Raw genomic sequence first — 1153433 nt, forward strand, 5'->3', positions numbered from 1 at the left:
CTAGTAATCCAGAGAATTCATCCATATCTTGTCCAAGACCACCAAGTTGGGACCTCTATTAGTCTACAAGAACCACAGTGTTACTGGCCTTGGGACACCCCCTAAAGCAGATACAGTTTAGATCACAACACCTAAGTCCTTTTGAATATCTGGAAAGTCTTCACAGGAAGGCTAGGTACAAACAAGCACAGACTGTGAAGACCAGACAGACACAGACAAACATCTACAAGTATCAAGTCCATCCAGGAAAAAATGACCTCACCAAACGAACTAAATAAGGCACCAAGGACCAATTTTGGAGAAACAGAAATATGTGTGCTTTCAGACAGAGAATTCAAAATAGCTGTTTTGAGGAAACTCAAATAAATTCAGGATAACACAGAGAAGGAATTCAGAAATCCATCAGATAAATTTAACAAAGAGACTGAAATAATTAAAAAGAATTACACAGAAATTCTGGAGCTGAAAAATACAACTGGCATAGCGAATGAATTAGAGTGTTTTAATGGCAGAATTGATCAAGCAGAAGAGAGAATTAGTGAGCTTGAGGACATGCTATTTGAAAATACACACTCAGAGAAGACAAAGGAAAAAAAAGAAAAAACAATGAAGCATGCCTACACGATCTAGAAAATAGCATCAAAAGGGAAAATCTAAGAGTTATTAGCCTTAAAGGGGAGGTACAGAAACAGATATCAGTAGAAAGTTTAGTTGAAGGGATAATAACAGAGAACTTCTAAAACCTAGAGAAATATATTAATATCAAAGTATAAGAAAAATATAGAATACCAAGCAGATTTAACTCAAAGAAGACTACCTCAAAAGTTTCGATTCAACAAGAACAGCTCACTATCCTAAATATTTATGCACCCAATACAGGAGCACCCAGATTCATAAAGCAAACTCTTTGAGACCTACAAAGAGACTTAGACTCCCACACAATAAGAGTGGGAGGCTTTAACATTCCCCTGACAATATTAGGCAGATCATCGAGACAAAAAAATTAACAGAGATATTCAGGACCTGAGCTCAGCTCTGGATCAAGGGGACCTGATAGATATTTACAGAACTCTCCACCCTAAAACAATGGAATATACATTCTTCTCATTGCCACACAACACTTTCTCTAAAATTGATCACATCACAGGAAGTAAAACACTGCTCAGCAAATGCAAAAGAGCTGAAATAATAACAAACAGTCTCTCAGACCACAGCGCAATCAAATTAGAACTCAAGATTAAGAAATCCACTCAAAACCACACAACTACATGGAAATTGAACAATTTGCTACTGAATGACTCTTGGGTAAATAATGAAATTTAGGCAGAAATCAAGAAGTTCTTTGAAAATGAAGAAAACAAAGAGACAACATACCAGGATTTCTAGGATGCAGCTAAAGCAGTGTTAAGAGGGAAATTTATAACACAAAATCCCCACATAAAAAATCTAGAAAGATCTCAAGTTAACAACCTAACATCTCAAATAAAAGAATTAGAGAATCAAAAGCAAACAAATCCCAAAGCTAGTAGAAGACAAGAAATAACAAAGATCAGAGCCAAACTGAAGGAGATAGAGACATGAAAACCCTTCAAAAAATCAACAAATCCAGGAGCTAGTATTTTGAAGAAATTAATAAAAAAGACCACTAGCTGAGTTAATAAAGAAGAAAAGAGAGAAAAATCAAATAAACAAAACACAATCAGAAATGAAAACAGAGATATCACCACTGACCCTACAGAAATACAACCAACCATCAAAGAATATTATAAACACCTCTATGCACATAAGCTAGAAAATCTAGAAGAAATGAACAATGTCCTGGACAAATACACCCTACCAAGACTGAGGCAGGAAGAAATTGAATCCCTAAATAGACCAATAATGTGTTCTGAAATTGAGGCAATAATAGCCTACCAACCAAAGAAAACCTCAGACCCAGACAAATTCACAGCTGAATTCTACCAAAGGTAGAATTCAAAGAGACGGTGGTACCATTTCTACTGAAACTATTCCAAAATATTGAAAGGGAAAGGAATAGAAGGAATCTTTTGGAACAACTCCAAAAATTTGAGGCAGAGGGACGCTTCCCTAACTCATTCTATGAGGCCAGCATCATTCTGATACCAAAACATGACGGAGATACAACAAAAAAGAAAAACCTCAGGCCAATATCCCTGATGAACATAATGCAAAAATTCTGAAGAAAATACTGGCAAACTGAATCCAGCAGCACATCAAAAAGCTTATCCACCATGATCAAGTTGGCTTGATCCCTGGGATGCAAGTTTGGTTTGACACACAAAAATCAGTAAATGTGTTTCATCTCAAAAACAGAAATAAAGACAAAAACCACATGATTATCTCAATAGATGCAGAAAAGGCCTTTGATAAAATTCAGTATCCCTTTATGTTAAAAACTCTCAATAAACTTGGTATTGAAGGAACATATCTCAAAATTATAAGAGACATATATGATAAACCCACAGCGAATGTCACACTGAATAGGCAAAAGCTGGCAGCATTCTTCTTGAAAACTGGCACAAGACAAGGATGCCCTCGCTCACTACTCCTATTCAACATAGTATTGGAAGTCTTGCCCAGGGCAATCAGGCAAGAGGAGGAGGTAAAATGTATTCAAATAGAAAGAGAAGTCAAATTGTATTTGTTTGTAGATTACATGATCCTATACCTAGAAAACCCCATAGTCTCAGCCCCAAAGCATCTTAAGCTGATAAACAACTTCAGCTGATAAACATCTTAAGCTGATAAACAACAAAATCAATGTGTAAAAATCTCTAGCATTCCTATACACCACCAAAAAGCAAGCAGAGAGCCAAATCATAAATGAACTCCCATTCACAATTGCTACAGAAAGAATAAAATCCTAGGAATACATCTAACAAGGGAAGTGAAGGACCTCTTCAAGGGGAACTACAAACCACTACTCAGAGAAATCAGAGAGTATACAACAAATGGAGAAACATTCCATGCTCATGGACAGGAGGAAACAATATGATAAAAATAGCCATACTGCCCAAAGCAATGTATGGATTCAATGGTATTTCCATTAAGTTACCATTGACATTCTTCACAGAATTAGAAACAACTATTTTAAAATTCATTTGGAACTGAAGAAAAGCCAGAATAGACAAGTCAATCCTAAGCAAAAAGAACAAAGCTGGAGGCATCATGCTATCTGACTTCAAACATTACTACAAGGCTACAGTAAACAAACCAGCATGGTACAGGTACAAAAATGGACACATAGACCAATAGAACAGAATAGAAAACTAAAAAATAAGACCACATACCTACAACCATCTGATCTTCTACAAACCTGACAAAAACAAGCAATGGGGAAAGGGTTTCCTGTTTAATAAACGGTGCTAGGAGAATTGGCTAGCCATAGGCAGAAAATTGAAACTGATTTCATTTTTATATAGGGTGAGAGATGGAGGTCTAGTTTCATTCTCCTGCATACGGACACCCAGTTTTCACTGCACCATTTATTGAAGAGATTCTCTTTTCTCTAGTAATTGTTCTCGGCAGCTTTGTCAAAAAATTAGTTGGTTGTAAATATGTAGATTAATTTCTGGGTTCTCTATTCTGTTCCACTAGTCTTTGCATCTGTTTTCATGCCAGTACCATGCTGTTTAGGTTATTACAGCTTTATAGTGTATTTTGAGGTCTGGTAGTGTGATGCCTCAAGCTTTGTTTTTTTCGCTCAGGATTGATTTGGCTCTTCAGGGTCTTTTGTGGTTCCATTTGAATTTTAGGATTTTTTTTTTTCTATTACTGTGAAGAATGTCATTGGTATTTTGAAAAGGATTGCATCAAGTCTGTAGATTGCTTTGGATAGTATTGTCTTTTTAACAATATTAATTTTTCTGATCCATTAGCATGGGATGTCTTTACATTTGTTTGTATTCTCTTCAATTTCTTTCATTAGTGTTTTGTAGTTTTCCTTGTAGAGGTCTTTCACTTCTTTAGTTAAATTTGTTCCTAGGTATTGTATTGTATTGTATTGTATTGTATTGTATTGTATTGTATTGTATTTTTTGTAGCTGTTGTAAATGAGATTGCCTTTTTAATTTGTTTTTCAGCTAGTTTATTGTTAGTGAATAAAAATACTATTGATTTTTGTATATTAATTTTGTATCCTGCAACTTTACTGAATATCAGTTCTAAGAGGTTTTCTGCTAGAGTCTTTTGGTTTTGCTATATATATATTTGACTTTCTTCTTTCCAGTTTGTATACTAGAAGAAAACATAGGGAAACCCTTCAAGACATTGGTCTAGGAAAAGATTTTATGAATACGACCTCGAAAGCACAGGCTGAAATAAACAAATGGGATTATGTCAAACTAAAAAGCTTCCACAGAGCAAAGAAAACAATCATTAACCAAGTGAAAAGACAGCCTACTGAATGGGAGAAAAATATTTGCAAGCTACTCATTCAACAGGGGATTAATATTCAGAATATGCAAGGAACTCAAACATCTCTTTCTTTTTTCCTTGACAGAGTCTTGCTCTGTCGCCCAGGCTGGAGTGCAGCAGTGGCACAATCTCGGCTCACTGCAACCTCCGCCTTCTGTGTTCAAATGATTCCCGTGCCTCAGCCTCCCAGATAGCTGGGATTACAGGCGTGCACCACCTGGCCCAGCTAATTTTGTATTTGTAGTAGAGATGGTGTTTCACCATGTTGGCCAGGCTGGTCTTGAGCTCTTGACTTCAGGTGATCCACTTGCTTCAGCCTCCCAAAGTGCTGGGTTTACAGGCTTGAGCCACTGTGCCTGGCCATGGAACTCAAACATCACAACAACAAAAAAACAAACAATCTGATTTTAAAATAGTCAAATGATCTGAAGAGACGTTTCTCAAAAGAAGACATACAAATGATCAAAATACATGAAAAAATTATCAACATTATTGATGTTTCAGGGAAATGCAAATCAAAACCATAATGAGATGTTATCTCACCACATGCAGGATGGCTATTATCAAAAAGACAAAAAAAATGCTGCTGGGGATGCAGAGTAAAGGGAACTCTTATACACTGTTGATGGAAATGTAAACTAGTGTAGTTGCTATGGTGAATAATATGGAGGTGCCTCAAAGAACTACAAATATTATTACCATAGGATCCAACAATCCCACTATCGGCATTTATCTAAAGGAAATAAAAATATTGTATCAAAGAAATACCTGTGCCCACAAACTTTATTGCAGCACTACTCACAATATCCAAATAACGAATCAATCTAAGTGTCCAACAACAGACAAACGGATAACAAAAATGTGATATGTATACACAATGGAATACTATTCAACTGTAAAAAAGAATGAAATCCTATTATTCATGGCAACATGGGTGGAACTGGAGGACATTATGTTAGGTGAAGTAAGCCAGGAATAGAAAGTAAACACTGCATATTCTCACTCATATGTGGAAGTGAAAAAATATTGATCTCAAAGAAATAAAAAGCAGAACAGGGGATACTAAAGGCTGGGAAGAGCAAGAAGAAGGGAGAGATAGAGATTAGTTAAAGGACATAAAATTGCAGCTAGATAGGAGGAATAAGTTCTAGTGTTCTATAACACTGCAGGATGATGATAACATATTATGTAGACTCAAATAGCTAGGAAGAGAATATCGAATGTTCCTAACACAAATAAATGATAAATGTTTGAGATGGAAGATATAATTACTTTGATCTTTTCATTATATATTATATGTGTTGAAACATCACTACATACCCCATGAATATGTACAATTGTTATTTTTCAATTAAAAATAAAAATAAAAATGACATGCAAAAAATAAATGAAAAAAGAATAGCTGAAATCCAGGACACCACCAAAAGCAGGCAAATATATGGAACAAGATATATGGAACAAAATGAACTCTCATTCATTGCTTATAAGAATGCAACATTGTATAGACATTTGGAAGACACTTTGGCATTGTTTTACAAAACTAATCCCACCATACAGTCCAGCAATAATACTCCTTTGTATTTTACCCAAAGGAGTTGAAAGCTTCTGTTTCACTCCTTTATACAAAAACCTGCACACAACATTTGTAGCAGGTTTATTCATAATTGTCAAAACTTGGAATAAAAAAGTGTCCTTCAATAGGTCAACAGGAAACAATGGAATATTATTGAGCACAAAAAAGAAGTGGACAACCAAAACTTGAAATGATATAAAGGAAACTTAAAAGCATGTTATTCAGTGAAAGAAGCCAAACTGGAGAAGCTACATACAGCATGATTCTAACTATATATGAGATTCTGGAAAAGGCAACACTATGGAGACAGTAATAATATCAGTGGTTTCTAGGAGTGAGGGTAGGGCAAGGGATGAATAGATGGAGCACAGAGAATTTTTAAGGTGATAATCATTATGGTACTATAATGAAGGATACATATCATTATACATTTGCCCAAACTCATGGAATGTCCAGTATCAACAGTGAACCCTAATGTAAACTATGGAACTTGGGCGATTATGATGTGTCAGTGTAGGTTCATCAGTTGTAACAAATATACCACCCTGTGGGGGATGTTGATCACAGGGGAGGCTATCTATGCATGTGTGGGGGAGAGGCATATGGGAAATCTCTATACCTTCCTTTCAATTTTGCTATGTACCTAAAATTGTTCTTTTAAAAATCCTTTAAGGCAATAAATAAATAAATAAATATATAAAAATAGAACCAAAAAACTCCAAAACCAAATTTATTCAGATTTTGATTTTATAATATCTACCTTAAATCCTCTGTAGAAAAACTAAGAATATACATTAATAAATAATTCTCATCTCTTCCTCTGATTTCTCTAACTGCTTAGCACTCAGATATTTCCTTCAGATGTCATTTTATTCACATCCCTTCTTAGGCTCTGTTTATCTTTCATGGCAAAATCGTTGATTAATAATTTGTGCACATATATAGAAGGGAAGGGAGGTCTTTTCTTCTTCCTCCTATCATGACCTCTAATTTTTGCATGTAGATTTTGTTTGGCTTGTAGATATTATTTAAGAAGAGCAAATCTACTGCGATAACTCGTACCCCACATCATACATTATTTCTTTCTATTCATGGTCTTCACTTTGCTGGTGAGAACTCTATTTAATGTTTTCTGTATTTCTCTTTTCTTTTGTCTGGTTTACTCTGGAATGTGCCATATTTTACCTTGTGGACATGAGTTCCAAACAAAATTCTTCCTGGAGGACTGTGTGTGCGCCCTACCTAAAAGCAATTAGTTATTGCAACCCAAGTTACCAACACAATGTAACTGGATCATGCTAATTTTTGGTTTAGTAATTTACTGTAGGTTATTGAAATTGTTTGGCATTTTAATTTTTCAAAATGCTTCAAGAGGATTTTGATCACTTTATAATAATACTTTATTAAGCAAGATACACATATAGTATTATTTTATAGAAGAGCTGAGACACTGGCATGTGGTTTAGTATAACAGTGAAGGCCATGGACTCTGAAATGGGACTACTTGGGTTTGAGCTCTAGCTTTTTCACTTAACTACTATGTGAGTTTGAACAAATTACTTAATCCTTCTGTATTTCAGTTATTGATCTTGTTTTGTAATCTGTAAAATGGGCATTAAAATAGTATTTTTAGCTCATAGATTGATGCAGATGTATTATTGCTTCGGTGATTTTTAACTGTCAGAATAAAACAGTCAAAACTAGCCTGTAATAAACTTGTGCATAATTACATGTAATTGCTGTATCTTCTTGCCTCATGGCTCTTTGTTGTTGAATTTCCATTATCCAGCGAGAGCTGTCCCTTGCTCCCCAGCTCTTTACTTGGACTTTAGAGAACAACAACAAAAAGCTAGCATGTATAAAATGAAGCTAAAAAGAAGTTGATGATTTAAATAAATGAGCATGTTTCTTATAAAATTCAGGAAGGATAAAGAACTCCACTCAGCTCATTAACCAGTTACTAAATGGTGTTTGCATTATCCACATGAATACTAAATGAATTCATTATGATATGTGCTATTACAGTGAATAGCAAATGAACTCATAACTATGGGCTCCATAAAAATATTCCTAATGGAGAAGTTATGCATTGTCAAGCTGCTTTCTAGAGTAACTGGGGCTTATATTGAAATGGGTGAAATAAACAATACTAGGCGCAACATTGGTTAGTTGGAGTTATTTTAATAGGTTCTTTAGAACTGAAAATACAGTTTATGTCTTGATAAAATGTCAGCGGCCTCAGATGACTCCATTATTTGTTTCTGTCCTTTATTACTGATGGCTGATGTCTAGCTTTGTCTTTGATTCAAAGAGAAAGATATAATTATATGCAGTTGGTCAACAGGAAAGCTTTGGTCTGTGATTAGATAGACTATGTGAAAAAGTCTTGAAGAGTCTGCAACCTTTTCTGCTCAGAGACTATCCAAAGAAATGGTTATCACACTTCATCAATCTCAGGTCAGTTGCTACACATAAAATCCAGTGAACCCCCTCATCAGCCAACTTTTTCTCAGTATAAGAATAAAATATATTTTAGAATTAACAGCATGATTGGTGTACCCTTGAAGTAATATTTGGATTTTATTGACCATCATAAATAGATTATGAAATCATGGCAGCAACAAAAGCACAGATGGTGTCTTATAAACCTGCAAACTACAAGTGATGAGCCTGAAGACCAGTCAGAGGGCACTCTTGGGCCATCAGTGGTCTAGAAACCACACTACACACTAAGATAACCTCTCATTTAAATGCAGAATTAATTTCTTAGGAAAAAAAAATGACATAGCTTCTTGGTTTCATGGTAAAATTAAAATACTTTCTATGCTGAATTTTCAAGAATCAACAGTTTTATAGGTAATACTAATCTATGGATTACATTTGAGCCTATGAGAGTAAAATTTAGCAAGAAGTATAAACAGTAGAAATAGAAAGTAAAACTTCACCAATGTAAGCAGTTTAACAATCCAGATAACAGTACTTGCAGGCCTACAATGCCAAAGGCATTATGGGGAATGTACAAATAAGACACTGTATTAGTCTTCAAGAAATTTTTAATGTAGTCTATCATGTACCTATTTAACCATGATATAAATTAAACTGGAATAAGACTTAGAACCAATATACACATATGCAGTGTGAATAATAGCAGCAAAATAATAGCAAACACGTACATAGCACTTTCTATGTGCTGGGAGCTGTTCTAAGTAAGCACTGTACATAAATTTACTCATTTATGATACACAATAAGCTTGTGCTGTGGGCACTATTATTATCCCCAATTTACATGAGAGGATACTGAGCCGCAGATGGTTAAGTAACTCAGAGGTAGGTAACTGACCACAGCATTGTCATGCGTTACTTCCGTGATGGAGGGTTGTTGCTGAAAAGTAGCTGCTGCATGTAAGAATGATGAGGTTGTAGAAGAGGGGAGAGCCACAAAACTCATGATACCATGAGAAAGAATTTTTGCAGATTAGAGAGATCATGGAGTCTAGAGAAGGATTTTCCAAAAAGGTTTTTTTTTTTTTTTTTTTTTTTTTTGATAATTAGAACATCATGGTGTTATTAAGTAAGTGGTAAATGGAAGTAGTAGGACATGGAAGTTATTTCCAGATTGTTTCTAGTTAAGGAAATACTAGGGCATAAAAAATTAAAGATGGTCTTTGAAGCCTTTTTTTTTTTTTAAGAAGTTTGATCTTGAGGGCCAAGGGAGTAGGGATGAAATTAGTTTTTGGGTATTAACAAAGTAGAAGGAGAGCTTTACAAAATAAGCATGAAGTAGATTTAAGAGTGATCATCAGAGAAAAGTCAGTGGAGGGAGAGAGATTGAAGATAAAATCATCCTCTATGAAATCATATGCATACCTTCTAAGCTATTGGCAGCAGAGAAAACTGATCAAAAATACAGGTTTTTGATTAATTACATTGGTTGGATATCACCATTTTGTGAAGGTCCATATGGTGTGTGGGTCATCTTCCCAGCTGAGAGTCGTCAGGTGGCCAAAGGATCAACTTTATTTTTTATAATGATCCACAGAGGAAAGGAAAAGAGATAATGACCAAGATAAAGAAAGAAGTGAACCCAGGGAAAATCTTCAGGGAATCTAAGAGAAGAGTTTTTTTAAGTTTTTCAATGTGTAGACCATTTTAATATCGTGTTAATGTTTCCTGAAGAAGTTGTTGGCAATCTTTAAGATTCCTGGACTTAAAAAAAAAAAAATTCCTGGACTTTCACCAAAGAGAGTCTTAAAACACACACACACACACACACACACACACACACACACACACACACACACACACATTCCTCCAATCAATATTATAAAACACAAGAGTTGTAGTTTCAAACAATCTCCTCTATTACTTAAATACTTTATATGTATTATGGTTCAAATACCTTTGATTATTCTTAACTTTGTGAAAACATGGCATTAGAGCCCGTCTAACTTAATAATGACACATTTCAGGAATGAGAAAGCTTCTAACACAGCACCTAGTAAAGTGTTGAATGAATTAAACACAATTAACTAAGATTTGACATGCATTATCTCATTTAACATTCACAAGACTCCTGTGAAGCAGATGTTATTATCCTGTCTTATAGTTGAGGAAACATGTTAAGTGGCATGCCTAAAATAACAGAGGGGTAAGAGGAAAAGCATGGTCTTGAATAGATTCTACATATCCTATTAGTATTTTCTTAGACATTATATTTGTTTCATTTGTACTTAAAATTGAAAGTGTAAGGCAAGTATAAACCTCACAGTGCTATTAAAAATTATGTTTTTTTAGTGTAATGACATCTAGAAATTGTTCACAAGTATTTTACGATGGCTTACACCTCAGCAGGAATAGCTCTCAGCACTTTCGAAGTGGGACTATTTTATACAGTCTAAAAATGCTCTCCAATAAGGCTTCTTAGTAGCACCTCCACTGACAACTTCCTGAATGTAAGACAGAATCTAGTCCAGGCGCAGTGGCTCACATCTGTAATTCCAGCAGTTTGGGAGGTCGAGGCGGGCAGATCATGAGGTCAGGATATCAAGACCATCCTGGCCAACATGGTGAAATCCTGTCTTTGCTAAAATATATATATATACACACACACACATACACACACACACACACATATATATATACACACACACACACACACACACACAAAACTTAGCTGGGCATGGTGGCGAGTGCCTGTAATCCCTGCTACTCAGGAGGCAGAGGCAGGAGAATCCCTTGAACCAGGGAGTTGGAGGTTACAGTGAGCAGAAATAGTACTACTGCACTCCAGCCTGGGGACAGAGCAAGACTCCATCCAAAAAAAAAAAGAAAGAACAGAATCTAAATGGAAAGAAATGTTTTCCTGGGAGAAAAATGCTATTATCATCCTTTTAGTCATCATGTACATGCCATGGTATCTGAAGAAAAAGCAATGATGTGGCTTTATTGATACTGGCCTCTACTTCCCCTCCTGGAGGTAATTGACAATCAATTGTTTAATTGTTCTCAGTATCTCTTCTATTTCTACCATAAATGTCAAAATAACAGCACAAATGTACTAATACAATCATTCATTCATTCAACAAACTCTTTTTGAGTAATTATTAGTTGCTAGGCATTGGGATTATCATTTTTGGATACAAAGAAAAATAGAGTACAGAATTCATTACCTCAAGGCTCTTGTTCTCTAGCATGTGTGTCTTAGGTATTTAAACATATGTTCACAGGCACAAAATATTGCACATAGAACTTTAAAATGCATAACATAATCATATTTGTGATAACTTAGTATTATGCTCCAAACTAACAGTTGTCCCAGATTATTCAAATTCTAAACCTTTCTGGGAAGAACTGCCGTATACAGCACTTCTCTTCCATCCTCACGTCTCCCTTCCCACCAATACAGTGCCTTGGGCTTAATGAGTGGCCCAAAATACTAGTTAAATTATTATTTGATTGGCCTTTTGGGAAATCTTCATTTTGTTAAGGTTTATATTTGGCATTTTTCTCATGGCAATTATGAGTTTTTGATTATCAGTTAGATTGATTTATTCTTTCATCAAACTCTAATGAATGCTAGATATCTTAGGTAGTTGCCATTGAGTTCAATTTACATCTAAACAAGTCTTGATGTTCCAGGGTCACTAAAGATGATTTGACCTCATGTCAAAATTATTTCTTAAATTCAGTAAAGCAGGCAATGTGTATATGATGCTACCCACCATCAAGCAATCTAATATTTAAATTCACATGATTGCTTTATGTTTGCCAATCCAGGGGAAGAGAAAAAAAATTGAGGAAACCAAAACTGTCTTGGTCATAGAAGGCAATTCATGCAGATAATGTCCTACCTCTCTAGGAAGCTGTGGCTTAAAATCAGATTGAGCGTAGCTAAGCTGATGATGTGGCTGATACTTCAAAATCGAAATGAAAGTCAGAACCTGATGAATCCCTTTATTTAAAAACAAAACCAAAGAAAGTTAAGTGACTTTAAGGGAAAAACATTTGTTTAGCAACCAGGTATGTACCACATGGAGTCTTGTGGGAAATTGGGGGTGAGAACTTGCCTTGCATAATCAATCCCCCTGTTTTAATGGATGATTATGAAATCCAGGAAAATCATATTGTTGTCTCATTTTCATCAGGGTGTAAAGTAATAGAGTGGAACAAGTGTAAACAGCTCTAGGAAAACTGATGTCTACTTTTTAAAAATTATAACTAAGCTATTATCATACAGTTTAGATGATTTTTTTGTTTATTTTGATGAAAATTACTGTATTTTGTATCCATTAGGGTTTACTCATTCCTGAGAAGTCAGAATTATGTTGCCCCCAAAGTTTATGTATATTACAAAACAACAAAATTGGCCTGAAGAGTTTAAGGTCCGTTCATGATTAATTATATTTTTAATTAGCACTTCTTATGAAGGACACATTGTGATGAGTCTCACAAATAATCTTGAGTGAGTTAGAGAGACAGAGAGAGAGAGAGAGAGAGAGAGAGAGTCTGTGTTCTCACCTTTGCCCCATTTCTTTATTGTGACTCCTTAGGTTTCTGCCCCAGGCCCCTTTTTTATCCCTCCCCATATGTTCCCTGAGTAGGCTCCATGAAGATGTAAAAGAAAAATAGACTCGCAGGACTCCAAAGTCACTATGCGAAAGGGAAAGTTAAGCTTGGGAACTAAGTCATGCATACATGCATAAACTGCCTTCCTTTTGTTCTCAAACAAATAGCTGTAATTTCACATGCTTACTTCATCTTATGTAAAGTGTAGATTTATTGAGTGCCAGACAAATGCAAAATTGACTTTTCCTCTGCTCCTTTCTTTTACATGTAAAATGTAGATTCACAAAGCTAATCAGACCCTCACAAGAATGTAACCACTTGTCTCATTGCTTACCCACTCTCCTTTTTTTCTTCTCCTCCTGCTTGCTCTTTCCCCTTTAAATATCGAAGCTCCTAAAACCATCTTTTGAAAAAGCACTGGTCACACATCCTGCTATGACTTGCATTTCTTCTTCCCAGGAGTGTCTTCAACCTTGGCAAAATTAACCTCTAATTGATTGAAATTTGCCTCAGTCACTGTTCAGTTTCCAAAGTTACCCAGTTCTTCTGCTTAAATCTTTCTCTTAAGCTCCCTTTAACTGCCTTTACTGGACTTTTCTACCTTGTTGTTTCTTAGACATCTAAAGTTCAGCATATTAAAACCTAATGTCATGGATTTTTTTTTTTTTTTTACATAATGATGTCCCTTTATTACTTCAAAAATAAAATACATACTTTATTAAGAAAATAAAACACAGCAAAGCAGAATTGAACATTTGAGTACTCTTTGCTTCTTCTTTTTCTCTAACCAGAAACCATCTAAAGAGATAAAGAATGGTAATAGTTTTCTAGATATGTTGAAAATATTTTTTTCTTTTCTTTCTAACTTTTATTTTAATTTCACAGGGTACATGTGCAGGTTTGTTATGGGTATACTGCATGTCATGGGGGTTTGGTGTGCAAATAATGTTGTTATCCAGGTAATCAGCATAGTATCCAATAGGTAGGTTTTCAGTGCTCACCCTCCTCCCAACCTCCACCCTCAAGCAGACCCTGATGTCTACTGCTCCCTTCTTTGTCAAGAAACTCAAAGTTTAGCTCCCACTTGTAAGTGAGAACATGTGATATTTGATTTTCTGTTCCAGCACTAATTTGCTTAGGATAATGGACTTCAGATCCATGCATGTTGTTGTAAAGGATATGATTTCACTATTTTTTTAAGGTTGCATAGTATTCCATGGTATATATGTATCATGCTTCCTTTATCCAGTCCACCATTGATGGGCATTTAGGTTGATTCCATGTCTTTGCTATTGTGAATAATGCTGTGATGAACATATTCATCCATATGTTTTTATGGTGGAAAGATTTATATTCCTTTGGGTATATACCCAGTAATGGGATTGCTGGGTTGAATAGTAGCTTTATTTTAAGTTCTTTGAGAAATCTCTAGACTGTTTTCTACAGTCACTGAACTAATTTACATTCCCACTAGCACTATATAAGTGTTTCCTTTTCTCTGCAACCTCGCCAGCATCTGTTATTTTTTGACTTTTTAATAGTAGCCATTCTGACTGGTGCAAGATGGTATCTCATTGGGGTTTTCATTAGTGATATTGGTTTCAGTAGTGATGTTACGGGTTTCATTAGTGAAATGTGGTTTCGTTAGTGATAGTAAACATTTTTTTCAAATGCTCAATGGCCACGTGTACGTGTTCTTTTGAAAATTATCTGTTCATGTCCTTTGCCCACTTTTTTAACGGGGTTGTTAGTTTTTTGTTTGTTAATTTCCCTATAGATTCTGGATATTAGACCTTTGTTGGATGCATAGTTTGCAAATGTTCTCTCCCTTTCTGTAGGTTTTCTGTTTAGTTTGTTGATAATTTCTTTTGGTGTGCAGAAGCTCTTCAATTTAATTAGATCCTACTTGTCAATTTTTGTTTTTGTTGCAGTTGCTTTTGGAATCTTCAGCATGAAGTCTCTGCCAGGGCCAATGTCCAGAATCCTAGGTTTTCTTCTAGAGTTTTTAGAGTTATAGGCTTTGCATTTAAGTCTTTAATCCATTTTGAGTTGATTTTTGTGTATGATGAAAGGGAAGGGTCCAGTTTCAATCTTCTGCATATGGTTAGCCAGTTATCCCAGCACCATTTTTGAATAATAAGTCCTTTCTCTATTGTTTGTTATTGTCTGCTTTGTTGAAAATCAGAGACATACTAAGTGCGTGTCTTTATTTCTGGGTTCTCTAAACTCTTCTATTGGCCTATATGTTTGTTTTTGTATCATATCATACTGTTTTTATTACTGTAGCTTTGTGATATAGTTTGGACTTGGGTGATGTGATGCCTCCTGCTCTGTTCTTTTTGCTTAGGGTTGCTTTGGCTATTTGGACTCTTTTTTTCTTTCCAAATGAATTTTAGATTTTTTTTTTCTAATTCTGAAAAAAATGCCATTCATAATTTGACAAGAATAGCACTGAATATATAAATTGCTTTAGACAAAATGGCCATTTTAACAACATTGATTCTTCCCATCCATGAACATGGGATATTTTTCCATTTGTTTGTGTTGTCTCCGGTTTCTTTCTGCAGTGTTTTGTGATTCTTGTTGTAGACATCTTTCACCTCCCTAGTTAGCTGTATTCCTAGGTATTTTATTCTTTTTGTGGCTATTGTGAATGGGATTGCACTCTTGATTTGGCTCTCAGCTTGGGCATTGTTGGCGTATAGAAATGCTACTGATTTTTGTACATTGATTTTATATCCTAAAACTTTACTGAGGTTATTTATCAGATCTAGGAGTTTTTGGGCAGAGACTATGGGGTTTTCTACGTATAGATTCATATTGTCTGCAAAGACAGATAGTTTGACTTCCTCTCTTCCTATATGGATACCTTTTATTTCTTTCTTTTGCCTGACTGCTCTGGCTAGGACTTCTAGTACTATGTTGAACAGGAGTGGTGAGAATGGGAATCCTTGTTTTGTTCTGGTTCTCAAGGTGAATACATCCAGCTTTTGCCCATTCAGTATGATGTTGTCTGTGGTTTGGCCATAGATGGCTCTTATTATTTTGAGTTATGTTTCTTTTGTGCCTAGTTTGTTGAGGGTTTTTAACATGAAAGGGTGTTGAATTATATTGAAAGCCTTCTCTGCATCTATTGAGATGACGAAGTGGTCTTTATTTTTAGTATTGTTTATGTGATGAATCGCATGTTTTGATTTGTGTATGTTGAACCAATCTTGCATATCAAGGATAAAGCCTACTTGATTGTGATGGATTAGCTTTTTGATGTGCTAGTGGATTCAGTTTACTTGTATTTTGTTGAAGATTTTTGCATCTATGTTCATCAGGGATATTGCCCTGAGGTTTTCTTTTTTGTTGTGTCTCTGCCAGGTTTTGATATCAGATGATGCTGGCCCATAGAATGAGTTTGGGAGGAGCTCCTCCTCTTTGAATTTTGGAATTGTTTCAGTAGGATTGGTACCAATTTTTCTTTATATATCTGGTAGAATTCAGCTGTGAATCTGCCTGGTCAATGGCTTTATCTTGTCAGTAGGATTTTTAAAAATTATTCTTAATGTCCCATTTGTAATTTCTGATTGTGTTTATTTGGATCTTCTCACCTCTTTTCTTTATTAGTCTAGCTAGCAGTCTGTCAATATTATTTATTCTTTCAAAAAAAACCCAACTTACGATTTTCTTGATTTTTTATATGTTTTTTTCTTACCTCCATTTCATTCACTTCAGTTCTGATATTGGTTATTCCTTTTCTTCTGCTAGCTTTGGAGTTGCTTTGTTTTCATTTTTCTAGTTCCTCTAGGTATGATATTAGGTTGTTAATTTGAGATCTTTCTAACTTTTTCATGTGGACAGTTAGCAATGTAAACCTTCCTCTTAACATTGCTCTAGCTGTGTCCCAGAGATTCTGGTATCCTGTATCTTCGTTTTTGTTAGTTTCAAAGAATTTCTTGATATGTGCCTTTGTTTCATTGTTTACCCAAAAGTTATTTGGAAGCAGATGTTTAATTTCCATATAATTGTGTAGTTTTGAGAGATTTTCTTTGTATTGATTTCTATTTTTATTGTGCTATGGTCTGAGAGTGTGGTTGGTGTGATTTCAGTTTTTCTGAATTTGTTGAGAATTGCTTTATGGCTGAAAGCATGGTCAACTTTAAAGTATGTGCCATGTTCAGATCAGAAGAATTTATGTTCTGTGTTTTTGTGGGGATGAAGATCTCTGTAGATGTCTGTTGGGCATATTTGGTCAAAGGTTGAGTGTAAGTCCCAAATATCTTTGTTAATATTCTGCCTTGATGATCTGTTTATCACCATCAGTGGAGTGTTGAAGTCTCCCACTACTATTTGTGTGGTTATCTAAGCCTCTTTGTAAGTCTCTATGAACTTGTTTTATGAATCTGGGAGCTTCAGTGTTGGATCATATATATTTAGCATTGTTTAATCTTTTTGTTGAATTGAACCCTTTATCATTATGTAATGCCCTTCTTTGTCCTTTTCAATCACTGTCGGTTTAAACTCTGTTTTGTCTGAAATAAAAACAGCAACCCCTGCTCTTTTTTTGTTTTCCATTTGCTTGAAAGATCTTTCTCCATCTCTTTACTTTGAGTCTATGGGTGTCCTTGCATGTAAGATGGGTCTCTTGAAGACAGCATAGAGTTGGGTCTTGCTTTTCTTTCCAACCTGCCACTATGCACCTTTTAGATGGGGAACTTAGCCCATTTATATTCAAGATTAATATTGATATGTGCAGATTTGATCTTGTCATGTTTTTAGCTGGTCACTATGTATACTTGATTGTGTAGTTGCTTTACAGTCAATCGTCTATGTACTTAAGTGTGTTTTCGTGTGGGTGGATAATGGTCTTTTATTTCCAAGTTTAGCACTCCCTTAAGGACCTCTTCTAAGGCAGGTCTGGTGGTAACAAATTCCCTTAGTATTTGCTTGTCTGAAAAGGATTTTATTTCTCCTTTGTTTGAAGCTTAGTTTGCTGGACATGAAATCCCTGATTGGAGTTTATTTTCTTTAAGGTTCCTGAGTATAGGCCCAATCTCTTTTGGCTTGTAGGGCTTCTGCTGAAAGGTCCACTGTTCCATTTGTAGGTGACCTGCCTCTTTTCTGTAGCTGCTTTTAAATTTTTTTCTTTCAAGTTTACCTTGGAGAATCTGATGACTACGTGTCTTGGGGATGGTCATCTTATACAGTATCTTGCAGGGGTTCTCTAAATTTCCGAATTTGAATATCAATTTCTCTAAAGAGGTTGGGGAAATTTTCATGGATAGCCTTTTCAAATATGTTTTCCAAGTTGCTTGCTCTCTCTCCTTCTCTTTTAGGAATGTCAATGAGTCATAAGTTTGGTCTCTTGACATAATTCCATATTTCTTGGAGGTTTTGTTCAATTTTAAAATTCTTTTTCCTTTACTTTAGTCTGAGTTACTTCCAAGAACCAATATTCGAGTTCTGAGATTCTTTCCTCAGCTTGATCTATTCTGCTGTTAAAACTTTCAATAATACTATGAAATTCTTGTGATGAATTTTTCAGCTCTATCAGGTCGGTTTGATTCTTTCTTAAAATGGCTATTTCATCTTTCATTTATTGAATCATCTTACTAATTCCTTACATTCCTTGTATTGGGTTTTAAATTTCTCCTGAATCTTGAGGATCTTTGTTGTCATCCAGATTCTGAGTAATTTCATTCTGGTCAAGAATCATTCTGAAGCCATTTCATTCTGGTCAAGAATCATTGCTGTGGAGCTAGTGTGATCATTTGGGATTAAGAAGACATTCTGGCCTTTAGGGTTGCCAGAGTTCTTGTACTGGTTACTTCTCATCAAAGTGGATTCATGTTCCATTAACTGTGGTGACATCTGAGCATAGTCAGTTGGTTTTGTTTCTGGATGTTTTCAGAGGGCCACAGCTTTGTGCAGGATCTTTGTGGCTGATTTCTTGTCCTTGGTTTCACAGATGCATATATTAGCAATGTATTTTTGGTGTTGAAGTTTGGACTGTGGTCCAGTGGATGGTGCTTCAGCATAAAGGCCAGTAGAAAGACTCTTACTCAGCCCCATGTCTCCTCTGTATTTTCTTGTGTTTGCATCCATGCTACCTCTAAATGCTCTGAAATTGTGGGCTCCTCTCCCACTGAAGTGCTGGCCATAGATCTAGGGTTGGCACTCCCAGGCTTCCACTACATCCCTGGGGTGAGTTAAGGCTTTATGTTTCCTCCCCAACTTGGTGGCACCAGGGTCAGGGACCTTTGCAGTGGCAATAGCAGAGGACATTTCAGTTATCTCTTGGGACACCATTTCCACCCCAGAGAAATGCAGAGCCACTGCCAATTAGAATGATCAGCTGTGGGTGGGGCAGCTGTCCTATGAACCCAAGCTATGGGACCCTGCCTGGTGAAGAGCAGGATGGATGGGAGTCTCATGGGGAAGACAGTCTGGCCTCTTCTCCATATGGTGACTGCAATGTGCTGGAGGTATGAGTGAAGAACCGGCGGCTCTTTGTTCCTTCCCCAGCCCAAGGGCAGCAAGAGCCAGTACTGCTGCAGCAGCAGTGGCAGAGGAGTTATCCGTTGCCTCTGGGAACTCCACTCCAGAGAGACACAGAAGGGCTGCCAATAGGAAGGTTCAGCCAGGGGTGGACCTGCTGGAGCAGGGGGTCAGGGGCTCACAGGAAAGAGAAACTGGGCTCCTGTCTGTACGGTGGCTGCAATGTGCTGGAGGTGCAAGCAAAGCAAGCAGGTTCTTTGTTCCTCAACCCAAGGGCAGCAAGGATGGTACTACTGCAGCAACAATGGCAGAGAAAGTCTGTGGGTTTTCTCTGGGTATTCCACTCCAGAGAAATGCAGAGTTGCCACCAACTGAAGTTATCAGGTGAGGGCAGGGCAACTGGGCTGGAGGCTCAGGTGAGGAGGTCCTGCCCATTGAAGAGTAGCAGAGGCAGGAACCCTCATGGAAAACGGTCTGGCCACTTTTCCGTAAGGCAGCTGCAGTGTGCTGGAGGCCTAAAATAATAGTTTTTAGCCTTTCTGTTCCCTCCCCAGCCTGATGGTAGTAGGGGTGTGGCCTGCAGCAGCAACAGCAAAGGCTGCAGTCCTGTTGGTTACCTCTGGGAGCGCCAACCCACAGAAATGCTGAGCTGCAACTAGTTAGCGTGCCCTGAGGGGATAGAGTAGCTGTGCTGGGGTTCTAGGGCAGTGGCCTTTCCCTGGGGAGATGCAGTGGAGGCAAGGCCTGCAGTCTGTCCACTCCTCAGCACTGTGGATGTGGCCTCTGTCCTAAGGGTGTTCATGAGAGCCTGGCCTCCCTTGTTGGTAGGGCTATGGCCACGGGTGCCAGGGTGCTCAGGGATCCAAGTTCCTTGGGGCTGTACGTGGGCCTGTGCTGCAGCTCTGCCCAGACTCTATCCAGCTCTTCGTTTCAGTCTGGAGATCCCAGGGAGAGTCAGTTAGGAGGTATCTCCTGTGCCCAGGGTTGCAAAGGTCCATGGCAGAAGTGTAGGTCTCTGGGTTCTCTCGCTCACTCACCCTTTCCCTACAGTGGGGAGCCTCCATTGCCTGCACACCAATCCCAGATGGGTGGCTGTACTGTCTTGTTCCTGTTTGCTCTACATGGGTCCCTTGGCTTCCCTGATGAATCCCAATGTGTCCCTAACGTTGTTATTTCCCTCCAAACTTTTCCCTTATCCTGTGCTCGTGATTATTATTGAATACTTGCTCCCCAAATATCACTAGCACAATGTGTTGATAATATAAAGTTCAGTTCATTATTTACCAAAGTAAGAGAGAACACCACCTTGATAGAACTTTGGCAGTGTCTGGGAAGTGGGAAAGCAAAATTTGAACATGTTGAGACTTTTGGTTTAAGATGGGTGTTTTAATGTGGAGACTTGATTAGGATTCGGTAAGGGTCACCATACAGCTGTTTAGGATTGGTGGAAACAGCAAGGTGAGGATTTTTGATGGAAGGAATTTAAAGAATTCTAGGGTACAAACCGTTGATACTTTCCATTGAAGAGTTTAGTTGCTTCCAGAAAGTTTTCTCATGCAGAATCAAGTCATTTGTCTGAACTAAATTCTCCTGGAATTGTAAAGTCTTAATAATGATGACAATAGAAAAGTCATGCTGATATTGAGCATAAGTTAGGTTTGGAGGTGGAAGTGGATAGTTGCCATCCACATTGATATGGCACTTCTAGTTTCCAGAACAGGCAGACAATAAATTTCTGTTATTTTGAACCACCCAGTTTGTAATACTTTGTTACAGCAGCCATAGGAAACTACAACTAATGTTAATGAAACAGGTGTCTACACATTTTTTTAACAACAACAAAAAGATTACCTCTTATTAAGAATAACCACAAAATCATGAAACTGGATTCTTTCAACATGTATCTATTGAGCACACACAATGTCCAATCTGTGTGTGGAGGTACATGGTTTGTGTTCTCCTTATCTACAAACTTGCTTTAAACAACTGGGCAGCTGATGGCTATGTGAATGTACACTTGCTTCATATATTCACTGTTTAAGCCTTAATAACATTAGACCTCTCTTGCAATTTGTTAGAAGAATTCATTCACAAATTATCATTGCTAATAAAAATTCCTTTTAAGACATATTTAATTGGATGATACTTATCTTGAACACCTAACAGTGATTTATATACAACCCCATTTGTGATCTTCTCCATGCACAACTCTTTGATCCCCCATTTACTTCAGGTACCTAACTGTATAAAACTATCCATGACACTCTAGGGCACTGCTTTACCTGTATTTTACATGGGCATTTTCCGTGATTGGCTGAATAACCTTTGAAAGCAGTTTTTACCTTACTAGCTGCAGAACAGACAATAGGAGCTTATTAAATACATGTTGAAAGAATCCAGTTTGATGACTTTGTGGTTATTCTTAATAGGAGGTAATTTTTTTTTTGGTTAAAAAAATGTGTAGTGACCTCTTTCATTAACATTAATTGTAGTTTCCTATGGCTGCTGTAACAAAATATCACAAACTGGGTGGTTCAAAAAAACAGAAATTTATTGTCTTCCTGTTCTGGAAGCTAGAAGTCCAAAATCAAGTTGTTCGCAGGACCATGCTACTTCTGAAACCTGTAGGTTTGCCTCCTCCTAGCTTTTGATAGATTGCTGGCAATCCTTGGCATTCATGAGCTTGCAGCTGCATAACTCCAATCTCTGCCTTTGCCACCACATGGCATTCTCCTTGTGTGTGTCTGTCTTCATGTGGCCATCTTCTTACATTGTCACCAATCATATTGGATTAGAGGCCCACTCTACTCCAGTTATGACCTTGTTTTAACTTGACTGATCACATCTGCAATCAGCCTAGCTCCAAATAAGGTCACGTTCTGAGGTACTAGTATTCTGAGGTACTTTCATGTATCTATTTTTGAGAACCAATTCGACCTATAACACTGACTTATAGGATTCACTTTTGAACTAGAATGACAAATTATTGGCACCTAGTGGGTGCCACAAAATGATATTCCTTTCCTTCCTTCTTCATGCTGGGTTATAATTACAGTGACTATTCATGACTGATTTCTGTCTATCCCGGTGCCTTTATGCTTGTCAGAAAGTGTGCACGCAATGTGGTGAAAATTGGGTCACCCATTTACCTGTTGATCCTCATCAACTGGCAGGTGATTTCGGAGAACCTGGGCTTTTTAATGCTATTTGGTGATTTTGCTTAGAGAACCATCGGTCTGCCCCTCATGCAGTATGTAGCCACTGCTGGTTTCTTTCTTTGTCATTTTTTACAGTCTTGCTGCACTCCCTCCTACACCACACCACAATATGCTTTTGTGCAAGGAGCCAGCTCACTTCAGGGAGAGGAGAGGCGTCCAGCTGCCCATGGACCCCACCAGCACCAGCTCTGACATAGGAGGGGAAACAACCCCGAGAGGTGCGAAGTATTCTAAGTTATGGATGTTCATAGAAGGGTAGTTTGTTTTATTTGTAATTCTTTACTTTTGGCTGTGCTTGCCTCCTGCCAGATTTCTAACTCCCTTAACATTTAAGATTGCCAAATCAGGCCATCTGTAAACATGAAAAGTTGTAAAACCGGGGTCTTTCACCAAAGTGATAGTTTTAATATTCTGAACAGAAGAAAAACTAGTATTTTAGGTCTGAAAGTCCCAAATAATATAGTTTGGAGTGGTTATAGCCTCTCTGTTCTCCACCCTTTGCAGTTCTCGGGGTTTTCTGAATGTGGGTGGATCTTGGTTTGAGGGCCATCTTTTTCTTTCTCTCTGTCAAGAATGTGCTTTGGCAACCATTGGAGAAGCCCAGCACAGCTTTTGTGAGCCAGAAAGGTTAAAACTGAGCTGACAGGACAGCCCCAGCTCTCTGCTGTTGGTGAGTTATTCTGTTTATTCTACATATGTTTCCTTTTAATTAAAATGTCATTTTTAATTAAAAATGAAATGTCAAGAAGGAAAAAAACTTGGCAAAGTCTGGATTATTGCAATGAATGCAAGCAGGAAAAGTCAGTAGAGAGAAATAACTTTAAAAGGATGAGACAGTATCTTATTCACCATTTTGGTTAAAAAGAAACAAAACAAAACAAAACAAAAACAAAGAGAGCCTTGGAGGGTTTTGAATGCTCCCTGCTGTTCATGGCAGACACACACACCCCCCCACACACATCTGCTTTATAGCTTGTTCCCATAATTAAAAAATATATATTTGATGTGTGGGCACATGCTTTAAGTTAATGAAGGATGCTGATGGGTGCCACATTTTTCATGAGTGACAGAGACACTAATGAGATGTAGCATTGACTGCAGAGGGCACCAATAAATTGTGTAAAACACCCCTGCTGGCCATTTATTTAATTTATTTTATGGAAGCATAATGCCTTATAGTTTAATATGGAGCTTTTATTTTGTTATAAAGACCCAAGTCTACAATGGAGTTTTCAAGAATTATGCGTCATTTATGCCTCCCATTTCAGCATGGCACCGATAGAGAATATTCTACATTATGATGAAATCCTCAAAGGGATGCTTCTATAGGCAAAAGCAACTGCACTAGAGTTCACATTATCTTTTCTGCAGAGTGGGAACTGACACGTGGTTAGGAAAGTGGTGGGGTGTATAGAAATCAGTTGCAGAAGAACGACAAAAGGTCGTTTTGGGATTGAATAAAGGAAAGACCAACGGGAAGTGAGTCTCTCTCCAGCAGGTAGTGTCTTCATTGGGTCTTCCATCTTTATCTTCTTATACCTTTTTTGCTCTTTTGATCATGCTGAGAAACTTCCTCTCCGTCTCCACATTTGACAACTTTGCCTCATTTTCTTTCCTGTATGGTGCCATTCTTTTCCCTGACTTAGGTCTTTGCTTATGTTCTTTCTTCTGAAATGTCATCATCCCACTATACTCTCCATGAACTCCCCGCCTAACTTCTCCTACTAGCTCTCTGAAGCTCTGTTTATAACATCAATTCTGAATGTCAATGATTTCTATCCTGTAACGGCATTCTTTTCCCTCCCATCAGTAGGTCCTGTGAATATTCTTTCGTAACTCCCTGGACTTCTTCCTTGTATCACTTACAGCACCTGTAATGAAATGCTTATTTGCCAACTTAATTTGGTTACGTTTTCTAGAATGGAAGCTCCAGGAAGGCAGAAGCAGTGCCTATCTTGTTTACAGCTACATCCCTAGCACCTGGCATGATGTCGTGTACCTAATAAATTTCAGATAAATGTTTGTTGTTGAATAAATGTTTACTTTCAGTAAAGACTGTAAGTATTTGGTTAGTATGGTTTGCTTAAAAGCAAGTGGAAAGTAGTACGGGTTCATGTCGATTGTGAAAAGGCTTTATAAACCATTATACATATCTCCAGTTTAGCTCTCTCTCCAATCCTCCTTGCAGTCTATGAAAATGAAACTAAGACTTAGAGTTTGATTCTCATAATGGTACAGAAAAAACTGTAATTTTATGGAAACATAATTCAATAAACCTAGACTGAAAGTCTACTATGTGCCAAACAGAGTACTTGGCACCTAATGTCCCTACAGTTAAGGAGCTTTCAGTTTAGTAAAATTTGTTGAGCAAGTAAGAGTTGAAAAACATTTTTATCTACATTGGCTGTCTTTTGTATTTCCCCACCAGTAAATGTTGTCTAAAGAAAGCCCAGTTCTTACAATATATATGACAAAATATACTTGTTTCTATCTACAAAACAAAAACCTGAAGGAAATTGAAATGCTATTCCTTGTTTACCCTATTAGCTTATTAGTATGAAAGTATTACTTTATTGAAAAATAAAATAAAATGGTTGAAATGATATTGTGTACGCATTATTTTCTGTCTAGTACTCGATTTTGCAAATATGAGTAATAAAAGTAAAGACATCTCTTATCCATTTCACCAGATTTTTTTACATTTATCTTTAAAAATTTATTGAAAAGATTCCCCCATTTTTCTTTATCTCCATGATAGTCAAGAAGTTCTGCTTTGTGTCCAATTGAAATCTCTCCTGCTTTATTAAACCAATTTCTGCTTGTTTGCACCTCTATGTCCATGGAGAACAACTGATCAGCATCCTTTATATAAACCTTTTATATTCTTGGAGACAGTAATTTCCTGTGAAATGTTTTGTTGAAAGTTCTACAAACTTGAAGAGAAAAAAGGGTTGTGGTTACTTTATACTTCATGAAAATATTGTTCCAAAGCTTTGAATGTAAAGACAGTTACATTTATCTTTCTGTGTGACAAATTAACTTTAGCCCCCTTTTTAATCGCATTTTAGTTTCATCATGATACATTTAAATTATGTATTTCCTGTCAAATGTGGTTAATTGTTTTGAAAGTGTATGCATATAGGAACTCTCTTTGGCTTCTCTTAATTTCTTGGCAAATCTTTTTGACTGTATTTTACAATTTAAATTTATAATTGTACCAATATGAATTGATTTTGGCAATTTGATTCTAAAACCTTGAAATCTAATAATGGATAACCACTAAGAAAACATTCTCATGAGATACAGAAAAAAAAATTTCATTTTAGGGTTGAGTGATTTAATTGCATAAATAGGTTTTTTAATTTAGAAAATGTACTATCCCCATCATTAATTTCAATAGTCCATAATTGTCCACAGTAGTTTAAGAAATTCAAACAATATTTATGTAACGTGAAAGGCAAAATATCACTGAAACTGCAAACATTTGTGTGGCGATATTGAGGTCAGACATTTTCTGGGATTGACAGCACACGTGTACATGGTATTAACTATCTCATAATTTCTTCATTCTTTATGTCAAGGGAGCTCTTCCTGGAAGTTCTATGATTGGAGGGGTCTCTATATACATTAGCACAGTTCTGCCCAAGGTTTCCTTGGTTTTGGTGAAAGGCTGCCCTCTTGTGCAGAGATGAGAAGCAACTGTTAAAAAGCCTCATTTAGCCTATTAGCTGATGCAATTTCTGCTGGATTCTAAAATGGAAGTTAATGCTATGCTTGGAACCTGGTACAAGTCATCATTAAGAAATATCAAGAATTTACTCTTAACCTTCCTCTGGACTCTTTGTACCTTAGCAGAGATTATGGTTCTCATGGTTCCTCTGTGTGATTTAGACGGAGATAAACTCTCACCTTCAATTCAAGGAAACAGCTCCCCATTAGGAACAGCCTATAGGGTTTTGCTCTCAACAAATAAATGATGTGTTTATTTCTAATTACAAAATATTCTGATCTATTACTGAATCATATAACTTAATGGAAAAGAAACCAGACCCACTCCTTTGCCGTCTATTGAAGTCTAGGTCTTGGCTTTGTCACCGTTGGAAGAGAAGAAACTTGAAGAATCCTTCACAATGTTAGCACTGAAAAGTGAAAAATAGAGTACCACTTGCTTCTATTGTTTTAGGTCTTATCTATCTAAGCATCTAGTTGAATTGAAGAAGTAGTATTTCAAAAATGTATATTTGATAGGTAGGTAAGATAGATTATTCTATCTGAGACTTTAATAATAAGTGTTATTTTATGTAAATGCTTTCTTGTACTTTTTAAATTTAGGGTTTTAAAGAGCTTCAATAATGAGTTGAATATCCTGTGAAAGTTGTAAGAGTGGCTAAGAACCCTGAGCAACGGTGTCTGAATTAATCACTCTGTCTCTAATGTATAACTCACAGAATATAAAAGTAAAGCTCTGATGTGATTATAGTTTAGAATTCCATAAGGTCTTTAGTCACCAGAGTATGTTTGAGCTCCACCTTTTTATTAGATAAGGATAACCTAAAACCAAACAGAGCCTCAAGGAAAATGAAAACATGTGTCCCCACAAAAGCTTGTACACAAAAGTTCATAGTGGGACTGTTCATAATAGCCATAATAGCAAAAACATGGAAAAAACCCAAATGTCTGTCAATGGACAAAATGTGATTTATACATACAATGGGTTCTTATTCAGCCGTAAACAGAAATGAAGTACTGATACATGCCATGGCATGCATGAACCCTGAAAAATATTACACTAAGTGAAAAAAGCCAAACACAAATGGTGTATAATGTATGGTTCTATTTTTGTGAAATGTCCAAAATGAACAACTCTATAGAGATACGTAGATTAACGATTTCCTAGAGTTGGGGTGACGGAGGAGGGGAGGAGAGGGGAAGAGAAGAAAATGGTGACAATGAGCACGAAGGTTTTTTAGAGAGGAGGTGATAAAAAATGTTCTAAAATTGATTGTGGCAGTGGTTGTACAATTTTGTGAATATACTAAAAACCATTACCTTGTACTCTTTAGGTGAATTTTATTGTATTAGAATTATATCTCAGTTAAGCTGTTATTAAAAAAAACTAAAAATAAGCAAAAAAGTAAAAATAAAAACCTACCGTGTTCTGTAAAAAGTCTTTTCCTTATTTCAATGGTTGCTACAAAGTCTTTATTCAGTACTGAAAATTATTCATATGTGTGCAGTTAGCCTCACCAAACCATTCTTGGTTTAAAGATTTTATGTCTGATTCAAACCTGCATTCTTGTTTTATGAGTTTAATTATTATGAATAATCTTCTCTCAGACTTCCCCCCCCTTCCCAGGACAAAATGCCTTGGAGGGAATGTAAATATTTTAAGTGTTGTTACAATATTTATATGAGCAGAAACAAAGAGTCGAGGGTGGTACTTTTCCCTAATGAATGCCAGCACTGGCTTTGGGATCAGATCTATTAAGATTCAAATCCCACTTACTCATTGTGAAATCTTGTACAAGTTCTCTTTGAATGTGAGTTTCCTTCGCTGTAAAATGAGGATAGCAGTACCTTCTTCGTAAAACTGTCGTTTTGTGTATTAAATGAAATAACATATTTTAAGTACTTTGCAAATTTGCTTAAACATGATAGGTGTTCAAAAAATATAGAAATTAATAATAATAATTTTGAAGAAAATAATTCAATTTATTTAAAGATAATCCTTATTTAGCTAAAGTGCATGAACAGAAAACAGAGTTAACAGATTCCTCAAACCATTTCAATGTTAATTGGGGAATTTTTGCATTGGTCTTTAGAAGTATGAATATTTATAGAGTTCCTTATTAAGAATCATTTTTTTTTTCCTTCAAAAGAAAAGCTAGATACAAACAAGTAGGGAACCATTGTAGCTTTTGGGGAATGGGCAAAATTATTATCTTGAGGCATTATTTTCAAAATAATGGATTTTACTTGTCGTAGGACACTTTTTTCTGCCTTTTCATCACAATTGCAATCAGCACACTACCTGCTTTCAGCAGCAACAGAAACAGCTGGATCACCCATTTTGATGAGGGATTACTCTTCAGTATTTATAGTAACACCCATTTCACCAAGTGGGGCCGAAAAGAAGGAAAAAACAAACAACTGACTTTTTTTATAACAGGTAACTGTTTTCTTTTGTACTAAATTTTCTTTCCTATTGCTTTCACTAGCTTCAGATTCTGAAGCTCATTTTGCCACTCAGGGGACACTTAAAAGCAGCCAAACCAACGCAGCCAATAGAAATTTAATTTTAAAAATATAAGGCTTTGCTTTGAAAATCCTGTAGAAACATTAAGCAAAAGATTAAGGAATAAAAACAAGTCCAAGAGCATGCCAAAGGTCTTGAAATCTGAACAGGGACTACATTCTAAGTCAGACATGAGTAAATACGTGTCTTTTCTCACTGATATTAATGAAATGGTTAATTCTGTTGTCATGGCAACAAAGAACAGCTGTGATAAAAAGCTAAAGGTCTACACATAATGCCCAATACAAGGTCTCTAATTCTAAAGCTGATTTTCTTAGCTACAATAGAAGTGATGTGTTTTCAATATCATTCTAAGCTTTCACATCAAATCCTTCTAGTTAATCCAATAAATAGACCAGTGGCATAAAAAGGAATATATGTTTGCACATTATAAACCTTATAAAAGAAGTTTACCTATGTCCAATGTTAAGAGGGGATCTGAAAAGTAAATATATGCTCCTTCAAAATAAAAACCTACTCTGAGTGAAAGCCTAAAAAATAGAATATGTTTGAATAAGATATCAAGGTAATTATCAAATGCATTATTTTCTAGCTAGTAAGTAGAAATGTTTTATATTTGGGATAACAACATCACTGCTACTATCAACAGCAACACAACAGCAAAAATAATTCAATTTTAAAAACTCACTAGAACATAGTATTGTAAGTGGCAGAGTTTGTTCTACAGGCCTATTAATGTTGTTTATAGGTCCACTGCAATTTGCCAAATGTATTATACCAGTAATCCAACCCAGGTTGTAGATGAATTTCAGGTTCTGATAAAGACTCATGTAATATTTCAGCTTCATTGATAAACCTCTTCCTTACCTTCTTTTTGGCCCTGCAAGGTGACCTAGATTTATTTGTCTTCCTCATCTCCCTTCTGCATAGGTCTCTATGAGAACTGTCCTCTTTACTCTATTCTATATTCTTAGCTCAGGTACTCACCGTTTCTCTCCCGGATTACTGTGATCAAACAGGCCTCCGATCCATTCTCCAGCCAAATGTCAAAGTAATCTTTCTAAAACATAAGTGAAATCATGTCCTTTCTCTTAAAATCTTTTAGATTTCCTCCCTTTCCTGTCTGTGAAAAATCCAAAGTTCTTAGTATGGCTTAGAAGAGGCTTCACGTGAACCTTAGCAACTTCACCCTCATCTCCTCTGATGCCCCACTTGCTCTCTAGTCAAAAAGACCTTCTGAAGTTTTCTGAATGGGCATTATGTTTACAATTTCTGTATCGTTTTATAGCTGTCTGTCCTTTACTTTGAATGTCTCTTTTTGCTTTTCCATGTAATGATTTCCAATTTGTAGTTGTAAATTTAACTCACATTTTCAAGGGTGAGCAATATATTGCTTTATATATAATAGTTTTTAAAAAGGTCAAAATTAAAATATTCCACAAAGAAATTGTAGCACAGTCATAATATCAAGTCATTATATACCATTCTAGAGATACACATGTAGTGATATAAAAACTATTTGTTGCTCTCTTTTTTTTTTTTTTTTTTTTTTTTTTTTTAATTTATTTATTATTATTATACTTTAAGTTGTAGGGTACATGTGCATAACGTGCAGGTTTGTTACATATGTATACTTGTGCCTTGTTGCTGTGCTGCACCCATCAACTCGTCATTTACATCAGGTATAACTCCCAATGCAATCCCTCCCCCTCTCCCCCCTCCCCCTTCACCCCTCCCCCCTCCCCATGATAGGCCCGGTGTGTGATGTTCCCCTTCCTGAGTCCGAGTGATCTCATTGTTCAGTTCCCACCTATGAGTGAGAACATGCGGTGTTTGGTTTTCTGTTCTTGTGATAGTTTGCTAAGAATGATGGTTTCCAGCTGCATCCATGTCCCTACAAAGGACACAAACTCATCCTTTTTGATGGCTGCATAGTATTCCATGGTGTATATGTGCCACATTTTCTTAATCCAATCTGTCACTGATGGACATTTGGGTTGATTCCAAGTCTTTGCTATTGTGAATAGTGCCGCAATAAACATACGTGTGCATGTGTCTTTATAGCAGCATAATTTATAATCCTTTGGGTATATCCCCAGTAATGGGATGGCTGGGTCATATGGTACATCTAGTTCTAGATCCTTGAGGAATCGCCATACTGTTTTCCATAATGGTTGAACTAGTTTACAATCCCACCAACAGTGTAAAAGTGTTCCTATTTCTCCACATCCTCTCCAGCACCTGTTGTTTCCTGACTTTTTAATGATCGCCATTCTAACTGGTGTGAGATGGTATCTCATTGTGGTTTTGATTTGCATTTCTCTGATGGCCAGTGATGATGAGCATTTTTTCATGTGTCTGTTGGCTGTATGAATGTCTTCTTTTGAGAAATGTCTGTTCATATCCTTTGCCCACTTTTTGATGGGGTTGTTTGTTTTTTTCTTGTAAATTTGTTTGAGTTCTTTGTAGGTTCTGGATATTAGCCCTTTGTCAGATGAGTAGATTGCAAAAATTTTCTCCCATTCTGTAGGTTGCCTGTTCACTCTGATGGTAGTTTGTTTTGCTGTGCAGAAGCTCTTTAGTTTAATGAGATCCCATTTGTCAATTTTGGCTTTTGCTGCCGTTGCTTTTGGTGTTTTAGACATGAAGTCTTTGCCCATGCCTATGTCCTGAATGGTACTACCTAGGTTTTCCTCTAGGATTTTTATGGTATTAGGTCTAACATTTAAGTCTCTAATCCATCTTGAATTAATTTTCGTATAAGGAGTAAGGAAAGGATCCAGTTTCAGCTTTCTACTTACGGCTAGCCAATTTTCCCAGCACCATTTATTAAATAGGGAATCCTTTCCCCATTTCTTGTTTCTCTCAGGTTTGTCAAAGATCAGATGGCTGTAGATGTGTGGTATTATTTCTGAGGACTCTGTTCTGTTCCATTGGTCTATATCTCTGTTTTGGTACCAGTACCATGCTGTTTTGGTTACTGTAGCTTTGTAGTATAGTTTGAAGTCAGGTAGCGTGATGCCTCCAGCTTTGTTCCTTTGACTTAGGATTGTCTTGGAGATGCGGGCTCTTTTTTGGTTCCATATGAACTTTAAAGCAGTTTTTTCCAATTCCGTGAAGAAACTCGTTGGTAGCTTGATGGGGATGGCATTGAATCTATAAATAACCTTGGGCAGTATGGCCATTTTCACGATATTGATTCTTCCTATCCATGAGCATGGTATGTTCTTCCATTTGTTTGTGTCCTCTTTGATTTCACTGAGCAGTGGTTTGTAGTTCTCCTTGAAGAGGTCCTTTCCATCCCTTGTAAGCTGGATTCCTAGGTATTTTATTCTCTTTGAAGCAATTGTGAATGGAAGTTCATTCCTGATTTGGCTCTCTGTTTGTCTGTTACTGGTGTATAAGAATGCTTGTGATTTTTGCACATTAATTTTGTATCCTGAGACTTTGCTGAAATTGCTTATCAGCTTAAGGAGATTTTGGGCTGAGACAATGGGGTTTTCTAAATATACAATCATGTCATCTGCAAAGAGGGACAATTTGACTTCTTCTTTTCCTAACTGAATACCCTTGATTTCTTTCTCTTGCCTAATTGCCCTAGCCAGAACTTCCAACACTATGTTGAATAGGAGTGGTGAGAGAGGGCATCCCTGTCTTGTGCCAGTTTTCAAAGGGAATTTTTCCAGTTTTTGCCCATTCAGTATGATATTGGCTGTGGGTTTGTCATAGATAGCTCTTATGATTTTGAGGTACGTTCCATCAATACCGAATTTATTGAGCGTTTTTAGCATGAAGGGCTGTTGAATTTTGTCAAAAGCCTTTTCTGCATCTATTGAGATAATCATGTGGTTCTTGTCTTTGGTTCTGTTTATATGCTGGATTATGTTTATTGATTTGCGAATGTTGAACCAGCCTTGCATCCCAGGGATGAAGCCCACTTGATCATGGTGGATAAGCTTTTTGATGTGTTGCTGAACCCGGTTTGCCAGTATTTTATTAAGGATTTTTGCATCGATGTTCATCAGGGATATTGGTCTAAAATTCTCTTTTTTTGTTGTGTCTCTGCCTGGCTTTGGTATCAGAATGATGTTGGCCTCATAAAATGAGTTAGGGAGGATTCCCTCTTTTTCTATTGATTGGAATAGTTTCAGAAGGAATGGTACCAACTCCTCCTTGTACCTCTGGTAGAATTCAGCTGTGAATCCATCTGGTCCTGGACTTTTTTTGGTTGGTAGGCTATTAATTATTGCCTCAATTTCAGAGCCTACTATTGGTCTATTCAGGGATTCAACTTCTTCCTGGTTTAGTCTTGGAAGAGTGTAAGTGTCCAGGAAATTATCCATTTCTTCTAGATTTTCCAGTTTATTTGCGTAGAGTGTTTATAGTATTCTCTGATGGTAGTTTGTATTTCTGTGGGGTCGGTGGTGATATCCCCTTTATCATTTTTAATTGCGTAGATTTGATTCTTCTCTCTTTTCTTCTTTATTAGTCTGGCTAGTGGTCTGTCAATTTTGTTGATCTTTTCAAAAAACCAACTCCTAGATTCATTGATTTTTTGGAGAGTTTTTTGTGTCTCTATCTCCTTCAGTTCTGCTCTGATCTTAGTTATTTCTTGCCTTCTGCTAGCTTTCGAATGTGTTTGCTCTTGCTTCTCTAGCTCTTTTAATTGTGATGTTAGAGTGTCAATTTTAGATCTTTCCTGCTTTCTCTTGTGGGCATTTAGTGCTATAAATTTCCCTCTACACACTGCTTTAAATGTGTCCCAGAGATTCTGGTATGTTGTATCTTTGTTCTCATTGGTTTCAAAGAACATCTTTATTTCTGCCTTCATTTCGTTATGTACCCAGTAGTCATTCAGGAGCAGGTTGTTCAGTTTCCATGTAGTTGAGCGGTTTTGATTGAGTTTCTTAGTCCTGAGTTCTAGTTTGATTGCACTGTGGTCTGAGAGACAGTTTGTTATAATTTCTGTTCTTGTACATTTGCTGAGGAGTGCTTTACTTCCAATTACGTGGTCAATTTTGGAGTAAGTACGATGTGGTGCTGAGAAGAATGTATATTCTGTTGATTTGGGGTGGAGAGTTCTGTAGATGTCTATTAGGTCTGCTTGCTGCAGAGATGAGTTCAATTCCTGGATATCCTTGTTAACTTTCTGTCTCGTTGATCTGTCTAATGTTGACAGTGGAGTGTTGAAGTCTCCCATTATTATTGTATGGGAGTCTAAGTCTCTTTGTAAGTCTCTAAGGACTTGCTTTATGAATCTGGGTGCTCCTGTATTGGGTGCGTATATATTTAGGATAGTTAGCTCTTCCTGTTGAATTGATCCCTTTACCATTATGTAATGGCCTTCTTTGTCTCTTTTGATCTTTGATGGTTTAAAGTCTGTTTTATCAGAGACTAGTATAGCAACCCCCGCTTTTTTTTGTTCTCCATTTGCTTGGTAAGTCTTCCTCCATCCCTTTATTTTGAGCCTATGTATGTCTCTGCGTGTGAGATGGGTCTCCTGAATACAGCAGACTGATGGGTCTTGACTCTTTATCCAGTTTGCCAGTCTGTGTCTTTTAATTGGAGCATTTAGTCCATTTACATTTAAGGTTAAGATTGTTATGTGTGAACTTGATCCTGCCATTATGATATTAACTGGTTATTTTGGTCGTTAGTTGATGCAGTTTCTTCCTAGCCTCGATGGTCTTTACATTTTGGCATGTTTTTGCAATGGCTGGTACCGGTTGTTCCTTTCCATGTTGAGTGCTTCCTTCAGGATCTCTTGTAAGGCAGGCCTAGTGGTGACAAAATCTCTAAGCATTTGCTTATCTGTAAAGGATTTTATTTCTCCTTCACTTATGAAACTTAGTTTGGCTGGATATGAAATTCTGGGTTTAAAATTCTTTTCTTTAAGAATGTTGAATATTGGCCCCCACTCTCTTCTGGCTTGGAGAGTTTCTGCCGAGAGATCTGCTGTTAGTCTGATGGGCTTCCCTTTGTGGGTAACCCGACCTTTCTCTCTGGCTGCTCTTAAGATTTTTTCCTTCATTTCAACTTTGGTGAATCTGGCAATTATGTGTCTTGGAGTTGCTCTTCTCGAGGAGTATCTTTGTGGCGTTCTCTGTATTTCCTGGATTTGAATGTTGGCCTGCCCTACTAGGTTGGGGAAGTTCTCCTGGATGATATCCTGAAGAGTGTTTTCCAACTTGGTTCCATTTTCCCCCTCACTTTCAGGCACCCCAATCAGACGTAGATTTGGTCTTTTTACATAATCCCATACTTCTTGCAGGCTTTGTTCATTTCTTTTTCTTCTTTTTTCTTTTGGTTTCTCTTCTCGCTTCATTTCATTCATTTGATCCTCAATCGCTGATACTCTTTCTTCCAGTTGATCGAGTCGGTTACTGAAGCTTGTGCATTTGTCACGTATTTCTCGTGTCATGGTTTTCATCTCTTTCATTTCGTTTATGACCTTCTCTGCATTAATTACTCTAGCCATCAATTCTTCCACTTTTTTTTCAAGATTTTTAGTTTCTTTGCGCTGGGTATGTAATTCCTCCTTTAGCTCTGAGAAATTTGATGGACTGAAGCCTTCTTCTCTCATCTCGTCAAAGTCATTCTCCGTCCAGCTTTGATCCGTTGCTGGCGATGAGCTGCGCTCCTTTGCTGGGGGAGATGCGCTCTTATTTTTTGAATTTCCAGCTTTTCTGCCCTGCTTTTTCCCCATCTTTGTGGTTTTATCTGCCTCTGGTCTTTGATGATGGTGATGTACTGATGGGGTTTTGGTGTAGGTGTCCTTCCTGTTTGATAGTTTTCCTTCTAACAGTCAGGACCCTCAGCTGTAGGTCTGTTGGAGATTGCTTGAGGTCCACTCCAGACCCTGTTTGCCTGGGTATCAGCAGCAGAGGCTGCAGAAGATAGAATATTTCTGAACAGCGAGTGTACCTGTCTGATTCTTGCTTTGGAAGCTTCCTCAGGGGTGTACTCCACCCTGTGAGGTGTGGGGTATCAGACTGCCCCTAGTGGGGGATGTCTCCCAGTTAGGCTGCTCAGGGGTCAGGGACCCACTTGAGCAGGGAGTCTGTCCCTTCTCAGATCTCAACCTCCGTGTTGGGAGATCCACTGCTCTCTTCAAAGCTGTCAGACAGAGTCGTTTGCGTCTGCAGAGTTTTCTGCTGCTTTTGTTGTTGTATAGTTGTGCCCTGTCCCCAGAGGTGGAGTCTACAGAGACAGGCAGGTTTCCTTGAGCTGCTGTGAGCTCCACCCAGTTCGAGCTTCCCAGCGGCTATGTTTACCTACTTAAGCCTCGGCAATGGCGGACGCCCCTCCCCCAGCCTCGCTGCTGCCTTGCCGGTAAATCACAGACTGCTGTGCTAGCAATGAGGGAGGCTCCGTGGGTGTGGGACCCTCCCGGCCAGGCGTGGGATATGATCTCCTGGTGTGCCTGTTTGCTTAAAGCGCAGTATTGGGGTGGGAGTTACCCGATTTTCCAGGTGTTGTGTGTCTCAGTTCCCCTGGCTAGGAAAAGGGATTCCCTTCCCCCTTGCGCTTCCCAGGTGAGGCAATGCCTCGCCCTGCTTCAGCTCTCGCTGGTCGGGCTGCAGCAGCTGACCAGCACCGATCGTCCGGCACTCCCCAGTGAGATGAACCCAGTACCTCAGTTGAAAATGCAGAAATCACCAGTCTTCTGTGTCGCTCGCGCTGGGAGTTGGAGACTGGAGCTGTTCCTATTCGGCCATCTTGCTCCGCCCCCCCAGCTTTCTTGTCTGTTGCTCTCTTTTAAGGTTATTATTGGGTTAAAATCAGTATATTCAAGGTGATTCAATTTTTAAAAAATTAACTTTATTGATGTGTAGTTTACATACTATAAAATACTGACATTTAAAAAGTACAGTTTGATGGTTTTTTAAAAAGTGTATACTACCATGTAACCACAATCACAATCAGTATATAGAATATTTTCATTACTCAAAGGTTCTGCTATTCCCTTCTGCTATTCCCTCATGTTCATCCTTGGCCCCAGGCAACCACTGATTTGACTTCTGTCACTATAGGTTGGGTTTTTTTTTTCCTGGAGTTTCATATGAATGGAACCATAAAGCATGTTTTTTTTGTGTGTCTGAATTTTTTCTTTTAGCATAATGACTTTTAGATTCACCCATGTTGTCCTGTGTACCAGTAGTCCCTTTACTTTTATTGGTGAGTAGCATTCGATTTGGACATTCAGTAATTTATTCACATGTTGATGGATGCTTGGGTCACTTCCAGTTTTGGCCTATCATGAATAAAGCTTCTATAAACATTCAAGTACAAGTCTTTGCATAGACATTTGTTTTCATTTCTCCTGGATAAATATGTAAGAGTGGAATTGCTCAGTTGATTGGTGTCTTAGTCCATTTGGGCTGCTATAACAAAAATACTATAAACTGGATAGCTTAAAAAACAAACATTTATTTCTTACAGTCCTGGAAGCTGGGAAGTCGAGATCAAGACACCAATAGATTTGGTATCTGGTGAGAGCTCTCTTTTTAGTTTGTAGATGGCCATCTTCTTGCTGTGGCAAGGGACAAGGGGGTCTCTCTGGGGTCTCTTTTGTCAGAGCATAAATTGCATTCATGAAGGCTGATATGGTTTTGCTGTGTACCCATCCAAATTTCATCTTGAATTTTAGTTCCCATAATCCCCATGTGTTGTGGGAGGGACCTGATGTGAGGTAATTGAATCATGGGGTGGTTACCTCCATGCTGTTCTCATGATAGTGAGTCACTTGTCATGAGATCTGATGGTTTTATAAGGGATTTCCCTTTTGCTCAGCACTTCTCCTTGTTGCTGCCTTGTGAAGAAGGGCACGTTTGCTCCCCCTTCTGCCATGATTGTAAGTTTCCTGAGGCCCCCCTAGCCCTTTGCAACTGTGGATCAATTAAACCTCTTTCCTTTTAAATTACCCTGTCTCAGGTGTTTTCTCATAGCAGCATGAGAATAAACTAATACAGTAAATTGGTACTGGGGTGTGGAGTGCTGCTGTAAACATACCCCAAAATCTGGAAACGACTTTGGAACTGGGTAATGGGCAGAGGTTGGAACAGTTTGGAGGGCTCAGAAGATGGGAAGATGTGGGAAAGTTTGGAACTTCCTAGACACTTGTTGAGTAGCTTTGACCAAAATTGTAATAGTGATATGGACAACAAAGTCCAGGCTGAGGTACTCTCGGATGGAGATGAGGAACTTGTTGGGAATAGGAGTAAAGGTCACTCTTGCCAGGCAAAAAGACTGGCAGCATTTTGCTCCTGCCCTACAGGTTTGTAGAACTTTGAACTTGAGAGACATAATTTAGGGTATCTAGTGGAAGAAATTTCTAAGTGGCAAAGCATTCAAAAGCACACAGAATATAAAAAATTAGAAAACTTGCAGTCTGGTGATGCAGTAGGAAAGAAAAACCCATTTTCTGGAGAGAAATTCAAGCCAGCAGCAGAAATTTGCATAAGTATCATGTAGCCAAATTGTAATCACCAAGACAACGGGGAAAATTCAGAGGCATGTCACAGGTCTTCATGGCAGCCCCTCCCATCACAGACCTGGAAGCCTAGGAGGAAAAAATGGCTTTATGGGCCAGGTCCAAGGCCCCCGTGCTGTGTGCAGCCTTAGGACTTGGTGCCCTGCATCCCAGCTGTTCCAGCCATGGCTAAGAGGGGCCAAAGTATGGCTCAGGCCATGGTTTCAGAGGATGCAAGCCCCAGACCTTGACAGCCTCCACGTGGTGTTGAACTTGCATGCACCAAAGTCAAGAATTGCGGTTTGGGAAGCTCTGCCTAGATTTCAGAGGATGCATGGAAACACCTGGATGTCCAGGCAGAAGTTTTCTGTGATGGTGGAGCTCTCAAGGAGAACGTTTGCTAGGGCAGGGTGGAAGGGAAATGTGGGATAGGAGCCCCTACACAGAATCCCCAATGGGGCACTGCCTAGTGGAGCTGTGAGATGAGGGTCACTTTCTTCCAGAGCCCAGAATGGTAGATCCACTGACAGCTTGCACTGTGCACTTAGAAAAGCTGCATATACTCAATGCCAGCCCATGAAGTCAGCTGGGAGGGGGATGTACCCTGCAAGGCCACAGGGGCAGAGCTGCCCAAGGCCATGGGAACCCACCTTTTGCATCAGTGTAAGCTGGATGTGAGACATGGAGTCAAAGGAGATCATTTCAGAGCTTTAAGATTTGACTGCCTCACTGGATTTTGGACTTACTTGAGTACTGCAGCCCCTTTGTTTTGGCCAATTTCTCCCATTTGTAATGGGTGTATTTACCAATTGTATCTAGGAAGTAACTAACTTGCTTTTGATTTTACAGGCTCATAGTTGGAAGGGACTTGCCTTGTCTCAGATAAGACTTAGACTTTTGGGTTAATTCTGGAAAGAGTTAAGCCTTTGGGGGACTGTTGGAAAGGCATACTCATGTTTTGAAATATGACGACATGAGATTTGAGAGGTGCCAGGAAAGGAGTAATATGGTTTGGCTGTGTCCCCACCCAAATCTCATCTTGAATTGTAGTTCCCATAATACCTATGTGTCATGGGAGGGACCTGATGGGAGGAAATTGAATCATGGGGGCAGCTACCTCCATGCTGTTCTCATGACAGTGAGTGAGTTTGCACAAGATCTGATGGTCTTATAAGGAGTTTTTCCCCTTTTGCTCAGCAATTCCCTTTGCTGCCACCATGTGAAGAAGGATGTGTTTGCTTCCCCTTCCACCATAATTGTAAGCTTCCTGAGGCTTCCCCAGCCATGCAGAACTGTGAGTCAATTAAATCTTTCCTTTATAAATTACTCAGTCTGAGGTATTTCTTCATAGCAGCATGAGAACGGACTAATATAAAGGCTCTACCTTCATCACCAAATCACCTCCCAAAAGCCTCATCTCCTAATACTATCTCATTGGGGGGTTATAATTTCAACATACGAATTTTGGGAAGACACAAACATTCAGCCTATAACAATTGGAAAGTATATGATTACTTTGCAGGATACTGTCAAATTGTTTTTTAAAGTGATTGAGTGATTTTATATCTTCTTTTGGTGAATGTCTGTTTAAATCTTTGGCCACTGTTAATTTTCCTTTTTCTGGAGTTGTAAAGGTTTTAGAATTTTTCTTTTTTTCTGAAAATAAGTTCTCTGTTTTATGTTTGTATCACTCAATATTATGTAATATTTTCTCCCTGTCTTTGGCTTCCTCTTTACTTTCTTAATACTTTCTTTTAAAAATAAGAAGGTTTTATGTGATTGTATTTTTGTAAAAAGTAAAACATAGACATGCACACACCCCTTTGAAATACAGAAAAAACCTGGAAAGATGTACACATGGTAAATACCTCTGGGTAATGAAAGTGATTACCTTTAGGTGGTATAATTATAGTTCATTTAAAATTTTCTTTTTTTCCCCTAACTTTCCATAATATACATTAATTCCTTTTATAATTCAAAAAATATTATATATGATACATGAATAACATTATAATAATTATATGTATATATATCATTAAGTGATACTCTTCCTCTTGTTGATATTCTTAATGTGTCTTTCTTTCATCTTCGTATTCCTGGTGACTCTCTCAGTATCTGATAGAGCTGGTGCACAATACAATTTGGTCAAATTTATTTAGCAAATACTAATTGAAAACCTACTATGTGCCAGAGGAATGTACTGGGTACTGGGAATGCAAATTATATATGAAACTCTGATCTCGCAAATAAGTAATTTATAGTTGGATAATCTCTCTATTGTCTATTCCTATTATAATGCCTTACTAGCTACTTGAAAAATGTGTCAATGAATGAAATGAAGAGATTATAATTGAGTCTTGTATTTCTTAGCATGATATTTTTTCCCAGTAATGTTATTGATTTATTTGACAATGATTTTTTGGCTTATTTATTAGGGTTCAGCATGAACAATTCAAATAAATTGTCTGTACACAGGTTTTTGCCTGAAATGGCTGAATCAAGTGGGCTATTATTCTGAGGTCTCTGAAGAGCTGATGAATTTTAAAAGGAGAGGTATAGGGAGGAGTCTGGAAGATGAAAAGTTTTTCATTATGTTTTTCTTGGTGAGCTTATCTTAAATAAAAGTAGAGTTTGAGTCATCTGCCTGGCATGGTAACATTTTCTTTTTTATTAGAAGTGGTCAGATCAGATCTCAAGTCACTTAAGATTATCTTAATTATTAGCACGACTACAATCATTCTTTACATAGATGTTGCATATGTATTACTTGGTCATTAGAATCAGGACAACAGTGTCATACACATAATCAAATTGAATGATTTCATTCTCTGGCTCCAATCTCATGATACCATTAAATAATTTCCTGTGAAACATAAACTCCAAAATATTGGATATATTTTTGTTGGTTACTATGTTTGGTAACTGAGTATGATATTTTCAGCTATGGTTACTGTGTTTGAACCTTTTTCTAATAAGGACCAATAGAAACGGTGATTGCAAGAAGTCTCAAGACCTGTGAATAAGGAAAATAATTGTTCTTTCAGCAGACACATTCTAGTTACCTAGCCACTTGTGTGTAAATAGAAGAAATGAGGGGCAGAGAAATACTCTTGGATAAATTGAACATTGTCTACCTTTTTAGTAGTGGAATGTCTTTTTTTATAAGCTAGTATTTGAAGGGCAGGATTTTTGCATGTTAAGCATTTATGACTGGAGATTAAAGCACATTTACTTGAATTTTATGGTAGCATTCCACAGGGTGAGAATTTTTGCAAGTGTTAGTTTCATTCTGAATTTTACTTCTATCTTCCGTTTTGAGGATAAATCATTACCTGTAGGTGGAAATATGTATCTTAACACATTTGGTAATGACTTTGGAGCAGGAAAAACAATTTTTTTGAGTACAAACATAAAAAATTCTCATAATGTTTAGCTTTTCTAGACAGAAACATGTTTCTAGGAAACACAAGAGAGTTGTCTAACTATTGGTGAGTTCTGAACTGCTTGTTAACTTATGTTAAATTGAACTAGGGTAATCCTTTAATATGATCAATAAATTGCCCTATTACATTTACTAAACCTTTTTATTAGAGGTTTAGAGCTAGCTTGCTGGCTAGCTCATGGTCACTACTTTAGTCCTTTTATAGGGCAACTGATTATAAAGTTCCTTAAAGCAAGAGGACATTTCTTACACTTTCCAATTTCATCCAGTAGTTGATGGGAACAGTGATAGAAAGTCTGTGGAGCCACCAGTGAACTTTGTCTGTTTTAGATCTATATAAGAGAACTCTGAAAGGGAGACAAATGTTTTTCATATGGTTAGAAATTGCTGGAATAAGTCAATCAACCACTTGGGGAAAGGTGGCTTCTATTGTTCTGCTATAGTTTCCTCTAAAACTTAATGATTGAAGAGAGTTCTTGGAGGGAAGAAGGAGTGATGTAGATTTCTATCTTCAATAATTAAAAACCAATAAGCTGGGACCAAAGTCTAACCCAACTGTAACATTACCATCTCACCAATAAAGTCAGGATTTGTTTAAGTTTCTAAGCTTGTAAATTTGTAAATTAACCTATCACTACCTCAATATCCTTATTTATAAAATTGAGATAATCCTAGTATCTATGTCATTGACTTATTTTGCAATTCCATGAAATCATGTAAATAAAGCTGTCAGGACAATGGCTGACACATAATGACAGAATAAGTATTAATAATTATTATTACTATTAGTACCACTGTTACTGATATTATTTCCCACTTTTATCATTATTACTATTACTGATATCTCACCAATTCACCTCCGGGTCCCCATAATGTTTGGCAGTAAAATTTGTAAAATCAACAATGCTCACTCTTCATTATTGAAGAAAATCAAAAGGTAGCATTTCCCTTCTGGGAGAAAGCATCCTCAAACATTAGAGAACGTTGAATCTCACTAAAGGAGTAGAGGAAAACAGTTTAAGCCTTCCGGGCCTGCGACTTGGAGGCAACAAGTGCCATGGGAACCTGTCTGTGCCTGAGCCAAGGTCCTGAGGCACAACAGTGTTTCCCACTGGGCTGAGATAGCACTAAAGATGAGCTAAAGTTGGTGATAATCAATTTACATATTTATTTGGCAGTATAGGTCCATGATCTCTTTTCCACAATTCTGAAATCTAACGAACTCCAAAAATAAAGAGGGTTTTTGGGGGTAGGGGCAGACATTTGTCAGTAAAACTAACTTGACCAGCACTCATCTGGGGGCAAAATCTGAACTGATGTGAGTGTACTGTACAGTCTTCATTAACCTTAAAGTGAATATTATATGCAATGATTCAGAAGCATCAATGACATTGCATATGGAGTGCTCCCCTAGACCCCACCGGAGGTATATATAATGTAAAGCATATGCATTTTTTTCCCTAAAGTGTGAAAAATTCTGAAGTTGGAAACCCATGTGGCCCCAAGCTTTGTGGGTAGGAATTAAGAACTATACCTATTCACAGATTTACTTTGTTTAGTAATGTGAGCAGACCCAGTGTCACCATCATTTCCTCCTCCAGCCTCCAACTCTGAATGCCTTCTCCTTGAGAGGTTGTCCCTGATAGAGGTAGAAGGCATCTGTCCCTGACAGATGCCTAGGCAGATAGGTAAGGGTCCTCGACAAAACCCCACCTTCAAGCCTAAAACAGCCTGAAGGCTGAAAGACCAGATGAAACCTGTGACCCAGAGGAAGAACTGCCCCTGTTTGCTTGCTCTTTCCCGACTGATTCTTTCTGAATAGTCCCTTTCAACCAATTGAAAGTTACCTTTTTCTATACTACCTATGACTTCTCTGGGCGTGCCTGCATGCACACTGGGAGAATAGGGTAAAGCTACCAGGAATTCACACCTTATGCTGGGGAGGAACCTAGCCTCTTCAGCTCATATGTGAAAGTCCTAGCACTCCACTGTGAGATGGGAGGCTGCTGGCCAGACCCCTCTCTTTGTTGAGAGCTCCCCCTTTACTTAATAAATTCCACCCTCCTCACCCTTCAATGTGTCCATGTACCTAATTCTTCCTGGTCTTGAGACAAGATCCTGGATTTAACTGAGCTAAAAAGCAGAAAATCCTGCATCGTCTTTCACCTCTACACAGAGCCCTGATGGGCTCCCAGAGAAAAGGAAGGCCATTGAACCAAGGTCAACAGCCATGACAGACTGTGACTTTTTTTTTCTGCACTAGAGAAAGCAGTCCCTTCCTACTTTTTCGAAGCCAGGGTCAAAATTTAGAGACTGTTTGGATGATTATAATTCAAACCGAAGGATAATCTCCCCAGTGAAATTAGACTATGAGCCCATGGACCTAGCACTTTTGGTTCCAGCAGGCCTTTGCATGTTGGAGATTTGGTTTCTTCTCTCTCTCTGGTTTTCAGTTTGGTGTTCAGTTTAGCTGTCCTAGTGTGCTGACTCTACCTTGTCCTACTTCAGTTATGCAGCTAGCTTTTGGGACAGCTCTGGGGTGACTCTCTGACATTTCTTTCTGCTCATCTTCAAAATTAAATACCTCTGAGATTTAGGTTGGAAGATCAGTATTTACTGATCAAACCAGAGATATAAGGCCATGGTAAAGAGACAGAAGTTTCCTAGGCCTAATTAAGGCATGGATGCTAACAATGACATGTTTTACAAAAGAAATATTACACTGGAAGGGCATTCATTTAGTGATGAAATCCCAGAAATAATTTCAAATGACAGAAATTGTTAAAATACCATGGAGGAAGGGAACCTTGGTCATGGGAGGTGACTTGCCAGCCTCAGTGTTCTGGACTTTTGAAACTGATGTCAGCCAACCATCTAACCAATTTCCCTTGCTTTATTGCTGTGTTTTTTCTGCCTAGAGGAAAAAAATACACTGGTCAGAAGATGTAAGAATCCAAGCTCCTCGGTTGTTCTAGTTCTTGTTTCACGTTCTATTTATATAACCACGTTTGTGAATTCAGGTAGTCAGAGTTTGCCCCAAGGCAGGGAACTAGTCATGGTGTGTGTGTGCTAACAAGCCCTCACAACTGAGAGGCTGAGGCTGTCACCCAGAGAGGACTTTTTGCAGGCAGACATGGCTTCTCCTGAAGCAACCTGCCCTTGCTTCCAGAGGGTAGATAGGTGGTCAGGTGAAGCAGACAACAGGTGACTCCTCTTGTTGTGCATCTTTTACTAGAGTTTTTCTTTCTGAAGCAAAAACATCTATTTTAATAGTCTTTATTTGTTTCTGAGGTTAGAGTACATCAGGTTGACAACAATAAGTCAAATAAAAAATATTTACTAAGTATCTACTATTTTATCCACATTGCACCAGCCTTAGGGGCATGCAAAAGAAGCAAAGAAATGTTCCTGCCCTGGAGAGACAAATCTAACAAATTTTGCACAGGAAGAAAACATTTCTGCAGCAAAACCAGGGCAGATAAATGTGGTTGTTTTGACTGACAGTGGGGAGAATCTGGGTCTAACTCGGTTAAAGGAGAGAGAAAGAAAAGCATGAGTTGACATGTTAAGAGATTCTAAAAACTGTAAACAGAGAGGAAACGTCCAGGTCTACAGGGGACAGGCAGGCAACTGGAGATTATGACTAAGGCTTTGTGTAGGTGGTGGGATGGTCGGTTGACCCGGAGAACTCACGTCCTACTTAAAGGGGCAGTTGCTTCCGGCCTAGCTCAGGGGTTGGCAAACATTTCCTTGTAATGTGACAGATAGCAAATATTTATTCTTTTCAAGACTCTGCTGTCTCTGTTGCAACTCAGCTCTGCACCTCTGTTACCCACGGAAGCAGTCCTTGACCACATGATTGCTGGATGGCTGTGACTGTGTTCCAGTAAAGTTTTATTTGCAAAAACTAGAGGCCATGGTGTGGTCACCATAGTTTTCCACCCTCTGCTCTAGAGCTGATGGCTGTTGGATCTGGGTTTTCAAAGGGATTTAGAAGTCAAGATTGTGATGTGAAATATCTTGATTTTAACATGTTGAATTAAAACATGTTTAATGTCATCTGATACAAGCCAAATCCTTTCTATGACCTCATTTGCAACTAATTTGCATACTTTGGGTAAGATTTGATAGGATTTTAAAGATAAGTAGGGTTTGATAACTGAAGAGGAGAAAGGAGGGTTTCTGAGAAGGATGAATGGCATGATATTTAAATTAGCTTAAATTCATACTGACATTGTTTGATTACCACAGCACCAATAGTTCAGCTTCTCTATCCATCTGAGCAGCCCTCACTAAAATCCAGCCCTTCTTGCAATAGCTTTAACTATGCTTTGTTATTCTTTGGATGAGGTTTTCTAAGAATCTATTGTATTAGGGAGCCCCAAATCTGTAATTTCCTTCTAATGAGGCCTGTTAATTTGATGATAGCATAATCAAATATAAACACCACCCTTCCTTGGTCTGTAGGGTGCTTCATAATGAGATGGATCCAGAGGGGCAGAGAGTTGCCAGACACATTAAAGAAACTGGTGTCCCTAACTAAGGAAGGACTTATTAATGATTTTAGTCCCAAAGGAAGAGACACACAGAAAATCTTCAGAAAAGAGAAATGGCGATGGTGAAATCAAAGCAACCCAGATGGCCTATAAACAGGCTAATTATGTAGAAGACCCAAAAGCAGCTCTGAAGTTTCTTTCCCAGCTGCCTATGGAGTCTGCCAGGTAGCCAGATGCTGGCAGGGAAAACGTCTTCCACAGGTCATCAGCAAAGTGGTGCTCCACATTAAAGCAAACGATAACCCCAGTACTTTCCTTTACGCAACAAAAGAATATTTCAGATCTTTACGAAAAAAATTCTAGAGAACTTATAAACCTCCATATTATTCAATGAATAAGAATTATGCTGATTGTTTTTGTTGCTGGAAAAACACAATTGCAGAATACCACATATGCTTCTGTGCATGTACATATACATATTATCAGAGTAAAGAAAGAAAATGATTCTGGGGTATCTTGTTAATAAGTTGTAATTTAGAGATAAACGGCAAAATATTGACGAATAATGTCATTTCATGTCAGTATTTTCTTTATCATCTTAGAAGTACCAAGCTCAAAGCTTGGGTCAGATGCTGAAATAAGATGCTGTGATTGAAAAGCTCTGCTCGTTCTTAAGCCTTCCTTATAGCCTTTGGGACACCTTCTGCCAGACATCTGACGTTAGGTAGTGCAGGCCTTTGTTGCTAATTGAGTATGGTGATTTCAGCAATATCTGCAGAGAAGCCAGGTACTCAGATTCAGAATGGAAAACAAGATAGAAGAGTAAAAAAGGGCAGCGTGGTGGCTTTTTATTTAAAGCTAAAAAAATTAATTTAACTATGACCAGGATAATATCATAAAAGATAATGGGGCTTGTGTTTCAAGAGAGACAGTTTCCTAGCTATTTTTTATTTTTAATAACACTTAAGATTTTCCTCTTTTTAATTGGAGGAATCTCCATCTTCCTCTGTGCTTTTATTCTTGATGTCTATTAATTATTGAGAATTGCATATGAGTGGAGACACTACAGGCATTATGCAGGTGTCATTTTAATTATATATCATAGGAAGAGAGAATCACTGTTTGTAGTAACTCTATGTTCAATATCAGGGCTCTGTTTGGAAACTTGAAGAAGACATTCCTAGCCAGCTCTTGCACTCTTTCGGGCTCACACATTGTTATGTTGCATTGCCACTTTCTCATGTATCTACCAGTCTCCATCACAGTACTATGCATTCCCTGAAGGCAGAGGTGGGGTAGTATGGAGTTTAATTCTAAATTTTCTTATGAGGAAAAGATTGGTCTTTTCATCAAATGGGCTGGTATATCTGGAAATCTACATGCAAATGAATGAAGTTGGATTCCTACTCACCATCTAAAAAAAATTAACTCAAACGGATCAAAAACCTAAATGTAAAGGTAAAAATATAAACAGGGGAAAGCCTTGGTGTAAATTTTGTGAACTCTTATTAGCTAATAGTTATTTAGATAAATTATACCCAAAATAAAAGTAACACAATTTAAAAAAGTAGATACATTGGGCATCATCAAATTAAAAACTTTTGTGCTTCAAAGGACACTATCAAGAAAGTGAAAAGACAACCCACAGAATGTGAAACGTTTTTGCAAATCATATAGCTGATAAGGGACTCGTGTCTAGAATGTACAAAGAACTCCTGCAACTCAATAATAAGAAAATACAATTAAAAATAAGCAGTCAATATGAGTAGACATTTGTCTTAAGAATGGACAGAAAAGCCAATAAACACATGAAAAGATGTTCAGCATCATAAGCTGTCAGTAAAATGCAAAACAAAGCTACAATGAGATACCATCTCATGTCATTAGGATAGCTATGATCCAAAGTACAGATAATAATAAGTGTTGACAAGGATGTGGATAAATCAGAACACTCATTCCCTGTTGGTGGCAATGTAAGTTGGTGTAGCTGCTTTAGAAGACAGTCTGGCACTTCCATAAAAGGTTAAAAAGAGTTACCACATGACCCAACAATTTCACTTTTAGGTATATATTCAACAGAAATGAAAACAAATGTCCATAACAAAATTTGTACATGAATGTTCACAGCAGCTTTATTCATAACAGTCAAAAAGTAAAAACAACCCAAATATCCGTCAACTGATGAATGAGTAAATAAAATATGTCAAATCCATCAAATGGAATATTATACAGCCACAGAAAAAATGAACTATTGATACATGCTAATATATGAATGAGCCTTGAAAATAGTATGCTACACAAAAGAAGCCAGTCACAAAGTACAGTGGTAATATACACACTATACTGCATGATTCCATTTTTGAAATGTCCAGAATAGGCAAATCCATAGAGATCAGAAGCAGATTAGTGTTTCCCTAGGGTTGGGCAGAAAGGAATGAGGAGTGATTGCTAATTGACTTTCTTTTTTCGGTGTCATAAAAATGGATTCTGGTGATGGTTGCGTAACTCTAAATGCACTAAAACCTATTGAATTGTACACTTTAAATGGCTGTTACATGAATTACATCTCAATAAAGCTGTTATAAAGGATAATTTATTATGTACCTAGGCTACTACATGCCAGACTCTGCACCTGGCTCTGGGAATGCAAAGATGAATATGACAACTGCTTGTAACCTGATGCACTAATAGGCATACGCACAAGGAGTAGAGATATTACCAGGAGGAAATGATTAATTCTTGCAGTTGGGGATATCCTCAGAGAAGCGGTACCAGCTGCTTGAGGTAATATTTGAAAAAAAAATTTCCTCCAAGTGTGGCATGATTAAGAGCAATGCATTATGAAGAAGTAGCACATGCTAAGACATGGAGGTATTTTATACATTTATTTTGATATAATTTAGTTTTGAAAAAATCTATGCTACAAAAAGGAAAAAAAGAAGTTTTTAAAAGCACTTTGTTGGGCAATTGCTTTAGTATTGATGAAAGGTGGCAAGGACGCAAGTTGAGGTCACACATGTGGGATGGTGTGGAGAGTTGGGAATAAGCAAAGGGCATATTTATAGAGCCCCTTCCTGTTCCTACAGGTCTTGCCTCTCTTTGTCTGCACACAACCCTATAAGATCTGCTTACTCTTCTTCATTTTATTGACAAGAGAAATGAGGCACAGAGAGGTAAGGTGACTTCCCCAAAGTCTCAAATGGCCAATTGGCAGAGTTAGTATTCAACCTGGAAAATCTGTCTCCAGAACCTGAACTCTCAGCCACTAATCTTATTTTGAAGGCATTATTTCAGTTTTATATTTCCCGTGAAACCTGGCCCAAGGCCTGGCCCATTGCTGGACCTTGGAAAATGATTATTGTTTGAATAAATCCATGCTCTCCTGCCTGTTTATTTCAAAGATTCCATGCTAAGAAGCATGAAGCATAGGCATGAGCATAGGCAATCCCACTGCCTACAACTAGAGAAGCTGGAAATGGAGGTCCTGGCTTTCTGCTTCAGGACAGCTGCTTTTTTCCCTCCTTCATACTCTTTATAATGTCTAACCAGCAGATCCTACCATTCAGTGACACTAATCTGAAGAGTCAATATTTATTAATATTTAATGTTACATTATGAGTGTAAAATTAAGCTAATACTTATCAAGCAAATTCTACATGCAGGCACTGTGCTAAGCACTTTACATGCATTATCTCCTTTAGATCTCATGATAATGCTGAGCAGTTGATCCTTGGGAAAGTGTCATATTGATCAACAGCATGGATTTGGGAGCTGAACTGCATGGGTTCAGATCTTAGCTCTGCCATTTACCAGCAGTGTGGTGTGTGAAATCTGTTTAATATATCAGTACCTCAGTTTCCTCATCTAATAATAGTACCTACTTCATAAGACTGTTGTGATGGCTAAATGAATTATTGGCTGTTGAGTATTTGGAATAGTACCTGACCTGTTGACTGCTAAGTGTTAGCTGTTATCAATAATTTTCTTTCTACATCTGTTTACAACAGAGAAAAGTGAAGTTTAAATTATTAAGTACCTTCCACACAAAGACACAGCTAAGAGGCAGAGTCAGGACTCAAACACAGGGAATTCCAGAATCTGCATTCTGAACCACCTCCAGAAGATTCAGCTACCATGGTGTATAACCTCTGTGAAGCATCCTTTGTCTTCCCAGACGAATTTAAGTATGGCTTTATCTCTACCTTCATAGCAGCACGTTCAACATTTTATTAGAAGTGTAGAACATGGTATTTCTATATTTTCCCTTTACACAGTGGCTGGCATCTAGTAGGCTCTTAATAAATATACGTTGTTAGTCTAAACCCTATTGCTAAATATTTCTTCAATCCATTCCCTCCTCCCTAACCCTATTACTGCTGCCTTATTAGTCCAGGCACTCAAAATTTCTTGCTTGAGCAGATGTAACAGCATCCTAATTAGACTTTGTGCTGCCATACCCTGCACCATACCCGGTGATATGAAATAATCTTAGTGAGTCTTTTTTCTGTGCAACCAAAAGAATCTACAGTTTCCCAGCTGATAAAATTGATCCAAAAGCTAAATGTTTATACATATAGCCCAATAATTTCATGATAATTTGGGCAGCCTTGCCACCTGAAAGTCCTTAATAATTGCTATTTGTTGAGTGTAGAACTCTCTCTGCTATTTAAAGCATGGTGACGAAGAGTGTTGATTTGTAAACACCAACGTAAAAATAGCTGACCTGATAGTCATATGCAAAATATGATTTGTTTGTTTTTTACTGTTGCTGTACCAAGTAAGTCATCTTAAAATTTTAACTATATGACAAGTTCCATGTGGGTCTGTTTATGATTGTGAACATCCTCTTTAAGGAAGCTGTCTTGGTCCATTCAGGCTACTATAACAAAGTGGCATAGACTGAATGGCTTATAAACAACAGAAAGGTATTTCTCACCATTCTGGAGGCCGAGAGGTCCAAGATCAAGTTGCCTGTAGATTCTGTGTCTGGTGAGGGCCTATTTCTTGGTTCGTAGATAGCAACTTCTTGCTGTGTTCTCACACCTTGTAAGGGGCGAATAAGCTCCCTAGGGCCTCTTTTATAAGGGCACTAATCCCATTCACGAGGGCTCTGCTCTTATGACCTAAGCATTTCTTAAAAGACCCCACTTCCTAATACCATCACCTTGTTGGTTAGGATTTCACCATGTGAATTCCCCCTTGCCATGGTATTTAATATATTCACAGGTTTCAGGGATTAGGAGATAGGTAACTTTGGGGGCAGTGGGGCGGGGAGCATTATTCTGTCTACCATGCAGAACAATGAAGATAATATGAACTTTCAGCTACAGGGGTTACATGTGGCCTGAAAATAAAGCCGCATAAAGAAGAACAGAGAGATGAAGAGAAACAGTTCTGATGATGCCACTGTTTGAAATTCTGAATTCAGTTAAAACTTCAGTGAACTCTATTCCTGGGCTTTTAAGTTATGTGAGGCAATAAAATTCTTTTTTCTTTTCCTAAACCAGTTTGAGTTGGTTTTCTGTCACTTGAAATCAAACATCCTTACTGATATGGGGCAGGAAAGAAAAGGAAGAGGTAGGGGGGAAAGAGAAGAAAGAGTTCATTGCAAATTTAATGATCAATCCTAAGCAAATGCGAGAAGGCTGAAGCGGTTATACATGTAGAAGGCAGAGAAGATATGAACTTAGGAAGAGATAGAGTAAATTTTAGACATATTGAGTTTAGGGTTTGTATACGAATATACATTGTATTTGAATAAAATATGCATTTGTATTCAAATATATACATATAGGTTTGGGTTTCAGAGAAGTCAGGATGAAAGAAAGATTTGGGAACGTCTAATATTTTTCCCTTTATCTTTAATATGTATGTTTTTATCTATGGTGTTCTTGGTTTTCTAGATCCTTGGATTCCTATACTTCCATGTTCAGCAGAGGAGAACATAAAGATATCATATTCTTGTCTTTAAGAAACTTTCAAAGTTTTAAGGGTTAGCTCATATTTATACTGTGATGGAAAGCATTGTTATTGGCCATAAGTGTTGGCAAGACTGTGTAATGTGATAAAAATTACTCATGCTCGTAGTCTCAAAAGAGAAAGAGAAAATGAGGTTACTGTTTCCCCCCACTCCAACCACATATGCTGGTTGAAGTCTCATTGAAACATCCTAGCCAATAAAAAAGAAAAGCAAGATGTGGTCTCCCAAATGTTGCAAAACTGAAGTGGAGTGTAAAAATATTATGATTTGTTTTCTACAGTCCTATCCCAAATCCCCCTTTCTACCTATTTTCCTCAAAAGCTGCTCTTCTAAAATTGAGGAAATAAGCATCTTTGAGTTTCCTGCCTGAAGACATAAATCAAATTGAAAGGTTCTTATCTTCCACTCAGGTTCTTGTGCTTCCAAGAAAAAATATGCAGACTTAACCTTTTCATTCATCTTAAATTTTAACATACATGTATGTATGCACACTCATGGATGTGTATATGCATATATATTAATATATTTGGTTTTTTATTATTGACCAAATACCTAGGTTTCATAGAGATGGCTACCATAGAAGGCAGGAAAGATGAATAAGCCAACACGATTAGTAGGCAGGTAGATCTCATTTTCAGTAGAAACACATAAAGGAAAATTACTGGTGAGAGAGGAGGTCTTGACCCATATGTTGATTAATGCAAATCTTTGAAAACTGCCAGCAGCGTATAAAGTTGAATGCATCAATGGTAGTGGAATAAGGAAGGCAGGGCCACAGAAAGACAGAAACAGACAGAAACAAACACCAAGGCTCTTGGTGCTTGCAGAATACAGCATATGAAAAAGCACGATATAAATTCTGTAAACAAATAACTGCACAGATTCATAAATCAATATGACTCACTACTATAGACTATTTGCCAGTGACAAAATAACTTGGATTCTTTTATCATGTAGAAGTTTATAGTGCGTACTAGAAGAATAGTAAATGAAAGACAGTATCAAAGTTTATAAATGCTCTAGATCAGCTAATGAAAAGTTAACACACTCAACAAGACAATCAGCCATGCTTGTTTCCAATGCAAATAGCACTATCCAATTTAAAGACGTCATCTGTAATTTTAAAAATTTAAGCAGAAAGTCCATATTAATTAATAAAAGATGTGTCATATTAATTAATGCTACCATATTAATTAATAAAGGGGAAAACTACAGACTACAGGAACTTCCCAGAACCATTAAGGGTCCAGTTCAAATTTTCACCCAGCAGGCAGTTTGCTGAATTGTGCGCATATGTGAGTAAGTGGAAAATGTTACAGCTTTGGGTAGATAATAGTGTGTCTAATGGCTTTCCTATTAATTGGATTAACTTCATAGGATAGAAGCAGACCAGATCCTGCCAGGTAACATACTCATTCCTAAGGGCAGTACCTTTCAGACAATATTATTACATGATTTTGCCAGCCCATTTGCTGGTAACCTAAGACCATGCAAAAGTGAAAAACGCATCTCCAAATATCCATGTTACAGCAAAGTATCTAATGCTCAGAAAGATTATCTGACAAAGGGCATTGCCTGAAAATCAAGTCAACTTAGCTTCATTTCCAAATACAGTTCCAATTAAACATGCCAATTTATGTAAGTCATTTATTTGCTTTGTCTTTTAATATCCTTTTCTAAAAATATAGAAAGAACCAGCTTATAGAATTATGGAGGTAAAATGAGATCATTTAATATTTATATATTTTCATATTTGTATACGAATATATAAATAAATATGTTCATTTTAATCACATTCACCTTTTCAATTATATGTATGTTATATTTTATTACTAAGCTCTTTTATTTTTGACAGAATTGGTTAACTTACTCGCTTTTTTTTTTTTTTTTTTTGAAGCAGAGTCTCACTCTGTTGCCCAAGCTGGAGTGCAGTGGCTCAATCTTGGCTCGCTGCAATCTCCGCCTCCCAGGTTGAAGCAATTCTCTTGTCTCAGCCTCCCAGGTAGTTGGGATTACAGGCATGTGCCACCACGCCCAGCTAATTTTTGTATTTTTAGTAGAGATGGGGTTTCACTATGTTGGCCAGGCTGGCCTCGAGTGCCTGACCTCGTGATCCACTCGCCTCGGCCTCCCAAAGCGCTAGGATTACAAGTGTGAGCCACCGCGCCTGGCCAGTTAACTTACTCTTAGAAAAAGTCTTGATCTTGTCATTGCATGGAATGAAAATCTTTTTTTCATGGAATGAAAATCTTTTTTTTCCAGATTGCCATTACAAATGTTAGTCTAGGAAGTCATACTATCAGTTACTACTATGACCATCTGACTTTGAGTCTAGCAAATGTAGATTTTAGTTAGTGGCCTTTATCTTTTAAAATTGTATTTGAAATTTCTATGCTCCTGAACAACAGTAATTATATCTAACTTATTAAGTGTATGGCTATTATCTTCTCCATTTTATAGATGAGGAAATTGAGCCTGAGCACTGTAGTTAATGTATCCAAGGTCAGCAAGTGACAGATATGGATTCTACTCTCCTGTGTGTAAGGTGAATAACTATTTTCATATTAGTAGGAAGTTTTAAGAGACTCCAGTGAAGACAGGGATCATGTACTGTGGACTGTATAGTGAGTGATTGTAGTAACAGGTTTAAGTATAAACTCTGCCCTTGGCAATGTATGGTCTTGGGAAAATCACAGAAATTCCTAAGCCTTGTTTTTTCATCTGTGAAATGGGGCTAATAATCTCTACCTGACTACATTTCTGTGCAGTTAAATGAGCTGTTTCATTACATTTCAATTTCGGCATTTTTTTTTTGGTCAATGAAGTTTTAAAACAAAGCTAGAAGATTTTTTTTTCTGCATTATAAACATAGGATTTATATAAAAATTCTCAAGTATCTACAAGTAATTTATTTCTTGACATTATACAAAGTTAGCATAACATTTTAAGCCATTTCATTGTGTGGACAAAGCTCTACCATAAGTATTTTATAAGATAAACTTGTGATGGTGTCATAGGACAATATAACATCTTAGTTACTGTTTTCTTATTATTGAAACTATCTATTTGTTATAAAGTATAATTTGATTAGATGAGTTCTGATATAAACATTTTTTAACTGAATACATATTAAAAATTGTATTTAACTCATTATTAATGAAGGAGCCGTTAAGATTTACAAATAATCCCAGTATGAACATTTTTAATCTTAAAAATACATGGGACAAAATATGAAATATATTCAAAACATTTTTTTAAAGTGTTTCACTATAGGATGTTTTTAAATAAGAAAAATAGTAATTGAATACTTATTCATTGAGAGTCACTATTTTCATTTTATCTGCACAATAACCTTAACCTTAGGTGGTACAAACTATTTTAATACCCACTTTACAGATTAGGAAGTTGAGGTTTGGATGTCTGAGGTGACAAGCAATTAAGTGGAAGCAGGGTATCAAACTCCAAGTAGATACTAATCCTCAAACTTTGGGGGTAAGAAAGGTCACATATAGTTGGAATAGTAGTGAGAGGCCTTCCTAGGAGGATCTTGAATTTCATTTTAATTTGTTAAAACATGGAGAAATCTCGAGGGTTTTATAACATGGAGAAATATGATAGGATATGCATGTTGGCAAGCAATCTAGGAGAGTGCTGGCATGAGTGCGAGTGAGATATTACTACAAGAGCTGGATAATGCATAATGGAAGAATGAATCATGGCAGTGTGTACAATGGAAAACTGGAGAAAGCCTTAGGAGATGTTTTAGAGGTAAAATTGTTAGACATGGTAACTAAATGGATGTGGGTATGGAACAGAAAAAGTAGGGAAATAACTATTTTGATATTGGAATTAAGCTAAAAATATTTAAATACAGCAAGTGCTCAGGTACTCAGAAGTCTAACTTAAAGGTATAGATGTCGGCATTAACTGTACAGAAAAGGTGATAACACCAGTCAGAGTGGGAGACGGGGAAACATCTCAAGGAACATCTTGCAGATTGCTTCTGGTTCATGGTTCCTATAGATTTTAACTATTGTCTTTTACTATCCTACCTCAGTTTACCTTTGTAGTCATTTAAGTAACTCAGGCTCTCCAATCTCTTGACCTTTAAAATTGCTGTTTCATCTCTGGAACACACTCTCTATTTTTCACGTGATTGGTTCCTTCCCATCCATCAGGACTTACCTGCCCATGCTAGGAGGAGTAAGTGCCTTCCTCCGCTCCATCTCAGGAGTTGTTGTTACTGTCAGAGCACTTACCATAGTTTGCAGTTAATTTATTTGCTTGATTTTTGTATCATCCACTAAGATGCACTCCCAGTAAGGCAGGAGACACGTTTGTCTTGTCCATAGTTGAATCACTATCAACTAGGAAGTGCTTGGCATAAGGAAGATACTTAATATTTTTGAATGAGTGAACAAAGTGCTGATTCTGATTTCCTGAGGGATTCTAGTGTGATCCAAACCTGTCTCTCTGTCTCCGCCTTACTTCCAACCACATGTTCCTTTTGTCCCAGCTAAGTCAAGCTTTTGTGGTTTTCCGAACATTCCAGACTTTTCAAATCTCTGTGCTCTCTCTTGTTTTCACTGCTTGAGGTGTCCTTCTCTTGTTACCTATTTAGGAAATTCCTTTATGAACTCAAAACTTGGCTTGTCACTTGGTTAAGAGAGTATGCCTTTGATGTCCCTGCTCTCGGGATTGCTTTCCTAGCATTCAACACATGTTACATACTATTTCCCCTGTACATTAAGCACCTTGAAGCTAGGGAGTGCCATGGTCTGAATGTCTGTGTCTCCTCAAAATTCATATGCTGAAATTTCAATATCCAAGGTGATAGTATTAAGAGGTGGAGCTTTTGAGAGGTGATTAAATCATGAGGGTGGAACCCTCCTTAATGAGATTAGTGCCCTCATAAATAGGCCCAAGGGAGCCTGTTCACCCCTCTACCATGTGAGGACACAGCCATAAGGTCCAATCTCTGTACCATAAAGCAGGCCCTCACCAGACCTCAAATCTACTGGCAACTTGATCTTGGAATTCCCAGCCTCTGGAACTGTGAGACATATTTGTTGTTGTTGTTGTTCGTTTGTTTTTTTTGCTGTTTATAAGCTACATAATTTATGATAATTTGTTATAGCAGTCTTAACAGATTAAGACAAGGAGCATTCATCATTCGAGTTCACATCCTCAGTCCTTAGTCCAGTGCTTGGTTCATTGTATAACAGTTGCTTCATAAATATTTGTTGAATGAATAAATGGTTCGTTGAACAAAAGAATGAAGGCACGTAGCATATTAAGACATAACCAAGGGCATCTACAAACATATCTAAACAGTTATATGACCTGGAACAAGTTAGACTCTTTAAGCCCCTATGTCTTCATTTTTAAATGGAAAAAAAAATAGCACTTACCTGTGATCCTTACGACATTCAAATATAATAGTATTAGTCATGTTGTATTAGTTATGATTGTCCAGAGAAACATGACTGATACATTTTATTTATTTAGTTAGTTTAAAAATTCATTTATTATTTTAAGGAATGAACACACATAAGTTTGGAAGCTTGATGAGTCCCAACTTTGATAGGGGAGGCCTGCAAGCTGGCCTCTTAGAAAAGAGCTATAGTTCAAGTCCAAAGGCAGTCTGATATACAACCAGAAAGAGCCAGTGTTGTAGATGAAGGCTGAAGGCAGTCTGCTGAAGAATTCCTTCCTGATGGAGGGAGGTCAGCCTTTGTTCTAGCCAGGCCTTCCAATGGTTGGATAAGGCCCACCCACATTATGGAGGGCAATTTACTTTACTCAGAGTTCACTAATTTACACGTAAATCTAACCCCAAAACACACACCCTCACAGAAACATGAAGAATAATGCTTGATCAAGTGTCTGGGTACTGCGGCCCAGCCAAGCTGACACATACAATTAATTATCATATATGTAGAACATTTAGTACAGCTTCTCAGACATTCGTTAGGAAGTGCTCACTAACCACACTCTCTGGTCTGGTCTTATGTCCCCAGTCATGTCTGCAGGTAAAGTGCCATGAGAATGTGTGTGCTAGGGTCAATGGCTCCTGGTGTCTTGCTGGATGGGAATAATATGGTTTTCATTCTTCCTTATTCTGAGTCTCTCTGTAAACAACACATGTAAAATTGAGTTATGTTTTCTACAAACAACATGGATAAGAAACACTTCTTGGTATGAAGTAGAAAGTGAATACAACAGAAAGAAATGTGTGTAAGGAAGAAACTTGTATAAAATCATGGATTGCCATGGCCTAACACTGGTCACTTGTAGTTCCCCAAAGTAGTTAAAGAAAACAGCTAAAGCATTTTGCCCTTTCTTTCTCAGAAAAAAATGCAAAGGTCACAATTATTTCTTTAATCTCAATCAAGGAAATTTCTGCCTGGCATTTGGCATTCAGTATCTTGAAGAGGATTCAGGTGTGTACATGCATGGGATATCTTTCATAATATTCCCAGAAGGCTACTAAACTCCCAGAGTGAAAAACTCTCATCAGATTGAGGTAGGGGGTAAGACATTATGGCATCCACGTACCCCTGGTAAATCTCTTTTCTAGATTACTGGAACTGTTTTCTAAGTGTTGCCAACTCCAAAAGTTAAAATCCCCCACCATGACAAGAATGCAAAGAGAGTCAGTTTATATGAGTCAATAATATCACATAACTATCTAAGCAGTAATATTAAGTGAGATGTGTACTTCCTATAGTGAGACTGGCACTTTCAGGCAGGCAGACAGGCTTCCACTTTCCATTTGTCCCTGCCCATGGGCCATTGCAAGAATCCTGGCCTGTTCCCAGTAAAAGATGCCTTTTGGCAGAGTAAAATCTAATTCAGTAGGTAAAGCTGGGTAAGAAGGACAGGAAGTGAAACATTTGAGTAATTACACTGCCTTCACCCTCATTTTACTTAAACTATCATGGGTTTTATATTTGGATGGAATGCTCTATAGGACTAACCCAAAACTGCTCTATTTCAAAATCAAAATGGTTTATATGAAATTGCATTTGCAAAAGAGGCAGCAAAAGACCATGTTTAAAATGCTTTATGATATTTTATTTGACATTATTCAATCACACAGGTTTTGTGGCAACTATGCATCTCTAAAAGTGCATAATCAAACATTTATTTTTCCAGCTCTTGAATTTGTCATAGAAATAAGCCATAGATTGTTACTTTCTGATTTACTACTTATAGATTCATATTGAAGTATGCCATGAAGAGGAGACAAATGAATTTATATGACACTATTTACTGATTACGAAAATAGAGAAATACAAAAATGCTATCTAATAATAACAGAAAATATATTTCTTTTTTATTCCATTACTTTTGAAATTAAACATAAACACTAAAATAGAGAGTAGTCAAACTGATTTGGCACATTTAATATATATTACCAATATTATATTTTTCATTCTTGAATAATGAAGCACATGATTCAGCATTGCATACTTTGGGCTTTGTTCAAACATTAGTCGCTATAATCATGAAGGTGACTATTAAAACCAGTCAGGGCAGGTGTGCGCACAGCAAAAGAGTGGCTTTCACCAGGCTCTATCCTATAATCTCATTTTGTTAGGAACATAGTTTAAAGAGAAATGCCATTGAAAGAGGATGAGTTTGGACACCCATCTCACGCATGAGTAGTGAATGGTATTTAGTTAGTGAATATTCTCACCATCCTCTATCCAACACCAAAAAGAAGCAATTTCAGCGAAGGAGATTTTACTTAATAAAGTTCTACAAACCCAATCTGAGGCTTTCTTTTCCTGTCATAGCAAATAATTTTTTAACTTTCTTCCTTTGTACTTTATGGAGCTAATAACATTTTCCTAGAAACAGCATTAAAATTAAAGGTAATTTTTAATGATAAAATGTTTCCTTGGATAGATTTTCTTGTATGCTAAAGTGTACTTTGTTTCAAAATGCTTAATTTCATTTACAATTAGAAGTCAAACATGGAGCACAGCATAGGGCAATTTGGAAATTGTCACACTAATTGCCACAAAAAAGTTAATTTTTCACATAAGACAACTGGCGGTGAACATCCAATTAACTGCCACAGTTATTTAAATACTAGCCTCAGAAAAGAATTATTCTATTTTATGACCATTAATTGAATGGTCATTGACATGAGACATTTTTTACACTTACAGATGTATTTTGAAATTACATATTTTTATTTAGAAAATATATATTTGTTTTAATTTGGAAAGAGCTGAACACAAGGATCATGATTTTAAAAGATCAGCGTATGTAGGTGACATGGAAGTTCACGGCAACTGTTTCACAAATCACCTTAACACACCGGATCCACAGATAAGGGTACGCCTCTCTTTGGTTCATAAGGTGTTGTCCTGGAAACCATTTTGATGCAGTCGACAATAGGGCAGACACTGAGACACAGAGTACAGCCTGTACAAGTGTCAGTAATGGTGGGCAGGTGGGTTTCTGGATCAAACCGTATAGCCTGCAAACAGAAGTAGAGGGTATTGATGTCACTGACCACAAAGGTCAAGAATGTCCCCATTTTAGCATCAACATTTTTCTCTGCCGCAGTGGAGCTGCACTGAGACAACGACGTCCAGCTCTGTGGTGCAACTATAGCAACAGTTGAGCTGACAGAGGAGCAAAAAAAGAGCCAGAAAAGAAATCCTTTTCAATTAAAAACGCAATGTTTAAAATTCCTTAGGGGTATTTTTCTTCATTGTGTGAGGAAAATATGTCATAACATAGTCACTCTCTAGTTTTCTTTGTTCTGTGCAACGTTCGGGTCTTTCCAGTTCTACCAGGATGGGGCGTCTTCTACCTGTGGATTTTGGGGGACTTTCACACGTCCTCCTCTTCCTCTTCACACTCTTTGTTCTTGACAGCGGAAAAGTGTTACTGTCAGATTCTGAGGCAATGAATACATTTGTTTGGATTTCAAATAATGCATGTAGTTCTTAGAAGAAAGCAGCAGAAAAAAATTAGCTTAACAGTCAGCTTTGAGTTTTGAAGATTTCCAAGCTGACTAGTCATTGTCCACCACGAAGGGGAAAAAGCACTGAATGGAGAGCCAGGAAAACTGGTGTCCAGTCCTGGCCCTGACACTACTGAGCCCAGATTACCACAGCCAGGCCTCCAGCTCTGAAACGGCTTAGGATTTTGAGAAATTTTACAATATTCCTTCCCCCGTCTTCCTCTATTCCCTCCCTCTCTTCCTCACTTCCTTCCTCTCTCTTTCTTTCCATGAAGCAATGTAGAATAAGCAATTAAAAATACCTAGTGTGAAATTCAGGATTGAGATTTTTTTAAAAAAAGATATGATGATTATTTTCCCATTAAAGAGACACATTTCAATAGTGAAAAACGACATGTAAGACCTCAGCGGAAGTTACAGAATTTCTATCTAGGACAGATTTCAGGGCAGCTATGTAGGGGTGGATCATGGTGTTGGAGGGGATTTAGGAAACTTGCCCGGCAGTCTCACTTGCAAAAAAAAAAAAAAACAACAAGAGTTTTACTCAGACTGTGTACTACTTTGAAGTGACTAAGTTGGGGCTGAGGAAATTATAAGGGACATTAAGTGTCTCTCCACCCCCAAGGTACCCCTTGAGGCCAGGTCTACAAATCTTACATTTTCAAGTAATTGCATTATTCTGATTTTTTTCCTGTCTCATTCTCTAATGTTGTAATTCAATTATATATGTATGTGTGTGTATATATATATATATAATATATATATAGTTGTTTAAAAAATTCCCTCCTCCAAATGAAGCTACATGCAACTATATTTTTTCCTCTTTTATGCACACATAAATGAAAATAATATTTTCACAGTAGCATGATAGTTGCTTAATATTTTTTAAAAGTCTGATCTTTAAGGAAATAAACATATATTTCAATAAGAACTATAGCTATAGCAAGTCATAAGAATATTTGTCCACACAAATTGGTGTTAGGTTTTGTAAAACAACATTTTAAGGTACTGTTTGGATGAGTAAAAACGATTTCTCTTTCTTATGTACTCTTTCATATAAATGGAAACTCAATGAAGTAACTGATAAAAATTAAGACTAATGCTTAGAAATACAGTTTGAAAATCTGCAAACATATAAAACTTTATGTTCAATTAAAAATTTTGGTTTTCTATTTTTATCTTCTGAGACAGAAGAATCAAAGAACTTTCTAAGTCTTTTAACATCCATAATTGTGATTTTCTTTCTTATTACTAAGAAGGTTTTTACTAAAGTTGTACCAAGTCTAGAATTCCACGGTGGGAGCCATAAGTTCTAAGATTTAAGACATTAGAGAGCTGATGCTATGATAGTTATAGGACTTTCTGATTGATCTCTGATTGGTTAATTAGAAAGATGACATGAAAGTAAATGTGATATGGTTAGCACTTTTAAAACAACTGTTAAGACACCTGTTAGCTAGAAAAAAAGTGATGAATTGAGTAAAAATTTGGTGCAGAACTGGGAAACTAGGAAGAAAAATTAATAGTTTTTTAAAAATTAAAATATGTCTGTCATAAGAATATGCAAAATACCACCATGAGCAGTATGGGATCTGCCCCTCAGTTGAATAAGGTACATAAACTTGTCTTTTTTAAAATGGGGACATTTCATTATGAATTTAGAACATTCCATTGATCATTTCTTAAAAAGATCTGTTTTTACTTATAGCTTGAAAAATACAATGAAAATAATATTGTATAGTTTTTAGCAACTTTGAACAGTTTAGTAGTTTTCCAAAACTTTAAAATTGTCTTTCTCCAAACTCTTTATCATAAGAAATTCTTTTACTTTCACAATAAGTCAGGGTTTTGAGAAGAAACTTATGTTTAAAAGCATTGTTATGATCATTTTTTTCATCCATTTCTAAAATTCAACTAGTTAAAAGTCATAGTTGTGCCAAACTCTTTAAAAACCAGCAGGTTATAAATATATAGGAAGTAAATGAAGAAGCAAATTATAAGTCAAAGAGAAATTCACAGAATGTGTTTTCAAGAGAATAACCCACTAGAAGGAGTCAAATCCCCAATTTCTTTTCTTTTCTTGTTTTTTTCCCTCCATGGTAGACGCTCTGCTGAGGACTGAGGAGCTGGAAAGTAGCTATGGCTCTCTTCATGAGGGAAGAATACATCTCCTTGGCTTTTCTAGCTTCACAGGAATTCCTGGGACCAACTTACACAACTAGTTGGTGGGAACGTGCTTCTTTCTGACTGTAGTAAAAGCCTAATCAATACTGAATGGAAGAGAACTCTCTTTTGGCAAAAGGAATCATAGCCTTTCAGAGTAATGGCCATAAATGGTCATTCTTTTCCCTTTCTTCTGTGTTAAAGCATAATGCTTTCCTAGTATTCATAATTTTGTGTGCATTTCTCTTTTCAGTTGGATTTTTCTCTCTAATGTTGTGGGTGATGAAATGATATAAAAATAATTCTGTGCATTAAATGCTGGCATAGTTAGTAAAAATTACAACTTTCCTTTTAAAAAAAGACCATAGTACAAGGGTGACAGGACAGAAAGACGTACTGTTGCAGAAGAGCAATATTTGGCACCACCGGTTTAAATTTCACACTTAGCAACAGAAAATGCTTTCTGCCACAAAAACCGGAAGAAACATGTCTCATAGCATGCTAATTCCAGCAGGATTCTTACCTGGTAGCCCGAATCATTACAGGTCATGTAGCATTTACCACAGTTAATACACATTTCTTCATCGATCATAGCCACAACTTGCTCTACGTTGCTCAATTCACCAAATGTTCCAAGGTACTGCAGTGCTTTTCCTATTACATCCTAAAAATAGCCACTGAATTACTTAGCAAGCTCATTTTAAAACATTTTCATGTAATAATTAATATCACTCAGCATTTTCCTGTTTTTATACAATGTTGCATTATATTAACTTGGGAGACTTTGGATAGCATATTTCTCATAGATAAGCTTTTTATGATAATTATAGCTTAGATGTTTGTATTCTGAAAGATGGGCAATATGCATGCCTAGCTTAGAAATACGAGACCTAATTAACTGCATTCAATAGGTTTTTGACTGGATAATTGAAAACAGCATTTCTGTGGACAGAAAGAATAAATGACACCTGTTTGAGTTGTTATGGCTTACTTTTTTTCATTCTTGGACCTTGAAGGACTAAAAAGTAATGCAAAGTGACAAAGGGTAATACACTATGCTAGAAAATTAGACTGCTTATAATGAAGGGAATACGAGTGTGAATGTTATGCATTTATTTCACTGTATGTGGATTTTAGATTTTAATTTAAAAAGTGCTTTGATAGAATACTCACCTGTCATGTCTTGAAGAGTATATAACACTATTTAAAAATTCTAATTTATGTTAATTGATTAGGTTGATCCAATAGTTAAGTCAGATGCTCTTTTACTTTTAAAGAACTGGAATTTTCTTCATTCACCATTGAAGATCTTTCATGTGGTTACACATTGCTTTGTTCTTCATACTAATTGGGAGTGTGCTTAATATGTTAAGCACAGAATATGTTTCATCAACGATAAGAAACACTTTGCTTCATAAAACAAAACAAAAGAACGTAGCAATGTCAAATTAGCATGCTGTCAAGATTTTTGCTTTTGTTTTTAACTATTAACATGAGAATCTTCTTTGAATTCAAGGTCCATGTTCAAGGAGGTTTGACTCTTACTTAAAATCATCTTTCCATATTCTCTTTGGCATTGCATTTTCTGCCCTTCTTTTTATAATCTTGCTTACTCTTCTTTACTTTTTTTTTCTATTTGATCTCTAAATTACAATATACTCATTATAATGGAATTTCAAACTGAGACAAAGTTTACATTTTTATACAGTTCCTTTGTGTATCTCTCAAGTGATAAGATGCTGGAAAACTTCCAATATTGTCTTCCCTATTTTCTTTATAATGCGTTGAAGTCATAATTTCAACTACACTGCAGTCTGTTTGTAGGTGGGCACTTGATATCCAAATCAATATCTCCATTTTGAAATGCTTCCATAAACTCAAGATCTACATTTATCAGCTGCATAATGAGCATTGTCATTAGAGATTGGTACTTCAAATTCTCTACTCACTGAACTTATCATCAACAACATGAACTGGGTCTTCCTTTGTATTTCTTTAGTTTTGTGAATAGTGTTAGGATTTTTCCAATCATGGAGTCTTGGAATTTCACTACACAACTTGCTCCAGTATCTCCTATTTGTCATCAAGTCCAGGTTCTGGATGTGCAATATCTTTTGAATCCTTTCCATGTTTACTGCCATCTTTAAACGTTATTAATGAATTTCTCATTATTTTTGATGCAATTGTAAGAGACTACTTGATAAGTTTCATCCTCACATTCTTCCTTTCCCATTCTACCCTGTGCAATGCCGCCACCTTAATCTAGAATGTAAGACACAGACTAAATTTCTTACTACCTTATTCAAAAATCTGTTGAATTAGGCACAGGCTTACCACACTGGCATTTAAGGCTTTCTGCAAACATGTCTTTTTCTGTCTTATTTCTCAGTTTCAAACACCATGCACTTCAGCTACACTGGAGGACACACTTTTCAACTGACCCATCTGAGGTCGAACATTAGGTTAAGTCCCCTGTCTAAAATACCTTTCATTCCTAACTCCACTTTGCAAAATCCTAAGCATCCCTCAAAGACATCTCAAATGCCACTACTTCATGAAGATTTCCTTAATCCTTCCTTCTTCTTTCCTAACCAAATGTGAGGATGTGATCTCTCTTTCTTCCTCTTTCTCTCTCTTCTTTCTCACCTATTCCCCTTTTCCTCCCTTCCTTGCCCTCTCTCCTCCACATCCTCTTTCTTAAAAAATTTTTTTGATGGCCTATGGTATTATATCTATTATGTGGAACTAATGACAGCAGATAACTTTTGAGTCCTTAATATATTTCAGGCCAGTGCCATATTTTTTACACATTTTCTCACTTAAACCTCATGCATTTAATAGTTGATGATGTGACTGAGATTTAAAGTATATAATTAAGTAAATGATGAAGCAGGGATTCAGAACCAGTGTTGCCTGACTTTAAATACCATGATCATCAGCACTCTGCTATGCTGACTCATTTGTTAGTCTCTATTTAGCAAATTCTAATGCATGTTATGGATATTTTCTACATTTAGCCTCCTATGTTGTGGTCTCTTAGTAGGTTTTATTCATCTTTGTATCTCATGTGGTGTATCGTGTTTCTGGAGATCACTGAAACACAACGGGTACTCAAATATTTGTAAAATAAATACAAATTTTATGTATCTATACACTAAACATATAATATGGTAGTAGGTACATAGTGGGATGAAGTAATAGCTACTTTACTGAACATTTTTATTGATATGAGTATTTTAAATACAAAATAATCATAGTCAAAGTATCTGGATATGTGTAATATTTCCCCGTACTATTTTAAAATAATAAATTCAAGAGGTCACTGTCTGGCTGTAAAAGGCCATTTATATGTGATCGAAAATAATTTTTTAAACCTAGTAAATAAATCAACCTAAAGAATTGTTTCACTGAATCAGATCATGATGACTAAAATCATCAATAAGTATTCAAAAGACGATTGTACAAGAAACTCCCTAGGCAGTCAACAAGTGTATAAGCCTTCTTCAAAAGAAACACTGTATACACTTTAGAAATTTTATGTGGAGCAAGTCCACATTCTGTGTACATTAAATATGCCTTTTCCTCTATATCGGAGATATGCTTTTGTCATTTATTAAAACATCATTGTTTAATGTCAAACCATTGTGGAGCCTCTAGAAGTTATTAGCACATGGTGTTAACAATTCATCCCTTATTAATTGCAATTTTTAAAGAAAATTATATTTATTTCTTCATCTGGAAGAGCACAAAATAGTGACAACTATTTTAAATCATTTTGGGAAAGAGTAGCAAAAAAAAATTATTCCAGGTGGCTAAGAATGTGGACATTTGTTTTAATCCCAAAGCCTCCAGGTAGTACTACCAGCTTATGAACACCCTTGAGTAGACATCTTGGAATCTGGAGTTGGCTGAAACATGCATAAAATCAGTAAATCACATATGGGTAGTCTCCAGTCCCTCTTGGACACCCATTTGTGGAGATCAGAGAACCCATATTTATCATTCCAATTCATGATTACATCCATTTGGATGTACAAAGGTTCAGCAGTATGTTGTAGCCATCCTGGATTAGTGGAAATGTTTATATGTAGATATGTATGTGGAGAAAGCTATGTTAAATCTTTTAAATTATAGATGATAACATTTAATTTTAATCTAGGTGTTCAAGGAACTGACGTTGCAAAGTACTACAGAATTCCAAGATCACATTATTATCAATTTATTACTTGTTTGAAATAATTAAAAGTTGTTGTTGTTTTGTTTTTTTTGAGACGGAGTCTCGCTCTGTTGCCCAGACTGGAGTGCAGTGGTGTGATCTTGGCTCACTGCAAGCTCCACCTCCTGAGTTCAAGCGATTCTCCTCCCTCAGCCTCCCAAGTAGTTGGGGCTACAGGCGCAGGCCACCACACCCGGCTAATTTTTATTTTCAGTAGAGCCGGGTTTCACCATATTGGCCAGGCTGGTCTCAAACTCCTGACCTTGTGTCCACCCGCCTTGGCCTCCCAAAGTGCTGGGATTACAGGCATGAGCCACAGACAGCACCCAGCCAAGTTTTCTTTTTTTTTTTTTTTAATAGACTAGTCAATGTTTCTGTTTGATATAAAAGTTTAAGGCCAAAGAGTGAGGAAGTAGACAGCCCTGATTCCATCCCTGATGTTTCATTCTGAATTTATTATGACTAATATTAATTTATTAGTTTTGGCCTATTTTTAATAGCTGATGGAATTATTTTCAAATTGTGATTATCTGGCATGTCAGCTGTTCTTTCTAGCTTCAAGTCTTCATATTTGATTAGCATGTATCATATCACTTTCTATTGCATGCCTATGGCTCTCGCCCTATCTTAAAGTAAAAAAAAGTCATAAGATGAACCATTGTAAGTCACACTATCGTAAAGTAAAAAAAAAAAAAAAAATCATACGATGAACCATTGTAAGTTCATAAGATGAACCATTGTAAAGTCAAAAAAAAAAAAAAAAAAAAAAAAAAAAAAACCATTGTAAGTCAGGACCATCTGCACTTTGCACAATTTCTGCAAATAAGTGTCCTTCAAAAATCAGGACCCAGGACAGCATGCTGTGGGCAGTCGTTATGACTTCTAAATATTGAAAACATTCAATATTTACATTATTTGGATGTAGCTATTTAATCATTTAACTATTTCCTTATCTGTACCATTACCAATGTTGTATCTTTTTATGGTATATTCACTTCTTGCCTAATAAATCTTTCAAAATAGAAAAATGAGATAATTTAGTTTGCTCTTACTGAATTTATGCTGATTTTTAACTTCTTCCTTTACTAATGATCCCAAATCAAAAGCTGAATGACCTTTGTAGGATTCCTTTGCCGTTAAATCTCAACCTTTCTGGTTTGTTTCCATCTTTTCCCTACTACCCCTACCATATCCACCTTTTTCTTTGGTAAAGAACCTGGAGCAACATTTCTTTTTCATCAGTGTAGTACAGTGATCTCTTACAAAAGCAATTAAAATATAGCAGGCACCTTATTGTGGATATTCTACATATGCCCTCTGAGCAGAAGGCAGAGACAGGTACTGTAGAGTAAGAAAAAGACATCTTGAGTTTAAATTTGGTAGAACTCTAATAACTAAGGACTCAGCTTGAATATGCTGAGAACAGAGGGCAGAGACAAAGTATGATCCAGAAAATGAAGTAGTAGATTGGCCAGTAAGGGTGAGAGAAGCAAGTAAATCAAGAGATGGAATAGAAGCAAGTGAGACTCCTGGAACTAAAGTAGTGAGAGAGGGTTGGGTGAGAGAGAGATTATTCGTGAGAGAGTCAGATGGGTAAGGACTGGCTGGGAGCAAAGTTGGTTCAGTACATATCTGTGGCCCTGATCACTGTATTTTTTCTATCTGGGATGAGCTCAGGCTTTAAAGTAGTAATGTCTTGCAAGACACTTTGGATTTAAATTCATTTAATGAAGGTAAGTGTGTTTTTACAATATCCTTAGGTATCTTAGGTTTTAATTCTCAAATATATTTACTCTTTTCAGTTCTGATAACATTGTTTACGGGATTCTAGAAAGATAATAGGAGTGAAACAGTTCTCTCTAATTATAATTTAACAGTGTACCACCTGCTCTAACTAGTGAGTATTAATAGACAAAATATATCTCTGTTTTTCCTAATATTTTCTCCAAACTCAGATCATTTGAGGCTTTAGCACTTCTGACCCATCTTTAAATCCTGATGCCACCCTTTTATTTTCATCATTGGTAATATGATCTGTCTTTTCTCATATGAGCACCAAACACTGAGTTATCTAAATGCATAACCTTTTTTTCACTTCTTAGAAAACGTAGTGATCATGTCATCAAATCTGTACTTGTCAGCTTCTCATTTTTCCTGATCCATCTTCAGGTTACAGTTGCTGACTATAAGATAATATCTATTGTTTTCTCTGAACTTCCTGAAATTAGGTTTACTAAAGGTGGGATACTTGCATTTCTAAGCTCAGACTTCCTTTCATTGGCCTAATAAACTCTAAGTTAACGTGGAATGGTTACTTTCCTTGAAGATTACTTTAGCTGCCATTTTCCTCAAACAGACATTTTCAGCCAGAAATAAGCCAAAGCAGCAAGTCCCCTCATTGCTTCTCTCTCTTTTGTGAGATTAAATTTCCAACAAGGCAATTCAATAATTTTTCCGATGTTTTGCCTTCAGTGGAGTGGGATTTCCATCTGAAGTTTGCAAAGGCTTTCATCGCTCCTCTGTCTTGCCTGTCCCTATTAACCATCTGGTTACAAGGGCTCTGATGCAGTCCCAGGGTAACATTTCTGTTTTTCTTTCATTTCACTCTCCTGCAGCTGCTTCCTCCATGCTCTACCCTCAGGTTTGTGAATTTCCATGCGTATGTATACTTTTTTGATAGATACTGCTTCTCCCCCAACCCTTCCATCAGACCTATTTATTCCAAACAAGATACACCTTTCCATGCCATAATCTGGTCAGGAATCACATTTCTACAAATCCCCATAAGACTTAAGGGATTATTTTACCAAATTCTCTTCAGTTTTTAAAGTTCAGTTTGATAATTTTCATCTGCTATTTGTTGGTACAGGGGACAATTGAGAATATTAACGTTGTTCCCTGCCCATTTCTCTGGTACCTTTTGGAAATTGCTGGGCAAGTCCTCCACTATTTTTCTTTCTGTTCCCTCCTGTTTATGCTCCATAGTATCTAATACGGTCTTACAGTTTTATCTGGGTACTCTTCTCCTTCCTTTCACAATTCAATTGAAATAATAAAGCACTCGATCAGGCTGACTGGTGTCCTGCCAACACTGTCTTGCCAGTCTTATGAGATGCAGTCCATCTCTTACTAGAAGCAGCAGGAAGAAGACATGAAAACATCACTAGTGCCCCTAAACCATTCATTTTCCTACCCAGAAATTCAAAGACGTTAGAGATACATTCCTGGCTTCATAAAGAGAATGAGAATTCATTCTCATATATATCAACAGAAGTGGAAAGCATTCGGGGACTTTATAAGTCTTGGCAGACTCTCAAGTCTCTGTTATATGCTGCCTGGGAATAAAGCACGTTTCTCATTTAACTGGGCCAAATGTGCACACTGTCACTTCAGTTCTCTCGGCGAGGAATCGAAACTGCCTCCTGTAGGAGGCATTGTGTGTTTTCTTTTCTCTAGCACAGGTGAACCTGTAGAATATGTCAGGAGCTTCTTCAGAAGGTCCTTCTTCATCTTTTAGAAGGAAATCTTTATACTCATTGCAGGAGGCCAGGTTTCTTTTTCTTCTTTTATCTCATTCTTCCCCATCAGCCTTCCAGTACTTTTGATACCCTCTTCTTCCTCAGAATCTTTTTCTTTCTGCTTCCTTTATGGAATTGGTAGCTTCATAATATGGCAATATGCATGGTAAATGCTATGCTATCATGAATTGGAAATGAAGATATGGTGTTGATAAAAAGGGAATCATGCAGATGCCAGGCTGTCCCCGGGGTCCCAGATCATTCCCAGGGGTAGGACGGAGGGCCTCTGAGGCCATTTTTTTTCCCCTTTTTCCTTTCAAGGGGCTAGGAGAATCAGGATGTACATTGTCTAGCAAAGATTTCTGGTTCTCAAGGACCCTCTAGTCCCTGGATAACACTGGGCATAACCACGCTTGATGTTCAGATGAAATTCATAGCAGTTTAATCAGTTGACCCCATTGCTTTTTATATTATGTTATTAATACTGATTTATAAAACCCAGGTATTTTCCTCATTACTGCTTCTCAGTTCTGTGCTTTCTATGAATTCCAATTGAACAAAAGAATGAGTTTACCATTTTGATGTCACTATCTGCTTGATCCAAGGATTGTGTATTGGATTTAAGGTCCCATGGCTGTCAGTTATTACAAGTATGTTTGAATACTGTGCCTTGCAAACATACTGATTTGCTTGAAATGCCACCTTCCTTTTCTTTTTTATTTCTATTTTTCATGAGAGACAGCAGAGGACAGTGCTTAAGGCCCACGTTTTAGAGCTACCCTTTTGAATCAAATCTTGGCTTTGATATCTTCCTAGCTGTGTGACCTTAGGAAAGTTATTTAACCTCTCTGTTTATCAACTGCTTACTCCATAATAGCAGAGGGTTATTGTGAGGATTAAATGAGCTAATTCGCAAGCACGTAGCAATGCTTGAAACCTCATAAGTACTCAATAAATATTAGCTTTTATTATTAATTCTCTGCTTAATTAACACTAATTTATTAAACTCCACTTTAAATATCACCATCTCTGTGAAGCTTTCCATAATTACCCGAGGCAGAACTAATCCCTTTCACTCCTCTGTTTTCCCAGAGCATTTTGTACATATTTGATTGAACTGTAAATAATTTTTTTAACATGTGTCTTTCTCCCTTGCTAGACTATGAGCTCCATAAGGATAGACGTCTTTCTTTTTAAAATTCACGTTGTATTCCTAGTTTCTAGCACAATTTCTGGATTGCAGCAAGTGCATAATAAATATATGTTAGCACTACATCTCCATCGAAATTGCAAACATCCCTGAGCCTTGGACCATGCAGTGTCTGTTTTTTGAATCTCCTGCAGTCCTTAGCACATTGCTGGTCACATAGCAAATACTAAACACATACTTGCAATGGACTGATAGTGAAACTGCCTACCTCTGAAGAAACAGAACGTTAAGTCAGAGCAGGCATTTGAAAAGAAAAAAGAACAAAAGATGAGATCTACTGAGCATAGCTTGCTTAGAAATATTATTGTTGCATTCCTAACCAGGGAAGACGGGGTAGATTAGAAACTTGAATGCACGACTGAAAAACTTGTTCAGACAAGAGGGGCTTAGCTAACTTTGTGGGACACTGGGGTTCTTTCTACAGCAGATGGGGAATAATGTACTGCGGAAGCTGAGAGGATAAACAAAGCAGTGTCATGGAGTTTAAACTATCGAACAGAGGAATCTATAAAGAGGCCAGCAGAGAGGAGGGAAGAAACAAGCTAAAATAAACAGATGGGTGGACAGAGAAAATATAAAGCATGAAAACAGACAACCCAGGTCCTCCAGGAAAAAGGGAAGTAGGAAAAATGGTATGTCAAGAAAGAAGAAACACTCTAGGGGAAACACTGAAGTAATCGTGTAGCAGCAATTACATGGCGTGCCTGGGTGTGTGCTAAAAAACAGCAACAACCACCACAATAAAAGGACAAGAAGCAATGTCTGATGCATGTGCAGACAGAAAATGACTCTTAAAGGGAATGTGGCCGTTAATATCAACGTGAACTGAAAAACCACACAGCCACATCATCCAGATGGAGTCTGAAATAATGGGCAAAAGGGCAAGGACTTGTATAAAAATGACAATAACTGTGGCTCCTAGCATTTGAATAGAGCTGTGCTGTGTCTAATACTTTCACACACATCTTTTCATTTAAAACAATGGAGTTGAGGCCTTTTGACATTATCCAGTATATATTTTCCCTCCTGTCAGTCCCTTGCCTGGATTGTTACAATAGCTTCTAACTGGTCTGCTTGTTTCTGCCCTTGTCCCTCTAGCATACTGTATCAACACTGCAGCCAGAAAGATCCTTTGCAAAAATAAGCCAGATCATATCAGTCTTCCTTTCTAAAAGCCTTACTGGTTTCCTGCCAAGGACTTTGCTATTTCAGGGTCTTTGCACTTTCTGTTCATTCTGAATGGAATGTTTTCCCCCCGGATACCCACATCATTCATTCCCTCACTTTTTTAGGTGTTTGTCCATATGCCATTAAATAGGCAGGTGTTCCCTGGCCAGTCTCTCTAGTAATTTGTATTCTCCTAAGCTTGTTCTATTTTCTCCATTACACTTGTCACCATCTGACATATTATGTATTCATTTGTTTATTTGTCATTGTCTGTTCCTCCCTCCTAAATTGTGAGCTGCATGAGAGCTGGGATTTTCACTACTGGATTGTGCCAGTGACTGTTACAGTACTGGAACATAGTGGTTGCACATTAAAGATTATTGGATAAATGAAGAAACATACATGGATGAATTTGACAACCGTTGCCAACTAGAGGTGGAATTTCATTGATTGCATATGTGAGACAAAATGAAACAACACAAAGTATTGGTAAAACAATCAGTGCTTTCTGATCTTGTGGACCACTTTCCTATTCTTAAGACTTCCTTTTTGGATTTCTTCTACACTATCATTTTATTTTGGTTATCCTTCTCTTTCTTTGATCGCTTCTTCAGATTTGTTCCTCCAGAACTCCCTACTCCTTCACAGAGTATTAGGTTAAGTAAGAAATAAGAAAATACATGTGTAGTTTCTATCTTGGGTCTGGAACACAGTGGGCGTTGGAAATGTCAGTTCTTTCTCCTTTATATCCTCCAGCATAGGCCCATAATTCCTTTGAGTTTATCAATTTCAATACACTCAAATCTAAGTTTTTCATGCTACACCCCAAAACCCCCTCAACCTAAAACACTAACATCAAACCCTAACTCATTATCTTTTATTTTTCTTATCTCAGCAGAACTATAAAAAAGCTGGACATCTTAGTCCTCTTATTATCAGCTGTTTACTATACCTATGCCTAATATAATGAGAATCACTGACTCTTGGAGGAAGAATTAATAACACTTTATTAATTTCATCTCTGTTTCCATTACCATGGCCAATTACCAAATCCATGACCCCATTATGGCATATCTGAAATACTCTCAGTTCCCCATTTCCTTCTAATCTCTACCTAGTCTGTAGGGCTCCTTAAATGTCACTTCCTCAAGGAGGCTTTCATTGGCCCCTTCAATCTAAATTAGGTCTCACTATGAAAACAGATTCTATATATCTTGCATCATTTCTATGTAGCTCATATAAAAAAATAATTTTATCTTGTTAGTGTGATTCTTTAATATCTATCTATCTATATTCTGTATGTTTTATGAGGACAGAAGTTGTGTATGTTTTATTTATTGCCCTGCAGATGCTCAATTCCTGGTGCATTGCTTATCTCATGGCAGGTATGCAATAAAGATTTCCTAAAAAATATATAAGCTTCTTCAAACCTTCCAACTTCGTTGGCCTCCAGAGCTTTATGTATTTCTATTTTCATTCTTCAGTTCATTTTATTGGACAAAATGGAAATGAATAGTCATCTTAACATGGATTTCTTTCAACCTATTCATTTCAAATATTATAGCTAATAGTAACATTTATTTAGGACATATTTGGTGCAGGCACCATGCTAAAAGCACTTCACACATCATCTAATTTATAACTCTATGAGGCAGATACTTTTATTATTTCCATTTCACAGATTAGTTAGCTGAGGCAAGTTCACACAGCTATGAAATGGCAATGCCATAGTTTGAACCTAGGCAGTGTGACAGAGTAGTCCCATGCCTAATTCAGGAAATTCCTTCACCATAAATATAATCTGCTAAAATTTTACAAACTTTGCTTTGTATTTCAATGAGGGCAATAGTTTCTGAAGACATTTTTATGGTCACTTTCTTTAAATATGTCTGCTTGCTAAAATGACACTGGGAAGTCCAAATTCAGCTTTATGACACGTCTCTCCTCTTATGCAAGATATCTTAATATATTGTTTAGACTCCTTTCCCTCTCTGCTTGCCAAAGATGTAGTTTCCTTAATCATGCCCTTTCTGGCAGCTTCAGCTACTCTCTTCCAAACATATGAAAGCATATGCAAGCCTGGATCATTCTCATATAAACAAAACAGTCTTTTCCTCTATTCCATTCCTCTTCTTATCCCTTTCTTACTGACCTTTCTCAAGTTACCAAAAGTGTATTCTGCACACTTTGTTGTTACTGTCTCAGTCTTCATTCATTCCTCAAATTATCACCTCCTGGATTCTACTTTTCATCATTCCATTGAAGTTGCTTCTTGGGACAGGAAAAGCTAAAATGTGATTGGTCTGAAAGTTATGCTAAGGAGCTTACCTTAGGACTATGGTTATGATGAGAGAATTTTAAGCAAGGGCTAAAACAAACAGACCTGCATTTTTAAAAGAGTCCTTCATAATAGTTGGAGAATGGATTAGATAAGGAGGACAAAAGAAAGCAGGACAGTTAATAGAATGTTTTAGAGTTCCAGGAAAGAATACGTAAGCAACACACTGAGGCCTCAGCAGTATGTAAAGAATGTAAGAGGAGGGAGATGTAAGAGATAAGAACAATAGTCATTGCTGACTAGCTTGTGAATAGGATGAGTAATAAGAAGACATCCAGGCTGAACTGCAGCTTTTTGAGTTAGGTAAGATGGGGTTCATTGAGACAGAGGACTCAGGAGGAAGAGCAGGCTTGGAAGGAATGGGAATCAGTTTAGTTCTAAATATGATGGCTACTGGGTTCTTTGTTCAGACGATGCAGGTGGAGGTGACCCTAAGATAGAGCGACACAAGTCTGAAGCACAGAAAATAAGTCTGGGATGGAGAAGAGTTGAGTCATTGTGTAGGAAAAGTTTAGATTTATCATAGAGAAAGATTTTACAAAGAGAAGGAAGCAGAGAGGTGAATACAGACACTAACATGTTCTTTCAATCCTTTTCTACTTTCCCCAACCTGTTCCTCAGTTTCCATCATGAGGCTACACGCTGCTCTCTGAACTCAGTGATTTTCTCAAGGCCCACCTTCCCCTACCTTTTCCATGAGGTTAATATCAGAAGGAAAAAGGAATCATATTAAACATATTTCAAAGTAAAGGATCAACACTGCAGGACAAGAAAGAATTTTGCTTCGTAGAAGTGTAAAAGGGGTATCTTAGGTTTTGGTATTAATTAAATAAGGAGTTTAGAACCCAGAATTTTGAATTTAATTAGAAGTTTCCATTTATAAATATTTAAAAATTGTTTATTATTGGACAAATAATTACTTATGGCATAAAACTTTTTTCTAGAGATTGACCATCTTTATTGGAACCTTATCTAATTCATTTTTGATTTGCCCTTGAAAAGTTTTAGAACATTTTGAGAGGCTGACAATTTGAATATAAAGTAAATGATGCAATTTATGGTACATTTTTATTACTGAATCACAATTTGAGAGATGAAAGGGATCCCTTTAAAATGCAGATATTGAGGTCTTGGAACAACTGTCTATTTGGAAAAAAAATAAAGTTATAACTGTACCTGATACTTTAGAGCAAAACAATTTTAAAGAAATTCAAGTAAAATACAAACATTAAAATCCTAAAACAACTAGATGGGGTAAACATTGATATAATCTTATCAAGGTAGAAAAGGCTAACCTAAGCAAATAAAGAAAGGGCAAAAATCACAAAATCAGCCTTTGCTAGAGATGATTACACAAATTAAAACTTCTGTGTGTGTGTATATGTGTACATATATGTGTGTGCATATGTGTATATATATACACACATACACACAGTTTTATAATAGAATATAAATATAAATATATATACACAAAGTTTTATATTTATAATACAGTTATTTGTTATAACAAATTTAATCTCTAATTTTCCAAAGAGATATCTGCATTTATAAAAACTGAAAATGCTCCCTTCCCCCAAAACCTCACCACTATCAGTCACTATTTTGTTTTTTGACAGGGCACAGCATTTACCTAGAAATGACAACAGGCGGAATGAGTGTGGACATTCTGGGGAGAAGGCCAAGGTAGTGGAAAATCCACCAGACATTGAGAAAATCTACCACAGCTGCCCATTAAGATGTTGACACTGATAAGGTCTAAGATGCTGGTAAGATGGTATCTACAATGTCTTGAGGCTTGTGTAACACGTAACACCAAGGACATTCCACTCTGGATAACCTCTAAAGTAAGGAACCTTAGGGGAGGAACATAAGCTTGCACTATTTTTAATAAGATGCCTTATCTCTCTTTGATACTTCTGAAATCTTTATCTACATCCAAGACTTCACATTTCTTTGGTTTATTTAATTCTGAGTTTCATTTTTTTTAAATTTATTATTATTATACTTTAAGTTGTAGGGTACATGTGCATAACGTGCAGGTTTGTTACATATGTATACTTGTGCCATGTTGCTGTGCTGCACCCATCAACTCGTCATTTACATCAGGTATAACTCCCAATGCAATCCCTCCCCCCGCCCCCCTCCCCATGATAGGCCCCGGTGTGTGATGTTCCCCTTCCTGAGTCCAAGTGATCTCATTGTTCAGTTCCCACCTATGAGTGAGAACATGCGGTGTTTGGTTTTCTGTTCTTGTGATAGTTTGCTAAGAATGATGGTTTCCAGCTGCATCCATGTCCCTACAAAGGACACAAACTCATCCTTTTTGATGGCTGCATAGTATTCCATGGTGTATATGTGCCACATTTTCTTAATCCAATCTGTCACTGATGGACATTTGGGTTGATTCCAAGTCTTTGCTATTGTGAATAGTGCCGCAATAAACATACGTGTGCATGTGTCTTTATAGCAGCACGATTTATAATCCTTTGGGTATAGACCCAGTAATGGGATGGCTGGGTCATATGGTACATCTAGTTCTAGATCCTTGAGGAATCGCCATACTGTTTTCCATAATGGTTGAACTAGTTTACAATCCCACCAACAGTGTAAAAGTGTTCCTATTTCTCCACATCCTCTCCAGCACCTGTTGTTTCCTGACTTTTTAATGATCGCCATTCTAACTGGTGTGAGATGGTATCTCATTGTGGTTTTGATTTGCATTTCTCTGATGGCCAGTGATGATGAGCATTTTTTCATGTGTCTGTTGGCTGTATGAATGTCTTCTTTTGAGAAATGTCTGTTCATATCCTTTTCCCACTTTTTGATGGGGTTGTTTGTTTTTTTCTTGTAAATTTGTTTGAGTTCTTTGTAGGTTCTGGATATTAGCCCTTTGTCAGATGAGTAGATTGCAAAAATTTTCTCCCATTCTGTAGGTTGCCTGTTCACTCTGATGGTAGTTTGTTTTGCTGTGCAGAAGCTCTTTAGTTTAATGAGATCCCATTTGTCAATTTTGGCTTTTGCTGCCGTTGCTTTTGGTGTTTTAGACATGAAGTCTTTGCCCATGCCTATGTCCTGAATGGTACTACCTAGGTTTTCCTCTAGGATTTTTATGGTATTAGGTCTAACATTTAAGTCTCTAATCCATCTTGAATTAATTTTCGTATAAGGAGTAAGGAAAGGATCCAGTTTCAGCTTTCTACTTATGGCTAGCCAATTTTCCCAGCACCATTTATTAAATAGGGAATCCTTTCCCCATTTCTTGTTTCTCTCAGGTTTGTCAAAGATCAGATGGCTGTAGATGTGTGGTATTATTTCTGAGGACTCTGTTCTGTTCCATTGGTCTATATCTCTGTTTTGGTACCAGTACCATGCTGTTTTGGTTACTGTAGCCTTGTAGTATAGTTTGAAGTCAGGTAGCGTGATGCCTCCAGCTTTGTCCTTTTGACTTAGGATTGTCTTGGAGATGCGGGCTCTTTTTTGGTTCCATATGAACTTTAAAGCAGTTTTTTCCAATTCTGTGAAGAAACTCATTGGTAGCTTGATGGGGATGGCATTGAATCTATAAATTACCTTGGGCAGTATGGCCATTTTCACGATATTGATTCTTCCTATCCATGAGCATGGTGTGTTCTTCCATTTGTTTGTGTCCTCTTTGATTTCACTGAGCAGTGGTTTGTAGTTCTCCTTGAAGAGGTCCTTTACATCCCTTGTAAGTTGGATTCCTAGGTATTTGATTCTCTTTGAAGCAATTGTGAATGGAAGTTCATTCCTGATTTGGCTCTCTGTTTGTCTGTTACTGGTGTATAAGAATGCTTGTGATTTTTGCACATTAATTTTGTATCCTGAGACTTTGCTGAAGTTGCTTATCAGCTTAAGGAGATTTTGGGCTGAGACAATGGGGTTTTCTAAATATACAATCATGTCATCTGCAAAGAGGGACAATTTGACTTCTTCTTTTCCTAACTGAATACCCTTGATTTCTTTCTCTTGCCTAATTGCCCTAGCCAGAACTTCCAACACTATGTTGAATAGGAGTGGTGAGAGAGGGCATCCCTGTCTTGTGCCAGTTTTCAAAGGGAATTTTTCCAGTTTTTGCCCATTCAGTATGATATTGGCTGTGGGTTTGTCATAAATAGCTCTTATGATTTTGAGGTACGTTCCATCAATACCGAATTTATTGAGCGTTTTTAGCATGAAGGGCTGTTGAATTTTGTCAAAAGCCTTTTCTGCATCTATTGAGATAATCATGTGGTTCTTGTCTTTGGTTCTGTTTATATGCTGGATTATGTTTATTGATTTGCGAATGTTGAACCAGCCTTGCATCCCAGGGATGAAGCCCACTTGATCATGGTGGATAAGCTTTTTGATGTGTTGCTGAATCCGGTTTGCCAGTATTTTATTGAGGATTTTTGCATCGATGTTCATCAGGGATATTGGTCTAAAATTCTCTTTTTTTGTTGTGTCTCTGCCTGGCTTTAGTATCAGGATGATGTTGGCTTCATAAAATGAGTTAGGGAGAATTCCCTCTTTTTCTATTGATTGGAATAGTTTCAGAAGGAATGGTACGAACTCCTCCTTGTACCTCTGGTAGAATTCAGCTGTGAATCCATCTGGTCCTGGACTTTTTTTGGTTGGTAGGCTATTAATTATTGCCTCAATGTCAGAGCCTGCTATTGGTCTATTCAGGGATTCAACTTCTTCCTGGTTTAGTCTTGGAAGAGTGTAAGTGTCCAGGAAATTATCCATTTCTTCTAGATTTTCCAGTTTATTTGCATAGAGGTGTTTATAGTATTCTCTGATGGTACTTTGTATTTCTGTGGGGTCGGTGGTGATATCCCCTTTATCATTTTTAATTGCGTCGATTTGATTCTTCTCTCTTTTCTTCTTTATTAGTCTTGCTAGTGGTCTGTCAATTCTGTTGATCTTTTCAAAAAACCAACTCCTGGATTCATTGATTTTTTGGAGGGTTTTTTGTGTCTCTATCTCCTTCAGTTCTGCTCTGATCTTAGTTATTTCTTGCCTTCTGCTAGCTTTCGAATGTGTTTGCTCTTGCTTCTCTAGTTCTTTTAATTGCGATGTTAGAGTGTCAATTTTAGATCTTTCCTGCTTTCTCTTGTGGGCATTTAGTGCTATAAATTTCCCTCTACACACTGCTTTAAATGTGTCCCAGAGATTCTGGTATGTTGTATCTTTGTTCTCATTGGTTTCAAAGAACATCTTTATTTCTGCCTTCATTTCGTTCTGTACCCAGTAGTCATTCAGGAGCAGGTTGTTCAGTTTCCATGTAGTTGAGCGGTTTTGATTGAGTTTCTTAGTCCTGAGTTCTAGTTTGATTGCACTGTGGTCTGAGAGACAGTTTGTTATAATTTCTGTTCTTGTACATTTGCTGAGGAGTGCTTTACTTCCAATTACGTGGTCGATTTTGGAGTAAGTACGATGTGGTGCTGAGAAGAATGTATATTCTGTTGATTTGGGGTGGAGAGTTCTATAGATGTCTATTAGGTCTGCTTGCTGCAGAGATGAGTTCAATTCCTGGATATCCTTGTTAACTTTCTGTCTCGTTGATCTGTCTAATGTTGACAGTGGAGTGTTGAAGTCTCCCATTATTATTGTATGGGAGTCTAAGTCTCTTTGTAAGTCTCTAAGGACTTGCTTTATGAATCTGGGTGCTCCTGTATTGGGTGCATATATATTTAGGATAGTTAGCTCTTCCTGTTCAATTGATCCCTTTACCATTATGTAATGGCCTTCTTTGTCTCTTTTGATCTTTGATGGTTTAAAGTCTGTTTTATCAGAGACTAGTATTGCAACCCTCGCTTTTTTTTGTTCTCCATTTGCTTGGTAAATCTTCCTCCATCCCTTTATTTTGAGCCTATGTACGTCTCTGCGTGTGAGATGGGTCTCCTGAATACAGCAGACTGATGGGTCTTGACTCTTTATCCAGTTTGCCAGTCTGTGTCTTTTAATTGGAGCATTTAGTCCATTTACATTTAAGGTTAAGATTGTTATGTGTGAACTTGATCCTGCCATTATGATATTAACTGGTTATTTTGCTCGTTAGTTGATGCAGTTTCTTCCTAGCCTCGATGGTCTTTACATTTTGGCATGTTTTTGCAATGGCTGGTACCGGTTGTTCCTTTCCACGTTTAGTGCTTCCTTCTGGGTCTCTTGTAAGGCAGGTCTAGTGGTGACAAAATCTCTAAGCATTTGCTTTTCTGTAAAGGATTTTATTCTCCTTCACTTATGAAACTTAGTTTGGCTGGATATGAAATTCTGGGTTGAAAATTCTTTTCTTTAAGAATGTTGAATATTGGCCCCCACTCTCTTCTGGCTTGGAGAGTTTCTGCCGAGAGATCTGCTGTTAGTCTGATGGGCTTCCCTTTGTGGGTAACCCGACCTTTCTCTCTGGCTGCCCTTAAGATTTTTTCCTTCATTTCAACTTTGGTGAATCTGGCAATTATGTGTCTTGGAGTTGCTCTTCTCGAGGAGTATCTTTGTGGCGTTCTCTGTATTTCCTGGATTTGAATGTTGGCCTGCCCTACTAGGTTGGGGAAGTTCTCCTGGATGATATCCTGAAGAGTGTTTTCCAACTTGGTTCCATTTTCCCCCTCACTTTCTGGCACCCCAATCAGACGTAGATTTGGTCTTTTTACATAATCCCATACTTCTTGCAGGCTTTGTTCATTTCTTTTTCTTCTTTTTTCTTTTGGTTTCTCTTCTCGCTTCATTTCATTAATTTCATCCTCAATCGCAGATACTCTTTCTTCCAGTTGATTGAGTCGGTTACTGAAGCTTGTGCATTTGTCACGTATTTCTCGTGTCATGGTTTTCATCTCTTTCATTTCGTTTATGACCTTCTCTGCATTAATTACTCTAGCCATCAATTCTTCCACTTTTTTTTCAAGATTTTTAGTTTCTTTGCGCTGGGTATGTAATTCCTCCTTTAGCTCTGAAAAATTTGATGGACTGAAGCCTTCTTCTCTCATCTCGTCAAAGTCATTCTCCGTCCAGCTTTGATCCGTTGCTGGCGATGAGCTGCGCTCCTTTGCCGGGGGAGATGCGCTCTTATTTTTTGAATTTCCAGCTTTTCTGCCCTGCTTTTTCCCCATCTTTGTGGTTTTATCTGCCTCTGGTCTTTGATGATGGTGATGTACTGATGGGGTTTTGGTGTAGGTGTCCTTCCTGTTTGATAGTTTTCCTTCTAACAGTCAGGACCCTCAGCTGTAGGTCTGTTGGAGATTGCTTGAGGTCCACTCCAGACCCTGTTTGCCTGGGTATCAGCAGCAGAGGCTGCAGAAGATAGAATATTTCTGAACAGCGAGTGTACCTGTCTGATTCTTGCTTTGGAAGCTTCCTCTCAGGGGTGTACTCCACCCTGTGAGGTGTGGGGGGTCAGACTGCCCCTAGTGGGGGATGTCTCCCAGTTAGGCTACTCAGGGGTCAGGGACCCACTTGAGCAGGGAGTCTGTCCCTTCTCAGATCTCAACCTCCGTGTTGGGAGATCCACTGCTCTCTTCAAAGCTGTCAGACAGAGTCGTTTGTGTCTGCAGAGGTTTCGGCTGCGTTTGTTATTGCCCTGTTCCCAGAGGTGGAGTCTACAGAGACAGGCAGGTTTCCTTGAGCTGCTGTGAGCTCCACCCAGTTCGAGCTTCCCAGCAGCTTTGTTTACCTACTTAAGCCTCAGCAATGGCGGGCACCCCTCCCCCAGCCTCGCTGCTGCCCTGCCGGTAGATCACAGACTGCTGTGCTAGCAATGAGGGAGGCTCCGTAGGTGTGGGACCCTCCCGGCCAGGTGTGGGATATGATCTCCTGTGTGACTGTTTGCTTAAAGCGCAGTATTGGGGTGGGAGTTACCCGATTTTCCAGGTGTTGTGTGTCTCAGTTCCCCTGGCTAGGAAAAGGGATTCCCTTCCCCCTTGCGCTTCCCAGGTGAGGCAATGCCTCGCCCTGCTTCAGCTCTCGCTGGTCGGGCTGCAGCAGCTGACCAGCACTGATCGTCCGGCACTCCCCAGTGAGATGAACCCAGTACCTCAGTTGAAAATGCAGAAATCACCGGTCTTCTGTGTCGCTCGCGCTGGGAGTTGGAGACTGATTTTTTTTTGATTAATGATCTACAAGCTTTCATTCAACCACAGTAGATTTTTTGTTTGTTCTGTTTTGTTTTTTGTCTAGGTTATCAGTATTTAAAATATAATCCCTGAAAGATTTGAGGGCTAGAAAAGGTCAAAATGCTTTCATAATCATCTTGCACTTCTTTTATTTCAAATATAAATAATATCTTCCTTCAGAAATTTTTACACCTAAGGAAAAGATGCCTAGCGATGGAGATCGTACATTTAATTCAAATTGATTAAGAAGAGAAAGCTGGGAAAATTCCTATTGAGAGTTGAAGTCAACAGGACTTCCTGGGTTGAGTGGGGACTTGGAGAACTTTTCTTACAAGAGGATTGTAAAATGCACCAATCAGCACTCTGTAGCTAGGATTGTAAAATGCACCAATCAGCACTCTGTAAAAATGTACCAATCAGGGCTATGTAAAATGCACCAATCTGCGCTCTGTAAAACGCACCAATCAGCAGGATCCTAAAAGTAGCCAATCGCAGGGAGGATTGAAAAAACAGCACTCTGATAGGACAAAAACAGAACACGGGAGGGGACAATAAGGGAATAAAAGCTGGCCACTCCAGCCAGCTGTGGCAACCTGCTCGGGTCCCCTTCCATGCTGTGGAAGCTTTGTTCTTTTGCTCTTCAGAATAAATCTTGCTGTTGCTCACTCTTTGGGTCCGTGCCACCTTTAAGAGCTATAACACTCACCACGAAGGTCCGCAGCTTCATTCTCGAGGTCAGCGAGACCATGAACCCACGGGCAGGAACCAACTCCAGACACACTGTATCTCCAAATCATATAGTAGTCATAGCCACAGATGGGGGAAAAAGGCTCATGAAGGGTTGTAGGTTCTGGCCTTCACATTCCATCAGTGTTCAGTTTGTTCAGTTCATACTTTCAGTAGCACAAAAATAATTTAACATGAACTCAAGAGATGATTTGGGGCTTTTATGCTGTTACAAGTCCCAAATGTTCATTTTATTTAGAATGATGGCATTGAAGTGTTGGTACACTTTGTGGTCAGCCACTCCCTTTGCCCTTGCAGAACTCTGTATTGCTTGGAACACTGAGTCTAAACTCCACTGTTTTTAGCATGAGACACATTTTTTTTTTTCTTCATAGGTAGAGGGAATTTTTAAGGGTTCCAATCTCCAGTTGACTGCTAAAGATGAATTTCAGTGAGGTCTACTTGCGAGCACATAAAAGCAAGCTTTTCAGCTGATGTTTCAAACAGAAAATGGCAATGTAGGAGTAGAGTGTCATCAAATACAGAAGAATGAATTTCAGTAACTGCAAAGTACATTTTAGTGATGATGATTTCAGAGAGAATGCCATCCAATAACACCTCCTTTTTTTTCTCATTATGACTGCCTGGAAACAATACTGTCTTGAAGAGGGGCAGAAAAAAAGGAGGTGTGGTTACAAAAGGGCTACCTGAGGCATCCTGGTGGTGATGGGACTGTTTTGTATCTTGACTGTGGTGGTGGATACATGAACCTACATATATGACAAAATTGTACAGAACTATATGCAACACACACATAGAAGTAAAACTGGAAAAACTTGAATAGGATTGGTAAATTGTGTCTGTGTCAATATGCTGGTTGTGATATCATACTACAGTTTTGCAACATGTTACCGTAGGTGAAACTGGATAAAGGGTACACAAGACCTCTCTGTATTATTTCTTACAACTACATGTGAATCTACATTTCTGTCAAAATGAAAAGTTTAAGGAAAAAAGTCAAGAAAGGTAACATATACTCATAATCCCATCTTAATTATAATTTTTGTTATTACCAGAAAATAATCTCCTGAGAACCAAATAAATGTCCAGGCTTTCCAGAGGCCAAACCAGAGAATGTTTTCCCAAAACTTTCAAGGGATCACACTGATATTGATGTGCTTATTGATAACTGAGTTGTGCTACATACATGACTAACATAAGATTGTTGGAGTTAATTATAGATTAAAATAATTTTAAATGACCATAAGAAAACAAGGAATTTCATCTTAATATCTCCTGACACATTTAATGTATATAAAAATTTTCAAGAAAGGCATGCTTGACAGTGTTCTAGAAAGTATAAAATATGCAAATAAAAAGGATTATTTTATAATTTAAATGCAGTTTTCACCATGGACAGATTTAAAAAAAAAAACTTTCATTGTATTTCTAAAGCCAAATTAGTGATACATTTAAGCAGTAAATAAACATTTTAGCTATATTTGTATAGTAAAGTAGGTATACTTATATAGTTGGCATAATTTTTACCTTGACGGTAGGAACAGGCCATTTGGGGATAAAACAGTTTCTCTTAAGTGGTGAAAAAGCTGCATTTTGTTCTTTCAGTCTAATCTTGTTTTCTGCTATGATTTTCTTGCGCTGTTCAAGATAAGGTCCAAAACTTGGCAGTTTCTAAAAGGAAAACACACAAATAAGAAAGCATGTTAGCTCAGAGAAGAGAAAAATGGGAAGATATAAACATATAAATATTATCAACAAACAAATGTGTGTCTAGGGATTATTTCATGTATACTGTAACTAGGTTTTCACTCATTGTTTTGGACCACTAGTCTTCTAGGTATCAGGTTCCATTAATTATTAAAAAGAACACAACAGTACAATACTTTTACCAAATATTTGTGTATTACATATACAAATGTTAATTAAAATACATTTCTAAATGGAAAAAAGTTCACAATGGCAAACCAAACCCATTCACTTAAAACAATAGCTATTAGTTAAACCATTTGTTTGGTTTATATAGACAGAAGGTGAAATCTATTGATGCTTTTTTCCCCTTCATCAGGTTTTCAGCATGATATAGACACAGTTGTAGTCCCTGACAAATGCTTTTGTCAATAGCAAAGGTACTTTGCCAAAGTTCTCATCTGGATCTCTATTTTATTGTGTTCAAATTCTTACTACATCTCTTTAAAGATTGTAACTAATGTTGATTGCAATTTACTGGAATAGCTGAAAAACAAAATGGTAAAAATATTGATTTCTCTATACAGAAAATAAATTTTATTTTGCATGGAGGCAAAAACAGAAATGAAAAGGAGAGGAAATATTACAGTGCTTAAACAAACTCCATCAGTATTCAAAATCACATCACGGAGCTTTAAATTTCAAGGTTATTCAATTGTACTTTACAAAGTTCATTTAGAAAGATACCTGGGCGTCATGGAAAAATGCTAAGTGGTTTCAAGTTAACACGAAAATGCCCTCATACCATTCATTATCCCACAATTATTTTCTCTTCACTTTGTCCTTCCCCTCTTCTAGAACCTTTGATCTTCACTTTTACTGACACATACTGCTGGTGATAGACATCACTGAATTCCAAATGTTTTGTGTCGGCCTGTAACCTGGAAGTGCTAGGTCTTTTTCATAAGACTGCAAAAATACACTCTCTCTCCTACAGAATAAAGCCCATTTATCTAGCTGATGGAGGTTTGGAAAACTACAGCACTCCAAGGTCACCCTGATCTCTGACCTAGCAAGTATTTTGGTGAAAAATCACACTTGTTTCAAAACACTGGCCTCCACATTTCATCTTGCATAACGCCCGAGGAAAATGAGTTCTCTGGTCCTCTAGAGACCTCAGTAGAGTAGGTAAGCTAAACTTAAACCATGTTCCAATTAAGCTGAAGTGCAAACTGCAACTGTAATTTATATTAGTGAAGAACATATTTATGTGGAAATATCTAAGATTGTTACTTCCATTATCAATTCATTATAATGATGTCAACAAGTCAAGTAAATGGGAACAATGTTATGAATGCCAAATTAATTTATATATAATTAGACTAGAACTGAGTACTTCATCTCTATACCTTAATGCTTTCCTAAATTGTAATATTTAATGGTTGCAGTAATATGAAATGATATGGAGGGAGATAGTATTTTGTATCTATTTTGCTATAAAACAAGTGATACTGACTTGCTAAAAGCATAAAATAAATAAGAGTATAAGACAAGTCCTCCTTATCACATATATAAGCATCCTTAATATAGAAAAGACAATGCTTTTTTGAAATGTCCTTTTATGAAGTGGCTTTTTCTTGGGGCATATGAGGTGTTAGGGATTACACTTGGTGCCAAAGACATGCCTTTGGGGTCTAGAAAACATCACATAAAGTGGTGAGCACATGTCCACATGATATAAATCTTCAGAATGTCATCCCCTGCGTGTTTCTCTTATATCTCAAGGCCATCTCAATCCTAATCTCATATACTCAAAGACCATCAAGAATGGTTACGTGTTGAAACATATGACCTCTGGTTCTAGCAGATGCCTCATGTTAGCAGGCTCCATGAAAATCAGAACCATTATTTTCCCTGTTGGGGTTTACATGATTCTCTGTTTGGGCTTTACCTTACTCAACATCGTCTAATGTCACCTAAGAGTTTTGTAAAGGCCATTCAAAATAAATCATTCTTGGAACTTTCAAATCTATCTTCCTTTAAGTGTACATCAGAGGATAGCATTTTTTTTTTTTCATTTAGATTATTCTTTATCCAAATGCAGACAATGAATGGAGTTAAATTTAAACCATAATGATTTCAAATTGTTTCAACAATGGTAATAACAACAATAAATATTTGAAAATCTTTTGATGCTGAATATAATACAGCCTGTGTAAATATCCAACAGCCTGACACTTTCTGTCATTTTTTGCAATGATTGACCACATTTGCCATACATAAATTATGTTACACAGCCTTCCCCTGGCTAACATGCTAAGTTTCTAATGTGCTAATTGGTTTTATAATTAGTCCTAAAGAGAGAATCTCAATTTAACATAAAGATTCCTACAGGATTTTCTTTGTGCATTGGTTAGAAGAATTAATGGACTAAAAGGAAAACTTGCCAATTTTTTTTAATTGAAAGCAAAAAAATACCAAATATCAGTGACTGCTCCTTCAACCTTCCACCAAGAATCTCCAAATCAAACTGGGTTCATTTTTGTTTAATTCCTCACTGCTACGTGGAGCTCTCAGAGACTATGGCACAGTACCAGCTTCCAAAACTTCAAGGCTGCCGTAGACATTTTGCTTTCCTTATTAGTTTGAAAATTTAAGTGCTTTAAAAATACGTTGTATATATTAAAGTGGTCCTAAGGATATTTGAGTACCGAACATTTAAAAAATTAAGTTTTCTGAAAACAGAAAACATCAATTCCCTCCTGCACCAAAGGAACACCCGATCACCTTTACACATACCACATTTAGGCATATGTTTGTGTTCTGATCTTGGAAAAAAAAAAAAAAAAAAAAGGAAAAAGCAAGCAAGCAAAACAAAGCTAAGAAAGAGTGAAGATGAATGCATAGTTGGTCACTGTGTGTGTGTGCAATCAGTGATGATTAATAAAGCATTTAGTTCAAATCTCTGCCTGAACATATAGTTAATTGATTTCCTATTGCAGGAGGAGAAGCAGCAGGACCTGACAGTGCCAGCAGCAGGAGCTTTTCCTCTTCATTCATTATTTTCTTACAGAAAAGTTGTAGCCTGCGGTAACTCAAAGTGAGAGGTTTTGAGCGTCATGCTATATTTCTTAAACAAAGGAAAAAGTTCTTTAGGACTATCAAAAGCTGCTTTGTAACTGATGAACTGAACAAAGCTCAGAAATGGTGTGATTTTTGTTTCAATAGTTTCTCCAGGGATTCATCATTGATGAATTTGTTCTCACCAGAAAGGCTAAATCCTACTCATTTAAAGATAACAGTATCTTACACTAAAACTGTCTCTATCCAGATATAAAAAGCATTACATTGCCGATAGAAAAGTGACAACATAATGAATCAACAATGATACCTTAAGCCAGCAAAGCTTTAAAGTAAAGAAGTCTATTTGGATTATAATTTATTCATGGATCAATCTAAAGGTAATTGAGCATATTATGAAGTAGAAAAGGGTTCTTGTTTGTAATAGAAGCAAGCACTTGCATCTTCCAGTTTAAATTGCATAATTTTTATGAGAATGGCAGCAAGTTGCCTAATAGCACTAGTCTGTAGTACTGTAATGGATCAACTCTATTTTCTTAATCACACTCTCTTATCTAATTGGAAACAATAACAGAAAGACAAGTAATTACTTGGATATCCAAATTGTAATATGTGAAAGATGAAAATATTTCAGGCTTATATCAGAATATATCACTCAGTATCAGATATATATGTATATATATGTATCTCATTCAGTATAAACCTGAAATCAATCTATCTATCTATCTATCTATCTATCTATCTATCTATCTATCTCCTTTATACCTATTTCGTGTGTGTGTGTGTGTGTGTATACAACTGACAGACTAAAGGATAAGTTACATGTAAAGGATATCTAAAAGTTGACTTTTTTTCCCCAAAAGACATGTTTGCCTATGACATAGTTCTATTATTTATCAGTCTTTTGACATTTATTCAACAAATACAACATTTAATATCCACTCTGGGCCAGGAACTGTCTTGTGATACATTAAAGGCTAAACAATTTCCATACAGTGCAGTACAAAATATAATTGTTATTAATTTTATAAGTATCTTTTGCTATTCATGAAGGGCTAGTGTCAGATTGAATTATATGTCGAATATACCTGGTTATTTCAGTTATCTCAAGGAATAATACGCCAGACTCCTTGGAAAACTGTTTGAACTCAATAAAATAACCAATAATTGCAGAGAAAAATGAAGAAAAAAAATGTTCAAAGAGTTGATCTTTAAAAACTCAAAAACCTAATTGAAGTAGTTCTTGGACACCTAAAATCAAAAATATGGGAACAGTGTGGTTTAATGGTTGAGAGCATGGGTTCTCTGAGTCTGTTTCATTATCTATAAAATGGCCATTTTGAGGTTTAAATAAAGTAATCCATGTAAAGTTTCTAACTCACCCTAATTTCAGTCTCTGTGTGCTCAGCATGATTCAAGGTAGCACAGGAGATAGAGATGAGAAGTCTCTCTTTTGTTCTGTACTTTCTGAATTCAATTACTTTTCTTCTTTCCTCTTTTCAATTATGAAAGTAATCAGTTACTTACATTGGATGCTGTTTTTATTTCAAAATAAGTTTTAGCATGGTTTAGAATCAGAAGCTCAGATTTTCCCATGTGTAACTGGCATGTAATGCTTAATCACTGATATAACAGTACGCAATGTTTCATGATATTATCAAATTTGGACAGTGGAAAACAATAAAAAGACAGAGACAGAAAGTTCATCAACATATTACATGTTACCATAGTGCTATGTGGTGCCAATGATGCAAATCAGGACACTGGCATTGGACATGTAAAAGATATAAAATATGAGTATTAGTTTAACCTGATAAATATAAGCATACAACTTTTGATCAAATGTATGATATCTAAATCAGTCAAAAGAGATAGTTCATGTTTCACAGTGAAAGTAGAAAGTCAACATTCACATAGTGATTAAGGAAATAATTTAGAAGTCAAATTTGCATTAAAATCAGTTTTGCACTCATTAGCTGTGTGACTATGAGCCAATTACTTAACTATTCTGCCACTAATTTTCCTTATCAATGAAATGAGAATGACAGTATCAAACTCACGATGTTGGTATAAGCATTAAATAGAATAATATTTGCAAAATGCATGCCTGCCAATTTATTCCCATAAGCCTTAACTGCTTCTATTGCATTGCGTACTGTGCTCTGTGTTTCCATGTTTGCTCATGCCTCCCCTCTGCCAGAATACCCCATCCTGTCTTTTTCACCTAGAACATGCCAATTAAGCTATTTAGTTTCAGCTCAGTCTTCACAACACCTAAGTAATCTCCTTTACCGATTACCCTCCCTGCCCAGTGGTTTAGAATATCCTGGGCATATTTTCATCTCTGCACCTACTACACTGCCTTATCATCATTAGCTTATGCGTCCATCTGCCCAGCTTGAGATCCTAGACAGGCAGCTTTGATCCAGCACATAATAGGTGCTGAATATAATGTTTCAGAGCTTAATGAATGAATGAATACATGAATGAACGAATATCTTGAATATATTTACAAAACCTTTCTGGTTGTTTGAATTGTCAAACAATCCCAAACAATTACTTTCAGAAGCAAATTAAAGTATATAAATAGGTTTTTAAATATGACATGAAGTAAAAAAATCATATGTACAGAAAAGCTGTGTTTCATACATTCAGAAAACATTTATAAGGAGCCAGACACTTGAAATTTATACAGAAAGGATAGTGTGTGACCTTAAAGAGCCTATTATTAATAACAATTGCAATACCCTGTGACAAGGGCTGTGGCAGAAGTGACACAAACTGTTATATGAGCAGTGACAATGTGTATCTAACCCAGGCTGAGGGGTCAGAGATTTTCTAGAAGAGGTGTCATCCGAGCTAAACCCTGAAGGATAAGGTGAAGGCAGGATGGCAAGTGGTGCAGGTGGAGGCGTGAGGTCAGGAAAGGGGAAGAGAATCCTCCAGGTGGAAGAAACAGCAGAGGGAGAAGGGTGACAATTTGGAAAAGGCACCAGGGAGCCAATGGACTGCTAACCCTCTGCTCCATTGTTCATAAGCTACAAGAGGGTGAGGCACTTCCCCTGTGAAAAGCAGGCAGAGTGCATGATGTTGTGAAGTGATGAAGTCAGATCATGAATTAGGAATAATGTCAATCAAGAGAAGAAAATCTAACATTCATGGAATGCTAGCAAAGGATGATGGAAATAAGGCTTGCTTCTGCTAAGTGCTGTGCAGGTGCTGGAGCCTAGGCCACAAAGAGGACCAGGAGGCTGTTCCTTCCAAAAGCAGTTCTTAGCCTTATGAAAATGATTGAGTCAGATTCAAAGGAACTGAGATAAGGAAATTATTATTTTAATATTGAAACAATTTAAATAACTCACATCAGGTATCTCTTTACAAACTGTAAAGAGACTTTTTAAAGTGAGGATTTTTCAAGAAATACCTCTAGGTTGGGATTTAGGAAATGTGGTATTGATGGCATGTTTTAGGAGAAACCAGAACAAAGAGATGGTCCAACCATTAAGCATGGAGAAATGTAGAATTCTGAAGGAGAGGGGGAATAGAAAAGAGAGGAGAGGGTAAAAGAAAGTGTGAAAAGAGAGGGCAAGAGAGAGGGAGCAAAGCCTATTGTTATGAGGCTGAAGGACTTTTATAAACAGGGAGAGTCACTATTGAATTTTAAGATGTTTGCATTGCTCCAATCTAAATCCTCCTCCATAGCCTCTATCCAAGAACATCTGCTACACACTTACATGCCTTGGTGAGAAATTTGGAAGAAAATCGGGGAAACAGGGTTGAGTTTCATGGTTGGGTTGGCATATAGCTGAAAAGAATAGAAACCAACAGGAGGGAGATTTGAGGGAGATTCAGAATTTAATGATAGCTGGAATTTATAGCCAGAAGTAATCTAGAGAACAGAATCTCTGGGGATTTTGTAGCAATCTCCAGAAGGACAGGACTGGATGAAGTCAGCTGACATCTGGCTTACATACTTCATTGTAAGGAGAAATAAGATAAGTAGAGGACGACATGCACAATCTGATGTAACCCAGATCCAATGAGCAATTAATTCCAACTCAGAGGTTAATACAATCTTTACAGTGAAGGAGGAATTTAAACTATGCTGAAAAATTCTGAAAGGGGAAAACAGTGTCGAGTTGTAGGAGGAGAAGAGAAGTAAGGGAATGAAGTGAAGAAACTATAAGATGAGCTTACCCTTATACGGCTAAAATATACTAAGTGACAGGGAGATAGTGGGGGACTAAGCTGGAATATCTATAGATAGGGCTCTGAATTTTGGGCAAAGTGTTTGGATTTTATTCTTTAGGGTATATGGGAACACCAGATATTTGAAAATGTGTGACCAGATCCTCATAGTGGCAGAAGGAAGGGTGGACTGTGGGATGATGGTGGTAGCAGAAAGGGAGAATGATCCAGAATGTTGGAGATGGGATTTTGGTAGTGGTAGAAAAGTGAACTAGATGAGTTCTAAGTTTATCATTATTTCCCTTTTTTTTTTTTTTTTTTTTTTTTTTTTTGAGACCGAGTCTCACTCTGTTGCCCAGGCTGGAGTGCAGTGGCATGATCTCCGCTTACTGCAACATCCACCTCCCTGGTTCAAGTGATTCTCGTGCCTCAGCCTCCCAAGTAGCTGGGATTACAGGTATGCGCCACCCCACCTAGCTAATTTTTGTATTTTTAGTAGAGGCGGGGTTTCACCATGTTGGCCAGGCTGGTCTCGAACTCCTGACCTCAGGTGATCCACCCACCTCAGCCTCCCAAAGTGCTGGGATTACAGGCATGAGCCACCACGCCCGGCCAGGTTATCATTATTTTCAAAGCTGTTATAGTAGAAAATTTAAAACGGTTCTACGGTGTAATGGTTAATTTTATGAATCATCTTGACTGGGTTAAAAGATGATGCCCAGGGAGCTGGTAAAACATTATTTGTGGGTGTGTTTGTCAGGGCGTTTCCAGAAGCGATTAGCATTCAGATCAGTAGATCAAGTAAAGAAAATATGCCCTGAGTAAAGAAAATGTGGGTGGGCATCCTCCAACTGGTTGATGGCCTGCAAAGAACAGAAAGGTGGAGGAAAGGCAAATTATTTCTTTCTTCTGGAGTGAGAGCTAGCACATCCATCTTCACACGCTCTTGGATATTAGAGCTCTAGGTTCTGGGGCCTTTGGACTCTAGGATTTATACCACTCGCCCAGTCATCTCCTCTACCACCTGCTGCCCCCCTCACCTCCCAGTCCTGAGGCCTGCAGATTCAGGCATAGAGTTAAGTACGCCATTGGCTCCCCCAGTTTTTAGGCCTTCAGAGTCAGACTGAATTACACTACAGGCTTTCCTTGTTCTCCAGCTTGCAGATGGCATGTCATGGGACTTCTTGGCCTCCATAACCATGTGAGCCAATTCCCATATTAAATTCCCTTTTATATACCTATATATAACCAATGGGTTACACACAGATATAACCTATAACCTGTTATATATGCTGTATTACATGCTATAATAACATAACCAATAGGCTGTATATAGATATATGAGGGAATTGAATATGGGTTATCTATATATAACCTATTGGTTATGGATATATAAGAGGGAATCTATTATGGGAATTGGAATTGGCTCTGTTTCTCTGGAGAACTCTAATACATGTAGTATCCAGGAAACAGAGACCCAACACTGACTACCTGTGCCCACACCGTAGATCCAACATTGATCTTCACTCCCACACTGCCTGTTGACTGCCTCACTGTGACTCACAATGGCTTCTGCCCTGAAACTCCTGCATGCTGTCATTCTTCCTGACAGACTTCTATTTCTATCTCTTTGCTGGTCATCTTTCTGTAGATGACACCTCCTTTATCACCATCCCCTGCTCAGTCAGATTCTTAACTTTTAAAATTACATAGGAACTTTGTTAACTGGGGGCTGCATAGTCTATGGGCTGCCAAAGAGTTACTTCTTAGTCAAAAGGAACATAAAGCAGTGTTGCTGGACGACCTGGGAAGGGTAAAATGACTTAGTTTTACTTTCCTTGCACTCTAAAGAACCTTTGCTTGTATTTTGTAGAGATGACGAGGTAGGGGAGGAGACATGGGGAAAATCAAGTTCCTCAAAAATAGCTGAGAGGGGATTACAAATTTAGCAAGGGAGATGGAAGGAATTGCACCATCATCATCACCTTCATCAGCTTATTAACTGATCATGGCTATATACCAGACACTTTGCAAAGCACATGAGTACATTATCTCTTCCTTATTGCCAAGAAGATAAAGAATACCCATGAAGTGGGTATTCTAGTATCCATTTATACACAACACCACTGAGGGGCAGAAAGACTAAGAAACTTGCTACAATTCTGACCATTAATAAATGGCAGAGCCAGGATTCAAATCCAAATCTGCCTGATGTGAGATTCTGTGCTCTGCTGTCACTCATATTTCTTTGTAGTCCTTACAAAGTTTTGTATAAGGTAGGTGTTTAATATACTTTTTATTTACATAAAGACGCATAACACTTACACACTCCATTCCCTGAAATCGATGCTTCCTGTTTTTCTTATTCCACAAATTGTGAAGGGAAAATGTTTCACACAGTAGAAACCATTAAAAAAATGCTGAACACATACCAAGCAACATATCTGAATTAGTTTGGTCCTGTTTATTACTGGCCTCAAGTTTAATGAGCTCAGCTTAATACAGGTGAAAGGCCAGGGTGTTACATGCAGAAGTTAATGAAATACCATAGAGCTGCTGAGAAAATGATTAGCAGCCAAATGTGAATTTAATATACTTCATCTTCAAGAAGCAATGCCCCGTGGGAGGCATCTTGCTGGGGGAGGTAATGTGGCATATTGGAAACAGTCCTCACTTGGGAATGAGGAGATGGGGCTCTGATCTTAGCTTTGCTGTCAGCTGGTTTTGTGACCTGTGGCAGGCTGGCGACTCTCTCATGTATCTCAGTTTTCTCACCGGTAACATGAGGGGGTTTGACTACATGATCTATGAGGTCCCTCCCAGTGATGCGATCTGTTTTGTTTTCAAATTCACAATTAGAAATCCTTAGGGTTTATGCCTAGGTGGCATCACATTGTCTGTGAATCAAACATCGGATTGAGTCATAAGTTATAACTCTTTCCATCCTACTTAACTATAGAACATTCTGAGTCTATTAGGCTATAACATAGGGATATCATGGATCATGTTTATCAAACTTCCAAGGTTGGAGGGGTTCATAAACTTCATTAGTAAAAGGTAAAACTAAAGATATTATAGCTATTTTACCTCATTATTAAATAATGAAATCTGTACAGAAAATTAATAGAACTAAAAATATTTTAATGAAAGCTATTATAAATCTGTATGAATTGGGAAATTCATAGTTCATAACTAATATTACACTGTAATTATCTTGACAAAGTTTGATGTCTAGTTACAAACTCATCTGAGACGCACTCTATAGAAAATCAACCACAAATATTAGAAGTGAATATAAATGATAACAGGCATGAAATTACTAAAGAGGTAAGAATAAAATATAGATACACATGTGGTTGCATTTGCTATATATTAGAGTTTTAGGATTTGGGAGAAAAATAGAACCTTCTACTAAAACAATGTAATATGCAGAATGATCAAGGATCTTAGGATGCAGAAACTAGCTGAATGACCTGGGGCAAGCCACTTGCCCTCTGTAAGCCTCAATTTTCATCTGTATAAAACAGAAATAACAATGATCACCAAGCCCATTTGTTCTTCACCACAACTATTTAAAATAGGAAAAGCATTAATAGATGATTAAAATACAGCTGTTACTATTTTGAAAACTCTAAAGCATTATAGAACCAAAGTATTATTATATTGTGCGTAAATCTCATTTATGCACAATGTAATACATAATGTAAAGATGATGTGAATACTCTGAATTATAAAAATGTCACAGAGTATTAACAACACATAAAGAGCCGGGCGCGGTGGCTCAAGCCTGTAATCCCAGCACTTTGGGAGGCCGAGACGGGCGGATCACGAGGTCAGGAGATCGAGACCATCCTGGCTAACACGGTGAAACCCCGTCTCTACTAAAAAATACAAAAAACTAGCCGGGCGAGGTGGCGGGCGTCTGTGTTCCCAGCTACTCGGGAGGCTGAGGCAGGAGAATGGCGTGAACCCGGAAGGCGGAGCTTGCAGTGAGCTGAGATCCGGCCACTGCACTCCAGCCGGGGCCACAGAGCCAGACTCCTTCTCAAAAAAAAAAAAAAAAACAAAAAAACAAAAAAAACCAACACATAAAGAAAGATTTTCTCAGCAACAGTCCTTCCAGTGCCTTAGGAGTACTTGGATGAAATAATTTGCTTTTGAAATCCACCTTCAAAATGCTACTGCTTTCATGGCTAAATGTTGCATAGAATGTCAAGGGCAAAAACCAATGAGGGAAAATGGAATAAAAATTGCCTTGCACAATGGAATGGAAGCAAAGGAAAACAGAAAAATGAGGTGATGAGGAAAATGGGGCTGCTATAAATACGGAGTAAAAAGTATACAGGATTCAGGTTATATTCGGAGCAAGAATAGGTTAATCAATTTTCTTCCACATTTATGCAATATGATACCTAATATCCTCCAACGCAGAAACACCTGGATGACTGTTTTAATCCCTTTTACAGCACAGGACATAAAGTATCACATTTTGATCCATCTAAAACCCTATTTAGAGTTACAGTTCAGGGCATACTGGAATAAAATGATCATTTTGAAAGTCAATTTTTAGTAGTTCTACGCTAAGCAGGAGATTTATATTGGAAAGAAAATAAAAGCAAGTGCAAATTTTTTAATGTAAAGAAAATATCTTTCTATTATAATTATCATACATGTATGAAATATTAAACTTGGGAAATGTATATTTTATATGTTTGGCAAAGTGCTCCACAAATAATACCTTCTCCATGCAACTACAGAATACAGTAACAAACATCCATAAATCAGAATTCATCTCAAATCTAGGTCTCCCAATTCCAAGACTAGTGCCGCTCTCTCTACATTGGCCATGAACTTCCTGAAGTTTTTGGGCTACTGTTTTGCCCAACAATATCAAAGTTTTTGGTGTTTTAGGAAAATATACTGAGGGAAAGACCTAATAAACTACATTCTTGGGAAAGGCTCCTTCTTTCAGATGTATTTGTTGAGTATTTACAATTTGTCTAGCACATGCTATGGGCTGGCCATTGAAGACATAATGGAGAATAAAACAGATGTGATCTCTTTCCTCAGGGAATATGTAATAACGTTTAGTGCAACAGGATTAAACATAAATCATCCCACCCATCTGCACTTTCACCCTCTGTCTTCTCTTCCACTACTAAGAGAAGTATCCTATGCCCTTTTAAAGACTCCACTCATGGACTCCATCTCACATACCCTCTGATCATATGAAGGAATTTGTTTCTGTTCTTTTTATCTTTGACTATTCAACAATTTACCCTCATTTTTACATTATTTTCATTAGCACATAGATATACTTTAATCTCTCTCATCCTAAAAACAAATATACTAAGCATAACAAAACAATTCCTGTGACCCTACAGCCACTTTCAGGCATCATTAATTTACTTCCCTTCAAACTTCTTTTATCATTTTTAATAGTGTCTGTCCTCACGCTTTCACCTCCTATTCACTCCTGAACATACCCTTTTCAGGAATTTGTCCTCCATTCCAAAAAACTGAAATGCTTCCATAATGAAGTTAACAACAAGCTTTGTTGTGCAAATCCTGTGGCCACATTTTTGTTTGTGCTCATCTAACTTTATCTCTCAGCATCATTAAACTTAGTTGACCCTTCTTTCCTTCTTAAAACGCTATCCTATGGCTGGGCACAGTGACTTATTCCTGTAATCCCAGCACTTCGTAGGCCGAGGTGGGAGGATAACTTGAGCCTAAGGGTTTGAGACCAGCCTGGGCAACATAGAGTTACCCCATCTCTATTTAAAAACAATAAACAAAACCCCCACTATTCTGTTTTTCATCCTACATCACTTCTAAGTGTCTCCTTTGCTGGGTAGTACATACACCTCAAATCTCTCTACTTTTTACCATTTCTACTGATATGGCTATAGTCCAAGGCTCAATTGCCTCATCCTTGGGCTGCTGCAATAGCCTCCTAACCAATCTACCTGCTTTCTCTTTTGATTTGGTATAATGCATCCTCCTTATAGTATCCTGAAAAGTTGTCTTAAATAGAAACTATGACAGATCATTCCTCTGCTTAAAATCCTTCAATGATTTCATTGCTTTTAGAATAAAATCAGAAAACATCACCATAACTGTAGGTTTATCTGGCCCCTGCCCACCTCTTCAATATATTTTAACCACTGTCCCCTTTACTCACTACACTCCAGCCATACTGTTCTTGCTATTCTTGAAAAGTCTTATAAGGTCATATGACCTTAGGGCCTTTACATTTACTGTTTTTTTTTTTTTTTTTTGGTCTGCATCCGGATCTTTGCATGGTTGGATCCCTCACATGTTTTAGGACTCAGATAAAATGTCACCTCCTCACAGAGACACTCTTTGACCACCCAATCCACAGTAGGCCTTTCAAATCACACTCTTCACATCTCCTTTTAAAAAATATTCACATTGTTTATTTGCTTATTTTTAAAAATCTCCAACCCCTCTAAAAGGTATGAGCTACGAGAATAAAATGTTCACTAATCTTATTTACTAATTTCCAGAACCGTGAGCAATGCCTGGCTCATTGTACACTCTTGAATGAATGAAGGTACTGGGTACATTTATACACAGTACAGTCTTGAACTTAGCTTGGCTTCCAATTCTGGCTCCATTTTTACTAGGTTTTTGACTTAGTCGTGTTTTGCTTAACTTTTGTAAGATCTCAGTTTCCTCACTCATAAAATGGGAAAAATATTTTATAAGGTTGTAAAGATTATATAATTTATATAAATTGTATAGAGTGAAGCCAGAGCTTAATACACAGTAGGCACTTAAGACGCCTCTTTGCCATCATTATAGAAATTCTTATCAACATTATTTTTGTTATAGAAATTCTAGCAATGTCTCATAGCTTTCTATTATTAACTTTGTGAATTACTCATGTACACAATGACACTATTTTAATGTATTTATTTTTTAAAAAGTGCTTTTAAAATATTTTGCTGTGTGCTTAATATTATGATATAGTAAACATTTCCCATTCCTTCAGAAAACCATTTCTCCAGCATTTATAAGGGAAGTCAATGGATTAAGCATGTTGTATGTGATGGAGAACTGCTTATTTCACATTTAGACTGCATACACTGTATAAAGTCAGGATTGCTCATACAGTTGTGTAATTTTGTGCTCCACATGTTTAAATAAGTAAAATTAAGAAAATGAAGATTTGATAGTTGACGAGTAAATGTAAACACTAGTGCTTAAAGAATGAAAGCAAGACCATTCTGTAGCCTAAACTAGATGCTGTCATCTGTGGGGGTTAGGGAAGATGCTAAGATCTGAGCCTACTACCATGCTACTTCACGAACATCTGGCAGTCTGTCACTTCACAGGCAGCAACAACATCTTCTCTAAACAGCGGAGACTTGAATTCATCAGGGATTCCTGTAGTACAGTATATGCTTAACTTAAGTACCTGCTTTCCCGTGATTTCCATAGATTATCATATTCATGACACTGTGGAGTGAAAGCATTCTTCTCACTCTCTAACCAGAACATGAAAAAGAAATTAAAACATTGGCAGGCACTTTGTCTCCAGTTTGTTGGACAAGTAAGAAAAGGACTTTCCACCCATTAATGTAAATGAAATTCTGTCAACTTAGAGCATTTAAACAAAGATGACAGCAGCCTGTCTATTAATAAATTCCTGATAGGGTAACAATTACATTTGTAGTTGACTGTTTTTCTTTCAATAAATGTAGGTCAGTGGGTATTTTTAAAGAATCTGTTTAAAATAAATTTGCAAACCCCAATAACTTTTCTTCTCATCTCTATTAACCCAGAAAGTAACTTTAACATGCACATTCTTGCTTCTTAAGAGTGGGTTTTAGAACAGTGTGGTCAAAGCATTTTTAACACCTATAACTGTGTAATTAAATATGTGTGTGCCTACTGTGCATATACACATACATATACATATAATACATATATATAATACATATATGACATCTATATTCTACCTCAATATTTTGAATTGAATCCTATAGAAAGATTTAAAGCACAGTGGGCTCTCTGTTATCCAGGGATGGTTTTTCCATTTAGGGATAATCTGGGCCCTTCCGTTACTGCTTCTGACTATGTGCATTTCTTTCATTACTGACTATCAGAAAGGAAAGGTAAGAAAAGGTAACAAACTGATCCAGCTGGTTAGTCCTCTAGCCTTAGGAACCTAGGAATCTATTTTGTAGAGGAAGAAGAAGTGAATTTAATGAATAAATTCAGTTTGGGGGGATTATGTGTGGAATTCATTAATCCACTGGCCCAATATCCCATTAGTTAGAGTTGAGAAAGTAGGTTTCTAAACAGAATCAGGATGAGATTTTCAATTTTCTTTTGTGGAAGGTCTTTCCAAGATAATGTGTTTTGTCTGTCTAGGGGAGTTTTGGAGATGGTATATGTTGATATATTTGAATATCAGTTATAAGTACTATTACCTTCATTTATTACCAATTAAAAGCACAGCTCTATATTTCATCACATTTAAGATGCTATCATACATTGTTTATTCATACAATAAAGAAGAAAATATAAGGAAAATACATTGTTTAAAACATTACTAAAACTTTTTCACATTCAGTAGCTGGTAATTTGAAGATATAATCAACTGTAAGACAAAATGATTCAGAGGTATTAAAAATGAAAAAATGCATGTCTCAGATTTGGTAAAATGCATTGTGTTTTCTAAATACTTACTGGCTCAGTTCTAAGTCTCCTCATCACTGTTGGTAGCCATAATACAGTAATGGCACCTCATTACTCCTAGGGCGATGCTACATGCAAATTACATCATCATTCCTAAAACCCTATTTATAAGTGAAAGTCCAACTTTTGGATGAATAAAACTTCAAAATTTACCATCATAGAAAAGCAAAGAATAAGCCTTGTTCTATTTCCAGCATTATCCCAGAAAAACGATGTGTGACTATGGCAAAGAAAGAGAGGTGAGGGTGGACATTACTGTGTGTTATTGTTCATAATTTAACTGCGTTAAGTCCATGCCTGAAAACTTCTTTATTGTTTCTTGACTCCATTTTCCTATCCATATCTCTTCTACTCTTCTAGAGGTATGTGGTGCTAAAGTTTTTTTTTAAGTTAAAGACTATGTACATTATATATTTGTATTTGTAACTTCTAATGTGAATTCAAGGATAAAATAGCGTAAGCAATATTTGTTCCTTCAAAGAAACTCAGGATGTCCTAACTATTTTATAAGAGAATGATTTCCCTCTTGTATTCCTCCATGAATGTCTTTGCATGAGTTAAATATTTGAAAGGTTGACAGACTTAGTTATTTCTAGAAGAAGTTTCTGTTGATCAGTGTGCAGGGGTTAATTCTGGCACTGCCCCTTAAAGATACTCTCTCTGTGGCAAAATGAGCAACAGAGAGAAAGATACATAGGACAGTGTCAATACAGCATCATTACATCATTTAATGGCTCATGGTGCTTATGGCAGCCAACAGTCTGAGGAAAGCAGGTTTTCCCTGAATGATGAAAAAAAAAAAAAAACACACACATCATATTCAATAAAATCTTAAACAAATACCATATATTCCTGTTAGTCATCCAATGATGAAACTGTATGTGCGAATACACTAATGCATTCCTTAAATGCAAATTACTGCTAAATTCCTAAGTAAACTGTCTTCCACTTCAGAGCCATTGTAATCCATCTCTTATGTCAGATGAACTGTAGGACTTATCCTTCTGATCGCATAGGCTTTACTGCTTTTCGTCATTCATCTCTCACACTTGGTAATCCTTTTACCTCTCCCTTCCAAGTTTGTAATTTAAATGCAATCTATTCACAACTGAAAAAAGGACCCTAGTGTAAATAGGATGTCTTTAAGTTACGACCAAAGAAACCATTACTGCTCATACAATGGTGTGGGTTCTATTACACAGAGGACAATATGGGGAGGCTCACTCTTCACTTGCTTTCATCAATGTTTTGTGTCAACACACAGAATAAAGGGTGGGTGCTGAATTTGGGGTCTTCTCTTGCTTTGACTTGTTTCTTACGGTATTGCAGCATTTTGTGTTTGAGAGAAAAGTCTTTGAGTACCAGCATTGGCCCCCATGAGTTCTTCGGTTTGTCATCAACACGGATTCTGATTTGATTGTTTAAAAGTTCTAAAATAGCAAATTGGCAAAATTGGTATTCACTCAAAATCCTACATGGCCATTTGAAAGAGAATCATGTTTAGAAGAATTAAAAGGTGCATGTAAAATGCTTCCATAATATATTTTTAAGTGAAAGAGAAAGCAGGATTAGAGCAGCACATACAGTATGATCCTAATACAGTTTTTATTATACTTACGTATTTTCCTAATTTTCTACAGTGAGCACATACTACTTTTATAATGAGGAAAATGTTCTTAAAAGTATTGTCTTAAACGGCACACTAGCAGAAATTGTTATAAAAACCTATGCAGGAAGAAAATTACAATCATTATTATGGTCACAATTGTTACCTTATATGTTTTTAAAATATGAATCTCAAATCATAATTTAGAAGGGTAGATACCAAAGAAATGTATGCTGTGGGAGGATGCATATGTAATGACTACACAGACAGAAATGTGATAAGTAGACCTCAGGCCCACTTCTAAAATATGGTTAAATACATAATAAGTAAGAAATGTCCATTCAGTTCAGCAAAGCACTGCATATGTTTGAGGATATAGATTTTTTATTCCTGAGAATATGAAACTCCTAGGTCTATATGGGGTGTTGGCAAATTAATATCCTCCAAGAATTAAACTGCAATGCTAACATCCCAAGAATTAAAACTATAACGCCAGCTTTTATTAGAGTGAGTTCTTTTCCATTTGTAGCTCTCAAATAAGAAGTACATTTAGGTAGATATATATGTGAAAATACTTATATACAAAAACACAGATTAAAAGTTTGTCTTTCCAAATAAATTAAGTCAAACATTTAACTTAAACCAATGTTTGCTGAGCACCTACAATTTTTTAGGTATTGATCCCTTTAGCTGGCTCCCTATTCAATGAGGACACCCAAACTGCCTGCACCACAGCTGCCTTTTAACGGGAGACTACAGTGCATCTTACCAAGACACAGACTTAGGAGGTCCACATATAAACTATAGCTGATGTAAAATGACAAATTGGTCATGCACAGTGGCACACACCTATAGTCCCAGCACTTTGAGAGGCCAAGGAAGGCAGATTACTTGAGCCCAGGAGTTGAACACCAGCTTGCGCAACATGTTGAAACCCATCTCTACAAAAAATACAACACTTAGCTGGGTGTGGTGGCATGCACCTGTAGTTCCAGCTACTTGGAAGGCTGAGGTGGGCGGATTGCTTGAGCCCAGGAGGTCAAGGCTGCAGTAAGCCAGGATTGTGTCACTGTACCCCAGCCTGGGCAGCAGAGCAAGACCCTGTCTCAAAATAAATAAAAATAAAAATATATAAATAAAATGACAAATCATGGATTTACTGTGGAAATGAGTAGCTTTTCTTACAGGATTAACTTTTGTACACAATCTCCTTTATGGAGTGTTTTATAGTACAGACAGATTCGAGTTGTCTTCAGATATCTACCCCTGAAAATGCTTAAAAAGGCAATTCCAGGCTGGTGACTCACACCTGTAATTTTAGCACTTTGGGAGGCCAAGGTGCGTGGATCACCTGAGGTCAGGAGTTTGAGACCAGCCTAGCCAACATGGCGAAACCCCATCTCCACTAAAAATACAAAAAAAATTAGCCAGGCATAGTGGTGTGTATCTCTAATCCCAGCTACTCGGGAGGCTGAGGTAAGCGAATCGCTTGAATCCTGGAGGCAGAGGTTGCAGTAAGCAGAGACCACACCACTGCATTCCAGCCTGAAAACAGAGCAGGACTCTCTAAAAAAAAAAAAAAAAAAAAAAAAAAAGCAACTCCAGACCCCTGGAATAAAAGTATATGACAGGTTGAATGTGCTAACAGTACAAAGTTTCCAAAATAAAATCTTTATTGATTGATTGGCTGAATGCCTTGTAATTATCAAGTGTCACTCATTTATCTGCTGCTTTCTACTATATGTGAATGTATGGATGAAGAAAGACTTCCTGAACAATCTTCACTAGAAGATAATTTCAGAACCATACGCTAAAGCAAGGCTTTTTTTATTGCTGTAAAACTGCAGAGGACATTCACAGGAAGCTGGGTCAAGCACTCTTACCATGTATCTCATATACTAATTCAACCTATTTCCTAAGGTTTACTCACATTCATTCTATGAAGTTAATACAGAGACAATTAGGAGACAGATAATCCATTGTATACATATTGCGAGAAACCTTTAGTGTCACTAGAACGTCGAAGATGCAATTTATCATACTTTGTTTAGAACTTTTGCATCTTTATTCATAAGTGAAAACGGTCTATAATTTTGGTCTGCAATTTTCTGGGTTGTACTACTGTCAGGTTTTAGTATTAAAGTTGGTCAAGGTTCATAAATTTATTAGGGAGTTTTCTGTACCTTTCTATAAGCTGTAATTGTTGAAATAACATAGAAACCCCGATAAAACTACTAGCTATTCAGATGTGAAATCACTTGTGCCGACATCTTTTTAATAATAAATTTTAAAATTTGTTTCCAGTTCTATGGAGGATTGATTACATAATCAATCTGAGTAGTTTTTATTTGACAAGAAATTACTCCTCCCTCTAGATTTTCTGACCAAATAATTATATGTAACACTTTTTCACTCTTTGCCTCCTGTGTTTAACAGTAGAGAATTAAAGAATTCTGTTTTCATTCTTATAGAATACATTTTTGCTTCCTTTTTGCTTGAGATTTTATTGTAATTGTATGTATCTATTGCTCTTTTCTTTTCAAATGTCACCTTTTGTTTTATTTTTCCTGTTCTTTTGGTTCTTCCCAAGACTGACCTTGCCGATGCAAGGGGGAAGTGACATCCCTTAGAGACCAGCACATCTCCTCCCAGTCCAGGCTGGTCTTCCACCTGGACTCTGGGTACCCTGAGCTCTCTTTATAATATTTAGATTTTATTCTGATAACACCTTCTTTTTCCCGCTTTTGTTTCCCGCCCTGTTCTTAACCTTCTGCTTAAACGCTCTTTCCATTTCTCTTTCTTTTTAACATATTTTTTTCTAAGCCAGAAACTTTTCCAGCATACAGAGCCATTTACAAATACACAGGTAGAAAGCAAGAGATAACTGTAAAGTAGATTCCATGCTTCCTGGCTTCTGCATGGGGCAGGAACTGAGGAGGGCATCAAAAAAACAGGGTCCAACAATATAAGCTGCATTGCTGTTTAAGTGCCTGGAAACAGCAGTGCCCATTGAAGAGTACTGAACGTGGAATCAATACTTAATAAGGAGATTCGGGTTCTAGGGCTTTGTTTAAATTATTTTTTCTGCCAGATTCAAAAATTAACTCTTATCTAAGGGATCAGTCACCAAATTTCCCCTTTACTGTCAACTCAGAAGTTTAGAGCACTACATAGAACCAAACGGAAGAAAAAAATTCTAAGTTTTATAATCACATTTATTTGCTTCAAAACTTTCAAAAAAACTTGTTTGTCTGTCTTTAATAACTCACATTTTGGTGGTTTGGAGCAGATCATCTGAGGATTGATGTTTAATGAGTAAATTACTGTTTCAGTTGCAAACAGGAAAGAAAAAAATAATGGAGGGGGTATCATAATATAACAATATTTAGTGATGAAGGGAGAAAATCCCTCTTTTTTTTTTTTTTTCACAGGCTTTAGGGACAAAAGGTTCTTTCCTTCAGGTATTAGAAATTCTGAACAAAAAGTATTCATTAGAAAGCATACTAAGTGTGTGATTTATTGTGACTTCCAGTGACATTACAGAGCTTAAACAGAACAATATTTGAAAAAAAAGCCATGCGCCAGTGCATTCTACAATCCTGGCTTATAAATGTTAAGAAGTGAATTTTTAGGCCATCTACAGTGGGTCTCAGCCCTTCAGTATGTCCCCAGAAGTCAGGTAACAGCTCTCCGTGCTAGAAAACCATTCAAAGCAATGACATGGAAATTAGCACACGAGTGTCCCGCTTTGCAGCCCAGTCCCTTGATTTCTGTGATTTGACAGGAAGATGATATCAAAGACTACAGGAAAGTGTTAAGGGACAGCTCAAATGCTGGTGTGTGTGTGTGTGGTGGAGCAGGTGAGCAGTTAGGATTGTGTGTCACGGGCTGACAGGAGAGGGAGTGTCAGGCTACCACGTGGGTGAACATGGGCCCTATCATAGGAAATATGCTTTTTGTTAGGACTCTCAATATCTAGAAGGAGGGGCAACCTTTCTGGCATGAATGTGCTACTGCTGTGAGGATCCAGTAAAAGGTCTTCTCAGGGTTTGTTTAAAAAGGTCAGCTCAGGAACTACTGACCCCTGTGACTTCATCCTGACAGTTTCAGCCCTCTCACAAAATCACTCTTGTCACTTCTAGCCTCCTGTGCTTTTCTGAAAACAAAACCCTCTACCACCTGCCGTCCATTATTCCACCAGCGAGCAACATGCGCTCTCTTCAGCTGATATTTCAATTTATTCGTGGTTAGATGTGCAGTAATCCTCCGACTGAAGCTGAGGGAGCAGTTTAAAGATTTAAAACAAAACAAAGCCAGTGCTTCAAACATCTCTTCATGCAAAGCTTACCAGATGCAGAAATGTGGCTAATTCTCATCTACACAAAAGCGAAACGAAGACCCGCAGATGGTCAGTGCCTGCCCTCTGCAGAGGGAGAGGCAGGGTTGGCTCCAAGTAACAAATAATTATCCAGGCCCTTTGTAAATCAAGTTGTACCACTTCTCCTGTGAGCATCCACAAAGACGGCTGCATATATTTGCTATTAGCTCCTTCTTTGTCTGGGGATTTTGTTAATGCCCCTTCTTCATATAAGTTTGTGTCGCCTTGTTCTCACATTTGACACCAACTGAAATAGCCTTGCAGAACCTTTGTTTCTATTTTCTTCAAAATGTGTATTCCTCAATGAGGTTTCATCTTAATCTCTTCTTTTCAAAAGGATATGAATTGAACATGCAGAGAATCAGCCTAACAGGACCGATTATCAATTTCCATTTCCTTTCAGCGCCTTTGCCACCCGTGGGCCACCTAGACAGCTTTCCTTGAAGACAAAGGGTGTCTGAAATGGACAACTTTATTTTATACACCGGTCTCTTAGTGGATGACAGAGACTCATCGCACATAATAAATCCTTCCCCTGACCCTTTTATATAATGCACAGCTGAGCTAAAAAGGAAATCAATGTTGCAATTTTAATTTAGCACTTTCATTCTGTTAATTTATCTGAAAAATCCTATGCCACGACTTTCCCTTGCCGAAACAGCCAATTCGTGTCAATAGGAAAATGTGAAAATGCTCTGAGTCTCTCCTCTGCATCCCCAACCGTGTTTTTAGTAGTATGGCTGTAAAAACCATGGGTCACATACTAAGCCCTCCATGTTTTCCTGTAAGTGCAAAGCTTCTTCTGCAAACAGTGTGAGCTCAGCAAGTTGAAGAAATATGGAGGGTCTTTAGGGAGAAAAGAATCTGGGACCACATTGTTTGTTAGTTTTGCTAAAGATGTTTGTGAAACTACTAAAATGGAATGCCAAGTGTCTACGTATGTATTAATGGTGATGCCTGAGCATATTAGTCAACTAGGGATATTAAATGGTGATTAATCTCTGGGGAGAGTTCTAAGTAATAAATAACACTGTGTTTTCTGTCAGGGCATCATAAAATAACTCTGGTTTTACTCTTTTCTCTCTGTATTTCACCACTCGAGAATAAGCCAGGGATAGAGACTTGCTTTACTCTGGGAATGATGCTGCCATACGGGAATGAGGTCAACTCTGCACCACACTGCACCAGTGCCATGGTGGAGATGCAGAGGGGTGGAGCCCCCGAGCAGGTGAGGACCTGCTACCTTTCCAGTAGGAATCTCCTGTCAAGACATTGTTTCTTCAAGCCTTTATTCAAATATCACATCCTCAGTGGGACCTTTCCTAATTGCCCCATTGATGTTAAAATTCTTCCCTGCCTCCTGCCACTCCTTGGCTCTCACCATATCCCTTCCATGACTTTTTCCCCCCTTGGCACTTCTGACTTTCAATATCACTTTATAATTTACTTATTTTATTTATTATCTAATCTCCATTCCAATGATATGTAAGTATACTGCTGTTCACTAAATAATCCTCAGGGTATGGGACAGTTTTTAACATGCTGCAGGTGCTCAAAAACATGTTTCCCAAAGAATTATCATGAGGTCACGTCTGGCCAGTTTTTTATTGGGTGCAGGAATGGCGGCATTGTATAGGTTGATGCACGTAATGACTCTGTTGGAAAGAAAACCACCTCTTGCTCTCAGGGGTCCTTGTGAATTCTACAAGAGCTGAACTTGGTACAGGAGAAGGAGCCAAACTCCAAATCCAGGGTAACGAATTAGCCCAAAGGTGGGCTTATAAACAGAGTCAGATCCTGGGTCTTGTGTGTGGATGAAATAAAAAATAAACCTAGTTGGTTTGGGCTTGAAATAAGGCTTCAGCTATTAGCCCAGCATGGTGTAAGCAAAGTAATACAATAAGGGACATTATAGCATAGGTACCATGCTTGGCACTGTAAGAGAGACAGCATCCTGGCCTGGGTCTGCAAGCAGATTATGATCTAGGGAAGTTAACATACATGTTTCAAGTCTAGAGCAGGGCATGGAATATAATATCATGGGAAATCACAGAGGGTTTGTCCAAGATTCTTGAATATTGAAGGATGGCAATGTTTTTTGTACCAGAGATGAGATAAATGGCATTCAAGGCAATGGGAATGCTGTTAAGGGAAGCAAAATGCATTTGAGGAGTAGCAGTTAGCCTCATGTAGCCAATTTCCTTTGTGGATGTTTGCTGGAGTACACATGAAAAGAGATAATCCTAGAACGATAGGTAACTATCATATTAGAGGCTGGGTTTTACATGTTGTATTATTTTATTGGGGAACCACGAATAGCTCTTAAAGAGGAGACAGACTTCATTCAGAAGCCTGTGTTGTAGGAAGAATGCTTTATTTTGTTTTTTGTGGCAGTGATGGGGCTAGGGATAAATATACTTAGTAAAGTAAATAAGTATTTAGAAGTACTAGGCTATAAAGCTTAAGAACTATGAAATCTATCCAACTTATAACTGTAAAGCAGTAGATGTGGAATATTCTAGAATAAAGAGTCATACACTTATATTTCAAAGACTTACCATCAGAGACTGTAATTTTGCTCCTTATTCTTTCTAGTATTCTTAATCTGAATGGTTAAGAATTCTTCAAATGAAACTGCTTTAACTTAATTATAACTAATTTTATCTTATTTCTTCATATATGTAGGCAGATAATTACCATATGGCATTGCCAAAAGTCAGCCTGTTACATGCCTGATGATACTAAGCAAGTCTACTGTTCTTTAAAGAAATGTTGCTTTAATCTTTCCTTATATCACTTACTTTATCCCTTCAGTTAAAAAAAAGACACTCCCCTCTTTACTCCTTGGCATCTTTATTTTTTTTTCCTGAATATTGACAATAAAACTGGATGTTGACCTGAGAAGAATGTGACTACTGGAGAGACTAGTGGATGATCATTCCATGACTCTTTTATGCAATTGACTTTTTAGTTCTCAATTGCACTGCTCTGATTAGTCAAATTAAATATAAGGTTGCCTATACTCTCAGATATTTTTCTTCTATACTTGGATCTCGTTAGATCAGACCATCCTCTATTATCTTTATAGTAAAGGTTAACTTCCATGTGGCCAGGGAATAGTAAAACATGATGCTGACACATTTATTTCATTTTTAAAGGAAAAACCTCAGTTTTCAGCTGATGAAACATAGGCTGAAAATCCTAATGCTAACCATAACATTGTAGGTTTTCATTTGAATTCCAAAAATTGGGTATTTTTATATAGAAGAAACATATTTACTCTATATGTCCATCAGTACTAATATATACACACAAACAGTTTACCACACTTCCTCTAGATAAAACTTATTTTTTTCTAATAAATTCTGCTTCTAACATTAAGGTTGAATTTAACTAGTTCATTGAGACTTGGTTCTTTATTGTCCTCTGAAATTGGTATTATACTATCAAATAAATATGAGAAAAACAGTAAAAATTCATCTGAGTAGGGTTTGAAATATAGTACCTTCAATAGCCCAGAGGACTCGCTTACTTTTGAATCTGATAAAAAAAGTAAATATATGAAGAAAAATATATATGCTCCCTGGCATCACATTTATATACTAGCTTATTTACAAAATTTTTCTTTATTGGTCCTTTGAATGTAAGAAAATCCACGATCGAGATGCTTAAAAAATGGATGAGAACATTTATTAAGTAAGAAAATATACATGGACACATATATATGAATGCATATCAACATTTACTTTTGGTTTTAATTCTGTCATTTATCTTTCCCAAATTTATTTTATAGTCTATCTAATCTTTAACAGATTTTTTTGTTGTTGTTGTTAGCTTCATTACAACAACATTACATTACATCTGAAATATCCAATTTCCTCTATAGTGGCTGCTGTGTTTAGGCAGACACCTTTATTGAGTTATCAGAGGACTGTGCAGGTTCTGAGCCCTGCAGCATACAGAAGTAGCCTGGGTGATTCAGGTCAATGTGCAATAATGAATCTGGGTCCCTGCCAAATATGGTCTGCCATTGTGAAGTTCTATCTCTCTGCATTTTAAATAGTGATGGTTTTTTGCATTTCACTTTTCCATGGATTTTGCTTCATTCAACAACTTTGGAAGGCGTATTTTGCATTCTCAATTTTTGCGTGAAAGTCACTGATTAACTGGCGAATTTATGGTTTGAAATGACGCAAGGCCTGATCTGTAGGAACCAGAGGAAAATTTCCTAATGGACTTCTTCCTGATCACTTTACCAAAGCAAATGCTCTCCACCCCCGCCCTGCTCTAAATAGCACAGATTTCTGGTATTTTAATGTGTCATTAGTTTGACCAGACAGATTTTAGTCCCTAACAAAATAATTCTCCGAACTCTTAGGTTATTTATTTCTTAATACTTTGCTGTGAGATCAGGCAGAAAGACATGCTAACTGGGCTGCAAGACTTCAACATTATGACTTTAGGAACTTTTCTGAGTAATTTTAAAAACATGGAGAGCTACAGTTACCCAAAAAAACAGTTCAAGGAAACAAAAGGACTAGGTTTATTCCAAGCACAGGTTCAGTAGGTCAGTGTCCACTTAACAATCTGTACTTTGTATTTTCCATTATTTGTTTTGACATGCTTTAGTGTCTATCAAGGATGAAAGAATATAGCCTCCATTGTCCACCTGGAATTTAACCTCCCTATTTGGCCAGCTATTAGGCACAAAATGTTTGGGTTCAGAGGATATAAGTCCACTGAGGAAAGTCAGATGCTACTAAAATTTTCCTGCATCTTTGCACACCCCGGACGATCTATCTCATCCCAAATATTTTTGCATCCACACAGTGAATAGTTTATCTGATCTCCTCATAGTGATTTTCTGGATTATCTTTGCTTTATGAATTTAAGAAAGTCACTGACTTCTTTTTATCTGCTAACCAAGGGTTCATAAATATTCTTTAAAAACCTGTGGGCTCTAACATGGCATGTTAGAGAGTACATACTTTTCCTAGTGGGTATGAAAGAAACACTCTAGGTTCACCCTGAATAGCATCTGCATGGACTGAATTAATAGAGTAAAACTGCAACTTCAAAACTTTTTTTTAGAATGTTAATTTAATTTTGAAACCTTTTTAAAAGGCTTAAAGGATTCTTTTTTTTAGTAAACTAACAAGTGGGGAAGAAATAAGCCACTTCTTTTGGGAAGTTATCAGTGGTTTCAGGACCTTGCAGTGGCAACTGGATTTTCAGAAAAGAGGAAATATTTTAACATAATCCCCCATTTTTGACTAAGGTAAGGACTGCTTGCTTGTGAATGAAGACTCAACATGTACAACTATGTCTCCTATTTATGTGGATGAATCTTGTTTTCAAAAGACTATCTTGATCACATGAGATCATTTTTCTCAACAAGAAAAAAAAGCATTACATCATAGATGTTCTGATGCATCTTTTGCCACTCATATCCAACACATCTCATTTGTTATAGAAAATTAAGTAGATTTTGGCCGGGCGCGGTGGCTCACACCTGTAATCCTAGCACTTCGGGAGGCAGAGGTGGGCGGATTACGAGGCCAGGAGATCGAGACCATTCTGGCTAACATGATGAAACCCCGTCTCTACTAAAACTACAAAAAATTAGCTAGGTATGGTCGCGGGCACCTGTAGTCCCAGCTACTGGGGAGGCTGAGGCAGGAGAATGGCGTGAACCTGGGAGGCGGAGCTTGCAGTGAGCCTAAATTGCACCACTACACTCCAGCCTGGGCGAGACAGCAAGATTCTGTCTCAAAAAAAAAAAAAAAAAAAAAAAGAGAGAAAATGAAGTAAGTAGATTTCAGTAAAAAGGTGTTAAAAAGAAATTTCAGTTTTATGACTTTCTAGTATGTACAGTTATTGTAACTATGCTGAATACTTGCAAAGTCCTGGAGAACGAGATTCAATTTACTGAACAGGCCAGAATAAGCCACAGAAGGAATTGCTATGGTCTGACTGTGTCTTCCCCCAATTTGTATATTGAAATCCCAACCTCCAAAGTGATGGTATTAGAAGGTGGGGCCTTTGGGAAGTGATTAGGTCATGAGGGTGAAGTCCTAAAAACAGAAATTAATGCCCTTATAAAAAAGATCTTAGAAAGACCCCTTCCTCTTTCTACCATGTGAAGTTATAGGGAAAAGATGGCTGTTTAGGAACCAGATAATCAGCCCTCACCAGACACCAAACCTGCTGGCACCCATATTTTGGAATAAATTTCTGTGGTTTATAAGCCTGGTTTGTAATATTTTGACATAGCAGTCTAAACTACTAAGAAAGCAAAAAATTATTTTTACATGATAGGTACTTTTAATGTAGTTAAAATGGTTAACTCTGTTTAGTTTAGAAATAATTTATATCATTCCTTTCTTTTGAGATGATTACCGACTAGGTACAAAAAGTAATTTCAAAAGTAAAACTTTTGAGATTAATAGTACAATGATAAACTTCAGCCATGCTCTTGTCTGATTTGTCAGAGATTCCAAATTTTTAAAAACGAATGAAATTTACTGTGCATGTGAGGCTCTTTCCAGAACTGTTCTTTTGGCCTTCATTCTTATTGATGTGGTATTAAGTGGTGAATCCAACCTCTACACATAAGTATTTGATAAATTTGCTCAAGTAGAACTTCTAGATATATCTGACACTTGTTCCCGTCCTAACTGCTTTTTAATTACCTATAGATTATAAGGCATTTTTATATACATGTCTTATGGAAAGCTCTGGATCTTAACAAAGCAAGCACTTGCTTGGATTTGCCTCCCTGATCCCTTTCTCCACTAGTTCACACTCAAGCTCCTATCAAATCAAATTCCTTGCAGGCCCCTAATGTTCCATTACATATCATGCCCCTCAGTCTATGCACGTGCATGCTGGGTCTCATATACCCTTCCTCCAACATAATATAATAGGTGAATCCTTACTATGTCCTAGGTCCCACCTTGATATGGCCTTCTGCAGGATGCACTCCCTGCTGACACTCACTTCTATCACACCTGAGATTAACCCATTCTTAGTATTTACTACACTATACTGAGTACCTGACTTTCCCTGAGGTCTAGGACAGAATCTTGTAATATTAATAGCATACTGTCTGTCAAAGAGAACTGTCCAATTACATTAGTTGAGTAAATGAATGGGTGAATGGTAGCTAAAACTTCATTTTCTCTTTAGTGTGTTTTTTGCACATGATTTCCACATTTCAGTTTTTCTTAAAATTCCCTGGGAACAGCATCTTGAAATTTTCTCAAATTTTATATTTTCTTTAGGACTTTTGAACCTTGCTCTGCCTGGACAGTCTTTTATTCATTCAACAAATATTTTTGAGTTGTGTTTATGTACAAAGTACTTTGCAAGGTTTTCCAAGGAACCCAAAGATAAATAGTACTTGGATGTTGCTCACAAAGGGCGTAGAGTCTAATTGAAAAGGGAAGACAAGCATAAACGTAGAAAACGGCAAGTTTAATAGAAAGGAAGTGTCACATTCAATTGGAGGGATAAGGTAGGCCTTCTTGGACATGAACAAGGCCTGATAGCATGTGCAAAGTCTGGACGTCACAGCATAAAGAGAAAAGACATTCCAAGCCATGAGATGATGTGTGTGACAAAGAAAGAGGAAGACAGAACACGGGAACTACAGATCAAAGCCTGATTGGACCTCAGTGTTTATGAAAAAGAGTTATAATGCTGATGGTATGTTGAAAATGGAGCCTGGGTTGTTGGTCCAGGTAGGGGAGGGTCTTGGAAGTTACATTTGTGTAGGCAAAGGGGACTAGTAAAAGCTTCTGTGCAGAGTTGTACATCTCTCATTGGCTGACTCTTGCTTCATCTTCCTACGCAGTATTTCTGTATTTAATTCTTTTTTTCTATGAAGCTACAGAAACACCTCGTATCTCATTCCACCTCCTGTTCCTATTGTTTTATGACATTCGAATTCTAGAAATTCCAACTTGAAGGTTGCTAGAAAGGTAATCATCAACCCGTTTTCCCCCATCCTCATTAAGCTCTATTACTCACATCAGGCTCAAAATCCCAACAATTAGTTTCTGCAGTAGTCTCCTACTGGCATCTTTCCAGTACTAATTTACCTGCTACAGATTAGATACTTTTTAGTTATTTTGAGACCTTTGACATCAACATTTCCATTTCTGGAGTCATTTCCATGTTTTACAACTCCGGTATTGTTTCTTTTTTGAAACACCAACTCATGGCCAAACTCCCTTGAGCATCTTCTTGGATTATGGGAAGAGTGTACTAAACAGAGGCCATTATCTTCCACACATAGTTCTATGTACTGCAATAATAAACCATGTATGTATTGCTAATCTTGCACAGACCAAGTACATAGCAGTCGACACTCAATAACTTTGTTGAGTGCTTAATAAATGTGTGAATGAGTAAGTGTTGGTTCATGCTGGAGTGCAGGCTCCTCAGTATCGAGGATGAGTATTTCTGTTCTGTATCCTTAAACACTCTCACTGAAACAGGCACTAAATAATTCTGATTAAATGAATGCATTAATCCCTTCAGAAAAAGGATGCCTGTAGAAAAATCCCAAAGAAATGCAAACAAGATGCAATGCAGTAAGTTTTCTCACCTCAAAATATGTAGAGCATCATATATATTATTTAGGCTATTACAGAAACGTACATATTCTTGAGTTCTCATTTACTGATGCCTGGCATATATGCTTTCAATAAAGTATAGCCATTGTTGATTTTTTTTTAAGCCTGACTCAAAGCCTTCATGTCTTTGAACTAAACAAGAGTTCTGGGTTTTTATGACTTGCACAAACAAACAGAAGCTGAGTGTGGTTAGAGTTATCCGTGCCTAATATTTTAATTCCATTGTTCAATAATTCCCATTCCTTTGCATTAGTTTTGCTTTATTATACCCTTATAATACTCTCAAATATATCTATAAAACTTTACAGCCCTTTTCCAATGGCATATGGTGTGTGTTCTGAAGAGAAACATGTTTATGAGCTGAAAGATGGGAAGAAAATGTAAAGTGCTCTTACGGGACTCGGGGAGGGATTGCTGCCTGCCTGCATGGCAGGAACACTGCAGTATATCAGACTCTTGCAGACTGAACAGAAGCCCTTCCATTTCAACAATGAGCAGAAGTCTGGAATTGTGCTATGCTAACTTTGATGCTACTAGAGCATTTTTGTTTTTTGCTTTTTTCTCTCCTAAAGATTAAAGTCAACAGTTCCTGAAACAAGATTTGAATACTGTATGTTGTAGAATAACATCAGTTGAGATGCAGGGAAGGACAGAAAAGTAGAGTGTGGATGGAGGAGTGACAAAAAATATCATTTTACTGTCCTCTCCCACTGAAGCCCACCCAAACCTTGTCCAAGCTGGAGTTTGCAACATTGTTCCTTACAGAGCTTATCTGTAGTTATTCTCAGAAACATGCAAATACTCATTCTAAAAGGTCTTGCTGTACTTTAAAAAAAAAAAATTTTTTTTTTTTTTTTTTTTTTTTTTTTTTTTTTTTTTATGGAGTCTTGCTCTGTTACCCAGGCTGGAGTGCAATGGCATGATTTTGGCTCACTGCAACCTCCATCTCCCGGGTTCAAGCGATTCTCCTCCCTCAGCCTTGTGAGTAGCTGGGACTACAGGCACGTGCCACCACACCCGGCTAAGTTTTTGTATTTTTTAGTAGAGATGGGGTTTCACCATGTCGGCCAGGCTGGTCTCAAACTCCTAACCTCAGTTGATCCTCCTGCCTTGGCCTCCCAAAGTGCTGGGATTACAGGTGTGAGCCACCACACCCGACCCTGCTGTATTCTTAAAATGGTCATTTGTTGAGTGCTAGATTCAAATTTTCAGTTGCCTCATATATTCCATCTTGGTCTTCCTTATCACGATCATTGATCTATAGTAACACAGCTGCAGAGACTAGAAATCTTCATGTGACCTCTGACTTCTTTGCTGTTGCCCCTTATTGGTCACCAAGCACAGTCATTTCCCTCCCCCATTTCTCTCACTCACTCTTCCTCTTCATTTCCATGGCTCTTCCCCAGGTTTCCGGCCTTGAACTTATCTCACTTGGCCTATTCCAATAGTTTCTTAGTCAGCATCTTTTAATGCTAGGCTTCCTCACTCAAATTACCCTCTAACATGCCACCACAAGATGGTTATTTCTTTTAGAAAGTCTACTGTCATTGCATCCTATTGCAGAATTTTTATTCTGCTTTTTATCATACTTTGCAGTTTTAACTCCTGTTTGCACCCAGTGACTGTAGACTGCATCTTCATGTCATCTTCAACATCTCCGTCACTCATTTCACAGTGTGTTTTAAATAGACTCATGAGTATCTTTACACAGAATGTTGGTTCTACTCATGAGGATTCTCCTGGCCCATATCCTGACATTTCTAAATGCCCAGCCTTTCCTATATTCTATTAAAAGGTAAAATAAAAAGGCACTGAACTATCTTTAAATAGCAATGTAGGAAAATTTCACTGCAGGTCAGGGAGGGTACTCTCATGCTGTCCGCCACCCAGTCTTGATCAAACGTACATGTGAAAATGAAATATTTAAGGAGAATACTTTGAAGGATCCACTTTTCTGAATTCTCTAAATTTTACTTTTAGGTGTTCTAAATTTAAGCTAGATCTTTAGAGATCTGGTTAGCTGGAGAGTCCTTTGCAAAATTCTTGCCAGGGTTAAGAGTGAAAAAAGAAAGTATAAAATGCTACATTATGAAACCTGTTGTTGTATGTGTATCAGAGACGTGGTTCTAGAACAAAATATCTTCTTTGTATGGACACATCAGACATTTCTTGAGGGATTCCTACCAGAAGGAGAGGCTCTTTACCACTTCTATTGGTTTACACCTGTAGGTCCTGTGGTCTGCATGTGATCTATATGCGATTGCTCCACTTTTTGCATTAGTTGCTAGGCTGTTCAGTCTTATTTTTAACCTCTCTTTATTAGGGATATAATCCTGACTACTGATAATAGTTTACGACTTACATACACATAGATACTAACTCCATTCCAACCCCATTTTATTTTTTTCACCCTAATTCCTACCATCTGATCTTTTTCTTTTCCTCTCCTTTCTCTTCTTTTTTCTCTTCCTTCCTTCCTTCCCTCTCTCCCTCTTTCTCTTCTCTCTCTTTCTTTTCTTTCTTTCTTTCTTTCTTTCTTTCTTTCTTTCTTTCTTTCTTTCTTTCTCTTTCTTTCTTTTCTTTCTTTCTTTCTCTTCCTTTCTTTCTTTCCTTCTCTTTCTTCTTTCATTCTTTCTTTCCTTTCTCTCTTCTTCCTTCCCTCCCTCCCTCCCTCCCTCCCTTCCTTTCTTCCTTCCTTCCTTCCTTCCTTCCTTCCTTCCTTCCTTCCTTCCTCCCCTCCCTCCCTCCCTCCTTCCCTCCCTCCCTCTTTCTCTCTCTCTGTCATCTATCTATCTAACTTCTACAGGCCCAGTTATGACTTAATTACTGAAAATAATTATGACAAGTTTTAAATATGAATTGTGTTTGGGAATAAATGAATACTCTAGTAAGTTCTATTCCCTGTAAAGTACCTAAGGCAGCACTTTACACACAGATGATACTCAAGAATTTCCTGATTGGATTCCCCCAAATTTCAAAGCACTAAAATACACCAAAAAAAACAAACAAAAACAACAACAACAACAACAACAAAAAAAAAAACCAAAAAAAACAAAAAGGAAGGCCACAGGTCAGATATAATTAGTCATCTGAAATAACCTAAATTGGCTTTTGGTCAAAGTTGAGCACAATAATATGGTACTCATTCTTATTGGCGTTCATCTATTCTTAGTGAGTTATATTTCATAACTTGAGGTAAAAAGAGTGAAGTAACATGTGCGGTATGTTTCCCTGCTATAATCCTCATACAGAATATCTGAAAGAGAATGGTACTTTTCATGCATGTAATAATACCCAGGCACCACCATATCAGCTAACTTTGCTAGACAGCAGTCACAAAAAGGCCATTAATATCTCTCTTACCTCCATCTGAGAAAGGTTAGTGCTATGGGAAGTGCACAAGAAGAAGGCCAAAGAGCATGGATTGCTGGTCCCTGCTATATGTCAGAGCAAGACAACTAAAATACACTGAGAAGGTCAAGAGCAGTGGAAGTTGAAGAGACAACTATTTGTGTGTGTGTGAATGTTTATAGGATCTGAAGAAACCTGAGCACAAACGTCAGTCTTTATGACCTGATCACATATGACTCAATACAGAGGTGAAATCAAGGTGCTCCTACTGAGGAGTTCAAAGTAGAGACTCTTGAAGAATGAGACTGCAATACATCAGGCATCCAAGTCCTAACAAGAAGAAAATCCGTGAACAAAACCAGCAGCAAAGAAAAGATCATTCAAAATGGAATAATTTTAGTTTCTAGGGTTACCTTTTTTTTTGGTATTTTTTACATAACAAAAACTTTTTGTCACTTATTTTCTTTTACTTAAATGATTTTAAAATGAAGATAAATGGTTGCCAGGGTGCCTACAATTTAAAATATGTCTGAAAAGATTTCTGTGGCAGTCCCAATTACTGAGCTATTAAAAGTAAATACAACTAAAAATGTGAAGAACATGGGGAAAGAAGCCTAAGAAAATGTTGATTTTGAAAAAAACAAAAACAAACCACAGACAGATATTTTTAAAAACACACATACACAATGTAATTCCTTTATGATCCTCATCATATCTTCCTACATCTTAGCATTCTTTAGGTCAGTCAGTCAAATCACCGCTAAAGCTTTCATCAACAGGAACATCGTTCCTGGCGTTAATACTTCAGTGTAAGACCTGTTATTAACAATGAAATTTTATATACTAAAATTTTTTTTCCTTAAATGATATACAAATATCCCTATAGATAAATACAATGTTGTATCTTATCACTAATCTATTCTACCCCACATTCGTTAACATAGCCACAGTACAGTGTATAGGGTTAGGAAATGAATGAGATGGAGGAAATCTTCACAGCTCCATATTTCTAATATAAAATAAGAATTGTACATAAAAATTTTGTCTCTATATATATATACACACACACACACACATATATATATATTTTTTTTAGTAGAGACGGGGTTTCACTGTGTTAGCCAGGATGGTCTTGATCTCCTGACCTCGTGATCTACCCGCCTCGGCCTCCCAAAATGTTGGGATTACAGGCGTGAGCCATCGTGCCCGGCGTCTTTATATTTTTCAAATATAACAGTAATAACTATAGAACATTTGACAAATGGAGAAAAGTAAACAACAACTACTACCACATAAATTTAACACTCTAAAAATTCTGTCATAAATTATATCATTCTTATTGGTCCTTCTTCCATCTTTTTCATGTGTAAATCATCAAGATGAAAAATGACTTGCGTATGTTTGCTCATTTTGCATTTTATCATTAAAACACCTGATTCAATAAATTTACTGTAATTTAATCAATTATTTTCCATATTGCTCCCAAGTTTTTATAATGACTACTATTTCATTAGTAAGCAATGATGAGGAGAACTTCTATATGCACATTAAAAATATATTTTGGATTATTTGCTTAGACTTAATTCAAATACTTTAGATTATAGAATTTCTTTTCCAAAGAGCTGAACTCTATTTCTAAAGTCATCAATATTTATGAGGTCAACAGTTTCAAACCAATACTTGATATTTCTTAATATAACATGAATATTATTTTTTTCTGCTCTGTTAGTATGTGATGAAAAACTGAGGCCTTAGTTTTCCTTTCAATTTTTTGAAAAACTAGTTAGCTTGAACATTTTCTATGTTCTTTATTAGATGCATTTCTTGTTTTGTAACTTGTCTGACTATAAAGTACTAGGATATTAAAAAAAAATTAGCTTAGCCTTTTATGAAATAAAAGCATTAATTTTGCCACACTTATTATATTTTTCCCTAAATCTGTTGCTAGCCTTTTTGCATTTCGGTTATATATTACATACACAACTTTTAAAATTTATGCAGATAAATCTATTTGTTGGTCTTCTCTTTCTTTTTTAATTGCTTTTTAACAGTGATGACATACAACGGTATCATAGCTTTACTTTATCCTACATTTTTTTGTTTGCAAAATAACTTTTTCCTCTAACTTATGCCGGGAAATCTGCTTGTTAGTGTCTTTTTCCTTTTTGTTGCTTTTAAAAATTGATTACCTACAGAAGCTTGATAAATACAGTTTTATTTCTTCTACATGTACTTTGGTTTGTTTTTATATCTAACTATCTAATCCTTTGAAATTTGTTTTGGTATGTGGTATGAGACATTTTTGATCTTTTTCCTCTGTAATTGCTATACAATATCACAGAGCACATTGCAATTAAAAAAATCCTTTCCCACTGTTGTATGAAACCTTCTATGATAGACATTGACCTACTAGGTTACATTTTTTATTTAAAATTATATTCCAGGCCTGGTGCGGTGGGTCATGCCTGTAATCTCAGCACTTTGGGAAGCTGAGGCAGGCAGATCACATGAAGTCAGGAGTTCGAGACCAGCCTGGCCAACATGGTGACATCCCATCTCTACTAAAAATACAAAAAAATTAGCCAGGCATGATGGCATGCACCTGTAGTCCCAGCTAATCGGGAGGCTGAGGTGGGGGAATCGCTGAAACCCGAGAGATGTAGGTTGCAGTGAGCTGAGATCACGCCACTGTACTACAGCCTGGGTGACAGAGCAAGACTGTCTCAAAAACAAGAACAAAACCAAAAAAACACATATACATATATGTGTGTGTGTGTGTGTGTGTGTGTGTGTATATCTTTATATATATGTGTGTAATGTTTATATATGTGTATATATGTTTATATATGTACATATATGTTTATATATATACATATTCTAACTACATTAGATAAGAGACTGTTATGGTGTAAGTGTGGGCAGCAATAATAAGCTGATAATAATTTCTTTATCTTTTAGGTAATGACTTATGGCCAAGCTAGGGTTTTATACAGCTGGCTCTAGGCTGACCCTAAGTTTTCAAAACACGGGAAGAACATCACTTTCAACATTTAAATTGAGTTATTAATCTATTTCCATAGTGAAAATAACTCTATTAAACCTGAGTATAAGTATTTACTTTCCTTTGAAAAGTGATCAGTTTAAAATAAGCCAGAATTTTGTATCCTCACATCGTATATATGAGCATGAGTTCTGAAACAGATTGCCTGAGTCCAGCTCTCTGGTCTGCTACTGACAGGCTGGATAGTTTGGCAAATTATATAGTACCTTTGTACGCTACTTTCCTCATAGGTGACAGGATGGTAATAATAGTCATGACTTCTTGCAGTTGTGATAGGATTAAATGAATTGAATTAATATTTATGCCATTTTACCAAGCTTGGGAAGAGGAGGAAAAGTGTCAACAAAGGCTTCCTTAAAGAGGGTGACCATTTGGTTAAATCTTAAAATATCAGTAGATGTTCACTATTTGAATGTTCTATTTTGACACGACTTTCTGAAGTTGGTGGTGGCCCAGTTAGCAGAGAATTTTTACTACATACTTTTAAAGGTTCAGCCCAGTTCTGCAGGGCCATGCGGGATGCTGCTTCTTATCAGTAGCCCTCGGCCTAATGATGAAGTAGGTTAACGTTGCCTTTGACACTTACTTCCTCTCAGTGAAACCAAGGTATGGATTGGAGAGTACCTCAGTGTCGAGAGTTTAAATAGAAAAAGATCTGATAAAATAATTTACACAAAGGTGAACAGTACCTAGTGGGTTACTCTTTCTAGGTGGGGTCATATATATGTATATTATTTAAAAAGTGTTTTTTTTTTTTTTTTTTTTTTTTTTTTTTTTTTTTTGAGACGGAGTCTCGCTCTGTCACCTGGGCTGGAGTGCAGTGGCGCGATCTCAGCTCACTGCAAGCTCCGCCTCCCGGGTTCACGCCATTCTCCTGCCTCAGCCTCCCGTGTAGATGGGACTACAGGCGCCACCACCTCGCCCGGCTAGTTTTTTGTATTTTTTAGTAGAGACGGGGTTTCACCGTGTTAGCCAGGATAGTCTCGATCTCCTGACCTCGTGATCCGCCCGTCTTGGCCTCCCAAAGTGCTGGGATTACAGGCTTGAGCCACCGCGCCCGGCCAAGTGTTTTGAAGATAATTGATATTTTAAAAAATCAGCCTAAAAGACAGTTTAATCCACCATTTTTCTGACTTTCTCCAAGCATTAAATTTGGTCACCAAGAAGCAACGTTCCTAGATTTTATTAGCTTAGCTTCACTCGAGCATACTTCTTTCGAGTTGATTTAGCTAATCCTTGGCTTTCACTAAAAATTGATATGGTATAGGTATTTGAAAGACATTTTTGTATCTTTCACAAAACCCTGGTTATAGGCATTGTACAGTAAATTATTAAGTGTTCATTAAATATGGATCCATGTAACAAAATTTTCCCAATATTTACTGCCCGGAGCAAAGTGTTGTCTCTTAAGACAAACCTAGACATCCCCTTTTATCAGACCATGAGAGCTACAAAACTCATGAATTTCTTTAGTTTCTTGGCTACCAATAAGTTCACAGCTAAACATGGTGTCCTGTTTTAATAATATAGCTTATTTTTTGTTACCCATACAAGTACTTCTTGCTTTCTAAATAATTTCTGATTTGTCTTAAATTTTAACAGTTTTATTATCTTTAATGTTTTAAATTGGTAAACTACTTTAAAAGGCATGTAGGAGCATGAGTGGAATAGTTGTTGCCTGTGTTCCTCATTTGACCCTTACTAAATATTAATTTTTAAAAACATAGTGGTTTGTTTTCTCTTTCCAAGTAGCTTTCAAGGTCTTATGGTAGAACAGGATTTCTTGTTTTCTATCTTCTATACTGACCCCACATAGGTACTCAATAGCTAAATTGATTGCTTGATAGCTGTCTTTTAAAAGGGGATGTCTAGTTAGGATTTTTAATGATGGACCTCGTTAAAAAATGATAGACTAATAGTGGAAATAGTAGGCTGAGAGAGTCCTTCTGTTATTTTTTAAATTCCTCCACAATGGACTATGGCTATTTTCTGTATGCAAGGAAGAACACAACCAGGATCACCGTTCTTTAAACCAGAAAGGACTTTGATAGAGTCCAGTTCCCTCAGTCCAAATGAGGAAACCAAGGCCCAAGGAGTTACTATCATTCCCAGAAATAGCGAGCTGAGTCATTATAAAGTTAAGACTGAAATTTAGGTCTCCCAGTTGCCAGTCTGATGTTGTTTGATGCCAATCCATTTATTCACTTTCTGCTTCCACACAAGAATGACTTGCATAATTTTAAAGGTTTGAAATCCAGCATGATCCTAAATCAGGTCTCCATTCATAAAACTCTAAGCTTTAAAAATGCTAGGAATCATGAAACAAATAATATCCTGAGCACTCATTGTGCTACGTCTTGTGCTAAATGTGTTTATTTTTCCCGTATAGTCTTCACAATCATCCTATGAGGTCAGTACTATTATGATTCCTGTTTTAAAGAAGAGAAAATGAGAGGCAGGTCTCATGTTGAGCACTGGGATCCAGTGGCACTCTCTTACACTGTGTGGACTGCCTCGTGAATCCAGCCGTGTATACACATGTGTGTGTTTTTCCTTTTGGACATGTAATGAGATTTTTTTCCCACGCCAGACTGGGGTATCTTAGTATCTCTCTCATGGAATTCTCAATTCCTACCCATCTGGGTTTTTCCCTGGAAACTTCCTGCCATCAAAGCAGGAATGATATTTAGTGCTTCAGTACTAGAAGGTCACTAATTGTGCTGGAATCCAAGGGAGAATCATGTATTTGGATGAATCACGAAGGAATAGTCTGAACCTCCCCAAAAACACTGTCAGGAAAAATAAGATGCTGCCATTAAATGACAACTACAAAGAATGCAAGAACGCAAATTTATGACAAGAAGAAAGAACTTCTGAGCCAAAACCAGCTAGATTTTTTTTTTTTTCAATGCCATCCTTGACACTGGTAAAGAGTAGCAAGCTAGGTATTTGTCGACTAGAAAGAATAGTTAAAATTGACAACTAAAACTATCATATTTACAAGTGACACAAATCAGAGAAATTGTTGGCTAACAAATCTCCTTATTCCATCACTGTGACATTTGCTAAAGCTGACCACCGATTAATTTTTCCAGTGGAGCCTAGGGATATAGCAAATGCCATGTAAATAGTTCAATCTGAACCAGGTTTATTGTTCAGCTGCTGGTGCTGTGGTAGTGTGCCGTGCTTGTGTCTTTTGTTGCCGTGGAATAGCAGGCCTTCCGGGAATGCTAAGAATACAGTGTCTTCCCAGAGCTCATTACACCAGACACGGGCCTCAAGGACGCATGGACCAGCTAACACGGTGCCACATAACCCCACAATGCTTTCAGCATATTCAGTCATCTGCCTCGGAGAGACTGAAAATATTACTATTGATTTGGCTTGGTGTTTAATGTGGTTGTTAAATTTTAAATCCCTGTACAATGACCAATACTTTGGGTAGTAATGTAATTCTTCCAGGTTTATCATCTCTCTTGAAACTTGACTATTTAGTACATTGTGTAGCATTAAATTCCAGACAGGGGAATAGGTTTTAATAACACAAACACTTAATAAAATAACTTTCCATGAGCTTTCTCATAATGGTATTAACAGGAAAAGACAATTTCTCTCATTGTGCTTCTCTGCAGACATTCTGTCGGCTCTCTATATCCATCAGTTTTTTCATAATGTGCTCTTGGCACACTTACTTTAATATTGCTGGTTTGAGAGCACTGTCTTTTTTATCCTTGTCACCAAATGTGATATTTTGAGCACTCAAGATGCGCTGCAAGCAGGCCTAAACTATTTATATTGAAACTACAATGGCAAAGCATGTAGGATCATCTACCTCCCTGAAATGAGCCTTTAGGAAAAACTTCATCTTGGGAACATCTCTGGCTATACAGTTGTAAAAATGAGCTGATAGTTAATGTACCAGGGAACACTCCTTTCATATTCACTGCTTATAAGCAGAGTGGTCATGGTGGGTGCACACCTTAACATAAAGGAAGTAATACTTACATCTTGCCTTTGTCACACCGAGGCTGATATCTCCACTATGTACACATCCCTAATCTAAGACGTTAGCAAACACATCTCTTATCAGCTGTATGGCTTTCACAGGCTTTTTTCAGTGTCCAACAACCATTTTCCATTCTGGATAAAGGATATTAGCTAGGTAAGAGGCTAAGCACAGTTGCAATCTGGATATTCAAGCTGACCTAATGGTAGATGCTGGATGCACACTGAACCTGGCCTGGCGGAAACCTGTTCCTATATGAGAGTGGCATGTGGAAACAGGGACAGATGGTGGGGTCAGTAATAAAGAACTTGTTTGTTGTTGCTGATTGGAGGCCATTTCTTCTGCCAGCATGACTCCACAGATTTATCCTGGCATTGGTGACCAAGGGGAGACAAACAATGTTGTTCAACAAGCATTCTGAAAGCTAGCATATGGCCAGAAGGAAATCTCTGGAGAATACCAGGATGTGCTGTGTTGTGCTACACTGTGGTAGTATTGCTCTTAAGCAGTAGGGGGCATGGTGAGTTCATCCGGTTAGAAGTATAAATAGAAGTAACTGAAAACAGCAGGAAATATAATCCGGTGAGCTTGCAAGCTGGTAAGCAGTTGCGTTGTGGGCTGCTTTTAAGATTATTTGCTTAATAAACTGCATTAGTTTCATTCTTTTGCATTTTACTCACAAAAAATTGTTCATAAAGGTGGGGTTCTAGGGTGACAAAGTGTTGGGAAATTTTGTTGATTTAAAAAACATAAATATGAACTAATAAGAGAGAAGAATTAATGTTAGTTTAGAAGCTTAGTTAATTGGGAGTCTCTGGAGGAGTCACTCAAGACAGTGTTTGCTAATTAAGGCAATGCATATTCCAGGGATTTGGAGAAGCAAGAGCTCTCCTCTGGCTTTCTGTCTGCTTGTGAGTTACTGTGCGGCACCAGTGACAAGCTTTCACTGATTCTAGTCACGTGACTGACTTGGGTAGATGGATTCCACTCTCCTAACAAAGGCTTGTGGGTAGTAAATATTAACTATCAAATAAAACACCAAGGTAATTCCATGTTAACTCTTTTCAGGAATTCTAAAATTTTGTCATTGAGTTTGGTCCTTTTGAAAAAGAAGTCTGCCAGAATTGGATATTTCTTTTTAAGTCTTTGGGTTAGTAAATCTTATCCAAAATGTAGATTAATTTCCTATAATAGCCCCAAATTAAGAATCCTGCATTTCTGTTGATCCTATTCTGATCGATGCCAGATTCAGTTCATTGGTGATGAACAAGTCATGGTGCCTCAGATTCCTTCCATCTCATTTCTGATGCTGTTGCTGGATTTCTCTAATTATAATTGGATCATGCCAGTGGGATTTTTAGAAAACTGCAAAGTGTTTTTTGTTCTTCTGAGAAACATGTTATAAAAATAAAAAATTATGTATTCTCAAAATGACTTCAAGAGATGAATCTTTTAAAGAAAAATCAAAATATTATGAAAAACCTAATAACACTCATAAGTTTAGATATGCAAAAGAAAATGAAACAGTATTAAACCCAAAGACTGGGTTCTATTCATGGATTTAAACAATCTTGGACTTGTAATATTTAAAACCTCTATCTCTATAAAACTTGAGTTTAACCAACTGAAGTATCATTACATCCTTGGTTTTAAACGTTATTACCACACTACCAGATATTTCTAGACTGAAAAGATTTTTTATGTTTACGAACAACAGATTAAAGGCAAAGGCAACATTATTGTAATAGGATGTCATAGGATGTTTCTCAGTCTTAGATGAGGCCCCAACAATGAAAGGAATGTTGGCAAATCTTCTTTCTAAAGGTGGATCAGGCAGGACTTGGTGAAATGTGATTCAAATTTATCCTGTAGGTCTGGGATCTTTCCCTGTCACCCATGTCCTGCATAGCTCTAAGGAGAGGCAGAGAAGACACTGGAGAAAAGATTATGTATTGATAGTCCAAAAAAAGTGCTGTAATATACTCTGCTCTCTCCTGTAGAATGTTCTGTTTCCGCTACCTCAAGCTAAATGACAGAAGACACTCTAAATACAATCAAGAGTGGGCTACTTGCCTAAAGAGGCAACTGACTTTTTTTTTTAAACTCTGGGTTACCTATTTGCTACTTGGAAAAATCTGCCTTTATGGGACACTTACTGACTGCAGTGACACCAGTCTTAGCAAACTGAACATGGACATGCCCCTGGGTGTTTGGATGGGTAGCTGCAGAGGGTTAAAGTAAGGAGGCTGGTGTCTGATCACTGCTGAGAAAGGCCTGTATGTTAGAGGTTGGTTGTCAGGGTTCCCTGATAGTAGGGTCAGTAGAGATGTCCGCATATGATGACAGAGATGGGAGTTAGTTTTGGGGACACTCTGAAAAGCTGCTGCAGTATCTTGAAAGCCCTGCCAAGGAGATGTAATCCCAGTAGAAAGAGACTTGAAAGGTGAAATGCTGAAGCATAGGAAATCATAATGGGCAGAGCAGAAGGTATGACCAGGGAGAGACAATTGGAGGCTCTGAAGATCCCACAGAGGTATCCTTTAAGAAAAAGAGTCGGCACCTGCTCTGCTTGTGTCGATATCAGGACCATGCCATAAGAGCACCACACAATCATATTTTAGCCTCACATACTTTCTCCTTTCCCAGCACACTGGAGGAATCAGAGGTGACATGGAGAAGCAAAGAAGAAGGATGGGAGAGGGAGGCAGAAGATAATCACAGACGACCTAAGCATCCAGCCTTTTCTCTACTGCTGCCATAGGCCCTAGTGCAGGTTAAAGCAGAGACTCTGTAAATAAGAGGAGAGCTACAAGTTTCCTGGCTGGACTCTTTATTATCTGAGGGTGTTCTAATGTCTGGAAGTGATCAGAAAAACTCTGGGATTTTATCCATAGCCAAGAAAAGGAGCTTAGTGGGTTTTAAGAGAATAAAGATGTTTGTGGCTTGTTTTGAAAGTGCAGCTCATTCGGTACACTATAATACTGTTTTTTTCCCCAATAATCAAGTAATTAATTTTTGTGTGATGACATGAAGCCAAATTTAAGTGTGAGCTGAGTGGGTTATACGTCTAATAGATCAGTAAACATGTGGAGGTAGGGAAAGCTTACTTCTGAGTACATATTACCTCTGCAAACCTTGTCATAGTGATCCAAAATAGAATGGGCAGTACTAAAGATGTATAATGATCTCGCTTCATATAGGATTGTACTTGCATTTTCTAGCACAGTCCTTGGCACATAATGGAAGCTTAATAAGTGCATGCCAGACCAAACTGGGAAGCTGGGGAGACAAAGCGAGGCAGGAGGTGCACAGAAGGTGACTAACAGGTTCTTGAATGAGAAGGGAACTAAGAGCATGAGCATGGCCACTATTCCTCTACTCTACCTTACATACTTCCCTGACTTTGTCTCTAATTACTCCCCCTATCTACTCTACTTCAGACATCCTACTCTTGGCTGATCCTTAAGGCTTTTTTACTGGCTATTCCTTCTGCCTGGAAATCTCTTCTCACAGACATCCACAAGGCTTATTTCTCACTTCCTTCACATCTTGCTATAAGACTTTCTCAAAAAGTTCCATACTCACTGCTCTGTAACCTTTAAACTGCAACCTGTCTCCTGACTCCCATACTTTTGAACTTCCTTGTCTTCTCCACTTTTCCTGTTTACACAGCCCTTATCACCAAATATACTATCATTTATTATCTTTATTGTTTGTTCATTTTTATCTCTCTTACTTAAATATAAGTTATACAAGGGTAGATCCCTTTTTTAAATGGATAAATCCCAAGTGTGTAGAACAGTGTCTGACATATGGTAGGAATTTCAGTCATCATAACTGAATGAATGGATGGCAATAGATGCCCAGAGGCCTCTGTGTCATGTTAACTGGATTCCATTTGAGGTATCACAGAACCCTCCAAGGTCAGGGGAGGAGTTACTGACTCCTTTACCAAGTAGCCGCAGTACATATCCACAACCTTCTACCACAATCAGCATTCTGGGTATTCTAGAACCACACATGAGAACTGCTTAGGAACCTAAAATCAAGTAGTAGGTCAAAGAGCTCCTTTGATTTACTCTTTGTTAGGCTGTTTGGAGTGGGATGTACTAATTAGATTTGGAGGCACTCAAGGTTTATACTTTGAGCTTTATCCACATAGAATGCAGAGAGAATAGAAATGTTAACCCTAGTAAAAATTTTAAAAAATTAACAGAATCAATCTAGATAGCTTTTCAAGTCAACTTGCACTCAAAGAGTATTGGGCCTTTTTTTGGTGCAAATAATCATATTGTACAATAGGGATAAGTAAATCTATCTTCAGTTAGACTTTGGCAAGCATTTCTGCTGTTAAATGTGAAAAGTCAACTTGAAAATTCTGATAAATACATTTTATAGAAAACTTCAGGTAACATTAGAAAAGCAAAAGAAACTAGTTTCCTTCATATGGTTCTACTAGACATATAGAATTATAAATACATGCGAATCTGTCTTTTTCTCAAGGACCAAAGAAGAGAAATGAAGAGAAAAGAAAAACAAGAAAAAAGAAACAAAAGATTCCAGAGATGTTGTCAGTCTCTTTCAAACAGCTCATTCTTTGGAAAGTATATCTCCATCAGATTTCATTCTTCATACTTGTTTCACTTTCCTTCAACAGTAGTAGACTTAAAACACTGTTACTCTCTTTATAAAACTTTACATGGTAATCTGTTTTTTTTTTTTTTTTAACAGAAAAATAGCAATTCCTCCTCAGCCATTCTTTGTTGGCTAAACTAATTTAATTTATTCTGTATGTTAAATAATGCCAGCTCTTTATGCCCTTCCTAACTTTCCTGCTTGGCACTTGAATAGTCTTGATTCTTTTAAATTTGGCTCTTCTAAGGCTATTTTTGATGAAATATTTGATCAATAATTCTTTAGAGACTTATACAAAACTTTTGAAAGCTATTGCTTTCATTTTTAGTCTTTCTCAGTATAAAATAAACGTTCCTTAAAGAAAACTGAGGAAATATTGAAAAGAAAAAGAAAGAAAAATTACCAAGAATTTCTGCTTTCAGAAATGTCTGGTAATACATGGGTATTATCATAGCTTTTTTTCCTGTCCACAAATGCATGCTCTTTTTTAATAACAAAAGAGGAATTATATTTAGATATTGCTATATTTCTTTTTTTAAACTTAATAACATGAGCATTTCTAAGGGCCATAATATACTATTATTAAAATTATTATGCTTATATTGAAAATAAGTTGCTTTCATTCTACCAGGGATGTTTGGAACAAGGTATATTTTGGAATTCCTTCTTGCTAGAATGGCTATATTGGAATCCTGTAGGGTGTCTTGACATCTGCTTTAAGCACACTGAAATGTTCAATGGCAAGAGTATTTAGGACTGAGAACATCAGAGTGAATAATTTGAACTTCAAAGTGAATTAACCCAGAAAAATGACTTGATAACCACTAACTAATAGTGATAGAGTTATCGAAACCACTTGTCCACAGGTGGAAAGAGTCTCCAAGGTAAGTGAATCTAGATTCCTGAGTAAGGAAATTTAGTATTACCCAGTGACTGTACAAATTAGATAGATCTTCCACCTAGAGACTCAGTGTCAACCTCTATAAAATAGTAAATATAATCCTCACCTCTTTTCACACAGGAGTTTCTTAGAATTTAAGTTTGGTAAACACTATAAAAAACAGCTCTAAGTCATAAGACATTACCATATTGCCAGGCTACTTAGCTATTCATTATCTCACACTTTTAGTGTCTGAGGTGAGTCAGCTTTAAACCAAAAAGCATTTTGAAAACGGATTTTACAGCCCATCTTCGTAAGCCCATTTCTTATATCTCATCTTTCAAATTTCATTTGACCAGAATTTGGGCAAAGAGAATTATTCTTAATACATGTGTAATGGCTGCTTTTCTGTGTCATCAAGAAGAGTCATTCACCAGCCAATGGTAACTGACTCTTCTAGTGTATGCTTTATCCCCAGTTACAGACCTTGCCAACAAGGAAATTATTATTCTTGCCATGGTCCTCTGGTCATCAAACGCCACTATGCATCATCATGAAACAAGTATCAAAAAAAGGATAAGTCTCAGGATAACCCCAGAACAAGATTTCAGTGATCCTGTAAAAGTATTCTCTGATTTTAAGACATTTGCTGATTCAAGTGACTTTTTAAAGCAAAAAGATAATAAATGGGTGCACTTCCTTAATGCAGAGACATAGGCAAACGCCTTTCTTTCAGCTTTACGCAAAAATAGAAGAATATCTTACATTCTGGGCAACCATCTGGAACTCTATTAATTGGTATATGAAGCAAGCTAAACTATAAGCTCAAATGTAACATGGAACAAACACACTCAATTAATGGAAAGTAAAATCACAGTCCCCAAATGGAAAGAACTACAAGTTCTCTGGTCATTCTACATGAAAAGTTCATTTTGACATTTCAGTTACATTAACAATCTGTTCCTGCTTTGGTGGTCTTGAAAGAATGAACAGTAATATTCGTAATCTCCACCATCAACTTCGTTAATTTTTTTTCCCCAAAGACCATCTTTATTACCCTGCAACTTTCACTACTTGAAGCGTTCTCATTTCTACAATAAATAGATTAAAATCAACAGAGAAAAGCTTCAAAAAGTGACAGCGTTGTTGGAATTTTTCTTGGGAGTGTTATGACTACTTCTTTATACACAGGTCATCTGAGTCATAGTGAAACATCAACTATTCAGAGTCATACGCTGTGCTTTGTGCCGTTGGTGGATCAGAGAAGCAGAGAACTTGAGCCCATCACTATAATCTGATGCAGCAAGGAGGAGTGATAACAATTATTCTTAGCTGAGTTATCATTTTTCCCTTACAAATTACTTTCTTATGCACACAGAACTGCCAAAATGGCATTAGTTCTCTCACTAAATCTTACAAATAAAACAGTATACCTTTCAACGTGGTGGCTAAGATTGTGTGATGTGGAGAAAAGGAAGATATGCAGAGACGTCAGCATGGCCACCGGGTGACGGTGGTGGTGGTGCTGGGGCAAGTGTGCACTACTAATAGGAGAAGATGTCAAAAAAAATGAAGCATAATAATAGTGCAATTTATCCTTGCTAAACGTACTGCAGTATGCTATAATTAAATATGAAAACCTAAATTTATCTCTATGTTCGCTTGTCATTAATTTAACAGGGAGTGCACATGTTCTAATCTAATGGTTGATTTTTTTTTTCTCCATGTGCAGCATATTAAAATGTATATTAGCCTCAAGGTGCATAAACACAAAATAATAGACCAAAGGTTTTGGCCTGTGGAGAAAAAAAATCCATGCTCAAAGGCCGTCAAGTAGCTGTGATGCAGGGGAGACACTCACTTAGCCTCATTAAGCCAAAGCTCTCTTTTGCTTGTCTTTTGTTCTGCATGACAGCAGCCTCTTTGTTGTATAATAATTCATTCCAAGTTCGTTCCAAGCTACCGAAACTGGTGAACTGTGGCCATTTTAATGAGAAGTATTGGTGGTATGCATAATCTGGAAGCCACGTGGGCCAGACAATCACAGAGCACTGCAGCCAGCAAAATGAGATATTGTCGAAATCACAAATTTGTCAAGTTGTTTTTGGACAGGGTATTATAATAAGCACTAAAATATGCATCCTATTACTCTGCATCTGCCAGTCAAAGATCACTGTAATGAATGCATGCTGCAGGGTATAACCAGGCCGTTTTCCTAAGTAAAACAAACCACAGAGTACAGAAAAGAATTATGTGTTTTTTTTTTTTTGGCATTGTTTGACTTTTTTTCCCCCTAATCCTTTTGCACCAGGAGTCAGGTTCTCCTGGCATGGTGTCCACTGCTAGCAGTGAATACACAGATCCTGCTGGTGCCAGGGAGTTAACATGAATACATTGCTTTTTTAATAGGTGTGCTTATCATCTGAGAATACAAAACCTCAAACTCAAGGCTTCAATTGAGTCTAATAAAGAATTCCTGGGAGAGAAAAGGGAAAAAGGAGGAGAAAAACATATTTCTCTCAATGATCCTAAGCCTTATGTTTTATCCTTTTCTACTTCAAATGGCTTAGCCTTTGGGACTTGTTTTGTTATTTGTTTTTCTGTTTGTTTATTTTTGCTTTTTTGTCTGTCTGTTGATTTATTTGCTTTTTAGATGAACCTAAAGCTTTGGGAAGAAATGGGTGAGATGCTAATCTATCCCAATTCTATAATATTAATAGTTTGTATAAGAAAACTTAATACAATGTTGACAAGGAGGGAGAGTCTTTTCACTTGCTCGTAAAAATGGTCCTTACGGAGAGTGACCATATACTTTATCATCTAAACCAGAACTCTTTTGGAAGTGAAAGACAAGGTATTATTGATAATTACAGGCACAAAAATCAGGACTGTCAGAGATAATCCTGCCTATATCCTGGCCTATATGATCATCCCAACCACAAGCTCTTGAATTGGCAAATGTAAAGGAAGTGCACCATGACCAAAGGCAGTACAATACATCCTGTTATTCTGGGCAGTCTCTATTAAATATTCAGGGTTTGTTTGTTTGTTTGTCTGTTCTGTTTTCAGCCAATGGACTTTCCATAAGGTCTGGATGGAAATACAATGATTGTTAACTCTAAGAATACGGAGAATACTCTTCCATTCTTTTCTAGCCATTTTTAAAACCTTACTGAACCTTTTTTTTTTTTTTTAATGATCAGGAGGCATGATGTGAGACAGAGACATATAAAAGTATGGTCCATATGGTACTTATAATTGGGGCTGCAGTAGAAAGACAGGTAAAACCAAGTACAGTTACTCAAATAAACATGGATACGGATGGTAAATATGAATATATGTACATAATAGATGCTTTCTTAGTTTAGAGGAGATAAATATATCCAGTGGGAAAAATAAACAAAGCTTCCTGGGGTGGGTAATGACAGCACCTTGAAGAATTAGTAGAATTTCAATAGGCAAGGAAAATAAAGAGTCAGAAGAACTGCATGCCATGAGCCAATGTATTGAGGCTGTTATAGGAAGGAGGAGAGCATGTTTGAAAACCACTTTACTGGAAGATGATTTACATGGAAGGAAGTAACAAAAGTAAGACTGGCAAAATAGGCCAGGCACAGTGGCTCATGCCTGTAATCCCCGCACTTTGGGAGGCCGAGGCCAGCGGATCACGAGGGCAAGAGATGGAGACCATCCTGGCTAACATAGTGAAACTCCGTCTCTTCTAAAAATACAAAAATTAGCTGGGCATAGGGGGTGGGGGTGCTCCTGTAGCCCCAGCTACTCAGGAGGCTGAGGCAGGAGAATCGCTTAAACCCAGGAGGCAGAGATTGCAGTGAGCTGATATCACGCCATTGCACTCCAGCCTGGTGACAGAGTGAGACTCTGTCTCAAAAAAAAAAAAAAAAAAAAAAAAAAAAGAAAGAAAGAAAGAAAGAAAGACTGGCAAAATAGGTTGCAGTGAGATCACAAAGAGCCTTGAATGCCAGATGAAAGCATCCCTTACGTTTGTTGGTCAAGAAATATCACTGAATGCTCTGAATCAGAAAATGAGCTTTGGAAAGAATAAACTGGCAGGTCTGGAGAAGGAGATATAAAAGGTCTGGAGAAAGGAGAAGGAGAAGCTGGGAGGAGAAAGCCTACAGTTACAGCGCAGAAGAGAAGAGAGGTCCTAAAAGCCTAAACTACGATATTGATATTTGAGATAAAGATAAGACTATCTAAAATGCTCCTTCCTTTTCCTAAATATTCCAACTGTAAGACTTACACATATTTCTCAAGTTGTATCAAATCTTCTCAGTGTCTTCTATGTCCTTAGCCCATCAGTCCATCTTATTTTCATGTTAAACTCTTCTGTGCGTCATGTCAGGCTCAATGATTGCGGAGCGAGTAATAGCTCTCTTATACTGTACTTTGAGATTCGGTAGAATCAAGAGGGTGAGTGCAATATTGGTTTATACAACTTGGTATAGCCTAAGTTGGTAGGCATTTTCTTTTACCCTAAGTTACAAAGTGTGTGCACTTTGGATAGATACATGACTACTTTATTGTATAGACACAGGTTTGAAAAGGAAGATAAGTGTAAGGCAAGCCAGAGCCCTGAGTAGGTCTCAGGAGATGTAAACTAGAAACTCTGTCCATAGCCTAAAACATGGAAGCCTGCAACTGTAACAAATGTCCTGGGATGAAATGTCTGGAGCCTTAAGCTGTCATGCATGACAAGAACAGCTCTTTACTGCCAGAGGTCTCTGTCTCTGGGGCACTGGTACATCCCTCCATTGCCCATGTGTTCTTCTGTTTGGTGTATGTGTAGGGTGTGTGTGTGCGTGTGTGTGTGTGTGTGTTCTTTTGGGATATCTGCTTTGCAATTTCATCATCAAACTAGGCTTTTCCCTGATGAAAGTTCCATACTACAGAGAAAACATCCACATTTGCTTGCAGTTTGTGCAACTTAAACTGAAGACAGATGCGTTATGCAGCAACCAGGATATTTTCATTTATCTCTTAATAGATTTTCATCTAGGAATCAAAAGTCTGATTTTATTTTTCAACTCTGATGATGAATACTAAGAATTATTTTAATTATAGATCTACTTCATTCTGCAGGAAATAAGGAGAGGCATTTTCAAGTTTTTTTCTTTAAAGACCTCAATAATATTTATCTTCTAAATGGGATTTTCATATATAGCATGACAATCTTATGGATTACTACATATTGGGAGACATCTACTATGGAATCCCTGGCAATATCTAGTTTTAATTAAAATGAAATGTCATAATAATGTCATCCACATTCTGGTGTCACGACAAACATCTTTGAACTCCCGTGATTAAATAAGCAGAAACACTTGATAAAACTTTTAATGATTCTTCTAAAGAAATGAAAAATTTTACAGTTCATATTTTGTATCTCCTTTACAAGTATATCCTTTCTCATATTATAGCTATTTAGATCTTAACTTTACACTCAATTATAAGCTCTTAATAGAAAATACCTGCACCATTCTAAGTTTACAACAGAGTCTTTTGTATGCTTTGGGCTTGATAGGTATTAATGAAATGGAAAGGTAAAGTTAAATGTTCCACGCTCTTTGGAATTCATCTCTATTATACATATATAACATGCAGATGCACTAACAGAAGATGACAAAAATTAGCAATCTTTTGAAAACTAGTATTTACTAAATGGATGTAATATGTGTTGATTATCATAAGTTAGGGCTGAATAAACAATTAAAATGCTCTACATGGACCAAATTGAAAGCCTATATTACTGGCAATCTGATACAGATTTATAGCTGTGTTTCACCTGTGAAATAGAAATAACTTTTTTCTTTTTCTTTTTCTTTTTTTTTGAAACAGAGTCTTGCTCTGTTACCCAGGCTGGAGTGCAGTGGCATGATCTCGGCTCACTGCAAACTCCGCCTCCCGGGTTCAAGCAATTCTCCTGCTTCAACATCCCAAGTAGCTGGGAATACAGGCATGCACTGCCATGCCCAGCTAATTTTTGTATTTTTAGTAGAGACAGGGTTCGCCATGTTGGCCAGGCTGGTCTCAAATTCCTGACCTCAGGTGATCTGCCCATCTTGGCCTCTCAAAGTGATAGGATTACAAGCCTGACTCACTGCACCCAGCTGATAACTTTTGTCTTTCTCCAGTGTCAATATCCTAGTTTATAACATCATCTTGCAACTAGATTTCCATAGCAGACAGTATTAGCTACATAATTTGGGGACCCAATGAACAGTAAAAATCCAAGCCTCCCGGTTTAAAAATTATTATGAATTTCAAGATGGAGTTGTCAGAGCATTAAGCCAAGAGCAGGACCCTTCTGAGAGAGAAGCTTTGTACTGTGGCACAGATTACATACCCACAAAGCCAGTCCTGCTAACCACCTCATAATGATGTCTGTAACTTCATTGCATCACATCTCCTACATATTTTCACATAGTAGCATGATGATGTATTTGTATATTTTCACCATTTCTGTGTAAAACCATTTGTCAGTTTCCTTTTGCACATTTAATAAAATCCAAATTCTTCGTCATGGTCAATAAGCCTCCACATAATGTGGCCACTGTCAACCTTTCGAATACCATGTGGTGTTACTTCCACTTTTTTTCTCTAACTTGTGCCGCAAAGGCTGTCTTTCAGGTTTTTGCACACCTTCACAAATGCTATTCTCACCAGTGGAACGCTGTTTCCTGGCTCCTCATCCTTAACATCTCATTCCAAATATCTCTTTCTCACAGAACCCTTCCCTGATACCCAGATTAAAGTAGCTCCACATTCCCTAATTTTCTTCTAAGAATGCCTTTTCAGCCTGCAAATGTTTAGTACACACTGTATCTTATAAAAAAATGAATGTAGTTTCTGTCCATCATTATTAGACTGTAATCTCCAAGAGAACAAGGACCTAGTCTCTCTTCTTCACTACAGTATGATAATGTTGTCATACTGCCTATTCCAAAGTAGGTGCTTAATAAACATTTGTTGAATGGATGAATAAATGAATGAATGAAAGCATCATTCAAATGTTCAATAACATTTTTCTCACTATTACTATTATTTTCATGTAGGTAAAATATAATCTGTTTGGTCAACAAGAACTATAATAAGCTCAGCAAGGCATTTTCTTATGGGCACTGGGCTCTCTCTGGGTTCTCCTCTGAAGAAGTCCTTTGCTCAGATATTCTGTATTTATTAATATTTATTTCTTTTATACAAAAGAGGACCTCAGAGCTAGATACATCACTGCATCATCTTCTTTCATGACTTCTGGATGGAGTGAGATAGGCTTCTTTCTAGGTCCTTCTCTTTTCCATTTTCTATTTTACTTAAAGAGAATGAGCTGTTAACATGTTGAAACTAACCACCCTGTTCTTCTTTAGTTTCAAATAGAACTAAGGCTGTTTGTTTGTTGATTTATTTATTTATTTTTTTGAGACGGAGTCTCGCTCTGTCGCCCAGGCTGGAGTGCAGTGGCGCGATCTCGGCTCACTGCAAACTCCGCTCCCGGGTTCACGCCATTCTCCTGCCTCAGCCTACAGAGTAGCTGGGACTACAGGCACCCACCACAACTCCCGGCTAATTTTTTTGTATTTTTAGTAGAGACGGAGTTTCACCTTCTTAGCCAGGATGGTCTCAATCTCCTGACCTCGTGATCCACCCGCCTGGGCCTCCCAAAGTGCTGGGATTACAGGCGTGAGCCACTGCGCCGGGCCAAGGCTGTTTATAAGAAACTACACACAAATAGAGTATATTGCATCTTCCTGGAATTCAAGCACATTATAATGACAAATGCTTTTCATTGCAATATTCATTGCATTATGTTCAATTGTTTTTGTTGTCGGTCTGGAAACACCAGAAGTATAATTACTAGCTTTGATAAAGTAATAAAGTCAATGGAATAAACTATGCTTGGATTATGGTCTCTTGTTATAAGATAAGCAAAGCTAAGTCAATACCTAATAAAAATTAATATTGATATCAAATCCAGCTATCTTATATTCAAAATGAGAAACCATTACCTTCTCATAACGTTCTTCTATGAAATGTGTTCCTTTTAAAACATTAAAACTGTAAAAACATTAAAATACTTTACACATATTTACATATACCTTACGGTATTTGAGAACATATATAGAGATTATACAGATATAATCGTATATACATATGAGCTCTTTTGATTCTTCACAACAGTGCTGTGAAGTCAACTGGGAAGATTTAATTATCTCCAGTTGCTAGAGGAGAAAACAGAGAATCAGAAAGATTATCTGGGGCTGGGTGCAGTGGGGCTGGGTGCAGTGGGGCTGGGTGCAGTGGCTCATGCCTGTAATCCCAGCACTTTGGGAGGCCGAGGCAGGCAGATCACCTGAGGTCAGGAGTTCGAGACCAACCTGGCCAACATGGTGAAGCCCCCGTCTCTACTAAAAATACAAAAAATTAGCCAGGCATGGTGGTGGGCGCCTGTAATCCCAGTTACTTGGCAGGCTGAAGCAAGACAATTGATTAAACCCGGGAGGCGGAATTTGCAGTGAGCCGAGATGTTGCCATTGCACTCCAGCCTAGGCTGCAAGAGTGAAAGTCTGTATCAAAAACAAAACAAAACAAAACAAAACAAAAAAACCCCCCAAAAAGACAAAAAACAAACAACAACAAAAAACCCCCAAAAAAAGGAAAAAAGAGAAAAGAAAGATTATCTGTTACTATGCAATCAGCTATTAATACAGACAGAATCCAAATCTTCAAATCCTGTTCTTTCAATTTTACTGTCAATATGTTCCAAAATGCATTTTAAATTAAAAACATACTAATGGTCATACTCTACTATTCCATGGAAGAAATTAAAAATGGAAAGTTTTTCATGTAACAATTTTGAAGTAGTATATTATCTGAATTTGTCTAGTATAGTTTATTAAGCTCTCTTCAGCCTGTCCTCATCAAAAATAAGTATTACATTAACATTATAGTTATTTTAAAATTAACCTTTTCTAGGCTGGTTTAATTTTATGGATAATGTATTAATCAACATGGCTTGAAGTTTCCTATCAAAATGCAGTCAAGGCCATTTACACTGCTATTTCCGGGAAACTCCTTCTGCTAACTTTGTAAAGCATTTACTTCATAGGAAGCATTTCAAACACTACTAGTGGAAAAATACACTAGGCAATTATAGCCAAAGTTTCTAGGGATGTGGCTAATTTATTTCCTGGTTTAAGCCATCTCTAAATGAGATTTAAGAGTTTAAGAGCTGGGAATGAATGGACAGTTGGGTTATTTCATATTCAGAAGAGTGAGATTTGCAAAGTCAATGTCAGTATTAAATCTAGGTGTAAAATGCAAAGGTGGGAAGTTTGAATGATGCCTCCAACTTGTTAGGTGATGGCTGAATCACACACACACACACACACACACACACACACACACTCTTACATAAACACATTGAATATATACACAAATATATGCAGATATAGTTAATATCTATATCTATTAAATGATAATATTAATGTCACATAAAAATACACATATACCCATATTTAATAACTATTAAAATACACAATACATATAGTACTAATATTATATATAACACATATATGCAAGGCACACATGTAGATATTGCTGCACATATTCTGTAGACTAATATATTTATATATAATTATCATATTTATACAATATTATCATCATCATCAATGTTTTCATCAAGTTGTCACTCTCTCAGGTATAGCATACCTGAGAACTGAATACTTTTCAAGTTGATGTTTAGATGGTTTTCATGGTTGTGTTTTCCCACTGATAAAGTAGAATTTTAAATATAACTTGTCTTATTTTTATCTGTCCTCAACTTGAGTGTGTCCTAGTTCATTAAATTTAGAAATCCCTTCTCATTGCCCCTCTGCCATGTAATTAATGGTCTGTAAAACACTTAAAAACACTAGAGGAGGCCGGGCGCGGTGGCTCAAGCCTGTAATCCCAGCACTTTGGGAGGCCAAGACGCGCGGATCACGAGGTCAGGAGATCAGACCATCCTGGCTAACATGGTGAAACCCCGTCTCTACTAAAAAATACAAAAAAACACAAAAAACAAAAAACAAAACAAAACAAAACAAAAACAAAACCCTAGCCGGGCGAGGTGGCGGGCGCCTGTACTCCCAGCTACTCCGGAGGCTGAGGCAGGAGAATGGCGTAAACCCGGGAGGCGGAGCTTGCAGTGAGCTGAGATTGGGCCACTGCACTCCAGCCTGGGCGACAGAGCTAGACTCCGCCTCAAAAAAAACAAAAAACAAAAAACAAAAAACACTAGAGGAGTTCATTTTTTAAAAGGAGCTCCATGGAGAAGCCTGCTGAAATGTAAGAATCTTTTGTAATCAGCTATTTATTTACCTGTACTTTAAGTTCTGATTTTCATCTAGTAGAGGCATTCTTTGGTCAAGGCAAAACTGCAGTATGCTCTGTAGCTTAATATGAGTATAGCTGATAACATCATATTTTTTTCCATTACTACTATACTAAAACTAGTCTGGAACCTAATGAACTGAATTGCTATCCAAAGGAACAGGATTTAGGTTCAGATGGGGAAAAGAGAGTAACAGCTACGTCCATACTCCCTCCCACATGATCGTGTTCATGAACAATATGATGACCTGGCATTACATGCAACTTTAGGTCTGGATCTATAGCTCCAGGAGAACATGGCAAGGACAGTATTAAAAACGTGTCTATCCTATTCAACAAATGGTGCTGGGATAACTGGCAAGCCACATGTAGAAGAAGGAAACTGGATCCTCATCTCTCACCTTATACAAAAATCAACTCAAGATGGATCAAAGACTTAAATCTAAGACCTGAAGACATATAAGTTCTAGAAGGTGACATTGAAAAAACCCTTCTAGACACTGGCTTAGGCAAAGACTTTATGACCAAGCACCCAAAAGCAAATGCAATAAAAACGAAGATAATAGATGAGACTTAATTAAACTAAAAACTTCCTGTATAGCAAAAGAAATAATCAGCAGAGTTAACAGACAACCCACAGAGTGGGAGAAAATCTTCACAATCTATACATCCAACAAAGGACTAATGTCCAGAAGCTACAAAGAACTGAAACAAATCATCAAGATAAAAACGAACAATCCCATCCAAAAGTGGGCTAAGGACATGAAAAGACAATTCTGAAAACAAATGGCCAAGAAGTATATGGAAAAATGCTCAGCATCACTAATTATCAGGGAAATGCAAATCAAAACCACAATGCAAAACCACCTCACTCCTGCAAGACTGGCCATGATCAAAAAAAAAAAAAAAAAAAAAAAAAAAAGATGTTGGCATGGATATGGTGATGTGGTGAAAGGGGAACACTTTTGCACTGTTGGTAGGAATGTAAACTAGTACAACCTCTATGGAAAACAGTGTGGAGATTCCTTAAATAACTAAAAGTAGATCTACCATTTGATCCAGCAATCCCACTAAAGGGTATCTACCCAGAAGAAAAGAAGTCATTATACGAAAAAGATACTTGCACAACCATGTTTATAGCAGCAGAATTTGCAGTTGCAAAAATACAGAGCCAGCCCAAATGCCCATCAATCAATGAGTGGATAAAAAAATGTGGTACATATAACATCATGGAATACTACTCAGCCATAAAAAGGAATGAAATAATGGCATTCATAGCAAGCCGGATGGAACTGACTATTAAATTCTAAGTGAAGTAATTCAGTAATGGAAAACCAAACATCTTATGTTCTCACTGATAATTGGGGGCTAAGCTATGATGATGAAAAGGAATAAGAATGATACAGTGGGGCCAGGTGCAGTGGCTCACGACTGTAATCCCAGCACTTTGGGAGGTTGAGGTGGGGAGATCACTTGAGGCCAGGGTATAAGACCAGCCTGGTCAACATGGTGAAACCCTGTCTCTACAAAAAAACAAACATTAGCCAGGCGTGGTAGCATGCTCCTGTAGTCCTAGCTACTCAGAGATTGATGTTGCAGTGAGCCAAGATTGCACCACTGCACTACTGGGTGACAAAGTGAGACTCCAGCTCAAAAAAAAAAAAAAAAAAAAAAAATTTAATACAATGTGGTCTTAGGGGAAAGGGTGAGGGGGGTGAGGGATAAATGACTACACATTGGGTACACATTGGGTACAGTGTATACTTCTTGGGTGATGGACACACCAACATCTCAGAAATCACCAGTAAAGAACTTATTCATGTAACCAACACCACCTGTCCTCCCAAAACCTATTGAAATTAAAAATAAAAACAAAAACATGTGTCTAGGTAGCGTACATGGTAGGTGTACTCACCCTAAGTAAATTAATGCGTTTTACTTGTGTCATTGCAAAAATGAAGCAAGGTAGAGCTATAAAGGCCGTCTGAACTTTTCTCAAGATCTGGTGGTGGGGTGAGGAGTCAGCTACAACTGGTTATTTTCTCTTTGTGGGGAATGTATATGTGGCCTGAATAGTTGAGCAGACAGACTTGGGCTCAGTGCTATTAAATATGTGTGATGTGTGTTAATATTCAGGACATATTTTTTCTGTTTGATTTCACTACTATACTTCAAATTTCATGCCTCCTAAAATCAAAGGCTTTTCACATTTCATATTTCCAAGTGTTGTCATAAGTCTGACTTTGGAATCATCATTTACACTATTCATAGTTCTTTTCATCTATCAAATGTTATAACCTGTTGTTCCCTGGATTCTGTAGGAAGCCAGAGCTGTTCTGCTTTTGTGTCCAAATATTCTCTCTGAATTTTCACCCGAGTCATTAAAAAAGAACCATTATCTGCCTCTTCCATGATTTGTCTCTGGATAGGAGGCCCCAAATTGCATTAGTTGTTTTTATTATCCTAATAACCTGAAATCCTGATTTTACTATAATTTGTTCTTCACTTTCATCCCAGCTCTAGGTCTCCTGATAATACAGCTTTCTAAATTGTGTCTATTAAATGTCTTATTTGATATTATTATTTCACAGATTCATATCATACATTTACCCAGGTTTCATTTCATTTCTTCTTTCTTCTTTGTAACCTCTTTAGATTCTTTTGTGCTAGTTATCTTTTTTCTGAGAATTGAAAGTAGTTCCCAAATTACAGCCATCTACAAATTTCCTTAGTGTTCTTTTGACCTCACTTTCCAATGGTCTCACTAAATAAGACAGACGTGATGCTTCTTACATTGAGATTTTATTTTATTGTATTATCGATTCTAGTACGTCTCAAACTTAAACCTATGTATCAATCACCTGGGGATCTTTTTAAAATGCAGATTGTGATACCATAGGTCTGGAGTTGGGCCTGAGACTGCATTTTCAACAAGCTCTGGTGATGCTGATGTTGCTGGTTTTGGTACCATGTTTTGAGTAGCATTGATCTAGATAATTCCAGTTGGTGCAAATAAATAACTTGATTGATTTCAAATAATGCTTTAAAGAAAATGTTTATATTTTTGGTCACAGAAATTTTTTAAATCGGTAGTTATTTGAAATGAATAATTTTTTTTGACCTTGGATTAGAGAATCGCACTTTAATATTACCTAAGAAGGAGACAGGAACTTGGTTTTCCCTTCTTCAGGCTCCAGGGTTCTATTCTTAGGTAGAAAAATACAAACTGCATTCTTTTAAAACCGCTTCTTGGTAATAAGTTATATCACCTAGTGTTTGCCCGCATTCAAATGCACATCACCTTTTCTGCCCATGCACACTGTTTTAGAGATCCCTTTTCAGTGTATTACCATCATCTTGCCTTTTTCTTATTGGGAAGACTTACCTACTTATGTGGGATTTTATTCCTCAAATAAGATGGGTTTTATTACTGACCCCTGAGGAACACAAATGCCCAGTTATCCCTATATGGAGTTTCCTATTATTAAGTCAGTTCTCTATCCAAGACAACAAAGTCCTTCTCATTTCCATGGTGACTGAATGGGGAAGCAATGATTACAAGGCATCAGCCAGAACATATGCGACAGAAAAAAGGAGGCTTGAAATTTCTCCAGACTCAGGAAATATGTATTCCATGGCACACAATAGAGTATTGCTTCTGAAATATTTCAATTTCTGTGAAATACAACTCTTGATGGATATATTTTCAAGTTGTACAGACATTCCCATACCTGTAATATGTGTATAAGCTCTCCTTTACTTTTGACACTTTTATTCACCCTTAATGGTACATGGAGCTAAAAGTGATCTATTTTCCAGACATGGCTTGATTTCAGGTGATATATATCTGCAACTAAAGAATAAGATCCTTTACAATGAGCAGTGCTGAATAGGTGCTTCTATAATAATCAGGCATCACGTATTTGGACTTGACTGCTCAGGGTAACCATATATATTCTTATTGAAGTACTGGGTGCTTAAAAATGTTTTACTTCATTCCTCAGTTAACAAAAATGACCCTGAAAAGTACACTGATAGCAAGTAGTATTGCACCAATTATACCCTTCACTGCATTTGATTGTAGGGTTTTCTCTTTATTAGCTTAAAAGTGAGCAATACCAAGTCCAATTCCCCAGGGCTTTTTGTGCTTCTACAAATCATGTCAAGTTGCTCACAACCAGTGAATTCATTACTCTGATTTAGCGATGGCAGTACACAGGATGGGAATTTAAAAACAACAACAGCAAAAAACATTTAAGTCTTCAAATGTTACAAGTTTGCAATTTGAAAAAGTTTTGTATCTAGGTGAATGTTCTTTCTATAAGGATTCTTCGTACTTTTATTTATGATAGACGATTTTTGAAGATTTCAACTTCTGGTAATGGCAGAATACCTCCTTTGGGCTTCTCCTGCAGATAACTCACGACACACACACACACAGGCGCGCACACATACAAACACACACACACTCACACACACGCGCGCGTGCACACACACACACACACTATCCAAATGCACTGAAGAATGTCCAAAAAAGGGCAAAAACTAAAGGGGAACTGGCACCTGGGAGAAGGGAGCGACACTACACTATCCTTTTTGCCTGAGAACAGGCTCAGGGGGTGGTACCAAGCAGGGAGGTTAAAATTCAGAGAGAAATTCGCCTTCTGACTGGCTGAGAAATCAGAGTTGGGGCCATCAAAACATCTAGAAACTGGGGAGATATCCAAGAAAGAAAGATACAGAGAGGGAGCACCAGATTCTGCATATGTATTCTACCCAAATCACTGGCTGACATCTGAGCTATGCCTGTGCTTGGCAGATGCCAAGCAGCCCAGCTAAGATTGAAATAACTGTACAGATATTTCAGTCAGTTGCTAACTGCAGAAGGGGCAGAGTTTTGGGGTTTGCATTAAGATAAGTTAATTGTCTGCTAAAACAAACAAAAATCAGGACTCTTAGGTGTGGAGAGTCCAGAGTCTCTCTATAATGTATCATTTACACAGTCCAGTTATAATACAAAATTGTCAGCCATAGGAAAGAGCATTTTGACTGCTCTCAAAATAAAGGGCAATCAACAGGGATCAGTCCTGAGATGATCCAGATATTAGAATTAGAGGTCAAGGATTTTAAGTTAGTTATTATAACTATGCTCAGGATATAAAGAAAAATACACTGATAATGAATGATGAGATAATGAATATGGCAAAGAAATAAATGAGAAACATGAAGCAAAAAGAAATTATAGATTTAAAAGATGTGATACTAAAATAAAAAGTTCACTAGGTGGGCTTAACAGCATAATGGAGATGGCATGAGAGGAAAGACTCAGTGAACGTGAAGATGGATCAATAGAAATTGTCCAATCTGAAAACCAGAGAAACCATTAAAAAATATTGAAAGAACATCTGGGACTTGTGGAACAATCTTTGAAGTTCTAATATATATTCACTTGGAGACTCAGAAAAGAGGAAGAAAGAATGAAACAGAAAAACTATTTAGAGAAATAATGACTAAATATTTCCTAAACTTGTTAAAAAATAAACTCACAAACCATACATTTACTAGTTTAAGAAGCCACAGAAACTTAAGGTAGATAAATAAAGGGTTCTAACATTTTGATAATATGTAGGAAGTAAGTTGCAGAAACTACTCGGGGGCAATTTTGAGACTGAATTTGTGGTATGTTTGTAGAAAACTGTAGCTAAGGAAATATGAAAAAATGGGAAAATAAAAATTAATTAGAAACGCATTCTGTTCCTTTTAATCTTATTAGAATATTAAATAGAAATATTAAAGGAATAAATTTATCCATTAGTTAACTAAAGAGACATATTATTCAGTGACTATGCCGATAAATAAATCCTATGATTTTATCTTCCTTCCTTCTCTCCCTCCTTCCTTGTCTTCTTCTCTCCCTCCTTCCCTCTCTCCTGCCCTTCTTTTCTTTTCTCCTAGAGAAAGACGAAGGAATCTTCTTAGTCTTTCTTACTGATACTATTATCGTTAGGATACCATTATCATTAGGAAGACATGCTGTTTTACTGTTTGGGTCAAGAGTCATTGTAATAACCAATAGTTTTATATTTACAGTGTTAATATTCAACTAATTTACTGATGATTTCCGTATAGTGTGGTGCTAGGCTTTCCAAGATAATTTTAGAACAATTCCTATTTAAAGGGCATGGAATTAAAGCAGAAAATTATTTTACAAAAATAGGTGAAAAAGAAAAATAACAACAAAGACAACTTTTCTTTCTTATCCTTTCAGAATATTTCAGTAGAATGGTAAGCCACACTTGAAATGCAAGATGGAATATTTTCCCTAAGCTCCTCACAATAAAATGTTGGTTATATATCCTTAACCAAACTAACACTGTATCTTTTCTGTAGTACTGATAAGAAAATTGAAAATGAACAACTCTTTAATATACTACCCGATAAATGTGAGATTAGAGAGTCCAGCAGAATTTTGAAGGCCAAGTAAGGGGTTGTTTGATGCTGAGAGATAAGCTAACTCTTTGAATAGAAGGATTGTAAGAGATTTACTCTCTGCTATTAGCTCCCCTCTAGTTCCCAGGGTTTAAAATCAATTACAATTTCATTGGTACTTAAAATTTCTCTTATTGTCACATAGATTGAATATCTGAATTTCAAAGAGAACAGGACAGACTTACGCATAGAACCAGTCAGTGGGGAGCAGAAAGTGTACAACCTAAATTGTTTACTTCATCCACAGGAGACTGCACTATGACTGGGATTCCACAATGTGATATCTGAATAAAGGCCTTACTTTACTTACTGACTTATTTTTCAAAGTTCAGTTCTTAACAAATTTTGAAAACAGAAATTCAGGCCTGGTCACTATTTATTCTTGAGTTAATTTTTCAAATAGTTTCAGGATAGCCTTAGTTAACTTGGCAAAATGCCCTGAAAAGTGAATTAGCATGTTTAAAACTTGGCTAATCACTCCCTCATTCCCATCCATAGCAAAGCCTGCTTAATTTTGAGCCGGCATTTTAGCATACAGTGGTCTAACTCCATCCTGCGCACATATCTTGAATTGGCTGATTTGGAAGCAGGCAGACTTCCTTCTGGATCTCATTCAATTTAGAAACAACAGCAGATTAGCGATTAAATCAGCTGAACAACTTCTGGCTCATATCAATTAATTTCTTCAAGGATTTTCCCTTAAATAAAGCATCTTACACAGCTACAGGGAATGTCTCAAACAGCCTGACTATATGCACTACTATTGTTGAATGTTTTCATTTTTAATGTTAAAAGCTCTGTCACAGGCCGGGCGCGGTGGCTCAAGCCTGTAATCCCAGCACTTTGGGAGGCCGAGACGGGTGGATCACGAGGTCAGGAGATCGAGACCATCCTGGCTAACACAGTGAAACCCCGTCTCTACTAAAAAATACAAAAAAACTAGCCAGGCGAGGTGGTGGGCGCCTGTAGTCCCAGCTACTCGGGAGGCTGAGGCAGGAGAATGGCCTGAACCCGGGAGGCGGAGCTTGCAGTGAGCTGAGATCCGGCCACTGCACTCCAGCAAGGGGGACAGAGTGAGACTCCGTCTCCAAAAAAAAAAAAAAAAAAAAAAAAAAAAGCTCTGTCACAGAAAACAGCCTGGAAACTCTGTGGGGCAATGTAACCCACCATTCTATCATATTGATACAAGTAAAACAACAATATCGATGTTCTAATACATTAGGACCCTTTATAAAGAGTTCTCGCCTTCTAAAAGCATCAGCAATCATAACGGAGCTGTGGGTATTTCTAAGCCAATCAGCAAACAGCCATAAATATACTTGGAATATACAGAGGCATTCTCCTACTTCACTTTTAATTCAACATGAAGTTTAAACCATGTGTAGTTACAGTGCTTTTCCAAATGGAAAGAAAACAATCTACTACCCAAATCAACACATAGTTTTCTGTGAACCATATCAGAAACGAATAGGATGATCCTCTGTCTTAGTCCATTTGTGCTGCTATAAAAAATGCCACAGACTGGGTAATTTCTAAACAACAGAATGTTTTTGTCTCAGTTCTGGAGGCTGTGAAGTCCAACATAAAGGTGCTGGCAGGTTTGGTGTCTGGAGTTTGGTTTCTGCTTCCCAGATAGCACCTTGTTGCTGCATCCTCCAGAGAAATGAATGCTCTGTCCTCGCTTTGTGGAAGGGTCAGAAGGGCAAGAAAGCATTCCCTTTTCCCTCAAGCCCTTTCATAAGGGTGTTAATCTCATTCATGATGTTGGAGACCTCATGACTTAACCACCTTCCAAAGACCACATCTCTTACTACTGATGCACTGGGGATTAAGTTTTGACATCAATTTTATAGGGGATGTCGTCATTCAAACCACAGCACCCACTTTTAGAAACAAGATTGAGAGACAACTTTCTAGTATTCACTTATTTTTGGTTCATAGAGTTCATTGAGAAAAAATAGCAAGTTGAAAAGTTGTGTAGTAACAAATAAAGAAATCTTCAGGCCAATATCCTTGATTAACAATAATTCTAAATTCTTCAACAAAATACTGGCAAACCAAATTCAGAAGCCCATCAATAAGTTAATCCACCATGACCAAGTAGGCTTTATCCCTGGGGTGCAAGGTTGGTTCAACACATGTAAATCAATAAATGTGATTCATCACATAAACAGAACTAAAGACAAAAACCACATGATTATCTCAATAGATGCAAAAAAGGTCTTTGGTAAAATTCTTGTTTTCTTATTTATTTATTTATTTTTATTATACTTTAAGTTGTAGGGTACATGTGCACAATGTGCAGGTTTGTTACATATGTATACATGGTTTCTACATCCCTTTATGCTTAAAACTCTCAGTAAACTAGGTATTGAAGGAACACAGTTCAAAATAATAAGAGCCATATATGAAAACCCACAGCCAATATCATACTGAAAGGGCAAAAGCTGACAGCATTCCCCTTGAAAACCAGCACAAATCAAGGATGCCCTCTCTCACCACTCCTATTCAATATGGTATTGGAAGACCTGGCCAAAGCAATCAGGCAAGAGAAAGAAATAAAGAGCATCCAGATAGGAAGAGAGGAAGTGAAACTATCACTGTTTGCAGATGACATGATTCTATATCTAGAAGATCCCATAGTCTTGCCTCAAAAGTTCCTTCAGCTGATAAACATCTTCTGCAAAGTTTCGGGATACAAAATTAATGCACAAAAATCACGAGCATTCCTACACACCAACAATAGTCAAGCCGAGAGCCATATCAGGAAGGCAATCCCATTCACAATTGTCACATAAATAATAAATTACCTAGGAATAGCTAACCAGAGAGGTGAAATATCTCTACAATGAGGATTATAAAATACTGCTCAAATAAATCAGAGATGACACAAACAAATGGGAAAACATTCCATGCTCATGGATAGGAGGACTCAATATCATTGAAATTACCACAGTGCCCAAAACAATGTACAGATTCAATGCTATTCCTATTAAATTACCAATGATATTCTTCACAGTACTAGAGAAAACTATTTTAAAGTTCATATGGAACTGAAAAAGAGTCCAATTAGCCAAGGCAATCCTAAGGAAAAAGAACAAAGCTGGAAGCATCATGTTACCTGACTCTCAACTATACTACAGGGGCTACAGTAACCAAAACAGCATGGTACTGGCACAAAAACAGACACACAGACCAATAAAATGGAATATAAGCCCAGAAATAAGGCTGAACACCTACAACCATCTAATCATCAACAAAGCTGACAAAAACAAGCAATGGGAAAAGGCTCCCGGTTTGATAAATGATGCTGAGATAAATGGCTAGCCATAAGCAGAAGATTAAAATTGGCCCCTTCCTTACCATATACAAAAATCAACATAAGATGAATTAAAAACTTAAATGTAAAACTCTAAACTATAAAAACACTGGAAGACAACCTAGGCAACACAACTCTAGACACAGGAATGGGCAAAGATTTCATGACGAAGGTTCCAAAAGCAGTTGCAACAAAAGCAAGAATTGACAAATGGGAACTAATTAAACTTAAGAGCTTCTGCACAGCAAAAGAGACTCTCAACAGAGTAAACAGAGAACCTATAGAATGGGAGAAAATATTTGCAACCTATGTATCGAACAAAGGTCTAATATCCAGAATCTATAAGGAACTTAAACAAATTACAAGAAAGAAATAACAGCCCCTTAAGAAGTGGGCAAAAGACATGAACAAATGCTTTACAAAAGACATACATGTGGCCAACAAGTATACGAAAACAAAGTTCAATATTTCTGATCATTAGATAAATGCAAATAAAAACCATATTGAGATACCATCTCACACCAGTCATAATGGCTACTATTAAGAAGTTAAAAAAAAATAAGACACTGGCAAAGTTTCAGAGAAAAGAGAACATTTACACACTGTTGGTGGGAGTGTCAATTAGTTCAACTATTGTGGAAAGCAATGTGGAAATTCTTCAAAGAGCTTAAAAAAGAACTACCATTCAACCCGGCAATCCCATTACTGGGTTTATACCCAAAAGAATGTAAATTATTCTACCTACCATACAGACACGTGTACACATAACGTATGTTCATTGCAGCACTATTTACAATAGCAAAGTCATGATATCAATCCAAATGCCCATCAATGGCAGATTAGATAAAGAAAATATGGTACATACACACCATGGAATACTATGCAGCCACAAGAAAGAATGAGATCATGTCCTGTGCAGGAACATAGATGGAGCTGGAGGCCATTATCCTTAGCAAACTAGCGCATAAACAGAAAACTAAACACTGCATGTTCTCAGTCATAAGTGGGAGCTAAAGGATGAGAACACATGAACACAAAGAAGGGAACAGACACACTGGGGCCTACTTGAGAGTGGAGGGTGGGAGAAAACAGATAATCAGAAAAAATAAGTATTGGGTACTAGGACTAGTACCTGGGTGACAAAATAATCTGTAAAAGGAACCTCCATGACATGAGTTTACCTAAATGACAAACCTGCACATGTACTAAAATAAAAGTTTTAAAAACATTAAGATGAAAAAAAGTAACATTGTATAGTAAAACTTAGGTGTCATACAAATGGGAAAAATTCACTTCCCTTTTAGGATTTCCTTAAGACACTTAATGGTTTATCTTTACCTTCTCTTCAGCCCTTGGCAGCTGCCCAACACAGCTACCTATTCCTTCCAAACTTCCCCTTCTCTTAATTCAGAGGTATAAATGCTTTTATGTGCCAGAAATTATATTTTATGTTATGAATTCTCCAGACATAAGCAAGAATTGCCAAACTTGCCAGATGGCCCAATACTTGTATTTCAAAGTTTAAAAAAGCAGAATTTAATGCAGACACAGGAATATTATCAAAGTACCATATTATTTGAGCATTTTGGAAAATATTTTTATTTTATTTTCAATAGTTTGTATTACCACTAATGTTGTTAATCACTTCAGAGAGTATATTAATGATAAATTCAGAAATAGAATTTTTTTATAGCCAAAGTTTAGATTTATAAAAAATATGAGATTCTGCTTTAGATGAGATTCTTCATGAATAGATTTGCATTTCAGTTTTCCTGGTGGGAAATCTTGTTCTTTCCCTTTCAGAAGATATCCCATAAAAAGTGTATATTTTTCAAAAGTTTTAGTGTAGTTTAAAATCATTTTGGACATAGGAAGAGCACAATATATACTTCTATGGAATATCTACCTCATATTCATATACTCTCTCGATTTTATTTAGTGTGCTAGCATTAGATTTAAAAATTAAAGCACATATCACTCCATTTCCTGAAAGTTACCACTTCTTGACACTGTACAATTCTTGGACATAATTACTTTGAGTCTCTAGAGTAAGATCAGTAAGCAACTAATGAAAAATTCCTGGTAGAAGCAGATAGAATGAGACAATGACTATATAACTGAGATCAAATTATAACCACAGGGAGTAGGATGCTTTCTATATTCTACAAAAGTCTACAGTAAAAATACACTAATTTGGATGAATTGTGTGAAGAGTCCTTTTGAATTGGTGAAAAGACTGAATTACAGATTATTGGGAAAGAAATGCGTTTTTTCAGGTACATCCAATGGGAAGAATTGCTAACAAACATTTATTTAAAATAGCACATTCATTGTTGATTTTCATATGAATTTTGATAGCGTACTTGAAAGCTGTTAATTATCTTAAGTAGGTTAAACAATTTCTTGAAATGTGTTTATATTAATAATTCACTTAGTAAAGTAGAGCTTTTTGTCTGATAGCCTAAAGGTATATTATAGCCTAGAAAGAGTAAACAGCCTGCATTTTTAAGTAATTATTTCTAAAATTCACAAGTTTGTAGTTTTTTTATTACCAATCTTGGGAAAACTTCTAGACCTTTCTTTCAGAGGTCGAATGCTCTCATTTAATAATCATAAGAATATTATTTTTAATAAAATAACATATCCTGATGGAGTAACGTTTTCTAGTTTGGATGACGGATTTCTATAGTGGATGATAAACCTGAAGTTTTTATTCCAGTCATATATTCACAGATTCTAATTATAAATCTGAGGAACTCTAAGAACATAAAATCTTTTTTTAAGCGTGATATTCTCCAAACAAGTTAAGCTTTTCATAGGGAAATCAGAATATTATGAGGCTTTCTAGCTCTGTGATCCAACTAACAATCTTCTTCACAGTGTGTAACAGGCTATCATAGTCAGCTGTCAAATGCCTTCCAGAAAGCAAGATATGCCTTGCTGGCAGCAGCTCTTCACTCTATTGAGGGGATATAGAATGGTTTGGAATTTGGGCTTTCATTTCCTGTTGTCTGGGTTCAAATCTCAGCTGAACCACTTGTTTTATCATCAGCTAAAGCACAGGTATCAGGAAGACCTACTTCACAGGTTGCTCTGAGGGTTAAATGAGGTAACTAAACTAAAGCCCATTGCAAGGTATTAATATTTAGTAAGAGTTGGGTGAAAATTGTTATCTATTCCCTAGAAACATATTAAAAGAGGACAGTATGTTCATCTGGTATGAGTTATTCTCATTGAATTTTCATTCTCCCTATCCGTATTCACATACATTGCTTTACACAAATCCTGCTTCTAAAGGTACATTGCTTACTTTTCCTTATTTGGATTTTTTTTAACCAATGATATACTCTAGATGATATACTCTAGATGACCAAACTGAACTTCAATATTCATAAATTTTCAGAATTCACATTTTCCCTTTGATAAAAATGCATTTAACGTGATTAGGCACTACACCTGACTATGCTTGCTCACATAGATATAGGGCTTCAATTTCCACTTAGTAATTTTTTTTTTGAGACAGACTCTCACTCTGTCACCCAGGCTACAGTGCACTGGCGTGATCTCAGCTCACTGCAACCTCCGCCTCATGGGTTCAAGCAATTCTCCTGCCTCAGCCTCCTGAGCAGCTGGGATTACAGGCACCCACCACCATACCCGGCTAATTTTTGTATTTTTTTTTATAGAGATGGGGTTTCACCATGCTGGCCAGGCTAGTCTCGAACTCCTGACTTCAAGTGATCCACCCACCTCAGCCTCTCAAAGTGTTGGGATTACAGGCGTGAGCCACGATACCCAGCAGTGATTTTGTTTTGCTCAAGAAGAATAATCAAACTGATGATTCTTCTTGGTGAAATATTAATAGTTCTACTTACTTTGTGTTACCTATAAACATTTTACAGTTTTACATTTACTTCTCTATGGAATGGTCTAATCATTACCATTTTCATCAGAGTGTTCTAAAATGTCAATATTTACCAATGATATCAGTCATCCATAATGTATTCTTTTCTTTCCAACTCCAAATGTTTACATATTAGCATTCTCTTTACATTTTGTCTTAGAAGGAGCATTTGTTTCTTTCCAAGGCGAAATACTTGAGAGAAAATGCCCTTAGTATGAAGATGTGCTTACAAATGCCCATGATAATTGATTAGATTTTTTTGATGTATTGGGCTAATTTTTATTTTATTTTATTTTTTTGGAATAGAGTTTTGCTCTTGTTGCCCCGGCTGGGGTGCAATGGTGCGATCTCGGCTCACCAGACACTTTCCTCTTTTAATAAACTTTACTAGCAACCTGTCACATTTGATCACTACCGAACTAGCCATGTTGTTTTAATCTGCATGCTATACATATTTAGCATAATAAATGAAAACTTCAAAAATCCTCTGGTAACTCTTGCTGTATGCTCACTTATGCTCTGCCTTGGATTGCTGACATTCTATGCTCATGACACTGGAATCACTCAGAAACATCCGTGGAGCTTTCCATCTCCACCTGCATCCCTTCTACTGCCTCATCTCACTTCACCCCAACCCAGGTATTTATACCTTGTGACACTCAATAAATAACTAAAGAGTAGATAAATATTTAGATCATTATTCTGGGAATTCTTCTTTGGTGCAAGAGTATGAGGCCAGGTATCCTCTAGGGAACTTCCAGAGAGAAATACGCAGGCATACATACAGAAAATATATTAGCATTACAAAGGCAGGGGAAAGAATCCACATACAGATCTAGAATACTTTCAGATGCCCCTCTTAAGTTTTCTCTTGGTCCTTTGCAGAACTGCATACATTATAATGCTTGAGTAAGGACTGTGTGAATGGAAACTTCACCTGCAGTTGTGATGAAGACACTCTAAGGTCCCTGGCAGGTATATCTAGGGTTTTCCTTGCTATTAAGTGTAAATCATTCAGTCATTGCTTGGTACCCTGGACAGTAATAAGAATTATAAGCCAATTGAAGGTTGCTTACTATAGTGGAATCTGAAGCCCATTCCAGTACTCAGTTACTGCCTAGATAGCTGATTTTATATGAAATTGAGATGACTGAAGAGAGACAGAAGGCAATGTTCACATCAACAGTTTGCTGGGCATGCAGCCAGGCAACCATACACATCTACATAGGCAATGCAGCTGATGAAGGGAAGGCCCAAAGCTAGAGAGAGCAAGGCAATTCGCAGGGATCTATGCAGACCTCAGGATCAGGTTTCTCCCCATTGCCTGAAGGTCTTCTCTTCTTCATTATTCTCTGGCTCTCTTTATTTTAAATACTTTCTTCTTCTTCTTCTTTTTTTATTTTTATTTTTATTTTGAGTCAGAGTCTCGCTCTGTGGCCCAGGCTGGAGTGCAGTGGCATGATCCTGGCTCACTGCAACCTCCGCCTCCCGGGTTCAAGCTATTCTCCTGCCTCAGCCTCCTGAGTAGCTGGGATTACATGCTCGCGCCACCACACCCAGTTAATTTTTGTATTTTTAGTAGAGACGGGGTTTCACCACGTTGGTCAGGCTGGTTTGAACTCCTGACCTCATGATCCACCCACCTCGGCCTCCCAAAGTGCTGGGATTACAGGCCTGAGCCACTGTGCCTGGCCTATCTTAAATACTTTCAAAGACATAATCAACAGACCAGAAAAACTAGATTAATTGAGGCATTGGTAGGGAAAATATATGCATATAAATAAATACATGAAGTCATAACCCAAATTGGATTTGTTGTAGAAGAGCTAAAAGTCAAGTAATATAACATGTACAGTGAGAACAGAAGGAGGAAGACAGAGTTGGACCTGTGATCTCTGTCAGTAAACAGAAGGTCCATGGTAAGCATCAGCCCAGGATGGCAATGTGACTTGATGCCAATAATGAAAGGTTGAGGAAAGAAGGTGGCATGCCTGCAAAAGCAGTAATTTATCCTAAGTTCACTGAATACAGGTGAGTGAGCATTGTATTATTTCTACTACAACTGACTGTCATAGGTCACTGGGAAAGAGGTAAAATGTTCAACAATCTTGCCCACAGATTAGTAAAATCTTAATCTGCTCTCTGCCAACTCAGAATCAAATCCCAAGCATTAAAAACAATGATTCTCTCTGGACAGGATGACAAGTAGAGGTGGTAGAATGTAGTAGTCAAGGGTGGAGGTTCTGTGAGCACACAGATCAGGACCACAATGCTGCCTCTGCTCTTTCCAGCATGGGACCTGGGACAACTTCCTAATCCCTCTAAGCCTTCCTTTTCTCAACAGCATAGAGAATAACAATTCATACCTTACATAAATCATTGTAAGACTAAAGTAGATAACATAAAATGCCCTCAAATAACAACCATTGAAGGTTTTTAATTTGTATTATCATTATCATGATTATCAATTCCACTTTTCCTTGGACAAATAACCTTATACTCATAAACTGATTCTAACAGTTTTGTCTGTTTTATAGGACGAACACATACATCATTGCATGGAGAAAGCAGAACTTCACCTGGCTGTGCATTCTGTGGGTGCAGTTTACAGGCATCACCTGTCACTAGAATAGTAATATTAATTGTAATGCTAAGATATGGAAAGACAAAGATAAAGGTGTAAGATAAAGCTCACTAAAACAAAGGGATCTTGATGTGGAAATGTTAGTATTTAGACAAAGCATAAGGGTGCAAATAAGCAAAAAGAATTTTTGTGTTTATGACCATGATACAAAGAGTTAAGAAATCCAGGTGAAAGTGGATTTTCCCTCCCACAGAATTTGAAACGCCCTCATTGTCACAAGTGTAGGCATCGCTGAAGGTGTTATCTTTCTTCATAGGCTTTCTGGTCTCCAGCCAGTGGGGAGAAGGAGATTTTGATTTTATAAACTCCAGAACGCATATATTAATGAGTAAAAAATGCTTCACAAGCTGGTCAACAGTGTTTTTTGTCATCCTTCAAGTAATAAAATACTTAAAACTCCTATTAGGTTCTGACGAGTCCAAAAATGCCAAGAGGAGGGAAAGACATGATTTGATACAAAGTATAGATCTGATTTCTGTGTACGGGAATTCATATGAATTTGTTTTTATTGCACTGATTTTGATAACCTGCCATAAAACTTTTGTTAATGCTAAGAGGAAAGACATAGCTAATGCTATAAATTCACTTAGATATCTCTGCCTTACATATTTTGGTATCAAATTAAATTTATCACTTCATTATCCCTTCCTGGCAGTTGGAAGTTGTAGACTTTAATGGAAGGTGCCAGGGTTGCTAATAGAATCTTCTCGTCACAGATGAAGGAAATGTAAAAGCAAAACTCACAAAGATTTGATAGGATTTATGCTAAAAGACAACGACACCCAAAAGCACAAACTAAGAATGAAGCCTGTGCCCTATCGGGAGAAGGAATTAATTATCTAACAGATTTGTAACTCTTTCTCTACTATAAATAAAAATGTAGCAATTTTCACAAATGATCATTTAGCCAGAGCCAGCCATTGCCTATAGAATGGAATTAATGAGGACATTTACAGAAACCTTATAGTGTTTTCATCCCTCAAGACTCAGTTCATCTATTGCCTCCCAAATGCTCCTGATGCCCCAGGTTGAGATGGACACTTGTTTCCTTCTAATTCCATAACTCTGATAGCATAATAGCAGTTATGTTGAGGAGCGGTAATTGAATGGTTACAGGCACAGTGTTTGCAATAAAAGAACTGGGTTTGCATCCCGCTTCCACTAATAAATAGCTAAACCTCTTTAACCTCAGTTTTTACCTTTGTAAAATGAGTATATCTATTTTATATATATATATATATATATACACACACACACACACACGTATACAAAAGATATACACAATTATGTAAAGTATTTAGAGTTTATTACTATATATATATATACCATTGATCATCAATGATAAAGAGTTTATCTTATTCATCACTCAATCTCAGTTATCTACTGCAGTGCCTGGCATGGAATACTCAATATTTGTTGAATGCATAGGTGTTTATTTAAATGATTAAAATCCAAACACTAACGTTTCTGAGGCAGGGATATGTAAAATAAATTCTAATTAGTACCAAAAACCAAAATCTGTCCAGAATTATGTGAGTTCAGAAAAGATGTGTGATACTTGTTTCCAGTTACAGTTTTTTAGGAGTGGCATCCTAGATAATAGGAAGTACAAAGGCAGAAACCTGAATACAAAAATATAGGCAAAATGAAAATATAGTTTTTGACTCTTTACCAATTTGCAATACTAATGCCCTACAAAATGCACAAAGTGTACCCAGAGTGAATGGGAATTCAACCTCGAGTGTTTGGTCTTCAGTTCTACAAATGTTATAATTTTATTATCCATTAATAATAATGCTATTACAAGACAAAATGTCAATGCATATATTAAAGCATTAGAAATGTATTTGATTTAAAGTTTCCAGACAAATTTCCCACTGGGTTTGTTTGTATAAGGGTAGGTAGGACGTTAGGGCAAGAGAGTCCAGCCCTGCATGTAATATCCTATCAGCAATCAATTTAAGGTTCTGTTCTGGAAGCTTTGGCCTCAGGCAAGGCCAGCTTTTGTTAACGGAGGCTGCAGGCACTGGCTGATCCTACAAAGCAAAGCAAATGGAAGGCCTACCAAAAGACCTAATCAAATTTTCCATTTTTAAGAAGCAGCTTCTCCTTTGAGTTGTGACACCACATCCACTACCTACTCCGCTCCTCAAGGAGCAGATGTGCCCCTTCTCTGTTTCTAGGTTCTAGCCAGCCTCCCTGATGTGAAAGGCCGAAAGTCTTCCAACTCCACACCCAGCTGCTGGCAAGTTGGCAGAGTAAAATGCATTTGTTTATGCCCCTAGCCATTCATTTTCTTTAAGCCGGTTTCCAGCCAAGATTTTTATCTAGGTACCAGCTATTCTTTTCCAGTAGTTAACTTCATAAGGTTTTTAGTTCCCAAAGGCTACCTGATTAAAAGTAATTTGGGCATAAAAAATGTCTTTGGTATTTCTTATATGATATGTCTTATTTTGTCCCTAGAAATATTACCAAATGCTTATCCTGTAGTTTCTTTCAGAGTGAGTTTGCATTTCTTGAAAAAATTAACAATGTATTTATAATATGTATGATTTATAATATGTATTTATAATATGCAGTATTTATAATATGCACACATTTTAAGTATACAGCTACATTTTAGACAAATATACACATTCACAAAATTACCATCCCAGTTGAGATATAGGATAAAAATATTACTGGAGAAAACTACTGTCTTGATTTCAAATAATGTAGACTTGCTACTCCCATTTTAAACTCCACATAAATGAAATTATTTGGTAACTGCTCTTTTGTTTCTGGTTTCTTTCCCTCACATGTTTGTGAGATTCAATTAACTCAAAGCCTTATGGATATGTGCTTTTATTTCTCTTGGAAAGATACCTAGGAGTAGAATTGTTGGGTCTTATAAGAAATTGCTGGAGAGTTTTCCAAAGTAGTTGTACCATTTTATATACTCATTAGCAATGTATGAATTTTCAAGCTGCTCAATATCTTTGCCAACATTTGATGTTTTCAGTATTTTGAACATTAGCTATTCCAGTGGGTGTGAAGTAATATCTCATTGTAGTGTCCTACCGTACTTTCTAATCTCACCTAAGCATTTTTCTCTCTTTTACCTAGGTTGTCAGTTCTTGTTCAGTGCTTTTCTTCATGTAAGAGAATACTATTCCCAATCAAAGGACAGACTACCAAAATTATGGTGATGTGCAAGGTCACCTGTGTGATGAAATATAAGCTGATTATGTCAACAGATGCATCTACCAAAACATTTCCTTGGTCTCCTCCTGTAAACTTCCTTTGGGTTTCTCAGGAGGGGCAGAATGAACCACTATCAACATGGTACCACAGACAGCCTTATCAGAATCTTGGTGAATTCATTCAACAGAAGTCTTCTCCATTTTGGTGCCAAAGCAACAAAGGAAGAATAAAGGCAAGGGTCTGCTTCTCAATTATACTTTATTTCCCTTATTCAACTGCCACCTTCTTCTATAAGCCTTAGCTCCTACCTAAACCAACTAATCCGTACCTCTTAGCCCAAAAAATCATCCTTGAAGCTCATTAGAATCAAGTGCATCTCTTATTAATTGATTCAAAAGTGGGAAAAACCATTTCACATAATTTAGGCTACATAAAATTTTTAAATACAGTGCAAATCAATTGAACTGTCCTTTCGTGTTGCATCTTTCAACAGCTGAATATTCTATATGGCATTTCACAGAACTATGATTTGATTTGAGAACATCTGCAGCAGTCTGGAACACATTTTCCCCTGTACTTGACTTTTAGCTCATTATAGCTCTCAGATGTTCTCTCGGCAATCCTGTGACATATTGGAGTGTTACTGAACAAACATCAGTGAAGCCTATGTCTTGAGTAGTGTCAATCTCAGTTGAAAATATTTCAGCTTTCTTAGCATCAACACTAGAAGAATTTAATTAACCCACTGAAACTTTCAAAATGATAGTTAATGCATGGAAGAAATGAGAAATCAGAAAAGTGGGGCGAGAGTGGATAAGCGCTTAACCTCTCACAAGCTGATGCCTACCACTGTCAGCCTCTGCTTAGGCAGGCCATGAGACGCCTTGCTGCTCTGTGTAGCCTCCCTCATTCTGCCATGAAACCTCTGGATTGCTCTATTGCCCCTATGGAGATGGAGAAGGTGGAGGTGGCAACTACTGCTGTCGTGCTCCCCTGGTCCCTACACAAGGTCAGCTTCCAGGCTCTAATCAGCTCTCATCCAGATGCTCTCATGTTTTTAGTAGGTGGGGCTGGGAGACCAAGGTCAGAAAAGAGCTGTCGGCAGTGACACGGTTTTTTGCCCACTGCTGCTATTACATTAAGGAAGCAGCTGGTGAGATAATGTATGCCAAAGTGCTTTGTAAATTATAAAGTGCTTATATAATTGTCAGGGATAATCACTACTGTTGTTTTACTCTGAGGTTGCAGAAAGAGCACTGAACTGGGATGTTGGGTATTAAAATCCATCAGAAAGCTGGATATAGGAATGTGTAGGGTCCACAGGGAAGTCTTTGGTGAGAGTACAGATTTGGAAGATAACAATAAAGAGAGTCAAATTGGCTTCAGGGGTCAAATGAGCATACAGTAATATAAGAGCCACAGATGGAACAAGGGAATACCAGTATTTAAGAGACAAAAATATGTGTGTGTGTGTGTGTGTGTGTGGGGGGGGGTCCTAAAAGATTAACTCCAAGAAGTTTCTCTTCACACACAGAAATATTGTTTATCTCCAGGCCTTTGCCAAGTTTTATGCCTTATCCTGGAGTATTTTTCCCACTCCTACTAGACTTTGTTTCAGGTTATCCTGGAGAACATTCTCAAGCTCTTCCCCTGCTGTCTGTGTGTATCTCTATAATTGCAATTATCACACTATATTATAAATAACTATTTAAGTGTTCAATTTCCACACAGTCTGTGATCCTTTTAAGGGCACAATTAATTATATTATTATTAATGTTTGCATCTATAATGACCAGCATATACGAGGTACTAACGATTGTTTCCTTGAAAAAAGTAATAGAGACATAGGAGAAAAGTGTGTTTAAAAGTCAAAGAAGACATTTCATGTATGAAGGAGTAGTCAGTTGTTGAATGTAACACAGATTTTGCAGAATAAAGACTGGGAAGTATCTACTGGATTGGGTGATCAGTAGTAAACAACTCAACTTTAGCAGGAGCATGTTTAGTGATTTTGGGGGTTGCCAGTGGGTAGAAATCTAACCTTGATTAGCTGAAGACAGAAAAGCAAGTAAGAAATGAAGGACAGTGAGTAGAGATGACATTTTCTAGAACCTGAACTGTGAGGGGAAAAAGAAATTTGGACTATTATTTCTTTTTTTTTTTTCTGACATTTCTATGAGATATATTTGGATCAGGAAATACGGGCTAAGAGAAAGTATGTATATTGTCCAAGGCTTACTGCTTACAAGACAGAAACCATGAGTAAGGTGCACACTCTTCTTGGTTCCACAGTTGGATGACGCCAATTGCTGGATATCCTCCTAACTGATTTAAAGTCAGGCTGTCTTAGTCTGTTCAGGCTGCTACAATAAAATACCATAAACTTGGTGGCTTATAAACAACAAACATTTATTTCTCACCATTCTGGAGGCTGGAAAGTTCAAGATTGAGACCCTGGGACTTGGTATCTGGGAATGGCCTGCTTCCATACAGATGGCACCTTCTCACTGTATCTTCACATGGTGGAAGGGGCAAGGGATCTCTCTGGGGTCACTTTTATAAGGACACTAATTTTAAGACCTTCCAAAGGCCCCACCTCCTAATAGCATCACCTTGGTAGTTAAGATTTTAACAAATGAATTTTGGGGGGACACAAACATTCAGACCATAGCATAGGCACAATGAGGGAATAAACATCTTAGCTATATGTTATGGAAAGAAAGGCTATGTGGTAGCCTGGAGCACTCTGACAGGAGAGGTCAGACTACTAGTGGAGTGATATAATGGGAAACTGCACTACAGCACCAGCTACTTGCAGATGGGAAGGAGTGCAGGATAGGAAGTGAAGAACACAAAAAATGAGTGTATTAGTCCATTCTCACACTGCTATAAAGACATATAACAGAGACTGGGTAATTTATAAAAGAGGTTTAGTTGACTTACAATTCTGCACAGCTGGGGAGGGCTCGGGAAACTTACAATTGTGGCAGAAGGCGAGAGGGAAGCAAAGGCACATCTTACATGGTGGCAGGCAAGAGAAGAGTGAAGAGGGAAGAACCCCTTATAAAACTATCAGATCTTGTGAGAACATACTCACTATCACAAGAACAGCCTGGAGGAAACTGCCCCCATGATCCAATCACCTCTCACCAGGTTCCACCCTTGACATATGGGGATTATGGGGGTTACAATTCAAGATAAGATTTGGGTGGGTACACAAAATCTAACTATATAAATGAACTTTCACCAGGTCCCACCCTTGACACGTGGGGATTATGGGGGTTACAATTCAAGATGAGATTTGGGTGGGGACACAAAATATAACCATATAAATGAACTTTCACCAGGTTCCACCCTTGACACATGGGGATTATGGAGGTTACAATTCAAGATGAGATTTGGGTGGGGGCACAAAATCTAACCATACAAATGAACTTTTCCATTTCATAATTTTTCACAGGGCTAAAGAGCCGGCTACCCCTCTGGAAACAGTTACAATTTATCTGGAATTCTATATTAATCCTCATAGGCTGGTTGTACTGTGCTAATAATAGACCCTTAAATCTTAGTGGCTTAACAAAATAAAAGTTCCTTTCATACTCAAAAAAAGTCTGCTGTGTCTCTAGCTGTGCTAATACATGGTATCTGACCATCTAGGCCATCCATTTTATGTTGCCACCATCTCAGCATGAGACTTCAGTGTTCATCGTGGCAGAGGAAGGGAGTAGGGGGAACTGAGTGCTAGTGCTTAAATGCTTCCAGCCAAAGAGTCATACACTACACTTTGCTCACATTTCATTGACTAAAGTAAGTCACTTACTTATATGGAACACCAAGGGGCATGGAGGTTTGCCTGTCTTATAAAACCAGAGGCGACAAAGAATAGAAAATATTAGCAAGCACTAGCAAAATCTACCACAAATGCCAAAAGCATGCAGTTAGATGGCCTTCCAGCCTTACTCTATATCTCAGTGAAGATTATACACATTAGCACTGGAATCATTTTATTTTCCTAGGAGGACTGGATTACCACAAATACCATGTGTTTGCCTTTGTTTGTTTCACTTGGGACTTACATTAAGTGGAAAGAAAGACTTGGTAACATTTAGGGTTTGAAAGACGCCCAGATCGATAGCCTGATCATGGGTGGGTGACATTCTTCAGCTCAGCTGGGCTGGGCTGAGCAAATGAAGAGACTAACGGCCAGCACAAGACCTAGAAAAGGCTCTATAGTTTGAGATGAAATGGGATAAAATTGATAAGTAGGGAAGACAAGCGAAATGCTTTAAAGATGTATTGCAACAAATCTTCAAAAGGCACAGTCTTGACAGTGAAACAATCCACAGCAGAGTGGCCAGCATGGTGTAAGGGCTGGGAGTGAAGGCTTCAGGGCACTTCCAGTCTATGAGGCACTTCACAAACAGTGCCTGAAGCTGCAAATCAAAGGCTTCTCAGTGTAACATTAGTCACATTTTCTGTGCACGTTGTAGTCACATCTTCTCAGACACATTTCGAGGGGTCACCTGTGACTAAGAAGCACAGAACTATTATAGGGCATGGATTTGAGCTACCAATAACATTGCTTTTTAAGATTATACTGCACAAAATAGAGTGGATATTTGATAATTAGGTGGTTAACTAGATCAATATGGGTAACCAAATAGAGTAACCAGGTTTCTAAGAAGAAAAGGAAAGGAGATGGATATTTCATCTGAATGTCTAAACTGATTTGGTTAAGTGTGAGAATGCCAATTATTCAGGGCAACTGAAGATATCCTCACCTATTCTTCCTAAGCTCCCAGGGTTTGGGTAAAGTGGTTCAATATCAGTTATGATCTATATCATCTTGAAGCTAAAAATAAATTTAATTATGGTTTGTTTTGTTTGGTAAATTAAATCCCCCTTTTATTATTCCAAACAGCAGACATTTCAATTTTTTCCCCTGAAATCTTAGATGAGGACAAATTGGCATAAAGCTCAATATAATTATAATTTCTGTTGACTCTTTACATTATCAAAATGACTCTTTTGACTCCTATAATTACCAGAAAATTATATCTTCAAACTAATATTCCCTTTATTCAAGTGAGCAGATAGGCTTAACGGGAGATATAACAAATACATGTTTTTCTCAGGAAGAGTATCAGGGGCATAGCTCAAAATTACAGAGAGGTATTTTCTTTACTCCATAAAATGAGGATTGGGAACAAAGCTAACTGGTTTGCTATAAATGTCCACTGATTTTGTAAAGATCATAGAAGGAAAGGTATAGCATGAATTCAAAGCTAGAATTTGAATTCAAGTTTTAACTTACACGGATATAGTAACGATTTCTTTTTAAATCTTCAATCTCCACCCAGAACAAGAACAATCCTCATTTTTTTTCATGGTTTAAAAGTAACATCAGAATTAATGTGGACAACTTGTGTTGAATATGAAAAGCACTTTTATACAAGTTTTAAGTATATAATTAATATTAATAAGGTGCATTCTGATTAAAGTAGTTATATTGGATGAAGTATGAGGAATTATACCTAACCACCTCCATGGATGTGACAAAAGAAGTAATTGCATTTGTATTTGGCAATTAGATATCAATTTGATGTAGTAAGGAGAAATGTGGAATCATAATTTGTATATGCATGATGGACAAAAGGAAGGAACTTATGGGAGAATGACATCACAATGAAAATGTTGTATGGTTTACATTTTATTTCAGGCATGCAATGGTGGATTGTGATAAGGCAGTTGTAGTGGCTACAGATTCAAAAAGCACATTGCTGCCCAAATTCCTAGACCCGGTGACCTGTTGGTACTCCACACTCAGACAGGAAAGTGGAAATCCATGTTCTGTACTATCTCATCCTATATCTCAATGTCCATGCAGGCACTGACAGTTGATCACACACCTCTGCTGGGTTAGGCTTTGCATCACAAGCTTCCTCTATACAGGGCTCCCAGCAGGTACTACCAAATGATTAGAGCTGTGCTGTAAAATGAACCAACTTACCCCTGGGATGAGAGAAACCAAGCTGGGGAGGCTTATAGGACTTCACAAGCTATTCTGGTTATAAGCAATGCAAAACTACCTCTTCCCATAACTTGAGGGACTCCCAACAGCCCCTCCACTAACGGTTCATGTTAAATTCAGATGTTAACTTTTGGCAACAGCAGTAGACACCTCCTTTCTGCCTATTTTAGGAAGAATGATGGACTACTTATGACAGTTCACTGCCCAAACCTAAAGTTAATTATCTCCATTTTACCTGGAAAGTGAACACTTCTGAATTATTTAGAAGCTTTTCGTGATAGGAGGTGCTTCAAAAGACAAAGATGCTAACTTTTGATCAGATTAAACAAAACTAAGGTAGTAAAATCATGGTATTAATAGGTTAAGAGAACTTCTAAAAACAATTTGTAAGTACCACCTGAAAAATCTGCACAAAGGAGAGAAGAAATCAACTTATAAGTATTGCTGAAATGTTTCTATATACCCCAATATTACCAATATATTTTGGATATGAATATATCACATATTCAGAATTACCCCAAATTGCGTATCTATCTATGCATCTCCATGTTACGAATACTTATAATAGCAACTGCCATGTATTGATTGCTTACAACTACATGCTATATACTTTAGATACAGGATTTCTCTTTTTTATCACAGAAGACTTCTGTGTACATATACGATTTCTAATCTTTACAAAGTACTGCAAAATAGCTATCATCATCTCAGTTTGCTTTTACATAAATGGAGGATTGTGGGATCCATGTAGCTGTTCCAAGCTCACCCGGTAGTAAGGCATCACGCCTGGATTTAAACTCAGACCTGCTGGGTTCCAAGCACTCTCCTTCTGTGGTAAGCTTTTGACTACAGCACATTGACTTATTTGTGGGATCATCACACACTGATGAGATGATCAGAAGCTCAGAACAAGATGGGGCTGTCAAATTTTATCCAACATTTTTTGCTTCTAAGGAGGAATAATCACCATTTATAAAACAGGTGTCTATTTTATTTTTACAGGATATTTGACACTCCAGCATCCTACTTAAGATATTACTCAAACCATCTGATGATATTGAGATGTAGATTAAGTCTCCATAACATGTATGCCATACATTCTGATCTGATAAATTTGAACGTTTGAACTTTCAGGGACTGGTGTTTTGTTTTTTATTTTCCTTCCTCCTGCCCTATGAAATGAACTAAAACAATAAAAAATATGTAGCCTCATGTGATCTGACCACAATCATAGAAAGTGACCTCAATAATATATTTTATATCAAATCATTACCCAAATAACTGATAGAAATGTAAATATCATCTGGAACTTTTCTAACAATATAATGTAACTGTCTGACAGTCCCAGGGAGAATAACTGCGGGGACAAAGCTGCAATGGGAGAAGATAACATGGACAAGAAATACACGGCCATACAATGAACTTGAAGAAAAATGGCTTTCGTCCCCTTCCCTTCTCCTCTTTTCTGGGTTAGCTCCAAGAACAGTCATTACGGTAAAAAAAAAAAGTCTCCCAAAAACGTTATCATAGACACATAGGAGTAAACTGCAAGAGCCTACCAGCAGGTCTTCATCATAGATTTTCCATTTTAAGATTATATATACTCATCGATAAAATTAAATTTTCTAATGATTAAAGTTTACATTTTGAAAACATTATGATACATTTATTCTGGGTGCAAGTTCTTCATGAGATACAAGTATATGAATATTTTCTCCCAATCTGTGACTTGAGTTTTCATTTTTTAAATTGTATCTTTTGATGAGCATAAGTTAATTGCGACGAAGCATAATTCATCTATTTTTTCTTGTATGGTTAGTGTTTTTTTGGTATCCTGTCCAAGACATTTTTCCTTTCCCCAAGGTTATAAAGATATTTACTTAATGTTTTCTTTTAAAAATGTACAGTTTGAAGGCAAGGAATATATGCCTTCTGTTCAATTTTGCTGTGAATCTAAAACTCTAAAAAAAAAATCGTATAGTCTTACCTTATAAAAGAGTTTACTTTTTGTATGATATATTTAAAATTACTTTTTTGTCCTGTGAGAGGTAGATATGAGGTTCATTTTTTAATATGGGTATCCATTAATTCCAGTACTATTTATTGAAATAGCTTTCTTTACTCCATTGGATTGCTTTTGCAACTCTGTCAAAAATCAATTTAGTGTATATGTGTGGGTTTATTTCTGGACTTTCTATCCATTCCATTGATCTATTTGTCTATCCTGACACCCAAACACACTTGCTTGATTACTGTAGATTTATAGAAAATCTTGAAGGCAGATAGTACAAATTCTCCCACCTTCCACTTTGTTCTCCTTTTTCAAGATTGTTTTGGCTATTCTAGTTTGCCTGAATTCCAGTGTAAATTTTAGCGTAACTTGTCAATTTCTAAAAAACACATGTTGGAATTTTGATTGGGATTATGATGTGTATACAGATCAATCCAGTGAGAAATAACATCTTAATATATCTTACCATTGATTTAAGTGTTCTTCAATTTTTCTTCAGCAGTTCTTAACTTTTATTTTAGATGCAAGGGTACATATGCAGGTTTGTAATAAAGGTAAACTTGTGTCATGGGGGTTCACTATACAGGTTATTTTGTCACTCAGGTATTAAGCCTAGTACCCAGTAGTTATTTTTTTCCTGATCCTCTCCCTCCTTGCACCTTCCATCCTCAAGTAGGCCCCAGTGTTTGCTGTTCCCCTCTTTGTGTCCATGTATTCTCATTATTTAGCTCCCACTTATGAGTGAGAACATGCAGTGTTTAGTTTTCTGTTCCTGCATAAGTTTGTGAAGGATAATGGCCTCCAGCTCCATCCATGTTCCCACAAAAGACACAGTCTCGTTCCTTTTTATGGCTGCATAGTATTCCATAGTGTATATGTACCACATTTTCTTTATCCAGTCTGTCACTGATGGCCATTTAGGTTGATTTAATGTCTTTGCTATTGTGAATAGTGCTGCAATAAACATACGTGTTCATGTGTCTTTATGGTAGAATGATTTCTGTTCCTTTGGGTATATATTCCGCAATGGAATTGCTGGGTAGAATAGCAGTTCTATTTTTAGCTTTTTGAGGAACTAACACACTGCTTTCCACAATGGTTGAACTAATTTGCACTCCCACGGACAGTGTACAAGCATTCTGTTTTCTATGCAACCTCACCAGTATCTATTATTTTTTGACTTTTTATTAATAGCCATTCTGATTGGTAAGAGATGGTATCTGAATGTGGTTTTATGTGTATTTCTCTAATGATTAAGTGACACTGAGCTTCTTTTCATATGCTTGTTGGCTTCATGTATTCACATGGCTGTGAAAGCAATTCTTCTTTCAGTGCAGATATTACATATATTTTAATTTGTTCCTAAGTATTTTATAGTTTTTAGATGCCATTGTAAATGACATGTAAGAATTTTAATTTTCAGTTCATTGTTCCAATTGTTCATGTAGAACAGAACTATTTTTGTATATTGTTTTTGTATTATGAAACTTCGTTAAATTCACTTATTATTTTAATAGTGTATTTATAGGTTCTTTAGTATTTTCTATGTATACAATCTTACCATCTGCAAATAAAGAGAGTGTAAGCCCATTTTTTTTCCAATCTAGATATCATTTCTTTATTTTTATGATCTTATTGCACTGGTTAGGACTTCCAGTGAAATACTGAATAGAAGTATAGACGTAGAAAGAATGGACATTCTTGCCCAGCTCTTGATCTTAAGAGAAAATAATTTATCCTTTCAACATTAAGTATGATACTAGCTATAGAACTTTTGTAGACGTTTCCTTCTATTAATGAATTGCTGAAGGCCATTATTATGTTTGGATTTTGGATTTTGTCAAATGCTTTTGCTGATCTAAGGACTTATAATCAGAATACATTAAGAACTCCTAAAACTCAATTAAAAAATTAAAAAATGGGCAAAATATTTGAATAGACACTCCACAGAGGAAGATACACGGATGGCCAAAAAGAACATAAAGAAGTGTTACATCATCTTATTAGGGAGATGAAAATTAAAATCACAGTGAGATACCAATACATACGTACTAGAATAGCTGAAACTAAAAAGACTGAGAATATCAAAAGGTGGCTGGAACATAGAAGAACCAAACACCCACCCACAGCTGGTAGGACTGTGAAATAATAATGCCACTTTGGACATCTGTTTGGAAGCTTCTTGTAAAACTTACGCATCCACCTTATGACTGAGAAATTATACTCCTATGTACTAGCTAAGAGAAATGAAGACATGTTCACAAAAAGAGTTATGCAAGTATGTTTATAGTAAAAATATTCATTACACCAAAAAATTAAAAACAGCCTAAATATAATTCTGAGTAAATAAATTGTGGTATTTTAATAAAATATAGTATTATTTACCAACAAAAATAAACTAATACCTACAATAATATGAAAAAATCTCCGCAATATTGTAGCGAATGAAAGTTGCCACACGCACAAAAATACATATTCTGTAGAATTTCATTTATGTGATGCTAAAAAACATGAACCAACTAATCTACGGTGACAGGTGTTAGATGGTATTTGCGTCTGGTGGTGGCAAAGGAAGAGGTAATGGCTGGAAAAGTGCACAAAGCATCTTCTGAGGTGTTGGCAATGTTGCATGCTTTGGCAGAGATGAGGATTTCACGGATATATGTGTTTGTCACAACTTGTCAAATGGTTCATTTAAGACCTCTGTATTTTTCCTCTAGGTAATTTATATTTCAATAAGGAAAAATAAGTGGCATAGAAGATACAAAACTTTTAAAGTTGTAAATAGGAAATTATAGTATCCTCTTGTGAGACTGTCATTATGCATTTGGTAAGGATCTTGCTGTTGACATTTATCCATTTCTTTGGACACTGCTTTATTCTCTGTGTTGAATAACTTGCCAGAAAAGAAAAAAATAGATAATTAGATATCTACATACAATATTACCACAACCATATAACAATAGTTTTATGAAATTGTGTTATTTCAGTTTTATTTTTTTATTAGTATAAATTTAAGAGGTACAAGTGCAGTTTTGTTACATGGAGATATTGCATAGTGGTGAAGTTTGAGCTTTTAGTGTAACCATCACATGAATAATGTACATTGTACCCATTAAGCAATTCCTCATCTCACATCCTACTTCTACCCAATTCCTCATCCTACACCCTGCTTCTACCCTCCCACTGTTTTGAGTCTCCAATGACTATTATTCCACACTCTATGTGCATGTGTACACATTAATTAGCTTCCACTCACAAGTGGGAACATACAGTATTTGACTCTCTTTTCTTGAGTTGTTTCACTTAAAATAATGGCCTCCAGAGGGCGCAGTGGCTCATGCTTGTAAGCTCAGAACTTTGGGAAGCTGAGGTGAGTGGATCACTTGAGGTCAGCAGCTTGAGACCAGCCTGGCCAACATGGAGAAACCCTGTCTCTACTAAAAATACAAAAATTAGTTGGGCGTGGTGACAGGCGCCTGTAATCCCAGCTACTTGGGAGGCTGAGGCAAGACAATCAGTTGAACCTGAGAGGCAGGGTTACAGGGAGCCGAGAACGTGCCATTATTGCACTTCAGTCCGGCTGACAGAGCAAGACTGTGTCTCAAATACATAAATACAAAAAAAAAATAAGTTAAAAAAGTTAAAAAAAGATAATGACTTCAAGATCCATCCATGTTGCTGTAAAAGACACTATTTCATTCTTTTTTTATGGCTGAATAGTATTCTACATTTTCTTTATTATCTGTCAACGTACATTTAGCTTTATTCCATATCTTTGCTATCATGAACAGTGCTGCCATAAACCTATGAATGCAAGTATCTTTTTGATGTAGTGATGTCTTTTCCTTTGGATATAAACCCAGTAGCGCGATTGCTGAATTGAATGGTAGTTTTATTTTTAGTCCTCTGAGAAATCTGTATATTCTTTTCCACAGGGTTTAAACTAATTTACATTCCCACCAAAAATGTATAAACATTCCCTTTTTTTCCCCCACATCCTCACCAATATCTATTATTTTTTGACTGTTTAATAAGAGCCATTCTGACTGGTGTAAGATAATATCTCATTGTGGTTTTATTTTACATTTCTCTGATGATTAGTGATGTTGAACAGTTTTTCATATGCTTGATGGGGTTTGTCTTCTTTTGCAAAATGTCTGTTCATGTCCTTTGCCTACTTTTTAATAGGGGTTATTTCTTTGTTGTTGTTGACTTGTTCGAGTTCTTTGTAAATTCTGGGTGACAGTCCCCTGCTGGATACGTAGTTTGCATATATTTTCTCCCATTCTGTAGGCCCTCTGTTATCCCAATTATTTCATTTGCTGTGTAGAGGCTTTTTACTTTAAGTCCCATTTGTCTATTTTCAGTTTTGTTGCATTTGCTTTGAGGTCTTTGTCATAATTATTTTTGCCTAGATTAATGCCCAGAAGAGTTTTCCTTACATTTTTTTCTAGTATTTTTATAGTTTCAGATCTTACATTTAAATCTTTGATGAATGATTTTGGGTGCATTTTTAAATATGGTTAGTGATAGGAGTACAATTCAATTTGTATGCATATGGCAATCCAATCATCCCAGCACTATTTATTGAAAAAGGTGCCCTTGTTCTAGTGTATGCTTTTTGTCAACTTTGTCAAACGTCAGTTGGCTGTAGATATGTGGCTTTATTTCTGGGTTCTCCATTCTGTTCCATTGATCCATATATCTATTTTTATACCAGTACCATGCTGTTTTTGTTACTACAGCCTAATTGTATCATTTGAGGTCAGGTAATGTGATGACTCCAGCTTTGTTCTTTTTGTCAAATTTGCTTTGGCTATTTGGACTCTTTTTTGGTTCCATATGAATTTTAGAATTGTTTTATCAATAACTGAGAATAATGTATCTGGTCATATGGATATAATTTTGGTTTCTATTATCAAAACAAATTCTTGTTTTCAGAGTTGCTGTACAACCACCATGACAGCAGCATTTCTGATTTTAACCTAATGAGAGCCTCTTAATGAGCACAGATTATGTTCATTTATTAATATCACCAATATGTATTTCATCATTTTTAAATACCTACTGAAAGTACAGCAATTTGGCAGGTTTATTGTTTTCTTCTAAAATGACTGCTGCTATTCTTAAAAGGATCTAGCTGGAATTTTAGTTATACATTGGCTTTCTTTTTTCCTCCTAAATAAGGACACAACAGGTAATTCATGCAATTTAATTCTATAAGCATGTAGCATTGTGTTAGGTGCTTCAAAACGCCAGTATGAATAAGATATTATCTTTCTTTCAAAATGCTTGTAATGACCTGCAGCAATGGACAAGAAGATATACAATTAAAAGAAAATGCAGTACTTGCAATACTAGCTATAGGAACCATGGGCTGTAAGAAAAAGAAAAGGAGTGATTTGACTTTCCTGGAGGCCAAGGCAGAGGGTCATAGACAGCCTTCCAAAAGAAGCAACATTTAAGGTAGATCCTAAAAATATATTAATGATTGATCAGTATGTTCAATTCAGCTACCATGCCATTACTCCTACATGGTAGACATTGCGTTAGGCACTGGCACACAGCCTGGGTTCTAGGACCTCAAGAAGCTTATAATCTAGGCATATTTTGCCAAGTCAAGAAGGCATAAAGGTTGCTCACCTGTCTATCTCACTCCTTCTATTCTGACTTTTTCCATGTTATTTTTACCAAACTAGACTCACACATAAAAAGGAACTTTAAGTTCAAAGGTTGTTTCTTTACACATTCTTTTCATTTCTGATGTAACGGAAAAAGTAATGGCTTGGTAAGTCAAGTGACTACTAATTCTTAATGTTACCAATAAGCTTTTTTCTTTCAACATTCATGTAGTCATTACTTCACTTCTTCAATCAATGTTTATTAAGGCATTACCGTGTTCAGTGCATGTCTAGGGAACTGGCATACAAAGATGGATAAGAAAAGTGAGGTTATTTTCTAGTAAATGAAGAGGACTTACAAAAATACAACTGCAATGTGATACTGGTTACAACTAAGGTTCAAAAAGAGAAGGAGACATTAATTCTATTGTAAAGGTCAGGGGATAGCTCAAAGAGAAAGTGATGCTTAAGAACTGGAAGGCCATTCCAGATGTCAGGAACAGTGTGTAGAAATGCATGCAGATCCCAAGTGATCATTAGTTTTTGGCCTCTGCTGTTTTTCTTTCACAACTGGTATTTAGGAGTCCTGTTCTCATCCCAAGCACCAAACAGTGAATACATTTTCTTCCATGCTATTCCAGTTGTAAAATTTGCTGTTCAAATATTGGACTGTTCAATTTCTTTCATGTTTCTTAGCAAGAATGTCAACATAACTCTTATTTCCCATAACTAAAAGTTCCAAATACTAATATTTTACCTTCTAAAATCACTAAAATATATACATTGCCTCCAACTCTATAGATGCATTTCTGGATAAAGTTATATTTGCAATTATATTTTCATTTTAGTAATCTTCACAAGCCCATAGTTAAAACCTTTGGAGCCAGATGTATGGATTTAAAAATATCTTTTGGATTTTAGAAAAGTAAAATGGTACATATACCAAATTTTAACAAGCACTCCCTCTCCAGCCCCAGCAAGGTGTGGGGTAACAATCTGGAATCAAGCACATTAATCTCTCTGTAGTAAACACTTAAATGTTCTCTAAGAGGAATAAAGATTATAGCAAGTCTCACATCAGTTCAGGCCAGGTTTTCTGCCGAATGAATTATGTAAAACCATTTGGTTTCAGCATTTTTTGAATTTCAGAATTGTTAATGAGGGATTATGGAACTGTATTGTAATTATTTTCATTGTACAGTTTTATAAAAAAGGTTTAGAGAGATTAAGTAACGTGCCCAAGTTGTCTAGCTAATAAGGAAGCTTCACATAAACCCAGCAGTCTTACTCTTTGCTAATAACTGCTGTCCTACATGCAGTTTCTCCATTGGGTATTTCCAACCTCTGGCCATTCGGAACCGAGTGTGATGCTTCTCTGGCATTCCTCTCCTGCCTCTTTTATTTCACTTCTTTTCCAACTCAAAATTATTTATTGTTTACTTTCTCCATCAAGACAAGCTTGTGTTCTGCTCATTGCTGACTTCTCAATCTCTCACTTTTCTATTGCTATTCTCTTTTTCATTCCTTCTGACAATGCAGATTTTTTGATCCCTCCATGAGAATTACGATGTTAAAATGCAGATTCTCAACACACCTCTGACCCACTGACTCAGGGTCAATGCTGGTGAGGCCTGGGAACCTACATTTCTCACGAGCATGCTGCATGGTTTTCAAGCACCAAGAGTTTGACATCAACAGCTCTGTTTTGTGTCAAAGCTGATGATGGTTCTTCTCAGGAATTTGCTCTTCTTGCAGGCACAGATTAAAATGGCTTGCATCATAAGTCTACTAAAATCTAACTACCTGCCCTTCAACAGCCACCTGAAGAAACACTGCTATGGTAGTTTGATCAGTTAATAAGTAAGGTAAGCATAAGGAGAGTATATTAATATGTTAATTACTTGAAAGATAACATGACATACTTGGCCAAATCCTTGTTTCCATAGCCCAAGTCTCATTTTCTCTCCATTGTCAAACACTGCACTGTAATGGGTTTCTTCTAAATATCTATTCTGGTTTATTGTAGCCTGACCTATGAGTGAGTATCAGGGTAGCAATTGTACTTTCCAAACAAAATTTTCCTGTGTAAAGAAGCCAGATACTTCTAGAGTGTCTTTCTACAAAGGGTCTACATTTTCTCTCATCTCCTTATAGTATGCAGACACTGTGAGGACCACCATACTATTCTTTAGCTAATGAAAGGACAATATGAGTTATTTTCAGACACACACACACACACACACATATGCACATACATACACACACACACACATACACACACACACAAGCAGCAGCAACATTAAGAGAGAACAATTAGGAAATCACCTGTATCCTAGATCCAGAGTACTTTGATTCACTATTAGGGATATTAATCTAAAGGGAATAATCATCTATTGTTTTAGTCATGTCAGCCTGCATTGGAGAATCCAGAAGCATAAATCTATTACCAGACCATCTGCTTATTCCTCAAGTTAGTGTTGAGAAATGAATCACTAATATAATCACATAGAAAAATCTTGCTTTTTTTTTTAACAAATGATAATGCTGAAAATTACACTTACAATTCTGATGAAAGCTGAGCTTGACAAAATAAAGTCTGAATCTCGATTCAAACTATTACCAAATCAATTTCCATTTATGTCATTGACACAAGTGCCTTCATCATTACCCATCTTTTATTTGAGTATGTAAGTTTTGAAATGAGTGTGAAAATCCTTTAAAGACAAAACATGACAGTGCAATGCAGCTACTTACATTTCAGCTCACATGGCAACCACCCAAATTTGAGACAATGATTTTATAGATGGTCATAAACTATCATGTCAGAGACAATTTCCTTGAGATATTTACATTGAATGAATGTAAAGCCATTTGTGAATTTTTTTAGTTATAAACAACCTTAGGATATTGATAGTCATTGATAAAGGCAAGAACATTCACTGTCTAAATACTGCAGAGTCAGTTTATGATAATATGATTAGTTACACTAATAATGCTGCTTAGGCACTATCTTGCTAATTACAATATTATAAATATTAATGTCACAGTCTTTCTGTTTGATTGCCACTCATGGAGTCATTCATCATGACATTTTCCTGGAACCCACATTGTAAGATTTTATTTTTTTCCTCCTTTTTTTTTTTTTTTTCATTACTGGACTTGCAATCATACACATTACTCTTGAAGAAGGTTTTTTTTTTTTTTTTTTTTTTTTTTTTTTTTTTTTTGCTATCTGTTAGGAGAGGGAAAGTGATATTTTCTGCTAAAGCTAGCCAAATATAAGTCAATTATATGATGTTTCTCTTATTCTTTCTGAGTCCCTAACCCAGTCATCCAAGGCAGAGTACCCAGGGCTTTTGTTTTCCATTCTTTTTCATGTGACCTGCTTCAAGTTAAGATTCATTTGAATTATTAAATGCTTCCTTAAAGAATCTTTTTATACTGCCTCTCTTTTTTTAAAGTTAATTATTGATGTAGTGACAAGCTGAAAAGACTAAGAATTATAATTTTTTCCTCCCTTCATTGAGGGCTCAAGAAATGTCTTCTGACAATGGTTGTCTATTTAGAATAATACAAAGGAAATACAAAGGCAAAATGCTGAATGTTGTTTTAGCAGAGTTGCTAAAATCACTGTATTATAGAAAATGTAAATGTAGTGTATATTTCTTGGAAAATAGCAGTTAGTGAGAAAGTTGGGACATAACCTTTTGAGCCCAGGTTTAACAACACAGCAGAAGGAGTTACAAAAGATACTGATTAGATTTTAATTTTAAAAACTTCCTTACATTATTCAAGACTACAGTGATTTGATTGTCTTGAAAATAGAAAGGTAATATTATAATTTCCAGAAAGCATAAAGAAATCTCCAGACTCCCACTGGAAAGAATGCCAGTCACCACCACAGTAAGCAAGAATTCGGAGGCACTTTACGCTGCAAACTTCAGTCTTTTCCTTTTATATAATTCTGTGTTGTATTGGTTTTATAAAAAGGTAACTCACAGACCCATCATATGCCTGTAATCAAGTCTCCTTCAGAAAGAGTACACTGAGGAAATCACATCCACCAGGCACTGTGTTTCCTTTGTTAGTGAGAATGTGAGATGGTAAATAAGATCTGAAATAGAAACTGACCAAGGCTGAATTCTCAGGAATAACACAGGAGATTTAAGCACATACCTTGTCCATGAGTTCAGCTATACGTGGAACTGGTTTCCCTTTCTGGTGACTCACAGTAGCTGGACTCTGTCCATCCCAGTCTTGTAGTTCTTCAATGCTTTTCAGATAAAGCAGGGCTTTGAGGCCAGTGCAGTAGTCTTCGATCACAGTGAAATCCTGATTCTGAATGGCACTGCATACCTAGAAAAGACGGAGCAGTCAACTAAGTGTCAAACCAAGAGATAATTCTCCAAACAAATTCACTTTTATTTGATTCAACAAATATTTATTTTATGTCCCAGGCACTGTTTGAGGCATGATGGATCAGTCGCTGTCTGGAGGTGGGGGTGGTGGGGAGGAATGGACCAAAAAGGAACACAAGGAAACATCCAGGGACAATGAACATTTTCATAAACTTGCAATGGTAATGGTGTCACCGGTATATACAAGTTCCAAAATTTATTAGGTTGTATACTTTAAATAGGTACAGTTTATTATATGTCAGGCTCAAGGAGTCAAATTTGGCACAACATAATAAAGGACAATTTCAATTCTCATTGTCCCTCCATTGGGATGTGCTGCCTGCAGGCAGTTCTCATGTCTGAAGGTGGTCAGACTGAGGCTGGACTGCTGTTCATTCATTTAACTTGACCATCACTTACCCCTGCCTCTGTCTCCCTCCTCATCTGCTATTGTTCTCCTTGCTGTCAACTATGATCCAGTCACCCAAGTCTTTCCTCTCTTCCTCAAAAAAAAAAAAAAAAAAAAAAAAAAGCCATAGTCTTTCCTTGCCTTAGGATCTTTTCACAAGGCCTTCTCACTGGGTAGAAGGCCTTTCTTTTCCACACATGGCTAACTACCAACCATTCCTCAGGTCCATGGTAAATGTCCCTTCTTCAAGGAGGCCTCCAGGAGCCCAGAATAGATTATGGCCTTTTTTTAATCAGACATTTGTAACTTCTAATTATTGCATGATTATTCAGTTGACAACTCACTTCCCAATTAGACCAAAGTTTCAGAAGGGAAGAAATGCATTTATTTTGGTCACTATATTATCCCCAGTGACTAGGACAGTGTTTGTCAGTTAGTCTGCTCTCCACAAATATATGATGAGCGAATAATGATGATATGGTTTGGCTGTGTTCCCACCCAAATCTCATCTTCAAGTGTAGTTCCCACAATCCCCACGTGCAGTAGGAGGGACCTGGTGGGGGTAACTGAATCATGGGAGTGGTTATCTCCATGCTGTTCTCGTGATGGTGAGTGAGCTCTCACACAATCTGATGGTTTTATAAGGGGCTTTTCCCCTTTTGCTTGGCACTTCTCCTTCCTGCCACCATGTGAAGAAGGATATGCCTGCTTCCCCTTCCGCTATGATTCTAAGTTTCCTGAGGCATCCCCAGAAATGTTGAACTGTGAGTCAATCAAACCTCTTTTCTTTATAAATTACCCAGTCTCAGGTATATCTTTTTTTTTTTTTTTTTAGAGTCTCACCCCGTCACCAGGCTGGAATGCAGCGTTATGATCTTGGCTCACTGCAACCTCCACCTCCTGGGTTCAAGCGATTCTCCTGCCTCAGCCTCTCGAGTAGCTGGGATGACAGGCACACACCACCACATCCAGCTAATTTTTGTATTTTTAGTAGAGACGGGGTTTCACCATGCTGGCCAGGATGGTCTCAATCTCTTGACTCTGTGATCCACCCGCCTCAGCCTCCCAAAGTGCTGGGATTACAGGCGTGACCCACTATGCCTGGCCTCAGGTACATCTTTATTAGCAGCATGAGAATGGACTATTACAAATGATTAAAAAGAAAAGAAAACTAAAATAAAAAATTCTAGAGTTAAGGAAGTGTGAATCAGAGAAATTAAAGTTCTTCCATTAAAAAACCCCTGGGGATTCTGTGATTGTGGCTGGGATTTAAGTTAAAGCTTGAAGAATGTGGATTTAGATAATTGCTTCTAGGTTGATTATTTCCAAAGATATCCCTCCAATTATGATATCACATGTAGACTCCAGAGATTCATTCACAACTTCTCCTATAGAACCTCTTCATCAACATGGCCCAACATCACATCAAATTCAAAATTTACAACATGGATTCAACATCCTTCCTAATTTATATTTCAAATTCAACCAATGAAGCAACCATTAAAACAACACTGAGCAAAGAAAAACTCATTTCTATCCTATTTTCCCAGGCATTGAATATCTGGTATATACCAGGGTGTCTGGCAATGGTAGCCAACAAAGAAAAATCATGTCATGCATGAATAAAAATGAAGGAAATGCATGAAAACAGAATAATAAGATTCTATTTCAAAGACTCTTAAAGCCTTTTGGGTCTTTGATTAAATACATTTTATTGTAAGCCTTGTGCCTAGCATGCTACCTGATACCTCATTGTTGCTAGGTTGGTTGAGAGAATTTATTGAAAACATACTAGGAGGTATGCATACTAGGAGGCATATTAGGAGTTCTCAGCAAGGAGTGGTAAGTGATTCCATGATATGTACCTTAAAAAAAAGGCCAAGTATGAAATTCTGGGAATGCTAGCACTTAAAAGGAAGGTTAAGGAAGATGATCATGAGGGACACCAAGCAGAAGAGATCCAAGAGAGTTAAGTCAGGTGCTGCAGATGCAGAAAGCACAGGAATATCAGAGCTTAAAGTGATGACTGGATGTAGCACTCGGCAATATACCAGATAACGTCTATCTTTATAGGAGAGATCTGCAATGGAGTAGAAGCCGGTTTTTTTTGGTAGGCTGAGGAATGGATGAGAGATGATGAACTAAAGATATGCAGCCAGGTCATGTTTATAAGATGTTTGGCTCCTGTAAGAGGAAGAGGCAAGCTGGGGGTATAGGTTACAGGGTTTTGCATTTTGCTTTTTACTTTTATTTCTGAGACAGAGACTTGCTCTGTCACCCAGGCTGGAGTGCAGTGATGCAATCATAGCTCAGTGTAGCCTCAACCTCCTGAGCTCAAGCGATCCTCTCACCTCAGTTTCTCGAGTAGCTAGGACTACAGGCACACATCACCATGCTTGGGTAATTTTTTGGTATTTACTTATTTATTTAATGTTTTTTTTCTTATAGAGATGAGGTTCTGCCATATGGCCCAGGCTGTTCTCAAACTCCTGAGCTCAAACTATCCGCCCACCTGGCCTCCCCCAAATGCTGGGATTACAGGCGTGAACCTCCATGCTTGGCCCGCATTTTATTTTTTTAAAGAATGAAAATAATTATGTTTTAAGGATATACAGTTATTTTACATTTCAGAATAGGACAGACTGATTTCTGTGTATGAGATTTCTGTCAAAATTGGCTGAATGACTATGTGATAAGAATGAAACAATGCAATATCTAACATGATGTGGACTCTTCTTATGGGCCAGGCACTTTGTTAGCACTTTTAAATATATTATCTTTTTTAGTCCTCAAGATAACCCTAAAAGATAGGTTTAATTTTCAGCCCCATTTTACAGATGAGGAAACTGAGTCTTAGGAAAGTTAAATGACTTGCTCCAGGCCCCATGGTTAGAAAGTGGTGGAACCAGAATTCCTGACCATACAATACAATATGACCTGGATAACAGAGGAACAACTTTTAATATAACTACAAATACCTTTCTACACCTATTGCATGGACCAAACACATATGTTTTTAAAAATTTAATCAGGTTATCTTCAACTGAAATATAGCTCTGGTTTTGAAAAATCCACGCTTTTAGAAAAAAATTGTCAGTGTTTTCAATTTACCTTCTTACTTGTACAGTATGAGTAAGAATAACAACAAGCCAAAACCATAATGCGGAAACAAAAACCCCTTCATTTTCTATTCTCAAGTGCTGCATGTCAGTACAATGTAGAAGAGGATAGAATAACTACTAAATATGAACAAGAACATTTTCTAGGAAGCCCATTTACATTAGAAAAAAAGTCTGTTTCTCAGGAGGAACAATTCGAACATTAATTAGGCCGGTTATAACTTTCTTAGAGTTGGTGGTAGGTTTTTTTCTCACAACAATTATAAGGAACATCATTATCATTTCCTCCACAGGGGTATTTTTTTTCTTTTGACTATAAAAGTCAACTGATGCTTTACTTAATCCTCTTTGCTCACTCTGAGATCCTATTTTTTGTAGTATATGCTGATGGGGATGCTTTACTATAGTCTTAAAATAGTTCACCATGTGAACATAAGAAATCAGATTTTGAAAATCACATAATGTCATGTACTTTATGGGATTTTCATGATTATTGTGAAATCCTGCTGCTAAAAGGAATCTAGAAATACTCTGCAAGGGATGAACAGTAAAGTATAATCTAAATCATCCCTGATGTTTCCAGGAAGAAGATACAAAAGCTATGAATTCTCTCACTCCTCAAACATGGCACAATTTGTATACAGTAGATTCAGCCAAGGAGTGGAGTGATCAAAATGTAGACTTGGTGTCTTTTAACTGTAGAAGAACACGGGAGGACCCAAGGCTAAGAAAACTCCCTCTTTCCCACCCACTTGTAGGCTCTTTATCATACAGTGTTAGTGTTCCACATAATTGGGAGTTATACTGAGAATGTGAACTGAACGCAAAACCTGAAAAGCGGGGAGAGACTACAAGATACTTACTGAGCAAGACTGGGATATTGTGCAACGCTGGAAGCCCTAGAATCCACCATGAGACACAAGTGCTGGAGGGGACCACTTCAGATATACTTAATCACATGGCAAATGTCACACCATTTACATACCTTTCCGAAATGAGTAGTTTAATTTTTACTTCCAGTAAGATTAAACCTACTAATTTTCCTGATAGAATTTCTGAAAGTAGGAACTTTGCACATTGGTATTTTCTTTTAAAATTTTATTGTATATACAAATCAGGTGGGGATCTTTTTAAAATGCAGATTGTGGTTCTGTAGCTTTGGTGTGGGATCCTGGAGTGAGATCCTGCATTGGCCAAATTTTCAGGGGATGCTGCTGCTGCTGCTGCTTCTGCTGCTGGACCACACTTAGAACAATAAAGTCTTAAGCACTGGCAGGGGTGAATCTCATCTCAACTGAAACGCTGACTGCAAAAAAAAATTCTTCTAAACAAATAGGTTTCTTCTTAATTTTTACTATTAGATTATATCAACATTTTCCTAGCCTTTTAAAGAATGCACTACTTATAATAAGAAGTCATGTCTGAAGAAACAAGAATAATTTGCTGATTAAATAGTAGTAAGACTAAAAATAAATCTTAAGATGCAAGTGCACCATTGAGAACAGCTTTGCCCATGGATTTGATCTCAGGAAATGGAATTACTCAGAAAGATGCCTTGTCCTTGCCTAACCTTTATACTCCATTGAGGGCCTTATCTCTATCTCAAAGGTAAATGGTTCCTGTTAAAACTCCAAACATGTAGCTGCTATGTCTAAATGGGTGTATTTTATATGACATCTCTTAATTGTTTGTTTAACAGCTCTGATTAGGACTCAATAGCTGTTAACATGTTTGCTTCGTATAATTTGTAAGTTCTTTATGGTGAAGGCTGGTTTATCTTTCTTCACAGCAGGGCATCAGGTGCCATTATAAGGATCATTGCCACCATTAATTATTTCTATAAGTGTGAATATCCCTATAGTGAGCTATTTTAAAGAGAGGCCCCTAGATTCTCAGCAGGACCAGCCCTATGCAGGAGCTGAGTCGGTGGTGGCCCCCTGTGCAGTGTGATTTGACGTGTGCCATAAAGCGCCTAATAGTCTCCTCCAGGGGTCTGACACAATGCCCTGAATTTTTACTTTAGGTGCAGGCGCATTTGATCGAGGTCTGCCTGTGCATAGCAACTGTACAAATACCTGGATGGTGACAGAGGGTTGTGGGGAGCTATTCTTTTCTCATTATTTCTCATAAAATGAGATTAGCTAGATTATCAGTAAATTACCTATTTACGGAGATTTACGTCTTCCAAATCTTCTTTACATACATTATTTCTTTCAGTACTCAAAATAAACCTGACTTAGGCAGGAGAAGGAGTAATATTCTTACTTGAAAAATGGAAAGAGCTTGGACTTGAAGTCCTGTTTCTTAAAGTCACATCTTGTGGTTTCTATGCCATATTAAGTTAAGAGGCTGAGAGAATGCACACAGAAGTCAAGCAGAATCGAGTTCCAATTACATCTTAGCTGCGTAATCATGAGCATTTTTTTTTTTCACTTAAAAATGGAGATTAAATACTTAGCACATAGGAAACTAAAAGGCAACATACTTAAATGCTTAAAATAGTAGCTTGTACTCAGCTAGATTGGCACCAAAATTAAATTTCATAATATGAATAAATCATTAGGGCATGAATTAGGCAGGATATAATTTTTTAAATGTAATAAGTTTTTGGTCAAATGTTGCAGAGGAAGACCACGGACCTACTTTTTTTTTGCATTAAATAATGATCTCAAAAAAAAAAAAGCTTTGGTTTTGTTGTCAGAAGACTCAGGTCTGAGACCCAACTCTGTCATCTGGCAGCTGTGTAACTAGGGCTAGTCATTTAGCTTGTTGAGTTTCCTCTCCCTCCTTTAAATCTGAAAAAGGAGGATGATAACATCTTATTGTTGTGAAGATTAAATTATATTATGAAGGTGGAAGTCCTGTGGAAATTATACAGCTTAGACAGAATGGTACTAAACCTCATAGGTATTGTAGAATTTCAGGTAGTCTAGAATTTCAAGTGCCTGGCAGAGGCCAAAATGGGAAGTTTTGCCTGTTAAAAAGAAGCTAACTTCATCTGAAAAGTAAAAGAAATTTCCAAAAAGCTATCAAATAAAATCTAAATTAGATTGAAAATATTTATCCCAGGTAAATAATCTGGCAAAGAAGAGTTCTACAAAAGCAGGAACACCCTGAGACTGGCGCATGTTTTTGTGTAATCAAACAGCACATTTTTCAAATGCTATTTTAAAATATAACAAAGCTTAAAAATGAGATCTTGATCTATTAAACACAACTCAGATAAACCCATGACCATAATGATCCCCTTTTACTTCTTATCACACAGGTGGACAAACTACACATTCAGGACTTAGAAATATGTGCCTTCAGGTTATATGAAAGTAAAATATACGTTTACAATTTAAGTCTAAAGTTGTCTTAAAGTTACTGTAAATTCATTAGTAAAAGTTCTATTGGAGAATTACTACATTTAAGCAAAAATGGAAATTCTTCTGCAATGGTTATCACATTATAAATTGCATTAATAAATGAGTTGTATGTATCTGGAAGACGTTCAAGAAGCCTCCTATGAATGTGGTTCATATATGAAACATTGAATAAGAAGCGTTGTTCATCCAATTCTTAAAGCTTTTTCAGGAAAAAGAAGATTATATTATCTCTTCTTACTAACCTACTTTGATAAGCACATATTTTGTTTAAACATATTCTGTTTAAACTATGCAAAACATCTGCAATATTTTATATAGCACTTCATAGTTTTCAAAGCATGCTGTCAAAAAGAAATATCTATAGAATAATTTACAGTTTTCAAAGCATGGTGACAAACAAGATTAAAGGGAATTTAGCCTTTTTTTTCAGACCAGCCTCCTCATTTCAGAGATTAGGAGTCCAGAATGGCTAAATGATCTGTCCATGGTACACAGCTAGTTGGAGGCAGTACTGGCAGACCTGCCTGGTTTGAAGCTCTTTCTGCTACAACACTGCCTGTCAATATCATCGTACTTATTCCATATATCAGTTCTAAGAGAAAGAGAAGGTGCTATCAATTGTTTAGTAAGTGAGGAAACTGAAACCAAACATTGAATGCAACGCCCAAAATCAAGATTAGTAACTGGGAGGGCCAACGTAAGACTCAGAACTTCTGACCTCCACAGAGCTTCTTAACTTTTCTTTGTATTATTATTTCCATAAATTTCAAAGTCTTAAATGAGATGAAAGTATTACATATATAAACAAGCATATATTTATAATTTTCATAAAAAGAAGCAAAGTGATTTCATATTTATTATGACAGAAATCCACAGATTTTTTAACATTTAAGGTTTTAATATTTGGATGACCCACTTAAAATTTCCTATGTTAAATGGAAACTAAATCTGTGCTGTCTTCAGATGGAAATGCAGTTTCTAATTCTATCTGTCCACACCCACTGGTTAAAAACATCAGATTTTCTGAAGGCACGGAATCAATAATTACTCACGGAATTGAGTTCTGACCAGTACTGACAAACAGATGTAGGAAATTACATTGTACTTTAAAAACTGGTGTACAATACATATAGATAAAGTAAGAATTCAGAATAACAATATCCCCCTATGAGCTTTTGGTACTACATAAACATGGCATGCCTCATGAATAAAACACCAAAATTATAATTTTATAAAAATATAGGTTAAAAGACAGCCCCTGGAGATACATAGTAAATAGGGAACTAGATGGGGATATATTTGTATATTCACATATAACCACAAATCTTAGTTGTTCTATCATATTAGTTTCCATTTGTTGGAGCTGTACAACATCAAAGTCATGATGTCCCTATATATTGCATTTAGCAGTAATGTAACGGACTACGTGAAGAAATCAAAGTGAGAGTTTCTAAGTAGTTTCCTGGCAATTGAGACAGCAGGCTCTTTCATCTGCTCTGTAACTGTGGCAGTGCATTGATTTAAACTCCTTCTGAGATCTCAAATGCTTTTATATTCTTAGGTCTCTCAAGCAGCTTTTTTTTTTTTTTTTTTTCCCAAAGTGATAAAATTCCAGCATTCAGCAGAATACCATCTTGTTTCCCCCAAAAGGAGAGGGCTTATTTCAGCTTTGCTATGAAACTGCACAGGATCACTAAGTAAAATAGCTGTCCAAATGTCATTCTACTAAGAAATCTGGCTTTGAGTTCAGCTGTCTATGTTCTGACCACAGCAAATAGGATTGGGAAAAAAAGAACAACAAATGAATAGCCCCAGAGATGTTGTTTTTCAAAAGTTCAGTTCAGAAAAGTTGCCTAAATGGATAAGTAGTTCTGCTTATTAAATATTTTCAAAGTTGTTTTTAATTGCCACTCATTGATCAGTCCAAATGGTATAGGAGTCATTTATTTTGTAAATCATATATTTCTTCTCAGTACATTACTTATCCTCTTAAATGATACATTCTCTGATGAATTTTAAGTATATAAATTTCCCCCTTTTCTTCCAATTAAGAAGGAACTTTATGGAGCTTGAAAGTCTATTTTTCAGTGTCACTCTGTGGTCATTCTTTAATTAATTTCTTAACCCAAGATCAGCTAAAGACAGACTGAAGAGAATAAAACGTTTTCAAGGTATATTATACTGAGATCCAAACCACATTTTGCCAGCCCGAATATAATCATCAATTCTCCAAGTATTTTCTCAAAGGCAGCATAGGTGATGGGCCACCCACTCGACTACTATTCAGAAGAGCATTTGTGAGACTGAGCTTCTCTGTTGCACTTTGTTGATGACACAACTTCACTGAAGATGGCCTGGGCTGATTAGTCAAAGGGCTGTGCCCTGCAGGCGAGACTGCCCCTGCCCCCTTCCTTGTATCTGTCCTTTACAAAGTGAGCTCCAACTGGACTCAGATCTCAATAATGACTGCAACCAATAATAATAAGAACCATACAGAGACACAGCACCTCTGTCTGCCTTTTATGCGACACTAGAGATAAAATGGGTGAGCCAGGTACAACATGTAGGGCCAAAGAATGGTGATTACTGTTCTGTCTCTTCAAAGATATTGCTGTTGATGGCTCTGCTTCCCAACGGGCATAAATACAAGACTCAAAAGACTGAGGTAACAACTGGAGTCTTCTATACACTAGGATCCTATGCAGTCCATTCTTTGGTTAGGAAGTGTGGCTGCAGTTTGAGGAAGCTTGGCCACTGCGCTTCAGAGGCAGTAGGATTTTTCTACTAACATGGTTTCTCACCATCAGGCTTTGGTGCTGCATGAATTACCACAGCAATTTTCAATTACGCTGCAGTAACACAGGTGGTGGTGTATGGGTTTGCATGGAGCACTATGCATGCTCAGCACCTCTCATGATAAGAGTGGGGCAAGAAAAGGAAACTAAACATCCAAACAATAGCTGTCAGATGACTCAAATCCTTAATTTTAGGCAATCTTTCTTTTTCAACAGAGTCAACACAGCTGGGAAAACTTGATATATCATATCATTTACTAAAATACCACAGAGAGTTTGATCACAGAGGAGAAGAAGTCATAATGCCTAGAGAGAAAAAGTCTATAGGGGAAAATTAACGCATGGAATTTTTTTCTGAACCCTGAAGATAGATGAAGGTTATGTGGTCACTCAATAACTAAGCAGACATTCACATTCCAAAAAAGAACAATTCGCACACAATGAGAGACATCTGTTAACATGAAAATAACATCTCAAATAGCCCTGACTACCTCTTAAAGCATTCACAATTCAGTAGTTGGTGTGATGGTTAATCTACAATTGATAAAAACACAAATTTGTGAGAGAGTAAAATTGGGCTGTTATCAGTGAGTCAACAATTTTGACTGAGTTGCCAATGTATTCTGGGATACAAAAGTTAGAGTTCAGTTGATTAAGAGTGAATAAACTATGTAAGAGTTAAGCGCTATAGGAAAAACAAAACAACCTTACCAATGTTGAAGTTAATATATGGTAAACACAGTGCGTATTTATGGTAGGGCAAGAGAAGCAAGGCAATAAGGTTTGCACTTGTTAAAAGGAACTTTTAAAAATATTAAACTTATTTTTAATTCCTTTACCGTATATATGGAAAAGTAAAAGCTCACAAAGTTTGCGGTTTTGTGGAAAGACGAGGAAAATAAATTGTATGCTAGTATTTTTTTGGCTTTTTGTTTTAATGAAGACCAAGAACCTAAAACTAAAATGCCTGGTCTTCAGCTACAAAAGATGAATCTACTGGAACATGGTTACAGACGCAAATGCAATGCCCAAAGAAGTAGTTTTATTTATGCCTTCTCACTAAAAGGGCACATATTTTATGATTTGCAACTATGACAACCTGAAGAAAGATTACAAACACCAGTAAAAGTTCTAGAATGAGAGTTTTAGAAGGATGCTTAGAGATGAGGATATAATTTACCATCCAAACTGTGACACTTTAAATGGGAAACTATTAATGAAAATACCAGGAGTAGCAGTATAAACTGGGATTGTCCTGTACCACTAGGACTTGTGATTTTCTTACTTAGAGGGTTTTTTTCTTTCTGCCTTTCTATTGGAGGGAGACTTTCACTTATCCTTCTGGAATGCATTCCAACATGCTCTGTCACTTTTGGTTTAGTTTAACATTCTGGTCTTTCAGATACTTATGCAGGCCTCAGAGCATTAACATTGGATCTAATTCACAAGGCTTTTATTACTTAGATGGGGATTTGGAATCTTGGAAACCTGACTTGATCCAATAACAGGACCCAACTTGATCCTGTTATTGATCCAGATAATCTTAGATGTAAGCGTCCCTTTTGGCCTCCAACTGAAAAAAAAAAATTAATAGACTTTGCTTTTTAGTCCACTTTTAGATTTACAGAATAATTGGGCAGATAGTACAGAGAGTTTCATATGCCCACGCCACCCCCACACTCAGCACCTTCCCCATTATTAATATCTTGCATTAGATGGTACATCTGTTACACTTAAAGCACCAATATTGATATGTTATTATTAAAGTTCATAGTTTATATTAAGATTCACTCCTTACATTGTACCTTTCTATGGTTTTTGACAAATGTATAATGAGATGTATCGTCATTAGAGTTTTATACAGAATAGCTTCGCTGCCCTAAAAATCTACTATGCTGTACGTATTCATCCCTCTAACCCTCACCTCCCCCATCCCCTGGCAACCACTGATCTTTTTTTCTGTCTCCATAGTTTTGCCTTTTCCAATATGTCATATAATTGAAATCATATATATGTAGCCTTTTCAGATTGACTTCTTTCACTTAGCAATATGCATTTAAGGTTGCTCTAGGTTGTTCTGCAGCAACAGAATCCATTCACCCACAATTTTTCAACTTTAGTAAGAACTTCATATCTTTTAAAATATAAAATCATTTTTCTGTATAGCCAAAATAATATTTTCAGTTAATAAAATAAATAATTCCTTAGTGTAATCTGATATCCATAGTACAATTTCCATAATATTTTTATAGCTAGTTTATCCAAGCCTGGGTTCAATCCAGGACCGAATGCTGCAACCAGTTGCTCTGTCCCTCGTTTCCTTTTATCTGGCACAGCCCCTTTTTCATTGCACCAGCCTGTTGTAGAAACCCTACTGCTGGGGTCTGGCTGCTTTGCAACAGTGTTCTTCACATTTCTTTTCTCTATCGATAGCTTGCATCTCCTGTAAACTTGTACTTGTCTTGAATCTTGCTGAACTCTCACACAATGTGTTCACGGGAATTGGGTCCTCAAAGGGCATCTTGAACGCTTAATGGGAACGGGGTGGCAGGGAATGAATGGTGGATATTGCCTGTGATCATGGGCTTGCTCCGCTGTCCCACTGGACTTCAGTTTAACTGTTTATGATAAAGGATACAACTCAGGAACAGCCAAATAGAAAAGATGCATAGGGCAAGGTATGAGGGAGGGGTACGGAGGTTCCACATCTTCTCCAGACACTCCTCGGAGGGTCTTTCAGCCTAAAAAAAAAAAAAAACTCAAAGGGGACAGGAGAGGCAAGGAGCTACTCAAAATCCATATCCTTTAAGGGTGGAAAAGTTTGGTGTATTTTGGCAAACTTAATATTCTGTCCTTTTGTAACTTATTTCTTTATGCTTTACCCAAATTACCTTATGATTACAGCATTTTGGAATTGACTTAGGTTATTTATTATATTTTAAACTCTGTTCAAAACATGTCTACATGTAGCACCACAATTAAACTCACAATAGCACCTTGGATAAATATTATTATTTTCTTCAGTTAGCAGATGGGTAAATATGGGGTCAGAAATTAAAGGCTTTGATTAAGATCACACAGCTACTAAATGGCAGTACAAAGATAAAAATTCTGGCTCAGTTTGCCCACAGGATCCTTCCTTGTAACCATAGTGCAATCCTGCTTTCTGTTTTGACCACTACTACAAAGGTAACTGGCTTTCATGTGAAAATAGGGAGATTATATGTGTGTGTGTATATGTATGTATGCTTACAATGCATATGTGTATACATGTTTATATGTTTATGTTAATGTACATGTTTACATATGTGTGTATGTTTATATATGTTTATGTATACACATATATACACACAAGCATATATACACACAATATTGTATATATGTATATATAATATATGTACCTATATTTATACATAGACACACTATATATACATATATATCTATGTATATGTAGCATAGATTTCTTATAAGTATTATATAAAATAAAACATAAATAATTATCTACTTCAGTGCCTAAATACATGTACAATAGGTATCATCATTTGGATCTCATTCACCAGATTTCAGAGACACAGCAAAAAGGACAGAGACTATATTTCTTTTGGTTACCATTGTACACCCAGTATTTACCACATAAAGATCTTTGCCTGGCATATGACTTATTCAATGAATGAATACATGAAGGAAAACACAAATATTGTAATAGTATCAGTCAGTGACAAACACAGTTCCCTTTCATTCCCTGTCAAGAATACATTTTTCTCTCCAATTATACAAATATATCATAATTAAGAATTCACACCAATCCACAAGAGAATACTTTTTCTCAACTTCTGCTGCATTCTATATCACTCATTGCACCATTTATATATTAATTTCTTTGCATTATTAATTACCTATTCTTTGGATATGCCAATGTATTTCAAGGATGCAAAGAAGTAGCTCTATTTCTTCAGCGTTCTTCTTGATATTAAAAGTACTATTTGTCACAGACAAAATGGACAAGGCCTGTATATAGATTTTTGCTTCTCTGGTGTTCCCAGTCTGGATACCTGAATCTTAACAGCAATTGTCATTTGATTATGTTTTCTCTTCCGATAGTTCCCTGTAACACTAACTGAAGGAATGTGTAATTAAGAATCCTATAAAGATCTCATTTAACAATGACTGAATTCATACCATCAAATCCAATATATACAGTGTTCTAATTTCACACATATATGTTAAAGCAATCTGGATCCTAACTATAATACAGGACAGATAAAACAGAGCCTGGAGAGGCTAAGGAAAAGGTCCTTCATCTTGTTTTGTGTCTGGACTCTCTTATCTAATTTTTTTGGGTTTCTGCATCACACACCAAGAAGTCAGTCCAGTATTCTTGGGGCAGGACCCGTATTTTTATTTTAAAGAATTCCCTCTCTATCTTTAATTATTTCAAGTTTATATTTTAAATTTAAAGTTCAATACTTCATCAAATTACTTTGAAATAGTTCAAAGTAAATGATCAAATGTATTATTGAGAAAATTTGTACAAATATTATTGATATTGTAAATGATTTGCTCCCTCTAATATAGGTCCTGCAAAACGACTGCACATGCCGAGTAAAGGCCTTCTCTCTGTTTGCTGAGAATGGAGCCAGGAGTGTTTAATAGATTATTCTGAATTATTACTAGAAGAGAGAAATTTTGTTTATTTTCCTTTTCCTTTCTTTCTTTCTTTCTTTCTTTCTTCCTCCCTCCCTCCCTTCCTTCCTTTATCTTTTTCCTTCTTTTTTCTTTTCTTTGATACAGGGCCTCACTCTGTTGCCTAGGCTGAGTGCAGTGTCATGATCATAGCTCACTGCAGCCTCAAAAACCTGGGCACATGCAATCCTCCTCCTTCAGCCTCCTGAGTAGCTTGGACTACAGGTGCCTGCCACCATGCTTGGCTAATTTCTTAATTTTTTTTTCTAGAGACAGGGTCTTGCTATGCTGCCCAGGCTGATCTTGAACTTCTGGGCTCAAGCGATCCTCCTACCTCAGCCTCCCAAGGACTGGGACTATAGGTGTGAGACACTGCGCCCAGCCAAGAGAGCAATATTCAAACTCATCATTTCTTCGAAAACTTTCTCTATTACTCAAAAATTACCTACCAATTAATTTATTCTTTCATTCAGCACATATTAATTTATGCACTAATCCTCTGGTTTCTTTTCACATTCTATTATCAAACAAAACTGTTGACCGCAGCAGCCTGAGGTTATGCTGTTTGTTTTCTGTAGAATGAGCTTTCCATGCAGAGCTATTGTGAGGACCAAATGAGGTAAGAATTATTAAGTACTATATAGCAGGAAGGTCTGCCTTGTTGGTATACGTGTGACACAATGGGTTTGATTCAGAGGTAAGAATAACTAAGTGCTGAATTTTGTATCTGAGTGTGCAACTGGTGTCTTTTGAGGTGTGTGTGTGTGTGTGTGTGTGTGTGTGTGTGTGTGTTTATACTGACTAATTTCTAAGATGAGTTGCTCCATTGAACTCCAGGACAAAAATGATCACATCTATGTTGTAAACAACTTAATCACACACAGATAAACATATAAGAGAATTTTGAGACAAGGAAATGACTGATTTTCAATTGTTATGCTTTGAGAGTATAAACCAGAATCACATTACCACTGCCTACCCGTAAATCAATATACTACGGGTTTTATATCAATTACTGAATATGAATTGGGTCAAAGAAAAGGTAAATAAGGTAAATGTAGGTAAGTTGGGTTTTTATGTGTTTTATATTCCAGTTTTGTCTATAAAATATCACACTCTGCTTATATTCTGAATCTGCTTATAATCAACATTATCTAATTAAATAATGCTCAGACATGAAACAGAATTGGCTTGTTTTTTTTAAACTCCCTCCAGGTTACTCACATTTATTTTGTGTGTTTTAGAGACATCAGGTCTTATAAATGTGCAATAGTATTCTTATGGTAGCTGTGTAAAACCAGGCGTGGGTAATGTGTGATGTCTTTGGCCACACAAATTCACCAGTGATGAAACTGATTTTTTGCTTGTGTCATTGTTTTTAGGCTCAATGATGAGTCATGAAACTTTCCTCTCACCTCATATTCATTACTACATCTGGTGCCATCCAGACAGAGTTAATATCTACAATGTACTGATTGATTTAGGAAGATGATAATGAGATTATTGCTCATGCCCTTAAAGCATGACAACTGAAATCCTATCATTTTCCACATGAGGAAATATGCTAAATATTATAATATCTGACATGTCTATCACTGTGGGATTAAGCCAGCTATCTGAAACAGAGGTTTGATATTTTGATCTTTAGACATATTATCTTCTTTTGTCTTACAAACACAGAATTATTGATTTGGAGATAATGGCAGTTTATATTTGCATGCCTACATCTTTAATTCCACAAAATGTTAAGGTCCTCCTGGTTCATATCTGTGAAAAGAAGCTAAGAGCAAGCAATGTTCTTTCCTCTGATTATGTGGGGCATGACCACAGAATAGGGGAAGACAGGTGTTTAACTTGGAGCATTTATATTTCAGGCCAGGAGAATCCAGTTTAAAAGTTTTCAAAAGACTGATGAGTCGCAAAAATATTAAATGTGTGGGAAATCTGACCAGTTAAACAAAATGAAGAAGGAATGTTTCCTGAATATTCAAAGAAGGCAAGTTATAGACTTGGATGAGCATGTTTTTAAGGCTAATAAGTGTACAGCGTTTTTTTCCCTCCCCCTTGGAGGGAAATGTTTTATAGACCATTTACTTATTTTATTTTAAAATGTACATTTGATGTGAATTTCATTTCTTTTACTCTTTTCCTCAAAGATTCATAATCTTCTAAAATTTAGCTTCAGGAACATACTTCTGAGAATGACAAGAGATTACTGAAACTGGCCTCCGAACCATTCAATACACAGGTGCTTATTGTCCATTTTTAGACATTCACTGGTTGAGACTTACAGTAAGCCATTCCTCTCTCCTGTTAGCATCTGTCCACAAGCAAGTATGCATATATCTGCTTTGTGCCTAATATTATTTCAATTACTATGAGGCATTCTTAAGAAGTGATAATGCACATACATCCTAACTAGGAGATAAGACATACATTCACTTATCTGCATTGGCTTGTACATGTATTTTCAGGCTTGAGACATGTCTAGAAAGTAGGATAGAAAACAAGAGATACAAGTGCCTATCTGACATTTTCACAGAGGTGTTTTCTAGGCATCTCAACTATAGCCAGAATACCATTCCTAGTTTTTCCACTCACTGCAGCCTACCACTCCACTAGTCCAAAATCTAGAAATCTCTCTTCCTTTCTTTTCATGTCCACTGCCATTCATTCAATCTCTCAGCAAATCTCATAGCACTACTTCAAGTATATATTGTGAATCTGTCTATTTGTTGCCATAACCACTGATTCTTGCAACTGGAATCAATCATGATATCTCACTTGCCCTACTGTAATACTTTCTTTATTCACTCTTGACTCTCCTTAATTATCGACACAACAGCTAGAATGAGTATTTAAAAATATTAATTAGATCATAATTTACCACTGCATAAGACCAACAATGCCTTGCCTCACTTTGCAAAAATGGGAACACTTTCTACAAAGCACTGTGTGATCTGGTCCTGCCTCATTGGCCTTCCTTGAGTATGTTAAGCTTATTTCTGCCTTAGGTGCTTTTCTCTGTCTTTCTGCAATGCCTTTCTTGATATTTTCCCATAGCTGGATGAATCTTCTCATTCAGTTCTCAGCTTAAATATTACTGCTCTAGAGATGACTTCCCCAATCAGACAATGTATCCTCCCAGTCACTATCACACAGTCTAATTTAAATTCTAAGCTAATTTAAAGTACTTATCACTACCTGACATTTTTCTTATATATCTGTTTCTTACTAATGTGCCTGGTACCCATCAGACACTCAATAACTATTTGTTGAATGAATGGAAATTATGACTGCTACATAATACATTTTGATAACATGAACCTTACAACTGAGCTTCTCAGCAGATACTAGTTATTGACAGCTTCAAAGCCAATCTCTTCTTGATATATTTAACTTTTCTTAAATAATATGCAGTTTTAAAATTTAAATAACTTGCACCATTCATAAACATTTATACAAAGTATGATTAGTGCTTATTTGTAAGGAAATACTCTAATTTTAACACTTTAATACATGGAACACACTTGAGAAATCTAGAAATGCTTCCTACCCGGGATGCCTTAATTAGGCGGACTTACTTAAATGTGCTTATTTTTAAATTTGGCAAGGTTCACAAACATTAATTTTGTTACACTGCAGATACTAATAGTATTATAAATATCTTAAGTAAAGGTATTATGTCATTTTCCCATAAGACTGAAGAAATAGAACTCCTAAACATGAGTGAAATCCCCTTTACTTGCCTGCAGATTTTTCTCCATTATGAATTGCTCCCAATTCAGATTTCAAAATTTCAGTATTTAATGACTTCATTACACATACTATTTAAGCTATCTCTAAGTATGTGGGTTTTAAAAATCATTATTATGGTACAATTTACATACCATAAAACTCACCCCCTACAAGTGTTTAAGGCAATGATAATCTGTAAATTTATAGAGTTGTGCAGCATCACCACAACCTGGTTTTAGGATATTCCAATTACCCAAAAGTTTCCTTGCCTCCTTTAGCAGCCACTATTCGCCACCTACCCAAGCTTCAAGAAACTACTGATTTGTTGTCCTCATAATTTTGTCACATTCAATCATTTCATATAAAGGGAATTTTATAATAACAAATATTAGTATTTTGTGTCTTTTTACCTTCATTTAGTATGTTTTTATACATGCTGAAATATTCTGTGCTTTATGGTGTTAGTCTATTTTATTGCTGAATAATATCCCATTGTATGGATGTACCACCACATTTTGTTTACCATTCATCGACCTGCTAGGGATTTAGATTGTGTCCAGTTTTGGGGTATTAGAAGCAATGCTGCTATGACCATCTGCATACAAGTCTTTTTTTCTGGATATATATTTTTGTCTTAGATAGGTGATGTGGAGTAGAATTTTCAGATTGTATGGTACATTTTTGTAACATTATAAGAAACTGCCAAACTGTTTTCCAAAGCAGGTGCACCATTTTATATTCCAACAAGTAATGCATGAGGATTCCAGTTTCTCCACATTCTCATTGTCATTAATTATTGTCTATATTTTGATACTAGCCGTTTTAGTGGGCAGAAATGTCAACATAGTATATTGGTTAAAATAACAGATTCTGGGCCAAACTGTGTAAATTCATATCACAACTTGCCATTCTGTAACTTAACATTCCTATCTGTAGAATGAGGACAGTAATAACACCTGCCTTAGCCTGTTTGAACTGCTATAACAAAAATGCCATAGACTGGGTAGCTTCAATAACAAACATTAATTTCTCACAGTTTTGGAGGCTAGGAAGACCAAGATCAAGGTGTCTGCTGAAGACTTGCTTCTGGGTTAATAGATAGGCATCTTTTTGCTGTCTTCAAGTGGGAGAAAGGATTAGGCTCTCTGGAGTCTCTTGAATAAAAGTAAGGGCACCACCCTCTGACCTATCAAACCTTTGACTTATCAAAGGTCTACCTCTTAATACTACCAGATTGGGGTATTATTCCAACATATACATTTTGAGGGGACACAAACATTCAATCTATAACAGTAATTATCTCACAGGATTACTGGAGGTATAAATAAATTATTATAACTTTTAGCTTACAAAAGGTGTGTCTCATAGTAAATTTTATATAAAAGTTAACCATAATAATTTTTTTATTATCATAATTTGCAAAGTTACAGCATACTTAACCTGTGTGGATTATAGTTAGGCTTTGGGACACTGTTTATGCCCTCTTAATGATCGGCTCCTTATATGATGTCAGCTTAAAATAGTTAAGATAGTTATCACAACATCCAGACACTAGAATATTAGGTACTGTGAAAATCAAACCACAGATTTTAAATGACAATTAGAATGGTTAAAACTTCTAAATTGCCAGATTGACCTGCCAGACTACTTCAGTCAAATATGGGACTTTGAATGAATGATTGAACCAGTGGTTTAGTTTACTCATAAAATGTACCTGTCCATGGGGACAAAAAAGGAAACTGCTGTAGGTAAGCTGTTTTCCTTTACAAAATTGTCAATTGTTTGACCATAAGGACCTTCGTCTTCTGTTTTCTTTACCCCATTTATTTGTTTCCTTGTCTTCTTTCTCCTTCGCTTGACTACACGGATGATTAATGGATCACTGCTGCTTTGACCAAGGAATAAATGGAGAAAGAGCAAAAGGATGATATTCCCCCTCTCGAGTTACTAAAATGTCCATTTTAGACACTTTTCTAGAAAGGCATATGTCCCATCTGCTTGTCAAATCCCTTTCTGATTAATAGCTTTAGATGTTTTGCATGCATGCTTGCCAGTTTTTAAAGCACATTACTAAAAGCATTTCAGAGCATTTCCCCAGGGTTTCCAGCAACAAGTAGGGATCAATTCTCCATGCTTAGGTCACTGCTGTACTAATTTCTCCAGGTTCCAGCAAGTCTTGGGGGTACCAAAAGAATTCCCTAACAGCAGCCAAATTTTACTGAGATCACCCAACTTAGCTTTCTGTATCGCATCCTGGGAGTGACTTGATTTAGGTTACGATATAGTAAAACTATTATAAAATTGCACACTATTTTCACTCACCTGTGTACCACTCATAGTCATATGAATATGACATTCAACTATTTATGGACTGTCAAGGTTTTCTCCATTTCTGAAAGTCTCTGTTACTATGAAAATAGCATGGATAGATTCTATCTAGTTTTAAAAAGAAGTAGACCAATGAATAAAAGATATATGAAGGCACATTCTGTCACTATGAATATTCAACCACGTTGGATAATCGCAAGTGTAGAAGAGAGTAATATAGTGGATTAAGTGTCATACTATGCCAAACCACAGGGTGTTGGAGAAGCTCTCACTAGATGATAAAATCCAGAAGGATTGGGAAGTGGACTCTTCAGAAGGAAGAACTTCAACCAATGCATGACAGAAGGCAGAAGGGGATAGAAGATATATTTCCTCTCCATTTTTTCCTGTGATGGATTACCCCAAGGCAGTGCTTTCTAGCTCGTCTATCAGGAGTTGTCCCATGTGGCCAGTTGGCTGTCTGTGTCTCATTGAAGTTGTGAAGCGGTGGCTAACTCAGTAATGCATTACCTTGTATTCAGGTCTCATCTTTCTCTGTCTCATTTCCATTTTCTTTTACTCTTGCTACCCTAGAATTTTATCTCCCAATGAAACATTAACACTTGACCCTTTCCTTGGGTTCTGTTTTCTACCACCCTGAGCTAAGATACATACTAGTCAAAAGCTAGAATAGAGGGCTGTACATTTTATTTTAAAACTTGGCATAAATGCATAAAACTACTAGCAGACTGGATGATGATGATGGCTGATGACAATTAATATCATGCATCTGTGGCATACATACTTTCTTCCAGATACTGTATGAGGTGTTTGCATAGGGTTGTGAATCCTCACAACCATACTATGAGGAAGGTAGTATTATTATCTCCACCTTACAGATAACAGAATTGAAGTATAAAATGTTCATACATCTAGTAAGCCCAGGGTCATCTAGCTAATGAGCAACAGAGCTGGGATTTCAACCCAAACGATCTGATGCTTTTTCATTTGGGTTGAAGCATTCATGAATAAAGTGGAGTTCTCAGCGACCTCCTGTTCTTATGTGGTGATTCTGAGACTGATATTACTACCTGCCCAGTAGCTTCTGGAAGAGGTCATCTGAGTCCTTGCCATATTACTTATGATTACAATAAGGTCTCTAGAGAGCTGAAGTCCACTTTCTTTCAAGAATGTGTGGTTGTTGAGGCATCTGATTCCCTACCTCCCAGGCTACTGAGATTGTATGTTCAAAAGGAGGCAATGAAAAAAAAAACACACACTTAGTTGAACAAAAATCTCTCATACCTTTCCCTGTAGAGGAGGTTTATGAAAGGTCTACGTTATTTAACATTTAATTGAGGGCACTTGTAGTTTCATCCTTGAATCACTTTTACCCACTATCACACAGTGCATACCACATTCTTCCTGCACACAAACAGGCACGCCCATGCTTAGGCCCAGGACACTCATCATGTGACTGGCACTAAAATACAAACATTCCCATTCTGTGTGGTATAAGATACTGGTGACTGAAAGTGACTATACATGCTTTTTGCCTTTCTGTTGCTCTATTTAAAATAATCACTACAGACTCTCTTTCAACAAAAGGTCATTTGTGTCAATGGACAGAACAGAGGATCAGATCACCTGCGGTAATTGCAAATTAATGCTCTCCTGGTAATGCATTAACTACACACTATTGATCTACAATTGAATCATAGAGGCTACTGATAAGTGATTTTTAGTTTCCTGCTTTTTTGTGTGTGCTTTTATTGCTTTTGCCATAATGCATTTTTCTTTCAATTGGAATTTCCTCTAATTGTCTCCATTTTTAATTTCCCACAGTGAGATGACTTCTAACTTGTAATTAGAATCTGTAAAAATTCATGTCTCTGTCTCAAAAGCCTTTCAGAAATCTACTGAACTGTAACTTTGATGCCATAAACCACATATATGATGCACAGATACATAGTTTTAGAAAGTCAAGCTTTTGAATGATTTTTTTATTAATACTCAGATAAAACAGAAATCCATTTGGTCCTCTATACACACTAGCAATTTGTTAAGCAGTCTGCAGTAAAACATTCAAAAGTTTCCCCTAAAAGCATTTTACTTGGAGAACATTGATGACGTGTTTTTCTTTCAAAGAGCAAACTTTTAAAATATGAGTAAACAGTTTATTCCAGAGATAATTTTTTTAAAAAGTGTATGAGAGAAGTGGGGCACAGTGGCTCATGCCTGTAATCCCAGTACTTTGGAAGGCCGAGACAGGCAAATTAAGGTCAGGAGCTCGAGAACAGCCTGACCAACATGGTGAAACCCATATCTATTAAAAATAACAAAAATTATAGCCGGGTATGGTGGCGGGCACCTGTAGTACTCAGGAGGCTGAGGCAGGATAATTGTTTGAACCTGGAAGGCAGAGGTCGCAGTGAGCTGAGATGGCACCACTGCACTCCAGCCTGGGTGACAAAGCAACACTTGTCTCAAAAAAAAAAAAAAAAAAAAAAGTGTTTGAGAAGAGGATGCAAATTTCCAGTTGAGTAAATATTTATACACATCTTCACAGCATACTTTTGACAATGTTAACTTTTCTCATGTTTATGTCAAAACCTTAATTGAGGGCCTGGCGCAGTGGCTCATGCCTGTAATCCCAGCACTTTGGGAGGCTGAGGTGAGCTGATCACCTGAGGTCAGGAGTTCGAGACCAGCCTGACCAAGATGGTGAAACTCCATCTCTATTAAAAACTTAAAAATTAGCTGGGCATGGTGGTGGGTGCCTGTAATCCCAGGTACTTGGGAGGCTGAGGCAGGAGAATTGCTTGAACCTGGGAGGCGGGGGTTGCAGTGAGCCGAGATTGCACCACTGCACTCCAGCCTGGGCAACACAGCAAGATTCTGTCTCAAAAAACAAACAAACAAACAAAAACAAAAAACACCTTAGTTGATAATAATTATTCTATCTGGTGGGAATAAACCCAAGTTTGTATTTCAGTGTTGTACTTGATCACGCTCCCTCGTCTAGACAGAGGTCATTCAGCCTAAATCTTGTTTCTGAACTGTGATCTAGAAATCACCTAAAATGGAGAGAGAGTCTGACAGTAATTTCCTTCACTACTATTTGTAAACTTTAAGCTTATCATTGTTTTTCTATATTTCTAAATAAGAGACATAGTTGTGATTTCTAATAAACGTATTTACAAAAGTGTTTTCAGGCCTGTAAGAACTCTGATATTTTACTGTAATATCTTTTACAATCATTATTTGCAGCTAGTCACAATTAAATATCACCAAAATAAATGTGTGCCCAAATTGTTTGCTTATTTTTTATTCCTCAGTAAATCATGATTATCTGTACCAAAAAAAAAAAAAAAAAAAAAGTAATAAATGTCATCTGCATGGCTAGAATTACCTAAGTCTGATACTCTTTCTTTTATCATTTTATAACTAGAAACAGATACAATTAGAGTTGATATTCATTTTACAAGCAGTCTTAGGGTTGGACCAGAGTGCTGAAGGCTCCCTGATGTGCCAATCATTGTTGGATAATGAAAAGTGGGGAAGCACCAGGGTGGTTGGAGCAGGAGGGAGATACTCGGAGGACTGAGACTCTATATTAAATATCATTTCTGTCTTATTACAATTCAATGAGATAGGTAGTATAACTTCCATTTTATAGATAAATAAACCAAGGTTTACAGAGGTTAAATAATGAGCCCAAATTTATCCGCTAGTAAATGGTGAAAAAAGTATTATAAAACTTCAAAGCTCCTTCTCTTAACTACCATACTATACATGACAGTAGAACCACATCTGTATACATAATGATAGCACATAAATACTGTAAAGAATCTTCAAGCTTAGGATGAACTGAGATTTTTCAAAAATGTTAAAACTAACAACAGGGTTTCTTAATAGGTACAACATACATTAAAAGACTAGACTTCACTATGAAATAAATCCATGTAACAAAACTTTACTTGTAATCCTTAAATTTACACAAATATAAAAGTGAATGCATTAAGAATGAGGAAACTGAACATACTGATTTATGAAGAAAAAACAAAAAATGACCAAAAATACACTTGGTATTAGGTATATAGAGGTATAAGGTAGAACAATTCAGCTTTAATTGTATCTCACTAATGAAAGCTACCCCACTCGCCTTTACACAGAGGTTCTCAGAGCGTGGTTACATTTTTGGTCTAGAGCTGGAGTCATTCTCCAGTCTAGCTACTGTCTCACATTGTCTTCCTCCCTCTTCCTCTTTTCTGTTCTGCTTCAGCCTTTAAACATCCTAGATCAAACCCAAAAAGCCAATAAATAAATCCTCAAATTTTCTAATCTTGGAAGGTGGTTAGGAATGGGAACTTTTCAAATCTACTCCATAAACAATAAACTCAGAATAAATCAGAAGTACACCAACACAAGGAAAAAAGGAAAAGAAGAATAAAATAATGATATGCCAAATCGAAAGTGACGAGTGGACTTTCTGAGAAGAAGATAACATCAGAGGGTCTAGTTTGTTGTGAACACATTGAAAAGATGGTGACCAAACATGAGACTAACTGTAAATAGGCCTATATAAACACGAGTGTAGGTGTTAGGAGGATAAGAGATTTTAAAGTTTGGTTTGTTAGTACTGCAAAGAGAAACTGCCTTTTGAAAAGGCAAAGGTGCATAAAAAAATTAAAGGTACCAGTCTGAAAATAGCCCAGAAAAGTCTAAATTTGTTTTGAACCCTTTAGAGGAAAGATAGTAATCATCAGGTAGAGAGAGAAGTCCCTTAAAAAGGAGAGTGGCCATAACCCATGAGCTTCATTTTTATAATAAGCTTATAATTCAGTGTCATTTAGAAAATGCAATGAAGAAAAGTTATAAAGAATTGGAACAGCACACACAAAGAAAAACAGTGGAGTACAAAACTGAATGTCGTGATTGGAAACTCTTAGGGAGGTAGATGCTTATGAGGGACCAACTGTGAAATGTATTTTTGTGGCCTGTATTTTCATTTTTTGTTGCAAGAGAAATACTTACAGTGGCACAATCTATTCTCATCTGAATCCTTGGGAAAAATTTTAAATATATTAAGCACATGATAGAACTAAATGATTCTGGAAAGGGATCTGTGTAAGTCTGAGTTTTGGATTAATATTTAATAATGTTTTCCCTTGTATAGAAAGTTAATGATGATGTCCTACCATTAACAGAACATGTGCTTTAGAGACATGTTTCCTCTACAAGTGATGAATTTGAGTTGATAAAGGCACACTTTTGGGGCCTGTCACCCTTGAGAGTAGTAAAACATATTCATAAGCAGCTAACCAAGGGTGAAGGAGGCAATGAGTAGCCCTAGACAAGAGGAGAATTAAAATTTTGGAGGATAAAAACCATTAATTAAAAATGAACACGATGCCCTGGAAGTACAAAGTAGAAAGGGTCCACTGAGCATTCGCTCTGGGATCTGAGGAAAGTGACGGCGGGTGTGCTGTTGGCTCGTGAAAATGTAAAGACCTTGCCACTCTTTGGCGACACGTCACTCTCCAAGTGCAGAATAACATCTAAAATCATTATCATGACCTGAAGTACTCCACAAGATTCACCTCTGCCCATGTCTTTCACTTCATCTCCTATCATTCTCACCTCTGCTCAGTATGTCTTGCCATGCCTGAAATAGGCCATATTTGCTCACACCCTTGTATAACTACACCTTGATATTTATGCTGTTGCTCTTTCTCTGGCCAGGGGGACACTCTTCTCTCAGTTCTCTGAATGGCTCAATTATTTTATCATTGCTATGGTTTGAATGTCCCCTCTAAAATTCATGTTCAAACTCAATCTCCAATGTGGCAATATTGAGAGGTGGGGTCTTGGAGAGATGACTGGATCATGACAGCTCTGCCCTCATGAATGGATTATTCCATTCATAGATTAATGTACCATCATAGGAGTGGGATTCATGGCTTTATAAGAAGAGAAAGACAGACCTGAGCTAGCACATTAGCAAGCACAGGTCCCTCATCACGTGATGCCCTGCCCCACCTCGGGACTCTCCAGAGAGTCTCTGCCAGCAAGAAACTCACACCAGATGCAGCCCCTTGACCTTGGACTTCTCAGCATCCACAACTGTAAGAAATAAATTCCCTTTTTAAAAAACTTGCCCAGTTTTGAGTACTGTATTATAAGTAACAGAAAATGGACGAAGACATCAATCCTTTGAGGGAGCTTCTAGCATGCAAGCTTCCTAAGGGCAGGTCTCAGATGTCTGAGAACATCCTTGTATCCTTGATGCTTGAGCCCTGCCTGGGATAGAGTAGGGCTCATTAGGTGATAAAGATGTCATTTTATGATAGTTCATTGAGGACATTATTTTCCTTTTGCTAGATACCACATTTCAAATGTTTAACTAAGATAAACTTTTTAAAGGAAGCTACACTGTTTATCTTACTGTCAATTAAATTCCTCAATGGTTTTTCCACAAAATCTTCTCTTTGCCATGGTTGTCTCTACTTCAGATGTATAGTTACGTCTTTGTACCCAAGAATAGGACCTTACTTTTGTCAATAATTAACTGTATCTTCTCATATTAGATCAATCACACATACATCTCCTGATTTTTCTGAATCTACTTTGCTCTTTATTCCAATTTTACTCTTTATTCCAAATGTACTCCAAATTTCATGTTATTCAAAAATGTGATCAAATAGATTTCTCTGCTTCCCCCAAGCAGAGCCCACTAGCCCCAGAGTAGTCAGTCTTCTAGAAATCTCAGCACCTGGAAAGAATGATCAGAATTCAAAATAATTTTGGAAACTGAAGAAGTCAGGCATAAACTACTTAATAAAGACAAAAGCAAATATCTCATTTAAAAATTATATGATTGGGTATAAACAAACTACTCACAGAGAGAGCTCAAGAACTGAGAATGAATCAGCGATTAATAAGTAAAAGAGCAAGCTTTCACATGTTTTTAATGTTGAATTCCTCTTTCATTTTGCTAGCACATTTCTTGAGTATAGTACAGGAAGGGTGGGGGATGTAGAGACAAATTATAGAATAGAAATCAGGTAACATGGTTTCTAGTCCTACTGGAAAGTCAACTGATAAACTCAAGGAAATTACAAACTGTGAATATGCAAATCTATAAATGGGGTTAAAAATACTTATTGATATACCCATAGCTTTGTAAGAATTAAATAAATTAACATATGGAAAAGGCTTTTTTGAAAAAATAGAAGATAATATTCATTAGATCATTAATACCCTTTATAATACATTTTGCTATGGTCTAAGAGCTCTCTAAATTCCCTAAGCAGTCTAGGATTTCTAGATGTCTAACTTAGTACCAGAGTCTGTAAAACATTGACGAAATTTTAAAACAAATATCAAATCATATACATCAAAATTAAGTGGCCTTTTCAAAATAATCACCTGGGAAGATGTTGGCACTGCTCAGAACAATTTTGGAACATTTCCCTGTAATCTAGTAATTAAAATCAATTTATGAACTAACAGAAAAAAAAAGACTCATGACTTTGGTTACCTAATTCACTGAACAACCAACTTTGATCATTCATCTTGGCTCTCTTTAGCTTTTTAAAATGGGAAATGAAATCCATTCCCAATGTATAAAAAGTAGTTACCACATTACCTCCCCAAATAACTATTTTTAATAGTCATTTGGATGAACAAGTTAAGCCACGGTTATTAAAAAATCAGATACTTGTCCAATCACAACTAGTTTCAAGTGACACTGATAAACCAGAAATAAAGGAAAGGAACAAAGATATTCAATGTTTAGAAAATAATATGTGAAATAAGAATATCTAAACAACTGAGATTTTCTTTTAAAATGAAGAATAAAAATAGTAGTTTAAGACTTTGGTCAAGCATATGAAGACTCTTTGAAAAAGAAGTCAGACCGTTATTTAGCCACATCTCTACATACAAATTCAAATAGGAACGGACAATATAAAGGATTTGTCAGGGACAATAAAAAATTTAGGCAAGCACATTTATATAAGGTCAGGAATTTTCTGTAGCTATATGCCTGCAAACATCTTAGCTAACTCATGATTATTCTCTAACTTGAAATAGTCATTGTGCAATACTATATTTTTTTCTAAAGTAAGACTGTCTTTCAAAAATATTAGCTTGAGTTTCAATTAATTTCTCTTGAATCTAGATATTAATCTTTCTATCAAGTGGAGAACGTGTAGTCACTCAAAGACGTAGTTAAGTTTCCATTTAATTTATTCTCTTTGCTTATAAACAACATTTGTTGCACTGGAATCCAGATGCTTTTTAAAAATGAAAACCTCTTGAAAATAACCTTCCATTAAAGTAATTTAAAATAATGTGATAACTGACACAGCAATTAGAACATCATTGAAAGGATAAACTAAAAGCATTTTTTTCTTATATATTATTGTGAGACTAGTGAGTTTCTATTTTAAAAAATATCTACTTACATATTGTTCTTAAAGTTGTAAGTGAAACATTCATTAAAGCCAGGACACAAGAAATCGCATAATAGAAAGAAAAAATATTTCCCTTTTAACCAGTTACATGAAATAGTTCTGATGCCATTTCAAATAATTTTGAAAGTTGTCAACTATTTTTACTACCATTTATTGTCCTCTGGCCTGAAATGGAATGATTATGAAATAAAAAATTAGAAGTTATTGAATAAATATTTTCCATGTACCCAATGAAAATCTGTAATATAGGATGCAAAAGTTTTATCACCTAAAGACACCCGTCAGTAAAGTTGAAGCAATGAAGTCTCTGTGCATATTATGACCAAGAGATAATATGGGTAATGCATCCATCTGCACTCATGTGGAAACAGTGTCATCGTGCTGCTTCAATTACTTCTTTTTCTCTAATTTTAATAAAATAATACATTTCCTGATCACATTAAAAAATTCCATTTAGCTTGAACTAGCTCTATCAGAGCAGCTTTGATTATTGTTAAAAATTGATTTGGTTATCTGAGTCCAGAGAGCGGCCGTCATGTGATCATGACTTTCCACAGCAAATGCCCACTATGCTTCATCTTTCTGTTATATTTCAGGATTTTCTATTAACTTTAGTGACAAACCCATAGAGAAAAATAGAATTCAACACACACACACACACACACACACACACACACACACACACACACACCCCCCACCCACCCACCCATACAATCTCAATGAAGGCTCAGGTCATAATTGTTTGTGAATTAACTGATGGTTTCCTATAATTTTTGACGTTCTGAATCAAAGTCCTTAAGGTAATGAATTGTAATGGCAATATCATTAAATTAAATTATAGAAACCTATAGTCATTCAGTGAAAAAAGTCACAGAGTACTTATATTTCTTATCTATAGAGGAAGGTGAACATTTTATAATGAAACCTATCACTGAAAGCAACTGACTCAGTCTGAGCTTTGGTTGTAATACAAATCCCTAAACAGTTTTCCAACAGAAATTGCAGTCTAGTACTTAAATACTAGAAAGAGGATACAGGACTTGTCGAGAAGATAAGATCTGGGACTAACAATAAAACCAAAACGTAAAAAAGCCAGTGTTAATTTATTAAAGTTCTCCCTTCAAACTGTTCTGAAGGTGAATTACTAGTTATTTATTTATTTTTCTCTTCATGAATAAATAATTGGCAGTCAGAAGCAAACTTCTCTTTTTCAGAGTAGCCCTCAAAAAGATTTCAAGACCTCAAGAGTTTATGAATAGTTTGAGAATATAATTTTACAGGAAGGCTTTTATAAATATCAGTACCTGAAATTTACTGATAATTTTCATCTGTCCTTTTCATATTTCCAATTTGCATATTCTAACTAATGAAAGCCTGTCAAATAAGATTAAAAAGTCAGGGATTTCAAAGACACTGAAGTTCACTTAAATAAATTAGAAGTCAGTTGGGTTGTCTGAAGAACTTATAAGAGCAGTTACCCAGTAATGCAAGCCTGTAATCGGTTTTCAGTCTCATTTCTAGGCCACAGTGTTACATCTGGTTCTATTGTAATAGTCATTTTCACTCCGAAGTTGTACTAGGAAAATGATCTGGAGTACCCAGATTACTTTCTAGCTAATTCCTTAGTTTTTATATTCAGCATTCATTGAAACATTTCATCCATTTTACAATTATATAGATTTAAGTGCACCGCATGATGTTTTGTTATACAAATACACAGTCAAATGATCACTACAGTCAAACCAATTAACACATCTCTCATTTCACACAGTAACTTTTCTTTTGGTGGTAAGAGTGTCTAAAATCTGCTCTCTTAGCAAATATCCAGTATATAATACAATATTATTAACTAGATTCCTTATGCTGTGCTTTCAATCTCCAGACTCACTCATCTGACATGACTGCAACTTTGTATCCTTGAACTGCATCTCTTTGTAACCTTCCTACTTCATGCCACCACATATGATAACCACAGTTCTGCTCTCTAAGTATTAAACTTTTTTTTTTTAGATTCCACATATAAGAGAGATCATACAACATTTTCCTTTCTGTGTTTGGCTTATTTCATTTGGTATAGTATTCTCCAGTTTCATTTATTTTGACACAAATGGCAGGATCTTCTATTTGACAGCTGAACAAAACTCCATTGTGTATGAATACTACAATTTCTTTATCCATTCATCTACTGATAGACACTTTAGATTGCTTCCATACCTTGGCTATTGTGAATAATACTGCAAAGAATATGGGAGTACAGATATATGTGTATATATATATATATATACACACACACACACACACACACAGAGTGCTGATTTCATTTCCTTTGGGGATTTACCCAGAAGAGGGATCACTAGGTCACATCGTAGTTCTATTTTTAATTTTTTGAGGAACCTCCATATTGTTTTCCATAATGGCTGAACCAATTTACATTTCCCCCAACAATGAACAAAAGTTGCCCTTTCTTTATACCCTCATCAACACTTGTTATCTTTTATCTTGTTTGATAATAGTTATTCTAACAGGTGTAATTGTAGTTTTGATTTGCATTTTCCTGAAGATCAGTGATGTTAAGCATCTATTCAAATATCTGTGCCATTTATGTCTCCTTTGGTTCATTATTTACTCAGGTTCTTTACTCAAATATATTTACTCAAGTTCTTTACTCAAAGAATATTAACGTCTACACTCAGGAAACATAACTCTCATTCATTTTTCTATGATTTCACATTTTTTTCTTCAAAGATCCTGAGTAAAGCATTTTCAAATCATGTTATTTTTTTTTTTTTGCTTTTGAATCGTGAGAGCTCCTTATCTATTTTAAATATTAACCCCTTAAAAGATATATGGCTTGAAAATATTTTCCCAAATCCATAGGAAGTCTTTTCATCTTATTGATTGTTTCCTTTTTTGTACAGAAGTTTTCAGTTTGATGTAGTCCTACTTGTTTCTTTTTGCTTTTGTTGCAAGTCCTTTTGTGTCCTATTCAAAAAATCATAGCCAAGGCCAATGTCTAGGAGCTTTTCCCCTGTATTTTCTTTAGGAGTTTTATGATTTCAGGTCTTATGTTTAAGTCTTTAATTCATTTTGTGTTTGAGTTTCAGTTGAGCCCAGTATTACGCTGAAGCCAAACCCAGAAAAGGGTACTACAGGAAAAAAAAAGTATAGGCGGTATCTCTGATAAACATGGGTGCAAAAATCTCCACTGAAATAATATTGAACTGGATTCAACAGCACATTAAAAGAATCATTCACCATGATCAAGTGACAGTCATCTTAGGGATGCGAGAACGATACAATCTATGCAAACCAACAAATACGATAACACCACATTAACAGAATGAAGCACAAAAACCATATGATACTTTTAATAGATGCAGAAAAAGGATCAGACACAATTGAACATCCTTTCTTAATAAAAACTCTCAAAAAACTAGATATACAGGGAATGTACCTCAGCACACTAAAGGCCATATATCACAAGCATGCAGCTAACATCATACTCAATAGTGAAAAGTTGCTTTTCTTCTAATACCAAGAACAAGACAAGGATGCCTACTCTCCTCATTTTTACTCCACATAGTACTGGAAGTCCCAGCCAGACTAATTAGGAAAAAAAAGAAATAAAAGCATCCAAATCAGAAAGAAAAAGTTAAATAATCTCTGTAGATACCATGATATTATATGTAGGAAACTCTAACGTCTCCACCAAAAAACAAAACAGTCAGAATAAATGTATTCAATAAAGCTGCAGGATACAAAATTCACATGCAAAAATTAGTGGCGTTTCTATAAATTAACAAAAAATTACCCAAAAATGAAATCAAAGAATGAATCTCACTTATAGTAGCATAAAAATAAACACTTAGGGATAAATTTAACCAAGGAGGTGAAAGACCTATACACTGAAAATTATAAAACATGGATTAAAGAAATTGAAGAAAGCACAAATAAGTGGTAAGATATCCCATGTTCAAGAACTGGAAGAATTAATAGTGTTAAAATACCCATACTATCAAAAGCAATCGAAATATTCAATAAAATCTCTACAAACATTCCAATGGTATTTTTCATAAAAATAAAAAAAATCACCGAAGCATTTTTTAAGGTAAGATGATTGGATGCTTTACCATGGAAATGTTAACATCTTGTCAAAGCACATTACAGAATAAGATCATAGAAATAAACAGTGCCACTGAGAAACGATACATTCTAAGAAAAGCAATAATTGGGCCAGGCATGGCGGCTTATGCCTGTAATCCCAACCCTTTGGGAGGTCGAGCGGGTGGATCACAAGGTCAGGAGATCGACACCATCCTGGCCGACATGGTGAAACCCCATCTCTACTAAAAATACAAAAATTAGCTGGGTGTGGCGGCACGCGCTTGTAATCCCAGCTGTACTCGGGAGGCTGAGGCAGGAGAATGGCTTGAACTTGGGACGCCGAGATTGCTGTGAGCCGAGATTGTGCCACTGCACTCCAGCTGGGGACAGAGCGAGATTCCATCTTAAAAAAAAAAAAAGAAGAGCAATAATTGCCCAACAAAATGTAATCTGAAACCCTAAAAGACATTTCAGTCTATAAACTGTGAGGTGGACCCTATTTAGCTGAGGTGATTATTATGCATTGCATGCCTATATTAAAATATCTCATGTAACCTATAAATATGTACACTTACTATGTACCCACAAAAATTTTAAAGAGTTTTTAAAAAGTGTATTTCCTTTACTGATCAATTACATTATACTAAAATATATTATGAAATAATTAGCGATAAATGCAACTTGGTTTTCTCAGCACTGCTTAAACGAGTAGTGAAGAAGAACCCAAACAATGGATTTTATAAATAAATTTCAGTGCATTTATAATATGGGATAATATGTGACCACTGAAGGTAGCACTGTATACAGCAGTATGTTGACTTGCAAAATGTATTTTGGTATATCAAGTAAGAATAAGGTTCAGTTTGATTATACATATGAAAATAAATGAAATTAAAAATAAACTGTGAAGTGATACACAGTATTTTGTGAACTTACATTTAATTCCTTAATTAGCAAAAATTTAAGCAAGTGATGCTGTAACCTAGGTTTTTTCTTCAATAAAAATTTTCTAGGATTCACAATTATCAATTTTTTTTTTTTTTTTTTTGAGACGGAGTCTTGCTCTGTCGCCCAGGCTGGAGTGCAGTGGTGCGATCTCGGCTCACTGCAAGCTCCGCCTCCTGGGTTCATGCCATTCTCCTGCCTCAGCCTCTTGGTAGCTGGGACTACAGGCACCCGCCACCACGCCTGGCTAATTTTTTGTAATTTAGTAGAGACGGGGTTTCACCGTGTTAGCCAGGATGGTCTCGATCTCCTGACCTCGTGATCCGCCCACGTCAGTCTCCCAAAGCGTGGGATTACAGACAACCATCAATTTTTAATAAAAATATTACCTTTACAATGAAGTCTGTTTTATCTCACAGCACTTATCATCTTATGTTAAATATCATACGCTTATATTTACCATTTATTGTATATTTTTCTGTCTCTGCTCACAAGAGTGTAAGCCCAATAAGGTAACAGACTTTAGTTGTTTTTTTTTAATTCACAGAAATATTCCAAACTTCTACAATAATGCTAGGTATATAGTAGGGTCTCAATACATATTTATTAAAAAACGAATGCATGAATTATTCTCTGTGATGCATATAAAGCAATAAGGAAGGCGTGCTCTATCACACTTATACAACTTATGAAAAAAATTAGCTTTCCATTCTTAAAATGTCATTACTCTTCTTAATGTCAGTCATATGGCTTAATTTACAAACACAGATTCATTTGGAACAGATTTTGAAATTACTAATTTGAGTATAAATCTTTATTTTAGTAGGGAACTCACTTATCCACATAAGATTTTGAAATTACTACTTTGAGTGTAAATCTTAATTTTAGTAGTGCACTCACTTACCTACATAGTCTATATACATGATGGATAGTGTATGAGAAAAACCAGAGTCAAAATATTTATTTATATTGCTATTTCTATACTTATTACAGGACTTCTATTTCTATACTCCAGTGTATCAGCACCATAACCTAGGTATTTAAATAAATTTCATTTGTCTGGTCATATCTGTTATAAAGAATTCATTTTGTTGGTACACACTTCACTTGAGAATAGAAATCATTAGAAAGGTGGATTTAATAAATATTGTAAAACCAGAGAACAGAACTGGGTTGGGCAATGACAGCCAATGAATAGATGATATGAGAGAAATGGGAGGATGACGATCGAGAGGCTAAGGGCTTTGAGCTATATGAAAAATATTCGAACTAACTGCAAGAAAGAATTTGAGGCTGGGCGCGGTGGCTCATGCCTGTAATCCCAGCACTTTGGGAGGCCGAGGCGGGCAGATCACAAGGTCAGGAGATCAAGACCATCCTGGCTAACACGGTGAAACCCCGTCTCTACTAAAAATACAAAAACAAACAAACAAACAAACAAAACTAGCCGGGCGTGATGGTGGGCGCTTGTGGTCCCAGCTACTCGGGAGGCTGAGGCAGGAGAATGGTGTGAACCTGGGAGGTGGAGCTTGCAGTGAGCTGAGATTGCGCCACCGCACTCCAGCCTGGGTGACAGTGCCAGACTCTGTCTCAAAACAACCAACCAACCAACCAACAAACAAAAACAAAAACAAAACCCAAAGAATTTGATGGGAAGTTAAAAAAAAAATAGACGAATAAAACCAAATACTGACTAGTACCTAAGCCACAGCAGACATTAAACACTGTGTATTTGGAGTAAGCCCAACTGCAGAGTTATATTAATTTCTGTAATAATATTCAACAGCTTAAAGGTATACTGAATGAAAGGTTAGGTTAACTCAAGATTAGGGAGTGGAATGAAGTGAAATTCAGTTAGAAGGGAAGAAAGATGGAAATACATATTCTCTACCCTCCATTGTACTACCGAACTAAAACAATAAATTCAAATATTTCCCACCTTATGACCATTCTAAGTATATACATCTTAATACTGATTTTAGTTCATATTTTAGCTAATATTGGTTAAAAAACATGTTCTGGCTGAGTTAAAAATCTGACCCAAGCTAATGGCAGAGCTGATAAATAATCTTTAAATTTCTACAGATTTGATTGCCAGTTCTCCAGGCAATAAATTCTCTTAGGTGTTTTTTAGTTGAAAATGTCTTGATTTCCTCTTCATTTCTGAAGCAAAAGCCTATGTGTGAAACTTTACATTTTTAACAAAATCATTTGGGAACCAATATTTTAATAGCTGGAAAGTCTCTGGGCTATTCCCAGCTAGAGCTAAGAGGTAATGATTTTTTTATACCACGTGAATCCTTTTATCCCCTCTTCACAATTCTGGTAAAAACAGAACAAAACAAAACAAAACAAAACACCCATAACCAAGCACATTCATTTAACCAATTCATTCAACTAAAATTTACTATGTTTCTGCTACACACCAAGCAGTCAATATATGGGGTAACCAATGGCTTATGATGGGGCCTGGCATAAAAAGATAAATTTAGGCAAACAGATATCCTCTCTTAGCAGTCTGAGCCATACCCAAAAGAATATAAACCATTCCATTATAAAGACACACGCATACGTATGTTCATTGCAGCACTATTCACAATAGCAAAGACACAGAAGCAACCTAAATGCCCATCAATGATAGACTGGATAAAGAAAATGTGGTACATATACACCATGGAATACTATTCAGCCATAAAAAACAATGAGATTGTGTCATTTGCAGGAGCGAGCTGGAGGCCATTATCCTTAGCAAAGTTATACAGGAACAGACGACCAAATGCTGCATGTTCTCACTTAGAAGTGGAAGCTAAATGATGAGAACACATAAACACATAGAGGGGAATGACCTACTGGGGCCTATCAGAGGGTGAAGGATGGGAGGAGGGAGAGGATCAAGAAAAATAACTAATGGGTACTAGGCTTAATACTTGGGTGATAAAATAATCTCTACAACAAATCGCATGATACAAGTTTACCTGTGTAGCAAACGTGCCCACATACCCCGAACTTAAAATAAAAGTTAAAAAAAAGAAATCCAAGTCAACAGACAGTAAGCTAGTGAGACATGCCACGGAGAAATGAGAGCTAAAAGGCTACAATGTGGAGTGGGTCAAAGGGTCATGACAGCTATGTGAAAGAAGTTCAGAGGAGGCAAGAGTAAGTCATGGAGAGAACAAGAGTAGACAGAATTTAAGTTTCTTCTGAAGAAGAAATAACATGGCCCACAAAAGAGAGTCGGCAAAGGTCTTGCCCCAGAACTGTCCCACTGGTTCTTGCAGTTCCAGTTCCAGGGTCCTTTCATGTACAGAATACAACAGGCTTCATGTGCATAGTCAGTGAGTTTCTGATTTTCCATCTAAGGGGAGCCTAAGTAGAAGCTGACATTTGAATAGTTATCTCACCATTCATTTCTGTGAGGACACATGGTACTCTATTGTAAATTTACATACAAGGCTCTGCATCCTGAGTACACATCCACACGCAGGACATATAATTCTCCTTTAGTTTTCTATGATTTCACATTTCTTCTCTTCACAGAATCTTGACTCTAAGAGGTAAGCTACAGTCTGAACATGTAAGCTTTGAGTGGGCATGGAAGACTTGTGTATTACTAATATTTCCGTCTTACAGATTCTGTGAGGGAAGACAGGCCATGTGTCCAGTTGGAAGAGTATTTGTTTTGTGGCTGTGAAACTCTAGATGGGAATTCTGGCTCCATTGCTAGTCATGTGACTATAGTCTGTTCTCATGCTGCTAAATAAAGACATACCCGAGACTGGGTAATTTATAAAGGAAAGAGGTCTAATTGACTCACAGTTCCACATGGCTGGGGAGGCCCCACAATAGCGTGGAAGACAAACGGGGAGCAAAGTCTCGTCTTACATGGTGGCAGGCAAGAGAGCATGCGCAGGGAAACTCCCCTTTATAAAACCATCAGATCTTATGAGACTTATTCACTATCAGGAAAGCACATGAAAGACCTGCCCCCATGATTCAACTGCCTCCCACCAGGTCCCTCCCACAACATGTGGGGATTATTACAATTCAAGGTTAGATTTGGGTGGGGACACAGAGCCAAGCCATATCCACCACTTTTATCCACCAATCCTTAGTTGATGTCAATTAAAAAATATAGATTTAAAAATTTCACTCTCAAGTAGGTTGTGGAAATACTGTATGTAGCAGCAGTTACTAGCAGCACGTGGTAGACAGCCAATAATCTTTACTTCCATGCATGACTTGCTCATGGTCACACCTGAGCATGAGCAAGAGTCTCTTCTGAAACCCACTCATAACTCAATTGTATCCTTCAGCCCAAGCATTTCTACATGTTCATGAAAATAAATTCAGGTGATATTCAAGCCTGGATACTCTTATCTTCCAGATTCTTTTTGAAGACACTGCTCCATATTCTTCCTTCCTTCTTGATATCCTAAGGTGCCTTCTTTTATCATTTCCTTTCTTCTGAAAAAGCTTCCTTTAGCCATTCTTTCAGTTAAGGATTCCTGGCAATACATTCTGTTAGTTTTTCTTCAGCTGGGAATGTCTTGATTTCTTGTTCATTTCTGAAGGATACAGGATTTTGAGTTGACAGTTCTTGTTTTAGCATTTGAAAAATGTCCCGCTTCCTTCCAGACTCCATGGCTTGTGATGAGAAATCCACTGTCATTAGAATTGTTTGTCACCAATAAGTAAAGTGTCATCTTTCTCTTGCTGCTGTCGAGGTTTTATCTTTTTCCTCAGTTTTCAGAAATTTGACCATGATGGATTTTGGTATGGATTTCTCTGAAGCTGCCCTCTTTGGAAGTTTACCTTAACTTCTTGAATCTGCAGATTTATGTCTTTTGCAAAAATTGGAATATTTTCAGCCATTTTTTTTTCCTTTCCTACTTTTTTCACCTCTCCTCTGGGACTCTAAGGACATAAATGTTACATCTTTTGTTATAGTCCCACAGTTCCCTGAGGGCTGTTTTCATTCTTTTCTTCAGTCTTTTTTTTCTCTGTTTTTCATATTGGTCAATTTCTATTGCTCTGTCTTCTAGTTCCCTGATTCCTGATTCTTTCTTTCTTTTTTTTTGAGACAGAGTCTCGCTCTGTCGCCCAGGCTGGAGTGCAGTGGCCGGATCTCAGCTCACTGCAAGCTCCGCTTCCCGGGTTCACGCCATTCTCCTGCCTCAGCCTCCCGAGTAGCTGGGACTATAGGTGCCCGTCACCACGCCCGGCTAATTTTTTTTTAGTAGAGACAGGGTTTCACCGTGTTAGCCAGGATGGTCTCCATCTCCTGACCTCGTGATCCGCCCGCATCGGCCTCCCAAAGTGCTGGGATTACAGGTGTGAGCCACCGCGCCCGGCCCCCTGATTCTTTCTTATGTTCTCTCATTTTACTATTGAACACATCAATTGAGTTTTGTATTTAAGTGACTGCAGTTTTAAGTCCAAAATTTCCATCTTTATATCTTCTACTACTTTGATGAGACTTTCTGTTGTTTCATTTGTTTCAGTCACACTTGTAGCTGCTTAATGCAATTTTATAATGGAGGCTTTAAGATTTCTGCCAGATAATTATAGTATCTCTGTTATGTTAATGTGGGCATCTATCAATTCTTTTTTAAGATCCAGCTTGAGGTTTTCCTGGGTCTTGGTATGATGAGTAATTTTTAATTGAAATCTTGACAATTTTGGTATAATATTAAGAGACTCTTGATCTTACCTAAACTTTCTGCTTCTGGTAGCCTTCCTTGGTGTCAGTCTGGCAGGGGAAGTGGAGAACGCCACCTCCTTAATGCCAGACAGAAGCCCAGGTATCTTACTTGGCTTTCTTGGACACCCGAGGGGCATGGCTTCTGGTTACTGCTGGAAGGAGGTGAGAATTCTGGCTCTCCAGCAAGCCTGCACTGATACACCCCTGGTTGAGAGGTGCAGGCACGCCTTGTTGCTGCTCCCTAGTTGGCCTTCACTGACACCGTAAGAAGGAGGAAAGGAGAGTGGCCTTATTACCACATGGTGATGATGAAGGTCCCCAGTCTCTACTAGACCTCCTCTACTACTACTGCAGAAGGGAGGAGGAGGGACACCTCATTACTCTCAGGTGAGGGTAGAAGTCCAGGCTTCTGACATGGGATGGGGGTGACGGCTCATTTTTTCCCCAGTGGGGATGTGAGACTGCTTGGCAAGGGTGGACATCTAAGATCCCTACTTGTCCTTTGCTTGCATGGATGGGTGTAGGGATGGAATATTTATCTGTGGTGTTGGGTGAAGTAGAGGATTTATGTCTAAAAGTTTTCTCTCTTGCTAGGCTGCCCCTTTCCTGGCTCTTTGGTTAGAGAAAGCAGGCTTTTTGTCTGTGCCTCTTGTTGTTTCTGGGTTGTTGGGCTTCTTTGGCTCTAAGTGTGAGATATGTGATGAAAAAAATCCCAGGTAACCCACCACTGTGTTGTTTCTTGGGTCTTGAGATCCCTAGCCAATCTGCCTTCTCTCCACCTTTCAGTCTTCTTATATGAGTTTTATATATAAGGGTCTTTAGTTGTATAGTGTGAGAGGCATAGAGAAAAGTAAATCTATTCCATCTTCTTGGAAGCAAAAGTCTGCCTCCGTTAGCTTTCTAATACATAGTATTTCCACCTTAGATTGTAGGTATTTCATAGGACAATGTTAATTCTGATTGTCAAATTAGCAACATGAACTCTACCCTCGACCCTTTTGCCAGAGAATATGTGATGCTAAACTTTCTGCTTTCCAATTACCATCAATGCTAAGTAGTGAGAAGTCATTATTAATGGAGTATTACCAGAGAGTTCACAGTCTAGTCATATAAAAAGTTTTATCCGTAGGTCAATTCAGGCTACAAAACCTGAATGATAAATTCTTATGCTAAAATGTGCTGATAGTACTAAGCCCATGTTGAGCAACATTATTTTTAAAAAGTATATGAATAATTTTTAAAGTCTAATTTTCATTATTTTAGGGGTGTTATTAAGAGTACAATTCACTACATCTCACAGCATCCCTTTAAGAGGACAAGGGAAGAAATTCCCTCAGCTTTGTACTACAAGAAGCTGAACAACCAATTTATTTTAAAATTTTAAAAGTTATAAAGCCAATAATTTCCTTCTTTGGCAATGGTTCCTGGATCCTTCAGGAACCTTAGGATCAAATTTGGTAATGACATAGATTTTCATACCCTTGATTTCATTTTGTTTTTCAATTGAGATTTTACTTTTACCCAGATTTCCTCATGTGTTGTTTTTCCAGTAGGACAGTATGCATTTGGTTACCTGATCTCATTTATTTCAGAAACACATGGGTGAATAAATACATTAGAAAAACACAGTGGGTTCATAACCCCTCAAAGGACAGGAAACAAACCTCAGGTCTCTTCTTAACTCATCAGAGGAACTTAATACATGCTGCCATTTTGATCCCAAATGTCCTCCTTTTCAAGAGGCCCAAAAAAGAATATATATATATATTTTTTGTCACATAACTTACATTGTATTTGTGAGATGGAGACTTTTAAAAGGGACAGACAAACACAGTGATTACCTGGAGGACTGAAGCACCACTATGGAGAAACTGAAGACCACTTTCAGCAGAGTCAATTCCACCAGTAGCCAAAATGGGAAATCCAGGCAGAGCACGAGCAATGGAGGTCACAGCTCTCAAAGCAATAGGTCTGATTGCTGTCCCTACACAAAGTCAGAATAATCAATGGTTAGCACACTGACCACTTGAGTATACTGTCTTATATTACTTCTATTACTATCATGTGATGACGGTGTCATACCGGACAAATTTCAAATTACTTTATCTCTGTTTAAGATGTGTACATATGTAGTGTATAAAAGCTATGTTTTAAGGCATGTTAATTTGTCAATGGATTTTTTTTAATTTTAAGGACTTTGATACTAATATTGAATTTAGGTGTTATACAAGTAGGTGTAGCAAACACAGAATTCTCTATGCACACATATTATATGCATATTACATTTTGATATACAGTAATGTGTAAAAGACTGCATAGAACATTTGAGCATCGGTGGCTCACGCCTGTAATCCCAGCACTCTGGGAGGCCAAGGTGGGTGGATCACCTGAGGACAGGAGTTTGAGACTAGCCTGGACAACATGGCGAAATCCCATCACTACTAAAAATACAAAAACAAAAATTAGCCAGGCGTGGTGGCAGGCGCCTGTAATCCCAGCTAGTTGGGAGGCTGAGGCAGGAGAACTGCTTGAATCCAGGAGGCAGAGGTTGCAGTGAGCCGAGATCACACCACTGCACTCCAGCCTGGGTGACAGAGTGAGATTCTGTCTCAAAAACAAACAAACAAAAAACAACAAGGAACAGCAGATTTTGAAAAGAAAAACAATCACATATAGTGCATCAGTAGACATACAGCTATGTTATGTTTCTGCAGAGTACTAAGCAGCTGTTGTGAACACAGAATCTGTTAAAAAAGGCAAGATGCCAATGAACTTACAGATTCCATGTTGCTTTTTATATGTACTTCCCACAATTTGAAAAAAAAATTGGGAGTCTAATTCAATTTTTCACATATTAGAAAGTTTTAATCAAGTTAAAGAGAATTTACTAGAATCCAGTAGAGTGTTTGCATTTAGTTAAATATTTAATTAGCCAGACATTACCAGTATATTATTCCCTAATAGTAATAAAAATTGTATAGATGGAAAGAATACTTTGGGGCTATTTTTTAAATGAATATATTGTACTAAAGCTACTTTGAATTATCAAATGTTAAACATCCCAGAGTACATTGATGCTTTCATAATAAATGAATATAATTTGATATTTCTGGTGTTCCCTTATAAGTCAGGGGTCCTTTAAGCATTTTCTGAACTAAAGACAGTTCAATTTATGCAAGAATATGACATTGCCTTAAACCAGGGCTCCACAAACACCATAACCAAACAACTGGTTCAGCCTCATGTGGTGAGTTCTTTGTCATCACCTCCGCCACCACTAGTCACCAGCAATATCAATATGTATTTACTGGAGTGCTTACTCTGAGGTAGCACACACAGCTTTCCTTTAAAAACTGGCCAGAACTTAAAATTAAATTAAATTTTAAAAAATAAAATAAAATAATTAAATAAGAAAAGAAACAAAAAGTTAAAAAAGCAAGCTTTCTATCTGAAAGGGCTAGATACCATATGATTCCAACGATATGACATTCTGGAAAAGAAAAACTGTGGAGACAGTGAAAATATCAGTGGTTGTAAGGAGTGAATGGGAGGGATAAATAGGCAGAGCAAAGAGGATTTTTAGGACAGTGAAAATCTGTATATACTATAATGGTAGATGCATGTTGTTATACATTTACACACACAAAAAACCCACTTAGAGAATATATCTGTTACACTCGTAGAATGCACAACACCAAATGTGAAACCTATTGTAAAGTTTGGACTTTGGGTGGTTAGGCTGTATGTGTCAATGCAAGTTCATCGATTATAACAAATGTATCACTCTAGTGGGGAATGTTGATAATGAAGGAGGACATGCATGTGTTGGAGCGGCGTATATACTGAATATCTGTGTACCTTATTCTCAATTTTGCTGTGAACCTAAACTGCTCTAAAAAATAAAGTCTAAAAAAGAGCCTGGGAGTGGTCGCTCACACCTGTAATCCTAGCACTCTGGGAGGCCGAGACAGATGGATCACCTGAGATCAGGAGTTTGAGACCAGCCTGGCCAAGATGGTGAAGCCCCATCTCTACTAAAAAATACAAAAATTATCTGGACGTGGTGGCACGCACCTGTAATCCTAGCTACCTGGGAGGCTGAGGCAGGAGAATCGCTGGAACCCGGGAGGCAAAGGCTGCAGTGAGCTGAGATCACGCCACTGCACTCCAGCCTGGGAAACAAGAGCAAGATTCCGTCTCAAAAAAATAAAAATAAAATAAAATGAAAGAAAAGAAAAGAATAGAAAATATAGGTGGCTTTCTTTTTATCCTGTTCATATCTGTTTCAGATAAAATCGAACCTTTTCACGACTAATGCTTTTGTACTCAACACAAAAATGTTTGTGGAAATGTCTACTTGTGGCTCCCACACCTAAAACATCTTCCTCTACATATTACTATAGTATTTCTTAGTTAGGAATATTGAGTACTGACACTTCAAAATTCATAACAGACATTTTGAATACAAAGTGTTAAGTTGCGCAAATTAGAAAATGGACATTAAGATTCTAATTCTATATTATCTATCAGTGATTCCTCACAGTTTTTATGTTTTAACCATAAAAAGGCTAATAGTGGACAGAATTTATAGTGAGAATACAAAAACACACATATGTATATACACATCTTTAGTTATACTAAAAAATCTACATAACAATAAAAGTTAAAGGAAGGCATTTTTAAAGAAATCTATAACAAACTTTTTGATAGACACACAGCTATCTCCGCACAATATAACTGACACAGTCAATACATATTAACCCAATGGCTTCTTTACATACACACTACTTTGAAGTAATAAAGAAATATTGTTTTTTTTTCTCCCTTATTTAGTTGACCCAAGAGAGTAAATTTGAGCTAAGTAGATAAATAATTTATTTCTATCTCCACTGTTAGAAGACTATCATTAACAGTAAGGGGTAAAATTTCAAAGTGGTATACAGGGATTTGGCCACATATTCCAATTGATATTAATGGACATAAAATGGCAACACAGCTTTGAAAAATCAACCAGTGACACTTAAAGGGCAACATTACTACACAGGTGTTAAAAAAATCAGCAAATTCTTATTGGCATTGGAAGATGTTCAATTAGGTCAATAAGACATTTTCTAATTTATGTTTTTATTCCTTTCTAAGAATTTGTATAATGTACCTAATGAACAGAAAAACAATTCAAAAATAAAAGTATTTTTTTTAAAATTTAAGAGTAACTGTGTTCTCTGAGGAAATGAGATCCAAAAAATGAAGAAATGATCTCTCTGTTGCTGGACTATAGTAAAGTCAGTTTTTATTTCCATTATAAACCCAATTTGATTTTTTTATAGCTCAACTGATTTAATATGAAATATAATCTACCTGTTCTCAGCATTTTTATGAGGAATAGGTTTTAAGAATGACTTCACCCACTAAGAATGGTTTCTAGAAGGAAACTAGATCTTTCTAAATTGTTATACAGAATTCATTTTTAGTTTTAAAATGACAAATGAAATAATAATAGGTTCAAGATAAAAATAAAACTTTTGGTTTAAAAGAAAATACATATATCAATGCCATACAAAAGTGTACATATGCCAATTAACATCATAAAGACTTCCTGAATTACATTTATTGAGATAAAGGTCTTTTAAAATTCTGTCACTGCTACAGCGATTAATGATTTTAGACCAAAGACTAGGGAGGAAGAAGCCAGTGTGAGAAGTTCAAGGAATGTGTATACGGGCTCTATCCTTAAGGAAACAACAAGTTTTAAATCAAGAAATTGAAATCCTATACACTTAAATGAACTAATAGGTAACATGCAATTTAAATTAAGCCCTCATCTACATGGGGTGGCCAGTTGAACCTAATGGGGAATTCAGTTACATCAAGTCATTCTGCTTCAACTGTGTGGAATCCTCCAATAAAAATCAAGCCACTGAGTTCCTACGTTTTGAAACAAGCTGCAGGTTCGAACAAACAAACAAAAAATAAACTGGACTTATGAGTTGCAACGTTGCTACCAAGAACTTTGATTTGCATTATGTGGCTCTCCTGGTGGACTAGACTGAACTGTAACTTTTGGTCTCTAATCAATCTAGGCCCTCCATGTAGTCACAATTTAAAATACAAGTCAGTGTGTTGAATTCATAGATTGTCTTAGATAAACTATACAGAACATTTTTGGATTGATTCATGTTTTAGAAAAACATTTTAGTAATCCAGAGATTTTGAATTGTTAATCAATCTGATTTTGATGAAAAGTATTTTTCTTAAGAAAATGAACTCTAGTTTGTCAGATATCATTTTAAATACAATTTCAGAAACACTATCATTGGCTATAGTATTACATATTGATATGTGTGTATTAATGTATTATGACAATCAGGTTCCTTACTCAATCTTCATTTATCCATTCATCTGTCTATCCACAAAATATTTTTTAAGCACCTATGGCTTTTTTTTCCTGGTTCATCAGTTTGTGTCCTAACTATATATGTACGCTTGACTCACAAAACACCAGGTCTTACTGTTGTAGTAGGTTATTTCAAGGTAATAATTTGAATCCAGTTACTCATTCTCTACCAGTATTCCATTAGAAACAATTCACATTTGTTAGAGCATTATACATTTTATAAATACTATTAATATGAATTCTATCAAGAAGGCAATTTGAGGATGAACTAGCTACCAACATCAGACAGACAACTGGGTCAACTGCTGAGGTTCAAATCTTAAGTTCCATTTATAAGCTGTGTGACTTTGTGAAACATTTTAAATCTTACTGAATCTCAATTTTGTCATCTATAAAATAATAAAAAACATAATAACATCTTCATAGAACTGTTTTGAAGAATAAATTACATAATATATAAAAGGCCATTTATTATTATTATTATAAAATTATTAAAAGGCCATTTTTATTATTTTACATAATAAAAATTGTAGAAGTGTTTGCTGTTATAATTTGTACTACCCTCAAGGACAATTGCTTTCAGAGGCAGCATTTATGTAGTTTACTTTGACATTACCTTCTGTGTTCTTGTGTGTTTAGTGATGCAATTAAAACCAATTTTTAAATTGGAGACAAAAGCATGATGCCTATGATGACAGAACTTTATCCTCTGAAACCTTAAGAGGACCACACACATCCCCTCCTTTTTCTCTTTTCCTAACAGCTGCCATTTAGCAGTGTCATAATGTTGAAGAAGATTACTTTGACTCCAAAGGAAAAAAGTCTCAAAGGCTGACATCAATATATTTAAGAATTTTTTTTTTGAGAAGCAAAATGCACATGGATTTTAATGACAATATCTGAACTCAAGTTTATTGGTGAAAAGGAGGCAGAGATGTACTTCGCATGACTAAATCCTTGAAGAAGAAAGGATTTTTTAATGAGCAAGAGAGTTTGGGACATATGCTAAATAACTGGAATTTTGAATAATTGAGTTTAATTCTGTTTGTTTTTTTTCCCCTAATCATTTGACTCCTAGGACAGCGACTGTTACACAATTAATTGTTAGAACTAAGTCCACAATAAACTCCCTGATAATAGCTCTAGCTGGCAATAAAACAGAAATTGGGTTATAGTACTCATTCGTGCTCACCGTGTATGCAAAAAGAAAATGTAGTTTTAATTTGCTTACATTAATTAAAATATAATGAATTAAGTGGATAACAAATTCATTAGAAATTGAACCTTGACTGTCTAATTGTTAATAGTTTTAGCATCATCCAAAAGAAAAAAAATTAGCAAATCAAGAATTTCAAGGATTTAGGAGGTGAGAGATTGATTTTTATAAACTACGTATAAATGAAGCACCAACAAATTTATGCTTTACTAAAACAAGTGTAAAATGTTAATGAAGTTAATATACTAATAAATACATGAGACACAGCTATTTAAAAATAACATCTTTACACATGGATTAGAGTCCTCTGAGAATATTTGCATAATTCAACCAGAAACTGAAGTACTAAAAAGATCTAGGGTTATATGTAGAGATATGTAATTTAAAGAGAAGGAAGGGAAAAAATAAAGTTGATTATTTGATGTTATTTTAGTGTTTTTAGAAAAGCTAAAAATTTTCTTCTGAAAATGTTTTAATTTTAGTTGAATTTTTCATATTTTCTCCAAGTCTTCATATCTTCATAGCTATGTTTATCTGCTTCATAATGCATTCAATATGTTCCTAGTGGATTCATATTAAATAACTCAGTACCTAGCAAGTGCCAGGCATTTATTTTTAGCAAGAGAATTAATAATATTCACCAAAGAGAGCCATTCTCCGTTCTGAAAGTGTCAGCCACTGTTAGTGGAATGAGTAGGATCACTCATTCATAGAGTGATTTCCACGTGCAGACACTGAGGCAGGGTTTCATGTACACTGTGTACTTTAATTATAACTCTGTAGCTAGGCACTGTCCTCTCTATTTTGTACATAAAGAAGGAGAAGCTCAAGTTGAATAAATAACTTGCCTAGTGTCACATAGTTTAAAAAGGATGTAGTATGATTAAAAATCAAGTCTCTGTGACATGAAATTTCCCATTTTCAGTTATTATTGAGAAGTAACTATGCAGCAATTACAAAAAGGACCATCTTTGGATTGTTTTTGCCTAAGAAAACTAGTATTAGTAGGGCTTGATGCTATGAGAACACAGAATAAGTCCAACCAATTAGGTATAAATCTCAGACCATTTGCTTTATATAATTGTGGCTTTGACAAAGCAAGCTCCTCAACCGCCTAAAACACCAGTTTTCCCTAATTGAAAAACAGGGACGTTAATACTAATAATATTCCAGGGAGTTGGGATGTATTAGATGATACAACTCATGGGAAGGACTTGGAACAGTGCTTAGCTTATACTGTATATAAGCTAATATTAGTGTCAAAGCCAGAGAAAATGGATCAGAAAAATAAACATTCAGCTATAACCATATAAGAATAAACACTTAATTTTTAAGGGTTGTTAATATTTATTCCTAGATATAACATTTGGGGATCCTTTTGTAATCCATATGCTATTTCATTGATTTCAAAATTATGAATATTCGTAGCTTGAGTCTATGGTAGTAAATGTGTGTATCTGTGTGAATCAATCTTTATTAGATTTTTAAGTGTGATTTGCAACGTGTGTGTGTGTGTGTGTGTGTATAATATATACATACTCTAAGTCTTTTTTGCAGAATCTGTTCTGTTAGTGCTTAGACAGAAAATTACATACGCACTGTGTTCCTGGAAGCATTATTTTCTGTAGCAAAATCGTGAAAAACAATCTAAAGTATCATGAGTAGCTACTCTATTAAATAAATTATAGTTTATCAATGTATGATATACTAGAAAACCTTTAAAATTGAGATGCAAATAGCTCTAATTTATAATGTTAAGAGTTAATCACAAGTAGCAGAGCAATATATATGGTATGGTACCATTGTTGGCAAAAAAGTATGTGATTACATTTATTATGTGTGCATGTAAATGCATGTAATGTTGAATTTCATATTGTTCACAGGTATCATCTCTGGAAAAGGGGGTGAATCCACTGTAAAGGGGTTGAAGACCTTTCAAGTATGTGTGTGTATATATATATATATATATATGTATACACACACACACTTTTTATTGTTGGATTCTTTTTGATAAAACGGTGTTATAATTTACTTCTGTAGTAAAAATATCTATTTTTATAATGTCCCTAAAATTCACCTTACAAGAACCATCAGAACATATGATGTGACATTTTTACATATGGGATATACAGTGATTCTATCCTCTGTACATTACAAAGAACATGTTTGGTTCTGTGTCCAATATTTTAGATAAAAGATCTACAAACACAACAGAGTGAATAGGATGACCTCTCTTGATCTTTCTTACACACATATCATATACTTCTATATAGTGATTAAAAGAAATCCTATAAACAGTCTCCAAATATTTGAAGGATAACCAAGAAAAAAAAGGGCTTATCCTATGTAGAAAATTGGAACGAACATTTCAGCATACATAATTGATTTTATTATTCTTATTTTTATAATTAACTTATTGTAAATTCAGCAATGAAACCAGCTACAATGGGACTTCCCTGTTCCTTGAATCTTGATGGCTACTTGACAGCAAGATGCAACAGAAAGACTTCTCTGTACTATAGGAAATATTGGATTAGTTTTTCTCTTCCTATTCAAAATTTGGGGATACTATAACTTCTTCTTGGTAGTTTACGAGCAATTTTACATGCTCTATAGTTTTCCAGTAGATATCAGTGATTGACTTGGAAAAGAAGCAAGTATGAGTTACAATGAACTTTTAAGATTAAATATGTTAAATATAAATGCTCCTCTTTTGAATATTTTCTAATTGACAGGTATTTTCCTACTTATTTTTGCATACATTGTGCTGGTGACATTACTATGAAATAGGTATTTCTGTCTCTATTTTCATAGATGTGTAAACTGAGATTCAGTAGGGATAAATGCCGCATGCTCAAGATCACTCTGTTAGAAAGTGTGGGTCCAGTATTTGAATCAGGCCTACCTGACTCCCAATACCATGCTCTTAACCACAATGCTATGCTGCTTCCTGATTTTAAATGTCTGGATATAAATTAAGCTTCAGAAAGAAGAGTTAATAATAATAATTGTTATAATTAATAAAGATATATTATTCAGGTATGATAAAAGCATAAAAATTAACATTATATAAAAATAGGCATGATATTAATTGTTGGATAAAAATTAAATTAGAAGTAGAGTAGTTAGTAATTGCACAACCAGAGTAATCATATAGATCAGTTTGCCCAGGAGAGTCCCAGTTTATTATACCCATATTTATTTGTAATTACATGATGGAAAAATAGCTATCTACCTTTGGTCTAAAAGTATCCCAGTTCAGATGATAAATTATAAAATCATAACAGCTATAACTAAAGATAATGTCCAACAATAATAGGACAAAGACAATTACAGAAGCAAAGTGAAATTTGTTTTAGATCCAAAACCAAATTTATCAGGAGCTTAGAAACTCACTATACTGTCCAAGTCTCAAAAGATGGCATGAAGAGCTAAACGTCTTTAAATGTCACTAGAGAGAAAAATATACGGCATTTACTAGGCATAATTAGTCTATATGTATGTTCTTTCTATATTCAACCTGTAGGTGGCCACCACAAGCTACACTTATTAAACAACTCATTAGTAGCATTTTCAATACTGTCATCTTCAGATAATTAGCAATTTATTTAAATAACCAATTTCTGTAGAAATAATTGCCATGAAATGCCCTGAACCTACTTTTTATAAACTATAATAAAAGTGTTAAGATAATCCCTGACATTTGCAAATGCCATTAGTTCACCTTTCCTTTTGATAGTGCTATGGCATTATGTTTAAACAATTACCCGATAACACAGCAGTTTAATGAAACAGTACAGTAAGCACATTCTTCAATATGGCCAGAGAGGACACTCAGATTTAGAAAGAAATCCAGTGTGCAGACATGTTTACCCAGAGGAAAAACACAGCTAAAAGAAAAAGAATTACTGAATTAAGGACATTATTGCTATTTCCAAGTTGGTTTAGTTTCCATGGTAGAGGCCATAACATATGTACTCTCTTTGGAAACAGGAGAGTTTTTACAAATTGATTCATGTGATAGGCTGGTGTAAACTATAATCATATATATCTACGAATATGTATAATACCTTCATTGTATTATTTGCTCTATAACCTTGATGCAGGAACAAGTAGTAAATTTTTCTTACTATCAATCTTAAATGTGCTTTTACTTTAAAAATGGTGTGCACTTTCAAAGTAGAGTTATTGAGGAAATGCATAAATGGTTTTACATCGCGGTTAGTATTTATCATTTAAAATAGACCAGAGTTCTAACTCAGTTTCTTCCTTGCTATTCAGTTCCTTATACTACTAAGATCCATTGATGTGGGATTATACAGTGTGTCTTGGTTGCGAGTAGTAAAACTATTTGAAACCTTTATAATTTTTAAGCTGTTGTCCACTTCATATGAAAAAATGAAATTAGAATTCAAAGCCAGTGGCAATATTATTTTTATGGTTAGACTGAAATAACTTGAGAACCTATTAAGTACCAGTTGCTCTGCTAAGTTATTCACTCGTTATTTATATCCTCACATCATTACAAGTCACATATACATTATCTCCATTTTACAGACAAGGAAATTCAGGCTCAAGGAATTAAATAGTATGTGCATGTAAGAAAGGCAGGGCTGCATGGTTAAATAATGCATTACAACAATAAAACAATTAGTCTGCAATATCACCATAAAATTCATTGCTGGGTTTGAATATGAGGGTTTTTCTTTATTTCCAGATTAACAAACACATGCCTCAGTATCTCCAAATAAGAGCTTCTGGCAATGCTTTTTGCTTACAAATTCAAAGGTTTACCTATAAGTATAAATAGAAGAACTATTAAAAAAAGACATATTTCCCCTACCAAGAAATTATTCTCACCTATGACAGACTTAGTGGACTTGAAGTAACATTTCTCATGTGATTTTGCTTAAGGATGTCCAGAGCAAATGTTACAAGCATAAAAACTCACCATTCTATGTGTTTTAAAAAATGATTATTTGCGTAGAAGAAAGAGGAAGATTATAATGACAATGATAATGCCGATGACCACAGTTTCATTTTACTCTTGGGAGAATCCAGGATAACAAGTGGGCATTATTCTGAGAATATACAGAAAAATAACAAAAAAGAGGTTCCACATCCATTACGATCCTATTACTTCTTCCCTTGGAAAATCACGATTTCTTTTCTCTTTGAAATCCTGTGCTCTGTTTACTCTGTGGGTGGTTCTGTGGCCAGGGTGTCCATGGCAGCACTTGCTGTACTGTAAAACCATTCCTTTCACTCTCAGCAACGCATTCTCTTTTCACTTTACAAAGAATTACATGTGTTAATCTCTATGCCCTGTGATAAGGCTGTGTCCCTCAGAGTCTACTGAAACACAGGCTGTACAGCAGTTGATGGCGTTTTGTTCTCTTCTTCAGCCTGGACAACTCTCAAAGATGTGGTTGTGGACAAGGACCTGGGCCCTTATCTGAACCCTCTGAATCAATGCTCACTCTAAAACTGACCAGGCACTTTGAAAAAGAGAAGTTCTACTGTTTTGTTGCTCTCTCAGTTAGTTGACAATAACATTTCTTCCTAAATTTCAATAGGGTAAAAAATGAAAAATCATTTTCAATCAAAATTATTTCTTGTACCCAGCACCATGGCTATTGCTCAAAGGCAGCAGAAGAGACGTCTCTTCTCAGCAAGCTTATAAGGCTGGGTCAATGAGATAAAAACATGGACAATCCATATTCACATGCCCGATTTTGTGGGTCACACAACAGGCACTGTTGAAACTTAGAAGACAAGGAGAGTCAGGAAATCTGAGGTGGTCTAGGAAAGCTTTGAGGAAGATGCAGGACTTACTTCAGCTGAACTCTTGAAAGCTAAGTGGGTAGGTCTGGGACTAAAATTAGGATATTTCAAACTGTGGCAGAGGTTGGGAACAAGGTGAGAAAAATTGCAGATATAGTAATGAGCAAATCATATTTATAAAACATGTTAACAGCAAAACCGAAGTAGCCTCTCAGGTTGGGAAATGGTACACAGTGCATTACATAGTGTAGGGATGTTGCCTCTTAGGCAGGAAAACAGCCTACCCCCAGCTCTCACAGCTACCAATATCAATTTCTATATGATATTTTACTTTTCAAAAAGCATTAAAAATATTGACCTAGTATAAGAAAAAACAGGTTTAAATTTAAACAAAAGATCAAATGAGGGAAGTTCAAAGCTATTTACTGTTAATAAAAATATTGCTATTCTAATAGCAATTGTTAATTATTAATAAATTAATAAATATTGCTATTTACTGCCAACAAAAATATTTCTCAGGGGAGACTAAAGAGAATCTATACTCTTTATACATGTCCCTGTCTGTAGCCTTTCTAGAGATCATAAGGATCTTTCTAGTCTGATGAAAAGTAATATTAGGATTTTTATCAAACAGAAGAGATAAGAATTACAACTAGAATAGTATGATCCACTTTTTCAGAATACAGAGAGCTTATATAATGGAAGAGAACAAGTGTTCCACTGCATTCAACCATTCAGTAACTATTGCCAGTGATGTAAATTATAATTTTCACAGATGCATCTATACTTTTAACAAACATCATAAATACTGCAGGAATCTGTAGCATGTATTAAAAAGAACATACGACCAACTAGGAAAGGAAAAAGAACTTAAGACTACATTACTTCAGACAAGATCTCTTAAAGTATTACCTAAAGGAACTGTAATAGTACCCTAGAGCATGAGGATATAGAGCAGTCTGGCAACCTCTCAACATACCACAGGTCAGCTACATGCCAAAAATGGGAAGCTAGTTTCAAGTTGTGCATATCTATGTGGCCCCTGGGACCCCTGATGTTTTAGGACTTTGGACTACCAGTTGGGGATGTGCCTCAGTCAAATGGATGATAAAAACTAGTAGTGATTTGTATAGCCACTGAGTAGGCATGAATTTCTAATGTACCTAATACAGAACCAAATAGAATAAAATAGAATAATCTAAGTAAAGCAGGCAGCACAGTGACAAGCACATAGTACATGCTTTAAAAATGCCATCATTACAGCTTCTAAAAATATAAAATGATAATAATAGAACAATATGAACAATGTTATACAATAAACTCAACAGTTGAAGTGAAATGGACAAATTCCATGCAAAACACCACTAACCAAAATTGAGACAACAAAAAACAGAAAGTCAAAATTAAAAATAGATCCATAACTATTGCAGAAGTTGAATTCATAATAAAAAACATTTTCACAAAGCAAATTGCGAGCCCAGATGGCTTCGCTGGTAAATTCTATTAAACTAAAGGAAGAAATAATACCAATCTTACACAAACTCGAAAATCTTACACAAACAGGAAAAACAAGACAATCTCAACTCATTTTATAAAGCCAGCATAATCCTGATATTGAAACCTGACAAATAAATTAAAGGAAAGTAAAATGAGTTAAACCCAAATACTTGTATTAAACAAATTCAGCAATATATAAAAGGTGTAGAGCATCATGATCAAATAAAGTTTATCCCAGGAATACGAATGTAATTTGATATGGTTTGGATGTGTCCCCACCCAAACCCTGTCTTGAAATGTAACTCCCACAGTTCCCACATGTTATGGGAGGAACCCAGTGGGAGGTGATTGGATTATGGGGGCGAGCCTTTCCTGTGCTATTCTTGTGATAGTGAATGAGATCTGATGGTTTTAAAAATGGGAGTTGCCCTGCACAAGCTCTCTGTTTGTCTGCTGCCATCCATGTAAGATGTCACGTCACTTGCTCCTCCTTGCCTTCCACCATGATTGCAAGGCCTCCCCAGCCACATGGATCTGTGAGTCCAATTAAACCTCTTTCTTTGGAAATTGCCAAGTCTCGTGTATGTCAGTGTGAAGTGGACTAATAAATGCTTTAACATTTGAAAATCAATTAACGTAATTCACCAATGAACTGAATAAAAGAGAAAAGCCATATGAGTATCTCAAAAGGGTACAGAAAGTGCACACAGGAAAATCTGAAATCCATCCATGATGAGAACTGTAAGGAAAACAAGGGTGAGACTATCCTCAATCTGACAAAGAACATCTATTAAAAAACCTATAGCTAAAATCAGATTTAATGTTAAAAAATTCTTTCTCTATATACTGTTTATACTTTCTATTCCATGTACTCACAAGAAGCAATTAGAAAGTTAAAAAATAATATTCCCAATAGCACCAAAAAGCAACAAATAGGAGTACATTTAGAAAAGATATGTAAGATCTCTACACTAAAAATATTTTGTAAAATATTTCTGAGAAAAATTGATGATACTTAAGAAAATAGAGAGACATATCATATTCATAGACTTGTTGACTCAATACTGTTAAGATGTTAAACTTCACCAAATTGATCTTTAGATTCAACACAACCCAAAACAAAAATCCAAAAAGGTTTATTTGAAGAAACTGATAAGCTGATTCTTAATGTTATTAAAAAATACAAAGGATGTAGATTAGCCAAAACAATCAGGAAAGAAAATAACTCAAGGACACGATTTCACTTTAGGACTTGCTTTAAATTTATAATAATAAAGACAACGACATTAGAATATATGACAAGTAAGTGAAAGAGAACGGAGTCCTGATGCAGTCCCACAGATAAGGCCAATTAATTTTTGACCAAGGGAGGAAGTCAGTTCAATGAGGGGAAATCATTCTAACAAATGGTGTGAGAAAAGCAGGATATTTTTAAGAGGAAGCGGAGAAAAAGAAAAGAAAAGAAAAGAAAGGAAAAGAAACGAAACTATGGCCTCTACCTCACTTCATACACAGTTTTTTTAAAGATTCAAGATGAATTGTAAATCTAAATGTAAAACTTGAAACCATAAAGTTCCTAGGGAGAACAAAAGGAGACTATATCTGTAACCCTGAATTAGGCAAAAATTTCATGGAAAGGATGTTAAAAGCAATGACTAATTTTTTAAAAAATTGATAAACTGGACTTCAAAAAAAGACATCATTAAGAAAATAAAGAAGCCGAAGTCTAGAAAAAAATATATTCACACAAATATATTTTAAAAAGAACTCATATCCAAAATATATAAAGAACTAGAAACCAACAGTTAAAAGATTACAATAGACAAAATACTTGAACAATACTTTAAAAAATGACATACAAATGATCAGGGAACTCAAAATTAAAATCACTATGAGATACCATTTTAGGTCCACGGGAATGGCTAAAAATCCAAAAGACTGATAACAGCAAATGTTGATGGCAATGTGGAAGAAAACAAACTCTCATATGCTGCTGGAAGGAGTATAAAATGATAAATCACAGCCAGGCACAGTGGCTCACGCTTGTAATCCTAGCACTTCGGGAGGCCAAGGCGGGCGGATCACGAGGTCAAGAGTTTGAGACCAGTCTGTCCAATATAGTGAAACCCTGTCTCTACTAAAAATACAAAAAATAAGCCGGGTGTGGTGGCACACGCCTGTAATCCCAGCTACTCAGGAGGTTGAGGCAGGAGAATCACATGAACAGGGGAGGCAGACGTTGCAGTGAGCTGAGATCATGCCATTGCATTCCAGCCCAGGTGACAATGCAAGACTCCGTCTCAAAATAAATAAATAAATAAACAATAAATTAAAAAATAAAAAAAGATAAATCACTTTGGATAATTGTTTGACAGTTTCTATAAAAAGTCACATACATCTATCCTATCACCCAGCAATTTCTTTCCTAGATATTCACTCAACAGTGAAAACAAGACTAAAAAAGTATATGCACAAAAATGTTCATGACAACCTTACCCATAACAGCTCAAAACTGGAAACAACCGAAATATCCATTAACTGGAGAATGGATAAACAAAATTTAGTCAATTAATAGAATGAAAACGACTAGCAATAAAAATGAAATTTCTACTGATAAATGTGACAATATTATTTAAAAAATTATATTGAGCACATGAGGCCAGACATGTCCCCTCGTCTCACACACATGGAGGTAAGCAGGGAAGAAAGGTAAGAAAGAGAAAGAGAGAATCGAATGAATACTATTTATATGAAGTTTTAGTACAGATAAAAAGAATCTATGGTGGTAAAAGTCTCAGCTGGAGATGGAGAAACTGACTACCAAGCAACCCAAGAGAACTTTCTGGTGTGAAGGAAATATCCTCTATCTTGTTTCACATTGTGTCACTACAGATGTGTACCATTCTGTAAGCTAACTTAGGTGAACAGATATAATATCTGTGCAATATGTTGTATTGAACTACACTTCATTAAAAATAAAAATATATGAATACATAAATAAGAAGTAGCAAAACGCCCATCTCAAAAGTGAGCATCTCCTACATGAATCCACTTCTAAAAAATTCTTTTGGTGGTGAGAATCTTTCAAATACTTCATTTTACAAGATATGAGGACATCTTCCCATTTGCAAATAGAAAATGAATCTGTGAGGCCGGGCGCGGTGGCTCACTCCTGTAATCCCAGCACTTTGGGAGGCCGAGGCGGGAGGATCACGAGGTAAGGAGATCGAGACCATCCTGGCTAACACGGTGAAACCCCGTCTCTACTAAAAATACAAAAAATTAGCCGGGCGCCTGTAGTCCCAGTTACAATGGGAGCTGAGGCAGGAGAATGGCGCGAACCCGGGAGGCGGAGCTTGCAGTGAGCAGAGATCATGCCACTGCACTCCAGCTTGGGAAACAGAGCGAGACTCCATATCAAAAAAAAAAAAAAAAAAAAAAAAAAAAAAAAAAAGTAAAAGAAAAGAAAAAGAAAAAGAGAAAGAGAAAGAAAAGAAATGAATCTGTGGCAGGGCGCTGTGGCTCATGCCTGTAATCCCAGCACTTAGGGAGGCCAAGGCAGGTGCATCACCTGAGGTCAGGAGTTCAAGACCAGCCTGGCCAACATGGTGAAAACCTGTCTCCAGTAAAAATACAAAAATCATGGTGGCGGGTGCCTTTCTAACTACTCGGAAGGCTGAGGCAGGAGAATCGCTTGAACCTGGGAGGCAGAGTAAGCCGAGATCACACCATTGCACTCCAGCCTGGCTGACAAGAGCGAAACTCTGTCCCCCGCCGCAAAAAAAAAAAAAAAAAAAAAAAAAAAAGAAAAAAAAAAAAAGGAAAAAGAAAAGAAATGAAGCTGTGAGCTTATATTATAAAGGTGAATAGTACATCATGGATGGTAAATCAATGTCAACTTAGATGACCCAGTGAGAGCAATTTTTATGGTGGTGTTGCCCTTGTTAATGTTTGTAATCTCCATGAAATTTTCTAGAGAGCAATGCTTTTAAAGAAGCCACATATATCACATATAAGCACGTACACACAAACATACACACACACACACACACACACACACATTGTCAGTGATAAATCACTAGTCACTGAGAATAAGGACACATGGAGTACAAAATGATGCACATGTAAAGACAGGTATTACGGCTAGACTATACCTCTAAATCATAACTCTTGAATTAGCCAGGCATGCTAAAAATCACTCTATTTAGAAAGGCACAGCTTCAGCCAGCCACAAAAGCAGTTTGGCCCTTTGCTGACTATAGTGCTAAGTAAGACCCCAGAGCCAAATTTCAAAAAATGCCATCAACTGATCACAAATATTGCTAACATATAATGAGAATGTCTGTTTTTACACTTTATGCCCAAATTGGTATTTGAGTGTATCTTTACCTCTCCAAAACAAGAGAGGAGGCACTCAGGGGTGTTATTCCTATTAAAACCTTGTAGTCATAAACTTAACTTCCCAGCTGAATCTTTAAGGAATATTTGGCTCATAGTTATGTCAAGTCTATGATGGTTTGTAATGAAATATCCTTTCTCTATTGGCTACTTTTCCAATCTTTAATGTTTTCTGATGAAATTTCAGGCTCTTGTCAAATTGAGGTCATTACTTTGTCTACTGGCATGGATATGCAGGCAAATTGGCCAGTGTGCAACCCTGGATGACTCAACTGATTGCCAAATGGTTCCATTTGCAAGAAGAGGAGACAGTCCATTGTCAGGACCAACTTGGTAGGGAAAGGATATATAGTCTGTATCTACTGCACATATCTAAGCAAAATGTGATGCATATATTTTTCCACATTCATAGATGTTCTTCCTTGTTTTTGTTTTTTCCCAATTTATATTGTTGACATAAGTGTCTCATCGTCCAAGTGCTTAAATTGTGTATAATGATTCCAAACAGCATTCGACCATTCAGATTTGGGCATTCAGCATCACAGATATGTTAAATCTAGTTACAGAGGCAGAGCTAGAGCATGGTTTCCATGCCTCGAGGGGAGTGACATATTTTAGTAACCTTTGCCAAAATCGCTATATACTGGTTTTCTCAACAGAGCTCAGAGACTCTTTGTAATTGTGCAGAAGTCAACAGAAATAATATTAAACTATAACACTTTCAGATTTTTTCAAGTATATTTACAATCTAGTGTAAATAGGGCCAACGGTCACAATGTATTTTTTTTTGGAACACTAATATTTGTTTTACTCTAGGCTAGTGTTTTCATAGCCAGTAACTGGTATGAAAAAAGATCTGTTTTCATTCTAGAAGATTATTTATTTATAAACTTTGAAATACAAATCATAAGACTCCCAGAATTCTAATTTACTAAATGCTGAATATATTATGAAGCAGTTCTTAAAATTTAAAATTTGCAAATGGAAATGTATTGAAAAGTTTCAGAAAAAAAAGATGTATTTCCCATATCCAGCAGAAACTGAACTAGAGAAACATATTATGATTGCCAAAAAAGGGCTATCACTCTAAAGGCTGTAGGCAAACAAAATACTAACAAGTTTAATTATTCACAATGGCACATTTATGGAGAGTATAATGTCACAATCAATGATTACAAGCCCACACAAATAGCACTGTAATAATTCTACAAGGCGTGTTCAGAAGTGAAATAATTTAGAATTTGAAATCAATAGCATTTATAGACATTGGAAAATGTCAAATGGAAAACGAATGCCAGTATTTGTATTCTTTCTGGAGCATTTTTACTTCTCAGCTTTTAATTATTCTTTAAAAGATTTTTTAGTACCTGAAAGCAAAAGCAAACATTTGCCCTTTCATGTCTCAACTAAGTCTTTCAATAGACTTAGATATGTGAGGGTATTGTTTTATGTATGGAAAAATGAGAAGTCTTTGTGAGAGCTAAGGTTTTGCTAAGTGTTTCCCTTTAATTTCCCTTCTCTTGGCATCTTTCCCTTGTGCCATTCTCATCCTCCATCTCACAATGTTTTTGTTCCATTCATTTCCCATCACTATTAGCATTTAAATTCAGGTTTTGGCACAAAAACTATTCCAACACAAGGCATTACTTTGGCAAATTCTTAAAATACTCCTTGTAATTAGACAGGGTAAATTGGATGAGAACTATATAGGGATTCTCTACACTACCTTTTCAACTTTTCTGTAAGATCATTCAAAAATAAACCTTTATTTTTAAAAGTTCCCCCTATATAACACTCAGATTCTTCTTGCTCTTACAAAAATATCAGTTTACCTATATTATCTGGGAAAAACAAGGCCACAAACTTGTGAATATTGAAAATAATTCTTAAAAATATAACATTAGTAGCTGTTTTAATTAATTGCCATTTCCTACCAACGAGTAATAGCAATAACAATAACTATCCTTTGTTGAACGACCTAAATATGCACAAAGCACTCTATTAAGCCTTTTTATTAATATTACTTATGTTATTTTATCTAAATCTCACAGAATCTCCAGGAGCGATCACTTTTTATGCTAAAAATTGTTAAATATCTTGTCCTTATAAGAGTAACTGTAAGGTCTCAGATTCTACCCCAATATGTTGACTCCCAAACTAGTGCCGTTTTTCACAAACTTTTTGCCTTCCTTAAAGAAGTTGATATTTGTATGTACTTATTGACTGCAGGCATTGCACTGTATATATGCTTTTTATATACATACTTATTTGTATGAATGCTCAAAAATAACCCTGCAACAAGTTGCTATTAATTCTAAAAATGAAAGGAAAAATCCTGACATTTTCTAGTAAAAGCTGTTCTAGTTAAGAAAGCATTTAACTGTCAACTCTGGTCTTTGTTGACACTTTTTTAGATTTCTGAAAAAAAAAAAAATTGTATTTAACCATTTGTCCATTAATGGAGTGATGTCCAATCACCTTATGTACCATCAAATTACCTATCAACAGAAAGAGAAAGAGAAGAAAATTTAATTTCAGGTTACTCCAGAAACTATGGCAACCAGGCTGTTTGGCAGCCAAAGGGTGTAAAATCCAGATTAGATAGATGGATGTATTTACATATTCACTTTTACATTAAACAGAGTGGATGACACATCCCTGTATAAAACCTATTATTTAAACACATCAAGTGAAAAGTGTTAAAATAAATGGCTCATGACTTATGAAGTGTTAAAATAAACGTTTATTTCAACGCTATACATGTCATAAGCCATTTATTTCAACACTCTGTACTTCAGAAGACTTACCCAGACAAGAAGAAAAGATCTCATTTGCTAAGTGTATGTCAAGAGGCCAAGACGCAGAAGATAAAACTGAAGTTTTGATGCTAGAGTTTTGGTATGTGGAAGTTCAGATCAGAAGGTAGAAGAGGAGGTTTGATGCTTAACATCTGGTAAAAGCTCTGTGGATGTGGTAAACTGTTCGTCATCACCACCTACATTGGCTTCATTTAGACATCACATTTATCTTAAGTCATTCTGAGAGTTTAGGGCATGCCTGAGAGTCAAATTATGAATGAAATGCACTGTTTGGGGTATTTCTGCAAAGATAATATATGTTTTATTTTATGTCTCCACTTATTAGAGAAGCCTCATGTAACCAAAGTCTTCAGGGAGCAAAGCTTCAGAGACAAAGGCCTAGTTTCGTAAGTGTAAGTGCATACACTTATACAGTGCTTCCTATATGACAAACTCTAGTGTAAGTGTTATACAAATATTAAGTAATTTAATCTTCACAATGTTTAGGAGGGTGATATGGTTTGGCTGTGTCCCCACGCAAATCTCATCTTGTATTCCCACATGTTGTGGGAGGGACCCAGTGGGAGGTAATTAAATAATGGGGGCAGGTCTTTCCCTGCTATTCTCATGATAGTAAGTCTCAAGAGATCTGATGGTTTTATAAAGAGGAGTTCCCCTGCACAAGTTCTCTCTCTTTGCCTGCTGCCATTCATGTAAGACATGACTTACTCCTCTTTGCCTTCTGCCGTGATTGTGAGGCTTCCCCAGCCACGTGGAACTGTAAGTCCATTAATCCTCTTTCTTTTGTAAATTGCCCAGTCTTGGGTATGTCTTTATCAGCAGCGTGAAAACGGACTAATACAGAAGGGTAGGTATTTTTATTTCCGCCATTTTTTTTTTAAATGGGAAAACAAATCCAGAGTGGTTGGGTAATCTAACCACGGAAAACTGGTAAGTGGTGGCACCAGGATTTTACCCCAAGTAGTTAGTGCCAGAGTCCATGTTCCTCATCCCTGTGCTAGGTTGCGACTTTCAGCAGCAGAATAGCAGACTGTCTCATACTCTAGAAGTCATGTGGGCTTGAGAAGTCGAGTTCATCATTTCATTTTCAGGCAGGGTCAGCCCAAATGGGTAACAATTTCTCTCCTTTATAAACAAGATCTCCTAGATGAAAAGAATTAATGCTATTTCTATAAGAAATTGGTATTGACTAATGACTGTTGATAGTTGATTATGACAGCTTTCAGTTTTGCCTATTTTAAGACTTCATGTTCCTACCAAAAGTTGAAGGCCTATGGTTGAAGTGGGAACGTCTGAAAGTGACTGAATTATTTCCCTCCAGGATGTCTTTTATTGCCCCCTAATAAAAGCGCTGGTAAAACATTTCCATTGTTAAGCATACCCAATAACAGCAGTCTTTATATTCTGAAACAATGCTGTATTGCTCTCAAGCTTCTCTCTCCCTCCCTTCCTCATCCTTCCTTCTCTCTTTCTTTTATAGTTTCCTCTTGATACGGTTTGGCTGCGTCCCCACTCAAATTTCATCTTGAATTGTAGCTCCCACCGTTCCCATGTGTTGTGGGAGGGACCTGGTGGGAGGTAATTGAATCATGGGGGTGCGTCTTTCTCATTCTGTTCTCATGATAATGTATAAATCTCATGAGATCTGATGGTTTCATAAGGGGGAGTTCCCCTGTATAAGCTCTCTCTTTGCCTGCTGTCATCCATGTAAGATGTGACTTGCTCCTCCTTGCCTTCCACCATGATTGTGAGGCCTCCCCAGCCATGTGGAACTGTGAGTCCATTAAACCTCATTCCTGTATAAATTATTCAGTCTCAGGTATATCTTTATTAGCAGTGTGAGAACAGACTAACATACCTCTCCTCTTATTTCTCTAACATCTCTTCTTTCCTTTATCTCCCATCTTTATCTTACCTCTCCCCTTTCCTCAGACACCTTAGCACTAAGAACAAAATTAAGTGTGGATTGCTTAAAGTCCCTCAGTCTTTATAATTTTATAAATATATCAATAATTGGAACATATGATGTAAAATCATGTCATCTATCTGTAATACACATCCTTGTCCACAAACCAGGCTTTAAAATATCTACACCCTTCCACTGCCCACCCACCTTCCCACTTCATACCACACAATGATTACCAACCAGTTCCTTGTGGAAATCACAAAGCCAAAAATCGGTAAAAGGAAATCAGAAGACTAAGTGCACTGTGACATACACAAAAAGTGCTTTTAACATACCACAATGGAAAGAAAAATTCTGAGATAATTTTTTATTAGAACATTTGGCATTTCAAAGGAGAAAACTAAATTGTTACAAAATTATGGAATGTACAGAACAAAAAAGTGACATAATTAAAAAACTAATAGGTTGGATAATATTAAAATATACTATATACTCACCTATTTATAAAATCTCTATATTTGCTCTCTTGTTATTAGAATCCAAACTACTCCAACTAGTAAAACATTGATATTTATTTATACTACATAAATGAGACCTATATTTTTATAATTGACACCTGAAATGTATTTTCTGAGAGCATATTTACTACTGGTACTAAAGTGTGTGTGTGTGTGTATATATATATATATATATATAGAGAGAGAGAGAGAGAGAGAGAGAGAGGGAGGGAGAATTATGTAAATATACATATACCATCTCTATATAGTGTGCATATGTATATGTGTGTATATATGTATATGTGTATATATATAGTTGTGTATGTGTATGTGTATATATATGATACAGGTATATCTTCCCAGTGTTTTTGCAACTTAAGAAAAGTTTCATACTATCAATTGGAAAAAAGTCTAAATTTAAAATTAATTTTTATGCAAATTTAAACTACATATTAAAAACGAAATATTTCCATTCATTAAATAAGTAGACATTTATTGAATGCCAGCTATGAAGCTGCCATTATGTTTGGAGGTAGTGACATAAACAGGAGTTAGACATTATCCCTGTCTTTAAGAAATTTACACTGTAGCTAAATGAATATATATATAACTTATTATAATGTATATTAATGACTCCGGTAAACCTTAGAAAATGATCATGACGAGTCAGAGAAAAGTGTATTATACTTTGTCTAGTTGGGTCATCTTTACTGAAGATGAAATATGAACTATGTCTTAAAGGATAACTAGCATTTTAGAAGGCAGAGAAGGAATGGAGGGAATCACAGATAACTGCATGAGCAAAAGGATAAAGATCTCGTTGGAATGTTAGGTGTGTAGTAGGGCCCAGAGTAAAGATGGATTAGGAGAGAGACGAAGGAGACAAGCTAGATGGAGAGTGCGGCAGGTGTTTCTGGGACACACACCACAGCCTCCCTGACCACCTCTAATTCAACAGCAGCTGTTCTAGTCAGTTCCATGTTAGCTCTGACTGACCCCAAGGAAACAAAGCCCCACCTCATGCTTTGCTAAACTTCTTTGTACCCCCTGTCCCAGGGCCTCTGTTGCCACCACAAGAGCCTACTAAGGCTGTGTATCCAAGCCACAAAAGTACAGGCGAGTGAATACTTTCAGGGACAGCCCTTAGGCTGCTCCCGCCTTCCATCCTTCAGGGGGACCATTCTGTAAGGCCTCTGCACACTTCCTAGGAGTTCATAATTGTGATCTCAAAGTAATACCAGCTTAAGTTGCCTTTTGCTCCTTCTTTGTCTTGTGTTTCCTCCTCCCTGATGTTTATTTCCTGAGATCAACTCCCAAATAGGCCACTTGCATCCAAGTTTGCTTTTGTAAGAACTCAAACTAAGGCAGAGATACAGTGAGGCCTGTTTGTGAAGGGTCCTATACTCTGCATTCAGCATTTTGGACACTTTCTTACAGAAGTGAGAGGGCCTCTGAGAATCTTGAGCAAGGTAGTTACCAGATAAGATTGTATTTTAGACTTTGTATATGATGGTGGTGTTGCATAAGGACCAGAAGGAGAAGAGAGTGAAAGTGATTAGCAGATGGTCATTTAAGAATTGTCTATAAACACAACAGCTTGGACTAAGTCAAGCCTATATAAGATAGAAAATGACATAAAAGATTTCATTCACAGTCAGAGATGGACTATATAAAGCTTTGTGACTAATTAAAAATACAGAGTAAAAGGGTCCATGGTGTCAAGAGGACTCAGGTTAATGCCATTTATTGTGATACTTTTTAAAGAATTTAGAGGATAACAAATTTGAATTTGGGTAAATACCTGAGGTTAATCAGATGGAAAACAGCTGAGCTACTTAAAAACATGAATATAAAATTCTCTTTTTTTGTTGTATCTCTGTCAGGCTTTGGTATCGGGATGATGTTGGCCTCATAAAATGAGTTAGGGAGGATTCCCTCTTTTTTCTGTTGATTGAAATAGTTTCAGAAGGAATGGTACTAATTCCTCCTTGTACCTCTGGTAGAATTCGACTGTGAATCTGTCTGTTCCTGGACTTTTTTTGGTTGGTAGGCTATTAATTAGTGCCTCAATTTCAGAGCCTGCTATTGGTCTATTCAGGGATTCAACTTCTTCCTGGTTTAGTCTTGGAAGAGTGTAAGTGTCCAGGAAATTATCCATTTCTTCTAGGTTTTCTAGTTTATTTGAGTAGACGTGTTTACAGTATTCTCTGATGGTAGTTTGTATTTCTGTTGGGTCGGTGGTGATATCCCCTTTATCATTTTTTATTGCAGCTATTTGATTCTTTTCTCTTTTCTTCTTTATTAGTCTTCCTAGCGGTCTATGAATTTTGTTGATCTTTTCAAAAAACCAGCTCCTGGATTCATTGATTTTTTGGAGGGTTTTTTTGTGTCTCTATCTCCTTCAGTTTTGCTCTGATCTTAGTTATTTCTTGCCTTCTGATAGCTTTTGGATGTGTTTGCTCTTGCTTCTCTAGTTCTTTTAATTGTGATGTTAGGATGTCAATTTCAGATCTTTCCAGCTTTCTCTTGTGGGCATTTAGTGCTATAAATTTCCCTCTACACACTGCTTTAAATGTGTCCCAGAGATTCTGGTAGAGACTTAAATGTTAGACCTAAAACCATAAAAATCTTAGAAGAAAACCTAGGTAATACCATTCAGGACATAGGCATGGGCAAGGATTTCATGTCTAAAACACCAAAAGCAATGGCAACAAAAGCCAAAATTGACAAATGGGATCTAATTAAACTAAAGAGCTTCTGCACACCAAAAGAAACTACCATTAGAGTGAACAGGCAACCTACAGAATGGGAGAAAATTTTTGCAAACTACTCATCTGACAAAGGGCTAATATCCAGAACCTATAAAGAGCTCAATCAAATTTACAAGAAAAAAACAACCCCATCAAAAAGTGGGCAAAGGATATGAACAGACACTTCTCAAAAGAAGACATTCATACAGCCAACAGACACTTGAAAAAATGCTCATCATCACTGGCCATCAGAGAAATGCAAATCAAAACCACAATGAGATACCATCTCACACCAGTTAGAATGGCGATCCTTAAAAAGTCAGGAAACAACAGGTGCTGGAGAGGATGTGGAGAAATAGGAACACCTTTACACTGTTGGTGAGACTGTAAACTAGTTCAACCATTGTGGAAAACAGTGTGGCGATTCCTCAAGGATCTAGAACTAGAAATACCATTTGACCCAGCCATCCCATTACTGGGGATATACCCAAAGGATTACAAGTCATGCTGCTATAAAGGCACATGCACACATATGTTTATTGTGGCACTATTCACAATGGCAAAGACTTGGAATCAACCCAAATATCCATCAGTGACAGACTGAATTAAGAAAATGTGGCACATATACACCATGGAATACTATGTAGCCATAAAAAAGGATGAGTTCGTGTCCTTTGTAGGGACATGGATGCAGCTGGAAACCATCATTCTGAGGAAACTATTGCAAGAACGGAAAACCAAACACTGCATGTTCTCACTCATAGGTGGGAACTGAACAATGAGATCACTTGGAAACAGGAAGGGGAACATCACACACTGGGTCCTATTGTGGGGTGGGGGGAGGGGGGAGGGATAGCATTAGGTGATATACCTAATGCAAATAATGAGTTAATGGGTGCAGCACACCAACATGGCACATGTATACATACATAACAAACCTGCATGTTGTGCACATGTACCCTAGAACTTAGTATAATAATAATAGAAAAACATGAAATATAACCTATTATTTATGTTTTGGTTTGCCATGCACAGTGTCTCCATTACTGTAGAAATGGGATTCTATAAATGCCTTATTTATAAATAGGATCCTAAAGCTCAAAAGGTTGTGACAATGCTGACTACTTGAAAGAGTTTGCTAAAATGTTATTCAATTGAAAACTGTGTGTGAACTTTAGGAACATAAAAACCTTGGTATACATTCTCCTTCCCTCTCTTAATAGTAACCACAAACTGGGTTTTACTGACTAAAAATATTTTTATTATTTTTGAGTCAGAGTCTCGCTCTTTCACACAGGCTGGAGTACAGTGGTGCGATCATAGCTCATTGCAGCCTCGAAACCCTGGGCTCAAGTGCGCCTCCTGCCTCAGCCTCCTAAGTAGCCGCGACCACAGGCAGCAGTTGAAAGACCAGTGACCAAGGACCAAAGTATTCAATCAAGGTTGGGCAGTGACTTAGGATTAGTGGATGAGATCAGGTGGCATAATGGGAGGCAAAGTCAGTGTATAAGGTCAAGATGGTATAATGGAGGCAAGAACTTCAAAGAATAGTGAATGAAAACTGTACAATAATGATTTGGAAGAAGCAGTGAAATAATAAAACAATTATATTAACATCACCAATTTTGCTTAAATACAACAAGATTTTTATTTTTGCTTTCAATTTACATCCTTCTTCTATATCTGTACAAGTCAGACTAGCCAAACTGAAATTGGAAGATGATATGGACAATGGTTGACATAGACAGATAGATATGTACACATCTCTTTACATATAACATAAAGTTACCTTTCACCACTGTCATTCTTGGCAGATAAAACACTATAATCACTTTATGGTTGAATGGCATATAATGCAATGAAAGGTCTTCACAAGAAAAAAAATTTATGTTTTCACCTTTTTACTTTCTTTAGCAGTGATTAGTTCCAGAAATATAAGGTATCATCACTTCTCAAAAAGCGCTGTAGGTTATAAGATTGCTCTTCTGAAGTTGGCAACATGTAATAAATGTGCTTTATTCCTAAACATCAATCAGTTTCAAGAATGGCACTTGCTTGTAAAATGGTAATAATAGAAATAGTCAGCTAATAAGTACTATAGGCATTAAAACACTGGATGACAGATGTGAAGACTTCTTGTTATAAAAGAACACTCTCTTATATAATTATGGTTTTATAACTAGTTACATCAGTTTCTAAATATTTAGTTTTTAAGATTTCTGTATCTTTTTTAGTAATGAAATTTATATGATAGTATTCTGTACTATCATATTTATAACAAATAAAATATAGAGATGTAGCCAAAAGCGACAATGAAAGTATTCTGGAGAGGTGTGATGGCTGTAGGTCATTTAATCTGAAGAGTAACAAATTTAAATAATTACTAAAAGTGTTGCTTGAGAAGATATGAATTTATTGTATAAGTATAGAATTGATATTTGTGTAAGTTTAAAATTACCATAAAATTAGAATGTTTCAGCAATTTATGAAATAGCTACATGGATAAACTTTATTGAACGTGTGGTTTAGTAGAAACAAACAAACAAAAACACTCAAATACAAAACAAAAGAACACATGGTGATTTTCATTTTCCAAAGCAAAACTTCACTCTGCGTCAAATAGATAGAAAAATCAGATTCCTAACCTAAATGGAGTTATATTTTGCTGGAGAGAGGATCTGCAGACTGAACATAACTATATAATGTACAAAATCTAAATGCCAGGGGAGTGTAGCAGACAGTCCAGAAGGAGTTTAGAGAGAAGGCAAGTTCCAGAAAGTACATGGAGGCAGTAAGCATTTAAAGTACAAAATCAGATAAATGGACCACAGGCATATCAAACTTCAGAAATGTTTTCAAAGAAGGCATGCAAGTGAGAACACATATATTGTTTTCACAGAACAAAAAGATAATCGTTCACCATAAGTAAACAGTTTGCAAATTATCACTGAATTGTAGATGGGGGTGCAAATAGTTGCTGGATTGTAAAGACTTAGTCTAGAATTGTGAAGAAGTATGACAAACACATGACAAACAAGTCGTTGGCAAAATGTCTGGAGTTCTCTTTCCGTGTAGATTTTCGAAGTAGATTCAGAAAAAGCTTTTAATATAAATTTGAAAGGAAAGAAAGGGAAGGGGAGCTAATGAATGCCTCTATGTGCTGGGCACTGTGATGGACACCTTTGACTTTAGAATACATTATTTTTATGACAGATACTTTATTGTAAATATATGTATCTGCAATCACATCTATCCAAAATTAATTTAGAGATCCAACTGCACAAATAGGAGAAAATTAAGTATCAAGTGACACTTGCTAGTGTGGATGAAGTTATGATGACTTTCTCTGAGAAAAAGATAAAAGACTATGCATCTTTTAAAAAGACCAATTTGTGTCTCTCTCCTAACTTGCCAAGCAGGAAAATTAGGAGGGAAATTGTTGCAAATGGCTATTTTACTTAAAGAAAATCGTTTGAGAAGGCAGTTCCAAAATTACTTCTGAAGGTAGCAAAGGGTATGAATTTGCTTAAGAGATAAAACTGTGTTTTAAGAATTGAGAACTTAGGCTAGGCAGGCATTTGGCATACATTAGCTAATTTATTCCTCATAATAGCTCTATGAAGTCTGATTTTTGGCATTATCTTCCATTCACAGTGAAGTTACAGAGGTCATCAGCTGGTGAGTGTGTTTCTGACATTTAAACTCAGTAAGGTTTTTTCATCATTCATGTGACTTCTACCTGATAACTCCTTAAACACTGAACTATTTGCTGTTTCTTGAAAATATCACAATTATTCACACATCTGTGTGATTTCTCCTGCTCTTCCTACTGCCTGAAATTTTTTTTTACCTTCTTCTCTTTGTTTGTTAAGGCTAATACCAAATATTACATCCTTTGGGGAGCACTCATAGACCATCTTCAATCACCAGATTCCTTTCTTTTGTTCTCTCTAGCATGAGTGGGAACAACATCTTGAATAATAGCAATACCCACCTGCCTCATCTTTTAAAGTGTGAGCTCTGTAAGGGCAGGAGAAATGTCTAGTTACTACTTTGACTGTAGGTATAAACATTGGAAAGGAACATAAAGGTAATCTTTAGGCAACACTGGAAATGACTAGATAAGCTCCTTAAGTTCTTTGAGCCTTGGTTTCCTCATATGTGAAATGAGGCCAATGGAAGTATCTATCTCATATGAGTTAGATGAGTGATTGCATGTAAAATGCTCCACAGAGGGTTGAACACACTGTAAGCCCTTAATACACGTTAGTTCTTATCACCATCATCACCTTTATCATTATTATTCCTAGTAATTAACAATTCATCCTTCAACTTCCTGGACAATAAAAATGGGTTACATTTTCCACTAAAACTTGAAGACAATTAATTTTAACTTTTTAAAATTCTAAAATTTTGAGAGTAGTAATGAAAAATAATCTTTATTTCTTTTATGGTCTATATTTTGTCTTAACTTCTGAACAAAGCCTCTAAAGAATTAGCAGTTTGGGATACATTTTCTTTTACGGGAAGCTATATAAAGAACAATATAATTCTTCTTATTTCTTTTTCTTTATTTTAAGAGGTGAAAATTATAAGACATTTTCTGATAGAGAAGATAATATCAGACTTAGGTCTACAGCAGTTTCATTCTGGGTCCATGCTGGGAGAGAAAACAATGAATGTTACACTTCATTTATAATTTCCACTGTGAACATGATAAGGGCTAGTATATTCTCAAATCAAATTAATCCACAATTGTAGCATTTAAGATACAGTGCAAATCCCTAATTCAAGTATACAGTATCACCTATAAAGCCAAAATAAATGGGGTAAGATAAGAGTTCTCAGTGTTGGGTTATAGTGTCAATGCAAGACTTGAGCTGTGTTAATTCAACAAGCTTGATCTTGATTGCCAAAGCATGCTTGTCAATATTTAGCTCCCAGGGGGCATGTCAGGGGCCTTTACAGAAACTAGCTTAAATACAAAATACTATAGCAGGATTTGTGATCCTTTTCCTAATACTCAGATTAAACTGCTGATTTTTTTTTCTTTTAGCTTTTTAAACCAAGAACGTGTTTTCCATACTCCTATGGTAACAAGAAGAGAAGAAATTGCATAGAAGAATTGTAAATGCTATTATTAGAGTTCCTTGAAACCTAGATAAAATTCTGTCACATGAAATCACTATAAAGCTTTTATCTGAGGTCTGAAATACCATTTCCCCACTATGATTACAATATAGAAAAAGGCTTGGAAAAAAAATGTTAATCTTTATTCAAAAACAAATGTAATACAGATGAGACGATGGGTAATGATTCCCATAAACTTAAAAACAAATAGTTTGCAGTTTTAATAACTCTGCACTTAGAATCTTCTGCTATAAGGATGCTGTGAGGTTTTGAAGCTTACATAGCCATTTTTATGTATTGCTTAAGTGTTGAACCATTAAAAGAATTAAACTTAAGAAAATATAGTGGGAATCAGTAGTACACTGATGAAAACCTATACCCTCTATGGTGATTAAGTATAAAACATGATGTGAAAAATAGCATTTTCCAAATTAACACATTGCTGTTTGCCTCCTAACTTTTATTCCTCATTAGATATGAAGTAATTAGACACCTACATTCTCCTTTTAATTGAACCTGACAAAACATTCTATGAGATTGGGTATGGTGAGATTCTGACCAAAATATTTCCAAAACAAACAAAATAAACCCTACCACCACAACAAAAAACGTGTTAAACACATACCTCAGATAATTGAGAAATTATCCCCTTCATTTGATGATCAAAATTTTAATATACGTCAAGTACTTATAACATGGCTGAAAATAGCCCTTGATATTATCTATCCTTTTTTTTTCTAAAATAATGGCTAAAGATAAAATCAGATCAATGCTGCAACAATGAGAATCACACTGAAATGGAAGAGCCAGATCATGATCTAGATACTTTTGGTACCTACAGATAGTTATGATGGCCAATTCTGAATCTTAATAGCAAAATTCTGTTTTGTTTTTGTTTTTGTTTTTTTTTGAGACAAGGTCTTACTGTGTTGCCCAGGCTGAAGTGCAGTGCTCATTGCAGCCTCATACTCTTGGGCTCAGGTGATCTTTCTGCCTCACCCTCTCAAATAGCTGGGATTATAGGCACACACCACCATGTGTGCCTAGTATTTTTTTGTTTTATGTTTTTTGTTTTTAATTTTTAGTAGAGATGAGGTCTTGCCATGTTGCCTAGGCTGGTCTTGAACTCCTGAGCTCAAGCAATCCTCCTTACTCGGCCTTCCAAAGTGTTGGAATTACAGGTGTGAGCCAACCCTTCTCTTCCCACTTTATACTTCTGAATTGAAAATTCCAATGATTTGTTGAAACAATACCGTTTCCATTAATCATATTTGTTTTACTAAACTAAGACAAATGCATAAGCCACATCCCTAAATTCTATTTGAACTTTTACATAGCAATAAATTTTTCCATCATTGTCCCTAACTTAAGCTTCCTAATACGCATGTTTATCATGCTTCTTGGAATATTTTTACAATAATTGTTTTAAAGTTTGAGATTTTTTGTTTGTTTGTTTGTTTGAGATGGAGACTCGCTCTGTCGCCCGGGCTGGAGTGCAGTGGCCGGATCTCCGCTCACTGCAAGCTCCGCCTCCCGGGTTTACGCTGCCTCAGCCTCCGGAGTAGCTGGGACTACAGGCGCCCGCCTAATTTTTTGTATTTTTTTAGTAGAGACGTTTCACCGTGTTAGCCAGGATGGTCTCGATCTCCTGACCTCGTGATCCGCCCGTCTCGGCCTCCCAAAGTGCTGGGATTACAGGCTTGAGGCACTGCGCCCGGCCAACTTAAGCTTCCTAAATGTCAACTGACCTTCACAATTATTACCGTATTTTGTAGATAATAAGTTGTGCTCAGATGGATCAAAACAACACAATTCAACACCACAAGGCAAAGCTAATTTATATTTAAAGCAGGACTCGAACCTGGGTCTGCTGATTCCAACCTTTTTGCTGTCTTTATCCACACATCAGATATTTCTTGATCAAGGCAAAGCTTAAATATAAAATCACTATGACTTCGAGACCTGAAAGTGTTTTTGTTTTCAGACAAATATTATTCCTCAGCACGTGTCAAACATATGGTTATGGGAAAGACAAAACTTTATAGTTTTCAGTTATATTTTGCCTTGTCCCTCTAATTTTACCCCAATAGATAATAATACCAAGACTGTCCCGTTCATCCGTGGACAGTGCCATTATTAGATACTGGGAATCCTAATTATAAATTACATCATACCACTTTCACCTTGTTTATCATACTCCTGCCTCACTGATACTTGTTGTTTCTTAAATTCCCAAGCTCATGGTAGTAGGTCCTTTGCATGACCTTATCCCTCTTCCTGGTGTTCTAAATCCATATTATGGCATGATTGGCACTTTTCATACAAGTCTTAGCTCAAATGTCATTTCTCAAAGACACCTTCTCTGATCCCCAATCTGAAGTCCCATCTCTTTTTCTATCACAATTATATCACCTAGATTTGCTATTTTCATAACAGTTAGAGGTATTTGAGATTATTCTTATGTATTTTTTTATTCTCTCCTCCCCACACCAACCCCTGCTTCCTGTCTGCTCAATGCTTTATGCTCAGAATTGAGAACAGCACCTGGCATATGGTAAGCTCTTTTACAGATACATGTTTAATGGATAAATAATTGAATCAGAGTATTTTAACATCCAGATGTAATGTATCCTACAAGAACTGTTTTAAGAATACAATTTGCCTTTATCAGCCCCACCTGTGGGAGTTTGAATGTGGTAGAATTTGTGTAATTGTGATGTACAAACAATCTTATCATCTGTTTTCTATTATGTAGTGTATAGTTTTTATATCAACACTGTCTGAGATAAATGTGACCTTTTAATCTTATTAAACTTTTAAATACAATTTTTTCTTTAATAATTCCAGGTCTCTGACTAACATGCTCAATTTCAAACATGTACTCTATCTACTCATAAGTTAGAACATTTTGATATTCTCCACTTAGGTGACTAAGTGTCTAAGAAAACCCCACCACTCTATTGTGGTCTAAATTTGATTCCTTTACTCAGAATTTTACAAATTAAACTTTCTTTATGAGATGCATTCTACAGTATTTTAATTGAGAAATATATTGTGCTCTAAGTAAAGGTAAAAATTACTTTTAAAGTCACATGAATTTAGACAAATAGTATTACGGAATAAAGTTACTGCTGATCACCAGATTTTTTAGCTAACAGCGACATCCAGAAATAAATAAACTTAATGTAAGTTTCACGAAAATTAGCTCATAATATTTTTAGTAGAATATGAATTTCAGGGATATCCTGTGTTATAAAGTCTGTGTCATTTGTTCATTTGAGTTCAGAAGGGTATTAATAATTGCCCCTAGGCAGCAATATCCAATTGGCTTTGCATATTCAGGGAGAATACTAACTAGGGAAGGAAAAATAGCACATTAGTGTTCAGAATGCTTGGCTATTAGGAGAAGATACCTCTGCATCATGGAGAGAGGGTACAAGGACATCAAGACAAAATCTAGGAGTGCTATCTAATATCAATTAAATAAATCATTGCTGTGTCCTGCAGTTCAGGGTTCTGTATCTTTGGTGTCTTAATCTGTTTTATGCTGCTATAACAGAATACTATAGACTAGGTAATTTGTAACGAACAGAGATTCATTTCTTTTTTTATTATTATTATACTTTAAGTTCTAGGGTACATGTGCACAACGGGCAGGTTTGTTATACAGGTATACCTGTGCCATGTTGGTTTGCTGCACACATTAACTGGTCATTTACATTAAGTATTTCTCCTAATGCTATCCCTCCCCTATCTCCTCACCCCACGAAAGGCCCCGGGGTGTGATGTTCTCCACTCTGTGTTCAAGTGTTCTCATCGTTCAGTTCCCACCTATGAGTGAGAACATGCGGTGTTTGGTTTTCCGTCCTTGTGATAGTTTGCTCAGAATGATGATTTCCAACTTCATCCATGTCCCTGCAAAGGATATGAACTCATCCTTTTTATGGCTGCATAGTATTTCATGGTGTATATGTGCCACATTTTCTTAATCCAGCCTATCATTGATGGACATTTGGGTTGGTTCCAAGTTTTTGCTATTGTGAACAATGCCGCAATAAACATACGTGTGCATGTGTCTTTATAGTAGCATGATTTATAATCCTTTGGGTATATACTCAATAATGGGATCACTGGGTCAAATGGTATTTCTAGCTCTAGATCCTTGAGGAATCACCACACTGTCTTCCACAATGGTTGAACTAGTTTACAGTCCCACCAACAGTGTAAAAGTGTTCCTATTTCTCCACATCCTCTCCAGCACCTGTTGTTTCCTGACTTTTTAATGATAGCCATTCTAACTGGTGTAAGATGGTATCTCATTGTGGTTTTGATTGGCATTTTTAAAAGTCTTTAATGTTTTTATTGGTCAAACTGTGCCTAGTTCATTCCATCCCAATGGCTTTAACCCATTCCAGCACGAACTCATAAGTCCAAAGTCCAGAGTGTCACCAAAGTCAGATATGGGGGAAACCCAAGGCACAATTCATCTTGAGGCAAATTCCCATCAGCCTGAGAAATCGAACAAGTTATCTACTTCCAAAAACACAATGGTGAGATAGGCATAGGATAGACATTCCCATTCTAAAAGAAAGAAATAGGCAAGAAAAAAGGAGTAACTGGTTCCATATAAGTCCAAACCACAACAAGGAAACATTACATTTTAAAGCTAGAGAATAATATTTTTGACTCTATGTCCCACCTCCTGGATACACTAGGGCAGGGGTTGGGCCCCTAGGGATTGGGCAGCCCTGCCCTTATAGCTTTGATGGGCTCAGTACACTCAGCAGCTCTCACAGTTTGGTGTCTTATGCCTGCAGCTCTCCTGGCTACAGTTGCATGCTGGTGGCACCACAGTTCTGGGGTCCCAGGGACTGCCTGACTCACATGGCTCTACTAATTAATGTCAAAGTGGGGATTCCCTGCCGTAGTCTCACTCTGGCACTCTGCTGGGCATTGCCCTAGTAATAGTTCTTTGCAGTGGCTCTGTGCCTATGACAAGTTTCTTCTTAGGGACCCAGACTGAGAGATCCTTTGAAATCTAGGTGGAGGGTGCCATGGCCCCAGAGCTCTTGTATTCTATACGCCTGAATAATTAGCACTATGTGGTCACTGCGAAGGTTTACAGCTTTTACCTTCTGGAGTGATAGATCAAGGTGCACCTAGGCCTGCTTGAGCCACTGCTGGGGCAGCTGAGGGTGATGGACCAAAATTTAGAGAACAAAGTCTCAAGATAGTGCAGGACACCTAATGCTGAGGTCCGATATAAGCCCCTCTCTAGAAACCCTGCCTTCAAGGTACTAACTTGCTTTGAAGATCTCTGAAATGCCTTCATGGTCATTCTCCCATAGTCTTGATGAATAAAACCTGGATTTCTTCTATCCATATTAATCTCTTTAGCAAACAGTCGATTAGCCACACACTTAGCATTCCCTCCTGAACACATTCTTTTATTCTTTACATGGCTAGGTTGAGAGTTTTTGCATTTTTTTCTGTTCTGTTTCCCTTTTAATTATAAGTTCCATCTTTAAAACATTTTTCTCTCTCATTTTACTGTAAGCTACCACTATATAGCACCTTGAATGCTTTGTTGCTTAGATATTCCTTCTGCCAGATGTTTATCATTCTTAAGTTCTGTCTTCTAAGAAATCCTAGAACATAGATACAATTCTACCACATTTTTTTTGCAACTGCACAAGGATAGCTTTTTACTCAAGTCTCCAATAGCACATTCATTATTTCCATCTGAAATCTTATCAGAATGCCCCTTACCTTTCACATTTCTGCCAATATTCTGATTATGACCACCTAAGTAATTCCTAAGAAGATTTAGGCTCTCCCTGTAGCTCTTGTCTTCTTCTGAGCCCTCACCAGGATTGTCCTGAAAGCTCATTCATGGAAACCTAGGCTTTTTCTAACCTTCTCCTCCAAACAGTTCTAGCCTCTACTCATCACCCAGTTCCAAAGTCATTTCCACATTTTCAGATATTTGTTATAGCAGCAGCCACATTTCTCAGTACCAATTTCCTGTCTTAGTCCATTTTATAGTGTTATAACAGAATACCAAACACTGGGTAATTTATAATGAACAGAGATTTATTTCTTACAGTTTTAAAGGCTGGAAAGTCTGAGGTTGAGGTGCTGGTTGATTCAGTTCCTGGTGAGGGGTCTCTTCCTAGCTTGGAGAAGGCTGCTTTCTCACTGTGACCTCACTCACATAGCAGAGAGAGAGCTCTGGTGTCTCTTCCTCTTCTTATAAAGTCACCGGTCCTATTGCATTAGGGACCCGCCCTTAGGACTTCATTTAACTTTCCGAACCTCTTCACAGGCCTTATCTCCAAATACAGTCACACTGGAGGTTAGGAGGTTAGGGCTTCAACATATGAACTTTAGAGGGAGGGACACAATTCAGTCCACAGCGCTCATTATCTTTTCAGGTAAATTACTTCATCAGCAAATTTACGATAAGATTTAATTGCCCAAATTCTGTCTGAAAAGCATATGATATTATGTCACATCATTTGGCTCAAATGAAGAACTGTAAACTCTTCCATATTTCAGATGCTTTTCAGAGGGACATAGGTTATAAGCACCATGAAGGCCTGGGGCCATGTATGTTTCCTTCATGCCATTTCAGCAGAGTGGCATATAGAAAGCACTCTATTTGTTAAAGGAAGAGAGGAAGGAAGAAAAGTAGTAAAGAAAGCAGTAGAATCACTAACAATCTGCAATTAGGAGTCTAAATTCATAAACAAAAGGAGAATGGGTTTAGTCTTCCCAAAGGAAAGATATATGGTCATCTTGTGGTTGAGAGGCATCATAATATTCCAGTAGAATGTATATAGACTATAATTTTTTGTTCTTCCCTTCCCCAACTCTGTGTCCTTGCAATATCTGAATCAAGTGCTGATATTTCTCATACTCAAGCTATTCCTTTGTGTTAAATCTAGAAGAATCTAATTACACACACACACACACATTTTCTGTGAAAGATCATTAGCTACAGCAGGTACACCATTCCCTATTCGTATGGACCTGTGCTCTAAAGGTTGTGAGAGGGTAGAACATGGGGCTGGTAAGTTCTGCTGCAAGTGTGGGGCCAGAAAATATTCATATATAAACAGTTGCTACCTAAGGGTAGAGTTGGGGAGAAAAATGTTTGTCTCAGATGAAGAAAGGGGCCATGAACACCGGGAATTTGTCTGCTAAAAGAGGAAGTAAAAGTGAGAGGGACAAAGATACACTTTGTCCAGTTATGTTCTTCCAGAGCCATCCTTGCCTACTTAAACAGTTTAAGGAGAAGTTAGTTATATAAGTTATCTCACAAACTCTTACATATTTCGAGCAAATTTATTCAGGAAGATTTCTGCTCTTAATATCTGCCTCTTTTGTTCATCCCCCAAGTGTTTATTGCATGCCTACTACTATATACCAGGTACTTTGCTAATTCAAGATTTAAAAAATGACCAAGAGGACATTTCTGTGCTGAAAGAACTTTCAAACTACTAAAAGAGAAATGCAGTAACCACACGAGATGATAAGTCGTTTGACAGAAACACACTGAAAGTATGTTTCCCATCAGAGGAAGCATCAAATTCAGCTAAAGAATTCATAGAGAAGGTTTGTTTGCACGTTGAAGAAAGCTGGGATTTCCCCAGACAAGAGATAAGGCAGGGGGCGTGGGGAGCATGGTGCATTGGAGAGTAGAACAGTTCGCTCTGACTGGAGCACAGCTGAGCCTGGGGGCAGGCAGGCAGGGAAAACTAAGGATAGAAAGGTTGTTAGGAATGAGCTTGTGGGCATCATTAACAAGGATTGTAGGGGGGCGGAGCAAGATGGCCAAATAGGAACAACTCCAGTCTCCAACTCCCAGCGCGAGCGACACAGAAGACCGGTGATTTCTGCATTTTCAACTGAGGTACTGGGTTCATCTCACTGGGGAGTGCCGGACGATCGGTGCTGGTCAGCTGCTGCAGCCCGACCAGCGAGAGCTGAAGCAGGGCGAGGCATTGCCTCACCTGGGAAGCGCAAGGGGGAAGGGAATCCCTTTTCCTAGCCAGAGGAACTGAAACACACAACACCTGGAAAATCGGGTAACTCCCACCCCAATACTGCGCTTTAAGCAAACAGGCACACCAGGAGATCATATCCCACACCTGGCCGGGAGGGTCCCACACCCATGGAGCCTCCCTCATTGCTAGCGCAGCAGTCTGTGATCTACCGGCAAGGCAGCAGCGAGGCTGGGGGAGGGGTGCCCGCCATTGCTGAGGCTTAAGTAGGTAAACAAAGCTGCTGGGAAGCTCGAACTGGGTGGAGCTCACAGCAGCTCAAGGAAACCTGCCTGTCTCTGTAGACTCCACCTCTGGGGACAGGGCAATAACAAACACAACCGAAACCTCTGCAGACGCAAACGACTCTGTCTGACAGCTTTGAAGAGAGCAGTGGATCTCCCAACACGGAGGTTGACATCTGAGAAGGGACAGACTCCCTGCTCAAGTGGGTCCCTGACCCCTGAGTAGCCTAACTGGGAGACATCCCCCACTAGGGGCAGTCTGACACCCCACACCTCACAGGGTGGAGTACACCCCTGAGAGGAAGCTTCCAAAGCAAGAATCAGACAGGTACACTCGCTGTTCAGAAATATTCTATCTTCTGCAGCCTCTGCTACTGATACCCAGGCAAACAGGGTCTGGAGTGGACCTCAAGCAATCTCCAACAGACCTACAGCTGAGGGTCCTGACTGTTAGAAGGAAAACTATTAAACAGGAAGGACACCTACACCAAAACCCCATCAGTACATCAGCATCATCAAAGACCAGAGGCAGATAAAACCACAAAGATGGGGAAAAAGCAGGGCAGAAAAGCTGGAAATTCCAAAAATAAGAGCGCATCTCCCCCGGCAAAGGAGCGCAGCTCATCGCCAGCAACGGATCAAAGCTGGACGGAGAATGACTTTGACGAGATGAGAGAAGAAGGCTTCAGTCCATCAAATTTCTCAGAGCTAAAGGAGGAATTACGTACCCAGCGCAAAGAAACTAAAAATCTTGAAAAAAAAGTGGAAGAATTGATGGCTAGAGTAATTAATGCAGAGAAGGTCATAAACGAAATGAAAGAGATGAAAACCATGACACGAGAAATACGTGACAAATGCACAAGCTTCAGTAACCGACTCGATCAACTGGAAGAAAGAGTATCTGCGATTGAGGATCAAATGAATGAAATGAAGCGAGAAGAGAAACCAAAAGAAAAAAGAAGAAAAAGAAATGAACAAAGCCTGTAAGAAGTATGGGATTATGTAAAAAGACCAAATCTACGTCTGATTGGGGTGCCGGAAAGTGAGGGGGAAAATGGAACCAAGTTGGAAAACACTCTTCAGGATATCATCCAGGAGAACTTCCCCAACCTAGTAGGGCAGGCCAACATTCAAATCCAGGAAATACAGAGAACGCCACAAAGATACTCCTCGAGAAGAGCAACTCCAAGACACATAATTGCCAGATTCACCAAAGTTGAAATGAAGGAAAAAATCTTAAGGGCAGCCAGAGAGAAAGGTCGGGTTACCCACAAAGGGAAGCCCATCAGACTAACAGCAGATCTCTCGGCAGAAACTCTCCAAGCCAGAAGAGAGTGGGGGCCAATATTCAACATTCTTAAAGAAAAGAATTTTAAACCCAGAATTTCATATCCAGCCAAACTAAGTTTCATAAGTGAAGGAGAAATAAAATCCTTTACAGATAAGCAAATGCTTAGAGATTTTGTCACCACTAGGCCTGCCTTACAAGAGACCCTGAAGGAAGCACTAAACATGGAAAGGAACAACCGGTACCAGCCATTGCAAAAACGTGCCAAAATGTAAAGACCATCAAGGCTAGGAAGAAACTGCATCAACTAACGAGCAAAATAACCAGTTAATATCATAATGGCAGGATCAAGTTCACACATAACAATCTTAACCTTAAATGTAAATGGACTAAATGGTCCAATTAAAAGACACAGACTAGCAAACTGGATAAAGAGTCAAGACCCATCAGTCTGCTGTATTCAGGAGACCCATCTCACACGCAGAGACATACATAGGCTCAAAATAAAGGGATGGAGGAAGATTTACCAAGCAAATGGAGAACAAAAAAAAGCGGGGGTTGCAATACTAGTCTCTGATAAAACAGACTTTAAACCATCAAAGATCAAAAGAGACAAAGAAGGCCATTACACAATGGTAAAGGGATCAATTCAACAGGAAGAGCTAACTATCCTAAATATATATGCACCCAATACAGGAGCACCCAGATTCATCAAGCAAGTCCTTAGAGACTTACAAAGAGACTTAGACTCCCATACAATAATAATGGGAGACTTCAACACTCCACTGTCAACATTAGACAGATCAACGAGGCAGAAAGTTAACAAGGATATCCAGGAATTGAACTCATCTCTCTGCAGCAAGCAGACCTAATAGACATCTATAGAACTCTCCACCCCAAATCAACAGAATATACATTCTTCTCAGCACCACATCGTACTTACTCCAAAATCGACCACGTAATTGGAAGTAAAGCACTCCTCAGCAAATGTACAAGAACAGAAATTATAACAAACTGTCTCTCAGACCACAGTGCAATCAAACTAGAACTCAGGACTAAGAAACTCAATCAAAACCGCTCAACTACATGGAAACTGAACAACCTGCTCCTGAATGACTACTGGGTACAGAACGAAATGAAGGCAGAAATAAAGATGTTCTTTGAAACCAATGAGAACAAAGATACAACATACCAGAATCTCTGGGACACATTTAAAGCAGTGTGTAGAGGGAAATTTATAGCACTAAATGCCCACAAGAGAAAGCAGGAAAGATCTAAAATTGACACTCTAACATCGCAATTAAAAGAACTAGAGAAGCAAGAGCAAACACATTCGAAAGCTAGCAGAAGGCAAGAAATAACTAAGATCACAGCAGAACTGAAGGAGATAGAGACACAAAAAACCCTCCAAAAAATCAATGAATCCAGGAGTTGGTTTTTTGAAAAGATCAACAAAATTGACAGACCACTAGCAAGACTAATAAAGAAGAAAAGAGAGAAGAATCAAATCGACGCAATTAAAAATGATAAAGGGGATATCACCACCGACCCCACAGAAATACAAAGTACCATCAGAGAATACTATAAACACCTCTACGCAAATAAACTGGAAAATCTAGAAGAAATGGATAATTTCCTGGACACTTACAGTCTTCCAAGACTAAACCAGGAAGAAGTTGAATCCCTGAATAGACCAATAGCAGGCTCTGAAATTGAGGCAATAATTAATAGCCTACCAACCAAAAAAAGTCCAGGACCAGATGGATTCACAGCTGAATTCTACCAGAGGTACAAGGAGGAGTTGGTACCATTCCTTCTGAAACTATTCCAATCAATAGAAAAAGAGGGAATCCTCCCTAACTCATTTTATGAGGCCAACATCATCCTGATACCAAAGCCTGGCAGAGACACAACAAAAAAAGAGAATTTTAGACCAATATCCCTGATGAACATCGATGCAAAAATCCTCAATAAAATACTGGCAAACCGGATTCAGCAACACATCAAAAAGCTTATCCACCATGATCAAGTGGGCTTCATCCCTGGGATGCAAGGCTGGTTCAACATTCGCAAATCAATAAACATAATCCAGCATATAAACAGAACCAAAGACAAGAACCACATGATTATCTCAATAGATGCAGAAAAGGCTTTTGACAAAATTCAACAGCCCTTCATGCTAAAAACGCTCAATAAATTCGGTATTGATGGAACGTACCTCAAAATAATAAGAGCTATTTATGACAAACCCACAGCCAATATCATACTGAATGGGCAAAAACTGGAAAAATTCCCTTTGAAAACTGGCACAAGACAGGGATGCCCTCTCTCACCACTCCTATTCAACATATGTGTTGGAAGTTCTGGCTAGGGCAATTAGGCAAGAGAAAGAAATCAAGGGTATTCAGTTAGGAAAAGAAGAAGTCAAATTGTCCCTCTTTGCAGATGACATGATTGTATATTTAGAAAACCCCATTGTCTCAGCCCAAAATCTCCTTAAGCTGATAAGCAACTTCAGCAAAGTCTCAGGATACAAAATTAATGTGCAGAAATCACAAGCATTCTTATACATCAGTAACAGACAAACAGAGAGCCAAATCAGGAATGAACTTCCATTCACAATTGCTTCAAAGAGAATAAAATACCTAGGAATCCAACTTACAAGGGATGTAAAGGACCTCTTCAAGGAGAACTACAAACCACTGCTCAGTGAAATAAAAGAGGACACAAACAAATGGAAGAACATACCATGCTCATGGATAGGAAGAATCAATATCGTGAAAATGGCCATACTGCCCAAGGTAATTTATAGATTCAATGCCATCCCCATCAAGCTACCAATGAGTTTCTTCACAGAATTGGAAAAAACTGCTTTAAAGTTCATATGGAACCAAAAAAGAGCCCGCATCTCCAAGACAATCCTAAGTCAAAAGGACAAAGCTGGAGGCATCACGCTACCTGACTTCAAACTATACTACAAGGCTACAGTAACCAAAACAGCATGGTACTGGTACCAAAACAGAGATATAGACCAATGGAACAGAACAGAGTCCTCAGAAATAATACCACACATCTACAGCCATCTGATCTTTGACAAACCTGAGAGAAACAAGAAATGGGGAAAGGATTCCCTATTTAATAAATGGTGCTGGGAAAATTGGCTAGCCATAAGTAGAAAGCTAAAACTGGATCCTTTCCTTACTCCTTATACGAAAATTAATTCAAGATGGATTAGAGACTTAAATGTTAGACCTAATACCATAAAAATCCTAGAGGAAAACCTAGGTAGTACCATTCAGGACATAGGCATGGGCAAAGACTTCATGTCTAAAACACCAAAAGCAACGGCAGCAAAAAAAAAGCCAAAATTGACAAATGGGATCTCATTAAATTAAAGAGCTTCTGCACAGCAAAAGAAACTACCATCAGAGTGAACAGGCAACCTACAGAATGGGAGAAAATTTTTGCAATCTACTCATCTGACAAAGGGCTAATATCCAGAATCTACAAAGAACTCAAACAAATTTACAAGAAAAAAACAAACAACCCCATCAAAAAGTGGGAAAAGGATATGAACAGACATTTCTCAAAAGAAGACATTCATACAGCCAACAGACACATGAAAAAATGCTCATCATCACTGGCCATCAGAGAAATGCAAATCAAAACCACAATGAGATACCATCTCACACCAGTTAGAATGGCGATCATTAAAAAGTCAGGAAACAACAGGTGCTGGAGAGGATGTGGAGAAATAGGAACACTTTTACACTGTTGGTGGGACTGTAAACTAGTTCAACCATTATGGAAAACAGTATGGCGATTCCTCAAGGATGTAGAACTAGATGTACCATATGACCCAGCCATCCCATTACTGGGTATATACCCAAAGGATTATAAATAATGCTGCTATAAAGACACATGCACACGTATGTTTATTGCAGCACTATTCACAATAGCAAAGACTTGGAATCAACCCAAATGTCCATCAGTGACAGATTGGATTAAGAAAATGTGGCACATATACACCATGGAATACTATGCAGCCATCAAAAAGGATGAGTTTGTGTCCTTTGTAGGGACATGGATGCAGCTGGAAACCATCATTCTTAGCAAACTATCACAAGAACAGAAAACCAAACACCGCATGTTCTCACTCATAGGTGGGAACTGAACAATAAGATCACTTGGACTCAGGAAGGGGAACATCACACACAGGGGCCTATCATGGGGAGGGGGGAGGGGGGAGGGATTGCATTGGGAGTTATACCTGATGTAAATGATGAGTTGATGGGTGCAGCACACCAACATGGCACAAGTATACATATGTAACAAACCTGCACGTTATGCACATGTACCCTACAACTTAAAGTATAATAATAATAAATAAATTAAAAAAAGAAAAAAAAAAAACAAGGATTGTGAAAATAAAAGAAAATTAAATGTAGTGTAAAGAATGGACAGGAGAAGGGAGAGAAATAAAATAAAATCAGGAAGAAGTTAATTGCAGTATTCTCAGCGATAATCTTGTGGAATTAGAAAAAAAAGGATCAGCTCAGAAAAACTTTACGCAAGTAGGTTCTTTGGGCTTTAGAGATCAATCAGATATGGCGATACTTATCAAAGCCTCACCTGTCCTCTTAGAAGAGGTAATGTGCACTGGAGGAAAAATTGTAATAAAGATCAAAGAGAGATTGCTATTTTAAATTCAATCTTTTTCAAGAAATCTGCATATTCTCCATACTCTGCCAGATACTATATTTTGAAAACCCCATAAAAGCATGTTTTGTTAATGCAGATTAAAACAATAGAGAGAAGAAATTACTAGGGCATACATATATAGATCATTTTCAATTTAGTCCCTATTCACTAATGTTGTCTACCTTACCACATCCTCAAATAGCTGCCTTCTCCTTTCTCCCACTTGGTGAACTATTGAATCACAATATTCGAATGGAAGGACTTCCACACTTTGAATAATTGATCTCAAGCGTGTTCCCTGATGATTTGACATTCACTCTGTTCTTCTCCCTGAAGTATATTTATATCAATAACTGCAGCTTCACTTGCCCTTATATCACAGTGTTCTTTTTAAGAGCAAACTGATACCATAAGATAATTGCTAGCCTCTTTCTGAAAAATTTTATTCTTTCTGCAATTTGAACTTAGGGCAACAGACTTTGTCAAAGGCAAACCAGCACATTTTTCTCTTTTAAAAACTCAAGTTTTGAACACCTGTGAAAGATCTCGATTCAATTTGACACTCAGCCAAGTCCTAGGAAAATAAAACTCAGTCTTGTTTATTTTTTCTCTACTTTTTCTCCAACTTCCTCTATATTTTAAAAAATATTTTCTGGCCTCATGAATAAAAACAAACAAAAATACGACAGAGATCACAAGCATGAAAATTAATTTTTAGAATCGGCTGCATTTAGCTATTCTGTTGCTTCTAGTCTGAATCTTTATTTGCACAACAATCAGCTTTGGTATATCTTTTAACTGGGTAAACGATCATCAACCTCTCCTAAACATGTTAAGAAGTTCATTTCCATCTGAATTCTCCTGACAAATACTAAAATAGATAACCTTAATAAGGCACTAATGAGATCATTATAACTAGTTTTGTCTGTATTTAAAGTACAGATTTAAGATCTTCATTAATGATTAACTACTGGAAAACTTTGTTCAATCCCTTGAGTTATTTTTAAATCTCTATATACTATAATTACATATATTCAATCATAAAACTTTCCATGGTACTGAACACAATTGAACTTTGAATAAGAACAAGTACGTTACAAATCTTGGCTGTTTAAAAAGGTTAATCTTTAAGTAGATTAATGACATAGTGATCTTCACCCATTTCAAGCTTTTTTTCTTTTTGACTGAGGAAACGATACGTTACTACAAGCCATTTCATATCTTTCTGATGGAACTTACATGAATGACTCCTTTAGAATATTTAACAACCAGAACCCTGAACTTTCTATTATAAGGTGTCTCTGAGATCAGATAAATAGGATGTGGCCTATCACTGGTCTTTATTTTCAGTTGTGCTAAAATAAACCAAGTGTGTTTTCAGTTTCAGAGGAGAGTGGCAATTAAATGTTAAATTATATTTAAGCTGAGGTCAATGTGCAAAACTTTCAACCCTAAAGTTGCCTAAGGGAATCAGAAATAAGGGCATTTTACAGGTGGTACTATAAAATTAAAGAAGAGACAGAAATGTGGGATGTTTCCTTTCATTAAATGCCAAATAGTTATTTCAAACAACTTGGAGATGACTGTATTTTAATGTTATGACATACAATTTTCACAATTAAATGTGTTTTAAGTCAAATCTGTTAATAGTATTCAGGAAAAAGATAAATTTTAGAAACATAATTCTCTAACTGTTCAAGCCTTTCAAAATGTAGTTTGCCATGGGCCCAACAAGGCCAAGGGTGAAACTCAGTATTTTCTGATCCTAAAATCTTTGCAAAAAAGGAATGCAGAAAATCAATACAGAATTATATAAAATATGTTAGAGGCACAGACTAGCTATTCATCTATACTCCAACTAAACTACTCCCTCTCACAAGATACCACTTTTTAATATAGTACAATTACCTCCATACTGACTGCAAAATGGCAGTTAAACCTTTAAAGTGTAAATCTTTGCTTTTGTGTGTTTACCTGCCAAGGACTTTAAACAGTGTGGAGAGAGGACTAAGGAAGGTGGTAAGCTATTTATAAATTGGAAAGTCTTTTTGCATTTATTTAGGAATATAGATATTGTCAATATGTGATTAAATTACTGCACCAGTTTTCCTGGAGGATTTGTATGTTTATTGCTTTTTTTGTAAGACATTTATCCAGCTCTCTCAATCCCATTCTCTTTCTTGCATGAGTTCACACATATTAAAATGCAAGTGTCTTGCTTGTCTGATATGTCATTTGCATTATCTGAAACCCTGAAGCCCCAATATTTCTTGATATCTGTACAATTCTGAAACAAAATTATTTAGTAATAATTTTCCAGGGATAAGGCAATGCTTAATGAAAGGTATATATGACAAAAAGTTCACAAGTCATCATTTCAATTTTCCTGTTGAATTTTCAGGGTAAAGTTGAAGGAAACATTTACTTTTGAAGAAAGAACAAGACTCTAAATTATTATCATCACAGCCTGTGAATTATTCTTTGATGCCTATTGTGCCAAACAGGAGATTTTATACACTATAAAGTTAAGGCAATATTTACTTTAGCAGCTTACATTTTAAATAATAAAAATGAGAAAAGTAAATATTAATTTGGATATATACATCTATATTCAAGGAACCTGGAACATGATACTGTTTGTATATTTGTTCCCTCCAAATCTCAGGTTGAAATGTAATCCCCGATGTTAGAGGCAGGGCCCAGTGGGTTATATTTGGGCCATGGGGGCAGATCTGTCATGAAGGACTTGGTGCCATCCCTGTGGTAATGCATAAATTCTAGCAATCTATTATTTCACACTCGAGCCGCTTATTTTAAAAAGCCTGGCATCTCTCTTGTGCCCTCTCTTGCCATGTGACACATCTGCTCTCCTTTTGTTTTCCCCCATGATTGGAAGCTTCCTGAGGTCCTCACTAGAAGCAGATGCCAGCACTATGCTTCTTTTAGAGTCTATACAACCATGAAACAATTAAACCTCTTTTCTTTATAAATTACCCAGCGTTAGGTATTCCATTATAGCAAGGTGAAATGGACTAATACAAAACAATATGAACCAAAGTATAAATACTCATTCATAATGGTAATAACAGAAACAGAAATCCATTGAGCATTTACTATTATGTTGGTGCAAAAGTAATTGCGGTTTCTGACATTACTTTCAATGGCAAAACGCGCAATTACTTTTGCACCAACATAATATGTTCTGTTACACAGGAAGTTGCTCTAGCGTGTCAAGAAGTGATCAGTGCTGGTAACCATTGTATCCTAGTGTGTGGGTCTAGGCATCAATTATATGCCAGACAAGTCCTTGATCCCTTGAAGTTCACAGACAAGAAATTATATATGGAATATGATGTAAACATGAGAGAGATGCACAGGATGCATAAGATGCATGGTATCAGAGGGAGAGGCTTCTAAAATAGTTTGCAGACTGTAAGGAAAATACTGGACTGAGAGGCTGGTTCTAAAGGTAGAAATGCCTCTGTGTCTAAGGGAGCAGTATGTTTGTAGGTACCATAGGTATAGAAGCAAGAGCAAGCTTGGCATTAGGTAAAAGTGTGAGTAGCTCAGTAAGGTTGATCATGGCCTGGGGCAACGGCAGGGGATGGCAACAGATAAGGGGAGATGCAAGCTGGGACAAAATCATCCAGAGCACTGAATACTATGACTAGGTAATTTTTATCCTGGAATCATATTCCTTCTTCAAGTTTTAGTTAATTTATCTCTCCCACAAAGTCTTCCCTGATCCTTCCAGTAAGAAGTGATCACTCCCTCCATGGAGCTCCTACAGATCTTTGAATTGCTCCTTTGACAGGTACCAACTTTTCTATTGCTATAGGTGGTGGAGTGAAAAGAATAAGAATCTAGGATTCAGAAGGCAAGGGGTTCTACTCCCAATTTTGTCACTTTGCAGTGGTCTATTTGCCTTTGGGCAGATTTGTTTACCTTATTTTCCTTTACCTGTATACTCTGGGTAATAGTATTTACAAACATTTGTCACTCAGGGTTATCACGAGTATGTGAAAGTGGCTTTAGAAATTTTGAAGTTTCTAAAAATTGAGTTGTTTGAGTAGATGTCATCTATTTCCTATAAGAATGCACACACCTTAAAAGGAGCAAGATTTAGATTCTAGAAGAGCTGGATAACAGTTTGCCAATTATTTATAAGCCTAAAACCTTGAAGATTAATTTATCTCAATCCTTCCTCTTTCTAGGAAACATTCCTTCAGTTCTTTTCTATGATGAGTCAGCTTCCTCTTAACTTCCTCTCTCCTTGGGGCATAGACATGTGCATAGCTATCTCACTGCACATGCCTTATCATGCCTTCTCCTGATCTTCTTCCTCTCAGCTTATTTTGCTACATCTTCTTACTCATCCTGTTCATATAATGCTAAAATAGTCATTGGACCTCTTTTTTTCTTTATCTGTATGCATTTCTTAGTTTATCTCAACAGGTTCCATGACTTTTTATATCATGTTTATGGCATGAAGGTTCAATTTGTGTATTTAGTTCTTTCTTCTCCTTGAACTTCAGGGTTAAATATCCAACTAATTAATCTGTATCTTCATTTGGATGTCTGATAAGATGTCTTAAGTCCAACATATCCAAAAAGAACTATTCTTTCCCAAGGCTGATGTCCAGAATGGTGTTTCCCAGGTTTTCTTCTAGGACTCTCATAGTTTGAGGTCTTATATTTAAATCTTATGACTAAGTTCTCAAAAGCAATTGCAACAACAACAAAAATTGACGAGTGTGACCTAAGTAAACTAAAGAGCCTCTGCACAGCAAAAGAAATTACCAACAGTTTAAACAGACAACCTACAGAATGGGAGGAAATATTTGCAAACTATGTATCCAACAAAGGTCTAATATCTAGAATCTATAAGAAACTTAAACAAGTCAACAAGCAAAACATAAATAATTCCACTAAAAAGCTGGCCAAAGACATGAACAGACACTTCTCAAGAGAAGACGTACAACTGGGCAACAATGAAAAACTGAAAAAATGTTCAACATCATTAATCGCCAGAGAAATGCAAATCAAAACCACAAAGAGTTACCATCTCACACTAGTCAGAATGGCTATTAAGAAGTCAACAAACGCAACAGAGCAAGACTCGGTCTCAAAAAAAAAAAAAAAAAAAAAAAAGGAGTCAACAAACAACAGCTACTGGTGAGGTTGTGGAGAAAAGGGCATGCTTATATTTATATGCTTATACATTGTTGGTGAGAATGTAAATTAGTTCAGCCACTGTGGAAAGCAGTTTGGAGATTTCTCAAAGAACTTAAAACAGAACCAGCATTTGATGCAGCAATCCCATTACTGGGTATATATCCAAAGGGAAATACATTTTTCTACCAAAAAGACACAGGTGCTTCTATGTTCATCACAGCACTATTCACCATAGCAAAGACATGGAAACAACCCAGGTGCCCATCAATAGTGAATTGGATAAAGAAAATCTGGCACATATACTCCATGGAATACTATGCAGCCATAAAAAAGAATAAGATCATGTCCTTTGAAGCAAGCTGGTTTCACCTGCAGACCATTATCCTAAGTGAATTAACGCAGGAACAGAAAACCAAATATTGCATATTCTTGTTTATAAGTGGAAGGTAAACACTGGATATACATGGACATATAGATGGGAACAACAGATACTTGGGACTACCAGAGGAGAAAGGGAGGAAGGAAAGGAGGTAAGGGTTGAAAAACAATTTACTGGGTACTATGCTCACTACCTGGGTGACAGGATCATTCATATCCCAAACCCCAGCGTCACGCAATTTACCCATGTAATAGACCTGCATGTGTACCCTTGAATCTAAAATGAAGGTTGAAATTAAAAAAAAGAAAAAGAGAACACAAAAAACACAAAACAAATATACAAACAAAGAAAATGCCCCTCAAATGAGAAATGAACTATTGATCCCCCTCCCTTACTCTTTTGCCATGAAGCTGTTCTCCAGAGTTTACTTAAAATGGCACTACTGTTTGTTCGAATGCTCAACCCAAAACTATTTGGAGTTATTCATAATTCCCTTTCCTCTTGTATCACACATTCAACCCATTGGTTAATCCCATTGACCTTCTCTAAAACATACTCTGAACACAATATTCTCCCTCTTCCAGTTCCTCCATTGCTACAACACTGGTCTAAACCATAACAGTCTCTTGCTTAGATTCCTGCATTAGCTTTAAAAATAATTACCCTGTCTCCATTCTTATGCTGTATAGTCTGTCTGCTACACATAGTCATGGTGCGCATTTATTTAGAAATTGAAATTAGATCATATAAGTACCTTAAAAATTAGACTAAATCCCAAAATCCATGCAGGGCCTACATGATCTCTGGTTAGTCCTCCAACCTCATTGTCAATTGTTCACTCTCCTATTCAACTTACTTCACACCATGCATCCTCATTGCTGTTTCTGAGCATTCTACTATATTTAGCCCTTTTTCTTTGAGATTTCTGATCTATTTATTTAGTTTATGATTGCCTAGTTCACCTTATGTGACTAACTCTGACTAATGTGCCAATGTAAGTGTTTACTGTCAATTCATCTCATGACTCAGTCTGTTCCAGGAAATGCAAAGATTAAAAAGAATTTCCTTGATTGTGGTTTAACATTTTCATTATTCTGAAATGTTTCTTTCTGCCTTGAGCAATACCTAACTACTAGTAACTACCAGAAATGTTAAGGAAAGTTTGCCTACTCAGGGGCTTCATCTCATAAGAAAGTACCAGAAAAGCCCAAGGTAATGTGCCAATCTATAACAAATCTGTGTTTTCTGATAATCTAATTTTTAAAAGTTACATTTACTGTCTGATTGCCCCTTATCACATTAAAGTTCAGGGCAGAACAACCAGAAACTACAGAAGGTAAATGGACAGGGACAGAGATGTGCCATTGTTGTTGATAACGTGCTGGCACGTGACTACGCTGTTATAGTTCAATGTTTCTTCATGTTCTTAACTCAATGCCTAGACTTAAAAAGTCACAGATCAGAGCTGCAATTATGTCAAATTACCTGGTGGTTTTATTAAACCCCAAACAGATTTCCTGTTGTTTCTCCCCTCTAAAAGTTTCAAAAATGTGCAGAGAAAAATGAGGACAGCCAAATGAGGATAATCTGATGTGTATAATTGAAAAGAAAGCATCATTTAGGAAGAGACAAAGTTTTCTGTTATGTGGTAATGATGTAAAGGGCTAGAGAAATCTATAACCCTGAATTCTGACAGTACAGAGAATAATCTGCTTTTCTTGCACAATGAAATTTACTATCAGTGTATCAATTTGAATTGTGTGTAGATACATACGCACACACTAACACATATACACAAATATATATTATACTCTTACTGAGACAATGGTCTTTCATAAAAATTATTTTTTTACACAGCTCTTTGTAGACACTAAACTCGAGCTTCTGAATGGCAGAAATTGACTTTTAAAATACACAACTTCTTAAAAAAAGTCAACTTTGATTCTAGATTCAGGGGATGGACATGCAGATTTCCTCCATGAGTATATTGCATGATGCTGAGGTTTGCGATATGAATGATCCTGTCACCCAGGTAGTGAGCATAGTGGTGAATCTGTAAGACATTAGATTCTGATATTACAATTTCCAAGGGATTGTTCTTTAAATTATATTAAGCATAACCCATACTTTGTTTAAGCATGGCAGATTCCCCACACGTATATGAGAAGTTTTGGAAGATGAAAAGCAGACTGTAAAATGATTACTGACTTAGCAGAAAAAAAGAACATTCAACACGTAGAACTCCCAAAAAGGCAGCTAAAGACAGGGGAACGGAGAGTACCGTACAAGCAGGGAGGCATAGTGGGCAAAATGGGAAGATTGTCTGAAGATGGTATGTAGAGCCAACTGGATCCCAGTTCCCACCACAACCCTGTGCAATCAGGTTTCTAATGGTCCACTGGAGACAGAGATTTGTTTGTTTGTTTGTTTGTTTATTTATTTGAGATGGAGTCTAGCTCTGTCACCCAGGCTGGAGTGTAGTGGTGCGATCTTGGGTCACTGCAACTACGCCTCCCAAATTCGAGCAATTTCCCTGCCTCAGCCTCCAAGTAGCTGGGACGACAGGTGTGCATGACCATGCCTGACTAATTTTTGTATTTTTAGTAGAGATGTGGTTTCACCATGTTGGCCAAGCTGGTCTCGAACTCTTGACCTTAGGTGATCCACCCACCTTAGCCTCCCAAGATGTCAGGAGTACAGGCGTGAACCAGAAATTAATTTTTATAGAAGTGTACTAGAGATATCAAACTAGTGGAAGGCTGTAATTGAGACAGGAAACTGAAAGCAGGGAAAGGAAAGTCTGCATATTGAAAGCTGGGACTACCATTCATCCCCCGAACTCTTTTTTACAGAAATGCACATTGCTTTCATGATAGGAGATCTGAGGATATTTCTAAGAAAGATCTGAAGATACTCACATTGTTAGCAACAGTGAAAGAAAGAGCTTACCACTCAATCTCCTCTGCAATAAAGCTCCCTAGCTGTTAAACTTCACTCACATACTCAAGTCTTCCAATCAACTTTTTAATGTCTCACACTTAAAAACTAAATTGAGGATGTCTTGAATCCCCAGACATTTCAGAAGTTTTTATTTACATGAACTAGAGAAACCAAAACAAATAATCAAAATAAATAAATGAATAATGAGGGAGAAGATATAGAGATTTATATATGCATTGAAGAGAAACTGTAAGAAAAAAACCAAACATAGTTAACATCTTCAGAGACAGTATAGAATGCATTGCCTCCAAAAGATAAGAGTACAATCAAAAGAAACCACCAAAGAAAATGATATCAATATGCTGAAGAGATATCTGTGCTCCCATGTTTATTGTAGCACTATTCACAACAGCCAAGATACGGAATCAAACTAAATGGCCATCTATAGATAAAGAAAGAAAATGTGGTATGTACTCAATGGAATACTATTCAGCCATAACACAGAATGAAATCCTTTCATTTGTGGCAACATGGATGAACTTGGAGGGTATTATGTTAAATGAAATAAGCCAGGCAGAGAAAGACAAATACTGCATGAACTCACTCACATGTGGAATCTAAAAAAGTTGATTTCATGAGAGTAGAGAGTAGAAAAGTGGCTACTAGAGACTGGGGAGGGGTCAGGGGAGCGGGGGCCTGGATAGGTTAGTCAATGAATACAAAGTTACAGTTAGGAAGAAAAATTTCTGTTGTTTCATTACACAGTAGGGTGATTACAGCAAATAACTATATAGTATCTATCTCAAGATAGCTAGAAGATTTTAAATCTTATCTCCACAAAGAAATGATAAATGCTTCGAGTGATGGATATGGTAATTACCCTGATTTGATCATTATACAATGTATTTGTGCACTGCAACATCACCACACACCCCATAAAAATATACGATTATTGTTCGATTATAAATAAAAAAATTATTTAAAAAAACGATAAAAAAGTAGAAAGAGTTGTACAAAAGTTAAAATATAACAATCAATAAAAAATAAGTTACAGGTACGATATCAAAGAAATCTCCCAAAAGAGAAAGCAAAATTCAAATAGGAGAAACAAAACAAAGGAAATTAGAGGGGAGAATGACTAAAAGAAAGAATGGAGAAAATGGAGAAGAAAAAATGATAAAAAGATAAGACTAGAAAATTTCCAGACCTAAAAATAAAATGCTCCACATAGAAAAGAGCTGAGAGTAAAACAAGAAATTAAAAGGAAAATCCAGGTTGTGAAAACCAGATCACAAGAGATAAAGAGTAGATCCTACCAAAAGGATAAAATAATTTGAAAGGGAGAAAATATACAAATATATATATATATATATATATATATATGTAATATATATATGCATGTGTGTATATATAATTTAAATCAAAGAGCAGATAACAGATGAGATCAGCCCTCTCTATAACTGATAGAAGAAACTGGAATACTGGTTATAAATACTTAATTAAAAATTGTTTTCAATATAAAATTTTATACCCAAATTATTAAGTATGAGGATAGAATAAAAACATTTTCAAATATGCAAATTTTATCTAAAGTTTCTCAGAATGCTTCGAATATCTCAGGAAGTTATCAAACTAAGACCCAGAAAAATAAGTAAATATACTAAGGGTGAGAAATGTATGGGATCCAGAAATAGAGAGTTTAATACAGATAAGCTAAGGAACATCCCTAAATGACATCAGTTAGGCCACACAGGGAATAATTTTAATTTTTTCCCCCATGATGTGTAACAAAGTGCAACACCACGAGTAGGGTATAAAATTATCTACCCCATCATTATGTTTGAATTACACATTGCCTTTGAATATTTTACCAATTTGATACTCAAAAACAGCTCACCAATGCTTCACTTTGCATGTCTCTGCAAACTGAGTTTTAAGAGTTTTTGCACGTAAGTTATTGGCTTTTTTCCATCTATTGCTGAAATAAGTTTAAAAATCTGTCTCTATTTTAAGCCAGAGCAGCTCAGAGTTGCTTTTATTGACTTACCACTTGATATTATGCTTGATATTAAACCTACACTGAGGGATGTAATAAGAGAAAACTCACTGGTGTTACTGTGTTGACTACAAAGCTTTTGTTGAGGATACAGCTATTTTATGACATGATACTCTCTGAATGAGAAGTCATAAACCTTGATTATGAAGCAATTGCATTATTGTTGTCTTATGAATACTGTTTTATATTCATCTTATAATTTTGTTTGTTTTTTTGAAATATAAAAATTTTAAGATAATATGAAGTCAAATATTTGCAATATTTTCACTGATTTTTTTTCCATTTATTTCATCTTTACAAAGCTTTCCTTTACCACTTTCTCTTTTTTTCAGGGATGCAGAGGTTGTTTAATATTAGGAAATACATTAATACCATTTTATGACTCTAATAGACAAAAGCAGAAAATCATATATTTTCTAGATGCACTAGTTTATTTGACTAGACAGAAGCTAATTTGCTAGTATAAAATTTTTAAAATAAAATTCAACTTTTTTTTCTTGCCAACATTTATTTTAGGTTCAAGAGGTACACGTGCAGGTTTGTTACATTGATAAATTGGATGTTGCATGGGTTTGGTGTATGGAGAATTTTGTCACCTAGGTAACCATCAGAGGTAGTTTCTATCCTCACCCTCCTCCTTACCTCCTCTCTCTGAAATAGGCCCCAGTGTCTATTGTTCCCTTCTTTGTGTCCATGTGCACTTAGTGTTTAGCTCCCATTTCTGAATGACAGCGGTATTTGGTTTTCTGCTTCTGTGTTAATTTGCTTAGGATAATGGCCTCCCGCTTCATCCATGTTGTTGCAAAGGCCATGATTTCACTTGCGTATAGCTGTGTAGTATTCCATGGTGTTTATATACCACGTTTTCTTTATTCAGTCCACTGCTGATGGGCAACTAGGCTGGTTCCATGTCCTTGCTATTGTGAATAGTACTGTGACGAACACATGTATGCGTGTGTCTTTATGGTGAAATGATTTCCAATTAGGATAAACATACACTTATCTTTTTTCTCACTTTTTTAATAGTTTCATTTAGTACAATTGTTAAAATTTTAGTCTATAATTTATTTTGATATAGAGTATGAAGGAAAGTTAATACTTAGGCTTTTTTCTAAATAAATAGCTAATTTATCCATTGATTATCTGTTTAATAAAACATATTTTTTTTCCCCTGACAATTGGTTTGAGTGTCTTGTTTTACATGTGATATTCTTGGAAATATCAAGACTATTTCAGAGTTTTCTGTTCCGTTGGTTTAATCTACTGGTTCTTGTGCCAGAAAACATTGTCTTAGTTATTATAGTTTTGAAATTGGTTTAAATAATCTGCTATGTATGTCCTTTTCCACCTTTCATCTAGTTGAAAAAGTTGCTTAATAATTTTTTCCTTCCCCTCTTGCTCCTAAATTTTAAAATAATTTTATATATCTTAGAAAAAAACCTCATTTCAATTTTGTAATTGACTTAATTTGAAATAAATGCCTTATTTATGTCTTAATTTGAACTAAATGCTATATAATATAACTTAATTTGAAATAAATGCCAAATTTACTATGAATCTTTTACTATAAGAACATACCGTGTTTTGCCATATATTCAAAGCTGCTTCTCCATGCTGAAGTAGTTATGTTGTTTCTTTCAGTACCATATATTATTTAAGGATGAGTGTTTTATACTTTGTTTTTGCTAGTTTGAATGCTGGTGTATAGGAAAACAATTGTTTGTATGTGTACTGTACAGTGGAACACTGGGTCCAAGAGTATAAGCCTTGGAATCAGTCAGATCTGACCTCAAATACCAATGAACCTCAGGCCTTGGTACCTGAGGTTTTTCTCATTTATAAAATTCTTTGTGCAAGCTGCCTAACTCAGAGCCTGGTACACAAAATCTCCTTAATAAAAGGCAGCTGATATAATACCTTAGGCATTACCATTATCATCTCACTGTCTTATACTTTAATTAATTCTGAGATTTAAAATATCTCTTTACGTTTCCTAGGTATATGAACAGAGCATCTCTATTAACAATAATGGTATTTTCTAGAAAGATATGTCACTTCTTTCATGTTACATGTGTCAGACATAACTTTCACAATAATATTAAATAACAATATTCATGGTATATATCTTTGTCTTAACTTTTATTTTGATGGAACTATTTTTAATAGTAAACTCACTCATTAAGTGTGAGTTCGACTTTTGGTTTAAGATGTATATCCTCAAAATTAATATTTATCATAAACCACTTTTAGTTTTCTAAGATTTTAAACAGAAACTGATACTGAAATTTTAGGATGAGTTTCCAGATCATTTCAAAGGATTAAGTTTTTTCATATTGAATACAATTATATAGTATATTATTTTAATAATGTTCATAATATTAAGCCATCTTTGCATTCCTGGAATATTCTTCTTTGGTCAAGATGGTTATATCTTTTAATGTGCTGTTGAATTTAATTTCCTAGCAATTAATATAAAATTAATTGCTAGCCAATTTTTAAAGCATCAAATAAAAGTTTTAGATCAATTTCACTTATGAATATAAATGTATATTAATTATACTGCTCCCCCACTCCCATCCTGGAACTTCATCATGAATTCATTTTGGGTTGTCTGATCGTCACCTTCTCTTTCATAATTTTGATTACTCTGTCTTATTTTTCTACATTTTCTGGAGAAATTCCTATGGCTATCCTTAACAACACATTCAATTTTCCATGATCTCAATTCTGCTCTGTCACAACAGCAATGTGTGTTTTATTTGTGCTACTATATTTTTGATTCTGTATTTTCTTTCCATTTCCCACATATTTTCCTATCTGTTCTGTATCTTCTCATTTCAACCCAGGGTGAATTGCCCTGCTTTTCTGTCTGCTTGTTTGGGCTTTTCAGGACTAGAGACAACATTGATGCTAATGGGTCTGGATCAAAGCAGACTTTCATGGAACTCTACAAGACTAAAGGTGGAGGGTTTTAACTTTTCCTCCTTGCCTTGACCTCTGACACTGTATAGAAGGGATATATGTAAACTACAAAGTTCACAGTAAATAGACAGGAATCTTGAAGTCTCTGATTCTACTTGAAGATCATGGCTTCTGCAAATTAGACCTCTTAAACGTTAGGCATTGCTTCCAACAACTGCTTGCTCACAGAAACGAAGAGAAATGAAGGGGCTTCCTTCATAGTAGGTTCTATCCTATGGCATCAGAACAAGAGCAATTCTGCTTGCCTTAAAGTAGGTATAAAAGTGCCAAGTGCTTTATTTCTCTATTTTTATCTATTCGTAGTTTAGAAAACAAACACAAAAAACTAAACCTGAACCACTTATTATAGTATCCTTTTAATTGCTCTTTGATGCATATAAGCATCTATACATACTCTCAGAAATACCAGAAATTAGGAATAGTAAAGAAGGACTACTACTGCTGAATCCCATCACTCAAAGTTTAAATCCATATGTGAAGTTCACGAAATAGAATATTTGTGAAAATTTCTTGGCCATTCTGACAACTGGCTGAAAGTCCACTTTTTGTTGTTTCTTTAATTTTCTTTTTTTTGAGACAGGGTGTCATTCTGTCACCCAGGCTAGAGTGCAGTGGCATAATCTAAGCTCACCACAACCTTTGCCTCCTAGGCTCAGGCAATTCTCCCATTTCATTACATTTTTGTTTATCCTCTATGTCTTCATATATTTTAGTGAGACTTTTGGAGAGTACACCTGAGTGTCCAATCACTTAAAACCTAAATTCCTGTATTTGAATTACTAGTACTAGAATGATCATTGACTAAATTTAACCTACCAAAGATACATTTTTTCATTTCATTCTCCTTAAAACAAACCTCTTAAATTTTTATTACACAAAATTATATTACCTTATAATGTGTCATACCCCAAATTAGGTTTTATTTTTTTTTCCTCTCAGAGTGGGGACTAAAGTTGCATGTATCAGAATCCTCTGAGATGCTGATTGAAAATATATATGCCTGGCCTTAACACAGATCTACTGAATTAGATGCTCCAATTCCAAGAATCAGTGTATTTGAAAAGCTCCTCAGGTGACTTTTCACCTCTGCTGTAATCAGTACAACTGATGTACTGATTCAGTGACCTCTGCTGTATTATAAGCTGTGTTGGTCTGTTCTCACGCCGCTGTTAAAAGCATACCTGAGACTGGGTAATTTATAAAGGAAAGAGGCTTAACTCACTCACAATTCTGCAGGGCTGGGGAGGCCTCAGGAAACTTACAGTTATGGCAGAAGGGGAAGCAAACATGTCCTTCTTCACACGGTGGCAGCAAGGAGAAGTGCAGAGTGAAGTGGGGGGAAAGCCCCTTACAAAACCATCAGATCTAGTGAGAACTCACTCACTATCATGAGAACAGCATGGAGGTAACTGCCCTCATGATTCAATTACCTCCCATTGGGTCCCTCCCATGACATGTGGGGATTATGGGAACTACAGTTCAACATGAGATTTGGGTGGGGACACAGCCAAATCATATCACAAGCCTATATAAAAATGGTGAAACTAAAGAAAGGTCTTTGGGAGTGATTTCAAATAATGTACAAGGAACAAACAACCACACACACACACACACACACACACACACACAATTTCTACAAAATATTACCGCACCTTCATCTAGCATAAACTTGCTATTAAAACAAGGGTTTGGGGAACTGGGAACACTAGGGTGAAAATATATTTCAACGACACAAGGCATTGTTGTTGGCCTAACTCATTTCTATTATGTTTTCATTTTAAGTACTTAATAGAGAAATTTATAATTCCATTTTAGTATTGGAGTAAACTAAAGAAAAAGACCAAATGTTTGGAACTATTGAATAAAAATCCAACACAGAAATAATTTGATCCATTAAACCTTTGGCATCTGCCTTGAAAAGTACATATGTTTCTTTGTGTTATTTCTCAGTATATTAATATGAGAAATGCATGAAGCACAGAGGTTAATAGGAATATGGAGAGGTTTACTAGACCACTTACAGTGTAATTGTGACCTGTCATTACTGTGAATTTTTTAAAAACAGTGATTAATCTTAGTGTTATATTTATAGATTGTTTTCCATCAATTTTTTTGTTAAGTACAAAAGTGACTATATATTTTCATCCTACAATATGTTAAGACATTACAAAAGCTTAACAGAATAAATTAATACAGAATGAGCAAGGCAGAGGGGGCAGCTGAAGCACAGTGGTTAAGTGTACAGTATGAAGAGTCAGACAGTAGGGATTCCAATATACCTGGATACCAGCTGTGTGATGTTATAGAATTTACTTGACCTTTCTGTGTCTCAGTTTATCTTTCAATAAAACAGGCCCCAACTTTTTCCCACCTGATTGGTTTGTTGTACTGATTAAATAGCATAATATGTGAAAAGCTCCCAGCATCTGACACATAGTAAAATGGCCTATATTCTATTCGTCAGAATTTCTAACTAAGTTTCCAAAAGCTCAACAGCAAAATCAAGATGGCTGGCAAAGATTAAAAATCAGTCCAGGCTGGTTGTGGTGGTTCACGCCTATAATTCCAGCACTTTGGGGGGGCTGAGGCAGATGGATCACCTGAGCTCAGGAGTTTGAGACCAGACTGGCAAACATCGCAAAACCCTATCTCTACTAAAAATACAAAAATCAGCAATTAGCTGGCATGGTAGTGTGAGTCTGTAATCCCAGCTACTCGGGAGGCTGAGGCATGAGAATCGCTTGAACCTAGGAGGTGGAGGTTGCAGTGAGCAGAGATCACACCACTGCACTCCAGCCTGGGCGACTGAGTGGTACTCTGTCTCAAACAAAAACACCAGTCCAATCACTAAATCCTTCTGCTTGTATGCAGCTGAATATTAAGAATAAAATAGGGTTTCTTACATGTCTACTATGTGCCCAAAACTTTCACAAATTTTGGAGGAGTTGATACGAAGGAAACAATGGCTCTTGCTTTTAAGATGTTTATAATCCAAACAGGTCAGTCATCAACCAAATGTGCTAAATGAACTGAGACTAATTAGGAACATTCCTTGGACTTGCGGTTTCTGTTCAATACAATTCTTTTCAAATTAATACATACTAATTAACATTTCTCACACCATATCATGACAGATATGAGCTAAGACACTTTAACCTTCTTGTTTATTTTTGTTTATTTATATTATATCATGTTTTGTTGTAAACCAGGGGAAATGAAAAATAGTGTGAGCTCCTTTTTCACTTCAGAAAGGACTTAGTATAGGTTTTTTAAAATTTCAATTTCTTCCCTACCTCGCCATCTTCAAAATGTCCTTCTCTTTCTCCTCACCTAATGAAAAGGTAGCATATCTGAATTACCTACTAGGCTTTTGCAAGCTCAGTTGAAATTATAAAAGAGATGATGCTGTTTAGGGGAAAAAAGATGAATCTGTTCAAAAAGAAGGTGAGACATACGCAGGAACACAGGTATTTGTAACTTACTCAGGATTACAAAGAAGGGCATCCAAAGTTGCTCTCGGCATCACAGTTAGACTGAGTGCTCAGACGGTTTATCCAAGGCAGTAAGAAATAAGATATTTTTATTACTATATCGATGGCAGCTTCATTTCTAGCTGCATGCTTACACTTCAAGAAAAATGCCTGAATGATGCCTCTCATTTTTGTTCCTTGAAACGAATCCAAGAATGTTTCCCTAATTTACCTATCTGACTCAATTTTCCAAGATAGAGAGTGAGTGAAACAGGTAATATGGGCCCATAATTTTAACAAGGGTCACAGAAGAGTACACTGGCAGCTTTTCAAAACCAGAGAGAATAAATGTTAGATTAGTAAGTGACACTTGTAGACTATTAGAATTTAATGAGTATACTATATTTAGACAGATATGACAGATGTTAATCTCTGACATTAATAAAAATGCCTAAAAGTTCATTTTGGAGAAAGATCTGAGTATGAACCCAGACTATGAAATGTGGTTATGTAAACTCTGGCAAGTTTCTTAAGTATCTAGACTTGAGTCTCTAAGTCTGCAGAATGGGCCCAATGATATCCACCTCCCAGGGTTATTTAAATAAGAATGCATATAAAATGTTCAATAAAGCTCTGGGCACATAAAGATTGTATCATTCAAAGGCCTTGATATTCCCACACAGCTGTTATGCATTGCTTGAATAGCCAGTGCTGCTGAGGAATGCAGAAATGCTGATCAATTTTCTAGCAATACATAAGTCTATCAACATAAATTTCCAAATACCAAAAGAGCACATATTAACTTAAATACTGAGATTTATAAATCCATAAATCACTTTTTTTTTGGATAGGGTCTCACTCTTTTGCCCAGGCTGGAGTGCATGGGCGCAATCTTGGCTCACTGCAGCATCGACCTCCCAGACTCAATCGCTCCTCCCACCTCAACCTCAGGAGTAGCCAGGACTACAGGTGCATGTCACCTTGCCAGGCTAAGTTTTGTATTTTTGGTAGAGACAGGGTTTCACCATGTTGCTCAGGCTAGTCTCAAACTCCTGGGCTCAAGTAATCTGCCGGCCTCAGCCTCCAGAAGTGCTGGGATTACATGTGTGAGCCATCGCTCTCAGCCTGACAATTTTCTTAAACTTAACTAAGAGACATAGTTAAGTTTATATAAAAAGGAAAACCAAGGTATTGCTTAGTTGTCATAAAGTTGTGTGAAGATTAAATGAAATACGTTACTGGTTTTCTCAGACAGTATACACACTCAGAGTTACACTGTACACAGAAATTTATATATCCCACAAGTAAACTGATTTTAAGGGAATTATTTTCTAGTTCCCCAATTTCCATATGTATGATTTCTTAAGTTTTATATGCTTGAGAAACAATGCAATCAAGGCATCCCACTGGTTCTTCTGTCTCAACTCCTTTGTTTCAACAGTCCTTCCCCTACTTTCTAAAAAAAGCATATTTTTCATTGATCTCAAATATTACAATGACATATACATAGAATACAAAAATTTGGGAGTACCAAACAAAATAATCCAAAATATTGGTGTTGGTTTTGAGAAAGTGATTGATTCTAATGATTCAACGACAAAAATTCTTGCAAGTCAGGTAAATCCCAGGTTTCTGATTTCAATAAAATAGAAAAAGCAAGTCATCAAGTTGCCTAATCACTTTTGGTGAAGATTGCTAACTAATATTAGGCTTACAATGGGGAAGGTGCTCAAATATTTAGGTAAAATGACTATAATAAACTCCTTCCAGTTTATTTATTTAGATAAACAAGGATTTTCAGTGTCCACACCTAAAAAAAAAAAACCTGATGATAAACTCTATTTTTTTAAAGAATAATATGTCTCGACAGATACACAATCAAATTATTTAAAAAGCCATACATTTCTCATTAATAAATGGACCTTCAATAAAATTCACTTTTATTTTGAATAATTATCAATAGTTATGATATATTTATGTTGTTTTGATAAAGTGTAAATTATAAATTCTAACAATACAGGAAATAATTTATCATTTAAAGACTTAATCTAGGAATTTTTAAAATGTAAATGTCCATTTATACACATATATTTTGTTAAAGAGTGCTTCCAAAGAGGATCGTTAAGATGTTCAAGCATTAAAAGAAAACATAAAAATAGGATAAAATTTGATGGAGAAATTGATTGAAAGTACTAGTTTCAGGAGAAATAAAAGATGCAAAACTCCCACTCTTTGTTAGAGCATGTTTATGAATTTTTAAATGGGTGATGATAAATACAAAAAAGCACAGTGGTGCTATTTATTCCTAGTAGGTTTATTTAAAAAATGCAAAACAATTTCATTTAAAGAATTCATATTTGCAAAACATGGGGGATTATGTCTTTTGCTAGCACTTGAACTTACTGCTAAAATTCTCAGGTCAACTAAAATGAGTGAGGAGTATATAGTTTATAAAGTTTTAATTGTAGGGTGTTTGTAAGCATAACAATTTGAAAACCACAGAAATAATGTACTGTATATAAAATCTACAGTACACTTTCCTATCCAACATTTCTTCACTGAATTGAGTTGACACGTCGGACTCTCCAAAAGCATAGCAAGTAAAGTTAAGCTGGCCTGACCAAATTCCTTTCTCTTTTCTATTCTGATACCAACTCTTATAATCACTCCTGTATAACCCTGGCAGTCTCCACCTTCAAGTATCAGATACCATGTGTGTGTCTCAAAGGTTTACTGTGCCCCACACTTAAGGACCTCTTGGAATTCGAGGTGTTTTCTACCAGGCATTCACATGGTACTAAATTGTTGGGAATGCACATCAGGACATTTGTCTGTCAGAAGAAGGTTTCAAGCAGCTTCCAGGATTGATGAATGATATCACGAACAGTCTATAAAGAGGACCTTGGAAGAGCTCAGTGCATAGTGTAACAGTGCTAACAGCAGGGACACTGCATTGAAATAGCGTATCTCCACAACATTGGTTATCTCCTCCCTTCCACTAATAAGAGGATAGCATTGTTTGGGGATAGCAAGAAAGCAGTAAATTAAGAGAGAAGAGCAGTAAGCTACCAGTACTATTGTTTCCCACACTTTAAGGGTTTGAGAACATAAGTAAGTAAACTGTCCTAGAAGAGAGCTGTTATTACTCAATATGCTAGTGTCTATACAAAGTTAAGAAGAAAAACATAATATTTCCCAATCGTGAGCTTAATTTTATCCTTGTCTGACTCACACCTGTTTCCTTTCCAAAGGACTAGTGATATCCATAAATTGTCTTCAGTGGCACTCATAATAAATTCTCTTCGCATAAACAATGGTTTCCACTCAACATTTAATCTTAAATAGAGTGACACGTTCTTCTCTACTCTGAGACCTCAAAAAATGTGTTCCACTTTTTCTAAGAATTCTGACTTCATTTACTATAAGGTGTTTCAGATACTTAACTGTGGGCAGAGATTCTTAAATCAAATACTATGCCCTTCTAATTTTACCATTGCTTAAAGCATTTGACATTATTTTGGAAATAAGATATTCGAAGTAAAATGCTCAGTGATACTAATCTTTCTTCATCTACTGTTCTCAAAGTGTGGTTTCCAGACTGGTAGCAAAAGCATCATCTGGAACTTGTTAGCAGTGTACATTCTCAGGCTCTCCAAGCCTTATGTATCAGAAACTCTGGGGAAGAGGTCCAGAAATCTGTGTCACAACAAACCTTCCAGTTTCTGATGTATCATGCTAAAGTTTGAGAACCACTGATCTACTGGAACCTCACCTCACCAAGAGGATGTGGATATGTAAAAATTGGCTACAGTTTACAAGTTAAATAAAAATATTTTTCTTTACTAACATAGATGAATCCTGATCCATAAAAGACTCATAAATATAAATCTTAAATCCCACAAACTAAGAGTTAATCTAATTTCTTCTTATGTAATCAGACATTTGCTTTCAGCAGGTTTCAAGATCTTCAACTACTGAGAGGCAATGACATTTTGATAGTCCTCTAGATGTGAGGAATAAATGTGTTGGCTGTATAGTCAGAGTAATGCTAGAGAGTTTGGTCTGATGCTTAGGGGTTTAGGACGACGAATGGATAAAGATGGTGAGGAATCTCATTCCAGTCATGCCCTCCTTTCTTAATTTCCCTTTTCACTGTTTGGTCTTCTTCCCCTTTTCCTTAGGGAGTCGAGTGATTGATAGCCTAATCCAATGACTGTATTACAGCTGCCTCAACTAGGACTCTTTTCCTTATCATTAGCAGTTAGCCTATGGTTAAATTCACAGCTCACTGCTTGGTACAGCCCCTGAGATTTAAGGGTCTGGCCTTTAGAAAATATTTAACATAAAACTGAAATCTTGACATACTGAGAACTCAGTTCTCTGCAAGGCTTCCTTAATTAATCCAATGTACTGTACCATTGTTCTGTATGAGACTGTGACACGGTGAACTGTTTCTGAAGCTTACAGAGATGTGTAGTTCTAAATTAAACAGCCACTGACGTGTACCTACACTGATTTTTTAGTACAGTAGATATGCATGAATCTGTGAATATTTAAATTCAAGCTCAAACAGTGACACAATACTCTCTAGTTTTACTTTCATAATAGAACATTTTTTGATTAATTTCAAGCTTGAAATCATTCTTTATGAAAAAACACACACAGAGGAAAGAAATTTAATAATTCATTACCACTGCTGCAAAGGTAAGTTTTCTTAATATGCTTGTCAGAATTCTTTGGTTTACAAAGTCTATCAAATATTTTCTTAGGAACTGGAACAGACATTAATTTATTTTCCTAATTTTGAACCAAAGGAAAATATATATAATATCCAGGTACCCATGAATTTGTTGGCTCTTAAATACTATTTGGTTCTACCATTTATCTGTAGGACAATAGTTATTTTAAAATACCTAAGGAAAGGATGTAGACCTTGATCTATGCTTTAAACCTTTGCCCTTGCTCCAGTCTGTCGATGAGCTGTAAGCGTCTATGAATATGGCAGCTGAGTCCCAGATGAAAAATTATGCATCTCATAAACTGCTATTCTGCTGAAATGTCAAGCCAAGGCAAGGCTGTACCTCAGACTCAGCACTTGGCATTTTCCTTCTGTCTGCTTTGTTGCCATGAAGCAAACATGAACAGTGAGGATTTGTGTAGGGCAGGTAGCAGGCGAGCTCACTGTCAAAAATCTATTATTAGGGCTCTGATCTCCTGCACAGACCAACGATGGCTAAACAGTGAGATGCTCAGGTTCCAGGAAAGCCAATATAATAAAAAAGGGGATTCTTTGTCAATCTGTACAGGAATATATTCAAATGAGCATTATTTAAATGAGAATATTTCTAATGGTGAGCCTCTCTCAACCAAAGTGATAACTTATAATAAAAATTGCAATCTAGCATCTTTATTTGAAATGCTTACTTTTGACTGTTCTGCAAATATAGTACATACATATTTGTATAACAAGGTCTTTAATAGTTTGATCAGTTAAACTTATAATAAGCTAAGAATGTTTTTACATAGGTGAATAACAGGCCAGATTTTTTGCATTATTTTTGTACACACAAAAAAAGGAAAAAGATAAGTGAGTATAAAAAGGAAGGCTCTCCTTTTAATTATTCTTTTTAGCATGAATTACCACATTTTTATTCATTTAAATTCTATCTTTATCTATCAGGTTACTTTAGATCTTCAATGTTAAAGCCTAAGCTCTCATCGATAAAGATGATTACAATAGATAGCTTAAATTTTATGACAGATAATAGGCGTGTTTTTCTAAAAGCAATTTATGCATCAATAATCATGTGATTGACACATAAAAAATCCAGCACATTAAAAAGATTCCCAATTAAAAAAAATACCAACACTGTATTTTATGATGGAATTGTAATGTGTGGTGTAAGAACTTAAAGCAATCCTGCCAAAATCTTCAGTTGCTGGCATGTGTGAAATAGTTATTTAAAGAAAAATGTAACTAAAACTTCTGAGTTTCTAATCTGTTTTGTTTTGCCATCTCTCTGATTTTACATAAATATTCACTAATAAATACAACAAAATAAGTGTGTGATTAGAGTGGGTTACACTGGATTTGTGTTTATGTAATGCCCAGTAGCAGAGTGTATGCTGCCAAGTTATTATTGCATTCTAACAATTCATGCCTAAGTAACTATCTTAAAAACACACATAAACTATGCGATGTGAAGTCGATGCCTAAAATTCCTTCCTAAGCTACTATATTGATTCACATTTGTGCAAGTTTTCTAAATTATACGCTTTGTACTCACTTCTGGCCCTACACTGATACAGATCTACAAATTACTAGCTAAATTTCTAACTTGTACCTTCTTTTATTAGTATTTCCTATGTTGGTTTTACAATGAAAACACCTTTAGGAAGCTTGTAACCATACCAAGCCAGTGTCCAGTATCTCACATAGCTAGATTTCAAATCATTCATTATTTACTTGTAGACTCTAAGAACATTCATGGAATATTCCACTATAATTTATTTAGAAATACACAGTCATTTACTGGATTCTGTAATAACCTCTATGAGAGGAGTAACTTTGGGCTGAAATAGAGAGAAAATCTTAAAAGCCATCTTTTATGAATTATTCAGAAATCAATAATAAAGTTTATAAGTCTTAATACTGAACAAAATGTGTTCTCTTATTGTAATTGTGTAAGTCAATACATAATTAATAACTTCAAACAAGCATTCAAAATTTGAAGTTAAGAACAAGAATTTCCTTTCCTTTGGTGAAAACAGAACAAATTTGGCAAATAAAATAATTTAAAACAGTAAGTTAGTTTTTCAAGCTCATGGGAAGTAAATTGTATTGAGCCTGAAGTGTCTATCATTATTTCAATTTAAGTGTCTTCTGCACTCTTTCCTGTGTGTGTGAATGTGCTTGTGTTTGTATGTGCAACACAGGAAATATATACAGGGCAATGAAATTCATTCTCCATTAATAAAAAACACTAAAAACACAAGGAACAACAACAAAAACCTCAAATGAATTTACCCCATTGAAAAATGCATGATTACTTTTTCTCCCGAAGTACCTGTAAATGAATAAAGGTTATCCTCACGAAGTCAGCTGCAAGAAAGACATCTTTAGTTTATGCCATGCAGGACTGATTCTTAGCCAGCTCTGAAAGAATCTTACCCACAGGGAGGATTTCATGTGAAAATGTCACACCACAGCTGGATAACACCATTTATATAGGTGATAGTAATCACTGATTTGGGGGCTATCTTAAGATGCCCTCATTATTTGGGAATGAAGTCAGAAAAAAAGGTCAAAATTTGAAACTATAACCAGACAAAAAAGAACTTAAACTAGGATAAATAATGAATCATGCACTCAAGGATGGAGTTTATAATTGTTACTGAGATTAGGGTTTTTTCCAACCAAATAAGTCAAAGAATTTCTTCTTCCTTTCCTCTCCCCAAACCCAATAAACTGTTCAACTGTGTGATGATACACGAATTAACTGCTGTTTGATACAACAAAAGTTTTCTGGGTGGATTCTAGAAAAAGGAAAGGTCATAACAACTTAGTATTAGGTCTATACTGTCCAAAGAAAGGTACAGAATTCTTTAGAATCAACGGTTTAGATGGAGTACTTACATGGTGGACAGCTGAATCAGCCATCTTTGTTTGATAAAAAATATTCCTTATGGATACCAAACAAGATTTCCTTTTATACTGTTCTCACTATGAAATCGTCTGGTACATAATTCAACTTTTTAATGGAGCAATACTATGACATATTTCTCCCATAATTGAAATTCAGGTTTATAAATCACTTTATTATGAGTTTGTTTCATATATTTAAGCACCCCCCAAGAGTCTAATTGTCTGCAGATGAATTAGAAAAATAGTTTCTAAAATAGCAAAGCTGAGGGTAAGACCTTGGAGTGGGGTCCTAATTTGCTCTCTTGAAGTAACTTGTAAGCTACAGCAGGTAGAAGTTATCTTTCTACAGTCTTACTGACCTCTTTTATTTAACAAAAGTGACCTCCCTCTGACATAGTAACTCTCAAAATATTTTGAAGTTAACTAAGTAAAAAGTGCATTTTACATTATGGCATATTTAAGTGTATATTATGTGTATAACTGAGAAAGAAGTTTGGTCAAACAATGCTTATCCCAACCATGTGCAAAGCATTCTGACAATTCTTATTCTATTTCATTATTTAAAATGTTGATTACAGTTAACTAAACTTGATTGCATAGTATACTCATGAATTGGGAACCAACCTTTGAAAGACATTGCTCTCAAATCCAGGATACTTATATCTGCAGTAATTCAATTCACATTCCTTAGCTGAGATCCTGTTTTCCCAGGGCAAGTCATTGTCCCTTATTAGCTAATGCATTTTCTCTAGAAGAACATTCCTGAAATGTGCCCATTTTTCTACAGCAGGTATACTACTCCAGGTACCTCACTATTTCCATATTTAAACAAAACATAATCTTCATTTCAAAGAGCAGAAATCTTATTCTGAGAAAAAAATAACAACAATTGAATAAACAGCTAAAGAAGATACTGAAAGGGGAAAATATTCTTCACTGGCAATGAAAAGTATGTGCTGTGTTCAGGTGGCTATCCAAAATTAAACTCTATTTAGTTTTCACTTTTCAAAAATCTGTGATTCATGCAGTGCCTCTGAAAGAAGACATTGCCATGCTCTGAGAGAACATTTGAGCAGATAGTAGCACTGTGCTATGGCAAATATTTTAAAAATCTTATAAGAATATCTAGCTTATTTTGTGTAATTTTCAGTATTAAAGCAGCATTTGAAGTCCTGACAACCATATTTGATAAAACTCTCGAAAATTTGAAACCATTGTTATTTAACACAATTTTGCTAGGCTGTTTTGCTATAACTCATACTGAAGGTACTCTGTTATAGAACTTGCTCTGCCCTAAAATATATTATCATTGCCTATTTAAACTGCTTTTCAGATTCTATTACCTTTAAACTTAAGCAAGCATTGCTTTAAAGGAGGGAAACTATATTAATTCTGTCAATGTGGAGAAAGGCTATTTTCAAAACAGATTGTTTAATGTGAAGAAACTTAATATAGAACCTATTAGAAATGAGGTACAAGTCCTTTAAAATGTTAGGGATTTTTTGTTGTTTAAAATGAAAGTTCCACCCAGGCTTAGCTAAGCTTATAGCCCAAGTGAATATTTATATATGGATTTATAAATCTTAGAAATAGAGTTTTATGGAAATGCTAACAGACCCTGAGGTACAGCTGAACTTGTTTTCAGGTACTGCTATAATTTCCAGTGTGTATATGCTTAAAGACTGCAACACAAAAGAGTGTTTCTAATGCTATAATTTTGTAGTTTTATTAGACTGAGTTATAGTATGGAAGAATATTCAGAAATTGCAGCTTAAATGAGAAAACGTGAATGGTGTTACTTATATAAAATACTACTGCAATAGTTCTTTTATTAATTTTTAATGTTCAGCAGCCTCTGCGACCTCCTTTATTCTCTTGCTGTCAACATGGCAGGCTGGAAAAATTGAAATGGGCTGACAGAAAACATAGTGCATGTTACAGCCCAACTCTGGAGTCTCTTGACTCTCTTTCTGTGGCACTTGCTAGCGCGGTCCACGTTATTCTGCATTACAATAATATTTAAGGCCCTGTTTGATAGCTCCTGATAAAAGCGAGTTGTGTCTGGAGCCTGAGCAGGTGCTCCTCGTCAGCCTTCCTCTTTCTGACATTGTGGGAATGGCATTCAATTAAAAGCAGAATATAATCGTTTTTGTTCTTCATGGCTCACAGGCATACTTCATACTCTCAAAACAGAATACCTCAGCATGGATAGAGCTTTATTTGTGTCTGTCCAGCCTCTTCCAAAAGCACATTTTGGTCTGATTCAGCAATGCTTTTCTTGAACAGTGGGGCACTGTTATGTTATGTATATTTACCACTTTCTCTATCACCAAGGAGACTAATCCTCATACCAGTACAGTCAAGAACCTTACAGCATTGTCTTTGCAAGCCCAAGTTCGTGTTGTCACAGTCACAGAATGCACAGGGCAAAGATACTGAATGGGACCTTGAGATTAAAACCTCTCTTTCTTTTTCAAATTCAAGCGTATGATGATAAGAAAGAGTGTGCAAAGGTGTGAGGTCTGCAAATGTCTTGTCAGCTGATGCTTAATTCAGTGTTTTAATGGCTTGTTTAGGACAGTTGTGAAAGCAAGATTTTTGAAGATGGTAGATGTCTAAATTCCAGGACGAATGAAAACTAGTCCAGACTATGAAAAGAATATTGTAATGAGGGTGCCTATATTTTTCTCTCAGAGGGCCCTCATATTAACCCTTACTAATAAGTGGCAAAAGAACTGAGAGACAATGAGAAATTCTCAGGAAAGCATGGACCACAAGAGAATAGAATTTGTGCAAGACTTTATCTTGATATTCTCTCATCCTGTGCTGTCACTTGAGCTTTCACATTCAATCTGTTCTGTCATAACTATTATGAATATTGATCAGCTATGAGTTATCAGAATTTGGGATCATAAAGGACACAAAACTCTTGCAATATGACCTCCTGATTTTTCAACAACCTCCAAGAAAGCACAATGCAAGAAGTGGGCAACACCTACCAGACACTCCTCCATAGGTAGTTCGCTTTGCAATCCCCACTGCTGGCCAAGGTGTGCCATCAGATTTTAATCCCATCAGACCTGAGACAGTGTTGGTGGCTGTAACGCCATCGGCACCACCTGTGAAAGACACATCAACATGTTCATGCAGCTCTTATAAGACATGATAGTTAAAACCCATTCAAATCCTCACAACCCAGAAAAATGCATTCTACTTTATCTTGAGAACATGCTTTCTCCTCAAAGTTCTTCACCAATTTAACTCCTACATTTATGTTTAAAATTTTAAACACTAAAAAAGTTTTAATTACCACAACTTTATTTTCTCAATTATTACACAGACTTCTTGTTACCAAATGTTTTGTACTTAGTGTCATTTTCCAGGTAATTTTCAATGTCTTTGCAAGTCAGGGTGCAGTTTTCCTGGGATGGAACACAAGCATGCATGATTTATGTATTCAACAAATATTTATTGGGCATGTGTTTAAGGAAGTTAGCTAGGCCCTATAAAATATAAAGAGAAATCATGAGAAATTTCACACTGTGAAAACGGAAATTTCTTTTTTTTTTCTATTTTACTTCATTAAAGGCTAATATATTGAATTGTTACCATATGAGGCCATTTATTTTGGGCAGGATTGCTGTGACTGTGCTCTTTGTTCCTATAATGTGTGAAATAAGTGTTTATTAGGAAAAACTATAAACGATCTTGTGTTTCCAGATCAAAGTTCATGGTCAATTTGCTAGTGTGAGACCAGGTGTAAATCTCCTGTGTTTGTGGGATCAAGTGCTCAATTGGAAACTTTTAAAATTGAGACAAAAAAATACACGTTTGTACGAAAAGACATACTTGAGTATGGCTACATAATGCGAGTGAATATTTATAATAGTGGGCAACTGATTCAAGTCAAGTTCTTACCTTCCTTTGCAGCTCTTGCGATGCTCACAATATCAGTGACATTTGGGGTCAGCTTGGCAAAAAAAGGAATCTGAACAGCTTGCCTAACCCAGCGGCAGATGTTACGCACCAGCTCTGGATCCTGTTCAAATAGGTCGGTTAAATATAGAACATAATTAAAGAATTGTGATCAAAATGTGTACTGGAACAACAGCAAAGCTGGAGATGTGCAAGACAAATCCAACTTGACAATGAGCTACATGATATATTTCTCAAATTCCTCCTCAGTATTACACCTAGACTCATTAGGGAACTAAGGTTAACACACTTCAAGTGAACTGCAAAATCATCACATAAAGGTTAAATTCCTCAAGAGAGCCTTTAGAAAATAAAATTTCAAAGAACAAAATGGAAGACAGTGTTTCCCGCTTTCAGTTAAATATTATCAGGAATGAAACACAAACTTTTGATAGTAAATACAGGAAACATTACAAAATTTCTAGTGATCTCATTGGTTTAAGCAAAATAAAAAATATTTAAACTGCCGACTCTCAAGTGAATGATATTAAATCTAAAGCTTGTTGTTTTCATTATTAGACTTAGTCTTGATGTGTATTCAAAATAAAATCTATCTATGACTTCATCATCAATCTACATGTGATATGTAGCATTTGCAAATATGGAATAATTCAGCCTTGTATTATAATGAGCTGATCAGTTACTTTAATTTACTTTTGTAAATGTTATCAAGATCTGTGCAGCATTTTTCAGCACTCACGTACTTGAAAGAATTGATCAAAATGACAAAAATGAAATAAAATATCAAACGCTCATTTTAAAAAGCAAGAAATAGACATTTTCCTGTGCCTATTTTCTGTGATTTTCCAGGCCTTTATTTTCTCATGGGGCAAGTATCATTTAGAGGGCAAACACCTATCCTTTCCATTGAATAACTTAGCTACAGTACAGTAATGTTCTTTGATTTCAACACATACAATAGTCCTTTTTTTCATTACTTTTAGTGCGAAATTTATTCTGACAGGTACTGATAATGTGCTTTGATAAATTACCTTAAAGTATGCAATAGCAATTCATTATTGAACTGGGTAATATTATCTTAGCAAGTTAAAATGTTTTTGAATAAAAGAAAAACCCAGACAAATACAGTCATATATTTAAACTATGAAATAGTAGGCAAGCATATCATTTGTAATTAATATTTTTATATGTAAGAAAGTTGCTCTTTGCATTTTAACCTTTCGAATTCCTTTAAGATGAGATTTGTAATGTTGTAACCTTTAGAGAGAACCTTTTCACTTAAGTTTAATGTGTCTTGATCCATCATCCTGTATTACTCAAAAAGTTATGCATTTTTGTGCTAGGATACTGCAATGAGGTAATTTCTGTTGATTGTTATCGTCTCTATTAAGCAAAACTTAATACTTTTAAAAAGAAGTCTTTGACTTGGCTTGTTCTCTTTTTAGAACAGTAATTTCTTCATTAAACATAAATATTAAAAAAGTACTGTATGGAATGCACTACAGGGCATACTATGCATTATGAATAGTAAAATGTGGAGACTTAGCTATACAAATTCTAACTCATGAAAATGGAGATCTGCCCCTGCCCATGCAATGCTCATGAAATATTTATAACCACTGCATTGGTATTATGAAGGCAGTTGCATCTTTGTGACTTTCATTTCTAAGTTATGAATTTCCATGGGACTTAGCCTAGAAATGACAGTAACTCTAGATGATATGAATTGCATGTCCTTTGTGGAAGCTCTCTTTAAGGTAGAATTTGACAATAATTTAAAGATCACTTGAATGGCATAATACATGGAATGCATCCTGGTAAGAATTGCTGAAACAAATTTGAAATATTATTTAGTTCCAATAGAGTAAACACTAATAATCTGACATAGGCTTCTAAGCGGCTTTCAATACTATTGACCCCCATGCCATAATAATTTACTTTGAACATTTGTCAGACTTTTTTTTCTGATTTTCACTAGGTGACTGCTTTAAATGACTGCCTCTTACCCCATTGTTTAACAATTTGGAATTTGTTCAAAGTTTTTCAAATTCTTAGAAATATATGGGGTTTTTGGTTAGCAATGTGTACTTGAATCATCTGTCTCTATTTTGAGATAGCATAATTTGACCCTCCCATAGTTCCATGAGTAAAGTTGACGGTGTTCACATATATTTTTCTCATCTTCATACTTAGCCAAGCCAGCTGCTGACTAATCATCATAGTCAAGTGTAAGTACAGTTTGATTACCTGAAAATTTTAAAAACAACTTCTAACCAAAATTATCATAAAAATTAATGACTGTTCTGTACATTGCAATGTTTTCTTTGACAGGTATAATAGAGAATATTCTAATACAACCAGAAAGGTGGTGAGGTCAATAACATCATGAAATGAATCTATATGCTTTGGGGAATTAAAGAATAGACTGTAACTATTTACATTTTCCTGGTTTCTTCACAATTTTGATATGAATGTTCAAAATCTAAAAGCAATTAACAGTGTTTCTACATCTTGACCTTCTCATTTTCTAGTGATAGCATCAGATGGCTTTGCCTTTTGTAACAAGACAGTTTTTAGAATCTTATTGAAATAAATAAGTTTTAGACAATTTCCAATTCTTCTCCAAATCTTCAGGATCAGAAATATACAAAAGTACTCCTATCTCTCAGAGAAGTTGAGAGTTTACCATTACCAACACATACAAAAAGAAGTAGCAGAAGGAGAAGGAGAAGAAAAAATTATTGACTGCTCCATTTCTGGGCACTAAAAAATATCTGTTGTGTCAATGAATGAGGAATGAGTGAAAACTTGGCACTTGGCATATTTTCAGATTATTTACTTATATACCCATCAAAATATAAACCATGTCTAGATTTAAGAAAAACCCAGATATATTTTATGATAATGTCTAAAAGCATGAAATGTAGGAAGACTATTTTACAAATCAGTTGTTAATTCTGTGAAAAAGTGATAGATAATTAAACAAAATAGAATAGCTTAACAAATTTTTAAAAATGTCTAATACACAAAAACGTCTACCTAGATCACAAAGGCTTTACTGGTGCTTTCTAAAGGCATTAATAATGCTTCTCCCTGAACATGATTTGCAATTTCTGTCACAGTAGTTGCTTGTCTCTCTCTCTCTCTTTGTGTGTGTGTGTGTGTGTGTGTGTGTGTGTGTGCATGTTCTTCAATACCTGTTAACTCTTTTGTTATTCAGTGTGATCCCCAAAGAAAGCTCTGAAGCAACAAAATGATTTCCTGTGATGGAGGTGCATGGCATATAAGCAGAAAGACACTTGAAGCCCCTAAGAGAATGAGCAGCAGATCTAGGGAGTAAATGGTGGTCTTGAGGATACTACGTAAAGTGAAGGTACCAGACCAGACTTGTGAAGTGCTGAAAAGAGTTTTGATAAAAGCAAGCTAGAGGCAAATTTGGCCTATTTGAAAATTTTGATGAGGTACATCCCAGTGTCTGCCTGCAACTAATCTTATCAGGAATAGATTCCTATGAAAATCAAACAACGGTGACAATACAACTAGAAAATGTAATGCTGAGGAATGCAGATTACTTGCTGCAGTAATGTCCATTATGCAGAACTGGTTGTTTTTAAAGCTTAATTTCTAATCTGGGCCACAAGATAAGAATTTTTAATTCTAGTAACTACTCTGTATTTAGTAACACATTAAGGGAGTTCTATAAATGATCCATCCTGCTGCTTTTGAGACCCTGAAGATGACCCCTTCATTGTAGAGCAGGCATTTCCACCAATTACTTAGGGCATCAAACCTCACTGGTTTCACGTCCTCTGCAAAGGAAGAAGCACTACAGAATGAGACTGAGAATTTCCTGATAAGCTAAATTACAAGTGAAATTTTGACTTGAAGAAACATTTCTCTCCCATTTACCTAGTAATTTTCACTCTGTACAATTCTTTTCAAAATGGCTTTCTTAGAAGGTGGTATTTCAATGAATCCACTGAAAAATTTTACCAGTTATAAAATGTTTTTCACTAAGCAACTCTTAAGTCTTAATTCATATGACATGCCAAGAGGTGGCTAGAATTTTCATTACATCCGTGTTTCTGATGGAAAGAACTGGGGCCCAGAAGATCAATCTCAGTACCAATTTCACCTTCTTAATTTTCTTTCCCATTATCATGTCCTAAACCATCATCTTCTTTAGCAAAATTGCTCCCTAAAGTGAAATTCAGCCATCAATTGTAAACTAGAATTATAAAAGGCTTCTACTTCACTTATTCCTGTAAGACTAGAAGTAGCTGCAAAATAATGAGCAAAAGTGATGTATTATCCATCTGTGTCATTAAAACAGGACAGGCAGTCAACTATTCCAGGTACAATTATAATAGTAGTGAATGCAAAGATTATGTGTTGAAATGGATTTGTTTTTATTAACTTTTTTTTTTTTAGCATGTGTCCTTCTTGCATCTGTTTTCCTGACTTAAGTATTCTAATAGTGGTCCAACCACTTTGGAAATTAGTTGTGCAGTTCCTGAAAAAGGTAAACATGGACTTACTAATCAACCCAGAAATTGAACTCTTAATTATATATACAAGTGAGATGAAAAAATACTTCTATATTATAACTTGCACATGAATACTCATAGAAACTTTTTCAAAATAGGTCTAAATTTGACATAACACCAATATTCATCAATATGTGAGTGAATAAACAAAATTGTTGCATATCCACACAATGAAATATGATTCAGCAAAAAAAGAAACTAATGAATCATGCCACAACCTGGAATAAAACAAAATGATGTTGAGTTACAGAAGTATACATTATATGCATACATTTACTGAAATTCTATAAGAGGAAAAACTATGAGTATGGAAAGCAGAGCAGTGGTTGTTGAGACTGAGAATTAGGCATGGAGGAGGAATTAAGTGGAAACAAGTGTAACAAAATTGTTGAGGGTAATGGAAATGCTCCATTTTCTTTAAAGGAAAACTATTGATATATTTGAAGATATTAAAATTAAAATGTTAATATATTTAAAAACATTGTGAAAAGACAAGGCACAAAGTGAGACAAGATTCTGCAGCACAACTCATAAAGGAGTAGTATCCAAAATATATAAAGAACCACCTGCAAATTAATGAGAAAAATGGGCAAAACTTTAATATACTTCATTCAACATAACATACTTCATTGGATTTCATTCAAGATGAAATCCAAATGGCCAAAAAATACATGAAATGTGATCAGCCTCATGAACACCTTTCATATTTTTTTCATATAAGGACAATGCTCATTTAAACCACAATGTGATGCCATTATATATCTACCAGATTGGGGGGTTGGGGGAAAGTCAATACACCCTGGGGAGAATGTAAATCAGTACAAGAATCTTTGGGAAACAGTTTGGCATGATCTAGGTTCCACTCTTATGTGTATGTCCTTTTAAAGATGCAAACTCCAGAATACATGTTGAAAATATCCATAATAGCACTGTTTTAAATAGCCCCAAAGTGGAAAAAATTCAAATTGTCCATCAAGAGTAAAATGAAAAATAAATGGTAATACATTCATACAATGGAATAAACACACTAAAGCTACATACAATGATAAGGATGAATCTCATAATGCTTAGCAGAAGAAACCAGTCTCAAAAGTATACAATATAATTTGATTCACATAAACTCCTTAAACAGAAAGTAAATATGGTCTTTAGAGACATATACACAGGGGATAAAACTACGAAGAAAAGCAAAGCAAAGAGTAGGGATGGTGTTAAAGTGGACAGAGAGGGTTGTGTTAGGGAGGGACATATAGGGAGCTTTTGAGGTGTTGGAGATGTTCTATTTCTTGGCCCAGTGGTCATATGGTGTGCATATTATGATTTGTTAAAAAATATATATGTATGTTTGTAGGTATCTGTTTTACATGCACACATATATGTTTCATGTACGTTGTCTATATTCCACAATAAGAAAATATACAGATGACCAGCAAATATGAGAAGACATTCAATCTCGCTAGTAATTAGAAAAATAAAAGAATAAACATGATTACCTATTGCGATTTGCTGAAAATGTAGACTGATAATATCCCTCTTCGCTGAGGTTGCAAAGAAACAGGCGTTCTCAAAGGCTCTCAATAGGAAAGTAAATTAATAATTCCTTTTTGAAGAACAATGTGGCAATATGTATAAAAATGTAAAGCTCATCTTGTAAGTTTTAAATTCCAATTCCAAATATCTATCCTAATGAAATTCACATGCATGTAAGATATGTGTACAAAGATGTCTGCCATTCACTACAGCATTGTTTGCAGTAGTGAAAAAAAGAATAAATGTCAATAAGGGAAGATTTGTGAAAAGTATTATAATCCATACAATGAAATACTATACAGCCATTAAAAATAAATCTTCATAAACTGACATGGAAAGATATCCAAAACACATTAAGTGAACAAAAGCAAGATACAGAATAACACATAGATAGTATAATCCTGTTTTAAAAATATAAATATGTGCATATATTTATATAGAGGTATGAAAAACAGACTACACATTTATGCTGTAACCTGTTAGCAGTGATTACCTCTGAAATGTTCCGTATTTTGAATGTGGTATAATCGGGTATAGACATTTGCCAAATCACAACAAACTCTACACTTAAGTGTGTTCACGCTAATGCAAGTAAATTATTTCTAATATAGATACATTTCATCTATTATTCTAAAAATAATTCTAAAGGCATTCAAATATAAATAGAAAAATGAAAGAAAGTGGCATTGTAGGTAATGTGGGTTCTACCCTTTTGGCAAATCTTTATTGACCATGAGCCACAATACAATTTTTCCATGCTGAATACTAAGATGGATGAAACTAGAGTCTGCAAGGAAATGCAAACCAGGCACACAATAAAATGGACATTTGATATTAGATGTCACAAAAGACATCCTGAAAGTGTTCTATCATTTCGGATTATTTCAGAGCGTGTAGTACAGAACCTGACACATAGTAGGCATTCAACAATATTGTTGAATTGATAAGAGCCTACACCACACAAATTGACACTGACTTTCTTATTTCTATGTACTTGGAGGAAAACTGAGAGTATAGTATACTGGGTCCAGGATAACCTAATAGACCACTGTTTTAGTTACTGTATTGGATAATACAGATTTAGAGATGTGTAAAATGCTATTCCTGTTCTTTAAAAACATAAACCAAAATACTTTATAATCTAGGGGAGACAAATGCATACAAAAAACACATAATGTGATTATAAAATGTTGTAAGTGTATATGCCTGGAATGTGTACATGTGTACGCGTGTGTGTGTGTTTGGCCACTTCCTTGTGCCTTAAGTAGAAGATGACATAGACCTGCTTGTGTGTCCTCTCCTCCCCAGGCACATAGCCTTCTCCATTCTGTTTCTCATTTCAAGCTTTTTATTTCTTTCTCTCTACCTGGAATGCCCTTCATTTTTTGTCCCTTGAATAACAGCCCTCAAAGCAGCCCTCCATGACAAATCCTTCCATCCCACTTCAGCACAGGATGGCTTAGTAAGTGACTGCCTCTTTAGTGCTCCTTTAATATTTATTACTGCATTTATCACAGTGTTTTATAGTCATCTTCTCTGTTTAATAATCAGTTTCTTTGTACTAGACTATTTAAAGTCTTTTAGGGGATGTATTTTACTCTTTTATCCTAGCAAAAAGTCTGGTACATGGAAGACAATAAACACCATGTTGAATGAAAGAATAAAGAAATTCTGGCTGGGCGCGGTGGCTCACGCCTGTAATCCCAGTACTTTGGGAGGCCGAGGTGGGTGGATCACAAGGTCAAGAGATCGAGACCATCCTGGCCAACATGGTGAAACCCTGTCTTTATTAAAAATATAAAAATTAGCTGGGTGTTGTGGTGGGTGCCTGTAGTCCCATCTACTCGGGAGGCTGACGCGGGAGAATTGCTTGAACCCGGGAGGTGGAGCTTGCAGTGAGCTGAGATCATGCCATTGCACTCCAGCCGGGGTGATAGAGTGAGACGCCATCTCAAAAAAAAAAAAAAAAAAAAAAAAAAAAAGAATTTCTAATTGCATACCAGCTTTCCATCATGAACCACAAAACATTTGCATCTCCTCTTCCATGGAGCCAAAATAAGCTGGAGATACAGGATATTAGTAGCTGTTACTCCAGGAGCCAACTGAGTTTGAAAACAGTCTTTTGATGCTATCAGTGAGCTAAAATACTTCAAGAGAACTGTCCCCTACTGTGGCCTGGGAGTCCACGAGAACCCACCTAAGGGCCGGGATGACCATGATCCTTTCTGTCTGAATTTTTAATATATTGAGGGCTTTTCCTGAGTTTGTACCTCTGACCCTGACCCTGCCTCAACTCCCAGTCTTCAGTCCCTGGGACCTTGAGGGGAAGGGAGAGGCTGTCCATATTTTTATCAGCTAAAAGGAACTACATTCCTATTTGGTTCCTTTAAATATGATTTCTGGTGAATATAACTTAATGATGTTTGTTTTCTTCCTTTCAGACAAAATTTCCCTAGTGTACCATTCCTCTGACATTCTTAGTGTCAATGCTCCCCATTTCACTTAGTCTCTAAAGCATTTTTTTTTTTTTTTTTACAAATGGACAAGAATTGCCATACACTACTCACTGTTTAGTTAATTCCTGACTGCCAGCATTCTTTCAGGCACCATTTTAATTCTCTGTGAGGACTCTCAGATTCTCCCCTGCAGCTCACTTCTTTACTCTCAAATGGCAGTGTTAATTGTAGAGATCAGCCCTGAAAGCTGTTCAAATTTCAAATCTCCTCTGCCACAATTTGTCCCTACAGAATCAGATTCAGATTTCATAGAATTATCTTGCTTCTGCTGGCTAATCCCAATAGGAAATCCACTGCCTCACCTGGCCATGGTAACGAAGTTTGAGAGGTACCTGCCCAAATAAACAGATCAATGAACACCTTCTGCCCACAGTTTCATGTGCTATTCTGGACACTGAGCCTCTCAGGGGCACTGTAGCACTATTGCTATCTTATTATGTAAATACCTTGTCTCTATTCCAGGAATCCCATATTGCATCAAAGAAATGGAAGCAGGGTTCAGACCCTGCATGGCAGAGGGTCTACCCTCTACATAACTTTCTGAAATGTTGAGGAGTCGCATAACCTTTCACCAGAACTGGTGAGTAGATATGCTAGGGTAATTAATTTCTGAAAAGGTCTTAGAAAAATACATGCAGAAGCAGGCAACTGCAACAGCCACAGACATGAACCACTCAGATCTACCTTCAGGAACAGACTCTGGCCCAGCTGCAAGAGTGTGGTGAGATGACTGCCTCTAACTGCTTCCTCCTTTAGGTACGCCTCACTTCTAAACTGGAGTCATGCTCCTTTCAGGGAGACCCCAGTGAATGATAGCAAAACTGTAGTACAAGGGTCTAGCTATTTCTGGTGAATGTGGGACTCCTCTAATAGGCACTCTTTGTCCTGAAGCTCCCTACTGGGCTGCCAAAGATTTTTCCTGTGTCTGTATCAGGGTCCGATGGCTCCCCTTTTCCAATTCTGCTTCCTCTTTTTTCCTTTCACAAGCATTTCTCTCCAATAAACCTTTTGCCCTCCTAATTCCCTCTCTGTGTCTGATTCCTGGAGGACTCAACTGACACGACAGTTCTCTACTTGAATGAAGAATTCTCCCTGTAAAAGGATTAGGCTATATTCTAGGAAAGTCAAAGAAGAAAAAAAACTTGCCCAAGTGACCTCAGGATATCTCACTGAGAGGAATTCAGAAAGCTATGCTGAATTTCTCAAGTTTCTTCTGAATTCTAGTTCTACCTTTGGCTTGACAGAACAAGGTCTCTTAGAATGTCCTGAATACAGTTGAGCCTTGCTGGTGACCTACCCAGCAATAGCCAATATATGCTCAGGGGAAAGAAAAGGCCCAATCCCAGGAAGCAGGGCCATTTTTCTTCTAGAAAAAGACTGCTTTTAGGGACATGGTAGGAGACAGTGATTGAGTGACCTCTGCCAAAAGACAACTCAGAGACATCCCTAAAGAGTTTGGACACCTACTTGCTATGTTGATTCAGAACTTGCTCAAAGTCATTATTGTGATGTGGCACTCGGCTACTGTGCAGAAGCCCATGGATAAAGGAGATGATGATACCTTTGTGTCCGCAAGACAAAATTATCCATCAAGGGAGGATGGCCAGAGAAATCAGTGTATATACTAATCCTCATTCCAATTCTTTGCCTCTTACAGATACAATCAATGACAAACTTCTTAAAAACATCATTGAGAGGCTGGGCACATTGGCTCATGCCTGTAATCCCAGCACTTTGGAAGACTGAGGAAGGTGGATCACTTGAGGCCAGGCGTTCAAGACTACCCTGGCTCACATGGCGAATCCTTGTCTCTACTAAAAGTACAAAAAAGAAAAAAAAGAAAAAATCCAGGCGTGGTAGCACATACCTGTAATCCCTCCTCCCAGGAGGCTGAGGAATGAGAATCCTTTAAACCCAGGAGGTGGAGGCTGCAGTGAGCCGAGATTGCATCACTGCACTCCAGCCTGGGCAACAGAGCAAGACTCTGTCTCAAAAAATAAAATAGAATAGAATAGAATAAAATAAAATGAAACAAAATAAAATTTCATTGAGAGGTCAGATGAAACTTCTTCCAGGTGTGTTGAGCCTTCAGTGCCCTCTGTTCTGAACTGTACTCCATTCTAATGTCTGATTTAGCTTTCATAATCCATTCTGCTTGTTTGAAGTCTAGTTCTCCCTTCCCACTATCTGTACTCCACATTTCTAGACTTTATCCATTGTTCACTTCTTTCTGGACTGGATCCCTCTGAGCCTCCGTGCCTGCCTGAATGGACCTGAAGTTGCCCACCTTGCTCCCATACTTGATCCATGACTTGTCTGTCACTTAGGGGCAGCCATTCCTTTCGGCTTTTTAATGTTTTTCTTTACCTATGGTGTATATTTCCAGGTCTATTTCCCTTGTCTTAGCTTTTATCATGTTTTATTCTAAAACCAAGATTGACACAGGCTCCATAGGCTTATCTTCATAGGTAAACAAAAAACTCTTCGAGAGCCATACACTGGCCATATTTCGCAGTAATTAGGATACCTTCAAATTCTCTACATTAAAGCATTTCAGAATAGTTTATTCTTTTGTTGAATCCTTTATACTGAGTAAAAAAGGAGCTTGAACTTTCCTTATGTGTGGGATATTATTTATCTTTAAATTCAAATGCTAGTTTTATCTACCATACAAAAAGGGTGTTATCCATAGTTTGCTTATTAATGAGGGTATGCAGCATAATTTGGAAGGTCTTAATATATGGAGAAACAGGTCATGCACATATTTTCCTGATACCACCAGTAGGTGTTCAAAATTGTGGACCAGCTGAGCCAAAATGAACCCCAGCAGGTTTCCTAATCATTGCTTAGAACACATTAAAAAGACCTCAGTGGGTTATGAAATACAGGCAGCTGCTTGCCCTACTATGTATGGATTCATTTTGGATAAGGGCAAGTGTGTATTTAAGTGTATAATAAGGAGTTTTCATTCTTTGCAGACTTCAAGCAGCTTGGCATTTGTTTTCTTAATGCAAAGCATTAGTGTAAACAGTATAACAATTGATATTTTATACATCTGTTGGTCTATTCAGTTAGCTTATGTATTTCAGTGCTAGACTTATAAAACAACCACAAGCACAAAACCTCAGTATTTTTATAATCCCATGTTGAAGTGAATGATTAACCAACACAGGGAGGAAGCTAGTGTGAGGCAGCGTTCTGCCCTGGAGCACCCACCATGCTGATACATTTAGGATGAAGAGAGTCTAGGGAAGTCATGCTTCTGTCCTGGGAATGTTATGAAATCCAAGCAAGAAAGAATTACCATTGAGGCAATTTTAAATAACCTAGCAGAGAAAAACTGCAATCCCTTGGCAATGAATGGTTCCGACTAAGGAGAACTCATCCATAACAAGTTGGTATAGTTCTTTAAAGAATTTCTTCCCACTGCTGCTGTAGGAGCTAGAAACAAATATCTAGGCAATTTTGTTTGTTTTTGCTAGCTCTGTGGACTGATATCCCTTTTCGAGCTAAATACTCAAAACTAAATACTAAAGGAAAGAATACTACTAAGGAAATACTAAAGTGGGTGACTTTGGTAGAAGTCTTCGGTGAAAATGTGGGATAGAGAAGGCTTTAAACATGACCTTTTATAAGTGTGGTATTCACAAATTCAAAATGAAACTCATGGATACTGGATTTTGTCTAAAATCTTCAGCAATCTTGAACCTAAAATTCCTTATCAATGTATTTATTACACTCACGTGGTGGATTATAAGCATACATATCATAAGGGGTGCTTGTGTGTAAAAAGAGAGTTCTCTATTTTAATTTTTCAGGTGTCAAGGAAAGGAAACATGGCGAGGTTACCCCATTTTGGGTAGTTTATTACAACTATACCTGGAAAACTAAAAAAGTAAGTGAAATGTTTTACGTAAAGGAAGAGCTAGGCCTCTGAGGATTGGGACACCAACACTCATTTTGTAAGATGCGTAGCAGCTCTAAAGAGCAGCTCTTGTTTTCTTGTTGTTCCTTTAGGAATGGGTGTCTATTGTTTTAAGGATTAAAAACTTTGCAATATGAATATATCTGCTCTTATTTCTCAGCATCTCTTATTCCATTTCTACTTCTATTTACGTTCTCCATTTTCCTATATTACCTTTTGGCTCTCTCTCAATTTTTTTGAAAATTGAATTGAATTTGGTTTTCCAATTCAATTTTTTCACTGTTTTATATATATATATATGTATACACACACATATATATACACACACATGTATATACACATACATATACATCTATATATACACACATATGTATATATAATATATACACACGAGTGTGTGTGTGTATATATATATTTAAAAACAAATCCACAGAGAAGAAGACTCAGTACAAATAGTGTTCTTTATATTTCGGCTATTTGACATTTCACTTCCCTTCCTATTTGTAGGAAATTTAAACCGTATGAAGCATTGGTAGGACACAAGAACTATCTGCATTTTGCAAGCGTTTGAAAAGAGGGTCTTACTCTTTCTACTCTCTTGCAACCAAAAAAACCAGTACATGATCTAGGCCTAGCCAACTGAAGATCTAGCCCAAAGTTTTAACCTCACAATCAGAAAAGTGGTTAAAGTGTATTTGTGGTAGTGTGCGGTGCAGCATCTCCTGACAGTATCCAGTGATGGCAGTAGTGGTGGATATCAACCCTGGTAGAGGCTGTATTAGCCGGACAACTCTTGGTGTCCATTCTCCGGCCCTTTTTTGTTTTTTTGCCCATTTTCTAAGCCTGCTATTCCTATCTTCTTTGATTCCATAAGCCATCTTGTATCCTGCCAATAAATCTCCTTTCACTTCTGACAGCCAGTCAGTTTCTGTGGCTTGCAATTATGAGTGTTAATTGATATAGGCAGTGGACCACTATCCAGTGTGGAGAGACATTATTGCCTGGGTTATGGCGTCACACTTCCTGACAAGTTGCTGACCTCTTTTTATTTGGTCTCCAAGTGGTTGCTTTTTGCTCAGGATACAATATCTGATCCAATAAATTGTGGTCAAGGTAGCCAGGACACACACTTTTACGGCAGGTATATGCCAAATACTGCTTCTGGTTACTTTTCTTTAGAAAGGAGCTATTGGCCTGCTGAGCAGGCCCTTAGTTTCATGGACTATGTGGAAATTACAAGAGTAAGGCATCAACTTCGTCCTCAAAGAACTTACAATCAAGTTATAGTTTCAGTTATGACACTTAAACTATGTCAGGGTTAATAGAATATAAAAATGGCCTTTAGAATTACAATATATCTCTGTTTTTCTATTAATCGTTTAGCATTTTAATATGTCATAATGAGTAAGCCCTCATATAATTCAGGAGACCCTTGCAGAAAGTAGTGATATATATCACCCAGATCCAGGAAAGCTTTATTTGAAATGTATTAACAGTGGCTATGATATCTACAAGATGGATATGTAGACAGAGAACAGTAATATAGTCCATAAGGGAAAATATCTTGAGGCACTGAAGTTAAATTAAAATATGATCTCCCTTTCATTCTCAATACCTGCATGATTACCAATTCGACAAGGATCTTTCATTTATCCCAACTCAACTTTACAGAACTGCCTGAAGCCTACATTGTTGATAAAACATTTGATGAAGTTTTCATGGGGGAAAAAAACTTTAAACTGCTTGATATACAAAAATCATATTAGTACTAAAACAGATGGGTATTTACTTGTGTAATATTCAACAAATGCAGAGTACCCAAAGGACTGCTAAATTTAGATAGTTTGAAACTTTGCTTTTTTTTTCACTTAAAAAGAAGCACACTATGGTGAACTTTGCTGGTTATGTAATTAACATCTAGAAGCAGTAGCACCTAATTAGATTTTTACATCATCTGGGCAAAGGCAACATCCAGCACTATAAAGAAGTCTTTATCTCATACCTTTCCAATTGCTACTATTCCTAGAACTTAACATAAAACTGCTAAAATCACAAATGCAACTCACAAATTTCCTAATGTTTTTTCATTTTTTGAAAGTGAATAATTTTGGGAATACTGAAACCTTTTGAATCTGGACCAATGTCCTTAAATGTAAGAGCACTTGCAACCATCCTGCATCTAACCGTGAAAGCTTTACAGTCTTCATGGTTTAGGCCATTGTTGGTTTGGTAAAATAGACAGACATAAAAACCATCCAAAACAATCTGTTCTACTTGAAGTGTCTACGAAGTGAATGGAAACTTAGCAGTGGAGTGATTACTTTTATTAACTTCTAGAGTGTGTGTGTATGAGAGAGATGTGAGGAGACAACAGTGAAGGTGATTGTAGTTTGGAATCTTGAGGGATTCACAAAATCATTTGCTGGAGTAGAGCCTATGGAACAGTGCATGACTAAAAAATACTTAAGAAAAGGCTCAAAAGTATAGGAATTCATGGTATCACATGAAATGGGAAGGAAACTAGTGCCTATGAAGGAAGCAGTGAGGAGACATGTCTACATGGTTCAGCTAGAGTTTAGCGTCAGTTTCTGAAAGATTTTGTGCCTTATCCTTTCGGCAATAAGAAAAGCCATATGTTTAGATCCATGTTTTAGAAACTTAACTCTTATATATGTCTGTGGGATGAGAGTGTCAGATAAGAGTCCAAGCAGGAGACCAGTTAAAAAGAGAAGGTATGGCTAATGTAAAGCAATGTCAGTGAAAATCAATCATTTCAAGTGGACAAGGATGTTATTTTAAAGATGAATGTTAAAAACTTTCAAGATAAGGACAAATCAGAGTTGGGGAATGAAAATTTAAAATTCTGTAGATCCCAATTGTTGGAGGATAGCACTGTCATCAACCAAGTGAGAAGACAATAGGCATTTAGAAGCAGGTTTTGACAAGGGGTAGGGAAGGGTGAATGAATTTTAGATACATTGAGTTTGAGGTCTCTATGGGACATCTACCTGAAAGAATCTGGTTGAGAGTTAATAGCAATTTGGATCTCAGGAAAGGATTTTTGGAAACAGATTTGAGAGTCATTAGCATAACTCTCAGATTAAACTGTAATTTGTAGATGGCGGTTGAAGGCTTGTGAACGGATGAGAAGATGGAAGGAAAAGGGCTTAAGCTTTGGGATCATTAATATTGAGGTGCAGAATCCTTATAATGGTCAGAGAGAGAGGAGAACAACCAGGAAAAACAATATAAATGAGAAGACCACTTCCCCTAAAAAAGATGTGGATGAAATTATTGAGGTAAAATACTGCAGAGAAATTACGTAGAACGAAGACTGAAATGTAAGTAATAGAACATACTACTCAGAGTTATTGGCAACTTATGTGAATGTAGTTATAGACACCTAATAAGATGGAAGGCAGATTGCAAGGGGTTAAGGAGTTAATATTTGCAAACATATAGTCAAAGAAACCTAACAATAAAATTAATCTGAACTATCAGAACCTATAACTGTGCTTTACATAAACGATGTATACAACAAATGTATCATTTAACTATCATTTTACAGTTCTCACAATTATAATTAATGACATGATGAAAGAGATCATTTGTTATATTACAAGGCAATAAATGTATGTAAAGATAAAGAGTTTATAAGATATTTTAAAATAAATCAATTGTGGTTTAAACAACATCCCTGAATTCTTACAATGTGAAATCAGCAACTGTCTGAGACACCAAAAATGAACTTTGCTAATTAAACACATAATTGAGATCACAGGCCTAAATAGGATCTGAAGAAGTTCCCAGACAATATTAAAACTAACCTATATACCACAGTTAATGATTTACCAAGTCCTCTCACATATTAGCTTTATGGTGCTTAAATCATTCTAGCTTTCTTATTTTCTTTCAAATTATCCCTAGCAAGAGATACAGTAGACTCTGCTCCTCATAATATTTGTAATCATCAAATTCCAATGAATATCTTTCTTATCCTGCTACAGATTAAAATCATATCTACTTGTCTTACCTTGAATGAGAAAAGAAACAACTATTTGCCATAATTCATTCAATATTCCTACATTATATTTTTCAAGGTTAAAGAAAATATTTTCCTGATTATAAAAAAAGTTCTCAATTATTGTGGAAGCAAATCCCAACTTGAATAAAGAAGAAAAAACTAAAATTACTAATAATGAAACAACTAAATAGAAACAAAATTAAAAAGGTCTATTTCCTTTGAGTAAGAAAATTTTACTCCTTTATTGAGTAAATACACTGTACTCAAAATTTAATGCTCACATTTTTAGTTGTATAGCCTTCATTTTTATAGAATGTGCATTTCCTGTGTCACTAAGCTTCTTTAAAAATACAATTTTAATAGGCAAATATTTCATATAATAATTTATAAATCATATAGATACATCCTGTTTTACTTATTTATTAATTTTTGGATGTTGAGATTATTTCCAGGTTTTATTATAAATAACACGGCACTAAATCTCTTCTGATGGGTGGTGCTCATAAATTGCCTTGCTTTTGATGCTAGGTGCTGTGTTTGTAGGCAAAACTTATATTATGAAAAGCAAATACATAACAATAGGCATTTAGAAGATGTAACTTCTTAGAAGACCTGGGTAATCAATAGCTTTGGGCCTGGCACAAGTAGGAATTTCGATGCTGCATGTTAACACAGGGGCAACTGATGAAGGAGATAGAAGTGGGTATTTCAGTTGATACATGATAACCAACCACAATTGGTCTTCAAATCCCCTCTATCCTCTAAGAGAGAGTAGAGTATACAGGGCTTCTATGTCTCGCTCACATACAGATCTCCTCAGATGGCACATGCATAAATTGATTCATCCACAATGTATAAACTAAGCTTATGTTATTCGTAATAGAATTCCCTAAACCTTATATACCATAGAGATGCCTCTTAAGAAATAAAACAGTAATGCTATTATATTATAGCCACGGTTATTTCTAAATAAGAAAGAGACAATAGCCTATATAATACATCTAAACCATGACATACAGTGAAAACTAGTCACTATATAGTATGTTAGGAAAGTCATATTAGTCTACTTATGTTTAACTCCCAGGCTAGAGTTTATAAATGTTGTTTTCTCCATCCACAATATCCATCCCATTCATATCACACACACTTGCTCCTGCCCTTAAGTGAATTAACTTACTCATTTACCTTTCCTTCAGATTTTATTCAGATTTTAATTTTTCTCAATAGAAATGTATTTAACAGATGAATAAATGAATACTACTTGTTACATAACTGGATACTATGATAAAATTATTTGAAAAAAGTATCAATAGTGTTATAGGTATCCAAAGATACATTAGTTAGAAAAGATAACAGAACTATATACTACTAGAAAAGGGAAAAATGGTCAGACTACGTAAAATATAGGTTTACTTTTACAAAGTATACTTAAGTAGTATTTTGTTAATAATTTCAGAGTTATATATTTACTTTTATGCAATTAAATGTACTTAAAGTGTGCTGAAATTTTACTGTGATTATGTTGCAATCAATTATTATAGAAAAGTTGTGAATATTCAAGTTGGTCTTATTGTATCAGCTCTTTACACCAAAAGGTTTTTTTTATCGTATGCTTTTGTTTTCTTTCACATTTAATTAAAGCTAATAATTTGTTTAAAGTTTGATTGGAGAAAATATTTTCCAAAGTGAGTGAGAAACAACTTCTGAATATTACTTCCTAGACTTTTGGGCAATTTGGTATGATGAACTTAAGCCTAAAGCACCTATTAAAGCAGAAGGAAAAGAAGAATAACAGTAAATATGAATTTTGTTAAGATTTCATGAATAAAAATGAGCATTACAAAAATATATTTTAGGATGTAGAAATGCTACCAATTTGAATACTGCATAAATTCATTGTTGTGGTGATGTCACTAACTTTGAATTATCCGTATTAGAGTGGGAATAGCCATTTGTATTACAAGCATATTCAAAATCAAGTATATTTCTCTTTGGGATGTACTCAGAGTTACAAATATACACTGCTAACATTATTTCCAGTACTTAATCCTGTATTAAAGTGATGTTTGATGAGCACTCTGTGGCTACTAACGGGTAAGGGTAAGAAATAATTTTGAGCCTGGGTGCGGTGGTTCACGCCTGTAATCTCAGCACTTTGGGAGGCCCAGGCAGGCGGATCACCTGAGGTCAGGAGTTCGAGACCAGCCTGGCCAACATGGTAAAATCTGGCCTCTACTAAAAATCTAAAAAACAAAATTAGCTGGGCACGGTGATGTGTGCCTTTAATTCTAGCCACTTGGGAGGCTGAGGCAAGAGAATCGCTTGAACCCAGGAGGTGGAGGTTGCAGTGAGCCGAGATCGTGCCGCTACACTCCAGCCTGGGCAAAAGAGTGAAACTCCATCTTAAAAAACAAAAAAAGCAAGAAAGAAAGAATTTCGAGTCCCCATGCATGAATGGCACACTAGATAAATGTCTTACCCTACGTTTGAACACAAATTCACAAAAGAATGACTATCAGGTCATTTTTACCATGTTTGTGACTTTTGATAAAGGTTATGATTTATAAAGAATAAAAATATTTTGATATTTTATTTCTATGATATTTCTGGTCACTTCTACAATACCAAAATATGCAACATACTTCCATCTAAAAAAAATTCAAGTCCAAACTTGACTACAACTTTTGTTATTATGTGTGTGTATATATATATGTGTGTGTGTGTGTATATATATTTACATATATATAATATAGATAAAATCCTAATATATAAGAAGCATTTTACTTATATTCTTTAATTCCTAATTAGATAGTGAAGAACTGTTTGGACATTAAATTTCCTGTATTTCGCCCTGATACAATATTAAGTGAATCAATAAAAATAAATACTGAGTTTCCTGGCTTTAAAAGAAATCAGGATGAGCTCAGAAGCAGCCCTAAAAAATAGAAAATTGAAAAGATGATCAGTTCATTCTCTTTTATATCTCTCCTTGTTGTGGTTCATTGTTATAACTGCTGTTTAATGAATATCTAAACTTGCATAATAACTAAGGTATATGCATGGTAAACAGAAAGGTATCATCAGCCATAATTACCTTATTTGCCTAGTAGTGGGCTGCATGTTGTATAACCAGTCTATAATAATCCTTATTTGGTGATACTCGTTAATTCATTCACTCCACAAATATGTATTCAACTGCTACTCTATCTGCCAGAGCTTGACAGTAATAAGACAAAGCTACTTCTCTCATGAAGTTTTCATTCTAGTGGAAAATACAATAAGAAAAAAATAAATACGTAATATAATTTCAAGTAGGTGATTTGAAAATATACAAAAGGGCAAGGGATGAGTGGGTATAGAGTGGTTGTAAGGCTGTGGTACACTAGGGATGAATTACCTTGGATAACCCTTTGGGAAAGTCAGAGTTAACTCTGTATATATTAACTCTCTATAACCACACAAATTATCCATTTGCTTTTACAGTCGCCTTAAAATTATTTTAATTTCATGAACTTAAATTTCATCTTTGCTTAAGATTTTGAGTTGTTCAAAGTTAGAGAAGATGTATTTTTTCATCATGCAGTATCATCCACAGGGACAATCATAATATTCGTACATGAAAGACACGGTAGATATTTTTGTTGACTTTGAATATTAATTATTGACTAAATATTCATTACTTAGATGAAACTTTTAAAAAATAAAATGCAACTGCAAAGCAAATGTAATGCTGAAATATTTTATATGATCATTGCCTGTCTACATGATCCAGTTCTATATATAACACAGTAAGAGGAAACTGAGATACAGGTGTGAGAAAGCTTCTAAGAGTTAGGATAACTCTTAGCCAAGTCACTGGCTCACATTAGCCTAATGATTCAAATTTTTGCAAACCTATGTATTGAGGATGGGTGTGGTGGCTCACGCCTGTAATTCCAGTGTTTTAGGAGGTCAAGGCAGGAGGATCGCTTGAGGCCAGGAGTTCAGAGCCAGCCTAAGTACAAAGACAGACTTCCTCTCTACAGCTAAAGAGGAAATAAAAAAGTTAGCCAGGCATGGTGGTGTGTGACTGTAGTCCTAGCTACTCGTGAGGATGGGGCAAGAGGATAGCTTGAGCCCAGAAGAGTTCGAGGTTACAGTAAGCTATGGCTGTGCGACTGTACTACAGCCTGGATGACAGAGCAAGACTCTGTTTCAAACAAACAAACAAAACCCCCCAAAGACTGAGTATTGGTATATTTTATACAAGTTCATTCACCAATAGTTGAAACTGCAAATGTTTGCACTGATGTTCATATGGGTTATGGGTAGGTAGTGAGATTTTCTTCACAAAGGAGAAAAGAAAAGAAGGAGGAAAGAAAGACTAAAGAAGACTAGAGCTAATAAATTAAATTATTAATAGCTCCTCTAAAGTATTATAACATTTAGCTTTTGCTACAAATTATATGATGATGCCATTTGTGCAGGGCAGCTTAAGAATAAAGAATATTTTTTCATGTGTCTGTTGGCTGTATGAATGTCTTCTTTTGAGAAATGTCTGTTCATATCCTTTGCCCACTTTTTGATGGGGCTGTTGGTTTTTTCTTGTAAATTTGTTTGAGTTCTTTGTAGGTTCTGGATATTAGCCCTTTGTCAGATGAGTAGATTGCAAAAATTTTCTCCCATTCTGTAGGTTGCCTGTTCACTCTGATGGTAGTTTGTTTTGCTGTGCAGAAGCTCTTTAGTTTAATGAGATCCCATTTGTCAATTTTTGCTTTTGCTGCCGTTGCTTTTGGTGTTTTAGACATGAAGTCTTTGCCCATGCCTATGTCCTGAATGGTACTACCTAGGTTTTCATCTAGGGTTTTTATGGTATTAGGTCTAACATTTAAGTCTCTAATCCATCTTGAATTAATTTTCGTATAAGGAGTAAGGAAAGGATCCAGTTTCAGCTTTCTACTTATGGCTAGCCAATTTTCCCAGCACCATTTATTAAATAAGGAATCCTTCCCCCATTTCTTGTTTCTCTCAGGTTTGTCAAAGATCAGATGGCTGTAGATGTGTGGTATTATTTCTGAGGACTCTGTTCTGTTCCATTGGTCTATATCTCTGTTTTGGTACCAGTACCATGCTGTTTTGGTTACTGTAGCCTTGTAGTATAGTTTGAAGTCAGGTAGCGTGACGCCTCCAGCTTTGTTCTTTTGACTTAGGATTGTCTTGGAGATGCGGGCTCTTTTTTGGTTCCATATGAACTTTAAAGCAGTTTTTTCCAATTCTGTGAAGAAACTCGTTGGTAGCTTGATGGGGATGGCATTGAATCTATAAATAACCTTGGGCAGTATGGCCATTTTCACGATATTGATTCTTCCTATCCATGAGCATGGTATGTTCTTCCATTTGTTTGTGTCCTCTTTTATTTCACTGAGCAGTGGTTTGTAGTTCTCCTTGAAGAGGTCCTTTTCATCCCTTGTAAGTTGGATTCCTAGGTATTTTATTCTCTTTGAAGCAATTGTGAATGGAAGTTCATTCATGATTTGGCTCTCTGTTTGTCTGTTACTGGTGTATAAGAATGCTTGTGATTTTTGCACATTAATTTTGTATCCTGAGACTTTGCTGAAGTTGTTTATCAGCTTAAGGAGATTTTGGGCTGAGACAATGGGATTTTCTAAATATACAATCATGTCATCTGCAAAGAGGGACAATTTGACTTCTTCTTTTCCTAACTGAATACCCTTGATTTCTTTCATTTCTCAAAAGAAGACATTCATACAGCCAACAGACACATGAAAAAATGCTCATCATCACTGGCCATCAGAGAAATGCAAATCAAAACCACAATGAGATACCATCTCACACCAGTTAGAATGGCAATCCTTAAAAAGTCAGGAAACAACAGGTGCTGGAGAGGATGTGGAGCAATAGGAACACTTTTACACTGTTGGTGGGATTGTAAACTAGTTCAACCATTATGGAAAACAGTATGGCGATTCCTCAGGGATCTAGAACTAGATGTACCATATGACCCAGCCATCCCATTACTGGGTATATACCCAAAGGATTATAAATCATGCTGCTATAAAGACACATGCACACGTATGTTTATTGCGGCACTATTCACAATAGCAAAGACTTGGAATCAACCCAAATGTCCATCAGTGACAGACTGGATTAAGAAGATGTGGCACATATACACCATGGAATACTATGCAGCCATAAAAAAGGATGAGCTCATGTCCTTTGTAGGGACATGGATGCAGCTGGAAACCATCATTCTTAGCAAACTGTCACAAGAACAGAAAACCAAACACCGCATGTTCTCACTCATAGGTGGGAACTGAACAATGAGATCACTTGGACTCTGGAAGGGGAACATCACACACCGGGGCCTATCATGGGGAGCGGGGAGGAGGGAGGGGGGAGGGATTGCATTGGAAGTTATACTTGATGTAAATGACGAGTTGATGGGTGCTGACGAGTTGATGGGTGCAGCACAGCAACATGGCACAAGTATACATATGTAACAAACCTGCACATTATGCACATGTACCCTAGAAGTTAAAGTATAATAATAATAATAATAAATTTAAAAAAAAGAATAAAGAATAGTGTTTTTGTTCAAACATGGATACAGGATAATATAAAGAATGCTAGTGCTTTTATTAAGAAAATAACTGTTTAAAATTCCACTTGGAAGCTATATATGTTTAGTTCAGGATGAAAAGTTCAGAGAAATACAGATCTAATGAGAGTATTAATGGGATATTCTCATCACTGTTTTATCTATTATCCAGAAACTTTTACCTTAGAAGAAAGAATGCTTTATTTCTCTCATATTCAAGGTTTATATTTCCAGGTTCTATGAATTCCATCTGAGATGCTATTGAGTTGATCATTGTTATCTTCTAATTGTGTACCTAGGAACACTGACAATTCCTGTGGTATGTCTGAGCCTAGATCTACTGTCCAGAGTCATGCACCCTTCTTGCCCAGCTCTGCAAGTGGTGATCTGAAGTCTGAGCTGTTTCTCTACAACGAGGCACACATCCTGTCTATTCCTGTAGTCTCTGAGCTAGTTCTGCTTCTGTTTTACAATTTAACCACTTTAAATGGGCCAGATTGCTTTTGGAAAATTTAAAAGAGCTAAATAAAAATGTACATGTATAAAACAGAGTTATTTCAAGTTTCTCACACATGCATTCAATTTTTATTAAACACATACACATACATGTATTTTTAGCAAATATAAGGGTGGTAGTAATATCAAAGTAGAACTAGGAATAGCATTACTGTAGGCAAATTATTGAACTAGGAATTCTGTGTTTGAAGGCTTGATGATTTCATTGAGTTCTGTGTCCTAGAAGCATCTTCATCTGCTCCAAGCCAAGTACTCTGTCTTCATACTTGGGCATGAATACAATTCAAGATAGTCATCAACAAAATGATAGTGGTGCCTTGTCATGTGATAGAAACTATATTGCAGTTTTTTGATTCCTGACATAGTATGAATAGTAATATAAACCACAAACTCTGGAAAAATGAACAAAATGCATAATAAGTAAGTAAATTCTTCATTATTGTTGATGGATACATTGAAAAACACAAAAGAGGCTGAAATTAAAGAATCTAAATCTCTGAGAGTCATAGACTAAACATTTGCCGTTTCAACTATTTGTGAATGGTTGTAAAGAACATATTAATATGTAATTCTGTAAGAAACTTGAATCATGCAGTGAGGGTATGTGAATGACTCACAAGGCTAAGAATGAACTGAACTTTCAAGAGCTTCTCCAGCTAGCCCCTACATTGAAATATAGTGTTAACTTTTTTTTTAACTTAGTAGTTTAATTTTGTGAACTTTTATTTAAAAGACCCCCAAAGAAAGCCAACTGCTAATTCACTCTTTTTTTTTTTTTTTTTTTGACAGAGTCTTGCTCTGCCACCAGGCTGGAGTGCAATGGCGTGATCTCGGCTCACTGCAACCTCCACCTCCCTGGTTCAAGCAATTACCCTGTCTCAGGCTCCCGAGTAGCTGGGACTATAGGCGTGCACCACCATGCCTGGCTAATTTTTTGTATTTTAGTATTTGGTATTTCTGGGCCTAAATCTGCTGTCCAGAGTCATACACCCTTCTTGCCCAGCTCTGCAAGTGGTGGTCTGAAGTCTGAGCTGCTTCTTTACAATGATGTACATTTTGTCTATTCCTGTAGTTTCTGAGTTCATTCTAGAGATTGAGTTTCACCATGTTGGCCAGGATGGTCTTGATCTCCTGACCTCATGATCCGTCCTCCTCGGCCTCCCAAAGGGCTGGGAGTACAGGCATGAGCCACTATGCCCTGCCCCAATTGCTAAGTCTTCAGATGTTTTTGTTTTTTGTTTGTTTGTTTTGAGATGGAGTCTTGCACTGTCGCCCAGGCTGGAGTGCAATGGCACGATCTCAGCTCACTGCAAGCTCTGCCTCCCAGGTTCAAGACATTCTCCTGCCTCAGTCTCCCAAGCAGCTGGGATTACAGGCGCCCACTACCATGCCCAGCTAATTTTTTTTGTATTTTTAGTAGAGATGGGGTTTCACTATGTTGGTCAGGCTGGTCTTGAACTCGTGACCCTGTGATCTGCCTGCCTTGGCCTCCCAAAGTGCTGGGATTATAGGCGTGAGCCACCGCACCCAGTTGAAATTGTTTTTAAGTGAAACAGTTTTTAAAAGTTGATGGTCTTAGCCAAAAAAGAGAAGTTCTGGATAAATTTGATGGTGACTCAGACAAAAATGAGCATACCATATGTTCTATATGGAAACAAGAAAAAGTGATGTTTGGAAATGTTTTAGCCAGTGCTCAGTTCAGAATTTATGTTAATAGCATTATAAATGACTTTAGTTCTGTTTCTATAGACTCATTAGGGGTCTACAGGGATCATTTAAATATTTCAGTTATACTTTACTGCATTTTATGAGGAAAATTATATATTATAGTGATACTTGGGGATTTCAGAAGGTCTTGGGACATATCCCTCATGAATATCTAAGTCTCAGCACTAGCAGATTTACTTTTCTCCTATAATTTCTCGTTAATTTTTCAGTAATTGGAAAAGTTTGGCTTACTTAGCTTATTATGGAACTCTACTTTTTTTGAAGATGCAGAGTTTTCTTGCAAGTTATTTTAAATTTGACAGTAAAATGCCTAAAAACTTAAGAATTAAGATGCCAGAAGAGCTGCAACTGCTCCAGATGTACAAGTGCTAGCATGGGGTATGGCTGAAGTTATACCCCCTGCTCTTGCTAATTCCTGCTACATAGTCATTGTTCAACTAATCTGTCTACATTAAATAGCAAACAAACAAACAAACAAAACAATAGCAGACATTACAGGATTTGTAACATGCATGTTGTGTGGTATGTGACCAAAAGTAGCTTTCAGGCTGGGAGCAAAGACAAAGTCCAAGTAATCAAAGTATTAATAGAAGGTGGTACAAAGTAGGGGCTGCAACTTGCAAAGCATATGAAAAGAATGTTGGCTTTGGATCAACTAAGCCTCTGTTTTCCTGGCTCTGTTAGATAGCAGCTGTATGATAGATGCTGACCACATAGTAGGAGCTCAATAAATTACAATTACAAGATCAGTGTCACAAACTACAGTAGAACTTAGAGGAGAGAACAGTCATTTTGGGTATCAGTGCTCAGTAGAACTATTTACATTTGTCCTTGGAGAAAAAATAGACTTGATAAGGCAGGCATTAGAGGGGAATTAGTGCCGCCACCTAAGTATGAACAAAGGAGACATAGGGAACAAGAGAGCCTGGTGCATATTGGGAAAAGCACAGCGTGTAAGTGTGGTACCACGGAGGTTCTGTGTGTGTCGGGGCAGTGGGGAACAGATCCAAAGAGTAGGTTTTTAAAAAACGACAGAATGCCTGTCACTGTGATAAACTTCTAGAGAAAATATTTCCTGCGTTTTTCATCATGCTTTCCTTTGCAGCCTGCATAGAAAACTTTGCTGTCAGCTTTTGTAGAGGCTGCTTCCTAAATTTAATTAGAAGATGTTTCCTAACAGGGAAGCAGAGCCTCCCCTCTTCTTTCCATGGCTGCAGTTTATCTAATCAAACTAAGCTCATCAAATTCCTGGCTTAGTTGTTCTTCACACTGGCTATGCATCACAATCATTTATGGAGTTAAGTATACACACACACACACAAACACACAGGATGCCTGGGATCCAGAACTCCTGAAGAATCTCAGGAAAAAGGCAGTCCATGCATCTGTTTAAAAGAGCTTCACAGATTCCAATACTCAGAAATGATTGCAGGAGAACTTTGAGCTCATATCACCTTTCTTAGAAATTCTTTAAAACACGGTGTGAAGGTGGAACCCGTTTAGATACGATAATGCCCTGTTTCTCCATGGGATCACTGTATATTTTTCCTTAAAACAACTGAATACATCATCATCAGGCATTAATTGTAAAGATGTCAAAACTCAAAGAGGTCCATTTACCACAGCTCTCTCTAACTTAGTTGGGTCCCCATAGCCCTCTGCATTACCTTTTCCACTCAGCCAATTCAACAGATAGGTAAGAAAATAAATTTCTTGCATTTTAAAATAAAATATTGGAAAAAAATAGCATAGTTGCTACATTACTTCAAAGAAGTCCACCCGCCTTTTGAAAGCAAAGACAACAGACTCAATTTACTCTTTCATATTTTTTGTCCTTCTGTTCTTCCCGCTCCATCCCAGTGTTCCAAGGCTACCCAGACCTCCTTCTCCCTTTGACTCTTGCGGGCATTTTCCTTTGCTCAGTGTTTTGTATCTTGTCCTTCGTGTCTTTCTCTCTCTCTTCAAGTCTCTCTTCAAGGTGACTGGTTTCATATTTTAGTCAGGAAGTTATAAACAGCTTAATAGTTTTTCCTTATAAAGAATACTCATATTTTAAAAGAAAACTCCGAAAAAGCAACAATGTGACAGAGTCTCCACCTCACAGAATGACTCAATAATAGTGCATAATTCAGACACCATGGCACAATAATAGAAAAGATACATTTGAGCAAGTAAGCCTTTATGGAGTGCCTCTTGAATTACATGTGGTAGGCTATTCAAAGCCTGACCCAGAACAGGTAAATGCAGCAACAATGAGCCCAAATCAATTTTGAAAGTTTTACAGCAGTTTTTAAAAAATAACTGCAAAGATTATTTAAAGAACTAAGTCCAGTAAACCCACCAGTCATCAAACCTGAGGTGTTGATACCTCGTAGGTACTCAGTAAGTGCTTGTAGAATGAATGGATATGCTAACATATTTAAATCATATCAAGGAAAGATGGCTGGGTGTGATGGCTCATGCCTGTGGTCCCAGCACTTTGGGAGGCCGAGGTGGGCAGATCACCCGAGGTCAGAAGTTCAAGACCAGCCTGGCCAACAAGGCGAAACTCTGTCTCTACTAAAAATACAAAAAATTAGCCTGGCACGGTTACGTGCGCATGTAGTCCCAGGTACTCAGGAGGCTGAGGCAGGAGAGTTGCTTGAACCCAGCAAGCAGAGGTTGCAGTGAGCTGAGATTGCACCACTGTACTCCAGCCTGGGCCACAAGAGCAAAATTCCATCTCAAAACAAACAAAAAAACAAACAAACAAATCATATCAAAGAAGGAGACGTGAACCAGGAGCTAGGAAAGCTGAGTTCTACTTCTGACTTAGGAACAAGATGTGAAAAGGGACCAGCATAGGGTAGAAACTGAAGTGGTCACAGAGATGAGATTGAATGGAAAAATACAATGTTAAAGAGGTTTCAAGGAGAGGCTATAAATAAGGTCAAATTCTGTGCAGTATATGTAAAGGGAGATGACTGTGAAAATGTGACTGGTGACATTTCGGATAGTGTTTTGAGCAGAGTAGGAGAAAGGACAGACAGAAAGAGTTTGGAGAGTGGAAGCAAAGAGTTTTCCGGATGATTGGAAAGGAAGGAATGATGAAAAATTGACAAGTATATTGAGAGGGTGGTAGAATCAAAGCAATTTTTATCATGCATGTAGGAGAATGGGAATGGACCGTGAAGAGGGAGAAATGAAAAATGTAAAAGCTGAAAAGAGAGTAAGATTTTTAAGAACTTGATGAGGCTCAGAGTCAGCACATAAGTAGAGAAGTTTGTCTTGGAAATGAGAAGTTCTTCTATCTGATACTCAGCTTAAAGCAGAATGCTGAGTAGAAATAAATATTCCCAGGTGAGTCAGAGATGTGGGGAAGCAGAATTCCTCAGGACTCTATCAAATACCTCCTGTTATGCTTCCTGTCCAAACATAAGCTACTAATTTCTCACTCTCCATCCCTCTGCCCTGACCACCACATGCTGGCTCACCTCTGTAGTGTAACACATCCCATTCACCTAGGCCTCCTGAGACAGCCCTCTGATTTCCACTGTTCTAAGATAGAAGACCTTCAAATGAGATCTTAGCTGACGACTGACTTCCTAGGCCTTTTGCTAAGAAACTACCAAGGCTAAGTTGAAGGCTCATGACTTAACAAATTTTTTTTTTTTTTGGAATTGGTTTCCAGTTAGGAGACTGTCTCAAATGAAATCAATACAGATCTGAGTGGAATTCTTAAAAAGCTGTATTGCCAGAGACACTTTAAGTCTGGCAGAATGGCATGGGACTGCTTAACAGTTGAGCACCATTTAACTATGTTAACAGTTATGACTGTGCCAATACTGGGCAAGGCTTATTTCCCAGCAACAGGACTGAAGCTGTGGCAGCCAGACTGGCTACACAAAGAACTTGCTTTATTTCAAGGGAAGTGAGTTTCCACTAAATCTCCCAGGCAGAGTGGGCTCTGTACTTAGTACCATTGACAACTTATATCTTGATTCTCTCCTCCTTTTCTAAATGTAGTGGTTCCTCCATTACTGTTTACTAAATGTATCTGTTATTATATAGTCTATATGTTATAGAGTTTTACATATGAAGTAGCAAGACATTATGGTGTCATTATTTTCACCTGCCACTTTAACTCCACAGATATTTTTACTGAGACACTGGGAAAATTAGATTCATTAGAAATAATCTAAGCAAAATTAAGGTGAAAATAAAAAATTGTATGCGGTAAGCCTGTACACTTGGTGGCAATATTTAAAACTGTGAAAATGGATTCTAGGAAGATGGGAAGATGCCAGGGTAAGTCAACACTTAACTAAGCCAAATAGTACCACTGCAGCATTGAGTTTCCCGGAGAAGACAGCAAGTGTGAGGATTCATTCATCTGGGGAAGGGAGAAGAACGGAGGTCCCAACAGGTCTGAAGCTAATATACAGCAGATTCCTTGGCCACCAGAGAGTGCCCGGCTACATATGCCAGTGGAGCTTCCATCGTCCGAAGAAGAGCACATCTGTCAAAGTCTCACACAGTCCTTCAGGAGGCTGCCTCATGCTGCTGGTAGGCAGTCTTGGGAGGGCAGGGGTGACACAATAGGTGGGACAAAATGCTACAAGTATTTATATTTTAGAAGGCACTTTGTCCCACTTGGACCTAGAGAGTCTTAGGTCCTGGTCTTACACTTGTCCCAGTGAAGGGGTTCTGGTATGCTAGGGTGTAATCATTAGCTCACTAGACAAAATTGCCATTGCACCCACAAACCTCCAGCTTACCAGTACTCGAGAAAACTTCAATCTTGGCCTGTTTCTTGTGTGACAAAATCTACATTACAAGGAAGTCAAAGAAAAATTGCTACCTATTTCCTGTACTCTTAAACTCGTGGGAGGGAGGTCAAGCTTGAACAGGTAACTACTATTAAGGAAGAGCTAATGAATGAGGTAGAGGAGAATGTCAGTTTCAATGTAATGAGTATTTTCAAAGAGATACAATTAGAAAATAAAAATAATAATTACTTGAACTAACAATAATGATTTTCACAGTTCTAAAATCAAACAGAGGAGGTAAAAAGAGAGTAGCTACTGCTGAGAACTGAATTAACCGTCTGGATGACCAAAATAAAGGGACAAAGAAGGAAATCAGTGATAAAATAAGTGATTTAGAGGAAGATCTAGGTGACATAACATGCAAAGAGAAGTAGTTTCAGATGGGGAAAAATTCAGCTTCTATCAAATAGAAGTCATAATCATGGAAATAACAGAACAAAAATTCTGTTGAAGAAAGGCTTGTGCCTTTTGAGTGAATGGGCTCACTAAGACTCAGACAGGATTAATCTGACAAAAAGCCACACACCTAGACATAATCAGGGGAAATGTCTGACCTCCAATGCTAATGATAAAAATTCTTTCTTCTACTCAGAACAAAAAATAGTTTTCTTACAAAAGAAAGATTATGTGACTATGTTATTAAAAGAAAATGACTGTGGCCCAAGAATCTTTAAACCAGCCAATATAATAATCAAATGTTAAGAAAAAAGGCACAATGGTTTTCAACAATCAAGAATTCAGAAAATATGCCACCCATGTACTGATACCTTATCTGAAGAAAATACTCAAGGAAGTACTCCCAATTTCATAAAGATTCTACCAGAAGCAAATCTCTTCTTTACAAGAGCAAAGCACAATACAGTGCTAATACAGTGAATAAACACTGTTAACTTTTTTAGTTTATGTGATGATAATTCTATAACTAAGACTTAGAATAGAAATTATAAGACAGTGTTCTTAAAATTTATATTTGTGTGTATGTTTAATGAAAACCCATAACAAAGAGTTTTCAGCACTCAGCAAAATCCAAAAATTGTGGAGAAAAGAAGGAAGAGGAAGTAAGGTAGAAAGGAGTTTAAAAGTCTCTAAAAAGGTACAGGGAGTAGAGGTTCAGGAGTAAAATGAGCAAGTAGGCTGTCTTAGTGTGGTCATTGTCATTATTGAACTGGATATACTAACTGAGAAATATTGCTTCACATATTATTGTGAATAGCAGAAGAATGCAATTTCCAAATTAATAGAGTTTTTAAAAAGGAAAAAGCACCCAACACAGTAAATAAACAGTAAACACAAAGTATTAAGAAATAATAAGTAAATAGATCATTTACCACTATATATGTTAATGGGATGAATTATGAAAACAGAGAAAAGAAAAAAAAGAATGCAGGAATGGCAATATTAATGTTATGAAAACTCAGGTCAAAAGCACTAATGAAGATAAGGAGTGATATTATATAATGATTAGAGGCATAATTCCCAAAGCTATCTGCATAAACTATATATCAAACAAGAAAAGACATATAGGAAAAAAGTGGGAAATGTTATAAAAACACAACGATGGCCAGGCATGGTGGTTCCGCACTTTGGGAGGCCAAGGTAGGAGGACCACCTTAGCCCAGGAGTTCAAGACCAGCCTAGGCAACATAGGGAGACTCCGTCTCCACAAAGAAAGTAAGAATAAATTAGCCAGGTGTGGTAATGTGTGCCTGTGGTCCCAGCTACTCTCGGGAGGCAGAGGTGGGAGGATCCTTTCAGCCCAGGAAGCTGAGGCTGCAGTGAGCTGTGATTAGGCCACTGCACTCCAGCTTGGGCAACAGAATGAGACCCAATCTCAAAAAATACAATACAATAAAATAAAAACACAACAATAATAGGAAATTTTAATAGGTATCTTTTAGATTTTGACTTATCAGATTGAAAACAGCAAGTATGTAGCTAAGTTGAGTGACACAATTAATTTGCTTGATTTAATAGATAATTGTGAAATTGTGTAGCAACATACGTAGCACATGTATTTTTCTCATATACTCATGTGAATTACTTACATACAGTTGGCCACAATAACACCTTGACAATTTCCCCCAAAACAGTTGTTTTATACATTGGGTTCTTTGACCAGAATTTAATAAATCTAAATCTAAACCACCAACAGATGACCTACCTCACCCCTTTATCAATTGCTTATATTTGCAGGAAAGTGACAATAAAGGCTAGCTACCAAGAGAAATTGATGGAGGAGTACCATGATATTAGGCCCTTGTCTCTGGTCTTCCCCATGTCAGGAGTACTGCCATTCCCACGGTTTGGCTCTGAGTCAACAATTTCTCTCACTGGGCTTAGGCTAGTTTGTTTTCCCTTCTGTTTCATCCCAAAATGAGCTGATTAACACAGAGTTCTCTCTTTTTCTCTCCCTCTGTCTCTGTCTCTCTCTACATATACATGCAGGCACGTATACTGAATTCATACAAATACCTTAAATTATATCAACTTGAATTACAAGGACCCTAATTTACTGCAGATATGCTTAGATTGATATTTCTATGCACAAGACTTGACAAGTAAGATTTTTTCTCATGAATCCTTCTCTCTCCTAAAATAATATCATTTAAGGAACAGATCTTCTGAATACAGGCTATACATAGGAACCCATGGAATTTTCATCTCTCTAAATTCTGTTACTGAACAGAGACCACACCATTAAAGAGGAACAATTTGAGTTCTCTAGGTTAGCATTTTAAAAAGGTGAAATTTACATTAAAAACTTTTTAGTTTTACCTTACCAAGGATCCTTATTTCCATTATATCAAAGCAGATAATCACAATGACCTGATAAGAACAGCTGACTTTCTGGTCAGCCATTTTATCACTCTGTTTTTCTCTTTAAGGAAGATTAGCACATCCTTTTCTATTGTTAGTGTTCTAGTCATGCTAACAGTGGCTGCAGAATCGTCTTTCCTAGAGAAAGCCTAACTGTTTCACTGTTGTCCTGGAGTCAGTTCCATGTTGAGTGACAACAGGTCGGTAGCTTGAAATTGGCTATGGTAAGAGAATTCATAACATTGAAATCAGCAACAAATGCTACAAATAGATCTGTTTTCAGGAGAACTGCTTTACCAGCATAGTACTTGTTTTGTCCCAGGTAGGTGATCTGACGAAGTTTAGAATCTCATACTTCAGTGAGAAGAAATAAACTAGAGAAAAGACACATTAAAAATTATGTTCCTCTTGAGTAAATGAATTTCAGAGAAGTATTTTTTTTAGAAAAATAATGGAGTCCTTAAACCAATAATTTTGGAATATGTTAAGTGTGAAAAATTGTCTTATAAAATTGTAAGCTGAAAAAAAAAATAGTACTTTTGCTTAAGGCAAGTTAGAAACATGATCTTTTCTACTTTCTTCTGTTTAATCTCCTATATTCTTGTCGTATTAAATCTTTCTAGTTTCCACTTCCAAGAACAACTAATTTAATTTTCCAAAGGAAGGTTGGAATGGCATTTCAGTGAATGAGAATATTTCATATTATGCCTTAATAAAACTTGGAAACCTGTTATTTATTATAAGAAAAAAATTACTAAGGCTTTTTCTTTTTTTTTTTTTAAATTATTATTATACTTTAAGTTCTAGGGTACATGTGCATAACGTGCAGGTTTGTTACATATGTATACTTGTGCCATGTTGGTGTGCTGCACCCATCAACTCATCAGCATCCATCAACTCATCATTTACATCAGGTATAACTCCCAGTGCAATCCCTCCCCCCTCCCCCCTCCCCATGATAGGCCCCGGTGTGTGATGTTCCCCTTCCAGAGTCCAAGTGATCTCATTGTTCAGTTCCCACCTATGAGTGAGAACATGCGGTATTTGGTTTTCTGTTCTTGCGATAGTTTGCTGAGAATGATGTTTTCCAGCTGCATCCATGTCCCTACAAAGGACATGAGCTCATCCTTTTTTATGGCTGCATAGTATTCCATGGTGTATATGTGCCACATTTTCTTAATCCAGTCTGTCACTGATGGACATTTGGGTTGATTCCAAGTCTTTGCTATTGTGAATAGTGCCTCAATAAACATACGTGTGCATGTGTCTTTATAGCAGCATGATTTATAATCCTTTGGGTATATACCCAGTAATGGGATGGCTGGGTCATATGGTACATCTAGTTCTAGATCCTTGAGGAATCGTCATACTGTTTTCCATAATGGTTGAACTAGTTTACAATCCCACCAACGGTGTAAAAGTGTTCCTATTGCTCCACATCCTCTCCAGCACCTGTTGTTTCCTGACTTTTTAAGGATTGCCATTCTAACTGGTGTGAGATGGTATCTCATTGTGGTTTTGATTAGCATTTCTCTGATGGCCAGTAATGATGAGGAGCATTTTTTCATGTGTTGTTGGCTGTATGAATGTCTTCTTTTGAGAAATGTCTGTTCATATCCTTTGCCCACTTTTGGATAGGGTTGTTTGTTTCTTGTAAATTTGTTTGAGTTCTTTGTAGGTTCTGGATGTTAGCCCTTTGTCAGATGAGTAGATTGCAAAAATTTTCTACCATTCTGTAGGTTGCCTGTTCACTCCGATGGTAGTTTCTTTTGCTGTGCAGAAGCCCTTTAGTTTAATTAGATCCCATTTGTCCATTTTGGTTTTTGTTGCCGTTGCTTTTGGTGTTTTAGACATGAAGTCCTTGCCGATGCCTATGTCCTGAAGGGTATTACCTAGGTTTTCTTCTAGGATTTTTATGGTATTAGGTCTAACATTTAAGTCTCTAATCCATCTTGAATTAATTTTCGTATAAGGAGTAAGGAAAGGATCCAGTTTCAGCTTTCTACTTATGGCTAGCCAAAGGCTTTTTCTTTCTAGTAAATCACTGAAACATTCTTATTACTTCAGACAGCTTCACAATGCTAGGCAAAGTCGACTTATGTTCTTAGTGGAATTAATCAATGTACAGCCAATTATAACTAGTATTAGGTTTAGAGTTGACAAATATGCACGTCGAAGTCATGTATGGAAACTTGAGCTGAAACCCCTTAATTTGCATTCCTCAAATGTCCAGAAGAATAAAAAAAGTAAAAACAAAGTCAAAACTGAGCACTGAAAGTTTAGTACTGATGAATGTGCAGAAGCCTAAAAGATACATTTGTGTTGGGAGTTGAACTTGTGGTAACAGTGCTGTCAGTGGCATGCAGGGACCTGGCTTCAAGGATTTTGAATTGTTATTTAGTGGCCTTTGCAATTACTGGCCTTGCCAGCTCATGAAGGAGCTTATCATCACTCCCTTACCACTTACCATCACCACCACTTTGAGAAGAACAATTCAATTTATTTTTATGACAGAGTGCAATTTTTGAGCTCTGGATGAAGTTGGCTACATCTCCTGTATTTGACTTAAAATTTCAGGAGAAAAAAACAAAAAAACAAAACAACAAAACAAAACAAAACAACAACATCAAAAAACTACTCAAAGAAACAAACCAAAAAAAAAAAAAAAACCTTTAAAAAAATACTGTGAATCAGTACATTTCCTTAATGTTATAAAAGTCTTTTGAGATTCTTGTGTGTGTGTGTTTAATTGTCCCAGCTATCTTCTATGAACTGAGAAAGGCCTTCTTTTGTTTGAATGTGACAGATCAGTTAGAACTGTGGCAACTACCATTTACAGCTATTGATTTCAATGTGACATTAAAGGCCCCAAATTCAACCATTATTCTCTTCAATTGTCACAAACAAAGGTTAATAATAGTTGAGTTTGGACTGAAGGAATCAAGTAAAGATTGCCAACTGAAATTACATGTTGTTTATCTCTGAGGCACAAGTCAGTATGAGGGTCTCCGCTCCCCAGGTTGCGTGTGTATTATCATTATTTTAAAAATATGCCTTTTGCTAAAAGTAATATTTAAAATATTGAAAATGAAAGTGTAGTATAAGAAAGTATGCTATTTAAAATAAATAATTTCAAAAATATACTTCTCCTTGCACAGAGTAAAAACATTTTGTTTTCTTGCTTCTATAGCAGCAAAATAATGTTTCTCATAACTGTAAAAAGTGGTATGTAGCATGATTAAACAATATTTCAACTCTTTAGTTCATGCAGAGGTTACCAGCTAGAGGGTAGAAAGGTTTGATTAGGTTTATGTCTTCCATGAGAAATTTTTTTAAAAAGCATACAACTCCCTTAATATATGAGTGCTAAAGCTACAAATGGCTTTCTTTTGCGGTCAGGTATGAAAGAACAAAGTCCCTTTACTACAATAAATACGTAGAAAAATAGCTAGTGAGATATTATAAATCTTCACAAAAGCAATGCCAAGTTAAAAAAGTCTGTAAGTCTTTAAAATTTTAACTCGCTTATATTTATATCATCATTTACTACCTATTTACTCCAATGGCAAATGGTAAATAGTTTCATGTGCTGTTTCCATGGTAAAACTTCTTAAACAAGCATTTTATTTTTAAAAAATTATACCAATAATTGTAATTATATTAATTAATACATCATCATTCAATATTTACATAGAACTGCAGAATTATAGTCATTAGTGGAAAATAGCTATTTTAAACTATTTTATGAAAAGGAACCGTAGATTAAGTAAATGAATTGATGATAATTTATTCTTGGTCATTATTTCTTAAAAATAAAAAAAAAGAGAGAGAGATAGAGAGAATCTTGCCGAAAGTACTCGTTAGTAGCCATTCTAAGGAATTCTAGAAGTAGGGCAGTATGATTCCAAATAAATATGGTTTATTCTTTGAATACGCAGACCAACATTCACGCCTGAGTTAATTCTATGCAGTACCATTTCATAACTCAGAAGATAACAATAAAACACAGCAGTGTTGAGAATTGTTCCTATATAGACAATTGTACAAAGAAATGAAATTTCTGCTTTCCCAGTACCAGAGGTTCTAAACACTAGTAGTGCTGGTGTCTATTCTTTTCATTCTTTTAACCCTATGTTTATATATGTACATCTTTATATGATATAATACATGTATTATTGTTATTTTAACATTTGATTGTTTTCTCTTTACATCATATATAATCTATATATATCAGACACCACACACACACACACACACCACATTGATACATGTGAAAATGTCTTTTTTACTTTTTCCCTTTCATTAAAACATAGAGATCCACCTCATTGTTTTTTATAGTGACAGGGTATCCCATTGTTTACATGCCATAAGTTACTCAACGTTCTTTAAGGATGGACATTTGTCTCCAGCTGTGTTATTAAAAACAGTGCTAACCTGAACTACATTAAACATGTTTATGTATGTACTATAGTTTTTATAATTTTAGAATTGGCCTGCTGGGACTAAAAGTATATGCCATGAAATTTACTTAGATGCTGCAAAATGCTTTCCCAAAGGGTGGTACTGTTTCACTTTCCACTAATAAAATATGAAAGTGACTGCTTCCCCACACTCTCTATAGCACTAATGGTAATCACTCTTTGCCAAATTAGTTGGTGAAAAATGTAATATCTGTGTTGGTTTAATTTGTATTTCCATTCTGACCAGCTGGGTTGGATATCTTTTCATGTCTACTGGCCGTTGGTAATTTTGCTTCTTTGAATTGTTTATCCATTTTAAAAAATCTGGATTGTTTGTCATTTTCTTAGTAACTCACTAAAAATATTTTTTCCTAATGTCCCATTTTCCTCTGCTTACATGAAGAGTGCACGATCATTTTAGAACATACATATGGACAAAAAGAAGATGAAAACTGTCCATAATATTTTTGGTGTATACTCTGACATTAGTGTTAATGATGAGATGGAATCATGCTGCCCATTCTATTTGTCTCTGTTTTTCTTCACTCAACAAAATAGGCTCTACATTTTTCGTATACCCTTAAATGTTCATTCACAACTATGTTTTTCAAACTTTGTCATCAAAACAAAACAAAAGTAAGAAAACGTTGAAATCCTTTCACCAAGCAAAATTTCATTTTGAAAACACAAAAATGGAATCAAAGTGGAATGGCTCAATCACCTTTCCCTCATAACTCATATCCTAGGCTGGATAACGGTAACTGTCGGGATGCAAGAAAATGCTTTTTAATTGACAGGTAGAAAACAGCAGCAAGAAAAGTGATGGGTACCTCACTTGCAATTATGTGTGTAAAAAGGCTTCTAGTCTTCATTACAACTCCATGAGATGAATGCTGTTATTAACCCATTTTACAGAAGACAAAATGAGTGCAAAGTCACTTGCTTTATATGATAACACATAGTATGCACAGCATTTGAATTCAGCAATCCAGTTCTGAAATATGTGCTCTTAATCACTATGAAACTTGCCTGATAGAAGTACAAAAACAACATTTACACTTGGGTCATATTATTTTAATGATTTTTTTAGAAGACTTTCCCAACACATTGCAAGAATTGTAAAAATAGGTTTAAAATTTTGTTTAATGCAGTAAATGCAAAAGAATATTTATAATACATATGTTATGTGAAATAAGTTTTTATTTCTCATTCCTTTGCTTTTAAAAAAGTTTTACCATATACATTTATATCTCCAAAGAACATATAACTTAGTATTAAATGTTTTTATCTTCCATATATATGAAATACTCTTCCTTATTCTTCAGCAACTTCGTCAATTTGACATTGTATCACAGAGATTTATTATGTTTTCCATATAACCATATATCATTCATTTTTTATTGCTACAAAGTATTCCACTGTATAATTACAAGTCTTTTTATCTCTTCTACCATAAATGGGCATTTGGTTTTTTCTAGTTTTTATATTATTACTATATCTTCTCTTAAGTGGCTGCTTGATCCTTTGTTTTAATTTTTATATCGAGTTGTCTTTCGCTTCTGAATTTGAAGAAATGCACATATTCTAAATATCACTCCTCTGTCATTTGTTTGTAGAACAAATGTTTATTCCTAATTTATATCTTGTCTTTTCATTTTTCTCATGGTATGTTTTGATTAAGAAATTTTAACAAACTTTTATGATCTGTGTATTTTCTGCTTTGTTTAAGGAATCCTTATAGATTATAAGGTCCATAAGGCATTTTTCAATATTGTTTTTGAAACATTTATAGTACTGCCTATCACATAAAAGTCTATTTACTTAAACTTGATTTTTATGTATAGATAATGATTGTCTTACTACTGTTTAGTTAATAGTCAAAATTTTCTCATTGGTTTGTAACAATAGCTCAGACAAAAATCAAGTTTCCATATCTGTCTGGGTATCTTTATGAGTTCTGTGTTCTGTGAGTTTGCTCAATCTATCTAACTCTGCGTCAAAACCCCTATCTTAAGAGCTATAGTTTTATAAGAATTGTTGAAGTTGTTATGGCCAAGTTAATATATGTTAAGTCCTTAGAACAATGTCTAGCATAAATGCTATGTAAAATATTTTCTTTTATTATTATTATTGAATGCCTTGGTGATTTGGGGCCTTTTAAACATCCATATAAATATATAAATCAGTGGATTCTTTTGGATATTTTTTATAGATTACCAGAAGATATGGGAATAATGTCATTTTTCCCAATCTTGATATTTTCATTTTTTATCTCTTTATTTTACATTCATTTTTCAAGCCTTACTGTATTGGCATTTTATATCTAGTACAATGTAGAATGAATATGCTAACAGCAGGTACCCTTGTTTTATTTCTGATTTTAAAGACACGCTTACCACATTTCACTATTAAGTTTGATGTTTGCAGCAAATATTTTGAAAACATCTTTGATCACTTTAAGGAAGTTCCTTCCTATTCATAATTTTGTAAGATGTTTTTAAAACTATGAATGAATCTTGACTTCTACCAAACATATTTTCGGTACCTAGTGAGATGATCATATAATTTTTCTGCTTTAACTTGTTAATATGATGAGTTACATGACATGATTTTTTTTTTCAGTTAAGCCAACCTGGATTTACTGAGATAAGCTCCATGTTGTCATGCCATATTCATCTTTTTAATCTTTTAATATGTTGCTGGATTCAGCATGTTAACATTTTGTTTCGTATCTTGCATTGATGCTCGTGAGTGAGACTGACCTATAATTTCTTTCCTTACACTAATCTTTCAATATCAAGGTTGTGCCGGGCTCATAAATTGAGGGAGTATTGTGGTTTTTTATTGACTGATTGTTTTTTTCAATTGACAGACAAAATTGTATGTATTTATCATGTACAACGTGATGTTCTGAAATACATATACATTGTGGAATGGTTAAATTGAGGTACTTATATGCATTATCTCACATAGTCTTCATATTTTGTAGTGAGACCACAATAGACATTCTCAGTATTCTCAAGAATACAATATATCCTTTTCTTTTTTTTTTTTTTTTTTGCTTTTTTGCTATAATCTGTAACAGCCTAAAACCTTTCCTCTTGCATTTCTGACTTTTTAAAGCCTGTTTGGAAGCCCAGCTTTCTCTTGTGTACTGAAAAGCAATCTCACTGGAATGCTGGTCAGCCTTTCTGCAGTTAAAATGGAAATTAGGAATCTTTTTGACTAATTAGGTTTCAAACAGCTTTTGCTTGTACAGTATATTCATGGATGTTAAGAAGGCATTGTCACAATTAAGGTTTTTGAGAAAATCCTTTCCAAGAGGATGTTTTCCATCAACAAACAGAAGAAAAATTAAATGCCCGATTAACAAACATAATGTCCTCTTTAATAATTCTCAGCACTCTGGTAATTCTGTTAATATTACTGTGCTATCTTCAGTTCTTTCCTTTTGTTTCATGTTCTGAATAATTCAATTAAAAGTCTGACAAAGCAATAACAAGGGATTGAATGTTGTCGAATTGTAATTTGAAATAAAAACATAAGCTCTTTGGGAACATTTATTTAAAATTCTGTAAAACCTTTTCAAGTATCTGAGATTGTTGCATTCTACAAAAGAAACAGTTAACTACTTAGCCAAGTTATCCTGCTTCCTTTTTTGTACCCAATTTCAGTAAATAAGGAAAACACAGTTGTGTAAAACAATGAAGTTCTTGCAAAACAGACCACTTTGTCTGCACCTGGCTTACGTGGAAGGAAGAACTATTCCTTTTTCCTGAATTTTGAGGAAAAACAGTGGCACAGCTTGAGTACTGAACAGTAGAATTGCCTGGAAGGCTCATTCACAAGGGCCTACAATTTCTGTTTTTTTATCTGGAAAAAATTATTAATATACAAGATAATGTGAGGGAAATGAAAAAGAATGTGACAAAGACCTTGCCCTTAGAAAGTGGCCACTCTAGTAACAGAGATAAGAGTTGTCATGTGTGACACAATCTCATGCAGTTGGTGGACAGAAGGGAGCCAGAAGGTATGGCAAGGAGAATACTGATCCAGATGTTAATGCCATAGGCTTCAACTTCCCCTCCCCCAGTGTAGACACTATTCTGCTTCAGTTCTCTGAACTGTCGTCGGAATTCATGATAAGGAAAGACACAGTGAGGAAATCATTTATCCTGACATCAAGATGAAAAGCAAGTAATATAACCTGGTGTCATTTTACAGAAAAGCTATGGAGTAGTGATTAAGTGTACAGTCCTGTAGTACAGAAACCTGTGGCCAATTTCCGGCTGCAGAATTTTGGCCAAGTTGCTTAACTTTTCTATCCCGCAGTTTCCTGATCTAGAAAGTAGGAATAATAGCAGTACTATCTCAGAGGGTTGTTTGAGGATTAAATAATATAATCTTCTTAAAATGTTAACCATTTCCTGTCATATAATAAACTCTCAAAAATTAGAATCATTTTATATTATCAATGTGAGCCAATCCCACAAGTTCTTATTGAAGAAAGTGGCAATGATTCTAAGAGAATAAAAAAAAAAAAAAAAAATCATGGTGCAGACTCAAACAAGAAAAATGCTAAGTAAGCAAAAAGAGAAGAAATATGTAATTAAATAAATAGAAAGACAAAGTTAATTTTTAAGCAATATTCAGTGAGAGAAACCAGTCTCAGAGCTGAAGACCACTCCTCTTGTGGACTGGGAAACAGCTAGAGATAGGAGTGACAAAGAAGGAGACCAAAGAAAAAGAAAGGAAGCTATGGGAAAATTGAAATCTCCTTTTTAACTAAAAAGAATTAAACTTTATTGTAACATTGGCTGGGATATAGCTGTTAAGGAGGAAGATATTAAATAGTCAAACCATAGGCTTTTGTCCAAAATGCCTTATTTAAACAGTTTTCTAAAATGAAGTTTAGTACTATATACAACTGATACCTAAAAACAATCTAGTCATTCAAATGTACTTACATTCTTTCTATGCTTACAATTTAAAATGGAACGTGGGCTGCTCATAACATTTTTATATTTACTCCTCCATATATAAGACTGAATTTTTGTAGGCAGCCATCCCATTTGACAAATCCAAGGTGATCTAAAAGTTTAGGTTACAGGGGTCAGCGAAATAAATTAACTGATATATTAATGGCTTATTATTGGAGCAGTTGTGTTTAAATATGACAGGTTTTGTTTTAAAACTGTCACTAGTTAAGCACAGCCAGAATAGAGCTTCAATTATTAATAATGCTATGAGTCACAAAATCAGAACAAAATTAAAAACATTCTGACATAGTTGTTCAGGGTTGTTTTACATACTGACTTTAAAATGTAATCATTTACTCAAGTATTTATGTTACAACTGGAATCTGGTCAATAGAAATGCAATATGAGATTCAACAGCAACCGACGCTGTGTGCTTTTAAAAATGAATGTGCCATGTCAAAGACTTGTAAAAGGGGAGCAGTGTCTTACCGAGGCTGAGTCTTTTAGTAATGAAATGAATGAAACTCTATATGGTGAACTTATAGAAAAGCCACTATGTTTGATGGAATTGGTTACAGGAAGTCATGGCCTTCAGGAAAGAATCTGTGGGAGGTTTTCTGAATTTTGTATCTCTATTCATTCACCATAAATAATTTCCCTGTGACATTCTCTAAGGATGCAAGTGTCCCCATTATCACATTTGCTTATTTATTTTCAGTTTATTGTCTCTCTTTCATATCTTCACAGCTCTTTATATCTGTTCCTCCCTCTTCTCCAAACCAAGAAGAGAGTAATTAAAAATTGGAAGCTTGAAATATGTAAGATCTAATACGAACATTCCACTGCATCTGGAAGCTGACAGAGCAACTGACTTATTCTTGCAGGTGCTTAAAATGAACTATAGACAAGTTGGAGAGTTTACTCTGAAAGCCCGATTAGTAAAAATAAAATAAGAGAAGATGCTCCCACGGCGTTTGCAAAATGATATTAAAAGAACCAATGTTCCTTTTAAAAATAAGCCTGATATAGGAAAAAGGTAAGGGGCAGAATTCAAAGTAGTAAGAAAAGAAAAAATAAATCATGGAATGAAAGAAACACTGAACTGGAAATTTAGAGATATGAGGTCAAGGGGAAAGGTTAAAATTATAAAGGACATGAATACAGAGATAGAAGAAATCATGTCCGTGGTAGAAGACAGTACACTAACTTTTTTGAGCTACTATACTCAATCTTATTTAAAATAATAACAACAAAAATAAAAACAGCATTAACCTTAGAATACAATAAGGCAAAAAATGGAGAATTAGCAAACACAATAGGGAAAGAAACAAAATCAAACGTGTTTCAGGAGAAACAGGATTAGAAAAGAGAATGTTTATAAAAGAGGAAATCAGGCAAATAAAAGCAAATGGAGAAAAACATTTAAAAGTAAGAAGGAACTCAATACTGTAAAAGAAGAATTGAATTGCAGATTTTGATGTGACTCACTTATATTTCATAACTATACACATCAATTCAATTTAATTCAGCTACTGCAAGTATTACAAAAATTTGTAGCCATACCAGAGGTAGCGGTTACTGTTTTTATTTAAGTGTGACATAAAAATGGGGTTAAATAATCTGGCACATTCTTTGGTATTCACTGCCAAGGAGGTATGAACTTTCTAATATGATGCAGTGAGATTTTCAAGCAGAAAAATTGGAAGTCCTTCTCAAATAACTCTAAATAAAAAGAAGGAGCTCTAGATCCAAAGGAATCAAGGAAGTGAAAGTGGAGGAGTTCAGACAGCAAGTGCCAATGTGACGTGTCCACATAAAGAGGAAAGAAAAATTGGGAATGAGGGACATGGCCAACTAACGAATGTAAAAGATTGAAGGAAACCTAAACTGATGACGCTCAGTGTCCCTAACATCTGCATGAGGCTTGCTACATAATAGTTGCTCAATTAATAACTAGTAAATTAAATGAATCAGTGAATTAATTGAATTCCACTTAGTGGAACTATGCTTTCAGGCTGTACTCATCAGTGGGAAACAATGAAAGAACGAGCAGATAGCTGGATTTACAACAAATAGTGTCAAAAAATTGTCACTTTGGAAAAGACTTGCTCTTGGAGAAAAGATGAAAATGCTGAATTATCTGAAATAGTAAAAAACCAAAAGTACAGATTCTATATGAACTGATCTACAGGGGAGAAATAGCTCTGCACTGTTTTCCAAAAAAAAAAAAAAAAAAAAAAAAAAAAAACAACCAAAACTATTCTGGTTGTTTGATTTTTTTTCCCCTTCCCTACTTTGTGGGATGATGTTTGATTGTTTTTTATTGCCATCAGTATTGGCACTCCTCCGGACATGTGTTTGGGATTCTTGGAACCAAAATGAATAGTACATAGAGTAAAGTGCACCTTTCGTGAAGGGAAAATGACAACTACATCACACCATGTAAAAGACTGCAGACAAAAAGAGAATTTGTTTTTCTGTATTATATGAGACAATAAGGCGGAAAGAGAAAGAAAAGTAAGGCAAACGACGCATGACAGAAAGGAGAACAAGGCTCAGAACACACAAGATCAAGCAAGGGGGGTGGGGGAGCCCATGAAGGCAGAAACAAGGTAACAAAAAGGACAAAACCAGCCGTAGAAAAGAACTGTCAGACACAAAACCCTCAAAACAATAGATACGAAAAAAAGGAATAAGATGACAGGAAAAGAGCAGCATGGAATCTAGTAAGAAAAAGAAACAAAAATTTCAAATAATGGATTTTCTAACACCCCCGCTGTTCCTCCAGTGCATTGTGTCACAGTCTCACAGAGCAGTGCATAATTTATTATGGTCACTCGCTGCCAGGCTGCTATAAAGGGCAATAGCTATATGAAAATACTCCCCACCGCCTGGATGGCTTAATGATCTACCCTTTGTAGAGGGGCAGGGCTGCGGAATGGCAGGCAGGGGCAGGAGGAGCACTTATGGGGCTGGATGGTGCTCTGCATATTTAGTGCTTCCCACCATTTTAAGAAAGGGTGTATTAACTCTCAAGACACCTCGGTGGGGGTTTTTACCCCTCTTAAAGCTTTTCTTAAATAATCACCTTCTGTCCAGAGCAGTTTCTTTTTTTTTTTTTTTTTTGAGACGGAGTCTCACGCTGTTGCCCAGGCTGGAGTGCAGTGGCGCGATCTCGGCTCACTGCAAGCTCCGCCTCCTGGGTTCACGCCATTCTCCTGCCTCAGCCTCCTGAGTAGCTAGGACTACAGGCGCCCGCCACCGCGCCCGGCCAATTTTTTGTATTTTTAGTAGAGACGGGGTTTCACTGTGGTCTCGATCTCCTGACCTTGTGATCCGCCCGCCTCGGCCTCCCAAAGTGCTGGGATTACAGGCTTGAGCCACCGCGCCCGGCCAGAGCAGTTTCTTAATCTGATACTACATATACCCTCCTTTAAGGCAGGGGTCATGTCAAAGTAAACAACCACCAAAAGATGGATTTTAAACATAAAATCTGACTCGGACAATTAACATTAATAACTGGAAAACTGCATTCTGTTTTCATCATGTCTGGACATTTTTCTATGCTAGAGTTTCTCTTTAGAAATGAATTTTGGATGCAGAAAAACTTAAAAGTCTCAAAAAATAGAGGCCATACAAATCATTTTCAGCAATCATTTTCCAGAAACTGGACTTTTCAGTAGTGTTTATATAGAGGAACTTTCATAACGTCCATAAATAGCACTATCTGCAAACAGAAATGCATCATTAAGATATGTATCAATAATTTCTGTGATTGGTAAAGTCAGGGATTACATCTTTAAAATCCTTCTTTGAGAGGCAGTCATGTCTGAGGGTCCGGAGGAAAGGCTCTTGAGCCAGATGGCCAAGATTTGGGTCCAGATGAGGCCAATGACTTGCTGTGTGACCCTACCATGTTACTTACACTTTCTGAGTTCCTTCATCTGTAAAATGGGAACAATAAGAGTAAATATATCAGAGTTGCTGTGAAGATTAAATGAATTAGCCCTTGGGTGACAGCCTGGTAAACAAAAAGCATGGCAGGTGTCAGCTGTTGTACCTGCTCTCAACAAAGCATCACAGGACATTAGGGCACTTGCAATCCAGAACCGTTCGCCGTTTGGTAATAGGCGTAGAGACAGGTGAAAAGTGCATCCCTTAATTCCACAGAAGGCCAGGCTAGGCAGTGTACTTTCTCTCTCTCTCCTCTCATCTTTGGATACAACCCTTGCTTATATAGGATAATAGATGTGTAAAAGGAAGTCACAGCCAGCTGTTTTGACATCTTTCATCCTCCAGACTCCTATAGTAAAATGCAAAATGCAAAAAATGCTCATTCTTAAACAAAATGATTTCTGAATTCCAAAGATAAAATATTTTGAAAAAGATCACAGAAAATTGTTAATAATATGCATATATAAGTAGTATGTAGTTCTGGACAAACCTATTTAGGTTGGAGAAAACAGACATGTGAAGCTTAAAATAGTAGAAGGTGGAAAGATAGCAAAAAATCAGAACAAGTTATGAAGAGTGGTCACAGAAAGAAGAAAATTATTTTGAAATGTAAGTTCTCAATTTAAAAAAAATTAAGAGCTACTTTCCTGGGTCATACTCAAGAACAATCCTGCTCAGGATCTTCTCACTGCCAATGACACGAAAAGACATTTTGTGTCAAAGGTGAATTCAATCAATTATCCACTCATTCATTCATTCATTCATTCATTCAATCATTCATTCATTTGTCCCCAAATTATTTACTGAATACCTGCCATGTTCCAGAATCGCATTAATCCCTGGAGAGTCAATGGGGAACAAGTCACTCTAGCCTCAGTTTCTTTATTTGTCACGTGGAGAATATTCTATCTTTCCCCTCAAAGTTGATAGAGGAATGAATGTGATCCCATGTGTAGAAATAGGCACTATGCCTAAAATACAGTGGGAACTGACTGAATAAAATCAGTTTCTAATCACTATAAAAATCATTTATGAATTTATTATTTTGGGATACATTTACATCATGATAACTACACTTTTTTTGCAATCACGTTAAAATACACTTATTTACTACCTAAAGGGAAACTGTATTTAACTTTATGTATTCTAAATCTGTCATCTCTATAGGAATAATAGATATATGTTTAATAATCAAAATCTTTCATCTTTTTAATTTTTATTTTTTAATTATGATTGAAAAATTGTAGCTGTATATGTTTATGAGTTACCAAGCGATGTTACAATTTATGAATACAACGTATTCATTAAAATTAAATCAAGTTAATTAACATATCCGTCACCTAAAATACTTACTTTTTGTGGTGAGAACACTTGAAATTTACTCTCTTAGCAATTTTGAAATGTACAATAAATGATTATTTACTATCTTCACCATGTTTTACAATATATCTCATAGTAAAAATAACTCTTATTGTTCCTGTCTAATTGAGGCTTCACATCCTTTCACCATCTCCTCTCTATTCTTTGTCCATTTTCTCCCTATTCTTCCTACTCCGAGCCTCTGGTGACCACCATTCTACTTTCTATTTATTTAATTTTAGATTGTTTCATCGTTTTAGAGTCCACATATAAGTGAGAATATGCAATATTTGTCTCTCTAGGCTGGCCTTCCTTCACGTAACATAATGTTCTCTAGTTCCACTCATATTGTTGCTAGTGACACAATTTCTTTCTTTTTTAAGGCTGAATAGTAGTCCATTGTGTATATACACCATATTTGCTTTATCCACTCACCTGTTGATAGATCTTAGGTTGATTGTGTAAGTCGCCTATTGTGAACAGTACTGCAAGGAACATAGATAAGCATGCAGACATTTCTTTGACAAACTGATTTCAAATCTATTGCATAAATGCCCAGAAGCAGGATTGTTGGATTACACAGTAATTCTACTTTTAGTTTTTTGGGGAACTTTTATGGTGTTTCCATAACAAGTATACTAATTTACATTTCCACCAACAGCGTGCCAGGGTTCCCTTTTCTCCGCATCTTCTCCAACACTTACTATCTGCTGTCTTTTTGATAACAGCCATTCTGACAGGTATGAGTGATATCTCACTGTGGTTTTAATTTGCATTTCCCTAGTGATTACCAATGTTGAGCATTTTTTCATATGCCTATTGGTCATTTGTGTTATTTCTTTTAAGAAATGTCTATTCAGTTCCCTTGCTCATTTTTGATTGAAATTATTTGTTTTCTTTCCAAAGAGTTGTGAAATCTCCTTATATGTATTTTATATTTATCCCTTATCAGATTTATGGCCCAAAAATATTTTCTTCCAATCCATGGGTTGCTTCTTCACTCTGTTAATTGTTTCCTTTGCTGTGCAGAAGCTTTTTATTTTGATGTAATCCAATTTGTCATTTTTGGACTTGTTGCTTGTGATTCTGAGGTCAAATCTAAAAAATCATTATCTAGACCAATATTGTGAACTTTTTCTCCTACATTTTCTTCTAGTAGGTTTACAGTTTAAGATCTTACGTTTAAGTCTTTAATCCATTTGATAAGATTTTCATAGATATTTCACTGATTGTGTAGATTGCTTTGGGAGATAATGTGGACATTTTAAGAAACCAATTCTTCTAATCCAGGAACACAAGATATATTTGTTTTTGTATCTTATTTAATTTCTTTCATTAATGTTTTACAATTTTTAGTGCATGGGTAAGTTTCTCACCTCCTTGGTTAAATGGATTCCTTTCGATTTCTTTTTTATATAGTTCATTGTTAATGTACAGAAACATCACTTATTTTTGTTTATTGATTTTGTATGCTGCAACTGTACTGTGGTAATTTATTAGTTCTAACAGTGGTTTTTTTGAGTGGAATCTTTAGAATTTTCTACATATAAGATCATGTTAGTAAACAGCAACAATTTAACTTATTTTCTTATTTGCATGCATTTAATTTCTTTCTCTTGCTTGATTAGTCTGGTAAGGCTCTTGCTTGTTGGTCTGGTAAAGACTTCCAGTACTATCTTTTAAAAATAGATTTAGGGGATACTAATGCAGTTTTGTTACATGGATATATTGCATAATGGTGAAATCCCAGTTTTTTGTATAGCCATCACCCAAATACTGCATATTGTACCCATTAAGTAGTTTCTAATAACTTAACCCTTTTCTACCCTTCCACTCTTCCGAGTCTCCAATGACTATTTTTCCACCGTCTATGTCCACGTGTACAAATTATTTAGCTCCTGCTTATGAGTGAGAATATGTAATATTTGACTTTCTGTTTCTGAGTTATTTCAATTAAGATAATGACCTCTAGGATTCCATTCCAAGATGGCCAAATAGGAACAGCTCCGATCTGCGGCTCCCAGCATGATCAATGCAGAAGACGGGTGATTTCTGCATTTCCAACTGAGGAACTCGGTTCATCTCATTGGTACTGGTTGGACAGTGGATGCAGCCCATGGAGGGCAAGCCGAAGCAGAGCGGGGTGTCACCTCACCCGGGAAGCACAAGGGGTCGGGTGATTTCCCTTTCCTAGCCAAGGGAAGCCGTGAGATATGGCACTGGAAAAACAGGACACTCCCACCCAAATACTGTGCTTTTCCAATGGTATTAACAAATGGCACACCAGGAGATTATATCCTACACCTGGCTCAGTGGATCCCAAGCCCAAGGAGCCTTGTTTACTGCTAGCACAGCAGTCTGAGATCAACCTATGAGGCAGCAGTCCGGCAGATGGAGGGGCATCTGCCATTGCTGAGGCTTGAATAGGTAAACATAGCAGCTGGGGAAGCTCGAACTGGGTGGAGCCCACTACAGCTCAGCAAGGCCGGCTGCCTCTGTAATCTCCACCTCCAGGGGCCAGGCATAGCTGAACAAAAAGCAGCAGAAACTTCTGCAGACTTAAATGTCCCTGTCTGACAGCTCTGAAGAGAATAGTGGTTCTCCCAGCACAGTGTTTAATCTCAGAGAATGGACAGACTGCATCCTCAAGTGGGTCCCTGATGCCTGTGTAGCCTAACTGGAAGACACCTCCCACTAGGGGCTGACAGACACCACATATAGGCAACTGCCCCTCTGGGATGAAGCTTCTAGAGGAAGGATCAGGTAGCAATATTTGCTGTTCTGTAATATTTGCTGTTCTGCAGCCTCTGCTAGTGATACCCAGGCAAACAGGGTCTGGAGTGGACCTCCAGCAAACTCCAACAGATCTGCAGCTGAGGGACCTGACTGTTAGAAGGAAAACTAACAAACAGAAAGGAACAACATCAACTCAACAAAAAGAACATCTACACCAAAACCCCAACATCAAAGACCAAAGGTAGATAAAACCACAAAGATGGGGCGAAATCAGAGCAGAAAAGCTGAAAATTCTAAAAACCAGAGCACCTCTTCTCCTTCAAAGGATCACAGCTCCTCGCCAGCAGTGGAAAAAAGCCAGATGGAGAATGACTTTGACAAGTTGACAGAAGTAGGCTTCAGAAGGTTGGTAATAACAAACTTCTCTGAGCTAAAGGAAGATGTTCGAACCCATCACAAGGATGCTAAAAACCTTGAAAAAAGATTAGATGAATGGCTAACTAGAATAAACAGTGTAGAGAAAAACTTAAATGACCTGATGGAGTTGAAAACCATGACACAAGAACTATATGCCGCATGCACAAGCTTCAATAGCTGATTTGATCAAGTGGAAGAAAGGGTATCAGTGAGTGAAGATCAAATGAATGAAATGAAACGAGAAGTTTAGAGAAAAAAAGTGAAAAGAAATGAATAAAGCCTCCAAGAAATATGGGACTATGTGAAAATACTAAATCTATGTTTGATTGGTGTACCTGAAAGTGACAGGGAGAATGGAACCAAATTGGAAAACACTCTTCAGGATATTTTCTAGGAGAACTTCCCCAACCTAGCAAGGCAGGCCAACGTTCAAATTCAGGAAATACAGAGAACACCACAAAGATGCTCCTCGAGAAGAGCAATCCCAAGACACATAATTGTCAGATTTACCAAGGTTGAAGTGAAGGAAACAAAGTTAAGGGCAGCTAGAGAGAAAGGTCAGGTCACCCACAAAGGGAAGTCCATCAGACTAACAGCAGATCTCTCGGCAGAAACTCTATAAGCCAGAAGAGAGTGGGGGCCAAAATTCGACATTCTTAAAGAAAAGAATTTTAAACCCAGAATTTCATATCCAGCCAAACTAAGCTTTGTAAGTGAAAGAGAAATAAAATCCTTCACAGACAAGCAAATGCTGAGAGATTTTGTCACCACCAGGCCTGTCTTCCAAGAGCTCCTGAAGGAAGCACTAAACATGGAAAGGAACAACTGGTTCCAGCCACTGCAAAAACATGCCAAATTGTAAAGACCATCAATGCTTGGAAGAAACTGCAACTAACGGGCAAAATAACCAGCTAACACCATAACGACAAGATCACATTCACACATAACAATACTAACTTTAAATGTAAATAGGCTAAATGTCCTAATTAAAAGACACAGACTGGCAAACTGAACAAAAATTCAAGACCCATCAGTGTGCTGTATTAAGGAGACCCATCTCATGTGCAAAGAAACACATAGGCTCAAAATAAAGGAATGGAGGAAGATCTACCAAGCAAATTGAAAGCAAAAAAGAAAGCAGGGGTTGCAATCCTAGTCTCTGACAAAACAGACTTTAAATCAACAAAGATCAAAAGAGACAAAAAAGACCATTACATGATGGTAAAGGGATCAATTCAACAAGAAGAGCTAACTATCCTAAATATATATGCACCCAATACAGGAGCACCCAGATTCATAAAGCAAGTCCTTAGAGACCTACAGAGACTTAGACTCCCACACAATAATAATGGGAGATTTTAGCACCCCATTGTCAATATTAGACAGATCAATGAAACAGAAAATTAACAAGGATATCCAGGACTTGAACTCAGCTCTGCACCAAGTAGACCTAATAGAATCTACAGAAATCTCCACCCCAAATCAACAGAATATACATTCTTCTCAGCACCACATCACACTTATTCCAAAACTGACTACACAGTTGGAAGTAAAGCACTCCTCAGCAAATGTACAAGAACAGAAATCGCAACAAACTGTCTCTCAGACCAGAGAGAAATTAAATTAGAACTCAGGATTAAGAAATTCACTCAAAATTGCACAACTACATGGAAACTGAACAACCTGCTCCTGAATGACTACTGGGTACATAATGAAATTAAGGCAGAAATAAAGGTGTTCTTTGAAACCAATGAGAACAAAGACACAACGTACCAGAATGTCTGGGACACATTTAAAGCAGTGTGTAGAGGGAAATTTATAGCACTAAATGCCCACAAGAGAAAGCAGGAAAGATCTAAAATCGACACCCTAACATCACAATTAAAAGAACTAGAGGAATAAGAGCAAACAAATTCAAAAGCCATCAGAAGGCAAGAAATAACTAAGATCAGAGCAGAACTGAAGGAGATATTAGAGACATTAAAAAAACCTTCAAAAAATCAATGAATCCAGGATCTGGGTTTTTGAAAAGATCAACAAAATTGATAGACTGCTAGCAAGACTAACAAAGAAGAAAAGAGAGAAGAATCAAATAGATGCAATAAAAAATGATAAAGGGAATATCACCACCGATCTCAGAGAAATACAAACTGCCATCCGAGAATACTATAAACATCTCTATGCAAATAAACTAGAAAATCTAGAAGAAATGGATAAATTCCTGGACACATACACCCTCCCAAGATTAAACCAGGAAGAAGTTCAATCTCTGAATAGACCAATAACATGCTCTGAAATTCAGGCAATAATTAATAGCCTACTACCAAAAAAAGTCCAGGATCAGATGGCTTCTACGAGAGGTACAAAGAGGAGTGGTACTTCTGAAACAATTCCAATCAATAGAAAATGAGGGAAACCTCCCTAACTCATTTTATGAGGCCAGCATTATCCTGATACCAAAGCCTGGCAGAGACACAACAAAAAAAGAGAATTTTAGACCAATATCCCTGATGAACATCGATGTGAAAATCCTCAATAAAATACTGGCAAAGCAAATCCAGCATCACATCAAAAAGCTTATCCACCACGATCAAGTCAGCTTCATCCCTGGGATGCAAGGCTGGTTCAACATACACAAATCAATAAACATAATCCATCACATAAACAGAACCAATGACAAAAACCACATGATTACCTCAATAGATGCAGAAAAGGCCTTTGACAAAATTCAACAGCCCTTCATGCTAAAAACTCTCAATAAATTCGGTATTGATGGAACGTATCTCAAAATAATAAAAGCTATTTATGATAAACCCACAGCCAATATCATACTGAATGGGCAAAAACCGGAAGCATTTCCTTTGAAAACTGGCACAAGACAGGGATGCCCTCTCTCACCACTCCTATTCAACATAGTGTTGGAAGTTCTGGCCAGGGAAATCAGGCAAAAGAAAGAAATAAATGGTATTCAATTAGGAAAAGAGGAAGTCAAATTGTCCCTGTTTGCAGATGACATGATTGTATATTTAGAAAACCCCATCGTCTCAGCCCAAAATCTCCTTAAGCTGATAAGCAACTTCAGCAAAGTCTCAGGATACAAAATTAATGTGCAAAAATCACAAGCATTCCTATATACCAATAACAGACAGAGAGCCAAATCATGAGTGAACTCCCATTCACAACTGCTACAAAGACAATAAAATACCTAGGAATCCAACTTCCAAGGGATGTGAAGGACCTCTTCAAGGAGAACTACAAACCACTGCTCAACGAAATAAAAGAGGAAACAAACAAATGGAAAAACATTCCATGCTCATGGATAGAAAGAATCAATATTGTGAAAATGGCCATACTGCCCAAGGTTATTTATAGATTCAATGCCATCCCCATCAAGCTACCAATGACTTTCTTCACAGAATTGGAAAATCTACTTTAAACTTCTTTTGGAACCAAAAAAGAGCCCACATAGCCAAGACAATCCTAAGCAAAAAGAACAAAGCTGGAGGCATCATGCTACCTGACTTCAAACTATATTCCAAGGCTACAGTAACCAAAACAGCATGATACTGGTACCATAAAAGATATATAAATGGTGCTGGGAAAACTGGCTAGCCATATGTGGAAAGCTAAAACTGTATCCCTTCCTTACACCTTATACAAAAATTAATTCAAGATGGATTAAAGATGTAAATGTTAGATCTAAAATCATAAAAACCCTAGAAGAAAACCTATACAATACCATTCAGGACATAGGGATAGTCAAGGACTTCATGACTAAAACACCAAAAGCAATGGCAACAAAAGGCAAAATAGACAAATGGGAACTAATTAAACTAAAGAGCTTCTGCACAGCAAAAGAAACAGGCAGTCTACAGAATGGGAGAAAATTTTTGCAATCTACCCACCTGACAAAGGGTTAATTACCAGAATCTACAAAACTTAAACAAATTTACAATATAAAAACAACCACATCAATAAGCTGGCAAAGGATATCAACAGACACTTCTCAAAAGAAGACATTTATGCAGCCACAGACACATGAAAAAATGCTCATCATCACTGGTCATCAGAGAAATGTAAATCAAAACCACAGTGAGATACCATCTCATGCCAGTTAGAATGGCCATCATTAAAAAGTCAGGAAACAACAGATGCTGGAGAGGATGTGGAGGAAAAGGAATGCTTTTACACTGTTGGTGGGAGTGTAAACTAGTTCAATCATTGTGGAAGACAGTGTGGCAATTTGTCAAGAATCTAGAACTAGAAATATCATTTGACCCAGCGATCCCATTACTGGGTATATACCCAAAGGATTATAAATCATGCTGCTATAAAGACACATGCATATGTATGTTTATTGTGGCACTACTCACAATAGCAAAAACTTGGAACCAACCCAAAGGTCCATCAATTATAGACTGGATTAAGAAAATGTGGCACATATACACTGTGGAATACTATGCAGCCATAAAAAATGATGTGTTCATGTCCTTTCAGGGACATGGATGAAGCTGGAAACCATAATACTGAGGAAACTATCACAAGGACAGAAAACCAAACACCGCATGTTCTCACTCATAGGTGGGAAGTGAACAACCAGAATACTTGGACACAGGGCGGGGAACATCACGCCTCGGGGCCTCTTGTGGGGTGGGGGGCAGGAGGAGGGATAGCATTAGAGAAATACCTAATGTAAATGACGAGTTAATGGGTGCAGCACACCAACATGGCACATGTATACCTATGTAACAAACCTGCCCACTGTGCACATGTACCCTAGAACTTAAATTATATATATAAAAAAAGATAATGACCTCTAGTTCCATCCATGTTGCTACAAAACAAATGATTTCATTCTTTTTATGGCTGAGTAGTATTCCACGATATCTTTATCTATATCTATATAGACATTAAAAGAGAAGAGATACTATTATCCCTTCATATATCAATTTCTTCCATGTTACCCAAAACACAATTATAGGAAAAACAGGAGTGGCAAGTCTGCCATGTTGTTTACGGTTTTGGTGTGGTCAAGGAAAGAAAAAAAGTTGCCAAAGGAAAATTGCAACAAAGTTTTCCATTCACTTAATAGAGGGTTAGACATTTCACAAATAAGAGAAGAAAGCTGCATGTTCTTTTCTGATGAATCATGAACACATATTAAGGTTAATGGAATTTGCAACCTATCTATGAGGACTTTCAAATCTGAATAGACCCAGTAGCAACAAACAGGGAGAAACGGGCAAAAACTCAGGCAATCAACCCTAGAAAAAATAAATAACAAATAACATGAAGAAAGAGTCAAAGATGTTTAAGACATCTCAAAGGGAGTAAAATTGTAATTCATGCTTTAAATTGATTTCTCCTTAAAGATAACTTTTTTTGTAGTGTACGTATATTCACTAAGCATAATGATACTTAAAGTGGTTTTTGGTGAGAGAACAAAAACAAAGTTAGCTATAAAACAAAATTGTCAATAAGATCTCTGCGATATAAATAATGTCAAGAGAGACATCATGTTTGTATGAAATCTGTGATTATCAATAAGCATCACCTCATGTTTGTCTGGGGGGTTGTAATAGTTCTCAGAGAATAGGGCTTCCCCAATGATCATGACAAAAGCCACAGAGCCTTCAGTGCTCAGCCAATACTCTTAAGTTGTAAAATGCCATCATTTTAATAAATTTATTTTCCTTGACTTACCTTATCTCCTTCTCTAGTCAGGCAAATCCACGCGCCTCCTTCCTGACAGCTCACCCATCCCAGTTGGAAACCTTAAACTGACTGCACCATAAAAGACTGACTCTACCTCAGCAGGAAGTGTGTACGAATTTCTCTCTGAGGTAGAAGTACCTTAATTTTAAGGTCGTTGTGAAGGTGGTGCCTCTGATGACTTCGTTTAATTTGTCTTATTCCTTATCTTCTCTCTTGCCTTATCTTGAACTCTGTTGCCTTTACTCTCAGCTACTGAGTGCTTACCGGTTTTCTGGTCCAATGTTGCTTTTTAGCCTGATACGCTGCAGTCTCCTTTACTCTGGAGTCTTTTGTGGCTTCTAATACATGACTCAGTCTTGTCCACCAGTTCTTCCAATATTCTAGGCTCGTTGGATCACATAACTAGACCCTCCCTTTTGCTGCCAATATTCATTTCTTTTGACTCTGCCCTGACAATCTCTATTATTATTCTGTGACATTACATTACTTGAACTCTTTATGAAATCATGAACTAAGACCATAGCCTCTCCTCCATCTCACCTCTGTCTCTGTCTCTCTTTATGACATTTTTAGTTCATCCTTATGCTATAGTTAACAAATATGTAGAGAATTCTGCTATATTTCTCAAACTCACTGTGATATGAACAAATATTTGAGGGTGATTTTTTAAAAACTTAAAAAATACTTTTGCTGCTTATTTCTGGAATAAAACAAATGATGAGAACAATAAAAACCAAAATAAGTTAAAAAATACATAGTTAGCTGTTTTTCCTGTAACATTCACCAGGCTGGAGTGCAACTGTGTGATCTCAGTTCACCACAACCTCCGCCTCCCAGGCTCAAGTGATCCTCCCGCCTCAACCCCCCAAGTAGCTGGAACCACAAGTGTACACCACCACATCCAGCTATTTTTTGGGTGTGTGTGTGTTCAGCAGACACAGGGTTTCGCCGTGTTGCCCAGGCTGGTCTCAAACTCCTTAGCTCAAGCAATCTTCCTGCCTCAGCCTCCCAAAGTGCTGGGATACAGGCATGAGCTACCATGCCTGGCCTACGTATAATGTTTTTTTACTGCCACATAATGGTTGGGCTACACAGAAACAACAATATTTCCTGATCTAGAACTGATAATTCAGTTAGATTTAAAGTGTTGCTTTTGACTACAAAAATTATAATTTCTTAAAAGAAGCAAACATTTTTATATCATTACAAACATTAATAGCTATAATTGAAAAATGCATAGAAAACCAGCTGTAGGCAAAATATTGACAGTTATATAAATGTCTCTTACAGATCTCCTGTAGTTTATCTACTTATGTAAGCACCCATGTCTATTCAAATGGCTGAAAATTAAAATCAAATAAAAAGTTGGGCAACATAATATAGTACAAAGCAAATATTTCTTTTTTATTAGAGATAGTTTTTCTCATAAAAAAATCGATAATTTATTTTAAAGAACTTCAAAAATTATAATGCTATGAGGAAAATAAAATAGGATGAATCCACTCTATATGGCTAATATCAGATTTTAGTCACTTTTGCAGAAGCTTATATCACGCAGTCATTTCTCATGTTTCTTCACAGAACAATGTTATTTCATGGTGCAATGATTTTCAAACCTATAAAAGTGATGTCTCAGGGGATCATCCCACTGAGGCCAACCTAGTCTATCCCATACTTATCCAGCCAAATCATAGACCTAGAATTCTAACTCTCTAGCCCAAACCTACATGTGTCCATGCTGATTACGGCATAAACTAAACATCACATTCAGGATAATTCTCCACATACATAGCTCATAGAGGCTGAAGTCACAAGGAATGAGAGGAATCAAGAACCTGCAGAGGATGTCTCAGGAGCACATACCTAAGCAGTATGAAAAAGCGAACGGAACTCAGCAGTGATCCCCATCTTAGATTCCCCATGAGAAGCCAGGGAAGTTACTGTGGCTTCAGTTTGTTGTATTTTACAAGTGCTGGGGCTCCCACATTCTTTTCTCTAACCTTTGGGATTTCTTATACTCCCGAACTCCTGAGTTTCAACTCTGGGAAATATGGAAAATACTATGACTTCTCAGCTGTTTGGCTTTAAAAGAGTGTCTTCATATGGTCCCCTCCACAGACATCTATAGGGGTCTGATCCAAGCAGGGCTGTGGTCATTGCTCCCTGGACACTGCATTGCATATGAGCTAGAGGGTCTGTTAACCCAGCTGCTGAAGGAAGACTTTATTTCCCAGGGGACATTCTAGCACATCTGGGGCACTGTGGTCCTCACACTTGGTTTGGATTCTCTTCCTGATGACAGACGTCTGCTTTCTGGCAAGGGTAAGGGTAATAATCTGCGGTTAATGTCTAATGAAAAAATGTTGGCATGCTGAAACAGAAACAAAGCCTCTCTCTCTTTTTTAAAAAATAAACATACAGTTTTGTGCAAATTAAGTTTGAACACAGAACAGATCATGAAGGAATTATTAAAGTATTGCTCTGGGTGGTATTTGGAGCAATAATCTTTAAAATTCAATTTTAAGGTTTATCACTCTTAAACCTTTTATTCTGGCTTAGCTAAATCATCATGAAAGCAGGACTTCATATGTCTCTCTGATGACAAAACTAATGTTTGGACTGTTTGAGTTGAACATTCTAATATTTAAAAATTCTATGCATAGAACTGAACAATATGATTAAATGCAGGAAGGGGAATGTGAGTTGGCAAGATATAACAGATGATAACAGTGTTATTGCCATCTTTGATCAGGTCCTTACTCTGCCTGTAAAGCTACAGCAGTCTTCTCTCTGATTATACTATCATTTTTGAACTTTCTATCCAAAGAAATCATTACTAAATTAGTGTACACTAAATAGTTGTGCACTTTTTAGCAATTATACCTGCAATGAAGGCATTCAAACCACTGAACAATTGGGATCCATCGAGGGCTAGGGAAATAACATCTTTGTAGCCTCTTGGAACTGCTGGGTAAAGAAATCAAATTCTTTGACAGTGATCCAAACTCTAGGTCACTACAGATTCAGATGTGAGTATGCATTGGGTTTCTACCTTTAAACCCTTTCATATATATTATTCTTCCTTCCTCATGGAAAGTTTGGTTGACTGATAATATACAACCAGCCCATGAATTAGAATGTCATTTGAAATAGAATTAGAGAGGTGATTTCCATTTGGATAATTTCAGCTGAGAAGGTATAAACTCCAAGCAGAAGGAATAATAATTGTATGCAAAAAGTTATAGTAGGGAGTAGCCAGGGTAGTGCACTGACTTTTCCTTGCTTGACCAGAAACTTTGATACACCAAAATTACACAGTTGGGAATACTAGACAGAGCACCAGACAGGGGTCAGTAACAAAGGCACTAAAGCTGTGAGACTTGCTAGTTGGTTATCTTAGGCTAAGGCAGATTAGGCACTTTTCTGGTCCTTCATTCCTATCCTGTATATAAGGGAGATGAATTGGAAAATCTTTAAGGTTCTTCTCAGTCACAAAATTCTGTGCTTTACTACACCCCATCATCAACTCAAGGAAAAGAAGTAGGCAGCTTTAGGTTTTCTGATGGTAGCAAAAAGAAAATCATTCCAAGAGGATTATATGACTTGTATCGAGAAGTCCTGTGGAGCATGCTGCGTCTTGCTCTTCTTTATTGCCACATGGAACATAAAACAGGAAGGCAACACCTCTTACCACATATCTCACTCCACTTACAACTCCTGGGCAACTATTTTTCTTTTGATAGCTGAAGGTAGGTCTAAGAATTAAAGGTACTGCTGGCCAAAGAAGGCAGCCCAAAGACAACAATGTCAGGAACTCAGAGGTTCAGTAAAACTCCTGGGGAAGGTTGGTCTTGATATGTAAAGGTGAATCAGAAAGAAATATACTGGTCAAATTCACGTTTGAGAATGAACACATATTCTTAGTCAAATGTTTGCTACTATTTACATGTACCAGAAACAGTGTCAGAGGAGCCTAATTAAGGTCTACCTTCTTATTGTTGCATGACAATGCAGGCCAGGGAAGACCATATCTTGTCATTATTTTAACAGAAATAATAGGATTTTTTTGCCACCTATTGTTGGCAATAATTTTAAAAACACAACAACACAAAGGCCTACTCGAGGTCTATTCAGTAATAGCCTGAACTGAGTAAGAAGGTTCTGCAGGATGGAAGTAAAAAATCTAATGTAATTTTAGTAGGCTAAAAGAGGGTTAGTACTCAATGTGATAAGAACATGTAGCATGTAGGAAAAGGGGAAGACCTCAAAAAGGTGTCATTTTGGCTGAATTTTATAGAATTGGTTATAATACAATTACATCTATTAAGTAATATGCTGTTACAGAAAATGGATTTATATAAATTGCATGTAGACAACTTTAAATCTGAATGCTAAGACACCACAGAAGCACCTTTAGTCGCAGGAGACAGAACCTAAACAGTGGATTCACGTTTGCTTGTAGTTTCATATATTTAGAGAAATGAAATTGAATTATAAACAAACTTTAGAGCTTATGTAATCCTGCACTTAATTTTCAGTTAATAATACTGATACTTAACATTGATATTGGAATACCTACTTATTAGGAACAACTGCCCTTTATTCAGGCTACTATCAAATCAAAGTGCGGGTCTGGAAGCCACTGACCAGATCTTTGACCTGGGAAACTCGAGGGCCTCTGCTTTGGGAAACATGGAATAAAAACTCATCCGGCTTCAGAGGGTTGTTGGGAGGGAATGGAAGAAGAGTTGTATTTTATTTTTCATGCTGTAATACAACTTTGACTCTTTGGAATGAACACAACCGAAACTGAATGATATTTTCACCTTTGCTTGAGCCTCAGGGTTATTGACACCATTAACTAAAATGGAAGTGCACCCTCTAGTATAAAAGACCAAGGGTTCTATCCTAGCCACTTTAAGTACAAGATGTGTACTTAACCAATCATAGCCTTTTTGAGCAACTGCTGCTTAGATTCTCATTCGTCAAAGTAAAATATACCAAAAAGCGGGGAGCATTAGTTAGGGTAAGCATTAGTAAAAACAAGAATCACAAGTAAAATACTGCCTTAATGCAGGCTAAGGCAATGTTAGTGTTTTTAAAAACAGCAACATATTTTCTTAATCCAGTCTATCATTGATGGGCATTTGGGTTGGTTCCAAGTCTTTGCTATTGTAAATAGTGCTGAAATAAACTTATGTGTGCATGTGTCTTTACAGTAAAATGATTTATAATCCTTTGGGTATATACCCAGTAATGAGATTGTTGGGTCAAATGGTATTTCTGGTTCTAGATCCTTGAGGAATCGCCACACTGTCTTCCACAATATACACCATGGCATACTGTGCAGCCATTAAAAAATCAAGTTTATGTGCTTTGCAGGGACATGGATGAAGCTGGAAGCCATCATTCTCAGCAAACTAACACAGGAACAGAAAACCAAACACCACATGTTCTCACTCAAAAATGGGAGTTGAACAATGAGAACACATGGACACAGGGAGGGAAACATCACACACCGGGGCCTGTTGGGGGGTGGGGGGCCAGCGGGGTGAGAGCATTAGAACAAATACCTAAGGCATGAGGGGCTTAAAACCTAGATGATGGGTTGATAGGAGCAGCAAACCACCATGGCACATGTATACCTATGTAACAAACCTGCACGTTCAGCTCATGTATCCCAGAACTTATTTTTTTTTAAAAAAGAGCAACATAATAGGCGTTTGTTTATTTCTTTAGTTGTTTTTGTTTTAATAATGCTCTTTAAAGGTAGTTTAAAAATAACAGTAGCCTGCTATTTTTAATGTTAACATTATCAGAATATTAAAGTTAAAGGGGATTTCGAGATCATTTAGTTCAAATCCCGTATTTTAGAGATGGATACTTATCCTTCAGGAGAGCAAGTGGCTTGATCAAGGTGACACATGGCTGATGGAATGAACACATGAGACTACTTTTAAACACTCAGCCATGCTGAAGTGTTTTAAGATTTGATATGAAGCTTTGACTTGAAGGAATATACAATGCAATTTCCCAAGGTCAGCTTGAGATTCTGTTTCTATAAATTTCATAAATAAACATGGAACCTATAATGTTGTAGAGTATGGATTATGGCCTTCCCTCTTCAAAAATTTCATGATTTTTAGTCACTTATTTTACATATATAGGTATATATATGAGCCTATATATATGTGTATATATATCAGTGTTAGATCTATATAATGTTGATTACACACAGGCAAATTAGGTGCAAAGGCAGCATTTTTCACTCATTAAATATATGTGAGAAAATATTTGAGATAAAGGAGAACAAAATCAGGTATTTAGAGAGGAATGTGTACTGAACAGGAAGGTGTCTCTGGCAGATAAATATTTTAGCCATGGAACCAATAGCATGTCTAATTCTTGAAGCAAATATTGATTAGGCTCTGACCATGCATGCAGCTCTGTGCTTAGCACATAGTAAGTTTTCAACAGATGAAATGCAAGACCACATAGCAATGGGGAAGAGGGACTAGAATGACTCTTCAGTCCCCCACCACTGAGTATAAATTCTCCATCCCACCAATTGGCAAGTGTTCAAGACTTTGGAACTTAGGGAGGTAAAAGGAGAAGCAATGGGAACAGGAGGCAGAGAAGGGGTAAAAGGAACTAGAGGAAAAGGCGAATAAGCCCGAGTGTGTTAGTGCTCACTTCGGGAAGTCAGAGGCACAGGAAAGCATTTTTTTAAAAATGCACTAATATTCTAAGTTCTCTTTATTTAAAATATGGAACATTCATGTGTCCTCAGGCAGAGAAATCATTTAAAATATGTTGGAACAAAAATGATTAAATTAGCTTTATTCTTCAATTCTATAATGTACAAGAGAATATCATTCAAAAGACAATTTCTAAACTTGGCTGATAGGAAGAATTGGTTTCAGTTTTAGAGATTATAACTAATAAGTGAAATGGAAACGTTCCTAAATTTTCTTCAGCCAAGATATCATGGTTTTTGGAACATGTGTTTTCCAAGAGTTTTCAGAAAGCTTAATGATATCTCTGACTGCAAAGTTTTCGCATTTGGCATTCTCATTCAGCCAAAGGCTGTGCGAAACTTTATGTGGCTAAATAACTCTCTAGAAAGGATACACCTAAGACACTTAAAGGCTGAGTAAATTCAGATGTGCTCATACAGCAAAAGTCTACTCCAAAAAATAAACTCAGGTGGGACTAGGGTAACATTTTCAAAATAATGGTCATATTTGTGGCAAGAGAGAAATATTGAATTGCATCCTCCCCTAACAAAGCAATCAATAGATTTAAAACCTCCATAGCTGTTTCTATCCATGTAACTAAAAAATATTTCAGTTCTGAGATTCAGAGACTGTGAAACGAGTGGAGGGACAATCTTGACTTGAGATGGGAAAAGAATACTAACTCAGCCCCCATTCCAGGTGTCCTTTAAGGAATCCTTCTCATTGTAATCACATTACCCATCTTAACATGCTAATATCTAACCATGTGACTCATAAAAGTCATGATTCGATGTCATGATATTTTCCCCATACTGGGTAGTTCTGAGTCTTGGTTCTGTTACCATATATCATAGTTACTGATCTTCTGGGCAACCTGTTGTGAGCGGAACAGAGAATATACTTGAAAAATATTTGACTAGACCCTCCTTTCCTGTTGTTACGTAACAATGGTTTCTCCTTAAGTCACAAATCTATTCTGCATGTTAAATATTTACGAAGTACTTTAAAATTCTTCCTGACTGCTAATACAAAGATAGCAATCTATGTTCATTTGAATAAGCAGAAATGTTTGTCCTCCCAAATTAAGGGCCTCTGAGTTTAATTCAAATCAATTTGATGACTAGAGAGAGAAAAAAAAAAAAAAAAAAAAAGCTGGGCATCTACTAAGTACAAGGCCCTGTGCCAGACATGGAGATAAAAGTAAACTTTCCAAGACTAGACAATCTGTCAGAAATTACTACATTTCATACTATTTAATTCACACCATTTCCTTTTGGGCTTGAAAGCTAAATTATGAGATGCAAAATACTCACCTTTTTAGCATTAAGTTTTTACAGTGCTCCTTAACATCCAACATTGTAACTAGTTACATAAAGATGCAGTGTTTTCTATATATTAACATATTATTTCACATTGTGTTCATTAGGCTTTTGAAAGTATTTTAGTATGAAGGTTCCATTTATTGTATCCAAAATAAAAATAGCATCAAAGTCTTTTTGCAACTCCCCAAACACAGTTAGTGAATAATGATCATATGCTAAAAAATGTAAAATGCAATTTGTGCTGTGCCCCATTTACTACAAAATCACTACGAACAATGCATTTTGTACAGTATATTGCTCCAGGGAAACTGGATCAGCATCAGGAATGAATAAAGAACACTGCATTTGAAATCAGCTAATTCTGCTTCAGAGCTTTTAAAAACTATTTGTTATGATATTACTTCCTGTCAAGCACATAATGTGATATTTTCCTCAATAAAACTAAACAGTTGCTATAATTTCAGCTTCCCTCATTTTCCACTTTTTAAGCACTAAATATTTAAACAATGCAGACCTGGAAGTCTCTAGCCAGTCATCTGATCCATGCATCTCCTTGCCTAAGGTATAGTAACTATCCATACAGGGGCCTATTATGTCACACTGACATACTTAGTGGCAGCTGTCAAGGTCCTTACCTGCCCACAGGCCAAGCCCATTCCTCTTTCTCCCATGCCATGTGGACACGATAAATTTAACTCCAGGGCATCTGCTCCAGAATCCTTTAAACAAGAAAGGAAAATGAAAGAAAAGGCAAAGCTTTATTTATATACCAATAAGCTTTCACCATTGATAACAAAAGTCACATTTGTCAAGTGTTAACTATTCTGTTTTCTGTATCACAGCTATCTTGTGAGGTATATTCTAACTCTCTCAAATTAAGGTCTATGTAACAACCACCACCACAACAACAATCACACACCAAATATTTACCGAGTGCTTATAAGGGGCCACTCACTGCTCTATATGCTTTATGTTTGTTACCTCTAATTCTCATAATCTTTGTATTATTATGATACCAATTTTACAGGCAACTGAACTGAAGCATAGGGAGGTTAAATGACAAGCTTGGTTATTAGGTGACACAGTAGAGACTGTAACTCAGATCTGTTTGATATCACATTTATTCTTTCCTAAACAGCTTCTATTTTTATGGACACAAATCTTACTAATTTTGAATAATTGACGCTCAGAGTAGGCACACAAAGAAAAATGTAGTGGGCTAGCTAGAATGAATAAACAAAATGTAAAATGTTTTTAACTGAAAATCAACATTATCATATTTTAAAATAGTTTATCTAAGAAATAGGAAGTATTGATAGTTTTGTCTTAGTAGTAATAGGAATCCTTCTTGTTTAAATCATTAATTCCTTAGTATACAAATAGATCTTATATAAATGAACAACATAATTCATTCTAAGTATTCTTAGAATATTTTGAGAATCTTAGAATGTGTGGGAAGTCTTCTGTAAAGAACTTGAAGAATAAACAAAACACTTTTAAAAGTTATTACAGGCTGGGCATGGTGGTTCACGCCTGTAATCCCCAGCACTTTGGGAGGCCGAGGCAGGCGGATCATGAGGTCAGGAGATCGAGACCATCCTGGCTAATATGGTGAAACCCCGTCTCTACTAAAAATACAAAAATTAGCTGGGTGTGGTGGCGGGCACCTGTAGTCCCAGCTACTCGGGAGGCTGAGGCAGGAGAATGGCGTGAACCCGGGGGGCGGAGCTTGCAGTGAGCCGAGATCGATCGCGCCACTGCACTCCAGCCTGGGGCACAGAGCAAGACTCCGTCTCAAAAAAAAAAAAAAAAAAAAAAATGGTTATTATAGTGGCCAGGTGCAGTAGGTCACATCTGTAATCTTAGCACTTTGGGAAGCCCAGGTGGGAGGACTGCCTGAGCTTAGAATTTTAAGACCAGCGGGGCAACACAGTGAAACCCCATCTCTACCAAAATACAAAAGATTAGCTGGCTGTGGCTGTCTGCCTGTAATCCCAGCTACTCGGGAGGTTGAGGCAGGAGAATCGCTTGAACCTGGGAGGCAGAGGTAGCAGTGAGCTGAGATCAGGCACTGCACTCCAGCCTGGGCAATGGAGCAAGACTCCATTTCCCAAAAAAAAAAAAAAAAAAAAAAAAAAACTAGCTGATTCAAATTTTATATTCTTTTAGCTAACTTCTATAATTTTTCCAGTGCCATGGTTTATTTTTCAGTAAGGCCAACTAGAAGCTTGAACTGGTTACAACAGTATTTTAACAGGTTTATCACATGCAAAGGCTTAAAAAATAGTTCACTACTTTCTGCGTACACTAGACCTTTCTTTAGGGCAACAGTTGTTTCTTCTTTCTCTTTCCTTCCTAACTGTTTAAGATTTTAACCTATTTTTTCCTGCTCTATGAATGTTAAGTAGGACCTCAACAAACTTAGGAACTCCAGCTAGTCATTTCTCAGTTTATTTTCTTGCCTATCTTTATTCATTAGTGAGTCTGCTTTTTCTTCTGCACATTTGTTAAAGTCCATTTGATCATTGAGCCTGTTTCTTAACATGGTTTCATTATGGTTTTGCTTTCCTAATCCGATTTTAAAAGGCTTCATGTTATTTGAGAATTGCTGAAAACCATGCTACTCTTTCCTTGATGGTTTGGTAGTGAGCATGGATGAGCACAGCCTGCTGAACCCTAAGTTCAAATCTTATGCCTGTAGCTAAGGAATTGGGGATGATGTGTACAAGTCAGTCAACCTTCTTTGTCTCCAGCTGCTCAAGTGTCAACTGTGGATAATATGACCTGTCTCAAAACCATGCCATGCAGTAATTACCAGCTTAGCAAAAAGACTGTATAGTGCAAATATATGCATATAACATGTTTCTTATTATTTCCTGGTTACTTCAAATATTTCCTTTAGACTTCTCTATTTAACCGAAATGCAGCAATTAATAGCAAATCAATTCAACATCATTTTGGATTAAATAAGGCTTTGCAAGGTAATTGTATACATATTTATATTATGCATATTGCATTTCAAACTTACACCTAGCTACCATATTACATAATAATAGCTAACATTAATGCAGCATTTACAACATGCCAGACACTTTACTATGTCCTTTGTATGTTTTATCTTACTTTATCCTCACAGCAACTCTAAGAGGTAGGATATATCATTATTTCTACTTTATAATTGATAAAAGTAAGACTTAAAGAGTTCAAGTGATTTATCCAACATCCCACAGCTTATAGCTGATAGTAGGGTCTTTAACCCAAGCATTTTGAGTCCAGGACCTGCATTTGTGCCCACTATTATAATTTACTACAAATCACTTATTTTATGGCTGGAGTTGTCATAGCGTGTTACGAAAAACGTAACAGCTCGATATCCTTATAGCTTCCAAGTTTGAAGCAAAAATTAAAACATTTTAAAATCATCTGTCCAATATAAAATTTTTTCAATGACTAATTATTACAATTTCCCCAACATTATACACATATACAAATGCCCACTCACCAAACACACCTGGAAAGGCCTTTGAAATGTGCATCCAAGTGTCAAAAACAGACAATGCTGTTCAAGGTGACACCATGAGAACAGGAACATTCATGTGGCCTCTGCTTGAAAATTCCTGTCTCAGGATGCACACCACCATAAAAGGCAGTTAATTCCATTTCCAAGCAACTCTAACCATTCAAAAAGCCTTAATTGCTGAATTAGCATGAAATGTTAAATTAACTGAAATTGGGCATGCATTCTGATTCTTGTTAGTCACAAGCTTTTTAGTTTAGTCACTTACCCAGAGTTGATTCTACCTCACCTAAATGGTTATAAAATGAAATAGCCTAGTGATGGCAGTGACATAGGAAATACACTGTTACTAATTTCCTACATTATCTATTTATCATCCACCTACATGCAGTAGAGTGTATGTGTGTGTGTGTGTGTGTGTATATAGATAGTGTGGACTCTGAGCCAAACTATGGGTTTGAATCCCACTTTTACTCCATCCTATCTGTGTGAACTTGAATACATTATTTCACTACTTTTGGCCTTAGTTTCCTCAAAAAAAAAAAAAGAGGAAAACATCAAGTCAGTGATACGTTAGAACTCCAAAAAAAAAAAAAAAATTAAAAATAAAAATATATTAAAAAAGTGGAACGAAGTCACAGAGTTGTTGTTATAAGGTATAAATAAATTTGATATTTGCACAGAAAAATTCTAGGGAGATGTATTTTTAAATGTTTCCAAGGCTAATACAGGAAATGAGAAGTGCCAAAAGAGAAAGTTTATTTTTTACAGTTTTAAGTCAACTGAAAAGAAAAATAAGAGCTTTAACATATATAAAAGTTTAAAGAGGAGTGATAAAAACTAAGTAAGTAAATGACTTCCGGAATATAGTAAATACTATAAAGGTGTACTCTATCTATCTAAATACTTTATCTGTCAATCTACCTACCTATCAATCATCTATCTATCTAAATACTTATTTATCCATCCAACAAGACCTCTGACTTGTCCTTCCTCTGCCTTGATATTAAAATGATTTAAGAGAACTCATCTGGTCCTACATTGTCTATACCTCAGGAGGGAAAGGAAAACTATCCTGAGAAATTCTTGGAATATGGCAGTGGTATAATTTTCAAAATTCTCTGAACCACTTTATAAAAACACCCAGAGAAACTAAGGTGGCAAAACTACAAACTCTTGTGCAACATATACAACAAAATCAGGCACAAAGCACTTCTCCTCTCTTCTCCTTCTTTCCTTACCTCTTCCTTTCTTTCCCTTACCTTCCTGATCACTACAGCTCTGAAGTCATTGGTCAGGGCAAGGTAAGGCAGGTGAGCATGAGCATTTGAGGAGCAGCCATGAGGGCCCAGTGTGGGATGTCCAGCCTATGCAGAGCAGAGCCAGAAGGATGTCTACATGGCCAGTGGCATGGTGTGGTGTATCACAGCCCAAGTGGGAAGGGAAGACTTCCATGGGTGATAGGGGCTGGCAAAGGACATCAGAGCTCAAGTAGGGTGAGAACAGCGTACTGTAGTGGGGCATGAAAGGCACAATTATTGGATCCCTCTTAATTTCTTCCGTTAAATGAATACATGGGGTTAGATGTTGACTTTCTAAGTAGCAATGCTATCCTCTAGTCTCAACTATCCAAAACTGGAGTTAAAGTTCTCTGGGATCTTAAAACTCTCCGAGATAGACCTGGGACAGGTAAAGTACTCTTAGCTTGGGCCCCACTGGACATAAAGTCAGTTACTATCTCTCATCTCCAGCTGTGTGTCTATCTCCTGTGATTCCATTCTGTCCTGTTTACTGTCCCTGTTCAGAAACTTATATCCAACTGGTCCTACATATTTCTGTAATGTGCCTCTGTCTGATTTTTACCTCAAACTATTTGAGATTTCTAACTCTCACAGCTATTAAATTCATGACGTATTGCTGCCCAGATTCAGCTAAAAAAACTGATAGGAACCTGGCTTGTTAGTGTTTTATTTTGGCTCCGCTAGGAATAGTATGGGAACTTGGTTTTAGTGCCTGTGCCTTTCTGCTGGATCTTCCTTGTCTCTTCCTACCAAAGGTGGTCAGAACCTTGGCAATCCCTCATCAGGTACCTGACTTAAAATCATCATCATTGGATTTTAAACCCTTCAAGTTCATGGGTGCCAAATAAAATACCACTCTTCCCATTTATTCTGTAATGGCTTCCTTTTTGTTTGCCACATGGCAATACTCAAATTGTATACTTCTTTTCTACTTCATTCAACAAATATCTGCTGGTAGAGAAAGCCTTGTGCTTGGAATTGAGGATTAAGCAGTGAACCACACAGGGGTCTCGATCCCCATGGACATTATTTCACTATTTACATTACACAAATACATTATTTGTGTAATGCTTTCTAACAAGCAGGACAGAGGAACTATTAGTAATGACTAATGACACAATTGTTAATCACCATTTTATTATATGCTACAGAGGAAAAGCACAGGCAGAGGTAGATCCAGATTTTGGGGAGCCTAATGCTTAAGTAATTTGGAAAACCCTCTTTAAGGAAAAAACGATAACCAAACATTGTAAACACAGAGTTAGGTACAGGGACTTGGAAATGGTCCATGCAAGTAAATGCCCTGAAGCTTAAGCTTCATTAACTATCTGGTCAACTGGCCTCTGAAGACAGGGGCTTAGAATATAGGACAGGGAGGTTTAACCTATGTGGTTGGAGGCTCAGGGTTGAGGAAGAGAGAACATTGCAGGCCAAGGGAACAGCAAACTTTCTGAGTTGGGAACATGTTGGAGGAGGAAAAGAAGGCAGCAGGATCTGGAATGCAGAAAACAGATCCACAGTGACACTGGAGAGAGGCAGGCAGGGGAAGGGCCAAGTAGCACTTAATGGTCAAGTCAAGGGTTCTGAAATTAGGAAAGATGGAAAGAATTTGGATTGGTTGAGAGCAAGATGATTAGTGGAGCTATTGCTGATAAACTTGGTAATGATGCATTTTGGACCACAGCCAATTATATGCTTCCTCAAATTTGATGGCACCACTTGTCACCCAGGAATTTTGCCGCTACTTCAAAGGGAAACCCGAGTCCCTGTTGCTATCTTCACATCTCCTTCAGTAACTGTCCACTCTCACAGACTCCCTCCAGATGAGACTGGGTTGTGTCACAACCTCCACTGAGCCTGTCAAAGTGAGAGCTCCAGGAGCACCAGTGCCCACGCCCGATCAGGAGGCTCTGGCCTTTCCCTTCAATTCTGGGTTTACATGAAGCATCACACCCCACGCTAGGAAATCTAGCTTCCCTATGGTGTGAAATGGGACCGGTGAGAGACAGGAAACTGAAGGAGCCAGTAGACTCATTCCTTCCACTTCCTTTCCTAGAAAGTGATGAGACAATGGGTGATTCTATCATATTGTGAGATGATGTGCTATTCCTTGTCCCATATAACTGAGCAATTGGCTGCATTTCCTTGTGAAGTTGTGTCCAGCTCTGGAACACACCATATTGTGCTTGTTTTCCCTTCTCCCCATCTCATTTTTCTTTTCTCCTCAGTCTTACTGCTCTGAGATTATATACTTCAATAAAGCTTTTTTCACATTAACTTTGACTCAGGCTCTATTTTCAAGGCTAATTACAAATTAAGAAAGAAATTGATTCAAGATGGACTATACTGGATTAAAGATCCATTGACAAGTGAATACTGTGAACCTTCAGCAATGGCTCAATTTGGCATATATCTGATTGCTCCCTATTGTTCATCTTTGCTTTGGCTGGTCAGGGACTTTATACATAGTAGGTGTTTCATAAATCTTCTTTTGCATAAATTTGGAGTATACTACCAAGGTTCCAGAAAAGCAAGAGAGCCTGTGGTCAGGTACGTGGACCAAGAAAGCTAACCAGATTCTAACAATGTTACTGATTTGACACAAGCAGTAGAAACTTCTTTATGGTGCTCAAAAACATGACAAAGTCAAGCCAGGTTGAAGAATATAGAAGACAACACGAAACGGGTATGCATTCTAAGGTTCTACTGCTCCATATGTGTCATTTCTGTTTCAGATAAAGTAGCAAAAAGCTGATAGCAGGTTTCCTCAGCTCTCTATTGTGTAATTCAAGAATTAATCAGCCATAAAGAGGGTTTTATAAACTTAAGATTTAGTATACATCATCACATCACATCATTAGCTAAACTTAAAACAGTTGGCATGCAAGAGTGCTGGTGTGGTGTCTCTGATTTCTTACATCCCTATGCCACCACACCCAAAAGAAATGTACATGTTAGGTAGTACAGTAACTTGGACTTGAATATGTTTTTGTTGGTTTTGAAGATTTTAATGTCGATTTTTCCATTGTAAGGAAATCTGTTTTAACCTGTTTTGAAACATATTCATAAAATCAAAACCAAATACTGATTCTATAAAATGTTATTGGGTGCCTACCATATGAACTGTGATGAAATCATGCTGCTTAATATTACCCTCCTAGAAGCTGTGAAGGCCTAGGGGATACTTCCTTCATGTGATATCTCCTGGGCTAGTCCAGATTTAGGATTATAGTGAAGATTTTTATTTTTTAATTGATATTATCATACCTTCTTGTTATGCAGACTGCTCTCCTATGGGGAGATTTTGCAGACCGTTTTGACTGAACAAAAGGTATACCTTTTCCTCCCTTCTTTCTTTTTTCTTTCTTCCTTTCTTTTTATTTATGTTTTTGCTATAGAGTAATTAGAAGGTGATATTAAATAAAACGGAAATTAAAGAAACATATGAAATGTGAAAGATATCTTTAGGTTAGCCAGTTTGTTTATAATTAAAGGCTTTTGACTTATAAAAAGTAATCTTGCCTATTTAAAAATTAATGTCTAATATTGAAAAAAAAATTTTTGAAAAGTATTTTGTTCTTACAGAAAGGCAGAGAAGCAAGCGGCATGATAAAGCCATTCATCATAGTCAGCTTAAAATTGGCACAGCTCAAGCCAAGCATGGGCTCTGTGGAAGATTTCATGGTCAATTAGGTAAATACATGTATCAAATGAACCCAGCACGGAAGATCACGAGGCCAATTACTGATCATGTTTAATTTCACCCCTCTAAGTCCCAGAAGTAATTTTTTCCTTTCTCATTTTTAAAATATCCAAATAAAAGGTATAATCAACATTTTTGAACACTATAGAGAGCTTTGCAGTATTTTATAATGTAGCCTCAATTAGTTCATCGGTATCGTTAGATTTAGTCTTCTATATTACTGAGAGGTTTTCAAGAAACCCCAGCTAAGACTCTCCAGACTATTTTCCATGACAGCATGATGGACATAAGTGTATAATTTTAAGTATGTATTTTTCTATTTGAAATACAAATTTGAGGCACATGGTTACTTGTTTGCATTTGTGCAGGATTCAATTTATATTATGGAAAACCTGCTGACTAGTGTTCCATTCAGGAGCATTCTGTCCCACTCTTTTATGCATGTCTGTATTCAAACTAGAATAGTATTAAATGAACCTTTTATACTTTAAATATTCAAGAGTTTTATATTCAAAATTTCTTCTCTTACTGTCAAACTAGTTTGCCTAATGGCAAGGTAAGATCAAGTTAGACTCTCAAAGGTAGAATTAAATTTTATCATGGCATCCATCATAATATACAGTTTGCTTAACATGCAAATAAAGAGTGTATGGATCCAGAGAATAAAGGATTTTTAGGTAGTGAGTGAAATCCAAGGGACTGCTTTTATAGAATAAATTCCTTTTAAATTTACATTTCCATCATTTTAATGAAAACACAGGGTAAACAAATTATAATAAAAATGTTTTAAGTTACATTTTCAATTCAATTTTACTTCTACTGCATTATTTTTCATGGCAGCTCTTTATTTAAAACTAATAAAAATAGGAGAGAAGAAATGAAATAAATATATACGAAAGTAACCATTACCTCAGACTTTTTGGCAAGTTCCATCCAGTCATTTTTATTGTAACTGCACATGATGCTAGCAATCACAATCTTTAAAAAGAAAAAGAGTATAAGTTCAAGTCGTTATGCAGTTGTACACAAAGATACATTAATATTTATATAAATTTATAATGGCACACTATATTATAAAATTAGTTTTCAAACTGTTAAAAAAATAAATCATTAGAAAACAGCAGGGTATGATAGCAAAACACAGGGTGACATTTGGGGCTTTGGAATTACATTAGGAGACTTTCTCATTTAGTATCTGTGAACACGAGGGCAAGTTACTTAACTTTTCTGATCCTCAGCATTCTCTTTTTCAAAATAGAAATGATATTACTGACTTTGCCATCCTCTGAAAGTAGCAATGTAAATACATGCATGTATCTGAAGGGATTGTCTAATTATACAACGCCGTTAAAATGCTGTTTGTAATTACTGGTCTAGTGAAAAGGTTTTAAGTGATGGAAAAGAAAAAAAATTAGTGTTTCTTTCAAACATAACTCATTATAGTATACATAATACCTTAAATATTCATAGTGCATTATAGTTTTAAATTTTATTACATATTATTTAACTACATTATTACCAAAATCCCATAATGGAGACTGTATAGAGTAGTAATTACTAGTGCCTCCTCTGAAACTAGGATGCCCGGGTTAGAACCCTGACTCTGTCACTTACACGTGGCTCTGGTCAAAGTATTTAGTTTCCTGATTGGTAAAATATGAATAGTAGTGCCACTTATTAAGAAAAGTAATAACAGAAATTGGCCAGGCGTGGTGGCTCACACTTGTAATCCCAACCCTTTGGGAGGCAGAGGCGGGTGGATCACTTGAGGTCAGGAGTTCGAGATCTGGCCAACATTGCGAAACCCCATCTCTACTAAAAATACAAAAATTATCCAGGCATGGTGGCATGTGCCTGTATACAGCTACTCAAGAGGCAGAGACAGGAGAATTGCTTGAACCAGGAGGTGGAGGTTGCAGTGAGCCAAGATCATGCTGCCACTACACTCCAGCCTGGGCAACAGAGCGAGACTCCATCTCAAAAAAGAAAAGAAAAGAGAAGTAATAACAGAAATTTAACAGAAATGGCTAAGACTTATATAGCTCTTACAGTGTGCTTGGCACTGTTTCAATGGTTTTTACTTTATTAACTTATTTAATCATTCCCAGTGTTATTCTCCCCACTTTACAGATGAAGACGCCAAGGCAATGAGACCTGACAGTCATATAGCTGATAAGGAGCAGAGCTAGGACCCAGAGCCAGGCAGTGTGACTGACTGAGAGTCTGTGCTTTTAACCACTAGGTTTTGCTAGCCCAAAGCAAATACTTACATGTAAGTAATTATTTCCTATCATTATCATTTAAAGACTATGAAATTGAGGCTGGGTGCGGTGGTTCATGCCTATAATCCCAGCACTTTGGGAAGCAGAAGCAGGAAGATCGCTTGAGCCCAGGAATTCATTACCAGCCTGAGAAACATAGCAATACCTTGTCTCCACAAAAAAATAGAAAAATTAGCTGGGTGTGGTGACCTGACCCTGTAGTCCCAGCCACTCAGGAAGCTGAGATGGGAAGATCACTTGACTCCAGGTGTTCAAGGTTACAGGGAGCTATGATCGTGTTACTGCACTCCGGCCTGGGCAACAGAGCAAGATTCTATCTCTATAAAGTAAGAGATTGAGACACAAAGAGTTTGTGCCAAGCTTAAAGTTGCAGAGTCTAGTGTTAAGAATCCTCTAAAAGCCATTATGCTCTCACTTCATAGAGCTTTTTTATTTACGTTGAGAAAAATCCAAAGATATGCTGTAAAAGTCAGATAAATGTTTTCATCAGGAGGATACAAAATTGTGACCATATTGGAGAGAGTTCTAAAAACCAGGGAGAGAAGTCTGTCTTTAAAGTTTTCCTTTTTTTTCTTTCCGGATAGACTACAAACACCATGAAAGCTGGGGCTGCTCTGCATTAGTCATCATTTATCTACAGTAACTAGCATGGTATTTGGCACGTATCAAAGACTGAAAGAAAAAATGAATGAGGTCACCAGAGGTTTAGGAGCAAGGGGTTGCATTGTCAGCTTACCCTTTTAAGAAGATTAAGTAGAAATGGATATCATAAGTTAGAGAAGGGAAAAATAAACAATTGAAAACTGCTGGCGATGATATGAGTAAGAGTGAAGAGTGATTAGGGCTGATGAAGGTATCTGTCTTGGTGATGAAAAAATAATCAGATATTAAAATACACAGGACTAATCAACTAGAGAAGCAATTAAAAAGAAGGAAGCAAAAGATCTGAGAGTCTGAATCAAAGCCACTGAGAAATTCGCAGAACATTAGTCACATAAAGGTTAAACAACTTTCCGAAATATGGAAGCCAGGAGAAACAGCAATTTTGAATAGATTCCTTAGAGAGAGGAACAAAGAGAAGAAAGTAAAAGTAGATGATGGATAGAGAAAATTAAGCATGCCAAATTATTATTCATTGAGTTTAGGATTCAACTTTTTTCGTCTAGTGAAACTACAGCTTTTCAGAATTGGTGAGAAAAATGTAAGAATGCTTGTTCCATGGCCTTTTCTCTAGGGGCTAAAAGAAGTGAAAAGTCATACTCCAAGTTTCATTTGCAACCATAAAAGGGTCACCATGTAATTATGCAGTTTTAGTTAGAGATGCTTTCCACCCTTTCCAAGTGATCTAAGATCTTGCTCAGGGGTGCTATACCCTATTCTCCAGTTGGAAAAAAGATCAAGGAGAAATATCAAAGAGGGCACCAGATCTTCCAGGACTAGACCTAACACCTCTTGGTGTAGGCATCCCTTGCAAAACAAAGCAAAGCAAAGCAAAGCAAAGCAAAACAAAACAAAACAGAAAGAGAGAGAGAGATTAAGGACCTTATTTGAAACGAAAAATCAACTGGGATGATGCCTGGGGGCAGGTGACAGCATTCTATTGTCTTCAGTGGCCACAAGGCAGAGGTCAAGTAAAAAACAGTCTGTTAATCTAAGGATTTAGGGAATGAGCAGAGCCCTGAGGCTTGTTGCTAGAACTTCAAGGGCAGAGACAGTACAAAGATACAGACTGAAGAAAAACAAAAAAATTAGCTATTAGATACTAGTTACCCTGTGGTGAAACTGATAAGCAATAAGCATACATTTTTAGGAAATTTTTTTCTTAAAACAAAATAAAACAACCACCACCACAAAACCCCCCACCTCCTAGCATAACAAAATAATCCCCTAATTCACATTCCCATGCAACTATGAAGTGGCTGCTCAATCAGCACAGTCACAGCATGTGCACCCCTCTCTCCAGCTCCCCTCTCAGGGTTCCATGGAGGACAAGAAAAACCTTTCAGGTGGGCTGAATCTAGCTAGGCAGATGGGTTGACCAAAGAAATCCACACAAGGGAAGCAAGGTTTACCAGCCTTGACAGTAGGATATGATATGTGCTCTCAACTAGGGGCTAACACTGTTTCTCTCTTTTACATGGCAATTTTAATTTTAACAGAGCTATTTTTCACTTCAAATTTATATTGACTGTGCCAGGGTTAGTTAAGATAATTGTTCGCCCTGTAGGTTGCTGAGAATCATGAGGCACTACAATTGGGCTTGATGAAGAAAAATAAATATCATCCAGAGAGTTGTTCAGGATATTGAGAGAATCATGCCATCGAATGCTGGTGGGCAGCCTCTGACTGAGGAGGGGTGGACACCGATGGGAGAGACATATTATGGTAAGCGGAGGTTTCCATTGTATGCTCTGAGCAGCCAAGCACTATCCTGTTCTCCTTTCCCTATCCATTGAAAGCAGACTCTACCTTCTTGCCCCCCCAAAAGAGAAAGTATCCCCACTTGCACTAATCACAGGAATTGGGTACTCTGCTCCTATCAAAATCCTTCAGTGGAACTGGGAAAGCTAAAGATTTTTTTGTGTGTGTGTGTGAAGTTTGATTTTTTTTGTGTGAAGTTTGATTTTTGTGTGTGTGTGTGTGAAGTTTGTTCACAGCTGCTGGTGATCACTGACGCCTCAACCACTTTCCCACCCCAAAGCTTACTACACTGGGAAGAAAAGCAGAGACAGTGGAAAGTACACAAATACACGAGATGGAAAGAGATCCCCTTTGCACCACTTTTAAGGCCAGATGGCTCACTAACATATCTGTGTATTTAAATTAATAAATACCACATTTTAGCTTAAGGAAATTCCATTTTTACATTCTTGCTTTATGATTTAAAAGTCTTGACAATTACTACATGCTAAGCTACAATTGTCATGTTTCAAAGCAATTTTTTAAATCAATTAAATTTCAGGAAAAAATAACTTCATATTTATTTTAGAAATGTGAAATGGTCTAAGGATTTTAAATATCCTTATCTAAAACCAGAGGATGGTTTGTGAAAATATGTGGTAGCATTCTATTTCTGAGAAATAAAGATGACCAAAAAGTAATTTTACTTTTTATTAAAAGAGATAGCAATTTTTCAGAGTCAGGTGAAAGACATTAACGCTAAAAGGACACTGGACACAATTTAATATCTATTTGATGATTACAAGGCCCTTCAGTGTTTTGCTGTATTTTATTTTTAATCAAGCAGGAGGGAACAGATTTTTTTTTCTATGAAAAAAACAGAATGATGGATATTTTATATCATGAGACATCATGCAATGTTATTAGAAATAAATACCCAATGAAATATATTCTTAAATCAAAGCAACCTTTTTCTATATCAGTATTTCACTTAATTTATGCCATTTCCAGTGCTCAACTTTTACGGCTCATATTTTAAAACACTATTTGAATGAGCAGATAGTGAAACCCAGATGCTACATAATATTTGAACTTTGTCTCCCCCCATCCTACATTTTATGTTACACAGTCTGGTGGGAGATTCAATGTCACCTAATTGATTAATAAGCAAATTGAGCATCTACTATAAGAGGAATTAAATGGCACACAAAATGGAGCTTAAGAAATTGACTTAGCATCTTCGTGCATTCAACTTCCAACCAATATTTCTTGAGCCCCACTATATGCCAATAGCTGTTCTAACTCTGAAGTGATGAACAAGACAGAAAAAGTCCCTGCCCTCCTGAAGCTTACATTTTAGGGAGGAAAATGTCATAATGATTAAAAAAGAAAAGATACATTAATTGGACCATTTCCAGTTCCAATTGTTAGACCTATTTACAATATTATTGTTAGGAAGACAGTAATAGAGGAGGAGAGCATGACAGAGAATCACCAGAATACATATATGCATATCAGATACATAGTCTGTAAAAACCTCCCTAAGTTGAAAACTGAGAGATGAGATGGCACCTCATATTAAATAAAATGCAGAAGTGAGTAAAAGCAGCCAGCTATGTAGAAGTAACTACAGGTGCAAAGACTGAGTTGGGAATGAGCATGGTATGTTCAAGGGGAAAAAAGAAGGCTTTTGTGGTTGTAGATTCATGAGAGGACAGGAATAGTATGAAAGAAAATGAGAGAAGCAGGCAATAGCCAGATCTCTGGGAGCTCTGAACCCTGTGGGAGATTGGGTTTTATTGTAGGTGTAATGGCAGGCCACAGAAAGGTTTAAAGGAGGGTGATAAAATAATCTGATGTACATTTTCAAAAGATGCTTCTTACTATATGGAATGGGATAAGGGGGTTAAGGGTGAAAGCAAGGAGTCTGATTATGTAGAAATAATGTGGCTTTCATGATATCCATGGAGATATAGAGAAGTGGATAGCTCTGAGGTTCTAGTTGGCGAATGCTCAGATTTAGAGAGACAGAGAAAAGTAGAAATTAAGAATGATCTGAGATATTTGGCTTGAACTACTGAACTGTGAATGCAAATAATTTACTGAGATAGAATAAAGTCTAATGAAGAAAGTAGTAGGGGAATATTGAAGAGGTCCAATTACAATATTTTACATTTAATACGTCTAAGTAAGCAGAGCATTAGTGAAGACATCAATTGTGCCACTGGATACATGAGTGGAGAATTCACTAAAGAGGTCAAGGATAAAGGTGCAAGTTTTAGAGACTTCAAAATATGATGGTATTTGAAGTCACCAGGCTAGATGACTTCACAAAAGGAAGAAAATAATACAGGGAAAAAGAAAGGCCCTAGGACTGACCTGGGGGCACAAGAGAGTGTGATGTCGTGCCAAGAGAAGGAAGTGTTCCAAAAAGTAAGGAACAATCAACCGTGATGAATGCTTCTGAAAGTCTGCGTCAAAGAGCAGAAAAGTGTCCACTGGATTTGAAGAGAGAAAAATCATTCATAACCTTTATAAGAGGGGTTTCAGGGAAGTGACAGGGACAAAAGTCAGGCTGGAATGAGTTGAGTGAATAGAATATGAAGAAGTAGAGGCAATACACAAATCTCTCTAAACGTTTTCTTGGGCTAGCTGAAAGACAAATGAGGGCAACCTGTACAAGGTCATGGGAGGACTAATGATTTTTTCTTAATGGACTATATTTGAGTATGTTTTTACACTGGTGAAAATGATTTGAGAAAGAGAAAGAAGCTCTTGAAAAGGGAACAGGGGATGATGAATCGAGAGTACAAGTGGAGAAAGTGGCCTTTAAGAGAGGCAGAGGCATTGTTTCTATTTAACAGGATAAAAAACGAGTAGAGAGAGAAAAATAACTATGGATACATTTAGGTTTCTAAATTCGATGTGGAAAAAGTAAAATCATTCTTCCTGGTGTCTACATTTTCATTATGAACTAGGATGTAAGGTCTCTTGCTGAGGGTAAAGAGAACTAGTTACGGGTTTGTGACTGTGAGGAAGAGATGAAAGTATGAAATAGTCTCTAAAAATGGGCCAAGCATAGTGGCTCATATGCCTGTAATCCTAGCTACTCAGGAGGCTGAGGCAGGAGGATGGCTTGAGCCCAGGAGTTTGGAGGCTTCAGTGAGCTATGATTGTACCTCTGCACTACAGCCTGCGTGACAGAATGAGATTTTGTCTTTGAAAAAAAAAAAAAAAAAAAAAAAGGGAAGAAAGAAAAGAAAGGGAAAACAAATTTGCTAAGAATATGGTATGATTACTAGGTCAAAAAGGCAGATGTATTTAATCGGTGTTGACAATATTTATGAAAATATGACTAGTAAAAATAAAAGGACAAGATGATTTACAAAATTGGAACATAGATTACAGTCCTCTTTATATTACTGAAAACATAAAATTGGGTTTTATAGATTGTCTTAGAGTTGAGGTCCATTTTATCAAGATGCTTTTAAATGCTTCAGTCATTAAAATTTGAGGTGCTCCTGAAAAGTCATTCTTTTAGTGAATTCTGCTTTGTAGAAAACACTTTTAAATTGGAGTATTTAATAGTTTTGACTTTCATTTTGACTAATTAATACAATTTAAGAAAATGTACATATTTTTTGTAAACATCTAATTTCTATGAGACATTAACATTTCGAAGCATATAAAATGCAAAGTATAATAATTTACTAATCAAATTTTGCATATTTCTTTCTCTCTGAAAGGTATCTCAAAGGTGAAAAACAATGGGTAGATGCCTACTTGGTAAAAAAAAAAAAAAAAAAAAAAAAGTAGTACTATAAGGCTTCCACTGTCATCCTTTGAATTTTTAAATAAAGGAATCAAATTTAATGGTCACCTTTTTTTTTGTTTTGACAATTCCATTTCCTTAGGGAATAAATAAAATTATTTTATTAAGTAGCTTTTAAAAACTGAATGTCATTAAAGCTTACACATTAAAAATTAAGGTGGAGAACAACATAAAACTTGCAATGGCTTACAATAACAAGCAGGCTGTCTTGTCAAATTCCCGTTGACTTCAAGCCCATGCTTTTTAAAACACATTGACAATGCTGTTTTGGTATTCTGTAACCATACTGTGAACTACATAGGAAATCCAGTCAACAATTCAGCTTCAAGACAATCTAAATTTTTTAGTAGGGAAAAAGTGCAAAGTGACAGGGGTGAACAACTATAAATTACAAGTAGCCAAGTCAGGTTTTGTCAAACACTTTAACAAAATCATTGCTAAGACTACTGGGATTATATTGATGAGGAAAAACAGCATGAGACATTTGATTTTCAAAGACATTTAAACAAAGAAAATAAGTTTATTAAATGTTAATTAACCATACAACATTCAAATTTTAGATGTCCTTTATGTCTTAGTTCAAATATAGTGAAAGTGAGATTGGTGCAATATTCCTGAAATAGACACATTAACCATAAGACATTTAAGGTGAAATTAATAAGCTTTTCAAATTTTATTTGCTCATTGCTTATTTAATGGTCATAAATGAGACTAGTATGCTTACAAGCTGTCTTTTAAAATTATTTAAAAATTCAATTTTTGGTTTATTTGGGGGCTGACAAATGTCTTATTTACGAAACTATTTCAAATCCAGAAAAGTCATATTTAAAGTTAAACAATATACAAGATTTTCTGTAAAAAATCAGAGATGTTTTCCAACACAACAGGAAACAACCACTGTACCAGTCCAGGAGCTACAGTAACTTGCTTTTTCCTCCCCTTTTTGATCACTCCATATGTTTTTATTTAGTTCCTGTCCCCAATATGCTTAGGAATTGATCTCCTCAAGGTTAACAGTGACCTCACCAAATATATTAGATACTTTTCAGCCCAGATCTGTACTAAACTCTCTTCAGCATTTAAGACTACTAACCACCTCCAGCTTCTTGAATCCCTCTTCGAACTGAGCTTCAGAGATACCACTTACTTTTCCTTTTTTTTTTTTTTTTTTTTTTTTTTTTTTTTTTTTGGTGTTCCTTTTTCTACCTCTGCCAATTTCTCACATGTTGATGCTCTCAGGGTCCACTCACGGTCCTCTTTTAGTCTCATTTCACATGCATTCACTAAACATCATATTCGCAATGATTATGAATAATATCTATTAATACATGCAGAAAATCCCAAAAGCGTATACCTCTAAACTGCACATTTTTCCTAAGTGCAAGAATTGCATATATGACTACCTGTTAGCACCAAATTTCCATTTGTTCAAAACCAAACTTAAATTTCTCCACTCTAAATTTGCTTATTTATCCACACTAAATATATTTATGTTTCACTCTTTTGTCCCAGATTAGAAAACCAGGAATATCCTATCTTTGTCACCCACATCCAATGATTTACCAAGTACCGGTTTTCAAACTTGACTGAGCATTGAAATTATCTAGTGAGTTAAAAAATGATAACAATCCCAAGGATTCTGAGTTAACTTGTATGGAGTGAGGTGCAGGCATCAGAGTTTTTCAAGGCTCTCTAGGTGGTTCTAAAGTACAGGGAAGTTTGAGAAGTACTGCTCTAGTTTATTTCTCAAATATCTCCATGTTCCTCATTGTGACTGTATTAAGATCCTCACCATTTCTTCCCTGGATTACTGCAGAAGTTTCCTTATTAGTTGCCCCATATCTGATTTCAGCCTATGCTATGTGCCAAATTATTCTAAAGAGACAAACCTCCTCATATCACACTTTGGCTTCAAATCCAATTTCAGGATAAAATAATAGGCTATACAAGACCACAGCGCAACTTTTGCTTTGACCACTGAATTACTTTGCTTCCTGAGTGTAATTTGCATGCTGAATTATCTTGATCATATTTCTGTTCCTTTTGTTTAAATGTATAAGGAATGGTCAAAGCATATGACATAATAAAGGAAACATGAAAATTGATACAAAAAATAACACTAACCAAGATAAAATAAGAGCAAAAGAAAGGGTAATCATTTGTAGCTGTGTGAATCAGGGAAGGCACCATACAACAGGAACACTCGACCAATTATGAAATCACCCATGGACACTTAGAAGTATACCTCGAAGACACTGCAGGTTTGATCCCAGATCACAGGTGTAACAATAATGAAGAAATTTGAAATATTGCAAGAATTACCAAAATATGAACACAGAAACATGAAGTGAGTGTATGCGGTTGGAAAAGTGGCACCAATAGACTTGTTAGAAGCAGGATTGCCACAACCTTCAATTTGTAAAAAAACACAATATTGCAATAAAATGAGGTATGTCTGTATTGGAAATTGATTTAAAAATCCAAGGAGGTAGAGTACTCCAGGTAGAGTGAGCAGCAGGAGCAAAAGCAAAGGATGATGTATTTAAGGAATATGCTATGTTTAAGAAATCTCAGGTAGTTCAATTTGGCTGACTTAGGGAGAAACAAATGGTTATATTTCACAGAAAATGAAGCAAGATACCTAAATAGGAACCTGGTTTATGCAGGCAAGGGACTAAACAATGGTTTCGAATCAGCTAAGCATTTGGATTTGAATTTTCAACCATTTTCTCTAGTAAATTCGTGCTTCTCATGTAGACGTTGCCTTCTGGGATACCTCTCCTGTGCCCCATTGCTCCCCTGACTTCTTTTGGCACTCCTCTTCTGAGATTCCTCAGTATCCTTTGCATTTTTCTGCTATGACATTTGTTATGTTGTATTTGTTTATACATTTTATATATTTTTAAAAATATATATTTTCATATACACTGTACTTTCTACCTTCTAGAGACAGAATAAGAAGGACACATAGATGGTAAAAGGTAAGGGGTTCTAGATTCTTTTATAATTTATAAAGTACATTTTATATCAAAAATAATTATCCATTATATTTGTTTCTATATTTACAGTTTAGTACAGATTTTCACATACATTATCTCATTTATTCCCCACAATCTTGAATTTAAGGAATCTTATACTGATAATAACGAGGCATGGATAATTTAAATTACTTTACCAGGGTCAAGTTAATCAATAGCGAAGGCAGGGATTAAGCTCAGGTCTTTTGATTCCAAGTTCCTCTCTACTACATCAAGACTATACCTTATTGATTTCCTATCCTTTCAATTTACATTAGAGATTCTAGTTGATTTTAGGCTTCAACCCTCTCATGGTAGATTGTTTGAAAACACTGTTACCTCCCTGTTTCCATGCCCCTTCGGAAGGACTCCCATCAAGTGGGGGCATTTATCTACCCAACCTTTGGGTGAGGACTGATTTTGTGACTTGTTTTAATCAACAGAACATGGTAGAGGTGATGTTGTCCAGAGTTAAACCAAAGCTTGAAGGGGCCTGGTGCTTTTCTGCTTCCTCTCTTGAAATCCTACCAAGCCAAGTCGACAAGCCAGTGTAGGCTGCTGAAGGATGACAGACCACATGACACAGAGACAAGCCATCCAGCTGAGGCTGACCTAGATTAGCCAGCCCCTAGCCTACTTGGAACTTGACCACAGATGGAGTAAGACCAGGTAAGACCAGAAGAACCATGCAGCATGGCCCAGTTAAGCAAATTGCTAACATCCACAATCATGAACTAAATTAATAGTCATTTTCAATCCTAAATTTGAGATGTTTTGTTATGTAGGAAAAGTTAACTGATGCCACTTTTACTAAGTACCACAGTAAGAACCATTACATGCTGTGTATTTGCATATGCTGAGCACTATGTTTAGAATTTCACATGACTTATCTCTAATCCTTAGAACAACACAGCATAGAAATTATTAGCCCCACTTTACAGACAGAAAAAGAATCCTTCAAGAAGTTAAATAACTACTCACAGTGGCACGGCCAGTAAGAGTAGATACAAAGCTTGATCTGTTTGACTATAATATTTATACTTTGAATGATTTTTCTGTGCTCCTTATACAACCTTTATAGAAAATGTGTTGGTTTACTTTTATAGATGGTGAATTTTATTCAATGTGTGTCAGTTTTTATTATATTCATTCTCAGAGGCTAACTTTATTTCTATGATCTTGGCCAATGAATTAGTTTACTATAGCTCTGTATACCATCTAAGCTAGACCACCAGATGAAACTGCCTAAGAAATCATAAAATTAGAAGAAAGAACAAGTGAGCAGGAACCAGTGGGATGATACATAGCCACCCGACCATTAATGCATGTTAAGGGCTGATGATGGGGTAGTATTGGCTCTTTATAATCTGGCTCCAAATCACCTTGCTGCCCCTTATCTTGACATACCAAACTGAACCTCTTTTAATTTTTTTTGAGACGGAGTCTTGCTCTGTCACCCAGGCTGGAGTGCAGTGGCACGATCTTGGCTCACTGTGAGCTCTGGTTCCTGGGTTCACACCATTCTCCTGCCTCAGCCTCCCAAGTAGCTGGGACTACAGGTGCCCACCACCACGCCAGGCTAATTTTTTGTATTTTTTAGTAGAGATGGGGTTTCACCGTGTTAGCCAGGATGGTCTCGATCTCCTGACCTCGTGATCCGCCCGCCTCGGCCTCCCAAAGTTCTGGGATTACAGGCATGAGCCACTGTGCCCGGCCTGAAGCTCTTATATATATCGGCTACCACATACTACATGTACTTTTAGATTTCCATTCTTTTCCTGATGTTGGTCCTTCTTGTAGTGCCATCCTAGATGTCTGACTGTACGTCTCCTATCTACTTCTCAAGGTTTAACTCAGAGCTAACCTCAACCATATCATCCTCAATGATCTCAGAGACAGAATCACTGTTTTCTCTTGGTATTCAAGTGTGCTACGCCAACCACTACTCAGTTCCTGTTGGACTGTGTCAGATAGATGTTCATTTATATCATTCTCTTCTCTTGTCCCAATTCTCTTACCTCACTCAATGGGAGAACATGCTAATTATTATTCACCTTTAGTTTCTTATCATTAGGTGCAGCATTGCCTAGCACCTAATGTAATTTAGTAAATGTTGGTGGAAAGAAAGATGGCCTATTATTAATAGATGTTTTGAAACTTCTGTTTCATCCCTATGAAGACTGTAGTACTTGCTGCAAGTAAAAGTGCATGCATGAAACTACCATGACTAATATATATGTATGTATAAAAGACCATGACTACTACTGTGTATACTATAGTAGTCATGTAGTCATGTAGTAGTAGTAGCAGCTGTTATATACGTATGACATATATATATATATATATGGTATATCTTATGAACTTACATTGACACAGCATCATTAGACAAAGTCCACAGAGTTACATCAGAGTTCGCTCTTGCTGTTACACATTCTATGGGTTTGGACAATATATAATGACATGTTTGCATTGTTATAGTATCATACAGAGTATTTTCACTCTCCTAAAAATTTTCTGTGCTCCACCTATTCATTTTCTCTCATCTCACCCAATCCTCCTGGCTATCACTGATTTCTTTACCATCTCCATAGTTTTGTCTTTTCCAGAATATCAGACAGTTGGAATCACACAGTACATAGCTTTTTCATTATGGCTTCCTTCAGTTAGTAATATGCATTCAAGGTTCCCCCATGTATTTTCATGGCTTGGTATTTATACCTTTTTAGTACTAAATAATATATCACTGTCTATATGTACCAAAGTTTATCATTCACCTACTGAAGGATATTTTGGTTACTTCCCAGTTTGGGTAATTATGAATAAAGCTGCTGTAAACATCCATGTGCAGGTTTTGGTGGAAATATAAGTTTTCAACTCCTTTGGGTTAATACCAAGGAGTGGAGTTGTTGGATCATATGGTAAGAGTATTTGTAGTTTTATAAGAAACTGCCACATACTGTCTTCTAAAGGGATCAAATCATTTTGTATTCCCACCAGCAATAAATGAGAGCTCCTTTACTCCAGACCCTCCTCAGAATTTGATGTTGTCAGTGTTATGAATTTTGGCTATTCTAATAGATGTGTAGTGGTACCTCATTGTTGTTTTAATTTGCATTTCCCTCCTGACACAGAGTACTTTTTCATATGCTCATCTGCCATCTGTTTATCTTCTTTGATGAGGTGGCTGTTAAAGTCTTTGGCTCATTTTTAAAAATCTGGTTCGTTGTTTTCTTATTGTTGAATTTTAAGTGTTCTTTGTATATTTTGGATAACCGTACTTTCTCAAATGTGTCTTTTACAAATATTTTCTCCCAGTCTGTGGCTTGACTTCTCATTCTCTTGATATTATCTTTCACTGAGCAGAAGTTTGTTTGTTTTGTTTTGTTTCGTTTGTTTGTTAGTTTGAGACAGAGTCTTGCTCTGTCTCCCAGGCTGCAGTGCAGTGGCACAATCTCTGCTCACTGTAACCTCCCCCTCCCAGGTTCAAGCGATTCTCCTGCTTCAGCCTCCTGAGCAGCTGGGATTCCAGGCACCTACCACCATGTCCAGCTAATTTTTGTATTTTTAGTCAAGACGGGGTTTTGTCATGTTGGCCAGGCTGGTTTCGAACTCCTGACCTCAGGTGATCTGTCTGCCGTGGTCTCCCAAAGTGCTGGGATTACAAGTGTGAGCCACCGTGCCTGGTCAGAAGATTTTTATTTTAATGAAACCCAGCATATAAATAATTTATTTCATGAATATTGTCTTTGGAGTTATGTTTAAAAACACATATGTCATCAACATATTCAAGATCATCTAGGTTTTCTTCTATGTTATCTTGTAGGAGTTCTATATTTTTGTGCTTTACATTTAGATCTATGATCCATTTAGAGTTAATTTTGGTGAAGGGTGTGTCTAGATTAATTTTTTGTTGCATGTGAACATGCAGTTGTTCCAGTACAATTTGGTAAATGACTATGTATTCTCCATTGAATTGTCTCATTGCTTTGTCAAAGATCAGTTGATTTTATTATGTGGGTCTATTTCTGGGCTGTCTTTTTTGGTCGATTGATCTATTTGTCTGTTCTTTCACCAATATTACACTGCCAGATTACTGTAGCTTTATAGTAAATCTTGAGGTTAGGTAGTGTCAATCCTCTAACTTTGTTCTTCTCCTTCAATATTGTGTTAGCTATTCTGTGTCTTCTGGCATGCCTTTAAACTTCAGAATCAGTTTGTCAATGCCCACAAAACAACTTGTCGGGATTTAAACTATGATTACATTGCATCTATAGAGCAAGCTGGGAAGAACTCACATCTTGACAGTACTGTCTTCCTACACATGAACATGGAATCTCTCTCCATTTATTTAGTTCTTGTTTGATTTAGTCCATCAGAGTTTTGTAGTTCTCCTCATATAGATCTTGTCATATTTTGATAGACTTACACCTATTTCATTCGTTTTGATTCTAATATAAATATTACGTTTCTTTTAACTTCAACTTTTTCATTGTTAGTACAGAAGAAACCAAATGACTTTTGTATATTAACCTTTAATCTTGCCACATTGCTATAATCACTTGTTAGTTACAGGATATTTTTTGGTCAATTCTTTCTGATTTTCTATGTACACAATAATGTCATCTGCAAAAACAGTTTTATTTTTTCCTTGCTAACTTGTATACCTTTTTCCCACCTTTATCTTGTCTTATTGCATTAGCTAGAAGTTCCAGTATAATTGTGAAAAGAAATGGTGAGAGGGGAAATCCTTGCCTTGTTCTTGGTCTCAGTGTGAAAACTTCTAATTTCTCACCATTAAATGCGATCTTAGCTGAAGGTATTTTAGAGATATTCTTTATCTAATTTGGGAAGTTTCTCTGTATTGTTAGTTTACTGAGAGATTTGATCATGAATGGGTGTTGAATTTTGTTAAATGCTTTATCTACATCTCTTGATAAGATCATGTGATTTTTCTTTTTTAGTCTGTTGAGGTGATCACATTAATTGATTTTTGAATGTTGAACCAGCCATGCATGTCTGAGATAAATCCCACTTCACTGTGGTGTGTAATTATTTTTATACATTGTTACATTCAATTTGCTAATATTTTTTTGATAATTTTTGCATCTTAAGAGATATTGGTCTATAGTTTCTAGCATGTCTTTGTCTGGTTTGCTGTTAGTGTAATTATTAGGTATTAGGGCCTCATACAATCATTGACTGACGATGGGGTTAAGTCCTGATAAGCCTGTAATAAACTGGAAATATTGTATGTCAAAAGTGTGTGCTTCAACTTCTGAGATTTTCAACTTACAATGAGTGGAGTTATTTGGACATACCCCACTGTAAGCTGAGGAGTGTACTGAATGTATATTGCTTTTGTACCATCTTGAAGTTGAAAATTTCTAAGTTCAAACCTGATAAATTTGAGACTACATGTATTCCCTCTGTTCCTGAAAGATATTGAGAGAATTGGTAGAAATTTTTCTTAAATGTTCAGTAGAATTAATTAGTGAACCCATCTGGGTCTTTTGCTCTGTTTTGGAAGGTCGTTAATTATTGATTTGATTTCTGTAATAGATATAAGCTGATTAAGATTGTCTATTTATCCTGTGTGAGTTTTGACAGTTTCAAAGAATTAGTTCATTTAATCTAGGTCATCAAATCTGTGGGCATAGAGTTGTTCACAGTGTTCTTTATTTTCCTTTTAGTGTCCCGGGGACCTGTAGTGATGTCCACCCTTTCATTTCTGATATTAACTTACATCCTCTCTTTTTATTCATTAGCCTGGCTAGAGGCTTATCAGTTTTGTTGACTTTTTTTCAAATAATCAGATTTTGTTCATTTTCTATACTGATTTTCTTTTTTCGATTTCATTGATTTCTGCTAACTCTTATTATTCATTTTCTTCTGCTTACTTTAGATTTAATTTGCTTTTCATTTTCTATTTCCTAAGGTAGAAACTTAGATTATTAATTTTAAATCTTTCTTCTTTTTAAATATATGTATTCAATGATATAAACTGCCCTTTAAGTACTACTTTTGTAGCACCTCACAGATTTTGATAAGTTTTCTTTTAATTTTCATTTAGTTCAAAATATTTTTAATGTTTTTTGACATTTTGTTTTTGGCCCATGTGTTATTTAGAGGTGTGTTGTTTAATCTCTGTGTATTTTGGGATTTTTCAGATACATTTTGTTATCGGTGTCTAATTTAATTCCATTGTGTTCTCAGATCAGAGACTGTATGATTTCCGTTCTTTTCAATTTTAAGGTGTGTTTTATGGTCCACAATGTGGTCTACCTTGGTGAATGTTCCATGTAAACTTGAGAAAAATGTGTATTCTGTTATTGAATGGTGTTGTCTATAGATGTCAAATTATGTCCAGTTGACTAATAGTGTTGTTGAGTTTAACTATGCGCTTACTGATTTTCTGCCTGCTGGATCTGTACATTTCTGATAGAGAAGTGTTGAAGTCTCCAATTATGCTAATAGATGCACTACTTCTCTTTGCTGTTCTATTGGTTTTTGCTTCACATAGTTTGATGCTCTGTTACTAGATGGATACACGTTAAAGATTCTTATGTCTTCCTGGAAAATTGACCATTTTATCATTATGTAATACCCTTCTTTTGTCCCTGATAACTTTTCTTGCTTTGAGGTCTGCTTTGCCTGAAATTAATATGGCTACTCCTGCTATCTTTAGATCAGTGTTAGCATGATACATTTTCTTCATCCATTTACTTATAATCTATGTGTTTTTGTATTGAAAGTGCATTTCTTACATGCAATACATAGGTGGGTTTTTAAATTCAGTTAGACAATCTTTGTTTTTTAATTGGTGTATTTAGATCATTGATATTCAAAATGAGTATTGATATAGCTGGATTAATATCTACTATATTTATTGTTTTCTATTTTTTTCTCTGTTCCTATTTTTGTCTTCTATACTGTTTCTGCCTTTTGTGGTTTTATTTCATTATTTTATATGATTCATTTTTTTTTCTACTTTTTTTTAGCATATCACTTGTTTTTTTTTTAAATTTATTATTTTTTTATTTTTTTACTTTTTGTAGTGGTTGCCCTAGAGTTTACAATATACATCTATAGCTAATCCAAGTCCATCAAGTAACCCTGTACCACTTCACAGATGATATGAGCATCTTATAATAAAGAAAATCGTATCCTCCCTCCTGTCCATTGTGTCACTGTTGTCATTCATTGGACTTATATATAGGTATACATAAGCATATATATTATATGTAAGTATACACAATCAAATATATTGTTGCTATGATTATTTTGAACAAATTGTTATTAGATCCATTAGGGGTAAGAAAAATAAACATTTTTATTTTACCTTAAATTATTCCTTCTTTGATGTTCTTCCTTTCTTTGTGTAGGTCCAAGTTTCTGGCCTTTATAGTTTTCCTTCTCTCAAAAAACTTCCATTAACATTTCTTGCAAGGAGGTTTACTCTGAACACATTCTTTCAACGTTTTTTTGTCTGAGAAAGTGTTTATTTCTCCTTCACTTTTGAAGAATAATTTTGCAGAGTATATAATTCTACATTGATGGGTTATTTTTCTCTGAATACTTTGTTTGTTTGTTTATTTGTTTATTTTTTGTTTTTTTGAGACAGAGTCTCACTCTGTTACCCAGGCTGGAGTGCAGTTCCGTGATCTTGGCTCATGGCAACCTCTGCCTCCCAGGTTCAAACAATTCTCCTGCCTCAGCCTCCCAAGTAACTGGGATTACAGGCATGCACCACCATGCCCAGCTAATTTTTGAACTTTTAGTAGAGACAAGGTTTCACCATTTTGGCCAGGCTGGTCTCTTAAACTCTTGACCTCAAGTGATCCACCCATCTCGGCCTCCCAAAGCTTTGAGATAAAAGGGGTGAGCCACTGTGCTTGGCCCTCTTAATACTTTAAATATTTCATGCCATTCTATTCTTGCTCTTTAGGTCTTGTTAAGAAAAACAGAATGCTCTGCTGTATTTTGAAATGGTTCTTCTTCTCTTCTCCCTACCAGAAGCAGTAGGGGAATTTTCTCTAACATTCACTTTGAGAAGTTTGTGACGCTTCTGTAGATAAATCTCACAATATCCTTGGTGTTCCCTATGCCTGGGCCCTTCTGGAGTTTTTAACTCTAAGACTTGTTTGCACTGATCCTCCAGAAATTCATCAATTATAGTTCAGGTTTTCCTATGCTGGTCATGGTTCCTGATGTGGTTTCCGCTAGTGAGTCTCTGCTTCCGTAAGCCATAGTTCCCTATGTTTGCTTGTCTGTCTCTCTAACCTTGCGGTAGCAGTTTTTCCCTGAGTCCTCCCATCTCTTACAATCTAAGAAAGGCTGTTGGTTTTTAGTCTCTTTAGTTTTCTTTTTTTCAAATTATTTATTTTTTATTTTTAAGTATATCTTATTTATTTTATTATAGAATAAATAAAACCTATTTTAAAATATTCTTTTTTTCAGACATCAGGTTTATTTATTTATTTATTTATTTATTTATTTTTATTATACTTTAAGTTCTGGGGTACATGTGTAGAACGTGCAGGTTTGTTACATAGGTATACACGTGCCATGGTGGTTTGATGCACCCATCAATCCTTCACTACATTAGGTATTTCTCCTAACGCTATCTCTCCCCTAAACCCCCACCCCCCGACAGGCCCCAGTGTGTGATGTTCCCCTCCCTGTGTCCATGGGTTCTCAATAGGAATGCTTTTACACTGCTGGTGGGGGTGTAAATTAGCTCTTTCACTTTTTACTTGTTAGGATGGAGTGGCAACTTCCAAGCACCTTACATGTGTAACGGGAAACAACCTATCATATATTTTCATGCCTATAAGCCATTCACTGTTTTCACAGCATGTGTTACTGACATTAATCTACAACAGCATGTTTGGTATTGACATTAATCTACAATGTCCAACTGGATTTGAGTTGTTCTATCACTTTTGAGCTCTCATTGAGACTGTTAATAAGTCAACTAAAGTCGTGAGATTTGAATGCACTATACACAAACAAAAAGGTGTATTTTCCACAAAAAATTTGGCATGATATTTTCTTTGCTTTTATTTAAAAGGTCATGATATAGTACCTGCATGGATATGGTTCATTTAGGAATAGAGCTTTTCAATGGCACATAAAGAGGTTGATTTAAAATGTGTTATTATGTGTTTATATTCCAATTATAAACTTCCTTTCAGAGGCTATAACAAATATTCACTTAATAAACTAACTTTCTAAGTTAAAAACGTTAATAATTAATGTAGTATTAAAATGTAACATAGGAATAAAAAAAGAGGTTAACAATAAAATAATGAAAACTCCTAAAATAATTATATGGAATGATGCACAACATCAAATAGTCTGGGTACACTTTCCAAAACCATACATTTAAGCACATGGGTATTGTAAAGATTACTAAAACATTTTCTTTAAAGATTTCAAATTCCCAAAATAAAATTTTATGTAAATACTGTTATTGTAATTATTTTATGAGATTTAGCTCTTTGCTCTCATTAACTACGATTGCATGTTTAATGCATGTTCAATTAGATAATCCTGGTGGGTACATTAGTGGAACTGTGTCTTAGGCAATGGGTAGCAAGCTCGTAGAGGACATGGGCTATGTCTTCTAGCTCATCATGTCCCTGTGGCCAGGAACTCATCAGCCTGAAGCAGCTGGATTAACAGAATGGTGGAATGGCCTTTTGAAGTCACAATTACAATGCCAACTGGGTGACAATGCTTTACAGGGCTGGGGCAAAGTTCTCCAGAAGGCCGTGCATGCTCTGAATCAGCATCCAATACACAGTACTGTTCCTCCCATAGCCAAGATACATGGGTGCAGGAATCAAGGGGTGTAAGTAGAAATGGCACCACTCACCATCACCCCTAGTGACCCAGTAGCAAAAGTTTTCCTTCCTGTTCCCACAACATTAAGTTCTGCTGGTCTAGAGGTCTTACTTCCAGAGGATATAATGCTGCAACCAGGAGACACAACGATTCCATTAAATTGGAAGTTAAGATTGTCACCTGACCATTTTGGGCTACCTCTAAGTCAACAGTCTAAGAAGGGAGTTACAGTGTTGGCTGGGATGATTGACCCAGACTATCAAGATGAAATGAGTCTACTACTCCACAACGGAGGTAAGGAAGAGTATGCATGGAATACAGGAGATCCTGCATCTCTCGATATTACCATGCCCTTTAATTAAGGTCAATGAGAAACTACAACAACCCAATCCAGGCTGGACTACAAATGGCCCAGACTCTTCAGGAATGAAGGTTTGGTTCACTCAACCAGGTAAAAAACCACAACATGCTGAGATGCTTGGTGAAGGCAAAGGGAATAAAGAATGGGTAGAAGAAGGTAGTCATCAATACCAGCTATGACCACGTGACTAGTTGCAGAAACGAGGACTGTAATTGTCATGAGTATTTCCTCCTTAATTTAAAAACATGTTTGTGCATGTACACACATGGACTAGAAAAAATCTTCATTATATTTCCTTTTTTTCCTTTATCATGTGACATAAGATTTATTGACTTCACATAAGCATTTAATTGTTGTTAACTTTATGTAATAGTATTTAGAGTAAGGATTAGTGTGCTTCTGGTTGTGTGAGGAACAGCTGTATTACGTTAGGTGTAATTATGACCTTATTATTGTCTTTTTTTGGAGATTATGTATGATTTCGGGGGATGTGTATGGGTTCATGTTGACAAGGAGTGGACTTGTGATGGTGAATATTGAGTGTCAACTGGATTGGATTGCAACATATTGTTCCTAATTGTGTCTGTGAGGGTGTTGGCAAAGGAGATTAACATTTGATTCAGTGGACTGGTAGAGGCAGAGCCACCCTCAGTCTGGGTAGGCACCATCTAATTGGCTTCCAGCACGACTAGAATAAATCAGGCAGAAGAAGGTGGAAAGAGCAGACTTACTGAGTCTTCCGGCCTTCATCTTACTCCCGTGCTAAATGCTTCCGGCCCTCCAACATCAGACTCCACGTTCTTCAGCTTTTGGACTCTTGGACTTACACTAGTGGTTTGCCAGGGGCTCTTGGGCCTTTGGCCACAGACCGAAGGCTGCACTGTCAGCTTTCCTACTTTTAAGGTTTTGGGACTTGGACTGGCTCCTTTGCTCCTCAGCTTGCAGACAGCCTATCGTGGGACTTCACCTTATGATCGTGTGAGTCAATACTCCTTTATAAACTCCCCTTCATATTTACATCAGATATACATCTATCCTATTAGTTCTGTCCCTTTAGGGAATCCTGGCTAATACAATACATATAATCACATCGGTGTTGTAAACATTATTAAAACATTTTCTGTAAAGATTTTAAATTCCCCAAATAAGACTTTATGTAAATATTATTATTATAATTATTTTATGAGATGTAGCTCTTCGCTCTAATTAACTATGATTGAAAGTTTAATGCATGTTCAATTAAATAATCCTGGTGGGTATGAGAGTGGTAGTGTGTCTTAGGCAAAGGATGGTAAGCTTCTAGAGAACATAGGCTATGTCTTCTATCTCATCGTGCGCCTGTGGGCGAGAATTTGCTGGTCCTTTTTATCAAGGTACCTGATACATAGTAGGAACTGAGATAATATTTGTTGAATCCAGAACAAATGAAAGAATCATTGAGATGCAATTAATGTTTGTTAAATGCAGTGCTTTAAAAAGTCAAGGACTTGTACAAACACCCAACTTGCTCTTTTCCAACTATGTCTACCCTATTACCTCACAGAAATTCGCAGTGAAAGCTTAGATTCATTCACGTGAAACATGTTGCACACCCTCCCACTTGAGAGACTCTACCTTGGCTGTCTCCTCAACCTTAAATATTATTCCCCAGACATAGACATGGTGCTCTTCCATGTCTCCTTCAAGTCTCTGCTCAAATGCACTGTCACAGTGGCACTCTTTAAAACTATAGGGCCAGGCGCAGTGGCTCACACCTGTAATCCTAGCACTTTGGGAGGCTGCCAGCACTCTGGGATGCCGAGGCAGGTGGATCACCTGAGGTCAAGAGTTTGAGACCAGCCTGGCCAAAATGGTGAAACCCCATCTCTACTAAAAATACAAAAATAAGCTGGGTATGGTGGTGTTCACCTGTAATCCCAGCTAAGGCAGGAGAATTGCTTGAACCTGGGAGGCAAAGGTTGCAGTGAGCTGAGATAGTACCACTGCACTCCAGCCTGGGCAGTAGAGCAACACTCTGTCTTAAAAAAGAAAAAGAAAAAGAAAGAAAGAAAAGTAAAACTACAAACCACCTCCTCCCAGCTCTATTTTATTTTCCATAGAACTTTCTATTATATTATTTTCTTATTTAATATATTTATTGTCTTTCTCTCTGCAGCTGGAATGTAAGCTCCAATAAAGTGAGAATCTTTGTTTTGGATACAGAATACTGCTGGCATAGAGTAGATGCCCTGTAAATACTTGTGGAATGAATAGACACTAACATATCATTTGAATGTCTTTTGCATCAGCTACCCGATATATAAAATGAAAATAATTTGGTTACCATATTTATTTCATAAGGACTGTTCTGAGAGTTATATTGTATTATATATTTGACATTAAATAGTTTTCAATAAATTCAATGATTATTTTTATAACTGAAAGAATAATGTCGTATTCAGATTTGCCTTTTTTTCCACAATTTAGTTAGAGTGCAAACAATGACATTTTGAAATAGCAGAATACTTTGGTTTTAAACATCCAGAGATAAGACTTTTAAAAATATGTCACTGGAAAGGGTAAAAAGCACCATCTTTATATGCTCCTTTGATCTTTCTGTAGTGTCATATTGTGGGCATATGATATTTGTAAATTAATACAGTTTAAAAAAGAGGTAGAGCTATAGAACCAAAGTTTAGAGATAGATTTACATTTTATAAATATTTTAAAATTATTTTTAGATTTAGCCAAAATGCTAGAAAATTCACTAATATCTACCACCACTTTTTAGTAAATTATGTTTCCTAGTTGACATTGCTTGAGCAGAATTAATATTAAAATTTTTTCTCACCATCCAGGCTAACACGGCGAAACCCCGTCTCTACTAAAAAATACAAAAAATTAGCCAGGTGTGGTGGCGGGTGCCTGTAGTCCCAGCTACTTGGGAGGGTGAGGCAGGAGAATGGCGTGAACCTGGGAGGTGGAGCTTGCAGTGAGCCAAGATCACGCCACTGCACTCCAGCCTGGGTGACAGAGTGAGACTCCATCTCAAAAAAAAAAAAAAAAAAAAAAAAAAAAAATTCTCCTACTAACACAGAAAAAGTTCTTAGAACTATGAGTCCCAGACATGCGGGGAACCCATAGAGGGCCACTACTGCAAACAGATGCCATGCCAAACATAGAATAGTGAGCTGAGACTGGCTGCAATGTTGGGTGAGGAAAGAATGGACAGTGGGGTTGAAACTAGGAATCATGCTCTTTACCTGAATGGTCTAAAGGGCATGCATTCTGATCACACAGCTGGATGATTCTTTTGCAATCCAGGCTCTAGATGAGACATAAAGATTTTCATTGTCCTTATCTGTCTCCTATGCTTCAACAATACTCATCCTCTTTTTCCCCATGAGATCATCTCCTTCAGTACTGCATCTTCAATGCTCATCTCTGAGCTGGCGCAAAAATGAAGCTCAGTATAAATATTCAATGAATAAACTAATGATCCTGTGTACTATTCCTAAACAAATCAAGTCATCTTCACTGTTTTTTCTGCTCTCCTTCCTCCCACTTTATCGTATTCCATCCTCACTACAATCTACCTCATCTCTATAAGATCTTTTTGTACAAGAAGGTATTTCCACGGTGAATTCACATGCTTCCACCTCCATTTTGAGCTACCAATTCTGCTAACAATGGGCACCTTGGTAAACAGTAATAGAAAAAACAAAACAAAAACAAACAAACAAACAAAAAACCCCCCAAAAAACCCTCTAACACATCTCACTACTTTGGATAATGATTAATGATGCTAAAATAATAAAACATTCATTTATCATTGAATACTGATAAATCATTCCTTTGCCTTGATATGCTGTTGATGCTTAGGGATCAACCAAAAAATGTTTCCCACATTTTTAAAACATCACAGGGTTTAATCTTCATTACAAATTTCAGTTCAAAATGTTTCTTCTCAGAAGCATGACAAAGTGATTTACAGGAGAAGTAGTGAAAGGACCTTTTTCAAAGTGATTGGAACCTTTCCGGTATAGATGTTAAACAGCATAATGAATGTGTTGGCATTTGTTTCTTATTTGCATACTATAAAAATAAAACAGAGTGTACAACAAGCTCCTATTAAATTCACATTACCTGTTTAAATAAGGATATTCAAAAGGCAATGCGATCTAATTAAAATCAAGAAATGGTATTCGAGCCATATTTATATACTTCTATGATAATACATATACACTAATATTTGCCATGCATGCAAAGGGTATACACCTCATTAAGCATACCGGGAGGAAAATTCCCCAATTCCTTCAATTTAACTAGTCATTTCATAATTTTTTCTAATGTGAATGTTAGCTATTTCAAGTGCTGAACTAAAGTCACATTTAACTATAATCATCAATGCATTAGCAGTTGTAGTCCAAAGCAAACTCTGAAGGACCTTCTCAGAGTCTAAAACTTGATGCATTTTCATGATAATACACTGAAAGCTTGAAAACAAACTATTTATTCTCTAAATGTGCCTTTTTCTCATTGTTCATACTTTCCAGCTTGCTCACAAATGCCCAAATGTTGATATCAATGCTGTTTCTAAGAAACTACAATAAGGTGTTTGTTTTGCAATCTTTTTTCTCCCTTCTCCCACACATAATTACATGATCTTTGAAACTTACAAAACAAACAGGAGAAACGTATCCTTTCAAAATGAAGTAATTGTATGGGTTTATAGTCCTCTAATTTAAGAGTAGATTATGCATTTTTTCTACCATAAAAATTTGCCAATTTGAAAGTTTGTTTAAAATATAAATGTATAAGCATACATTTGTCTTGGAAATTATTACATGAAAGTATGGACAATTAAGTTTTAAGAAAAAAGTGTACGACTGCAGTTTTGGGTCATTAAATGCATCCTGTTTTGAGAGTTGCTATGCATTTTCAAAGAGCATTATAAAACCTATAGCACTGATTGTTTTCATTAATTAGAATACAGCAAGAACAGACTCTAGAATCATTTGATTTAAAAGACAAATTCTGGTTCAGAACCTTTGGATTTATTTACAACCAATTCCACTTGGTCTATCATTTAATGAAAGAACAGAAAGGTGTCCTTCTCCCATGCCATCCTAAACAAGTCATCATACTAGAATGCCATAAAAGCCTGTGATGAGGATTTTAGTCTCAGATGTAGCCTATGTCCCCACATGTCTCATAAATTCTTCTAATGCATTTTCACATGCATGATCGTGAATGCCTATTCAATGAAAGGGTTTACCATATGCTACACTTTTCAACTACCAAGAACAAAGGGTAAATGGTCCCTGGCCCTGTATTTGGAACAAAAAGTATGAAAGCAAAACAAAAAACCTCTTACATTTTTACTAAATAAAAGAATGAATGCAGACTGTAAAGGCTTAGTGGAAACTTCTTTTGGCACCATGCTGTTCTTTCTTGAGACCATGCTGCTTTTTCTCTGCTCAGTGAGGGACAGATAGAAAAAAAAGGAGATACAAATGTAGTTGACCTCATGTGTCACTCAATCCATCTTCTCTCTAGTAAAGAACTATTCACTACAGGATAGCATTAAATGTTTCCTTCAGTATGCTTTAAGAGTAATGAGGATTTTTGCTATTTATTTAGGAAGAATTCACAACATAGTAGAGGTAGTTACTGTCAAGAATTTTTTGTTGTTTTTTTGTTTGTTTGTGGACTGGGTCTGGCTCTGCCACCCAGGCTGGAGTGCAGTGGCTCGATCTCGGCTCATTGCAACTTCTGCCTCCACGGTGCAAGGGATCCTCCCACTTCAGCCTCCCAAGTAGCTGGGACTACAGTCACTACAGGCCCATGCCATCATGCCCACCTAATTTTTTGTATTGTTTTTGTAGAGACAAGGTTTCCCCATGTTGCCCAGGCTGTTCTTGAACTTAAGCTTAAGCAATCCTCCCGCCTCAGCCTCCCAAAGTGCTGGGATTACAAGCTAGTTTTTGTCTTTCAATTTCCCCCTCAAGCTACACGTAATTAGGCCCCAGTATCAGGCTAAACAATTTCTTATCCTCTTTTTTTTCAACATATTTTCATGACTCGGAGTATTACTTCTCATCAGATAACTAGTCAGCCAAGCCAGAGAGATTTATGCATTTGTTAAGTGCACAACATACTCGCACCAAATTATATGTAAATAATACATACATATGTATATATAGAAGTTATATGTAGATTATAATATATACAAGTACATATGCACTTTTCCTTCAGCCAACTGCCCCAGTGACTCCACTCAGAAATAGCCACCTATGAGACAAAATTACCCAACAAAAAGAAATAAAACAAAACAAGAAAACTAAAAGAACAGTAAAACAAAACAAAACAAAACCCCATATTAAAATTTCTACAAGTTGGAAGGAGATATGCCAATATACAAATTTGATGGTAAATTTTTGTCTAGTCTAGGAAAATGCCTTCTTTTCAAATTATAATTTATTACAATTAGTCTTTCTATCAGTTGGTTATCAGCCTTGGTTGAGTAGACAATTTCCATTCAAGGACTCACTGAATCAAAATACCATTAAAGGCAAATATACTGTAGATGCTGTGAAGCTCAGTAATATGGGATATCATCCCTATCTTATAGTCTTGAAGAAATCTCATAAAAATTATCGTTCAAAATAGATGAGTGGCTATAATTCATGTATTATAGGACTTGTACAGTTTTGGTCGAGCAGTGGTTTCATGGTGCCATTTTTTTGATGCTCATCAAAGGGGACTCAGAATAGAAAATTCATTTGGGTTTTTAACTATAAATGTAGGATGCTCACCTTCTAAAAATACTCTTGCCTTAACAATGTTTACTCTTCTCATATAGAATTACTCTGTCCCACTTCATTTCTTACTGGACTCTTACTTATCTGTAGAAGAGATTTTATTCTTCATTGAATGTGCTGTAGTTAGAAAATGTTTTAGTTAAGTCTTTCTAGGTGAAACATAGGATCACAGCCTATATCTTACTAGTCATCCTAGCAGTAGGCAGTATTGAAGCAATAATATTGCCTGGCTTTGTTTTGGCTTTTAGTTTGGCTTAGAGGGCCAGCTTCCTCTGATCTATTCATCCTAAAGAACATTGTCAGCAAATCTTTTTTTTTAAGGCAACTGCAAATAATTTTTATTAGACTATCTCATTCTTTTTTTAAAAAAGTCATTATTTCACTTTTAGCTAATTTTTTCTTTATCAAATGACTTTCTGTATAAGTAGCATGGCTGTTTTTACTTCCTATGAAGCTACCCTTCCTAAAGCTATAAAAGAAGAAGGATCCTGGCTAACACGGTGAAACCCCGTCTCTACTAAAAAAATACAAAAAAATAGCCGGGCGAGGTGGTGGGCGCCTGTGGTCCCAGCTACTCGGGAGGCTGAGGCAGGAGAATGGCGTGAACCCGGGAGGCGGAGCTTGCAGTGAGCTGAGATCCGGCCACTGCACTCCAGCCTGGGCGACAGAGCGAGACTCCGTCTCAAAAAAAAAAAAAAAAACAAAAAAAAAACAAAACAACAACAACAAAAAAAACAAAAAAGAAGAAGGAAAAAAACTTTCCTTATGGGAAAAACAAACAAACTAAACCGAACAAAAGCAAACAAAACTCTATAAAACCAGAATAAAGGCAAACAAAACTCTAGGACACTGGTAGAATGAAAAGCTGGGAAAATTACTATTAACGTACATGGTTTTCAGAGACTGTCTTAATTTAAGTAAGTGTTGTAGGATAGTCATTGATCCTATCTAAATGAATCAGGGTGATCTTTCTCACAATCTCCAGCCTCAATGAAATAACACTTCATTTACAACTCTTACTATTATTATTATTATTAGACACTCACAGTGTCACCCAGGCTGGAGTGCAGTGGTGTAGTCTCAGCTCACTGCAGCCTCCGCCTCCGGGGCTCAAGCGATTTTCCTGCCTCAGCCTCCCGAGTAGCTGGGATTACAGGCGCCCACCACCACGCCCAGCTAATTTTTGTATTTTTGGGTAGCGATGGGGTTTCACATGTTGTCCAGGTTGGTCTCAAACTCCTGACCCCAAGTGATCTGCTCACCTTGGTCTCTCAAAGTGCTGGGATTACAGGCATTAAGCCACTGTGCGTGCCTTTCATTTACAATAATTAAAAAATACTATGCTTCCTGAGTTGTCCATATTTGAATGAGGTACTTAAGAGGAATGTGGCATTTTCCATGCTCTAGTACTGATAAAATTGTTTGGACATTTCTGCTGCATCATCCATTCTCTGTGATATAGATTGTGGTACATCAACAGGTGTGTTTACTCCTGTAGCATGTGCAGCTTGTATAGGGTATGGCTTTTATGAAGTAATATCATTTTAAAATTAATTGTTAATTTCTATGTGTTTGTCCTGCCTTCCCAACATGTTTATACTCCTTTGATGGTGGGGTCTCTTTCTTATAAGTTCTATTTTCTCATGTATAATTTCTTATATGTTTATGAGTTGTACTGATTAGTAGATATGGTAACTATTCAATAATACCTGTCTTACAATAAAAAAGATGAAGGAGATGACATGTCTAGCAAGAGAAATCCAATAACATTAATGCTTAAGAACCATTGATGTTTCGGTTCTCATTTGTCAGAATTTGATATTAAATCACTTTTTGTCAAGAATCTGAAAAAACATGTCATAATATAGAATCCTTTAAAAACAGGACAATCTAATTCCCTATAGCTCGGAAAGGACTTCAAACTGTGTCATTCCATTTGCCAACAAGGAATAAATTCACATAAATTAATCTCTCATTCATGTAATGTAGTACAGAAACTTAGAGTCTTGTCAATAGTTCATGAGGAGCTGTACTTTGGGATAGGTAAAGGAAATGTATCCAGTGGCTGTGTATGGTGCTATATCCCTGCAGAATCAATGACTGAGAAAATGTTTTACTCTCTGATTTTCTTTATCTATTAGATATCAAATGTTTGGACTTCTCTCATTTTTAACTTTGAAAATGCTATTCTGTTTTAGCTCCAAGGTATACAGTGACATGTTTCCATCAGAAATGGATCCTAGAATACTTTGAAGCTACTGATATATCACTTCTCTTGAAGTATTTCTGTGGTAGTCAGCAGTTGGCATTGCCTGTGGTAGAAAGCTTCACATTATTCTTGGTGAAACAGAACAGAATTCTATCTGGAAATCATTAGGGATCCATGACCTATAAAGCTCTTTGCAAACACCACACAATTTTAAACAAATGCAGAAGTCTTGCTCCACTCATCATTGAAATGACAGGATTAATTAACATCCTCCTGAGATATCCTTAACCCAGAGGTGCTCATCGAATCCCCTTTTAGGTAGACCCTGGCTTCATGTGCAGCCTTAAGGATGGGTTGTCAGCATTTACCCTTAAATAAAATATAGCCACACAAATATTAATTACGCAATTTTAATTTTCTGAAGAGCGTCTGGAAAGATCTGGAGCCAGATATAGGGAAGTCTGACTACTAGTTCCCCTGCTTGCTAGCTGGAGAAATATGTTCCTTTTAAAAATTATTACTAATGGAGGCACTTTATTAGTTATTTAAAGACGAACATATTTCCCTAAACCCTACAAGGGAGACCACATAATCTAGTAAAAGAGCGTGCGTGGGCTTTCACATTTACTAGCTGTGGACCTTGGGTAAGCTTCACAACGTCTTGGATAAGTTAACTAACCTCTGTAAGCCTCAGTCTCTTCAGCTGTAACATGAGGTTAATAAGAGTGGTCTCAGTGAACTGTTGAGTTGGTTTTTAAAGCATTTCTATTTGTTTATTTGTCTATTTATATCTCTGCCTCTATTGATATCTCTAACTCTATCTCCATTCCTTCTTTTATATCTGCATTTTAAAGTGAAAACTTAAAAATACTCAACAAATATTAGCTACTTCCTCTGCCTCTGTAATTATTTAAAATTATTATATATGTCTTGTATTCAAATAATCAACCAAATATGTAAATTTCAATTTCTACAAATAACATACCCTAATACACGCTTTTTACTGTTTAGTAAAATTGACCTGAAAGATGGAAGGAAATGTACATTTCTTTTCAACAAAGCTACACACAATAAGAAAAATATTCTTCAAATGGCCACACTGTGTTGCCTGATATATTTGATTTTGAATTTATTTTACAATGTTGTTTTCACTTTAATTTTTTTCAATATTGAAATACAAATAAGCTTCTTATTAAAAACTACCTAGAACATCGAGGCCCATACAGTAAGAGTGTTAACCATGGTAAACCCTGTCATGTCTCTGAGAAGCAGAGGAATTATCTTGTTATCAATTTAATAATGGAACATTGAAGTAAATGATGCCATCCACTGACACCAGTAACACTGTCTCTCTGGGGAAATTCATGTCTGTGAGAACTGTCAATCTAGATAGATACAGACATATTAAACGTACTCCCTTCAATCCGTAAATCTACACTTTCTGGGTTGCCTTAATAAAAAGATTCCTTATTTTGATAAAGACAAGCTATGCAGAATATCTTGACATTACTGATCTATAATCCCTTTATTTTAAAAAAGTATTTTGTGGAAGGATTTAGCAAATAATTTAACAAATTTTCATCTACTTCCTTTCTGTGCTTTAGCATAAGTTACGTGTAAACATGTAGGTTTTAAATTAATAAAGTATTAATAACTACATAGAGATGTGGGAAATAGATATAATGTATTTATTTCCACTATTTGCTTTGGCAAGTTTTCTTCAAAACACAGCTTACCTTTTTGTTTTGCATTAAAAATGCCTCTAGTTCTAACTGAGATAGATATAAGATGATTTTTTTTTTTTTTTTTTTTTTGAGATGGAGTCTCACTCTGTCACCCAGGCTGGAGTGCAATGGTGTGATCTCGGCTCACTGCAACCTCTGCCTCCCAGGTTCAAGTGATTCTCCTGCCCCAGCCTCCCAAGTAACTGGGATTACAGGTGTCTACCACCATGCCCAGCTAATTTTTGTATTTTAGTAGAGATGGGGTTTCAGCATGTTAGTCAGGCTGGTCTTGAACTCCTGATCTCAGTGATCCACCCTTCTTGGCCTACCAAACTGCTGGGATTAAAGGCGTGAGCCACTGCACCCAACCTAAGATGATTTCTTATATTAAAAGTATCACACATTTTCCCATGAGAAAATATGACAAGAAAAAGTAAAAATTATCAACATAAATATATCAATGAAATACACAACAGTAGAACATAATGAAAATCTTCTCAGTGCAAAAATACACTGTATTATAGAACAAGCAAGAACCAAGAAACAAGTTGAGCTGCATTGTTAGTTACCAAAAGGTGTCGGTATATCTTAGTTTGCCAGAGTAGACTAAATTCCATTAATGAACACAGGTTTCAGCCAAAGCCTAGAAGCAGTGACACCCTAAAGACTGAAAAAGGAAAACTAAGTATATTGAAAAAAGGAAAAGAAATCCAAGGTGGCAGCAGGGATTCTAAAAATGGCTCTTATAATCTCTAACTGATTTTGAACTCTTACTCCCAGACAATGCCATGAGATCATTTGACTTTTTCTTATCTAAGTGCTTCCTGGACAACCCAATGGATATCCCACAGGCACCAGAAACTCCATTAGGCAAAACCAAACTCTTCATCTCCCTTCGCAAATCTCTGTCTCCTGGTGCACTTCACCTTTAGTGAATGGAGCCATCCAACACACAGTTGCTTAAATGATAACTGAAAATCACTGTATAATACTTTCTTCTTCATATGCAATACATACCCTACTCTTGCTACTCGAATAATCACCATCTCTGGTAATTCCAACTCCTACACCACTCAAAAACTCATCACCTCTTCCACTTCCATTACTCTGCTGTAGTTCTGGTTATCCCCACTTATTGCCCTACAGGTCCTCCTATAGACCTGGTACGTAATCACTATTATAATACATTATGATTTTTGTTATTCATAACAACCCTGTGGAATAGGCACCGATACTCCAATTTTAATGGTATCTTTGAAAAGTAAAAATAATTTTTGTTAAAAGTTAATTGAAACAGTTTAGAAGAATTCAATATGATGAGACAAAATCTACCTGTAACCCCACCCTCTGCCTCCAGGCCGTTTCCACTTATGTGAACACTATTAATGTTGTTTATCTTTATAAAATATATATTTTATGCTAAAAAGATAATATGCATACAGTTCTGCAACTTGCACTACATTAAAAAAAGTAAACATTGGTTTACACCTATGTTGGCAATTTTATCCACTGAGTGAAATTTTAATTGAGAGATTTCCAGGTCAAAGAGTTCATGTATTCAAAAATTTTACTGCTATGTTCAAATTGTTCTGTAGAAAGAATGTACAAATTTATAACCCTACTAACAGATTCTGACAATGCCTATTTTCCTTTATGCTCGCATATTCTTCAGAATCCTAGCAGGAAAGAGAAAGGACAGTCAATAGTGGATAAAATGAATAAATGTTATGGAACTACTTACAAAGATATAGCCTTGGAATATCTCCTTGGAACAGGAGAGGACACTGGGAGTGGCAGTAAGGACCCAGGACCATCTTAAGACCAGAGGATGGCAAAAAGTGCCACCAGACATGAGCTGCGATTTCAGTGACATCCACAGCTACTTCACAGTGACCCTGCAGTAGGCCTCCCCCTCCTCAGTCTCTCTGATCTGTCCTGACTGAGTCCAGCTGGAACCTAGAGGGCAAAGTGACCAACTGAAGTAGATCTGTCTTCCAGATGCAGATACTGCATGGAAGAGAGGAGAGTGGACCTGAGCAGCAAATTGAAAACATTAAGAACACTTTGTAATTTTCTGGGGTTGAAGATGAAAGAGTTCTGTGTTTAATATGAAAACCTGTAGATTTTTTTACTTTGCCATATTCATTTCTGAACTCTTATATGTTCCCTGGCTAACTGGTTTTGTCGTCTCCAATCTTACTTTCCCGTCCATCAAGTTTCTGCAGAGCCACTCAGAGATCTTTCCAAAATGCAAGCAGGATCATATAATTTCTCTGCATAAAATCTCTCATTAGTTCTCCATCTCTCCAGGGTAAAGCTGAAACTCCTAGGCAAGCATAAATGGCCCTTTGTAATTGGGCTCCTGCAGTCTCGGGATCTCTTTCCAACCATCATGGCTGCTAATCTCCCATCTGTATTCGGCACTCAGGCAGTAAGGAGCCATTTGTAGTTCCCGGTTGTGAAACATTTTCTCAAACTTGCAAGGGACTGCATCACTCTGCTGGTAATGCCAGTGCCTCCTCTGCCCACAGGTTGAACTTCTAGTCATTCTTCAAGATGTCAATCAAGAGTCACTACCTCTGGAAGGTCCTAATCAACTTGCTCTTGTGGTAGAGTTAGGTATTTAATACACTTAACTACTATGTGACATTGTGTGTTTCTCATCTGCACATAGTTTTCTGAACCTATTTAGTTGCTGCCTTCCCCCTTGAGATTGCGAGCACTGTGACAGCAGGGATTTGTTCCTTGTTCACTTTATTCATTTCTCTCTTCAGTATTCAGCACAGACTCTGATATCTTATGGACTATATATTATCTTAGTATCTCCACTAACTTGCCATGTGTACTTGGTAAAGTCCCTTAATTTCTCCAAGTTTCCTAGCTATAAAATGGATGCAATATTAGTGCTAAGCGTTTGGCAAATATTAACTCTTTTAACTTTCACAACAACCTTAAGAGTTAATTTTAGTTAAGCTCTTAGCAGTATGTCTGGCACATAAGTGCTCAAGAAATGTTAAACCTTCATGTATTGTATCAAACCGCCAAGGATCTTACTTCCAGAGATTAACTATTTGCATGAAAAGCCATTAGATTTCCCTAGAGAAATGTGAAAAGTTTTGGGGCCTCACACACTAAGACTCCTGAGGTTATCAAGCTTACAATTTCTGAGAAAAAAAAAAAAAAAAGTGATTGCCCAGAAACTTTGGGTGTTTGAGAAATATAAGGATGGGTTCTTGGTCAGCTTCTGTTCATTGCCTAATCTAGAGTACACAAGAGTGCCTATCCCATAACAGATGACAATACATAACTGTTGGAAGAATGTATTGTGTGTGCTTTAGTTTGGGACACAGCTGCTTATCAATATGGACCAGTACTGTGGCCCAATGAGATACAGGCACCCTGTCTCCATGCCAGGGGATATTACTGCAACTCCTCAGGGAGGTGGAAACACACCATTCAAAGAGCAAGGCAACACTCTGAGCATCTTAAAGACTATTATCTCTGGTGGAACATTCTCAGCTTCGAAGACCCCATGGCAAGAGCATTAGGAAGAATGTTTCCAAAAACTGATGCAGGGGGAATTTCTGGCAGAGGTGAGTTTCTGAAATGGCATGAGTGAAACAGTCAGGCATATAAAGCACCAGCCCCTGAGGATGGGAGCAGAGAAATACAGAAGAAGGGCAGTGGGGATTGGAGTTCTGTATTACAATACCCCTGAAATTGTTGTTTATTCCTATACCTTGTGTTTTCCCTCAGGAAAGCAAGAGATATGGAACTGTTCTCACCAATAGTTGAAAGTGATATTAGGAATTAAGTTTTTTAAAAAATCAAAGACCTAACCAATCTATCAGTATTGGTTTTGGGAAGTATTTTTAACATTATTATATTAAAGTATTAATATAGGTAGCAATATTTGAATATGGAATTGTTTACAGTTTAGAAAATGTGCATTTCACATAAAATAATGCACTTATTAGAGAGAGTTTTACAATTAAAGGGAAGACAGCTTTCACAATTTAATTGTTTAGTCCTTAACAAGGGACCATGGAAATGACTGGAGAAGCCTTCAGAGGACAAATGACTTTGAATTAGAGAGCTAAGGTCACATATACAGACTTACTCTGATAACATGTTTGCTGCTGACTAGAGATTGTGGTAGACTGACCTAGGAGAAGACCATGAATGTATGAAACGAAGGTAAGGTAAAGTACAGTAACCTTTATTAGAATGTATTTTTCTGGTCTGGATTTCAGATGTCTCATTTTCTACCTCCATGGGCTATTGGGTCACTGGTATTACTTCATACTGTACAGGTCACAGCAGGGACGTTGAGCACATGACAAGGTGGGGGATTCTGGGAGTTCATTCCCTGAGCACCTACTATGGACCAGGAATTGGACTAGATTCTGAGAATATAGTATTCAAGAAAACATATGTGACACCTGCATACTTCAAGCTTGTGATTTAGTGGAGAAGAGAAACATTCAAGGAACATAACACAATGGTGTACATTACCAAATGTGGTAAGTGCTACAAACAAGATGCTATCCAAAATAAATGAATGAGTAAATAAATAAGTGGTCTGTAATACAGTTCGCCCTTTCAGGCAATGACTCCATGTAGAAGTGACATACAAGTGGAAATTTCACAGATGAGCTGGAATCTGTTTTGGGTGAACAATGACTCAATTCGAGTAAGGGGAATATCATACATCAAGGTCCACATGCAGTGAGAACTAGCCATGTTTAAACACACAGAAAAAGCCAGTATTGCTGGATGTTAATGACTGAGCAGGGAATGGAGTGAAGTGCTGTCATGGAAGCAGACAGTAGCCACATAAAAATGTTGGTCCTAGCAAGAGAAATCATATTGTAATGATTTTACTAGAAACAAGGTAGAAAACGCTCCAGTCTCCTATGCTGCCCATATGCCCATTTTCTTTGACTTGAAGATGGAGTTGAATAGCACTGAATTCTTGATTTTATTCAAGTCTTTGAGTAACCACATAACCTCTGAGCTCATTTTCTGTCTGGTTCACAGTCTGGCCAAGTGGAAAGAGGGGCGTGATTATGGCTAAGTAGGGTAGGTGGAAGGAAAGCAGCAACTTCCTTTGTTCCTTCCCTTTCAGACCTGATATTATCCTAAAGAAGAGACTACAAAATGACATTGCATCCCTCCTGCTGGGGAGAGTGCAGAATTGGTCATGGGCAATTGCGAGCACTGAGCTGACATAGTACCCTGGTGACCCGAATGAGTTAATGCATTGTCCTAAAGCTCTAATTTACAACCAGGAAGAATTTGGGGCATTGAGAGGCAGATTGAATAGGTCCATTTTTACCCATTGTGATTTCAGTGACAGGACCAGTTTGCTCTCCTCTAAACTGGCCTACCAAATCATGCATTCAGACAATTGAATCACCAACCCCCTGACACACTGCAGAATCTCTGCAATGTAACACAGCACTGTCACTTCAGGTTCCAGCTTAACGTACCCTTTCCTTTCTAGTCCTCTTCTCTCTTTGGACATTTTGCACTGAAATGCTTCTTTGACACTGATTATAAAATAAGAAATTAATATTGTCATTCATCTTTCCACTAGCCTGTGAGTGCAAAATCTTGCCAAGAAGCCCACTATAAAACCAAATATGCAACCAAAAATACAACTAGTCCTCCTGATTCTCAGATTTGCACCTCTTAACACACCAACACTATGACACATCTGTTTGTCTTTTTATGTAGAACTTTCTTAGTATATAATGATTATATTTATTTTTATCTACTAATGATAACAAGAGACAATTCCAACAAAATCTAAAGCCAGACAATTAAACAAAACTACATTAAAAGCTGTTCATAAGTTTAATAAAAATGACATCTTGAAAGCTCTGAATATTCTGCAGATCAAAGGATATGTGGAAAGGATATGTGAAAACCCATTACACCTATAGTAATGGGTGTTCCATGGTTACATGGTAAGGCTCTAGAACTTTTGATAGGATAGTTTATGCAGAAGTAACCATAATTCTACATGATGGAAATAGGGTAGAAATGTCTCTTTCACCTCCTGAGTAGAAAAGACAACTGAGAGTGGTGGTCAGAATACTATTGGGAAAGAAAACATAGACACACTGTTCAGGCAAGACACAGTAACATAGTGTGAAAACAAGACCTGCTAGAATATGTAAGAAGCATCCTTTACTCCCATAGGTTAAAGAAGGTCACTAGAATCATAGTAAGGAGAAAATGAACACTGATTATAGTTGCTATGTGTCTTTATCATTTCTTATGCAAATATTTACAGTGATTTTCTCTATAACACTCATTATATAGTTTGGGCACAGTAATTCTTATAGGATACCTTTTGTCACCTTTGTAAGACTGATGTTTCTCCAGACACTGATACTAGCATCTGAGCTAGTATGAATCCTTTGAATATTATATTTTGGATTCTTCCGCCCACAGTCAACTGAAAACAATCCTTTTCTGAATGCTGTTTTATTGAAGGTTAAATTTTTCTCAGAGTTTTCCACAACATATAAACCCAAGCAATTAAAAGTTCCTAAGCTGGTCATTGTCAGGTTCTCACATTACCTTTATTTTAGTATGTTCTGAATTAGTTAAGCACAGGCTTAATCAATTCAGTTTTTCAGATCTGAAAATTTTTTTGTGTTAAAAATATATGAAGTTATAACAATAATATCACATCGATTTCATACAAATTGCACAGACTCTGCCCTAGAAAACCTAGGGTATATGATGACTATGCTTAGGGTATCGCATTATAAAATATTGATAAACATTTTTTTAGAAAGGATTAATTAATTTGAAATCCCCAGGTGATAAATATGTGTGCTTCTGGCATCGATATTAATTTTTAAGTCTATAAGAAAATCAGCAGTATAAATAGATGTTACCACATTTCAACTCAAGAAAAACAAAAAAATATCTGCCATAGGTCTCCTTCTTAAAACAATATAATATAACAGATTATGAAAGTGATCTCTGGTGATTTGCCTATTTAGAATCTTTTGGTAGAACACAGTTAAGCAAATCGAGATATTTCAGCATAACATTATAAAGACAAAAACCATCAAAGTAGACCGAACAATTATTATTCTATTAAATATTAACCAAGAATATTGTTACTAAAACTGTAAAAATGAAGAAAGAAGTGAAACTTAGAGATTTCTGCTTTCCTTTTATGACTACAACTTTTCAAAATTTTAGTCTCCTTTACTGACCCAGCACTTCATTACTCCAGAGGAAAATTTAGAAAAGGTCTTTTATAGAAACACATGTCTATGAAGGCATCTATAACGATTCATATATGGTTAGGATCCTACACCTATAGTTGATCTTCAGAGTGAGAAAAGTACATCTGACATTTTGCAAATAGACTTTATCCAATTATGCTATGGCTTCACCTAAATCCCCCAACTCTGGTCAATTCCCCTGCACAGGATTATAAACAAGTTCTCATTTGAACCCTGACAACATTCTTTTCATTAATGCCTTTTTCACAAATTTCACTTATTTGCATTTTAGCTGCACAATTTCATGCATATTATATATTTCAGCTTCGGTTTACCAAAAAAAAAAAAAAAAAAAAAAAAAAAAGTCTGCATCTTAACTCTTTAAAACTATAATCAAAGAAGAAAGTAAAGCAAACATTTAAAAAAAAACTTAACATTTGTCAGTTCCGCGTGGTTCTATGCAAAGGTGTTATTACATTATTATTTTATGAAAATAATTTCCTTTATTCTTCATTTTTTCAAAATTTAAAGAAAGACATTAGTTGTCATTAGTGTTCATTAAATATGGGCTGGAAAAGGAGGGTAGCAGAATCAGAAATTGGCTGAGAATTAGAGCAGAAAGGAGGTACCAGGCAAGAGGTCATGAAATTGTCAAAAGTCCACGTGGTGGGAGATACAAAGATAAGGACTTTGGTTCAGATGACAGAAACACAACTTTCAAGACTGCAGAGGTGGCAAAATTATTTGGGAAAAGAAGGGCAGGAGCTGTCTATGGACGAAAATGACATGATGGCAAAAGTAACTAGAGGATGATACGTGGTAACAAAGACCATAAATGCTGACAGCAGACAAAGATTAAAAGTAATATACCAAAGGTCTCATGAATATTTGGGGGTAAGGAAGAAGAAGAGAAAGAAATGCAGAATAATGACCCACGAAGCTGAAGGACAGAAAGAGTGTGGCTTAGTCTCAGAGAATATGGTTTGGTGACAGAATGCTGACTCAACCTCTTTCCAAGTGGCACTGGGAAGCAGGAAGAGTACTGGATGCAACTATTGGCTTAAAAAAACAGAGGAGTGGCTCCATAGTAGGGTGGGATGAAGGGTAGGAAGGGAGAATGGAAAATAGTGACTTCTATTTGAGAGATTTTTAAGGAATGCTACTCCTTTTCAGGGCTAATAGATATTTTAGTAAAGGCAAAAAGGTAGATACTAGGATCTAGAGAAAAAATTTAGGTTATCAACAGATGTTAAGAGGATATGTTTCAGAGAGCAGAATCAAAAGGGAGGTGCTCTAGCAAAGAGGAAAGTTAAGCAATGATGCATGATTTTTATGATGTCACTAACTTTTTAGACCAAACTAGAATTTTATTTTATCTAGTGTCTCTGCAAATTTCTATGGCATAAGAGATTCAAGATTCAGAATTGGTAGAAAAATGACTTTACTTTTATGCAGCATATGTTAATTAAGTGGTTTTGAACCTATAGTATTTCTTAGTTAATCTTCAAATAAGTCCGTTAAGAAAATTCCTATCTGGCCGGGCGCGGTGGCTCATACCTGTAATCCCAGCACTTTGGGATCCACCAAGACAGGTGGATCACGAGGTCAGGAGATCGAGGCAATCCTGGCTAACACGGTGAAATTCCGTCTCTACTAAAAATACAAAAAATTAGCCGGGCGTGGTGGCGGGCGCCTGTAGTCCCAGCTACTTGGGAGGCTGAGGCGGGAGAATGACATGAACCCGGGAGGCAGAGCTTGCAGGGAGGCAGAGCTTGCAGTGAGCCAAGATCGTGCCACTGCACTCCAGCCTGGGCAACAGAGCAAGACTCCATCTCAAAAAAAATAAATAAATAAAAAGAAAATTCCTATCTACAACTACTAACTCGGGATACTATGACCCAAAAGGAGGGCTATATATCCAAAGATTTATCTTTTATTGTTTGTTTATGAGATTAATTATCTGTTTATGAAGTTAATTATTTGTTGGTACTATCCATCAAAAGGTAAGTTTTCTGATATTGGAAATCTTAAAGATCAGACAAAAATGACCTTCACTTATTTTTTTTTTTTTTTCCTGATTATTATCTCAAGAGCCAACATAAATTTCTGCCTGGCCAAATGACTGACATTTTTGTTTACCTAAAGATCTACACCTTCAGCACATACAGGCGATAATACAAAACTCCTGTTTGTGTATTCTAGGAAATTACTAAAAAAACGTAACCCCAATCCTTCACTCTATACTAGGTACCAAAATAATTTCACAGCTGATTTAAAACTCTTACCCTAATCTTCATGCCCCAAGTGCAATGTGACCTGTCTAGCCAGGAAACTAACAGAGCATTCTCTCCCTTCCTCTTTCGGCCTTATGTTCCCCAGCTCCCAGCAGTGGTCTGTTCCCATAGTTAACCTCACAGAACAAGATAAAGCTTTCTTGCCCAATGAAGCAAGAAAAAAAAAAAAAATCTCTCCCTGAAAATGCACCTCCGTCTCAAACATTTTTTCCAGAAATAGATATTAATCCTGCCCCTTTGCCCACTCAGCCAACAGTCAAAGAACCTCAGAATATAAAAATTCTCAGTAATTTTCTATGTTGCTCCCATCAAACCATTTCATTACATATGACTAAAATGGAGTAGGGAATAGAAAATAGTATGTATTCACCTCTGGAATGATCTCATATATTTTCCAAGCATGAGATCCCACTGGTTTCTCTTATGTGCAATTCAAAGATGCCTAAAAAATGGCTAAGTATTTATGGTTCAGTTAAAATATAAAAGCTTTTTCTTCTACTATTCAATACACACTGTAACAATACAATAAAAGTTATACATTATGAAAGTGATTTCTGAGCCTCAGTGAGAGGTCTATTTAATCAAATCACTGTCAGAGGTGTAGTATCTTTAGGAGAGTGACCTTGCCCAACCTCTTTGTTTATAGATGAGATTATGACTTGCCCAAGTTCATATAGTTGGTGACACAGCCATGAAAGGCTCTGGTTCTTCAACATCATGGTACAGTATTTAATCATTTATTTTAATATGCTCCATGATTTTCCCCCATAACATCAACAATCCCACAAATTACAGACTTCCTAATACATAAGTCAGTTTTCTGAATCTATTTCTGGAAAGACAGGCAGTTCTTCAAATTCTAAACATGAAAAAGAATTTTTTAAAAATTTAGTACCCAGTGAGTACGTATGTAAATGAATATAATGAATCAGATACTATAGGACAAATTAGTAACATGGAAGCAATAGAGGCAGGAAAGTAGTAGGTTTTGTTCTTGGGAAGTTTCAGAGTTTAAGCTCATTATTTAGAAGTAACAGGGAGATCCTATGCTAGTAGGCAGCTAATACTAAGAAATCCAATCATCCAGCCAAGAAACCACCACCACTAAAAGCAAAACAATAACAACGAAACTTATTTGAGACTTTTAAAAATTAAACTTCATAACATCTCTTACAGACACAAATTATTCAGGTAAATTGAAAATGAACATGTTCAAAATTCAGCAAGTCTTTAAATTTTCCTTTTTTTTTTTTTTTTTTTTGAGCATGTGTAGGTGTTTTTGTTTGCTCATGTGAGTAACAGTAAGAAAGATTTCAAAATGTGAATATGATTATGATTAAACTGTAGTGTTAATTTAGCCTGAGAAAGTGGCCTTTTTGTTAACAGATTATTTGGTAAATAGGGTATTCAATTTTTTTAAATCATTTAAAAAGTTTTATAAGGATTCAAATAAAATCAAAATATCTGTTCAGGAAGATTTAAGAGCTTAAGTAGTAAAATAGTGTGAGCATTTTTAGAAATGAACATTAGACATGAATTTGGACTTGAGGAGTATTATAAATTACAACACAAATTATTATGTAGTCTTAATAATTGTGTGGAGATAATGTTAAATATTTATCTCAAACTATTAACCAGGGTAACCTGATATACATCTTGGTAAATCCAAGTTAATGAAGAATTATTATTTGTTTTACAAAATAGGATAATATAATTGCACCATATGTAAGAGTAGAAATAATTTTATGCTTTCTAAGTTGTTTTATTTTGCATAATTTGATTTTCTATTTTACTTAAGTGGTATGCTTCTTAAATTTAAATCAATAGTGTATCTGTAAATAAATTTTTACTTAAGAAATAACTTTAGCATACATTTGTCTGCCTTAATCATAAACAGAAAGAAGTATCTTATTTTCTTTGTATTTTTTTTTTTGGAAGTCAAGAAATATGATTAGGTAGATATTACATTTAACTGTATTGTATATATTAGAGACTGAAAACTTTGAGGTCCAATTCTTGGGTTTGCCACTTTTAGTCTTTTAATCTTGAGTAAGATACTTCTTATTTCTTAGGATTAGTTTCCACATTTGTAAAGTAAGGATAATAATACCTGCTGTCTAAAATTGTTCTGCGAATTAGTGATAAAGTATGTCTATTACTCAGTCTAGTAACTGGCACAAAAACAAGTAGCTTCTACTAATGAATTTAATCATCATTAATTATGATACCCTGGCTAATTGATATTGGCAACATATAATTCTAAAAGATGTGCATCTGAAATTTAATGCTATACTTTTGTGTTTTCTCTGGATTTAACAGGAACAGGGATGTGGAGAAGGGGGTTGTGGAGAAGGAGGGGTAATCAATAATCAAAAACATATTTAAGACAAGTAGTATGATGTGCTTAATAAATGTGGACAAAGTGAACACTAGTTTGTACAAGTTTGTTACCAATATCTTTAACCCTTAGTTTTTCCCTTGGTAAACAAACAGACTAAGTCATATCATGCTTGATAATTAATTATTCAAAGTTTCTCTGGCATTCAGTGTCTCTATGATTAACAATTCAGTTACGTTTATTGAGAATATTAAATAATGGCAACTCACATTTTTCCTACTATCATTAAGACTGTCATGTTCCAGTGATGGCTGGGAGTAAATCTGAACATAAATCAGAAAATCGCAGGAGATGTGTAGTAGTTCCTTAGTTAGAACTATGAGAATGAAGTCATACCCTTGGAGAATTCTAGTGTGTGACTTGAAATATACTTAGTAATCAGTCACTGAAAGACTGACAGATTTGGTCACTGGTTTTTCAGATTCTGCCTAACAAGGCCTACGAGACATAGATTCTAAATGAGAAGAATAATTTTTAAAAAGTATTTTGACAGTTGCCTTTAAAAAAATAGAAACATTTTATGGCATGTGTCCTTTATTTATAAGACTGATTTTTATAGATTATTTAGCATGCTTGAACCCAGGAGGTGGAGGTTGCAGTGAGCCGAAATTGTGCCACTGCACTCCAGCCTGGGCGACAGAGTGAAACTCAGTCTGAGGAAAAAAAAAAAAAGATGTCCTCTTTCATGTGAAATTTAATAAAATATTATGATGCACATAAAAGAGAAGCAGTTGAACTGTGCTAAGCATGGGGCTTGGCCCTAGGAACACTGTGAGACTGCTCTCTGGTAAGGAAGCAGAGTCTTATATGCACATAATTACAAGATGCATTGATTCATGCATTAATAGAAGTATGATTATCCTTCTCCAACATCTGACTCCTCTTACTGAAATACTAGTTTACATCTACATACTTTTTATATCTATCTATATACCAATTTGTAAGCATTGCCTATATGTGAACCAATCCTACTGAGAATTTAGTAGAAGTGGAGCCTGAGTTTAGATGGGGAAACAAAAACAAAAACAAAAACAAAAACAAAACAAAACAAAAAAACAGATAGCAGAAGCAGAACAGGCTTAGCAGTTTTTTCCAGACAATCCTGGGGGAGGAAATTAAAAAATGGGGTTTTAGAATTGACCTGCAGGACAATTAATTAATTTATTTTTTCTTAAGAAATATTTATTGTGCTCCCCCTATGCACCAACCATTCTTCAAGGAGGTAAAGATTTAGGGGTAAATGAGAAAACAAGGCAAAAAGATTCTTACACATAGAGAAAAAATAAGTTTTGTGAGAAAAGAGACTCCATCTGTCTTGTTCAATACTAGGTTCCAAAATAATGTCTGGCATTTAGCATGCATTCAATAAATATTAGTAGAATAACAAGAAAAAATAAAGGAAGAATTTATACAGTAATGAGTATTACTGAGGCACTAAAACCTAGCCATGTGATAGAGAATGACTGGAGTCTGGCATAGGGGCCTGCTTTTAAAATGATGGCCAAGGAAGGCCACTGGGAGATGGTACCAAGTGAATTGACGATTTCTGCTCCAATCTCTTTCTTATCTCTTTATAACATTCAATTATATGAATGTTAGAACTTCTGATATTGTTCCACAGGTATTGGACACTGTGGCATTTTTTTTTGTCTTTGATTCGTCAGTTTGGCTAATTTGTTTTAATAATTTTTATGGTTATATAATAATTGTACATTTTTATGGAGTACCTATGATATTTTGATACAAGCATACAATGTGAGTACATATTTACGGAGTATCTATGATATTTTCATGCAAGCATACAATGTGTAATGATCAAATCAGGGTAATTAGGATATCCATCACCGCAAACATCTGTCATTCCAATTCCACTCCTCCAGTTATTTTGAAATAAGCAATTATTATTAACTATAGTAGCCCTATTATGTTACTGAACACTAGTTCTTATTCCTTCTATGTGACTATATTTTTGTAACCATTAACCAATCTCTCTTTATCCTTCCCTTCCCCTCCCCACTACGCTTCCCAGCCTCTGGTAATCTCCATTCTACTTTCTATCTCCATGAGATCAGTTGTTTTATCTCTCATATGTAAGTGAGACCATGCAATGTTTGTCTTTCTGTGCCTGGCTTATTTCACTTAACACAATGTTCTCCAGTCCATCCATGTTGTTGCAAATGATAGAATTTCATTCTTTTTATGGCTGAAAAATATTCCATTATGTATCTATACCACTTTTTTTAGTCCATTCATCCATTGATGGACACTTAGGTTGAATCCATATATTGGCTATTGTGAATAGTGCTGCAAAAAAAGAAGACATTCATACAGCCAACAGACACATGAAAAAATGCTCATCATCACTGGCCATCAGAGAAATGCAAATCAAAACCACAATGAGATACCATCTCACACCAGTTAGAATGGCGATCATTAAAAAGTCAGGAAACAACAGGTGCTGGAGAGGATGTGGAGAAATAGGAACGCTTTTACACTGTTGGTGGGATTGTAAACTAGTTCAACCATTATGGAAAACAGTATGGCGATTCCTCAAGGATCTAGAACTAGATGTACCATATGACCCAGCCATCCCATTACTGGGTATATACCCAAAGGATTATAAATTATGCTGCTATAAAGACACATGCACACGTATGTTTATTGCAGCACTATTCACAATAGCAAAGACTTGGAATCAACCCAAATGTCCATCAGTGACAGATTGGATTAAGAAAATGTGGCACATATACACCATGGAATACTATGCAGCCATCAAAAAGGATGAGTTTGTGTCCTTTGTAGGGACATGGATGCAACTGGAAACCATCATTCTTAGCAAACTATCACAAGAACAGAAAAAACCAAACACCGCATGTTCTCACTCATAGGTGGGAACTGAACAATGAGATCACTTGGACTCAGGAAGGGGAACATCACACACCGGGGCCTATCATGGGGAGGGGGGCGGGGGGAGGGATTGCATTGGGAGTTATACCTGATGTAAATGAAGAGTTGATGGGTGCAGCACACCAACATGGCACAAGTATACATATGTAACAAACCTGCACATTATGCACATGTACCCTACAACTTAAAGTATAATAATAATAAATAAATTAAAAAAAAAAAAAAAAAAACATGAGGGTGCAGATATCAATCTGATAAAGTGATTTCCTTTCTTTTGCATATATACCCAGCATCAGGACTGCTGGGTCATACGGTAGTTCTATTTTTAGCTTTTTTAGCGCACCCCCCTCCACCCATACTGCTTTCCATAGTGCCGATATAATTTACATTACTATGTCTTCAACTTCACTGATTCCTTCCTCCATCTTGTCTAGTCTCCCTTAAGCCTGGCCAATGAATTTTTCATTTCTCATAAAGTTATCATTCACTTCTTTTATTTCTCTTTGGATCTGTTAAAATATTTATTTTACAACCCTCTGATAAAATTCCACATCTTTTCATGACTGTTTTTCCACTTCTTCCACTAGATCTTTTTTTCCCCACATTTATCATGGTTATTTTACGTCTCTATCTGATAATTCCAATTCTATCTGTGGATCTACTTCTATGGACCACTCTCAAGAATATTCTGTTGATCTTGGGCCACATTTTTGTTTTTCTCATGTCTTATAATTTTTTATTGAGTGCCAGATGCTTTCTGTAAAAGAGCAATAGAAATTTACAGAAATAATAGCCATCCCCAGAAAAGGGTATACCACTTCTCTTACCAGTCTGCTAATTATGAGACTGAGTGGATTAAGTCTATAGTTAAGCCAAGCCTGGGTTGTGCCGTGGCTTTAGTTAGATTCGGTTCTTCATTGCCTTCAAATGTGTTGAAAGCAGAACCGTCTCTTCAGCAGGACTTGGGACTTGAGTCCCAGAAAGACTCTAGAATCTCTTAATTTATTGTTAGTCCAGTAAGCAACTTTCTGAACCAAGGGATATCTCTTGCTGCTTTACAGGTCAGCTCCTAGGTTTTTGGGTTGCTCGGGAGTTCTCTCTGCTCTCTAGTTTCACCATGGCTTTTTGTGCTTCAGGGTATCTTTCTACTGATCTTCCCTTCCTCTAGCCTTCCAAAGAGTCACTGCAGTACAACTAGTGAAGGCCTGGAATGCACTGGGGGGATTTCTCTCAAGGCTTTTTCCCTGCCTTAGCCTTCAGCAGACCCCTTTTAACTGGAGGAGGTCCTGCTTGCCTTAGGGGGGATCTCTCTCAGCTTGGCTGCCTTGGCTTTACATTTGGTTGACAATTCAGTGAAGTCCCATGAGACAGTTGGTTGGTGAGTCAGAGATGGTCTGTGCCTGGGTTTCTTGGAGATCTCACACATCATGCAACTCCAAACACATTCATTAAAAGTTCTTTACAATTTTAACTGGTGTCTCTATGGTGATATCTTCCTTTCACCATTTCTCTGGGGAGCAAAGCAGTCATGAGTTTCTGCTCTCCTTGTCACTTTCTGAAATTTAGTTCATTTAGGTTTATTTGCATTTTCAGATTTCAGGTAAGTTTTTTAAAAGTCTAATTTTGTGGCTTATCTCTTTTGTTATGGTTATTAGGGTAGGAGTAATAATCTCTCATAGCTTTCCACATCCTTACTAGAAGCAGAAGTCCTGCCTGAATTTCACAGCCATAACCTAACCATATGGCATCTATTATCCTAGTAGTCTGCGTTTGAGTTGGAAAGGCCTTGGAAGGTTTTAAGCAAGAGATTAGGCAACAACTGTGAGTCATAAAACATTTCATACAACTGTGCAGTTGAATAGTATGTATGAAAATATATGAAATGTAAAGCATTTGAGGAATAATTACAGTCGAGGTAACAGTAATAATTACTGTTATAGGGTTATATGTCATTTCTCATATTGATTGCTACAGTTTCCAGTAATTTATTTAAAAACTTATTGTACACATAGCCATTCCAGCCTATAATTGTGTTCATTTCCTATATTAAGACATCGCCCCACCCATACTTTGTAACCCAAGAGCCATAAGTAAATTTACAATTTAAACTAAATCAGGCACAAAACAGTCACTGATCATTTTAATATTGAAGGTTTTAAAGGACACATTATGAAAAAATTAAAATGCAAAAAGCAGCACAAAGTTAAATTAAATTATTTATTATGGAAAGATTAGTCAATCTGGTTACTTCCCTAAATTTTGCATGAATAAAATATTACAGAAAATTTCCTTTTGGCTGATCAGTATATAGATCAGAAACTCCCCAAAGAAGATGTATTAATAAAATTAACTCATTCCTTATTAAAGCTCTAGGCATTTTAACAACATGCAAAGTGAAATATCTACCTCAAAAATGACTTTAATGATAAGTTATTTTTTTGCTTCATGTACATAATGGATAATTAGTTCAGGAAAAGAATCTCAGAGGGAGAAAAAATAGCCAACTGTGAAATTCACAAATACTTTCCTTGGATTGGGTACAAATGCTATTCAGGCTAATACCAGGGATGCATAAATTCTTTCTATCCTATTTACAATCCAGTCTTGATTAGTTAGGAGCTCATTTTCCAGTTTGTGAATTATCTAGGTCTTTGATTCTTCTCTTCCCTCTGGCTGATTACCTTTCCCATTTCTCTGCTCATTAGCACCTCCACCGAAGGAAATGAAAATCCAGGTGAAAAAGAAAAGTAAATCATTCATAGATAATTCTAAATAATCTCATGTTTGGCTTTAAAAAACAATCTTTTTATTGTGAGTAAGTATATATGCATAGTTTTATTTAAGATAATATAGTTTCTTAGTAGAACAGTGGGGACTGTGTGGTCAGATGTTCTGTTATCAATTTGAAATTCTACCGCTTACTATTTAAAAACTATCCTCAGGAAATTCCTTACCTTCATCCAGATATCAGTCTTATGCGATCGAGATGATATTCATATCTTTTTTGTGAGGTTATTGTGAGATCAATTCAGAGAAATACACATCTGTATTCTATAAATGACTATACAAAATTAAGAAATTGTTATGTTTTCAATTTGTAAAACCCCTTTGTCAATTCTTGTTTCTTCTATTTTCCTTAAGAATCAGTTTGCTTTGGGGAAAAGGCTCATTGTCAAAGTATATTCCTTTTTTTCTTCTTCTTCCTTGCTCCTTTTTAAAAAATCGTACCTTTTCTCTCTAACATGGTTATGAAATACACTGGTAGAAAGGTTGAAGAGATTGGTAAAAATATGGTTACATCTTTACCAACAAATTTCATTCACTGATTCTTCCCTGCCTCCTATTAAAATGGATGACTATTAGTTACCTGTATTAGTCTATATTCTTACCAAAATGGCCCTCATTCTAATTTGTACTTTTATAAATTTTGGTTATTAAAATGAAGACATATCCCACAGAGTAAAATTTTCAGTAAATTAGAGAGTTCATTATACACATTTAACTGCTATATCAAAGTATTCTTCATTTATCTTATTTTAAGGATGTCTGGTTTGCCTGGTGATTAAGCTAGTAGTCCAATGTCTCCCATGAACAGTCTCTTCTTAATTGATTTACAATTAATTGGATCATATTTGTGGATCACAGATATAGTTTAAACTGAATCAATTACCTAACCAGAAATAACGATTAAAAAAGAAAAGCAGTCATTAAAATACAGTACATGAACCTTTAAAACAATAATGTGTTAAGTATTTGTTTTTTAAAAGCTATTTTAAACAATAAAGAGGATGCTTTCAAGTAAATATCTTAGAAGACCTCAGGGGGAAATGTGAAATTAGTTCTTTGTGAAAAATAAATATCTAAAGAGTATTCCCCGTAGGGTACAATGTAAAAGTATAAACTAGCTACTGGCAAAAAAGGAAGCTGGGGGAGAAAAAAAATATAGTTATCAATAAGCCCCAAAAACAGTAAAATGAAACGAATAGTTTGTAACAAAGCTAATGCAGCACGTATACTTGTAGCATATTCTGCAAAATAAAAACTTTATATTGCCTCCTACATTTAAACCTCTCATAGAACAGTTGTGCATTTTTCTAAAATTGCTTACAAATTAGCAGATTAAATGGGCCCTTTGAGACCAAAAAAAGGTACATTTTAAAGACTTGAGGGTATAAGTAGGAGGAAAATAATTGTTACAGGTTTCACATTATCCTTTCTTTCTCCTTCTTTCCCCGGTCCTTTAAGAGAAGATTGCATTAGAGTTGAGTTCTCAACACTGATTTTTATGAAATAGTACCAAATTGATACTAAGTAAGATGACATTAGAGTTGAGATCTCAACACCAATTGTTATGAAATATTACTAAACTGGTATTAAGTAAGCGAGCCTACTGAACAAAGCTCTTCAGCTCTTTGAATATGAATTTTATTTTCATTTTTTGACATGAACTGGGTATGTGACAAACATATGTGATTTATAAATTGTTTCCATTGCCTCTCTCATGAGCTAGTTTATACCAAGAAGGAATCTACATTCGCTGCATCATTGCCATCCCTAGGGTCTGTTTCACACGGTTCAGTGTGTTAGATGCTATACTTCCAACCTGGAAAGACAATATTCTCACCCAAAAGGCAGCCTGACAAATTACAAAATGAAGGGGAATTTGAGAAAGAGTATGTTGTAGCCAGTAATGCTGTATAATGACTCTTTTAAAAGGTTTGATGGATTTTCTCAAGATTCTTCTTTTACTGAATGACATGAACCACCAGCATTTTAATCTTCAGCAAAGCCAAAGCTTAAAAATCCAACCAATATTTCTTTTATTTCTTAATACTATATAAGGTCATTTTTAACTTCATGTTAATTCCCATGACTCAGTATCAAAGTGAGGATGATCAAAATGCTAGAGGGTGTTAATTGACTGGTGTCTTGAAGAGTCGGGTAGGGACTGAAGAGCTAGGTAGCCAGGCTTTAGCGATTCAACCCAACCTAAAAGTAATTCCCAAGATGCATTCCAGGAAAAGAGCTATAATAATTTTAAGTTAAACTAATTTTTAAGCAGATTTATGGAAGCATAATTCTATATATGTTATATAAAGTATAAAATAATAAATCATTATATAAGGTATACAATAAATTATACGTACTTAAAAGTATACAATTTTATAAATTTTGACATATGTAATACTTTGAGACCATTATCACAATCAAGATAATGAACATATCTATTTTACCCAAAAGTTTCCATGTGACTCTTTATAACTCCTCTCTCCCACTCGTAACCCCTCTGTCCATGAGGCAACCATTAATTTACTTTGTGTCACTACAGATCAGTTCACATTTTCCAAAGTTTTAGGACGACATAATAATACATGTATTTTTGTGAGATTTTTTTTTTGAATCTGGATTCGTTCACTCAAAATAATTATATTGAGATTAATCCATTTTGTTGTATGTATAATAGTTCATTCTTTTTATTGCTAAGTGATATTTCATAGTATGAAATATCATAATTTGTTTACCTTTTCAGTTGATGAAAATACGAGTTGGTCCCAGGTTTTTGTTGTTGTTGTTGTTGTTGTTACAAATAAAACTTCTATGAACATTCTCGTACAAGTCTTTGTATAGATACATGTTTTGTTTTCTCTTGGGTATATATCTAAAAGTGAAATATCTGGGTCATATGATGGGTATATGTTTAACTTTCTAAAATAAACCTGCCAAAGTACTGTATCAGATATATGATTTGCAACTATTTTCTTTCAGTTTGTCATCTGTATTTTCATATTTCTTTATAATGAGTTTGAAGAGGAAATGTTTTTAATTTGTATCAAATCACGTTTCATTTTTTTTTCTCTTTCAAAGGCAGTAATTTTGGTAGGTTTCTGAAAAATATTTACCTAGCAAAGGTCAAAAGTTTTCCTCTTTTTTTTCTACAAAAAGTTTTATAGCTTTAGATTTCTCATTTAGGTCTATGGGTATTTTAAGTTAACTTTTATATATCATGTGAGATCTGAATCAAGGCTTACTTTCTTGTAGCGTAAGAATACCCAATTTTTCCAGCATATTTGCTGAAAAGACTATATTTTGTCCACTGAATTGCCTTTTTGCATCTTTATCAAAAACCAGTTGTTCATATAAATAATTTGTGGGTTGTTTGTAGGACTCTCTATTCTGCCACATTAATCTATTTGCCTAGCTTTATGCCAACACCAGACTATCTGATTACTGTAATTTTAACATATCTTGATATCAGAAAGTTTTAGACTTCCAACTTTGTTCTTTATGAGTTGTTTTGTAAGTCCTTGGCACTTCCATATGAATTTCATAATCAGCTTGTCAAACTCCACGAAAAAGGTTTGCTAATATTTTGATTGGGATTGCACTTTATCCATAGATAGAAATGGGAAGACTTGGCATCTTAACAATAGCGGCCCCTCTGATCTATGAATACAGTATATTCTTCCATTTATTAGGTTGTCTTTAATTTCTCTCAGAAATGTATTGCTGTTTTCAGTGTTCTTGTCTTTCACATCTTTTGTCAGATTTATCTGTAGGTATTTCATGATTTGCTGCTACTGTAAATGATATATTTATTTCAATTTCCAGTTGTTTATTGCTTGCATATAAAAATACAATTAATTTTTACAAGGTAATCTTATATCCTGCAACCTTGCCAAACTCACTGATTATGTAAAGTATTTTGACAGGGCCAAATCTAGGATAGGCAAGTTAGGTATTTATCTCAGGTGCAAAAATTAAGGGAATGGCAAACGTCACAGTAATGATGGTGTTTTACTATAATAATAATAATAAAAAAATCTAAAAACAACAGCTTGTGGACTATCTGCCTGTTCCTGTAAATTAAGTGATGTTTTTTGGTTGTTTATTTCTTTGGTATATTCCATGGATTTTCTACAGTTTTACTTCTTCCTTTGCAGTCTTATTTTTTTCTTCTAATTGGACAGGGCAGAATCTCTAGCACAATGTGGAATAGAAGTTGGTGAAAGCAGATATCCTTATTTCACTTAGGAGCAAAGCATACAGTCTTTCACTATTTAGTATGATATTAGTTATAGGCTTTGTTGTACATGCCCTTCATCAAGTTAAGGAATTTTCCTACTATTAGTTTGCTGAGATGTTTTCCATTTTAACTAGAAATAGATTTTTAATTTTTTCAAATTTTTTTTTCTATTGGGCTTATTGAGATAATATATTTTCTGATGATTATCACTATTTAGTTTATAACATATGAACTATGTTACTTTCAAATACTAACCCTACCTGGAGTTCCTAGGACATGCCTCATTTGGTGATGATGTATTTTTAATATATATTGTTGACTTTGATTTGTTAACATTTGTTTAGAATTCTTGCATCTGTGTTCATGAGGTCCTCAGTTTTCTTGTACTGTCTTTCTCTAGTTGTGGTATTAGGGTGTTGCCCATAGAATGTGTTGAGAAGTATTCCATCTATTTTACATTTCTGAAAGGTATGTATAGAACTGGCACTATTCTTTTCTAAATAGTTTAGCGAGTCTACTTGTGAAGCAATCAGGGCCTGAAGTTTTATTTTCTCTAATGTTATCTATTGTCTCTTGAATAAGCTTTTATAGTTTGTGTCCTTCAAGGAAATTGTCCAGTTCACTTAATTTGATTCATTTACATAATGTTGCTCATAATATGATGTTATTTTCCTTTTAGTATCTGTAGAATATGCAGTGATGCTATATCTCTCATTTTCTATATTGTTAATCTGTGTTTCTTCTTTTTGTTTCCTGATCAGTCTGGCTAAAGTTTGGTCAATATTTTTGGTCCTCTCAAGGAATCAGCTTTACCTTCATTGATTTTCTCTATTATTTTTCTTTTTCCAATTTCACTGCTTTCCCACTCTGATATTTATTATATCATTTATTTTATTTACTTTGGGTTTAAACTGCTCTTTTTCTAGTTTTTAAAGTAAAAATGTAGGTCATTAACTTGAGACTTTTTTCATTTTGATATATGCATTTGGTACTATAAATTTCCCGATGAATAGTGCTTTTATGGCACACAAATTTTGACATGGTGTATTTTAAGTTCCATTTAGTTCAAGGTAATTTCTAATTTCTTTATGATTTTTTCTTTGATCCAAGGGTTATTTAGAAGTCTATTTTCTAAGTATTTGAGACTTTTCCAAATAAGTTCCTGTCATTGATTACTAATCTAATTCTACTGTGGTCAGAGTATATACTTTGTATGATGTGAAATGATTTAAAATTATTGAGACTTATTTTATGGCCAATAATATGGTCTAGCTATCTTACTAGATATTGTTTATGTATTTGGAAAGACTGTATTCTATTGCCATTCAATAGTATGTTCTATACATGCCAATTAGATAAGTTGGTTGACAGCATTTTTCAAATATTTGATAGCCTGACTATTATCTTATTCCTTTTTTTTTTTTTTAATGGAGAAGGAATCTCACTACATTGCCCAGGTTGGTCTCAAAGTCCTAGGCTCAGCAATCCTCCTGTCTTGGCCTCCTAAAGTGTTGGGATTACAGGTGTGAGACACTGTGCCTGGCAGTTTTATTGCTTATTGACAGTAAGGTATGGAAATCCCCAACTGTAATTGTGGCTTTTTCCATTTTTCCTTACAGTTCTATCGGTTTTGCTTCATGTATTTTGATGTTCTGTTATTAAATGCATAAATACCTAGGATTGTTATCGGAAGAAATGACTCTTTCGTCATCATAAAATAATCTATTTTTTTTGCCTCTGGAAGTATTCCTTGCTTTTATATCTACTTTGCCTGCTTAATAGCAGACAAATATAAATACAAATATAGCATGTTTTATTGGATGACAGTTAGCAGGGAATATGTATTATTTGATTGCTTCAATTTTCTTCTATTTATGTCTTTATACTTAAACTCATTTATTATAAGCAGCATACAATTGACCTTACCTTTTAAAGATCCAATCTGAAGGCCAGGGGCAGTGGCTCACGCCTGTAATCGCAGCACTTTGGGAGGCCGAGGCAGGGGGATCACCTGAGGTCAGGAGTTCAAGACCAGCCTGACCAACATGGAGAAACCCTGTCTCTACTAAAAATACAAAATTAGCCGGGCGAGGAGACACATGCCTGTAATCCCAGCTACTTGGGAGGCTCAGGCCTTGAACCCAGGTGGCGAAGGTTGTGGTGAGCTGATATCACACTATTGCACTCCAGCCTGGGCAAAAAAAGTGAAACTCCCTCTTTAAAAAAAAAAAAAAAAAAAAAAAAAAAAAATCCAGGCCGGGCATGGTGGCTCAAGCCAGTAATCCCAGCACTTTGGGAGGACGAGACGGGCGGATCACGAGGTCAGGAGATCGAGACCACCCTGGCTAACACGGTGAAACCCCGTCTCTACTAAAAAATACAAAAAAAAAAAACTAGCCGGGAGAGGTGGCAGGCGCCTGTAGTCCCAGCTGTTCGGGAGGCTGAGGCAGGAGAATGGCGTGAACCCGGGAGGCGGAGCTTGCAGTGAGCTGAGATGCAGCCACTGCACTCCAGCTTGGGCGACAAAGCGAGACTCCATCTCAAAAAAAAAGAAAAAAGAAAAAAAAAAATCCAATCTGAAAATCTCTGCCCTTGAGGGGTGCTTAGACTATTTACATTTTTCATGAGATTATTGAATGGTTAGGTTTAACTCTCTCATCTATATACTATATGGTTTCTATTTGTCTTGTCTCTTTTTTATTCATCTTTCCTCTTCTTCTGCTTGCTTTTGGATTAAGTAGTTTTTATTATTCCATTATATATTTATTGGTTTTTTGGCCATAACTCTTTGCAGCATTATTTTAGTGATTGTTTTAGAGTATCTTTAAGATACTCTTAGAGCATCTTTGAATGATCACAGCCTACGTCCAAGTAATAGAAAACTTTATAAAAGCTGTTAGAACCATAAAGTAGTATACTTCCATCTCTTCCCTCACAACTTTTCTACTATACTCATACATTTAGCTTTATATATGCTATAACCCCCACGTTATCTTATTTTTTTGTTTAAACAACATATTTTCTTCTAAACTGAGTTAGTTAATGGGAAAACATCATATATTTACTCATGTAGTTACAAATTCTGGTGGTCTTTATTCCTTTGTATAGAACCACAGTTTGACCTGGCATCATATTCCATCTGCCTAAAATAGTTTAACATTATGTAGTGTAGACCTCCTTTTATTGTGCTTGAAAAAATATTTATTTCACTTATATTTTTAAAAGGTATGTGGCTGGATTTTGAAATCTAGGTTGATATTTGTCCTTTTCTTCTTTCAATACATCAGAGATGTTGCCCCTCTGTCTTGTAGCTTAGATTGTTTCTGACAAGTAACTGTTATATGTGTTTCTCTGTACAGAGCATGTCTTTATTCTATGGCTGCTTTTAAGATTTTCTCTTTATCACTGGTTTAATTAATATGATTACATTATACTGCCTGGTATAGTTTTCTTAATGTTTCTTATGCTTGGAGTTGATAAAGTTTCTTGGTTTTTTTTTTTTTTTTTTTTTTTTTTTTTTTTTTGTGGAGGGGTGTTTTGGGGGGTTTGTAGTTTTAGGCAAAAGTGGAAGCTTTGCACTATTATTTCTTGAAATTGTTTTCTGTATTTCCACAATTTCCTTTGGGAACTCTAATTACACATATATTAGGCCACTTATTGGCACCAGCTCCCTGATGGTATGTTTATTTCTCTCTCTGTGTGTGTGCGTGTGCGTGTGTGTGTGTGTGTGTGTGTGATTTTGGATAGCTTTTATTATTATATTTTTAAGGTTACTAATCATTTCTTATGCAATGCTTTATGTGCTGTTCATAGCTTCCAGTGTACCTTTCATCTTATTCATTGTAGTTTTCATTTCTGGAAGTTTTATTTAGATCTTTTATCTATCTTCCATGTCTTAGCTTTTTGAACGTAAGGAATATAATTAAAATAACCACTTTATTGTACTTGTCTGCTAATTCTAACATCTTATCAGTTCTAGGATGGTTTTAATCTATTAATTTTCCTCCTATAATGGCTTATGTTTTTCTACTTATTTACATAACAGGTAATTTTTTTATTGAATGCTGGATATTGTGAATCCTATCTTGTTTGGTACTAGGTATTTCTGTATTCTTATAAATATTCTTCAGCTTTGTTTTGAGTTGCAGTTAAGTTATATGGAAACACGCTGATCCTTTCAGATCTCACCTTTAACATTTGCTGGGCATGACCAAAGCAGTGCTCAGCCTAGGGCTAATTATTTCCCAATACTTAATTAAGAGTCTTATTTATATTCTACTTCAATGCTTGTGGTCATAGGGTTTTCCAGTCGGGCTGGCAAGAACAGTCACTATTCCCAGATATATGTAAGAACCAAGGAGTAGTCCATGTCATTCATCCTTTTTTCCAGTCTCTTTGTTTACTCACATGCATGAGCTGATCTGTACTCTGCTGCATACTCAAGAGAAAACCTGCAGATCTCTGGAATTCTCTTCATGCAGCTCTCTGCTTTCTGGTACTTTATCTTGTGAATTCTAGCCACTTGCTCCATCTCCTCAACTCAGGGTCTGGGGCAAGTCCTTTGTTTTCTGTCTATCAGTGACCACTCTCCTTTATTGCCTGATGTTCCAGGTCTTAAAAGCTGTTGTTTCATGTATTTTCTAAGATTTCTGTTGTTGCTGTTTCCATTGGGAGGGTAAATCCAGTCTCCATTTCCATCTAGGATGCACTAACATTTTATTTTAAAGAACTACAAATGTCCTATGTCAAGAAAATACTTGGCTACGTGGAGTCGTAAACTAATCAGAGAACTGTGAGCCATATTACATATTCTGATTCATTTTTTGCTACCTTTGTTTTGTGAAATTACATATATTTTATTTTTTTTCTCTGCTTCTATGCTGATACCAAGAAAATAGTTGTCACTATTTAAGTGCTTTAATGAGAAACTGTTAAGTGAAATGAATGAATGATATTAAAGCATGAGAGTATAGTAAATAAAACATTAGACAAATAGTCCAAAAACTTACATGATACCAGGACATACAATGAGCTCAAATTGAAGGAATCACTGAAAAATATATTTAGTCAGTTAATGTTTAATTTTTAAATTGGTAACTATTTCTGAAATGAAGTTTTTTGTATAAAACCACTAGTTCACCAAGTTTTTGAAAATCAATTGGGCAATACACCTTAAAAGCTATACACATGCTGTTACCTTTGACTTGCCAAATCTCCCTTTCACAACATATAAAAAATATTATTTTAAAAGTAGGGATACAAACCAAATGCACAAATATTCTATGCAATCTAATTTATGGTAGTGAATAATTACCATGTATTGAAATGTTACACACAATCTTTCACAATGTTTACAACCACCTCTGAGGGTCACACAGATGAGGAATTGAGGCTGAGGGTGTCATAAAAAGCAACTCAGAGGAGATATTGAGATTCAAATCTGTTCTGACTCTAAGCCCTCTGCCTTTAGTTCCTAGACTACAATAACTCTAGAAAAACAGAGTTTTGTTAGGATAAGTGGTCATGGATGTTTTCACTCCTAACCACTCATTTTAAATTTCCACTACTATTATGATATATTCTTATTTTTTTTGTAAATTAGAAGAATATTTTTAAAGGTCCACAAAATAATGTCACTAGATAATCTGAGTTAAAATTTGCCCTGAAGTTTGGCAATTTCTTTCTGGAGGATGGGATGCAAGTATATATTGACTCTAGAATTCATGAATATCAGAAAATCACTACATAAGCTCTAGCACAAAAAAGTGAACTGTTTCCTGGGGGTTTACTAGTCTTCCCTTCAATAGCTGCTTCAGCAGTTTCCTAATTTATTTAAAATAAATCAGCATGGGACTGTGTAGAAATCAACAGAAATAAGGACTTGACAAGCTCAAAAAATTCCAGAGGGAGAAAAAGAGGAGTCCCTTCAGTACAGAGACTCTTAAATTTCTCTTTGTGACTATTCTCTTTGGAGTACAAGGCAAAAGAACTAAGGTGACGTTCATGCTCTCTAAGTTCTTTGATAAGAAACAAAAGTATATGTGCCACATTTTCTTAATCCAGTCTGTCACTGATGGACATTTGGGTTGATTCCAAGTCTTTGCTATTGTTAATAGTGCTGCAATAAACATACATGTGCATGTGTCTTTATAGCAGCATGATTTATAATCCTTTGGGTATATACCCAGTAATGGGATGGCTGGGTCATATGGTACTTCTAGTTCTAGATCCTTGAGGAATCGCCATACTGTTTTCCATAATGGTTGAACTAGTTTACAATCCCACCAACAGTGGAAAAGTGTTCCTACCAACATGGCACAAGTATACATATGTAACAAACCCGCAGGTTATGCACATGTACCCTAGAACTTAAACTATAATTTAAAAAAAAAAAAAAAGAAACAAAAGTAATTATCTTGTACTGGCCATTGCTGGCCTGACAACAGATATAGTTTCAACTGTTATTAAATTTTATTCTTTTAAACAAGTTGTGTGAGTAACAAAAATCCCCCTATTTCTAATAAGTGAAACTTTAAAAACTTCAAAGAAATGGAAGTCTACTTTTGCTGAGGTAGTCTTCATGGAGATGGCAGGAAGACTGTACAGGGACTCTGGGCCAACATACACCCATCAAATAAGCAATAAGCATCCTCCTCGCTTGCAGGACACCTAAATTTGACTCAGTTCCCTGACTTCCCCTATTTTGGAATATAGAATTTAAGATAAGGCCAGGTAACAGCTCAAATCCAAGTCCAAATTGAGTCCCACTGACCCTATTTTCTATAGACAGCTACATCCTAGAAAGCATTAAGAGCTGGCCATAGAATGTCTTTAGTTGGGAGTCAGAGCAAGACAATGCTTGGCTGATAACATAACTTCTTTCTTTGTCAAATCATTTGGTTTCTTTTGTGAAAGTTTATATTTAAGAATGCCCATTTAAGAGGGTGGGAAAGGAAGGATTGGAATAACATATATTCTTAATTTCTCAGGCTACTTAGGGCCAAATGAAATATTTCTTCAAGGTGTATGGAAAGCCTTCCTGATCTAGTGCTTTCACTCACTAGCTGTGTGACCCAAGATAGTCAATGCAATATCTCTAAATGTCAGTTTTATCATGTGTTAAAATGGGGAAAAAAATCTCTGTTTCACAGATACATAAAGCCCTTAGCACAGTGCCTGAAACATATAAAATGCTCTTAATAAATTGTTCTGATACAGGAGTTTTAAGAATGTTTAATAATATAGGGCAAGGGCCATAAATAATGCTAGCTGTGTAGGCAGTAGGATCAATTGATTAACTTTATAAAAAATACACACACGTATATACACACACATATACACACATACATACATACGTGTATATATATACACACACACACATATATTCATTGTATCCATGGAGATTTCTGAAATGATTGAACAGAATAGGGCCTAACCATAAATACCTTTTTTAAAGCTTCTCAGGAGATTCCAATATCCAAACAGAATAGAGAGCTACTGGACACAGGTTCTTAACCTGCGGTCCAGAGACTATAGAATACAGAAATCCATAAACTTGGGTGAGAAAACATGTAGACCTTTATTTTTACCAATGTTCTAAACTTTGGCATTTTTCAATCATGAATGTATAAATTAAAAACAAAGCCCCTCAGGCCCCAGGTGAGACAGAATGGACTCTTTGTGTCAATAAGATACCAAATTATAAAGGAGACCTGAGGCCATGCCAGGCAAAGGTAAAGTCAAGCACCTTTGCACTTAAAGAATAAACTATTCTCAGTGCCACAAGGATTTTTTTTTCCTTTTCTGTGGCAGTTAAACAAGCGCTGGCCTCAAGATAACCAATATAAAAACAATTACAGCTCACTGATCACCAGACACCGACAGACTTCCCCTGTTCCACAAGTCATAACTACAGGTTTGATTAGACAAGAAATGGATTTTAGCAGCTTTCTCCTGATAAGGGACTACCAACCATGGACTGGCTCTGGCCAGTTTATAGAGGCTGTGTACTGAATGCCTTCATGTCTCTGCTTCACCTTTTGATGAACAGAGACCAACTGTAATACATTCAAATGTTAAATCTCCACTGCAAAGTGAACATTACATGTATATAACACGGATGTTTGTTCAGTACACATGCATTAAGACCCCTTCATGAATATTCATAGCTTCTCCTATAACCTAATATGTAACTTAGATGTTAATGCCCCTTCATGAATATTCATAGCTTTTCATATAACCTAATATATAACTTAGATGTTAAGGCCCCTTCATGAATATTCATAGCTTCTCTTATAACCTAGTGTGTATACTTAGCCAACCCCTTCACCATAAATTCCTGTCTCACCTTTCTTCTCTTGAAGTTTCTGTCTCTGGCTTTGGCCAGCGGCCTGCTTCCTAGCCGATAGGTAGTAATACTTTCTAAGACATAAAGCTCTCCTTTCTAAATGGATAAATTGCCTGATTTTTTTTTTCTTTTGGAGATTGAGTTTCACTCCTGTGGCCCAGGCTGGAGTGCAGTGGTGTAATCTTGGCTCACTGCAACCTCCACCTCCCGGGTTCAAGCAATTCTCCTGCCTCAGGCTCCTGAGTAGCTGGGATTACAGGCACCTGCCACCAGCCCGACTAATTTTTTGTATTTTCAGTAGAGACGGGGTTTCACCATGTTGGTCAGGCTGGTCACAAACTCCTGACCTCAAGTGATCTGCCTGCCTTGGCCTCCCAGAGTGCTGGGATTACAGGTGTGAGCCACCACACCCAGCCAATTGTCTGATGTTTTTAAGATAACAAATGCAATAAACCATAGTGGCACTATTGATATCTGTCACTTTGCACCAAAAGAAGTCACAGAAAATCACAGTAGAGTTGCTGCAGAAATCTCAAGTACTTATACTCACCAGGGCATCAAAATTTTAATAGTTATTAGACCCACCACTAGATTGTTACTTAGTGCCTTAAAAAAAAAAAAAAATATATATATATATATATATATATATATATATAGCTATATTGTATATTTTAAGGGAGATAGTGAGAATCCTTTGTAAGCCTATGAATTTTGTTTTATGCCTTCAAAAATATTCTGGAAAGAGGCTCCTAAGCTTCACCAGAGTGCCTAAGGAGTCCATGGTACACATAAAAGGTTAAGTACTCAATATTTAGAGGCTATTTGTCAGTAAAGCACCTTCAGGAGTGCTGATGTAGATCAACTTCTTTGGAGTCACTTTGAACCTAATATGTACAATGCTGATCTCTCAGTAATTAACTGAGAAAGTGTTTTCTACAGAAATGAGGTGTATTGTAATAGATGTATATTTACATATCAATTGTTCTTCCTTATTAATTTCTCTAACAAAGCCATCATTTCCTTTTCTATCTTCACTAGCTGATTCACTGCTGAAGCCCTACCTTTTGCTTCCTACTTTAGCTGCCACAAATGATAAAAAAAAATTCAGTCTTTGCTTCCTAATTCGGTGCATTCAAAGTGTAGCATGTATTTTTTGTTAAAAAAATTTTTCCTCAGCCTGAAATATATGATTCATAAAGATTTTGCATTGAGAATAAAAGGATTCACTTAAAATTGACTTCTGCAAGCCCTAGTTATTCTGTACATTTAATAACAAGCATTACAGAATCTCAACTTAGGAACAAAAAGCTCTTAGTCAGTAATAAATTGTCACTACAATGATCAATGTGCCAAATTTAATTCACAGATAAATAAAAGGAAACCTTGAAAGCCAAGCAGAAGTCTAGTGTGAATGTAGGCTTTGGTATAACTGTGACAATTCAGAGATGAGCCCTCACAATATATTTCAGAGGTCTCTCTGCCTTTACATTCAAGAAGTTCATCAGCTGTCTCCTCTGGTTTACGGTCAACTGGTGCTCACCCTCTCTGGAAACAGAGACATTAGCTAGTGATATTAGCTGACCTATATCCACACCCAGCACAATTCTTTTTATCAGAAAAGTTAGCTTTTGCTTAGAAGCTGCCACAGTGGGTTGAATTGTCCAGTCCCTGTCATTAAAGGTGGCAGCCACGCAGTCGAGAATGATGTGAAAAAACTCCAGCAAGAGTGATAATTAAACTTGGAAAACGAAGGGTCACCTTCTTTCATTCAGCTCATTGGGCAAACGCATCAGAATAATTCCAAAACAGCGGGGGACTGTCTACTCTCAGCATGACAATATCTAGGTACACACACATATTTCTATGGGTTCAAATGGGAATGCCATTTTAATTGTATTTAAAATGTTATCTTCAATATGAGGAGTAAAAATGCTAGAAATTAGTTCTAGGAATACAGAAAAAGAAAAATGTGTATAATCTAAATAGGGAAAGAATCAGAAACAAGAAAACTATGCATTGTTTTCTCAAGAATAAGCATTATAAGAGAAGAAAATAATCACCAGGGAAATTGAAAAGAATATTAACTACATCTCTTCTTTCTACTTGACTGTAGAATCACAAAACAAGGGTTTCCTCTCAGCTTTCTTGTCCACTTACTGTCATTTCTTGGTGGTCATTATTACAACTCACTCCTACCCAAAAAAGAGAAAAAGTATCACATGAAGTTAAGAAAATCCATTGGTAGGAGTTATTTTCCAGGAAAATATTGTTTTTCAGACACATTAGCTTATCTAGATACTATTGATTCAGTATTTGGGAAATTATATTTCATACCATTCTCATGAGGCATTAAAATGTAATACTAGACTGGGAACAGTGACTTACACCTGTAATCCCAGCACTTTGGGAGGCTGAGGTAGGAGGACTGCTTGAGTTCAGGAGTTCAAGACCAGCCTGGGCAACATAGCGAGACTTCATCTCTACAAAAAATTAAACAATTAGCCGGGCATGGTGGCAGGCACCTGTAGGCCCTGGGAGGCTGAGGCGGGAGGATCACTTGAACCTAGGAGCTGAAGGCTGCAGTGAGCCATGATGGCGCCAATGTAGTCTGGCCTGGACTACAGAGCTGGGGGTGTACCCAATCTCTAGTTAAAAAAAGAAAAGTAATACTCAGTATTTAAGGACAACATAGGCAAATGCACTGGACCAGAGAACATTGTTATCAGACAGAAGCATGGATGGTAAAAACAAATTTCAAGTTCAAATTCTAGCTTCACCATATATTAGGTGTGTAATGATTGACATGGTACTTAATCTCTGTGTGCCTCAGTTTCCTCATCAGTGAAATAGAGACAATAATACTACCTATCTCATAAGGTTGTTCAAAAAGATCAAATGAGTTTAAAATAAATAAAACTTTTATAACAGTGCCTAGCACAGAGTGAGTGCTATATGAGTGTTCATAATATATTATTACCATTACTATTATGTTGCATGTTCAGTACCTGGCAGAGTATTTAATACTGTACATCAGGTTTACAAACATATTATTTCTTTTTATAGTTGACCTTTTTTGTTGTCCTTATCATTCTGAGAAATGCTTCCCAAGAGACGTAGGTCCTTTAACAAACAAATAGCTCAGCATACCTCCTATATAGAATGTTATATAATGTGAAAACAGGGATAATTTTCACAACAAGTTCAGGAAGGGAAAGATTCCTAATAAGCAGAAACTAGAGATTTTAGATGGGTCTTGATAGTTCCCTTCACATCTAAATGACTGTCTTGAGGAAGATAAATTATATTTGTTCTATGTGCATGTATTTTATTTCAAATTAAGAGATAATTTTGAAATAATTAGAGCTATGTAAAACAGAAAAAAAAAATTGATGGGCAAGGCAATCGTGTGATTTCTATATTCCTTTGTAAGAATTTGCAATTTATCAGTTTGTAGACAAACATTCACCAGTTTCAATAGATTTTAAAATATATCATTAGTATACTTGAGTGTTGTTTTTGCCTTTGAAAGACATATGTAGGTAGAAAAATATTTTTGATAACATAAACACACGTATTGTCTCAAATCTCAACCTCCATTCACTACCAGTTCATTGAAAGAAAGAATGAAAGAAAGAAATATAAGTTGTGTGTATTCGAAAGAGACAGAGAATTGAGGAAGAGGGAGGGGAAAAGGGAGGAAGGAAGAGAGAGAGAAAGAGGGAGAGGGAGTAGGAAAAAAATAGGAAGTGGGAGAGGCAGGTGGGAGGGAGAGGGACTATACATGAATGACATTAAGGATAACTCTAACCAGACTATTGAAGAGAAAATATTATCTATTATATTTAAGCCTGATTTTACTGCAATATTTATGCATGGTTCTTTAAAAGAAAAAAAAATATTTTATAAAAGATAGTTGACTCATTTAGTATAGGAGTGCTAAAATTATTTGGTGAATTATTTCCCACTGAAAAAATATAAACTTCATAGGAAGATATGCTGCTTCTGCCTCAGGTTCATATTTAAAATGATTTATAGTCTGCAATTTCTTCCTAAGGTCATCACCTTCATAAATACCAGCCACATACAGTGAAAACCAACTCAATAAAATGAGTATTTCATTTCTCTTCCTTCTGCTTATGTAGATACTTCTTCCATCTTACATGGCACCCATTTATAACAAAGCTTCACATTGTGTGGATTTTTATGAGTTCTTGAGCTTTTCTTTATTTTTTATCTTTCTATGCATCAGCAAAGCAACTGGCAGATTCTTTAATAAAATATACACATTAATATTTATAAGCCTATGAATTGGATGTTTAAATAAACATTCACCAACTTATGCCAATTCTCTTGTTTTAGATGTTAAATCACACTTACGTTGTCTGGAAAGTCAGCCTTTAGTTCAGTGACACTTTGACACCAATATGCAGCCGTTTTCTCACTGATGAGCTCAATATTCAGAAACGAGCTTTGTCCAGGGCCATACATGGGGCCAGAGGTGGTTCCCCGGATGATTCTGGGGGAAACATTTGTCACAATGTCCTGATGAAAGAGTAAAGATATTGAGTCTCCTTTTGACAAAGAAAAGCTATAATCTTTATTATCTGCTCATTTCCATATGACAATATTTTATGAAGTCTCTTCTCCCATTTTTGCAGAGGAATTTTTAATATACATTAAATTAGAATTGAACACAAACTACTTGCAAATAAAAAAGGTAAAATAAAGTATTTGTTAGCTTTAGCTAAATTACTTATTGTAATTCTAGGTTTAGAATAGTGCAAAAATAAAAATATTTATATTCATTAACACTGATTTAGGGCATACACGTGTTAACTTGTTTGTGATTAAATAATAAAAACATGATAGGTAAAATGCAAAAGTTTATCATTTCTGTCTATTTAATCTAGGTATCTCCAAGCACAGTTTAACTCCAATAAGAATTAATGTTAGTAAAAACTTTATTTTTTTCCTAAAAAAAGTAATTCCAATATAAATAAGTGAAGGAATACATATTAGTATTACTGGCTCATCAACCATTAACACATATTTTAACAAACTGGCTAGGTCAAATTACTTATAGGATTATAACTATATATTCACATTCAATGAGAAGAAAGTCACTTTCTCCAAGACTGAAATGAGTATATCAATAACTTCCTGATACCTATAAACAGTAAACAGTAAAATTAACTTGCTTGTTAAGTGTAATTAACAATCCACAACTGCTTTTAAAGCTGTATTAACAAAGAAGAATAACATTCTTCCATTACTTAAAACTAAAAAGAAACAAAGAAGGAAAATGTTTCTTTTGCCAACTTCCAATTAAAATTAATTTTGAGTAAAGGTCATTTAGTTAAGGATTTATCAGAATTAGTCATTTAAGTACCCCTCCTCACCATCTTGTCACTTTTAGTAAGATAACATGAACCCCCATTAGTATATAGCAATTAAGGTCAATTTACATATTTTAATTAAGAACCACCCCATATAAAACAATTAGCGTAATAGGCATACTAACTGGATTTCATAACATTTGGACGTTTTTCCAACTAGATAGACAGGAAACCTTAATTAGCATTAATTAGTGCTGATCTGCATATGTTTGATAAGGCATACCCTTGCCACAAAAGATTATTTATTCCTGAATCTGCCAAATGCTACAGTTGCCGAGGATAAAAGGACTTTTCTTCACATTGCATGTTAATTTCTGGTAATTTACATTCACTTTTACATTCGAATTAGTATATTGTAAAATAAATGGTATAAATGTTACAATAAGCCTCCTTAAATATGTACATTTTAACTTATAGGAATCATGCCAGTTAATTTTTTACTAATTAAGTCATTCCATTTCTATTGTAATTGTGTGCAACATCTCCAGTTTGCTTTGATTTGCTATTGTGAAACCATGTTTCACAATCTTAATGGGTAAAATGACAAATAGAGTTACTTCAGGAAGCTCAAGCCTAGTGCATCAATTTCCATCTTGGCAAATGCTTAATGTTCTGCCTCCCTACAGGTGGCTCTGTGAAGCTCATCCAGTGGGTACTCCGGTGTTTTCATGGTCTGAGAAGACAATTCTTGAAATGTTTCACTCAGATGAGGCTGGTTTTCTTCTATGTTCCAATTTTCAAGAGCCATACCCTTTAAGCCTTGAGATCCTCCTTTCCTCCTCTGCTTTACTCCCTACTCTAAACACTCTTCACCTAAGTAAGTCCAACCTAGGCCACAAGTTGTTCTCTACACAGGATTTCTTAGCCAAGGAGGAGTGAAATCTGTATTTAGTTCACCAAGTCAAGTGCCCTGGTACTGTGTTGGTGGGCAAATATTGGGGCATCTGGTTTTGATGACCATTTTTTAATTTATTGGTCTGGAAGCAGATGCTTCCTGCTTATTCAACAAAACTGACTCATGTTAGCAGCATCCCTACTCCTGCCCCTTCTCCACGTCTTCACTTAGACTTCAGTTCCTTTGAGAAGTTTTTCTTTTCTGTCCAACTCCATTGAGTCTTAGTAACACGCTCTGACTCATGCCACCATAACAATATATACCTTCCCCAACTGGCACTCTTACTACCGTTTATTGTGATTGTCTATATTCCTGACTGTACCTTCCACTACAGCATAAGACTTGTAAAGAAAGAAACTATATTTTGTTTACTATTATATGCCCAGCTTCCAGCCTGGCCTTTAGTGGTGCTAAAGTATTGTATCTTGAATGAGTCTAGACTAAAACCATAGGCACTAGAATCAGTCTTGTCCTGAGGTATGAGAACCAAAGATACTTATTGCTGGCTGCATTCTGCTGCTGAACAGACCAGGGTTTGGGCTTTGATATAGTTTGGATGTGTAGCCCACTGAAATTTCATGTTGAAATGTAATCCTCAGTGTTGGAGGAGGGGCTTGGTGGAGGTGATTGATTGCATCATGGGGGAGAATTTCTCATAAATAGTTTAGAGTCATCCTCTTGGTACTGTCCTCATGAAAATGAGTGAGTTCTTGTAAGACCTGGCCCTTTAAAAGTGTGTAGCACCTCTCCCCTCTTTCCCTTGCTCCTGATTTATCATATGATCTGACTGCTCCCCCTTCACCTTCACCTTCTGCCTTGATTGGAAGCTTCCTGAGGCCTCCACATTAGCAGATGCTGCTGTGCTTCCTTTAGAGCCTGCAGAACCATATGCCAATTAAACTTATTTTTCTTCATGAATTTCCCAGGCTCAGGTATGTCTTTATAGCAAAAATAGGCTTTTATTCAAAGTTCAGGATTTATTACTATGCTTAGATCTTTTCCTGCTAGTCCATTTCTCTAGAATTGGGGTTCTTGCTTGCTTCTTCTGATCCTTCAGGGACCCCTTTTTCTACAACTCAGAACACCCCCTCCCACGGCTAGATCCCTGAACCAAGTGATGTGATACAAACCACCCACTGCTATAGGCCTTCTCACACAGCCTACTGTGACGACTGGCTGACAGAAAGCATGCTTGAACTTCACCACACTGCAGCTTCTAAGACCTTCCTGATTGCTAGTCCTTAACTGCTGGGTATCGCTGATCTCTAGGATTTAAATAGAATGCCCCCATTCAGATACAGTCCAACTCCCAGGCTTTTTTGGTTCATGTGGATGTGAATTCTTAACCTGATCCATGACCACCTAGGGTATTTCCTAGCTAATGAGCCTGTCCAACTACAGTTGTCTTTTATGTTTGTCCTGTATGCTAAGAACACATCTTAACAGTATACGTAGGAATTTTTAAAATATCATAGAATATAAAAGACACAGAATGGAAATTTCACCTATAACTAATAAGGAAAAAAACCTTATGGTTCAGAAATTCTAAGATATATGCTATATGCTATTTACAGTAACCCTACTAATAACCACAAGGCCAACATCTCACATTAGCCAAAAGGATCTATAAGCTGACAATATTTAATTGGAGGACTGTCAAGAAAATGCTTCTTTCTTAAGCATTTCCCCCCTCAGTAATAACTCAAAACCTACAATTCTACCTTTAAGAAATTTTTCTTTGTGTGTTATGAGCAAGTTTCTTATTAATGTTAGAGCTGGTTTATTTTTCTCTTCTATGATGTGGTGTTAAACTGTAAATATAGCATAGGAGAGTTATCAATGATCTCCTTAATCAAGATAATGAATAGGAAGTACAAACCAAATCAAAGGAAAATTTATCTACTTTATAATAGAGAATGCTTAATCATTTGTGTTGATTTATAATAGAGAATGTTTATTTAAACAGGTCAATTTTCTCATTCCTTAATTCAACCAAACGTAAAAGGCCCTTTATAACTTCTCAAATTACAGATGCCTACTGTTGTAGAACGTGTTAACCATCTGTAAGGCATTTGTTAACATGATAGAAATTCAACATTTTCCAAATTCAACTAAAGTGGCAAAATTCCAGTGTATTCATCCAGTAATAAATGGGTAATATAAATTTTATTCTAGGTTTTCTTTCCCAAATTCAGTCATGTTTGCCACTGTTTTGCCAAAAACCTTCTCCACTGACTTGAGACTTTTAGAATTTTTAAATTAAGTGAAAGATGAATGAAAACACAGATATAACCAACTATCTTTGGTTATATAACTAGAGTTAGAGTTTCAATAATTGGACAATAACTTACTAAAGCTTTTGACCTGGGAAGACTAGAATTTGAGTGTGATTTCATAAGAGAATATTTTGCTTAAATATTTAATGGCTAAGTCTTATTAGCATTGCTTAAGGGAGTTAATACAACAACATAAACATATTCAAGAATAGTTAGAGTAGATAAGAGTTCATTCTCTATAATAAAAAAGACAAACTGCCATAGCTCTAATCTTCAGTGCATTAACAATATTCAGATATTTTAAAAAACAGATGTTTATAGAAAAGGAAGTGTTAGGTAATATCTTAGCTTTATGTAATATTATAACTACCATTATAACATCAAGTATTAGTGACCTTTTAACATTTGAAGTGATGATAGTGATTTTTTCTCTATCAGAAAAGAGATTTAAATGGTAAACTGACTAATCATATTTGTTTAGGTTCATTTACTTGACCTCTCTTATGTAAAAACTTATGATGTTTCCATGGTTACTACTGAATTAAAACAGTCACAATTGCCACAACTAACGGAAAAAGAAAACTTTGCAGAAATATCTGAATAAGAGGCTAGAAAAAGAATGGGGTCAAGCAAAGTTGGATGAAAACAGGAAATAAAATTTGCAAAGTGAATCATAGCTACATATACCACAGTGGATTAATTTTATAAACATCTTGTTGAATGAAAAGGGCACGTTCTAGAAAAATATGTAGAATATGACACACAACACAAAGCAATATATTGTTTAGTGAAACATACTGATAGGATAAAACTATAAATATAAGTAAGGTAACAACTAAAAATAATTCATGATAGAAGTTACTTCTTGGAGTAGGTAGATGCTGGAGGAGAAATAGGAAATGGTAGAGCAAGGAGGCCTTTCTGAAACTACTAGTGATATATAATTATAAAGAAACTTTACTCTTGAACTGCAGAAGTGTGGTAGAATGAGAAATCTGTTCAATGAGTTATGTGGCAGTATAGTGTATACTGCTACGAGTTGTTGATAAAGTTTTATCAGTTTACCTGAAAACCTGTAACTGAAATCGAAGAAACATTTGTTTCCTTAACTTCCAAGATTCTGCTGCAAATATTTTGTCAAAAATATTTTAATTATTTGGTTTTATAAATTAGGAGTTAAAAAATTAAATGTACTTCCTGACAAACTGTTTTCTAAAATATATCACTTTCCTCATAAAATCCTACTAAGTACAACATAACCATACACTATTCCACAAAAGAGGAAAACCACTCTGCAAACAAGTCTAACAACAAATATCTTGTTACCGAGTCAGATTCCATCATTATAAATCTAACATACTGCTACCCTGGGAATAGCAAAAAGTGAAATAAAATTCAAGAGTGGCCCAGTTTCTAGAACAATTGCGCTACTATGAAAGAACTCGCTAACATTTTATTTTCTTCATGAACTACGTATATTAATATTTGATTCCTCCCCAAAATAAACTTTATAATGGTCAGAATAATCTCTACTTGGTTTTCTCGGAGGGACAAAGTGAGCAAGATGAGTATTTGTTCTCAATAAATCATTTTTTTTTCTCTTGTAATATCTTATATAAAGATAGTACTCAATATCTGAATTAGTGACAGAATTTGCCCTTTTGTTATCAGGAACTTCAGACCTATCTACATGGAAAACACAATAAGCAAAAATAGCACTACTATCCTAGAAATAAAAGATAAATTATCAGAGAAGTTGTAGCACTGACATTGTAGAAATAATAGTATTTTAGACATGTATGGCACAAATCTTTCACATATATCACTCTTCTGAAATTATCACGACCTATCCATGGTTGTATATCTAGTAAGCATTAGAGATGAGACTAGAACTCAGGTGTGCTTATGTGATACGGATAATAATAATGTTGTTAGTGACTTCTTAACATTTAATATACATAATAATAATTAGAACTTATTTCAGTTGCAAGAAAAACAAATCAACTTGAATAAGTTAAATTTTTAAAAAGTGGGGTGTGGTCTATTTATTTTAAGGAAAAGGAGAATTTCACATAACATACACAAATATGCAACTATACTTCAGCTAGGAATGATTCTTTGTCTCCTCTCTGCTTCTGTTGGCTGATTTCTTCACTTTTCTTTCTGTCTCTCTACAGAGAGCTTCCTCTGTCTCAGTTCATAGGATAGAATATAACTCTCTGACAAGTCCCAAGTTCACAAGTTGTAGGGAAAGACACTCCTCCAAACTTGTAATCTCTTAGGCCAGATTTTAACCCCTGGTGACAGGGCCCTAATGGGCTTAAGTTGCATTAGTTAGTCATCCCTTGTTTAATGAACTATGTCTGGCAGGATAAATTTAATTAGGATTCACACAGATGCTCAGGTAAACAATGATGGGGTAACTGAGAGCTGGGCAACTAGTATTACAGGAATCCGTGACACCAGGACCAGTAGATTTAAATTCACCTTAGAAAGTTTAGAAGAAAATATATAGACACTGACAAAGGATAATTATCTAGGAAAATGGTGGTCAGACAGGCAAAATAATTATCATTTAGTGAAATAAAAACTCTCCATAGTCTTGAATCAAACATGATGATCCATTTCCTATTCCTGTGGCCCAAAACCTTGCAAGATCAAAATTCTAAGAATGCTTTGACATTCTCCAATGTTTTAGACTACACTGGGAATCTCTCATTATCATGTGTTAGTGTGTTGAAGACGGCAACACAAAATAGCATGGTGTGGTGTACTTAATCTCAGCCTTGGCCTAGGCTGAACCGACGGAATGAATAGATATTCTACGTAAGAGGGGAGGACAGTGGAAGAAGTAGGAAAGGAGGAACAAAGAAGAGCACATTGTTCTAAAATGAATAAGAAAACATGTATGACCTTATTAGGCTTAAAAGAGGGGAATAATAAATGAAAACTGACTAGACTGAATGTCTGCTATATGTCAAGGAAGGAGTTTTACTCACATTTTCTCCAGTGCTCACCCAACACCAAATGTTCCTCACTCTTGGATAGTGTGTCACATATATAAAGCATGTGGTGTCTTATACTGTAGAAATATGGAGATTAATTTTCTGAATTTTATTCATGTCTGACTGATAAAAATACTGGCTCATATAATCATGTAGCCTTTTGTTTTTCCTCTTGCCCTTTTTCAAAGAACTTATGATTTTGTAAACTAGACACTAAAAGCGGTTTGTTTTGTTTTTTGACCTTCTCATCTGCCGATCCGGATAACTATCACTCTGTCACAGAGAAGATGTAGGATATTAAATGAAGCAATACAGCACATGACTGGCATGTGGTATTTGATAAATAAATGTTTATTCATTCACCAACTCACTAGCTTCAGAAACAGTCAAAACAAAAGTTGTGAGAGTTCAGGTGACTGATTTTAACTAGTTCACGGCTAAAGCTGGGAAATAAACCGGAAATGAGGATGGGAGGATTAAACAGAGTTGGGTCAGATTGCAGAGTCTTGAATGACTGTTTTAAGGAGTTCAAACTTTTTCTGCAGGCTTTGAGAATCCATTGTGTTCTGTCTCCTATTCAAGTTATTAATACCAATAGCTCACAGCAGCTGTGCATTCACAGAGATAAGTTTTACAAGAAACAGATGAAGGGCTTTTTTAGTGCTGATATCAGATGGATTAGAACGTGATTAATCAACAGACAGACAATGATTAAATTATTGGGTTCACTGTTCAGATAAGAGGTTTTGGATACACTCTGCCAAACTGTAATTAACTTAGAAATTTCTGCTGGCCTGCTTATAAGGTGATCATGTGATATGCTTTGAAGAAATCTTTTAAGGCCCAGAATAGCAGCTGTGAAGGTGTAAGCATGAGTCAGTTTTAACAATTATTAATTATCTTCAAGTATTAGAACAGAATTTTCACTGGAAGTGATAAATACTTTTTAAAATCTTTACTTTTAAAAAAACTTGTGTAAATCTCTGGCTCTATTCTACCATCGACTGCAAATGAAATGACTACTATTGAAAGCAGTGTCTAAAAGAGTCGAGAGAGGAGTTTTCCATTTCTACAACATGGCTAACAAGATACTGAGAGAAATCCCTTGCAATATAACACATATAAACCTACTGGATAGGATTTTTTTTTTTTTTCTAAAAGATGCACAGCTGTACTGGTATCAAAACAAGGAAATTTCTGAGAGATCAGAAATAAGCATAAAGCAGAGATTCACAAGGGCTAACTAACTATTGGGTGGTGTTTACCCTCAAGGTTTTTGCCCATCCCTGGTGGCCTAGAAACTGAGTTACAAACACCTGAGATAGCAGACAAAGTCTAGGACTGAGCACGTTGTGAGGTAGAATAGAAATCTCCACATAAATATAGGACCAAGAAAGAATGATGCTCTCACTAGAAAATAACTAGAGAGCAATGGCGGGGCATGTGCTAGCTTCAGCTTTAGTAATCAAGGAGATAAATAAGTCTCTTCTAAGAATCTAAACCTGTGTGAGTGCCAAAATTTAAACTGCGAGGTTAAAAATTTGGTTTAAAAGTGGTTCCTAGTCATGGTGTCCTTAGATAACTAGTAAAAGAATTTCCTCTCTGGAAGAATTTATTTTACCTCAAATATTTCTAAATTCCCATAAATACATTTTCAAGGAATGTGAGCCCACAAGAGAATGAAACCACTAATGACATGAGAAAAAAGATATCATAGATGGGAGCCAGTGCAAAGAGAAAGCTACAAAATCAGATCTACCAAAAAATGTATATAATGGGATTATCAGATATAGAATATAAAAATTTTAATATGCTTAAAAATACAAGAGAGACTTGAATGTATAAATAATGAGAAACTCAAAGTTTATCATGAAGATGTAACATATGACCAAATAGAATTTCTAGAAATAAAAAAATATGGAAAATTAAAACCTAATAGTTTGGGGATGACATGATGATATATCTGGGCAAGTTTACCTGAAAGCACAAACAAATATGATGTAAAACATGATCAAGAGATTAAGAGACATGGAGAATAGATTAACAAGGTAAAGGAAAAATCAAATTGTAGTTCACAAGAAGCAAATGGAGAGAACTGGGAGAGGCACTATTTCCAAAGATATTGTCAGAGGTTTAATAGAATTGATGAAGGCTACCAATTCTCAGATTCCAGACACCAACAAACTAAAGAAAGTAAGTTTTTAAAAGAATTGATATCTAGATACTTTGTAGTATATAAAGCAACAATAAGAAAGGGAAGAATTAAAAAATAACCAGAGGTAAAAAAGACTACTCCAAAAATAAAAAGCAGATTGAAAGCTCACTTCTTGGCAGTACCAATGAAAGCCAGAAGAGAGGAGAATATTTCATATGAATAAGAAATGCTAACTGAGAATTGTATACCTAGTAGATTTATAACTCAAGGATAAAGATAAAATAAAGACACTTCCGACAAAAGGAATGGTGAGCAAATAGTATATGGTAGAGAAAATTAATGACTGATGCTAATTCTGCAACTAGGATTGATATGAAAAAACAAAATAATGAATAATAACAAGAAAAAAGCAAGCTGTGTAAAAATATAAATATGTGATTATGTTTATATGAAGCAAAAAAATAAACAAAACTAAACAGTACACTGTTTAGAAATACATTATGTGTAAAACATATGCAAAAGCAAGATGATTATCATAAAATCTAAAATAGTCACCTTTGAAGGGAGGCGAAAGGAATATAATTGAGGAGGTACACATAGAATCAAAGGCACAGGAATATCTTATGTTCGCTTATTCTGTGAAATGAGAAAAAGGTATTCATTTTTATTATATTTTAAACTATATAGTTTTTGTAGGTATGCAATTTTGATAGTAAAAAATGAAAACAAAGTTATTAGCAGAAAAAAAAAAAACAGGTACAAATCTGAAGCTAACAGTATTTGATGACTCTAAGATTGTATGTTTTGCCTCAATATGACTGCCTCTGTTGACATATGGTTCTGAATGATGTTTTAGAAAGAATATTGATTCCAGGCATTCCTCTAACAAAATGATGAGCTTGTATGACATGATCCTTTGGGATTACAGATCCCTTGGTGGATCCCTAATCTACCACTGATGAGGATTTCAATGTCGTTTATCTATACAAATACAAAACATACAACCTGGAAACATCTCAGATTGGAGATACTGCTATCTGAAACCCTTGGCACAAATTTATGATTTAGAGGCACTGGGGCTCAAAAACGATACCCCAAAGTATGGTGCATTGATACGCTGAGTACTTTGAACTAAAGTAACAGCCTCAGAACCAAGGTCTCCCTGGCCTTCTCCCAAGCCCTCATCTCTTGATCCTTTCTCTCCTGAAGTGCAGGGGAGGCTTTCTCAGAAGTTTCTTTTATCTGACTAAAGGAAATCCTTCCTGAAGAAATGTCATTGTCATGAAGTCCTTGCCTGGAATCTACATAACCAGCGAAGACTAACTCTTTGCAAAAGAAGAGACACGGTGGCTCATGCCTGTAATCCCAGCACTTTGGGAGGCCAAGGCAAGCGGATCACTGGAGTTCGGGAGTTGGAGACCAGCCTGACCAACATGGAGAAACCTCATCTCTACTAAAATACAAAATCAGCCGGGTAATCCCGGCTACTCGGGAGGTTGAGGCAGGAGAATCGCCTCTCCTGAACCCAGGAGGTGGAGGTTGCGGTGAGCTGAGATCACACCATTGCACTCCAGGCTAGGCAACAAAAATGAAACTCCATCTCAAAAAAGAAAAAAAAAAAAAAAAAAAAAAAAAAGATCACACTTAGGCTTTTCACCTATTCTTAAGGCTACTACCCAGGAGAATTTATCTGCATAAAGACAACCTTTGTTTGCAGTTCGTTTTCTCCTTTCACCCTTCTATTGCTTGTGCTGCCACCTCCCCTCAGACGCCCCAATCCCCTACTTCATTCTGTAGCTCAAAATGTTATTTAGGCTTCCACAATTTGGCCCTCCTTAGAGTCTCATATTTTGTGGGACTTCCGTGTATATGAAGGTGATAAATTTGTATGCCCTTTCTCCTGTTAAATCTGTCTACTTTCAACTTTATTCTAGAGATTCCAATCATAGAAATTTTGGAAAACAGGGAAAGCTTAAAACTTCCCTATAGAGGTAATTTCAAATTCCTATTAAAGTCAATTCAGGCAACACACACCTCTGTTTTGGCTACCTTAGGGAACCTTCCTCACCAATATCCTACTGTCTAAAATGGAAAGAAAAAAATGAGGAGAATAAAAAGTTTGTTTCTGCCAAGAATCTATGAAACTATTCAGCTAACGAAAAATCATTCATTTGAGCATATATACAAAGTCAAACTACCCTAAATATAAGTTAAGCAGCTATGAGATATAATAATTAAAATAATAAAATTTGAACTCTGTTTTCTCATCATTCTACTCAATAGCATTCTTTCATATATTAGGCCATAAAGATGTTTGTATTATAATTACAAAACACCATTAAAAAATGTATTATGTCCTACAGCACTTAGCCTTGACAAACAATTACTGGATCTCACATTCAACTGAATACAAAAAGCAATCTTTATCACAAGGTTAAAATTAGCCTTGGAACAATAAATGCTTTCAAAGCTATTGTAAACTCCAAACTGCTTTGCATCAGTCTCTTTTGAGGAACTGAAAACAGGTAAACTGAAGGACATTTGAAAAACTTCCTGTCTGTGTCCTCTCAATTTTTTTTGAGTTTTCTTTTTTTTTTTTCTTTTTAGTTTTATAGGAGACAATCATGTTATACCTGAAAGGTGATCCATATGGCCCTCACAGGGAAAGGTTTCATAAGTTAAAATCAAAACCAAACAAAAATAATTAACCAAGCAAACAAAGAAACCAGGTGATCCATATGGCCCTCACAGGGAAAGGTTTCATAAGTTAAAATCAAAACCAAACAAAAATAATTAACCAAGCAAACAAAGAAACCCTGAGAATTCTGAATTTCACAATGTGTTATTCACAATAGTACTCTAATTATCAGCATTACTTTTCAGGCATTACTATAGAAAAAAAAAATGAATAAATTTGATTCATGGAGGAGGGACCTGAGCAAATAGATTTGTTAGTTAGTTCAAACCCAGAATTCTAAGATAACACACTTCTCAGTTCATCCTTCAGAAGACAATATGATATGTAGAATTTCATCATTTAAATTACTTAGCAAATTATTTTAATCAGAGTAGCTTCTCTTTCTGTAAAAGGTGTTGTAAACTAAAAATAAAATTCTAAGCCTCCCAATCATATGAATAGAACCCCTCCTCTCAGTCAAGGGCATTACAAAGTTAACCTGAAAAACTAGTTCAGGCCATGATGGGAAGGTGGGGCTGGACCTGCCTCATTCTATTCTCTTCCTTTTGAAACTCAGGCATAACTGTCCACTATTAACATTAAAACAGAGATCTTAAGACTGATGAAACAAACTTTTTGTGCAATAAGACACCAAATTCCAGCCTCACTCTAGGTAATTTATTTTACCCTAAACTATATTTCTTTAACATATTTTGAAATGGTCCTGCAAAGCTGTCTCTTGTGGGGAAAATCTACTTTCTGTGGAGAACCCCCTTCCTTTTCCATGTTTTTTCCCTGATCTAGGAGAGAATTAACTAAGAGTCTGGCACATTTTTAAGTCTGATAAGAAACATTTACAATCTATTCTCTCTGTAGCCCGCTACCTGGAGGTTTCATCTGCATAATAAGAATCTTGGTCTCCATAACCCCTTATCTTAGCCAAGAAACTCCCTTCTATTGATTCCAAGTCTTCAGCTAAACTCTTTCAACCAACTTCCAATTGGAAAATCTCTGAATCTATGACTTGGAACCCTCCCCCACTTCAAGTTGTCCTGCCTTTCTGGACCAAATCAATATACATCTTATGTGTATTGATTGATGTCTTATGTCTCCCTAAAATGTGTTGATGTAATTTGGCTGTGTCCCCACCCAAATCTCATCTTGAATTCTCACATGTTGTGGGAGGGACTTGGTGGGAGATAACTGATTCATAGAGCAAGTTTTCCCGTGATGCTCTCGTGATACTGAATAAGTCTCAGGAGATCTGATGGTTTTATAAAGAGGAGTTCTCCTACACAAGCTCTCTCTCTTTGCCTGCTGCCATCCATGTAAGATGTGATTTTGTCCTCCTTGCCTTCTCCTATGATTGTGAAGCCTCCCCAGCCACGTGTAACTGTAAAGTCCATTAAACCTCTTTATTTTGTAAAATGCCAAGTCTTGGGTGTGTCTTTATTAGCAGCATGAAACGGACTAATATAGTAAATTGGTACCAGTAGAGTGGGGTGCACATGAAAAGACACCCAAAAATGTGGAAGTGACTATGGAACTGGATAGCAGGCAGAGGCTGGAACAGTTTGGAGGGCTCAGAAAAAGGAAAATATTGGAAAGTTTGGAACTCCCTAGTGACTTGTTGAATAGCTTTGACAAAAATGTTGATAATGATATGGGCAATGAAATTCAGGCTGAGATGGTCTCAGATGGAGATGAGGAAGTTGTTGGAAACTAGAGGAAAGGTAACTTTTGTTGTTTTAGCAAAGAGACTGGCAGGATTTTGCCCCTGCCCTAGAGATCTGTGGCACTATGAACTTGGGAGAGATGATTTAGGGTATCTGGCAGAAGAAATTTCTAAGCAGCAAAGCATTCAAGAGGTAACTTGGGAGTCGTTAAAGGCATTCAATTTTAAAAGAAAAACAGAGCTTAAAAGCTTAGAAAATTTACAACCTAGCTGAGCATGGTGGCTCATGCTTGTAACACCAGCACTTTGGGAGGCTGTGGTGAGCAGATCACTTGAGATCAGGAGTTCAAGACCAGTCTGGCCAACATGGTGACACCCTGTGTCTACTAAAAATATAAAAATCAGCTGGGTGGGGTGACAGGTACCTGTAATACCAGCTACTCAGGAGGCTGAGGCAGGAGAATCACTTGGACTTGGCAGGCGGAGGTTGCAGTGAGCTGAGATTGCACCACTGCACTCCAGCCTGGGCACCAGAGCAAGACCCTGCCTCAAAAAAAAAAAAAAAAAAAAAAAAAAAAAGAAAAAGAAAAGAAAAGAAAAAGAAAAGAAAAGAAAAAGAAAAGAAAAGAAAAAAGAAAATTTTCAACCTGACAATGAGATAAAAAAGAAAATCCCATTTTGTGAGGAGAAATTCAAGCCAACTGCAGAAAGTTGCATAAGTAACCAGGAGTCAAAAGCTAATCCCCAAGACAATTGAAAAAATGTCTCCAGGGCATGCCAGAGACCTTTGTGGCAGCCTCTCCTATCACAGGCCCAGAGGTTTAGGAGGAAAAAATGGTTTCATGGGCCAGGCCCAGGGTCCCTCTGCTGTGTGCAGTCTAGGGACTTGGTGCCCTGTGTCCCAGCAACTCCAGCCATGATTAAAAGGGGCCAAGGTACAGCTCAGGCTGTTGCTTCAGAGGGTGGAAGCCTCAGGCCTTGGCAGCTTCCACATAATATTGAGCCTGCAGGTGCACAGAAATCACACATAGAGGTTTGGGAAACTTTACCTAGATTTCAGAGGATATATGGAAATGCTTCGATGCCTAGGGCAGCAAAAGTTTGCCGCAGGGGTGGGATCCTCATGGAGAACCTCTACTGGGGCAGTGCAGAAGGGAAATGTGGCATCAGAGCTCCAGCACAGAGTCCCTACTAGGGCACTGCCTAGTGGAGCTGTGAGAAGAGGGCCACCGTCCTCCAGACCCCAGAATGGTAGATCCTCTGACAGCTTGCACCATGCACCTGGAAAAGCTGCAGACACTCAACACCAGACTGTGAAAGCAGCCAGAAGGAGGGCTCTAACCCTGCAAAGCCACAGGGTGGCACTGGCAAAGGCCATGAAAGCCCACCTCTTGCATCAGCATGACCTGGATGTGGGACGTGGAGTCAAAGGAGATCATTTTGGAACTTTTTAAGATTTGACTGCCCCGCTGGATTTCAGACTTGCTTGGGGTCTGTAGTTCCTTTGTTTTGGCCAATTTCTTCCATTTGGAATGGCTGTATTTACCCAATGCCTCTACCCCCATTGTATCTAGGAAGTAACTAAGTTTCTTTTGATTTTACAGGCTCATAGGTGGAAGTGACTTGCCTGGTCTTGGATGAGACTTTGGACTTTTGAGTTAATGCTGAAATGAGTTAAGACTCTGGGGGACTGTTGGGTAGGTATGATTGGTTTTGAAATGTGAGGACATGAAATTTGGGAGGGGCCAGGGGTGGAATGATATGGTTTGGCTCTATCTCCACCCAAATCTCGTCTTGAATTCCCATGTGCTGTGGGAGGGACCCTGTGGGAGGTAATTGAATCATGGGGGTAAGGCTTTCCTGTGGCGTTCTCATGACAGTGAATAAATCTCATGAGATCTGACGGTTTTATAAAAGGAGTTCTCCTGCACAAGCTCTCTCTTTCTTTGCCTGCTGTCATCCATGTAAGTAAGACATGACTTGCTCCTCCTTGCCTTCTGCTATGATTGTGAGGCCTCTCCAGACATGTGGAACTGTAAGTCCATTAAACTTCTTTCTTTTGTAAATTGCCCAGTCCCAGGTATGTCTTTATTAGCATCATAAAAATGGACTAATACATGTGTAAAACCAAGCTGTAGCTTGATTATCTTGGGCACAAGTCGTCAAGTGCTACTGAGGCTGTGTCATGGGCATGCTCTTAACCTCACCAAAATAAATTTTTAAATTTACTGAGCTCAGGAGTTCAAGACCAACCTGGGCAACGTGGGAAGACATGTCTCTACAAAAATTAGCTGAGCGTGGTGATACATGCCTGCAGTCCCAGCTACTTGGGAGGCTGAGGTGGCAGGATGGCTTGAGCCTGGGAGGAAGAAGCTGCAGTAAGCTACGATGGCACCACTGCATGCCAGCCTGAGTGACACGGAGAGACTCTGTTTTTAAATAAATACATAAATTGATTGAGACATGTCTCACATACACTCTGGTTTACAGTGTAATCAAAATTATAACAACAAAAAAAGTTGGCAAATAGAAAATCTGGACACATCCATAAAATATTCTTACTGGTTGACCTAAAAATAAATTGATTCCTGTGGAAGGTTCTACAGTCAAAATCTTCCTATCACTTTGGTTAAAATACTGATTGAGGCCCTATCACTAGCTTGCTGAAGTAGCTTTGCAAATCATTAGGTGGTTATAAGGAACATTATCATGGTGGCAGTTTTCTTTTGGGCTGTAATCACAGTCTGACTTCAAGAATATATTCAAAATTAATTAAGTAGCAACAGTAACAATGACAACAAATACATTTTAAGTAACAATGGAGTCAGTCACTTAGATGCCTGTCTGGGTGCCAAGGTTGATAAAAGCATCTCCAAATGATAACTGATAGTTTTATAGTGCTCTATAATTATCATTTGTGCTTTTACACATGCAATACAATTTAACATTGTGAAACATCCTATGAAATGAGAGAACCTTTTTCAAAAATGTTCTTTGAGATATTGGGGGCTAAATGGGAAGTTATGTGACTACGTTATTTTGGGGAAACACCAAAGAGACCTCCTTCTGGTGATTCACAAGGTACCTAAGCATATTAAAGGCCTTCAGACATCCAGTACTAAACCTACCTGCATAATTTTCTATAATACATTATCCTTCAAACCTTTCGGATTCTAAAAGTTTTTTTTTTTTTCATATATTACCCATAAATATCCCAAAGAACACTAACATTTTATAGAAAACAGGTTATTGAGATAGAGAAAGAACTCCCTTTAGGGGCCGTTGGTGGGGCGAAGGGTGGCAGCCCAAGCCTGGAAATAAAGGAAAATCTTGAGATCCTTCAGGAAAAATTCCAGGTACTTAGCTAGCCTTGAGAAGTAAATAAGCAAACTGAAAAGCAAGAAGGTAATAGTAGCTTAAAACAATAGCCAAGGAAGCTGTAATCGCAGGATGTTTGGTTCTGCCATAGAAACCAAAGATAAAATACGTCTCTAAGTTGTTTTTTCAGAAATCTGTACCTCCACCAAATGGATCTGCCTCAGATAAGGGAGAACAGAGGGCTGAACTTTGACCAAAGTTCTTTGTTCTACATTTCTTTCTGAGGTACCTAGAGAAAATCAAACCCAAGAGCCAGAGCTAACATTCTTTTTGCTGACCACAAATTTTAAAACAAAGTTCATCTTCCTTAACTGATTGCAAATCAGAAAATATCTGAATCTACCTATGAACTGTAAGCCCCCTGCTTCATGATATCCTGCCCTTTTGGGCCAAAACCAATGTGAAACCTCCATGTATTGAATTATTATTTTGCCTGTAACTTCTGCTTTCCTGAAATTTACCCTACTTTAAAAAATCCTCATCTGTAAGCCATCAGGGAGGTCAACATTTAAGTGTGAGTTGCCTGATGTTCCTTGCTTGGCGCCCTGCAATAAATGCTTCACTTTCTCTCGCTGCTATCAGGTTGTCAGTGTTTGTCCTTGCTGAGCCAGGTAAGCAGGCTTCTGATGTATTTACGCAGGTCAATGGTCTCTTAAATTATTTGATCATGTACTCCATCAACAAAGCAAACTTTTGACCTGCATCTCCAATGGAACATTTACAAAATAGAAATCAGAACAAAAGAGAAATATAACATAAAGATTTTCATACTTTCTTGCCATATCCCAATGCTTTAGGGATATCTGACCCACAATGGGCATTGAACAAGATTTTTCTGGAATGCAAAAGAACAGAACAGATCTAGAAAAGAAGCTATTTAGTTTAGTGCAACCTCATAAAAATCTGCCCTGACAAGGGAAGACTGTCCAGAACAGCGATTGACAAACTCCTATGGTAAAGAGTCAGATAATAAATATTTTAGAGTTTACAGGCACTATAATCTCTGTCACAACTATTCAGCTCTGCTACTGTCACAGGAAGGTAGTCATAGACAAGATTAATGAGCGAGTGTGTCCATGTTCCAATAAAAAATTATTTATGGACACTAAAATTTGACTTCCATATGTATGTATATATTAATCAGCTGTTGTTTTCTTACTGCTACTTATATTAATTTCACATTATTTTCAAATGTAACAAATCTTCTAATTTATTTCCAGCCATTTATATTATGGTCTGAATGTTTTTGTCCCTTCAAAATTCATATTTTAAAACTGAATTACCATGTGTGATAGTTTTAGAAGGTGGGTATTTTAGAGGTAAGTAGGTCATGAGGGTGGGGTCCTTATGCATGGAATTAGTGCCCTTATAGAAGAGATCCCCAGAGAGACCCATTGTCCTTTCCATCATGTGAGGACACAGGTAGAGGGCATCATCTATGAAACGAAAAGTGTGCTCTCACCAGACACCAAATCTGCTAGTGCCTTAAACTTAGACATTTCAACCTCCAGAACGGTGAGAAATAAATCTGTTGTTACTAGCTAACCCATCTATGACATTTGGTTATAGCAGCCCAAATGGACTACGGCAATTTACAAATGTAAAAATCGTTCTTAACTCATAGGCTGTACAGAAACAGGCAGGAGTCGGTCGGGCGCGGTGGCTCAAGCCTGTAATCCCAGCACCTTAGGAGGCTGAGGTGGGCGGATCACGAGGTCAGGAGATTGAGACCATCCTGGCTAACACGGTGAAACCCCGTCTCTACTAAAAATACAAAAAATTAGCCGGGCGTGGTGGCGAGCGCCTGTAGTCCCAGCTACTCAGGAGGCTGAGGCAGGATAATGGCGTGAACCTGGGAGGCGGAGCTTGCAGTGAGCCGAGATAGCACCACTGCACTCCAGCCTGGGTGACAGAGAGAGACTCCATCTCAAAAGAGAGAGAGAGAGAGAGAGAGAGAGAGAGAGAGAAGAAACAGGCAGGAGGCTGGATTTGACCCATGGGGCTATCATTTGCAGACTCCTTGTCCTAAGAATGAAGGATTACAGAGGGTGAGCTGAAACACCGTTTTGATTTTCCTGCTAAGTTTTAAGGATGAAGGTGATTCAGTTTCTTAAGGTTAGGAGGGCATAAGTCTTGAACTTATTTATAATAAGTAGCAGTAAGAAATTAGCAGCTAGCCAATGCATAACTGATTTAAAAAAATAGTTTCTTGAAAGAGTTCAAAACATTATTTAAAACATGATAGCACTTTTGACAAGTTTTTAGGAAACTCCAAAATTATCAGAGCTGGCTCTGTGATCCTAATGGCCTTCTGTAGATAGTCACCACTAATGTTTATCAGCAGGAATTGTTTCTGCAAAAATGGTATAAAGGAACAGCCTTTTAATATATCAAGCTCGTTAGTAACAAAATGTAGTACTAATAGCTGTAATGTTTGATAGCACTATATAAAATTATTTTCGAATTTAGGTGAGGATTACACAAACATCATAGATCTCCAAAAGCCTTTTATCTGATAAATCTAAATGTAATAAAACCTCATGGTTCTGATAACCAAAGGCTAGAGAATGAGTGATTTATATACACTGCAGCCTTCCAGAATTCCAACTTGTTAGCTAAAGTAGCCCTAAGGGAAGCTAAAATTGAAAAAAAAAAAAAAAAAAAGACAAATAAATAAAATGCCAGTATTTCCTCAGAAACCTTTTTGGTTGTAGTTGGTTTTTTTAAAAAAAATTATAATATTACTGATTTTTCTGGTAGTGAAAATAAAACAATAGGTATAAGCATCATTGTTTCATATTAGCTATACAGAAGAGTATGTTGAAATTCACTTGTTAGCATATTGATACGTTTCTGTTTCTCTGATAAAATTAAACTATACTAAAGGTTCCCAACTTAGAATGTAGATACTAACCATAACACCATATTATGATCTTATAATTGGGTTATGATGTCTTGGATCAATTTTGTAATGGAAGTAATTTCAAAGTAATCTTATTTTTTTTTAAATTGCTACAAATCTAATATACAGAGAAATGTGAAAGATTCCAGGTATCTGAACAATTGCAAGCAAGGTATCTGATTATTTACTTAGATAACATGGAGGATACAGGCTAAAGAAAAATACTTAAATGATTGTGTATTCACATGGAAAAGTGCTCCTACTATGTAAAAGCCCTCAGTCAGGTCATTTTCATCGTTCTTGCAAATAACAAATGGATAGCTAAATAGACTTGAATACAGACATAAGGAGATCATATTTACCAAATGTGTTGATGTTATTGAGAGGAATCAGGAGGTGCTCCAATGAACTGAGGGACTAGATTAAGAGATACAGATAGATATTGATTCTCATAAACTTCATCTGCTCCCCCTGCATTTTTGGAATCTTTCTTTTTTTTTTTTTTTTTAGACGGAGTCTCTCTCTGTCGCCCAGGCTGGAGTGTAGTGGCCGGATCTCAGCTCACTGCAAGCTCCGCCTCCCGGGTTCACGCCATTCTCCTGCCTCAGCCTCCCAAGAAGCTGGGACTACAGGCACCCACCACCTCGCCCGGCTAGTTTTTTGTATTTTTTAGTAGAGACGGGGTTTCACGGTGTGAGCCAGGATGGTCTCGATCTCCTGACCTTGTGATCCGCCCATCTCAGCCTCCCAAAGTGCTCGGATTACAGACTTGAGCCACCGCGCCCGGCCCTTTTTTTTTTTTTTTTTTTTTTTTTTTTTTTATATGATGGGGCAGTATGGTGTATTGTTTAAAAAAGAATGAAGTCAAATTAGCTGTTTCACATACTGGTTCTTTACTATCTATCCCACCCAGACAAGTAATCAGCCTCTTTCTATTTCACTTTCCTCATTAGTAAAATTAAGACAGTCAGAGATAACATCTCAAAAGTTAATTGACACAGCCATTAAATAAGGTAAAAGAAATAACTGCATTTAGTTTGGCTAAGGTAAAATAAGGGATATTTAAAGTGCTTAAAATAATGTGTGGCACAATACAAATGATTATTATGATTTCATGGTCTTCCATGCATTAACATTTTTACTCTCTCTATGGATGTAATATGTGCAATATAATACTGATGTATGCTTTATCTTTGGTGAATGGATGCTGGGTGTTTCAGAGGTTGTATATAGCTGTACGCAGTATAACTGTATGAGGATACCGGGAGAACTCTGATCTTTAGGAGGGCTTCCAAATGCTATCTTGCTGAAGCTGCTCATGTTAGTGACACAGTTAGACCTACAAAAGAATTATAAGGTTTCTAAATTAGGGTCAGGGGCAGTGGCTCACGCCTATAATCCCAACACTTTGGGAGGCCCAGGTAGTCAGATCATCTGAGGTCAGGAGTTTGAGACCAGCCTGGCCAACATGGAGAAACCCCATCAAGTGCAAAAATTAGCTGGGCGTGGTGGCGGGCACCTGTATTCTCAGCAACTCAGGGGGCTGAGGCAGGAGAATAGCTTGAACCCAGGAGGTGGAGATTGCAGTGAGCTGAGATCGCACCACTGCACTCTAGCCTGGGCGACAAGAGTGAGACTTCATCTCAAAAAAAAAAAAAAAAAAAAAGTTTCTGAATTAGTTCTCCAGACTGCTTGATCTGGTAAAGGGAAAGGATTTGAGCTGGAGATTGTGAGTGCAGAATGCAGAACAGCAATGCAGAATAGGTCTAGGCCATGTATCTTTTCTGAAAATGTAATGTAAGACCAGAACCTTATATGCCTACTTCACTGATGCCAGTATGTATAATGACATCAAAGAAGTTTCCCTCCAACTTGCATATTGCATTGTCTGTATTTTCAATGTGTTTTAAAGGGGTCAATAGGGAAATTATAAAAATAAAGATGGGAGTCCTAGGACAGGGAATAAAGAAAACCCTGAAAAACAAAAACAAAGAGGGAGGGAGACCAAATATCTTGGATAGAGAATTAAGATCCAAAGATATGCCGTGAGGGACCAGAGCAATGGACTTACTTTAACAAATTAACATGTAACTTGGGGTCTAAAACTGCAACCACACAACTACAAGATAGAGACAGTACTGTTTATCAGCTGAAAACATTAATAAAACACTATGGAGCTTATATTTCAATACAGTCAAGAGAGAAATGAGTATTTTTGTAGCAAATTAGTATGGGATGTGATTGTCCCACTTTCTTTCTTTTTTTTTTTTTTTCTTTCTTGAAACAGTTTTTCTCTGTCGCCCAGGCTAGAGTGCAGTGGCACAATCTTGGCTCACTGCAACTTCAGCGTGCCAGGTTCAAGAGATTCTCCTGCCATAGCCTCCTGAGTAGCTGGCATTACAGGTGCCCACCACCATGCCCAGCTAATTTTTGTATTTTTAATAGGGATGGAGTTTCACCATGCTGGCCACCCTGGTCTCGAACTCCTGGGCTCAAGTGATCTGCCCACCTCGGCCTCCCAAAGTGCTGGGATTATAGGCATGAGCCACCATACCCATCCCATCCCACTCTTTTTCAGAGATGCTCAAATTAGTGCCTCCAGTTTTTGGCAAACTAGAACATTTTAAGTGGAAAATGTAAAAGAAGAGACAGGTTTAGAGACTTAAAGTCAGGTCATATGAGAAACAGTTAAAAGAAACGAGCATATTTAGCTTGGATAAGGAAAAGAAGAGACATACAAAAAACTATTATTACTTATCTGAAGAACAGTCATAGAGAGGGAGTTTAAATGTATCTGAATCACCTTAAGATGGGATAATGGACACAATATTTAGAAACTACTCAAAAGCATTTCAATTGTACTTTCGAACATCCAAAGCTAATTAAAGAGGCAATTGCCAGTCCAACTAAAGTGTTTGAGGATACTGTAGTAGACACCTACTGGATTAACTATCCAGCACTCCTTTTCTGAGAATCGCCTTTTCTTTCCTTCATCCACCTGGTTGCAGCCTCTGCCACACCTTCATCTCCCTCATACACATCACTTTTGATAGGTTCAGGGGCAACAACCTGAGAAAGAGTCTATATACGGTTCCAATTTTTAGTACACTTCCCTCCTTACGCAAGTTGCTTTACTGTCATTGGGATGTGAGGGACATCCCCTTATATTTTTTTCAGTTGGATTTCTGTTGTGCAACCAAAATAAAACTTACATGCATATTAACCAGGGCAATAATTGACAGCAAGATGGGGAATACAATAAGCAGATGGTGGCCAGCAAGCCTGTAGGTTCACTTCCAACCGATACTTTGTATTTGTGTGACTACTCATTTTTAGTAAACATCTATCTTTAAGGGCAAGATTTGGGAATTTGATTATAAAACCATAAACTTTTCTCAAATTATATTAGCGTAAATAGCCATAATGAGAGAAAAATATAGGATCAAATGTTCCCCTAATTATTTACTGAATTTTTAAAATAGATTTTTTCAGCTTTATTGAGGAATAATTGGCAAAACTTGTATATATTTAAGATATGCAATGTGATGATTTCATATATCAAACATTGTGAAATGATTACTATAATCAACCTAATTGACACAGCCTTCAACTCACATAGTTGCCTTTGTTTTTTTGTGGTGAGAATGTTTATGACCTATTCCCTTAACAAATTTCAAAAATACAATATATGCCATTATTAAGTATTGTCATCATCCTGTATATTAGATCCCTGGAACATATTCATATTAAAATTGTAAGTGTGTACCCTTTAATCAACGTTTTCCAATTTCCAACCCACTTCCCCCATCTCCTGGCAACTACCATTTTACTCTCTGCTTCTACAAGTTCAACTCTTTTAAATTCCACAAGTAAGTCGGATCATACAATACAGTACTTGTCTTCCTATATCTGGCTTATTTCATTTAGCATAATGTCTTCTAGGTTCATCCATGTTGCCCCAAATGTCACGATTTCCTTCTTTTATGGCAGAATAATATTCCATATGTATGTATATATAACACATTTTCTTTTTATATTCATTCATCAATGGACACTTAAGTTGTTTTCCTATCTTGGCTATTGTGAATAGTGCTGCAGTCAACATGGGAGTGCAGGTATCTCTTTAAAAATGGTCAAATGACACGAATAGAGATTCTTCTAAAGAAGATGCACAAAAAGCCAAAAAGTATATGAAGAGGTGCTCAATAGTTCCAGTCACCAGGGGAATGCAATCAAAACCACAATGAGACATCACCCCACACCTATTTGGATGGCTAGTATCAAAAAGTCAAGAGACAGCAAGTATTGGTGAAGGTATGGAGAAAAGGGAATCCTCATACACTTTTGGCAGTAATATAAACTGGAATAGCTATTATTGAAAACAGTATGAGCCAGGCACAGTGGCTCACACTTGTAATCCTAACACTTTGAGAGGCTGAGGTGGGTAGATTGCTTGAGCTCAATAGTTTGAGACCAGCCTGGGCAACATGGAAAAACCCCAGCTCTACAAAATATATATATATATATAAAAAAACTTAGCTGGGCATGGTGGAACATGCCTGTAGTCCCAGCTACTCAGCAGGCTGAGGTGGGAGGATCTCTTGAGCCCAGGAAGTTGAGGCTGCAGCGAGCCATGATCATGCCACTGCACTCCTCCCTGGGCAACAGAGTGAGAACCTGTCTTAAAAAAAAAAAAAGAAAAGAAAAGAAAAAAAGAAAATATTGTATAAAAGTTTCTCAAAAAATTAAAAATAGGTTACCATATGATCCAGCAATTGTATTTCTGGGTATATATCAAAAGAGAATGAAACCATTTACTGAATTTAAAAAAGATGTTAAATACTTATGCAAGGTAATCAAAATGACACAAAGTCTACAATAAAATATTCTAACGATAAACAATGTTGTTTACCCAGAAATGCAATTAATTTGTATTCTAAATGTAAATATAAATATTAACACAATGAAACGTAAATGCCAATATAGCCCATTATACACTCTAACTAAACATATGAAAACATACCAAAGATATATTTATAATTAGATACAGATCAAGTGTTCTGTCAGACATATTTCACATTTAAAATTTCTGGGGACTGTCTCTAATAATGTTTAAATATTTAAAATCCTTTGAAAAGAGAGTTTAGGTGTTAAATCAACTTAATACAGACTTGCAGATTAATATTACTCCTAGTAATTGTATATTTGATATTCTGAATATACTTATTAATTAATTCATTCATTTAATAACAACTTAAAGTTTAGTTTTTCTGTACCAGTTTAAGATTAATAAAGAAACAAAAAATAAATGATAAACACAGGAGCTATATGTTACTACTATCTACGAACAAACTTGTGGTGGCATATAATGTAGAAAAAGCATGTAGACATTTAATTTTGGCATTTTGAATATTCTTCCTAATTTTATTTCATCTGAATGAGATATATGTTATAATTATAACAAATGTTTTATCTAACTTTTATACAGAATTCTATAATTAATAAAATGCAATTCCAACATAAATTCCTATCATTGACTTTTGGAATTACAAAAATATAATTACAACTTTTATCTATAACAATTATATCTTATATCTATAAAAGTTGCTAGAAAAGTTAAGAAAATATAAAAAGAAGAATACAGGTCAATAATATATATGAAAATGTAATAAAAGTTAATAATATATATTAGCACATGTAATAAAAATCAGTAATTTAAACAGTATGGTTATGTTACAAGAAGCAACTGGAAGACCAATGGAGCAAAACAGCAGGACAATGATTGCGGGCATCATTTTTTGTGGACATTCATTCATGTTTGAATCTGATATATAGTTAGGCTATAATATTCAATTAATGGGGAAATATGAGTTATTCATCTATTGACATAGGATAATTGATAAATAATTTAGTGAAAAACAAAGTTAAATCATGATGATTTGCTATATACCAAAATAAACTCTAGATACATTAAAAACATAAAGATAAACAAAACAGAAGAAGTAGAAGAAAACATATGTTAACACATGCCTCAACTTTAAAGGTTGGAAAACTTTTAAATATAAAAACAGTAACAATAAATGAATAAATAAATGACTTAATACATAAGTAAAGGAACAAATTGATGAGTAAAAGATGAATAGACTAAATAAAAATTCAAAATAGAGCTAGTATGGATTAATATTCTTGATATATTGGGAGAAAAGGATTAACAGCTGAGTTGTGGCCTTTCCTCAGCCCTGGGGTAGGCAAATTTTATTTGTAAAGAGCCATTTAGCAAATACTTACTCTTTGTGGATCTGTCTGTCACATCTACTCTGCAACTGTAACACGAAATCCACCTTAGACAATATAAACCAATGGGTATGGCTATGTTCCAGTAAGGCTTTATTTACAAAACTAGGCTGGAAGCCAAATTTGGCCTGTGTACCTTAGTTTGCTGACCCCTACTCTAGCCTCAGAGATGTGAAAAACTGGACCTTTGGCCTAATCCTCCTTGGCCTAATCCTCTTTGAAACAATAACTCAAAAAGTGAATACCTGATCCAAGATAAATCAGAGTCCTGCTGAGTTTACATTCTAGTCGCTGGATACCTATACATTGTTGAGTTTGGTTATTAAGTAATCTACAACTAAGGAGATACAGTTACATCAGAGAATTAACACTAGATTCCTACCCCTGAGCGGAGTCATGGGCTAGCAAGGTGACAAACAGTAAATACATCCCAGAGCTGATGGTTTCCCTAAACTGACAGACTGTACATCAATCAGTCCCTTTCCTAGTGACCATGGAAGTCTACGGTGCAGAATCATTTGGGGACACTGAAAGCGGTGCCAGAGTCACATACTTCCACTTTACTAATACTGCACATGCTGTAACAGACCCATCTCAGATCCTTCTTAAAGACAAACTTGATGCTACATTTCTGGGTTTGACTATCAATCAAAATCCAAAAATAACTGCTGCTGGGAAGAGTAAAATATATGTGTGTTTATAAAATGTGTTCAAAACCAATGAGAAAAAGATGACCCCTTTAGTAGAAAATGTTAAAAATATGAATAAACAGTTCACAAAATAGAAATTTATATGAAAAAGAGCAATGAAAAATGTTTTTTACCTCATTAGTAATCAGAGATAAAATGATCCAATTTTATACTTATCAAGTCAGAATTTATTGATAAAACTATGCACTGGTAGCAGAAAAAGGAAATAAGAATCTTTGTAAACTGTTAGTGGAGTTTACACTGGAAAACTTGAAAGTAATTAGGCAATAGGAAGTACCACAAAATGTACCTTTTGAATTACAATCCCAGTTCTAGGATTATTTCATAAATGAGTCATAGAACATATAAATATATATGCACATAGATACCATGTGTAGCATTATTGCAACAAAAAATATTAAAAAAAAAAAACTGCTTAAAAGTCGACTACAGGTACACCTAGGAGATATTGCAAAAAAGTGAATCACACAATTATTTTTTGTTTCCCAGTATATACAATATAAACACTGTGCTGTAGTCTATTAAGTATGTAATAGCATTAGGTCTAAAAAATGTACATTCTTTAATTTAAACATTATTGCTAAAAACTGCTAATGATCATCTGAGCCTTCTGATAGTCAAAACCTTTCTGCTGGTGGAAGGTCTGGCCTTGATGTTGCTGGCTGCTTACTGATCAGGATGGTGGTTGCTGAAGGTTAGGGTGTCTGGCAATTTCTGAAAACAAGACGACAATGAAATTTGCTGTATCACTTGGCTCTTTATTTCACAAAAGATTTCTGTGTAGCATGCAATGCTATTTGGATAGCATTTTACCCACAGTAGAACCTCAGTCAATATTGGAGTCAACATTTCAACAATGTTCACAGCATCTTCACCAGGAGTTGATTGTATCTCAATAAACCACTTTCTTTGCTCATCCCTAAGAAGCGATTCCTCATCCACCCTCGTTTTATCACAGGAATTAAGTCACATCTTTAGGCTTCACTTCTAATTCTAGTTATCTTGCTATTTCTAAAATACCTGCAGTTACTCCCTCCACCAAAGTCTTCAACTTCACTTGAACTCAGTGAGAGATATGCAACTCTTCCTTTCACTTGAACACTAAGAGGCCACTGTCGGGTTATTATTTGGCCTAACTTCAAAGTCATCAATGATTATTGGAATCAACTTCTTTGAAACTCCTGTTAATATGAAGATTCTGACCTCCTTCCATGAATGTTCTTAATGAAATCTAGAATGGTAAATACTTCCCATTCTCCACTAAATGTTTTCAATTGACTATGCTCAGATTCATTAGAGGTATCACTATAGCAGTTATAGCATTAATGTATTTCTTAAATAATAAGACTTGAAAGTCAAAATTACTCCATGATCCATTGGGTGCAGAATGGATATGTGTTAGAAGGCCTCAACGCATTAATCTCCTTGTACATCTCCTTCAGAGCTCTTGAATAACCAGGTTCATTGACAATAAGGAGCTAGTAGGTCTCAACCTTGGGCTTAAAATATTCAGTAAACCATGCTGTAAATAGATGTGCTGTCATCCAAACTGCATTGTTCCAGTTAAATAGTACAGGTAGAGTAGATTTAGCATACTTCTTTTTTTTTTTTTTTTTTTTTTTCCTTTGAGATGGAGTCTTACTCTGTTGCCAGGTTGGAGTGCAGTGGTGTGATCTTAGCTCACTGCAACCTCCGCCTCCTGGGTTCAAGCAATTCTCCTGCCTCAGTCTCCCAAGGAGCTGGGACTATAGCCACGCATCACCACACCCAGCTAAATTTTGTATTTTTAGTAGAGACGGGGTTTCACCATGCTGGCCAGGATGGTCTCGCTCTCTTGACCTCGTGATCCACCTGCCTTGGTCTCCCAAACTGATGAGATTACAAGAGTGAGTCACCACGCTCAGCCAATTTAGCATAATTCTTAAGAGCCCTAGGACTTTCCGAATGGTACATGAGCACTGGCTTCAACTTAGAGTCATCAGCTGCAATTAGCCCGTAACACGAGAATTAGCATGTCTTTTGAAGCCATTCATTTGCTATTCTACTTTAGCTGTAAAAGTCCTAGATGGCATCTTCTTCCAATATATGGCTGTTTTGTCTACATTGAAAATCTGTTTTCCAATGTAGTCACCTTCATCAATTCTCTTAGCTGGATCGGGATAGCCTGCTGCAGCTTCTACATCAGCACTTGCTGCTTCACCTTGTACTTTTATGTTATGGAGATATCTTCTTTCCTTAAATTTGATGAGCCAACTTCTGCTGGCTTCAAACTTTTCTTCTACAGCTTCCTTACTTCTCAGCCTTTACAGAATTGGAGCACATTAAGGCCTTGTTCTGGATCGGGCTTTGACTTAAGAGAGTGTTGTGCTGATTTGATCTATCCAGACAACTAAAACTTTCTCTAGAGCAGCAATCAGGCTGTTTTGATGCCTTGTCACTTATGTGTTCAGAGGAGTGGTACTTTTAATTTCCTTCAAGAACATTTCCTTTGTATTCACAACTTGGCTAACTGTTTGGTGCAAGAGGCCTTGATTTCAGCCTACATCAGTTTTCAAAATGCCATCTCCACTAAGCTTAATCATTTATAGCTTTTGATTTAAAGTGAGATGAGTTACTCTTCCTCTCACTTGAACACTTAGAGAACACTGTTGGATTATTAATTGGTCTAATTTCTATATTGCTATGTCAGAGGGAATAGGGAGGCCCTTGGAGAGGGAGACAGACAGAAGAACAGTCGGTTGCTGAAGCAGCCAGAAGACACACAACATGTATTGGTTAAGTTTGCTGTCTTCTATGGGCATGGCTTGTGGTGCTCCAAAGCAATTACAATATCATCAAAGATCATTGGTGTAACAGATGACCATAACAGACATAATAATAATAAAAAAGTTTGAAACATTGCAAGAATTATCAAAATGTGGCACAGACACAGAAAGTGAGAACAAGCTATTAAAAAGAATGACATCAACAGACTTGATCGAAGCAAGGTTGCCACAAACCTTCAATTTGTAAAAGAAAAAAAAAAACACATGTGAAGAGCAACAAAGTAAAGCACAACGAAACAAGGCATGTTTGTAAGCTATGTTTGGAATAAGGTATTAGTCATATAAATTATGGTGAAACCCCACTCAACAGTTATTTTTCATTGCCTGTCCAATATCCAGTCCTATATTTGTTCTTACTAATGGGATCATGATATTATTTAGGGGGCAATGTGTCCAATTTAAAACTTGCCTTTCTAAATTCCCTTGCAGCTGGGAGAGACCATTTGACTTACATCTGGCTAGTGAGAAATAATCTGAGAATTTCTGGGGAACTTTTTTCCCTAATATAGAACTTGCACCTTCCTGCTTTTCTTCTATTTCTTTCTGCCTGAAAAATATATTTCTCAGTAGCAGCACTAAATGCTAGAAAGTAAGATGTAATGTGTTCAAACTTTTTAAGAAAAATAACGTTTTTTTTACTCTAGAAATTTTAAATCTATAAGGATACTAAAAATACACCTACTATACATGCTTTTTGAAAAACCTCTGGATGACTGGTTTTAGGAAAATAAAATATCAAACTGAGAAAAAAAGAAATATGCCACATGGAGAGTGGCATAAAAGTAATTTGAGTACTCAGAAATGAAGCACACTTCTAGAATACGAACGACTTGTCTCCAGATGACAGATGGAAACTGACAGAATCTTTGGAATTATGTGTAAAATACGTATACACTTGTGACAAATCAGGTAAAATGAAGAAAAAACTAATGATAGTTATGTATAAGAGGAAGTCATTAGAAAAATGTTTAAATTGGAAAAAAATGAAGCGTAGTTATATTCTTCGGAAGCATAAATTTACAAATCTAAACATAGTAAGAATTGCAAGTATAGTTTAACAAGATCAAGGAAGAAGAATGTGAAAAGATGAGGCAGGGAATTGCTGAATTTCATCAAAATATTTTTGGTATTATTTAATGTTTAACCTCATGTACCTTTTACTTTTCTGGAAGTGAACTTTTTAGTTTTAAAATATTATAAAAAGGCTGGGCACCGTGGCTCACACCTGTAATCCCAGCACTTTGGGAGGCCGAGGCAGGCGGATCACCTGAGGTCAGGAGTTGGAGACCAGCCTGGCCAAGATGGTGGAACCCCGTCTCTACTTAATAATACAAAATTAGCTGAGCATGGCGGCATGCGCCTGCAATTCCAGCTACTCAAGAGGCTGAAGTAGGAGAATTGCTTGAACCCGAGAGGCGGAGGTTGCAGTGAGTCGAGATCACGCCCCTGCACTCCAGCCTGGGGCGACGAGAGTAAAACTCCGTCTCAAAAAAGAAAAAGAAAAAAAATTATAAAAAGCTGAAAGAGAATGTAATATGAAAAACTAATTTGTTAAACTCCGTCTCAAAAAAGAAAAAGAAAAAAAATTATAAAAAGCTGAAAGAGAATGTAATATGAAAAACTAATTTGTTCAAGATTACTATCTTCTATGTATAAAAGTACTCCTTAAAATGATAGAGGCAAATAATTCAATAGAAATGTAGTCAAAGGATTTGCACAGTTTCATAGAAGAAAAATATAAGTAATGATTTGAGAGGGTGCTCAACTTTACTAATAGAAAAATGCGCATGTGAAACAACCATGGGATGCCATTTTTTTTGCACATATTATTTGGCCAATATGACAAAGATTTTTAAAAGGTTGATAACATCCAGTGCTGGAGGTTAGAGGTACAGGCAGGGAGGGATGCTATCTTATTATTAGTGCTTATTATTTAGTGTGTGAACTGTTAAGACACTATAGGAAATTTATCTTCAGTTTCTCTCAAAATTGAAGACATATATATTTTTAAATGAATAATTCCACTTATAGGAGTCTATTCTAGAGAAATTACAGTATAGGAAATAAAATATGAACATTTCATAGTGACAAAAATTGTAAAACCCAAATGTTCATCAAGAAAGTAATGGTTAAGTAAATAATACTGAATCTAATCCATACTATGAGAATTATACAGCTATTGAAAAAGTGAGTTAATAATACCAAAGGGCTTTCCTTCATCGTTTTACATTATATTATGAGAGAGAGAAAATAAAAAGAAAAATAAAACCAAATATACTAATACAACTTTTAAATTGGAATATTAAAAATGACAAAATTCAAACTATTCCTTAAAAGTCATGATTCCTTTGGTTATAATGTTTCATAACTGATAGCTGCATTGGCATAGATTTTTACCTAACATATATATTTTAAATTACCAGTTCTTCAGAAAATTATAATCTCTATTATCTCTCTCTGTATATGTGTGTTCATTCACACACACATATATTTAGACACACATATACAAACATTTCTAGAGAAAAATATAATGCACTGATAGTAGATTATAAACCATCATTGCATTGAAAGTATCTTTTTTTTAGATTGCTTTTACTAAAGTACACACATTATCTTCTCTTATGGGAGTGAAGAAGAAAGGTCTATCACATTAAAAGTTATAAAAAAGTATATTACATGTCAACTTGACAACAATTGAACAAGTGTAGTGCTGGTATTGAAAGAGGAGTCTAAGGGGTATATATAACAAATCCTAGATATAAAGACTTACTGTCAATCAGTGAACTATACAGTTATTTAATATGTGGATGTATCCAGTTCTTCCCATTGCATTAAACTGTCTTATTCCTCCTTTAAAGTGGTGTTATCCATCTGAACACATATTCAATTACATTTTCCACTAAGGATGAACTGCTAAAATCAATGTCACATCATAAACACCTGCATTTTTCTTTCTCCACTAGAGTTTAAGATTGCTACAATTCTATAAGTATTGACTGACATCATTAGATTATTTAGGATGAAGAACTTGAAGGAAAGATAACGTTTCCATGTGAGTGCTAATGTAGAAAATACATACTTAAATTCTACCTTTTTTCTTCAAGTAAGGGCTGAATCAGGTTCAGGTACACATGGCTAAAGAACTTGTTTGGATAAAATGATACATCCAGGCCAGTTTCATTAGTGATAATAAGGAAGCACTTTTATTATTATATTGGGAATCAAAGACAGCAAATTTAGTTTTTATAATATGAGTAGCCATTAAAGAGAACAGTCAGCATTTCTGTGTTGATTGTGGATACTGAGAATAGGCCAGTTACCTTTGTACAGAGAAAGCACTCCCACCCCACCTCACCCCACCTCTGCCTTTGCCCCTAACTCCCTATGATGGAAGCTAAGATTTCAGCTCTTCCATACAACCTCTCAAGCACATTTATTCTCCTCAAACTTCCTAAAATATTTAACACATTTTCAGTTAAATCTAAGCTCATTATATTTTATGTTTGTAGCTATATAAATATTGGTCACAACAGAACCAAATAGCAGTCTGTAATCTCATTTCTTGTACTGCTCTCTCATTTCACTCTCACCCCAACTTAAATGTTCTTTCATTTACTTGGCTTTTCCTAAATCACAGGCTGTCTTCCCACAGACCATGGTAACTTCATAAAATGGCTCGTAATCTGACTTTCCACAAAGTCAAAGCTATCAGATAACTGAGCAGTTTCCTCTGTTTCCTGAGAAATTCCTTCTAGCTCTTGGTTACCTGATCCCAGACTGCTCTCAAGGTATACTGCGTTAATTCTTAGCCTCGAATTTCTTTTGCAATCCTATCAGAATTTCTTTTTGTTGCAGTCCAGTGTTGGCTTTCTTCATTTATTTGCTCGTTTCAGATGAGCATACTCTCCAGTTGCTTCCTGAGAAAGGGCTCATGGAAAGTAAATGCATTTATCTGCACTTTCTATGGTTTGAATGGGTCCTTTCCAAAATTCAGGCGTTGCCAATGTCATAGTATTTCTTATAACTGGAAGTTGAACAATGAGAACACATGGACACAGGGAGGGGAAGACACTGACTGGGTCCTGTCGGGGGAGGGTCAGGGTTGGTGGGGAGAACATTAGGGAAGATAGCTAAAGCATTCTGGGCTTAATACCTAAGTGATGGGTTGTTACGTGCAACAAACCACCATGGCACAAGTTTACCTACGTAACAAACCTGCACATCCTGCACATATATTCTGGACCTAAAAAAAAAAGAAAAAAAAGATAAAGGAAATGTGGCTTTTAAGAAGTGATTAGGCCAGCAGGTCTCCTTACCCGTGAATGGGATTAAGGCTCTTATAAAAGAGACTGAAAAAGGCTTCAAGCAGCATTGGGCTAGCTAGCTTGCCTGCCCTTCTCTCTTCTGCCATGTAAGGACACAGCAAAGAGGCCCTCACCAGAGCAGATGGTGATTTCTTGATTTTGGAATTCCTAGTCACCAGAACTGTGAAAAAAAAAAAATTATCTTCTTTATACATTACCAAGTCTCAGATATTCTGCTGCAGAAGCACAAAGTGAATGAACTAAGACATGACATCTAACTGATATTTTGGTTGATACAGAATTTGATATTAAAAATAAATTCCAACCGAGCCCCGTGGCTCACGCCTGTAATCACAGCACTTTGGGAGGACGAGGTGGGCAGATCACCTGAGGTCAGGAGTTTGAGACCAGCCTGGCCAACATGGCAAAACCCCGTCTCTACTAAAAATGCAAACAGTAGCTGGGTGTGGCGGCTTGCACAAGTAATCCCAGCTACTTAGGAGGCTGAGGTAGGAGAATCGTTTGAACCCGGGGGAGGTGGAGGTTGCAGTGAGCCAAGATAGCGCCACTGCACTCCAGCCTGGGTGACAGAGTGAGACTCTGTCTCAAAAAAATAATAAATAAATAAATAAATTCCCTTAGATTTTCAGAGGTATTGATTGTGTTCTAACTTCCAGTGTTGCTTTTTTTTGTTTTTCCTTTCTTTATCAACCGCTTGCTTATTTTCACTCTAGAATTTTCTAGGATCTTCTGAAATCCATGTTTAGAAATCTGAAGACGATAAATATTGGTGTGGGTCTTTCTTATATCATTGTGCTCTTGTGGCCACCATGCTCTTCATTTCTAGGGACATCTTCTCATTTTATATTGTTGGAAATTCCCTCCTCTATTGGCTCTGACTTCTCCATGTAGCACAACTGTTTTAAAGATTTTATTCACAGTCTCTACTTTTCCTGTCTTTTCTTTCTTTCTTATTTTCAGTTCTGTCATTTTTTTCTTCTTTCTGAAAGATGTTCACAACTTTCCCTTTCAACTCTTAAAATACATATTTACTTTGTACTGTCACAGTTGTAATATTTCTTCTTTGATTTGTCAATTTTAATAGAATTATATTTTTATTCATGGAGTTAGTATATTGTACTATTTCTCTGTACTGATTATTATTTTTTTGCTCACTGTATTCACTCAGGTAACTATGAATTCATTTCTTGTGTCAGACTATTATGGTCTCTGTCTTTATGTCAAGGAATTTCCTTAAGCCATCTCTTTTCTCTCTGGCTACTTTTAAGGTCTTTTCTTTGTCTCTGATTTTCTAGTATTTCACTATGATGAATGTAATGAGGAGTTTTCTGTTCATTTATAATGTTTGAGATTAATTGAGCTTCTTCAATGTATACATTAGGTCTTTCAACATTTCTAGACAGTCTCAGCTAATTTCTTTGTATTGGATCTTCCCTATTTTGTTTATTTACTAGAACTCTCACATACTCTAGTTTATTTATTTACTTATTTAGACACAGTCTCGCTCCGTTACTCAGGCTGGAGTGCAGTGGAGCAATCAATCTTGGCTCATCGCAACCTCCACTTCCCGGGTTCAAGCAATTTTCATGCCTCCGCCTCCAGAGTAGCTGGGACCACAAGAGTGCACCATCATGCCTGGTTAATTTTTCTACTTTTACTAGAGGTGAGGTTTTGCCATGTTTGCCAGACTGGTCTTGAACTCCTGAGCTCAGGTGATCCACTCACCTTAGCCTCCCAAAGTGCTAGGATTACAGGTGTGACCCACTGTGCCCAGTCTGACATACTCTTCTTTAGAACTTCTCATTGTATTTTCCATGTCATTTCATATTTTATTCATATTTTATGTCTCCTTTCTTCAGATCACTACTTTTCTCTTTAGCTATTTAATCAGTTCATTGTATTTTTAAATTAATTTTGATTTCTAGTTTTATTTTGTTCATTTGCAAATAAATGTGGTCATTTTTCAGTTTCATTTTCAGGAATATAATTGCTGATAGTCTGCAAAATTCTTCAGCTAATATTGACTTGAAGCAACTACAAGGCTGCCCCCAGATAGTTTCAGATATCCTCAGTCAGCTAAGTAACTTACAATTAGTACACTCATTTTCTGTCTTCTAATATTTTGTTGGCATCCTTTACTATGTTCAGTCTCCTGGTATGTCTGTCATTGTTAGTTTGCATATATACTATAGTTTTAAAAAAAATTTATTTAAATGAATGATATTGCAATATTGAAATGGAATAGAGATTAGGAGAATAAGTATGAAATATGATAAAACTACTGTTTAACAGGAAGTTAATACAATGTATTAGTTAAAAGATATTACTAGTTATGTACAACCCCGAATATCCAGATTATGTGACAATTCATAATTTTAAAGAGGCACATCATAACGTTGTTATTGTCTATCCAGTGACTAATTAATGTATAATTTTTTTAAATGCTTGTTTTTGAAATTAAGTTCATGGATAATATAACAGTGCAGTTGTGATTGACTTGTAAAATAGGTAAGGACAGAATCTATTTGAGTACATTAATAAATTACATTGGCTTCCCATTTTGCAGTTTTTAAGGGCTGAAGAGAATACTCAATTTTTCATTTGTACTATACTCCATTATGTATAAAATAATAGACACACATTTTTGTTGTTGAAAATTGGGACCTCCAGGCCGGGTGCGGTGGCTCACGCCTGTAATCCCAGCACCTTGGGAGGCTGAGACGGGTGGATCACGAGGTCAGGAGATCGAGACCATCCTGGCTAACATGATGAAACCCTGTCTCTACTAAAATACAAAAAAAAATTAGCCGGGCGTGGTGGCAGGCGCCTGTAGTCCCAGCTACTCGGGAGGCTGAGGTAGGAGAATGGCGTGAACCCGGGAGGCAGAGTTTGCAGTGAGCCGAGATCGCACCACTGCACTCCATCCAGCCTGGGGGACAGCGCGAGACTCCGTCTCAACTAAAAAAAAAAAAAAAAAAAAAGAAAAGAAAAGAAAAGAAAATTGGGGCCTCCAAAACTTTATGACAAATCGTTCATAAGTTTCATGGTTCTAATGCTTGGAAAAATAATATAGAACTTAAGCCATGGAGATTATGGTTAGAGAGTATAGAATTTATATCACATAAATCAGTATAAGATGTTGGTGTTTTAAGAGACTTTTACTCATTCCATATCCATTACCCAGATACATCACTTTAATTTAGAATTCTTTAAATTTAAAGTTTCTGTAAAGAATGGGAAGGTATATCTCTGTTAGTGCTATCCAATTCAAATTTTATATGAATTTATAATTAATTCAGAATTTCTAAAGCTCCAAAGGCATTGGGATATTTTCATTAATACATTTACTTTTGTTCTTATTTATTACATGTATTTATAACTCAGTATTTAAAACACTAGGCTACTGAAAATTCCTAGAATTGAGTAAAGTTTTCTTCTTTATATAAGCTATTTCTAAACATAAATACAGAATTTCTCTCCCTAAGTTATCAACTTGATTATTTTTCAAAGTTACTAAATAGCATTATTAAAATAGCAAGCATTAATTAATGAGTAAAAAAAAGATAAAACAGAAATAGCCATGCAAATATTAAAAATAAGGTGTTTTGGAGATTAGTCATCTTTGAATCATTTTATCTGTATGCTTAGGTCTTATTTCACACACTTTCTAAGAAATAAAAAGCTAAAACTTGATTAATTTTCTTAAACAAGGATATTTATTTATTGAACCACCTGAAATTAAGGATGACCAATTTGATACAAAATTGATTATAGTATTTTGGTATATCCACACAATGGAAAATTATACATCAGTGGAAACAAAGACAAAGAAATATCTTCATATTCTATTAATGAGTGACCTCTAGGATATTTACTTAAACAAACAAAAAAAGCATATGGAGAAAGATGAATTTTACTAAAGAGGATATACAAATGGCAAATAAGCATGTGAAAAGATGTTCAATGCCATTACACACTAGAGAAATTCATATTAAAACCATAATGAGGCTGCGTGCAGTGGCTCACGGCTGTAATTCCAGCACTTTAGGAGGCCAAGGCGGGTGGATCATGAGGTCAGGAGATCGAGACTATCCTGGCTAACACGGTGAAACCCCATCTCTACTAAAAATACAAAAAATTAGCCGGGCGTGGTGGCAGGGGCCTGTAGTCCCAGCTACTCGGTAGACTGAGGCGGGAGAATGTCATGAACCCAGGAGGTGGAGCTTGCAGTGAGCCAAGATCTTGCCACTGCACTCCAGCCTGGGCACAGTGTGAGACTCCATCTCAAAAACAAACAAACAAACAAACACAAGGAGATATCATAACATGCATATGAGAACAGCTAAAATAATTTTTAAAAATACTTACAAGTGACAACATTAAATACTGGCAAGAATGTGGAAAAACTAGATCACTTACACATTGCTTGTGGGAATATAAAATGTCACAGCCATTCTGAAAAACAGTTTGGCACTTTTTAATCAAACTAAACATATACTTACCATATGACCTATTAATTGTACTCCCTTGTATTTATCATAGAGAAATGACAACTTATGTCCAAACAAAAGGAGTACACAAATTTTCATAGCAATTTATTATCTGTAGTAGCAAAAATCTGAAAATAACCCAGATATCCTTCAACAGGTGAATGGCTAAGCAATCTGTGGTATATACATACCATGGAATACAAATCAGCAAAAAAAAGGAACTAGCTATTGACATATGCAAAAACTTGGATGCATCTCAAGGGTATGATGCTGATTTTTTTTTTAAAGCCAATTTCAAAAGTTTACACATGTATAAATCCATTTATATAATATTTTTGAAACTAGAAAATTTCAGAGATAGAGGACAGATTATGGTTTCCAGGCGTTAGGAATGCAGAGAGTGAGGGGACAGAAGTAAGTGTGACTACACAAGGTGATGTGAGGGTTGCTTGTGATGAGAGAACTGTTCTTTATCTTGGCTGCATGGTAAATACATGAACCTACACGTGTGATAAAACTGCATATAATTATATATACACACACACATACACAAAGCAATAAAAGTAAAACAAGGAAATCTTCATGAGATTGGCAAATCATATTAATCCAATCCAATATTTGTGCTCTTCTAAATTTAATCTGTACTTCATAAGCTAACCTCAAAGTACCGTGAACCTACAAGTGCAAAGTCAGAAAAATCATGGCTATAACTAGGTAACACTGAGGTAGGAGGCAGGACTCAACTCTGGAGGCAGGGTTCAGACACCAGACCAAATTGAGACCTAGCTAAAACAGGGCCAGGGCAGAAGCAGCTTTCCATAAGACAAGACATGTCGGCCAGTGTGCCATGTCAGTTTACCATTCCCATAGTAACAGCCAAATGTTACCGCCCCTTTCCATGGCAACAACCCGACAATCCAGGAGTTACCACCCTTTTCTCAGAAATTTCTGCATCATCTGCCACTTAATTTGCATGTAATCAAAAGTGGGTATAAACATGACTGCAGAACTGCCTCTCAGCTGCTGCTCCGGGCACTGCCTATGGGGTAGCCCTGCTCCACAACGAGCTGTACCTCTGCTGCTGCTGTACACTGCTGCTTCAGGAAAAGTTGCTAACACCTCTGGCTTGCTCTTGAATTCTTCCCCAGGCAAAGCCAAGAACCCTCCCAGGCTGAGCCCCAATTTGGGGTCTTGCCTGACCTGCATCATCACCACTGTTTGAGTACAAAAAATGTAGCTGAAGAGACAACCCATAGCTTTGTTAAACTATTTACACTCACTGATATCAGGAATCCTGCTTTTAAGAGTAATCGTTGTGAGGAAAAATATATTTTCAGGGAACCACAGAATTTTTGGTATGTGCTACACTAAGCAAGCACACCAGGTTTAAAACCTGAGCTTATGTTCCTACCTTGAACCTAAGGCAAAAAGCTCAAATCTAAAGAATGGATGAATTTAGCACAGCAAAGGTAGGAAAATGTTGACCAGTCATGCTCACCTATATACAATACTCCTAGAGGGTTCCATCCTCATTATCACTACATGTGATAAAACTGTCTAGACCTAAATATACACTGTCTAGATCTAAATACACAAAGGAATAAAAGTAATACTGGAAAATTTTCATAAGATTGGCAAATTTTATCAACATCAATATTTGTGGTAGACAATACACATGGTACACTTACACCAGGACACACCACAGCCTTAACCTGTGGTTATTGTCCTGGTTACTCCTGTCCTATTAAAATGAGAATGAAAAGCTACATTAACAATAATAGTCTTTGTTGAGTACTTACTATGCCCTGAGTACTTGCCAAAGTTTTACTTTTGTTACATGCTACAAGAGTACTTGACACATGCATGAACTCAGTAAATTACAATATTCTTATATGATTATAGTAATTTTACAAATAAGAAAACAAACTTAGCATTTTAAATAAAACTGGCACAAAGTCCCATAGCTAGTAAATTGCAGAGGTGGGCTTTATTCATTAGTTATTCATTCAACGAATATTAATACTTGATTATTGCTCTTTAACATTAATACCTATAATATTTTTTGAGTACTCACTAGAGGTTAAGAAATGTATTTAGTATTTTCATCATTACACCAAATAAACAACTATGTGTTACTGGTTGCACAAGTCACTAACACTTTTGTGACTCAGCTTCCTTCCTCTAAAGTGTTAATAATTATACTACCTCTACTCCATAGTGCTACTGTGAAAACTTACATGAAATGGTATATGAAAGATGCTTAGAATACTGCCTGCCACATAATAAGTGCCCCATAAGCTGTCACTGTCATCATCAAATCACTGAATATTGACAATTCCTTATAGTAGAAATCTCATCTGCTATACCACTAACAGTTTTATCAAGAACAATCATTCTGTCTCATGCCTTCATCCTTTATTATTATACTACTAATAATATAATATAGAATAATTATACAATAATAGAATATATTTATTTATAATATAATATATATAATTAATATAATATAGAATATATTTATTTATAATATAAAATATATAATTATTATATATTATATATATATATATATATATATATTCTATATTATATTATTGTATAATTATTCTATACTGTACTATAAATTACACAGTATATTATATTAGCATATATTTATATATTATATATTACAATTATGTACATTAGTATAATGCACTAATAATTGTATAAGTATTATATAACATACTAATTTTATACTATAATAGTACATTGTATTATAATATGCTAATAATTAGTAATTATAATAATTAGCATATTAGTAGTATATTATAATATACTATTAATAATATAGTATATATTATTTATATTTAGAGGCTGCAGAGAAAAGGCAAAACGAGGATGCATCTCAGGGAATGTTGGATGTTTAATCTCTGGAATAAAAAAGAAAGAAAAGAAAAAATAGAAAAGCAAATTGCTACATCTGGGCCCCCACCAGAAGGTGAACTTAGGTGTACAGTTTCAAGAAGCATAACATGAGTGGAAAAGTCTACTGCCAACAACTGTTTAATATCTGCAATCAAGTGGAATTCCTCAATTTAATTTCTTCTCTGAATAAATTAAGATTCAGATTCAGACTTTGTAATACTATTGCCTTGAAATGTAATGCTAAAAAAAAAAAAAAAAAAAAACTTGATTTTCAAGCTTAGAAGATGGCTAGACCTTTCACTAAACACTTATTTTCCTATATTTGCTCTTCTTCAGTAAGCAGGTGATTTGCTATTTTTCTTAGTATTTAAAAGATGTAACTAAATAGTGAATATATACATTGCATATAAAATTCTGCATATACCTCTAAGATTAAAATTTGCAATTGTATTTCCATCTCTTATAAAATGATCTAACGACTTAAAAAAATATATATAATATATAAATATGTAAAAATTTGTTAATACATAATGTATTAACCTAATGATATATTATTTAATAATATAGATACTATATAATAAAATATATATTATTTGTAGTATATTATATGTAATTATTATATTATTACTATTAGCATATTTTATACCACTAATAATATAATAAGATATGATAATAATACGAATAGAATATATATTGCATAGATTTGTTGCAGAGGTTTGGTGAGTTAATTCCTGCATGGTGCCTGGGACATAAGTGCACAGAAATAGTTTTAAATCAGGGAAGCACCTGATGGATGGAGGAAGGGAGCAGATAGGAGTGGCTTCACCCTTGAAACTGAAAAATAACTAAATTTTGTATACACTGTGTAACTGTGAGGGCTCACTGCTTTTCCATGTCTTCACTTTCTTTTATAAGCTGCTTTTGAGGCCAATTTTAAGTGACATCTTTAATGAATAAGAGGAGACAGAGTTGTGTAGTAGAAAAGCATTGGCTCTGGAATTACACAAACCAAGGAAGAATTATATTATTAATAGTACATTATAATATACTACTAGTATGCTTATTATTACTAATTATTAGTGTATTTAATAGCTGAATGATGCTGAATAGTTTACTTAATTCTCTGGTCCTCCATTATATTAACTATAATTTCAACAAATAACAATATAAACAATATGAAAATATTTAAAACTTCCATCTCTAAAGGCCATTAAAACTATTTTAGTCATGTTGTCTATTAAAGTTTTTAGATGAAAAGGGGGTTGCTTTACAAAAAGATTTGATCTTACGGTTTTGCAAAATCATATTAAACATGTTTTTCCCCAATTGTAGCAAATTCAGTCAATTCTCCAACCAACTTTCATGGTAGCACTGCCATTGGAAAGGCATTTACAAGTTGGTTTAAATGTTACAGGGTTTATTATGGATACATCTCATGTATTCTGTGGCAGGTTTCCCTTTTATGTTTCAATGCCTCAAAAAGATCTCTTCTGATACTGTATTTTTAATTCATTTCCACTTGTCGAAGGGGGATATCAGGTTTTATTTCAAATTTGTGTCATCCCATTGCTATGTGATATTTGACATTACAAAATATAATGCAACTCTCCACATATTAAGCTCGATACACTCATAAATTTGCACTCCAAACCCTCATTGACTTCAATAGGGCTTGGACTTGTGGAATGATTGTAGATCAAGGCATTTTGATATAATGTAATTTTTTTAAGTAGCCTTTTTCCATAAGGAGAAACATGCTGCGAATAGCAAACTACCTGCACAGCACACACACAGCAGTCAGTACTCCTGCTCCTTGTCAAAACATTTTCTGTTCATATGTAAGTATTGACTGTGGCGAGAGACTTAAAATGACTTCAAGGAAAATCTCTGTGGCCACACTCTACTCCCTATTAGCATAACACAATTTGAGGAGCTTCATTAAAATCCATTTTTATAGAACCACGCCTTGCATGCTTTATTACATTAAACTAGCTATCAATTGGACTACTGACCTTCTATGTATGCAAATCATAGTATTTTTTCCATTATTTTAAAATGTTTTTGTTTCTAAATGAAGATTTATTTTGCCAGTTGATCACTGAATGAGCATGCCTGATAAATCATGAAGAGCACAGTCTGCAAATATGTTTCAAGTTCAAGCAGCAATGATCTGCTACTTACAATCCTGAAGATAATAAACATTTTTATCCAATCATCCAGAGTCTAAAGAAATTCAAAAAAATGGAAACTCTTTGAAATATACAGGCTTTTGGGTATCAAATTACCTCTGAAACCCCCCACCCAGAAGTATCTCTAACAAAATCCATTTGAAATACTGCTTCAATATTCTAAAAAATCAATAATTTAAACCACAGGTTGAACATTTTTACTGCTTCCACTGCAGACTGTCATTTTTCGAAATGAAAATGCTAATGATACCGAAGGGGAAAGCACTAAGCCGAAGAGATGCATGAATGAAACGTTGGATTGGCTAGACTTGCTGGTTTGATCTCTTTCTCCCTCACTCATCTGTGACAAGATGTCTTTTAAAATCAACAACTTTCATTTCAGTGTTTCTAAAAAATGCACTTCTCTGTTATACATTACATCCTTCTCTATAGGAAGTTAAGGAATATGCTGTAGCAAGACATTTTATAGTAAATATGAATACAGAATGTAATACCAAGTAGGCTGTATTATTTCAGTGCAAGCTATAATGTTGGGACACCTTTAAAATATTGCAGAGAGCACTGGAGAGAGGATAATCCCCTAGTACTAACGGTTTTCATATTCATACCACTGTACTAAAACATAAGCCATGAAGGAAGCCATGGAAATCCAGAGCCCAGAGGAGTTCAACTCAGAAAAACTTTTTCATTGCCTTTCAGATTTATTTGTAGTCTTTAAAGATTTAAGAAATAAAGGTCTGAGATCAGGGTCATTGCCTTCTCTGTAGGGTTCCTGGCTTTGAATTTGCTCTGCCTAATATAGGATCTTGCTAGTAAACTTGGTTAATGTCAGGGGGAGTAATTTTCATCCAAGAACTGGGAATTATGATTCATGAGATGTAAAACATCTTAGTGGAGGGAAGACTAGGGAGGTGGAGAAAACAAAACAATGATTGCCAATAAATAGCCAAACATGGTCCCATGAGCTATGGGACTCATAAGGGAGAAAGCTGGTCCCCTAAAATAATGTAATTAAAAAGAGGCCCATAGCAAACCTTTTAACAAGTTTCTCATTTCTTTCCTAAAACCTACAGAAAACTAAATTCTACCTGCAGCAATATGATAGCACCAAAATATTATTGATCAATTTCTATCATGTGATAAATCACATCATGTTTCCCTCTGGAAGCAAAATACTCTAACAAGACAGAAGAGGGCAATTCAGTCTTTGTTGAGCATCTGCTGTGTTCAAGGAACTGAGATATGACTGTAGGGACAGATAGAACAGAGGAATTAGAAATTATTAAAGCTCAGTTTATCCATGCAGTGGAGATTATGACATCTACCACAGTGAGTTGCTAATAGTAAAAGAGAAAATGTAAATTATATGGCTTTCAGAATGCTTGATATATAATATATACACAATAAATACCCAATGCTAGTTTCACAGAGGAAAATTGACCTAGTATACACATAACTCAAAAAAAAAATAAAATGCTTTAAATTTTTGTTTTAAAGATAGGGTCTTGCTGTTGCCCAGGTTGGAGTGCAGTGGTGCGATCATAGCTCGCTGCATTCTCGGACTCCTGGGCTCAAGCGATCTTTCTATCTTAGCCTCCCAATTAGCTGGGACTACAGGCATGTGCCACCATGCTCAGCTTAAAAACATGAATTAAAATTCAGCATGATAGAATTGAAAAGAGCTGACTGATAGCTGGTTCACCTATCTCATTTTAAAAGGCTTCAGAGTGTGTTAGTGGCAGTTTTGGAATTTCATTGCAATTTCTGTCTTTTTCCTCTTAACACAGGTGGTTCTAGGACTCCAACAGTTTATAAGAACACAACTTTAAGCCTGGGCAACATGGCAAGACCCCAACTCTACGAAAAATACAAAAATTAGCCAGGCATAGTGTCACACTCCTGTAGTTTCAGCTACTCAGGAGGCTGAGGCAGGTGGATCTCTTGAGCCCAGGATATAAGGCTGCAGTGATCTGTAGTCATGCAACCGCACTCCAGCCTGGACGACAGAGTGGAAGTTTGTCCCAAAAAAGAAAATACACACACACACAATTTTAAGATAAAAGAAAGCTTCCAGGGTGGGTCACATCTAAGCTGGCTCCTGAGGATGAACTGTATTCTCAAAAGGCAAGATACTGGGCAGAGCTCTTCAGATACGAGCACATTGCATGCACAAGTGCTGGGGCAGAAAAGCACAAGCCATCTTCAGAGACTGTGCATGGCACCCACAGGCAGCTTTATAAACTTCAGTAGTGAGTGGTCTGCACATCCATGTGCACAAGCATAGTTTGTGGACTGAATAATAAAAACATCATGTGAAGTCTGCGAAATTTTATCAGGTTCCAAAGGGACACATATTTTAAACATGTTAAGGCTTCTGTTAATGTATCTCCTTTATGGGAAGAGGTTGGTGGGAGGAATTAAGACTAAGAGAAAGTTAAGATGGGAGAGGGAATTGTAGGCACGCTAAGATTTATGGCCTTTCTCCTACAGATAGGCAGGAGAGGGAGACATCAAAACATACTTTGGGGAGATAAAGTTGGATGAAAATAAGTACATTAATGTCTGTAATGTCCAGAAAGACTACAGAAATCAGACTTTTAAGAGTTTCAGGCAGTGTCCTTTCTCTGTGCTCCCTCTTCCCTTCATTGAAAGTTAAAAGTCAAAATGTAAATACAGACTTAAAAGGGTAAATCATTTTTTTTCAACTTTATTCATGTGAACTCAATGTTTTAATAAATTTCTCTTTCCAAGCCACATCAAAATGATTTGTTACAGTGTTGATTTTATTGTTATTGATTATATTATTATTACATTAGCATTTGAATCTGTGAAGTGCTGTAAGACAGTTCGTTAACAATTTGCCATGACACCTCTGCTGGGTAGGAGGATGACACACATCATTATCATTATGATTCAGATTTTCTTTTACAGCTGGTACCATGATAAATGATTTACAGATAAACATAGCAATACTCAAGTTATTTATATCAAGTTAATTAATCACACTGATTTAACATCCCGTTCTGTTATTTAACTTTTCCCCCTTTCTACGTTAGTTTTAGATCTAATTTTAGAATAATTAAATTGAATTTTAAATTTAGAACTCTGCATTAGTACCTATATCACATCTGAAAAATTATTAACATTTTCAGATCAATTTTAATAACTGCAGTTCCTTTATTAGGATGACCTTTTCTTTCCAAATATTTGACATCATTATAGTTGCAGAATAAAAGTACTTATTGACAGTTTTCTTTTGATATTGAAAAGTCCTGCTTCAGTGACTGCACAGAATATAGTAACCACGTTTTTCTCATCTTATGTTCACTTCCTTTGCAAAACAACAATAAACAGCTGGCAAGTCAGAGATAGCAGAGTTCTTCCTAACTTCTCTCTTCTCATATCTAGCCTCACGCAGTCAGTCACCAGGACTGCTACTTTACTCTCTTTTACACATGTCAAATAGGTTCACTTTGCTTTAGATACAACTTTGAACCAATATGTTTTCTTCCCTACTGTATTTCACTGCAATCTCCATGAATACAGGGCCTTATATTCCTCTCCACTCTATCCTCCACACCCAAGCACACTGCCTAGAAATACAGTAGTTGGCTGTCAGTTACTTGTGCAATGAACACGTTCATCTGTTGTCACTCTTGTGACTATATTCTACACTATTATCAGAGAATCCTCTCTGAAATGCGCATCCAAACCTGTCTTATCCTTCTTTGTATGTAGTTCTTTATCCTTTAAGATAAAGTTCAAACTCTCTTTGGTGAACAAACAAGAGCGTTTATTATGTGGTTCCATTCTAACTCTTATTCTCACTGCATCATCCTTCCAGTGAAAGTAAACACTCATTTTTACTGGGCTTTCTTTTTCTCCCTGACTTCGGTCATGTTATTCATCCATAATGTATTCTCTATTCCTTGGACAGGCACTATGCATGCAGGGCAGCTGTTTGGTATTATCTTTTTTCCGATGGCATCCCTTGCTCTAGTTTGGTTTGGTGCTTCCTCTGTAATTTTATAGCTCTTCGTTTCTAATTCTCTCATAGCATGTTTTCTCATGCATATCACATCTAGATTTTAGGTTCTCTGAGAACCAGGATTGTATCTTATCATTATACAATATATGATCCATAAAAACAAACAAACAAACTACACGGAGTATAAAATACTATAAAAAATACAATGCTAAGAGGGCCAAGTATGTTAAGAGCACCCTATTGCCATCCAAATGAATTTGAACAAATCTTTTAATTAAAGACTAGTTTTCATTATCTGTAAATGAAAGCTCTTAGACTCAAGCTAGATCTGAGGCAAGTCTTTTTTTAACACTCACAGTCTGTGCTATTATATCTAGAATGATAAAATTACCAAGCAGGGCAGAAGTGAGCAGGGAACGACAATTGATTTGGACTCCTAGAATAATAATCTTTCTCCTTGCTAGCTACAGTATATTAAATGCTTTCCTTTTGGCTTCTAATTCTGTATGTTTTGCTCAAAATTTAGCTGGGAATATTTATTCATTCCTTTGAAACATATATAAACAGTAAGAGACTACTTATTGAATATAGATGATCCTGTAACACTTTCCTCCAAAGGCAAAGAACCTATATAACTAGCTATTCTTCGGAAGTTGTCTGTACCTCCGAAACTCTATTTTTAGATTTGCTATTACACCATGCTTCCAATAGAACTGGGTCAAACTGCCCCTGATGACCACACTTTCTGAACAAGGGAAAAGAAGATGGAAAGTGGCAACTACTTTAACTGTCAATTACATTAACCAGTTGTCACAATGATTGTTAATAAGAATATTAAGGAAATTATTAGGGCTTCATATTTTTACTTTTTCTAGTTATCAATAACACTAGGAGTCAATATCATAAGGGGAAACAACTTCATACCCACTATGAAGGTTATGATAAAAAAGATGAACAACAATGCTGGCAAGTATGTGAAAAAACTGGAAATATCATACATTGCTGGTGAGAATGTAAATTGGGGCAGCTGCTTTGGAAAACAGTTTAGCAATTCCCAAAAAGTTAAAAATAGAGTTACCACATTACCCAGAAACCCCACTCCTAAGTATGTTCCAAAGATAGATATATATATGTAGATATATCTCCACTCAAAAACTTACATATGAAGAAATATTTATAATAGGTAAAAGTAGAAAAATACTCCACAAAGAGTTAGTAACTAACGAATGGATAAACAAAAGTGGTATATCCACAGAAAGAAATGAAGCATTACATTGATAAATGCTACAACACAGGTATACCCTGAAATATTATACTAAATACATAAAAGAAACCAGACACTAAAGTCATATATTGTATGATTTTGTTTATATCAATTGTACACAATAGGTAAATCCATAGAGAGAGAAAATACATGAGGCTGCGGGATGTGGGGAATGGGGAGTAACTGCTAAAGGATATGGAGTTTCTTTTTTTTTTTTTTTTTTTGAGAGGAAGTCTCCCTCTGTCGCCCAGGCTGGAGTGCAGTGGCGCATCTCCGCTCACTGCAAGCTCTGCCTCCTGAGTTCACGCCATTCTCCTGCCTCAGCCTCCCGAGGAGCAGCTGGGACTACAGGCCTCCACTACCACGACCGCCTAATTTTTTTTTTTTTTTTTTTTTTTTTTTTTTTGTATTTTTAGTGGAGACGGGGTTGCACCGTGTTAGCCAGGATGGTCTTGATTTCCTGACCTTGTGATCCACTCGTCTCGGCCTCCCAGAGCGCTGGGATTACAGGCATGAGCCACCGCGCCCGGCCTGGAGTTTCTTTCTTAGGGTGATAGAAATGTTTTGAAGTTAGATAGTGTTGATGGTTACACATTTGTGAATATACTAAAAACCATGAAAGGGTACACTTTAAAGAATGGATTTTATACGTAAATTATAAAAACAAACAATTCTGGACTTTAAAGAATGGCTTTTACACATAAACTATAAAAACAAATAATTCTGGAGATGAAGTTGATGGTTAAGAACACTAAATATTATATTTTTTTATTCTGAATTTTTAAAATTATATGGATAAAGTTTTCCAAGGGATTAAAAGAGAAACTATCTTTACACTAAATATACACGCGCAGTACTTTGCCTCTCTCTTTCTCTCTCTCTCTCTCTCTCTCTGTGTGTGTGCTTATTTAAAAGACAAAGTAAAGTATTACATGAAGTTCTCAACAGATGATTGCATAAAATCATGATATACAGAATTCACTCTTGTGATGGCTATATATTAATGGAAGCCAGCTACATTTAAAAAATTATTTTACATTTTTTATATATTGACAAATTATAGTTGCATATATTTATGGTACACAAAGTGGTGTTATGACTTTTGAATACAATACACAGAAAGATTAAATTAAACTATTTAACATATCCATCACCTCAAACATATCCATCACCTCAAATATTTAACATTTTCTGTGATTAGAACATTAGAAGTTTATTCTTAGTGATATTGAATGTACAATGTATTGAAATAGATTAAAATTTAATAGAAAATAACACTGAAATTTATTTGTAAACATAAAGAAATAACTTTTCTTGCAAGTTATGATTTATAAAAGTTATTCTCTAAGACCTTAATTTCAGTGATAGATCTACTTGATATTTCTTTTATGTAGACCTTTATTACTTATAATAAATAACTTTAAAAATTATTTTCAAGAGGCCTAAGATGGAAAGTTGAGTGGATCAAAATATAGATGGGTTGGAATTACAGCACTGACCTCTATCTGATTTTTCTTCCTCAGGAGATATGTCTTTAAATAAACAATTTCAGTGTTTAGCCTTGTATTCCTTTGGTAAATTTAGTAAATTCATTTTTCTGCTATCTTGAACACTTTGTTTATAAAGTCTTCCAAGACTTTGTAACCTATACATCAAATGGAATGAATATAATTTTTCTACATTCTTGAAATAAATATTTTTATTTTACATCCATTTTTATGTCTGAGAACTAGTATTTTAAAACATTGAAAAACACCTTTTGTGTTAAAACAGTAAATATTTTCATTTAATATGCATATATCTCCAAGATTAATGCTAAGGCAAAGACATTTTAGAGACTGCATAATGTGTATTTCTTTCTATCTAAAAACATATATAGTATATATACAACTTCAAATTCTCCTCAGAGAACGGGGGAACAAAAAAATATCCATATCTATCTAATCACATACAGACATACATTTTATTTAATAAGAAAGTCACAACAATTTTTGATACTATAATTTAATTTAGGCCTTCTTATCTCATTACAAATACAATTTTTATTTAGTAATCTAGTTTGGAAATGCTGAAAAGTTTTTCATGTTTTATTTACACAAAAGTGTAAATCAATCCAAGGGTCATCGTGAACTTGTGGTCCTTTGTTACAACTGCAACCTAATGTTCTATTCAAAATCTTATTTCAAAATACTCAAAATATGATAGAATCTGACTGGCAAATGGTAATAGAGGCAATCATTTACATTCAGGTCTCTTATGAAGAAGCAATGTGATGTACCTAACATCATCTATAAAGGACCTATATTCTCCATTGAATTTGTTTAATTTATTTGTCAGTATTTCAGCCATAGGTGACTTATTGAAATGAAAAGTTAAACTTCTTCAGCTACAAAGAACAACCAAAACAACAAAACAAACTTCTAGGCTTTTTATTTTTAAAGGCACTCAAGTTTTACAGGTAATTCATCAAACACCACTCACATCCACAAAGAAATCAAATACATTTAATTATGTATTGAAATATTTTGTTCTTACATCTTAAACTATAAACAAAATCCACTTGCATGACAAAACTGCATAAACAGTAAAACTAAAATGCTCTCATTACAATTTTATTTAGTCAAAATATCATCCAAACTTATATTAGTATCATGTCTAATATTTTTATGATTCACAGTGATATATAAATTAATAATTAAATAATGAACTCAAAGCTCTTATTACAAATGTCTTCTAATCAGTCATGTTGTTATCTTATATTTTCACAAGAGAGGCATTGTTTTAGATGCATGGGATTATCCTTTTTAAATTTTTTGCCAAATATATATGTTAAAAGGAGGAACTGTAGAAGCACACAATGTGTAGATTAATATAATGTGAGATAGTGTATCAGAGGTGATACATGCCATGCAAGCAGCATATTTCACATTCTGACGCACATTTTAAGCCTTCTTTTACTCACGTAATTCAGGCTTCAGATGTATTTCTCAATTGCTCACTGCAGAATAGCTGCAGAACTGAAACAAAACCTTCAGTACAAAAATGACAACCCTTTTGTTTCCACTAAATCCGTATTCTGTCATCCACTGGCAGGGAGTCTTCCAGTTATGTTCTCTGCCAGTCCTTACCAGTTTGCCAATTATACAAGCTGCTTCCCAGACATCAGACACAAATTCCACAAGACTGCTGTGCAAGCGTACCCTAATTAACCATCAGCTTAATTAGACAATTTACTGTGTAATTAGCAGGCAATTAGTCAACACCTCTCAGATCTTATTGACTGCTGTGACAGCCTTTCAGTCTTTGCACATTCCAACATTCCAATACACAACAGCGACCATGTTTCTAGCACTCTCAAACCCTGTACGACATAGTTCTGGACGGAGAAGTGGGTAATATTATATAACAAAGGAAAAAAATCAATATGGACCCTGTCCAATTATTGAGCTGTTTATAAACTTGTCTTTAATACCAGAAGTCTAACATTAAAAATACTTTAATATCTGCTCCAAAATGGTTATAGAGCCAACTTCTTAATATGTTCTATTTCATGTTTTAATGTAAAACACTTTAAATTTACTATGAATTATACCCCATGATTGGCTATGCCTATAGTAACTTGAGTAAATTTTCAATCAGTGTGTCAGAGATCTACTCAATTAAATATCATTAATGCAGCTTGGTGCAATGACTCACACTTATAATCCCAGAACTCCGGGAGGTCGACACAGGAGGATCACTTGAGCCCAGAAGTTTGAGACCAGCCTGGGCAACATAACAACACCTTGTCTTTAAAAACAAAACCAAACAAAAACACATTAGACAGGTGTCGTAGCACACACACCTATAGTCCTAGCTACTGGGGAGGCTGAGATAGGAGGATCGCTTGAGCTCAAGAGTTCAAGGACACGGTGAATCTACACTCCAGTCTAGATGACAGTATGACAACCTGTCTCAAAAAAAGAAATCTTACTCATGTTAATAGCAGTTGTAGACACAAATCCTACAAATACTGATAAAAAGTGCTCTGGGGTAGGGAAGCATTTTTTAGTTTTCTTTGACTCAGCTACGAAGAAATCACACCTCAGCATTTTAATGATTACGTTAACATTTTATGTGCGTTACATGATTTTAACATTTAAATTAACACATTAATTTTACATGGAAAAGCATGTTTACAAATGTATTCCTCTAAGGTTATGTATATGTCATATAATACCCACTGCTCTTTGTAATGCAATTTCTGACCCATATAAAATACTTTCCATTATCTCCAGATTTCATGACTTGTAACTAATGAGATCCCAGCAACTGTAACAAAGAATGATCCGGTATCACTTTTCTTTTCAGAAATATTACAGAAGAGGATAAATTTTATTGAATAATTTAAAAGTCATAAGATCTTCTGTTAACCAAAAAGAACAGGAAGGAAGAATTTGTGACCACTCCTTCATAGTTTAATTGGTTAACTGCCATGTACATTTTCTAACACCTGATAAACTTCCATAAGTATAAAACCACTATGACAACAGAATTATTTCTGCATTACCTAAACTTTGTCATTAGCAGCAATTGTCTTTTTCTTCTTTTTGAATGTAAGGGCCTGAATATTACCAGCAAGAACAGTTATCGAAAGGCCAGAGGTTGGGGGAATGTAGAGAAGTCCACTGTGGCCTTATTGTTACAAGGTAAAGTAGAATGAGATGACGACTGAGAGACAGGCAGGAGCTGTTTGATGACATGATTTGTACAAAGATTCTGGATTTTATTTCAAGGGTTAAGAGAAGTCATTGAAATGTTTTAAGCAAAGAACCATGATCTGATTTAAGATGTCAAAGACCACTCTGGCTGTGGTGCAGAGGCTGGAATTTAGGATAAGAGTAGAAGCAGAAAGACTCTTTTAGGAAGCTGGTATAGTATTCTGTGAGAAATGATGGGTGCCGTGATGTGGGTGGTACCAGTGGAGATGGGAAGCGACTTTTTACCCTTTAATAACTGATTATATAACCATTAATGCTTTAATCTGGCATACAGATTATGGTAATAAGAATTGTAAGTTTTATTGACAGGGTATTTTATATGTTATGAATCATTTTAATATCTTTATTTTTTTAAAAAAAATTCAATCTAAGCCTCCCTAGAATATTGTAAAAAGGCAGAACAGGTATTATGGTCTATTTTGTAATTGAACATGTGGAAGTTTAGGTAAGTTTACTAATTTATTAACAGTCAAATTACTTACAAAAGAGGTTACCCTCAACACTTTTCTCAAAACAAAGGGAGACAACTGTAACATTTCAATAATAACTAGTATGATTCACTGTGAAAACCATAATTTAAAACTTAAGAGCATATTATGCCTCCCCAGCTTTCTGCATGCAAGCTTGTTTTTCTCTCTTCATATTATAATACTTAATAAGATAATATTTGTATACATTTTATTTACCTGTGGATCTCTGTTGTCTATACAATAATATTTCTCTTTATATTGATCAACACGAGATGTCCAAAAATCACGTCAATGTTTGTTTATTCTCCCCATTTAAAAACCATATACTAAGTGGCTGCCTGCCTTATGCTGAGTATTGTAAAAGATCCAAATATCCTTGTGGCAATCTCACATAACTAACTCCAACTACCAGGAGTATAACTGAGCAAGGACCCCAGCTGCTGTGCTGCGAATGAATCCACACCTGCATTTTTATTGCAGCTATGCTTCCTGTGGCTTAGCCAATGACTGAGCAGGGCAGAGATACTAAGCAGGCCCCTTCCTGAGAGACAGGAAGACTCCAGATGGGTTTGTGGAAGCTTTCTTAGTCTGCAAGGCACTCTATGATGCTCCTACTCAACCTTTCTTTCTTCTCTCCCCAGTTTATGGCTTGACTTCTATTGCTGTCTTATGGCTCTGCAGTCCTCTTCAACCCCCTCCATACTATGTACCACAATTATTTCACCTAATCAAATCCATGCATGTTTAATCACATCTTGGCAACTGTTTCTTGGAAGATCTGGACTAAAACCTGCTGCTATATTAAAAAATTACATGTTACTGACAAAATCCAGAAAAAAAAACAGTTGTATGAAATTTAAGGGTTTTTAAATAATGCATTTTCATATACTAAATGTCCATAATTAAAATTCAATATAGATATTATTAATGCAACAGAATATTAAAATATACATTTTGGGTGAGACCTTAAGGGGCATTGAGATAAATCACAAAAATAAATTTTCCCCTTACAGAAATGTTCAAGTAGATGACAAAAATCTGCTTAGGGAACTCTTACACCCTTCACTCCAATATGTAAACAAAATGTTAACAAAAAGTTAGAGGTACTGGAGATTATGATGTAGTTTCTTTGGAGCATGCTTCTGGGATTATATGAGTCCCACTGTCATCCCAGATCCCAAGAGACAGCTTTTAACATGGCACAAGTATACATATGTAACAAACCTGCACGTTATGCACATGTACCCTACAACTTAAAGTATAATAATAATAAATAAATTAAAAAAAATAAATAAATTAAAAAAAATAAAAGGGACCCCTCAGAGCACTTTATATGTGTTCCTTGCAGTTTTATTTTCTCTTTTGGAGGTTGGTGCACCATATACAGCATCCCACTCTGCTTGATAGATCGAAAAGGTCTGAGTTGTATCTTGCTAAAAGATGAGCTAAAAGAGATGCAACTGTACAACAACTAGCCTGTATTCCTAGAATTTGTCAGGGGAAAGGGAATGTAAGATTTTCCTGTGGACCAATTAAGGGACACATATTTAAATAAGGAATGTGAAGTCACCTTTAACTCTGTTCAATATGGTCCCTTGGAAGGGCAAATGTGTTGCAGCAGAGAAAACCTAAGTAACTCAAGAGCTTCCTAGGCGTTTCCTAGAGAGTAAGCTATGACCAAAGATTCAAAAGCACTACAGGGAAGAGTTCCCAAGTGATGGGAAGTATTTTTGAAGAATGATGGGAGGTACGGATGAGATAAAAGTTAGTCTAAACAAAAGTATGTCTCCTAAAGAGGAATATTATAGCTGTACAAAATTATATTTATCCATGAAAGTGAAAATACTCTTCAGAAGGTAATAATATTTATCAATTTAAAATTCATGATATTGCTGAACATTGTATTACATTCCAAAATAAAACTGTCTGGTTGATAAGAGGAGGGAGGTAGTCAGCAGGTTCCATTTGCAGGGCCTAGTGGTCACAAGATCTGATTTCCAAAGGCTTCCATTCAGAAAAGGGGCCAGGGGGTGGGGTGGAGTTTAAAAAGAATCCATTCCCTCTTGTGTCTGTTGAGTAAAATTCTATAAGAGCTCAGACAATGGAGAGAAGATAACCATTGGTTAATGTAGCTCCAGGGGACTTGGGTGGTCATTGGCCTTTTAATATTTGAATAACAATAAATGTCTTCTTATGGATAAAGAATGGTAAAATTAAGGTATATATGATGCAAACATAAACCTGGTGATAAAACCAGTTTTGTCAGAAAAGGGAGTTTGTATGAGGAGAGAAGTGAAAGTTACTGTTGAAATGATGAACAGCAGTTGTATTATGATTAATAGTTTCTCCCAAATTGAATTATGTAATTTCTTTGCTTAAATCTCTTAACAACAGGTTCCCTGTTTATACAATAATATTTAAATTCCTAACCCCACAGGCCTTTCTCACTGTCTCTACAGCTACTTACAGCATTATGCTGCATCTTAAATATGCTTGTCTCTCTCATGACCATGAATATCCATATGCTATCCCTTCTCCCTAGAATAAAGACAGTTCAAATGGGAAGAAAACAAACAAACAAAAAATATTGAAAATAAAAAAAATCATAAAACAATTAAAATGATAAAGTAACATAAAAAATAAAATATTGCATATTAAGTAACATTTTAGTATAAGTAACATTTTAGTCTAAGAATTCCTGTGGCCTTAAGTCATCTTATATCTTTTGGTGTATATATTTTCTGAACTACCGTTCAAATTTTCTAAAGTAAATACCATACATACACACACACACACACACACACACACACACACACACACTCGAAAAATAGTATATATAAAAGGACATTAGTAAGAGCTCTCAAAATATATCAAGTCTTGCCCAGATACCTAAAAATGGTACTCTCTTTAATGACATTTTAAGCTAATTTTTCACAAAAACAGAGGGTACATTTGGCAGCATAAAAGTGAGAAACTGTTTCAGACACATGAGATATCACAGAAAAACATGCAAATGAAGAAAGCAGGGCAGGATGAAAAGGGCAATGGGCTTAGCTGAAGTGAAAGAAGCAGATGCGGCAGTGGGGGTAAGAAAAGGTAATTGGTGTGTGATAGGGCAGTCTGAGTGAATATTTCCCTAACAGACCAGTAACTTCCTTGAGTTAGTGACATTTTATTTCTTACGACACCTCATTTCAGAAATAGTGGTACTTGAACATGAAGCACACATTGCTAGTCCTTTAAGAAAAAGGAGCATACAGAGAACTGTAATTTTACTAAAACAGAATCAGTCTTGTAACAAAATAGCCAATGTATGTATGCCTTAAATAAAACTTTGACAGCAAGGTAATCATGGTATAAAGTATTTAAAACGAGTTTAAAGAATATCATTACATAGTAATGACTAGAATCTTTTTAAAAAGCAATAAAGAAAATACAAAGGAAGGAGAATATTATGGAATTCAATCCTACTAATTTCAATCAAAGATTGTATCATCTAAACATACCCAGAATATGGAGATTTTTAACTGGTTAAATTTACAATTCACAAAAGAATTACGTGAGACAGAATAAGGGTAAAATCAGTTTCTCAAACAGCAGGACTGTACTTTAAGGAAATTTCCATTAGCCATAATTATAAGAATTTTCCATTAACCTTGACACCAGTTGCTTTTTTTAAAAAAGGAAACTGAATAAGAGGTACTTTCCATTACAAGTTAGATTCATCTACCAGCTAACCCAGATCAAAATTGTACACATCAATTTATATTATTAAAAAGTCTATTTGAGTTTCACTTTGACCACTCTACCAAAATGATTAACTAATTAACAGGTGTGAAATCACAGCCTGAAATGGGAAAGTGGTGAAGATGTAATTATATTGGAAAATTGATTAGTCTGCTTCGTGGTTAAAAATATTACTGTGGCTATAATTAAAAGATTTTTACTTAATATTAGAAATACATGCATTAAATTGTGTTTGAAAGCATCTTAATCTATATTTTCTAGTTAACAGACTAAGTCTGGCAAACATGGTATGATTGTGAACAGAGACTGATTCAGAACTTGAAGGAGAGACAGTGGTGTATTCATTAAATTCTAACTTGCAAGATTTAGCTTCAATATTGAATGTGTACACATGAGTGTGCAAGCATACATACACGTTCTTTTGTTGATGAAGAAATGAAGTTTACGTCATAGAAGAGCTTGCTAAATAGTCTTGAAGTGAACACTTGGATGAAATCTCCCATAGGACTACTATATGTGAACTGTAGCAATTTAATAGACAAATTCTTTGTAATTTGAGGATGAGTCGATTTTATGAATTTCAATAAAATAAATCTAAGTTATAAGAACCTAGCCAGGTGACAATCAAACTATTAGTACACAGAAGTCATCTCAGTTTTTAGCATGTTAAAAGTCTCCCAGATAAAAAGCTTATATTGAATTTGTTTAAATAATAATAACTCCTACTTAATGTATAAGTATATATCAGGAAAACAATATTATGCAATAATCATATAAAAATGGGAAACTAGAACTAGCAGCAAAAATAATGCACTGGACTACTGTTAATTTATTGTTTCATAGACTTTCATGATGAGGTAATACAGAAACTCTTAATAATAATTAAGTAAATCGGTTTTATTTAATCTTTTTAAAAAAGCCAGATCTTGGCTTTCCAAAATGAGTTACAAAAATAAATTGTGATGTTCTGTATCGTAATCCATAGAGAATTACCCAGGCTCTAAAATATTATTACATGACATGTTTGTGAAATTTTCAACTTTAAATATTATCTTTAGCATTTATAGTCCTGACAATGTTATTCCTCAATTCTCATCTCGTTGATAGGTGCTAGCAATTTGTGCAATTTGTGCAAATGCAGGCGCAACTTCCTCTCAATTAAGATAATGTGGATTGAAACAAGTTTCTTGGAATCCACATGGGAGAACAGACAACCTATATGGTAAAAAGTCTGCAAACCTTATTATGAGAAGAAAAACAGAACTATTTAGAAAGGAAAAAGAAAAGGCTTATATGGATAGGACATGAGAGCTGTCTCCAAGTAACTGAAGAGCTGTCATGTGGAATTGTGGTTCAAATTAGAATACTATAATTATTCATTCATCTAACAAGTATGTATTGCATCCTTTCTATCTGCCAGACATTGTTTTTGGCACTGGGCATGCTGTGGTGAGCAAGAAAGACGGTATCTCTCTACTTACAGAGCTTACTTCGAGTGGCTAAAACAGAACATAAATAAGCAAACAAATAGATGACTAAGAGCATGGCAATTTCATATGGTGATAAGTGCAGTGAAGAAAACAACAACCAGGGTAATGTGGGATGGAAAGCCTGAGTTTTGAATGGTTAATAAGAACTTCTCTGAGGAGGTAACTTTTGATCTGTGAACTGATTAAGAAGAAAGAGCCAGTCACATAATTATCTGAGAGAAGAGAATTCCAGGCAGATCAAACACCAAGCAAAATGGTCCTAAGACAGGGAGGAAGTTGCCATATTGGAGAATTAGAAAGGGGGCCAGTGTGGCTGGCAAAAAAATTGGCATCTGATAACAGCAGATTCACAGAAGCTTTAAATCAAAATGCTCTCTTGTGTTCACTCTGAAATTGCACATAGAAATATAAAATTTCTGTGCAATTTATATTTCTCAATAGAAAGATAAGCATAGGTGCCATTCTATTTGAAGCACTGGGTAGAAAGTCCTCAGCGTAAATGCTCAGGCTGAACTGTAAGTCTCTGAAGAACATGAATACAGTCAAAATTCCTTCATTTTAGACATAAAGTAATGTGGTCCAGAGAGGATAAATTATGTAAAAGCATGATATAGTGGAAATTGCACGGATTTGTATCAAATAGGCCTTGGTTCAAATCCTGACGTGGTGGATTTCAGTGTTTTGATGGCAGGAGCCACTTCCATGCTGCTACAACCTGATCTGGTCTTGTGATGTGCCCTAACAAATGGAACACAATGATAATTATGTTGTGCAACTTCCAAGCCTTGGCATCAAGAGGATTTGCAACTTCTCCTCCTGCCTTTTTTGTAGCACTGACAACCTGTGAACACGTCCAGTGTAGTCTTGAAGATGAGACCATATGGAGATACAGGCCTAGTCATGTCAGCTGAGGACCCAGGCATGTGAATGAAATCATCCAGGACCAGCCATCAGCCAGCCACCAAACAATCTGTCAACTGATTGCGAATCCATGAGTGAAAACAACTAATATCATGTGGAGCAAAGGCAAGTCAACCCAGCTAAGCCCTGGCCATATTGCCAAACTGTAGAAACAAGAGCAGAAAATGTGTTGCTGCTTTTGGTAAGGTGGTCTGATATGCAGCAATAGGTACATGATGCTGAAATAGGTTATGTTTGCTAGTATAACAAAATATAAAACATGTGGCCCTGGCTTCGGCATTGTGAGGCAGGAAGAGCCTTGAAAAACCAAGAGTAAGTTCTTAATAAACGCTGGAAGAATGGTGAACAAACTGTTAGCAGAAGCCTAAAATATGGTATGAAAATTGGTGTTGGAGGGTTGGAAAAGTGGCCTGTATTATGTGGTGACAGAACAATTGGCAAGAATGTCAGCAGTGATAATTTGAAAAACAGAAAGTGAACATAATACATCTTTAGAGAGAACACTGAACGTGTTCAGTTGAGTGTTTCTACCCAAGTATGATAAGGTACTATAAGAGAGAAAAGAGCTAAAGAAGGCTATATTTAAATTTGCCATGCAAAACAGACGGAATCCAAGGGACCTACGACACCCTCGGTCGGAAAATAAACTATTCTTTATATTTGGTCTCTCCTAGATGGAAAAAAGCTTCTCAAAATAAAGTACCTTAAAGATCCCCTCAAGAGTGTTGCAGTAAGAGAGTTTGTTAAGAATTTAGAAAGACTTAAGGCAGGTCCTAGTAGATTATCTCAGGGCTTCTAATATTCCTAAAGACATTGTACCACAACAGCAAGGCATATCCAAAAATAAAAGAAATCTGTTTAAAAAGAATTATGGATGTGACTTTGGGCATCAGTTTAGTCCTAAATAGAGTCAAAATTATGTTAAGAGAGTTTTATGATGGTATCACCATGAGTTAGGATTAAAAGAAACAATTCAAAGAAAAGAGAGGAATAGGGTGCTATAACTTTATCTGGGCAGGACCAGGCTGAGAAAGCTAATGAGCTGTCATCAGGGAACATCAATAGCCATTTACAAAACAATCAAACAAAGAACAAAACAAAACAGAAAAACTTAGAGGAGAAAATCAGTAGCCCAGAGAAAATCAGTGGCTCAGAGGGCAGAGCCAATAGTAGATAGGAACAATGGATTAGAGCATCCTTACCAAGGAGCATAAATGGACCCTGATTCTCCATCCCTGGAGCAAGAGGCCCTGAAAACATGTGTCAAACTGAATTTCAAAATTGCTATGGACAAGTGATTGCTATGTGCTTTCCATTTCTCCTGCTTCTAAAGGAGATTTTATCTACTGTGGTTCTCTTGCTGTATCGTTTTGTGTTGGGTGTATGGAAGATAGAAAACATGTCTTTCTATATCACAGAATCCTCAATAAAAACAAGCTAAACCCAAATAATCTCATAGGCATTTGGACTTGATGTAAATCATAAGACAATGAACCTTGAGCCTAATGCCATGATTAGATGATATTTTGGGTGTCTTGGAAAGGAGTGGATGCAGTTTACATTTGGGAGGGATGTGAATTGCTCTAACCGGATGGCAAGTTAGGACTGTTTGCAAAGATGGCTGCAATAATCCTTCCCTAGTCATATGCATGTCCCTTTGTGATGTGGTTTTGCAGTTCTTCTCATCAATAAGTGGATGGTATTTACCTACTTCATGAACATACGCTGACTTTGTAACATGCTTTGAAGAAAATATGGAAGTAACACTGTGTAGACTTTGGAGTCTTTGTGCCAAGAGATCTTTCAGCTTCCACTCCTGTCCTCTTGGAACACTGCTAGCCTTATGAAGTACCCTTATCAAACCTAAACCAGCTGCCTTGATAAGACATCGTGAGGCAAGAGAGATTATGAAGAGACAGAGAGAAGGGCTTGGCCATCTCCGCAATTATAGCAATCCCACGTGAGGCTCCAGACACATTAGTGAGAATATCTTGATCCCCCGGTATCCCAACAACCATCTGTAAATGCATGATTGAGGCCAGCAGATACCCTGTGAAGTAGAAGAACTGATCATATGTGCTGAACCCAAATTGCCAACCCACATGACTATAGTCAATTAGATAATTGTTGTCTTAAGTCCTGGACAATTTATTTAATTTTTTCAGACTATTATTTCATCTGAAAAATTATTTCATCTATCTTATAAGCAGATTGTGAGGATTAAATGAAATAACGTATAAAAACATTTAGTCTATACATCCTAAGCACTGAATATAGGGTAGCTAATAATATGAATAATGATAACAACTATACCAATGACCTATAATACTACACACGTCCAAGATTGTGATTTAGGAGCAGCTTTGGATTAAGACCAGGGCCTCCCAGGCCAAAGCACTTTCCCCCACACTATACTGTTTCTCCATATTTGTTGGACTTTCTCTAAGGTATTTATTTACTTGTGGAAAACAACAACAATATTTTAAATAAACAATTCATTTATATTAATGTTACTCTTATTTATTCCATGATGTATCAGAGGGCAGGACTATACAGAAAACATGGATGCAACTTATGAAAAGGCTGATGTGGCGTCAATAAAAGGCACATATTTCTAAAACAGATCTTTCTACAGTCATACAGGTTGCATTGCCTTAAAGTTGTAGTATATTCCTTGTCACTAAAAGCATTCAAGAACAGGTTACATTTCTTCTCTCAGGACTACCAACACATGCAGTTAGAAAGTTAGGTCAGCCGATTTTTATGTCTCTTCTTAATATTGTGGGATACTTGTCCTGTTTTCTCAAAAATCTTCTGCATTTAAAGGCTTATACAACAACCTAAGTCTTAAGCCACAATCTATACATTTAGAAATTTCACTGACATTTTCATTTTTAGACATGTATAGATGCACTATAGAAAGCAACATAGAATGTGAAAATTTTTAATTGGCCTTTTCTCCTTTGATTGAGATCAATACTCAAAACAGTCAATTGTTTTATGTGTTAACTGTCTGTTCATATACTGGGAAAAAACTCAATATGCTCTTGCCAAAAAATTTTATGTATTCATTTATCCAGTGAATATTTATGAAACATTTATCAAATCTCTCTTATACATTAAGCTTTGTGCTATGTGGTATAAGGTTGTATTTTACAGAAAGAGCTACAAGAAATACTTTGATGCCAAAAAAAGAGCCTTAAATATTTTCAGATTTTACTTCTTATCATTTTATAAGAGAGACCTATTATATGAATACTTATTTACCTAATTTGATACTTATTAAAACAAAATCTATTCATTTGAGACATTTTCATAATAAAAGTTAATCACAAGTTAATCTATGTGTAGAGAGGGCTTACAAGGGAAGTGAACTGTTGCTTGGGTTTAGATTTGATTTAGGATAGAAATAAATACTTCTTAGTTTATTTATCTGTGTAGTAATAAAGCTATGCAACTTGCAGTTTCATGTTATAGATTTGCAGTATATAATATGTAGTTCTCCAAGAGAAAAAAATTTATGGACAAGATTAATGAAAACAAAATGTTTTTATCTACTTCCTATCAATATAATATGAACACAGGTCAAAGGGTTATTTTATGTGAAGTCCAAACCATTTCTAATATTCCCTCTTAAACAGATCACTTCTCTGTTTTGTCATGATAATTTAGCTTTAATCAAGCTTGACAGATCGATTTCTCTCTCACCTTTCAAAATTTAAACTTGGAGCCCATACACATTTATATAGAAAAATGATTTCATAACTATATTTTAAATATGACTTTACTATCTTTATAAAACATAAATAGAGTCTCAAGAAAAGCAATCTTGTTATTTTGAAATATTCTTGAAAAGACTGATTTGAGGGGGAAGAATATAGTTAATAAAAGCCATTTTTGATGTTATTTAATACAAAAGCAAACAGATCTTTTTATATTTGACATTAAAAATCTGATCATTTGCCTTTTTAAAGAAAGCACATACAGCTTTTATGTAGACTGCACAGTAAAGAATAATAATATTTCTGTTTACGGAGATATCAACTGGCATTTCACTGTAAGTCAATGGTCTATCGGTGCTGCAGCGTATTAGACCTCAATCTGGCATCTACAAATGTCAAGAGTATAAAAAATATATATGTAGGATGAAAATCAAAAGCATGTTCCGAACTCCCAAAAAAATAAAAATAGGGAAACAAAGTTCACGTAAACATATTTGCTGCAGAAATCAGTGCAATACTCAGCTGTCAATCCAGAAAAACAACGAGGGAGCCACACTGTCAGTAGGACAGGATAATAAAATTTCTAGCAGATGTTCAGTCAGGGCTCTAATTTTTATTGAACTCCCTTGGTAAGCATTTAATTTCTTTATCATATGCAAGCTTGGCAAATTGTACTTCATCAAAACTGTATTGTGAAATATTAATATTTCATATGATAACAAAACCCCATAGAATAACCTTTGTCATATTAAGAGCATCCAAATTTCACATGTCAAGATTCTGAATTTTAATACATTTTAAACAGATTCTTCAATTGCCATAATAAATTATAATACAGCTAATCTAAATTGGTATACTATAATGTCACAGAATGTATAGTACATGTAACACTTTAATAGACATCTTTAGTAAAAGGCTATGGGGAAAAAAGTATGTTCATACTACTGAGTTGTATATTACCAACATTTCATCAATAGGAAAGCACAGAAATAAGCACATAAGATGTAATTACAAATTCACAAATTTAATCACTAATTAGGAACCAGATAAGGAAACAAAAAAAGTAGACCTCTATGAGGCAAACGGACTACTCGGCAAAATCACATATGGAAAATAATCTTTTTTAAAAATGGCATTACATAAGCCCAAGGTGGCTTCATTATTTTTGTCATTGCAATTTGCACAAATATGTTTAAAATAGTCTGCACAATATTTTGTTGTACCCACCATCAAAGTAAGTGAAATAGGGTTTCCAAAAAGCCCCGCATGGTTACATTTCATGTGCCAAATTTAATTTCCATTTGTTCATAACTCCCCTTTTGAACCAGCATCACAGACTTCTAAATTGATAGATTAAATTCAAATTGGAGGTTTAGAAGTAAGTTAGCTTCCACATTTATTTCTGCTGGTGATCCTAATAAAGGCAAGTGCTACTAGGTTACTGAAAGACACAGCATCACAAATCAATGCATGTCACCAACAGCGTAAAGACTGATGTCTCTGATTAATCAGAATTCAATTATTGCAAGCAAAGAAAACATCAAATTCAAAGCAACAAACGCCTTTTTTTCAGCTATAATTCTTCACTTGTGCCCAATTAGCCACCTATTTCGGTTTACATATATATATTTTTTAATAGCATAACTAATATAGTCAGTAAATGGTATCTGAGACTCAGTTTTCTCCAACAGATTAAACATTTGACTATAGCTTCTCAGTAATTTTTAAACAATCAACTGAAACAAAGACAAATATACTATCAATATTCTACAAGGTTATAAACAATGGATTCATGATATTCTAAAGCTGAATCTAGTATATTGTTAATTTTTGCACTTTGTTTAATAAAATATTCAGTTGATTTATTTGAAAAAATAACTTCTCTTTAGATATCTAAATATAAAAAATCTTCATGAAGCATTTTTTCCTGCACTGTTTTTTTCCTAACTTTTGAGAATTCTCTAGATTTTCCTGACCACACTTACACATTGCATCTTGTAAAGCTGTCAGAATCAGACAGCCTTAATGTTTTAGCCATAATAATGCCAGCTATTGATCCTAGTAAGAGGAAAAAGAAAGAGAGAATGTGCTTAATGGGGCATGTTTTTTCTCTATTATTTTCTTTGCCTAAGGATAAAGCTGATTCAAATAATGATACTCTTTTCTTAGTCACTAAATTCACACATTCATATACATTAATTATTACTACCAGTTAGTATTAAATACATTGAGAGGTTTAGTATTTGTAATTTATCAACAAACAGTCTAAAAATGTTAAAGTGTGTTGCTCTTTTCTAATTCAAAACCATATAAGGATGCAACCCTTTTGTTGTATAAAGCATCCTACTTTAAAAACATGCATTTATATACTTTGTGTACTTTAAAGACTCAATCTCAATTTTAATACGTAGTTTATTTCCTACTAAGTATAAGATGGCCACTTCCAGGTAAGTAGAAAGTCATACTGTTAAATGAAACTCAGGGTATTTGTTTTTGAGAAAGGTTTCTGTATTCCAAATTTGGGAAGAATCTATCCTATTACCAGTACCAATAAATTACACCGGGATTCTTTTTGACATAAATTGAATCCCAGAATTTTGTGCAAACCAAATCAATTGTGTCCCTATCTTTGAGCTGAGGCATCCAAAATAATGAAACAATTAATAATACAAAAATAAGAGTTTGTGATTATTAAATGAAAAACTCACTTTTGTAATATTTATATCTTTGTTGCTTCCTAGACAATACAAATGAGAAATGTATGCCTCCCCGTCCTTCCATGGGACAGAAAGGAAGGAAAGAAGCTAAAGACTAATGTGTAATGATAGGTCTTGTCAAATAGTTTAGTAAGTTTCTTATTAAAAAAAAATTCATTATAATATTTATACCTTAATTAAAATATACGATAGACATTTCTATATGATTTCAATAATATTTTCTTACCTTATCAAGAGAGAAAGTTTTGGTCAGGGCAAAACCCCATCCAGCTTCAAAAGCTCTTCGAATCATTGATGTGCTGGTAGCTGGAGTTGCACTAGCAAGACCAAAAGGATTTATAAACTTCAATCCGGCCATTTCTACACTAATGTCCACCAGATCAATAGGAGTGTAAAAGAGGGGTAGTTCAGGCTTGGCAGAAATGGAAGCTCCATATTGTGACTGCAAAATACAAACCAATAATTGGTTTCATATTACATCTAAATTGTCCATAATAATATTTTACAAAAATCACTTCAACACAGCATCCGAATTAACATAGATTACAACAATCTGTTTACAATGAAAAAAACTGGCAAAAAGTCAGTTAGCAGAGAACTGAATTCATATAATATCCTATTTTAATTTCAAAGGCAGTATGAAGAGTATTAGCAGAAATAAAATCAATTAAATAAACAAACAACTGTATTTAAAACATACTGAGATTCAAATACAGAAAGGAATAATTTTAGAATTTTTCTCCCTGGTCCAACCCAGTCTATTTGTACTTAATTTATGAAAATACCTTTAGTGCTCAGAGATATGGGCAACGGCAAGTCAGGGGGCCTAAATTCAATTTCCAGTAATCTCACTACTGTTTAGGTGATTTTAGGAAAGCCAACTAATACGTCCCTGTCTTTTCTTCTCTATCATTTTCAGTATAGCAGCAGGAATGCTGCTTGCCTAATTTCTACCTCACAGGAAGATTGGAAAATTCAGAAAATCATAAGCTGCAGGGAGATATTTAATTTGGAAAGTGGGTAGTATACTCATGTGCATTATGGGGGTTTGTTCTTTTTCCTGAAACCAAATAGGTCCCAAACAGTTTATGTCAAAATGTTTGGCACTCAAAACTGTAAATTTACCTTTGTTAAATGATCAGTGTAATAATGCTTCTTTGCAGGATTATTGGAATGTTTTAATAAAAACACTTATTCTTAGCACATGGCACACTGAAACATCCTACATAGGTGCTTGCTAAATGTTGTCTCCTTTTCTGACTGGGGAGGTTATTAACGATTGCATCAGGCCTTTTGTTTGTAAAGTCTCTCTCTCTCTCTCCATTCCTCCCTCCCCTTCTCTCTCTCTCTGTTTATCTCCAAAAGACAAATAACACTGGAAAATATAAAAAGGATGAATTTTCTCAGCCAAAGCGGTTACTGAATGGACAGGGCTAGTTAATTCAAAAGTAGAAATCCTTTCTCTTGTGAATCATCACTCAAAAGAAAAGTTATTTGAGCAGAACTTTAATTTTATAGGAGTGTGTCTTGTGTAGATAAAGATTGCCATGACTTGCATAGAAATTATTTCTGGCCCTCCACCACTTATAATGCAAAGCAAAGTTCACTTAATATGTAAAAAGGCATCAAACTTGTCAATTGAAACACTAATGTGTCTCGGGTACATGCAAAGAGATGCCTGATGGGATCCAGGCTTCAGTTATGGCAGGCGCCTTCTCCCAGGGATGTTCTGGGCTTCAAGGCATATTTCTGAATATTGGTTAGTCTGGGTGTGACATAATTTTTCTGTCCTCACCTAGGATTGCTATACTATTAAAAGGATTATTAGCAAAGACAAAAACTACAATGTAAAATATAGGAAACTGGGGGTTAATTTGAGGTGTGTGTATGTATGTGTGTCCACACATGGATGTTTACAATGACAACAACCGGTAAAAAGTCAGTTAGCAGTAAACCGAATACATACAATATCATTCTTTTTAAATTTCAAAGGCAGTATGGAAAGTATTATCAATTAAATAAACAAACAAACAACTTTATTTAAAAGATACTGAAATTCAAACACAAAAGGGAATAATTTTAGAATTTTTCTCCTGGTCCCACTAACCAGCCTCTTTGTGCTTAATTTATGAAAACTTGCTTGATGGTATTTTCTTAGCTTTGTGTAATCATAATATAAATTAAATCAAGCAAGTTTTAGGGATAGACTAAGGAAGAATTTCCTTACATTACAGGTTGATTCATATCGGTAAAAGTATAGAAACACCTTCCCTGCTTTAGAAACAACGTTGAGCCAACTTCCTTTGATTCCAATAGCAGAACTACACGTGGTCCTACATACCTGTACTTTACAAGGTGAAATAAATGACCTTATAAGTATTCTTCTCTTTTTATGGCTGTGTGTTGAAATATCTATTTTTCTCAGTCTTACGGACGAATTTTGGTTTGTTCATAATTGTAGCTATATATGGCATTAGGCAACAGCCCAAGGAGGCAGATATGTATGCATAGTTCAACTTGCATTGCTTAATTTATGTAGTTTTAAATAAATAAGTAATTGCTTTGAAATTCTTACAAAGGTTGCTGCCTTAATACTTAGAAAGAAAATGATTTGGACAAATTTTGCAAGATTTTCTTTAAGCTTCAAAACAAAACCAAACACATCAAAGCAAACAATAAAATACACACACACACACACACACACACAATTCTTTCAAATGAGAAATACAGCTTCTTATATATTTTTTCTTTTATTCACAAAAGTGCTACTATGTATATGTGTTTGTAATATAATCTAAAATCTTCACATGCCATAGGCAGTCTTTTTTCATACTGTGCAACACAGGGCTATTTTTAGCTTTGTCTTTGTCGTGCTATAACAACTCAGTCTGTTCAACTTCATCATACATCCATGTCCTAATGTACATCTCCTTTTCTGAATTTTAAAAGCCTGTTCCCCCTTTGTACCCTTGCTCAGCAAACTCAAGCTTATCTACTTTCAGTTCTCATCACAAGGTTAATTCCTCCCAAATCTCAATTGTAATCTCCAAACTCAGATTTCCAAAAGACTTCAAGGTCTTTGGATGTAGATGCTTTGCTCTTACACTTTAATATCAACTCTTCTATCTCATCATATTCCCTCCTAACGAATATTTTTTCTAGATTTTCAATTTTAGACAATACTATTTTCCCATTCATCCAGTAGTGTAGTAAATAACAGATACAAGGAAACAACCTAGGTGTTGAACAATGGGGATTGGTTCCATAATGGTTCTATTGTAAAAAGGAATGCTATGCTAGCATCAGAAATGATACAGAAGAAAATAATTTATTGACATGAAAGAGGGTTTATTATGTACAAAGTAAAACAGTGAGTTAATATTATAATATGATATGTAAATTCCAAGTTTTTGATGGAAAAACATGTATATCTATTTTGCTGTATGTTTCCATTTACCCGTCAATCACAAAAGATAAACATCAACATGCTAGGAGAATTACATCTCAGAATCAGGGTTTTAGATGACCTTTAATTTTTAAATTTTTGCTTACTATAATTTTCATATTTTCAATGATAAATACAAGTTAATTGATGAAATAAATAGATTTGAAGGTATACTAAAACAATTTTTAAAAGAAGCCATGTGTGTTATTTCATTTTCACACTGCTGTTAAAGACATGCTTGAAACTGGGCAATTTACAAAGGAAAGAGGTTTAACTGAACTTAAAGTTCCACATGGCTGGGGAAGCCTCACAATCATGGCGGAAGGCAAGGAGGAGCAAGTCACATCTTACATGGATGAAATCAGGCAAAGAGGGAGAGTTTATGCAGGGGTACTCCTCTTTTTAAAACCATCAGATCTTGTGAGACGTATTCACTATCATGAGAACCGCATGGGAAAGACCTGCCCCCATGATTCAATTTCCTCCCAACAGGTTCCTCTCCTAACACATGGGAATACAAGATGAGATTTGGGTGGGGACACAGCCAAACCATATCACCATGATACTCTAAAATCCATTAAGTGAAGCTCAAAGTAAAGAGTTTGCCCTTTAGTTTCCTCCATAGACTGTCCTGAATCAACTTTTTCAGTTCTACTTATTACTATGTAGAGCTAGAACAATTGAAGAGACTACTTTAAAAGCTTTATTTTACAAACAGAAAACTAAAGCCAAAAGAGGCTAAATGAGTATCTGTAAGTTGCTCCATTACTGGTAAAGCCACAATAAAATATACAGTTTGCTGCCTTGTTGGCTTATGTTCTTAATCCACCCTCAGAAATAAAATAAAATAAAACATTCCTTCTCAAAAATACTTTGTGCCTCCCTATCTCTGCACTTTTCACATTCCATCTTTCTTCTCCACATGCTGAAAATTACCCATTCTAAAGTCCTTCCCTTGTCATTATAGAGAAATTATTTTATCTGAGACACTCATAGGTCACAAAAAGTATAAGTATTTTAATTTATTGATTACATTGAAAATATTTGGTTATACGTTTAAGTACTAAAATGCATTAACTTCCCCGTATTTTTCAGGAAACCAACTTAACATTTCTTTGCATGGCATAGTCTGATTTTTTTTAATAATGTACTGCCAATATACCTGTTAGACTCAGTTACTAATGTTCATATAGAACTATTTTCCTATTTTCGTTCATTTATTTATTCAGCAGGTATTTGTTAAGAACTTGGGGTTAAAAAGATGAACAAAACAGACAAGGTCCCTGACATATGCAAAACAATACAAATAAATTTACCACCTACCACCAAACACACACAAAATTTACTACCGATAGTTCATCACACTGTTATGTCTCCATACATTATTTTATGCATTTTTTTACCTGCTTAAAATACAAATAAATTTAAGACTTTCCTCATGCATTAAACTCTTCATAATCCTTCCAAACTCAACTGATTCATTCAAGCATATACTTATTAGGACATTTCCTTACTACCATCTATACACTTTTCTGAAGTAGCTACCTCTTTTTTATTTACTATTCCACAATTTTACTTTATTATTATTCTTTAAGTTCTGGGATACATGTGCAGAATGTGCAGGTTTGTAACATAGGTATACTGATGCTATGGTGGTTTGCTGCACGCATCAACCCGTCATCTACATTAGGTATTTCTCCTAATGCTATCCATCCCCTAACCCCCCACTCCCCAACTGGCCCCAGTGTGTGATATTCCCCTCTCTGAGTCCATGTGTTCAACTCCCACTTATAAGTGAGAACATGCAGTGTTTAGTTTTCTGTCCCTGTGTTAGTTTGCCGAGAATGATGGTTTCCAGCTTCATCCATGTCCCTACAAAGGATGTGAACTCATCCTTTTTGGAGACTGCATAGTATGCCATGGTATATATGTACCACATTTTCTTTACCTAGTCTATCTTTGATGGAAATTTGGTTTGGTTCCAAGTCTTTACAATTGTGAATAGTGCTGCAGTAAACATGCGTGTGCATGTGTCTTTATAGCAGAATGATTTATCATCCTTTGGGTATATACCCGGTAATGGGATTGCTGGGTCAAATGGTATTTCTGGATCTAGATTCTTGAGGAATCGCCACACCGTATTCTGCAATGGTTGAACTAATTTACACTCCCACCAACAGTGTAAGTGTTCTTATTTCTCCACATCCTCTCTAGCATCTGTTGTTTCCTGACATTTTAATGATCGCCATTCTAACTGGCATAAGATGGGATCTCATTGTAGTTTTGATTTGCATTTCTCTAATGACCTGTGATGATGACCTTTTTATCGTATGTTTGTTGGCTGCACAAATGTCTTCAGACAAACAGAGAGCCAAATCATGAGTGAACTCCTATTCACAATTGCTACAAAGAGAATAAAATCCCTCCAAATACAACTTACAAGGAATGTGAAGGACCTTTTCAAGGAGAACTACAAACCACTGCTCAAGGAAATAAGAGAGGATACAAACAAATGGAAAAACGTTTCCAAGGACAGAAAGAATCAATATCATGAAAACGGCCACACTGCCCAAAGTAATTTACAGATTCAGTGCTATCTCCATCAAGCTACCATTGAATTTCTTCAGAGAAGTAGAAAAAACTACTTAAATTTCATATGGAACCAAAAAAGAGCCTGTACAGCCAACACAACCCTAATCAAAAAGAACAAAGCTGGAGGCATCATGCTATCTGACTTCAAATTATACTACAAGGCTACAGTAACCAAAACAGCAAGGTGCTGGTACCAAAACAGATATATAGACCAATGAAACAGAATGGAGGCCTCAGAAATAAAGCCACACATCTACAAACATCTGATCTCTTTGACAAACCTGACAAAAACAAGCAATGGGGAAATGAGTCCCTATTTAATAACTGGTGTTGGTAAAACTGGCTAGCCATATGCAAAAAACTGAAACTGGACCCCTTCCTTACACCTTACACAAAAAATAACTCAAGATGGATTGGAGACTTAAATGTAAGACCAAAAACCATAAAAACCCTAGAAGAAAACCTAGGCAAATACTATTCGGGATATAGGCATGGGCAAAGACTTCATGATTAAAACACCAAGAGCAATGGCAACAAAAGCCAAATGTGACAGATGGGATCTAATTAAACTAAAGAGCTTCTACACATCAAAAGAAACTATCATCAGAGTGAACAGGCAACCTACAGAACAGGAGAAAATTTCTGTAATCTATCCATCTGACAAAGGGCTAATATCCAGAATCTACAAAGAACTTAAACAAACTTACAAGGAAAAAAAAAAAAAAAAAAAAAAAAAAAAGCAACCCTATCAAAAAGTGGGTGAAGGATATGAACAGATATTTCTCAAAAGAAGAGAATTATGTGGCTATCCCACAGTTTAAGATATGCTGCTACTCAGCTGTCATCACAGTTGGCCATACATGTTAATTTTCTCTTCAAATATAACATAAGCTCCTTGAGGACAGTGACCAAACATATCTTAACCAAATTATTATCTCCACAATTAAAAATATGCACCTATGCCAGGCGTGGTGGCTCATGCCTGTAATCCCAGCACTTTGGGAGGCTGAGGTGGGAAGATTATGAGGTCAGGAGATGGAGACCATCCTGGCTATGGTGAAACTCCATCTCTACTAAAAATATAAAAAATTAGCCAGGCATGGTGGCAGGCACCTGTAGTCCCAGCTACTGGGGAGGCTGAGGCAGGAGAATGGAATGAACCTGGGAGATGGGTCTTGCAGTGAGCTGAGATCATGCCACTGGACTCCAGCCTGGGTAACGGAGCGAGACTCCATCTCAAAAAAAAAAAAAAAAAAAAAAGCATCTGTATAAAATATTTACTCTTGAAGGCAATTCTTTCCTCTGTAGAGATACAGATAAATAAAATCACCTTTTTACTTGGCATTCCTCAAGTATTTTTTACAGAACTAACGTATACTTCCTACATCTCCATTTTTTCTCTATGCTAAACATTTTTATCTTTAATAATTACTTTTAATACAAAATGCTCTTAGCATTCTAGTTATCCTTTGTTAGGTATCTCATTTACCTATATGCTATGAAATTGAGGAATCCGCTAACATGGTTGAAAAGGTTAAAAAGGAAAACTTGAATTTTTGTCATTTCCCTCCTTGCCTTCCCATTGTAAAGCAAGAATCATTTTATAACCTGGACATCACCATGACCTCTTTGATTGTTCAAAATACACTCAATGAAAACTAAAGAAAACTACAAAAGCAAAAGAAGCTGAAGTCCTAAAGAACCGAGATGAGAATGGTAAAAATGGAGATTAAGGAAAAGCTAAATGTCTAAGTTTTAGAGTGTAAAGATAAAGAGTAACCTTTCCTTTTTAAAGTCCTTCCTAGACATAAGAGAAATTGAAAATAACAAGGATGTCTAAAGACTATTTTTTTAAAGTTTGCTTTTTTCACCCTTAGAATTTTTGGGAAGAGACTGAGTAAAGGTTTTATTCACTTACAATAAAATTTCTAAAAATTAACTCCATGACAAGCATAGGCCATGAGGAGTCCAAAATATACATGTGTTACACTTAATTTTTCTCACTTCATTGTCATCTGCAAATTCCTTGAAGGTTCTTTACTGCATACAGAACAAACCATAACCTCAGCATTATATAATCCCAACTGTGATCTGGGCCCTTCTCCCTCCCCAACCTTTCTAATCTCATCTCCTACCTCTCCTTCAAAATATTTTATGCTTCCACTTATTGAACTAGTTATAATTTCTCAAATAAAACAATATCATTAATGCATCTTTGCATTTTGCCTTTTGTTTTTGCTCAGAATGTTCTTTCCCGCCGGTGATAATGCTTTGAAAATTCCAACGAAGCCTTCAAAAGTCAGTCCTGTTGTCATCTCTACTAAAAAACCCCCTTGTGTGTAAAAAAGGGAGACAGAGAGGGAAATGATAAACTACCATTTAATGAGCATAGTGTTTTAGTTTTGCAAGGTAAAAAAGTTCTGGAGAAACATGATACATGTGCTTAATGCCACTGGAACTGTACACTTAAAGATGTCTAACATGGTAAATTTTATATTATGTATGTTTTATCACAATTTAATCATGAATAATTATTTTAAGCTAAAAAAAAAAAAAAAGTCTAGGAAGCCTTTTGACAGAAGATATTGTGAAGGTATAGTGAAGGCCAAGGGTTTAACTTTTAAAACCTAAACTGTGTAACAGGCCCTGTAAACGGGATGAAAGCCAAGAAACTTATGGTCAAGTTGAAACTCTCAAACTGCAGGAGTATAGTCTGGGGTCCCTTAGATGCAGAAAATAAAATTTATTACAGTGAAGTATGTTTGTGTTCCACATGAGAAATAATTTTGAAATAGAGTTGTCCATTAGGGGAAGGGTCTGTCCTGGGAGATGTGAGATCATTTCCATTGGATATGACTCAAATTACCTATTAGTCAAGCCATGGGTGTGAAGTTGGAGCTAGATAACCTTTAAGATATTTTCCAAGCCCTAATTCCATGGCTTCGTGATCATTATCATGATAAACTCTGAAGTCTTGACTGGGCACATTTTCCACAAGGGGCTTGTTGGTAAAGTGTAGAACAATGAACTCAGAAAGGGCCTATTCAAAAATCAGAATTGGTCGTGTTCTAAGATATAGTCCCACAAAGCTCTCAGGCCAAGATAACTTACCAATATATACCCTAGAAATACTTCTAGATGTTTCAGTTACTGAGCATCCAGAAAGCCTCACCTCTGGACATTGTGTGCTAATTAGCTCTTCTTTTTCCCTTTTTTGAAAATAGTCTGTATCCATCATCAAACACCCCTAGGATGCTATCCCTTCTTGATGGACACATTACAGTTTATTCGGGATATAGTTTACACTCCCAAATTTCTATCTCTAACTCAGACCTCTCCTCTGATTAGATTGTTGCAATCAGTTGGATATTTCTGACTTGTATTTTAAACTTCTCACACTTGAATATCTATTAGGCTTTTTAAACTGAAAACCCCTGACGCGAATTTTCTGCCACCAAACCTGCTTCTTCTACAGCCTTGCCCATTTCAAAGAATGGCAACTGTATCCTTCCGATACCTTTGGCCAAAAACCTTACAATCATTTGTGCCTTTCCTTTTACACTTTATAGCCAGTCTGTCAGAAAAATCTATTGTCTCTTTTTTCAAAATATATTCCATTTCTCACCTCCACTACTACCTCCTGGTCCAAGCATGGTTATTTCTCACTGAATTCACCACACTAACCTTTTAACTTGTCCCACTGCTTCATGTCTCAGTCTTTCCCAGCAAAGGAACCACAGTAGGCTGATGGTTGCTACTCAACATTTATGGTGAGTGATTGTGGTGATGGTTACATGACTCCATACATCTGTCAAAACTCATCAAATGGTACAATGGAAATTGGCAAATTTTATTATATACAAATTATATTGCAGTAAAACTGATGAAAATGAAAAAAAAAAAAAAAAAAAACCAAAAAAACAAAAAACACAACCTCCTCAGGTTCCCACAAGCAAAGCTGCTTCCTAATCATACTTTGTACTTGTTTGCTTACATATATGCTATCTCTCGCTTGATTTAATTTCAGCACCTAGTATAAGACTTGGCACAGAGATACTCAACATATTTACTGAATGTATTAGACTAGTGACCTTGGGTACTCAGTGTCTTTTCCAAATTAGTTCCCAGTAAAGTGATAATCAGTTTAGATGAAATAATCATTAACTTTATTCCAAATCTATAAAAGTCCATTATTCTATGATTCTAATGTAGAGTGGCATTCAAGCCCTGGAAGATTGCTGATTTTAGGCCAATCTCTCCAAGAACCATCTAGTGGGAATAGTAAGTAATTGCCCTGGGTAATTAAGTATCTATGTGTGTATGTGTGTATATATATATTCTATAATTCAGTCACATTAAATGACATTAAGATTCACCAACATCACACTTTTGCCAAGGTCTTGCCTAAAATAGAGCATTTTTCTTCCTACTGGAATTTTGACTTCCAGTTTAGAATGAACTTTGGTGGCAAGTAACAAACTGGCCTTACCATGAGGTACAGGAGGATCTCATGAAAATCATGCAGAAATGCAGCCAGGCCTCCAGGAAGAGCTGGGAATTCTCGAGGAAAGTAAGAAGATTCTTCATGCTTTGTCCTTTTTCTTTCTATGTACAGCCACTTTATTCTTCTCCCTCTTCCAATTGGCTTCCCCTACTTCTTTATCCAGAATGATTTATATTGTATAGGTCTAGCCCAGTCATTTTTTTACTCTACTTATCAGAAACACGTAGAGAGTTTTAAAAACTATGATGTCCAGGCCAGGTATCTTCCTACTAATTATATCAGAATCCCTTGGAGGAGGACTCATTAATAGTATTTTTAAAAATCCCTCCAAAAAATTACACAGAGCATTCAAGGATGAGATCACCTCTCCGGTAATACGAGTTCTCCTCCTAATTTCTAATTCTCAAGTAAGAGATTCGGGCTTGGCCAATATTGTGTTAGGTGTCTACTTTATTCAACTATGTGGCTACTGGGGGTCTGTTCAAGAGAACAAAGACTCTTTTAAGTTCGGAAGATAGTCTAAAAGGTGCTCATGTGGGCCTCCCATCTGCTAATAAAGTGTCAGCTCTGACAAATATCAACACATTGTCCAAATGTTAAGGTCTACTGTAAAAATAGGACACTTTTAAATTTTTTTCTCTTTTATTCTTAAGATCAACAAGATAGTTGTTCATTTGCAAGTAATATTTATACCAGACCCAGTGATAGGTATTTTTTAATCACAATTTTTAAGGTATGCATTATTCTCCTATTGAAGATGAGGAAAATGAGGCTCAAAGAAAGTAAACTGCTTGTGTAAAGATTAATAAGTGGTAGAGCAAGATTTGAATTAAAAGCTTACACTAACTATATTATATCAAGCTGCCCCCATCTTACATACATTTTCTAAATTATTAATGTCCTCAAAACAAGAAACTAACCTGAAAGTTATTCATGATGGTTTGATTGATCACAGAGAGTACATATACACACACACTGAGACATCGTATCAAAAATAAAAACCATATACTGTTCAAATATCATTAAGACAGTCAATCATAATGCCATTAATTCAAGAATAGAAATAAAAATACAGTCTTAAGCTACAATAACTCATTATTTTATTATTAAATTATTACTCATTACCACTGGTTTCTTCTGTTATACCTGGTTGGATCATGGAATTACAGCAGAGACATTTGGATGTATAATGATTATGTTGCTGGGGAAAAGCAACTTACATGATAAGTATGTATCCCAGTTGTATTTTCTCCTAATTTGTTTTGCTAGAATGAAATTTGAAAAAAAAAAAAAAAAGGAAGAGAAAAGCACTACTAAAAGCAATACTAGTGGTAGTGTTTGTTATATCTGATTGAAGAAGAAATCACCATCACTATGTTCCACCCAATTCAAAATAATCAAACAGCTTTCACTTACTCATTTTGTTTATATTTCATTGTGATATGCTACAATGGATCCTATCTTGGAGTACAGTTGCTATAGAAATATCCATTCTGAAATTATTTTAAGGAAAAGAATAAATAACATTGCGTAGCTGCTTGTGGCTAGATTAATTCACAGAATGGATTAATGCATTAATTAACTCAAGCTTAGTTACTTTGCTCTTTGAAGAAATATCTATTGAGGGAAAAATCTTACAGAGTAGAAATTAATTTGGATTAGCTGTTTCCATGATGGAAAGGCCTAGCTCCAGTGATTACAATTATAACATAAAAACAGATTTCACTTCTCCATTTTGAGAAATTATTATTCATAATAAAATTTCTTTCTGATATAAAATCTTTTCTGATTTGAGGCTTCAGAAGTTTCTACAAAATAATGATTCCATTTTACTCATTTCTTTAAAACACTATATTCACATTCCTCTATACTTGTAAACTGAGCATAAAATACGACTACAAAATTAAATAACATTAATTGGCTCCATGGCATAATGGTCAGCATATCTGGACTCTGAAAATTAAATGATATTAATTCAAATCCATGTGCCACCTTTCTCCATCTCAACTCTACCTCTACCCCCAATTATCAGCTCTTTAACAACTTAAAACTTAATGTAGTATCATGCAAAAACTCCTCCTCCTTCAACCAAAAATAACTATTCCTCCCTGGTTTTCCTCCGTTTACTTTTTAACACTACCATCCATCAAGTTTAAGTTAAAACTTGTTAATTGTATTGTTTTTGATATTTCTTCTCTCTCAACTCCCATTTCTATTCTACAGCAAATCTAATTATTTTTGACTCTATTCTCTTTGTCACTATTATCTCTTACTGAGACTTTTTCTTACTGATTTCTGCATTCTCCTTACCTCCTACTCAAATTTGTTCTTTACTCTATTCCAGAGTAGGGTCTTTAAAACAGAAATTTGATTGTGTTATGCACCTGCTTAAACTTTTCCTTAGTTTTCCATTGGATTTTGTTGATATTCAACTTTTCATGATAGCCTACAGCTCTTTCATGATATGGTCCTGTCTACCTACCCAAACTTACCTTATGCCAATCTCTGTAAATATACATATCATAGTCACATGTGCCTTCTACCAAACTCTGCGTTTAACTGTACGTTTACACTTGCTATTTTCTCTTTCTGACATATTATTTTTTCATGCTTCTATTTCAATGTAAACTCTTCTCCCACTGCCACATACCAGCTCTTTTAGCAACCTGAGGTTGTATCACCAATGAGCTAGGTGAACTTGTAAAATATGCTTCCTAAACCCCATTTGTCCCATGATCTAAAATATTTCCTTAGCATATAAAATATATCTATAAAATCTATCAAGTGTATTCTACATGGCAGGCATTCTGTTCAGGAGCTAGGAGCACAACAGTTAACAGAGTACTTTGTCTTTTTCTTTTTTTTTTTTAAGTAGTCTATTTTACTTATTAATGGTTAAAAAACTGCTTCACTAAACATTGTTTTGTTATTATTTATATATTAATATGCTGAGAGCATTATTATTGCACAACTTTTTTTTTTTTTTTTTTTTTTTTTTTTGAGACGGAGTCTCGCTTTGTCGCCCAGGCTGGAGTGCAGTGGCCGGATCTCAGCTCACTGCAAGCTCCGCCTCCCAGGTTTATGCCATTCTCCTGCCTCAGCCTCCGGAGTAGCTGGGACTCCAGGCACCCGCCACCTCGCCCGGCTAGTTTTATTTTTTTTATTTTTTAGTAGAGACGGGGTTTCACCGTGCTAGCCAGGATGGTCTCGATCTCCTGACCTCGTGATCCGCCCGTCTCGGCCTCCCAAAGTGCTGGGATTACAGGCTTGAGCCACCATGCCCGGCCTATTGCACATCTTTTTTCCACAGCTTTATTGAGTTATAATCAGTCTACAATAAACATAATTAATGTATAAAATTCAGTGCTTTGGATATATGCATACACTCATGTTATTATCACTACAATCCATGTCATAAACATATCCATCACGTTCAAAAGTTTCCTTGTGTCGCTTTATTGTTGCTTGCTTTATCTCTTATTTCCTTCCTTCCTTTCTTTTTCTTTCTCTTTCATTTTCTTTCTTTTCTTTTTTCTTTCTTTCCCTCCCTCCCTTTTTTCTTTCTCTTTTTTTCTTTTTCTTTCTTCCTTTTTCTTTTTTCTTTTTCTTTCCTTTTCTTTTTTCTTTTTCTCTTTCTTTCCTTTTTATTTCTCTTTCTTCTCTGTCTTCCTTCCCTCCTGTCCTCCCTTTCTTTCCTCTTTCCTTCTCCTTCCTTCCTTCTTCTTTACTTTTTGTGTCCTTCCTTCTTTTCTTTTCTTTTTTTCCTTCTTCCTTTCCAATATACCCAACATCCCTCTCACTCATCTCCTGGAAACCATCATTCTATTGTCTACTTCTACACATTTGACTACTTTAGACGCCTCGTATAGAGGGAATCACGCAGTATGTGTCCTTCTGTGATGGCCACTTCATTTAGCATAATGTCTTCTGGTTCTATCCATTCTTTCACAAACAATACAGTTTCCTTCTTTTGTTAAGTCTGACTAATATTCTCTTGGATGTATAAATCGGAATGTCTTTATCCATTCATCTATCAGTGGACATTTAGGTTATATCTTGGCTATTGTGAATAATGTTGCAGTGAACATGGGGATGCAGATGTCTCTTTGAGACAATGATTTCAGTTATTTTAGATATATACCCAGAAGTGGGATTGTTGGATCATACGATAGTTCTATTTTAAATTTTTTGAGAAACATCTATGCTGTTTTCTACAGCAGTTCCACCATTTTACATTGCACCAACAGCTGAACAAGGGTTTCAACTTCTCCAAAAACTTGTCAAACTTTTGTTTTTCTGATAATAGTCATTGTATCAAGTGTGAGATGATATCTCAATGTGGTTTTGATTTTCATTTTCCTGATGATCTGTGATAGGAATTTTTTCATATACCTGTTGGCCATTTGTATGGCTTCCTTGAAAAAATATCCATTCAAGTCCTTTGCTAATTTTTTAAATTGGACTATTTCAATATTTTGCTATTGAATTTTAAAAGTTTCTTATAGTTTTTGGAAATTAACTGCTGGTTAATTAATGGTAAATATTTCTTCCCATTCTAAAGGCTGCTTTTTCACTTGGTTGATTGTTTCCTTTGCTATGCAGAAGCTCTTTTAGTTCAGCTAATATAATAGTGTGTAATCCCACTTATCTCGTTTTGCTTTTGTTGACCACACTTTTGGTGTCATATCCATGAAATCATTGTCAAAACCAATGTCATGAAGCTTTTCCCATATGCTTCCTTCCAAGGAGTTTTACAGTTGAAGGTCGTACATTTTAGTCTTTAATTAATTTTGAGTTAATTTTTGTCTGTGGTGAAAGATAACGTTCCAATTTAATTATTCTGCATGTGGATAGCCACTTTTCCCAATGTAACATTTATTGAAGAGACAATACTTTCCCCACTATGCATTCTTGACTTTTTATTGAAAGTCATTGTATATGTTGTATAGTTGACTATACATGGCATGGCTGTAGCATATACGTTCTCTATTGTTCCAATGTTCTACATGTTTGTTTTTATGCCAGTACCATACTGTTCTGATTATTATTGCTTTGTAATTGTTTTGAAATCAGGAAGTATAATGTTTCTAACTTTGTTCTTATTCAAAATTGTTTTTGTTATTTGGGTATTTTGTGCATTCATATATATTTTAGGATTATGTTTTCAATTTCTGTAAAAAATGTATTTGGAATTTTGATAAGGATTTCATTGAGTCTGTACATCGCTTTAGGTGAAATGGATACTTTAACATTAGTTTTTCCAATCTATATTCTAAGAATATAAGATGTCTTTCCATTTAGGTTTGTCTGCTTTACTTTCTTTCAGTATTTTAGAGTTTTTATTTTAAAAGTATTTTGTGTCCTTGATTCAGTGTATTCTTAAGTACTTTATTCTTTCTAGTCTTATTGTAAATTGATTTTTTTCTTAATTTTTTGGATAGTTTATTGTTGGCATACAGAAATACAACTGCTTTTTGTATGTGGATTTGAATCCTGCAACTTTACTGAATTTGTTTATTAGTTCTTCTGTTTTTTGGGGCAGTCTTCAGGGTTTTGTATGTATGAGATCATGTCCTCTGCAAACAGTTAATTTTTCTTCTTGTTTTCTGATATGGATGCCTCTTATTTCTTTGGTTTGACATATGGTTTTTGCCCATCATTCTGTTAATGTGGTGTTATCACATTTATTGATTTGTGTATGTTGAACCATCTTTTCATCCTAGGAATAAGTCTTGCTTTATGGAGATTTATAGGTGATAGAATACAATCTTTTTAATGTGCTGTTGAATTTGGTTTGCTAATATTTCATTGAAAGTTTTTGTATCCATATTCATCAGGAATACTGGCCTGTAGTTTTCTTTGTTTGTGGTATCTTTGGATTTAGTAACAGTGTGATGCTGACCTCATAAAATGAGTATGGAAGTATTTAATCTTCTATTTATTTTCACAAGAGTTTAGGAAAAAAGGATATTAATTCTTCTTTAAATGTATAGTAAAATTAACCAATGAAGCCACCTGGTCCCAGGCTTTCCTGTTTGGATTGGGTTTTGATTACTGACTCAACCTCCTTATTTGTTATTGGTCTCTTCAGGTTTTCCATTGCTTCTTAATTCTGTCTTTATAGGTTGTATGTTTTTAGGAATTTATCCAGTTCATCTAGGTTGTCAAATTTGTTCACAATAGTCCCTTATGGTCTTCTTTTTTATTTCTCTGGCATTAGTTGTAATGTCTCCTGTTTCATTTCCAATTTTATGTTTGAATCCTCTCTTTTTTTTCTTGGTTCAGATAACAAATTGTCAATTTTATCTTTTGAAAAACAAGTTTTAATTTTATTGACTTTTTTCTATTGTATTTTTATTCTTTATTTCATTTGTTCCTGCTCTAATCTTTTATTACTTCCGTCATTCTGCTAACTTTGAGCTTAGTTGTTTTGTTGTTGTTGTTTTGCTGTTGTTCATCGATGTTTAAAGTTATGATTTTTATTTCAGATCTTCTTTCTTTTTTAATGTAGACATTTACTGCTATAAAACATCTCTTAGTACTGTTCTTGCATAAGTTTTTTCTTTTTATTAGTCTTTTGGTATTTTGTGTTTTTGTTTTAGTTTGTCCTGAGAGATACTCTAATTCTGCCCCCAAGATCCAGTCACCACCCACCATGCCCCACCTCCAACACTGGGGATTAGAATTCGAAATGAGATTTGGTGGAGACACAGATCCAACCCATATCACTGAATTATAGTAATACATTGGTTTCTTTTACATTCTACTAGTTATAATATTATCTGTTAATGTAAGAGCATATAGACTATTATAGCCTCTACTGCATACAAACCAAAGAGTCTGTTCAAAGAATAAAACAGTAAAGGAACTTAAAGAAATGATTTTAAGTTAGAGATCCCCCTAAAATAATAAATAACATGTTGACAAATTTTCAAAAGTGTCAATCAAAAGGGTAACAATTGTCATATTGACAGGCCCAGGGGCAAAGGTGGTGATACTGCTGACAAGATGTCAATGACTAAAGTAATAAAAGCATGGTGACCAGCTCAGGGTGGTGCCTGACAGCAAATCCATGTAACATAAAGGAGTCAGTATGATCAAGGTGAGAGTGACGAAGGTAAATAAAAGAAGCTGACATTTAAGAAAGGTGACAGCAGTAATGTTAAATATTAAGCCTTGGAATAAGAAGCTCAAAATTGTAAGTCAACAACATATCAGCCAATACTTGCTCTTGTGTTAACCTATTACCCCTCATATTTCTAGAAGGAGAATTCTCTGAAATAGACTAAGGTGAGGATAGAGTGTGAAGAGAAAACCAGTGTAGTTGCCCAGAGGTCACTTCAAAATAGAAATAACAATGTCTATAGGGAAGGATGGTTGTGAAGATCAAATGAGAAAAACTACAAAGCCCAAGCATGCTCATCTGTATCCTTCTGTTTCCATGGTAACTCTACTCCACCATCAAGCACCAGATCTTTTAGTAATCTAAGGTAGTATTTATCACCAATGAGCCATGTGAACTTACGAAATCCATTTCCTAAACTCAGTGTCCTCATAATCTAAAACATTTCCATAACCTACGCATTGTTTCAACTGTATTTATTAAGTGCCTACACATGGCAGGCATTTCATTGGCCAACCACCAACGATAAGGTAACCACTGTTCTAGGGATACAACAGAGAATAAAACTGACTAAAAATCTATTTGAAGGCTACATTCTCACAGGATGTTGTCTGCTATATAGTGACTGTTCAGTACATGGGAAGTGATCTAAAATGAAATAAGGTAAACTTTTGAGTACTGGTTCTAAGAATCACAAAAAGTCCAATACTTGTCCCCACTCTGGAGCAGAGTTCTCTGATAACTGCTAGGAACTCACTTAAGTGTTCTGACTTCCACATGCTCAGCTGGAGCTCAGAAAAAGAGAAAAGAACATCATGAGGAAAAAGCAAGCTGGTTATTGAAAAGAACAGTAGAACTGAGAACAGAAAAACTTGGGTTCTAGCCCCAGCATTGGTATTAACTAGTTTTAACACCTTAAGAAAGGCATTACATTTTTTCTGTTATTTTTTATGGATGTTATTCTTGTCTTTATCTCTTCGAGGATAGTTAAGATTTTTTACAGCCTTTTCAGATAATTCTATTATTGTTGTATTCTTCTGAGTAAATTATCTTACTATGTGAATTTACTCTTTTAAATCCTGTTCCTCAGCTTCCTAACTCATGGCCAACTACATCTCAACCAAATCCAGCACAGTTCTCCATTTTTTTTAAATGGAGAAATGGTTAATCCAGAGGTAATTTTGAGTATAAAGTGAATGCTAAACCTCTAAAAACAATCAACCATAATGGGTATTCAATAAATTAGATTTTTAAATTTTTATATATATTATTTGGGTTTTAGAACCGTATAAAATTACAATTCTGCCCCTCCCATGAATGAAAATAATGAGGTTCCAGATAACGTATCGGAGATTTTAAAAGTTGTTAAGTCCTTGAGCTGGGAATTCCACCTCTATGATGACAATGTTCTGTCTCAGAGACATAAGTGAGAAAACCAAAAAGGCAACATGATATTCCCAAAAGTCTGAAGGCAGAATTAATGAGCAATTGGTTCGGGACTTGAACCCAGACTACTTGACTTTCAGGTTGCCATTACACCATCCTGGATATTTTTTGATCTGATCCTTTACAACTTGTTTGAGATTCAACTTTACTAAATCACTGAATTCAGAAGAACACAATTCTGGTCAAAATTTACAATGAGGTTAGTCTGTATTTAAATTTCCCACAGCAAACCAAAGGTTTTGGGTGTTTTGTTTTATTTTGCTACATTGTCATTAGACCCAGAGGGCCCCATGCATTAGAGCGCTGAAAATTTGGCATGGGATGCATAACAGTTCTACTCCATCTGGACCAGTTGACACTGCAGTGGTTAATTTCTTTCATACTCCATCAACATGAACTAAGGTTAGATTCCCTATGTATTGGATCAGATTTTTCAGGGTTTTTTTTTTTTTTTTTTTTTTTTCTGCCCATTCTAATCTTCAGTTATCTCTGCCAGAAGTAGCAATCTACTGCATACTGGCAAGGAAATATTCTGTCTTTACAGAGACAATTTCATTTTAAATTACTTTTCAGGTCAAACACTGCCATTTAATAAAAGTTTGGAACCTATACAAAGTCAATAAAAGGCATTAAAATTACTTATTAGTCATGGTATTTTCTTCCTCTATCACCAACTAGATAGTTTTGTTTTGATAGCTCCATTAGGTATAGCCTCATTGCTCATTTTTTCCTTGACTTCCTTTTAGAACATATGGACGTTACAAAAAATAAATTCTCGTTTATACACAAAAAGCTTCACATTACTAGAATTTTTAATAGAAAACGTGTCAAGTCTCTGATGCATAATAATTATTTTTAAATATTAGCTAAAGAACACATCACAATTTAACCTGAATGTACTATCAAAGAGGAAAATTATGTGGAGAGTACTACAGGGTTTAATGTATGCTTATTTATAAGCAACTGAAGACGACTTCATTTTTCAATAACTGTAAGCAAATTTGACTTTACTACTTGCCATTGCACGAAATAAAGATGAGGTCACATACATTTCTGGTACTAGTTAAGCTAAAGGCTCAGTTTCCCAATGAGACTGACCTGAAGTCATCTCAACACGATGATCCTGACCCAGTGGAAAAACTTAGCATGGAAACAGCATTTAGCCATGACATACTTCAATATTATTTTTTGGAGGCTATCACTATCTCAAACTGAATCCATTATGATTTAAAACTGTATTTTTATTGATATTCATTGTTTTTCAACCTGACAGTGGCCAATGATTTATATCAATCTTCTCTTAACACAGGAATTAAAGAGACTGCAATATATCTTAAACTGAAGGACACTTTTTCAATAAGTCTCAAGATTTTAATACAGTTGTCATTTCAAAAGCCTACCTCTTCTCAGTTGGAAAGGGGTTTAGAGAAGAAGAAGGCAGCTCTGTTGATAAGATTGTTTTTATCTGCAGCAGTAGAGGATTCGAAAATTAGTATGACATATCGATGATGCCATTTTTTCAGTCATTTTTATTCTTTAAGTGCAAGAACACTGCAGCTGGCTGTCAATCATCAAACCACAAAATGAAATCCTTTGCCTGGCTAGGAGATTTGCAACTATACCAATGCTGGTAAACTAAACACCAAATTATAGCCTTTTCTCCCGCTTCACCCAGATTTCACAGGGGCTGCACACCCAAATAAATGCCTCTTGGCTACCCATTCATCTAACAGCTGGAAAGATGACACTTGACATTTGGAAACTTTCCTGTGAAGATTGCTGCAAGGCTTTCCCATTAGCTTCCTGGTGAGACTGTAAGGTCGAATAAGCTGCCTCAAAACCTGCAAAGGGTAACGGAAATACTCTAATATTAAGCCTGTGCAATTTAAATTTCTAATTCTCAAATCATAGTTCTTCAGATAGTGTAGAAATCACTGGTATATTTCAGGGCAAAAAAATGCCTTTGAAGATGTGGAATTAAAGTGATATTTTAAGCAATGATAATGATAACAAGTGTCTTTTATTTAAAGTTGGGACTGAAGGTCTTCTAAGTAACAGGGACTTCAACACAGAGAAGTTCTTGTAAGTTTGTTTTCTAAAATCCCTGACTGTCATATTTTCAACAACTGTTCATTTTTGTCCAGAGCAGAAATCTTTAACATGAGGCAGAGTTATTATCATTCTTTACGTTTTTTTCCCACATCATAAGCATTATTCAAGGTAGCTTTAAAATTCTTACAATCCAGCATTGTGGATTCATTTTGAAAATCACTGACCCCAGCATAAAATAAAATAGTAAATATGCCATTATTAAAATGCTCTCATCTTATAAATTTTCACGTATAAACATGTCTTTTTTCCTCTTCAGAAAGATAATTCCTTTCAAATGTCCCCAAATCAGAAATTGTTAATAAAATGACAGTTTATTAAAGATACCAGAAAGAAAAATTTCTCATATAATATCAACCCAAAAAATAACAGAAGGTAAAAAATTTCATTTATTGATATGAATGCACACAATTCAATTAGATTTTATCACAATGATCTTTTTGCATGGTACTCAATTTGGAATTCCATATCTTTAATTGTCTTTATAATTGTCTGTTCTTGTTTGTTAACTAAGTATTTTTCAAGTAAAAGATTAACAAGAATGAACAGGCTTCCCTAAATGTTCAGTCATATGTCCAAATTAGATGAAATTAATGTTATGATTAAAAAAGGAAAATGAAACCTTTAAAAAATATACATGGAGGGCATTGAAGAAATGGGAGACATGAATGATGTAACTTTCAATCTTGAATTCAGTATCATCTGAGTCTAAAATCACTTTTTAAAAGTTCGAGACCAGCCTGATCAACAAAACTAGCTGGGTATGGTGGCACATGCCTGTAATCCCAGCTACTCAGGAGGCTGAGGCAGGAGAATCGCTTGAACCCGGGACGCGGAGGTTGCAGTGAGCCAAGATCGCACCATTACACCCCAGCCTGGGCAACAAGAGCGAAACTACGTCTCAAAAAAAAAAAAAAAAAAGTCAATTTAGTGATGTTGAATTGTACCTCATTAGCAACAATGACAGACAAAGATTCCTATGGATGTGCACCTCTTGGTCCCAAATCACCGCATAAACCTAGTTTTCTCATGCCATTCCATTAACAAATCCACCAAAGGAAGCTCAGCTCACAGAAAGAAGATGGAATATCTAGCAATGACTGGACTTCTCATTTCTCTTCAAACTAAAATCACAGCTACCATTTGTACTCACTCTACTGCAGGTCTATGGCATGAATTTGTCTCCACTAGGTCTTGAAATCACAAATTCGTTTCACAGAGCCTATTGAACTGCCATCAGATGGTAATGACTTTCTGTCACTCTTGACCTGGGGCAGATTTGAACTAGTGACCAAGAGGTTAAAGGCTCTGTATCTCATTACCAATCCCCTGAGATACTTAGTTCCCTCAACCACTAGTGATTTTTTTGTGCCTCAGTCGAGCCAGAAGAAAATACCCACAGAAAAAATCATAAGCAGTAGAAAAGTAGGTCACCAACGCAAGATATCTATGATAGTTTTGATGAGCCTAATAAACACCTATTTCAAAATATACCCATATACTACATGCACCTGAGTAGAATCACAGTAACTGTTAAAGAACTTCAATATAACTTTCAATACTATATCACACAAGCTACCATTAAGCTGAAAAAACCCTGCAGAGAAAGAAACTGAAGATGCTTGTGCTTCATGAGCTTACAGGGTTAAGGAATGTATTTTAGATTCAGTATCATTCCAGAATATTTGTGTGTGTCTTGTGTATCTATTCTAAAATAATTCTGCCTCACAAGTTAGTTTCAGAAGGGGGTTGACAAATTGGAAGACATAATATAGATTCCTAAATGAAACAGTCAAAACATTTTCAAACACCTTAACATGGATACTTACTACAGGAATACAGCATATTTTAATAAGGATAAAGTTTGCTGAAGAAAACAGAAGAATAGTATTTAGGAACATGTATTTAGGCAAAATCATGTATATACAGTAGTAGAAATATTGAAGCTAAGCCAACAATGAAAAAATTAACTTTTTTTTTTTTTATTGTTGTTGAAAGTTGACTTCAAATGCTGGCTGCCAATAAACAATATTCTGTAACTATCCAGCTGCAATTATTCTGTATGTAACTAAGTAGGTAGTGATTCCTGAAGGCACTTAGAAATGCGTACTCAAATTTTTTAAAAATTTAATGCCCCGATGCCTTGTTCCTTACACTTTGCATTTTTTCCCTTAAATGTTTGATTTTCATGGAATGAATCCTACCTGAAAGAAAATAGATCTTTTCCTTTTCATTTCTTACCTATATTTAAAATGATGCTCTATACAAATTATTTTATTTAGATTTCTCCCTCAACCTGTTGATTCGTATTTATCCTTCTATTAATAACCCTTATTTTTTGTCTCTCAATATACATATTTCTACTACAACTGCTTTTGTAGCAGCAACATGTACATTTAGTTATTCCCTTCCACTACTGGTAATAAATACTGTGGTTTTTAAAATGTTGCATCTAAAATATAGTGAATTGAAAACAATTCTTAACAAAAGAATAATGACATGGCAAAAATAACTCTAATGATACATCAAATCAGTGAGTTTCGTGATTATAATTTCTATATAGATCAACTTTATTTGACAAAATGTTCCATGTTTATAAGAGCTCCTTCTCAGGACTACCATGACTACTGCAGGGACAATGAGCTTCTGATCTGGGATTATAATTTAGAATAATTTAGTTTGTGTTCTATCTCTAAATTTTCTCTCAGTGGCAGGACATAACATGATGAGATATCCATATAGCCTTTTTCTCTCCACTTTTTGCAACCAAATCCGTTTATATGCTAATACTAGAACAAAGTAAGTTCTCCGCCTTCTGAATGCTGTGTGAGTGGATAAAACAAACTCAGTTTCTCTACTAAACTCTCACAACATGCTTCTGATACAAGGTGTGTGGGAATTTCTCCCTACCAGCAAGCAAGCAATCAATTCTGTAGCGGACACAAGCTGAATGTCTTCTAATTCGGCTCAATTCTGACACTATCTACCTGATGATAGCACCAGTTCCTACAGGTTGAGAGCTCAGTCTCCAAAACTGCCCCCTACTACTTCAAATGCCAATCGCAAGCCCCAGGTTATTTCACCTGTGATGCTGACCAACCAGTTATAAACTGGGATTCTCAAAACCCCCTCTTTGGGTTAGATTAACTGGTTAGAGCAGCTTACAGAACTCAGGGGAAAAAACAAAAACATAAACAAAACAAAACAAAAACCAAACTTTTACTAGTTTATTACAAAGGGTATTTTAAAGGATACAAACACAACAGTTAGATGAAGAGACACATAGGACAAGGTCTGAAAGTGCCCCCAGCACAGACTCTTCTGTACCCGTGGAGCTGGGGTGTGCCACCTTCTTGGCACATGGAAGCGTTCTAGTTAACTATCCTGGAAGTACCCCCGTCACCCATATTTGGCTATTGGCAAGTTCTCAGAACCTAGCCCTTTTGGGTTTTTACGGAAAGTTCATTACATAGGCATGATTGATTAGATCATTAGCCACTGCCGATTAACTTAACCTTCAGCCTCTCTCCTCTCCCTGGAGGTTGGGGAGCACGGCTGAAAGTCCCAATCCTAATCCTGCCTCAGTCCTTCTGGTGACCAGCCCCTATCCTGTAGCTACCTATGGGCTGTCAGCCATCAGTCAACTCATTAGCATACATACACACACACACACACACACACACACACGTACACACACACACTCTCATCACTTTGGAGATTCCAAAGATTTTAGGAGTTGTATGCCAGGAAACAGGGTAAAGACCAAAATTTCACAATATCACCATGTGTTTTTATAAGTTGATAACATTGGATATTAAATCAGTCTTCTATTTGGTGCTTTTGTAATGAAGGTACTGAGGTCCTCTACATGCTCTCTTAACCAAGTTGGTTGCATCTGACAGATTTACTGGACTATTCCCTTCCCTTGTTTTCCTCCCTATGAGACACAAAATATGTAAAGATGATTCTTTACAACCAGTAGGACACCCCTGTATACTACGAACGTTCTGCTTTTACTAGTTGAGTTGTCTACATACCAAGAGTCAGTTGTATGTTTTTCACCCTGTTTCTGTTGGTTATAAATGTAAATAAACAACCATTAATTAGTTATATGGCTGCAAAATGAAAGAAGGTTGATTCTATGAAAACTAAGTTGAAAGTTCTTAAAGGATATAATAAAAATGAGTTACTTAAAAAATACTGCTGTCAAATTAGGTGTTGGTCAAATAACTGAAATGACTGCAGGACAAACATAAAAATCTGGAAAACTGCATTGTATGATTCTTGAAGGTCTTGTACAACTTTTAAAAATGAAAATGGTAGACAATATGTTATAGATAGATTTAGGCAAGATACATAATAAACCTCTGGCTATTTTATTTAAAAACATCTTGGCCCTGGATTTTGTTAAAAGAAAAAGGCAAATGAGAAAATATCTATATGCTTTAATTAAAATTATAAGCTTTGGTCATATGCTTCTTATGTAATAAAAAATAAAATAAAATGATGAGGTTAATGTATGTGTATACCCTTTTTACAATTTCACATTTTAACTTTTTCTGATTAACCAACAAATTATTAATTTTGGTTTCACAGGAAAAGAGAAATTAAGGAATTAAACTAATTAAGGAATTCATTTAGCTATAGTCATTCTTTCAGTTATAAATTCTTTCTTTAGGTACACTGTCAAAATTATCCTTCATATTCAGTAATTCTTATTCATTTGGTAGAAGAAAATAAATATGTCTGGACTCCACTAATATCACATTATGAACAATTAAGGTGAAGTCATATTGAATTATTTATTAGTACAAGTAATTTAAAAAGAGTAAATTTAATATTATAACATAATGACACTTAAAAAGGGAAATTCTGACAAACTGGAAAATACTTTTCTTCACATTAATACCAGATCTTACACTATCACTTCTATAGGTAAACAATTCCTACCACACTACCTACTCCAAATTAAAATCCTAGCTAGGCAGTCTAGCCCTGGTATAATTACTGACCTTTATCTCATTTTTCCTATATAATCTCTATATTCAGAGCTTCCATTAGTCCCCCCTATGCTTTTTGATGAAATAAAAAGACGCCTGCACAGTGCAGAACTTACGGAGCAAGCAAAGAACATCTTTGTGAAAATTCAAGGAAGGAACTCCTTCCTCTGCATAGAAGCAGCACAACAAAAGGTTTTATTGTTTGATTAGTGGAGTTTGGCCTGGATTTCAGCCAGCTTGTACCCTGGTCTGGGTACCCCTTGTGGAGTGGGCAACATATAAAAACTTATCCAGCAGCCTTCTTTAAATCTCAGCAAGTCTAATTACTCAGTATTATTCTAATTTTTCTTATTCTTTAAAAAATTTGTACCTTGTTGTTTGTGATGTCCTTGCTGATTCCACATCCTAATATCCACATCCAGATGGAATCAGTCATTGTCTTTTCCAGGTTACCTCTGTAACTTTATGTTCTTTATTATTGTGTTAAATATGCTGTATTAGGCTTACATTACACAACTCACTTCTTTACTAGACAATAGGATTCTTAATTGCAAATTTAAATCTAATATTTGGGGCCATCTATTATATCCACTACTTTTGAAAATGTATTTTCTGAATGAATGAATGAATGAATTCATGCATGGATGACTTGGATTGACGGGTGTATGTGGATGAATAAATTAATGGATAAATAAAATGCTTTTGTAATTATCTAAAGTATCCTATTTCAATATTCATCTGTTAAGACTCTATGCATCAGATTTCTATTCAAATTTCCTATTTGCCATTTTTTTTCTGATCTCATTTTAACAATCCAAGGTGAATGATTTCTAATAACCCACAACAATGGTATACACAGTAAATAGTCACAAAGCTTGGTCTATACCAAGAGCTTTCCATACTTTCTCTCATAATCTTCTCCAAGACCCAAGAAGACAGTAGCTCTAATTATTATTATAAGTAATAATAATAATTTATAATTGCTTATTCACCCCATACCCTGGAGTGCTGAAGTAACCTGTCCGAGGTAATATGATTTGAAAGTGTTGGAACTGCATCTGATGTCTTCTCTGTAGTTCAGAGCCCAAATTTATAACCACTATATTATACTGCTCTTATTTATGCATTTTGGTACTCTACCAAAGTCAAGTGTTGGGCCCAACAGCTATTACTTAATAAGTGGTAATTGAGCAAATTAACTAATGAAATTTAAGTGAAGCTCTCCTCAGAGAAATTGCCTTCACTTTCTCCCAACATGGATGTCTTCAGATAATCACATTTATCTGAAAAAGCATATTACAAAGAATTTCTAAACACCCAATTGCAAGGATTAATACTATAATCTGTTTATAAAATCATATTTTAAAACAAGCGATCCAGTGTTACATTTTCCCCCAAAACAAACTAATGTAAAATATAAGACAAAATGTCATAAGCCTGAGCTGTGAAACATACTGCAGACATTACAGAAATTTTTCTTAACAAATGCTACATTTGTGAGAAAACAATATTATAGTGCTAATGAACTTAGCATATAACAAACTCATTAGTTTTCTTAACTCCTCCTTAAATGTACTGAAGATAAATGATTTCTGTATATTTTTCCTATTTAATAGATAAATATTTTGAGAATACAGCAATACATAAACATGGTTCCTGGCTTGCGAAGAGACAGACTAGTAAGTAGGCTTCAAACAAGCAGCACACAGGAAGTTCATGTCACAAACTCTCTGGACGAGGAGGAGGGAGCCAACCCTGAAGGACAAGTGGGACTCAACCAGAGGGAAATGGGTGGAGTTGGGGAAAGGCCCTGATTCAGGAGAAATCTCCGGTATGCTCGGGGACATTCAAATCAGCATCACAAAGCTAAGAAGTTTGGCCTTTACCTTGAGTGTGAGGAAAAGTCATTGCCTTTTTTTTTTCTGATCTCATTGAAAGGGTTTATAACCCCCATGATCGTGCCACTTGCATTTAAAACCCTCATGAAGGGTTTTAAATGAGCAAATTAGGATTCAACTGATACTCTAGAAAGATGACTCTGGCTGCAGTGTAGGGGTATTGGATTTGACAGGAGAGAAAGTGGAGGCAATTTCAAGAGAGGTGATAGAGACCAGAACTAAGTCAATGACAATGTGGAGAGAGAAAAATCCCACTGTGTCTATATGTACCTTGTTAGCCTTATCGCTGCTTAGCACTTTGCATCCAACACCCTGGCAGGAAGGTGGAAATGCTGATTTTACTTGACAGAGATTTTTACCTACCTTCCATCTCTACTCCATTTTAAAATGTAATTCAACACTTAGTTTGACAAGTCTGAATCCTTCAGCCAAATCCAAAACTGTTACATGGCACAACTTTTATATTTCAAACACTATCATTCCTATCAATATGTGTTTTTAAAGCACATGCATGTTTTCTTCATTATACCTAAAGGTCTGTTTCTCTCCTTTCTCTACACATCAGATTTCCATTCAAATTTCCTATTTGTCATTACATGGAAGTAAAATAATTGTTCTTTTTTTTTTTTTTTTTTTTTTCATCCAAGCCCCACACTACTCAAAGATGCCAAGGAGGAGGTGGGAGTAGGCAGGTGAATCAAACTTTTAAAAGATGATGTAATCAGTGTCAAGTCCAGGCCCTACCTAGCAAGTAAGTACATCCTGTATTAGTTACACAAACATGAGAAGGACAACTAGAATAGACAAAACGGTCACGGAAAAGAGGAATAAATTAAAGCAAGCATTAAAGATAAAATGAATTTTGTTAGCATGTGGGAAACAAACAAGAGAACCAAAACAAGAGTGGTAAAAAGGCATAGTGTGAGCAGTCTTCCCTGAATAGGAAAGAAAGAATAAAAATTTTATTAACAAGAGCAAATTTTTCAGGAACAATTTACATAAATGAGGTAACTGTCTCCACATTTAATGAAATCATAGAACGAAAAGAACACAAATCATTTAGTCAGAAAGTAAGTTACTGAGATCTGACAGTTACACCTTTCTTCCTCAAGACCACAGTCACTGTGGCAAAGTATGCTCAACTTCACATCTCATCATTTCACATTCTGTATTTCATCATAAAACTAAGTTGTTTTTAAAAATTACAACTGAAGGGTGGGCATGGTGGCTCATGTCTGTAATCCCAGCACTTTGGGAGGCTGAGGTGGCGGATCACCTGAGGCCAGGAGTTTGAGACCAGCTTGGCCAATGTAGTGAAACCCCATCTCTACTAAAAATACAAAAACTAGCCGGGTGTGGTGGCATGCACTTTTGGTCCAAGCTACTCGGGGGCTGAGGCATGAGAATTGCTTGAACCCAGGAGGCAGAGGCTGCAGTGAGCCAAGATCATGCCACTGCACTCCAGCCTGGGCATTAGAGTGAGACTCTGTCTCAAAAAATAAAAAATAAATAAATAAAATTAAAAAAAATAAGAATTGCAACTGAAATTCATCAAACGTTTGTCTTCTTTCCATTTAGGTGCATAGAGTTTGGAAAATAGATAGGACCTTATTGGGTCCAAATGAACAGATCAAACTACTTTTGGACTATGTAAGACTACAATTAATGTAGATTCTAGTATATGTCCTATAATATTGTATACCATCAGATTTGATAAGTGTATGATCTATGTATTTAAGGCAATAATAAATATTTTGAACACAACAGGACTAACGACTTCACAGTACTCAAATGGTAGGAATGCATAATACATTTTCTTTCTTTCTATTTTTTTTTTTTGGGACAAGGTCTATCTCTGTTGTCCAGGTTGAAGTGCAAGTGGCATGATCAGGGCTTACTGAAACCTTAACGTCCTGGGCTCAAGTGATCCTCCTACCTCAGCTTCCCAAGAAGCTGGGACCACAGGCATGTGCCACCATGCCCATCTAATTTTTTATTTTTTGTAGAGATGGGATCTTACTATGTTGCCCAGGCTGATCTTGAACTCCTGGGCTCAAGCATCCTCCCGCCTCAGCCTCCTAAATTGCTGGGATTATAGGCGTTAGGTGGCACACCTGGCCCGATTTTTAATCAACTAAACAGTTCTACTACCTAGTCTACATTTTAAAATTTTTATCCAAGTAAGTATGTATGTGACATATTTTATATATGCCGTATAGAAATGCTCTTATAGATAAGTATCAAAAATAAATGAAGTATTTATCCATTGGAAAAGAATTAAGTGGAAATGATGAAAAATGCCTACCTGTATATATTTGTGAATGTACCAAGAAGCTTGCTTTCCATCATTCACTGATTCCACTGTAGTGTTAGCCAAACCAATGACATCGCCACCTGCAAATACCCATGGTTCACTAGTTTGCATAGTTTCTGGATCTACTTCTGGGAGACCCCATCTGTTAAATTTTATAGGGCTCAAGGCTTCTTTTACTGGAAAAAAAGTGGAAAACAATAGACAATGACTAATCAACAGACAATTCCATAACAATAATTTTAAAATTAAGAAAAATTATGGTTTAATTATTATTCCAGGGATTCAAACAACAGTTTTTAGTAAACTGTAAAAATGAAAAGCTAACAAAACATTGGCGTTAACAACACATTTGAAGTGCACTGACTTAACTTTACACCTCACATACAGGAATTAAAGACCACAGATTTGGTCAATGTTTCAGAGCAGACATTTATGTCTACGAAGTATGGATCTATAAAGAAGGAAAGTACAACCTTTTAAATACATACAAAATACGTTTTCTAAAACTTCATTCATAGCCATCATTTTTACAGATCTCTTACTACTCATATCATCCCAAACTTGTTCATGTGTGTCACTTTTGAAAGTTACATCATGAGTTCAGGTCAATGGCTAATCTCCTTTTTACAACAAAACATTTTATAAAGCAAAATGAGACAAAATATTTAACATTTTCATTAAATTATTTGCACTTACTATCAAGCAATTTAATGGATCTAGTATATAGTTACATTTAGCCAGCAATTTCTGCTTTGTTTTGTTAAAAGCAACAAATGCAAACACTACCATTAATTCCTTGTGGAAATTACTCTGTAAAGTAGTTTCGCAATTATTTGCTAAATATGCTGCATTCCAATGAATTTAAAAGAGTCATGGAAGAGGAATGAGGTTGTGCTTCTTTAAGAAAAATATCTAACGAATATTTTGAAAGCATAATACTGACATTTGGAAGAGATCAATGGATGCAATTTAGAGAAAGGGTTGAACAAGAGAAGAAATGAAGAAAGGTGGACAACACCCCATTTGATGGAGTAAACTGAGTAAGCCAGTGTTTAGGATAAAATGTTCTCTCCAGGTAATGATGTCATAAGTTTTAAGCAAAGCATCTCAGACTAAGGGCCTTATTCTTTACTCCAACTCAAAAGAGAAAAAATTAATCACAACTTAAAGTAAAGGAGGAGAGCTTGGTAGATTTTGGAACAGAAAAGTTACTTGTTGAAATGATTTATGAATCAAGTATAAGGCAAAATAGCCAAATATAAAAAAATGTTATTTTAACACCTAAAACCAGTTTCTTCTGAGTAAAATAGAGAAAAAAAAAAGAAATAAAATAAACATTGGTATATATTTGTAGCTTTCTATTTAAAGAATGTTAGAGTTGTAGAAAATTATTGAGGGATTACTGTTGATTGTGTTTTTCCCACAAGACCACAGGTTCCATGAGAACAGGAATGTGTCCACACTGCTTGCCTCTGTTTTACAGAGCACACTACAGTTCTTGAAGCAGAGGACACTCAATTGGATTGATGGATGAATGAATGAATGAGTAGACGGGTCAATGATATCACACTCAGGTTTTTATTTTAAAATCTTCTACTGTTTCTATTTGTTTTTTCATCTTTCACTGAGAGAAAAATTAAATATTCATGCAATTACTTTCAAAGCAGAATGGCATTTTGAGGAAATTTTTCTAATGTTTTTAAAGGTCACATGAAAACAGACCTTTATCATTTGTTCCCCATTGCATAACAGATCATCACTATCATCTGTTGACAGTTACTTGAGTTGTAAGAAAGTCAATACTGAGTATGGCTCATCAATTCAACCTATTTTAATAATGGCAACTGTAACACATCATCATTGAATGATGTATGTAATGAGCTTTATAAATAGCAGCAAGGGGTAAAAATAAATTCTGTTCTATCAGAAATGACCTTATGTTTCCAAAACTTTGGCCTACAAGAGATATGAAATAAAGATAATTATTAAAAAAAGATTAGAAATTCAAAATTTTATCACTAGGAGAGCAAAGCTTTTTTTTTTTTTTTTTTTTTTTTTTTTTTTTTTTTAGTATAGATTTCACTCTAAGCTTGAGCAGGATAGGAATAATTCCTTAGTTATCTCTGAGTCCCACGACATCAATTAGAGTCAAAGATATGTTTACAGTTGGCCCTCTGTATCTATGGGTTCACATCTGTGGATTCAATCCACTGTGCATTGAAAATATTTGGGAAAAAAATAGAATGTTTATGTCTGTACTGAACATGTACATACATTTTTCTTTCTATTATTCCCTAAACAATATAGTATATCAACTATATATATAGCATTTACATTGTATTAGATATACCATAAGTAATCCAAAGATGATTTAAAGTATATGGGAGGATATATGTAGATTATATGCAAATAATACACCATTTTCTGTAACAGACTTGAGAGCATAGATGGATTTTGGTATCCACGGGGGATCCTGGAACCAAGCCCCCATAGATGTGAAGGGATAACTATATCGTGAAGTTACTGAAGCTTAAGTAGGGTCCCTCACTTGCATGGGACTCTTTCAAAGCCCTGTGCCTAATTTCAAATCTCTAAATTTTCCTTTTCTTAACGAAGAGCTCTCAAATTGTACAAGCTTCAGGCCTCATAACATTTGAATGTTCACTTGAGCACAGTGAATTGTACACAGGAGGTGCTGAATAAATGCTTCACAAATTGAAGTTCTTGAAGAATGTGCTTTACCATATTTTAGGATGCAAAAAATGCACATAGAACAATTCACTTTAACACTCCACCTGTCACAAACTCGGTTAATAAGTAGTCAGGAAATGTTACTCTGAGTTTAATAAGTAACTTTGCATTTCTTAAAATATTTAGCACCAACATCATAAGCCACCCTAGGGGCATTTATTTGTGAATTTAAAAGCACTCTTCTGTTCACAGGCATTTCTATTGTATATGCATTGTGTTATTATGTGTCCCTAAACATTCGTAATACTCATGTATACTTCTAAAAATAAGCTTTCTTTCCTCAATATATATTTACCCTTTGAAGTCTTAAACCTGAATATCAACTGTTTTAATTATTTTATCATTTGTAATATACAGCTAACCTCATTAAAAATCAAACAATTCTTTGATACTCTATTCTAAAATAGAAAAAGGATCTTCTTTCAAAAATCATCTCGGCCTCCTTTTGAAAATTAACTACCAAATTTCCTCCTGCTTATTTTGGAGACCTTCAAGTTTAACATGTTCCTAATTTCATTCCAGAAATAAAAAGAAAAACCAAGAGATCACACAGCTGGTTATGAGGTTACTAACATCAATCAAAATAGAGATCATCTGTATATATTTTAATGCCCAATATTTGGCTCATCAAATATCTACAAAAAGATCACTAAGAAAGTAGAACATGGACAACTTTTATAAATATAAGCAATGCTACAGCAGGTCAGAAATGTTTTCCTTCAGTAGCACTAAGCACCAAGAATGACTGTATCACAAGCACCAAGAATGACTGTATGACCAAGAATAACTGTATGACCAAGAATGACTGAACATCAAATGGTTAGGATCATTTCCTTGTACATACAGTGGACTCTATTTAAGCAAACATAATATTCATATATGATTCATACTATATATGAATTTACTGAAACTTTGTTAAATCTGATTATGGAGCTAAATACTTTTCCTAATTTCAACAGTTCTTTTAAAATATAGCCATTATTTTAATTATTTAATTGTTTTTTAAGCTTAGAACTAAAATCAAGGATTCAGTGAAAAAATCCACGTGCATGTTATTCATAATTTCTCAGAAAGGAATTCATTTATTTAGTTGCTCCTTATGAAGAAGACGCTCATCCTCATCGTAACTGTTGTTCTATGAACTCCCCACAGCTCTTTTACATCTCTGCTGATACACTTAACTTGGAATACAATAAAAATAAATCTCAGAAGCAAATCTTCTGTTCTGTCTTTACCCAGCTTGGAAGGAGTGAAAGCATAAGTGGATGAAAAATGTATATTTACATTTGCAAACCAAATAACTGCTTGCCATTTTCTCTGAAGTGTTAAATGAATATTAATAGAAGGATTGTATTATTCCTTTCTTGTTTATAAAATGGGGAGGGGGATTTTCTGTTATGTTCATGCACAGTTTTCTCACAGATTTCCATGAGATTGCTTCTTGATGGAGACTGTGGCATATGTCCCAGGAGCTCCATAGTTGAACAGAAAAAGAACTTGAAAAAGAATCCCAAAACATGCTTATTCATAGTCTATATTATTCTTCAATTGGGAGAGAAATTTGTTAAATGATATGGTGCCTGGAATTTTATGCAGTCTTTATAAAGAATGAAAACGTCCTTAATTCATACCAAACATTCAAGATTTATGTTAATTTCTGCTTTAATTACTACTATGTTCAAATGAGCTCATTTAAAAAACAAAGGCACTCTGAGGTAGCTTTATAACAAGAAATCGTTTTGAAATTGGAACTTTTAGTCAATTTAATGTTATGCATGAAATGATTTTTTATACAGACTTAATGGTATTGTGACACACAAGTTCTTCAATAAGCCACAGCTTAAAATTGCAGAAACCGTCCCTCAGGGACACATCACTGGCAGATGCAGATTGCCAAGGTCAATTAAACTGATGTAGCTGTGCTGTCATATATGTAAAAGAGAAACCCACAAGCATATGACAAGTATATTTCTCGGTGTTTATAAAAAGATGTCAAGAATGTTATATTTTAGTACACAAATATAAATTAATTCTCCATACACAATAAAACAATACAACAGATATCATAATGAAAAAGGATTATTAGTATTCTTTGGAGAGTTTGGTGTGTTATAAAATAATGGGGAGAATAAAAACTTTCAACATTTACAATAAAATGATACCTTGAAAACACAGATGAATTCATCTATGTCCTTGTTGTGTAATTTTTACATAACCTATGACTGAGTAGGACCAAAGCACAATGAAACTAAAAGGCGAGCTGAAGCAGTAATCTCAGTAAGGCAGTGCTAAAAGCAAAATCTCAGCAAGATCAAATAAATTCTAATTACAAGGCCAGGATATCAGAGTTCTGTTTAAATAGAATAACCTGGGGTAAGGAAGGGCCAGAACCAGAGAATGCCTCCACCTAAGAATATCAAGTCTGGATGGCTTGAGCTTTGTCTTCACATCTCCCTTCCACCTCTCAGTACTTTAATCAGTATGCTCTCCACAATGAAGATTCATCGTTTTCCTTCTGCCAGTCTCTCAAAAGGTAACCTTGATTCTGCACCTTCCTGCTCCTGCAGGTCCTCAAATACTGTCTCTTACTCTTTTTAGTAGATTGTATTTGTCATTTTCTCCTCTCCTATTTAAAAAAACTTTGTTTTTGACATGGTTATCTTTTCTCACTGACATCCTTATATCTTCCTTTACCCAATTTATCAGAGTCATATACTTGGACTGCTTACTTGTCTAACCACCAAATTATTCCTCAAATGAAAGTATGGTCTCCACGGTCACCAAATTCTGTGACCTTAGTCTTCGGCCCTTTTGCCTTTCTGTAGCATCCAACAGCTGAATGACATTAATTTGATCTCCTTCTCTGATTTGCAGAATGCTCTTCTACCCTGGCTCTGCTTATCTTTAAACGGTTCTTCTTGGGCTCTAGCCCTTCCTCACCTCTTCATTTTCCTCTTCTCAGCTCTCAAATATTCAGTCCACTGCACTTTCTCTGTCAGAAATCATAGTCATTTAGGGCCTTCAATTTCATCTCTATAAAGATGGCCTCGAACTCTCCCTTGAGCTCTTCCTTTTATTCTGGAACTTCTTGATGCCTGTTTAAGATTATAACTTGTATGCTCTAATGTCCCTTCCAAATCATCGCATCCAAAACTCAGTTCACATGCTTCCTCTGGACTTTCCCATCTCATGATTTATTATTGGTGACCTTACTTTTTCACCTCCTCTACTCATTGTGAGCACCAGTCTTACCTCTGCTTCACTCCTCAAACCTTCTACAGACCCAACTCCTTTCTCTTGCCCCACTGTCAGGAGAAGACCTTGTCCCACATTTCACAGAGAATATAAAAGCTATCACATAGGAACTCTCTTGTGTTCCCCTCAGCAAAACTACAAACCTACTGGATCTATACATTCACTCTCTCTCTTCCTTTTTAATACCACTAAGGAACTCTCCCTCCTATCAGAAACCAGTCTCTCCACATGGGCCTAAGAATCCTCTCCTCTTACCTGGTAGGAATTTTGCCCCCATATGCTATATCCACTCTCTTCTCCATTACCAGTCACTCTCTGCAAATTAGAGGTTTCCCATATGTAGGTACATACATGTACAGTAGTACCTCCCAATTTAAAACCATTCCAGATCTGCATTTGCCTCCAAAGCTTCACTAAAACTTTTTTCACTGAGATGATTAATTGGTTCCAGGTTGCCAAGTTCAGTGATTCTTCTCAGTGATCATCTCGCTTCAGTGCCTGAAATAGGGTGAGGTGAGTGAGGCAGCCAAAGAACAAAATTTAAGGAGGTCCTTACTCTCAGGGTCACGCAAAGGCAAAGTTGGACAGGCACCTAATGTTCCTCCCCCTTGTGTTCCTTGATTTCTCAGCAAAATTCAACAGATAACCACTTCTTCCTCATGAAAGTCTTTTAGCTTTGCTTCCATGACATCATACTTTCTGCTTTTCCACCTGTCCTCATGATGAGATTTTAATCATCATGACTGCTTTTTCCTATTCCCTTTTTTTCTTTTCTTTTCTTTCTTCCTTCCTTCTTTCTATCTTTTTTTTTTTTTTTTTTTTTTTGAAGGAGTCTCGCTCTGTCGCCCAGTCTAGAGTGCAGTGGCGTGACCTCCGCTCATTGTAACCTCCACCTCCCAGGTTCAAGTGATTCTTGTGCCTCAGTCTCCCAAGTAGCTGGGATTACAGGTGCTTGCCACCACGCTCAGCTAATTTTTGTATTTTCAGTAGAGACAGGGTTTTACCAGGTTGGCCAGTACCACTCCTGACCTCAAGTGATATGCTACCCTTGGCCTCCAGAGGTGCCGGAATTACAGGCATGAGCCATCGCATCAGGCCCCAATTCCCTTCTTCAAAACTAAAAATAGAACTTACAAATCTTAGTATAATCCTTGAATCTTGTTTTCAAATATCTCAACATTCAGTCAGTTAACATGTTGTGCCAATCCATCCAATGAAAATTTTATCCTAGTTACTTCTTACATTCCATTAACGTCACTGTCAACTAAAGAAGAATGTTAGAAAAAATAATCAATCAGCACTTATGGATCTCTAGTACATGGCAGGCATACTGCTGCATATTTCCATAGAATATCTTATTAGATCACAAAAGAACCCTTGAAGGTGGATATTATCATCCTCAATAAAGCCAAGAGGTAGCAGAGGCAGTATCTGAATCCAATTATTTCTGTCTCCAAAGTCCTGCTGCTTCTGACTTTGGGTGCGGGGGCAAGAGAAAGTCAGAATAAATAGACTCACTACAGTCTCTTAAAATTCAGCATTGGGGATCATGGGAGTAACTAAAATGAAGATAGGAATAGCAAAGAATTCTAGTCTTGGCTAGCTTCACAGATTCAGCCTTGAGAGCATCCTTTCCAATGAAACCTTTTTCCTCCCGCTTTCTGGTGAATTAACCACTAACGACTTTCTGTTACACTAGGCACTATGTGACTTTATTTCAATTATTTGTTTTACCTCTACTACTCCTAAGTTCAGATGATATATTTAAGTCAGCTACTTCCCCAGCATCTAGCATATAATTGGCACATAAGCGGAATCTAATATATGTCTTTTGGTCTAAAAATGTAGTATTTGTCCGTTCTATTTATTTAGCACTCATATTATTCTGTGTTATTTTTCTTGTAGGTCTTATTTTCACAATTAGAGAGTCAGTTCATTGTGTGGAGAAAAAGTGTTTCTACAGTGACAAAAAATGGGCACACATTGAATTTCTTCTGATCAATTTAACTATTTGGTTTCCTGACTGCTATGGTTAATTTTCAGTTTGAATATGCTGGTAGAATTCAGGCAGGGTAAAGTACAGATCTGATATTCTCCCTCACCCTGTTCAGGATAAACTTAGGCTCCCTGAGTTGAATGGAAAAGATAGATGTCAATAATAGCCTATGGCAACTCCTTTTGTGTTATTTGTATTCTATTGGGAATTTCATTTCCATTTCCTAAACTGACCAACAAACCGATTCAGAATTAAAACAGTCTAAGCACTTCACTTTGATTTGCTTATTTCTCTGAAATAATTCTAAGACACTGAACTCCTTCAACATTGGATTTCATTTTACCTGGAAGAGATCTCCTCCTTGAAGTTAAGTATATAGGAATTGTTTTCAAGTTCTCTGTTGGATCCCCAAATGCTGTACTTTGATTTGCTTATTTATATTCAATGATACCATCTATTTAAGACTGCAAACTCCTTGAAGGAATAGATCATCCTTTAATCCGGTTTGGACCATAATCATTATAATTCTATGCACATTTGGGTGCTTAATATTTCTTGATAATTGTGATACAGTGAAAAAATAGAAAGGGTATTGAAAATTTTATGTATACTTCTCAGTGAACAAAATTTTTAAATGATGAATTATGTCATCAAATGATATAAACAATTACTGAAAGGGGTTAAGAAAAATGTTTCATATAAAATCCCCATTTGCTGCATTTAATGGAAAAATAAAAACAAATAGGAAACCAGCAGTAAATTATACTTGTAAAAATAATATTATTAAAATATAAGTGAACACTGAAAAATATTTTAATTAACAAAATAAATCAAATGGAAAAGATTCCCTAAATAGAGCTTTAAAAGTAAGTCTATGTGTGTCTGACTGCCATGACTAATTATGTATCCATGTAATGTGTGTTCAATTTGGGCTTATTTAAATAGCAGAAATGCTCATTAGCTGCAGTATATCTGTGAAGCTTCAGTAAACAGTTTAATGGTTTTTATGTTTAACCAATTTCATAAGTTCCTGTAATTTTAGCTTTAGCAGCTCATTAATGTTATTTTTTGATATCCATCTTACAGCTTTTTTTTTCCTTGTCAATCGTCAGTAGGCACACTCAATGCAAACTTAAAACACACAGTAGAATTTTGTTTAAACAATTTTAGTACATAAGTAAATGTGCAATTCAAAAGTATAGTTTCTTTATATAGAGAACTAGCTGTATTATCATGTACTCAAGAAATATCAACATTGGCAAAGGCTGTATCTAATAGGGATAAAACTGATAATAATGGAAAACATTTATTGAGTGCTTTCATCGGCATGTAGCTGGTTCTGGGCTACGCATTGTATATACTATCTCTTTGGATCCTCACAAAATAGGTATATCTCAATTTTATAGTTAAGTAATGTGAGATTGAGATAAGTTATTAAGGTCACACCCTTAGGATTTAAACCTCACTAGAAATCAACTACATATGTAGTTGGAAAATGCCTGAAAAATCCACAGAAGCATTTGGAGATACACACCTAGACCTCAGATGAGGGCACTGCACCTTGAGATTAAATAAATCACAAGGCTGGGTAAAGTTGCCAAAGAAAGAATACAAAAACAGGTGAAAACAGAATCACCCACTTATTTTTAAAGTGTCAGCAAGCATAACCTGAGCTAAAGCTAGAGAATGATTCCTCGGAGTTACATGAGAATTAAAATATATCTGAGCCACACAAGCCAAGTAAAGAGGTAATTTCAACAAGTATCAAATACAAAAGAAATATAATGTAGGTAAATAGATTGATGACCTGGAGGTCAATGAACCATAAAAAGGTGACACTTGGAGTTAAATGGTAAAGGCAAAAAACAGAATTCTGAAAGGGGTTAAGGATAAAGTATCTGGTAAAGACATAAGACTGTGTATACAGGCTATTCTTCCTAGGGGTTTGATAATTTTTAATAGGAAAAAAAGCAAGTCATTACCTTGCCTTCATTCATTCAATTAGCAAAAAGAAAAAAAATTTTTTTGATCCCTCATGTATTAAATCCTGGTGTAGGCACTGTAGTAAACCACAGATAAGAGACCTGTCCTTGTGTGTGTAAATTTCATCTGGCAGAAGACAAAAAATGAAAAGTGAACAAGTAAGTGAACTATATGATAGTGAAAATGGTTATGAATAGGGTTCCATGAAAGAGACTAGTATAAGATAAGGGAGGTGAGAAGCAGAAGGGGTGCTTTAGATCATGGCAATTATGGAGGGTCAGAGAGTGCCTCTTTGATGAGATGGCATCAGAGCTAAAACATAAAGGATAAGAATAAACCAGTCACGTTATGATGTAGAGGCAGATTATTCCAAGAAACGGGAAAGGTGGCAAGGGTATTAAGGATGAGATGCAGTTATAGCACGTGAGGAGTTGAAGGAAGGTTTTATGTGGGTTAAGGAAAGCAAGGAAGACAAGAGAGGAAGTCTGAGAAATAGGCAGGGGCCAAACCAATGAGCGCGTTATAAACTGTGGTAAGAAGTCTATTACAATAAAATAGGACAGCATTGGTGGGTTTAGAACAAAAACATGAAATTAAATAATATCTTTTTAGAAGCTCATTCTGGTAAGATTATATGGAAGTGAGAGTAGAAGCAGGATGACCAGTCTTAGGAAACCATTCTCAATGCAAAGTGAAAGCATCCAGCGTCTGACCATTCCCTCAACAGAAGGAGGGCTGGCTGGCCTTCATGACACCTCACAAACACAACACTTTCATATGCTTTTGACCTTACCGTTAATTTTCAGTACAGACATTTAGAATAAGTCACTTCATTCTTTTCATTCAACCATTTATTCATCTCTTCACTCATTCATCCATTTGGTGAATATTTATTGAGTTAAGGACTGCGCTGGATCTTTGGGTTAAAATATAAAGAAAGTACCCTGCAGTGGTACTGTCAATATACTTTAGAATATATAAGATATACAGAGTAAAATAGAAGAGCAAGAATCAAAAAGGAGAAGCATATTTAACTACATGGTCCCTATGTGTGTGTAGGAAACATATTTAATCTACATGCCTCTTTATATTTCCAGGACCACAATTCTGGAATAAAATTCACATAGCTAAACACTAAAAGCATTTCATGAATTAGCAATGATACGTTTTTCCACCCTTACTCTATTATTTCTTATATACTTTATAATCTAGACAAAAAAACTCCCCCATGTACTTATCCAGCCTGTTTAACTATAACTGGAATGTGCTTTCAATCCCTGTCTCTGTTCTCCTAATTCCTACCCAATCCTCAACTATTACAAATGTCACTGCCTCCATAAAACCTTTTAATTCTTGCTGCTGGAAGTCATCTCTCTACCCTGTATGTTACACCAGCAATTTATCTGTTTCTCCTGAGTCACTTTCTACCGAAAGGTAACTTCATTTGCATGCATCTTTCCTCCTTTATTAGACTGCAAGCTCCTGCAGATGGGGACAATGTACTTATTTTTGTGAACTTTAGAGAACCTAAAAGAATCTTGTATAATTAATACAAAACACATATAATAAATACAGAATGAAAGAATGGGAAGTAACATCCCACAAGTATGTAGGAGGGCAGATTAGAAGGATGTCAAAATTAAATTGAAGCATTTGGTTTTAATCCCACCATCAGGGAAGAACAGTTTTAGATTCCAAAGTATGAGAGTAATGTGATGAGACGGGTGATGTAAAGTTCATTTGGCAACAGTATGCAAATATAGGGAGAAACGCTGGGTCACGTTAAACCAAACGAATTGTAAATACACTTTGAGGAGGGCTTGGAAGATCACTGGATATTTTGCAAACACATACTATATAATATGCTTGTCATTCTTTCACATACTTGTATGGAAAAAATGGTTAGGTAAGTCTTGAAAACACATTAAAGAGCTTCAGAATTACAAAATATAACAAGTATGGTTGTTAAAGGGGAAAGAAAGGTTAGCACCAGATAGCATTAATCCACATACTGTTGGGCAGGATCCCCAAATAGATGTTAACATGAATACCAGTTTCCTCCTCCAACAATGGCAGTATATTACATTTGAATTGAGTAGCTTCCGTATTTTGGGAGTACATATTAAATAAGATTTAATGTAATTTTTCAATTTATACAATAGCATACATGCAGGTTAATGTCTTCTTGTTTTGAGACAGAGTCACTCTGTTGCCCATGCCAGAGCACAATGGCATGATCTTGGCTCACGGCAACCTCCGCCTCCTGGGTTCAAGTGATTCTCCTGCCTCAGTCCCCCAAGTAGCTGGAATTGCAGGCACACGCCACTACACTGGGCTAATTTTTGTTTTTTCAGTAGAGATGGGGTTTCACCATGTTGATTGACCAGGCTGGTCTCAAACACCTGACCCCAAGTGATCCACCCACCTCGGCCTCCCAAAGTTCTGGGATTACAGGCATGAGCCACTACGCCCGGCCAAATGTCTAATTTAACCAGCGTATGTTAGATAGGGATGTTGTCCTATTTATATTGTGCTTTGAGCCAAGAACACAAATGCAAAGTAATTAACAATAATAATCTCATTCTGTAATACAAAATACATATCATTAAGAACCTTAGTATAATTTATATTATCATTTCATAATTTAATTAAATCTTACATCTTGATTTTACATCTCAGAGCGGCTTAGTTTAGTTTAACATTTCACCAGCATATTAGGTTTCAGAATAACCTTTTACTATACTATAAGCTAACTAGTATTTAAAAGAAAAATATTATAGACTGTGGTCAATAAAGCTCAGTTTATCTATTACACTGTCTGTATCTATTACATTAAATACATCTATTACACTCACTGTATGTTCAAAACTATTGGCTATGTTTTATGAGTTCTGTTCTCTGAGACAATTACGTGATTTCTGTTTCCATTTTCTATCTTCTTTCCCTAACAAAACTTGTTACATGCCACTGCTCTACTTCTTGTATGTAATCTTTGATTTGAGGGAAAACCACTGATTTATCCACTGTCTCCCTGTAAGAATGCATATGATATCAACCACTAGTGAAACCTGGAAAATAAAGATAAGGAAAGGCTCTGAACAGAGCTATTCACTGGGGAAACAAACCTATTCCTATGCAGTTATTAGAGGGAAGTAAAATAATTACAGAAATATCATGTTGTGCTTCAAATGGATATCTAAGGCAGTTGTAAGTGATGTGATGTTGATTCCAAATCACTTTCAACACTGTTATCAGTTTGACCTCCCTCCTCATCACCTCCACCCTTTTAAAATAATTCCAAAGAAAAAGTGTGCAAGGATTCCATTACTTTGGATAGTTATTCTGCAGAAATGCTAGTACTTACATTAGATTCCACTACTTCATCCTCACCCTGCACAGTATATTTCATAACAGAAAGATGAATAATCTTTCAACCAAGGAAAAATATTTCTGATAATAAGAACTATTTTTGAAACATGTACAGTGTTCCAATTAGGTTCCTGAAAATTCTTCTTGCCCAAAATATAATTAAAAGCAAGGCAATGTACAAAGAAGACAAAAATAGTTCATTTTCATCATTTGGCAATCGATACAAAGGATCTATCCATGTTATTATTCAGGCATTTTAAAATAACATGGCAGCACATGAGGAACTATGTGTATTAGTAAAAAGTGGACGGGAGGTAGAGAGAGTAACATGGAATAAAACTGTCCCTTGATGTCATAACCTCCTTAAAATATTTACTATCAGAAAATCAACAGTAACAAAAGCTGACTTTTTTTCTCTTCATATTATGGAATATGAGAGGCTTCTGGATTTCCAGAATCAATGCCTCATATACTCTTTTATCATACTTTTAAGAAGCTGTTATTTAAATGATAGGCTATAACACCTTTCATTAATTAATTAAATCAATGAATAGCTACTGTTGTAGGCATTAAGATACAGCAGTGAAAAGACAGGAAGATGATGTATAATAAATTCCAATGTATGCTTTCAGTCATTCTCTATTTCCTTAGTTCTAGTCCTCTGCTTCAGTTGTTCAACAGCAAATCCAAATTCAACACACCACCCTTTCACTCATATCTCTTCTATCTGCTACATTTGTGAGTTCTGTCAGCACGATAAACACCTGTTTACCTCCCAGCTACCTACCCCACATCCAATCCCTTTATCAAGCAGATAACCAAATCCTGACTATTCTACTTAAGAAATATATCTTGATTCCGAATTTTCTCCTGTATTTCCACTTCCTCTAACTTAGTCATGGTAACTACTGAAAACAATTATTTTAATCATTTAACTAGTCTTTCTTAATTCCAGGCCATCTTTCCCAAAATTACTGACACTGTGTAGTTCCACACTCCTGATGCTGCCTTCCATGTAAAGAGACAATCATTTGTATAACATTCAGGGTGTTGCATTGCACCTTTCTCGCCTCTCTCCAAAACGCTAAAATAGAATTCAAATTAGTGAATCTGGAAGAAGAAATGAGGCGTATATAATCCACTCTGGTCAAACCTATAACTTGAGAGCTGCCCATCTGAACATAGGTTCTCTTTCTCCCCTTATACTGAAAATGTTGCTGGGCCAGCTTCTCATAACGGCATTTACCGTGTGGGATCATACCCTGTGACTGAATAACTCTACCTAATTCAGGAACCAAATTTAGAAAATGCATTTGCCGACTAATATGAACCATCTCAAAATGTGGTTGCTTATTTTCTAACCCCCAACTATTTGAAGATTATTACAAATGGTGCAAAATCCAAGCAGAGAGAGAAGCTCTAACACCTGCTAGAATTACCTCATTCAAGACAAAGAGCTCTTCCTTATTTAAACCTCCTCATTTGTCACCTGCACATCTACAGCATAAAATTCAAAATCCCTACTTTAGCATATAATCCTTTGACTCCACATATATTTTAGCCATATTTCCTGCCATCTTATCCCTACCTGCTCCCTACCCTTATGTAACCACACACCATCTGGTTCAGCAAAACAGAATGCCTCTCCATTGTCTGGGCATATGAGGTCATTTTGTCAGCCCATACTTCTGTATATGATGTTCTCTGTAACAGGGAAACTCCTACTCAAGCTCTAAAACCCATTCCAAATGTGATCTCAGATTAGCACACTGTGTTGCTATATATGTATTTACATGTCTGTTTCTCTCATTAGCCTATAGGTCCCTGAAGGGCAATGACTCTTTTACTTATGTCTGTATTCCTAGTGCCTGAGCAGTGCCTGGAACACAGTCGTGCATCAAGAAATCTTCATTGCACGGTGAATAATGACAGAATGAATAGTAGAAATCATAAAATAAAAAGTTCTATTTTAGAAATACAAATGAAAAATTCAGACCTTCATTTATGAAGATGAGAACATGCATGAAGTAAGTAGGCTGATGACAACTTTGTAAAGACATATTTTTTTTACAGCTTTTTAAAATGACTGTAAAATGACTATTTAATCTAACAGTGTGGTGTTGAGCAAATTGCATAATCTCCCTGTGGCTTCCCTCCCTTCCACCCCCGTTCCACCTGGAAACTCCTACACATCACTCAGACTTCAATTTACAACCCACTTCCTCTAGGAAGCTTCCCTGAATGCTTAGACTCTGTTCTGTGCTTCCTTGGGAATCTAAACTTCTCAAAGTACAATTTATTGTAATTATGAGTCTCCCCCATTAAAATGTGCATTCTTGGAGGCAAAGTTTGCATATCTCTTTTCACTACTTTATCCCTGAAACCTACCTTAAAAGAGAGCCTGCACTAGCTATCATATGTTATTTAAAAACCTGTGAAGTGAGGGGATTAGAATATATGATCTTCTAGCACACTTAGAAATATAAATAAGGAAAATCCTAATGCAAGTTGTTGTATTGTATCCAGTGTATTATACCAGACTGATTACTTTAGTTCTTAATATTAAGTAAGAATGTCATTCATTCTTACTTAATCCCTAATAAGTCCCTTCCTCTAATGTTTTGCCATTAGTCAAAAAGATATCCTAACTAGCAATATAGTGCAGTGTTCTTTAATCTGTTCTTTGAAACTTCATTGTAAATATTTATTAAAATGCATGCAACAGTGAAAATTTGACCAATTATGATAGCTTCTCAAATTAGTATTCCATTTCCCTCTTCCCCTTTATTTTTGATATGAGGAATTTTGTAAGCTGAAGGCCATAAAAGTGGATAGTTGTTCAAAGAAAATTTTGTCACCAGTAGCTTCTACAAGAGATGTTTTGTTGTTTGAAAAATAGAACATGATGGTAACCAAAAACTGGGGTTTCTTAAAATGTCCTAGCTTTCTCAATTTCATTATAAATTACCAAATAAGTTACATTTTAATAAGGAGTAAATCAAATCAAACATACTGATTCCGGGTCTTTTAAAGCATAGGTAACTACCATTTCTGAATACCTAACTCATCTAGTGCTAACATTAAAACATTTTTCGTAGGTTTTTCCCAATACCTAAACGATTGAGAAAAGAAAAATGGACACATTTGAAAAATTCTTGACTTTTTGCATCATCAGAATCTTAGCAGGCCATTCCTTAACTAACTGGCAATTTCTAGTTCCGAGTTAGGCCAGAACAAGGCAAATTAACCCATGGCCTGCACCTTTTCTCAGTATGGGGGCAAGTGAATCAAAGCTACACTCAAAGCTGCTATTGACAGAATGTTTGATTTACCCCATGAGGCTTTCAAAAACTTTTCTGAGGACCTTCTAATAAGAGGAACTGATGAGTGATTTAAAAACCTTTTTTTTTTTTTTTTTCCTGAAAACATTCCCTTATGGAACTAATTGCAATCAATGTTATCAAGGGAGTTGATTTCTGAGAGTTGCATTAAAGATTCAGAATTATCTAGGTTTTGTGTTTCCTTGTTATCTCTAGTTCCCAGTGAGTGAGCAGAAAGAAAATGAAGGCAGTGGGTGAAGTATATAAATTCCTTTCCTAAGAGAAGGGTCGTATCTTCCCTGGCTGTGCCCTGAGCTCAGTCACCTTGTCTCCGCTCTGCTGAGCAATGTGGTGCAACATGATGCTGAGTCCATCACTATTCATCCTAACGTCTTCCTTCTGAAAACATGGGTTTTTAATCTTAGTTATGTAATCCCATAATTTTCAAGCATTTAAAATCTCAAACTTAGCTGAAAATTCAAAACTGCCTTTCTTTCCTTAAAATACAAATGAACAATCCTTATACTAAACAAATAAAAAAAATTTGGTCCAATTTCACCATTTCTAAGAGGAAGAACCAAAGTCATTTAAAAATATGTGCTTTTTACATATCGTATTTTTAGAAATTCAAAATGGAGATTTCTAACAACTAAAAATAGTTGAAAAATTGTTTTCAATGGCATGAAAAACATTAGAATTGATAATAGTTTAAAAATATACAATACAGTTACAGACTGTTCAATCTTTTTTTCAGGAAAAAAAAACTAACCAAATATATTGAACATTTTCTCATTAAAAAATCATGAATGTATGAGCATCTGCTTCACTTATTTACAAAGTCATGTTGACAGAGCCTCCAAGATTCCTGATGAAGTCTTGATATTCAAATGATTGTATTCCTAAACAACATGAATAGCTACATAAAAGTTAATATAAATCAATTTAATTACTAAAATGTGGTTTTGTTACAGATTAATAATAACATCTGTAACTTAAGCTTACTATATGCTAGGCCTATATGTAAATGCTTTACATATATTTTTAATTCATTTCTTCTAAATAACTCTAGCATGTTGATACTATGGTCATCCCCCTTACACCATGAGGACCATGAAGAACAGGGAGACTAAGTAATTCTTTAAGACGATGAAGTTAGAAGGAGGAGAGCCAGTTTTCCAGCTAGGCAGCCAGGCTCCAGAGACCCTACTCTCAGCCAATATACCAGGTAGACTCTAATTAGTGTAATATTTATTGTATTATGAAGAATGCAACAAGTTATGCCACAACAAAGGAAAAATTTATAGCAATAGAATAATAGAATTATTTTTCTAACTTTTACATTTTCTAAGAAAAATAAACCAAGCAGACCCCATCATAGGAAAAAATAGTAACTCATAATAAAATTAATACCCTAACATGAATCAAGTCAAGTCAAATGCACTAATATTTCTGTGGATCTATTATGGGCACCCTAATACGTCAGTTGCTATTGTGACTACAGTTTAGTATAAAGGTACACTCCTTGCCCTCCTTGGAGTTTATATGATAATTTGAAAATAAAATAGATTCTGGTAGATCATAGAAAATAAAACTTTACAAAGTCAAAATTTCAAATAATGAAAGAGTGGTTGTGGTACAATGTATGGAAGAGGCACAGAATCACAGAATGAACTAAAGTACATTCGTTCAGTTGTCTGAAAGCATATTCAACAAACCGTACAATTATGTCATCCAGATCTCCTAGGAATGTGAGGACAAGGTCAACCTTATTGCCTCAGTTGTAAAAATGAAGCCATGAGATTAGTGAAAGGGGGAAAGAATTCTTACTAATTCAAAACTAGCAGAAATTTGGGCCCACTTAACAACTGGCAGTTTGGTTCCAACAAGAAAGAGAAGGAGAGATACACTGTAAAACAAACAATAAATCAATTAAACCTGACATTGTACCAACAAACAAAAAGAAACATAATTCAATTCAATAAATACTGACAATAGTGTTTAGCAGAAGAGGAAACATCCTATATTAGGAATTATATCTATTTATATCTTATATATAAATATGTATTCATATATTTATATTTATATTATATATATAAGTATAAATAAAATATACATGTACATATTTTAAATAAATGTTTAGAACTTTCCAGTGAATGGAGAATATTTGTAAAGGAGAAACGCAGTTACAGAAAGTTTGTGTTTAATCTCCTGATGGCCTTTATAGTCTATCTAGAAAAATAAAATCCCAAGTTAATGTGATAAGATCTGGAATTGTACATTCCTAGAGGGAATAGAGGGGACGTTTTTTAAGTGGAACCGTTTTGAGTTTTTCACAAGAAAGATATGAAAGGCTGAGGTTACATCAATTGAGTCAGAAATTGGACACCATTGCTTTTAAAATTTGAGCTAGTGTTTAATGAAGTATTCAATTAAATTATGCTGATCAGCACATATATATTCCATGCACACGGATTTGGAATATGTAGTCTTTTGTTCCTACTTCCCACTCCCTGGTACTATCCAAAAAGTGATGGATGAAATATAATTATGTAAAGTAATGATGATTATTTATCACTCTTATTATCCTTAGTGGCAATGAAATAATTAGCAACTATAATCCCAAAATCTTACCCAAGATTATTTTATAAATTTGATATACTTATCTTTTCCATAAGCTCTTGAGGTACTTATCATTTTATGACAGGAAATGTTTATTACAGATATATTAGGTGCATAACACTAAAAAAGTTATTTTACATTCTCCATTGTGAAACAAATTTAGAAACTTACAAAGATTGTATAATATCTCAGAAAATACTGACATTAAAAATGTAATCTCCTTTGAGTTTTCCAATTAGCTTACCTTTTCAGGTTCTTATTATTGATCTATTTGAGATTTTTAAAGTATTTTCATTTAAAATATTATTGTCATCAGACTGCTGAGTGCAATTTATCACTGTACTTTACATGTACTCTGTCAAGTTTACTTCATTACTTGAATTTTTCAGCACGCCTTTATGTAATGCATTTACCAAAGATTTTCTGTTTTACCACTATGGAATGTGCCCTGTGTTGGATGCTGGGAGGAATAATTCAACAGGGAATGGAAGAAAACATAGCTGGATACACAGAATGTATATAAGGCCAAGTGCTGATGTTCTCAAGTGTTGAGAAGTGGAAGCTTTATACTATAGTGTAAGATAACATTGGTACATTTAATAAATAATGTAATTAGAAATTTGAACTGGGGTAAAATTTTAAACTTTGGCTATGGGGAGTACTAATGGTACCATTTGCAACAATAGTAAAGTTGAGAAAAGAACTGTTTTAGGTAAATCTGCTAAGGTGAACTTTTTTTTACTTTGTGCAAATCTCTCTTAATGTACACATTCCTCATGTTATAATAAAATTAATTGATTACAGATCTGCCTCCACACCTAGTCTATGGAATTTTAAATTCCATGCAATGACTCGCTCATTTTCGTACTCTCTAGAATACATTTTGGTACTTGGCATTCATTAGGTACTCAGCAAATGTTTGTCACATGCAGGAACAAAAATTTAGTATGAAAAGAGAAGTGGGGAGTGGAAAACTAGATTTCAGAGTCATTTTTACACAAACAGGAAATAGTGCCTACTGTAAGTCTAGCCACTGTCTGGCACACAGAAGTTCATTTATATATCTTGAGGAATGAATGCACATACGAATGGACAAATGAAAGAATGAACAAGACATTCAGTTCACTGAAGAAATAAATATGTTAAGGACAGAAAATGAACAAATTCTGAACTTAGGAAAGTAAAAAGCTAAAGGAAGAAAAGCAGTCAGTGATAGGGTTGGAAAGGAATAGTTAAAAGACAAAACAAGGAAATAAAGTGTCACAAACAAGAATGTGTTCTAGTTTTGTTTCCAAGTCTTTTACATTATTTCGTTTTAATTCTGACAATAGTTCTGAGAGATTGAAAGATAAGGTATTATTATGCTTGTTTTTTCAGTAGATAAAGAAATTGAGCCTCAGGAAGTTTAAGTGACTTGGAGGAGAGCATTTTAAACAGAATTCTTAACATTAACAATTATAAAATGTAGAAAATATAATAAGGACTGAAAAAATGTCACTGCATTTGACATGCAGTTCATTGAAGTCTGTGCAAAGTGAGGTTGAAAAGGAGAAAAGTAGAGGGGTGGAAAGAGAAGTAAACATTTTAAGAGATGAATGCATTAAAACAGATATCACATATGTGATAATCACTAGGTACCACGCAGAAATGACATCACATAGTGCTAGGATGGGGCAGAATTTATGGTTGAAGACAGTTAACATGAATATCTTTTCTTCTTACCCAAATGGACAGCTTGCTTCCAATAAAATGCTTTTCATTGTATTTTACATATATGCGTGCACATGACAGTTTTCTGACTTTGAAACTTTAAGATTTTAAATTTATTGAGTAAGACCTTCTTGATCAAATTCTAACAAATACTGCTTCTGTGACTCCTTTCTTTAATGTTTTCCATCCAAAAGAACAGTATCGAAAACATTTGGATGGGAGTCCAGGAATGAATGCTATCTCACACTGCAGCTCTGCCAGCTCCCCTCTCACTTGGAGAATAACGTCTTATTAATGTAAACATGGAAGGCTCCTGGTAAAGTTAGTAATTCTACTTAAGGATAATTTCTACAGGCAGTTTATAATTTCAAATCAGAAGTGGAAAAAAAAAATAGCGAAGAAACATTTTTTTCCTTGACTTCTCTAAATGTGTAAGGGGTGGCATATGTGAAGTACTAGAAGAAATATACACAGTAAATTCTGTAATACAATGCATAAATTGTGAAATGACCTAGTCAAACTTGAATAGATGAAATTTTCTCCTTCATATTTTATATGCTAACTTAAATCTTTTATTCTTCATACATGCATACACAAATACACATGCCCGCGCACACACATACAAGCACAAGCTTATAAAATTGTATCTGAGATTGCAAAAGCTGTTTTCTGAGTCAAATCTGTTTAGGTTTGTTTAGGAAAAGATAATTTTTATTAATATTAGGATTGCCAATTATGGAATATAAGTTTAAATAGTTAAGCTAACCTTTTTGGATAGGCAAATAATCAACAGAATTGCTAGTTAAACATGATTCAACATTTTACTCAACTTTTGGTGATGTACATAGTATTTAATAGAAGAATGGGATTTTTAAGATAATATAAGCACTTTACATATTGTTCTTTTTTCCTTCCTGAATTCAGTTAAATGAATAAACCATACTCTGACTGTGTCTACATACCACATAAATGTCTACATAAAAAGTGACAAATTTAGGCCATCATCCAGCTATTTGAAAACATTTATCTTGATGACATTAAACATCTGGATGTTTCCAAATACCAAGATGTCTGATGTCCTGCAGATAAAATATCTGATGACTAGTTGAATCCTTTACTTATCTGTGGCATAAAAATATACATTTTCATGTATATATCTCTTCCAACTTCAGACAAAAAAATGTAATTTTAGCATGGATATAGTAGGAAGTCATAGACAGGAATCATCAGGTTTAGAGAGATTTTTGGTATGGTTGTTCTCAATGAATCTCTGACCTAGAAAAACATATTTTATTTTCCCTTCACAGAACGACAGAGTTAACTGTCATTTCAATAATATGAATTAAAAGGTAAAAGGATTTGTAAAATGAAGGTACCTAGATACATAAGCTTTCATCTATAATGACCTACAAAAACACTGTATGTGGGAAAAGTATAATATAAAGTAGTCTAACTTGACTGAATCATTATTCAATTGAAATGTTATATAAAACATTTCTTTCTCTCATTATCTTTTTAAAAAACATTTTGTTTTTTCTTAGCATGTTCACTCATGCCATCCAGGTGAAAACGACAGACATTCAAACTTTCTAATTTGATAATTCTGACGTCTGAAGTGATGATCTGGCACAAGGATGGTAATAAACACAAATTCTATTTTTGGCCATTCATTAGATTTTAATTTGTCTGAATCATTGAAGACTGGCTGTTCCAACTACTCTGCCTCATTTTCTTACTCTAGTCTAATTGAAGAAAAAGCAATTCTTCTGTAAGAAACAAGGCAAATACTGTTATAGAGTAGAATATGTGTTTTAGTTATAAAAGAAAGATTAATGTTATTTTCAGTTCTTTCCACTTTAAAAATAATTCTGTATAAGCATTAAATACCATTTCTAAGCCTGTTGAATCAAGATTGCTTTTACTTCTTAACTAGAAAGAAAAATAAATGTTAAAGTGAAAAACAATTCCCTGAAAGCTAGAAACTATTATAGCACTAAAATAACAGACAATTGCATCACACATTTCAGCTCCCAGCACTGTACCTTTAGGATCACTCAGAACTGAACCAAAGGCACTGATGACCACATCGGCTTTCAGATGGACCATCTGATCTTCATCTTCGTTCCATTTTCCAGTTTCATCTTGCTCCGTCCGAACAAATTGCATAGCAGCAATTCTCCCACCTTTTACTATAACCTTCCGTGGGGACAGGAATGGCAGAAATTCACACTTTTCTTCCTTAGCAAGTTCCATCTAAAACAAAACAGAACAGAAAAGAAACTTGAAATGTTTCTTATTCCATATAGTATTTGATTTCTAATTGAATTATACATGCTAAAGCTTATGATATTAAGTCAATATGCAGCTTTTTCTTTCACCAAATCTGAGTTTCAGTTACCAGTTATTTGCATTTTATAAATCACTGACTCAGGGAGTCTTGAATTGGAGTAGTAATGTGGACGTTTATAGATCACGGCATCATAAGGTATTTCTCAAGTTTTAAGTACTGCATGCTCTACATTTGGTAGTTTGTGAGGTTTCTGACCATAGTAGCCTATTATTTTTACGTTTTCAATTCAGTAGATAAAGCTCTCTTTTTAAATCATGCTGCATATTAAAATAAATACTTCCATTTATTACCAGGCTGCATACATCCAAGCTGGAAAAAAGTCAATAAAGTGGGTGAGCCAATCTGTGCAAGTACATGATTAGAATGGTAGGTAGGAGAAAAAGACTAGAGAAACTCTGCAGAACTAAGAAATAAAAAAAAAAAAAAAAAAAAAAAAAAAATTCTTCCTTTTATAAAACCACAGAAGCAAATACTATAAATGAAAAATTGAAGACAGTGAAACAAGTATGTCCTCCTGATGAATCCCTAGTTCTTCCCCATTTCCAATATAATTCATTCTGCCATAAAATCTGGATACCCCGGTTTCTGTTTGTTTTCATATGCATAATGGAATGTTCATTGAGACAGAATATTAATATTGACTCATTTGCTTATTTTTCCATTAATTGCTTTTGGAGCAATCCAGACCTTTGTCAACGTAATCAGAAGTACTATGTTCAATGTTCTTTTTTTAAAAAATGCAAAAATGTCCTACTGAAGTGTTTTGGGATGTTCAGTCTTATTATTTTCCTTCACTCTGAAAGCCAGGCAGATTCTCAATAGGATCCCTGAGTAATGTTTCCACTGAGGTTGTGTGTATGAGGCTTCAAACGAAGAGTTATCTGGGCTTTGTCAAGATGGAAAAACTGAGACATAAAGTAATTAACTCAATGCTGTAATCAGGCCATGGGCCCATTTTTCAACAACCTGTCCAGAACTAGTGCCATGAATCATTATCACCTAGAAGGTTCCTTAAACCAGACTGCACAGGCCCGTTTTCAGAGTTTCTAATGAGGTTTAGGTGAGGCCTGAGGATCTGCATGTCTAACAAATTCTTCAGGTGATGCTATGCTTCTAGGGCACAGAAGATACTTTGTTAACCACTGTCTTTATTAGATTATAGCTGACTGGCTCAGAACTTGGTCTCTATGACGCATTTTCAAAGACAGTAATATTGCCCCTAGGGAGCAAAAATTATTCTTAGGGAAAAGAAAAAAAAATCCTTAGATATCATAATGGTCTGGTCCCTTCAAAGAGCTAAAGTATATAAACAGTTATACAGTATATCTATGGTACTAAAATTATAGCAGGGAGGATTAAGAAAAATCTAAAGATACTCCCAAAAGGGGTAAGAATAAAATGGTTGGGAAACACTGATCTATACTATACATTATTATGAAGCTATTCAATCTATGTCTTATTTAGGATTTTGAAAAATATTGTCATTAAAGGCTTAAAAATTGGACCCACATACAAATTATTACACAGTCTTTCCCTTGTTATTATGAAAATCAAGAAATTAGCAATATAAAAAAATAACATGTGGGATGTTATGGTGGTGAATATACAAAACAGTTGATATAAAACTGCTCACTCCTCAGAAAGGAAGATTACAGGTAAGTGGAATCAAAAAAAATTTGAAATCTGCTCTGCTGTTTATTTGGGATAGTTTCCTTATATATAAAATGGGCAGAACATCATCGCATTAATTGGTATGTGCGATGTTACTGAAAACAACTCCAAAATGTAAAATGCCTAAAGCAGAACTTAGTATCTAGAAGGCTATGTATTCATAGTTACTATTTTCTGAATTCACTTTTTTTTTCCTCTGAATCATTCTTCAGCTATTCAATATCACTTAGAAATGAGATTGTGATTTCAAGAGAGAGGTGGCCCAATAACAAAGGTTAGTACCTTAGACTCCTCTTTCATTTTCTACAAAATAAAAATGTGTGATTTCTGGAAGGCAAACTATTCCTTGAATAATTCAAATTACAAAATAAAGATGATTCCAATATGTAAAATATGTTTTCTGTATCACTTTTGTCACATTTATGCCACATATCACCTTGTAACTCATCAATATAAACCAGTTTATTGTGTTTCAAAATGGCAAGTGGTGCTACGTGTTAATGATAATGCCACACTTGATTGAATAACAACTCCAAATGTTTAGGGTTTGAATAAATCAATATACAATGTGTATCTCTAACAGGACTGTTTTCTGTGGAGGGCAGAAAGGAAACACTGCGCTACACCGTACCCATTGGGAATATGTCTCACTGATTGACTTAGGATCTGTTTGGCCCCACTCTATCTTTGCTATCTATTAATACTTCTATAGTATCTACTATGACATAGAGATAATCTCTTATACATTTTGGCAAATTTGGCATTAAATTTGGAAACAAAAATTGGACATGACTTACAAATCAAAAACTTCTATGAATTTAAAATAAATATTATCCATCACTGAATGCCTCAGCATGTTTTAGTGATGTTCGCACCATGGTTTTGATTTTTGAGGACTTTGTATAACCATACATAGATATAAACATTAAAAAATGGCTTTAGTATATGCTCATCTCACATCGTAATTTTCTATGTGTACCAGGTTTGATTATATGTATTCAAACATCTAGCATTCTTACCAATTATCCGACAGTGCGCTGGGGATGGCATGAACACTGGACCCCACAGAGATTCATCTGCATTTTTTTGCTTTTCAAACTTTAGAGATTTTCTTCACTCACTAATACATGTAGAATTAGACTATTAAGCAGCAGACGTAAATCACACCACTTTCTGCTATTTTGCTACTTGATAGCTAGATTTCCCATTTTACATAAGAAAGGGAAAACCGTTTAAAGAAAAAATAGTTATATCATTTGCATATATATATATTTGTTTGGAAAGTATTAATATTGGGAGAGTGAAATAATGTTAAGATTTATCTTGGGAAATAGTGAAATATTAGGACAATGAAAATACAGGGTAAACTTGTATAGTGAATGTTTATAATTTTATGCTGCCTTGACATCGATTTTAAATATAAGTTGGACTTCGTTATACCAGAAGAAAGATTCAGTTACCCTTGACACACACAGTTTCCAATTCTATACTCTACCTCCCTGCAGCAACCCCGTTTCTCAGTGTAGTGCATCAAGATATTGGCCTTATACACCTGCTCCCTGATCACCACTTCCCTATGAAATGAGTAGATGCAGCCTGCTGGACTGGTCCTGCTGACCCTCCACCCTGCATGGACTGTGCAGACACACCACAATGACTGCCTCTCAGTCACTGCTTGATGTCCTGGAACTTGTGCTTTGAACCAATCAGTTAAAATTTCCCACGAGAAACCCGTTTGTATAACGCCCTGGATCCACAAATAAAGGCACTGGCCCGCAAGTCCCATTTTCTCTCTTTCTTTCTCTGTCTCTCTCTCCATGCACCCCTGACCTCCGTATGTGTGACCTCTGTGCATAATGTGTTCCCCTTCAGGAACTGTAAGTAATAAAATCTTTATTTCTATTTTGAACCTATCCCAATCACTGAAGGAGTGCTCTCATCTTAAAGAATCCTAAATTAAAATTGTGACATTATATGTGAAGTGAAATATACTTTGAAATATTATTGGACATCATAAAGATTTACTTTCACTATTTAACAAATCTATTATTTGTCTTGTTATAAATCTTGTTTTATTATTTTTATTTTATTTTATTTATTTGAGATGGAGTTTCGTTCTGTTGCCAGTTGCCCAGGCTGGAGTGCAGTGACACGATTTATTTATTTATTTGAGATGGAGTTTCGCTCTGTTGCCAGTTGCACAGGCTGGAGGGTAGTGGCAAGATCTCAGCTCACTGCACTTGAACCTCCGCCTCCCTGGTTCAAGTGATTCTCCTGCCTCAGCCTTCGAAGTAGCTGAGATTACAGGCACCCACCACCATGCCTGGCTAATTTTTGTATTTTTAGCAGAGACGGGGTTTCATCCTGCTGGCCAGGTTGGTCTCAATCTCCTGATCTCAAGTGATCCACCCACCTCAGCCTCCCAAAGTGCTGGGAATACAGGCGTAAGATACCACGCCCAGCCACAAATCTTGTTTTATAACAGGATAAATAATAATAATAATAGGTATTTATAACACTTAAAAGTATTCTTTTCAGTGCTTTACATGTAATTCACTTAATCTTCATGCAGAAAATACATATAATGGTTTACATGTAACTCAATCTTCAAACAGAAAAATGTTATGACACCCGTATATTTGTTACAATAAAAGTACTTAGTTTCAAACCGACTTTGTCTCCCTGCTGTGGTGCAAAAAGCCAAAAACCACACTGGGCATCAGCATGATTTTACACACTTAGCATACAGCCTTAGGCACACTGCTGCTTGCTGGCCTCACAAAGAAAAAATAAAATAAAATCTGTGGACAAGCATTATTTTCTTTCTACAGAGGAGAAACTGAGGCTCATAGAAGCCAAAAATACACTAAGGGATTAAAAAACTTATCTGAAATTAGGATCCAGCTGAAACTACATCCTACTTAGTCTTCATTATGTCCAAGAATAGCAACTGTAGTATATTTGAAATAATGAGACTGTATGATTCTAGTTGCTGAAACTCAAACAAAGCAAAATGGAAAAGGAAAAGCTAAAGTCAAAGATGAAGGGCTAGGCTAAATAAAGGTCCCTTTGTGGGAAAAGGAGACTCAAGCTTCCCAGTCTAAGCACATTTACAAGTACTGTAAAATCATGAAATACAGGAACCACGTGATGGACTTACGAACCGAATATTGTAAACGAGTTAATAGAGACACCTTGAATCCAGATAAAGAGTAAATTTAGAACAAAAAAAAGTACTACTTCACAAAGTGGATATTAGATACACAAAACAGACTATCTTAAAATACAAAATTGAAAAACTAACTTAGAATTTAAATAAGTTTGTTCAATAGTAAACTCGTTCTCAACACTCTTTAAGTAGAGGAAGAATATCTTATTGAACATTCTATCCTTTATGTCCAAGAGTGATATTAAAAAAGTCAACAATTGATAAGTATAAGCCCATGAACATTAAGATAAGACACCCAGAAAATCAGAATGCATGCCAGTCAATAAGTCAATGAAGGGGTATCAAGTGAATGTCACATGGAAGGACAGGGCATCAAGACTGGTCACAGCCCGATCTGTGTCTATTAAAATGATTGGCACACAATGGACCCTGAATAAAGTTTTGTTTACTAGAATGAATGACGAATTATTATGAAAATCTGAAGGACATTCAAATTAAGGAAGGTACAACCAACTAGTAATATACTGAGTGAATGGCTATTAAACACCCATCTCAATGTAAGTAACAGGACACAGCAGAAGACATGCTACTTGACCGGATCATCCTATGTTGCAAGGTTGAAATAAAAAAGCAAATGGTGTTCCTCCTCAGTTGTCATTTATGCTGCTATCAGAAAACATGGACCAAACTGACTGGTGGTGTAACCATATGCAGCGTTACTGTTCAAAGTAACCAGCCTTCTGTGACAAGTAATTCACAGATCTGAGTGTTAGTGCCTTTTAACACCTAATGTTTGTCAATAATCATTAATAATCAGTAACTCTGAATCTGGATATGAATGCTTCTCCTCATGGCACCCATATATCTTTATTTGATGGAGCATGTCTTTATGAGGGACAATTGGTATATCAAGCAAACATGCCGACCTCTCTTTTCCTAGTCTCCACCAATAAAGTAGTAAGCAGCTATAAGAGTCCATTTCTTACATTTGACAAATCAGGTTGTCACTTTCTTTTTACAAAGTAGAGGGAAAGTTAAAAAAAATTCTCAACTTTGATTTTCACCTCCATATTCAGGAAAGATATGTGGCTGATGCTGAGTGAAATAAAAATAGCATGCTATACGCATGCAATAATGATCATCATTTTAATGATTAACTTTATGTAATGTGATGATTTGGTCTGATTAATATTACAGGCATCATACTCTAGAAATTACAAAACAACTTAATTTTCTATAATTAAAAGCATGATGTCAACTCACTTTTAGATTGCACATAGGCAAAGCAAGAATAGGTTATAAACTATAATGAGTGGAGCTCAAAACCAGCATACATTAAATTCTGGAATAACTTCTAATAAACTGATGTTTGAGAAGCAATACGAAGAAACAACATTCTTTGTAAAGATTACCCTCTAATACTAATTGATGATTTATCCATTCTACATGAACACAAAAACCTAAAAATATTATTTAGAAGCAAAATTATTTAGTAGTCTACTTTGGCCAGTGATAAACCTAGAAAATATCATCTCATTTCATCACTGTTAAATTATTGGATGTACAAGAAACATTCAGAGCCATGTGGTAAGAGCACCAGCCATCTAACCAAACATTTGTTAAATATTATGTACAAAAACAGTGCTGTGATCTACAGGTAAAATAAACTCTGCCTTAAAAATCTCATAGAAGCAGAAAACCAGCATCTATAGGTAATAATGTACAACAAACATAATTTGCTTGACCCAAATTTAGTCAGGTTCTGAACCTTTTCCTAGGACCACTTCTGTGCTTTTTTGTAAAATCCAGATTTAGCAAGAACCCTGCTAAGTCAGTTTAGCAAAATCCCTCACTCTTGATATTTAATCATCTTCAATATCTCATCATGTACCTCATCCTCCACTATGACCCAGGTGATGTCTGACCCTGGCCTGTCTTCTGCAAGAATCCTGTTAGATTGATTTAGCCAACAGGATAAAGCCTTACCTTGATGTTTCCTTTCAGTAATATTTTATCTACTGACTCACAACCTACTCCTTGGCTATTAATTCCTACCCTTCCATTCTGTTTTTGGAGTTTAACTCTCATTTGGGGGATAAAAAGTGTCATCAGATATTGAGAATGGAGGGTTCCTGCTAAAACCGGACTTTACAGGGAAGTACACAGGTGGGCCTTGGAGAAGGTTCAGGAGCCTGATTAAAGTTTGGCCTTTGGGAGGCCAAAGAGGGCGGATCACGAGGTCTGGAGATCGAGACCGTGCTGGCTAACAGGGTGAAACCCAGTCTCTACTAAAAATACAAAAAAAAAAAAAAAAAAAAAAAAAATTAGCTGGGTATGGTGGCAGGCACCTGTAGTACCAGCTACTCAGGAGGCTGAGGCAGGAGAATGGCATGAACCCAGGATGCGGAGCTTGCAGCGAGCCGAGAGCACCACTGCAATCCAGCCTGGGCAACAGAGCGAGACTCGGTCTCAAAACAAAAATTGAAGGAGTTAGGAATCTTTGTCATGTGTAAAGGCAGTATACTCGAATGGCACATAAATGGGCATTTTGCCTAGCAGTAGTGCAGATCAAGGAAGGGCACCATTGCTGGGCACGGTAGCTCAGGCCTATAATCTCAGTGTTTTGAAAGGTCAAGGTGGGAGAACTGTTTAAGGCTAGGAGTTCAAGACTAGCCTGGGTAAAATAGAGAAACCTCATCTCTACTAAAACATTTTTTAAAAATTAGCCAGGTGTGGTGGCATCTGCCTGTAGTCCCAGCTACTTGGGAGACTGAGGTGGGAGGATCTGTAGAGCCCAGGTGTTAGAGATTGCAATGAGCTATGATCATGCCACTGCAATTCAGCCTTGGTGACAGAGCAAGATCCTGTCTCAAAAAAAAAAAAAAAAAAAAGGGGAAAAAAAAGAAAAAATAATAAAGGGCAGCATGGAAAAGGTGCTATATAAGCTAATCTTGAAGGAAACGTAAGAATTAATCACTGGAAAGGAATTAGTTACTGGGAAGTTCTTGTATGGAATCCATTCTCTCTCTTTGAAGAAGTGAGTGTGGAAGGGTAAAGGAGTTTATCTCAAGAAGAAAAGAAGGAAAGCAGCTTGGTTAAAGCTCTATGTAATATGTAAGCATCCTACTGGGAAACAAACTACTGTCATTTATAAGCGGAAGAGTCCTTAGCAATGGAATGCTTTTGGCATGGCCTATCTGTTAGTTTAGGATTGCTATAGTAAACAAACTCGGAAAGGTGAATTTAAGGGACATAGATCACTATAAAGAGTAATGCAAGTTACATAACTATCTGAGTATAAATTAGATGTCTCATAAGTGAAACAACTTTCTTTGATCTAAGTGATGGAGCTACTTACATGACGACATATTAATCCGGTTTAGAGCAAATCCTAATGCAGCAAGATAGAACCTCAGGAATTCTGTTGGTGGCAGTCCTGCACTTCTTGTTTACCTGACAGTTTGTTTTTAACTGTATCCTCGAAGTTAATAATCAAGTTTGATACACAGTGTTATTTAATTTATATGAGTTTGATTTCACAATCCAATCTTCTACTTATCTTGGTTATCAAGGACTTGAAGGAGGGTAAAAGAAGAGGCATCAAACTTGGCCCATTCACACTTGATCTCATATTCTTTAATTTACTAAACAGTTTTTAAAATATTTATTAATTTTTGACTTATACATATTTATGATGAGTGGTGAAATGTAGAACAATTTTTATATGTTAATTAATCTCTGGCCTGTACAAGCAAATTCTGCAATTATTCTTTTAATTAGGCAAAAAAAGTTTGCTAAGACCACAAATTGACATTCCTTCTTTTAGTACCTGGTCTTCATTTTAGGCTTCATTCACACATAGAATGTTTTCATTTTAAGTTTTTTAAAGTTGAAGAATCTTGAACATAAAGAAACATTTCTCCAAATGAGAGTTGTACTACACATTGGATAAATATAGTCATCCCTTAACTGAGTCCTTACTAATTTTATTGTGTCACTATTGTGCTGCAAAACCCAGATATGCAATGTAAGGAATAATTTAGAGGCTTTAGAGGCTTAAAATGCCTTGGCACAACTATCATTAAATACATCTCTTTTAACAAGAGTGTTTTTGTTGTTGTTGTTGTTTGTTTGTTTGTTTTTTGAGATGCAGTCTCACTCTGTCACCCAGGCTGGAGTACAGTGGCGGGATCACCACTCACTGCAAGCTCTGCCTCCCAGGTTCATGCCATTCTCCTGCCTCAGCCTCCCGAGTAGCTGGGACTACAGGCGCCCGCCACCACACCTGGCTAAATTTTTTTTGTATTTTTAGTAGAGACAGGGTTTCACTGTGTTAGCCAGGATGGTCTCGAGCTCCTGACCTTGTGATCTGCCTGCCCCAGCCTCACAAAGTGCTGGGATTACAGGCATGAGCCACCGCACCTGGCCAAAAAGAGTATTTTTAAACACTATTCAATTACTATTGATGACATTTTCTTAAACTTGACTAACACTTATTTTCTTCATCTTAGATTTTGATGGATTCAAGCCTTCCTGGCAGCCGTTGGAATATCTCACAAAACTCCATTCTGTGTAACTTGGTGCCTTTGTAGTTCCTCCTTTAATCTTAAAATGCCTCCATGTACAAATTCTCTACAGATCAGGATCATCTGCTTTCTGCCACTTGCTAATACTCTCAGATTCTAGTAATCTTTATTATTTTTTGCTTTTTATATATTACTTGCTTGTATTTCCTTCTTTTTTTAGTTTTCAGCTATCTTTTAAGAGACTGAAAACTAGGGATAATTTATTTTTTTCAGTCTACTTTTAATGTTAGATTCACATAAAAATGTGATGCAATAATATTTTTTAACAGTTTAAAATAAAATGTGTACTTATTTAAAAGCTATCACAAATAATTTTGAAGTTATGTGTATGTATGTAAAATTATATATTTTGAAAATTTCATATGAACTTAAAGTTTTCCTAAGAAGTTTTCAATGCCTTTAATATATTGGTTAATCCAACATGCCTCACTGGTCTGCCACCTTGAATCAAAGAATGCACTATACGTTGAGTCAGATAGCAAGTTGAATTCATCGATCCAATAAAGAAGCTTCTATTTCAGTTTGTGGAATAAGTATAAAGTAATAAGTACCCTATGTGATAAATTCTGTTAACAGCAGGAAGCATAAAGGGCTATAAAAGCTCACAGAGAAGAGAAGTTAAATTGGTAGGGAACTAAGGAAGCCTTCAAGAAAAAATGACATTTGGAGCAGACCTTGAAGGATGAGTTTTTGTGTAGTAGTTAGGGGCTCCCCTGCCACTAAGATATTAAGTACACCTCTAAGACTTTTATGATGACAGGGGGATGACATATTCCAAGGACCTGTATATGTTTATCTTTTTGAAACTTGTGAAAATTCAGTATAGTATGAAAAGGTAGAATGGAATTTTAGAATTTAGAAGTTTAGACAAAAATGTTTAAAATTTTTAACAAATCACTTTTTAAAAGAATGACAATTCTGTTTTTATGTTAATTCATGTGTATTTTTCATTTATTTTTGTCTTTCAAATAGCATATACAATAACTAATGTGTGTTTAATAGATTATACAAATTACTTTTTAATATTTTCATGTTATAGGACAAGAAAAGATATTGAAAAGCTGAAGTGAATATTTTTAAATGAAGAGGGGCTTCTAATGTTCACCTAAAAATGAATGAAGTAGAGCATATAGATCTCCTCCTACTTTCAGCTATTGCCAGGCAGTGGCCAAAGGGAAGTTCAACTCCTTTGTGACTTCTGATAGCAAGAAAGAGCCATAAAAAGAAAGTCAATACACTTTCCCATGTTCACACAACAATTATGTCTTCCCCTCTTTCCAAAGAGCTGAGAAAGAAGCACAATGTTTGACCCATGCCCATCTGAAAGGATGATGAAGTTCAGGTTGTGTGAGGACACTAAAAAGTTCAGCAAATTGGCAAAGTGGTCCAAGTTATAGGAAGATTTAGGTCATTTACACTGAACGGGTGCAGCAGAAAAAGACTGGACTAATAGGACAACTATTGGTATGGGCATTGCCTCAGCAAGGTGGCTATATTAGGCTGGAAGTGAACAAAACTCACAAAAGATCCTTGAATGGAAAGCCAAATCTCACCAAGTGGGAAAGGAAAAGGACAAACATAAGGAAGAAACCATAGAGATGGTGCAAGAATAAAGTAATCTTATACACAACTTTCATTATAAGCTACTAAAATGAAAAAAATAATACAGTAATAACAATGTATTGTTACTAAATATGGCCTGACAGTGACACACCAGGTAAAAATGTTCACTTTTAATGAATCTGTGCGCATATCTGTGAATACACACACACACACACACACACACACATATATGAAAGAAGATTAGTAAAGATTTTTTTAAAAGCATATAATTTTCAGTTCTACAGATATTCCTGGTCAACATAACACATCAACCTCCCTCAGAATTTTGAAAATAGTTATGCTTTTAAAATATGTAATCTTAAATGGGCACAAGCTTTTGTTGGCTCTTGGCCTATTTGCAGTCTTCTTTTTTTTCCACTCACCATCTGAATTATCACATGTACTATAGAATTTTGACAATTTCACCTGTCAGTTCTTTATACTCATGTCTTGAATATTGTAGATTTTACCTCACCAATTGGCTGGGGATACATTAATTGCAATTTGTTTTAAATGTAATGTTTATACATATTGCTAAAATTTTCAATATAGAGTTGTCACTCTGTGAAGAAATAGAGCCTTCCCGTCCAGATTCTACATCATTCATATATATTTCTCTGAATGTTAAAAATATAAAACAAGGAATGGAAAAAAAAAAAACTTTAAGAAGCATATAATTACAACACTAATTTTATAGATGGGCATACTCAGACTAGGATGTAAATCAAGAACGAAGTGCTCCAAATGTAATTCCTTTTTGACTATTCCACTCTACCTTTTCATACCACACTGAAGTTTCACAACTTTCAAAAGGATATACGTATACAGATCCTCGGAATGTGTCATCCTCCTGTCATCATAAAGTGTTAAAGGTGTACTTTAATATTTTAGTAACAGGGGAGCCCCTAACTACTATTAATTAGCTTTTTGTGCCTAGAGAAGATTTTGTGTGGCTGTTTGTTTTCAGCTACCTTTAGATAGCAAACCATGTCAATATGTCTCTGATTACTTTCTATGAAGAACAGGAAATCAAATGATGTACAGGTGCCAAACATTGAAGAGCTGCTGTAAGCATCACCCTTAGTAAATCAAATTAAATTTGTCAGCTTCTGGGAGCTATTTTCTAAAAATAGTCCCAGATTCATATTTCTTGTAATTAAATTAAAACTAGAAAGCATCAGTTACTTGTAGAAAATGCAAGTTTACACTGGGCACGGTGGCTCACGCCTGTAATCCCAGCACTTTGGGAGGCTGAGGTGGGCAGATCACAAGGTCAGGAGCTCGAGACCATCCTGGCTAACACGGTGAAATCCCATCTCTACTAAAAATACAAAAAATTAGCCAGGCATGGTGGCAGGCGCCTGTAGTCCCAGCTACTTGGGAGGCTGAGGTGGGAGAATGGCATGAACCCAGGAGGCAGAGCTTGCACGGAGGCAGAGCTCTTGCAGTGAGCCGAGATTGCCAGGTGTGGGGGCAGGCACTTATAGTCCCAGCTACATGGGAGGCTGAGGCAGGAGAATGGCGTGAACCCAGGAGGCGGAGCTTGCAGTGAGCTGAGATCGCACCACTGCACTCCCGCCTGGGAGACAGAGTGAGACTCCGTCTCAAAGAAAAAAAAAAAAGAAAATGCATTTTTAGCCACAAGACATAGATGACAAAACTATCTATAGACATAGCTTTAACATGGTCATTTGATATTAAAAATATTTGAGAAGAGGCCTATAGGTCATGACACAAAAATGATCTATTATGGGGTATGCTGTGTGATGATGCAAAAAATCAGTTAAAAGGCTCATTCTTTTAAATGATGTGCTATTTCAAAGTTGTAGTACCAGATGAAGAAAATTTTGACAAGCAGACTGAGCAATCTGGTATTGTTATTTTTCTAATTAAAATAATAAAGTAGCATTAATTATCAAAATAGTTAACCCTCTCAATAGCTAAAATATGTAAAAACTGACATATCAAAGTTAAATCAGTTGCCATCTTGACAAACAAATAAAGGGAAGCCAAGGCACCCCAGGGAGTAGCACGCAGACCCCATAAAAATGTAGCAGAATTAATGATCAATCATGTTTTGCTGCTATTGGAAAACTGAATATGTGAACAACAGATTTTTGAAATATACTTTGTGTGTGGGATTGTGCTATTAAAAGTAATTTTGAAACCATACTCTTCTCAGTAATAATTAATAAGAACTATAAAGTCCTTCCCTAACCTTATCCTTTAAATTTATCAACTCAAGCAGGTCTGTTGAGTCCTAACCTTCATGCCTCCTTTTAGGGATTCCCAACTGCCTAAAGCATTCTTGCAGTTCTATCTGATCTGTCAACAGCTTTTAATACCAGCATTTTGGGGGATTCTGTTATCCTGTGAAATTTAATCTCACCTATTTAAGCTTGCAGAAAGCACTGGAGGGAATTATTAACAGATTTTTCCTCATCTTCTTAGAGGATAGTGCCGAGTGATTGGCTGGTTTCCCTAAGGACCCATGGCTGAGAAGCACTAGTTTGTCAGTAGCATCCTATTTAGCATGTGTGTGAGGCCACAAGGGAGCTGGAAAGACATTTGGAATCAGAATTACATCAATATGCTGATGATGCCTGCATATCTTCATTTCATCAAACCTATGTCCTTTAGTATTAATGCTTTCTTAGCCAAGATGGAAAGTACCTCCACACAGCACACTGTCTGTGACTCTAATTAGACAGCAGGAAAGCACGTTGATGATACATTAGAATAGTGGACCAGCAACCTCAGCACCACAAGGAAACTTGTTAAAAATGCAAATTCTCAGGCCCACCCCAGACCTATTGAATCAGCAACTCTAGGGACAGGGCCCAGCAATCTGTGTTTAACAAGCCCTCTAGGTGACTTAATGCACCCTAACGTTTGAAAACCTCTACAATGGGATGTGTTTGTCACTACAAGAGTCTGTTAGATGATGTCTCCTACTTTTGTGGATTAAAACATTCCTGAGTCTAATTATATAGTTCTTGGTTACTAACCACATAATATACATGATCTCAAACAATTCCATGTGATATGGTTAAGCTTTGTGTCCCCACTCAACTCTCATTTTGAATTGTAATCTCCATAATCCCCACCTGTCAACGGAGAATCATGGGGGTGGTTCCCCATGTTATTCTCATGATGGTGAGTGAGTTCTCACAGATCTGACGATTGTGTAAGTGGCTCTTCTCTTTTTGCTCAGCACTTCTCCTTCCTGCAACCTTGTGAAGAAAGTACCCTGCTTTCCGTCATGATTATAAGTTTCCTGAGGCCTCCCCAGCCATGCTGAACTGTGAGTCAATTAAATCTCTTTCCTTTATAAATTACCCAGTCTCAGGCAGTTCTTCACAGCAGTATGAAAATAGACTAATACACCATGTTAAATGTAACTGGCTTCTGTCATAATTCATATTTGTCACTCAAGGATAAGAAAACTTTGTATTTTTCTGTATTTCCCTCACTCAAAGAGTGAGAATTAGACTGCACCATTAGACACATACATGCTGACATGCCTAATGGTGAGGTATTTTATTGACAAAGCATGTTATTTCCAAATTACACTGAAGAGTCCATGACCATTAAACAACACACATATTTGAGGAAACCTCTAAATGTCCCTGTTCCTCAATCTTCACTGACTCTAAAGTAACCAAATGTGACTGAAGTTTGTACTAGGGGAGACAGCATAGGAGAAAGAAAACAATTACCCAAGAAATTAGGTCCAATATTAAATTCTTCATGTTGGCTAAAAAATATGTCCGAGACCTAACCTTTCAAACCCTGTATCTTGAAGTAGATACATGATATTGGACCTCTACTCTCTTGATTTTCCAATTTCATGAGTGTCAGCACTGCAATATTGTGGCTCCTCTTTTGATGCATACAAAACCAAGCAACGGCCATAAAGGATTAACACTGAAACTTCTATGAATGCCAAAGTTCCCAATCCTTACATGGTATTAGCTCTGGTAAGTGAATCAATCCTGAAAACTTTGCATAATCTAATCATATATTACTTATTATTCCATCTCTGTGATAAATTTTGCCTAAACTTATGAGATAAACCTTCAAAGGCCTACGATTATAATATTTATCTAACTTGGAAGGTATTAGCCCCTGTAATGCTAGAAAGCCTTGGATGCTGATTCCCTCTAGTAAATGTTCATTCCACAATTATTTGTTGAATCTTTTATAGGTAGTACCCAATGTGCTAAACAGGGGGAAGGTAAATGTGACCCAGAGAGATGATCGTGGCCCTTTCTCTCATGAAGCTCCAAGTCAATTAGTTTTAATATCATATAAAATTTTGGTTAATTGTAAGCTAATAATAAAATAATTCAAACATTCAAACATTTGTTCTTCTAGTTTTAAATAAGACCAGACCCATTTGAGTTCTACTAAGCTCTACTGTAGGCAGGTTACCTATTATCTCAAGGATCTGTTGCTTCTTAACACTTTGGTAATCAAGATTCAGGCAGCTGAGCTCTGGCCTTCTAAGATGCTATGTCTCTACTCTGATCCTGTGCTTCCTGTAATCTACTCACATTAACCAATAGCTCACTGTTTTACTTAGCCCCTGACTAGCCTCTCTGCTTCTGACGCCACTCGACTACAGTCAATTTTCAGCAGAGTAGCCATTTTAAAATTTAAATCAGAGCTTGGCGCATCTCTGTTCAAAGCAGTCCAGTGATTTTTCTCTTTCAATAAGAGTAAAAGCTAAAGGTCTTGTGAATGCCTACAATACATCATCTGGTCTGTCACATTTTCTGTTCTCTCTTACTTTATTCTGATGATATTGACATTTTTTCTATTCCACAAATCCAGAAGGCTTCCTCAATAAAGTGTGAAGGCATTTAGCTTGGCCTGCAATGTTTATCTCCTAGATGCCTACTTTACCTCAATTTCTTCATCTCTTTGTTCAAAAATCATCTTATCAGAGAGGCCTTCCAGGGCCACCCTGTTTAAAATTGCAAACCCTGCCTTCTCTTCCACCATACTCCACTCACACACACTCACTATAGTCCTATATTAATTTTTCTCTACAGTTCTAACTACATTTCAATATACTATTTATGTGACAGTTCATTTGTTTAATTATTGAGTATCCTCTCTCACTAGGTACAAAAGCCACGAGGGCATGAAATTCTAACTGGTTTGCTGACTGTTGTATCTAAATTGCCCAGAATAATACCTGGTACATAACAGATGCTCAATAAACGTAGTTTGAATGAATGAATGAATGAATGAGTAAATAAATTCATACCACTACCCTCTTCTTATCAGGTCTCAGCTTGTTTGCATCTTAGTTCTACCTAAGATAGAAGAAATAGCCACTATTCATTTCCAGTGACCCTTGCAAATGGAAGATGACTACGATATAAAATATGAAGTAAATTGATACTGCCAATCAGGATCATCTTCCCCTTCCAACCCTCAAGAAGTCACCTTTGGTAATGAAAACTTTTCTAACACTGGAATTAGAAGGATAAGACTTAGGCCGGGTGCGGTGGCTCAAGCCTGTAATCCCAGCACTTTGGGAGGCCGAGACGGGTGGATCACGAGGTCAGGAGATCAAGACCAGCCTGGCTAACACGGTGAATCCCCGTCTCTACCAAAAAAGACAAAAAACTAGCCGGGCGAGGTGGCGGGCGCCTGTAGTCCCAGCTACCCGGGAGGCTGAGGCAGGAGAATGGGGGGAAGCCGGGAGGCGGAGTTTGCAGTGAGCTGAGATCCGGCCACTGCACTCCAGCCTTGGCGACAGAGCGAGACTCCGTCTCAAAAAAAAAAAAAGACTTAATATTTAAAATGTTTAGCTCAAAACCTATTTCTGAAGTACAAATTATGTGCCAGGTCCTGTGCTATGCACTGGAATACAAAGACCTAAATGTTTCTTTCTATGTGTAAAAAAAACATGATTATACTAATTATTGCCTAATACAGAATTCCAGAAAAAAAAAACCCTATGATCATAAGACTACCTTGGATTTTATATATTAAAAAAAAGTCTAAAAAGGGTAGATTGGATGGAGAAAAGTCCAGAGAATAAACACGGCATTTGAAACTCAGCCATGAACCAGCGGTGACCCTGATATTTTGGTAAGATTAATTTGTAATGTGGGTAATCTACATATGACAAATTACCTATTGACTACAGCTATAATTCTTGCCTAGTACAGAGATTCCAAACATGTTCAGGCATTCCAAAGTAAGTCAAGTTCATAATACTGATTTGATTAAAATGAGTAATTTATCTTTCTATAAATACATTTGGTTCTTGTTCTCAGAACTAATATTCTTTATAAGGTATTATATTTCTCTAATAGCATTAAAATTTGAGAAGTCTGTAGTACATGTAAATAGCTGATAACTCACCCAAGACTAGTCACCAGTCACTGGTAAGAATGAAATTATTTTAAACAAGTTATTTTTAGTGTGTTAACCAATTACTAATTTTGAGTAATGCTTATCTTAGAGCTCTTTAAAAATATACATGACACCTTTTTCTTTCTGTTTGCTTCACAAATAATGAACTGACTGAAAGTATGACCAAGGTATACATCTTAGAATGCAGCTTGTAAATTGGCTTATGGAAAATCCCGAATATGTCTTATTACCACATTCTTCTAATATGCATATATATTGTGAAGAGTACCTACTATTCAGGATATAGAAGACTTAGCACTTTCCATTGTTACTAGCTAAATAGAATACATTTCAAACACATTAATACTAACAAGAAGCACTTGAATATTGACAAAGATTAAATTTCTCATTTTATCCAAATTACTATTACAAATTTTCTTTTACTTGGAATGTCTGAATTAGAAAATAAACAATTATGTGTAGCCCCGAAATTTTTAAACTTGAATTTGACAATTTCAAGATTCTAGCGATTTAAGCATTAACAGTTTAATCTCCTAAAATCTGTTGGAGTACAACTCCATATTTTCTGAAGGTTCCATTTTACCTCCTCAGGGACAGCTCTTATATTAACAAAGCCTTTTCTGAAGACGATGAACACACGGCGAGCTCCACAACGTAGAGCGGATGTTGCACAGTCAAAGGCAGTGTCTCCAGCTCCAAGTACAATCACGACTCCCCGTATCGATGGCAATGGAGAGTGACAAGCGCACATTCCTGAATGATGAAAGGAAAACCCCATTTTCAAGTAGAGAAACCATTTCTGCATGACAGCTCAAAAGATACTTGTACTCAAAGCAGTGTAAAATTGCATCTTGCAGTTTTCCAGGATGAAGTGTCACTATCAAATTATTCTGCTTCATTGAAAGACAGTTTTATTCCCATTTAAAAAATACGCTCATATATGTAATTTCATAGTCAGTACCTTTAGTTTCTTTTTTCTTCTAGGATTCCTACAACACATTTCAGGAGTGTAGGTCATAACAGACTGGAATCAATCAATTAAAACTCTCTTTGTCAAAATTGTGACATCTATCTTTAACTTAGCATAATTAAGTTTCTTTTTGCTAGAAGTAAAAAGTGATCCTTATGATCTGTGTTAACAGTTTGCAATATTTCATTATAATACATTTTTAATATATTACCTTATATAATTTCTTTTTTTTTTTTTTTTTTTTTTTTTTTGAGACGGAGTCTCGCTCTGTCGCCCAGGCTGAAGTGCAGTGGCCGGATCTCAGCTCACTGCAAGCTCCGCCTCCCGGGTTCACGCCATTCTCCTGCCTCAGCCTCCCGAGTAGCTGGGACTACAGGCGCCCGCCACCTCGCCCGGCTAGTTTTTTTTTGTATTTTTAGTAGAGACGGGGTTTCACCGTGTTAGCCAGGATGGTCTCGATCTCCTGACCTCGTGATCCACCCGTCTCGGCCTCCCAAAGTGCTGGGATTACAGGCTTGAGCCACCGCGCCCGGCCTATAATTTCTAACACATACCTCTGTTATATATTTTGTTAACTTTGAATATTAACATGCTGAGTAAGTGTCCTTTATGTAACTGAAGAATTTCTGAGAACTATTTTCTTGAAATAGTTCAAATAAACCTTTCTCCCTTTCACTGCTTTCCTCGGGTTTTGTTTGTGAAATTGGGCAGTAAAAGAAATATGACTTTCTAAGCATCCATTTCTCAAAGTCATCTCTATTAAGATTTGGTGTCCATATGAAGATCCTTGTAAAAAAAGTAAAATACAAATATTCTTTATGTGTTAGGTAGCACTGTATAATCAGATTAAATAAAACTGTTCATAAGATAAATTACTATAATTTTTGAAAGGTACCAAGAATAGAATAAACCTATAATTTCAATAAGTGTAATCATTTTGCTTTTGGGACAGATTTTGTATTTGGGACACTCTGTAATTTTCAAATATAAGCTAGGTGCACTATGATCTTCCTCAGAAAGAGTTTCAGACATACAAACATCCAGTTCTACTGGGAGGAAGAAGGTGGAGAGGGCATGCATCTTTAGCTGTAAACTTCTGAAAAATAATTTAACATAGAATGTTTCTTACTGTTTTAAGTTCTGGGAGAAGCCTAAAAGTTTGTATCATTTCTACATGTAATTACTGTAGGAATAGCTGTGGCTCAGAACTCTTTAAAAACATATGTTTGAAGGATTTAGATTATCTAGCTTTGGATAAAATATTACAATTTTCCTCTAAGACAATGACTCCGGTCAAGCCAAAGCAAGGTACAGCCCTCATTCAGGTGGTTCTTCTTGGGGTGTATAAAGTGATAGGGTATCTCTCAAAGTATTTTATTTTAACTTCATAAAATAACTGTTTAAGACAAGACAGTCAAACTTTCTGCCTGTGTAGGTACAAATCATGTAAGATATGTGATGATTCATCCTATTTTAAAACAGTTCCCAAACTGAAGGTAATGCCATTTCTTTGAAAAACATCTTCCAATGTTTGTTAAGGACTTGCTTACCTCGAAGCAATTTTTCATGATGTAGTTTAGACATATATATATTACAGTGAAAACTCCTTATGATGATGCTTTATTGGAAGAATGAACAAACAGATGATTCTGGCAAACTGTTATATCTGGACTTTTTAAAAAAAACTCTACATTGAGGTACTAGGCAAGGAGGGGTGTGAGATCTGAACAATGTGCTGCTGAGCTTGATCTTGATATTAATTTATAATACATAAAATAGCATACTCACTATTAAGCATAAAAGACAATATGTTATACCTGCTTTACTGCCTTTGGCTACAAGTGGCAAAAAGTCTTTGGATGTGTAAAACCCCTGGTCCCGCGTCAGGCCTTGGAACATGGCATCTTTATTGGGTTCTGGCAAACCTAATTAATCAAATTTATAAAATATCATTAACAGGAGGAGGAGCTTTTCCTACTAGATATTAAAACAAAAAAGAAAACTTTGATCTTTGAAACAATGTTGTTCTTACAGGAAAACATCTGTAAGCAAATCTAAAATGTACATAACATAGTCTAACAGATCTCAGAGTATATCCTGTATATCTTTAATATATAACCAAGTACACATCATAAATCACACATTAACGTATACCTGTAAATTTATGGAAACATACCATGTATATATACACATAAATATATATAACATTATAGGGAAAATCAGGTTATATTCTTTCCTCATGTCATAAATAAGTCAGTTTCAGTTATATTAAAGTACTAAATATAAAAGAAACTTTAAAAGTGGGTACATATTTATCTAATTCCTGAATAAGTAAAATCATTTCTTTTTTAATGAAGGAAAAAAATTAAAGGAAAAAATAATGTGTTTTGCCACAATAATTCAACCACTGCTAAATTTCAAAAATATAAATGAATTAAAATGAAAATTATTAACCAGGAAAATGTTTTAATAATTAAATGTCTTTACTGTATAAAAAGTTTCTCAAAATCAGTAAGGAACATATTAGCTTTTCAATGGAAACATAAAGAATAATAAAAATTGGGGGAAGAAAAAATATAAATCACTTATTAGCACTAAAAATATTAACTCCATTAAGTCATTAAACTGCAAATTAAAAGAATAAAATTATAACTTCCCTATAAAAAGAAAAATATTTAAGAAAATTAAACTATACAGCAAGGGTAGACATGGAACTTGTCATACTCTTTTGGTGGAAATATACATTGGTATTCAATATCTAGAAAACAGTTTTAAATCTATTTTTAGAAAATACTGACATATGCAAATAAAGGTTTAATGCACAAAAATGATTAATACAGAAAGAGTAAAATAAGATGAGAGAGTACCAGAATGCCAGGCGAATGAAGAAATTAGTTTTACCATATAAAAGAAAAAGACAGCAGAACAGCGAATATTTGAGAAACATGGTATAAGATTGTAATCAAAATACAGTCTTAAACAAACCTGCAGGATTCAAAACTCTGTATAATTCAAATTTTGTAAAAAGAGTATTAATATAAACCAGTAATCGAAACAGAGATCATTTCTGCTGGTGGTATTAAGGATATTCCAATTTTTATTATTTCCTTATTTTCCAAATTTTCTACATTGTGCATATATCAACTATAAATTAGTAAATTCTTACCAAAACCTCGAAAGGAAAATGAGTAGCAGAGTAAATTTTTTCCAAAGTGTAAATGAAGCAATCTTATAGCAGTCACCCCATCCAAGGCAAGTAGAGAAATAATTCATCTCAATTCCATAAAAGCAGGGGGAAATACATAGTTTTATTTTATTACTAAGACTCATTCTACCAATGGGTCATTCTAGAGAGGTAGGAGTTTATTTTACAATGAAATGAACGGCAATGGACATTTCCTGGTAGATACAGAGTAATAAGCATAGCTCAAGGATGACTTTTGTCGTATGAGATAAGGTGGATGCCATATCTGATCTGAAAGCTAAAGGTTTTTGTGGGTTGTATGTAATCAGCAACAAACTACCATTGTCTCTTCAGATTAAACCAAACATTTTTCTTCCCCATCCAGCACCCCCTGAACCTCCTTTTCCAGAACATTTGCTTATAAATTATTTTAAAAGACCTTTTGCTTTCAAAATGATTTCCATTATGTAATAGGATAGTTAGGGGAGCCACCTCACCTGCCTTTGCCTCAGCTTCTCTGTAAAGGAAATGGGGATAAGAACGTTTCTTCCTTTTATGATACAAAAAGGTATATTAGTAACAGAAATGATTATATAAATGGGTGGCTGTTTATGTGATTCTTTTAGAAAACCTGGGGTGGAGGGATGGGGTTGGTAAAAATAGCTGAATATGTTCTTGAAGGCTCTCTATGACAAAATGATTTCTTTTCAAATCTATTAAAAGAAGACTGAAGTAAGGGCAACATTTGACTATTCAAACCAACATATACATATGGTACATATGATTAGTTTTTCTTTGCAGGTTATTTAGCCACACCTCAGGTCACTCATAGAGCCTCAAGGTCCATGGAGCCCTCCTCCTCTACCTGGGTGACAGGTCATCCCTTCTGGCCAAGGACAGTGCATCTGAAGGTCTCCTTGTGGATACTCTGATAGCCTATGCTAATCATAATGCTGTGGGATAATGAGAAGCAGGGATTTTGTCAGCAGACAGACTTTGGTATGAATCCTTCCTCTCTCATTTACCAGTTCTGTGATCTTGTATAAGTTCCTGTGAAGGTTAGGTTTAGGTGTCAACTTGGCTAAGCTATAATACCCGTTAATCAAACACTAAGGTAGGTGTTGCTGGGAAAGCCTTTTGTTGATGTGATTAATATCTACAACCACTTGACTTTAAGGAGATTGCCTCAATAATATGGGTGGGCCCTATCCAATCAATTAATCAAAAGGCCTTAAGAACAAAATTGTGGTTTCCCTGAGAAAGAAGAAATTCTGTCTTAAGTCTGCACAATCAGCTCCTACTTGGGAGCTCCAGTCTCCTGTCCTGCCCTAAGGAGTTGGACTTACCAGCTCCCATAAATAAATAGCCCAATTCTCTAAAATAAGTCATCTCTATCAATCCATCTGTCCATCCTACTAATTATGTTTTTCTGGAGAACTCTGAAATTGAGTTTCTTAATCTGATCTGATTTTCCACTACTTCATTTATAAAAAGAGAGATAATAATTATACTTCTCTCATGGATGTGATTTTTTAAAAAAATACTAAAAAATATTATAAAATTATAAAAATATTAAAAATATTATATCTATATGGATAAATCATATTATATATAATTGAGACCTGGCATATCATGAATACTCATTAAACGTTAGCTATTAATATTAAGATAGGTTTATTCTGTAATTTATCAATTATTTCATACCTCATATTGCATGGCAAGGAAGGAATAAAAGCTTAAATCAAAATAAAGTATTAAACCTCAGCAAATGTAAATAAAGTTCTACAAGGAAAGAAAAATGAGGCAACCTTAAGTGAAATATGAAAGAAAATGAAACTTGCAAATACTCATCTATCAAAGGAAGACTTCTCTGAGAGTAGGTGGCATATTAATAAATAAGGTATGTGTCTATACCAGGATGATTTCAAAATGACACTGAAATGACTTTTTAATTCCCCTTTCAGTGTGAAAAACAGAGTTTATGAATAAAGATGGATTGACAAAGATTTGACAAACAAAACAGATCAGCGTAGTAGATACGTATAGTTTTTGTCTTTCAAGGAGGCCAGATAGTTTGTTTCTTTAGAATAGTTATTTAAGTTGTTGGTGTTTTAGCATGCATTTATACAAAGGAACACCTCCTTAAGAATTATTTTTAAATGGTGATTTTCAAGTTCTCTGAAAAAGAAGGGAGGGAGGGTGTGAGGGAGGGAGGGAGGGAGGGAGGGAGGAAGGAAGGAAAGAAGGAAGGAAGGAAGGAAAGAAGGAAGGAAGGAAGGGAGGGAGGGAGGGAGGGATGAAGGGAGGGAGGAAGGATCCTGCTTATGTTACAGAAAATTTAAATTAACTTTTATCGACTACAGACACTACTCTAAATGCCTGGCCCTCAGGTGATTATTATATAACCCATTTTAATTCTCAAAATAATTGTATGAGACAACTGATGTTATTATCCACATTTTAAATATCAGGAAATTGAGGCATATAGGGATTAAATAATGCTGCTGAAGGATCACAGAACATGTAAGCAGCAGTGCCAATTTCTAACACGGACACTGGTTGTAGAGTCTATGTTATGAGTTCAAAATGGCTGCTTTTTTCATGTGTAAGGTTATAACTAGGCCAGGTTATAAAGTGAAGCTACATAACCAGTCGTATCTAAAGTAATCATTCAACATGTATGTATTAAGTTTCTCTACAAGGCTGCAGATATGCACACCTCACAGGATGTGCCTGCAGCCAGGTTCCAATCTAGTGACAGAGAAAGACCGGCTGCTTCTCTTGTGGGCATTTTTGTTTGGTGATTATTTTCTCCAGTACAATTCCTTTCTGAAATGTTTTCCTTCTTAAGTGAACTCCTCTTGGGTATATGCTGGTTATTTTTCACTATTTGATATTCTTTGAAATGTGTATCCTTGCTTTGTTGCCAAAGCACCTCCCTCTGGAACAACTACAGAATAAATAACAGCAGTATATATAGTAAATTCTTTCCTTGTGCTCACATAAAGTTTTGCATGACTTCAGTTAATATGAACAAGATATTAGATGTTCTGTTACACATTAAAATCTAGTAAGCAATAAAGAAGAAAAAAAGTTTTTAAGGCTTGCTTTCATAGCTATGGTAGGGCATGTTTAAGAATTACTCAGATTCTATAATGTTTGCTTGTGTTACTTCACCAAGCCACTCGTTTAGTGTTAACTGAATGACGCAAGCACTTGTGCAATGCTTCTTGTTCTTGAAAGGATTCACTTGAATGACAGCTAAGCCATCATGAGAAAGACAGTCATCTTTGGAGACAGCCTCACAAATCCCAGGAGTGAAGAAGATAGCACAGACCACTGAGAAACTACCTCAGGTCCCTGGCCAAAGGTTGTGGATCACAGAAATGAGTGGTGCTGGCTGGTCACGGTGGCTCACACCTGTAATCCCAGCACTTTGGGAGGCCAAGGTGGGTGGATCACTTGAGGTCAGGAATTCGAGATCAGCCTGACCTACGGCGAAAACCCATCTCTACTAAAAATACAAAAATTAGCTGGGCGTGGTGGCTCATGCCTGTAATCCCAGCTATTCCAGAGGCTTAGGCACAAGAGTCGCTGCACCTGGAAGGCGGAGGTTGCAGTGAGCTGAGATTGCACCACTGCACTCCAGCCTGGGTGACAGAGTGAGACTCTGTCTCAAAAAAACAAAAACAAAAAGAAATGGACAATGCTCTAGTATACTGAACTCTAAAGGAAGACTAATTCTTATTATTTCATACAGGGGCTTTTTCAATGAGACTTTGGTAGACAAAACAACACTGATTATGTCACTACTCTCAAGTTCTCTGGATGAAATCAGCAAAATGTAGCAGATGGCAAATATCATAAGTTTTTCACCTTCCAAAGTACTTTTGTATGTCAGATCTCACATGTTATGTTACTCACTCCTTATTTTCTAATGCTGGCTTGGGAATGGTGCTGCATTAGGGACAGTATTAAAATATACAGATTACACATGTATTTATAGAATAAACCAGGCTAACTTCCCCCTCTGTCTTAGTAAAAGAAAAATCCATGTAACAATTTTTGTCTTTATTTTTGTTTATTAAATCTTATAAAATATCTTAAGGCCAACTGACCTATTTCTACAATTATTTGTAAACAGTATACTGGATAGGACTAAAATTTCTGAAGTCGGACTTCCTGCATTAAAATTCTAATTCGAGCACTTACTAGCTATTATGACTTTGGCCAAATAAATTACTCTTTTTGGGCAACAGCAGCCTCATCATAGAACTGTTGGGAGAATTAACACAAAAAACAGGTATATAAAGCTCTTTTCATAGATGTTAAATAAATGTTTCCTTTTATTTTCATTTGCTTCCTTAAAGCCTTTGCTTGATTTAATGAAATGATACATTTGAGTAGATATAAGTTAAATGATCATCTAATCCATGATATACACAGTTAATATTATTACACATTTAAGTGGTCAGTATTAGATAGGGAGTATCACAGTCCATGAAACTTAGCATCTTTGGCTAAAATGAAAGGCTATAACCACATAAGAGTATTATTCTAACTTCATTCATTCTATAGACTACAATGAACTCTAACTACAAGAGCATCAAAACAAGGAAAGTATTAATAGCAAGATAAAGCCCACTCCTGTTCAAAGTGTCATTCAAACTGGAGCATTAAGAACAAAACCATGTCTCAGACAGCACTGACCTAAGAGTCTAAAGAACTGGGTTCTAATCTCATTATTTCCATTTTCTAACTGTACTTGAATAAAATTGCTTAATCCTGTGGCTCTCAAATTCCTTGATTTTAGAATGCAGACAACCCTGCTTACTAAATAGGGTTCTTCTGAAAATTAAGTAGAAAAGTGCATATAAAGCATTCTGGTAAATCTAAGATAACATTAAAATGTAAGTCATTATTACTGTCTTGGGTAAAATATAAGAACTATGGAGGAAAAAGGCTTATATGATAAAGAGATTCATACTATTCACACTTTCAAATAAAGAAGATATTGCAATTAATCATAAGAAGCCATTTGGGTGGCTAGATACAGGATGTGTAAAAGTAGGTAGAAAATCATAAATATATGTTATCTATGTATGTATGCATTTATATATGTATTAGAGAAGATAAGCTATTCCTGATTCAAGCGCTAGCAGTTGAGATGACAATATGGAAGTAAAATATTCCTTTCAAGGGCCTAACTAAGCATGTTGCAATTCCACAATGGATTATAAAGTGTTTCATCTGTCACTTAAAGATCACTCAAAGGATTTATGTCTTACTTCTAAGGGACAATAGTGCCATATGGGTTATCATACTAGGATCTATATATTGATAAGAAAGAGAATAGATCAATGATGGCCTGTTGTGGTTCTTTTATCAATAAAACTCCCCATCTTCTTCCCTATGTGCCACTGTAAATACGTTTAGTACTGAGTGTTCAGACTGAATTTAGGAAAAAAAATGGAGTGATTCAATATAATACATATGAAATTAGATCACCATGCATCACAATAATATTCATTTCATTGATTTTTGAAATCCCCATTAAACATCTGTTTCATATAACTGATGTCTATATTTTCTCTAAATGTGACCACACACATTAACTGTGTGTATCACACAATTGGTTAGAGAATAACAAGAAGATTTTTTAAAATGTTATGAATGGAGACACCATTTCAAATAATTTTTCCCATTACACAAGATTTTTTTTGTACAGCAGTTTATAACAATAAGTCCAGAACAAAGTGGATTATGGAGTATTATTATATAATATTGAAAATCTGATGCATGTTGAACTTCTATTTGTATTTAATGTATAAAACAGTACAATTTTAAAAAGCACTAGAAAAGAGAAAATAACCAAAGAATTTTTATGAAGTTATAAAGTATTTCAATTGGCTTCTATACTTCATATAGAAAACACACAAATTCTATCATGCCAATGTAATTACTTCATATAACTTCATATTAGAATTTACTATCAGACTCCAATTTAGAATATCTACAGCTGAGAAAGGATATGAACATATTCTTTACAACAAAGCAATGCATGTACTAAGAAGTGTAAGTACACATGAAATGAATTGAATTTGAATGGTTGAAATTCTTATAGAGGATTTTTTTTTATCTGTAATAAATGTCCAGTGATCTAATATAAACAAAATGAGAGTATGGGTTCACCATGCATTTTCGGTCTCATACCTTTTACTTCCTTTATACATCTGGAAAAAATATATACAGAGATTTTATTTTGTTTAATGAAATAATGGTTTTCTTTACAGAGATGGATAAAATATCCTTGAGTATACTGTAGTTTCATAACAAATCACATGTATACTTAGGATCTGTTGCAACTTTTCTTCTATCTATAGGACGTTTTGACACAATCAGAACAACAAACCCTTTGAACAAAAAAAAAGAAGTACATTTTGTTTCATTATTATTTTATAATATTCCAATTTGCTTATAATTAGTAGAAGTTATTGTAATAATTGAAATTACACTTTAATGTAAGCATTTGGTTTAGTTAAAACATTTCTAGAAAAGATGTTAATGTAATTTCATATTTCAGCCATACATTTATCCTCATTACTCTGCTTTATGTGATTATTTATTAAAGTATACTTTGTCTCTTGAGCCTTTTCTCTTTTCTTTTTCTTTATTTCTCTCCCTTCTATTTTCTCTGTTTCTTTTTCTCATTTGGCTTTTGTTATAGAACAATTTCCTTAAATGTTAATCTCCACATTGTGAAGTAAGGGTAAGCAAAAATCTCAAACAATATGCCTCAGGCAAATATTTTTTTCCTTAATGATTGGAGTTCTTAGATAGTGTTAAGAAATTACTGTTTAGGACTGTGTAAGTATACTATATCCCAAAGTAAAGAAATCATTAATAATAAAATACTAAAAAGGAACAGTTATATTACAAAATAAATCTACCAGGCTTACAAAGAAAACAAATTTGCAACAGCCACCTGCTGTGGAGATGAGCCAGTAATCTCAACAGCAGGAAATAAAAGGGAAGAGAGGAGAAAAATACAAAAGCACAGACATTAAAAAAGTAATTAAAACACTTATCTCCATCGACATACATAACGGAAAAAAACCCTCAACCAACCACCTAAAAACATACTCTATTGAACTGCACAGTAGGAAACAGCATTAAAGTAGCCACCATAAACACACATTCTGTAGAAGGAAGAAGACCCCTTTAAAAATGTAATTTCAAAAGTATTACTAATGTGTTAATCACCAGTAAATGTACCTCACATTCATTGTATTAGTTACTTTCTGGAAGGTGTTTTTAAAAATTGTACTTTCACATTTTTTACTCAAGTAAGTTCTTAAATACAGGCACTGAAAACCCCTTTATCAGTAATTGTTCTAGCAAATAATATAATCACATTGTGAGACTGAAATATTCTCTATTTGAAAAACTTTATGTAATAATTGTTAATATAGCATGCATTTAGAGAATGCATTTAAACAGTTTCCTTTGAAATAAACTGGCCTTTGCTATAGTACTTGAATAAAATAAGGTGAAACACAATGTATGAGTTAGGGTCATGGATTAAAATGGAAATGAAAGCTAAAAATCGTTCTGAATTACTCAGGTATGCTCTGGCCTTCAGAGCTCTGCAAAGTGAAACAATGCAAGACTGAGGAAGCAAGTGGCAGGCTTTAAAATAAAGAACATGTAGCCAGTGCGCTTGTGACTCTCTTAGCTGCTGGAACTTGTTTTCTACATCTATGCGATTTTCTCCAAGCATATATGTGAAACAATGGAGTGCTGCTCAGTTCAGAATGATATGATCTCTCTAGTGAGCTCTTGACTCTGTTACTTATATAGCTATACATAAGCATAAATAATTAAACTTAAAGCCTCAGTTTCCTCGTCTTTAAAATGAGAAGTTACAAAACCGTATTTCCATACTGAACTGTTATGTGGACAAGTAAACATAAAATAGCTCTGCACTACTGAAAGAACTTAATTCTATAGGTAGAAAATTTAATTCACAAACATAGATATTTGTCATGCTACCATATAATTATTTTATCTGGTGATAATATTCAAAGATCAGCGTCATTTCAATTCTCCATTTCCCTCTTTAAATGATAAACTTCTGTGCAAATTTATTTTATTTTACTCCAAGTCATTACTGTAATTTTATGTTTTCCAAAAAATTACTGTTCTCAATAGATTTTTACAAGAAATATGTTAGATATTAGAAAATGTTAAATTATTTTCATGCATAAATATACTTGGAATATATTTAGTATTACTGTCACATTGCTGAGACTTAAAATCACACTACTTTTCTAGGAATTCAGAAAATTCCACAAGAAAATCATTTTCTAAAGGGCATTCTTGATGGATGCACTTGGTCAACAATTCCAGAAATGTGTTTGACCTTTTTGCACCTCAGTTTCTTCATCCATAAAATAGGTGGATCATCTAGAAATGGAGTTCTGGGCCTTGTCTACGTTTTGTAGAGACTTCAAGACTATATAAAAATAGAGTACTTTTTATAAGTATGCATTTTACTGTGTACAGAGGGCTCACACATTTCATGACATCTTCCTAGGATCCTGTGACTCAAAAATAATTAAACAATCACATTTCCCCACTCTAATATTAAATCAATTACATTATACCATATCCAAATGCCTTTTCAAGTGTACAGACTATGGTTGTAAATGCCAGAGGCACTGCAATTTTCCATATCTAACAATCACTACATACCTGTTTATAAAAGAAAGAATACCTGTTTATAAAAGAATTTGTTAGAATATTGGGTCCAGTGTAAGGGTAAGCAATAGTTTTTAACATCAGACATCCTTATGTTCATATGGATATGTGATATGGTTTGGCTGTGTCCCCACCCAAATCTCATCTTGAATTATAATCTCTGTGATCCCCATAATTCTCATGTATTGTGGGAGGGACCTGGTTGGAGGTAATTGAATCATGGGGGTGATTTCCTCCATGCTGTTCTTATGATAGTGAGTGAGTTCTCATGAGATCTGATGGTTTTATAAGCATCTGTGATTTCCCCTGCTGTCACTCACTCCATCCTGCCACCTATGAGTTAGGTGCTTGCTTCTCCTTTAGCTTCTGCTATGCTGTTAGTTTCCTGAGGTCTCCCCAGCAATGTGGAACTGTGAGTCAACTAAACCTCTTTCCTTTATAAATTATCCAGTGTTGGGTATTTCTTCAAAGCAGTGTGAGAACCAATATACTACTTCACTATAAATACTAGCTGTGTAACCTTGAATAATCACAGTTATTTAAATTTTAAGTCTCAGTCTCCTTAACTATAAAACTTGCTTTGCTGGAATATTAAATGAGATAATATATCTCAATAATATGATAATGGTTTAGCATACTGACTGGCATATGGAAAATGGTAATAGATGAATAGATTTTTATGTACTTAAACTTAAAAACCTATTATTTTCATATGTATACCTTTCTTGATATTTTTTCTTCCTTGATATTTAACACAATTATTATATAAAACACCATAACAACAACTTTAACAACAATGAAAACTATGGACACTTTAAAAAATTTAGTACCAACTGAGATTTCCTTGAGTATTGGTGATTAAGCATACAAAACTTGGCAGTTTCAATGTATAATCATTATGTATCTAGTTCTGAAATTTTTGTTACATAGAATTATTTTAAAATAATCTATCATATTCAACTTTTGGATTGGAAACCAGCTTAATTTTTTAAAAATTATGAGTACGATTAGTCGGAAATACAAATCCTAGGTATTTAATTTATTTAACCACTTATTAATATTTACTGAATGCCTACTATGTGCTAAACACCATATTAGGTGCTGGGAATATGTAGATAAATAGCTTCTAGGGTAGTAGGAAGAAGAAAATGTAATAAAAAATTTCAGAATAGAGCAAGACACCTGCTATGAGAAAAGGATGTATAGGTTACCACAGGAGTAGTTACAAAGGCACTTCACCTGGAATGGAGACAACATTATAAAGTTTAGTCTTAAAAGATTAATGTTTCCAGTCATAGAAAAAGGGGGAGTATGAGTTTCATATACAAGGGCATGATGGGGTATAAGTTCAATCTGACAAGAACTGGGGTATGACGAGGGGAGCAGATAAGAGGAGAGAGGAAGAAGCAAAATGCGAAATTTGACAAATAGGCAGGGTCCAAACTATGAGGGGTCATTCAAGTCACACCAAGATGTTTGGATTTTACACTGAGGAAACATTTTAGGAAATGATATAATCAGTTTTGTATATTAGCAAGGACAAATTGGTAGCAGTATACAGAAATAATTTGCAGAAAATAAGAATGGAAGAAGATGGATATAAGGGGATACTGCATAAATCCAGATAAGAAAGGAAAACTTTTCTTCTTCTTAACCAGGATTACTAGTAACCTCCACTAAAATGGCATTGCAGTGGGTATCCCCAGCTTAGTATAAACACAGCTTACCCTCCTGGGGTAACAATTTCACTAAAGATAAGTAATTTAAATTATAGTGTTTATATTAAGACAAAAGTGGAGAGACTGAGAAATGAAATGCAAATTTTGAATGAAATTTTAATACTTCAAAGAAATTCTATATATGGCATTCAAAACTGTGCCTCCAGATTCCCTAGAGGTATGTTTTCATTCTCTTCTCCTATTACAGTAACTTAAATGGGAAAAAATGGCACTTATACTAAGATACTGACAGTGGGGATGCAGAAGAATAAAAATATAATCTCAATATATTTAGGAATTAACTTTATAGGATTTGGTCCCTAGTGGTTATAAATGGCAAGGTCAAAGCTGAGTCTCAGCTTCCTGTTGCATCTCAATAACCTAGACATCCTTCTCTCATAGTACATGTCTTGCTCCATTCTAATTTTTTTTATTACATGTCCTTCTTCCTACTACACTGTGATTCAGTATAGTGGAAGAGGGACAGATTCTAAGGGAAGAGTGTTGTTCCTTTTTGGACATATTTAATAGAGTGTGGAACAAATGTCTGAAGCTCATGAGGGAAATTTAGTCTGGATAAACAAACAGATTTGAAAATTATTAGCAAAAAAAGAATGGTGCTTGGAGTCAGAGATGCTAATGAGCTAATCCAGGAAGAGTGTATACAGTAATCAGAAGAGAAGGCCAAGAGGGGAGCACAAGATAACACACACACACCTTATGGAAGGAAAGAGGAAAGAAGCTAAAGTAGATATTGAGGAAGGACCAATCAGTTAGGAGGAGGGGTACAAAAAAGTGGTATGCTGGAAGCCAAAAAAAGAGAGGTATCAGTTCAAACTTTCTTGTTATCACAGAAGAAAAAAATTTAAAACATTATACAATGTATAACACTATGTACACTGTAAAGCACAAAGAAACAGTGTTCAAAAGAATACTTTTGATTTTAGGAGTCATCTTTCTTGATTTTTCAGTACAATACAAGGCCACCAGCCTACAATTAATTTTAGAAATAATATAAACAAAAAAGATTGAAAGAGAATATTGAACAGAACAAAAGCAACAAAACACAAATACATATATTGTAACCATTAGAATCTATTTAAATGAGCAAAATCAGAAGAGGAAAGGGGAAAACTCTCTAACAGAATACACATGGTGAAGTATTCTAGTAGTAATGTCAGACAAAGTATGAAAAGAATGAATTAGCCAGAGGGAGAATACATCACATGCCTTCCCAGGAATCAGGATAATGGAGAATATATTCGCACTGGAGTGCTTTCTCAAGAAGTAAAAATTAAGTCAGTAATGGCAACTGCACATCAATTATATTCTGAGTAAATAATATAAAAGGGACATAACTTAATTTGTATAATATGTGTTTGATTAAAAACCACATTTAGAAAATCTTATCTTACAATCTTAAAGAAATACATCAAAACTAAAGCCCTGAACAATGGAGATGTTGTTTTTCTACTAGTGGGTTTGGAAATCCCACACAAGGGTACATTCATGCCTGGTTCACCCTACCACAAATATTCTGACCTCCGAAACCAAAACCACATTAAGACTCCTAGGCAGTAGAAATATATGGCTAAGGTAGTGACACCTAGATTTGCTCTCAGTTTCCCCAACTAGCTTTGTGATGTATGGCAAATTAGCTTACTTCCCTGTGCCTTAGTTTCCTCACCTGTAAAATGAAATGTTTAGTACTTCCTCACCTGACGTGTTTTAAATGCTCTTGAATTATGAAGCACTTTGATATGAGAAATTTAATAATAATGAAAATTATTTTCATTTTAATTGGAGCACATTAAAATGTATATTAATATGCATTTAATAAAAATTTAATAATACACATATAAATGTGTATTAATGTGCAATAGGCAAACAGTCATGTTTTCATTTATCCCACTACTAGGTGAAGAATCTATAGTAATTATGGTGGTTTAATTAGGGAGATCAAATAGAAATTCTCGGTTGCTGTTTAGAAACTATTTAAATTCACTGTAAACTATATAATATATACCAATTCACAAATTATACTAACATCTGAACCACTCTAATGATTAGTATAGAGAGCATATATTTTGATAGAATCAATAAAAATCTCACATTTTTTAAGTCAATGTAAAATATCTAATTACATTCCAAATGCCTTTGGTTTAATAAGCTGAGCAGTCTGCTTTGATACTTTCTTTTCAGTTTCTGAACAGGTAATTTCTGTGATGACATATGGTTTTAGGGCCATTTTTAATCATTTGTAACTACGTTTATATTTTTTAAAGAAGGCATATTCTAATGCTAAGCTATGTGATTCGTCCTCTTAGACCATGCTGTATAAAGGGCCACTATCGACAGTGGAGTCTAGTCCAATCAGTTTATATTCCAGTCACAATCTAGACTCTTTTGAAACCCTAACTTGCTGTTTTGCCAATGTATACTACAGAAGATAAAGAAAAAGAGAGAGAATCTAGTTCAGAAGGTCTTTCACCACTAACTATCTTAAATATAGGCTCAACATTATACAAGCTCAGTAATAATAAATATTTTAAAACTCTGCATTTGTAAAGTGATTTATTACTTAAAAATATTTCCTGTATATTTGAGTCCCACAAAAACACTATGGGCTAGGTATCCTTATGCTCATTTATAGATGACAAACTGAAGTTCACGGCAGTAAAAAAAGCTTTCTATAATCTCACAGACAATAAGTGGCAAAGACAGATTTAAAATAGCAAAAACTCTTAAATACATTGTTTCTTCCATCATTTCATAAAATATACTTTAGGGCAGCATTTAATCTTTATTGTTAGGGAGAAAAAAATGGAGGCTTAACCTAGTCTGAAAATTCGGCATACAATGCTATGTGGTGCCTGAATGTTAATATAGCTATTTTATTCATCAGAAAGAAAAAACATGCTTTAAAGATTGGTGGGTAATTACTCACCCATCATACCACCTACACTACATTTTGGAATGATTTTAGGTAAACCACACCCACTTAAATTTAAATGACGTCTGGTAAAAGTATCTTCTAAGCACTATTCATTTGCTTAAAGCACAGATCTACAATGACAAACATCATCAATTCATTTTGAGAAAGAGGTAATAATTAAAGGGTTATTTTTCTTCTTTCATTGCAAGTCATTTGACCTATGTTAAATCAACTATCAAATTTTCCTTCATTATTTCTACATGAAGGATTTTGCCAGCTCAAAAAAGTAAATCTTCATTTGTCAAATTTAAACTATAACTGTCCCAGATGCTATCAGGCCTCATAGTTCTTATCCCTTAAAAACAGCAAAATATTGTCAAGCCACACCACCTCCCCATACCCTCAGATGACCCCTGAAATCAATAGTATTTGTAATTTGTAAGTGCACGGTTAAGGAGAACAGAAGGCAAGTGTTGTCCTCGTTAACCACATTGAGCTGTGATACTACAGCCAACTCCCTTGTGTGGCCTGTGATCAATTTTAATCTCCTGACCAAGAATAAAAGAATTCAGACTCCTGATTCTGGATTCATCTTGAAAGGAGATTATAGATTTGTATGTCTGTAGTGGGAATGAAAGATTTAATTCAACTGGCATTTCAGGAAAGAATACATCTAAACTATCATTCCTCCTCATTACCCTCACTGCTTCCAGGTCCTCTACTGACAGAACTAAATACTGAAAAATGTGTACGCAATGGGTTAAAAAGCAAAGCTGTCTTCGTGGACATATGATCAACTAACTACAGAAACAGACTCCATAGTGGTTTCACTACATGGTTTCAGATGGAATCAGATTTTTGTATCTCAGATTTCTCTATAAAGATTACAATTTTTTGCCCAACTTCTTTATGTGAAAATCCTATTTCTTAAGCAATTTAAGAATTCATTTTTCACTCAAATCATGATTAGCTGCTTACAAAATGTATATATCCAAGTACATCGGTACATTTGGGGAGCTTTTCAATGCAAAGCAACTTTGATGTCAGAAAGAGAAAAGACACTACCAGTTTAAGTATTAGTTTTATATCTCTATCTGTAACTATATATCCATGTGCGTGTGTGTGTGTGTATGTGTGTGTGTGTGTCTGTGTATATATGCACAGACATACATATAATAGATATATTCATCCATTTTCACATTGCTGATAAAGACATACCAGAGACAGGGTAATTTACAAAGAAAAGAGATTTATTGGACTTACAGTTCCATGTGGCTGGGAAGGCCTCACAATGGTGCCAGAAGGCAAGGAGGAGCAAGTCACATCTTACATGGATGGCAGCAGGCAAAAAGAGAGCTTGTGTAGAGAAATCTTGCTTTTAAAACCATCAGATTTGGTGAGACCTATTTACTATCAGGAGAACTACAGAGGAAAGACCTGCCCCCGTAATTCAATCATTCCCACCGGGTTCCTCTCACAACACATGGGAATTATGGGAGCTATAAGATGAGAGTTGGGTGGGGACACAAAATTTCATTTGGGTGATAAACCATATCAATGAGTTTATACAAAAATGCACAAATCTTATTTTTCTATCTAAATGAAAAATAAAATATCTTATTGTTGAAAGTCAAGTAAATATAAGGTGTTCTAGGAGGTTACAGGGGCAATCCATGCAACTGTAATTTGAAAATTCTATAAGTAGTATTAAATAACTTTTTCAATACATCAGATAACATTTCCAGTTCCACATCATCACCACCATCATCACAGCAGTTTTCGAACATTCACAATGCATCATGTACTGTGCTAGACAAATCTGAGCCAGAACCTAAGTCTGAGTACTGACTCTGCTACTTTCCAGCAAGCTAGTTTTACCACCTTTTTCTACAGTTTTTTTCATCTACAAAACAAGAATAAGATCCTTAATAGCACTGAGCTTATCAGGATTTTTTGTAATGATTAAAAGAGATAATATAAGCAAACCTAGAAGTAGTGCTTGTGGTAATTAATAGTTACTACACAGGTGTTAGTTGTAGCAAAATGTATTCTGATTCATTCATTCATTCTTTCATAAACATTCATCACTCCCCATGTTGCAAGGACTGCGTTAGGAAACAAAGAAGAGCCCAATACTCAACAATCTGACCTTGGCAAGTTGTTTTAATTTCTTCTAGGAAACAGCCTTCTCATTTGCAAAATTAAGATACTAAAATTTATCTTGGTGCACTGTTGTGTAGATGAAATAAATGAATTATGTAAAGTGCCTACCATAGCACCAGTTACATATAGAAATGATCAATCAATGCTTACTGAATAAAGGAATACAAAACAGAATGAATGGATAAGTGGATGGATGGAAGGATGGGTATATGCTGTACCTTAAATCAAATAAAAATAAGAGTGAATAAATCAGGTATCAGCTCAGGGCACAAATTTACAGGTAAAATTAAAATATCATTATACATTAAAAATGAAATAAAACAGGTAAGGAGTTTTTACATGAACCCCTGGTAAAATGTAAATATATCCTGTTTCCTCCAATACAGAAATCAGTGTCCAGTGGAAATGTCAAGGACATGAATATAAAAACACACATTTATATGAATATATTTCTTTTACAGAAGCTAAGTTATTTCTCTTTATTAATTGTCAGATAGATTTGAGGCTCAAAAAGCCCAAATTTGGCAGTAGTAATGAACTAATATTATAAAACGAATATGACAATTTATGGTGCTGTTTACCCATCAGGGGTTATTATTTTACCACTTGATTTTAAAACCCTTAATGTAGCCCTCAAAAAACATTGATTGGTTTGAAATGTCCCTGAAAAGAAAACAAGAAAATATAGAAGTGGGAATCCTTTAGACATTTTGATTTTAAGAGCAATGACTCTACCTTAGACAACAGAAGTAAATTAGTAATGGAATCTGTTTCTTTATGCAAATGTTAGTAAATGACAATTATATTTATTCTGTTTCAAACTGAATATAATCGGATAGTTTAAAAACATGAATTCGAAAGAATAGTAACGTTTTAACCTGTCCATTTTAACTAACCTGATAAGTTTTAAGGAGTTGCCAGTGATTAAGATAATACTATTAGCCATTCATTTTTTTCCATAGATAATGTCATGCTAAATTTAGTGGTAACATGGGAAACCAGGATTCTGCCAGCATCGTAAATGGTAAAGATATTTTTGAACGTCAGACTTAGTCAAGTGAAAAGTAGAAAGATAAATCTAATTGCACTATGTTCAAGTACAAGATACCAAGGGTCAAGTGAAGCCGCACGAAATTAAGAGTCCAGAGCTGGCACAGATTGACACGGGGGCAGGACAGAAGGAAAGAGACTGGACTCCAGAATAAAACAAAGCAGCTCTTCTTTTACACTGAGTGGCTCAGGGAAGCTTTTATAAAACTAAAAACAATTATTTTAGATATCTTTGTCACTATCTAACAAAAAGAATTGCTAGAGATTTGCTAATATAAATTCCATATTATGGGTGAACCCTGGGAGAGTGAACTCATGAGTTGATTGATGACAAACTTTGCATATGTGTGTATGTATCATATATATAATATATGCATGCACACATTCACAACGGTAGGCCCACAGGTAAGACCTACATCTATCTGTGTATGTAGATGTGTGTGTGTGTTTTAGAAGAACTGATTAATATAAAATTAGCATAACTTTATCAAAACATTAGCCAATTAATTGACTTACATGGATCTCACTAACAGCTCAAAAATCACTCAGAAGAATCAGTAGGCGTAACTACTTCAGACAGAATGACCTCTCTCCTCTCCAATTTTTCTTAACTCCTACTCTCTCTTAACCTTCCTCAGGAGAGAAATCTCTAAGAATCTTTGACTATCATTATCCAAGGTGGTTCAAGTACCCATAAAAATTAGGGACAAACCAGCTACAACGTCAGGCTAAGTTTTAGCCAAAAAATTAACTGGTTCATTACCAAGTTGTTTATACTTAATGCACTACCTTATTGGTCTGTGCCCATGCTCTGCTTGTTATTCAGTATTTGAATGTCACTCCCAGCATCCATTCAAATTAAGAACGTGCAAATGAGAGGCCAAGAAATAGTTCCTATGCTAACATGGAAATAAGGTGGGGTGAGATGGGGTAGGGGAAGGAGTCACAGAGAAATGAAAAGACACAGAATTATTATGCCTTTCCAAAATATTTAACAAAATCTTACAGTGCATCTATTTTTCACTGACTCCTGGAATCCTCTTCTAACAAATAAAAGCAAACATTGTCATAACTTTATTGTTAACATAATCTTCAAGCATTAGTTTACGACTAGAAGATGCATAAATGGCTCATGTGTAATCTGGACCATAACGACAAATATTTAGGATGTATCCTATTTCCACAGATCCTCTTATGCCCCATATTGATAGTAAGTGGTATTAAAAGTAGAAAGGGTGAAATAGACCAACTTAATATGGTTTTGCATTTTTAAATTCAGCATATAATGCAATATACTATTGTCTCTGTGGAGTTTCATTTCACATGATAAAAGAACCAGAAGGGATCTGATCAATAAGTAGAAAATCAAGTTGCATGTTCCCGTTAGGCTGCTCTAACAAGGATTAATCTCAGAAATGTTGGTGAATGCCTAATGCTGTGGCTTTTAATCTTCTCACACCAGTGGGTCTAAAATACTTGCTATTAGCACTAATGTAAAAAAAAATTAATACTTTACATATGGCAATCCAGTGTACTCAAATGAAGGGGTTAATGGTAAAATAAGCCTTTAAAGATGTAAATGATTCCTCCCATGTGGCTGCAAAATAGCTCAAGTATTTGCCATCTAAAATTATTAACATATAGAAACATTATTATCTCTGCAGTTAATATGCACCTCAATGAAAATCTCATGGATGCAACAATTAAGGAAGGCACCATCCTTAATGAAGTTATAAAACATATATCATTTATTAAGCAGCAAATAATATCTTTAATTTTGACTTTAATATATCTTTAATTTTAGCTTTAATGATTACATGCAAAATGTTTTCCAAAACCCCAGGACAAATTATACCATAGCAGTTGGGCTTGTTTCTTCAACCCCTCATCCTCTATGCTGCCCCCAGTGCTGAGCAAGAGTTGTCATTTACCTGAGGCTTCCATTCTATGAGCATGCACTTCTCTGAAGTACTGAGATAATCAAGGTCAGGGCAACACTACATAGATTGTTTTTCCAGTAAGAGTTTGTATCTAATTTTGATATTTTCTTATTGATTATTACACAGTTTTGAATAATCCAGAGGGAATGTAATCCATCAGAGTTTTATTACTACCCTAAAATGCTAAATAGTAGCATAAAAATATTGAAACCAAATTGGGCAGATATGTTCTCTCCCTCTCTCTCCCTTTCTCCCTTTCCTTTTTTCTGCCCTTCCCTTGATTCTTTACTTCCTTCAATAAATATTTATTAAGCAGCCTTTCTTTAACAGGCATTGTTCTGTAGGCAAGTTATCTAAATTTGTTTAAATCATATACTAATTGAATGTAAGTCAAAAGATAATTTTAGTTGTTAATAGTCAATTGAGTTTAAGTCTGGGAACCCTCTTTCCTAAGGAAAATATTTCCTTTAGCACACTCTTTGTTCAGTGTGCTCATAAACATCAACCAAACCTCTCTGAAAATGATTAGAAAAAAACAGTGGACATGTCACTAAAATTTTTAATACATTTTTTACTCATCTGCATCCTCATATTTGTCATCTGTTTTACATAAACTGCTGGGTGGCTTCACTCACAAAAAGCCCTTAAATGCTCACATCTAGAAATCTGGGGCACACCGAGTATGCTGGTGAGACTTTCCAAAACACCTCTTTTCAGTGCATGATCTGCCAATATGTGTTTAAATTTATTCAATTGTTTAATATATATTTACTAATTATAATTATAAATGGAAAGAGCTAGAGTATGAATATAGCATATATGTAATAAAATGAATCCTAATGTATAGATTTTTAGGCACAAAGGACATGACAGAAATAAGATAAACAGACAACAATGAGTATGATTATGTAGCAACAAACATCGACAACTAGTACATGCACAAGTAGAAAGGATAATGTCATAGTGGCAGTAGCTACAGAGACCATAAAAGTGGCAGTTCTACCATGTTATTTTCCTTTGTGCATATATACAATACTATAACGGTCTTTAAATTTCCTTTACTAGCTCATCCTTTTATCTAATTATCTGGCTCATGAAGAGCCAGGGGGAGGAATGATCTAGGAATGGATCTTACTTGTAATCTCAGCAATCTATCTCATTGAGTTGATATTCAAATAACTGAAAAATGGAAATTTTATATAGCAGCTACTGCAGTTCTACACATGGTACTGGGATACAGTGACTTAAAACTTAATATTTTTAAATAAAGCAAATCTTTAAAGTTTATTGAATTCTTTTTAAAAGTTTTATGACAGGGTGTGTCAAACAGAATCCCTACAAAAATAGATGTCACACTTAAATTAGGATAACTCCAGATTTTATTTACAAAAGAATAATTACATAGGTAAGGTGTTAAGGTACTACAAGAGTTAGAGACTTGAACTAAAAGAATTAGTTTAACATCAATGTTTCTCATGAATAATTTAAATAATTTTAGTCTGTGTTTTCAGTAGATAAAGTGTTGCCTTAATAGATATTACAGCATGTGATATTTACAAAACTCAGATGATTTCTCCCATAAGTTTGACAGGATAAAATCAAACATAAATACTTTTAATAAAACCATAGTAGACAAGAGATAAAAGGTATGTCAAGGATGACTGGCCCCTAGAAGGAGATTAACAAGCCCAAAATTTTATAGCTAATTATTGACAAAGATGAGGCCTAACTAAATCCAGTTAGTTAATTCTAAGTCCCACTTCATTTTCATTAGCAATGGAAGGAAGCATCACGACTACTCACTAATGTAAATCAACTATACATCCTTCCCACCCATCAAGATGCACACTTTTCAATATGTATTTTAAAATCAGGTTTAAGTATGAATATACAGGATTATTTAATGTTACAGGTTGAAGAGACATTGGATACCATGAAATATCATTGTCTCGTTTTAGTATTGAGGAAACTGCAGTCTAGAAAAATTTACAATTCTTAGTGACTAAAATCTAGTTAACAGCAAAGTTAAGGCTTACAGATCTTCTAATTCAAAAATCAATGCTCTTTCCACAATCAAAGCTGCCTCTTTTCTCTGCCTTATTTATTCCTTAAGACTGCAGGCTTTTAAAATCCAGGGCAATACCTAGTTGTTCATACACGCCTAAAAGATCTAGCTTACTGTTAAACTATGCAACACTATTTGAATACTAGTGCTAACTATGATTAAAGTTAGCATGCATTTGGAGACTTACATAACACTGAGAAGGTCTCTAATCATGAAGAAGACATAATTCTTGTTTACCAAAATAAAAATTCATAAATCCATATATCCATATGTCCAATTGCTTACTGAACATCTCCCACTGGTTGGGCTAGTAACACAACAAATTCAAGATGTCCAAAATGCAATTCTTCATTTTCTTCTCCAAGTGTTCTATTATTCCCACTTTCTGTCTTATTGAACTATGAGATGATCATTGATTCAAAATATATTCATAGAGCACTTACTATGAGCTAGACACTATGCTGGGTGTTGGGAATCTATGCTGACCAATGGTGGGGTGATTCTGACCTTCATGTAAAACATGACAAAATAATTGCTTAGTACAAACCACATACCAGCTATGCAGATTACCAAGTAACAAACGGAACCATCCTACACATCTCCCTCTCCATCAAACTTCATTCCTATAAAATGACCAAATCCTATTCTTTTCACTTAATAATCTTTCAAATTAATCTCCTCAATCTCACTAATATTGCTCAGGCCCTTATCATTTCTATCCTGGCTGACAAAAAAAAAAAAAAAAAAAAAAAAAAAAAAACCTCCCAAACTGATCTTCCTGCTTCTTTTCTCTCTGTTGGTATCACTTCCCCATCATGCTGGTAGGTAAGTTTTTCTAAAATGAAAAATTCGAGGGACTCTCCAGTGTTTCACTCCTTAGCATGGAATATAAGGCCCTTCATTATTTGAACCTCAGTCTCATCTCCTGCACCCCTCCAGCAATTACACTTTATTTCTGATAAATCAATTTGAATTCCATCCTATAGTGCACTGAATATAACATTCGCTCTCATTACCCCTGAGGTAAGATTCCCTCTGATTAGCATGCCCCTCCTTCCCTCCTTTGCCTGGCTTCCTTTTACCTTGATCCTTATGAAGCACATGATGCGTTAACTCCTCTGAGAAGATTTACAGACCACTGTCACTCCCTACCCCAAACAGAAATAGCAGATTCCTACCCTGTGTTCCTCCTCTTCATTATCCTTACACCCAAGATTTGAGTCTATTTTATTGGTATTTACACTGCACTCTAATAAATGATTTCTTATTTTTTTGTCTGGGAACTCTTTATGGAGTTTCTGCTTTGTTCTTCTCTGTATTTTTTCTGCGTAGGACATACTAGGTAATCAATTAATGTTAGTCTAATGAAGGAATGGTAAATTCAATTTTCATTTGTTCATTTTTTATTTACTGTCACACTTTTCTCAGCATCATAAAAGAAAGGTTCCACACATATGTGAATAAATCATCCTTTCCTTTTTAAATATCCGAAGATCCAAATGTAATTTTAGGATAATGAGATTGAAAATTATTCTAAGTCAAGAAGAAAATTCTTATTCAAAATATTATCTTTTTGAGACAGATAGGATTACATTCAAAGACCAGAGGGACCATACAGAGATGCTGGATACTTACCTATTGTTCACTTAATTATTCATGCAAACTACTTGGACGTTTTACTAAAACCAAGATTTGCAAGCATATTAATATTATAAACCCAAGAATCACAAATATTAAAAACTGCCTCTAACCATGTAGCTCAAATTACTTAAGTGCTTAGATAACTGTGATAACACAAAAAATAGAGAACTAGTTCATACAAAAAAAGAAGAAATATAAATCCCAGGTGAATGACTTGTACAATACGAAACACAGCAATTACAATTTTTAATTTCAATTGTTTATGTTACGTACAAAAAGAAAACCTGAAGAATGAATATTCCACTATTGCATTAAAATTCCTAAGATTATTAGAGTAGGATTTGTCCTAAAATTAAGGCTATGAAAGCTTTCTTTGAGAAGAAGTCTCACTCTGTCGCTGGGCTGGAGTGCAGTGGTGTGATCTCGGCTCACTGCAACCTTCGCCTACAGGGTTCAAGTGATTCTACTGCGAGACCATCCTGACCAACATGGTGAAAACCCATCTCTACTAAAAATACAAAAATTAGCTGGGCATCGTAGTATGCGCCTGTAGTCCAAGCTACTAGGAAAATTTTCTTTCTTTCTTTTGTAAATGATCCAAGGTCCTAATTCCCACACGTTCAGATGGGGCATAAGTATGAAGAAAACACATACACAAACACCTACACATACACACACACAAACACCCAGTTCATGTTTACAACCTCCAAATATTCTTCATCAGAACCACAAGACTATTCTAAAATGTCTATACAAAAACACTCATCTATCCATGCCCAAATAAAGGTAATTGGCTAGGGACTACTGATTTCAGGCAAATATACTTTTATAAGAGTTACAAAACACTAAGCAACAGTGGCTGTGTCAGACCAGTCAGCCTGTCCTACTCATATTTGTAAGTTAGTAATTTAAAAAGCTATTTGGCTTAAATAAACTTATATGTACATTGGAGGTCTTAGAACTTTAGCATTGCTGGATCTTTGGCTTCTGGTGGTCTCTAGGTCCAGTGAAAAACACCAACATTGAGAGTAAGTCCAGGGTGAGGATAAATCGTCTCCTACGAACTAGGGAGGAAGAGCTACAAAAAATTTGCAGGGAGATTCTATCTCTGAGAGAGGTGCTGTGCAGGGGATGGGGGTGTCTGCTGATAAGCACTAGGTGGAGTGCATACCCGGGAAACAAGACTTGTCAAATCATCACTACCAAGCAAGGTCTGCAAATCCGCAGCATCAGCATCATGTGAAAAATGCAGAAACTCAGACTCCACCCCTCTTAGTCAGAGATGGATGCCCATCTCCAGGTGATTCCAATACACATTGAAGTTTAAGAACTATTAAATCATGAGTTATCACCTTGAAATACGCAGAAACTTTTATGAAAAGAAGGAAAAAGTCTCAAGCTGCTTTCTCTTTTAAAACTCTCCTAGTTTCTCTCAGTTTGCCACTTGGCTCCCCAAAATGTAAGTCATACCAGGGTCAGATCTGCTGTAGGTCTGATAACTACATAAGAAACCAAATGGGCAACTATGTAGAGAAATAATTTTTATACGGTACAGTAGACCCCTCTAAGTGTTGTCACCTAAAAGGTATAAAAATAATTGCCCTGCCTTGCTTTTTGTCCAATTTTTTTTTTTTTTTTTTTTGAGACGGAGTCTCACTCCGTCGCCCAGGCTGGAGTGCAGTGGCCGGATCTCAGCTCACTGCAAGCTCCGCCTCCCGGGTTCACGCCATTCTCCGGCCTCAGCCTCCCGAGTAGCTGGGACTACAGGCGCCCGCCACCTCGCCCGGCTAGTTTTTTGTATTTCTTAATAGAGACGGGGTTTCACCGTGTTAGCCAGGATGGTCTCGATGTCGTGACCTCGTGATCCGCCCGTCTCGGCCTCCCATAGTGCTGGGATTACAGGCTTGAGCCACCGCGCCCGGCCTGCTTTTTGTCCAATTTTAATGATAGGGACATTAAAGTTTTGCCTTAGTACTGTTCTAGATCAGTATTTCTCAGACTCTCCATGGCAAGGGACTGGTCTTCATTCATTCCAATCCTTTTCAATTATTTTTTAAGAAAACACAAATAGATTACTAGAAACATAAATTGACAAAAAAAAATTACAGGCATAGCATGCCCTGATATTTTATAACTTGATTCATTAGGCATGTAATTACTCTGTGAAAGGTTTTTTTGTGTTTTTTTGTTTTGTTTTGTTTTGTTTTGTTTTTTGGATGGAGTCTGGCTCTGTCACACAGGCTGGAGTGCAGTGGCATGATCTCGGTTCACTGCCACCTCCACCTCCCGAGTTCAAGCAAGTCTCCTGCCTCAGCCTCTCAAGTAACTGGGATTACAGGCATGTGCCACCATGCCTGGCTAATATTTTTTGTATACTCTGTTGAGTTTCTATACAAGTTTCTAAATACAGTGTGTGAGCTTATCTCATTACAGACCAGTAACAACCAGTTCATAGGCTGGTACCAGTCTATGGATACACAACCAGCAGCATTGCTATAGATGACACAGAATTTGAATTTAGGGAGATGATACAGAATTTGAATTCAGGTAGTCACACTTCCGAAATAAATGTAGAATTTTAATCCAGGCAATCAGGCTTCAAAACTAACAGTTCCAGCCAAGGTACCATCACAGATTAATGAGACTAATGAAGGGCACAGGGCTCCTTGCTCATAGCTTAATATGGAGTTTTAGTGAGCTCACCAGATAAAATTGAAAGCAGTATAGATAGAAGAAATAATAATACACTAGAAACATCCAGGATGCAGTCTTGTATCTCATTTCTGCAATAACAGTAACTAAGCTTGGTGAAGATGTCTTTATTTACCCTCATTCTTTTTTTATGACTTTTTTTTGTTTCTATTTGATGTGGATATCCACCAGACTGTAACTGGGGATAATATACCACATAACCAGGTTGTTATGAGGATTATATACTTTGGTAAAATTTTGTTGTTTTATTTCATACAGATTGGTAAAATTTACAAAATCTTAGATACCATCTCACACCAGTTAGAATGGTGATCATTAAAAAGTCAGGAAACAACAGGTGCTGGAGAGGATGTGGAGAAATAGGAACACTTTTACACTGTTGGTGGGATTGTAAACTAGTTCAACCATTATGGAAAACAGCATGGCGATTCCTCAAGGATCTAGAACTAGATGTACCATATGACCCAGCCATCCCATTACTGGGTATATACCCAAAGGATTATAAATTATGCTGCTATAAAGACACATGCACACGTATGTTTATTGCGGCACTATTCACAATAGCAAAGACTTGGAATCAACCCAAATGTCCATCAGTGACAGATTAGACTAAGAAAATGTGGCACATATACACCATGGAATACTATGCAGCCATAAAAAAGGATGAGTTTGAGTCCTTTGTAGGGACATGGATGCAGCTGGAAACCATCATTCTTAGCAAACTATCACAAGAACAGAAAACCAAACACCGCATGTTCTCACTCATAGGTGGGAACTGAACAATGAGATCACTTGGACTCAGGAAGGGGAACATCACACACAGGGGCCTATCATGGGGAGAGGGGAGGGGGGAGGGATTGCATTGGGAGTTATACCTGATGTAAATGACGAGTTGATGGGTGCAGCACACCAACATGGCACAAGTATACATATGTAACAAACCTGCACGTTATGCACATGTACCCTACAACTTAAAGTATAATAATAATAAATAAATTTAAAAATATATATATATATATATATATATATATTCTAGAAAACTGTAATCAATTGTTTGGTTTCAAATCAATTAGGTAATCATAAAATACTTTCTTTTAGGATTGCTAGAGATTCCTAATAACATTATTTCTACTTTAAACAATTTGTACCACATTATATTTAAGCATCTTATTTATACCAACCTGACAACTACTAGCTTATGATCAAAATGGAAATGCTGGTTGACAGGATAAAATACCATGTTCTGTTTGATTCACTTGTCTTTAGCATGTGGTAACATAAAGAGACAACAAGTTAGCAACTTTCCATGAAATTGGACTTAAGCATATGTTTATACTTAATTGTTCAGAATGTCACATGAGAATCCTGAAGGAATAATCTGCTTTTCTTTCAAATGTATTGCATATATTAAATTCACATCCACGCTTTTATCAATGCAAGGGAAACACTGGTTACTATGTTAACAACTATTGCTTCTATTTTCATAATATTGACTAGAATCAAAAATCAAGCAATCATGTTTCTTATAACTTTAAAAACGTTAGTTTTTTTCCTTGCTCTTGGTATCTTTTGTGATTTTTACCATTATATAAACTATCCAATTTCACTTAGTTTCTAGGAAATTTGAAGGTAACTTTTAAAAATGCATATATTTAATAAGAAAACATTATTTTCTGGGCTTAAGGCCTTAAAGTATTGCCAGTGGCATTTGTGCCTATACTGTTTGACAGCTTTTTCTCATGTTGAAAAATAGATTTGAGGAAGTTAAATCAAATTCAAACATCTGTGATTGCCATGACTGATTCTAAATACAAAAAAGCTGAAAGCTGTAAGAACTGTTTTTAGCCATTCTTTTTTATTTAATTTTAAAGTTCGGCAAAATCTCCTAGTATAAGGGAAAAAAAAAAAAAACATAAGCACTTTGGAATTATTAGCCTGGGTCACACTCAGATTCCAGTGAGATTTGGTTTCAATCACTATTCCAATTGATACACAGGGCATTCATCTTAATGTTCTGCCATTTACTGGTGTTTCCATACCCATTTTGAAGGCATTTATATTTTCTTTTTGTCCTTTTAAAAAATTTTTTTGAGACAGTGTCACTTTGTTGCCCAGGCTGGAGTGCAGTGGCATGATCGTAGCACACTATAACCTCAAATTCCTGAGCTTAAGCAATCCTCCAGCCTCAGCCTCCCTCCTAACTGGGACTATTGGCACATGCCACCACACTCCGCTATATATTTATTTACTTGTAGAGATAAAGGTCTCCATATGTTTCTCAGGCTAGTCTCAAACTCCTGGCCTCAAGTGATCCTCCCCGCTTGGCTTCCCAAAGTGTTAGGATTACAAGTGTGAGCCAAGGCACCCACTCTCACATTTAGATTTCCTACTGGCAACATCTCATGGGTTATTAACCACTTGCCCTTTTAAAATTAACTTTTTAAACATAGTTGGCCAAAATTTATTTCAGTGAAGTTTCAGATAGCTTAAAATTTCTGATATCTGGCCAGGAATTCACATTTACCTTTTATATTGTTCGTAATTTTATAAATTCTATTAGTATATGCTCTTTCATTCTTTACTGTCCCAACATGTGAAAGTCCAACCTTTTTAGCCTTCCTTCATACACCTGCCCCCATCTAATCTTCCTTTAGCAACTTCTGGTTCCATTTTGATGATCATTTTTTAATTTAAAAAATCAGCTTCCTACTTGTAAATGGATTACAGCTTTATTTAACAATTTGATAATTAGATAATACTTTCATCCTCTTAAGAGATTTATCATGAAATAAAAAACAGTTTAGCATTTCATTCAAACTCAGCTGTCTAACAATCAGCATATTTGTACATATACTGTACAAGTCTGTCTAATTTCATAATGATGGCCATGTCAGCACTGCAAGAGGCCATAATGTCTTTAGAATATCAAAAGAAATTTAGATTTGACTGAGTATAATATTAACTATTTTGGAGACCCATCAATAGCATATAGGACCTACTATAAATTCATCATTATTCTAGGTCCTTTCAGTAGTACAAAAACATGCTAAGTATTTGGCACTTTTATATCATTTTAAACAAAATGAATTGGAATGGTGGTATGAATTAATAATTTTAATACATGTAAATAAGAACTGAATAATTAAGTAAACTGATGGTAGATTATGGGAGTCAGGTGTTTTCACTGTTGTATTGGGATGTTAAATGTAAATAAGAAGAAAAGGATAGAAAGAGGCTACAATGGTCTATGTGGTGGTGAATTAGAGTGGAAGACATCAGTATATATGCATGTTTAGTTTAACATAGATACATATGGTTAAAGAAATATGCATGCATAGCATTTTATTCAAAATCAGCTATCTAAAAACGAACATATTTGTACATAAATAGTATAAGTCTAATTTCACAATGATGTCCACATATATGTATATGCACAGTTTAGTATACACATATATACTCCCTTACTCATCAGTTAGGAGGGCCTAACAAGCAATAACATCACAGTAGCAATGAGCACACTTAGCTCCCAGATCTTGATTTCTAACACCATTATCCAATTAAAGAAATCAGGGCCCCTTGCACATATACACCATGGGATACTACACAGCCATAAAAAAGGATGAGTTCATGTCCTTTGTAGGGACATGGATGAAACTGGAAACCATCATTCTCAGCAAACTATCACAAGAACAGAAAATCAAACACCGCATGTTCTCACTCATAGGTGGGAACTGAACAATGAGAATGCTTGGACACAGGAAGGGGAGCATCACACACCAGGGCCTAATGCAGGGCGGGGGGAGGGGGGAGGGACAGCATTAGGAGATATACCTAGTGTAAATGACGAGTTAATGGGTGCAGCACACTAACATGGCACATGAATACATATGTAACAAACCTGCACGTTGTGCACATGTACCCTAGAATTTAAAGTATAATAAAAAATAAAAAAATAAAAAGAAATCAGGGCCCCTTGGAGAAACACCTGAATCTAGGACTTAGGAAGGAAACACACAAGATAAACCTAGAGCATCTTGCAGGGCCAGAAATTAAGTACTAAAAAACACACACACACTAATGCATGTATGTGCACGCACACACACACATAGATATATTAAAGGGACACAGGGGTAAACTAAAAGAACTCCCAATGGACACAGCCAGAACAATTTGAGCAACAAAACAAAGTAATATTAGTTTACAGCAAAAGGTAAGAAATAGATATCCATGAGTCCATCATACTTATATAAATAAATGACTGAATAAATAAATGGGCAGAATAGACAAATTCCCATGCAGATGAATCCCAAATGATTTATGTAGATACGCTATTCTCAAGGAAGTGGAGCATAATTCCCAACTCATTAAGTGTGGCCTGCTCATAGTGGCTTTCTTCCAAAGAACATGATATGCAAAGAGTCATAAAAGAGTAATTTTTTAATTGGAGAAACCTGACATACACTATGTTAGTCATGAAATCAAGGTTAACATTAATCATGACAAAGCATAATGATAGTATATAATACAAGGTGATTTAAATAACCCTTTACCTCTGTGGTCTTCTGACCCAAAACCCATAACCCCAGTTTAATCATGAGAAAAAACACATATAAATGTCATTTGAGGAACATTCTAAAAAAAATACTTGACTAGTAACCCTCACAACTGTCAAGGTCATCAAAAATAAGGAAAGTGAAAAAACCACTGCAACCAAAACAAGCATAAGAAGACATGGCCACTAAATATAACTTGGGATCTTGGACACATTTTAGGTAAAACCGACCCTAGATAAAAACTAAGGTAATCTAACAAACTTACGGACTTTAGTTAATAATAACGTATTAATTTTGGTTCATTAATTGAATTTTGGTTCATAAACATACTATATTAACGTAAGCTGCTAACAATAGAGGAAACTGAATGTGGACTCCAGCGATTCTGTAGTGCCTCTAAAGTAACTCTGTAAATCTAAAACTGTTCTAAGATAAAAAAGTTTATTTAAAAAGATACTGAGGAATAAAAGACTAAGTTGCATGAAGTATGAGTTTCTATACAAGACTGTATATAATTAGATGTTATTTTATGCAGTTTCCAGTGTGGTGAAAGTGAAGAAGAAAGGCAGGCAAACAAGATCTGAAGGAATCAGGAAATAGTTTCATGAAAAGAATGGCGTTTATACAGAATAAGGAGAGCTAAGATTTGCATATGTGAAGTTGAGAAGGGAATATGATACTGAAGGGCAAAACAGATGCAAAGACGTCAGGCAAAAATTATTTAAAACCACTTCTCAAGAAAGTGGGTATGAGATAGAACTCTGGCCATTCTAGTTTCCATCAAGCTGGGCTATGTTGAACATGAATGGAGTTAGTCCAAGTATGATATCGGCAATGACCAGTGACTCAAGAAGCAAAGGAATGCTCTGAAGAATCATGACCAAAGACTGTGAAGCAGAGAGGTAAGAATTAGGTGTAAACTGAGGGATGTCTCCCACAAAAAAAAGCAATATGAAGAAAGCAGTCTGAATAACAAAGGCAAGCCAGTAAAGATTCCTCATGAATTTGCCCCACAAAGGAGAAAACACATAATCTTACTCATAAAGCTACAGCTGGCTGTTAAATGTTGTCTTTTATGGAAAGTAAAAATGATGCTCAATCTTCAGCAAAGATAATTCACTGCAGAATACCAGGAAATAAATTTGGGAACCCAGTGTTCAATTCTTAACAAGGTCTCCAGGGAGTCAGGCATAGGTGATAGAAACATTTTAATGAGGGGGTTTTGATCAAAGTCATAATATAATGAAAATAACTACTGACCAAAGGAATCTACAGATTCAATGCAATCCCCATGAAAATTCCAACTTTAATTTTCATAGAAATAGAGAAAACATTACCAAAACACATATGGAACCATTAAAAAATCCTGAATAGACAATGCAAGCATGAGCAAAAAGAACAAAACTGGAGGTATCACATTACCTGATTTCAAACTATACAACAAAGCTAGAGTAATTAAAACAGAATGGTATTGGCCAAAAAAGGTAGACACATCAACCAAGGGAACAGAGTAATAAACCCATGTATATATGGTCAATTGATTTTTGACAAAGGTGCCAAGAATAAGTAATGGGTAAAGGATAGTCTCATTAATAAATGCTATTGGGAAAACTGGATTTCCACATGCAGAAGAGCAAAATTTGACTTCACACCATATAAAAAACCAACCCAAAATGGACTAAATACTTAAACATAAAACCAGAAACTCTAAAAATGTCAGAAGAAGGAATAGGAGAAATGCTACATGACATTCGTCTGGGCAATGATTTATTGGATTTGATCCCAAAAGCACAGGCAACAAAAGAAAAATAGAGAAATGGGATTACAATAAAATTAAAAGGCTTCTGCATTACCAAGGAAGCAATTAACAGTCTGTAGAGACAACTTACAGATCAAGAGAAAATATTTGAAAGTTGTACCTCAGATAAGGAGTTAATATCCAAAATACTTAAGAAACTCAACTCAATAGCAGTAAAACAAAAATCCCAATTAAAAATGGGAAAGGGATCTAAACAGACATTCCTCAAAAATGACATACAAATGGCCTAGAATATATGAAAATTATGCTCAACATCACTAATCATTAGCGAAATACAAATTAAAACAATGAGATATCATCGCACACCTGTCAGAATAACTTTTATCAAAAAGATGAAAGACTGAAAGACAGCAACTGTTAGCAAGGATGTGGGGAAAAGAAAACACTCTTGTTGGTGAGACTGTACATCAGTAGAGCCACTATAGAAAGCAGAAAGGCAGTTCCTCAAAAAACTAAAAATAGAATTACCATGTGATCCGGAAACCCCACTTGTGGGTATTTATCCAAAAGACATGAAATCAGTTTGTTGAAGACATGTCAGCATCCCCAAGTTTATTACAGCACTATTCACAATAGCTAAGCTTTGGAATCAAACTAAGTATCTCTCAACAGATACATGGATAAAGAAAATGTGGTATATATACAGTATGAAATACTATTTGGGCTTAAATAAGGGAAATTTTATTGTTTGTAACAACATGGGTGGAACTGGAGAACATTACACTAAATGAAACAAGCCAAGCATAGAAATACAAGTACTGCATATTCTCATTTGTATGTGGAATCTGAAAAAATTAAACTCGTAGTTGCAAAGAGTAGAATGGTGGTTACAGAATTTGTGTGTTGGTGAATGGGGTGATGATGTTCAAAGGGTATAAAATCTCAGGCCAAAAGTATATCCTTGTTTCTTTTTTTGAGTTATGCTGCACAGCACGGTGAATATAGTTAGTAACAGAATACTGCACATTTCAAAATTCCTAAGATATTAAGTTCTTAGGCTCTTACCACAAAAAAGTTAAGTATTTGAGGCTATGGGGATGTTAACTAGCTTGATTTAATTGTACCACATACTATTCGTAAAATTACAACATCATCTTATGCCCCATAAATGTATACAATTATAAACTGTCAATTTATAATAAAATTTTATAAATCAAGAAAAGAACTATTGAGAAATAATTCTAATTGGAAGGATTAAATGTAAGAAGAAATTCTGAACAAGAGGCTGTCTTTAAAAGAAAACACTTGTTTATAAGCGTCTGGATTAGAGTAGTATCAGCAGCAATAGAATAAATGGATGTAAAATGATGACAGAATGATGATAGATGACATATCAGTCGGTAACTGTTGTGAACTGAGTAGTATCCCCCTGAAATTGATATGTTGAAGTCCTAACTCCGAATACCTGACAATGCATTTCTATTTGGAGATAAGATCTTCAAAGAAGTAGTTAAAATTAGGGTCATTAGTCAGAGTGGGCCCTGATTCAATATGACTGGTGCCCTAAAAACAGGAGGAAATTAGGACATAGGCATATACAGACGTGACAGCATGTAAACACACAGGGAGGAAATGGTCATCTACAATGCCAAGGACAGACACCTCAGAGGAAAAGCCAACTGTGCTGCCCCCGTGAACTCAGACTTCCTGCCACCAGAACTGTGAGAAAATAAATTTCTGTTGTAAGCCACCCTGTCTTTGATACTTTGTTATGGCAGCCCTGGCAATCTAATAGGATGATAAAGCACTCAGTTTTATTTTTTGAAGCTTTGCAACCTTATACAGTAACTGTGACATCACTGACAGAGACTGGACAAAAGAAAGAAAAGGTCGGGTGGGCTTTGGCAGATGATGAAGCTGTCAATACAAATAAATCATTGCTCCTTTTGGGTCATGTCAAGTATCAAGGGTAGGGAAGCTTGTCCTCTTGACTCTGGTACCTACTAGGCTACGGGCAAAGTGAGGTCAGAGACCACTTCTTTCTTAATTGTTCACTCTATCTGTGATGCTTGAAATACAGCATTAAATACTTAACTATTTGTTACATAAATAAACTCATACTTCCCACAGTGCCAAGTCCAGAGTCTCTTGCATTTTCTCAGTGTTTCTTTAATGTTTGTTAAAACAAATCAATGGGAAAAATATCTTAAGCTCTAATCTAAGTTGTAATTACTCTGAAATGTCAATGATACTAACAAAAATGAGAAAACCATTAATATAAACAGAAAATTCATATAAATATTCAGTTACTTCAAGTATTTTCTTTTAAGAAGATTTTATTCTCAATTTAAATTGGAAGTAAATATTTCCAAGGACTACAACTGGTTACTCCAAAGACAAGAAAAAAACGAACAAACAACAACAACAACAAAACACACACAATGACTTCCCATTTCCTCCAAAAGGGGGCAAGTTCCTCTGCCTAGCTGAAAATTGGTTCACATTTTGCCTCAAATTTCTACTCCCATCTATAGTTTCTGAATGTGATGTATACATTTCACAAAATAAACACTGGTCTTCTAAAACAATGTAAAATAAATATCAGTTATTATTTGCCTGATTATCATAGGTGGGAAATATAAACTCTCAGCATGTCTTCCTTCTGTATTAGCCGACCATTATAAAAATAAAAGACATAGTAAGGAAAGAGAATGGAGGGAAACTTTAATTTCTGAAATACATATTACATGTGAAGTATTTTCGCAGTGACTTAAACTACAATCCCAAAGCATCTCAATAAAATATATTAGTAGTTTTCTTTCTTTCTTTCTTTCTCTTTCTTTCTTCTTTCTTTCTTTCTCTTTGTTTCTTTCTTTCCTTCCTTCCTTTCTTTCTTTTCTTTCTTTCTTTCTCTCTCTCTCTTTCTTTTTTCCCTCCCTCCCTTCCTCCTCCCCCTTCCCTTCCCTTTCCTTCCCTCCCCTCCCCTCCCTTTCCCTCCCCTCCTCTCCCCTCCCCTCCCCTCCCCTTCCCTTCCCTTCCCTTCCTTTCCCTTCCCTCCCTCTTTTTAACGAGGGAACTAACTAGAGCTTGAATAGACTGAAGTACCTTTCCATGGTGTCTTAGTCAGTTCCAGCTTCTATGTCAAAGTGCCATAAACTGGGGGACTCATAAACAGCAGAAACTCATGTCTCACAGTTCTGGAAGCTGGAAATCTAAGATCAGGGTGTCAGCACGTCGGGATCTGGTGCAGGGCCTCTTCAGGCCCAGCTCTTTGAGGCCCCTTTTATGAGGGCACTAATTCAGTTCATGAGGGCTCCATTCTCAGGTCCTCATCACCTCCCAAAGACCCCACCTCCTAATACCATTACATGAAGGGTTGGGATTTCGACATATATAGGGAGACATAAACAGTCCATAACACAAGGTAAATCATCTGCTGAGATGCAGATCCAGGATTTGGATTCATATCCTACATAATTTAACTTACAACATATTGCCTCCAGGATTAATGACATTTTATATGTAAATATTACCAACAATAATTTCAGAAACATTATTTCTAGAAACAGAAAAGTTTTCAAATATCTCTTCCAAGTAAGAGAACTGATGCTACCGCTTAATCTCCAGTGTTCCATTGTGCACTAAGAGCACAAGGAAGCCAGTCTGTGGCAACTCACTGTGTTTCAGGTATTTTCCCTATGGCAACCTCCTGCTCTGCAATTCCCCAGGTTTTCTAAGAACCAAAAAATGTATGCTTCTTTTTCATTTCTTGTTAACAAAGAACAAGACACTGTATTAGGATGCCTCTATCATACCCACTTATGCTATCATCTGCCATAGGGCCAGCAACTTGTAAAATTCCTCAATTTTCACCTTGCTTTTAATGGAAAATACTGCTCTAAATAATACCAACTCTCTTCTCTCCAAGTATTCTATCTTGAAACATTTCTCCAGCCTAGATGACCTAGAGGAGTTGAACATTATTAGCAGATTATCATCTGATAAAACATTACTAATAGTATTATATATTAATGTTATACAAAACACATATATTATACATGTACAAAAAATAACACTATAATACTATTAGGTTCAGGAAGGCAAAATTATAAAGGGTCTTTTGAGCCATGCTAAAGACTTTAGATGCTATCCTCAAAAAGACCAGTTTGCAAGCTGAGTTGTAACTATCTGCTAGCAAAAAGACAATTGCTTGGACAAAGATAATGACAGTAGGAATGAAAAGGCAGGTTCCTATTTCAGAGACATTGAGGTACAGACTCTTCATGATATGGAAACTGGTTGGATGTTGGGGGAAAGGGAAAGGGTCTTCCAAATCTTGAACACTTTCATGGACCAAATCCTCCTCTGATAAGTATTTGTTTCCTAGCTCTATTCATTCTATTGCCCGGGCTCTCCAACACCCTCCATGTATATTCTAGGGACCAGGTGGACTCTTTGCTGTAAGGACCTATTTCTAAATTCTTCCGACGTGTCCTCATCATTCTTCCCTATACCTTGATTTCAAGGCAACTCAAACTTTGAATAATACATACCACATTCCTACCTACCACTCAGTGTACACAGTGATTTTTCTTGTTGTGTGTGGGAAACAGAAAATATTCTCAGACATTAACAGTTAAATTACCATTTGTAAATCAGCTAGTGAAAAGAGAGATGCCTTTGGCATCATATATGTTTTGTCTGTTTTAGGTCCTGCAATCAAGCATGTAGTAATATTTTCCAATAATTATATCAAATAACAGTTAGTTATAGAAAATTCAGTACAACTTAGAAATCTTGCCAATAATAATAATAATGGTAATATTACCTCTTAACTTTTATGAGAAGGATCATGATTTTTGAAATGATAGCCAAGTCCTACTTAGACTTACAAAATACTTTATATATGCATGTATGCAAAAAAAAAAAAAAAGTGGCTAGAAGAAGAAACATTCAGCACTACCTCTTCATCATATGCAAATAGAACTAGTAAATAGGAATGTAATATGTACTAGTAATATGTCTGGATGTATGTAAATATGAATGTATGACCACACTGTTTTATACTATGTACTATCTGTGCAAAGAGGACAGTGGTTTTGTGCTCAGACTTTAAAACTAGATACCCTGAGTTCAATTTCCAGCCTCTACATGCTAAATAAAAGAACCCAGACTCATAATGATGGAGCTTTAGGGATAACTCATATGATTTAACACGTGCAACGGGAGTAGATGAGTGCCTGGCAATTTGTAAACAATCACACAAGTTGGATGTTATTACGGCTCCTTTTAATAGTTACCATTTTTTTAAAAAGTCATTTATTTATTTGATTTTCTGTTTTCCTCCTACCCCATATCTAATCTATCAGTAAATCCTATTGGTCTCTCTTCTACACGGCATGCTGATTCTGATGAATTCTTACCACTTATATTGCTACCACTCTCTTAGCTTGGGTTCTTCCAGAAGCAGAGTCTGAGTTCTGATCTTTGACAAACCTGAGAGAAACAAGAAATGGGGAAAGGGAGACTTAAATGTTAGACCTAATACCATAAAAATCCTAGAGGAAAACCTAGGTAGTACCATTCAGGACATAGGCATGGGCAAAGACTTCATGTCTGAAACACCAAAAGCAACGGCAGCAAAAGCCAAAATTGACAAATGGGATCTCATTAAACTAAAGAGCTTCTGCACAGCAAAAGAAACTACCATCAGAGTGAAAAGGCAACCTACAGAATGGGAGAAAATTTTTGCAATCTACTCATCTGACAAAGGGCTAATATCCAGAACCTACAAAGAACCCAAACAAATTTACAAGAAAAAAACAAACAACCCTATCCAAAAGTAGGCAAAGGATATGAACAGACATTTCTCAAAAGAAGACATTCATACAGCCAACAGACATATGAAAAAATGCTCATCATCACTGGCCATCAGAGAAATGCAAATCAAAACCACAATGAGATACCATCTCACACCAGTTAGAATGGCCATCATTAAAAAGTCAGGAAACAACAGGTGCTGGAGAGGATGTGGAGAAATAGGAACACTTTTACACTGTTGGTGGGATTGTAAACTAGTTCAACCATTATGGAAAACAGTATGGCGATTCCTCAAGGATCTAGAACTAGATGTACCATATGACCCAGCCATCCCATTACTGGGTATATACCCAAAGGATTATAAATCATGCTGCTATAAAGACACATGCACACGTATGTTTATTGCAGCACTATTCACAATAGCAAAGACTTGGAATCAACCCAAATGTCCATTAGTGACAGACTGGATTAAGAAAATGTGGCACATATACACCATGGAATACTATGCAGCCATAAAAAAGGATGAGTTTGTATCCTTTGTAGGGACATGGATGCAGCTGGAAACCATCATTCTTAGCAAACTATCACAAGAACAGAAAACCAAACACCACATGTTCTCACTCATAGGTGGGAACTGAACAATGAGATCACTTGGACTCGGGAAGGGGAACATCACACACCGGGGCCTATCATGGGGAGGGGGGGAGGGGGGAGGGATTGCATTGGGAGTTATACCTGATGTAAATGACGAGTTGATGGGTGCTGACGAGTTGATGGGTGCAGCACAGCAACATGGCACAAGTATACATATGTAACAAACCTGCACGTCATGCACATGTACCCTAGAACTTAAAGTATAATAATAATAATAATAATAAAGAAAAGTGGAAAAAAAAAAAAGAAATCAAATGCAAGTATTTATTTGGGAGATAATCCCAGGAAACACCAATAGGAGAGTGTGCAAGTGAGACAGGAAAGGAAACAAAATAAAGCATATGTTAAAAAGTCATTCTAAAAATTCTAGGAGCCAAAGTAGGACACACAACTCAAAGCTATCCTACCCCAGTGGTCAGGCAGTTGGTACATGAAGGCGGCATCATTCATTGTTTGAAGGCTGCTCACAGAGGCACTAGTTCTTTCAATACACCCTCCTCGAATGCTGTCATCTCTTTTGTCCCCTTACTTAGTTTGATATAGCCATATTTTATCAGAATACAGCCAACAAAACTGACACCCTCACTTGTTTCAGTTACTCAAATGTCCCCCCACAGAGAGGCCATTTCTGATAATCCTATTTAAAATAGTGTCTCTCCAAAAACCAAAAAAAAAAAAAAAAATGCACAAAATGCTAGAAATTTTTGCCCTATATCAATATATTCAGCAAATTCTATGAGTGTGTTTTAGAAATTAGGATTTAGACAATGTCATGATCTATGCAATCATTTTAATTTTATTCACCTACGTAATGGGGGTAATAAAATTTATACTGGGGGCTGTGAGAATTGAATTAAATAATACAAATATAAAGCCCTATATAAATAAAATAAAATACAAATGTATTTTTCTTATTTTGGACATTTTTTATATTTTGCCCTTAAGTTTTCTGTGCAATTTGTTTTCTTTCATTTCCAATTTTCCTTCCTAACCAGTTACTTTTGTTTTGTTTTTTTACCTCCAAAACTCCTTGAAGTACTTTATGTGCCTCATCATCTCTCAGTGTTTAATTTGGTGTTGCTCTATTTCTCCATGCCTTCTCTCTAACGCTCTTTCTAGCTCCCTCCACATCCCCCTCTTGGGGGGCCCACGCCTTCCTCTGAGCACTCTGCCAGTGTTGTCTTTCCTGCAGCTTGAAGCTAACAAGACCCTGAACTGCTGCTTCTCTAGGACCTCAGAGCTTAGTGTTTTGTCAGCTTCAAGCTGTTTTGGAGAAAGTGTTGGCTTATTTCTCAGCTGTAGCATTGACTTAGCAAGTCTTTCTTCTAAACTTGTAAATAATTCATTTCAGGTCAAGTTTTGCTACCAGAAACTTTTCCCGGTAAATAACAAGTTTCTTTATCTCCAGTAAGAAAGTATGGTTTTGTGGTAATAGTGGTGAGCAACTTATTAATAAAAGATAAGTTCTATAATAGGAAGGGATAAGCCTTCCACTTTGGTACAACTCTTATTTTGCTACTATTTTTTGATAGAGAGCAAAGTAAAGAATTATAGTGGTAATACAACTTCCTGCCCTTTACAAAGCCCATCCATAGGAAGTATTATCAAAAGCTTCAAGAGATAAGCCGAACCTCAAAAGGACACTAATACTCCTGTTGTCTTGATTTGTTTCATTCCAGGTCTTCTAATAACTTAAATAATTGAAGAAATGGAGGTAGTTGAAACAACAAAAACATAAGCACATAACAGGCTTCTGAGAGGAAGCTTACTGATTTTCATTTGCTGATACTATGCCAAATGTGGGCTATGGCATCTCAACAGGATTTCCCAGTCACTTCAAACTGTCATTGTCTGAGCTGCCCCAGTGACTGGATTGAGATCAGGAGTTTCAGGCATTCTGTTTGGGGAGTGATGGCTGCAAGGTATAAAAGGGTACAGACTCTCTGTGACTAGCAAAATTGAAAGCCCAGCCAGCCACAATCAAGCTGGCTTAAAGCATAGTTTATTTTCTCTTGTCAATCTCAGCAAACCCTATTTGTTGTTGGCATTTCAACAAGCAAGACTTATTAAGGGTGAAATGTCAATCTTGAGCCTTGCTCCACCTTGTCCCAGGTCAGTAGGCAACCAAAGTGGTCATTCTAGCAAGTGGCATTTTGCAATCATAAGTGCTTATGTGAACCCAATCTGAGAAATGATTTATGTTGACAAAAGAGTACGAGAGCAAATGCATAAAGCAAAAAAGAGATGGACAAAGACAAAAGTGCTTCAAAGGAATATTCCATTCAAAACTAAGCCAGAGGAATTTCATATATAAAAATATAGATGAATTAATTTTTATATGCTTTATTCAGGAAAAGACACATATACATACCACAAAAATGTGAGAATAATTGAAGATAGAGTCTTCTTGAAACATATTTAGGAATTTGAACAAAGGTCTGTTCTTTAAAGTTACAGGAGTGGGTAGAGCTTTATAACACTGTGCAGGGATATGGGGGATACAGGAGTCGTAGAAACCATAACATTAAACAGATGCATAAAAATAATATTAGAGTATTTTATGGATGACACAGTTATAGTTTTTAAAATTGATTTTTAAAGACCCCTTTGAAATTGAGATTTGAATTATACATAAATATAGCCACAGGGCTGGACTTCTAAAATTCTACACCACCGTTCGATTGTAATCTAAAAGTGATGCCAAGAGTGCATAAGCAGAAGCCCATGTAACTTCTTCCACAGTAAAAATTACTAATATAACAGGGACTGAAATGAAAAGAGCTGGCAATGCATTTCCCCCCCAGCATATCAAGCAGGTTTTCATAAGGAAGCTGTGGTCATCAATCACTACCTCATTACCAGCCCGTCATCTGGGCTTAGGCTAAATGTATTCTGGCTGGCTGCCATACTAAATGTTCAATGAAACATCCTTAAGGCTCTCTACAAGTTCAGCTGAAGTCGCACATGCTATACATCAAAGAGGAACATTAGCGTTATCATAGCTTAATAAATAGTGCCATTCCAGCGATGTAATCCTGTGTTCTAGAGCTATCTACCATCCTCAGTATTCTACTGCTTAAGTAAACAATCTTTCTGTCTCCTGTGAGGTTTATTTCATGATAAATACATGTAGAGATAATTAGTCATACTACTATATACAAACGTACTTCTAAACTTGCTAAAACCTGGACATGAATGGGAGTAACAAAATATTTTAAGACACACAATACATTTACAAAATCTGTCTCGGAATATTAATATACACGTATATTGCTATTCATCATTGATATTTTGACTCTCACTGGAAAAGTTTTAAGCCAAATAATGACCCCAATCTTACTTGTGACTTCCTCAAGTTCAACTGTTTGAGAAGTTGTTATGCAATAAGCAACCATTTCCTTACTGAAATGGTCAGTAAGGACCTCAGTTAAAACAATGGTCTCAGGATTTTTAATATATTTACAGGTGTCACTACCTTCATTTGTATAAACTGTATCCTCAGATAAAAAGGCTAAAAGATGGGTTTTTTAAAAGATGAAAACATGGACAAAGCTGTTTTAGATCACTCAACATTTTTACAATTGCTGGTCTATCTTAGATTGGTCCTTACAGCCTAAAGATAGAGCCAACATTCACATTACTAAATAAAATGTCCCTGGCTTCTCTCCAAGTTTCAAAAACACATCTAATCTAACACAAAATAGTGGGGCATACTTTTCAGACTGTATCAGATTTGCTCAGGCCACATGGCTTTCTTTAGTTTTCCTGCTAATTACATGCTATTGATTAAGAGTCTCCAAAAAATAATATTTGAGAGATCTGAAAGATGAACCTAAAATGTGAAATAAATCATGTTTACAAGAATTTTGGGTCAAGATAGGATATGACAACAATAAGTTATATTCAATAAGAAAGAAAAATATAGAATTAGGGTCAACTATGAGATAAAGATTATTTTAGGCCATGAAATGAGACAAAAATGTAAAGTAGCAAGCAATCTTAACGCCTCTATAATGTAAAGGGTGCTAAAAATGACATGGGGATCTGGAACCAGGTTTCCCCTGAAATCCTGGGCCTACGGTAGTATTAACCTGCCAAAGATAAGTGGCCAAAACTGTTGCCAACACACTGACTGGAACTTTGACTTTATTTTAAAATGGGAACCTAGAGATAGTGGGAGGGCATAGACACAGTCTCTTCACTATCAATCAGACCAAATCATCAACCATTTTAGACACCACTGTGGGAAGAAGCCCCCCAACACATTATTAAGATGTCGGGGGAAAAAAAAAAAAACTTTTCTTGTATCTTCATAGGTTCTGTCAAGGGGGACTGCAAATTAAACTAACAAAAGATAGGTAAGATAAAAGGTCTAAAATTTTTATTAATGTTTACAGGGATAGGAATTCAAAGAAAAGAAGTAAAATTCAAGTAGTTAGATTCAGGGGTTTGTATACTTTTTAAAAGGGGGCATTAGGCTTCAAGGGATGATAACTCATGGGGAAGTGGCTAGACAATATATGGGGGAATTAATGGAATATAAGGGTTATATTAGTAAGGTTTGTTCATGCAAACTCGTTTCAGCATTGACTCCCCATTCTCAGTGATAAGAGTTGTTCTTCCCTTCTTGCTGCCAGGCTAGGGAGGGAGAGCCTTCACAAAGGAAAATTTATGCCCTGCTTTTAGACAGATAAGGGGAAAGCAGGTAACTCTTCCTGCATCTTCTGCTTCTCAACTGGCCTTCAGCCCAAAATCATCCTTATGCCAAAGTGGGATATTTTGCAGTAGATTCTTCTTGAAGACCTGATAAGAACTAGAGTCCTAAAGGAACAGGTGAAGAAACTGCTAACCCACTAGATAAGAAGGAGTGTTTATAGATGAGGAGAGAGAAGAAAGTAAAGCCAACATGAATTTACAAATTCCTATTAAAAATAAGCCTGAGAAGCCAAACTCAAATCCTGTGGAAGATTCTAATGCTAAGAACAAAAACCAAGTAAGTGAATAAGTGAATCATGAATTCACAGAATTTAAATTAACTTTAAGGAACACCAACAAAAACTTTGAAACAAGTATGTCAATGCTTAACATGGAAACTGACATACTGGCTTTTCTCAAAATGAAACATCAAGTTATGACACAAAAAGAAAAATAATTAAATATAAAACAACAGATTTGAAGAAAATAATATATAACAATAGAAAAATATATAATCATCAAAATAAAAATAACTAAAAAGGTAACTCTTGTGCTGAAGATGTCAAAGCAGTAACTAGTGATGATACTGAGAAATTCATACACAAGGTAGAGGCAAAAGGCATGAACAAGTAGGCAGAAGATACAAAATATATCAACAGCTGTCTTATAAGCCCCAAAGAATAAAATAGAAAGAGGAGCACCATTTGAAAAAATTGTAGGTGAGCATTTTGCAGTATTTGACACTGGTGGCCATAGTAGGCACACAAGTTCCTGCAAAGCTTATAGAATAGCATCAGAACAAAGCCTATTCATGTCTGGATATAGTAAAACTGACAATACCAGGAGTTTTAGGGACAAAGAGAAGCCCCTCAAGACCAAATCTAATCTTATCCATCTAGTTGCAATTGCTTGAAATTCCTTTAACTGGAGACAAAGCCTTTCAATCTATAGCTAAAGGGCTTAAAATGCAAATAACCAGGGAGAAAAAAATGTGTTTAGTCCATGTTCTGTTTACTTCAATGGAGTGTTCAAAACAGTGAGGAGGCACAGAACTGCCATTGAGAGTGATGCCTCTGAAGAGAAAGGCTAGCCCAGGCTAGCTTGATCCTTGGCTCCTGAGTTTAAAAAGCACTGGCCATAGAGGATATTGCTCTTCTTTCGCTGTACCTCAGGATGAGGAATTCTGTAGGGACTGATACATAGGCCCACCTCAAGCCCACACCTTCTTTCCTCCCATTTAATGGTAGGAATTCCATTCCCAAAAGGCTGAACGTGTTTCCAGGGCCTTTGTGAGGCACAGCCTACTCCTTAGTGTTCCATCCCTAGAGTCACGTCTGCATATCAAGAGCTAGGGGTGGCCAGGGTGCAGCTCTTGGGATGGGAGTTGGATGTACTGCCTACTTCTCCCTCAGTGCCTCCACCATGGGATTATGTGTTAACAATGTAATTGGCATCCACAGTTTAAGACCACCAGTGTGGTTTTTGCCTAAATAATGAATTTACTTACAAAACGCACTGATATTATTATCTAGCTATTAAATACATGGATGTGTTTCTTAATCAACTAGCATGGAATTCTTCAAGGGCAAGGAATATGTCTCTAAAATCATTCAACTATCCTCAGTGTCTATATTGTACACATAGAATGTATTCAAAAATTAATGTCAAACAATTTAAAAGGAAAGATACTGACATTACCATTGACTCAACTCATCATGTCTAAAGTTGAAGAAATTGTCATCCTTCCCAAAAACTCGATATTATTCTGTCCCTCATAATTTTGTTTGTTTGTTTGTTTTTGAGACAGGATCTTACCCTGTTACCATGGCTGAGTGCAGTGGTGTGATCATGGCTCACTGCAGCCTTGAGTTCCTGGGTCCAAGCAATCTTCCCACCTCAGCCTCCCCAGTAGCTGGGACTATAGACATGCACCACCATGCCCAGCTAAGTTTTGTATTTTTTTTGTAGAGATGGGGTTTCACCATATTGCCCATGCTGGACTCGAACTGCTGGACTCAAGTGATCCACCCACCTTGGCCTTCCAAAGGGCTGGGATCACAGGCATGAGTCACTGCACCCAGCCATAGTCCCTCATAATTTCTATTAAAAAAAATCATTAAGCCAGGCTCACTTAGCATCATTTTTGGCTTCATTCCCATCTCTCACTCTAAGCATATAGTAGTTACTAAGCCAATCATCAAAGTAATAATATCAAAGTAATAATACCAATTAATCAAGTCATACTGTTGATCCCATTTCATCCCTTTTTTCCACTTTAATTTCTATTTCAACTGGCCCCACTTTTCTCCAGGTCTCTATTTCTTATGCCTAGCACAGATTAGAGTCATCATATCTGGGTCCTACTGCTTACAGCTGTGTGACCTTGGGCAAGTCACCTGACCTTTCTAATTTCATGATCTTTATAAATAAAATATAGATAAAAATCCACCAAATAGAATTGTGTAATAATTAAGTATGATTTATTTACATTTCTTAGTGCCTGACAAGAACACTTTTAGGATTGATTGCATTCATCATTTCTATATGAAACAGGACATGAGCAAATGAAGACATAATATGTGAATTATCATTTTTATCATTATTAAAAATCATCATTAATAACAAACTTTTGCTTCCCCATTTCTCTGAGATCAACACTGCTTTACAATGTTATTTTCTACTGAGGAGTCTTGAATGCCTTCCCAGTAATGTCTGAATTCTTTAATTTCTGTAACAAGTGAAAAGTTCGTATTCATATTATCCTAACACTAGAAATGAGAAGTCCAGTCAGTGAATGAGGGCATTGTCTCTCCCATGAAATGCCTTGACAAACCTACCCAGGGACAGTAAGAAATCCTGTGAGCATGGATGGTAGGCATACCATGTTGCAAAATGCCAGGGACCTTGATTCACTGTGTGGGAACCCACTCAGGTCCCCAGAGTTGGTATAAGAATTGAAATTGAAGGCATTTGAGATTCAACCAATGCAGGAAAAAAAAAAAAAAAAAATTGTTGGAGCTTCCCCAATTTCTAAAAGCAGAAACTTCTGGGAAATGAGGCTGCCATAAATTCCCTCTTCTGGGTGGCTTCTACTCCCAGGAAGAAGACTAAGAGTAAAGCTACCATAAATCCTCTCTTCGGGAGAGTTTCATGGCCATGAAGAAGAAGGAAAGACCACACACGCCTCATAAATGAACATTATCACAAACTTTATCTCCCCTCTGTTCTCCTCAAAACCAATTTGTCTTTCCTAAAGAAACCTACTTGTTATTCCCATAGAAGACTTCCCCCATTCCCCTACTCAGTTGGGTATATTAGGCTTTAACTTTAACCATTTATCCAGCTACCTACTTCTTTTGTTAGCTCCTTTATGCATATGAATAAACCTTTTTTTCCTCCTGATAATATGTTTTGGCGGTTGATTTTATAGACTCCCCAGACACTGAACATAAGAGAATAAAGGAAAAGTTTTCCCACCACAACAACATAAAATGCCCTAAGGTTGGGAAGTGCCCAGAAAACCAGTCAAAGGACTAAAGAGCTTTGCCTGAGACCAGGAGACATATATATATTTTCAAAACAAAAATAACTTAAAGTTAATCAGACATCAGAAAATCTATCTATCTAGTCTTCATATATAACTGACAACTCATTAAAATGTTTAAATACATACGAGTGAAATCAAGTTACTTAATGACTTACAGATTTAAAGGGCACAAATTCTTCTATCTGTTTTTAAGAAAAAAATTCTATCTAAGAAAATGGCATTTTCCAAATCCAATTGTTGCATTTAAATGTTTTTTTTTTTTAGTATTGCTTCCAGCTTCTTGTAGAAGCATTTTTACTTACATATTTATTTTATTTTATTTTATTTTTATTTATTTTTTATTTTTTGACGGAGTCTCTCTCTCTCAGGCTGGAGTGCAATGGCGCCATCTGGGCTCACTGCAACCTCCGCCTCCCAGGTTCAAGCAGTTCTCTTGCCTCAGCCACCCAAGTAGCTGGGATTAGAAGCGCCTGCCACCATGACAAGCTAATTTTTGTATTTTTAGGAGAGGCAGGGTTTCACCATGTTGGTCAGGCTGGTCTCAAACTCCTGACGTGAGGTGATCCTTCCACTTAAGCCTCCCAAAGTGCTGGGATTACAGGTTTGAGCCACCGTGCCCTGCAATTTATTTACTTTCTGTTAGATTATTAGAGTCTGCAGTTGTAACAGTTACGTAACCACACCATGGATTTACCAGCTTGAGGGCTTTCCCTGAAAGATGAGCAAAGGGTGGGACAGAGCCTGAGTTTCCTACAACTGCTACTGCCATGAAGTTCCTGCCCCTTTACACAAGCAGTCCATCATAAAAATTTCCCCTGGGTGAAAAAAAATGGTCACTTCAATAGAAAAGTCACAGAGGCCAAAACAGTGATAGAAGAAAAGCATGACTCATACTTGGCCCTGTTGCTTGAGGCACCAAGATATGACACTTAGTATAAATAATTTGTTTATTCTTGGCTGCTATGACTTTAATGGGTGGGCCTTCTAGCATAAAATGCTTCTAGCATAAACTTTTTCTCTTCAATTTGAAAAGGGAGCCATAGGCTCCCAGTTTTTCTTAGATGAAGGATATGACTACCTGTCTGGCACATGGATGGAGTGTAAAAAGCTCTACTGCACTGCTGAGACTGTCCTTAGGCTTGCATGGGGGAACATACCAAATGATCATTTCTTACAGCTGATTAGATGGGAGATGAATGCCTAATCTAGTTCCTGATTTCTGACAAATCCCCCCAGATACTGTACACAGTGAGTAGTGAGGAATTTGGTTGAAATCTCATGCAAAGTACAGCACTGAGAACTTCTTTAGGAGACCTATATAATGAGCACATATAAGGTGCAGAGGAAAGCAAGGGGATGGAGACAGAAGAAACAAAAAGTGACGCATCAGATATAAAAGACTTTCTGACCACCAAATAATGAAGGATTTTACTTCTACTCCTGATATTTTCCAGTTCCTTTTTCATTTCCTACGTAATCCATCACATAAACAGAACCAATGACAAAAACCACATGATTATCATAATAGATGCAGAAAGGGCCTTCGATAAAATTCAACACCCCTTCATGCTAAAAACCATCAATAAACTAGGTATTGATGGAACATATCTCAAAATAATAAGAGCAACTTATGACAAATCTATAGTCAATATAATACTGAATGGGCAAAAGCTGGAAGCATTCCCTTTGAAAACCAGCAGAAGACAAGGATGTCCTCTCTCAGCACTCCTATTCAACACAGTATTGGAAGTTCTGGCCAGGGCAATCAGGCAAGAGAAAGAAATAAAGGGTATTTGATTAGGAAAAGAGGAAGTCAAATTGTCCCTGTCTGCAGATGACATGATTGTATATTTAGAAAACCCTATTGTCTCAGCCCAAAATCTCCTTAAGCTGATAAGTAACTTCAGCAAAGTCTCAGGATACAAAATCAATGTGCAAAAATCAGAAGCATTCTTATACACCCATAACAGACAAACTGAGAGCCAAACCATGAGTGAACTCCCATTCACAACTGCTACAAAAAGAATAAAATACCCAGGAATACAACTTACAAGGGATGTGAAGGACCTCCTCAAGAACTATAAACCACTGCTCAAGGAAATAAGAGAGGATACAAACAAATGGAAAAACATTCCATGCTCACAGAGAGGAATAATCAGTATCGTGAAAATGGCCACACGGCACAAAGTAATTTACATATTCAATGCAATCCGCATCAAGTTACCACTGACTTTCTTCACAGAATTAGAAAAAACTAGTTAAATTTCATATGGAACCAAAAAAGAGTCCGTATAGCCGCACAAAGAACAAAGCTGGAGGCATCACGCTACCTGACTTCAAACTATACTACAGGGCTACAGTAACCAAAACAGCATGGTACTGGTGCCAAAACAGATATATAGAAAAATGGAACAGAACAGAGGCCTCAGAAATAATGCCACACATCTACAACCATCTGATCGTTGACAAACCTGACATGAACAAGCAATGGGAAAAGGATTCCCTATTTAATAAATGGTGCTGGGAAAACTGGCTAGCCATATGCAGCCTGTATTCCTTCCTTACACCTTTGACAAAAATTAGCTCAAGATGGATTAAAGACGGAAATGTAAGATCTAAAACCATAAAAACCCTAGAAGAAAACCTAGGCAATACCATTCAGGACATAGGCATGAACAAAGACTTCATGACTAAAACACCAAAAGCAATGGCAACAAAAGCCAAAATTGACAAATGGGATCTAATTAAACTAAAGAGCTTCTGCACAGCAAAAGAAATTATCACCAGAATGGACAGGCAACCTACAGAATGGGAGAAAATTTTTGTAATCTATCCATCTGACAAAGGGCTAATATCCAGAATCCACAAAGAACTTAAACAAATTTACAAGAAATATGCAAACAACCCCATCAAAAAGTGGGCAAAGGATATGAACAGATAGTTCGCAAAAGAAGACATTTATGTGGCCAACAAACATGAAAAAATCGAACATCATCGCTGGTCATTAGAGAAAAATAAATCAAAACCACAATGAGATACCATCTCATGCCAGTTAGAATGGCAATCATTAAAAAGTCAGGAAACAACAGATGTTGGAGAGGATGTGGAGAAAGGAATGCTTTTACACTGTTGGTGGGAGTGTAAATTAGTTCAACCATTGTGGAAGACAATGTGGTGATTCCTCAAGTATCAAGAACCAGAAATACCATTTGACCCAGCAATTCCATCACTGGGTATATACCCAAAGGATGATAAATCATTCTACTATAAAGACACATGCACATGTATGTTTCTTGCAGCACTGTTTACAATAACAAATATTAATCTCTGTACAATAATTTTGAACCCCAATCTTACTAAAGTTTTTCTCTAACAGTTTCACTAAGAACAGTCCTGAAAAACAATCTTATCTGAGTTCTGAGAAATTACTTGTAGATTCTGTATTTGAAGAAAATCTTAGCTGAATATCAAATACTTGACTCACACTTTATTTCTCTAAATATCTTGAAGGTTTTGTTTCAGTGTTTTCCGTTACAGAATGATGCTGTGAGGAGTGTAAAGCCAGTCTAATATTATCTCTTCAATATGACTTGCTCATTTTCCCTGTATGTCCAAGGAAGTTTTATTTTTTTAAATCCAATAGTTTTCCTAGAATATTTCTGTCCTAAGCATCCCAGGGCAAGTCTTTTCAAAGTATAATTTCAAACATTTCATTTCACACAAAAAGATTTTTTGAATTATAGTTTCAAATATTTATTCTGTTCCAGCACAGAGAGAGGTAATCCTCCTGAAGTACTTCAATTATGCATATGTTGAATCTGCTTTGATTGTTTCCTTTGGTTATTATTTTCTCTCCCTATTCTTTACTTTTATTTGTATCTATTTTTTTTCATTTTTCTCCTTTCCATATCAAATATCCTCTACAGGGCTTTATTATCTTTATCCATTCTTATGCTTCTCCCATTTTGTCTTTATTTTAGTGATTATGTTGTTTTAACCCACATCTTCTTATATTTTGTCAACTCACTTTCTATCTCCTATTTTTTCTTATTTTGTTCTGAGTCTTATGCTTTATGGTTTTCAAAAACACTCATGGTAATACAACATTAAGTTTTCTTACTTTAAATAAAGATCAAAATGTTTTGTTATTTTCTTTATTTTGCATTGCATTTTTTTTTGGAAAGTATGCTTATCTATTGGTAAATTAATTGCCTCTTTTCCATAAATTTTCAATAGTAGTTTTCTTTTAATGCCATGAGAATATCTTATTACTCATCATGTAATGAGTTAACTTTGCTTAATTGGTTATTTGCAGGATGTTCCTGCAGAGGTGTCTATGGTGAGGGGCAGAGTTCTCTCCTTTTTTGCTGCCACAGGGATAGGATGCTACTTGCAAATATGGCTTATTTGTACTGGATTACTTGAGTAGTTTCACCTACCCTGTTTTTCTGAACAAAATCAAGTTCAGAAAGCTCTTGGTTGTTCTTGCTTCTTCCCCCAACCAGCATTACTCATCTCAGTTCCCACACCCATCCATTTAAAGAAGAGCAAAGTGCCCTTCTATCTGAGATATACCATTCCTGGGTTTCCGAAGAATCTAAAATACTTATTTTCACTTTCTCCCCTGTAGTTATTGCCTGATATCATCAGCTGTGGAAGCTCCTAAATTACATTAGAATATACCACTTGTATTTGTTTCCCGATTTCCTTAAAAAAATGCATTTTTTTTTAATATGGCTGTTGACTTTAAGGAGAAATGAGAACTAGCTTACTAGAAAATATATGTTTCAGTATTTTGATGTCCTTTCCACAAATAAAAATTTAAATACCCATATATTCTTAAATTTTAACATTTATATATTTTATTATAAGTAATCTCATATTTGGTGGCCCAAAGTGATGGGGAGATGAGTACAGAGCCAAATGTCTATCTGACTAGAAATGAAAGATAAATTCTCTTGGGTTGAAATAACATGTAGGAGATCATGAAGAAAACAACAATAAGAACAGTAACAGAACCAGTATAATATATAGTTTTTATTCTAATGTAATAAATACCTATCCAGCATGAATGTTTCACTAAAAGCAGGCAACTTTAAATCCAAAATCACATATGCTTTTGAAGGGAAATATATATACAACGTATAATAAAATAATATTGAGCATAATTTCATTCAAAAATACTCTATCTTTATAATGTCTCTGAATGAGCTAAGAAGATTATCTCTAACTACTGACTTGTTATCAAACAATATTATATCTGCAGAGTATCTTTGTATAATTATATAACTTCTGAGAAAACTGATATATAAAATACTTCATATTTGAAGTTTTCCTAATAAAATATTAAGATCACTAAATGTCAAGACTATGATAACCAAAATTATGTCCAAAAAGGAGGTACTAAAATAAAAAGTTACTAACTGCAAAATCTCCTCTAGTTTTTCCCAACTCATACATCTGATATTTTGCCAATTACTGATGACTCAACTCTGCCCTTTCTCTCTCATCCATCTTCTCATATTCATTCCTGCTGCTACTACCAAATCAGATTTTCATTAACTTTCACCTTGGCTACAGCCTTACAGAAACGCAGAAAGTTATTATTGAAAGAAACCTTGTAGTCATAATAAGCCTACTGAATGTCAAGTCTGGATTTAAGGGCAAGTATTATTAGGTGGTAGTTTGAGACAACCGTTATAGTTTTGGTCTGGCAATCAGAAAAGTATACTGATAGCCTCACTATAACCATGGTAAGGAATCTAGATAGTGAGATTAAATATGGATTCAATCAAGCAGTCATTATCTAGAACATCTAACCTTAGAAAGTATGACTGTGGAAATCACTCTGGGGCTAAGAGTAAACGTCTAAGGAATTATAGGCAAACTGACTTAAAACTAAGGTAAAAGTGAACCCAGTCATGTAGCCCATGTTAACGTAATAGGAAAAGGAATTACAGAGCTGAAACCTACAGGCAATTTGGTGTTTGTGGATCATCTCAATAGATACTATGTCATGTGTTTAATAGGAAGCTAAACACTTGGGGAATAAACTTTGCTTTCCTCTTGTATGATTACAGTTAAAATTAGTATTTTGACAATGAGGTTTAGAAATAGTTACTAAAAGAAAACACTTTATAAAAAAACAAGATAAATCAAGTAAAAGCGTAATCAGAATTAGGAAAGACACTGATTTCTGCTATAAAGACACATAGTTTTAGTCACTATTGAAAGGTGTGAATACATTATAATAATAGCTAACACACGTTAAGCATTTGTTTTATGCCAGGCATTATTCTAAGCATTCTCGCTGTGTGAAATCATTTAATCCTCTCAATGATCCTGTGAGGCAAATTATATGATTATTCATAACTTTAAAAATATAGAACAAAGAGTCGTTAAGTAACTTTTTAATCATAATCACTTGGAATGTAAGACTCTTTGAAACTATATATAAGCATACGACTACTGTTACTTCATTTCAGTCAGAGAAGATTCCCCTTAGAAGATCCTCTACAGACCCTCAGTGTCCTATATTGAATCTAAATTCGTATTATATTTGTAGTAAGTACACCCAGATCTTAATTTTGTTTTACATATGTTATATCTACATAATTAGTAGGAAGAACAAATCTCTAAATGTCCTTTGATGTTAAGCATGTTAGGCTATATTAATATTTAACATCTAAGCAAGGAGCTGTAAAAAACTCCTAAATCAAGAAGGTTTATATTTTCCTATGTTTGCCTACATATTGCAGTATAATTAAGGAAGCAATTTTTAGTCTTTAATTAATTGGAACTGTAATTATTCAGCCTAGAGAAGTAAATACTAAAAATCAATTTAATAAAGATTTTCAGCTACATAAGGAGCTCTCAAGATGATCATGACTATTTCCACTTAAAAACTGGATTTATATGATAGCACAAAAGATGAGTGAAATATTCCTGACAGTGAGGGTTAGCAAAGTTTAGAAAATAGAAAGGCTGTAGAAATTCTTTCTATAAATGTGTTTTAAAATCTTGTTCATATTTATCGTCCTACTTATGATTCTATCTGCACATGAACAGGTTAGTTAAAATACGTTTCTTTTTCTATTTTGAATGATTTTGTGGTTGGAAATAACAATCAATGTGCTTAAATCTGCTCATACTAAAATTAGTCATGTATTTCTCTTTGATAATGAAAATATTATTATTTTACATTTTAGTGAAGTCAAAATTTGGAAAACATAAAGTCTTATTAGAACTGTGTTACTGCCAGAAGAATACCACTGTGTTTAACTTAAATGATAATTAAGACTCGCATACGGGCGGATCACGAGGTCAGGGGATCGAGACCATCCTGGCTAACATGGTGAAACCCTGTCTCTACTAAAAATACAAAAAAATTAGCCGGGCGTGGTGGCGGGCACCTGTAGTCCCAGCTACTCGGGAGGCTGAGGCAGGAGAATGGCGTGAACCCGGGAGGCTGAACTTGCAGTGAGCTGAGATCGTGCCACTGCACTCCAGCCTGGGCCACAGAACGAGACTCCATCTCGGGGAAAAAAGAAAAAGAAAAAGACTCGCATACTTGTAAGTTTAATATAAGAAAGGAAAGTAGGAAGTTCCAAAAAGTAATGATGAAAGACACTCTTATTTTTAAGCCATGACCATTCCTGGAAGAAAACAGAAACTGGGACACAGGCGAAACACTGAGGTACCATAGCTGGCAAAGATTTGTGTGCCTGGATAGATTAGAATCAATGCATTACCTCCTGTTCTTATTGACAGCCCCCTTGCTAAAGCCTCTTAAAAGGTTTCTCACCTCTACTCTGCCATCCACCGAGGCCGACAGAGTAACCTTTTTTCCAAATGCAAATCTGATCATTTCACTTCCCAACCTAGCTATCTACCATCTCCTGCCAGAGCTTCCTTTCTTTGTTCTCTCCAAACTCAGCTTGCAGGATCCCTCCTCCCTCCACTCAGGAGAGGTTCCCTTAGAATGCACCCTCATAGGCCCTTACACTTCTGCTTTTCAAAAGGTTTCATTATGTGATGTGGTATACTGAATGTCTGTCTCCTACAGGCTAGGAGCTCCTCTAGAACAGGGACTATATCTGTCCTCTTTACCGTTATATTTCAAGTGCAGCCCATTGCCTGGCATAGAACAGGTTCTCCATTACTCCAGTAGAAAAAGAAGCAAAACTGCTAAGAATAATGTTTCCTCTTCTAATCTTGTAATGTATTCAATCATTCAACAAAGCATTTAGTGAAGATTTAGTTTTACGCTAAGACCTAAGGCTACAATGGTCAAAAGAAATACATAAACCTTGCCCCAATTCAGTTTCTAAGTTATTAACAAATACACATGCAGTGTGAAAGTTTCATAATTTTAAAAAAGACATGTTTTTCCCATAGATTTTAGTTTATGACGGTGATTATATTTTCCTAAATTCTGTTGATCTGGAGTGGAGCTGCTCATAATTAAAACACCCAACTTCACAAAAGTGCCTTTTAGGGGCAACTTAAACAAACCAGATAGATACATCTCATAAACCACAAAAGAAGGAATTAGTAGTCCCTAGGGCGTAACTCTAATATAGATTATTCTAAGTTTATTTTTATATTCTTTATCATTCCTAGTATGAATATTATCAGTTTACTTGTTTCTTGAAAAAAATTTAAATCTTGTTTCCACAGTGAATAATTCAAGATGTGTATACACACACACGCGCGCACACACATACACAGGAGAGCTTAAATAGTAATACTTAAGATAGTACCTTTCCCTTCATTATATTCTATTATTCTATTATATTCTAATAGAATAATATCTATTATATTCTAATATATTCATTATATTCTATTATTTGTTATATTCTATTATTTGACATATAACATGTCACCTAACTAAAAATTGTTCAGTCATAAAATGATAGATTATTCAAATGTCTAGCCACAATAGTTGCAGTGAAAAGCCTTAGCTCTGAGTATTTGATGAGTGTTCAATTAAGACCTCAAACCTTGTTTCTCTTTGGGCACTGTTATTTTAAGTAGCTACAATGTATTCATCTTTATACATAAAACATGTACAATTTTAATAGTTGTATATGATACAAAATTTGAACATTTAAGGAATGTTACACCACATTAAGTTTAACCCTCATTTATGTCTTGGATGATAGATGCAAGAATTCCAACTGAGGCGATTTTATGAACCAGTTAAATGATTTGTATTCAGAACAGCATTAAAAATCCCCATGACAAAGTGTACTTGAACAAAAATACCCTGCTTGTGACACATCCTTTACAAGTAATGTGTTTTCATTTTTCACATGTTGCATCTCATTTATTTTATTCAGGCACACATACTTAAATCGGCAAGATACCGCAAGCTTCCAATACCTCTGAAATAATAAATCACTTCTTGCAGATGTTTTCACCCGCTGCAAGGCTGCCGTTCATTAATCAAACATTATCATTTTCTATCAGTGCCCAGTGTTAAACAGAAAAGGCACTTCATTTTGAGTTCTGACTTTCATTCACTGGTTATACCCTGACCCCACAATACTTACTGCTTGCATTTTGGAAATGTGAAACCTCCTACAGCGTAATAGATTTTGCAGCAAAAAATCCTAAATGGTATTATATTTTCTGAATTCAATATGCTTTATCAGGAGCTAAATCAAATCAGCTTTTAAAAACGCCAAATAAAAGCAGTCATAATAAGCATTTAAAATTAGGTCCACAATAATAATAAATTTATAATGTAAGCTCTTTTTCTATGAATATATTTAATATCTAACACATCAAATTGCTAGAACAAAGATTCAGAGATATATTTTTTTAATTTAGCTTAAGCTATTAAAATCATTTCAGAAGCCAAAGAAAGGCAATTTATCTATCCACTATAATTTTTAAGCCCACAAAAAGAAAATGGAACAAAGTGAGAGACAACTGTAAAATCCTTCTCAATTTGTTTTTATTGTCTAAGTAAATAAATATTAGAAAATGATCAATTTATAATACAAGAAATCACAGATGATCTTACGGATCATGAGTCACTATATTCATTCTACAAATAGTCATACAACCTAAAGAAAGGACAACTGATTTAATCTAGATTGCTTTACTGCCTTAAAAACAGCTCAAGAGTACAGATGCTGCAAAAGAGAATTTTAGAAATCACTTTCATTTTCTCTTAAAAAATTCTCATGTTATTCATCCTCTTTGACTAACATCTCCTAACCTATAAGAACATAAAGCCAACATTCACTTCAAAATCTGACCTGATAATGAATTCATAAACTAGAAATGGCCATGCAATTGAATAAAAAGGAAATAATTTATAAGTATTTTGTTTCATCATTATGAATTAGTATCATTACTGATTATTCACAAAGTGTCTCCTATTAAGGTGTAGTGCTAATAACTATACACATGGATATGGCCCCCTTCCCAGTAAATTTATAATAAACATTATGCGAATTTGTGCAGGAGAATTTTCCAGAAAAAGATCTGAAGAATTCAGAGTAAATAACAAAAGCTAAAAGCAAAGCATATTATCACGATTTCATTCAGGTCTCAACAAAACCCACAGAATTTTAATTTGAGGGCAGAGGGTGAGGCACATTGCTATTGCAATATTTTATATGGTGAAAATCCTGAGCATGGTAGGCCTAAGGCAGTTTCCTATGATATCAATCACGAAACTCAGATGTTTTTCCACTGTCTCTAGGATAAATCTAAACTCCGTAAACTTCTTAACCTCAGACATATGACCCATAATTATTTGTTTCCTATCCCCATGTCCTATCTACTGTTATTTACTCTGTCCCTCCCTCAGCATGCTTCCTAGGCATATGTCATCCCATAAGTATCACAGTTTTCAAAATTACCCTCTTCTTTCAAGTCTCCGTGTTATGGTGGACACCACTTTATCTGCCAGTGATGATCTTGCTTCAATTTTTCTATCTAACATACTTCCACCCCTCCAGATTAAAGACTCAATCCTCTAGATGGTCATTTATCTATCTTCTCTGTCCTCCCTTTATACTTCACTACAATAATATTTTTCCCCTTAAACACCAATGAGCATCTCTGGGAAGAGAGAATGCCTAACTAAAATCATAGGACAAGTACAGTGCATGGACAAATAATACCTTTCAAAAATACGACAAATCATTAAGTAAAAGAATGGAATCAGGTAAAACTGGCTTTTCATAGTCAGAATTTCAATTTCTTTCTTTCCTTTTTTTTTTTTTTTTTTTTTTTTTTTTTTGACACAGTCTTCCTGTCATCAGGCTGGAATGCAGTGGTGCCATCTCGGCTCACTGCAATCTCCAACTCCAGGGTTCAAGCAATTCTCCTGCCTCAGCCTCCTGAGTATCTGGGATTACAGGCATGTGCCAACATGTCCAACTAATTTTTGTACTTTTAGTAGAGATGGAGTTTCACCATGTTGGCCAGGATGGTCTCTGTCTCCTGACCTCGTGATCCGCCCGCCTCGGCCTCCCAAAGTGCTGGGATTACAGTCGTGAGACACCGCGCTCGGCCAAAATTTCAATTTCTTAGTTGTCTTATATTCTGTTGTCTTTGTATTCTCATAATTTTTCTTGTCTTTTTATATTTTCATGAGACCAGTGTCCCCCTTTTCCTTCTCTTCTATTCTCCCCACCCTCTCCTCTTACCTCTTTATAGGAAAGGGTCTGCAATATTTTTGAACTGTTAAATGAGTAATAATGCTAAAATTCTATCCTTCCAGAGACACACACACACACACACACACACACACACACACACACACACACATATTTAACAAATAATAAACATAAGGTATTATCCTTATACTAAATAGTAAGCCTTTAATTGTGAAACTGTGGGTATAGACTGAAGAGTGATAGAGAAAAATCAGAATCAGATCTCTATTGAAGTCTGAACTTTGTATCTAGCAGTGATCAATATTGTGTGTGTGCTCACCATACACGTGCACAATAACTTATCAAGGTGTCATCTACAGTTTACAACCCCCATCTTATCTTAGTTAACCCAACAATCTCAAAAATCAATGACCTAAGTAAAGATGCCATTCACAGAACTGCACAGGACCAAATAGATTACAGAATAGGTAGCTATAATATATGCTTTCCTGCTTCCATAACACATTTGAGATAATCTAATACAATGGATAGATAATTACAATGAGCACTGAAATTAACCCTCAGATTTTTGCACTGAAGCAAAATGAAAGTATTAGAAATTACATAGATATTAATATCTGATGAAAGAAAGCTTACTGACTCATTAGGAGCCAAACTATTTTCCTATCACAAAATTCTTTAAGGAATTCTATGATATCAGCCAATATATAAAGATTTACTGACCAATATAATTTTTATAGTGATTTCACAAAAGATAATTTCATTATGTGATACTTTAATATTAATAAAAGTTCAGAGAATTATAATAAAATAATATATATTTCCATATATTTTCACGATTATGTGAGGTATTTTACTGTTTATACTCTTTCTGTATAGAATCTCCAATATGTATTACTTGACATGAGCAGCAAAAGCATACCGTTAGAAAGAATAACTTGATCACTACATTGATCTATTCATCAGAAATGTCCTTTATAAAAATAAAGACATACTATTAAATGGTAAATAATAATAAAAATAACGTGAAAATAGTCAATAAAAATCAAATATGGGCTAGGTATTAGTCTGCTATCATGCTGCTGATAAACATATACCCGAGACTGGGTAATTTATAAAGAAAAATGGACTCGCAGTTCCATGTGGACTGGGTTCGCAGTTCCATGTGGCTGGGGAGGCCTCACAATCAGCAGAAGATGAAATGTATGTCTTACATGGCGGTGGTAAGAGAGAATAAGAGCCAAGAGAAAAGGGTTTTCGTTATAAAACCATCAGACCTTGTGAGACTTATTCAGAACCACAGGAACAGTATGGGGGAAATTGCCTCCATGATTCAATTATCTCCCACCCCATCCCTCTCACAACACATGGGAATTATGGGAACTACAATTCAAAATGAGGTTTGTGTGGGGAGATAGCCAAACCATATCAGCTACCATAACAGAAATAGTTTTCTAACTGTTGTGACCTACTTGAATATACACAAGCATACTTGACACTTGCATTTCCTAAGAAAAAAACTTTAGCAATTAATTTAGTGATGAGGAATTTTGAAAATGAACAAAATCCTCTGTGATCCCACAAAGAAGTGTCACAGACCTGATTTTAAAATTACTGCACAGCTCACACAAAAGAATGTACATCTTTTTCCTTAGAGGCTAAGACATGGTCTCTTGAAGCTTAGCTCTCCTACTCTGTTAAGCCTCAAATAGAGCGAGACACATTTGTGACTGCCGTTTCGGCTCTCAGAAGATGCTTTTTTCAAGTTCCTTCCACTGTTGCCTGCTGAAATACATCCAGCTTCCCAGATCCAAAGTAATAGAAGTAATTTCTCATGGAGTTAAATTTGTTTTGTTTTGCTTTGCTTTTTCTTAAACAAGTTGATTTCTAAAATTCAGCTGGGACAAGGAAAATAAAATTTTGGTGACAACAATAAAAGTTAAAATACTTAAAAACAGTCTTTTTATAGCAGAAGCAATCAAATTAGAACAACAAGCATAGGAATACACAAAACACTGGTGCAGAAGACTCTGCCTCCACCCCGCCCCAACCGAGGGAAACAAAAACTTTAAAAACTGTACACATTTGATATAAATTTGAATGAACTCATGTTAGCTTGTGTTGTGAACCAGTTAACAGAAATATTGACTTTAAAGGTTCCTTTTGAGTCATTTAGCTTTCACTGCTTTGGGGGAAATCAGGATGAAAAGGGGTTAGCATGCCTAGGAAACTAAAAAGAAGGACACATTTTACTTTTTAATTTTTAATAAAAATAACTGCTAAAGAACATCACTATTTATTATGTAAATATAAGGGCTTAGAAGACAGGGACTTTTCAAAATACCTACATTTCCTGAGCTCTAATGTTGTCATATTTCCATTTTTCTTTGTAAATCTAAATGTACCATTTTCCAGTAACTAGCAATCTTATAATTCACAACAACACATCTTATGCAACAAATAACCAAGCCAAACTGTCATATTCTACCTACGGAGCAGTTGTTCTGGCAGCCCAGCAAGAAGAAGGAGAATAATGTTCTCCACTTGTAGCATGCAGAAATTCATTAATCCCCTTCTTTTTTTGGAAGATCTTTCTCTCTTGTGTCCTCTGGTCTAGACATGGGGTTTATCCTCTTTATTGAACAACAGACATCTCAAGCTACTCAAGATGAAGGAGGGAATCAAGGGGTCTAGCTACTTTTTTAATAGACTCTTCACAAATCCCCCAGTTTTTGGCCTTGTCTTCACTCTCATTTCCACAGCTACCTGGTATTACCAATCTTGAAACTTCAAGTAGGTTCAGTAGTACACATGATGATACTTCTCCAGCCTGGTTAAGGATTCAGCTTTCTTCGGTCTGCTGAGTCCAACTTCATGCAGCCATCTGTTTTTCAACTTCCAAAATGTTGTCATTTCCGCTCCTTTCTATTCTTTTTTCCTTCTGGGCTTATGATTTTTGACAAATCCTGTGCTTTCATTTTTTGTGACAATCCAGGAGAGGATAGAGAGATACACTTGCATTTGGTCTGCCATTTTTAAATGAAACCCTCATTTAACTAATTTTATAAAGAAGAATTTCCATTGGTAAATTGTATTTTACTTTGTCTTAATACTTAGGAATTTTTAATTGCTTTTTTTTCAAAAGACTGATTGGATCGATAAGATTTATTTCCAGGTGTGACTTTGCTTACTATGAATGGTCAATATTTCAAGAATGAACTTGAGCTTGATTCAAAACTCAACTACAATTTCTTAAGTCTGCTGCACAATTTTATTTATTTATTTATTTTTCTTTTTGATGAAGTTTCGCCCTGTAGCACAGGGTGGCATGCAGTGGCGTGATTTCCACTCACCACAACCTCCACCTACCAGGTTCAAGCGATTCTCCTGCCTCAGCCTCCACAGTAGCTGGGATTACAGGTGCAAGCCACTGCACTCAGCTAATTTTCTGTATTTTTAGTAGAGACAGGGTTTCACCATGTTGGCCAGGCTGGTCTTGAACTCTCAACCTCAGATAATCCACCCGCCTCGGCCTCCTAAAGTACTAGGATTACAGGCATGAGCCACCATGCCCAGCCTGTATTCTTCAGGACCTTCACTGTTCAATTAGCCTGCCAGTAAGCAAGGCTTAGGGAAAACAAAATGAGTTATAACTTTCTGTAGATATTTATTTACTAAAACTTCTAAAGAATATTAAAATTTTTATTTTTAAATTAAATTTCCACATTCTAAAACAGGCAGTCTTGCTCATCAGTTGCCTCACTCTTATGACTTATAAAGTTGTCAATATTTTTTGTGGGCAAATGTAATATAAAGCAAATTATTTTTTGACAGTGTTGAATGATCTCCTCTCAATCAGTGAAAACACATTCTCTTGCCATTACTGACTAAGCAACTGGTTTTATTTTTAATACATCGTGTGTAAATGAACAACCATCCATCTTCTTGTAGTCACAAATATATCTGATAAAACATGATTCCCTAACAAAGGAACCATGGGAATCTAGAAATAACAGTTTATGCTGCAATTTTTATCTTAATAACGGTATCAGAAAACTGATAATTCAACATCAATAATATGTTCCAATTAGAAATATATTTATTATATAACTAGCGGAAAATGTTGTAGTTTCTGAAATTCTTCTCAGAGATCATGCGCTAGAAACAATCGAACCACAGATTTGCTAATCAGAATTATTCCTGAAAAATCATTAAAACAGAGAGCAACTTTTGTTTTTGAATTTCACATGAATATTCAAACACTTTTGAGGCCAACAGATAGTTGAAACAGACCTATAGGAACACACCTACAGAAATTAAAAGGTATTCAGTTGCTTGTTTCTATTCATGAGTACTAGTTATATTCTATATATAGTACTTACAGTTTGCAGCAAATAAGCCAAAAGAACAAGAAAACATCTTGGTTGGTTATACCAGAATTCAATGGTTGTTAATGCTCGATTACACACTTCAATTAGTTTTATGTTTTAGTTTTATAAATTAGTCTTCTCTACATATCTAAATATATATTTCCTAATGAGGTTTAACATTCAAGGAGATAAATATGAGAAAATGCTTTGAAACCAATTGTAGGAATAATCTTATATAATCTGCAAATGCCGCTCAAAATACATCATTTCTACAATATCAATACTGGGAAAATATAGTTTTATTAGGTTGAAAATAATTATTTTGACTTTTATGATAATGGTTAGATTTTATTACATGTACACAGAGATTAATTCAACATTGAAAACACTAAGCCACATAAATTTAAAACATTGTGTAATTCGAACAGCTACTTACTAGTGGTTAATTTTTAATGTTCTCATTAAAGTTCCTGATATTAAATTATAAGGAAAAAAGACCTAAGAATTTAGACTTAAATATTAATTAATTACTTCAGCATTTGTCCAAGTTCAATCTCTAATCATCTCTCTCCTGCACTGTGTAACCTCTGCCCAGCCCATCTCCACATGTCCAGTCTCATCACTTTTAAATTCATTGTCTACCCAGAAAGCCTACACTGCAGAAAACCTTTTCATCACTTTTCATATTCAGGAGAATAAATGCCCAACTTCTCTAACCTACTAACAATCCCTCTATGACTGTATGACTTGCTTCTTGCCTAATACTTCAGCCTAAAGACTCAAAAATGGGAGTGTCACAGACTCCAGAAACACTAGAGGTTTATAATGCTAGTTCACTGAACACCTGGCTCTCTGGAACCGTCTTTCAGAAAAAAAAAAAAAAAAAAACCTTCTCCCTCTAACTTCTCTTCTCCTGCTAACTCCTAATCATCTTTGCAACTCAGTAAAGACACCACTTCTTCTAGGAAGTTTTCTATGGCTCTCTCCCTGACCCCAATACACATCCTCACACTTAAAAGCCACCCAAGGAATGTTGGACCTACCCATTGTGCACCCAAAAATCTCTGGGAATCTCTCTATCACTACTTACGTTATTATCATATTTTGTTGTAATTATGTTACTTTACACCCAATGAATCTTTGATTTTTATGAAGTCAAGGAAAATGTTTTCCCCTTCATCGAATGCTTAATAACAGCTACCTATGGCAGATCATGGTAAATGTTGTTAGAATTAATATATAAATTTGATATAATTACATAAGTCCAACCAGACTGCTTATAAATTGGCTGTCTGGAAATTCAAGGGAAAGCTTTCAATGATAATTATTAGATTACAAATACAGTCTGCACATTTGTATAAGAGTGGTATCAGCTCAACATATTCAGTGATGGATGTTCTTTGGTTATCTGTATTGCTCTGAACAGTATAATTTAAAAATATCAATCCATAACGGGAAGTATTTTCCATGCCATCTATATTGAACTATTGTTCTTTAATATATGGCTAATTAAGTCTTTGATAGAAATCAGTACTCACTTTTTCCTTCAACTAAAGTTGAAAGCTTAGCTTAAAATGAATTACTTCATTCCTCATGTAACAAACCTGCACGTTATGCACATGTACCCTAGAACTTAAAGCATAATAATAATAATAATAATAATAATAAAACAGCAAGTTAAATATTTCAACTTGCTATTTTTTTCATGTAATGCTATGAAGTTTACCTGAAATTTTTAAAAGTGCACATAGTATAAGAACTCAAAAGTTTTTGAATGAATGCTAAATTACACTTCCCTTCATTGAATCTCATATACATTTTCTTGCTCTCTTTTGTTTCTCCCCATTCACCTTCATTTCTTCAATTTCCACCTCACTATATATGAGTATTGTATATTCATATGGTCATCTGATTCTGAAATAAACCCAGTGTACATAGCATAATATGCTTACGGGTAAATTCAACTTCAACTTTCAACTTAGAAAATGCCCTATATTCTTTCCAATAGTAATACTCTGTACTGGCACGGTGGTTGGTTCTATCACTATAGTTAAGCAAAATAAAAGTAGCTGCTAAGGACTAACAATTTGCTAAAATGCCACTGTCCCTGTATTTTAACAACTAATATGCTTGTCACAATAATTTACTAAATGAAGCTATTTAATAACCTGATAGGATTAACTTCTTTTCAAAGCAATTAATTACAACCTGAGTATTATTATAGCTCAATAAAACTGGCTCAAGCCAGCTTTGTGTGTTTGTTGATCTTATTTTTGTATGCTTGAAGGGATGATAATTTTGTAGGTTTCCCAGAATATCCATTTGATAATCACTAATTTCACTGTAAAAAGTACAAAATATATTACTTTTATCTTAATTATAAACAATAAAACTAATGTTCAATAAAGGTATCATCCCTAGTTGTTCCCTCTGTTATAATAAAATGCTTTATTTATTCTTTGCTTCCTTCCACCCCATAAACGTAAACTAGTATTAAGACCCATCATAAATGTAAAATTAATTAAGAAACAATGTAATGTTCCTTGTCTATACTTCTCTACTATGTTGTACAGTTTCTTCACCCCACTTATCACTTTCTGTTCTGTGTGTTCCTGGAGATGACTCAAGATTCTTTTTCTCTCTCTCTTCATCTCTCCCCACCAACCTTTAGCTTCTAGTAAAGCCTTCCTACTCAAAGGAGTAAATAAAATCTTACTACTTCACTAAGAGGCTAAAGCAAAGTGAACTCACTTGGCTGACATGTTCCACCTTAGAACTTTTTCTGTCTTCACCAAATGAGTTATGTGTCAATGGGAAAAAAACATCCTTTCACCTTTCAAAAGGGAACATTTCTGTCTATGTTCTTCTTTTCTGGTCTCTTTCTGTTTTGCTCAATACCTGCTTAAATTTAATTATCATCTCAAACATCTGTTTTCTACTCACTTCTTTATTTTGCCATAAAATGTGTTCATATTTCTCTGTTAGAAAAACAAAACCCAGACAACAAACTCTCACCTCTTCTTCTCCCTTAAGCCACTGTATCATGATTTACCTCTCCATGATTATTGCATGAGGTACAACGGAAGGTTGAGAAAACCACAAGTTTGGGTTTCTGGTTCTTTCCTATTACATATTAGGGGAGGGATAATTTAGCATAATGCCAGTTATGTTTAAAAATATCTGCTCATTTAACATATACCATATATGTAGGTATAAATATTAGAGTTGTAATGAACTCATTATTACAAATTCATTTGAAGAAGGTAAACATAAATCCGAAGATCAAAGACTTGCCTACAATGTTCTCTCCACCTCCTTCCCCCTCATTTTCTTGTGTGTATACCAATTAGCCTACAATGGTAGAGACCATATGTTCAATTATTCCGCATTATGGAAACATATAGAATTGAGGAGGACTGATGTTATGTTTCCATAATGCATAATGCATATTTTCTTCCCCTACTTTAGGAGAATACAATATTTAACTGTGACTATGGGAAAAAGTTAATTTTAGAGACCCATCTAGTTGATACTCGCCAAATAAGATAATTTTTAAATGTGTTAAGACATATACTACGCTTTGATACAATAAAAAAATATAGAATTCCAGGAACAAAGTTCTATGGAAGAAGCAAACTTAAAGTCAATCAAATTGCAATAAATATTGAAATTTCTCTTGCAGAATAACTTTACTGGTTCGTAAGAAAAAAGGAATGAATTTACATCTCACTTTTATGATGAACATGTCTCTGTGAAATAAATCATCAACTTTTATAAAACATGCTATATGTTAATTATTATTAAAGAAATTTGGTTTTTAAAAGGCCCCAATCTAATATTTCTAAGTAAAAGATTTTCTTCCCCCATTTGTCTCCTTTTAAATATGTATATACATATATACATATATACACATACATGTGTATATATACATATACACACACACAATACCTTTTCTTTTAGAAGCTATATTTTTACACAAAGGAAATATTTACTATTTCCAAGTCAATTCTTTTTTTTTTTTTTTTTTTTTTTTTGACAGGGTCTCGTTCTGTTGCCCAGGCTGGAGTGCAGTGGCACGATCTTGGCTCCAGCTCACTGCAACCTCCACCTCCCAGGTTGACACCATTCTTCTGCCTCAGCCTCCCCAGTAGCTGGGACTACAGGCGCCCACCACCACACTTGACTAATTTTTTTGTATTTTTAGTAGAGATGGGGTTTCACCATGTTAGCCAGGATGGTCTCGATCTCCTGACCTTGTGATCCGCCTGCCTTGGCCTCCCAAATTGCTGGGATTACAGGCGTGAGCCACCACACCCGGCCCCAAGTCAATTCTTTAGCAGGCTCAATGGTATTCATGAATACTGGCTGTGTACATCAAACAGCTGATATTTAAACATAGTGCTCACTTTGGGAGGCTGAGGCGGGCGAATGATGAGGTCCGGAGATACAGACCATCCTGGCCAACATGGTGAAACCCCATCTCTACTAAAAACATAAAAAAATTAGCCGGGCGTGGTGGCACGCGCCCGTAATCCCAGCTACGCGGGAGGGTGAGGCAGTAGAATCACTTGAATCTGGGAGGCAGAGGTTGCAATGAGCCGAGACTGTACCACTGCACTCGAACCTGAGTGACAGAGCGAGACTCTGTCTCAAAACAAAAACAAAAATACAAAACTGTGCTAACAAAAGTTAATCATCATGTGGACTAACCTTTTTTGCCATATTATCATGAAAATTGCTCTAGCCACACAGAGTTATCTAATATATGATCTGGTGAAAATAAAGATGGGGCCAATGGCAACACCAAAGCACACTATGAATAAATCATGTTGAGATAATATTCTTAGATACGGAATTAGAGCATATTCATTTCAGTGTGTGAATATCACACTCTGTGGAATTGGTAGTCATACAGTTTCACTGGGCTGTAATTTTTTCTTATTCAGAAAAGGGTGGTTATGAAAACCAAATATGTAATCTCATCAATGCCATGGCATCTTACTGTGTGCCAATTTCAGTGAAAACGTAGTTTATATTATTTCTATTACTCCCAACAACCATGAACTATAATATACTGATAGAATTTAACTAGCTTCAAGATTCATACTATCAAATACAGAGGAGATACTGCCACTAGCATCATTTGCTACAGCCAAGGATACCAAATCTACCTCTCCTGCCCACACTTCTCGTAGGATTTCCCCAGAACCAGTCAGGTACACCTAAGAGCTTCCTGGATATTTCCACCAGGTTGTCACAAGGAATCTCAAACATAAGACATCAGAAAATATCTCATAATCTCCCCTTATTTTATTTTATTGGGTAATTGTCACCACCATCCATTTATCTGGTCAAAAGAAGTGTTGAAAACATCCCCTGACTTGTACCTATTTCTTAGATCTTTACCCTGCCTTCTCCTTCTGACTCCTGTCCTTCACTAACAGTATCTAATCAGTAACCAAGACTCATTCATTGTATTTCCTTATGTTTGTTTCCTGCTCTCAGCTCTTGCAGCCCTACCTTAGGTGCTCAATTTTTTCTTGCTTGAATTAGTCCAATAGCCACAACGTAAAAATCACCCAGTGCTGGTCTTGCTCTTCTGCAATCCATTTTCACAGTGCAACCAAATCAATCTCTCTAATCTCTTACCTCTCACATTAAAGTAAACATTCAATAACTACAGATAACTAAACACATTTGCATTACCATGTGAAGTCTCCTGATCTGGCCCTGGTTTATCTGTTTGTCCCTATTTGTCAGCACATGTCTCTGGAAGTGAAAACTCTAGCAAGAACACAGAGCTGTTACATATGACATTCCCTGTATCTGGGTACACTCCTAATCCCTGCCCCAGCATGTCTCCTGAATTACCCTTTTCCTACAGAGGTTATAGTCTAGGATGAATGAATAGAATTATACACATGTAAGTAAACAAATATTTTTGGATGCTTTCATATTGTCTTATATATTGTGGGAAAAAAGGAATAAAGTCACCAATCAGAAAATATTTACATGTCTGTCTCCCCCCAAAACTATATGCCTCTTGATAACAAGGGCATATCAATCACAGAGCAGGAACTTGGTATTTACTGAATGAATAAATGAAGTTATATAAGCAATAATGTGAGTGAAATCCTTAGCATTATTAAAATTATGAGAATGAAGATGATTTATTACTATTTTAAGCACACGGCTGTTGATATTTTATCAACGATAAAGTTGGATTCTAAGGATAACTTATAAATATTAGATTTTTCAAATAGGATTTTAAGGTCATGAGGGCATATATATGTGTGTGTATGTGCATATATATGTGTGCGTGTGTGTATATATATAGCTATATGTATAAAACTATTCAAAACATATATGTGTGTGTGTGTATATATATATATAGCTATGAGTTTAGTATTTTAAACTATAGCTTAAAGTACCATTTCAAATAGTATTTTAAGGTTGTGAGGGCATAATTAAGTAAAACACACATACAAATATACATGTACATATCATCTATCTACATAATATGTATATAACTATACATTAGTTTTATACCTTGGGTATAAAACTATTCAAAACTAATGTTTTTAATATATGTTAAATCAAAAGTTTTCTCAATCACTGCCTTATTTTACTTCCTCTTATTAGAGGTCTTAGTAGTCAAAAACTTTTAACCTCTTTAGGGAATTTTGCTTCTCATATAACTTGTTGATTTCAGGCTGCTTTCTGATCCTACAGAAACAAAGGTCTTTGAGTGAAAATAACTTTAAGCTTATGGTGCCTTTATGAATTTTAGTTTTTCCCTACTCTGCCACCTCAAGTTTCCAGTTTTCAGAAAAATGACTATAAGTTGTAAAAGGCTGGAAGCTAGAACACAAGCACGCACACACACATACACAGGGGAAAAAAGAGCATACTTAAATATAGTGGAAAGCAGTTGTAGAAAAACATAGGATTGCTTTACCACTAAAAGTCTAACACATTTCAGTCTCTACCACTGTAACAGAAAACCTCACAGATAGACCAATCACTAGAGACTCATACTCAGTCTTTTCTAAGCCCCATATGATCTCATATTATCGCCCAGAATGTTTCTGTCAGAAATTCTGGTAATATAGCTACCAAAACCACATTAGAATGGGAAAGAAAGGCACAAACATAACATTGATTCAACTTGCCCTAGAGTACTCCATTAACCAAATATTTCTACAGTCAACAGGAGAGGAAAACAAACATACACACAAAATCCCAATAATGTATTTACTTGACTGTGCCAGAGTGGTTTGCTTTAGAAAAAAATTTGAGTCCATATACTTAAAATGTTTATATTTTAGTAGTTACAAATAGACATTAATACAGTGATTATGCCTCCCATAAAATAAAAATAGTATTCTTCATTATCAATCCTTTTTCACATTGTTTTTATTTTTGCTTTTTCTATTTGCATTTTTCTAAGTAGCACAAAGGCCAACTTGCATCCAGTTTAAGGCAAAAGGAATAAAAGACTGAATTAGTCAGTCTTGAATTTAATATATTTTTACAACAGATCAAACAGATTTTGAATTAACATGTTTTGATCCACCATAAAAGAATGCATTTATACCTAATCACATTATCTTCTAAATGAAGAAAAATCACAAATTCTATTCAAATATCCAGGTATTTTTCTTATTCAGTATTCAGATGAGTCTATCTTTAATTAATTTATCAGTAATACTTTTCCTATGGTTTTTAACAAATTTTGCTACATAACAAATGTGCACTTATTTGTCATTTATAGCAAGATGATGAATATGCTTGCATAAAAAGTTAAGGACATCTTCTAAAATAATTCCAGCGTACTGCCCTGAGCACCTTGAATAAAAGGAGCTGTGGTCTGGATGGCTTTTTGTTATTTTCTGGCTGAAGTCAACAGCTGCTAATTGTTAGAATTCATCATGACGAATCCAGAGACAGAACAACAAAGTGAAAAGGAAAAGTTAAAGAGGTTTTATAGAAGAAGTCCTAGCCTAGAGGCAAAGATAAATTTTTTTGTATATGTATATTTTCTTTTTTCTTAAGTTATCAAAAATTGGTAAGAAAAATAAAACCATTCATTAATAGTGTCTAAGATATACTTTTAGAACCACCATCACTGAATAGAAACTGACTAATTTCAGTTCTCATTTATTCCTTCTGTGATTTATTTTATTTTATTTTTAGAACCAGAGTCTCGCTCTGTCACCCAGGCTGGAGTGCAGTGGCACAATCATGGCTCATTGCAGCCTTGACCTCCGGGGCTCAAGTGATTCTCCCACCTCAGTCTACTGAATAGGTACATGGCACTGTGCATGGCAATTTTTTTCTTTTTGTAGAGAAAAGGTCTCGCTATGTTGCCCAGGCTGGTCTGGAACTCTTGATCTCAGGCGATCCCCCTGCCACACCCTCCCAAAATGGTGGGATTATAGGCATGACCTACCCTACCTGGCCCCTTCTGTGTTTTCATTCTTGGTCATGTGTGTGTGTGTTTTCTTTGATTACAAAATCAAGTATGAACCTATTTATTGAAGATGTACTTTAAAAGGATAAAACATTACACTTTAGAAATAAAAGCAGCTTTACTCATGTTAGTAATATTTTTAAAAAATTAACACAAGCATGGTATCAGGAAAATATATTTTTGGATAATTTTTGGATACACCTTTCAAAATAAGCTATTTGCTAAAATATTAAGCTGTGAGAAACATGGTTGGTTTCATGAACACCAAAATGTGGGGATTCACAAAAATTCAGCTATTTTAAAGGCTAGTACACAATAATCAGTGATAGATATCTCTTCTGCTACCTATGTTGGCATTCTTAAGTGATTTCCACAAACAGATGCGTGCACGCAAAACAAGTTACGTTCTATTAGATAAAAGTTCACTTGATTTATATTTTAACTGGACTTCCACTTAAAATGGTTTTTCTTAAAACAAAAAGAAATATAAGCAATTAATGTTCTTATGTAATTTTTTGGTGCATCATCTGCTGAGTAAATCTGCTCCTCTACTCATTTTTTTAAATAAAGCTTTATTGGCACATAGCCATATTTATTTTTTTACATATACTCTAAGGCTGCTTTCACATTACAAATGTAGAGAGTTGAATATCTACAAAAGAGACCATACAGCCCACAACATATAAAATATTTGATAACTGTTCATTTATAGACAAATTTTGTAGACAAATCACTTGTTTTATTAGAAATTTAAATATAAGATATTCTGCTATCTCTTAATAGTCCTCTCTACAATTTGCCACTTCAAAACTGATCTTCCTACTGAATTTGTCCCTCTCTCTTCATCCCTTTGGCATATAATCTAATTGAGGCCCTCAAAATACCAAAAAATATGAATGCCATTTAATTTTTATATGAGAGGTTCTTATTTTCTAGTTCATCTTGCTGATTAATCATATATTTGCACACCTTTTAAAATTTTTTTGTCCATATATTATCACTGCAAGTTTCTGTTGGTAACAAGCAGGCTGCAAATGAAAAGTAAATTAACAATCATTATTTACTACTTACAGCCATTAGGAGAGCTACTATCAAAAAACACACAAAAACAAACTAGCCACTGTTGGCGATGATGTGAAGAAACTGGAACTTTTTTTCACTGTTGGTGAAATATAAAATGGTGTAGCTACTTTGGAAACAGTATGTTGGCTCCTCAAAAAATTAAACAGAGTTGCCAAATTATCTAGCAATTCCACATATGGATGTGTGGCCAAAAGAGATGAAATCAAGGACTCAAAGAAATATTTCTATAACCTATGTTCGTGGGAGCATTATTTCCAATATCCAAAAGTCAGAAACCATCCAATGTCCATTGATTGATGAATGTTAAACAAAATGTAATATATACATAAAAGAATATTATTTAATCTTAAAAAGGAATAAAATTGTGACACATGTCACAACGTGAAGGTTGAGACGTTATGCTACGTGAAATAAGCCATTCACACACAAAATATATAATGTATGATTCCACCCACACCCATAGGACCATATGAATAGTTAAATTCATAGATTCGTTGCTTAAAAGGTATAGTTTCAGTTTTGCAAGATGAAAAGAGTTCTGTGGATGAATAGTGCTGATGGTTGCACAACAATGTGAATGTACTTAATCCCACCATTCACTTAAAAATGATGAAGATGGTATATTTTATGCTATGTGTACTTTACCACAAATTTTAAAAAAATTAATTTAAAATATTTTTAAGAAAACATAAAATAAATTTTAAAAAATGATTATTTAAATTCTGCCAACTTAATGTATTAGCCAAGAGTAGGGCTTTGGTTTCAGAGGGGCCTCAGTTAAATCCAGGTTCTAGTACTTGAGAAGGTTACTTAATATCTGTTAGACACCATTTACATAAATGTGAAATAGAGATATGAATAATACCAATCCAAAATTACTTTGTGAGAATTAAACATGACTTTGCACAGAACTTCAATAAATGCAGCTACTCTATTTATTTATTACATTTAATATGCACAAAGTTTGTATTTTTAAAATGCATTAGTTTAATTACTTTTCTAAATATATCATAACCTCTTTAATTTTTCTGTAATATATAATTGCTAGCACACTGCTAGGTATATTGCAGAAGCTTAAAAATACACTTTAAAATGTGATCAACCAACAGTGGCATTAAAAGAGTAAGAGAAGTGGAAAAATACCTGACTGTGATACAATCTCCATAAAAGACAAAAGAAAGGCTATTTTTTTCCTGTAAAATGGAAACTTAACCAGAGAAAAAATAAATAGCAACCAGTTTTAAACTACAATATTCTAGGAATGATAAATTTATCAGTAAAATATAGATAAGGCTCAACAGACAAAACTACCAAGTAATTTTTTTAAAAAAAAAAGAAAAAATAAAAACACAAAGTAAGACCTGAAAGATCCAAAGAAGCAATTTTCCAATTAAATATTACTTTATTCTCATAATGGATATGTTAATATAATCTTTGATTAACCCAAATATCAATATCTTATTCTCTAAATTTAACTTATGAATTAAGAGTTGGATGTACAATTTATCTCAGTAACACAAGCAAAATGAACATCTGTTAACTTTCTGCCATGTAAGTTTGTGTATGGTGGGGGTGGGTGTGAACAGAGCCTCTGATGTGTAATGTTCTTTCCATCTGCACACCAGGTGGCACTGCATGGTTAATCAGAAGATGATAACACACATCAAGATTCCTTACATATTTGGAGATAGGAAAGCAAATAAATCAAAACGTTGTTTCAAAAATAAAACTTTCTTAGATGTCCACAGTATTAATGCTTAATAATGCATTTAAGAGTTTATGTTTCCTGGCCGGGCGCGGTGACTCACGCCTGTAATACCAGTACTTTGGGAGGCTGAGGCGGGCGAATCACGAGGTCAGGAGATCAAGACCATCCTGGCGAACACGGTGAAACCCCGTCTCTACTAAAAATACAAAAAAAATTAGCCGGGCGTGGTGGCGGGCGCCAGTAGTCCCAGCTTCTAGAGAGGCTGAGGCAGGAGAATGGCGTGAACCCGGGAGGCGGTGGAGCTTGCAGTGAGCCGAGATCACGCCACTGCACTCCAGCCTGGGCGACAGAGCGAGACTCCGTCTCAAAAAAAAAAACAAAACAACAACAACAACAACAAAGGGTTTATGTTTCCACTTCATATTGTAATCATTCTTGCAATATTGTTTTCCCTATATATTAATTCCTGGCATAACTTATAATAGTGCTACGTAATATGAGTTTAAGAAACAGAAAAAGTAATATAACCAAACTAGACTGTATTTGGGAAGTTGGGAACCATATGACTGTTTTGGACACCCCTTAAACCATTCAAAGGCAAGATCTGAAGGAAAACTGATTTGATATAAATTTCAATTGCATTGCTTCTAAAATAGATTTGTTGTTTAAAATATCTAATGCAGTCCCTTAAAAGCTTTGGTCTTGCTGTAGAGTATATGGGTATTAAGCATTTAGAGTCAAAAAAGCTGTTTAAATGACAAAGAAAGAGATTATTAGATCACTTTATCTAATCCCGCTAATGAAAGATGGCATAGCTTAACTTGTATGTACAGGAAATAAGGAATGGATAAAACACAAATTATCCTCCAAAATTTCACATTTCTGTACTTTGGTAAGATTTTTCTAGAAAGAAATATATATCATATATGGAAATATGCCTAGTTTCCTCCAACTTGTATCAATCCCTGCCATTTCCACACCATTTTCCTTTTCTCTTACTAACCCCTCTTTCCTTCTGTGTATGTCTTCTTCAGTTCACCAAACTTTACATAGCAGCAATTTGTAAGATAAGAGCTATGTGGTTTGCAATGTGAAAATAGTTATCCAATAGTACATCTCCTAGCTCTATTTGAAAACCACTGTGTACTATGCACATGAATACAATGTAGTCTTGAATTCTCCACATTCAGCTTCATTGAATTGTGGGAGGTGGAGGGGAAGGGTTGTGTACTGTGATGTTCCAAAGGTCTTCTTGACGATATCCACTATCTCAATAACTTCTAATTTTATTAAGTATTCTAAAATTTATCCTTCAACATCAATATTCTACCCCTAGAGGACAATGCAGACCTATAGTATGATTACCAAATGGAAAACAAAACAAAACATCATGATGCTCCTAAGGACAAATGTCACATGCTGAAGCCCTAATCTTAAACATGATGGTATTTGGAGATGGGACCTTTGGGGTGTAATTAGTTTTAGTTACATTCATGAAGGTGGGGCCCCTATCATGGTATTAGTGCCCTTATAGAAAGAAGAAACGTCAGAGGTCTTTCTCTTTCCATGTGGATAAACTAAGGAAAGGCCACATGAGAACACACAGGGAGAAGGGAGAGATCTTCAAGCCAGGAAGAGGGCCTTCACCAGAACCCAGCCATGTTGGCATTCTGATCTCAGACTTCTAGACTCCAGAATTGTGAGAAAATAAATGTTTGCTATTAAAGACACCCAGTCTATGCTATTTCGGCATAGCAGCCCAACAAGACTAAGATAATACCCATAGTATATGTTCAATAATAACCCCTTCCAGGTTCAAATGACAATTAGCTCCCACAAAAAAAATGTAACTGGCAGCCACAAACAGCAGTTGAAAGACAACATTTTGCTTAGTTCAGTAATTTTCCAGTTCTCTTATCAACTTCTCTTTAAGAGTTAATTAAACCATTGGAAACTACTAAAATTAATGCTTAAACAATGAAAACACCAAAAAGAATTGTTTTACTTCTTTAATTTAGGTAACTACCATAAGTATGTCTTTATTCCACGAAACACATATAGAAAAATATAATAAAAATTCCTCCATGTCTCCATCCAAAGAAATACAAAGAAGATAAATGCAAAGAAGGTAAATGCAAAGAAGATAAAATATGTTAAAATATAATTTGTGCTTTTTAATAAAAGGTCCTTTAAAATAAAAATATAAGCTACGGAAAGTTAAAATAACCTTATTGATTAATAAATTATCTCCTTTTTACAATAATATGGAAGACATAATGAGTTAATAGGGTTAATTAAAGTTAATCATTAATTAATTAATCAATACTTCAACAGATATTTATTGATCATCTACAATATGTAAAGACTTCTACAAGTAGAAAAAGCCATGATTTTTAAAAATGTTTCCTTATATCATCATCTTCATCACAAAACGTTCATTAAATACCCTAGCGAGTACTATCATTAAAAATTAACAAAAATACTTAAAGAAAATATCTGATATTCAGCACAGTAATGTAATACTTGACATAATTATAAGGCATCAAAGTAAGAATGACTTAAGAGTGCCTTTGAGTCGTTAATCAGAACTAATGAATATGTCTTTGCATTTTGTCAAAAACAAAAAAAGATAAAAGAGGATGCTTGGAAAGATCCATGAATTTTAAGCAGTGAAGTAATCATGTATAATCTCAAAATTTCTCAACAAGTTATTACATTGCTTTTCATTTCTTCAATTGTTTCTTTTTTTTAATTTTCCAATGATTTAACTTCAAAAAACTTTATTGATGTTCTATTATATGTTCAGAAATGTGCTGATATATGGAATTCAAGGATAAAAACCAACACCAACTCTCATAAATGTTTAATATACTGTGTTTGTGTGGGTGACAGGAGAGGGATATATGCACACAACCAAAAATAACAAAAAGAAAACTATATTCTTTACTATAAATGACATATATTTCATTATATATGAACACAGAATAAACTTTTCCTTTCTTTTGTCTTCCTTTCTTTTCTTTCTTTCTTATTTATTTATTTTGAAACAGTGCCTCACTCTGTCATCCAGGCTGGAGTTCAGTGGAACCATCTCACCTCACTGCAACCTCCCCTTCCCACACTCATCTCCCATAATCAAACTACTTAGGAATCAGTGGCAGTTTGGTGAGCTTGGAATCAGAACAAGGAGATTCAGAGGTCTTTAAAATGGACTTCTCTGTTTATGTTATGACCTGGGCTCAAAGAACTCCTGGTCCATTGATTCAGGTGCCTTAAAAGAGACACTGTCAATATTTCTGATATTTCTGCAGGTTCCTTTTCTTCCTCAACACTTCTAAAGATGACCAGCCCCCACTGCCTGCTTCTGCAGATTAATATGTGCTTTCTATAGATATGTTAATATGATCAAAGAATAATTGCCCTACATCTATTTTATCTCCTTCTGGGGCTTTGCATGAACTCATTAAGTAATGATTTAATGAACTCTCAGCTGGAATTCTATTTCCCTCATTTCCAAATTCTTGGGAGCCATTTTACAATTATACCCAAGTACTTACAAGTGACACTAGATTAAAAAATATTACAAATAAAAAAGTAGATTGGCAAAATACTCAAGACTTGCTTTTTGCTTACAATTAAGTCAGGTTTATTTTTAAAAATAATCTATTCATAGTTGCCGATAGTGACTAAACAATCTACATTTTTATCTGGGGATAGAAGTAACGTGAATGGTCTAAAAACTTTATTGCATTTTCCTCTAAATAAATAGAAAGTATACACAACTATGTACAATTTAGAAATTCCTGATTAAGAAGCCAATTAAGAGTAACTGTTATAGAGAAGAATTCTGGCTTTGTGAAGGCATGAGAGATTTAACTAAAGGCCACTCTGTAGCAAATTTAATACCACAATCTATCAATGGATTTTCTTAATTATAATTATCTCTTCTTTGTCTGTTATAATATTTGGGAATCTTCACATTTAAAAAATATTATTTTCTGATGGTAACTAAAAGAAAACCAATTTGTGATAACAATGAGAAAAGTGAGGCTAAATATAAAGACTAATTCTTCTTGAGTATGAGCTTACCCTCTTTAGAATCTTAAGTGAGATGCTGAAATGTAGACAGAGTCATATTGGCTTAGAGTCACAATTGAAGTATGGATATTTGCACTGTTTTTTTTTTCTTTCTTTATAAAACTCATTTTCCATGCTTTAGTTGCCATTAACTTCTTTTCTGTTACCTTTGATAGTCTTAATTTTCTTATCCATAAAAGAGTGTTAAGAATATCGACCTCAAGGACCATTTTAAGAGTTAAAAGGATAGATCATGTTAAGAATTGAGCCTGGAATAATATTCACTATTACCGCTGTTATTACCAATATCACCACTTCTAATATCACTATTCCTATTTGTTTATTTCATTAATAGTGTAATACCAAAATTATAATAATGTAAAATGTATTCCCCCTGGGTTCGGGCAATGTTATAATCCTCCAAAAATTGCCAACTTTGTTAAACCACCTATAAATTTACTTTACAGTCAAAAGAGTTGCACTTTAAAATCAATAATTGAAAATACTTATAAAGTTCCTACTATGTACCAGCCACTTTGCTAGGCACCAAACATTTGTTAATGAAAAAGTCAGAGAGAATCTACAGTCTTTAAGAAGCTTAACTTCTAGTGGTGGAAACAAACATGTAACTAGTCAATTATAATAAAAGGGGTGAAGAAGTGCAATACTACAGTAAAAGTCCAGTCTGAACATGTAGAAAGAGAGCAGGAACATAGGGTTTGTGTGGGGCAGGGGGTGAGGAAGATGATTCATTAATCCAGGCTAAAGTATGAAGGTATAGAGTAGATCATTACAAGTAAAATAATTGTATCAAATAGAAAAAAGGCATCTAAGTCAAGAATATAAATATGAAAATAAAGATAGCTCTAGACCCATGTCCAAAAATGGAGGTTAAAAAAACTTCAGATAAGGTAAAACTAAAAACAGTTCAGAATGGCTGAATCACATAATTTAATAGGAGAAGTGACTAGAGACACAGCTGTGACCGAATCAAGAAGAGCCTTGAAAACCTTTGTGGGACTTTTCTTTATCTGGAAGGAAATATGGAGTTATGGAAGAGTTTTAGTGAGGAATGATTATCAGATCCTATTTCAGCATGATTACTACTTTTGTTGTGTGAATAGTGGTGGCCAAAGAGACTGATTGAGGCCACAGCAGTATTCCAGTGGCATTAAGGGAGGGGAGTGGTGGTAGCAAGAAGTAAGTTCAAGGGAAATCTTTTGGGTAGACACAAGTAAAGCACTTGGTGTTGAAAAAGTGACTATTCATCTCTATAACATCTTCCTGTAGTTCCTGCTTCATAGTGACTATCATAATGGATTTTACTGCATTTTCCCTTTAACCCCTTCTTTCTCATGTACTCTAAAAACAAAAATTCCAAGAAAGAAAAACTTGTCAGAACAATATATAAAGTTTGATCAGTTACCTAAACGGGTCTTACTGGATGTTCTTTCCCTTGCATGCTTGTTTAACCTTTTTGGTACTGTCATGTTTTATGAGGTTATGAGAGGAAATCTATCAGAAGATGGACAATCAGAAAGAGAAAAAGAAATGGGCTCCTTTAAAACAAAGATCAAAGGTCCGTCTCTTCAGTTATCTGTAACAGTGATTCTTAAACTTGGCTCTAGAGTAAAATTACCCACAGAACTTCAAAAATAAAAAAAATAAAAAAAAACAAGGAATTATACCCATGTCCAGTCCGTCTACCTGACTACGTCCCACTCCTGAAATTGTGCAATATGGTTGTTCTTTTTGAATGTCTTATGATATTTCTGACTCAATTTAATACAAACCTAAACACTTAATTCAGATTTCTTTATTGTTTTTTAAATTCTTAGCACAGTGTTTGGGACACTGATTGTAGTCATTCAATACTTATTTAACTCACTAATAGCTACTTACTGATAGGTGTTGAGTATACTATGGGAAAAAGGTGTTTAGTCCATCAGGGTCCTCACATTGCATAGCATTGACTATCAAACTTTAGAGCCACATTTAAAAAATACATTCTATTTTATTGCAGTGTGTATGTGCAAGCACACACATCAAACACACACACACACAGCTGAAAAACATTTTTCACAAAATAACACTTGCCCTAACCACAGCCAACACACTTTGATATTTTCTATTCTATTATTTTCTGGTTATTTTTATAAAATAAAGGAAGAAACAACGGTTGTAACCTATTATGTCAATTTCAATACCAAACAAAGAAAGCCATCCAATATTTTTAAAAAGCCTTGTATAGTAGATGTTCCAATTCTACTTCTCAATACTGTCAGTAACATGCTGTCCAGGTGCTTTGATTTCAGTAAAACTACCAAAATTTTAGAGTCTTTAAAAAAGACTCCATTTTGTGAAGATAACAGACTGATTTTGAGTAAGACATAGGGCTTTATCTTAGTACTTAGAAGAAACTAAACTTCTCATGGCTCAAGAGACATAAATCTTTAGAAGTAACAATGATGTACATTCAATGAGATAATTTCCTTAATGAACTCTGGTAGTATTAGTTAGAGAAAACTCTAAAAGTGAGATACTTTTCATGAGCAATGTCACACACAATAGTTAAAATCAGGAAACATGCAAACAGACTTATCTTAATACAGTGGGCTTAATGAACTATCTTCATTAAGTCATAGTTAATTAAAAATATTTTTTATTTTACACAATGTAACATAGAACAAGATGGTAGTTTAAATACACAAGATCAATAACTATGGCATTTCCAACTACAGAAAGAGAAAGCATCTCCTTTTTTTTTTTCTTTATTTTTTTTTTAGACGGAGCATCACTCTGTCGCGAGGCTAGAGTGCAGTGGCAAGATCTCGGCTCACTGCAACCTCCGCCTCCCAGATTCAAGCGATTCTCCTGCCTCAGCCTCCCGAGTAGCCGGGACTACAAACACATGCCACCACGCCTGGCTAATTTTTGTATTTTTAGTAGAGACGAGGTTTCACCATGTTGGCCAGAATGGTCTCGATCTCTTGACCTCATGATCCGCCCACCTCAGCCTCCCAAAGTGCTGGGATTACAGGCGTGAGCCACCATGCCCAGCCTGGCATTTCCATTTTTAAAAACTACCTATGTAACCAACATGTATGCACCAGGTACTAAGAGTGTTTTCTTTGCTACTAAGTGCTTTACTGATCTCATGTGTCAAACACTAATGATGATGCACACCTGTAACAGAGACTTTTATTTCTATCCTCTCTCAATATCTGTCATCCCCTTTCCCTATGATTCTAGACATTTGATGGAGATTATGTCCATCCAGCAAAAGGCAATACTTCCCGGCACCCTCTGCTGTTGCCATGCTGATATGATCAGTTTACAGACAATGAGATAAAAGAAGAATTGATTTGTGTCACTTCTGGCTCATAAATATAATAGTAAAGGAGCTGCTTCCCTCTTTCCCACTTCTATTAGCATGAATGTGAACATGGTAACTACCCATAGACCAAAGATGGAATTCAGGTTTGAAAATGGCTTACACTGTTACATGAGAAAGAACTAAATGTTTATATTGTTTTACCCTCTATTGCTTTCTGAAAGCGCCCAAACCTATATCCTAAATAATATGGAATTCCTATTCTACATTTCCTCCTACAAAATCAGTGAGAAAGGGTAAATAAAATAAGTGAGTAAAGTTTAATTACAATATGGAAGCAAGGTTAATGAACAAAAGCATGTAAGGTTGTGTGGCTGTCCAAGTAATCGACAGTTATATGGTAATACAAAGGTCATAAATTCCCAAATCGACACACAAGTGTCAAATAAACATTTCCTAGAGAATACGGCTACTTGTCTTCCACAGACTGAAGCTTTTCTTTTTTGACATGATGAATTTTTTTGTGTATGTTTCATACAAAATACTGAAATAGAGCATAACTGCATTCCTCACATCACTACACCAAAATGTCAAAGATTCACTTCTCAGCATGAAAATGCACAGCACATAAATATGAAAGGACTCTACATTCTAAATGCTGTATTCACACCTCAGTGCAGAATCAAATGGAGACAACTGTATTGTGAACCAGTATAGCATTATCAAATAATATATTTATGGGGACATAATAGAATAAAATAAAAAAGTTGAAACTATTGATTGTTTCAGTTAGAAGGTGTTTCATGGTTATAACTACTCAGAGTGTTGAACAATTTAATTATTCCAAGTTTTTGGAATAATTTGCTTCTTATGTAATTAATTTGGATATTTCAATGTATTGGTTACTTTATTGTTCCCCATTTCTTCAGTACAGAGATCCTTTGTAGATGAAGTTCTTACAGATACATGTCATAATAATTGTATTAGTATATACTCAAGTAATGGAAAACATATCTCTTAGTACAATGGTGAATTTCAAATAGTTATTTGATAACATTATCAGTATTGCAGACCTAAAGCCTGATGAAATTTTCCACTTATTACTGACCAAGCATTTTTGATCATGTTTATTGACAGTAATTGGAACTTATAGATACCTACCCAATTTCTTTACATTAAATTCTCAATACAAACGTAATGTTGAAAAGTAAAGCTAAAGTCAAATATAATATGCTTAAAAATAGAACCTAGGGAAAATATCAGATCTTGCCTCCTTCCTACTTTTGATATACACAATAATTATAATATTGTAATTAAGATCATATAGACAGATACTAACGGCAATAGCACCCAAAAGTTTTGAAAGGAAGGAGGTTCAGTTGAGACATTTAGGAGCTAGATGACAGTGCAAATTTATATTGCTTTCCATAATTTTTCACCTAAAAAATGGGGCTGACAGACATGGTCTCAGATACGACATTCTGATAAGAAAAGTTTAGTGGACAAAGAAGCATTAATAATGACTGCACTCCAGAAAGACAATAAAAAAGGACAGCTGCGAAACGAACATTACTCAGTGTGTGATCACTTAAAGTGGTGATATTTAGAAATTCACATTCTGGGTGTGAACCGCCAAAGAGACAGACAAAGTAAAATACAAGAAGAAGGGTTTATATTAAAAATGAGTAACAGTTTAACACATTGCTCCCAACCATTTTAGTACCAAGGACCAGTTTCATGGAAGAAAAATTTTCCATGGACCAGGTTGGAGAAGAAGGATGGTATCGGGATGAAACTGTTCCACCTCAGATCATCAGGCATTAGTTTTAGATTCTCATAAGGAACATGCAACTTAGATCCTTCACATGCCCAGTTCACAATAGAGTTTGCACTCCTATGAGAGTCTAATGCCATTAGATTCTAATCTAATCTAATGCTGATCTGACAGGATGCAGAGCTCAGGCAGTAAGGCTCACTTGCCCACTACTCACCTCCTGCTGTGTGGCCAGGTTCCTAACAGTACAGTACGACTTCATGGCCCTGAGTTTGGGGATCCCTGATTTAACATACTCAATTTATATGCCATAATTGCCCATAGTACAAATCATATCAAAGAATGAATATGACATGCATGAGGCAAAGACTAAGTCAAGTCAACTTACTTGTTCTCTTTGGTCTCTCAGTAAACACTAAGTGGAAGAAAAATGTTAGAAAACTCATTCCCTATAACAAATTTAGGCAAAATATGAGAAAACAGTATACATTGAGTGCTTCAGGAGTAATACACTGTCTATGGGACTTTCACAACACTGATGGAACATTTAAAAAATTCAACCAAATAAGAAAAGTCTTAGAAAATTTTGAAAAACGAATAGCAAAAGGGAACCAGCCAACTCTGTCCTTCATTATCACTTTAGACAATTGTTGTATCATAAAAAGAAAGCTACAGCCTCTAGACAGATTCTGAGTTTCCAGTGACATGACTTGAAAATATTTTCTTCCTAGAGATTCTCACTGGTGACGATGGTGTGGTGAAAGAATGGGAAGATTAAAAAAAAAAATCTTGCCAAAATCTCTCCATAATTAAGGTGAAACAACACAACTACTTGTAAAATAGAAATTTAGTTACTTGGCCAAACATTTCTATCTGTTATTCCCTGAATAAATATAACTTCCATCATGAAAATGTCTGAAGGCAGTCATTCTTCTGGATATTGCTAGGAAATAAAAAATATATTATAAGTAAATATATTTAAGAGTAAACTACTCACCTATTCCAATGAAAGCAGCTTTGTAGCCTTTTTCTTTCAAAGTGCTAAGAGTCATTTCATTCACTGAAAGGCTTTTACCACAAATTATCTATAAGAAACAACATTTTGCATAAGAAAATTTGGCAGTTGATTAATTAAAATCTTAACATCTAATATCAAAAAGAATGAAAAGTCTGGCAAAAATTCTATGAGACTCTATATAAAATGTGACAACATTTTTGTCTTTTAGTATACAGGTTTACATACATAAAATAGCATATAAATAGAACAGGAATATGTTCTATTAAGGGCTAAATGCAGAAGAAAAGCCAGTGTCATTAAAATCATCAGTAAGCTTCCATAGCTTGCATAATATGTTCAAAGCACGACGTGGGGCATTTAAATAATAAGATGATAAGATAGCATTTCCAGCATCAATGTACAGTCAAGTAGGGGCAAATACATACACAAAAAATATAATATAAAACAGGCTATAATCACCACATGTGTATGAGAGTTCAGAGGCTGGGGACATTCATTTTACCTAAGCTTAGAAGATCAAGAATACAGAGAAGTGGGATTTCAAATAAGGCCTTTAAAAGGAAAATACAGGATTTTGATAGGTGACATTGTCAAAGGAAAATGAACAAAGTCTGGAAGCAGAGGGTAGTCACCCCTATTAAAAGTCACAATACTTGGGTCAGTTCTCAGACGAGACAATTTTCACTTCTGGAACCTGCTAACCAAAGAGGTGTCAGGGTCCCTAGGAATAAAGACCCTGAAACATCCCAGCAAGTCAATACTGTGATTCCCCTAGTCCTTTCCCAAAGGAAACTATGGTCATTTATCCAGGCAACTAAGCCCTGGAAAAAGGGGAATAATCGGACATTTCAAGGACTACCAAGTACTGGTTGTTCAGTAACATTGATACTTGGAGACATAAGAGCGGGTACCTATGGGGCAAGGCAAAAAATGGAGCCTGACTGAAGTCTAGTTCACAGGGGACCCCCTGAAACCACAACCCAGTCAGTGATCATTCTCCTAGTCTCTAAGAGTATAATTGAAATTGTTACGCTTGTCAATTGAAGTAATCCCTACACTGGGTCTCTGGTCTGTGAAGTAAGAGCTATAAAAGCTATCGTAGTTGGGAAGGTCACATTAAAATATCTGAAAATCCAGCCAAGAGATTAAATCAAAGATAATATCCTATCCTGGGTGCATTGGGATGAGGAGAGATGGTAGTGGTCCCTGTCATATCCCCATTTAATCCACCAGCCTATCCCCGGCCAACACCAGAGAATTTCTGGAGGATGACTATAAACGTCTGCAGGCTTAACTAAAGAGTAGTCCTGACTGCAGTTTCTGTTACAGATGTGGTATTATTGCTAGAGAAGTTTTATAAGGCCACACATACACTGCATGTGGCCATTGATTTGGCAAATGCATACTCCTTCCACTCCAATTAGAGAAGGAGATCAGAAATAGTTCAGAGTCAGAGTATAGATAAGAATATTCATTTACAGTTTTGCCTCAGGGATATGTCAACTCTTTTCAGTAATAATATATGTAATCTGAAGCGATCTGGACATCCCACAGAACGTCACAGTGATTCATTACATTGACGACATCGTGCAGATCAGACAGCATGAACAAGAGGTGGTGAGTATGCTGGAAACTGTTAAGATATCTGCCCTCCAGAGGGTGAAAGATTAACTCTATGATGAGGGACTGGCCTCTCGAGTGAAGTTTAGAGATCCAGTTATTAAGTATGTGCCAGTAAGTCCCCTTGAAAGTAAAAGACGAATAGCTGCATCTCACATTTCCTGCCATATAAAAGGAAGCACAATGCCTGGTAGGTTTGTGTTCTGAAGGCAAAACGTTCCTAAAAACAAAGTCTCTAAGCTGAGTCATAGAAGAAGAGCAATGTATACCCATGAAATGATAATTACAGCTACACTGAATAGTGCACCTAAGTGTACAGCTCTCTTCTAAGTACTGCATATACTGACTCATTTAATCCCCACAGCAGCCCCATGAAGTGTTATCAGTATTTTCATTTTACAGATAATGATACTAAAGGACAAGAGAGCTTACATAACCTTTATTGAAGTCACATATATAGTCTAATTTCAGAGCCAACATGCATAATTGCTGTGCTCTTGTGCCTCTTGAGGTTAGAGGACAGAGCTGGCACCATCCTCAAGGGCAAAGAACAGCATATTGTATGTGAAGACATACTAAAAAGGTTGTGTTTCAGGAGTATAAAGTGCAAAGCAAGCAATGGAGCAAGAAGCTGGAGAGGAGAAGATGACTGGAACTGGATCATAGAGTGTCATGTTTTGTCTTCCTAAAATAGTAATTCTGTTTTTATATTGGCAGATATGGTAACTGTCAGAAAGTTTATAATAAGGGGACAACCAAGGTGAGTTGAGAACTAATATTGAGAACTCTGGAAGGTATCAAACAACATTAAACTGGAACACTAATTAAATATGTATTATTCAAAGCATTTTATAGTAATTAATAGTGTTACTATTAGAATTAGTAGACTTTGATGCCATTAAAATTATCTAATAGTGAGGCTTTAGAACTTTAATGTGTTCTAACTTTTAAATAATACATATTTTATTGGAAAAGGAAAAGAATTTCGCTGTTTGTTTTATGAATCAAATGCTCTTCACACCAATATATAATACAGGTTAGACATAAAAGAAAACACCAGGTCCAGACTTGCTAATAGAATATTAGCAAACTGAATAAGAATGCCATTTTCAAAGTTGAGCAATGAGTTAATTGGTGGAGGTGATTCTCAAAATACTTAATCTTAGGTTTACTTTATTCAGTGCCTCTGCAGGAAGAGTCAAGACCTCCCAACCTTTTTGAGATGGGTATTTGTGGGAGAAGGCACAGTAGTTTAGTTTAATAGTGACTTTTTGTGATTTATCAAAGAGGAATGAAGACATCCCAATCCTTCCACCACAGCAGAGTGAGCATGTCTTTGATTTTGTAACATATAAGAAAGATGCTCAGACATTTTGTATTTCTACAGTCTGATTCTACTGTAATACATAATAGTGTGCAAATGGGAATGGAAAACAGTTGAGTTTTCCTTTTGTGTATGGAAAGCTGCAAAGACAAGTATCTTGACTCTTGATATGAATCTACTGGGAAGGAGACCAGCAAGACGACTTTACCATGGAGAGACATTGTGGGAAAGATGGAGGACGGTCATCATTGGGCAGCAGATCCCTGGTAGAAATGAGGACAAAGCAATAACAAGAACATTCCATGGAGTGACAGGCACCAGACTTCTTTCCTTTCTGTGAATGAGAAACTATTCAAATTTCCCTTTCCTAAAATCCTGAGGCCCCAAATATTTGCCATGCAAGAAATGATCTATTCTTAAAAAGAATTAGAAGAAAGATTCCTTGACAACAAAGGTAAAGCTCTGCTTACATTATGCCTTGGGAAATTGAGATGAAATGTGTGTTAACTAAAACTAGAATTGCAAGACAACTACAGCTATCAGGAACATCACGTTGGCTGATAAGCTATGAAATCTCAATGCCATTTGTTAAATAGATATGATGCCAGAAAAATAACATTATGGGCATTTGTTTGGTGTTTTTGTTTCTTTATTCCTGGTACTTTTATATATGTAATACTTTCTGTCTTGACTTTCTTAGATACGGATAACAGTATATATTCTACCTTCCTCTAATAACTTTAGTAATGTATTATTAGATATTTCCTACCTAAACTCGGAATACAAATTCAATCTATTTCAAGTTCAGTGTAACAGTCACTACTTTAGTCCAACAGTTCTCAATGTCATGTACCCTGAGCCAAAGTTCCATCTAACAGTCTCTTAGGGATTTGATGAAAACTTTCTTTTAATACTATAATATGTATTTATACACATAATAACATTTATTATGCAGTATAAAGGCTTACAACTTTTTTTGTGCAGTATAAATCTTCAGATAAAATAGGTGATGCCCATTATTTTTAAAAATCAAATAAAAACACACAGACTCTTCATGGTTTTCTAATAGAAAATTTGGTTAAATAGACCAAATATTTACAGATGCTCTAAGATAGAAAATAAAATGAAGAACTTTTGAAAGTATTTTGCTTTCTTTAGAAATGAAAATTTAGTGTACATGTTTCCTTGTAGGAGAGAAATAATATGATTTTATATTTATTTTCTAATACTACCTCACAATCACAGATATTCTTGGTTCAAATAACCATAGTGAAAAACAAGATGTTATTAGAGGTTATCAAGAAAAAGATAATACCTGTATTAGATATTTCATCTCAAACTATGAAGCAGAAGAAATGTATAGAAATTACAATTAAGTTAATCAATTAGAATTATATCAGAATACTTTGGGAAATGACAAATATACATATTTTAAATATGCAAAAATACAGTATCTTCATTCATATTTTATACTTTTAACTTTGAAAAATTAGAATATAAAGACCATGAAACAAAAATATGTATTTCTACTTAAATTCTGAGTTGCATTACCAAAAAAAAGTATTTAATCTAAGTGATTTGTAACACTGACACAAATATCACAAGAGATTCTACTGAAGTGCATCTTAGCTTAAAAATAATTTGTAGGGGTCTATATTAGAATTTTTATTACAAAATTAAGAAGTTTTCTAAAAATAAACATCAGCTAAGAAGCCATTTCTCCTAAAGGGAATACACAATTTTATTACACTATAAATGATCCTTTGGTGTGAAATCAATTGAGAGTATACTTCGTAAATTAAAAAAATGTAAATATGGCTAATAAAGTGAAAAAAACTGAATTCTACACAAGAATACAGAAGCAAATGAAAATACTATCCTACATAACTGTTGTCTATACAGGGAAAAATATACTACTTTCTGAAGAAAAATAAAAATAATAAAATAATGAAAACACATAGATGCTGACAAAGATTTTACTGAAACTAATAACTTCAAATGTTTTCATTATTCAATCTATAAAACGAAAATGAAATAAGTACACAACTCAAGATTTTAAAAGAAGTAACAAGTTCCACTCTGATCTTGGTTATTTCTTCCCTTCTGCTAGCTTTGTGAATATTTTGCTCTTGGTTCTCTAGTTCTTTTAGTTGTTATGCTAGGGTGTCGATTTGAGACCTTTCTAGCTTTCTGAAGTGGCATTTAGCGCTGTAAATTTCCCTCTTAACACTGCTTTAGCAGCATCCCAGAGATTCTGGTGCATTGTCTCTTTGTTCTCACCGGTTTCAAAGAACTTCTTGAGTTCTGCCTTAATTTCATTGTTTACTCAGGAGTCATTCAAGAGCAAGTAGTTCAATTTCCAATTGTGTGGTTCTGAGTGAGTTTCTTAATCTTGAATTCTAATTTGATTGTGCTGTGGCCTAAGAGACTGTTAATTATTATTTCAGTTATTTTGCCTTTGCTGAGGAGTGTTTTACTCCCAATTATGTGATCGATTTGAGAGTAAGTGCCATGTAACTCCAAGAGCGGAACTGAAGGAGATAGAGACATGAAAAATCCTTCAAAAAAAAAAAAAAAAAAAAAAAGAATGAATCCGGGAGCTGCTTTTCTGGAAAAAAAAAATATATATACACACACACACACATATGTGTATGTATATATACCAATAGGTAGACTAATGAAGAAAACAGAGAAGACTCAAATAAACACAATAAAAAATGATAAAGGGGATATGACCACTGACCCCATAGAAATACAAATAAGCATCAGAGAATAGTATAAACATTTCTATGCAAATAGACTAGAAAGTCTAGAAGAAATGGATAAATTCCTGGACACATACACCCTTCCAAGGCTGAACAAGGAAGAAGTTGAATCCCTGAATAGACCAATAACAAGTTCTGAAATTGAGGCAGTAATAAATAGCCTACCAACCAAAAAAAGCTCAGGGCCAGATGGATTTACAGCTGAATTCTAGCGGAATTACAAATAGAAGCTGGTACCATTTCTTCTGAAACTATTTGAAACAATTGAAAACAAGGGACTTCTCATTTTATGAGGCCAGCATCATCCTGATACCAAAACCTGGCAGAGATACAACAAAAAGAGAAAACTTCAGGCCAATATCCCTGATGAACATTGATGCAAAAATCCTCAATAAAATACTGGCAAATGAAATTCAGCAGCATATAAAAAGCTTATCCATCACAATCAAGTTGGCTTCATTCCCTAGGTGCAAGACTGGTTCAACATATACAAATCAATAAGTGTAATTCATCACATAAAGAGAAATAAAGGAAAAAAAAACCACATGATTATCTCAACAGATGCAGAAGTCCTTTGATAAAATTCAATGTCCTTTCCCGTTAAAAAATTCTCAGTAAACTAGGTATTGATGAATATACCTCAAAATAATAAAAGCCATTTATGATAAACCCACAGCCAATATCATACCGAATGGGCAAAAGCTGGAAGCATTCCCCTTGAAAACTGGCACAAGACAAGGATGCCCTCTCTCACCACTCCTATTCAACACAGTATTGGAAGTTCTGGTCAGGGCAATCAGGTAAGAGACAGAAATAAAGAGTATTCAAATAGGAAGAGAGGAAGTCAAACTGCCTCTGTTTGCAGATGACATGATCCCATATCTAGAAAGCCCCATTAATCAGCCCAATAGCTTAAGTTGATAAGCAACTTCAGCAAAGTCTCAGGATACAAAGTCAGTGTGCAAAAACTGCTAGCATTCCTATATACCAACAATAAGCAGACAGCCAAATCATGAATGAACTCCCATTCACAACTGCTACAAAGAGAATAAAATACCTAGGAATATAGCTAACAAGGAAAGTGAAAAACCTCTTCAAGGAGAACTACAAACCACTACTCAAAGAAATCAGAAAGGGCACAAACAAATGGAAAAACATTCCATGCTCATGAATAAGAATAATTAATATGAAAATAGGCATCCTGCCCAAAGCAATCTATAGATTCAATGCTACTCCCATTAAACTACCATTGACATTCTTCACAGAGTTAGAAAAAACTACTTTAAAATTCATATGGAACCAAAAAAGAGCCCACATAGCCAAGACAATCCTAAGCCAAAAGAACAAAGCTGGAGGCATCATGCTATCTGACTTCAAACTATACTATAAGGCTACAGTAACCAAAACAGCATGGTACTGGAACAAAAATAAACACACAGACCAATGTAACAGAATAGAGATCTCAGAAATAAGACCACACAAACAACCATCTGGTCTCTGACAAACCTGACAAAAACAAGCAATGGGGAAGGGATTCCCTATTTAATAAATGGTGCTGGGAAAGCTGGCTAGCCATATGCAGAAAATTGAAACTGGACCCCTTCCTTACACCTTATACAAAAATTAAATCAAGATGGATTAAAGGCTTACATGTAAAACCCAAAACTATAAAACTCTAGAAGAAAATCTAGGCAATACCATTCAGGATATAGGCACAGAAAAAGATTTCATAATGAAAACGTCAAAAGCACCTGCACGAAAGCAAAAATTGACAGATGAGATTTAATTAAACTAAAGAGCTTCTGCATAGCAAAAGAAACTATCATCAGAGTGAATGGGCAATCTACAGAATGGTAGAAAATTTTTGCAGTCTATCCATCTGACAAAGGTCTAATATGAGAATCTACAAGGAACTTAAACGACTTTACAAGAAAAAAACCAACCCCATTAAAAAGTGGACAAAGGAGGTCAGGCACGGTGGCTCATGTCTGTAATCCCAACACTTTGGGAGGCTAAGGCAGGCAGATCACTTGAGATCAGGAGTTCAAAACCAGCCTGGCCAACATGATAAAATCCCATCTCTAATACAAATACAAAAAATTAGTCATGTGTGGTGGCGGTCACCTGTAATCTCAGCTACTTGGGAGGCTCCAGCAGGAGAACAGCTTGAACCCAGGAGGTGGAGGTTGCAGTGAGCCAAGATAGTGTCATTGCACTCCAGCCTGGGTAACAGAGTGAGACTCCATCTTCCATCTCAAAAACACAACCAAAAAACAAAAACAAACAAACAAACAAAACAAAAACTTAGGCAAAGGACATGAACAGATACAAGAAATAACAGATAAGAGAAATAAGACATTTATGTGGCCAAAAAAACTTATGAAAAATGCTCAAATTCATTCAATCATTGGAAAAAATGCAAATCAAATCCACAATGAGATACCATCTCACACCAGTCAATATGGTGATTATTAAAAAGTCAAGAAACAACAGATGCTGGTGAGGCTGTGGAGAAATAGAAATGCTTTTACATTGTTAGTGGAATGTAAATTAGTTCAACCATGTGGAAGACAGTGCGGCGATTCCTCAAAGACCTAGAACCAGAAATACTATTTGACCCAGCAATCTCATTATTGGGTATATGCCCAAAGGAATATAAACAATTCTGTTATAAAGATACATGCATGTGTATGTTCACTGCAACACTATGCATAATAGCAAAGATGCGGAATCAACTCAAATGCCCATCAATAATATACTAAAGAAAATGTGGTACATATATATACCATGTAATACTATGCAGCCATTAAAAAAATTAGATCATGTCCTTTGCAGGGACCTGGATGGATTTGGAAGCCATTATCCTCAGAAAACTAACACAGAAACGGAAAACCAAACCCTGTATGTTCTCACTTACAAGTGTAAGCTGAACAATGGGAATACATGGACACAGGGAGGGGAATAACACACACTGGGGTCAGTTGAGTGGGGCAGGGAGAGGGAGAGCATCAGGATAATTAGCTAGTGTATGTGAGGCTTAATACCTAGGTGATGGATTGACAGGTGCAGCAAACCACCATGGCACATGTCTACCTATGTAACAAACCTACACGTCCTGCACATGCATCCCAGAATGTAAAATAAAATAAAATAAAAATAAATTTAAAAAAAGAGAATAACAAATAAGAATAGCAGGGGAAAGCATTATAAAGATATAGTCAGTAATTAAAGAATAAGAAAACAAAACTTTGATAACTGCTTATTTTAAAGAAAATATTAACTAGATAAGAAAACACAAAGTAAATTTAGAGATGCAAGAGCAAATATAATCATAGGCACAGATGAGATATTTTTATAGTATACTGAAATAATAGTCTTAAATTTTTGCTAATAAATTCAAAAACCTTAATGAAGCAGAAATTTTTCTAGAAAAAATATATTGGCAAAATTGACAGAGTAAAATCAGTGGAAAAAACTTATAGAAGATATGGAGAAAAATGGTCATAGTTCTATTTCATAAGAGGGCTTGGAGAAGATGACAACTTCCAAATTTAGTAAAAAAGATGTGTCAGGATAATATTCTTACCAATGAGAAAATAATAAAATGCTTAGAAGTTTAATTTTATAAGGCTAATATCACTCTATCATGAAAAACTCACAAAATAACAAACAAAAATAAAGCAAAACAAAAATAGTCTTTGTACATTCAAAACTTGTAATGAACAATAATATTTGACTGTTCCCTGCTATATTTCCAGTTTTAATATCCATTACATAAATAAATGAATGCAAAAGAAAAAATTTTAAAAATACTAACAAATTGAATCTGAATTACATGTACAGAAATAAACATGATGCCAAAATTGATATATTCTAGAAATTCAATGATTAATATAATTCAACACACAAACTGAACATAAGTATTTACAAAGGGGAATTAAAAAATTTAACACACTTTATTAACTTTTTTAATTAATAAAATTTATTAATGTAAGACTAGAAAAATATTTATTCAATATGATTAAAAATTCTATTTCAGAGAGAAGAAAAAGTATTCCATGAATTATACCTCTTTTGTTAACATGCTAGTTATTGAAATCGTGGAAGAAAAAAATACATACAAATAACAAATAAAATTATCTTCATTTTCTTGTAACATGATATTTGACTCGAAAAAATTAATCTTAGAACTAACAAGGACTGATTGGTTAATAAGTATAAGACAAACTGAAATTAAAATATTCAATAGGAAATGCAGCTAAAAAAGATAGTTGGGAGTGAAGATAATGTAATGAAACTGAACTGGGTTCTGGATATAATCAGTTTATGTTATTAATAATATGCTTATTAAACTACGAAGCATACAGGACTGGATTTCAAAAAAAGGATGGATCTACATGGTTCTAGTCCTGGCATATTACTTGGCAAAAATAAGTTCTGAACAATTATTTGTTGAGTAAATGAAAAAACCTATTTGGGAAGTAGAGAATAAGTAGAAGAAAGAAAAATTAGAAGAATAAACAAGATAATGCTAGGCCCATGAAAAGTCAAAGTACATACATACGTATATAAGAGAACTTATGTATCACATGCTACATGGGAGTCAAACAGTATGAACCCACAAATATAGTTCACTTCTTTGCCAGGAAATCATTGTTGACTTTAAAATATATAATACTAGTTGAGAGGGACAAAGAAAAGGAATTATAAAAAGAACCTCGGTGATGACTTTTCAAAAGGAGGTAACAAGCATAGACCACGTTTTGAAAATGTACCCTCTTATGGCTAAAGTTCGTAAGTCATAAAAGCTACAAGAGTATCTCATCAACGGATACAAATCCTCAAAGTGAAAAAGAATCTCACTGCTATCTTTCCTCAGAATTGTATATACAGTTTATTGTTTACAAAGCAAATTTGAAAACACCATTTCCTTCACATCTTAAAACAGCTTGAGAGATGGACAAGACAGTACTATTAGCTTTCTAATTTAGGTTCCATTTTTTTCCTCAATAATGTAACAGATTCAGAGTTTAAAATTCAAGTGCATAAAATGTTGAAAAAAGTTTCCCACACCTTCTCAAAGGCGATCTGTGCTATCAGATTCTTATAACTTTCCAGAGATATTCTTTGCATACATAAACAAGTATTTCACTATTTTGTAGAAATATTAGTAGCATACTTTTTATTTGAGCCGATTTTGACCAATGTTCGAGATATTAATAGACTTTGCCAAAGATATCTGACAAGAAAATAAAAAGTGGCATGACTATAGCTAGGATATTTCTTGGCACTCAGTATATTGCCTACTACTGCGCCTTGATGAGTTTTCAAAGAGCAATGGGTATGGTCTAATTTATGCAATATATCTGGTCCTGTGAAAACTGAATGCAATTTTGCAATTTTATATAAGATAAATGTAGAAATAAAGCCTAATTTCTTTTTTTATTTTTTATTAACATATAATAATTGTACATATTTATGGGGTATGTGTGATATTTTGATATATGCATACAATGTGTAATGATCAAATGAGGATAATTAGGATATTCATCACCTCAAACATTCCCCATGTCTTTGTGTTGGGAACATTCATCTTCAATTCAGTCATAAATACCAACTCTAATAGTTGGAAATTTCAATCATCATTTCCTTATTTAATGAGATTTAGAGAAGAACTTGTATTCAAAATGAAAGACATTTTAAAACTTTTCAGAATATACTTCTGTAAAATAATCACCCCTCAATTATCTATCTTGAACACTGCAATTTTGAACATTAAGATTTTATAAAGTTGCCCAAATCTACACTGTGTGTTTTTATTCCCAGACATCTTGTTTAGTCATTTTGTGTGAATGTTTCATCACCCGACCACTGTCAAATAAAATGTAATTATAAATATAAACCACAAAATATTGTTTTGAGTGTCTTCTCTTCCATTGATTCATTTTAAGTTTTACTGGTAAATGCAAAAGGTATGAGTAGTTTGTTAATCACTTTTCAAAATATCTTCTGCATATACTTACAGCATGTATTACGTAAATCACAGTACATTACTAATCTATTTTGTTATATCTATTATGAAAAATTAACATTTTTGAAACAAAAATAGCAGTATGTTCAAGTGGAGAGCTAGAGTATAATGCTCTTAACAGAAAAGAAGAGAAATATTTAAAGCTATATGCTGAAAATAACAATGTGCCTAATTTTCAACCATCTCGAAAAGAACACCACAATATTTATTTCACAAAATAATAAAAAATACGAAGCTGTTGCTTTTTATCCCACTGATTTACTCCTTGTGTTGAGAAAGGATTATCACATTCACACTACTGACATGATGAATATAATAAATAAAATAAATCTCCATAAGAAATTATGTTCCAAATTGTGAAATACTAATGTTTCAGAGTGCACACAACTTGCATGAAAAAACGTGATTAAAGAAACCAAATCCTTCTATTAGCTGCACTGAACCCCTAAAGCAATTTAGGAATTTGTTTCTTACAGACAATTAATCACATGCAGGCATGCCAGATGAGAACTATTGATTGCCCTTTTCCAGGCTAGTGGCATTCAGACAGTAGACAGACAAATGCCCTAAGCAAGGGGAAGCATCTTTGTGCTTCTGCCTGGTGTAGCTTTTAATTGTTCTTTCCTAAAATGCGTGACATTTGCTGTTAATCTTTGCGTAGAGCTTACTCCTCTCTTTTTGAGCAGTACACAGATAGGTGTTTTTCTCATTTACCTTTACACCAAGGTCCTTCATTAGCTCAATCTCAAAATTCACTACATCATATGGCAGCCGGAACTGAGGGATTTCAGAAGTACTGAAAAAAAAAAAAAAAAAAAAAAAAAAGAAAAACAGGCATCAGTAGAAAAATGACCAATCTTAAAAAAATGTAACATGTCTTCACGGACTAGTAGTAAATAAATATCTCTTCTAAGGATATTTATATATCACATAAGATATGCATGAGGACATCTACATTTTTATTGACATAAAAACATTACATGGAGTGAAGATACAGTAGAAATTGATATGAAAATAACTAAGTTACAGCAATAGAAAATGATAAACATAAAACTGGCCAAAAGAAATTTCAATACTTTTAAGTTCAATAAAGTGGTTGATTTATTTAATAATAATTCTATAAATACCTAAGATAAAAAAAAATCTTAAAATCTATTAATAAAGCTAGTTGGAGATACAGATTTTAATATATGTGTACACATATATACTAATATTCATACACATATTCTATAAATATACTTCTAGCTTGCTCAAATGCAAATGTGTAACTGTATTATCATACTGTTTAGAATATTACAAAATCAGTTCCATGTGATCTACAGAATATTTTTACAATAAATTAGTCTTCTGTGAAAGCAAAGAGTATCCCAAAAGGTTCAGTCATGAAAAAACAATCCTATTGTATATTAATGCCTATTGCCTTCATTTAAAAAAACAATCATGAGGTCTATAGTACTAGTATTCTAGTAGTATAATAGAGTATTAAAAGTAAGCTCAAGACACTTTCCAATGTTTTGTTAACAATTATGAAGCTATGTATGTGCATGAATACACAGCAATCCATTCATTCATTCACTGATTCATTCATTCACCTACTCATTAAAAGTGAATAGTGCCAGGCACAGTGTTTACAAAGTGCCAGGTAAGTGTAAGCTGCAATGATTTGATGGTGAATTGTACCAAATTCTCACTGTTAATAAGTTATTTTTTCTGATCAGGGAAAGATACATAAAAGATAATTACATTTAGAATGTGGTATGCACAATGAGAGAAGTATAGCCACTATATCTTTAGTGTGTGTGTGTGTGTTTGTGTGTGTGTATAAAATAGCAATTATATTTTAAATATTACAAAGATTAATTCGTTAAATAAATAATTGTTGAAGATGAATCTTCTGGATCAACTGAAAAGTCTTCCAAAGTACAGCCTTTTCATTCCTTGATGACTTAAGAACTTGATTATTCAATTAATTTTTATATATCAATCAGCAAGACATCATGCTCAATGCTATAGAAAATGCAAGGTATCAAACACTATAAAATCAAAGCTGTACACTAAAGGAGCTTCCCTCTAGTTAGAAATATAAGATTATGTTTAAGAATGAATTCAAGCATAGGGAAAAGATAAAAATCTCTTAAGACGACTTGTGAACTCCAGTCACATTACCTCAAGGTAACGTGAATGCGCCAGAATGCTCTGGGCACCAAGAAGGCTTCCCCTTCAAAGTCTAAGTAAAAAGGTTCTTAACAACTATGGACGTATGTGGACACAAACAGATACCCAGACTTGATAGACATGCGGCTCCATGAGAGAGAGATTAAATATGGACTAAAATCGGGCACTGATGCAGATCCTCAAAAGGTTGAACAGGAAAGCAAAACCAATGGACTATGAACAACGAATTTCAGCCAAATAAACCAACTACAACAAGATGAGAATCTTAAATACATCCAGATATATCGTGAAGCTGAGAACCTTCCAATGAGTCAGGTCAACTCTTGGATTTTTATGGGATATAAGTGGAAGCACATGGAATAAAAGGGAAAAAAAAAATGGTGTGAGTGCAAGCCAGTGGTTCTGACTTAAGAAAAAACTCTGAAAGAGCATGTTAGAGAAAACAGGGACAACTTTTCTGTTGGCAAGAGAAAAAGAAAGGAAGGAACACCTAACCTAGCAGTAAGAAACCTGAGAAAGGAGGAAGGAGCAGGCACCACCCATGGCAGTATAACTTTGAACAGATATAGGCACCAGAGAAAATGGAAACCAGGCTGCTGGGCTTCAGCAGCTCTGCTTAAAAGCCCCACGCTGCTCTGAAACCATTGTCACCAACACTTAGCACAGTGTTAAATGAATAAGTGTGAGAGAATCCATTTCCCAGCATCTCCTAAAGTAAATCAGATAAATGTGAAACACTGAGAAATGTTAGTTAGATTTAGTTACACTTAGGTAGGTAGCGGTGGGTGGAAATTACTGATTGTGAAAAATGTGATGTATTTATATTCATTAATAGATGAAGTCAGCAAATAGATGAAACACATAAGCACATACATAAGCAGAACAAAATGACAAATGTAAAACACCAAATCTGAACAAGTGTTTCAAAGGAGGGAAGGCTTATTGTGGGATGATATAAGTGGGTAGGAGAAATGTCTTAGGACTTTAAAATATCATCAGTGTGTGATGGCTTCCACATTTTTCTTCTTAAATTCCAGACTTTTACGTTCACTTGGGTGTCTAACAGGTATCTCATATTTATCATGCCTAAAAGTAAGCTTTGGTTCTTGCATCCCAACACTGGTCCTCAGACAACCCCATTTTATGAGTTGCTCAGGCCCCAGACTCAATGTATCACACACTATTCCCTTTCCAGCACCATACCAAGCCCAGATGCAGGCAGTAAGAGAACGTGTTCTTTTTAGACAATTTAAAAACCATTATAAAACTTACTAAAATGGGCCCGTTTTATATTATTTTCATCAGCTAGTAATTCTAAATAATATCACTAATATCCTAAACAATGTCTCTGCCAAAAAAAAAAAATTCTCTGGTGGGTCTAAATTATAAACAATAGCCATAGTTGTTTTTGAGTTTTAGTAATATATATGTAAGCTTTCAATGATCCCGTTTTTATTACCAACTCTTTAATTAAAATTGTGTTCTACAGGAAAGTTAACTTGCAGAACTACATTAAATAGAGGCCATCAGCACCTGCTGATTCAGCTACAGGCATTCCTCATTCCAACTCCCCGCGGGCGACATATGCCTCCACTCTGTGATACTACAGATTCCAATATGTGAAAAGTTGATTTGGAATAGATAAAATGATAGGACATGAAGCAATATGAATTACTTCAATTCTGTCATTTTGTATGATCACATGGAATTTTTGTGTTTAAAATTGAAAATAGCTATATCCTTAATATTAAAATAATTTAATCATTAATTTTTTGTTTTACAGGAATAAATTAAAAATAATTATTACTGGTTATTGTATGATTCTTATGGAATTTTATTGTATAGACCAGAGGATAGTATGTTAAAAAAATCTATTCTGAGTACCTAGTATACTAGGTATACCACTAATCCATCATTTTTTTAAAAACTTCCTCGTTTATCATCACCTAATATATTCTATATTTGGTTTATTGTTCGTTTATTGTCTGTCTCCCCATGACTAAAATATAGGCCCCATGAGAAGGCATTTTGCCTTGTTTACTTTTATGCTCTAAATAGAGCCAGAAATCATGACCAGCTCATAGTCAAGTGATTGATATATATACTGAAGGAAGGAATGGAGGGAAGGAGAAAGGGGAAAATACAGGTAGATATCAGGTCTTGGAAGGGTTTTTATGCCAGGCCAGATCCGTTATCTCTGAGGTTAGGAGGAGTTGTTGAAAGGTTTCAAGTGGAAGAGTAATAAAATCAGATTTGGAAACTAAAGGAAGAATGAATCTGAAAAGACAAATCAGGAAGGAGGTTACTGCAGTGGTAAAGAAAGTGAGAGGTGGCCCGGCACAGTGGCTCACGCCTGAAATCCCAGCACTTTGGGAGGCCAAGGCGGATAGATCGCTTGAGGTAAGGAGTTCAAGACCAACCTGGCCAACATGGTGAAACCCCATCTTTATTAAAAATACAAAAATCAGCCAGGCGTGGTAGTGCATGCCTATACGCCCAGCTATTTGGGAGGCGGAGTCAGGAGAATCTCTCGAACCCGGGAGGTAGAAGTTGCAGTGAGCCTAGGTCTCACCACTGCACTCCAGCCAGGGTGAAAGTGCCAGATCCAAAAAAAAAAAAAAAAAAAAAGGAAATTGAGAGGTAAAGGATATCAGAGGACATTTTTTTACAGTGTTTATAAAACGGAATTGCCAGGATACTAAAAAGTAGCCCAGATAATCCCCATTTTGGTGATGCCATCCCCTGAGATGGAAAACTCAGAAAGAGAAGCAACATTGATCATTGATATGAAGTGTATGAAGAGATATCTAGGATTTGAATGTATAAATCTGTTGCTCAGAATGGAGAAAGAGGTCAGAGCAGATAGGGATTTTTAAGAAATTTGCATGTAGGTGGTAATTGAAACTATGAGAGTAAATGAGATTACTCTGAAGACTGCATGGTGAGAAAGGAGATAAAAGGACAGAAGACAGAATTTAATAGGAATGATTATTTTCCAAGTTTGTTGTGCTTAGGAAAACAAACTTTTCTTCTATCTCTGATCCTGTAACAATCTAAGGTTTTGAAAAAAAATTTTCTTGTAATCATAAATCCTTTAGTATAGTCAGTGGAATGTCAAGACAACATGAAAAAAAATCTTTCTTCTATTTTCATGTTTCTTTCATGTAATGAAATGTATCTATAACAACTTTCCATTCTTTTTAAAGCACAATTCTCATACTCTGACAGAGGTATGCTTCAGTTCATTACCATATGGATAATAGACTTTAAATTTGTATTACATCACACATTCTCAAAATATTTCCTATTGCTATAACTATTTCACCTAGACTCCATTTCTCTTTACTGTCAATCAACAAGAAAAGTAATAGGCCTAATAAAAACGATATAAAATTTGAAAGAGGTAAAGCAAAGGGCAGCATTGGCCTCACTATCCTTCCTAACAATAACGTCAAAATTCTTATATATTAATTTATAAGCAAAAAGTCAGAAAGTATATATGTGCATACATTCTTAAAAATCTCTTAACACTATTTTGTTTATCTTTGTTATAATATCAAACCCTTTTAACCCTGTTAAACTTGTGCCCTGATAAAAGAAGCCACTGTTAGAGGAAAGTAAAACTACTGATTATTTTATAAATTTGTTGCAAGATTAAAAATAATTGATGTGCTCAATGCAATAGATATTAATCCTAGATATTTTTCACTGACTCTAGCGATTTCTTAAAAAGTTGTTGTGATACTAATTCACCAGGGATAAAAGAATCTGTTTGGATGCAAAGCAGAAGGAAAGATAAAACTTGACATTACTTCCTTAAGCAATTGATTTCACATACAAAGCTAATTTAATCTTTTTCAGCCACTTTGAAGACACAAGAGAATAAGAGGCAATCATAAGTAGAAAATAAATTAACAGGAAAGTTTTGTGATTGCAATTCTGGTTAAATTCCAGCGTCAGTTTTTATAATCCTGTAACAGTGACACAGAATGCCTTTACCATGGGACAGTACAAATGAGATTGATTAAATATTTCATATTGTCTCTACACACTGAAAAGATTCAAAGCCAAAAGAAAAAATTTAACAACTTTAAAAGAAAAACCACCATGTTTGGTCATGAATCCAAAGAAGTCTGTCCTCACTAAAACATGTTCAGCAAATAAATTTAAAAAACCAACTTTAGTACTAATTTATATTAATTACAAATATCTATCCTGCATTTGAGTTAAAAAAGAGATAGGCTAACAACAGTAATCTTCTACCAAAATTGGCAATACAGAGTAATTGATAAACAGGGTGGGTTCCATTTTAGCCCTTTTGTGAAAATGCAATCAAGTGGCAAAGAGATTTTTCCCAGCTTACCAGGGTGAAAAATTAAGTTCATATTTTAAAAGTTAACTCAGATATTCACTGATGTGTATAACTGAAAAAAAACATACAATGCTTATACATATATTGTTAATAGACTATGTCTTTTTCTAATTAATAAAGCTGTGGTAAATGCCATTAACATGATAGTCTAAATCTTTCCAGCAAAACAATATATAGGACATTTTACTTTCCAGAAAAATAAATTCATAAAATACATGTAATCTCTTGAAATTCAGAGTAGTGGAACATCAATACAGAAGAATAATTATTTCTTAACAATCAGGTTGTTTATGTTTCATATCCACACTAAAGGGTCTTCCTAGTATGTGATATTTTTGCTTGATGATTCAGTCAAGTAAGATTATATTAATGATAGCTTATACATCAATATTTATGTCAATAAACATCTCAACATATTTCTATCAATGATACAAATAATTGATAATTTTGTATTATCTTGGGCTTAGCATATTGTTGTTTGAGTAATATTGAAATTTATACATTTATTAACATATATTCAGAGGTGCCAAAAAACGTAAGAAACTTCACAAATTTTAGTAACAACTTGATTAAATTTATCCTCTGTGATTATTGGGTATGATTAATTTATTGGTTACACATAGGGCAGTAGCCATAACAAATTTAAATGTTAAGCATAGAAACAGATTTTTATAATCCACGATTTTTTAATAGTATATGCAGGGAAAATAAAAATCAATTGAGTAATATTATTCAGTTACCATCCAAATTCTTTACTTTGTATCAAATGTTTTAAGCAATAAATACTCCCTAATCATAATAAATTTTATTTCTTTATGATAATGAAATATATGTCTAGTATAGAGTTCTGTTTATTTTCAATATATATTCCCATTCCCATGTATAAATCTTCATGGGAATAATATGATTACATGATTTTAAAAATGTTATATTTAAATACATTTCTAGTAGTCAAAAGTAAGACTTAAGAAATTTTAAACTGAAAATATGTAAGACAACATATCTAATTAGACAACACAATGAATAGTCCAATATTCCATGGAGCTAGGTTTTCCCCATCACTAATATCCATGATTTTCAGGTATATCTCCATTAAAAGAAATATTCACAGGGCTAAAACCATCTTTCATATGGTTGGTTCTCATAATCAAAAAATAATTTGCAGAGATTTCTCTTAAATTCACAGAACTAGAGAGAAAATTTCTTAAATAAATATTGCTTCAAGCCAACTGCAAATTTTAAAGTGAATAATGTAATCAAAATGTGAACATTTGGAAAAAGAACATTTAAAATACCATCTGTGAGCCTGAAGTTTCTATATGATCATGAACCAACAATATTCATAATTGTTTTGCTCCCTCATTTCTGACACTATAAACATGAAATAAATGTAGGCATTACCTTAAACCACCAACATATTCTTGTTTTTCAAATATAGTGATGTCAGAGTACCCCAATCGAGCCAAAAAGGAAGCACAACTTATACTTGCAGGCCCAGCACCAAAAAGAGCAATCTTTGCAGAATAGGCTTCAGACATTTTTTCTGGGGGAGGCAGGGACGGATTTCTGATCTGTGGGATACTCATTGCCTTGAATACCTATGGAGAAATCAATTGCCATTGTTAAAATTTTGAAACCCGATGTAAATGATGAGTTGATGGGTGCAGCACACCAACATGGCACAAGTATACATATGTAACAAACCTGCACGTTATGCACATGTACCCTACAACTTAAAGTATAATAATAATAAATAAATTTAAAAAAAAAGAAAAAAAAATTTTGAAACTAGCTTACATCCTCAAACATATTTTTAATGTTTCAAATTAATTATTGTTTTAAATAGCAATGAGCAATACATTTTCAGTATTAATATGGTACACTTACAACTTTTATTGTGTCAACTAGATGAGGATTTATGGCTAACTCTCAATCTTTCCTTTCTAGAGTCATGCCTCCTCTAGGAAACACTTCTGGGGCACATTCCCTACTCCCACCTAGAGGGTAAGTTAAGTGCATCTCCTCTAAGCTCCTACAGCATAATCCATATGTCTCTACCATAACCACTTACCAACCTATCTGTGGCATGTATTATGTTTCCATGTCAGTCAGTAGAATGTTAGTTCCTTGAATCAGAAAACATGTCACATCACATGTAAACACATTACCCTTGCATTAGAGGAGTTAGCATTACCATGGCACACAGTAGACATTTAACAAATAATTTCTTGAATTCTGCTTTTGATGATGATAGATTAACTTTGGGAGAATAATGATTTAAAAAAATAGTTGAAGCATTCAATAACTACTGATGCAGGCATCTTGGAAGGGCTAACATCTCAGAGAGAAAGTAAGAACGAAGTTAGGTGACCAGAAGTCACTTTTCCCCTGAGGGATTTGCCACTTCTTACCAAAGGGAGGAAGGCTAAGAATCTTGAAGAGAACCACAGCTCAGAAAAGAGATGTTGGCAGTCTTTTGAAACCAGAGAGACACAGAGTTTTGGAAATGTAGGAGGCCATTAACCTGGAGCAAAATAAAGTGCAGAAAAGTGAGCTTAAATCTTAAAGTGCATACGACAAAAACCTAAGGAAATAAAGAGAAAACCAGATGGTCCAGGAAAAACAAAAACTGGAGTGACTAAATAAGAAAGAGCCCTAGTAAATACCCCAGCGTACAGCTGAAGCTTCTGGAGTGCTACACTCTATAAGTAGGGCAAATGAGGGGTAAATAGCCAATCCAGCCTTGTCAACTCGGCCCTGGATTTAAATGACAGTGATCAGTCCTCACTCTTATCTATCTACCAAATGATAGAATACACTTTCTGTGAATAATAAGTCGACCACAGTTTCTACAAATTTTTTATAAGATGTTTGGGTTTTTATTTTAAAAAGTCCAAGCCTGCAAGAAAAATAAACCTAAAAAAATTGAAAGGGATACATACATAATCTAGTAAGTGTGGTTATCAAATGTAAATTTTAGAATAACTATGATTTATATGTTCAAAAATATATAAGAAGAATGTAAACTTCAATACAAAACTGGAATTTGTTAAAAATAAAAAAAATTAAATTTACTAAGTACATTTAGTAAAATATATTTAGCAAAATTCATAACTAGCTACTGTGGAAGGAAGGAGTGGGATTTAAAAATATATTATCAAAATGTATTAATTAAAATTATTATAAATAGGTGGTAGAGGGTAGGAAACAAAAAAAAATGGTAAGATGGTAAATATAAACATAAACATGAGAAATTATATTAAATGTAAATGGACTAAAATTCCAATTGAAAGACAAAAGTTATGGAAGATAAACACCTTAAATGTAAGAGCACAGATAGATAAGTGTAAAGTTAAAGACTAGACAAAGTTATACAATACAAACACTAACCAAAAGAAAGCTGGTACATATATAACAATATTAGAAATATTAGACTTTAAGGCAAGATGCACTACTAAATTTGAAGAACATTTCATAGCAAGGAAATGGTCAATCTTTCAACAAGATTTTATAATTCTAAATCTATAGGCTCTAAATTACAATTTTAAATATATAAAGGGAAATTAATAGAACTAAAAGCAGAGGAAATAAATCACAATGGTCTCATTATTCTACTCTCATCAAAACTTGACTACCAATAGAAGTGGCCAATGAATAAATCCATATTATAGGTAAGTTATTTATGCTATCTAATGGATTGGCTCACAGAGTTGTTTGCATTTAACAGGTCAAAGCAGTAACTTTCTCTCCTGGAAACCCAGAGAGAGATCGATAGATATAAATATAAGTTTTCTTAAGAGTGAGGAATAAAGGTGACAGGACTTTACATTTTCTTAACCTCATCCCACATGTACCACCAACTACTGTAAATAAAGTCAAAACACATAAGGCACATCCAAATGGTCTTATTAAAAAAAAATTAAAGAGGGTATTATCAACAAGTATTATAGGGTCAATTTCTCAGCATGAGATGAACGGCTCTGATAAATGGTCTCATAATATTTTGTCATTTTCATTCTAATAATTTGTAACATTTTACTGGTTTACTTATCTGTTTCCTCTCTTAGACCATAAATTATTTAAGGGAAGACAACATCTTTGAATTCATATTTTAGTATTCAGTGTTTTTACATATAAGGGGGAATATATGTTAATTAATGAGATTAAATTGATAATATAATAATTTATTCCCAGCTACAATTTGCATTATTTACAAATTATTAATATGCATTCCTTCTCTTCCCTGTGCTATCCAAACAGCACAGATTTTCTTACATATTATTTTTGAATCAACACATATTGTTATCTTTTATTCCTTTCTAAGCAACATGAACAGGGAACTAAATTCCAGTTCTAAATTAATAAATAATTTTATATGATCATTAATTAAAATGTAGTTAAAATATATTTTACATTTCCCCAAAGAAAGGTTTCACATACTTTTCATAAATATTTATTTTATTAGATCATTAATTAAAATGTAGTTAAAATATATTTTTTATATTTCCCCAAAGAAAGATTTCACATACTTTTCATAAGTATTTAAAACATACATTTAACGTGATCAAGGATCTCTGATCAGGAAACAGAGATACAGCTAATTCCATTTAGGGATTAAATAAATACTAATTTCTTTCATATTTAGTTGAATAATTTTAGCTTTGTGAACTAATAATTAAATATTTAACTTTCCCATGTTAAAATCTGCTAACATTTACAAATAACACTGCATTTTAACAAATCTTAAATGAAGACGTTCATGATTTAAGTATCATTTATATATGACATCTTTTACAATGGAAGCAGATTTAATATGACTACTAAGAATTGTTTTAGGCTACAGCATTCATTATAATGTGAATAACCCTAGTGTGATAACCAAATGGAATAGAATTTGTGCTCAGCATTCACTCAGAAGCAAGAAATAGGTAAGTTCTGAAACACCTAACATATCTGACACAAATTCTAGGTAATTGCATGCAAATAATAAAGTAGAAATTACCAAATAATAAACCATATGTATGTATCTTCACCTAAAATATTTTAATTTTTTGAATAAAACTTTTAAGACTTCTTTTAAAAAAATTATCAAATGCAAACATTGAATTATTTTAAAAAATGTTTACTGAATCCGTACTAAGTACCCAACACAGAGTTAAAGACTCTTAAAGTGTTTTAAGAAATGAAAGCAAGCACACTCTGCAGTACACTCAGTACCATGAGCACATACTAGAATGTAAATTGTTAGCCCCTGATTTGCTCAACCCCAGGCACCGCAGCTTAAGAGTTGTTCAATACATGCTCATTACATTGCTTGGCTCAATAAACTAATCTATCAGTTGGTATCCCTTTGCCTGCTCTGTTCTGGGATTTTTTCTTTACAACCTTTTATTGCACTGGGTTTTCCCCCTGAGTTTTACAGGAGTTTGGATTAACCTTGATGCAATTTTTAAGGTAGTAAATAATTGAATCACACTTTTGTGAATTTCAGCACAACAGGTGGTATATTTTTAAAAGTATGGCATTGAAACTAGACTCTTGGGGTTGAGTCTTGACTTCCATCATTCTCATGATGTATGGAATTGAACAAGTCCTTTAACATTTCTACACCTCAGTCTCCTTAATAAGGTGGGATTAATAAAATATATTTCATAGAGAGGCTTTGAGGATTTAATGAGCTAATTATATCTTGAAAGTGCTTTAGGAAACTGCCTGCCCATATAGCAAATGTTATTCTCATTTCACCTAGCATTCAAATTCCATGAGACAGAATGTATCTAAACTCAGTGTCCAAGACGGAATCCACTAGCCACATTTGACTAACTTCAAATTAAAATTAAAATTAAATAAAATTAAAAATGCAAAGACCTCAGTAGCACTAATCATATTTCAAGTGCTCAACAACTACATGTGGCTAGTGGATAATACATTGAACACATCCATTACTGCAAAAATTAAAATTTCAAACATATGATGCAATAGATATAAATAATCTCATGAGCATAATTAATGGGAAATAAATAATTTAGAGGCAGTGAGTTTGTAGTCTTTGTTATAGTTATTTTAATATGATTTTTATGACTACATGTTTATATACTTTAATTTTTCACAATTACTGTGTTTCACAACCCATTTACATAATTCCTAAAAATTTAATCAGTACTAGAGCTGGTCCAAGCTGGCTTCAGCACACTATTGCACCTAGGTAATACGTCAGCACTCATTCAATGTTTTTTTAGCCACTAATATTCTTCTATCATCAACCCTAAATTCTGAAATATATGTTACATTTTCCAACTTAATACAGACCTGAAGGCATAAGTGGCCCTCTACCCCTTTAAAACATCAGCAACTAATTCTTTTTTAACTGAAATACAAATAATGGATTACTTCATGTATACACAGTATACTTCCATGAATGCAGCCTAATTCTGACAAAATGAGAGTAAATGGACAAAAAGCCAAATAAATCACTCCAAAAATATTTTGTGGGTGAATGGGGGGTAGTGAATATTATGAAACTATGAAAAGTGAAATCAATTATAAATCTAGAGTTGGCATTTTATGAAAAATATAAATTAAACTAATAATGTAATACTTTAAACTGCCAATGAATAGATTGTGTAAGTTAAAAAAAAAAACAGAGAATTAACTTAATTTTGTTAAAATTAAAAATAAAAGTTTGGAAAAGTTAGTCAATTAAAACAAGTTATACAACTCAAAATGTCCATAAATATGAATAATATTTTTCAAAAATAATATTTTTCATTCCGTTTATTAAACTACAACAGTCTTCAGAGAAGTGTAACATAAAATTACAAATAAATTATGCATAAAAGATACATTAGGTCCAGTTATTTACAGTATCAAATTCCTAAGAGATATATCTTAGAATATAGTTCCCTGTTGTTTCATAATGTAACAAAAATATTCTAAAATAATTTGGCTCTTTTCATGAGAAAGACCCCTCTCTTTTTCTTTTAAGCAAATGTCAGTTGTCCATCAACTGACTAATATTCTACGATTTAATTTTTAAGTTGAAGGGTCAACTGCCGAAACAATATAATAAATGAAATAAACTTGTTAATATCAGAAGAGAGTAACTGAAGTATTTAAAGATGAATGAAAAGTATACCTAATATGTATTTTCCCCACAATAATAAGAAGGCAAATATTTTTTGAAATATATCCTCTGTTCCAGGCTTTATGTTAAATCTCTATCGTTTAGTCTTCAACCCTCCTTTTATGGAGGTACAATTATTAGATCCATTTCCTAGATGAAAAAACTGTGGTCAGGTTCATATGCAAAAGATTTTATCCTAAGGCTACTTGACTCCAAAGCCTGAACTCTTAAACTCTGTTATTATCACATTTTCACAGTAATTGTTAAAAAGTTCATTATATATCTCTAATTTTCCAATAAGAAATGTATAACTGAAATAAATATATGAATTTGTCATTCCTAACCCACTTAGAATGTGTTATATTTTAATATATTAAATTCATATGTTCCGATAAAATATATTTTGATATAATATATTCTAGTCAATCTACTAACAAAAATGGCTAGTTATTATAATTAATAAATTAACTTTACAAATCAACAATTGTTCATGAAGTGTTCAAAGAACACTGAACTACCTCATCTTGTTTCCCACCATGCTACCCTGACACCAGAGAACTAAGGTAGTTGGTACATTAAGAGAATTGACTCCCTATTATCAACGTCCTCTCCAGAGTGCTACATTTGAGTACATTTATTACAACTGGTGAACCTTCAATGGGTTTGCAAAAATTTTATTATGAAAATAGCATCATAGGACTACAGCATCATACACAATAGTTTCTTTCACTGTCCTAAAAATCTTCTTAATCTCCATATGCATCCCTCTCTCACCTTCTCCCCAGCAACCACTGGTCTTTTTAGTGTCTCCATAGTTTTGCCTTTCTAGAATGCCATATAGTTGAAATCATACAATATACAGCCTTTGCAGATTGGCTTCTTTCATTTAGTAACATACATTTAAGTTTCCTGCATGTCTCTCCATGGCTTGATAGCTCCTTTCTTTTTAATCCTGAATAATATTGCAATATCTGTATGTACCGTAGTGTATTTATGCATTCACTTACTGAAGGATATCTCAGAAATTTTGGTGATTATGAATAAAGCTGCTATAAATACCCAAGTGCAGGTCTGCATGTTAATGTAAGTTTTCAGCCCTTTGGGGTAAATTGCTAGATCATATAAGAGTATGTTTAATTTTGCAACATACTGTCAAACTGTCTTCCAAATTGTCTGTACCATTTTTCATTCCCACCAGGAAAGAATAAAGTTCCTATTTCTCCTCATCCTCTCAGCATTTGGTGTTGTCAGTTTTCTGCATTTTGGCTGTTTGGTCTCCTCTGAATGTTTGTGTCCATGCCCCCCCCCCCCCCACTGCAATTCAATTCATATGTTGAAAACTAACCACAAATGTTAGAAAGGTTGGGTTTTTAAAAAGTGATTAGGTCATGAGAGCCTTAGGAGGTGATTAGGTCATGAGGAGCCCTCCTCAATTAGATTAGTTCCCTTAAAAACAGCCCCAGGGGAACTACCTTGCCCCTGCCACATGTGAGACAGGCACAATAAAAAGCCTTTACCTATGACCAGAAGGCAGGTTATGAGCACATTATAAATCTACAAACACTTTGATTTGGAATTCCCAGCATCTAGAACTGAGAGAAATAATTTTTGTTGTTTATAAGCTATTCAGTTTATGGTATTTTGTTATAGCAAACTGAGCAGACTAAACATTGTAATAGTATAGTGGTATCTCACTGTTGTTTTATGTTGCATTTCCCTAATGACATATGTGAAGCATCTATTCAGATACTTATTTTCCATCTGTATATCTTTCTTGGTGAGATATTGCTAAGGTCTTTGTATCATTTTTTAAATGGGTTGTTTTCATATTTTGGGGTTGTAAGAGACTTTTGGACATTTTGAATAATAGTTCTTTATCAGATATGTCTTTGGCAAATATTTTCTCCTAGTCTGTGGCTGGTCTTTTCATTTTCTTTCAAGAAAGTTTCCTGCAGAATAGAAGTTTTAATTTTGTTTCTGTGTTTGTTTTGAGATGAGAGTCTCACTATGTTCCCCAGGCTGGTCTCAAACTCCTGCACTCAAGCAATCCTCCCTCAGCCTCCTGAGTAGACAGGACTACAGGTACATGCTACCACACCAAGCTCAGAATTTTTTATATTTGATGAAGTCCATCTTATCAATAATTTATTTTATAAATCTAGCCTTTGATGTTGTACCTAAAAAGTCGTTGCCTAACCCAAGGTCATCTAGATTTCCTCCCATGTTATTTTCTAAGAGTTCTGTAGTTTTGCATTTTACATTGAGGTTTATGATCCATCTTTAATTATTTTTTTAATGGGTGTACGTACGGTCTGTTTCCAGATTCACTTTTTTACATATGGAAGTAGGGTGGTACAAACATCATTTGTTGAAAAGACTATCCTTTTCCATTGTATTGCCTTTGCTTTTTTGTCAAAGATAAGTTGGCCATATTTATGTGTGTCTATTTCTGGGCTCTCTATTCTGTTTTAGTGATCTATTGTCTATTACTTTAACAATACCACACTATCTTGATTACTGCAGCTTTACAGTAAGTCTTAAAGTCAGTTAGTCTGAGTCCTCCAAATTTGTTGTTCAATATTATGCTCTTTTGCCTCTCTATGTAAACTTTAAAATCCATTTGTCAATATCTATAAAATAGTTTCCTGATATTTTGATTTGGGATTGCACTGACTCTACAGATCAAACTGGGAAGACCTGACATCTTGAAAATACTAAGTCTTCTATTTGGAAACCTGGAATATGTCTATATGTCTCCATTTACTTAGTATTTTTTATTTATTTCATCACAGTATCATAGTCTTTCTCATATACATCTTATACATATTTTATTAGATTGATATCTAAGCATTTCGTTTTTAAGGATGCAAATGTAAATGGTATATTTTTAATGTCAAATTCTAATCATTTATTGCTATCGGAAAGGAAAGTGGCTGACTTTTGTATATTAATCTTATATCCCTTTTTGCCATAATTGTGTATTAATTTCAGGGGTTTTTCTGTTGATTCTTTGGAATTTTCTACATAGACAATTCTGTCAACTGCTAACAAAGACAGTTTTATTTTTTCCTTCTCTGCGTATATTTCATTTCCTTTTCTTGTCTTATAACATTGTATTTGTGTTCTTTTTAAGGTGTTCCCTTCCCCACAAATATTGTATCATGTGGACTATTTTAAGATTATTTTAATAGGCACTAAGATTTTGATTAATTTCAAAATTCCTGGACTCCAGTGATATGCTTAAATAAAGTAGTAAAAGTCACCAAGGAAAACAGTTCTACCTTAGTGATAAAGAAGAATAATTATTTAAAAGTGAATATCCTTTTTAAAATTTTACTTATTTTTTTTACTTTGTAAGTGATATATTTTTTTTAATTTTACTTTTACGTTTTTTAATATTGTGGGTACACAGTACACCCTTCAGGAACATGTTTAATATTCATTTTCTTGCATATTCATTCTGTGATTTCTCACCTTTCATTCATCTAGAAAGTGCATTTATTTCATCAGTCCAAATCGACTTTACCAGTATTTTCTCCATAATTTTCACATTACTTTGAAGCAAGGGAGAGATTAAACTGATACTTAAAATGGAAAGATTGCAATGCAGAGAGGAGCCCTAAGTCTCCTCACCTTCTGGAGACAGAAACAGTACAATTTTCTATAGTGCTCTATAAATGAAAAAGGAGAAAGCATTGTAAATAAAAGTATATCTACCAATTCAAATTTGACGGTAACTCTTGCTAGTTTTAACCTTTCTTGTTTTCTATAACAGTACATAATGAAAATAAACATAAATGTTTGATAGCTGTAATTATTCCTCAGTTACTCTGTTTGTTCTAATTAAACAAACAATAGCAAATACATGCTATAGGGAAGTCATGAGAAGTAAAATATTCTTGGAAATTTTAGAATATCTCTACTAGTTGAAGGATGAATTGTAACAGTATGGTAGTATTCTGCATACCTCATAAGAGGATTATACTCTTGCAAGTGTTTAGCTTGATTTCATTATAAAACAAAAATAATTTCTGGTAATTTCCAAAGGAATGTTATTTCATCAGTGTAGGTCTAAGATAAATCTTAATAAAAATATTACATCAGTTTTTCTTTTGCTAGTTTCAGTTTCTTGAGTTACTTAATTAGTGGGATGAATGTCTCATTACCTTTTGAATGCCTGAATGGGGAAAGATTGCTATTTGTGCATCCAAAAGTAAGTTACCTGAAATTACATACCTTCTAGGAGATGCTTCTATGTAATTTTCTTTGTTATTTGTTTCTTTTTGTAAAACAAGTCAAAGGAAATACTGAGTACATACTAATCACTGCATTCATCCTTTGAAAAGAAATATACTTGGGCTCCTTGAGAAATAGTTTTCTTCACAACAATTAGACCAGGAACACCAAAAGTGAGAACTGTGTTTCAAATGTATTAGAAATGATAAAAACTTCATGTCATGTCAAATTTTTAGTTATCAAAATTATTACTGTATTAGTAATTCTCAAAAAATTTTTCCATAATTTTCATATTATTAAAATAGACATTGAGAGGTACAACTGACAGGTTAAAAATACCGTGTTAGCTGAAATCAGAATATTCTTTCATTCAATTTCCTTTTCAATTTGGTAGGTATTGTTTATGTACCTTCTATGTCCTAGACACCAGTATGAATAAAAACATAGACTCTCCAGTAAGTAGCTCCCTGGATAATAGAGCACTAATATGTCTTATTTTTAATAAAATATATTACTGTGCAGCCTGTCTGGTACAGGGTTAATTTTCACATATGGTGCTCTCAGAATATTCGAGAAGGTAAAACCTACCCGGAAGAGAAATTGACACATAAGTCAAATCTTAAAAACAACAACAAAAAATATATATTAGAGAGTACTTTGCCTTTCTAAATACCAATTCTGAAAATTAAAAGAGCAATGATTACTTCAGCAATTTATTGTGAGGGTTAGAGTCAATGGTGATAGCTTCTTGTGATGAATGTCTTCTCTTTACAAGGCACTCTCTGGGGAACTTAACATTTGTATTTCCAATCCTAAAAATCTTTGACTTTAGGTATCATTGTTCATTTTCTATGCAAAGGAACTGACTCACAAGATTATTCGAACATTAAGTCCATGTTATTATGACTATACAAAGGTATATTGGGGATTTGATAAACAAATTGAATAAAATGGTTTAAACTGACCAAATATAGTTGAAAACGTAAGTGTTTATAGTTTGGTTATGACAAACTTTACTCATCCAAAATCATATGTTCAGGACACTTACATTAGCCCGCAGATAGGCAAAATCATCTACCACAAAGCCTGTTATAGAATAAAGTGCTGAATATTTCATGTAATTTATCAAATACAGTACTGAAAGTTAAAAATAATGTAGTTGAATGAGTATTTGAAGTTAGTTTTCTACTAAATGTGTATCACTTTTACACCATTTTAAAGTCAAAAAATCTTAAGTTGAATCACTAAGTTGGGGACTATCTGCACACTTATAAGTCACTGTTTTTTAGTACATGGTCAGTTTTGATAAATGGTCTGCAAGTGCATGGAAAAGATGCACTTGTTCTATGTTAGTCAGGCTCAGAAAACTATAGATTTCTTAAATCAATCTAATAAACTTTATACAAATAAACCTTACAAATTTTGAGTAAGGTTATGTTGTCATGTGTATAAATGTTTATGAATATTACACCTTTTGATTTTTTCTTTTTATTATTTTTATCTTCCAAAACACTTCCTTGTCAATATTATAAAACTTTTTTCATATCTTTATTTTTAAAACCTCAAAATAAGTTATTATTATTCTGGGATCAATATTTAATTATATTCACAACCATATTTTTACACATTGTTTCTTTTCTTCTTTTTTCCACATTTGTTTCCTTCCTTCTAAAGAATAATTCTTAGTAGATGCTGATGAGAAATCTAAGGTCAGAGTAATTGTCATTTGGTTTTTCAAGTAATCTGCTTTCCCTTTATCTTGAAGTTCTGATTCTCATTATCTTTAGTATTGCACAATATTACCACAACCCTGTGTCTAGGTGAAGACCTTTCATCTTTCCTTTCTTCTGGAAAATTTTCCACCATAACTGCTTTAAGGCTCCTCCTGTGTCAGTCTCTCTCTCTCTACTTTAAGACCTCCCCTTACATGTGTATTGAAGACTTAGAAGCTTCTGAACTTCTCTATTAAACTTTTCATTTATTCGTATCTCTTTATTGTATTCTGGTTGAACACTCAGATAATATTTTTATTTTTTATTTCTTTAGTTCTGCAATTTGTGCCTCTATCCAGCCCAAAACTGACCTTTTCTATTGAGATTGTCATTACAGTGTAAATCAAGTCAACTATTCTTTATATTAAACTCACTGCTGATTTCTTTTTATTTTATCTCATTTTAGGATATTAATTTATACATATTAATTTTAAGGGCCTGATTATAATACTATTTGTGTTTCATTAGAATAAAGTCAGGTACCATCAGGTAAGTCTTTAAATTATCACTGATAAATTATCTTTCCTAACGTAGTAGTTTCCACCTTTTTGTTTCTCATTTACACTGAGTGAATTTTTTCTCTTTCATTGCACTCCCCCTATAGCTTCATATCAGGTATGTGGTGGCCTTCAATCAACAATACTCCTATCCCTCTCTCCCACTGCAGAACCAAGTTTCGTAAAGTCCAGGGTTCCAGTTCAAGGTATTAGAGGTATCACAGAACCAAATCACTGTGCCATAGACACATGCCCACAACACCTGCTGTACAGCTGTCTCTGCTTCTTTCTGCAGCTTTCTATAAGCCCCAGCTCTTTACAGCAGTTGCACCTATTTTTTTTAAACTTTCTATGAGGTGGAGTTGAGTCCCATCCTCTACCATGCAAGATGTTTTGGGCACTTATTACCCTAGACCACTCCCCAGCAGAAGTTAGCAGAGAATAACTAAGTCTCCATGTTTTTATACCATTTCTGGCCCAAAAGGTATTTATATTTCCTTTTCAGTTCACCTCTTATTTTTTTTTTCTACTTTCATTAAATTTTATTTATCATTGTTATTTGGAGATAAATGGGTGGCTTTAAATGTTAACTTAAAAGCATCATGCCTTTTACAAGTGATTCATGTTGATACAATAATATTGCTTTATACTACTCTATATTATCATTCATCAAATATTTTTATGAAAGTATATGTTTTTAAGTTGTTGAAGCTTAAACCAATGAATCTTTTAAAACTGTAAATTGCCCATGAAATTGTATATATTTACATATATTTTTAAAAACTAACCTAGAAAAAACTAACAGCATATAATTTTAACCATGCAATTTTGGTAAAATTTAAAGTTATTGCCCCCAAATCACTGTAGCTTATTTTTAAGCTCTGAATATCAAGATACAGTTTTAAAGCAAACTAAAATATTGTGATGAAAATCATCTAGCAATTCATCTGGCCCTATAGTTTTATTATAAGTCATTGTGCCAGTAAGGACTATTTTAACAGATTTCTAAAGATTTCTGGAGAAGAATGTCAGATATTTAGTGAATTCTATCAAGACATTATTCTTTTCTATTAATCACTTCATTAAGAGAAAAAGGAGAGACACAAATCAAGTCTTGAAAGTTGTTACTTGTATTTGCATTCCAGACAGACACATTTTACCCAGGTAAAAAATACTTATTTTATTAGTGCTTAAGGCATATTTTTCATCTATATCTTACTTCCCTCAGAAATAATTCACCTTTGTGTTTGAGGGTTGGGTGTGGGTGAAAAACATTCATAAATAATTGATAGAAGTAGTATAGAGAAATCTATATTAAAGCTATTTTAAATAGAAGTAGTATAGAGAAATCTCATTTAAAGTGATAAAACTTTGGGATAATAGGGCAAGTGTGACATACAATCAATCTAACAAACTATAGTCTAATCTATATCCTATTTATAAATGACCTGAAAAAAGTTATTAGCTATATATATTAGTAATTTTTCATTAGATTACAAACATGAACTGATAGATTTTATTGATCAGTTTGTCAAACTGTATCATAAATGTGCCAGGTTTATTCCTAAATTTACTTGTATACCACCTTTACCAAAATCACACTTAGGCATTCCAAAATAAAATAAAACTGCAGATAAACACTTTACGCTTCAAAGTCCCTCATCACACAGACCTCCCTATTTATTTATTTATTTATTGAGATGGAGTCTCACTCTCTCACCAGGCTGGTGTGTAGTGGTGGGATCTCGGCTCACTACAACCTCTGCCTTCCGGGTTCAAGTGATTCTCCTGCCTCAGTCTCGTGAGTAGCTGAGACTACAGGTGCACACCACCATGGCTGGCTAATTTTTTATTTTTTTATTTTTATTTTTTTTAGTAGAGACAGAGTTTCACCATGTTGGCCAGGATGGTCTTGATCTGACCTTGTGATCTCCCTGCCTCGGCCTCCCAAAGTGTTGGGATTACAGGCATGACCCACCACGCCGGGCCTGCATAGATCCCTTTTAAGGCCTTGTATTTAAATTTTTCAGTAGTGCTATAATGTAATTTCTAAAGAAGGAACCCAACATTTTGTTATCTGAAGCACCATAAAACTTAGATTCACTCCTGGCTACAGAAGTTAAAAAAATAAAGAACAACAACAACAACAACAAAAAACACTACTAGACCATATGTGTTGGTCTTACCCAACGTATTTCAATGTAGTTGCTTCATATCTAACAGAAAAACAAGGACTTGTGAGGTATGGTGACTAAGTATATTTGGCTAGCCTAGGAGATGCAACCGTCGCCTTACAGCTAGAAAACCGGGGTTTACAGTGAGGCTCTGCCTTTGACTAGTAACATTATCTGGGGCAAGTTAGAGTTTGCGAAATAATGAAAATTGAACCACTAGCCTTGTATTCTAGATTTGCCTCTCACTAGATGTGAGGTTGTGGAAGTTAATTAATTTCATGGAGCTTTCTGTTACTCATATGTAAAATGGAAATAACAACATTACTTTGGAGAGTTATTTTGAGGATTAGTCAAGCTCTAAATAAAGTACTTAACATTGTGCAGGACACTGGGAGTTTATTTAACATTAGCTGTGATTTTGTAATCACTTCGATTCTTAGTTTCCTTATGTCCAAAATGGAAAAAACATTACCTGGTTTGCATGCCCTCAAGCACTGTTTATCAGCATTTTAGAGTGAGATATTACAAAAATGTACCGAAGCACTATGCAAATACAGTATAACTGCATTTTCTCCCTGCCTGATACTTTCATTTGCACTAAGGTCTAATCACCTCCTAAACCATGTGACAAAAATTAATGAAAATTGGACTGTAAGTCCAAGGATGCCAATGTAAACATATATGTCTTATTGCATTTACCACATTATTTCAATTGTTGGCTTTGATTATTTCCTGAGAAACTACAATGTTTCCTAGGACTTGTAGTAAAGAAGCAGTCTACAACAACACATAGTACTGATCGATGCCCAATCAATGTTAGTTTGATTAACTGAATCCTTACCTAGTGGGCTCTTATTACACTGGATATTCACATAAGCCAGTTTGCCTGGGGTGGTCTTAGTTTACTCCTGCTGTACTGGACTGATTATTAATAATGTCCTGATCATTCTCTAACCTATCTCGGTCATTTGATCATCTTACTTATAAAGCAATCAACATAATACACAGCTAGAGTATTTCCAAACTCACTTTTCAGTTTATGCACAAATACTCATCTCTTTAGTGACTGTTTTAATATGGGGCTTGCACTTAATATTTCCGTCTCCACTCTTCTATTTGATAGATGAAATTTATCACAGAAATACATTATTTCAGAGCAGACCTGCAATACTCTATTGTTCATTAGAATACATATTTCTATATTCTCCTCAAATACAGTTGTAGAACACAAAAGTTTAAGAATTTCAGTGACTTCCATATCCAAGGTGAAGATATGGTAGAAGTAATATTTGCTGTACTAAAACAATCATAACTAATTTGAGTGAACAAGTTCCTTCTCCATTCCCAATTCTTCAAAACTATTATCGGGTTTAAACAAAACATAAATGTTGATGTAATTTAAATAATTGTTAAACGTTCTTTAATATAGCCTCATAACACTTGACATATTTATTGTATTAGTGTATATTTACTGGACTAATTTAACTTGAACTGTATCTAACCTTGATAAAATATAGAAATAAATGTTTACAGTCCCTTAGAATATATAGTATATTATTTCTTTAACCCTTAAGAAATATCCCATCTTCATATTATTAAAGCATAAGAATAGTTCACAAAATTATAAAAATGGTAAATCAAGAATAAAACACCCCATCATATATAAAAATATAAAACTGTAGCAATTAATACATTTTGCATCAGTGAATGGATGCATAAATAGATCAATGTAAAAAAAAAAAACCAAAGAGCTCCGAACCCTGTCAAAAAAAAACAAAAGCAGACAAATTCACACATATTATCTTACCATGTAAAATAAGAGTTACTACAAATCAGTCTGGAAACAAAAAACTACACAATAAATGGAACCGAGTTAACTGGCTTTCTGTAGAGAATCTAGGGTGAGTGTGTTATATCAATAGATCCCACCATCACCACATATACCACACAATGTTCAAAGAATAAATTTTTTTTAAAAAGATGAGGAAGATGAATTGTCAATAAACAGATGAGAAAGTTTCTAAACTTCAACATTCATTTGAGAATTCCACATTATTTGTGGAACTATAATTTCTTAGGAAACATAAAACATAGAGCAGATTCATCAATTAATCAGAGTACTTGACTTGGAAAGAGAATATTATGGCCTTTAGTATTTTATCTATAATATATGTTCAATCCAAAGCAAACAAAACAAAGTACATTTTATCAATTACATGAAACAAATTCTTCAATTTTTTATTTTTTATTTTTAGTTATTATGAATACATTCTAGTTGCAAACGTGTATGGTGTACATGTGAAATTATGATAGATGCATACAATGTGTAATGATCAAGTCAGGGTAACTGGGATAGCCAACACTTCAAGCATTTGTCATTTCTTTGTGTTAATGAAAAATCCAATTTAATTCCAGATAGTTAATGGGTACAAAAATACACTTAGATAGAATAAGATCTACTGTTCAGTAGCACAATAGTGTAACTGTAATCATTCATTGTATATTTCAAAGTAATTATTGCATTACTGCAAATAGTATATGCTGATACGACAAGCATTGAGTAAAGTCAAATGAGAGGTGATAGTTTAGAAACCTGTTGAGAGACAAAAGGTAAAATAAAAAAAAATTTTAAATGTAAAAAAGGAAAATCTAAAGATAACTCTTTTCTGAATGAGTCACCTGATTTCATCTAGAATTGCATGTCAGTTCCATTCTCTTTTTTGGCTTAAAAAAGCAGAAATTTCTTACATTTAAAAATATTTCAATAGTTTTGGGGGAACAGGTGATTTTTTTGTTACACTGATAAGCTCTTTAGTAGTGATTTCTGAGAATTTGGTGCACCCATCACCCAAGTAGTGTACACTGTACCCAATGTGTAGTCTCATCCCTCATCCTGCCACCCACCATTTCTCTTCCCCCTAAGTCCACAAAGTCTATTGTATCATTCTTATGCTTTTGTGTCCTCACAAGTTAGCTTCCACTTATAAGTGAGAACATATGATGTTTGGCTTCCATTCCTGAGTTAATTCACTTAGAAAAATGGTCTCCAACTCCATCTAGGTTGCAGCAAATGCCATTATTTTGTTCCTTTTTATGGCTGAGTAGTATTCCATGGTGTGTGTGTGTGTGTGTGTATGTGTGTGTGTGTATAACATTTTCATTATCCAGTCATTGACTGTTGTGTATTTGGGCTGGTTTCACATTTTTGCAATTGTGAATTGTGCTGCTATAAATGTGTGATCAAGTATTGTTTTCATATAATGACCCAGTAGTATGACTGCTGGATCAAATGGTAGATCAACTTTTAGTTCTTTAAGAAATTTCCACACTGTTTTCCATAGTGGTTGTACTAGTTTGCATTCCCACCAGCAGTGTGAAAGTGTTCCCTTTTCAACACATCCATGCCAACATCTATTATTTTTTTTTATTTTTAAATTATGACCGTTCTTACAGGAGGTGGTATTGCATTCTGGTTTTAATTTGTATTTCCCTGACGATTGGTGATGTTGAGTATTTTTTCACATTTTTGGTGGCCATTTAGATATCTTCTTCTGAAAATTCTCTATTCATGTCCTTAGCCTACTTTTTGATGGGATTTTTTTTTTTATCTGATTTGTTTGAGTTTCTTGTAGATTCTGGATATTAGTACAATAAAAGTATAAAATCTAAATAAAAGTGCTAAGAGGTATATACCATAAAAAGGTATATTTCATAGATATTAGAAAAATCTTAAAAAATGTTTTTGTGAAATAAATTATATATTTAGATGCCAATATCATAATCCAGTATATTCCTAAAAATTCAGTATTGAGGTGGTAATTTTAAGTATGAATTTTCCAGCTCTCATTCATTTTGACACAGAAATTCTGGAAAATTAGAATTTTTTAATTTTAGTATTTCTAAATTGCCTCCATAACTTTTTAATCAGCAGAAGAGAACTGATTGACATGCAGCTAAATTTCTATGTAAAATTTTTTTTTCAAACTTTAGACAATGGGTAGAAAGATGCATTCTGATTTCCTTCTGCTTTTCCAACAATTCATTAATTAAACTTCAGAGGCAATGAGAGTCTAGGTGGTCTATTCAATGTAAATAATATATGATTCTTTCAAAATTCCAATAAATACACACATTTCAAAATAAAATTGTCAAGGGTTATATTTGTACAGAGAAGTTTAAAAACCATCATGAGATTGATAAAATCTATACCAAACTATTATTTCCAAGTTATTTTATTGAAACAATGTTATGATAGGATTAAAATATTACTAGGGAAAAAAAGTGCCTCCTAGAGTGAGTCACAATCACCCCAGTTGCCTGTTTATGGCATGAACACACCAGTGTGTGAAGGAAGGTCACTTTTTCACACTGCAAATGTGGAAACAGCAAAAAGTTGAATAGTAATGACAAAACAGGATCCACAAAAAAACCCGCAAAGAAAAAAAAAAAAAAAAAAAAAAGCAGCTGGCCTCCTGATTCTATGACAGGCTACATGCATCATGTGATGTATTCGTTTTCCTCCAAATCACGTGCTCATGTTCAGCTGGAGAAGAATAAGGTAGGTACCTAACCAATAATGACAGACTACTGAGTTGGTATTTTAAAAATCATTTATAAAGTCACAGGAAAAACAATTTTGAAAAATACCATACTGTTTTAATCTGCTTTCCTAACCTTTGCTTAATTTGGTTGAAAAAACAGATTTGTATTTCTTTAAAGGTCAAAAATCATTGTTTTATCAAACAATCAAAACATAAAATTATTTGCATCATGTTGTACTTCAACTTAAATACTCATGTCAATAGTTTAGTAGTTTGAAATAACATTGTGCACTTTGTACTTTTTTCCATGAATATTAGTGAAAAAGGAGTTACTCGTGTTGTTATTTTTTTACCTTCCTAACAACTTTGAGAGTTGGGTAAATTTAAGTAAACCACACACTGACCTAGGGAATACAGGACTTTCTAAAACCAGGCACCCTAATCAGCCAACCCCAAAAGAAGGACAAAAAGCTTTTCTCAGTAGTTCCCACAAGGACATTTTTTATTTATAATTTGATACTGAAATCACAGTTATACAAAGTATAACTGGAATTAAATAGGCAGACACATTCCTATTCTAAATTCCTTGATGCACTTAAAATGCATCTATTGCAGTCCTAATCTGTGCATAACTCTTCATTAGATGATACTTATGGCAAGACCTAAGTAGGACCACTCTCAAATTTTACTGAGTTTCTAATAAATTCTGTACTGAGGGCACATATCTCTGTCTTAAATAGACTCCACTCTGGGAATGAGTGGTAGAACCAAGCAAGGGTTCCCAGAGGGATAGTGTTCCCAGAGAAAAGAATTAAAACCATGTGGGAGTTTCCAGAGGAATGGAATAATGTTTCTCTCTCTCTCCCTCTCACTCTCTCTCTCTCACACACACACACATACACATCCTTCTCATGACCAGATCAATGACAAACTAATGATATCATTTTAATTCATTTTGTTTTAAAATGCTGTGATAGTTGATGACCGTTCACTTACTGCATCCTGTGAAAGCTTGCCCCTGCCCTGGTTTAATGAAGAGGGAATGGGTCCCCAAAGAAAGATCAGGAGGAATTCAAGTGAATCTTCTCCATCAACTAAGGATTTTCACAGGTTGTAAAGATTATACTTCATACAGGTCAGGTAAGCCTAATGCAATTGTGAATTTGGTAAGAAAAAAAAATTAAATCCCAGAATTTATTGCAACAATTCACAACCTCGAATTGTTTCTATTTTCTTATTCCCAGGAGCTCTTCTTTAGAATTAACCTGTCAGAAAGCACGAAGGGAACAACCCTAATTTATTACTAAAAGCAAAGTGAGACTTAAGCTTGAGGAATATTATGGGAAGGGTCCTAAAATAAAAGAACACATTGTGTTTACGTTGACAAAACCAGATCGGTAAGTCATTAACTAAAAATCTAGTGTTGACAGGCATTTAATTTGACTTTCTAGCCAACTACTCCCCAAAGATTATAAAGTCTTACAATATCCTTCATATAAGCTGATCATTTAAATGATACATGGGAATTAACCTGCTTGTTGACTCCAAATAGGAGACCTCAGAGAGTCCAAGAGTGTCTGGAGAATCAAAGCCCTTTACAAATGATTCATTAAAGAGAAAGCCAGGATCAAAGTCTATGGGATCAATAGAAAAAAAGTGCTTTCATTTTATTTCATTATACATTTTTTGTCCAAATAAAAGACCTGCTTCCAATCTATAAGTTCACAAAATCTAATGACATTATTAATGTTGCTTAATAACATTACTCAGTTTCAGGGTTTCTGAAAATTCTCTAACCTTTATTTCCCAAAGAATGCAACAAAATATGCTGTATTTCAAGCTTTAAGGAGATTAAGGTGAGTTTTGGGGAAAATAATCCATTAAGGAAGATAGCCTTTTCATAAGAGGGTCTCCTTGCCATACTTCCATATAAAGTTAATGAATAAGTTCTATTTTTGGATCATTTAATTTATATAACTTCACTGAAAGTATTTTAATAACCTGCTGGGATTGCAACTAATTTGACATATGGTTTTATAAACTTCATTTTTGTAGCCAAGCTGCTAACAAAAATAAAGTTCATTGTACAAAACATATTTGAGCTGTGTGTCACACTAAAAATGTTGGGTATCAACAGAGCACCAAGGATTAAAGTTATTTTAAGATATTTGTGCATGATGATGGCAGTGGGGGGATGTCATGTCTATATCATACATACCTCAGTAGCAAATTGCTGCAATCCACCAATATTAATGGGTCCCTCTTCAGTGGCATATAAATTGCATCCACCTACACAAAGATCAGAGGTTGGACATACCATTCCACAAGTCAGACCAAGTGGGTTGTCAGAAAAAATCATCTTAGCAGCTCCATAATAGTTCTGCAAAATTGATACAAAATAAAATTTTACTACTTAAAAAATATACTTTAAACAGCCAAATTATGACAAACATTATTTCTTTTACTAGGTAATCAGATCAAAGAGAATGATGTGTATAAGATGCATAGGTTTCACTACCACTATCAGAAACCATCAGTTAAAACTTAGCAGAGTATTTGACACACAGGAATATTCAAAGCACAGTACATTGATAAATGCATAATCAATTTTGGAAAACTGAAGTTTAAAATACAAATGTGCTGTAAATAATTTACATTTATAAGTCATCTAACTGTATCTTGTCACAAATTATTCATTTCATTTTTTAACAAATGTAAATTAGATGGGATTGTTTGAAGAAATTCAAAACCTAAACTTTAAAACAACAACAAAAATAGTTGTACTCAGGTTATCCTCCATTTAACTAAATTAAAAGTAGCCAGAGCTTTCATTATTTTTGGAACATATTATTTCCTGAAAAAAGAATGAATAATAAGCTGAATATCTGGGAGAATGTTTTCCTGTAATCAAAAGGAAGAATTGCATCTGACCAGTACTCTTGAAAACTATCAAGTACATCAAAAACAAGAAAAGTCTGGCAAATTTTAACAGACAAGAGAAGCCTAAGGACACATGACAAATAAATGTATAGCGGTGATTTTTATGATATCCTGGAACAGAAATAAATGTAAAAATTAAGAAAATCTGAATAAACTAGGAACTTTAGCTAATAATCATGGATCAATATTATTTCATTAATTGCAACAAATGTACCACACTAATGTAGGGTGTTAATAATAGGGGTAATTATGAGTGCATATGGAAACTCTCTGTACTACTGTCACAATTTTTCCATAAATCTAAAACTGTTCTAAAATACATTTTAAGAATAGAGTTGATAGAATACATTGAAAAATATACACATAATGCATTTATTTTTCCTTTGGCTTTTATTTATAATAATTTTGAAGGTCTTTCAAAGCATAGACATTGCTTCCATGAAAAGCCTCAGACATAAGTACAAATTCCTTGTGATTACAGAATACTGATGATAACAAAAAGCAACAATGACATTTACTATTTAATGACTCTTTAATATATCCTCAGCACTTTTTTTAAAAGACTTTTATTTACTCTTATCTCCAATTACTTTATTTACTGTTATCATCTCTCACTATATAGGATGCCCATTGCTTGATCAAAAATTCCTAGATGCAAGAAGAGACAGGACCAAATGCCTGATAATAATAAGAAAACAATAAATAAAAGAAGCAAACTCCTAGGTAATCCAGAAATTTAAGTCAGAAAAAAAGAGACTTTTAAAAATAACCTTGATGAAAATTCAGGAAAAGAAAAGACCAAAAAAAAAAGAAAAAGAAACAATTAAAAATAGCACCAGAATACTGGAATCTGTTTGAAAAGAATCAAACTGATATTTTAGAACTAAATAAACATTTTAAAATAACAGCTAATGCACAGCTTTCACAGCGTTTGTGGTGGTTTAACAGTATTTGTGTTGTTCAGTGTACCTTCAGCAATGAACAGTTACATCTGCCATGTAAGAATGGTTCTTCTACATATATTTTCTGAATATATAGTAAGAATGTGGTATGAAATTAAATTCATGAGTAATAAAACTGAAATATAAAGGGTAAATAATTAGCAAGCAAAGGATCATAAAGCAGATAAGTGGCAGAGGCAGGATTTATACTAAAGCATACTGTTCATGGCGCAATAGATTACAGAATCTAGTTACAGTGATCTTATTCAGCTATGGTCCATATCTTGATGTAAACACACACACACACACACACACACACACACACACACACATTCATACACATACAAAAGTTCTTTTCAATATAAGTTGGAGGACACATAGCTAGTCCATTAGATTCATTATACTTTATATTAAGTAGTTTTTATTACATAGTTCTTTTAGTTGTGGTCTTTCCATCAGTTCAATGAAAAGCTTAATAAGTTAAAAGTCTATTTCTTTTAATCAAGAGATTAGGATCTGTTTCTTCCCCCAGATTAGATCAGATTTATCACTGTGTTTGTCAGTCTTTGGTAGTGTCTCTAAAAGAAGTTAATAATAAATCATTAAGCTGTCAAAGTATAATATCCAAAAGTCAACATAGAAATATCTTATACACACAGAAGAAAAATGTGTGAAAGATTATATTTACCTCATCAACAAATAAAGAATAAAGATAGTAAAATCTGAGTCAAGGGCATTTGAGGCTGCCATGGCTTAACTGGTGAATTCTATAAAACACATAATAACAATTTATGCTAATTTCTCACAAATACTTCTAGAACATACAAGAGGGATTTACTCAGGAATGCAAGGTTGGTTTACATCAAAATATACCATATCAGTAGAATAAAAGACAAAAAAAAAATCACACAATCATATTAAAAGATGCAGAAAGGGCACTTGACAAATTCAACATCCCTCATGACAAAAGCTCTCAACCAACTACAAATAGAAAGAAACTTCTTCATCTTAATAAAAGGCCTCTACAAAAACCCACAGTTAACATCTCACTTTACAGTGAAAACTGAATGCTTTCCTCCAAGATCAAGACAAGAACGTTTACTGCACTGGTCAAGGAGTCAAAGTTCCCCAGAGACCCAGACCGAATAAGATGTATGTGGGGGGGGGTGTGTGTGTGTGTGTATACGTGTGTGTGTGTGTGTGTGTGTGTGTGTGTATAAAATATGAGATTTATTATAGGAAACTGGTACACAATTAGGAACCTGCAAATTTCCAGGATCAGCAATTTGAGTTTGCCAGCTGGAGACACAGAAGAGTGAATGTTTTAGTTCAAGTCTCAGTTGGAAGGCCTGAGAACCAGTTAAGTTTTAATTTTAGTTCTAGTCCAAGAGTAGGGGAGAAAGCCAATGTTTCACTTCAAAGGTAGTCAGACAGGAAGAATTCTGTATTTTTCAGGACACAGCTAGCCTTTTTGTTTCATTCAGTCCTTTAACTGATTAGATGAGGCTCACCCACACTTGGGAGGGCTATCTGCTTTACTAACCTGATTTAAATGTCAATCTAATTCAAAAATACTCTCACAGAAACATCCAGGATAAAATTTTACCAAAATACTTGAGCACACAAAGGTTCAATCAATCAGACACCTAAAATCAGCCATCACACTAACTTTTACAACTTCTATTCACCATAGCACTTGAAATGTTTACTACATAATTAGGCATAAAAGGAAGAAGGAAGTGACAGAGTGGGGAGGGATGGAGACTGAGAAGAAGAGAGAGGGAGGGAGGGAAGAAGGAAGGGAGGAAGGGAGGGAGGGAAAGAGAGAGAAAGAGAAAGACTGAGAGAGAGAGAGAAGTTATCCAGATTGGAAAGGGAAAAACTATTTCTATTTCCATGTAAAATGATCTTGTATATACAAAACCCTAACTAATCCACTAAAATACTATGAGAAGTAATAAAGTACAGCAAACTTACAGGATACAAGATTAAGATGCAAATTAATTGTATTTCAATATGTTAATAAGGAACAAATGAAAAATAAATTAAGACAATTCCATTTACAACAGCAACAAACAAAATAAATTATTCAGAACTATATGTATTAAAAACTATAAAAAGTATCAAATTTATACTCTGAAAATTATAGAAAATTGTTGAAAGGAACTAAATAATATCTAAATAAATGAAAATACATCTCATGATCATGGGCCAAAAGACTAATTACTGGGATGGTTATACTATCCAAATTTATCTAAAATTTCAATACAATCCCTACTAAAATCCCTGCTGATTTTCCAAAAATTGACAAGCTGATCTTAAAATTTGTATGAAAATCCAAAGGATCCAGACTAGCTAAACTGAAAAATAAGAATGAAGCTAGAGGACTAACACTTCCTGATTTCAAAAATTACTGCAAAGCTAACATAACCAAGATAGTATGGTACTGACATGAGGATAAACATGTAGATCAATGTGATATAAGTATGAGTCCAGACAAAAGCCTTCACATTTATGTTCAATTAATTTTTGAAAAGGGATATAAGACAATTCATGGGAAAGAATATTCATTTCAAGAAATGGTGCTGGAATATCCGAATATCCACATGCAAAAGAATGACGCTTGACCCTATCTCACACCAAATACAAAAATGAACTAAAAGTAAATAATAGATCTGGGGGTCTGAGAGGGAATGGACAATAACTGCTAATAAGTATGGAGGGTTTTTTTAGGGGTGATAAAATTGTTCTCAAATTGACTGTGGTGATGGTTGAAACTGCAAACGTACTAGACATCAGTGAATTATTAATTTCACTTACATGAACAAGTACATGGGAAGTGAATATATCTCCTAAAAGCTGTTATGTTTTAAATCATGCATTTAAAGGAGGGGAATTATATGCTCAATTTAATAAAGAAATAATTGCATAAAATAGCTAGATTATATACAAAACTAGACAATGACCTGTAGTGCAATAAAACATAACTTTTGGAGTCATTTTTCTTCTGAACAGAAATTGCATCTCTACTTGACACAAATGTACTAGGTAACATGTATATTCATAGGTTGAATTTTTAACAAAGAATAAACAAAGAAGTTAGCCAATGGTTCTTTCTGCTAGAAAACTAAATAGTATTTAGTTGTTCCCTTGTATTTAAACAATACTTTAGTATGATAATAAAAAGAACTATATGTAATAAGACTATTTCTATTTCCATGTAAAATGCTCTTGTGTTCATCTCCTTGATGTTACTTTCTGGTTTTGGATAATTTTACTTAATAATAATGAAAATGAGCAATTACTAACTTAGAATTAATCAGTCTACTCCTAAGCAAACATACTTAGTTCCTGCTGAAGCCCACTGATCTCTTCACTTAGTAAAAGCAACTGAGCAGGTCATCACTGTTAGAAATAATCTCAAAGTCACTTTCAGTATTCTTTCCTCCTCTTACATGACACAGAAACACTTAATGTGATTCATTAATAAATATTTGTTGACTGCCTCCATGACTCAAAATTTCCATTGTATAATTAGAAGAGTCTTTGTAATATAAAAACAGTATAATGCAAAAAAAAAAAATGTGATCTGCAATTGGTAGACCACTTTTAAGGATACTTAGGGTAAAGAAGCACAGAAAAAAAACATAATCCAATTAAACACCTAAGTATCTTTCCACAAGAATATTGTTTCATGAGCCCCAAATTGGTTTCAAGATTGCACACAAAATGATATCACAAGATGAAAAAGAGACACATTTGAAAAATTGCAACAAATAAAATATTTAAAATTATACTTATGGCTCATGATTTTTCTATATCTGTCAAACTACGAATGCCAGATCTACTATTGCCATGAAATTGTCTAATAATTCTTAACACTCTCATGACTCTTAAGTGTAACCTTTTCACCAAAATAAAATTTGTAGGAGGTTAAAAAATTGTTTTAAGTTAGTAAGGATTTATTGAATGTCTTCTAAATATAAAGTATTATGTATATGTTTTTTTTGAAAAAACAAGTATATGCTTCCTGATATCAAGATTCTTTAGCATCAGAGTAAGAAGTCATTTCAGCTAAGATGTCCAGCATCAGCTTTAAGTGGGTGACAGTCACAATGATTCTGCATGTGACTTGTCTAAGATAAGAGAGAATCATAGCCACATCATTCTTGATTGATATGAGTAAATATTCAAGAAAGTTCACAATAGGGCTTGGTGTAATGACTTGGCAATTTGGTTGAGGTAATTCATTCACTTGGGAAAGATTATTAGAAGATGTATTTGAAAAATATGCACGAACTAAATTATGGAGGATTCTGACTGGCAAGCTGAGGGATTAGTATTTAATTAAAGCTTTTTAATAGAAGGGTTCCAGTATTAAGAAACTAACTAGGAAAAATATTGAATAGATGATGTGGAAATTCTCAGAAAGGAAGGGGAAAGGTAGGGAGCCTGAGACAGGTTACACAACGATGCCCAGAAAGAGGAAAGCATAGGCATGTATCATAGAATAAAGAAGCATGATTTTGAAAATGGGTTGAACCAACATTAAGCAATGATTCAGAAGTCACCTTTGCAATCTATTACAAATAACTTTGAAGAAACGGTAGATCACTCCATTGTTTAGGGATCTTAGTACTGAGAGCCAAAGACACTTAGAAACCTATTAGAAGGGGAACACCTCCTCAACTCTTCCCACAGAGAATGTCAAGATCAATATCAATTTTTTTCTCTCATAGCAAGTGGGAAGATTTCTTGAGCCCTCCTTCTACATGAGAGGTTTGATTTCTATTCTGTGAGCTCTTCATTCTTTTTAAAAGTAAAGACTAGAAAATTTAAATTTAGAAGGGTACTTTATAGACACCCCAGCAGTCTCCTTCTAGAAAATACACACTACTTCAACTGGTTCATGTTATTCAATCAGTTACAAGCATTTCAGTGTTCCATCATGTGAAGAAAAATGTACAGGGCTATGTCAGGAGGGATACAAAATACATACCTGATTTTTTTGTGCATAGAGATATTTTATGTACAAAACATTAGGACTTTCAATCCTTCTAACAAACATCTAAAGACAAAAATAATATTTGAAATGTTTGTTGTTTTCAAATCAACACATTAGGCATTGATTGTTCTTTGGCCCACTAATTTACCCGCAATTTGCAGGTGTTGAATTTTCTATTAGTCCTTGGGGTTTTTAAAGCATGTTCATAAGCACAACACTTGCCATTTAGGTGAGTTAATTTTAAAATAATTTAACTTCTATACTTTGCTTTTTATTTTAAAATTACAGCATGAAACTGCATTAGTGTCATTCCTCCACAATTTAATGATTTCTAAAGTCATTATCAAGAAATGGAAAACTCACAAGCCGCTACCCTGTCATATGGTATAACTAATTTAACAAATAGTCCTATCATATTCAAGTCTTCATATCACTACAAGATTATCAATACAGCTGGTGGATTTATTTTAAAGTGTTCTTCCTTCTTCCAATGACAGTTTTCACAGATGGAAGCACCCTTCCAAGATAAACTCCAATCTGCTGCATTTAAAAAAATACTTGGGCTAAACTTCAAGAAGTTTGCATGTGTGAGAAGGGTGAATTAACATTACTTTTATTTCTGGCTCAAGCTGTAATGGTGAATGTACTGATGTACATTAATTGAATAGAAAATGTCTCTAGCACCACACACAGAAGGTACAGGCACACAGAACACTCTTTCTGTCAAGCTATCACCTTCCCTCAATGAACAACCTGTGGGTCCTCAGATATTTGGCAAAGGAGAATGTAGATGTATCATGAACAGAACACATGAAAATTCCTGCCCTCATCATACTCATACTCTTATAGAAAAAAAAATGGAGATAGACGAATAGGTTTGACTAGCTTTATTCTGAAAAATTCTCTTTTCATATCTTAGATATACTACATTTTAGATCAGCTTTATACAATATGATTCATTTTTAGAACTATACATTTAGTTCAGTGAGCCTTGTTTAAGCCTATACATGTAAGGAAATTAACAATCATTCTTATAGAAAATAAAGTTTTTATTGATCCTGAGACATTTAACTGGAACAAAAACACAGGCACATACAAGCGAGCAGGCACGTGCACACACACACGAACTTTGCAATCATCAACTGAATTTGAATTCTGCTTATACTATGCACAAGCAATACGACTGGGGAAATGTCATATCTCTTAAGTCTCAGTTTCATCACTTGAGACATGAAGATCAAAATTCTTTGTCAGGCGTATTTATATTATGTATATATTTTTTAACTTTGCATGGATAAGATGCCTATTCCATTACTACTATAGAATAGATTCAATGAACTTATGTCCCCACTCTATCCCTTTAGGCTTTCTGTTCCTAAAAAGATTTTGTTAAATGTTAATACTATGAGTTTAAGATTTTAGTATTTATTAAATAAAACTCGTGTTCGGAAGTAGAATAAGATATATAGAAAGAAAGAAGCAACAAAGTATGTAGAGAAAATCACCAATCTACCAAACCATAAAAAATCAATGACATAGGGGCATATAAATGGTGATGTAATTTTTTATATAGAACCTATATAAATTTTAAGTCACTTCTATTACTCCTATTTTCTGCAACCTATCCTCCCTGCTTTATTTAATGAACTTGTGAACTTACAATTTTCCCCATGAGTTAGTAAAAATAACTGAGTCTATGTGTGCACATGTATTCAATTCATTATTCATCAAATATGTGAAAGCGGTTTTGGTAAGCACTAGATAGGAATGAAGAATCAATATTGTTGCCTCTATATTGTTCCAGCTAAATGAAATAAAACTTTCTTCTGTATCAAAACCCATTCTTTTCATACTTTATATCAAGTAACATTTCTTTTAAAGACCTTTATCAATACTTCAGCTTTTTTCCAATTGGAAGCATAATGCCAGAAAGCACTTCGTACAACAGAATTTTGATGATTGTGTTTGTTAATATATATTCGTGATAGTCTTATATTTTTTATGACATGTCTTATTTTTTGTTTTATTAAGGTCAGAGATCATATCTAATCAATCCCTTTTGGCTGTAAGCATGTAGTCAACTACATATATAATACTAGAAACTGAACTACTGATTACTTCTTATCGTCTTCTTTTTAGACAGTCTGGCTCTGTCACCCAGGCTGGAGTGCAGTGGCGAGATCTTGGCTCACTGCAACCTCCACCTCCCAGGTCTAAGTGATTCTACTGCCTCAACCTTCCGAGTAGCTGGGACTACAGGCATGCACCATCACGCCTGGCTAATTTTTGTATTTTTTTAAGTAAAGATGGGATTTTGCCATGCTGGCCAGGCTGATCTTGAACTGCTGACCACAGGCAATCCAGCCACTTCAGCCTCCCACAGTGATGGGATTACACGCATTAGTCACTGTGCCTGGCCTACTTATCTTTTAATATTGAAAATGAACACCTCTATGAAAGGCAAAAATAAGAAAGTGCTTTATAGTTTTTCAATTACCAATTAAAATTAAGTAACATGAATATATGTTCTAAAATTATAAAAGTCCCACTTTATCCAGGGAAAATAATTATAAATGCAATAAATTTTATAAGAAATTTAGAGACTTAAGATTTTCATCTCCAGTAAGTTATTAAGAAATTCGAAGAGAGAAATAAAAAGATGAAATATTGTTTTATTTAGTGTAGCAGAGTTTGTATAATTTGCTTCAAAGAGATAGGATACTTTTCTACATCTAAACACTAATACAAATACAAAAACAAAGATGTCAAAGCTAGTCATCATTAGAGTTGAAAAAAGCATTGGGCATTGAAAGAATTCTACAATTTCATTTATGAATATTACACAGCTTGCAAGCAAATGAGAATGTTTATGTTTGGGAAATTATTGAACGGTAAAGATTATTATTCAAAGAATCTCCCATGTTAATGTAAAATATATATATATTCAAACATATATAACTTACATATAAAATGCCAAAAACTTTTTATTTAATGATTATTTATGCCATGCCAAAAGACACATGATTATTTATGCCATTAAATCTAGACTGTAATATCACACCATTTGTTCGATACAAAAAATGTCAGACTATAAAGTGAGAGTTTGCTCTTTATTGATAAGAATATGAGTAATTCCTTAATTGACAGACTGCTGTGATGCATAGTACAGTGTGTTAATTATATTCTACAGTGGACATAAAAATGTTTTTCAAAAAAGTCTCCATTCTAAGTACATTAATTTAAACCCATTAATAGCTTCAAAATATAATTAATATCGATTCTAATAATTTACTTTAAAATTTTTAATTTTTCGAAGTAGTTTTCAAAAATACTAAACCCAAATTTCTTTAACACGAAGTCTATTACATTATACTTTTTACCCAACATTCAAGATGTTAATAGCACTTATAAAATTCAGTCATGATAGCAGATGTTCCAGCCTTTTATATTTTAATAATAGCTCATAATCTGCATATTTGTTAATATCGATAGTATAGCGTAATACAAAGGCACACTGAACAAGAAATCTAGAAAATTCAGTTATGCTATCAAGCAGCTGTGTGATTAGCTTTGCTGGGTTTCAAATTTCTATACAATGAGATGCCTAGTTCAATTACATTTTCTTTTGGTCTATATTCTGTTACATTGATTTTTACTTAATAATATTAAAAAATACCCAAACTAGTATCCTATGTGTTTCTTTATACAGAATTTTCCCTGTCTTAATATTGTAAAAGAAAACAGTTGTGATTCCAATTTAATTTACATATATTTATTTAGTTTTTATGTCATTAGTGTGTTTAAAAATAATTTAAATTTTATCAAATATTTACAAAAGCATATGTTTAAATTTGTCTATACTACATACAACTACAAACAATATGTTACTTGTTTCATATAAAATTTGCTTAAGATGTATAATGAAAATCCTTTCTCATTTATACTAACATGACTCTTGGATCTTAAGTTGTTTACATTTTATAACTTACAATTGACTAACATTTGCTTTGAGCTACAGGCTTTTCAAATCTGAATTTCCTCTATTAAAGCAAAAGTGAATAAAATCAGTGACCATTATACATTGTATCAGCTGTGGTTAAAAGTAAAAATGAACCAGGAGCCATAATCCCAGCACTTTGGTAGGCCGCAGCAGGTGGATCATGAGGTCTGGAGATCGAGACTATCCTAGCTAACACGGTGAAACGTCATCGCTACTAAAATACAAAAAATTAGCCAGGTGTGGTGGCACACACCTGTAGTCCCAGCTACTCGGGAGGCTGAAGCAGGAGAATCGCTTGAACCCAGGAGGAACAGGTTGCAGTGAGCCAAGATTGAGCCACTGCACTCCAGTCTGGCGACAGAGCAAGACTCTGTCACAAAAAAAAAAAAAAAAGGAAAAATGTAACCTTGTGAAGTTTATATATATATATAAACAGAAACAAGATAGATTTTATATAAGCATTAATAATTCAATAGATAATGTTATATCCATCTATCCTCTTCGCACCATATATTAATTAAGATGTGCTATTTTAAAAATAATACTCCAGTCCTTTGCCTTTAACTCTAGTAAATTTAGTATTCCACAATTTGCCAGATTCAAGACTAGGAAGTTATTTATTAAAATTAAAGTCTGGATTCTGAAAAATTTTGTTAATCGTTACATTAACTACAGTAACATTAGTGATAAATGAATGAGTCAAAGTGTGCATACATTTACATTAATAATTAGAAATTAATATTTCATTATAGTCTGAATATTGTGCTCAATATTTATTCTGTAGAACTCTTTTTCAGCTTACAAAGCTAGTTTTACATGCAGAAAAAAGCTAGGATACTTTGAAAATAAATGTATTATCAAGGAGACACTTTTAGTTAGTAACAAAATATACTACACAGCATAGGAATTAAAAAAGCTTGGTCCTGTTACATATAGATAGGTAGGACAAAGAAGATTTGAAAACAGATCTAAATAAATATGGAATTAAATAGGCAATAAAGGTGGCATTAGTATACTAGAACAATTATTCAAAAATCATATTTGGAACTATTTTAGCCATTTGGGGGAAAAATCTTGATCTTTCACTCACTCTTTATACCACAATGAAAACTCAGAATAGGGTCTGTCATGTGCTATTGTAAAACCTCTCAGTTTTATTTTATTTAATTTTACTACTGAATTTTAATATATTATTATTATTATAAAATATATGTTCATTATAAGAAGCAAAGTAATTTAGAAATTTATGAGGAAAATGTTAGAAACCTAGCTTCACCCTACACTAACCTCAATCAAATGAAGAAACTAAAGTTAAATTACATCCTCCCCTTTTTTGTTTATATACAGATGAACTTTTTTTCTAAAAATACTGTCATGCTGTTCACATTACTATGCATTTTGTCCTTTTTCACTTACTACAAATATACTTTTAGACCAATAAATACAAAATGCACTTTTAAGAATTGCTTCTTAACCTTCCATAATATAAATATAACTTAATAGATTGAGCTGATACTGAAGTCTTTACCAATTTTTTATTACTCCAAACGATGCTATAATTGCTTTAAACAAAATCCTTGTATATGTGTCCCTTTACGTTGTAATTACTTTATTTCTCTAGGTAGAACGAATTAATAAAGCATGCTGCTGAAACAGTACATATATTTTTAATTCTCAAATATATACCCACCACATAAAAGTTCTTTCCTTCCACCTGAGTAATATAGGGGTTCACTTTCCAACTTCAACAATTTGATGAGAGAAAACTGGTATCTCATCTTTTCCCTTATATCTTGCTGACTAATATGCAAGTAGGCTAACTTCAATATGATTAATAGTCACTTCCATGACTTCTATAATAGTAAAATCTTTGCCCATGCCTGCACTGAGTTATCCAAATTTTCAGGAGCTCTTTGATTAACGAAGGCGTTAACACGTGGACTGAAATATTAATGGCAAACAATTTTTCACTTGGTCTCAAGTGTAGTTAGTTTTTTGTTTTAAAATACATTTTTAAAATGCAGGTAGTCAAATTTGCTCTCCTATACTTTATAGCTGAATGTAATTTAAATTATACTTAAATACGTATTTTTAATATGTAGAAGGTGAGTCCACCTGAAAAGTATTCTAGGAGATAAACTATGAACGATTGTAAAAGTAAAGTCAAAATTATTCCAGAACTACTTATTGAAGAAGTCATTCATTTTCCACTGAATTGAAATATCCTCCTTATTATATATTACATACTCATATTTACTTGGTTATATTTATAGATTCTCATCTGTTTGAGAAATGTATATTCCTGCACCAATACTACATTGTTTTGATTACAGTAGCTTTATAGTATCAGTATCTGATATAATACATATTTTTGCCTTATTTTTTAAAGTTTCTTTCTTCCATATATCTCCCCAATTACTATTCCTATATTTTCCTACAAAACCTCTGGATTTTTATCGATCTAGACTATCCACTCATTCTTAAATATCTATTGCTCCTTTCCAGGGCATATTCAGAACTAGTTATCTGCTATGACTGTTCTAATTAGAAATTAAAATTATAGGAAAATAGCTTTTAAGTCATCTTAAATGTACCCATGAATAGGCATGTCCAAGGACTGAAAATAACAAGGCAGTAAGTAGACCAGAGAAATCAATGGGAATCATCTTAAAGGCATTTGCCAAACCATGTAAACAAACGCTTCTGTTTTAAGAGTCTCTGAGAACATACGTTTTTTTAAAAAAAATCCAAGGTCCACCCAAAGTCTGAGTCTAACATAAGACTCAATAATAAAGCTAGGATTGCATGAGTCCACATCACCAGAAAGAGAAATTAAAATTAATCCTACCTAGGTCCCACCAGGAATTGCACAGAAACTTTTCAGTCTTAAACTTGGGTACACAAGAAAAAGAGGGAAAATAATGTCCTCAGCAAATTAAATTTATAATTTTTATTTTTGGCCTTATTCACACAATCTTGGTGACTTGAAAAAAAACATCAAGTGTGGAATTTAGTTTAAGGTGGTCCCAGAGGACTGGCGGTAAAGCCACTGCCTGAGGGAAGCAAATATAAATCCCTTGTAAAGAAACATGTATTCTTCACGGTTCTCGGAGAATTTCCTCCAATAAGGCATCAGCACAAATGAGCAGAGTAAAAAATAATAATAATAATAATTCAATGAACTTTAGGCAACACAAAGCACTCAGTGGAGGCAACAGATAGCATAGACAGTATCATCAGACTCACAGAGACTTTGAATAGTAAAACTGACAATATGAAAATGAGTATTTTAAGTTTTAAGAAATAAAAGGCGGCCAGGCACGGTGGCTCAGGCATGTAATCCCAGCACTTTGGGAGGCCAAGGCAGGAGGATCACGAGGTGAGGAGATCGAGACCATCCTGGCTAACAGTGAAACCCCATCTCTAATAAAAATACAAAAAAAAGATGTGGGCTCTTTTTTGGTTCCATATGAACTTTAAAGCAGTTTTTTCCAATTCTGTGAAGAAACTCATTGGTAGCTTGATGGGGATGGCATTGAATCTATAAATTACCTTGGGCAGTATGGCCATTTTCACGATATTGATTCTTCCTATCCATGAGCATGGTATGTTCTTCCATTTGTTTATGTCTTCTTTTATTTCACTGAGCAGTGGTTTGTAGTTCTCCTTGAAGAGGTCCTTTACATCCCTTGTAAGTTGGATTCCTAGGTATTTTATTCTCTTTGAAGCAATTGTGAATGGAAGTTCATTCATGATTTGGCTCTGTGTTTGTCTGTTACTGGTGTATAAGAATGCTTGTGATTTTTTGCCAAAAAAGAGCCCGCATCTCCAAGACAATCCTAAGTCAAAAGAACAAAGCTGGAGGCATCACGCGACCTGACTTCAAACTATACTACAAGGCTACAGTAACCAAAACAGCATGGTACTGGTACCAAAACAGAGATACAGACCAATGGAACAGAACAGCATCCTCAGAAATAATACCACACATCTACAGCCATCTGATCTTTGACAAACCTGAGAGAAACAAGAAACGGGGAAAGGATTCCCTATTTAATAAATGGTGCTGGGAAAATTGGCTAGCCATAAGTAGAAAGCTGAAACTGGATCCTTTCCTTAGTCCTTATACAAAAATTAATTCAAGATGGATTAGAGACTTAAATGTTAGACCTAATACCATAAAAATCCTAGAGGAAAACCTAGGTAGTACCATTCAGGACATAGGCATGGGCAAAGACTTCATGTCTAAAACACCAAAAGCAACAGCAGCAAAAGCCAAAATTGACAAATGGGATCTAATTAAACTAAAGAGCTTCTGCACAGCAAAAGAAACTACCATCAGAGTGAACAGGCAACCTACAGAATGGGAGAAAATTTTTGCAATCTACTCATCTGACAACGGGCTAATATCCAGAACCTACAAAGAACTCAAACAAATTTACAAGAAAAAAACAAACAACCCCATCAAAAAGTGGGCAAAGGATATGAACAGACACTTCTCAAAAGAAGACATTCATATAGCCAACAGACACATGAAAAAATGCTCATCATCACTGGCCATCAGAGAAATGCAAATCAAAACCACAATGAGATACCATCTCACACCAGTTAGAATGGCCATCATTAAAAAGCCAGGAAACAACAGGTGCTGGAGAGGATGTGGAGAAATAGGAACACTTTTACACTGTTGGTGGGATTGTAAACTAGCTCAACCATTATGGAAAACAGTATGGCGATTCCTCAAGGATCTAGAACTAGATGTACCATATGACCCAGCCATCCCATTACTGGGTATATACCCAAAGGTTTATAAATTATGCTGCTATAAAGACACATGCACACGTATGTTTATTGCGGCACTATTCACAATAGCAAAGACTTGGAATCAACCCAAATGTCCATCAGTGACAGATTGGATTAAGAAAATGTGGCACATATACACCATGGAATACTATGCAGCCATAAAAAAGGATGAGTTTGTGTCCTTTGTAGGGACATGGATGCAGCTGGAAACCATCATTCTTAGCAAACTATCACAAGAACAGAAAACCAAACACCGCATGTTCTCACTCATAGGTGGGAACTGAACAATGAGATCACTTGGACTCAGGAAGGGGAACATCACACACCGGGGCCTATCATGGGGAGGGGGGAGTGGGGAGGGATTGCATTGGGAGTTATACCTGATGTAAATGACAAGTTGATGGGTGCTGACGAGTTGATGGGTGCAGCACACCAACATGGCACAAGTATACATATGTAACAAACCTGCACGTTATGCACATGTACCCTAGAACTTAAAGTATAATAATAATAAATAAATTTTTAAAAAAATACAAAAAAAAAAAATTAGCCAGGCATGGCGTGGTGGCGGGCGCCAGTGGTCCCAGCTACTTGGGAGGCTGAGGCAGAAGAATGGAGTGAACCCGGGAGGCAGAGTTTGCAGTGAGCGGAGATCGCACCACTGCACTCCATCCAGTCTGGGCGACAGAGCAAGACTCTGTCTCAAAAAAAAAATTAAAATAAAAAAATAATAAAAGGCTCAAAAAGATTAATAAAAAGCTGGCAGATTAGAAAAAAAAAAAGCACCAAAAAACTCAGAAATGAAAGATATAATTGTAGCTCAAAACTCAATGGACCATTTTAACAGCATATTTGAAACTGGTGAAGAAATTATTAGTAAACTTCCAAGTAGAATTGAAGGAAATTATCTATAATGAAACCCCCACCTTATAAATAAAAAGACAAATGTATGAAACATAAGAGTCCTTGAGAACAAAGTAAAAAGATTTAACATGTATCTAATAAGAGCTTCATAAAGAAAGAGAGACAGTGAGTTATTTCCCAAAATGATGAAAGAAATCAATCCAGTTTCAATAATTCCAAAGAAAAATAAGTCGGACAAGTAAAAAGAAATATGGACTTAGATAAATCATGATAAAATTGTTGAACATCAAAAACTAAAAGATCTTTAAAACAGCACACCAAAGGCATATTAACCTCAAATGAACAGTAATTAGAGTTCCATTCATTTTTCAATAGTAGCATTGTTTGGTAAAAGGCCCCAAAATGGTAAGTTCTATGAGGTGAAAAAATAATAATAATCATTGCCAAGCCTGAATTCTACAGTTAGTGAAAAAACTTTTCAAAAGTAAAAAAATGGAAATAAAAATAGTTCAGAAACAAAAATTAAGATAGTCTGGCAATAACAACAAAAAACCCTTTCTGAATAAAATTTTATTTATTCCAAGTAGAACTGCTTCCACATGGAAATTGCGACATTGAAAAAATGGACAAAAATGTGATTTATTCACATTTAGAATTATTTAGAATTAAATTATTCACATTTAGAATTATTCTATGACACAAAACCCACTCACACTGATATTCTAAATGACACAAACCAACCCATAATACATACGCCAAAATTGGCAGGTCATCTGTAATGAAAACTGGCACATGAGTTCAGAATTACTTATTTAAATCACATGGCACACTCAACTCTGCAACTCTGAAGGATTATAGCCTGTGTACCTTCTAAGAATGTAACAGAGATAGAGGTGGGTGGGTGTGTGTGCATGCGTGTGCATGTAGAGCTTCATTAAGATATAATTCACATATCATATATATACCAATTAATTTAGAACACTGATTTTTGATCACTCAAAACAGATACTCCATCACCACTGGTAGTCACTATCCACTTTTATAAATACTCCTCACCTATTTTTGCCCAAATCTCCAAACCAAGTCCCAGGAAATCACTTATCTATTTTCTGTTTCTATATACTTGTCTATTATGGACATTTTCTAAAATAGTCCTCCTAAGTGTAATTCTGTAACTTTGGAGACATGCTGGTCAAAGGAGATAGAGGTTTTCTTTTGTTTTGTTTTAAAGCTTTGTTCTCTTGAGCACCATCTTATGGCAGATAGATAAGTCAATACTCTTGAAATGGATAGAGGGGTAAATACTTATTATCCAACAATAAAGATGAAGGAACTGACCTCGTGTACCAAGGGAAACCTGAAATCTTATCACCACTTTTTGTTGCATATAACTAAATCTTTACATTTTTAAAAATTACTGGGTGATAAATTATGAACTTTCTAACATTTTTTTTCTTCTACTTACTTCTTTCATATAATAGGAGAAAACTCAATCAACTTACATAGTAGATTATGTATTTGGACATTAGCTTCTAGGCACTGGGGAGCAACTACAGTTACTGAGCAAGGAAGTCAGAATTTCAGCAAAGCTTTAGAAAATTATTCTGGAAATGATTAATACTTTGTTTGATAAGAGTATAAACCATTCAGCCATTGAAACTAAAAGGCAAGCTGGAAAGCAGAACCACCAAATCTATGGGTTACATTTCTGCTTACATTTCTGCTTTTCTGCTTTGTAACAGCTGTAATATATGTGTGTGTATGTGTGTGTGTGTGTACTATATATATACAATATAGAGCCCTCTCGATCATACATACATACACACACACATACAAACACAAACATATCAATGTAACTTTCTTATAAACGCAAACATTATTATCAATAATTTCTGCTACTTCGATTTTGTTATTCCTTTAACTTCCAGTTACTTTTAATAAGGATCTATCACAAATAAAAAACTTTTCTTTTACATCGTGTCATTTAGTCAGCTTTTCTGTAACATATATTATACATTTATTTATCTATACACAAAAGCCACACTAATCTGAGTATACAGATTTTATAAACACATGCAAAATCATGGAAAATCGATGGCTTACAATTTGATGTAAAAGTTTTAAAGAGAACATATCGCTATTGTTTTAAATAAAGGATCCCGAAATCAAGGAACACTGTTTAAAACAGCCATTTATTTCACTATATTATAGACTGATCGCATGCATTCTCATATAAAGTAGTGTTTTTTAAAAGAAAATCTATCAAGAAATATAACCCAGTATTCACAGTTTGATGAATCTGAAATGTGTACATCCAATTGAGAGATACAATTGCAAACAACAGCCTGCACAAACCAAACAGAGAAAAACTGACTGAGGGGGGACAATAGCATTGAGTGTACCTTTCAAAACTAGAGCTGTAATCCAGTTTGCAAGAAAATGAAGAATGGAAGTATTGGCCTAAACTCCACTGAATCTCAGAAGCCTAACACAATACAAAACAAGTGACATCCTTTTCTCAAAGAGGAGCAAGGCTCATTGAGTCTGGTGATTCAATTACTCTCTCAACCTGGAAAGAACCCCCTCCTGTGTTGAGGTCCACTGGCAAAGCAATGTGGGACAGACTACATTGTACACAGCTGGTAAATATCTAAAAAGATACAGGCTTTAAAGAACAACAATTTTTGACCTTTTATAATTGCTACAGTGATTCTCCAACAAAAAATTACGAGAGTTTTTTTTTAATGTTTAACAACATATTATCTTCTCAATTAATCATCTTCAAATATCTCATATTCATATAAAAATATTTTAAATAGATATCTAAGCACAATGTACCATGAGGTAAAGAATATGAACAAATTAATGAAACAGAAAGTGGATTTCCAAAAATAGAGATGACTGTGATCTTGCTTAGACATTTTATAAACTTCTCTAAGAATCCCTTTTGTCTTTTTTTCTACATATTGTGTAGACCCTGAATAAATGAAGTGTGTACTCAAAATAACTACTGATTCTGAAATATCTACGAAAAACCTCGGAAAGCATGGATCTTCTAAGATAGGCCGTCATAATTCTCATATTTTCTCATGCTCGATATGAAGAGTGTGAACTTAGATATATGTTTAGCGAAAATACTTTAGACTTCAAACTTTGGACACTCCTTTTCTGATGAGATCTTTATTAAAAATATGATTTTATAAATAGCAATTTATTTCAAAAACAGCAATCACTTCTATAGTATTTACCATATTGAATGACTAGGGAAACTAATAATTCCACATAAAAATTGTTGAGTAACCACTATATTAGACATTTTCATATGAAAATATTATTCAGTTTATACTGCAACTCTGTAAGTTAGATGCTACCTTTCCCTTCATAAGTGAAAGTAAGGAGGTAATTTTCCCCAGTTTCACAATAAGTGGTTTATCTAAAAGTTCAAACCAGACTTCAAATCCTAACAAATCTGACAATTCAGATTTAAATCTGACCATGCAGGAATAATTTTTAAATTCTTTCAAAACCCTAAATTGATATAAAACTATTTATCACTTTTCTCCTAAATTAACTATTTTAAGTACTTGAAATATTAAGAACAAATCTTTATATGTAAAAAGGTACCTGGCTGTTGAAGGAGTAAGGAGTTAAGGTATCTTTACAGCATTTTAGAAAATTAGTGTTAAACGTTGTGAAAGGATTCTCTGTATCTTTATCGGAGACTTTCTTCAGCCTTTGTTCATCCTTAAAGGATTAGACACTTGGGCAAGAGCTCACAATGCCCTCTTCACAAAAACAATAGGTACTATTAATTATTCAATCAATCAACCATTTACTTCGTGAATGAAAACTGGACTTAGACTTACATTGAGTTTTTAAAAAATTAAAGATCAAAATTCCTTTTGTTCTTCTCAAACCCATATAAGCCATTTTTTTTCTAATTTTTGTTGTATTTTTTTTGCTACAACTCTACGAGTCATTATGAATTATTTCAAATCTTAAACAAATTAACTGAATTTTATAGATAAAGTCTATACCCTTGATATATCTGTGTGCTAGACTTACTATCAAAGCATACTTTCATAGATGTTTCACAAATCATGTGTTTTGATGATCAATGACAGTTCCTGTCTATGAGTATTTAGCAAGCATAAACTAAAGTGAATCTATTCAGGGTCCTGAATTTTAAAAATCAATTCATTTTAACACAAACTAATTTTCAAAACAGAAAACAATGAACATGGATTTTCATGATAAATCACAACTTGGAAGTGCTTAATTAATAAATGTGCCACATTTTTAAATGCCTATAGAAGTCATATTTAATGCTTTAACTGGATCTGCTAAGACAAGCTGTTATGTTGTACCCACAGATAATAATAGAGAACAAGATCAAATACTGTTATTATTTTCATTTGTGGAGTTAAATCTGAATTTACCTTGTTTGCAATACTTGTGATGAATGATTTAATATCAAGATTAGTTGGACAGCTCTTCTGACAGGGGGCATCTGCACATTTCAGGCACCTAGGAAATAAAATAACTATGTTAAGAAACTACAAGTGAGATAATCTATATATTTTCTACCTTATACTCATTCAGAGTGTGTGTCTAGTAAGTATAAATAAAATTGTATCATTTTTAGGTACAAACATTTTTAAGCAATAAATACAAAGTTTCTGTGTTTCACCTTTGGCACTCCTCCTGGGATGCATAAATGAGAATCATGCTGGCTAGTAACTGCCCCTCCTCTCAGAGTTCCTTCTTGATTTTAAGAGAATCATACTTATTTAGGACATACTATTCCCTCACTCTGTCAGTTTTGTTTGATCCTTCACTATGCTGACAATACTTGCACGCAGTTTTTTATGATAAGGTTTGTAATTCTTTTAGACCAAAATTATTATACAAATGCAAAGATCAAAGGTAAAGTCTTATTTTACCACTTGAAATATCCTTTCTTCCACACTTCCCTCCTTCCAGCTTCCCTCTCTACCTCTCTCTCTTTCCAATCTTCTGAAGTCTTTCAGCCTACATCCCATTCACATGACAACTGAGTTCTGAAATAGATGCTTCAAAGCATAGCCCAGATCCACCCCCTTCAGGACCAAAGCTCTATTCCCACAACTGCCTTCCCTCTGCTGCTGAAGAGAATGGGCTCCAACAAGGTCAGCCTCCTTTCCAGTAGCAGCACACATCCAATTCAAGGCCAGTGAGTGGGGTTACAGGATCGCTACCCATTTCCATATTTGGGGAACTAGTCTGCAAGGAGCCACTGAAGCATTTATTGTGACTATTTGCTCAACCCCACTTCCTTCACTCTTCTACAGATGTTAACCTGCATATAAACTTCCTGCATATTAATCTCATCTCAGACTGTCCTTCCTGGGGAACTGGTCAGAGATTACATTTCAACTTTGTTGCACCTAAGAACCACCTGGGAAGCTTGATAAATGGCACAGACTTCACAGAGGAGCCCCTCCTGAGTCCAAGTGACTGGCCTGGGAATCTGCATTTTGAAAAGGGCCTCCGAAGTGATTCTAGTGTTCACAGTTGGAACCACATTGTTAGAACCACATTCTATAATTATTCATTCAGGACAACTAAAGCCAATGGCCAGACTCATCCTTTATTTGCACATTAACTTGTATGTGTTTTTCTTCATTTATTCATTCATTTAATACATATTTAATAAGCCTCCATTACATAGCAGAACCTGGGATATGAGAATATAAAAGTGTTGGGAAAAGATCACCATGGTCCTGATATCACAGAACATGCAGTTTGAATGAAGTACAGACACAGAAAAAGTCACACATTGTTCAATGTGGTCAATGAGAATTTGGGTGAAATATAGCATGCTAAGGGAACACAGATGAAAGACAGTAGTCCTGGAGGGAGATAGGACACGCTTCTTGGGAGGAATAATACTGAAATAGAAGCTTGAAGAATGAGTGGACATTAGGAAAGCAAACGACAGTGGGATTCTGAGTGCAGGGTCATTCAGGATAATTAACCAAGAATAGAAAAAGTATGCACCAGTGCCTGGAAAGAAAAGAACGTGACAGGGTAGGTAAACTAATGAATTTGGTTTAGTATAAAGTGAGAGTGGGAGTAGAAAGAAATGAGTGTGGAGATAGACAACTAAGGAAAATATACTACTGCCACGTGTCCAAAAAACAACATTCTCCAAGAATTTCACTAAGAATGAATCCTACATTGCTCAGTGACAAAGGTGACTAGCTAGCTCATTTTCTATACACTTCCATGTGTAAAGACCTTGGTTCATTTCCTTCATGAAAACAATACCAGTCTCCTTGTCATTCTTTTGTGAGCAAGAGAGCCCTCTTCATTGTCTGAACCAATTTCTCAGTACCTAATTAATATCTTGTTTTTAAATCTGATTTCTTTTCTCTGGTTTGTGCCCTTAGCCTTCTCTCTAAATTAAATTTTACACAATGAGTACCAAAGGCTTTTCATAATCAATTGTCCTCTCTGAAATGTAGTCATTAAACCTCTGCCCTATCATTTCTGTAAATGCCATTGTTAGATTCACATCTATCATTTAGTTGAATTCCTGTCTGCTCATACTTAACGTTTTTTCCCTGAAACACTATGGTTGAGTTCAAAATAATTTCTTCAAAGTATAATCTGCAGCATACATTGCAAACAATATAAAAATCTCCATAATGTATGGCCTATTTGGTCCTTGATGTTAAAATGAGGTGATATTTATATGTGTAACTGTCATGTGGATAAATATACTGAGCATTAATAGTGGTTTGAAAGGATTTTCTTTTACGCTGCAATATAATATAGCTAAAAAGAAATAATAAGCCAACTTAAATATCTTACTATTGAAAAAATGTCTTTTCAACAGTTGTAAAAATATCTGCCATTACACAGGAGTAAGCGTGCACACACACACACACACACACACATATATATGGCACATCATATGAATTCTGGTTATCCCTATGAAGTCACAAGTTTCCTGCTTTTCTTTTTTCTAATACCCAGCTTGAATAATAACACAATTAAAAAATAAAGTTACAATGTCAGCAGGTATAAGTGAACGAAATTAATGTGCAGTGTATTTTTCTGTTCTTCCAGAGAAATCTTATATTCAACATAAACAGATTCACTTAACAGCATTGACAATGTAAGGATTTTTAGTTGTGGTTATTAAGCCTCTTTACCAAATAATTCTCCTTTTATTATTGAGCTAGTTCACAAATAACAGCTGTTGAAAATGTCAGATGTTAATGAGGCAGGGCCACGCAAACCTGAATTGTAGCATTCTTTTTTCCTTTGGTGTCATGAATATGCCAGAATGGGCAGACTCTGATAATAATACCATCTTGCAATTCTCTAAGCGCTCTGCAGACTAAAGTGCATCAGGCTGCCATTAATCCCACTTATCACTCTGACAGCTCAGTAATTACACTACTGCTATAGCCAGGTAGTCCTAATAAAATATCAACCACTGCACTGGAATGCATACTGGTGAGATGTTTTATTAAACTTTGAGGGGTGGGGGTTGATCATCAAGTGACATTAGTGTTGACCTATTTTTCTATTTGACAATAAATTATCCTTTGACCATGCCATAATAGATATTACAGAGTGCATTTACTGTACCAAATCAGAAAGGTACTGCATTACAATGATATAGGCAAATGGTGTAAATAAAATAGCAGAAATGCATGTCAGAATGTTATTACCTAAATTGCTTTAAATGATTGATACCATGAAAAATCACAGACACAGTACTTAGGGGAATATGTCAACAATTATTGTAAACCACAGTTCCACATAAATTTCTCCTTAAAAGTAAAATTCAAATTACACTTGTTTTCATCTTTAGTCATTTAATTCTCCTTTTACCTTTCAAAGTTACTCTCTTATAGTGCTGTTTATTTTTAAATGCATAAGCAGCAAAAATTAATTCAGATAAACAATTATGTCATACTTTTTCCCCAAATAGTTGTTATAAAGTTAAAGAAGTGTATTCGATTTTTTTAAACTACAAGGAAACAACTTAGAGTTTTCACTAGTCATACACTTTTTAAATTTTTGTATTTAATACAAAGCGTAACAATGAATTTCACTAAGAGCAAAATATAGAATACTTAATCAATGTTAATCTTTCATGATTCGACATGACCATAAAAAATGTACGAAAACTTAAGTACTGTTACTTAAAGGCCAAAAATTATTAAAGATATATTTATCCATGATATTTCTCTAGAGAAAGAGAAATATGATTCCTCTTTCCAAATATCAGTGAGGCTAGACAGTTTGACTCCATAGTATGACACCAAAAATATTATAGTGAGTAATGAAACAAGCGGCATTTCATTCTTCACACATCTGAGAACAGATGCCTGCTTCTTTTATTGGTAACCATCCACAGCATTTGGGATTGTAACCTATACTTGTTAAAGAATTTTCTACTCATGAGTTTAAATATCTGAATTAATTTCTTTCTCAGTTAAAAAATAATAGTAATGATAAAGCACATACACACAAATCTATCTGAAACCCTTAAAACTCCCACTGCATTGTCTTAGCTTTGCTAGACTTTGGTTTAATTGAATCAGCACTGTTTCATCAGGCTATGTAAATATACATTAATCTATATATAATGGCATTAAGCAAGAAAGTATTTACATTAAAAATTAAAATATTTTCCTAATATTAATAGTGCATTTCCTTAGATATTTAATGTTCAATATAATCATTTGGAAAGTCTACCTAATTTAGATGTATCAGATGGATTTAAAACCTTGTTTCCCTACCCTATAAGCACCAGTGTAGGAAAATATATAGTTTAGTATCTTCCCCAATGGTGCAGTATGTCTACTGAAAACCGGGCAGAATCAACTATCAAGTTGAAAAGAAATGTGAATAAAGAAATCGAAGTTGGAAGTGTCATACATGTATGAGTTCCACAACTTCTATCCTTTGCTTCCAGATCCTACCATAATAAAAAGAGACAAGAAAGATGGCTAATATCTTTAAAACATGATGGGACTAACTCCATGTTCTGATCCATTAAGCAGTCAAAACAGCCAAAAGCCATTCTCAGCTTCCAATAATTATCTGTCTATTTATACCTCTGTGCTTCTCTTAATAATCCATTAACAGCCCTTCCTATGTACTTCTGACTCTGCTTCTCTGATTACACCACAGGTTCTTAATAGCTTAGGGCTATCTGGAACTAACTTTGAATATTCTTAAATATGCATCTTGCCCCAGCCTTTATTATACTGAGCTGGAATCTATGATAACATCAATAAAAATAACTGAATTTTTAATGCTGTGCAGCATTCCGCCTTTTAACCACACCTATGATGTTCGTGTTTTGAGGCTTTTAATATTTATTTACATGTATAAGTTAATACCAAACATAATTTTAAATAGCTATTTATCTACTAGAAATTTCCTTCTGCACATGGGTGCTTCAAAAGGATTCAAGAGAAGCAAATTTAGAACAGAACACAATTCACACAACTGATGCTCAAAATTATTTACTGGATGATAATAACCAGGAAGCTGGAAATAAAACATAGTTGAGAACTTTCCTACAAGTATTTTCTGAAGTCTATGTCAGGGGATTATTGGTTTTACCATATAAAAGCTTTAAAATGTATAGTTTATACTTTTTTGCATATTTTGAATTAAATGAAGGTACTTACATTAAATTCTATACTCTTTATTTATCTTCATCCATAACAGATTCCTAAAAATTTATAAGATATTTCTATCTCTACCTCATAGATGAGGCTCCAGTCATCTCCCACAAGCACAAAAGACCAGTGGCCAAGGCAGTGGAGGAAACGACTAAAACACATTTAGTATCTTACACCCAGGACTATCCCATCTATGTATAAAAACAGGTTAGAATTTTAAAAGGTGGTATTCTATTGACCCCATCTCTTGATGACATCAGTGCTTCCTTGCCAGAGTAATTTGAAGACTGAGAAAAAAGCAGTTAAGAAGTCACAGCTAGAAAAAGACTACAGTATTATCTCTCCTGGAGTCCAATTTTAGTTTAGGGAAAAAAAAGTAAAAGGTAGTCTTGACTGTCTCCTCAAGAGGTTTCTCAAGTCCAGATGAAAAGGTTGGGTTTTACAGTATCACGCAGTTTTGAAGGCTTACCCAACCTTAGTAGTCATTGAGGCACTATGACTCAGAGAAGGAAAGTGACTTATCCTAAATCTTCCTCAGAGTTTATGGCAAGCTTTTCTAACTCAATCCATTGTCTGTTCTAGTCTGTAACATTTATTTTCTTCTAATTCATGTGCGATTATTAGGAAGCTAGTTTTATTGCAATTTTAAGCAACTGTGATTTAGCCATTTGTGCTGAAAATATACTTTGATTAGCATATCCTTATTAAAAACTTAAATATGCCACAAAAATCCTCAATAGCATAAGAAACCACAACCTCAATCAAGTCCTTCATGCTGTCTTACAAGCAAATAAAATATCTTCATAAAAACTTAGTACATATCACCTTTTATAAAATTTTAAACAAAGATTGCCCTGTTTTACTATACAGGAAAAAGATATCTTTATGATTGTTAAAGACTGTTGCTCTTAAACGTATTTGTTTTGCTTTCTTACCTTGAAAGAGATCTGGACAAAGAAGAAAAAGATTCAAAAATAGGCTTTTGGCATACAGTGGTGGAACAAGAAAGATGTGATGGAAATGGTATACATTAATAACCGCAAAGGAGTCACTGGGAGAAAATACACACATCATGAATACAGGTACAGACAGTTATAACCAGGAATGAAAACAGAACAGAGCCCATATAAAGAAAGTAGCGTCACTACTTAACACTTTCTGAATCTACTGGGGCTCTCACTTATTGGAAATATAAACGCTATATAAATGAAAAGATTTAAATAGTAACACTGAACAACAATGACCAAAAGGCCAAAAGAAAACGTTTTTTTTTGGTTTTGTTTTGGGTTTTTTTGTTCCTAAATGAATGTACTGACAATTATGCTGAAAATTATGGGATTGAATGAAATTACTGTAGGTTGCAGCATGAAGGAAAAGTGTCCCAATTCTGACTACTCCCTGTTAGAAAGTTATTTATGGAGCATAAGATCGTGGTTTATAAACTGAATTGTTAAAATTGAACAAAAATAAGTTATTAATTACAACTATTAGAAGTAATTAAATATTAGCTATTCACCAGTTTTTATATATCAATAATACAGAAACAGTAACAGTAAAGTCAATGAATACAGGAAAAAATACGTAAAAGCATTCATTAAATGTTTTCCTGCCCAGTAGATATCTGAGCACTAAAATAGCTGATATAATTTGATCCCTGTCACCTGCAGCTACAAGTGAGGTACACTCTAATCAAGAAAACCAGAGAATACCATAGATAAAAGCTCTGCTTTATGTCCTGGAGGGACGGGCTTGTTGGCAACCCTCTCCTAGGAAGCCATTCTTTATTCACCTTAAAGATGGTGGGGACTGAGAGTATGTACTTAAAGGGATTGAGGAAGATGGCATGATTCAAGAAGATCAAAGTTTCTTCTGACATGTAGTAATGAGGAAAATAGCGATAAGCCATGTACCTAGGATAGGATGCTTTATAGAATCTGTCTATAGTTAGCATAAGTCAGTCAGATAATATATAGCATATATGTATTTAGTGTGTGCATTCACCCAGACTTTCATGTATGCTAATATTAAGTGCTCAAATGTGCTTGCTCATCCACAGCCTTTAAGTGTATTAACTCAGAAAACGTAACATTGAGGTTAAGAGTACAAGCTCCGGTGCTTGATTGCTCATATTTAATTGTTGACTTCACTTTACTGGTTTTAAGATGTTAGGCAAATGACTTAAACTCTCTGAGCATGAGTTTTCTCACTTGCAAATGGGGATAACTTGTACATCAAATTGTTGCAATAATTTTTAAAGATTATACCCTTATATGCATTTCTTTAGTAACAGGTATTCTCTATAATCTTCAACATATTCTGAAAGTTATATATTGCTTTACCTTCCTTAATGTGGAAGGAGGTAGTGAAGTGTCAAGGTGTAATGTTTTATAATTATTTATGTACATTTAACATAGCAGACATCTGACAAACATACACATATGCTTTAAGTCTTCATTTTCTCCATACAGGATTTCAGAAGAAGGAAAAGTTATTTTCCTCTCAGGAGAACCACAGAAGACTTCTTAGACTGAGAAACTTATGCTGACAGTTGAGGAACAGGTAGGATTTGACCATGTAGAGATTAGTATAATAGAAATGAATACTGAGACCAAGTTATCAATGCTATACGGTTCTTTTTATTCTACACAGCAGCTGCCACCACACCATGTACATTTTAACTGCTCAAAAATGTGAAATGAATGAACAAATGAATGAAAAAAATACAGGGAAAAGAAACTATTGCCTAATGCAATCCATTAAAATAGATCATGCCGTTGCCAGCACACCATGTACATTTAACTGCTCAATAATGTGGAATGAATGAATGAATGAATGAATGAATGAATGAATGAATGAAAAAACACAGGGAAAAGAAACTATTGCCTAAGGCAATCCATTAAAATAGATTATGCCGCTGCCACCACATCATGCACATTTCACTACTCAATAATGTGAAATGAATGAATGAATGAAAAAAATAGAGGGAAAAGAAACTATTGCCTAATACAATCCATGAAGATAGATTATGGCTTCATCCAGGACGAAGACTATAATTCAGCGAGGCGTGGTGGCTCATGCCTACAATCCCAGCACTTTGGGAAAGGTCATGGTGGACCGTTCCAAAGATTACGAGGTCAGGAGATTGATACCATCCTGGCTAACACGGTGAAACCCCGTCTCTACTAAAAATACAAAAAAAATTAGCCAGGCGTGGTGCCACACACCTGTAATCTCAGCTACTCAGGAGGCTGAGGCAGGAGAACCGCTTGAACCCGGGAGGCGGCGGTTGCAATGAGCCGAGATCACGTCACTGCACTCCACCCTGGGTGACAGAGCGAGACTCCATCTTAAATAAATAAATACATAAATAAATAAAACAAAAGACTATAATTCATCTTTGGTTCTCAGTGTATATCCTAGATGGCACATGTATAGGTGCTCATGTGTGTTTAGGAAACATTTCTCAGTCACTGTACTTCAGGAAATCAAACAACAAAAATACATGTCAATCTCATCAGTGGTCCAATATTATTTACATTGTACTGTATATGGAATCCGTTCCTGTTGAGGCTTTTGGTTGTTTCCCTATGGTAATGGTATGATGTAAAAAATATTCTCCTAAAATAATTAAATTAAAAATGATAGGTTGAACAACACAATGTACTGTGAAACTTGTACTGTTGAAAATGGCTACATTCTAGCTAAAAATGTGACTGGTCTTTATTATGGGTTTGAAAAGTATCTGAAGGATGCAACTGGTAAGTATGAGGATATATGTGACAAAAGATGCTTTCCTTTATTCCTGCTCCACACATTATCTCCTAGCTATTCTGTACAGCCTATCTCCCTTCCTTTTTTAATTGTTGTCATCTTATGATATGGCAACAAAATATTTCTTATGTTCCAGGGTAGGGTAGCAAATTTCCCTGACAAAGTAGGCTATCCATGTATAAATATGGTCTGTCTTTCTGTAAGTTCTGAAAGTTATATATTGCTTTCTCTTCTTTAATGTGGAAGGAATTAGTGAAGAGTCAAAGAAAAATGTTTTACAATTATTTATGTACAATAAGCATAGTACACATCTGACAAACATATACATATGCTTTAAGTGTTCAGTCCAACGATTTTTACATTTTGCACTGGTCATATGAATTAACCAGGCAAAAGCAAACCAATGATACTCCCATATATGCATTTCGTTTCTCAAAATCCTTCCAGAGTCTTACAAAGAATTCAGTTAAGAGTTTTAATAGAGAAGAGTTTTAATAGAAGAGTTTTAAAGAGTTCAGTTCACAGTTTTAATAGAGAAATACCTATATCTTATATACCACATTAATTTGAATATGTTTACATAAATGCAACCACATATATCCATAATATATAATAGTTACACATTTAGTTAACATGTAGCCATATTCAGAAGCCCATTCAGAGTAACTTTTATAATCCCATCATTTTATAGTTACTATTTTTAATTTAACTAAAACAAGTCATATGTAATTATTTTTTGGAAACCAAGATATTGTTGCTTGCTCACCACCACTATGGTTCCCTTCATATTCTAGACAGCTATTACATGATGCTTAATACACTTTTGATCCTTCACAGACCATGATGACAGTACTAACAGTTTTTATTACAGCTTTCCTACTGCACTGTAATCTTATTTCACCTGGACCATTTCCCCACTAGTGTTATAAATGCTTTGCTTTATATCAAATAATTACCCAGACTTCACAGAAAAAAAAAATTTTGTGTTGCATATTCACATGCTATGCAAATTATCTTCTTAATTTTTGAAACACCTGTTGTATGTTTATCTTAATTTCAATGAAGCCCCTTTAGAAAAGTTTAAAAAACTAATATATATTTTTCATAGATGCCCTAGAAGTAAACTTTTCATCAAACTTCAAAACTGAGAAAACTCTATATTTTATGACATATTTGCAGACAATTTCAGAAATAATATATTAGTAATAGTAATCTGACATATAGATTTACAGTGCATGTACCCCAGAACTCAACGAAAAATAAAAATTTTAAAAAAGATGTGAAAGTCTTTTTTAAAAAGATGTGAAAGTCACATTGTTAAATCCACAAATAAAATAGGTTATTGGTTCCTATACAATTCCTAGATGTATGGAATATGTTTGTTGTGAAAAAAACAGTATGTAGACAAATACATAAACCTACCTTAGGGCATGTGGACTAAGATTTGGGATAGATTTTACTTTTCACAATGCTGCATTTTTTGCAGTAAGTAAGTATAACTTACACTATTAAAAAACAAGACATAGATGTTGACGAAAATCACATTATCTTAAGTAATTTTTACTCTTTGCACTGGTCATATGAATTAACCAGGCAAAAGCAAACCAATGATACTCTCATATATGAAATTCCTTTCTCAAAATCCCTCCAAAGCCTTACAAAGAATTCACTTAAGAGTTTTAATAGGGTGACCATAATTGATATACAACTGACCATAGGTTTGAACTACATGAGCTCACTTACACATTGGCTTTTTTTTCAACCAAACAAGGATTGAAAATGCAGTATTTGTGGAATACAAAATTTGCCTATATGGAGGGCCAACTGAGGAACTTGAGTATGTGCAAATTTTGGTATATGCAAGGGTCCTGGAAACTCTCTAGCATATACCAAGGATAACGATATTTCTGAGTATTTGGTGGCTCATACATCTACCATAAAAAAGGGCTGAGGTGGATGTAAAGAATACTGAGTGCAAATGCAAGTTCTGGAGGCACTCATTAATTAAGCTGAAACAATAGTAAAAAAAATTTGGCCTTAAAATTAAAAGATAGTATTCATCAATAATAGAACCTTGAAGTAAATAAATGTTTCCACATATTAGTCATCTAGGTATAACTGAATACCAAATAATTCAACTCAAAATTATTAAAAGGTTCTGTGTTCTAAGTCTGTGATGGCAAAAGGGAGGAGTTACTAGAACTTACTTAGAAGATGATAACTTAATATATTGGACACATACTTCATGGAGAGGGCTTTCAAAATATATATATATACACACACATATATATACACATACAAACATATATGCATACACAGACACACACACACACACATATATAGAAGGGGACAGTGGCTCATGCCTGTAACCTCAATGCTTTGGGAGAGTTACTTCAGGTCAGGGTTCCATATCAGCCTGTGCAACACAGAAAGACCCTGCCTGTACAAAAAAATATATATATATATGAAAGAAATTAGCCAGGTATGGTGTCTCTACTTTAGGCACAGCTACTCTATAGACTGAGGCAGGAAGATTGCTTGAGCCCAGAAGGTCCAGGCTGCAGTGACCTATGATTGCACCACTGCACTCCAGCCTCGGTGACAGAACACTGTCTCTAAAAATGATTTTTTTTAGATAGAGTCTCTCTCTGTTGCCCTGACTGGAGCGCAGTCATGCCATCTCAGCTCACCGCAACCTCTGCCTCCTGGGTTCAAGCTATTCTCATGCCTCAGCCTCCCAAGTAGCTAAGATCACAGGCCTGTGCCATCACACCCGGCTAATTTTTATATTTTTAGTAGAGACTTTCACCATGTTGGCCAGACTGGTGTCGAACTCCTGACCTCAGGCAGTCCACCCACCTCAGTTTCCCAAAGTGCTGGGATTACAGCTGTGAGCCACTGTGCCTGACCTAAAAAAGATTTTTTTTTGTGTGTAGTTTTTTTCTTTAAAAGTGCAACAGTGATTGCCATTATTATAGAGGCTGAAACAGCACATTTGGAAAGCAATGGCCGTATATGAATTGTATTCCTCTTAGAACTGTTGAGTTTCACGTGTGGCGTCCATACAAGTTTATTTGGTAGTTTTATTCCATAAAAATGGTGCCACTCTCCCATTTACAAAAATAAAAAGCAAACCTTCACATACACGCGTGCGCGCGCGCACACACACACACATTAAATTTAAATTAAATTTAAATTTAAATATTCATTCATTTTACTTAGCTAAATCTATGTTGATTATGCCAAATGAAAGGATAATTTATTCAGCACAATTTTTTTTCTAAAGTTTTAATGCAATCCTGGTGATCTTTTTAAAATCCCTATCTGATCATGATATTCTCCTTAAGCGGAGAATCTTGGTACAATATCATCTCTGAGCCTCGGCTTCTATTGAATTTCCACAGCTAGAGCTGCAACACCTGCCCAATGCTAGAACTCTGCTCATAGTTCCATGTGTAGGTCATTTTCAAACTGTGCATTCCACATGCTCTTCCCTTTCCTGAAGAGCCATACTTCAAGTTTCCATCAGAATTCAGCTCAGATGTCTCCTGTGGAAACCCCTGGCTATCATGCTTGGAGCCATTCTGATCTCTCATAGCACCCCGTGGGTTCCTTTATCAAAGCAATTATCACATTGGACTGTAACAGCTGATTCACTTTTCTAGTCTATCTTCTATTTCCTCCTCCAGTGCGAAAATGGTTGGGTTCCTTTGTCTTTGAGGTTAGTCTACTTGGAAATAGATTAATTTGAATTCAGATGAAAAAGTCAGAATTTTGGCAATAATCCAGTTTTTGTACAGTTAATGTTTGGTAAAAATTATTTGTAAATAATTGTTCTTCAAATTTATGTAAATAACAAACCTTTATAATTTAAACATTATATTTAATTTATTTAGTAGGTATTTATGCAAGGGGTTACTATATACTAGCATTGTTCTATGTGTTTTATGTTAACTCACTTAATTTTCATAATCACTCAATGAGGTAGATATAAATATTAACTCCTATCTTTATAAAAACCTGATGAGGTAGATACTGTTGTTATTCTCATTCTAAAGAAAAAGATATTAAGGCACAAAATTTGCTCCTCTGATTTAGGTTTGAAATATGTTATTGCCTATTTGTATGATCCTGGTAATCATCAAGTAGTTAATAAAGATCTCCTAAAAATCTATAATTCTGGTTAGTTCTGCCACTTCCTCAGAACAGAGTATGGTGACATCAGGGCTTGTCTCATAGTTTGTGAAAGGTAGATTCAGGACTCCTATCCAGGTTTGACTTGCTCTACAGACCAGCCTGTGAGGATCATCATTTCATTTCTGCAATAGTTCTCATAATGATAACCAGTAATCCCAGAGAACTTGAGAAAGTTTCCTGAAATAACACATTAAAACCATGTATATCATAGTCATTACTATGTATTTTATAGATGACTGATTTTAGAAACAAGCAAACAAAAACTCCTCATTTATTTACTAGGAACCCAGCAATAATACTTGCAGATCATGTAATTATTTACAAAGCATTTTCTCGTATGTAAATTACCTGTAGAAATCAGTAAGACCAATCATTCCAGTAGAAATAATAGACAAAATAAAAGCAATTAGAAACAACATGTATAGGCCGGGCGCAGTGGCTCAAGCCTGTAATCCCAGCACTTTGGGAGGCCGAGACGGACGGATCACGAGGTCAGGAGATCGAGACCATCCTGGCTAACCCGGTGAAACCCCGTCTCTACTAAAAAATACAAAAAACTAGCCGAGCGAGGTGGCAGGTGCCTGTAGTCCCAGCTATTCGGGAGGCTGAGGCAGGAGAATGGCGTAAACCCGGGAGGCGGAGCTTGCAGTGAGCTGAGATCTGGCCACTGCACTCCAGCCTGGGCGACAGAGCGAGACTCCATCTCAAAAAAAAAAGAAACAACATGTATAACTATCAGAAATATGAGGCATAATAGATACAATAAAAATACATATATAATAGATAAAATAAAAATACATATCCAACCTGTATAACCATGACTCTAAACTAATTATGTCCCTATCCAGCATCTGGAATATTATATAACATGACAAAAAAGTAGCTCAGAACAAAACTGTCCCCATTAAAACTATTGTGTGGAACACTATAACCTCATGCAAGCTTTTGTATGAAATGGCTTAAGACATGATTTTTGTTCTTAGGCATTTAATGCCTAAGGATTAATGCTGATGTTGCACATAAAGAATATGTGGAAATTTCAGAAAATTAATGAATATGGGTGAAAAACAGATAAGAATATAAATGTTTAATCTTCTCAATTTAATTCATATCTTAAGGTAGACCACGTTTTCGGGCAATGGCACTGCTTGGAAAGTGAACTAATATGAAGATCTATTCATTAAGAGAATATTTTTTTGAGAAAATTAGCCTAGAAGCTAAAGGACACAATGTTCAGAAATAATATCTTGAATAACATCATTAAAATTAGCTGCCTAGAGCTTAATATGATTTAAACTTGAAAAACAGGAAAATAAAAAAGCTAAGGGTAAATAATATATAGTTTTGTAAAAATGGAAAATTCCCTCCACTATGCTCCTAATGAAATGCATAAGAGCACTGACAATGCTGTCACAGTATGTCACATGCTCCATGAATTTAAGAAAGCTGAATGAAGAATTTGAGCGAAGGTAATAGTACTTAAATGTGTTTGTGTTCTGCGGAATCTTAACATGTTATTTGCATTGTTCCTTCATTCTTTGTTTTCTTCTTTCCTTCAATCAACAAATATCTATAGAGCACTTAACTAATTTCTTGAGATTTTTCTAGGTGCTGGAGATAACAGGATGAATAAGTTACAGGTTCTGCCCTCAAGAATCTCACAGTGGTGGAGTCAGATCAATAAATGCTCATCCTCAGATTATATAGAGGTGGGGTAATAGAAAGATAAGAGATACAGGGTGTCTTTTTCTTCAATACAAACCCAAGTTTAGAGGTACACTCATTTGTTCACTCCTCTATCTTCAAAGCCTAGCATCATGCTAAAGACACAATGACTGTTCAATTTTCATTTGTTGACTAACAGAATGGGGTATTTATTTGTTTCTTCAGGAAGAATGAGAGAGAGAGAGTGTGTGTGTGTGTCTTGTGGACAGGCCAAATAACACATGGCTTTAAGAAGAAACAGAATGTGAGGAATTGAAAGCATTTGTTACTATCCTACTGAAAGTGGCATAGAGGTTGCAGGACAGTTCTCTGAATGGCCTTGCACCAACCCGGTTCTCCCCTCTTTCCTGCCTGTAGGTCTCAAGAATAACTACAGCATGTGCTGTAAATGCAGCATCCTGAGCAAAGTAGCACAGATCAAGCTCTGTTCTAGTCTCCTCTAGAAACAGAGTCCTTCAACACATTAGCCCAATATGTCCTATGACCCTGGGGTATAAAATCCAGGGCAGGCTGCTTCCCTGAGTCCCTCAACTGTGATGCCAGTGGGATGCCCCCATTAGTGATATCATCCACACCTAGGCACCTTTCCTAAACCTTGGAGGACTGGCTCATAATGAGTCTTAGGCTCCTGTTTTCTCCACTGTGTATCTGTAAGTAATAAACGTGCTTCATGCAACTTGTTGCATGTAAGCACGTTTTGTCTCACCAGACTCAGACAAGCTGGTAACAGTGCGTGACGAATCTGCTTCACAGAGCTTTCTACCCAACTACATTTAATTCACCCTCACTGTAAACAAATCATCCCTTCTTTCAAGTGATCTCTCTTCTTTTATCCACACACCATACATTTGGTACCCACCACAACACAATATCATAAAAGGCAGTATGGTTTAATGGATTCTGGATTTAAATCCAGCTCTATTATTAGCTTTGTGATCTTGAGAAAGTTATTTAAATCCTTTGTGCCCCAGTTTCCTCATCTAAATTGCTAATTATAGTCTAGACATTATACCATTATAGGGAGGATTAAATAAATAATACATGTGGAACATTTGGAACAGTTCCTGCCATTAATGAGTGCTCAATAATGTAAATCATTGTTGTAAATCATTTGTATTATAATCTAGGCACAATGGAGAATACAATGTAGGAAATGAGCGCTGTTTTTTAATAGCTACTGTGAAGTATAGAGCTATGGTGAAAACTGTAAAACAGTGACTGCCACATCAGTTACTGTGAAAATAAATGAGATAATTATGACAAGCACCAACATCATATTTATAGTAGCTGCTCAATAAATGTTAACTAGAAAACATGATGAAAAATATCTCAATCTTCCAAGCCAATCACGGAGGAACACAGAAGGGAAGTAGTATCATGTTGAATAAAAATAAACTGTGTAACCAAAGAGATTATAAGAATAAAATTGTAAATGCCACGTGCATCCATTAGGATTATAATGAAAGCAGCAGCCATACCACAAAGCCAAACACAAAGTGATCTCCATAGATACTACACTTGCACGATGAGTTACATTACACAATGACTTGAAAATCATTATTATCTTATTTCTTCAAGTGACCTCTTCCTTAGTTCATTAAAGGTTTTGATGGGACTGCTTCAGTAACAAATTCTGTATTTCGGTAGTGTAGATAAATTTTTATGTCAACAGTAGAAAGAAGTACTGAAGCCCAGGGTTGTGGGAACAGGCAGGGAGGCCAATGAATCTCCCTTTGTCAAAGGAAGATCTCTGATGGAAGTTTGAGTTTTGCCTCTTTTATTCCTCACATCTAAAATGGATATTTTTCCAAAACATGAATGCCTTCCATATGATGAGACAACACTAAAATTTCTGCTTTAATTAAACAGAAAGAAGAAGAGAAACATTTTAAAATAATATTACAGAAATTTTTCTTATGTGCCACCTTTTCATTAAGCTGTGAAATTTCTCACCTGCTCCCTACTTGGCATTTTTTTAAGGTGAACTTTTCAGAACAACCCCACCGAGAGGAAATTGCTTTGCAAGCTAGGAAGATATTAATCTGTTCTCCCAGCATCATGGGTGCATAAATCCCTTTTTATTGAAGAGGTGTTGTTAAAGTTCTATATATAAGATGACAGTACAGTATTGATTTTGGTAATGCTAATACAAAAGCAGTATTTTCAGTAAAATATGCTATATTCTTTCAATTTTCCTGCCTTTGCTCTTGCTTTTCCTTCAATACAAAATATGTGACTGCTCATTCCCACTCCCTATCTGGCAGGTTTCTGGGCATCCCTCAAGATACAGCATTAGGTGTCATCTCCTGTTGAGAAGCTTTCCTCAACTACCACCCCCCCACTCCTCCTAAAGGTTATTTTTTCCTTATTCATATCCCCACATTTTTCAAACTATAATATAATTAGTTTGTAAGCTAACTGTGTCCCCAAATATCCTGATAGGTCTCAGGAGGACATTCATTCATTCAATAAATATTGTTTGAGTACCTGTTAGGTCCAAGGTCAATGGAAAACGATGGCAAGTAAAACAGAGACAGATTCCTTCTGTAACTTAGAATTAAACAAGTGAACAAACAAACATTGCATTGTAGACTAAGTTTAAATCATGAGAGCACAGCACAGTGAGATCAGGGCATCAGGGAGGTCTTCCTGCTAAGTCAAGAGTTAGCCAGGGTGAGGAGACACGTGGAAGAAGCAGAAGAGATGTGCAAATACCACGAGATGGCAGGAGGCCCAGCATTTGGAGGATTTGAAAGAAGGCCCTGGTGACTGAAGCAGGAGGTGAGTCCAGGGAGGCTGAGGAGGGCAAGGAAAATGCCAGGTTAGTCTTTCATTTTCAGCAGCAGCTACACCAGGTGTTCAACAAACGCTTTTTGAATAAATAAATAATAACACTAACAAAGATAACTATGCCATTGCTTGGTTTTTGAGGGTATGAGTTCCTATCTTGAAAAAAACTGAAATTTTTAGAAGGTAATTTACCTCCCATTACTATACATAGGAATATTTTTGCCTTGTTAAGACTTTCCCCTTTTCATACACTTAAAAATAATGTCAAGAGCTATAATTCAGTATTAAATACAGAATATAAAGTATTTACAATGCAAGTAACTAGAAAAACACACATCTTACATACATCAGCTTCCAGGGCAAGTACTCATATTTAAGAAGTTTCACTTTGGATCCAAGGGGATGTAAACCATACAATCTCTTTAGGAAAAAAATGATCATCATTTTCCACATCGTGTTACCAAATGAATACCCAATAAAGAAGCTTGGCACTAACCATTTCTTTTGTATGCATTACTGAATTCCCATAATATGCATTGCCTGAGAAATGGAGCTCCAGCCCCTTTTTGATTATCTCATTTATAGACATTTCCTATCACAAAATACTTCAGTCATGGGGCAATCAAACATACCTAAAAATAAACTCTTAAGGGAAGACAAATTAGAGAATCTAACCCATAATTGTCCTTCTACATTGAAAAAAACACTGGACAAACAGTGCTGTCTGGCTGCCATTCTGTTAATCAACAAATTATGTAACCCTGAACAAACTACCTAACCTTTGCTAAGTGAAATCTCAGTTGTTTTAGCTACGAGCAATGGGTGTATGATTAGCTGGTCTTTAAAGTGCCTTCCAACACACAAGGGCCATGACTCCATGTCCTCTTCACATGTGTCACAAGTGTTATCAGATTATGAGAGCAAAAACTTTAAACAAACAAACAAAAATACATAGTTTCATTTTAGGGGGAAATTGATAATCACCAAAATTTTAAACTCTGAATGTTTCTTTACACGAGAGACATTAATCTTTCAGTAAGAACGTAGTTGAGGCCTCTCCTAAAATTTCATTAGCAGTGAAACCCTTATTTTAAAAAGAATGTGAATAACTTGAATGAAATCCAATCCACAGCAGTAAAAATGGTAAAATATTTGACAACCCTAATCTGGTCCAAAATATTTGGCTACATTAAGTGATTAGGATACAGAATGTTTCCAGTTTCTCCACCCTGTATTTCTTGGCAACCCGACTAGCAAAATTTTGGAGTAAGTCCTTAAGAGAGTTATATAAGTTCATTTTTGAGAATCAGGCACTGATCTTCACTATAGTCAGCAATTTCTCATTTATTTCTATACCTATCATGTCGTTTTAGTCTCCTGCACAGGAAACATCAAGCTTCTTTCTAGAAAGTATGACAGAATAACCAAAAGATCTGGTCTGGAGCCAGAAAATAAGAGTTTATAATCCTGTCACTGCTACTTGGAGGCTGCAGGGCTTGGCTAAGCCACTTAATCTTTCTAACATCCTCCATTTGGGAAATGAGATAATATTTACCTTAGAATCATGAGAACCCAATAAAGTACACAAAGTGTTGGGGCAAGCAGCTATTCAAGACACAGTTATTTATTCACTTGTACATGGTTTGCTGTGTTCACGCCCATTCCACCAACACCTTAACTGCAGTGTACTTTTGTGGGACTAAATTTTTTGGCCTGTGTTTTGCTTACTTGTTTCCCAGTCTGTACACCAGTATGACTGCATCCTACCAAAACAAATCTTTGCTGCATTGGTGTTCAGAAATATTTCATTAAATATCTTAAAGTTCTAAAAGCCCAAGGCATTTGTTGACTAATCATTAGGTCAGATTTCTTATTCCTCTTGCTACTTCCCTTCCTGTTTCTGGTTAATGCTTCTTAAAATTGCTAAAATCTTGGCTTTTGAGTCTTTACTGCCCATTTAGCTTTTAACATTATGCTCACCTACTCTTAGGTAATCCAACACATTTATCCATACGGCTGCTTCTAACCTCACAACTATCTTTAATATTTCTTTTTCCTGCTAGCCATCAAGTTACTCATAACGGTGGAAAACAGCACTTATCCAAACTAACATTGAAATACTTCTCTTAGAAGACAAGTATATTTTTGCTTATTATTGTGTAGAAACCACTCAATACTGGTATGTTTTAAACTGTGCTTTGTTTTAGATGAATATTTGTAAGACAAATAAATATTACATTCTACTGCCACCTTCTACAATCTTTTGTATATTTTTTTTATTTTCCTAAATTGATATACTGTTATTAAAGACATGATTCTGATTTAATTCACTTGACAATTGCATATTTATTTATTGAATGTTTCCTAGATACTTACAATGGTGCAAACACTATACTATGCACCAAAGTTTCAAAGATGAACAGAATGTGATTCATAACTTACATAATAACCATATTATAGGACAGCAAATATTTAAATATCCAATTATGGATATATGGGATGTGATAAACTAAAAGCATGTGCAAAAGACTCTACAAACACGAAAATAAGAATGAGAAGAAACAAGAGAAATGTCCCATGGAAAGTGGCTTTTGAGATGAATCTTAAAGAACAAGAACAATGTCTTCAACAGAGAAAGGAAGGAGGCATTTTGGTGGAAGCAGCAGAATGGGCAGAGTCATAGAATATAGAAGTACATAAAGCAGTCAGGGAAAATCTCTGCTTCTCAAAAGAGTTAGGATAACAGATACGTGAGAGAGCGTAGCTGGAATGAAATTCTAGTCTGTATTGGAACTCAGTTTTACTAGTCCTCTTAGAATTTTATTGTAAAATTTTTATTGGAAGCCCATCTTCATTCCAAATATACAGCCATATTTGAATCTCTCTCTCTCATACATACACAAACACACCCCACACATATACAGTTGATCCTCCCATATCAGTGGGTTTCACATCTGCAGATCCAACAAACTATAAAGCAAACATTCAAAAATAAACTTCAAAAAATAAAAAACAGCAATACGACAATAAAAATAACATGAATTTTAAGATATAGTATAGCAGCTATCTATATTTGTATTTACATTTTTTAGGTATATGAGTAATCTAGAAATGATTTAAAGTATACAGGAGGACGTGGGAGGATGTGTGTAAGTTACACGCAACTATTAAACCATTTTATATCAGGGACTTGAACATCAACTGATTTCAGTATCACTGGGGGTCACAGAACCTTAGTGGATGACTGTAATGTCAAAGTACAGAGGGCACCTAAAGAACAACTGAGATACTTCAGGGATCAGAGAAGAAACAAAGACACAGGGTAGCAAGCATAACTGAAGCTACAGGTCTGAAGTGCTCCAGGTTCTGAAGCAAGCAGAGGTAGCCTAGAATCAACTCAGCTAGTGTAATTGAGAAAAAAAACATCCCCTGCCTCGTGTGAGGGACTGTAGTTATACTCCTTGCCTAAAATCATGGGCCAAGTGGATAGGACTGATCTTCCCATGCAAAGTGTTAGAACAACACTGGAAGTCATACTAATTAGGATAATATAAAACTGTATGCCAAAGAGAAAGGAGGAACCCAACACAAATGCAGCTTGAATCTAAGATGTAGGTCCAGCCACCCCTCGTGTGGTTTCCATAGATAAACCATTAACACAATATCAATATGGGACCACTCCCAGAGCCACCAGTTTAAGACATGATTCTACATCAGGTGCCTTGATGTCCATGTTGAGGCAATCACAGACTTGTTAGATGGGAAGGAGAAAGTTCGTCAAGATAAACACGAATAAACACAACAATCATTCTAAATGCACAAATTCACAAAATTTCTAAAATGATACAAGGAAAAACTAACATCATAAAAAAGACTGCCAGTTATAAGAAACAAATTTATTACAAAGTGAAAAAGGAGCAATCTGAAAATGTCTAAAATTACTGTTTAAAATTCTCATAAGAAAAGAAAATAAAGGCGGTACTACTATCCCTTAATGACAAAATAAGAATATATGAAACAAAATGAGCAGAAATTAAAGAGAAATGGAGGGTACTAAAAAAAAGCCAAGCAGAAATTCTAAAGATAGAAAATTCTGACATTACAGCTATTACTAAAAAGCCAAAAAGTAACAGATGCTGGCAAGGTTGCTGAGAAAAGGGAACTCTTACACACTGGTGGTGGGAGTGCAAATTGTTCCAATCATTGTGGAAAGCAGTGTGGCAATTCCTTAAAGAACTGAAAACTGAACTATCATTCAACCAAGCAATCTTATTACTGGGTATATAAATCATTCTACCATAAAGGCACATGCATGCGTATGTTCACTGCAGCAGTATTCACAATAGCAAAGACGTGTCTTCAACCTAACCATCAACAGTAGACTAGATTTTTTAAAAATCATTATATATACACCAGTGAATACTATGCAGCCATGAAAAAGAATGAAATTGTGTCCTTTGCAGAAATATTGATGGAGCTGAAGGCCATTATCCTAGGCAAACTAACACAGGAAAAGAAAATCAAATACTACATGCTCTCACTTATAAGTGTGAGTTAAACATTGAGTACATATGGGCACAAGGAAGGAAAACAAGGACACTAGGGCCTACTTGAGGGTGGACAGTGGGAGGAGGGTGAGGATCAAAAAACTACCTATTGGGTACTATGCTTATTACTTGGGTGACAAAATAATCTGTAAACTAACGGCCAGTTTCACACAATTTACCTAAACAACAAACTTGCACATGGACTCCTGAACCTAAAATAAAAGTTAAAGAAAATTCTGTGATTGAAATGAAAAATAAAAGATGAGGTATATTCCAGAGAGGACATAGTCAGAGAAAAATTTAGGGAATTGTAATATGTTACCGGAGAACTCATATAAAATGTACCACAGAGTGACAAGATTAACACCTTTATATCTGAGGATAAGAATTTTAGATATTATTGTACAGAAAAAGGAAAGCCATTAAGGTTATTATTCAGAAGACGCTGTAGAAACTCAATTCTGGTGTCAGTATAAGGAATGAGTAGCAGGTTATTGTCATAGTTCTGCCAAGGAATGAGAAAGTCATGAACAAGTAGCTTATAGAAGGAATGGAAAGAGACCCATTATTTCCCCCTGCTTTTCTCTGTAACTTCATTAAGTCAGCCTTTATATTTTAAAACTGCTTAGATTTTGTTAAAACTTGATCAGTCATTCTCTAAATCCTCTCCTCTTAGTCTTAGATTCTCTCTCCACATGTATTCCTATCTTCATCCTTTCTTTCCAATCTGCTTACCAGAGAACTTCAGTATTTCTTGACTAGAATATAATTGTCTCTTTTTTTCCCAAAAAGATGTACACCTCCAATTAGTTTTAAGCATAGCAGCCATAACATTTTCAAAGAACTGTCAAATCAAGCTCACACTCCAGAAATAGGGTAGTAGAAATAGCAGTATCTTAAAAGTAAAATGGACTTAGATTCAAATCCTGATTATTCTACATACTAAATATGCGTCAAGTCGCAACTGCTGTGAGCCTCACTTTCTTAATCTGTATTAAGTGGCAAAAAAACTCCTATTTCTTAGAGTTATTATGAGGAACAAAGGAAATTAAGTCTCTACAGAGTCTAGCAAAGTGTTTATAAAGTAGTAAATGCCCAATAAATATTTTGCTATCCTCATTAACACTCAGCATGAAAGGCATTTCCTGACATTCTTAACTGAGAAAGAAAAGACCAATGCCTCCATTGTGCATTACCTTTCTCTGTTTATATATTTGATTAAACTAATTTACGTACACATCTATCTCCCCCTACTAGATTATAAAATCATTTCAGAGCAGTGCCCATATGGTATTCATTTTGTATCATTCTATTTCTAGCACAGTGCCCAGTTAATAGGAGGGGCTTAATAAATGTTAGATTAACAAATTATTGTAGATAAAGTCTAATTTATCTTCCACTCAGTGCCTATACATGCAACCACTTTTTTTTATTTGCACAATACAAACTTCTTAAATTACTGTTACCTTCTCTTCCTCTTTTGTTCTGTTTCTCTTATTCCCTTTAACTTTCTTCTTCTGGCAAAAGCATACCCAATCTACCTTGATTGTGTCCATCAAAGCTGACATACCCCTTCTCTGAACTCCTCCATGAAGAAAGGAAAACAAAAGAACTTTAACTATTATATCCAACAACATAGTCTTGTTCTCTAGTCTAGTTTGTCATACACAGTAGGAACTCAGATTTGTCGAACTCACCTGAATAGTCTTGCCTATTGATTAAAATAGTTCTTGCATAGCAGCAAAATGCATCATATAAAAAGGTAATGTATCTTTTAAATTATGATGATTTATTAATTTATTTTTGATTTATGTTAGGATATTTGAAAAGAATATTTTAAAATCCAAAAAAGCATCAAAATTCTCAATATTCATCCAAACATTTGTTATGAATCTTCTTTTTCTCTGAAAGTAAATCTTCACACTAGCTTAGTTAGCATGCATTTATTGTGTGTGAAAACATCCTCAAGGATTTTCGTTTTCTTCCAGTCAGGTCACAATTGTTTTCACGAATAGCTACTACACATTTTATTAATTCAGAATGAACATAAAGTAGGATATCATCACTGTATTAAAAAAATAATAACAACACTGCTGACAGAATCTTTTGTGGTAAGAAGATGGCATGAGACAGAGTAGGAAAGACAAGGTTGAGAAAAAGGAAACAAGGGTCAAAGCAAACTGAACAGGAAAGAATGAAAACTGATGAAGGGGTGAATATAAAACAAAAAGTGAAAAAAGGAGGGAAGATTACATAAAGAGAAAAGAGAAAATTAGAGAACAAAGAAGGAAACAATTTTAAATGCATAGTTAGATCCATAAAATTCTAGCACTAGGAAATTAAAATGTAGTATAAGGTAAAATGACTCATTCTTCCCAACATAGAGCTTTTTAATATTTTCCCATTCCCTACTCAGAAATTCTTGTATAATTCCAAAACACTTAAAAGGAGATCCGTATTTAGATTATAACTATCTATTTGATTTAGTACAAAGGTGACATTACATCTGCACTACATGTTCAAGTTAATAATAATGAATACGTTTTAGCAGTTGTCATTCAGTTCTAAGCAAAAAAATAAACTTTTAACTTGATCACTTTACACAAAGTTAACTGTCCAATTTTCAGTTTCCACATTTTATGTGAAAATAAGTATAAACTAGTTCTATTCATAATTAACTTACACTTTAAAGAATTTTTAAACTCTAGGGAAAATATTTTTTTCGTAAGAATAAACTTTTATGATACTTTATAATGATTTGCAATGCTGAATTATAAATAGCTTTACCATATTTTAGGTACCGTATTTGTTTTAGAGATTTATTATGTACTTCTCCTTGTAGACTGAAAATTATTTGAAAGCAGTATTAATTTTAATTTATATCTCCCATCCTATGAACAGTGCCCAACAATTTACACATTCAATGAATATTTGTTGAATGAATTAAGGAATAAATCAATGAGATGTTATAGTTTAAGTATACTTTAAGTTCTATGTGAACTAATCTTCTCATATGTTTGACATATTTGTATGTATTTCTTCCATTCGAATCTACCTATTACTACCAGACCAATCTTCTTTAAATATATATTTCATAATGGTATTGCCCCTTTCCTAAACATTAAGAGGACCAATTCTTTCTACAGCTTAAAAATCTAAATGCCTTGACCTTTTCCAGTCACAGATTTTCACGTTCTATATAACACCTTCACTCTTGAGTTTTACTTTTAGTTTCAAGCATTGCCATAAACTCATTGTGGGAATTGTTTATAGAGTTTTGGGGAAGGAAATGCTTTTCCATTTCATTGCTTGGATATCTAATCCATTTATCAACAAAGTGTTTTCAGAAATTTCCTGTTAATACATTTCTTTGGTCTAAGGCTATAGAGAGGCTACTAGAGCCCATCAGCCATTACTCTGAGGCAGATCACTGGAGCTATTTGGGTATAAGCTCACGGGACACAGAACCAGCTGCGTAGGACAGCAGCTAGGAGAATCAACACAGTGAATCTACACCAGGAATTCCTGTTTTTACTCAACAACTCACACTTCCCAGGTGGGTTTAGAAAATGAACAGAATAGTTTGACAGCCTTACTCCTGAGGAGGTACTGGCAACTCATTAGAAAACTGGCTGAGATCAGTTGATCCCAGTGTAGACCTGCAGGACTGCTCACCTCACCCTTAGACTTGTGAACAGTAATACATGCATGTTGTTCTAGGCCACTGGGTTGGGAGTTGTTTCATCCACAACAATAGCTAGTTGATGAAAGACTGTGCCCACAAGTACAATAATACGTAACAGAAACATAAAATATGTGGCACTGGCTCTAGGATCAGGTAGTAGCAGAGGCTGATAATTGATGCAAAAGCTACAAAGATGATAAGTGAACTATTATCAAAGGTTGAGTAATGAACTGATTATGTGTGCTTGAAGAATGGTGACCTGTGTTATGCAGCAGCAAATGTAAAACTGTTGCAGCCAGGTGCGGTGGCTCACGCCTATAATCCCAGCACTTTGGAAGTCCAGGGCGGGCGGATCACCTGAGATCAGGAGTTCGAGACCAGCCTGACCAACATGAAGGAACCCCATTTCTACTAAAAACACAAAACATTAGCCATGCGTGGTAATGCATGCTTGTAATTCCAGCTACTCGGGAGACTGAGGCAGGAGAATCGCTTGAACCCAGGAGGCAGAGGTTGCAGTGAGCCGAGATTGCGCCATTGCACTCCAGCCTAGGCAACAAGAGAGAAACTCCGTCTCAAAAAAACAAACAAACAAAAAACAAAAATAAAACAAAAAACTGTTGCCTGTGGTAAATTTAAGTAAGATAATATACCTAATGGATATATGAAGTATGGTAAGATAATTTTTTAGGTATTATATTTAGAATGTCAGTTGATTTGATTACATGTGATAAGGTATATTGATAAGGAGAGAGTCAAAAAAGCACTCATCCATTTGCAAGCAGATTTTAAAGGGAATATAGAGAGGCCAAGGATTGCTCAGTTGGAAAATAAATTGTTTTTCCTTATAGTCTTCCCATTTGGCAAAAGATCATCCATGTAAAATGAGGCTTAAAGACTATGATCAAAGTAAGGCTGTGACCGTAAAACCCTTTGTTAACACCTCTGAAAGAATTAAGTGGTGCCCAATAGGGGAAAGGAAAGGGAAAGAGTGCTTCTAGAAATCTTGAAGAGAGGTCCCACAAATGTCAAATCCCTAAATAGCAGTAGGTTAAGTGTGTACAAAGAAGTATTCTTGAAAACAATTGTAGTATGGCTTTTGCAGCAGAGAGTAGAGTATAACCAGACTTAGAGAAAACCCACCAAGTTTTACAGTAAGTTTCATAGGTAAAATAGCCATCAACTAAATTGTCTACAACTTTCTATAGGAAAGAGTAAGTCTAAGAAAACTAATCAGGTGCCAAATAGACCATTTCTTCAGAAGTAGCTCAGGAGAGTGATAGACTACAAAGGTCATCAGGGAGGGTAGAGCAAAAGGGTGCCATGTGAAAAAATAAACAGGAAAGTTACTCCCAGGGAGCAAAGGCAGGACTTAAGAAACATTTCCTGTTGTGGAGATGAGGGACTTGGTAACATTTTTCTAGCATGATTTCAGAATTACTACTGATCGGTGATTGCTAGGTAGCTCCTGTTTTTCCCCTTTTTGGAGTTACATCTGAGAAGCCACATCAGAACTTCATGTAGTATAGGAGACCCTGGAACTAACATGATGTTAGAACTAGATTCAATTTCTGGGTTTGGACTGAGCATATTTTTCCTTTAGGAGAGACATGTATAACTGAGACCAGGGGTGGTAGTCTTTGATAGACTTGAGACAAAATGAGTCCATTTCTTTACCCTTCCCTGTATCCATAACCTTTGCAATGGGATTTTGCAACTCTTCTTATCAAAGGATAGGCTTTTTCCCTACTCTGTGAATTTAAATTGACATGAATTTCTTTGACCAAGAGAATGTGGCAGAAATAATGGTATGCTCATTCTAAACCTCAGCCTCAAGGAACTCTGCATGTTCGGTTTCCTCTCTGGAACCCTGCCATTCCTATGTGAGAGACTCCTAATTTGTCTGATGGAGGATGAAAGACAACAGGGAGAAGAGACCACTTGATGAAGCCAAATCTACCACAGACTACTCTACAGGCAGCAAATCCCAAATGTGTGAAAGAGTTCAGTCAAGATAAGCAGAACTACCTACACAATTCAGCCCTGACAGGATGTATAAGTATACTCAAGTAATAATACATGTTTATTATTTGAAGCCACTGAGTTTGGGGCTGGCCTTTTTTTTTTTTTTTTTTTTTTTTGCAGCAGTTGATACATGCAATGATCCCCTGCAAATATCAACTGCAGACTAACAAACATCCAAATTTTTAAAATATCTAGAATTAATTTCAGCAATCCTCCCTTTAAGTAGGGCCAGAACTAGATAATCATTTTAGGCTCTTTCAACTTAAGACTGTGTTTTTCCTGCCAACACACCAAGGAAACGATGAGATTTGTCAAAGTTAATACAAAATCCACTACTGCAATAGAAGAGTATCTGATTTTTACTTAAATGTTTCCATGAATAAGTTTACAATGCTCAAGTTAAGAAGGACATAACCCAGAGAGACAACAATCAGGTCCTCAAAACTTTTGGGAATCTGAGTAGTATTCTCATAAATATGTACATGTACCTCTTCCTATTTATGAAATATCTTGAGCAAGCAGCCTCTCATGTTCAAATAAATTCTGATTTTTTCAAATAATTGGAGTCATATAATATACAGATTTCTGAAAGTTGCTGTATGTCTGTATGTATATTTTTGTGTGTATTAAACAAAAATAAAAATAAAAAAATTTTCCTTATAATGAGGCCATAATTCTGGGACCCAGGAAACACGAACTCGTGTCCTGAATATGCCCTTGCCAGAATTTATCTCAATGTTAATTGATTCCAAATACACTTTTTTGCAAGCATTGTCCAACATCATTATATAGGCAAGAATTTGACACAAATCACTGATTGACAGAAAAAGAAATTCACTTATCTCTTTTATTGTCATTTTAGAAGATACATTAAGATCTGTAATGATAATGTAAGGACTTTAAGTATTCTTTCACATTCCAAACTTAGTCATTTTCTTTGTAATTTAGATAGTTGAACAGTTATTGTGATGTGAAACCTGGAATAATTCAATTATAAAAGCTAAATTCCTGCTGCAAGACAGATAAATGCTCCACATTCTTTGCTGTGGCTAAAAACTGATTTCATGCATGTAGGGCTTCTAAACCCAAAAATATTATTTCAAAATGCATCTTTTTCAAATAAGAAAAAACCCACATTAGTCTACCAGGTTAAATAAAAAGGCTAAATGAGAGAGCTCTTAAATATAGCAAAACAAATTTCACAAAATACAATTTTAAGATACAATAAATATTTGTCATATTTTGGCAATAAAAGAAGTGGGAAATAAAATTATAATGTTAACCACGATATAATCACAAAATCTCCACAAAGTAAAGAGAAAAACACACAAAAAACTCAAGAGTATTAAATTTTAAGAGTGAAAATTTCATTTGGTTTTTCATATGAGATTACAAAAAGAAAAGCATTTGCTAAGATATAGCTTATAAGAGGCCTTCCTATAACTAATCATCTTTCTATTGACAGAATATCCCAGATTCTTACAAACTATTTAGAAATTGCTGGTTTTGCCTAGATTTCCATTAAGTAGCAGTTTTCTGCAGAAAGGAATAGGACATTTTGGAAGGAATAAAGTATTATTTGGCATAATGATTTTCATTCCCAAAGAATACAAGAGCTGGATACAATTATACAAATTTTTCTAAGGCAATGGAAAAGCAATAGTCAACAAGGTGGTAACAGGCTCCTTCTTTACCTTGAAAAGACACTATTTTTAACATTTTTCAAACAGAGAATAATCTCTATCACGTATTTGAGTTATAAAAAACCATTTAACATATCATGCTGGAAAACATTTGTCATTATATAATGATTTCATTTTAAATATTTATAAGAATATTTGTGGTGGTTAAAACACTTCATTTTTTAGATTAGAAAAACAGTTTTGTTTTGCTCTAAACATTTTCAAAGAGTAGGACAAGATTTCAAATCTAGTCCTCAAAATATTTCGTGGAAAATATTTCAAAGTCAAATGTGAAGTTGATTTAGAAATATTTCTGTTAAAATATAAATACATGTATTATCAACCTTGAACATATTAGCTGTTTATTCTACCTGTACAACAGCTTAAACATTTGCAAACATTATCTCCATAAATTATTTTTAAAATCACTATCCAAAGAAATAAAACAGAAAATTATAGGAAACAAGTAAAAGAAGTTATCCTTCCACTTCGGAACTACCATTTAGGGTGGGAATACAAGGTGTGAGGACATGGGAACAAATTAGTGAACAAATGAATAATCGAGATGATTTCACCTCTGATTGTGCTGTGAAATGAACAAAAAACTTGGTGATTGATTTATAGAAGCAGAGATCGTTTAGATTAGGTAGTGAGGTTTTTGCATAGGACGCCACTATTTACACTAAGCCTGAATGATATTAAAAAGTCATTCAATGAAAGATCTGAGAGGAAGGACATTTTGGCAGAAGGAACTGCAAATGCAAAGGGCCAGTGCTTATTAATACGTTCATGCTGTGCATCCACAACTAAACTGCGACCTACCTAAGTTCGAAGCTCACAAGTCCTAGTTGTTTGCTGTAAAGATTATTATCAGTAGGACTTTACCTTCTCAACAATTAATTCATAAAAGTCTGTTATTTAATTAAAACACAAATTTGGCCACTTTATAGGGATATGATATATGACAGCACATACTGATTTTAGCTGTTAGAAATAAATAAGATGTTCTGACTTAAGTTATGTAAACAAAGAAATGCCCAATGTTTTTCAATAAATTAATTCAATAACAAAACTCAAAGCCTTTTAAAAAACTTTTCCATATGTTTTTTTTTTCTATGAGTGCCAAGATTTTCCAAATAAGAAAAGGGAAAAAACATTTGAATAGTGAATGCTCTGCACGTAAATGAGAAAAACTGTTTGGAATATAAAGATATTAATAATTGTAGTGATTAACACTGTACAGGAGAACAAACTGTTTTGAGTAACTAGAAAACATACTAAGTTTGCATAAGTGCTTTTTGATATAGATTCCATATAGGCTGACTAGATAATACAACAATTACTTTTATTTCATTAAACTGGGAAACTTCATAATCCTCTTGCAAATAAAACATTTCATTGTAACAATTTATTTGCTGCACAAGTCTCTTTCAAATATTTTATTTTTTAACATTCACTAGCTCCTTAATATATCTTATTATAATCTAAAAATGATATGCATGTGCACACACATACTCAGGATGTTTGTGAGTATGTAGCTAAAATAGACAATATCATAAGTATTATAAACTGATCATTGTGAAAAAATTCAAATGTTCATCCAACATATGAAAAAATGTGTAATCTAGTATTTAAGGAAATTAAATCAAAATGTACATTTTCTCACATGAAATTTGCTAACATTAAAAAGAAAAATAGGCTGGGCACAGTGGCTCATATCTGTATTCCCAGCACTTTGGGGGGCTGAGGCGGGCAGATCTCCGGAGGTCAGGAGTTCCAGGCCAGCTGGTGAAACCTTGCCTCTACTAAAAATACACAAAAAAATTCCCTGGGCGTGGTAGCACGCACCTGTACTCCCAGCTACTCAGGAGGCTGAGGCACGAGAATCACTTGAACCCAGGGGGTAGAGGTTGCAGTGAGCTGCACGCCAGTCAAGGTGATAGAACGAGACTCCGTCTCAATTAAAAAGAAAAAAGAAAAATATTAGTGTTGGAAAGTAAATGAGAAATAAGTATTTTAATATACTGTTAGCGGCTGCATCAACTTTAAAGAGCTATTTCACATTTCTAGTAAAAAATACGTCTGCCTTTTTAACCAGAAATTGATCTCTAGTAATATATCCTATAGAGACATGCATATATGTGCACAAAAAGACATGCATACACATTTATTTCAAATAAATAAAGGAGATGCAATTAACAAAAAAGTATATTGTCACTGTAAAGCAGTATATCTTATTTAAAAGCACACATTCTAAAGAAAGAAAATTAAATCATGGTATGATTCTGAATAATTGTATATGGCATCATATTCTCTTACATCTGTTTGATTCAAAACAGTTAGATGAATGCATTAATCTTCCTTAAAACTAATCATATAACCCATATTTGGGGATTAGGAATGTTTCTGACTTCATCTGTCAATGCGTAGACAGTACATTAGCTCCACAGATTTTCTAAATAATTACAAAAACATTCATATTTAATGAATAAGGAAAAAAGCCATTGCTGTTTTAAAATGAATAACTTGTGTGCTTGATTACATAGTCTAATAATTTTAAGCACCTTTTGTTTTATCTTACAAAACATTTTATATTATAAAATATTATCTGCTATAAGGTCTTTTCTTGTGCTCAACTTATTTCCATTTCTTAATAAAACAAAAAGACTATAAAATCTAGTAAGTAGAAAAATAAGTGAAAGGTAATTATTTTTAGTATTCTTTCTTGTATTCTTTATTGTATTATACAAAAATAAAAATCTTTATTTATCAAAGTCCTCTTACTTTTTCCAATGATATTGATTTAAATGTTTTTATCTCTCTAAACTACTCTCTTGCTTCCTCATTCTCATCAGGGAATACAAGGGAAATGGAGAAAATAAGACAAGATTTTCTCAATTTTGCCACTCAGCATGCTCTGTATTCAGTAACTACTTCTTGAGTGTCCTCCATAGTCTTAGGCACTGCACAAGGTCATAAGGATACAGCGGGGGACAAGTCAAATCCACGTTTGACCTTAAAGAACTCAGAAATTGTACTTCTTTCTTTCTTTTATTAAAGGAAAAGTTAGCTATCCAGACTGCTCAGTTAACAACAGCAGTATTCCACCTCTCATCCTATCTTGTCTCCACAGAGAACTGTAGAGAAGCTACTTGAATTTGGAGAACTCCTCGATCATCCATAAAAGTAAAATTTCAATAGATTACATTGAAGGCAGAAGTGTAATTTCATGGGTTAGAAGGAAGCATTTGATGAGGAAACAGATGCATTGTTTTCACGTGCAAATTTGTTCAAAATAGGCTGACTTGTGAAAGAAAGAAGATAAGTAGAATGATAACTAGGGAGAACAGCAAAGTTGAGCCAAAGCATATTCAGTATAGAAGAATCCCACACATGCTTATGAATGGAGGAAAACTGGTAAGTAGAGAATGGAGACTAGAATAACAACAACAACAACAACATACAAACATGTATGTGAGGAAACAAGGTGCTGAAGGAGGTAAAATAGTTTGATTGAAGGCATAGCTTAAAAGTAAACTTACAAAGAATAGAAATATTTCTTCTAAAAGAGATAAAGTTGAAAAGTTGAAAAGTCAGATTTCTGAAGATGATGGATGGTCTCTGACAGAGCTCGGTGCAGATGATTTTTCCATGGCCTCTATGATTTTTGATGGCCTCTAGAAAATCAGAAGTCTAAATAATTAACTAGCTAAGAAATTTAAAATTTGTTTTGAACTAACTTTTTTAGAGCCCTAAGGAAGAAATGTGAGAAGTTTTATTCTATCTCTAACAATGGTCTCTGAAATAAACATTGAGTTCTTACAATGCCTACACCCTGCTAATTTTCAATAGGGCAACTTATGTATTCTTACATCAATCCTGGGAGGCTAATGCCATTTATCAACTGATTGCACAAATGAGACAACTGAGTCAGAAAGTGGTTCAAGTAAAATTTCAGTCTGAGAAGTTTAATTCCAACACTCTTAATCGTGAATATATATTTCCTCTGAGCTTATTTCCACAAGACATATTAGGATACTAGTAAATAAGTTTAATTCATATTTACTAATGATACAGGAAAAGGGCAGGGAAGTGCTGGTTACAGAATGGCGTTGTCCCTGGTGAGGGTCCACCCTCGGGCCTGTGCCCACGGACCTAAGTGAGAACAGCACTTCTGTTTTCGCGCCCAAATGTTCCATTTTCCAAGACTACTCTGGCCCACCAGGCCCCCCATCCTGTGCCTATAAAAACTCTGAGACACTAGCAGGCACCCAGACACAGGCAGCTGGACATTAAGAGGAACACACCAGCAGAAAAGCACACCAACAGATGCTATGTTTGCCATTGATGGCAGAACGATGCAGATGACATGGAATTTGGCCGAGGGTGGTCAGAGAAGAGCCTAGCCACTGAGCCCACTGAACTGCCTGACTCCAGGGGAAGACCACCTTCCTACTCCATCCCCCTTCCGGCTCCCCATCCATCTGCTGACAGCTACTTCCACCACTCAATTAAAAACTTTGCACCCATCTTCCAAACCCACGTATAATCTGATTTTTTCAGTACACTAAGGCAAGAACCCAGGATACAGAAAGAAAGCCTTCTTTCCTGATAAGGCAGAAAGTCTAAGTGGGCTGATTAACACAAGCCCCCTGTGGACACATAAGCTGAAAGAGCACACTAACACGTTCACTGGGGCTTCGGGAGCTGTAAACACTCAACCCTAGATGCTGCCGTGGGGTCCACATTCCCCACTACCTGCCCAAATGCATGCTTCCTCTAGGGGTTTGAGCTTTGGGACAACAAAAAAGTGAGCCACATCACCACTGCACACCCTGTGAGGGGGGATAAGAGAACTTTTCTTGTTTCAACTGAGGGTTCATCCAGGATCCTGGAAGGTGAGCGTGAAAGCACAACTGCAGGATCTGCCTCTTTTCCAAAACACTGCCACCTCTCTCTCTTTCCTGTGAGTAAAAGGCTCTGTTTCCCATCATGGAGTTTTAACCACTCTAACCAGGCTGGTTAAACACCCCAGACATCATTTTTTGTCTCTCTCTCACTGTTTGAAATGGCTCTTATCTCTTCCTTTATGATATTGAGAGTTCTGTTACAGGCTGCGGCAATGTTACTAAGTAAAATGAGCATTTGATTTAGCCGCCAAAAGTGCAAATCAGACCAACTGTAGAGGTACAGTACCTACGCCTTACTCCTCCTCCCAGGTCAGGTGCCTGGGCATGTCCACAGCATGTAAAGGCCATGCTCAACAGCCACATTTATATTGCTTTGCCATTTTAAGGGACACATGAAATCACACTCTACTGAGAGTTTCAAGTGCGAAATAAGCAATAAAAAGTATCTTCGGGAGAGCACATGGAAACAGCACCTAAATTGTACCACCTTGAAGAAGTTAGTAACTGGGAAAGAACTAGGAAAAAAATTCATGTATATCAGTACTGTGGGAAACAGTTTGACCATTTTGAACATTTTAAAGAACATTATTGAAAACACACAAGTGAAAAACGTTTTGACTGTCTAAATCATCATTAATGATTTGCTAGAAATACCATCCTCAAAGGTCACCTCATTGCATGCCAAACTGGAGTAGGGGCAAAAAAAAAAAGGAAGAAGCTCTATGAATGCCAGGTCTGTGACAGTGTATTTAACAGCTAGGACCAGTTCAAATATCACTTGATAATACACACTAGACATAAACCCAACCATTGTACTTTATGTGACTTGTGATTTATGCAACAAAATGAATTAAGGAAACATCTTAGTGATACTCAAATATTTCAGAGCATCTAGTAACAGAAGAAGTTCTTTCAGAAGAAGCAGGTGTGCAAACTGAACCTGTAACATCAGTGACTATTATGGAACAAGTTGGGAAGGTACATGTGCTACCATTGCTTCAGGTCCAGATGGATTCAGCACAAGTGACTGTGGAACAAGTCCATCCAGATCTGCTTCAGGACAGCTAGGTACATCGTTCACACATGAGTGAGCTTTCAGAGCAGGTCCAAGTGAGTTATCTAGAAGTGGGTCAAATTCAGACTGCAGAAGGTCGGAACTAAACTGAAGAAGACTGAAGAAGGTACATGTAGAGGAGCTGCATGGTGAACAGGTAAATCAGATGCCAGTGGAAGTACAAACTGCTCTTCTAGAAGCAGATTTGGACCATGTGACCCCAGAAATCATGAACCAAGAGGAGAGCAAGCCTAGCAAAACAGATACTGCTGAGGCTGCCAGAGAAGATCACGAAGATACTGAGGATTTACAGACTAAGCCAACAGTGGATTCTGAAGTGAAAAGGCAGAGAATGAGGACAGAACAGCTATGGTGCTTTTAGAATGAAGTAACACATGAATATATTTTTTTCATTTACCTGTCGGAGTTTTGAATGGATTATGGGCACTATGACTGTCCTTAAGCTAAGAGGCAAATGGACCAATGTTAAGCTATTTCCTGGTGTGCTCAACTGTTTCTGCTAAAACAAATTGCTTCCCCTCCACCCAATTAATGCCACAGAGGAGGAGATTTTTCCATAACTGAAGGGGAATTTTGAGAAGTATATTACTAGAAACCTAAATGGATTATATTCTTCTTATATAGATGGGTACGAATGTATCTACTTTCACTGTGGTCAAAGTTCTCCCTTTTCTCTTCCCCAGGTCATGTCCATTCTCAAATTTTCCCATACTGTAAAGTCAAACTTAAATCATTAGAATGCAGCTTTATGTATTCAAGTGCATGTTAGAAAATTGAATATATAGGAAACACAAGGCTGCATCATGAAAACTGCATTGTTAATGCATGGTTAAATTTTGGCTTCCGGATTTCTTTAGTTTGAAAAAATGTTCCTGTCGATCCCAGTAGTCAGAGATGACATCTCTGCAACAGAAAGAGTGGTGGAGGCAAAATTTCTAGAATGTTAAACAAAAATACAAACCCCTGTGCCTTTTCCAAATCAAATAAGTTCTATAAAGCATCTCTGGTTCTTTAAAAGTTTATGTTGTAGAATAAACATTCTTCTCAGCACCACATCACACTTACTCCAAAACTGACCACATAGTTGGAAGTAAAGCACTCCTCAGCAAATGTACAAGAACAGAAATTATAACAAACTGTCTCTCAGACCACAGTGCAATCAAACTAGAACCCAGGATTAAGAAACTCATTCAAAACCGCTCTACTACATGGAAACTGAACAACCTGCTCCTGAATGACTACTGGGTACATAACGAAATGAAGGCAGAAATAAAGATGTTCTCTGAAACCAATGAGAACAAAGATACAACATACCAGAATCTCTGGGACACATTTAAAGCAGTATGTGAGGGAAATTTATAGCACTAAATGCCCACAAGAGAAAGCAGGAAAGATCTAAAATTGACAACCTAACATGACAATTAAAAGAACTGGAGAGCAAGAGCAAACACATTCAAAAGCTAGCAGAAGGCAAGAAATAACTAAGAGCAGAACTGAAGGAGATAGAGACACAAAAAAAGCCTTCAAAAAATCAATGAATCCAGGAGCTGGTTTTTTGAAAAGACCAACAAAATTGATAGACTGCTAGCCAGACTAATAAAGAAGAAAAGAGAGAAGAATCAAATAGACACAATAAAAAAGGATAAAAGGGATATCACCACCGACCCCATAGAAATATAAACTACCATCAGAGAATACTATAAACACCTCTATGCAAATAAACTAGAAAAACATAGAAGAAATGGATAAATTCCTGGACACATACACTCTCCCAAGACTAAACCAGGAAGAAGTTGAATCCCTGAATAGACCAATAACAGGCTATGAAATTCAGCCAATAATTAATAGCCTACCAACCAAAAAAAGTCCAGGACCAAACAGATTCACAGCCGAATTCTACCAGAGGTACAAGGAGGAGCTGGTACCATTCCTCCTGAAACTATTCCAATCAATAGAAAAAGAGGGAATCCTCCCTAACTCACTTTATGAGGCCAACGTCATCCTGATACCAAAGCCTGACAGAGACACAACAAAAAAAGAGAATTTTAGACTAATATCCCTGATGAACATTGATGCAAAAATCCTCAAAAAAATACTGGCAAACCGAATCCAGCAGCACATCAAAAAGCTTATCCACCATGATCAAGTGGGTTTCATCCCTAGGATGCAAGGCTGGCTCAATATACGCAAATCAATAAACGTAATCCAGCATATAAACAGAACCAAAGACAAAAACCACATGATTATCTCAATAGATGCAGAAAAGGCCTATGACAAAATTCAACAGCCCTTCATGCTAAAATCTCTCAATAAATTTGGTATTGATGGAATGTATCTCAAAATAATAAGAGGTATTTATGACAAACCCATAGCCAATATCATACTGACTGGGCAAAACCCGGAAGCATTCCCTTTGAAAACTGGCATAAGACAGGGATGACCTCTCTCACCACTCCTATTCAACATAGTGTTGGAAGTGCTTGCCAGGGCAATCAGGCAGGAGAAAGAAATAAAGGGTATTCAATTAGGAAAAGAGGAAGTCAAACTGTCCTTGTTTGCAGATGACATGATTGTATTAGAAAACCCCATGATCTCAGCCCGAAATCTCCTTAAGCTGATAAGCAACTTCAGCAAAGTCTCAGGATACAAAATCAATGTGCAAAAATCACAAGGAGAACTATAAACCACTGCCCAGTGAAATAAAAGAGGACGCAAACAAATGGAAGAACCATGCTCATGGATAGGAAGAATCAATATTGTGAAAATGGCCATACTGCCCAAGGTAATTTGTAGATTCAATGCCATCCCCATTAAGCTACCAATGACTGTCCTCACAGAATTGGAAAAAACAACTTTAAAGTTCATATGGAACCAAAAAAGAGCCCACATAGCCAAGTCAATACTAAGCCAAAAGAACAATGCTGGAGGCATTACGCTACCTGACTTCAAACTATACTACAAGGCTACAGTAACCAAATCAGTATGGTACTGGTACCAAAACAGAGATACAGACCAATGGAACAGAACAGAGCCCTCAGAAATAATACCACACATCTACAGCCATCTGATCTTTGACAAACCTGACAAAAACAAGAAATGGGGAAAGGATTCCCTATTTAATAAACGGTGCTGGGAAAACTGTCTAGCCATATGTAGAAAACTGAAACTGGATCGCTTCCTTACATCTTATACAAAAATTAATTCAAGATGGATTCGAGACTTAAATGTTAGACCTAAAACCATAAAAACCCTAGAAGAAAACCGGGGTAATACCATTCAGGACATAGGAATGGGCAAGGACTTCATGACTAAAACAGCAAAAGCAATGGCAACAAAAGCTAAAATAGACAAATGGGATCTAATTAAACTAAAGAGCTTCTGCACACCAAAAGAAACTACCATCAGAGTGAAGAGGCAACCTACAGAATGGGAGAAAATTTTTGCAATCTACTCATCTGACAAAGGGCTAATATCCAGAACCTACAAAGAACTCAAACAAATTTACAAGAAAAAAACAAACAACCCCATCAAAAAGTGGGCAAAGGATATGAACAGACACTTCTCAAAAGAAGACATTCATACAGCCAACAGACACATGAAAAAATGCTCATCATCACTGGCCATCAGAGAAATGCAAATCAAAACCACAATGAGATACCATCTCACACCAGTTAGAATGGCAATCATTAAAAAACCAGGAAACTACAGGTGCTGGAGAAGACGTGGAGAAACAGGAACACTTTTACACTGTTGGTGGGACTCTAAACTAGTTCAACCATTGTGTAAGACAGTGTGGTGATTCCTCAAGAATCTAGAACTAGAAATACCATTTGACCCAGTCATCCCATTACTGAGTATATACCCAAAGGATTATAAATCATGCTGCTATAAAGACACATACAAATACATATGTGTGCATGTCATACACATACATATGTGTGCATGTGTCCTTATAGCAGCATGATTTATAAACCTTTGGGTATATTCCCAAATGATTATATATGTGTGTGTATTGTGCAAACATATGTATTATTGCAGCACTATTCACAATAGCAAAGACTTGGAATCAACCCAAATGTCCATCAGTGACAGACTGGATTAAGAAAATGTGGCACATATACACCATGGAATACTATGCAGTCATAAAAAAGGATAACTTCGTGTCCTTTGTAGGGACATGAATGCAGCTGGAAACCATCATTCTCAACTATCGCAAGAACAGAAAACCAAACACTGCATGTTCTCATTCATAGGTGGGAATTGAACAAGGAGATCACTTGGACACAGGAAGGGGAACCAACACACACCGGGGCCTATTTTGGGGAGGGGGGAGGGGAGGGATAGCATTAGCAGATATACCTAATGTAAATGACGAGTTAATGGGTGCAGCACACCGACATGGCACATGTATACATATGTAACAAACCTGCACGTTGTGCTCATGTACCCTAGAACTTAAAGTATAATAAAAAAAATTTTTTTTAAGTTTATGTTGTAAGGAACAATGTAGACAATGCTATAATACTTTATATTTTTGCTTATAATGACAACCATCAGTTCTTTTTCACCTAAGATAGGTTGAGAAATTTTATTTAACGGCAGCTGAAGAGTCATTTTCAATTGGGAAAATTCATTTACATCTGTGGTAAACTTTATTTTGATTAAAAGTTGCACTGGTATTTTACCACCAGATAAAAAAAAAAACCATGAGTATCATTTAAAACTTTATGTATTTAAAATAAAGTAAAGAGAAAAACATTTATATAATTATCAGGCTTTGTTTTGAATGAAATCTTTTCCTCTGATCCTTAATGCAATAATTTTGTGCTATAACTTTTAAAGCCATACAAATAAGAGTGCTAAACTGTGAACTTAAAAGGAGGTGTGTAAATATTTTTAATCAGTATTATTTGGAAAATAAAATATAACAAACACATAACCTAATACACTATTTTCTTTACCTATTAAATATTGGGAGTTATTTACATTTTTAAAGTAAAGCTTAAAATTAGGAAAAAATTTACATAATATTGTTATCCTGAAAATAATATATCTTATGGGATATTCTAAGACAGAAAAACACATAGAAAAAGATGATCAGTTAATAACAAAAATCACTTTTAATTGCCACACAGATAATTTGGGTGTACACTTTTTCTAATTTTTGAAGCCTATAAGCACATACGCAAACATATATATTACAAAACACTCAACTTACACTTTTTTAAACCTTTTTTTGCATTTAAGACATTTTTCTATGTCGATAAAAATAAATGTTATGTCACAATTTTTAATGGCTACTTATTATTACATTTTATAGCATTATGAAAATTAAACAGACTCCTATGTTGGACACATGAATTGTCACTTTCTATATTGCTATTATCAACAATTATGTAAGAAACAATCTTTATAATCATCACTATCTGTCAGATTATGTCCCTTATAGTTTCCCTTTATAATTTTATAATACATAAAATAATATAGGTTTTTGGTTCTGCTCCATTAAACTTTATTTTTAGAACTGTTAAATTTGTAGCTTTCTAAAATGTTTTATCTTAAAGACTAATATCTTAATGACTCACTCATTAGCTTTATTTTTCAAATATTTAATTAAAATTAAATTTTATAATTGTGATTTTTTTGCACTTCCTTAACCTGTATGTATTTTACTTTTAGATTATTAAAATGTGGCCAATAATAACACTTACTAGTTTGGTTTTTGAGAAGATTAAGTGGGTTAATATATTCAGGGGGCTTAGAACAGCTCCTGGCACATAATCAGCAATGAAATACATATTTTTAGTTATACTATATATAGTTATATAAGTATGGCATATATATACACACATACATGTACATATACATGTATTAATATATGTAAGTATATAACCATATAACTATACAAAAAGTTATAAGATATATATATATATATATGCACATGAACTAATGAATACTTATACTTAACCTGCTTCTAAACATTTTGAATATCATCTCTGACTACTATTATTCTTTTAATATACTGCTAGATATGATTTGCTAATTTGATTTAAACTTTTTATTAATGTAAGTAAGCTCAATTTTAATGTTCCTTTTGTGCTATTTTATTCAAGTGTTGTTATTGAGTGTTTTTAGAATAAATTATAAATCTCATGTTTTCCCATATTCCAGAAATATTTAAATAACAAAGGAATTATTAATTATAACTGGTAACTGTTACTCTTTAGGACTGGCAAAGATCACCTATGAAACAGTATATTAGTATAGCAACTCTTCTGTAGTTAGACTTTTTTTCATTTTCTCTTTTTTTTTCTCCTTCCTATTTCCTCCATGGTTATACGTTTGGTTATGCTTTCCAATTCACTGAATTCATCTAATCTAAGTATAATTTAGAATTCACTTATATTTTCCTAACAGACTTACAGATATTTCAAAATTTTAGTAGTCTAGAAAGGCTATAACCTTTTTTTTTTTTTTTTTTTTTTTTTTGCCATCTCTGGATAGATCTGCTCCTCATTCCTAATGCTTTGAATTTGTATTTCATATCATTTACTTTTATTCATTTGGCTTGTCCTGTGTGAATAATTGGATAATTGATTTGCACTTTCAAAAAACTAAATCAAAAACTAAATCAAAAACCCAATTCAAAAAAACAGTTTTCAAAAAGCCAATACTTGACTAAATTACCAGTTTTTCATTTTTTTATTTTTTATTTGATAAACTTTTTTTTTATTTTTTATTTGATAACCATAATTTTTGCTGACTTGCCTACTGCTATATCTCTCACTATCACCAGTTTTCTAGCAAGCATTCTTTCCAGTAGTTTTCACATTATAAGTGCTATGTCAATTGGTGTGTAACATTTTTCTTTATCTGTCTCCCCAATGTCTTACAAGGCACATACCTTGCTTTTAAATTTTCTAGGTGTTCTTTTTGTCTTTTAATTAGAGGAATAAATTAGCATCTTTTTCTCATGGTCAGATAAGATTAGAATTGTAGATGTTAACTTTGATGCGAGATATTTAGCACATATTTACTGTCTTTCATTTCCCTAATCCACAGTTACTCAGTCTTCATTTTGATAGTCTGGGGTTTACATGCAGATTATCATCATTATATTGCCATACTCATATTATTATCTACTATTTTAAAAATATTTGTCTTTTATATTCACTTGTACAAAAGAATTTTAAACCATACTCTCAATTTCTAAATTGTTTTCCATTCAAGTGTAAAATATTTATCAGGTTTTTTTTCCTAATAGGTTAGATAAATGGTATATTTTCTGAACCCCTGAGTGTCTAAGAATATATTTATACACCAGCATACATTAACTACCTTGCCTCTACATAAAACTGTCAGCCCACAACATAATTTCTTTTAAAATTCCACAGACAAAATTTCTATATTATCTTCTGATATATGGAAGTGAATAGGTGAAGCCACCTAAATTTCCCCCCCCTGCTCTTTGTCCCTTTAGCCTACATATTTATTGGCAGGACTTTTCTTAATTGTTGTAGTATAATAACTTGACTAGATAATAGTAAACTCGGAAAATAAATCATTTGGAGTTATACATGCAGGTAAAGAAAAAACTCTCCTATGACATCTCCGATTATTGGTTATACTTATTTAACTTTCTCTGTGGGGTATACCTATTTCTGCTGCCCTACTCTCGATTCTTTGCTCTGCTCTGTTTTTACTCAATATGTTATCATCTCCCAACATATTATATATATTCTTGTGTCCTAATGTTTATAATCTGTCTCCCTCCTCAGGATGTCATCTTTGTGAGAGCAGGTGTAATGTTTGCTTTGTTTATTGCTGTGTTTCCAGAACATTGAATGATACCATAGCTAGAATGCAAACAGTTTTTGACTGAATTCAAGAAATCCCACATTGGGTCATCATTTATCCTGAATATTACTGAGTTTTTTTTCACATTATTGTATCTTACTTAACATTTAGAATTTTTAAAAATATTTTTCTATGATTTGTTTCATTTTCTGTTAATTTTTTCATTTGTATTTATGGTGGGTGCATATTAGGTGTATGTATTTATAGGCTACATGTGATGTTTGATAAGGTTGGGAGGGAAAGTAGGTGGGGAAAGGTGGGGATGGTTAATGGTTACAAAAATATAGTTACAATGAATAAGATGTAGCATTTGATAGCACAACAGAGTGTCTCACATAATTTTAAGCTTTATGATTTTCATCTGCATTGTCAAGAGCTGATCAAATTTATTCTTTTTCATTTTACCAGCGATTGTATTTTTCTTTAGCTATAATTCTATTCATGAATGCCTGCAAAGTGGAGTTTAATGTTTTTAGATTCTTAATTCTGTCTTCTCTCTTTCCTTTGTTTTATCTCAATCTGTATTTTGCTCCTTTTTCAAAGAAGTCATGCTTTCATGAACTGTGCTGAAGTCCTAAAATTATGCCAAGATGTGTCCACATCTCTGAAGTTATCACAAAGGTTAATATTTTTTGGTATGCTCCAGGATGTTAGAAGATAGTGGGCAGTAGTTGCAGGCACTGCTACTACTGCATCTGCATCACACAACCTGCAAGTCTTTATTTTTTGAGGTGATCCTCCTAAAAAGGTTTTATGATTGGATTATTTTCCCATCTCTCTAGTTTTTCTACGCTTTTCAATATCTGCCTGCATGTAGAAGAAGAAGTAGTGGAGACTCAGGAAAAAGTCCTCTGTTTTGCCCAGACAATCTAGAAAAAGATAGAGAAACTGATACTCAGTTTCCTCATGAACAAAAGTGTAAGTCCTCCAGGCAGAGGCAGAGTATTGAAGCATTTTCCTTCCTTTGTGTTAGGCAGTCTGTGTGTGATGTAAATCTGGAGTACAACAAAAATAGGAAACATGCTTAAAATTTTCTTATGGAAATTATTTTTGATGTATACTTACTATATTTTTCTTTAGGATTTTATTGTCAAAATTAGTTGCTATTGTTATTACAAGGTTAGACATTTTCAAGTGTATCTGAGAATTCATAAAGGCTCAAAGCTACAAATGTAAGTTTTAATTAAAGTAGTATTCAAACTTTTTGACAAAATTTATGTACTCTAAGTGAAATTATCTAAAAATACTATAGGAAGGGTGGATATCATTTACCATGATGGAACTACTAATAACTGCAATAACTGTTTATCTATATGTCTTTTTTTCTCTGAGTATTCATTATTTACTACCTAACACCTAGCTGTAAAAATTTTAAACGTTTCACTTTTTCACCCAGATCATTTATAACATTAAAATTTTAAAAATTAATGCACTCCAGGCTTTTAAATATTATGTGTGTATATTTTTTCACTTACCTTAGAGACAAGATTATTTAGTCATGAAAATGACTATAGATTCACTTATGAACAACTACAAATCTGTTCCTTGCAAATAAAGCCAAAGAGACTGCAAAATACTCAAGGCCACACTAATTTCTCTTCTCTTTGAAAATCTACTGTATGGTGTTTACTTATTAGAAAATTCATAACACAAAATATTCTGTGGATAAAACTGCCAGAAGGGACCTTACAGATGATCAAGTCCAATGTACAAATGAGAGACCGGAACCACAGAGACCTATTCAAGATTTCAAAGCCAGCTAACCCTAGAACACAGGTCTTCCCATTTCGTATCTAGTTTTGCTTTTTCAGCCAAACAGAAAGGTATTTAAGGACAGATATCATGTCCTCTGGGTCCTAGTAACCTCCCCCACACATATAATATTGATAGGAAATTTAAAACTGCTTTAATGTTGATACATGATGGATGATGAACAAGACATGCTTTTCGGTTTTTTGTTCTAGCTTGACTGTGTGGTGAAGTAGCCATTATGTACTAATCTCTGGTGTGGCAAATAAAAGTGACAACCCTCAAGTTTTTCTCTCAAGATTACATCAGAAAATAGATATAGGAGACAGGTATAGTGGCTCACGCCTACAATCCAAGCACTTTGGGAGGCCTAGGCAGGCAGATCACCTGAGGTCAGGAGTTCGAAACCAGCCTGGCCAACATGGTGCAACCCCGTCTCTACTGAAAATACAAAAATTACCCACCAGGCATGGTGGCATATGTCTGTAGTCCCAGCTACTAGGGAAGCTCAGGCAGCAGGACAGCTTGAACTTGGGAGACAGAGATTGTAGTGAGCCAAGACTGCACCACTGAACTCCAGCCTGGGCAACAGAGTGAGACCCTGTCTCAAATTAAAAAGAAAAAGAAAAAGGAAGGAAGGGAGGGAGGAAGGGAGGGAGGGAGGGAGGGAATATATTATTGGGTTATAATAATAATTAGAAAACATCTCAAAATTTAGAAAGCATACCCATAAACATGATCTCATTAAATTCTTCAACAGCCTTGCGTGGTAAACATTATATTCTCTCTAAATTATTAATAAGAAAAAAATCCACAGCCCAAGTAACTAGCTCAAGTTTGCAAAGCTAATGAGTGTGAAGGCAAGAAATTAAACTTACTCTATTTCATTAAAAAGTTTAAATTGTATTACTTCTCCATAGACTAATGCTGTTCATTAAATCCTGTCAAAATACTTCTGCATTCAATGCTACCAAAGTCAAAGTTATAACTATTACACAACATTCAACAGGACTATAACCTAAAATGTTACATCTTAAAACATGTAAACTCACTTACCACTTAAATGTATCAACGACCATAACAAAGACATTTATTTTCATTGTTATATCACTATATATAGGCACAGATAGGGTGAAGGAAAAGGTTTTATTTTTTGCAGCAGGAAGTAATAATGAAAATCAAAAGAGTAGTATCTTTGGTAATTTCACACATTATCACCTAAGAAATAGCTGCTCAATTTTCCTCAAAAAAATCTACAGGGAGTTTTCATACAGAGCTCAAACTAGCTAAGGAACCACTTGGTTCAACAAGCTCTCTTTCTATACTCATGGTTAGCATTGAAACATACTGCCACCTTATGACAATTCTTTTTATATCTTAATTTTCAGAATATTCTGTTTTAAAAATAAATTCACCAGGAATATGGCCATAATGTCTAGAAATCATCTGGAATTTATTTGAGATTTTTAAGTTATTAGCGCTATTGAAAGCAACCTGAGAGAAAAACACTACATTTAAAAGAGTATTTTTAGATTTTGAACAAAACAATAATTTTGACATGGTTTCACAAGGATTTTTAAATCCAAGAATCAGGCATATAACTGATTACACGCTGGCAATTGATCTAAAATTTAGAATCTATTTTTCCAATAACAGTTTAAGAAGTTATATTCAAGTATTTGCCCTTATTCTCTCTATAATTTTGCAAACACACACACACACACACACACACACAGAGACTTACAAGCTGCAATAGTTTAGATTTGAAGAAAGTACAGGGAAAATAAAGACTAAACTTTAAAAAGGACTGTAAACATAAATACATTATTGTGGGAAATTTACAAGAAGACAAAATAAAACTACTACAAAATTACTACTACCACAAAATAAAGTATCTGCCTATATATAAACCTCTTTTTGAGTATCCACAGTAGAAATTTCCATTGTACCATGACACATGAAGCTTTTATACAGGGGCAGGTTTATTTTTCTCTATGGATCCAGTGATTCATGTTTGTAATGGGTTCTCTGTTTCCCTTTTTGCATTAGTTGCTAATGTACTTATATAATAATTTATTTTTCATCTTTATCAAGTATATAAGAAATCATTGCATGCATTTTGTACAGTATTATCACTCCCGGTTGCATCTTTTTTTTCTGCCTTATTTTCACTTTGGCCTGGTAGTACCATTTACTTTATGTAATAACTTGGTTCTATGGAAAAATAAGAATTTAGAAGTTGAACAACTAGAATCAACTCTAACTTTGACTAGCTCTAGGGCCATGATCAGTTACTTCGTCTCTAGGATAAACTATAGATTGTATATTCATAAGTTGTGACTAAAAATACCTTTAGAGATATCATATTTATTGGGTGCCTAATATATAACGGATACTTACGTAACTTAATTTCTACATTGTTTGATTTCAGTGAAGCTTCTAAAATCAACTTATGTTTTCTAATTACTTTTAATGCAGTTGTGTTCTCCCACAAAAGCAGTTTTTAAATCAATGATGTCTTGGAATTGAGGAAAAAGACTATTAACTTATTGTACCGTACTTTTGTAATCACCTTTGTGTTCTTTTCAAAGTAAGCAGAATTACTAACAAAAACATTTCAATAAAATACTCAGTTGCAGTTAAATCATAAATGGGGAAAAATTAGAAACTGCTGAACAAATAAAGGCTATGATTAAGACATCGACATTCTTGTTTTGAGAAAAAAGTTGACAATTCACTAAACTTTTCCATATGTCATGAACACTGAAAATTCACTAAAACTTGTTTAAACTTCATGCACAAAGGGACAATAAATTTTTTAAAAGTCGTGCACAATAACCTAATGCTTAGTTTAATTACTGATTTGCTGTCTGCCCAAAGTTTTAATCAAGAGAGTTCTTACATGTGGGTAACAATGATGACATCTGTAAAAGTTAGTGCCACGTTTAACTCCTCCAGGCACTAGAGCACCTGGTGACGCCACAGGGAAGAAATCATGGATACTTCTTGAACATACTGCAACAGCTGTCAACTCAGAAGGAGGTATATTCTAAGTTCTACCAAGCAAGTAGTACTCTACAAAACCTCATTCTGTCCCTTCTTTTAACTGAACAGAAGCCAGATGGAAACATGCAACTTGTCAAATTGCAAATGAAGAATTACTATAAATTGTATTGCATGGATCTCTGGGTGTTCACCATTAAAAATTTGGTCGCTCAATTTGCAGAGTAATTTCACTGACATTTAAAGAAAACTAAAGATGCTTGATGCTATTTCAGGTAAAGACACTATCATATTTTTAAGAGAATACACCAAGATAAAGACTATGAAAATATGAGTATAACTTTAACGTAATAGCAGGACAAATAACTAACAAGCATCATTCTGGAAGCTTCATAATGTCCAGAATGACAACAACTGCAGCTCTCATGAGAGTTAATTGGACAATCTGCTTGGAGCACACAGCCACGGAAAACCAAGAAGACAAGCTGTATTACTCATGATACAGCAGTCTTAGCTATACTGTTATGGCTGGGTAAACCTCCACCTGTATCTCCATTATAGACTTCTATTTCCATCCATTGTATGTGATTACCATAAATGTTTAAACATTTTGAGGAAATATTCATTGTAAGTGTAAACAAAAGTCAAAACTAATAATTTTGCTTTATACTTTCGGTACAAAAATTACCAATGATTTTAAGACTACCATTTGTTTGATAAAATTAGACATATGTAGTTATTTCATATTTAGAGTGTAAGCATTACTATTTCTGAGATGCCCCAGGGAATGTTTTTATTTGCTCATCCATTCTTGTATGTCTACATATAAACATCCATTGAGCATCTACTGTATGACATGTTCCATGCATGTTTAGTTACATAAAGACATCCTTTCAACATCATTAAACCCTTCTTTAACAACTAGAGTCTTGTTTACGGTAGAAAAAATGACCTGCAAGTTCTGAAACAAAATGATTTATATCAACCTGAATCACATCCTAAATGTATATGTGATCCTAGTGATGTGATAAAGATCACTGAGCCCCTGAGGGTATCCATTAAACACATCTCCCAAAACTGTGGAACAAGTATTTCTTAGCAGCTTTAAATGATACACATTATTTACTTATCTTCTAAATAAACCCTAAAAATTATATAAATGATTTTATCAAGTCAACTCACATTTTTTCTATACCAATAATGCATTTTAATATGGTTAATCAGCACTAAATAATATTTCAAATGCTTATAAATTTAGATACACCTTAGCTCAATAACCACACCATGCATGTCCACAGAGGAGAAGACTGAGTCTTAGCAAAGGTTGAAAAAGCTGCTTAAGATCACACAGTAACAGGATGTGTGGTTCTGACTGATTTGCTTTAGCATCAGGCCTGTGTCTCATTCCGATCCTTTATTCTTTGATAAATCTCTTAGACCAAAAAGTGCAACACTGAAAGGTATTAGTCCAAGGTAATCATGTAGGGACAGAAAGATAAATTTTAAGTTGTTGAGGAAGTAAACTCAGACACCTTTTACTGCTCTCTCTCTTCCTCATCCTCTCACACTAACACACATGATTAAACCACTGCAAACAAAGGTCTATGGAGGATGCTTTCTCCATACCGCCTGGTTCCCTGTGCATTACATAAATCATGGTGGCAGAACTACTGGCCTATACCACCTCTGTTATCTTCATTTCTCTACAGATTTGCCTTTCTTTCAAACCTACTATCCCATTTTATTCTGTAGCCTCAGACAGCTGTCTTTGCAGCACAACAGACAGCAGTCACTGAGACCTTGCTTGTGGCATGTTCTATGGAGGTCCACATCCCTGGCAGCTGCCTTTCCTGGATCACGGGACCCCATCACAGTGAGATCTTCCCTATCTGCAGGTAGAGGACTGGGAATTATACGTTTGCTGGGGGCATTGCCGTGCATACTCACTTTAATTCCCATCTTACCAAACTGTATTCTAATTTTATTCATTTCCCTGTTTAGATTTAAAATGTTCAGTAAAAGCACAGAAAGTAAAAGCAGTATAAAGGCAAGATCAGTGAATGAAAAACAACTCAGAAATTGACCACAAATTCAGTGCTACTTTATATGCCAATCCCTTCTATCTTTAATAGTATTCATCAAATGTCTCAGTCATTTATAAAGAGTAAATTATTTTCCTTTGATATGTTTGACAGAATAAATGGTCAAAGTCCTTTGTTACTTTTGTCTGTAGGAGTCAGGGCTGAGAAAGTTCCCTGGATATCAGGTGGCAGTATCATCAGGGTGATACCATGGTTCACCCTGATGTGAGCCATGTGAGCCAATATAGTAAAGGCACAGTCCTAGGGGAATGTGCAATACTGTGGTGGGCACTGGATAATTCTGAAAGCATGGGGTAGGAGTGTGTTGGAGAGAACCACCAAATGCTAGCTGTTATAATCCCTGTGTTACTCATCTCTCAAATGTCCCCTTTCTATTTCTTACAGAGCCAAAGCTGTTGAACAGAAAAAGATAGAAAGCTGATTTTTAACAAAAGTATTATTCGAATGATCATGACTATAAATAATTGGCCTCTTCCAAAATGAAAAAGAACTCCATGCCCTAGTTGTACAGGAATAGGTATTGATCATTCTACTTAAAAGTAATACTTTTATACAAGATGACTTACACCACAGAAAATCAGATGTGCTTTATCGGGTTTCGCAAGTAGGGACTGCTACCCCAGGGGAGATGTTTCCAAATAAGGAAAGAATACAGCTTTGTTATTTTATTTTATTATTTATTTATTTATTTATTTTTGAGACAGTCTTGCGCTATTGCTCACACTGGAGTGCAGTGGCATGATCTCGGCTCACTGCACCCTCCACCTCCTGGATTCAAGCGATTCTCTCACCTCAGCCTCCTGAGTAGCTGGGATTATAGGCACCCACCACCACATCTGGCTAATTATTGTGTTTTAGAGATGGGGTTTCACCATGTTAGCCAGGCTTCTGACTTCAGGTGATCCACCTGCCTTGGCCTCCCAAAGTGCTGAGATTACAGGAGCGAGCCACCACACCCGGCCTTATTTTATTTTTAATCAAAGACAAGGAGGCATCATTTATTAGAGGTAATTTCCAACAAAAAAGTTGCAGATTTGGAAGACAACTCATTCAAAGAAAGGCCACACCTTTCTTATGGTCAGTAATTTATTCTAAATCCCAAGTCTAACCCAACATCATGGTAACAGAAAGCATCAGCTTTTCCCTGCAATCTCTCCTTCTTCTAGTAAAACAATGGTTCCCATGACAATAGATGTTACCTCAGCAGAAGCAAGTTCAGAGTAGAGGCAGTAAACATATCTTGGCTTAATAACCAGGGAGAAAACTACACTGGCAGTATTATCCTCTCACTTTATTTTTGCTGTTAGTAATAGAAGTAATAGGTTATAACAGATATTAGTGACATTATCAGTCATCTAATATGCAATACTTGACTTCATTTGATTTTCTATTCCAAAGAGACTATGAGTGTTAAACATACGAGGAATACTAAAAAGCAAAATGGAGGACATGACAATTCCTGCTAATTGCCATTCATTACCTCTCCAAACAACTGTATTTCCTTAGATATAAGCCATGCTTTTCTTTCTTTTTTTTTTTTTAATCACTCTTACAGTGTAAATAAAACCAATTTCTCAGCTCTTTATACCAACAGTTGAGAGTGTAGATATCTATTTAGTAACCGAGCTTCCCTGGCAAGAAGCTCTAGGGGATATATGAAGTAGATCTCTAGATGAAGAGGACATAAAGAACAAGAGAACACACTTAAGTCTCAAGTGTTTTAAACAAATGTAAATATATGAAGTTTTACAAGGCTAAACTATCTTTCTCAAGAAGTGTAGTACAAAATGTTCTGGGTGGTTCCCATTTAACAAAATAGGCCATTACTTTACCGAGAAAGTAAATCCAGTTTATATTTCCTATTAATCACATGGGCACTATGGAAGCACTCTCTTTCATAAATGATCTGTGTTCAAATCTACCTACCTTTCTCTTACTTCCTTTTCAGAAGGTCTCTTCTAACTACTGTGAAAAACATGTGAGGGATGCATATTACCAGATTAACCTGAGCTATCCAATGTGACATTGTAATGAGACTGTGATTTTGACTGTCATCTATATCACCTTCTTTAGAGCTGATTTTTTACAGAGTTAAATAGACACTAACAAAGGTAGCCAATACATAAAATTGTACGTCCAGAAGAATTTTAATGACAAACAGAAGCTAGGAAAACAATTCCTGCACTGGTTACTTTTGTGTCAGGATATAATATGCTTAAAAGTAAGAAAGACAATAAGCTATTTGTAAAATATAATTTTTTTATAATTTCATGGTATTCTGTTTTTAATAAATGCAAATATTTATTCATTTTTTGCTGTCTAATGAGAACTATTCACATCCTGTTGTTTAGTAAAGTCATTAGATTATAGCTAATACAAACTTTAATTTGTAGAAAGAAAAAACATAGCAGCATAGCAAAATATACTTGCATTTTGCATAAGCTTCAAACACCACAAAGTCCATTGAACATTTAATTGAGTAATCATGCATATTTAATTTGTTATTTTGATAATGTATAACATATAAAAGTAATTTACTGAATATGAGAAAGGTAAAAATCTATCTCCCTGAGATACAGAATGCACCACACAGATTTCCTCTGTGTCTTCTTCATACTGTCATATGAATCAGTTTGGATCACTGTTTTATGTTATGCATATTATTCAATTTGAATATATATTTAAAGTGGTATTTTACAAATGGAAGAAAATAATTACTTACACACATATTTGTGATTCGAAGCTTTCAACAGGCAATGACACTCATCCATCAACAGTCTTCAGTGCCATATGTTTTTATAGCAGTTCTCCAAACATGAATAGAACCTAAATATGCAGTGAGTTTCAAGCACATCACACACCCCGTGTTCATTAATAGATCTTTATACTGGCCACAAGAGAGATTATCTTTTCTTTTGGGTCACTGACTCTTCACTGCAAAGATATCTTCCCAATTTGGCCTTTAAATCTTAGGTCAACAATATACCTCACCCAAATAAAAAAAAAAAAAAACAGAAAAGGGATTCAACTTCTCTCCCAAAATACTCAATTTAAGACAATCAGAGAAGATGAATGGCAATTAAATCCTATTACTCTAAAAAGAACAAGGGCAAATTTTAGAAAAACATTCCTCTCTATTTTACATGTTTATCAGTAAACAACACTTTACCAATTCTAACAAGCTTGATGATTGGTGCCTTAGAAAATTTACATTTCTAATGAAATTCATGGATTCTTTTAATGTACAGATGAAAAAAGTGTGATATGTAAATATGTGGACATTTGTGACTTGTAATTGGCCTTCACTTTTACGCAAAAGACATCACCCTTATAAATGATTTTTTTTTTTTTTTGAGATGGAGTCTCGCTCTGTTGCCCATGCTGGATGGAATGCAGTGCCACGATCTCGGCTCACTGCAAGCTCCGCCTCCCAGGTTCACGCCATTCTCCTGCCTCAGCCTCCCAAGTAGATGGGACTACAGGAGCCTGCCACCACGCCCGGCTAATTTTTTGTATTCTTAGTAGAGACGGGGTTACACTGTGTTAACTAGGATGGTCTTGATCTCCTGACCTCATGATCTGCCCCCCTCAGCCTCCCCAAGTGCTGGGATTACAGGCGTGAGCTACCGTGCCTGGCCATAAATGATTTTTTTTTAAAGCACAAAGATAAAATGTGCTTAATCCATTCTGAATTATTGTAATGTTCTCATTTAAAAGCCACCATCTATCAAAGATTATCTTACTTTATATCAAAGGAACATCCATTAAATATTTATCCTTCTCATCCTGGAAATGTGCTCACACACAAGATGAGGGCCCTACCTGAGGAGACATTTCTATAAGTCATTTTATTAGCTCATCTCTGAATAAAATAGAATAGACACCGGAAGTTTACACCTAAAGAGCAGCACTCTTTTTAGGCTGAAGAGTGTGATTTCTGAAGGCCAATATTAAATTACACATTCTGAAGCCAATGAGTTAACTTATATTATCTTGGAAACAAGGAGTTACTACTTATTTTGTTTGACCTAAAATTAGCAAACATTTGCAAAAGGAAAGCTTGTTAAAATATAGCATATACCTGAAAGAATTTGGGTGGAAATAAAAAGCTTAGTACATAACTAGTGAGGGATAAAATTGTGTAAACTGTTCTCTTTTTGCATGGAAGTTCCTAACTTCTAGACTAGTTAACCATTGCTTCATATTTTATGCTTTATTTCTCCGGGTTTGAGGGAAAAAAAAAAAAAAACACACAAACAAACAACAACAACAAAAAAAAAACAGGTCACTATGAACTAAGAACAGTCCTTAGAATATTCATGCATTCTCCTATTTTCTATACAATAGTAATGAAAAAAAGTGAACATTTGGTCAATTACAGAAAATACTACTACAAATTTCAAGTTATATATGCACACAAATAATACCTAAATTCAGAAAGAAAATAAAGCCTCTCATCTTGTTTTACAGATTTCCCAGTAGGATACTTCATATTGGCAGTGAAAATATTTGAAAGCATAACTTAATAAGCCATAATTGCATCAACATCTAAAGTAAAATGAAATAAGTGAGACTTTTATCCTAAACAGTGAAACAGATCATAATGAAAACACTTTGGAAATAAAGAAGTTTCAAGATGCTATATCACAACTGCTGGCTTAAATTGTCAACCTGCATTTCTAGCCTGCATTTAGAATAATGGCAGTCATCCATGGCAAAGTTCCCCTGCTAGTCTGTAATACATGAAGAAGAAGAAAGAGGTCTATTTACAAGATTCAACTTACCCTTAGGCAGAGAAGTAGCAAACACTTTAAAGAACAATTCTTGGCAAAGACTGCAAGTCTAAGGCAAACCATTTAAAATAACGATCCTTCTGCAATTTTTATGATGTCCTCCATTTGTTCAAAAAAAAAAAAAGCTGAATCTTAAGGGAAATTCTGAACAAACAGAAGTTCCATTGAACTAGGCTATGACAATAATAGAGCACTTTTAAAAACCAAGTTAATCTCAAAATTTTCTTTTCTGAAAAGAGGTGAAGATATTTAAAAGTAAGTGCTAAAATATAAGCATATATAAACATTGATACTATCGTAATCAACAGCTTTGACATGGAGATCACTCCACCATTGACCTTTATTGGTCACCTGCTGCATTCATACAAGAGACAAGATTTAGTAATAAAACTTCAGAAAAATCACACTGTAGTAGAGAGGTAGGTAGGTTAAATTATCATTGCAACACAATGTGAAAACTACTTTATTCATAGCAAGTGGTAGCTTTTCTTCAAAGATGGTGCCAACAATCCCTCCCATCCCTGTCTATGTCCGTGATGTTTATCCCATGAAGAGATACACAGAACCACAACAGCAGCCCATGAGGTGTGTGCAGGAGGTGGGGCAGCTTTGGGGAAGAAACAAGGCTAAGAAGGAGGCACATTGACAGAGACTTGGGACCTACATTCCCTTCCCTTGAATCTGGACTACTTTGTGAGTTTCAATGACCAATAAAATGATGGCAGAAGTGATGCTGTATCAGTTTTGAACCTGGTTTTAAAGAAGCTTGGTAACTTCCACTTTTGCTCCTTTAGAATCCAGACCTCTAGGTTGTAAGATACTATTTAGCCTACCAAAGGAGGAGAAGCCATATGAGAAAGAAGAAAGATACCTCAGCTGACAACCAGTACCAACTGTCAACTACATGGAGACCGTCTTGGTCCTGCCAGCATCAGCGGCGCTCCCACATCACTGAAATAGTTTGAATGAGCTCAAGGAAGACCAATGGAACTACCCACTGAGTCCAGCCAATTGACACACTTGCAAAAAATTGTAAGTTGTTATTGCATTAGGCCACTGAGGTCTGGAACGTTGATTATGTAGCAATTGATAACTAACATGAAGTGAGGAAAAAGTGATCAAGGAGTACATAGGCCTATAGAATCTAACCTGATTTTCCCAAGGCTAATCAGCTAATAAAGGACAGAAAGGCAATTCCCCTGAATTCTCATCCAGGATTGAATAATATTGCAAAGGCAAAAACACAAGCTGTATTCTTTTTGTTGTTGTTGTCATTGTTGTTGTTTGTTTGTTTGTTTCCAGGCAAACTCTGGCTGTATGGCCCAGGCTGGAGTGCAGTGGCGCCATCTGAGCTCACTGCAACCTCTGCCGCCCAGGTTCAAGTCATCCTCCTACCTCAGCCTCCTGAGTAGCTAGGACTACAGGCATGCACCACCATGCCTGGCTAATTTTTGTATTTTTTGTAGAGATGGGGTTTCACCATGTTACCCAGGCTGGTCTTGAACTGGTGAGCTCATGAGATCCACCGCCCACCTAGGCTTCCCAAAGTGCTGGAAACAAGTTGTTTAATGCAAACACCTGTGGCTGAATAAAACCTTAACCCAAGAAATAAACTGCACTGGGGTACACATTAGTACCTTCATTCAAGAATAAATTCATAGTGACCCAGAATCTGGCTAATGTCCACATAACAGCCCTAATTTGAGTATAAAATTAATATACTAATTACCCAGTATTAAAAATTTGAAAGCAATATCCATATATTACATATTTCGGAAGCAAATATAACTGATCACATGAGCTGACCCTCCCTCAGAAATGCTTTATATGAGACACAGTTTAATGATATGGCTTCTGACTATACTGGGAGCATCAATTATTTAACAGCATTTCTTTCTTTTGCAAAATTGAATCCAAAGCTATTATTTGCATGCTTACTATTGATCAGTAAGATACAAAACCCTGCATTGTAAATTCTAGTAGTTTGAATTCTGGGAAATAGTTTAGGAATATGAATTTTAGGCTTTAGCCCTCAGAAAATAAATCACATTATTTATTATAGATGATAAGGAAAATTTTAAATAGCCTTGTTTTTTCTGTGCTTTTTTTCTCACCTCCCACACTTCCCGCCAAGCCCATATGACCTCATGCTGGCCTAAGTTCCTTTGCTATTTCATAATTTTCTCAAAAGCAATATTTGAATAACAAAATTAAGAATAACATAAATATGTCTTCTTATATATACCTCGTGAAAGACTCCATGTCCACAAATCACTCAGCTCCCTTCCTCTAATCAACATGCTCAACCTCCAAGTACAGCTGATCTCAGCTAGTTATTAGCATGCAGCTTTAACACAATATGATTATTTTATATACTGCTTTAAGTCTTTGATAGACTTAGAGAACGATGGTTTTGAAAAACAAAAAAGGAAGCCCTTCAAGATTGCAAGGGAGAAATATCAAGTTAAGCAACAGAGAAAAACCACAATAGCATCACTTGAGGTATCTGTGGGAGGTGGGGCAGCTTTGGGGAAGGAACAAGTCTAATGAGGAGTCACATTAACAGAAACCTGGGACCTACATAGTAAACTTTTCATCTACCTCCCTCGAGAAATCATCTGGAATCCCCACACTGCTTACCATTTTCTAAGAGCGAACTCTTTCTGGTATTGGAGAAAAATGATCAATTCTGTCTCAAAGTTGGCCTAGATTCAAAACGAATATTCTTCATGGACCCAGCTGACTTCAGGATCACATGCTTTTTACACAGAAAAGTTGCTGCTGAAAGAGGTCACTTTTCTTGCATAAGAAGGAGAGCAATGATACTAATATGTGAATCTCTAATAGTTCTTTCTTAAACATACTGAAAAGGATGATACAAAGCCCAGAAGGATTCTACACCAGAGGACCCTAGAGAGAACTGATTTTCTACAGAATTTACGCATTTCAAACAAAAATACAATGTTTTCATGGAGGGCACAGAATAGTCTGCAACAATGTGATTTATATGGCTCTCTTACTTTTCTGACATTTGTTTCAGAAAACTTGCTTGAATACATTCTATTTTTCTGCAAAATGTGGATAATACCATATGTTGAAAAAGTAAAAACAGTGTGGTTATTTTCTGTGTTCTCACCATTTGGATATTATTTCTTACTCTCTTCACATCTCTTTTTTACTCATCTTTAGAATTCTTCAAAAGACTAGGCTCATGTTAGGTCACATATTGGAAAAAGCAGAATTACTAGAAAGACATTCTGTTGAATTCAAAATATTCAATTAGAAAAAAAAATCAACAGGTAATTTTAATCAAATTTGTAGGCATGATTAAAGATTATCTACAATTTTCACATGTCCTTATTTGCTTTAGTATAAGCTGCTATCGAAAATAAATTTCCAGTTATCTATTAAACTACTGAAAGACATTTTATGAATAGGTAAGTTATTCTGTTGAGCTTACAGCTTATTTATTAATTTTTATATACTCAGTAAGAAGAAAAGGCAGTTGGTTCATCCAAAGTTACGTCTAAGTAAGAGTTTAATACACAAGGTACATAAACACAGATTTTTCTCATAAGACATCAGGATTACCCACAGTTCTCAAGTGGCATGATTCACATTTTTAAGGAATATTTAATGCTTCCCTTTTATTAAATGCTTTCCACAACATTGTGGGATGTATTGTATTTCTGACCCCTTCCTACCAAATGTCAGAGAACCTACCAATCATTGTGACAATCAAAAATATCTCCATACATTTCTAAATGTCCCTCAAAAGACAGGAACACCCAGTCACCCAGTTAAGAACTACTAGACTCACAATATGATTCAGGAAGGAAAACATCTTCACAAAATTAAAACCACTGTGAAACCTCTGCTTAATTTGGAAAGCGTGATTTGCTTTTGCAACTGTAGCATTAGAGTAGTGGAACAAGTTTTGTGGTCTAGTGTATATTCATACTACAGGTGTGCTAAATTTGAATTATGTGTAAATTTTTTGAAGGAGTCAGTAACTTGCATTTTTGATAACGCAGAATGTCTCCAGGGAAGCCATGTTTAAGTCTAGTAAGTAAATGTGATGGTCTGGTTGTGAATCAGTTGACCTCAGATACAGTTTCTATTACTTTGAAAACTCCTTTCTTCTGAGAAAAAGAATAATTAAATGACAGTGTATTGACTAACCTAATTTATCCTATTCAGTTTCCCACACTGAGGACAGAGAACAAAACAAGCATTTTATATACCTGTCTAAAGCTATTCTGATCACTAAAATTTGTACACTCAAATATTTAGCTACACCAATATTGTAATGGATCTTTTTTATGTTACATTGTAGGAAAAGACAAAGAAGTAGAAATATAGAAAAAAGTTAGCAATGAGAAAAAAAGAAAAAAACCAAAATACTGTCAAAATCCTATTGCTCTATGAAGCACAATGCTCATAATATTTTGAGTCTGAGAAACCAATTACAAAAAAACTGTATTTTTAAATGCTTTCGCTGATGGAATGGATTCATGCTTCTTAATTGTTCTAGGTCTAAGAGAACCTTTCACCTGCTAACTTCTATTACGCTAAGTCATAATGCAGTACAGAGTGAAGATATTTCCATTAACAACTATTTTTGGTATGCCCATTAGACACGAGGAAGGATAGTGCAGTAAAAAGACCTTAACCATAGATACTCCCGACACCAAACTAGTCATATGGCCTTGCCCATCTCCCAAAGAGAAAAAGAAAAATACTGGTACTGAGCTCTGTTTTTTTTATCTTTTTTTTTGAGATGGAGTCTTGCTCTGTTGCCCAGGCTGGAGTGCAGTGCTGCGAGCTTGGCTCACTGCAACCTCTGCCCCCCAAGTTCAAGCATTTCTCCCTGCTTCAGCCTCCCAAGTAGCTGGGACTACAGGAGGCCGCCACCACACCCAACTAATTTGTATATTTTTTAGTAGAGAAAGGGTTTCACCATGTTGGCCAGGCTGATCTTGAAATTGTGACCTCAGGTGATCTGTCCACCTTGGCCTCCCAAAGTGCTGGGATTACAGGCATGAGCCACCATGCCTGGCCACTACTGAGCTCTTTAGTCTGCATCAGACCTTCTTAATGCTAAATACTTTACATGCATAGTTTTCTCACTTAATGTTTACTGCACGCCATCATCATTATCTCCATTTTACAGATGATGAAACTAAGCCTCAATCATATCAAAATGCCCATAAAATTTCATGAACGACACTTCATCTCAGTGCTTGTCCTCTCAGAACCAGTAATCCCAGTCTAATCATGAGGAAAACATGAGACAAATCCTAAGTGAGGCACACTCTACAAAATACTTGACCAATACTCCTCAAAAACTGTCAAGGTCATCAAAAATGGGTAAGTTGGACAAACTGCCACAGCCAAGAGGAGCCTCAGGAGACATAATACATAAATATAATTTGGTATCCTGGATGGAATTCCAAATCAGAAAAAGAACATTATGTAAAAACTAAGGAAATACGAATAAAGTATGAACTTCCATTAATAATAATGTATCAATACTGGTTCATTAATTGTGACAAAGCACATTTATATAAGATGTTAAAGATAAAGGAAACTGACTTGGTGTAGGTGGGAAATCTCTATATAGTGTACTATCTCTGCTTTTTTTCTGTAACCCTAAAACTATTCCTAAGTTTTAAAATATATTTTAAAAAACTACCATGCTGAGAAAAAAAAATTAAAGTCCTTACAAGATGGAAAGATATACTATGTTCATGGGTCAGAAGACTCAATTTTGTTAAGATGTTGATTCCCGGCCGGGCGCAGTGGCTCAAGCCTGTAATCCCAGCACTTTGGGAGGCCGAGATGGGCAGATCACGAGGCCAGGAGATCGAGACCATCCTGGCTAACACGGTGAAACCCCGTTTCTACTAAAAAATACAAAAAAAAAAAAAAAAAAAACTAGCCGGGCGAGGTGGCCAGCGCCTGTAGTCCCAGCTACTCGGGAGGCTGAGGCAGGAGAATGGCGTGAACCCGGGAGGTGGAGCTTGCAGTGAGCTGAGATCCGGCCACTGCACTCCAGCCTGGGCGACAGAGCAAGACTCTGTCTCAAAAAAAAAAAAAAAAAAAAAAGATGTTGATTCCCCTCAAGTTGATGTATCAAGTCAACACAGTCCCAATCAAAATCCTAGCAGACGCTTTTAGTAAAAATAGACAAACTTATTCTAAAATTCGTATGGAATTTCAGGTGACCTAGAATAGCCAAACCTTATAAAAAGGAAAACTAACTTTGAGAACTATAACTAACTGCTTTCAAGACTCACTGTGAAGACAATATGATACCAGTGTTAACACAGAAAACACATGAATGCCACAGAATACAAAGTCCAGAAAGAGACCCACAAATATATTGACAACTGGTTTTCATAAAAGTGCAAAGGCAATTCAGTAGAGAATAGAGTCTTTTCTACAACAGTGTTAAAACAATTGGATGCCCATACGAAAAAACAAAAAACCAACAAAAAAACTTTGATCCATAACTCATACCATATATAAAATTTAATGTAAAATGTAACCTAGAGCCAAATGTATAACACAAAACTATAAAACTTCTAGAGGAAAACATGGCAGAAAATCTTTGCAACCCTAGGGAAGACAAATATCTTTTTAGATATGATACCAAAATACACATCATAGCACAAGAAATTGATAAATTTAACTTTATCAACAATAACAATTTCTGTTCTTTAAAACATCTGGTTGTTGTATTTTGTTAGTTAGTTAGTTTGTTTGTTGTTTGAGACAGGGTTTCACTCCCGTCACCCAAGCTAGAGTGCTGTGGTGCAATCATGGCTCACTGCAGCCTCAACTTCCCGGGCTCAGGTGATTTTCCTACCTCAGCCTCCCAAGTAGCTGGGAATACAGGCATGCACCACTATGCCCGGCTAATTTTTGTATATTTAGTAAGGAGAGAGTTTCACCATGTTACCCAGGCTGGCCTCAAACTGGGTTCAAGCAATCCACCCACCTCAGCCTCCCCAAATTTTGGGATTACAGGCATAAGCCACCAGGCAGGGCCAAAAGACATTCTTAAGAGAATGAAAAGACAACCCACATACTAGGAGGAAATATTTTCAAGGCACATATCTGATAAGAACATGAATCCATAATATTTTTTAAATTCTCAAAAATCAGTAATAACAGAAACAAGCTGACCAAAAAAATAAACAAATGTCCTAAACAGACACATTACCAAAGAAGACATACAGATGGCATAAAACACTGGAAAAGATACTCAACATCATTCACCATTATAGAAAAACAAATTAAAAATGTTAAAGACTGATCATACATGTTTACCGTTAACATATGTTATTTTTGTTTTGTTTTTAAATCTCTATTTTAAAAAGCTTGTTTGACCTATATTCCATTCACCTAAGAGTACATACTATCAACATGGCTTACTACCATTGATGTCAATCTTGATTCCCTGGCTGAGGCAGTATTTTTCAGGTTTCTCTTCTGAAAAGTTACTCTTTTCCAACTCTTTACATACTATACTTTTCGGAAAAAAGTCACTACACCTATTTCACACTTAAAAAGTGAGAAGCCATGCTTCACTTATTTCAGGGCAGGGTACATAGGTTTGTAGTACACATGTCTTTCACATCTTTCACAAGTCAGATTTATCCCTAGTATTCTATAATTTTTATGCTATTTTGAATGGCATTGTTTTTAAGTTTTAATTTTCAATTATTTGTTGTGATTAGAATATATTTGATTTTTGTATATCAATCCTGCAATATGTCTAATCTTATTTGTTCTAGTACCTTTTTGTAGATCACATTAGAATTTCTTTGTAGAGAACAAATAAGAGTAGCAAGTAAAATAATTTTACTTATTTATTTACAAAATAATAATAATAATGTGAGAAAGCAGTCTTAACTAATGGGATGTGCAGAGAGCCCAGTTAAAGTCATACTTCTTTATGTAAAGTTACCAGCGTTGGGTAACTTCAAAAATGGGTGGCAGAAAAATTTATGTAAGAAAATGATTATTTTTGATTTCCTACCCTCTCTAAAAAGACATTTAGCAATGGGAGGCAGTTTACTACATATTCACCATATTTCATTCATTCATTCAACAAACATGCGTACCTAAAAGTTTCATCAAATTATTTTATTCTATCATGTATCAATTTTCTAACTGCTAAAAGTATATGATTTATAGTGTTAGAATGATAAATACCCAATCCACTACTCAACATTTAGTGACAGATATTAACTGTTAGCTATATGCTGATCTTACTAACAGAATACATAAAATACATTTATAAAGCAAAATAACATAGAATGGAGACTAAAGATCATCATGTACATTGACGCAACTAAAAACAAACATTCCTACATAAATTCAACTCATTTCTGTAATTTTACCTTTGTCTTAGCAACTCCACTTTTTGGCATAGTGAACAATTCATATTTCACATGCGTTCACCATTGTAGCTTTTCAAAAAATAATGGACATACTATACACACTCCTATAATATTATTTTATATTTCACTGCTGAAATTTTAATTAACATATACACATAATAAAAACAGTAAAAAATATGAGTTTCATTCTCTGGAAATTTCATTATTAAAATTACTGTCATTTTACAATGGTAACATCTCATTTTGCTGTGCCCTAGGTATACTGAAACACTATTTTTATTACAATAAAATGCAATAAAAACAGTTCTTCCCTGTGTTACTGCTGTTTTGAAATCTCCTTATAAATTTTCTCCTAATGAGGGTAGGCTGTCATCAATAGATGCTCCCATTAAAATATGACAATGATGTTAATAGCTTAAAACTTGTACTGTACAGTTCAAAATTCACTTTTACACATATCTCTTTTCATCTACATACCAATTCTGTTAGGTGAATATACTTATCCCCATTTTACAGATGTATCCCCATTTATATGACAATGATCATAATAGCTTAAAACTTGTACAGTTTAAAATTCACTTTCACACATATCTCTTTTAATTCACATACCAATTCTGTTAGGTGGGCATTATTATTATCCCAGTTTTATAGATGTAAGTACTAAAGCTTAAGTTGTTTTCCTTGTCCTAAGCTACACAGCTAAGTTCATTTTTCTCCACTGCTTTTAATCACATTAAATTGATGATCCTTCTATTCAACATATGGAGTTAATGTTCTATGAAAATAAAACTGGAATCTCTCAGTCTACATTGATCACAAATTGAATGTATCCTCTCAACACACTGTTTCAGTCTTTTATATCTTTGATAGAAGTGAACATCCTAATTATGCCCAAGAGTTACATATATGAAATGCCTTCACCCCACTTTAATAAAACTCTTTCTTAATGCCAATATAAAAAATACTCTATATGAATTGGTAATTGTGAAAAGAGAGTCAGGGAGAGAGTCTGAACCAACAAAAGAGGAAAACATAGGAAGGAAAGGGAAAGACAAAGAAGGAGGGTGAGACAGAGAAGAGAGAACAAACATCCAGGAGTAGTGATGTGAATTATTTGCTTAGTTACCACAAAAGTAATAATTACACTGTAACTCTGTGGGAACAATGGAAATTTCACAGTAGCTCACGTTACTGTTATCACCTTATATCCTGATAACTGTGAAATTAATTTGTGGCACTACTGTATGTGTCGGCCATAAGCTGTTCCCTTGGTAACAGTATTATGCTACCATAGAGAAGGAATGTTTGGCAGTAAAATGGGCAGCAGCAAGCTGATTACACAGGGAAAAGCTTCTATCTAAATACACATAGCATAACAATCACCCCTGGAAAAACTACATGGCTTACCAAAAGAGTTCTCTCTGTTCACTGTCCATTATCTGTTGGCTGAACTAGTTCAAATGAATAACAAGTAATGATCAAATTACCGGTTTATATTTTACAACATAGTCTTATCTTTTAAAAAAAAATGCAAGAAGGAAATACAAAAATGTAATACATTTCTCTTGCTTTCTTTTCTATTTCCTCCCCTGAAATTATTACTATGCTATTAGAAGCCATGCAAACGCATATATACACAAATATACATATGCTTCAATGAAAAGCAGGCATGCAGCTGATAGCTCGGCAACCCTGAGGTATAAACAAAGATACCAGACATATTTTTTAAAATAATTTTGCTTAAGGAAATTCATTTCAGTAGGAAGATCAGTTACTCTGCTGTCTCCTACCTACAAAGTTACAGAAGGAAAAGTTCAACATTTGGCCAAAAGGATAGTAGCTTACATTTCTTCTTCTTTTTTTTTTTTTTTTTTTCTTTTTTCAGCACAGAATTTTGAAGAGAGAATACACTAAAATGGAAGAACATAACTACATGACATCATAAGAAATCCTGAATTAGAAGTGTATCTTTGAAAGGTCATGCATCCTGAGCTGCCAACGGCTTAACAACCAGAGGCAGAGGCCAGCTTTGCCAGCTCACTGCTTCTACTCATCTTTCATGATACTAGCCAGGCTGAACATAGTTCCAGGATGATAATAAATTGGCTGGGCATGCTGTTTATATTAGTTAGTATGTACTGCCTGTACTAAACCAAGTATCATGAGGCCAGCACTATTTTGCCATTTTTCAGAAAGAAAATATGAACCCTTCAAAACACAGCAAGCCTTTTTAAAAGTATATATTTGATTTTGAGATAATCAGTATGTATGCAGGGATATGACTGCATCTTAAGATTTATGATAAGTTCTGATGAGTAATATTTTCTTTCTACATGCAAGGCAAAGTTAATAGTAACTAGAAAGTCTTTATTTGGCATATCATAGATTTCTGTCGACCAAAACAACTAACTCTGGGAAACATAAGGTTCTGACAACTTTAGAAGAGTTAAGTCACAGACAAAAGTTTATTGGATCTTGGTTGCCTCTACCCACCAATTCTTTCTTTTCCAAATAGAACATAATAGATTTTCAATATGTGTTAAATAACTGAAAAAATATCCTCAAAAGTCTTTTTTGGCCATCTTCCCAACAAGAACATGGTCCTAATCTATATGTAGAGTCCTTTGCTCTGACATCTATTCCTCCAGAATTATTCTCCTAACTCATATGTCTGGATTGTCTCGCTGAATTGTTATAGAAAACTAAGAATGTGAACTATGAAATGTATTTTTAAATTTTTATAACCATCTAGTCATACACAGAATAACCACAAACTGAGCTAATAAACCATGGTTTCACAGAATTCCTTGTGACAATCAAGTAAATAGTGAAATAGTTTCTGCTATTACGAATTTTATCACTTATTCAGTGTATGACCATGGGCAAACATCTTCACCTCAATCCTGTGAGGTGGGTACTATTATTATACCCATTTTAAGTATAGATTTCCAATATTTGTTAAATATTCAATATTTGTTATTATAAAATGGGTGTAACAATAGTACCTACCTCACAGGATTGAGGTGAAGATATTTGTCCGTGGTCATACAAAATGAGCATAATAATAGTACCTACCTCACAGGATTGTTATAAAGAATAAACAAGATAATCTATACAAAGTAACACATTATTGAAAAATTAAATGATCAAAATAAAGCTTGATGTTATTGTTATACTTTATTTAAGAAATACGTCTCAAGTATTTTAAAATGTATTCACTTCAGTTATTTGAAGTTTCATCTGCCATATCACAGAGCACATATATGTTCAGAAACATCTGTTAAGTATCTCTATGTACCAGATAATAAAGGTGGTATCAAAGACAGAAAAGGCATTGTATCAGGCAGACAGGAGTATAAAGTCCAGCCTTGCCACTTATGAGAGTCCCATCTTCAAATTATGGAACCTTTCTGAATCTCCATTTTCTGTCTATAAAAAGGGGTAGACATTATGTCTCTTACCTGCTTATCATTAAATTAAAATTCATATTCCTTTCTATGGCAAGGAAACAAGTCCTATATAGTCTTGTAACTCATCTTCCTCCACCAAGCTTCATCCACACTGCCTTCTTTAGGTCAAGCTTGTTCCTATATCAAGGTGTGCCTGGAAGTCTTTACACTGTGCTACAGTGCTACACCTCCTCTAGCCCTATAGAATGGAAAATGGAAGCACAGAGACATTATACAATGGTTAGCCAGTCACATTACACCAAGTAAAAACAAGTTCCCATGAAGTTTATTATTATTGGAGTGGCTTTAGTACTTCTTGGGAAGCACTAATGATGACCCTGCTTTGTATGATCAATCAGCAAATTTTCAAAAAGTTTACTGAGTACATGACAGTAATTTCTAGAGGCAAAGATATGCCTGCATGAATAAGCTTTCATCCTGAAAAAAAAAAAATCACCTTCTGAAACTCCATGCTAGTTATCTGAAACAACAAAGGTGAAGTACAAATTATGTGATCTATCATAACCTGAAATAAACATATATTGCTACTCTGTGATTTTGGTCTTTATCTCAGTCTGACCCATTTATTGAGACTGTTACCTCAAGATGCTCTCCCATGGAGCTTTCACTGAGAATACTTTAATCCATTTTCTTAAAAATCCATAACAAAATTACTAGGATCTCAATGTCTTATCAAAACTTTTTTTGTCTCAAAAATGATACATGAAAAAGATAATCTTCAATAAATGTAGGTAAAGTATTTTATACCTGCAGCGTTGAATTGTTCCACTGGAGGGTAGCAGGGGGAAAAAAAGTTCACATTGCCTAGAACAGAACCTTGTTGTTACCTTAAAGTATGTTCTTTCTGGATTTTCTAATTCAATCATCCTCCTCTTCCAATGCACATCTCCAAACCTCCCATTTCACTTGTTCAATTCCCCCATTAGTAGTGATATTTACGCTCCTCAGGATCTCTGTGTAGCAAAGTCATTTAGTGGAGGCACCAGAACTAGACTATGGAAACATTCAAATCCCATATTTGCCATTTATTTTTTGTATAAATGTAGATGTCTTCATGATATTAACTGTAAAATTAAAGTAAGAATAATACTTTAAATTTAAGTAATAATACCTACTTCATAGGAGTGTCACAAGAATTGAGTAAATACACGTAAAGTATTTAGAAAAGTTGTTTGCACATAGTAGGTGAGCAACAAATTATAGCTATAATTATTATTGATTTCTCTTATTTTTTCTTATCTATTTACTTCATCCAAGTTTTTACCATTGAAATTCTATTTTTCATCACCTCAAATAACTTTTTATAAAGAGCCCACTTGCAGTTCTTCCATCATGCCTTTTTTTTTAGAATATCCTAATTCTAGATGAAAATATCCATGTCCACAGTGAAAACCTGTGCAGAAAACTAGCCTCATAGTCTAAACTCTTTCATTGATTGAGCTCTCAACACTGCACAGCAATGGAACTTAACTTCTTTGGTCTAACTCTCACTCTCCCATTCCCCAGAACAACTCTTTAAAACTTTCTTCTTTCTCTTCCAATTTCCAAGCCAGTCCTATTCCATTACTTCATCCTCACCAGATAACCTTTCTTTCTACTTCTGTGTCAAAATCAAAGTTTTCCAGTGGCACTCCCAAATAGTGCTGCCACCATCTCTGTGAACCTATTTGTAACTGCCACTGTCTTTTTTTCTGCCTGTTATCATGCTGGTGTTTCTGACCCTCCTCCTAGTAAAGAGAAATCCCTACAAGTGTAATTAGATTCCATCTCCTTCCACCTTCTGTAGAGTCACATGCTTTTAACTTTCATCTCTTCTGTTGTTTCTTGGAACCTCCTTAATATCATTTAATTATGTTTGATTGCTGCAATCTGGTAACATTTCTCCCTGAGTCTTAACATCTCCTTCCTCCTCTGCATAGACAAAAAGTAGGAAAAAAGTTTGTCATCTATAGTGACAATCTCCATTTCCTTTCTTTGCATTCATCCAGCCATTCATTCTACAACCTATTCCAATTGCTATGGACTGAATGTCTGTGCCCACCAAAATTCACACGTTGAAGCCCCAATCCCATTGTGAAGCCTTTGGGAGGTGCCTACATGGATAGGATTAGCATCCTTCTAAAAAGAGGGGAGAAAGCTAGTTAGGTCTCGTTCCACCATATGAGGACACAGCAAGAAGACAAAACTCTCTGTAAGTCAGAAAGAGGGCCTTCACCAAGAACCTCTACTGGCTCCTTGATCTGAAACTCCTAACCTCCAGAACTGTGAGAAGCAAATGTTGGTTGTTTAAGCTACCCCACTGATGGCGTTTTGCTATAGCAGCCAAAACTGACCAAAGCACCAATTTAGTTTCTGCTTCTACTCTTCAAATGGATACAGCTTATGTCACTAATTATGGCCCTGCCACAACTTATATTTTACTGGGAGAGATGCATTAAAGATTTTTAAAACGTAAGATAATATAGCATATTAGATAGTTTTAAGTTCTCAGAAGAAAAATAAATTAGGAAAACAGATCAGAAGTGTTAATGATATAGGTTGAGTTCCAATTTTATATGGTAGCCAAAAAAGGTGAACCTGAGAAGGTTAACATTTGAGAAAAGAACTGAAGGATGAGAGGAAACATCTGGGGGCATAGAAATATCTGGGGGCATGCAAATATCTGGGGGCAGAGGGAACAGCAAATGGAAAGGCCCATTTTTTTCTCTCTCATGTTTCTTTTTTCCTGTATTCTGTGAAACTGTTTTACGGTTTGCCTCCTCTCTCCCTTATTGAAATTTCAACCATGTAGAGTAACTATTCACTGCTCAGCATGCTTTTTTTTTTTTTTCCAATTTCTGTAGTTCTTGTCTCAATTGTTTAATTTAAAATATGTGATAAAGATTATTTATTTTATTATTTGAGTAGTAGTGTCTAATTTTCATACAAACTTAAAATATCTCCTTTTAATATTTTAGAAGTGGGATATAAAATATAAATAACAAATTAAAATTAAAATACATCAGTGTGTCAATTGAGCTTTTACTTTGTAAAGGGCACTATGTCTAACAGAAAAAATGATGCAAAGAAGCCAGATTGTAGTGGGTTGAGGTATGACTGGGAGGTAAAGACGTGGAGTCACGCTGTTCAGATTACATATTCAAAAAGCTTGGCAGTGAAATGCCTTCCAGATAAATTTGTAGTTGGATACAGCACAATTCTGACAGTTGGCTCTAGCAAATTCTTTCAGGTTTTTAAAACTATTTAATTATGAACATATGAACATAAGCCTTAATTAAGACAAATCTTTCTTCTGCCTGAATAAGAACTGCCAAGATGTCAGAGGGCAAGACTAAAAGTTCCTGTCTGAACTCATTTTACAGTCTCCACATTTGCAGACTGTATAATGCTCCATTCTACCAGCAATCACTCAGCACATTCTCACACTGTTTCAGGGTCACCTCTTCTGCAGTAGGAACTTTGGACTCGTACAATAAGAAATATACAAGGAACCACAGAGTCAGAAGCAGTTTGTACTACTCAAAGCACAATTTTCCTTCTGGAGCCTCAGATCTATCCCTCAGATATTTCTTTTACCAAGACTCCCAACTATATCTTTTCAAGATTCACTGTCAAGAGACATCTGACTTGTGAGGTCTTATCCTCCCTTAGTATAGAAGTCCCAGTTCTCCCACTTATCCTTCTTGCCTTGGTTGACTTTTCTGAAACCTAGATCTCTTGCCATTAAAAAAAAAGTGTCAAATTTCCACAAATCCACAAAATCAACCCTTTTTCTCCTGTGCTATAGTCCAAGATGTTGGTCCTGAAGTAATTTCTGATTATTTTTCAAAAGTTCTATTGGATCGTATGTCAATTTTTTTTGTAATGTTGTTGTTTGTTTAATTCATAACATCTTTTCCTCAAACTAAACTGAACTGGCAAGAAACAGATACCTGCAAAAAACTGAGACAGGCAAACCAGCCTTTAAATGATTCAAAGTTTAGTTCTTACATGCCTTCAACATAAAAGTTTATTAATCTTTCAAAATGAACATATTTTCTCAAACTGAAGGTATGAAATTATTACAACAAAAGCAAACTAAATATATTAAATGCTGTATAATTATCTCATTTATATGGCTAAGGTTATTAGCTTATATATGGTGTCTTTAAAGTAATTCCCATTTGCAGTTACATTTCAAACTGCCGATTTGACGCACCAGTCAGGAGGAATGCCACAACTCCTGCTGTGCTAAACTTACTGAAACAAATAGAAAAAACACTTTATTGTGTTTTGTTCCTGTTTTACTATTTTGTAATTGGACTACCCTACAGGAAATACTCTTCTTTATAATATATCACTAAGTTACTATAATAATCTTGTTTCATGTTCTTCCTTTATATATATTTCTGAATTATCATTTGTCATTGGTAAAAATACTATGAGAGAAAAAAATTGAGACATTAATCAAAAAGATGTTTTAAAACTACTGATAATGGTGATTGCTCCTAATTACATGATTGAATGTATATTCGGAGAATGAAAATATGGACACATATACTTCTATCCAAGTATCTATGAAATGGCACTATACAGACAGATGAGAAATATTTTGAAAAATGTGACTTATCCAATTTTTTAAGAAAAAGATTAACAGCATATATCTCACTACAAAAAGACTATGAAGTTCCCTTCTAATTATTAAATGAAACATGGCTGAAAAATCAAAATTTCCTTGTATATAAAGGAGTCTTGAAATTCACTCCTGTAAACTATGACTTAGGGGTATATTCCATTATGCTTATTTATTACCATGCGTTACATGGTTGGTTTTGCCAAAGCAAATAACTTTTATGAAAAGTGCTGATATCTTTCTTGATGAATTAAAAGTGTTAATTCAGAAAATACTAGGCAACTCCACTTCATATCTACCTGGACTTAAAATATCAAGATCATTTTTAAAGTGAAAATAACTTTGAAAATATTTTGTCACTGAAGCAGTACAATTCATTTAAATGGTTTTAAATCGAAGTAGTTTTATGAACAATTGTACTGAATAGCAATGAAATTTCATTTCTAGTGAATAATGAAAAATAAGATCACAGTCTATTAAAAAAACAAAATTTGTCATTATATTAAATGTTATTTTTCTTGTCCCGAATTCTCATTTGTTATGAATATCTTTGAGGGAAAAACAAGAGCCTATGTAGTGGGATATAACATCCGATTTAGAATTTTATATAAATAATGCCTGTTCTTTATGTATTATCACCACTTACTAAGGATCAAACCACAAGAATACTAAAATATTCTATTTTACATAAAGACACATATAGAATTTTCTCAGAAATAGACACATTTGTAAGTAGTAAAAAAATTGAAAGGAATTAAACATAATCATGCAAATTACTTCCTATAATATAATGTCCTAAAACTATTTGTGAGATCTCAAGATGTTAAGATGCTATACAAATTCATTAAGAAAAATAAATGAAAGTATTTATTTCATAAAACATTAATTAGACAAATTCTACAATGTATTTTATCTATCCCTACAGTATCTCACTGATATTTATCTTCCTACACCAAAGTCAAAGTCATTTGATTGTGTTCACCCAGGTACAGCATACTCAATGATACAAAACTCTCTCCAGAGAAAAGAGGGAATTAAAGAAATTAGAAGATAACAGGTTGCATATTCTAGCTGTAAAAACAGACACTTTAGGATAGGTAAGTGTTTAAGTGGCCATATAAAAAGCTCAATTAAAACTAATTTAACTTCATCTCTTAGGATTTGTAAACCTATACTTTTGAGCATTGAACTGAGTTGACAGGACAAAGTTATCCTTAATTATTCTTTATTTAACTAGATCAATTAATAACTAATTCTTACCAAAATAATAAATTATTTCATTTATATATGAGGTAGCTGCAATATTCTATTATGGTTTTATAAAAAAGATAAATACTAATTTGGCACTTGATAAAATATTTTGTTTAAACAACAATAATCTAGCTACATTTTGATTCACTTAAATGAAATATAAATTGAAAAGCAAGGATCACAGAAATTAAGGGGCTTACTAAAAATTACAGTCAGTCCCACTGACAGAGCCAGAAGTAGAACTGTGAGAATGTAGGAGACCAACTGAAAGGCAAAGCAAATGAATTTGGGGATGTAAATGTTGAGTCTGAAGTTCTTAAAGAATAATAAAATATCAAACAAGCATTTAAAACTGTAAGTTTGAGATTCAAGAGGGTGACTAGGGCACAGAATACATACCTGAGAGACACTAATATACAGAGTGGATAAGAGCCAAAGAATAGAACATGAACACAGAGTGAGAACAGGCCCAGGCATGAAACTTTCTTACACGTCCAGATTTTAAAGAAAATATAGGGGAAAAAGACAGCGGGTTAAATATTTTGCTTGAAATAAAACGGAAAGTAACTTATTTTTTAAAAACACAGTTTTGTCTTCCTTTAAACATGGTATGTAGTTGCTTATATTCAATCAATCCATGACTTTGATTACCAAAACAATGTGCTGAGTTAGACACAGAAAGGAACTTCACTTTCTAGGCAGAATGTAGTAAGTCACAGGAGGCCAGTCAATGTTCTCTCTGCTAAAATCTAGAAAAAGCTGGATAAACCGCAACATCGTATTTTTTAGAGGCATAAGAGATCTGAGAAAGCAAGAAGTAGACAAACGAAAGTTCCTAAGACAGGAGAACTTTCTCAAGATGGGCTAAGGAGAAATCAGCAAAACATTTAGTGGTCACTGGCACAGGGGGAGGGGTGTTATAATTGGAAAATTAAGAGAACAAACACATCTGTTTCTCCACTGGACACATACTGCATTCAAGAAGTTTGTAGGAGGCTAAAAAGAGAGGCTAGAAGCTTCCAAAATACAGAAATAAACAAAATGAATGAGGGCTCAGGAGAAGCATAAAATGTAAATTGCCAGGACCCGAAAGAAAAAAATTGACCAACCTCAAATCATAGTTGGAGATTTTAGCAACCCTCCATCAGAATCATAAATAAATAACAGTAATGATACTGAAGAGCTAGATAAATCTATTGCCTGAATTTAATTGATATTTATAGAACACTAAATCCAACAATTGCAAAATAAACATTCTTGTCAAGTTCCCACAAAACATTCACCAAGAATAGACTACATGCAGGGACAAAAATCAAGTTTCAAAAGATTATAATCTTATAGATTTTATTTTCTGGCCATAATGGAAGAAAATTAGAAGTCAATAACAGTAAAATCTAGAAGAAGATGTTTCACATCTTCACCAAAATTTGAGTTTTGCCAGTGTTCTTAATATTCATCATACAAGTGTGTATAAAATAGTATGTTACTGTTGTTTTAATTTGTGTTTTCCTGATGGCTAATGATGTTGAGCACACTCTCATGTACCTACTGGATGTGTATATATCATCTTTTGGGATATTTTTCTACTCAAATATTTTGACTATTTTAAAAAATTGTGTACTCTTTCTTTTTTAGAATAGTTTTAGGTTCACAGTAAAATTCAAAGGAATGCACAGAGTTCCCATATTTTTCCTACCCCCACACAAGGAAAACTTCCCTCACCATCAACATTCTGAATCAGAGTACTACACTTATTACAATGATGAACTAACACTGACACATCATTATCACACAAATTTCACAGTTTACATTAGAAATCATTCTTAGTGTTGTATATCCTAAAGCCTTTGACAAATATACAATAATATGGATAGTATCATACAAACTATTCTCACTGTCCTAAAAATCCTCTGTGCCTCACCCATTCATCTCTTCTTCCTAAACCCCTTCCAATCCCTCATATTTTCACTGCCTTTTTAGTTTTGCCTTTTCCAGGATGTCATACACTTGGAATAATACAGTGTGTAATCATTTCAGATCAATTTCTTTCATTTAGTAATATGCATTTAACTGTCCTCCATGTCTTCTGTGACCTGATAGCTCATTTATTTTTAACTCTAAATAATATTCCTTTGTCTGGATGTACCACAATTTATTTAGGCCTTCATCTTTTAAAAACATATTGGTTAGCTCAAAGTCTAACAATTATGAATAAAACTGCAGTAAACATCCGTGTGCAGGTTTTTGTGTGGACATGAGTTTTCAACTACTTTGGGTAAATGCCAAAAATGCAATTGCTGGACTGGATAGTAAGAGTATGTTTAATTGTGTAAGAAAGTGCCAAACTGCCTTCCAAAGTGGCTTTACTATTTTTGCATTCCCAGCAAAAAATGAATGACAGTCCCTTTTGCTCCACATTCTCATCAACATTTGGTGGTGTCAGTGTTCTGGATTTTGGCCATTCCAATTGTGTAGCGGTATCTGTTGTTTTAATTTGCAATTCCCTAATGACATATTTTCACATGGTTATTTGCCATCTGTATATCTTTCTTGATGAGGTGTATGTTCAGATCTCTTGCCCATTTTAAAATCAGATTATTTTCTTATTGTTGAATTTTAGTGGTTCTTTTTATATTTTTATGTCATTTATTTATCTGATATGTTTCTTTCATAAATTTTTTTAACCAGTCTGTAGCTTATCTTTTCATTCCCTTGATAGTGTCTTTTGCAGAGCAGAAATATTTAATTGTAATAAAGTCTAACTTATCAATTCTTTAGTTCATGGATCATGCCTTTGGAGTTGTATCTAAAATGTTATCACCAAATCCAATAACATCTATATTTTCTCTGTTATCTTCTCAGAATATAGTAGGCATGTGTTTTCTACTTAGTTCTATACTTCATTTTGAGTTAATGTTTGTGAAAGGTGTTAGGTCTGTGTCTAGTGTGTCTAGATTTCTTTTTAGCATGTTTATGTCCAGTGGTTCCAGTATCATTTATCCATTGAAATGCCTTTGCTCCTTTGTCAAAGGCCAGTTGATTACGTAGGCCTATTTCTGGGCTCTGTATTCTGGCTCATTGATCTTGTCTATCCTTTCAATAACACCACATTGTCTTGACTAGGGCACCTTTATAGTAAGTCTTAAATTGGGGTATTGTCAATTCTCAGATTTTGTTCTCCTTCAATATTATGTCAGTTATTCTGAGTCTTCTGCTTTTCTGTATAAGGTCTGGAATCAGTTTGTCTATAAGCAAGATATAATCTCCTGAGATTTTGATTGTAATTACATTGAATCTTCAGAACAAGTGGGAAAGAACCAACATCTTGAGAATTGTGAGTATTCCTTTCCAGAAACATAAAAGATGTTTCCATTTATTTTGTTTTTCTTCAATTTCTTTCACCAGAATCTTATAGATTTCCTCATATAGATCTTGTACCTATGTTATGAGATTTATTAAGTATTTCCTTTTTTGGTACTAATTTAAATGATATTATCTTTTAAATTTCAAATTCTAATTGTGCATTGCTGATATATATGAAAACAATTAACTTTTGTATATTAATCTTGTATCTGGCAACCTTGTTTATTAGTAAGGAACTAATAATTGCTGATTAGTTCTATGAACATTTTTGGTCAACTTTTAGGATTTTCTACATGGACAATCATATCGTCTGTGGACAAATGTAGTTTCATTTATTTCTTCCCAAACTGTATATCTTTATTTTCTTTTCTTTCCCATCACATTAGCTAGTGCTGCCAGTATGATGCCAAAAAGCAGTGGTCAGAATGAACATCCCTGCCTTGTTCCCAATCCTACCAGGTCTTAAATTGGGGTTTATATTGTTTTATTATTTAAAATAATTATATATCCATAATCTTTTAAAACTATAATAAATATATGGAGTAATTTTATTTTGTAAAAAACTGCCAAACTGTCTTCCAAAGAGGCCATAAACTTTAAGTGATTTCTTCATTGCATTTGAAAAGTTTTCATGTTTAACTTCATTGTTCAGTTCAAAATATTTTTTTTAATTTCCCGTTATTTATTTTCTGACCTATGGTTATTTTGAAAAGTTAATTTCTCAATGTTTAGACCAGTATGGCTAAATATGAGAGATAAATTGAGTTCTAAAATATAAAGTCACAGAGGCAGTAGAGGGGATCAGAAACACACAGAGCATTGTCACAATTTTGACTTTTACTCTAAGTGCAGTTTGAAATCACTAGCGGGTTTTGAGCACAAGAGAAATATGATTTGACCAAATTAAAAGATCACTCAAGCTCCTGTGTGAAGAACAGTCTTTATGGATACCAGTTACAAGAGTAATCTTCAATCTTGACTGCATTCTGAAATTATCTGCAATGGGATGCTTCAAAAATACTGATGCTAACTGCTACGTCTCCAACACATACACATACACATGCACATACACACACAGACACGTGATTCATGCATGCCTGTAATTCTCATTTAATTGATCTGAAGTTTGGGTTAGATATTGGGATTTTTTTAACCACCCTCACCACACCTCCAGCCCAAGATGTCAGCTGTTACAATAGCCAGCAATTATGGTGGCTTGGACTGAAGTGGTAGTCTTAGAAGACGTCAGTCTCTTAGTATTTTGGATATATTTTTAAAGGAGAGTCAACAATAGTTTCTGATTGACTGACTGTAGAATGCGAGAGATAATTTTAAGAAGACTAGAAGAGTCAAGGACTACCTAAAATTTGGGGCAAGCTAACTTCTGTAGAACTACAAGATAAATCAGTGGTCGTGAGGAGATGTAGGGTGGCAGAGGTAAGATGTAGTATACACAATAGCACAGAATTAAGTGTCTGAGGTAATTGTGAGAGTAGGTGATGGATTAAGGTGGAGAACCAAAAATACTGGGGGAGAAAAATTCAAGGAATAGAGGTCAGGTGCTGAACGCCTCACCTATGTAGGATATTGAACTAACAAAGAATCAGGACAAAAGTTGGACAAAGTGAGCGAAGAGATAAATTTTAAAGAATAAGGAATGTGACCAAAGAATCCACAGGAGGCTATAGGAAAGATGGGTGACAGGCAATATGATGTAATGGGAATCACATTTGATAGATTTCCAGAAGAGAAAGGTAAAATAAAGAAGCATCAATGGCAAATAAAAAGGGCACTTACCCACCTCACTTAGTAAAACAGATATGAAGAGAAAACAGCATCATGTATTAAATAATTATATAGGATATCATCCTATTATCCCTTTAATTACAAATTAAGGGGAATGAACATTTAAATTGATATTGTCAAATAACCCTGCAAAGAAACAGTCTACCAATGTACACTCTTACCAATAGTGTTCCCTATCCATCCAGTTACAACAGAGACCTGACAGTTAATACTCTTCTCCCATCCTTCACATTTTACATCCTAAACATCTATCCAATCTCTGCACACTACGAGAGCTCTAATATGCATATTATCTCTTACCAAAACAAACATGAAAGCCTCCCATGCGGACACTCTGTATTCATTGTAGATCCTTCTGAACCTTTTTATTTCAGCCAGTGATATTTTTTAAAATTCTACAATTATAGTTACGTATCTCAAAAGCTTAATTATTTTAAATACTTACTAGGATACGAAATTCTCCTAGTAGAAAGACAAAATTTCTCAGTGGGGTTTCCCGAGGTTGGCCCCTATCTACAGCTTCAACCTCATCTCCCACAATGTACTTCCATGCCCTCCATGCTTAGTCATATTGGTCTTCAGTTACCTTCATCTACCACAGGCCTACAAAAACTTTGCGTCAGAAATCTCTCATTTAGGTATTGGCCTATTTTCTTAACCTATATCCACTTACCCTTCTTTCAGACTTCAGCTTGATTTACTCTTTGTTAAAGACTTCCCTGTCAAATCTTCCTATAATTTACACTCTTAGCAACATTTCTTCGTCTTTGTACAATTATCTCAGTAATAATTTTATATACATTTGTGTGGTTATTTGATCAATGCCCACCTGCCTGCCCATTATCAAATTTTCATGAGGATAAAGCTCATGAAAATTTGTTCATAACTGTATCCCCAGTTTCTACTTGTACTTTGCATATGTAAGAACTCAATAAATATTTGAAAGACTAAACCAGATGTAAGAGTACCTCCACAAATTTTCAATGCCACTGTGTCGTCAATGGCCTTACACTATAATTCTTAAACTAGTCATCCATTAGATATAAATGCTAGTAGTATTCACAAATACAAACATTTCTCAAAACAATAAATATTTCAATGTAATAACCCGTCTTTCTTAAAGAAATTCTCTAAATGTTATAGATTAGATCTAAGCCCCTTGCATATAAAAATTACTTCGTTTCTAAACTTCAATTAATTTTACAATCAACCAGTATTCTTAATTCCGTCTTAATACACATACTAAAATTTAAAATTATATTAAAATACATTATCATGTTGCAAATATATAACTTTTCCTCTATTATAATCTCCAAGTTGTAGGTTGAAATTCAAAGTGTATGTGATGGTGCACTGTAACTGTTAGCTACAGATAGTTCTTATAAAGGCTAATACCCTTTAATTACTAATCACAGATAAAGAGTCTGAGGTCATTAAATAAATTAATTTAAAACTATAAATAAAAATGTGACACATACACATTTGAAGGTATCATTAACATTAGAAAATCACTATAAGTGAAAATTTTAGAAAACAATACAACAGTCATCCCTTTCCGGTGGTAACTTCTTTCTTTCCTTATCAGTTATTAAATAGCTGTGGCTATTTTCAGATTTTCCTTTACCCACTGCTTCTTCCCCACTGGTTTTGCTTTAATCTTCTCTCATGATTTTAGAATTAATAAATGCATGCTGATGACTTAAAACATTTTATGCACATCACTGGCTTCCATCTAAATACTTTCAAAAAACCACCTCTTTTGATGGTAAATCTACCCCTAGGCACTAAGCTTTGAAAGCAGGAATTGAGGGCTGTTCACTCTTATACTCTAGCACCCAGCCTTGTGCCTGGTATTTGACAGGCCTCATAACCAAACTGAATTTAATGATCAAGAACAGAAAAAGATTTGCCTTATATTGTTTTTAGTAAACATATATGGTAACTACAATCACTTTCTGTATAATTAGAGATAAACCTGAAATGTGATAAGCCATTCAAAAATACTCAATTTGAATCATGGTACAAGGAATGTGTATGTATAATATTTATATATGTCTTCAAACACTAAGGATTTTTTTCCAAAGTGCATTTTTAAGACTGAGTACCCTAACAGTAACACAATCATATAGATTTAGTCAAGTCAAAGTAATCTACTATGTTATATATTTATGAAGATATAAAATACAAAACTTGGCTTATGGAGAGATATTCATGGTCCTAAACTATTTTGCAATTTAAAAAATATTTCTATGCATCATCATATTTAAAAAGTATTTGTTTTTATAAACAAGCAGAAAAATCATAATCACAGGCATACAATGATTTAGATATGTCTAGAAATTATTAGTTTGCTCATATAATTAGAGGTTTCAAAGAGTGTACGTTAGTATTGATATAGTCAAGAAACCCTTCTTCAATAACTATGTTGTCTATAGAAATATGTGTGACAAAAATATCATGCTCTTTAAAAACAGACAGGTACTTTGGTGGAAGTACTGAAAGGAAAATCAATTCTCAAAAAATTTCAGAAGAACAGAATATAATCCTGGGTAAATATGAAATGCAGGACAAGTCTTATATTAATGCCAAAGAACAACAGACTGTCATTTTGGTGGAATGCCCCATACAGGGAACAACTTTCAGACTGCAGTTAATGGTAGTGGCTGGATCAAACTGGCTACCCAATGTCTATAAATTATTTAATATAGTTTCCTCATATGCAATCATTTACCTTTAATTATGTGTCAAAAATAGTAATTATTTTCATTCACAGGAAGAAAATTCTTATCATTTTCTCACTATTAAAAAGAAAAAAAATCTGATTCCCCAAACAGCTTTTTCATCCAAGCTGTTTAAATTTCAACCCAATTCTTACCTCTGGGTGAGAAATGTCTCAAGCAATATTCCCTCCCAGAATATGAAATTATAAACATCATCTAAGGGGATGAAAGAAGCAATGAAATATGAAGAAAAAATATGACAATGACAAATATAATGCCAGTAAGTAATTTAACCTTATTGTAAATCATTTTTCTTTCCCCATCTAAAAGAAAAAAAAGAATTACTCTAAACTCTCCTGAAAGATAGAGAAAGATGCTAGCAAGATAATTGGTTTGTAAACATAGCACAGATATCGACTAAAAGTATTACTTCTGTGGTCCAATGACAAATACCCATTTCCACTAAAAGTTGATGTTATGGAAGATCTCTAAATAAAATTACTACTATTACTTCTTCTATTCCCAAGCCAAAGTAATGGCCCTTAAAATGGGACAGAGCTATAAGCCTTAAGTGAGAAAATGTACTAAATCAAACTAAATTTCCTAGACCCCTTAGGAAATATTAGGAAGACTGATCTTTAAATATCTGCATACAATTCCATGATATCTACCATTTTATTCCTTTATTCCTTTAGTGAAGCTTTTCTCTAATATGTGTGTAAAGTGTACTGACAAAGTACTTATATCCCATGGCCTAGATAGGAAACATACACACACACACACACACACACACACACACACACACACACTCCTAAAAATTTCTGAGAGGTAATGAGTTCTGCAAGAGGAATGAGTCTGGGTTCAAATTCTGGCTCCTTCAATTTTCTGTAATATGCCCAAATTACTTTACCTCTTTCATTCAATTTTATTCACCTAGCATTTACTGATCCCTTTTAGAAAAGATGACACTGAAGCTGAGAGCTGAAGAGCAAGGAACAGCAAGGCATGGAAGAGCCCATGTAAGAAGGAGCCCAGATAAGCATCAGGCCCAAGCCCGGAAAGTTTTAGGGATGGAAAGACGGTTGGTCAGAAACTTTGCGAGCAAGGATGAAAGAGGTTAGACATATGGTTAATGAGTCAGAGGAAGATCACAAAGGTATTTGCAAGAGAAGTTAGGAATACGGAATTTGTCATTTATTCTAAGTAAAATAGCAAGCCTTTGGAGAGAAAGGTCACAACTTGGTTCATCTTGGTGATCTGTGGAAAATGGATGTTTAAAGAAAGTGAAAAAAAGAAAATCAGTAGTTCAGATGAGAGGTAAGGAGGGTATCAGGGGAGAAACAAAATTGGACAGATTCCAAGGATATAGCTGTAATAGGAATTTTTATACAACTTTCTTTTTGATTAGATGCAAGTGTGAGAGAGAAAAATTTTCCATGAATTCCAGATTTGTAGTTCAAATAACTAAAGATGATGCTACTATTCTTTACTCAGATAGAAAGACTAGTGGACGAATTAGTTCAGTGGAGGATTGTGGTGAGAAATCCAGGAATCTCCAGCCTGGCCAACATGGTGAAATCCCATATCCATTAAAAATACAAAAACTAGCCAGTTGTGGTGGTGCGTGCCTGTAGTCCCAGCTACTCAGTAGGCTGAGGCATGAGAATCGCTTGAACCTGGGACAGGGAGGATGCAGTGAGCTGAGATCGTGCCATTGCACTCCAGTCTATGAGACGGAGTGAGACCCTGTCTCAAAAAAAAAAAAAAGGAAAGAAAGACAGAAGGAAGGAAGGAAGGGAGGGAGGAAGGAAGGAAGGGAGGGAGGGAGGGAGGGAGGGAGGGAGGGAGATCCAGATCCAGATATCACCTTTGGATATGTTAAATTTGAGTTATTATTTACATATTGAAGTGGCTAAGTCAAGTGTTTGACTGAAGTATAAAGCTGAAGTTTAGGGGAGACATCAAAACCAGAGACGAAAGTATGACAGTTATCAAATAGATGGTTATTTAAGGAAAGAGTTGATAACTACCTAGGAACAGAAGGGAAAATAGTAGAAACAAGGCATTCCAATACTATGTCCTCTAATATGTTAATATGTAGACATTGAAAAGAAGAAGATATAGCTGCCTAGGAGAGTTAAAAGGAGTGGCCAATGAAGCAGGGGAGGAATAAAATGATGTTGATTAACTTAAGCCTAGGAGGAAAAATGTTTCAAGAAAGGATAGTCAATTGGAGCAAATGCTGCAGACGAGTCAAGTACAAATTACAGATTTGGCAACACAGAACAGTCTCACTGAACTGACAGCAAGAGATGTCCAGGTGGAGTGGATTAAGGGAGATCAGAAAATGAAAAACCTTTATTGACAACTCTTTCATTAGGCGTTGAGGGTGAGGAGCAAAATGGAGTGGCACCTGGAGAGGAAAACGTAGATAGGTTTCGTTTGTTTGTCTTTAAGATGCACTATATGCAAGTATGCAGATGGAAATAATCACATAAAAGCAAAAATTAGTGCTTCAGGAGAGAGAGGATTATTACACAAGGGAAACTTTTGAAAAGACTAGAGGAAATGGGATCCAGATCACAAGTGAAGGTGTTGGCCTTTGACAGGAGCAAGGCCTTTCCAGCCATCATAAGAAGCCATTGAAATTAGGGTTTATTCCCAGTTCACTGCATATCTGAACACATCAGAACAGCTGTCACCAAATAACATCTTGCACATCAAGAAAACACCAAGAACACTTACATTTTTAATATTTAATTTAATTTTTTAAGAGATGGATTCTCACTGCATTGCCTAGGCTAGAGTGCAATGGCTATTCACAGGTGTGGACACTGCACACTGTAGTGTCAAACTCCTTGCACCTCAAGTGGTACTCACACCTTAGCCTCCTGAGTAGCAGGGACTACAGGTGCCAAACACATTTTTTAAATGGAGTTTAGAATATCCTATACGGCATCTCCTTTCACCCAAAAAAAGAGAGAAAAAAGAAAAAGAAAATACAAAAACAAAAAACCCTCTCTGTAGACTACAAGAAAAGTATTTATTCAAAATTCACCAATTTATTAAATATGCATTGACTAAATTTTTAATAAAAGTAATTAATTCTTTAGATAATTCCATGGGTACAAAACCTACAAAGGCATTAAAATAATAGACCACAATCAATATTTCTTCAATCAATATCAGATATCATAGATGTGCCTGAGTAGGTACCATGATTCATCTACTTAAAAGAATCATAAATAAACTAAAACATCACAATGTTGTCTTTTTATAGGTACCGCACTATAGAAAGCTAATTGTCCAACTAAGAGCAACATTATACTATTTCATAATGTAAATAGTTCATTGGTGGTTATTCCACTTTGTAACTATAAAACGTAAACATGAATAATCAAAGCTAATTAATTCAGTGGCACTGGACCTATGTCTGATGTTTGTTGCATATTGGTGATTTCACAAGCTAGATTGTCTGTTTAATTCTTAATCGCACTTAATTATTTGAATGAGTAATCTAGGAAATGTAACTTATTCAATTTCAAACAACAGCCTAGAAATTAGAAGATAGGGCCCCTCAGTAAAGTTATAGTCATGTTCATTGATGAAACTGGAAGAACTTCATAGTATTTGTATTAATCTATCAGAAACAATAATATATTCTTAAAATATTTCTCCAAAAATTGTTTGAAATTTATTCTAATGGACTTAAGTCATGTTTGCTCTCAACCAAGGGTCTGAAACTACAACACGAGGGTTAAATCCAGATGGCTGCTGGTCTTTGTAAATAAAATTTTATTGGAACACAGCCACATCAACACAGCCACACCCATGCATTCACATGTGGTCTACAGATGCCTTTGTATGACATCAGCAAAACTGAGTAGTTGTGACAAAAATTATGTAGCCCAGAAAGCTAAAAATGTATGCTATCTGGCCTTTTACAACAAAATGTTTCCTTACTTCTACTTGATTTTCAAAGAGGCAACACATTTTTTAGAAAGAACTTGTCAGAATGGGAGACTTTTTTCCCCAAAATAAAATAAACACAAATACCTTCAATGGAATGTATTTAGTACACATCACAGTAACCCGTAGAAATGCTAGATAAGAAATGGTATTAATTTTCTTCTAAATGTAACAAGCTGATATATGAGAAATCAGAAATATTATAACTAAATTTCAATGTATATCTTCCAGAAGAGATGACTTACAAAAAAAAAAAAATCAAAAAACCTAGGGACAGCTATTTTATTATAGTACATTGTGACATATATCCCAAATAATTAGAATGAGCAATAACAAAAAAAAAGCCAATGTGCTTATAAACAATAATCTATTATCTGTAAATCTATTAGTCTTCTTAAGTTGTAGAAAACAACAAATATAATTACAAAATACGTATTCAAAACATGTAAACTACTAATTTTCCACTTGTAAAAGCCTGATTCAAAAAGCAATTTACTTTATGGTTTACTTAAGCTTTGCAACTACATTAAAATATGATAGTATATACACAACAGCTTGTTAACAAGATTATCATAACATTAAAATCATAATGTGGCACTTCAATTATGGATACTTAAAATTAAAGCTAATCCTCACAGTACCAATTTTTATCTCCTAAATAATTTTAGCTATTAGCTGCTTATTCAAAGTCTGTATCTAAAATGATAAGTATTCTAGAGTAACGACTTAGCTCTGCACTTTTCTTTGGTAGCAAAACAAAAGCTGCATCCCTTCTTTCCTAGTCTTTAATACACAATCTTTTGATACTAAGGGGAAGATGCAATATTTTCCTAACCTTGCTTGGTTCGGTGCTTCTTACTCACGTTGCTGTTGTCAATGCTCTTGTTTCAAATAGATACATTCTGCATATCAAGGGTATATATTTTCTTTTTTGGTCTTATCATCCCAAATATATCAAACTGTTACTTGCAATATTAATTTGATTTTTTTCTGCAAATACTGTGTTTGAACAAATGTCACCTAGTACATACTAGGCACCAGGTGGAACAAACCAATGCTTAGATTGATGAGTATTATAATGCATTTCATAAATAAATAATTAATAACTTAATCGTGTTAAGCTATTAACTGATTTCATTTGTTCTACTGTTTCACCAGATTTGTACTTGATAATTATGTAATCAATATTTCTCACATTCGAATTCTAATTCGTTTAAAGTGAAGAAAAAGATTCTAAAGTGACAGAATTCTGTTATTTATAAATGCCAGTTAATAACAAATCCATAAATAATCCAGAAGCATTGTTGCCGACTATATGGTTGATTTTACTAAACACTGGCAACAGCTAATATAATAGTTTTCTTCTATTTCCCCTATTAAATTATATTTGGACCATCTAAAACTGAGTGTCAAATCTTGCTTTCACTCACTCCTGAAGTGGGTGAATGGAAGTAATAGTCCTAATTTACATGGCGAACAGATAATACCAAATGTATGTATCCATGTATGTCCATGTGTATATATGTGTATCAAGACATATACATACATTCATATTACAAAATGCACATGAAATTAATTATATAAATTACCAAATGTGTGTATCCATGTGTGTGAATGTGTATATATGTATATAAAGACATACATTCATATTACTCAATTTACATGAAATTAATTACATAAATTACAAAATTATGTAAATTCATTACATATATTTTCTGACCTGTATTTCAATGATATTTATTAGGACAGGTGCATGATTATCTAAAGTAATGTTGCACTTTTGTCTTTTGATTTCAAAATATCTGAAAGTACTCATCCTGATTGACTTATTCATGTGTTAGGTGGCATAAACCAAATCAAGGAACCTGCTCTGGGCATGGTAAAATATGTGGTTTTCTATAATAGAAATGATAAAGATAACGGATTCTCTGTGCATAGAAGACAAGCGTATACTCTTCTCTGCTGATTTGGGGAGTGAGGCTTTCAGGAGGTTCCTGCTGATCTATTTAGTGATAAAAAACTTGGAAAAACATAATTAAGATAGAATTTTACAAACGATGACAATAGAAAAGAGCTGAAACATTGCTTCTGAATCCAATCTCACTACTCAAAACTTCTCACGTAGTTAAAATATACCCTTCTAACATGGGCATTTCTGATTATAAAGGAATTTGTTTTTGAACACTTTGAAAACAAAAAAAAGTTACAAATGTTAAATCATCTATTATTACTTGCATCATTACATAACATTTTCAGAATGTTTAAAAAATTATTTACTTTCCATACTATTAAACAACCTGCTAATTTCACTCGAAGTATTTTGTTAATACTTTCTCACTTTATTTATTTGATATTCTTCTTCAATGCCACTTTGATTTTTCCCTAAGAGCTTTAAATTTCTTTGTAAACTAATCAATTCACTAATCTCAAATACTTAGGGTGCCTTCTCCTTCCCCTCTTCCATTTTTAACTATTTTAAAAGAATTTCATAGAACTTCCTTGTATCTTTGTAATCCTAATGAATACACCTTAAGGGCAAGGGAACTCCAAACTCCAAATGCTGTCATGGTGCAAGTTTTCCTTGACTGTAAAGGGGAGATTTTATAGAGAAATATATACATACATGTAGTATCTATATAATACATACCACATACAGAAATATGCATATACATGCACACACACAAATCTCTAAGAATAAGATAAAGTAGAATAATTATCATATTCTTATCTTTAAATCTTATTCAGACGAACAAAATTACTCGGTTCATGGTTTACTAATCACGGCTTACTTGGAGTCATGGTTTGTGTAGAAGTATCAGTTAAAGTATCAGTGTAATTCAACCATTATATTTAGCAACAGATGCAATATTAACATAACCCAAATCATAAACAGTTAAAATAATACCTAGGTTCCAGTAGTAACACAACCCTTAGGTCAGATGGTAGTCAGCACCAGTAGTACTGAACACTAACAGAGGAGTGAAATTAAAGACATACATTAGACTATTACACACAGATAGGACATACCTGAAAAGCTGAAAAATTACCTCTTTTAAATGTCTTGGAATCTCTTTTCAGACCTCAGCCTTTCAATAAAAAGTTAGATTGCTATTTATATTGCTTCTACGTCTAAAAGTCCTTGAGTTGAAGGTAAAGAAACAACGACATTAAAGCAATTTTAACCTTTTGACTCAAACAATATTTAGAAATGTTAGACCTCTTAAAAGCTACTTTCCAAGTTTACATGGTTATACTTTCATATTTAACTCTGTATAAATGGATGTTTATGAAGCACCCACAAATAGTATTACACACACCAGTAAAAAAGCCAGCACAGATAAACTGTGCAACTCAACATCACCATCTAGTGACAAAATTCTTAACACGTGATGAAGCCAAACGAAAAAGAATACATTTCAGAGACATTATGTACTGGTAGTTCCATCTTTATGGTACTAATGCAAATATACGGATCTCACTAAATAAACTGGCTCTGCAAATAAAATCATGCCTAACTGGCAATGTTAGCACTCCAAAAACAATTTGTATTCTTGCCATAGAGGTACACTCATATATCTATTAACAATCTATATTTTATGCATATTAATTAAGACACTGTAAAAAACTCCCAAAAGCATTTTTACTTTTTTTATTGAGTATATTCTACATGTACCTCTTCTTTTTCAGAATCTGACGTCGCCTTTTCTCAAGTTATTCAATTCAAACACCTTTCAATTGCATGTATCCATTACCCATAGCCCTCTACTGCCTGTGAGACTGAAAAGGGACAAAAAGGCAACACATGGGAGGCCAAGGAGGGCAGATCACCTGAGGTCAGGAGTTCAAGACCAGCCTTATCAACATGGTGAAACCCCGTCTCTAATAAAAATACACAAATTAGCCAGGCATGGTGGCACATGCCTGTAATCCCAGCTACTTGGGAGGCTGAGGCAGGAGAACCGCTTCAACCTGGGAGGCGGAGGTTGCAGTGAGCCAAGACTGCAACAATGCACTCCAGCCTGGACAACAAGACTGAAACTCCATCTCAAAACAAACAAAAAAGAAAAACTACAACACAATGTTAAAAGTGGCCGCATCTTTCCTCTTGTTGTTCAGGATTTACCACAGGGGCTAAAACAGGTACGAAAAATGATAGTATAGAAATCAAGTCACCTTGGCATGATTACAGAGTTGAATCAGCCAAGATAAACAAAAAATATGATGAAAAGAAGTTGAGAATTTTACCTCTAAATTCATTATCATAATATAAACCAGAAATTTGACCTAGAGATGATGCACTTTTTTTCCTGTCCTTAAAATGTCTTTTCTTTGATTATCATTTCCAGAAATCCTGTATAAGGTTTCCACACTCATGGCACTACAATGGACTATGAAGAAGTTGGAGAAGATATACTGCTTCTAGTGTTCTATATGCTAAGACTGCAGTGAACTTTTCCATTGAATTCCATTATTTATGTATTACACATGTAATTCTTGTAAGCACATACATCATTAAAAGGAAATAATGTATACAAACATATTTTATACCTTATTTTTATTATTTTTCATAAATTACAAAGCATTCTCTCCTATATATCCTAGTTCCTCATATAAATCCTAAGAGATTTTAAATCCTATTTTACAAAAAAGTAACAGTAAGATAATTAATTTACCTAAAATTACAGTTGGAGTCTCAAATTTGATTCTTACTGTTGATTCTAGTATTCATTTCATAGTTTTAGTTTTCTCCATTTTTCCTTCTCTATTTTTCTAATTATTCATAATATATTCCCATTACAGAAAATATAGAATGGAAAAGCATAAGCCTCAAAAAATTATCTGTACGCCAACCAGCCAGATGTAACAGCCACATTTCATTCCTATTTTTTTCTCTGAATTTTTTATATTCAGTTGAGATAATATTCCACAAGCAATTTTGTTTCTCTCTCCATATATATACACACACAGATTTATTTTAAATATATGTAAATCTGTGTATATATCTGTAAATATAAATATATTATATATTTGTATATATAAATAAATTTATAAATATTTTAATATAAAGATGAATATATAAATAATAAATATACATTTATATGTAATATATAAATTTGTATATACTTATGTTATATATGTATATAATTTCCTTGTCTATTGCCTCAATGGTAGACAACTAGTTTCTGTTCAATTTGTTCATGGTTATATTTGATAATATGAGTATCGCATTCATATTATCCATAATTTCTATGGCTTCTGTATACTATATTCCTAGAAGGTAAATTAACACAAAAAGGTATGTTTGTTTTAAGGTTCTTAGTACTTAGTGACACAATCCTTTCCTTAAATGCAGCAGTAATTTTCAGTCCTCTGAGAATGTGAGAATGGCTGTCTCACCATTCCATCTCTAGCCATCTGTGAGAATGGCTGTCTCACTATTCCATCTCTAGCACTCAAAAACTTCCTTCCCACCAAACGGCATTAGCAGCAATAAGCAAGAGATCGGTGTATTTTTTATGAAATTTACACTTTTTGTTTGCCATTAGAGTTGAATATTTTCAAGGGTTTCTTAATCATACTTTGCCAATTATCTATTGAGCTCCCAGTTTTTAAAATCTGTCATACATATGGCAATACAGTACATTGACGTCTTTTAATTTTGTGATTTTCCCCATTTGCATAAGCTTTATAAGTTTGTTTTTAATTGGCACATAATAGTTGCACATATTTATTGGATACAGTCAATACATATTAAATTGCGTAATGATCAAATCAAGGTAATTAGCATATCTATCACCTCAAACACTTATCTTTTTTTTTTTTTTTTTTGAGACAGTGTCTCGCTCTGTCACCCAGGCTGGAGTGCAGTGACGCGATCTTGGCTCACTGAAAGCTCCACCTCCTCGGTACGCGTCATTCTCCTGCCTCAGCCTCCCCGAATAGCTGGGACTATAGATGCCCGCCACCATACCCAGCTAATTTTTTGTATATTTGGTAGAGACGGAGTTTCACCGTGTTAGCCAGGATAGTCTCCATCTCCTGTGACAACACTCCAAATTCTCTCCCGTTATTTTAAAGTATACAATATATTACCGTTGACTATAGTCACCCTACTGTGCTACAGAACACCAACTTCTCATTTCCACTCCACATCACTCTCCCAAGCCTCTGGTAACCACTATTCTACCCTCTACTTCTATGAGACGACCGTCTTTAAATTCCACATATGAGTGAGATCATGCAGTGCTTGCCCGTCTGTGATTAGCTTATATTCACTTAACATAACGTCTTCTAGGTTGGTCCATGTTGTTGCAAATGACGGAAGCTTTTTTTTTTTTCTTTTTTCTTTTTTCTTTTTTTTTATTTTTTATTATTATTATACTTTAAGGTCTAGGGTACATGTGCATAACGTGCAGGTTTGTTACATATGTATTTTTTTTAATGGAATCAAAGCTTAGTGATTTCTTAACCTACTTGTTAGTGTATCATCTGTTCCCCAATCTCAATCTCAAAGAGTCACTTCTATATTCCACTGGACTCTGGCTGTTTCATTTATTTCCTTTAGCTCTTTAAAAATGCATGAAATTTCCTTTGGGCCATGTGAACTGAGACTATAAAGTCTTTTTTTTTTTTTGTCCAAACAGCAAAAACAAACAAACAAGCAAACAAAAAAAACAAAAAATCTTTTATACCATTTACTGGGGGATTAAACATGTCCTGAATTACTTGCGGTACTTTATCATACAATAACTTCATCAGATCTTTATAGTATCTATTATCAATTACAGACACTATTTGTTTTAAGTAACACTTACAGTAACTTAAGAATTTCCACCTTCATTTTGAATATGATCACATTAAAAGATGTCAAATTCTTAGGGAAGTTTTGTTGTTGATTCTGTTGGGCTTTCTATGTATAAATCATGTCTTTAGAAAATAAGAGCTACCTTGTCTCCTCTATTACCAAATCATATATTTTAGTTTTGGTTTTACATCTATTACCAGGTTATGGATCTACCTTTTACTGTTAGTTTTCTAAGAAAGTAAGTGTGTCTATGTGTGATGTGTGTGAACATGGTTTAGCTTCACTCTGGCCTCTCCATTGTTGAGAACTCTGTTAAGTGAGAGGCAGTCAAGTATCGCATTAGCAACACAAAAACATCCCTTTAGGGCACCACAGACCAAACCACAGCCACTAACCACATATAAGTGTTTAAATTTAAATTAATAAAAATTAAGTAAAATTAAACGTTCAGTTCTTCAGTTACACTCATCGCATTTCAGGTACTCAGTGGCCATATGTGGCTGATGGCTCTCCCACTAAATGGAGCAGATGGAGGACATTTCTCTCATCACAGAAAGGTCTTCTGGGCAGCACTGGTCTAGCTGTCTCTAAGAGCCACAGAACAATGGCCAGGAATTCCATTCCTCTATCCTTTTCTTTTTAGGCACATTATATTTCAGTATAGTCTTACTGTGTTAGAAAAGGTTATTCAGAATTTTAAATCCCAAAATATGTTTTTTCTGGCACATATTTTCCTAAGCCCTGTATTTTCTTAGACATCTGGCTGGACTCTCCTTCTTTCTTATCCCAATGCACTATTCTTGGAAATCATATGCCTTCCCTTGGCTACAACAAGCATCAAAATACTAACAAGTCTTAAATGTGCACATCAACTCTCAGTCTTTTCCTTGAGTTTTTGCATTATATTTTCCCTCTGCCTATTGCACATTTACACGAGTTAACCTTAGCTATCTTGCAGTCACCTGAAAACCCAAATCTTCACTAATCCTCTTCTTTTTCTCTCCCTACCTCAGTTAATGTATTTATTTAATGTTTTATTTAGCTAGTATATTCCAGAGAAGGTTGTAACCCCTCGTCCTTTTTACACACCAGGGCTACAGGCTCAGGGCATCCTTAAGACTGGGATCAGGAGGAAGCATGGGAGGGATCTAAAGTGATTTGTAAACTCGGATACTGACAACAGACCAGATTCAAGACTGCAGAGCAAAGACTGACCAAAAAGACAGACTGGATGAGGTGGCTAAGAATCCTCTCTTTTCTCTTCTAAGCTCATAGAAATAGTAAAACCCTGATAAATAAGGAGGTACCCAAGATGGTGAAAGGCCCCCCAACACTGCTGCCACAATAGGACAATCTTCAGATGTGGGTCCAGTTCTGTTCCAGTTCCTCCTGGCTAGACACACTCAGGACAAGAACACCAATGTGGGCACCTGGAGCCACTTAAGGGCTGCTAAAGAGATCAAGCTAATAAGAAAAAGGGATGCTCCCATAGCCAAGCTATGCCAGTCCAATGGACTAATAGAGAAGCTACCATGAAATGTTCTGGACCAGGGAAAAGACTGAAACACTCAGTCTCTGGGTCTTCACCTCAAGCATATTCCAAACACATTTTAAAAAGCACCTGACCCACCATATACTAAATTGTTGTATGCTATTAATTACTAAATTATTCCACTGTGTTTAATGAATCCAGACATTACCAATAATGTGTGTGTGTAAAATATGTAACTTATGCAAACAAGTACATTTCATAGCCATAAAATTAAATCCTCATTTAAATAATCCAAACTACTGCTTTGTCTCATAGTATGGGTGGTTGGGAGGTTATTCCAGTCAGGTAATACTTGTTTTTCTCATCACTTCATCTCTAGTTTTTTTTAAAAACAGGACATCCTGGTATGTTCTAAAATGGTATGTATTACAAAACTTGGCAGAATTTAATAATCTCTTCATATGAAGTTAATTCTTATAATTCAATTTGTTTTTTTCTTGAGGACAAATTTCCTACACTGATTACATATCCTTTCCTTGTTCGTTGTATTTTCCTCTTTCACATCATTTTTCATTCACATTGTCTCTTTTCAGTTCTTTCTGTCTCTCTGGTCTTCAGTTCTTTTATTCAAAACATAAGAGGTGGCACCCTCTTTGTCTTCCTGTTTGTCTATGTATTTACTTCAAAATAAATAGATATAAAAATATAGAGTACAACTGCAGTTTTCCAAGTAAATATTGACATGCATGTTCACTGCATTTAAACTTATCATAATAAGCATTTACAAAAATATGTTAAATTTATAGCAGTGGTAACTTTAGGATAAACCACTAGGTATGGTGAAAATCAGAAATTCATTCATAATTTCTGCATTAGCCTTTTCCAAAACAAATATTTTACATCTTATTTTTAATTTACTAAAATTTTCAATTACTTCAACTTTCTGAGAATATCTGATTGTATTTTACATAGATACAAATTCTCTATTGTATACTCAGTTTTATTTTTCCCTCTTTTTTTATTAGTAAAGACATTAACAATAAAATAGGCTCACTTGCTCCAGCTGGTAATTTCTCATACTAGTAATATATTATTCCTCTTTTTGTGACATCATAATCATCTATACAGAAGTACCATGTATCTTTGTGTAGAAGCTACTGTTTCCATTAAATTTAATTACCTCCCCCTGTGGTTTTAAATAGAAGTGGCTTCAAAATGAGGGCAGCTTCTATTAAATTTAATTACTTTCTCCTGCTGCTTGCATGGTAAAAGGAAGGTTAATAAATGAGAGCAGCTTCTAAACTAAAGTATATGGTAACTGTGTGCTGGCAATAACAAAATTGTATCTAAACTACCTTTCTAGGAAGCCTCTTAGGTTTATCCTTTCTCTCATTTTAATCTTTTTAGCCTTAACATCCTTGAAAAATGAGCATTAAGACAGAAGAAGGCATATTTTTAAAATCTATTTTAATTTTATAGGCTAAATAAATATAAATATACTGTTTCTTTACAAAGATATTGGAAATTATGCTACTCAAATATCCAAGCTCAGAACTTTTAAGACTACTATCATTTGTTGTTTTCTCACTCTAAGGATGATGAGTTTTATTTCCCACACATTTTTAATGTCTAGTAAAAAGCCTTTCTGGATTCTGATCAAATAGATTTGAAAAATGCTTCACTAAAAGTTATTTAAAAGGCATCAAATTTGGGACAATTTCATATAAATATTCAGAATTACTGATGTTAAGAAATGAAAAAAGAAACAAGTCAGGGTCATTATAGACCACTGTAGTTGAAAGGAAGTTAATTATATGCTTTGTAATAGTGCAAAAATATAAATCACTAAAAATACTATAATATAATGAAATCCTATAAAATGTTATAGAAGATGAAAATGTAAGTACCTCTCTTTAAATTAAATATGAATTAGGAGGAAATACTACTCAGTTAAAGCACCATTGTACAATTTTTTTTTATATATACAGGCAGAATTTAGATGAACAATATTTTCATTCAATCACACAGTTTAGTATAAATATAAAACAAGACACCCCTTAAGCATTTTAAGTAACAAATTAAACATTTACATTTTTTACTGTGCACTGAGGCTTAACATTTATGCAGCTTCAAAACCAAAGTACAGCCTCAAGGGAAGTCTCTCCACTGACAAATTAATACCTTAGAGAACAGAGCTGAATGGTGGCAATGAACTCATTTGTTCCCCAAATAATGAAGAATGACTTTTTCTTTACCACATCTGTGACTGTTGCTATGGTGACCCAGACTTACCTCATTGCTTCTCGGAGAGCTCCTCGCTCACCAAGAGTCGTGTGCTTGATGTCATCAAAATTATTCTCTAGCTTCTCACAGTTCTGCAACATATTTAAAAATTGCATTAATTCTCTAAGATCCTGAGAAAAATTATATCTATGCAGTTATGCAAAAATGTAATTGATTATATTGATCATGGACTCATGAAAAATATGCATACCACTTTAATTGGGTAGGATTCATTAAAATTGACAGTTAAATCCAACAGAAACAAAATAAAAACATTTTATGATACAGCTGTCACAGAAGTCTCGTTATCAATTTTTCAAAGTGGAGTCTCATTATCAATTTTTCAAAGTGGATAAACACAAGAAATGAATTTATAAAAGAAGGAAAACTTCTTAAGTTTGGAGGAATAAAAATTAGTTCTCTAAAATAATCTTAAGTATAGAAAATCCAATTTAAACTCAAAAGAGAAAACCATTAGAGTAAGTTTTAAATCACCATAAACAGTATACAATACCAAGTTCTAAACAAGTTAGCACTGACTAAGATGAAGGTATAGAGCACAGATATAATAATAAAAGTGTCAAAATTTTTGAATCAAATTTTATAATCAGATCTTTAAATAACAATGTTAGGTGTAATATTTACAACTGTGCATATATATATATATATATACACACACACACACACACACACACACATATATTTGAAACTAAATAAGTCCAATGCTTAAAATTAAGTGAAAATTAGATCAGGTTCTTAGAAGAATTTTAAGATTGAGTAAATATGACATAAGCAGTTTACATTTCATAAGTGTTTCTACTTTTTGGTATAATACTATAGCAATACTAGACAGAATTTTCCAAAAGTACTTTTAAAAATTTTTACTACAATTCTCAATATAATTATGTAAACTTAAAACTCACTTAATCTGACAGTACTCAAGTTTTGAGGGCATAAATTGTAGAAATTTTATATTTATATATTATATATTATAATTATACATTATATATATATGAATCTTTTGGCACCCTAGATTTCTTATGGAATTTACTGGTATTTAGGTAACAAAATAACTGGATTTAGTGTATTAGTTAATTTTACAAAAAGAAAAACTAAATAACAAAATTTTAGTATTAATATGTTCTTTCTATTCTTGCGTAAGTATGCTGAACTCTGCAAAATTACAAAAATTATATTAATAATTCCCAATGTATAAGAATTGATTTGAAATATATTGGTATATAAGCCACTATTTTTAACTTTGACATTTTTTAAAACTAGGTCAAATTAAGGCAAAGATCCTTTTAACAAACACAGTTGTACACTGCTATAATTAAAATCTTTGAAATTACCAAAATTAATCTAAAATATTTAAAATTATATATTTTTCAAGAATCCTTTTTGGGTGTATACATTAAAAATATCCTCTTTTGTTTCTTGTCTTCTCACATTTTTAGAAGTGTCTTTTCATGAAGAGAATTGCTTAGCTGAGATCAAATTTGTTATTTTTCTAATTTAAGTATAGTGTATTTGTGTCCTATTAAAGAAATTTAAAAACTTTCTCAAAGTTATAAATGTTGTTGCTTGAGACCATTAAGAAAAAATAAATACAAATTTTTTGTTTCTTTTTGCCCCTGAAATTCCCCATCAGCTTCCCCCTCTTTGCCAATCCTACAGCAATTTTTTTATTTTTTATTTTTTTAAATTATACTTTAAGTTGTATGGTACATGTGCACAACATGCAGTTTTGTTACATAGGAATACATGTGCCATGTTGGCTTGCTGCAGCCATCAACCTGTCATTTACATTAGGTATTTCTCCTAACGCTATCCCTCTCCCAGCCCCCCACCCCCAGACAGACCCCAGTGTGTGATGTTCCCCACCCTGTGTCCACATGTTCTCATTATTCAATTCCCACCTATGAGTGAGAACATGTGGTGTTTGGTTTTCTGTTCTTGTGATAGTTTGCTGAGAATGATGGTTTCCAGCTTCATCCATGTCCCTACAAAGGGCATGAACTCATCCTTTTTTATGGCTGCAGAGTATTCCATGGTGCATATGTGCCCCATTTTCTTTATGCAGTCTATCAATAATGGACATTTGGGTTGGTTCCAAGTCTTTGCTATTGTGAATAGTGACACAATAAACTTATGTGTGTATCCTACTGTAATTTTTAACTTTACTTGGGCTTCTGCCACTGTAGAGGAACAAATTCATAAAATAATTAAAGAAATAACAAAATTAGTGGACATAAATTTTTTAAGATCCATTCCTAGCATAAACAGCAGGGTTGGAAGATTACTTGACTATCTAGTTTTTCTAGCCACAGAGACAGGAGATAAACGCATTCTTGGATTAAAATAAGAGCAAGAAGGCTGGGCGCGGTGGCTCATGCCTGTAATCCCAGCACTTTGGGAGGCCAAGGTGGGCAGATCACGAGGTCAAGAGACAGAGACCATCCTGGCCAACATGGTGAAACTCCATCTCTACTAAAAATACAAAAATTAGCTGAGCGTGGTGCACGCGCCTGTAGTCCCAGCTACTCAGGAGGCTGAGGCAGGAGAATCCCTTGAACCCAGGAGGTAGAGGTTGCAGTAAGCCAAGGTCACGCCACTGCACTCCAGCCTGGCGACAGAGTTAGACTCCATCTCAAAAAAAAAAAAAAAAAGAGAGAGAGAGAGAGAAAGTGGACATGTGGACACACAGAGCCTGTAGTAGCCACACTGAGTAGCCACACTGAGCTCTCAGTGATGCCAGGAATGGAGGACAGCCAAATTTCTGATTCAGCTGAAATATCGTGTTCCAGAGTACCTTCACTATAATGAGAAGCAGCCTCAACCTTAATAATAACTTTATCAGGAAGTGGTTAAAATGGCATATTCTGCCTTGATGTGGAATGGGAAACCCATAATGAGTATTAAGCTAACTAACAGAAGAACGAAAGCTCCATGTTTCACACTTTGTGTCTGCATAAAGTTTATTATGCCCAACAGAACAATAAAGGAAATAAGTAAGCACTGCAGCATTTAAACAGTTAACTATTACCTTGAATAAAAATACTTCTGTATACAAAAATTGAAATCAAATCTATTTTTTATGCTTCAAGAACCATATATAGAAGCACTAAGTAACAGACACATGATTTGAATTATATTTCAGACAATATTAGACTCTTGCCATATAGAATAAGTATTTCAAGCAACTAACATCTTTATCTGCTCAAACTTCTCCATAAATAAAAGTAAGCATCAAATATCCACTGAGTAAAGGGCAAACAGATTCACTGTCATGTTCACCACCAATAACACTTATCTAACATTAGGGACAACTGTAGTTTGTAACATTGAGCCAGCAGCCTCCCATCAAAATCTGTTCTCAGCCCAGTTTATGTGAGCATGGATCTGAGAAAAACTGTAAATTATTTATAATCAACAAGTATTAATGTTATTCATTCTTGGAGATTCTATAGGTTAGTATAGGACTGTCCCAGAATATGATTTCAGTGATAAGTATGACATAGGGGACTTACTTTACAGGATAGGAAAGTTCACAAAAATTCAAAAAAGTTATCTTATTTGTAGTAGTTGCTTGTGATTTCCCCCCTTCAAGTGCCTCCTAATTTCCTTTGACCAATATAATCGCATGAGAAACCTACAACCATCAAAGCAGAAAAAAGGAAAAGGCAACGGGTAAAAAGAGAAAAGGGGACAGAGAGAATGAACGAATAAACTCCTGAGAACAGCAAGCAGAAGAACAAAAATAATCAGTGATTAGTAATAAAATACTGGAACAAAAAGCAGGCCTGCTAGCCTAGACAACATGGAGCAAGAAAGTGGGAATACACAGGAAAAATGGAAGGTCACAAAGGTATTAAATTTAATGCTGACCAGACATGCCATATAATATAACAGGCACAGGTTAGTTCTAATTAATTAGTAGAAAACTGAAAATTCAAAAAAAATTGTAGCAGCAACCATGGTACGCATTATACCTTTAATATATAATGTATTTTGTGTGTGTGTGTGTGTGTGTGTGTGTGTGTGTGTGTATTAATTATAGTAAACCAGTTAATATTGAGTAGTTACTCTGGGTTAGGTACTTTTTCTAGGAAATCTAACCATTTAATCTGCATGACAACCATATGTATTCCTATTTTACAAATGAGAAAACAACCACAGGGGAGATTAAGATATCTTGCCCAGGGTCATATAGCTAGTAAGGGATAAAGCAGGGATTTGAACCCAAGTAGTCTAGCCTCAGAGCCAGACTCAAACTCCTCACGAGACTGCTTCTAAAGAGTAAACTGCATAAGCGAATATAACAAAGTTCTGAATAGGCTTTCCTCTAGGTGTCGTCAAATTTAAATACTGAGCTGGATGGATAATAGTTTACTAGTAGAGTCAAACGGAGCAGAAGCTCTTGCAGGATTCTGTCTCACATCTGTCTGAAAGTGCTATACTTTATAATGTAGAAAAATATGGAATCCAATATACACATTTAGGCCAAATTAATACCCATAAATATTTTGCATGCAACAGTCTTTATTTGGGTCTGTGACACCACCGTGACAAATATAATGAGCAATTAAATTCCTATGTGTTCAGATTTTGGCAGCAATTAAAGTAGAAACTGGAAACTAAGCATCAAAAAGAACTGGTTTTGGTGGCCTCCTGCCAAATGAATCCCCATGGGTTGAGGGAAGGTCTAGAGTTTCAACTGTGATAGATTTCATAGTATTTTATATCTCATCTGTGTTAAGGATTCTATAAAAGTATAATGAAACAAATAAGTAGAACACGAACAGTCACAAGAAAGAAAATAATATACAAGGAAATTTATGAACGCTGATAAATTTAAATAAAATTCACTGAGTTATCTTTGCTCAAATTATACCAAAAAAAAAAAAACCACAAAATTCAACCAAATATCTACAGATTCTGGAGGTAGAAACAGGTGCAAAAAAAAAAAAAAAAGAATAGCTAGCAAATTAGATTATTAAATAAAACAAATCACTGATAATTCCAAAGGACTTTATTTCCATGGGACTGCATTTTTTATGTTTTAATTATGATAACTAAAACTAAGTCAGATCTAAAATTTATATACTATCTAAATTAAATAAATTAGGAAATCAATTTTAATAAATGAAAAGTCACAAAGAGTTAATGGCATAGCTATTGGAGTTTAAGTCTCAGAATTACTAAGTAACAAAGGCTCAAGTTAATGAATTAAATTTCAGTTCAGAAAAAAAAAGTCTTGAAAATCTACTACATGTCAGGGATAATACTACGCACAGGGATATGCAGGTAAGTAAGACAAGACCTCAACTTGCTCACATGTAGTAAGAATACAGAGGAGCGAAAGGAAGTAATTCTCTTGGAACAAGAGATGACTATGAGTTTGTTACTTCCAAATGTGTCTCTGAAATGATTTAAAATTTTCCAGACTAAGAGAAAAAAAAGGGCGGGAGGGCTAAGGTAATAAAATTGGCTCTAGCCTCAGACCTTACCATCACTGTCTACCAGCTAAGTCCTCAGGCAAGTTAATTAACTCAGTTTCCTCATCGTGAAATATACTTACCTTCTAGAGCTGTCAGCAAGATTAAATGAGGTAATATATGTAAATCCATTAGGACCTGAGCAATGACATTTTCAATAAAGGTGGAAAAAGAGGAAAGAATAAACAGAAGAAGAGTATCCATGAACCCCAACTCAATCCTAATGGATCAGATTTTATATGGTGAAATAGAAAAAAATGGGCATTTTTCATGTTTACCAGGTGATTTTTATGAATAATAAAGTAAAAGAAAAAGAGTCGTTATGGAATTTTTTAAACCTTTTGGTCATAAGACTCCTATGAGAGCATAATGAAAACCATGACGCTTTCCCTTAAAAAAATACATTTGCACAAAAGTACATACACACAAGTACACAATATGCTATGCTACATACAATTTCAGTGGGCCAATACAGCTCCTGAAGCCCATCTATGGCCCAATGTCTACGTGCACCAAATTTTAGTATCAGAGAGGATGATTTCACAATGGACCTAGACAGTTTAGATACGGAAGTTACAAATATAATCAGTAGTCCAAGAACCTCGTGAAACAAGGGGTCCAAAAATTGGCAAATTTTCTATTGCTGTTTGACAATAAAGCATCTTAAGTTCAAATATTAAATTGCTAATTAAAAAAAGATATAAAAGTCAATCCTGTTGCCAAGCTAGAAATGAAAACCAGTCATTCACTCATTCATTCATTCAATATTTACTTAGAACATAATGGGAGCTAGATAGTATGCTAATCACTGAGACACCAAGGTTTAAAAACTTTTTTTTTTTTTTTAAATTTATTTATTATTATTATACTTTAAGTTCTAGGGTACATGTGCATAACGTGCAGGTTTGTTACATATGTATACTTGTGCCATGTTGCTGTGCTGCACCCATCAACTCGTCATTTACATCAGGTATAACTCCCAATGCAATCCCTCCCCCCTCCCCCCTCCCCATGATAGGCCCCGGTGTGTGATGTTCCCCTTCCTGAGTCCGAATGATCTCATTGTTCAGTTCCCACCTATGAGTGAGAACATGCGGTGTTTGGTTTTCTGTTCTTGTGATAGTTTGCTAAGAATGATGGATTCCAGCTGCATCCAATTTATTGCAGCACTATTCACAATAGCAAAGACTTGGAATCAACCCAAATGTCCATCAGTGACAGATTGGATTAAGAAAATGTGGCACATATACACCATGGAATACTATGCAGCCATAAAAACTTTTTTTAACTCCTTATTTTCAAAAAAAAATAGCCAATAGAGTAATTGCTGTAAAGTAAATATGCCTCACATCCATTGCCATGTATTGTGATATATTAGTAATAATTACAAATCTGAGTGGTTGAAAACCCGCAGGATACTAAATTTTGAAGGAACCTCAGAGAATTATCACAAAGGAAACCACCATGGAGGCAATGATACATTTCATATTTTAACATATGAGGAATATTTAAGTAAAATGGCACACTCCAACATGTACTGCTACAATTCTAAGGCAGTTCAATGTTGGTTAATACAAAGCTTTTCTTTAGGACATAAAGTAAATTGGGAAAATGTAATACAAGTACATGCATTTCTCATGTAGTTAGAATTTCCTAAGGTCCAGGTTCCTCTAAAAAAAAAAATTGAGTCAATTAGGTGAACTTACTCATCCTGGAAAATGTTGTATCTTAATTTTTGCACTCAACAAGAAGTCTCAAAATTAGCCCTGCCGAAGTTCTTTACAAGTACAAGTAAGAAATAATTACTATATTCATATTTTTTAAAATTCTAGATGAACATTCTACTATCAATATATGATTTCCAGTTCTAATCAAGAGATTCATATTTCAATAGATAATTGCTTTTCCCTTTGGTGTGTCTTAACTAGTCTAATCCTTTCAGGGAACATTAAGAGGTAATCATATTTAGCTAATGTCATTTCACTAATTGTGGGCAGCTTACAGTCAGGCCCTGTCTAGAAGAATCTTACATGAGTCACAGTGAAATACAATATAATGCAATAGGAGAGGTAGGAGCTATGCAGAGAGAAAATTTGTTTTTGAGTTTCATCTCTGCAACTAAACAGCTTATGTTCTTAGGAAAATGCTTAACCTCTCAGTCTGCAAATAGTCCTTCATAAAATGAAGGTTTCACTGAAGATGATGAAAGTATTACCCACTCAAAGTGTTATTATAAAGGTTAAAGTAAATGAAAACATGTATGTAAAAATATACACATGGTTCAAATATTATTACATATTTTTTAAAAGATAGAATGAATCTCATTTCTACCTTCATAGTCTGAAAGCATGTTAATTTTATTTGAAATATTTTAAGATTTCATCTCTCATACACAGTAAGAATTAAGTAATATTTTAGTACTTCTTTGAGATAAACTAAAATAAAAAGTTTAGCCACAGTATCCTACCTGCTAATAATTCATTCCTGTATCTATGAGGGGTCAAGAAAATTCAGGATAAAGTATTGGCTTTTTAATCATAATTTCATATTTAAAATTACAATGCATTTGATTGCATAATGTATGGTTATGTTTTGACTGAGTCTCATATGGTTTACATGATAATCAAACGAAACACAGTGTCATTATTTCAACATATATTGTGGAGTTCTATGTCCCAGGTACTGCCAACCACAAACTATTATACAAATATTGATATTTACTATTTTGGAAGCCATTATAATTTACTTATTCACTTAATCTTGACAAGAGGAAAGGCTTTCCAAGAGTAATTTAAAAATGAAAATCTACTATTTCAACCAGGGAAGCCTGTTCACCTTCAAGCTCTGAACAATCTGACCAATCTCCACTAAATTAATTAGCACCACAGGGAAACCACAGCTACAGGATTGTTCTCTAGAATATTATCCCTATCAGGATAAAAAATATTATGTAATCTAGATGCTTTAAACCTAAAACAATGTCCTTGTCCTTGATGGAGTTTTCGCTGAAGCATCTGGCAATCCCTGCTAGACTAAGTGGTGTCTAAGCAAACGAGGAAAACTTTGGTATCAGGGATAGGGTGGGGGTAGCAAAGTCAAATAAATCCACTGTTACTACTTGAGCATTAGTGGTGTTCCTCTATGTCTCAATTTTGGATGGTTAAGTTTTTCATCTATGTTTATAGGACTATCACTCACTTAAGAATATTAAACAAATGTCTCATTTACTCGATCCAATGAGTTTGTTCATGCATTTATTAATAACACAGAAAATATGTTATTCTTAGTCTTTGGAAATCAATTTTTAATGCTTGCTTAATTTAGTTAAAATATACAAAAGTCTATTTGGATGGTATGGCTGTGTAATGCAACGCGTGACGTACTGTAATAACACCACACAGTGTGTGTAAGATGTGAAGTTAGACACAAGGTAAACTCCCAGATGTAAACAGTCTTTTCTCTAGGACATACTTAGAAGGATCACTTATTTTAAAAATCTGTCGTTTAAAAAATAATTAACATTTGAATATGTATTACCTTAAGCTACCTCAATTCTCTGTTTGGAAAAAAACCTTGAGATCATAATGGAGTGGGTCAGTTCAAACAGAAACAAGGAATTTACTAGATTAGGACTCTAAAAATTAACCATCTTTATGTATCACGAATTTTAAATGTACATTACAAAGAAAAATATGCAGGCCAATTTAACATAAGTCTCAATAAATAGTGCCTAAATTGATGAACTGATTTTTGTTTACAAAGAAAAAATATGCCTAAGATTTCCATATACTGTACACAGTTACAGAATGGTTGGTACTAGATAGATATCAAATAAAAAACCTAAAATAGTTATTTCTGATCATTTATCTTTAAAAGCACATGTGTGCATTTTAATACATGAAGAAAGATTAATAGAACCATTTAAGTTTTTGTATTAAGTCAAAATTCAGAGAAGTAATCATTTTTAAGTCACAAAAGATAAAGCCTTCTAATATCCTTCTGGTTTTGGAGGAATAAAGGCTTTTACTTGACAGTTACTTACATGAATTTGTATCAAAAAGAGAATTTGGCAGAGACTTCTAAATTCATAACAATTGTCTATTAGTCTGTTTTTAATAATTTTTCTTTGGCATGTAATCCTCTTTAATTAGATTCCACTCTCTGTTGTTTCAAGACTCCATAAACGGGTGTCTTATGTACCAGCTGCTAAAGCAGGAGTTACTGTCTAAATGATATTCACAATGAGTATTTAGAAGGTTTACAATTATACCCTTGCTAATAAATTGTGCTATTTTCCCCAACAATTTTAAGTGCTAATCTTCAGAAGGCATTTTAAAATTAGCTAAAATTCTGTCAAGAGATTTACAAAAATTGTTAGCATGAAGATAATTATGTCACAGTCCTTGGACTCCATCTCTGATTGTGTGCATAAATCAGAAAATGTCAGCTGTGTTTTCCCTTAATAATTATCCTTGCAGCAATATATTATAGTCTAAACTCCTATTATAATTTTTGTTTCTGGTTTCTAAAACACCAGACAGTTATTTCAAAAGTTTGCAACTGAATAAATAATTCATATTTCCCAGAATAATAAGTGATTATCAGTTCTAAAATTGTAAGTATTAGCAATAAATAGATCAATACAGAAAAGATAAACGCTGTTTCCATAAACTCTCCATCCGAAAAAACCAAATGCTTGAATGTGATAATGACTTTTTAAAAATATTAATTAGGTAAAAATCTAACATAGCAGATAGTAGGCAAACAGAAGCAGAGATCTGAATAGAATTCTAAGGCACCCACTTTTTTTTATTTCAATAGCGCAGACACTTGAAACACAGGTGTCTGAAATACATATCAAGTTGCTTATCTTCTGTTACTATCCAATTTTCTATATTTCTTATTAAATATATAAAATTTTGACCCTCATTTTAGAAGATACAAAATAAAAAAGAATTTTCTCACTTTCATCCAAATATCAAAAATTATAAGTATGTTTTGATTTTCTCTGGTTAAACAGATTAGACCAGAAATATAATTTTTATATAAGCTCAGTAATCATATTAAAAACAAGTCTCAGAGAGTAGTCTTTATAATAAATTAAGCATTTTGTTTAGTATGTTTCTAATACTATCAAGCATTTCAGAATTTGCAAACATAAAAAAATCCAGTTCTCTAAATACTTTAATGTTGTAGCATATCAAACTCAGGTTTATTATATAAACCATATAAATCCAGATATAATAGTAATTGTATGTGGCTCAGAGTTGTGGGCATTCAAAGACAAATGAAAAACACAATATATTTTCCTAGAACATTAGGTTCACAAAAACTATTTTGGAAAAAGGTTTTAAAATTTTGCTCATCAACTATAATCAACAGAGTCAGATTTTTCAAGTTACTCAGTATTGTGTTATTTCCAATTGTATGTTTCCTTGGAGTAGAAACAGTTATGTAACTCGAAAATAATAGAACTTGAGTTTTACTACTAAAGTTAACATTATAAACTTTTCAATCACATCAAATGAACAGGACCAATGCTAGAACAATAGGGACTACAGGAACCAGAATCAGTGATTTCTGCAGATCCTCATGAATCAATTTTCTGAAAAATAAGTTTATAGTCTTGAATCAGACTTCTTTTACACCTTGGTTAAACCAACCGGCAAACAAAACTTTCTCCTACAAAATACATCCACTTCTTTCCAAAACCACTTCCTTTAAAAAATGTTTTAGTAACAAACACACTATTAACCTGCCTTCCTTCCACAGTAAAGCATGTCGAAAATTATGCATATTGTAAATGGTTTAAATTTTAGCTTCAAATCTTAATATACTCAATTACAAAAGTAATATATGCCCTTTTATAAAAACTGAATACAAAGTTATGTAACAATAATTTTCTGTCTCCAACCTAACATCTAATTCTACTCCACTGAGCTAGATTACTACCTTTCTATAGTTTTCCATGCTCACACAACACGTTTTATGTTGTGTGTGTACTTGCTGTTTTTCAATGGGGTCCACTTACTTCAAAAAAAATCAGTCAGCAATTCTTTTTTTTTTTTTTTTTTTTTTTTTTCATACCACAAATAGGTGGATCTACCACCAGGTCAATAAACACGTCTATAAAATTCCAAAAACTTCTTAATATTACATATTTTACTCAACAATTTTCTTAATGAGAGAAATGTAGCTTTCGTTCCCTAGAATTTTGCTGTTATGAATAATGCTATAATACCTTCCACATGTGTGATGGTGACTTCTCTTATTAGGGGATAAATTCTCTCTAGTGAAAATGACAGGATCTTTTTTTAACAATTTTGATACACATTGCTAGACAATTCACCACAAGTTTGTAGTAATTCACAATCCAGTAGCAATGTATGAAAGTGCTTAGTTGCCTGAAACTTTGCCAGTGCTAGATATTATTAATCTCCTACATATGCCAATTGAAGACTGAAAATCATTTTATAATTCCCTGGATACTAATGAGGTAGAGCATCTTTTCATGTGTTTATCAGCTATTTACATTTTATTTTTAGATATTGCCTATTCGTATCCCTTGCCATTTTTGTCATTTATATTATAAATATATTCACAATAATTTTCCTTTCACTTGTGTAGGGTAACTTTGGTCACACAATAGTTTGATGCTTCTCTTTAAAGGATATTAAGAATAACCAAAAAATGACATAATGTTGGCGATAAAGCTATAGTGGATTTTTAGAGGAAAATGCATAGCGTCAAAAATATAAATTAGGAGACAACAATAAAGTATTGAATATTACAAAGTGCTTTTTAAAATGCATGACAGAAAAATCCAGAACGCCCTCTCCCTTGATCAATGAAATAGGAGTAATTTTTTAAGCCCAATGCTGTAATATTTTAGTTGAATCTGCTTTGGGCCAAAGTGAAGCATCCAAGTGGAAAATGGGGTTGTTATTCATCTAAGACTAAACCATAAAATTTAATACACAGAAATAATTTCTGAATAACTGGTTGAAAATGGAGGTTAACCAGATACCATATTTTTCTGGGATTAAAGCATGAATATCAACAGTTTTCCTTATTCTTTGCCACATTCACCATTTCATCCCATTATTTTTTATGATGTCTTCATTTCCCAAATAATTAAAGTTAAAATATGTGAAGAAAATTTCAGTAGGGTAAGTTTTTCTCTTATTTTTTTTAATTATTAAACAAATATATTAATTGCAAAAATGAATGGCATTATGTGCACAAATGATGTGAAATCCATGAAAGGCAGAAATAGAAGGGGATTTCACTTCATCGAGGCCTGGCCACTTTCCAAATTCCAAGGAGCAACAGCCTCATTCTCAAATTATACTTTGTCTGCAAGACTTTGTTTTTTCTCAATATGTTTATTTCAGTGATAAAACAGTTGGATTACATATATTTTAATGTTTGAAGTTTCCATAATTATATCTTTTAGTTCATTTTAATCAAATGGGCATGAATGTGGATAGTTTGCTCTTCTGACCTTCACTGGAAGACAGTGTAGGTATAAGAATTTTTCTCCATGAAGAAAAAATGATGCTCTATCAGAGGTTAAAAACTACAAGTAAAACAACTTAAGTTCATTGTTCACCCTAACACAGACGTTTGCACATTTGGTCCATTTAAGAATTCTTACAACTTTGGGCATGATTCATTTTTTAAAAAATGTAAAGAAACAGTATATTTATGGTACATGACCGAAATGCTGCAATGAAAATGAAATTTGAAAATTGAATGAAGAGAGTTGATTATGTAGATTGCAAGGCTCAGATAATTTACATGTGATGAAAATTACAGTATCAGTGTTAAAATTAATGGCATTATCACTCATCATTATTCCCTGAACTGATCCTTTTATGAGATTATCACAGAGACAAGAGAAGATTGACCAAAAGATTAGTGACCCTTTCATCTCATCATAATCCACAAGTAGCTTAACTTGTCATCAAAAAATATACTTATCAAAATTTCTATCAACACAGCCTGGAAATATTCCACTGTACTGCTTCTTTGACTCAATTCTGAGTATCTCTTACTAGTGATTATGTTGATATATTTTACAAGCAGTGAAAAAGGAAACTGATGGCATCTCTCCCCCCATGACTGTATGCAATCTTCAATGCTATGACAGCTCAGGAATGATAATCGCCTCATTGCTTAAATGAATATCTGACATAAGTATTTAATTTAAACCAGTTTCCTGAACCTGATAGGATCATAGAAAGAGTATCTCACCAATTTATCCAAACAGAGTAGCAGGGGAAAAAAAAGTGTTTGATCCCAGATATGGAAAATTCAAATATCATTTTAATGTCAAAATGAAGAAAGCTTATAGGAATCTAACATGCTGAACATTATGCTTATTTTTTGTTTGTTTGTTTTTATCATTAATTTTATCAAAATAGAATGTAATATCTAGGAGACAAGAAATTTTCCTGTATTTTGTTCACTTCTGTATCTGAAGAGCTTAAACAGAGTCTGACCCATACTAGAAGTTCAAGGAATAAATAAAATATATATGTGGAATACAAAATTTGCATTATTATTAAAATTAAAGACTTCATAGATATTGCCTTTTGTGGGCTAAGGGCGTGGATCTTCTCTAGTAGTCAGAGGCTTGTTTTTTTTACCATTAGTGGATTTTCACTGGAAAATTTGATATATAGTCTCTTGTTGATAAAATTCTTAAAAACTGACTTGCTACACAGGGAAAGATGTTAAGTATATTTTAATTTTGTTTTTAATCAACACTGGCAACATATAAAGTAATATTTTTATTAAACATATTAAATATTTCAACTTGAACTGAATAGCTATATTGCTATCCTTGTTAGAATAAATACTGGCTACAATCATTAATAGAATAACAAGTATAAAAAAATTAAATTGTCAGTGCATATGTTAATTGTAAAGAGGAAAATATTCTTCTAGAGCTTAGTTTCCAAATGGCCTTTCAAAGGAAGATCATAGTAGGTGGCAATTCAAGTTGATTTCCTCTCTCACTAGTATATATTTATTTCTATCAGAAGATATTTTAATACAATTGAATAATCCAAATATTTTAATGCTTTCTACAATTCATACAGGAACTTATATTGCACAACGATTCTACTAAATGCAACTATTAATACCTTTTACTCTTCTACTGATTTCATTAATTATTATAACATCATGATTATTATTTTAAATAGCTTAAATGTAACTAGTTCTACAAAGCTATCAGCCCTCTATTCACTGACACATTGCTGAAATCATTAAACTGGAAGGGGCTTTAAGAATGCAATAAACGTTTGTTAAAGGCAATTGACACTAGTGCCTATTTATAAAGTTATGAAGAGAAAATCTATATTGTTTAAAAGATCTCTAAAAAACAAAATTCACAACCTCTCAAGGAATTAAAATCTTCATCTTAGTATATTCTTTAGTTCTCATCTAAAGCACTTATACTTCCCATCCTCTTGTTCTGCACTTGGTGGAGATGTTCAATAAATATTTGTTAAATCCCATCTTCTTGTTCTGTCCTCACTGGAGATGGAAAACAGCTAGTCCTCTTTCTCTTATAAGAACCCTTCATCCTTAAAGACTGTTATTAACTCCCCACTCTTCTAGTCTCAAGCCTGAACAATCCAATCCTTTAGCCTTACTTCATCATTCTGACTTGTCTTAAGTCTCAATTTATTCAGACACCTATCTCAGAAAACCTATTCAGGGTCTCAATTTCCCTCCTTATTAATTGAGCTTAAAATTGGAAAAGTTACCCTATGCATTTAACCAATTTTTACCATAATCAACAAAATATTGCTTTACAGCTTCTCACTATAGCAATAACTCCCCCCTACACCTCTCTCTATATATGTTCTTTTGAATATAAATAACACTTCAACTCACTAAAACATTCAGATTTATTAGGAGAGGCTATTTTACCTCACAGCAAATAATATGTTTCTCTTCAGTACAGTCAACAGGATTTTATCTTAATTTCCCTCAGCATAATCTGATTGTCTGGCCCAAAGCCATCATCTATGGAGCCTTCTGAACAATCCCCAGTGGACATTACAATATCGACTGTATGAGAACTTTTATTTCCCTAGACAAGTTAGAAATGTGAACTTGGTTTTCTTTAACACTTATTTAGAGCATACAGTCAGACTGAGCTTGTTTGGTGGAATACCTAGATTAAAGGATAGTCATGTTTCTTTCCATAATAAGTCAAATGTTCATTAATTTAGTGAACAATACTCTAAACACTCCATAATTATTTTCACACGTACAGCATTTGTATGAATTTGATCCGTCTGAATTTCCTAGAAAAAAATTTAAAATGCTTTTAGAGTTTATTCTAAATATTCTAGTCATCTGCCCTCATAAGCTTACATTTTAATGAATAGGGGAGAGATGATTTTAAATATATATTTAAAATCTTTTTTAAAATATGAAAAATATATATACTTCAAATGTCTATTTTTAACACTATGTGATAACCTCAGATACTATCAGAGTTTATCAGATAGTGTTAAACACTATAGGGAAAGAAAGAAGAATAAAGTGATAGGGAAATAAAGATCTAGTATAAACAGAATGGTCAGGGAAGGCATTTTCAAGATGTTAACAAAGGGAAAGGAACTGCAAAGACCCTAAAATGCCTATGAACTTGGAAAGTAAGAGAATCAGTATGCCTAAAATATGATAATTAGGTACATAATAGTACAAGGAAAAATAGAAGACAGGTTTCAGATCACAGAGAATCTTGCCAAACCACTGTGATACTGCAATATAATAAAAAATACATATTTTGGTTTTCATCCCTGTTTTCTGGCTCCTATACGCTTTGGAATCTCAGAAGTCATAAGTGTCTTTTTGTATGCTGATGAGATGACTGATGCCTGGAGGCTCCTGTACAGCTTCAGAATGGGGGATGGTTGCCAGCCAATCAACCATGTAATAAGAGAGTTGGAGCTTTTAGCTCCATCCCCTATCCTAGGAGAAGGGAGAGGGGCTGAAGTTTGAGTTACAAATGACCAATAATTTGATTAATCATGCCTACATAATGAAACCCTTATATAAACAAAATAAAGGGGCTCACAGAGCTTTGGGTCAGTGAACATGTGGAGGTGCTGGTGATAACAGCCGTGGACCATCTGAAGTGGCCACTGTGAAGACACCAGCTGCAGCTGGGGAGGTATGGCTGGAGGAAGCATGGCCAGCGCTACATGCTCCATAGGGCCAGCAGGAGTCGTGTACAGGTGGTAGCCCCACTCCCTTCTGAGTTGGCAGGGTGGGAGCCTTGCCCTCTTGGGTGCAGCTGCAACCACCCAGCTGTGGCTCCAGACCTGGGCCATCCTGCCTTCTCAGGGGCCTGGGAAACCCGCCACTGCCCCTACAGGCTCAGAAGTACCTGCTCCCACTACCTGGCCTCTCCCCACCCCCGGCACTTGCTCTGAATTTGGAGCAAACTTGTGGCTGAGCCCAGGGGCTGTCGCAACCTGGCTGGATGTGCACACATTTGCAGCAGTGCTAACAGGCCAGCTGCCTCTCACCTTGTCCCCCTCTGGACTTTGGGCACCGATGAGCAAGAGGGTAAAGCAGGGCCTGCTGAGGGCGGCTCAGCATGGGCCTGCAGGCACTCTTGGCACAAATAGCCTGGGCACTGTGGATGACATCATCAATGGCAGCAGTACGCAGACATCCTCAAAAGTGGAAAAGGATAGGTCCCCAGTGAAGTCCCACCTTCAAGCCAGGGACTTCCTGAAGCATGGGGACTGGACTGTCAGTTCCAGGTGGAGTCCCTGGAGTTAGAACTTACGGTGCTTTTTCCGGACCTGCCCACAGCCACCTATTTACCAATCAGCACACACTCCCTTCTGAAGCCCATAAAAACTCTGGACTCAGCCAGACTCAGAGACATCAGGACAACCAGTTGTGGAAAGGAGCTCCCCAATTTGGGTCTCCACCACTAATTGGGACAATCTGCCTGCAGAAAGAAGCTACCCACTCCAGGTCCCCTCTCTGTTGAGAGCTGGACACTCATTAGGACGACCTGCCTGTGGAAAGGAGCTACCCACTGTGGGTCTCTTGAAAGCTGCTCTGTCACTCAGTGAAGCTCCTCTCTGCCTTGCTGTCCCTCCAGTAGTCTGCATACTTCATTCTTCCTGGACGTGGGACAAGAACTCAGGACCTGCCAAATGGTGGGACTGAAGGAGCAGTAACACAAACAGGGCTGAAACAGAACCCTCCTACTGCTTGCCATGTTGTGGGAGACAAGAAGGAGAGAAGAGCTGTGGCCCTTCAGGGAGGTCAGACCTAGGAGTTACCTGAGCCAGGGCTGTCACATCTTCTTTGGGGCTCTGTGGTTCCTGACGTCTCCATGCCTCTGGGAACCATCACATTCCCCTCATCCACATGTGGGTGCATACAGCAAAAGCTGTGTGTGGTACATCTGGTCCAGCTACAGCCTCACATGGAGCCAGGAACTGTGCCAGTGCCTGGAGCTGCCCACCCTGCCGCAGCAGCCAGCATCCCTGGCTGTGTGCAATGGGTGGACCCCACACTCACTCACTCACACACCTCTTGTCACTCCACAACTGGCTTGCCCTTGGCAGGCATGGGATCCAGACCAGTGATGCCAGCCGAGAATAGTGGGCTGGGCCAAGTGGGCAGAATGAGCCCAGCAGGCATGGGCAATACTCAGGCAGAAGGCTCTGTTGAACACAGAGGTTTCTGGTTGGTGAAGTGACACCTCAAGGATCACATGACACTGGGATGGTGGCACAACCAAGAGAGGACATGGAAGCTCCATGTCTTTTATCCCCATACCTTGCTCTGTGCATCTCCTCCAATTGGTTGTTCCTATGTTGCATTCCTTTATTTTAAAAAACTGGGAATCTAACAAATAAACTGTTTTCCTGAGTTCTCTGAGCCATTCTAACAAATGATTGAACCCAAGGAGGGTGCTATTGCAACATCAGATTTATAGATAGTTGTTCAGAGACACAAGAGACAGCCTGGACTTGTGTTTGGCATCTGACTCAAGGGAAATCTTGTGGGACTGAGCCCGTAACCCACAGGATCTGATGCTAAATCCAGGTAGATAGTGCCAGAATTAAGTTGTAGAACACCTCGTTGGTGTCCTCAGAGAACTGGAGAATTACTTGGGGTGGGAAAACCCCACACATCTGGTGTTAGAAGTGAAGTACTGAGATTGGTATGAATATAAAGAAGAAACAATATTTGTTTATTCTGTTCAACCATGATAACATTTGCATTTATTCAAATTACAATATGAAGTCTTTACAGGGAAATAGCTATGTAGCCTCATTGTCTTAAAATCACAGGAAAAAAATCACATCATACTTTCTATTTTTTAATGACTATTCTTTGTTCACCTATTTTTAACTTCTCAAAATATAGAACTAGTAAAACATTAGTTCATCATATGCTTTGGTAACAGAAATATTCAGTAAGAAATACAGATTTTTCAAAAAAACAGCACTTTTCGGTTGTGAAATTCAAAACCATAAAGTGGAGGGAGGGATGGCTGCCCCAGGTATCACTTTTTGCCATTCACACTCACATCCCACTTACACTTTGGAACTCTTACCTAAGAATCAGTCTTATGTTTCCAGCGGACTGCCATGAATTTAGAACCGGACTACGTGAATTTAGATCTGGATGTGGAGTTTTATATTTTTCCTCAAAATAAACGTCTTTCCTCCCAGGAACCACAAAATACATTTGGAATACAGGGACTGCTAAAAAATAAGACTATAATGTCTACAAAAACACGTCAAATAATTATTCAGACAAAAACTCTCTCCATTTACATAATTTCTCAAATGGAAGGAATATGTAATATACAAAAAAAAATGAAAAATAAAAGTGTTACAAACTTAAGCAAATGGCATTATGTCTTCAACATACCTATGAAGCTTAATAAAAATATTTAAAATCATTCTTTGAAAAAGGATTCCTAGTGCCAAAAAATAAAAAGTAGGACAGATTTCAAACACAGGCATATCCTAACAAAATAGCAGAAGGTATTGCTAGGCAGGGAATAAAGGCAAGCTAAATCTATCTGCTTAAATGAAGGAACTCAATGGAGCCTGACTATTTATTGACTCTGGTACTTACTGACAATTATAAAAAAAAAAAATTCAATTATGTTTAAACTTTAATATTAAGTACTTACAGAATCAAAATATAGTGTATGACATTAATCAGGAGAAAAACTTAAAATTTCGGCAAAAACAACAAAAGAAATAAATACTATAGACGTGGTAGGGGTGGGCTGGCAGCTAATACAGCATTTGAATGCAAGTCCAAATATGTAAATTAAAAATAAGGATAAATTTTTCTATTAAAGGAAAACATTCTCAGAATAAAAAATAACCAAACAAGGCTTACTCTGTCATATACAAGCTATATCTCTATATCAAATGCCAGAATTCAAAAATAAAAGGATGGACTAGGTGAATGCAAAGCACACGATTGTTTTATATTCATAAACGGTGAAACCCACAAAGAACAATAATAGGCAACTGAGGTGAAAATACAGCATTTAAAATATTAAAATATTCAATGTCAATGAAAATTGTTATACCTCTCTAATCAACAAGAGAAAATATTACTTTTTTTGTTTGTTTGTTTTTGACAGGGAGTCTCGCTCGCTCTGTCACCCAGGCTGGAGTGCAGGGGTGCGATCTCGGCTCACTGTAAGCTCCGCCTCCCGGGTTCACGCCATTCTCCTGCCTCAGCCTCCAGAGTAGCTGGGACCATAGGCGCCCAACACCACACCCAGCTAATTTTTTGTATTTTTAGTAGAGACGGGGTTTCACCATGTTAGCCAGGATGGTCTCGATCTCCTGACCTCGTGATCCACCCACCTCGGCCTCCCAAAGTGCTGGGATTACAGGCGTGAGCCACCGAGCCCGGGTGAGAAAATACCACTTCTATTTAGAAAACATTTAAGAGACTTTTAGTGGCTATTTTCCAAAAATGTCATATTGAGTAAAGTAAATTAAATTCAGTTCATCTTTCAAGAGGATGTGAAAGTTTTACTTTAGAGAAGTCAGGAAGTTGGACTGTGAAATGCAATTATATTTTATGTTATTAGGGCAACGGATGTATTAGGAGTTTTCTTTTATGTGTATCTGGAATGTAAATATCAAGCACAATTCTTATATACAATATTGCTTAATTTGATACGCATCAGTATTGTGTCACACTTATGAAGGAAAGGCTATGTTGTATAATTAAGCATAAGCAGAACCTCCCTCTGCATGGCACCATTAACCAGTATCTTGAGTACTACACTTATTTTGGAGAAGCTCAAATAAAGAACAAAGGTTTTCATAGGAAAACAATGAAGAAAGGTTTCGGGATTTTATTCTGTGTATTATAAGGAGATTAGGAATCCTATGTCTCCAAACATTTGAAATTGGATCAATTTCAGCTTGAGTTGTAAGTTATAACTGAAGTTTAAATATTAGAAAGAAAATCTGTATATATTTTAAGGAAATACTCTTAAATACGTGAAATGATAGTGATTACAATTACACCAATTGAGGCATTGCTTATGATAGCAAAAAACAAAACAAACAAAAAAACCCTGTATAAAAATTTAATGATCAGCTCTAGAGCATTAGATAATCAAATTACCATATTATTGTGATACTGAAGTCCCTTAAATAATGTGTAGTATAATACAAGATTATGCAAAACATTTGCATATTATTTTAAATGAACAAAGTTACAAACTAGGAATATACACTACAATCTCATTTTTTAATAAAAATACAGACGCATAGAATAAGACTGAACACACTTCAAAATGTTATTGACTCATTTCTGGGTGGTAGGATTTCAAGTGATTCTATTTGCCTTTGTTCTAGGTATATGTATTTCCTAAATTCTCGATGCTAAAAATCCTTTAGCAGTTAATTCTTACTGAGTTCTTACTCTATATTGGGCATTGTTCTAAGCAAGTGCTTTATATGTCTTAATTTGTAAACACTTCAACAACCCTGTAAGAGAGCCATTTCTACATTCATTTTTTTTTTTCTTGCCAGCTGAGAAAACTGAAGCCCAGAGTTTAAATGACTTACCTAGGTTTCCTGCATAGAAACTGACAGAGCCTAGATGTGAATCTTAGAAGTTTGGTACCAGAACTAGCAAACTCCAAGCACTCCACAAATAAGAACTGAATTATCTTTCGTAATTTTCAAAGATTCTTAATAATAATGATAAAAGGAATATATTTGATTAAAGTCTGCAACACTTGCCATTCATCACAAAGATCAGTTCTATCGTTATTTCTACAAATTTACAAATTTTATTTCTACAAAATTACAGGAAACAATACTGGCCAATATTCCTCAGCAGTGTTTGAATAGAGCTTTTCCTAAATACATGAGTGTCTTCTAAACTTTTAATTTTGTGACTTTAACAAAAACAAAATATCACATGTTGTTGTTGTCCTCAGGAGCACTAAGAAATTTCCTGCCTGAGAAGTAAATGACTGAGGGGAAAAAAATTATAGACCATTATGGCATGCTAATAATCCAAATTAGATAAACAAACACAAGCAATGGAAAGGAAGAAAGAGCAAATGCATTCAGCAGAGAATGGTGATAAAAAGTAATGGACAGCTCGTTCTCCACAGCTAAAATTGCACAAGCTGAGCTGTCTAAGGGAAATGAGTCATCTGTTTCTCAAGTTATAAGGGAATCTTACAGAATATTTTGAGTTTGAATAGCTAACACCGCAGGCAATTGAAATAGGTCTCCAAATATCTGATTAAAGTCATGCATGATTACAGCTGGTATAGAATATTTTTGTACCTTTCTTGCAAATGGTAAAACGTAGGTTAAATCTCCAATTTGCTCTGTTACTTAACTTCTAAAGTAGGTATTAATTAAAGAAGTAAATTAAGATATGCTTAACTAAATTCTTAGATATGATAATGAAGTATAAAACTTTTTATTAGGACATTATTCACTTTTACAATGCTTCTTAATGAAATATTTGGTCCTTTGATTCAACAGTCCTTTTATATCATATGAATTCTTTAACACAAATGGATTTTCTGGAGCAGAATCTGGTTTTAAACATCTAAAATATCAGCCTCAGAATATCAGAGTGACTGAACAGAAAGAAAAAATGAGAAGAAGAAGGGTGCTGTGCAATCATGACAGATAAAAACACAGGAGATCAAAGTAAAAATAAAACTACCAATGGTGTCATCTATAGAATTCGGTCACCTATATTTTCCAACTTAATTTGATCAAGTTAATTGCCTACAAAAAACCATCCAGCAAGGTGATTTTTGTATTTCATTTTATATGTCTTAATTTGTAAAACACCTTATAACTATAAACTCCACCATCTGTTCTATAAACGATATATTAAAAATCAAATCAATGGTTATTTTTAAAACACAAGTCCTTTTTAAGAATATGATATATTATCTTCCATGATTCCTTACCAATTTTCTACTTCACAGAAAAAAAATGAATTGTCCTCTGGTTTCTTACATTGTTTATGTAATAAAACACAGTAACGTATACTATGAAAAGCTGAGGGTAAAACAGAACTTTAGCGTCTTTCATAAGTTAAATGTCATAATATTTTATCATTTCACAAAGCAATGATGCTCAAGGAGATACTCTTTGAAAAAGGGATAGCCATAATCTCTATTAATACAAAAATATATATGGAAGGATATTTTCATTTAGACTTTTATATACGATGATAAGTCTCTAACAATTTATAATTTTGGAACCTACATTATCATTGTCTAATTCCCATATATGTCACTTATGTTGTCCTTTATTTAATATTCTTATTCAAATAAGTAAGTGGAAAATATTGCTTATGATGAGGTCAGATTAGGATTCTCCTTATATTTATGCTAGTGTAATATATCACTGCATTCTTTATTCCTTTCACCAACTATACGTATTAAATCTCCTAGATGCACATATGGCATATAAGGTCAAGGTCAAATAAAGGTAAAACACATGAATGGCATACAGCATCACGGAAATTCAAGAAAATATAGTTATAATTTAAATATGCAGGGGCATTCGGACCTCCCCTATGTAGTCTTTTCAAATCTCTACATAATCATAACATTTTACAGAAAGTTTCTGTCCTGAAGTCCAAATATGATATTTAATCCTAGTCCTCCAAATTCAGCAAGTAGCAGGCCAACTTTTGAAATTTCTACCTTGGCTAATGGTGACAGTAGCAAAGAAAAAAAAAAAAAAAGAAACTGGGCTCTAGGCTCTAAACAAATATATGTGAAAGTTTTCTATCAATGATAATGCACTATACCTGAGGATTTTCTGTCTACATATGGCTACATGTTTATGTTTGTGTTTAATTCAGGAAAACCAGGACTGTAAAAAAGAAAATGCTTAAAGCTTGCATCTTTGAACCAGACAGAAGGTGTAGCGGACCAACATGACACATGTATACCTATGTATCAAACCTGCACGTTGTGCACACGTACCCTGGAGTTTAAAGTATAGAGGAAAAAAAAAAAAAAGACATACCAGAGACTGGGCAATTTCCAAAAAAAAAAAAAAAAAAAAAAAGAAAGTGCAACTACATGATGCCTGAAGGAATCCAAATGAAAGAATGTGGAAATTAAGCCAGTTTTTGCAATCATTCAAGGACCAGCACTAGGAAATTTCAAGTAGTTATTTCCTAGATTTTAAAAATCAGAAATCCTTACATTAAAATCTAATCATCTGAATTCTGTTTTAATTTACTTTCTATTTTCTCTTAGGTGGAAAAATCATACCTGATAAATGCTATTATAACTTAATAGTGCTTATCATGTGTCAGACATAAGGAGTCACATTGTAATTATTATTTACTGTTATTACTAATATTAGTGTATATTACTTTCATCCTCATTTTATAAATGAGGAAATTGAGGACTAGATAGTTGAAGTAACCTCCCCAATATCACAGAGCTGGTAATTTTCCAAAACTCACTTTTGCCATCTTTAAACTGGAGAATAAAACATAATAACATGGAATCTATTACAATAATTCTTATTGTATTAATGATGTTATCCAAATTGTACAAGTGGAGTGTAGCTATTGAGCAATGAACACTGCATTTTTAACAGTAATTTCCACTGCTAAACTGCTTTGTGTAATGCCAACTATTTTTCATCTTACTCAAATTCAACTGATCTGATGCTCATATAGCAACTTTCTGAATACGATTTGACTCCCAAAGGATTTTCTTTTTCAGGGATGATGATTTCTCAGGTTAAATCAACAACATATTTATAATGATGATGTGTTACCCCATGAAGCTGAAACACAGGCAGAAAATGATGTTCATTGCAATTCAAATACTCATACATATTTTCCTCATTATAAATTAGTAAGCTGGCACACTGGAAGCTATTTTAGCAAGACGTATTCAGATATATTTCCCTTAGAGATACTTCACCAATTTATTATTGAAAATCAATTGGCTGTCAATATCCAAACCCCTTTGTATCATGACATCACTTCTAGGCAGAAGCCTCCTCTGATACCCAGAGAGTCCATTCTGAGAAATAATTGCACAGAAGGGCACCCCAGCACTTGGGCATCTGTCAAGTTGTTTCTCTTGTTTTACTGTAGCATTCTGTAGGTCTCCCTCCTGCACTAAACATTATGAGGGCAGGAACTGTCTTCTATGTATAAATGTCTGGTGCATAACCCAGTGCTTGTTCTATTGTAGTTTATTATATGATAATATCAGTTTCCTGAATTAATGCTCAATATCAATGTACTGAATTAATGATTGATTTATATTTAAATCAATCCTTCAGAAACTTATATGCTGTTAGTTTAGTTATGCACAGTCTTAAGCATATAAATTCAACAAACTCTCTGGGTATTGTCATACTAAGTTTCTGAAGCAGGTGAACTGCTCTGATAAAACAATTAAGATTGTGTTGCCAAATGTGGGCTTATTTGATGAGCATCAGTGTTTATGGTATTGCTGAGCACAACCTCAAGGCTGATTTTGTTCCTAACCAAGTGTGATGCATATTACACTACATGTGGCCTAGAGTCTATAACTAGAATATTACCCAAATGAAGATTGTTAATAAATCTATTAAACCATATGAATAAATTAACAGCTATGGTTTATTTAACATTTAATGTTTTCCAAAATGTTTTACACATCATCTTCAATTATCTTCAGACTAACACTTTTACTAGGAAGTAGACAGAAGGACATGATCAGATAACAAGAGATGATCAGATAACGCACAGAAGTCAAGTGACTTGTCTAAGATTGAGTAGTTAACATAAATAGTGTTCTCCCACTTTCCAGTATTGTTTTGCTTTACAAAACTATACTCAGACAATTAAAAGAAAATGTTATAATAAACCAGTCCATGTGGAGGCAAATCTGTCTCATCCTTGCAAAAAATACTTATGGCCAAAAAAGAATCTCATATAAGAAAAAAAATGAAAAGACATTTCTTATAGCAACAGAATTAAAATATTGCTTTGTCTCATCTTCCTGTCTGTTGCTCACACATTTGACTACTGATTATATTGTTAACTCGAGAATAAAAAGGAAATACCAATTCACCATTTCTATTATTCAGAAAATATGTACATAAAAAGAAAACATTCATGTTATTTAATTGTTTGCCTTTTTTTCTTGATTTTTCAAGCCTCTATGCAAATAAGTTTTGGAGAAAAGAGAGAGATGTACATGATTCTCTGATAAATTTAGAAACAAGAGATTTCTGCAAAGGAATTCATGAAAATATCTGTATTTGCAGATTTTTTTTACAGATGTTGAGACTTTAATAAGCAGCATCTTTAATATCATACATCAATTTTCCAAAGTTTATTTAGCTTACTGCATATTCTCTAATCTGTCTGATAATCAATAGTAGCTAAAAATAACATATAACACATTTATGCAATATGTGGTTATAGTTTGAAGGGCCATCTGCTACATTGAGAAGCAGCTCAGGTGCCCCAACACTCCTACCAAGGGAGCAGAGAGAGTTCTATTCAGTATCAAATGTCCCAAGTTTAAGATTCTGAACACTAGCATGTAGAAAGGTTTTTGTGTCAGAAAACATTGTATCACATTCAGGAAGAGTTTGAAAATCAACTTAGATAGCACATTGTTGATAATGTGAAAAGTTTGAAAATTCTACTGAATACTTCTCTTCTGTAGTTTTGAAAGCTGGTATTAATGAAGTAAGTTGAAACTCTTGGTTCAGTCTTCCAGACCACTCCCATACCCGCTGCTTATGTACATTCAAGGCCAGCCAAATACAGACAAAAGAGGGTACAGAGTTAGGAGATTCTTGTGTCTATCATGAGCAGGGTGAGATATCTATGGCCACAGAATGAAAAGTTTATTAAGAGAAGGAGGAGCACTGGCCAAGCCTAGGAGCTGCAAATCCAACACAGTTTAAGCTTCCCAACAGAGAACCCATGAATGCTTTATGGGTACGACAAGACCTTGATCCCATCAGCTAAGCCCATCACCTCAGCCTCCTGCATATCTCAGGGGCCAGGTGATTCTATTATAGTCTCTGAGTGCCAGGATGTGAAGGAGGTGGGAAAGCTGTGTTCTACTGTTTGCTTCCCCTTCCCCACCCCCACTGAGTTCTGTCCTCATTGCCAGGCACTTGTTTGGTTCAGGGAAGAATAGTATATGTGTGTTCTCAAAAGTTCATAGTGGTATGCAGGCTTCTGGTCACCAGAGATAGCTCAGCAGTGGCCTCAGGGGTCACAGAGAATGTGTTGTTAGCCATGGTGCTGTGTGTCAAGCTGGTCCTAGAACTGCTATGACAGGTGATGGTAGTGCTGCTAGGGGCCCTAAGCCCAGGCACAGGTCACTGCAGATTGCTGGATGCAAGTAGGGACAAAGAACAGACTACTGGAGTTTCTGTCACTTTGAAGGAAAAGACCTATTTATGAGAAGATTTGTCTCATTCAGAAAAAAAAAAAAAATGGAGGCCTTAAATCAACTTTAGTAGAAGACAAACTCAATAACAAATTATTAGAAATTCACAAACTGGAAATCTTTAATAAAGCACTAGAAAGCCCCAACTCTGTACTTGAGTTTATATTAGAGACTCTCAGAAAAGGACCAAAAAAAATCTAAATGTTTAAAACAACTTATGTTGATAGTTTAAGGACAGAATGTTTCAGTTTTTAGGAGATTCATCCAAACGCAATTCATATAGCTGCAACCAAAACAGCCTTTGAAATACATCGGAACAATGAAGCACAACTTCAGACAGCATTGAAAGGCACTTCAGATAAAAATTCCCATCTTCAGGGAAACACAGAGCTGCTTTCACAAAAAGCTGAAGAGAGGAAAAGGGAAGACGGAGCAAACATACTAAGCAGAATAAAATGCTAGAAAATTCCAAAATGTGTAGGAAACAAGCTCTAAAACATGACAAATGTCTGATCAAGCTCCTGTGTGAACACTAGTTAAAGGTGAGAGATTGGGCTACTGTTCCTGGAGAAGACAACATGGATGGTAGGAACTTGGATATAAAAATGCAACAGAAAATGGAGACATCTTAGAAGATGAATCAAAATTTTGAAGAATCTTCTTAATGCAGCTGAGTTACGTATTTAGAAAATCTTGATTCAAAAAACACGAATGCTCACTAAATTAATTGAAAGAGGGAAGGTCATATTAAAAATCTGCAAACTGGGAAAGCTTCACTGTACTCAGAAACAAACTAACAAGAAAATGCACACAGAAAGGAGAGGCAAAACTGCTGGTGGAAATTTCAAGTCCTTCTTGAACTGAATCAAAGAAATGAAATATATTTTCATAAAATATCCTATTTAGACTGTGTTTACCCCATAAAGATAGAGGAGAATCTTCCCAAGGGAGGTGAAAAGATCAGTCAGGCATGTGAAGGATGGATATCTATAAAATATAAGCCTAAAAGCTTTTAGAGAAAAAAGTCATTGGCTAATTATCAAAGCCAGATTATTTCCAATGAGCAAAATACTCAAATAACAGGTTGAGAGTTCTGTTGTCTAAGTGAAACCTTAATCACGTAAGAAAACAAAATGCCTGCATGTAAGACAAATTATCAACAATTTACATATTTCAAAAAAAATCCTAATATCCTTGATATTCCAAGTGAAACATTTAGCAGAGACTTCTGAGGACCACCAGGGCATGCTCTGGCTGACTAGATCTCTGAGGAAGGAGGAGTATCAAGTTGTGAAGGTGTGCAAATGCAACGCCTCATGCGTGATACAGACCGGATGTCACCCACTACCCAGCACAGGCTCAGGACCGCATAAGCAGGGTCCTTCCAAAAGACCACTCCCACTAACATGGGAGGTCCTCCATAAGCGCAAAACTTAGTTTCTCCTGGTATCCCTGGCATTGGCAGATGCTGCAGACCTCCTTTGGGCCCAACTCTCCCACTGATGTGGAGTTTCTGGTTCAGGTTCTGGTGCTCTGAATCTACGTTCATTCTGTTAGAAGTCAGCTATTACAAAGGGATCCCAAGTGGCAGGTACTGAGAAGAGGATCCTCTCCCCAGCCTCCTATTCTACAAAGACGAACCCCTCCAAGAACCCTATTTCCCAGAAACTTGCCTCGCCCAGTACATCCTCCCCTGACAACAAGAAAGGTCTCAATACCAGCACTGGATTTTGTCTTCAGACCCTCATAGCCTGAAAAATAGAAGTGAGTCAATTTCCTAGCTATCATGGAGTATATGTCTTCCTCCATGTTTCCTGGCATACAATTCCTAAAAGCCTTAGAATCTCCAAAGTGTTGTCTTTTTGTATACTAATGTTGACTGATAGCATCAGGATAAGGCTGGTTACCAAAAAGACCAAGCCATGATTAAAGGATTGGAACTTCCAGCTCCACCCCCCAACTTCCAAGGATGGGAAAAGGAGCTGAAGGACAAGCTGATTACCAATGGCCATGGTGTAATCAGTCACGCCTATGTAATGAAGCCTCCATAAAAACCCAAAACGAGAGGATTCAGAGAGCTTCTACACAGCTGACCACAAGAAGTTTCATGGAGGGTGTTCCCAGGGAGGGCATGGAAGCTGCACACCCCTTCTTCTGTAGCTTACCCTATGCATCTCTTCATCTGTATCCCTTGTAATATCATTTACAAGAAACAGGCAAATGTAAACAAGTATTTCTCTGAGTCCTGTGAGCTGCTTCAATAAATTAGTCAAACCCAAAGAGGTGGTCATGGGAATTCCAATTTGAAGCTAGCTGGTCTGAAGTTCTGGAGAGCCAACTTGATACTAGTGTCTGAAAGGGGTGCAGTCTCGAGGCCTGAACCTTCAGCTTGTGGAATCTAACACTATCTCCAGGTAAATAATGTCAGTCTGACTAGGAAGAGACTCAGCTGATGTCAACTGCTGGGTGTATGGGGCTTCTTGGTCAAACAAGTCTTCTGTGTGGATGATTGCTGTGTTGTATGAGAGCAGAAGAAAAACAAACATTGGTTTGGGAGTTTTTCTGAAACATAAGTTGTTCCTCTTCCAATGAGTCTGTTTCTAAAGATTCAGAATTAGAGCAAAATGCTTTTCTCCTCTGTTTACTAAAGGAATTTTAACTTCTTCCCTTTTATTTCTTCCACTATTAAGTGATTATACAATGGCTCAAATGGAAGCTTGATAGGACTGGAATCTGTAAGATAATATTTTGCAACTTTAGATGATTATTTATATATGAATTGTATAATGAAATTGCTTCAATCTTATTTGATTTGTAGACCATGAATTCCAGTGTTTTTGTTAAGTCTGCTAAAATAATCCAGAAACACAGCAAGCATCTTCAAAAATAATTATGATTTTTTTGTTTTTTTGTGTTATGGCTATTTAAGTGATTATGAAAACTTGATAGGATTACAATTCTAGGATGCTGTTTTAATATATTCAGCTTATTTAAAAGTGAATTTTATGAATCAATTGCTTCCTTTCTTCTACTTCCAGATATTATAAAGATAGTACATCTGTTTTTGCTGTTTCACTAGTCCCATTAACACTGGCTGTAATAAGAATTTTGTCAGAGAAATCTTCAGTTAAGATGCTTGAAACTCAAACCTTATATCTATATACCAAAGACTAAATTTAATCAAGTTATGAGACTAATATATTTACCAAAATAAACTGGTTTTTAAAAATTGAAACTACATAAACATACAAGCCTTTGGGGAAAAAACAGATATTACTATCTAGTACTTCATTCAATTAAGTATTATCAAATCTTTGCTACTGTCAAAACAATTTTAATAGTAGTCATAATATATGCTTAATGAATATATACATGAAATCTTTAATCCCAAATGCAGAATGTGTTTGACAAATATTATGTAGCAGTAGTACTTAATTTTGATTCAACATAACATGTTACGTTACAGTTCTATGAATTTACGTTTTACATCTACTATCTAATTTTACTTGGTTTTCAAATTTTTCCTCAATTTTTTCTCCTCTGTTATTTCTAGTGGTGATTTTTGATAATTTCCCTCCTTTTTGAATCATTTCCTTCTTTGTTCTTGAAAAGAAATGATTTTTTGTTATGTTTTATTCTTCAGATTTAAGATTTCTATCTGTTTGCCTATTACACAAATAACTCTAAGCAATACTCTTTTTAAATATAAAATATGTAAGCTTAAATAAAGAATCTCTATGGTGGGATTGTGTTGTCTAGCAACACCATTCACCACCCTTTTCAATAAAGAGCAGTGTATGGCAGATGCATCTGACAGCAATAACTAATGTTTATTTGGAGTTCCAAGCTAAGGAATCCAGCAATGATCAACCTGGAGATTCATCCCTTATCTATAAAGAACATCTGAACCTGGCCCCTCATGGGGAACATGGGCTGTACAGGGGATCAAGGCCCTTTGTTTCAGGTTAAAGATTGTCAGATGGAGGATGCTAGGGGGAGAATGCTAAGTGAAAATGCTATATAAACTTCATGTTTTTTACAAGCAGTAGCAGTTCTCCTGTCCGGCCCACCACCACTGGACCACCCTATATGTAAGTTCTCTTGGTAAACCCTATGTGTCCTTCACTGGCTCCAGTTCTCTTCTTTGGTCTCTTGAAAATGGTGCTATCACTACTGAAGTCAACAGGCTCCAGCAAGACAAGCAACAATAAGGATTCCTTTCTTTAAGTTTCTTCAGTATACTGGTATGCAAAACCTTTCTTTTACTGTGTATATTTACTCATTATAAACGTAAACAAATATATAAATGACAAAGATAGTTTCCACTATGAATATATATATATCTGTAACAATTTAATAATTTTTCCATATTTTTCTCTGATGGGTCAAATGAGATACCTTAGATTTTCATAAGTATGGGAGATAGAAATTCTAGGCTGGGTGCGGTGGTACATTATGAATATAAATATTTGTAACAATTTAATATTTTTCCATATTTTTCTCTGATAGATCAAATGAGCTACCTCAGATTTTCACAAGTATGGGAGATAAAAATTCTAAATATTAGGCTGGGTGCGGTGGCTCACGGCTATAATCCCAGCACTTTGGGAGGCCAAGGCAGGTGGATCACTTGAGTCCAAGAGTTTGAGACCAGTCTAGGCAATACAACAAAACCCTGTTTCTACTAAAAATACAAAAATTAGCTGGGTGTGGTGATGCAATCCTATAGTCCCAGCTACTCCAGAGGCTGAGATGGGAGGATCACTTGAGCCCAAGAACAAGACCCTGTCTCTACACAGATAAATAAAATCCTAAACATTTTTTGAGATCACATTTAAAAATATCTTATTTACTACTGGAAAACAATTACAAAGAGATATAAACCATATTTGTACTTCAAAGTATAAAAGAGAAAAACATAACAAAATTAGCTTACTGTGGGACGTAAGGTATTATGAAATTTTCTAAAACAAATGAAATAAAACATATCTATAGTGGAAACCAACACATAGCAGAGAATTATGCACAAAGTAAAAAATTAAATACATAAATTCCAGTAAATATGAGGCACCTAAGTACTGGACAAATCTTTACGTAAAAAATAAAATATAACCAGTGACATTCTCAATGCACAATGACATTCCATACAAATGACAAACCAGAAACTGAAATTTGCAACTGAAATAATAGATACAGTCGGTTAACAAAAAATGGGTGAAACTATTTCTAACCTGAAATACTGAAAAAAAAAAAGCCATATGAAAACAACTGTAGTAATAAAAATAAATCTCATTATATGAATCATTGGAAAGCATTACTCTAAAGATAATTAATACACAAAGAAAATGTTTTGTCTTCTCAAATGACAAAAACCTACAGGTTATAAAAAAGGAAGGACTTAAAAAAGAGATAAGGATAAAATTTTTTAAGGTTTATATATCTTTTGAGATAAAATCTAGCTAAATAAGATGCAGATGGCATGAGAGAAAGGCACTTACAGAAAACTAAAATGCAATAATAGTAACACAAATCCATTGTAAGCATTAGAAAATAGAACTGACGTTACAGACAGAAAGACAATTTACTAGTATCACAGATCAATTTGAGATCATTTTTCAAAATACACTGCAAAAAACAGACATAAAATAAATTAAGGGAAAATGATAACTATTTTGTACTAGTAAAAGAAATTCAATATATGGATAGAGGATATCGTAAAAGCATAAAACATAACAAATGATGCAGAAACAGTAAGCTGAGTATAGCAAAAGAAGATGCTCCTTAACTCAGGAGGAAAAAACGACTTTGTATCATTGTAAAGACTTACCAAGTTTTACACAAAATTAGTGGGAAAACATCATTTTGAGATATAACTTCAATGAATTTTAAACAAGAAATGAAACAATAAATGTAAAATAAAAGGGTGATAAATTCAACCAAATTAAAAATAAGAACATTTATTCATCAAAATATAAAAAGTGAAAAGATATGCCACAAACTGAGTGAAGATATTTGCAACACATAAAGGTAAAAATTATATAATTTATGTTATATAAAGTGCTCTTCAATATCAATAATAAAAAAAAAAAACAAAAAAATGCACAAAAGACAGGAGTTATGGCACACAAGATAAACATGCAAAGCCCTAAGCGTAAAACGATGTTCAAACTCATTAGATCCATCCCTTACTAGTAATTTGGGAAAAGTCAAATTAGGAATGTATTGAGATGAATTTTACACATCAATGTGAACCAAAATTTAGAGGCTGACAATACTAATTGTCGGAGACAATGTGGAAAGGGATTAGGATTATTTCTAAAATATTGCTGCGGAAGTATAAACAGCATAAACAATTTGACATTCTGCTACAATGTTCTACATTTGCAGCCTCTATGAGCCCCGTATACTCTAAAGAACTCTTTTCCACATATGTACCAGGAGAAATGTATGAACGTAAATAAAACAAAGATGTCATAAAGAAATGCAAAACGATGCAAATATTCATGAATAGAAGTGTAGATACTAAAATCCTTACTATTATTTACTGCCTTAGAAAATTAGAACAATCTCAGTTTAAACATAGTTAATAAGGTCTTAAAGATAACCACTATTATTTTTTAAAGGGGAATTTTCCTCCCAAATCACTACAGAAGACAATAAAATATACCAGAGTATATGTACAAGAATATAGAAAACAGTTTTGAAAACTCATAAAAGCACTTAACACTTGATAGAAAACACATTTATCATTTATTACTATGAGTTTAACTGGTTTACAGTCATCAATAATAGACAACATTTTTCACCTTGAATTATATTTAAATTCAAACATACACTAAGGAGAAACAAGTCAGACACATGCTGAGAAATCAAATTACAGATAAAAGCATGGAGAAAAAAATATATTAAATAAGCAAACAAAAACAAAAGTCACAATACTATACACCTAAGTAAAATACAATACACAAAACTTGAAAGAGTTTTAACTATGACAAAGATACCTCTTTGGAGACCATCCAACCTAAATTCCCTGACCAGTCAACAACTCTTACTTCTCCCTACTTTATATTCACCAGTATCTAAAATTTTGTCTATTTGTTTATTTCTTTATTGTTCATCTTCCTTATCTAGACTGTGCACACTATATGATCTGACTTGTTCAAACAGAGACCTGACAGTATTGTTTAAACAATATAACTCAAAAATTCAAATTAATTGGCATATGTCAAACATAATATCCCACAATTAGGGGATATACTTTACTCTCAATAAACATTAGAACATTAAAAAATAATTACCTAATATTATATCAAATTAAAAACATTTTATAGTCAATTCAAAAAAGGCAATTATTCTATACTTTCTCACTACCATGTAAGTGAATGAGAAATAACAAATATAACAACAGGAAAAATATGCTCATTTGGACAAAATCATCACATCAGTCTTGAATATCTACTAGGCAAATCTGTAATAATAAAAATACTCTTCAAAAAAATAAAATGAGAAAATGTTTATACCAAAGACCTATCCAAACTGTAATCATTATTTTTTCAATCTTAGTGGTGTATTTTACTCGAGAAGTTAAGATTGCTAAAGCAAGAAATGATAATAGTGAAATATAATAATGATATTAATACTTCGGATAAAATTATATGTGATACGGTATGCAAGGAAGGCATCCAGCAGAGGAACATGACCTAGGCCACAGATTCAGAGGTTAACGTACCCTTCCTTTGATAAAGAAATGCCATATGATCATCAGAATATGATTACACACACATAACAACATTTATATCTATAAAGGAAAGGTCTGAAAAAGGGAAGGGAAATAGCCGTTACTATTTGGGAGATTATAAATTGGTAATGCCTTTCTAGAGAATACTTTGTCAGCATTCACTGTTTAAACCAACAATTCCACTTCTAGGAAGCTATATTAGAGAACCATGCAGATATATACATAAGAAGATATATACAAAGAGGTTACAGTCACATGGAAGTATTAAATGTCCTTATAAAAAGATGATTAAATATATAATTACATATGTATATTATAGAATATTATGCAGTCATTAAAATTAATGGACTAGATCAATATGGACTGCCCACAAATCAGTTAAATTCTGTCTTGTATGTAGCAACTAACAGAAGACTTTTCTAGAAGTCTTAATATGATGAACAATTCATTATAATGCTGTTATAATGTGACATAAAATTATACATAATATTGGAGGGCAACCAATTAAAAAACCCTGAAAACTAGAATAAAAATAAAATAATTAATGCATGTAACACAGTAATATAGATCTGTCCAGAGGCAACTTATCTTTAGAGTCTTAATAAAGCAAGAAGGTGACATTGGACTAAAGCTAATTTATATAAAACCCTGGAATACAGACCAGCCTAATTTGGCAAGAGCACTCACTGATTAGTGTGAAAGGCAGATTCCAGAGTCAATAAATATTTTTAAGCATACAATAAAATGCCAGGCACTTAGCAGGTAAAGGAACTAATATCCTTGGGAAGAAAGACAAGTAAATGAGCAATATTAATACTATGTAAGTAAGTTTTAAAACTGTATAATGTAATTATTTATAAGTGTCTGTTGTCTGTCTTTCCATGACTAGAACGAGTCTCATTAAGCAAAACTTGTGGTCTATTTTGTTGTTTTCCAAATGGTAAGGCAGTGCTGGGCACTTAATAGGCCCTCAACAGAGATCACTTAATTGAAAGAAAAAAGGAGAAAGAAAAGCAGAAGGGGGCAGAGCGGGCTATATTAGAGGGAGGCTCAGGGGGCTGGGGACCTGGGAAAGATTCATTTTCCAGAAGGTATGAAATCTTTGTTGAAGCCTGAAGGTCAAGATTGGATTCAGTAAACATATTTGAACGGTGATTGTTTTCAGGCCTGAGTCACAGAGATGACTCTAGGCATTAAGGAATGGAACTGATTTGGAAGAAATGAAGTTACATCTGAAATAAGTCCAGTAGGCATCTCTCTCTTTTCTTTCTTTCTCTGTCTCTCCCCACCGCTCCCCCCCCCCAACCTCTGGAGATAAATCTTGATAAGAGAAAGCTTAAGAGAGATGTTAGACAAAAACTGAGGCCAAGGAAGAGATGGGCAGAAGGAATACTGAATGGTGAGGATGGTGACTTGAGAAGCTGTTCTAAGAAGAAAAATACTTCAAGAAGGAGGGTATCCACAGTGCCAAATTATACAAAGTTCTGGTAAGTAAACACCTGGAAATATTTTCACTGGATTTATTAATAGTAACAAAGAGGTCATTTGTAACCTTCCTAAGGGCAGTTTCACTAGAGCAGAGGAGGGGAAAGCCATATTATGGTGGGTTTAAGAGTAAGACATGAGAGCCTGACATTTTCTAGAGAATGGAGAGTGTTTTTGAAGCCTGATTCTTGGTGAGGGCAAGAGATTTATTTAGCTGCTTATATATCTGTGAATGCTTCTAGTTGTAATAACATAATTTCACCAATTTTTTTTTTGAAGTAACAAACCTAGGCTATGTGTTTGTTTGTGGAGGAGGAAATATTGTTGCAGAAGTAGAGGGAAAAAATGTCTACTGCATTGTACATGTCTGCTTCTTCCATAGGCTTTGGGACATTTTCACCAGGGGGTTTGAGAATCAAACAGTATACGACAACTTACACAACAAGTTGGTCAGGTAAGGACTTGTCTGCCTATTATTTGGATTTTACAAGAAATTTAAAATAAACAGTTCTAACAAGCAGAGTAAGCTTGTTGACTGAGCCACATGAAATGCATTTAATTTTTCTCACCACAGGTGTTCTCAAGTTTCTATATACTCTGTGCTTTTGGTTGTTCTAAGACAGTATTTCTGAAAATAGGGAAATATCTCTAGAGATATTTGAAAATAATTTATTTCAAAGAATATGGAATGTTAAGACCTAAAAATCCATGATTTATTCAATACTGGGTATTCATTCATTTATGTGATGGAAAATTACCATAGACTTTCCATCTACATTTACTTATTCCATCTTGTTCTGTTCCTTCAAGTCATCCTCCTTTACCCTCTGATTAACCACATGGTTCCATTCTTCTCACAATATAAACGCAGTAAATTTTTTTCTAAAAATAACAGTGCGTGTGTGTTTAACAGTATAAGAGGTAGATCTCAAATGAGCATAAAGATCAATAACAATTATGTGCCAATTATACTATGAATATGTAATTGGCAGAACTGTATGGGCAGACCAAGAAAACTGTGAGCAACCACGATTCTGATCAAACCATACCCTAAATGTCTCTACCTAAAACCCCAGGTTTTGAAAAGAAGCCTAATACAAACAGATACCTAAAATAATTGAAAATATCAACACTGGAATGCATTTGAAATTAATATATACAAGACAACTTCTTTTTTTCATTATTCATTAAACTATTGAGCTACAAGTGGTTATACACACATAAGTGAAGCAAAGAAGACTAAGACACAATTCCTACTCTCTAGTAACTCAAATTATCTTTGAATTAAGAAGAGTTTACTACATTGTGAGGTTTTCTCTAATCTGATAATAAAAGAGATGGAAATGCATGCAGTTACATGGCCACAGATAGAAAACTTCCTTACTTAGCATTGGGATAAATCCTCAAAAACTAATTCCAAAAGTATATCTAAAATAAACCTTTATTTTCCATTCATTCTCCTAACCACCTTGCTACAGACTTTGAAGTGGAAGACTCTTGGTTCAGGTGAGAAATGCCACAGGAGGGCTTGTGCAGAGCAATTATACTGGTAGCTAAGTATGGCTTCCACAATAGAGTTTCTCTACTGGCCTTCTGTTAATGAGTAGAGGTATGACAACAGATACTGATGGATGTGTTTAAAGAAGCAAATGAATTTGAAAAACCAAACTTTAAATGTGAACTTCAATTATTATATTGTGTGACTGTATTTTTTATATCATTGATTAGATTTGAGATAGTAGCATAATTTAGTCTCTAGAATCTTCGTTTCATTCATTCAAGTAGCCACAAGGCACCAGGTATTGTTCTACGCCCTGAAGTTAGAGTTGTAAACAAAACTGATTGAGCCACTGCTCTCAGGAAACTTGAACCCTAGAGATGGAAAGAAGCATTAGGCAAAACAGTAAAGACAGAGATGATAAGAAATTCTTTAGAGAAAATAAAATGTAGTCAGGAGTAATAAATAAAATGTGATTAGGAGCAAAAAGGAATGCTGGATGGGGCATGTTACATATGATGTTGCGTGTTAGGAAAATTCCCATTGATTACCTAGCATATGATGAAAGTAAGGAAGTGCAGTATGTATATAACACGAAGCATAAAGAAAAGGTAGTGTGCAAATGCCTTGAGGCAGAAGGCTGTGGGAAGTGTTCCTAAAAAATCAAGGAAGCCAGAAGACAGTGACTAGGAGACTGGGAAAACAAGCAGCAGGAGATAAGGATAGAGGCTTGTAGGCTATATAAGGACCAGGTTTTACTCTGAGTGACATAGGAAGACAATGGAAAACATAATCTCTTTTGGGTTTCAAAATAACAATACAGTTGGGTGTTTTTTAATGTCTGAGGACAAGGGGAGAGGCAGAGAAACCAGATAGGAGAATATTAGCGTTCAATACTGTCATTAGACATGAGCAACAGAGGGTGACTTTGGAGAATCTCCATATCTCAAACATAAACACGATAAATTTATTAAACAAGTGCCTGCTTCTTCAGTCTGATATTGGTATTAAGAGCTCACATAGCTCTAAACTCTGTCCTAACTCTGGACCTCAGTTCTCACAACCAACCATTCAGTCTGCAGTGAACACTCCTCTACATCTTCTGTCTTATGTACTCAAAAAAGGAAGAACCATATGAATAATTATGGATTATGCCGCTGTTGACATGAGAAGAAAACTGCTTTGAAATGAAGGAAAGATTTGAGTTGTAGAAGACTTTAGGTAAGTGCAAAAGCAAAAATTAACTACTCAACAAAACACTAACAAACCAAACTCATCAGCACATTAAAAGGATCATTCACCATAGTCAAGTGGTATTTACCCCCAGGATGCAAGGATGGTTCAACATACACAAATCAGTAAGTGTGATATACCACATTAACAGAATAAAGGACAAAAACCATAGGATCATCTCAATTGATGCAGAAAAAAACACTGGACAAAACTGAATATCCTTTAATTACAAAAGCACTTTAAAAATTAGGTGAGAAAAAATGCACGTCAACACAATAAAAGCCATGTATCACAAGCTCACAACTAATATCATATTCAATGGTAAAGAGCTGAAAGCTTTTCCTCTAAGATCAGGAACAAGACAAGGATACCCACTTTTACCATTTCTATTTAACATAGTACTGAAAGTCTTAGCCAGAGCAATTAGGCAAGAGAAAGAAATAAAAGGCATCCAGAACGTAAAGGAAAAGGTTAAATTGTCTGTTTGCAGATGACATGGTCTCATGTATAGAAAACCCAAAAGCCTACACCAAAAATTAATTCAAACTAATACATTCTGTAAATTTAAAAGATACAAAATGAACATACAAAATTCAGTAACATATCTATACATTAACAATAAACCATCCAAAAAAAGAAATCAAGAAAACAATCCCATTTATAAGTAGCTAAAACATATATAATTAAGAATAAATGTATCCAAGGAGTTAAACTATTTATATTATGAAAACTATAAATCTTTTAAGAAAACAATTGAAGAAGAGAAACAAAAAGTGTAAAAGTTGCCAGAATCTAAATGGAGTCACCTGCATTAAATACCTCGACTAATGGGGCCAGAGTAGGCCATAAAGGAAGGGTTCTCACACACACTCTTGATAACAAGATACTATCTTGATAACAAGAACTATTACGAAAGACTTCAAATAATATCTGTAATTTATGACTAAAAGATAAAATATTATTCAAAGAAATCCAAGCTAAATGCTTAATCATCTGAACCAGAAGTCATTCCCAATATTTAGGCAAAACTAAAACATTAATAATGAAAAGTACTACTTAGTGAGCATTTACCATGTGCTAAACTTTGTATTATACCCTTTTTAAATTCCTTAGTTCTCAAAATAATGTAGTTAGATTTCCATAATTATCAATATTTCTATTTAACAGTGAAAGAAACTAGAGCTAGCTAGTTAAGATGAAGAATCATACCCAAGTTCAAGTTAGTAAATGTAGAGACGATTTCAGTTTGGGCATGTGGTGTCTGAGCCAGAGCTGATTATATTATACCCTACTGCCTCACACAACTTAATCGTAATTTCAACATATTCCATAAAAATAAAACACCTCTGGCTAGGTCATTAAAACTTGACATATAGCGCTGTGCTCCTTAGGATTTTTTGGTTGTCTGTATCTCAAACTTGTTTACATAGTTTAAGCCAATAAAAAGAGTCTATCCAAGAGTATCTCACAAAACATGAAGTTGCAAATCTCTCCCTACGCAAAGCTATGAGAAACCTGCGTAGCTTCTTTCTCTACAACTGCCTCTGTCTTCTCTCTCCTCAGCGTGGCCTTTTCTGATTTTTAGTACATGTCGCAAGTGGAAAATGGCCACCCTGCAGCACCAAGCTTTCATTTTTTTCCTGCTCAAACAGTCCAGAATGAAAAAGGATCTCTTGTCATAGATATCTAGGAGAGAACCTGATTTACCCAGCCTGGGGCAGTTCTCTCCATCAGATTCAAGTGGTCAGAATCAGGGCCAGTTAGGTGGTACAAAGAAAGCTTCAAGGGTGTATACCAATAAACTTGTGGATTTCTCAGGCAGGTACCTTCAGAACTATATATCACAGTCAAATTTATCCAGAATTTTTGATAAATATTCATATCTTGTAGGAAAGAATACTATAAATAAGAAACATAATAAAGGAAACAATCCAAAGAGGCTGTACATGAGGGGGTCAGAATACGTCACCCCAAAATATGCCACCTTGGCATAAGGACCATTTTGAGCTGAAGGCACTTAAGAAATAAGAAACTGCAAAAAGAGCTCTTTGCTCTTTGCTCTCTCCCTATCTGCCTAAAAGCAGACATAAATTTCCTTTTGTGAAGGTGTTCCCCTCCCTTCTCCCATATCAGGAGGAGAACAACCCTTATCACTCGATACAGAAAGTTGGCACCAAGATGGATTTGCACAAACAACCCTTACTAAAATAGCCCTTATCTTCCATTAGTATCCCTCATATATTTATCTTCCCACAATTTATCACCCCTAGAATCCCAAACCCCTTTTCCTTTGTGTTATCACTTCTGCACAATTTATCTCTCTTTATTAAAATGGTATTGTAAGCCCCTGGGTTTAACTGCTTCTTTCTGTCTTCATTTCTTTCATGTGAAGGCTTTGTGCACATATCAATTAAAATATGAACATCAAATAAAATGTGTATGCATATTCTCCTGTTAATCTGTCTTTTGTCAGTTTAATTCACATGCCCCAGCCACTGAACATAAGAGGTTAAAGGAAAAACTTTTTCTTCCCCTACATACATTACACATGTATGTAGTATATACAGTTACTGATATTTGGAGCTCCATATTCAAATATTGACATAGGAATTTTAACTACTGATTCAATTTGCAAATGTTGGATAGATACTAACATTTTTAGGGTAAATCACATGACATATTCTGGGGAACGGGTTAGCAAAATCTAAATAGATATTAGAAATTTGAAAGAAAAGAGAAAATAATCCATTCTGTCTCACTAACGACTACTGAATCAAAGCATGACCACGCAAATAGGGTGTAACGCATTTCTTTTTTTTTGTAATTAAAGCAACTTCAAGAAAGGTAACATTAAAAATATCCTGGCTTAATGAAAACAAAAATATGAAATGCAGTTAGGATGTGTGGATCTTTATCATGTTATATAAAAATACAAATATTTCAAAATTCATAAACTTCAATAATGGAGAGCTATGACAGCAGAGTTCCACATTTTTGTTCATATTCATTTTAAGTGCATGACTGCAGGAAGGTGTTTCTCATGTTATTTCTCTATGGTCCCTGATATTCAAAGTAGTACATGCAATATTAATGATCTCACTTTTGTGAGTATACAGCATACACCACATTCCCACCTAAAGAAAAGCTCCTCAATTCCTAATCATTTCAATAGGCTCTAATGTAATATTTCCTACACTGGAAATCACAGCACTTTATTTAAGGAAATCAGTTTGGCCAAGTGAGCTCTGTGGAGTGCAGCCTGCACAGACGTCAGTTCAAAGGATCAGATGTCAAAGTGCTCCCTCTAATGTCCCTTAATCATCACTCCGATTAGTGCATGAATGGGACTGTGATTAAAAACGCTGCTGCCATTGTCTACCTATTCAGGCGTCTAGCATTCTACGTGGGTTCCAGCGATTAGTGTTTGAATAGAGGAACGATTAGAAAGACAGCTGCCATTGTATGCCCATTCGGGAAAACAGCAAAACTCACATATTTATTTGCTATGAGCACCAAATAAATGTTTTGCAAAGGTAAAATATACCATTAGACTCTAAAGACAATTTTGCTGATTTCTTTTGTTCAGAGCACTGTATTTTCCCATATGCAAAGACATTTCTTATTTGCAAATACTGTAATATGCTTCATTAATATCTTTTAAAATATACATATTTTGTTTTTATAGAAAGTCTTAACACACATCTGCTTTATTATATACTACTTATTGACCTATAATGCATCATAAAATTCCAGCTTAATATTTATGATTATGCAAAGAATTTCTGTGTAAACAAATTCAATCTATTTGGTTCCAGATCTTTTGGATCCCTTCTCAATATTCTTGGACTAATATGTAGTCTATAAGAACAACTTCTTCTCCCAAGAGAAATTTCCTTGTCAGACACGGAGAATAAATATTTCACTCTTGGGCCATTATAAGAGAGGGAACACATTTCAGGTTAGCAGTTAGTAGCCCCGCAGGAGCTCACACAAGAGAGCTTCGGCCAGAGTGGAATTCCCCATGACAATACACACCTCTAGCCTATGATAAAAACTCTCCAAGACCCAGGCATCATGTTGAGGCTTTTTGGAGAAGGGAGAAATACAGCCAAAAAAAAAAATCACAGAAAAAGAATCCATCCATATGCACATATAAGACACTGCTCAAAAAAATTTTGTGGCTGTTTCTCTCTCCTTTCTGTTTCTGCCTGTCTCTGTAGAATTATGCTACTAGGAAATTTCTGGGCAATAGAGGAAATACTCTGTCTTCCATTACCATCCTCAGTATCTTGCTGCTCAGTACTTTTCCATGGTTTTTCCATACACATTGTTCTTCTCTATCCACTATCATGATAGGCTTCCATATGTAGTAACAGAAACCTCAGAGCATCCCCCTTATAAATGCTGATACTGATAAGCAATAATACTTATAGAAGGTTATATATATATATGCCAGCCAGGATTTTAAGAATACTATGCACATTCACTCATTTACTCTATCAGGTAGATATTATTATCTTCACTTAGAGATGAGGAAATGGAGACAGTAATGGAATTAGAAATTTACTGAAGGTCATACTCTACTAAATGGCAAAACCAATAATTTGAGCTAAGCAGTTTATCTCTAGAGCTAACTCTCTTAACCAACCTCTCTACTGACAACTGAGCTCTTTAGGTTCCACTGCTTTCCCTCATAAAAACTCAACCTCAAAGATAAGGAAGCTGTGAAGGAAAAATTTTCCTTCTTTTGCAAATAAAGCTAATTGAAATACACCTTACTTAGGGGAAAGTTTTTTCCAGTTCAATTTAAACCCTGAGTAGATAACTATACTTCATTAAACATAAAGTTGTTTAAAAAAAATAAAGAGCACTCTGCTTAACCATTATTAAAATTTCAAACAAGTGAAGAACAAAATAAAAGTAACAAGGCTGATGGCTGACAATTACAAACGAGTTTAATTTGTGTGTCACATGGATGTAGAGAAAGTAGTAATCAGTCTGAAATAAATAATTAAAGCAAAGCATTTTTGTAACAGCCTCAGGAAATTAAGAGTTAACACTTTTATTCTTTTTAGTCAATTACCATCTTATTACATATTTCTGCCTGGAGAATAAATCTCTGACAATACTAGTCCATGTGTGGAATGAAGCACTAGGAAAACACATACTTTTAAAGAGGGATACTAATATATATAAAAACTCTAAATTACAGCATATCACAAACAAAGAATGTGCCTTTTAAACATATAGCATGCACTTATCAATGAAATAACCAGACTATAGAACTTCTCTAGAAAAAAATATTTATCATCATCATCATTGTCACTACTCTGTGGAGAGGTCCTCAGCATCATCTCTTGATACCTTCCTTCATGCTCCAGTCTATGACTTCAGCCATGCAGTACTGATACTGTTTTAGTACTTTAACTTCAATCAGTATGCTCCGCTCCCCCATCTTCAGACTTTCAGATACAAGTTTTCTACTCTCGTGAAATTTCTCTTTTTCCCTCCTTTCTTCCTTCCTTCATCTTTATTTTCAATTTAAATTCTGGTTTCTCGGGAAGGCCAACCTTGAATCCTGAGACCAGGCTATGGTACTTCAGCGATAACTCCCATGGAAGGCTGCACTGACAAAACCTGATTGTGGGATTGCGAGGTGACAATGTGCTAGCAGCCCTCACTCTCAGCACCTCCTTGGCCTCAACATCCACTCCGGGGGTTCTTGAGGAGCCCTTCAGCCCACCACTGCACCGTGGGAGCCCCTCTCTGGGCGGGCTGAGGCCGGAGCCGCCTCACTCTGCTTGCAGGGAGACGTGGAGGGAGAGGCCCAGGCCAGAACTGGGGCTGCAAGTGATGCTGGCAGGCTAGTGCGGTTCTGGCGGTCGTGAGTGTGGGTTCGGCGGGCGTGGGCGTGGGCTCGCCAGCCCGGGGCAGTGAGGGGCTTAGCACCCGGGCCAGCAGCTGCAGAGGGTGCACCGGGTCCCCCAGCAGTGCGGCCTGCTGACGCTGTGCTCAAGTTCTCGCGGGCCTCAGCTGTCTCCCCACGGGGCAGGGCTCCAGACCGGCAGCCCATCATGCCGGAACCTCCCTCACCCCCCACCCTCCCCCAGCAGTGGGCTCGGTGGGGCCCGAGCTTCCCCGATGAGCGCAGCCCCCTGCTCCCCGACACCCGGTCCTATCCAGAGCCCAAGGGCTGAGGAGTGCAGGGGCAGCTGGGGACTGCCAGGCAGCTCCGCCTACAGCCCCGGTGCAGGATCCACTCGGTGAGGCCAGCTGAGCTCCTGAGTCTAGTGGGGACCTGGGGAACTTTTATGTCTAGCTAACAGATGGTAAAGCACCAATCAGCACTTTGTGCCTAGCTCAGGGTTTGTAAATACACCAATCAGTACTCTGGGTCTAGCTCAAGGTTTGTAAATACACCAATCAGTACTCTGGGTCTAGCTCAAGGTTTGTAAATACACCAATTGGTACTCTGTATCTAGCTAAGGTTGTATCTAGCTAACCTAGCGGGGACTTGGAGAACTTTTCTGTCTAGCACTCCGTGTCTAGCTCAAGGATTGTAAACTCACCAATCAGCACTCTGTGTCTAGCTCAAGGATTGTAAACACACCAATCAGCACTCTGTCAAAACAGACCAATCAGCTCTCTGTAAAATAGACCAATCAGCTCTCTGTAAAATGCACTGATCAGCAGGATGTGGGTGGGGTCAGATAAGGGAATAAAAGCAGGCTGTCCCAACCAGCCAGCAGCAACCCACTTGGGTCCCCTTCCACACTGTGAAAGCTTTGTTCTTTTGCTCTTTGCAATATATCTTGCTGCTGCTCACTCTTTGGGTCCATGCTGCCTTTATGAGCTGTAACACCGCAAAGGTCTACAGCTTCACTCCTGAAGCCAGCAAGACCACGAACCCACTGGGAAGAATGAACAACTCCAGATGCGCTGCCTTTAAGAGCTGTAACACTCATCGCGAGGGTCCCCGGCTTTATTCTTAAAGTCAGCGAGACCATGAACCCACCAATTACAGACACAAAATTAGGTTAACACCTGTGCAAATGCCCAGTTAGTTGTCTGGGCAAAAACCGTTTTGTCCCTTTCCCATGACTTATCACAGCGGCTGGCACATGTTAGATCTTCCATTAATATTTAGTAATTAATATATATGTACAATTTAGATTCAAATATTTATACTATATAAGTCTTAAAGTGAAATAATTTATATGTAGTGGTGTTATAGAAATGAAAAGTGTGATGCAAAAAATTAATTCTTTAAGTGGGTTCATTACTCTGGAAGGTAACATTTCCAGCAATTGAATTATTGCCCAAAATGTTCAGGAGATGATACTCAGAGTTCATACTTCATACATACATGTATATATATAAACAATGGAAACCAATCAATAGCTTCATATTTTACTTGCTATTTCAGGGTACACTTTTTTTTTTTTTTTTTTTTTTTTTTTGAGGTGGAGGCTCACTCTGTCGCCCAGGCTGGAGTGCAGTGGCGCGATCTCGGCTCACTGAAAGCTCCGCCTCCCGGGTTCACGCCATTCTGCCTCAGCCTCCCGAGTAGCTGGGATTACAGGCACCCGCCACCACGCCCAGCTAATTTTTTGTATTTTCAGTAGAGATGGGGTTTCACCATGTTAGGATGGTCTCGATCGCCTGACCTCGTGATCTGCCCACCTCGGTCTCCCAAAGTGCTGGGATTACAAGCGTGAGTCACCGCGCCCAGCTACACTTTGTACTCTTATAGAAATCTAGGTGTATGTTAGTAGAAGAAACTACATAAAAGTTCTTCAAAATAATATCAAAATACATTTTTATATACGTGTAGATTGAGCAATTCACTTATCTCATCTCCTCCAAGCTTCATATTTCCCATTAATAAAAAGAGGATAATAATTATAATAATTAACAAAATAACAGTAATAATTCTCATCCACCAGAATATAAGTTCTGGCAGAGTAAAGTACACGTTGTATTCTCAGCACCAAAAGCAGTATTTAACATACACTGAGAACTCAGTAAATATTCAATTAATTGTTATTTATTGCATACTTACTATATATCTGGCACCATTTCAGGAGCTGACGATACAGTTGCGAACAAAACAGGTCTTCATAGACCTTACATTCTCATGGGGAGAAAATAACTAAACAACCGAACAAGTAAAATATGAAAAATAGTATGTTACATGGCAATATGTTCTATGAAGAAAATTAAAGCAGGAAAGGGAATATAAGGAGTAAATGCATGAAGTAATACTTGCTTCATAGAGTTGTTCATCAACTAATTTAGTTATTATAAAGAGCCTGGTTCACTATCCACCATCCTCATTGTCTTCATCATCACCATTATCATCATTATTACTTGAGATACTGTTACAGAGTATAGCACTGTGTCACACAGCTTAATCCTTTGTTAGATGCACTCCCTAAATTATAGAACTTCAGAAAAAAATAAGTGAAATGTAGTTGCTTCTCAGCACAGAGATGGAAAGAATATATGAGAAACTGAATCATGTAATCTAAATTAGGCATTTATATCAGATACTCAAAAATGTTTTGTGTACAATAAATATATCATAAATTCATAAGGAAGGAGAACTACAAATATTTTACAGATCATGAACATTTATGCCACTTATGTTTACATAATTTACTTGCAGAACTAGGTGCATACAGGGTTTTTCTCAAATCAAGATGCCATAAGCAAACAGATCTTTCTACACAAATGTCTACCAATTTTCAGTTAAATTAATTTGGGACATGGAAATAATATATTTGAGAATCCTTAAAAATGATGTGATTCAGATCTCAGAGGAATTGCTTTTTATTCTGTAATTTATTATTACAAGAGAAAATTATCCTAAACTAAGTTGAACTGCATTCTTGCAGTTACTAGGACCATTGTCCATATACCTATGTTTTTATTTTCAATGAGTTTCCTTTTCATGAATTTCCAGCGCTATGAAAAGCTATCAGATCTACCAACAACATTAATAAAAACTGAAGAACATTTGCTTTAGTCAAAATATTTTCTGCCTTCTCTCCATACATGCTTTATTTTATAGTGCTAAGACAATACAGACTGTTAAGTATGTCATTTTTACATACTAACAACAAAAAATACTGCTAAATAAACTGATACAAACTTTCTTATCAGATTAACTATAAAATGAAATTAATTCCAGAGATGTGAAACTGTGATAAAATACGCATCAGAGAATTGATCAAACATGGTAAATATGGCAAGTTCCAAAATGCCATACTGATTCATTGTTCCATGCAGAAATGAAATCCAAATGGCATAAAAACATTAAATGAATGCATGTTATACATTTAATTGTCTTCTTTTATTTTATGTTAGTTATAATACAGTGTTGTTGATAATAGCATTTTTAGTGTCAAGAATTGCCCTGAGTTTTCTTGCCTAGATGACAAAGTGATTATTTTTGCTACCAACATAACAAAAGAAAATCTGGGCAGCAACAGGCATGAATAATTTGGTTTTTGACATAGTAATAATGAGAAACCAATACAATATCCAGGTGGAACTATCTTAAGAAGCATCTGGATACAGACGGGATCTTGGATGGAGATATTCATTCAGCTGTTAATAAACACATAGATGGGCATTAAAACTATGGAGTGAATGCAGTTATCAAGAGAGGCATAATTGAGATTTTCCACTGTTGCCATCTTGAAATCTACAACTAGACTCTAAACTTTCTACCCAAAATGCCTTTGTATAAGCAGCCAGTTATTATTTTAAAATAAATATTTGTTATATGTCAGAATTCATACAATGAAAGACTCCACCTCAACTTCAAAATTACAAGGTCTACAATATGTGTAAATGACCACAAGGTAAGGTTTTAACCTCAGTATCCCTGTTCTACTTAAAGCTTTATACTTTGAAGGGATTTCTAGGTAGTCACTTTTCACAGTATATTTTTCCCTAATTTTTTTCCCTCTGCTGAAATTTTAAGCTTGCATTTTCTTTAAAGTGTTATTTTCTTCAATTTTCCATATGCAAAATTAATTACTAAATTTCACATTAATAACATCTAACATTTGTTAGAAATAAGAAAGCTGTTGCTCGGTAATGATCACTTAAAATATATTTACTTCAAAATAAACTTTTATTTTTCTAATTCATTGCAATGTTCTCAACAAATGCCACAGGACAATTGTTTTCAAAATGTATGTATGCCATTTATGCTTACATAATTTACTTGTAGAACTAGTTGAATACAGGGTTTTTCTCAAATCAAGAGGCTATAGGCAAACTGATCTCTTTATTCAAATGTCTACCAATTTTGAGTTAAATTAATTTGAGGACAGGAAAATAATAATATATTTAGTAATATATTATTAACAGTAAAATCATACCATATCAAGCATTCCAAAACACCCAATAATGTGTCATGACTGGTAGTGCAATTCAGAAGTTAATGTAATGACCAGGAAATCCCACACAGTGAGCCAGCAAGTACTTCTGACTCAACCTGGACATCCAAATCCATCTGGGTCCCTACTGTGGTTTTGGGGTTGCTACTGAAGTTTAAAACCTGCAGAGACATTACTGGGTCCTGAGGCTGGCTGGTACCTCAAGAACAGTGGAAGAAGCCCTTTGGGCCAGTAACAGGGTGAGCTAAGTGCGGCCCTGTGTTACTAAATTTAAGTTGGCCCTCAGTTTTAGGATCATGCAAGCAAGTACTGTCCCAGCTTCCCAACATGGGGTTCCTCGGGCATTGCCTGCCTTCGCCTACCTTTCCATAATCTTTCCCATCCCAAATAGGAACTTACTCTGCCATCTCTCCCTACTCCACCAGCCTTCATTTGAGAACTTACTGGATGGAGGGCAGGAGATGATCATCATTCCTGATAAACTCAAATTCAAAATCAGTCTTTATGGGGTGGTTGTAGTTATGCTACCATCCCTTCCCATTCCTCCTATAAATTTATACCTATTAGGCAGAGAGGCCACTGGGTTTTCATTTCTTGAAAGAAAGAATACAACTACAGAAAGCAGAGAAACAAAGAGTGTTTCTTTTGGGCTTAGAATTTTAGAAGTCACGTTTTCAGAAAAATTGAAAGGACTTCAGTGATTGACAGTGGATTTAGGAGGAAATGGGTGATAAGTTAAAAGTTACTTTTTCTTCCACTCCCATCCTTCCCAGTCAGCCTATATAAATATTTAACAGACAGAGAGACAAAATGAGGACCAAAAGTAAGGGAAGGGCCCAGAGATATTGGCAGATCTTGGAAAAAGAGCATCAATGCCCAGCTCCTTAGGCTACTCTCAGAGGGCTGACAAATACCAGGTGTGGGAAAATCAAAGATGGAGAATCTGTGACTCATCGACAAACGAAGCCCTAGGAGAGCAGATTGAACCATGAACTTCCCTAAGCCCCAGTGTTGAGTGGAACATCAGAATGACTGTCACCTTATCAAGAACGGCTTCAAAGTAGTAGAGATGCGAGGGATAGAAAGGGATCTAATGAATGAAAATGAAGGATGACTCCAAAGTCCCCATGATGGTGACCAGTGGGAAGATGGCATGAAAAATCAGCTGGGCTTACCTCACAGCCCACACTTGCCAGCAACCCTCGTAAAACTTAGATATCCGCCCAGAGAAATAAGGGGTGAGGGGGACAAGTAGGGAAAAATGAATCCTACAAGTGACACCCAGGTTTCCACTCTCACAAATACTCACAGTAGAATTAAGTTCAGTTACAAGAAAATAAAAGAGGTCATGTTACTTGCACGCATGAGTTTCTAGGTGGATATCTGTATTCTCTACACAAACCCTGCATTTTTCACATACTGAAAGAGATATTTAGTTGCAAATAATCTGTTTTTACTTTTTTATTTCCGAAACTCTTTCAATTATTGTCTATTTTTGGAAGAAAATAATTGTCAACAATTAAAAAACCAAGCTCATGCTTGAGAAAGTATTTTCAAACATACAACAAGAGGCAAGGGTAGAAGAGGTATTGCTTTCTTACTGGGTATCTGGTGAAAAGTTTATTTACTTTGGAGCTTAAAAATAAAAATTCACATTGTGAATATGATATGTCAATGGAGGAACATATATTCTCCATCAATTTTAACAGATCCCAGTAGCTGGCTATCCATCAAAGAGTGAATGAGATTGAATGCTAAGTGGATTTCATCTCTTAATAGCCATGTAAACTTGAAAAGGAAAAATGGTGCCAGCAGACAAGGCAAACCTTAAGTATAATTTCCAAAAGTATAAAAATCAACCATATTTGGAACATAAGAAATAATATATTATTAGAAAAACATATTAACTTATCCTTCCTCCATGGAAGTCCCCCACTATGCTCTTGCGGTTCTCATCTCACCTCTCAAAGTGCTTATTAACTAAATTCTCATCTCTGCCTGCCTTTTCCATGCTATGTTCAGTGCCATGCTGAGCCACACTGGAGCCTGAGGCAAAAGGAAAAAGGTGTGTACCTATATATATTTATTATTATTTTTATTTTTCTTGATTACTGAGTCTTTTGTTAGTCCCTTATATTTTACACCTCAGGCCAGTGCCTCACGTGCCTCACCCTAATTTCTGCCCTAATCCCAAAGGTCTAACCTGCACCCTCTTTCCACTTTACACACTCTTCCTGGGTAACTCTCCCCCTAGGCTTTTAGTTATTTATGTATATCCTGATGATTCAAAAATTATTTATCTCCATCCCAGGCCCTTTACTAATCTACAACTTTTGCAGTGATCCACAGGCACAAGGATTTCAAATAATCCAAAAGTGAGTGTAGTATTTACCCTCAATTTATGCTATAAACAAACATACACATAAAGTCAACTCTCAAGTCATACGTGTTTTATCTCCTAAATAAATTCAAGCTCATCCTCCCTCCTGGTCTTCATCATCTGTCTTCCAACTTTTTAAATCCAGTCCCAGAGACCTTGCCTCCAATCTTTTCATTAAATCCATCATCCACACCGAAAGCTAGACTGATTCACCTAAAGGCAAATATGATAAACTCACAACGATCATTAAAATTCCTTAACTGTTCTTCCTTTGAAAGAGTATTATTACTATTTATTGGTATTTCAGCCTTCTTCAAAACAACATGAGAACTTCTTGGCAAGGCCTGTGTCACGTGAATTCCAATGTGGCAAGTGGCACAGATAATAAATGTGAAACAAACGAGTGACTGAGATTGTGAAGCTCATGCAAGAAAAAAATATTTATCAAAACCCATATATCATTTAGTTATTTTCATTGTCTACAAGGAAAATAAGTCAATGATTTTCTTTTATTTCCTTATTCAAAAAACTTCTACTAAAAGAGCTCTCTGGCAATTGCATGGGTTCAGTCTCTAGTTCCACCATTCAGTTGTGGAACTGTGAATAGGTTTCTTAGGCTTCCATGTGCTTCAGTTCCCTCATCTATGAATGGATGATAAAATATAATATCTACCTGACAGGGTGCTTCTGAAGCTTAAATGAATTACTTCACAACAAGCATTGAAAATTTTTAATGTATATTATAGCTTATTCTCATTTTATTTTTTTATGGTGAGCACCTTGTATGTGTCATGCATTTAGAACAAATTTGCTAAAATTCTTAAAAAAACATGTCTAATACTTGGCTAATTGGCGGTCTTTAACTGCCTTTCCTTTTAATTTTCACCCAGCATAAGTTTTCTGATTTGTAATATTTTCTGGTCTTCAAAAATTGCTGAGGGAAAATGAGTACAAAATATTTATATAATTAGGATAGTTCAACATTTTCAAAAATGGCAAAAATAAACAGCAGTTACGGAACACCTGCTTAAACTATACTGGAAATAACTGCTTCATGCTTCATTAACCAGTATAAACATGTTTGCCAGTTTAAATCCCCTACTGAAGTCAGAATTTCCAATTAGTACTATAAGAGTATTAAACTACCAAGTGAAGATAGTCCTGGGCAATAATTTCAGAACTGCCATTCTTAAGGCACTTTTACAGGTCAAACAGATGCTTATTTTCTAAGAAGCCTATAATTTACTTATTAAGTCACATTTGTGTCTATTTTAATAAACGATCTTAGACTACTTATTTTTCTGGATTTTATTCGCCTCTGAGAAGCATTCAATACAGTGCCTGAAATATAGATGCTTCAAGCACCAAATAAATAGAAAAAAGGAAGGAAGAAGGCAGATAGTAAGAGAGGACTATATAATGCCTGAAGAAAAACTTTTCCAATTGTTGGGTCCAATTATAACTCTGTTTTTGGTAAGTAAACATAAGAAAAATATAGCAGATATAGATATAGATGATAGATATAGATATAGATATAGATTGAGAGACAGTAATGCAGGCTAGAAATATAAAGGAATCTTCAATCTAAAGATAGTATTACAAGTAAGGAGATAATAAGATAACCAATGTAGTGACTATTTTAAAAGAAAGAAAGAGTTTGAGCTCTGGGCACTGAAATATCTAAGGGGTGAGAGGAGAAATAATCAACAAAGAAGTGAAGAAAAACAAGATAGGAGATGTCAGTGAGGTAAGAAGAAAACTTTTTCATATCTCATCAGTTACTGCTTACTGGCTAGCTAGTGGGGATAAAAGTTCCGGCATCCTATTTGGGTCTTTATGAATTGAAAAACAAACCATATGTTTTGGTGACACTTTCATTCAATTCTTTATGCCACCATGAAGAGGATAATAACAAATGGGAAAAGAACAGTATTATTTAACCACACTGAGAATAACTTTCAACCCTAGCTTCATATTTCACTTTTGGGAATAAACCTCACTGCTCTGAGAAATTCATGAATGTCACAGAGAGTCTTCAAACTAATAGATATCAGTGCAATAAATCTGACCTTATAAATTGAGATTATCATTTTAACACAGATGTAAAGTTTCCATTTTATTTTTATACTAATACTCATAGAAGACGTGAAATATACAAAAGTGCCAAAAAATATATAATCAATATTAACATTTCAGTATTTTTTTTGTTCTTTGTAGATATATATAAAGGTATGGTTATGTGTAAGTGTACACAATCACTATTGAATAGTGATGTTAAATCCTTTTACCATGTAATGCAGACAGAATTTATCCAGATTATTTCAAAAACATTTTAATGATTGCACAATATACCACTGAATTAATTTACTCTAATTTGCTTAACCATGACCCACTGGTTGGAATTCAGTGGGATTTCCCCTACATTTGTCTCCACTGAATAAATAATGCCTAAGATAATCCTCTTTGTACTTAATTCTTTACCTACATTCCTAATTCTTTCCTTCAGATATGTTATTAGAAAATAAATTACTGGTATAAGTGATAATTTAAAATTATTGTTATGAACTGAACTATATCTCCCCAAAAATCTTATGTTGAAGTCCTAACTAACCCCCCCCCGTCTCAAAATGTAGCTATATTTGGAGAGAGAGTCTTTAAAGAGGTAATTAATTTAAAATGAGGTTATTAGCGTATGTCCTAATACAACATAGCTGATGTTCTTATTTGGACACAAGCACACCCCAAGTGAAAACTCAGGGAGAAGACACCATCTACAAGCCAAGGAGAGAGGCCTTGAAGAAATCACCTTGATCCGGGACTCCTAACTTCCAGAACTGTGAGAAAATAAGTCTCTGTTGTTTAATCCACCTAGTCTGTGGTATCCTGTTATAGCATCCCTAGGTATAAATAGCATCCCTATGTAAATTGCTTTTATAAATATTTGTGTCAATATATATTTGACAGAGAAAACTGACCTCACTGCGCCTTGGTCATTATTTTTAAAACGATAAAATAACCTCAATGTATAGGATCACATTATGAGATACAAATGCTAATTTCCATAAAATAACAACAACAGCAATCATAATAAAGAAAGTCTCCATTTCAAAATAAAATCCTGACCATAAATAGTTTGAAAACTTATAAATATGAGACATTAGGGAAGTCACATAGTGTCTCTTGATCATAATTCTCAGACCTTTAAAAATTAGAGATTTAGGCTTGATAGTCTTTAAGGGCTTTCAAGTTTAAAAATTAGGAGATTCTTTTTTCAGTGTTCTTCAATTGTTCTTATCATTATACTGGGTCATGCCTTGTAAGCGGCCTATTCCTTGAACAACTTGAACCACACTGTTTTCCTTTTAGAGACCTCTACTAGAAGTATCATGGTAGAAAGCAAAGCTCCCAAAACTGGACCAAGAAAAACTGAATTCAAAATCGAGGTCTGTAATTAAGTGTCTATGGGATCTTTTCACGCAATATTGTTTCTCTGTTTCTATTTCTTTTTTCATTCAAAAAATTTGCCCTGTGGCTGGTGATAGAAAAACTAAAAATTAGATAAATACAAGTACACATGAGCACACACCCTCAATTCCCATCCTCAAAGAGTTCATGATATAAGAAGAAGGAAAGAAGTACATAAACTAAAATCATACATTCTATAAGAAAGTATATACAAAGTTCCAATAGAGCTAATGTTAAGCTAATACTACTGTCTCACTCATTAATTTGGGAATATTAATTTGGGGTAAATTAACTTGGGGAAATCAGGTAAAAAGGCATTTCTTTCAAAATTTAAAAATGTATATAACCTTAAGATGGAATTTCTAACATCGCCTTTAAGGTTGTACTTATATCCCATCTATGGTCTCACAGTTCCAGCTCTATAATCACCTTCTAGATACAGTTAAACAAAGTTCTAGCAGTAATCTCAGAGAAATGCTGTTTTGCTCCTGTACCTCACCTAGAAATATTAGGTGTTCATATTATTAGATGTTCATAGAACATCTAATGTTCATATATTCTGTAAGAGTGTATTTTTAAAGTCCACAGATACCAGTGTATCTATAACTTCCTTCATTTAGCCTATATCATTAATATGAAAACCCTTCTGTATCATTGTGTCAACAGGCAAAACAATTTTGAGACTAATTTTAAAGATTTTGAGAAAAGAAATTTTGGCACCAAACTAAATTTACAGGTTGCATATCTCTTATCGAAAATGCTTAACACCAGAATTGTTTCAGATTTGGGTTTTTTGAATTTTCATATTTCGGTTACTCAACCTGCATATAATTTGTTTTCAGGAGATTTTTTTAAAGCAATGTAATTAAAAATACACTTTCAAACTTGTTCAAATATTAAATATTTAAAATATTTTTTAAATCACAGCTGTACTTTAATACCTAATTGTATTTCTAAGTGCATGTAAAATCTTGTCTTACAATGTGTGGAGTGAGATAATTTTCAGCATGAAATAGTGTATCTGTGGTACTTACAAAGCAGTTCTTATCAGGATTTCTTTTCCAATGTTTCTTGTCTAATTTCTTGGCCGAAGTGGAACGCAGAGTTGCATGAGTTTGTGTTCGAGGATTTAAAGCCAGGATGCTCTAAAGATAGCATAAACAATGTGTAAATACACAGAAATATGTTGGCATTCATTTAAACTTATTTTTATTTTATTTTATTTTTTATTTTGAGACAGGGTCTCTCTCACTTTGTCACCCAGGCTGGAGTGCAGTGGTACAATCTCAGCTCACTGCAACCTCTGCCTTCCAGGCTCAGGCAATCCTCCCACCTTATCCTCCCGAGTAGCTCGGACTACAGGTGCATGCTACCACCCCTGGCTAATTTTTGTATTTTTAGTAGACATGAGATTTTGCCATGTTGCCCAGGCTGGTCTTGAACTCCTAGACTCAAGTGATCCACCTGCCTCAGCCTCCCAAAGTGCTGGGATTACAGGCATGAGCCACCTTGTCTGGTGGCATTTTTAGAAATCAAACTTTATCTAGGATTTCCTCCTACAGGCCCCTAAAGAAAGGGTGAGCTAGGAAAGAAAACTTAGGAATCACACACACACACACACACACACAAAGATTATATGTAAATCAGAAGAATCACCCCAAATTTGCAAGATCGTGCTTAATAAAATCAAGTGAGAAATCCTATATTTGGTTTTAAAAAAAAAAGTTCAGTATGGGAAAATCCTAATACAATGAAAATTTACATGGAAAAAGTGAGAAGATATACTTTTCTTAGGAAAAAATCTAATAATGTTATCATTGATATAATGATATCATTATATCAATGTATATCATTATACATTGATAAAAAGCTAAAATATATGTTTAAAATGTTGCATGGATCTCAAATAGCTTACATTAATAGACTAATACTGGGCAAAATATGAATGAAGTAATGTCTATTATATTTTCTAATTAGACAGAAGCAATTCTTGACCAGAAAAAAAATTCTTCACGAAAAACAAATAAATATCAACAATAACAATGAACAACATACTGTTGTTTCACCAGAGAGGAGAAACCATGGTAGCAGCAAATGCTTCTGTTTAACCAAATTAACATTATTACCTACCATCTTTCAATAATGGTTACGTGTTGAAAAGTTAGATGCAACAGCTGAAGAAAAGCCTGGAGAAAAGATCTGGGAGAGACACAGTGTATTTCAGTAGGTGAAGAGCTTTCACACGGAAGAGAGATTTAATTTGTTTTGTATTAATACAGAACCAACGCTGTGAAAATTAATGGAGGAAGATTTGGATTCAGATATACATTAAAAAGTGACAGCTGAGATTGCATTAGAAATCATTCTAGCTGACATTACTGCAGTCATTTTAAATGATGTTCGTTTCAAAAGTCGTCTTCTTCCATGAAGTTACCCCTAAATAATCTAGATCCATTTTCTGTTCCAGATCACTGAAACATCTCTACCACAGTATTCCAATCTAAACAGTAACTGCTGCTTTAAGAATTTTTCTTCCCTTCTGAACTGTGCATGTTTTGAGCTGAGGGATTCCTGACTTTTTAAAAATCTTTCAGTTTATGATATACAGCACCAGGTAGGTAGCATATGCTTATTCCTGTAAAATAGTGATTCAAAAATCATGAATCTAATTTTTAATTCCTAGTAGTCTTATAACTTTGAGTAAACCATTGATCTTTTTGATCTTTGATTTCCTCACATGCAAAATACAGCAACACCTGAATCGGAAGTAAAGAATAAATGAAAAGCATGATACAACATGTTTTCTAAACTACCAACACCCTAAAAATTGAAGTGTAGTGAAAATGGAATCCAGCGGCTATGTGCAACAGTAATCCTCTGTCCATGATTTGTTCATGTAGGGGATAGGTAAGAATTTGACAGGGGACCTAAGAATGCAATTCCTACTAGATTTGACCAAATCCAAGATCACCTTCCAAATCTAGATTCCATGATTCTTTAAAAATTATTGGATCATGTTCATCATTTTCACATATAAAAATGAACTCTTATTGAGATCCACAGAGAACTATCAAAAAGACCAAAATAAATGGACAGATAAAATAATTATACTATTAATACCAGACACAAGCTAAAAATGTTATTTTCCCCCTCTACTATTGAAATTCCACAATCAACATATCGAGAGTAATCATTTTCTAGGTGATATCTTAGCCGATTTTATAAGAGTATCACATGCTAATATGAAGAATTTAAAAATCATAAATGACTTTCTAAAATAAATGTTATACTTAGTATTCGTAGACAAGAATAAAATCAGAAAAAGTCACTTCATTTCATTCGGCATTTGATTTAAAGTGGTAATAACAATCCTCTGTGTTTTAAGTTTTTAGAGTTTAAAAGTTCAAAAGCTTTCACATCCATTATGTAATTTAACTTACAAACAGCTACTACTATCTCAATACTTAGGATGAGCAAATAAATTGAGGGTGGTTAAGTAACCTGCTTAAGATCTCACAGTTTATATGCAAAAAGAATTGAATTGGAATTCTGTTCATCTGAGTATGGGACTTATATTGAACCAGATCCAAAGATGAGGCCTATATTTAAAAGTCACTTTTTGAGATATAAGGTAGGAAACATTTTTAACCACATGTTTAAATAATATCAATTTGTACCTGAGTAGCTCAATGAAAAATTAATTTCAAACCCTGTTTTGAGCAAGCCAGTAAATATGACCATTAAGAAGTCACCTCTGGAATGTTAGAGTAAGGACCTCTGCAGACTGACACCCATAAAAATAAATATAACTGCAAAAATAGTAAAAATAAAAACCCTTTAAAGTCTCTGGAAATTTGCCTTAAGGCAAACAGGAAATGAAGAAATAATAATACATGAAAACCAACTAAAACTGGTAAGAGGAGTGAAGGTCTATGGCATCTGAAGTATAACCCACACCATTTCAGTCCAGTGTGACAGTCATTCTACCTCAGATGGGTATAGCTCAAAACACAGAGCTCGCTCCACCCCAGCCACCAGTTGAGGGCTACGGTATCTCCCAGGCAGGGGTAAGATGCCAGCATTTCTCATTTTCTCTCTCCCCCATTCTACACAGAGACAAAACTGCAACTGAGTGCAGCTGAGACGAAAGTGCAGCTGACAGGTCCAGAGTTCTGTTACTCCATCCAGCCTCCACTCAAAGAGCTAAGGTTTTACCTCAGGAATATCAAGCCAAAAACACCAGGGCCCTGATTATCCTTGTCTCACCTCACTTACTGGATAGAGTTTGCACACGAGGCACAGCAAGCTGAGAGAACTAGAGGCTATTGCCTATACCTAGCACCTTGCTCATAAAAGCAGAAATATAACTCTGAGAGAAGTGGACCATTGTCACTACCCTCAGCTCTGGAGCAGTGGCCCAGAGAATTTTTCCCAGAACACTCAAGTCATAAGAACAGAAAGGTCCCCCCAAAGGAACTGACTTTATTTGAACCTGTATGCAGAGAAGTTCAAACCTAAGAGTACTCTTACACACAATAAAAACCTTCATGTCAAACAATTAAGAAGAGGGAGGTAGCTTCCTGAAAACAATAAACTAAACCATAAGGCAGAGAGTTCATAAGGGAAAACCAGGGAAGGAAATATAAGATGAGTTCTCCCGGAGTTACAAAAAACCTCAAGGACTCACTTCAAAAACTACCACTGAAAAAGGGCCCAAATTTAACTGAATCACACTGTGGAACAATTCATATTCCACAGCAAAAGTAATAAAGAAATCAACCAGAAGCCATTGGAACTAAGATCTGGGTGTGACATTAATACAGGCAGACAACTTAAGAGAGAGATCACAGAAAAAGGCAAAGAGACACCCGATAAAACCATGGACACCCAAGAATGACTACACATATCCAAGGCTGCACCCTGTGAGAATGATATCAGTGTTTCATACTAGAGGAAAACGTACATCCCTAAATAGCATATCCAGGCCAGGCATAGTGGGTCATGCCTGTAATGCCAGCACTTTGAGAGGATGAGGCAAGTGGATGGCTTGAGGAGTTCAAGACCAGCCTGGGCAACACGGTGAATCCCCATGTCTACAAAAAATACAAAAATTACCCAGGCATGGTGGCATATTGCCTGTGGTCTCAGCTACTCAGAAGGCTGAATCAGGAGGATCACCTGAGCCTGGGAGGTCAAAGATGCAGTGAGCTGTGACCATACCACTTTACTCCAGCCTGGGTAGCAAAGTGAGACTCTGCACAAAAAAAAAAAAAAAAAAAAAAAAAAAAAAAAAAAGGATATCCAGTCGCCAATAACAAGTCACCCTCCTCTAGAAGGGAGTTAATGTCCAGCAAGAATAGCTACATTATGTAAGATGTTCTGTCTTCAACTTATAAAAGTATGAGTCATGCAGAGAAACAGAATTGTGTTATCCATATAGACACACAAAAAAAGCAGACAACAGTAACACCCATTAATAGGGCCCACGTGTCAAATTTAACACTTTGATACGGTTTAGCTGTGTCTCCACCCAAATCTCATCTTGAATTGTAGTTCCCATAATCCCCATGTGGTCATGGGAGGGACCCGGTGGGAGGTGATTGAATCATGGGGCCGGTTACCCCCAAACTGCTGTTCTCATGGTACTGAGTGAGTTCTCACTATATGTGATGGTTTTATAAGCGGCTTTTCCGTCTTTGGTAAGCACTCCTTCCTGCTGTCATGTGAAGAAGGACGTGTTTGCTTCCCCTTCTGCCATGATTGTAAGTTTCCTGAGGCCTCCCCAGACATGCAGAACTGTGAGGCAGTTAAACTACTTTGCTTTATAAACTACGCAGTCACAGGCAGTTCTTTATAGCAGCATGATAACTAATGCACACTTCAAACCAGCCATTACAAGGAAAGTATGTTGACAATGTCTTAGAGAGTACAGAATATCCATACAGAGATATAAATTATTTAAATCATTTTAACAAAAACAACAAGCAGGCATTCTGGACTTGAAAAATACAATAGCTAATATGAAACATTCACTAGAGTTCAATAGTAGATTTGAACTAGCAGAAGAAAGAATCAGCAAACTTAAAGACAGATCAAGAAAGAATCTTGAAGACAATCTGAAGATCAAAGAGAAAAAGAATAAAGAAAAATTAACAGAGCCTCAATGATATGTGATACACCACTGAGCAAACCAAAATACTGTAATGGGACTGCCTGAAGAAGAAAAGACAAAGGAGGAGAAAACACAGAAGTTATACCAGCTTAAAATTTGCCCAATTTAATTTTTTTATAAAGCAGAAGAAAATATTAAACTATACCTTCAGGAAGCTCAATGAATGTGAAGTATGCTAAATGTAAAGAGATCCACACTAAGAACATTAGTAAAAGTGCTGAAAGTCAATGCCAAAAAGAAAATCTTGAGTATAGCAAAAGAAAAAATAATTCATCATGTACAAAAGAATTTCAATAAGTTTAACAGTGAATTTCTCATTATCAACCACAGAGACCAGGAAGTGGGATAAGACATATACAGTACTAAAAGATAAAAAATGTAAACCACGACTCCTATACCCAACAAAACTATCTTTCAAAAAATAAAGGTAAAATAAAGCCATTCCCAGAAAAACAAACAATGCGATAATTTGCTATTAGCAGATGCGACTTATAAGAATTACTAAAGGAAGTTCTTGGCCAGGCATGATGGCTCATGCCTGTAATCCCAACACTTTGGGAGTCCAAGGCAGATGGATCACTGAGGTCAGGAGTTCAAGACCAGCCTGGCCAACATGGTGAAACCCCGACTCTACTACAAATACAAAAATTAGCCAGGCATGGTGGCAGGTGCCTGTAATCCCAGCTACTTAGGAGGCTGAGGCAGGAGAATCACTTGAACTCCAGAGGTGGAGGTAACAATGAGCCGAGACTGCACCACTGCACTGCAGCCTAGGCAACAAGAGTGAAACTCCATCTATAAATAAATAAATAAATAAATAAATAAATAGTGAAAAAAATAAAATTAAAGGAAGTTCTTCAGGCAGAAAGTAACCATAACTTCCTATTCACATGAAAAAAACAAAGGTCAACAGTAAAGTACAGGTAATTATGAAATTATAATAGACAGTATAAATGTATACTGTCAGACTAGATAAAAAGCAAGATGCAACTATGTGCTGTCTTTAGGAGACACACTTTAAATTCAATGACACAAATATGTTGAAAGTAAAAGATGGAAAATGACATATCATGCAAATAGCAGCAGCATGAAAGCTACAGTACCCATACTAACATCACAACAACAAAGTTTTAAAGAAACAAAAAAATTTACTAGAAATAAAGAGGAACATTTTATCACAATAAAGGCTCAATCTACCAGGAAAATATAACAATTATAAACATATATGTGCCTAACAACAAGGCCCAAAATACAAACAAGTTTGAAGGGAAACAAACCTTTAAACAATACTAATTAAAGACTTCAATACTCTACATTAAATAATGGATAGAACAACTAGGCAGGAGACCAAAAAGCAAACAGAAGACTTGAACAACAACTATAAATCAACAAGACCTAACAGACATCCACATAACACTTTAAAAGAGCAAAATACACATTCTTCTCAACTCTATATGGAATCTTCTCCAGGATATACTGTATGCTAAATGAAAACAATGTCTCCACTAACTTAAAAATATTAAATCATACAAAATAGTTCTCCCTCTTCATTGGAATGGAATTAGATATCAAGAACAGAAAGAAATTTGGGAAATTCAAAAACAATATGATGAATATTATAAACATTATGCTAAGTAAAAGATGTTAGCTACAAAATATGACATATTGTATGATACCATTTATATAAAATGCCCAGAATAAGCAAATCTATAGAGATAAAAAGTCTATTAGTGATTGTTCAGGCTGGCAGATTAGGGAGAAATGAGACAGCTACTATAAAAAGGATATGATTTCTTCTTGGAGTGAAGAAACCTATTATGGTTATATTGGCATAACTCTGAATACACCAAAAAATACTTTGAATTCTATATTTTACATTGGTGAATTATTGATTTGTGAACTTCATATATCAATAAAGCTGTTACCAAAAATAAAATCCTATTAAAATTCTACATTCAGTCGATTTAGCCACATACTTTATCCACTCTAATAAACAGCACTAAAACTTCCTTTATTAGCTCAATATAAATGTAACAAGATTATTTTTAGTAACTCCTAAATATTACAGAAATCATATTTCTTCAGTCTCTCAAGTTAGATATCTGTGTCTTTTTGAAGAAAAATATACAATAAAGCTGTAATTTTAAATGGTATATTCCTTATGATGAAATAATACTAAAACAACCTATTTTACAAAGCCAATATTAGAAGATTCAAGTAATCTCATGCTTATAGAAAAAAGTGAAAACATTTTCTTATTCCAGAATATAATGTTTGCTTATCTATTCAGCTTTCAACCATTGCTAACTTCATCTATTAATTCAAATTGAGAAATACAAAGATACATTTTTTTAAAGTAGTTATTGTAACATTTAAAGCAAGCCAACCAGGTAACATGCAAGAAAGATGGCTGCATTTATTTTAGTTTTCATTTCCATAATCCATATTGTGATAAATGATCATGTTTATCTATGTCAGCATAGTAATATAACTTTTGAGAATAAACATTCTGAATGTAATTTATTGGCTACTTATCACAGCTACTTTTCTTTCACATAGCATAAGTAGAAAGCATAACATAACATGAAATATTGGGTTAACCTTTTGCAAAAAGGCAGTGAGTTGAATTCAATGGATCTTGGGTAAAAATAAATTGGATTGTGGAAAACGGTTACCAAAGATTTGGCTTAATAATATCCCAAATGAAATGTGATATAAAATAAAAATACAAGACATGAGTGGTTCAGAGCTGTTAAAAATAATTTTCCAAAGCAAGACTTTCAAAAACTAAAAGTCAATATCATCAATAACTAAGCAGCTGGCAGATAATACAGGAGAGTTCTAAATTGCATTTTTCCTAAGAAATGGCCAAAGCCAGATTCCAACAGGTCACAGGGTCCCCTCTCTGGATAAATTGAGCACTTTAAGCAGCCCATTAACCCTTTCAGATACAGGGTATATTACTTATACAGGGAGATTTTTCTCTCATCAAAGAATGTGACCTTTGACTTTACCAAACATTTTCAGTAACACAATAAAGAAATACTGGTTATTCTAAAGGCAGAAAAACAAAATCAGAAAAAAATTTAACTGTACTAATTTTACTTAGTTTAAGAAATGATAGAATATTATCCAGGGCCAAGTATAAATTAAATCAAGTGAGAGTTATATACTGTCACTGTTTGGTCTGTTAACACTATTCTATGAAGCAGTGGAATGCTGAAACATACAAACTAGAATTACACATCTAAAGAGAGTTTTTCTGTATTACCACTGAGGGCAAAAAAGAGAAGCCTGTATTGATTACAATCACAGGCCTTCATGTCACAAATAAAATCACCAAATCTTAGGCCTAAAACATTGGAGCTTCGGTATTATTCAAGAGTTTGAATTCCAATTGCAAGAAGCCACTTGACCAACATGTCTTCTTTCTTAACATGTGGTTTTGTTTTACATCACAATAGTAATTATCCAAACATAGTATACCATTAAGCTTCCTTTATCCTTAGCATTTGAAGTTATAAACAAATTTTTCCTATTCAATACTGGTAATTACTTACTATAATTCTGAGCTATTAAAACGATACGCATGTTGCTGACATTTTGTACTTACATGCTTAAGATGATAAATTAAGTTTTGTCTTATTTAAATTATGCTTAAATTTTTCTTTAATGGCTTATTCTGAGTTCTCTATAAGTTATTTCCTACTTTCCAGTGCATCAAGTAAACAATAATAATAAACATGTTTTTCCCATTTCTTTCATAATTGGGCATAAATACTTTGATTTCAATATAACATTGTACTGTGCCGCCAATTTTTTATCAATAAATATTCTCAGCTAACAGAAAAACAGAAATATCTATCGATTAATGTTTTTGATGAGTATTCATTGCCTTATCCAGATAACAATCTAACAAAGGCTGGTCAGTGGAGAACTAAATGTTTCAGTTTATTTGCTTAACAGTCTCTTGTGTAAAAGCCCCAGTCTCAGCCAATTATCCAACCCTTCTCCATGTCTCTCATTAGTCATAGTACTGTAGAGTGATTTAATTAATATCTTAGAAATTCACAGAGGTACCTTTGGTTCTTGAATAAGCTCAGAACTGATATGGCCCATCTCCTGCTAGGTAGAGAACAGAAGAGAGAGAATGTGGCTTTATTTTGCATCCTAGGTTCACATTTGAGATACAATTAACCTTAGAGTCTACAAATTTTAGAAATGCATAGTAATCAGTCCTGGTCAAAGACTTACATTTACCTAATAATTTTTTTAATGTACTTCCATTCTTCACCTAGACACAGTTTCTAAGCCCCTAGGTTGTTCTACTTTTCCAAGTAACTTATCTTACTTTTTTTCCCATTTTACTAGCTCTGTACAAAGGCTAATTTTCCCTTTATGCACAGTGGGTAACTCCCTGCCGTTTATTAAAAATGTATGAAGAAAAGAATCTCTGATAGTCCCAAATCTTACAACTTTCATTTTGTTAAGCATTCACTAAGCAATATGCATAGTGTTTGAGATTAAATTTGGGTTTCTATCTTAGCACTACTATTCTTGTTGGTTATTTAAACTCTCAAGCTCTCTACTCCTTCAACTGTAAAATGGTGATTAGTAATATAGGGTTGTTTTGATGACTGAATAAGATAATGTAAAAGATGTTTAGAGTGGTGCAGGCAGTAAGTGCTTACCACATGTTAGCTATGTATGAAATAGAACTAGGTTTTAGCCACTATTAACCCAATGTATATTCATATTCCTATATTGTCCATTCTGAATGTATACATGGGAATCATTTTTAAAAGTAGAGGAATATAAAAAAAGGATGAAGACAATAGGAGAGAAAGTATCTATAAATAAGGTAGTACAAAAAATAGAGATGCATCTCAGAGGAAACCAAATCACCAACTGAGTCATGGGTCTCGGAACTTATCATTGCCCTAAGCCCTGCAATTTCAAAGGCAGACTGCCTGAAAATACAATATGCTTTTCACAAATTAATATGGCAGTGTGGAAGGGTCATGAAATTCAAAAACAGATTTTAATATCCATTGCATATATACAGCAATGTAGGTATCATTCTATAATCCATAGAACTGTATATAACTCATGGGTCTTTGGTCCCAACATGTTTAGGTAAATTTACATTACATTTCCTTCCCAGGAAGGGCATGTCAGATGAAAAATGATGAATTTGTAAAACATCAAAAAATGTTATCAACTGAAAACAAATGAATCCCTTCAGAATGCTCATCATATTGCCTGCAATATTTGATTCACTTCTACTGAGCATATAGTAAACACAAATAGTTTACACATTTGAAAATATCATGTGTATTATGTCACTCTCACACTCAACAAGGTAAGGTCGGCCAGACAGAGGAAGCTCTTTGTCTGTCTTTGCAAGGCCCATTGTGTGACTATCCTTCACTTCTAAAATACACACCACACAACAGGTGCCTAAATGATCTCTAAATGAAAAAAAAAAAAAACGTCTTTTCATTGTCTTTCCAAAAAAATTGACAACTCAAACATAAGAATAACAACATCTAATATTAACTTCACAATTCTTAATACAGAATAGAGCATGTCAAAGGTAGTAAGTAATTCTGTAGATGATTTAGTCTGTTCAGGCTTTTATAATGGAATACCATAAGTTGGGTGGCTTAAACAACAGATCTTTATTTCTCACAGTTTGAGGCTGGAAAGTCTAAGGTCAAGATGCCTGACAATTTGGTTCCAGGTAAGAATCCTTTTCCCTTTTCTGACTCACTGACAGCCACCTGTTTTGCAGTGTGATCATGTTGCAGAGACAGACAGCGAGAATGAGAGAAAGCTCTCTGTAGTCTCTTCTTATAAGCAGCACTAATCCCATTATGAGGGTCCCACCCTCATGACCTCATCTACCCCTAGTTACCTTCTAAAGACTCCATCTTCAAATACCACACATTGGAAGTTAAGTCTTCAACATATGAATTTTGAGGGAACATAAACAGTTCATAACAGACAAGGAAAGGATTCTACCACCTGAGGAAGTATGCAAATACTATTGGGCATCAACTTAAAGACACCTTTAGCCTAAGAGTTCAAATGGTATCAAGTTGACTGTATCATTTTATTTTATCAAGAAGAAACGTCAGAATAACCAAAGGAGATATTTTAAACTATTGCTTAATTTAAGAAAAGAAAAACAATATTACCAAATAATTTAACACTAGCTATTAATTATATATCTTTAGTCTTTAAGCAATTTAAATAGCAAAACATTAATAACATATATACTTTATATATATACAGTTTGCATATTTTTATTATAGGATTTGAGAAATACAGTGTCAAATGAAAACACTTATAAGGAGATATCAAAAATATATAAAATGTGGTAATGCATATTGTATTTTTTTTTCATTATACCTTAAGTTCTAGGGTACATGTGCACAACGTGTAGGTTACATATGTATACATGTGCCATGTTGGTGTGCTGCACCCATTAACTCATCATTTACATTAGTTATATCTCCTAATGCTATCCATCCCCTCTCCTCCCACAATAGGACCCAGTGTGTGATAATCCCCTTCCTGTGTCCAAGTGATCTCATTGTTCAATTCCCACCTATGAGTGAGAACATGCAGTATTTGGTTTTCTGTTCTTGCAATAGTTTGCTGAGAATGATGGTTTCCAGCTGCATCCATGTCCCTACAAAGGATATGAACTCATCCTTTTTTATGGCTGCATAGTATTCCATGGTGTATATGTGCCACATTTTCTTAATCCAGTCTGTCACTGATGGACATGTGGGTTGATTCCAAGTCTTTGCTATTGTGAATAGTGCCGCCACAAACATACGTGTGCATGTGTCTTTATAGCAGCATGACTTATAATCCTCTGGGTATATCTCCAGTAATGGGATGGCTGGGTCAAATGGTGTTTCTAGTTCTAGATCCTTGAGGAATTGCCACACTGTCTTCCACAATGGTTGAACTAGCTTACAGTCCCACCAACAGTGTAACAGTGTTCCTATTTCTCCACATCCTCTCCAGCACCTGTTGTTTCCTGATTTTTTAATAATGGCCATTCTAACTGGTGTGAGATGGTATCTCATTGTGGTTTTGATTTGCATTTATCTGATGGCGAGTGATGATGAGCATTTTTTCATGTGTCTGTTGGCTGTATGAATGTCTTCTTTTGACAAGTGTCTGTTCATATCCTTTGCCCACTTTTTGATGGGGTTGTTTTTTTCTTGTAAATTTGTTTGAGTTCCTTGTAGGTTCTGGATATTAGCCCTTTGTCAGATGAGTAGATTGCAAAAATTTTCTCCCATTCTGTAGGCTGCCTGTTCACTCTGATGGTAGTTTCCTTTGGTGTGCAGAAGCTCTTTAATTAGATCCCATTTGTCTATTTTAGCTTTTGTTGCCATTGCTTTTGCTGTTTTAGTCATGAAGTCCTTGCCCATGCCTATGCCCTGAATGGTATTACCTAGGTTTTCTTCTAGGGTTTTTATGGTTTTAGGTCTAACATTTAAGTCTCTAATCCATCTTGAATTAATTTTTGTATTAGATGTAAGGAAGGGATCCAGTTTCAGCTTTCTACATATGGCTAGACAGTTTTCCCAGCACTATTTATTAAATAGGGAATCCTTTCCCCATTTCTTGTTTTTGTCAGGTTTCTCAAAGATCAGATGGTTTTAGATGTGTGGTATTATTTCTGAGGGCTCTGTTCTGTTCCATTGGTCTGTATTTCTGCGTTGGTACCAGTACCATCCTGTTTTGGTTACTGTAGCCTTGTAGTACAGTTTGAAGTCAGTTAGTGTAATGCCTTCAGCTTTGTTCTTTTGACTTAGGATTGACTTGGCTATGTGGGCTCTTTTTTGGTTCCATATGAACTTTAAAGTAGTTTTTTTCCAATTCTGATTCTTCCTATCCATGAGCATGGTATGTTCTTCCATTTGTTTGTGTCCTCTTTTATTTCACTGAGCAGTGGTTTGTAGTTCTCCCTGAAGAGGTTCTTTATATCCCTTGTAAGTTGGATTCCTAGGTATTTTATTCTCTTTGAAGCTATTGTGAATGGAAGTTCCTTCATGATTTGGCTCTCTGTTTGTCTGTTACTGGTGTATAAGAATGTTTGTGATTTTTGCACATTGATTTTGTATCCTGAGACTTTGCTGAAGTTGCTTATCAGCTTAAGGAGATTTTGGGCTGAGACAATGGGGTTTTCTAAACATACAATCATGTCATCTGCAAATAGGGACAATTTGACTTCTTTTCCTAACTGAATACCCCTTTATTTCTTTCTTTTGCCTGATTGCCCTGGCCAGAACTTCCAACACTATGTTGAACAGGAGTGGTGAGAGAGGGCATCCCTTTCTTATGCCAGTTTTCGAAGGGAATGCTTCCAGTTTTTGCCCATTCAGTATATTGGCTGTGGGTTTGTCATAAATAGCTCTTATTATTTTGAGATACGTTCCATCAATACCGAATTTATTGAGAGTTTTTAGCATGAAGGGCTGTTGAATTTTGTCAAAGGCTTTTCTGCATCCATTGAAACAATCATGTGGTTTTTGTCTTTGGTTCTGTTTATATGCTGGATTACATTTATTGATTTGCATAAGTTGAACCAGCCTTGCATCCCAGGGATGAAGACCACTTGATCATGGTGGATAAGCTTTTTGATGTGCTGCTGGATTCTGTTTGCCAGTATTTTACTGAGGATTTTTGCATCGATGTTCATCAGGGATATTGGTCTAAAATTCCTTTTTTTGTTGTATCTCTGTCAGGCTTTGGTATCAGGATGATGTTGGCCCCATAAAATGAGTTAGGGAGGAGTCCCTCTTTTTCTATTGATTGGAATAGTTTCAGAAGGAATGGTACCAATTCCTCCTCATACCTCTGGTAGAATTCGGATGTGAATCTGTCTGGTCCTGGACTTTTTTTCGTTGGTAGGCTATTAATTACTGCCTCAATTTCAGAGCCTGCTATTGGTCTATTCGGGGATTCAACTTCTTCCTGGTTTAGTCTTGGGAGAGTGTAAGTGTCCAGGAAATTATCCATTTCTTCTAGGTTTTCTAGTTTATTTGCATAGAGGTGTTTATAGTATTCTCTGATGGTAGTTTGTATTTCTGTGGGGTCAGTGGTGATATCCCCTTTATCATTTTTTTTACTGTGTCTATTTAATTTTTCTCTCTTTTCTTCTTTATTAGTCTTGCTAGCTGTCTATCAATTTTGTTGATCTTTTCAAAAAATCAGCTCCTGGATTCACTGATTTTTTGGAGGGTTTTTTATGTCTCTATCTCCTTCAGTTCTGCTCTGATCTTAGTTATCTCTTGCCTTCGCTAGCTTTTGAATGTGTTTGCTCTTGCTTCTCTAGTTCTTTTAATTGCGATGTTAGGGTATCAACTTTAGATCTTTCCTGCTTTCTCTTGTGGGCATTTAGTGCTATAAATTTCCCTCTACACACTGCTTTAAATGTGTCCCAGAGATTCTGGTATTTGTATCTTTATTCTCATTGGTTTCAAAGAACATCTTTATTTCTGCCTTCATTTCGTTATGTACCCAGTAGTCATTCAGAAGCAGGTTGTTCAGTTTCCATGTAGCTGAGCGGTTTTGATTGAGTTTCTTAGTCCTGAGTTCTAGTTTGATTGCACTGTGGTCTGAGAGACAGTTTGTTATAATTTCTGTTCTTTTACATTTGCTGAGGAGTGCTTTCCTTCCAACTATGTGGTCAATTTTGGAATAAGTGTGATGTGGTACTAAGAAGAATGTATATTCTGTTGATTTGGGGTGGAGAGTTATGTAGATGTCTATTAGGCCTGCTTGGTGCACAGTTGAGTTCAATTCCTGGATATCCTTGTTAACTTTCTGTCTCGTTGATCTGTCTAATGTTGACAGTGGGGTGTTGAAGTCTCCCATTATTATTGTATGGGAGTCTAAGTCTCTTTGTAAGTCTCTAAGGACTTGCTTTGTGAATCTGGGTGCTCCTGTATTGGGTGCATATATATTTAGGATAGTTAGCTCTTCCTGATGAATTGATCCCTTTACCACTATGTAATGGCCCTCTTTGTCTCTTTAGATCTTTGATGGTTTAAAGTTTGTTTTATCAGAGACTAGTATTGCAATCCCTGCTTTTTTTTGTTTTCCATTTGCTTGGTAGATCTTCCTCCACCCCTTTATTTTGAGCCTATGTGTGTCTCTGCATGTGAGATGGGTCTCCTGAATACAGCAAACTGATGAGTCTTGACTCTTTATCCAATTTGCCAGTCTGTGTCTTTTAATTGGACCATTTAGCCCATTTACATGTAAGGTTAATATTGTTATGTGTGAACCTGATCCTCTCATTATGATATTAGCTGGTTATTTTGCTCACTAGTTGATGCAGTTTCTTCCTAGCATCGATGGACTTTACATTTTGACATGTCTTTGCAATGGCTGGTACCTGGTGTTCCTTTCCATGGTTAGTGCTTCCTTCAGGATCTCTTGCAGGGCAGGCCTGGTGATGACAAAATCTCTAAGCATTTGCTTTTCTGTAAAGGATTTTATTTCTCCTTCACTTATGAAACTTAGTTTGGCTGGATATGAAATTCTGGGTTGAAAATTCTTTTCTTTAAGAATGTTGAATATTGGCCCCCACTCTCTTCTGGCTTGGAGAGTTTCTGCCGAGAGATCTGCTGTTAGTCTGATGGGCTTCCCTTTGTGGGTAACCCGACCTTTCTCTCTGGCTGCCCTTAACATTTTTTCCTTCATTTCAACTTTGGTGAATCTGACAATTATGTGTCTTGGAGTTGCTCTTCTCGAGGAGTATCTTTGTGGCGTTCTCTGTATTTCCTGAATTTGAACGTTGGCCTGTCTTACTAGGTTGGGGAAGTTCTCCTGGATGATATCCTGCAGAGTGTTTTCCAACTTGGTTCCGTTTTCCCCATCACTTTCAGGCACACCAATCAGACGTAGATTTGGTCTTTTCACATAATCCCATACTTCTTGGAGGCTTTGTTCATTTCTTTTTACTCTTTTTTCTCTACACTTCTCTTCTCGCTTCATTTCATTCATTTGATCTTCAATCGCTGACACTCTTTCTTCTAGTTGATCGAGTCAGTTACTGAAGCTTTTGCATTTGTCACGTTCTCGTGTTATGGTTTTCATCTCTATCAGTTCTTTTAAGGTCTTCTCTGCATTGATTATTCTAGTTATCCATTCATCCATTCTTTTTTCAAGGTTTTTAGTTTCTTTGCGCTGGGCACATAGTTCCTCCTTTAGCTCTGAGAAGTTTGATCGACTGAAGCCTTCTCTCAACTCGTCAAAATCATTTTCTGTCCAGCTTTGTTCTGTTGCTGGCGATGCACCACGTTCCTTTGGAGGGGGAGATGCGCTCTGATTTTTTGAATTTCCAGCTTTTCTGCACTGCTTTTTCCCCATCTTTGTGATTTTATCTGCCTTTGGTCTTTGATGATGACGACATACTGATGGGGTTTTGGTGTGGGTGTCCTTTCTGTTTGTTAGTTTTCCTTCTAACACTCGTAGGTCTGTTGGATTTTGCTTGAGGTCCACTGCAGACACTGTTTGCCTGGGTATCAGCAGCGGAGGGTGCAGAAGATAGAATATTGCTGAACAGCAAGTGTTGCTGTCTGATTCTTGCTCTGGAAGCTTCGTCTCAGGGGTGTACCCTGCCGTACGACGTGTGAGGTGTCGGTCTGCACCTAGTGGGGGATGTCTCCCAGTTAGGCTACTCAGAGGTCAGGGACCCACTTGAGCAGGCAGTCTGTCCGTTCTCAGATCTCAGCCTCCGTGCTGGGAGATCCACTGCTCTCTTCAAAGCTGTCAGACAGGGGTATTTACCTCTGCCGAATTTCATTACTTTAATTATAAACTATTTCAATTTAATATAATGTGGCATAGCATCCGTGTATTACATATTTAAATTAAAACCAATATGTAGAAAATGTGTATCTATGAAAATACATGTTGGAATATCTTGTGTTTGCAAAAGTTGAACATATGTATAAATATATACAAAACCTCAAGACAAAATTCTGTGAAAGGGAAGTTGATAGGGATTATATATTTTAAAAAATTCACCAGTTCACTGGGTAAAAAAATCTATATTTTAGCATTTAGACTTTTTTTCATTCAAAACAAATTAGTCAATTTACCTCAAAACTTGCTTTACAGAAATTGCCTGGTTCCTATGTAAAATTGGCCTTAGAGGGCCTTTTCAAATAGTATGAAAGGTATTATGATTTACCTTTAATCTAATAACTTTTGTGTATAAAATACACTCATTTACAAAAGACACTGCTCACTATACCAAGGGTTATTTAGTTCAAAAGAGGATAAGTGTACACCAGCATGCTAAAATTAAATAATACCAGTCAACAAATAGAGAAGCTGGAAAACAAGACTTCAATGGAAAGATGAAAGCAGAACCTGGGCTAATTGAGTTTAAATTTTTTACAAATTAAGTAAATAGAGCAAGTAGCATGATTTTCAGGTTCACAAAACTGTAATAAATCATAGCTTGACTAGTTGCCCTTCATCTATATGGCTAACAGCTAAAAGGAAATATATATATGGGCTGGCAAGTAACTTATGTTAAAAATCAGAACGGATATGATAAAAATGAGTTTTCATTTCTGGATTTTATTAATTGAAGGATTATCATAAGACATCTATTTTTTGAGAAGGATCAGAGTAGAGCAAGGAGCTGAGGAGTTGAGGAATTGGGTGAGTTGCGGCATTGAACTATTTAAAATCATGAAAATGCCATATTTTAAAACATGTGCTATTATTATGCTATTAAATCTTAGTTTAATTTACAACTCTCCATAATTAATTTTATGCAGTATTCAATACTGTTGATTCTTCCTTCTATCCAAAAACTCTCATCAGCTTTGGTTTCCCTATCATCGTGGCATTAAGACTCCTCTTTCTCTTCACTGGCTTTACTGTTGTGAATTGCACTATCCCTCTCAATCACAATTCTAGGTTCTTGAATCTTTACTGCATGCCCCTCTGCTCTTCTTCCTTGGAAACAGTCAGTGCTTGGCATTAATGATTACCTTTCTGCAGTTAACTTTTACATATACATCCCAAACCTCAAGACACTTTCCTTGATCTACTGTCATCCACGTCATTGAAGGCCAAATACATAACCTACTTCAGTGTGTTCTGTCATGACCTCAATGTCTTCACATCAAAAAACAACATTCCCCTTCCCCATGTCCCAAACTTTTAACTCTTGTTGATTTCTGTCAGTGATATCACCACTTCTCTTCAAATTAGGTCTCATATTGTGGTCAATCTATAGCTATTACTTCTCCTTTGTTCCTTGAACCCACATAAAAGTCCATGTTAGTCACATCTGGCCGGTCCTTTGTATTCCCTACTTCTCTAACCTATGGAGCATCCTTCTTGCAGTATGCCAGGATCATAATACAATAGTACTCTCCTAATTAGACTACTCACTTTCTCTCTCTTATTTGACAGATATCCTTCATAAATGCACACATGTGCATACACACGTGCACACACGTGCACACACATGCACACATACACAGAGTTGAAATGGCTCCCCATTAAATACATCATACTAATAAAAACTATTATCTTGCAGGGAAATCTGCTACCCACTTGCCACTCCAACCTACCTCCACCCTAACCTATTGTTTGTTAAATCTATGTACACTTCTATTTCTACACCTTTGTTTGCATCATGCCCTATGTCCAGGATCCAATCACTCTATGTTAGTCTAAATGCTAGTTTTCCTTAGGCTGTAAATAAAAACCATTTCATCCAGAAGTTAAGAGGTGGCTCTTCCTCTATGTTAGACTGTACCCAGGAACTTCTAGAGAAGTTCTTGCCACTGCCACTCATTTGACATATAGGATAACATATCAAATAATTATTAATATATATGTCCTTTCCATCAAACTGGTCAGTAAAACTCTCAAAAGCAAGGACATATTTTATATATGCTCCTGTCCAGAAAACCAAGCAAAATACTTTCCTAGAGAAAATATATTTTTTTAAGTTGTTAATGAGAAAAATTCCTTACCAAGGTAGTCAAAAAAACAGCAAGAAACTTCTGTTGGAGAGTAAAAGGACTGTAAAGGACTGTCATGGCAGCAATACAAATAGAATTCTGTTTTCTTCTTGGTGGTCTTTCTATTTCAGAGGACAAAGGGAACACCATGCAGTACTTGTCAGTAGTTACAAAGATTTCAAGCCATATAATCATTAACTGCTCAAAAATGTGAGGTCAGTGTTCTCCTCACTTTCATTTGGAGGTTTAATCACGCAACTGACTTGCTGAAGCAGCAGTGAAACACTTCAAACAGAACATCAGCAACAAGTTCTGTCAAGAACACAAATGAATCACTTATTATTCACTCTTAAAGTGTTACAGGATCAAAATTTCAAACTTTAGGCCAGGCGCGGTGGCTCACGTCTGTAATCCCAGCATTTTGGGAGGCTGAGGCAGGTGGATGATTTGAGGCTAGGAGTTTGAAACCAGCCTGGCCAACACAGCGAAACCCCGTCTCTACTAAAAATACAAAAATTAGCTGAGTGTGGTGGTGCGTGGCTGTAATCCTAGCTACTTGGGATTCTGAGACACGAGAATCATTCCAACACTGGAGGCAGCGAAGGCTGCAGTGAACCTAGATCACGCCACTGTACTCCAGCCTAGGTGTCAGAGTAAGACTGTCTCAAACAAACAAACAACAACAACAAAAAATGGACTTTATTGTACAACACACATACCTCAACTTATGAAAGACATGGTCCCTGCAACAAAAGAAGCTGCAGGAGGCAATCATAACAATAAAAACAAAGTGGCTAAAGTATGTTCATAAAGTAATACACAGGTGCTACGTGAGCCCAGAAGGGAAGTTTGAAAAGGATAGATTTAAAGGATGTGTTATTTTACAAGGACTTCTATTGTAATCTTTAGAACAAGGAGAAATCAAATTTATATCTAAAATAAGATCAGTTCTATTAGAAACATAATTTAATGAATTAAATAAATATTTTAAATAATTTAAAATTCATGCATACAATTACAGTTTAAGCTACTTTTATTTTCTTAATAAGTAATATTTTGTATTCTTAATTAATACACTTTGTTTGAATGCCTAGAGAGAATGCTCTCCATTTAAGCACAGTATTAGCTAGTATATGCAGTATGGAGTCACATCAAGATATCCCAATTTTTTACCAAAAACAACCTAGGAATTCCAATTTAAGAGCACAAATATCTCACTTAAAATAATTTAAGTTTATACCTACAGGAAGATATAAAAATACAATGCCCAATCTTACACTGTAATTACATACTAGTTGACCTGATCTAGCTTCTTTCCAGGGATTAATAACTTTAAATCTGCATCTTTTTTGGGTCCCTAGGATTTAGTATATTAGAGTTGGAATAGACTCTTAGAGATTAACATTTGATTTCACATCCTATTTAGGAATCCTGTTCCAAACACTCATTGAACTGTATCAATCAAATTCATCAAAAATGACATAGTGTTAGTCTCTAATATATACAAAGCTCACACAAATTGATAAGGAAACAGAAAAATGTTATCAGATAAGCAGGAAAAGGGCATGAACAGATCACAGAAGAATGCATACATATCTCCAATTTAAGAGTGAAAAAGAGAAACATTCAGCTACCCACTGAGTCTTCACTTTCCTACCACTACTGAAAATGCTCGTCAAGTCTCGCTGATGATGTGCATGTTACCCAACACTCTTCGTGCATTGTGATATTTTACCTCTCCCCGCCCCATATTTAAGTGACTTTAATTTTTTCTTCATAGGTAAATTATTACTTTTTTACAATAGCTTTATTGAGATATAATTCACTTACCACCTGATTCACCTATTTTAAGTATATAATTCATGAATTTTAGTATACCTATAGAGCTGTGCAACTACTACCACAGTCAATTTTAAAACATTCCATCAAACATATTCCTGCCAAAAACATGTAAAAACATATTCCTGCCAAAAACATTAGCAGTCACTTCGCGTTTTCCCCAAACCCCCAGATTTAAGCACCATTAATCTACTTTCTAACTCTTTGGATTTGTCTGTTTTGGACATGTCATATAAATGGAATCATACAATATGTGGTTTTCTGTAAATGCTTTCTTTCACTTAGCATAATGTCTTCAAAGATTATCCACATAGCATTTTACTCGTATATGTGTTATAAATCCCATACTTTAATTTAAATGACCAATTCTCTTAAAGAGATTTAAATAGTAAGTAAAAATCATATATCTACCTATGTAGTTACCATTGTTGCAGTTATGGAATCCTTGGTGCAAACCCCTATTTTTACCTACTATCGTTTCCTTTTGCCTGAAGGATATGATTTCTTTTTTTTTTTTTTTTTTTTTTTTTTTTTTACCAAGTTTCCCAGTTATTTTAAAATCAGTGTTAATGGGCATGCATACATTTTATGTTTCTTTCATTAACATATACATTATAATTAGTATTCTGCTTTTTCCAGTTAACATTATTTACGTTATAGGTTTCCATGCATCAACCTATGCTTATTGTTTTAGTAAAAGTAATAGTATTAGTAGTAATAGAAATAATACTGGTGATGATGATAACTAACATCAGTCAAGTGCCAAGTGTTGTACCAACTACTTAATGTATATTATCTCATCTAATAATCATAATATTTAATGTGTTGTCATATCATATTTAGCCATTTTGAATATTTGAGACTTTCTAAGTTATCATTAGTATAAAAAGCACAGCTATGTAAGTGATAATAAAGAATAACTTTTGAATATGGAATAGTACTATTTTCTTAGATTTTATTATCTATAGTAGAATTAAAGGATATAAGTAGCTTTATAATGAAAGGATATGACTGATGTATCCTAATGTACCATCTTTACTCTCTCATTTTAACACTATTGAAAAATTAAATTAGGCCAGGTGCGGTGGCTCATGCCTGTAATTTCAGCACTATGGGAGGCTGAGGTGGGTGGATCACTTGAGGCCAGGAGTTCTAGACTAGCCTGGCCAACTTGGCAAAACCCTGTCTCTACTCAAAATACAAAAATTAGCCGGGCATGGTGGCACACGCCTGTAATCTCAGCTACTCAGGAGGTTGAGGCACGAGAATTGCTTGAACCTGGGAGGCTGAGGTTGCAGTGAGCCGAGATCGCCACTGCACTCCAGCCTGAGTGACAGAGTGACAAAAAATAAAAATAAAAATAAATTAAAATGAATACTTATCATTTCCATGCATGTTATTATAAGAACACTGCATATCTATATATCTATACATTATATATGTTATAGTTTTGCAGGTTTTAAAACATCATATAATAATAATACACAGTGTGTTGCCTTCTGTGACTTCCTTTTTTTTCTGTTCAATATGCTGTCAATATTAACTTTCGGTAAGAATATTTTTTTTTTTTTTTTTATTATACTTTAAGTTGTAGGGTACATGTGCATAACGTGCAGGTTTGTTACATATGTATACTTGTGCCATGTTGCTGTGCTGCACCCATCAACTCGTCATTTACATCAGGTATAACTCCCAATGCAATCCCTCCCCCCTCCACCCTCCCCCCTCCCCATGATAGGCCCCGGTGTGTGATGTTCCCCTTCCCGAGTCCAAGTGATCTCATTGTTCAGTTCCCACCTATGAGTGAGAACATGCGGTGTTTGGTTTTCTGTTCTTGTGATAGTTTGCTAAGAATGATGGTTTCCAGCTGCATCCATGTCCCTACAAAGGACACAAACTCACCCTTTTTTATGGCTGCATAGTATTCCATGGTGTATATGTGCCACATTTTCTTAATCCAATCTGTCACTGATGGACATTTGGGTTGATTTCCTTTAACACTTCTTGTAATGTGGGTCTGCTGCTTATAAATATTTGCAACTTTTGTATGCCTGAAAAAGTCTCTACTTTGCCTTGGTTTTTGAACGCTAATTTCACTGGGTAATAGAATTCTACATTGAAAGTTTTTGTTCCCTGATACTTTAAATGTCTTCTCACTTGCATTATTTCCAACAAGAAATCTGCTATTGCTTTGTCTTTGTTCTTCTGTATCCAGTACACCTGTTTTTTTCTTCTGGCTGCTCTGAAGATAAACTCTTTCACTAGTTTTGACCAATTTGATTATGATGTGCCTTGGTGTCGTTTTCTTCATATTCCTTCTGCTTAGGTTTCATTGGGCTTCTTGGATTTACGAATTCATTTTTACAAATAGTTTCTTCTTCCGTCCTCCCACTGCTTCACTCTCACCTCTTTGGGGAAATTCCATTTACATGTATATGAGGCCACTCGAAGTTGTTCCACAGCTCACTGATAGTCTTTTCATTTTTCTTCCCTCTGTGTGTGTCATTTTAGAGTTTTTATTGCTGTGTCCTCAAGTTAACTATCTTTTCTTCTGCAATGTCTAATCTGTCTTTAATATTATCCATGTTTTTCATCTCCTTACAGCTGCCATCTTTAGAAGTTCAGTTTGGGTCTCCTATCTATCTTGCACACCTCTACTTCATTTTTTGAACATATAGAATACAGTTTTAATGACAGTTTTAATGTTCTTCTCTGCTAATTTAACATCTGTGTCAGCTTTGGATTTGTTTTGATACATTAATTATTATCCTCATTATGGGTGGTATTTTCCTACATCCTTTCATGTCTGGTTATTTTTAACTGGTCGATAGACATTGTGAATTTTACCATATTGGGTATATGATAGTTTTGTATTCCTATAAATATTTCTGAGTTTTGTTCTAGGACATAGTTGAATTATTTGAAAATGATTTGATCCTCTCAGGTCTCGGTTTTAAGCTTTGCGAGGTGGGAATCAAGCAGCATTTGCTCTGGGGCTAATTATTTCTCACTACTGAGGCAAAAAAAACACTTCTGATTACCCAATGTCCTATGAATCATGAAGTTTTCCAGTCTGGCTGGTGGGAGGAAGCATTATTCCCAGACCCATGTGAGTGCTAGTTCTGTCAGCCTGTTCTTTACGCAGCCATGGGTCATTTTCCCACATGCGTATGCTAATCATTACTCAGTGGAGTACTCAAGGGGAACCCTCTGCAGATCTCCAGGTTTCTCTCTGAGCAGCTCTCGCCTCTCTGTTGTTCTGTTCTACAAACTCTAGCTTTCTTGGTCTCCCTAGATTTTCAGCTCTCTCTCTCCAATTGAGGGATTCCACCAGGCTTTGTGTAGTTTCCCTATCCTAAGTTTCAACCTATAAACTCTCTCAAGAGGGTAAACTAGAAAAATATTAGGGTTCCCTTTATTTGTTTATATTTCTCAGGGAACACTCTATTTCATTGCCTGATAGCCAGTATCTTAAAAATAACTGTTTCATATATTTTGGGTTTTTTTATAGCTTCAGGTGGAAACATGTACAGGAAAGAATTAACCTGATAGGCCAGAGTTGCTCCAATCCTGAGTGGGAGTCTCATTAAAGAGAGAGGTATACCTTGTTTTTTCTGTTTTACTCTGCTTTTGGAGCTCTAGCTTCTAACTTCAACAAAGAGGTGAACTTGATCTCAGAATGGAAAGACAGAAAACTGTTGACAACAAAAAGGTGCTACACGCACTCTAGTATGTATATCTGGACTTCTTTTACATGAGGAATAAATAAAGTTTTGTCTTGTTTAAGCCACTTTTAGCATTTTTTTCCATGTTACACCCCAACACCTGGTTTTTACAGTGCCCAAGGTGATTCTGGTGGCCAACTAGGTATGGGAAGCACTGACAGTCCAATCAACAAGGCAAAATATTCAGAACCAGGGTGCATAGAAACTTCAAAATAAAAGCATTTGGCTTATGTATTTAAAAGACAAGTGGGAAATCACATCAGTTTAAGTATTTTTCTTGAAATCCATCAAAATGTCAAAAATCCTAAACCAAAAATTACTCATTTCAAAGAATGATCAATGGAAATTTTATCGTGCCAGCACAAAAAAAAAAGTAATTCATTTTCATCTCCATTCATTGACTGCTAATAGGTTTCTCCATTTTAACTGACATCAATTTTTTACAATATAGCATAATGATGTGAATAAAATATATCCAATGCTCCTCTGTAAACTGTTTTTTGAAAATCTCCCATGCACACAACTCCCTCCCCAAAACCCACACTTCCAACCTATTGATAAATCCCTCCTATCAAGCCATAACAGATAACACATTTCTGTGCTCCCAAGATATACCATGCAGAACACCCTATCTCTCTCAATATTCTAACTTAATTTCTGGATGTGTCCTCAGTCTAATATGTGCTTCAACAATAAGACAGTTTAGCTACTTTCTCAAAATTTTATAATGTCTTTAATTTGAAACAAATAAAGTTAGACACATTGTTTTGATGTTCCTGTATCATACAACTGTTTGGTAATACCTGGTGTTGAATGAGAGTTTATAGCATGCCAGGCACCCCGTCAAGTGTTTTTCAAGTCGATCTTCGCAATATGACATTAGTATTATTATTGCCAGTTTACAGATGAGAAAACAAAATCACAAGGAGATTGAGTAACTTCCCCAGGAAGGAACAGATATTCTTAACCCACATATTTTGGCTTCAGATTATGGACTGTTATTCACTACTCTGTACTTCTTCTATGGGCAGCTAATGTTAGTTTAATTTTACTTTTAATGTAGTAACTCAAGGATTGCTGCATATTCACTATAAATACTGAAATCAGTTTTGCGCTGGTGCAGATAACTACAGAAACAAGACCTGAAATAAGTCAAGACTTGAAGAAAAGTCTATTATCTGCTGATTAAGCCACAATATATACCAAACTTCCTGGTACACATTGGTTATATAGTGTTACTTGAAATGAAAAGAAACAGACAAACCACAGAAATATCATTAAGGAAGCTCTAGCAGGACTTGATGAGAATGCGTATAGGTTGTAAAGAGACAGAAAAGTAAATACACCCCCCACATCAACAATTTGTGATTATAAGGGGAATAGTATCCACAGAAAATAAAAGCTGGGATAGAAAATTGGCTTAGGAAAAAAATATTTAGTACTGTTTGGCTCATCACTTGAATATTGGTGTCATCTTACAAATGACATATAAGCAGCAACAACAACAAAAAACTGACTGTGAAATACAGCATGTCTCCAGTGCCTTTCAATTAATTGCGGGATTTTAATTAAGTTCAGACATCTTGTCTAAAAAGCTAAGATTTTTCTTTAATTGTAAAAAAATCACAGAGGCTCTGGTATCAAAAATACATTTACTATTCAGAAATGTCAGGCAATTCTACTTCCATTAAAATAGAAATTCTGGGTTTAATATTTATCAATTTATAAAATAGTTTACACATATTATTAAAACCTCAAATTCTTGTATTCCAATTGAAATCCACACAGTCTAAAATTCTCTGCTTATATGCCTGTCTGCCCCACTAGCCTTTCAGCTTACTGAGTATGATGACTAGCTATTACCCTTCTCAGAATCTCCAGGAACTTATATAAGGCATAAATACAGAGACTTGCAATAAATTGAATTGTATCTCCTTAGAGTGTAAGAGCCACAAGGGACCTCTATTCACAGATGCACCTAGTGAAGTAAAAGAACAACCCACATTAAAGACTGAGTCAAGATTAGAACCAAGTCTCCCAACTCTATCACATCAGCACACTCACACGAAAATATCACTACAACAAGGCTCCCGAATATTTTGAATTATCCATGACTTTACATTGCCTATGAGCTTACTTCTGATAAGAAACCATATAGGAAAGTAGCATAGGAGCAAGAATTAGAATATGTATAAATAATATAGACCAGTGAGAGGCGTAAGAGGTCAGAAGTTCAGTGTTTCAGATTTACTGGGTAAAATGGATTTCTTTTATTTCCACAGGAAATATTACATGATCTCTATATGTCAAGTAATTCTTTAATCATTAAGTTTGCTGTTTCCACTGAAATATTCTTCATCTCAAAGATAAGTAAATTATCATCATCACTTTAATACAATGCTTCCTACACTTCCTCTGCCATTTTTCCAATTCAGACTGAAAATAAATTTAAAGCATGGGTATGTTGCTACATAATAAATGGTAATTTCATTAAATTAGTAACATTCAGATTCTAATGATATTTCTTTATTATTTTATTCATAGAATATTTTGTAAAAGGAGCATGCTAAACACAACAATCTACCTTTTAAGACTTTTCTTAAATGGAGCATACCACTAGGAAACAATCAGCTATTATTTCCCATTTCAATCTAAGTAACTGCAATAACTTCCAGGTGTTTAAAAAGAGGCACCTCCCATCACTGCACAGTTCCATGCTTTCTTTAAACCTTCCTAACACTTAAAACTTACTCAAAGATACAAACATTATTCCAAAGGGTGATCAATATTACATCGTAATTAAGGTTATTGGGCTGGCATGGAAGAGAATTTGACTTAATAGAAGACTTCTGTGATGGAAATTAACAAGTTTGCCAATTAATTACAAACAGTATGGGTTGTGAGCAACATTCATAATATTTACACACTTGTTGAGATTTAAGAAAAGACTTGATAATTAATACATCACTTATAGTATTTACTATGAAGCAAAATTAAAACTTAAAGAACTAGAAACAAACTATGTTTAACAATATCACAAAGAATGAAATAGCTTCGATTTCTTTTGCTTTAAAATGTGTTTTACTGAACATAATGCATTTTTATTTTTAAAAGTTTTAATGCAAATGAATGATAACCCCCTAAAATGCAGGTTATAGAGCTGGATGAAGCATGTGAGAATTTTAGAAATATATGTAAATGGTGTTTCTCACAATTTATGGATCAGTTCTGACTATCAATTCCAAATTCGAGTTTTTGCCATAACCAGAATCTTGAAATGAGTAAAACATGTTGGTCTAGCAAAGTAATATCTAAAATGGACAAGGATGAGGAAATGTCCTTGGTTATTAATTATGTATTAACATATAAATATGTTTAGTATCAACAGTATCTTTTTAAAACTATTCCTTGGAAAATTTTTCTTGATACTATCTTACAATTCATCTTTTTTCACATTCAGGCCCACTATTTGGTAATTTTAAATTACTTCAAACTATACTAGAGGAACTAGGAAATCCAAATATCTAGAGTTTTAAAATGTTAATTCAAACTTTAGGCAGCCTTTTAAAAAGCTGCCTTTCCAAGACTGCTAGGCAAATGGCCAACAACAACAGTTTAACTGTCCAAAAATCTGACGGCTGAATAAAAATTTGAATTTTACTAGCAAATGAATTAAAAGAGAAATAGCTAAAGTGTTGCTTCTAGAAAGGGAAACAGGAGAAGATGGAGAGGGGTGAGGAGAAAGCTAGACCCAGTGGGCACTGGAGAGAGGATTGCTAACATCTATTTCCAACTCCATATTCTTAGGGAAGGCTTAAAATCAGCAACAGAGGCTGCAGTTACCCCAGAATGATCAGGAAGGGCTACAAATCAGGATGTCCCTTCTCTGTACCATCCCTCCTCCAACTCCCATTTACTAGTTTACCATCATGTCACTGGGAGGAATAGAACTACTATTCCTTAAAGTTGTTTATTTTTAAATGTTTAAGATATGCATGTACTATCATGATGGAAATTAAACACGCTTAAAGATGTCATTATTAAAACAATGGAATAATTCAGAAATGATTACACAGGATCCACCGAGTGGCAAGGTAATCATAACATTTCAGTGACAATATCTTAATCACAATGGAAGTGTGGGAGACCAGAATATACCTTCCCAAAATATGAAGGGTTATTGCACTGAAGGCAGTTAAGAAGAAACACAGGAGAGCTCTCTATCCTCCCTTTATGTGCCTAAAAGCAGGAGATAGATTTACAAAGAAAATGGTATCCTGCGCCCCTCTCTACCAAGAAGAAAAAAGATTAACCACCAAAGACAGCTTTAGACCATTATCAGCCTAGCAACAGTACCAGAGGAATTTATATTAACAAGTTTTACTAACTTTTGTCTGCCATGTATTTGCCTTCTCCTCAAATTGCCATCCTTTGCCTTTTCAGTTCTCTAAAAATGTACTGTTCTTTGTCGAAGGTGCTATTTCAAAACCACTTCTGGGAAAACTACTCATTCTCTGGGTATCTCCCATGTAGTTGTGAAATATACATGTTAATCAACTTGTTTATTTTTCTCTTGTTAATCCATCTTTCATAATAGGGGTATTTTCCAACTAAGAACCTATTGAAAGTTGTTATTACTCCTTTACAGTTTGTATTCAAAATTCCATATTAATCCAAATCAGTTGCCATGGGTATTAAAAGGCACTACTGATCTTGAGTAGTAGCATGGGCACTTGCATAGTCAATGTAATTTAATTTCTCCAGGAAAGTTGACTTAAACAATTAAAGCTACCAAACCTAAATTTATATTTATTTGTAAGTCCAACATATGTTTTATGGAAGTACACTATTTTAGAATTGATAAAGAATGTCACAGATCCTGGATTTATTTCACTTTCAGATTAACTGAGAACTAGACTAGAAATGCTTTGTTTCAAACACTGTAGTGCAAATTATAATTACCCAATATGCACCTCTAACTATTTGTTCCTGTAGTATAATTAATTCAAAATTATACAGGACTAAAGATAAAAAGGGGGCAAGGGTTAGGCTAATATAAAATTAACCTTAGATCATACCCTTCTCATTATATTTTTTTAGTCCTCAATATGAACTGGTTGTCTTGACAGTGACATCATTATCGTTATAAAGTAGAAAGAAAAATGTCCTTCAGTCAAGGGCTCCAGTGAATCAGTTTTATAACACATCTAAATGTATACGGACTTAAGAAAAGAAAACACGATATACAATCCCAAAACCAATTCCAGTCCAGTAATTAATTTTGCCTATTTCTTTTTCCAAATTTCCCCAACAAATAAAGATTCTGTCCCGTCAGCCGCCAAAGTAGCCTGGCAAAGGACAAAACTGGTCATTTGACATGATGTAGAGAAGTGATTGATGATATCTCATCAGCTCCCTCCATTGCAACCATCTGGCCTGTGGATTAGACGCCATTCATACCTTGCTTCATTTACACATGTGAAGGACTCCTTGAAGAACCGAATATTAAACATCTTACTGAGAAACTCAGTGAATGCATACGGTCAGGAAAAATGAGGTAACTTTTGAAGGACTTCCCACCACTATACCTCTATGATTCCTCATTTTCATGTCATGTATTTTAATGTCTGAATAAACAGCAATGTAAAACTGAGCTCATATTCATGGATTTTAGTTTTCAGTTCACTACCGACTTTAATCAAACCATTTAACCTTTCTTTGTCCTTGGTTTCACCACTTCTGAAACTGATACATCTTCCTAAGATTGGAACCATATTCTTAAGGAACAAGAGAAAAAAAAATGCTCTGTACAAGAAAAAAAAAAATGCTCTGAGTGCATAGATCCACAATGATCCCCATTAACTCTAACTCTGCCAGCTCCTGTACTTACACCTGCCTCGCACCTGACCCATTTCAGCCAGGATAGCCTTCCTCCACCTGTCCTTGGAAAGTGATAACCTAATTCATTTTCTGGCCCCTAAATTACTGGATATTGAGGTAAAGGGAAACTGTAACAAAACTTATATGAATTTCTTTACCATTTATTAAATATAATCTAAATAATGGTGTAAAACTAAATTATTAAGTTGCATGAATGTGAATTTATAACACGCATATTTTAACTCTTACACCATAATTCCGAATTATCATCCCCAAGTACTCAGGACTTTCTGTCTTGATATACAATTCTTGGTGAATTTGCCTCATCTTCTGTTCTGTATCAAAAGCACATTCAGAGGAAATGCATTTATCTTTCTAACCAGACTCTAAATGGTACTTAATATAGTTCCCAAAATACAGCAAGTACTTAAAAGTTACTTATAAAATTGAGTGATTGAATAATATGTTTTGTTGGTAACTTAAACTTTGGAAAAATATATACAAGAGTCCACCCTAATCCACGGGGATATGTTCCAAGACTCCCCGAGTGGATGTCTGAAACTGCAGATAGGACTGAACCCTACATATATATATTTGTTTTCAATGCTTTTTCCATTGTAACCGAGCACTTCTCACGAACTGTAGCTGTAACTTTTATAGCCTGTGGTATAACTGCAGAACTAACAAGAATTTCTTTTTCCCTCTTCACAACTTCAGGGACAGAAGATTCATTCTTACCAAAGATCTTGGCAATCTCTGTATCTTTCCTTAAGTCAAGAACTTTCACCTTTTCACTTAAGGAAGCACTTTACTGCTTCTCTTTGGCATATATGAATTGCCTCCATCACTACTCTTGCACTCTAGAGCCATTATTAAGTAAAATACGAGTTTCTTGAACACAAAGGACTCCAATATTGCCACAGTCATCTGAGAACTAGGATGGTGACTAAGTGACTAGCAGGCAGGGAGCTTGCACAGTGTGGAGACCCTGGCTGGACAAAGTAATGAGTCATGGGCTGGGCAGGAAGGAGCAGGACGATGCAAGATTTCATCACAATACCTAAAATCATGCAATTTAAAACTTATGAATTATTTATTTCTGGAATTTTACGTTTAATACTTTCAGAACTAAAACTACAAAAAGCAAAAAATTGGATGAACGGGAACTGCTGTGTTTAATTTTTAGTGTGGGTTTTTAAAAATTATCTACTTGGTTCTTCTCCATGTTTAATAACAAACATCTTTTCCCTTCATATAAGGACTGTGCATATCTGTAAATTAAGCAACTTCATGATAATAACAGCTTACATTTGCATTTGTTCTTAATGTATTTCTACCAAACAACAACACTGTAAGATAAACAGAACAAGGATCATGATTTCCAATTTATAGTTGGGGAAATAAGCTTAAGTTCACAAAGCTCAAAAGTGCCAGAACTAGGGTACTAGGATTTTAATAGCATATTTAGGAGTCTTCATATTTAGGAATCAGCATATTTAGGAGTCTTCATATTTAGGAATAGTCAACCTCAATTACTTCCTTAAACTACGAATTTGAATTTAATAAATACTGTCTCTTACAAATGTTAGTTATCCCCAGTCTCATTTGTTCCTACTATCAAAGTATCTGAGGTCCTCCCCTGCTTCTTCCTCCCTCCCTTCCTTGCATTCTTTGTCCTTCCTCTTTCGTTCTTTCCTTCCTTTCTTCCTTCCACAAATACCCCAGCTCCTTTGCAGTTCACATCAAAATTTGCATTCATTTTCTTAGGCTGCCATTAAAAAAAATTACACAAACTTAGTGGCTTAAAACAGATATTTATTGCCTCACCCATTCTCAAGTCTAGAAGTCTAAAGTAAAGGTGTCAACCTTGCCATATTTCCTCTGAAATCTGTAGGGGAGAATTCTTTTGTTGCCTCTTCTAGGTCCTGGCAATCCTTGTTATCCTCTGGCTGGCTGATCCATCACTCCAATCACTGTCTCCATAGTCATATGGCTATCGTTGCATATTTTTCCCCTCTTTCTTTATGGAGACAAGGCTTCACTCTGTTGCCCAAGCTGGAGTGCAGTGGTGCAATCATGGCTCACTGCAGCTTCCATCTCCCAGGCTCAAGCAACCCTCCCACCCCAGCCTCCCAAGTAGGTAGAATTACAGGCATGCACCACCACAAGAGATGGGGTTTTGCCCTATTGCCCGGGCTGGTCTTGAAATCCTGAGCTCAAACAATCCACCCCACTTGGCCTCCCAAAGTGCTGGGATTCCAGGCGGTGAGTCACCATACCTGGCCTGGCTGTCCTTTCTTATGTATCTTCCCATCATATTTCCTCTGTGTTCTACTTCCTATAACTCAGTGCTTCTGTCATCTACCAACCCAAGGTGGTTGCCGCCACACCCTCTACCCAAATTCAGTGAGAATTTAACATCTAATTCTCTATGTCTTCAACTCCATTCTATTTTGTACACCGGTCTTAGTGACTTCAACAGACTCTTGGCTCATTTAGCACCTGCCTCTTTTTACTCACCATCTCACCACGAATAATTCTTGTTTTTCCACCCCATTGCAGCCACCATCACCCTTGGTTATAGTCTTGACTTTACCATGATTATCGCACTACCTCTAAAAGCTTTCTTTCAAACATACCACTCCAATCTTTATCTCCAACAATATTCCACTTTCCAAGAATTATCTGACCTTACTGAAACCATCAATCCATGGAGCATGTCACTGGTGTTTTCAGTAGTCCTCTCATTCTCCTATGCTGACTTCCCTCAGATCAGCTTCCAGGATACAATGTTATGACTTCTTCACAACATCCTTAATTCCCTATTCTTCTCTCACTCCAACTTTGTTGCTCAAGCAAAACTAATCCACTTAAACCTATCTCTTTACATCTTCTTTGCCTGAACCCAAGCAGTGAAAAGTGGATGGAGAACAATCCACAATTATGTTCACTGCTCTCATGTTCAATTCTTGACTGCAAGTATCAAGTAGAAAACAAATACTGCCTAACAATCCTACTATACTTCTATACTTCCTCATTATTTTCATTATCCTACTTTCCAGAAAATCTATTCATACTTTCACCTGTTCTTAAAAATTTTACAGCCTGTTTTCCTCTCACCCTCAGTTGGAAATTCTGCCTCATACTCTTACTGAGAAAATTAAAACCATCCATCAGAAGAGGGAACTTATTGTTCCACCACCCAATGTGTCACCTCTTTGTCTCACCACCTATTCTAAAACTTATATTATCAATCCTGTTCCCTCTCACCAAAAGAATCCCTTTATACAAGTAATTATCCCCTCTATGTCCTTCAACTCTAGTTTCCCTATGGCAACTCTTCCCTTAACATATATACGTGCTCTGTTATCCCTCTCCAGCTACTTCCCTATTTTCTGTTCCCCTTTACAGGAAAACTTTTCTCTAGCATTTCCCAATGCCATTGTCTTACTTCCTCATATTCAATTTTCTTCTCAAACCATTTTTATTAGGCTTCTTTCCCCAGTGGCTATTGTCAAGCTCACACTTTTTCAATGTTAACAAGTTAAAAGAAATCTTTATGCCCTCAACTTATCCTCCCAACAGCAGATAAGAAAGTTGACTACATACACATCCTTCCTCCTTCCTTGATTTCTTGACTATCTTCTCCTCTTCTCAATGCCCAAAGTCCTCAGTCCCTTGTCGAGCTACGCTGCCTTTAAGTATTAAAGACTTTAAATACATCTTTATGTCAATAATTCCTCAATTTCTATCCCCAGCTATGGCTTCTTTACAGACCTCTAAAAGCTTACTCTCAGCTGCCTATGTGATATCTTGACTGTGCTATCCAATAGTGATTTCAAACTGAATGCCATTACATACTACATTTGTGTCCCCCACACCTGTTACTTCTTTTTGTTTACCAGACTAACTTTAATCCCACCTCTTTGATTTACTTTCATTTTTCATCAAAAGCCCCTAGCACACTTCTATTGATCTTCTAGATTTCAGTTCAAATGTCACCTCTATAGGGAGGCCTTCTCTGACTACCATGTAAAAAAAGACCCTACTAGCCATTCTGCATCACATTTTCTTTGTTTATTTTTATAAAGGCTCATGAATTATCTGAAATTACTGTAAATTAAAGAATTTTTTCTTACTATTGTTCCTCCATTAGTATGCAATTTTATTGACTGCAGAATTCTTTTCCGTCTTGTTTGAAAATGTGTTTCCAACATCTAGACCAGTGCCTGGCACATTAGGAAAAAATTAATATTTTAGATTTAAAAAAAAAGAGTAAGGTTTCTGTGTTTTAAAGAAGACTAAAATAACATTGTCAAAGAGATAAAAAAGTCACTGAAGTCAAAACAATAGGTGGTAGCCATTATTAAAAATTTAATACTTAATATTAATTGCATACTTGCCACATGCTAGAAGGATTAAAAAGGACGAATCTGTAGTATTTTCTTCAACCACACAACAATCCTGTAATGTAGGTATGATTTCTATCCCCACTTTTACAATGAGGAAACTGAAACATAAAATGTTTAAGTTGTTTGCCAAGGTCAAAACTAGTAACTGGCAGAGCTAGGATGTGAACGTTAGCACTCTAATTCCAGAGCCTATACTCTTAACCACAAATCTATGCTGTCCTTTCACTATAATCAGAATAAATATTAATTATCTATTACTCATTATCAATAAATATTATAAGGGACTGAGGTTATCAGTGTACTGCTGTTTCTGAATTTATCTGAGGTTAGTTTGGGTAGATTTTATGTTTCCAACATAACATTTATTTTGTTGTGATTTTATGACACATTAGCATCTAGTTTTCTTAAAATTTGTTATACTTCTACTTTTCTTATTTGTATTCTTATATACTTTTTTCTTATTTTACTCTTATATTAAAATATTGTTAAAAAATAATTTGTTTAAAAGAAAACCCAAAATATTTTAAAATGTGGAAAAAATGTTTAAAATTTACCAATATTCAAACAAATGCAAATTAAACCAATCAGACAAAATTTTCACCTAATTGTTTATTTTTAAAAAAATAATTCTTATTAACACTTGAAAGGGTATCATTTTATACATACTCATACAGCTACTAGCAGTTCTATGAATTAGTAGTACCATGTAGACATCAACTTGAAAATATTTCAAATCCTTAAAGCAGTCATACCTACCATTGATGATTCCCTTCTAGGATCCTGTAATATTGTGATCTTAAGTATAAAGGATGTTTTAGTTTTGTTTCTTACTGTCCAGTCTTGGAATAGAAGGGGTGATGGGCAGTCCTTTTCATAAGCCACATATCAATTTTTCTCTGCAAATGTTTTTATCTCTTTCGGAAAAGACGGAGCCTTGAGCATACCAATGTCTGGAGTTTGGGCTGCAAGTAAACTTTAGCTTTAAAATGTAGCAAAAATCAAGAGTCATTTTGGATAACACAGCAGAGGAAGAAGTATGTTTTGCTTCATTTAATTTGTATGTGGGAGAAAAATGTGTTGAGTCAAAAGTAGTTACACTCATGGACCCTTTCTTCTCTGAGTACCAGGAAGGAAAAAAAGGAAAATGTACACACACATGCTTGTGCATATGCACATGCACACACATGACAACCCATACTTCTAAAATAAAGGCAGGCTAGGATAAAATAATTCTTTGAGAATCTGGTCTGCCAGAGTGGTCTGTTCTTGGGGTGAGGGTGGGAAGGCTGGGATAATATAAAAGTTTCCATCACATGATGAGACAGCTGCAGTTAGTATTACATTTACTCATTCTAGATAACAACCTGAGATTTATCCATTCACGACCACAATCTGAGATTTATGAATGTTCCATCCAAGATAACAACCTGAGGCTCAACCTCACTCTTCCTTTTCTCCAGGGCGGAAAAAATAAGGAACCATGCAGGCTGTCAAGCCATTCTCTAGAAAGAAACGCTATTATCAGCCCTGAGTTAAAAGGAAATCACATCCCTATCAAAGGGAACTAGATCCAGATGCCTGCCTGTTCTATTACCTAGAATCAGTGTTAGGAAGATGAGGCAAATGAGTAATTGGTTCCATTTCTATTTTGCCCTTTCTGTCTTTGCACCCCAAAGTGGCCCCCTTTTCCTTTTTTAAAACATATTTTCAAAGACACTTAATTCAGTTGAAGCACACAGGTGAGAAGGGCAGAACCGAAATGCACTATATATCATTGAGCCAACACTCTCAAGTGTATTTCCAGCACAATGCTTTAAGCAAATAAAAAAAAATTGTGCTGAAACATTGTTCTTAATAACTGACTACTAAAAAACAAGGTAAATGCCTGATAGTAAGAGGGAGACTTGAATACATTTTGATATCTCCACCCACAAGGAATGTTATGCTGTGACTTAAAAGTGAAGTTAATAAGAATGCGAAGAAATGCTTTTGATAGGACAAGAAAACAAATATCAAATTATGTATGACTCAAAGTATTTAGGGAAAAATTACCTGGTGCACAGGAAAGAAACGTACTACAACAATATTACATGGATGACTTGAGTGGGATGACTGTGTACTTTTGGGGTCAACTTTTGATTTTAGTTTTCTGCATTTTTTAAATCTTCTGTAATAATCATGAAAACTAAAGCATAATAAAAGTTAACACCTTTATTACACTACGGTTACACTAAAAGTTAACAGGAATGAACATTTTGTGGTGAATGGTAACACGCGTTAGCCCTAGGGATCTGTGAGGGGAACTGAATGCCTTTCTTCTTTGAACTGTGAAGAAGTTTCAATTTTTACCCCAGCACTCTTCAATGTTTGGCATAGAGAGACATCTGAAAGAAGGCCCCGCAAAGCTCTCAGGTCCACTGTGGCACAAGGAGTCAGATTAGTATAGCTTGAATTCTGGGGACCCCATTGCTTATGCCACAGTTTTCATCTACAATCATCAATCAACAAACACACTGAAGAAACTGGCATAGAGTCCCATCTCCTTTTTTTGAATCTCTGGTATTAATTTCTAGTTAAAGACAGCATAATCCAAAACATACAAAATGTAAATTTATTAATTCCAGATCACCCTTACACAGAACTCCAGCAATATAAAGTAGGATTGAACTTTTTTTGTATTCTCAGGTGAAATTTAGATTTAGCTTGTCCATTAGATTAAAAAAGAAAAGGCAGCAAGCAGACATATAAAAAGTTTAAAATCAGGTGAATAAGTATATCAAATTCACATAGCTGGTATAAATAGTACACTCAGACCTACCAAGTTTGTAAATTGAGGAGCTAAGATCTCTGCATTTCCTTAATATGATCACACACCAGGTCACATTTCCAAACAATTTCACCATTGCCATGTTTTATTTCAAACCATCCTTAAAAGACTCATCAATACGAAATTCACTGAAGAATCAGCAAACTTCACAGTGGCTGAATGATTCCCACAAGGTCAGACAGCAAGGCATCTATGGCATGAAGAAAAATTATCCCCAGGCTTATCCTGTATCTTGGGAAATGTACTCATTTTAATTGACAAATAGTAAATATATATTCTACTATTTTGCTGGCAATTTTCACATGACCTTTTCATTAGGCATGGTAACATTTTTATAAATTTTATCACATTACAATTTTTCATGTCAGTCTTAAAGAATTTCATAAAAATTAAGATCTACCTGGTGAGTCAATCTTGGGTAGGTACACTGAGTTGTAAGTTGGAGGATAAAGTTTTTGGAGAGCAGTAAAAGTGCTGGGGGTTTTGAGGAGTGGAGGCGGAGGAGAACCAGCAGAGAGAGGTGAGGGATAAAACATGGGGGGAGGAGGAAGTGCAGTCAGGGCTTCATCCATGATCACCTCCTATATAAATCAGGCCAGGAGTTGACATGTAATTTTGTGTGGGTCCCCTGAGAAGTGGCCCTCAGGGATTAATTATTGATGAAGAGATTTTTCTTCAAAGTGGCCCAGTCAAGAGTGCCTCAAGGGGACATTCATAAGTGCTTATAATATCAATTTCCAAGCACCTGGGAGGTAGGGATACAGATTATCTCTTTAATTATTATGATGGAGGTAAAGTCTAGCAAAAATGTTGTTATGTAGCCAAGGTAAAATTCTCAAAGAAATGAAATTATTATAACTAGTATAAAAAGTTTAATATATGAGCCATCTCTCGGTAAGATCACACTTTACCTTTTCCTGGTGCAAAATAGGTTATCTCCAACCAACTCTTTCCTTTCCTAGGAGGTAAAAGAGTTATTCATAAGCAAATGCAGTGTGTTTAGGGATGCTTAAAAGTTTAGAAAAAAATTGTCTTTGAAGCTAGTATGTTTGCTTAGAGAGAAGATAAGTTTACTCCAGTTAGCACACGGAAATATAGGGGTTTGTTTTAATTATGTAGGAATTTCTTTTCAGAAAAAATTAATGTCAACTGCCTTCTACATTTCTATGAGAATGCCAAAAAAAAAAAAAAAATTCACCTATGCACTAGCCCTGACCTAGTCTCAAAAACACTCAGAAAAACGCAGAAGAATCAATCCATATTTATGTTACAGTAAAAAAAGTAAGGATAGGGGCCAGCCTGGATTTGAATCTCACTAACCTATGTAATAGATGTGAATAGTCTTGTATAAACAAAACCTAGGCCATATAGTTCCTTTGTATCACCTGAAAATTACACCAGTGGGCTGGCAGTACAACCGGTACTAAAAACATATTTTTAAACAGAAATGAAATGAAATGGGTCTCTTTAAATTGATCTGAATTTCAGAAACTCCCCAATCTCCCTCATAATATTGACAAATGTTAATTCAGTAACTTTTTCATAATAGATATATGCAACATTTATGAATCTACAATGCACCTCTTTCATAATTCTTTTAACTTCATTAACTCTTCCCTTTCTCATAGATTCTAACAGACTTCAATACCACTAGTTGATTACTGGAGTAAAAATAAATTCTTGCCAATTGATGTTCATATAGTATACATGATAGATGCAGTAATAACATTTAAAATAAGTGTAACCAATTTAAAAAGCATATATTTACGTGACAAATGCTGTCTGAAACATTCTGTGTATGTGACTCCAATTAATCGTTACAGCTACTGCATGAAATACATAGGATTAAATTCAATTCACAGAAGAAAAAATGACAGTCCAAGAAAGAAGTTGACCACAGTCATACAAATAAAATAAAAGAGTGACAGGATTTTAACCTAGGTCTGTTTAAATCCAATGTTTTCTTTTTGTACTAACCATGAAATGAAGCTTGATTTGGGGAAATACAAAATAAATAACTTCATACAAAAGTACTCAATTCCTGACATCAATACATATAAATACATATGTATTCATGGTGAACTGGCTAAAAGTTATATGTTGAGTTTAAATGCAGATGTTTCATATCTACTAGTGTAACATTTTAATTAAAAGCAATGGAAGCAGTAATAATTATAAACCACAGGAAAGGCATAATCCTATTAAGAGTTATCTCAGTAGTATAATTGGCTCCAGGATATCAGTGAACACCCACACGATTGATATTTGAGGCCAAAAACACCTTCTGTCTTGATATGGAGGATTATGAGCAAATGAAGTCCAGAAGGTAAACATGTCACATTTTAAAATCAAAGTCTCAATTATAGATAAAGGTATAATCTTACAATGCTTTATTAAATATTTTTAATTAAGGTAGAATATAAACAAAATAAAATTTTCTTTACAATTTTAAGGACTGAAGGGCTCTGCAACATATTTGTCATGCATCCATACAGCAGAGAGGCAGAAAAATAAATTGGCCAATCCTGCTTTTTGATCTCCTCTTTAGCTGTATTGAAGCATGGATTATATCAAATCTCTCATCAGATTTTCTTTGTCATGATTTTCTATGACAATCTTTTTTCAGTCTCACTGTCTTTTAGTTTTAGTGTTCCAAACCATCACTTATATTTATGCTAATTATCAGAATTCTCCCACAGTGATCAGACATCTTTATTTTACTAGGAGTTCCAGCTTTCAGCCCTTGTGTTGTTGCGAGTTTATACAGAGTTCAGTAAGATACTGTATTCAAATAGTTAAAGAAAAGTATGATAGCTTAAAGATCTTCCATAACTGCATCAGTATTTTCACTCTAGATCTTCTCAGTGTCCTTATCAATTCCTTACTGTTAATATTCATCTTTTTTAAAGTAAATTTTTCTTCTAGAATGTAACAAAGGAGGCTACTGAATTCCAGCACTTTACAATTAAGCAATCAGTCAACATCATTTGCTATCATTAAGACTAAGCAGATCCAATCTAAAAATCACCCTCCATCAAGATCCATCATTAGTCATTAATCTCACAGATTTTAATTGAACTACCAAAACTGTTCATCTGAATTCATGTTCAAGGGATGGAATTTTTCGTTAAACTGCCCAGAACTTTGGTGGGCCAAGCTGAAAGGTTCACTTGAGCCCAAGAGTACAAGGCCAGCCTGGGCAATATACTGAGACCCCCCATCTCTATTTTAAAAAACTGCACTGAAATACATATCAACATGCTCAACTATAGAAATATGCAGTACCTTAAAACTACAGGAAGCTACCATTAGAATCAGTGACTCCTCAAATCAGATAATCAGAAACATTTCTACCGTCCAGCTAAACTCCTTAGAAAGGAGAAACACTTCAAAGTAAAACTATGTCCCACAAAACAGCTTAAAGTAGGAAGTACAAGGATGTTTTCAACAACTCTAACTCACAAAATAGGTTTAAAAAGTTAAAGCTTTAAAAGTCTTAATTATTTAAGAATACATTTCCATAAGATCTGCAGTGCCCAATCAATAAAAGGAAGGAGAAAAGAAATGACTGTTACTTAGACATTCAGTAAAAACATAGCCATTTAAATAAACAAACAACTCATGGCTTTCTGTAAAGTAGAATCTTTATTGTCTTTTTTGGATCCATTCTTCTTCTTCCTCCCCAGCAGCAAAGGCAATTATGATAAAGGGTGTTCTGAAAATTTTTTTGCCATCTCTGCCAATTCATAACCCATGATTCTTCTTGTTGCAAAATTTGTAAAGTCCACTTTCTCCAAGTCTTTCCCATTATGCTTCTATTTTCCAAATTCACTATTTTTAATCTCATTTTCCTAGTTAATCATACAGAAAATTCCCAATTACCTTTTCAATGAATAGAAGTCATAGTATCAGCAATTCAGAAACCATTTCTGTTTGACTCAAAATGCATTTGATTTTGTGGACAATGGACTAAAATCCCCTTTTCATTCAGGGTAAATGTGAATTGAGTTTATAACCCTCTAACATTCACTAACTGATAATTCAAGGGATGGACCTTGTGATTGTGACTGTGGGAGCGGTAGAGTAACAGACAGCAACTTGGTTTGGCTCTAAATATTTATCAAAATTACTAGTATTCAAATAGTTAAAAGTTTGCTGCAGCTGCATACATTTTCGTTTAGATATATGCTTTCAAAGTCTATTCTCATTATCCTTGCCAGTAGAGGGGAACAAGGTCTTGAACAAAAGAGAACTCTTTCAAAATAATTCTCATTTCCTTTCAAATGTGCAGATATTCACAATACACTGGTTGTCAATTCAATCTGAATGAAGTACTGTGAAGTTACTGCTGAGGCCTGGGAAAGCGACCAATGTCCAACTCTAACCTTCTTTGAAACAATCCCAGGAGAGTCTGTATTAAAGTCATCGTTGACAAAATTCAGACTGTATCCAAACAGCATGCTCACAAAGCAAAATATCTTCTAAAAGCATATAAGTACTATTAATGGACTTTAAAATGCTAATCATTTCATTGGAAGTGATTTTCCTGAGAATAAGATATATTTTTCTGTTATCTTTATTTTTTAACATGTTGGCCTTTTTTTCCAACAAGATGTTGTCAACTTATGACATTTGTTGATTATCCTTACTATTATTATTTTCCTTAGCAGATTTTCCATGTGCAATTCAGAGAGGGTAGGTAACTTGCCCAAACACACAGCTTAAAGTTAGACCTCAATCAGAGGCAGTTGGTTTCAGAAGCCAGGCTCTGAACCACATTAATATACCTGAAAAAAACTTGATTTTTCATGCAACTTCTATGATTACAACAACAACAATTCTGAGTAGATGAGCTAGGTCCTATCACCAAGTAACATATCCTATCCTTGCCTATCTCCCAGTCCATGGATATTCCAGCTATGGATTTTGGTGATCTGATTGTTTTCCATGTTCCTAACCCTCAAATCCTGATGGAATATTGGATTCAGACTAGAAATTATGAAATAAGCACACAAAGCACCTTTATATATACCTCAATAACTTTTCCACCAGAAACAAAGATATTTCTTGGCTGTTTCACTGAAACATGAGGTTCTGTAGTTAGCTCATAGAGAAAAGTCAGTTACTATTAGAGTAGGTTGTTATCACCTTCTGTTCTTTTAACAATTGTCAAGTACTTTTCACATTTATCAATGTGTTCTTATCACATTCATTAACCGCTTCATACCAATATTTTAAAAATATTACTTGCTTATCCATGTATTTGAAGCTAAAACAATGATCACAATCAGATCAATCTCTAGACAATGGTTGTAATGAATTTGTTCAAGAACAGCATTCAAATTTGATGGAAAACTGAGCCTTTATAATTCATTCTACTTCTTCAACACAAAAATGAACTTTGGTGAGTCAAGAGGATCAACTGAGGCATTTATGCTTGAATGTGCTCCCCTAGGCTTAATGTATTTTTCCTCACTGCATTATATTTTAATGATTAATTTCATGCTCTTTCATGGTGTTTCAGCTCATGAATCACGGGTATTACTTTGAGGGAAAAGTAAGGTGCTGTGAGTGATGAAAGATGTTACTGATTAAAGTGTTGCACATATGAACTACATAAGAGCTGAAGGTGTTTGAACACCAGGAATCTAGACTAAAAGTAGTATTAGGCAAACTGGCCGTGTGGACTAAAGTTGAATTCAGTGGAGGGAGTGGAAAGGATGTGATTCTTAAATGTTCTTAGTTGAAACAATATATGAAATCAAGCTGGGCATTCAATGTTTCACTGGCATCTTTCTCCTCAGTAGAATGTAAGAACTGATTTCAAAGACAACTGCAGAGAAAGAAATCAGTTAAGCAGATAACACACTATTCTGAAATTAAACAGCCAAAAGCCACCCATCCTAAGACAACTCTGATATCTGAAATCAATACTGCCGTAATACTGCCAAAAGTTTGTTTTTCAACTTATTAAAAAAAAAAAAAAAAGTTAAGTCAAAGTCACAAGGACCAAAAAGGAATAGACTACCCTAAATGAAATACAGAAAAAGACAAGTATCTCTTATCCTGCACACAGATGAACAAATATCTGCTAAATATATCATATTGCTCAATATCAAAAAGTCAACTCTCCATAACAGAAACCAAAAGTAAACTAACTAGAGATGTCTACATAATACACTTTGGCTCTTGTTACTAAAATGATTTTTCAAACCAAGTTACGGAGCCTGGAGAAAACAGGACTACCTCCTCCCAGAATATAAAGTTTCTTCAATCAATTACAGAGGCAAAATGTGGCCACAGCAGCTATTTTGCAAACAGGTGGTTTGCAAAACTTTTACTTAAGCCGCCAAAAGGACTGACGAAAGGAAAATTTTGTTATTTCTAAAGAAAACACACACACACACACATAATTTTCTACCAGAGTAGAAGACTCAAATAAAGAAAAGCCCCAAACAAAACGGAAAACTAAAAAGCAGTTTGTCTTAGCTCAAAAGTGCTGACTTTGGTTTAGTATGTGTAAAATCACTGTTTATAATTAAATCCTTTTCATCGCATGTATTAAGGTACTAGAGAGAAAGGCAATGCCATGTCGTTTCAGGTAGGACCTTATTTACAGAAAAAAAAAAAAAAAAAAAATGATTTTTTTCTTTTTAACAGAAACGGAGTGCAAGAGGGAATCAAAAACCGTTGAGAGGAGAGAAAAATACAATTTGTTTTTCTGAGGGCACTGCATTTTTCATGTTCTGAATACTTTGTTCCACTCTCTCCATGTTAAATTATTTCATAAATAATACTATGGCTAGAGGCGACTGCTACAGCTGACACACAGATGTTTTATTTCTATATTTCACCTTTGCAAACAGCAGGATTCAGCTACTGCAGATGGGGGCAGTGGAGAGGTGTCCAGAAACGACATACAGGAGGTGAAGGGGTAAAACGTGTGGGAAACAGGAGCTCCTACCCCCTAGAGTCCACCTCTCTGGAATTCCGGTGCTTCTTCAGTCACTGACATTCGGGGCAGGACAAGACATGATTCCTGAAATCTCTTCCGAAGTAAACAGGTCCCGACGCAAAGAGCACCCCCTCCAGTTGCGGAAAGTCCTCCCCTTCGCTCCCCGCCTGCCCACGCGGGTCTCTGGCTCCGCGCTCTTCCGCCTCCCCCGCAGATCTCCCACGGGGGAAACTTTCCCGCGTCTCTCACTCTCCAGGCCGCGGTGGCCGCGGGGACCTCCCCGGCACCGACCAGCAGGGCACCCCCCACCATCCCGCCACCACCGACGAACCAGGCGAAGTCCGTACCTCGATGTCCGCCGAGTCCTTACTGAGCACAGGGGCCATGGCAGTGCCTACAGTCTCAAGTCTGCCAGTGACAGACCCTCCTTGCGTCCTCAAGCTCCAGCCAGAGAGCCAAGTGACAGCAGCCGGAGCGCGAGTAGAAAATAGGCAGACTAGGGACGGCGGCGCGGGGGCGGAGCGGGCGCGGAGCGGGCGCGGGGCGGCAACGCCCCCGGGGCGGGGCTGCGCGCTCGGTCCTGCGGCTCCCGCGCCAGGCACAGCAGCCGCAGTCCGGCCTTCCCAGTTCAGCCCGCTCCGCGCCCCAGCCTGGAAGCTTGTTTTCTTTCTGCAAGCGGAAGGGAGGGAGGGAGTACAGCACCCGCTCCGGGGACTGGCCTTTACTCTCTAAACTGCTAAAAACTGAGCTAGGCAGGCGGGGCCAGATACGAGGGATCCCCGGGATTAAAGGTAAAAGCAGTCCGCGCTCCAAGCAACAGCTTGCACTTTTTCTTTTCTTCGACACAAACCCCGCGAGATGTAGATACATTGTCGGAGGGGCAACTGCATCTTCAGGAACTCCTCAGGGATGAAGTAGTAGATGTTCCTCCATCCATCCACCAAGTAGGCGGGCGGGGTTTGAACTGCAGTGGAGGATAACAGAGCATGGGTCTTCAGAGAGTTCACAGTCCCTGCGGGGAGGGGAGGGAGGCGAGCAAAAACATCCACAGCCCGCAGCAGCATACAGGAAGTGCCGCAGGTGGTACATAATCAAGGTTGTCTTTTTGCAGGAAAATCCCATTTTAATGGTCATTTTTAAAAATATATTTTTATTCTAAAATGTGAAGCTCTTTTGAAAAGTTGCTCTTCATTTTTGCTCCAGAGCTTGCTGAGGAAAAGGGAGAGATTTCCTGTAGAGTTGGTCCCAATCCAGAAAACATTCACCTTGTTTTTGAGGATCTCTGTACTCCAGACCTCTCTCCTTTTCTTCCCGTCCCACCCCCGTTAGATGCATCCCACATCTCTTCTACCATAACACTTTCTGTTAGGACATTTGCGGCACTCCTTCATGCTTTTGGCTAGACAGTGACACCTTGGAGTCAGGTATTTTTCCCTTATTATTTTTTCATTAGGTCATTCATCGCTTTATTCAACAAATATGTTTATTGAGCATTTTCAATATGCCAGTCACAGACACTGTGCTAGGTTCTCCGGATATAATCTTCAGGAATACACATCACTCTCATGGAGATTATACTCAGAATAAGCAAGTAAGCAAAATGTGATGCCTGCTTGTAAGATGAAAGAATAATAGGACAGAATAGCTAGGGCATGGGTACCTTGAGTGGTTGAGAAGGCTTCTCTGAACCATCAGATTGCCTTCCAGACCTGGAACTTACTAAGAGATGGATACATTTTTCTTGAATCAAATATTAAGAGACACTAGAAAGTTAAATGGAAACCTTAGAATCATCTTTGACTCCTTTATCCTCATTGCCTCATTTAATCTATGCCCAAACTCTGAGGAGTCAACCTCCCAAATAGATTTTGAATCATTAATTTCTCCATTTCACTGCATCCACCGTGGTCCAAGCTACTGGTATTCCAGTTTCTCCACACCAGATTGAGCTTTAAAAAGTATTAACTGGCTCATGCCATACAAAGATACATCCACACACCCAGGTACCCATGGTATAAATCCTTCAATGGTTCATTGCAGTCAGAATATTATACAAACTCCCTAGTGACCTCTGAATGACCTGCTCTACCTCTCTTCTCTGCCACTCTTGCCCTGACTCATTATGTTCCAACCACAAGGTAATCTTTTCCTCCTCCATCCACTTCTCTACCTTTGCACATTGCCTTCCACTTGGAGCTCTTCTTCCCCTTCTACTTATCATTTAGATCTCTCTGGAGTCTTTCTGATCTATCCCCATCACCAACAAAATTACACCCACTCTGTCTTTTTCATTCTATTTCGTCTTCATAGACGTCTCAAATGTTGTTTAAATATTTATTTGAATGTCACTTGTTTATTGTATGTCTTCTGCTTAGAGAGGAAACTCCAGAAAGAGGGGGCCTATGTCTACTTTTGTTGTTTACTGGATACTCAGTTCCTAGCTCAGGACTGAAACATAAGACACCAAGAACACTTGGTGATTGAATGAACAGAGTACATTCGTGTATACACTGAGCAGTTCATTTTAGAAACTTTAGTTTCACTGCATCACATATTCTCTTTGTCCTGCTTATTGCTAAGAAATAGGTCACAATACCTATCAATGAACTTGTAGTTAAAATGGGTCAAAATAACTACTTACCATTTCATGGAGTAACGTTCCAAAGTCAGATGTTCCTGCATCTCCCTACAACCACACCTTACCCACTTACTCTAGATCCTCCTGGGGAGAGAGAGAGAGAGAGAGAGAGAGAGAGAGATCGATATCTATTTCCCTATCAGTCTAAATATATAAACACACATATAAACACCCAAATACATACATACATATACACACATATGTATATATTGAGAAAAGATATGCACATATAAACATATATAAATTTACAAATATGTATAATTATAATACACATGATTTCTTCTACAATTTAATCAGTCAGGTTCAATGTCCAATTTCCTAACCTACAGGGAGGGATTATTGCTTATTGTTTATTGCTCTTTCAGGTTACACTTTAACATAAATCTTATCAGTTAGCAGTTGATCATTTATGTGTACAAGAATCCAATTTATCCTTAAGAGTTGTACAGTGTATTTTCATATTCGTTTTCTGTTATTATAATTCTCCTAAGCAACCGTGGAGGATAAGTCCAAAATATACTGGTTTTCCAAAGATAAGTTTCATCGGTGATAGTCAATAATCAAATATAAAATTCAAATGCTATTTACCATCCCCCCAACTTGATCAAACAGATGTATCCTGTTCTGACTTATTAATTAAGGCATCTAATCACATTGCTCATGTGCCACACCTATGCTCTGTGATCAGTGATTGAATCTAATAATATTTTAAATTCATTGAAATTGCACATTAAACACAGTTGTACCTGTAAATAATCCAAGCTGTTTAAAGTTTACTGCAAATGCGTTTGCACCACACTTTTTAAAAGTTGTAAATTATGATGGCATTTGTCAAGCTGTCCCTCCATCTGGAAGCACAGTGAAATATCAGGTGTTCCACATTAATTTTTTGTAGGCTTTGGAGAGACAGCTTATCTTTCGACCTAATAGTTTACAGTACATAAATGAATATTATTACTACCAAAGTCAGAAGTAGGGCTTATGAGTCATCTTTAATTTCACATCTAAAAAGTTATTCAATATTACAAATTTAGAAACACAATAATAATTCAGATTTCCATATGCCTTTATTTTCCCTTTGCAGTGTAGCATTAAAAGATTTTTTTGGGGGGGACACTTCTTTGAAAATGATTTCCTCTCAAAAAGTCAGAGGCCGAATGATCATGAGATGCATTTTTTCCACTATCTGATTTTCAAGGGCCAAATTAATTCCTACCCATATTGACCAGTAGGATAATGACTAAAGATCAGTTAGGCCCAGATATTTCCAGCATTCCCGTTAAAAAGACCATAAGGAATACGTTGGTTCATATTTCATGGAACAAACAGTATAATGTGCTCAACAACATGTGTATCATATTGTATATATAGCTATGCAATATATCAGGATGTATTATGTAAATGCCATAAAAAGCACAGGTAACATGGAGAAACTTCAAACCTCTCCCATAAATTTATTTAGCAATTATTTATTGAGTGCAATTGTTTCAGACACTGTGATAAGCATCAATGACATCTCAGTGGACAATAAAGACATTGTGTCTATTACCACAAACCTTTAGCCACTAAGTGAAAAACAAAAATTGCCGCTTAGTGATTTTGAATGAGTGGTTTAGCTGAATGGATTTTTATCAGAGTCAGATGTCAGCATGTATGCAATAGTGTTTTGTAAATTGCACAGTGTCATATAAATCAAATATTACAAATTTAAAAATATAATCTTTCAATGCCCACGTTCTAGAAAAATGCTATTAATACATGATTGCCTATGAAAAATTTTGGGTAAAAAGGAGTGTCAGTGGGAGGTTTATAGACTTACCTAACTTAAATTGGTGGGGAAACCATCCTTTAGAATGAATGTCCCCTGAAATAATTTGCCTCACTACTTAGAGGTCTTTTCCTTGGCCTTGTTGGTTTCCTCTCACCATCAAAAATTGACGTAAATCCAAGAGCTGGCATTTAAAGTGGTTTCTTGTTTTATTGCTGGAATTTTATTGTTTTTTAATTTCTAGTTCATTTACATCTGAGCAAGTTCTTCATATCCTTGCCTTAAAGTATGTATTGTCCCTTTTGGTTATCTGTAGCAGATGTTATGATGTGCTTCACAGATCACCACCCATCCCCCAACCCATTCAAAACTGAGGCACTCATTCTCTCAGCTCCTGGGATTGTTAGTGGTTGACAGCTGTTGGCTGAGTCCCTCTCTGGAAATTGCCCCTGGCTAAGAGAGCCATCTCACTCAAAGTTCAAGCCCTTTCCTGGGGTAGCAGATATCCAATTGCAGCTGATGTGGGAATTTAAAGGCTGGGCCCTTACCTCAATTCAAGACACCCTTTAGGGGCCATCCCACCTTCAGAGGTCCCTCAAGGGATTAGCTGGGACATACGTTGGGACTTCAGTAGAGTTCAGCTTCTCCCTTTGTCCATCCTGCTTTATTTCCTTGCTCTCACTGGGCCTCATCCAGACAGCACTACACAATGAACATACTTCCTGCACACACATTTCTATTGCAAAGTCTGCTTCCTAGTGAACCTAAGCTTCATTGTTACCGTTGTGTGTTGATTAATGAATAGACTATACTGCATGTAAAATGTGCATGCTTATTTATCATCATGCCTCGACATAAAAATTAACTTATATTTTAAAATCTCATCATTTATTTCATTGTTCTGAGATATTTCTGTATTTGTTCATTCATTCTTATCACTGATAATTATGTGCCGAACACATGCTAGGTTCAGTGAAAAACACTAGAAGTACTATGATGAGTAAAATAAAAGTGAACTCTATTCTCCTGTGCTTTGCAGATGAGTTAGGGAGATGGACATTTGCAAAATAATCACACAAAAATATATTTACTGCAAATAGCAACATCAATGAGAAAAGGCTGTTATAGTAGAGGGTCCTGGGAAATCAATGGAGTCCTTGAGGGAATGGCCTTACTGCTGAGACCTAAAGGACAATGTAAGAGTTAAAAGGGCAAAAGGAGGTTATTAAAAGACTTCCAGGAAAGGAGAGCAAAGCCTAAAAGCTCCAGGGTCAGAGATATCCTGATAACACGGAAAGAAGGCCCTGATGGCTGGAGTTTAAGCAACTAGTGCAAGAGTGACCCAGGGTGAAGCTGCAGAGATAAGCATGCCATGTTTTCTTTAGTCTTTGTTTAGGGCTTTGAACTTTATTCGCTAAGAAATGGGAAGCCATGGAAGTTTTTTTTTTTTTTTTTTTTTTTTTTTTTTTTTTTTTCCTCTGAGACAGAGTCTCACTCTGTCGCCCAGGCTGGAGTGCAGTGGCCGAATCTCAGCTCACTGCAAGCTCCACCTCCCGGGTTTACGCCATTCTCCTGCCTCAGCCTCCCGAGTAGCTGGGACTATAGGCGCCTGCCACCTCGCCCGGCTATTTTTTTGTATTTTTTAGTAGAGACGGGGTTTCACCATGTTAGCCAGGATGGTCTCGATCTCCTGACCTCGTGATCCGCCCGTCTCGGCCTCCCAAAGTGCTGGGATTACAGGCTTGAGCCACCGCGCCCAGCCGGAAGTTTTTTAAAGCAGAAGAATAGTATGATCAAATGTGTATTTCGCAGTATTACTCTGATTGCAATGTACGTGTAATTGTATATTCATATACTCACTTGGTTGAATGTGTGAAAATCAACCAAGGCAAGTGATTTCTGGAGATGGGCTCAGTCATTTCTGGGGCATGCTAGCCTGGGTGGTAATCATAAGTGCCATTAGAAACCAAAATAGTGCATTTCTACCATATATTAACATCATTGCTATTTAGCATGTTGTGGCACTTAAAAGGCAGATCTCTGTTTTTAATCAGAAGCCAGAAAGAAAACCTTACACTCCAGAAGGATTTCCGTCTCTCAGTCAATGGGTGTCTTTCTGTTTTCCTATATAAAATTATAATCATCAATTTTTAATCACCTGAATAATGAATCATGTGCTGTTCTTGTTCTGCAGTTTGTTTTCATAATTTCCACTACCCCTACCCCTACACTACCCCTACACTGTAAGATCCTTAGTGGGTCTTATATTTTTTAGTTTTTAGTGGGTCTTATATTTTTATCCTCTGTGCCTAACATAGTACCTAGTACATGGCAGGTAAATAAATATTAGGAATAATTATCATATTTTTATCTTAAAACTTCAATGCAGATCATTATTTAGCATTACTATTTTTCAACATGACAGAGAGTATAGAAAGCCTAAGGGGAAAAGCTTTCTATTGATATACAAATAAATAAAGGGCATCAATGGCCAACTCACAAAAAAGGGAATAGAAGCAGTTAATGAAAATGTGAAAATTGAGTCAACTCAACCAGTTTTCAAAGCATTGTCAAAAAATTATAATGACATAGGGTTTTTCACACATCAAACTGGTAAAGATTTTTTAAGGAAATGAGGGTGTAATAAAATTAACAGGTTCATAAGATTCTATAATGAGTAAAAACTTAGTACAGTATGTAGGTAGGGCAGTTGAGCAATACATAGCTTTCTTAGTCCATTTGACTACTATAACAAAATGCCATAAAGTGGGTGGCTTATAAACAGCAGCCATTTACTGCTCCCAATTCTGGTGGTTGGGAAGTCCAAGATTAAAACATGTGCAAATTTGGTGTCTGGTGAGCATCCACCCTCCAGTCCATGGATGATGCCTTCTCGATGTGTCCTCAGATGGCAGAAGGGACAATGCAGCCCTCCAGATCGCTTTAATAAGGGCACTAATCCCATTTATGAAGGTTCTGCCCTCATGATCTAATCACCCATCAAAGGGCCCACCTCATGATATCCTCACATTGGTGATTAGGTTTTAACATGTAAATTTTGGGAGGACACAAACATTCAAACCATAGCAATAGCCAAATGGTAAATATGTGCATTCTCTGAGTCATCAACTTTATTTCTGATTTTTTTAAAAAAACAATATTTTTGTTTGCAAATGTATCCAAAAATATGTTCATTCTGAAGTTGTTCATACAAAAATAAAACAACATATATGCCCTATAACAGGTGATTGATTGATAACTGATGATTAATAACTGACATTGGCCAAGCATGGTGGCTCACACCTGTAATCTCAGCACTTTGGGAGGCCAATGCAGGTGGATCATGAGGTCAAGAGATCAAGACCATCCTGGCCAACATGGTGAAACCCCATCTCTACTGAAAATACAAAAATTAGCTGTAGTCTAATTTTTAGTGTGATGCCACATGCTTGTAGTCTCAACTACTCAGGAGACTGAGGCAGGAGAATCTCTTGAACCCAGGAGGCGGAGGTCATAGTGAGCTGAGATCATGCCACTGCACTCCAGCCTGACAACAGAGCAAGACTCCGTCTCAGTAAAAAATAAATAACTGACATTAATCTGGTGAATTCATAATTCAACTTTATGCAGGCATTAGAAATGATATTGTAGAAGAATACTAACAACAGAAAAAAAACATGGGTATTTATATATATATGTATATAAAAGAATATATCTCAATAAATCAAATAACATGAGATAAGATCTAAATATTCATGGACAAGTAACAAACACATATTAGTTAATTATACAAAAAAGTAAAAGTTATTTTACAAGCTCAATTGCACTATGAGCAGGTAGACCAATACACATACCTTTTATAAATGTGTATGTGTGTACATGCAGGGTAAAAACCTCATTACTCCCACCCTTGGCACATATTAGGTCCTCTGTAATTTTTTATATCTAGTATTTTATATGAAAAACTGAATACCAAATTTGTCTATATTCTATAGTCCATTCTTTGCAAAATTATCATCAGTCTGGGGCAAATTATTTTTAAGAGTTATAGAAACGGGCAAGTAGCACAAACTCCTTAAGCTTTATGTAACTAGGCAAAATAATCTGAATATGTGGAGAATGTCCTATTACAAGATAGTTGTTTGAATGTTTTGATGTATTTAATCTATGAAACAGCAACCCTGTCATTCTCTCGCTCCAAACCCATCATGTCTTCCCATTTCACTCAGTAGGAAAATGTATGTACAATGGCCTGCAAGGCATGTATGTATATATCTAGCTTTTTGTTTCTTCTCTCCTCCTCATTCCTGATATTCTTGTTTACTCCAACTCCATCCACAGAGGTTTTTCCACTTGCTGTTCCCTCTGTCTGCATTGATACTCCATACTAGGTATTTCAACAGATAGCCGTTCATCAGCTTCAAGAATTTGCATAATGACCACCTTCTCTGTAAGGTCTTCTTGAATACCATATTTAAAATTGCAGCTCACATTTCTCACATACACTGTCCCCCTTTTACTATTTTATTTTTCTCCCTAGCAATTGAATACAAATGATGTTCTATTTATTTTAATGATGTATGCGCTCATTGCCTGCCTTCTCCTAACAGAATGTAAGTTCCCTGAGGCTGTTTTGTTCACTGTTGTATCATCAGTGTCTGAACTAGTGCCTAGCATATTGTAGATGCTCAATAAATGTTTTTGAATAAATTAATGAAACGGATTGTAGGTTATGGTCTCTTTTCATACTTACATATTAGCATCCAATATTCTACATTTATGTGTCTGTCTCATCCACCGGAGAGAACTGTTCAAGGGCAAGGACTACATCTTATTAATCTTTGAATCCCTCAGCTTAGACAGTGTCTGGATTTAAGTAGATGTGCTCTAAATATATGTTGATTGAACAAGCAAATGGAATAAAAATCAACATGTTTGTATACTTTCCCAAAAGCACCCACCTCAGTGCCTCTTTAGATATTCAAAAATTGAAATTTATCATGTATGTCAATCAGATAAACTCTAAGGTAAGAGCTTGCTCTGAAACACATTTCTCATTCTTATTCTTGTCTTAACAACTCACTTGACAATATTTGATAAATACAGTCATTCATGCAAAGGACTTTGGTATTTCCAATAAATTTGAAAATATTTCCAATTTCCTTGTATCTTTTCTTCAACACATTCAAAGAGTTTCATTTGTTTTGTTGTTTCAAATATTCTGAGCAGTTTCTTCTCCATTTATTAAAAATTTTATTAAAGTTTAAAGAGTAGTCACATCTTATTTGCAGAATTTAAGGGAAAGATTATTTGGTACTTTGTATCTTGACAGAATAACCATTCTGAAAGTATTTTGACAATCATTTAGAAGAACCAATATATTACATGTTTATGCCATTGTATGTGTTGTGTATATATAGATATATACATGCATGGGTGTATGTATATTTTAAATCATTCATCATACTTTTTCCAATTGTTGCTTTAAATGAGTCATCACTGGATTCATTAATTCAACTATCTTGTTTTAGGCTTCAATTAAAAGAGCTTATAGATTTTTCCTTTTTTTATTTATTTTTCTTTTCTGGGGGTTGGTGTTGCGGGGTGCTGATTAATATCACTCTTCCAAGTAGCACAAATACATTTCACAATGTGAACTTTGATAAATGTCCAAATGGATTTTAAAACTAAGCAAATTGAACTGCTTTTTGAGTCCCATAATTTATTCCAGCCATCTGTGTCACACACACACGTTTGTTTCTTAAAGCCTTTATTTTATTTTATTTATTTATTTATTTTTTGCCTGTCTTCCAAACCAGCACCACCTTAGGATATAACAGCATTAACATATTTCAGGATTGACTTTGGCCCCCTGACGAATATAATATTTCTTTCCATTGAGAAACATTTTTCATCTTAACTATTTTCAATTTGGAGATTAAAAAGTGTAGAACCAAAAACATTCTTTTGGCATGATACTTTCTATTTAAAGGCCACCAAATGTTTCTTTCTGAGAGATTGTATTGAGCGGTTAGGATCTTGGCATCCACTATTGTTCTAGGGAAAGATTTTCCTGGCCCACACTTGTTGTTCCTGGATAATGAATGACTAAAGTATATGGACAGAGCCACCTTCCCATCTGTACTAGCTTTAACTACCATCGATTGCTTGTTGCATCCTCTGTTGAACCATGCATGCTTAATCATTAATTTTACTTAGAGCTAATAAAAATAGCTGACTTTATTGATCATCTACTGTATGCCCAAGACATTACACATAATCTTTGATTTAATTATCACAATAATCTGAATTTAAAATATAGAAACTGACACTTACGTATTTTATTGGCATTTCTGATACCTAATTTCTTTCTTGGAGGGGGTAGGTAGGAGTTATTGAAACACCACCACAATATTGTGAATTTTATTTATTTATTTTAAATGCAGTGTGCTTTATAAAGAGCATTTTTTGGTTTTATAGATGTCCCAATAGATTTTATTTGGTTTTATTCATGGAACTAACTTTTAGAGTTCCTATTTCGCTAAGCAATGTATTAGACTTTGTATATTAATTATCATATAGTTAAGAAAATTGAGGCTTCACAACGTTAACGCTGTATCTTCACAAGACTAATGGGTGGCAGATATTGGATTCTTGCCCAGGACTCCTTCACTCAATACCTTCTATTTTACATTTCTGCATTGAAATAGAGTAATATGTTCCCTTACAGAATTTTTCTATTTTGCTGTTCTATTCTAGTCTAATCTGTGACCTATGAGAATCCTGATTAAAGAATGAAAATATCTATTTCATGGTTTTTCCGTGTTACAATAAGAAACAAACATATGTATATACATATTACATATGACTAAATATATTACATTTATCACCCACATCCTAAATAAATATGTATAGTTGTAGTTGATACGTGTAGTAAATCCATGCCTAGGCGATGAGTTGTATCACAGCTCACAAATATAATGTGTTAAATACTTTGTCATCTTCCTCCCATCATTTTAACTAAGCTAAATTGCTAAACATAGAACATAAATTTCTGATCGACTCATATGTGCTTTGATACAAGAAGCAATTCATACTTTAAAGTAGATAGTTCTGGGCATAAGAAAAATTTGACTAAAGTGATAAAAATAGGGAATGATTAAAGAGTTTCAGATCCTTTAGCTTAGAGAAGATAAAGCTGGCTGCGTTTGAATAAATTGTTGTATTTAAATAGTTTTTATCAGATTTGTGAGCAATTGTTTTCTATTTTGACATCAGGTCATGAAATAGGTTTAATAAATTGAGATAATTTAACTGGATATAAAAAATAGCTTCTTTATGTCAAAGATAAAATATTAGCGGGGACCTCCAGGGATGATACGAAGTCTTTATCCTGGAAATCTGAACCAAGAACGTAAACAGCCATTTATCCCAGCCGCAAAAAGCAAGCTGATGGACAATGTGATCCTTAATAGTCTTTTCTAATATTTTGTTTTTATAGACATCATAACTTTTTCTTTGCTTTCCTTTCACATATCCCTGCCTTTTATGATAATAGTACCTTAAAGCAGGAGCGATTTCTGATTTTTTAGTTTTAAACGTATCTGACTATAAGATATTAACTGCAGTTTCTCTTTTACATTAAATTTTCAGTAAGTGAAAATGGTAATATATTAGCCAGTTCTTCTGGAAAAATGCAGATTTCAAGGTAGGTCACATTTCTATTATCTCCCATAACATACATACAGCAACTAGATTGATGGTTGAAAAACATATTTACATCATAACATTCCCCTGTTAACCTATCAAGGGGTTCTCATTAAAATTAAAGTAAAGCACACATTACTTAGATTGGTCTACAATGACTATACCTCTGTGTATCTGTGATCTCATGTCATCTCCATTTTACTCCAGCTTATACCACATCAGCCACTGTGGCTTTACTATTTATCCAGCATATTAATTCTAAGCTCTTTCTATTCTTTGTACTGGGATGAATATGAAAATGGTATAGAGCAGGCAACTGTTCAATGATGTTGGATCAGGATATTACATAAGTAGGAAAAAGCAAGTGCAAAGTCATTGACTTCCCTTTCCATCATTTTCCCCTGAATATGCATAGGTACATATACACATCAATGCCCATCAGTTTCTCCCACTCATTGTATTTATTTTATATACACTGTATCTATATGTGTATACTTGTTTATTGTCAACTTCTTCTTCTCTACCATGAGTATTGTGTGTTCTTTGCTGTATTGCCTACACCTAGAATGGTGCCTGGCACATGATAGACACTTAATAAATAAACCTTTCACTTCACTTCCAATTTAAAAGTAGATATTACTTCTGCAATGTCAAAATATGATGAAAAATATTGTTTATAGTTGTGACTATAGCCGAAGTCTATATATTTGTGAGTGCATATTATACTTTCCATCCATATGGTTTGTCATCCTGGAAAGAGAGTTGTAGTCTAAAGGTGAAGTGGGAAGTACAATTTGCAGAAATCATTACCATTCCTTTCTAAATCTAAATCAAGGCTTGTTGTCTTTGGGTAAAGACGTATTATTTTAAAAACTTGTACTGAAGTTCTTATCTCCATATAAGAAAACATTTCTGTTAAAAAGATGTGATTCTCACTCTGATGTGAGGAGAATGTATTCCATTCCTTCTTTGAGAATTTCATTGCCATTTGCATGTTGCCTGGAATACAAATTGTACTGAGTAATCAATCATTGTTTAATTGCCGCTCAAGTAAACCCTTGTAATCAGACTTGCTATAAAAATGTTAAGGTGTGCAAAAAGCATAAGGTGGCATTTTCCCCTCCTTCTTATTATGCCTGTGTGACTTCCATTAATACTAATAGGAGGCACAGCTGGTCGTCAACAGGAGATTACAGGTTGCTGTTTAAATCGTATTTTATTTTTATACCTTGGCAAGATTTATGTATTGAAATCAGGTGGCCAGATTTTTGCTGTTGTTAAGAAATCTTTTACTCTGAAAGAATGAGATTGGGGGGTGGGAATTGGGTCTCACATTTTTTATTTTAGGAATATAAAGACTCGAAATCCAAGCAGCAGCTTGTCCTTATACAGCAAGTCTGTCTTATTCTTTAGCACCAGCTGGAGTCCCGTTTCTAATTTGCTGTGAAGAATTAAGTGATTTGAGACCCATACCCTGGAGTATTTGACCTCCAGTGTCAACCAGCTAGCTTGCAATTCCCTTGGCTGGAAAGTTTCTCCAGAATTGATTGGAACTAACATCAGTTAAAATACTCTGAAATATGGTAGTAAATATCATTGCAAATCTGAGTATGACTTTATACAGCCATGAAAATAAACACACTGTAGAATATTAAAGAAAAGAGTTTAGGAACATGGAGAGCCTTGAGGATCAGAAATGTTGTGACAATGGAACGTTTCACCTCAGGGTCATCAGTTTAAGTCTGTCACAGTTGTCTACACTGTCTGAAGATGGTTGTTTGTAGCAGATGTGAACTGTGCCAGTGCTCTCAAATTCATTTCCTAGGGTTCAGGTCCATTTGTCATAAAACAGTTATTCCTGTTATTTTCAATTGCCACAGTGTTGACAATCCTAGAGGAGAATAGAAAGACTAATAAGAACAAAGTTAGTGCAGTGTCTTCATTACCCCAAGCACAGGCCAGTCTCCTTTCTCCCAATCTTCATTTTCTCATCCTGTTGCCCTCATCCAGATTGTCTCCATTTTTTTTCTCTATACCTAATCTAGTCCTTTAAATTGTCTAATGCATTCCTTCTCCCTCTCCATGAAACTACTCCCAATTATTCCTGTTACTGGTAGATTTCTCTCATTCCTGAACTTGGTTGGTACCAACAACTTGAAATTGGATATAATACCACTGCAAGTAAGTGATAAGGTCAATAGTGCTAGAAGGAATGGTAGGTAGAAGGACACTATGGTAGCCAGAAGAATACATATCAATGTCCCCATAACTCTTCTGAAACTCCTCAGTCCTTATTCTCTCTTCATTTTTTCTTTTTCCACTTTCACCTCATTTAATTAACCACATCATATGAAACCGTATCCTGCTCCTTACCCTGAAATCTCTGGCTTCGCACCCTAGAAACACCACCTGCTAACAACCTGCAGTGCTGTTGTCCATCTTTGGCCACCACCTATCCTAACTCACTGGATTAGCACCCTAAGTCAAGAAGAGTACAACAAACTTATGGGGAAGTGAGTCCTACCCACATGAGACAATAAGATGGATGGATGAGAAAGTGCATAGAAAGTGCCAGGCATGAGTTGAGATCAAAACGTGTTAAGTGCAGCTGGGCACGGTAGCTCACATCTGTAATCCCAGCACTTTGAGAGGCTGAGATGGGAGGATTGTCCAGGAATTCAAGACCAGCTGGGGCAACATAGTGAGACCTGTCTCTACTAAAAATTTTAAAAAGTAAATAAATAAGCCAGGTGTGGTGGTGCATGCCTGTATTCCTAGCTCCTGGAGAGACTGAGCCAGAAGAATTGTTTAACCTCAGGAGTTCCAGGCTTCAGTGAGCTATGATCGCCACTGCACTTCAGCCTGGGTGACAGAGAAAGACCCTGTCTCAAAACAAAACAAAACACCCAGGTGTTAAGTGTGCATTCTGGTTGGAAAATTAAATAGCAATTACCTTTCACAACCAATTGCCCACATACATTACTTTCATATGTTTATTGGGGTACTTGGTACATCTGATACTATTTTTCAAGTACACTGTGAGCTAATTTAGCCTTATGACTTTGTGTAATTTCCAACCTTGAACTTGCATGTTTTTCTTTTCCCATGAGCAAAACTATGTGATGGGACTGAGTAATAAAAATAGCCACCTAGCCACCATTTATTGAGAGATTATGTTATGCCACACACTGCTTTAAGTGCATGATGTACATTATGCATACATTATACATACTCATACAATACTTGTCAATCCAGAAGATATTATTATGCTTATTTTACAGTTCAGGAGAATGGGCCTCTAGGAGTTTAAGTTCCTTGACCCAAGACACTACGTAGTTAGGCACATAAAGACCTAGCCTGAGATTCTGCCACAATTTATCAAATTTGCTGCAAGAAAGTATTATGTTTGTGCATTTAACTCAGTACTTTATCATATATAGTGGAAGAAAGGAAGGCTGTTTATATGCTATTGTACACCAATTCTTGCTTGTTTAAGTCTTTTGTTACTAGGTCAGATTTTGAGTGTAATATTCCAGTAATTGATATATGCACTTCCTGTTTGTCCTTGACATTGCATGACACCTCATTATGCACTGAATAAATATTCAACGAATAAATACATGTAGCTTTGATTTGATGTTCTGATAAAATTCTGGGATCCTGTTATTCCTTTTATTTTTAGTTGCCACAGTGTTGCAGCCCTAAAGAAGAATCGAAGGGCTAATAAGGACATAGTGCAGTAGCTTTCAGGGAGGTGAGGTTTGAACCCCTTGGTTTAAAATTGAAAGAAAAATTTTTCCTACCCCTATTACAGTACCGAAGACTGTATACAGTACACATCCTGGTTTTCTAGTTTTAAAACCATTTTAAAAACTTAAAATGAAGTTTTAAGAGATATGTGATCACTTTCATTCACGTGGTTTTTTTTCTGAATATGTGATAAGAAAATCATAAAACACAAAACATTAAAGGGGAAAAATACAAAATACTCATAATTGTACTATCAAAATTTTAATTTATATCAATTTACGGAAATTTTGACTTGTTGTCTTTTTTACTTAACATGAAATGTGATTTTTAGTAGATTCATATTATTCTAAATGTAGGATGTTCCCTAACATGTTAGTATGTATAGGCTAGGTTATGCTACAATAACAAATTACTCCAGAAATTTCAGAGGCTAAATGCCACAAAGATGTATGTCTTGCTCATGTTACACATCCCATGTGGGTTGGTAAAAAGCTTCTGCTCTATACAGATACACAGAGATTGAGCTGCCAGAGGTTGCAATTTCTTTTGATTACACCTTCAGGAATATATGGCCTCCTCAGTCCATAAAGATGCAGAAATTTCTCACCTAAAAGTAAAATACTTAAATAAGAAATGACATTTGTCACTTGTGGCCAGAACAAGTTACATTACTGTGCCTAATTGTAAGGGGTCTGCAGACTGTAAAGGAACACATGGGATATTTTATGTAATTAGCCCTCCTCAATTTCTTTCTTAAATAGATGTCCCTCCATTTTATATTTAGCAGTGTTTTCTCAAAGTTCAGGGTATAAAGAAAGGCATCCTTCCTTTTTTCAGCTATTGATAAATCTGTAATAGTTACTAGCCTTTAGACTTCAGACTTAGTTTCACTCAAAAAATAACTTACCTGTTATAATAAAAGTTAATATCTATTTTGAATTCTTAATCAGCCAAGCGGCAAAACAAAATCTCAGCCAATCTAATACTTCTTCTCCCATTCACCTAGAGTTTCTTCTAAATTTAGGCACCTGGGCCCAGTCCTTTGCATGTTCCTGTGTGGTGACTGATGAGATGAGCATCACCCATTCTATTTGCTGGTCCATTTGCATGAGTACAAGAAGCTTCTATTTCCTGAAGACAAGACTCTCAAAGCATTATGTTCTCTCTCAGTTACTGCTGTGCCAGTGTGGGCCTCATATTCTGCTCTGAATATGTCAAATACGGGGTGCAGGCAAGGGGATGTAAAACATTAGGGCTGATTCTTTTCTCAGAGTCCCAATAGTGACTAGTTTTTCTCCCTTGATAGGGAGGATAGGAAGTGTAGAAATTGGCTGATTGCATACTCTCCCAAATCTTACGATTTACCCCAACTTCAGGTTTTGAAATCAAGAGGCTAGAATTTGACTTTATTAAAATTTGTCTTCTGTTTTAATAACTGCCAGCTGAAGCTATAATCCCACTGACTGAGTAGAGGCAAAATGAGGAAAAAAGTTAAAAAATACATACCTTTCATCAAAATATCATTCTGTGAAAGAGATACATATATATGTGTGTATGTAAATATGTGTTTGTGCATGCGTGTGTATTTGTTATTGTTGTTTACACTGAAATAGATAATGCTGCCTACCAAACTAATAAGTCCCTTCTTGGAGAAATTGCCAAACCTACAGACCAACTACTCAGGTTTCCTGTGTGTATGGTGGTCATATTCTGCACTATGCAACTATATTATCTAATAAAACCTGACTATCTAGTGTTTATTTGCAATCCCAGAGCCAAAATTCTTCTTTAATAATATGCATCCCAATCATTCTTAACTTAGTATTTTACCTGGAGACTTAGGTGTTCCCAGAAATACATTTTTAAAATGTATTTTAGAGGTAGTGGTGATGGGATAGGGGATTATTATTTATATGGTCATTTGTTGGTTAGCTGTGGCTTTAGAAGAGCCATTTTGTCTGCCACTGGAGGAAGGTGACTCGCTGGTTGTGACTGTAATTCCCTCCCTTTCTATATCCAGTTTCCAAGAAGGAAGCCTTGCCAGTGTGTGTCTAATGAGTTATTTTTTAATCATGCTACCCATCAAGCAAAGATAGATGAATAGATTATTTTTTCATTTTTGTGGATAGTTTTTCTTTTTTTTTTTTTTTTTTTGAGACGGAGTCTCGCTCTGTCGCCCAGGCTGGAGTGCAGTGGCGCGATCTCGGCTCACTGCAAGCTCCGCCTCCCGGGTTCACGCCATTCTCCTGCCTCAGCCTCCCGAGTAGCTGGGACTACAGGCGCCCGCAACCGCGCCCGGCTAATTTTTTGTATTTTTTTTTTTTTTTAGTAGAGACGGGGTTTCACCGTGGTCTCGATCTCCTGACCTTGTGATCCGCCCGCCTCGGCCTCCCAAAGTGCTGGGATTACAGGCGTGAACCACCGCGCCCGGCCCATTTTTGTGGATAGTTTTTCAACCCAATAAGCACTTCTTCTTGAGACATTAATCCACTTTATGAGAGAGAACAGGACCAGCATAGTGGAGGGCTTATGTTTTGGGAGGCGGTTGCAGTGGGTGGGGGATAATGAGAGAGTTTCCTGATTCGGAAATGGGAAGGAGTGGAAAGGAGAAAAGAAGTACAGGTTCCACAGAGTAGAGGCCCCCTGAATATGTAGATTCGTGGAAAGAAAAGACTCAGTGGGTCCCTGTAAAGACTTAGCACTTAGTTTCACTGTTTTGAGGATCTTGACGAGTGTCTCCCACACAACTAAGCCAGACAAAGAGGACGTTCATCTTCCACAGGAGCCACAGCCATCATAAAATGTTAGAGTGGAATGAGCATTGAAAGAGTGGAAAATGCAGTGGATGAGTAAAGTTTAATAGTGACAGTGTATAATCCCTAGATGATCTCTTTATTTTTAATAGACTTTTATTCTTAGAATAGTTTTACATATAGAGAAAAGTTTCGAAGATAGTACAGAGAGGTCCTATTCATCTCGTACCCAGTTTCCATTATTATATCTTCTTACATTAGTATGGCACAAACGTTACATTCATGAACCAATGTTAGTCCATTATCATTAACTAAGTTCCTACTTTACTCAGGTTTCCTTAGTTTTTACCCTTGCAGGATCCCACCAGCGTACCACACTACATTTACCGGACGTATCTCTTTAGGTTCCTTTTCGCTGGGGCAGTTTCTCAGATTGTCTTTGTTTTTGATGACCTTTGAGTAGTACTGGTTAGATATTTTGTAGAATCCCTTAATTAGATTTGTCTGGTGTTTCTTAATGATTAGATTGGCTAAAGATTTTTAGGAGGAAGATTTCAGAAGGAAAGTTCCATTTTTATCCCATCATAATTCAAGTGTGTGCTAGCAATATGACTTATCACTGTTGATATTAAATTTGTTCACCTGGCTGAGATATTGTTTGTCAGGTTTCTCCACTGTAAAATTACTCTTTTCTTCTCTTTCTTTTCATAGTGTATTTTTTAGAATGAAGTCCCTTATGAGAAGATCACATATAATTATCATAAATAAGAAAGATCGTCAGGGCCCAGTGGCTCACGCCTGTAATCCTAGCACTTAGAGAAGCCGAGATGGGTGGATTGCCTGAACTCAGGAGTTCGAGACCAGCCTGGGCAACATGGCAAAACCGCGTCTTCACTAAAAATACATTAGCCGGGTGTGGTGGTGTATGCCTGTAATCCCAGCTACTCTGGAGGCTGAGGCAGGAGAATCACTTGAACCCAGTAGGTGGAGGTTGCAGTGAGCCAAGATCGTGCCATTGCAGTCCAGCTTGGGCGACAGAGTGAGACTGTCTCAAAAAAAGAAAAAAATAAAATAAGAAAGATCAGTGGTGGTAGGGAGGAGTGACCAGATTGGAGAATAATATAAAATAGAGTTTGATTTATGCTTTGGAAAAAAGGTAGGGTTTGGATAGATAGAAGGGACAGAGGAGGGGGAGTTATGCTCCCCCTCCTTATAGCCAAGTACCTACATAGATTATTTGGAATTCCGCATGAAAGCTCTGTTTATTCTCCCCTATTTATTTACTTATTCAGTGATTTATTTATATTAATATGGACTGATGGATATTTATTTTATACTTTGAGTTATAATCCACACTACTTTTTTTTAGTTGTTGCTCAAATTTTTCCAGCATTTGACATTGAGAGCTTTTTCATTTGGCTCCAGTGTCCCTTGGATATGCCCCCTTCACCCATCATTATGTGTCTGTGTTGTGTCTCTGTGTGTGTATGTGTGTTTTAACACTTGCTTACTTTTTGGCACTACAATATGCCCCAAGCTTATCTGGTATATTCCCAGCCTCAGTTTTGGAATCAACCATTTTCCCAGCGTCACTTGTTTCCTTCAATTGGGGAAAGTACATTAGAAACCAAGATCTGGGCACTAAGTGTGCTTATTGCTACTGGAGTGTCATTTTTCTAGGTCTTCTCACCTGACAGAGCAAAAAAAAATCTGTGTATACTAACCCTTGTATGTACACCTATCTGTAAATATTTCCATAATCCACCTGTAATATATAAATGAAATTAAATAATATGCTAAATTAAACATGAGTTCATACTAATGTCTCCAACTTTAACCCATTGCCACATCGATCATTCTAATCACCCCTAGTGTGTTTGTAACTTTCCACTCCAACAGTGAGAAACCTGACTCCCACCATCCATTTACTTAATTCTTCAGTTCCAGTGTACATGTATGATAGTATCAGAATTGTTAACCCATAACCCTGTGGGAAGCAACTTTGTCAACTACACTACATTGCTTAGGTACAGTGTCTTTTGTCTGTAGTTTTGTGGACTCCACGAACTTCTGAAGTTGCTTCCGTCAGTACCTTTTTCCCTACTTTCTTCAGTGAGGTTGTTTTATCCACTTGTAGTAAGAGTTAGATTCTTTTGTCACACGTTACCTTCCATCATGGGATTTCTTGATCTCCTAAATGATTTTGTTTTAATTTACATGTGTTGAGCTTTACTGTTGGTACTATAAAGTTCTATGGGTCTTGACAATTTAATTGTCAGGTATCCACCATTATAATAGCATACAGAAAAATTTCTTGCCCAAAATATCCCCTGTATTTTATCTATTTAAACCTGCCCTCTCCTGGAACCCTTTGCAACCACCGGTCTGATCACTGAATCTATAGTTTTGCCCTTTCCAAATGTCGTATATATTGAACTATAAGTTATGTAGCCTTTCAAACTAACTTCTTTCACTTATTAACATGCATGTAAGGTTCAAGCATATTTTTGCATAACTTGATAGTTCCTTCCTTCTTATCACTAAATAGTATTCTATTGTTTGGATAAACAACAGTTTGTTTAACCTTTCACCTACCGAGAGACGTCTTGGTTGCTTTCAGTTTTTGGCTATTATATATAAGACTTCTAAAAACTCATGCACAGATTTGATTTGCAGCTTTATCATTTAATTTTTTAAAATTTAGATATAATATACATACCATAAGATTCATCTTTTTAAAATGTATATTTCAGTGTTTCTTAGTACATTCACAATATTGTGCAGCCATCACCACCATCTAATTCAAGAATATTTTCAGCACCCCAAAACCGTGAACCCAACAATTATCTCCCATTCTCCCTTGCATCTGACCCACTAATCTACTTTCTGTCTCTATAGCTTTGCCTATCTGAACATTTCCTACAAATGGAATCATATGATACATTACCTTTTGTGTCTGGCTTCTTTAACTTAACATAGTATTGTCAAGGTTCATCCATGTTGTAAATATGTGTCAGTCATTCCACTTTATGTCTGCATATTATTCCATTACATGGATATATCACACTTCATCTTTTCATCAGTTGTTGGACATTTGAATTGTTTCCACTTTTGGCTATTAAGAATAATGCTGCTATAATCATTTATGTACACATTTTTGCATAAACATATGTTTTCATTTCTCATGGATATATATCTATGACTGTAATTGCTGGGTCGTATGGTAACTTTATGATTAACTCTTTGAGGAGTTTCCAAACTATTTTTGAAAGCAGCAGTAATATTTTACATTCCCTCCAGCAATGTTTGAGAGCTTCAATTTTGCCACCTCCTCACTAACACTTGTTATTGTCCATCTTTTTTATGATAGCCATGTAATGGGTATGATTTGATATCTCATTAAGGTTTTGATTTGTATTTTTCTAATGACTAATGATCATGTGCTTTACATGCAGGTTTCTGTATGTTCATAAGTTTTAAAATCGGTTTGGTAAGTACCTAGAAGCACTATTGTTGGATTATGTGAAGATGATGTTCTCTTCATTTTTAGTCAATGGAATACATGTAATCATCTAAAACAACCAATATTCATGAACTCTTATCTGTTACAATGATAGCTAGCTAGTTGTTAGCCAGAGAGGAGATAGAAAACTCATGTTGCTCTATGTTATTCTTCCCTGAGTGTGGGTAGGAGAGACACCACCTTCTAGGGGAGATGACAACGTGCTGGGGTACTCTCAGGAGTCACAATGAGCATGTGTGCCACAAGCATTTAGTGTCTGAGGATGGATCGATATCGTGCAGTGTGTGAAAGAGTCTTGCACAATTAAGAAATGTTCTATTCCTAATGTCACTGAACATCCCGGGTGAAATTAGTAGACAAATTTAGGAGTCAACAGAAACTGAAAGACAGAAAACATAAAGGGTAGAGTTCAAAATTTGTAAGTGAAAAAACAAGTATGGAAAGGAAATAGTGGTTAACTGACAACTTTCTGGGACTGATAAGATCTCCTTCCTGAAATATTTTGAAACTTAAGTCATCTCTGGGACCTATATATGTCACAGTCTTTGAAGTTGATGTTTTTCTTTTTTATATTTTGCATCTTCATCCTATCTAACATTATTTAGATTACCTTACTGAGTGGCCTTTGCAATCAAAAGATGCTAACCAGCACACCTTTTTTTTTTCTTTTCTAAAAAGATATGGACAGGGTGGAATTTGAAGGAGGTGTTAAAGTTCCCACTTTACTCTGAAGTTATTCATTATAAGCTGTTAGGACTAATATTTGCATTGTGGTTAAAAAATGACAAGTAATTGTGGTATCTTTAAACATTAACCTGGCAAGCTCATTATTTGGGATGCTTTGATTAATTACTTTTCTTTGTGATGCTAATGAATTGCTTTCTGAGGTCACATGAAATTATGAAATTGAAGCTAACATAAAATCAAACATTTGGGTAGGAGAAAGAAGCAAATGCTTTGCATGCTTATTCCAAGTATGCGGAATATTATTCTAAAGTATTATTCAGCATTATAAACCAGGAATTAACACAGAAAATCTTAATTTAATTCCCATTGGTAGGATATTGTGGTGAAGTGGAACTTTGTCTAAATAAATAAATAAAATTAAAAAAAAAAAAAGTCACACTCTGTACATACCAAAGTGTTTAATTTCCATTTAGTTGATTTTTGCGTGTTTCCAAAATGCTAAGTTCATTTTCCCCCAACAATTAAAGAATAGAATACATTGTTCTATATTTCTCACAGCCAACTCAATAAGCAGTGATTAAGCCTTCTGGCAGTCTGTTCCGTTCATGGACCCCAGTGAACAAGTTTCCTGGTATTCATCCCCTTGTATAATTCTTTCCCATCGAATCTGGGCTGGACCAATGACGTGCTTAATCAAAAGAACATGTCAGAGTGCCAGTTCCAGGCCCAAGCTTTAAAAAGTCTGGAAGTTTTCACTTTTGCACTCATAGGAGCCCTGAGCCTCCAGGCAGAAATATAGCTATGCTTCTGGAAAGGGCATGTGAGAAGCACCAAGGAGAATGAGAGGAACTGTGACTACATGGAAAAAGAAAGATGCCTAGCTCTCTGAACTTCCTGACCTGCCCACAGCAGAGTTGCCAGTTGAATTCACCCACAAAAGTGACCAGCAGCAAGACAAGCAGAAGAATCAGTTGCTGAGTCTAGCACAGACTGCAAAATTGTAAACAAATTAAATAGTTGTTGTTTCAAGCCAGTAAGTTTGAGAATTTCATTTTGAAGCAATGAAAAAACCAAGGCACCTACTGTATATCCAGCACTACATAATTTGCCAAGGAAGTAAAAAAAATAGAAAATGAAGGAGTGATGCACATTTGACTTCCAGTTGTTGAGTTGAATTGTGGTTTGTGGTATACATCTTTTCTTTTTTACTTTCTTTTTTTTTTTTTTTTTTTTTTTATTGGAGTCTCTCTCTGTCGCCAGGCTGGAGTGCAGTGGCGTGATCTCAGCTCACTGCAACCTCTGCCTCCCAGGTTCAAGCAATTCTCCTGCCTCAGCCTCCCAAGTAACTGGGACTACAGATGCGCGCCACTACACCCAGCTAATTTTTGTGGTTTTTTTTTTTTTTAGTAGAGACGGCGGGTGGTTCACCATGTTGGCTAGGATGTTCTTTATCTCTTGACATGATGATCTGCCTGCCTCAGCCTCCCAAAGTGCTGGGATTACAGGTATACATCTTTTCATAAGAATTTTGGAAATTATGTTTTTATCAGTAATCTGTTTCAGCTACATTTCAGATTATCCAAAATATGGCTTGAATATTAATTATATTTAGCATTTTTTAGGCAAATGAATTCTTCAACTTCCAACAAGTAACTTATCAATGAACTTTGGGAACATATTAATTTACTGGGTGTTACTGGTATCATGACATGCAATCTTTCAAGGAACAATTTACAATTAGTACAATAATTCAAGCAAGGGAGAAATTTGGACTTACCTGTGAATATAAAAAAGATGCAACACACTCAGTTTCAGGAAATGATAGGAAGGAAAGGGTCGGAATGAGCCAGGCACGAAAGAACACCACAAACGTTCTAGTGGAGGAAGCCTCCATGTTAGAAGGGTAGATAGGATTTGGTTTATAATCACACTGGATGGTGAAAAGGATTTTTATGAAAATACTCAAAGATAACAAGGAAATTACATGGTTAGGTCATGTTTTAGAATTATGAATTTGGCAGCAATTCATAGTAGAAGAGGGAAAGATTTGACAAACTCTTTAAAAGACTTACTGACATCCAGTATTTTCTTAGCTTTCTCCAGTATTCAAAAGATACTATTTTAGTTCACATTTTATATTTTCAAATGTAAAATAATTAAATAAATGGCAGTAAGTACACTTATTTTGCAGTTTAGTCAAATGCTTTCATATGATGTCATAATATTGAATTTTCTTGACTAAAAATCAAATTATTTCATCAAATAACTTTGATGATCCCCTGAGCTTATCCATGATATATTAAATAAAGAGATGTATAGTTTTTTTACATGCATGACCTTTGATATCCTGAAAAACATTTTATAATGACTTTCCTTAGCAATATTTTTGTGAATATATGTTTATATTTTTCTCTTTTCAATTTTTTATTCTGAACATTATTTTTAATATTTTGCCAAGACAGTAAATAGCAGAGCACTATCTTATGTATTTAGGTATAGATCCTTGTGAGGAGAAAAGATTTTTAAGAAAAAAATCAGTTGGATATTAAAGAAGCAATTGAGTCAGGATGAAAAAGAAATGAAAAAATCCTCTCCAATTCTTTTTTTAGCCCTAAATTTCTTTTAGAGTATCTTATGTCAATGTACTTCACATTGTTATTTGCAGTTGCATAGACTGTATCACAAGAACTAGAGAAAAATATCTTGTTGGGCTTTACTGCCACTGTAGTCTTTGTAAACAAATAATTTGTTTATACACAAATATATTATCCAATGACCTGACACTGTGCCTAGTAAACAGTTACGGCCAGAGTTAATGCGAGAAAAACAGATCCATAAGGTCTGTTCAATTTATATTTCTAGGAGGATGAGCTGGGTTTGGATTCCTTCTAACATGTAACTTGGGTATATTGTTCTATAAAACTTTACTGAAATTGGGGGAAGTCTTTCCAAATTAGGTAAAGTGTTTTAGAGGGCTTAGTGCTTAAATTTCATGAATTGGTCTCAGTGCAGATCTAGGCTTTAGTGGCATATGATAACTACTTCAGGCATTTTCTATGGCCAGAATTGATGTTATATATGCTTCTGTGATTTGTACTGTTATGTCATATCACTGGATTACAGGCAATTGATTTCCCATTGAAATATGTAGCCATGACGGGCCTCAGTGGCTCATGCGTGTAATGCCAGCTCTTTGGAAGGCTGAAGAGAGCAGATTGCTTGAGCTCAGGAGTATGAAACCAGCCTGGCCAACATGGCGAAACCATATCTCTACTAAAAAGTCAAAAAAAAAAAAATTAGCCGGGCATGGTGGCACATGCCTGTGGTCCCAGCTACTCCGGAGGCTGAGGCGCAAGAATCACTTGATCCTGGGAGGCGTGACTGCAATGAGCCTAGATCGTGCCACTGCACTCCAGCCTAGGTGACAGCGTAATACTCTGTTTGAAAAAAAAAAGAAAGAAAACGAAAACAAGAAAAGAAATACGTAGCCACAAACTTCAACTGAGTAAAGAATGAATCAAATAAGAAGCATGGTGAATGTTTCTAAAATGTGAAGTCTGTATTTATTTTTAGGTTTGTGTACATTAGAATCTATATTATAAAATATGGAAATTCTTTTAAAATCCAGAAATGCTGCATGTTTTTGAAAAGCATTACTCAAAATGGTATAATTTAGGTTTAAAGTATTGTTTGTGATAAAATATTAAAGGTAGTTTTTGATTTGAAATATTTAAATTAGATATGTCTGTAGATTAATTTCAAAATTAAAACTAATAACAGATATTAATTCTAATTATTTTTAGTGTCATATAAGTGTAAAATTGTATTTTTATCTCTAAGGTAGCATAATGAACTGTGAATCTAAGATTTGAAAAACAGTGTGCTAATGAACTTATAATTCCTTGGTGCATATGTTGTGGGGGACCTTTTTCAAAGCATATCTGAAAGTATAAAGAATCTCTTTTTAGTGTTTGATTAGCAGCAAAATTAGTGGGGTAGAAACATTATTCATAATATAATAGAGATGTAGGAGAGTTGGAAACTCTCCAATTGGATATTTGGAAACAGGGACAACTTAATTGTTCTGAGGTTGAGAGACAAATTGCTGATTACATTTTCTCAGTAAAGGGTTCTTTTTAAAATGAAAACTAAATTTGCTTATATCTTTTACTAAGAAAATGTTCATCTCCTCCTTCATAATGGTTGTCACATAGTAGGTGCTCAATAAATATTTTTAAATTAATTCTAAGTGCAATATGTCCATTAATTTTAAGTCTATTGGGAATGCTGCTTATTGGAACTTGGTGAAAATTATGGATTCTATTTTTTCTATTTTATGGATTAGACACAGTCAGAAGGTGTGAATGTTGATGCCATTTTTGGTGATTTTGTATTGAAATAAAAATAGATAATAATGAAATTTAAAATTTAAATTCTAGATTTGTGATTTATGATATTTTGACTCAACATTTCTATTTCTAGTGTACAAATTATGTCTGATTCCTGGGAAGTATTAAGGGTAATTTGTTGTATATCAAATGTTTTATCTTTTTTTATAATACCTCTTAAACATGCAGTTTTTGAATATAAACCTTAACAATAGAAGAAAGAATGAAAGTGCCTACTTATTAAATGAAATATTTAGAAGAGTATTTCTTAAGCTATATCCTCTCAAATTGAAGGTAAGAATTTTCTAGGCAGCATAAGAAATTATGCTAAAATGAGTTCCCTCTGTGCATGTGAGCAGGTATATATTTACATTAGTGATGTATATCTTTTATAATAAATGGGAAAACTAAATATTTCTTGTAATTGAGTGGAAACTTCATTGTCCCAAGTTGTGTATGTATTAGACAAAAGAATATTTTAAATATTCAAACTCAGTATTATATGTATTAAGGACATTCTTCCAATGTGTGGAAGAAGCATGCTTATGCAAGCCTGGAGTCGGGAAGGGAAAAATAGGATCAAGGATGACTAACGATATAAGTAAGGGTAGCCATGAACTAACTAACCACAAGTATGAAAATACTTTTATTATTCATTGGACAAGAAAATTACAGAACCAGGCATTTGGAAAATCTTCACATACTGACGTGTAGTTTCAGTTTAAAAGGTGCTGCTAAATAGAGACAGAAACAAGCTCAAATATTCCCAAATGATGCTTGCATCTGGAAGAAGAGGCAGATATGTCAAGCTTTATTCTAATCTACCACTAAATCTGTCTGATCTCATCATCAAAAAGTATTTATTAATAATCTAACATTTATGTGTGCACAATACTATGTTAAATGACAAGAAGACAGAGAATCATTAAGTATACTGTGCAACAATCTTAAGTTGTATAATATTATTACAAAGCCAGGCATCACCCATAGACAGTAAACTCTGATATCATCTGCTATGTTCCAAATATGTATAAACAACAACAAAAATGCTATATTCAGCTATTATATAAGGTGAAATATGATAATTGTTCAAACCAAATAGCTTTGGAACCTAAAGGTGGAGAAATTAAAATTGGGGAAGAAGTCAGATTTTAACAGTCTGAGATTTGATGTAAAGGATATAATGAAGTAAAGGCACTAATATTAGAAAGATGAAGTAAGATGAAGGAGTTGCCCTGACTGAGCATACAACAGTATAATGATACAGTTTCAAATATTGGACTGAAGGATACTAATTCTATTAAATAATCCTATAAAACTATCAAAAGAGATCTTGAGTTTTAGGAAAGAAACTCTGATAGAGGTCAGTGAAAAGAATGGAGTGAAGGTGTGGGAGACAGGTTGGAAAGTTTTAATAATCCAGATGATCGTTGTAAGACTGTGAAATACGACAAGAACAGAATGAATGGAAAGCAAGAAGTAGACGATGTTGCAGAGATTGAAACAGTACTGCACACACAAATAGAAGTTTGGACAGATAAAATTGACAAAGATCTTAGTAACTAGTATTTGTTACAGGTTTTTACATCTATATTCATGAGTAATATTGTCTGAAATTTTATTTATTTTAATGTCTCGTCTGGTATGGGTGCGGGATAATGCCAGCCTTATACCGAGTCTAAATGTCTTCCTATCTCATCTGTTTCCTGCAAGGGTTTGTGAGAATTATTACTATTTCTTCCCTGAATATTCAGTAGAATTCACTAATAGAATTTGATTATTTAATAGATATAGAACTGCTTCTTCCTGAGTGAGCTTTGAAGGTTTCTGTCTTTCAAGGAATTTGCCCATTTCATTGATTTATCAAAATTATTGGCAACAGTGGTTCATAATATTTTTTCCTCTTCCTTTATTTTCATGGCATTGGTGATTTGTGTGTTTGTTCTATTTTTTCTTGAACAGTTTGGCAAGAAGTTTATTAATTTTGTGGATCTCTTCAAATAATTAGCTTTCGATTTCACTGATTTTCCTCTATTGGTTTTCTGTTTCCTATTTCAATGATTTCTGATTTTATCTGTATTATTTCCTTTCTTTTGCTTTCTTTGAATTCAAATTATACCTCTTTTTATATATTGTTAAGGTGGAAATTTATAACAGTAATTTGAGACCATCTTTTTTAATAAAGACATTTGATGCTTTAATTTCCTTTTAACCACTGTGTTAGCTGCACCCTGAAATGTTTGATATATTTGTTTTCTAAAGTTCGTAATTTCAAAATAGTGTAGGTTCCCATTTGATCACTATGAAAATTATTTGGCCTTGGTGGGGAAGATATAATTATTATATAGATTACAACATTCTAGAAATGAAGATTCAGGCAAATCAAATACTCAGATCTGGGTTTTCAAACCAGATAATCTGCTTCAAAGCATCTTGCTCTTCACACTATACCACATGGCTTCGTGGGCTACTTTACAAGTTCTCAAGTGTGGAAGACTTGAAGAAAGTTGAGTTTGTCAGCCAAAGTTTTGAATACAGAAAGAGAAACAATTCTTTTTTTTTTTTTTTTTTTTGGAGAGGAAGTTAGTTGTTTTATCCTATGGTGAGCTGGAGCTATTGATGTGAGAAATAAATGGGCTATCTTGTTAAATGCTCATACCTTAAAACATCATGAAATCTGCCCCTAGAGACTATTTCATCCAGAAGAAAGTCATCCAAAAGAAAGCCATTTTCTATTTCTTAGCTACCATTAATTGAATTGGACTAAATATTGTTTCATTTACCTCCCACCTACAGCTTTCCATATTCAGGTAGAGACTTCAGTTCTAAAGAAGCAAACAATTGGAAATAGGATCCTGGAAATGGCACAGTGGTTTTCAGATATATAAAATCTATGAGTATGTCCTAGCAGGAAGTTGTAGAACCCAGAAAAACTCTGGTCACTATACATCCTAGTCAATTACATGTTATACAAAGATATTTACATTATTATGGAGTATCAAATTATCAATCAAGGGTATAAAAAGATGTCCTCTCAAAGTAGGAAGCAAATAGGCAAAACCTGATAGAAACTGAAATGTATGGGAAATATACATGTATTATCCTCCCCATCAAATTTACATCTGAAAAGGTTTTTCAAAATCGCTGTTGGAAAATATGCTGGGACAAAATGGTTTGCTCCCCATCTTAACTGACACACTTTAAATGTAATTAGTTATTGTCTTCTTTAAGAATTAGAAAATAAATAAAATAAAGGCCAAACTTGAATAAGTGAAATAACAATACAAAATAATAGAAAGGAAACAGCTTCTGGATAACTCAGTAGAAGAATTTTGTTTCTCAAATGATTTGCTGCAGGAACCAGAAAAAAAAAAAAATTTATATTAGAAAACAATTCGCACTCACAAAAGTACACAAGAAAGCATTATTTTTTTAAAAAGCAGGAGAAAGCTATGTTAAGAGACAATGTTCCTATGAAATGGCAAGAGAGTAACTTGAAATATTAAAGGATAGTGATGAAATTTTAAATTATATTAAAAGGATAAAAATCCAAAAAGCTTAATAATGTACAGACCGAACTTGGAGATCAACCAGAAACAGAAGAAAATAATATTAAAACAGTAGAAGATTTACACTATTTTTTGTCTCTGATATTTCAGTTAAGTATAAAAACACATACGTAGGGCCGGGCGCGGTGGCTCAAGCCTGTAATCCCAGCACTTTGGGAGGCCGAGACGGGCGGATCACGAGGTCAGGAGATCGAGACCATCCTGGCTAACACGGTGAAACCCCGTCTCTACTAAAAAATACAAAAAACTAGCCGGGCGAGGTGGCGGGCGCCTGTAGTCCCAGCTACTCGGGAGGCTGAGGCAGGAGAATGGTCTAAACCCGGGAGGTGGAGCTTGCAGTGAGCTGAGATCCGGCCACTGCACCCCAGCCTGGGCGACAGAGCAAGACTCTGTCTCAAAAAAAAAAAAAAAAAAAAAAAAAAAAAAAAACACATATGTAGAAATATGAGAGTCAGATATAGTCCATGGGTCTTCAGAAAATATGTACAGATACACAAGCGTATACACATAGAATTCATTTCCAGGGATATAAAGCACTTCTAAATGGCATTCTTATATCCATGTTAGGTGAAAAATTCCCAATATGCAGCGGAGCTAAATAATCTAGTTTAACATTTCCAAAACCAATACTCCCGTGAACACATCATTTTCCCCCAACTGGTTATGACCACTCCTAAGTTTTGGAAATGCTAGGGTAAGTAATATTAAGCAGATTCCATTACTTCATTACTTTTCAGAACCTCTTATAGGCAAAGTCTCAATATATAGCTGTTTCAAAATGTGCTTACTCTCTGCCAGGCATTCTAAGTGTTTCACTAACAATCCTATCAGATAAGTACTATTATATTCTGTATTATGCATGGAAACTGAGGAAAAGCGAGATTAAATAACTTGTCTGGTCCATGCAGCCTGTACATTGAGGAAGCTAGGATTTGACAGTATGGTCCAGAGTCTGTCATTTACCACTACAATAAAAACAGGAAGCAGAGCACACAGGGACCATTAAACTTTTTATTTTGAGGTGACCCTATCAATATTCCATAGAAGCAGTGCTTTATAGAGCATAGTATGGAAAGTAGTAAGTTGATTGATTAGATAGATTGAACCACATATAAATACTTACGAAACTTACATGTACACACACAGTTAAATAACTTTTAAAATTAACTAACAATACAGAAACTATTTACAAAACTTGATCATCTATGAGGTAACCTAAGATATCTCAATATATTCCAGGCAGATTTCTTACAGTGTATATTATTTGATAACTGCAATGAAACTAAAAATTACTAACTGTATTAGTTATAATTACAGTTGCTGATGTAGGGGTTCCAAATAAAGGGTTTTAAACGAGATAGAAATTTATTTCTTTCTCACGAACAATTATTTTGTAAACATAGAGCAGCTCCTTGGTGTCAATCACCCAGGCTTCTTCTATTAATACTTGCTTACTCCACACACTTCGACCAGCCATCTCCACCCTGGGGTCCAAAGTAGCTGCTCCAGCTCCTGTCTCCTTCACGTCTACATTTCAGGCATTAAGGTGAGGAAGACACACTTTTCCTTTCAGAGTAAGAGTTTGCACCATTTTATCATTCCATCACTTTCACTCATATCTCCTCATGTAATTTAGTTACATGGCAAACCCAGCTACAAGAGAACCTGGGAAGTAGTACTCTTAAGGCTGGTGGTGGTGGTCTCAACTAAAAAATATGTCATCATATAAGAAGAGATTAACTGATACTGAGGTGCTGGAACAACCAGTAGCTTCTGCTGAACAGAAAGGTTCTCTTAACTCAGATAAAAGATGAAATCAAAAGTATTATTACAGAAGGATTAAAACTAGTAAAATATTGCCAAACCTATACTCCAAAGAAAATTGAATGCTTTAATGAAGGTATATTAAACATGAAAGAATGAAAATGAATGAGTTTATCATTCAAGTTAGAAGCTAGAAATAATTCTTCTGAGTATAAGAAAAGCAAGGAAGAATTAATAAAGTTACAAATGTAGTTTAATAATTTATAAATGAAAAACAAGTTGAATGATTAAACTTGGAACACGGGCTCTTCAGAAGGCCATTAAAAGAGACAAACTGCAGAAAATACAAATCAATAAACAAGAAGATGCATATCTTTAACATTATGTATTAAAAATAGAATATAACCACAGCTATAAAAGAAAATTAATAATCATAAGATCAATAATTATGCCAGCACCTAGTACAGTGCCTGGCAGAGTACCTGACATAAGTCCTAGGACCTTAATTATTACTTAATTACTGAATAAACTCTGGCCTACAAAATTCTTGCCTATAAGGGAACTAATATAGAAGTCTATTACAATGACAAAATCAGCTTAAGAAAATCTTGAGATACGAATCACCAAAGCAGAGAATAAGAAAGGAAATCAATCTTTTTCTGGCACATTGTATGTACCAGGTGTTTTACATAATTTGTGTCTTTTATTTAAGCTTTGTAACCCTGTAAAGAAGGAATACTACATTTCAAAGCTTAGAAAGCTATGATTTTTAAAAGTTCAGTCTCAGACAGTAAATGATTGAATTGGTGTCTGTACTAGTCTGCCTAATCTGGATGTCGGTGTTCTTTCTCTGCATTTTTTCATTATTTTTTAGACTTTTCTTTCCCAAGAAAATCCTACCAAGTTGCTTATATATGAGCAGGTCCCTTTTATCTATTTTACTGGTTTAAATAATGGGAATTTGTGTGAGACTTTTTTTGAAAAAGGAGTTTGATTCTTACAAAATATTTTTTAAAATGATTGCATCTGTGTGGAGGGGACCTTATCTATGCAGAAATTTCTCTCATGATTCAGGACAAACCATATTGTTTCTAATCAACTGGTCTTTTTTATCTTTCAGACATTTGTGGGCATTATAACTAACTGTGATTTTCTCTCCTCTTGGCTGGTGGGAAGATAAAAAATGCAGAGGCCAGTTTATCTCTAAAACCCTGTAACACAATATCCCATGTGTGTTTTTTGTGCTAATATTATCTCTGATTTTATTTTCCCCCTACATTTTTTATTTGACTTTTTGCATCTTTATTTTATCCATGATATTTTGAATAATTTTGTAAGTCATTTAAAAGTGAATGTGTACTAGGGGTTGTGTGTATAAAAATATATAAAACTGATAAACAATTTTCCTAATCACTCTCTTATTTTTGAATATTTAGTTGCTTTCATTATACTTTTCTGCTTTTCTAACATAGTTTACTAGTTTGCTTTGGCACTAGCAATGTTTGAAATTGCCAGTTTTACCACTGACACATTTGGTGGAAATTATCATAACCCATATTTACTTTAATATTAGTAATAATATGATTTTATTATAGAAAGAGAAGAAAGTCAGGAATGGGAAGGCAAAGGATAAATAATTCATTTGATCACAGAGTGAACACTAAGAATGGTGGTGAGCAAATCAAATCATGATCGAAAGCGATATGGCAAACTCAGACTTGATTTGTTCTGGGAGTATCAAAGTATAAGCTAGTACACTGGAACAGAGTCAGCAGCAATTTCAAGATGATAGTAATTCCTGTGGTAAGGTAGGTGGTACCATCAAGATTTCAAGGCACTGTTTTTCAGTTTAAAGCAAAATTCAGCTAATTGCTAGCAGTACAGATCAGACTCCGGTGCCTAGTCCAGAGTCTAGCAGTCATCAGAGCTGATTTGATGGGAAAAAATCTACTTATTTTAATTCTCATTTTTGATAAGCTCATCAGCCTAGCAGGTTCTTAAACATTTAGTTATTACAGTTACCTCCTCATTAAAACTTTTAATAAACTATCCAGCTAGCTATTGAGATATTAATATTTTAATTATTAGCTTCTATGACCTCTTTGTATAGATATATACAATATCTATCTATAGATATTCACCTTTTTTATTTTTGCTGAAAATATTTTCCTGGTTTTTTGTTTAAATATATGTGTATATTTACAACTTGGAGAACTTGTGGTTAGATTTTAAGTGTTTCCTTTTGAATATATTGATCACCTTGAGAGATACTGCTTCAGATGTAATTCCAGTTATTGGCATGGTGGAATGCCTTGCAATCGACCAACATTCCTGTTGAGAACAATAAATGGTGATTTTTTAAATGCATATGAACTCTGCATTTTCTGCTCAATTTTTTAAAAAAATCTAAAATTGCTCTAAAATAAAGTTTATTAATTAAAAATATACAAGTGTTCTATGGTCTGAATGTTTGTTTCCTCCTCAAAATTTATATGTTGAGATCCTCACCCAAAAGACGATGGTGTTAGGAGGTGAGGTCTTTTGTGAGGTGATAGGGTCATGAGGGCAGAGCTCTCATGAATGAGATTAGTACCTTTATCAAATAGAGCCACAGGAGCTCCATCTTTCTTTCTACCATGTGAAGACATAGTGAAAAGACAGTGTCTATAAGCCAGACACCTTTTTCCTTGGTCGTGGACTTCCCAGACTCCAGGATTGTGAAAACTAAGGTTTTGTTGTTTATAAACTACTCAGTCTATGGTATTTTATTGTTATAGCAGCCTCGAGGCACTGGTGAACTGCAAGCATTAACAGGACTAGGGAGACTCAAGATTTTGGATGGAGACAAAGTTAAGAGTGGTAAGCTCTTAGACTGATCATAGTTTTTTCCTGAGGATATTTGCCAATTCTGGTTTTGGGAGAAGCATCTGATAATCCAGGCTTTCCTCCTGCAGCAGGACAAACTCCAGGGACAGAGGAAAGAGCAGAGCTTTGGTAGACTCCAAGGCTTAAAGATGAAATTTGAGACCTATGAGGATAAGATCCTGGCAAGAAGGGAGGGGTAGAATGACCCTGACACTTGACAAATTTTCCTCACTGGATATTTGCCATTTTCTGAAGCTACACAGGTGAGAGCCAAGAAACTGAATAGCTTCTGAAAAACAGATGGGAGATTTCTGCACTCTTGCCAAATTGAGTAAACAACAACAAAAAATCATTTCACAGCCTACCAGAGAGAATAATGTAAGCAAATAAACTAAGTTCTACTACAAAAGTTGTAGATGGATACACTGAATGAGAACAAGCCAGAAATAGAAAAAAAAAATCATGTCAAAGCTGTAACTGATTTTGACTTAGCTCAGCCCCTGATTAAATCAAGCCCTCACTTTACTCACTCTGTCTTCCTGGCCAAAAAATAAGGTAAAGTTGAACCCTCTCTGCAAGAAGATAATATTAATATCATATGGAGATGCTAGAGTGACAAAAATTTATGAATGACAAACATTCAATTATAAATTACCAGACAGGTAAAAACAAGAATATATGAATTTTTAAAATAAGATTAAATACTGAAAAAAAGAATAATATATGATAAATACATTAGAAATTAACAAACAAGAACATCTAAGTAAATATAATTAATATATTAAAAGAATTAGAGAAAAAGAGAAAACAGATGAAATAAATTGAGAATTTCACTGGCAAATTAGAATATGTAAACATAAATGAATAATAATTTTAGAACTGAGAAATATAATAATTGAAATGAAAAACTTCAAAGATGTGTCTAAAAGAAAGCTAAACAGTTGAACAGAGGATAATGAACTGGAAAATGAGTTAATGAAATCAGGCAAACTGAGGTACAGAAAAAATGAAAATACAGAAAAGCAGAAGAGAATGTAGGACAGTGTAAAGATCTAATAAGCATATAATTGGATCTCATAAGAAAAACACCGAGAGAATGGGATAAGAACAGTATTTGAATACACAATGGACACAAATGTTTAAAAAATGATGGAACACATCAACCATTGAGTTCAGAAGTTTTGGTAGACCTGAGAAGGATAGATGCAATAGTAAAGCTGCTTCACATAAAAACAAAAATACAATCATATAGATAGTCACAATAATAGAAACATTGCCTTAAAAGAGCATCAATACATTCATAAAAGAAACAATAAAACCAAAAGACAATGAAACAATATCCACCTGATCAAAGAGAATCCTATTCCCAGAGAAAATATCCTTTGAAAATTAAGATGAAATAAAAATTTTCACATAAATGCTGAGATAATTTGTTCCTGGCTGTACTAAACTAAAAAAAATCTGATAGAAGAAAAATTACCTCAAAGGAAAAAAATGAAGAAGAAAATGAATAAAAGAAGGATAAGTATACAAGTAAATATAAATGAATATTGATGTTAGATAGCAATCATATTTATGGCTTGGGGGCTTTACAATGTATACAGAATTAAAATGTATCATATAACACAAAAGGCAGAAGTGGAATAAATTGAGTCAAACCATTCCAAGACCCTTACATCGTCTGGGCATTGAGAAAGTAATAACTTACATTCAAATATGCATGTTTTAATGGTTACCCACAATAAGACAAAAAAAGAAACTAATAACTAATAAAGTAGTAGAGGGAAAATCGAATTGTGAAAAATAATTGATTAATTCTAAAGAAGGTAAGAAAAAACCCAAAAAATATAAAACAGATTATATAGAAAACAAATAGTATGCTAATACCTATCAAACCCCCATCAGTAATTAAATTAAAAGGGATAACGTATTGAGTAAAAGATTAAAAAATAAAACCTAACTATGCTGTTTATTGGAAACACATTTTAAATATAAGAAAACAGATTTATAATCCTTTGGGTATATACCCAGTAATGGGATGGCTGGGTCATATGGTACTTCTAGTTCTAGATCCTTGAGGAATCGCCATACTGTTTCCCATAATGGTTGAACTAGTTTACAATCCCACCAACAGTGTAAAAGTGTTCCTACTTCTCCACATCCTCTCCAGCACCTGTTGTTTCCTGACTTTTTAATGATTGCCATTCTAACTGGTGTGAGATGGTATCTCATTGTGGTTTTGATTTGCATTTCTCTGATGGCCAGTGATGATGAGCATTTTTTCATGTGTCTGTTGGCTGTATGAATGTCTTCTTTTGAGAAATGTCTGTTCATATCCTTTGCCCACTTTTTGATGGGGTTGTTTGTTTTTTTCTTCTAAATTTGTTTGAGTTCTTTGTAGGTTCTGGATATTAGCCCTTTGTCAGATGAGTAGATTGCAAAAATTTTCTCCCATTCTGTAGGCTGCCTGTTCACTCTGATGGTAGTTTCTTTTGCTGTGCAGAAGCTCTTTAGTTTAATGAGATCCCATTTGTCAATTTTGGCTTTTGCTGCCGTTGCTTTTGGTGTTTTAGACATGAAGTCTTTGCCCATGCCTATGTCCTGAATGGTACTACCTAGGTTTTCCTCTAGGGTTTTTATGGTATTAGGTCTAACATTTAAGTCTCTAATCCATCTTGAATTAATTTTCGTATAAGGAGTAAGGAAAGGATCCAGTTTCAGCTTTCTACTTATGGCTAGTCAATTTTCCCAGCACTATTTATGCACACGTATGTTTATTGCGGCACTATTCACAATAGCAAAGACTTGGAATCAACCCAAATGTCCATCAGTGACAGACTGGATTAACAAAATGTGGCACATATACACCATGGAATACTATGCAGCCATAAAAAGGATGAGTTTGTGTCTTTTGTAGGGACATGGATGCAGCAGGAAACCATCATTCTTAGCAAACTATCACAAGAACAGAAAACCAAACACCGCATGTTCTCACTCATAGGTGGGAACTGAACAATGAGATCACTTGGACTCGGGAAGGGGAACATCACACACCGGGGCCTATCATGGGGAGGGGGGAGGGGGGAGGGATTGCATTGGGAGTTATACCTGATGTAAATGACGAGTTGATGGGTGCTGACGAGTTGATGGGTGCAGCACAGCAACATGGCACAAGTATACATATGTAACAAACCTGCACGTTATGCACATGTACCCTAGAACTTAAAGTATAATAATAATAAATTAATTTAAAAATATATATATATAAGAAAACAGAAAGCCAAATAGTAAAAAGATGTGAAAAAGATATACTATAAAAACACTACTCAAAAAGAAGCTAGGTGTTACATTAATGTGAGGCAAACTAGATTTTTAAGACTAGTTAAATTTCTAGAGAAATGCTGATAAAAGGTCTAACTAACAGAAGCATATAAAATTATAAATTTGTATATACCCAGTATTTTAACATGTTACTATAGATGGATGATAGATTAGATAGATAGATAGATAGATAGACAGACAGATTGACACACAGATAGAGAAAAGTTGGCAGAAGAAAAAAGAGAAATAAAGAATTCCAAAATCATTGTAAAGAATTTAACTCACCAATCTTCCTAGCCGATTAAAAAAAAAAACATGTAAGAATAAAGAATATCTAAACAACACAACAAATAACTTATTGGCATAAATTGACCAGTGCATACAAATATCATAAAATGTATATTTAAATGCATACTCAATATATACTAAAAACTATTATTAGCAAATGTTAACTGAATAATACAGAGAATATGCTCCTGGCCACTACTGAATTAAATTGTAAAATAATAGCATAAATAACTATAAAATCTGTAACTTTTGGAAATTAAGCAATACACTTTTCAATAATGCATGGGTGAAATAAGTCACAATGGATATAGAAAACTTTACGTGCTAAATAGAGTGTGATACAGTATTCAAAACTTTTGAAATACCAAATATTGTTTCTTAGAGACTTGTTTACAGTCTTAAATTCTTGCATTAAAAAACAAAAAGAGCTGATAATCAATATCAAGATTCTATCTCAAGAAGCAAAAGAAATAAACAGCACATTAAACCCAAAAAGTAGACTGAATGAAGTAATAAAGATAAGAGCAGAAACCAATGAATTACAGTAGAAAGCAAACACACTACAGAGAAATTGAACAAAATACAAAATTGCTTTCTGCTTTTGAAGATTAAAATTTTTAATCACTTACAAGGCTGATCAAGTAAAATAAGAGAAAAGCCACTTGCCAATATCAGGAACAAAATAGGTCTATAGGTCCTGTCTGTTGCACAAAGAAACATTCTTTCAAGTTGACTTCACCAGTGAATTCTTCCAAATATTTAAGAAGAAATAATGCCAATCCAGCATAAACCCATCCAGAGGGTTAAAAAACAGGGGAAACACTTTCCATTCTTTTTATGAGGCCAATATAACCTTGGTATCAAAATCTGGCAAAATATTACAAAAAATTAATATCACACATTAAATCAACCTGTTTCAGGAATACAGGTGAAAAAAGTTTCTGAACAAAATATTAGCAAATCAAATAGAACAATATATTAAAAAGATGGTTTTATTACATGAATTGTAATGGTGTTTTACCAATAAAAAATAGATAAATATAATCGACACGAACAGAAAAGATGAATAATACATAAAATTACATCAATATATTACAAAGTTAAATATCATTTATTTAAAAAATCCTATTAGTAACGTAGGAACAGATGAGATCTTCTGTTCTACATAAGAGCTTCAGATAAAGTGTCTACAAATACCATACATAGTTAAGTGTAAATTGTTGAAAGCATTTTCAGAAATTGAAAATGAGACAAAAGTGTCTGGAGGTCTCAACTAGTGCAAAAAGGCATGATAAAAGAAATGAAAGAGAAGGATGTTATAGGCAGACATAAAACCATCATTTATGAAATGTATGATTACATATGTAGCAAATCCAGAAGAATATCTGGACAAATTATTGAGATTCATAAGTGACTAAAACAAGGTCACAAAATACAAGGCCAATACACCAAAATCAATTGCATATCTATATCCTAGCAAGATAAAAGATAACATAAAAATTTAAAATGTAACTTTTATAACAGAGTAAAACAGGAGCTATTCAGAAATAATTCAACAAAATATGTACAAACCCTGTGTCCTGGAAACTACAAAACTTTGTTGACAGAAATTATAGAAGGGGTAAATAAATAATAGAATAAAGCATGCTCAAGAGTTGTAAGAAATAAGTATATAAGAAGGTCATTCTCCACAAAATGATCTAGGGATTCAATGCATTCCCAATCAAAATCCCAGACAAGTTTTTATTCCGGTGGAAATTGATCATCTGATTGTAAAATTTTTATAGAAATGCCAAGATCTAAGAATAGTCAAAGCGGTCTTGTAGGAGAATAAAACGGAAGGACTTTCATTACCAGTTATCATGTCTTATTGTCAAACTGCAGTAAATATGACAGTGTGATATTGGCAAAAAAAAAAAAAAAAAAGACAAATAGAAAAAGAAACAAATGAGAGTCCAAAAAGAGACCCACATTCGTGTGGCCACATGACAAAGATGACATTGCAGGGCCAGGGGAAATAAATGTAATAAATATTACTGATTCCATTAAATATTCATATTGAAAAATTGCAATTTTTGAAAACTACCTCATGCCATACAGAAAAGTAAATCTCAGAAGAATTGTAGGTCAAAATTTTAAAATTAAAACAAAGAGATTAAGAAGATACATAATGGATTTTTGTTGGAAGAATAAATGATTTATTAATCAGTACACAGACCACATTAATTTTACATAAAGAAAAAAATGATAAAATTGATAATAGAGTTAAGTGTATAAGTGTTATTACAATAGACTTAAGGATGTTCAATAATCAAAAACATAGAATCAAAACCAAGACACAATGGTAAAAAATATTTACACACACACACACAAAACAAAAGACTTATATAGAATAAACTAAGAACATCTTCAAATCAATTTTTTTAAAGCATATAATCCAGTAGAAAGATTAGCAAAGGACTTGAATAGACAATTCACAAAATATTATATCCAAATGATCAATGGATGTGATACAAGATGCTCTTTTCAGTGATCATCAAGTTAGTGAAAATTAAAACCCAATTGACATGCCTACTAACCCACTAACCCACCGACATAAAATGAAAAATACAGATAATTCTAGCGTTGGTGAGGATGTGGTGCAACCAAAACCTCATGTAGTGCTAGTGAGAATATGAACTGGTACAAGTACTATAGACAATTGTTAAACAGTATCTTCTGAAGCTGCATATATGCATTACCAACAATTCCACTCCTTGGTATATCCAACAGAAATGAGTAATATATTCACCCTTCCCCAAAAACAAACATTCTAATGATCACAACATATACTTATGACTATTCATTTTAGCAAAAACCTGGGAACAACCCAAATATTCATCACCAGTAAAATGAGTCAATCAACTGTGGTATATTCACATAATTTAATACCATAAAGTTATGAAAATAAACAAACTATTGCTACTTACACCAACATGGGTAATACCCAAAGATACAATGTTGAGTAAAAGAAACCAGACTAATAAAGACTGCATGACTATATTATATAAAAACCAAAAGCAGGCAAAACTTATCTATGATTTTAGAATGTGAGATAGTACCCTTGGGGTTATTAAATCCTTGAAGAGAACATGAAGAGTAATTCTGGGGTGCTGGTAATGTTCTAGTTGTTGGCCTGGAAGCTGGGTACACAAGCATGTTTAGTTTGTAGAAATTCATCAAGAAGGATACTTATGACTACACTTTTGTTTTATGTGTTACATACATCAAAAGATTACTAAATAATTGAAAAAAAAAAGAATTTCTCAGAAACATATCCCACCAAAGTCTTGATAACATACTGCATTCAACTTCAATTGTTACATAATTTTCTTTGTGTACTATGTGAATTTAAACTGATGTTATATAACTGCTAAGTAACTATCCGTACAGCACTTACCATAAATCTTTTCTACTGTTTAAACATATACTTTACATATTTTAATCATTTTTTATAAAAGGGCTTTCTATTATATTCTGTATTTGTATATTTCCAGTTTTTTTCAATATCTTGTTGTTTTATTTTTGGTTGATTTTAAAATAGACTTAATTTTCAGAGTACTCCTTCATCAGTCTTCATGATTTGCTTATATTCTCATGTGTTTATTTTTCCACATGAGTTTTATCCATACTATTGAAATAATTATTTTCCTTCAGTTATATAAATAAAAGGATAAATCATCAAAACTTTTCATGCAGGATTTGACCCAATCGTATTAGTGCCATAAAATGAATACGTTGATATGAATAAGAACTGGAGGTAGAAAGACTAAGTACGGAAGCAAATTTTAACACTGAAGACAATATGTGACTAGCACATGAGAGGAACCCAAGAGTGGCAGGAAGAAAGAGTGGTAAAACACCCGAGAGAAGTTCATGAAGTATAATCAGTGATCAAATAAATATGAAGAACATGAGAGAAGGAGGAATTAAGGATAATTCCACCTTGAAGTATTTGGCAGATGTTGATATTAAAAGTTCTAGATTTTAAATGGAAGGAGAGAGATTTGGGCTATAAGATAATGACCCTAACCTTGTAGCATTTACCTCTGAATTGCTTGTCAGATGCCCAAATGAAAATATGACCTGGTCGGGCATGGTGTCTCACACCTGTAATCCCACACTTTGGGAGGCCAAGGTGGGCTGATCACCTGAGGTCGGGAGTTCAAGGCCAGCCTAGCAAACATGGTGAAACCCCGCTTCTACTAAAAAAGACAAAAATTAGCCAGGCATGGTGGCACACACCTGTAGCCCCAACTACTTGGGAGGCTGAGGCAGGAGAATCACTTGAACCTGGGAGGCAGAGGTTTCAGTGAGCCAAGATCGCGCCACTGCACTCCAGCCTGGGTGACAGAGTGAGACTCTATCTCAAAAAAAAAAGAAAAGAAAAGAAAAAGCAAAGCATCATCTCCTCCAGGTCATTTTTTTTTTATTTTTAAGTGTCTTGCTTTGTCACCCAGGCTGGAGCAGTAGCATGAACTCAGCTCACTGCAGCCTGAAACTCCCTGGGCTCAGGTGATCCTCTCACCTCAGCCTTGCAAGTTGCTGGGACCACAGACACGCACCACCACACCCAGCTAATTTTTTGTACTTTTTGTAGAGACGGGGTTGTGCCATGTTGTCCAGGATGGTCTTGAACTCCTGGGCTCAAGCAATCCACCCACCTCAGCTTCTCACTGTGCTGGGATTTCAGGCGTGTGCCACCAAGCCCTGCCTAAATTCTTCTCTTATTTTAGATTTGAGAGCTATCAGCATGTATGGATAAGAAAAACCATTAAAATTACTTTTTTGCAATAAGGGAAGAAAAAAAGACACATACAAAAAATCAAATTTAAGAGCTGGTTAGTATCTTAACTGGCTGCTACTTGTAGCATTAAGGGGAACTTCCTCCAAGGCGAAGTGGGCAGGAATGCTCTCAAAAACCTCTGCAGCTAGGGTCCAGGTTCCTGGTCTGTTGCCTTGGTCCCAGTTTCAGCATCTTAGCTGTCAAATGGATGTGTTGATATTGTTTTTACTTGATTCCAAGCTTACCTTTGCATTCTTGACTTTCCAATCTTTCTCTATTCTATATTCTAACATCTCTGAGTAACTTTCACTCTATCCCTATAACTAGGGCTTTCTTCCAGAACACCAGCCCAGGAATTGCCCTCAGAGCCCCTCCTTTGCTTGGAAGAAAAGAAAAACTAAGGTGCCCGTGAAGCAGGCAGAAAATCTGCAATCAGAGAAGAACCCCACTGGTTGAATGGCCACTGCTTTTCTAATTGTCCTAATTGTCCTGTCGCTTTTGTATCACCAATCATTTATCCCACATTGGTAAAAACTGATCCTAGATATACTCTCCTGGCATCCTAGATATTGCTCTCCTGGCATTCTTCTGGGCATACATCTATTATCAAAATAATTAACATATTTTCAGATACTCTGCCAAGGAAGAAAGTTCTGATTGTTAAAGTTCCTGTTTAACACTATGCCTTGTCTTTGTGGTAGTCTTGTAATGTTTATCAGAATAGTGTCATCTGAACTCTTCACAAAGTCCTCCAATGGTTTCACTTCCTTTGTCCCTTTCCTTTGCTTCTCTATTCCTTTTGTTCCTTCCCAAAGTTCAAGAATTTCCACTTATGCCCATAACTTTATAACATACAATACTATTCTCAACCCCCTTCCACTAAGCTTGTTTTTAAATATATTTAAAACGCTTCTATTCTCTCTTCTACTAGTGAATTCCATTTCATCAAGCTGTGTCCATAAAACTTTTTTTTGATTAACATTTCAAAGTGATTCTTGTATTAAATATGAAATCTGGAACAATTAGCTTTCTGGTTGTTTTTCTTTTTCCTTTCCTTTATTTTTTACATTTTTTTACAGTAGCTTCACTTCACACCCTCTTCAGAGTAGAACTGTGAGAAACTTCATTACCTAATTGGCATTTTGCTGCATGATGTACCGCCCATAAGAGAATCAGTTTTAGAAATTACACAACAAATCCATTCTCACTGCATTTAGGCGAGGTTAAAATATATATTTTTCATTCTAAAAGTATTCATGAAGGGATAAATGTTAAAAAGATCAATTCCATAATAAGTAGAAAATGTTTGACATCTGGTTAGTGGGAGGGGGGATGAAAATAAGAAAAAAACTAGAGATGATATAACTTCTGAATCCTTACAAGTTTTAAATATTCGAAACCTAACATAATGCCATCTTCTCTTCTCTCTGAATTTCTCTCTCTCTCTGCACTTTTTCTTCCTTAAATCCTTTAATTATAGCCCTAGACCAGCTGCAGTAGTGCGGACTGTAACTATGATTTGCTAACACTCTTAAGTTTCTTGGTTTGCTGCAACTGGCTACCTCCTAAAAAAGATTGGACTTGCACCTCAGCTCTCAGATAAAAAGTGACAGCACTTGTACTCAGATGAAAGTGAGTGCAAGCAGAGATGGATTGTACTAGGCTCAGTTTACGTGCTACCTGAGTTCTGCCTGAAACCACCTACATCATGAGACCTCAGCCACTTTCCTCTCTGGTAGAGCTAGAGAGGCACTAGCGGAGGCTCACACCTTCCACAATTGCGATGTCCTGGATACTGCCACTGGTACTGCCACCTTCATCACCACACATTTAGGAGCCTCCACACACTGCATCTACTGACATAGGGACATAGAATCTACCCGTTAGCTGTATTGGTCACATGGAGGCTTTGACTTCTCCAAAATGTATCTGAAGGGGCGAGCTAATACAACCCAGAATATGGTGACATTAATGCTAAATGAATAGACTTTAACCAATAAAAGGGAGAAAATGGAGGGGACCAGCAAATAAATGTTTGCCATCCCTTCCTGTGATTATTATTTTTATAATAGTTTCATATAACCTCTCTGGAGACTTCCTGCAACAATTAACAATCAACTGTGATGCAAGGCTGTGAAAAAAAAACCAGGAACATACTCCTTAGACTTAATCTTTCCTTTCCTCTTGCTTTTCTAAAATTCTATCCTCAAGACAGTTGTAACACATGAACTTTTGCCTCAAGGTCTGTTTTCCAGGGAAGCTTATGCAAGATAGGCTAACTATCAGGGAAAATATATTTTACATTGGCTAGTCTAAATGACGACAACTAAAACCTAAGGTTATGGAAAATTTGAAAGAAGTACGAAAATATATATAGCAGGCAAATAGTAATTTTTTAAAACTACTGTAGTTCTATTAAATAGAGATAAAATACATTTTAATGAATAAAAATCTGTAAGTAATAAGATGGATAAATACCCAATTATATAAAACAAATTTACCAGAAAGAGTTAATAATTATTTTGTGTGCAACTGATAAAATACCATCAAAATGTATACAGCAAAAATGACTGAAACAGCAGTAACAAAGTAACGAATTCTCAATCACGGGAAGAGACTTCAATTTACTTCTTTTAATTGTTGATATGTTAACCAGAAAGGAATTGGGAAATATAGATAATTTAAACGCATTGTCGACATATTTCTAATAGCAATTTTCGAAAACCTAGAATGAACCAAAATATCATTTGACTGATGACCTGAAAAGAAGTTGTATAGTCACTCAGAGAAATATTATGTAGCCATGTAAATGAACACATTACAGCTGTGTGCAACAACATGATGAACCTAAGAAACACAACCTTGAGTGAGAAAAGCATGTTGCAGAACACGTTGACTATGATACCAAACTAAGAAGTGCAAAATCTAGAGATAAATACATTTGTAATAGAAACTATTTCCAAAAGCAAAGGAACAATAAACCTAACATCTATGATACTAATTTTGTTTTGGGGTTGGCAGAGGGATGGGATTGGGAGAAAAGTATAGATACAGCCTCAGTGCTATTGGTAATATCTACCTCATAAGCTGGTTGGAGGGCTAGTGACTATTTTATTTTCATGCTTCTTTACTTTTATGTAAGTTGCATATATTATTTTTATGTATCAAACATTATAAAATAAAATAATATGTAAAATTTAAAAATTGATTTTAAAGTATATGTCTAGTAAGTAGAGCAAGGCATACCATTAACTACTGAAAAAGTTATTCACAAAAAAATGAGTTTTACCAATTTTGCTACCAAGCTTTACTTACTACAGATCTTGAATTTGGTCTAGAGATCATACTACACTGAGTCTCTTAGATTCTCCATCAAAAGAACCATAATTTTAAAAAGCATAAACATTGATTCAATTTAATGAGCTGCTTTCCAATTTTACTACATGATTTTTTTCAATATGGAAGGGCTGTATGGTAATGTCCAGGGAAATTCGGCATGTTTTATTTAATTGTGTTCAGAAATGTAACTATAATTTTGAAACTACCAGTGAAAATGTGCTAAAAATGTATCAGTGTAGAGGAATGCCAGCATTACTTGATGTCATTTAAATATTCTTCCTTGAATTACCATATGCTATGTATATATACTGTATACTGTTACATACCCCAGTCCCCAACCTGCAAACCATTAGTATAGTCAGCACACAGAGTGACAATATAAGTGATAACCCTAGAGAACATGAATTGCTACTCTGTTCATTTTAATGCTACATACAGCGAAATGTCCGTATATAGTCTATATCTCAATTATCCACTATAGAGACCTATAGTGATTACTAATTTGTTCCCAACAGACTTGAATTTATTCACTTACTATCTGTGGGACCATGGCAGTTTTATTATTGCTCTGACATATTTTCTGCATTTTAACAACAGTGATATTGTGACTCCCCAATTTAGAGGTCTGTAGTGAAGATCAAATAAAGTAATATATGTAAAATTCATAGCACGATGTCCTCTCCATTCATTGTGAGCACTCAATAATAGTAAGCTGTTGTCATCATCATTGCAAGCTTGGGTTAGTGCTCACATCCGTGACTAGCTTCTAGCTCAAAAGAAACAGTGTTGGTATGTTATTTTTCCTACGACTTTGGACTAGCCAGACTCTACAAGAATATAGAGTTCATACACAGAGAGATTATAAATAAAAGAATGATGAGTATATGAGTTTCAGCTACAAGAAACAGAAGACCCAACTAAAAGTGCCTTAAATAATAAAGAAATTTTATTATTTCACATATTAAGAATTCTTTTATAGAGGTAGGGTGGTACGGGGTTCATTATTCAGAAGCTCATGAATTTCACCAAAAGCCTAGGCTGTTTCTATCATTATTTTCTGCTATCCTCAATGTGTCTGTTAGTCTCCCCAGACTTGCCAAATGGCTACAGCAACTTCAGGTAAGCTTCATATAAGATTGTTCAAAGATTGGCTGAAAAGATATCTCTTCCTTATGTCTGAAGACTATGGGAATGTCTTCCTAGAAGATGTTGCCTCATGTTCAGTGATCACAACTGCATCTCTTGTCCATTCACAGAAGTTGGGAGTGGAAAGGCTGTTAAGAGTAGGTAACTGACAGTATCTGTTACACGGAGGATGAGAAGTAGGTGTTGGAAGTGGCATTGGAAAGGTTAATCGATTAACAAATAATTACTGTACAGCATCTACTACAGAAAACAGTTCTATGAATATTTGAGAAAATTAAAAAATGAAGATGGCAATATGCAGTTAAGAAAAATAAATGATAATTTTTATGAAAAAAGCAAAAATACCAGCAGGGACATAGAATTAAGTAAAATAAGAAAAATTTACAGAATTTTAAAACAATATTATCTTATTAGTTAGGTATAGTGAATGTCATTATTCTATGCATATCTCCCCTTTATCTTTAATTACATTTCCCTCAAGGGAAACAACACTCATTTTATTTTCAGTATTAGCATACCACACGGCTTAGAGGCTTTTGTTTGTTTGTTTGTTTGTTTGTTTTTTCTGGTTGCTACCTGGACACTAACATTTTAAAAATAAACGGGAACCCTAGAAAAGTTAAATTATCTGCATTACACAATTTGAAATTCAAGAGGAAAATCATAATGATAAACTAAGCACTTAGCATGCATATATAATATTGTGCTTGCATTCTTAGGCTTACTGACAAATGATAAGTATACAAACACTTACGCAAACAAGGAGGCAAATTGCACTTTAGTTCAAAGCCATCACAGAAGCCATAAAATTCCTGCCTGTGCATTTTTGAACTTGAAAATATTGATGATTTATATATACCATGTATTAAATCAAAATAGTCATCAAGAGAGTGACCGGTAAATATTTAATGGATTTGTGAACATTAGACCTATTATTTTTAACTTGTTTCCATTATAGTTAAAAGGAATATTGAAAAAAAATTCACAGTGGTGTTTTCTGCTGAAGACACCATGTTTTTTAAAGGCTCTGAACTCATAAAAATTTTAAAGCTAATAGCAACCTTATAAATTATTTCATCCTGCCTCCTAATTTTACTAATGAGATCCAGGTAGACAGAGGTTGAGAGACTTTTTTTCAGGTCATTTAGCTGGTTAGCTGCTTGCTAGGACTGGCTTCCTCTCTTTGCAGCCTGCATTTGGACCTTTTTCACAGGATTTCTCTATTTTCTTCTCTAATGTGTTATTGTTCTTGATTTTTTTTTCTCTTTCTATGTTAGACAAATAGGATATATTAATATTTTACTTAAATTTAAACAACTTCTTGTGGAAACATAACCATGGAGAGATGAATTTTGTTTTAGTTATTATGTTTCACTTGTGCTCTAATACCTGTGAAGAGTATTTCCCCCATAGCTGGGAAATCTAAACAACAGTGCTGTTTCTCACAAGCACCCCTTCCTCAGTGTTATCCAAAGGAATATTTAACATCATAAAAGAATGAGTACCGTCATTATATTACTGAAAAGAAAATCAAAGTGTTTCAAAGTCCCTTTCCCAAAAGCTGTGTATAGTCCCTGCAGGAAGATTGGTCTGAATAAAGACCTTTCCTTCCAATCCTTGTCCCTGCACTAAAATCTACCACTTCTCTTTCCTTCAAAGTAAAATGCCCACAAGGGGACATGGCCCAACATTATCTTCTGAATACACCTCTGGGTCTATATTGCTTAAGTCATCTGCTTGATATGAGCACATCCTTTAGGCAGTTTCCACTTTGTCTCATTACTGTTCATGTCCATTTCCTATGCTGGTAAAATCAACTAGCTATTTCCCATTCAGTGATTCATTCCTTCAACAAATATTTGTTGAACACCTGGTGTATTCCTGGCAACCTAATAATCTCTGGGGATATTTTGGTGAGCAAGAAAGACACATTTTCTTTCCTTACAGAGTATTTAGTTCAACAGGGAAGGCAGGCAATTAGATATCTAAGCTCAACGTGCTATTTGCTCTGAACCAGAAATTATGGAGTATGATAAGAGCACATAACAGTGACACCTAATACAACTTCCAGAGGAAGTTACTTTTAAATTGGATACTGAAGGCTGAGCAGGGAGTTCACAGGCAAAACGGGCCAATTTCATTTTCACAATTTTGTTTTGAACTTCTTTATTTTTCAATAAAATCATTCCTAAACTAATATTTTAAAATCTAGAAGCTTTTCATTTGGAAACTCTGTTAAGTCTTTTGCACCAGGATTTTGCTGCCACATCTTGATTTCTGCATTTCCTAGAATTGAATCTGAATATCTGAATTCAATTTCTGCTGTGGCTGTGGTTTCTCAAAGAAGGATCACTAAGAATCACTTAGGCCAGGCACGGTGGCTCAGGCCTGTAATCCCAACACTTTGGGAGGCCGAGGCGGGCGGATCACGAGGTCAGGAGATAAACACCATTCTGACTAACACAGTGAAACCCTGCCTCTACTGAAAATACAAAAAATTAGCCACGCACCTGTAGTCCCAGCTACTCAGGAGGTTGAGGCAGGAGAATCGCTTGAACCCGGGAGGCGGAGATTGCAGTGAGCTGAGATCGCGCCGCTGCACTCCGGCCTGGGCGACAGACACTCCGTCTCAAAGAAAAAGAAAAAGAATCACTTAAAGTAGTATTTAACTTTGAGATTATAGGGTCCACTCTAGTTCCACTGAAGTATAATCTCTGGGGGACGTGGGAGAGCCCTCAAATTTGCATGATTAACAAATTCCATGCATACACACTGAAGTTTAAGACTTATTGGCTGCCATCATTGAATGTATATACAGAATGTAACTAAACTCTTCTTCCCCAATTTTCTTCTAATTGTCTCAAAATGGAGTATATTTGCCCTTTCATGGGAAAGCTATGTCTGGCTGTCCAAATGCCAAAAAACTTACCTTGATTATTTTCCCATTGCATTACCCTAAGGCACTATGTTGGTATATAAGCATTTCTTGGGACTAAAATGACACATGCCTAGGGCAATCACCGGTTATTGCAGCCCTCCTACTTGGGAGAAGTAGCAACTAGAAAGATCAGTGTTCGAAATTCCTGTTTCGCCTACCTGGAGTTGTATATTTTTATCTAGGAAAATAAAATCACAGTTACACTAAGTAACAAGCCTCCGGCCAACTCAGAAAACTGGGGCAAAGTTTATCAAAGTACCCTAGAGTTTTTGATCCAAGATCCAATAGTTTACCAACTAAATCATTATGATGCCAAAGTATATTGTATAAAAAAATTACTTTAGTTAGGATAAGAGTAGCCTGCTATGAAAATGGCATCCATTGATAATTCAGTGACTGAAGGAAGATTCAACATTACAGTGTTTTAAGTTGGGGAGAATCCCTGCTCTACACAGTTTTTAAGTGATCAAGCTTCCTCTCGTTGGTGCTCCTCCTTTCTCTGGGACATTTTAATTCTCTGAATTGTAAGTCAGGTTGCTATAGATTCCAGTTAGTGGGGAGGAGAAGAAGAGCATGGAGAAAGCCCAATAAATCCATGCATGATTTCCATTCATAATCTAGAAGTGAAAACCTAGTCTTGTGGTCATACATAATTGACATAGAAGCTCAGAAATGTAATCCCTGACTGGTTGGGTGGATGACCAGCTCCAATTGTGGAAAAAGGGAAGAAACAGATAGTGGTATAAAACTAGCAATCTCCATAACTGTACTTTAGGGATGCAAACTGAATCGTTATGCTTTCGCCATAGAGGGGATTACTGGCCCTGCGAGGGGTAGAGGGGGTGCGGCTTGTATTTTTTTATAAGCATAGAAATTAATTCATTTAATAAAAAATGGGACATATTCCCTTCTGTAAAATAGTTCTGTGCCATTTATCTATTGCTGCTTAACAAATCACCTCAAATCTTAGTGACTTAAAACAGAGATCAGCAAACATTTTCTGTAAAGGGGAAGAAAGTAAATATGTTAGTCTTTCCAGGCCATATGGTCTCTGTTGTAACTAGTCAACTCTGCCACTGTAGTGTGAAAGCAATCTTAGACAATACGCAAGATCATTTAGTGGACTGGATTTTGTCCACGGGCGGCCAATCCGCAGTTCCAAACAAAATTTTTATTTTATTTTTGCTCATGAGTCTGTGGGTGATAAATTGGTACTCCAGTTAGCAGACAGGTCATCTAGGGCTGAATGGTCTACAGTGACCTTGCTCATATGTCTGGTGTTTGGTCCAGGGAGCCTCAGCTGGTATGGTTCATGTACACCCAATGTGGTCACTCCTCCCAGCAGCTAGCTCAAGCTTTTTCACATGGCGGTCTCAGGGCAGCAAGGACAGCAAGCCCTAATGTGCACGTGTTTGTCAAACCTCTGCTCTCATGGGGTGTGCTAGTGTCATATTGGCCAAAGCAAGTCAGCTGGCAAAGCCAGATTGAAGGGGGAGGGAAATAAAGTTTAGCTCTTGATGAGAGGAACAGCAAAGTCATATTGCAAAGATGTGTTCATATAGGGATAGAAGAAATTGTTTCAATTATATTTGTAAACAACCTACCATAAAGTCTTTGAAGTAATGAAGGACTTACATTTCAATTCAGCTTCAGTAGTTCTTTTTCTCTACTAGAAAATTACTTAGATTCTTAAAATATTTTTAACAATAACATGATCTTTACAATTTATAAGCTGTATCAGAAAATGCATATGTATGACATTTTAAAATACTACAAATAATTAAATTCCAAGGCCAGAAATGAAAAAACAATCTTAAGAATAATTCACATTGAAGACTACCTAGATGAGAGTTTTTAAGTAGGCAACTAAGCAGGGTTATCTCTAGACTGTTTAATCTTTCCTTAAATTTATTTCCTGCAGTGCCTACCTTTAAAGTTTCAAGTTACACATACTGTCTGTCATCATGATAGACACAGTGGCCTCCGGCTCAGAATTTTCTGTGAGAGCTTTCTGAACAGTGGGGCGTACAGCTAGCATCAGTCCTCATATTAACTTATCAAGAAATTTTGAAGAACTGAAGCCATGAATTTAATCTAATTCGGGGGAGTGGGTTAAAACTTCAAGAAGTGCCCTTAAGCTTCTCTCTCTATATATGTGTGTGTGTGTGTGTGTGTGTGTGTGTGTGTGTGTGTGTGTGTGTGTGTGTATAGAGACAGAGAGCTTCTCTCTATATATAATATATATATTATATTATACATATATATATATAGAGAGAGAGAGACAGAGAGAGAAGCTTATATATATCACTGTAGGAAACGGAGTTTTTCTAAACTAATCATACAGAAGAAATTTACTATTCAAGTATTAGTAACTGTTTATCTTCTATACAAAAATCTAACAATATTTAGGAGAAACCATTTCATCTATAAAGTCAGTAAACTAATTTTTACAAGTCCTCCTCTCCTGGAATTTTGATGAACTATTTGAATTGCTTTCTAGGATGTTAGAAATGTGAAACTGTTCTATGTTCTATATACAATAGATTGAGTTATAATACTACAGTGCTACCATTATTGATGTTTACTATGTACCAGGAATCATATGAAATATATCATCCAATGAAAGGTTTTCAGACTCTTAAGTGAACTTGTCATATTTAATTTTCCATTTCAGATGAAAAAAGAAAAAAAAACACCTTTAGATTCATAAAGGTTAGGAAACTTGTCCAAGGTCCAGCGGTGTTCTGGTAAGCTGGCACATAGGGAATAAAACCATGATTGTCTGATTTAGGGTGCCAATTTTAGAGGTGTAAATAATCTCATCTTGGCTGATTTCAAACTACCAATTATGTCACTGAGCACAATGTTGGGAAGAGATGCACACAATCAGCTATCATAAACCAGTAGGAGGTGGCTCTAACACACGACTGCCAAGATCACAGATATAATAGGAAATAGGAGAGCCAGGATTTGAGCTACCAGTAGTCTACAAAGCCCATCCTCTAAATCATCATACAGTGATGCCTTCCCAACATAATAAACTACCCACCTGACAAATCATAAAAAATTATGAATATCAATAGCATTTTTAATTTCAGAAACACAGATATCTTTTTACACTATTTTGGAAATTAATACAGGAAATGGTTTTTCAGAATTATACAAGTTATATGATAGAGGTCAAGGAAAAGTTTTATGCTTCCTTCATTCCATTATCCTCTTTTTTCCTTAAGCTTTCACAATTTATTTGTGTTATTTCTTATTTGCATTTTATTGCCACATTTCATCTTAAAATTCTTATGTTTGGCCCCCAACAAATTTCTTTGCTGTTTTAAACTGTTGGCTGCTACAGTTTCTTTCCTTTTTCATTTTCATCACATATTTATTTATTTTTTTCTTACCTTATGGCACAACTTTCACACTTTGACTTGTTGATTCTTCAACATTCTGGTTTGAGCAAGTAAGAAGATGGATAGGAAGTCCTCTTACTAAAATAAGGTGGGCTTACATTTTAAAAATTGTTTACCCACTCTGTATCAGAGATTTTTCATCTGCAAATGGGGATGACATAATACTTACCTTGTACTGTATGAGTGGTTGATCAACTAAAATAAAACAAAACAATAGACTATACAAGAAACAAATATGGAAACCCTGAGATAGGGATGATGCCTTGAGAATGAATGAGATCCAAAATTATTTGATCCAGATACAAAAAAATCATGTGATGATTGATAGGGACTCATTTTAACAATTTGGAAATAATTGAACTTTTCAAATTGATAGCATTTTTTTCACAACATAAATAAAATTGTACTTGGATACTTTCTTCATTTAACCGATTTTACACCAAAAATTTTTATCCTTTGTCAGAGTAATAAAGGTACTCTAAAATACCATTTGACATTATCATGGATTGAAAGAATGATAAATGAGAAAATCTATTTTTCCCAAATTATCTTATATGTGTTAAGCTTTAAAAAGTAAGAAAAACAATTTTGCAAATTGGTATGAATTTCTATCTGATTGGTTGAGGGGAAATTGATGAAAGCATACCTGTGATGATAGATCAATGCATGGTTACACTACACCAGAGCAAGCCAAGAGTTTTAAAACTCATCGGAATTTTCATAATTTCTTCAAATGTTTGAACTGAAGTGAGTAGATGCTGAGCAAATTTTTCTCATATGCTTCTGTGAAAATATAAAGGTACGAATTAAGTGGGTTCTTTTTTTATAAAATGAGTTTCATTGTATGTTTTTTTCCAATGTAAAGACAGAATATATCCTGTGAAATAGCTAGTTGATAACGGATTATTATCACGGTAAATAAGTTAAAAAAAAACTTACCTGTTGTCTGATGTCTTATTTTTATAAATCCATGGCAAAATCGAGTGGCATCTTGATTTTCTGTTGAAATTACTACTTTTATTATGTAGTTTATGTAGCGTATCCTAGAGTTTTGAAGAGTTTTACAAAATGGTGAGTAAGAATTTTTTTTGCCTAATGCATTTGCAAGTACCTCTAGGCAAATGAAAAAAAAAATGGATAAAAAATAGAGACAATTTAGAAGATTGAGGTTCGAATATATTAAAACCAGCAATAGAAGCAATATGGAACTCTGAATCAGGAAATACAGCCAGGAGTGAATTCGATTTAAATAGTGGTTAATTATAATTAAACTTCAAACAAAATTTGTGAATCATGTATAAGACCACTGAATGGAATATATAACAAAGTTTGGATTTTGTGTCTTTTTATTTACTTTTTCTTCCTCAGCTCCCATCCTGACATTGGTGGTGTCCTATGAGAGGCCCTTTCGTATGACAAACAGAAGATAGTTTAAGACTATAGTAATGTTAGGGGCTAGAAAGGAATCTTGGGGAGAAAAAAAATCATTAACTCAAAATTTAACCAGTATCCTTCTAAAAGATGGAAAGTGATGATGATGGCATAATTGCTGCCTCAACCTAAAGAAAATAAAGCTATTGAACAAAATACCTCTGTTCTTTCCAAGGCTAAGTGATTTTATTTACTATTCAAATGGCTTTACTTGTTAATTTCATCGCTCAGCAGACAGAAAGTGCACCTTGGCAATAACATCGTCATATTGGCTTTTTTCCTTTACAATTAAAGAATTTAAATGTTTCTTCTGCATATCACATTACACTAGACATACATGTTATTTCTCTTAAAATTTTGTTGTTACTATAAGGTGTGAGCCTCACTTATTAATACATGGTAATCGACAGCTTTTTTTCTTTATTCAAGGAAAGTATGGGAATGATCAGTTTTTGCATAAAACTTTAGGCTGTAGTAAATCCTGTTTCTCTCATAATTCTGGGTTAGATTTTATTGACCTGTAAAACACATGACATTTTAGGAGCTTGTAGTAATTTATTTTATCTGTAGGAAAATGTATCACCGATGAGTATTAAATCTAAACATATTCTAGTTTAAACAGATGGTAAAACAGAAGTAGTGAGAAAGCTAAATAAATAATAAATAAATTAAAGAGAAGTCAGGATTAGTCACAAAGTGAAAATGAAAGCTCTAATAATGACAAGGTTGTGAACAAAACATTTAAAGAAAATGCAAGACACATAGCTTGGATATCTAAATTCTATTTCTTCATAATTTTCTTGGCTTCATTTTATTATGAAATTATCAAATTTAGTTCAATGAATATAAAACATGCTGAACTTATGAGGAGTGATACCAAGATGATCTTGCAACATAAACATCGGTTTTGTAGGTCCTTAATATAACCTCTATATTGTCAAGATGTTATATTTAATAGTTTTAATCCTTCAATGAAGACTACTATAATTCCCCAGAGTTAACTTTATTTGTTTATATGAACAACCCATTTTAATATTAGACCATGCTTTTTATTTTAAGCATTTTATTTTTATATTAATTTCAATTTCCAGAAAACAGTTGATAATGTTTAAATTGATCATTTTTAGGGAATGCATGATTTGTCATAAGCAACATAAATAAACACATTAATTGCCTTATCATACTTTTATCTGACAGATGGGTCCCCAGGCATAGAGCCTAACCTTTTATTTTGACACCTGCCACATTTTGCCAGCCCTGACCCTTTTTTCTTTGCCAGAATGTCACTGTGTTCACCATGGTTGCACTAATCTCCAGCTTTTAAAAGGCATAATATTGGAACCCTTCTGAGAATCACTGCTATCCATCAGCTGATACTACAACATAAAGATTTCACAGATCTATCCAACACCCCTTCTCTCCTGTGATTCAAGCACATTTTCTTTTATTTCTATGACCTACTGGCTCAGTAAGATTACATGGAGCTTGTTTTAATCTAAAGCCACATATTGTTAACATCTGACACAAACCATTTAATTTAGCAGTAATTTAAAATTTAGAATTTACTGAAGAATAAAAAAAGAAGCTATGATTTCATTTTTGTACTAAAAGAAACTTTTTGACTGTGAAGCAAATATGCTATTTTAATATAGCTAAGGAGTTAAAATCTATCTGAACATTTTCCTTTTAAATAAAAAGCATCAAGGCAATGAAACATGTTTTGAAAATCACTGTGCACTCAATCTCATACCTACACCTTTGATTTCTGGTGTGATTCCAGAAGCCATTAATATATGATATGTGTCTGGGTTAGTACAACTAAAAGCACATGTCTGGCCCATTAAAGAGTGGGGTTTGGTTCTAAAAAGCTCTGCAAATCAGAGAACATACAGAGGGCAGATGAATTGTGGGAGCTCATCCATTATTGAGATAATTTGGTATAAATTTCAAGATATTTCCTCCTTGAGCAAAATCAGACTATAATTAACTATGAAAAATGTTGTAATTATTATTTTTTGTGACTAAGTTAGAAACAAACAAATAGAAAAGTAGGTATGTAGGGGATAGATTCTAGTAGTAAACAGATAGTTCCACCAGATCAACACAGTTTGGTTTACAATCTCATTGCAGAGATGTGGATGCCAATAACTTGTCTTTCAAATACAGCTTCTATTGGTTCTGAAATAAGCTTGTTTGGTATAACAGGAAAAGCCTAGGACTAATGTCCTGGTTAAGCTAAGCTTCTTGAATAATTCAGAGACATATTTGTGCCACCTAGGATATAGATGTACGTTGTAAGAAGTGTGGGATCTGTATCTTAGGACATTCAAAGAAAATGATGTTTCATGTCTTGGGCTAAAGGGTACTGGGGATAATTCTAGAATTCTAGCAACTTTATGTATTTCAGCCTCAGCACAGTTATTTAATCTTTTTGTTGTTGTCGTTTTAGATGGAGTCTCTCCCTGTTGCCCAGGCTGGAGTGCAATGGCATGATCTCAGCTCACTGCAAACTCCGCCTCCGGGGTTCAAGTGATTCTCCTGCCTCAGCCCTCCGAGTAGCTGGGATTACAGGCATGCGCCTCCAGGCCCAGTTAATCTTTGTATTTTTAGTAGAGATGGGGTTTCACCATGTTGGCCAGGTTGGTCTCGAACTCCTGACCTCGTGACCTACCCGTCTTGGCCTCCCAAAGTGCTGGGATTACAGGCGTGAGCCAGTGCGCCTGGCCCAGCAGTTCTTTAATCTTAAGTGATCTACTATTAATACGACTCAGCTGCATTGCACATATTCCTCTTTCTGCCCTGCCCCAATCCAGCTTTCATGGATTACTCAAAGCTTCTGCTCGTTCCCATTTTAACTATGTCCCAAACCTTGGAATTTCATACAAATTTTTTTCTTCACATATTATATGTAAGTCCAGAGACAAAAATATTGATGAACCCAGCTCATCTTTTGCAGCCTGACCACACAGTTCAAAAATTGCTGGCCAATCTATTTTTTGGCCCCACTCCATTCAGCTGTAAATTTAAAGAGTTAGTGTTTGGGTTGGGTTAGCGTTAGGGTTAGATCCTGTGTGAGTAAACATAGCAATTTAGATGGCAGATGTTCTGGATGAGGATGATTCTTTTAGAAGGGATATGTCATGATTGACACAAATAATACTCAAAGTGTGATCCAGAGACTGGAGCTGTTCCATGTGCTATTTGTTATCCATCCAAAACAATAAGCACATTGAGATTAACAATTTAGGAACTCTTAGAGCTATTTGTTAAAGTAATTAAGTAGAGGTTTAATCTAGTAACAAAATATTTGGACTTGTGTTTTGTTTAACTTATTTTTTATTTTTCTAGTAATTCAGTTATATTACAAAAAAATAATGGTTGGCTGCATATTGGGGGTGGGTGGGAAGCTGGTCTTTCACTGAAGGTATTTTGAGAGAAACCGGATTAAAAGACTCCTAGACTCTAATTATGGCGCCTTCTTAACCAATTAATAATGATCAAATCTTTATTATCAAATTATAACTCTCTGAACACCAGTTTCCTCCTAAATAAACAAGGACTATAATGGCAGTCACTCACCTTTCCAAGTTATCAGTCATGAGAAGACACAGTAGAATGAATTTTGAAAAGCTGTAAGAGGCTAATCAGAATTAAGTTATCATAAAGTTTCTTTATAAATACAAGCATACATATACATCCATATACATGTCACATGGGAGAATTAACATCCATACTCAACATTATCGTAATAAATATAATTTACTTTAAATCTTATCGCTTTCCCATATAAAATGTAAGATATGCGCAGTGTGGATTTTATTGCTTGTTTCTGTTGTATTTACTAGTTTTTACAGAAGGCAATTAGAGAGCAAATTGATAAAGATGAACTTAGCACTCTATTCTCAAAAAGTTTACAGTTTAGATGATTGCATATAAAAGTTAAATAAAAAATATTAAGCAACATAACTCTAATACCTATTAAGAGAATTAACATATTTAATAAATTAATGATACAAATATTAAAGACCAAAGATACCCAGAGGAAGGAGAGAGGATTTAATGCTACTGTGGCCAGAGAAGCTCAGGCAGGATTTATACAGTGTTTTGAAGAATGGATAAGGTTTAGAAGGATGGAAAGGATGAATGGGGTTATTCTGGGTAGAACAAAACTTTCAAGCAAAAGTCAGAACATCTATGTAAACATATGTGTGAATATGTCAGTGTGTGTTCTGACAGAGAAAGGTCAGAAAACATATGAAATTAGAAATATAAATAAATTTTAAAATCCTAAAAATCAAATTGTAAAATGCAAATTTATTTTTTTTAATTTTTTGCCACCAATGGTGTGATAGTAAGTTATTAAAACTGGGCTCCTTGAAATAAAATTCCCTTTGCATATATGTATAATTTGCTGTCATATATGTGAAATGTAAATGTTACAAATGAAAAGTAATGTAGCAAAGAATTTTCTCCAAATAAAACACAGTACATTATGCTAAATGATTTTTTTAAATCTCATAAACAATGCAAAGAATAAAAACACAATTTAAAAAATATTAGCAAACTTTCCAGTGACCTTCCGACATTGCAGTCTAATGCAAAAACACTAGCTAAATAACAGGAATTGCTTCTTCTGATGGGCAACTATATAACCTTAGCAATTTTATTACTTTACAATAGAGTCACAATAATTAAATTACAGAATATTTCAGAAGTTTATGTAAATTTTGACCACTGTACCTACAGTTTCTCACTTAGAAAAGTCCACCTAGTAAAAATACCATTATTTTAAGAAGTACTGTGATATTAATAATGCAATCTAGTGATTTCAATACAGGCTTTCAGTATTTCAGCATTCAATCATGTCATATTAATTTGAAGTACTAAAGTACTGGTAATTTTGTTAGTATATTGTTTTATTATTCTGACATTTATTACAACATACAAGTAAAATCAATGATTTAATTGTTCAATTTATACAAAAAAGACAAGCAGACAAATGGTCCACACATAATAAGCAAACATACTGTGGTGCTGCAAACTTGTTTTGCAGGAATAATCCTACTCTGATGGCACATGTGTAAGGCAGTGTTGGTAGGGAAAGCGGTAACTCTGCATAGGTATCTCTAAGTATACATAACAAAAGATGTTAAGTACAAACTGGAAATGTTAAAAAAATAGAAATAAAAATTATAGGTCTAACTGAATTTAAAATATTGCACTTCTTGAAAAGAAAAAAGGTAGTAACAAAGATCTTGCATTTATGAAAAAAGTAGGATTATCTGAAGACGAAGGAATCAAAAGAAAACATGCAGAAATAGTTTACAGTGTGCTCTACATCATTTCTCTGAGCAGTGTAGATGTGAAAAGAATTTTTGGAGCAGTTAGAAAAATTACAACAAAATTTGGATCAAATGAAGCTTTGCTTCTTTACATCACAAATTTATAAAACCAAAGAACATTATTTTGCTTTCAATTATCTTGTTTTTTCCACTTAATCTAGTATTTGGTTTGCTATTTTAATAATACTTTAATTGAATCTATGAATAATTTATACTGGAATGACATTTAATATTCCCATACTATGTACTATAAATTTACATTTTTGCTTTTTGCATTCCTCCTTGTAATGTATTCGTAAACGTTTGCATTTGACATGCATGAAGTATTTATTTATTTTTATTTTTTATTATACTTTAAGTTCTGGGATACCTGTGCAGAAGGTGCAGGTTTGTTACATAGGTACACACACGCCATGGTGGTTTGCTGTACCCTCCAACCCATCATCTACATTAGGTATTTCTCCTAATGCTATCCCTCCCCTAGCCCCTCACCCTCCAACAGGCCCCTGTGTGTGATGTTCCCCTCCCTGTGTCCATGTGTTCTCCTTGTTCAACTCCCACTTATAAGTGAGAACATGCAGTGTTTGGTTTTCTGTTCCTGTGAAATATTTAGTTAGCTTTTTTTCATTGCTTCTTAATAATATTCATATAAACTACAAGAATAAATACTTACATGGTTTGGACAAATAATGTAGGTTATTAGAATTTGAAAAATCAGTAATTTAAAATTCTTATAAATAAAAAAGTCACTGGAGGCTTTTGGACATGACCAGAGTTATGTTTTGCAAGAAGGAAGTATGTATAGAGAGTCAAGTTATATCACTGTATTTATATTCTAGACCAACATTAAATAAGAGACTATAGGCACAAAGTGAGAATCCAGAGGAGGATGAGGACGTAAGGAATACTGTTGAGGGAAAACCCACACAATTTGTCAACTCAAGACATGTGGGAAGGAGTCAGAGCCAGGCTAATATCCAAGCCTGGTTTTCTAGGATTGTGGTCCTAATATCCAAGGACTAGGAAAAAGTGTGCAGAGAAGACAGAAGCTTTTGGATGTGTTGCTTTTGAGGTGATGGTGGGATATCAGATTGGTCTTATTTTTTTCTTGTATATCTTTTAAGATAGCATTTCACCTGTCTTTTCCCCCTTATACTAGACTCTTAGTCACTGGAGAACTAGGACTTTGTGTTATTGGTTGGTGTTCCCGAGATCTTCATATAGCACTTCATTCTATCATCTCAATATATATGTTGTCAGCGTGAATGAACAAATGACTAAGGTAGCTTTTACTGACATCTCTTTATCCCTGAAATTCTGACATCCCAGAGTAGGGGATCTTAAGATCAATGCTAATAAAGCTAATAAAAAGACTAGAATGTTGGTTCTCAGCCCTGGATGCACACTGGAATCACTGGGAGGATTTTGAGAAACACTAATGCTCCACCTACAGAGATTCTGATTTAATTGCCCTGGGTGGGATTCACTAAACGGTATTTTTAAACGTTCCCCCAGACAATTTGAAGTACACCCAAAGTTAAAAACTTTTGAGCTACAGAGTAAGTGTAGGCTGGGGAAACTTGAATTTTTAATTTAGTTTAAGATTAATTTTCATATACTATATTTACCCCAACAATCAAATCCACCCAAATTAATCTTCTCACTGTCGCTGTGCAATGGAATTTAATACCTAATAGATAATGTACATAGAAGAAAGAACTGATCTTAATAGAAAACTTGACTTTTAAAATCTGTATGTAATTATCTGAGATTAGAATATTCAAAAAGAATATGTTACAGGACCAGAAAGCAAACCATCACAATATATGCTTAGATTTTTTATTCTATTCATGCAGTTATCTATTCATTTAACCAACATTTATATCAATTATGTTTTTGTTGGTTAAAATTGGAATTTTAATTAGTACCAACATGATTCCAAATCAGGCTATTTTAAATTTTAGAATGTATTCGTCCTTAATACACATTATGTGATTATTAACAGTATTGATTATCTGGAACCCTGGTAAGACCTTCAAGGTCGTTATGGATTTTGAATCCTCGAACTATGCTTTAAAGACCATTACACTGCACTTACTGAGGGAGCGGATCCAATTGAAGTAGACGTTTCTAACTTTTTAACGTGCTTAGTATTTTGTCTTGCTCTCTCTTTAAACACAGATATAACACGTATTTCGAACCACTTTTTACATTTTACATCTCACCAAGCAGTCAATGAATATTAACTAATCCTTCTTGTTTTAGAAAACAATTGAATGTTTTTAATAACACATTGCTGACTCAGCAATCCATTAATTCATTTTGAAATATTAACTGATTTTTTTCCTTCCTAGGTTCCTGAAGTGAAACAAGAAAATATTTAGGTTTTTTTTCCTAAAATCTGTCTAAAAAAATCTGAAGCCTTTTGGGAATGGAGAGGACTCAGACTATACTTAAATATTTGAGAGGGCAATTCCTTAAAATCTAACCGTGTACCACTCCCCAACCACCGCCCAGGCTTGCTGAGTGTGTAGTAGGTAAATGGAAAATGCTATAAACAAGTTCTCCCTCTTTAAAAACATACAAGGGATGGAGTAAAGTGAGCCACGACAAAGAGGAAATCAGCCAGGAATAAGAACTATGCAATAGATGGTTGCAAGCATGGGCGTAGAAGCCAGGCAGCCTGGCAGTGGTTGGCTAGAAGGAAATCTAGTATGGAGACTGTGTGATCATCTCAAGGGGAAAAGTGAGGCTTCCAGACCTGGGGCCTGGGCAGAATCTGGGATGCCTGGTCCAGTGCAGAAGACTTGGGCATGGGAGCCAGGCAGCCTGGGTTAAAATCCCAGCTCTGACACTCGCCAGATGCGTAACCCAAAGTCAGTTATTATTGTCTTTGTAGCCTAAACTATAAAAATGGCAATAAATGGACTGCCCACCTCATTAAACTGTTGTATGGATTAACTAAGTTGTGGGTGCTGGAAAGAAATGGAATCTTACCAAATCTCCCGTCTCCCCACATCCTTCACATTTTTTTCCTACCTGGGCTTCTATGATGCTGCCTCATCCTTATTCCCTACTACCACTTTGATCATTCTTCAAACTCAGCTTGTGCAAGACCACTGTTTTTAAGAGCTATCTTTTGGACAACTCTCAATGTCATGGCATCCTATGAAGTCCCTACCACCTGCTTAAGAAACTTCAAGCTTTGTCTCCTACTGTCTATGCTGATTTTTTTTTTAATGTTTCTTTGCGCAGTCCCTTTAGATGAACCTTACGCTTGGATGGCCCACCAGGCTTTTGATTCGGCATATTTCTTCTCAGTTTATCATTCTAGCACTGCAGTGCTTGCTGTGGATGGCTGCTACTCAACCCTCTGCACTGGACCAGGCATCTCAGATTCTGCCCAGGCCCCAGGTCTGGAAGCCTCACTTTTCTCTTGGGATGATCAACCAGCCTCCATACTAGATTTCTTTCTAGTCCAGCACTGCTTAAAGGATCAAAGACCCTCTGGTTCTCCTATTCCCCATATTCACCCAATCTCCTTTTTCTCCATGATTTCAACATTCATAGATAGGCTAATGGAAATAATGATTTAAGGTTGATTGAGTGCTACCATATACCAAGCACTGTTTTGAGACAGACAATATTATTTTCCTTACAGAAGTGGCGGGTAACATAATCAAGTCACAAAGCAAAGGAAAGACTGACGGTCCCAGTCCCTATGCTGGGTGTATACTGAGTACGAATTTTAGAAGCAGAGTCACTGTCTGGATGGGAATCCTGCTTGGTTTGGGATCTGCATGACCTAAGGTAAACTATTCAGCAGGTCTGTGACTTGGTTTCTAGTTTGTAAAATGGGGATAATTATGCATCTCCAAAAGTTTGTTTAAGTGAGTATTAAGGGTACTAGCATGTGCTAAGCAATTAGTACCCAGCACTTAGAAAGTGCTCTAATAGCTAGTTATTGTTATTATTCTTTTCTTTTCTTTTCTTTTTTGAGATAGGATCTCCCTCTGTCACCCAGGCTAGAGTGCAGTGGCATGATCTGAGCTCACTGAAGCCTCAACTTCCCAGGCTCAAGCAACCCTTCCACCTCAGCCTCCCAAGTAGCTGGGACCACAGGCACATGCCACCATGCCCGGCTAATTTTTTGTATTTTTTGTAGAGAAGGGGTTTTGCAATGTTGCCCAGGCTTGTCTTGAACTCCTGAGCTCAGGCAATCGGCCTGCCTTGGCGTCTCAAAGTGCTGGTATTACAGGCGTGAGCCACCACGTCCAGCCTAGTTATTAGTATTATTACTACTGTGTACTGCCTCTCATGAGGTCCAAATCACTATCTTTGTTCCAAATTTCTCAAATTCCAGGCCTATTTATCCAACTGACTAGATGCCTGCATATTTTACAAATGTCTCAACTTACTATTATCTCTGTAACTTATTATTCTAGTATAACTTACCTTGGTGAATATCACCATCACGCCAAGCACTGAAGTCACTCAAAGCTCCTCCTTTTTAATCAATTAACCTCAAAGATGGATTTTCCCCATATTTTCCCAGCCTTATATCTTATCCATCTTCCTTCCTCTCACCCTTACCTAAAGCACACTCATTTCCAGTAATTTTGAAATACTTAGTTAGTTCATTTCATTGAAAAAAAAAAAAAAAAAAGGAACCCTAAGGGAACCCTACTGTATGCTAAGCAAGACACTGATGGTGCAAAGATGAATAGGACCTAATCTCCGCCTTCAAGAATTTCACAGTCTAATTAGGAAGACAAAAACATTAACAAACAATTGAATACAATGTGGCGAGGGCTTACAAAACATAGGCGAATGTGTTAAGGGAAGGTAGAAGAGATTATAGAGGTGAAGAAGGCAGTATCAGAGCTCAGTCAAATTTGACAAACAACACGGTACCCGGCTGGTGGTAGGTGCTCGGGATATTGTTTATGACTTGGAGACTCTATGGGAAAGGAAAGCATCAAAATATATTTTAATATAAAGTAGTGAATGCTAAGATAGAGGGAGGCACAGCGTGTTCTCAGAATGCCATCAAGATATTTGTAGTTTAGGAATAAGAAACTTGAAGAGTAAGTCAGGAAGTTTAGTGATTGTTCATACCACTTCCTCTGCTTGATCTAACTTCTCTCATTTTGTTTTTCTGGAGAAACCCATGTGTAAGATTCCAGTTATTACCTTCAGTTTGAAGCTGATTCCAAGTGCTTTTGATCCTCAGTGTCCTGTTCACCCCACCCCACTCTCAACATTTTGTCTCTCTTTGACCACTGATCTGTGACAGCAAATGTAACTTATTTTTTCAGCTTAATGATTTACACAGCCATTTCCCTCTCAATCTATTATCAAGTGTGTTGTGGAGAGTTTGCCATAAAAAAACTCATATTTCTTAGAGTAATCCAATGAATTATTACATTATTGTTAAATCACTTGTCATGCATATTTTCTTCATTGAACATATGAGCCTTTCCCCAGTGTTTCCTACATGCTGAACACTGAAAAATCATACCTACCAGAGCTGGTGAGCTCTGATTCATGTGTCATCTTTGTATACTCTGGAAAGGAGCTGTGTTAGTCAGCTCAGCACAAAATATCATAGACTAGGTAGCATAAACAACAGAAATTTATTTTCTCACAGTTTTGGAGGGTGGAAGTTTGGGATCAGGGTGCCAACTTGATTGGGTTCTGGCGAGCCCTCTTCCTGGCTTGCAGAGGCTGCCTTTGTGCTGTGTTTCCACATCACGCACACATACACACAGACACACACACACGCACACACACGGAGAGAGAGAGAGAAAGAAAAAGAAAGAAAGAGAGAGAAAGAGAGAACTTGCAAACTTTCTGAAGTTTCTTATAAGGGCACTAATCCTGAGGGCCTCGCTCTCATGATCTCATCTAAACCCAGTTATCTTACAGAGGCCCCATCTCCAAATACCATAACACTGGAGGGAAGGGCTTCAACACAGAATCTGAGCAGGGGATGCGAGGACAGTTCAGTACAGAGCATTCCACCCAAACCATCACCCACATGGATTTGCAGGATAGCCTCACCCTTTCCACCCTGTGGGGTTACCGGCCCCACCCCCTAGCTCTGACAGGCTTGAGTCCTCTGAGTGGTTCTGCCTCCAAAGAGCTGAGTGGAGACTGTCCAACCTGTTGAAACTGAGGCTGTGGCTCTGGCTATCTCAGAATTGCCTTAGGGACCATTTATTCCTCTCCTTGAAAAATAGTGCAGGTTCTCAGTCAAATAAGCAAACCAGCCCATCATGTCTAACCCAACAAGTCTCGAAGCCTTCATTCTTTTTGTCCCATCTTCATCCCCTTCAGTTCAAACTGGCAGAATTTCTGCTCACATAATCTCATAAATTCTTATCAAATGGTTGTCCAGTCACACTCTTAGTGTTCTCTTCAGAACAAGATTTTTTCATTTTTTAATAATATGGATAAGCTGAGAATTTCCCAAATCTTCAAGTTCTGGTTCCTTTTTGCTGAACAATTTCTTCTTCAACTTATCTTTTTTTTTTTTTTTTTTTTTCATTTCAGCAGAAAAGGTCAGGACCAAACCAGCTGCTCCTTAGTCAGATTGCTTAGAAATGTCAAACATTTAATTCATCACTCACAAGTTCTACCCTCCCCAAAACACTAGAATACAGTTCAGCTAAGTTCTTTGCCATTTTGTAACAAGGATCACCTTTCTTCCAGTTTCCAGTAACATATTCCTCAATTCCATCTACGCCCTCACCAGAATCACCTTTACTGTTTATATGTTTAGGATGCACCTGAAAATTCTTCCAGCCTCTACTCACTACCCAATTCCAAAGCCATTTCCCCATGTTTAGGTATTAGTTACAGTAGTACTTCCATTTCTTGGTACCAAAATTTGTCTTAGTTCAGGGTGCCATAACAAAATACCTTAGACTGGGTGGCTTAAATAAGATAAATTTCATTATCTCACAGTTCTAGAGGATAATGTCCAAGACTACAGTACCAGCGAAGTAGATTTCATTCTGAAGCCTCTTCTGTTTTCTCACAGATGGTTGTTATCTCACTGCATACGCACATGAACTCTTTGTGTGCCTGTGGGGTAAGAGAGAGAGAGGGCCAGCTCTCTGGTGTCTTCTCTTTTCAGGGTACTAATCAGGAAGTCCCCACAGTCACAACCTCATCTAAACCTAGTTATCTCCCAAAGGCCCCATCCCCAAATACCATCACATTGGAGATTAGGCTTCAACATATGATTTTTGGGGGACATAATTCAGTTCAAAGCAGGTGCCTTCCTCAAGACACTTTATGTCCATCTGTAGGCAATTTGTCATAATAAACTAATTTTAATAGAACAAGGTGTTCCACTGCTATCTGCCAGAAAATTGTTGTAGTAATCCCTAAATCTGCAAAGTCTACCATGTGCAAAGTCTCCAGGAGCAAAGTCTCCAGCTCCTCTGGAGTTACACAGTAAGCAACCTACACAATTATTTGCCGTAGTCCAGGTTATTCCTTCCTTGTCCTCAACTGACAATTTTTATGTATTATAAAGAAAGTAAATGCTTCAAAAATCTATTAAATCAGAAATCAGATGTTTAGATAAGTAAACTATTTACTCCAAAATTAGTACAAAGAAAAGACCATCTTAATAAATAAAGAGTATAGTATATGATTTCAATTTGACAAGACACAATACTGTGTGACTAAAAAACTGGGCTATAAAAAGTGATAACTTTTTGCTGAGTTTGAGTACTATAATTATTAAGAAAATCCGTTATTTAATAAAAGCAGCTGAGAACCTGTCAGATTCAAAATCACAAGGTTGAAATTGACCTAAATAGGTCCACATGTTGGTAATCCTGTTTCCAGAATGGACCATCCTTAAGTCACCCAAAATAAATGAATATCTTGTTAAATACAGATTAACAATTGATCCTATAAAATATCCTCCTTGTATTTAACTTAAATCCATGGTACTTAAAATTTAACTTCTTTTCTCTTGTTCTGTCAGTGTCAGAATAAATGTTGCAGCAAATATGAAGTGCCTAGAATGCAGAAGGAACTCTGTAGATGGTAAAACAAAAATTAATTCATGTAGAACCCTTCTTATTAATGTATTTAAAATACTTTTCAGGCTTCCTTCTTTTCTGACAAGTTACACTATTAACTTTGTACAAGCAAATATTAATAATCAACTAGTTGATTATACAGTCTGAAATTTTCTTTTTAAAATATGAATATGGCAGACCATGATCTTAGGTTTCTATTACAACACAACCTGCAGACATGCAAGATTTAGCAAGAAGGTATTAACATTGTAAATAGTATTACTTTCAAATCTACAGAAAATGGCTTTCTAAGATTTGTGCCAATCATTCATTTTTAAACATTGGGAATGCCGGCCGGATATGGTGGCTCATGCCTGTAATCCCAGCATTTTGGGAGGCGGAGGCAGGGGAATAGCTTGAACCCTGGACGCGGAGGCTGTGGTGAACTAAGATCATGTCATTACACTCCAGCGTGGGCAATAAGAGTGAAACACCATCTCAAAAAAAAAAGTTGGGAATGCCTAGATTTAATAATTTGAGGAAATTTTTTAAAAAGAAAATGAGCAGTACCTTTTCACCACCATGGGCTCCTTTTACCTATTTTCTTTTTCTTAATTATGTCATATTTTCTAATCTTTTCTCAATATTTTACAATAAGTCTTTTTCCATTCAGCTTATCTCCACATAAAAATAGAACACATAAGAATTTCCCACAATTATCTTTTCTTTCTTTCCTTCAGATTATTTCCTTCGTCATAGATTATTTTAGATATATTAGAGTACTTAATGTGTTTGGATTACTACAAGAATAATTGTGCATAGGCCCAATTCTGTATTGACTGGTTATCTTCAGTTTTATGTAGTCCTATTAAAAGCAGATTTTTTTTTGTTTTAGTTCTTAACATTTCATGTGCAGAATATTTGTGCTATTTCATGGTAGTTTTACCTTTAATTATGTTGGCGCATTTTGTGTATTTCCAGTTTTAAAATTGTATAAAAATAAAAGGATCCTTAACCACTGCAGTATAAGACTAGGAGGGGTGGCCGGGCGCGGTGGCTCAAGCCTGTAATCCCAGCACTTTGGGAGGCCGAGACGGGCGGATCACGAGGTCGAGATCGAGACCATCCTGGCTAGCACGGTGAAACCCCGTCCCTACTAAAAAATACAAAAAAGTAGCCGGGCGAGGTGGCGGGCGCCTGTAGTCCCAGCTACTCCGGAGGCTGAGGCAGGAGAATGGCGTTAACCCGGGAGATGGAGCTTGCAGTGAGCTGAGATCCGGCCACTGCACTCCAGCCTGGGCGACAGAGACTCCGTCTCAAAAAAAAAAAAAAAAAAAAAAAAAAGAGTAGGAGGGGTGCTCCTATTTTCCTGGTTCTTCGTCACAGCCTCTTCGTCACAGCTTCCCCTCAGGAATGGAAATCATGGTGGCATAACTGGAGAGCAGCTTATCAGGCACACAAGCTTAGGGAATCCAAGGGAAGAATGCTCTGGTTAATTGTGGGTCAGCTTAGAAAAGAACATGATCATGTCCTTTGCAGGGACATGGATGGAGCTGGAGGCCTTATCCTTAGCAAACAAATTCAGGAACAGAAAACCGAAAGCCACATGTTCTCTCTTATAAGTGGGAGCTAAATGCTGAGAACACATGGACACATAGAGGGGAACACACACTGGGGCCTTTAAGAGGGTGGAGGGTGGGAGGAGGCTGAGTATCAGAAAAAATAACTAATGGGTACTAGACTTAATACCTGGGTGATGAAATAATCTGTACAACAAGCCCTCATGAAACAAGTTTACCTATGCAACAAACCTGTACTTGTACCCTTGAACTTAAAATAAAAGTTTAAAAAAAAGAAATAATAAGATCATTTTCTTAATTGCATGGAAATGTAGTAAGAAAAAAAATTTTTAAAAATGACTAAGATTTATATTTCTGTAACACTTAACATGACAGTTTTTAAACCATTCATCAGTTTATTTTCACACATCCCCAAAAGATTCAAAAAGCATTATCTACACTTAAATGATTTCATTTTTTCTTTTAGTGAATCAAACAGCTTTTTTTTTTTTTTTCCTGATTGCATAAACTGACCAGGTGTTTGATCACTTTTGCAGATGTTGGCAATATATTGATATTACTAATGCCAACACTTTTGATAAAACGTTGAACTGATATTATTATGAACTCACCTTTCAATTTTTCATTAAATATGTAAGTGCATACTTATTTCCTTGTTGTTTCTTGAAAATATTCTTACAAACTACGCCAACTCTCTCTTGAAGAGGAAGAAAAAACAAATTTACTTCGACTTTACCAGATGCTGTGTTATTCAAAAGTTGTTTTTGTTTTTGTTTTGTTTTGTTTTCAGGGAAAAACCCACCAATCTAAACAGTGAAAAATTAAAAGACTGCATGATGTTTTTTAAGTATTGCTACAATATAAATGAGAGTTATTAATCTGCAGCACACCAATCCAAATCCTAAATTACATAACAAAGAGATTGCTCGTTTTCTGTCACATATAGCCTCCTCTCTTTGTTAAAACCATTGTAATACTACTAATATCTGTAACTTGAGAAATGAGGCATACAAGGTTAGGATGTCTCTGAAAAACAAAAAAGTTTTTAAGGTGGGGCCTTCATTGTTTGTGAAGAGCTAATCATTCAACAATTAAATGTTTGACAAGTTTGACAAGCTAAAACTAGACAACGAAATTGACTGTTGCTTAAAACAACACAAAACATCCTTTTAGGGGAAATTGGTAAACCTCTTCTAGGGGAAATAAGATCCATTTTCATGTTAACTAAGTTTAAGTTGCCATTAACGTGATAATAATAGAGGGAAAATAAAGTGATTTTGATTACATATTTAGTGTTAATTCAAGTGCCTCTTGATATCTCCCCAAATTAGTTTGTTAAAAATAAAATTGCCTGTTGACAATCTATTTTTATAAACATTTAGGTTATCTATAATTTAACTGTAGTTTTTACTTAAGCCATAACAAATAGTGTTTGTAGTATAAATGTCATTTATATCCAAAACTTACTTAGATTTAAAAATATTCTTTACTGATTTATTTGCTCACTGTTTCTTCCTGAATCATATTCCTTCTTTCTGGATTAATTTATTTCTTAATGAAATATGTCCTTTAGTGTTTTTTTCAAGTGAAGGTGGGAAATTCTGTGTCATTGTGTATCTTTAAACTTCTTTATTCAACCTTCTCTCTTAAATGTTTAACTTTTCACTGATATTTATCTTGTCAGCACATTGAAGTTACTCTTTCATTCTCTTTTGGTCTTTCCTAGTGCTGATGAGGACTTCTATCAGCCTGATTGTTCCTTTGTAAATTACCTTTTATCTCTGTTTAATTTCAAAATTCTCTCTTTGTCCTTCATGTTCTGCCACTCCACTACAAAGTGACTACTAGGTATAATTTTTTTTTGTCTATTTAAATTTTCAATATTATTACTCATTGCTTTCCTCAGTTTTCAATAAATGTTTCAGCCATCATTTCAAAGATTTCCTCTTCCCTATCAATACTATTATTATTATTATTTTATTATACTTTAAGTTCTAGGGTACTTGTGCACAACGTTCAGGTTTGTTACATATGTATTCATGTGCCATGTTGGTGTGCTGCACCCACTAACTCATTAACTCATCATTTACATGAGGTATGTCTCCTAATGCTATCCCTCCCCACTCCCCCCACCCCACGACAGGCCCTGGTGTATGATGTTCCCCTTCCTGTGTCCAAATGTTCTCATTATTCATTTCCCACCTATGAGTGATAACATGCGGTGTTTGGTTTTTTGTCCTTGCAGTAGTTTGCTGAGAAGGATGGTTTCCAGCTTCATCAATGTCCCTACAAAGGACATGAACTCATCCTTTTTTATGGCTGCATAGTATTCCATGGTGTATATGTGCCACATTTTCTTAATCCAGTCTATCATTGATGGACATTTGGGTTGGTTCCAAATCTTTGCTATTGTGAATAGTGCCACAATAAACATATGTGTGCATGTGTCTTTATAGCAGCATGATTAATAATTCTTTGGGTATATACCCAGTAATGGGATGGCTGGGTCAAATGATATTTCTTCTTCTAGATCTTTGAGGAATCGCCACATTTGTTACTGGAATTCTTATTAGACATATGCCAGGGCTTCTTGATATTTTTTTCTTTGCCTTTTCAATTTCCTTTAATATTTTTCTTTTCTTTCTCTCTCTCTGTTGTATTTTTGTATGCTTCAATCTACCTATTCACTTATTTTTCTCTTCATCTACATCTAGTCTACATACTCTCTATTATTGTTTTATTTCAATTATTTATGATTTTATTTGATTGAAATCTCCTTTTGGCTTATACTAGTGGGAGCAGGGAACACAGTATTCTATAGTGTTCTGAAGAGATAATGCTATAAGTGATTCAAAAGAGCAAATGCCTCTGATAAGACTGTAAGATGCATGAGAGAAAGGATGTTTCATTATCTAGGTAGCCTCTACTACCCGGTAAACAGCTTGGCAAATAGTATGTTCTCAATAAATGTTTTCAGTAATGGATTAAACATAAACCAAGTAAATGTTAAACTTCACAACAATATACCTTAATATTAATATGTTGCCTTTAATAATTGTCAGTTGTTCAAGTACAGTAATTCTCAAACCAGGGATATTAAAAATCACCTCTGGAGAACATTGAAGTGTAGATCCATAGGTCCCACCATAGAGTTTCTGATTAATCAGGTCTGAGATCTAAAAATCTGTATTTTCACAACATGTGAAGTCACATAAACTATAAATTTTGATTCTGAGAACTAAAGAAGTACCTTGAAAGAAATACTGTCTGAGTGCAACCAGATTTAGAAACGGCAATGATAGAAAGGTAAAGCAAAGATTCTTCTACATGACTTGGTCAGCAGATGGGACAGGAAGAGACTGCCAGGAAGGAAAAGCTTTGGAATGAAGGAGCAAAAGTTAAATACTAGGAGGAAGTTTGAGAAGTTCTGATGCTGTCTTGGAATCCTGCTGTTCTAAAACAAAGCTACCTTGTTTTAAAAATACACAAGTAATAAATATTTAGTCATTTGCTCTAGTAAATTGTATGCATTTTGCAACATATACTTTTTTTTAACTTCTTCACATGGGTTCTTTTACTAATTAAAGCTAATTGGAAATAGGTAGAAAAGGTTAATATTGGGTCTGTTTCCTTGTGGATCTATTTTTTAAGATTTGCATTTAATTCTGTGGGATAATAGAATGATAATGTAATGTAATTTAGCTTAATATCTATTTTGTGTTAGATGACAGTTTTATTAAGCAGAACCAATAATCATCGTTATTCAGAGTCATAATGGCCCATTATAAATGGTCTCATTTTCCCTAATTTTAATTTTACCTCTTAGAGTATGCCTAGAATTGTTAAAATGGTTACGCTTGGTTTCTTTCATAAATATCATTTTAACAATCAGTATGGAAACATAAGTCATCTAGTAGTTAAGTCCCACCATTCTACATATTTGACATATTTGATGCAAAACTATTTTCGTGTCTTGGTTTCTCTTAATTATACTTTCAGACTAACAAATTTCAGGAAGCTAAATTACCATCCTTTATGTATCAGAGCCTTAACATTGAGATGAATAGGCTTTTGTTTCTGGGATGCCACCTTTCTGACTCTTGTGTTTCTTAGGGTAGAGATGAACAGATTAGACAAAAGAAGGACTTGTCCCCAACTAAGGTGGTTTTATGTTTATAAGGCATTTTCTTTTCTTTTCTTTTCTTTCTTTTTTTTTTTTTTTTTTTTTTTTGTTGAGATGAGGTCTCTCTCTGTTGCCCGGGCTGGAGAACAGTGGCTTGATCTCCATTCACTGCAACCTCTGCCTCCCAGGCTCAAGCGATCCTCCCACCTCAGCATCCCAAGTAGCAAGTAGCTGGGACTACGGGCATGCAACACCATGCCCTGCTAATTTTTGTAGTTTTTTGTAGAGTCAGGGTTTCACCACATTGCCCAGGCTGGACTCAAAACTCCTGAGCTCAGGCCATCAGCCCGCCTTTGCTGGAATTACAGGCATGAGCCAATGCACCTGGCCTTATCAGGCATTTTTTCTTAAGGTGAATAAATTTAGGGAACAGTCAGATTATTTTCTGTCCCAACAATTGCAACAAGAGATGGGAATTTATAGAAGGGAGAAAATGGAGTTATTTGGGTCATAAATACATCAGGGGAGAGAGGGCCTTAGAAGTTCCCTCATTTTAGGGCTCTTTTGAGTGACATCAAATATCTGTTTAAAGTTGCACAGTTTATTGAGTATTCTGACTTGCAACCTTTCATATAGGCCTACACCATTCCTTTCAGAGGAAGATCACTATTATTCTAAACTTACACCGAGAGGACTAAGTGTAGAGAAATTAACTCACATCCAAGCCAGTTACCTGGTTTGAGTGGAGGCAAAGCGTCAGCTTTTTTCACAACATCAGAGTTTTTACAGTCAGAACATATCCCAGAGGCTTTGGATGCCTGGGAACAGAGGCAAAAGGTCAAGCAAGTTCAAAAAATGGAGGTGGAAGGTCATCTCAAATACAAACTTTACCAGCTTTTTATTATTGTCCAGGGACCAGCATGCAACAATTGCTTAGAATTCAAGGAAAGTCAACTCCTTTCAGCTTCTGTCATGGGCACTATAGGTGGCTCCTGTTGCTTTTGAGTAATAATTCTATTTCATCTATACATGATTAAATAGAACTCTCTTCTATAAAATTTGTGCCTGGATGAACCAAAGATGCATTTTCAAGCATTCAAGAGTATGCAGGAAGAAATCAGATCCACTCATGGATACAAACGTGGATTGTAACCTATGACGCCATTATGTAATTTGATATTTTACTTTACATCATTCAATTATTTCTTCAATAAGTAATCTGTGAGTGCCAGAACTGTGTTATGCACTGATGTCATTGAGAAAAAAATATAGTCTTTGATCATACTCTGGTTGGGCAAGAAAGCATTGACAATACAACATGGTCAATAAAACAGAATTTTTAGTAGGCCATGGGAATGTGGAAGAAGATACTTTAAGGCAACCTTTCAGTTATCTTTTGAAATGATTGTTTCACCGTGATTCATTTACATGCATGCATATCAGTGATTGAAAGTATCTATGTATGTATGCAGCTGTAATCTTTCTTGGTTGCCACACACTTTTTAAAATAACATTCCCAATTTGTTTAAACAGAGAATCCCCATAAAGAATGGTAAATTAGAAGTGCTTTGATTGGTCTTGGAGTATGTAGTTTAACTTAATAGATATTGGACTATCTTTAATATAGGGCTCATGATAAGCCATGCTGAGAATCGCATTTAAAAATTCTTAGATAAATTAATGAAAGAAACACTTTAATTTTTAACCCAACAGATGTTTACTTTCTGGGTTATAACCATCTCTTAAAACATTTGCATAACTGGAAGGCTGTAACTACCCATGAATTTTGCCAGTTTAGTAAAGTCTTTAAGATAAGGCTAAAATAACTGAGAAAACAGAGTATTTCTGACAATATGTTCTGAATGTATAAAGCTCTTGGTCAAAAACCATGGTCATATAAAAATCCATGTTCTGCCCCTTGAGTTTTTAGGTCAAGTATTTATACCCATTGATTAACATACATAATACAAATTATATAAATTCTAGCCAAGCTGTTTGGTTATATTTTTGTTATCTTTATTTTAAATAAAAAAGATTGTGGACTTCAGAGTAAGTCTTTGTAACTAAATTCAATCTTTGTCATCTTTGACCCTGGACAAATTTTTACTCCAAGATTTAATTTGTTGTCTAGAAAATAAAGATAATACTTCCACATAGTTCTACTGTTAGAATTGAGTCCAACATGAGGAGCTGGTATAGTACCTAACACAGCATAACTTCAACATCAATGATAGTTCCTCTTCATGATTGACTACAAACCCTATGCTAGATCATGCTTTCATAAAAGCATTAAACATTAAAAAAAATCTTTTCACGACATTCCACCAGAGGCATTGAGTCAAAAAGCTTAATGATTCCTATTCGGCTTACTTAATTTGTGGGGATATCAAACTCACCTGCCAGCCACTGGGCTGGTCCATGTGAAGCGACACTCAAAATATTACATGGATTGTGTTTTTCCATGAAAAGTTGAGACTGACCACGCATTTTTGCATATTTTCTCATAGTTATAGAATTGAGTGATGTCTCACATTCTATTTGTAATGCACACGCTGGAGTCAGTACATTAAGCAGGAATTGGGGACGTTTTCTCAAATTCATTAAAATATGAAAGTATCTGATGTTAAAAAAATGGATTAAATATAGATTCATTGTTTGATATCACATGGATAGCTTAGCTTAGTTGGTCAGAGATTGGTGTTGATATATCAGGTCTGAGATTCACTTTCCCCCATTCACCAATTACAATCTAATTGATTTTTCACTCACTGGGTTTTTTGTTTTGTTTTGTTTTAGGCTCACTGACTGACTGCAGCTGTAACTTCAACTTGCCAATGTACACCATTGCTCACAAGAGGACCAGCTGAGAGTGTGAATGAATTTATTGCCAGCCCTTTCCTACTCCTAAAACAAAGCAATTCTGTAGATTTGTTACTGATGAGTCATAGCACCATCTTCATATACAAATAACAACATTTCGTATGGCACTATTTTCAGTGTAAATGATAGCAGAGATCATGAGGAGACAGTACAAATTATCTTGGGCCATTGTCTTATTTATAGATTAAAGTACAATTATGTTTTCCACTGATTTACCTTCTGACATCTTAGTTAATTAAGTTACTTGTTTCTTTTATGTTCATTCTCCCCTTAGATCTGGCACGTCTATTCTTTTCTTTAATATTCTTTCCCTTGTTAAATTGTTAATTTTTTCTGAGGGGCAGAATACCTTTTTATCATTATTTTGAGAATGCTAAGTATTTACCTAATTATCCTTCAGAGAACACTGGAAGACAATACCGTTGAACAAATGGATAAATACTAGAAAGGGATTACTGGATAATTCTGTCTTTCTGGAAGCCTCAGTGATTGATTTATTCTCTTTTTACCTTCACATATTTTTCCTCTAGGTTACTATTTTTTTCCTGACAGGTTTTCAAGCTTATAGTTGGTCATTTTCTCTGTATAAAAAAATATTCTGGGAGTGTGCAAGTGCTCAGAAAAATATTATCTATTAGCAAACTCATTAATTTAAAAACCTATTAATAAATTTGCTCATTCATTTAAAATGAAAAATATCTAATACAGTATTTATTTTTATATTTATAGCTTTTAGTTAATATACAGCTTCAAAAGAGAATTTCAAATCAAATCTTATGCCAGTCCAAAAAATGAATAACTGATATAAACAAAAGATTATAGGCCCAACACAAAACAGTAAGACAGAGATAATTTGTTAATTTAGTTAGGCAGTCGATTAGTCATCTATCATACAATTATTGAAAGCCTACTTTGTGCCAGGAATTTCTTTAGATACAAAGATGAATAAGTCATAGTACATCCCCTCCAAAAACACTTATTATAGCAAGAAAGGTGCTATGTAAATGTGGAAAAGAATATCAACAATACAATGTGGTCAGATCTATTATAGAGGTATATAGAGTCACTGAGAGACCATCTAGCCTAATGAATAATACAATCTGGCAGACAATGTATGTTATTTCTGTTTTGATTTGGAATGCATTCTAATTGTTGACAAGTAATTTTGTTTTATTTTTTGTGTTAAATTGGCTAATATTTAAATTACTTTAATTCCTCATATACATACAATTAAGAGGTAGAATGAATGATACACTTTGATGAATGAAAGGGTCACATAAAATTAACATTTGTAAAAAATTAATTTGAAAAATAGAATTCAATCCTAAAATGGAAAAGTGACTGCAAAGTTAGAACCATGTTCCTGGAAACTTAGTAGCATAAGCCTGGCATTGACAATCTGATTCATGGTTCTCTTACTATCTACTCACACTTCTCCTTTAGGGGAAATTTGACAATGATGTCTGGAAAATGTGTTGCCACTTTCAAAGATTCTTGCTAACAAATGAGCAAAGTGGAAAGCAGTTCTGGCATTTTGGATAAATGTTCCCCAAATCTTCCTTGCCAGATATTTCATTAAGTAGGAAGTCTCACCAGGGTAATATGGAAAAGCAATTTAAATAGAAGTTTGGTTCACAACATGATGATTTTTATAAATAATATTCTGGGAGGTCTTCTGTGTTTTTTATGAATTTAATTTTAATCTTACTGTTGAAGTTGCATCCCTTGTCCTGTCTTTTGTGACCAATAATATCTCCCTGCCACCCGTAACTCCTTTCCAAAAAGAAACTATAAATCAGTATATGAAAACATCCCATAATTTGCATGAGACTTCAATAAATTACTGTTATTTCTAAAAGATTACTTATTCATTATGTCCCTACATAAATGTTCTCTAAAACATTAAGTGCACCCCCTCTCTAATTTGATGGTGCATTTTAATAGCAATATTACAGCCTTTCTTTTAAATACTATATTATAATAATTGTCCCTGCATAATTCTAATTCTCTTGCTAAAAGTGGACCCCTAACAAGCAGGAATTGTATCTTATTCATTGTGTACATTTTTGTATCTCTAACTCAGCACCAAACAAATACATGTGCTTGATTAATATTTTTGAAGGAGTGAATGGGATGACTGACCAATGTTTCATACTCGCTGACATCTACTTATTTTCTGGTAAATATATTTTTCAATCGAATTGTCTTAGTTGAATATCCTCATTTGTTGAAACCAGATGAAAAGGATCTTGAGTAATTCTTCTCTCTATCTCACTTGCCTTTGTCCTGGTGCACGTTTTCATTCTTTCTTGGTTGGACAACAGAAATAGCCTTCGTACTAGCTACTTGACATAAAAATCACCACCTCACTATGCCGACATCACTCCTCAGTGATCTTTCCAGACTCAAATCTGCTTATGTCACACTCATTCTCAGAATTCTCCCATGCCTGCCCTGCATTCCACCGTGAATCTATATTCCAATGTCATTTTGCATAGACATAGTACCATATGTATGACAGGTCTCCCCATCTTTTCATTTCTGTCCCCCAAGTATCTTGGATAGTGTTCATTAAATAAGCTGAATAAATGCTGTTTGATTGAACAAAGGAAGGTGGCTCCAGTAGCCCACTTGTACCAAAGTATATGCAGGGGAATTTGTTCATAGAAATTTCTATTGGAGCTCTCTGAAAATGGAGATGGGTAGTGTAGAAAAGCATTTCTCACAGATGCCTGTGCATAAAAATTACCTGAGATGCGTTTTTAAAATAAAAGATTTTTGGAGTCAGAATTTCCAAAGGAAGACCTGAGAATCTTTCTTTTCTAAAATAATTGCTATAATTTGTTCAGGGAGATTTGGGAAAGAGCTCTTAGAGTAGTAGTTAATATTTGGGGGCTAGATGGCTACTCAATGTGGGAGGCTGGACTATGTGACCCTAAATTCCCGTCCATGAAGTTTTGGGTGCTATGATTCCAGTGGAGGTCATAGTTTATAAATGTGTAGAAGCAGGTGAGTGATTTGAGATTTAACTAGTGCAGATAGGAGGGATTTGGGGGTAAATGACTGAGTCCAAGTGTCATCAGATCTAGAGAGTTATGACCAATTTTTAAGGATTCTAATGAAAATCTTGCTCTAATCCCCGAGTTTAATCTTTTAACAACTATTTATTAAATACCTACCATGTGCCAGGTACAGTTCTAGGTGTTGGGGATATAGCAATGGCTAAACACACATAATCTCTGCTTTTGTTCAGTTGGTTTGTCTATACTCACCACACTTGTCTCTAGGACTCACTGGTGGTTAAGAGTTATTTTCATAGCCACTTGACTCTTATGCAAACTAAAAATGATCATCCTCAAAGTCCCATCATTATCCTTGTTAAAAAATAAGTGTCAACCTGGGCAACATAGGAAGACCTCATCTCTACAAAAAATAAAAATTTTAGCTGGACATGTGCTGGCACATGCCTGTAGTCCGTGCTACTCAGGGGGCTGAGGTAGGAAGATCACTTGAGCCCAGGAGTTAGAGGTTACAGTGAGCTATGATTGTGCCACTGCACTTCAGCCTAGGAAACAGAGCAAGACCCTGTCTCAAAAGAAAAAAAAAGTGTCTGAGTTTTTCAGTCTGGCTGGAAACTCCAAAAGTATCCTATGTCCTCTGAAGGTGTAACAGGTGAGTTCAGATTATCAGACACTACTTCTCACCTTGTGAGATCCATATATGTCATTGGCCAAGGTTCATTCTAGGTCTAGCCTTGAGCCTCTGACGTAAATGTCCACATCGTTTTAAGTACAATGACATTGTATTTCTTATATTTATCTTTTGAACTGGGCATTTTTGTGCTCATTTTGAGGAACCCACACATATTTCAAGCTCTGGAGGTAAGATGGTCAAGTGGAGATAATTGTGGGCTTTGGAAATCAGATTAACTAAATTTTAGCTCCACTTACTAACTATTGAACCGTGAATAAATTACTTAACCTACCTGAGACTCAATTTTATCAGCTGTAAAATTGGGATAATAGTCCCTATCCCACAGGTTGTGAAAAAATGACATATAAGACAGTGTTATATATTATAGTGCCTGGCATTTAATACTTACACATTAAAATTACTGTGCAATTTATCTGCATCAAACAGCACACTAAGAGAGAGAGTTCTGACATAACTAAGATAACTTATAAATATGCACTTATGGTAATAGATAATTTTTTTAAACTTGTCAACTTTTCAGAACACCTAATATTTTTATGAAATGTGGTGAGTGAAAATGATGACCCCGAGAAAGGCAACGTTTTCTACTACTACTTTTTATAAAAAATCCTTCATCATAAGGTCAAGAATTAGATTTCTTGATATTTCATTTATATATAAAACTATTCCCATTTTAAAGAACAGATTTTGTGCATACATACAGTAAAATTGCTACATTTTCATAAGAAAATTCATTCAAAGACAAAGTCTACTAAATTAAATCCAAGGACAGGACAAGACCATATTGAAATAAGCTACATTTAAAAATAGAACTTTGCACATGCAAACTGAAAACAAAATAATAAGCATGTGTGTTAGGTTTTTTATTTGTTTTGTTTTTTATTCTGTTTTTTCTTTTCAGGAAAAAAGTTTTATAAGTGTGTATGCGTTAGAAAACTGAAGAATTTTCAAGAGCCAAGAATGCCATGGTGATTTCTGTGAGATTGTTTCCAAGGACTACAAGAAACACACTGGTCGCTAAATGTAAATTAGGAAACATGAACTCTTACATACACAACAGCCCTAAAGAAAAACAAAAGAAAAAACTATCTTAATTTTGGGTCCCAAATTTCACCCATACCTATAGTTGCAAAATAAAACAGAGAAAAATGGTCTTTATTAACAGTGGTTTAAATGTCCCTGGGGTGGTGCAATTGACTTTTAAAAATACAAAGCTGGGATATCAAAATAAATATCCTTTGTCTCTTATTTATTGGAGAGAGGGATATTTTCACTAATCACCATGCTATAAATTTAAGAGACTTAGAGCATCTTACAGTTTCTTTTATTGGTCACATTTCCCTGGTATCCTTGGAAAATGACTTCATCAAACACAAACATATTTTTTAAACTGGTAGATTAAAAAGAGAAGTTATCTCTTTTGCTTCCAGGGGTTTTATAAGCCCCACATTTATGTATTTATGACTGTAATTTGGATAATTTCCAACACTACTATCAACACTACCATCCAACATGTATACAGTAGGTTTTCTTAAATATTTCCATATTATGGCAGTCATTGAAAATAGTATTTGTGTACACACTGGGGTAAAAGAGAAGGGTTTGCCCAGCAGACATTGAAAGCAAAAGGCAGGGCCCCATGCCTAAGCTCTGAGGACTGCAGGAATCACTGTTGTTGGCAAACCTGCAGCCTGTTTGGAAACATTGGGGTATATTAGCATGCCAATTGGAAAGCTCTGTGTTTGATTTCAAATAACGCATATTAGTAATAAAGAGAGAATAATACCCTTCCTCCCATCCCAAAAAGAAGGCTGACAATAGCAAGTGTTAGAGACAATGTGGATAAATCATTCTACTACAAATTGTTAGTGGTAGTGTAAATTGACACAAGTGTTTTCAAAAATAATTCAATATTGTCTTGTAAAGCCAAATTTTCACACATTCTACAATCCAGAAATTCCTCCTCAAGATATGTGCATATGTATGTGTATGCATGTGCATGTATAAGAAGACATGCACCAGAAGATATGTACAATAATATTTTTAGCAGTACTACTTGTAATAGCAAAATAATGCCAACCCTAATGCTCATTGACAGGAAAATGGACAAATAAATTGTGATATGTTTGCACACACATGCACACACACACACAATGCTGTGTGTTGTTTTTTTTTTTTCCGAAGTTTTCTTGAGCCTAAAGTTTAGCAGAAAGTATTTCCGTAGTTTGTATTGTATCTTAGCTTTCTATTGAAATAGATTGTTTTCAATGTCTATGTTGATGTCAGGCAAGTATTTGAGCTTTAAGTCTCAAGTAAAAGCAATTAGCAAATGTGAACCTGTTTGTACTGAGTTGGGTTTTTCCTTTTACCTGAAATTGTCGATGAAAAATTTGGGGTTGCAAGTAGTAAATTAAATTCCTGAGCAATTTTACCTATGTAAGCTAATTATTCACGGTTTGAGGGAAAGGAATAAGATTGTATACCTATGTAACTGATAAATTTTGTCTTAAGCATGTTTTCTTTTAGAGTTTAAAATATAATGCTTAATGTTTCTCATCTAACTTGGGCATAATAATGACAATCACTAAAACAGAATGCAGCATGCCAAGCAATTTAACTTTAGAAAGGAATGTCTTTAAAGGAATTAGAAAGGCAAGAAGGAGAAAAAGAGATTGATTTCTTAGTCTCCCTTAGTGTGTTCAAAATTTAACAATTCTTCCTGTCTAGAAATTGTTATATGTAGCTTTAATCTTTCTACTACAATGAGACTTCATTTTCTCTTTTTATGTCTTGGAAGGCAGAGGGCCCCAAGAGTGTAAGAGAAGTTAAAGAATAACCAGCTCTACAACCACGATTGGGTAGTGTTGACACGACTATAAAATGAAAACTATTCCACTTGTTCTATCACCCTTAAACTTTGGAAATAGTGTCCAATAGTGGAAAATTTAAAAAAAAGGGGGAAAAAAAGCCTGCCTTGTTTTCCAGAGGAAAAGGATCATGAGTCTGTCTCGCCATGATAGATTAGATCAATTGTATTTCTTTCAAAATATTTTAGAAACAAAAATGAAGCCTAAAAGAAGTTTTATGTCATCATTGTGATGTCAGTAACCTGTGACACTTAAGCAATTGATTCCTATTTTCATTTTCCTTTTTAATAATCCTTTGTATATTTTCTGGCACATTATCCTGTTCATACTTTCACAATCACTTCAATTTTGAAGATAGTCTCATTACAGTATGTATTCATGAGGGCCAGTCTCATCTGTTGGAGATTGAGATCATGTATCAGGAATACCCTTTGAGTTTTTGTGGCCTTAAAAGCAATGTGAAATTGGATCATAATTACAGAAAAATAACCAGTGTGTAACTATTTGTCTCAGATTTCTTAATGGTAGCTCTTGTACTTGAAATGAGTTAGAGAAGACTGTTCAACATCAAATCTTTTCTGAGGAACTTATTAAAGTACATTTGAAGTTTATCATTCTCTTAAAAGTCCTAGGAAGTTTTAGAGAAACTGCTGGTTCCAAGAATGTGTTGTCTCTCACATGACATTTCTAACGATCCTCAATAATTGTACAGAGAATATTTTAAATATATCAACGTATTCACTATTTATGAGACTTTTATTGCAAACATTGAATTGATTCAAGCATAGTAAAATGTCTAGAAATTATTAAAAACATAGGAAATATACACTATTATTATTCCAAGTTTTGGGGAAAATAAATAAGGCACATTGTTGCTATGTCACTTATTAACTGGAAATTATTCTCAGATTTTTATGTTTTAGTTGTTGTTGTTGTTTAATTTTAGAGACAGGGTCTGGCTCTGTCACCTAGGCTGGAGAACAAAGATACGATCATAGCTCACTGTAGCCTTGAACTCCTGGCCTCAAGCAATCCTCTGATCTCAGCCTCCCAGAGAGCTGGAAATACAGGTGTAAGCCACCAGGACCCACAGATCTGTCCAAATTAATCATTAAATAAATCCTGAGCAGTAGAAGATTTGGGAGAAAAGCCTTTCTGTTTATGTGCAATCCCTGAAAGTCTGTCTAGAGAATAAATTTCCAGATGCCACACATGCACAAAAAATTTTACCTATGAATAAATTTATAAAATAGTTTTTATATAACATTTGCAAATAATGTTTATTACCAAGCCATTTTATAATTTTGAGTTGAAATAAATTACATTATTTACATTGTTTGTGATTTATGATTCTTTATGCAACAGTCTCTTACCAAGTAGTAATTACATACATTTTCTGAATTACAGTCTATTTAATTTTTCAATTAGAACTTGCTAATTTTTTCTAGATTCTTGATTTCAAATATCAGCTAATTACAACACTACATTTCCCATGAACTTTGTAGGTCCAAGGTTTTCTCTGTAACTTGATAACCAATTTGAATTAATTTATTTTGGCATCATATGGAATTAGTGTAAATGATCTTTCATTAAGGTGATATCCGTTTAAATCACAAAATTTAATGTCAGGAATGTAGATCCATTCATCAATTAACTTCTGCTAATACCTCAACATATGGAATAATAACCAAATTATTGTTCAATAAAAAGTAGAAAAGTCAAAATAATTTTCTGATCTAATGGTTAGTAATATTGCTATAAGCGTTTACTAGTTTCTACACAGAAAGTGACATAAAGCAAAGTCATATTAAGATAAGGCTTTTTCTTTTAAACTATTGCCTGAAATTCCTTCTAAATAATTCAGCAATTACTCAGAAAACTACTAGTTTGATTGAATGTCATGTTGCAAAGATAATTATCACTATTACATCTAAAAATGATTTCTACAATATGAATAGATTACTTTATGTCTCTAGTTGTCTACTGAGGAATCTTCTTCGTCTATAAATTTATGAGTATATTTTAATATGATGTCTATATTTTAAAGATGTGGACAGAAAGGAATTCTGTCCTGGTCTATGCACGTGGGAAGCTCTTTTTTCTATCCCAAGAGAGTTCATGGGTTTTGGAGGTCAAGTCCAAACCATGTGCTCTGTAAAATTCCCAGAGTTGCCCTGAGCTCCCTCTGGAAGTCTAGTTATACATTTATAAGTGACAAATTATAGCCAGGCCAGGTCACCTGCAAGACCCCACCATCTGCTATGAGTCCCTATCTTTAATGCAGCTCTGATTTCCTCCCTAGCTGATAGGCGTTGCACATTTAAACAACATGTGATGCCATTTCCCAGCTATCAAGTTAGCAATATTTTGCTGAAATTGGAACACACAGTTGATATAAATACAATACAATCAACATTTTAAAATATGAATAGTGGCAATTAATTGATAAACTCTCTAAAAATCATCTTGGCAAGATGCACTGAAAAGCTTAAAATGTTTGTATCATCTGAGACAATACATTTCATTTCTGGGAATATATCATAACGAAAAACTAGAATACTGACTAAAAGTGTATTGAAAGGTGTTGATGACAGTGACATCTGTAATATTAAAATATGGGAATAACTAACCAAATGGAATTGGGTAAATAATTTGTAGTATACCTGTATGAGGAAAAGATATTGCAAATAATTAAAAATTATAAGATTATTCATAACATGGGAAATCATGGGAAATTCATAATGTGGGAAATTAAATCAATGAAAACTGAACATTGAAAATAATCTTTAAAAAAGAATCACATAATTTTAGGAAGAATTGTATCTCTGTATGTGTGCATATCTGTATTTGTAGCTATTTCTATTTTTCTATCTAACTGTATTTAAAATGTATAACAGCTATCAAGGAGAGACTATGACCAGTCTGTTCTTGTAAATTTCTTTACACTTCTAAAATTTTTCAAAATTGCATAAAATTATATTATATTATATTTATAATTACAAGAATCTTATTATGAAAAAATAAACTCAGCCCTTGGTAGTGGAAAAAGGAGTATCCTTCATTAACAAATGTATCCTGTCTGAAATGCACAAAAGAAACACTATCAAACTGCTCCCATATACTAGAACATTCCATCTCTTACTCCTGGGTGACAAATTTTGATACATTTGATAACTTGATTCATATAAGTATTATCAATAATTGAGGCACTTAGATTAATGTATAATAACATTTGCAATATTTCATTTTTATCAAATGTAAAATGATGTGGGTAAGTTGAGAGTTTAAAAAAATCTCAAAGAAGGTATGAAAATTATAATTAAGAAATAATTATAAAATCATGCAGAAGTAGACCTTTATAATTCATCAAATATAGTAAAAACAATTTTTTTCTGTGAATTTTTTTCAATGTACATTTTACGTGCCTTCTTACAAACAATATTGACTTTGGAGAACTTGAATCTGTAATGTTTGGAAACTAAATAGGAGTTTATTAGTTTCGCTTAGAGTCTTTCAAACAAAGTCTTGGAGTTGTTAAAAGATCTTTGCTTTCATCCTAGCAATTACTATGTTTTTTTTATATTGTCACCAAGCTGGTAACTATGAAAATGGAAGAACGGTCTTAGGATAAGCATAACTTGGAAGCAGGCCTAACTGCTCAATTTTGTCCAAATAACTAAGGTTTGTGGAAGGTAAATGGTTTCTATGGGGTGATTATGTTCATGATGGTAAACACCACATCTAAGATATTCATTTCAATGCTTTTTAATTGAGCAAATATAGGTATGGAAAATGTTTATTAATTATATGTATTGACTTAATATGTATGAAGTTTGCTCAACACCAGACACAAGGTAGTACAGTGTTCTGCACATAATATGAACAAGTTGAAAAGAATGTGGAATGAATGAGTAAATGAAAGGCCTTTAATGAACTCCAGTTTCCTTGCTTTTCATCTCTGTTGATTCCTTAATTGATAGCTAAGTCAAAAATTCAAATCTGCACTGTGACCTGGAAGATTTCATGTTTAAAATATTACAAAACAAACAAAATATATTTATTTTGTTTAACATAATTTTAAAACTTTCAGAGTAAAACAAATTCAGTTAGTAGGCACAATGCCGGTTTGTTGAATTCAAGTTTCAGGGGAAGTGGAAATTCTTACGTGTGCCTAGATAATAACCCTATAATATATATTTTCATGATTACAATAAAATTACTTACAGGCCCCTACAGTTACACTACTGAGAGCTGCAATCACGATGAATTTGCACAAAGAATACAAATTTCATTTTTGCCAGAGTGATATGACTTTCATCACACGTGGTTGTTATAGTTTTAATAGATGCTTAGTAACTGAATCTATAGCGTTTGTTTGGTAATGTCTATTTAGGAAGAGAAGCATATTCAACGATTCAACCGGAACTAAGAAAAATGCTTGTTTTTATATTGATTGATGCACATTAATTGTTTACCAAGATATTTAAACATTTCCCAAGACCATCTTTTGAATAAATAATTTGCTAAATCATAGGGATACAAAGCATAACTGAAGGGACTGAAGTTCAACAAATGCTTATAATTTGAGTTTTATGTGCATTTGAGTCATGTGGTTTTATGGGTAAGAAACTGAATAATATATTTATCTTGGGGTAGAACAGTCATCAGTATGCTAAGAAACTAGAAATTGATATCTCTGCTTGGGCTAATTTGAAGATGATGTTGTGTTTGTTTGAAAATAATTTTTAAAGTAATGAAGTACCCACTAATACTACAGATAGGCTTTATTGAAAACTAAAAATGTAAAACAAGTGAGATAATGATCATTTTTTTTAAAAAGAGGAAGGAAATGAGAAATGGTTTTACTTTTCAGTCAGTATGCCATTGCCGATTAAAGAAAAATGTGATTTCATTGTATGCTACAAAGGAGGATGACATCAAAGTGTCCTCTTGGTAGCAAGCTAGCTATATAAACCACAAAAAGAGAGCTGCATTAAAAATACAATACATTGAAACAGTAATTTTTCAATGCTATGTAAATACTGTGGACATTTTAAATTCAAAGATAAGCAGAATCAGCGGATAGTGACAGTTTTAAATTTGCTAAAAATCAATAGAAGAGCAGTAAAATGCAATTTTCCTAAACCAGGCTGTAACTTCAAGTGAGCTGAACTACTCTTGATGCAACTGAGAGATTTTTTTTTTAAATAGGACTTAAGAAAATTGATTTAACATTGTTTCATTTTATTAGTAGTTGAGCAACATAAACGTGAAATGCTTTGAAGTAATCTGCATTATATTTTTATTAGCTTCAGAGCTTCTATATACATATTTTATATTCTTTTCAGAAGCTTAAATAGTATTACATTCTAATTACTATTTGCAGATGGTATTTGTTTTTCTTGTAATGACCAGTCAGAAATCAGTTGTCTGAACTGCACGAAAAAGAATAATTTCCTGTTGAGAAGCAGTTACTCGGTATGCATTCTAGCTCTTGCTATCACAGAGGGAAAGATTTAAATAATGTATGGTGGGTTCCTTTGTAATGAGGTGCTCTTTTCTTATGTTTTGTTGTGATTTTGTCACGTTAGAGGAAATGTCATTAGTTAAAGGGACACAAATCATATCAAGGATTTTATCAATGCCATATAATTGACCTATATATCTTTTAATGGGAGGGTGAATGTCATTCAAGGCTCTTGAGCATTTAATTCAAATACTAAATTTAAGAACCACAAGCATATTGATGAGTTAGGAAAAGACAGAATTGTGTGGATAAAGCAAGACCTGGGTGTACAATCTTTCTTTCTTTCTTTCTTTCTCATTAAAGATTGATCTGAAGATTTTCTTGAGGTAGACTTATTTGATAGCCATAGTCACTTTTGGGTTCCCAGAGTGGTAATAAAGAAATCGCTCAATAAAACACAATTTCCCTTTTCTCTGTTTCCAGTATTCCATTTCTCTTCAAATGCAGCTGTTTTCTTAAAGCTTCTTTCAAATATGAAGACCATGAGAAAAACGAAACAAAGCAAAACAAAACAGTTTCTGAAGACCCCAGTAGCTTTTTAAGCCTTGAACTGAAGTCTTGCTTTTAAGCATTATTTCTAAAATAGGCAATCCTGCAATAATAAAAATAAAAATAAAAAGTCTAATCAAAATTTAACAAAAAAGTGGTCTCCCTAAAGGTATCCTTCATTGTCTGTCACCTCTTTTCTTAAATGTTTCCTAAATGTGAAATATCTTGTATCCTCTGGCATGCTTGATTTCTTCAGTTATCAATATTTATTTTGTGCATTTCTTTTTATTGCCTACACATTTTGCTATTATGCCATGTCAGGCACTTTGTCAATTGACAGTATATGTAGCCTTGTATTTGGATACATATCCAGGAGGCATAATAAGTAGTAGAAATCCATAGAATACAAATCAGAACTTCCTATGCCAGAGAAAAATGATTTCTTTTACCAAAGTTCTATGGTATTCTCTTAAGGTAAAACATTAGCATCTTAATTTTACCTGTTTTCCAAAGAGCATGCCATTATTATTGACATGCTACTGGCTTTATGGTCCCAGGATGCATGAATTATTAGTGTTGCCTGACATTTTTAAATTCCTAACTCTATAGCCTATAGCAGTACTTCCTGTTAGCTATTATGAGCTTTAAGAGTGCATGCTAGATGCTGATCAATGATTGTTCGGTAATTCAGAGGTGTCACATTCTCTTGTGGGTTAAAAAAAATGTTGGCTCTTTCTGGATTTTATAAGACAATATCTAAATAAAATTTTAACACACTGAATCTGATATCTAGAGGACAACCATCTTGATTTTTTAAAAGAAACTACACTTTTCTATCATTATTTATCTAAGAAATAAAACTATACTATTCAAATACATTTGTTTATTGGATTGTAGTGCTTTTTCTCAAAACATTACAATGAAATGTTATAACAGCACTGTATCACACAAAATTGAATTTATCTGAATATTTTTTATCCAAAAAGTTCACCTAAGTAGGAAAAATAATGAGGATATTTAATTTATAGAAAGTTATAGTATATTTATGAGTTTTTAATTTTTCAAGAATACTCAGATTTTTTATTAGACTGAGTTTTTAAATGGTTATTTGCTTGTCATAGAAAAATACAAGCATTTGAAGCAATCAAATATTGAAACAGAAATATCGAAGACACATGCTTTTATCTGAAACAATTTTTATCTTTTTTATATTAACATTTTCAGTGAGAGAAGATGTTAATCTTTAAGTGAATCAATGCATTCTCAAATGCATCTGTGTCTGGAATTTTTAATTGGTAAAGAATCACAATGGAAATACCTTATTTTCATTTTTTCCCTTTAATATATATTAAGCCTGCCCTATCAGCAGGAAGCACTTTCAGTTAGGAAACCTGTAATGAAACTCAGCACAATTAATTGCCTGTTAGTCTCTCATGCTAGATTTATACTTCCAGATATGTTGCTAAGTTTTGGGTTTGGGCACTTGCCTTATATAGACTGACTCCCAGCTCATCAAAGGACATATTATACAATCCCAGTGATTTGTTCCAGTGATTAGTTGAGAATCACATTTTCTAGCACTCTCCTATGGACAAACCCAATGGCTGATTTTAAGCTCTTGTCCCAACTTATCTCTCTGAAGCATTTCAATCTATAGGACCATTTCCTACATCTTGAAATACTCTTCTCCTTTGGCTTCCATTCTTCTTGTTCTCATCTCATGCCATCTGTTAAACAATCCTTCTGAACTTCCTTTTTGGGCCCCTTCCCATTTCCCATTTCTTAGGTTCTATTTTTGGTACTCTTCTCATTTATCCACCCATAGAACATTTATGAAGTATTTACTATACAGAAAATTGGCTGAGCATGGTGACTCATGCCTGTAATCCCAGCACGTTCGGAGCCAGAGGCAGGCGGATCATGAGGTCAGTAGTTCGAGACCAGCCCGACCAACATGGCGCAACCCCGTCTCTACTAAAAGTAGAAAAATTAGCTGGGCGTGGTGGCGCATGGCTGTAGTCCCAGCTACTCGGGAGGCTGAGGCAGGAGAATGGCGTGAATCCGGGAGGCGGAGCTTGCAGTGATCCAAGATCGTGCCACTGCACTCCAGTCTGGGCGACAGAGCGAGACTCCGTCTCAAAAAAAAAAAAAAAAAAAAAAAAAAAAACACAGAAAGAAAGAAAGAAAGTTAGTTGTATAAAAAACTCTGAGGGATTCAAAACTGTATACAACAAGGATAATGTCCTGAGGATTTTGACATTTAACGTGTAAATCATTCCAACTAGATATCAATGCTTGTCTTCTCTATACTTCAGTTCTGTCTGGGGAATCTCACTATCCTCAAGACTTCAACCACAGTATATAGTGACCATCCCTAACACTTCTATCTAGAGCTGTGCTTTCAGCTCCTTAGTGGACATCTCTTCCTGCTTGTCTTCTAGGCACTTAAAACTCATTGTGTTACACATTAAATTTTCCCTCTACCAGTGCTCCTTCACCACTCCCCCCCCAAAATCCTGGTTCATCTACTGAATTCTCAGTCTTCAACACTGCCACATGTTTTCACACTTTCCCAACCTCATACCCTCGAATTTATCCTTGATTAGTGCCTATTTCCTCTTTTATATTGAATTCGTTACCCCAGTTTGCTGATTTTCCTCAAAAATAGTTTCTGAATATCAATCCTCATCACCACCTTTTATCTCGGTCCTACATCACCTCTCACCTGGATAAATGGCAAAAGTTTCATATCTTATTTTCCTACCATGTTTAGTAGTGGAAGTATAAGGGGCTTTGGAACCTTTCAAAAATGATTAAATGTACATGATTTGGTCATGTGATTTTGGATGGCTAATCGTTCTAAGCTTCAGTTTTCTCACCCATTAAATGAAGTAATAATCTGTGCATTTCAAATTCGTTGAGAAAATTAGGTAATATCTTGCTAGAAAGTGATTAGCACAATTCCTGGCACATATTAAACACACACACACACGCACACACACACACATTTGTTACTTTTTCAGTGCAATTTACCCTGGACAACATTGCAAAAATTATCTTCCCGTAAAAACTTATTTTTCTATTTAAAACCTTCAATGATTTCACATTGCCTACAAATCACAATTCACCTGGATATTCTAACGCCAATTTACTTCTCTGACTTAACTTTCTACCCCTCCACTCCACGCATGATTTGATTCAGTTGCACCAAACTTCTCATCACTCAAAGCTCTCTAATCCCTGTGAACACTCTACACCTTACTCACACTGTTCCTACTCACTTCCTGGAAAGGTCTTCTCCCACTTCTCTCGGTAAAACTCCTACTTATCTCCTAGAACCAGCTCAAATGGCACATCGTTTGGAAGTCTTCCCTGAATCATACAAGAAGGAATAGTTATCCTTCCACTTGTGTTTCTGTGTCACTTTCTTTGCAAACGTAATAGTATACTACTTTCTTGTGACTTTCCCTATATGAATTTCAGTTTGCTAAACAACAATAGTAATAATTAGCATGTATAGAATGCTTACTATATGTATGACCTTAAGGAATAAATTTATCTTGCTCATTTGGTCTTCACTACAACACAGTGAAGTAGATGCTATTTTATTCCTATTTTAAAGATAAGTAAAATGAAACTTAAAAGTTTGCAATCAATACAAATTACATCTATTATGTATCATCAAAAAATTTTAAGTTTGTAATTTGTCTCGGATGAATAACTTACACAGATCTCACTTCACAGTTCACATATAATCACATATAATCATAAACATATATAATCATAGATTCCAATATTGTGTGTTGGTGCACAAACCCCTTTGAGAATTTAATAAAAGTAAAAGAAAATGCAAGTTTCAGATACATACAGAATTTAGTATATATTAGGTATATACTTGGTATATATTATGGATCCAGTATATCCAGTATATATCATGGATCCTCTAAAACACTTTTATAGACACTTAGAATTCCATTGATCTAAAGATAGGACACTCTTCTTTACAGACAAAATTTTTAATTCTGTATTCTGATGAAAAAGTATGCTCAAGCTTTCCTATTTGAAAATAACATTTATAGTTAATAACTAATTGCATATTTTCAAAAAGCTAGAAGAGAAAACTCTGAATGTTCACAACAGAAAGAAATGGTACATGTTTGAGGTGATGGATGGACTAATTGCTCTGATCTGATCATTATATATTGCATACATATATCAAAATATCACTCTGTATTCCACAAATATGTACAATTATTACATGTCAACTAAAACATCCACATTTCAAATGCCAACCTTCAGTTATCCCCATAAAGTGGCCCATAAGGAACTTCTAACTCTTCAGGTTCTATGGAACAAAGCTTGAAAACCACCGGGCTAAGGTAGTGACATGTTCAGTCCCCCAGAAATGTTTACTTCTCTCCAGGTTGGACAGCATCATGAACCATGCCTGACTTATCACCGTATTCCATAAACTCCTTTTTAAAGGATGATTTACACAATCAAGCTGTTATCTGAATATTCAAATGAGGTTGGGATATAAAAGTGGAGTAAGATATATCTCCACAACTGAGGTAGGCAGGGCAAATTACTTTTTGTAATGAAAACTGAGAAACTTTGGCAAATAGCTGACACGAATGAAGATATGCTGATCTAGATTATTAAGACCACCCCTGGACATATTTGCATCAGTGCTCAAGCATGTGAATTACGAGTTAATCAGTAAATAAAATGAACAAAGTTGTGATTATATGTGGGTAGCAGAGGTTGCAAATTGCCTGCCAGCAGACTCAATTTGGCCTACAAATGTGTTGTTTGGCCAGCATAATATTTTTTAAAAATTTAAGCCAGTATTTAAACGTCAGGATATTTGTTTTTTACAATCCCTGAGTTTCCAGCTTTCTCTTGAAAATTTGGAAACTCTGACAATACTGGGCCCACATTCTCACATGGTGACAATTGGCTAGAACTGAAAGCAGCTGTTCCTTCTACACAAGACATGTACTTTCTAGTACAGCACAGCTCCCAGTAGACCCACGTCACACATATACTGTACCTGCCTGTCCCCTGTTGGGCAGTTGTAGCCCTAGAAGACTGGCCTAAAAATTTGAAGAGTTTATAGGAAACTGCTATTTTAAATAATGCATCATGTGCTGCAATGCCAAAAAAGAAAAAAAAAAAAAGAAAAACTATAAACAAACAAAAAACACCCCTTCTGGAGTGTAGGCTGGAAAAATATACTTCTAGGTAGCCACTGAGACTGTTATGATCCCAAGATATGAGAAAATAGAAAATTTTCTCCTCTATTTATTTGGATTCATACCCGTTTTACTATGGAGAAAAAAAAGGCTTGCATTTTAGCCTATCAGTCAAAGGAAAATCAGTTCTGCAGGCAGTAGTGAAACAGCATGGAAGTCAGGTACTCTATGATGTGTGTGAAATCAAATCCAGAAGCACAGTATTCTTTTGGTGAATTAAATTACAATTAGTTGTAATGTTTAGTATTACACTACAAGAAAGACAGAGGATGAGGTTGAGGTGGGGTTAAAATTTCTTCCTCTTCTCTTCATATTGGTATTATTTCATTTGTGTTATCACTGTGTAATAGGAAACTATAATATAAGCAAGCAAAGCAAATGGGAAAACATTTTATAATTTATGTTTTCTGGTTTCTATTTGGTGATGATGAACATGGCGTCATTAAAATGGTCTAGTGGTTACAGTATTTCCAGTTATTCTAATTCTTATAATTCTACAAGGTTTTGAAGGAATTCACTTGAGAAAAAAATAACCATATCACAGTTTAATTGTTTATAGTGACTAATCAACATAACACAAAATTTTTATTCATGGTGCTTGCTTGAATCTTAAACTAAACTCTATATTGGAGAACTGATTTGATTTAGGAGGACTCCGAGTCCTTAAATTATTATGGAAAAACCAGCTCACATTTCTTTGATGTGTCACTCATCTTTCAGTAGCCCTGCTAATATTAGAGCACTTCATTTTTTTCCAAAGTACTTTCACATACTGGAAAGTTGCCTTTAGGTATTGCAATTAAGTCAATTTTAGGATATTTAGCCTAATGGAAGTATGAACAAGGGTAGCTCAGATAGAAGGGCGACTGATTCAAGACTTTTCTTTCTGGTTCGGCAGTCCTTAAGGACTGCTGAGAGATTTAATAACTCTGGTAAGCAGTGACAGGAGAAATACTATCTAGGAAGACTCCAGAAATATGAGAGTTGTCATTTATATTAGATCTTTGCCGTTTTTGGATTTACCATTTGAAATCTGACTATTCATGAGCTTTCTGAAAAGTTTATGATATTTTAAAACTATGGTCATTTTTTTCAAAACTCCAAATCTGAATTATTTTCTTTTAACTGTGGTAGTGTGAAGAAGTCACTTAGCTAGTGAGTATTGTGAGTTACTGAGCATCATGCTCAGTGCTGCTTGTTGTTCTCCAACCATCTCTGCCCATACAAAACGTTTCTCTTAGAACTGTTTAAAAGAAACAAGAAAACTCAGTTTCTTTGCAGAAAGAAAATATCTTCAAAAGAGAGAGGCAAAAGCGATTAAATTTCAGTGAAAGGATTTCTCGATTCAAACAAACCAATGTTGCACTAGCATTTCTATGTTTGTAAAGTTGGAAATTGAAAATTTCAAAAACTGAAAATTTTAAGAGTCTACTATCCTTTAGAGGTAGTAGATTTAATACTTGTTCTCTTATATTTCAACAATGGAAATCATTGAGCTTGCTAAAAGGCAAATTTAATCTTCACTTAGTCGAACAAAAAGTATTCATTGAGTGCTTATTTATGCATGTCATGGGATTACAGAGATTAAAACAAAGCATTATTACAAATAAGTTTCCTTCCAGAGATACTCTGCTCCCTCTTGATTTAAAGATCTCTATATCTGATCATATATATGATTATCTGACTAGAGTCTTTTCACCCCACACTTTTTAGGGTTACTATTATTTTTTTTTGAAAAAACAAGGCTGGCACCATTGGAGCATCCCTGTAATCCCAGCACTTTGGGGAGGCCAAGGCAGGAGGATCACTTGAGCTCAGGAGCTTGAGACCCACCTGGGCAACATGGTGAAACTTTGTCTCTACAGAAAATACAAAAATTAGCTGAGCATGGTGGTGCATGCCTGTAGTTCCAACTACTTGGGAGCAAGAGACAGAAGGATAGCTTGGGTCAGGGAGGTGGAGGCTGCAGTGAGCCGTGACCATACCACTGCATGTCAGCCTAGGTGACAAAGGGAGACCCTGTCTCAAAAATAAAAGCAAACAAGCAAAACAACAACAACAACAACAACAAGTGTTTGCAAAAGTGTGGAGAAACTGGAACTCTTGTATACTGTTGGTGGGAATGAAAAATGGTGCAGCTGCCATGGAAAACAGTATGAAGGTGTTCCTCGAAAAAAATTAAAAATAGAACTAACATATGAGCCAGCAATTCCACTTCTGGAAATTTATCAAAAACAGTTGAAATCGGGTTCTTGAAGAGATATGAGCACTTCCATGTTCATCACAGCTTTATTTAAAAACCCAAGATATGGAAACAACTCAAGTGTCCATCAATAGATGAATAGATAAAGAATATGTAGTATATAGGTTCAAGGGGAATATTAGCCTTAAAAAGAAGGAAATCATGACATATATGTGACATCATGGATGAACTTCGAGGATATAAAGTGAATAACAATATAAAGTGGATAAAGTTGCTACTCAATAGGCTAAAGTTTCAGTTATGCAAGATGAATCCATTCTGGAGACCTATTGCACAACATTGTGCCTATAGCTAACAATGCTGTATTATACACTGAAAAATTTGCTAAGAGTTATATCTTATATTGTGTTTGTACCATAACAAAATAAAAGATAATAGATATATATGTGTGTATTTATGTATGTATACAATGTGGCTTGTTTTTTAAAAATACCCCAAAGCTATTTTCTTTTGGTTTTGAAAAAAAAATTTCATTATTAGAAGTAATTGGTCATTTAGTTTAAGTTAACACTATAGCAAAAGGGGGAAAATTTTTTTTATACTAGAAATATGAAAGAGTTATTGAACTTGAATTATTCTGGCCAAATATGTGATTGTAACAATTTGGGAAATGTTTCAAAATTTGAATATATATTTCACAGTTTTGCAAACTATATCTACATAACACCAGCAGATGTTGGCTGTGTGTGTTTGTGTTTATATACTTTACAAATAAATACTTCGCATTTAAATAGCACCTTACAGAGCAGTCAAGCATCATAAAGTCATTCATTCAATTATTAAAGGAATTAGATGTCAAGGATAACTTAGAGTATATTATTTATGTCACCAAAAGCCTAGTTCTATAAAACCTTGCAATAGAGAAGTGGGAGGGAAAAGGCTGCTCGGAGAAGCAGTCTTTAGGCTTTCATAAGTTAGGGAAATTTGACTGTTACTTACAATTAACATAGAACATATAAGAATTTTCTCCCCTATGTGATCTTGGAAAATATTGTTTCCATGAATAATAGAAGCTTAGAAAAAGAAAGAGAAAAGTCCCTAAACACACCTGTTATCTAGCTTTACATGCTAAGAACAAACTGACTGTTGGTTTGTTTATGAGGCAAGAATCAGACCTAAGATCTCTGCCCTAACTGCATTCAGGAATGACAATTGTCAACATACACACAGTCACAAGTTGAGAAGTGGAGTACCCCAGACCTCAGCATCTGCCTGAAAAATAGTTAGATATGACACAAAAGTGGTTTCTTTCTCAGTTTTTCAGCTAGTAAAGGTAGATTTTGTAAATTAAAAAGCACATCCCTTCATGGTTATAGTAGTTTTTTTTGGTTCATCAGTGTAATAATATCTCCCTATCATAAAATACTAATTGTATTCAATCTAATTCATACATGCTTTTCTCATTGATAGCTGGAATTCAGCTCTCCAGGTGGAAAGGAAGAGTTAATATTTGAATAAGTGATTCCACCCATTTAAATATGAAGAAGTTGTCTTAATCTCTACATTTTCATGGTTGCCAATAATTTGATTAATTTTCATGACTTCTATTGACTCTGATGCTTGATAGATTCTCCAGATCTGTAATATAAGTTATTCATGTAGACCTAGAAACTATCAGTATATCTCCGATGAAGAAATACTTCATGTGAATGTTAAAATACCTTACGAATGTGACTGGGTGCGGTGGCTCATGCCCGTAATCCCAGCACTTTGGGAGGCCAAGACAGGCAGATCACCTGAGGTCAGGAGTTTGAGACCATCCTGGCCAACATGATGAAATCCCGTCTCTACTAAAAATACAAAAAATTGGCTGGGCATCGTGGTGGGAGCCTGTGGTCCCAGCTACTCGGGAGGCTGAGGCAGGAGAATTGCTTGAACACAGGAGAGGGAGGTTGCAGTGAACCGAGATCACACCACCGCCCTTCAGCCTGGTCGACAGAGCGAGACTGTCTCAAAAAAAAAAAAAAAAAAAAAAAAAAAAGAATCAAAAACAAATAAACAAAAACAAAAACAAAACAAAACAAAACAATAATAAAACACCTTAGGAATGTATCAATCAATTTATGAGTTAAAGTAACACTAAAACTAACTTTCTTGAAAGAGCAATATGATTTACATATGCCAGGAACTCTAGGCGCATTAATTTTTTACCAAACTCTTAGGAGAAATCAGTTGCACAAATTTTCATACAGTAGTAACTAAATCTTAATGTTAGTTACCAAAAAACAGACATAACTCCTTTTAAATGTGCTTTCTTCATTTTGAAAAATAATTAGCACTAGAATATTTTAGGTGGATTATTCCAAAGGAAGCAGTATAGCATGGCGATAAAGTTCAAAAAGTGCTCTTCAGTCAGATTGCTTTTTGCAAAGCCATGCTCTGACAATTCTAATGTTTTCTCTTGAGACTGAGACTGTTTTCTATATATCAAATGGAAAAAAATAATAATGCCAATCTCACAGAGTGGATTGAGAATTAAACATTCCATTTAAGCTAAGCATTGTGCCTGGCACATGGAAAATGCTCCATACATTTTTGATATTAGAATAATAACACCATTAAAATCTAGGCAGTCTCAATATAAAAATAAATTAGATTTTATGACTATAGGGTTTCAAATTTTTACTTACAATTGGTTTCGGGTGTTTGCTTTAAGAAATGTTAACGGTATGTGTGTGGAAGAGCATATTTCTGACTTCTTTCTTTCCTGTAAAGTTAAATTTGGGATTTCAGTTGTTTGCATAGCATTTGAACTATACATGTTTCTGAGATACTATCTCTGAAAATTATCTCTAAGAGCTTCCTATCTGTTTCCTGTAGCTTGTAGTCTACAGCAGTGTACATGAGAAAAGTGTAGTATTGCATGATAACATATTCTGCAAAAGACAGCATGGGTTTAAAAAGTTTCATTGACTCAATTATTATTGGAGTTATCTCCACATATCATTTATAGTAAGCATTCCAAGCAGCTTCATCATAAAATTCTTAGTAGGAAGAAGTAACTAACATAGATAAGGAAAAATCAATCAAATGCTTTTTTTTTTTTTTTTTTTTTTTTTTTTTTTTGAGACAGAGTCCTGCTCTGTTGCCCAGGCTGGAGCGTAGTGGCACCATCTCAGCTCACTGCAACCTCCGCCTCCCGGGTTCAAGCGATTCTCCTGCCTCAGCCTCCTGAGTAACTGGAACCACAGGTGCCCATCACCATGCCTGGCTAATTTTTAGTATTTTTAGTGGAGACGGAAGTTTCACCATGTTGGCCGGGCTGGTCTCAAACTCATGACCACAGGTGATCTGCCTGCCTTGGCCTCCCAAAGTGCTGGGATTAAAGGCTTGAGCCATTGCACCCTGCCTGTATCTTCTTTTTATGCATACATTTATTTCATATCTACTTCAGAGGTCTGTTGTCTTAGCTGAGCTTTCTAATATTTGCATGGGGTGCACAATTAGTAAAGTTGGTACTGATATATGCTTCAGAGGTTAAAACCATGCAAGAATATATCTTTATAGAGTTCCCTGCTTTGCTGGAGCCTGCCCAAGACTTTCTGTAATAAGTAGCAAATAAATAATTTGCTATATTTTACAGAGACCCCATTCTGCCAAAAAAACCCATGAAAAACAAAACAAAACAAAATCTTGCCTATAAGCTTCTATGAGATTAGAATGTTTCTTAGTGATAGAAATAAGTGAGTGTTACATAATATTATAATCCAAATAATTCTAAATACTAGGCCTTTCAACAAATTTTGTGTTTTAGTTTGCTTTATTCCATTGAAAAATTTAAAAGTAACCATGATTTCAAATATTCTAATGTGAGATTGACATTACAATTTAGAGTGTTTGCATTTTTATTAACTTTGACTTAAGAAAAATAAATTCAGTTGAAATTTACTCAGTATGTTTCAAATATTCTCTAAATTACTCTTATTTTACTATTTCATGAATTATACTTTTTGAAGTTTTAGGACATTGTGATGATTATAATATTCCAAAGTAAATTATTTTAGAAAACCGAGAACTTAACAAAATTTAAGTCAGCTACCTCCTGTCAGTTAACATAGTAGCTCTTAGTACCCTAAGATATCCCCTCTTTTGTTCTCTTAAGAAATAGGTGTCCCTCAAATATCTGCATTTATCTGTGTCCATATGGTTTTGAACAAGTGGTGAAAGTATTCACTATTTGCTGTGTACCCACACTTGTATAGTTCAGCTGGAATACCATCTGGTGTGGTACTCTTCCCATTTTCCTCATTTTGATTGCTTTCTCAATCTGGAAAATGGTAGCTTGATCGTCCAACGGGTCTCCAGATGGCTGCTGGATCATTCTATGTAGTATCCATCAACAACATTTGATGGGTTATATAAAGTTCATCCAAGGTATTTGCAAGTTCATTATTTGGTCATAAAATATCAGAAATTTCAATTGAGGAAATAACATAATCTCAGATTTCAGGAATGAAATCTTTTGGATTAGTTTGAGGAAAGAAATAAGAAAACACATTTATATCTTTCTAAGAAGCAGATGGCTACTCTTACAGTGTTAGTTATCCAAAATTGTTTCTATTTTTACCCTTCTATATTGGCTAAGATGACATTTTAGCGGAAACAGCATCCTTACATACAGACCATCTTTGTTCCTTGAAGGACAACTGTTGAAATTAAAAAGCATATGAGACTAAATTTCTGCAGAAAAATGAGGCAGACCAACATGGCTATAAGGATCAATTAGTATAAATTGAATAAGATCATAATGACACCACAAGATAGATGTGATCTGAGGCAACAGTGTATAGATGTGAGACAATGGTGATGTATAACCTTATGTGAATATATAAAACATGCCTAAAGGAAATCATGGTTTATCACTCTCTTTTTTTTTTTTTGCCTCCCTACCAAAGCATGCCAAAGTTTAATGAATTTTGGAGCACCAAAAATTTATAGCTTCCTAATGTATCATTTAACAGCCTCCATTTCTCCATGTTTTGGTAAATAGGATGAAAGAAAATGGTTGTTTTTCCCTCTCTACCCAGTTCCTGTTTTATGTGTAGCTGACTTTAATTTTATCTTAGTTACATTTCCTCATTTTCTCTTCTCATTGATTCATTTATCCTTTGATTTCACAGTTACTGAGTATCTACCAGAGATTTAGAAGAGACCCTTTACAGAGTTAGTTATTCAAAATTATGTATGCATGGAATTCTTCATGAAGAAGCCATAGGTCTTGGAATCAATAATTACATTTAATGTCATAGGTACCATAAGGTATTCATAAGGAAATATGAAATCATGGAAAGACCCCTACTCTGCCACGTGGGATCCATGTCAATGATACCTCCATATTTTCCTCAATTACTATCTGCATAGAAAAATCTGCTTCATTTGGTCTTTCACACAAGAATTACTAAGGTATGTTCGATGACATCATTTATTGTATAAGTAGAAATACTTCTAGCTGGCTCAAAACCTTCACAGTAAACCTTAACTGAAACTGAAACATAATTGTCAACTTACCTTATTTGTGTAATGCCTGTATAAAGTGTATCTGAATGAATTGTTCCCTCTTTCTAAATACTATGTAAAAATGGAAGAGATATTCATGACTGTAATCTGGCGTCTATTCATTCTTTGGGCAAAGCTTTATTTTACAACCTCTAGCATATGATGAGACTTTAGCTATGTCTTTCAAGCTTTAGTCTGTAAGTTAAATTATTATTGTATGTCTTATTTCACAAGCTTCCTGAGAAATTCTTTATATCTCCAACTTTTACAAAATCTATGCTCTAGAATGTATCTTCTTCAAAGTGGATTTGGATTGTGTTACATCTGTCTCAGAAGACATGGTTTGGCTTCCTGTTAAGCTTTAAATTTATTTCAAAACTGATTGAAAATGATATTTAACTTATATTTGTGCTGCAGAGTAGTATTTGAATGAGAATTAAAGGCCAGGCATGATGGCTCACGCCTGAAAACCTAGCGTTGTTGGAGGCCAAGTCAGGAGGATTACTCATTCTCAAGAGTTGGAGGCTGCAGTGAACTATGATCACACCACTGCACTCCAGCCTGGATGACAGAGTGAGAACCTGTCTCAATAAATAAATGAGAATTTTACCTGTAAGAGTTATTCTGAAGATTGAGTGGTACTGCCTCCAAGTACTAAGCTAAAGATTCATAGAATATACCAATTTTAGTTTGAATCTGGTAGCATTCTCGTTTAATAGGGAAATGCAAAGTTATTAAACTAATTCAATTTTTATTTAATTCTTGTCACTCAGTGCTAGTCAATTAAGAATATTTGAATCAAATGAAATTTCAGAATGTTCAAAAAAGACAAATCCTTACATTATGTACACAAAATCACATAAAATTTCTTTTATCTTTTATTTATTTGTTATGGAGCTATGTAGATATATGATGCTATTATCATGAATTTTTGTGTCAATTGATCAAAATGTATTTTCATAAAAACAGCTATAATAGCTTTAGAAAATATTAATTTATTTTTGCAATGTAAATATTTCAAGACAAAATATAGCACTGTCTACCTAGCACCTATGTATAACCCAAAAATAGGATACTTCTTGTCTTTGAGTTGGTCCATGTATTTTTTTTCTAAAACGATGAGTTCACATAAAAATACTTTTAGATGTTTTTGACAAATAACTTCTATTTTTTCTGACTTCCTCAAATATAGTATATATTTTGGAAATCCAACACATTTATTGAGAATAAGAAGAAATAAATAAGAAACAGTTACGATGCTAAGGACAGAAAATTATCAGAATAAGATTCACATTGTATGAAAACACCTTGATCTTTCTCACATACTCCTACAAACACAGGAAATCCAGAGATCATTGCTGTAAGAGATTGAAGTTTCTTAAAAACATTGTATCCAGTGAAGAATAATATTTTAAGTATTAAGTATTTTCCCACTCTGAAAGCTATTTTTACAGAGTAATTTCTTTATTTTTCCAAATTACTACAGCTTTTCAAAAATGCCTGATATCTCTTTGGCAAATCTTTGCGCAAAGAGTTTGAATTTTCCTGAGCATCATGCTAATTAATGAAACTGAAGGACAAAGTAGAGAATGTATTCATAAAATATTTTGATATGTTTCAATGTCTCTGTACTTGGAATTGCCTTGGCTTAGAACACTCTTCATCAAGCATTAGTTTTATTTTTATCTTTTAGTATCTCAGAAAGATCCTCATTCCACCTTATCTAAATTGGCCTCCCTAATTTATCTCTATCTCCTTGGGTGTTAACTTCCTCTATGAAAGTTTTCACTATTTGTAATCACTGATTCTCTTTATTGGTTTTTTTTTTTTCCATCTCTCTCATCATCCTGTAAGCTTCATGTAGGTATCAACTTTGTCTTTATGTTTTAGCAATGCCATTCAGTGCCTTGCATAGTGCCTGGCAAATAGTAGAGCTCAGTAAATACACGTTAAATAAATAAATGAGTGAAATAAAACTTAATCATACTTTTTATTGCTTACTTGCTCACAATGGGGAAAGGACGTATTTGTATACGTGTGTGAAAAAAATCCTATTTTCCAAGTGGGAGTAATTATTTATTATTATTTCAGATACAACAATTGTGAAATTTTGTCAATATTGACACAATAGCAGTACGAGAGCACCGAGTAGTAACTTTGGAAAGAAGTGATAATTCTTTCCACTTTGCCATCATTTACATTTTTGTCAACTTTAGAAAAGGAGAAAATGGTGAGAAAAATCTGTAAAGAGTTTACACACAAAAGAATACTTCAATGAAGGAAAATATGTCAGCTTACTATACCATATTTTGTTCTTTCAAAATATTACAAAATTGACATGGGACATAATGGTGTTTGATGTTCTAAGAAAAATACAATATGTTTAGGAGACTGTATATGTGATGTGGATGCATCACTATGAGAACTATATAAGGAACTGCTAACATTGCAAAAGCACAGATTTTCAAAATGGTACATATATGTGCTTAAAATTGCTGGTGTGCTATAATTAATTTTTATTCTATTTTAAAGGGTCATTCACTTATCTTTTATAGACAATTTTCACAGCTTATCATGAATCCCTAGAGCTGCTATGATTAAGTCAATACATTTACATAAATAGTATGTAAATGTACTTAAGTATTTAAGTATAGTGTTCTTGATATAGCCTAAGGTGTTTTATATGAATATATCCAACATTTTGCTTTTTGAAGGAGAAAAATGTATTTTTATGCTTCATCACACATACTGTAAATATTCTTTATGCTTGTACTAGATTTCCACCTTGCTTCACAGCATCCATTTAATTTTTTATATTCGCAGCATAATAAATGCATGTTGCTAAATTCAAACTTTGTAAGAGTCTGACCTGTTGTAAGTGAATTTCATATCTTTCTCTGTGCTTCACTGATCTGGTCAGAATATGGACTTCCTTTTATATTAATGAGGATTTTGTTCTGTGTTTGAAGCCATGAAATCAGATGAGAATGTGGGAAATACCAGAGAAATACTATTCAGTGATACTGTTACTATGAATGCTTTAAAATTTTTTTCTTTCTCAAAAAAAATAAAGTGCTTTGAACTTTTTAAAAATCACAGAAAGTTAAAGCTAGTTCTATGACCTAATTCTGCAGAGAAGGGAAATGAGGCACTAAGTGTTGAACCTCCAGTCACATTTCAGCTAGTGGTAAAAGCAGGAAGAGAACTCAGGTCTACTACTTTGCAAATTGATGTTTTTCTCAGACTCATCTCTGGAAACTCAGTTTTTAAACAAAATTTAGAAAATAATAATAATAATACCTCACATAAGATTGTTTTCAGGAGGAAATGAAACAAGATAATAGATACTATACACCATGTCTGCCCCATGGTAGGCATTCAATAAACTATAGCTGCTGCTATTATGATCATTTGCAATTGGCATTATTTTTATAGTTAATCATTACTACAAGCATGAATAATCTTATAGCACTTCAGGATGAGACAATCTCAGGATGGGTAGAGCTCGCCTAACATTGAAAGAATTCAGCACTGTTTTGGCAGACCCTGGCTGCACCCAGTTTAAAAGTAATTAGTCCTACTCAACCAGAGTAATCTGGAAATCGGCTCTCAAACCATATTTGCAATTTTATATGAAAAGACATGATTCAATATACAGTAATGGTTAGGTACTTTCAGTGTACAACCCTAAGGTCCTTGTGTAAAGAGGATTGTTGTCAAAATGGAACGGAAGTTTTGCATGCAAAATAATGGCAGAAGTCCCTTAATCAGATTTACACAGAAAAGAAGGGCATTGTAACATCATCTGAATGCCAACAAGTAGATGCACTGAATGTGAAAATCAGTTATTTTTAATGTTAGTGTACATATTAGCATTAATAACTGGACATAGAGTTGTTCCTCTAGCCTCTGTGTTTCATAAAGGGAAAAAGAATTCAATATTTGTTATATTACATTTGAACAATATATTTACTTCAAATAAAGACATTAAAATACCTTATAAATTAAATAAATTCCATAAGATATCCAGTGATCAAGTAAATAATACGAAAATTAGTGATCAACTATCGGTGAGGAAGAAATATTTTCATAATAATATCACTTTTGTAGTAACAATCATGATGGTAGTGACAAATGCTTGATAAATCAAACCACATGTGTACTCAACTGATCCATGACTTTAGAGTTACTACTATCAGCAGGACTTTTACTGGAAAAAGAAAACTGTAATATCTCTAAGCTCAGTTTGTCATCTTTAAAATAAGTTGGATTTTACCAAACGACCACTTAAGTCTCTTCCAGAACTAAACTCTCAAAACAATTCTATCGTTGATTCAAAGATATCCATTTAAAGATAGAGCCTTCATACATATGGACCCAGAATCCATCAGAACTGAGGATTGACGGGAGATGTTCCACCCTGTGAAGTTCTATTATAATAGGTCAAATCAACACCCAGGAGTATTGGAGGATTTGGCAGTAAGCCTAGAGATACTGCTTCCATAATCACAACCTATTTTGTTCCTGACCCCCCAGGACAGCATAGACCCTGAAGCAGAACTGCACTGTTTTGCAGAAATGGGAAATCAGTTGCAGTGTGCTGACCTATTCCTTTAGCAGAGGTGATATAAGTGGCATCACAAAATCAGCTTCCTTTTTTAATGCTCACATATCTTGACACTTATAGCTTATTACATCACAAAGTATCCTCCATCCAGATATTATCTGGAAGGTGGTCGAAGGTATTCAGTAGTCTTCCAGCCTCAGGATTCCAGTTTTTCAAAATTTTGAAGAGACACCCATTCCAAATTTCCTTTGTTTAACCTACTCCAGAAACTGAAGTGCCTCTAAGTATAAATGACAGGATAATAGAACTTTAAGTCTTCTTTGCAGTGACTATTATGCTTTCATTTTGCACAGTTGAGCTCAAAATGCCTCACTTTATGCTGATGGTGAGCACTTTTAGAGTTTTTCATCTTCCTACAGTTAAAACATATGACAAAGTGGCCATTTGCAAAAAGAAATAAAGGGGAAAAGTGAGCATGAAATTCCTGGAAATTGAGACCATAATAAATACTAAGTAAGTACACTTCCATTTACATCTATTTGTAGATAAAATTTCAAATATGCTACACCAAGAGATTTGCATTGACAGATTACTTTTTGTTTAAAACTAGACACTCTGGGAAAAAAAAATATTCATAGTAAAGAACGATTGGAAATATAATAATCATCATAAATCAATGTAAATCAAATACATATATGTATGTATAGCATTTAATAATGCATAAATTCTGTAAAATATATAACTAAAGGAATTTAAACATTAAAAATTAATGTTTTTATTTCAAAATAATTTCTATATCCATTGGGTCTGGACACAGAAAGCAAATTATTATGTATACAGCAAAATAAATATAAAATAAAATAAATGTCCTTTATATGAACTTTAATCCTTAAATTAGTATAATTTTATATTATAATAAAGGTAAAATAAAAAATTCATATAAATGTCCCTCCTATTAAAAAATGGAGAGAAATCAAAATGAAGCTAATTCTTTCAGAAAAAATTTATATAAACAAAATAATAGATTTTTTTTTTTTTTTTTTACCGTAAGTGTACTTTCTACTGATAAACATATAAAGTTAAACAGAGAAAAATGAAAACAGTAATCATTATGTACCAAATATCATTTTGGGAAATCATATTAGAATTAAGTCAAACTAAATTTTTAACTCTTGATTAAAAATAAATAGTGGCATCCTTGACATAATTGGCCTAGTTTTTCAAATAAATTATTTAATATAATTAACAAGTGAAAGATTTTAAAAGCATTACTTTACATTTTTAAATGTATCTAAATACATATAACTAAAGAAATGGCATGGGTGTGACAGATGAGGGATTCCATTTTAAAGGTTAAGAAACCCAGACCAACAAGGGTAAAAGCTAATGAATCAGTACAGAATTTAAAACTTGATTCAAAATTTCTTTTAAGAAATGTATCACATAACTTCAAAATGACATAAATGATAATTCTTTATATTTTGTAATTGTTTCTACATCAGGCTAAGATGCTAAATCATCCTAAAGATTGGATATTTTGTAAGTGGTTATGTTATACCAAGAGATGTAAAAGCAAAAGCTTAATTATCATGTGATGATCTTTTATCAGAGCTCAGTTTTGATTTGTAGCATTTAATTTCCATTCATTTAGCTATAAAAATATTTTGTATTGTATTTTGATATTTTTAAAGCATTACAAATAGCATTAGTAGTGGAAAGAGATTAAAGTTATTTGAATACCTGGCTTTATCATGATCTAGAAGTGCTTTGTGATTCGTTTTCCTGCTTTATTAACATTTATGGAATTCTTTGCACTAAAATGTCAGCCCCATAGTTTCATGAATCATTACAAAAACATCAGGGAGTATCATTTATAATGTACAGCAATCCATTTTGATACATGAAAGTAGACCTGGTTGCAGTATGCCATTTTTGGATTCGATTTTCATGTAATTTGAGGTAAGTGCTAAATTATGATCTTGCCTGATACTTACTAGTGAGCCAGTCGTGGCATTAAAGTCGATATGTATCAAAATGAAAGAACAGAAAAGAAAGGCATTAGAAATACTTTGATTTAATAAACAGATTATACATTTTCTATTTTAGTATGCTAATTTTAATACCTGGACTTAATACCTGACCAAAGTGTACTTTCACTTTTATTTCCTTAGTAAGTCTTTTTTCAATTATCTTTTCCTCTATGGTCAAACATTCTAAGTTTTTTTTTTAATGAAAATTTATATCATATAAATCCTATTTGAGAGTTTTAGAAGATGAAATATAATTCAGAATTCAGGAGAACTATGAATTCCTATGTCAAGTATCTAAAAATTAAAATAATTTTAAATTTAAACTTAATAATTATTTTATAAATATATAGATTTAGCATATAATTATAATTGCAACAGTTTTCTATTATAAATAGGAATTCTGGTAATACTTCTTAACCTAATGCAATCCATCATGCATTTTTAATGGTAATTTATTAAAAATAGACTAAATATTATCTTTTATAAGTGTAAGATTTCACATACTACAAACTGCAAAACTTCATGTAAAAGTTAGAGTTTAATAAGTATAAAAGAATATATTTTTAACTGAGCAATTTAGAATTCTTTTCTATCATAAATCTACTTTTATAGGCATATTAAAAAATCTAAAGAGCATAAGGTAGCACTCTGCAAATAAAATGGTTAAGAAATATGAATAAATCAATTTTGTAAAACGAGCTTTCTAGAAATGTTAAACTGTTAATGTTTTATTGTGAATAATTAATAAGCTCACATCTGATAAGTTTTCTACCTCTTAATATAATGACTTATATTATAGGATTATCAGTGATATAGACCCACAACTAGACAAAAGAAGATGTAGCCAAAAAAGCAAATCTATAAACTCATTTGAGAAAGATCACAATGGGTTTTATGATATTAAACAACTCTTTTCAAACTTTCCTTTATAAAATGTTTAAAATAACACTTGTTACCATAAAAAAGAAATGTAAACCATTAACAGCAAAACAATTATTGAGCACAATTAATCCATCATACAACTTAAGATAAACTAAAGATAAATAAACTGAAACGTTTAATTAAAATGCAAGAGAAGAATAAGCTATTTTTGACATTTCTGAATTTTAAGTATCTTCTCTGCCCAAATATAAGCTACTTGGTGCTTTATTTGCATCTTTTTATACAGTTAAAACTCTCTTTGTTTAAGGATTGAAGTAGTAACCTTTAAATTAGTGTCTATTTAATAACTAAATCCATCAAACTATAGGCCTACTAAAACGATTTCATTTTCCTTTCTGGTTAATCTAAAGTGCTTAATCTTAAAATGTTAACTGTCAAAATAATAGACCTTTTTTCCCTCCATAAGAATAACTTGAATTTCTTACATATTTCCTGTCAATCATTCTATCTAAACTGGGTGTGCATAAATTGTTCCACCACTGTGACTCTCTCTTAACTTAAGTTTGTATGTTTGGACAGTGTTACTCACTTCTACCATGAAAAGGAAATAAGATCATATTCTGAAATGGATTTACATTTCTATGCTTATAGTCAGAATATATTTTTAGTGAGGGGAAGATCTGTTACACAGTCAAATAATGAACAACTGTAAAGATAACTGTTTGAGAAAACAGAATATTATGGAATACATCTATGTGTTAGGGATACAAGTAAAATACCACAGAATTATGAATCAGTGTTACACATACTTCTTTCTTAGGTGATTTTTTTGCTACTCAGGCCATTACCTTTTGTGTTCACATATTGGTAAAAGCTGCACTTTTTTTTTTTTTTTTTTTTTTTGAGCAAAAAGTTTAATAGGCAAGAAAGAAGAAAGGAAGAAGAAAACAGCTCCCTCATACAGAGACAGAGGGAGGGGGAATTCGAACAAAGAGAAAACCCCCCAAAGCTGCACTTTTACTAAAAAATATTATCATTAACTCTTTGTCATGTATCCTGGCATCCTATAATGTGTATGACTAAATTCATGCATTGACATAAGCAACCACAATGTTTCATTAATGAAAAGAAGCCTTTGGACTGAGAAAAAGCCCACTGACATTGTCAGCCAGTTACTTCAGTGTTAAATTCAAGGTGGTTTGATAGATGTTTTGTGTGTTTAACACAAAAGCCAATATGTAAAAGTCACAGGACTAGTCTAGGTCTTACAATCCAGAGTTATATGGTCTCAACAGTTGTTTTTTTCTATTTTAATTTAAAGCATTAAACAAGAAATTATTCACTAAGGTTTAGAGCTGCATTTTAAACAATCCAGCCTTTGAATTTCTAATGTTTTTATGAAAGCTTCAATAAAAAGCTGTGGTTTGAAGTAAGAACATATTATAGTTTTGTAAAACAATTTCAAGTTGGCGTAATGAGAACCCATATAATCTAATTGCTTAACCAATAACATTCACTTTTACTATTACATAATCACCTATGTTCTAAGTAAATTTTTATTAAATACAGTTCCAATAAAGATATTAGGAAACTTACTTTATACTACTGTAATGCTAGAACATTTTGTAAGTGCTCAAATAATTTTGTCGGGGCAATTCCCTTCCACGGGAATTTAAAAATTATTTGTGTCATAAATGAATGAGAAAATTTTAATAATAATCCATGAGACAATAACACACACAGACACACACGAGATCTAAAGGTCTTATTCAACATTGCATGCCTTTTATAAAATTAGGCTGATTATCCTAGATTGTAAATTGGGATATAATTAAATACCAGAGTGAAAAATCTGAGCAGCTACTGGAATTACAAAAATAATAATAAATTAAATAAAAGCATGGTTTAAGTAAGTCCTGGAAAAATTCAATCTAATGTTACAATTATAAAGATAGCAATGTGAGCATTATATAACACTAATAAGAGTACTATGTAAGTTTTACATAAATAGAACTCAAAATGGAGGCTTAAAATATTCCCCAAATGTAGAATTTACCAGGAAAGTAAAGTGATAATTTTTAATTTAAAATATCTGGTTTAATTAATAATAACAACTTGTAACTTTAAATCTAAAAGAGAGCCTAAGTTGGGTCAGCATTAGGTCAGTGTTGCATAGAACCTGACTTTAATTGTGATTTAAAAAAAATCAACAGAAAGCAGTGGTTCTCAAATTCTAGCAAGCATCAGAATTGGGCTTGTTAAAACTCAGATTAGGGTTCAGAGTTTTTATACAATGGGCCTGTTATGTGTTCTGAGAACAGGCATTTTTAACAAGTTCCCAGGTGACACTCAGGCTACTGCTAAGAAGGCCCCATTTTGAGAACCACTTTCTGAAGTACAGCATAGCGTGTTCAGCATTTTCTTTTATAAAGCCTGTCATCACAGTCTCAAAAGACATTTATTGACTCTGAAATAAAATATTAATGAATTTGGGAATTATATATAAGCACTATCATTTTATAATCACTAAAACATGTTGTCTGATAACTATGGATACACAAATAACTTGTCCTGGGATAATATAATTATGTGTCATTATAAATGGTGTTATATAACTTATAATTGGTTATACAGTAACTATTGCTTTGACGTGAAAAAGTATGTATGTTTTCCTTTTCCTAACTGGTTCTTCCTTGGTCTACTCAGTTCTGAAAGACTTTCCATACTTTAAAGGAAAAAAGAGAAGGCAAATCCACTTCTAGAAAGAACTTACTACTACATCTGTGACATGTAAGTATTTTCTGGTGAAGAGACAACAGCAAGGGCTTGTAGAAATAACCACTTTCATACAGTTTAATATTTAATATTAACCACATCCTAGTCCGCTCCTTGAAAGGATGCTGCTGCTTTACATTCCTTTGACTTCCCCACCAAGTCTCCAACAGCCTGAATTGTAAGAGGTCCCGTACATCATGGATGCTTCAAGGGCAAGGTCTGTTCATTATTCCTCAGTAGCCTCAACAGTTAGAAGAATACCAGTTGCATAGTAGGTACTTAAGAAATGTTGACAGACCTGGACACAAACCTCATGAATAGTACATGCCTAATGGATATTTAATGATTTATTCTGAAAGACATCCTAGTTCTTTTGAATATACAAGTTGCTTTTTCTCAGCAAGTTCATCCCTTGCTGTAAAATAAAAGATGGGCCTAGTATAGGTGTTTGTATATTAAGGCAGATAACTCCGCAAGTGTCCAATTGGCCTTAGGCTACTAAGTTTACCCACGTCTATGATACAGGAATTTTAGTAAAAAGGTTTTAATACTAAAGCAAGTTTTATTGTGTACTTTTTAATAATTTAAATATGACTTTGTTCACATAAAATATATGTTTAAAATATGCACATCATCATTGTTACTTGTAATATAAGCTATAGGTTTAGTGAGAATAGGATGGTGGGAGACAAATTTTACTCTGTTATGGGTGCAAGAAGGAGCTTTATAACCCAGTACTAGGACTTCCGAGGCTTAAATCGACTTGTGTATTTCCCCTAAAAATGTTTTTACTAATTTCTACTCCTGAAGTATATTAATTTAGATATTATCGTTGTTTTTCATCAGCTCTGAGAATTGTACCCCAAAATATACAAGGGAATTAACTGCATCCATTCAGTGACGACTGCACCATTACAAAGAAAGGATGGGCATAAAACTCAGTGACCAAAAAGTTACGAAGAAGTTCCCTCCTTCTCTCACTGATCGGTAACCCAAACACCCAGGAAAAAACAATTGCAGAATATAGGATATGTGATGGGGTGAAATTGCAATAGCATCATAAGCCCAAATGTCTTGATAAAACTACTTTTTTTTCAATATAATATGAAAGACCACTAATGACAAAACACTTGAGTAATAGAAGTCACTTAGAGACGAAAGAAAGAAAGATAGAAAGAAAGAAAGAAAGAAAGAAAGAAAGAAAGAAAGAAAGAAAGAAAGAAAGAAAGAAAGAAAGAAAGAGAGAGAGAGAAAGAGAAAGAGAGAAGAGAGAGACGAAGGGAGAAAGGGAGACAAAAAACAGGGAAATAGTAAGAGAAAAAAAATAATGAGAAAAGAAAAAGTCCTACTGCCCTGCCTCTGTTTTAAATACTGACACCCCATAAACAAATCTGTCCCTAGGATATGATGCAGAGGCCTGGAGCCTGTGACCTCCTTTCTGAATCTATCAGGAGACACAGCCCACACCAAAACACCAGGAGTGTTGCTTCTGCCAAATATCCTTTACTAACTTCAAAGAAAGAACGGGGAAAGAGCTGTAATGATGCTTAACACGAAAGACTGCCTTTCTGCTTCCTTCCCTTTCCCCATAAACTGAATGAACTGTCGTTATAAGACAACATACTGCTGAGTTAATGTAACTTAAAAATTTACAGCAGGTTGTATGCCTGGAGGCACATTATGGGACCACCTGTAGGCATCTAATTCCAGTGAAAATAATAAATAATTGTGGAGCATTCCTCAGAGTCTAGAGAGTGGATAAGAATCGTGTTGCTTGTTCACTCCAACATGGATTCTGTTGTGGAGGAGGATTAGAGAACTGAACTCTCTCCAACAAATGAGTAATCCTTCTCCCCACAAAAGAGTCCGCTAAATGCTACACCAGACACCTGGGTGCCAGATCTACACAGCCATTTTTGTGCACTTTTGATAATCCACCTGCAGAAATTACCACGTGGCAATTGCTTAATATAGCATGTTGATCCATTTGAGGACTTCTTAAAGAGTAAAGAAAGCTATTTGGTTTGTCTCTCTGCATACTGTTTGTCTTTTTGAAACTCCTCCTCACATTTTGGCAAAGATAGAGAGTGACAGTAAGAATATCTGTGATATGACTCCAACCACTTATTTGGGAGAAATTAATATGTGTATTTTAGCAATGCCCAGCAACCTTGACCTTTTTTTGACTGGAAAGAAAAAATAATGTACTACAGAGCTGCTTTTTTTTTTTTTTTTTTTTTTAAAAAAAGAAAGAAAGAAAGAAAGAAAAGGCCAAAGGATTTGTTATCGTGCTTTTGCCACAAGGTAGGTGGGTTAGTATTTATCCTGTGACTACTCAGAGTATACATGTTGTTTATTTTAGATAAGATAAAATATTCTAAGAGAGTGAAATTTTACATATGTGTGTGTCTATACATATATAACATGAACTTTTATTAAGTAGGTTTCAAAAGATAGTCTAATTTTTGTTCAGTTGGGTTATAAATTACCTATAAACTGTACTAATGTAGTCCTCATCTTATAGTCACTGCAATAAGGTTTGGATTTAAAATCTATGACAACCTTTGTTCATAACAATCACATGGTTTGGAATTAAGAAAACTAGATTGAAACCATCATTTAAGTAAGTAGTGAAGATTGGATGCTGGGTGGTATTCAGGTTGACATTTCCTTTCTATTTGCACTACATGAAGGGTTAATAAGGTTTGCATAACCTTATTCTTTGAAGGCTTTTTGGCAGAGGCAGACTTTTGAAGGATTGCTGCCAAAACAGATTTTAACCCTTTTAATCATACTGTTAATAACCACATTGTACACGGTACACAGCATACTGCACGTAAGGCAATATCACTCTGAACACAGTTTGACCTGATACCCAATCAAGGAAAGGTTCCTAGAGACGCTTGCCATTTTGGTTGCTATGGTGAGTTTCATATTTTATGGAAACCACGGCTAGATGTCTTAAAATAGACCTTTGCCAAGAAAAACATTGGTCCAGTGGCATATGCTGGCAGAGCCTACCAAGGTGGCTCAAATTCCCTTCCTTTGTTTTTCACTCTCCCCACTGGGGCAACTGCTCCAAGCATCAACCCACTAGTCTGGCAGGCAGAGAATCCAGAAACTTGCTGCTAATTACAATGTTGACAATTCCCAACCTGTTTACTGGCGCCAGCAATCAAACCGCATCCTCTCGAGTGAACCAAAAAGCACTTGCTGGCTTTAGCTTCCTGAGGTTCCAAGCTGGCTATATTAATTACTGTTAACTTAAAACTGTATGTTGTACAGAAGAAGCTTAATTAGCTGGTATGAGGATTAAAATCTATCCTTTACACAATTTAAAACATTTTGTTCTTGGCCAAATTATGTGAATCCATAAAACATTTTTCTTTGGACAAAATATTGATTATTTTAGGTGCGACTTCTCAGTGCCAATTTTTCCACTGGATCATTTTCATTTGAGCACCAAAATAGATTTTAAAGAGCCAATCTATCTGTCTGTCTGTTTATCTACCTACATATCTCGGGATTATATCTACAACCTTTTTAAAAAGCTTGAGAAAAAGAATGAACATAGTCATTTACAGTTACTGTTTATAATTAATAAAATAGGAAAACCTATTAAACGGGATTAAATGGTCAAAAGGATATCCACTTTCTATCTTGATGAAATATCCACTTTCTATCTTGATGAATTTGAAACAAAGATAGTTACACCACTTTTTCTAGTGAACCCTCACTGCTATGATAGAGGAATGATTTGGTAGTCATATGGCACATAATGATGTATCTATCAGTGACAGGTTGGATATACAATGGTGGTCCCATAAACTTGTAATACTGTATTCCTACTATGCCTTTTCTATATTTAGTTGTGTTTAGATACACAAATACTTACCATTGTGTTACAATGGGCTACATTATTCAGTACAGTAACATGTGGCTGTACAGGTTTCTAGTCTAGAAGCAGTAGGCTGCCATACAGCCTAGGTGTATAGTAGGCTATACCATGTAAATTTCTGTAAGTACATTCTATGTTGTTCCTACAATGACAAAATTGCCTAAGGATGTGTTTCTCAGAATGTATCCTTGTCATTAAGCAACATATGTATAAGGAGCATGCTTCATGATTGATAAGTTGGTTGAACCCACAGTGAAAAATCACCTTCTCACACCCCTAAATGGTTAGCATTACAAGTCACCCAGATGTGGCAGTGGCAGACCACCATGCAATTTTCATAAATAGCACAACAGAAGTGAACAGGGTTTTGCAAAACTGAGAATTTTACTTTGATTCTGCCCTAATCCAATAGCCGATCTGTTCTTCTTTATTCAACAAGATAGCTTTGAACATTTAAAAAGTGAAGTAAAAGTAAATATAATTTTAAATTGTATATTAAAATGTGATTTTATTTCTGTTATTTGATATGAGAACATCATGGGGTCACTGTTATTTAACAATGTTACTTTAAATTTTTCATTGAATACACTGCATGACAAATATTTTTGTATCCAATCTTTTAGTTGACATTTGCATTTGGAAGCTTATTAAACTGAGTTGATATACTTGTGATTAACATTTCCCTTGTTTTACCGCAATATTTCCAACTAGGGTAAAAGATCAAGTTATTCCTTTAATTATGATTCATTTTCTGTTTCTACATTAAGATAGCCTATACCATTTTCCAAGATTTAAAAAATCATTAGTATAAGCACACTAGAGACCTTTGGAATATGTTGATACATTCACATCTACTTATACAATATAAGAATCTTTGAAAAGTTTAGATTAATTGGGTAAAATATCACTGAATAGTATGAAAAATATAAGAATTATTCTCAGACAATAGGAAGAGCAACGTTGTGAGAAAAACTTCAACATTTAGTGAAGTTTTAGTGTGGTGTATTAGAAAGAAAACACCAAACAAGGACTTAGAAAATGGGTTACTAATATTATCTGAGTGTCCATGGAGAAGTTATTTGGATTCTCTGTGTTGTGAGGACTTCATGTGGGAAACATGGGAATTGTATTACATACCAAAGAACTAGATCTGAGATGGAAATTTATAATGACAACTAAATATCATATGAATTTACTATGAGCTTATCAAAGACTTTTGAAATTTTGTATTCCATGTGGATATAGGAATGGAAAATAATCATATTAAAAGCAAACAAATGATCAGGTGGAAATGTTATGTATTTGGAAATAAGGGCCAAGTTAGACAAAGACAAACATATCAATCTTCTCTGTCTTTATCATGGTTAACTAACAAATAGATTTCCTCTCTAAAATCTAAATCAATTAAGTGAATGGGAAAAACTAAACTCTTGGTATCAATATTTTATATCAGGAAATACTGTCTTAACAAATCCTCCCAGGTTACTTTACTTCTAGAGCACAAATTCAAGTATCATACATGTATTTTCTAATAGAAAAACTGTTAAAAAGGCTGTCTCTTTTAAGCCATGTCCCCCTAGGCTCAATTTTCAGAAGTCTTTGTCTTTTCAGACTGATATTCTTTCTTTTACTTGAGAAACATCCAGATTTCTTGCCTTTCTCAATTTTCTACAGATAAGCTAGGCTTATTTTATTCAGAGATTATTTCTATTTTAATTGATTCAAAGTTCTATATCAGAGCATGACTTGGGGGGGGGGGGGGGGGGGGGGGGGGGGGGGGGGGGGGGGGGGGGGGGGGGGGGGGGGGGGGGGGGGGGGGGGGGGGGGGGGGGGGGGGGGTGAAAGCAAGAACTTTTGGATACACTTGTCACTCATACTATGAAAGAATCCTTCTACGATGAAAGAATCCTTCTACACAGATAAACTATATAAAATCAATATTGAACACTACGCATCACAACAGGGCAAAGGGTACCATATAACAAACAAGACCTCTTCTAACGTTGTCTAAAATTGATATTTTTTCAAGGTGTACTGGTCCCAGACACCAGGAATTTCATTATTGTTACTTAATACATCACCAAAATCTGTACATTCTTCACTCCAGTCCACATCATTAATACTGTTACTTGCTATAATTGTCCCTTTTCTCTTGTCAAATCCAATTGTTAACTACACAAATCACCAAATGTAAATGTGAAACCGCCTCAAAAGTTTAACATCACTATTTTTAATAAACATAGCATTCACAACTAACAGAAACCTGCTTGTTTGTGGTAAAGAATCTCCTTATTTTGACTCTGTTCTTATATGTAATATTAAAACAATCTCAAAGCTGTTTTATGGACAACCACAACCAACAACAAAAAGGAACATGAGATATTTTAATAAAAGTGTGAATAAATGACTTCCAAACCGCATACTCCTACCCCCAGATACATATTTGAAGGCAATTACTTTTGAAAACTTTGTAGAACTTTTATTGAACTTATTCTCAGTTTTTATTTTTTAATTAATTTTTTCTCTTTAAATCTCTATTCTTTTTGTGTTTGATTCCATGTAGCACACAAATCAGTCAAAGTTTTCAATGGACATAATATTTTATACCCATAATTAAACTGAGAATGGATAGCATGTAAACTATCTGATTAAAGCAATAGCTGATAAAGCATATTATTTTAATTTTTAGACAATGAGTGTATTATTTTGTGATTAAAAAGTCAACTTATATTTACTATACATTGACCATCCCAGAGAGTCACACCTTTCAAATAAAATTGTAACTTAGTCTGTTTTCCTAGTAAATAATTTTTTAAAATTAAGAAAAAAGTTATACAGATCTTTAGCTTTGAAAACATACCTATCACAGTAATTATTATATTGCATAAAGTATGTTTCTATTGATTACTTCTTAAAACTTTATAAATTCTTACAAATATGTATACATTTAATATTAAATAAAATACATTAGGTAACATTCACATGGACTAAAATTTTCTATTTCAGTAGTAGATTAAACAGCTACTTGGAGTTTCAAAAAGAATACCAGCTTGAAAGCAATGTTCTCATGGATTTTTCCATTATTTAAAAGTTATATCAAATAACTAGAGACAATGTATTTTCCTTCTTGGCAAAGAAGAACTGCACTATTAGTACACAAATCTGAGAATTAAAATTTATGTCTAACATTAAATTAAACTTAAATATATGCAGTACAACAATCATTTTATATAATAGTGACTTTAAATAATTATGAAAAAATGTAAAATTTATATTAACGTATGCCCCAAAAGGATATCATTGCTTTCACAAAATTCATAAATATTTTGAGCACCTATTATGTGCCAAACACTGGACTAGGTATTTTAAAAGATTAACCATTTTAGAAGAATTAAATATCCTAGACAATTATTGGTCCTTTTAACAGAATGTAAACAAACAGTAATTTTCACGCTCTTCCAAATATTGTAATTGAATTTAATAGTATAAACATTTACACAAGGAGTAAACATTTTTAGAAGCCAACTCTTCATGTTCATTCTTTATCCGCTACAATCATATAAATCAACTTTGAATAGAGTTGTTTGTGATTTGGCCTCATTAGGCTAAAATGCTTATGAAGATAGATCTACGGTTTGAGTAGCTTCAAATTTATTATACAGATATACATATGCATGTACTCCCATGCTAACACATTAGAATGAATCTGTAAAGCATTCTTTGGGGGCTTTTTTTCCCTACTAAAACTTCAAATAAAAAATGAAGTATGAAAAAGCAACAAATATTTCCATGTGTTTCATGCTTTAAGAATTTAAGTAAAAATCTTAAAGACCATTTTATTATTTAATACCAAGATAAAATGTTGGTGAATACTTTTTAAAAGCTTCTTAGTTGTGATATCAATTGGCACGCCATCTTTACATGAAATGAAGAATAGATTCAGACCACAAAAAAAAAAAAAAAAAAAGACTTTCTTTGAAATGGAACCCTAAAGAGGTAAAAAGGCTTTAAGCGAATCTAAATCCAGCCCTTCTTATGGATGAGACAACTGAAGACAAGGCAAGCTGTGTGACAGGTCCATTGTCATAGTTCACAACAGAATCTGTACTCGAAATCAGATTTTCTAGTCTTATTCCAAAGTTCTTTCTACCACAGGAGAGATTCTCTCTCCTTAAGTACCATGTCATTGAGGGACAAAATGAAATTTGAGATTTCTCGGTGTAACGGCCTCAATTCTCTAATTTGCTTTGTTTCAGTAAACACCAAATCCTATATAAATAACAGTGATGAAAAAAAACTACATGAAACTGGATCCATAAAGTAATCATTCTACAACTTTAATTCCTGTGTAGTTATCTGTAAAACAATCCAGGATATTTGGAAGTCTTATCATGATATATTTCTATTACAAAGGAAAAGATCTTTTTCTCATATCTGCTTCTGACAGAATAGCAGGCATGACATTCATTCATTCATTCATTCATTCATTCTTCTTGGAGTACAAAAACTAGTGGACTGTTTGGCAGATATATAAAAAACTATTTTAAATGAGTAATTTTTAGTTTATCTTGAGACTTGTTTGAACCAGTTCTTGAAATTGACTACACTAGCTTAGAGAGACAAAAATAGGCCTCAAACAATTAATACTCACTCATGTATTGAATACAAATTTTAAAAACAAAATTGCAAGAAATATCAATTTTCCAATTAAAATGTATCATTTTTATAAAAATAATCTTTTCAGAAAAAGTGTTTCCAAAAAGCACACATTTCATTCAAGTTTACAAATAGACACTACTTTCAAATTATGCAATTATGTCACTATTGTAATATAGTTTGTCAACTTTTTAAAAAGCATATTATGATATAAATTGCATTTGAACTGAAAACATAGTATTAACAGATTCCAGCAATATGTCTTCTTTAGTTTGTAATTTAACTGAACGAGATTCAGTATTGGTTTAAAATTAATAAAGGCAATAACCCTTATTTAATATCTTTGAACTGCATGCTTTAGGACTCAGGTTTTTAACATTTGGTTCTAGCTTGATCTACTATATATGTATATATTTTCAAATACTAGGAGTCTCAAAGGCCTTTTCCACAAACAAAGCAAATGAAGTGTTGTCTTTACCCTTGCATATGCATTATAATATTTTAATTGTGTTGAAGATCAGACTGCCTTGCTTAGCTCACATTATTATTAGCCAGGATAACAGAACTCAGAACTCACAAGATATAGCTGGCAATATATTTTTGAGCTGGTCAATGATACAAATATACAGATATACTGATTTTATTGTTAGGCTGCACTCCGCAAACACGACTAATTACTGGGTAATAAACACATTTCAAGAAATTTTAAATTTTATAATATATCTTTTCTGGCTTATGTTTTTTTTTGGATGAACTGCATTGTTTCCTCAACTAAAATGTTTATTTTTTACACTCATGCAAAATGTTTTCTAGACTTAAACATAAGACTTGTAAGTCATGATTTAAAGTATAAGCACTAAGATAAAAATCTGAAAACATTTAAAAAACAAATTGTACTACAAAGCTATTTGCTTAAAATCTATTTAGCATTCGTGTTTATAGTTGTACAGCTATCAATAACTAAATTCAATAGCTAAATGATTTAAAAGTCCTTAAATATTCTGATGTCATTATTACATTTTTTCTTCTTACTGAAAATACATCCAAAAGAAATTTACTTTTAAATAGTAAGTCTCCTATGCAGCATACACTACTTTCCAACACTGTAAGAACATCATTCTGTCATTTCTGTAATACAATGGTAGCTGCACCTGTATATATTGACAAGATGGTGAACAACTGTGATGGCCTTATGCTGTCTTTCCTTCTATGTCCTTAGTACTTCTCCTCTGCCCTACATAAAACACAAAAATGTTTCCCAATATACCCATCATCTCTACCTTTGTTGTATATTTTTATATTTGAGTATTTCTCATGACTAATGTGGAATATAAGACAAAAATTGATAATAGGGTTTATGGAATATTCCTTCCATCAAAATGCTACTTCATCATTTCTTGCCTTTGCTTGGACTTTCACTGGGACCTCTGTTCTGGTTCTAGATTGCCACTGCTCTGACACCAACAGCCACATCATTCTAGGGCTCACAATGGCCTCGGGGAAAGTTCACGGGTTGTCATGATGCTCTATGGATCTTTAACCATGAATACCATCACCACTCCCCACAATTCTATTCAAGCAACAACATCAGAACAGGATTCACAAATACAAAGAATAAAATAAGCAAATTTTCTGAAAAATGCAGTTTCTATCAATCTGCTTACTTGGGACCCGGTAGCAAACGACCAATCAAGCTGATGTTTCTTCTTACACTTATTAATGAATATTATAATATAAAATTGATCATTTATAGACATTATATAAATTTAAATGGGCAACCTAAAATCTCCCACCTATACATCACAAATTGTGTTCATAAATTCTGAGTATTTAGGCAGGCTTTATTAAAGTAAAACTAGTGGACAAAAGTAATTTTCACAATTTGTCTCCCTTCTCCTTTACTGTGCCCTCAGTATTGTCAAATGAACAGCTTAAGCTGAATCTATGTTCCTTTTTTCAGGAAAAATTTCTATCACCTTTGTAAAGCAAAACAAATATTAGAAAAGGCTGCTTACCCTTCTAGTATTATGACATCAATTGAAAAGCCATCCAAAAATTATGACTACTTAATACTACTTGCATCTAGCATGAAAAGCACAAACAAGCATTTTGTACTTCCTTAATCTTGGCTATGGACAGTGACAGGGCAAAATCAGTAATTGACTAGTGGTGATAGACTTTTAAATTATTTTTCTGGAAAGAAAAAAGCTGCCTTGTAACAATAAAAATTACCTCCAGTAATTTCAACTTAATAAAGTTTTAATTTTTCCCACTTTCTTATCTTAAAAGGTCTGATGATGGAACATTTTCACCCCAAACTTAAATAAGAACCAGTTCAGTCAGACTGACACCTAATGGAAGCTTTTATAGGGAAATGATTCTGCAAAGGAAAGAAAGCAATGAGATAAGTATTTATACAACAACAAAATACTTTGTTAACTATGAGTAGAGGTTTCCTTTAGATTTCATCACTAGCATCTGCAATTATTCCACTCTAAACATTACTCTTCTTCGATGAAGCAACTGCAATAAATCTGCACGAAACTGAATAGAATAGCTTATTTTTCAAAAGTTCTTCCTCATCCCCTCAACAAATGCCAGAGTGTTACATCTTTGGTTTCTCACAAACTCTGTCACCAGGCCTTCAACTCTCTTTCTTCCTTTCAAATCCTAAACACTTATTATTTAGCCAACCAGCATGAGGCCAACTTTCTAGAGACCACCTAGGAGCTAAAGTATGTAGCTTCTACTTTTCTAATTTCCCAATGAAACAATGCCACCAGTAGACATATTGCATTTTGTTAAATACTTAACAAGCACAATATTTAAAAGCCCTAAACCACCAACTGGTGGATCCCTAGAGAAAGAAGGTAATTCATGGAATAATGAAGGAAAGAACAGGAGTTACATATTCTCTTGCTGGTGATAGAATGTCGAATGCAAAGACAGCATCTGTGTTTTCTTTCCTACTTCAACTCATTCTTAAAATGGACTCGCCCCCGGGAGCTTCTGAGAAGGGCTCCACCCGTTCCCTGCAGACAGCAATGTTTTTTGAGCGCAAAAACTGTGAGTATAGATACCCTGGGAGTAATTGTGGGATCAGACACAATGGGGTGGGATTAGGGGTAGGGAGAGGGTGTGTGTGGAGTACCCTTCACTGGGAATCCTAAATATTAGAAGAAAGGCGAAACCCTAGGTGGGGAAGCATGAGAGTGTGCCTGCCTCCTTCAAGACACCTCGGTGTCAGCCTCTCCAGGATTCAGACCACTCTTGTGGGCAAGAGCCCAGTGGGGCACACGCACTTCGTGCCTGGAAAAGGCCCATCCTCCAGGGGGAGAAGGTGTATGAGTTGCAGGTCAGCTTAGAGGGATCCCAGAGCGACGAGAGGGAGAGCTTCGCAGGCCTCTAAGTTTATTTGATTTTTCTCCTGCAGTTTCCATTTCTCAGAAATTCAGTCTTCGTGCGCAGCCCGTGCACAACCAACGACCACTACGCAGGGAGGAAACCTGGTCTTAGTGTTTGGCCGCGCTAGTGAATTCTTCTGGGCCCCTGGTACGTTCTTGTCCCCAGCACTCTGTCCTTACACTTTTGAAGCGCCTTGATAGGACGGTCCCAGATGCCTCACAATAGGGAAAGGCAAAGTGCAAAGCTGGCAAAGTTGTGTGGTTCGACGCCGGCGAAAGCTGAGACCTGGAGCACCGGCCCACGCCTTCCACTCTGGGTCATCCTTCCCAGCTCCATCTTGGGCATGCCAACTCCTGCCACGTCCGATTGTCCCCAGAAGTGCCCGGGCATGCTTGAGGGGGTTGGTGGCGGTAGCTTCCTCTTCGCTAGGAGGTGACAAATCCGTGTTGTTTTATCGTCCATTAATATTTTGAAACAAACAAACAAAAACTCGAAGTAGAAGGAGGGAGAGGCTCTCTCTTGCTCCCGTCCCTTCGCAGCTGACCTGAGAGAGGGGACGTGCCTTGAGTTTGTTGGTGTTTGAGACTCGTCCTAAAGGCAGAGGCAGGGAAGACAGCGCTGAAGAGGTGTCCCAAAGAGATTGGACGTCTGAACAGTCACTGCCTGCCCCAACCTCTTTCAGGAAGGTTCCAGGTCTGTGCCACACTGCAACCAATCCGGTTCCCATCCTGTTTCTCCACCCCTTCTCGGAGAATCCGAAAAGAAAATATGCGTTCCTGAGAGACCCGCCACACTTCCGATCTGGAAGTTCCGCGGGGACCCAGCCCCCGGACCCCCGCCCCCTCCCCAGCTCGACCGCCTAGTCTGGTTGCGGAGCGGCGCGGCCGGCCGGGGGTGGGGCTCCGGCACCGCCCCGGGCCCGGGATTCGCGAAGTCACGCGCTTCCGCAGGCTTGCGGGGGCACCTTCGCCCACGGACACGCCCTTTCTGCGGAGGCAGCCCCCAGAGACCCTCTGCCCAGCTTCAGCACCTCACTCGCGACGCTCCCAAACTGCTCAAGGCCTTTCAGTCGTTCCCAACTTTAGAAAATTGCCCAGAACGCGTCTCTCCCCGAGCCGCACCCCACCGTGGAGAGGAGAGGAGCGGGCAGGGGACGCAGAACCGCCCCACAGGCTCGGGGGAACGGACCCCCTTCCTCTCCCCGCCCATCCCCTTCACCTCGCCCCCCGCCCCCTGCGCGAACCCATTTTCCAGTCCTGGTCACCAGAGGCGCAGCGCACAGCCTTTTCGGTGGAACCAGTGCGAAAACACCCGAGGAAATGAAAAGAACAAGAAAGTGCTACCTTGGCAACCACGGGCGTTTAGTGGCCAGCTGGTGGGCTGGGGAGGGCGGCCGCTGCCCCCCTGCCGCTGGTACTCTCCTCGACTACGCGTATTCTTAAGCAATAACAACGTAATCCGTATTATCCACCCAAGAATACCCGTCACCGAAGAGAGTCAGAGGACCAAGCTGCCGCTGCCGCTGCTACCGCTGCCGCTGCTACTGCCGCCGCTGCCGCCACCAGAACTCTTGCTGCTCGCTGAGCCCGCCCCTGGCTGGGGATGGGCTGAGCTTGACCGGGACCATAAATCCATAACTCGATTTCCCTAAAGAAGGATCCAAAGCTGTGCTCGGCTGCTTCCTGCCCAAATCCAAATGGCCGCTCTATTTCCAATTCTGAAAGACAAATCACAAAACCAAATACTTAACACAGAAGAGTGCTGTCTTTCCAGTGAGGAGGAAAGATGTGGCAAGGATCTTTGGGCACAAGTGGGAGTGACAAGTAACCTTCAGTTTACCTGGTGCTCTCCCAGTGCCTTCCTCTGTACTTCTCTGCTTGGTACCCAGTCTGGTCTCGGCCAGTCCACTCTAGGTGGTTTGATTGAGTGCCATGGCAGCCAGAGAACCCTGTAAGAGACATGAATAGTTACCCACACAAACATTACAAATATATTTGCCTAGACGGCTTTGGGAAGAAGTGAGGCTTAAATAAAGATAGGGTCATGCATGGGTGAAATTTTCAATAGTATGTTTTGGAAATGCATTTTTCTCAAGTCCAAGATCATAGAAAATAAACAGTCATTCAATTTACTACTTGAAATCAAATACTTATAGATTTACAAAAATAGGCATCTTTCCTTTGAAGGCCTTAGAGCTATACAACATAATGATTTTTAAAGAAAAAAAAAAGCTCCAAGGCTTACAATAATTAAATCCATTTTCCATAGTATCAAAACTAACTGAGTTGAGAAGCTGGTAGAGCTTCTATGATTTAAGTATCATTTTATATCACCACAATATTTAATTTCATAGCACACCTTTAAAATATATACTATAAATGCATTGCTGTACAGCTGTTGTGGACACCTCTACAGAAAAACCTTTGAAGCTCTGTGTTCATAAAAATTATTTTAAGAAGAGAAAGCCAATAAAAACTCATTTGCAAAGTGAGTGTAATTTTGGCATTTAGAGAGAGAATCTCTGTGATTCTTTGATGATCAATATGGCTCTTACTGGAAAAGCTTTGTCTTAAGATCCTGCAGTGGATATTCTGATAATGGGGGTTTATTGTTCACTAAATAAAATGGACAAGTGCAACGTCACTACCCAAGACATGGTGTAGCTTCATTAGAAAGTTCTCAATTTGCTTTCCCCTTTACTCTCAAATACATGAAAGTACATCCATGTAAGGGGAATGGGGGGGAATATGGAAACATGGCAATAGACATTATGATTTCCCAAATTATGTAAGTGCAAATAGCTCTTCATCAAGGAGTAATTATATAACAGAATCTCTCCCACTACCACAACTCATCTTTAACTGACCTGGTTGCAATTTAAGGCACTTAGGTTGTGCTCACTCTTATTTTTTTTTTAAAAAATATAATATTTATCCAGGCACACCAACTCATCATTTTCTTGACATGTTACTTACAGATGGAAAAATCAACTTGAATTCTAGGTTTTATGAATAGATGTTTAATATATAATGTCTGAACCTAAAATAACTAGAAAGAAAACCAGTATAGCCCAACTACCAGCCTGTTTTACATTATTTTCAGATAACTCTTAAGTACACCACTTACAAAAAGACAGATATCAATAAAACAAATAAATAAGCAATGTTTTATGCTGTTACCTAACATAGGTATAAAGTGGAGCTTTTCTCTGGGGCTAGAACCAAAAGAAAAAAAAATTCAGAAAGCTGACAGGTTCTCTTCAGCTTGAACTCCTAGAAACAAAAGCCCTTAGGGAAAGTAATGCAATAGTCTATGAGCAAAGTGTACATTTGCTTCTGCACTCTTCTATTTAAATCTCAACTAATATTAAAAGGAAAACAAGAAACACATTATACAGATAGGCTTGGATTTACTAAATGGAACGTTTTAAATTCAAAAGGATGGTCAAGGGAGGCACACACACACACACAGACACACACACACAGACACACACCAATACACAGGGCATCAGAATCACAGCATAAATACCCACACAGCTTTTCAATGCTTTCCAAGTAGTCTCCTTCAGTTTTGCTTCCTCACAATTAAAATGAAATATATACACACAGTGACCCACAGACTCACAAGCTTTAAGAAACTAGAACAACGCAGTTGATATGCTTTCTTTCTACCCAAGTAGCAGTGCCAGCCTTTTCCCTACCTACCCAATGTTCCACCAGCTTCAGCACCTGGACGAGTGGACAGCTCAACCCGGGCCGACTGCCGGCAGCACTCGCAGCAGAACTGACGCTCTGAGCTCTAACCAAAGCTCTCTCGTGCTTGAGCGGGGCAGCCTGACTTACGAGAACACCATTTCCTACGAGACCACTGCCGCTGGGTGCATATTCAATTCAAGCCTCCTTAAGCTGTCGGATTTCCCCCACCCATCCACCCTCCCCCTCTTCTCCACCCTCCACACAAAAACAGAAAAGGGAAAAAGCCCAATACCATTAGGGCGTTTGTTGATCAACTTACACTTCGCTTTTGAATATTTAGATACTGCTAGCGGAACAATATCAGCGGAGGCTTAGGTCCGCATTAAGTACCTTTGTTCATCGACTCCTGCAAGCCATGTTTATTAGAATCTACATTTCTCTCGCGCCCCAATAACTAGAGGTGTGTTTTGCGGGCAGGGGGCTTTCAGCACCTTTTGATCTCTCAAGGCCACCGCGACTCACTGACGGTTCCCAGTACTTTCGTATGCTATCCCCCACACTCCAACACCCATTCCAGTTAATCGCTTCGCAATTTGCAACCAAAAATACATAAAGAAACGCGACAAAGCAATCGGTTTGAGGAAATAAGCCAATTAAGCTAAAGCTGAAATGCCTCTCTCTCTCTCTCTCCCCCCCTCTCCCCCTCCTCTCCCTCTCTCTCTCTCTTCCCCCTTGACTCCCTCCCTCTCCCTCTCTCCTTCCCTCTCAAGTAGAAAGGGGGAAACACCAAGGAGAGAGAAAAAATCGGGAGGAGGGTGGTAGTCGACTCTTACAATCAATGGAAAAAGAGTATACACATCTTTACTGAATAATACTCTCGTTCTCAGACAAAAAGAAACACATTTTTCGATGTAAACATAGTCTCCCTCTCCCATACATCCTACATCCTTTACGTTTGCTGAGATTTGTCTTGCTGTATGGCAAAGTAACTGTCACAAATCCATCTCGATTGAAGTGCTTACCCTCTAAATCCAGGTTTCAAGCGGAACTCCAACTGTGTGTAGAAGCCAGGGAGTCATCTGATGTGCGGTGAGGTAGGCTCTGGGCAGTGGGAGCTGCTTCTTCTCTCCGAGTGCCGGGTTACAGTGTTAACAAGCCCTAAGAAGGGACCTCGGCGCCTAGCGCTGGCTGTGCCCCAGTGCCTTCGCGTGGTGGCGGCTTGCTCATGCTTCCGAGGAGTCCCAGGCGATAGCCTTCAGCTGATGCGAGCTTCCAGAAAGGAGTGGGGAAGGGAAAAAATCATCTAATGCAATCAAATCGATCTGATCTACACCATCTGTCGCCTGCCACTATACACAAACGTTAAAATAGGAAAACGGAAAACACTGACAGCCGAGAGGGTTGGTCTGCAAAGAGTTCATTTTTAGCAGAGCATAATTGGATATGGTCGGCGTACAGTTACAAAAGCTGCTGTTAACCATCCAGTAGTGGATCCCAAACATGCTAATGGTGGATTAATTGAGGAAGATCTGACGTGCAAGCTTCATAGTCTCTTATTCATGACTTCCCAATGGGAAAGGACCAATGCCTTGTGGGACTATGGTAACATACAGTCAAAAAGCTGCTAAGAAAATGGCTGTGTGTTCACAGCACCTCTCTCTGATAACAAACATATGTCGACTAAAATGGTTTAGTAGAATGGGAGGGGGTGTTGGAGAATAAAATTTCCTTTCCCGTGTAAGCAATCCCCATTTTCTTTTCTTAAAGAAAAGCAAAAATAGATATGATCTCTTTACCATAGTGGGGGGAAAAGGATGTTTTAAAAGGTTTTTATCAAGATCAAACTCTGACATATAAAAGAAACGGAACACTCCTGTGCAGCAATTCTTTTAAAAAAAATCTATTATCATTTTTTTCCTTACTGTGATCAAAGTAGATCCATAGCATGTGCAGTATACAGAAACTCAGTCCAGTTAATCCCACCAGGATTGACTCAAGGCTGTTTAATGCCAGGTACACTTTTGACTTCTTGAAATCAGGATGCCTTTTGGGGAAGGCATTTTGTATCATTTAAAATTGACATAATGAACATTAAATATGATTGCAGTGAGGAGATGAGAAGAGTTTTCCTTTCTAATTCTGTAATTACTCTCTCTAGCCAAAACCCCTTTTGGTTTGTTTCCAGTCTTCGCAGATCAGTTGATGGGGAAATATAGGGATGGGGGAGGGAGTGGAAATACCAAGAGGGAGGGAAAGAGAGTGTGGATTATCAATAGCCAATAAATTCTATTCCATTTGTAATAGAAAAATATATAGCAATAAAAGAGATAACTCACTAATTGTTGATCATGATTTTAAGTTTAAACCAGTTTTAAAAATTAAGGTTTGATATATGGAAAGAAGACCTATTGCAAACAATGAGATGACTTCCCCCACCCATTTATAGTTATAGGTTTTAAAAAATATTGAAACAGACTTTATTATCTAGATATGTGACAATCTTTTATTAACTATATCTGAAAATTCCATGTTTCCTCTGATTTTGTCATTCATTTGAACACTGAAAACTATGGTCATTTTGATTTTGCTGCCTTTTCTTTGGTAACATACATTACACAAATTCCATAGTAAACAATTAGTGTTCGTTCAGGAAAATTCTAAAGATGAATGTGTCTCCTAAAACTTTGATAATCTCTTTAAGAAAGAAAAAAAAAACTAACAGTTATGAATTAGTCTAAAAATATAGCTTGAAGACAAATCAAACAATTTTCCTATCTTTTGTTTCAATATACATTAATTAAGCACTCTTTCCAACCTACACAACATTCCAGGGTCATAGTCAGATATTCAAGTCTAATAGTTCAGCAGCCTTTGTTGTCATTCGTGTCAAGCTATTGCCCCCTGCAGGTTAGGCTGAAAGTGCAGGCAGAATTTGGCCAAGTCCTCAGGAAATTGATGGTAGTCAAGTTACTCAGTCTCTTCCAATATTTAACTAGAGTCAACTTTTTAAGTTTGCTTTCATTATGGTTTAAACTTTTTATTTACAGATAGGTAGTACATTAAGAAAAAATGCTCTTTAAAGACGTGATTTCAGTTTTTCTTCTGAGAATTTAGTTGCATGGAGTAAACCATCCACTTTGTTGTGATACAAGGAGCATTTTGATGCACTTAGTATGGTTTTCTTCATCTTCCCTTATCCTTATTCCACAAGAGCCAGCAAAATTAAAAAAAACCAAACATAATAGAACTGGAATTATGAATTCTCAGTAATAAATATATAGCCCTGGGCAATTTGATGTCGGTATGCTCTTGGTAGACTCAATGAAGTGCGTGCAAATCGAACTGTTTCAGATTCTCCCTGCTCCTGATATGATGAGGTCAATTACACCGTTTCTCTTGGTTATAAAATGAAAGATTATTTCAGCCTCCATACTCCTGCTATACCATCATCCTTTCCCACAATCAACTTTTCCAAATAGGGCACCTTGCCCAGATGAAATAAATTTATAATTGATAGAATAGAAATTAAATTACATCAACTCTTTCACAATATTACAAAGTGGAGCAAGTTTATAGAAATGACTTCAGAAGGTTTATGGAAAGATCTTTTTATTCTTTGGAAGTCAATGATGTGGCTATTCACACTGAGTTGTAAAGAAACCAGCAATGGTATTTCCCTGTTATATAAATATTCATCTCATTGAGCAGTGGGATATCATTATGTGAAATATAATCAATTCTAACACCAAATTAGCCATCAATAAGAATCTTACTTAGTCAAATTATAGAAGTATTATTTCAACATTGTATTAAAGTAGCTAGAAACATGAACTGCACTTTGCTATTTTAAAGCTGTTATGAAACGCTCAAAAAAGACTTTAAGTTTAGTGGCAAAACTTGAGTCATTTTTGGAGGATTTTTTGTTACCCTAACCACTGATATGTTTTCTGGGTCCTCCAGAATGGACATATGGGATAGGAACTGGGGATAACTGTGTCATATTTTAAACAATATTAAAAACACAAGTCAACACAAAACAAAAATAACCTGAATACTTATCTCTGTTTTATTACATTTTCAAAGCTTGTTAAATTTCAAGAGGACACTACATCTATACATTAAGAGCTTTGCATCTACAGTTCATTAACACTCCTGCTCCGTGTAAAGAGGGCATTTGGACTAGGCTGTGAGACTATTAATTGCACAAATATGTTGTAGCCAGAACAGTGACTGGTTGCCTGCAGCAGCCATTTCTAGTTGTCTTCGAGTAGGTGTTTTTTTTTTTTTTTTTTTTAAAGTAATCTCCCCTTCAAAGTCATATCTCACATATATATGATTATACCTGATTGTGTGTACTGAAGCACATTGCTATTGAGTCAGAAATTTTCAGGTATCTTGATTCAAATGACTGTCAAATACCTAAGAACAGAGTTGCTTTTAATTAGCCTCCAGAAAAGAGATATGATATTTGACCTGTGAGTCTTAATCAAGGGGAATATTTTTAAGTTCTCCCATAAAAGATGTAGCAGATTGCTTGCAAGTGTCTTGAAAAACATAATCCTACTTCTCCTCCTACTATCATTACTATTGTTCTAATAGTTTCTAAAGGATCAGAACAGAGTTCTAGAAACCCTGTAATGCTGTTATTGCTGGAATCCTAGGTTATTAAACAGGATTATCAGCAGAAGCAAAGGACCATCCAATCCTATTCTTATGCATCCTATGACTCAACTCAGTTTCCACTTGGCGGGCTGTGTGTGTGTGTGTGTGTGTGTGTGTGTGTGTGTGTGTGTGAGAGAGAGAGAGAGAGAAAAACTGAGAGAGAGAGAGAGAGAAACTGAGAGAGAGAGAGTTCATCCTGAAAGCGCTTATGTTTCCAGAGGTTTTCAAATGCAAATGGAGTGGGAGTGGTGGTGGCCGTGATGGAGTGTACTGTGTGGGTATGGGGAATTTGGGGAGAAGGTGTCGTGGGCAGTAAGTTTAAACAAATTCAAGGCCATCACTACCACTGCAGACCAACATAACTTAGGTCTGAGAGACCCCCTTAGAAAGATACAATGTCTTCCTCATCTAAAGGGAGGCAAGCTAATACCAGAGCGATCTCAGTGCTCGCGCAGTTTTGAGAGAGGGTCTCGAAAACCGCCGGAGGCCAGGTGCCGCGGGCGGGCCCCGGGCTAAACTTGTCTGGCGAAGTGAAGAGCGCAAAGTCTCCAGGCCCACAGCGCCTTCGCGGGGCAGACCGGCCACTCTGGCCCCGGGCCGGGCTCGCTCTCCTCTGAAGCCCCGGAGCGGCCAAGGGGCACCATGCTGGCCACAGGAACTCTAGTTTCAGCAGCCGCAGCCCGCCAACGCTGGCTCGGACGGGGGCCTCCTCTGGGAGAGTGGGAGAGCGAAAAAAAATCAACCACCACCTTGGATTTCAGATCGAGGAAAGGAAGCCAAAGCAAAGGTGTGGTTTACACAGGACGTCCATAGAAAACCGTTGTCTCTCCTAAGTGGGCCTGCGCTTTGCGGCTCCAGAAGCGCGAGGCGCGGTTGGTGCGGGCGCGGGGGCGTGGGAGTCACCGCTCTCCCCTCAGCCCTGGCCGCACTCTCTGCCGTCCTCCCGAGTTTGGGCCAGGGACAACGGCTCGCCCCCTAACGCCCTCGCGAGGACGGCTGCCCGTCGGGCCAAGGGCGCCCTGGGCTAGAGGCCGGAGCGAGACGGCCCCGCGGGACTCTGGAGCCGTGGTAAGGGGGAGGCTCGGACCCCGTTCACGAAAACGCCTGGCGCCTCCAGGATTTGTCATGTCTTAAGCAGCTCCGAGAAGGCTCCGCTGGCTCTTGGGAAACCCCGCTGTGCGGCTCAACCCGTCGGTCTCTCTCAAGTTCTCGTCTTCCTCCCCTGGTCCTCCCTTCTCCAGCTCCCCTGCCCTGCCCGAGTCTCGGGCCGCGCGGGCTGAGCCCCACGCGCCCGGAGAAGAGCGCCGGAGCCCCCTGCTGGCCGGACGCGGCAGGCGCGGCGGCCCGCTCGGTCCCCTCCGCCCCGCGGGCGCTGCCCATCCCGGACCCGCCTCCACCCTCCAGCGCCCTGGCGCTGGGGGCGTGCTAAAAGCAACAGAAAACAAAACAAAAACAAACAAAGCGCCAAAACCCACTCTCACCTCGTCTACTGGTCAAAGGTAAGTGTGAGTTCAGCCTCTCCCTCGTGCGTCTCTGACCCTTTTCTGGTTCTCTGGGCTGAAGTCTGAAGGAGCCAAAAGGGGCCCCCCGAAAAAGAAATTGTGGCCGCTTTGTAAAACATGTTTTCCAAGCATCAAAATCTCTCTCTCTCTCTCTCTCTCATACACACACACTCTCTCTCTCTTCAAACCCACACTTGCCAGTCTGGAAGAGTATACCGATGTGCATGTTTCTGGAAGCATTTCCTCAGCTATTGGAGGAAATGTTTACTAATATTTCAGGTCGTAGACACCAATAATTATTCTGTGAATTGGGGAGGGGGAGGGTAAAGGAAGACAGATTCCTCTTAATTTAACACTTCCTCCCGTATCTGAGTGTGAATCCTACTTTCAGTCCTAAGTCCTAGCATGGGCCAAAAAGTTTTCATTCTTATACTGAGAGGGAGAGAGAGAGAGTCATCCATTTCTGGGAGGTTTCCTGTGCTCCCACCCCTCACTGTGGAACTGGGGAAGTGATTGTTTTGTTTATCTAGACAATTCATGACTTAGTTTTGTATGGCGTTTTGAAATTAGTTTAACCTTGAAATAGGCTATATGCTTTGAGTGGTACAGTGAAATAGGCTGTATGCTTTTCTGTTCTCAGGAAAAGGTTGTTAGAAATCACAATGTTTCTTTCTATTCAGGCAGCCTTGAGTTAGAGATGGGCATAGTAGGCTATGATTATTGTGACTTTTAGTAAAGTCTGTTGCCTCTGGATGTTTACTGTCTTTGGAGAAAGATAGTTTAAAAACATCATAAGCTTAGGCAAAAAATAAGTATAGATAGGTCCAGTAAGGGATCAGCACTATTAATATTGGCTTCTACATTCTTCACACATTCTTCTGGGGAAATAAACCAAATGACTTTTTTTGTTTGTTTGTTTGTTTGTTTTTTTACTGTCCCTGGAATTAGTTTGTTCTATCTAGGAAAGATCCACGAGACAATCTATTAAAATGGCGTCTGTTTTCTTATTTGGTATTTTCAGGTAGATGACAGAATCTTTGACCTGCTAATAAGGAAGGGGATGGGGCTGAAGTAAAGAGGGATCTGGTATCTTTCCTCTATATTCATCAGTCCAGGAGATCTGAACAGGCCGTAAAGAGTTGCAGCTCCCCCTGAGGATAAAATCGCAATTATAACAATAAAAACTAACATGTGTTGAGTGCTTACTCGTTGCCAGGTGCTGTGTTGCAACCTTTACCGTCATTTTCTCATTTAATTTCCACTGCAATCCTATGGATTAGCTACTATGATAGTTTCACATTTTACAGAGAAGGAAAGTAAGGATTGGGAAGATTTATTTACTTGACCAAGGTTATAACAGTTGGTAAGCAGAAGAGCAAGGATCTGAAAGCAGCCAGTAAAAGAGATATCTTGAGAACTCAGGTTTATTGTATTGAATTCAGACTGGTAGTTACTAAGCTAATATTTCAGGTCTGTCTTGTTTTTCGTAAAGAAAAGAAGAAAATATTTTCTTTTCCTGGAATGAAAGCATTTGATCAAAGGGAGATATTTGCTCTTTAAAATGTTTGTTATGAACTCCCTATCCCCATTTCACAGATGAGAAAACTGAGAGAATGAATCCATTTAGCTACCATAGCAAAGTGCATAGCCAGGCCTTAAAACCAGAGTTGCAGGTCCAGGTTCTATATCCATTTCAGTTCACCATACTGCTGAAACACAAAAAGATCCTTGGTTTTTCTGAAAATGCTAAGCAGTAGATCATTAACAACCCAAATCCCATATTTCTCAGTGAGGAAGCTTTCTTTCACCTTAATTGTGAATACCTTTTTATACTGAAAAGATGCAAATGTGGAAATAGGGCTATTCTCAGTGGTGAATTAAATGACAAAAATGGCAAAAGACTAAAATAACTACATCAGCTTAGCTTGAAAAGCAGTTAAAGCAGTTAAAAAGATATCTGAAAGGCTGGTCTCAGTACCAATTTAGTCTTCTCCAACCCCCAAGACCCATCCTACCCTACTCCAGGAAAGCCATTCCACATTACATTTATTTCTGCTAGCTTTTGTTCACAAAGGAGTTTAACACTAACAAGATTTTGGTGCCTTTCGTCTCCATTCATATATTTCTTCTTTGCAACTGTGAATGGTTACAGTAAAAATGTCAAAACAGACCTCTGGAATGAACACTTTAACAGAAAAAATATATACACTATATTAATTGGCCAAAGATTTTTGACTGGCATCCACATTTTAAGACACACTTATGATGTACTGAAGTAAATTGTGGAAACTGATTTACCCTTTACGTTAAAGGTAGTTCCGGTCCAGAATATGTTTCAAAAAACGATCTTAGGGTTCCTCCATTTTCAGTAAGGCTCAAAGTATCAGAGAAAACCAGATGAACTGCCTTAAGTCACTGATTGGGCTGCAGCCCATGTCTTAGGTTTCTCAGTCATTTTTGTGCAGATTATTTGGCCACATGGCCTCCTGTCATGTTGGGGATCTGTGATTTTTCCAAAGGTTTAATTTAGTTTAACATGATTGTCATTGTCAAGTTGGGATTTTTTTCCCTCTCACCTCTCATTAAAACCCTTAGTATCAATATCAGTTTTGAACTATTATGTTATATAATGAAGCTTGCTTGTCTGTGTGAATTTATACCATAAATTGTTCACAGATTTTTAGACCTGAAGGGCTTTTTGGAATGATCTAGTTTAACCCTTTTATTTTACTGATGAATAAATTGATGTCCTGAGAGGTAACACAGAATTCTCAAGGTCACCCATCTAGTCAGAGGGAGAATGGGAACTGGAACCCAGATTTTCTGTATTCAAGCTCCAAGACCCGTGCATTCTCACAGCATCACGTCCCTACTTCTTTCATTGTCAGAGATTCAGTCACTCTTTCAACAACTAGTTATCGTCATGAACTTGGCAACTGTTCTAGGCATTAGGAATTCAACAGAGGGAAAAATAAAACAGTCCTGAAAAAAGGCCTTCATTTGTTGAAACATATTCTGGTGGTGGAGTGGGACAGAATCAAATGGCAGTCTTAACAATGGCTATAAAGACATTTCATAAAGACATTTTTCTTAAAAATTACCTCTAATAGATTATAAAATTCAAGGCAGACAAAAATATGCTGATATTCTTCTGCTTTTCCTGTTAAAGAAATTTGAGGAACTTATGATGAAACCAAGTAATGAACAACTAAATAATGAAATCACCAAATAATAAAATCACCAACTGGAAATTAGTAGTAAATGGTCATAGCAAGCCCTAACTGGGTAAGTAGGGCCCTCTCAGATGATCCATCCATGGACCAAGGAGGACTGTTTCCCAGAGTCATCACAGGGTCTTTCTGTGAATCGGGAATTAAATGCCTGTGAGAAAACATAGACTTGTACAGGTGCTGGGATAAAGAAATAAAAAAGAGATCAAAGAGGAAATTATTCAACAAGATGTTTGACACATTTTCAAATGTATATTAGACTGTCCTAGCAGATGAACCAAAGGGCAAGAGAGCACTATCTTGAGTTTAAGGCAGAAGCTTCAGGGATTATTATAATTGGTTTTTGTGATTAACTCAACTTTTCCCTTTTAGAATATGGTGTATGGTAGTCTTCCCTCATCAATGGAATAATTGGGGAGGGAAAGGTATTAATAATTCAATCTTGTAAAATCTTGGGTTTTGTGATTGTGAGATTCATTAAAAATGGTGTTTTTTTAGAAAACAACTGGTCATTACAAAGGGAACATATACTGGACATTGAAATGAAAAATTATCAAATGACTAGGATACAGTAACTTCCTTAAATCCCTTCCCTGCTACTTCCCTTACAAGAATTTTTGCCTGTCAAGGTTTGGACCAATGGCCAATTGTCTTATATCCGTATTTACCACTTGAGGGGAGCACTTTTTCCCCCTAGCGTTTTACTGTATTTGACTTGGCAATGAAAGGAAGCTCCCTCTCGGCAAATATACAGAATAAAACTTTTAGTTAATTTGGGACAGGGGAGAGGAGGGTTTTGTCTGATATTACAAGGGGAAAAAGTGCATTTACTCCATTGAAGTTTCTTTTGTACTGTTTTCTGCCAGTTTAGTTTTTATTTTCTTCGGAGTTCTGATGATATAGTAATATAACAGATATAATTTATAATATAATATGTTAATAATATAATAGTTTGACTATTTCATATTTTAGTCTTTTACATGTTAGTCACGTAACACAAAACATGTAAGCAGGACTGGTTGAAAGAAACTATTAGATGTTTGTTCCATAGTGGGGGCCACCCAAGTCCAATTCACTGCATGTGAACTGTTGAAGAAATTTTGCAGAATTTCACTTTCATGTTGTCAGACGTCATGTGGTGGTGTCAACCAGGGAAATGATTAAGTTGGATTCTCCGGAGAGTCACTGGTATATTTCCTGCCTCCAAGCATATCCGAAACCAAGCTACAACTACACGAAGTGTTGAATTGCAGAAATGTGGTCGAATTGTTATCTCTACTACCTGTATTACGGAGATTAGAAGTTGTAAGTAAGGAAGTCTGGGTCTTTTTCAACTTTTTGTGCCCTGAAGCCAGAAGAAGTAATAGCATGCTCTCCCACCATGGTCACAAGTAGCAAATCTTAAGTCAAGGAAAACTTCAGATCTGAGATCTTTTTTATCTGCCTTAAGATTGGACAGAGTTTATGGAATAATTATGTTGAACCTCCCAAATAATGTGATTGAGGTTATCTTTCTGGAGGGGTGAAAGGGTCTTCGTGACCCACATTCCTTTTGGAGCTAACCTACCAAAAAAAGAAAAGCAGAAAGACAGCAAGGGGAAAACAAATCCTATTTGAAATGGAGATTGAGTGACAAGAGAAGCTTTTAGCCTTCAGATATATTTGCTGTGCACCAGGTACATAATAATATAGTTTTTGGATCTTTAAATCCATACTTAGCTAGGCATTAAATTCTAGGAATAATCTGTTTATAGAAAATAAAGCCATTTCTATTTGAAAACAAATGGAAAAAATAATTATTTTTCCCCAAATGTGTACCCTTTTAATTGATCAAATGCATCCAAGAAATTCTGCTGGCAATTTGAACACTCTGTAGGTGTTGTTGCTGCTCTAAATTTGTCTGCAAGAGGAATTGTAAATGGTATTTACCTTTTAATTAAACAAAGCATCTTGCAAATTAAACACATGTTCTTGCACATCAAAATTTAGTTAACATCCTTTTCATTGTTCATCCTGCTGACACTCTGACAGCATCATGAGTCCACACACAATATAGAGTCATGCTGCTCCCCCCTCCCCTGCACTTTGCATTCCTCAGAGTAGATGATATCACATGCTAGAGTACCCTCTGTAACTGACTTCTAATAACTGAGCAGCTTTTCCCATTTAATATACTTAATATTGTGTAAAATACGGGACTGCTTTGGTGTGTCCAGCACCTGGAAAGCTTTGGACACTGATCTGACATATGTCTTATAATCTTACACTGAAAATTTGACAGTGAATGACAGAACACCTTAGAGGAATATAAGAAGCTGATAAAGGCAGAAGCACTGCACGTGAATGTGGAGTATGGTTTCTAATAGCTACATACTTTTTTACATGCATACCAGTAATTTGACATTTATAATTCATGGTGGAGCTGAATTTCTGTCATTTTCTTACTGTCAAGTCCTCCACATTTTGAAATAAATGTCCCTTCTAATTATTATATGAATTTGAACTTCAACATTCAATTTTTTCCCCTGTCCCTTATAATGGAGTACTACATTTAGCTGAAGTCTGATTTGCAAGACCATTTAGGAAGTGTGATCATTTCAAACGTATTCCCACAAACTATACATGGGAACCCCTTTCTTGATTGTACTCTGTCTTACTTATGAAAGTACAGTTTAAAACCCATCTATCAGTACTAATTCTAAGAAAATAAGGTTATTAATGGCAGAATGAAACTGAGATAATTAGGATATGGTCTTAATGGAACAAAAGTCAGAGAGAGGTTTTTCAATAAAGCAAAATTGTCGTTAACGATTGTCATTCAGTTGCACTGGTGCTCATTAATCTCTTTTATTTCTGTTTATTTATGGTTTATATAATTGAAATGAAGTCATTTGCTTAGAACATTGCCAAAGGAGAAATGTTTCCTGCTTTGAAAAGAGACAACTCAGAATAATAGTTAAATAAAATCCAGGGTGAAATGAAGTCTTCCCTTAGCATTATGGTACCTCTGAGATTTTCCTTTTAAAAGTTGAGGGATTATTTTCACTATTAGTGTTTACTTTTAAGGTTCAGGCAGCTAGCATGTTGAAGAGATGCTACTCATGTCAGAAATTGCTTTGAGGCGCAGAAATGATTGGTATCGATATGCGTGGACGAGAGGGAGGGCAGCCCTTCAGTGTCATCTGAAAAAAGCTTTTGCTCAAAAAAAAAAAAAAAATAAAAAATAAAAAACCTCATCCTAACCAAGCTTTAAAAAAACGGAAGTAAATGATAAAAGTACACTGTTCGAAAATACTGAGTTTTATGTTTTAAATAGGTGTTTAATTATTTTCGGTGGGATGATGGTTGTTTGTTGATTAAAACAAGCCTTTGTGCAAAAAAATAGGATGTCCCTTTTTGATTTCAAAGAAGTGAACAGAATGTGGATGATGAATACACAAATAGGACTTAGCATCATCAAACTAGTTTCCCTAGATTTAGATAAGACCAAAGATTAGGGACTTTGGTTAGTCACTAAATTTTAAAATATTATTTGCATTTATACCAGCATAACTTCTGTTGCCCTGTTTAAACATTTCACAATTTAACTGGATACAATTTCCCAACCATATAGAAAATCTATGCCAGCCAACAAGTTTCAGAAATATTGATTGGAATTTTCACTGATGTGTAAAATGTGCCTGAACTCTAGATGTAAGATTTTCCTTCTGAAAAAAAAATTTGAAGTTTGATATTGATCCTTGTGCCACTTGGTTTTCTCTAGGCTTAAACAAGATAAAGCAATGATTAAACTCTTTGTAGAACCATCCAATGTGTATAATTTTTACAACTGATATGTAAGACTTCTTTTAGAGTAATTTTTATGATACATTTAATAATGTGCTCCTAAGATATTTTATATATCAATTTCCAAAAGATAAATGAGAATATTTTAAAAAATAGGCAGAACTTTCATCATTGCTGACAAAATGGCCGATGCCTCTTTAGTTCTTGCTAAGTGCCAGTCACTGTGCTGAATATGGGACACATCTTATCCCATTGCATCTTACCGCCTGAAATTACTCTGAGGGAACTAAGTCTATGGAGACTGAAATGCCTGTTCAAAGTCTCCCGTCTAGTAAAAAGTAGAGCCTGGTTTCAAATCAAGTTCTGATTTATGAGACAAGGCTCTCATATACAATGCGGTGTGTCTTTTTCACAATTCTCATTTATGGAACACTTACCATGTGTCAGATACTGTACTTAATACTTCACAGGCTGAAAATCTATCTTGTTTAGCACCAAATCTAAATCATAGATCTGAAACAAAGACTTTGACTAAAAGGCACTTCTGAGTTTAAGCTAAGTGTAGAAGTGGAAGGGTGTATAGGTAGGTTCAACCTAAAAGGAAACAACAAAGTGGGCCAATGTGCCATCAGCTTCTTTTCCTATCTACTTCTATGCTTTTCCCCAAGTTTGCTTCTCATTTCTATAGAACTAACTCATGGAAGAAGTGATTCCTGACCAAATTTGTATTTGACTAGACATTTCTGAAAAACTAAACAGAAGTCAAGCTCTAAAGAATAAGATTCATTTGTGCATTCTTTCATTCTTTTATTTTATTTTATTTTATTTTATTTTATTTTATTTTATTTTTTGAGACGGAGACTTGCTCTGTCACCAGGCTGGAGTGCAGTGGCATGATCTTGGCTCACTGCAACCTTCGCTTCCTGGGTTCAAGCAATTCTCCTGCCTCAGCCTCCCGAGTAACTGGGACTACAGGTGTGCACCACCATGCCCAGCTAATTTTTTTATTTTTAGTGGAGACGGGGTTTCATTATGTTGACCAGAATGGTCTCCATCTCTTGACCTTGTGATCCACCCGCCTCAGCCTTCCAAAGTGCTGGGATTACAGGCGTGAGCCACTGGACCCGGCCTCATTCCTTCATTTTAAAGTATGAAAGTGATGTGAGGAACAGAGAATGTCCTATAAATTACATAGTTCAAGGATGGGAAATTGGAATCCATCCAAATTGAGCTCACATATGTGGTTCCCCACCATCAATATATTATATTTCAAAAACTTGAATTTGAATGCCTTTAGCTGGGGCATACATTACCCAGTACAGCATGATCCCTCACCACCCTTACCAATTCTCATCCTCGTTTCACACACTCTCCGCTTGGTTATTAAAATCATCCTGAGTTCATGACTATGTTGGAGATAGCCCAATATTGAAAGTTTTTGAGAAAGTTGATTCTGAATAAGATTATTTCACTAAGTCAATGCCAGCTTTTTCTTTTCAATGCCTAGTTCAGTGCTTGGTGCACAAGAAGCTCAATAATTAGTTGTTGAATGAATGCATGAATGAATGAATGAATGAATGAATGAATGAATGAATGTGACAGATTGAGTCCTAGCATCCAAGTGTCCTCTATCCCAATCCAGCGTTTGTTGTATCTTGTTACCTAATCCTCAGGAGGAGTGGGGCAACATCTCTACTTTCTCGTGCAGGAAATTTGGCTCTATCTTTCAGCACATGATTGTACTCTTTTTGCCTAAATCAAATGAAGCTGAAACTAACAGCAGTTGAGCCAAAGGAGATTTATTCAAAGGTTGACTTCAAACTGAAACCATGTAAACACAACAACCAAGAAGACCTAGAAAATCACACTCACTTCCAATCAAGTCATAATTCTTGATGTAGTACATTATCTTCATCCCTGTGATTGAAAGGGACAAAGAAGCATCAGACAAAGTAGATTTCTCTGCCAGGCATATGGAGAATGTTTCTGGAGTTTGTAGAAACCTTTAGACTGAACCTATTTTATGTCCAAATATTCAGAAGAAAAAAGTGAATAATTGGGCCATTTAGCTTTCTCTATGAATAATTCATGCTATACCCATATCTGGCTATTTAGAAGAAAAATTATTTCTTTATTCAGCATTCATGTGTATATATAGTATGATATAGCTTAGGACTGATTCTTCTGTTATTTTTATAGTGTGTCAGCCATATGACTTCTCTAGAGAACCGTGGGTTGCTCATTAGGATAATTGTGTGAAGTAATAGAAAAGTTGGTAATTTTGATCAGGAAATAAAGTGTTTTTAAGGCAGAAACCGTGTTGCCACAGGAGTGACAGATAAACTTATTGGGCATGTCAGTTGCACAAAGTCAAGGCAGACTATGATGTCTAGTGTTGGACCATGACAGGCCCTCATATGCCACTAACCATTTGCATGATCACCACATTCCACACTGCTTCAAAGCCTTCAAAACTTTGTATTTTCTGAGGACCAATTTCAAAATCCTGAGCATGTCAGTCAGGTCTCCTCATGGTAGTGCTCAGTAAGTATTATTATTATTATTATTATTATTATTATTATTGAGACAGAGTCTCGCTCTGCTGCCCAGGCTAGAGTGCAGTGGCACGATCTCAACTCACTACAACTTCTGCCTCCCAGGTTCAAGCGATTCTCCTGCCTCAGCCTCCTGAGAAGCTGGGATTACATGCACGTGCCACCGTGCTCAGCTAATTTTTGTATATATATATTTTTTATTAGAGATGGGGTTTCTCTATGTTGACCAGACTGGTCTTGAATTCCTAACCTCGAGTGATCCACCGGACTCGGCCTCCCAAAGTGCTGGGATGACAGGTGTGAGCCACTCTGCATGGCCTCAATAAGTATCTTTTGAATGAGCTCATGGATATTTGCTGTCATACATTGTGTCCTGCATTTACCCAAGAATTCTGAAAGATCTCTAAATCTTGTTATTTTTTTTCTGACTATACGAGTTTTCCCATAATTCTCTGGGAAAGCCTTTTCTCACTTGAGTCATGGCCTATACATCTGTGAAACTTTCTGTTACTATTCTTGGGCATCCTCTGAAAAATGCGAACCAAGCACCATCTCCTTTCTATCATGGTGCCCTGCACTTTCTCTGCCTCTGCTATGGCACATATCAAATTACTCTTTACCTGTTTTATAACTGTTATTTGTATGCCTGTATTACCTCTATTATGTGTGCTAGGTGTATGCTTGTGTTACCATATTATAGCTCTTAGGTACATATCTGTACCCTAAAAACATGTGAGCGGTACGAGAAAAAGGATCACATATTTATGCTTTCCATGGTACATTTTCAATGAATGTTGGATCAGTCAACCAACTAATCACACTAGACTGCTTGGGTAAGAAAAGAAGAAAAAAAAAGAAGGGAAAGGAAAAGAAAGGAAAGAAAGAAAGAAAGAAAGAAAGAAAGAAAGAAAGAAAGAAAGAAAGAGAAAGAAAGATGAAGGGAAAGTGGTGCTATCTTTTGAGGTATATCCATAGCCCTACCATTTTTTTCTTATTTTTTTTTTAGTGTGACTATAAAGTAATATGTTTTCTCTTTTTTCATCTACTTTTTAATTTTACTTATCTTCAAGGTTCTTTTTTGAAACAAACTATGAAATTTACACAGCAAATGTCATTTCACCTTTCAAAATGATTATATTTATTCTGTTCATGTTGACATTGCTAAGACTTTTTTAAAGATTGTCTTCTGGAATCATTTCAAAAGTCAGTCTCATTATTTTGTTGCCAGTTTGCTTTTTCTTCTGATTTTGGTTCATTAAAAAAAAAATTAACCCATGTTGAAAATTTGAAGGTTTCTAATAATTAAAGCAAATCCTAAATGCCAAAGAAGTGTTTATTGGTTTAAAAAATGGCATAAAATTTTTACAAAGAACATTATGCAGCCAAAAATATTATGACATTATGATAGGAAATTAGGAAATAATTTACACAAACATTGCTCGTTATCTTTTTTGTGTGTGTTGCTTGTGATAATTTTTCTGTTTTTATTTTAAAAATTAAGCCTACAAAGAAGTTGAAAGAACAATTCAGTGGACACTCAGATACCATTCACCTTAATTTATCAATGTTACATTTTATAGACATTTTCTTTATCTGCTTGTCTGTTTCTCTTTCTGTTTAGATTGATAGAACTGGGGTCTGTGTGTGTGTGTGTGTGTGTGTGTGTGTGTGTGTTCTGAGTAAACCAACAGGATTTTTCTTCACCTTTACAGTCTAATGGCTAAAAAAAAATACTAGTTTTGTTAGAGTTTGTCTAGGTGATTTCTCCGGTACATATGGGCCTTTTAAAATATGGGAGTCATGTCTTTTTCTATTCCCAGGATGTTCTTCTCTGATTGTAATTTTATATATTAATTCTATTTCATTGTTTTGCTTTTTTATTTTTCAGGGGATTATATTATTTCTATAGTAGCTGTTCTATATTTACTTTCTATGTCAACTACATTTCTATGATTTTTTTCTCTTTGTTTATATTGGCATAATGCTACACTTGCATTTTCTCAGTATTTCTTATAATCTATTTTTGTTGCTGTTGAATTTATTCTTACTTGAGCGTTTTGTAAGTTAGTTTTTATTTCCAAGATGATTTTTGTCTTTTTAAGAAAGCCTTTTGTTTCTGTCAATTCTTATTTCATATCTTCATGCTTTTTTGTCTGTTTCTGTTCTGAAGTTTATAAACTTATGATTTAAGTTTTTCTTAAAGAAATTCTGTAAGTTATTGTTTAAGGATATTTAATTCAGTTTCCTTATACTTTATTGTAGTTTTATTAAGGAGAATATATGCTGAACTATTTTGATTTGCATTTTCCATTTTTCTTGTAAAATAATTTTGTATGAATGTTGATGTTATCTTTCTAAAAAGTTTTAAACATGTTTAATTTTCTTAGACTAGAAATATGTTTTATATAGACAAAGGAGACATGTTTGCATGGCTCATTAAGTGTCTTAGGTCAAGAGTCTTTCTTGTAATATGGTTAAATTGATTTTCTTTGATTGCGTTTATTTTTCTCTTGGGTAAGGGGATAGTGGGGGCCTGCGTGTTTTGATTTTGTGACTCTTTTTTTGTTTGTGCAGGTTCCTTAAGTTTCATCTCTTGCTTCCATATTTTCCTGCATTCTCAAGCTTCCAAGAGCACCTTCTGCAAGTTGGTATTTTCCTTCCAGAATTGGTGCTTTCCCAGGGACCTACTCCTGGTTTCACGCACTTTATCCCTTTCCTGTTAATTTCCCAGTCGATGGTGCTTTGATCTATCCAATCTCAGACTTGTTTTGTATTTTCTCATCTCAAGGTTGGACTTTCTTTTTCTGGGTCAGGGGATGGGGGTATGGGCATTTTAACTGTGTTCCACACTGGTCAGCTAATGCTCCTTCTGTGTCTTCATGTGTAGAATCCCAGCTTGATGTGGGCTCAGGAGCTTCCTCTGCTAGATTTGGGTATTTATTTTCACGTTTACACAGAATTGGAAACTTGTAGTGGTCCTTCTGTCCTAGTTATTCTGCAGGCAGGGAGATGAATGGTTTTACTTACTCTGTTGTTCTATATGGAAATACTGTGGAGAAACGAAGATTTAACTACATTATACTACAGGAACTGAGAATGCCTCTTGTGACACATTTGTTCTTTTTTGTTTGTTTGTTTTGGAATCTATCAGTGGTTGTTATTGGAAATCTTCTTGAAAAGGAGATGAAGAGATAATATTGGATACATAGAGCAAAACTTGACACAGATCCTCATGACTCATCTCTCTCACCTGAATAACGTGTGTTTTTTGTTTGTTTTGTTTTGTTTTGTTTTGTTTTGTTTTTTAGACGGAGTCTTGCTCTGTGGCCCAGGCAGGAGTGGAGTGGTGTGATCTCGACTCACTGCAAGCTCCACCTCCCAGGTTCAAGCGATTCTCCTGCCTCAGCTTCCTGAGTAGCTGGGATAACAGGTTCCCCACCACCACGCCTGGCTAATTTTTGTATTTTTAGTAGAGACGGGGTTTCACCATCTTGGCCAGGCTGGTCTAGAACTCCTGACCTCGTGATATACCCGCCTCTGCCTCCCAAAGTGCTGGGATTACAGGCATTAACCACCCTTCCAAGCCAATATTTTTAAGTTGTAAAAGAAGGCAACAGAATGGTATAAATAGAAACAGTCTTTTTTATTAAAAATGTGTATATTTGCATCAAAAATTGTCGAGAAACCTGAGTACATTAATTTATTCACCCTAGTTATAACTGGATGGGGGATTATATGTGATTTTTTAATCTTTTGTATGATAAACCTTAGATTACTTAATCACAAAAAAACAGAGAAAAACATTTCTACTTTAGAATATTAAAAAATAGTTGTCACAATTCAATTAAATCCAACAGAGGTTTTACATTTCTACCATAACAGAAAGCACACTAGATGCTGCATTATGTTCTAAATGAATCTAGAATATGTTAATTAAGTGAAATATAATTATAATTAAATGAACTCTTCATGCATACATACACATACCTTTATGTACACATTCAGGAATATTTGTGTAAAAAATTAGTCACATCACACTTGAGGAGGGAGACAAAAAGCAGTGGTAGGAGGCACAGAGAGTGAGTCCCCAGCTAGGAGTAGCTGGCCTGGGAACAGCCTGTGGGACAGCACTCCCTAGCAGAATATGGTCACCAGGTCTGGGTATGACCAGGTCCCGATTCAGCAATAATGGGTGTACTCAAACATTCCCAAGTAATCTGCAGCCTTTTTCTTTTCTTCAGTAGTTCTGATCAAGGTAAAGACATGGAATTGGGAAGGAAGAAAATAAAAACTGGGCTGAAGGTAGATAGTGATATATTGTGAAATACTGGTGCAACGCGATGTTTAAAATATTTGGATAATCAATTACTACATCTGTGTCACAAGCATTATAACATTGTTTTCTGGCAAGAGCACAATGGAAGTGCATTGAAAACAAATGAAAAAGGCAACATAATCCAAGTGATATCAACCTTTATTTGCTGGTCTTGGAAGTTGTGGTTGAAAGTACGGAAATAAGGGTAGTGCAGAGGTTTTGTTTTTTAATCCAAAAGGCATTGATACCAATTATTTTTATTATTTTACTTTATTGAGGGCCTATCAATTTCCAACAAGAAGATGTGGTCATGTATTTTCCGTTTTATAATACCAATGGAGCGTACTATTATAATTATGCAAAATTCATTAAGAGGTCTGCATATGATTATGCTAGAAATGCCAGTACATTTTCAATTCAGAGTGACACCATACATCTGGGCAAAACAAATGTCTGTTTAATAATAATAAATATTATTACAAAAGCTCTATGCATTTATAATATCTAAATATATGGTTTGAAAAGTTTCTGGATTATTTTGCTTTTACAAAAAGTGTCTATAAAATTGTTTAGAATGTTCAACTGATTTGACTCCACTGGGGCTAATGCCAGTCCCAATCTTCAGAGCTTACAATTTGCACTATTGTTTTTTGTTAAGGACCATAAATGCTTTTAGTCACATGGTTTTGGAGTATAGTTAATGCTATGACTATAAATGCCTTATGTAACATCACTTTTAGAGAAGTTACAGTTTCTATGATTCCATATTATCACAATAGAGACATAAGAAAAGAATATGGTTAAAGAGTAATTTCAGAAGCAACTAGAACATTAAATTTGGAGTTAAAGTACTTACGGAGAATAAGCCTTTTATATGCAATTAAAATAATAATAATTGCCAATGATTTATGGGTTAGATTCAGTTAATTTAAGAAATCTTTAATCCAATAATTCAGATATAACAATGTACCCCCCCCCACACACACACACCGTTTCAGCTAGTTTAAGCACAGAATACTTTACTAGAGAATATGGATAGATCACAGAATTGTTTGCAGGGCTGAAAAATCAGCATCTATTCTCAGCTTTCAGAAATGACTCCAAAGCACAGCAGAAGCAAGAGGACTACTGTGTCTGCCACTCACAGGAATCAGCAAAATTAAGAAGCCTCTCCTTATGACTGCTGGCTCTAGCACCTCACTGTTACTGCCTTGATCCACACAAACAACCTGGATAGGTGCCTTGCATCCTGCTTCTCTCCCTGTTTCCCTGCATAACTCCCACCCAAATCAAAGGGGAATCCAAATCACATCTGGAGCCCTAGCTACAAGGGGATATACAATAAGCCATTTTTAGTTTCTGAGCCTCTGACGCTGCAGGGGAGTGGAATGGGGTGTGAAAAAGCCTATGCAACTCTTACAACGTCAAACAAAGTTAGAATTATACTATATAAATAGTGTTATGTTTGGCATTTTTCAGTTTAAATATCACACTCATTTCTCACATCGTTAAATATGTTATGAAATCACGTATCTGAATGGCATGATTGAATTTATTGAAATAACATTTAAATGATTTTGATAAAATAAGTCCAGTTTTGTAAATTATTAGAACCATATGGTACCTAGTGCCTAGCAATGTGTGATGCACTCAATATATATTCGTTGAATGAATGAATATCATTTGAGGACCTGGGTTGACAAGAACTATACCATCTTAAACACATCATTGTTACTCATATTAAGGAGGGAAGAACCTGAAGGAATGCTTAGGGAGCTTTATGGGCCAACCTTGGAAGTAACAGAGCTTATGCATAACAATAGCTTCTTTTCTCATTCTGTTGGAGAGAAAATCATGAAGCCACATTGAAAGGCAAGGAAAAGGAAGTTACAAAATGGAGTGTTGCTGGGCCTTGTTACAATTCTGTTTCTGGGATGCAAATTTTGTAGAACAGTCTTCACCACAGCATGAGAAGGAATAAAAATCAGTTTTTCTCCTTGTCTTTAACGCCATTTGCAATTGGATTTTCATTGGTTAATATTATTTTTGAACCTTCTAATTATTTACAATGTATACTATTATTTTTAAATTTAACTTTAACAACTTTTTTTTCTAGAATGAATGAATAAACATCAAGTGGGGACATGATGTATTTGAAATATTTTCATTAGCGCAGCTGATCATACAGTTTAACTAAATAAGATCCTTTTCGGCCATCATGATATGTGCTTTTTAACTGACGCACAATTTTGTTGAGACGGCTGAAATAAGACTAGTTATGTGAGCGTCCAGATAGTCCCTGTTCTGTTTGATATATAGAACTGGAGTAAAAATATTCTTTCTAAATTTCCTATAAGGAGTCCCCTAAAATGCAGCTGACTGGTTTATGGTCCTCTCATTTCACTTATCTTGCAATCTGATCCAGATTGCCTCACCGACTGCTAGTAGCACACCTGACCAACCCATTACTTTTCCAGTTCTTCCTAAGACAAAGGCAACACTCCTTCCCTGTTGTTTTTACTGTTTGTATCTCCTATCATTAGAAAGCTCGTAAGTCCTGTTTAGTGTATCACTAACAACGTTATTGCTCAGAAAATGGCTCCTATTTCTATGCTTCTGAAATGCACACACAAAATAAGACAAGGTACGTCAGCTTAACAAATGTTGACTTTGACTAGAGAGAATTTATATCTACTGCATTGGTTGAGATAAATTAGACCTAATCACACCATCATTGTTATTTTTCTTCTTAAAATTTTAAATGATAACAAATCAGTTAAAATATGTACCTACTCTAAAGTAAGCAACTCAGTCTTGGGGCTATTATACTGTCAAAGGGATAGACTTTTCAAATTATTTATTTTTATGAATAAAGAATAGATCTTACAGAGATAAAGATGTATATGGATCACATGGCAAAATTAGATTCATCTTAGCAAATTATCACTTAATTGATAATTATTTGTTTGATTTAGCAACTAAACTGGTTCACCAAATAATCTATTGGATTAATTTGTATTCAGTTGGCCACAGATTATAGTCACTTGGAAGATTAGATGTTTAGATCTCTTTCTAGTGGTCGATCTAGGCAAAATTAGTTTCTTTTCCCCAAAGACAATGAGGCAGATCATTATTTCCATTATCAGCAGCTTCAGGAAGACCTTAATTTTAAATTCTCTGAGAAAAAAGTAAAAAGAATATTAATAACAAATATTCTTCACTGTGTACTTACTAGAAGCCAAACATCACGCAGAATCTTTATTGTTTCAACATAAAAAGTAGCTGCTGAGGAAAAAGATAGAAATGCAGGTCTTTGGAGTTTACATCTTAGCAGGTAGAGGCAGACACAAAATAACATAAGTGAATTATGTATCAAATTTCAATGTAATAAGTGCTGTGAATAAAACAAAGTAAGGGGAAATAGATGTGTCTTGAATGGGGCTGAAATCTTATCATTGAATGGTCAAGATAATATTAAATCTATTGGTAGAGGAGGACAATTAAAGATTCACAGACTCTCTCCATCTTTTTTGGGATCACAGACTCTCTCCATCTTTTTTGGGTTCTCTTTTACCTTGCCAGCTCCAAAATTTGGTATCACTGGGTTTGCTTTTACTGTTTACCATCTGGTTTGATTAGAGTCCCTTCCTCTGTCTCAGGATGAGCATGTCCTTTCCATCTGGCATACAGCTTTACCCTTTAAGCTCAGATTGAAGCCATTCTTCTCTAAGCCCACTGAGTCTTGACTCAAACACCATCTCCTATGGTCTGTCCAGAGAAATTTCCTTCCAGCCTATCTTTAGTTCGGAGCATACAGCTAAAAGACCAATTTCATCTGAACATCTCACTTTCTTTTTAGCCTTCTCAAGTCAATAAAGTTTTAAAATGAAGGATGGGAATTAAGTAAACTACTTTTATTGGCAAATCTTCTGTATCATAGGATATGTTGACTACTTTATATTTACTCATGGAAAAATACAAAGAAGTAGGTAGTATTATTTCCATATGGAGTTGAGGAAAATGAGGCTCAGTGAGAGATTGATTCAAGGACTTAAACCCAGGCCAGACTTGTTTTTTTTTAACTGAAAAAAGTTGTTTTTACAAAATCTTTTTTTCCAAGCTCATCATCCCAATTCCTAGACACACATTTTACCTCTGCAGCTTTTTGAGAAGATACAGAAATCAGATATGTGTAGGACCTGTATTATTTGTAACTTTTCATTTCAGGGTTAGATTTGATATTTTTAGCAAAACACATCTGAATGTAGAATTGTAATTTTTAAAAGATTATGAAAGTTTTTATCAAACTGGCATTTTCTGATTTTATATTCCCAAAAATATTTTAATAATGGTATTATTACAATCTCCAGTTTACAGTGAAGGAAAGTCAGGTTTTCAAAGGTTACAGATAATGCCCAGGTGACATGTCTGAAAGTGGTGCTGCTAAGATGACGAATAAGTAAAAATTTATTTTAACAAAGTGTTAACCAAAACATAGCCTCCCCAAATTGACCACGCAGAGAAACGTTATTGTTTAGATTTGATAAAACATAATGGTTACAACTAAAGAAGAATTTTAAATGAAAACCTAATGAGAAATCACATTTGACTTTCATTTTTATTATAAAAATTTAGAAAAGTAGTATGTTTGTATTGTTTCAAGTGAAATGGAATTTTAAAAAAATTAACAATCTCATAACCACAGGTGTCAACTAACATACCCCTGATATTCCATGGTTTTTTCCCCTTTACACTTAAATATTATTTTTGGCAAACACAAGCACACAGACACGGATACAACACACATCAAAAAAGAAACAGCTTTTAATATAAATTAAACTCAAATGTAAAATGTGCCCTTATCTATTGAAAAATGAAATGACCCATTTTAAAAACTCTTCTTTTAATACTTTAAAAATGTGAGGTTTGAGCATGAATGTTGCTTTAAGAAAAGTACTCATGTTATTACAAAAATAGAACTTGTGCCTGTGATGTTGCAGTTGCCATGGTTACTACAAATTTGTTACTTAATAGCAGAGCAAATAGATTCATAAACATGCTAATTATATCTGATACATTTTTCAAACTGTTTTATATGAATATGCATATAGTTTGCATAAAAATGAATGTCCCCATCCAATAATTTTGTATGTTTGGGAACGTTTTGCTGTGTTCTCGATAATATGATATATGACCATCTCGATATAGGAAAAAAAAAAGAAAATACAATTTTCAGGCAAATGATTTTATGATTCACAGGGTGAGTGACTGTTATTGTTCATATAAATAATGTAACAATTTATAAATGCTAAATACTTTAATATTCACTCAGTCCTTGGAAAGGTTAAAGTTTGAGATTTATAATAAAGCTCTTTTTAATCTGTAATTCCTTTTAAAAATATCAAAAAAGATGCAGGTATGACAAAGGGATGAATATAGTGCTGAGTTTTTGACATGAATCAGCATGCTGTAAAATTTACATATGAAGATGAACAAATGATTTTCCAACTAAAATGTTTTCTTCTCTATAGCTTCAGTATTTGAGAGAGCTGGATGCACATTGAACACTGCAAAAACTCAAAGACTCTGCTCTCTTTATCTAAAAAGCAAAGCCACCACCATAATGAGAAGGGAGGGAAAGTCCTATGCAGTTACATGACCATGAAGGGGGAAAAACTTGGCCTAGATTACCCATTGGGTGAGCCTAGGATATAACTCAAAATAGACGCAAGAAAGAGGCTGTGACCCTTCCTGAGAAAGAAGATTTGCTTGGGAGATTTGTGACTTCAGTCAGGGCCTTATATAGCTCTCTGATGAAAGAGAGGGAATATATATTTCTCTAGAGAGTTACATTAGGAGGGGGCTTTGCCCTAATCTTGTGATTGAGGATGTTACCACCATCCATTTAAAACAATGTTCCACTTTTCCTTTTATTGACACCTGTCTTTTCTCTCTTTTAATGAGGCTCTTGGTAAGAATACTATCACTTGGTTTCACTCAGAAGCCTAGTGATATTTAGCAACATGTATGATATTAGCAATCAGCCACTTATTTGTTTATACTACATTTTTCACTTTCACAACCAATGCACATAGAAGTTGGTTGCTATATTTCAGATGTCTGAGCATGTCAGGGATACTGACTGAAAAATCTGCTCTGCAGCTCACTGTTGCCTAGTGATTGATATCAGCTGTAACAAGATAAAATGTTATGGCATCATAATTCTGTTTGATGCAAGGTAATCTTTGATCTTTTACTATCAACAGAAGATTATAATATATACTTAGTGTGATAAATAATACCCTTTCACTGATGTCAAAGAAAGTGCAAGTTAAATTGTTAATGCTTCCAATAGCTAGCATTTTAGTTGCAATTTTTTAAAAGATTGAACACCTTGTAAACAGAAAGACTAGAGTCCTGAATGTATTATTGTTAAGCTATTACAACTTCTACTTGTTAATCATTAATTATTCTCTCTTCAAAACTGAACCATAGGATGCATTTTAAAAACTACTAAATGCATAGCCTTGAGGTAAATTTTCACTGGAGGGCATCACGTCACTGAGGCGCCAATTAGATACATTAATTCACTAAAATATTATGTAAATTTAAAAAATCAGGAATTGAATATTTGCTATGTGAAATACTCTAAGAAGTATGAAAAATCTCTTCCTTCTACTTTAAAATATAGTCTAAACTCATTTCTTACCACATAGCAAATGCATGCTAGATGTTAACTCTTAATATTATTGTTATCATTATTTATTGAAGGGCTTTGCATATGCTGTGATCTTATGATTTACTTCAGATGCCCCTTGTTTACCTAGAAAAATTCTCATGTTTCAAGATGAGATGCCACCACTTCCTTTGGAGAGGCCACTCAGTGTATATTTTTCTGCCTTTCAGAAAAGAGAGTTGTTCCTCCTTTGTGTTTCCTTGGCACCTTGGCTGTGATTTCATTATTACTGTTTCTCCTTGCCTTGGAATGACTTGTTGCTTTATGACTTTGGGACCTCAGGCCAGGGAGTAGGTCTCGATCATCTGTGTCTTCCACATTCTCTAGGAACTCAGTGAATGTTTGTTTGAGTTACTGAACACGTGAATGAGAAAGGCATGTGGTACCAAAAGTAAAAAGGCTGAAAAAAGAAAAAAAATGGAAAAGTTTTCAACTGACAAAAGTAAATGATCCTAAAACAAACAAACAAAAAAACCCACAAAGTCTAGTTCTGGTGTTAATCTTACAGCTTTATGGACACACAGCCAACTTTCAGGTGTTGCATTAGTTTGAGAATTATCTAGGCCCCTCACTTTTCCTTTCCTCTGGATATTACCAGTTGAGCATTTGTAAAAACCTTTCAATTGATTCCTCCAATTTGATCCTCACAGTATCATCGTGAGATAGGACAGGGATCCTCATCCCTTTTTTTTTTAGAGTGGGAAACGACAGCTCAGAGAGGTCAGTGGTTTGCCCAGGGTCACATGGCTAGGAAGCCGACTGCAAATGCTCTGGACATCAGACTCTAGATAGAGGGCGCTTTCTCAGAGCCCACAAACATGTCCTGAGGCTAATTACAAATATTTTGATTGTTCAGGAAATGTTTATATTCAAAATCCTTGGTTAACATTTAGATAGCTACAAAATAAGTAGATTCAATTATGTCTATGGTAGAATGGAATATTAGACAACATGCATCATTTTTAGCTCTTGCTACTTAAAATGATATGAAGACATTAGGAAATGGAAATTCTGAAAACTTGGTGCAAAACTTTCCATCTGCATTTCTGCAGATTTCTCTATTTGGATTTATTGTCATGGCTAGGGATTTTTTTACAAATAATATTCTCTCAAATAGGGGAAAGTTTAAAAATACTCTAAGTTCATCTTTTGTGTTAGGTGTATGCATACAAGCCAGTACCACTCACCTGATCATATTGTATTAATTCAACTTGTAAAAGAAAAGTATCTTTCAAGCTAGCAGCTTCCCTTAGATGTTTTCCAGAATCAAAGTTCTGAGAAAGATAAGAGGTGTCATTGTTTTTAGCAGGTGAGAATCTGGGCTTTCTAGACAGTTATGACCTGTATTCTAAAACTAAAACTCAATTAATTTGGATCTACAATTGCTGTCAGCTATAGCCAGTTAGAAGCATAAACTTTATGGCTGAGGTAACTTAAAAGATTGTCCAATGAAACTTTCTCTGTTTGCACAAGTAGAAATTTGTGGACTAGACAGTTTAAGAGGTTCATCCAATTTCACGTGGTTAATCTATTGGTGTAATTAGGATTTGAATCCAGATTAACATCTGCCTTTTCAGTATTCTTTTACCAAAACATGTTGCCGTTTTTGGTGGATATATTAGTTATCTACTGCTGGATGACAAATCACCTCATGTGATAGTGGCTGGGGAAACTGTAGCCATTGTTATAGAGCCATGCTAGTGATTCTGTTACATATGATAAATTTGCATATCTCTAAGAAACAGCCTCTTTATCAATATGTATTAAGACCACTTTTCCAACTGCCTGCCTGGTCACTGTGTCACAAACTGATACATGTATAGGACAATGATGTAGTAAAACGTATGGTTATTTAGTTTCAATTTCTGTTTCACCAAGGATTATCACTTAGTTGTAACTGCATATAAAATAAGTTTAGTCAAACATAACATACCCCAAATCCCAACAGTTTGAAGTTTATTAGAGGAAAACCAATTTTAGAGACAAGGACCATAGATTTTCCCACACCAGCTGCAGCATTTTACTCCCTTCTGGCAAAGCAGTTATTTAGGATGGAAGGAGTCAAAAATGTCTTCTTTAGCCCAGATTTCATTGCTTTCACAAGTGAAAGTGAAGATGTAGACTGACATTTAATGAAGCCAGATATTTATGCAACAATTTTGGACTTCTTTGCACCTGGTTTATCCTTATTTTCTGAAGAAGCATCTTCAGGAGAAGAAGGATCTGGAAAAAAAGTTATGGTAAAAATAAGAAATTGTTAGAAACTAGAATATGGCCAACTCTGGAGAAGATAAAGGAGAAATGGCCTGTAGAGGATTTGAGAATGGTGTTGTACAGCTGAAATGCCAGGGTTCTTTACTAGCTGTCCTGGTCCAATCATTGCTTTGAAACATGAAATTCAAAACATGCTCCAGTAGAGGTAGGAGGTGTAGAGCATGAATGAATCAGAAGAAACGAAGTGAACTCATGTTGGTTTAACCAGTGCTTTCTTTGGGCCCAACAGTTGCAATTTCTAATAATATGTTTCAAACTGTTATTGTTAATCTTCTAATCTTCTGAAAAACTTTTGTTGAGCACTAGTAAAATATGCCACTTTTTTCAGAAAAAAATACCTAAGTGGCTTAAAATAAAATAATAATTTTATTTTCTCCTAATTCTCTTGAATTCTCTTGAATAGTAGAATTTCTCATAATTCTGCTTCAGCTGGAATTAGCTGGATATATTTTCTGCGAGTCTCACATGAGGTCACTTATGTGACTGCAGCAACTTGGAGGCTTAATGGATGAAAGCTAAGATGACCTCGCTCACGTGTTTGGCTCTTGGCAAAACCCACACCCCTCACCAATTGTCAAGATGAGATACTATCTCACACCAGTTAGAATGGCAATCATTAAAAAATCAGGAAACAGGTGCTGGAGAGGATGTGGAGAAATAGGAACACTTTTACACTGTTGGTGGGACTGTAAACTAGTTCAACTATTGTGAAAAACAGTGTGACGATTCCTCAAGGATCTAGAACTAGAAATACCATTTGACCCAGCCATCCCATCACTAGGGATATACCCAAAGGATTATAAGTCGTGCTGCTATAAAGACACATGCACTCGTATGTTTATTGAGGCACTATTCACAATAGCAAAGACTTGGAATCAACCCGAATGTCCACAGTGACAGACTGGATTAAGAAAATGTGGCACAATTTCACCATGGAATACTATGCAGCCATAAAAAAGGATGAGTTTGTGTCCTTTGTAGGGACATGGATACAGCTGGAAACCATCATTCTCAGCAAACTATCACAAGAACAGAAAACCAAATACCGCATGTTCTCACTCATAGGTGGGAATTGAACTATGAGATCACTTGGACACAGGAAGGGGAGCATCACACACCGGGTCCTATTGCGGGGAGGGGGTAGGGGGGAGGGATAGCATTAGGAGATATACCTAATGTAAATGATGAGTTAATGGGTGCAGCACACCAACATGGCACATGTATATATATATGTAACAAACCTGCATGTTGTGCACATGTACCCTAGAACTTAAAGTATAATAATAAAAAAAAAATAATAAAAAGAAGGCTAGCTCATGCTTCTTTAATGTAAATGATGAGTTAATGGGTGCAGCACACCAACATGGCACATGTATATGTATGTAACAAACCTGCACGTTGTGCACATGTACCCTAGAACATAAAATATAATAATAATAATAAAAGAAAGTGTTACTTGGTTTCCAAGAGGTTGACAATAGAAGCTGAAAGGCCTCTGAGGCATAGACTTGGAACTCTGATAAAATAACACCCATCACATTCCATTGATCAGGGGGAGTTACAAGGCAGACCCAAACATGAGCAGGTAAAGAAATTGCCTCTACCTCTTGATGAAAGGAACATTAATGTCACACTGCAAAGAAGTGTGCACACAGACATGAGAGCATTTATGCCTCTTCCCCCCTTTTTTGGAATCAATGTTAGTGGCTATGCTAAAAGTTCTTGCCATTCTTTTGCATCGGTGTTTACACAAAACAATACTTTGTTAAGATGCAGAGAATCTAATTTCTGTTTTACTGCAGGTAACTCGCTCCTACGGTTACATACTATAGAGACAATCCTTTTCTGATCCAAATGAATGGCAATATTGGTATTTTAAATAGTTTTTCTTTTATTAAAAGTCAATGGAGAAAGCTGACAATTACATGTGTGTATATATATGTGTATGTGTGTGTGTGTGTGTGTGTGTGTATGTATATATATATTCTCTCAGAAAGAGGTTGAGGACAAAATTGGTCCTGTAGTGAGCATGTGTTTTGGTTTCTGTTAAATGATGATCTATAATTGATTTGTGTGCCAACTAGAACTGCCTCAGACTGTTTTCAGCTATTTTGTTCTCAATTCAATATGTAGCATTATTCACAAAGAGCATTACCGCCCTTTCCCAGGTAATCAATCATAAACTAAAGAGAAAAAGACTGTTTTTAATGGGATATTGAAAAGAGAGGAAGTGACTAAATGACTTGGGTGAGGGGGACTGATCTTAGTAAGTATGAACTGTTTTGTAATAGGTCCTGCTTTCTTAGCATTCCCTTGTTATTTAATCTTATACTGTTAGAGATGTCAGGGCAGAAATCAATGTAGGGTGTTAGGGACAAGCATTCAAACCTCATGTATCTAGGTACTTTATAGACAGTACGTTATTTAAACTTCCCAACAATTCTATTACATGGTATGTATTTTTACTTATTAGAATGTACCCATTTTTCAAATTAGAAAACAGGTTTGGGAAGGTTAGTAATTTATCCAAATTCATACAGACAGAAAGTAACAGAGGTGGGAGAAGGCTACACATGAGCTTGAATCTACATCAATATTCTTTCTCCTATTATACATAGTCTTTTGATTTGGGGATATTAATAGTATTAATTTAATTAATTAATTAATATTAATATTTATGATATTAATGATATTAATATTAATGTTAATATTATTTATATATTGACATCTTTATCCCTAATTTTTCTGCATTCATAAAAGGTCATAAATAAACAGGTACAATAACCTGTAATTATTTAATAAACACAAAGAATATAGGGCACATTGTATCTGATAACTGTTCTACTAGAAACATTTATCAATAAGCATTGTCTAAAGAAGCCACAAAAATATCTTACTTCCCTTTTCAGGAGAATTACAATTTGGGCTGGTTTATTTCACTATTTTAGAGGAACCACCGGGAGAAATGTGGGTTGATAATGAACATTAATGGGCTGTAACTTTGTTATATTAAATCTTTAATCTGGCCTTTAAAATATTAATTTAGAAGGCCTAGGTTCTATGGTGAAGGAGCAAACTAATTCAATAAGAATCAAATTCAAGGTGAGTATTTGTTTTTACATTATAACATCTCTGAAATCAGAATTTGTCCTACAGCCAGTAATAAGAAAGCATTTGTCATATTTTAATTGTTTGATGGTGTCCTCAACTCAAAATGACAAGCTAAGGCAGATGGCATCACTCTTTTCTCTCTTTTATAGATGTGGTAACTGAAGCACATAAATTTAAGTAGCTTGTCCAATGCCACACAGGTAGTAAGCAGTAGAACCAAGATTTGAAGCAAGGAAGTCTGAGTAGCAAGAAAGTCTGAGATAACAAAAATAGTCTGACTTTGGGGTACAAAATTCAAAATCTGGAGAAATTTGGAGAATGGAAAACTCACTATGAATGGCACGTCATTGGGAAAATTTCTGCACCCTAGTCTTTATCCTAATCTTTATCTTTGCGGCTCATTCATTCAGTGATGTCATTGGCCCATTGCTTTCTCCTTCTCTGAAACTCCTTCTGCTGATCTTCACTCTCCACTCCCCACCATTAATCTGATATTCTCTGGTCCAAAGCCTCAGCCAGTCTCTAATCAAATCCTATATTCCCTTTCCTATAACAGTTCCTTTTTCTTTCAATAGTAAGCTCAACAATGAATGAACCCATCTATGGGTTGAAACATAGATGAAACAAACACAGAGACAAATCATACAACTGGGTAGATTCTTGATCACCTCCCGCAGTTGGACCCTCAAAACTTTAGCAAAATCTACTTTTTCCCTTTAACTCTCTCCCACATTGTTCACACCGACTCTTCCAAATATCCTTCACCTGCTTCAAGTCTTCCTTCTCATTTTTTCTCCAATTCCAATTTACTCTAAAACATCTAATTTTATCTTGACTTATAATTTAACTAAAATGTTAAAATGTCATTATAATAACCATGCTGAAAGATATTCATTCATTTTTATGGAACAAGAGTAAAAATTAGAGGCAATGTAATAGCCTAATTTTAGAAGAGTAAGACTTAGAACTAGTCTTTTGATTACCAACAATGATCTCCATTTCCCATTATCTCAAAAAGTGGTGCATGCACATACACAAACATGCAAAAACACAAACAAGCACATATATATTTGACCTTATGTTCTCTTTTTGTTAATTGGTAGTTCATTCATATGATTCAAAATCAAAAGCACAACACTTTCCTCCTTATCCACCCCATTTCCTTCTAGCCACTCTAGGTAGATACCCTTCCAGTGTTTCTTTGTGCAAATATATATGAATAAAAAAGAAGTATTTTATATATCTACTTTTCTTATTAAAAACAGCATTATATGTATATGTGTATTTATTTGTCACTAAAATGTTTTCATCATTTTTTGTTTATTTGCTATTTTAGTACAGTTGACCCTTGAACAACATGGGCATTAAGGGTACTGACTTCTGCACAGTCAAAAATCCATGTATAACTTTTGACTCCCCAAAACTTAGCTACTGATAGCCCACTACTGACTGAAAGCCTTACTGATAACATAACATTGATTCCCATGTATTTTATATGTTATGTTTATTATACACTGTATTCTTACGATAAAATATGCTAGAGTAAAGAAAATGTAATTAGAAATCATAAGGAAGATAAAATATATTTACTATTCATTAAGTAGAAGGAGATCCTCATAAAGGCCATCATTTTTGTCATATTCATGTTGAGTAGGCTGAGGAGAAGGAAGAAGAGAAAGGGTTGGTCTTGATTATCTCAGAGAGGGCAGTGGTGGAAAAGATGGAGAGGTGGAAGGGGAAGCAGAAGAGGTGGATACACGTGGTATAACTTTTATTGAAAAAAAAATCTGTGTATAAAGTCTTCGCAGTTAAAACCTGTATTGCTCAAGGGTGAACCATAGTTGTATAGCATGCTAATGTATGTCTGTACTAGAGTTTATGTTCACCAGTTCTATTGTAGGCCTCTTGTCTGTGTCCACCTTTTTGCCTTTATGAGCAGTGCCACAATGAAACGCTGGTATACTAGTCATTTTGTTCATGTGAAAGTATATCTAAGTAAGTTCCTAAAAATGGGTTAAAGAAGAAAGAAAATTAATAATTTTGACGCCTATTTTCCCATAGGTTTGACAACAGAATATATCACATCATTTTGCATTTTTTGTCAATATGATAGGTGAGAAATGATTGCTGAGAAATTTTTCGTATGTTTAAAAACAGTTTGTATTTTTATTCCTGAGAATTACTCACATCCTTTTCTAATTGCTTATTGTGTTGCTGGTCTTTTTCTTCTCCGTATCTTAAAGCTTGTTATTTATGTAGGGATTTAGTTCTAAGCTTCTGACATCAGTTGACAGTTTTTTTCGCTTCGCCCTTTTTATGTGTGTGCATTTTATTTTGATGCATTTTGCTTTGTGGACTTCTTTAAAAACTGTAATGCCACTTCTTAGTCTTTTTCCCTCATAGTTTCTGGGTTTTTGAGTTACAAATAGAATTTGCTCTTCCAAGGCTGTGAAGAAATGTATCTATTTTTTTCTAATACTTTTATGGTTTCCCTTTTACATTTGTGTCTTTGGTCCACTTAGCATTTACTGATAAGAATCAACATTTGTCTTTTGATGCTTATGCGTTTGTTGCAGTACCATTACTAAAAACTTTATCCTTGTCTCACTAATTTAAGATACTACCTTATAATATAATAAATTGATGTTTCTATTTGGATCTATTGTTTATTTGGTTTCATTCACCTGTCTGCTTATTCCTGTGCCAATAATTTACTGTTTTAGTTGTTAGAGCTAGGCTGTCTAACACATAGGTTATTGAGCACTTGAAATGTGACTAGTATGAGATGAGATGTGCTGTAACTGAAAACTTCACACTGGATTTTAAAGATGTAGTTTAAATAAAGAATTTTAAATATATTAATAATAAATTTTATGTTAATTGCATGTTGAAATAATGTTTTGGATATACTGGCTTAAATAAAATATATTTTTAAATTAATTCTACCTTTAAAAACATTTTATATTGTAGCTACTAAATGTTTTAAAATTATATAGGTGGCTCTCATTATATTTTTATTAGATAGCACTGCTTTTGAGTATGTTTAATACCTAGTAGAATTATTCCTACATCAGTGTTCTTTTTTTAAAAAAAGCTTTCGTGGTAATTTATTCTTGTTTATTTTTTCCATATAAACAGAATTAGCATGTATATTTCTACAATGAATCTATTGATATTTTTATTGGAATTGTGTACAATTTATAAATTAACTTATAGTTTATATTTTCATTATGTTGAGACTTCCTATCCAACAACATGATATGTCTTTCTACTTCTTCAGTCATGCTTAGGTGTATTTTAGGAGTATTTTTAGGTTTTGCTTATATAGGTTTGGCACATTTTTGCAAAGTTTATTTTGTAATATTTTATCTTTCTGTGGCTGTTGTAAATGTATATTCTTTTCCATTTATCTTCTCACTTGCTGTGTCTACATATGAATGGTACTAATTTTTATGAATTGATTATTTCCTTACTATCTTAATTCATTCTCAATTATTTTGCTTTTGTAGTGTTTTTCTCCATTTTATTCTTTTGTGTTTTTCAATAACAAAATTGTCTACAAATAGGAAGAGTTTTGCCACTGTCTTTTAAGTGTTATATCTCTAATTATTTTCTCTTGTCAATACAAAATTAAATAGCAGTGGTGAGTGTAACTATCCTTTCCTTGTTTAAACTTCAGCAGAAATGTCTCCATTAAGTTGAATGCCAGTTTGCAGGCTGATATTTCTCTCTTGTCTCTCTGAGACATACACACAATGCACACACACACACGTGCGTGCACACACACACACACTTACACACGTGCACTGTTAAGAAAGTATTCATATATTCTTATTTTGATGAATGTTTAAAAAAATCTAGAATGGACATTTAATGTTGTCATATGTCTTTTCTGATCCAAGGAATGACTATATAATTTTCTTCTGTCAATTAAATGAATTGGATTAATAGATTTGATTGTTTTACTTGTAATGTACTGTAATTTTAAAGTACTTCTTTTTTAGCTTTAAATTTTTTACAGCAGCATCAATTTATACTTTGATTTGCAAATGTAAATTAAGATATAGTAAAGAGTAAAACACGAAGAAATGAATGCATGCTGTGCATAGATTATTGATGAGTATCTCAAGCCACCCTCAATCCCAAGCTCCCTTGCTGCTTCTACACTGAGTTTGGAGGTAACTGCTCACCACACACCCTCATTTTTAGTTATGAGAGTCCAAGTGACTCAATTATGGCCCATATGACAAATAGCAGACTTCCAGGGAAACTTAGAAGAATGTTTGCTTTCCTAATAAGAAGAGGGATACCTGGCATAGATTTCCTCCCTCTTCCTTCTTCCACCTTCTTCCTATTAAATGCCAACAGTGACTGGCATTCAACTCCCATCTTGGCAGTCCTGAAGATGTTCAGCTACTACACCTCTTTTCTTCTTGTTATGTTAAACCATTTCTTGATTCTGCTTTTCAACATCTCACTTAGGATATTTGCACTGATATTCACAAGTGAGATTTGTCTGTAGATGCTTTTGAATTTTTTTCAGGTTTTAGTATGAATACTTTTATTGCTTTTTAATTTTTTTTTTTAAATTATTGTCCTTACTGTTTTCTGGACCAGTTAAAATTGCATTGGAATAAGCTATTATTTGCCAGTCATTTCCATCCTAAGATTGAGAAGGAACTTCTCTTACTTAAAGGTATTTAAAGGCTCCAATTCAGTTCTGGATCTCACCCGCTCTTAATGTCTCATAGACTTTGGGCCATGGTTATACATACTGTCTCCTCATGATTTTCAGTGTTTCTCTTTATGCTGGCCCTTTCCTTCAGCATGTAAACATATGCCTACTTATCAAATTTAAAACTAAACAAAACTCCTACCAAACTCATTGATGCAAGGAAAACAAACCCTCACAAAGTGCAGCACTTCCTCTAATTATTTCAATATCTTTCTTTTCTTCCCTCATCAGATTTTTGGGAGAGTTTTCAACACTGACTGTCCATTTTCTCCCTTCATAATCACTCCTCAGCACGCTCTAATCTGCCTTCCCCCTTAGATTACCAATAACTGGTGGGTCTGCAAATCTAAAAAACCCCTTCCTGCAGCATTCATTACCTTTCCTCCTTTCCTTTGGCATCTGTGGCCACTCCTTATTGTTATCCCACCACTCTGATATCCATTCACTCAGAGCCAACTTGTTTTTAAAGAACTTCAAACTTAAAATTCCAAAAGTGAGTTAATTATATTTCTCCACCCAACAACACAGAAAATACTGTTTTGCTTGCATATTCTCTGCTTTAGTAAATCATGCTTCCATCCACCAACTTTTCCAAACCAGCAATATGGGAGTCATCCCTAGTATCACTCTGTTCCTTATATTCGCTGCCACCAAGTACTGTTGACTCTGAATCTGAACTCCTTCCCAATCCATCTCCTTTTCTTTAATCCAAACCATCCATTCCCTATCTCTTTCATTATTACTGCAAGTCTCTCAGATGTCCTCTCCAACTCTAATTTTGCTTCCCCTTCATCTGTTCCTTACATTGCTGCCGGAGTGATCTTTCCAAAAACACAAATCTGCAAATGACTCCCTGCATAAAAGTCCTCAATGATTTTCCATTTCCTTCGGGATAAAGTCCAGACTCCTTAGCATGCGTTATAAGGGCCTGTGTGGTCTGGCCTCACTCATATCTAACAGTTCTCCTTAAAAATTACCCTCCTTAGAAATGAAACTATTTCCACATTTCAAAAATGACGAGGTATCTCTCGCTTAGCCACCATATGCTGCTTATGCTGGCCTATCTTTTGGAAATCTTCCCTTTCCCTCTCCATTTTACCTGAGAAATTTTTGATGATACTTCAATTTAAAGTGTAGCAGATCATCTTTGACAATTAAGCTGACTTCTTCTGTTACAGGTTTCTTTAGAGTCTAGTATTTCCTTTTCTTAAGATTGATCACACTTAATTGTATGTGGTTATATAGTGTCTGTCTGTTTTGCTGGAATGAAGACTGTGAGGAGTTGAGGACTATCAGTTCCCTGAGCCTAACATTTAGGTATTGAATAACTGCTGATTACATGAATGAATGAAGGATATTTGTTAGAAGACAAAATTTTTTTTAGAATTTTAAATTGCAGCGATCAAGTGAGAAAGTTCCAGTTGTATTAGATCTGAGAAATTTGATTAAAGCAGTGTTTTTGAAAGATTAATATGACATTTTTCTGTTGAAACAGATTAGGGACAGATTAGATGGAGGTTCATAGTGATGAGAACATAGACAAGTGGCTTCACATTAGAAGTCACCTGGTGATATTAAAAACAAATACCTGTTTCCCAAGCTGCCCCAGACTGATTAAATTCACTGATTGCAAGAAAACCTAGGATCTGTACTTGTTTTTAAATCAAACTCTCACACTCATCCAGGATTTTCAGAAGTTAAAATGGTAACAGTATAATTGGTATGGGCAAAATATATTTTTCCTAAGAATGATAGAATGTGAATATGGGTTTTTCAAGTCTAGTGGACCAGAGAGCCCCATTTCAGTGTTAAAGAAATGGCGAAGTAGAAGAGGGGTCCAAAACAACAACAACAACAACAACAACAACAACAACACAAAAAACAAACAGCAAAAAAACTGTACAGCTGTTGTAAAAAAAAAAGTACATATGTTACAATAAAAGTTAACAGTTTTCAAAAAAAAAAAAAAAAAAAAAAAAAAAAAAAAAAGAAAGAGAGAGTGGCGAGGCCAAAAGTGGCTCAGTACTTTGGGAGGCCAAGGGAACAGATCACCTGAGCCCAGGAGTTTCAGACCAGCCTAGGCAACATGGCAAAACCCTGTCTCTACCAAAAGTTCAAAAAATTAGTCAGGCATGGTGGCATGCATCTGTGGCCCCAGCTACTCAGGAGTTTGAGGTGTGAGAATCTCTTGAGGTGGAGGTTGCAGTGAGCCAGGATCATGCCACAGCACTCCAGACTGGGTGACAGAGGGAAACCCCATCTCACTATCTCAAAACAAAAGAGAGAAGGAGTAAGTTTTAGGCATGTGGGACACATATGTGTATATATAATATTACATAAACATATTTCACATATTAAATATGCATATAGGTATATATGTATATATATATTTAAACACCTGACCATCTCCTGCTAAGTTATAATTCAAATGTTCCCTTATCTAGGAGGCTTCCTCTCCTCTGCTGGGCCCATTGTCCTAGCTATACCTCAATAACTGCTTTTTTTTGGTCTTTTCCTCAACTCAATTCTAAGCTCTCTAAGGACAAGTATGTTGCCTTACTCATACTTGTGAACTCAGTGCTCAGGACACTGGCATGCATAGAATAAACACCCTCTGAATGTTTGCAAAATGAGTCAGTGATTAGATATGAGACTGGATGAATTCCCCAGAAGAGTAAATGCTAAGGAGAAAAGAGTGTCTTGTAGGAGGCATTTGCAGGCAGATGAAGCTATTATAGAGAGGGACAATGCAAGTAACCTCAAATAAGAGTATGGAAAGGCCAGAAGCAGCCAGAGCTTCAGTGTTATGAAAAGAGAATGAAATGTGCTCTGTTGAAGAGTTGAAGAATGAACAAAGGATATTTAGTTTGAATGGAAGCTCAGTGATGAGAAGTGAGAATGGTTGAGTCCTTAAAAGAAGCAAGTAAAGAAGAGGTCTTGTGGGCTACTAAACTCATTCAGTGAATCTCATGCCACCCTTGCCTAGTGTTAAATATGTTAATGAATTCATGTCATGCTGCTCATTCTTACTAGCCTTCATCATCCAGAATAAAATGCAAATGATTCCTATGAAAATTTGTGGAAAGGAATATATTAATAGGTTAGAAGAATTAGAAAAATGAAAAGAAATAATATTTTGCTTTTTAAATGGAGAATCATGCATATTTGTAGACGCAAGGGAAGAAGCTCATGGAGAAGGAGAGATGAAGCTGTAAAAGAAAGAGGCTATGAATGTACTCTCCAGATCCCTCGACAGGTGAGGAGAGAGTATCGTGAGCCCAAGTAGAGGGGATGGCTTTGAGATGTAGAAAAATATCTCTTTCTCAAGACCCCATTTATTTGGGATGATTCACGGGGCAGTGGTGCTCAATCAGTCTTTACTATAGTTATTATATAAACACTTTCTACATTTCATAATTAATATTCTTTTCCACTATGGTTTGAGGTGCAGAATAAGGAAGATAAACATATTTGTCAGTATTTGACCATAATCAAAATCAATTTTTATCTGGAGTCTTTATGTTTGTTGCATGTGTATATGTGTTTAAAAACTATGTTCTGGGAAGATAGGATTACACTCAATTCCGTTGGATTACTTTTGGATCACGTAAGCATACTGATTTTTAACTTGTTTAAATATTTGAATTATTTGATTCTCTACCAGAGATTAATAACTGTAAAAAAATTTAATGGTTGGATTAAAAGTGCCTGTAGTTTATCCCTATATTTTGTAGAGTACAGAGCGAGATAGCACATTTGTCTGACAAATTTATATTTATGTCAGATAATATCAGTTTTGTTATCACCATCTGCATTCTGCTATATTTTAACAACAATATGAACAGTATACATATAAAATTGTGGATTTACATGAGATATCATCATTAATTTTCAAATAACTAAATGTTATTTTGTTAGTTTAAAAACTTCAGAGTATTAAGTTAAATAGCAACTGCAGTTCTATTTTGTGTTCTTGGAAATATTACACTTTATCGAGGATTCTATTAAGGGAAGAAGAAAACCATGCCAAATTAAAGATAGTTTAAATGATAATGTAAGTGATTTAAAAAACTGTTTTGATATGAAAGGAAGTTATTACATGGTATTGTGATTATTTACTGAAGATTTATATAGTATTTATATAGTACATGACCTACTTTTTTTAAGGTTGCTAATTGTCAGGTATCGCAAGCCAATATCTACTGCATATTTTTGGTAACAATATATGCAATGAAATTGTGTGTTATGTTTACATTATGATTTCAACATTTATTCTTTTCTTTAAAATTACAGGATATCATAGAGACTGCTAGTCAGCAGAATATGTTATCGTAATATAAGTATATTTATACAAGATTTAAAATAAAGATTTTTCTATTGTCTTAATATATGTCTAGAAGTTAAATAAGCAACATTATAATCACAGAAGTCAGATAAAAAGAAATTCATTGCCCTCTAGACAAAAAATGTAAATCTTTTAATTAATCATTTGTAATCATAATCTAGATAAAATTTTAATATCAGAAGAATTTCCCATGTAACCACATAGTCTCTATAATGTTCATTTTAATGGACTCATAATAATAAAGTTAATATTTATTTATTTAAACACTCCTTACTGTAGGACAATTATGTTGTTCACAGTTTTCCAAGTGTAGATAATATTGAACTACATTTCTTTGCAACTATCATTTTTTCTTTCTCCTAGCTTTGGATTCACCAGACCTAGGTTTAATCTTAGCCTTTACCACTTACTAGCAATGATTTTGGAAAATTATGTAACTTTACTAAATTTTAGTGCCCTTATCTATAAAATGTAATTACTATTTATTTACTTTTAAGGTTTTGTGGGAGTTAAATTCTGCAAATATTACATTCATTTCATGCATATTTATTGAACACATATCCTGTGACAGGTGCTATTCTGGATTCTAGGGATATTACACTGGAGAAAACAAAGGCTGAGCTGTGAGGGCATGCCACATTTAGAGGTTGGGCCATAGAAAGAAGTCAGAAAAAGAGAGAATCATTAGCCCAAGGAGAGGATCAAGAGAGAAATTGTCTTCTGGAAGCCTAGTGAAAACAGTATATTTGACAAGCATGGAGTGATTTCGAATAAGAGCAATGCAAAATAAAACTACTATTTCTCATGTATTATATTGGACAGCAACTTGATAATATCTATAAAAAATTGTAAGTGAATTTACCTTATAATTCAGTAATCCCACTGCCAGGAACTTCTACTACATACACAATGCATATAAAATGCACTAATATGAAGTTGTGACTGAATATCACTATCATTGAAACATTTTATATAGCAGTAAAAAATTGGATATAACCTGATGTTCATCTATAGGAAGCTGATTGTTCAAACTAAAGTGCATCCACATGATGGAATATTATACAGTTTTAGAAAAGGGTGAGGAATCTCTTTACAGAACTAATTACTAAGTAAAAAATGTATAGTATGCTACCTTATCTATAATAAAGGGAGGGAGTAATGATACATATCCATAGTTGTGTGTGTGTGTTTGTGTATGTACACTTTAAATATCATTTTGAGGCCAGGCGTGGTGGCTCATACCTGCGATACCAGCACTTTGGGAGGCTGAGGCTAGTGGATCACAAGGTCAGGAGTTCAAGATCAGCCTTGCCAAAATGGTGAAACTCTGAGTCTACTAAAAACACACACACACACACACACACACACACACACACACACACAAAATAGCGTGGTGTGGTGGTGGGCGCCTGTAATCCCAGCCACTTGGGAAGCTGAGGCAGAGAATTACTTGAACCTGGGAGGCAGAGGTTGCAGTGAGCCGAGATCGCACCACTGCACTCCAGCCTGGGCGACAGAGTGAAACTCCGTCTAAAACAAACAAACAAACAAACAAACAAACAAAAAAAAAATTATTTCGATATTTGGTTAACTTTTTTTTTTTGATAAAGGGTTCAAGAAGGAGAGACAGATCAACTCTCTCAAATGCTGCTAATAGGTTTCCAGATGAGCTCTGAAATTGCCCATTAGGTTTGGCAAAGGAGATATTTTAAAAAATACAACATCTTCTAGAAGTTGTGTTGAAAGGGGAGGAGATATATGGAATGGTAGCTAGAAGATGATGTGAGGCCAATGGAAAAAATATTGTTAGGTTGTATAATGATATGAATAATTCACCATGCACTGATGTTAATAATTCACTCACAGATTAGAGAGGGGAATATTGATGATGCAAAGACAGGGAGAGAATTACTTGTGTGGGTAAAAGACCTAACAGTGATGATGCATCTGGTCCTCAATTCCTTTTGGATTCCCATTTTCATACTTCAGAGTAATGTCAAGCAACACACAACAGAAATATTTAACCACCTTCTTCATTTCCTTACATATCTTCCCTTTTAAACTATTTCTCTACTGCGTGGAAGTACTGATAGATTAGAACAGATAGACTAGATCAGAATTCTTACGGTTCTAAGTAAGACCCTATATGTAGCTATCTAATTTAATCTTAAAACCATCCTGTGAACTTTATGTTATGATTTCCACTCCCTGTTAAGGAAACAGGTCTTTAGGTTATCTTGTCCATGCTTTAAAAATGGCTAAAGGCACATTCCAGATTCAAATGTCATTCACCAGATGTTTATTGAGCACCTATCTTGCATTACACATTGATCTAGGTGTAGAAATAAAAGGATGAATAAGATTGATATGACCTCTGGCCTCATAATGGCTGTAGTCTTTTGAGGGAAAGAGATTCAATAAATCATTATGATTACAAGAGATGTTACAACAGGCAAATGCTATCTACAAGTAGAAACAAAATTCTAAACTGAGAAAATAAGCTATAATCAAATGTGCTATGGGCTATTCTGTGGTTTGACTGTGTCACTCAAAACTCATGCATTAGAAACTTAATCTACAATCCCACAATATTGGGAGGTGGGACTTAATAAAAGGAGATTAGGTCATGAGGTTTCTGCCCTCATCAGTGGGTTAATGTCGTTAACTAGGGAGTGGGTTCATTATCATGAGCTTGAGCTTTTTTTAAAATATGAGGTCATTCCCCTCTTGCTCTCTTGCTCCCATGGCCTCTCTTGCACTTCCTCCTTCCATCATGGAATTATGCAGCATGAAGATCCTCACCAGATGCTGGCACCATGCTTTTTGACTTTCCAGCTCACAGGACTGTAAGAAATAAATTTCTGTTCTTTATGAATTACTCGATCTCATGTATAGTGACAAAAATTGGGACTATGAAAGGCTATAAGTAGAATAGAATAAACTATTTACTTTTGATTCACATAAATTATTCAGTTAAAATAATTATAAATAATATTAATAATATTAATAATAATTATAATTATATAATGTCAAGGACTACAGAATAAAATATCTTTTAAATATAATAGGACTAAAATTCCCACAATATTTTGTGATACTAGTTATGTAATAAAACAGTTTACCTTATTCTTCATTTAAATCTTAACATTCTTAAACTCAATCATAGTTTTACAAAACTTGAAAATAAAACCCAAACATCTAAGTTTCTTGTTGTCTTTTTGATGCTCACCTCTCAAGAGTTTCATGAAGAAATGGTAAATATTATCTTCATTTATTTATTTATTTTTGAGACAGGGTCTTGTTCTGTTGCCCCATGCTAGAGTGCAGTGGCACAATCTTGGCTCACTGCAACCTCTACCTTCTGGGTTAAGGTGATTCTCCATTCTCAGCCTCCCAACTAGCTGGGACTACAGGTACTTGCCACCGTACCTGGCTAATTTTTTTTTCTTTTGTAGTAGAGACGAAGTTTTGCCATGTTGGCCAGGCTGGTCTTGAACCCACCTTCGCCTCCCAAACTTCTGGGATTGCAGGCATGAGCCACTGCGTTTGGCCTCATCTTTAATTTTTAAAACCATGTTCTTTGGTTCTCTGGAGAAAATAGTGTTGGAATATATAACTTTGTAAATCCAGAGTAGAATCTAATCTTGACTTCATTCACAATAATTGACATTAAAAACAGCAAAGTATAACTCATAGTACCAAAATGCAAGAGGTGTGGGGAGAGACACAAACTAAAGGAAACACAATAAAAAAGAAAAGCATATATTATAACTCACTTAAATTTTTGAACAGATTATTATCACATACAGAAAGTTGTCAACAATTTTATATATCTGATTCAATACCTTGTCTCAGTGTCATGAGAACGCTAAGGGATAACACAGGGTTACCTTTTTAAAAGACTTTATTCTTTTAGCAGTATGATGCATCTATCTTCTTTTGCATTTAATTCAGAAACTGGAAGAATTTTCTGTGAGTTAAATTTGAGGTGGATGCCACTGCGCAGTTTCACTAAAATACCCAGACAGTTTGATATCATGTGCACAATCTGTTAGCTCAGGAAGAACAAGAGAAAGATATGGTTCTTGTGTATGTACGGAAACTCATCATAACTTCCTTCTTTCAGTTTCTGTCTTCTTCCAGTCAGGCATCTAGTAGCTTGAATATTCTTCATTGGTTCCCTTTCATTTACAGGTCACCCAACAAGACAAACCACACAGATAATCTCTTCTGATCCCTGCCATCACCAAGAGTCATTTTCTGCCCTCATCACTTTCTAAATTCTATCCAATTCCCATAATATCCATGCTCCTTCTCACTGTCCCTCATTCACGTAATGCCTGAAATGCTATTTTGCCTGCTCTTTGCCTGATGAGCCCTTACTCACTTGTCAAGACTCAGATCAAATTGTCACCTCTTCTGGGAGGGCTTCCTTGACTTCTCTAAGTGGAGTTTATCATCTCTGCTTCTCTGCTCCAACAGTGTATTTTTTTTGTTCTCTATTAGTGATTTTCTTATTTAACTGTCTAGCTCTACTTCTATATTGGTAGTCCTGGGATGGCAGATTCTAGTCATCTTAGTATCACTACCTGGAGCCTGGTCTATACTTGATGTTTAAGAAATATAAGTGTGGGTGCAGTGGCTCATTCCTGTAATCCCAGAACTTTGGGAGGTAGAGGTGGGAGGACCACTTGGGGTTAGGAATTCAAGAACAGCCTGACCAACATGGTGAAACCCTATCTCTACTAAAAATACAAAAAAATTAGCCAGGTGTGTTGGCATGCACCTGCAATCCCAGCTACCTGGGAGGCTGAGGCATGAGAATCAGTTGAACTTAGGAGGTGGAAGCTGCAGTAAGCCTAGACCACACCACTGCACTCCAGTCTGGGTGACAGAGTGAGACTCCATCTCAAAAAACTAAAAAAAGGAAAGAAAGAAGGAAGGAAGAAAGAAGGAAGGAAGGAAGGAAGGAAAGAAAGAAGAAAGAAGAAAAGAAATATAAGCTGGGTATGGTGGTTCATGCCTGTAGTCCCAGGTACTCAGGAGGCAGAGGTGGAGGATCCTTACAGCCCAGGAGTTTGAGTCTAACCTGAGCCAAAACAGCAAGACCCTATCTAAAAAAAAAAAAAAAAAAAAAAAAAAAAAAAAAAAAGTGCTTAATAAGTCATTTTGGGTAAAGAATGGTGGAGATGAACATCAGAGAATGTTTAGTGGCCCTAAATTTGATCATGAAGACTTCTTGCTACTGGTGAGGGGGAAAGAGGCAGATCATGCACACGCACTGGGAAAACAAAGGGCAACCAGAGTTGGACAAATTTTCAAAGGACTACATTTCATCTATTTCAAGCAATCGTTTCTAAAGGGCACTGCTTCAAGAGTGTTTCATTGGAGTGTGGTTTTAATAAAGTCTAGAGCCATTTGCTTGTCCTCAAGATGTTCCTTGTAACTCTAAGGCTATATCTAAATTAAAGCTAATGACCAAACAGAGATTTTCTTTTTATCTGTTAATGTCTAGCAGGAAAGAGCCGTTAGCAAATTTATGAATTAGACTCTGTTTATAAGTTGCTGAGAAGAATCATCGTGTATTCCCTTAAGCAATTCCCTCTATCTTAAGAAGTTTAACTGATATGCTCAATGAGCAAGACTCATGGGATGTAATCAAAGGCAACTTTATTTTTTCTCCCATATTCTAATGAAATTTATTCAGTGGGGAGAAGTTCCTCCTCTGACCCTGGATAAAAACTCACACAGTCTAAAATTTTGTTTATTCTTGGGTAATAAAAAGGCCTATAGCCATTTTAAGTCAAAAACATAGTCTTCACTGAATAATTAGAAATGTGTAGGGTCCTATGTAATAACCAAAACTTGTAATTTCATTCACAGTTGGAGGAATTCTTTGTCCTCACAGAGGGCTGGATGCACAGCAGCACTTTCTGTTGTCTTCCTTCCTTCCTTCTCTCTGGCAAGTTGTTCTATTTGATACTGCCAGGGTTGAAATTCCAGAAGGGAGGGTGGGGAAGAGGCCAAGAAGGTTTTACTTGGCTGACACTGTTGTGCAGTGGCATTGGAGGTTTAAATCTGTTCTTTCCCTCATGAGCTTTCTGTCATTTCTTCAGAGACCCTCACTGGGAGCCTCTCTGACTCCACTTCCCTAGAGGTGGGTAATTTGGAACTCATATGATGCATTTTCCTCTGCTTGGCTGTTCCCTTATCAGCCCCACATGGATCTACCCCAGTTGGGCTTACCTTGCCTACCAGATCATCCTCTTTATCCAGTTTTTCCACAGATCCCAGGCTGGCTCTCGCTTCCCTGGGCCACACTTTTGAATCCCGGTAGCCACACTGGCGCAGCCCATGTCAATCTATTTCACTGCCTGCTGCCTCAGATTGATAGCAGAGCCTTTTTCCTTTAGATTTCTCAGGCGTGTGCCAGACACCAGTCCACCATGCCCCCCGAAATCCAGGTAGCACATATCAGGGCGTACATTTAGCCCTATTGTCTAAGCTTGAGCTGAGAGGAAGATATCTCCTCCGCTGTCTACTCATAGCACACTGAAGGCTGTCTCTAAAGAATGGCTTTCCTTACAAATCCTCTTTCAGTTTTCAAAATCTTGGCCATTTTATATCCTTGGTGGGGGTGAGGGCTTTTAAGAGTCCAATAACCACTTTTCACCTATTCATTTTTAAATTCTGGGCATGGAATTCACCCTTCGTGGTATCTTAGTATCTGACTTGGTGAAACTTCCGATTTAAATTCTTGTTACCAAAGTAAATATTCACAAAATGGTTATATTAAGAGACTTGAATGTGTTATCTTTCACTGATAGACATTATTGACTTTTACATATGAATTTAGCATTAATGATCTGTGTAGAGGGCCCTAAGTAACAAATAAATTAATTGTTCTTTATGCTTATAATGTAGATCTTATCTTGAACCACTCACAAGCCTAGTGAGTGAAGAAGTGAACGTGTGGATTTTAATTATTCTTCAAAAATCCTCTAGATAGTAAGTGGATTGGATTCTAACATATACATGTATGTGTTTATTTGGAACCCGGAAGGCGTTTACTTATAGAGTGCTATAAATAGTTGCTTTGTCCATATTGTGCTGCAGTAACAGAATAAATGAGACTGGGTAGCTTACAAAGAACAGAGATTTATTTCTCATTGTTCCAGAGTCTGGGAAGTCCAAGATTGACGGGCTTGCATCTGGTGAGGGCTTTCATAAAGCATCATCATGTGATGGAAGGCAGAAAGGCAAGAGATAGGGTGAGAGCAAGAGGGGGGCAAACTAGCTTTTATAACAAGTTCCCTCTTGCGATAACTAACCCACTCCTGTATTAATCTGTTTATGAGAGGAGAGCCCTCATCAGCTAATCACCTCTTATTAGGCCCCACTTTCCGCACTATTTTATTGGGAATCAGGTTTTCAATACATGAACTCTGGCAGACACAGTCAAACCATAGCAGTAGTTCACAATAGATTTATAGTTGAATTAAACCATGATTAGATATCTAGGCTAGCTCCAGAGGAACTCAATAATGTCCCTCAAAGCATTAGCCTATGATCTGAATCCCAAGAGCACAAAGGGGACATATGGCCTTGGTGGCAAAAGTGAGGATTTGTTTTTTGGTTTTGGTTTTTTTGAGATGAAGTTTCACTCTTGTTTCCCAGGCTGGAGTGTAGTGGCACGATCTCGGCTCACTGTAACCTCTGCCTCCCAGGTTCAAGTGATCCTCCTGCCTCAGCCTCCCGAGTAACTGGGATTACAGGCACCTGCCTCTACGCCTGGCTATTTTTTTGTATTTTTAGTAGATACAAGGTTTCATCATATTGGCCAGGCTGGCCTCGAACTCCTGACCTTAGGTGATCCACCCACCTCAGCCTCCCAAAGTGCTGGAATTACAGGCATGAGTCACCACGCCCAGTTTGTTTTTTTAATGAGACAGAGTCTCACTCTGCTGTCAGGGTGGAGTGTGGTGGGGCAATCTCAGCTCACTGCAACCTCTGCCTCTGGGGTTCAAGTGATCCTTGTGCCTCATCTTCCCTAGTAGCTGAGATTACAGGGTATGTCAGCACGCCCAGCTAATTTTTGTATTCTTAGTAAAAACAGAGTTTCACCATGTTGGCCAGGCTGGTCTTGAATTCTCGGCCTCAAGTGGTCTGCCAGCCTCCCCTTCCCAAAGTGCTGAAATTACAGCTATGATCCTGGCAGAAGTGACGGATTTTTAAATCTCTATCTTATGCTGAATTGGACAAAATGTTTAAATAGCTATTATAGGTTAGAGGATACAAAGTAGCAGACATGTGGGCTGAAGAGTCTAGCTATCTAATGACAAATGGAACTATAGGGTAATACAATTGTATTATATTTGGGATTCATGCTAAATGTGTAGATTAGATTTTAGGCATTCTTGCAACAAAAATTAAAAAAGAATGTATAACTATATGAGATGATGGATATATTTGCTTCATATAGTAACCGTTTTACTGTTTTTACTTTACAACAGACGTTTGTTGACCCTGTGTTCTAATTTTTCTCTCTGTCCAAAGCCAAGCTTTCTGTTCTGAGTTTCCTACATTCCCAATTCACCTTCCCTTTTCATAACCGCAATTCACATCAATACCACGGATCTAAGCTGTTGATAGTAGAAAGTGTACTGATTGAATTAATTCACACCAGTGTTTAAATGACTGGAAAATAGTTCATCCCTGCCAGGGATCCAATATTTTCATCCTTAAAAAGAAGGTTTATTATTTCAAATTAATTTTTCATGTGTAAAGGTATAAGAGCACCTCACATAGGGCTTGGCATATGTTAAGCTTTCAATATTATTTGTTGAATGAATGAATGTTGGGCTTTCAGGCAGTATGAAGAATGAAGTAAACTTCTTTTTTGTGATTTAGAGAAGGTATTTTTAAATAGAGGTGGCACTTCCTGAGGTAGATAGCTTTAGCTTTAGAGTTAGCTCCTTAGACTATTTTAACTTCAAAGTTGTAAAGATGAAACCCATAGAGTATTTACAAATTTTTAAATTTTCACAGCTCTATACCTAGAAGTAGAAAAGATAGGCAGTGGAAGCTTGGGAAGTTTGGGGATTAGGATAGGGAATATGATGGCAAAAGTCAAGATTTGTAAATTGAGGTTATCTGAACTGAAATACAATATGGATAGAGTATAAAAACTGGGTTTTGCCTCAGGTTTACTTAGCTTTCTGGTCTAAATTATCTAGATCCTTCTATGAAGTCCATATAACTTGTGCTCCCTGATTTATTCCACAATTATTTTGCTTCTGTAAACAAACTGTACCAAAGGCTGGGTCCAATATGGAAAGAAAAGAAAAGAAAAGAAAACTGCATTGTTTTCTTTGCAGTGATGATCAATATCTAAAGAGTAGGCTGATGAACTTGCTGGAGCCACATCCTAAATTGAGTCAGGGCTGGTGCTTTTGAACTGTTTTTTCCAGCCTAGGCAATGGGTAATTTGGTCTGCAAAACAATGAGAAAGGCAATATTGAATTATGCATGCTCATAAAGTTCCTGAAATAACATATAATTAATGCTAGATAAAACAACCCTTTACTATTATAAGGAGCAAGTGGGCACAGGTAAACTGGGGCATTTTCCAAATAAATACTGGTGTAAAGCATCAGGAGGAAAAGTGGTTTGACAAACTCAATATATGTTTCACACTAGCAGAATAAGGATGTACGGTTAAAAATAAAAGAGGGGTGGGGAAAGAAATGATCAATATGAAAATAATCCGAGGCTAATTGAACCTCCTAAGGGAGTCAAGTTTGGGAACCTGCTGGTTGTTTAAGAGCAATGAATTCCGAACCTGTACAACTGCACATTGAAGAAGATTATTCATGTACTTAAAGAGGTCATGGTACCTTTTAATGCAGCTGCAGGAATACTGCTATAAACACTGCACAGATAGTAATCTTTGAGCCTCAAATAGGAGCCAGAGTTAGCTTTGCAATGCTGCCTGCAGAAAGAAAGATCTCATTTGTGAAAATAACCACTATGTTTTCATATTGCCAGACATCTGCTCTTGGCTAAGAACAACATGAAAGGGGATTTGTTTTCTGGTAGGGTTCTGTCTTTCTGCAAAGGAAGATCTTCTTTTGAATTAATTGACCATCTCAACAGAATGGCCTACATTCATATCTACAAATTAATCTAATTTGGGCCTCCTCCTTGGGTTAAAATTGCTATTTAACTCTTGTGGATGCCTAATAGCATTCTTGTTCCTTTGCTTTACATCAAGGTCAGCAATTACAAATGCAGGGTGCAAGGTATCTTGGGATACAAAAATATATGATGTAAGAAAGTAGGAAGATTAACATTCTGTGGCACCTCTAGTTTGTATATATCCAGCGTGGCACTCTCCTGTCTACACCTTTGAAGATGAAGTACCTGAGCACAGAGAGGTTAAATAAAGTGCTTAAGATTCCTCAGCATATAAAGTGGAAACCAGGTTTCAAATCTAGAGCTGTCCAACCCTATAACAGAGGATCTTCCCCGCTGGGTTATACTGGTTCCCTTAAGGAATTTCCTGGCTGCAGGAAAACCAAGAATTATTAACAAAATGTACCTTAAAGTAGGAAGCACCTTTGCTGGGGAGAGGGGGTGGGACATTTCTACAAATTTCATCAAATGGCTACTAACTTGACAACATCTTCTGAGTGCACTTATTGTTTCGATGTTTTCTTCCCGGTGACACTGCAGTTTCTTTCAGGTCAAGACTTTTAACCTTTACCTTATTTCCCCCTATTGTGCCTAGCAAAGTATTGGTAACAAAGGGAAGAGTTTTGTTAACAAGTGCTGTCTTACTCTGAAAGGAACAAAAGGGTCCAAATAGAAACCCCTGCTTTGTCATAAAGGTGAGCTACTTACATGTTTCACAGCCATGCATTCTGATGTTTAAAATTCAGAAGCCTATCATGTCTTTCTGACTACGAAATGTAGATATTTAGGCAAAGTACACATTTGTCTAAGAAGCCCTTTTCTGATTTAAGTAGCCAAGGGCCAGAAAACTGTTTTCTTCGGAAGGATTTTTTATGATGTGGTCAAAATGCCATGGTTGCCTAATAAATAGCAGGTCATGCTAATCGGTCCCTTATGTGTTCACTGTGATTTCACAGCAGACCCCACACACCGGCAACTTGAGTAATGTTGACATTCTAGCTCTGAACAAGGTAAATACAGTTAAGGCTGCGCTATGAAATAAGTGGAAGTACTCTTTTGGGGATGCTAATCAGATTTGGATACCGGTCCTTAAGTATTCTCATTATTGTGTTTTGTTTTCAGTTTTTTAAAAAAATATATGGGATTTTATTGAAAGTGAGAAAAATGGAATCTCCCAAATAAACATGGGAAGGATATTAAGTGGCCTGTGTACTGATAGAAACTGAAATTTACTGCAGGAAAAAAAAAAAAAGGGCTAATGCAAAAGCTACATTGTGTCAGTTTCCTTGCTCTTTGATGAATATCAGACTTTGACATATCTGAAATGGCTTGGAATTAAGTCAGAATGTCAGTGGAGCTCCCAAACATATTTGTATATTCGCTAAAGAAGGAGCATTGGACTTCGAGTCAGGGATGAGCTCTAGTCCTGAGTCAGTCATAGTCTGTGGGATGGCACAGAAATCTCTTAGCTTCTGATCTGTTTCAATGACCTCATGTGGAAAATGGGGAAAATAAGTCTTTCCTTGGCCAACCTGAGGATACTGTAACTATCAAAGATAATTGATGTATACTAGCAGTGAGAAGAATTTTGAAACGCTACAAAATGTGTATTATTATTATTACTATCTAGAGATAAAGGTGTTAAAATGAATATCAAATTTGATGAATCTAAAAGAGTTAAGCAATAAAATACTGCCTAAGCCAGATCTAGGCGATGTCTTTTGTTGATGACAGCAAAATATATGAGCATAAATTGGCTTTACTACCAACTGTTCCCTACTGTTTCCCAAGGAACATTCCCTTTCACCCCCCAAACAACAATTAAGCTGTAGAAATCTGTTATTGTGACATTTAACCATCAGACACTTACTGTACCATTTCACTACTTTCTTTTTTATTGTCCCTGGTGGTAAATTCACTGGAGATGGAAGTACTGGTAGCATGCAGGTTGGGCCTTTGGATTTCCAGCAGCAATAATTGCCTAACTGCTTGAATGTCAGTGGTTGGTGTTCAAAAGGACTCCACTAACTGAGATTTACAAGTAGCCCCCTTTGATATTCCATTAAAAATATTGTAGAGGGAAAGTGTGCTCTGAAAAATTGTTATGAAAACGTGTGAGTCAGGTTTCTAGAGCTCTGCCACATGCAGCTCTAGGTTCAACAAGGCAGTGAGTGCACGGAAATGAGCGTGAGCTCGGATAGTGAAAACCAGTTTCCACATCTTAGCTCCTCCATTTGCTAGTTGAACTGACTTTGATTTTAAGCAATTTCCTTAAATATTCAGGGCCTCACTTTCCTTATCTGTAAATGAAGCACAATGATGCGCTCATTTATTTAACTGCGTGTGTTGAGCACTTGCCACATGACAGATAAGTGCTAGATTTGGAGGAGCCAGTGAGGATCAAGACATACCCACGCAGGGTTTACATATAGTGGGGAAAGCAAAGAATAAAAAAAATCAACCAGTTTAGAAATAAGATCATAAGCCCCTCATTACAAAGTTTAGTGAGCAATCAATGAGGAAGGGGTATAGATTATGAGAAGTGTGATGTAATTATGGGATTAAAATAATAAAAAGGGGGACTAGAAAGAAATAGAACTGAAGGAATATACGTAGAGGACTGTATCTGATAACAACTATAGCTATCAGTGCATTCAGTAATAAAATAGCTATCATTATTGAGCAATTACTATGTGTTTCATGCCATAAAATTATTTATACATCTCATTTTGTTCACTATACACCAGTGAGTTAATTAGTATTGTCTCCTTTTACAGAGCAGGAAATTTAAGCACAGTGAGGTGAAGTGATTTTCTTAGGTCACACAGATAGTGAGTGATGGAATTGGAACCTGATCCCAGGTGTTTTAATACTAAACATTCATGCACTTAACCACTATGCTATGCCACCATAGCAAAACCTATCTCTAAATTTTATGGAAATATTTACTAAGTATCTGCTTCTGTCTCCACTCACCACCACCACCAATTGTAAAGAAGCCTCTACAATTCAGGAATGTGACCCATGAAAAAATTTCATATTGTAATTTAAATGTCTGCTTCTCTTGTGGGGTTTCCAACTGCCACAGTAGAAAGTTCCTACTAATGTATTTACTTGACAAATAAAATAAAGCAAGTGTATTGTTCTACCTGGAAATCTTTAAATTATCTCTTTAGACTTTCAGCACACAATTTACAAGTGACAGGCAACATATTTCATTATCTTTATGTTTGAAATAACTTTCAAAGAGAGTGGAGAGGGGCGTTTGACATTATTGTAATCAATTCTGTCAGAAATATTATTGGATTTACTTGATTTTGTGAACACAATCATTTTTCATTGTTATTCTGAATTTTCTCAGATGTTTTACAGGAGGCTAACATAAATAGTAAAATATGCTTCACCAAGACATCTGTTGAAAAAATAATGAGGAGGTGTTCTTCTGAGCAGAAGCACTGTGTAAGCTGTGATGGCCTCTTTTTACAGCAAAAAGGCATATCCTCAGTGTCCTTGGGGTAGCGCAGACTCCATTCTCCTCCATCAAGAAAGGCAATACAGTTTTCCACAGCCTGAATGTCAGCTGGACATTGTGAGGTTCAGGAGGAAGGAATAGCATAGAGAGGCACTAAAAAGGTTTAACTTGCACAGCTGGGAGAAGGCCCAAGCCCTGACAAATTTATGAATTAGTCTATGTTGGCACCTATCCAAGAAGGCTTGCCCAGATTTGGTGCTTTATTGGCTGAAAATCTTTGTGCGAAGGTTCACTCTTCTGCCTGGTTACCATTTAAATATTGGGGCCTTCTAACTGGAACTTAAGGTTGAGGAAGGCACAGGGCAGACATCCCTGTTGCTGGTAACTCTGTATGTCTCATGTCCAACAATCTTTTGGAATATTATGAGGAAAACTCTACCTGTGTCTCCTTTTATGTAGTTAAGGGGAATCTGATTGCATTCCTGGGCACAATTTAAGATTGGAGTAGAATTATGCATTTTAAGTGAAAAATCTAAAGGCTTAAAATTATTACTATATGTTCTAGTTTACTCTTAACTGCTTTATAACTCTCGTTATCTAAGTTTCCTAAACAAGAGATTCATTGGTTTTATATGTAGACTCAGAGAGAGTATTTGGCGGAGGCCTTTGACATAAATCAAGGAAGGCATTGTTATCCTCATTTTCTATATAAGGGATTTGAATAGCTGAGAACTTAATAAAATTATCCAATGACTCTTGGCTGTTAAATGGCAAAGCAGAGAGTGCTTAGAATCTAGATACTTTTCCTGTGATACCAAAATCTTGCATTTGGAAGTACTTTTGCCATGTATTTATAGTAGAGATGAGAACCTTGATTTTGCTTTTTCTAACTGTTCTATTCCCATGAACTACTTCTTAAATCCTTTGGCTTGTAGTACTATGTGTGACTTGTATGTATGTCTCATGTGAGTACGTATTTATATAAAATGAGAAATATTTTCAAAAGCCTGTAGGTGATATCTTTAATGAAAATTTTCTTCAATCAACATTTAAAAATGGCGAGTTATTTATTTTTATTCCTCAAATAACATTGGGTTATTTTTTGTTATTTAAATAATATTTTGCCATTTTCCAGCATGTTTTTTGAGGGGAGGGGAGTGGGACAGTGAAGAATAAGGCAATGTCTTTCCTATTTTTGTATTCCAAGAGCCTTGCAAAGTAGCACATAGTTCAGACTCAATAAAGGATTACTGAATGTTTAAAATTTTCAATCAGAATTCTGAAGAAAAGCAGTTTGATTCCTTTCAAACATATGTACCTACCCAAATTTAGCTAACATAAGCTAAAATGACCTGGGAAAGTATCTGAAATGACCTATTTTGGTGAATAACTGAGTATACCTTCCAGTTAGCATATCAGATATCAATATGTAAATAAGTGCTTATAAACCATTTGAAAATCATTTGATCTATAATGTGTGCCCCAAAGAGTCATAAGTACAGTATTGTATGCAGCTCCTTGTTAGAAATTCTGTGAGTTATGCAGTCAGATCCTGCCCCCAAGGGGTCAGTAAGCTTATTGGGGAAGGAAGGACTTAAGGTACTGAACTGCCTGGGGAACAATGGTAGTAATAAGGAATAGTATCAAGGGCCAAATACGGCTTTAGGCAATACAGGTTTAAAACAATAGTAACTTAAGAAGGCAGGACAGGAATAATGGGAAGGTGGAGCAGGGAAGTCTTCCTACAGAAAGTGGAATTTGAGCTAGAACTGTGAAGATTTTCATCAGCAAAGGCAGGGGAGGTTAGACCCAGACTGCCCAAAGAGCTAGAATGAGGAGACCGAATGGTCACAGGAATGACGCCTTCAATGTGGATAACAAGGCACAGTTGGGGGACCAATATGAATGAAAAATGGTTTGTCCATCAAAGATAATTCTGTCTTTGTTTTGCTGCCTGATATTTCACAAATTTGTATCCAAATTGATGAAGTTACACTGTATGTCCTGTTGTAAATTTCCGTCTCTGTTTATCAGGCATCTTTCTCTCGGAAGCTCACTTGGAAATCAAAGGAAATAATACACTGTGCAGAGGAAAGAGAATCTGGTCCCTTGTGCCTCCCTGCTGTGGTGCAGCATGGTCTGATGACCAAGGGCACAGGATCCTATTTCTAGGATTAGTCAGAAAGAATTGAGCACATGTCTGTAGACTTTTGCCTCAGTATTATATTTTAGATGGTTTAGTCGGAGCTGTTACATTTGGCAGCATTCCTTGTTAGCATTTGATAAACAATTATTGCCAAATGTTAGCAAGGAAACCTGCCAAATGTTACAGCTCAGATTTAACTGCTGAAAAAAATGCAGTTTGAAAAAGCCTTTTGCTACAGAGCTGTTGCCTGGTGTGCCAGTTCTGAAGCTGCAGGGGACCCCGGTTGGGAAAAATTGTGACTCTAAAGGTATAGGGCCTTTTGCCAGCAGTTCTGGATTCTTCTCTGAAGTTATGAATTAGTTGACACCTGTTGGTTTTCAAAGCAATAAGTTTGGGGCAAATTATTTATGGTGAACATTTTGTTGCACGGCTTCTAGCCACATTTTATATTTGACACATCCTCTTTCATAGCACTTTTTACCAATAGGTAAATTGATAGATCATCAATCATACAGTCTTGTCTTGCTTATCTATTGGTGGATTACCCAATTTCTTTCAGAGTCTAATGTTCTTTAATAGCTACTCTGGGACTGTTCCTATTTTCCACTTCACCCAGGAGACATTTCTCCATCTTTTCATTCTTATTTTCCATCCTTGGTTTACCAATTAAAAAAATACTAAGATAAAATGATCCCCTCCCCATTTTTTATAGTTTCACCATCCTGGTAATTCAAGAGAATACTGTGGACACAGTGCACTTAGATTATAGTTGGCCACAATGTCAGAAGAATTCTGGTTGCATGATTAGGAACAACGTAAAAAATGGAAAGCACAGTTAAGCATCTTTATAGCCCATTGAAGAGGTCTCTCAGTGGGAGCTGATTAACTTCAAATTTGAAGGTCTTTATCTTGGTATTTCACAGACCTTTGCTCTGGTCTCTGCCATACACAATTTTGCCAGAGGCTTGTGTTAGGATAGCCATTTTTATTGAATCTGTGAGTGGTTTAAATCTTGGGGGATAACTAAAATGTTGGGACATATTTAAGGTGAAGAAGGATAAAGAGGTTAAAACAGGGTAAAATACTGAAACATTTGCTAAATAAGAATTGATTGAAAAAATTGCCTTTGTGTTCAAAAAGCCCTGGCGTTGAGTATAATTCGCATTTGTATTTTCTCCCTGAGATCTAATCCCTCTCCCAAAATGGTGAGCTCATTTTCCTCCAAACAGAAGCTCATAATACCGAATAACTTGCTTTCCTGGGGCAATGTTCCTAAGCAGCTCGAAAATAGATATATGACCTTGTCTTGGCCAATCAGATGTGCTAGTATAAGACTTTAAATCTGAAGTTAGTAACTCAGGAATAAAAGACAGTGAAGTATTAATCTTGCAGGGGGTATGGTGGTATCTGAGATAATTAGCATCAGTGGTTTTATAGGAGCCATTCACTTTCAGTGGCAGTAACAGCATGTACTTCTTATAATATGTAATAATATTAATCACTATACTTACTTTATCTCCTAATTATTTATTGAACTTTTCTAACCTCCCTATCACTACTACTGTTTTCTTGTTCATATCTTTATGATTTCTTCCTGAAGCAATATAAATTTTCCTTACCTGTATTTTTATATCTCCAAGTCTATTCTCTTCATAATCGGTAACATATTATGTGATCTATATAAAAATGAAAAAAAATTGCTAGAATATTTCTCAGCTCAGAGGAAAGAGAAGATATAGTAGGGAGATGTTAGTTAATGATTCAAGATTCATAATGACATGGGACATGGGAGGGAATTAAGAGCGTAATTTAAGGGAATAGCCTAGTCAAAAGGCAAAGAGGAAGAATGAAGATGAATACAAATAATTTTAAAAGTTGTGGTAAGAAAATGAGGGGTACTAGATGCTTTCACACTTGCCTGTGAGGTAGAAGGCAAGATAATCTGGTGAGATTTGAAATAGTCTTGGGGAGATAGAAGTTCTGGAATATCCACTGAGGGAACTATGAGCTGGCTAAGGAAAATTAAGTAATTACCATGATGAGGACTCAGCCAAGATTGACAACTACAGAAAGTGTTGCAGCATTAGCTGATATACTTGTGAAAATAAACTCTTCCTGTCTGTTAGGATAGAGGAGTATAGAAAGTAAAATTTAGGCTTAATTTAGGTTTGGGCATTTATCGTATGGATTTGGTTGAAGGGTAATTTCATTCAAAATTTGATGATGAGAATGAATGAAAATGCCCATTCTGAAAATGCAGATGTGGAATAGGTGTGGCAAGAAAGAAAGCAAGTCAAAATAAACTGGACAAAAATTGAAGGGGGGTAAAGGAACTTACTTTTTGGTGGAAAAAGTAATTATGGACAGACACCAATATATGGATTTTTATTCCTTCAAAGTTAGAATAATTATGGAAAATGAGAAGGAGTTGATTATTAAAATACAATGAAGGTAAAAATCACTGGAGTAATATTTGATCTAAAACTCTGATTGCAAATCTGTATTCTTTTCTGAGACCTAAACATATTTTCCTTAAAAGAGAAAGGAGTGGTAGTTTCACTGGCTGCTGCTGCTATTGGCACAGAATCTTAAGAGACAGTGTTGTATGAACAATAGAGCTTCCTACCTAAGGACACAAATATGTCAGCAACAAAACCAATAGAAAGAATAGTAGAAAGCTAAATAAATAGTATATATCTTAAAGTTCATATTACCTAAATTCCAACCCAGTTAATTCTATTTATAAGTTTCTAGACCAGCTTGAATAATACTGCAAGTAACAGAGAACTAACCTCCTTTACAAGACATTCCATTCTGTTGTAGAGCTGATCCAATTATTAGTAATTTCTGTTTGAATTGTGTAACTACGTATGCAAAAAGTTTGTATAACTTCAGTTTTGAAAGACGTATCTTCAATTGCCTGGCAACGTTTTGTTTTCTGTACACTGCATTTTACAATAAAACAACCCATTATCCTTATTTGACCCATAAAGATATGGTGTTTAGGCCCTTTAATATTTAGATTGTGAAAGCTAGTGCTTGACTTACAAACTGGCCCTTCTTGATTAGACTCCACTTTTCTTTTCCGTTTTTATCTTGGAGTGTCCTTATCTCTTCTATCCTACATTCTAGACCATCTGTCATTTCAGTCTTTTCTGAATGCCATTGATTTTGCCTAGAATGTTCACCTTTTCATTATTTTCTTGGTGAACTCTTATTTATCACTCAGTATTCATCTCAAATATTACTATTCCTGTGCCTCAAAGCAGCTTTGGCTATACCCCCTTTGCACTACCAGTACTTCTTTTATATTAATACAGGACTTAACTGTATCTTCCCCAGTAGAATAAATATCAAAAGGACAGGAATCTTACTAATCTTTTTATTTTCACTGCCTAGTATGATTTGTCATGTAGAATACAATAAACATTGTTTAATGCAGTTTGCTCATCTAAATGTGATATCCCAAACTGGACAAAATACTTTACTGCAAAGTAAAGTAGGAGTATCACATTATTTCATCTGAATGCTGTATGTCTACCAAGGTGCTTGTTTTGTTACTTTGTTGTTTGCTTCTTTGTTTGCAGGGTGGCTCCAGTTTACTCATGTTGTCCTTATATATAACTGCATTTCCTGTTGTTTTTCACCAGAATTGCAGTTCAGCCAAATCTCCTCCATTCTTAGTTTCTAGCAATAGAAATTGACTCTGGATAATTTAGTCCCAAAATAAAAGTGGTTGTTGAAATGTGTTGTATAGGTCACAAATGCAACTGGAACTCTGGAATTTAGAAAACAGGCAGGAGAAGGTGGAGGCTAAGCAGCTAGAAGCATCAACAAAACTCTGGGAAACATGCACATCTAAGTGGCAGATGGAAGAAAAGAGCACAGGAAGGAAAACTGAGAAGGAGCCATCGAAGAGGCATTAAGGAGAACCACAATAATTTCAAAGCCACAGACACTAAGAGACTAGAGAAGAGATTTCCAAGTGCTGAACAGTGTCAAATACAGCAGAGATTTAATAAGATAATGGCTGTAAAATGTCCATTCCATTTGGCAATTAGTCATTGGTGAGCTTGGCAAGAGCACTTTCAGTAAAGTGGGAGGAAGGAAGGTGGCTTCCAGTGACGAGTTAAGAGAATAGGCAGGGTAAACTAAATATTTGAGTATTCTCAGTGAGAATTGGTGAGGAAAGAGTATATGTCACTAAGGGAGAGCTTTTATTAGATGAGTCTTGTGCATTTCTATCAGCTGTAGGAAACTGCTGGGAAAGAGACTGGAGTAAAGAAGAGAGAATAGATAGTTGGTTTAAATGTGTTTCTGAGAAGACAGGGAGGGGTAGGGATAGAATTCAGAAGTGTCGTCATGACAGTGGAGGGGACACCTCATTCTCTGGGGTGGGAGGAAGGAGGAGAAGGCTATGTGAACCTAACCATGAGTTTGATTGTGTGGGGATGAAAAGTTGATGGAAATGGCCTTTGATTGTCAGGATTTTCTCAATGATGTTGAAATAAAGGTAATCTACTGAGACTGGAGTAGGACTCTTGAGGAGTTCCTTTTTTCATTATTTTTATTTGTGGTGGTGTTGAATTTTCTTCCATTATCCACCCCTTAAATTGTGGTATTTGCCAATGTTTATACTCACCCTACACAGATTAACCTAGTGGTATGTGGAGTTGCCTTCCTCCCAGTGTGTAATGTATCCTGTTGTGACTATATAGGCTTCACCTCTGTCGGTAGACAGCAAACTTAAAGAAAGTAATTATGTCTTACTTCCATCCTTTGTCTATAAATGATCTTTAATCAGTGTCTGCTGAATGAAGAAAGGTTTTTTTTTTTTTTTTTAATTTAATCTCTTTACTCTGGTTTACCTTAAAGGGTTGTATAATTGACATATTTAGAGGGCAAGGCAAAGTAGAGGTGGAAAAATGGAGTTCACTTTTATAATACCTCACTCTTGAATTTTTACATGAATTTAATGTATGTCCCTTTATTTCTCAGTATTTCATCAGTAGGCCTCTATGCTCTGGTGTAGACATCTTATATAGCATATGCTGATGTGTTCATGCAATATCATGCACACTTGAAAGTTGAACAAATCTGCTATGAAGAAGACCAAGGGCTTAGTTCTTCCCCTGAATCTGTAACTGGGCCTATATGAAGCTGCTTGGAGAGGGAGGCAAGAAACCCAACACCCCAACCCCTCCTAGACTGGCAGGGGCAGACACAATTCTCTAAATGGCCAGTCTGTTATTGTGACTCACCAAAGCAGCGGAGGGCTGGGTGCTGCTCTGGCTTCTGCTCAGCCATGGGTGATGACCACACACTCCCTGCTTTACCATTTCTACTTTTATTTATGAGAGAAATGTTGTGGTTTGCAGGGCTGTGTGGGCTGCCCAGTGTGACTTTTCAGTTCTGGGTTAGAAAAGGACATAATTCATGGGCACAGAGACCTGGAGAGGAAAGATGTTTGCTTGTCTCTGAGGCCGTGTCAGGCAATTAGCACACCTTGTGGGGCTGGAAAGGGGCTACAGGACAGGATGTTTTCTGTATCTTCAGAATACGTATTTTAGATCCTCACCAAAAGGAACTTTACAACTACTTGAAAAGGAGTGGAAGAATACTGGGAGTAGCAGTTGGCTCTCTTCATTGACTCTGGTGCATGGATTTTATATTTCCTTACATGGTTTATCTTCCGCCTTAATTTGGAAGACCATAGGACCACAACTATAAAGGCAATGTTACTGTTCAGCAGTTATGCTTGAAAAGAGCTACACGAAGGCCGGCACCTGTTCATATTTATTAGTGCCTGTACAGTCCCTGGATGTTCCGCATTAAAACTACCAGACTTGGACAAAAAGAATCTCTCAGAGAGGGATGCTTCAGTTTACACTCGTAAAAATATCTAATGGTTATCATTTAAAGGGTAGCTATTATGTGCCAGGCACTGTGTGACACATTTTATACACACTTGATTTTGGCAATAACTTTGAGAGGTAGGTGTTATTATCCACATTTAGCAGATACATACTGAACCTCGGAATGATTCAGTGTTGTGATTAAAGTCACAATATTCATAAATAAATAGAGAAGCAATTCAAGTCAGGTTTGTTTAATTCTAAAGTCCACTCCTTTTCCACTTATTGAGCCCTGCAAACAGTGTTGGAGAGGAAAAGCAGCATTGAATAGGCACCAGGAATCCTGAAGGTTGGGTGGGTGGATGAAAATGGGTCATTTTCTTTGCAAAACCCCTCCCTCTTCTCCTCAACCTTTGCATTGAGGAATATTGGGGCAGGGCAGAGAAAAAAAGGGGATCATAGGCTGATATGCATTTGAGTTTCTCAGGGCCTCATTGATCAAATTGGAAAGGGGGCTCTGTCTCATTTTCTCCCCATTTATTCCCCTGTTTAACTTGCTGGAACTTTAACATTTTGACCAAGAATATTTCTCAAATCTCTGTGTCTTTGGAACTTTCCTACAAAAAGTTTAAAGTCATGCAACACTGTTGTAGATATGAGAGGCAATGAAAAAGACTGAAGGGGGAAACAAAACAAAAGGCGTTTCACCTCAGCCAATTTTTTTTTTCCTTTATGGAGTTGTCCATTAGCTGCCAAGTATCTCCTGAATGTAACAGCTATGTCCTTCTTGAATATATGCAGAGATGTTAGGGAAGCTTAATTTTTTTAAGCTAAAAGAGTTGCTTATAAAAGTGCTGATATAAGCAGGGCGTGGTGGCTCACACCTGTAATCCCAGCACTTTGGGAGACCGAGGTGGGCGGATCATCTGAGGTCAGGAGTTCGTGACCTGCCTGGCCAACATGGTGAAAGCCTTTCTCCACTAAAAATAAAAATAAAAATAAAAAATTAGCAGGGCATGGTGGCGGGCACCTATAGTCCCAGCTACTTGGGAGACTGAGTCTGGAAAATCGCTTGAACCCAGGAGTTGGAAGTTGCAGTGAGCCGAGATCTCACCATTGCACTCCAGCCTGGGCGACAAGAGTAAAACTCTGTCAAAAAAAAAAAAAAAAAAAAAAAAAAGTGCTGATACAGTGGAAGGTCTGGGGCTTTATTTCATTTATATTAATACATGTACTAGGAGTTAGAGCCCCAGGCTGATGAAGATCAGGGCATCTAGTTTTCATTCCATAATCACACACACTGTTGCTGTCATTCCTGTCACTGCCGTTAGTTCAAAGGGTAGACATGTGACTAAGGCACTGGGGTGATAGAACCATGGTTAGGAGCTGGACTGCCTGGGTTACTGGAACTCATTGTATCTTGGTTTCTTCATCTGCAAATATACTATTTTAAATAGACTAATATATACATTGCATGTGTAAAGTATCCCTATATAAGGATTATTAATTTTTATTACACAAAATGGGATGCCACTCTGTAGAATGTACCTTAGTTAACCAAATGAAAACTCAGACTTTCTCCTTTCCTCAACAGGAGCGTTCTAGAAGGAGAATCTCCTGATGAGGAGGAGTTGTGTGGTCCATGGATCTAACTTTTTACTGTGACATTTACCTTCCCTTTGGAGTTCCCCCTGATTGACTGTCGGCTGCATCTCACTGGCATCAGGGGACACTGCTTTCTTGATAATATTCTAAAACCCAGGCATGGGTACGAGTGAGGGTGCTGTTAACCCAAGCTAAAATGAGGGTGCTACTACAACTACAACTAGATTTTACCAGTAGCTCCTGGCCGGAAGAGATACATGGGTAATATGCTACCAATTTCTACAAGACACCTGTGGCTACTACTGAACACTTGAAATATGGCTAGTCTGAGTAAAGACGTGCTATAAAAGATAAAAAATTGTGACATATCCCATTCACTGGTTGAATTTCAAAGACATAAAAATACAACAAATCCTATTAATTGTTACAATGATTACATTCAGAAAGGACAGTATTTCTGATTTATTTGGTTAAATAGAATATATTATTGAAATTAATTTTTATCTCTTTTAATGTGGATGCTAGCAAATTTAAAATTATACTTGTGGCTCACATTTATGACTCACATTACATTTATGTTGAACAGTGCTGATACAGATAACCTGCTTTAGAAAAATATAGCTCGCTGTTCTCGTTTGCTGGCCTCATTCTTTTTCTGTGATTTCTTTGCTGGTTTTCTTTCAAGCTTGTCATCTCCCACCATGTGATGGCCAATAGAAAACCCACTACCCACATTACTATTTCTTGACTGCCTTGAGGTCAAGACTAGGAGAGTGTAAGAGTTAACACTTTGTCCTGCAGGAAATGTGCACCAAAACCAAACTTAGCACTTAGATTAAGATCTGTTCATTGTCCACAGAGTTGCATTCTTACTCATGCCATCCTCACTGAAACCACAACATTTTAATATAACAAAAGTAACTCTGATATTTGTAGAATAAAACATCATCATAAAAGGTACTCCTGTATTAGTCATCTTTCCATTTATATAATTATAAATGAATTTCCTACTTTAAGCATGCCAGGCATACACAATTTACTTTATTTAGCTTATACTATGTGATATTAATGAAAATATTCTGAAGCAGATAATATTTACATATGAAGAAACTGAGATTTGGAAATATTAAATAATATTCTGAAAGCCATATATCTAGTGTGTTTGTTAAAGTTGGTTTAAATTGAGGTTTAGCTGTCTGAAAGTCCATCTTTGAACCCATTGTATGTCTAGGTGAAGTATTATGTTTCTCCACTTAATCTCCCTCAACCAGAACTCTCAGCACAGTTCTTGGGCCCAGCCACCTGGATTTTGCTTCTCTACCCTAAGTCTTCTGGATTTTCCATGTCAGAGTGCCCATCCTTTCCCTTCAGAACCTTGTAGAAAGATGTTATGGGAGACTGTTCATTTCCAGTTTTGTAAGGTAAAGGGATGGCTTCTTCAAAGAACCAAGAATTGGGGGGAACAAGGTAAAACATAATGTAATGATGTGATTTTTAAAAGTCTATTTAACTATGAGGGTGAAGCTTACCAAATAGGGATATAAAATTGCTCAGCAGACTTCCCCTAGTATAACTCCTCTCTCTGGAAAAGTGGAGGAAACACTAATCCCTGTACCATTTATGTGGTTGTGTGCAGTGATTTCAAAGCCAGCTCAACTTGGAACACTCTGCTTACTTAGACTCACATGTTTACAGACATTCAGATCCTAGTCTAGGTCTCCGACCACTGCGAGCTGTAGATTTCCTCTTCTGGCAGATGACATTAATAATAGCGCCTACTCATAGGGTCGTAGGAGTAAATCAGATGATGTATATAAAACACTTAACTAGTGTGGGAACGTAGTATATATTCAATAAATGTTAGCTTTTCTTTCCGTGATTTCCCGTGCATTAACTTACGGGCTCCGAGCACTCTAGAAGAACAATTGATGTTCTCAATCCTTGCTAATGTGTCCTATGATTTATATTTCAACCCAGTAGGGTTGTCTTGGATTTTGATGGGAAAAGTGTTAAAGCATGCATGGTCCCCAGAAGAGAGTGAAGACGCCTTGTGCAATGCACCTCTGCATCAGCATTATAGTGAGCAGACAGAGACATAGCACACTCTTGGGTGTGCTCTCCATGCAGCACAGAAAACTGTAAGCTCCAGTAGCTGTTTAGATTGCTAACTTGGGGAAAGAATTCCTCTTCTTGCATGTGGGCAGGATACATTTGTTTCCTTCTCTTTCTGCCATTCCTGATTCTTTGATGGACAGAAATGGAAAGAGATCTGAGGCTCCAAAGGGATTGTGTGGTAATTCTCTTTATAAGGCAATGATTGATTATTTCTTTGCACAATTTCACTTTAATTGTGTTCATTTACTACACCTGACTAACATAAATATATATTGTGGTATATAATGTATCCCCAATGTATATAAAATAAGAGCTATTATTCCTTTCTGTGTTCTGGTGCTAATAAACAAGTTATTCAAGCTTTGCTTAGGTAGTTTGCAGCATTACTAGAATGCCTTGATGGAATTACCGCATCATCCATGTACAGTTGGGGCATATGATTCCTTTTATGTAATATAATACCCTATAACATAATGAGTATCATTAATAAGGTGACTAAATAAAACTTGAATTACCACTTCAGGATGTGCTTTATTCAACCAGTAATACACTTTTTGGTCCTTTGTAGTTTCTCTCTTTTGAATTCATAGCTTACTGCATTCAAACTGTGATATTAACACACCAACCAAGTGTACCCTGTTGTGTCATAAAGCCATGGTACTGAGGTGTCAAAGGAGAAAAAACAAACATTATTCTAAAACAGAAACGGGGGAATGTTACTGTGATGCTTTAAAAGAAGATACGGCTCTCATGAATAAGCAAATTTATTTACTACCCAAAAGCAACATTTCTATTTTTATTTTTGGAAAGGTAAGTGTTCTTTACTCAGAAAGAAATGTTATATGAATTCTGTATTTCGAAAATGGAACTAAAAGATAAAGTCATAAATTAGTTTTTGCCAAGTTTAGACATTAAGGGGCAGCATAGAATGCTGTGAGAATACTGAACAGTATGGTAGGCAGAAAAAAAAAACAAAAACAACCATCTTTGATTCTCTTTGTTTTGGGTTCCACTTGATACTACTAGTTGATTAGTTCAGAGTAATTCTTGTAAAGACAGTATCTGAGGTTTTCTCTGGATAGCTCATTCATCCTCAAAGCATAGAGGATTTAAAATGACATTTGATGGTGGTGTCAAGGATATCAGTTAGAAAGGGTGGTTTTCCTTCAGATACAGTAAGCTCAGCACAGATTTCCACAAAATATAGTGACGTATTCAGAAGATGCTCAAAATTTTAGAAATTGGTTTCTAATTCTAGATAGCAGGAAACCTATATGTTCGCGCGAGGTAGGCGATGAGAAGATTTGAAGTTTCTTGATATTCAGCAGCAGGAAGAATTACACAAGTAAGAGTGTAAGAATTATTAAATTAAGAAGAGGTTCCCTACAGAAGGATCAGAAATAGGTCATAAATATGCAAAGTTACAGGAGAAAACGTGTAATCCCTAGTCCAGAATCATATTTCCCTAAACTTTCTGGTTGGTACATTGAATACAACTATGTGGCCTCAGTTTTCTTTATTACCTTTGGCATCCTTTCAGGACCAGTGCAGGACAGTTTGCAAGAGCTATGTAATTAAACATGGCTCAGTGCAAAAATATAAATAACATAATTGAAAGATGTGAAGAATTAAATGAGTTATCACAATTCAATCAAGAAACCAAGACCAACAGTAGGTCAATAATTAGTGATAGCTGCTTCTTCCCAGATTTTCTGGCATTAATTTTGAATAATTAGATTTTTATCTATGCTATTGTTAGACTTAAGCATGGATTATTGAGAAACATGCAACATGATATTGGAAACAATTTATAAATCACGATTCATCTCTGAAATTCTGATATTCATTGAGAAAAAGATATTCATTGAAAAAATTTTGTGGTGTCAATATAAATCATAGAACTTGGATTCAAGAAACATAAATCTACAAGTGTTTAAATCCACACAATGATATTATTTCAACACCTGTAGGTCAAAGTAATGAGTAAACTTCTAGATAAAACAAAAGAGAATTTTGAAAAGAACTGTTACTATGAAATTGATAGTAAGAAGTTGATCTGTAGAATAGCCGAGTTTTGCCTACTTCACTGAGTCAATAGTATTCTCTCACCTACGTTTCTTTTGATTACATATCTTTAAATTGTGTAACTGCGATTGTCATGCAGCTCTGGAATATGTCTTTTCCCTGAATTACATCAACTGGCCCAAATGAGAAATAAAACCTACATATTTGTTCTCACTAGCACCATATGCCGACTATCTGAAAATAAATCTTGTGTTTACTGCTATGTAATTCACATGCTAGTAGGTCTGGGAGGTCCCAGAAGTACATTATCTTTAAAAATTGTTACACTAGTGCACACTGAATATTTACTCAGTATTTCTGTTTTAAAAATATGCATATAAATTGTAGGTTCTATAGTTGACCACAGTCCCATTAATTTCATAATACATATCAAATCATATGTGAGTGAATGTATATAATACAAATCTCTCTTACATTGAGTTAAAGTTTCAAGTCTGATACTTTACCAAGTTGATGGCCAATACATTGAGCCTCATTTGTGCTCAGTTTTCTCATCTGCAAAATGGTATCAAAGCTCTCCCACTAGTATACTGATTGGATATCATCATTGAATAGAAAAATTAACAATATTTATACAAGTCACAGAGTTCGACATAAGCTGTATCAATTAGTATAATTATCCCAATAAAATATAAAAGGAAGAAGATTATGTATTATATATTATATTAATATATTATATAATAATATATATTATTCCTTTTAGAAAACGTGATTTTTTTTCTTCAGCTCTAACCTACCACTCATCTCTGGTTTTAAAAATATTATAGGTTATACAGTGACTTATGCCTGCAATCATAGCACTTTGAGAGGCTGAGGTGGGCTGATCACGAGGTCAGGCGTTCAAGACCAGCCTGACTAACATGGTGAAACCCCTTCTCCACTAAAAATACAAAATTTTGCTGAGCATGGTGGCACGCACCTGTAGTCCCAGCTACTCGGGAGGCTGAAGCAGGAGAACTGTTTGAACCTGGGAGGAGGAGGTTGCAGTGAGCTGAGATTGTGCCACTGTACTCCAGCCTGGGTGATGAAGTGAAACTCCATCTAAAAAAAATTTATAGTTTATACAAAACTTAGTCAATTGCCATGTGTGAAATATGAAAGTGTAAAGGTGACACCAAGTTGCCACAGTTTATTTCCGTGTCATTTGGCATAACTGAATGAAAAGGCTCACATTCACTCAAATCAAGCTATTCCTGACAACTACCAAGGAATTCAGGTTGAGACAAAACTTCCAGATATATTAGAAAATCTCTATGTTTACAAAAAGGAAAGTTCCTTTTGGATGAAGAACAATTGTCAGTTCCAGCCTTCCTTGTAGAGGAAGAGGTAAGCTGCAAAGTGAGTTATAATCAAAGCTGGTCCTCAAAACTGGTTTATCCTCTCATAGGGCTTCAGGAATTCTCAGACTGTTGTGGAAATGGAGAGTGCTCTTGGAGACATTGCCAGTCTGTAATGAACTATCCAGATTTATCCCGGGCCCAGCTTCTTCCAGTGTAGGATAGATTGTGTAAATCTGAAGATACTAGAACTAGACTGGGACAAAGGATGAGGATAGGCTCCTTCATTTAATGTTAACACCAAAGCCTGCAGAGAGCCCTCAGTCTTTTTAAAAAATTGCAGTAGATTGGCTGCCAACTCTTCAAAAAGGTAATTAATAAAATGCAAATAAATTATAAATGAAGAGAATCACTTGATTAAATAAATTTTAGTAGTTGGAAGAAATGCACACCCATTATTATTAGGCTAAAATAGTATATTAAGTCAACCAAAGGAAGCCTTCTTTGTAACAATATTCACACAGCATAGTTTTCAGACAGTAATTTTTTTTTGTTTACAAAGCTTATATGCAGTGATTTTATATTTTCCAGGCACAGCCAGACCTGCAGAGATAAGGGACATATTGAATGAAATAACAATCCTATTGTGTTTGAAGTTATATGTTTTGAGGGCCATTCGTATCCTATATTTGTTACTTAAATATATAGGCATTCTTTTTAAAATAGAAAAAAAGAATAGCTGCTGGCCTATCTTTAGTTGTTGGATTTTGCAAAAGATTTATGGATGTTGCCTGAGATTGTTGAAATCTCGTGTTTCTGACAAGGTTCAAGCTCTGTCATGAATGTAATCTGCACTGCCACCAAAACCAGCTGGCAAGTGAAGTGGTTTCTCAGGCGCTCCTGAATACATGGTGTAGGTTTTTCTAAGTATGATCTGTATTAGGCAGTTTAAATAAATGAATTTGATTATTTTTTCACCTGGTATTTAAATTAAGTGTTCTATACTGTGTGTTCTGAAATGCTTCTTTGAAGACATTGCAGAGTGAATTTAAACTAAGAAACTATTTAATTATTTCAATTAAGAGTTCCCTTCATCTGTGAAGAGCAAAATGTCTCAAATAAAAATATTAGTTTTTGGTGCTACTGGTATACTTTTTCAGAAATGCAGCTGATCTGTTTTTTTTTTCCTGTAGACTATCACAAAAAAGATTATGAAAATGGAAATAAGATATTATATAAATGTCCAGATGATTAAAAATCTTGCATCCAGAGTGTCTTTAAAGTTAACATATATTTGACAGTTGGTTTTGTCTCTTCTGGGGCCACTAACACACCATCTACAGCAATCCTAATAGACTACAAACTGCTAAATATTTGTTAAGTCAGGAGAATCACATTTTGGGGGGTCAAGGAAGTTCAGCAGTGGCAACGGCAACTGGGCAACTGTCCAAGGTTCTGAACCATCTGCCAGCTTTAAGACTTTTTTTTTTCTCTCCTGAACATGAGAACCTGGTGACACCTGTCTAGCTACTCCCAGACTGTATCTTATTTTTATTATATTTATCAGTAATATATATTTTAATTTTTTAGTTTATGCAGAATAAACAGAGCTGGAATTTATGTTACCGAATTGAAGTGTTAATTTTATTTTCTTTAAAAAATTAACTCTGCTTGGCGTATTTGCATATATTTTCCATTACTGGAAATGGGAAGGTAGAAAAAGTTACATACTCCTCTAGTACTATACTTATGACAATAAAGTCTTTGAAATATAAAGAAAAATCCAATGCCAATTCTGACAACTTTAACGGCTATGCAGTGTTTACAGCTATAGACTCCTAATGATATGCTTCCTACACAATGTCTTTGAGATGTGCTTATGCAAATTCACGAAATGATATTTTTGCTGCCGTTTTCTACAACTATAAACTTAAATTTAGCTGAGCAGCACTTCGTATACATTAGTAGTGATGTCATTAATGATTTTTTGGTGTTTCTTGCTCCAAATACCACAATTTGAAAGATATATTAATCCAGCCAAAATAATAACTCTAATAATGCTGAGAATCCCAAAAGACGATCCCTCTTGGCTTACCCATCTACAAGGGAGACTAAAGAGCATGCTATTAATCCTGTGTTAAAGGAATCTGGCAGAATTCAAATGCCTTTATAATCGATAATGAAATATTATCACCTTAGTCATGTTCTATGACCTTTATGGGCCTCAGCTTTTCCATCTTTAAGTGTGAAGTTTGGATTTGGTGATGTTAATGATAACTTCAGATTCTAAGCTTCCGTACTCAGTAATCTTGGCAGGTGTATTATCATATAAACCATTCAGGGTTCTAAGTAAGATACCATTCTTTGTACTACACTGGAGTTCCAGTGAGTATTATGTATATAAATGTATAAGTAATAACTGCATTTTGCTTTTCTGTTTGGTGAGCCATACAGTAAATCAGCATTTCATTTGTTAATAAGACAAGATGTCAAAATCTCAATAAACCTGTCCATGTGTGTGAATGTGTGTTTGCATGTGTGTCTGTAACATAGAGACAAAAACAGAGACACATACAGAGACTGTTTAGTGACATTGGAGAGGAATCAATTGGTTTAGTGGAAAATAAGCAAGAAATGATTCAGGAGGAAGAATTCACTGAATATAAGGAACTATTTCTATGGGGTTTCATAATGTGCCAGATTCATGCCTATTCTTTCCCAAATCTGAAGATTCCACACTAAACCTTCTCCCTAAGCATTATAAGAGTAAGAGACATTTCACTTTATAGGACGAATAAAGTCCCAATGATATTTTAGAGCAGTAGTTTTGAGATATTTAGATATTTTAGATATTTAAAGCATACTTTTTATCTTTATGCTTGTACTTATAGCTTTATAGTTATATTAATATCAAGAATTGCAGGCATTTACAATCCTTTTAAAAGTTACAGAATTCTTTATGGAACTTGAAAGAAGTTGTCTATATTTTTGTTAGAAAATATAATCTTAGATAAGAAACCAAGTCAATGTTTTGCTTTGTAAATCTGTTGTCATAGTAATATAAATGTACTTGCAGCATAAGGACAGACCCAGAAAATTAAAGAATAGGAAAAAAAAAGTTACATTTGGTAATGAGAGGTTGGATTTCATGGAAAAAGCCAGTAAAATCCAAAGAACACTGTAAATTTTTGACTGTAGAGCCAGTCACTGTTAGCCAGAGTCTACAGGATCAGCTTCACACTGGGCATTTGCAGACAGTTGACCTTGCATTTTATGAACACTGAATACATGGAAGTAGGATGGGATTACTGTGAGCATTCTTGCAGTTTTGCCAATTCTTTCAAGGTCATATATGTCTATGATTCACATATACATAATGAATGAAATACCTCTAGGAGAGAGGCAAAATAAGTGTTTGTGTTTCTCTTCCTTCCAACACTATCCATCATGTTTTCCAGTCTTTGTACTACTTACACTTTATGTGTTTTTTCATTCTCCATTCCTGTGAGAACTCATCTCCTTTGGAGTCCATGTCTCTGGCAGAAGAGACATAACAATTTGGACCGTGATTTAGAGCATTAGTAAGTCAAAAATGATTGAGTTTTCCTTAAGAGGTTAATTATGTTTAAAAAATCAGCACAAATTGTTGCTTTGATATTTTATGTCAATATTTCCTTAGAAAATTTCTCCATAGACTTCCAATTATTTGGCAAAATAAGTAGGATTTCTTTTGTTGTTGCTCTAACGTATGATATGATGGAAGGCCTAACAGCTGGAAAGTGAGTATCCGTTTATTAAAACTCTATTAAGTGCATAGAATCATGGTAAATCACAGCACATGGTGGAAAGCACTTTAATAAAGATGTAGACAAAGACCCATGGGCTATGGAAGAAATCTGAACTATTCTGCTTAGGTTAGTTAGTGAAGTTTTCCAGAGGAAGTGGCGTTTGAACTGCACTTTAAAGAAGGGAAAAGATTGCACCATTTTCATAGTGTTTGTGTCTTGTAATTTAGATATGTATATATAGAGCTTGGCACAAAGTAGGCAATAAATCATTGTTGACTGAATGAATAGATAAACAAACACAGGTGAGGATGTAGCATGCTAATTTTCTGTATCAATTATATTCAATAATTACTGAACTAAAATAGAAAAAAAAATAACTTTTCTTATCTTCCATTTCCCTATCTCTCCCTACCAAGATTTCAAAGCTGGAAATTATACATAGGCCATGATCAAATTTGAAATTTTATTTGCAAGGGAGCATTTTATAAGAACCAATAACATGTTGTGGGGGAAAGAATATACTTTCTCTTCTCTTGGACTATATAATGTACTATGAGGACCACTGTTAAAGTGATAGCACACAGTACATGAAGACTATATATGGGTAGAGCTCTGTTTCATTTGCAATCTCAGGTTTGGGATTTGTTTAGATTTGGGGATGTCCATGGTATGTATCTCTATGTTGCTGTTTCACAATGAATGGTTGGAAATGTAAAATTTAGTCTTAAATATGCATATGTAAAATACATAAATTATATTCTCATTTCTTTCCTAAAAGGAAAACCAAATTTCACTGATTTTTTTAAAATGTTGTTCCTGCCTGCTTAATGCCTCCCAGCCCCAAATAAATCCCAAAGTTTTTCCAGCACATTACAGCCTAATTCTAGTCCTGTTCTTGGGATCCATTAACTGCTCCTATAAGTTTCTTAACTGTGTTCCTTTGTAAGGAGTCAAGATACAGATCGTTTGTTGAATTGATTTTTATGTAACTTTGGCAGGATTCAGTGCATACACAGGTGGAAGCATATTATCATTTAGATTTTGTTTGTTTGTTTTGTGATGATAAGAGAACCATATGCAGAGGTGTGAATCAAGCCATATTTGGCTTTCCCTTCTTGTAAGCCATTATCACACCTTATGGCCTCATTCACAGCTGGTATAATTTTTTAAAGAGTTTCCTCTACTTGAAAATCTTTCATTTTAGTAAAGTACTCTTGAAAATAGGTAGCTTTTAAGATCCAAAAGGATTAATTTATAATGATAAATTTTAGCTAGTAGGAGCAATTGATGGCAAATGTGTAGAGTAAACTGGAAATCATAGAGAAAACTATAGGGAATGGAATCCACAGATTAGAGAAGCCAGCTGAAGAGAGGTTGGAAGTGATTGTTGATAAACATACCAAGTGAATGATAACAGGAAAAAAATAGAGGAAAATATGGTGGTTTCAGTGACTAGAAAACAATTTCAGTTAACTGAAGTCACCAGAGATTAGTACAATGATACGGTTTGGCTGTGTCCCTACCCAAATCTCATCTTGAATTTCTATGTGTTGTGGGAGGGATCTGGTAGGAGGTAATTGAATCATGGGGGCAAGTCTTTCCCATGCTGTTCTCATGATAGTGAATATGTCTCATGAGCTCTGATGGTTTTAAAAAGGGGAGTTTCCCCACACAAGCTCTCTTCTCTTGTCTGCCACCATGTGAGATATGGCTTTCACCTTCCACCATGATTGTGAGGCCTCACCAGCCACGTGGAACTGTAAGTCCCATAAACCTCTTTCTTTTGTAAATTTCCTAGTCTTGGGTATGTCTTTATCAGCAGCATAAAAAAGGACTAATAAATACAACTACCTAAAGATTGCTGAAGTTGACAGCTATGTATCAAAAATATTGAATAGAAGGTCAGTTTTGCATTCTGCAGTCATATCTTTAAACTATATGTGCATATGCCTACCTTTACGTGCGTCTCATATGCATCTCTCTCACTCTTTCTTTTTATCTCTCTCTAACTCAGTGATTAAACGAAATGGTTAAACTGTAAAATCTTTATATATGTGCCACAGGGTTAATGTTCCATGATGCTCCACAAGTATCATTAGAGAGTCTCTAATTTTTTTATTTATGTAAAAATTATTCTTAAAATTTAGACCCATTCAGGAACAGATCAAACAGAGACAAGGCCTACTCAGGGTGGGAGAACTACCGGGTCAGAAAAATACAGTTTGAAGTCATTCAGGGTTAGTAAGTAGAAAATAATTGTAGAATGCATCTGAGGACACAGATTTCTAAATAAATGTGGTTGAAGAAAAAAATCCTTCTTTCTTGAAAAGAAGAAAATGGTAAACACCCAAGAGGGCAGGCATCAAATACTTAAAGGACCATGAAGTATAAAATAAATTACATTATCTTTTTCTGAGTTTTTGAAAAAAGTACGGAGACTGGAGAAGAGGCTGGACTGTGGGTTCTAGAATTTTCATTTGCAACACATAAACATGGTCATTACCTAATAAAGAGAATTAAAATTAATGGATAGAAATAATATGTTAGATATTTCTGTTAAATAAAGCAGGAACTTTCCAAAACTTTGTGCTGCTCAAGGATGGCATGTGTCACCTGTAGAAGTTGAGGTTCTTCATCTGGAGAGGTTTAGCTCTTGACTGAATAATCGTAGTTGGAAGGTATTGTAAAGTGATGCAAGCCATCAATTTTGATTAGATCATGTTTATTTAACTCTTTGATTCCTTCCTTCCTTCCTTCCTTCCTTCCTTCCTTCCTTCCTTCCTTCCTTCCTTCCTTCCTTCCTCCCTCCCTCCTTCTTTCCCTCCCTCCTTTCCTTTCATTCTTTTCTTTTCTTTTCTTTTTCTTTTTCTTTTTTTTTTTTTTTTTTTTGAGACGGAGTATTACTTTGTTGCCCAGGCTGGAGTGTAGTGGCACAGTCTCAGCTCATGGCAACCTTCAGCTCCTGGGTTAAAGTGATTCTCCTTCCTCAGCCTCCTGAGTAGCTGGGATTACAGATGTCCACAACTATGCCTGGCTAAGTTCCATATTTTTGGTAGAGACAGGGTTTTACCATGTTGGCCAGGCTGGTCTTGAACTTCCACCTGCCTTGACCTCCCAAAGTGCTGGGATTACAGGCATCAGCCGCTGCATCCGACCAACTCTTTGATTTCTTATTTCCTCGTCTGCAAAATGGGATAGTGCCAAAGTCACAGTTTTACTGGGAGGTGGAGCTGATATTTGGAATCAGGATCATCCCACACTTGAGCAGAGTTCTTAACCACTATGTAATACTACATCTTCTATCAACTATTAGAAACATGTCTCAGAACAGGGAAAGACACATAGAAAGTGTTTAGTTTTAGTTATTATTACTACTATTGTATATTTAAAATATTTAGAATATAGTGAGTACAGTTGGGTTTACTGGCTAAGAATGAAGGTCCTGGAGTAAAACTATCCAATCTTGACTAACTGTAAGACTATAACTTCAGTGTCTAACTATCTTCATCTGCTAATTGGGGATAATCATAGTACCCACCTCAAAAGTTGATTGTAAGTTTTCAGTGAGATAATAATATAAAGTCCTTAGACCTGTACCTGGCATATAATAAGTGCTCAATAAATGTCACTTTATTATGAGTACTAACTACATACAAATGTCGATGTTAAATAGAGGCAGAGTAGAGGCAAAGTGTCAGAGATGAATATGATACAGGAACACACGCAAAGGTGCTTCCAGTTTAATGAGGAAGATAAGTATGCACACAAGTACTGTAGGAAATTAATCTGTGTAGGTCTGTGTAGGAAGGTGATGCTCAGAGCAGATGTTGAGTAGTGCTAAATATGAGAGCAGCCATTAAGGTTCCCAATGGGAACTTTGGTGTGTAAATGAGGGCACACTGTATCACAGAGACCCACTGTGTTTTATGAGCATGAGGAAAGGAGAGTGGCCAGTTGGAAGAAGGAGCGTCTTTGAATCTGCCCCAACAATATGACTGATGGTCAAGCATTCTGGATATAAGATCTTTTATTTTCAAGTCTTTTCTTGAGGTTCTCATTTATGGGCACACATATTGCTCCTTGCAAAAAAAATTTTTTTTGATAATGCCAATAGTTTTCTTTCATTATGGAAGACCCAAATAAGAAGTTTCACAAGATGCTAACCTTAAAGATTGAGAGGTGATCAATATATTAAACAATAAATATCCAATATTCAGCAAACGATGCATGATTTCACCAGTGGAATATGTTAGATATAAATAGTCAGTATACTGTTGCCAGAAAAATGCTTATTGGCATGTGAAATAATCAAGCAAAATTCTTGAAAGATGAATTACATTCTTGATTTGCATAACTTGGATTCAATACATTTACACAATATTTGCATTGGAAACATATCTAAAGCCAGCCAATGGAAAGAATACATGATTTTACTAACATGCTTATACATTAATAACATTACTTGGCAATCTGATGTTTCAAGACCCAGGGTGAATTACTTATTAAAAACCCATATACAGCTATCTGTCTTTATCTTTCTTTCTGTATGAGCCATAATGGCTCTGATTGTTTTCAAAATTATATTTGGACAGGATATGACTGCTACATGAGACCTCTCAAACCAATATCATTTCCCTCACTCATAAAATACATTATACTGCTGTGTGCATTGAGCCAAATCATTAATGAGGGAAGCATACCCTAACCTTTGTGTCTCTGATTTGACCAGCAGTTACACTGAAGCAAGCTAACATCTTGGAAATTGTTTAAAAAGTGAAGCTAACACGATTATGAATATTTATGGTACATTCACTTATTTCTTGAAAATTCATCCTGCCATCTGAACCATTTCATTATTCTTAACTATTTTCTAAGAGGCTTAACTTTGAGATAGAAAAACTGTCTGAATCTCACATTATTTGTAAAACCAAATAACTGTATTCCTGGAGTACACCCCTTCTCTGTACTTATTTAAACATGCAATAGCTACAATAACTAGTTAAAATCTGTGAAATGTGCAAATTAAGAAGTACGTTAATACAGTATTCACCTTTTTCAGCTTTTAAAATATTTGGAAGGCAACCATTGACTTGCTATTATTATCTTAAAGGATGGCTGAAGTTTCTATTTAGTAGCTGAAACCAATATTAGCAAATTGCTTTATCTTTAGTTTTATTTGCACTGTGTAATGTAAATATAGGCATCTGAATTTATCAATGACTAGAATTTTTGCACATACAGAAAATGAAAAAGTCCATATTTGAGATTAAAAATAACTGATGACTTTGAGTTAAGGATTAGTTATATACAGTTCTACTTAATTACTATTTGTATCATTTTTCAAAATCACTCTTACAAAAATAGGAATACAACATGAATTCTGCCTCATCGATGTGAGTATGTGTAACCTGTTATTTCAAAAGTGTCTGTGGTTTGAAAGAAGGAAATATGAATATGAATAAATTTAAGTTAGAAGGTGCAAACAGATGTGGTACAGGTTGGCACAGGGGCCTCAGATTGCAGAAGGCACCAAATAGACTCATAACAGATGTAAGGTGTGGCCTGTGGATGTATTTATTTGGCTTTTTACAGTCATTTTTTTTAATGCACCCTGAAGGGTTAGGTGTGGATGGAACTCTGTCTCAGGTTCACTGTTGTGCCTTCATCTCCTTATTATGTTCACTCATTTATGACACCTGTTTAGTTGACATTTGCCTTAGCTATACTTGATTTTAATAGTGATCAGAGAACAAAGAAATCTGCCTTGAAGAGAGCAAGTCTTAAAGCATTCTAGGATATATGATTGTTGATTCTCTGTTCTGAAAACAAGGGCATTAATGGCAGCAGATGGCTTGATGGTGAGAAAATTACCTTGCTTCACTAAGGTATATTTCATGGAAATCACTACAACACTATTCTAGAAAATTTACTATTTCAGATATCGAATGTAATCCTGAATGAGTTAAGCCTTGGTGTTTGTCATTTTGCCAGTTATCACTTTATTCTACATATGTTATTCTTTGTAATTGAGATTGGTTTAAAGTATACAAATGTGTGCTTAGTAACACAACAATCATTTGCAGCGTCCTTACCCATGTTTCCAAATTGGATCCTGATTTTCAGGGCCCACTCACAAAACACTCAAGCATCCATCATACAAAATTATGGAATTTAGACTCTATTGAAGGTGATTCACTCATGGGCAAATAACACATGAGTGCAGTCCTCTTTTTTGCTGGATGAATTCCTGCAATTCTAAAGCCAGGATTCATTAGGAGTAAAGAAACAGACCTGCACTAAACAGTGATTTGGTCATAAGAGATGTCTGTGTAACAGTTCCAGCTGTGACCCTTATCTTTGGAGCAGACGCAAGCGTCACTATTCCTTAACTGTTCTTGGAAGGAAGCTGCTTCCCTCCTGGCTGGGAATTTTAAAAAGAAAGAATAGGTAGACTGATTTCCCTTTTGTCATCTTCTCCACTGTTTCATTTTGCTAAAACATATTTTCCATTTACTTAAGCAGGATGTTCTGACAGAAGATAAAATGAGATAGTGTCTAATGATGCTTTGGGCTGCTACAACCCCCTCAGGTACACTGATACCATAAGAGCAATAATAATGCTTAAAGAGTTGTTTTGCACAGAAGTTTTTGGGAAGTCAGAGACTAGAGAGCTGCACAGGTCAGGGTGATTTTCTGCTCCTCTGGACCCAGGGTCTGGAGCTGACCCCATAGCTGTCAGTAAATTATGAGGCATCTGTTGGTACTATAAGAATGAGGGATGAAAGTAACTCAGTATTATTTAGCACCATGAGACTTTTGCAGGGTTGTTTTTGAAACATTGGGAATCTTTTGGTAACACACACACACACACACACGCACACACACATTGCAGAGGGGCAGTTTTGCACAGAGGATGCTAGAGACTCTGTCATTGGCAAAGTGACTCCTTGGGGCAAGATTGGCCGTAGTGAAGAGACATCAAGAGGATTGATGTCATTAGCATTCATGAGCTCTCGCTAGATTCACAGAAATGACTGTGATGGTGACTAAATTTGGGATTATGAACCAACCCATTTGGCATTGTTAATGTCATCTCCTGGGGATCCACCCATAGACAGGTGAAGTCCCAGGACATTTGAGTTATGCTTGTGGCTAATAATAATGCAAAACTTCCATTATTCACTTTGACTGTGATATGAAATCACATGGCACTGAATAATGATAAAGTAAACGCAAAAAGTACATCCAAGTGATGCTAAGAGTCTGCCTTAAATTGCGAAAATGTTGAGTGGAAAGCTGAAAACCTGCCAATGCCCATCTATGGTTTATAGTAGATAAGCCATTAGTCTTGGCTAGGTATATCACTTCCTACATTATCGTGCATGCAAAATGTGAACTCCCAAGACCTGTGGGGTGTTTATCATCCAGCAGAGATAATCCCTTAAGAAAGAGCCTGGGTAAGGTCACTGTCTCAGAAACAGATATGGTTTTTGGAGGTTGCTAATAATTGAAAAACAATGGTTTGGAGGCATAGAACATATTGGCTTAGTTAATTAAAAGACAATTAGTGCCCTCCCCCATGTAGACCAGCAAATAACCTACAACTAACCTGCTACATTCTTTTGCAAATGACTACAATTCTAAAAACTTGGAATTGAGAATTCTAATAGCTAAGATTGTTTCAGTAGGAATTTAATTGGGTCATATCACACAAAGATATCCACTGACATGGAAACTGACATGGAAAAGCAGCTTCTATACAAAATTGGAAAATGGGCTAACTGTATTGATTAGTTCAAGGAAAATAGAGAAAGAAAAGCTTTAAATCAAATCAAGGAAAGTCTGTAGTATGTCAAGATTAAACCAGAAACCGAAAACTCTGATATAAATTAAAGCAATGTTTTGTGAGCCCTTATGTAAAACAAGAACACTAAGACTCAATTTGGTGTTTTAAAGAACAATTCAGCTAAATCATTTCCCTTCTTTTTGTAGAAGATCTTTAAAATAATAAATTTGTACATCACCTACATTGACTTATCCAAGCATCTGGCACATTTTCTTATGATATTGCAGATAATATGCAGAATTATAGATGTGGACATTTTATGGATTCATAATTATTTGAACAATGATATCCCAAAGACTGAGTCAAACAACAAGGTTAATGTAGAAGGAGAGCACAGTGATGTGTCATCAAGCTTTCTCCCCATGGTACCAAGATAGTGCAGCATCTAAGGAGTATACCAGTTACCATGGTGATAAGAGAATTTACTGATCACACTTCATCAGGGCTCATTGACCAGTGCAACTCTCTGATTGTCTGTTCCACAGGGGCATGGGGAAGCAACTGTCTGTTAATCCACAAGCAATGGAAACAGTATTGCCTGAAGAAAATGACTAAAATGATAGCCAATGAATTCCAATGTAACTATTCTTAAAACAAAAATAAAAAAAGGCAAATCATTAGAAGGATGTTATTAATCTATTTCAGATAGCCAAGAAGATTATTGAGATGCTAACACAGAGAAATACACTCATAACCTTAGTTATTTCAGAAAGAGGGACACCTAATTGTTAAAACTAAGGTCAAAAAATCTATTCTGTAATTGGAATTAGGTTGAGCGAGCCCATCAGGACAAATTTTTTCACTCTGAATCTTTCTGGAAATTAGAAATGCCATAACTGAAAACAGCTGATCTGGGGAAGATAAAGGTAACTCCAATAATTTTGTCTATTTGGGAACTAATTAGGGGAATGCAACTTTGGAAAAAAGAACTTCAAAGGTGGACACTAAAGGGAAGATGTGAGCCTCTGTAAGGACTTGAAAATTAGAAGTGCATAGACACAGTTCCCCCACCTCCCCAATTTCTCAGGCAGGCAAGATTATTTTAGTTACCAATAATTAAAAACAGATATACTACAGTGATGGAAGTTTTCAAAGGTGAGAAATTTTTGCACTTAGGATCCATTTTAAGTTAATCAGGTTGAAAAAAACTAGCTGAGGTTTCCTTGTGATTGCATAAAGCAGGAGTTTATTTGGTAGTTTCCAGGTAGGTTGATGCTTTTAGGGAAGAGCTGCTGCAGAAGCACAGACAAATCATTGGAGAGTACCTTGTGAAAATGGCTGAGGATCACTGAGGGCATTGCTCAGACTCTTGTTCTGGAAGCACCCCAGAGAAGCAGGTTAGGACCACAAAAGCTTTACCTTAGAAAGTAGGTTGACATCTGGAGAAAAATCAGACCTATCTACTTCTTTTATGAGGGCAGGAACTGAGTGACTGTCTTGTTTTTTAGGTATCCCCATCACCTAACACAATGCCTGGCACATAAGTAGGCACTCAATAAATCTAATTGTTCAATAAATTCTATGAATGTCAAATGTCATTAAGAGAGAGAGATTAGTGAATTGAGTGATTGATTTTGAGCTAGTGGAAAAAAACGCAGGGGAGGATAGCTAGCAATACTTTGTATCTGTGTGCCAGCCACTACACTATACTACTTGTTTTACATATATTATCTCTTTAAAAAATAATCTTGATAAACCTCAGTTTTTTATTCCTACTTTACACTGGAAGATAAGGCTCACAGAAATTACAAATCACCCCAAGATCACACTGTTGGTAAATATCAGTGTGATGGTTTTACAACAGTTGTGTTGGGCTCCAAAGATAGAGACTTTCCACTACACCAAGTTTCAAAAGAGCTCAGTGATTTCCAAAAGGAGCATATTTACTCTCACAAAACAGTTAGCTCTGTCCCTCTAGAAATTATAGTATCTTTAGAGTTGGAAGGGACATTAGAGATATGCTTCAACTCCCTCATGTGATGGATGAGGGCTTGAAGTCAAGAGAAGTAGAGGCATGCACACACGCATGGCAAGAATGGAGCAGCATAAAGTTGTATGCCTTCTTTCATATTGCCAGCACACTTTCAATTTTTTGCCAAATATCTGTCTTTCACACCAAATAATAAGTTCTATCTATGAAGTCAGGTGCATTAATTATTTATTTAATATCTCAGGACAAATGTACATAATAATGTACCAATAAGTATTTAATAACTGCATTGATGAATGACTGGAAACAGAACTGGAATCAAGGTTTCCAAACCTGAAGTGTTTGAATAGAAGGTTTGTGATCCTTTATCAGTGGTGTTCTGTGTTAGGTGTGACTTGTACCAGATAGTCACCACGGTCCCTTCCAGAAGTAACAACTATAAAATTAAATTAGCTCTGGAGTCTCTGATCTTTATGCCTACTGCACCCTATCTATACTTCTATTTTAGCAATTTATTGAGTTGCACTGAAGTAACTGTTTACATTCGTGTTTTTCTCACCAGAGTTAGAGTCGAGTGTACGAGAGCTGAGACTGTGTTTTTATAATGGTTTCCAGCACTTACCACGGGACCTTATACCTTACAAGTACTCGACAAATGTTCATTGACCTAACTTGCAACAAATTCAACTAAGATTCTTTGAAAGTATTTAGATGTCTATCACATCGCTTCTCATGTGAGGTACTCTTTGTGTGAAAGTGTTTACTGAATTGATTGGTTTTCCAACTTGTTTTTTATTTAAACAGAATTAGAGAGAAAGTGAGATAAGGCATTAAAAAGAAATCTGCGATCCTCTTGGCTTGCCTGACACAAGGCTCTTCACAGACCCAGGTCTCGCTTTGAATTCAGTGTGAATTCTGCATTTATGGAAAGATCTAGTGCTCAGCATTAGCTTCATTAGGCAGTTGGGCTTGAACAGAGGTGGCAGGAGATCAGGAAGGACCCTTTTACAAATGGGCACAAAAAGCCATAGTGTGCATAGATGAATTCTTCTTTAAATAAAAACTGAGTCAGATTTTAGAATGAAATTCTGTAGTGCTGTCAAACTGTTTGAAACTGGAGTTGGCAGTTGTCCTTTCAAACTGTTATTTCAGAGCACGTGTCCCAGAAGGGACAGCTAAGAATGTTTGTCATATTTGAACTCTTTCCAGAGCCATTCAGCAGGATACTGGCAGTCCACTTTCTCGTGTTAATTATTTCTGCCCTGATTGCCTGGCAACACATAACATGGGAAGTATTATATTTTGTTATTTGTGAATGCTTCCAGCTGAATGCAGGAAGAAAATGGAATACAAAGTCAGCCGGAGATGCAACTTAATAAGTTAGGTGTGTTTTTTGATTGAAAATTTGTGATGGATGAAGAAGTTCGTAATCCCATGATTGTGCATGTTCACCACAATTTCAGAGAGTTTGAGAGTATCACAATGTGTTTTGGTGGAAATGAAATACTGATGGATCTTAATGGCCACCAGACTAGAATCTATGAACATGAATTGTCTCCTCCGCAGACAAAACAGATTTGTTGTAGGCTGACATTGTTTCATCCTTGAAGAGTCTCCTTCCTTCTCTTCTTTCCTTCCTTCCTTCCTTCCTTCCTTCCTTCCTTCCTTCCTTCCTTCCTTCCTTCCTTCCTTCCTTCCTTCCTTCCTTCCTTTTCTTCCTTTCACCTAAAACTTTATCTACTAATTGCCTACTGTTGAGAGGAAGCCTTATTGATAAATATATAGTTGATTAACACATATTTGTATATTACATCTATTATATACTATATTGTTACAGTAAAGCAAGCTAGAGAAAAGAAAATATTAATAAAATCATAAGAGAAAATACATTTAAAGTACTCTACTGTATTTATTGATACTGTAAGTGTATGTCTTCTGTTTACAAGATGCATTATCTATCTAAAATGGTGGGCAACCATAGCTGTAGACCTCAGTCGATGGTATAAATAAAGCAGTATTGAAAAAAAAAAAACGATGAAAATTACGTGAGAACCATGAAAGAACACTTAACTGTGTAATGCAACTTACTGGTGAGAAGAACTGCTCACCTGGAGATGATTAGCATCACATGGTGATTTAAGGGAATACATGCAACACTTGTGCTCACCGCAGTAGCAACAGGAGGTGGCTACAAAATTATTACAGCAATACACTATATACTGCAGTTAATTTTATGCAGTTATGACTTAATTCTGGATCTTCAAGTTTGTTTATACTTCTTTCTACTGCCAATAGTGCCATGTATGGTCTGTAAGTGTTTGAGTTTTGACAAATTTTAACTGTTTAAAATAGATTTGTGTATATTTTATGGCAGTTAATGATAAAATAGACTAGTATCTAAATATATATTTTTTTGCATTCATGACATACTTAACTTTGTCTTAATTTTTTTCCCCACATTTTTAGGGCAAGTTCTTTGCCTCAAGTTTTTTCAAGCTGTCACAAATCTCCAAAAGATTTTTCATTATATTAAAAAAATCCACATATAACCTGTGCAGTTAAAACCTGTGTTGTTCAAGAGCCAACTTTATTCACTCACAGCATTGGAAAACAAAGGCACATTTCTGAATTGTTTCCACAATTTCAATAATTTTTTTAAAAAGTGATTCTCTGATAGTTTTCTTCTTGCTGTGTTCATCGAAGCCACCCCTGAGTGACAACTTCAAAGATGGTAGTTTTGCGTCCTGGGCTGGTAGGTGATGTGAGATGATGATCCAATGGAAATTAATTCCAAAAATAAATTGTAAGATACAATTACTAATGTGTTCAGAAATACATTTTTTTAATGGATGAGAGCAACTTTTCAGAACTGTAAATGCTCAGTTATCAATCAATATTTAAAAGTATTTATATTAAGATCAATCTTGAAAAATATTTTTCTACAACAATCAACATTTCAAACATTTATTTAGACTTTTAGATTGTCATTTTCTCAACAACACTAGGTAAAAACAAAACTGGAACTAAAACTAAAACTAAACCCCCAAATCAAAAACATATTCTTGGATGAGATATACTCAGTTCCACACACGAACATTTCTGCAAAAATAATACCAAGGCGAGGTGTGGACAAAAAAGACAGCAGCAGGATGTATTCCTTTCAGATCTGCTGTCATTCCCATTAGGCCTACTTTCTCTCAGAATTAGCTTAGGGATAAGAAGAAGAATAAAACACTGTCCTCACATAGTTACTGTAAAGATTAAGTGTGGAACCCCAAGTTCCCTAAGGTAAGCTTGGGTTAAAAATGGGATTACCCTTTCTTGTTCTGCACCCTACCCACTGTGCCCCGTCATCTTTACTGGGTCATATCTGTGCCAAAGCTATTCTAGAGTCCCCAGATTGCCGAAGCTTACAGATTATTTGGTGGCAAGTCAAGAGAAATGCTGATTTCACCTTTTTGTGTAATACTCTTAGATAATGGAACAGTGCTGTTTCTATTCTGATGTGTTATAAAATTCGTAGAGGAACAAAAAGCTCTTAAAACATTTCAACTTAAGCCCTTTGTGAGAATTTAGATGCAAGTTCATAGAGGTTACCCTATGAGGCAAAACAATATGAAAAAGTATATTGAAATAAAAATTCTCCCTCTACCTTTAGACCAATCTTTTCTCTCCAATTTATTTTTCCCTTGGAAGAAAGTCTCCCTGATAAAATTTCTCAATACCCCATGCAAATACACTTCTGGAAGGCTAGCCCCAGGGCATCTCACAGGATGGTTTAGAAATATCTTAATCTCAGTGTTAAATAGAACATCATAAAGATGTAGCAATTGTGGTCTGCATACCAAATCTGGCCCAATGCTTGATTTGTATGACCAGCCAGCTAAGATTGGTTTGTACATTATTAAATGGTTAAAAAAAAATTGAAAGAATATTTCGTGGTGTGAGAAATTCAAATTTCAGTATCCATTTAGTCATACCTGTCTTAATATGCTTAAGAGAAAGTTAACTATGTCATTAATGCAAAAAACAGTGTTTACAGAGGTTTCATGGTTGTTTATGGCTGTTTTTGCACTCTAGTGGCAAAGTTGAGTGGTTGGACTACCATGTGGCCCATATCTATATAAAATATTTATCATCCGGCCTTTTACAGGAAAAGTTGTCTACCTGTGACATCAAGATGGAACCACTTTATGTCATCACCAAGACATAAAGCCTTCACTGGTTTAGGTGAAGGTCTTTAGAAAGTGCTCAATAAACATTAGATTTAGGTGTTCCTTCTTAATACACTAATTGCAGTTTAGTCTTTAGCTCATTATTTTCTTTTCCTTTCCTTTCTTCTTTCCTCCCTTTCTCCCTTTCTCTTTCTTTACTCCTTTCTTTTACCTGAAATAGCTTTAACCATTCCTTATGAATACTTAGTCATCCTTTAATTTTTTTCAATGAAAATAAATAAGTGATTTTAAAATATTTAAAGTCAGGTTAGTATCTTTTAAATATTATATTATCAAATGCACTTTAATACACTCTAATAACAGTCAAAACATATAAAGTCATTTTAATTTTTCTTTCAATTAAATGTCAAGCATGGTTGTTTCATTTACTTTAGGTAAATTGTGCTAGAAAAAGCATGACTTATCGACAAGTACATTTTAAAATATTGATTTTTAAATCAAGAGTTACTAAAATGTACATTGAAATTTAACAGTGTTTTTATAATATTAAACGTAGACAACAGTTGCTTTTATGAAATGATGTTTGGTATTTTTGTACTTTGTGTTTTTTCTTTCTTTATAAAGGAAAAGGCAAACAACATTCACCACTATATATTCACCTTTTAATTTTGATTTTTAAAGTAATAGTCATATCTTGATATTATAAAATAAATTGGTTTAGATGAATTAGCTTCATTGACCATAAATATCTTGAAGATTGGGATGTATCATTTTCATTTTCACATTCCAGGGCCTAGCAAAATGCATAGTTTTGGGGTGATTGAGGAATGGATGGATGAAATAATTATCTCTACATTTAGATGACACTGGGATAATCTTCTAGCACAAACATCCTCACCCTCTTATCCATGAAATGTCTTACTTTTCTCAACCCCCTCTCAGAACAGTTTCCAGGCCCTTTGATTGCTGTTAATTTTCATGGAGGAAGTTACTGCTTTCTCAGCATTAAAATCTTATCTTTTGACAGGGGATTCTGCCACCATCCTGAGGTAGAGAAAATGTGCTCTATCAATTTGTTTGAAAAGATAACATGAGGTTACAAGATGCAATGAGCTTGTGCTGTTTGTTTTCCATATCGGTGGTGTTCAAACATTTTGAATGTATACCAAATTCACACAGTTTTTTAGAATACCCCTTTATAGATAGATGAATGAATGAATGAATGAATGGATAGATATAGATTGATGATGACATATGGATATGGACAAATACATTTAGATAGGAATATAAATAAATAACATATTTTGGACAATTCTTAAATATATTGTCTTGAGATAACTAGTATTCATAGATACAGTAAAAAAGATTTTTACATACACTTCTTATTTCAAATAATTATGAACTATCATTATAAAAGACAATATAACCCATAAATCACTTTAAAATATAGTAAATCACAGTATTCTGAGAGCTAACAAATGTTGTGCTATTGTATATGATATGAAGCTGGGTGACGTGACATATGTCCTAGTATGGGTGCTGGTGTCCAGATGTATAATAAATACTATTAAAATAATATTTCTTACATTTTGGAAAAGCTATAAATATAATTTCTTTCTTGGTTTGTTAATGTTTATGGATTCAGGGGGTACACGGGCAGGTTTGTTACATGGATATATTGTGTAGTAGTGAGGAGTGGGCTCCTAGTGTACCCATCACCTGAGTAGTGAACGTGGTACTCAGTAGGTAAATTTTCAATCCTCACTGCCCTCCCACATTTTTGGAGTCCCCAGTGTCTATTTTTTCCTTACATATGTTCATGTGTGCCTACCATTTAGCTCCTGCTTGTAAGTGAGAACATGTGGTATATTATTTTATAATTTCTTATTCCAGTAGATTATCCTGTACATCTCCTAGGTAGAAGCAGCTCATTTCTGGAAATTATTATTTTCTAGTACATCTGGAGGTATGGCTTTTTCAGCTCATTATATTTCTTCCTTCCCTTGAGTTGGGAATTTGATAAAAGTGTCTGATGATTTATGCCAGAGGACAAATGGGAATGAACTCTAGTATGCTACCTTTAAAGTTCTCTATTTGCTTTGTCACCTAGCACCAATCCTGGATACTTTGACTCTCCTTTCAGAACAACTTCCTTTCTTGTTTAGAACATGGCCTGGAAGGCTAATGAGTGGCAATCATTCCTCAGCAACCCAGAAGCCTATATGTAAGTTTAAATGGGCATATTATCTATTTCTCCTAGAAGGTATCAGGCCCTCCTGCAAATAAAACACACTTTAATTATACTCACTCTACCCACTCAAGCATTGCCTGTGTTCTCCTTGGTTTTGAGAGTTGGAGGTTCTGGGACCCCAAATACACTAGTAATATTGCTGAAGTCCCATTCTTCTTTTATAATTTCAACACTTATTATAGATTAAAGAGTACATTTGCAGGTTTATTAGATGGGTGTATTGCATGACACTGAGGTGTGGGCTACAAATGATCTCATCACCCAGGTAGTGACCATGGTACCAATAGATTTTTCAACCCATGTTCCCCTTCGTTTCTCCCCTGTCTTTAGTACATCCCCAGTATCTATTCTCTATGGATATTCAGTGTTTAGCTTCTACCAATAAGTGAGAACATGTAGCATTTGGTTTTCTGTTCTTGTGTTAATTCACTTAGGATAAAGAAGTCTCATTCTTGGTAGGTTGAGAGCAGTTAGCAGATAGGAGATGGGGGCAAAACTGGGTAAGATTTGACCTATATGCTAGTTTCAACTCTTTTGTCAATGTTTAGTCATAGATGGGTACTACTGAAAGGATTGGGAAATGGTGGCTCCAATTTTTTTCGTGATACTTTGGTGCCAAAATTGATACTAAGTTTTACATTCAAACATCACCCTTTATTAAAGTGGAAATAGCAACTACCAAGAGTCTTACTAACTTGCCCCAAAACCTTACACCGACACTATCAGAATCATTCTCTGGAGCTAAGATACTCATTACACGGGAGTTAGGAAGATTAACCTTAGAAGCATGTTCATTTATTCAAAAATATTTCTTTGGCCTTAGTTATGATAGTCTAAAAAATTATCTATTTGATACCTACTTATCTATTGTTTATTCACTACTTGGCCCTGGATATAAAAATAACTTAAATGCCAAAGAAGTAAATCTCAGAACTTTTTAATTCATAAGTTAAATATTGAGCACACACTGCGCATTTATTTATTATTGTGCAAAAGCAAAAGATGTAGAAGGAGGTTATAAGACCTATTTTGTTTGGTTGAGTAGGTCCTGACAGAATACTCACTTTCCTATGAAAATATTGCTATCCTTTTTACGCTTTGGGACATCCATATGAAAATTTAGAATAATAGCTGTATTACAGGTGTAAAGATTTAGTTTATTTATGCTGATAAAATCTCTAGATAAGAGGCCTTCTTAGGTAAGGGGATCATTTAACTGTCAAGTAGAGAGCATAATTGCATGCATGTTAGTTTATTGAATAAATTCTACTCAGTAAACACTGACTGGGTCTCATTAAGACAAAGTAATAAGATTCTGTGCTAACAAATATCGTTTTCTCAAGTATATATTTGCTTCTACAAGATCAAAATCCTGCTTCTGAGAAAAGTTGCCAGTGACATGTTTAAAAGACCTATCTTAACAGGAAAAGTTACAAAGCCAAGTAAGTTTAATTGCATGTCACCTCTTGGTTTTGACAAAATATAATGGCACAAGTTGCTAGTAAACTTAATTATGTAGATTTATTTTAGCTTAACAAAATATATGCTATATGTAGTAAGTAGTCAGCTATGAGCCAAGTTTTAACTTGATTTTTTTTGCAGTCAAAATGCTTATGAAAGAATGATTTAAATTAATGAAATTTATCAGTGTAATTGTTGCCAAAAGCGATTTTATACTGGAAAAATACCTTTTCCCATGGTTCAAGAAAAAAAAAATATATGCACCTCTTTCAAACCTGTAAGCAGAAATTTGCTAAAGATATTACAAATTTTTGCTTGGCCTTGCACCTCTACCAAGACTCCTCAGAATTTCCATAATTACTTCCTAATTAATATAGATTGACTTTTTCCAAGCCACTTCTTAAAATTGCATAGAGACAGAGATTGTTAGTTAAATGAAGATTCATGATTTTTTGATGACATTCCCTGCCTCCCCATACTCCTTTCCCCTGTTTCCTCTGTGCAATCACCCTTCTTTCATATACCCACAATAAAAATTTGGAGGCATTCCTGACTCTCCCTTCTCTTTCAGCACCTTCCCATCAGTCACCAGACACTCTGTCTTCTTTCTTAAATATTTTCCAATGTCAATGCCTCATGTACATCCTCATTTCTATCACCTTACTCTGGTTCTTTATGTTCACACAAAGACAATTATTCTTTCATTTATCTCCTGGTCTTTCCTCTCCAATCAACCCATTACATATGATTAGTAGTCTTAAATGAGAGATTTTATCACTGCCCTGCTAAAAAATCTCCAGTGTTTCTGTACATCTTACAGAAAAAGTTCAAATCCTCAGCATGGCCTTTAACTTCTATATCTTAGCCTTTCTCTATCAATCCACCTTCATTTTCATTCTACGTTTGTCACTATCTTCTGACCATGGCATTTTCTGCTTTTATTTCCAGATTTTCTTCATAGTGATCCCATTTCCTGTTATTCCTTCTCACTAATCGAATCTTTTTCAACTTTCTTGATGCAGTTGAAATTCTAATTCCTTTGTTCAGCTTCTCTGAGTCTTCCAGTTTCAATGGATCTACCTTTTTTTAGGGACCTCAGAAACTATGAACATATACCTGTGCATAGTACAACAAGAAGAAATTGAATTTCAGAAAGGTTAACTAGTTACAAGCAACCATGATTTGAGGCCCTTCACTTTCCTTCCTGTTATATTTTGGTACTTTTCTAGGCTGCTTAAAGAAATGACAGTATTTGACTTACTTATCTTTCTTTATGGTGATTATGGACATACTGCCTTGCATTATCGCTGAACTATTTCATCCATATGTGTTTGTTGTTGCTCTCTATTTTATAAGCTCTGAGAAATAAGAGATGCGGCATCACATGGATTTCAGTGCTAAACACTTTTAAGTATTAGTATACACTTGTTGATTGAAAGGTTTGAATGTGTCCTTTAAAATTATATAATATTGTAATAAGGTCCTATTTTTTGCTATCTTATTCAAGTATAATATAAAATCACATCTTATTCTTGAAGAATGCTAACCTATTCAGCATTTAACTAATAATGTAGCAAAGGGAAGAGAGATTGGAATAGGGTTAGAAAGTAGAATTGAGACATTTAGATTAAGAAATAAATCCCTAATAACTTACTTCAATTTGCATATTACAAAATAATATTTGAAATAATATGAAAATGAAATGTTTTGCCAAATCATTGGATTTTCTCTAAAATCATTTTTTGTTATATTTCATCATATATTGTTGGATTAAAGAGAAATATTGACATAGGCATATTTATGTAATTATTCGCTTGGTAAATAGGTGATATTTTGTTTTGCTTTTCTTTCTCACTAGGAGTCTAGTCTGCGGTCTGCAACACCTGGGGAATAGCCAACAGCTAGCTATCTAGGCAAGCTTTTGAAACATAAAAGGGTACGTGAGTGCTAGCTTCTTCTAAAATCAAAGAAATTCTTCGTGACCTATTAGACACCAACTCCTTATATGGTTGCCCCATTAGGGATAAGCTAAAATTTGTCTATAAAATCAGCAAAATCTAAATTAATAATAAGGCAAACAGTTTTAATTTAAGATGGAAAAATATATTTTATCTCATTAAGTCCCACCTTCCTAATGAGTAGCAGTGATGGCCTAGAAGAGTTAATGCAAAGTCAGTGGAACAAGAGTTAAGTTTTTTAAAATGTCATTTTCCATCCTGAAAAAGTCTGTGTGCAACATTACATTTCTCACTTTTTGTAAGTCTTGGAAAGACATGATATTTTTCTGGTTTCGTCAGCAGTGAAAATGCCTTCACACAGGCCTGTAGCTGATGACATTGTAGTGAAAGCTCTCCAAACACTAATTGGAAATTTTAAAAAAATCTTGACAACACCTCACTGAATCATAGTTATGTTTCATCACCTTAGACATTCATTATCACTCACCACATACACATATGTTAATGGGGAAATGATTTAGAATTGTCTTATATTGCAGAGTCAAGCCATTTCTCTCTCTTTTTAAAGTCATACTTAATTGTTTATGGATGGCTAACAACTTGTGATATCAAGTTGTAATTTTATACATAGATTATTATGCAAAATGATAAGGCAGCCTCAACTTTTTTTGGAGGGAATTCTTCGGGGAATGTTTTTCCAAAGAAAAAGATGAAATGTATTGATTTCCTCACAACGGTAAGAGAAAAAAAGTCGACTCTTTTCAGATTTGTGTAATTTATTAGAAGATTAACACTAGACATATAGCTCTAATTTTTCTTACTCTCTGAAAAGTGGAAATATTAATGTACATTTCAGTGGTAAGAGGATTATTAGTGAGAAACTATTGAAAAAGATTTATAGAGTACATCTCAATATATGAGTGCATTTCAGTATTTGAGTACAAAAGAAGAACAAGAAGAAAAAATAATGCTCAACTTACGCAAGAGTCATAAGGACTTTGGGATATGATGCAGATGTAGTAAGCTCTGCTGTACGTGGTTCACCCCATTTGTATCCCACAAGGTTTCATTAACTATTTTTGAAAAAATGTAGACAAAGAAGTAAAAGATTCAATTTGTACCTTACTCATAGAATGAAGTTTACATACACAAATAAGACAATATACAAAGACAGACAATACATTTGGCCCTACTATCTGCTCTGCAGCTTTAGTATACGTTCTGGCTTTGCAGAGCCCTTTCCTTCAGACATGTTTAGAATGGCCTCAGTGTGCGTGGGGATTCCCCAAAGGAAACCACATCTCTGCTCTCCACACAGAGTGCAGGTAGAGGATATCTCATAAATGTAGCATATCGCATGTTCTAATTCATGATACTACTTATTTATGACAATTTTCCACCTTTCTTCCTGCCCATTCATTTGTACAGTCCTGCATTTCTGAATGAAAATAGTAGCTGTTTCAATGTATAGGGCTACTGCACTTATTGGAATGATGGAGGAGGCTGTAAGTCAGATTCTTAAATTCTTCACGCTCTACCTTTCGCAATTAGAAATTTGTGACTCAGAAATAAAAATATGCTAAAGATGTATTGTCCCCAACTATTCATTATTAACCAAATCAACTCCCTACACAATAGTAGCTAACATTAACTGAGTACTTATTACTTGTATGGCATCTAAGTTAAAAAACGAGTAATTCCTCAAGCATGTAGTAAAGAATAGACAGTTTAACCACGATAATAAGTATATATCAGAACTGGTTTGAAACTTATTTAATGAATAAATGACAATTTGTTTCATTTAACACATCTCTGAAAGCCAGCCAACAAATGACAGTCTTCAAAGCTGGTCAATCAGTAGTGGACTTACGCCAGTGAATATACTTTTAAAGCTGAGACTGATATTAGTCCGCTACTACAACACAAACCACACTTCCAAGAGAGATTTAGAGAACTCCTGCCTTTGTAACTAAGACATCTGCAAATCATGCATTTCTCAAGTACCCTAATAAATGTTCAACAGTTTGCTTTGCTCAATGAGCCTATGCCTGACCAGCATAGATCTTACTTCCGGATAGAATACATTCAGCTTTTCTACTTCAGATTTTAAGTACTATTCTCTTTCTATAACAAAGTGTTAACTAATTTAATTCTCCTGTCAGCTCTGGGAAGTAGATATCATTATTCTCTTTATTTTAGAGATAAAGGAACTGGGATACGAGGAAGTCAAGGAATTTTCTGCAGGCTGCTATGACTTCAGTGCTACGGAGCGGGTAAGAGCCCAAGCAGTCTGGCTCAAAGCCTGGACTTCTAACCACTTTGCTACACTGTCTCTTATGCCTTGTAAAAGATGTCCAGAAAAGTTTCCCCCAGTCTCTCACAGGCCAGAAAATAAGCAAAAATTTAGAAAAACAACTGGTGTATTTTTCCCCTACTGTTTTTGCAGTTTGAGGCAAGAGTGATTTATGAGGATGTGGATAAAAAGTGAAGCACTTTAAGGTATTATTTGGGGGACTGTAAAATATGAAATCATCAAAATATGGATTATTTGTGGCTGAAGAGCTACTTGGTGAATAACTGTCTCCATTTGTGAACCTCTGTCTTTCATGATTTTTTTTTTCTGTGAGAAAAAAGTCTCCTGTGATTGTTACTGCCAGACACAAACCATAATTCTACTCTGCTTTTCTTTCAAGGCTGTTTGGCTGGAAGTATACAATACCCAAGTATTGGAACAGCCGAAATTTTATAGGCTGAACAGTATTTCCTTAGTGAAGAAAAGATAAACTATTAAGAAGGCAGGGAGTTTGGTATTTCATGGTTGGGCGATTAGGAATGAAATAATCATTTGTATGTTCAAAAATATTACTGAAAGGTTCTTGGTGGTAGGCACATCATATTAAACAGTTATTAAATTTAAAAAACTCCAAATGTAGAATTAGATAATAGACAATCATGATTGCTGTGAGTTTCTCCAGTAGGCATCAAAACATTATTAAAATTAAAACTGATTACCACAAAGAACTTTTAAAACTCAATCATAAGAAAACTAATAGCCCAATTACAAAGTGGGCAAAGATCTAAATAGACACATTACCATAGAGGATGCACAAATTGCAAAAACATCATATGAAAAGATGCTGAACATCCCGTCCTTAGGGGATTGCAAATTAACCCCAGAATCCACCTATTAAATGGCTAAAATTAAATGCAGAAAACAAAAACCTGACAATACTAAGTGCTGGTGAGGGAAAGGAAACTATCATCCATTGCTAATTGGAATACAAAATAGTATATCCGCTTTGGAAGACAGCTTGGTGATTTCTTACAAAGCCACACATAATGTTAACATATTCTCCAGTAATTGTAGTTGTAGGTATTTACTTAACTGATTGGAAAATTTTTTATTTTTATTTTTATTATTTTTTATTTTTTTTTTTGAGACGGAGTCTTGCTCTGTAGCCCGGGCTGGAGTGCAGTGGCCGGATCTCAGCTCACTGCAAGCTCCGCCTCCCGGGTTTAGGCCATTCTCCTGCCTCAGCCTCCGGAGTAGCTGGGACTACAGGCGCCCGCCACCTCGCCCGGCTAGTTTTTTGTATTTTTAGTAGAGACGGGGTTTCACGGTGTTAGCCAGGATGGTCTCGATCTCCTGACCTCGTGATCCGCCCGTCTCGGCCTCCCAAAGTGCTGGGATTACAGGCTTGAGCCACCGCGCCCGGCCAAGGAAAATTTTTGTCCACATAAAACCTGTAGGCAAATGTTTATAGAAGTTTTCTCATAATTGCTAACAACTGGAAGTGACCAAGATATCCTTCAGTAAGTGAATGGATAAATGATGGTATGTCCATACAATAGAACATTGATCAGCTGTAAAAGGAAATAAGCTGTTAAGCATAGGTGAAGCTTAAATCCACATTGTTAAATAAAGAAGCCAGTCTTCTTTTAGAATACATACTGTATGATCTCAATGACATGATATTCTGGAAAAGGCAAAACTAAGTAACTGTAAAAGCTCAGTGGTTCCTGCGGATTTGGGAGCAAGGAGAGAAGATTAAATAAAGAATACAGAAATTTTTAGGGTGATGACACCATGCAGTTTGATAATTGTGATGGTGTATACATGGCCTTATGTATTTTTCAAAACCCATTAAATTTTGTATCACAAGAAGTGAATCTTAAAGGCTGCAAATTTTAAAAAGTCATTTAGGATTTAGTGTACCCCAGGATGAATGTGATGGTAATGGGAAAAAGAGTCTAACTGTGTTACTAATGTATGTAACAATCTCAGTAAATAAGTTAGGAAGAAAAGTAACTTTGGAAATATGTAGACTCCGTAAGACTAAAATAAAAAGTACTTGCATGTAATCAGTATATTCTAGTTGATAAAACTGTTTCTCATCAGGAAAGGGTTGACAATTCTGATACTGGTGTGTGTGTGTGTGTATATATATGTGTGTGTGTGTATATATCTGTAGATGTGTATGTATATGTGTGTCTGTGTTTGTGTGTGTATATATATATATATATGAATGGAACAATTATGTTAATGGTGGATGGTGAGAGCCAGGTATCTCACTGTCAGAGTGGAAGCAAGGGGATGAAGCTACAATGATTCTTGTGATAATAAATTAGAGTTGGTGACATCAGTATGAACTTATGTTTAGCTTAATATAGGCACAGATGGTTATGTATAGAAATATTATAGATATGAGTTTATACATGGTTTAGTATACAGGCACATATTTCCTTGCTCCCTCCACTGAGAAAGCCTAAAAGTAGTGAAAAACCAGTAGCAATGATCACTTCTGGCACTGGGATCTTGGTTTCTAATACCATTCTTCAATAACATAAACCAGGGCTCTTTAAAGAAATGGCTGATTATAGGTCTGGGAAGAATGTATACAAGATGAACCTGGAGCATCTTGTGCTAAACAGTAAGGAAGTGCTAAAAAATGTAAAATAAATGGTGGAAGTATGTCAAAGGGCCACAGGGGCAAATCAAGACTTTCCCATGGCCAAAGCTAAAACAATTTGAGCAACAAAATAAATTAATGAGTGTTGTATTATAACTCCAAATATAAATAGATATTCTGGTGTCCATGTTGATATAAATAAATAAGTCAATAAATAAAAAGGGGAGAGGAGACAAAGCCCTCAGAAGAACAATTCCAAATAATTTATGCGGATACAGCACACTCAAGGAGGTTGTGATGGTTAAATTTTATGTGTCAACTTGACTAGGATATGTTGCCCAGTAGTTTCATCAAATGACAGTCCCCATGTGACTGTAAAGGTGTTTTGTAGTTATGATTAACAATTGGCTTAATGTAAGCGATATCACCCCCAGTAATGTGGGTGGGCTCCCTCCAGTCAGTTGGAGGCCTTAACAGCAAAAACTGAGGTTTCGCAAAGATGAAGGAATTCTGCCTCAAGACTGTAATGTAGAAATCCTCTGTGAGTTTCCATCCTGCTGGTCTGCTTTGTGGTTTTAGACTTGTGAGCCACCATAACTTTGTGAGACAATTCCCTAAAATGAATCATTCAACCCTCCCCCCTCTCTTGTCATCTCTCTCACTCACTCCTGCTCCAGTTGTCCCTTGGGGCATTTGTTCCAATACTTGGGGTATAGGTTCCAGGACCCCTCACATATGGCAAAATCTGCACATACTCAAGTACTGTAGTCAACTCTGTAGAAACAAATATGTGAAAACTTGGCCCTCCATCTACTTGGGTTTCACATCCCTGGAAAACTGTATTTTCAGTCTGCATTTGGTTGAAAAAAATCTGTGTGTAAGTGGATTTGATCAGTTCAAACCCATATTGTTCTAAAGTCAACTGTGTATATTATAATTTGTATTTTCATGCATATTTATTTTAAGGAGTTGTGTATATATGTATGTATGTGTATAAACATGTATTCTTTAAATATATGTGAAAACATATAAATTATAAATATTCATGTATAAATATAAGTGCATACACATACATGTTGGTTCTGTTTCTCTGGAGAATCCTAACTGATACAAAGGGGAACCACAACTTCATACTCCTAAGTGTGGGCTGTGCACTGTGACTGCCTTCCAAACAGTACAGTATGGGAGTAACTTAGCCTTGGAGAAACATGATAGACACTACCTCAGCCAGGTGATCAAGGTTAGCATCAACAGTGATAAAGCACATTGATAATATGTATTCTTGATGTAAGATGATGAAAATGGTAACTTTACTTTTGTGATCTTCCTACTTCAAACTCGTAACCCAAGTCTAATTTTGAGATAAATGTCAGACAAATTTCATTTGAGGAGCATTTTATGAAATACCTGACCAATATTCCTCAAAACTTGTCAAGGTCATTAAAAACAAGGGAAACTTGAGAAACTGTCACACCAAGAGGAGCTTATAGATATGACAAGTAAATGTAAAATCGTATGCTGGATGAGATCCTAAAACAGAAAAAAGGAGATTCGGGGAAATGTAGGGAAATATGAACAAACTATGGACTTTAATAATAATATATCAATATTGGTTCACTAACTGTAACAAATGAACAAAACTCTTATAAGAAGTTAATAACAGGCAAAAGTTAGTGCAGGCACCTATGTGTATAGCAGCACAATTCACAGTTGCAAAAATGTGGAACTAACCTAAGAGTCCATCGACTAATGAGTGAATGAAGCAAATGTGGTATACATACATGTGGGATACTACTCAGCCATTAAAAGGAATGAAATAATGCATTTTTCAGCAACTTGGATATGGTGGGAGGCCATTAGTCTAAGTGAAGCAACACAGGAATTGAAAACCAGAAACTGTATGTTCTCACTTATAAGTGGGAGCTAAGTTATGAGTACACAAAGGCATGCAGAGTCATATAATGGACCTTAGAGACTCAGAAGGGGAAAGGTGGGAGAGGTCCAGTGATAAAAAAAAACTACACATTAGGTACAATGTGCAATACTCGGGTATCAAGTGCACTAAAATCTCAGAATTCATCACTATATAATTCAAGCATGTAATGAAAAATTACTTGTACCACCAAAGCTATTAACATTTTAAAAAAGCATATGAGAACTCTCTGCACTATCTCATCAACTTTTTGGTAAATGTTAAACTTCTAAAAAATAAAGTACATTTAAAAAATTGTTAGTGTTCAACTCTGAGTTAATGCAATTTAAGTACAAATAAGAAAGGCACTGGAACATATCCTCTATGTTATATATTGTTATAGAATTGTAATGACAGAAGAGCAGATTATGCCTAAAAGACACCTAACTGGCACCTTGTAAATATAATAGAACATTTAAAATAGGAAGTTAATAAGAAAGTTAAATGAAGGTAATTTTAACTAAAATGAAGTAGTCTAAGAAGACAAAGCAAAAATATAAGAAGATCAATAAATTTTACTACAAATGGATCAATACAAATAGGATGCTATTTCCACTATCAGAGAAAAAAAAGAATTAGTGTAAACAGCAAAACCTGTTCAGTGTCTTGTATTCAAGAAAAATCTGATTAGTTTAACTGCTGTATGTGTTTCTGTACAGTATTTTCCTCTTATCCAACTCCTAACTGGATTTAAACTTCTTCAAGTGATAAGATTATTACACTGTTTTTGAGATATAAATGCATTACAGAGTACTACACATACAGGAGTATGTGAGAAATATTGATTTAGAGAATATCTCTTGTAGAAAACATGTACTTGCTTTTTAAAATCCGGTCTGAAAAAATCTCTGATTTTAGTTGAAGTGTTTAGTTCATTTACATTTAATGTAATTATTGATGTAATGGGGTTGAGTCTGTCATCTTTATTTGGTCTTTGCCCCCGTATTTTTTCCTCTTTTGTATTCAAATGTTTTGCATTCTATTTTATTTCCTTTTGACCTTTCAGCCAAGGGTTGCTCTAAGAATTGCAATACACATCTCTAACTACAGTGTGGTTAGAATTAATATTATATGAATTACTGTAAAATATAAATTAGTTATGTGTTAAGCCACTCTTGTGTTGCTGTAAAGAAATATCTGTGGTGGGAAAATGTATAATAAAAGAGGTCTAATTGGCTCACAGTTCTGCATGCTATACAGGAAGCATGGTGCCAGAATATGCTTCTGGGTGAGGGCCTCAGGAAGCTTCCAATCATAGCAGAAGGTGAAGGAGGAGTAGGCATGTCAAATGGCAGAAACAGGAGCAAAAGCAAGAGAGAGAAGGAGTGAGAGGTGCCACACACTTTTAAACAACCAGATCTCATGAGAACTCATTCAGTATTGCAAGACAACATCAAGTCATGAGGGATCCACCCCCATAACCAAAACACCTCCCACCACACCCCACCTCCAACATTGGAGATTACATTTCAACATGAGATTTGCGTGGGGACAAACATCCAAACTACATCACCTTACAATAATATATTCCATTTACCCTCATCCACTGTATTACAGTCACTATTTCACATATATATGTGTACCTTATAAACTCCACAATAAAATTTTATTGCTTTTGCTTTGGGAAGTAGTTTGTCTTTTTCAAAAGTTAATAGAATAAATAGAAAAGGTTTTAATATTTACCTACATGTTTATCATTTGTCATTCATTTTTTATTATAGATACAGGTTTCCATATTGTATCATTTCTGTCCAGTGCTGAAGAACTTTCTTTAGCATTACTTGTAGCACAGAAGAGACAAATTATTTCAGCTTTTGTTTACCTGCAAATGTCTTTATTCCACCTACCTACTTGAAAAATATTAATATTTTCACTGCACATAGTAATTTAGTTTGCTTGCACTAGTGTAAAGTTATCACCTTATTATCTTTTGGGCTTCATTATTTCAGATGAGAAGTTACCTGTTAGACTTATTCTTTTTGTATGTAATATTCGTCTTCTCTGGCTGCTTTTATAATTTTCTCTTCATCTTTGGTTTTCATCAGTTGACAACAATGGATTGAGATGTGGTTTTCTTTGAATGTCTGTATCTTTGGGCCTACTGAGTTTCTTGGATTTATAGGTTGGTATTTTTCATCATATTTGGGAAATTTGGGGCAATTGTTTTTCAAAAAATCTTCTTCTGCCCCATTATCTCTTTTGTTTTCTCTTATTTTTGAACTCCAATTATACATATTTATACTGTTAGTGTTTTCTCACAGGTTACTGAAGCTCTATTTATTTTGCTTTTCATCTTTCCCCACCATGATTTTCAGATTGGGTTGCAATCAGCTGTCAAGTGATTTCTTTTTTCAGTTCAGGTATTGTACTTGCCATTTATAATTGATTCCTTTTATTTCTCTGCTTATATTCCAGAGTGTTTTTACAGACTGTGGACATATTTGTAAAACTAGTTTAAAGTCCCTTGTTTAATAACTTCAACATCTGGGTCATCTTTTGTGTTTGTCTGTTTTGACTCTGTTTTCCTCTTTGATATTGGGAATATTTTCTTGCTTTTTCACATGTCTACTAAGTTTTAAATGTATACTGGTCATTGCGAACATACAATGGAAGAAGGCTGAATTATGTTATTTTTTTAAATTGTGTTTTATTTTGTCCTGGCACGCTGTTAAATTAGTGTTAGGTACTCCTAATCTTGTCAGGCTTAGTTTTATGCTTTGTTAGGATGGTTCTGTTTTTATCTCAGTTTTTGGGCATAGGCCTCACTCTGTAGTTTTGATCCTAGAGCCTCTTCTTATTATGTCTCAACTTATTGCCTCAGGTGCTCAGTGAGACTTCTTCACTCTGGTTGGGACTAAGTTGTATTTTTTCGTAGCCTTCATTTAGGTCTTGGTTTTATAGTGACCACTCTGTTACATCTTGTATTTTTATTAACTTTTATGTTCAGGGGTACATGTGCAAGTTTGCTATATAGGTAAACTTGTGTCATGGGAGTTTGTTGTCCAGATTATTCCATCAGCCAGGTATTAAACCTAGTACCCATGAGTTGTTTTTCCTGATCCTGTCCCTCCTCATACCCTCCACCTTCCAATAAGCCCTACTGTGTG

The 1153433-nt window shown here is 35.5% G+C and overlaps 2 protein-coding genes, 2 long non-coding RNA genes and 1 pseudogene across 7 annotated transcripts; 1 reads left to right on the forward strand and 4 right to left on the reverse strand.

Moving 5' to 3' along the window:
• Nucleotides 1-59480: 59480 nt before the first annotated feature.
• DPYD (dihydropyrimidine dehydrogenase) lies at nucleotides 59481-920962 on the reverse strand. Of its 4 annotated transcripts, XM_050807352.1 has the most exons (24): nucleotides 920787-920832; nucleotides 920339-920492; nucleotides 875634-875744; nucleotides 818927-819009; nucleotides 723569-723656; nucleotides 702795-702956; nucleotides 681635-681831; nucleotides 674401-674482; nucleotides 661926-662013; nucleotides 577092-577199; nucleotides 574888-575057; nucleotides 556573-556783; nucleotides 533519-533703; nucleotides 503323-503538; nucleotides 436302-436466; nucleotides 370137-370205; nucleotides 361342-361425; nucleotides 296001-296121; nucleotides 295082-295201; nucleotides 222607-222749; nucleotides 180893-181072; nucleotides 86406-86549; nucleotides 64098-64238; nucleotides 59481-60919 (listed from the first exon to the last, which is right to left on the reverse strand). In XM_050807352.1, exons 4-24 carry the CDS (start codon nucleotides 818929-818931, stop codon nucleotides 60749-60751), a joined length of 2850 nt encoding a protein of 949 aa, XP_050663309.1. In that variant the 5' UTR covers nucleotides 818932-819009; nucleotides 875634-875744; nucleotides 920339-920492; nucleotides 920787-920832; the 3' UTR covers nucleotides 59481-60748. The 4 variants fall into 4 exon arrangements, with proteins under 4 accessions (XP_050663309.1, XP_050663302.1, XP_050663318.1 ...); XM_050807345.1 differs by lacking the exon at nucleotides 920339-920492 and having other exon boundaries at nucleotides 920787-920962; XM_050807361.1 differs by lacking the exon at nucleotides 818927-819009.
• LOC126964369 (zinc finger protein 131-like) lies at nucleotides 758540-759597 on the forward strand (annotated as a pseudogene).
• Nucleotides 920963-968552: 47590 nt separating the features above from the next.
• LOC126947610 (uncharacterized) lies at nucleotides 968553-973902 on the reverse strand. The gene is made up of 2 exons (XR_007723134.1): nucleotides 971281-973902; nucleotides 968553-968925 (listed from the first exon to the last, which is right to left on the reverse strand). It is a non-coding gene; the product is annotated as an uncharacterized LOC126947610 (long non-coding RNA).
• A 71139-nt stretch (nucleotides 973903-1045041) lies between these two features.
• On the reverse strand, nucleotides 1045042-1047139 carry LOC126947611 (uncharacterized). Its single transcript, XM_050778461.1, is given in 2 exon segments — nucleotides 1045042-1046815; nucleotides 1046817-1047139. Coding segments are annotated over 2 exon segments (510 nt in total). The 5' UTR covers nucleotides 1047068-1047139; the 3' UTR covers nucleotides 1045042-1046556.
• A 448-nt stretch (nucleotides 1047140-1047587) lies between these two features.
• LOC126947613 (uncharacterized) lies at nucleotides 1047588-1050175 on the reverse strand. Its single transcript, XR_007723135.1, has 3 exons — nucleotides 1050045-1050175; nucleotides 1048180-1048288; nucleotides 1047588-1048057 (listed from the first exon to the last, which is right to left on the reverse strand). It is a non-coding gene; the product is annotated as an uncharacterized LOC126947613 (long non-coding RNA).
• Nucleotides 1050176-1153433: the final 103258 nt, after the last annotated feature.

The sequence above is a fragment of the Macaca thibetana genome, chromosome 1, assembly GCF_024542745.1.
Source record: "Macaca thibetana thibetana isolate TM-01 chromosome 1, ASM2454274v1, whole genome shotgun sequence".
Classification (NCBI taxonomy): Eukaryota; Metazoa; Chordata; class Mammalia; order Primates; family Cercopithecidae; genus Macaca; species Macaca thibetana.

Bases quoted from the DNA above. Each gene is read 5' to 3' on its own strand.
- DPYD (XM_050807345.1), bottom strand. From the start codon at position 920,825: ATGGCCCCTGTGCTCAGTAAGGACTCGGCGGACATCGAG. The intron at 702,957-723,568 runs GTAAATTCAGAT...TCAATTTTGCAG, and splicing joins TCACAAGTATTGCAAACAAG to AACTATTATGGAGCTGCTAA. The intron at 361,426-370,136 runs GTAATGGTTACT...TCTTGTTTAAAG, and splicing joins AACTTGCCAAAAAGTCTGAG to GATTCTGGAGCAGATGCCCT.